Source organism: Balaenoptera borealis, assembly GCF_965194805.1.
Source record: "Balaenoptera borealis genome assembly, chromosome: 21".
In the NCBI taxonomy this organism is placed as follows: domain Eukaryota; kingdom Metazoa; phylum Chordata; class Mammalia; order Artiodactyla; family Balaenopteridae; genus Balaenoptera; species Balaenoptera borealis.
The window spans coordinates 2,550,856-3,704,288 of NC_138880.1; the positions used below are offsets into that span (position 1 = coordinate 2,550,856).

The following is a 1,153,433-nucleotide window of genomic DNA, read 5'->3' on the forward strand; positions in this document are numbered from 1 at the left end:
TAAAACCCAGGACATGAATGGAAGGTGGCATTGGACAACTAATAAAATGTGATTTGTGGGTACGATTTCTTCTTGGATTAAGAACACCACATCTTTAGTTTTTGGAGAACGGTTTTCTGTGTGTGTAGACCAGGGTTCCCTGGCTGTGGCCCTACAGCGTTTCAGGCTAGATATTCCCTGCTGGGGGCTGTCCTGTGCCCCCAGCATCCCTGGCCTCTCCCCCCTCGAAGCCAAGAGCATCTCTCACCCAGGGGGACATCTAAACTGGCTCCCGTCACCGCCAGGTGTCCCCTGGGGGGAACTGGTCTAGAGGGAGGAGAGAACCGTAGTGAAGAACCTGGCAGTTAATACAGTCCACTCGTCCTTTTTGATTAGGAGACGTTGAGGAATGGTTTCCAGGAGCCCTTTTGGCTATACGTGCGTTTCGTACTTCCACACACGGGGCTGGGGGAGGAGGCTCCGGGCACCTGTCTGTCTCTCCACTGGGTCTTGGGCTTGGTGGGGCCGACCTTGCCTGCTCCTGCCGTCTTCCTCTGGGTCAGGAGGTTGCTGTCCCAGCAAGGCCAGCAGCGGGAGCGAATGTCTGGCTGTGGAATGAGGTCTCGGGATCCCGGGATGGGAGCTCCAGGCCACACTGTGGGGGGGACCAGCCATTTGTGCAGGTTTAAATTGCATATCATGGGTGCCTGAGGCAGGGGTTAAAAATGGGATTTTAAAGGATGCTGAGGGTGGCTGAAGAGACAACAGCATAGTGTCAAACTATCCCTCTTTTCAAAGCTTAGGTAGGTAAACGGTTTTACCAAGAGGCAGGAGCCCTCGCAGAGCACATGCAGGAGGGTTCTGTCTCAGCTTGGTCTGTAACACATACCACAGACAGGGCGGCTTCATCAACCGATGCCGATTTTCCCAGGTTCTGGAGTCTGAAAAGTCCAAGGTCAAAGCACCGCAGATCAGGTGTCTGGTGAGGACCCCCTCTTGCTGTTGTCCTCACATGGCTGAGAGCAGACAGAGGGCTAGCTTTCCTTCGTATTCTTAAAAGGACACTAATCCCGTCGTGGGGGCTCCACCCTCATGACCTAGTACCTCTCAAAGGCCCCACCTCCAAATACCATCTCATTAGGGCTTCAACTTAAGAACCTTATGGGGGCACAAACATTCATTCCCTAGCAGGACCTGTCCCGTTCCCTGCCCAAGATACTTATTTATTTATTTATTTTAAACGTTTCTTTAATTAATTAATTTATTTATATTTATTTTTGGCTGTGTTGGGTCTTCGTTTCTGTGCGAGGGCTTTCTCCAGTTGCGGCGAGCGGGGGCCACTGTTCATCGTGGTGCGCGGGCCTCTCTCTGTCGCGGCCTCTTTTGTTGCGGAGCACAGGCTCCAGACGCGCAGGCTCAGTAGTTGTGGCTCACGGGCTTAGTTGCTCCGCGGCATGTGGGATCCTCCCAGACCAGGGCTCGAACCCGTGTCCCCTGCATTGGCAGGCAGATTCTCAACCACTGCGCCACCAGGGAAGCCCAAGATACTTATTTATAACGGAAGGGTTGCTGATGCCCCACTGGAGCATTATAATCAGGGACTTGGCATTTAACCTTAGACAGCAAAGCACGGCAGTGATGAACGACATCTTCTAAAGGAGGAAGGATGCTACCAGGGAAGCACTGAGGCTGGGGCTTGTCTGAGGTCCCTTCCAGCTCTGCATCCTCCACTGTTCTGACTGTATGTAAATCGCCCAGGAACTGGCCCCAGTCACCCCGCTGGAGCAGGGTCCCTAGTAGAACCTGGGGTCCCGCCCAGCAGCCGTGCACCAACCAGCCTCGTGAGAGCCAGTTGCTGGCACTCCCTCCCGCTCCTCACTTGTAACCTAAAGACACGTTGGCAGCTTGCAGTGAGCCCCGGTGGGGGGATGGTCCTCCGCTGGCATCCGTGGGGGCTGCTTTTGTGCAAGTCTTTTATGTAGGATGCGTTGTATTTGCAGTTTCAGTTCAGCGTGGAAATTAGTATCAGGGTTTCCCCAGCCACATGCCTGGGTTCAAATGCAGTTCTTTCACTTCCAGCCCACATGATCTTAAACCTGACACTCATCTCCACCTGTTTCCTCGTTCAGGTTCATGAATGCAATCGCATTTATGTCATACGACCGACCGTGGAATTAGGACACGTCATGCACGTAGCAGGTATTCACATCCATTTGTTCTTATCTGATACTAATTTTGCATTCACAACTGTGTCTGCTGTACTTCCCAGCGCGCCCCGCACCTCTTGGCTATAATCAGACAATGGGTCACACAGTAGAGATCATGAACCCATCATGCGTGCACCACTGTCATTTATTTCTGTCATTCTGAAAACAATTTCAGTCTATCCACAGAAGTGTTAGTAGGAGTGTAAAATATAATGAATAGTTCCTCCCTTAAATTCTGTGCTCAGTGATTTGGAGTTGGTGACCCCTTAGGCAGTTGAGAGGCATTAGAGGTTTTTGAAGTAAAAAGCATAGCCAGGCACCTTATATACAGAACGCCAACCTTCTAAGGCAGCTAATGTCATTACTTCCATTTTCCAGGTGCAGAAAACCAAGACTCAGAAATGGTCAGGAACTTGCCCAGAGGCCTGGCCAGAAATTGGCATCATTTTGCCTCCCAGGACCAGCTCCAGAGGGCTTGATGGTCTCGGGGCAGGGGCAGGAGCTTTGGCCCAGGTGGAGTCCAGCACCTGTCCTCTTGTGCCTCGGGTTCCCACTGCCCCTCCAGCTCTGGGTCATCACCGGCGGGTTGGAGGCCTCAGAAGCCAGCTCTCCAAGCAGGATCCCAAGGTGTTAGATGTAAAGTCTACCTTAGGTTGGAGGGGAGGGCAGGTGGGAATTCTTGCTTTTTGGAAAGGATTTGACATTGTTTCTGAGGATTGCTGATCAGAGAGAATGCCCTTGGGTAGGCCCTTGGAAGGGTGGGTGTGTTTTACTCCCAACACCCATCAAATAGCTGGCAGCTTTGTGTGGTCCCTATTCTGATGAGCTTTGTATCTGAATTCAAAGCTGTTTCTCTTGGCAGGACTCAGGGCTTTGCTGTTGATGCTGCCCAAAACTATGGGGCCTGTGCCAGTTGGTTGGGGGATTTGGGTGGTGGTTTTTTTCAACACAGAGAGAAAATGTTCTCTTCAGTCAGCAGAGGTGCCCTTCAAACGTCTCTGCATCACTGATCCTCTGACACACCCTCTGAAGTAGCTAGTCCAGTGCGCCTTGGCTGTGTCTGCCTTGTCCACTCTTCCAAGGGGCAGGGGTGGGGAGACGAAGTGACACTGTGCTGCCTCAGGCTGTCTTGGCCTCCATCATCACGCAGAGGTCCAGAGAGGGCCAGGCCACCTTCATGGCCTCTGCCCAAGACTCACCTGGTGGCTGGCTGTGCAGATGGCCTGCCTTCTACACACAGGCAGTACCCGGGGTGGCGGGTGGGGACGCTGGGTGAACTGTACTTATTCTTCATCTACTTGAGGGTCAGACATGTTAGCTTGAATCAAGGTGAGTACAGCACCACTGGCAACTCCCTACCTCAGTCATCAATCCCCCAGCTTGTAACCCCACCACGAAAACCACCTCCAACTCCAGGGTTTACAAATCTACAACAATTAACATCACCTCTTTGGCTGGGATGTCAAACCTCATTTGAAAAGGGTAAGAAAAATAAATGAAAATTAAAGACAGACCCCACAAAACATGTCTTGATAAATTTAAGAGGATTGAGATCATATCAAAGATCTTTTCTGACCACGAAAGTATGAAACTAGAAGTTAATTACATGAAGAAAACTGGAAAATCACAAATATGTGGAGACTAAGCAACATACTACTGAATAACCAATGGGCCAAAGGAGAAATTTCAAAAATACCTTGAGACAAAAACAGAGACGTAATATACTAAAATCTATGGGATGCAGCAAAGGCAGTTCAAAGAAGGAAGTTCAAAGTGATAAATGTCCACCTCAAGAAACAAGAAAAGCCTCAAATAAAAACCCTAACTTTACACCTCAAGGGACTAGAAAAAGAATGAAGTTTAAGGTTAGTAGAAGGAAGGAAATGACAAAGATCAGAATGGAAACAAATGAAATTGAGACAAAAAAGATAATAGAAAAGATCAATCACATTAAGAGCTGGTTTATGGAAAAGATAAACAAAATAGACCAAGCAGTAGCTAGCCTCACCAAGAAAAAGAGAGGACTCAGATAAAATCAGAAATGAAAGAGAAATTACAACTAATACATCAAAAATACAAAGGATCACAAGAGACTACTGTGAACAATTATGTGCCAACAAACTGCACAACCTAGAAGAAATGGATAAATTCCTAAAACATATAACCTACCAAAACTGATTCATGATGAAATACAACATTTGAACAGAATGATTAACGAAGAGATTGAATCAGTAATCAAAAACCTCCCAACAAACAAAAGTCCGGGACCAGATGGATTCACTGGTGAATTCTACCAAACATTCAAAGAAGAATGAATACCAATCCTTCTCAAACTCGTTCAAAATATAGAAAAGAGGGGAGCTCTTCCAAACACATTTTACAAGGCCAGCATTACCCTGATACCAAAACAGGACAAAGATGCCACAAAAAAAAAAAAAGAAAGAAAGAAAAGAAAATTACAGGCCAATATGCCTGATGAACATAGATGCAAAAATCCTCAACAAAATATTAGTAAATTGAAATCAGCGGTGCATTAAAAGGATCATACAACTGTGACCAAATAGAATTTATTCCAGGGATGCAGGGATGGTTCAATACCTGCAAATCATTCAAAGTGATACACCATATTAACAAAATGAAGGATAAAAATCATATAATCATTTCAATAGATGCAGAAAAAACATTTGACAGAATTCAACATCCGTTTATGATAAAAACTATCAGCAAAGTGGATATAGAGGGAATGTACCTCAACATAATAAAGGCTATCTATGACAAGCCCACAGTTAATATCATACTCAATGATGAAAAGCTGAAAGCATTTCCACTAAGATTAGGAAAAAGACAAGGATGCCCACTTTTGCCACTTTTATGCAGCATAGTATTGGAATTCTTAAAGCAGTAAGGCAAGGAAAAGAAACAAAAGGCACCCAAATTGGAAAGGAAGAAGTAAAACTGTCATTATTTTCAGATGACATGGTACTATATATAAACCCTGGATATTCCACCAAAAAAACTGTTAGAACAAATGAATGAATTTCGTAAAGTTGCAGGATACGAAATTAACATAGAGAAATCAGTTGCATTTTATACACTAATAACAAACTATCAGAGAATTTAAGAAAACAATCCCATTTACAATTGCATCCAAAAGAGTAAAACACTTAGGAATAAATTTAACCATGGAGGTGAAACACCTGTATATTGAAAACTATAAGACATTAATGAAAGAAATTGAAGAAGACGTAAATAAATGGAAATATATTCTGTGTTCATGGATTGAAGGAGTACTGTTGTTAAAATGTCCATACTACCCAAAGCAATCTACAGATTCAATTCAATCGCTAGCAAAATCCCAGTGGTAATTTTCAAAGAAATAGAACAAACAATCCAAACATTTTTATAGACCCATAAAAGACCCCAAATAGCGAAAGCAATCTGGAAAAAGAGGAACAAAGCTGGAGGCATCATGCTCCCTATTTTCAAACTGTATTACAAAGCTAAGATAGTATGGTATTGGCATAAAAACAGAAATATAGATCAATGGAACAGAATAGAAAGCCCGGAAATAAACCTATGCATATATGGTCAATTGATTTACAACAACAGAATCATGAATATACAATGGGGAAAGAATAGACTCTTTAATAAATGAAGTTGCAAAAATTGGACAGCCACGTGCAAAAGAATTAAACTGGATTACTCTCCAGCACTGTACACAAAAATTAACTCAAAATGGATAAAAGACTTGAACTTAAGGCCTGAAACCTTAAAACTCCTACAAGAAAACACAGGTTGTAAGCTTCTTGACATTGGTCTTGGCAATGATTTTTTAATTCTGACAGCAAAAGCAACAAAAGCAAAAAGGAACAAATGGGAGTATATCCGACTAAAAAGCTTTTGCACAGCAAAGAAAACCATAAACAAAATGAAAAAGCAACCTACTGAATGGGAGGAAATAATTGCAAGTCATATATTCTGATAAGGGGCTAATACCAAAATATGTAAAGAATTCCTACAACTCAATAACAAAAACAAAACAATCTGATTTTTAAATAGGTGGTAGATCCAAATAGGTATTTTTCCAAAGAAGGTTTACAAATGGCCAAGAGGCATATGAAAAAATGCTTAACATCATTAATTATCAGGGAAATGCAAATCAAAGCCACAATGAGATACCACCTGTTAGAATGGCTTTTATAAAAAAAGTGTAGAAATAGTAAGTGTTGGCAAGGATGTGGAGAAAAGGGAATCCTTGTGCACTGTTGGTGGGAATGTAAATTGGTGGAAAACAGTATGGAGGTTCCTCAAAAAATAAAAAATAGAACTACTATATGATCCAGTAGTTCTACTTCTGGGTATTTATCTGAAGAAAATGAAAACACAAAATTGAAAAGATATATGTACCCACACATTCATCACAGCATTATTTACAATAGCCAAGATAAGGAAACAACCTAAGTGTCCACTGATGGTTAAAGAAGATGTGGTAAAGATACACAGTGGAACATTATTCAGCCATGAAAAAGAATGAAATCTTGCCATTTGCAACATGAATGGACCTTGAGGGCATTATGCTAAGTGAAATAAGTCAGAGAAAGACAAATACCGTATGATCTCACTTATATGTGGAATCTGAAAAAAGAAACCAAACAACAACCCAAGCTCATAGATATGAAGAAAAGATTGGTGGTTGCATATGGCAGGGGGTGGAGGGGAGGAGAAATGGATGAACTGTTTTAGTTTTTTGGGGGGGATGGGTATAAAAAAATTAAACAAAAGCAAGCGTTAGAGCCTGCATATGCCTGTACTTTCCCCCAGTCAGGACAAACAGAATAGATAAAAGAGAAAAAAGCTCACACCCACAGTGTGTGGGCCGCCAGGAAGGTAGGGAGTGGCCTGGTTAAGAAGCCGCTCCAGAGCTCGGCCACACCACCAAGAGCACCTTCCAAAGGTGGGGCGCTCGCTGTGCTGTGGGGTGTTGAGGCCCAGCGCGATGGATGGTTACCAGGTCTGGACTCAGGTGGTGGGAAGACTCATGAAGGAACAGCCTTTCAGTGGAAGAAAAGTAAAAGCTGATTTAGACTGACAAGGGTGTCGGGCCTTGCCCCCTCCCTGGTCATCTGGCTTAGCACCAGCGCTGCCTGACCTCTTCGCAGACAAGGCAGAGTTAACTCCCAAGCGATCTGGGTTTGTAATAAGTCTTCTGGTCAAAAAGAGAGGCAAATACTTGCGGATTTGTGACCAGGAATGCCAAGGCAGCTGAATCTGTTATATCTCAATGGCAGTTGATATCTCAATGGCCAGCTCTGGGGTGAAGACTGATGACTGCTAACTTGGGTGATGTCAAAATCAGACGTTAGAGAATGCCCTTTCCGTACCATTTCCAATCCAAACTAAGTGAGCCATTTCTCTGCAAGTCGACTGGCTGATATATTGTGTGATTCATCATTAGGTCCCTTACTCTATAAAAGTTTCCCTTTCCCCCTAAGTTCATCCCAGAAACTCTAGCAAAGGGGCCATTAGGATACACAGCCCATTGGTTATATGAGCTGAGCTGAGAAAGGGGGAGATGGATCCTGGGCTCAGGACTCACAGGAATAACTGCTATTTGTGGAGAACTTTGTATGTTCCAGGCACTTCACATATTTCTTTTCTAAACCTCAGAACCCTAAGGATGACTTTAGAACTCCTGTTTCAGAGATGAAGCTGAAGCTCATACAGCTTAGCTTTTTTTTTCTTTTCTTTTAAGATTCCACACAGCTGGTTAATGAAGTAGCCAGGATCCAAACCCAAACCTGCTGGGCTTTCCCTCTACTATACCAAGCTACCTCATTACCAAATAATGCGTTTTTACCACACAATAAAAAGAGGAATCTTTTTTTTATCTTTTAAGCCTCCTGGTGGCTTTCAGTCTGGGGCAGTAGTAGGACGTCTAAAGATCCCTGAACAGGAAGGTAAAGAGGCAGAGCCAGTACTTCTGGAAACAGAAGTACTAACGTCCACACTGCAGGCTGTACGAGCAGAATTAACACTGTAGAGAATGTAACCTGTGAGTGGAAAAGAAAGAGTGAACAGTTCTCCTAAAATACAAGGAAGAGGATGGAGAGAGGAAAACAATAAGGAGATTACAGCAATGGAAGGCAAAGGAGGGAAATCTAAGTAAGATGTATCGTGATAAATGGAATATTTCCTGCCATATCAGTAAACAAAGGATGCCACAGTCACCAATGATTGCAGCCCTGCAACGAGAGCCAGTGAGCCCGGAGGAAACTCAGGGCTGAAAAGAATACCTGCCATCCAGCAGCCAACAGACTGCAGCCACTCCCTACAGAGAGCCCCGAGGAAACTCAGGATGTGAAAACAGAGGATACTGGCCCCAGATAGTTCAAGTGCATATCAAAGGAATGATTTCAGTGAGCCCAGACTCCTGCATCTTCCCATACATAGAAAAGCGCTAAATTCTTTAACTTGAGGTATCTGGTTTTCTTTAATTAACAATAATCCTTTGATGGTCCTGACTACCTGCCCTTCGTTGCAAAACTCCTATATGTCCCGGCTCCCCCCTCGCCTCCTTGGAGCAGTTTCTCAGAGTTATCTGAAAAGCCATGTCCTGGGCTGCAGTTCTTATTTTGCCCCAAATAAAACTTAACTCGCAACTCTCACGTTGTGTATTTTTTTAAGTCAAAAATAGTTACTCCGGAGGACGGGAACACATAATTCAAATTGAGGTATTATTTAAAGACATAAATGTAGGAAACTTACGTTCTAAAACAGAAACCTGTGCAATGCAGTCTGGAACATGTTCTTGACAAAATGAAAGCAAAGAGGCCCCATGAAAACACATCCAAGCTTCCCCTACAAATCACTTCTGTGTCTTCTCTGTGCACCAAATGCAGGAGTCCCAGGATATATATATATGTGAGGACATAACCAATGTTTGGATGCGTGTGCGTGAAGAAAGCCGCCCCTGTAGAGGTGGCAATTGCAAAAACATAGACCATAATTTTTAAAAATTAATTAATTTATTTATTATTGGCTGCACTGGTCTAGGTGCAGTGAGTGGGGGCTACTCTTCATTGCGGTGCGTGGGCTTCTCATTGCGGTGGCTTCTCTTGTTGTGGAGCACGGGCTCTAGGCGTGCAGGCTTCAGTAGTTGTGGCTCATGGGCTCTAGAGTGCAGGCTCAGTAGTTGTGGCGCACGGGCTTAGTTGCTCCGCGGCATGTGGGATCTTCCCAGACCAGGGCTCGAACCTGTGTCCCCTGCATTGGCAGGTGGATTCTTAACCACTGCGCCACCAGGGAAGTCCTGACCTTAATTTTTTTAACCTAAAAACAGACCTCATTAGCCATGACCTTACACGAAAAGGATGGTCAATTCCAAAGCATTAGCTCAGAGAGGCAATTTCTGGTGCGAATGCCCCTGAGATACCTCAAGTGATCTGCCCGTGCCCCGGGTTCACTTTTTCTCTGGCTGTCCCTGTGTCTTCCTCTTCTTGGTGTGAGGTTTGAACCAACTGACACTTATGCTTGTCGCTTAGCCTGCTTGGTGACGCCAGAGTACAGAGTGACTCTCTGGTGCACCCTCCTGTGCCGTGATGGGGGTTTGGTGGGGGTGTGAGGTTCTGGCAGTGGGGAGGGGCAGCGGAGGGTCCGGGGCGACTGTAGGAGACCCACAATCTCCCTGGGGGAGAGAAGAGTCACCGCGGTCAGGGAGCGGTATTCAGCACAGCCCCACGGAGGTGGGCGGGTTGCAGCGCCTGGGGCTGGGGGGCATCCCAGACCAGGAAAGTTTGGCAGGCAGGTCTGGGTGCTGGCCTTATCGAGGCCACAGGAGGGCGAGACCCCGCCAGAGGCTGGACGTCCTCGCCTTCAGCCTTAACCAGGCTCAGACCCTGGGACACTGAGTCTAATTGCAGAGCTGGGATGAGAATTCATCCCATGTGGCATGTGGGATCTTCCCGGACCAGGGCTCAAACCCGTGTCCCCTGCATTGGCAGGTGGATTCTTAACCACTGCGCCACCAGGGAAGCCCGGTAACAGAAGTTTCTGACTTCCAGCCCTGTGTATGTCTGCAATTTTATAATGTCATGACTGCTGAACTACTGTTACAAATGAAAGCTAAGAGACAGGTTCTCTTAGACAACTGACCATTGTCTCTCAGACAACAGAAACCACACGGCACATTTCAAGAAACACCTAACAATGATCAGTTTAAAAACTTTCTCATTAAAGCACACATACACCCATGCACACTCACACATATACGTGCACCCCACCCTCTTCTCTGGCTACATTTTACACTCTCCAGGTGTGTCTTGCACAGCGAACAACTTCACGAACAGACTGCTACAACCCTATGCGTCCTTTAAATGAATGCCGCCACAGGAGTCAAGCCTGGAGTACCAGCAAACCCCATCCTCCCGCGTGATCCTGGTGGCCGCCCAGAGGCCGTTGCCCTGCTGGGCTGGCCCGGGAGCTACTGCATGAGACGCCTGACTGAGCAAATCTGCGTCCAGAGCCGAAGAGCCGGGGGGAGTTATCTCCCGCCTTCCCTTCCTCAGGAGGCGGGCGGGCTGTACAGTCACCAAAGGTACGCAATGCACATCAGGGTCTGCAATTACATAAACTTCTGTATTAGTTTCCTAGGGCTGCCGTAACAAATTACCATAAACTCGGTGGCTTAAGACAAAAGACATTTATTCTGTCATAGTTCTGGAGGCGAGAAGTCTGGAATCGAGGTGTCCGCAGGGCCATGCTCCCCTCCAGGGCTCTGGGAAGTCTGCTCCACGCTGCCCCCCCGGCCCCCGGCGTCCCCTGGCTTGCAGCTTGGCACTCGGGGCTCTGCCTCTGTTGTCCCCTGGCTACAATTCCCTCTGCGTGTGCACCTCAACTTCCCAACCCCTCTCTTCTTATAAGGATGCCAGTCGTTGGCTTTGGGGCCTGCCCTAATCTGGTCTGACCTTGTCTTAATGTGATCACATCCGCAAAGACCCTGTTTCCAAATAAGGCCACGTTCACAGGTGCAGGGGGTTAGGACTTCAATGTCTCTTTGGGGGACTCGACCCCCAGCACCTGGTGTCCAGAAACCTCACTCTTCTGCCCTTGTCTATCCAAGGCACGCATGTGGCTTCACCCTCCTTGGCGAGGTCCTGGGCGGAGCCCTGACCGGCTCCCCAGAGCCAGGGAACCCCTCACACAGGGCCCCTCACCCCCTGCCGTATTTCTGTACATGTGAAGGCTCTCGTCCTACACCTTCAAACTCCTCATTCAGTTCACAACACCCGCAACTTGTGTTCCCTGTGTGTCTCACACCCTGGCCCACACACGCACCGCGAGTGAGGTGTGCAGGGCCGTGGGCTCAGCCACCAGCGCAGGCTCTTTGGCCAGCCCCTGACGCCGCCGAGGAACTTCACAGGAGCAGGACCCCGAGACCTTCCGAGATGAGGCAGAGAGGGAGTGCCGAGGCCATGCAGGACTTCTGGTTTTGAGGTGCCCCTTAACTCCTAAAAGTTTCCAATTTCTTCTTGTTTATTCCATACATCACTCGGGTTGTAGCCTTCATGTCGGGAGCTGCAGAAATGGGGGTTCTTCTCCCTTTACTGCTGGGGTGCGTACAATGCAGAGGTGATTCCCTCTTAGCGTTAATTAAACTCCAGCATTTGTGCAGAAGAGAGGTCGCCATGGGACCCCCAAGGGTCCTTTCACTTGATCGGGATCGGCTCGCTGCAGGGTGATGTGGCTTCATACACAAGTGTCCGTCTCTGCGGTGTCTGTCTGTCCAGAGGACGGCCCAGCTGGCGGCTGCAGGATGACACGATGAGGCTGTCACTCAAACAGCTCCTGGTAGTCGGGCGGCTGCTCCTGCTGACCGCAGGGGTACAGAAGGAGCTCCTTCCCCAGGGAGGTGATGGGCTCCTCCTGTGAAGCAGAGGGTACAGGTCAGGCTGTGCCCAGTGACAGCAGCACAGGTACTAGGTGGCTCCTGAGTCTTATTTATGAGACAGTTCAATAAGAAGCCATGCCCTCCCCACCTCGCCAGAGCACATAACTTCTGGTCTCCCCTCGGTGTACACAAAGCTTTCCTGGCTTAGGCAGCCTTGAAAGAGATTTTTCTTGCCCGCAAACTGCCATGTGGTCTCCCTCCCTTCTGGGTTTGTGCTCTAACTTAAGAGTGTTCTCATGATGGAAAAGAATATATTAAAAAAAAAGAATGTATATATATGTATAACTGAGTCACTTTGCAGTACAGCAGTAATTAACACCACATTGTGAATCAACTATACTTCAAAAAAAAGAGTGTTCTCAGATGTGATCAGAGGGCACAGATTCTGTAGCATCTCCTGCATGCTCTGCCCTAGTGCGTTCTCCCTGAGCATCTGAGGAGGAACTAGGTTCAGTGATAAAGGAAATGCCATTGACAATCCTGATTATCAGGAGGGGTCATCACAGGCTAATCCCCCACTGCTTGTGTCAGTCATTTTTCTTGGAATTGCCTTTCACTGTCAGAGCTGCTGCAGGACCCCTATCACAGAGCCAATGAAGTCTGCGTATCGCTTCACCTTGTGGTACTCCACCAGCTCAGCCAGGCTGGCATGCTGCAGCTGGTCCGCACCCAGGAAGCTGTACGAGTCCGTGGAGGCGTCTATGAGGAAGTGTTTGCAGCCGTCCTTGGAAAGGTAGGACAGGACGTAGCCCTTGATCCTCTCGCTGACCCGGATCAGAAAGCTGCCTGGCACGCACGTGTTCAGAAGCTCATTCGCTCTCTGTAGTGTGAGAATTCCTGTGGGAAAGAAGAGGGGTTTCAGCCAAGTCATTTCCAAAACTCCCCTCTGCTAAATGCAGCTGCGTGGATAAAGCTAATAAAAATCTGAGCAAGTTTAAGTCCAGTTTGGACTTCTTAGGAATACGGTATAGTAGCATTCGTCGTCTGGTATTCGGTAACTGGGCCGGGGTAGGTTACATAAGCAAATGGATAGTATAAACGAGAGCTGAAACGTTTACCCCTCAGAACACATTTCCACTCGCACACCCACTGACAACAGCACAGGCGTCAGGTGGCTTCTGAGTGTGGTCAGACCCTTGACGGTCGTCCTGGGAGGGTGAGCTCTCCCCAGTTGACTGACGGGGACTTTGTGGCCTGGGAATGATCCTGCTTGATCTGGAACGGTAGTTCTCACCCAGGGCGATGTCTGGAAATGTCTGAGACACTTTGGCTGTCCTGGGTCGGGGGCTACTTTCCCCCAGTGCGTCGAGGCTGGAATGATGCTAGGCCCCCCACCGTGAACAGAAGAGCCTCGCTACGGAGAGTGATCCAGCCCCAAGTGCCGCCAGCGCCGGAGGTGGGCACCCCGGTCGGGTGTCAGCGAGTTAGTGACACAACCAGGACGGGCCCAGGCCTACCCAGTGCCACTGCTGTGGCCACTCCTAAATGATGCTTCCCTTACAGGAATGAAGGTAGATATATAGGGATATGCACGCACATGTGTATATATGTGCTTATCTATTAACATTTATGTCTTCACATACAGTCAAAAGAATGAAAGCCTTCATATATATATACACATGAGTTTTATACACCTATGTATACATGTGTATAGTTTGGATGCCTCATGAATTCACACTGATTCAGACCGGCCTTTTCCCCAATGAGTCCACACGCATGAGGTTTGACTCGTATTCCCGGTTCCCCTTCTCATGCGTAGTGTAATTCTTCAGATGAACCAGCAACGTGATGAGACAGCCAGAAAGGGCACAGACATGCCTTGGCAGGGTGGTGGGGGCAGTGAGCGACGCTGACCTCTGACCTCTGACCTGGGGAGCAGCGTTCTCTGCGCCCTCTCCCACGTCAGCAGATGGGACCCCCCCGCCTTCTCCCATGCTGATCCTCAGTATCCACATCAGGAAAACCCGGAAAACCTCCTGGTGAAAAGGCAATGGATTATCACAGCCCTGTAGTCCAACATGACTAAAGGTGGTAAAGTTAACTGAGAATTAAACCTAATTATCCAGGGTGAAGCCTAAAATAAAACTGCTTCTATGTTCTCTTTTGTAAGCAGACCTTTAATAAAGGGAGGATTGGAAATCCGCTGGTCTCCCCCCGCCGAGACCAGCCGACTGGCCCGCCTCCTGCCCCGTCCCCCCTGCAGGGCCCGCACCTGACATCCCGGTGTGTGAGGCTCGGCCCCAGGGCGATGCCAGGATGGGGGTGGGAGTCGGGGCGCTGGACAGGAAATGAGCCTGCCGCCTTTCCTCTGGCCCCAGCTCTGCTGTGCCCCTGCCCCACGGGGCACCTTGTCCGTCCTCTCCAGTCACCTTCCTGCCCTTCCCCGGCGAGGAGCCCCCGGGTCAGCTGCTGGGTGTCCGCGTCAGGTGCCCAGGTGATGCCCAGGTGAGCTCCCCCAGCTACGACCGCTTCCGTCTGCCTGTTTACCTTCTGCACACACCCGGTCCCACGGAGGGCGACCGGAGGCTGAACCAAGGCCTCAGGTGACCAGCCTGCCCGGGGCCTGCAGGGGACCAAGGTTTGAAGACTCTGGGTCTGTCTCTGAAACCAGGGGTATTTTTCACTGACTTCCGAATCGAGCCGAGGGGCTCATTCTGAAAAGATTTCTCTCCCCTCCCCAACTTACTGACAGGCTGACTCTGAGATTCCAGATTACTTCAACAGATGGGACAGATGTTATAATGTATAATGTCTGGATTTCATCAAGATGGATTTGGATTCCTAAAATGAAAGTTATTCTGGAAAATTATACCCAGAATAAGGCAAATTCCTCCTAAAATCAGGTCATATAGTAGCTGTAAATCAAACCATCCGAGAGCCTCCCAGTCTGTAACTATTCCTCATTACACATAAGTCCTGGTGCTGTCTCGTCTCCAGAGACACCGGAACTCGGTCCTAATGGGGCCTCCTTCCACTCAGTGGTACCCACAGCAGGTGCAGAAGGCGAATGCTACGGGGACCAGGCTTTGTTCTTCTTGCTTTACAACAGGGTCACCATGCCTGAAGGGCACGCTCTCTTGGTTTACCTGTGATACAGGTCGATGGACAATTTCTCACGATTCCATTGAGGGCGGCGGGTGCCTTCAGGGAGGCCTGACTGAGGTCACTGCCAAGCGGGGAGCTTGGTCTGCCCGTAAAGGGAACTCTTGAATGCAATGCCGAAGTCCAGCATCAGATATTAATCACCACAGACTCGTGCCCCGTGCACGACTCTAAGAAATTAATTCTAGAGCAGTGAGTGGTCTTCCTCCAGTCCCTGAGGCTGTGACACCTCCAGGCCACCTCCCTCGCACCAGCTCTCCTCACACAAGAACCAAACCTGTCTGAGAGCATAGAAGGATCTCCGCGCTAGTGGACACGGATACATAAAAGCTTCCTTCTGCTTCACCAGTTTTTTGAAACGAACCAGCTCTTCACCCAGAGGTCTATTTTGGAGCTGAATCCAGGCCGGGTGGGGCAGAATGGCGGTGGCCCAGGGGACAGCAGAGGGCATTGCGCCAGGGGGAAGGGGCTAAGCTCCCGAGAGCCTGGACCCCCGGCTTGGAGGGGAGCAGAGAGAAAGGTCCCACTTGTCCCGGTCGTCTGCGTGATGCCCGGCGCCCTCAAGAACAGTCCTATTCAACAGAATTTTCTGGGACGATGGAAATGTTGTCTGTGCCGGTCATGTGTGGCTACTGAGCACCTGACATGCGACTGAGGGACTCAATTTTTAATTTTAATTAATTTTGATGTAAAGAGGCAGGCATGGCTAGTGGATCCATATCGGAGAGCACAGCCCTAAACCCCTGTGAGTGTAGGTTTAGCGCTCCAGGCCAGGCCCAGGAAAACTGTTTTTGCACAGGAGACGGTAAATGGGCCCCAGGAGACCTGAAACAACTCAGAACCCCCCGCAGGACCCTCACTGGAAAGCCAAGTGACAGCGACTCCCCTACAGAAGGAGGGCAGGTAAATGGGATGCCCTTTGCCGGCCCTTCCTCCGTATTCTCCAAGATTCAGCCCAACAGCATGAAGCGTTCTCATCTCTCCCTGAGCAATTTGAGGCTCAGGGTCCTGCAGGCCCGGTGAGCACCTGGCCCCATCCCCGCTGAGCACTCACTCAGCCTCTCCAAGGGCTCACCTGGCCCGACCTCCACCTGGGCAAGCGCCGTCCACAGCTCTGAGGGGACCACGGCACATTCTGCTCTGTCTCTCCCTGCCCCACCTCCTCGTGGGCAACGAGAGGGCAGCCCCCACTCCTTATTTATTTTCACAGCCTCAGCACCTGCCACTCAGGATGCCCAGAAAAGGTCTAACGAATAATTTTGTCTTACTTCTTTCTCTAGGACACTTCTAGCAACCACTGCCTCTGGTCTGAGAACTGTTACCAAGGGGACAAGGGGTGCACTCAGGTTTCTCCAAGGCACCGCTAGGTCTAACTCTGCTGATACACGTACATCTGTCTGACCTGCTTCCAGTGTCTGGAAAAGCTGTGTTTAATAACCAGACGAAAGATAACCCAACAACAACAGCACTGAGGGTTCTTTGTGTCTGCCTGGCACTCCTCCAGGTGTGCATTCCCTCATTTAATCCTCACGGTGGCCTGAGGAAGAGGCACCGTCACTGCCCTTCAAGGACAAAGGGGAAGGCCCGTGTTGCAGAGTTCCTGACATGCATAAGGCCTCTCGGGTGGGCCCGGAGTGCTGGCTGGACCAGGTGCCTGACCCGAGGCCAGGATCACACACACCCATCCGGAACACCTGTCCCCGGAGGGCACGTTGGTTCTTCCAGGCAGAACCCTGCAGACTGCGAGTGTACACGTTATCCCCGGGGAGTCTTAAACTTGGGAGAGAGCTCCTCCCTACTTTACATTCTCTGACCCTGCAGTATGTAAAGGAAGCACGTTCAGAGAGGCTCTGGGTCCTTCCCTGGTCCTCTGTGTAGAAGGAGACGCACCGTGATGCTGACATTCACCCTTGACGTCTCAGGCACCTTAGGGATGAGGAAAAACGGTCAGAGCTCTTAAAGTATTATTCATAATGTTTCCTTAATAATGCAAAGGTTAAAATTACATCGTTTGTTCTCACTTCATCACCTTAACGGCTAACACTTACTCACCAGGCCTGAGAATGCATCACACACAGTTCTAAGTACTTTATGTATTTTACCTTGTTCAGACCAGCCCTGGGAGGCAGGTAACGTCATTATCTGCATCAGACTGATGAGAGTCAAGTGCAGCAGTCATGCGATTTGCTGAGGCCACACAGCCGGTTGGTGGGGGACCGGGAGCTGAGCGCAGGCGGCCAGGCCCCAGAGATGCGCTTGTCGCCAGTGCACGTGCCCGCTTCCCCGCACCGGCTCAAGAACCAGCGTCTAGCCTGCTCTGGCTGTGGCAGCAGAAGTCCAGGACACAAGGCACGTGACAACAAAGAAAGTCTGACAACAAAAGCATGGACTTAAAACTACTTCTCTAAAGAGTAGAATGCGCCTTTCCAGAAATGCGTCCCAAGTAAACCCCCAAGCAGAGCCACTCCCCTTGGTGGGACCCACCCACTGCCCTCTCTCTTGCCTCCGAGGTCCCTCCAAGACCACAGTGGAAACCGCAAGCCCGGAGTGGTGGGCGTCAGTGATGGGAAGTGTGAGGCCCCGAGCGCAGGCAGGCCCTGACCCCGGTGGCCCGCAGCGTCCGCGTGAGGACCCAACTGCATCATTTGAAAAACTCAAGGAAGAGAGGGTTTGGGATTAATGGACTGTTCTCCGCATTACTGGAATAACATACTAAGCCCTGGGTAATTTATGAGAAAAGCCAGGGTTTCCCAGAAAAAAAGCAATGCGTAGTATTCGCTGCAGAAAAGATAGCTCTTCTCAAATCTGAATAAATACTGTAGCTTTCACCTCTTTATGCTTCATCTTTAGGTATTTCAGAAATCTGAACTAACACTACGTAGGCACATAGGAGAACCGCAGAGAGTAATTTGGACAAAGTGCTCTGATGCCTCGTTGTGGATGAAGCTTTGATGCTGAACGGAGGGGACTCCCAGGGCTCGTGGCTCAGGCCCTGCTGGTCCCTCCCAAGGTCAGGGTTTCCCCGTGCCCTCCCCTGCACAGGCTGGAGATAGGTGGGCCCCAAGCCAGGCATTTACAACTGGCCTCCCGTTTACATTTCAGGGGGCAGGAAAAAGTGGGCTTCAGGCCAGACTAGTCTTCTGTTTGCATTTCCTGAGACAGGAGATAGATGGGTTCTAGGTTAGACAGTTAAAATCAGCCTCCTGTTTGTTCTCCGAAATGGAAGTGACAACAGAAACAGTGTAAATAGCCAGACTTTGTCTCCTGTGGATGTCTGAAGATAAGTCTTGGCAGGAACAGAGAGGGGCTAAACTTTGTTTGGGTAAAGGATCAAGAGGTCACATATTTCCCACCCTTGGGGCAAGGGAGACGCTGCACATGTGCAGAAAGCCTCCTTGGGGGTCAAAAAGGAGGGGGCACCACCCCATAATAGGTGATGCTAAGGCCATCCCATAGGCCTCTGGGCTGGAATCCATCTTGGAAAAAAGTTGCGCACACGTGTTAGGGAGGGTCCTAGGGCAGGGCAGGTGCGGAGAAAGAAACCAGATAATTGGCCAGAGGTAAACAGAGACCCGGAAGAACTGCCCTGTATAAGTGACTTCACTGCCTCTTTACTGCGTTCCTCCTCATTAGGGAGGACGCCCACACCCTTTCTCTCCGGGTGTGCATCTCTGCCTTGTTTCTGTCTTAACTGAACAAACTGTTTCCCTGTGTGCTCTCCCACTTGCTGTGCTGTGTCTCTAATAATAAACTTTGTACCTGTTTTTACAGTTTTTGCCTCTGTGAGAAATGCATTTTTCACCGCGGGCAAGAGCCAGGGGGTGTGGTGGCTAGGATTCCTGGTTTTCATCCGGGGTCCCCAGGTTCAATTCCTGGGCAGGGAACTAAGATCTCGCTTCACGCCACCACTCCCTGCTGCCTCTGCGAGATCACTGCCTCGCACAGGCACCGACGTCCTCCTGCTTCCGACCACAGCCTCTTCCACTCCGTGAGGCAGTCGAATCATAGATGTAAGTGAGGCAGGGTGAATACATTTGGGTGACTTTGGAAAGTCACACAAATCAGTAATTTGTGCTTAAGACAGAAGCTTGAAAAATCCCTTTGTGAGAGATGGGTAGAATTTTGATGGCCCCCCAATTAAGAAATCTCTACTCCTCAGCAAAATAGCTGAAGGACAGATTGTCACTTATGGATGCCAGTTTCCAGGTTAATTAAGGTTTTAGCCTGAAAGAAATCTAGGGAGGCTTCTGTGAGACTTTCTCAATGCAACCCATCCAGGTATATACACTCAGCCCTGGAGGACTGTGCTGATAGAGCCTGGATGGCACACTGCAGGTATAATGGAGGAGAACAAACCTGACTCCATATTGGACCTATTCCTTTAGCTCTAACCTTTGTGCTCTGTGCCCTGTGCTTAGTCATGCCGGCTCTGCACCTTTGTAAAAAGGAGTGCTGCCTATAGCCTGAAATATACAGGGTAGCCCATTCTCAAGGCTCTGACCTTTAAAGGTATAACGCTTTCCATTCACATAGAGATAAAAAGTTGCAGAACACAGAATAACCTTTGTCTTGTTGTGACCTGACCTACGTGACCTACGTGGACAGCAGCAAGAACAAAGGATTCTGACACCAAGAAGTCTGTAATAACGAAGCACACCACCTCCCCTTTTAGTGTAAAAGCAGCCTGAATTCTAGCTGGGGTAAGATGGTTCTTTGGGACACTAGTCCACCGTCTCCTCTGTCTGCTGGCTTTCTGAATGAAGTTACTCTTCTCTGCCCCAACACCTCATCTCTCAATGTATCGGCCTGTCATGCCCCGAGCAGTATGAGCTTGGACTCGGTAACACTGGGAAGACAAAGACACAGGACTCCTCCTGGACAATCATCTCTAGGGAACTTAAGTTCCAGAGAATAACTGCCTCCACAGAAATGGACAGGATTTACCCCCAATGGAGGATGAAAATTTGGAGGGTGTAGCTAATATGGAAGGAATCAAAATAGTTGCAGTATGAACTGTGTTGGTAGCCCATAGATGTTATAAGGATTTGCTTTTTAAGTAGCTTAAAATGTAAAGTTTTTAAAAAATGTAAAGCATTTGGAGGGCAGGTTCGATCATATGCCACGACAGCAAAGACATACACAAGAAATAAATCAGGTGGAAATATTTCATCAACAGTCTAAGCATTTCCATTTTTGGATAAGGAAGCATAAATTACATTTCAGAGGAATAATGATCAGCTATTGATGCATAAAGCAAGCATGTGAATTATCTAACAACAACAGAAGTAATTAGAAATTTCCTAAATCAGAAATCCGTTTACACGTTTACTTCTATCTTTTTCCCACCTTCCCACTCCTAGTTCCTGCTGGTTCCTAAGCTCCTGACACTGTTGCATATTTCACAGGAGTAGGAAAATGGACGGAATGAAGAAATGGGTCTGTGGGTTTCTGGATGGACCTTCAAACTTCAGTTTTATTTATTCCTTGGCCCTTTTCTCCAAAAAGTGGTACAATTAATTACATATCTACCCACGTTGGAGGCTCACAGTAGGAGACAGAATGAGTGAAATGACTTTGCTCAGAGGGGTGTTAAGTTTGGCCAGGAAGTCTCCCCGACACTTATCACCAACTGCACAAACGGTCCAGACCAAAAGGCGCTGTAATAGGGTGGCCACACGCAAGAATGAAATGGATAAAAAGAAGGGTCATATTCGAGGGTCAAGACAGTCCTGAACTGAACACAAGCATGCGAGGAGATAAGCAGTGAGGAATAGAGAAGAAAACAATCCCTCTTAAGGAAACAAAACCAAATAGACTTAACAACTACAGTACTCAGAAAATTATAAATCTAGAAAAGAGAAGACACTGCTTCAGTGACCCTAGGACTCACTGCCATCTCACCACATCCTCCCTCCTAACCCCACGCTCAACCCTAACTGCTTGTTATGCTGAACTTTCCACACAGCTTTATTCCCTGATTGTGGGGTGGCTCTCCGTTTGTTCTTCCAAATTACTGTCACCTTCTGGGGTGACCTCCTGGGCTCTAGGCTTTTAAAGGACAGGCCCTAAGTAAATACTTGAGGAAACAGCATAGGACGGTTTTGGCAGTAATTAGGATCTATTTTGTTGAAGTGCTGCGTCTTCCTTGTATGTGAGGCCGCTACTCAACACAATACTTTGTGGTGGGGTGAGGATGATGAGGAACAGAGAGGCAGGGAGGACAGGAGGGGCGAACTTCCAATAGGAAGCTGATCGGTTCTGGTGACAACAGAAACACTGCACCAGGCCCTAAGCACTTCACGCATGTCAGCTGACTTACTTAAAAAACAATGCTGTGGTGTAGATATTACACCCATTTACAGAGGAGAAAACACAACTGAAACCCAGTGATCCATCTTGGAGTCTGGTACTAAGCCTGCACCATACTACCTTTCCGAGCTAGGAGCTAAGAAAACTCTGTGCTGCTTTGGGGCATTAAATTTTTAAAAATCAGTTTGAGATATCATTTACATACAATAAAATTCACCAGTTTTAAGTGTGCCGTAGATCAATTCTGACAAACGCATACAGTTGGGTAACTACTACCACAATCATAATAAGATTGCACTTCTGTTACTCCAAACCCTGTGGCCTTGGAACATTTGTATGTCAAATAACTGCTTCTTGGAATCCCACCTGGAAGTGAGCAAAACAGTGTCCAGACAAAAGTGTGCTTTTCCCTTATTCTCAGAGGCAGGGATGGGGCAAGACGTAGCTGAATGAGGTCTCTTTGACACTCCTATTTCACCACTGCCTGTGAGACTGAGTGACCTCATTCATTTATCAGAGAAGCAAATCTCTATGGTATTACTGTTCACTGATTTAAACTTCACAGGTAATAAAAAGCACCACACGGGTGTTCTCACTTGTCCTAGTGCAGATACACTGCGGCTTTGAAGTCAAATAGATCTGGGTGTGAATGCTGCTTCTGCCACCACAGGTGGGGAAAGAACCTACCATTTTAGTTCCTGGGTTCTTCTTCTGTGGAGTGGGAATGAAAGTTATCTTCTTCAAGAGTGCAGTGCAATGCTTGGCCCATGTTAGCCCTCGAAATATTACAGCTCCAACAGAATACTCTGACAGTAGAATTAATAAGAGTTCAACAGTGTTACTGGACTCAAGATCAATATATAAAAACATAACTTCTTTACACCACCAACAACCAATTCTATACTTCAAAAAATCTCTTTCAAAATAGAAACAAAAATTATAAGTACATAGAACTAAAGTCTGGTTTGCTTTTTTTAAAGTGCATGTCGTGTATGGGGAATTTATTTAATGATTTAAAAAGAAATATAAGGAGACATTTACCATGTTCACGGGTGGAAAGATATGATAATATAAAGATGGCAATTACCTCTCCAAATTAATCTACAAATTCAATGCAATTCCATTTAAAATCCTAACGAGAGTTTTAAAACTTGACATTACAAATCAGTGGAGAAAGGAAGGATTATTTAAGGAATGATGTTGGGACAACTGGCCACTCGTATGAAAAAGGATAAATCAAGCCTCTATACCACATATCATATATAAAAATAAATTACACGGTGGAGTCAAGATGGCGGTGTGGGAAGACGCAGACTTTGCATCTCCCCACAACTAGGGCACCTGCCCTGATGCCCGAGGAGATGAGAGGAACCCCCAAGCGAACCAGTAGGACGTGGAGGGACTGAGAGGGCAGGAGAAATGGAGGCTGGACAGGACCGGTGCCCCTGAGGGGTGGCTGAGAGGGGGCAGGGGTTCCCACACCTAGAGGGACCCTCAGAGGCTCGGATTGGGGGGATGCGGGCCCAGCGTTACCCCTGCCCAGTTGGCCGGGGAAGTCTGCCCGGCTCTCAGGCCAGGTCCTACGCCCTCAGAGGTCCCCTCCGGGCTGGGTTGGTCCTGGGGACATAGAAGGGAGGCCGGGAGAGAACAGGAGAGGCAGGCGGGAGGGCCCTCCAGGACCAGAGGAGTGGGAGAGGATCACAGGGCGTTTGCTCTGCCCACTAGGGCCTGGGGAGCCTGCTAAGCTCCCAGGCCAATCTCCCACCCTCTAAAGCCCACTCCAGACCACATGGGCCCTGGGGACATAGGAGGGAGGCCGGGGAGATCAGGAGAGGCAGGTGGGAGGGGCCCTCCAGGACGGGAGAAGCAGGTGAGGAGGGTGTTTGCCCTGCCCCTTTGAGCCCAGGAAGCCTGCTAGGCTCCCAGGTGGGGTCCCCTGCCCGCTGAGAGCAGGGGTGGGGGGCACGCCTGGGTCCCTTATGTTCCATTGAGCCTAAGCCCCACCCCCCTACCCCCCACCTTTTCCAGCCCTGTGCGTCCTGAGCATAGGCCCCGCCCACTGCCCAAACCTCACCCTTGCTTAGGCACCACCCTCCACAACCAAGGCCTTTTCCACCTTTTTTTTTTTCTCCTCCTCTTTTTCACTATTGTGGCTCTGTTTTACCTTCTGGTTGTTGCTTCATCTATATTTTAATTTTTATATTTTTTCTAACATAGCTGTTAGTTTCCTAGTCTAATTTTATTTTTTACATTGTTTTGTTTTGTTTTTTTGCCACCTGGTGCAGCTTGCAGGATCTTGGTTCATGAGCTGGGGGTTGGGCTGAAGCTCCTGGGGTGGGAGCTCCGAGTCCAAACCACTGAACTAACAGAGAACCTCAGACCCCAGGGAATATTCATCAGAGTGAGGTCTTCCGGAGATCCTCATCTTAGCACCAAGACCCAGCTCTACCAAACAGCTTACAAACTGCAGTGTTGAAAGCCTCAGGTCAAACAACCAGTAAGACAGGAACACAATCCCAGTCATAAAAAAAGGAAAAAAAAATGAGATGGCAAAAAAATATGTCACAGATGAAGGAGCAAGGTAAAAACCTACAAGTCCAAAAAAATAAAGAGGAAATAGGCAATCTACCTGAAAAAGAATTCAGAGTAATGATAATAAAGATGATCCAGAATCTCGGAAATAGAATGGAGGCACGGATTGAGAAAATACAAGAAATGTTTAACAAAGATCTAGAAGAACTAAAGAACAAACAAACAGAGATGAGCAATACAATAAGTGAAATGAAAAATACACTAGAAGGAATCAATAACAGAATAACTGAAGCAGAAGAACAAATAAGTGAGCTGGAAGACAAAATGGTGGAAATATCTGCTGAGGAGAAGAATAAAGAAAAAAGAATGAAAAGAATTGAAAACAATCTCAGAGACCTCTGGGACAACACTAAATGCACTAACATTCAAATTATAGGGGTCCCAGAAGAAGAAGAGAAAAAGAAAGGGTCTGAGAAAATATTTGAAGAGATTATAGTTGAAAACTTCCCTAACATGGGAAAGGAAATAGTCACCCAAGTCCAGGAAGCACAGAGAGTCCCATATAGGATAAACCGTAGGAGACACACACCAAGACACATATTAATAAAACTAACAAAAATTAAATTCAAAGAAAAAATATTAAAAGCAGCAAGGGGAAAAAAAAATAACATTTAAAGGAATCCCCATAAGGTTATCAGCTGATTTTTTAGTAGAAACTCTGCAGGCCAGAAGGCAGTGGCAGGATATACCTAAAATGATGAAAGAGAAAAACCTACAACCAAGATTACTCTACCCAGCAAGGATCTCATTCAGATTCGATGGAGAAATCAAAAGCTTTTCAGACAAACAAAAGCTAAGACAATTCAGCACCACCAAACTAACAACAAATGCTAAAGAAACTTCTCTAGGCAGGAAACACAAGAGAAGAAAAAGACCCACAAAACCAAACCCAAAACAATTAAGAAAATGGTAATAGGAACATACATATTGATAATAACCTTGAATGTAAATGGATTAAATGCCCCAACCAAAAGACACAGACTGGCTGAATGGATACAAAAACAAGCCCATATATATGCTGTCTATAAGAGACCCACTTCAGACCTAGGGACACATACAGACTGAAAGTGAAGGGATGGAAAAAGATATTCCATGCAAATGGAAATCAAAAGAAAGCTGAAGTAGCAATACTCGTATCAGATAAAATAGACTTGAAAATAAAGACTGCTACAAGACATAAGGAAGGACACTACATAATGATCAAGGGATTAATCCAAGAAGAAGATATAACAACTATAAATGTTTATGCACCCAAATTAGGAGCACCTCAATACATAAGGCAAATGCTAACAACTATGAAAGGGAAAATCGACAGTAACACAATAATAGTAGGGGACTTTAACAACCCACTTACCCAATGGACAGATCATCCAAACAGAAAATAAATAAGGAAACACAAGCTTTAATGACACAATAGACCAGATAGATTTAATTGATATTTATAGAACATTCCACCCAAAAGTGGCAGAATACACTTTCTTCTCAAGTGCACACAGACCATTCTCCAGGATAGATCACATCCTGGGTCACAAATCAAGCCTCAGTAAATTTAAGAAAATTGAAATCGTATCAAGCATCTTTTCTGACCACAGTGCCTATGAGACTGGAAATCAATTACAGGAAAAAACCTGTAAAAACCACAAATACATGGAGGCTAAACACTGCACTACTAAATAACCAAGAGATCACTGAAGAAATCGAATAAAAAAATACATAGAAACAAATGACAACGAAAACACAAACCTATGGGACACAGCAAAAACAGTTCTAAGAGAGAAGTTATATCAATTCAATCTCACCTCAGGAAATAAGAAAAATCTCAAATAAACAATCTAACCCTACACCTAAAACAACTACAGAAAGAAGAACAAAGAAAACCCAAAGTTGGTAGAAGGAAAGAAATCATAAAGATCAGAGCAGAAATAAATGAAATAGAAATGAAGAAAACAATAGCAAAGATCAATAAAACTAAAAGCTAGTTCTTTGAGAGATAAACAAAATTGATAAACCCTTAGCCAGACTCATTAAGAAAAAAAGGGAGAGGACTGAAATCAATAAAATTAGAAATGAAAAAGGAGAAATCACAACTGACAGCAAAGAAATAAAAAGGATTATAAGAGACTACTACAAACAACTATATGCCAATAAAATGGACAACCACGAAGAAATGGACAAATTCTTGGAAAGGTACAATTGTCCAAGATGGAACCAGGAAGAATTAGAAAATATAAACAGACCTATCACAAGTAATGAAATTGAAACTGTAATTAAAAATCTTCCAACAAACAGAAGTCCAGGACTGGATGGCTTCACAGGCAAATTCTATCAGACACTTAGAGAAGAGCTAACATTGATCCTTCTCAAACTCTTCCAAAAATTTCCAGAGGGAGAAACACTCCCAAATCCATTCTATGAAGCCATCATCACCCTGATACCAAAACCAGAAAAAGACATCACAAAAAAAGAAAATTATAGACCAATATCACTGATGAACATAGAAGCAAAAATCCTGAACAAAATACTAGCAAACAGAATCCAACAACATATTAAAAGGATCATACACCATGATCAAGCGGGATTTATCCCAGGGATGCAAGGATTCTTCAATATATGCAAATTAATCAATGTGATACACCATATCAACAAATTAAGGAATAAAAACCATATGATCATTTCAATAGATACAGAAAAAGCTTTTGACAAAATTCAACACCCATTTATGATAAAAACTCTCCAGAAAATGGGCATAGAGGGAACCTACTTCAACATAATAAAAGCCATATATGACAAACCCACAGCAAACATCATACTCAATAGTGAAAAACTGAAAGCATTTCCACTAAGATCAGGAACAAGAAAAGGATGTTCATTCTTGCCACTCTTATTCAACATAGTTTTGGAAGTCCTAGCCATGGCAGTCAGAGAAGAGAAAGAAATAAAGAGAATACAAATTGGAAAAGAAGAAGTAAAACTCTCACTGTCTGCAGATGACATGATACTATACATAGAAAGTCCTAAAGATGCAACCAGAAAACTACTAGAACTAATCAATGAATTTGGTAAGGTTTCAGGATACAAAATTAATGCACAGAAATCTCTGGCATTCCTATACACTAACAACAAAAAATCAGAAAGGGAAATTAAGGAAACAATCCCATTTACCATCATAACAAAAAGAAGAAAATACCTAGAAGTAAACCTACCTAAGGAGGTGAAAGACTGTACTCGGAAAACTATAAAACACTGATGAAAGAAATCAAAGATGACATAAACAGATGGAGAAATACACCATATTCTTGGATTGGAAGAATCAATATTGTGAAAATGACTATACTACCCAAAGCAATCCCTATCAAACTACCAATGGCATTCTTCACACAATTAGAACAAAAAATTTTACAATTCGTAGGGAAACACAAAAGACCCCACATACCCAAAGCAACCTTGAGAAAGAAAAACGGAGCTGGAAGAATCAGGCTCCCTGACTTCAAACTATACTACAAAGCTACAGTAATCAAGACAGTATGGTACTGGTACAAAAACAGAAATATAGATCAATGGTATAGGATGGAAAGCCCAGAGATAAACCCACGCACATATGGTCACCTCATCTTTGATAAAGGAGGCAAGCATATACAGTGGAGAAAAGACAGCCTCTTCAATAAGTGGTGCTGGGAAAACTGGACAGTTACATGTAAAAGTATGAAATTAGTACACTCCCTTACACCATACACAAAAGTAAACTCTAAATGGATTAAAGACTTAAATGTAAGGCCAGACACTATAAAACTCTTAGAGGAAAACATAGGAAAAACACTCTTTGACATAAACCACAGCAAGATCTTTTTTGACCCACCTCCTAGAGAAATGGAAATAAAAACAAAAATAAATAAATGGGACCTAATGAAACTTAAAAGCTTTTGCACAGCAAAGGAAACCATAATCAAGACGAAAAGACAACCCTCAGAATGGGAGAAAATATTTGCAAATGAAACAATGGACAAAGGATTAATCTCCAAAATATATAAACAGCTCATGGAGCTCAATATCAAAAAAACAAACAATTCAAGTAAAAAATGGGCAGAAGACCTAAATAGACATTTCACCAAAGAAGACATACAGATGGCCAAGAGGCACATGAAAAGATGCTCAACATCACTAATTATTAGAGAAATGCAAATCAAAACTACAAAGAGGTATCACCTCACGCCGGTCAGAATGGCCATCATCAAAAAATCTACAAACAATAAATGCTAGAGAGGGTGTGGAGAAAAGGGAACCCTCTTGCACTGTTGGTGGGAAGGTAAATTGATACAGCCACTATGGAGAACAGTATGGAGGTTCCTTAAAAAACTAAAAATAGAACTACCATATGACCCAGCAATCCCAATACTGGGCATATACCCTGAGAAAACCATCATTCAAAAAGAGACATGTACCACAATGTTCATTGCAGCACTATTTACAATAGTCAGGACATGGAAGCAACCTAAATGTCCATCGACAGATGAATGGATAAAGAAGATGTGGCACATATATACAATGGAATACTACTCAGTCATAAAAAGAAACGAAATTGAGTTATTTGTAGTGAGGTGGATGGACCTAGAGTCTGTCCTACAGAGAGAAGTAAGTCAGAAAGAGAAAAACAAATACCGTATGCTAACACATATATATGGACTCTAAAAAAAAAAAAAAAAAAAGGTTCTGAAGAACCTAGGGGCAGGAGAGGAATAAAGACTCAGACATAGAGAACAGACTTGAGGACATGGGGAGGGTGAAGGGTAAGCTGAGACGAAGTGAGAGAGTAGCACTGACATATATACACTACCAAATGTAGAATAGATAGCTAGTGGGAAGCAGCAGCATAGCACAGGGAGATCAGCTCGTGCTTTGTGACCACCTAGAGGGGTGGGATAGGGAGAGTGGGTGGGAGACGCAAGAGGGAGGGGATATGGGGATATATGTATATGTATAGCTGATTCACTTTGTTATACAGCAGCAACTAACAACAACGTAAAGCAATTATACTCCAATAAAGATGTTAAAAAAAATAGTACATTAAAAAAAAAATCATGGTGAATAATATTTGATTTTTTTAACCAATAAAGAAGTCAATATAAGGTTTTTCATGGAAATTAATGTAAGAATTGGAAAAATAAATTCTTTATAAACTAATAAAAAAAGGCTAACTGGACAACAAATCAATGCTAATTAAAATAAGGTGGTTCCACTGCAGGCTGTTAGATTAACAAAGAAGTCTGGCAATATCACATATGTCAAGTATATAGGAAGAAAAACTCTCAAGTACAGCTAGTGGGAGTATAACTTTGTATAATCACTTTGGAGGGCATTTGGCAATATTTAATATAATTAAAGATGCACATACCTTACCTCCCAGCATTTCCACTTCTAGATGTATACCCTGAAGAAATTATCATGAATGTCTACAATGAGACATGTTCAGGGTGTACACCACGTCATTTTCTTCAATAGCAAAAAAAAAGTACCAAATGTAGGAGAAGGGATGAATGAATAATGATATGTGTGTGTAATAAAATATATATCATCGTTAAACACAAATAAAACATTATGTGTTTTATAGCGTGTGTATTATAAATATTTAAATAACATATATCATATAATACTGCACTACAGGTAAAATGAATGAGCCAGTCTACATTTATAAACAAAGAAAAACCCAGATAACATAATGTTGAGAGAAAACACACGTTGCAGAAGAATGTCTATAACATGATACCCATGTAAATGCTAAACACAATATTCTGTTTTATAGAAACATACATATACCTATGTTTTATATTTTTAAAATATATTTTATAGAAATACACACATATGCATATATATAATAAGAGTATAAAAATATGGATGGAAAGGACAGCTTCAGAAGAGTGGTTCACCCATTGGGAAGGAGAGAAGAAAATAGAATCAAAAAGGGAATAAAAAAGAAGCCTTAATTCTCTCTGTCAGGATTTATTTCTTAATAAAAACAGATATGAAGTAAATATGGTTTTTAACATTCACTGTATCTGGAGAGTAGCTATAACGTGTTTCATCACTGGCACTAGATGTATTTCCCTCTGTACTGTTCTTGTTTAAAATATTTCATAATTAGAAAAATCATGTTTAGGGACTTCCCTGGTGGTCCAGTGGTTAAGAATCCGCCTGCCAATGCAGGGGACACAGGTTTGATCCCTGGTCTGGGAAGATCCCACATGCCACAAGGCAACTAAGCCCACGTGCCACAACTACTGAGCCTGAACTCTAGAGCCGCGAGCAGCAACTACTGAGCCCGCGAGCCACAACTACTGAAGCCCACGTGACTAGAACCCATGCTCCACAACAAGAGAAGCCGCTGCAACAAGAAGCCTGCGCACCGCAACTAGAGAAAACTCACGGGCAGCAATGAAGACCCAGTACAGCCAAAAAAAAAAAAAAAAGAAAGAAAGAAAGAAAAGAAAAATCATGTTTAAATGAGGAGAGAAAATCCTCCATAGTGTGGCTGGACCTCATCTAATCAGTTAAAAGCCTTCACAGGACAAAGACTGACCTTCTGTGAGCAAGAAGGAATCTGCCAGGGGGCGGATAGCCTCTGGATCTGAGCCGCCAATCTGGCCATTCTCCCTCTGGCTGACCTGCCCAGCAGGTTTTGGACCCACCAAGCCTGGGACAGAGATGGGGGGGGTCTCTGCTCCTCTCTGCCACCACGCTGAGTGGTGGCTGGCACTCCCTCAGCTTCTGTGCCTGGTCTTCCTCTCTTACCATCTTCCCAACTCACCCCTGGAAAGTCTCATCCCCTCCATGCTTTTAATTATGGGCTAACGATCCAATCTATTATCTCCAGGGTTGACCCATTAATCTGATCGCCAAATGGATACTTTCACACAACGGCCCCAAAGAACATTCAAACTCATCATATCCCAAACCAGTGCACTGTCCCCTCCCCTAAGTCCCCGCATCCTCCTGGGTTCCTGTCTCACCAACAGCGTGCAGCTCCTACCCACCCCACAAGCCAGAGGCCCAGCAGCCCTCACTTCCCTGGTCTCCTCCTACCCACCCCCATCCTTACCCAAAGCTAATTAAGAGAAAGGGGTGAAATAGAAACTTCTGTGGGGTGGAAGATTAGGTGGCCAAAACAGTAATTTAGGAAGGGTGATTAACGGAGTGCATGACAATGAATGGAATATGGCAAACCAATGAAGAAGAGCTTCCATGCCGCTATTTCAAAACAGGCTTCCTGATAAATAAACAATTATATTTCAAAAAGATAAGATGTGGGCTTCCCTGGTGGCGCAGTGGTTGAGAATCTGCCTGCCAATGCAGGGGACACGGGTTCGAGCCCTGGTCTGGGAAGATCCCACATGCTGCGGAGCAACTAGACCCATGAGCCACACCTACTGAGCCTGCGCTCTAGAGCCTGTGCTCCACAACAAGAGAGGCCGCGACAGTGAGAGGCCCGCGCACCGTGATGAAGAGTGGCCCCCGCTTGCCACAACTAGAGAAAACCCTCACACAGAAACGAAGACCCAACACAGCCAAAAATAATAAATAAATAAATAAAAATTAAAAAAAAAAAAAGATAAGATGTGATCCATATTCTCTTTGTGATAGAAATGTGAAATTTTGTCTTCTTAAAACTGAAGATAATGATTTACATTGACTGGCTGTGTATTTATTTATTATTACCTTATTATATTGTATCATATTATTTGCTTTGCTTATAACTATGATGTTTGTATAAATGAAAATAAATCAATAACAATTAATAAATTATACGTAAAACTCAGTCTTATTTTTTAACCAAAGCTTCAACTAGATTTTTAGTCCGACTGTGTCTTCCTAGCTCATAGCAACTGTTTCAAACAGATCTGCCCGTTGAAGTATCAGGATTTTTAATAACACCAACACTTTTAATTTCTCACACCCTGCTGTTAAAAAAGCTACCACTCTTTTAATCAGGGATGACAGCATCTTCTGCCCAGTGACACAGAAGCTACAAAGTGGCTGATTTCCTCACTGCTTATCTTAAAAAGGAAAAAAAACAGGCAATGTGGGGCAGCGGAGTTGACCATGACAGACGGGTCTCTGACCATGTTCTCTCTATTCATCTTTTGACGCTGTTGTCACTCTTTCCCCCAGTGTCTTCAGAGCAGAATGGAAAGGAAGGACCTGGTCCTGGGAGGGCTGGGCTGGGGGGCTCCTCTGGGGATGGACAATTACAAAACCTAAATCGCCAAAGAACATGCACTTTCAAGCAAAACTAGGCTGCTGTGCTGTACCTGTAAAGGCAGCCCTTTGGCAACGAGCCTACCACAGATAACGTGGTTCTTTTTAGAGGAGTTTGCCATGCTGTGTGTTTGGGAGCTTGTTTTTGTGGCTTTATTTATGTGTGAGATGATCCTACTGAAAAGAGAGTAGCCTTAAACATAACTCAAACCGAGATACCCGTTAGGACAAGTGTGCTCCATGAGAGGGCGTGATCTCTGTCTTAAAGCTTTTGTTGGGACTTCCCTGCTGGTCCAGTGGTTAACCCTCCGCGCTTCCACTGCAAGGGGCACGGGTTCAATCCCTGGTCGGGGAACTAAGATCCGGCGTGCCGCACCATGCAGCACAAAAAAAAAAAAAGCTTTTGCTGTCCACGGAACCAGTGAGTCCAACCCAACCACAGACCTCGTGGAGGCCAGTCGAGGCAGGAAGCCACCTCCTTTTCTTGAAGTTCAAGAAACGGAGAGGTCGGTGAGGCGGGCGCTGGGTAAACAGACGGATTGAATGAGCCTAGCTTCGAGGGTCGAATGAAGACGTGCTTTACGAGCTGACCTCTGCTCAGCCCCCAACAGACCCACTTCGCAGCCTTAACCACACGGATCAACTTTTAAGTTCAAGATCACAAAGTCCCACCCCTTCACTTAACAGATGAGGAAAGCGAGGCTCAGATAAACGGACTCGCTGCGGAGAACGATGATCTGCTCAAGGTCACTCAGCCCGTGACCTTCCGACCACGCACAGAGGCCACACCGACCCCTCCCTGGGGGGGGGGGTGGATGACAGCGCTGCCATCTGCGGGGTGTCCCAAGGGGCCTGCCTTCCCTCCACCCCGTGGTGTCCGTCCGGGGTGATGAACCACCCCCCGTGCTGGCAGCCACCGTGGCGTGCGCCTCTGGTCGTGAGACTGCAGCTCCCTGAGAAAGCCGGGGAAAGCCGCTCTGCGAGGACAAGGTCAGAGACTCTTCGGGGGCAGCTCAGGTGAAAGGCAGCCCTGACCCCGCGCGCCTGGAGGCCGAGCCGGCTCACCCACCGCCAGGCGCGGAGCCGTGCACTCACCGTGGAACCACGGGGCGACGCTGTCCGAGGTGCCAAGGTAGCCGGCCCGCAGCGGGAGCTGCTCCTCCCGGAACCAGCGCACGATGTCCCCCTGGGCCGAGCGGGACGCCGGCCTCGCCGCTGCCTGGTTTCTGACATTTATGAAGGGTTTCAAGTTAGATTCAACTGGTTGGAAAATAATGCTTTCAAAAATCACACACGCACGCAGAGAATGTAACACGTCTGAAGACCTGGCCTCGCAGCTGAGCTCACGGGGCGCGACCCTGCGCACGGCTGTCACACGGTTCCTCCAGGGCAGGGAAGAGGAGGGAGCAGATCTGTCACCTGCCCTTTCAGTCCCGCAGGCTAGCCATGAGCTGCTGCTGTGCCGACACACAGATTTTAATTCACTTTTAATATGAATGAGAAGCTCCATTAATGAAAATTTGACGAAATGAGCATTAAAAAGTGAAATACACCCCCAGCCATATTTTCCTGGAGAGCATGTACTTGCAAAAGGAGGAAACCAGATGCAATAGAATAAACTTTCTCCCTAACACTTCATCACTCAATTTCCTCATCTTTCTGTTTCCACTGACCTCTCTGACTTGCTTCCTTCTCTCCCATACTTTGAAGAGTTCTGCTAAAAGGCAGTCTCAGAAATAAAAAGTAAAAGAAAGAGAAGTGTTTGAAGATAGCTTAAGAGAAAGATACAGGCAGCAGAATGGTTTTGAAATAAATTCAGTAGCAGAACTTAAGTCAATTTCCACTACAAAAACTAATACTGCAGTGTGACAAATGTATTCCCAAGTTCCAGGCCCACAAATTCTGAGAATTCAATGTAAAAACAACGAGTTTGGATGAGCTACTGGAATATCGTGCCATGTAAATTATGTTCTTTATGCTTTTTATGGTAACACATGCTATCAGGAGTTACATGTGATATATATATGTCAGATGTACATATATACACGTGATATATATGCATGTACATACATATACATAGCATTTTGGAGAAAACAGCTTATAATACTTGACTTTCCAAGGGAGCAGACACTGCACACACATGAGATTACATGTTAAGTTCTCCTCCCGGCCTTCAGATTAGGTTCTTTTCTTCGGGAAATCTTTGGAGGTCAAGCAGAAACTCCAAGGACAGCCTGTGTCTGTCTTTCCCTGGGCTGGCTCCTAGCTGACCTCGGTCATCACTGTTTGAAGTCCCACCCCTGAAACCATCCGGTCTGGCCACCTCACAAAAAGCACTTCATGCAAGTGGCTTAAGTTGGAAAAAATGAGCTACTGGAGCTTAAAACATCATCTTAAAACCCTCATTAAAAGGCACCTTCATTGCTGTCAGTCACATAAGCTGTGCTCTAAAAATACTGTGGGTGCGGTTGTATGACAAGCCGTATTCCACCCTTGGAGGAGCCTGGAGAGGCACATAGCCTGTGGGGACCTGCGGCCCAACACAGTGAAAGGCTCGGGTGTGGGAGGCGCCTGCGCAGGAGCTCACACTCCGTGCCCCAGTCACAACGTTGAGGGGCCTCTCTTGTTGTCATAAGGAAAAAGCGTTCCCCAAACTGTCACTCTGTAGAACATGGTCAGTTAATGCTGGTCCCCAAGTCCCCAGATGGAACCTTTCAACTGAGTAAGTATAATCATAGCAGAGGAAATGGTCCACCTCCTGCTTCCTCTGCGGACATAATCCCCATTAGGAAAAAGCGCTGAAGATAACTACTGACCCACACAAAAGGAGATCTTTGTTTTTTATTTTTCCATACTCCTGACAGAGAAGCATTTTTAGTTTTTATTTCAGAGGAAAAGGCTTTAGACAGTTGTGTTTCATTAAATCAATATTTGATTTCTCTTGGTTATTTTAAATATCATCTTCCTACACACCAGAATATGAAAAACTCATATAATAGCAATAAACAGGAGAAAATAATTTTATAATTAGTGAACATAAGGGATGGGGGTTTCTGCTGTGATATCACTGCATTTTTCTTTTAACATCTTTATTGGAGTATAATTGCTTTACAATGTTGTTTTAGTTTCTGCTGTATAACAAAGTAAATCAGCTATATGTATACATATATCCCCATATCTCCTCCCTCTTGCGTCTCCCTTCAACCCTCCCTATCCCACCCCTCTATGTGGTCACAAAGCACCGAGCTGATCTCCCTGTGCTATGCTGCTGCTTCCCACTAGCTATCTATTTTACGTTTGGTAGTGTATATATGTCCAAGCCACTCTCTCACTTCGTCCCAGCTTACCCTTCCCCCTCCCCGTGTCCTTAAGTCCACTCTCTATGTCTGCATCTTTATTCCTGTCCTGCCCATAGGTTCTTCAGAACCATTTTTTTTTTAGATTCTATATATGTGTGTTAGCATATGGTATTTATTTTTCTCTTTCTGACTTACTTCACTCTGTATGACAGACTCTAGGTCCATCCACCTCACTACAAATAACTCAATTTTGTTTCTTTTTATGGCTGAGTATATTCCATTGTATATATGTGCCACATCTTCTTTATCCATTCATCTGCTGATGGACACTTAGGTTGCTTCCATGTCCTGACTATTGTAAATAGTGCTGCAATGAACATTGTGGAACATGTCTCTTTTTGAATGATGGTTTTCTCAGGGTATATGCCCAGTAGTGGGATTGCTGGGTCGTATGGTAGTTTTAGTTTTAGTTTTTAAAGGAACCTCCATACTGTTTTCCATAGTGGCTGTATCAATTTACATTCCCACCAACAGTGCAAGAGGGTTCCCTTTCCTCCACACCCTCTCTAGCATTTATTGTTTGTAGATTTTTTGATGATGGCCATTCTGACCAGTGTGAGGTGATACCTCTTTGTAGTTTTGATTTGCATTTCTCTAATGATTAGTGATGTTGAGCATCCTTTCATGTGTTTGTTGGCAAGCCATATATCTTCTTTGGAGAAATGTCTATTTAGGTCTTCTGCCCATTTTTGGATTGGGTTGTTTGCTTTTTTGATATTGAGCTGCATGAGCTGCTTGTATATTTTAGAGATTAATCCTTTGTCAGTTGCTTCGTTTGCAAATATTTTCTCCCATTCTGAGGGCTGTCTTTTCGTCTTGTTTATGGTTTCCTTTGCTGTGCAAAAGCTTTGAAGTTTCATTAGGTCCCGTTTGTTTATTTTTGTTTTTATTTCCATTACTCTAGGAGGTGGGTCAAAAAGGATCTTGCTGTGATTTATGTCATAGAGGGTTCTGCCTATGTTTTCCTCTAAGAGTTTGATAGTGTCTGGCCTTACATTTAGGTCTTTAATCCATTTGGAGTCTATTTTTGTGTATGGTGTTAGGGAGTGTTCTAATTTCATACTTTTACATGTACCTGTCCAGTTTTCCCAGCACCACTTATTGAAGAGGCTGTCTTTTCTCCACTGTATATTCTTGCCTCCTTTATCAAAGAGAAGGTGACCATATGTGTGTGGGTTTATCTCTGGGCTTTCTATGCTGTTCCATTGATCTATATTTCTGTTTTTGTGTCAGTACCATACTGTCTTGATTACTGTAGCTTTGTAGTATAGTCTGAAGTCAGGAAGCCTGATTCCTCCAGCTCCATCTTCCTTTCTCAAGATTGCTTTAGCTATTCGGGGTCTTTTGTGTTTCCATACAAATTGTGAAATTTTTTGTTCTAGTTCTGTGAAAAATGCCATTGGTAGTTTGATAGGGATTGCATTAAATCTGTAGGTTTTTTTGAGTAGTATAGTCATTTTCACAATGTTGATTCTTCCAGTTCAAGAACATGTATATCTCTCCATCTGTTTGTATCATCTTTAATTTCTTTCATCAGTGTCTTACAGTTTTCTGCATACAGGTCTTTTGTCTCCTTAGGTAGGTTTACTCCTAGGTATTTTATGCTTTTTGTTGCAATGGTAAATGGGAGTGTTTCCTTAATTTCTCTTTCAGATTTTTCATCATTAGTGTATAGGAATGCAAGAGATTTCTGTGCATTAATTTTGTATCCTGCTACTTTACCAGATTCATTGATTAGCTCTAGTAGTTTTCTGGTAGCAGCTTTAGGATTCTCTATGTATAATATGTCATCTGCAAACAGTGACAGTTTTACTTCTTCTTTTCCGATTTGGGTTCCTTTTATTTCTTTTTCTTCTCTGATTGCTGTGGCTAAAACTTCCAAAACTATGTTGAATAATAGTGGTGAGAGTGGGCAACTTTGTCTTGTTCCTGATCTTAGTGGAAATGGTTTCAGTTTTTCACCATTGAGAATGATGTTAGCTGTGGGTTTGCACTGTATTTTTATTCAAGGATTTTCCAAAACAAATTATTCTGCCTAATTCCCCCCACAGCCTAGGAGGCAAAGGGACCACCATGGCCAAATAAAGTCTTCATTTAAAAAAGAAACATTTCCAGCTGCTGCATAGCACAGGGAGATCAGCTCGATGCTTTGTGATGACCTAGAGGGGTGGGATAGGGAGGGTGGGAGGGAGGCTCAAGAGGGAGGGGATATAGGGATATATGTATACATATAGCTGATTCACTTTGTTGTACAGCAGAAACTAACACAACATTGTAAAGCAATTATACTCCAATAAAGATATTAAAAAAAAAAAAGAAAAGAAACATTTCCATATTCTCAATCTATGAGCTTGGCTGTATATCCCAGAATGAGAATTATCATCAAATCTTTAATCCTGAGCAGTGGAAATGTAGCTCTGCTCATGATGTGAAGGCCGGCAAACCGGGGTTCCTACTGTGATGACCCCCCAGTTGTCCCCCCTCCCCTCACTGGCTGTCACCAGGTGGGGGTGAGCTGGGCTGGGGGCACAGGACCTCGCTGTGCATCTTCACGAAGTTCCTGGCTATGTTAATGGTACCCACAGTGGGGATTTTACAGATGAGGGGAGATGAAGGGCTGCCCAGGTGTCTCAGCATCACAGACTCAGAGGTGGGGCCGGACTGAATGGCACCAGCAGGCTCTCTCCCCGCAGCAGCCACGCAATTCATCTATTTTAATCGGCCATTTCACCGCGTATGCTTAAAGCCACCTGCATGGCTTCTTACCTGAGAGGTCTGCAGGGGTGTCCCGCAGGGCTCAGGAACTGAGGCTTGGGTGGAAGGGGGGGCCTCCGGGGTTTCTGGGGGCCACCAGGGGGGCTCTGTGGCCCCTCGCCGCCTCTCCCCCTCTGGGACAGCCTCTTGTAGTCCTCCCGCGCTTGTTTGGCCAGGGAGCGCCTCCTCTCATCAGCTGCCTTGGATTTCCGCACTAGAAAAACAGTGGGGTTTGAGAAAGGCCCTCATGAGCCCACGGAGATGTTCAGAAGAATCAGCACCACAGACGGTGAACAGAGCGGACTCTGGTAACAATGAACAGGCACCAGCAATGCCTAGCATTAAAGACCCTAATGCAGGATGTAAGAATAAGCTTTACTGAGTGTATCTGCACTTCAGACATTATTGGTCAGAATCTGTTATGTTTGATTTCACAGAAATGCCTAAAGTGTTCCATTACACTAAGATTTCACTGCATAGAAGTGATTGGATCTGGTAAACATTTTCACTTCACAAAAATTGTCATTTTAATGATGTTCATTGTGATGGAATTCCCAACATTCTGCAAACATGGCCGCCCCTGTTCTCCTCCTGTTGCTTCAAGGGATGACCGGGAAGTAGGGTATCTTTGTCCAAGTCAGATGGAAGCTCTAATCCTGTTTCAAACCCGAATCCTCCCAGCATCCTCACACATGCTCTGCTCTGCCTTCATCTGCACTGGCCTCTCCCTAGGAGGACGATCTCTGGGCAGTGCTAACTCAGAAGGGGTCAGGGTTGAGCCACAGGTGTGGGAGGGATGCTGACACATCCAGCCTGTTACCCCTGTGTTCTTCTGATTACAAAGTTAAGATGTGTTCACTGTTGAAAACTGAGAAAAATACAGAAAAACAAGAATTCCAATAAATAACCTTGAATCCTGCCTCTCCAAGAAAACTAATGTTAATATGTTAACCTGCCACTTCTTTTCCCTCATATACTTAGACATTTATAAGTAGGGATATTTTTCATACTATTTTATAATGATTTTTCTTCTCCAAGCTAAAAAGATATAAACACATTCCAAGGACATTAAACACTCTTCCAAAACATTTTTTCATAGATAAATACCATTTCATCATATACATACATCATAATTTTGATGGTACTAAGATGAATTGAGAACATTCCTGCTATTCAATGTTTAGATGAGAACCTTTCTGCTATTCAATGTTTAGATGGCTCTGTAGCCTCTGAGTAATAGTTTAGTGTTAAAACATCTCTCAACAACCACTCTAAGTGCTTCCTAGATGGATCATCTTATTCGGTGAACAAACTAGCTTAGTGTCGCTGTTATGGAGGCCTCTGGGTACTCACAAGAGGCCTGCCACTCCGAATCTTCTTTCCAGCTCTTATAAATCTGCTTGGTTCTCTCTTCATCTATTTGTTTTACTTCTTCATCTTGTGTTTTCTTCACAGATTCTTTCTTCTGTTTAAAAAACCAAAAACAAACACTGGTGAGGGATTCTGGCAGTTTCCTGCAGTAAGGCAGGCACTAGGCATGGTATGGGCAAAAAAATGGGCATATAGATGAATGGAAGAGACTAGAAAGCTCGAAAATGAAAACACAACCTTACAAAATCTATGGAATGCAGCAAAAGCAGTTCTAAGAGGGAAGTTCATAGCACTACAGGCCTTCCTCAAGAAACAAGAAAAATCTCAAATAAATAATCTAACCTACCACCTAAAAGAATTAGAAAAAGAAGGACAAACAAAATCCAAAGTCAACAGAAAGAAGGAAATAATAAAGATCAGAGAGTAGATAAATAAAATAGAGCTCAAAAAAAAACAGAAAAGATCAACAAAACCAAGAGCTGGTTTTTTTGAAAAGATAAACAAAATTAACAAACCTCTAGCCCGGTTCACCAAGAAGAAAAGAGAGAGTACCCAAATAAACAAAATAAGAAATGAAAGAGGAGAAATAATAACTGATACCACAGAAATATAAAAAAATCATAAGAGAATACTATGAACAATTATATGCCAACAAGTTGGACAACCTAGAAGAAACGGACACGTTTCTAGAAAACATGCAGCCCACCAAAGCTGTCAGGAAGAAACAGCTAATTTGAACAGACCAATCACTAGAAGTGAAATAGAATCTGTAATTTAAAAAAGAACTCACTGCAAACAAAAGTCCAGGACCAAATGGCTTCACTGGGGAATTCTACCAAACATACAAAGAAGAACTTATACTGATCCTTCTCAAACTCTTCCAAAAGACTGAGGAAGAGGGAACACTCCTAAATTCATTCTATGAAGCCACCATCACCCTGCTGCCAAAACCAAAGACACTACAAAAAAAGAAATTTACAGGCCAATATCTTTGATGAATATAGCTGCAAAACTCCTCAACAAAATATTTGCACACTGAATCCAACACATAAAAAGGATCCTATACCATGATCAAGTTGGATTGATTCCAGGGTCACAAGGATGGCCCAACATATGCAAATCAATCAATGTGATACACCACATCAACAAAAGAAAAGACAAAAACCACATGATTATCTCAATAGATGCCAAAAAATCACGTGACAGAATTCAACATCCATTCACGATAGAAACTCTCATCAATATGGGTATAAAGGGAACATATCTCAACATAATGAAAGCTATTTACAACAAACCCACAGTCAACATCATAGTCAATGGTGAAAAGCTGAAAGACTTCCCAAAGGAACGAGAAAAGGATGCCCATTCTTACCACTTCTATTCAACGTAGTATTGGAAGTCCTAGCCACAGCAACCAGACAAGAAAAATAAATAAAATGTACCCAAGCTGGAAGGGAAGAGGTAAAACTGCCACTATTTGCAGGTGACATGATACTCTATATAGAGAACCCTAAATTCATAATACAAAAACTACTAGAACTAATAAATGAATTCAGCAAGATAGCAGGATACAAGATTAATACACAGAAACCTGTTGCACTTCTTTACACTAACAATGAAATTTAAACATGATTTTAAAATCACGTCAAAACAAAAACAAAAACCTAGGAATAAACTTAACCAAGGAGGTAAACGACCTATCCACCGAGAACTATAAATCATTTTTAAAGGAAACTGAAAATGATTCAAAGAAATGGAAAAATATCCTATGTTCTTGGATTGGAAGAATAAATATTGTTAAAATGGCCATACTATCCCAAGCAATCTACAGATTTAATGTGATCCCTATCAAGACACCCAGGACATTTTTCACAAAACTAGAACAAATAATCCTAAAATTTATATGGAACTACAAAAGACCGAGAATTGCCAAAGCAATCCTGAGGAAAAAGAACAAAGCTGGAGGCAAAAATCTTCCCAGACTTCAGACTATACTACAAAGCTACAGTAATCAAAACTGCATGGTAATGGCATAAAAACAGACATAAAGATCAATGGAACAGAATAGAGAGCCCAGAAATAAACCCTCGCACCTATGGTCAATTAATCTATGACAAAGGAGGCGAGACTGTACAATGGAGAAAAGACACCTTCTTCAACAAGTGGTGTTGGGGAAAGCTGGACAGCTACATGTAGATCAATGAAATTAGAACACTCCCTCAAACCATACACAAAAATAAACTCAGAATGGCTTAAAGACCTACATATAAAACACGACACCATAAAACTCCTAGAAGAGAACATAGGCAAAACATTCCCTGACATAAACCGTACCAATGTTTTCTTAGGTCAGTCTCCCAAGGCAAAAGAAATAAAAGCAAAATATAAACAAATGGGACCTAACCAAACATATAAGCTTTTGCACAGTAAAGGAAACCATCAACAAAATGAAAAAACAACCTATGGAATGGGAGAAAATATTTGCAAACGAGGCAAACAACAAGGGGTTAATATTCAAAATATACAGACAGCTCATAGAACTCAATATCAAAAAAATAAACAACCCAATCAAAAAAGGAGCAGAAAACCTAAACAGACGTTTTTCTAAAGAAGACATACAGATGGTCAACAGGCACATGAAAAGATGCTCAACTTCACTATTAGAGAAATGCAAATCAACCACAATGAGCTATCACCTCACACCAGTCAGAATGGCCATCATCAAAAAGTCTACAAATAATAAATGCTAAAGAGAGTGTGGAGAAAAGGGAACCCTCTTACACTGTTGGTGGGAATGTAAATTGGTGCATCTACTATGGAGAATAGTATGGACATTCCTTAAAAAACTAAAAATAGAGCTACCATATGATCCAGCAATCCCACTCCTGGGCATATATCTGGAGAAAACTCTAATTCAAAAAGATACATGCACCCAAATGGTCATAGCAACATGATTTAAAATAGCCAAGACATGGAAACAACCCAAGTGCCCACCAACAGACGATTGGCTTAAGAAGATGTGATATTTATACACAGTGGAATATTACTCAGCCATAAAAAAGAATGAAATATTGCCATTTGCAGCAACATGGATAGACCTAGAGATTATCATAATTAGTGAAGTAAGTCCGACAGAGATAGACAAATATTATATATCACATATATGTGGAATCTAAAAAGTAATACAAATAAATCTATATACAAAATAGAAACAGGCTCACAGACATAGAAAGCATATTTATGGTTACCAAACGGGAGAGGGAGCGAGGGAGGGAGGAACAAATTAGGAGTATAGGATTAACAGATATAAACTGCTATATAAAAAATAAACAACAAGGATTTACTGTATAGCACAGAGAATTATACTCAATATCTTATAATAATGTATAATGGAATGTAATCTGAAAAAAAATAACTTAATCACTTTGTTCTACACCTGAAACTAACACAATATTGTAAATCAACTGTACTTCAATAAAGAAAAGAAAAAATAAAATATACAAAAATATCTTTTAAAAGCATCCTTTTTGAGAAGGAAAAATATAGAATAAGAAACATGAGTCTTCCTTAAAAAGGGAATTTTTAATTGAAGTATAGTGGACTTACAATATTATTTACTGTGGTAAAATACATATAACATAAAATTACCATTTTAACGTTTTTAAAAATTGTGGTAAAATATACATAACACTAAGTTTACCATCTTAACCATTTTGACATGTACGGTTCTGTAGCCTTAAGTACACTCAAGGGAATTTGTTTTTAACCAAAGAGAAAACTAACACACCAAATCACTTAAAAATTCCTTTGTTTCTTTGAGGACAACCTTCTGAGTGTTCATGAGAAAAATGAATTTACAACTTGGTGCGGCAAGAAAAAGACTCATCAGCTGAGTCATGAAACAGGCTGAGGGGCAGGAAAGACTGGCCGTGCTTTGCTCTGCACCACAGAAATCATGGTTTTTTTCTTTTGTGTTTTCCTATAGAAAGATAAAGACTTTCTTGTGGTTAAATTATTGCACCACAAGTAAAATATGTACCTCGATGCTGTGAAACTGGTTTCAATCACCATTAAATCACAGTTAACACAGAAGATGGTGATAATTTGTATTATGCACTTCACCTCAGATGCAACGAAACTTTTGTGGTTTGATTGTTTTGACTTTTTTTCTTACATTCTTTTCCTGCCCAGAGCTAAGCCCCCCTTCTTTAGTCAATATTATAAAAACCAAAGAACAGCTTTTGGTGTTTGAAATGACTTAAAATTTGCCATTGCCTTATTGAAGCTGTTGGCAAGCCTCAAATACATCAAAAGTGCTGGTAGAAATTTCTAAGCTCAAACAGAAAAAAATTCAAAGGGAGCTTTGTCTTCCACACACATATTTTTAAATGATTTTAAATAATTAGAAAAATATAGCTACAATATTAAACTATGCTATCATAGCATACTGTTATGCTAAGGATACTGTTGCTTAGGAAAAGCAAGAAGTTTATAAAGTGAGTCTACTTAAAGAAATATATTAAGTAAATAATAATTCGGGCGGTACTTGGTTGCTGAGGTGATACGCCAGTGTCTGAGAGAGCCGTGTTTAGTAAGTCTCACTCCTTTTTCATCCACAGTGTCATTATGTATGGGCACAGTGAGAAAGGAGACAAAACTAATGTTTCACAGAGTAATAGCAGATGAGAGCTGACCCTGGCCGCTGTTTCTATTCAGAGCAGCTAGAACACTCAAGAACTTGTCCCGAGTTTCTCTAAGGATTCCTCCAGAAAATTTACTTTTAGAAAAGTCTTCACAAGTTGATCTTTACTTTCTCTGTTTAGAAAACCATCATTTCTTCTTTAGAAGTGCTCTGCTGAAGCACACAGGTGCAGGATGAAGGCCAGCGAGTGGAGGGGCAACAGGGCTGAGCCTGGACGCTGGTCCAGATGCCCAGGGGCTGGGGTGTGGAGCCAGAGATGGGCAGATGGAGCTGTCAAAGGTCCCTGACACAAAGCCGCTCGTCCCGGGCTGCTGACGCAAATATTCCCACCAGCTCCCTCATCAGCCCCTCACTCCGTCTCATTACTGACTTCTGTGTCATTCCTCCACCGTGTCCAAGAGCTCTTGCCTCTGTGCCCTCCTATGTGCTGTTGCCTCTGTGCCCTCCTATGTGCTGTTCCCTCTGCCTGGAACATACTTCCCCAGCCATCCCCATCACCCCGCCCTCATTCTTCAGGTCTCTGCTCCAATGTCAACTTCTCTGGCCACCTCTATAAAAACCAACTCCCACCCTCCCTGCGTTCCTCAGCTCCCTTATACTGCATGGTTTTCCTGCAGAGCTTTTAGGTCTTGACTTCACACACAGATGTATCATCTGTCTCCCCATCAGGAGTATAAGCTTTCCGAGGGCAGGGACTTTATCTGTTTCGTTCACTGTGTCTCTGGTGCCCACAGCAGAGCCTGGCACGCAGGAGGAACTCAACATAGGTCATCTGAACGAACACGCAGATCTTCTGTCCTTTCTTCCTCACCTGCCCTCATTTAAAATGACATAATGTAATCAGGGCAGTGTCACTGGGGAGTTCCTTTAGGGACTATTGCTGCTGTTTTATAAAGAGGCATGTGTTACATCACCGTCTGCACACCAGGCCCACAGCTCCAGACCTCCCCATGACTGAAGCCTCAAACGTGCGAGCTCTCCAGCTCACACGTGGCCCTGCAGAGGAGTCCGGGCCTGGGTCACCACCCAAGGGAACCGGCCCCAGCCGCCTCCTCACAGCCTCCATCCCAGCCTGTGGCCCCCAGAACCTTCATTTTACAGCCTCATCTCTCGCTCCACTTTTTCAGACCATCTGTGGGCCAAACCCTACAGGGTTTCTTTCCAGTCTCTGCCTCAGTTATCCTGAGCCGCATATATGGTAACAAGGCAGTAGGACGGAGGGAGCAGAGAGGTCCCTGTCCGGATGGACCCGGAGACCTGAGCGCCTGGAGGCCCTGCGGGCACCGTGGGCACAGTGACCCAAGCAGCTGCTCAGCGCAAAGCGACAGGCTCGAGAAAGAGTGAACACCTAGGGAACCTAATGTGAATTCACGATTTCTGCCAAGTTTCATGTTTCGTCTATCTCTCTCTGAAATCAGTCTCCCCAGCGTTTGCCTCTGTCCAGGACGCTATCTGGCGTCAGATCTTCAGGGAGGAGTCCGATATGTCCTGACGAGCAGATACGTCCTGGCACACCCTTTCCATGATACTCAAGACTCTCCAGAAAAACAGGTAAAGATGAACAGCTGTGCTCACAAGCTTTTCAAAGACAGAGTTCACAGTGTGCTGCTTAATTTCGTTTCTGCATGAGGCTAATAAAACAATTTGTGAAACATTAGTGGAACTGGCTCTGCACTTAGCCCCTGAGACGGAAGGTAAGTCTTTTACCTGGTGAAATCCATATTCCTTCATACGACTGATAGAATCTGCCAACATTTGGTGAACATTTCTTGAGGAACTGGAGGGTAACTAGAAATTAAATGAAACACATTTTTATGCCATTTAGAGCTGCAGTGCAATTCCAGAAGATAATCTGTTAATGCTTCCCTCATGTCGATGTTCCCAAATGCTGCCCGCCCCAACTGGATCCTCCCCTTTCCCGCCAGCAAGTGAGCTCCTGAGCCCATCCTGACTGAGGGGGCGGGTATATGAAGCCCCAGCCTCTGCACTCAGTAGGGTTAGAGATGAATCACTGCCCAGCAGCCAGGAGCTGGTGGTTTGCTCATGTCTTGCTCCCAGCTGGCCCCAAGGTCCCTGGGATGACTTTAAGACATCAACACTACTCCTTAATCTCAATTCCCTTCTTTCTCTCTTAATCCCTGCTCTACCCCATCCCGTGTTTTAGGTCGGACCAGAGAAACGCCTTAGTTTCGGCCACTTAACTGCATTCACCTCTCTCCCCTTCTAGGGCTGGAGGAATACCTGGAAGACCCAGTGCCTGGGAGCCCTGCCCACCCTCCGTGCCCGCTCACATCCCCCTCTCCCCCTGCTTCCCCCACTTCCCAGTTCCGGATCTAGGCTTCTGCTGCTCTAGACGGATTTCCTAGGAGCCAGCTCCTGCCAATGGGGTTCCCAGTTCTGCTGCCTGGATTCCCTGGGACCATCCTTGTGGGCCACCTGCCAACCCCTCTGGCTCTGTGACTGAGCTGGCACAGCACACGGGGCGCCTCGTAAGACCAGGTCAGTTACACCGGCCCCCGTCACCCGGTCCCTGGCCTGAGTGCAGTCTGGGCCAAGGCCAGCATGGCAGCCATGTGACCTGTGTGGCCGATATTAGCCACCCTCAACCCACGGTACCACGACTCATGAGTCTTGTGCCTGAGGACTCCTTCCTGGATCCTGGCATAGATGAGAAATTGCCTGCAAAGTTTCAGCCAAAGGTCGGTACCAAGATTCAGTGTGGAGCACAGGGGGTACTTTAGGGTCACTTCTATGCCATGAAACGAACCAGCATGGCTACCTCAATCCTGCCCCTGCAGTTCGGTGCCCATGTGAATAATTATCTCCAAAATAATGCAGGTGATAACTGGTATTGGCCACTTCGATCTGGGCCCTTAAAACCTCCTTCACATGTGTCTCCAGGCCATTTCCCCCTTCTCTGGGCTGGAATGGTGACAGCAGTCATGCTACTAGAAAAACAGCAGAGCCTCCAAATCCTGAGTCCCTGAACGGCTGTGTAGACCTGAGCCTTCCTGGACCAGAACACCCAGCCTGGACGTTACAAGGGAGAAAGATGCACCTCCATGATGTTTTGACCATTGCCTGTTTGGTCTATCCTATCTTAGCTGATAAAGCTGGCCATCGCTGGCGGCCCTGGACTCCAGCTCTCCGCTGAGGTCACTTACTGATCACGGGAGTACAGTCGATGCTGATTTCCCTGATGGCTGAGGGTCACTGGAGCCTGTCCTGCCCAGGCTCTGCATCAGCGCCTTAGTAAGTATCATCTTCACTGCCCACAACATCGCTGAAGGAGGGGCAACATAACGCCCATCCTCAGGTGAAGGAACTGAATCTCAGAGGAGTTGTGCAGCTTTCTGGGATCACACAGCCAGCCTGTGCCAGAGTTCATGCTTTTTCCACTATATCAATATTGTCATGATAGGGAAATGAGTTGCAGGTCAAAAGATTTCTTATACCTATTACTTGGCAAAGTAATGAATCCTATAGGTTTCACAATTGCTACTTGCCATATTCTGTCTCATCTTTTCCTTATTCTGATATTATAAAAGGATATGTAGCTGCCCTGCATCTAAAGCAGAATAGGACGATAACCAGTTCCTCTACTGATGAACAGATGAGAACTCTTCCAACAGCTTTTGTATAAGTCTGTCTGTTCAAAAGTCCGAGATGGCTTTGAAGGGCTCAGGCTTGTGGTCTCTGAATACATTGCCACTATAAGAACTGTGAACTTTAAAAACAGCCTCACTCTCCCTTCCCTCAATGATATAAGATCTGTGGGGCATCATTTGGCAAAAAGGATGTTTCTTCTATGCTGAAAATTAGGAAGCAGGTGACTGCGCTCCACTGCTACCTCCTCAGGTGCTGTAGACAGTACTGCAGCCCCCGCTTCTCCACTCATGTGTTTCAGAGGGACCTGGGCTTCTGCCACTAGCAGAGCTTTGGACCAAGGTTTCATCAGCAGCACCTCCACCACGATCAGCTCCTGAACAAACTCTTAGTTGTTTCCTGAATTAGCGTCAGGCTAATAGATATCTGACGTTGCTCTTCTAAGTCATATATCCCAAAGCGTGGTCTATTTTGTCAAGCATTTTCCCCCATCACTTGCCAATTACCGTCCTCTGCTTGGACATAACACCTTCAACACACTGTACAAGTTATTCTTTGTCCCTTAGAAGTATTCCTTCAATGGAACTATCGATCTCATGTATACACACAAAAGTGTTTTCTCACCACTTGCTTTTTAAGAAATTACAATCTGGATTTTTTCCATCATCATCATGTGCCCTTTCTCACTAGCACTTTCAACATGCTCACTGCTTCTTCACTTGTCAGATATTACAGGGTCATCAATATTTTTAAAAGAGCTCAAATCTAAGCACAGATGCAGGAACAAGACAATTTTCAGGACTTGGTGCCGGGGACTGAAGGGACCTCTGTGACCGTCAGCACCGCCTACTGGTGCCACTCAGAGTTGACAGCCTTTCCTTGTCTGAAGGTTTAGGTTTTGTTTTTAGTACATCAAAGCTCACAAGTTGGTTCTTGAGTAGATAAGATTTAGCATAAACAACTGATTAATTTAACAACCACCCCAGAGATCAGTACTTCTATTCAAATCCTTTCATGTGTCTAAAACATACTGTCAACTCTAAAACTATTCACACGTACTGAGAACCACATTTATAAAAATTCTCATTTTAAGGGTGAGCGAAGATTCGCTCTTATTCCAAAATGTTAAAATAATATGAAGAAGTTCATCAAGACTTGCGTAGAGCAGTTCATTCAGATACACTTACATGCTTACGAATCCACAAAGCACACCATGTACAATGGAATAGACTGAAAGCAGTGTGAGCCAGATCTCCTTTACTAAAACACAGCCAGATCCATGGCTCAAAAGTGATGGTTCACGATGTCAGTACCAGAAGGAGACAGCCTCAGGAATAGCACTCTGAGCGTCCCCAGCTCAAGGATGAAGAGGCGTCCCGAAGAGGGCGCCGGGCCCTCTCTGAAGCTTCCGAATGACGCTGGGTTCCAGGGAATAGACTCTTTAGCTATCCCAATTTGCAACACAAGGAAGGTTGGAAAACTACCCACCTCCCTGCATAATTTTTTCTTACAAAGAACTTTCAAGTCCATGCCTCATTTGACCTTCATATCAACACCATAAGGGTATCAAAGCAGGTATTATCCCTTTACCAAAAAGGTAAGGCGACCTGTTCATAGGTAGGAAAGCAGGGGCTGAAACCCTTGCCCTGCTCCTTCTGTGGGGTGCCCCGGAGAGAACATCTGTCTGCTCTCCCCTCCCACCTGCTGCATTACAGAGACTTCTGCAGCTGCTGAAGCCCTATGGGCAGAGTTAAAGCTGTTGTATCTTCTTCATATTTGTTTCATTTAAAAACGAAAAGTGCCATGGAATATTTATGCAAAAGCTCCAAAAAAATAGAGAGAAAACTTGGAAGCCAATGACATCACAAGCTAGTGGACTTCCTGCAGAAACCAAGTCAGAACGGTCCTCTCCAATCAGTGTGGACCAAGGAGACCTGGGAGTGGAGCCCCTCCACAATGACCAAAGGATTTTATAAGTATATATAAATTACCATTAAACTTAGAAGTATGGCCATTCAAATCTATATAAGCAATGGGTAAACAAAAGACGCTGCCAGCAACATCAATATTATATGGTTACAAACTGCATTTCCTCCAGAGACTATGTGTCATATGAGAATTATTCTAATTATATTCACTTTTTAAACTGGTTTGAAAAATGGTTCATTCTGGCTTCCAACCTAATATTCACTCTGTTTAAAAGTAGGACTATACAATCAAACAAACGTCAAGAGCCTTTGGAATAAACAAGAAAGCTCCAGTGAACAGAACATTTTTAGCGCTTATGTTTTAATGGTGAAGAAGAAAATGATGAATTAAGGCAGGGGTCCCCAAACCGCAGGTTGCAGACCGCTAACGGTCCCTGGCCTGTTAGGAGCCGGGCCGCACAGCAGGAGGTGAGCGGCGGGCGAGCGAGCGAAGCTTCATCTGCCGCTCCCCATCGCTCACGTTACCGCCTGAGCCATCCCCCATCCACCCCCCATCCATGGAAAATTGTCTTCCATGAAGCCGGTCCCTGGTGCCAAAAAGGTTGGGGACCGCTGAATTAAGGGGCTAAAATCAAGAGTTTACATCTGAAAACAAACTGCTAGGTTAAGTATTGGCTCATCCTGATCTTACACCTCTTAAATCCATGGTCTTCCTTAACAGACTGATGGTCAGAGTAGTAACCTCTGTGAGGGCAAAGATCACGTCAGCTTAACTAATTCACGATACCTGGAGCCTCGGCAAAGAGAACAGCGACTGGGCACTTAGTAGGGCCTCAATAAGTATTTGGTGAATGAATGAACACACTATGTATTCACGAACACGTTCTCAATCATTAAAAGATATTCAGTCTAGTTTTAATACTAATAAGAGAGACTTAATTCAAATTCTCCAAAAATCGATGGCCTGTCCCCGCACTTTGCTAACCAGGTCGCTGGAATAATCAGATTCCTATTTCTATTCTCAGCCATTTTAAGTGAAAAGGGAATTTCCCAGTGATGACTATAATAGTAAGCTTTTGAGCATACTGGGGTTTAGCACTTTTTTTTCTTTCTTTCTAAAATAGTGAGAGAGGCAGAATAATGAAACTGTGCTCTGATAAAGTGACAAAGAATAATAATATAGAGAAAGTGGAGATACTTTCCTAAAGCCAACTAGACTAACAGGATGAAAAAGGGACATTCAATTTTACTGCTGAAAATATGTTGTGTGGTCCCTGTGGAGAGATTTTACTGAAACATGAATTAGGACAACGGAGACCTTAGGGAATGTTTTCCCCATTTCTCTAACATTGTTCCTAGCAAAATCTATGCACAAAGACTACTGGAGAGTCCGACTTGAAAATACAGTGGACTCTAGTATGATGTGTAATTTTACGGCACCTCTTTAAATAATGCATTAGTCTTTAGCACCTAGTTTATTCTGAGCAGAGCAGAGCATGGAACTGTCATGCTGCATGAAGATCTGTCTGCCGGCAACGCACCTCACCCACGACTCCTCCAAGCGATGTGCAAACAGCAGAACTGGGCAGTAACATCCTCAGGAAATGCAATAATCAGAACTAATAAGGGTTGTTAGGGCAAAGTGTTTCAGATATGAAAGAGTTTCAGAGGCCGCGCTTACAATTTCACCAGGGAGATACCTGATATATGATCCATGAAGGAGAAAAGGAAGACAGCAAGAGAAATAAAGTAATTGTTAAATATAAAGTTTAAGGATATTATAAATATTTATATATTTATATAGCTGTAATATATATAAATATAAAGTATAAGAATATAAAGTGTGAGGATAGTAACAAAGGATTGTTAGGAGAGTAGTCAAAGAGTCTTAAAAACATGGTTGATTTGGGAAGTCTTGACGTAACATAAAATAGGAGCCTAACAATAAATAATAATAGAAAATAGTATTTACATATATATTTTACTCACATCCAACCCAGTGATTTGTAGCTACTGTAACCTCCATTTTTCAGACCAGGAAACTGAGCCCCAGAAAGGTCAGCAAGGCCCCACAGGGTTCCATATTTTTCTTCCCAGCATGCTACTCCAGTGAGTCGGATAAATGAATCATTGCCAACATCACGTGCATCACACAAAATGAAGTTGTGTTACCAACTTCGTAATGTACAACTCTCAACACCAGAACTGTTTTTCTCTTTTGTAATTCACTTTATATGAAGCCTTTAATATAACATACTACTTTTAAAACTCCAACAGCTTAAAAGGCTTTTAAGGGCTTACGATTCTGTGATTCTATCTTATATAAAATTTTATTCTACAGACTACCATGAAATTCTATTACAGTCACACAAAAACTACTTGGGTAATTGTGTAACTCTCTGATTACGGCTCTTCTCTTGAATTAATACAGTGAGCACGGTTAATTCCTCGTCTGTTTTTACCTGGTATACACGATACTTTAATCTCTCACAAAAATAATACTGAACTGCTTCCTTCATGTATACTAGGAGGGAATATACATCAAGAGAAACGGTTACTGGTTTGGGATTCTCTCTCTTTTTTCTTCACATTCAACTCAACCCTCAAAATTCCACTTGCATTTCAAGAATACATTTCCCCTTCAGTTTGCAGTGGTTTCCTCATTATTAGTGTGACCCCTACTCCCTCTGAGGGACTGGCAACATGTCTGTCTGCAGACGAGAGCTCCACCAGGCCCTGGCACAGGGCGTGTACCCCTCGGTGCGGGGCAGGGTCTCCACCCGCCTACTCTCCTAGGTTAAGTCACCTAAGGAGCTGTGCTATAATACCACTTTTCACTCTTAATAGAAAGCCTGGGCCACATAGAACCCCAAACTGTGGTTGCTATGTAGAAGAGAAGCACCTTGAGATGAATAAGGGTCCAAAAGTAGCAATCAAGCATATTCTTTTCCATTCTCTTCAAGTGGTCTGATCTCAGTATCTTCCTTCTGAAAATCTCCTTTATGAAGGCAGACAATCAAAATCCAGTTTTAGAGAACTGCTGGCTTCTGAGTAGACAGCAAGCTTAATAACTTCAGTTTGGAAGGGATGAAGGAGGTAAGGAAGAAGGAAAACCTAAGTGGAAGCCTTTCATTGTGTCTGAAAATCATTATCCAGGTGCCCCTTCACTGTTCTCTACTGAAGGGAACATAACGCTACGAGTTAGAATAACACCTAAAAACACAACTGAACACTACCACAGTTTCAATGTCAACTTTACGATTAAAATGCACATTTTAGTGGCATGTTTTTGTTATCAGTTATAGTGAAATGACAGATGTAAAAGCAGGTGCCAGAGCCTTGGGGCAGTGTGGGAGGTGTGTGTGTGTGTGTGTGTATGTGTGTGTGTGTGTGTGCGCGTGCATGGTAGAGGTGGAGAGGTGAGAGGTCTCATCTCTAGCTCCATTTGGTTAAAGAAGATACTATGTATGACAGGGAAGACTCTTGCTCAAGGGTTTTTAATCTGCTAGCTTCAAGGTCTTTTTTGGGTTTTTTTTAATGCTTTGAATTCCAAATATTTGCGTTCTAATTTTTTTTTAATCTCCTGGTTTGCAATGTGGTCCACTTTGAAGGCCATTTCTGTTAAAAACAAGTAATTCTCTGGAAATAAAAATCTAAAAGTGAGCAGATAGTTTTATCCAAGGTCCCCTTCGGGGCAAGGACAGTCAGTCTACTGATGAATGAGTCCCCAGCCTACAAATCACCTGACACAGAGCCACACAAGGGCTTCTCTTTTAATTAGCATCCCACCCACCACCCTCAAACCTGTTCTTTTCCCTCCCGAATTCTCCTGCAGGAAGGGGTTAAACACTGACTGCTTTGGGAGGGCTGTCCACACCAAGGGTCCCTAAGGATCTCTGCTCAGCAGAGAGGTACCCCTAGTTCTTACCCAGACTCCCCCAGGGAGGGGCGCCTGCTCACACAGTGCCTCTCCTGTCCTCTTCTCTGGCTCTTATTAACTCCTCGTCAGACTTGTCTCTGCCTGGGCATGGCCTCTGCTTCCCAACCTGCATGTCTCAGAACATGGCTGGGTGACAGCTAAATTCTCATATTTACCATCACCTCCCATTCAGGGGCAGGTCCCAGCAGCACTGAGTGTTTGCTGTGATCCACTGAGAACCAGAACACTCTCACTAGATATTAAGCAGAGCATCATTTCTGAGTTTCCCAAGTGCTACCACTGCTGCCAAAGACAAGGAAAGGGCAGGTATTTTGTAGAGGGCAACAGCTTCCAGAAAAGAAGCCATGCAGGCAGCTCTAATCTAGGGATCATTTCTGTCTCCTCAGATTGCACCAGCCACTCAGCCTCCCTCTGCCTCTACCTCCTCACCTGAAGAATGAGAAGGACCAAGCCTGGGCTCATGGTGAGAATAGCATCTCATAACTGAAGGACTTCAGGGGCAATTCTTGCTGTTTCCATCAGATGATATTAGGCAAGCAACCTCATAAAATTTTTTTCAGCTTCCTTTGTAAAGAAACAATGTGGCTAATTTAATCCCTGTTTTATAGAGGGAACTGATTCCTGTAGGATGTGGCCGTAGGTCACAGAGCTGCTTCTATGGATGGAAACCTCCATTCCCGGACTAGAGGTATTCTATGTCAGCTGCACTGTTTCAAGGTATCTGGTACTTAATTGGGCAGTCTTACTTTTGGTTATCCATTTGTTAAAATGAAAATTTTAAGTTAACATATATTCTTAAGAAATATTTTGTAAAGATTATCCTCAGTGTGTCAAAAGATGCTGAGACTGGACCCCAAGTTTTCCAAACCCTGAAGCAGGCATCAAATAACTCTTCTCAAATCCCCCAGGTTGGCTTCTTGTGGATCTAAGGGTTAAGCAGAAATTCTCTACCCTTAGAATTGGGACAAATCTTTCACTGTTCTAGAAAAGATCTCCTTGGATGAAGTCATCTGCCAATGAAGATATAAAATAAATCATTGTTACACTGGTATAAAATAATCCAAATGCAAACCTAAAGATTGGGCTGTTTACTGTTCTGGTTCCATGGAGGGAAGGGTACAGGTCTCTACAATTTTTTATATGTGAGAAGATTAAGTAGACCCAGATGGGTCAAGAGGTATAGTTTCCAATCTAGGGGTGGAGGGCTGTGGTGAAAAGCTGAGGATAGGCTAGCCAGTTGACTAAGGAGGACGTAATATGTACTTTATTTCCAGAAACGGGGCTGGGTTAACCTCGGCCCTGTACTGCTGGGCTTGGACCTCACACCCCTGCCTAATTCCTGCTTGGATGTGAAAGTCCAGCCCTGGTGCTGTGATTTTTCCAGTGAAACTGCATGGAAACCCTCCTTAACAGCCATGAAGACATGAGAAAATATTCGCCTTCAGGGCACACAGGCATGGGTGCTGTTTAGGATCACCGGCATTTAGAGCTGGAAGGCTAGGAGGAGCCATCTCAGCAAATAGATTCTATCTCAGGCGCTCGCTCCCGGGAATGAGCACGGAGGCATCTGTGGACAGGACGCGAGGGCGCATGTGCCCTGGGTTGGGGGAAGGAGAGCTGCGATCCATTAGTGATGTCTGCCCAGGAGTACGTGCGTAAGAGGTCTTAAGTTTTGTGTCTACGTACCTTTTAAAAGCCTCTCATTTTATAGATAGGAAAAAACGAAATCCTGCAGACACAGAGTGAGAATGAAAGCCCAGTTCTTCTGACTACGTTTACCATGCTTGCTCTCATTATGTTACCACAGAGCAAAAACCTACCATAAGTCCACAATCCCTTATTAACAATTCTGAAATCCAACAAGCTCTGAACGTACGTAACTCACACTGAGGGGGAAAACCTGACTTGGACTAACATGAGATCATTTAGAGTATTTACAGTAACTGATTGCAAAGTGTAACCAAACCCTGCTGGGGACACTATATATTATACAGTATATACACAGCATTTCTTTTATAAAATCTGAAAAAATCTGAAATCTGAAACGCATCTGGCCCAGGGGTTTGGATAAGGCAGGGCAGGCCAGTGGTACTGAGTCCACCGCCTACAGGGTGTGGCAGGTAGAGTAGCCCCCAAATGTCTACACCCTCATCCCCCGGAACTTGCGTCTGTGTTATGTTACACAGGAAGTTTGCAGGTATTCATTATAAGCTACAGACCTTAAAATAGGGAGACTTTCCTGGATTGTTCTATTGGCCTCAACTAATCACATGAGCCCTTAAAAGCAGAGAACTTTCTCCAGCAGGAGTCTGAGAGATGCAGCAGAAGGTCAAGTCTAAAATATTAGCAACTCTCTAAATTCTAAGCAGGAGAGAGACTCCACCCGCCTTTGCGGGAGGGGCCACACTGGCAGCACGAGAAGGCAGGCAGGCAGCCCCAGGACTGTTCCCAGGCTGACAGGGCTCGCGGTGGCTCATGAGCCAACGACCTGAATAAGCATGGAAGCGATTCTTTCCCGAAGCTTCCAGATAAGATCCCTTCTCAGCCAACACCTCGATTTCTGCCTCGTGAGAACGGAAGACCCAGCCAAGCCACGTCAGATGTCTGACCTGGGGGCTGTGAGATAACAAGTGGGTATTAAGTTCATAGTAATTTGCTACGGCAGCAACACAAAACTAAACAGGAGAAGCCTGATTCCTCCCCCATGATACAGCCTCTAGACACCCTCCCAAAGCGCCTTCCTTCCCACCCAAGCCCTGCCCGGGTCAGGCCGCTCCCTCCCTAGACCGCTCAAGATGCTTTCACTCACTTTCCACTGACACCCTGCTGGCCTCCAGGCCTCCCCCGGCCCCGCCCTCCCCCGGCCAGCCCCGCCCTCCCCCGGCCCCGCCCTCCCCCCGCCAGCCCCGCCCTCCCCCGGCCCCGCCCTCCCCCGGCCAGCCCCGCCGTCCCTGGCCAGCTCCGCCCTCCCCACCAGGAACTTGACTGCCTCACTGGGTGCATGCTTTCCAGGGGGTGTCCCTTCTTTCTCCCAAGTCCTGAGACACCGAGACCCAGTCGGGTGCCTCCCTTATGGCCCCGTAACACCTATCACTACACGTATGGAGCCCCTGACGAGCCTTAGCTCACGGAAGGACCGATTCACCTCAGTCGGCCTCACCGGGCAGGGTGCTCGCAGGGCAGGCCGGGTGTAGGACACTGTCACGCAGACCAGGCAAGGCTTCGCGTGTTTCTGGTTAAAATAACCCCTTGGAGTTGTAGTGGGATTTGCAGTTTTCCAAGCATTTCCAAATATATTATCTCATGTAATTTTTACAAAATAAACCATGAGATAAAACAAGGCAGGTATTTTTAATTCCCAGTTTTTACAGGTGAGAAGACAGAGGCTCCAAAAGGTTCTGAGGTTTGTCCGCTAGCCCACGTGAGAAACCCTGCCTCACAGACTCAGTGCTGCCACGCGCAGGGCAAACGCCGCTCTGAGAATCTGGCCGAGGCAGCAGCAGGGCCACATTGCGAGCTCTGGGGACACTGCCGTGGATCCGCCCTGGCAGGTGTCCAGGCAGTTAGATCTCATTGCGTCTGTTTCTCCGCTCTCCTCTTTCTCTTTCTCCGTGTTTTCTTACAGAAAAAAGTCTACTGTTTAATTTGAAAGCCAACAACATCTGGGTCTAAAGCACTCTTGCTTTGGGGGCACAAAAGCAAAACCTCTCTTGCCAGCAGTGTGATGGTGACGATGCAGCCGTGATAGCTTCCCCGGGGCAGGGGCAGACGAGATGGCCCAGCTCTGCCTCTAACACAGGCTCTGCACAAGCCACTGCCCTTGCTTCCTCCCCTCGGAGAACAGACCCCGTTTCACGTCTCCGACGGCTGCTGTGAGGATGGAGTGAGACAGTGCATCTAAGTCATTTGGCAACTGTCCAGGGATGCCTGCACGTGAAGTGTCAAATTCCTCCCCCTCGCCGCGATCACCCCAGTTACCTGCACCAAAGCAAATCTGCCTTTTCACCAAAGAATATCCCAGGCTCCTGGCTATGCTCTTAGGATGTGCTGTTTTCTCCTCTTGAAGCTGGCCTTGGCATTCTTTTAAGCTGATTTCATCTTATTCAAAATATTAGCGGGTAAAGAGGGAGGATAATGAAGGAATAACTGTGGGATTGGCCCCCAAGTCCTACACAGGCCCAAAGGGGTCCCTGACTACATGTTCTCCTCCATTCACAACATAATCAGAGCAGAGCTGAAAAGACACTGGCTGATACAAAGGCAGAAACCCAGTCCACTCTTACACCCCAGTTAAATCATTAACTAAGAAGCACCACCTCCTATGAGTGACTGACTCTTACACAAGAGCTTCCACGGTGCTAAAGGCACATCAGCATTTGGGTTGAATTTAACTTTTATCTCTTCTTCATAGCCCTTCAGAGGTTTTAGATCAGACCAGTAAGGAGTGCTTTCAGATTCAGGTCTGGAGAACTTTCTGAGCATATGGGGCACATTTTCTGGTGATGATCTGTCATGTGGAAATTCATTACAAGTCCAACAAGACCATTTTATTTTAGTAAATCTATAGCTGATTTTCCTTGAATACTTTTTATAATTCTGGAAAACTGATGGCTCTTTAAATCCTCCCATGGTTATTCAGATAAGCATTATGATCACTAACATCAATAAAAATGGCTTGATGATTTTTCCTTTTATAATAAACTTTAGGCCTTGTGTAGACAATGCAATTTTAAAGACATGACAATATCCTTCTAGATACTATGGTTAAATTATGGCCGAAACACGGAAATCTTTACAGCGCAAGCCCGGATTGCATTTGGAAACATGCAATGGGTGACTTCCAAAACTCCTGCCTTGGTTTCTCACTAGAGTTCTTCTCCAAGGAGCAGATCTGGAGAAGACAATGAATCTGTTTTAAGTACACCAAAGTTATGATGGGAGTGGAAGTTCAAGTAGATATACAAAAATGAGGACTTTCTGAGATATGGGGGGCAAATCAATCTCTCTTTGGGCATTAGTTTGTTCATCTGTAGAAAAGAAATCATCACTTGCATTGTGTTGTAAAATGAACTAAATCCATGTGGAAAAGCTTTGTGGACGCTAAGTCAAATTGTGTGTGTTTTATTCTTTTGTATGAAATCAACTTACATCTCCACCTGGAGGAGCATGAGAAGTCCTTGATGTTTCTAAACCAGACTCATCGTCTTTAAAACCAGCAACTCCTCCAGCCATTTGTTCCTGTTTATGCTGATGACACACCCACACTCACAGGCTTCCAAGCTTGGAAACCTGGGCTATGCTAGAAACCTCACTTCCCTGCCCACTGGGATGCCTGATCAGTTCCTTTCAAAATATGAATCTGCTTAGGCCAGCCCCTTGCTCAAAAATCACTGACAATTTCCAGCTGTTCTTGCACAAAGGGTCAGAACATGTATGTCGCCCCCAAGACCCTGTCCTGTCTGGCCTTGCCCAGCCCCTCACTCTGTCATTCCCTCTGCATTCCAGCCACACAGCCCTGCCCAACTGTCCCTTTGCTGGAACCTCCAGCCCCAGGCAGCCTCTGTGGTCACCTCCAGCTCTGAGTCCCCTGCAAAGCCATTATGCACGCCCCGGGAATGCTCACGTCCTGGGGTGAGCGAGGCACAGAAACATACCCCAGTCCTGGAGCACTGCCATCGTTTGAAGTGACATTTTATGTGAAGTCTTTCCCTGCTTCCTCAACTACGAAATTCATGACAGCAGTGATTCTATTTTCACTCCTGCATTGTCATCTCAAGCCTAGTACATAATGGGTACTTGTTCATTGCATGAGTAAATCAATCAATCTTGGGATCTTCTCCTCAATGTACCTCCCACTTAACAGCCTCCAAGAGGTAAAGAGCACACACAGCGTCATAGAGCCAGAGACCAAATGGAAGCCACACAGCTGCAAATCCCCTGTTAGTTCTCAGGGTAATTAAATTGTTGGCAGAAGAAATACTTCACCATATAGTTTCATTCTTCTTCCAAACCATAATCCAAGCCGCAAATTACATTTGAGCTTTTTAAACCACCTGACCTAAGAGAATTCATCCTAGTTCTGAGTATAGAATGCTGTTGTGTTGAGGCAACAGCTGTTCCACAATCCCAGGCAGAATCTACGAAGCCAAGAGACACTGATGCTTTGTCCTCAACAAAAGGGGAGACCCATTAGGACAAATCTAGGACCCGGAGGTGCCAGTGTTACAGGCAGGCCCAGCAAACCGCTGCCCGAGCGCCAGACCCCGCCCCAACCATCCTGGTGAGTAAAGTGGCCACAGCCTGTGCACACCTGCGACAGAGGCCACAGGGCCCAGAAGCTCCATGGCCCACCATCTGGCCCTTCAAGAACGAGTCTGCCGAGCCATTATAGAAGGCACATAACACGGAAAAATAACCCCGGAAATGTCTTAAAATGCACAATTTTATATCTAGAGTTCTTTCCTCACACCTTCTCCCGTGGAAAAGGGTGCCTTATATTGTTTGTGAAAAAGCAGGTGAGCCAAACCCCTGAATCTCCCAACAAGGAATAACAGCAGGGCCTTCAAGCTGGGAGGGGTTTTTCCCAGAAAAGCCAGTTTAGGATCCTGACGCTCAGTGGCCCCAATACCTTCATCTCCCCCGTTATGAAATTCCGCACATTTACAGACAGGAAAGACTCACGGGCGTTTTCTCCTCTTCGAGGGGTGAAGCTGGCCCACGGCCGCGCCCGTGTCCCCCCTCTTCTGCCGCCTTCTCACATACGCTCCGAGGCTCCCGGTCACCTGGTGCCCGCACATCGGAGGAGTGTGACTTTGGTTTCAAGCTGCTGGTGAATTCTCTGGACTGAGTTTTTCTGAAGAGAAACAAATGTGGAATTATCAAAAACAGTCTTCAACAAAGACAGCTTTACCAAAGTAGAGGTCTGCATTCAAATTACGTGGAAACCAGTAATGGGTACCATTTACTGAGCGCTGATGGTAGGCTGAGCCCTTTGCTAGGTATTTAAAGACATTAACTTAATCCTCATAACAACCCTGCGAGGAAGGCGCTGTTATCCTTGCTTTGCTGTAAGAGGCTCAAAATAATGGTATCACTCATCCAAGGCCACGCAGCAGCCAGGACTGGAGCCCAGGTCTGCCCGGCTCCTGGTTCAGAAGCTGAACAGCCAGAGCACACGGCCCTCGTGTCATCAGCAGCAAAGAGTCCCTTTCTCTCCGTGTGCCCACTTACGGTTGTGAAGTCACAGGACTGCGGCACAGAAGAGAGGCCCACGTGTCTGTTCCTATTTCCCCGCTCGCACGGGGCTGCCAACACTTCGCAGAGGCCACCCTGGCACCCAGCACAGGGGACCCATCCCCTGCCTTACTGCTCCCACCCAAGTTACCTTCCTGTCTCTGCAGTTGATTATGTCGCTTCCTCATTCACCACCTCCTCACTGTCACAGAATAAGGTCCAAACTCCTAACCCTGGCCTTCCAGGCACTTCAGAGCACGGCCCCCCTCACCCCTGTGCGCCCCAAACAGGCAGAAGGACTCACCATCACCCAAAGCGCCATACATGCTCCATCGAGCGGTCTTGATGACCCCTCTGCCTGCATTGTCCTGCCTGACCTTCTGTAGCTGGAAAACTACTTACCTTTCAAGGTTCACCGCTGTGGATCAGGATGATGGGCTCGGGGAACCCTCTGCCTGGCCTTAGTCACAGTGCACACCATAGCCTGTGTGTCTGCCTGTTTCTCCTCCTGGACCGCAAGCTCCTGGTCCGTCCCTGAGCTCCCAGCACCCAGCACAGACAAGCACCCTCGGGCCCACTTCCTCCGGGGCCCCCAGAGCCTGAAGCCCGAGGGTCCCCCCCCCGACAGCTGCACTGTTCCAGCGCGAGGCTAGGGAAGCCCGGGGTCACTAGGGAACCACCTCCAGGCCCAAGTGGGAAAGCGAAACAGCCGACATGGTGGCGCTGTGAAAATGAAGGGAGTCGCCGGAAGCCTGAAGGAACTTTCCAGAAACTGGGAGTCACCGTGCGCCCTCAGGTCCCACCCGGCCCCCCCACAGGGTCTGAGAGCGAGGGGGCTCGCGGCCCCGTTGTGTGGCGCCTGGCCAGTCCCTCACGGCCCTGCGGGTTCATACCTGAGCTCCCGCACCTCCTGCTCCGGCTTCAGCCGTGCCCCCTGGGCGAGGATCTCATCACAGAGAGCGTCGTAGGGTTTATCGAGGTGGTGCTCACCCATCACCCACACCCAGACTTCCTCGTCGGCTCCCAGCTTCCAATGAACCGATTTGCCGTTGTCTGCAGGCAAAACAGAATTTGGATGAACATGTATCTTCAGCCATGGGTTAGGATGTTTTCCATCATTAAAGTATTTAAAAGTCAGATGAGGCAAAGCCCGTCCAACCTGCTCAGAATGAGAAGCATTCCCAGGGCGGTGGCAGTGGGCTGCAGTACGTTTGTTTGAAAATATGATGAATGTGGTGCCCCTTTTCTAAGTGAAGACGCGAGATGGGAAGAAAGCAGGCATTGTCTGCATTATCTTTAGGGTAACAAAGCAGCATCAGACACCAGAACATCCACAGCCTAAGAATCTCCCTGTAACCCGGCTGCTCCAGGGCTTGGGGTGTCCACTGCATTTCTAGGTTTCATTGCTGAGTACAAGGCAACACTTGAGAGTCAGACCGGCTTTAGTCTAAATCCTAGCCCTGCCACTTAGCTGTGTGACTTGGACAAATTATTTAATCTCCCTAAGCCTCAATTTCCCTATCTGCAAAATGGGAATACTAACATCTACTCAGGAGGATGGCTGTGGGGAGGCGGCGACAGCCGTGCAGGCAGGTCCCCAGGTGTCTGACGCACGACACGTGACACATGACGGACTCTCAGGAGAGGCTGGCGCCACCGTCCCTCTGTGCTGTTGACAGACGGACGTGCCAGCTCAGAGACTCGGGCCAGCCCGTGAGAGATGACACGCCCGAAGTGTGAGACGCGGGGAAGCTACTTGAGTAACCGTGTTTACGCCTGCTCCCAGCAGGGGTTGTGTTACATTCTCTCTAGTTCCTGCTCCTCAGATGCGGCCACACAGGTCATGTTCCCTGAAACCTGGGACGGTGAACCATTCCCAGGAGAGGGGGTGGGCAGTCCTAAACCTGAAGGCCCCAGAGGGGACTCACCAGGGCTATCATGGTCCATGGCTGGTCAAGATGCCTGGGCCTGAGGACCCACACTAGCCAGTGGTGTTGAGTGTGTGACACGGGCAGCTGCTGGCATGCAGGCCGGGCCGTGGCCATGTCACAGGAGGTAGAGGACGGTTTCCAATGAAAGCATCTCTGTCCAACGTGCTGTGGACTCATGTCCTGCTGTTGCCTCAGGACACATTAAAAAAGCAGCTGCTCGGGGCCAGGCTTGCTCTTTCTTTGGGCGCCTTCTACCTTCCTCAGGACCACAGAGGTGTTCTGGGGACTGTGCTCTGAAGAGGATATTTGGGGGGACAGGGTCACAGTCTTCACCACAACAGGAGCCAAACGTTCTGTGCTCACAGGTGGAGCAGGTGTGAGGGAGGGTCAATCCCAGGTGAGCCCTGGGGGCTGGGGGGCCGGGGGAGGCCCAGCCAGCTCTGGCTCTTTTGAGGAAATGCCCGCTGGTTCATTAACCGTGGAAAGCTGGCAGACCTCACAGACCCCCTTTATTACCTCTCTAGGGCAGCTAAGAATATTTTCACTATGCCCACCTCTCAACCTTCACCTAAGTAACCATCTAACCGACAGTTTTGGCAGCAGGAGAAGGTGGCCGCAGAGGAGAGAGGCCAAGAGCCAGGGGACGCAGGAGGGGACCAGAGGTCCCCGCAGCCCTGCTCAGGACAGCGACACACGCTTCCCCCGAGCCGTGTCCCCCCGACACAGTGGGCGTGGCGGGGGATGGGCGGGAGCATGACTCTCGGGGGGAGGGCCCTGCTCTGGGGGGACCGAAATCCCAGAGACTCTGTGAACACAGGAGGGCCTTAGAAAGGAAAGGGAGGGGCAGCAAAGGAGAGGACAGAGTGCTGACGCCTCTAAAGGAGGGGAGGTGAAGGTAAAGAGGCAGAGGCTTTGGGGCAGGAAGAAAGGGAATTAGATAGGACGTGTCAGATTTAGCGGCCCTGACAGGGGTCTCTGCTCTGAAGACACTGGGGTCCTCCAGGGGGCCCACACAGCTCCCTGAACCCAGGGAGGGGGAGTCATTCCAGTAAAGTGAGCGTCGGCCTGGTGCCCTCTGCTTCGTACCAAGACAGGGGGGCTAGCAGGGCCTCTGTGTAGCTCCTTCCACAAAATCCTGCTGCGTTCTTAACGCTGGCAGGATGCAGAGCTGGGTGCTGCGGGATGTGGGGTGAAATATCCTCCTGCAGGTCACCCAGAGCCTGGGCGAGAAAGAGCAGGGTGGTAGGTCACTGACTTAATGAACTTCACTGCGTATCTGCTCTGTGCCAGGCCCTGAGGTAGACACACGTGAACACTTACAAACAAGACAGACCAGTCCCTCCTTCTAGCTGGGGGAGGCAGGTGCTGACCAGCTAGTTACCTAGAAAAGTAGCAGTAACTGGGGAGGGGTGTTGAAGTGCTGCGGGATGTGTGGAGGGCCGGGGGCATACACCGTAACCAAGAGAGATTTAAGTCCATCGAGGATTCAGAGGACGGAGGATGCTTTGGAAGGACAGGGAAGAAATAAGACGTTCTTTGTGTTCAGTTTGGGAGGATGGATATGGAATCTGGACAGAGAACAGGGGTGGGTTTGGTGCTGGACACAAGAAACAGCATGACCAAGATCAGAGAAGGGAATCAACACGGGGCCACGGGGAACAAGGGTCTCTGCCAGAGCTGACAGGCTTTAGAAGCCACCTGGCCGTGGGCTGAGGATCATGCAGGGGGAGCAGGTGGCCGCCTGGCACAGGCCCCAGACACCAGGCTGAAGGGTTTAAATTTCGGCCCTGTGTTGCATAAAGCCAGAAAGTGGTACTAGAATCCCAGTGCTTCTACCAACTCTTTACGTGACCACGTATACATCACAATGTTTCTCTGAGCCGGAGTTCCCTCTTTGAAAAAACAGAGGTAATGAGTCTGAACTCACAGGCCTGTCACATGACAAGTGCTCAAAAAGCATTAGCTCCATGTTCTTGGTCTGAGTGACCAACTAAGAGTCCACACCTGTAAGACATGTCACCATAAAACTCCTAGAAGAGAACATAGGCAAAACCTCCTCTGACATAAATCGTACCAATGTTTTCTTAGGTCAGTCTCCCAAGGCAAAAGAAATAAAAGCAAAAAATAAACAAATGGGACCTAACCAAACATATAAGCTTTTGCACAGTAAAGGAAACCATCAACAAAATGAAAAAACAACCTATGGAATGGGAGAAAACATTTGCAAATGATGCAAACAACAAGGGGTTAATATTCAAAATATACAGACAGCTCATAGAATTCAATATCAAAAAAAGAAACAACCCAATCAAAAAAGGAGCAGAAAACCTAAACAGACTTTTTCTAAAGAAGACATACAGATGGTCAACAGGCACATGAAAAGATGCTCAACTTCGCTAACTATTAGAGAAATGCAAATCAACCACAATGAGCTATCACCTCACACCAGTCAGGATGGCCATCATCAAAAAGTCCACAAATAATAAATGCTAAAGAGGGTGTGGAGAAAAGGGAACCCTCTTACACTGTTGGTGGGAATGTAAATTTGTGCATCTACTATGGAGAACAGTATGGAGGTTCCTTAAAAAACTAAAAATGGAGCTACCATATGATCCAGCAATCCCACTCCTGGGCATATATCTGGAGAAAACTTTAATTCAAAAAGATACATGCACCCCAATGTTCATAGCAGCATGATTTAAAATAGCCAAGACATGGAAACAACCCAAGTGTCCATCAACAGATGAATGGCTTAAGAAGATGTGATATACACACACACACACACACACACACACACACACACACACACACACATGCTGGAATATTACTCAGCCATAAAAAAGAAAGAAATATTGCCATTTGCAGCAACATGGATGGACCTAGAGAATATTATACTAAACGAAGTAAGTCACACAAAGAAAGACAAATACTATATAATATTGCTTATATGTGGAATCTAAAAATAATACAAGTGAATCCATATATAAAACAGAAACAGACTCAAAGACATAGAAAACAAACTTATGGTTACCAAAGGGGAGAGGGACGTGGGGAGGGATAAATCAGGAGTATGGGATTAACAGATACAAACTACATAACAGGTACATAAAATAGATAAACAAGGACCTACCGTATAGCACTGTATAATTATTGTATTGCATAATTATACCTACTGTATAATTATATTCAATATCTTATAATAATCTATAATCAAATCTAATCTGCCAAAAAACCCCAAAACCAAACCCTATGCTGTACACCTGAAACTAACACAGTATTGTAAATCACCTCGACTTCAATTATAAAAAGAGCCCAGGACAGTCTCTGTGCAGATGGTGCCAGGACCAGGAAGCCCTGCAGCGTGTCCGCACGCAGGGAGGACCTGGACCAGGCGGTGTGCAGCGGGTGTACAATGATGCTGCAGGAGACAAAGGGTGGAGAGAAGGGGGGTGAGGCCGGCCGGGCCTGCGCGAGGGGAAGACGGCCTCCAATGGGGCGATGGCGTCTGGGCGGCCGAGGCAAGGAAGGACTCAAAGATGAGGCCGAAGGTTTGAGGACGTGGGGTGATAAACAGGGACGTCAAGAAAATACATGTGTTTGAGGAGTTAGGTAGTGAACGTTTTGGGAAACGAAGAATAAACTATTTTCAGTTTTACTAGAAACCCACGTGGCAAGGTTGAGCACATACCTGAAACGTGGAATTGAAGTTCAGAGTGAGGTCGGGACGCGCAGGGTGAATGTGGGGATTACTTTACAGATGCCATCGTGGACGCCGCTGGCCCGGAGAATGAAACCCAGGAGAGGCCCTCGGAAAAGCATGTGCTTCGTCAGGACACAGAAGAAAAGACAGGGGAAGGAGAGTCCTGATTCAAAAGGAAAAAGAGGGAGAGGGAATCCTGACTCCTAAATAGCTGGAGGAGAGTGGGGAGGACGCCTTGCCTCCAGGAGAGGAGAGGTTCCGGCCTCAGAGACGGTCGCTTCAGACAGACGCGGCAGGCTGCGCGGGGACACAAAGGACTGGGTACAAGTTACTGGGGGAGGAGCAAAGAGGGCTCGGCGAGGCTCAGCGGGCATCACTGAGCTCCTGTCACGACCCACTGCGCCCGCGGGCAGGACAGAGCAGCCCAGGAGCTCCGGGGAACGTGGGCGCTTCCACTGGGTTGCTGGGAGGGGAAGGAGTACGGACGCCAGGGACCAGGCCGGGGATGGGGACACAGGGACAGGAGAGAGCAGGGAAAGAGGGTGCTTTTGAGGAGAGAGGAAAGCTCGGCTGCTTAGAGTTGAAACCTGGCTGCACAGAGCCACGTCCAGTCCCCAGTGTGCCTCCTTAAGGTAAAGGTACAAGCATCAGGGGTGTTAACAGGGCAGGCACTGCAACTCGTCCTGACTTGATGCTCTCCAGGCGTCCTGGGCCTCCTGTTGACTTCAACTCAGAGGACAGTGAGAGAGGGACCTGTTACAGCGCCTCCATTGAATCATGAGCTTGTTTCCCAGTCTTCGACTCATGTTTCTATGCTGCAGTGCTCTCAAGTTTGCTCTTAGGGACCCAAGAGGCAGTGCTGTAGAATGTCACACAAAAACAGTGACGGGTCACGCATGTCCTTGGCAAGGCCATGGCCAGGCCCATTCCGCTCTGACGGGGGAGGGGGACGCCGCTCATGCACCACGTGTCGGGCCCGCAGGAGGCAGGAGGCGGCGCCCGGAGGTGTCAGCGGGGTCGTCTCCTCCACTGAGGTCAACGTGACCCCTGGGGCTATGACTTCGCCTCAGAGTCAGCACCTGGTCTCCACTCCGACTGATCGACTTGGAGGGACGAGCACAGTAGCAGGTGCGCGTGAGAGGGAGCGGGATGGAGAAAGGGAGAATCGCATGCTCTACCCCCACTGAGAGAAGACCATGGACTTGGAGAACAGAAGTCAGAAGAGCAACAGAACCAGGGCCCCTAACGCATCACACATGAACTACACCAGGGCTGACGGAAGCAGGGCTCCTACCAACCCCAGGCTGCTGTGTCCATATGCTCCCTGAACTCACAACATCCCAGGACTCTCCCACCACTCTGGCCTCGCCTCTAGGTCACCCACCTCCAACCCAGAAACCAAAGGGTGAATGAATGCCTGGCCGGTGGGGCCTCCGGGACTCGGGTGCTATGGCCATGTCCCTTCTGACTGATGACCGTGCCAGGTCTGCCTTGAAATACTTAGAGCATCACCGAGGCTGTTACTAACCCTACTTGACCACAAGGAAATTGAGGCTTAGGGAGGGTAACTTGCCCAAGATCATAGAGGTGGTGAAACTGCAACGAGAATTGAAAACTCAGCTGTGAGGTGGTAAAACCTGTGCTTAGAGGCACCTCTGATGCATTGTCCAAACGGAAATACTTTTGAGAGCAAAAAAGGAAACCCACCAACAGGAATGGCAGGAAATGAACAACGTACAGGGGCTCTGCTGAGCAAGCTGGGTGTGGGGTCACTGTCATGTGCCCTCTCGGCCCCGCAGAGCTGGACAGCTCCAGCCTCATGTGCGTTTAGCGAAGAACAAGGCCCAGTCCTACAGGCACTTCCTGAAGTTAACCTGGGTAATAATCCTGCAGCTACTAACACAGGACCATCTTTTAAAACTTCAAAAATGTTTATGCTTACTATAGAGACCAAAGGACAGGAAGGAAGTTGGAGAATGTGCATGGCGCCATGGTCCAGGGAAGCAGGTGGTGGCACAGACAAGTGAGAAGGTGAGCCAGAAGGGAGGCCCGCTGAGTCCACAGCTCGTGGAGGTGAAAGGGGAGGGCAGCCAGTGAGCATCTGCATCTGGTGCTCAACGCATAAGACACCGAGTCCGTTACACTATCCGGCCCAGAGTGAGTGGCACAGACAGGGCCGGGACCAGTGGCTCAGAACAGACTTGGAGTAGATCTGGACCTGGGTTCAAACCCTGACTCCACCGGTGACCCACAAAAGTTACTTTCTCCAAGTTTGTTTCCTTACTTGTAAGAATAAGCGGGGCAACGTTCACCTCCCTGGATTCTTGTGAGGATTAAATGAAACAACATAAATACAAGGCTTCTGGCTGGCACACACTAACAGACAAGCAGGTTGGTGGGGAAAACCTCCCTGGGACGGAGCAGATGGGGTGCAGTGAGGTCAGGAGTAACCAGGGGACTCCCGGGTTTCTGGCTTTGGTGACTCAGGGCCACAGATCATGGTGGAGATTGAGAGGCAGGACCAGGCCTGGGGGTGGGGAGAACCGGGGTGATGCTGATGAACTCGGTTTTGCATCAAGTTTGCAGGGCCTAAGGGTCTTCTGAGCGGAGATGCTCATGGGGTAACTGACATGGAAACCAAAGCTCAGGTGAAAGGTCTGGCTTTGAAATACGGGTGTGAGAGTCTGGCATAAGGAGCAGAAGAGATGCCCCAGGGAGAGAATACAGAGACCCTAACCTTAACCTAGTCTCTGAGTCTGTGAATGACCCTCAGGGAGTCTGTGAACATTGGGAAACTCTACACGAAACGTCCTCTGTGTGCGTTTTCCTGGTCCAAGCTTTTCATAAGTTTTCCATGGAGTCTATGGGCCCCTCAATCCCACCTCAAGGTTACCAACCACCGGTGTAAAGTGAGACTCCCCTGGGGAACACGGGTATTCAGGGTCAGGCAGAGACGAAAAACAAGCAGTCATGGAGACAGCAAGTGACCATGACACCAACAAGAGACTCTGAGAGGCAACTCACAGGGTCAGACGCAGCTGAGGAATCGACTGAGGTAAGAACTGACTCTAGCAGCAGAGGTCACCGTGCTGGGTCAGGAATGAAGGGAGGGGAGGAAGTAGACACGGCAGGTGGCACAAAGCAAGCCTTTATCATCATTTCATGAAAAAGGGAAGGTTTTGCATAAAGGAACTTGCCTGAAAATCCACAAATGAAATTTCACAAGCCCGAGGCTGTTTCAGGGGCACACGTGGAGCCTCTCGGGCACCACACACGGCGCCCAGAGCCCAGCCTCCTGCGTGAGGCTTCTGCCGGCTGGAGAGAGGGCCACTGCTACGCAGCCTCCTTTGTGTGTGTTACCAGAGAGAATCTTACAGAATAAATGCTCCACGGCAGGACGCCGATGCAAGCACATGTTCAGACGCAAGCAGGGCACCTGCAGACAACAGGAACTGTTACAAAGCTCCAGGTGAGCTGAACGGGTGGTATGTTTGTCAACAGCATTGGCTCCGGGAGAGTCAGACTCAGGGTCACTTACTAGCTGCTGCCCTGGGCAAGTTATTAAGGTCCCTCAGCCTCAGTTTCCCCACCTGTAAAAGGTGAACAGTAACTCAGCTCCAGGCTAGGCTGTGATTATTTAATGAGATGATATATTTAAGCACAGAGGTCAGGGTCTGACATGCCGTCAGCTCAATCAGTGCCGGCTGGTGCCATGTTTACCGTCTAGAGCAGTGCTGTCCAATGGGCGCTCCGCCTGTAATTATATATTTTCTAGTAGCCCAATTAAAAAATCAAAAGAGGATGGGGGTTCCCTGGTGGCGCAGTGGTTGAGAATCTGCCTGCCAATGCAGGGGACACGGGTTCGCGCCCTGGTCTGGGAAGACCCCACATGTCACGGAGCAACTAGGCCCGTGAGCCACAACCTCTGAGCCGGCGCGTCTGGAGCCTCTGCTCCACAACAAGAGAGGCCGCGATAGTGAGAGGCCCGCGCACCGCGATGAAGAGTGGCCCCTGCTCGCCGCAACTAGAGAAAGCCCTCGCACAGAAACAAAGACCCAACACAGCCAAAAATAAATAAATAAATAAATAAATAAATAAATAAATAAGTGAAATTCTTAAAAAAAAAAAAAAATCAAAAGAGGAGTTTGCCCAAGATGATGGAATAGAAAGACCCTGAGCTCACCCCCTCTCACGAGCACACCAACATCACAACTGTCTGCAGAACCATCGATGAAAAAGACCAGAACCTTCAAGAAAAGATCTTCTACAACTAAAGACATAAAGAAGGAGCCACAACGAGACACGTACTCCAGGTGGGTGACCCACAGGCTGGAGAATAATTGTACTGCAGAGGTTCTCCCACAGGAGTGAGCGTGCTGAGCCCCCGTCAGCCTCCCCAGCCCAGAGTTCCTACACGAGGAAGATGACCCCCAGAGCATTGGACCTTTAAAGGCCAGCAGGGCTTAATTTTGGGAGCCCCACAGGAGTGGGGAAAAGAGAGAATTCACTCTTAAAGGGCACACACAAAATCTCACACGCACAAGGACCCAGGGCAAAAAGCAGTAATTTGATAAAAGCCTGGGCCAGACCTACGTGTTGGTCTTGGAGAGTCTCCCAGAGAGGCGGGGGTGGCTACGGATCACCCTGGGCCCATAAATACTGGTGGCAGACATATTTGGGAACATTCTATTGCGAGAACATTGCTGTTGGTGGCTGCCATCTTGGCTCATGAGCGGCAAGATCTGGTCCCACCCAACAGCCTGTAGGCAGCACTGCTGGGATGCCTCAGGCCAAACAACCAACTGGATGGGGACATAGCCCCACCCATTAGCAGGCTGCCTAAAGACTTCCTGAGCCCACAGCTGACTCTAGACACACCTCTAGACTTGGCCCTGCCCACCAGCGGGCCAAGACCTAACTCCACACACCAGTGGGCAGGCACTGACCCTTCACTCCAGGCAGCTGGCACTAGTCTCTAGACCAGACTCACTGGTCAGGAGGCAGACACCAGAAGCAACAAGACTACGATCCCACAGCCTGCAGATCCAGCCCACCCACAGCTCGCCAGACCCTACCGTGGGACAAGCTGGGACCTGGCCCTGCCCACTAGCAGGCCAGCAAAAGCTTCAGGACACCCCGGACCCCAGACCCAACTGTGCCAGCAACTGGCTCCCCCACCACCAATGATTTGAAATGAGTTCTGGGATCCCTGGGCCCTGCAGCCAGACTCCAGGACGTGGCTCTGCCTGCCAGCAATCCAGCACTAGCCGCAGGACCTACGTTCACCTGCCAGTGGGTGCGCAACATCCCTGGAGTCTTTGGTACCCTGACTCCACTCACCAGTGAGCCAGCACTAGCCCCAGGGCCCCCTAGGATTCCTCAAGCAGTCACCTCATGACCAGATCCATCTACACAGCAGCCAGCAGCATCCACACAAGGCAGGGCCTGAGAACCAACCAGGCTGGGGACCAACCAAGCCTCCAAGATGGCCCACATACTCAGCCCCTACGACAGAAGGGCCGACACAGTCCTCTTAGGGGGCACCCCTAGAGCCTATAGCTTGAGTGACAAGGGGGGAGTGCACTGCTGGGGACACATAGGACATCTCCTACAGAAGGCCACTCCTCCAAGGCCGAGAAACATAACTAACCTACCACATACATAAAAATACAAATAACAACTTAGACAAAATGAGGCAGCAGAGGAACATGTTCCAGATGAAGGAACAAGATAAAACCCCAGAAGAAGAACTAAGTGAAGTGGAGATAGGCAATCTACCCAAGAAAGAGTTCAGGGTTGTGCTCGTAAAGACGATCAAAGATCTCTGGAGGAGACTGGATGCACAGAGCAAGGAGTTTAAATGTTTAACAAAAGAGTTAGAAAATATAAAGAACAACCAAACAGAGAAGAATACAATAACTGAAATGAAAAATACTCTAGAAGGAATCAATAGTAGAGTCAATGATACAGAAGAATGGATCAGTGAGCTGGAAGACAGAGTAGCAGAAATCACTGCTGCTGAACAGGAAAAAAGAAAAAAGAATGAAAAGAAATGAGGACAGTTTAAGAGACCTCTAGGACAACATCAAATGCACTAATATTCTCATTATAGGGGCCCAGAAGGAGAAGAGAGAGGGAAAGAGCCTGAGAAAATATTTGAAGACATAATAACTGAAAACTTCCCTAACCTGGGAAAGGAAATAGTCACCCAAGTCCAGGAAGCACAGAGAGTCCCATACAGGACGAACCCAAAGAGGAACATACCAGGACACACTGTAATTAAAATGACAAAAATTAAAGATAAAGAGAGAATATTAAAAGCAGCAATGCAAAAGCAACAAATAACATACAAGGGAAGCCCCATAAGGCTATCAGCTGATTTCTCTGCAGGTCAGAAGGGAGTGGCACGATATATTTAAAGTGATGAAATGGAAAAACCTACAACCAAGAATACTCTACCCAGCAAAGCTCTCATTCAGATTCGATGGAGATATCAAAAGCTTTACAGACAAACAAGAGCTAAAAGAATTCAGCACCACGAAAGCAGTTTTACAACAAATGTTAAAGGAACTCCTCTAGGTGAAAAAGGCCACAACTAGAAACAAGAAAATTACAAAATGGAAAAGGCAAACATACAGTAAAGGTAGGAGATCATCCACACACAAAGCTAACAAGGTTAAAAGACAAAAGTAGTAAAATCATCTATATCCACAATAACCAGTTAAGGGGTACACAAAACAATTAGATGTAAAATATGATATCAAAAATAGTAATAGGAAAGTACACAAGCAGGGTTTTTAAAATGCATTTGAAATTAAGAGATCAGCAATTTAAAACAATCATGTATATATATATAGGCTGCTATACAAAAGCCTCCTGGTAATAGCAAACCAAAAACCTATAATAGATATACACACAAAAAAGAAAAAAGAATCCAAACATAACACAAAGACAGTCAGCAAATCATGAGAAGAGAACAAAAGAAGAAGGGGGGGGGAAGACCTAAAAAAAAGAATCCAAAACATTAACAAAATGGCAATAAGAACACACATATTGATAATTACCTTAACTGTAAATGATGGACTAAATGCTCCAACCAAAAGATGTAGGCCAGCTGAATGGATGTAGAAACAAGACCCGTATATATGCTGCCTACAAGAGACTCACTTCAGATCTAGAGACATATACAGACTGAAAGTGAGGGGATGGAAAAAGGTATTCCATGTCAATGGAAATCAAAAAAAAAAAAAACAGCCAGAGTAGCAGTATTTATATCAGATACAATAGACTTTAAAATAAAGACTGTTATAAGAGACAAAGAAGGACACTACATAATGAGCAAGGGATCAATCCAGGAAGAAAATATAACAATTGTAACATTGTTACAGTTGTATATGCACCCAACATATGAGCATCTCAAAATATGAGGCAAATATTAACAGACAAAGGAGAAATTGACAGTAATACAATAATAGTACAGGACTTTAACACACCCCTTACAGCAATGGACAGATCATCCAGACAGAAAATCAATAAGGAAACACGGGCCTTAAATGACACATTAGACCAAATAGGCTTAATGAACATATAGAGGGCTTCCCATCCAAAAGCAGCAGAATACACATTCTTTGCAAGTGCTCAGGGAATGGTTTGCAGGATAGATCTTGTGCTAAGCCACAAAACAAGTCTCGGTAAATTTAAGAAAACTGAAAACATATCAAGCATCTTTTCTGACCACAGTGCTATGAGACTAGTTCTATCAGTTTTTCACAACAAAAGTTCATTACTCCCTTAAATTTAACACTTGGAAGAATACGTTTTGCACCAAAGTGGTTCCTCTTTGACTAGAGAAAAGGAAAAGGTCTGAGAGTCTTTCTCCACTTCCCCTATAAAGACAGGTCTCCTCTGTGTCTCATCTTGCTCTGTCTTTGGTGATCACGCCACAGAGAGTCAAGGCCGTGTTGTCATGGCTGGGGCTCCCCAGGCCGCACGAGGCCCCAGCTGCTGCTTGTCGAGCCCGCAGCACGTGTTCCTCCTCGACGGTCTGGCTGACTTAAGTGCTACTTTTCCTTAGTGGTTCACAGCTGGGCTGTGGCCTTGAGCTTGTCCTTTTCTTGGCTCATAAATATATCTACATCCACCCCATTCCTTTACCATTCTAGCTCACCACTTAGCGGTTCTTTCACTGTCATCTGGTCATTTTTTTCTCTCTATAGCCTGCTGTGGTGAGTTTTCAAAAAGCATCACTAGACTTTTAGTGATACTAGCATACTGTGTATCCCAGGAACCTGTCCACCTTACGGTAATCCTCAGGCTAAAGTAGGAGAGGCTAAAAAACAATCGGAAGTATGGATTTAACTCAGTAATAGATCAGAAAATCATTTCGAAATGTAGTGTGAAAATATGATTGTTAGAGAGGGACAGAGTTCTGGACCTCGTCTGCCTGCTGGGGCGTAACCAGAGGGCTGAAGCTGCAGGGTCCAGTCTGGTAGCCACTGGCCACAGGTCACTACTGAGCACACGAAATGAGGCTGCTCTGGGCTTAGGTGTCCTAGACAGGTAAATGACCAGAGACTTGGTAGGAGGAAAATTAATGCAAAATACCACATTAATACTTTCATATTCATTATATATTGGTATGATCATATTTTGGGTATCTTGGGTAAAATAAAAGATATTAAAATTAATTTCACCTTTTTCTTTTGATTCTTTCCTGATTTTAATTTACTTTTTAAAATTTTTATACAATTTTAAAGGTTACACTCCATCTACAGTTATTACAAAATATTGGCTCTATCCCCTGTGTTGCACACTACATCCTTGTAGCCGTCTTACCCCCAATAGTTTGTACCCCCCCTCCCTCCACCCCCGGTAACCACTAGTTTGTTCTCTATGTCTGTGAGTCTGCTTCTTTTGTTATATTCACTAGTTTGTTGTATTTTTTAGATTTTAAAATTACCTATTCCACTGTGTAAATCAACATACATTTTTTATGATCACTTAACTTATAAAGTAACATAGGTTTTTGAAGAGGTAGGTTCAAACCCTGCAGAGGAAGAACTTAAGCAAAGAAACGGAAATTATTGTCTTAAGTCAGCACGAGGAGAACAATTCAGCAAACATGAGAAGCCCAAAGTCTTTCAAAGAGCCCGGGGCAATGATTCCAGGGGCAAGAGCCCTTCTGCTGTCACCAGGCTTCAGTCACCCACCACATCTGTGCGTTATGTTCACAACCAGCATGGTGCCCAGAGGCCTGGTTATACCTGGTAAACTCTGACTGAAGGATGTAAGGAGATGAAGGAGCCAGTTCAGAAAGATAAAAGCTCATGCTTCAGTTTGGACGCGTTCCCTCTAGAAGGAAAAACGAGTATCTATTTGGAGAGTGTAGGGTACTGTGAAACCCAGCAGATCTGGGCACTAACTGGTGGTGTGACCTTGCATTTATTACTGAACTTCTCTGATTCTAAGTTTCTCCATCTGTAAAATAGGACAATTGATACCTATTTTGCAGATATATTGTGAAGATGACATATAATGTATGTAAAAGTGCTTTGCGTGGTGTCTGACAAAACAGGTGTTTAATAAATAGCTGCCATTGATGATAATAATAATAAATGAGATACTCATATTTATTTCCGTATCACTATAAAGGCTTAATTCTAAAAGATGCCGCATGCTGCAACTAAAGATCTCGCATGTCACAACGAAGATCCCGCACGCAGCAATGAAGATCCTGCATGCAGCAACTAAGACCCGGCGCGGCCAAATAAATAAATATTTAAAAGAAAAATAAAGGCTTAATTGGAAAAAGGTTTTAATGAAAGGCAGTACAAGGTAAAGGTCACTAAACTGACTTCCTTTTTGAGTCTGTGTATACAAGTTAGATTCATGTTCTCAATCTTTGAAACCCTGAATGGTTTTATCAAATTTAATTTTTCCTGGCTTAATGAAAAATGAAGAGAAATTGATCTTGAATACCTCTCTGTAAGTGACCTTGAAAACTGTGTTGTTTTTTTCCAAATGATAACATTTTATTATAGAAAAAGCATCCCAAATATAGGATTTCATAAACACTGATAAGTGAACAAGTGCAACTTTAAAAGTAAATACAAAGTAAAGAGGCAAAATCTAGAAGCATTTTGCCTTTAAGAGAAAATGTAATGCTCTCCTACAGAGGTGATCCCACCCAGAGCACAAATGTGGCTCCATCTCCTGTGAAGACATCAGGTTTGCTTTCTGAACTATGCGCAGTTTAACAATTTCAAAATGATAGCAAGAAGTGGCACGGAATAAATCACTAAGACCAATTAACTTTCTATTGACTATTACTCAATAAAGGCTCCCCATCACACTTTGACAATTTAAAGCCGAAAACTGTGCTTTTTTAAAACAAAATAGGTATTCATCCATAACAGAATGTGTGTGTGGGGGGGGGGTGTTAATGTGTGCTTTTCCACATCTGTGTGTGTATATGCTTTAAGCCTGATGTACAAGGAATTCCTCCTCACCCATGGTCCCAAAAGTCCTTCTCAAGTTACCAGGGATTCCTTGAGTCAGGAAGACGTAGCACATCTGAAAAATGATCTCACACTAAAAAATTAGTATTATGACTTTTTTCCTGTTAGTAGTATTTGCATTTTAAGAGTGAATTTCCCTAAAAAAGAAAACTCAAAGATCTCTTAGAATCTAGGAAATGCAAACAGCATTGCTACAAAGATTTTGACACAAAGACTTCATATGCTGGTAGCAGAATATTAGTTGTCTGTGACAATAAGGGGATAGAACTCTTCCTTAATTCCCCTCAAGTGCAGCTCCACGGGTGACTTTTTACTGCAGCTTAAGATCAGTCTGGTTTCAAGTAGGAGATCTGCTTTCGGCCTCACAACTCCAGGGTAATTGCCACATGTGTGTGTGTGTGTGTGTGTGTGTGTGTGTGTACATGCACGAGCATGGAGACTTCAAGTCAATCAACTGCACCATTAAAATCTCAGTAACACTGAGGGTCCACCTGCCAAATTGGACCTCGCACCTGGCTTGCTTCTGACTGGTGTGAAACGTGGGAACGAGCGGGGAGGCATCCCACGTGCAGGCTCCCAGGGAGGGCGGGCTCCGCTTACCTTTCTTCGGTCCGGGTTTCACTGGCAAGGACTCCTGTTTTTCCATTGCTGCTTCTCTTTCTTTCCATCGGCGGACCTGCTCCTCCCTCATCTTGAAGAACAGGATCTGTTTCTGTTCTTCGCTGAGCTCTGCCAGCAGATCAGGATCTATGTACATCTCCGACAGTATCTGTTTCAGCATCTTTGCAAGGCTGGAGTCTTTTACACCTGTGGCAAAAGTTCTTGAAAATGGTTTCCAGGGCTGCCTTCACCTGGGCTGGCCCTGGGAGGCACCCGCAGACCTTCCCCGAGACTTGAGGGGCTGGGACAGTAATTCAACAAACTGGCTCTGGGTTCCCGGCACCAAGCATCCTGTCCAAAACGCCACTCATGAACCTGCAAAGAGCAACAGCCAAAATGCAGGCCGTGTTAAAAAGTGTTAAAATGTGCAGACATGGGGCCAGGACAGGCTTAGGAATAAAGCTTGGAGGAAACACAGTATCGCTTTTCACTTCACAAGAAAGCTGAAGCAAGCTTTGTTAAGAGTTTGTGTAACCTGTATCCTGTAATTTCCTAAGATACTTTATCAGAAAACAAAACAAAACAAACCAAATCCTAACCTTGCACAGGTCAATCTCAGGGAAACAAAAAAATTAACAGAGGTTTGGCCTTCTCCCAACTAAGCAAACATACTATTACCTCAGAGCCCAACAAACCACCACGTCCATGGCTATGAACAGAGTTAAAGAGACAAAGGCACAGGGAAAAATTAAAAGAAGTTATTTCAAAAGGAAATACTGTTTTTGAGATTTCTCAGAATTACCCACCCAAACCCAAACCAAACCTAAGCCATGCTCAAGGAAGGAAAAAGAAGAAATAAAAATTAGACCACAGTGCCATTTTCCCATTTCTCCTTAAAAGTAGCACTAAATAAACACAATTATGTACTTTCATCCTCACAAAAGGACAATGCAATGTTCAGACAACACACTAGACCATGAAAACAGTGCAGGTGCAGGAGAGAACATTCATGTACATTTTGGAAGGTCACCAGGTTTTAGGTGTACCTCTTCCAGATAACCTAATTTAATAGGATCTAAATTTACAGACCAGATAAACTGGGGGAGTGGAGGTGACCAGGCTCGTCACAAAGGGTCCTGGCTCTATAAGAGAGTTTCTCAGAGGAAGGAGCCTTGGACCTAAGCACACAGGTTGCTTCATGGGGGTGCCTACCCCACTGCGGTTTCATTCTACTTCACACGTTTCTATTTGGTCTATTTTTAAAAAATATACCAAACCTTCATATTTTTGTAATCAGAAGGAAATAATGTATAGATTTCCATTCTGAAAAAAAAGACGTTTATTTGGTTCCAGTATAATAGGATACACAAAAAAAAGCTTACTTATTTCGACTTTCCAGGATGACCTATGTTCTAAGAAACTGACTAATCCTTTTGTGCTTACAATGCCTCAATAATCCCACCATCTAGCCACGCCCTCTCAAATATCTTTTTCTCCAAACTAAGTTCAAATGCTCTTAAACCTCAGACGAGTCACTTAGCCACACCATGGCTCTCCCAGTTCCATCACCTGGCTGTTCTCTAGCCAGACTGCGATGCTCCTCTCACCCCTGGGAGGCCCCTGCACCTTCACACTTTCATACTCGTGCATCTGTTTCTCCATTTACACCAGTCTTCCGAGACAAGCAAGAGCAACAGCCCAAGAGCCAGGGTACCCAGAGTGGTTTGCATACACAACACATAGTTCGATTCACTAACGAGCCATTGTGTAGCAGGGACCTTTATTGAGGCTACCACGACTCCCGCTAACTGCATCCTGCAATCTGCAGCATTCAACTACCAAAACTCAAATGGAACACAACGTTAAGAGAAAATTTTCATTAAAGGCACTGTCTGACTTTAACTCAGTCAGCCATGCCCGCCCCAGGCTCCCTGGCTAGCTTTGTATTTTGCTTTGAGGTGATCTTCAAAGGCTGTAACGGCCACAGTACTGAAGTTCTGTGATGCTTTCTTGACTCTTGGGTCTCACAGCTTCTCCAGGGGTGGGCCAACTAAATCCACACTAAAGGGAGGTTTCCTGAGGCTGAGCTCTTATCTGTAGGTGTCAGAACCGCAGGAAGAATGCAGGTCCTCAGCTCACTGGACTCCGGTGCTCCAAGACCAAGTGGTAAGAAACCAAAGTGAATGAGTCCTTGACATTCCGGTAAATGTCCTTATGCTGGCACATTCCTTGAGCAGGGGTTGACTTTCACAGAAATTAAACGTGGGGAGGGGAGCAGCCCAGTGAAGCTGGAGGCTTCCACTCTGTTTCCCAGTTTGAATAGGGTTGACTCCCAGCAACAGGGACAGTGTGGGTTGAGCCTAAAAACTAAAACCCTGAAAGGGTCAAATCCCCCCCCCTTCCCCACCCAGGGCGCTCCTGGTCACAAGTGCTGACACCTGCCGCGCAACCACTACCTTGAGCGCTTGACATGCAGTACCTAATGAATCTTCGCCATAATCTTGGAGTTCAGTCCCTCACGATCCCCATTTTATAGAAGATGGAAAGGGGTACGCCGGGCGGTCTGGCTCCAAGTCAGTACAGCAGAGTCTGTGAGCCCAGAATCAGGGCATCCTCGGGATGCGGTACCACGGGTGAAGTTTCAGAATGAAAACCAGCAAGTTCTCGCGAGAGCGGAAACGCTGAACCGAAAGCGCACGAGGCAGGGTCCCTCTCGGGGGCAGAAGCCTCACCCCTGCAACTGCAGGTGAGCTCAGGGGAGGCCAGGTATTGAAAAGCCCCCACCCCAGGAAGGACGGCGGGAAATGACCGCCATGCCGGCCCAGGCGTCGATGACGCTGCCCACGGCATTCACCGGGCACTGAGTCTCCTTGGCTCCCCCTCCCACTGTCCCTGGGAGCAGCACAGGCGGACCGTGGGGTGCAGGGCTGCTCTGCACCTCGGGGATGACACGTTCAAGCTCTCACAGCTTCAAGTTCGTGCTGTTTCGCCTTTTGTAGCAAACATGGATTTTTTTGGCGTTAAAGATAACTAGTGGACCTTAAGGGAAAGACACTGGCTTCCCTCTGTCCTCAGAGAAAACTTGGGGACCCAGCTGACAACATTCTTGTGGGGCGAGGCTGCTGAATAATATGCACTGCCTGCCACGCTGAGGCTGTGGACTCCCAGTGGTGTGAACGAACGCCTTCCTCAAATACAGCTCAGGCCGCTCACGGGAGGGCCACCTCTGCCTTGCAGGCTGTGTGTGTGTCGCTGGGCTGTCACTTCACTTCCTTGTAGTCAGTTTCCTCACCGAGAAATGAGCCTGAGCTGTGACTCTTTGTAATCTGAGGTCCAGGCCATATAATCTAGAGGGGAGTTACGGAGACAAGTGGAGCCGGGGTAGAGGAAGCAGAAATGAGGAAATAAACTGACCAGGGTTTCCCCACTTTACCCCGGACAATCAGTGCTGCTGCTGATTCAAACGGTCATGACTTTCCGTGTCTAACACACTGAGGGCAGCAGGCTTCCACTTATGCAAGATCCAGTAAAAAGGAATGCTCGGCTAACTCGGTTTTCTTCTTGTACAGCACTTTTCTTAAAAGACAGAAATGACAAGCAACAAGTCCACATCTGCTACTTTTTCCAAAAATAAATTTCTAATGGGTCACAGTTGTGTTTCAGGATGCCTAGAGATGTGGCCTAGCTCTCACACTTTCCAGAGCCACTGTTCTTTTTTTTAATTGTATTTTTAATGACTGAGACCTTACCCAAAATGCCAGAGATACAGCCAAATCAATAATAAAAATAGTGTGATATGGATGGTATAATTTTAACGATAAGAATATAGTTTGAATTCTAATTCTTTTAAAACAGCCAGCTGTTTTCAGACTTTGTTATCTTACTCAACTTTGTTATTAATCTATCTGCACAAGGGCTATCTTTGAGGATAAAATGAATTGCCAATGGTGACAGCAATTTGGTAAATTTTGTAAATATACACCGCTCTTCAGAAATTTGAAATCACTGTACACGGATTTACCCAGAAACTCCACTCATGCCAGATCTATGCCCGCATACGCCTTCCACTTACTTCACTCAAAAAAACCCCAAAAAACTGTATCCAAGTCGTTGTTTCTATTAAGCAGGCAGTCAAACGAAGCCCTTTAAGAGGCGAGCAGGCACTAAGTTTAGAAAGAGGGGAGGTCGCCTGCCTCCTTCCTGTGACTTGCGGGGGAAAGACGACGCTGAGCGAACCTGCAGTGACTCGCCGCTGCCTCTCACGCCACCCCGGAGGCGCCCGGCGAACCCGAGGGCGGGGTAAGGTCACCGCCGGGCCGCCTGCGGCCACCCTCCGGGCCCGTCTTCCGGGGGCGGCGCACCCACCCCGGGCCCCGCACCTTCCCCCCGCGCCCCCGGCGCCCTCGAAAGCGGGAAGCGCGCCCGGTAGGCCGTCCTCCCCCGCCCGCGACTCCCACGCGACCCCACCCCGCCGCCCGCGCGCTCCCTCCCGGGCAGCCCCGCGCGCGCCCCTCGGGGACCCGGCCCGGAGCCGGAGCTGCCCGCGCGCCCCGCGGCCCCGCGCGCCCCTCACCACGACCACCGGCCCGGCGCTCGGCGCCGCGGCTCTCCCGCCGGCGCTGCGACACCGGACACCCGACACCGGACACCGCTCCGCCCGCACCTGAGCCCGCCGGGCGGAGGAGCAAGGGGCCCGCCGGCAGGACAAGGACCCGCGGGAACCCCCGCGCTCCCTGGTTCCTCCCGGCCCTTCCCGGCCGCCTCCAGCCTACGCGGGGCTGGGCCGCCCGGGGCCGTCGGGCGCCGAGGGAGGCGAAGGCATGGGCCGAGCACGTCCCCGCCCGCCCCGCCCGTGGTCCAGGCCCGCCCGGGCCGCCCGCACCTGCGGCCGCCGGGGCTCAGCCCTCCGCGCGTGTCCCGCGGGCCGCCGTGGGTCCCGGCCGGGCGCCGGACGTCCTGGCAGGTGGGGCCCAGGCAGGCGGGCGGGACCTTCTCAGCTGCACGGGCTGAGCTTCTGCTCCGGCGTCGCTGGAGCTCACTTTTTTTTTTTTTTCTTTCCCTTTTGTTGACCTGAAGTAAATTATCAAACTCTCCGGCGCTTGTCCGTACGGGTGTGGCTTCGTAGGAGGCCAGGACCAAGGAGGAGGAAGGCCGGAGAAGATGAAGACAGCGGAGAGGGGGGAGAAAATGAAAGAAACGCGGCGAGAAGGAAAGAGGGTGAAGGAAGGCCGTGGACTGCGGCCAGGCCAGGTCGGGGTGGTGCACGGGGGAGGAGCTGGCTTGCCGACGGAGAAGGAAATCTGGGAGGACAGTTCAGCAGAAGCAGAGCGGAAACGTTGGAGGGCATTTTACGTCTAGAGGAACGTTCAGAATGTGTGAAGCAAACAGCCTGGTTTGGTGACGCCCAGGTCGCGGGTGTCCGGCAGAGAGGCTGTAAACAGCGAGTGTGGACCTCGTCTACGCAGCCCACCTGACTTGCTCCTTCAGAAATGAAACCCATTTCTAGCCTCTTCAGATCTCGGAAGATACTCAAAGGTAGAACCTGGGGGCAGAGGTCAGGACTCCTGAGGAACTATTTAAGAACTATTCTAGGGATCCTATCAGGGAAGAATTTCTGGTTGGGTTTGGTTCCCACTGCTTATTAAATGAATGGCCTGTAGGGTGTTTCTGGCCGGAGTGTCATTTGCCCCCCGGCTAGCTGCTGTGGCCAACTTAGAGTGAACCCTAACACTGCATGGTGGAGCGGTTGAAGAACTACGAAGTTAGCATTTAACACATCTGAGAAGCATTTAATGAACACCTGCTGGGTGCCAGGCCCGTGGTGACACTGGGACCCACAGGGAGCAGACAGCCGGGCCCTGCTGCCGTCCTCGGGGCAGCACTGCTTTGCACAGTAGCTGTGTGTATGTTTCATGCCTCTTTGAAATCATAAACGTGATGCTAGGACTGATCCCAGGCAAGTTTGAATCCTACCTGACACCCCGGCACACAGCAGGCACGCAGTACACGTTGGTTGAATGGGTGTTAACAGCCCGACTGAGCACAGACTGTACACTGCATCATTTGCTCAGTGAGGAGCCCGGTGTGTCTTTCCTTTTCTCTGCCGCCTCCTCTACATCTTCCTTGCCATGGGCCTCGCTCCTGTATTGGTAAGATATCTCTTCTCCTCCTCTCTTTTCTCTGCTTCCCCCTCCATCCTCTTCACCTTGTCCCCCTCTCCGCTACCACCTTCCCTTTCTGTTTCTTCTCTCCCATCACCCATTATTTCCTCTTTCCATTGGCATAATCTGATATAGAAAATATATTTTTCCGTTAATTTCAAAAGCAGACAGTTAAAATGTTTTCTATTGCTCCAAAAACAACAATGGCTCTGTTACTTAATTATGAGGCCCTCAATTATTTTCCCTCCCTTTGGGCCCATGCCCTCAGAAGAAAGCATGTCCCCACCCCGTGATCCAGGATGAGTTGTGGGAGGGTTGCCGCCTTCACATGCCGGCAGGGGCCCTGTCGAGTGTGAGGTGTGGGCCAGCGGGCCTTGGCAGGGGCCAGGGGCTGAGCCTCTCCTGCTTGCTGGCCACGGGCGAGTCCCAGACCCCTATGATTGGGAGTGTTCAGGAGTTCCGGATGCCCGTCCAGGGCCGCGTTCCAAGAGAAGAGCTAAATATCTATTTACTTGATACTAATTTTTAAAATTAGTCATTTATTTGTAGTAATGGATACCATGAAGCAGATGGCCTACGTTTTGATGAACACGTTCCGGGGCATTCCTTTTAGAATCTTGCTTAAGACCCCTGCTTGTAGGCTGCCATGTACAGCCACGCGGCCGGCTCTGTGCAGATGGAGGGGCGCCGAGCAGAGGCGACAAAGCATAGGTCACCCCCCAGCTGTGAGACACAGCAGCCCCAGTGCTGCCAGGAAGACCAAGAAGACCACTTTTCATAAGTGTGTGAGTTTTATAGAAAATGAAAGTTACCTTCAGATGTTTTCTTTAGAAAATAGCATAAACACCAATAATGTTTTTCCTGTCATACTTTATCATCAGTAACAGAAAGTCCAGCCATGCTTTTAATTCTCCAAGAAGTAAGCTATACATTTGTCCCTCAGTGACTGTGAAGTAGATGTGAAAGAAAAAGACTAAGAAATTTTAATTTTACTAAAAATTGACCAAATCTCAAAATAAATCTTAGTCGTCAATTTTTTTTTTAAACGTATTGAAGGGCTACTTTGTCTTCAGTTTTTTGCCAGCAGTTATATTTGCTTGTGAACGATTTTCATTCCTTTATGACTCTGTGTGGCTTTTATTTTTTCATCTTCATGAATAGCAAGATAAATTATTGGTCTTTACATCATTTTTAAATTAATTAGATTACTCTAATTTTTGATGTTTCTGCTGAATGACCTTTATGGTATTGTTTCCTCCAAACCCACGCTATGAGCTGGTGACAAGACGTTCCTCATTTCTTGTGTTTCTGTAAAAGCTGTTGCTAGCATCCTGGCATCCTTGGATCTTCCCAGGCAGCCTGGAGTAGGTCTCCTAATGCAAATAAAACCAAAGTCTCATCTCTTAATCTTGGACCAGACTCAGAATCAGGTTTTGATTCCCTAACCTCTTTGTCACGTGCCATCTTTTCAAAAATTACACAGATTCAAATTAGTTTTATAAAGCTTTACTGCCGGTGATCCCAGAAGTAGTTCTCAAGCACATATTAAAATAACCTAAGGGGGCTTCCCTGGTGGCGCAGTGGTTGAGAATCTGCCTGCCAGTGCAGGGGACACGGGTTCGAGCCCTGGTCTGGGAAGATCCCACATGACGTGGAGCAACTGGGCCCGTGAGCCACAACTACTGAGCCTGCGCGTCTGGAGCCTGTGCTCCGCAACAAGAGAGGCCGCGATAGTGAGAGGCCCGTGCACCGCGATGAAGAGTGGCCCCCGCTTGCCGCAACTAGAGAAAGCCCTCGCACAGAAACGAAGACCCAACACAGCCAAAAATAAAAAATAAATAAATTTTTTAAAAAATGCAAATTAAAACAATGAGATGTAATTTAAAAAAAAAAACAAATAAGGGAGGTTTAAAGTTTGCCCCTTTGTCCGCTCCTCCAAGGGGTTCTTTTGATGGGGATGGGATGGAGCACAGACATCAACATTTTCCCAGCGCATCCTAGGAGATCCTAAGGTGTGGCCAAGGGTGAGAACCACTAAAATATGTAGGAACAAAGTTAATTGGTTAAGGGAGATTTTGAAGGAGTAGTAACGGCAGCCCCTAGACTTTACTAACACAAACATAGAACTAGATGTTCACCTTCTTGGTTCTGGTCTTGAAGTTAGTCCCACAGCCTTGTCTGGGGATGGACAGCCTCTCATTTCACAAATGCAGTGTCTGGCTCGTCACTGCCGCTCAGCAGGCCTGAGCTTTGCTTCTTTCCTTCCATTCACTGCTTCCTGGTTGTGAAACCCAGATATGCCCTCTGGCCTTTTGGTTGAGGACAGGGCTTGCACTCTGGCCCAGAGACTCCCACCTAGGCTCCTGGCTCCAGGCGTTCTTCTCGTCAAGTCCTTGCCTTTCCTCGGGTAGCTCTTTAGTTCTGCCCTCTAGGACCATCTCCCCCATTATACTCTGTTTGCCTAAAGACTCTTCTTTAACAGCAAGGAGAGCGTTACCCTGGGGTAAAGTAAGATACTATGCCTCTTCCCCTAAGTGTATGTTTAAAGAAGAGCCAGTTTATGGCCTCAACGGTGAATGCCATTGTTTAAGTTTGAAATGGAGAGTTGATTTTATTGGCATGTCAGCATTTTAACAAGGACATTTGTATAGCATCCAGTATAATGGAAGGTTATGGCCAACAGATGACAGATCATGCTTTATAAATAGGGGATACGAAAGAGGACAGACTCCCTTTGGAGAAAGGAGTCTGTATTCATAGAGTTTATATAGCCACACTGGGAACCGTCACTGGGAGTGCATGCTACAGCTCTGTCCTCGCTAAAGGATAGTACATCATACACAATGTTTAGGGCTGGAAGGAATTTGGACGTTATCTGGACCTCATTTTGCAGCTGAAAAAAATGTGGGGAAAGCAAGGTTAACCATAACAGAGCTTTAGTGGTGAAAACAGAATTAAAACAAAGAGTTTCCGACATACAGTCTTTACAGAGTTATTATACTATAATAAATTAACCAGATCATTTACCTTACTGAGTTCAGGAGTAAGAATGAAGGGAACCATCACCTGTGTTTCTCTTCCAACATAAGCACCTCTGTCTGGTGATGAAGAGGCAGACAGGAGCCTCTTCGGGGCTGCACCAGCTCGAGGCCAGCTATGGGGCACAGGTCTCCCCTCTGGGCTCTGCTGGCTGTGCTCATAGCACTTGCAGAAGGAGACTTGCAGGTGCCACATCGAGCTTTTCAGCCCCTCTGGAGAAGGCAGACCTGAGGCTGTGACCCTCCCTCTTTCTTCAGTGCAATAAGCAGGTACTGATGGAACCACCAATCAATTCTGAGTGTTTCCTCGGGTCAAATTCTGACCAGAGGAAGAGACGTAAGAAGAAGGAACAGAGGAATCAACGCCAGAAGAATAAAGAGAGTGGAGGTGATTTTTTTTAAATGTCTACATGACTCAGCTGATTTCCTAAGTGAGCTTTGCTTCGCATTGGTGCTTCCTGTGGAGCCTCAAATCTGTACTCCTAACTAGCAGGGGAGGGGTTCACACATGAGAGGGGGAAGAATGCATCCAGCCTCCAGAAATTACTTCGAGTCTTTAATGGAAGAGGAGGAATTTCTGGTCAATACTGAGCTTGAAAGCATGAATTTTATTGCTAGTTTTGCTGTGTGGTGAGCAGCCCTCCCGAACTGGCTGAAAAAAAAGTCTAATCAAGTGCCTGGGAAACAAAAGACTCAAATCCTACTGTTTTTTCCTTTAAATAACATTTCCTAGTTAGACTCCTAGGAAGTAACATATGTCACTAAAGAGATGACACTTAATGTCACATAGAAATGGTTTCTAGTCCTCTGAGTGTGTGCTAAATCATCATGACACCATAAATCTGTACAGATCAACATTTCAAAGCACTTGAAAAAAAATTTTTTTTTATTTATTCATTTATTTATTTATTCATTCATTTATGGCTGTGTTGGGTCTTCGTTTCTGTGCGAGGGCTTTCTCTAGTTGCGGCAAGTGGGGGCCACTCTTCATCGCGGTGCGCGGGCCTCTCACTGTAGCGGCCTCTCTTGTTGCGGAGCACAGGCTCCAGACGCGCAGGCTCAGCAATTGTGGCTCACGGGCCTAGTTGCTCCGTGGCATGTGGGATCCTCCCAGACCAGGGCTCGAACCCATGTCCCCTGCGTTGGCAGGCAGATTCTCAACCACTGCGCCACCAGGGAAGCCCTCAAAGCACTTTCAAGCTATGATTTCCTTCAGTCCTCCCAACATGTTTGGTGAGATAGGCCTATCCCAGGCCTGGGACTCGGGTCTTCCCACACCTAGTCCAAGGCCCTTTTCCCCACACGCTACTGCCTCTGTCACCCTGTCATTATCCCTGCGTGCATAGGATGGCTGGAGCTTTGTCTCATTATTTTTGCAGTCCCCAAGCCTAGCCCGGGCTGTGATATAGAGCAGATACTGAACACATGTTTGTTGGCGAGCTGAAGGAATCTGAATCTGGGCTTGCCCAGAGAGAATCAGTGCCTCCTTGCAGAGTCTGGGTAAGCTTATTTTTGGAAATTAAGGTTAAGTAGCTTTGCAGCCTAAGAACTTATCAGTGTGTTTTGAGGAATCATCTTAACCCCAGGAATGGCTCATGTAACTTGAATGTTCTGACCTGAGACGCTAGTCTGTATGAAAGGAAGGGATAGTCTCATGGGGATTATATTATTATCCTGCCACAGAATCATATGCCTTATTTTTATTTTCCCTTAATGCTTTATTATTTTTCAAATTATTATTCATTATGTGCAATGATGTAAATCTTTTATCCCTATGATGTGAATGACACACATGTGAGCAACTATTGTTTTGAAATACATAGCATTTTCTGACCCAGAAGAGTGATTATTTACATGATCAGTCTTGCAGTTTTAGGAATGAACCATCTTGAGTTATTATTCAACTGTTTCATTGCTGTTGGTTCTCCAACTAGATTATAAATTCCTTCAGATAGACTCGTGCATTTTATGTATTTTATCTCCCTCATGCCTAATGAAGGACCAACACAAAACATGGATTTCTGAGTACACAGATCAAGGCAAAGAATGTAGATTCCCTTGATGGAGCTCTTAGTGTAGTCTGACAATGTTCGCTAGAGAATGTTTTTTTTTTAGTTTTCATCTTGATCCAACTTAATATTGTAGCTGGAATGAAATTCTGTTTTATTAAACTCCTCATAGTATTTCCTAAGAGTTATATATTTGTATAATGAAACTTTCTGTTGGTAGGGCAAAAAAAGTAGACGGAACTGAGGGAGCTGCTTCTAGGATATTTGCATTAAGAAGAGAAGCCACATGTGCCCTCACCTTCTCTTCCTGCCTTTCCCTCTCTTCCTTCTCAAATAGCATGTGAAAACCTACAGATGGGAATTTCCATGCTAAAGTGAAAAGGAAATGAATGATTGCATCTGCTGGCTTGTCAAACATTTAGTAAACCCGTGTCATTGGGGGGGCGGGGGGTAATGAAAAGAAACAGTCCCTGATGGCCATGAGCAAATACCAAATACCTAGGGGGCGATGTCATGAATAAAAGCAATTAAAATAGTTTTAATAATGAGGTTGAAAACATAAATACTACAAAGGTCACAGAGACAAGGTGTGAGCATTCATGAGAAGACAGATTACATCAACCTGAGGGACTCTGGAAACTCTGATGGTTATCAGAGAACTCATCGTACATTCCTTCCTCCTTCCGGTAGCTTAATCGTAGGGGATGGTGGGAATTCGTGGGGCAATCACAGAGGCACTTGGTGCTGTCAGTGAGGCTGAACACGTAATAGGATTTTATGAAGATTTTCTTAATTAGAAAGTTTTATTCCTCTGGTCTCATCTTTCCAGCTTGTATCAGTTATATCTTGCTGCATAACAAACACCAAAAACTTAGTGACTTTAAACAATAACCTTTAACATTCCGCATGGGTCTGTGGGTTGCCGGGAGGGTTATCCTGCTGCCCTTGCCTGGGCTTGTTCTTGCGGGGCAGCTGGACCCTGGGGCAGGCATGTGGCCTTTGACTCTCACGGGGTCCAGGCGGATTTCTCCACCGGCAGCAGCAGCATTCCAAGAGGACACGGCCCGGTGTGTCACAGCACATGTGCTCGTGTCCTGCTGGCTGAGGTAAACCCAAGGCCACCTTCAGAGTCAATATAGGAGGGGCTACACTGCACAGATTCTAGGAAGTGTGACTCACTGGGACCATTACTGTTACAGTGTACCACACAGTCCAGCACAGAACTCCCTAGAACATGGACAGCTTGCCCAGGAAAGCTCAGAGTTGTATAGGAATTTATTCCCCTGTTTCCTGCGTTAGCTTGTTTCTGTACATGTCTCATGTGGAGTGTCTGGACAACCCCTAGACTGGGATAAACCACTGGTGACACTACCTACAAGAACCTTTTCTTTCTTTTCTTTTCTTTTCTTTTCTTTCTTTCTTTCCTTCCTTCCTTCCTTCCTTCTCTCTCTCTTTCTCTCCCTTCCTTCCTCCCTTCCTTCCTTCTTCCCTTCCTTCCTTTCTTTCTTCCTTCTTTTCCTTCTTTCTTTCTTTCTTTCTTTCTTTCTTTCTTTCTTTCTTTCTTTCTTTCTTTCTTTCTCTCTTTCTCTTTTTCTCTCCCTTCCTTCCTTCTTTCCTTCTCTCTCTCTTTCTCTCCCTTCCTCCCTCCCTCCCTCCCTTCCTTCCTTCCTTCCTTCCTTCCTTCCTTCCTTCCTTCCTTCCTTCCTCCCCCCCCTCCCCTCCCTCCCTCCCTTCCTTCCTCTCACTTGCCCATGCTAACTTAGGGAGAGTTAAAGACTAGAATTCAGATCTCAGTCTAATGATCTCTGCATAAGCCACCTCCCTCCCTCTCCAACCCCTGTGGATATCTTGTCTCCAGTTTCATTTACTTTGTAACATGTGAGGACTTCTTGTCTAATATTTTATGTGCTTTTCAATATTTATAATTAATTTATTTGCTGTTTCCTCGACTTTTCAATGCTATGAATACTCCTTATTACTTCACAATCTCTCATTAATTTCATTTTTACCATGTTTAACATTAACTAGTAGAGACACTACAGAGGAATGACCCCAAACCAGATCCTGCAGCCCTGAACCTTACATTCCCCAAACTGTGTTTCCTCCTGTTTATTATTAACTTTGATTTACTTTGCTTTAGCTGGTATTCTGACCATGAGACTATGTCTGACACTTGATAATGTCAGTTGTTTTTCAGAAAAGAGGTGATAATTCCACATCAAACAAAGCTCAGCTTGTAACTGTAAGTGAATTCAGAGCACATTTCTTATAGGCTTTATTTTTCATTAAGCCTAAGGGTTTAATTTAACCAACAGCAGAGTGCTGAATAGGAACAGGATGTTAAGTACTTCTTTCTGTTGTGCCTTTTCTCTGCGTCCCAGTTCCCCAGTCTGTCAGCCGCTATGCAGGGATAGGTGGGCATCTCTGGGAGCCACAGTAATGCTCTCAGCTTGCTTGCACTTCTGACTCAAGCCAGGAAGTAACTTGGCATTAGGATAGCAGGTCCCTGAGCAAGGCACATAGTCTTCGTTCTGTGTGTAAGGTTCAGGTTAAATAAGCAAACAAGTCCAAACCTATGGGTTCCCTTCCTCAGGAGGGCTGGTGCTGGGTCTTTGCAGTGCTGTCATCCATGGGTTGCCTTGAGCCTCGTCATCACCCCCATTATCATTATTCATATTGTTCTCCTCACTTGTCGTCAAGCAGCACATTTTTGTTCAGGCTCAAGTGCATGTGAAGGGCATGGAGAGAAGAAGAGGGGGTGTCACAGGAAATGATGTCAGGGCTTTTCTTTTGGCTCAGTTTCAGGCTGTTGGAAGGAAAGGTTGACAATTTCACCCTATCCTCCTTCGGTCAGGTTGCCTTTGGGAAATTTCGTTTGAATTTGAGTGCCACAGTTTAAGGTGACATCAATCATGGACAAGTGTAGTTTTTTCCGGGGAAGAATGGATAAGTTAAGTACAGTTAAAGGAATTGGGGGGTGATTAGCCTGAACCCAAGAAAGCTTGGGAGTATGTGGGAACCTCCTCAAATATCTGAAGGAGTCTCACGTACTAGAGATACCTTGGACAGATTAGGACATTTGAAAGTTGAGGTCAGTTATTGCTCAGGACATCTCATCTCTTCTGGTAATTGTCATTTAGCAAATGAAGGACAATGGAAACTTACCACCACCTTCACTTCGTCCTGGTCCATTTTCTTATTTATGGTTACACTGGGTTTCACAAATGTCAGTTCTGGCTGTGTATCCTTTCGAAATATGTTCACCCACAACTGCTGTTTCTAATCTATTATGTTTCTTGCATTATAGCTCATTCCATGGTGTCAGACTGTTTCATTAAGCTGTCCCATCTCATCCCTTTCACCACTGTCACCTACTCAGCTCCCAGGCACTGCCCCTCACTCACAGACTTTGAGACCTGTTACAAAGTCTTCCCCTCCACTCCCATTCCTGCCAGCGACCTGGAAAATCTCACCGTCTACCTAGATAGATGATCCATCCCACAGCATAGCTCACCCTTTCCTGGGTCTCTTTAATTCCGAAGACATCCTCTGCTCCTTTGGCTCTGTCCACAGCCTGGATCTTCTGTACCTCTTAAATTTGGTATTTGAACATAGCAATTTCTGGCCACAGCCTGCTGTTCTCCCAATTTTCTCATGAACTCACACTGCACTGCTCTTTTAGCTCAAAGGAACTTTTATTCCCTTGATTCCTTTAATTTTATTGGCTTATCAGCTACCCTCAGCCCCTTCCTTCTTCTCTCCCCAGCATAGTCCTCCTTTGCTGATTTCTCACCACCACTTTCCATTCCCTTACTCCTCCCTCATTTTGCTGGAGAAGGAAAATCACAGCCTAGGGTCATGGCTCTAACTTCAGCTGGACCTCAAGGCTGCCGCTAGTCTTGGGTTAGCTTCCTCTCCCGCTGTTCCCACCAACTACTCTAATAATACTATCATAATCACACTCTTCAGGCCCCCGTCTCTCAATTTCAGCAGATGACCTGCCTCCTGTCTTGAGAAGACTGATGCTTTTAGACATGTTGGCTGCATCAGTCAGGGTTCTTTGTTACAAACAACAGAATCCAATCCACTGGTTGAATGGCATGTTTGTTAGAAGTTACTTTGCAGTTCAGAGAATCTCCGGAAGGACCTCAGAGCCCTTGAAAGCTATGCGGCCCCAACCATGCCATGGGGGCTGTTATAGTAAACACCACTGTCGGAATCCAAACCTTAGCTGGCACCATGCACTGATGATGGTCACAACCGAAAGCCGGAAGTTCTGTTCCTATTGTGCTTGAAGAGATAAACACTTCTCCACTTCATTTGCCGAAATACGGAGTCTGCATGTACCTACCTCCTTACGCTGCTCCCTTCCAAGTCAACACCTCATGCAGAAGCATCTGACCGGTGGGAGCTGGATTCACATGCCTGCCTCTCAGCAGCAAGGGATGCCAGGAGAGTGAGTTCTGGTTTCTACCTTGTGGAGGCAGGATTCATCATATGGGAAATTCTCCAATACAGGAGGGGTGAGCAAAAGACATTTGGCAGCTACAAACATGATAAACAGCCCCTGTGATCTTTCCACCTTTCATCCCTCTACCTGAAAATTTATCTACCTCCTGACCCATTCATACCTTCCTTCTTCCAATCATAGTGCCTCTAGTTTTGAAGGTCACCCTCTTTATTTCTGCACTTAACTCCACCCCTTTCTGCTGCTTCTGTGTCCTCTATCATACCCTCTCCTTTCTATATTCTGAATCTTTCTCTATTTTGACAACTATCCTCAATCAATGAAGATATTCAAGCTTCTTCCATCCCAAAAATCCCTCCCTAGACTCCCTCAATCTGCACTCCCCTGCTTCTCAAGCTAACTTCTTGAAATAATAAATTAAATCAATCATTTCCATTTCTTCATCAACTATTCCCCTCGACCTGTTGCTGTCAGGCTCTGGCCCACTCCTCAATGCTCCCAGCCTTGCCTCCACTGAAGCTGCTCTTATTATGGCAAACAAATGTGCCCCAATTTGTCAAACCCAAAGGACACAGATTAGTCCCTGATTCACAAGTGCGGAGCTGCTGCTTTCGACCCTGGAGATGCCTCCTCCTTCCTGAAACTTCCTGCTCCTTTAGCTCCTGTGAACGCCCTGCTGTCTTAGTCTTCCTTACCTTTCTAATCAGTCCTCTGCTTCTTCATGGGCTGTTCATCTTCTGCCTTCTGTTTAAATGTTGGGGTTCCTAAGTCCACGACTTTGATTCTAACAACTCTAGTGGACTCTGCCTGGGCTCTACTTGCATTTTTTGAACCACATGTATGTGGATGTCTCCTAAACTGTACCTCTAGTCCATACCTGTTCCCTGAAATTCAGACTTGGATAGTAAAATGCCCAATGCACACTGTCACCTGAACATCACACCTGATGTCAGCTCTCATCGCACACACAGGATTAACATTTCTCCTTTATTCTAATCTCTTTAAGTTGGTGATTTCAACCAGTCCCTCAAGTTATTCTTACCATTTCCTTTTTCTTTACTATCCCCCGTCCCATGTTAATTCTAATCTGACCATGTCGATCCTAATACCTAAACATTTCTCGAATTCATCACAGCCTTTCCAGCTTTGTTGTCATTGGTTGAGGGTCTCAACATCTCTTTCTGAGTTTCTAACTGGCCTCCTTTCTTCCCATCTCATCGTCTCTAAATCCATACTCCACATAGCCGCAAAACAGGACATATTAACCAACTGTGCTGTGACATCTCAAAGCCCATCACTGACACCCAGGGGGTGTCCTGCCTCTCCAGCTTCATCCCTCACACTATGTGTCCCATAGTTTCGGCCTCAACAGCACTAATGATTTATCTAGTTTCTTGCATTTTCATGCTATTTTTGGCTTCTTTGTCACTGTGCATGCCCTCTCTCTTGCGTGGAATGTTCTTTCCTTTCTCCTCTCTATATTGACACCTCACCCCACCCCCCAAAACCACCACTTAACTCTTCCGCATCCTTGCATGCTCAGCTCAGGCATCAGCTCCTCCACAAAGCTTTTTGGGCCTCCTTTTCCGTCCACTGCAGAGTTAGAGCCCCTCTGCCTGCTCGCATAATGCCGGTTACATGCTCCTCAAAGCACTCACTGGATATTTTATACGATCAAGTTATAATAGGTCTTTTTCCCTGTGAGAGTGTAACTTTCTTAAGGGAAATAGTGGTCTCATTCCTTGCTGTAACCTCAGAACCTGGTAAAGTGCCTGACAGCTGGTAGATACTTCATTAACGTTTGAGAAACAAATGGAATAATGGATCTCCTTTACAAACCCTAGAGTCGGGTTTTGGTGCCAAGATGCTAACCCTCTCATTGTCCCCTGTCACCTCCCCGATAGCATATGAAAAACGGTTCTACCGTTTGACAATGGTTAAGACTTGCGATGCTGCTTACACACTCTTCTGAAGGTACTTTAACAGCTAAGTTTACACAGTTGCCCCATCAGTATCAGAAGCGTGGCAGAATGAAGACCACCCTTTGTCTAAAATCAGGAAGCAACGCTAACACTGACCCGTGGGCTCAGTGGGTAATCAGAGCATGTCCAAGGTTGGAAGGTAAAATAAAAAGAAAGACTATGCCAAGGGAGAGGAAAATAGCTGATGTGCTGCAATCTTTGGGCTGAAATTAGAGCAGGTGAGAGTTTCAAAGATCAGTTGTTAAATATTCCAGCCTGTAAATATTACAGTAAAATGAAGATAACAAAAATGTGTTACGGTGAAGCAATATGAAGTTTTTTAGGCACAAATTTTATGTTTGAATTGGAAACGTATGATTGGCTTTCACTAAGGTAGCTTGAAAGGGTTGGTGGGTTATTTTAATCTACAGGCTGCATAGCTCAGGGTGAACTGGCCGCTCTCGCCCACGATTGCAGGAGCCTTTGCTCTCAGCCTGTGGAATGACGTCCACTCTGGTTCTTGCTGTTTTGTTAAACTCATTGGAACCCCCAATGGAGCCACTCCTTCGGCTCCCTGGGGACATGCCAGCTCTTGGCCTGAGGCCACTGTCCCCACTTCCCTGCACTGTCACCACGCACTACCCTCTGCCTGGCATGGTGGGAGCGGTATTCACCATGGCTAGGAGCACCCCCTTCTCCCCCAGGTGGGTCCCTGTGTGACCAAAGACACCACTGGCACTGGCACCCAGTGTGGCTGTGTCTTTGGGAGGGAACGGACTTCATCAGAGGACAGAAGCAGCTTTCTGCAGCCCCCCTTTTGGAAGTGGTGAGTTAGTCATTAACTAAAACACCTCTGCTTCTGGGAATCAGTCCTGACAAGCTGAACGCTGTTCTCTTGTAGAAGTGGCCCATGACTGAAAGAGGGATGGCAGCTTGGGAGCAGAACGAAGACCAGCTGAAGAGTGGAGAGAGGAGTAGGACCGCGTGGAGACTCATCTCGGCTCTAGCAGAGCAGAGGGGGCCCAGGCCCCAGCGGCTCCTCTCTCCCTCCCGTCCTCACTACATAACGAAAGGCTTATAAGGGAAGGGGCCTAAAAGTCCAGAATTCTACAGATCCATGAAACTTGAGAAGTAGACAACTAATTAGCCTGAGAATCTGAGTTAAATGTAATTAAGGGCGTATGCGATGAATTTCAAGTTCCAACAAATATTCTATACAGATTTATAATAAAGATTAGATGGGGAAATTTTTGAAGATGCCAATAGTCCGGTTTTTCTGGCCCATGACAGGGTTTATCCAGTTGTCAATCTATTTCTTGTTCTTTTCATAAATCAGACACCTAATGGTTTGAGGTTCAAGTGTGGAACATTTCAAGACTAGAAATTTCGGTTGTGTCAGTCGGACAAGAGCTGTGTTCTTATAATCACTTAACTTTTTTTTTTTTTCATTCTTAAAGATCAATCTGAAATCCAAAGGCTGGCCGATTATACTTATCAACGATGGCAGTTTGCTGGAGCCTCACTAAAAACAAGGGTCTGGGAGGAACTAAAGGTCCTTCAGGCGTTTCTTGTGAGGAGGCACCTGGATGAATTTCAAAACTACTCTGCCATCTGCCAAAGTCAAATGACATCAGATCCAGGCCCCATCGCACGGCAGTGGTTAGCAAGAGGCTGGTGACGTATGAGGCTTTGGAGACCAGATCCCCTGATGGGTTTCCAACACTTGGAGAGCCTTCCCAAGTGCACTGCCTGTTCCCCAGCGTGTCCCCCAGCCCTTCCAAGGGAAAGGGCGCAAATGCATGGGCTCCTATGTGGAGCTGAACTATTTGGATGATTCTGTTACAGGTTTTCAGGATCCGATCCAGCAGTCAAAAACTATGTGCCGAGTGCTAGCACGTCTGAAGCACAGTGCCAGGTTGGGGAAGATGTGAAAAAGCAAGAAGACAAGGCTTCTGCCCTCGGGTTTTCAGAGCAGTGGGGAAGGATGCTGTTCTCCAGGTTGATGTGACGAAGATTCCAGGTAGATTTCTACGAGGCTCCCGTAGCAGAAGACCAGGATTAATTGGGTAAAAACATCACTCAGGCTGTAAATGTCCTGATCACCACCTATTCTCCTAAAAGGCCCATTGGCCAGAGAGATGTCACGGGATTGATTTAAGAACTCAGAGCACTGGGGAGGTGGCATCTTCCCTCATCTTGCTTAGGCTCCCATGCCCCCTCTTCTCTCTTTGCCTGGCTCTGCTTTTGTCCTCTGTGTACACATACTTTGAGATGGAAAACATTGACTCAATGACTGCGGTCTATTAGCTCCATCCTGGAGGTTATCTACCTTGCGGGTGGTGTGGTCCTGGATCATGTAGTGTGGGTAGACAACAGAATGTAAACACCAGTGGACAGAAGTCATGTGTAAAGGGGATGCAGGGAATACTCACACGGACTCTGTCATTCCTCACCTTTCCTTTTCTCCAGCTGATTTATACAACTGGATGTAGTCCTGAAGAAAAGGGGTAAAAGGTCCAGAGACCACTGCCCCATGTGGACCAGTGTATTCTTTACGAAATAATTCAAATAGCCTTCAGTGAAAAAACAGCTTACATCGATTGCGTGTTTACCGTGTGCCAGGCACCACACGTCTCATAGTTAAACCTTCTGTTATCTGCACGTTACAAATGAGGAAACTGAGGCAGGGAAGTTACTTGCCCAAGATCACACAGCTAAAGAGTGGTAGACTTGGGAAACCAATTCAGGCCATTGGACTCCTAAGTTTGTGTCCTTAACCATTACAGGTTCTTCCATCCTGGAATGAAAATAGATTGGGAGTCTTCTTTGTCACATTCCACATTCCTCTTGAATTTGTGTCAACCGTGTTGCCATCTGAAGTATGCCTGGCGTCCATGGGTACCAATCAATCTGCAGCGCCAGCCTCCCCTGCCACGAGGCAGCAAACATGACCCTGAGTGGGTCACAGTGTGAGCGTCTGGCTGAGCCTGTGCCTTCCGGGCCAGTGAGTCTGGGAGTGAAGCCGTCTAACTGGCTTTTCCACTGACATCACACAGGGAAATAATTTTTAAGGCGTCTCTGTACTTTTCTAACTTCCTTGAATAATGGTGTTATTTATGTGGTTATGAAACATGGCTTGAGAATTATTCTTCTTTGATTTAAATAAAAACGTCATTAATGAAGCATGTCAGTTTTTAGAGTCATTGCATAATGTGTTGCCTTCATAAAGTGTGCTTCATAATTTGGATTGTGGCTATTCCATCAGTATCATGCTTTTGAGAGGGAACCAGTCTCTGAAAATCATAAACAGATTTATATAAAAATCTCCTGCTTCTTGACCTCCATGGGATGCAAATCTATCCATCTTAGGTTGTTATTTGATTGTTTTAGGTGAATGTCTGGTCTCTATACCTAGATTTTAAACTCCTTAAGGATACATCAAGATAGCTGGGGACACAGTAAGTGCAATACTTAATAAATATTGTTGCAGAACTGCACAGAAAATATATAGGTACTAACTTATCATTAGGTACTAAAAATCAAGACTTGAATGATAAAACTTCAGAATTAATTTTGAAAACAAATATTCTCCTTCACTCCCCAAGGGACCACAAGTCTCCTTTTCTATTTCTGTTTTAAAGTTCGAATTAAATGACCCATCTTTGTGAAGATAATGGAGTAGTTATTGTAAAAAGGGGTCTTAAAAAAAAAATCAGAGTGAGTTTCTGAAAGACATTAAATCCGATGAACAGATACCCTACCTTTCTCACAGAAGAATTTAAAATAAATAAGTAGTCAGAGTTTATATTTTAATCTATTCTATTTTATTATTTTTACAGAGAGGGAAGTTTCATTCCCTTCCGTGTTGCAGCTCCACTCCCCAACCTTGGTAGAGCTGGAAGCTTTGAAGGTGGCCTTGAAAGGAGGGCAGTCTAGACATAATGCCGTCTTTCAGCCACAGTCCTACAAAAAGCAGAGCTGCAAATAAAAACCTAAATCTTCCAGCTGGAAGTGTCAACTATTGTCTGTTGTTATGGAACCCAGAACTTGGCTGTTAGTTCCTGGGGCTGGCAAAACGCATGCAGATCAGCGATGGAGTCTTGTTCTTAAACAGTGCTTTTCACGTTCCTGAATCTCAGCTCGGAAGCTAGTGAGCAAATGGCCTTGAAGGATGACCGGTGATGGATGGCTGTGGGGAGAGCAAGGGCAAAAGCCGTAAAGGAAACGTGTTTTATAAGCGGCCTCCCTCGAGAAACAGGCCCGGCAGTGGGAGAGCGGAGTGAGGTGCAGCGTATGTGCCCAAGGGCAGCCCAGGCTTGGCCGGGAGGAGTGCATGGTGGCCTGTGTGCGAGCTCGCGCCAGGGCGGGTGGTGGGATGTAGGCGAGGAGGGAGATGGCAAAGAGACAGGTGCCAACTAGTGTAAGAAGAGAGGACAGACCTGCCCAAGAAGGGAAAGCAGCTGTCTCCAGGCCTCGAGTTTTCCAATCTTCAAAACGAGGAGACTGGCTTATGTCTTATCTTGAGAGCAGTTCATAGGAACTCACTCTTGCTGGCTAATGCAAAAGCAAGAAAGTACTGGAAGGATGCTGGGGTGTGGAGAATCCAAAGAAGGGGCGAAAACCCAGGCCTCGGAAACAACAGGGACCAGGAGGCTGCAGGAAGCTGGGCCGCTGCATCTGTGGCATTTCTCTTTAGAACATTGCTGTGGATGAAAGTCAGCAGCCAGGACCCTCGCCTCAACTGCCCTCCCCCGCCCCCTGCCCCCCGCCCCCAGAGCTCCGTGTCTCTCAACTCGAAGTTTCTAGTTTCTGGGAGAGACATCCGACAAGCTTAGGTTGGGTCAGCCGTCCACGCCTGGATTGGTCACTTCTGAGCGGGAGACAGGGTCTCGGGAGCACAGCCAGAGCTGTTGGGTCCCACCCTGTGTCTTGGGAGGGAGCGGAGGCGGACAGAGGCAAATAGACGAGAGCTGGGTGGCCACACCCATATCTTTCAGTTCCACCTAATGTTCTAGTGAAACTACTGCAGCTCACAAGGATGTTTATGTAATAGCTTTCACGGTGCAACTAGAGCCAGGTGAGTAGATCAGGGAGGCGTTCTCAGAGGGGAGCAGGTCTGAATGGGGATTTAAAGGGCCCTGCTTGGTTCAATGGTGGGACGAGTGCACAGACACTCAGAGCGAACAGAGCTTACAAACGTAAACAAGTCATGTTTGGGGAGAGGAACCGCTTTGTTTGGTCAGAAAAATTAGAGACTAAAACATTGAGATAAATTGGCTTAAAGGTGAGATCATTCGTCCAGAGCCTGGAGTTGGGAGGCAGCCTGGAGGAGAAGAAAGAGAAGTGGCGTGGGAGCCTGGGGTCCGCCACGAATCGGCAGTTTCTCCTTGAGTAATCGAGTTCCCTTGGCCTCAGGTATTCACCTGTAAAAGGAGTCTATGTTGCTACCACTGGCAATCGTGTTTCATTTATTCATCCAAAAAATGTTTATTGAGCAACTACTATGTGCAGGCACTTCTAAGTGCTAAAGATTCGACAGTGAACAAAACAAAGTGCCTTCCGTCCTGGAGCTGCGTACCCAACTGATAAAGTAACCATCAAAACAAAGTTTGATTCAGACCCAGGATGGTTAAGTCTCGCCTTATTGTCCTGACCCTGCATTTCCTGCACACACTTCCTTTTGTGGAGCCCCTTCCTGGGGCTGCACCATTCCTTTGCTAGCTCTCCCTGCCGTGTCAGATGGCACAGTCATCATGGCAAAATATTGACCCGACTCTTAAATTGAAGTGTTTGAGGAGTCCTGAAATAACACCTCTCTTTCCTTTCCACGTTCTGAGCCATTTCAGAAATAAGACAAGAGTAAGGCAGATGGGAGAACCAATCTTAATCCCTAATCACTGATAAATGCCAGGCTTAGTTTACGTCTGCTGTGAAGCAGGCTTTCTGACACTGAGCTCCAGAACCAGACACCCCCTCCCCCCTTCCACCTGCCGGCCTGCCCTGAAAGGTCTCCTGGCGGAGGAGAGGGCAGATTGCATGCTTCCTGCGGGCAGCAGGCTCCGGGACAGGGGACAGAGCCTGGCCTGGGTGTGCCCGGTGCCCCTCCCCCGTCCCCCGTCAGGAAGTCACTCCTCCCCCTGAACTTACTCCCTATTGCTATGTTATTATCTATTTGCTAAATTCCTTCCTATTTGGATAAAGGGGGAATTTTGTTGCACTTCCCCAATGGAAACAAGGCAGAGATGAGGACACCAGGAAGAGGTCCTGTGTCATACTGCTCCACAACCCCGCCTGCAGGAGGGCCAGGGTCTCATAACTACTATGGCACAGCCCGCTTCGCCGCAATGTCTAAACTCTCGGGTAATGTTGTTGTAAGTTCTGGGGGCTACGGTGAGCTTCCCATCAAAAACTTGGAAATTAGGAAAACTGCTTCCATAAGAGATGAGACACAGATATGTCATCTGAAGGACAAATAAATAACTGCCAGGCCAGCAGTAGTTGACTGAGTGAGCGGCTAGCCCTGGGCTGTCCAATATGGTGGCCACATGTGGTGATTTAAATTAAAATTAATTAAAACGGAATAAAATTAAACAGTTCCCCAGTTTCACTAGTCACATTTCAAGTGCTCAATAGACCACGTGGCCAGTGGCTATTACATTGGACAGTGCAGATCAAGGACATTTCCATTGTCACAGAAAGCTCTGTGGGTCAGCGCTGATCTAGAAAAGCTCCCGTGATCTGGTAGAAGAGTTGGCCAGCTGATTAACCTTGCAGACTATGGAGAATATCCAGTTAAACACTGGTAGTGAGGTTGCATCCGCCTGGGTCCTGGGAGAAGTCAGATGGCGCTTGAAGGGTTAACTGAAGAGGGTGTAGTAAACAGATTATTGACGAAGATAGGGTTACACTGATCTAAAGTCGAACCCACAGAGCTGGTGAAGCATCTGGGGCCTTTGCACAGAGGGGAGCTAGCACCACGCTGCCGCTGCCGATGAGAGGCCTGAGGGGGTATGACGTCACTGGGCCCAGTAGCCACTGTCAAATTGATGGCCCTGCCATGGGCATTTTGAGGGAATACCCTGCTCTTCCTGCCCTTCATCTGTCTTGCTGGCGCCTCCTGCTGGCCTCCGACTGGAGGCCTGAGGGCACGAGAGCCTGGGGATGAAGGCTGTCCCCCGGGCCAGAGTGGGGCAGAGAAGAGGGAGAATGGAAACGGAGGGGGCAAGGAGCGCTGCCCCGGGGCCAGGGGGTTTGACCTGGCCGAGAGTGGTCCAAACCTCAGGCGGGGTTCCTAACGTGGAGATGGAAGCCGGAGGGCTGTATGATGCTGCGATGATTTAGTTTCCCCGTGGGTCTGGCTACACAGGAAAGAATATCCACGGCCTGTGGTGCTCATGCTTGTTCGTGGGGCAGTTTTCTCTCTTGCTGTGAATGAATATACTGGCAGTTTGAAACACCTGGCCAAGTGTTTACAAGCCTGCAAGGCCGCAGGCCTCAGGCCAGAGTAAATATACCAAAATTATGGGCACTGTGCTGTGAACGCTTTGGGGAAACATCCAGCTGGCCTTGCCCTGAGAAGGACTCCAAAATATCACATGGGCTTAAGGACAAACATTTAAATTCCTGAAATAACATCTGCCCCACGGAATTGCTGAGAGGCTTCCAACACATGACTTAAGTGAAGCACCTGGCACAGACCAAGGAACACAAAAGGGCATTTGTTCATTCACCTGATAACGTCTGATAAGTGTTCATGAATGCCTGCCCCGTGCTGGGGATGGAGCAGTAACTAAACAGGCAAAATGTCCTGCCCTCGTGGAGTTGGCATTTTAGTAGGGGAGAAGGATGGTAAACAATGTAGATAAGTACACCATATATTATGTTGGACAGTAGTAAGTGCTGGGGACAAAAATAACACAGGGCACAGGGATATGAGAAGGGGTGGCCTTTTATACAGAGAGATAGGGTGGCCGGGGAAGGCCTTCCTCAGAGCATGGAACTGGGAAAAAGCCAAAAGAACGTGAAGGAACAAGCCAGGGAGACCTCTGGAAGAGGGTGCCAGACAGTGGGGGTAGCTTGTACAGGGCCCTGGTGGGAGGGCCCTGACATGCCCGGGGACAGGGGGGTGGTCAGAATGATCGGAGCAGGGGAGGGGCAGGGAAGAGCAGGTCGGAGCCGTGGCGGGAGTTGGGTGGAAGGTCACGTGGCCTTGCAGTGGATGGGTGCTTGGGACTGCCACGTGTCAGCCTCACACCCCACACCCTGTCCTCGCATGTGGCACTGAATCCTCATGGCCTTACTTAATGTTCCTTCTGATCTAAGAGGCTCACTCAGAGTACTCTGGAAGCTAGGCTCCTGTTGTGTGTGTGTGTGTGTGTGTGTGCGTGTGTGAGTGTGTAATGTGTGTATGTGTGTGTGAAAGTGTATGTATGTGTGTGTGAAAGTGTATGTATGTGTGTATGTATGTAAGTGTTGTGTGTGTATATGTATGTGTGTATGTGTGTGCACGTGTGTGTATTAAACTGCTTTGTCCAGCATAGTAGCTGACATCAAGGTGATGCCCTATGGATGCTGACTGACTCATGCAGAAATTCCCATGTGGTCTTCAATTTCCAAAAAAAAAAAATCTGTGCTGTCCCTGTCCCAGTGTCATATGAACTCTTGGAAAAGATAGCACAGCTTTTTAATTTGACAGCAGATTAAAGTAAGCTTTGCTTATCTGCATAGTAATAAAAACCCGGGCCATATCCTTCAGGAATATCTTAGGTTATCATTCGAGTAATAAAAAAACAGAATAATTTTAGTGCCTATTTAAGCTTTCAAATAATCTTTGACCAGGACCAAAGGCATCTTCAGCAGCCTGGCAACAGAGGCTGGATGTGCCAGCCGAGACCGAGATTGATGGGCTCGGAGCTGGCAGGGCAGCGAGCACACGGCTTGCGGAAGGCGGCTGCACGCATATATCACCTGTGTCTTTCAAAGAAATGACAACTTGAGTGCTGTGCTACGCTAAGGACTTGATTGAAATTTCTCCAGTAAATCAAAATGAACAAGATATGTTTGCACTTGAATCAAAATGAGGTTTCCTAGTTCCCCAAATGGAAAGCAGGACCATGAAGCCAAACGAAACTCCATTGAGTTTACGTGATGCTCTTATGTCTCCGGGTTCTGTGGTCCACGGGCTCCCTATCTTCCCAGGATGTCTTTTTTATGTCTCCCAGCCCTACGGGCCCCTGTCCCTTCTCTTCTCATTTCCTTCTCCTCCTGTATCTAGTAGAACGCTGGTCTCGTTCGTTCTTTTCTTGCTTTACCTTCATAGCCCCACTCTCGTAGCCCCTCCCATCCACCCCGTCTCCCCTACCAGATGTTAGGCGCTGTGAGGGCAGGTGCCTTGTTTAAGTGTCTACCACTCAACCCCACCGGAACGCCTTTGATAGTGCTGGGCATACAGTAAATTCTTGTTGTTGTTTTTTAAATCTAGATGTTTTATTTATGTAGATAATCATCTTGCTCCAGTGGGAATTTGAGATGACTTATAGAAATACACAGAGTTCAGTAGGTTATTTTTGATCAGGATGTTGTAGTGGAGATTGGAAACACTGGTCTTTATCCCACATATGATTCTTCTTCCGGTCTTTCCCACACAGCGTCCTCCCGTGATACAGCAAAACCTCGGATCCCCTGAGGCAGGTCTCCTCCTGAGCGCTGCCCTCCCCATAATCCACCCCTCCTGGGGAAGCAGCACAGTCCGCTGGCTTGACTGAAGCCGAGTGGGTGTGCAGGCCGGCCTGCTCCCGGCAGTGGCCGCTTTGAGACAGAATGTTTGCTTTCATTTAATCTGTTTGGTTTCCAAGACATTCCAAAAACGTTCAAGAAATGTTTTTTTTCTTCTTTGGCGCTGTGCCTGCAATTAAGGAAAAAAACTAACAAGTGAATAGTAACATCTGGCAGGCCAAAACTTCTTGCCTTTCATTTTTGATGTAGTTACTCCAATCACAAAGAACAAAGTATGCTTTTCTAATTCAACTTTGCCCTGATTTTACTTTCTTTTATTATACCAGGAAAAGTGTACCACATTTAGTATGGAGAAAGTCACCTGTTACCCTAACTCATAAAGTGTAATTTTTTAAACCTTTGCTTCTAAGATGTTTACTAGTTGTAACAATACAGCCTTGTATTGTGCTTTGTTCCTTGATGTTATTTTCTGTTCAGTAATTTTAATATCTGCCTAACGTTCCTTCTATGATGTACCATGATCATTCTTCATTAGTTAGCATTTAAATTGCTTCCAATTTTTCATCGTTACAAATACTGCAGTGAGCAACTACAAGCATATGGGTTTTCTTATAGTTTGGATTATTTCCTTAAGATAGACTCCCAGAGGTGAGATTTTGGGCCAAAGGGCTTTAATATTTTTATGATTCTTTACAGATATTGCCAGATAACTTTCCAAAGGATTGTACAGCTTTACAAAGCCACCATTGATACAGGAGGTAGCCGACTTCATAGCTCCCTGCCAACTCTGGAATTGTATTAAATCTGTAAATTAACTATGGGGGAAAATGTTACTAAATTCAGCCTTGCAATTAAGAAGTCTATTGCTATATTCGTTATTGTGCATTTTTTATTTGGCTATATATATGCGTATGTGGTATATCTGTATCTACATACAACTGGCATCAGGGAAATCCCTGACTCTGTTCTGGAGCAGGATGGACCCCGGCTGCCCAGAGTGACCCCCTCAAGTCCCCACCTGTGGCCCTGGCCTGGGACTGATCCCAGGGAGCCGGGCGCCCAGCCCGAGGGGAAGGGCGCATGTGCAGTTCCCTCCCCGCGCCTCCCACCCTCAGGAATCTAGTACCTCTAGGCTGTGTGATCAGGAGTAGAGCCGGCCCGTCAGGTGACACCCTGGAACTAGGTGCAGAGTGGGGAGGTCGTCGGGTCAGAGCCCGGAGGATACACAGGGCCTCCATGGGAGGCAGGTCTCCCAGGTAACTCTCACTGAAGGGCTCCCCGGGATTACTCCCTAGAGGTCCCGTGAGATCTGGCATCAGTGGAACCGGCAACCCTGTCCTGGAGCCTGTGGTGGACCTTGGCGTTGCTGAGAGTCCCCAGAAGTCCCCACCGGTGGCCTGGCCTATCCCCGTAAGTCCTGGATCCGGAGAGGATCCCACGGTGCCTGGATGCTGAGTCACAGATGCCTGCACCTGCGCAGTTCACTCCAGCGCCCCTGCCCGCGGGCATCCTGGATGGCAGGCCTGTGTGGACAAGGGCTGCTCCCGCCCAGTGGGCGTGTTCCTGGTGCCAGTGTCCCAGCACTGAGCTCCTGATGCGGAGCCTGGAAAGGTCCTCCAGGGGCGACCTCCCCTGACCCTGCCGTGGGCCATTCTAGGGCTCTGGCCTCCCCGGGATCTCGCGCGCCATCTGTGGTCCTGCTGGCACGGCATGGCTCCCCGATATCGTGGGCTGTGTATTCGGGCGAATTGGCATCTCTGTTCGGAGCAGGCTGGACCTTGGCAGTGTGATGTGCCCTCCAGAAGCCCCTGCCTGCCATCTGGCCTGTCCTTGCCCGTCCCAGACTCAGGGGCAGCTCTCAGGGAGACGGCGCCCTGAGTTCACTGCGTGCGCTTGCGGAGGTCGCTGCGAAGCCCCTGCCCCGCGGCCTGGCTCTCCCACCCGGACTCACATATGATCGGATGTGGGCACAACAAGGTCCCTGGGGCCAAACACCCCTCTCGTCTCCTTGCCTTCTACGTGCTCCCTATCCTCCTGTCTTCGCCCGCCAACCTCTCCATAGCAATAATTAAAACACAATAACCACCCCCCCCAAAAAAACACCCCCAAAACCCCACAATAACCCAGTGGCAGAGATAGTGATTGCATCCGGCCTGGTAAAGCTCTGCTAGAGGCTGAGTATCTGGGACACACGTGTCTTGAGTAGGTCATGCCCACCTGGAATTAGATGGACGGGGGGGGGGGAGGTCAGATTCACAGCACATTGGCTGGCATTGGAAACTGGCGTGTCCTCAGGGAGGTGTCCCATTGTACCTGAAAAGAATCTTGGTCCCCCTGGTGTGAGCGTGTACACGGGCCGCATGTGAGTGTGAACTGATGAAGGTGAGTGTGCTTCCTCAGCGCCGTGCTCTAGTCTCAGGGGCAAACTGTGTTCTGTTGGCAGGATGGCACTTCGCTGCTCTGGGCCAAATGATGAAGGAGGTCACCTTTGTGATGCTCCCATACCTGCCTCGCTTCCCCTTGGCTGGCGCCTGACTCTCCTCTCTCGCTCCAGCCCAGGTAGAGAATGCCTGCACAGGGCAGCGTCCCAAGGTCTGAGTTGCAGAATCTCAGGGCTGAAATGTGTCTCAAAAATCACCTAGTCCAATCCTTTCCTTTTGAATAGATGAGGAAACTGAATCTAAGAGAAGTAGCGTGGCTTGACTCAGGTGAGTCCGTGGCAAAATCAGCACTAGAACCAAGGTGTCTGGGAAGAAAGGGCCTGAGATAAAGGGTCAAAAGATGGACTGGGTCTGAGCCCTGCCTTGTAGGAAGCGCATGGCTTAGGGTAAGTCAGTTACATAGACTTGCTAATTTCCATAACTGTTCTGGACCAGATTAAATAATGGATGTGACAGAGGGCTTTAGAAACTGTAAAGCATCCCACCAATGAAAGGTTTTTACTATGCCCGGTCAGTAGTGTGCCAAGGTCAGCCATCAAGAAGGTGCATTGTCTGTAAAGAATTTAAAAACAGTTATAAAACCAACTAAAAGTGAGCTTGCTTTTTGTTATCACTGTGTTTGGCAATTCTAAATAATGTCAGTGATAAAATACTCTTTCCTGAAAAAGTCTTTCATAGGTCTGAATTCCAAGCAATTCTTATGGTTACTATTAAATTTTAATAACATATATGAAAGTTTCAACTTACCACATTTTTGTTTCTTATCCTTTAATAAACCTTGTCTTCTCCATGAAAGTTAGTCAGAGATCTCCCAGTTAGGGTTGACAGATTGATTAAAGAAAAACAGAGGGCACCACTTAAATTTTAATTTCAAATAACAATGATTAATTCTTTAGTATAGCTACGTCCCATGCTTACTTGGGACATACTTATACTAAAACAAATTTATTGTTTACCTGAAATTCAAATTTAACCAGGCATCCTGTATTTTGTCTGGCAACCCTACTAGTTATATGTGAGGATGCAGCTACCTGCTTAGGTTCAGAGATTGAATTCATAATGGTTTAGAATGATTTGAACTTACTTGGAGCACAGTTTGTAACTCCAACCCTGGTACCTATACACATACTTTATTTAAACAGTAGATTTTAAATAACAATAGCACAGGAGTGGTAAAAACAAAGCAACAGAACGTGAGTCCTTCAACTCTGTCATTCCACATGACCACTTGGAGTTTTTATATGGTTTTTAAAATTTAAGAGTAAAACGGAGTGTGAACTGCGAGGTGTAATATTTTTGTTTGGTAAGTGCAAATTTTAGTTCACATGACATGTAAGATTGTTTTAAATTAATTGATTTATTTATCTAGGCTGTGCCGGGTCTCAGTTGTGGCACAAGGGATCTTTGTTGTGGCACGCGGCCTCCTCAGTTGCGGCCTGCATGTGGGATCTAGTTCCCTCACCAGGGATCAAACCCAGGCCCCCTGCATTGGGAGCGCAGAGTCTTACCCACTGGACCGCCAGGGAAGTCCCAACACTTAAGATATTTTACTAAATGCTATGGGTTGAATTGTGTCCTCCCAAAAGATACATTAAAGTTTCAACCCCCAGTACCTTAGAATGTGACTTTAATTGGAAAGAGTATTGTTGCAGATGTAATTAGTTAAGATGAGGTCATACTGGAGTGAGGGTGGGCCCTTAATCCAATATGACAGGGGTCCTTGTAAGAGGAGAGAGACACACGTGGGGAGAGGAAAGCCATGTGAAGACACAGACACCCACCAGGACGCAATGTGACAATGCAGGTGATGCAGGTGACGATGAGAGCGATGACATTGCATGGCAAGGAACACGGAGGCCTGGGGACCGGCCAGGAGCTGGGAGAGGCCAAGAAGGGCCCTCCCCTGTGGTCTCACGGGGAGCACGGCCCTGCCCACACCTTGACTTTGGACTTCCAGCCTCCAGAACTGTGAGAGAATACATTTCTGCTGTTTTAATCCACCTAGTTTCTAGTACTTTGTTATGGAGACCCTAGGAAGCTAGTACACAGAATCGGAATGACGTCTTTAAAGTTAAATGTGTTCCTCTCTTTAAAAATTGTCATTTTCCCTAATTTGTTGTTTTTGAACTTCATCGTTATTAATTTATCACATGTTCATTCCCTTAAAAAATCCATTAATATAATTAGTATGAATCTATTTTTTTTTGTACTGTACTATTTCATTTTTTATTTACTTACAAACTTTTTAATGGCATAAATAAGTATAGGGTTCGATAAGAGACAATTTTCATTGCCTATTTCTTTTCTGGTTTTAAAATTTTTTGTTTCGTATCGTAATTATTACTAAACGTAATTTTGCCACATAGAAGAGGGGTATTAAAAATGACCCCCTCGGGAGTGTTAGGTGCACCACATACACAGCTGCGCCCGGTTCCACCATCTGTTCATTGTGGGGCTTTGTCAAGTTTCTTAATCCACCTGAAGCACAGTTTCCTTATGTACAAAATGAAGCTACTGATACCCACCTTGAAAGTTGTTAGAATTAAATGAGATAATGCACGCGAAGGGCCCAGCACTGAGCAGGGCATAAAATGAGAATGTGAATAATATTGACCGCTCTCTTTATGGTGCTGCTATTTTAATAGCTGAAGGTGTGATTATCTAATAGTAGCACATTTTTGAAGACCACATGCTCAAGGTGCAGAAGGAAGTACCACAGCTGGAAGAACAGGAAGAGGTGACCTACATCTGAACGCAGCGTTGGAGAGGAGGGTCACTACCTGGACCTGAAGAGGGAGCTCTCTGACCACACGACTCTCCTTCCCACGCTTCACACAGGGCCTCCAAAAGGAACAGCTGTGAGCAGTGGTTCGAAATGTTCCTACCCTCAAGAAGACTGGTTATCATGCTTGGGGGCGCCCTGAGACTGGGAAGCCACTGGGAGAACAACATAAGCAGCATGAAGCCAGAATAATAATAACAGTAATAACATTATGATAATGAGGATGACAGCCAGAATGCTGGCGTTTATTTCGCTCTTACTGTACACTGTGCTGTATTAAATATATATATTACCGAACTTAATCCTGCCAACAGCTCTGTGAAACCATTATTTCCACTTCACAGATGAGCGCCCCAAGCCTCAGAGGGGTAAGTGATCTGCCCAGGGACCCAGGCTGGTCAGCGGCTGGACCATTGCCACTCTGAGTCTCTGTCCTGAGCGGCCAGACGAAGAGGAAGCATCAGAGCCGCCCAGGGCCTGGCTCTCTCTGCTCGCCCTTGTGCCCTGGACCAGCGACTCCATTTACCCCGTGACCTGTGAGGTGCCTAAAAGGACCGCGAGGAAGCCCGGGGTCCAGGGCTGACCGCCGAGGCCCCTTCCTTTATCCTCGTCTGGGGCCCTTCAGACCTACTTTTTGAACCTCAGTCTTTCCCTCCACCTCCTCAGCTGCTGGCCCAGCAAGCCCACGCAGGGAGAGACCAGGTGGGAGCTGCTGTCTCCAGGGAGGTACCTGGAAGAGGCTCAGGAAAGGATTCAGGGGATGGCACGTGTGCCCGGGGACCGCCTGCCTGGCCTCACTCTGCCAGCAGCTCCCAGAGGGGTGGCGCTCCGGCCTGTGTAGGTCCACTGGCCCCAGCGTGTCTCTTGACCTCTCTTGCTTCCTTGGCCATGTTGCCCAGTGAATCAAGAGAAGAGCATCACCAATATCCTCCTGCTGTCCTGCGCTAACCCCATATCCTCAGGACCATTACCACCTTCCTTCCGCAAGCCTGGCACCAGGCTCTGCATATCACATGCTGTCTCACTGATTTCCCCAGGAAGAACTCATGAGGGAGGCACCGTATTATTCCCATTTTGCATATGAGGAATTATCATGTTCAGAAGTTAACTACTTTTGCCTGAGTTACCCAGCTGGTAAATGTCAGAGCTGGGATTTGAACCCAAGTCTCCCTGACTTCAAAGCTCACATCCTTTATGTTACCCTACACTGACATTTAGACCCGTTCAAGCTGAGAGTAGCAGAGGAAGAAAAGGAGTACGATTATGCATGGATTCAACCTTTAAAGTTATTTTCAGTGGTCTGCCCTTGCCTTTTCTTTCAAGGCTGGAGTTGCCCAGCAACCAGCAATAGGACACATCCTAAATTTTGTTTTTTTTTTTTCTTTACCATTTTTTAAATTGAAGTAGAGTTAATTTACAATGTTGTGTTAGTTTCAGGTGTACAGCAACGTGATTCAGTTATACATATATGTATATATCTATTCTTTTTCAGATTCTTTTCCATTTAGGTTTTTACGAGATATTGAATATAGTTCTCTGTGCTATACAGTAGGTCCTTGTTTATCTATTTTATATATAGTAGTGTGTATCTGTTAATTCTAAATTCCTAATTTATCTCTCCTCCTCTCCCTCCCCTCATTCCCCCCCCCCCCCGCTATCCCCTTTGGTAAAGTTTGTTTTCTATGAGCGTGAGTCTGTTTCTGTTTTGTTAATAAGTTCATTTGTATCATTTTTTAAGATTCCAGATATAAGTGATATCATATGATACTTGTCTTTCTCTGTCTGACTTAACTTCACTTAGTATGATCATCTCTAGGTCCATCCATGTTGCTGCATATGGCATTATTTCATTTTTTTATGGCTGAGTACTATTTCATTATCCACATCTTCTTTATCCATTCATCTAGGACACATCTTATTAAGTAGCACCACAGAACCTGAGGGAGGTTCCAGATCCTTCTAAACAAATGAAGTGGCACAGTCTGAGAGGCTGGGGAAGCTCTTGAGAAAATAAGGACTTCACAGGAATTTCAGTCTCTGTGGAAACTCTAAATAACCATTGAAGGGCCTTAGATTTTCCTAATGCGCAATTTGAGAGCCAAAGATCCTTTGTTTTGAAAAATTCTAACATTTTCCCTCCCCAACCCACTCTATTCTCAGTGGCGTTCTCAGCCCAGTCTTTCGTAGTAATTCAGTTACTGTTGCTGTCCTTAGGAAATCTATGCTACTGAAACGGATAAACAGAACGAGTAACTGTAGTAGGTAAGCATGAGGAAGTAAACACCAGGTTTCAGCCCCTGCATCGCCCAGGCCCAGATGCAGCGGGAAATAACCAGCTGTTCCAGCAGGCGGCGCTGTAGGCCGCCGGAGGCTCCGGGACCAGGTGCGCGTCCTACAGTCAGGAACGAACTCACTTTCCGGGTTCGTTCAAGGACAGGGTCGCGTGCCCAGGATTTCATCCTGGGATCCAGCAGCACTGTCGTGTGATCCTTCTACAGACAAGACACTCAGCAGCGGCCACGTGGGGATGGGTGCCCGCAGTCTTCCTAGGACTGCAGTCCTGGAGAGGGAAGGGCGCGTCAGCCCAGGTGCCCTGAGGATAATCCCGTGAGGCTCCAGAGATGCTGTGTGGACAGAAACTGCGCTAACAAGCGAGCCGACTAAACCAAACAACTTCAGTGCAAACAGAGCCTCCGCTGATGCAGTGGTTCTTAATCAGAGGTTCGCTTCACAATCACCCTGAGAGCAAAATAAGCAGCCCTGGATCCCGCTGTTGAGCTCTGGTGGGTCCGGGCGGGCTGGGCGTCTGTGTTCTCAATCTCCACGGTGATTCCCGCCCGGGCTCCCGGCACCTCCGCAAAGCTACCCGCCGTCGTGTCATCCTTGGCCCTCGGCTAGTGTGATACAACCGGAAGAACACGTCACAGCTGTTTCCTCATCTGTAAAATGGACCAAGGGGCCGAGATGGGCTAGTTCCTCAAACCCAGAGATCAGACTTGAGTTATGATCAGGGGTCAGAACTCTTGGTGCGCGCCCCCCTCCCCTTGAAGCAAAGCTCGGGACCATGCTGAGTGGAGAAACATCGCTGTTGAGATCCCTGCCTTCCTCAGTAACCGACTATAATATAGTGATGTCAGCAGGATGAGCTTGGTCCATCCCCTGATGCTGGGAAGTATTAGGAAACTGAGCCTCTTTCATTTTATAGTCTAAGACGTAGCAAATGAGTCTTAAAACAGTGCTCATTCAGGTCACCCATTATTTGATGATTTGGGACTCAGAGACTCCTCGAAGGAATAATTAAATCTGTTCACGGTAGGAGGAAAAGAGGAAAGGAGAGGACATTTATGATTTTGTTTACTCTTTGCAAGAGAAGAGACGAGAAGAAAGACTTCCTGAGGACACAGGAGCGGGGACCCCTCCAGCCGCCAGCCGCCAGCCCCGGGCTAAGCCCAGTCCCCTTGTGAAACCGCCCTTCCGCCTTTCCTCCGCTCCCCCTACCTGACACTGGCCTCCACACCCCTCACCTGGAGTCAGAGCTCAGCATCCCGGGGGCCTTCCGCCTCCGCGCCTCCCCCCAGCCTGGTCCCACCCCTCCTGGCCGGTTATGTTGTGAAGGCGTCTCTCCCTTAGACCTGGAGCTCCCTGAGCGCACAGGCTCTGACTCATTCGAAGTAGAATGAAGTAGAATTAATGACGCCGGATTAACAGACAGGGAGAGTTTTCCTTACCTGCAGGGAATGTGGCTGGTCATGTCAGGGCTATGCCTGAAATAAAGAGAACTTACAACACCCCACCTCCCAGTATCCCGTATAGCAGCCGAGCAGGTATTTAATTTCGCCAATAATTTATTTCTTCGGGTTAAACATTGCCCGTGCCTGAGGGCCTCTTTGGGAATAGAAACATCCCCAGGAAGGATGGACCACCCCCTTGGAATAAGTGTGATTCCCAAATCTCAGGCGGGAGAAGGGGTTTAGGATGACTCCTTGAATCACGCCCGGGAGCCAGGATTTGAAAGACAAGTGTCACCCGAGATTCTGCAGGGGACCAGCTCTGGGCAAAGGGATGTCCTGCTAGGAAGGCCCAGCTTTGATCCTGTGGGGGGTCGGGGGGAGGGAGGGCCTGCAGCGGGGTTGTGAAGGAGTAGGAGTCCAGGTGGAAAGAGAATCAGAACCTTCATTTCGTAGAACCAGCAGCTGAGGCCCAGGGAGAGGAAGGACGTTGCCCAGGGTCGGCGTGAGGATTCAGAACCCCCAGGCAGGACGCTTACGGCAGTGGCGTCTGCAGTGCCCTTGTGCTGCCCTGGTGCCACCAGGTGGCCACGTTCCTGATGCCAGAGCTTTGCTGGGCATGCCCGCTGGCTGCTCATCAGAATCCTCCAGGGCTCTTTTTTCAAAACCCAGGGACTGTATTAACACAAATCTGCATTTTGAACAAGTGCTCCCAGGTGATTCTGATGCACAGCAGGTGTGGGAACTATGCCCAATTATCAGGACTGTTTGTATAGATGACCATAGAGTTCTTTTAACTGCTTAAAAGGACCTTAGACATAGCATGGATCCTCTTTTTTTTTTTTTTTTCCTTTTAATTACAGAAAAGTTTTTTTGTAAATTTTATTGGAGTATAGTTATTTACAATGTTGTGTTAGTTTCAGGTGTACAGCAAAGTGATTCAGTTATACATATACATATATTCTTTCTTTTTCAGATTCTTTTCCCGTACAGGTTATTACAGAATATTGAGTAGAGTTCTCTGTGCTATACAGTAAGTCCTTGTTGTTTATCTATTTTATATATGGTAGTGTGCACATGTTAATTCCAAAGTCCTAATTTATCCTCCCCCCCACCATGTTTCCCCTTTGGTAACCATAAGTGTGTTTTCAAAATCTGTAAGTCTGTTTCTGCTTTGTAAGTAAGTTCATTTGTATAATTTTAAAAAAATTAGATTCCACACGTGAGTGATATCATATGGTATTTGTCTTCCTCTGTCTGACTTACTTCACTTAGTATGATCATCTCTAGGTCCATCCATGTTGCTGCAAATGGTACCATTTCATTCTTTTTATGGCTGAGTAATATTCCATTGTATATATGCACCACATCTTCTTTATCCAGAAAAGTTATGCATTACTAACCACAGTCTACTTCCATGAAAAAACTATAGAGACCAAAAAAGGCAGACTAAACAAGAAGTCAGAGAAAAAAATAAGCTTATGAATACTGTATCTTAGTGTCTCCTTGGCCCTTTCATTTCCCAAAGGAGAAAACCGGATTGACGGAAGTTAATGATTTTTCTCAAAGTCACACAAGTAGCTTGTGACAGAGCTGGGCCTGGGAAGCCAGACCCTCAGGCTCCATTCCCCCAACCCCGCGGGGCTGTGTGAGCTCAGAGAAAAGGCCTGTGGGAAGGAGACCACGAGGCCGCAGTGGTCACCTCTGGAGGCTGAGATCACCCACGCCGCCTTTCATTCTGTCTTGTTTGACCCTGGTCCAGTTATAAGCAATGCAGAAGGTTAGGTTACCTGAAATCCTCCACTTCAGACACTTCACCGGGCGGTATCGCCTGTCGCAAACAGCCCTGTCAACACAGAGCTGAGTGTGCAGAAAAGTAACGGGATGCTTCAGCGCTGAAAACCAGGCGGCTTTGCCCGGTGCCTCGCTGCCCTGGGGGTGTCGGCCTGAGCCGGGAGGTGATGCTTCTGGCCCCGCAGCAAGCAGACGTCTGGGTGAGACCCACACACAGGCGGGCCTGGGAGGGCTGAGCCCACAGGAAGAGGAAAGGTCTCCCTGAGAACTTGCAACCCATGATTTATTCAAGTAGAAATTGTAGTTTATTCAGGAAAATTAGAAGTTGATAACAAAGGTATAAGTTTAAAAAAAATCCTCTATGTTTGGTAATTTAGTAACTAAGTAAGCCTTGGTTTTAAGAGGAAATAAAGTAAACAAATAGATGCTCATAATTAAAGGATAATGAAAACACAACATGTTAAAATGTGTGGAATAGCTAAAGAAGTACTTTTAGGTGAAATTATAACCTTAAATATGTTTAATAGAAAAGTTTAAAAGGTTAAAAATTACAAGCTAACTGTTCAACTCAAGAGTTTGGAAAAGGAGCACTAGAATAAATACAAAGAAACATCATGAAAGAAAACAAAAATAAGGACAGAAATCAATGAGCTGGAAGAGGAAAAATACCAACAGAGATGAACAAAAACAGCAGCAGTTTCGTGAAAAAGATTAATAAGAAAGGTATCTGGAGGGAAAAAGGGAGAAAATGCAAATATGCAAAATGTGTAATGAAAAGGGGGATTAACTACAGACACTTGAAAAATTTTAAAGGTGATTATAAATGAATATATACAAATGAATTTGAAAAACTACCTGAATCAGATAAATTCCTAGGAATGTAAATGTGTAAAAATTGGCACAAAGAGAAATTTTAAAATTAACCACTGAGTACACAAAGTTTTCAAATGGAATTAATGAACTGTCCCTCTCAAGGCACAAGTGCCCATGCACACACACACACACACACACACACACACACACACACACACACGACAGGTGGGGCTAATCAAGCCCCTCAGAGTCAGCGTCGAGACTGTGTCATGGCCCCTCTTTTATTTCCGCCATCCTGGGACATATGGTGGTGGGTGTCCTCTGAAGTGGCTCTTGTGACCTGTCTCCTGGGATTGGTGCCCTTGAACGTGGGCTGGACCGAGGGACTCTCCTAATGAATGGAGTATGGCGAAGTGATCGGACGTCACTAGGTGTTTGGCCGCAGGGAAGCTAGGCCCACCCTGCTGCTGCTCTCCTCCTCTCCCTCTCAGCCCTGCTCTGGGGAAGTGGGGCACCTCGCTGGGGGTTCCCCAAAGGAAAGGCCCAGAGCCGAGGACTGAGTCTCCTGCCAACAGTCAGTGAGGACCTGTGGCTTCTGCACAGCTGTGCTATTGGGCTGGGAAGTGGATTTCTGAGTCCTGCCAAGAACCACGTGAGTGAGATGAAAAGCAGATTCTCCCTCGGGCGAGAGCTGACCCACACATCGACGGCTACTTTGTGAGAGACCCTGAGTGAGAAGCAACTAGGCCCACAAAACTGTGAAGTAACAAATGTGTGTTGTTTGAAGTCACTAAGTTCTAGGGTAGTTTGTCACATGACGAGAGATAACTGATACATACACAGACAACACACCTGATTGATTTTACTGGTGAATTCCACCAACATTCAATGAGCACTTGTTTCCTGTCTTATAAAAGTTGTTCCAGGGCTTCCCTGGTGGCACAGTGGTTAAGAATCCTCCTGCCAATGCAGGGGACATGGGTTCGAGCCCTGGTCCGGGAAGATCCCACATGCCACAGAGCAACTAAGCCCGTGAGCCACAACTACTGACCCTGTGCTCTAGAGCCTGCGAGCCACAACTACTGAGCCCACATGCCACAACTACTGAAGCCCACGCGCCTAGAGCCCGAGCTCCACAACAAGAGAAACCACCACAGTGAGAAGCCCACGCACCACAATGAAGAGTAGCCCCTGCTAGCCTCAAATGGAGAAAGCCCGCACGCAGCAGAGAGCCAATGCAGCCAAAAAAAAAAGAATAAATAAAATAAATTAAAAAAAAAAAAAAGTTGTTCCAAAAAATAAAGAATGAAACTACACAGTTCATTTGTGATGTTAGTATCATCATTTCATTATGATGATGACGACAATGATGATAAAATTTAAGGCAGACGTGCACAGACCTTCAGTGTGCAATCAGGTGGGTGATGACGAACACATACCCCTGTGTATCAATGCACCAATCAAGACAGAATATTTCCATTACCCCAGGAAGTTCCCCTGTGCCTCCTTCCAACCAATCTCCCTTCTCATAGGCAACCCTACTCTGATTTCTATCACCATAGGTTATTTTTGGCTGTTCTTTGGAGGAATCACATAGATAATGTACTCTTTTGTGCCTGGTTTATTTTCCTCAACACAATGTTTTTAAGATTAAGCCCCATATTCCCCTCTCCTATATTAATGCCAACTTCCTTCTATTTTCCAGACCCATCTCTACTCACAAAGCCAAAGTACCAGATTAAAACGAGATCCAACATTCGGTCCAATTGAAAAATATTTAAGCTGGTCTTTTAACTACAGACTAACGACTAAGTTGGAGATGTACAAAGAGTTAAAATTGTCTGGTAGCTTAAAGTCAGGTGTAGGGGCAGGAAATTATTAGAGCAGAAGGTTAGAATTTTCTATCTTTGTGTAGAGCACAACACTATGATGAAACAAGGCAGGTTGTGTGAATAAGACAGCTAGTCAAATTGCACTGAATAATTTTGTCTTTGGTATATACTAAAAGTAGCTTATCTATATATAGAATTTTGTCTGAGAATTAGTATATGGATGTGTATACCTCCTTGTACATTGTTTTTTCTTTTTTTATAACTAGAGTTTTTTTTTTTTAATAGATCATTGAGGGAGGTGAGGGGACCACTGATCATTCTAGAAATGTAAGTAATTAAGAGTTAGTAATCTTATGTTATCTTACAATAATCATGTTGGGGATGGAGGATTCTAGGCACTGAGGCCACAGCACCTCCCCTTCCATGCACATGATAGACGTCACTAGCCCATCACAGCACTAGACAGACGTCACTAGCCCACCACAGCACTAGACAGACGTTACTAACCCATCACAGCACTAGACAGACGTCGCTAGCCCACCACAGCACTAGACAGACGTCACTAGCCCATCACAGCACTTTGCTTTCACAGAGCTGCCTGAGAACCCTTCCCAGACAAGTGCTCCAGGCAGCGACCATCCGTCTATGGAGTTGGCACAGGGGTGGAAACCTACGGGACAACAATTCCCAAACCTATGAGAAACCTATGGGAACACACTGTGCACAGGAGTATGTTGAGATACAGGTGCTACTTCATTGAAATGTTACAGTGTAAATGTGTCGAGGGAAAAGCAGGGACATTGGCGTCTAAGAGCCCTGGATATGAATCCTGACTCTGCACTTGATTTTCCAGGTGGCTTTGGCCAACCACACCCCCTCTTCAAAGGAGAAATGATCACTGTTATCTCACTGAGTTCTTGTGAAAAATGGAAATAACTTTTTAAAGGGCTGAGCAAATAATAGGGGTTCATTAAATGGTGACTGTCACTCTCATCACAGTGGAAAGAGTATAGGTTTGGAATCAGGCAGAGCTAAATTCAGATCCTGCCTCTGCTCTTTTGCTGTGACTTTAGATAAGTTACTCACTCACTCTTAGTCTGTTTTCTCACAGACAAGAAAAGGATAATAATAATTGCCTTTATGGGTTCTTTTGTAAGAATCAATGCTAATATGTGGAAATTGCCTGAAACTTGGCCAAAGCTTGACCAATAACAGCTTTTATTTTTCTTTTAATGGTACTGTTGTTATTATTCTTCCCTCCTCCCTCCCCGCAAAATATGAAAAAGAATTGAGAGGATGTGCTAAACCATTGATGGGGTGAGGGTGCAGGCGGGGAGGGCAGAGAACTTGGAGAGCTTTCAATATCTCCAACTGGTGTTTCTGTATTGTTTGAATTTTCAAGATTTTGATTTATATCTGAAATTAAAAACCAGTATAATAGTAAAACTTAGAAATGTAAAATGCGTATTAACTATCTATAAAGAATTTTTCAAATATTGACTCAACCATAATAAAATAAGACTCCAAAAAAGAAAAGATTAAGCCATGTTGTTGCATGTATAAGTAGTTCATTGTTTTCTTTTTGTTTTTAATTCATAAGTTTTTTAATGTTTTATTTATTTTATTTTTGGCTGCGTTGGGTCTTCGTTGCTGCGCGCGGGCTTTCTCTAGTTGCAGCGAGCGGGGGCTACTGTTCATTGCGGTGCACAGGATTCTCATTGTGATGGCTTCTCTTGTTGCGGAGCATGGGCTCTAGGTGCATGGGCTTCAGTAGTTGCATCACACGGGCTCAGTAGTTGCGACACACCAGCCCTAGAGCGAGTGGGCTTTAGTAGTTGTGGCTCACAGGCTCTAGAGTGCAGGCTCAGTAGCTGTGGCGCACGGGCTAAGTTGTTCCACGGCATGTGGGATCTTCCCAGACCAGGGCTCGAACCCATGTCCCCTGCATTGGCAGGCGGATTCTTAACCACTGTGCCACCAGGGAAGCCCAGTTCATTGTTTTTTGTTGCTATATTCCAAACAATTTGTTTATCCAATTGCCTCTTGATACACATTTGCATTGTTTTCATATTTTGGTTATGATGAATAAAGCTGCAATAAACATTCTTGTACTAGTCTTTTTGTAAATATGTGTTTTCATTTCTCCTGGATAAATTCCTAGGAGTTGAATTACTGGTTTATATGGCAGGTGTCTATTTAACTTTATAAGAAATTGCCAAAACTGTCAGTTTTCTAAAGTGGTGAAACCATTTTACTTCAGCCAGTAAAGTAGGAGAGATTTGTTGTTCTACAACTTCACCAACATTTGATGTTGTCAGTCTTTTAAATTTTAGCCACTATTGTGGGCATGAAGTAATACCTCATTGTGGTTATACTCTGCATTTCCTTGGTGACTAATAATATTTAGCATCTTTTCGTGTGTTTATTTACCATACATAGATCCTTCTTTGTGAAGTTAATTTCAAGTCCTTTCCCCATATTTTAAATTTGGGTTATTTTCCTTTTATTGTTGACTTAAAGCTCATCACATATCCTGGATAGCTGTATCCAAGTCCTTTCTATATGTATATTTTCCCTCAGTCTGTGATTTTCCTTTTCATTTTCTTAATGGAGAGCTAAATTTAAAAATTTTTATAAGTTCAATTTATTTCATAAAGGTCAATACCTATTTATAAGTCTTTTTTGTAACAGTAACTTATGAATACAACAGAACTTCTTTACCCTGATGAAGGTTTTATCCAAAACCTATAGGAAGAATTACACTTAATGGAAAAACTTTGAAAGAATTTCCTTTAAGATAAAGTCCACAATCCCCAGTATAGTTCTGGCCAATACTACAAGGGGAAAAGAGGAAGTATAAACTGTGAAAGAAAAAGAGATAAATTTTTACTATTTGAAGATCATATGATTATCTATTTACCCAATGAAAACCAACAGAATCAATATACAAATTAATAGAACTAATAAGAGAGTTCAGCAAAAGTGCCAAGAAAACATCAGTGCAACAAGAACTACATTCTTCACACCACTGATATAAAACTAGAAAAATATAATAAAAATGAAGTGTCATTTACATAGTAACAAAGATAGGTAAAGTGTCCAGGAACTAACCAATTTATTCATACAAGTTCCCAGTAGAAAACAGATGATACACTCAAATTTGATAATTGAGAACAGATTAATAAAATGATTATTTATCAAGGTGGGAACAGAGTGTAGGGAAACCCCCAGGTTTGGTAAAACATTTTAGAGCTTGTAATATCAGGAGGCCACCGCTACTCCTAGGCCTACAGTTTTTGAAGTTCTAATTTTGCATTTTGTTGCTGATATAGTTCAAGGTGGCTTATTTCCTTGTGTGTTTTGTGATTTTTGATTGTGAGTTCATGTCCCTTGGAAATTTATTTGTGAAAATTCAAAAAAACCAGGATTTGAAAATGCTTTCCTTGTTTTTGACAGACACCTGTCATCCTGAGACTTCCTTAGACTAAATTTTGACTTTTCTCCTCCATGAGTAATGTGGCTTCTGGCCCCAGATCCACAGTGGGCTGCTGTGGTTAGGGATTCTCAGAGGAGAATTGTTTTCTGTTTCTTGTTTTCTCTTTCCCCTCAGAGCCCAGACTTACCCAGGCAAATATTCTTACCCTCTCACTCTGCACGACAGATTGTTGTAATTCCCGTTATTGTGTACTTTGTTTTCTAGTTTACCAGCTGAGGGTGTGGCCGTCGAGGGGTGAGTGTTCCCAGGCGTGGCTTCCACCCATCTGCGTGGCGGGACCTCCTCTTCCTCACTGCCCTTTCCTGACTCCCCTCCCCGCTCACCTTCCTGAGCTCCTTTGACAGTTTGATCTTTAGCAAAGGCTGGTGCTCAAACCTGGCCTCAGTCTGGCAACTAGTTTCCTTCTAGCCTTATCTACGTCCAAAATGTATTGATTGATTGATTAATTAATCCAATGAATATCTGTTAAGAACAATTCTGGGGATATAATAGTGAACAATACAGACAAAAATCCATAAACTTATGGATCTTATATTCCAGTGAGGGCAGATAAACAATAAATACATAAAAATATATAAGTAAAATAATTTCAGATACTGATGAATGCTAAATATTTCTAAAACTAGATAATGGTATAAAGAGTGACTGGACAGGGATGGGATGACCTTAGTTAGAATATTCAGGAGAGTTCTCTCCAGGAAGATGATACTTACTTTGCTTTGAGAAAATGATGAGAAAGAGCCAGATGTGAGACAACCTGGAAGGAAAAGCTCTCTAGAAAGAAGAAAGAACAGACAGGAAAGCACTGGTGTGTGAGGAATGCAGAGGAGACAGGTGTGGGAGCCGAGTGGTGAGAGTGAGGAAAGGCCGGGAGATCCGGGGACGCTTGTGAGCAGGGTAAGGAGTTTGGGATTTTCTAGTGCTTAGAAGTAAATAGTTTCAAGAAGGGGTGTGGCATGATCTGATTTCTGTTTAATAAACATCCCTCTTGCTGCCGTGTGGAGCGTATTTGGATTGTGGCGAAAAATGGAAGATCCATCCAGAAGCTCAAAGACAGCTTCTAAGTGGCTTCACAGGCATGTCTGCTGACTGAGGAGAGCTGTGGAACGGGGACAGAAAAGGGGAGAGCTTCTGCTAGGTGTTGGCAGTTGTGCTTGCCCGGACCCCTTGGAAGACTGCAGGAAGATTCTTCTGACCACCTTGAAGACTTATAGGAGTATGGAAGGTCATTGGGGGTGTCACCAGTATTCTGCATCTCCTCCTTCCTGACCCCTCTCATGATAGGTGTGGCCATGTGGCTCCGTCCAGTTAGTGGAAGTACGTGATTTTCCACAGCCATTCCTCCATCATAGTGACTGGAGCCATTCCAGACAGTGGAAGCTCTGTCACCCTGAGTCCCTGACTGAAGATGAGTATATAGCATGAGCAAGAAACAAAATTGTGTTTTTAAGCCACTACGATTCTAGGGTTCTTTGTTGTCAGAGCATAACCTAGCTTATCCTGACTAAATAGGGAATGACAGTGATAGGAGATTTTGTTGTAGTTTGGACTAAGGCTCAGTTTTAGTTCAACAAGCCCTTCTAAAGAGACAAGTCTGGGGAATTCCCTGGTGGTCCAATGGTTAGGACTTTGCACTTTCGATGCCATGGGCCTGGGTTCCATCCCTGGTAGGGGAACTGCGATCCCACAAGCTGCACAGTCAAGGAAAATAAAAATAAAGAGACTACTCTGCACCAGACACAAAAATATGAGTCTAGACTATCCTCATGGTGTTTGCAGTCTACAACTGGAGAAAGACACAAAAGCACAGTAATTGTGTTAAGTGGAAAGATTTATAACATAGCCCTGTCCCTCCCATCTTAAAAAACAGACACCTATATAGAACTCTATGTCACTCAATAGGGGCGTGGTCTACACAGCCAGATTTCTTGAGTTATTACTTTCTGTCGCCCTGCTCTGTCTTCATCTGACTATGCTCTGACCTCTGAACCTGCTCTTCCCAAAGTCATCAATAACAGACATTGCTAAGCCCGATGGCATTATATTTTCAGTTTTTATCTCATCTGAGCTTGCAGCAGTGTTTAACTCTCTTGAGCACCTCTTCCTTCTTGAAACACCTTCATCTATACCACAGCCCTCTCCTGCTTTATGTCCTGTCTGCCTGGCTATTCCTTCTCAGGATCCCCTGACTGTTTTTAAATGCTGATGTCCCTCAGGAGTTGGTCCTTGACTCACCATCTTTTCTCTCCCCGAATCCTTTCCCTGAGAAACTTCATCCATTCTGTGGTTTCCATCATATTTACATAGTGGTGGCATCAAATTTTTACCCCATCCCAGACCTTTCTTTCTTTTTTTTTTTTAAATAAATAAATTAATTAATTTATTTTTGGCTGCGTTGGGTCATTGTTGCTGCGCACGGGCTTTCCCTAGTTGTGGTGAGTGGGGGCTACTGTTCTTTGCGGTGGCTTCTCTTTTTGCGGAGCATGGGCTCTACACGCACGGGCTTCAGTAGTTGTGGCTCGTGGGCTCCAGAGCGCAGGCTCAGTAGCTGTGGCGCACAGGCTTAGTTGCTCTGCGGCATGTGGGATCTTCCCAGACCAGGGATCAAACCTGTGACCCCTGCATTGGCAGGCGGATTCCTAACCACTGTGCCACCAAGGAAGTCCCTCTTTGTTTTTTTTTAACATCTTTATTGGAGTACAATTGCTTTACAGTGTCGTGTTAGTTTCTGCTGTATAACAAAGTGAATCAGCTATACGTACACATATATCCCCATATAGCCTCCCTCTTGCGTCTCCCTCTCACCCTCCCTACCCCACCCTCTAGGTGGACACAAAGCACCGAGCTGATCTCCCTGTGCTATGCAGCTGCTTCCCACTAGCTATCTATTTTACATTTGGTAGTGTGTATCTGTCCATTCCCCTCTCTCACTTCATCCCACCTTACCCTTCCCACACCCCGTGTCCTCAATTCCATTCTCTATGTCTGCATCTTTATTCCTGTCCTGCCCATAGGTTCATCAGAACACTTTTTTTTAGATTCCATATATATATATGTGTTAGCATAGGGTATTTGTTTTTCTCTTTCTGACTTACTTGACTCTGTATGACAGACTCTAGGTCCATCCACCTCACTACAAATAACTCAATTTCGTTTCTTTTTATGGCTGAGTAATATTCCACTGTATATATGTGCCACATCTTCTTTATCCATTCATCTATGGATGGGCGCTTAGGTTGCTTCCATGTGCTGGCTATTGTAAATAGAGCTGCAATGAACATTGTGGTACATGATTCTTTTTGAATTGTGGTTTTCTCAGGGTATATGCCCAGTAGTGGGATTGCTGGGTCATATGGTAGCTCTATTTTTAGCTTTTTAAGGAACATCCATACTGTTCTTCATAGTGGCTGTACCAATTTATATTTCCACCAAAAGTGCAGGAGGGTTCCCTTCTCTCCACACCCTCTCCAGCATTTACTGTTTCTAGATTTTTTGATGATGGCCATTCTGAACGGTGTGAGGTGATACCTCATTGTAGTTTTGATTGGCACTTCTCTAATGATTAGTGATGTTGAGCATCTTTTCATGTGTTTGTTGGCAATCTGTATATCTTTTTTGTAGAAATGTCTATTTAGGTCTTCTGCCCATTTTTGGATTGGGTTGTTTGGTTTTTTTGATATTGAGCTGCATGAGCTGCTTGTAAGTTTTGGAAATTAATCCTTTGTCAGTTGCTTCATTTGCAAATATTTTCTCCCATTCTGAGGGCTGTCTTTTCATCTTGTTTATGGTTTCCTTTGCTGTGCAAAAGCTTTTAAGTTTCATTAGGTCCCGTTTGTTTATTTTTGTTTTTATTTCCATTTCTCTAGGAGGTGGGTCAGAAAGGATTGTGCTGTGATTTATGTCATAGAGTGTTCTGCCTATTTTCTCCTCTAAGAGTTTTATAGTGTCTGGCCTTACATTTAGGTCTTTAATCCATTTGGAGTTTATTTTTGTGTATGGTGTTAGGGAGTGTTCTAATTTCATTCTTTGACATGTAGCTGTCCAGTTTTCCCAGCACCACGTATTGAAGAGGCTGTCTTTTCTCCATTGTATACTCTTGCCTCCTTTATCAAAGATAAGGTGACCATATGTGCATGGGTTTATCTCTGGGCTTTCTATCCTGTTCCGTAGATCTATATTTCTGTTTTTGTGCCAGTATCCTACTGTCTTGATTACTGTAGCTTTGTAGTATAGTCTGAAGTCCAGGAGCCTGATTCCTCCAGCTCCATTTTTCTTCCTCAAGATTATTTTGGCTATTCAGGGTCTTTTGTGTTTCCATACAAATTGTGAAATTTTTGTTCTATTTCTGTGAAAAGTGCCATTGGTAGTTTGATAGGGATTGCATTGAATCTGTAGATTGCTTTGGGTAGTAGAGTCATTTTCACAATGTTGATTCTTCCAATCCAAGAACATAGTATACCTCTCCATCTATTTGTACCATCTTTAATTTCTTTCATCAGTGTCATAGTTCTCTGCATACAGGTCTTTTGTCTCCTTTGGTAGGTTTATTCTTCTTTTCTGATTTGTATTCCTTTTATTTCTTTTTCTTCTCTGATTGCTGTGACTGAAACTTCCAAAACTATGTTGAATAATAGTGGTGAGAGTGGGCAACCTTGTCTTTTTCCTGATCTTAGAGGAAATTGTTTCAGTTTTTCACCATTGAGAACGATGTTGGCTGTGGGTTTGTCATATATGGCCTTTATTATGTTGAGGTAGTTTCCCTCTATGCCTACTTTCTGTAGAGTTTTTAACATAAATGGTGTTGAATTTTGTCAAAATCTTTTTCTGCATCTATTGAGATTATCTTATGGTTTTTATCCTTCAAGTTGTTAATTTGGTGTATCACATTGATTAGTTTGTGTATATTGAAGAATCCTTGCATTCCTGGGATAAACCCCACTTGATCATGGTGTATGATCTTTTAATGTGCTGTTGGATTCTGTTTGCTAGCATTTTGTTGAGGATTTTTGCATCTATGTTCATCAGTGATATTGATCTGTAGTTTTCTTTTTTTGTGATATCTCTGTCTGGTTTTGGTATCAGGGTGATGGTGGCCTCATAGAATGAGTTTGGGGGTGTTCCTCTCTCTGCTATATTTTGGAAGAGTTTGAGAAGGATAGGCCTTAGCTCTTCTCTAAATGTTTGATAAAATTCACCTGTGAAGCCGTTTGGTCTTGGGCTTTTGTTTGTTGAAAGATTTTTAATCACAGTTTCAATTTCAGTGCTTGTGATTGGTCTGTTTATATTTTCTATTTCTTCCTGGTTCAGTCTCGGAAGGTTGTGCTTTTCTAAGAATGTGTCCATTTCTTCCAGGTTGTCCATTTTATTGGCATAGAGTTGCTTGTAGTAATCTCTCATGATCCTTTGTATTTCTGCAATGTCAGTTGTTACTTCTCCTTTTTCATTTATAATTTTATTGATTTGAGTCTTCTCCCTTTTTTTCTTGATGAGTCTGGCTAATGGTTTCTCAATTTTGTTTATCTTCTCAAAGAACCTGCTTTTAGTGTTATTGATCTTTGCTATTGTTTCCTTCATTTCTTTTTCATTTATTTCTGATCTGATCTTTACGATTTCTTTCCTTCTACTAATTTTGGTTTTTTTTTTCTTTCTCTAATTGCTTTAGGTGTAAGGTTAGGTTGTTTATTTGAGATGTTTCTTGTTTCTTGAGGTAGGATTGTATTGCTATACACTTCCCTCTTAGAACTGCTTTTGCTGCATCCCATAGGTTTTGGGTCGTCGTGTTTTCATTGTCATTTGTCTAGGTTTTTTTTTTTTTTTAAATACAGTGAAACTGCTAAGTTTTTTTTTTTTCATTTTATTTATTTATTTATTTATGGCTGTGTTGGGTCTTCGTTTCTGTGCAAGGGCTTTCTCCAGTTGTGGCAAGTGGGGGCCACTCTTCATCGCAGTGCGTGGGCCTCTCACTATTGTGGCCTCTCTTGTTGCGGAACACAGGCTCCAGACGCACAGGCTCAGTAATTGTGGCTCACGGGCCCAGCTGCTCCGCGGCATGTGGGATCTTCCGGGACCAGGGCTCGAACCCGTGTCCTCTGCATTGGCAGGCAGATTCTTAACCATTGTGCCACCAGGGAAGCCCTGTCTAGGTATTTTTTGTTTTCCTGTTTGATTTCTTCAGTGATCTCTTGGTTATTTAGGAGTGTATTGATTAGCCTCCATGTGTTTGTATTTTTTACAGATTTTTTTCCTGTAATTAATATCTAGTCTCATAGCGTTGTGATCGGAAAAGATACTTGATATGATTTCAATTTTCTTAAATTTACCATGGCTTGATTTGTGACCCAAGATATGATCTATCCTGGAGAATGTTCCATGAGCACTTGAGAAGAAAGTGTAATCTGCTGTTTTTGGATGGAGTGTCCTCTAAATATAAAGTTAAGTCCATCTTGTTTAATGTGTCATTTAAAGCTGTGTTTCCTTATTTATTTTCATTTTGTATGACCTGTCCATTGGTGAAAATGGAGTGTTAAAGTCCCCTACTATAATTGTGGTACTGTTGATTTCCTGTTTTATGGCTGTTAGCATTTGCCTTATGTATTGAGGTGCTCCTATGTTGGGTGCATAAATATTTACAATTGTTATATCTTCTTCTTGGATTGATCCCTTGATCATTATGTAGTGTCCTTCTTTGTCTCTTGTAATAGTCTTTATTTTAAAGTTTATTTTGTCTGATATGAGAATTGCTACTCCAGCTTTCTTTTGATTTCCATTTGCATGGAATATCTTCTTCCATCCCCTCACTTTCAATCTGTTTGTGTCCCTAGGTCTGAAGTGGGTCTCTTATAGATAGCGTATGTATGGGTCTTGTTTTTGTATCCATTCAGCCAGTCTGTCTTTTGGTTGGAGCATTTAATCCATTTACGTTTAAGGTAATTATTGATATGTATGTTCCTATTACCATTTTCTTAATTGTTTTGGGTTTGTTATGGTAGGTCTTTTCCTTCTCTTGTGTTTCCTGCCTAGAGAAGTTCCTTTAGCATTAGTTGTAAAGCTGGTTTGGTGGTGCTGAATTCTCTTAACTTTTGCTTATCTGTAAAGATTTTAATTTCTCTGTCGAATCCGAATGAGGTCCTTGCTGGGTATAATCTTGGTTGTAGGTTTTTCCCTTTCATCACTTTAAATATGTCCTGCCACTCCCTTCTGGCTTGCAGAGTTTCTGCTGAAAATCAGCTGTTAATCTTATGGGGATTCCCTTGTATGTTATTTGTTGCTTTTCCCTCGCTGCTTTCAATATTTTTTCCTTGTATTTAATTTTTGATAGTTTGATTACTATGTTTCTCTTTGGGTTTGTCCTGTATGGTACTATCTGTGTTTCCTGGACTTGATTGACTATTTCCTTTCCCATGTTAAGGAAGTTTTCGACTATAATCTCTTCAAATATTTTCTCAGACCCTTTCTTTTTCTCTTCTTCTTCTGAGACCCCTATAGTTTGAATGTTGGTGCGTTTAATGTTGTCCCAGAGGTCTCTGAGACTGTCCTCAATTCTTTTCATTTTTTTTTCTTTATTCTGCTCCCTGGCAATTATTTCCACCATTTTACCTTCCAGTTCACTTCTCCATTCTTCTTCCTCAGTTATTCTGTTATTGACTCCTTCTAAAGTATTTTTAATTTCAGTAACTGTGTTGTTCATCACTGTTTGTTTGCTCTTTAGTTCTTCTAGATCCTTGTTAAATGTTTCTTGTATTTTCTCCATTCTGTCTCTGAGATTTTGGATCATCTTTACTATCATTACTCTGAATTATTTTTAAGGTAGTTTGCCTATTTCATCTTCATTTATTTGGTCTTGTAGGTTTTTACCTTGCTCCTTCGTCTGTAACAGATTTTTTGTCATTTCATTTTTTTTTTGATGGGTGGTTCTGTATTCCTGTCTTACTGGTTGTTTGGCCTGAGACGTCCAGCACTGGAGTTTGCAGGCAGTTGCATAGAGCTGGGTCTTGGTGCTGAGATGAGGACCTCCAGGAGGCCACACTACGACTGATATTCCCTGGGGTCTGAGATTCTCTGTTAGTCCAACGATTTGGACTCAGAGCTCCCACCACCAGAGCTTGGGCCTGACTTCTGGCCTGGGAACCAGGATCCCACAAGCTTCGTGGTGCAGTTAAAAAAAAAAAAGGAAGAAAGAAAAAAAGGAGCAGTACAATATCAAAGAATAAAAAACAAAATAAAATTAGAAAGATAAAAAATGTATTAGGAAAAATAAAACTATAATTGAAACAACCAGTCACTGGGGGTTCCTCCTGTCCCCTTAGGTGTCTGTGGTCCCCCACTGGTGCCTGATAGGTGCCCTAGTTGTGAGGAGACGTGAATTCCATGTCCTCCTAGTATGCCATCTTGACTCCACCCCCAGACCTTTCTTTTAAGTTCCAGCCCCCACACATTCATCTTCTAGTTGGATGTTTCAGCAACATCTCAGACTCAATATGTCCTTGACTGATTTCATTGTAGCCCAACCCTCCCTACACAACCATCTTCTGTGGGCCCCATCAGCAAACAGCACCCTCCTATATCCTATTCCCCTGCCATGAAGACTGGAGTCACCTGTGATTGCTCCTCATCCCTCCTTCTCCCGTAGCATCTAGTTCTTATTTCATCAATGTAACATTTACTCTATTCTTGGGTATATTCATTTTTATTTTATTTTTAAATGTTCTTCTATTCTCTGCATTGGATCTTTTCCTCCAGAGTCTTTTCTTTGGTTTATTCATTTCATCTTTTTTCATCCATGTTGGAGAATTTCCTCAAATATCTTGCTTCCATTTATACTTAAGAATAAGCACTGAACTCTGGCTGGAAATCCTACTTGCAGAGATGAAGCTTGTTGCCTGGTGGGCTTCACTGTAGAGTAATTGCACCTGAGCCAGCTGTTTCTCTGGGGTACTCTCCCCTACATCTCAGTATCTGGGGTCCTTTTCTCTGGACTATTTAGTTTCCCCAGAGAGGAGCCTTCTTAGCATCTCCTGCCTGGCAATGCCTGGCTTCTAGGGTCCTTGAGGCAGATCTTGGGAAGGAAGATGATGTTCCTACCAGTCAGTATGCAGAATTTAACTGAATTCCTCTATATTTAGCTCTAAATCTGACCCCTGTCTTTCTATGTTTCTGATATTCCTGAGCATTGAGCCCAGGCCAGCCTTTGTTCTTCATGTCACTGCCCAGCAGAGAGCATCCATCACAGAGGAAACACTGAACCACCAGGGCTTTGGGTGATTCATTTGGTGGCTCTCAGCCCCTCTCTGTCTTTGGCAGTCCCAGTGCTTGTACATTAGATGCATAAAAGGAATCCACAGAGATGAAGGCTATGCACGAGGCCAACAGCATGGCTGCCTCTCACCAAGGCTGACCTAGCTCCTACCGCTATAAAAGTCAGCTATGCCACTCACATAGTCACTATGGGGATCCTGCAGTGCCCACAGTATAGCTTCTTCCCTCAGGGTGACCAATCAGCCATTTGATGGCAAGTAATTACATTGGACTATTTTTCTTCTTTAATTCACTCTTAGTGTCATTGATATGCTTTCCATTTATAAGTTTCCCTTTCCTGGAATAAGGAATACACTCTAAGAAAAGAAGTTAACCCTTAGAAGTAAGAGCAAAACTGAAACAGATCAGTGTCTTGGCCGGGCCACTATTTGAGGTCTCACAGAGGGTCTGATTTAATGTAATTTAAGGTAATAGGCCCCATGTGACATTGCCTCAAGGACCAAGGGACCCACTTTATGGCAAATGAGTTGTGACAATGTATATGTGACTATGGAATCCACTGGACCTGACATATATCACAGCACTTGGAAGCTGCTGGCCTGAAAGAGTATTAGAATGTCTCTTAAACACACAGCTAAGGCATCAGCTTGGGGTTGGGAAGCTGTCCTCCTAGATGAGGTATGTATTTTGAGCCAAAGGCCATTATAAGGTGCTATTACTTCACAGTGAGCTAGAATGTATGGATCTGGCAACCAAGAGGAGAAAGTAGGAAGTAAGCTTTGGCCATCCTCTCACCATCACTTTTGGTGACCAGTTTGGGAAATTTGTGCATCCTGTCCCTAAAACTTTTGCCTTTGCAGGGCTAGAGATCCTTGTTTCCCGAAAGAAGATGAAAGGTAGTAGGATACTTCTAACATGGGACGTTGTAAAGGTTCTCTAAACCTAAGCTATATCCTAAACCTAGTCAGTTCAGATTCCTCAGGCCAGCAGACCATCTGGTGAAGAAAGAAATTACTGCAGAGGCTGGTGTAACTTACTGTGATCATCATGAGGAAAGTGAATGGCTGCTATGTGATAGGGCAGGAAGAAGTAGATCTGAAAGTCAAGCATTCAGTTTCATTCAGAATGCATCTTGATCCCTGTATGTGTGGTGCTCTAAATAAAGAAATGGGTGACGCAGTGGCCATACCATGACAAAGGCATGGTAACCAGGGGCTCAGACTCCTTAGGGATGAAGGTCTGGGTTATCCTATTGGGCAAGCAAAGTAGACTAGAGGAACTGCTGGCCAAGGATGAGAGAAATCTAGAGTGGGTGCTAGAGGAAGGAGTAAAATATAAATTATGGCTTTAGGCCCAACTGAACAGCAGGGTCTGTAGCACATCCCACTAACTCTCTCATTGCACTTTGAAGAAAATCTATTTAACTATATATTTAAATATATATAGATATTTTGACTGGCCACCACTTTGAAGAATCAATGCAGAACAGAGTGAACTTAATGTGGGGGCACAAATGCACCTGAGTGCTGCAAGGGATACCCTGTGATAGATGCTATGGGGACTCCTGAGCATGCACCATCCCGATCCTCCATGACTCAAGTGCTTCCGACAACGAACATCTATGACGCTTTGTCTAGGGCTTTTTCTGGCTGCTGGAGCACAGTTGATCTGCATGAGGTTAGGTCTAAACGTTGGAGGAATTAATGACTCCTGGGACCAGCCCTGAACCAATGACTGATGCAAGTTAGTGGATGCATGAGTATAAAGAGTCCTTGTGCCTTTGTTAGGTTAACGGAGGTGGGCTGGCAGGAATGAGCCCCAGTTTCCCACAGCAGGGACCTGCTCAATATCACACTTTCCATTAAACTCCTTTCCTTCCCCGTCTCACTTCCCCCATCCTGTTACTTCCTGTGATCACCTCCCAGATTAGTTATTTGCATTTACATCTTTGTCTTAGGATCTACCTATGGAATAACCCAACTAAGGTACAATCCTTGAGATACTCCTCTGGGCTTCCGATCATTTCCCTTTTTTCTTGCCATTATTTAGATGGATTTCTGTTTCTTACAATAAGCAATCCCCACATAAGCTGATTTTTGACCCTAAATACCACCTCATCCAAGAGGCTTTGTCAGACACCCCCACTGGACTATGTAAGTAATCTTGCAATGCACTTGCTTAGACCTTGTAATTTTCATTTTCGTTAATCATACTGCATTGTAATCTCTTATTTGTCTGTCACTCCTGCTAGACTGATAATTAAATGAGACTAGGAACTATTGCTGTCTTTTTACCATTGTATTCTATCACCCTAACCCAACATTTGACATTTAGTCATTTCTCAAAAAATATTTGGAATAAATTAATGAAATAAAGGAAAATAAGGACTGAGTAGGAGAAAACAATGAGTTCAGTTTTGGATATATGGATTTGAGGGGCCCCGGGGATACCTCTTTGGTGAGAGAATTGGGTACATGAGTTTGAGGACTGAAAGCACAGACTTTGATTTGGGCGATTTATCATTTATATCATAGTTGCAAGAAAGAGAATATGAAGAGTGAAAAAAATCATTGGCTGAGCACAGAACCCAAGGATCTCTGTCCATGAAGGGGCTGCTGGAGGGTGAAAGCCCACAGAGGAAATGAGTCATGCGGGGGAGAACCAGGGCATCTGTTATATCACATGGAAGGGAGCAGAGATCTCAGGAAATAGAAAGTGAGTGACAGTGTCCGATGTGGCAGAGGGTCAGTTAAAATAAGGAATAAAAAAATATCTGTTTGATTCAACAAGGTCATTGATGACTGTGGCAAAAATAATCCCTTTCTTCAGCAAGTATTTTATTGGGTTGGCCAAAAAGTGCCTTTCGTTTTTAAGTAAAAATAAAAGACACATTTTTCATTTTCACCAACAACTTTATTGAACAAGGTATTCAGCGTTTTGTTCCACTATCTTCTGCCATTTTTCAGGCAACTTCATAATTCCATCTTGCCAAAACTTTTTATCTTTTTGAGCAAAGAACTGTTCCAGGTGCCTTTTACAGTCTTCCTGGGATTGAAATTTTTTCCATTAAGAGAATTGTGTAAAGACTGAAATAAATGGAAATCCGAAGGTGCAATGTCTGGTGAATACAGCAGATGAAATCAGAACTTCCCCACCAAGCTGTAACAGTTTTTGCCTGGTCATCAAAGAAACACGAGGTCTTGCGTTATCCTGATGGAAGATTATGCATATACTGTTGACTAATTCTGGACACTTTTCGTTGAGTGCTGCTTTCAGTTGGTCTAATAGGGAGCAGTACTTGTTGGAATTAATCATTTCGTTTTCTGGAAGGAGCTCATAATAGAGGACTCCCTTCCAATCCCACCATAGACACAACATCACCTTCTTTGGATGAAGACCGGTCTTTGGTGTGGTTGGCGGTGGTTCATTTCGCTTGCCCCATGATCTCTTCCATTCCACATTATTGTGCAGTATCTACTTTTCATTCATTGCCCATCACAATTTGTTTTTAAAATGGAATGTTTTCATTACACTTAAGAAGAGAATTGCATGGTGAAATATGGTCAAGGTTTTTTTGCTTAACATATGTGGAACACAAACATCAAAGCCATGAACATAACCAAGCTGGTGCAAATGATTTTCAACGCTTGATTTGGATATTTTGAGTATGTCTGCTATCTCCTGCGTGGTATAACGTTGATTGTTCCCAATTAATGTCTCAATTTGATCGCTATCAACTTCAACTGGTCTACCTGACCGTGGAGCATCGTCCAGCGAGAAATCTCCAGCACAAAACTTCGCAGACCACTTTTGACATGTTTGATCAGGCACAGCACCTTCTCCATACACCACACAAATCTATTTTTTTGCGTTTCAGTTGCGTTTTTACCTTTCTTGAAATAATAAAACATAATAGGTCGAAAATGTTTTTTTCTTCCATCTTCAATATTCAAATGGCTACACAAAAATTCACCAATTTTGATGTCTTTTTTAAAATGCACGCTGATATGACAGCTGTCACATACAACCTAACAAAATTGTTTCAAATGAAGTTAAAGACAACTAAGTGCTACTAGAGCCATCTTACAGAAAAAACCGAATGAACGTTTTAGCCAGCTCAATATTTGAAGGGCACCATGTGCCAGGCCCTGGTGTAGACACAAAGGAAGCAGCAAAATCCTTGTGGAATGTAGTGGTGCCCAAGGTGGTAACCAGATTTCAGTGGTCTAAGGAGAGGGTATGAGATGAAGAAGTGGAAACAGACAATGAAGTCTTTTAAAAAGTTTGGATGGGAAGGAAAAGAGAGATTAAGTTGTGAATAAAATATATTCTAAAGATGTTTTCAATATGTATTGTCTTCTGTTGTCTGTTGCTTTGTGAGCAATCAGCATTTTTAAAATTTATAATTCATTGTAATGTCTTGTAGGACAGCAGTTTTAATGGTGACTTTTGCCTATTTGGCATTAAAGTGCGTGTGTCTACAGCACCTCAAGGATGAGGCTTCCAGGCCAGGAGAAGTGAATACAACTGCCATAAATAAACTAGGCCAACCCAAATGGATGGAAAAGTCACCCAGGCTTTGGGGTGACTTCAAGTGTCAAATGTTGAGGGGAATCTGGACTTTAATTTCCACTGGACTTTAAACCCGGAAACAAGAATTATGTTACCAATATATACAGTTCTAAGAAGTTTGTATTCTTGTGATGAAAACTCTTAGGGTTTACTCTCAACGCTTTCATATATATTGTTCAGTGTTGACCATAGTCATCATGCTGTATATTGCATCCCTAGTATACTTATTTATCCTATAGCTGGAAGTCTGTACCTTTTGACCACCTTTCAGGTATTCCTCTTACCCCCACTGCCCACCTCTGGTAACTGCAAATCTGATCTTTTTCTCTGAGTTTGGGTTTTTAGATTCTACATGTAAGTGACACCATAAAGTATTTGTCTTTCTCTGTCTGACTTATTTCACTTAGCACCATGTTGCTGCAAATGGCAAGATTTCATCATTTTTAAATGTTTGAATAATATTCCATTGTACATATACCACAACTTCCTTATCCATTTATCCATCAGTGGGCACTTAGGTTGCTTCTATGTCTTGGCTATTGTAAATAATGCTGCTATGAACATGTGGTGCAGCTATCTTTTTGAGTTTGTGTTTTCATTTCCTTTGTATATATTCCCAGAAGTGGAATTGCTGGATCATGTGGTAGTTCTATTTTTAATTTTTTAAAGGATCCATCATGCTGTTTTCCATAGTGGCTATACCAATTTACAAGCCTACTAACAGTGCACAAGTGTTCCCTTTTCTCTACATCCTCACCAACATTTGTTATCTCCTGTCTCTTTGATGATGACCATTCTAACAGGCATGAGGTGGTATCTCTTTGAGATTTTAATTTGCATTTCCCTAATGACTAGTGATGTTGGGCATCTTTTCATGTACCTGTTGGCCATTCATAAATTGCCTTTGAAAAATGCCTATTCATGTCTTTTGCCCACTTTAATTGGATTATTTGCTTTTTTTGCTATTGAGTTGTATGAGTTCTTTATATACCTTGGATATTAATCCGTTATCAGATGTATGGTTTGCAAATATTTTTCCTATTCTGTAAGTTGCCTCTTCACTTTGTTGATGATTTCTTTTTATTTTTATGAACACATATTTCTTTATTAAGTAAACATCTTTTCCAAAATGAAAAAAGCCTTACATACAATATCTTTATACTTAAGGCAATAAACCTGTTTATTAAATGTATATATTCAATTCAGAGCTATTCAACTGTATTAATAAATTTCCCAATATATTTAAAATAGATATGCCACCTACAGAAAATTAAAGGGGCTCTACACACTATACTTTATATATTTATAAAAACACAGTAACTAATGCTAATGTTGTGATGGTTTCTTTTGCAGTGAAGAAGCTTTTAATTTGATAGAGTCCCACTTGTTATTTTTTATTTTCTTTCTTGTGCTTTAGGTGTTATATCTAAAAATATCATTGCCAAGACCTATGTCAAGGAGCTTTTCTCCTATGTTTTCTTCTAGAAGTTTCATAGCTTCAGGTCTTGCATTTAAGTATTTTGAGTTAATTTTTATGAATGGTGTAAGATAGGGGTCTAGTTTCATTCTTTTACATGTGAATATCCAATCTTCCCAGCAGCATTTATTGAAGAGATTGTCTTTTCTCCATTGAGTATTCTTGGCTTCCTTGTCAAATATTAGTTGACCTTATATGCTTGGGTTTATTGCTAGCATCTCAGTTCTATTCCCTTGAGCTATTTATCTGTCTGTTTTGGTTACTATAGGTTTACAGTATAGCTTGAAATCAGGAAGTGTGATGTCTCCTACTTTGTTCTTTCTCAGGATTGCTTTGGTTATTTGGGGTCTTTTGTGGTTTCATATAAATTTTAGGATTGTTTTTACTACTTAAGTAAAAAATGCCATTGGAATCTTGATAAGGATTTCATTGAATCTATAGATGGCTTTTGATAGGTATGGATAATTTAACAACATTAATTATTCCAATCCATGAACATGAGATACCTTTCCATTTTGTGTCTTCTTCGATTTCTTCCATCAATGTCTTGTAATTTTCAGAGTAGACATGTTTCATCTCTTTAATTAAGTTTATTCCTAAGTATTTTATTGTTTTTGATGCTATTGTAAATAGAATCAATTTCTTTAATTATTTTTCAGATAATTAGTTGTTAGTGTATAAAAATGATACTGATTTTTGTATGTTAATTTTGTATCCTGTGACTTTACTGAACTTGTTGATTAGATCTAAAAGTTTTTTGTTGTTATTGTTGAGTCTTTACTATTTTCTATAGATAAAATCATGTCATCTGAAAATAGAGATAGCTTTACTTCTTCCATTCCAATTCTGATGCCTTTTATTTCCTTTTCTTGCCTGGTTACTCTGGCAAGAACTTCCAGTGTGATGTTGAATAGGAGTATTGAGAATGGCACCCTTGTCTTGTTCCTGATCTTAGAGGAAAAGCTTTCAGCCTCTCACAATTGAGTATGATGTTATCTGTGGACTTACCAAATATGGCCTTTATTATGTTGAGGTATGTTCCTTCTAAATTGTAAAGAGTTTTAATCAGGAACAGTTATGGAATTTTGTCAAATACTTTTCCTGCATCTCTTGAGATGATCATATGATTTTTTCCTTTGTTCTATTAATGTGAATTATCACATTGACTAATTTGTGTATGTTGAGCCATTCTTGCATCTCAGGTACAAATCCCATTTGATCATGGTGAATGATCCTTTTAATGTGCTGCTAAATTCAGTTTGCTAGTATTTTATTGAGAATTTTTACATCTATATTCATCAGAGATATTGGTCTGTAATTTTCTTTTCTGGTAGTGTCCTTTTCTGGTTTTGTATCAGGATGATTGCTGGTCTCATAAAATGAGTTTGTGAGTGTTCTTTCCTTTTCAAAAAGAGTTTGAGAAGGATTGTTAAATATTTGGAAAAGTCCACCAGTGAAGCCATATGGTTCTGGGCTTTACTTTTTTGGGAGATATTTGATTACTGATTCAATCTCCTTACCAGTAATTTGTCTATTCAGACTTTCTATTTCTTCCTGATTGAGTCTTGCTAGTTTGTATATTTCTAAGAATTTTTCCATTTCTTCCAGGTTGTCTAGTTTGAAGGCGTATAGTTGTTCACAGTAGCCTCTTATGCTCTTTTGCATTTCTGTGATATCAGTTGTAATGACTTCTTTTTCATTTATAATTTTGTTGATTCGGGTTGTCTCTTCTTCCTTGGTTAGTCTAAATAAAAGGTTGTTAATATTATCTTTTCAAAGAGCTAACTCTTAGTTTGGTTAATCTTTTCTATTGTTTTCCTGTTCCCTATTTCATTTATTTCTGCTCTAATCTTTATTATTTCCTTTTTTTGCTAACTTTGGGCTCAGTTTTTTTCTTCTTTCTCTAGTTTCTTAAAGTGTAGTCTTAGGTTGTTCGTTTAAGACCTTTTTTATTTCTTAATGTAGACATTTATTGCTATGAACTTCCCTCTTAGAACTGCTTTTGCTGCATCCCAAAAGTTTTGGTATGTTGTGTTTCCATTTTTGGTTGTCACAAGATACTTGTTTTAATTTCCCCTTTAATTTTTTCTTTAATTCATTGATTATTCAAGAAAGTGTTGTTTAATTTCTGTGTATTTGTGTTTTCCAGTTTTCTTCGATTTCTAGTTTCACATTAATGTGGTCAGAGAAAATACTTGGTATGATTTCAATCTCCTTGAATTTGCTAAAAAAAAAAAATATGTTCCATGTGCACTTGAGAAGAATGTGTGTTCTGCTGCTGTCAGATAGAATGTTCTGTATATTTTTGTTAGGTTCGTTTGGTCTATTGTGTAGTTCAAATCTGCTGTTTCCTTATTGATTCTCTGTCTGGATGGTCTGCTATTGTTGAGAGTGGAGTATTAAAGTCCTCAACTGTTAATGTATTGCTGTTTATTTCTCCTTTTAGCTGTTTGTTAATTTTTGCTTTATGTATGTAGGTGTTCCAATGTTGGGCACTGGAATATTTATAATTGTTATATCTTCTTGATGTATTGATCCCTTTAACATTATATAATTACCTTCTTTGTCTCTTTTGACCACTTTTAGTTTAAAGTCTATTTTGACTAAGTATAGACACTCCTGCATTTAAAAAAAAATTTTTTTTTTAGGTCTTGCTTCTCTACTTCTTTTTCTTTTAATATTTATTTATTTATTTATTGGCTGTGTTGGGTCTTAGTTGTGGCATGCGGGATCTTTCATTGTGGTGCACAGGCTTCTCTCTAGTTGTGGCTCATAGACTTCTCTCTAGTTGTGGCTCATAGGCTTCTCTCTAGTTGTGGCACAAGGCTCCAGAGCATGTGAGCTCTGTAGTTGCGGCACATGGGCTCTCTAGTTGTGGCAAGTGGGCTTAGTTGCCTCTGGTCGGGGAACTGGGATCTCTGACCAGGAATTGAACCAGTGTTCCCTGCATTGCAAGATGGATTCTTAACCACTGGACCACCAGGCAAGTCCCCACTCCTGCATTTTTTGGATTACCATTTGCTTGAAATGTTTTTTCATCCCTTCACTCTCCATCTATGTGTGTGTTTAAGGCTAAAGTGAGTTTCTTGTAGGCAATAAGTATATCATTGGATCTTGTTTTTTTTAATCCATTCAGCCATTTAATGTCTTTTGATTGAAGATTTTCATCTGGTTACACTTAAAACAGTTACTGATAAGTAAGGAATTACTATTGCCATTTTAAATATTGTTTTCTGGTTGCTTTGTAGATCCATTGTTCCTTGTCTTTTGTTCTGTTCTTTTTTCTTTTTTTTTTTTGAAGTGATGTTCTGAAATCTTGCGATATTAGTATGTTTTGACTTCTCTGTCATTTTCTTTTGTGTAACTGCTGCACGTTTTCCCTTGTTGTTATGAGGCTTATATAAAATATCTTAAAATTATAACACCCTTTTTTATACTAATACATTAACTTCAATAGAATTCCTATGCTTTACACTTTTATTTCTCCCTCTCTCATTTTAGGCTGTTGATGTTACAATTTATATCTTTTATATTGTGTAACCAGTAACAGATTATTGTAGTTATGGTTATTTTTACTATGTTTGTTTTTTAACTTTCAAGCTAGAGCTGTGAGTGAACTACGCACCACTATTACTATATTATAGAATCTAACTTTGACTATATATTTACCATTACCAGTGAGTTTCACACTGTCTCTTATATTTATGATATTGACTAGTGTTCTTTTATTTCTACTTAACTCCCTTCAGCATTTCTTGTCAGGCAGAACTAGTGGTGATGAATTCCCTCAGCTATTGTTTGTTTGAGAAAGTTTTTACCTATCCTTCATTTCTGAAGGACTGCTTCATTGGGTATAGTATTCTTGGTTGACAGTTTTTTTGTCTTTTTTTCCCCAAATATTTTGAATATGTCATCCCATTCTCTTCTGGCCTGAAAAGTTTCTGTTGAGAAATCTGCCTACTGTCTTATGTGGGTACCCTTGTATGTAACTTCTCCTTTCTCTTGTTGATTTTAGAATTCTTTCTTTGTCTTTGACTTTTGACAATTTAATTATAATGAGTCTTACTGTAGCCCTATCAAATTCACCCTATTTTGGATCATTTGGGCCTCTTGAATCTGGATGTGTGTTTCTCTCTCTAGGTTTGAGAACTTTTCAGACTTTATTTCTTTAAATATATTTTCTGTCCCTTTTTCTCTTTCTCATCTCCTCCTGGAATTCTCATACTGTGAATACTGTTTCTTTTCATTGTGCCCCATAAGTCCCATAGGCTTTCTTCGCTATTTTTCATTCTTTTTTCTTTTTGCTTCTCTGACTGGATAATTTCAAATGTCCTATCTTCCAGGTCACTGATTCTTTCTTCTGCACCATTAAGTCTGCCTTTGAAGCTCTCTATTGAATTCTTCAGTTCAGTTATTGTATTTTTCAGCTCTAGGATTTCTTTTTTTTTTTTATGGTTTCTATTTCTTCATTGAACTTCTTGTTTTGTTCATGCACTGTCTTCCTAATTTTGTTTAGTTGTCTGTCTGTGTTTTCTTGTAGTTCACTAAACTTCCTTAAGAGGACTGTTCTGAATTCTTTGTCCAACAGCTCATATATCTCCATTTTTTTAGGATCAGTCATTAGCGCTTTATTAGCGTCCTTTGGTGGTGTCATATTTACCTGATTTTAATGTTCCTTGATTCCTTACACTGGTGTCTGCACATTTGAATAATTGTTCTTCTCTTCCAGACTTTGCAGGTTCTCTTTGGCAGAGACAGTTCTTTACCAGTCAGCTCAATTTGGGTTTCTGGACAAGTCTGCTGGTAATGTCCTTGAGCAGGTGGGGCCTGCTATTATGGTCTATTTTGGGGCAAGGCAAATATTCAAGCTCTGAGATTGGGGGTAGGGGTGGGTGTCACTGGCTGAGAATGACTGGATAGGACGGCTGGCTTGGTTCTCTGCCCAAGTGAGGCTATAGGACGGTCTCTGTGGTTGCCTGGATTCTCTGGTCAGGCTCACTAGTCGATTGGGACTGGGTATCATACTCAGCAGTAGGTGACTTTTTCCCTGGGATGCAATAATAATTCAACATACCAAATCAATAATTGTGATACACCACATTAAGAGTGAAAGATAAAAATCATATGATCCTTTCAATAAATGCAGAAAAAACATTTGACAAAATTCAACTTCCTTTCATGATGAAAACTCTCCATAAATTAGGTATAGAAGAAACATAATCCAGCTAATATTATACTCAATAGTGAAAGGTTGAAAGTTTTCCCTCTAATATCAGGAACAAGGCAAGTGTATCTACTCTCACCACTTCTATTCAACATAGTATTGAAAGTCCTAGCCACAGCATTTAAAAAAGAAAAAGAAATAAACAGCATCCAAATCAGAAAGAAAGAAGTAAAATTGTCTCTATTTGCAAATGACATGATTCTATGTATAGAAAATCCCAAATACTTCACTGAAAAACTGTTAGAACTAGTAAATGAATTCAGTAATGTTGCACAATACAAAATCAACATGCAAAAATCAATCATGTTGGGCTTCCCTGGTGGCGCAGTGGTTGAGAATCTGCCTGCCAATGCAGGGTACACGGGTTCGAGCCCTGGTCTAGGAAGATCCCACATGCCACGGAGCAACTGGGCCCGTGAGCCACAATTACTGAGCCTGCGCGTCTGGAGCCTGTGCTCCGCAACAAAAGAGGCCGCGATGGTGAGAGGCCCGCGCACCACGATGAAGAGTGGTCCCCACTTGCCGCAACTAGAGAAAGCCCTCGCACAGAAACGAAGACTCAACACAGTCATAAAAAAATAAATAAATAAATAAAAGAACGTGAATTTCTTTAAAAAAAAAAAAATCAATCATGTTTCTGTACACTAACAATGAACTATCTGTAAGAGAAATTAAGAAAGCAATCCCACTTACAATAGCATCAAAACCAACAGAATACTTAGGAACAAATCTACCCACGGAGGTGAAAGATCTGTATACTGAAAACTATACAGTATCGATGAGGATTCTGGTTCAGGATGGTGATGATCGTGAACTCACCTCCTCCCGTGGGCACACCGAATCTACAGATATGTATGGAAAACTTCCTTTGAATAAAGCCCTAAAAACTGGCAGAGCAAACCTTCACACTGGGCAAACAAGAGGGAAACCACACTGAGTGGCAGGAGAGGCAGAGACTCTCGCCATAAAGCCCACCCCACACAGTGCCCCACAATCAGGAGGGAACTCAAAACCCAGAGCTCCTCCCTGAGGAGGGAAGGATTTCTACCCCACCTCAAGAACCCCAACTTTTAAGACTGGTGCCTGAGAGAAGAGCTCCCAAAACATTCAGCTTTGAAGCCCAATGGGGCTTGTGTCCAGGAGACCCACGGGGCTGTGGTGAACTGAGGGCTCACACACAGACTCACACACCCTGGGGCCCAACACAAAAGCAGCTCTTTGAAAAGCACCAGGACTTTATGTGAAAGAGACCCATTTCCTAAGTTTAGAGCATGGGTCTGTGGGGCGGGGACTGTGGGGATGCTCTCCAGGGCGGGGGCTGGTGGGCACCATCTTCCTGTTCTCCCTCTGCCTTGCTACAGCCAGCAGGTGCCATCTTTTTTTCCTTTTTTTCTTTATAGTTCCCTTTTTACTTTTTTCTCTTTTTCTTTTCCTTTTTGTTTTTTCCCTTTTATCAGTCAGTACCATGTTTTCACTCTCCCTCTGCCATGCTCCAGAGTGCCAGTATCTGTCAGAGGGTAGCGTCAACACACATCTGGTGCCCTGGGTTTTATGACTACCATGTCTAGTTCTGGAGGCCGGGGGGGTGGGTTGTGTTCCTGGGTACCACAGGACTGTAACAATTGGAGAGACAGTTCTTGGCAGGCTACCACCCCCAGGGCACTGCACCGAGGACTGACTCACCCCCAGCCTTTCTGTGGAAGAGGTCTACTTGCTAGTCCTGCTTGGGGGCAGGCTTCAGGTTTGCACACATCTAGAAGATACAGAGGTGCTCTCAGGGAACATAGGCCAAGAGTGTCAACTTTGTGCTCGCCCTCTGCCTCACTATAGCTCACCAGTATCTCCCAGAAGGAGCTTGTAAGCCCATCTGGAACCCCAGTTTTTGTGACTGCTTCCCAGGGAACACCTCAAGAGCACCCAGCTCTGGGGGCCACTAGGGCTTATGGTCCCATAGAACTGTATATATTTGCTTTTTTTTTTTTTTTTAAGTTGCTACCTGAAGGTCTGGCTTTCAATCAGCCTGAATCTAGGTGCTGACTAAGATCCTCCCTTTGGGGAGTGATGTTGAAATCATGACAGAGTGAGATGCTTCCTTTGTTTCTCCCCTTCAAACTACAACCAGTAAAAGATCCACAATTCAACACATGTGTCTCTGCCCAACACACCAGGATGCAGGAGAATTCCACACATCTGTACATCTAAAGGTGAGTGGATTGGAACAAATAGAGGAGGTGGAATGAGGGGAACAGTGGAGCAGTGCCTGGAATCCTGCCCCCCACCCCCAGAAGTGGCAGCTGAGCCCACAACCCCAGGTGGTAGCAGGGGAAGTGGCATACTGGCTTACCAGCTGCCATGGCACTCATGGCCACACATAACTGGGCAGCAGCAGCAGCAGCAGCAGGACCTGTGGCCCCATCCCTCCAGCCATGGGGGCACCAAGACTCTGGCCTCCAACCCCCACTTGCAGCAGCAGCACCCAGGAACCCAACTCAGGCGGCTCAGGTAAGAGGAGCCAAAAACTTGTGCTATAGCGCCACCTACTGGAAATAAAAGCAAGCCTTCTTGCTTCTAACCTGTTGTCTCATTAGAATCAAAGAAAAACAAAAACTTTACCTAAAGAAGAAAAGTAGAGGAATAATTCATCAAGCACCATGAAGAACCAGAGTAATACTGTATTACAAAAAGAAAATGACAGTTTTCCAGAAACTAAACTTAAAGTCATGGGATATTGCAATGTAACTGATAGAGAATTAAAAATAGTCATAATGAAGATACTCAGTGAGCTACAAGGAAACTCAGAAAGTCAGTTCAGGGACTTCCCTGGTGGCACAGTGGTTAAGAATCCGCCTGCCAATGCAGGGGACATGGGTTCGAGCCCTGGTCCTGGAAGATCCCACATGCCACGGAGCAACAAAGCCCGTGCGCTATAACTACTGAGCCTGAGCTCTAGAGCCTGCGAGCCACAACTACTGAGCCCACCCGCTGCAACTACTGAAGCCTGCGCGCCTAGATCCTGTGCTCCGCAACAAGAGAAGCCACCGCAATGAGAAGCTAATGCACCGCAATGAAGAGTAGCCCCCACTCGCCACAACTAGAGAAAGCCCATGTGCAGCAACAAAGACCCAACACAGCCATAAATAAATAAATAAATAAATAAATAAATAAATAAATAAATAAAAGAAAAGCCAATGTTTAAAAAAAACCAAAGAAAGTCAGTTCAATAACCTCAAGAATAAAACTGAAAAACTTTACAAAAGAGATTGAAACTCTAAAAAAGAGCCAAATAGAAATACTGGAAATGAAGGACTCAATAAACAAGATGAAAAATGCATTAGAAAACCTTGAAAATACAGCAGACCATATGGAAGAGAGAATTAGCAAGCTTGAAGATAGAAAGCTAGAAATAATACAGAGAGAAGAGGAAAGAGAATTAAGATCTAAAAATATTCAGAAATTCCATGACAATTATCTGACACTTTTAGGAAGTGCAACATTATAATAATGGGTATCCCAGAATCAGAAGAGAGGGAGAAGGGAACAGAGAGTTTACATAAAGAAATTACAGCTGAGAACTTCCCAAATCTGAGGAAGGAACTGATATACAAGCCCATAAAGCTAAGAGAAAAACCAATTATCTCCATGCAAACAGACCTGTTTCAAGACACATCATATTAAAATTGTCAAAATTCAATGACAAAGAAAGAATTTTAAAGGCAGCAAGGGAAAATAGGATGGTAACTTACAAAGGAACCCTCATTAGTCTATGAGCAGATTTCTCAGCAGAAACCCTATAGGCCAGGAGGGAGTGGAATGACATTCCCAAAATAATAAAAGATAAAAATTGTCACACAAGAATACTCTATCCAGCAAACTTATCATCCAGATATAAAGTCTTTCCCAGAAAAAAGCTGAGGGAATTCATCGACACTAACCTGCCTTACAAAATGTTGAAAGGAGCTCTTCTACCAGAAACAAAATGGCCAAAATATACAAACCTCTGAGCAAGGTGATAACTAGAAACAGAAAATTGCAACTCTTTATTAGAATAGGTTTTAAAACACTTTATTACAGCATAAAAATTAAAGGGGGAAAAGGCAGGAAAAAAAATAACTATACCTATTTCAATTTGGTAATAAACTCCCAACATAAAAAGGGATAATTTGGGGAAACAAAAACACAAAAGGGGAAGAGGAAAAGGATGGAATCTGTATAGGCAAATGAAGATAAGATGCTGTTAGCAAAAAAAAAAGGACAATTTTATCTATGAGATATTTTATACAAACCTCATGTTAACACAAAACAGAAATCTAGAACAGAGACACAAAATATACAAAAGAGGAAACAGAAAAATACTATAGAAAACCACCAAAACAAAATGGCAGGCAGAAACACAAGAAAAAGAAACAATGGAGGGACTTCCCTGGTGGTCCAGTGGGTAAGACTCTGCACTCCCAATGCAGGGGGCCTGGGTTCAGTCCCTAGTTGGGGAACTAGATCCCACATGCATACCACAGCTAAGAAGTCTGCATGCTACAACTATGAGCCTACATGCTGCAACTAAGGATCCTGCATGCTGCAATGAAGACCCAGTGCAGCCAAAATAAATAGAAAAGAAAAAGAAAAAGAAACAATGGCAATATGGAGCAACCAGAAAACAAAAGATTAAATGGAAGTACTAAGCCCTTGCTTATCAATAATCACCCTAGGGCTTCCCTGGTGGCGCAGTGGTTGAGAATCTGCCTGCCAATGCAGGGGACATGGGTTCGAGCCCTGGTCTGGGAAGATCCCACATGCCACGGAGCAACTGGGCCCATGAGCCACAATTACTGAGCCTGCGCGTCTGGAGCCTGTGCTCCGCAACAAGAGAGGCCGCGATGGTGAGAGGCCCGCGCACCGCGATGAAGAGTGGTCCCCACTTGCCGCAACTAGAGAAAGCCCTCGCACAGAAACGAAGACTCAACACAGTCATAAATAAATAAATTCTTTAAAAAAAAAAAAAATAATCACCCTAAATATAAATGGATTGAATTCACTAGTCAAAAGACACAGAGTGGTAGGACAGATTAAAACACAAACTCCAACTATATGCTGCCTCCGAAAGACTGATCTCAGCTCTAAAGACAAATATAGGCTGAAAGAGAAGGGATGGAAGATGATACTCTGAGCAAGCAGCAGACAAAATAAAGCATGTGTAGCCATACTCATATCAGACAAAATAGATTTCAACCAAAAACGGTAACAAGAGACAAAGGTGGACAGTATATAATGACAAATGGAACAATTCATCAAGAAAACATAACAGTTATTCATACACATGCACCTAACATAGGAGCACTAAAATATATAAAGCAAATACTAACAGACCTTAAGGGAGAAATAGACAGCAATATAATATTAGTAGGGGTGTTAAAAGTCCCCTACGTTTTTGGAGACAAACAAAAAGGGAAATACAACATACCAAAACTTACAGGATGCAGCAAAAGCAGTTCTAGGAGAGAAGTTCACAGCAATAAATTCCTACCTCAGGAAACAAAAATCTCAAGCAACCTAACTTTACACCTCAAGGAACTAGAAAAAAAGAACAAATGTAGCTCAAAGATCTGTAGTGAAGTCCTCTTTCATTTCTATTAAAGTAATTTGTGTCTTCTCTCTTTTTCTTAGTTAGCCTGGTTAGTGGCTTATCAGTTTTATTAATATCTTCCAAAGAACCAGCTTTTGGTTTTGTTGATTTTCTCTGTTGATTTCCTGCCTTCAATTTCATTGACTTCTGCTTTAATTTTTATGATTTTTTTCTTACTTACTTTGAATATAATTTTTTATTCTTTTTCTAGTTCTCTAAGGTGAAAGCTTAGATGATTTATTTTAGATCTTTCTTCTTTTCTAATATATGCATTAAATCCTATAAATATCCCTCTAAACACTGTTTTTGCTTCATCTCACACATTTTGATAAGTTGTATTTTCATTTTTATTATTTCAAGGTATTTTAAAATTTCTCTTACAATTTCTTCTTTGACCCATGTGATATTTAGAAGTGTGTTGTTTAATCTATAAGTTTTGGGGGATTTTCTGGCCATCTTTCTAGTATGAATTTCTACTTTAATTCTATTGTCACCTGAAAGCATATGTTGTATGATTTCTATGATTTTAAGTGTGTTAATGTGTATTTTATAGCCCAGAATATGATTTATCTTGGTGAATGTTCCATGTGAGCTTGAAAAGAATATGTATTTGGCTGTTGTTGGATGAAATAGTCTGTAGATGTCAGTTATATCCAGTTGATTGGTGGTGGTGTTGAGTTCAACTGTGTCCTTACTGATTTTCTGCCTGCTGGATTTCTGATGAGGGGTGCTGAAATATTCAACTATGATGGTGGATTTGTCTATTTCTCTTTGCAGTTCTATCAGTTTTTGCCTCACGTACTTTGATGTTCTGTTGTTAGGCACATACATGTTAAGCATTGTTATGCCTTCTTGGAGAATTGACCCCTTTATCATTATGCAATGCCCTTCTTTATCCTTGATAATTTTCCTTGCTTCAAAGACTGCTCTATCTGACATTAATATAGCTACTCCTGCTTTCTTTTGAGTAGTATTAGCATGGTATGTGTTTCTCCATCCACTTACTTTTAATCTATATTTAGCTTTATATTTAAAGTGGGTTTCTTTATATTTTTTCTTATAAATTTATTTATTTTATTTATTTTTGTTTTTGCCTGTGTTGGGTCTTCTATGCTGCATGTGGGCTTTCTCTAGTTGCAGCGAGTGGGGGCTACTCTTCGTCGCCGTGCATGGGCTTCTCACTGCGGTGGCTTCTCTTGTCGCGGAGCATGGGCTCTAGGCTCGTGGGCTCAGTAGTTGTGGCTCGTGGGCTCCAGAGTGCAGGCTCAGTAGTTGTGGCGCATGGGCTTAGTTGCTCCACAGCATGTGGGATCTTCCTGGACCAGGGCTCGAACCTGTGTCCCCTGCATTGGCAGGCAGATTCTTAACCACTGCACCACGAGGGAAGTCCCTAAAGTGGGTTTCTTAATTTATCCCTCTCCCCACCCACCTCCCACTTCTCCCCCCATATGTTGGGATTAACATACACACACTACAATATACAAAATAAATCACCAACAAGGACCTACTGTATAGCACAGGGAACTATACTCAATATTTTGTAATAACCTATAAGGGAAAAGAACCTGAAAAAGAATCTATATAACTGAATCACTGTGCTATACACCTGAAACTAACACAATATTGTAAATCAACTATACTTCAATTAAAAATTTTTTTAAAATAAAGTGAGTTTCTCGTAGACAGCATATAGTTGGGTAGTGTTTTTTGATCCACTCTGACAATCTCTGTCTTTCAGTTGATGCATTTAGATGACTGACAGTCAAAGTGATTATTGATATAGCTGAATTAATATCTACCATATTTGTTATTGTTTTCTATGATTTGTTGCCCTTTGTTCTTTGTTCCCCCACTCTGTTTCTTCCTTTTGTGGTTTTAACTGAGCACTTTATATGATTCCATTTTCTCTCCTTACTTAGCATATCCATTATACTTTTATTTAGTGGTTGTCCTAGAGTTTGCAATATATGTTTACAATTAATTGAAGTCCACTTTCAAATAACACTTTACTGCTTTACAGGTAGTGCAAGCATCTTATAATAAAAAATATTCCATTCCTCCCTCTCATCCCTGTATCATTGCTGTCATTTATTTCACTTGTACACAAGCATATATAGCCTAATATATTGTTTCTATTGTTATTTTGAACAAATTCTTATTTGTTAGATCAATTAAGAAAAAGAAAAATAAACATTTTCACTTTACCTTCACTTATTCCTTCTCCAACACTCTTCCTTTCTTTATGTAGATCTGAGTTTCTGATCTATACAATTTTCCTTTTCTGAGAAAAACTTCTTTGAACATATCCCACCGGGCAGGTTGACTGGTCACAAATTCCCTTAAAATTTGTTCGTCTGACAAAGTCTTATTTCTCCTTTACTTTTTTTTTTTTTAATAAATTTATTTATTTATTTATTTATTTATTTATTTTTGGCTGTGTTGGGTCTTCGTTTCTGTGCGAGGGCTTTCTCCAGTTGTGGCGAGTGGGGGCCACTCTTCATCGTGGCGCGCGGGCCTCTCACTATCGCGGCCTCTATTGTTGCGGAGCACAGGCTCCAGACGCGCAGGCTCAGTAGTTGTGGCTCACGGGCCTAGCTGCTCCGCGGCGTGTGGGATCTTCCCAGACCAGGGCTCGAACCCGTGTCGCCTGCATTGGCAGGCAGATTCTCAACCACTGCGCCACCAGGGAAGCCCTCTCCTTTACTTTTGAAGGATAATCTCACAGGGTACAGAATTCTACATTGGTGGGTTTTTTTCTTTCAATATTTTAAACATTTCACTCCACTGTCTTCTTGCTTGCATGGTTTCTGAAGAGAAGTCAGAGGTAGTTTTTATCTTTGCTTCTCTCTAGGTAAACTGTTTTTCCCTCTGGCTTCTTTCAAGATTTATTTCTTTATCTTTGATTTTCTGCATTTTAAATATGATATGCCTAGGTGTAGGTTTTGTTTTGTTTTTTGGCATTTATCCTGCTTGTGTTTCTCTAAGCACAGCTTCCTGAACCTGTGATTTGGTGTCTGATGTTAGTTGCTGGAAATTCTCAGGCACTATTGTTTCAAATATTGCTTCTGTTCCTTTCTCTTTCTTCTCCTTCTGGCATTCCCATTCACATATTTACTCCTTTTGTTGTAGTCCCACAGTTCTTGGATATTCTGTTCTGTTTTTTTTAAGTCTTTTCTTTTTTCTTTTTAGTTTTGGAAGTTTCCATTGGAATAGACTCAAGCTCAGACATTCTTTCCTCAACCAGGCCAAGTCTATTAATGAGCACATCTGATGGTCTCTTCATTTCTGTTAGTGTTTTTTACTCTATTTTCTTGATTCTTTATTAAAATTTCCATCTCTCTTACATTATCCATCTGTTTTTGCATGTTGTCTACTTTGTCCATTAGGTCCCTTAACATATTAATCATAGTTTTAAAAAATTCCTGGTTTATAATTCCAACATTCTTGCCATACCTGACTCTGCTTCTGCTATTTTTTCAGTTTCTTCAAACTGTGTTTTTTCTCATTTTAGTGTGCTTTGTGATTTTTCTTGGTGGCCAGATATGAGGTACTGCATAAAAGGAACTGGAGTAAATAGTTCTCTAGCAATATGGTAGTCAAGTGTGTGTGGAGAAGAAATGTTCTTTAATCTTATGATTAAATCGTACTCTTTTAACGAGCCTGTGCCCCTGAATGGCAGACTTCAGAAGTGCTTCTCCGTTTCTGCTCTTCCCGCCCTTGCATGTGACAGAATAGCTAGAGGGGGATGAAATCTTGTATTTTCTGTCCCCCATGTGGAAGAATAGAGGGAGCTGGAGTATCCCCTTCCTGCAGCTCAGTTGGGAAAAATGATTTCTCCTGAGGGCAGCCCTTGAGTACTCTGGGGGGCAGGACAGAGTACTCGGACATGGTTCAAAATGGCTAGCCTCCCCACCTCCCACCAGAAGCACGAGGAGGTCTTTCTCCAGTCTTCACTGCAAGAGGGTAGTACTCTTAGAGGTAAAGGGACGCCTTCCTTGACTGTGTCCCTCTGGAGTTTTTAACTCAGAATTACTCACACTGAGCCTCCAGCAATTTGTTAATTAAAGTTCAGTTTCCCCTACCTTGGTATTGGTTCCTGAGGGGGCTTCTGCTCTAGTAAGCTGTGATTCTCAGTATCCACATGTCTGTCTCTCTGATTTCGGGAGCAGCAGTTTACTTTGTGAGCTCACTTCTCTGATGGACTAAGAACAGTTGCTGATTCGGTTTGGTTAGCTGTTTACCTGTCAGAACACAGTGACAATTTCCAAGCTCCTTACATGCCCAACCAGAAATGGGAAGGCTCTTCTTACTCTCAGTGCATGTATGTAATGTCAAACGAGGTAACAGTCATCCCTTTAGATTTAACCATGTCTTACAAAACTCATTGCTCACCACTGTTTCTTGTACTCTTTAGTTTCCTTATCTAAGCCCTTTGTTCAGATTTCTTTTTCCTTTGGTTAGGTTACTTCCTGAAGTGTTTTCCTTGGATAGAATATGTGGGTGGTGTGCAAATGTAAAGGACGATGTCTTCACTGGGTATACAATCTTGGGACTTATACCTGTTCACTCAGTAGCCTACAATGATTGTCCACTATCTTTTAGCTTCCAATCCTGCAGAGAATTTGAATCTTCTATTCTTTATAGGTATCCTGTGATTTCTGGCTAGAAGCTTAGACATATTTTTTTTCTTTATCATTGAAGTTCAGAAACATTGCCAGAATATGTCTAGGCGTGTGTCTTTTTTTGCCCAATCCTATTTGGAACTCCCTTTCAGTAAAATGATTCGAACACTTAAAAAAACTTTAGAATAGTTTTATATTCTATTTTACCCTTAATCATCACTTCTCTATTTGTTCTCTTTTCTCATAAAAATCCTATTATTTGTATAATAGATTTCTTAGGTTTGCTTTCCCAGCGTCTTATTGTTTTCCTTATGATTTGCAATTTTTCCTTTTTTCCTCTGTGCTGTGAGTTGTGAATTATTTGTCCCTTTTAGGTATCTGCTCCATTAATTGGATTTTCACAACAGCCATAATAATTTTTAGTGTTTCTTGAATTTTTGCATACAAAGTCATGTTTTGTACTTACAGCAAATCTTTTTTAAAATTGTATAATTGCATCTATTTGAGATTCTTGTTAAAGAATCTATTAAATTTCTATGAAATTTTCTATTAAATTTCTATGAAATTTTCTTTTGTCTTTTTTGCCTCAGTGAGATCCTCCTTCTCTTGGACTTGGTATTAATTACCTATTACTGCATAACAAATTACTCCAGAATGTCGTGGTTAGAATTCTAAACATTATTAGCTCACAGTTGCTGTGGGTTGTCCAGGAGTGGCTGAGCTGGGTGGTTCTGGTTCCAGGGCTCTCACAAGGCTGCAGCCAAGGTGCCGGTCAGGGCTGCTGTCCTCTCACGCACAGCTGAGAAAGGGTCTGCTTCCAGGCTCCCTCACATGGCCTCTCCACAGGCTGCCTCAGGCAGGGCAGCTGGTTCCCCCAGGAGTAATCCAAGAGCATGTAAGAAGGAACACCCAAGACAGAGCCACAGCATGTTTCTAACCCAATTTGGAAATGATATCCCATTTCTTTTTTACATCCTATTCCTTGGAAGTCAGTCAATAAGGCCAGCCCTTCCTCGCAGGAGGGGATTACACAAGGATGTGAACACCAGGAGGTAAGGATCAGTCCTCCCTCAAGCTATGAAGACCCTCTTTAAAAAGCTGTACCTTTCCCTGTCTGTTCATGAATGTGAGTTGCCTTGAGCCTGTTCGTGTCAAGCTCATGGGAGGTTCTTGGGCCATGGCAAACATGAAGATGTTGAAGACAGGATGGCCTTTGTTCTAGAGGCAAGTGAGCTGTCCCTGGATTTCAGTCAGCCAGAATCCTGGCCTCCTATCCCACCCAGAAATAGAACCAGAGCAGCCCAGAAAGCCACAGGGAGTCACTGAAGAGCAACACGTCAGGTTTGCTTTTCAGGAAAAAAAAAACTTTAGTAAAGTTATGGAGGACGGATTGCAGAAGAGGTAGGAGAATCCATTGTGGGGCTTTGGCAATAGTTCAGGTGAGAGATGATGGGCTGAATTAGTGCAGTGGCATTTGAAAGGGGTGGTTTTGATATTTAGGAGGGAAATTTTACTAAATGTGAATCTGGATGTTGGGTGTGAGGGAGAAGAAACATAAATGAATTCCCAATCATTTGGCTTCAGCAGGTAAGTGCACCACCAGGGAAGTCCTTACTCCAGTTTTTAAAATGCTTTGCTTCGGGTGCTGGTGGAACATCCAACTGGAATTCTTCAATAGGAAGTTGTGTCACAAAAACCTGTGTTTCGGGGATTCCCTGGTGGCACAGTGGTTAAGAATCTGTCTGCCAATGCAGGGGACACGGGTTCAATCCCTGGCCCGAGAAGATCCTACATGCCGCAGAGCAACTAAGTCCGTGCGCCGCAACTACTGAGCCTGCGCTCTAGAGCCTGTGAGCCACAATTACTGAGCCTGCGTGCCACAACTACTGAAGCCTGTGCGCCTAGAGCCCGCGCTCCACAAGGAGAGAAGCCACCGCAGTGAGAAGCCCGCGCACCGCATGGAAGAGTAGGCCCTTCTCTTGAAAACACCCCACGCAGCCAAAAACCAACAACAACAAAAAAGTAAACGTCACCCCGTCCTAAAAGAGGGTGGAGGGAGAAGACCTTCCCAGCTCTCTGTGGCCGGAGGGCTGCAGGCGCGGGTGTGGGCGGAGGCCTTCTTTTCCCGTCAGCTGAGACGCTTCTGCCCTGGAGCTAGTTCCTTGGCGTCACTGCAGGGCCCTGGGGGGATCTGATTCCAGCCCCTGGTGTGTGTTGGGGGGGAGGGTGTGGGCACATGACGGTTATGGACTCACAGGCTAACGTCCCGCTCTGGAGGGCTCCAGGCTGGAGAAAGACGGGAAGAACTGAGTCAGAATAAGAACGAGGAGGCGGGGTCAGCCCCTCCTCCCCCACCTCCCGGGGGTTCTCGGGCGCTCAGGCGGCCGCCTCCGCCCTGCGGCCCGGCTCCCCGCGCCCCCGGGCCCTCGGGACAGGGCCACCCCCGGGAGCACGAGCGGCGGTCCCGCAGGGCGCAGGCGCCGGCCTCGGGGCACGACTCCCCGCGGGGCGCCCCTGCGGCTGCGACCGGCTTCCCACGGCCACCATCGGCGGCCCCTCGCCCGGCGCCCGCACCGCGGCCCCGCGGGGCGCGTTTCCTCACCTCCTTCCCCTTTCCCCAGCGGCCCCCAGGCCTCTACCTGCACCCCAGCCGCTCCCCCCAACTCCAAAGGGCCCCCTTGCAGTTCCGGACGCCACCACCCCGCCCGCGGCGCCCAGTCCTCCTTCCATCACAGAAGGCGGGGCTCAGGACGCTCCAGAGACGCGCAGAGAGAAAACCCGCGGAGGCCCCCGCCGTGAGAACGCGCCGGAGTGGCCGCCACCGCTGGCGGCGGTCGGAAGGCTGCGTAGTGGACAGGGGCCCTGACCCCAGGCTGTTGACCTGGGCAACAAGCCAAGCGTTCTGCGTGATTGATTTAGGAAGAGTATTTGGGTTTCTCCGGTTGGTCCAGAGTTGGAAGCACGGGATGGAGGGGGAGTCGGGGGCGGGACGTTAGGAAGCTTGCGTAGCTTGATCAAATCCTCACCGTTTTGGTCTGGTGGCTGCAGGGATTGCGGGTCAGAGTTGCCTATTTATATACGGTCTCCCGCCACTCATCCGCTTGTGCTTCGTCTGATCACCTACGCCTTCCCAAGTGGAAGCTGTCGGTGGGAGTTCTCACTAAGCTCCAACCTGCTAAATAGGGGATTAGCATTCTCCTAGGAGAAGAAGCTTCAAGCGGTAGGCATGTGCCCAGGGCTGTGTCTTCTGGGCCGTCCGCTCTGTAATGCAGATGGTGACTGAGCTTTCTGACTTTATTACTGTGAAACCAGCAACTCCCCCACTTTAGTTCTATTGCAGGGCAGACACCCAGAGGTTACAGAAACGTTTACTGTCTATATAGAGTCATCATCTTCCCATGAATGGCACCTAAAAACCACATGCCAGGCTCCCTGCTACACAAGTGGACGAGGGAGGGTGTGCCGGATATTCTGTGGCCACCAATTTGGTATTAATCAGGTTCTGTATTCACAAAGCCTCCCAATTTCATTTTTGCTATGGTCTGCTTCCGTGCCTGGATTTTTCCCACCGTGAGATGTGCGAACGTCCTGCTACCCAGAGCTTTCGAGCACCTTGCAAAGCCTGCTAGTAATGAAGAGTGAGGTCTGTCCCCATCTTTGTTTGCTTCCTGCGTCGTTAGCAGCAATTGAATGGTCAGCTGGTGAGTCACTGGACGCTATTTAGTTTGTTCTGTCAGCTGTTTATTAATCTGTATCTTCCTGTTAAGATGCAGGGTGTGCTTTTTAAAGAAGCCTTACACAGCATAAGTTTTATTTTCGGACTGGACGTACTAATATATAAAGAGGATCTCTGAGAGTTATTTAGCCCTGTAAGCTATTTTCTTTCAGCAAAATTTTGTGGGCGCTCACTAGGTGCCAGGCACTGTTCAGGGCACGGGTGGTGCAGCAATGAATGAGATGGTCTCAGCTTCCAGAAGCTTACCATCCACTCCCGGGAGATGAGCATAAGAAAGTGCTGCATAGCACAGGGAGATCAGCTGGATGCTTTGTGACCACCTAGAGGGGTGGGATGGGGAGGGTGAGAGGGAGGCTCAAGAGGGAGGGGATATGGGGGTATATGTATACGTATAGCTGATTCACTTTGTTATAAAGCAGAAACTAACACAGCATTGTGAAGCAATTATACTCCAATAAAGATTAAAAAAAAAAAAGTGTGGTGAGCGCAGTAAAGCATGGTAGACAGAAAGAGGGGATGCAGTGGAGATCTGAGAGTTTCTACAACAGGAGGAGATGGTGGGAGGTGAGGAAAAGAGTCGAGAGAAGGTTTTTCTTTTGGACCCTTGGTTAATGGTGTTGCTGTTGAGAAGAATGGAAAAGAAGCAGCAGGTGTGTTAGGTGATGGCTGTGGAGACACAGGCTCATTTTTGGACCTGTTGCAATAGTCTGAGAAAGAGGACTGGGCCGGAAATGCAGATGGGAGCTACATGTAACCATTTGGAAGTGTGTTTCTGCTAAAAACAGATTGTACTTTATGTTTATGGCACCTGACAAATGACTAGCACGTCAAAAGTATATGGTGTTTATTTTAAAATGTAGTTTTCATATAAAATGTAAGTGGATTCCAGATCATGGCTTTTTTCTTTAATGGTGTCATCTTTTATGTCGGGGATTCAGCATATCAGGAGGGGAAGAGGGCAGTACAAACTGAACACAACCTACAAAGTGAACTTCAGGGTGTTAACAATGACATTAAAAGTGTTACTTGCCCTTTCAGGATTAGAGATTTAAAAAACACTCTGATGAACTGTGGAAAACTGTATATTGAATTTGATCTTGAAATGCTGTAGAATCAAGGTTCTTTCCAACAGTGCCACACTAGTTCCCGGGAAGTTGGTAAAAATGTGTCCTTTATCATACAAAGAATTTTCAAGAACACCTTTTTGTAAAATCGTCCTTGTATCCAGGAATCTAGCCTAACCCTAACCTTAACTCTAACCCTAACCTGTCCCCTTAACCCTAACTCTAATCCCAACCCCCAACCTGCGTGTCGCACTGTCGACTTAAAAAAAGGCACAACCTGAGAGTTGCGAGTTAAGTTTTATTTGGGGCAAAATGAGGACTGCAGCCCGCGAGACAGCATTTCAGATAGCTCTGAGAAACTGCTCCGAAGAAGTAGGGCGGAATGTCAGTATATATGTGATTTTGGTGAAGGGGGAATGCATGCAGTCAAGCACAGATTTTTTGTACAAGGTTTCTGCTCATCTCGTGAAGCTTACTGCTAGTCACGAGGAGCAGATGCCACCACGAAGGATTTTAGTGTTTTTCTAGATATGCGGAGATACAAGAACTGGGCTCATAAAGTCGGCTCCTGAAAATATCTAACTATCTGAAGACCTGTTCTGCCAGTTTTTTCCAAGAGCACAGAGTGCCTCATTTCAGCTCTCCACGCTGAACTCCTTTCAGGGGGTGTTGAAAATCAGCAGCTGCAACAGCACGTAGTTTAATCCTTGTAGAGGTAGATGCCAATGGCAAGGGCCAGTTGTAGTTGACAACACTAACACCAACTCTGGCATGAACCTGCATCTGCAGCTACACATCTAAACTGACGCCTCATCCAAAGCTGAGCCTTAACTCTGACGGTAAACTGAATCTAACCCTAAATGCAGCACTAACCCTTAACTCTAACGTGAACCCGGTTTCTTGTCACTAACCCTAACCTTATCCCTAGAACTGGCTTTTTTAGGGGTAGACCTATGAGGGTAAAATGTTCTTTAGGTCTCTAGAAAACAGGTAATCAAAACTGAGAAATGGGGCTTCCCTGGTGGTGCAGTGGTTGGGAATCTGCCTGCTAATGCAGGGGACACGGGTTCGAGCCCTGGTCTGGGAAGATCCCACATGCTGCGGAGCAACTAGGCCCGTGAGCCACAACTACTGAGCCTGCGCGTCTGGGGCCTGTGCTCCGCAACAAGAGAGGCCACAATAGTGAGAGGCCCGCGCACCGCGATGAAGAGTGGACCCCGCTTGCCGCAACTAGAGAAAGCTCTAGCACAGAAACGAAGACCCAACATAGCAATCAATCAATCAATCAATCAATCTTTAAAAAAAAAAAAACAAACTGAGAAATGAATTTCAGATTAAATGAGTAATTTACGAGCAGATCATCAGTGGACCATCTTCAACAGCATTTCATGGTCAGGTAGCCTGGCCTTTCTGATAAAGATACCCAAGGTGTGGGTATTGTTCCTGGATGTCTACAGGACATCCTTGCCTCTGTCCTCTGATGTCACTAAATGTACTTAATAAGGGTCATTGTGAAAATTCAGTGAAAGTCTCTGAGAGGCAAGATCCAAATTGAGAGTACATTTCCATAGACTCACCAAGGCATATGCTAACCTTGATCCCAGTCTTCTAGGACTCCCCAAAGCGTAAGACTTTCCTACTCCAGAAGACCGACAGAAGGCTGGGCCCTTCCCTTTGTATCCAAATTCCACTGTGACCTGAATCCAGCTAGAACTCATGTGGATTAGACCAGCAGTCTTTAGGACAACGTGCTGTGTTAGGCTCTGAGGGTTATGGAAGTGAGGTAAGGTACTGCCTTGCATTCAGAGACTTCACAGCCAAGTTGAGGGAAAATGATTACCGTACATGAAACAACGAGAGAGTCTGATGGGACAGGACGTAATTCAGTGCCACAGTGCGTGGTGCAGACCTGGATGCTGAACTGGCCCAATGCATGGACGGTATTGCCTCTCATTTGCCTAGCACTTTGCTGCTACCAGACCTTTGTGACGCACATTCTGTCCTTCCTAGGGTTCTGGGAGATTGACAAAGGGCAAGTATTAGTATAATCATTTACCTTTGCATATGCAGAAATGACTCAGAAAAGTTAAGTATTTCTCCCCAGATCCCCCAGCCGAAGCAGCAAAGCAGAGATTTGACCTCAAGTCAGCCAACTTCAAATCCAATGGGAAGCTCACTCTATTTCATGGAGTAAATGAGACTTGAGCTGGGCCTTAGAGGCCTGAGTAAAATTTGAAGAGATGAGGGGAAACGAGAGTATTCTGCTTGGGGTAAAGAGTATAAGGAGAAGGCAGGGAGCCAGGAATGGGAGGGTGAGCAGATGAGGGGCGGGGGCAGTGGATGAGGTAAGACTGGAAGGGAAAATGGGGCTTTGAGGGCCAGGCAGGGGTTCATGTTTCATGTAGGGTTTCACTAAGGAGTCAGTGAAGCTTTGAACTGGCTTAGTGGCTTAAAGGAAGACCCATCTGATGCTGGTGTGTGGGGAGGGTTAGAATGAGGGGGGTCCAGAGGCAGGAAGCCCATTTAGGTGGCTTTGGGGTGTGGCTACAAGGACGGGCCTGGAACCGGGTGGCAAGAGCTGGTATAAAATAAAAATAAATGGGTTTAAAAAAAGGCAGTTCAAAAGGACAGACTTAGTGTTTGATTGAGCATGAAAGATGGAGAAAGTGAAAAAAAATCAAAGATTCTGAATTTCAAATAACTAGTTACAGGGCTCCAGGGAGGTGATAGAACCTCTCTGGGCCCCTCAACTGAAGGAAATGCAAGGGCAACCCCTCACCTCACAGGGGACTGAGGCTTGTATGTACATAGATGAACTGGATTAATTGGTTGTTTTGATGAAGAGGGGCAATTTTTATTTATTTATTTTTTTTTAAAAGATTGCTTTTATTTATTTATTTTTGGCTGCGTTGGGTCTTCGTTGCTGTGTGTGGGCTTTCTCTAATTGTGGTGAGCTGGGGCTACTCTTCGTTGCAGTGCACGAGCTTCTCATTGCAGTGGCTTCTCTTGGTGCAGAGCACGGGCTCTAGGCGCGCGGGCTTCAGTAGTTGTGACTCGCGGGCTCTAGAGTACAGGCTCAGTAGTTGTGGTGCACGGGCTTAGTTGTTCCGCAGCATGTGGGATTTTCCCGGACCACGGCTCGAACCCGTGTCCCCTGCATTGGCAGGTGGATTCTTAACCACTGCGCCACCAGGGAAGTCCCGAGGGGCAATTTTAAAATGTCTAGAGAGACATTCTCAACAACATTATTTAAAATAATGAAAAATTGGGAAATATCTAAGTGCCTCCCATGGGGGGAGAAGTAAATACATTATGAGTATTGTATAGAAATTAAAACCACATTTAAATAACATGGGGACATAAATATTCAAAATATAAAAGTAGGTGGAGAAAAGAGGACATAATACTATCTGAATATTATGAAGAATAAATACATGTAGAAAAAAAGGACTGGGAGAGTGATTGTCTCTGGTTGATGGTAATGTGGCTGATTTGTATTATCAAGTTTTGTACTTTGGATTTTTCTGCAATTTTCAAATTTTGTGCAATGAGCCTTATTACTTTTATAATGAGAAAAAATATTTCAGAAAAAAGAACAAGAAATGAGTTCAACTACTACTGAAACTGTGCAACTCAGATTGGGACTTCAACCCATGGTCTTTTAATTAAGATCACACACCTGGTCTCAGGACTTAATGAAACTCAGGTTCTCGATGTCTCATTGCAGAAAGAATTCAGTGACAGACCAAGTGATAGGTAAGAAGTGGATTTATTTAGAGAGAAACACGCTCCACAGACAGAGTGTGGGCCATCTCAGAAGGCGAGGGGCCCCAAAATATGGGGTGGTTAGTATTTATGGACTGGGTAATTTCATAAGCTAATGAGTGGGAGAATTATTCCAACTATTTTGGGGAAGAAGTGGAGATTTCCAGGAACTGGGCCACTGCCCACTTTTTGATCTTTCATGGTCGGCCTTGGAAGTGTCATGGCACTGGTGGGTGTGTCACTTACTTATGCTAATGTATTACAATGATGCTAATGTATGAGGCTTAAGGTCCACTGGAAGTCAAATCTTCCACCATCTTGGACCTAGTTGGTTCTAACCAGTTTTTATCATGTCCTATGGCTATGTCATTCTTTTAAAGGTTGTACCCTGCCCCCTTCCCTCCTGTTTCACTACTGTTTAAAATCTTTAGATATGTTGTCTCCCTTATAACTGTTTCAAGAGAAAATAGCATATAATAGGTAGAGACGTGGCATCCTTCTCTATCTGACTTAGAAAATATCAGTGGAGTGGAATAGATCCTGAGACATGGCAGAGAGGGACAGGTGACCTTCATAGGAAAAAGGGAATAGGGCTGAAGAAGATAAAATACTGCAAAGATAGAGCAGAGATACATGCCTTCACAGAAAGGAAATCAGAGTTCTTCCCTGTAAAGTAGTCTGACCTTTGGAAGCTGTTTACAACTCAGATAAATACAAAAGCAACTTTGGAAGTAGATAAGAATGCAGTTAAGTCACAATTGCAAACAATGCTTCATTGTACAGTATTTCATTAGGTTTGCTAACCTCCAGGAAACCTCTGCCAGGATTCCTCTTGGTTTTCCACCAGGACCACAAAATGTTTTCAGTGAACCTGCATTCAGGCATAAATGAAAACTGACCATCCAGTGACATCATGAAACATTTTTGTGTTGAGAATTTTTTTATGAATTTACATGTAACTAAATAAAATACTTCTAGGAAATAAGACCATAAATGTACCCTGAGGAAAATAATAATTGAAAACCAATAGAATAATTATCTTAAAATCTTGGATCCATGAAGATTCCTGGCTTTGTGCTTAATAAACAGATAATATGACATGACAGCGCTACTGACTGGAGGCAATATGAGGGGGAAAACAGTCTTTGATGCCAAGTTTTCTGCTAAATGTATGATCTCACATGACCTTGTATTATCACTTAAATTGAAAACCCTGGGAATTACCTTTAACAGATAAGTTTCTGACAAATGGAGCCTTCCTTTTGGCTTATCTTTTTTTTCGTTTTAATTTATTTATTTTTTATTTTATATTTTGGCCTCGCGGCATGCAGGATCTTAGTTCCTGGACCAGGGATCAAACCCGCACCCCCTGAAGTGGAAGCGTTGAGTCTTAACCACTGGACTGCCAGGGAAGCCCCCTTTTGGCTTATCTTTGACTGTATTTTACATTTACCTGTGTGTTGTTTTCCACCAAAGACATGCTACTTAAAGTTCAGAGAACTCTCCTCAAATATTTTTTCTTCTCCCTACAATTTACATTGGCCCACGTGTCCCCTCACTGTCTGTTCTGGATCTCACTCTACCTTATCACAGGTGAGCGCACGAGGGTCTGCCTGGTAGAGAATCAGAGCTCTCTGAATAGCAAGGTCCCCAAGCCCCAGTAAATACTAGATCTGAAAAGGGTTAGGGGGCACCTTCTCTGGTTTTCTTTAGGATCAGCTTGTTACTAGGTTTTGGGTAGACCCACATGTGCTAATTTTCTTGCCTATGCTCACATTTGTAAAAATGGCATAAAAGAAAAGAAATGAACATAGCAAGGATTGGAAGAACCTGAGTTTCTCACTACCTCTCACCATCCCCCAGTGTTTGTGCTGCCTGCCTATATTTTATGTGGCAAGTGGGCAAAACTGCTCCGTGTAGAGATGGAAGATTTTTCCCGGTTGTAAGATATTTTTCAATATAGGTTGTCAAAGTAAATACTGTAATATCTTTTGCTTATGATATTCCTACGGTAGAGAATGCCAGAAACATTAGGAAAACAAAAATTCACATGTCGTTACTAATTGTTTAAAAGTTAAACCTCATTAGAGTATATTTGCATCTTTAAAATGTCTCCGAGGAGGAAGGTAACACGCTGGGAAGGAAGGATGAGGAAAAGAACATTACGGAACTTTTGGACTTTATTCATAAAAATGAAATAATTAGGCCTGAGATGGCTTTTCAGCTGTAGCCCTCTCATCCCGTACTTCCCTTTGAATGACTGGCACGATAAGCTACCAGTCACCACACCGTGTGTAATCAGTGTGACAGCTGGCTCCGTAAGAGGCCACTGTTTCTCCAGCGTTAGCTAAACCAGTGCGCTTCCTGTTGCTGGATTAACTATCGGAGCCACAGGGTCTGACTTCCCTCCTGCTGACTTAGAATCTCTGTCCTGTTCTCTGTCGGCACTTGGATATCACTCCCGCTTTGAAAAAACTTACTCCTTTGACAAATATTTACAAAAGCAGAGAGCTAATGGGGTGACTAATCTATCTGAAGAACCTTCTACATCCTTTTGCGATCGATGATTCCTACTTGGCTTGGCACGTGTACGTTTGACACCTTTTCCTTGACAAGTAAACCAAGATTGTGCGGTTTTCGTCGTGGCCTACGGTGTAGAAGAGGAGAATGAGGAAGAAAATAATTTGAAGATTTGCAGAGAGAAGGGATTGGATTTCACCCTGTCGTGGGGTCAGTCCATTGGGATAAACCAAGTCACTAATACCAGGCAGCGGAAGTGACCGAATTTTATATTTTGTGTCAGACACAACCTCAAAACAAAGAGGAGCCTCTCCAAGGACCTGGCCAGATGCAAGCCTGGTAAGTCGCTGCTTAGGATTGAAACTTTCATGTGAAGCAAAACACCAGCAAGAATATATTTTAGGAAGAAATGTTTGAGTCTTTGAAAAGTTTTATACTTTCTATAACTGTGACTGTGTTAAAATAAGAATTCTGACATGGTGGGAGATGTAATTTGGGGTATTTTGCTGGGCTGCTTTGGGATATGTTTTCCTTTGGAGGAAGAAGAGTCAGAAAAATATTCTTGGTTTTACCATCTAAAGCTATTCTAGCATAAAGTCAAATTGCCAGAGACTTGGTGTTTGAGGATCTAGGCAGGCTGATGACCTTGAATTATGCTTTCCTTCAATATATTCTGAAAGTCAACTGGTTGGATGTGTAGAGTTCTCACTGAACATTCACTGACGGAAGATTTTATTGGAAAACTCAAGTCTATTCTGATTTAAAGAGCTATAGTTCCATAAAAAAACAAAAACAAAAACTTTGCTTTTTGCCCTTTATTTAATAATATCTTCAGTGTTAAAGAGACAAAACCATAACCAAAGCAGTTGATGGCAAATACATTACGAAGAAAACCTGTAAACAGTAAAAACGTTAGAAAAAGATCGTGTATTTCCAAAGAAAAGCTGAAGATTTAAACTTCAAAAAAACAGAGGTAGAAAAGGTAACTTTTTAGTTCTGCTTATCCATAAAAATTGCCGCTATTTTTGCAATCACACCTAGTAAGATGGCCTTTATATGGTGCTTTTGCCCTCATCAAGCGAGTGGGGAAATACCTAAATGTGAAATCACTTCAGTTTATTAAATGTCAAAGAGGAACTTGTTAACCAGACATATCAGATAACCAGCTGCTGTGCAGAGCAGTTGCCAACCATGGGAAATGTCAGCGCTCCCTTTAGAGAAAGACAGCCGATGACTACACAAAATGCATAGTTTATAAATAATTAGAAAAAAAAGATTAGAAGGTGTGCCACTCGTGTTAACCTATATGTTCCTCAGAAGAATAAATATTAGAATGTGTCACCAATAACAATGATTAAATATGAGTGTGTTAGAAAATGAGAATGTAGACTACATTTCAGCCTAATTCCAGAATCACAATTAGATACACGGGCAGGATACGAGCAGAGGATTGAGATTTCAAGGACAAGTGCTGGGGAAGGGGAGGCTGTCCAGGGGGCGGTGGAGGCGCCTTTGTGGATATGAACTGAAAAGACAAGTTTCCCAGGAAGGAGTCTTTGTCAGGAGATGGGATTTTTCCACTCTCTGTCCCGGGAATTTCTCTTCCCTGAGATGAGGGGAGATGGAGCCTTCCATCTCCTTTCTGGATGTTCTCTCTCTCTCTGTCTTTGAAAAGGAGGAAATAAAATTCCCAGGAAGGGATCCTGGCCAAGTTAAGAAACCCTAAGGGGATCTATGGGATTCTAAGAGGTGGACCTAAGAAGGCCTATGACCCCCCTGCAACTTGTGCAGAATTGCTGGTGGAAGAACCACTCCTTTGCATGAGTAGCGTGTTCGAGGGGAAGGACTCACACAGGTGGAGGAGAGACGTGTCTTTGAACTATGCTGCCTTGGAAGTTGGACTTCTACTGCTGCGGCATCTCAGGATATTTAGGTGAAGAGCAGGCCCAGTCCAAGACCCTTGTGCTTTGTGTGCAGTGTCTGTGTAGGAGAGAGAGCAGAAAATGTTTCTTGCCCTGTGTAAACAAGTACGGGTCATCCAGAGAAATCTGAGAACCCTGTAACTGGGTTAGTCTTGCCCAAGCGGCGGTAGAGAGGGTCCTGACCGTGGACGGAGCTTACTGAGGCGGCTCTGACCTCCATCCAGGAGGGGTGAGCTGGAGACTCACGCGGAGAGCCAGAACGCTGAGCGTTAAGAGCACAGTGAGGACGAGAGGTGCGTGGCTCCGGGGATCAGGGCGAGGACAGGAGTAAAGTTGGTGACGAGTTCAGAGCACAGTGGGGCTGGTGGAAAGGAGGGAATCATGAGAAATGACCCTGAACTGGTTCTGCTCACAGAGCCTGTGCACTAAGGCTGGGTGAGCGGGGCAGGGCCACGGTGGCCTTCAGGCACTGCAGCACTTGGGCAAACTGGATAAAATCTCATATTATGGACTAAAAGTTACCCTAAGAAATCTTCTATTCCATGTCCCTCATTTCACTCACATGGAAAGTGAAGCCCAGAGATGAATCCACGATTCCATAACTAATCATGGCAGAGCCTGGCCAGAACCTGCCCATTGAGTGGTCAGCTGTGCCTTGAGGCTATCATGACTAATCTCATTGTTCCTTTTCCCTTGTTTACGTCTGTCACCACGAGGAGCCCAGCCCACAGGGCCCTAGTCCCCTCCTGGACTCTATTTACCATGTGGTTCTGCAGAGCCCCTCTTCCCCTGTCTCTCAGTCCTCCCCAACTCCTGGAACCTTCCACAGTGCCTCTGCAACTCGCTGCAAGCCATCAGCTTATTTCTCCGTATCCCTCAGCTTTCCTTTCTGGATGGTCCCCTCACTGCCTAACTGAACCCAAGTCTCCCTGGAGGACCCTGCAGCTCCTCAGGTAGCAGGGGGTCGATGTCCTCTCGGCCCCCATTGCTCCTTCCACACCCTTTCCCCCTGTCCTGACATCTCCCAGCCTTAAACCCCACCTCATCAGACTCTGCCCCCACTCCCTCTCATTGTCAGAGTCATCAGCTGGGGTCAAGTGTACTGTAAAGCCTAAAACTTCAAATGCCGCCTTGACACCTTGGAGCCTCACAGGCCCCAAAGGGCTGATCCTGCGTTGCCCTGCTCTTGCCGGATATGCCTCCCACCCCAGTGGGAAAGGCTTCCTGTCAGTTGGGTCAGCTGCGCCCCACGTGGTCCTCAAGCTAACAAGTTCACTTCCCTGAAAAATTACCCAAACAAGCCAATCAGCCCCTCCCACGGGGCGCAGGGGCACCACGCCCTCTTGTTACTACAAAGCCTGCCCCCAGGCTTCGCTGGTTCACTGTAATCTTGAGAGCAGCCCCCATGAGACCCTGCATGGCAGGTGGTGCCCTCCTCCCCCAGCTGTGAGTGTGTGTGGCTGGTGAACCGCTGCCCTCTCCTCTGTCCCGTGTTGAGCATCCTGTGTCCCATGCTATTCAGACAGGGACCCCTCCCTCACCCATGAGTGGGTGGAAGGGGATCACAACAGTCAAGTCCCCTCATTTCTGGGTCATTTTAGTTCCCGAATCACAATCACTCTTTTCAACACTTTTCTCATATTAACTCTTGTTGATTTCAACGTACACATCTGTGATCCTTGCAGTGCCCTGGTCTTCAGGACCTTTCATTCTTGTTCCCTATAATCTTGCCCTCCACCCGCCGTCAGCCACTCACTTCCACGTCCTTACCTCCCATGACCTTCATCTCACGCCTCCCACTTCCCGCCTCCATCCCCTGTCTTTTCAGTTACTCATACAGCACCTTGAGCCCAACAATCCTTTGACCCCAATGGGACCTTCATTCCATCAACTCTGTCACCTGTTCCCTGTCCCTCACCCCCTTTCTTCCCTCTTTGCCCAGTTAAATGGCCAATTGTTACAATCACTCTCTTGTGCACACCCTCATCCCCCCTTGTTTTTGTCTTTTTCATCCTTCTCATTCAACAAACCTGCCTGACCCTGCCCTCGTTCTCTCTGTATTGTGTCTGCGCAGCTGAGAGTGGCTCACACACACTCACACTACACGTGACATTCACGACCACCGTCCCCAAGTGGGCCCCGATGCTGCCTTGAGAACATCCTATATTTCCCTAGTCCGTGTGCTCTCCTGCTCGCCTAGAGAAATATTTCACGCCTTTTCTTCTCCTAAAACCCCCAACACGTTTTCCCTGTGCTCTGTCTCAGCTGATGGCTTTGTTTTCTACTCACTGAGAAAACTGAGGTCATTGGAAGAGAGCTTCCAAACTCCTGACACGCGTCCAATCAGGAAGCACGTGACCCCATGTTCCTGCCCCTTCACGGGGAGTCCAGGCTTCTGTGGCCAGGGGCCCTCCCTGTGAACTAGACCCTATCAGCATCACTTCTCAAGGACACTCCCCCAGCAATCGGGCCCCTTCTCTACTGGGTCATTCTCACCAGAAAGCAAATAGGTTTTGTTTCTCCCAACTTTAAAAAAACAGCAACTTTTTATTGACGTCATTCTTTCCTCATTATTTCTCTGCTCTCCTTCAGAAAGAAATGTCTCAAGAGTGTTCTCCAATTTTTCTCACCCTATTTCCTCTTGAACCTGCTGTAATCAGATTTTACTCACTCCACTTCAGCAAACCCCTCTGGAAAATGTCAATAATAATAACTTAAAGCACAGCGGTCACCTCTCAGTCCTCATCTTACCTGACACGGTCGATCTCGATCTCCTCCTGACATTCTTTCTTCCCTCACCTTGAACTGCGTGTGCTCTTCTGGTTTTCCTTCTATCTCACTGGTAGCTCTCAGTCTCCTTGGCTGTTTCCCCTCCGACGTTTTTACCGTGGAGCTCCCAGGGTCCTGGGCCTTGGACTCGTCTCCTATTGGAATGCTCTCTCTTTGGGTGATCCAATCCAGTCTCAGGGCTTCAAATACCAGTCATATGACGACAACTCCCAGATTTACACATCCAGCTGGGACCTTGACCTTGAGACTCACGGCCAACACCTACCCAGCATCTCACTTGGATGCTGTAGCAGAGTCTAATCAGAAGGGCAGGACCACTCTGAGTGATAGGAAATGGGGGGGGATTCATTGCAGGGATTAGAATTTCTGCAGTGGTGGAGCTGCCGAAGGGTCTGTGAAGATCTGTTGACTCTGCCCCTGGGGGCCTGCAGGTGCCCTAGGTCAGCTGTACCTGCAGTTGGGAGGAAGAGCTGGACCTGAAGTGGGAGGGAGCCGGACGACTGGGGCCACATCTGCCTCTCACTGCCTCTGACCTGGACCACACGCCGGCCTGCACCCCGGCCCCGGGGTCAGCAGAGCTGGGGAGGGGTGGGGCTAGGGAGGCTGCAGGATCTGCTACCCGCCCTGGCAGCGCGGTGGCCAGCGCTTCGGCCACAGTGCAGGCAGGTCCTGGCCTGACCTTAGACGCTGCCTCATCTGCACCTTCCAAACTCAGCGCAGATTCACCTGCGGCCCGACCGGGAGCCACGGGAGGGAATGGGCTCTGTCTTAGCTCAGCTGATGCAGCTCGAAGTCCTCATCGTGTCTAATGGATTCTCACACGACATGTTCCAAACTCTCCCCTTAAATCTTCCCCATCTACCATCTTTCTCCATCCTTCCGAGAATCTGAGTCATTCTTGATTCTTCTTTTTTTCTCACCCCATCCCCCCATATTCCATTTTCCAGGAAGTCTAGTCAGCTGTGTCTTCAAAAAACCCAGAATCTGACTACTGGGTCCAAGCGCCATAATTTCCCACCTGGACCGTTGCAGGAACTGCTCTCTGCTCCCTCACAAGCCCCCTCCCCGTATACTTTCCACCTGGCAGGCTGGCTGGCCCCTTTGAAGCAAAAGTCAGATCACACTGTGCTGCCACACAAACCCTCCAAGGGCCCCCTGTCTCACCTGGAGTGCAAACCAAAGTCCTGCCGGCGAGCCGCCTCCAAGTCCCTACATCGTCTGTCTTCCCGGCGTCGCTCCTGCCGCACTGGCTCCCGGGCTGGGCTCCTTCCGGCTCTCCAAACGCGCCAGGCACGTTCCGGGGCCCGGAGCTTTCACACTGCCTCGGCCTCGCCTGCCCGGGACCTGATGCTCCCTCCCCTCCTTCGACTCTTCACGCCCCTGCGATGCCCACCCCGACCAGCCCGCTTTCAGTTGCGGTCTCCTGTCCCGGTCACCCCTGGCGAGCTCTATTTGCTAAGTAGCTCTGTTTTTTAGGAGCAATTATTACATTCTAAGACAGGCTCTGTGCATCATTACGATGATTGTCTGCCTCCACTAAGTAGAATGTAATCGACCCAGGGCAGGGGTTTTGACTATTTTGTTTACTGATGTACCCCAGGGGCTTCGTCGATGTTTGTTGTATGAACTGAACGTTCTTAGTCTTTGCTCCCCCCTAATTGGAGATGGATCTTGAGAAAGTTACCTTGTGCATTTCTCCATTTTTAGGAAGTATTCTTTCTACATCATTCCAAGGAATTTCTGTGGGAAATAGAACCCTCCCCATTGTTTTAGGGCTTCGATTATAAACATCTTTTCTTTTTACCTAACTAGATCTTTAACTATGAGAGTTGTCATCCCTTTAACTCACCCTGGGAGCATGTGATTAAGTATTAGAGACGTACAGAGATGTAGTGGGACACACTCAGCCTTCTTCTAAGGGCTGAGTTCTGGGTTCCTTTAACCTAAGCCCTTGAGAGAGGTTTCAAAGTTGGGAAAAGAGGTCACTTGCTCGGGAACATGACGCAGTTCGCTGTCTCTGCAACAGAGAGGTCTGAAGGAAGAGAAACCACTATCTGATGTGAGAGGAGGTTACTAGAAAGTGAGGTAGGTGCCTTGGTGCCAGTTATGAATCTCTGAGATGGTGTTCTCTGGCAGCAGACGCAGAACAAGGAAAGGTTTAATCACGGAGGGTTTGCAGCTTGAAATGAAATGTTACTGAGCCTTTTTAAATGTCATATGCCTGTCCCTTGGGGCGCTGCGTCACACTGTACTCCGGTGACACCTTTATGGGACTGTCCTCTAACCAGTCCGAATGCCACTCCAGAGCTGGGGTGATGTTTTTCCTCTCACCTCCCAGAGCTGGCAGGTGCCGGGACCAGGAAGCAGCTCGCTGAGGGCCTGTTGGGTGAATAGAGAATGAACGAGACATCTCCTGGATCAGCCTCAGGAAAGAACAGGGAAAGGGAAGTGGGGGAGAGGAGGTGGCCCCTTGAGAGCCCCTGTGGGATTTGTGTAACGTAATGTAACTCATGCATTCCTGGCATGTGCTAAATGGTAGCTATTTGTATTTCATTTAATTTTACTAACTTCATGAGGTGGATGTTATGGCCCCTTTTTGACACGTAAGGAAATGTTGGATCCGAGGACGGGTGTGCACTTTAGCGCCACTTAACTAGCGCTGGTGGAGCAAGGCTTCAGCCCCAGGCCACGCACCTTCCCTGATCCTATCTCTCCATGTGGTCCCCAGAAAGGACGCCCGGAAGCACAAGGCAGTCGTATGTATGTGTGTAAAACACACACTGTGCACGTAGGTGGGCAATCATCACCACAGACATGAATAGGAAACTGGAGAGAACTTATCTTCTTTTAATCACCACCTTCCACCTGGCCCCTGGACCCCCATGCACTGTCTTGTGGTTCCAGATTCCTCACCCTGGGATGGAATGCAGTTGTATTCCATCATCTTAACTCTCCAAGCCTCAGTCCTTTCACCTGTAAAACTGAGATAATTATATCCCCCCACCATGGGTTCATTGTGAAGATTAAGTAAGAATAAAAGGCAACATTATTGAGGGCTCCCTATATACCAGACACTATTCTAAGCATAGTGCGTGGATTAGTTTATTTAATCCTCACAACCAGCCTATGTGGTGGCTATAATTATTGTCATCATGATCATTTAGTGAGTGAGGGGCTGGACATCAGAGATTAAGCGACTGGTACAAGGCTACCCAGCCAATGGCAAAGATTCAGACCTGGGCTGCTTGACTCCGTGGGTCCCTGTGCCATTTCACCTCTGCTGTCTTAATTTAAAAAAAAAAACAACAACAAAAACAGAACCTCTAAAATAAGGTAATAATAAAAATAATAAAGATCATAATAAAATAGCTACCACTTACTAAATGCCAAGTTGTACAAAGCTCTGTGCTTGCTACCCTCCCCTGGTCTCACTGTGGGCCCCCAGCCCGTCACAGAATTATCAGGGGTGAATGACATGACAAGTGCCTCACATAATAGGACATTAATAAATATTTGGTCTGGTTTTCACCCAGAGACAACCAAAATTAATACCTTTATATAGAAACTTCTAGATATTTTTCTATACCTATTTACAAGTAAATAAATGTGGATTGTATCATACAACCTTTTTTTTTTTTACTTTCCCAAATATCATAAACATTTTTCCATGTCAATACATATCCATCAACAACATGCTTTCTCAATGAGTTTGAGAATGAGCCCTCAAGTTGGAAAATACTGGCTCTTCGGGGTGAAAAAAATCTTAGATATTACAATGTTTTTGTGACCCTTCAAAGGACTGCAGTATATAAACAGATGTACATCGTGGTATTAAAATTTCATGGGGGCTGGGACTTCCCTGGTGGTCCAGTGGTTAGAACTCCAAGCTTCCACTGCAGGGGTCAGGGGTTCGATCCCTGGTCAGGGAACTAAGATCTCCACAAGCTGCATGGCATGCCCCCGACCCCCGCCAAAAAAAAAAGAAAAGAAAAACTTTCATGGGGGAAGGAGGTGGGTGAGAAACTATTAAGATATTAGGATAAAAAAGTCTAAAAAGGCTCCTTACAGGGACAATATTGGAAAAAGGTCGAGAAACAATGATCTACAACATCATTTTACATAATGGAACAGTATTCCTTTGTATGAATGAGCCATGTTTATTGAACTGAAATATTGTTCAATCTGTTATTGAAAACTGAGGATGTTTCCAATTTTTAGCACTATAAACAATGCTGCAGTGAGCATCCTTGCAGCTAATATTTTGTACATCTTTTTAATTATTTAAGATCAATTGCTAGAAGAGGAATTACAGGTCAAAGGATGTCTCCAAACTTCTACTATATGTTCAAGACTCTACTTCAGGCAGTTTTCAGAGAAATTTCCAATGACGTGTCACTTGTACAGCAACTGGAGGAAGAGGGGAGACGTGTCTTCATACAACTGAGGTTAATAGTGTCACTTATACAGCAACTGGAGGAAGAGGGAGACGTGTCTTCATACAACTGAGGTTAATAGTGTCACTTGTACAGCAACTGGAGGAAGAGGGAGACGTGTCTTCATACAACTGAGGTTAATAGTGTCACTTGTACAGCAACTGGAGGAAGAGGGGAGACGTGTCTTCATACAACTGAGGTTAGTAAATTCACCACTAGTGTGAGTCCATGCTTTAAAAAGGCACGACAAGTAAATGTTTCTCAAGGTGTCTTGTGTCCAGAATGTTCTGAAATATATTTTTGCAGCAAATATAAAGGCAGATGAGTGCGCTTCCTATCCCCGATCTCATCTTGCTCTCCTGCTGGGGCCCCACCTGACACCCGGAGAAACTGGTGTGGCCCACCCAGGAAGGGGGGGTGAGGCGCATGTAAGCTCCCGTGGTCCGGCTCCAAGCTCATGTGTGTGGGTGCTCTCTGAGTGTGTGGGTTCCTACAGCTGAGGCCTTTTGTGCGGGATGAGGGAGCGTCCATGCTTTTTAAAAGAATCTGCTCTGGGTACTTCCCACTGAATTCTGGTGAAGAGGATCTTGACTCACCTGGCTGGTCGTTTTCAACCTCTTTTAACCCTTGGCCCCTTGATGGAGGTCCTCCTCCAGTTTGGTTCTGCTGAGGTGCCATAGGCCTGCGCCTGGAGGAAGGCCTTGGGGAAACACCCCTTTTGTCCATGACACCGTCCACTACCATCTCCGGACATCCCGACCCGCGGGAGGAAGGCGCACCCGTGCCCGCAGGTGGGGGGAGGCGCGGCGCTGCAGGCATCTCTTCTCCTGCTCAGGCTGACCCAGCGACATCATCTCGGCACCTTTGCGCTGGCGCCAAGCTCTCCACGTGGTTCTGCTGGAGCCCCTCTCCCACCTGGCTTGCGGTCGAGCTGAAGCATCCTCTCCCCTTCCCCACGGCAGGTGAGGGCAGTGGAGGGGGAAGCCCCACACACACACCTGCATCCAATCTTCTTCACGTTCAGTCTCATTACAGCTCGCCTTGGGGGCGGGCGAAGCTTTATAAAAGCGGTCTTCAGCTCTTATGCATCTTGCCTAGGTGTGAAATTTGGCAGTCCCTAGAACCTATGATTTCTCAGTCTTAACTAAAGCAAGTCAAGTCACATCCTAATTTTCTGTTAAAATTAAAAGTAAAAACAACACCCATTAAATATGATGAAATGTGCTGAGACTCCAAAAGCTTTCAGAAGAAAAACACATTAACCATCTAGAAGAGTAAACATTTTTTTTGAATAATAGAATTACAGCAGCAGTGACATCTAATGCCTCAGTAATTTAACACATTTCTATGCTCACAAGGCAGCTCAGATATATACCTCCTCTGTATCAAAAGTATATAACCCAACATTTTTATTGTTGCTTACTACTTCAGTCAAGGTAAGAGTTGATGCTATTTTAAATATGATAGAATAAAAGTATTGGAAAATATATCCAGTGACTGTGTTTTGGCTCTTGGCAAATCAAATGATAGAGATTAGGGCTTTCAAAGCTTCTATCAAGTCCCAACTTTTAAAAGGTAAATTTGGCTAGTTATGCTTAAAATGGATATTTTTTGATTCACAGAATAATTTCTATCCACTGACTTCTTTAATATTTCCATTCAGAGCAAAGCTTATAAAAACTGATGAATCTCTGAGAACAGCAGTTCCAATTTTGTTCCTAGCGTATGTTCGCTTTTGATAATGTTGTTCTTATTATTGGTTATCCTAATTTGTACTGACTAGATTTTTTTAAAACCTAGCTTCATTTTATGGGAACAGTTGAAATCTCATATCAAGTAAATAAGTGTTGACTAGAAAATTCAGGCATTAAGTCCCATCGTTGTAAATTGGAGCGTAAGGCAGTCAGATGGCTTTAAATTACAGGTGATGTGTATTAAATTAACCAACATCTCTCGTGCTCCAGAATGAATTTCTAAAATTTGACCTGTTTTTCAGCCACCATTCCTGAGGGTGTTTCGTTTTGTTTTAGTTTGGTTTAAATTTAGTAGAGAATTAGATGTTTTCTTACTTTGAGAACAGGGATCAAAACCTGTTCCAGCTATCTACTGCCCAAAACTTCGTGTCTGAAAACAAGGGCTCTTGTGTAGTGTTTCTCGTGGATTTTGTGGATCAGGAGTTTGGGTTGGCTCAGCTGAGTAGCTCTGGTTGATAGTGGCTGGTGTGGTCAGTGTGAGGGTGGCAGCAGTGGGGTTAGCTGTGTGTGCAGCATCTGGGGACTGGCCAGGTGCTTCTCTCTTCACACGGTCTCTGCTTTTGACTAAAGAAGTTTGTGCTTCCTCATAGCATGGCAGCTTCAGACTTCTTACATGTGGTGCAGGGCTCCAAAACCTAGTGTCCTGAGAGAGAGAGACAGGAGGAAATTATATTGCCTATAATGACTTTGCCTTGGAAGTCATCCTATGTCACTTCTTCCATAGTCTATTCATTGAGACAGTCATCAAGTCCCACCCAAGATCAAGTGGAGGAGACATAGACTCCATCTCTTGATGGGAGAGCTGAAAAGTTCTGAAAGAGCATGTGGGGGTCAGGAGTGTTGTCATGGCCATTTTTGGAAAATACAATATGCTACAGTTTGTCCTCTGGCTACTGTCATCTGTATCTCTTCCATATGCAAAATGCATTCATCCCCTCTCAGAAGACCCCCAGATCTTGCGCATTAAGGTACCAGGCTCAGGCTTGAGGTTCAGGATCAAGTTATTTAAATCAAGCTTATGTACAGCTGAGGCTTCTCGAGTGCATTTCTTCACATACAGCTCGTTGTGTAATATTCCTCTCAATCTGAAGTCTTGCAAGCCAGAGAGGACTTACCTGCCCTCTGCATGTGCAGCCTGCAATAGTGAGACAGCATAGGATAACCGCTATAGATGCTCCCACTCAAAAGGCAGTAACAGGAGAAGCACAGCAATTCTAAAATCCAGTCCCGCACGTGCTGCCAGGTTCTTGGTTAGGGGTCAGGCCTATGACTCTAGGAACAATTCCTGACAGCTCTTGACTCTGCCCTCCAGGCTCTTCATTCCTCCCTGGGAGTAAAGTGTAGCCCATGTTTGCAGCTCAGTGGTTTTCCCATCCTGCTTTTTGTGTACAGAAGTTTGTGGGTCCAAAGGGGTCTCTTTATTTTATAACATTTCTATGCTTTTCTGTCCCAGTTGATGTTATTTTCTGCTACCACAATTCTCCTGAAAACTTTGTGGGTTTCCTATAAATCATGCTGAAGTCTATTTGGTAGGAAAATAGTTGGCAAAATATTGAAACAGAAAGTTCCACAGAAAAACATACAAATGGCCTTTAAATATATGAAAGGAAGCTTACCCTTGCTCAAAGTAAGAGAAATGCAAATTGCAACTCACTAAGTCAGCACGAGGGGGCTTCTGCAGTGCTAGTAATTTTTCTGTTTCTTCATTGGTGTGCTGATTACAAGGATGTGCTCAGTCTGTGAAAAATTACCATCTCTGCACTTCTGATAGGTACCCCTTCTGTATGTACATTGTACGTAAATAAGTTAACAAGCAAACTGCCCTGAGATACCACATCTCACTTACCAGGTAGGCAAACATCCCAAAGTTAGACAACACATCCTGTAGAGAAGGTGGTGGGAAACCGGCCCGCTCATCCAGTGCTGGTGGTTGTGCCAGCTGCTGGCACCCCTGGGGGGCATTTCTCAATATCTAGCAAAGTTATGTGTGCCCTCATCCTTTGACTTTGGAGCGCCATCTCTAGGAGTCTGTGTCAGAGACATGCAGGCAAAGTTATGACATGACAACAGGCACATGGCTGCTTATTGCTGCGCTATTTGAAATGGCAAGAGATTGTCAAAAACCCAAATGTCTGTCAGTAGGCGTTGAATGCTGTTACTTTCACACAAAGGGTCACTCTGCAGCTGTAAAAGGAATGCGAATGGTCTGTACACCCACCCTGGAGGGAGCTCCCCATGGGGTACCTAAAACCCTGAGCTATGGAACAGTATTAAAGAGGGACAGAGTGAAACAGCATATGAGTTCACCCATAGTTTCAAAAAGAAACAAGTGAAGAATAAACAAAACTAATAAAAAATGTTTACCTTTGGGGAGGGGGGAATTAGGGTGGAGGGAACCAAGATGAACCTTTACTTCAGAAACATGAAAATGTTTTACATAATTTTAAGAAATTGAAAAGCACCTTTAAAACAATACAAAAGGAAGCAAATGAACCTAGTAATTGTATATCAAGTGCAGGAAGTTTAGACTGAGAGTGAGTATAGTGACCATAAAGTGTGTCATCCTAGTTGGGACACTTTTGAGAGTGAAAAGGGGTAGTTTAATAATTATTACCAGACAGCGGGTATAAACCAGACTGACCTGGGCCAATCGGGACCGGTGACTACCCCAGGTTGGATGTTATTAAGGAATTACTCATTTCTGTTTGATGCAATAATATCACTTATGATGCGTATTGAAGTGTTTACAGGTCACATGACCTCATGTGTGGGATTTGCTTGCATACATTGCTTCTCAGAGTGTGCGTGCATCAGGATTACCTGGAGAACTTGGGAAAATGTAGAATACTGAGTCTCCCCCCAGAGATTCTGATCCAGTGGGTCTGCAGTGGAACTAAGAATTTGCATTTCCAAAAAGTGCCTAAATATGCTGGTTTTGCTGGGTTTTAGATAGTTTTGAGAAACTATGTATCTGCACACACAAACACATCAGCTCGTCCTCTCTGCCCCCGTGTGTGTGTGTGTGTGTGTGTGTGTGTGTGTGTGTGTTAGTGGCAGAAGGCTGCAATGAGATTGGCAATGTGTTGATCATTGTTGAAGTTGGGCCATGAGTCCATGAAGGTATTCTATTCTCTCCACCTTTGTGTATGCTTGAGAATTTCCTTACTAATAAGTTTATATATGTTTTTCAGTTCAGGAGGTTAAGGTCCAACTCAAATGGAACCTCCTGTATTGCCTTGATTCCTTTAATTGGATCACACTGATTTTTCTTTATTATTATAAGAATCATATTTATACTTCTGCCAAAGTAAAAGCCAATAAAAATGAAACACATAAAAAATTCACCCTAAATGCTCTTATCTGTGATCCACATTTTATGATTTTACATACAACTGTGACCCGAGGCAATAAAAAAAAAAACTACAGAATTTAATCAGAAAATGAATTTGAAATAAATATAGAAAATCATTTTCTTATTTTTCTTTAATGCAGAAGGAACTCTTTTAATCATGCTCTTGTATCGCTTGTCTCTGTTATAACTTTCCTAAAGTTTTCTCTTGCTATACTTCCTCTTCTCTCCTTTTTCCTTCTCTTTTCTTCACCCCCTTCTGCCTCCTTTGTCTTTTCCTTCCTGCTCTCTGCCTTTCTAAATATATTTTAGATTTTTGGGTTTTTTTGTTTTTAAGTAAGGTCCTGCATCATTTGGTTTTAGTTTGCAAAGTGATTATGTTATTTTATATATTTCTTTCAAAAATTGAAATTGCTTTGAATTTATGTGAACTCTTTAATTGGTTTCTTTTTTTTTTTTTTTTTGGCTGTGTGGCATGTGGGATCTCAGTTCCCTGACTGGGTATTGAACCCAAGTCCCCTGCAGTATAAACACAGAGTCTTTTTTTTTTTTTTTAATATTTATTTATTTATTTGGCTGCGGTGGGTCTTAGATGCAGCACGCAGGATCTAGTTCCCTGACCAGGGATGGAACCCCGACCCCCTGCACTGGGAACTCGGAGTCTTAACCACTGGACCGCCAGGGAATTCCCTAGTTGGTTTCTTTTTAAACACCTGAGTATCGTCAGTACACCTCCAGAGGAAATAAAATCCCACCATTGCGGTGAGAGACCACATCTTCGGGCCTCTATAAGTGGTTTGGTTTCTTCCTAGATGTGCTCCCGGGAAGTCTGTGGTCTGACTGAAACATGTACTTTTACACTAAACCCCGAGATGCCCACTCATGACAGGCTTCGCTGCCCGCTCCCTGCATTCTAAAGACTGTGTAATTTAGCACAGCAAGGGGAAAGGCTGCAATACTTTATATTCTTTACAAAACTTCATATTTTGTAGCAGTTACGAAAGAACAAACCATGACTCACACAGTTTTACTGGCGCCGTGTGTACTTGAGGTGAGCTCCCAAGTAATGTGACCTCACCGTGTTCTTTTGGCTGAAACACCAGCAGAAGCTGATAATTCAGATACTGAGAAATCTGTTTAGGAGATAGTGGCACACATAAAGTCCCTCTGTAGCTCACAGCCTTGCAGTCTGTTCTATTCCATATACGTTTGTCCGAAGTTTTAACAGGAAATGTTTGGTTAACCACAGTCCTTGCTCACCTTTAAACAACGAGTTTAATATCTTTAAAAATCTGGCTTTGAAATAGCTCTCTGAAAAAAGAAAGAAACTCATAGATTTCTTAGATAGAAAATACAGGTCAACTATCAGAACAGGTGATCACTATTTTCTTAGTCACTCCTGAAATGATGGTAATAGCAGCTAACATTTTTATAGCCCTTGCTCACTTGTAAGCACTTTCCTAAGTGTTTTTACATTATATGTAATTAATTTTCATTAATCATATAATTTTCACAGCTATCTAATGAGGCAGGGACTTTAAATAATGATTGGAGATAAAAATAAATTTGCCTCAATAGATAAATAAATTTAGAGGGGAGTAAATTTGCCTGAATGTACTCATGTGTAAAATAGGTATAGTCAACAAATTTGATGGTGGGAAATAACAGAAGGTATAACAAAATGGCTTAAATTATTTTTTCTAAATAAGTATTTTTGAAAACTACTGAATAGCTTGGCTTAAAATACTTTTTGGGTGTGGTTTTATCTTAAAATGTTCAGAAAAAAAGAAAAGGTTTGACCTGTTTGGGAAGTCTCTTAATCACTTCACTTAATCACTTAATCATATGAAATGATTAAGTCTCTTAATCACTTCACAGTATATGAAATGAAATCATTACGCTGTACACCTTAAATGTATATGGTATGTCAATTACATCTCAATAAAACTGCAAAAGTTAAAAAGAAGTCTCAGCACTAAACATTGTAAGGTTAAGCAAGGAAATTATTCAATGCAACATACAATTTGGAAATAAGAAAGACATTCAAAGGAAGTTAGTAGTGTACGCCATGGTTTTTTTTTCTTTCTCTTTCTTTTTCCTTTTTTTCTGTTAGCCATAAGGAAGTGAACACACAGGAAGAAAAGTAACTTCCTCCTAGAAAAGAAGATTCAGAGAATTTACATTCCTGGGATAATTAGGAAATAGATACAGATAAAGTCCTAGTAATTAGAATAAGGAAGTAATTAAAGGCCTGACAGCTAAAACAATAAGCTTTCTTGTCAAGTGAGATTGTTCTGTGTGTATAATGTCTTAGGTAATTTCTGATTTTAAGAAAAGGCTCAGTGAGTCTTACCTTAAAGTTAGAAGTGTTAAACTTGAATTCTAGTTCATGTAGTACCAAAATATATCTGGGTGTTTGAGTTTCTTTAAATCTTGCTCTGTATCAGCTTATGTTGGTTACATATGAGTTAGTAAACATTTTTCCTCTCTTACTATATTTTTGGAAAAGAATAATTGGCTGAATTGTGACTAAGTGTATTACTTCTTAGCTAAACAGTATACCCAGCTCACCTGTGTACCCAAACTTAAAGCATCACTTTTAACCTTGTGGCAGCTTTTCCACTGGAAACATAATCAGTGTTCTAGGCAAGTGTTTGTATACTCAAACCTTTTGTGATAGTGCACATTTTAGGCTTAATATTTTATAAGGGGTGGTCGCACATGTTGTGTCAGTATCTATATGGGAAGCTGAATATTTTCCTATTTTTAATAGCTTCTTGGAGCTTAGTGTTTTCTGAGTGTGGTTGGAAGCATCAGAAAGCAGTGTCTGTTACCTGGTGCTCTGCTGAGACTTGTTTATTTCCTTGGGCTCTCGACTGAGGTTCGCATCGTTTTCCTCTTGCCCCGGCAGAATCCAGAAACCAGAGCCTCGGAGGAGATGGAAATGTGGTTCCTCACTTGCCCCTTTCAAGCCAAGCAAGCAGGCCAGGGACACCTGAGGTGAGGCAATGAAAAGCTTCCTCAGCAGTTCTTGCCGAAAGAGTCCAAGAATGAAGGTAATAATCACCTCACCTGGCTGATGTCCCTTTGTCCCTATGAGGGCAATTGACACAACCATGTCCCATGTTCAGACCTAAGGCCGCAATCAGCTATGGTTTCTCTTTCAGAAAAAGTGGTGCCTGTGAATGTCACTCTGCTCTGGCCTGAGCATCACTTTTCTCCCCGTTTTAAGTGCCGCTTTACCGGGAGATGTCGTGATTGAAGGAAGAAGCTTTAAATAAATAGCAAGGTTTTTTTCCTTTTCCTAAGATTTGGTCCCTAAAAACCAGTGTCCATAGCATCTCTGGAGCTTGTGACATGAACTCAGTTTCCTCCTGTTCCCATCCCCATGAGCACATCTGCAGAGAACCTGCTCCCTGGGCTACTCAGAAAAGAAGTATCAAAAAAAAGTAATCAATAAACAATAATAGCAATAGAAAAGAGTTTTACGTGAGTCAAACTGAGGACTGGCCTGGACACGCACTTCCCAGAGTAGTCTGAGGAGCTGCTCCCGAGAAGTGGGGTGTCCACCACAGTTTTATATCTCGTCAGAACAAAGAACGTTAAACAAGTCAGGGATATATTTCTTCAAGGTCAAAACTAAACAAAACACAAGCAAACAAACAAACAAAGGTCACACAGGCCAGCACATACACAGCAAGTCAGCATGGCCTTGGTACCTGGGAAGGGGGTCTTCTCATCAGGGAGGACCAGCACTTGTGTCCCAGGAAGAGACGCGTTTAATCTTTATTTTTAATATGGACATTCTTTTTTTGTTTGTTTGTTTGTCTGTGTTGGGTCTTCGTTGCGGTGCGCGAGCTTCTCACTGAGGTAGCTTCTCTTGCTGCGGAGTATGGGCTCTAGGCGCGCGGGCTTCAGTAGTTGTGGCACGCGGGCTCAGTAGCTGTGGCTCACGGGCTCTAGAGCGTAGGCTCAGTAGTTGTGGCGCACGGGCTTAGTTGCTCCGCGGCATGTGGGATCTTCCCGGCCCAGGGCTCGAACCCGTGTCCCCTGCATTGGCAGGCGGATTCTTAATCACTGCGCCACCCGGAAGCCCTGGACAGTCTTTACTTCTGGTCAGTGTTCCCTTTTCTCTAATAATTAAAGCAGATGTACAACCTATGTTTGATAGGCCACAAACAGGCTATTTAAGTTAGCATAACATTTAAGTTAGCTCGTATATAAGCCAGAATAGCTTCCCTATCTCTCGACATGTGAAAATTTCTTTTAGCAGAAGCTATTGGGCAGCTTCGTGCCTCAGTTTTGTCTGGTCCACTTCCTTACCCATCTTACTCTCCCTCCTACCTTAGAGGAAAAGAAATCCTTCATGTCCCCCCAAAGCCAACTGTTTTATCTTTGCTAATGGTTTTTCTCTTTTCCCACCTTCCCTGGGGATTTATTTCATCAATTTCCTACTTCCTTTCTCTCATCTATTTATTCCTCTCCCCCAGCCTATAAATGAGGTGAGGTTTCCGTCCTCACCGCTCGACTGAATTGTCACAGCGAAGGTCATCTGTGACCTCAAATCCAGTGTCCTTCTGAGTGGTCACCTTACAATGTCCTTTGAGTGGACCTCTCGACAGCCCTCCCTCCTGACACCTCCTCCCTGGGGATCGTGGAGCGCTCTTCCCCTCCCTCTCTGGTCCCAACCTCAGGTGTCACCATGGTCCTTTGCTGGGGTCGATTTTCACTGGGGCTGGGGAGAGGGGCTCGGTCATGGGCTCCTGTCGTGTTCCCTCCAGTGACACTTCCAGGCATGGGTCGTCTCTTGGTTCCATTTCTCTTCTTCCCTAGGGTATTAGAGACATGAGAAGGCTTCGAAATATCTGACACAAATTCAGAAGTTGCCATTTTTGTTTCCCTGCTTGCCTTGCCCTAATAAAGGAAGGAGGGCACTTTTAGTGGCAAAGGCCTCGGTCATTGTCTGTCCTGTACCGGCTATTGACATGAGTCAGAACAAAAGAAGGTTTTATGAGGACATGTTAAAACTCAGAGCAGCTCTTGCTTCCGGCCCTTTAGGTTTCTGCTGCCCCATCCACGTGCCTCAGTGTATCCCGGGTTCCCGCAGGCGAGGCCCACACTCTCCAACGGCGGAGAGTCACTGCGTGAAATAGTTTTGAGGCACAAGTGCGTATCTTTTATTTAGGAAACGGTGGTCCTTATTACAAGGCACACAGCACCCCTTCACACGGCGTTGAGAACTGTCCAGGGAAATCTTTCTGTGGGCTTGGGGTAGTCCCTGAAAGGCAAAGTCTCCAAAGTTGGACCTTTCATGTTACGGATTCTGGGCGGAGACGGTAGTTACTTGCTCACTTCTCCTTTCAGCAAAGCCTTCCTTCCTCTTCCACTTTTTTTCCTTTCTGCCCTTCCTTCCTTCCTGCTCATGGGCTATTTTACTGGAAACCATGAATAACCCCTAAAAATTGCATTTTCATCTTTCTTCTGAAGATCAGAGGACACAGATGACAGAAATCGTGCAGATACTGAACTGAAAGTAGCAAAGGAGCCTGAAGTAAGATGTGAGCTTTGTGCCCTGAGGGAGACGGGAAGCAGAGAAGCTGTCAGGGTGGCGCTGGGATGCCAAGGCCCTTCCTGCCCTCGAGGTATGGGGAAAGGGGACACACACCTGGGCCCCCCAAACCCCCCGCCCAGGGAGGTGGCTGAGAGTTTCAGAGTCTCAAAACTCAAAGCCACACTGACCCCGTGTCTTAGTAAAGCTTATTTCCAGCACTCGTTAAAACTCCAATGTACCGGTTTTGGGAGGAAGTAAAGATACTGATTTTATCAGGCTCCAAACAGTCCTTTGGTTTTCTTTTTTTTAGACCTAATTTTTAGAGGGATGTGAACACTTGATAATTTTCCACGGAGCACTTATCCACAGGTACACCGTGAGGTTGGAAACGTTTATCAGAAGACTCCTCCTTTTCTTTACCTTATTTTCCACTTTTGCATATTCCAGACAATTTCAAGTGTTTACCCTGGAATAAAATGCGGCTTTAATTTAAAATGGAAGTGACCTGGGGGGAAGAGGTTGGTCACAATAATGATACTGTACTTCGCTGTTCTTCCCTTCAGTATCCCAAATATTCCCATCCATTTATATGCAAACAAAAGGCTGCGGAATTCCCTGGTGGTCCAGTGGTTATGCCTCGGTGCTTTCACTGCCAGGGTTCCTGTTCTATCCCTGGTTGGGGAACTAAGATCCCACAAGCCGTGTAGCGCGGCCAAAAAAAAAAAAAAAAGCTGCGATTTGTTCCTGTGTTGAGTTTTGCTTCACGTTTCTTTTTGGAGTCAGAGCCCTGGCCAGTTACTGCCCAGGACAATGAAGTGCCAACCAGCATCTGAAACCGCGTAACATCCATCCTTTAGAATAATCCTCAATGTTGGCAACTCAGCTGCAAAGGGTTTTTTTTGGATCTAATGTCTCTGCAGAAGCTGAAAGGCAAACAGCAGGAAATCTATTGTTTCAAAATTCCACTTTCAGTGGAGTGAGTCCAGGATTTATGTTTGAGATACATGTGGACACAGCAATTCCAAAATTATCCATCTTGCTGAATAGCAGATGTGAGAACAGACCCCAAAATGTGCAACTCCGTGGTTTCCTTTTGCTTAGTTTATAATGATGTCATGGTAATCAGTAATAAACAATGACAAGGTTTTCCTCAAACTTTGCCTTGTGTCAGGATCGCCTGGAGGGCTTGCTCGTGTAGATGGCTGGGCTCCACCTGCAGGGCTTCTGAGTCAGGGGTTCTGGTGATGCCCCAAATCTGCATTCCTAACTGGTTCCCAGGTGGTGCTACTGCTGCTTGTAGTGACACCGCGCTTTGAGAACCACTGCTCAGATTACCAAGTGCCAGTATGATCATTACACATGGGCATGGAAATCTGTTTTATTTCACTCTCTGCATATGCAAGAAAACCTGAAAAATTACTATGGGGACTGAAATTATTTTTTTGGATTTTATTTTATTTATTTTTTTATACAGCAGGATCTTATTAGTTATCTATTTTATACATATTAGTGTATATATGTCAATCCCAATCTCCCAATTCATCACACCACCACCACCACCCCCTGCTACTTTTGCCCCTGGTGTCCATACGTTTGTTCTCTACATCTGTGTCTCTATTTCTGTCCTGCAAACCGGTTCATCTGTACCATTTTCTAGGTTCCACATATATGCGTTAATATACGATATTTGTTTTTCTCTTCCTGACTTACTTCACTCTGTATGACAGTCTCTAGATGCATCCATGTCTCTACAAATGACCCAATTTCGTTCCTTTTTATGGCTGAGTAATATTCCACTGTATATATGTACCACATCTTCTTTATCCATTCGTCTGTTGATGGACATTTAGGTTGCTTCCATGACCTGGCTATTGTAAATAGTGCTGCAATGAACATTGGGACACATTGCATGTGTCTTTTTGAATTATGGTTTTCTCTGGGTATATGGCCAGTAGTGGGATTGCTGGGTCATATAGTAATTCTATTTTTAGTTTCTTAAGGAACCTCCATACTGTTCTCCATAGTGGCTCTATCCATTTACATTCCCACCAACAGTGCAAGAGGGTTCCCTTTTCTCCACACCCTCTCCAGCATTTGTTGTTTGTAGATTTTCTAGTGATGCCCATTCTAACTGGTGTGAGGTGATACCTCATTGTAGTTTTGATTTGCATTTCTCTCATAATTAGTGATGTTGAGCAGCTTTTCATGTGCTTCTTGGCCATCTGTATGTCTTCTTTAGAGAAATGTCTATTTGGGTCTTCTGCCCATTTTTTGATTGGGTGGTTTGTTTTTTTAATATTGAGCTGCATGAGCTGTTTGTATATTTTGGAAATTAATCCTTTGTCCATTGATCTGTTTGCAAATATTTTCTCCCATTCTGAGGGTTGTATTTTTGTCTTGTTTTTAGTTTCCTTTGCTGTGCAAAAGCTTTGAAGTTTTATTAGGTCCCATTTGTTTATTTTTGTTTTTATTTCCATTACTCTAGGAGGTGGATAAAAAAAGATCTTGCTGTGATTTATGTCAAAGAGTGTTCTTCCTATGTTTTCCTCTAAGAGTTTTATAGTGTCTGGTCTTACACTTAGGTCTTTAATCAATTATGAGTTTATTTTGGTGTATGGTGTTAGGGAGCGTTCTAATTTCATACTTTTACATGTAGCTGTCCAGTTTTCCCAGCACCACTTATTGAAGAGGCTGTCTTTTCTCCATTGTATATCTTTGCCTCCTTTGTCATAGATTAGTTGACCATAGGGGCGTGGGTTTATCTCTGGGCTTTCTATCCTGTTCCATTGATCTATATTTCTGTTTTTGTGCCAGTACCATATTGTCTTGATTACTGTAGCTTTGTAGTATAGTCTGAAGTCAGGGAGTCTGATTCCTCCAGCTCCGTTTTTTCCCCTCAAGACTGCTTTGGTTATTCAGGGTCTTTTGTGTCTCCATACAAATTTTAAGATGTTTTGTTCTAGTTCTGTAAAAAATGCCATTGGTAGTTTGATAGGGATTGCACTGAATCTGTAGATTGCTTTGGGTAGTATAGTCATTTTCATAATATTGATTCTTCCAATCCAAGAACAGGGTTATCTCTCCATCTGTTTATATCATCTTTAATTTCTTTCAGCAGTGTCTTATCGTTTTCTGCATACAGGTCTTTTGTTTCCTTAGGTAGGTTTATTCCTAGGTATTTTATTCTTTTTGTTGCAATGGTAAATGGGAGTGTTTCCTTAATTTCTCTTTCAGATTTTTCATCATTAGTGTACAGGAATGCAAGAGATTTCTGTGCATTAATTTTGTATCCTGCAACTTTACCAAATTCATTGATTAGCTCTAGAAGTTTTCTGGTGGCATCTTTAGAATTCTCTATGTATAGTATCATGTCATCTGCAAACAGTGACAGTTTTCCTTCTTGTTTTCCAATTTGTATTCCTTTTATTTCTTTTTCTTCTCTGATTGCCATGGCTAGGACTTCCAAAACTATGTTGAATAATAGTGGTGAGAGTGGACAGCCTTGTCTTGTTCCTGATCTTAGAGGAATGCTTTCAGTTTTTCACCATTGAGAATGATGTTTGCCATGGGTTTGTCATATATGGCCTTTATTATGTTGAGGTAGGTTCCCTCTATGCCCACTTTCTGGAGAGTTCTTTTTTTATTTTTTAATAAATTTATTTATTTATTTATTTATTTATTTACTTACTTACTTATTTATTTATTTTTTATTTTTCACTGTGTTGGGTCTTCATTGCTGTGCACTGGCTTTCTCTAGTTGCGGCGAGCGGGGCTACTCTTCGTTGTGGTGCACGAGCTTCTCATTGTGGTGGCTTCTCTTACTGTGGAACATGGGCTCTAGGCAAGCGGGGTTCAGTAGCTGCAACACACGAACTCACTAGTTGTGGCTCGTGGGCTCTTGAGCACAGGCCCAGTAGTTGTGGTGCACAGACTTAGTTGCTCCACGGCATGTGGGATCTTCCCAGGCCAGGGCTTGAACCTGTGTCCCCTGCATTGGCAGGCAGATTCTTAACTACTGCACCACCAGGGAAGTCCTGCTGGAGAGTTTTTATCATAAACGGGTGTTGAATTTTGTCAAAAGCTTTTTCTGCATCTATTGAGATGATCATATGGTTTTTATTCTTCAATTTGTTAATATGGTGTATCACATTGATTGATTTACATATATTGAAAAATCCTTGCATCCCTGGAATAAATCCCACTTGATCACGGTGTATGATCCTTTTAATGTGTTGTTGGATTCTGTTTGCTAGTATTTTCTTGAGGATTTTTGCATCTATATTCATCAGTGATATTGGTCTGTAATTTTCTTTTTTTGTAGTATCTTTGGCTGGTTTTGGTATCAGGGTGATGGTGGCCTCATAGAATGAGTTTGAGAGTGTTCCTTTCTCTGCAATTGTTTGGAAGAGTTTAAGAAGGCTAGGTGTTAGCTCTTCTCTAAATGTTTGATAGAATTCGCCTGTGAAGCCATCTGGTCCTGGACTTTTGTTTGTTGGAAGATTTTTAATCACAGTTTCAATTTCATTACTTGTGATTGGTCTGTTCATATTTTCTATTTCTTCCTGGTTCAGTCTTGGAAGGTTATACCTTTCTAAGTATCTGTCCATTTCTTCCAGGTTGTCCATTTTATTGGCATAGAGTTGCTTGTAGTAGTCTCTTAGGATGCTTTGTATTTCTGCGGTGTCTGTTGTAACTTCTCCTTTTTCATTTATAATTTTATTGATTTGAGTCTTCTCCCTTTTTTTCTTGATGAGTCTGGCTAATGGTTTATCAATTTTGTTTATCTTCTCAAGGAACCAGCTTTTAGTTTTATTGATCTTTGCTATTGTTTCCTTTGTTTCTATTTCATTTATTTCTGCTCTGATCTTTTTGATTTGTTTCCTTCTACTAAATTTGGGGTTTTTTCTTTTTTCTCTAGTTCATTTAAGTGTAAGGTTAGACCGTTTATTTGCGATTTTTCTTGTTTCTTGAGGTAGGCTTGTATTGCTATAAACTTCCCTCTTAGAACTGCTTTTGCTGCATCCCACAGGTTTTGAATTGTCGTGTTTTTGTTGTCATTTGTCTCTAGGTATTTTTTGATTTCCTCTTTGATTTCTTCAGTGATCTCTTGCTTATTTAGTAGTGTATTGTTTAGCCTCCATGTGTTTTGTGTTTTTTACATTATTTTCCCTGTAATTGATTTCTAATCTCAAAGCATTGGGATCAGAAAATATGCTTGATATGATTTCAATTTTCTTAAATTTACTGAGGCTTGATTAGTGACCCAAGATGTGATCTATCCTGGAGAATGTTCCGTGTGCACTTGAGAAGAAAGTGTATTCTGTTGTTTTTGTATGGAATGTCCTATAAATATCAATTAAATCTATCTGGTCTATTGTGTCATTTAAAGCTTGTGTTTCCTTATTAATTTTAAGTTTGGATGATCTGTCCATTGGTGTAAGTGAGGTGTTAAAGTCCCCCACTATTATTGTGTTACTCTCGATTTCCTCTTTTATAGCTGTTAGCAGTTGCCTTATGTGTTGAGGTGCTCCTATGTTGGGTGCATATATATTTATAATTGTTCTATCTTCTTCTTGGATTGATCCCTTGATCATTATGTAGTGTCCTTCCTTGTCTCTTGTAACATTCTTTATTTTAAAGTCCATTTTATCTGATATGAGTATAGCTACTCCAGCTTTCTTTTGGTTTCCATTTGCATGGAATATCTTTTTCCATCCCCTCACTTTCAGTCTGTATGTGTCCCTAGGTCTGAAGTGGGTCTCTTGTAGACAGCATATATAATGGGTCTTGTTTTTGTATCCATTCAACGAGCCTGTGTCTTTTGGTTGGAGCATTTAATCCATTCACGTTTAAGGTAATTATCGATATGTATGTTCCTATGACCATTTTCTTAATTGTTATGGGTTTGTTTTTGTAGGTCCTTTTCTTCTCTTATGTTTCCCACTTAGAGAAGTTCCTTTAGCATTTGTTGTAGAGCTGGTTTGGTGGTGCTGAATTCTCTTAGCTTTTGCTTGTCTGTAAAGCTTTTGATTTCTCTGTTAAATCTCAATGTGATCCTTGCCGGGTAGAGTAATCTTGGTTGTGGGTTTTTCCCTTTCATCCCTTTAAATAGGTCATGGCACTCCCTTCTGGCTTGCAGAGTTTCTGCTGAGAAATCAGCCGTTAACCTTATGGGAGTTCCCTTGTATGTTATTTGTCATTTTTCCCTTGCTGCTTTCAATAATTTTTCTTTGTCTTTAATTTTTGTCAATTTGATTACTATGTGTCTCGGTGTGTTTCTACTTGGGTTTATTCTGCCTGGGACTGTGCGCTTCCTGGACTTGGGTGGCTTTTTCCTTTCCCATGTTAGGGAAGTTTTCGACTATAATCTCTTCAAATATTTTCTCAGGTCCTTCCTCTCTCTCTTCTCTTTCTAGGACCCCTATAATGCAAATGTTGTTGTGTTTAATGTTGTCCCAGAGGTCTCTTAGTCTGTCTTCATTTCTTTGCACTCTTTTTTCTTTATTCTGTTCCGTGGCAGTGAATTCCACCATTCTGTCTTCCAGGTCACTTATCCGTTCTTCTCCCTCAGTTATTCTGCTATTGATTCCTTCTATGTATTTTTCATTTCAGTTATTGTATTGTTCATCTCTATTTGTTTGTTCTTTAATTCTTCTAGGTCTTTGCTCTTTAATTCTTCTAGGTCTTTGTTAAATATTTCTTGCATCTTCTCGATCTTTGCCTCCATTCTTTTTCCGAGTTCCTGGATCATCTTCACTCTCATTATTCTGAATTTTTTTTCTGGAATGTTTCTTATCTCCACTTCACTTAGTTGTTTTTCTGACATTTTATCTTGTTCCTTCATCTGGTACATAGCCCTCTGCCTTTTCATCTTGTCTATCTTTCTGTAAATGTGGCTTTTGTTCCACAGGCTGCAGGACTGTAATTTTTCTTGCTTCTGCTGTCCTCCCTCTGGTGGATGAGGCTATCTAAGAGGCTTGTGCAAGCTTCCTGAGGGGAGGGACTGGTGGTGGGTAGAGCTGGGTGTTGCTCTGGTGGGCAGAGCTCAGTAAAACTTTAATCTGCTTGTCTGCTGATGGGTGGGTCTGGGTTCCCTCCCTGTTGGTTGTTTGGCCTGAGGCAACCCAGCACTGGAGGCTACAGGCTCTTTGGGGGGGCTAATGGCGGACTCTGGGAGGGCTCATGCCAAGAAGTACTTCCCAGAACTTCTGCTTCCAGTGTCCCTGTCCTCACAATGAGACACAGCCACCCCCCGCCTCTGCAGGAGACCCTCCAACACTAGCCGGTAGGTCTGGTTCAGTCTCCTATGGGGTCACTGCTCCTTCCCCTGGGTCCCAGTGTGCACACTACTTTGTGTGTGCCCTCCAAGAGTGGAGTCTCTGTTTCCCCCAATCCTATCAAAGTCCTGCAATCAAATCCCACTAGCCTTCAAAGTCTGATTCTCTAGGAATTCCTCCTCCCCTTGCCAGACCCCCTGGTTGGGAAGCCTGACGTGGGGCTCAGAACCTTCACTCCTGTGGGTGGACTTCTGTGGCACAAGTGTTCTCCAGTTTGTGAGTCACCCACCCAGAAGTCATGGGATTTGATTTTATTGTGATTGTGCCCCTCCTACCGTCTCATTGCGGCTTCTCCTTTGTCTTTGGATGTGGGGTATCTTTTTTTGGTGAGTTCCAGTGTCTTCATGTTGATGATTGTTCAGCAGTTAGCTGTGATTCAGCAGTTAGCTGTGATTACGGTGCTCACTCTCTCACAAGAGAGAGTGAGCACACGTCCTTCTACCTGGGGACTGAAATTTTTTTTTTTAATTTATTTATTTATTTATTTTTGGCTGTGTTCTTCATCGTGGTGCACGGGACTCTCTCTGTCGCGGCCTCTCTTGTTGCAGAGCACAGGCTCCAGACGCGCAGGCTCAGTAGCTGTGGCTCACGGGCCCAGTTGCTCCGCGGCATGTGGGATCCTCCCAGACCAGGGCTCGAACCTGTGTCCCCTGCATTGGCAGGCAGATTCTCAACCACTGTGCCACCAGAGAAGCCCCACGGACTGAAATTTTTGTGGAGGAATACATATTGAAAAAAGTTATATTTTTAAAAACCTACTATCTCCTGTGACCTCAAAAGTGTAACACAGCACGTACAAAACACCTGGGACAAAGAAGCCAAATCACCTTTTTCTCAGTGATTTGCTGCTATGGGTCATCTCTCTCTGTTTTTGCCTTTGCAAACAGACCATAGATTTTGTGTCAGGCAGTTACTGTTGAGGCTGGATCCATTTACATAGAAAGCCTGTCTAATCAGCAGTCCCATTGGCCTTTTGACATGACAATATTTCATTCACTGCCCTCCACCCCTAACAAGCTTGAATCACTACCTCCTCTTGTGGCCAAGGGACAGGGCACTACATGTAATGCTCTGGAAATTTCGCCTTTGGAATTCAAACCCAACTCAGATTCCCTGCATCACTGTTCAAGGAAATGGTACAAGAGTACCCCAGAATGTACTCTTCTTGGTTTGGCCTCACTTTTTTTTTTTTAAGTTTTAGTTATGTATGGCTTTTGTAGAATCCTCAGAGCGTCAGTTTTCTCTTTTAATAACCTCCACACGATGTTTCAACTTTGCTAAAACCAAGTGCCAGAAGAGGTAATTGATGGTGGAGCTGTCCAAGCCCAGCTCAGACACCATAAAGGAAGTGAGCCATGGCCCCACAACTGAGCCCTGGGTGGCTGAGGGCACCTGCAGCAGAGCAGGAGGATGAGGGCCTGGGGGCCGTGCTCCCAGGGCACACTAGCTCCACAGGGGCTGATGAGCAGCAGTGGCGTTGGTCTGAGTGTTAAATGCACACAGCAGTGGATGTGCCTAAATATTTTTCTTTTGGAACGCTTGGTGTCCTGTGGCCTGTAGCCTGAGTCTAAGAGAACGTGCAGCCCTACAGGTGGGCCTGGGTCTATGTTAGCAAAGTCATCTCCAGGAAACAAATGAGCAGTATTACATCTGGTTCCAACTGTCAGGTGTGTTCTTTCTCGACCTGCCTCCCTTCCCTTTGCAGTGGGAACTGAGTGGAAAGGTAACGATTGCCACCAGGAAGAGGCGAAGAGAGCCGAGGAAGTCCTCCCAGCTGGAGCCTCTTCCCTTCCCTTCACTTTGGTCTCTTGTTCTCTCTCCTAATTCTTCCTCTTCTGACAGAGAAAATGACTACCAAGTCTTACACTGGTTATCCCAACTGCACATGAGAAACTGTCCCTTTATCTTATAGCCATGACTAGAATAGACCTATTCTCAATTATGTTTTCCAGGTTATTCAGTCTCATGGTTTTTATTTTTGTTTTTTTCATTTTTTCTTTTTTCTCAGTCTCAAACTGAAGTCTCCTCTGGTTCCCAACAAATTCTCAGGTCACTTTCTTTATTGCCCAACTTTATGTGCTCAAATAATGTAATTCAATACTAGTCTCTCCAAAATATAACTTTAAAAATAAATGATCTGCAAGCATTATATGCAAAAGCCAATAAGTATATGACTTTTAATGTTATCTGTGATTTTAGCTTATGAGTGACTGTTCTCTATGATAATTGATAATAGATATTGCCTCATATTTTTAGTAGGTGTTAAATTATTGATTGGTTGATTGTCCCTCTGTCTTACTAGTTTAATGATGCAGAAACTGAAAGAATATGAGTGAATTTTTGTAATTGTTCTCAACCCAGTGGTTTATTTAGTAAACCACATGGTAACAAAATTTCTTTTTTTATTTTAATGTATTGCACAGATTCATTAACTTCAGAGTAGCTGTGTAGGAAATTCTCTAATACAAATGTAATTTATATTTACGTTACAGTACATAAATACTGTAGCCTACATCAAAGCCTATGATTATTATACAATGATCCCAAGTGACCAAGTACTGGTACCACAATTAACATTTGAGAAGAGTAATTAGTTGACTCTATCTTCTTTACACAAAACAGATTTCTTTTTTTTTTAGTTAAAAACAAATTTTAAAAATTGAAGTATAGTTGATGTATAATATTAAATGAGTTACAAGTGTACAACATAGTGATTCACAATTTTTAAAAATTATACTCCATTTATAGTTATTATAAAATATTTCCTGTGTTGTACAATATATCCCTGTAGCTTATTTATTTTACATATAATAGTTTGTACCTCTTAATCCTCTACTTCTATATCCCCCTTTCTCTCTCCCCACTGGCAACCGCTAGTTTGTTCTCTATGTCTGTGAGTCAGTTTCTTTTTTTAGTATATTTACTAGTTTGTTTTATTTTTTGATTCCACATAAAAGTGATATCATACAGTATTTTTCTTTCTCTGTTTGACTTATTTCACTTAGCATGATGCCCTCCAAGTCTATCCATGTTGTTGCAAAAGGCAAAATTTTGTTGTTTTTTATGGCCGACTTTATTCCATTGTGTGTGTGTGTGTGTGTGTGTGTGTATTCATCTGTTGATGGGTTGATGGGCACTTAGGTTGCTTCCATATTTTGGCAATTATAAATAATGCTGCTGTAAACATTGGGGTGCATGTTATCTTTTCTAATTAGTGTTTTCATTTTTTTTTCAGATATATACCCAGGAGTAGAATTGCTGGGTCAGATGGTAGTTCTATTTTTAGTATTTTGTGAAATCTACATACTGTTTTCCACAGTGGCTGCACCAATTTACATTCCCACCTATAGTGTACAGGAGTTCCCTATTCTTACATCCTTGCCAACATTTGTTATTTGTGTTCTTTTTGATGATAGCCATTCTGACAGTTGTGAGCTGATATCTCACTGTGGTTTTGGTTTGCATTTCTCTGATGATTAGTGATGTTGAGCATCTTTTCATGTGCCTGTTGATCATTTGTATATCTTCTTTGGAAAAATGTCTATTCAGGTCTTCTGCCTATTTTTTAATTGGGTTGTTTGTTTTTTTGATGTTGAGTTGTATGAGCTGTTTATATACATAACAAAATTTCTTGGGTATGACAAAAGGATAAATTATTTTTCTTTACAAGCTCCAAAGACTATAGTTTTTCAGTTATTTAAAAACAATGTCCTTTGAGAGTGCTAAGACTAAAGACCAATAAGCAAATCAAGTTGAAAACAGAAATAACATGGATTCAATCTATTAATGAGCTATTAATGAAGAGCTAATAGCCACTAGACTCACATATTGGGGCTTGAAGTAAAAAGTCAAGTCAGGAAATTCTCTTTCTTTCTTAAGCATTCCTATTTGGAACCACATAAACAACCCATAAAATATTTCAGTGGTCTCCACACAATTTGCTGCCTTGTTCTGTCTTGACTTCACACCCAAACAGTGACTTTGAAGGAGTGATTGCTCAGGAAGGAGACCAACCATGAAGTTCTGTTCTGTCCTGACAGTGAAGCTGAGCAAACCCTGAGCAGTGGAAGGTCTCTCCTGAGACTCGCTGGGGGCCGTGGGGCCTCCCCGGGCTGCTTAGATGCATGTGGCACACCACCTGCTTGAGAAGGACAGCTCTTGCACTCTCGTGAGAGAGGGGCTCTGAGTTAGGCTCAGAGATGCAGACCAAGACTCTTTGGGGAGAGATCCCATAAGCCCTGAGAACTCTCCGAAGTGAAGGAGGGCAATGTCAGAACAGGCTGGAATTCTCCAGAAGTGATGTTTTGGAGAAGGGCTCCGGGTGAGGACCAGGGGCTGAGGTCGTCGGGGCCAGGTTTCTCAGATCCTGCTGGCTTAACTTGGAAGATACTGCCGGTAGGGCCAGCCTTTCAGGATGGTGGCTTGTGATCTTGAGAAGTTTGAGAGTGACTTGTCGGAATGAGATACAGTGGTGGTAACACACTACATGTTTCCAATAGAAAGAAACATCTCATGAGATGAGCGTGAGGTCCTGAGTTGATTTAAAGTTACCTCTTCCATCAAGAAAAAACCTGGTGTCCACTGGTTTGATGGCCAAAAAGGGAAAATTAGAAAGTCTGTTGTTTCTTCTCTGGGCTCTAGGATCGGAAAAGACTGTGGGGCAGGCTGGTGGTGAGGGACAGGGAAGGGACTGAGGAAACTTAACCCTCCGAAACATTTACATTCTGTGTTTATTTATGGGAGATGCAGATTATGATGCTGAGAAATACTGAGAGTGGAAAGGAAAGAGCAGATTTTGTACATTCATTATTAGAGAACACTGCAAACACGGGAGCTATGCCCGCTCTTACAAAGGAAAATAGCTGAAGATGTAGAGCCTAGGCTGAGGCCAATAGGGCTCTCACCTTGCACGCTTACTTACTTGTGTGTGTGTGTGTGTGTTGAGGGGATGGCAGGGGTTGGGGGACAAATAGAGACAAATAAAATTCTATGGTGGTTCAGAGAAGAACGAGATTGGAAACAATGGAGAAAACTTTATGTAGAGGTGGATTTTAAGGTATTTTTCTAAGGATCAAATGGGATTATGACTGAAAATTATTTAATAGCTGCAAAGTTCTATAATATGCCAGCTCTTATGAAGATTTGGGTACATAGTATTACACACCACAGGATAGTACTACTTGCACAATAAGAATCATAATACTTATATTAATAGTTAATGGTACCTACCATTAACTGGTACCTACCTGCCAGAGACCTCAATGATCAAGATAAGTAATGTCTATCTAATATATTAGACACACAGTACCTAATATCTAGTAGATTACTTATCTTGATCACTGAGATTTTTGGCACTCGCTTAAATTTTGTGCCCTAGGCAAGTGCCTCAGTCCCGTCACCCTAGTCCCAGTGATGGACCCTCTGAATAAACTGGACTCATCTGCCGTGGAGAGTGTTATAGAAAGCAGACTTCTGAGAGCAGGGGCCAGTGAGGCTGTCCTCAATTGGTTTTTAATTTGTAATGGGGACATCTGGGATATAATTATGTCAAGTGTAAGTGACTCAACAGGATCTTTAAAAATGTAGCACAGAAATCCCACACTTTCAAAAATATAATTAGAAAATGTAAGCTTCAGTTAATATGTGTAGTGGGTTGAATGGTGGCCCCCAAAAGTTCTGTCCAAGTCCTGACCCCTGGGACCTGTGAATGTGACATTACTTGAAAAAAACAACAAAACAAAGTCTTTGCAGATGTAGTTAAGGATTTCGAGATGAAGAGCTCATCCTGTATTATCCTGGTAGGACATAACTCCAATGGCAGGCATCCTTATAAGGATGAGACCGGGAGCTTATCATAGACAGAAGGGGGAAACCGCAAGGGGAAGAAGGAGAGCCGGGAGTGAGGTGGCGACAGCCGGGAACACGAGGGCTCCTGCTGCCAGGGGGAGCTGGAGAAGGGAAGGATGGGCTCCCCTCAGAGCTTTAGAAGGGGTGCACACCAGCCTGCACCCTGATTTTGGACTCCTAGGCACCAGAACTGTGAGCGAACAAATGTCTGCTGTGTTAAGCCACCAAGTCTGTGATACTTCGTTACAGCAGCTGCAGGAAGTTAATACAGCATGGCAATGAACTGACAGATGACAGCACAGACATCGAGATTTTAATGTCAGCGAAGGTGCTGCTTGAGCGTTGTCATCTACATACTGAGAGTCTTGAAGAGCAGACTGATCGTGGGTCTTAAGTAGGGCAACCATATAACTTATGGACCAATCAGAACACTTCTGAGAAAGGGAGCGGGGACTACCAGTGACCACACTGGGCAACAAGTCCTGGACAGGGCGTTTTTGTTAAATAGTCAGTTAGAGAAATGCGTACTGAGTGGCCTTTAAAGTAAGGATTTCATGTTGCAAAAGTTACCACATGGACATACTTATAAAAGCAGAGAATCTGACTGCTAGTGAAAAGAGCTTTGGAAACCAGAGGACCCACAGTACCTGTTTGGGGAGTTCTGGACCCACTCTCTACTTTCTTCAGAGGTGGTGAAGCTGAGGCATTTGGGCATGTTTGTCATAAGTGGTGGCATTTGTCATTCTAACTCTCACAGTGATTTAATTACCCAGCAGCCTGAGGAGCTTCAGCATTTTGGCAAGAAAAGTAGAACAAAAAATGTATTTTTCTAATACTAAGGAGTGTACAGGATCCTTATTGGAATCCATTTAGTAGGGAAGGATTATAACTTCATACTCATACAGCACTATATACCTTGGCTATAATATTCTTAAATAGAACAATGAGTTTTAGGTTTTGGTTTAGAAACCTGAGTTCATTATGACAACATAACACTTTACACTTTGATCATATGTTTGGTACTTCTCTGGTTTAAACTGTGATCACTACGCTGTAGCAACGCTAAAAATGTTTTCTACCGTTCTAGGGTATATCAGTGAGGAATATCTAAGATTCAGTAATTCAATCAAAAGTATTTCTGTCCACCGGCTGTGTGCTGAGCGCCCTGCTACATGCTGGGAGTGCACAGATTTGGGCACGTCCTCCATTTGTCCTGCTCTCTGCCCTGCCCTCCCCACTCTGCCCTGGGAGGCTGACCCTTGCCTTCTGGCTTCTGGTTAGGGTCGGCTCCTGTCGGCAGCTGTGCCCATATCGCTTTCTCTGTTCCGGAAGGGTTCCAGTAATGGGTCAGGTCTGGGGGGGGTGTGTGTGTAAATCCATGGGGGGGGGGGGAAGGAAAGATACTGTGTGATTTCTTTATTTTTCTTAAATCCTGGTCCCATCTTTGTAAAAGTCCCTTTCTTAAACTTGCTCCAGATTATTAACTTGAGGGGCCAGGGCCCTAATAGAAGAAGATATAGACCCACCATTAAGGCACTCATTCTAGCTGGAGAGACAGACCTATAACAGCTAACTGTAACATGAAGTGAAAACTTTTAGTAAAGTCCTGTGCAAAGGGATGTCAGAGCACGGAGGGAAGGGTGACAAGTCTTCCCTGGAAAGGGAGAGACGGGGAGGTAGGGGGAGAGCAGTCTTCACCCAGAAGGTGGCGTTTGGGCTGTTGGGGATTCGGAGTTTGTGGAATTTCCTTGCATTTTTATAGACCTCAAGGCCTCAGAGATCTTGCGCTATTTGGGTGAAGAAAGTGGTACAGACCAAGAAGAAACAGGAAACTCCTGGGGACCCCATCATGCTGGGGTTTCCACCATCACCATTTTAGGATAATGTTATAAGGTGACATGAGCAACAGACCGAGGCAGAAGGCCGTGCGAGTCCTGAAGTCACTAAATGACTGCATGGACGGAGGCAAGTTTCCTGAACTCTGTGTCTCCACTGCCCCGTCTGCCTAACACAGAGGGTAATTCCTGCCCTTCCCCTTGCGGGATTGCTGCGAGGCTCAGAATGGAAGAGTGTTTGTAGACATGCTGGGACTAGAGCACTCGGCCACTGGGGCGTGTGGGGTTGGTGAAGGATGGACTGGGAACAGCCATGAGTTGAAAATAACTGAAGTGAAAATAAGTGAAGCTAGATCATAAGATTGTTACGAGGATTAAGTGAGATGATATTTGTAGAGAACACAGTACAGCACCTACCGAAAGTAAGTGCTGTGTATCTAAGTGTAAACTTGAATATGCTGTTAAACTCACTGTCATTTACCTCTTAGAATCATTTTCTCTCTGAATTCTGGGGTATTTCCTCAGGTCATTCTTCTCTTCCATTGTATCTGATTTGTTATTTAACCCATATTTTGAATTTTTAACTTCAATAACTACATGCTTCATTTTTAGTTCTGTTTTGCTTCTCCTTTCTTTAGTGCCTGATCTTTCATGCGGCTTCTTTTCCCTCTTTTTAACTTTTTAATGATTTAAACATAGTATTATATAGTGTCTTTCTAATATTTCAATTTGGTGGGGAGCACATAATTTCCTTATGATGATTCATTTTCTTTTGTGGTGTGTAACTTTTCACCATGAGCTCATCTTCAACTGAAGTTGTTTGTTTCGGTGGGTGTCCCATGAGCTTGGTAGGAAAGTGTCCCTACAGACTTGTTTTGCATTTTCTTTTGCCAAGTGTTCCATGGGTTTCAATGATCTGGAAACCACTTTTGTGTTAATTATACGGGTTATGAGTCCATAAATGAGGACTCTATACTTTGCGAGGGTTTCAGGATTGGATTTTCATTCTCACGGAAGAATTTTTGTTGTTGTTCATTTATTTGATTTTTATTCCAAAATCAGAACCCTTTCAAGGAACAAGCTACTAGTAGAGTTTTTCTAGAACTTCTTTCTAGGGACTTAGCTATATAAGGTATTTCCCAGTTTCAGCTCCCTCCTTTGCAGAGCCTAAGACCACATCAACATTCCCTTCTTGGAGCATTAAAACCTCACTCTTTTGGACCTGTATTCAGGTTGATGTCTCGGGGGCCACCCGAGGCAGCTTGTAAGCCTCTCACCCTGCCCAAGACCTTTCTGCTGTTGCTGATAATTGAAGAAAGTCCATTTGTTTTTTCAATATTGGCTATGTGTTTACAATCTTTGTTATATTTTATGTTTGTAGATGGGATGGAGCTTATTTTAGTTCAAATGCCCATGTTGCCAGAACCAGGACTCTGTCACTTAATATACTATAGATACATAGATACCTGGATATGGGTATAGATTCACAGAGAGACCCAGCATGGCCATCTTCTTTTTCTTTTTCTTTATTTATTTTTGGCTGCATTGGGTCTTCATTACTGCACTTGAGCTTTCTCTAGTTGCGGCAAGCGGGGGCTACTCTTTGTTGCAATGCACGGGCTTCTCATTGCGGTGGCTTCTCTTGTTGCGGAGCACGGGCTCTAGGTGCGCGGGCTTCAGTAGTTGTGGCACACAGGCTCGGTAGTTGTGGCTCGCAGGCTCTAGAGCACAGGATCCGTAGTTGTGGCGCACGGGCTTAGTTGCTCCGCAGTACGTGGGATCTTCCCGGACCAGGGCTCAAACCCGTGTCCCCTGCATTGGCAGGTGGATTCTTAACCACTGCGCCACCAGGGAAGCCCCATGGACATCTTCTTGAAGAATATGCAAACCATCCTTTTTCCTGGGTCCCCAGCTTGCTGACTGACCCTGCAGATCTCGGGGCTTAGCCTCCATCATCACGTGAGCCAATTCCTTATAAAACACCTCTTAATACATATATTACAAACACACAAACACACGCACACAGTTGGTTCTGTTTACCAGGAGAGCCCTAATGCCTGACTACACATTCTCTGATCTCGGGCTGGTACTTTCCACTGACCAAGTCCAGCCATCGGGGGACCCAGGTGATGTCACCTGCTGGGGCTCAGAGCAGTGCCACAGAGGATGTGCATGATCCCCGGGTTTTGTGTGTGTGTGTGTGTGTGTGTGTGTGTTGAGGGGATGGCAGGGGTTGGGGGACAAATAGAGACAAATAAAATTCTATGGTGGTTTAGAGAAGAAAGAGATTGGAACCAGTGGAGAAAACTTTATGTAGAGGTGGATTTTAAGGTATTTTTCTGAGAATCAAATGGGATTATGACTGAAAATTATTTAATAGCTGCAAAGTTCTATAATATGCCAGCTCTTATGAAGATTTGGGTACATAGTATTACACACTATAGGATAGTACTACTTACACAGTAAGAATCATAATACTTATATTAATAGTTAATGGTACCTACCACTTACCATGTGCCAGGCACTGTGTTAGATGCTTTGCATTAGCAGTTGGATATTTCATTTTTAAACATTAGGTGATGATGCAGAGACATGGACCCCTTCACAGAGCCCTGGGTGTGCATGTGAAGATTCTGGGGGCAGTTGGCAGGGTAATTGCCGTCTGCCCAGGCTCCGGGAAGCAGGGTCTCTGAGGACTGGGGACACTGTGCTGGGTTCCGTGTTTATTGGCTGCAATGTGGGTTATGCCAGAGCAATACTGCCTGGTGGTCTAGCCAAAGGCACTGCATGTATAAAGAAAACAAATACCCGCACCAGCGCCAGGGATGGTTCATCTCCCCCCACTGGGTGTCCTGTTCATCACCGCCCCGGCTGTGGCCTGAGGCCAAACCTAGGAAGTAACACAAAGAAGAAAGCTCAGAAGGGCGCTGATGAAACATATATTGTCCTGGGAAGGAGATGGGAGGGCCCAGCTTTCTGCTGATACGAATTCTATTCTACCTGTTCTGTCCGTGTCTGCCAGGTCCTCGGAAGAGTGAAGTGGTGTCGTCATGCTGTCAGGTGCCCAATGGGAAGAGAGAAAGTGCAAGGGAAAGGGAGCCGAGTGAAATGGACCAGGTGATCCTGTGCTGGGTGATGATCCCGTGGCGAGGCGGGGGAGCTGCTCCGCTATTTCTAGGCCTCTCATAGGCAGATTGCTCTGAAGGTCAGCCCAAGGTTGAGCCTGAAACCAGGTCTGACACCCATGTGCCCTCACAGGCTCTCGCTGCTCACAGACTGGAAAGAAATGTGGGCTTGTTCAGGGTTCTCCAGATGCAGGTCAAGAACATCCCGATTCAGAGCTCACATGACAAATGACGCTACTTTCCAGGCTGAGCCCTGACTGGGCACTTCAGAGCCACCTTTGTTGCTGTTCCTGAATTTCAGTGCACCCGTGGGCCACTGGACCCTGAAGGACAAGAGGATGTCAGGCCTTTGACACCAAAATGAAACAGGAACAGAACCAGTGAGTGTAGATGGCCAGCAGCCCAGAGGTTGAGTATGTCCACTGCTTTAGGGCTAATATGTTGTGGCTGTGCAGGACCTGGGACCAGGGTGCAGGTGAGGGGACGGGGGAGCAGGTCTGGTTGCCAGAGAGCTTGGGGTCTGGTCCCAACGCTGCCTCTAAGTTGTCTTGTGACCACAGTGGGTGAAATAGCTTCTCTGGCCTCAGCTTCCTCATAATCGAAATGATACAGTTGTGTAAAAAGGCCCCTAAGGCCTCCCTGTAGTGGATACGGCTCTATTGCATTCCAGAGCCTAGGGAGGGAGGTGCCTACAACATGGGTTCCTGGTCTCTTGCTCCCTTTAGGGGAGGAGCAGAGAGTCTCAGCCCAGAACCCTGGTCCTGGATGTCCACACTGCCTGGGGTGTGTTGGATCCTGACCAGTAGCTGTGGTCTAGCAGCTTTGCAAATGGCAGACAGGCTGTCGCTGGCTTGTCCTAAGCCTTGGCAGACGTCACTGGTGGATCATGGTATTATCTTTCTCAACCGAGAGCTCCAAGCAAACACTACTACTAAGTTAGAGCAGGCTTGCTAGATGAAGCTCACTTGTCATCCCCACTCTCAGCTTTTTCTTCCCAGCTTGACATTCTTCATTGGATAGCATCAAATTAATTGGCTTGCATGGAAAATTCAGCTACTGTATGAGATGACTGCATTTTAATTAGGGCTTTAAGTAATTAAACTCCCTAGTCAACAATCTTTACATTTAAGTATTATATTAACGAAGAAATTTGTTCTCATAATTTAGCGCTGGGTAAACAAAGATGCGGTTCCCACAGAATCATAGCTTGTGGAAAAAGAAAGAGTAAACATGTATCTGGACATCCCTTTAGTGCCCTGGAAGAAGCACAGCACAGTTACTCATAACACATGCAGTGATAATATTGTTTTTTCAGTTCTGAGTAATGGTGTTATTTGCATCTCCTTTGGGAGATTTCCATAACCTAATGGAGTTTCACAACATTTGGCCCTAATTATTTTTTACTTAATTTAATTCACTGATTGAATTTAGATTGCTTTGTACCAAGCTAAGTTATTCATCCTTTTCCTTGTAAGTAGACACAGCAATTACCGAAGGCAGCTATCATATCCCGTCTCAAATGTCACAACTGGGTTAAAAATTCTTTGGGGTTTGCATTACATCATCTACGCTGACGTTGGATGCTCTTCCCAGAATCACTTACAACTTATCTACATTATGATAAATCATATTATATACTTGGGAACTTTCTTCTCTCGTCGTCAACATGCAAAGTTTGTGTAGCTTCCTAGAATTTTGCCTGAAAAAGTTTGTTTAACTTTTCATAGTCTTCGCCTAATGATAATTTCTTCCATAACTCAGAGCAAGGACCAAGGGAGCTCTGGTTAACAGAACAGGCCAGGAAGGGGCATGCTTGCATTAAGCTGTTCCCACCTGGGAGACATTGGCAATGCCATGCCGAGGTGGGAGGGGGCTTGAAGATAGGGCCCCTCCACGTTGACGAATGCTCCTGCATACACGAAAGACAAAAGGTGCCCCCATCTGGGTAAAGGGCACAGGGGCTGGGCGAGGGATGCCCTGACACAAGGGAGAATTGAGACATCTGGGCCAGTCCTGGAACCCAGCTCAAGCTGACCTCAGAGTAGGGGCGGACTCACTGTGAAGCTAGTAAACTTATGCATCAGGGACCCTCACCGTGTGGGTCTCTTCCGAGACCCTGGGAGGGGCCCTAGCAGTGTGCTCACATGGTCACATGTTCTTGTAAAATATACCGCCAAAAGGAAAAATAAGCTACCTTAAGCACCGTTGGCCCAGAGCTCTGTCCCGGTCCTCTCCTGCTGTGCCTCTGTGCTTTGTCTCGTGTCCAGGGTGTGAAGCGCGTGCGTGGAGTCCTGATTCTCCATCTAAGCGGCAGCTGAATCGGGGATGTGTGCAGCTGGGTCGTGGCGTATATTTATGGGGCTCACTGTCACGTTTGTGCAGGGTTAAGTGACCGGGAGCTGTCTCCTGGGGTCCCCTGCTTCCACCCCGGCTTGCCTGCTGTGATGTCATGGTGCGGGGCCAGGGTCGGGTTGTGATTAAGTGCGTGTCCCGCGGTGCCTGCACTGGTACAGCCGGATAGCAGAGCAGAAACTAGGATTTAAACACTTGGAGACAGAAACTGGTCCTTGGAAAGTTCTCCCAATTATCAGACGTGTAAGATGGTAGGTAGAGGAGTCCACTTTCAATAGCACCTGGTCAAAAGGGAAATGTTCTTCTCTCAGGAACAGACGCAATAACCCAGTGTATAAAATGATAAAATCCCTGTGCAATATTTTTCTTTGTCGGCGGAAGCCAGTGAGAGGAATTGATCAGACTTCTTGTGCGTGAGGACACAAACCTACCCACGGGGAAACGTGTGTGTGTGAAGCCGTGTGCTCATGCATCTCGACAAGCCACACCCCGTGGGCGGCATCCTCGGGGGTCTTGTCCTAGCAGAGTCTGGTTGTTCCAGAGGAAACGATGTGGCAAACAGTCACTGACACAAGTGGTCCAGCGACAAAACTCCTGAGCTCAGCCATCAATCAGTCAACGTATGGAACAGAAGAGTGATTTGATTAAACAGCTACACAGTTCAATGCAACAAAGCAGCATCGTAACCATTTAAAATTGCCTTTGGGACTTCCCTGGTGGCGCAGTGGTTAAGCATCCACCTGCCAATGCAGGGGACACGGGTTTGAGCACTGGTCCGGGAAGATCCCACGTGCCGCGGAGCAACTAAGCCCGTGCGCCACAACTACTGAGCCTGCTCTCTGAAGCCCGTGAGCCACAACTACTGAAGCCCGTGCACCTAGAGCCCATGCTCCGCAACAAGAGAAGCCACCGCAATGAGAAGCCCGCATACCGCAATGAAGACCCAACACAGCCAAAAATAAAATATAAATAAATAAATAAATTTATATTAAAAAAAATAAAATTACCTTTGAATTACTCTACTGTAGGCCTTGATTTCAAATTAATTAGGTATATTTCTTCAGATTTATTGTTCATACTAAAATTCAAATACAGTAAGAAAGAAGTAGCCCAGTGGAAGCCCACATTGTAAGAAAGAAAAACTGACAGAGTTTAAAATGTCAAAACCTCTCTGATGTAGCACATTGGAAACTAAAAAACTCCCAAAACTTTAATAATTAAAACTAATGAAGATAAGGATAAGATGAGTTAATAAAGGCAAGAAAATACAGGTAATGAAAATGACACAGAAGAATTTTTAAAGATAAAGAAGGTCAGGACACTTAAGTAGGAAAGAAAAAAAGAAGAAGGAGGATTAAAACAAGAACAAAGTAAAACAATTTGTACAAACAGTACATAAAGGCCAACAGCGGCTTAATTTTGATGAATTCGCTGACTTTGATAAATTCTGTGATCTCAGCTTGTTACAATGAGCAATAATTTTTGACACCATTTAACGAAAACGTTGGTTTTCTTTTTTCCCCCCAAATTATTATTCCATTAATATTTACAGAAAATCAGACAGCACACACAAGCACACACACACATACACCCACACAAAAATGTTTTGAAAATAGACATTCTGGAAAAAAATTTTAAATGATCAAAACTATCATGAGACCCTGGCTGGCCTTTTCCAAGACTGCATGTGTCATTTTATTCCTAAACTGCTTTCAGAGGGACAGATATTCCTTATAGGAGACCAGTTTTTAGACTGGATGTGTATGTGAAGAAAGAACCTTCAAAAGTCATAAAGATTCTATAAAGCGCTAGAAGGCTGTACTTGGATCACGTATCAATCAAATAAAAGTGTTCTGTGTCTCAAAGAACAAAGAAATACAGTATTACCTGGATTGCTTGACAGAGTTGTGTTTATTACTTTTTAATGAAAAGTTTGTCCTTCTGATGTTGCAATGAAAAGCGGCTGTCCTCAACTAATGCAACTTCCATGGGAATTGTTGAGGTAATTACTGAATTTGATTCACTTTTGCATGAGCAATTGGCAGTTAAAAAATTTTTAAAGTGACTTGCTTATCCAAAATAGCTTACATAATATTAACAAAAATAGCTTGAAATGTATAAAAAAGAGTTAAGGCGATCAAATAAATAAACCAGAAAACAAATGGACTCCATTATTATAAATTATTATAAATTCTCCATAGGAGAATCATCGTCCATGGGAGATGGCAGATGCTTTATCAGCTGGTATATTACTCTTATAATAGAAAACCCTATGCATGATTTTTAACTTTTTTGCCAACTGAAAATCATTTATCTGTGACCTTACTCAATAAAGTAAAAGAAACGGTCAGACAACACATAGAAGGAGAATACAACAGCTGCAAGCACTGTTTCAAAATATTAATGATTATGTAGCGCACGTGACATACGCAGCTGGCTTCCTAATCTCTTCAGAGAAAAAGCTGCCCCAACAGTATGATGTTGTTGATGACTGCGGTATTCCTGTAATAGTTAGTATCTGTGCTTTCCAGGTTTGTCTGGCACAGTGAGAGCCACTGGAAATACAATGTGAGCCATAGTAAATGTTTCTAGTGCCGCATTAAAACAAGTAAAAACATGGGCTTCCCTGGTGGCGCAGTGGTTGAGAGTCTGCCTGCCAATGCAGGGGACACGGGTTCGAGCCCTGGTCTGGGAAGATCCCACATGCCGCGGAGCAACTGGGCCCGTGAGCCACAACTACTGAGCCTGCGCGTCTGGAGCATGTGCTACACAACAAGAGAGGCCGCGATAGTGAGAGGCCTGCGCACCGCGATGAAGAGTGGCCCCCACTTGCCGCAACTAGAGAAAGCCCTCGCACAGAAACGAAGACCCAGCACAGCCATAAAATAAATAAATAAAAACAAATATTTAAAAAAAAAAAAAAAAAAAACCAAACAGTTGAGCTTTTTCATGATACGTTTTATTTAACCCTATGGATCTTAACATGTAATCAACAGAAATGTATTTGAACATTTTACATTCTAATTTTTTTGTATTAAGTCTTTGAAATCTGGGGTGTATTTGACGTCACAGCACTCAATTCCGACCAGCCCCATTTCAGGGGCTCACAGCCTCGTGAGGTTAGCACCTGCCCTGTGGAACAGTGCAGGTATAGCAGGTGGTGTGTTTCAAGCACAGATGACATCTCGGATGTTTCTTTAAAGGGTTTAAAATGCAATGAAACCGTTTGCTCATCACAAACTTGCAACTGGGGTGCAAGGTACCAGCAAGCTGAATTCACTGCCGGCAGAGCATGTGGCTGACGCCAGGGGCTGGACCTCCCCGGGGGATGAAAATGGAAAAGCGCATGCAGCTCGGTGGGGCTCTCGGAGGAGAGCGGTGGGGGCGGGGTGGGGGGCGGGAGCAGCAGGGGGCCCCAGGGAGAGCTGGAGACCGCAGCAGCCGAGCCCCAGGCTCCCAGAGGGGCGCCCTGGGCGCTGACAAAGTAACAAGGCCGGGAGGAGACGCCGGGCTCACGGGGACCAACAGACGCCAGCGAGGGGCGCCGGGGCCCTGGACCCTGTATGGCTGCTCCCGACCCTCGGGACAGTCCGCAGTTAGGCGCTGTCATCCTGGATTGACAGCCGACACCCGTGGGGGCCTCTGACGTCCCCCGGGAGGAGCGGAATCGGGGTTTGAACGCTCGGGGACGGGGGGGTGGACGGATAGGAGGGGGCGTGGGTCCCCAGACGTGCAGAGGTCGCAGAGCCGAAACGCAAGCCCTACAATCCCAGCTTGGCTCCCCGTCCCTCGTCCGGCGTTGCCTGAAAATCAAGGGTTTTCTTACGGCTACACTGTGCCTTTGACCAGGAGCGGCCTGGGAAGCAAGGATTAGGCACCGCCACGTACCAACCGACGCCGCTTAGGGGCTTCCTGGAGACCCTGTGTCCTGGGAGCAGGGACCACCTCCGCGTTGCAGCATTGCTAAATTCCATTTGAACTAGGTCAGCTTTTATTTCCCTCAGACCTGTGTTTTCCAGAGCTCTTCTGAGAAAATTGAATCCATGGAGTACAATTGAACTGAATTGAACTGAATCCTTCTCACTTTTCCCTCTTGCTTGTAGATACACTTTTTAAGCAGGAAAATGCTTCCAAAGGAAGAGATGGTAAAAGCACATGAAATGAATCTCCATCGGAGCGAACAGCCTCCAAGTAATTAAAAGCCGATTGTCTCCTCCTGGGCCCTTTAGTTTCTGGTTTCTGCCTGAGGACTTTAAGGTTTAGGTGTGAATAAAAAGACAAAAGTGGCTTGAAGGGTCACCTGGATAACTGTTGATTTGAGCCTTCACGGACTGACTATGTCTCCAGGGAGAGGCATGAAGTACTGGGCCCCCTCCTGCTTCCCTGCTAATGAAATCAGGTAAAAACTGCAGGCACCAGTTCTGCCGTTGGCTGGGATGCGTGTCAAGTGGGTGACCGTCTATCCTTGACTCCGCTGTAAATGAGAAAAAATCGCCCATTCTGGGATCATCGGGCGCATTGACCGAGATTAAATGACGCAGCCCGTGAAGGGCCTCCAGCTGTTCCCGGCTCATGGGAAAGAAACCTCGAATGAATGAACAAATGAACATTTGGGGCTTTTCCTCTCATCATTTAAAACCATTTAAAGAATAATTATATCAATTTATTATTAAAAATACTCAATCCATTTCCCACATAGCTTTCCTCTCTTACTATATATAGTTTATTTTCCTTGTAGGCTGGACACACTTTTGTTGAGCGCCTCTTAGGGACAGACGTTGTCAGTCGCACTCAGTGTTGGCTATAACATTCTTCTTTTTTTTTTTTTTTTTGCCACGCGGTTTGTGGGATCTTAGTTCCCTGACCCGGGATGGAACCCAGGCCCACGGCAGTGAAAGCATGGGGTCCTAACCACTGGACCGCCAGGGAATTCCCAGATCTAACATTTTGATGTAGGAGAGATTCAAGGGCAGAGTTCTGGTTGTGGGAGAAGAGTACACAGAGGACTTGTCCTTTTATTATTGAGTTATAACATACAATATTATATTAGTTTCAGGGTACAACATAGTGATTGGATATTTATATACATTATGAAATGATCACTGCAGTAAGTCCAGTTACCATCTGTCACCGTACAAAGTTGTTACTGTATTCTTGACTATATTCCCTATGTGTACATTACATCCCCATGACTTATTTATTTTGTGGCTGGAAGTTTGTACCTCTTAATCTCCTTCACCTATTTCATCTGTCCGACATCCCCACTCCCCTCTGGCAATCACCAGTTTGTTCTTTGTATCTATGAGTCTGTTTCTGTTTTATTTTGTTTGTTTGTTATTTTTAAAATTTTTTAATTAATTTATTTATTTGGCTGGGTTGGGTCTTAGTTGTGGCACATGGGCATCTCTCTAGTTGCAGCGCATGGGCTCTCTAGTTGTGGCTTGTGGGCTCTAGAACGCACGGGCTCAGTAGTTGCGGCATGCAGGCTTAGCTGCCCCGTGGCATGTGGGATCTTAGGTCCCGACCAGGGATCGAACCCACATCCCCTGCATTGGAAGGCGAATTCTTAATCACTGGACCACCAGGGAAGTCCCTGTTTGTTATGTTTTTAGATTCCACATATAAGTGAAATCTTACGGTATTTGTTTTTCTCTGACTTTTTTTTCCTTAGCATAATACTGTCCAGGTCTATCCATGTTGCCATAAACAGCAAGATTTCATTCTTTTTTTATGGCTGAGTAGTATTCTATTGCATATATACCACATCTTCTTTATCCATTCATCTGTCGATGGACACATAGATTACTTCCATATCTTGGCCATTGCAAACAATGCTGAAATGAACATGGGGATGCATATAAATTTTTGAATTAGTGTTTTCATTTTCTTCAGATAAATACCCAGAAGTGGAATGCTGGATCGTATGGTAGTTCTATTTTTAGTTTTTTGAGGAACCTCCATACTGTTTTCCATAGTGGCTCTGTTGAGTTTCCTTCACCGTGCAAAAGCTTTTTAGTTTGATGTGGTCCCATTTGTTTATTTTTGCTCTAGATACCCTTGCCTGAGGAGACATATCTGAAAAAATATTGCTGACACCAATGTCAAAGAGGTTATTGCCTATGTTTTCTTCTAGGAGTTTTATAGTTTCCAGTGTTACATTTAAATCTTTAATCCATTTTGAGTTTATTTTTGTATGTGGTTTAAGAAAGTAGTCCAGTATCATTCTTTTGCATATAGCTGTCCAGTTTTTCCCAGCACCATTTAGTGAAGAGACTGTCTTTTCTCCATAATATATTCTTGCCTCCTTTTTCATAGATTAATTGCCCATGTGAGTGTGGGTTTATTTCTGGGCTCTCTATTCTGTTGCATTGATGTACGTGTCTGTTTTTGTGCCAGTATATTACTATTTGGATTACTATAGCTTTGTAGTATAGTTTCAAGTCTGGGAGTGTGTGATACCTCCAGCTTTGTTCTTCTTTCTCAAGACTGCTTTTGCTATTTGGGGTCTTTTGTGGTTCCATAGAAATTTTTTTTTATACATTTTTTTTGGGGGGGGCTGCATGGTGCGGCATGCAGGATCTTAGTTCCCCGACCAGGGATTGAACCCAGGCCCTTTGCAGTGGAAGCATGGAGTCCTAACCACTGGACGACCAGGGAATACCCTGTATATTAATTTTGTATCCTGCAACTTTACTGAATTCATTTACTAGTTCCAATAGTTTTTTTGGTGGAGTTTTTGGGGTTTTCTATATGTAGTATCATGTCATCTGCAGATAGTTTTACTTCTTCCTTTCCAATTGGGATGACTTTCATTTCTTTTTATTGGCTAATTGCTGTGGCTAGGACTTTTAATACTATGTTGAATAAAAATGGTGAGAGTGGGTATCTTTGTGTTGTTTTTGATCTTAGAAGAAATGCTTTCAGCCTTTCACCATTGATGTTACCTGGGGGTTTGTCATATGTGGCCTTTATTATGTTGAGGCATGTTCCCTCTATACCGACTCTGCTGGGAGTTTTTTTTTTATCATAAATGGATGTTGAATTTTGTCAGATGGTTTTCTGAATCTATTGAGATGATCATATAATTTTTATAGTTCTTTTTTTTTATGTGGTATATCACACTGATTGATTTACTTTAAATCATCCTGTACCCCTGGAATGAATCCCACTTGATCATGGTGTATGATACTCTTAATGTATTGCTGAATTCAGTTTGCTAACATTTTGTTGAAGATTTTTGCATCAATGTTCATCAGGGATATTGGCCTGTAATTTTCTTTATTTCTGGTGTCTCTTTCTGGTTTTGGTATTGGGTAAATAATGCCAGCCTCATAAAAGGAGTTTGAAAGTGTTCCTTCTTCTTCAACTTTTTGGAATAATTTGAGAAGGAAAAGCATTAACTCTTCTTTAAATGTTCAGTAGAATTCGCCTATGAAGTCATCTGGACCTGGACTTTTGTTTTGGGGTTTTTTAAAAATTCATTTATTTATTTATTCATTTATTTGGCTGCATCGGGTCTTAGTTGCGGCACGCGGGATCTTCGTTGCAGCACGTGGGCTCTTCGTTGCAGCGTGTGGGCTTCTCTCTAGTTGTGGCATGAGGGCTCTAGAGCTCGCGGGCTTAGTTGCCCTGCGGCATGTAGGATCTTTGTTCCCTGACTGGGGATCGAACCCATGTCCCCTGCATTGGAAGGCAGAGTCTTAACCACTGGACCACCAGGGAAGTACCTTGGGGGATTTTTTTGATTATTATTTCCTTTTTTTTTTTTTTTTACTAGTAATTGCTCTATTTAGATGTTCTATTTCTTCATGATTCAGTCTTAGAAGATGTATGTTTCTAGAAATTTATCCATTTCTTCAAAGTTGTCTAATTTTTGCCATATAATTTTTCGTAGTATTCTCTTGTGATTCTTTATATTTCTATGGTGTTAGCTATTTCTCCTTTTTCATTTCTGATTTTATTTGTTTGGACTCTCTCTCCTTTGTTCTTGATAAGTCTTGCTAAAGGTTTGTTGATTTGTTTATCTTTTCAAAGAACCAAGTCTTAGTTTCATTTACCTTTTCTATTTTTTTTTTAGTTTCTATTTCATTTATTTCCACTCTGATTTTCATTATTTCCTTCCTTCTACTAACTTTGGGCTTTGCTTGTTATTCTTTTTCTAGTTCCTTTAGGTGTAAAGTTAGATTGTTTGAGATTTTTCTTGTTCCTTTTTAAAAAAAATTTTTTACTGGAGTATAATTGCTTTACAATGCTGTACAATGAAGTGAATCAGCTATATGTATACATATATCCCCTCCCACTTGGACCTCCCTCCCACTGCCACCCCCCATTCCACCCATCTAGGTCATCACAGAGAACCGAGCTGAGCTTCCTGTGCTTTATAGCATGTTCCCGCTAGCTATCTATTTTAGTAGTATATATGTCAATTATATACATGGTATAGTATATATGTAAGTAGTATATATACACTCTACATAGTGGTATAGTAGTATATAGTGTATATGCATGGTAGTGTATGTATGTCAATTCTAATCTCCCAATTCGTCCCACCCTCCCCTTCCCCCTCTGTGTCCACATGTCCGTTCTCTATGTCTATGTCTCTATTCCTGCCCTGCAAATAGGTTCATCTGTACCATTTTTCTAGATTCCACATATATGCGTTAATATATGATATTTGTTTTTCTCTTTCTGGCTTACTTCACTCTGTATGATAGACTCTAGGTCCATCCACATCTCTACAAATGACCCAATTTTGTTCCTTTTTATGGCTGAGTAATATTCCATTGTATATGTGTACCCCATCTTCTTTATCCATTCATCTGTCATTGGACATTTAGGTTGTTTCCATGTCCTAGCTATTGTAAATAGTGCTGCAATGAACACTGGGGTACATATGTCCTTTTGAATTATGGTTTTCTCTGGGTATATGCCCAGTAGTGGGATTGCTGGGTCATATGGTAGTTCTATTTTTAGTTTTTTAAGGAACCTCCATACTGTTCTCCACAGTGGCTGTATCACTTTACATTCCCACCAACAGTGCTAGAGGGTTCCCTTTTCTGCACACCCTCTCCAACATTTATTGTTTGTAGATTTTTTGATGGTGGCCATTCTGACCAGTGTAAGGTGATACCTTATTGTAGTTTTGATTTGCATTTCTCTAATAATTAGTGATGTTGAGCATCTTCTCATGTGTTTCTTGGCCATCTGTATGTCTTCTTTGGTGAAATGTCTATTTAGGTCTTCTGCCCATTTTTTAATTGGGTTGTTTGTTTTTTTGATATTGAGCTCCATGAGCTGTTTGTATATTTTGGAGATTAATCCTTTGTCCATTGCTTTGTTTGCAAATATTTTCTCCCATTCTGTGGGTTGTCTTTTTGTCTTGTTTATCATTTCCTTTGCTGTGCAAAAGCTTTTAAGTTTAATTAGGTCCCATTTGTTTATTTTTATTTTTATTTTTTTTAAATTTTTTTATAGCTACTTTATTTATTTATTTATTTTTGGCTGTGTTGGGTCTTCAGTTCGTGCGAGGGCTTTCTCTAGTTGCGGCAAGCGGGGGCCACTCTTCATCGCGGTGCGGGGACCACTCTTCATCGCGGTGCGCGGGCCTTTCACTATCACGGCCCCTCCCGTTGCGGGGCACAGGCTCCAGATGCGCAGGCTCAGTAGTTGTGGCTCATGGGCCCAGCTGCTCCGTGGCATGTGGGATCTTCCCAGACCAGGGCTCGAACCCGTGTCCCCTGCATTAGCAGGCAGATTCTCAACCACTGCGCCACCAGGGAAGCCCCCATTTGTTTATTTTTGTTTTTATTTTCATTACTCTAGGAGGTGGGTCAAAAAAGATCTTGCTGTGATTTATGTCAAAGAGTGTTTTTCCTATGTTTTCCTCTAAGAGTTTTATAGTGTCTGGTCTTATATTTAGGTCTTCCCTCTTAGAACAGCTTTTGCTGCATCCCATAGATTTTTGAAAGTTCTGCTTCCATTTTTATTTGTCTCAAGGTATTTTAAAATCTCCTCTTTGATTTCTTCATTGACCCATTCATTGTTTAGTAGCATATTGTTTAGTCTACATGTGTTTTTGGTTTTTTCCAATTTTCTTCTTGTACTTGATTTCTAGCCTCATACCATTGAGGCTGGAAAAGATGCTTGATGTGATTTCAGATTTCTTAAATTTATTGAAACTTTCTTTGTGGACTAACATGTGATCTATCCTGGAGAATGTTCCATGTGCACTTGAATGTATGTTCTGCTGCTTTTGTATAGAATGTTCTCTCTATAACCATTAAGTTCATCTGGTCCAATGTGTCATTTAGGGCTAGGGTTTCCTTATTGACTTCCTGTCTGGATGATCTATCCATTAATGTAAGTGGGGTATTAAATTTCCTTACTATTGTATTCCATCTATTCCACCCTTTATGCTGTTAATATTTGCTTAACATATTTAGGTGCTCCTATGTTGGGTGCATAAATGTTTACAAATGTTATATTCTTTGTTAGATTGACCTCTTTATCATTATGTAACACCCTTCTTTGTCTTTTATTACAGTCTGTTTTTTTTTTAAGTCTATTTTATCTGATAGGAGTATTGCTTTCTTTTCTTTTCCCTTTGCATGGAATATCTTTTTCCATCCCCTCACTTGCAGTCTGTGTGTGTCTTTAGATCTGAGGTCTATATGTAGGTGTAGTGTAGATTCGGTGTGTCCAAGGGAGGAGGTGAGCTCAGGGTCTCCCTATGCCACCATCTTGGGCCCCTCCCAGAGGACTTGTCTTAAGCTGCTTTACATAACATTCTGCTTGAGAAACATCAGTTTTACACACCAGTGACTAGGGAGGGTAGACTGACAGAAACCATAGGTGCTGCTCCCAGACCACCATTGTGGCCACAATAGTAGTTTCTATAGAGAATGCATATGCATGCCTATGTAACTGCCATTGTGCTAGAAAAGAATATGGTACAACATCACCTTTAAGAGCCTAAAGTGTACATGCAAATAAATCATATGGTAGGAGATTTTCTGAGGAAAAGAACTTACCAATCACTGTGGCAACTTGGCAGAGGGAGCTGACAATGTTTTGCGGTGTTGGCTTCAACATCACAGATGTCACATTTGAGTTGGGTCTTGTAGGATGTGTAACAATATGCTAAGTGGAGAAATGCAGTGCCAGCTAAGCAAAGAAAACAGCATGAACAAAGGCCTTACAGCATTTAAAGGACTGGGAAATTCAGGCAATGGAAACTTGGGGAATGGCCTAGGAGTCAGTGTGGCTGTAATTTAGGCTATAAGTTGGGGGGTAGAACACCAGGAGATTAGCTCACAAGGATAAGTTGGACCAGATAGTCTGCTGGGGTAAGGCATTTGGACCTCACCATTTAGGCAATGGCTAGCTCCTGATAATTTTTAAACAAGGAAATACTACGATCAAATTGTTATTTTAAGGATATAAAAAGATCAGCGTATAGGGCCAACTGAGAGAACCCCTCCAATTACATTAGTCAGAATATGCTAGTTTGTGCTGCAATAATAAACAAACCCCAGACTTTAAAGGCTTAAAAAATGTTTATTTCTCTCTCTCACAAGACATGTCTCACATGAGTCAACAAGGGTCTTGCAACATATAATCCGTCAATATTCTGTCTTGTAGTTGCACCATCTGGATGGAACAGAAGGCATCCATGTCTGCAAGGAAAGAGGAAATTAGTCTCACAGCCTTGCTTAACTGCTGGAGAGCTGGTATTGTTGATGAGCAAACAGAATACTTGGTGAGCCCTAACTGTCTCTGCCCCACCAGGAGAAAAGGAATTTTAAAACTACCCAAATAGGGCACCATAAGAGCCACTGGAAGGGCGGTGTTGAGGTTGGCTATAACACCTAGAACTTGTGGAGCTCCGCCGGGGCCAGCCAGCCATGAAAAAGTCAGTCCTTCTCTATCCCATCCACATGTCTCTGCTCTTTATCCATCCCTGCTCACAGATGGGTGTCTGCTAACCTCTACAGAGATCGTTGTGGGAAATTAAGAAATAAGCTGATCAAGATTCTAGGTTATCGGGGCCGGGAGCACATGGTGTGTGGAGATCCAAGGCCAGGTGTGTGGATACCATTGTACCCATTTCCCTCTTCACCCTTCTGTCTCATCTGTGAGGGAAGGTGAACGAGGCAACCTCTGGATGAGAGAGTGAAAGAAGGGGACAAAGACAGAGGAGAAAGAGGGAGAAAGAACAAAATACTTATATTGGGGAAAAATAACATGTTAATAGTGGTTGTCTGGAGGTGGTGAGATTATGGATCACCTTTTCTATCTCTGTTACCACCTTCCTTTTCTGTATTTCACATTTTAGGCAACTTTAAATGTTTTCATCATTTAAAGGTAACTTGATTTATTTAAAACACTATGTAGAAGTTTTACGGTTTATTCTGAGAATGGCTTGTGAGGTTGACACTCTCCGCATTTTGATTTAATTATTGACACTATGCAAGTGAAGATTAGAAAAGATTAGCAAAGAATTCTCTCAACTTCTCTTTGAGTCGAGTAGTAGGTTTGATTAAGGATCTAAGGACAGTTTGGACCACCGCCTGGGAGGGGGGTCTCCAGGGAGGGGATTGAGCCTGGCCTCGGTGCAGGGTTCACAGGCCACTGACTGCGGTACGGACGAGGCTGAACCTTCAGCAACAGAACCAGACTCTGCCCCGCCGCGAGCACATTTCTCAGGGCCGGGTCAACACCAAGCCCTGTATTGTCTGGAGAAACTCCTCTCCCCTCTGCTCGTGACTGAATAATGGAAATAATTGTTTTTGATTGTTAAAAATTTTATATTGATATGCACATTTTTTAAAAAACCCTTTGTAAAGATAAAAAGGATGTTAGTTATGTAATAATTAGCACTGTGACAGGAATTGGCAGCATGGGGTAGTATTAATTTGAACAGACGTAAAAATGAACACTGAAAGGATGAGAAGTTTGGGGCTTGTAACTTAGTTAATGCAATTTTTCCACTTGTGAGTCAAGCCAGGGTGGTGACTTGCGGTTCTGTCACTTGAACATTCTTTCCCTCTGCATCACTGGAGAGGTTACGCAGTCGTTCTGGTCTTCCAGCTGTTTCTAATCAAATTAAATGAAAACTTGGAAACAGGCTCTGAATGAACCCACACCATCTCCAGACAGGTCTTGCTTTAAGGAGCCCTGGGGTAGTGGAATCTTCTTATCACCTGTTTACACACATTTATTTCATTCCTGATGCAGAGAAAAACATACTAAGAGCCTTTAACTAAACCGAAGATCTGTTCTAATCACTGTCTAGCCCCCTGTAGGTCCCGCTAGAGGGACTGTGTACAAGCCTGTTTGAAGCAGGCCAATCAGATATGATAACTGAGGCCTCAGAAGACACAGGCAGAGCCTAAATGTAGTTCAAACACCACGGTTAGGAAACATGTCCATTAGGAAAACTGCACCACAGCCTCACCTTTGACAATCTCAAATAGAATGCTAGCAAAACTTCTTCTACAATATAATAAAAATAAAACAATTATGTTCCATGTAAATCGGTACAGCGTAAGTGTAATTGGTAAGAGTACAGGAGAACTGGTGTCCAGTTCCAGCTCCATTTACCAAGTACCTCTGCACAAGCAATTTCCCCTCTCTAAATATCAGTTTTCCCATCTGCATATTGGGAGTGTACTTCTCTCACTGCATCGTTGAGTGCCTGGCTTATAAGTGAGGAAACAGAAGGAAGGGAAGTTCTCACAGCCAGTGAAGGGCAGAACCAGGATTCAACTTCACCTTCACTGGACTCAGAACCTGGGCTCTTAGCCTCTAAGCTGTAAGGGAGCCAGGAAGCAGATATAAAAAAATATAGAGCTGCTTTTCTGAACTAGGATAGAAAGAACTTTTTAGTAGTATAAACAAATGAAGAAAACATAAGGTGATTTAATAACATGAATTTTAAAAACTTTTAAATATAAAACATACTTTTTATAATTTAAGAGGTTAATAACAAACTGAGCAAAATATTCACAACATATATTGGTTAATAGTCTAAGAATATTAAAAAGTGTTTAAAAAGATGAATATTCAGTTTAAAAAAAGACAAAATATGTACACTGAAAATTCACAAAATAAGAAATACAACTGGGCAATAAAGAGAAAAATACTCTAAGACAGAAAGACTCTCCAGAATAGTTCCTAGGTTGAGAGAATGTCCACGTTCCGAGGGTCCTTCTCCGGTCCCGTTTGTCCCCAGGCTCCCAGCTCGTGGCGAGCTGGGGACGTGAGGCCTTTCAGCAGGACACAGCGGGCTCCTGTGGTCCTGTGTTTCACTTTCCCGGAGTTGACTGTTCGGGGCTGCTCTGCTGAGGCTGGAATCTTTCAGCTGGTGAGCGAGCCTGCCTGATGCTAACATCCCAGGTTGCTGTGCTTCACTGCTTCATACTCATCGTCAAGCGTTCTCATAAAGCAGTAAAAACTGTTTCTTTATGCAAAGGGATCAAGAAAGAAAGAAAGCAGCATGGTAGTGAAAGTGAAGTCAAAGTGTGCAGGTTTTAGGAAGTTTTGGTTCTTGGTCAGAAGAAGAAGAAATCTTGAGTATAAAGCCTACCATTGTGCAGCAGCTAATACAATATTCACAAGCAGATATTCTAGAGGCGTCTGGACTTATCCCTTTAGCACGTTAAGGGGTCTGTTGCACTGCCCTTCCCTGAATGCATGTTCCTTCAGGATTCTGTGCCTTCTCTTTTCCTGTTTCCACCCGCCTTGCTTCCCTTCTCCACCTCAAGGCCAAGCCCACGGCACGTCCTCTAAGAAGCCTGCTCTGCAGCGGGCAGAGTGTGGCGTGTCTTCTCCGTGTGCTTGTCACACTTTGTATCTGCACAGCGGAACCGGAGGGTGACAGCCTGGACTTGGAAGCCGGACTGTCTGCGCTCAGTCCCAGCCCCGCCACTGATCAGCTGTGTGATCTTGACCCTGTTGCTTCACCTTTGTGTCTCAGTTTCCTCACCTGCAAAATGAGGGTAAAAATAGCACCACCTCATGGGAATGTCTAAGCCTTAAAGGAGTTAACGTCTGCTCAGCGCTGGGACAGGGTCTGACGTGGTAGCAAGCACGGTTCTCTCACTCTCCCCCAAAACTTCTCGCGCTTCATCGTGGTTACCTGTTTACGTGCAGTGCACGGTTCAAAAACAAAGACTGCCATAACTCAGTATGGCAGATAAAGTGTAGTTTCTTTCATTTGTTTATAGATTTTCCTGGACTTCCTCATGAGCTGGCCACCTCTACCCTTCCTGCTCTGGGAGAGGAAGCTTTGCAGACTGAGTGCGACCCAGTAATTTAAACAGCCCGTTGATAATGCTGTTGCGGGGTAGTTGCTTAGACTCTGACCTGAAGGTCTCCAAACCCCATCCAGCTCCTCTGGGAGGGAGGGGGACGTCCTGCCTCTGATGGGGGAGCTCAGGGGCCTCCGATCCAGGCCATGCTCTCTGTCATCCCCGCTGAGAGGGGCTCTCCCTCGTGCCCTGGGGGGCTGTTCCCACTAACCTCACTGTCTCTCAGCTCAGGAAGACCTAGTGCCTCTTCCCGTGACTTAGCCCCACCAGCTGTGGATTTTCCAAACCTCTGTTCCGTCTTCCATCCTGTCCCCTGTTCCAGGGTCTACCCCCAGCTCTTCTGCTGTGAGCTGGCTCTCAACTCACCATCCTCCCACAGGAGACGGGCGGGAAGCTTAGCTTCCCAAACTAGACACTCTCTCTGCCCTTTGATCAACGCTGGGACGGAGACACCGAACCCCTCCTGCCCCCGATTCAGGTTTCCAAGTTCTATCAAACACAAAGCTGCCTCTGTTGGCCGTGTCACCCCCACCCCGACTACGCCTGGGAGGAGATAGGGGGCTGTCCTCGATTCTTCCTGGTGGGCTGTCTCCCACCGCCATGTGCACTCTGGGCTGGGCAGCAAGCCAGGCACTAATACAGCTTCATCCCTTCCTGTCATATCAAGCCTGTCTTGTAACCGAAAAATCCTACTTTGATGTCAGAATTTATTTTTTTGATTTATTTATTTATTTATTTATGGCTGTGTTGGGTCTTCGTTTCTGTGCGAGGGCTTTCTCTAGCTGTGGCAAGCGGGGGCCACTCTTCATCGCGATGCGCGGGCCTCTCACTATTGCGGCCTCTCTTGCTGCGGAGCACAGGCTCCAGACGCGCAGGCTCAGTAGTTGTGGCTCACAGGCCCAGTTGCTCCGCGGCATGTGGGATCTTCCCAGACCAGGGCTCGAACCCGTGTCCCCTGCATCGGCAGGCAGATTCTCAACCACTGTGCCACCAGGGAAGCCCTGAATGTCAGAATTTAAATGCTAATATTTTCTTTTCCCTTTGACATTCATGTGGCAGCAATTTAAATCCCCTCGAGGCAGAGAAAGAAAGCAGGTTAAATACAGTAAACTCCATCCCCACCCCACCAATTCCAAACATCCGCCCTGTGGTTTGAGTTGGTCTCCAAGTTTGCCCTTGAGCTCCGGGGACAGACTTTGTCCAGTTCATTGGGCTGGGCTCTGTCTAGATTCAAATCCTGACCCTGCCGCTTACGCTGAGACCTTAGACAAGTTACCTATCCTGTCTGTGTCTGTATTTTTATCTGTAAGAATATTACCTTGTGAGGTTATTTTGAGGGTTAATTGACTCATGGGAAGTTTTCAGGACAGTGTCTGGCACATAATAAGCACTCACAAAAATTGTGCTTGAATGTAAACTACCAATACTGTTACCTGCCCCAAACTCAACTCTACCTTTGAATCTGCCAATAAAGCTCCATGGGAATAAAAGGACTAGGCAGTGGTTTGTACTGAGCAGTATCTGCTGAAATATTATTGCTTCTCTTCCTGATGGAAAAGCCCGCTAACTCTCTCTTCTCTGAGTGACCCACAGTCACTTGTAATCTACGAGGCAGAGTTAACTGATCTAAGAGGCAAGTCTGCAGAAGATGACGTGGTTCTTCCAGCATTAACACCCCCTTTGTGTGTGTGTAACTACAGAGATAAATTCTGAATCAACCCGTAGGAAGATGAATAAAATTAGTTCCAATGGACTTTGAACAAAACATATGTTATTCGGAGAAAAATATTTTTAATTCTAAAGGATTCAATCGTCAAGCTATGAATCTAAAAGTTTCATGAAAAAAAAAAAGTGGAATCAAAGAGTGGCAGCTGGAAAGGGCCTAAAGATTATCTAGAGGCCCATGCATTTCAAGGATGAGGAAATGAGCTCCAGAGGCAGGAAGGGACTTGCCCGAGCCTCAGGGGAATTCCTGGTGGAGCCAGGAGTCGACCCAGGGCCACCCCAGTGCTCCCCACTGGTGTTGCTGGAGATGCCAAAATCAGTTGCAGGAGATTGTACTGAAACCTTCTGGAGACCTAGAGATTATCCTAAAATTGACTGAAAGAAACTGGAGAACGTATTTTCCTATTATTTTGACTTCATAAAAATGTACCGAAGTAAAAGTTAAAATCCAGACTGTCAAAAATGCCTGTGTAATTTCCACCATGGTTTTGAGTCTTTCAGCGTGTGTGTGGTCTGTTTTAGTACATTGTGTTAAAGGTACATTCAGGTTTTCTTCATTACAAATGTACTTAAAAAAAAAAATGTGGAGTGTGTGGGTAGAGATGTTTTAATGGAAACATTTGGGAGGAACTTCCTCATTTCCAAAGCATGCCTTCAATATAGAAAAAAGCAAGGGTGTTGATTTTTCTTTGGGGTTTGATGTTTCTTCTTGACTCTTGGTCACAGCACAATATATGGAAAACTCGTCAGACTTTATTTTAGCAAATGGAATAAAATGGAACAGTTACCTAAAGGAACAAGACATCTGGGCAAGAACCCAAGCATCTGGCTCTCTGAGATTATGGCCTCATTTGGAAGAGCTGCTCCCTTCCTGTGTGCAGTGTGTGACATTCAGGGGCACAGAAACCTAACTGCCTATATTTTCCTATAATTAAAACTCAAGTCTACCTAAGCCCCCATCCTTCCTGAATCTAGAAAATCTAGTCAGTTTCAACTAAAACTATCACCGCAGGGCTTTCCCAGTCACTTTATGATTTCCCTGCCCCCTTCCTCCTGCTCTGAAGGGCGACATCAGCCCCAGAGGCTTGTCTACATTGTAGCCAGGGCAGAGGGCGCCTGTGGGGAAAGCAGGAGCTCTCCAGCTGTCCTCTGTCTACAGTGGCACCCGGTGAAAGCAATCTATATACTATTGGGTATTCATTTCCTAAAATAACTGATTATGGAAATGTCACCTCTTTAAAGAAGTTCTGTGATTCCTCTGAGTCAGAAATAATCTCTTTCTGCTCTACAGCTCTTACATTTTATATTTCTTGTGTCACTCACCACATATTTTGTATTTTGTTTATTTGTGTCTTCTCCTATTTTACCTTCTAGATGGAAAGGTGCCTGAGAATAGAAGAGATTGTCTTATTCCTTAAAGAATAACCATGAAATCTAATGCATGGCAGTGCTCCAAATATGTTTTCTGAATGAATAAAGTGATGGTTGTATCAGTCAGCTTTCACTGTGATAATGCTGCGTAAAGAAAATGTCAGCGGCTTGCAGCACTTATTTCTCCCTTGCAGTCATGGGCAGTCGGGTAGCTTCCATTCTGCCCCATCTGGGACCTCCATCTGGGACTCATGCTGAGGGAGACACTATCTTGTATGCTCACTTCCCACAGTGGTAGTTATCAGAGGGCTGGTGGGAATTCTCTCAACGCGTTTTCCAGCATCCACTTGGGATAAGCAGGGGCCACTGCTTCCCTCACTCAATTAGCCAAAGCGACCCACCCAGCCAAACCCAACTTCCCTGGGAAATGCACTGCTCCTGGTGTGGGGGAGGGGTGAGGTAGGACAGACTTGGAGGTGAGAGGGAATATCTGCTGAAATATAATGTGACCCACCACAAAGACATGAGGAGTATAGAATGGAAAAGAAGCAGATCCATAGGGGATATTCCTGCTGCAGCAAAGGTACCACCGAGCCAAGCAACAGCCCTGAAAAGGCTTTTTCACATTAATTTCCCATCCTTGTAAATTTTCTGATTGGGAAGTTGTCATACATATATAGTTCTAGCCTGCATGGAAAATATACACCGAGGAACTAAAACCTCAGCTGTAGAATGACAGGCAGACTTTCCCAGACAGGCAGACTAAGATTCAATAGCTCCTTTTCTCCTCGCAGAAGAAATGGATAGGGCAGTCTTAATGGAATGAAATTCATTAAATTTTTTTAATATCTTTATTGAGATATAATTCATATGCCATAAAATCCACCCACTTAAAGTGTGCAATTCAATTCAATGACTTTAACATATTGAAAGAATTGTGCAAGCATCATCACTGTCTAAATTTAAAACATTTCTGTCACCTCAGAAAGAACCCCTGTACCCATTAACAGTCTCTCCCTATGAACCAATCCCCAGCCCGAGGCAACCACTAATCCACTTTCTGTCTCATTAGATTTGCCCATTCTGGACATTTCCTAGAAATGGAATCGTATGATATGTTGTCTTTTGCGACTGCCTTCTTTCACCTAGCATATGTTTTCAAGGCTCACGGGTGCTGTAGCATGTATCAGTACTTCATAATTTTTTTGTGGCTGAATAATATTCCTTTGTATGGATGGACCACATGTTGCTTATCCATTCATTGGATGATGGATATTTAGGTTGTTTTCACTTTGGGACTACTAGGAACGTTGTGTATAGGTTTTTGTGTAGACATACACTTTCATTTCTCTTTTTTTTTTTTAACCATTTTTAAAGTGTTTATTGAATTTGTTACAATATTGCTACTGTTTTATGTTTTGGTTTTTTGGCGGAGAGGCATGTGGGATCCTAGTTCACCAACCAGGGATCGAATCCACACCCCCTGCATTGGAAGACGAAGTCCCAGCCACTGGACCACCAGGGAAGTCCCTCATGTCTCTTGATTATATACTGAGGAGGGGATTGCTGGGTCGTGTGGTGGCCCTATGTTTAACCTTTTGACGAACTGCAAACTGTTTTCCTGAACAGCTGCACCATTTTACGTTTTCATCAGCAATGTACAGGGCTCCCAATTTCTCCCATCCTCACTGACATTTGTAATTATCTTTCTTGATCCTAGCATCCTTAATGGTTTTGATTTGCACTTTCTTAATGGCTAATGATGTTAAGCATCTTTATTGGCCATTTGTATATCTCCTTTGGAGAAATATCTATGCAAAGACTGCTCATTTTTAATTAGGTTGTTTATTTCTTTATTATTGAGTTCCAAGAGTTCTTTGTATATTCTTAACACCTGTCCCTCATCAGATAAGGGATTTGCAATTATTTTCTCCCATTCTCTGGGTCGTTTATTAACCTTCTTGGTGATTTCACAGAACGAAGCCCTTTTGCCTGAACTCTTAAGCTTCTTTTGTGCCAGCACCTCTGTGCTTCCTTAACCGGACTTCAAGGCCGCCAGAGCCTTTCAGCTTAAAGTAGAAGCATCACTGCTAGCTCTCCTCAGGGTCCTATCACCATCAGAATTTGCTTTCTGATGTGTTAAGAAATTATTTAACTCTCTCCATCCAGTCCCAGATAGTCTTACTGGGGACAGCACAGTGCACGGCGCCTGGACTTTATTTATTTATTTATTTAAATTGTGATGAGGTCCAATTTATTTATTTATTTTTTATTTTTTGGCCACACTGCGCGGCATGTGGGATCTTAGTTCCTCGACCAGGGATTGAACCCATGTCCCCTGCCTTGGAATTGCAGAGTCTTAACCACTGGACTGCCAGGGAAGTCCCAAAAGCAGGGGTTTTTGTTTGTTTTTTTTTTGTTCGTTTGTCGCCTGGACTTTAAATCCAGTTCCTCCCTTGGAGTGGTTCCCAGGTACCCGAGAAATGGTCATCAATCCCAATAAATGTTCCAGGACCTTACCTGCGTGTTCTCAGTGCTCCTGATCTACAACCTAGAGATGAGATGACCTAATTGAAGAAACTAAACCCATAAATCTCCAAGCACGAATGTGCCTTTGTAAACCCGAACTCTCCTGAGAGCCCTTTGTTTCCAACATGCAAGAAGGCTTTGGTGCGCAAAGCCTGCTTTTAGTGTCAAGCAGGCTTTCAATCAGCAAACTGTAAGTGCACACAGAGCTTTTATAGGTCAGGTGTTCTTCAATTCACTGATAAACTGACCTGTAGCACAGAGGATGGAGACACCAGTTATGGGGCTCTCGGAGCTGTCCCTCTGCTGGCGGATTCAGGGGTGTCAGTTTCACCCCCTTTCTTCCCAATTTCCTTTCTTAATACATAGAAACTTATTTAAAAACATGAAGTTGTATGCGAGTAGCCAGACTCCGTGGACGACGGCAGTGCTTACTCTCTTAGGCAGGGTTTCCCGGATCATGTCCCGAGACAGAGCCAGCGCCGGAACGGAGGTTTGTCGGGAGTCTCTCCGGGGCCACTCCCGAGAGCTGTGGTCCAGTGAAACCACAGAAGAGTGAGACACGCAGGCTCATGCCGTATCCTCAGGGCTGAGTTACGCTGAAGCTTAACCCCAGTTATAGGACTAGGGTCAAGAGGTGGGTGGGAGCAGGTCCTGATGGGACACGTGTCTTGTGGGTGGAGGTCTTTGCACTGCCTGCAAGGCGGCGGTGAGGGGGCAGGAGGGCCGCTCTTTATAGGGAGGGTGGCTTGCTTCTGCAGGCCCAGAGGGTTTGGGGAATTAGGAGTTTCAAGACTGAAGGGGGAGCTGAAACCATCCCAGAGGTCCTTGGCTGGACGCTTCCCCTTCTTTGGTTCTGCTGTTCCGACGGTTAGGTCCTGAGCCTGGTGGTCATCTTTCTCTGCCTTCTCCCTCTGGGAGGTGAGACCCTCATTGCTGTTGTAAGGAAGGCCTCTGGCCTCCACATTGACTCTCCATCACCGTAAATCGCTCGCAGGTTTTCATGACGAGTGTCGACTTTGCCATAGTAATAGCTGTTGAATTCCACTGTCATTAGAGTTGCTGTTTCCTCCAAACTTTTCACACATCTGGCACTTTACACCAGCATTTCCTTCCACCCTCTCAACTGGTCACTGGCAAAAGTTTTAACGACTAGACCGGGCATTAGTTTCCCTGGGCCGCCATGACAAACTGGGTGGCTTAAACAACAGTCATGTGTTGTCCCCTGGTACCGGGGACCAGAAGTCTGAGATCAAGGAGTCAGCAGAGCGGGCTCCCTCTGAAGCCCCGAGGGGAGAACTCTCCTCGCCTCTTCCCGTTTCTGGTGCTCCTGGCGCTCCTTGGTTGTGGCTACATCGCTCCTGTCTCTGCCTCCATCTTCACACGCCTTCTTCCCTACATCTCTCTGTCTGTAGGTTTCCCCGCTTCCCCTTGGCGAGGATGCCATCATGGGATTTAAGGCCAATCCTAAATCTTATTTTGAGATCCTTAGCTAATTACATCTGCAAAGACCCTATTTCCAAGTAAGGTCCTATTCTGAGGTTCTGGGTGGACGTGAATCTCTGGGGACACTCGTCAACCCACTACCAAGAGCCGCTTTGTGGCAGGGGCTATTCGTGCTTGACTCAGCACCAGTGAGAGGTAAGTCAGGTAGCAAGTGAACCGGTTCCAAACCCCACATTATTTTTGTCACCCCCGTCCTGGTACCAGCTTCACGGGGTGGGTTCTCCAGGAAGCAGACTGGGTGTTCACTGGGGAACGCGCTCAGTGCCTGCGGAAGGAGGAGGGCAGCCAAGCCTCAGCAGCCTTGACCCCCCCACCCCCCCGCCAGGGAGCTTTGGAGCGAACATCACCTGTCCGAGCCGTCCTGGGGTGGGCCAGATGGTTGGCTGTTCATGCACCCCCCTGTCAGTCACTGGGTATGGGCTGCCCCGGGAAAGGCTGGACCTTGAATGAGGTAGCTCTTTGCAGCCGAGTAACCCTGACGGCCGGCAGCGGAAGGCTGTCTGCTGAGAGTACGCAGCAGCGGCAGGAAGTCCTTCCTTCAGGGAGGCCCAGAGGTGCGGGTAACGGGGTGAAGATGGAGCCAAGCCTCCCTGAGCACCCAGCTCACCAAACCCTGAGCCTTCTCCTCCCCTTCTGGGCCCCCCTAGCTGATGAGTCAGCCAGCCAGCCTCAGTCAGAAGAGTTCAGTAGCTGACAAGGTTGGACACACAGCAGGAAGACCTCTGTAGAGTCAGGAAATGCAGCAGCCATGACTCTACGACTTGGGAATTAACACCGTTATTTCAGAGAAAAATGAACTGATTCAGGAAAAGTTAATTACTTTGCCCCAAGTCATCAGCTATGGAAGTGAAGATGAATTTTGTTAATTTTTCTTTTTTACTCATTTTTTTAAACTATGCTTATTTATATGGAAGAATAACAAATGATCCAAATATTTAACAATGGGAGAATGGGTGAAATAAATTTGATTACAGTTATATAAAGCTATATAGCTATAAAAAAACACATCTGAAAAAAATGTAATGACACGGTAATAAGTTAACGGTAGAGTCTTAAGTGAAAAAGGCTAGTTAAAGCGGTGTATATAGTTTAATATTATTTTAGAAAAAAAAGTAAATAGACAAAATAATCTGAAAAGTTATTTATTGAACTATTAACGGTTGTTATCTCTAGGTCATGAAATTATGAATGGATGATTTTATTTTCTGCATTTAATGTTTTACTTTTTAATAACAAAAATGGAAAATTATTTTAAAATAATCATTCCAAGGATTGATTTGTGTGTGATTAATGAGGAATAAGTCACCTTTGTCACCTGGTACTACGATTAGAAGATCAAAAGCCCAGAATCTTAATGACAGAACTGAAGTCAAACACCCTTCCCACAGTCCTCCCTCGTTATGTGGCCACTTGTCCCGATGTGGGGTGCAGAGGATGTGAGTCCCATTTCCCAAGGTGACGGACGCAGAGGCTGGCTCAAACCAGGTGGGGTCTCAAGGCCACATTGTAAACCCTTTAAACCAGATTTATTTTTACACAAGTAGGATTCAAACTTGTGTCGACACCTGGAGTTTGGAGGTAAATGTAGGCATTCTAGCAGCTGTGAAAGACGTTTTCTTCTTAGAAAAGAGGCAGGGGGGCTTCCCTGGTGGCACAGTGGTTAAGAATCCGCCTGCCAATGCAGAGGACACGGGTTCGATCCCTGGTCCGGGAAGATCCCACATGCCACGGGCAACTAAGCCCACGCACCACAACCACTGAGACTGTGCTTTAGAACCCGCGAGCCACAACTACTGAAGCCCTTGGGCTTAGAGCCTGGGCTCTGCAACAAGAGAAGCCACCGCAATGAGAAACCCACTCACCACAAAGAAGACCCAACGCAGCCAAAAGTAAATAAATTAAATAAATAAATTAAAAAAAAAAAAAAAAAGAGGCAGGAAGCTTCTTATCACATAGGGAATGTCATATATGATTTGAAGACATTAGCTGTTGAAAATGTGTAATAAGTAGAAGGTCCAAAGTTTTCTCCCAACCCAAATGAACCAGGTTTTCTCAAAAGCCTGACCTTTGGTTGGCTTTTTCTGAGAGATGCTTTATTTTTTCATCACCAGCAAGACACACCTTCAGGATGCTTTGTGCAAAAAGCATAATCCTGAAAAATTAGATATAGAATTTTAATTTTTATATTTTGAAAAGTTTAAAAAATATTTAAAAGTTCCAAGATTAATTTAGTAGGTACCCAGTGGTCAATGTTAACAACCAAGTCTCAAGAGGAAAACAAAGCTCTGATTTGTGGGACTTGCTGATTTCTGTGAATTGGTGTGAATACTTCCAGCTATCACAGTGATATCACTGACTGGGGAGCTGGGAGGACCTGCACACAATCTACCCTTCCCGGGGTGATCCAGCTGTAGCTCACCACTGAGCGGACCCAACAGCCATAATGAACAAATGTTAACAATTTTCGCATGACATCTTTTCACAAAAGAAATAAAACGTTGTGAATAATGTTGAAACCCTCCTTGTTTCTCTCCACAGATCCATCTTACCTTCCTTCCCCAGAGACAACCATCTCAAGACTTTGGTATGTATTCTTCCAGATTACACTTTTATACTTTCACCATATATATATGTAGTCAAAGCAGTACATCCTTATGCTTTGCCTACTCTGAATTTTACCTAGTGCTATCATATTGTACATAGTCTTCAACTTTCTTTTCTCTTCAATATTGTTTTTGAAATTTATTCATATTGATGCAGGTAGAGGCAGTGCATCCACTTTAAGTGCTGATTGTGCTCAGTTATGTGAAAATATCACAGCTTATTTATCTATCCCCTTATTAATGGACTTACAGGTTGCTTTCGATTTTGCTAATAAAAGTGATGTTGGAATCACCCTACAGACAGTCTCCGTATGCAAGTTTACTGTCCCTAGAAGTGAAGTGAACAGACTGTAGGGAGCTCATTTTCCACTTCAGTAATATTGACAAATTGTTCTCCAAGTGGTTATACCAATTTACACTCCTGGCAGAACTATATGCAGGTTTCTCATTTCCCATAGTCTTGCCGATTTTTAGTATCATCAGACTTTTAAAATGTTGCCATCCTTAGGGCATGAGATGACATCTCATTTTAACCCACATTTCCCAATTACTAGTTAGGTTGAACATTGTATTAGTTAGGGTAAAGCTAAGCTGATGTAACAAAGAGGCACCAAGTACAGTAGTTCTCTCTTGCGTAACCACCTTGCATTGGGTGGTCAGGCTGGTATTCAGGGATCCTTCCCTTTGTCACACTGCCATCCCTTAGGTCATCCTCCTCGTCCCCATGGTTGAAGTTGGGTAGTTGTCACACACTAACTTTTGGAAAAAAATTACAGAGTTTCTGAGAAAGCAATTGTCTTACAGGCAAATAAGGCAGAAGCTGTACACACTCCTTCAACTCACGTTCCATTGGCAAAAGTTAGGCGTGTCCTTAGGAGGCGCTGGGAGTCATGGTCCCTGGCTGGGCAACTATGTGTCCAGGAGGAAGGGGGGAGGGGGACTAGCTCTCCTTCTCAAGCAGGTATTTGTGTGGCTTCTGGGCCTCCTTTTCCATGACTCAGCTGGTAAAAGTTTTTGTCCATTTTTATTTTGTTTGCTTTGTCTTATTGATTTATAGGAATTCCTTACATATTCTAGTTTGCCTATTTAATTTATACAATAAATCTGATCATTTAAATGCACCAGTGCACATACATCAATAAAGATATTTTAAAACGTTTTAGCCTACATTTAAAGGAGTTTGTTATTTAAACAAGTCATATATTCTTTTGATAAATTAAGATTCTTTTTATAAAATGAATAATTACCATTTTAATGGCAAGGTCTTTAGGCTAATATAAGTTACTCAAAGTTAAAACTTAGGAAAAGTGGTTTCTTAGACTCAGTTGAACCTACTGAACCCACAAGAGAATCTGACAACACCTATGACATTGTGGTCAATTTCTTAACCACTCAGAGTTTCCATTTTCTCGACTGTAAGGATGATATTATTTGCTCTGCCTCCTATATGAGATTGTTATAAGGGTCAGCAAGGTAATGTAGAGAAAATGCCCCATAGGGTGCAAAGTTTATACCATTGTTAGGAATTAGAATTACAGATAAGACTTCAGTACATGCGTTGGATTTCATCTGAAGGTTCCTGAATCTCGTTTCTGGTTCCCCTTGACACTCTCTATGCACTGTCTACACCTTACTCCCTACTCCAGACCAGGGTGGTCCTGGATGTGTGGGCTGTATGGTTGGAGCATCCAAGTGAGATTCGACGCCCCTTAGGGCAGCCTGGCAGCCTGGCTTTCCAGCCTGTTTTCAAGCAGTTCTCAGCTAAGCCTCTCGTTCAAGTGGGGCCGTGCAGTTTCTCTCACTGGTTCAGGCCAACCCAGCTTGTCATCCATTACCGCCCTCACGGGGGACGGTTCTCAGTTTCCCAGCGTTTGCACCCAGCCTGGCACACACGCTCGGAGCCCATCCCGCTGGGTGAGCAGTGCCTCCGCCTCACCCCCCAGCTCTTCTCCCCGTGTCTCTGCTCCAGCTCCGCGCTACATGGGGGCCCTCAGGCTCTGCCAAGGGAGGGGGGGCAGGCAGAGAGGGAGAGTATGGAGGATGCCCTGGAAGGTGATTTTGCTTTATTCGTGATAAACCAACTTTTAAAAGTTAGAAAGGAGAATTTTAACCATGTGTTGAAGAAATGAGTATATAGTATAAGGCTCGATCTTTTATTGCTGTGTTTGAATTTTGTTTTAAAAAGGAGAAGAGTGGTGCTTTTGTGACAAAATGCAGGACATCTTTTTACACTGTGCAGCCTAAACCTGCAGGTGTTAGGCAGGCCCAGCGGGGTAGGGGCTGTGAGCTGAGGTGGCCATGCGGCGGCCAAGGAGGGGATGAGCAGGGTGGGGGTCTCTGGCCTCCCTCCACCCAGGGTGGGGTGAACACTCATTCATTTCCTAAACGTTTGCGGAGCAGCTCCACATGCCAAGAGACGTCCCAGGTGCTGGGATGTAGCACAGGCTGAGCAGGTGACGTCCTGCTCTCGTGGAGCTTAAATTGTAAGGCCAGAGACAGACAAAGACACACATGATAATGAAAATATGAAAGTGTCAGTTACTGGTAAATGCTCTGGAAAGATTTTCAAAAGGGTGATGAGAAAGACACTGGGGTCATCAGGGAAGGTCTTTTTGAAAAAGTGACATATGAGCTGAGATCTGCACGATAAGAAGGAACAACTCATGTAAAATTAGGCGGGAGAGCACATCAGGCAGAGGCTCAGTTACTGCAAAGGATCAAAACTAGGATCAAGTTTAACTGGTCCCCGTGGGATGAGGAGGAAGGCCAGTGGGCCTGGAGTGAGGGCAGAGGGTAAGGAGGTGTGTGTACAGAGGGAGCTGGGGCCAGACCATGCAGAGCTGTCGGGGAGGGCCTGAATCACAAGTCCAGAAGTTTAGTTCAGAATGGGATCTGCCTGGGGGAGCTCCTGGGGCCACGAGGAAGCCGTGGTTCTCAGAATCAGGGAGTTGGCTCAAGGACCAGCCTTTGGGGGTCAAGGACAGACACTGGGAAGATAGGAGCTCTTACAGAAATGGTACCTGCCCTGGAGGAAGAGACTAGCAGGTACTGGGTGAGTTGGTGATGGCCTCAGGTGGCCAAAGTGAACCCCCAGGACAAGGCAGGACAGACAGACTCCCCCTGGGTGAGGACTGAGGAGGGCCTCGTGGCTCTCACCTCCATGACCATCACAGAAGCATCGGCTCTGCCCCTTGTAGCCTGCACCACAGGCCCGGGGCAGGCAACCAGCTCCAGAGCCCGCTTGCTTGAGTACAGAGCTCCAAGTGGACCGCAAGCATCCTCACCTGGGCCAAGCCTGACGCTGGCAGGTCACTTTGGCAGGGAGGTGGCAGCTATACGGTGCTGGGCAGACTGGGAGAGACCACCAAGATGGAAAGCATCTTGCTTCTGAAGAGTTGGGATCAAATTCAGTGTTCTACACCTTTGGGTTGAGGCACAAACCAAGCCAAGACTTTCACATCCTTTGACATTGTAGATCAACCACCTGGTGAAGGTGGTTGTTCATTTTAAGATTTGATTATGCATCTCACCTGGTGAAGGAGCACAGGTGGATGTTCACCTTAAGATTTGATTACACATCTCACCTGGTGAAGGGGTGCACGGGTGGATTTGGTCATGTATCTCACAGGCAGATGCCCTGCATTAGGTCAGGAACAAACTGAGGCTTTGCGTGCTGAGTAACACCCGAGGATTGTCTATTTCAAAGGCGGCACCATGTCTAACTACAAGGTCCTTAATTTGTGCAGTCAAGAAGAACTCCAGACAGCCCCGAAGCTCATACTCTTCTTACTAGACTGTCCTGTTCTCCTGAGTAAATGTGTCCCTAAACTTTTTATTTGTTGTAGTAAAATTAGTCCATGATTTAGGAGTTCAAATGAGGCATCTTTCATGGAGAGATACTATACAATATTAAATTAAAAGTATATTCCTGTTTGCTCAGTGGAAATTATATAGACAGATAATATACGTGACTATGACATCACATTAGGAACTTTCTATAAAAAGTTAACAACAGGGACTTTCCCGGTGGCAGAGCAGTTGAGAATCCGCCTGCAAATGCAGGGAACATGGGTTCGAGCCCTGATCCGGGAAGATCCCACATGCCGTGGAGCAACTAAGCCCGTGCACCACAACTACTGAGCCTGCGTTCTAGACCCCGTGAGCCACAACTACTGAGCCCGCATGCCACAACTACTGAAGCCTGTGCGCCTAGAGCCCATGCTCCACAAGGGAAGCCACTGCAATGAGAAGCTCACGCACCACAACAAAGAGTAGCCCCCACTCACTGCAACTAGAGAAAGCCCGCGTGCAGCAACAAAGACCCAACAATGAAGACCCAATGCAGCGAAAAATAAATTAATTAATTTTTTAAAAAGTTAACAACAAAACTATTATTATTTTTAATAGCAGCTCTCACTTCTTGTTGCCTGACTGTGTTCTCGGCCCTGTGATGAGCACATTTTACATGACCTCATATTCCCTCTCTTGTGCCATTGTTTCTGAGTAAAAGTAATGTACTCAAGGAATCCCAGGGCTTGGACAGTCATCTGGTCTGACTTACATCATTTGACTTACAGCAGATTTTCCATTAATGTAATCTTCTTCACCTCATGGGACTTGGATAATCACTTATTTGTACTTCTTTCTTTTTCTTGGGAGGACTAGTGCAATAACAAATTAACTAAGTGCTTGGATCGTAGAGAAAGAAGGGGCTGTGAGAGGCCTGAGCTGGCCTCCTGCCTTCAGATGACTGCGCCTGGGGCAGGGTGGGTGGTGAGCAGGAGAGGTTAACTCACCTCCTCAAGGCCACAGTCTGGGGCTCCTTCTAAGATCCTGTCTCCTGCTCAGATCTCCTTCCCCTAAACTGAGCTTCCATGTGGCAGTGAGTGTCAATGTGTGTTGAGATGTAGCACATCTGTGCCCTTGGTTCTCCTTGACAAGCTACACTTTCAGAGCATGAATTGAAGAGGTGAGGATGAAATAAGAAATGCTTCCTGCAAATGGTATATTGTGCTTTTAACTGGCCAATTTGGAAGAATTTAGGAAAGGCAGCTAAAATTAAAGCCATGGCTCAGAATAAGCATCACCCAAGGGACAGGATCACAGCCATCTTCTTCCAGCCCCACCTGTGACAACATTCTGCCCAGATGATGAAACAAACATGCTCCCTCCGGCTTCACTTCTACTCAAGCACATCTGCTCCATCCCTCCCATCTGCTAACACCCCAAACCGCAGGGCAGGACGGCCTGAGGATGAAGTGCAGGATTCAGGGAAGGTGTTGAGGGGACCTTTCTGCCAGTCTCAAGTGGTTTTTAAATTGCAGAAATGGTATTTAGCATAGAGAGGGCTCGTTTTATGGTGTGTGTGTGTGTGTGTGTGTGTGTGTGTGTGTGTGTAGGGAGCACTCTCTCTGATGATTGTGCCTAAAAGCCGGTCTTTCCTGACCCACTAATGACGTTTCCTGAATGGCCGAGAAATAGCCTCTCCCGCCATGAAAAAAGCCAGTCCCAGAAAAATCTCTTGCGAGACAGAAAAATCTGAACAAACATAAACCAGACGTTGATTTAATGCAGATGCTGACACCACAAGGAGCATGAGGAAAAAGGGAAAATTTGGGGAGAAGCAGCGGCATCTCCTGAAAGGAAGGAGAAAGCAAAAGAATAAACCAAAAGACCAACAATTGGTAGCACGGAATTTATCTTGTACCATTCATAACCCTGTCAACCAGAGCAAGTGCAGAAGTGACTCTGGAAGGGGTAGGGGAAGCATGGGGCTTTAGCAGAGGACAAAGAACCCACCCAAAACATGAGGTCCGCTCCCCCAGGCTGTGAAGCTACCATATCCCTGCTTAGGAGGGATGAGACTCAAACTGCACTTACGCTGGCGGATTGATTCAGATAAATTATATCCCTGTAATTAAGCACATAGACTGAACTGAAATGTGTAGTCACAATATTACCCATCCACACTTGTTGGTTTATACTTAAAAGACCACTTTACATTTAAAGTGACATTAGGGAGCTGGGTAGTTGGGTGGAGGGCAGGAGGTGGGGATGGAGAACCCCAAGGACAAGCTGCATTCTGCCCAGCCAAAGGCCATCCTAGGCTGCAACTCTCTTTACCAACTTGCTGGAGAGCAGGGTGGGACGGAGTTAATGCCCCACATGGAAGTTCCATCAGCAGGTCTGGGAGGTGCTGGGGGGCTGAGTCAGCAGGTGAGTCACGTCCCCACTCCACCCAGGATCAAACACACAGTGGAGCCTTTCACGGCAAAGGTGTGAGTCACGCCTGCACGTCGAGCTGGCAGTGCACACCACGACCTCACCTCTGCGGTACTACTGGCCCACCTGACGGCTGCGGAAGCAGTGACTGAATCTGAATCAAGTTCAACTCTATTAAGTGAACCTCTGCAAGGTCAACATCTGCTACTTGCTTTTTTGGCCAGCCAGCAATCTCGAAATGAGTGCGGATGGCTTGGTTAATGAGGCTTTGATAATGGAAACCTGGGTCCTGATTAAATTTTGTGCAGCCTGTGTTTGTGGACACCAGTGTATCCTGCTGGGTTTCTCAGACTTGTCAATTATATGTCAAAAATTATAACAGCAAATGCCCTTTTGAAAAGTACCCTACAGATAATTAGCATGAAGCCTGTATACGAACAGCTTTGTGTATGTATACACATATATACCTATATATACATATACATACAAATACATATAGTAATATGTATACATACAAATACCTATTGTACTTAATGCTAATGTATCTGTATATATAGATATATATATGTGTGTACATACACAAAGTTGTTCACTGTAGCATTTTTTATTGCAACAGTAAATGTCTAACCGTGAATACTCAACAGCAGGATGTTTTAAATTAGGTTATAGCCCACCTATACAGTGGGATGTTATGGAGGTATTAACGAGAAAAAAGTATACTGATATGTATTAGCTATTTTACATGCTAGAACTTTTTAAGCATGCTTAAGATATGTTAAGTGAAAGAAAACTATGTGACAGAAAAGATAACGCAGTAGGGGCCCATTTATGTAAAAAAAAAAAAGGATAGACATAAATATAAATTATGAAGGCTTAGTTCTGAAAAAAAATGAGGAAAATAGCTGTTAACTGAGTGCAGAGAGGGACTGGCGAGCTGGTGAAGGTGGAGAGGTGTGGGTGAGAATTTGTTTGTTAAAATTAGTTGTTTACTTCATGTTTCTTTTAAAATATGCCAAACACTAAAGAAAGACACGATAAATGCATCCAATATTCAGAGGCCAAACTATCATAACTAACTCACTGGCTGCTGAAAAAAATACTTTAAAATGGTTCCAAGTTTCCATAAATAAGGCTTCTAGTGCCCCCAAAGCAACTTCACTGTTCATTGTTTATACTGCCATGTCTTCTCTTTAGCACCATTTTCAAGGAATTGGGGCATTCTCTTTCCAGATAGTTCCTTTCTCAAGAATTCAATCATTGATCTAATAATAAAAGGAAGCTATTAGAGACTCTGTGTGCCAGATACTACTCATGCTTGATAAATCGCATTCCCAAGGGAATATGAAAAAAAGCACACCAACAAAAATAGAATTTAATTCACATCGATTAAAACAATGTGTGCCAAACAGCTCTTTTTGTGGGAGAGAAAAAAATAGCAACATATATCAAGAAATCTAACAACTGAACATAGGAGATTATGGCCCCAATAGGTCTGAATTAGTCGATAGACTTTTCTTGATTATTTTGTATCAGGCATTATGCTGAGGATGAGTAGCAGGACAGTATGATGAAAGGAAGAGAAAAGATAAAAGAATAATTACAATGCAATGCAATGAGAGGTAAAGTGCACAACAGGCCAAAAGGAACGTGCATTTAAGCAAGTGCAAAACCCACATAAACACGAAGGAATGAGGTAAGGAGGGAAAGGTGAGAACACTGCTATTCCCAGGTGTGAAGGGGGCGCATCTCAAGCTGCCTCTTCAACATGCATCTCAAACCTAATACCCCCCCAAGCTGAACTTCTTACCCTCTCCACCTCCTCCATTGGCCCCTCCCATGGTCTGCCTCTTCTTAGTCATGGCAGCCGCATCCTTTAGTTGCTCAAGCCACATGCCTAGGAGTCACGATTGAATCCTCTCTGTAATCCTCTCTCCAAAGTGTCAGCAAATCCTTTCGGCTCCACTGAAAGGATCCAGAACCCAATCGCGTCTTACCAGCTCTGTTGCTTCCACCTTCATCCAAGCCACCATCATCTCTCGCAGGGCTGCCCCACTTCAATCCATTCTCAGCAGAGCAGACAGGGCGATCGATCTGCGTATATGGTGAGACAGATCATGTAATTCTCCAGCTCAAAACCCCCCATGACCCCCATTTCACTGAGTAAAAGCTGAAGTCCTCACTGTGGCCGACCAAGGCCCTGAATGATCTGACCCCCCCCAATCCCTCCTACCTCCTTCTACTCCCCGACTGCCCACTCCCCACCACCCCCGGGGGGCCTAGCACTCCCCCCAGCCTCCCCGAGCCACACTTCTCTCCCCCTCCAGTTTTTATTCAATGACCCTTCTCCGTAGGCCTTCCTAATCCTCTTACAGAAAAATTGCCATCCCTCCTCTTACACCCTATCCTCTTATTTTTTATTTTCTCATATCACATATAACTATCAAACACTATATTCTACCTATTTAGTTTATTATTTGCCACCTACAACCCATCCTCAGAATATAAGCTCCAGAAACGTAGACATTTTTGTCTGTTTTGTTCACTGATGTGTCCTCAGAACCTAGAATAACACTCAGAATATTACAGGTGTTCAATAAAAATTTGTGAAATTCGTGAATGAATGAGTGAGGTCTGAATGGGGTTTGATATTATCAAAACTGAGGTTGAAGGGATAAACAAGGGCCCAGCTCTGGAAGGTGCCACCGTAAGAGCTTTGAATCTCATCAGACAATAGAAAATCACAGGAACAAGAGAGATGGTTATACCATTTGTTTGCATGTAAATATATACACAACATAAAGAATGCAGCGGGGTGCGGGAAAGCACGTCTGGTATTTTTGCCATAAACGTCTTTGCTGCAAGCAGTTTCATTGCACAACTATCTGGCTGTAGGACAGTTTTGCTCTAAAAGATAAACCAGCTGGTTGACAGTTTGGTGTCAGTGCCATTAAAGACAATATAAAAGATGCACCTAGTAATTCACAACAGTCTTCAAGAGCGTTAATGATCCATTCTTTGGCTGATTTAGATACACCGCTTGTTCGCTCCTGCACTTTTAACAAAATTTATCAATATTAACAATATTAGAGGTTGGAGGCAAAAGAAGCATCAAGGTCCTCCTACCCACTCAAAAGAAATAGTTATGTGATTCCCGATGAGTGTAAGTTTCTTGAAAAGGTGAATTGTTTTGCCATTTGATAATGGAGAACATGATGTAGATGGAATTTTGGTATTTGGCACAGAATGTGGCTTCCTTGATTTGGCGGAATATACGGACTAGGCATGTGATGGAACATTTCAATATAGCCCAGATATGTTCCAGCGGTTACATATGTTCCATATACTGATGAAAACTAGCAGTGTCCCTGTCTGTTTGTTTTACTTCCAGGGAAATCTGGAGAGACTTGCAGCAAATTTTTTTATATCATAAAGAATTTACGTCTGACATTAGATCCTGAATCCTTAATGATCAACATTGAGAAAGAAAGTATCATCACTTTCTCTAAGATATACCCCAATACAACTATAACCCTGAATCTACACATTTTAAAGGTAGTCAAGTTTTTTTTTGTGTTTTCATTTTTTACAATAAAATCTTAAAAATTTTTTGTTATTAATTTTTCATGTTTCATTATGTCCTTTTAATCTTTTTTTATTATGTCCTTCTTATCTTTTACAATAAAATTGTCTTACGGCCAATTAGTTGTGCAGCAAAACTCCTTGCAGCAAAGATTCTTACCACAAAAATACCTGGAACCAGGGAAAAAGCAGGGAAAAGAAAAGCTTAAAAATTATTGCAATGATATTTGACAGTGAGGATGGAAAATGTGACAGATTCCAGAGACATTTCAGAGTAGAATTCATGACATGTAGTAGCTAAATTAATGTGGAAGGTGAGACAGAAAGAGGACCCAAGGTAACTGAGTTTCTAGCCTGGGTGAAACAGGAGGGGAGGGGGCAGGGCACAACTTTTGAAAGAATGACATAGCCCGAGGACATGACATAAAAAGATTAGAACCAAATGGGTCCAAGATGGTGGACAAGTCGACTTCCACTAGACCTTGAGCCTCAGTATATGCTCATTGTAACACATCAGCAAGCTAAATGACACACCCACAGGAGCCATGACAGTTCCAAGGCCAACCATAATCCAAAAAATGGGCGGTGGCCCAATTCCTGGAAATCCCTGCCCTTCCAGAAATAGCTGGAATACTCCTCCCATTCATTAGCCTATAAAATTACCCACCACTATAAAACCTGACAACCCCATACCGAGGTGCCTTTTCTCGCCTTGAGATGGCCCAGGCTCTGTCTGTGGAATGTTTTTCTCTAAATAAATCCACTTCTTACCTATCACTTTGTCTCTCATTGAGTTCTTTTCGCGATGAGACATCAAGAACCCGAGCTTCATTAAGTCCTGAAACCAGGTGTGTGATCTCAGTTGGAAGACTGTGGGTTTTGGCCGGGTTCAAGTCCTGGCCATGTGGGTTCAAGTCCCAATCGGGGTTTTGGCTGGGTTTGAGTCCTGGCACATGGGTTCAAGTCCCAATCTGAGGTGCACAGTTTCATGGGTGTTTGGGAATGTGTTTAAATGCCATTAAGTAAAGGTAGAACATATGACCTGCAAGGAATGTACTCAAGGCCAATCAGGAGGAAACTCAGGCTGACAGGCCTCTGGACTTTATAATCGATCTCATGCTCTGAGTCAATTTTTACATCTTGCACAGTGACTTCCTGTGGCAGATGGTGGACAACTGTCTGTCCCTCTGGTCCTTAAATTCATATTCCCTTATATGAACTGGAATTTAAGGCTGGAAATGTGGGGAGGTTAAAAATAAGCAATTCACACTTAAACTGGAGACACTTGATACTTACTGGATAATACTACAAAAATGTTATGATAGAGGGCTTCAGGGTCGCAGAGGGATGTAATGATTGTAAAAGCAATTCCTATCCTGCTAAGTAGAGAGAGGAGGAGAAATAATAGATAAGGAGACACTGACATAATATCACTAACACTGCCTGACATGTGGAGTCGTGTCACAGTATTCAGGCTGGGCTTGTTTCATAAAGGCATCTTAGGACGTGCTTTGAATACAGATAGATTTGTTTGCATAGTAAACACATAAACATTACTTAGCTTCTGCAAAGAAACACACTTCCTCTCATTTTTTCTGAGCCTTGCAACCCTCTCAGTCTATCTTTCATTTTCTAACTTTTGATGAAGACTTGAATCTAAGAAATGCTTCACTATTTCTTCACTCCATTACAAGAAAAATTTCAGTGTAATAAAAACAAGAGGTGGCCCGATGATGAGCGGCAGCTCTCACCTGGTCTCCGTGGCAGGTGGGCTGTCCTGATGCTCCCGCTCCCTGGAATGTCAGTCCAGGGCTGCCAAGTAGAGACAGAAATCCAAGTTCCATGTGAAATCTCCTTTCTAAAATGGTTAGCAAGCAGGTAAAAAATGGTAATGCACGGTGTAGGCCAACAGGGAACACGGACACTAAACAGGCTTGAGCAGAAGTTTGAATCTACTTTAGAGTTTACAAAACTCCTTCAGGTACGTTCTCTTGCTTGACTTCACAACGACCTGGTGAGGCAGGAACCTTATCGTTTTCCTTTTCTGATACGGTGGTAACCTGAGGGAGAACAGCTTACCCCGATTACATAAATCCACCCTTCTCACGGCTGAGCCTCCCAGCCCAAACCTCGTGCTCTTTCCTCTACTCCCTTTTGTTGTTTTAAATGTTGAAAAAGTTTGAGACAAACTTTACATACTGGTTACTTTCCTTTTCTTTTCCTAGCTCTACAAATTATTTGAGACCAAAATAAATTGTATATGGGGAATGTAAATTGATGCAGACACTATGGAAAACAATATGGAGGTTTCTCAAAAAACTGGAACCATATGACCCAGCAATCCCACTCCTGGACATGTATCAGAAAAAAACCAACAACACTAATTTGAAAAGACACATGCACCCCAATGTTCACAGTAGCATTATTTACAATAACCAAGATATGGAAGCAAAACCTGTGTCCATCAGCAGATGAATGAACAAAGAAGACTACATATATACAATGGAATACTACTCAGCCATTAAAAAAACAGTGAAATTTTGCCATTTGCAACAACATGGATAGACTTAGAGGGCATTATGCTAAGTGAAATAAGTCAGACTGAGAAAGACAAATACTGTATGATATCACTTATATGTGGAATCTAAAAAATACAACGAACTAGTGAAATAACAAAAAAGAAATAGACTCAGAGATACTATAGAGAACAAGCTAGTGGTTACCAGTGGGGAGAGGGAAGAGGGGAGGGGCAAGATAGGGGGAGGGAATTAAGAGGTACAAACTACTGTGTATAAAATAAATAAGCTACAAGGATACATTGTACAGCATAGGGAATAGAGCCAATATTGGATAACTATAAGTGGAATAGAACCTTTAAAAAATAAGTTGTGTATGTGTAATTTCATTGAACTCACCTTATAGATTATGAGAAAAAAATAGATCAATCATGAAAAATGCAGCAAAGTTTACTATTCTTCAAAATCTTAGATAACTTGATTAGTTAAGTGCTTGCTACTCTTGTCACTAGCCACAGGTAGGTAAGTTAAGTCTAACCTTAGGGGAGTGATGTGTGTTTGTCTACTCCTGTAACATGTAGACTTATGTCTCAAAAAATAAGCACAAGAAAAATAAGGTACTTAACTATCTATAGCCTGTCAAGAAGACAAATGAGAGACTTCATATTATATTGCATTAAGACTTTAGACATCCTTTCTGCATACGTGATCATATTTAATCACATTGATCCTATTTGAGGCTATTGCTGTCCTCTGGAGGGAGATGAGGAAGGTGAGGCTCAGAGACATGTGTTTGCTGAGTTCATACTGTTTGTGAGCAGAAACCAGGAGACTAGACTCTGGGCTCAGATTTTCATACAAGCTCTTCCACTAAGTAGCTCTGTAACTGAGGCAAGACACTTTTCTCTGGGTGTTAGTCCCCTTTTAAATTAAATAACAGATTTTAACAATACAATCTCTAAGCTCCTTCGAGCGCTGACATTGCAGGGTTCAACGACCAGTCCCCAGGCCTCTGATTCCTGGTCCATCCCTCTTTCCACCACCCCATCCTGCCTTCCTCGCTCCAACCTGACAGGCTCTTACTCAGCTAGGAGAGCTGTGATGTCTCGGACCAAACTTGGACACAGAGGCACTGCCCTAAAACCTGAGAAGCCGTGGGGTCAGGACAGTCCAAGAGGGCTTCCCACTGGCCACAGCTCAGAAGAGATATAAGTAAGATCCAGAAGAACAAGGCAGCAACGAAAAACACTGGGTTAACAACAGCCAAAACAAGATAAACAATGAAAGCCAAGGATCTCAGCTAAGACTGATGGTCCTGTGCAGCTGCCTGCCATGAGCCGGCCAGAGGTCAAGAAAGAAGGGGTCATGCAAAGAGGGAGGCAACCATGCACTGGGAATCAAGTAAGAAAAGTGGCCAGATGGACACCAGGTGGGAAGCTGACACGTGACGCCAACAGTCAGATGGCCAGCGTGATTCAGACGCTGGATCAGGATAAGGATGGTCTCCTCTCTGGTCTTTTATATTGCTTTTAATCTTTTAGAGTGTAGGGTATAAACTAAAGTGATCATGGTGACCTAGCGAGCCAGAACTTTCTGGATAAAGGAGCAGTGGAATCACAGGTGGAGAGGAGTGGGATAGCTAAATGGACGCGGTTCTTGTCGCTTCCCACGCCCAGGCACACCACACCACGTGCGCTATTACAGCCTTCACGTGGACGAGACTCTGCGCTCCGCCGAGCTTGGTGAGGGTCCGGCACGCTGGCGACCTGTGAGGTAAGCCCGCCTGCCTCTGTGACAGGGTCAGACTTCCTTCCGCTGAAGCCTGTTGCCCCTGAAGTCAACAAGTGTGGAGAAAGGACTTGAGAAGTTGGGGTTTGTGAAGAAAGCTTCGCAGATGTGATTGTGAAATTATTTACTGAAGAAGCCTACTTCTTTGGGGGCAGGGGAGAAAATCCTACATCTACTGGACACTGTAGGGGGCGCTGTGATGCACGCGCCGCCCGCCCGCCTGGGACGGAAGAGCTCCTCCCCGCCGCGGAAAGCCTGGGCGGCGGCAGCTCGCAGCTCGCTCCACGCCCCGGACGCAAGGCCTCTGCAGGGGCAGCCTCGTCCGCGGTCACGCTCCCCGCGCTGCGGAGCCCACGTCCAGTGACTGGCTGCTGTGGGCGTCTGAAGGTGCAGCCCCCTCGCTCCAGCTGGGGCCACTCTAGCTCCAGAGTCCCCTCCCCACCCCCTGGGCTGTAGAACTGGTCCTCTCGGGTCCCCTCTGTCTGGTCCTGCCGCACTGATTTCCCCACGTGATTCTGACAGTCGTTCCAGCAAACGTCCTGCAAGTGAGTCACCGCCTGAGTGCTGGCTTCCAGGGTAACCGACCTACAGCAGACCCTCCAACAGGCGAGGAACAATTACTTAAAACAAGATGACTGACTGGGGTTTATCAAGTAACAGAACAGCAGCAACAAAAAACAATAGTGGGCTTCCCTGGAGGCGCAGTGGTTGAGAATCTGCCTGCCAATGCAGGGAACACGGGTTCGAGCCCTGGTTTGGGAAGATCCCACATGTTGCGGAGCAACTGGGCCCGTGAGCCACAACTACTGAGCCTGCGCGTCTGGAGTCTGTGCTCCACAACAAGAGAGGCCGCGATAGTGAGAGGCCCACGCACCGCGATGAGGAGTGGCCCCCGCTTGCCGCAACTAGAGAAGCGAAGACCCAACACAGCCATAAATAAATAAATTAATTAATTAAAAAAAACACAATAGTAATAACAGCTACTTTAAATGAGCTCTTACTACATGTCAGGCATAGTCTGTTATCCCATAAAATCCTCACAGCAGTGCTACTGAATAGATATTAGTATCTCCGTTTTACAGATGAGAACACTGAAGTCTAAAGAGGTTGAAGTACTGTTCCCAAGGTCACAGAACTGATAAGACCTGTCTGGCATTTGAACTCAGGTCCGTCTGGTCACAAAGCCTGCACACCACCTCTATGCTAGTATCCACACTGGAAGCACTTTTGCCATCAGATAGAACTGTGAATCCAACCAGTTATTATGCAGTGATCACCACGATATTCTAAGAATCGCATTGCATTGGGAAAGCAGGAAGGGTAGGAGAGAAAGGGAGTGTGGGCAGCGTTTCCTGTGCTTTGCTCTAATTGAAATCAAAGATAAACAGACTTCATTAAGTTCGATCTTATAAGGAATCTTACCTAAATCTATTCTTCGTTAGTAATTGTTGAGTTGAATTGTGTCCCCCCAGAAGCTATGTTGAAGTTCTAACCCCCAGTGTGTGACCTCACTGGAAACAGGGTCACTGCAGATGCGGTTAGTTAAGAGGAGGCCATCCTGGGGTGAAGGGGCCCTACTCCAACATGGCTGGGGCCCTCGAGACAAGACAGTGTGAAGGCCCGGGTGAGAACCCATGTGACGGCAGAGGCAGAGATGGAGAGGGGCAGCTCCAAGCCAAGGAGCACCAAGGATCACCAGCCGCCCCCTGGAGCTAGGACGAGGCAGCGAAGGGTTCTACCCAGAGCCTCAGAGGGGGCGTGGCCCTGCCGACTCCTTGGTCTCAGACTTCTAGCCTTCAGAACTGTGAGAGAATGAAGTTCCGTTGTTTTAACACACACTCTTTGTGGTACTTTGTTATAGCAGCCACAGGAAACTAGTACAGAATCATGTAAACGCAGAGAAAAACGACAAGGATATAGCATTTTCTGCCTATCAAGTTTATGTCCACCAAACTTTTTAATTGGAAAAATTCACGTCTGATAAAGCCACCACAAGCAGTAGTGTATCAGTAGATGTTTAACAACCAGCTCCAAAAAAAAGGAATTTGTAGGTACGTGTGTGTCAATATACGTCTATAACTGATATAAAGGATATGTAACACAATTTAGAAATAATAAAATATACAGTGCTCTTTATTATCAATTCCATATAGCCAACTGATTCTCACAGAAAGCTTTCTCTTGATTTTTGCTAAATTCCGAATCCGTAGCCAGCCCGGAGTTATAACTGATGAATGCGTCATGACATGAATGTCACTGGTAAGATTATATTTAATTCAAATTCTAGTTAGTAGGCATCTTTCACTGAAGTGAAATGGGTTTTAATAAATGATTATTGTCGCTACTCTAAAATAATAATGGATAACACTTACTGAATATTTACTGTGTGTCAGTCTCCATGCCAGGCGCAGAGGACACAGCAGCCCCCAGACACAGCTCCTCCTTTGTGGGGCTTTAGTCCGAGAGAAGACAGACACTAAAAGAAAATTCATTGTGCAGGAGACGCATGGCACCATTCAATTTAGGATGCTAAGATCCTGAGAGTTTCCTCCCCAGCTGAGGACTGAGTCAGAGGACTGACACTGCAGTCCTAAGGAGAAAGGATGGGTTGGAGATACCTTTGCTGGGATTTTTGGACATGATTTGGTGATTGGATATAAACACAAAGGAAAAAGAGGAAGGATTAAATACTCAGCTTTGTGGCGTAAAGTACTTTCACTCAATTATCAATTTAACGAATATTTATTGAGCACCTACGAGTGACCGGCAGCATTCTAGGTATTGAGGGTGCAGTGCTGAGCAAGAAAAGGCACCTTAGTGAGACGTGGGGAGGAGACAGACAATCAGTGGGTCAATTAGTCAGTAAATCGTTAAGTGATGGCTGCTAAGCAAAGCATTAAAATAGGCTGATGTGATAGAGGAGGAGACTTTGGATTGGACTGGGCGGCGGGGGGGACCTGTCTGAGGAGATGACATTTAAACTGAGGTCTGAAGAACAAGAACAAGACAACCGTGCAAAGTAGGAGAAACAGCATCACAGGAAGAGGGACTGTTTGCTGAAATTCTCCAAGGCAAAAATGAGCTTAGTGAAATGAGAAATGGGTAGCGTTGCCAGATATAGAAAATATAAAATAAAATAAAATATAAAAATACAAGATATCCAGTTAAATTTGAATTTTAGGTAACCAGCTATTTTTATTTTAGTATTAATATGTCCCATACAATATTTGGAACATACTTATACCAAGAAAAAAAAAAAAACTTTGTTGTTTATCTGAAATTCAAATTTAACTGGGTGCATGTAGAAAACTCCTAAAGAATCAACCACAAATTCTTAGAACTAATATCAATTACATGAAGATTTGTGGACACAAGTTTACTATACAAAAGTCAACTGCTTTCCTATATATCAGCAATGAAAAATTGGAATTTTATTTTATTTTAGTCTATTTATTATTTATTTTTTAATTTTTAATTTTTTGGCTACACCACATGGCTTGTGGGATCTTAGTTCCCCGATCAGGGATCGAACCCCAGGTCCACATTAACCACTGGACCACCAGGGAATTCCCAACAATTGGAATTTTAAATTAAAAACACAATACCATTGCATTACCACCAAAAGAAAAAGAAAAAGAATAAGAATAAAGAAAGAAACACTTAGACTTAGGAATATATAAACCTAACAAAATATGTACAAGATCTATATGAAGAAAACTGAAAAAAACTTTGATGAAAGAAATCAAAGAAGATCTAAACAAGTTCAAGGATACGCAGAGAAAATATTGTCAAGATGTCAGTGCTTCTCATCCTGACCTATAGAGTCAGTGCAGTACCAATGAAAATACCAGGAAGTTATTTTGTGGTTATCAAGAAACTGATTCTAAAGTTTGTATGGATAGGCAAAATACCCACAATATCCAACATAATATTGAAGAAGAACAAAGTTGGAGGACTGACATTACTCAACATCAAGACTGTAAACCTACAGTAATCAAGACAGTGTAGTACTGGTGAAAGAATAGACAAATGGCCAGTAGAACAGAATAGAGAGTTCAGGAATAGACCTGCATAAGTATAGTCAACGGCTCTTTGACAGAGATGCAAAGGCAATTCAACAGAGAAAGGATAGTATTTCCAACAAATGGTGCTGGAACAACTGGACATCCACATGCAAAAAATTAATCTAGACATAGACCTTATACCTTTCCTGAAAATTAGCTCAAAATGGAACATAGACCTAAATATAAAATTTAAAACTATAAAAATTCTGGAAGATAAGATATGAGAACGTCTAAGTGGTGCATTTGGTGACGACTTTTTAGATACAACACCTAACAGCACAAACCATGAAAGAAAAATTCGTTAAGTAGAATTTCATTAAAATTAAAAACTTCTGTTGAAAGGTATTGTTAAGAGAATGAAAGAACAAGCCAAAAACTGAAAGAAAATATTTGCAAAACATACAAGTAAAGAACTTGTATTCAAAATAGCACAAAGAACTCTTAAAACTCAACAATAAGAAAACAAATGATCCAATTATAAAGAAGGTAAAAGATCTGAATAGACACTCATCAAAGAAGATACACAGGTGGCAAATAAGCCTCTGAAAAAATGCTCAACATCTTATGTCATCAGGAAATTGCAAATTTCCTAACAAACTATACAGCTATTAGAATGATAAGAATCTAAAACCCTGACACCACCAAATGCTGGTGAGATTGTGGAGCAATGGGAACTCTCATTCATTACTGATGGGAATGCAAAATGGTACAGCCACTTCAGAAGACCGTTTGTCAGTTTCTTACAATGCTAAACATCCTCTAACCATACAATCCAGCAATCACGCTCCTTGATATTTACTCAAATGAGCTGAAAACTTCTATCTACAAAAAACCTGCACATGAGTGTTTATAGCAGCTTTATTCATAATTGCCAAACCTTGGAAGCAATAAAGATATTCTTCAATAGGCGAACAGAAACAAAGTTTGATATATCCATACAGTGGACTATTACTCAGCAACAAGAAGAAATGAACCATCAAGCCACAAAAACATGGAAGAACCTTAAATGTATTCTGCTAAGTGAAAGAAGCCAGTCTGGAAAGGGTACATACTGTATAATTCCAACAATATGACTTTCTGGAAGAGGCAAAGCTATAGAGAATAAAATGGTCAACAATTACCAGGGGTTGAAGGGGAATCAGAGGGGAGTTGAATAGCTGGGGCACCCGGGATCATTAGGTCAGTGAAACTATTCTGTGTGATAATGTAACTCCAAAAAAGATAAACATGTGCCATTAAGCACATGCCATTATACATTTGCCAAAACCTATAGAAGTGTACGATATAAAGAGTGAACTATGGACTTTATTTAATAATAATGTGTTAATAATGATTCACCAGTTGTAACATGTATCACAAGATACCAATAGGGAAAATTGTGTGGGAGGGTGGAGAGGGTATATGGAAACTCTACTTTCTGCTCAATTGCTCTAAAAATCAAAGTGTATTAATTAAAAAAAGAATTTAATTGGGCATCCGGTATGTTACCTGGCAACCCTAGGAACACAGAGAAGCCCCTGTGGTTGGACTTAGTGGCTGAATGGAGAGTGGAATGGGATAAACTTAAAGAAGCAGAGAAGGGCCAGAGTACAGAGAGCTTTGTAAACCAGAAGGAGTTGTGATTTCATTCTAAGTGTAATGCGACGCCCCTGGAAAGATCAGTATTTAAAAAATTCTCTCTGGCTGCCGTGTAGAGAATGGACGATTCCTGCCATGGAAGCGGGAGGCCTTTCCAAGGGGCTTGCATTTGCCCAGACGGGAAGTGAGGGCGCCTTGGCTGGTGGCAGAGGAGATGGAGAACAGTGGTCAGATCTCTAAAGTGGGGACAGAAACAACAGAGTTTTGTGCTGGGATTGGGGACGGAGAATGAGTGGAAGAGAGGAGACAGACCTTTTTACGGAGATGGTAAAGACTAGATGTAAAAAGTCAAAGGAGGGCTTCCCTGGTGGCGCAGTGGTTGAGGGTCTGCCTGCCGATGCAGGGGACACGGGTTCGAGCCCTGGTCTGGGAGGATCCCACATGCTGCAGAGCAACTGGGCCCGTGTGCCACAACTACTGAGCCTGCGCGTCTGGAGCCTGTGCTCCACAACAAGAGAGGCCGCGACGGTGAAGGGCCCGCGCACCGCGATGAAGAGTGGCCCCCGCTTGCCGCAACTAGAGGAAGCCCTTGCACAGCAGCGAAGACCCAACACAGCCAAATAAATAAATAAATAAATAAATAAATTTATAAAAAAAAAAGTCAAAAGAGTTTTTTGTCCTTTGAGATGTCTATTAAATATCCAAGTGGAGGTGTCAATTTTACTGAGCTAGGGAATGATGTCATTAACTTATACTGGAAACAATGGCAAAGGAGCAGTTTGCATGGGAAAGGTCATAAACTGGATTTTTGACATGTTAAATCTGTGACACTGTGAGAGATCTGAATGCATGTGTTGAGCAGGCAGCCCCATTTCTTAGTCTGAAGTTGAGAAGAGAAAGTTTGGCCTGGAGATGCCATTTGGAAATTGCTGGTACGTAAGATACAACTGGAGTCATGGTGTTGAATGAGGTTGCTTGTTGAGGCTCACATGTCCTAATCTTTGCTTTATAACCCAGGATGGCACAGAGTAGGGTAAGCAGTCTCTCCAAGGCTGGCTACTGCTCCCCATAGGCTACAACCCAGGTCTTTTCTCCTTTGGACCCCCAAACTAGTTTCCACTGGGACCCCACCAACTTGTTCTGGGGGATGGAGATGGGGGCACAGAGCTTGGCATTTACACTACTTCTCATTGTATTCTTCCTCTCATCCCATCTCTCTCTCTCTCTCTCTCTCTCTCCCTCTCCCCGAATCTTTGAGCTCTTTAATGTGTCGAGGGGGTGAAAAGGGACCTGTTCCACAGAGTCACCATTGCCTCACCCCCAGGTTATTAGTGCTTCCACTTAAAATTTGCTTCATTTCTGACAACACTCTTCCCAAGGCAAGTGTTGGTCTGCATCACATAGTCCGAGTAGGGCTGGGGTAGAAGAACGCAACAAGCTGGTTAAATCGCAAGTACAATTTCACTAGCTATCTGTTCCTTATTGTGGGTCCCTTCTCCAGTCTGCACATGTGTCTCCTTCCACCTTCTTAAACAGCCAACTGTTTTGTTTATCAGTGCACTGACAGAGCTTCATTTTTGAGAACCCTCCCATCATTCTTGAGATATTTTCTCCCTTACTTTCTTTAGAGTGAGAATCTAAGGTGAGGGTTCTCTAGGAATGAGATAATAGTTAGTAGGGAGGTAAAATCTGCTTTTGTCAAATCACTCATGCTTTTATTGACCTGGACAATTACCTGGGATTTGTGCAGCTACTTATTTTCTAATTCTTCTCTCTACCAGAACTCTTTTTTATGTCCAAATTTTAAAATTACTTTTCAGTTGAGGCATAACATGAATATGGTAAAGTGTTTAAATTGCCCAGTTCTTATATGTACAATGAATGATTTTTAAGCTTGTATACAACTATGTAGTCCATACTGTTTTTAACCTTTTGTTTTCTTTCCAGAATAGTGAAAAGAAAACATGTTACAGAAAATATAGCTAGTTATGTTATTTAATCTCTTTAGACCAACATTCACAAACTTTTGGATCTCTGGACCACTTTACACTGCTAAAAATTATTGAGACCCTTAAGAGCTCTTTGCTTGTGTTACTTGAGAGATAGATAGGTAGGTAAGTAGGTAGATAGATGATAGAAAGATAGATGTATACTGATATATATTATAAATTAAATATGAAAAAGTTACAAAACACAAGAGTACAAAAGCACATATTCCATTCGATTTTGGAATAATGACACCATGGGAAACTTTTCTGTATACTTGTGAGAGGATGAGGGTGAAAAGGGCAAATAATGTCTTAGAATTATTATGAAAACAGTTATTATTATTACGGAAATAGCTTTCACCTCACACACTCCATGAAAAGAGCCTTTAAGCTCTCCAGCAATGATCAAGAGACAGCACTTTGAAAATGACTCTTCAAGACCTCAGTTTTTATTTCTACATAATATGATATTAGACTAGATAATCTTTAATAGTCTTTTTACTCTGATTTCTATGATCTCTGACTTCCATTTTTTGCTGCCCCTTTAAGTTCACAGAACACTTTCCCACATTCACTTATTTTCTTTCTCACTGCTGTGAGACAGTAGAATAGCCCATGTGTTATGTAGAGCATGGGGAAAGGTCAGGAGTGAAAAGCTGATGTTCAGAGATCAGCCCTAAAAGCTTCCAGGACCTCATCAGATGCCATAGAGCCTGATGTGCTGGAAGGCTTCCTGTGTGATCAGATATGAGATCCCCATTTCTGCTTCACCAGAGCGCTTTTTATATAGTGGTGTTCCACATAGATTTAATTTTTTAAAAAGAGGGTATTCCAAGCAAACAAACAAACAAAAAAGATAAACTGAACCTCCTCAAAATTAAAAGCTTTTGTGGATCAAAAGACACAATCAGGGACTTCCCTGGTGGCGCAGTGGTTAAGAATCCGCCTGCCAATACAGGGGACACGGGTTCAATCCGTGGTCTGGGAAGATCCCATATGCCACAGAGCAACTAAGCCCGTGAGCCACAACTACTGAGCCTGCGCTCTAGATCCCGCGAGCCACAACTACTGAGTCTGTGAGCCACAACTACTGAGCCCATGTGCCACAACTGCTGAAGCCCACGTGCCTAGAGCCCATGCTCCACAACAAGAGAAGCCACCACAATGAGAAGCCTGTGCACCACAGCAAAGAGTAGCCCTGCTCAGCGCAACTAGAGAAAGCCCACGCACAGGAATGAAGACCCAATGCAGCCAAAAAAAAAAAAAAAAAAAAGTCACAATCAAGAAGTGGACAGAACAGGAGAAAATATTTGCAAGTCATGTATATGACAAGAGTCTAGTGTCCAGAATATGTAAGGAAGTTGTCAACTCAATAATAGAAAGACAAATAATCCAATTTTTTAAATGGGCAAAAGATTTGAATAGACGTTTCTTCTAAAATATATATACAAATGGCCAAGAAGCACATAAAAAGATGCTCAACATCATTAGCCACTAGGGAAATGCAAATCAAACCCACAGTGAGATACCACTTCACACCTACTAGGAGGCCTATAATCAAAACGAGAAGCAATGATAAGCGTTGATGAGGCTGTGGAGAAACTGGAACGCTCACACATTCTTGCTGGGATTGTGCAATGGTGCAGCTGCTGTGGAAAACAGTTTTGCATTTGTTCAAAAAGTTGAACATAGAGTTACCATATGACCCAGCAATTCCACTCCTAGGTATATATCCAAGAGAATATAAAATATATGTTCAACTCTATGACATAAATCACAGCAAGATCCTTTTTGACCCACCTCCTAGAGAAAGGGAAATAAAAACAAAAATAAACAAATGGGACCTAATGAAACTTAAAAGCTTTTGCACAGCAAAGGAAACCATAAACAAGACCAAAAGACAACCCTCAGAATGGGAGAAAATATTTGCAAATGAAGCAACTGACAAAGGATTAATCTCCAAAATTTACAAGCAGCTCATGCAGCTCAATATTAAAAAAACAAACACCCAATCCAAAAATGGGCAGAAGACCTAAATAGACATTTCTCCAAAGAAGATATACAGATTGCCAACAAACACATGAAAGAATGCTCAACATCATTAATCATTAGAGAAATGCAAGTCAAAACTACAATGAGATATCACCTCACAGCGGTCAGAATGGCCATCATCAAAAAATCTACAAACAATAAATGCTGGAGAGGGTGTGGAGAAAAGGGAACCCTCTTGCACTGTTGGTGGGAATGTAAACTGATACAGCCACTATGGAAAACAGTATGAAGGTTCCTTAAGAAACTAAAAATAGAACTACCATACAACCCAGCAATCCCACTACTGGGCATATACCCTGAGAAAACCATAATTCAAAAAGAGTCATGTACCACAATGTTCACTGCAGCTCTATTTACAATAGCCAGGACGTGGAAGCAACCTAAGTGTCCATCAACAGATGAATGGATAAAGAAGATGTGGTACGTATATACAATGGAAAATTACTCAGCCATAAAAAGAAACGAAATTGAGTTATTTGTAGTGAGGTGGATGGACCTAGAGTCTGTCATACAGAGTGAAGTAAGTCAGAAAGAGAAAAACAAATACCGATGCTAACACATATATATGGAATCTAAGAAAAAAAAAAAAGGTCATGAAGAACCTAGTGGCAAGATGGGAATAAAGACACAGACCTACTAGAGAATGGACTTGAGGATATGGGGAGGGGGAAGGGTAAGCTGTGACAAAGTGAGAGAGGGGAATGGACAGATACACACTACCAAATGTAAAATAGATAGCTAGTGGGAAGCAGCCACATAGCACAGGGAGATCAGCTCGGTGCTTTGTGACCACCTAGAGGGGTGGGATAGGGAGGGTGGGAGGGAGGGAGACGCAAGAGGGAAGAGATTTGGGAACATGTGTATATGTATAACTGATTCACTTTGTTATAAAGCAGAAACTAACACACCATTGTAAAGCAATTATACTCCAATAAAGACGTTAAAAAGTCAATAAAATAAAATACATGTTCACACAAAAACTTGTACACAAATGTTCATAGCAGCAATATTTCAAAATAGCCCAAAGTGGAAACAACTCAAATATCCATCAACTGATAAATGATTAAATAAATTTGGTATATCCATACAATGGAATATAATTCAGCCATGAATAAAGTCCTGATTCATGCTACAACATGGATGAACCTTAAAAACATTATGCTAAGTGAAAAAGCCAGACACAAAAGGCCACATATTGTACGATGACATTTATGAAATGTCCAGAATAGACAAATCCCTACAGAGAGAAAGTAGATTAGTGGTTGCTAGGAGATGGGGAGAGGAGGGAATGGTGCGTGACTGGTAACAGGTATGGAGGGTTTTTCTGAAATAATAAAAATGTTCTGGTATTATACAGTGGTGATAGTTGCATAACATCGTGGATAAACTGAAAACCACTTTATTAGTATCTACTTTATTATATGAAAACTACTTTATTCGTATATGCTTTAGTATATACTAAAAACCACTTTAAAATGATGAGTTTTGTGTTCTATGAATTATATCCCAAACAAATACTGTGGAAAAAAATGTTGTCCTCCAGAAATTATTATTTGGAGCTTTAGAGACAACTTGAAACAAACTTTGTGATCCAGAAAATAAACAAATGGGTGGAGGAGACTGTAGTGTAGATTTCTGCTGAGGAGGAGTTTGTGGAGAATCCTTGTTGCCAGATTGAGTGCAGCGTTGGGCTTAGTTCCTGGGTCACTTCGCTCCGAGGGCAACTGCTGTCGAGCTCAGAGTTTGAAAATGCAGTTGTCTGGGACTTCCCTGGTGGCCCAGTGGTTAAGATTCCAGGTAGGCTTCCACCGCAAGGTGCGTGGGGTCGATCCCTGGCTGTGCCGTGCAGCATGCGGCAAAACATAAATAAATAAAATATTTTTTTTAAATGCAGTTGTTTAAGCTGAGTGAATACAGTGCTGGTGGGGCAGATGCAAACCCACAAGAAAGTATAGACAAGCCAGTTTAAGGGCTGCCTACCACACCCTAAGCCTGGGTTAGGGCAGAACTTACATGTGTTGTTGTGAAACTCAGGCAGAGATGAAACTTTAGAAACTACTAGAAAGAAGGAAACAAGAACAAAACCCAAAACACCAGCGTACCCATGACAGCACATGGGTCCCATACATCATGGAAAAATCATCTGCTTCCGCATGGAGTGCCTTTTCTCTGGTCACCTGTGGAGTGTGGGAAGGGTGATCCAATCAAAGCCGCCCTCATTTGAATTCATTCCCCAAAGAAGAACACAAAGGCAGGAGAATGGAGTTTAATGGCAAAAGACAAATTTTTAAATATGACAGAAACACGTTTGATGGTGTGAGATGGGGTAAGTCCAGGAGCGAATGGACAGATGAACTTTCTCCTGAAGCCATGCCCGGATCTACAGCTGGAGTAGGAACTGGGAGATGGGAGAAGCAGAGTGAGACTCAGGCTCCTGGTGGTAGCTCCACGGGGGAAAGGAGACCAACCGGTCCTAAGGTAGAGGGACTTCCAGAAAAGGAGCACAAGGGCGGGTCTCGACATCCCAGGTAAGGGACCGGCCTGGTGTCAGTGGGGCTGCGTTCAGGTGTCGACTTCCTGGGGTTGCAGAGGTGCCACATCAGTAGGTACCCTGGTCTGAATTTTCAAGGTACGACTAAGATGACCCCACGCAGGTGGGAGGGAGGAGGAGGCCCCAATAGGCTGGCGTGCAGGACTTCTGCAAGAGGCACAGGGTTTGAAAGGTATGTCATGTCTTGTGTGTTACCTAGGCTGATGATCCCAGAGTTCTGAGTTTACACTGAAGCAATGATATTCAAATGCAAACAAATAGTAACTGGACAGATATACGACTGCAACCACTGCATAGCGTAAGCTATATATAGATTTACGTATTTACACTCCCAGGGAGAGAGAAGTGGAAAGATTTCTTTAAAAAAAAAAAAGAAAGAAAGAAAAGTATACAGCCTTTTGATTAGTTTTCTCATGTTCTGTCTTCATGTAAAATGAAATTTAGGGCCAAAGGCTGTAAACAGTAACAAATATGCAACATCCATCTGGAGTGGTATATGAATAGTCACTAAGGAAACGTTTCCAAGAAAGAAACCATAAATGCTTTCACCAAAGGCAGATAATTAGAAGTGTTGTTAAAGAAACAGTGTAGGATTTAAAAAAAAAAAAAAATCCCTGGTTAAGATAAAACAGATTTGATTACATTTTAGTTGCCAGTTCTCCCCCAAATCCTTAAAATCTTTCATGAAAATGAATTGAAATCGTAATTCTTAATAGGAAATTTGAGAACAATCAAGCTCTCTCAATAGATTAGAATGTTGCAAATTTCTGAAAATAATGTATAATCTTCAGAGTACAATGCGTCACACATTATTTTCTTCTCCTAACTCATGGAATGCTTTTTCCCTTTGAAAAAGATCCTCTATATCCTTTTTCTGTTTTAGTAAGTTTAGAGAAGGTAAATTTCATTACTATAATTTCATGTAGGCTTGCCAACAAAGACTGGCCCACATCATAAAGAGAACCACGGGGTGTCTGAAACATATCTGGCAACTGTGGTTATCCACGAAGTGCCCTTTGAGTTGGGGCAGGATTGTGTGAACGAGGAACTAAAGCACAGAAGGGAAAAGTAACCCTGGGATAAGAGCCTGAGTCAGGAGAAAACCCTGGTAGGTGGAGAGCTCTGGTACTCCCTGCCTTCTGGGCTGTGGTACCCGCAGGCAGGTTCACAGTCCCTTCTCTGAGATTCGTGGGGTCAGATGTGTTTCCAAGTTCCGAATGTTTTGGGCTTCATGAAGGTAATCTGTTTCGGACATACTGTGACAGATGGTGTGACACCCCAGGGAAGCTGGGGCAGCCGCGCACAACCCAACACAGCAGCACGTCTGCAGTTTCTGTATGAACATCACACTAGCTGGGATAAGCGGAGACTAAGAATAGCCTCCAGTCAGTTCAGACCAGGTTTCGCCTTCAAATGAATTCTGAAAATCTTATGGTTTTCAGGAATTTCTTTGGAATTGTGGGCAAAAGATGGTGAACCTGTAATTAAATGTAAGAGGCTGTGCCCTCTTCCTCTGCATGGAGGGAAATCCTCTCTGGGCTCTGGGTGGAAAGTCCTCTCCAGTGGCTCCTTCACTCTGTCCCCCTTGAGCTCCACAGCAGAGCCTGAACGAGAGACAGCAGTGCCCCGACCCCTGTGCGACCCTGGCTGGACCATCAGTGAGTCTTGAAAGAGGTGCATTTGACCTTTAGTCAAATGTGGAGATCCTCATTAGCTACACCCCAAGAGAAGGATTTTGTATTTGCTGGATCTGGTGCAGCATGGTGAGTATGTGAGTATCCAAATCCTGGGGAATCTTTCACTCTATTGCTCACTTTTACCTAAATTAAGTGTATCGTTTGTCTCAACAGTGCAAGATAATCGATGATTAAAAAACATCTTAGTTTCCTAATGAACTTAGATGGATAAGGATCCCTGTCTGTTCTTCTATCTGCTCCCTTTCTCTCCCCACTGAGCCCTCTGCCCCCAATCCAAGCTAAATGGAATTAAAAGTATGAGCAAATTTTGAAAAACCTTATTTGGGGTATTGAGATAACTAGCACTTGTTTTCAAGCATAACAGATGTAGCCAGTGTGAAGTAAAGTCATCTTTTTGGCTGTGAACCAATTTTAAAGTTTGAAATGGTCAAGTGGTCAGTTTAAGAACTGAAAATGCCATTTTCTTGGTCTTTAGACCTACTCAATGGAGGAAAATAATGAAGGAAAGAAATATAATGTGAGCTACACTTGCCACTTAAAATGTTCTAGTAGCTGCATTTAAAAATGTTAAAGGAAGGAAGTGAAATTAATTTTAATATGTTTTATTTAAGCTCATATATCAGGAACATTAACTTAATATAAAAAATAATGAGGGGCTTCCCTGGTGGTGCAGTGGTTGAGAATCTGCCTGCCAATGCAGGGGACACGGGTTCGAGCCCTGGTCTGGGAAGATCCCACATGCCGCAGAGCGACTAGGCCCGTGAGCCACAATTGCTGAGCCTGTGCGTCTGGAGCCTGTGCTCCGCAACAAGAGAGGCCGCGATAATGAGAGGCCCGCGCACCGCGATGAAGAGTGGCCCCCACTTGCCGCAACTAGAGAAAGCCCTCGCACAGAAACGAAGACCCAACACAGCCATAAATAAATAAATAAAATTTTTAAAAAAAATAATAATAATGAAATAACTTACATTCTTTTTTTCACACCAAGTCTTCAAAGTCTTGTGTGTATTTTTTACTTAAAGACCATCTCTAATTGTACCAACCACATTTCAAGTGTTCAGTCGCCACATATGACCATCAGCTACTGTGTGGGGAACGTGAAAGTTTAGAAAATAGAGCGAGCACCCAAACCCTCAGCAATTTGTGATCCTTCTGGGGAAAGAATGGCTCCTACTTAAACTAATGAAGCACACAGGATTCAGGAGGAGAATCGCATGTCATTCCTTGGCTAAGCAGAAGTCACAATTTGAATCCAAACTTGGAGGAAACAGTGCAATGGAAAAGTTTTGCCCATCAATTTTTTTGCAAACCCAGGTATCTCTGTTGACTTTAACCCTGGTAGCAATGTAAACCGCTCTGAGGAAAGCAAACGTTAACATGGTAAATAAGTGTTGCAATGGTTCAAAAGTAAAATTCAAGCGTGTTTAGGCAGTTAGGCTTCCTGCCCTCTGGAGCCAGGGAATTTAGATTTTGCAATCTTGTTTTAGAGTAACCAGCTGCATCTAGATTTTCACCACCATAAAACGAGAATAATATACAGTGTTTGTTACAGGCATTGTTCTCAGTGTATTACATGCACTGATTTGTTTAATCCTCACAATAATTGTACAAGGAAGACACTATGTTTTATTCCCACTTGAAAGATGAAGAAACTGAGACCAAAAAGGTAAAGTAACTTCCCCGCAAGGTCACAGAGCTAAGGAGAAATGAATTAGAATTCAAACCCATGTTATTAATCATTATTCTCTAAACTACTAGATCTACAAGGTAAAAATAAGATGAAACCTCATTATCTTAAATAGAAATTATAGTATAAATGCAATATATTAATATTCAGAAACAACCCTTTATTAATGAAAATGACATTTGTTAAAGGAAATCCTATTCCGTTTATGTTTAAATTATATGTAGTTTGTCTCATGTTGTACTAAGACAGCTAAAATTTAAACTCATTCATTCATTTATTCTGCTCAAGTATCAACTCTCAGTGAGATTTTCCCTGATCACTTAAGGTAAAGTAGTAACAACCCCCCAGCCCTTGGCAATCTCAATCTTCCTTAATTATAAATTTATACATATAAATTCCTCATTATAAATATATACATTATAAATTTATATATAAATTCCTTATTATAAATTTACTTACATGTTTGTGCTGTCTCTCTCCATCCTTAATAATATAAGCTCCACACAGGCAAGACTAGTTTTCTGTTTTGTTCACTACTATATTGCCAGTACCTAAGAACAATGTTTGGATCTTAGTAAATTCTCAATAAATATTTATTAATTGAATAAATGAATGATTTTTATATTTATTCATTCATTTATGCTGAAACAACACACATAGCAATTATGTACATAGACCGTGGAGCAAAATATACTTGTGTTGGGGTATAGCTGCCATTTACTATTTGTGAAGTATACAAATAATAATAAATATATTGACCTTGTAAGGTTATAGGGAATAGGACACCACTTTCTAAAAGTGACATAGAGGCTGACACACTGAATGTGGTTGTGTTGTTATCTTTGTAACATTTTTATTGCTTATCCATTCCTTAAATAAATACAGTGCCAAACACTGTGCTGGGTGCTGAAGGACTTTGCATTGAAGAAGACATCTCTTTTGAGATACCTCGTAGATTGTAGATAGATTGCTGGACTGATGAGAAGGAAAGGAACTCTTCAGGACGCCACAGCCCTGCAGGCTTTAGCCCCGACCCCAGCCCCCAACCACAGAGTGAGCTGAAAGCAGAGTCAGGAGCTGGGAGCATTAAGCAAATGGGACGTGCAGTGTTTCCCTGAGGGCAAAGGCTGAGAGCTGTACTGCAGTCGGGAGCTCCAGCCTTGGGCCGGTGCCAGGTGGGCGAGGGAAGCCTGTGTTCTGACATCAGCCGGGGGTTTTCAGAGGGGGCTGAGGTAGACAGTGCCAGCTTCAGTAGTAGCAAAAGGAGGCACAAGTTCTCTCTGATGAAGTTTGCATGACTTCCATGCACTCAAGCAAATATGAGTTCAAAAAGATCACCAAACACACAAATAAACAAGACATCATGTCATAGAAAACGGAGATAAACAGACTTAGACCCCAAAGGATTTCATATTTTTAAATTCTCAAATAAAGAATACATAATTCTTAAATACGAAGTATTTATGGAAATAAAGGATGGGATCATAAATTTGATCAAGAAACAAAATGATGGGTTGATTTACAAAACAGCCTAATAGAACTTTTTTTTTCTTTTTAGTTGATTTACAATGTCATGTTAGTTTCAGGTGTAGAGCAGAGTGATTCAGTTTATATATATATATATATATATATATACACACACACACACACACACACATATAATGTATATATAAGCATCTATGTAAAGTATATATATAAGTATATATATACATATATAAAGTGTATGTGTATACTTCTTCAGATTCTTTTCCATTATAGGTTATTACAAGATACTTAATATAGTTCCCTGTGCTATAGAGTAGGCCCCTGTTGTTTTTCTGTTTTACGTATAGTATTGTGTATCTGCTAATCCCAAACCCCTAATTTATCCCTCCCTCCCCTTCTGCTTTGGTAACCATAAATTTGTTTTCTATGTATGTGAGTCTGTTTCTGCTTTGTAAATAAGTTCTTTTGCATCCTTTTTTTTAGATTCCACATGTAAGTGATATCATGTGATACTTGTCTTTCTTTGTCTGACTTCATTTAGTATGATAATCTCTAGGTCCATCCATGTTGCTGCAAATGGCATTATTTCATTCTTATTTATGGCTGAGTAGTATTCCATTGTATATATGGACCACATCTTATATATATACCACATCTTCTTTATCCATTGATCTGTTGATGGACACTTAGGTTGCTTCCATGTCTTGGCTATTGTGAATAGTGCTGCTTTGAACATTGGGGTGCATGTATCTTTTTGAATTAGAGTTTTTGTCTTTTCCAGATAGATGTCTAGGAGTGGAATTGCTGGATCCTAAGGTAACTCTATTTTTAGTTTTTTAGGGAATCGCCATACTGTTCTCCACCGTGGCTGCACCAATTTACATTCCCACCAACAGTGTAGGAGGGTTCCCTTTTCTCCACACCCTCTCCAGCATTTATTATTTGTAGCCTATTTGATGATGACCATTCTGACCAGTGTGAGGTGATACCCCATTGTAGTTTTGATTTGTAATAGAACTTTTTAAAGTGAAAAGTATAACTGTTGAAATTGAGAACTCAATGGATAGATTAGTGTGTTAATAGTAGCTGAAGAGAGACTATATGATTCTAAACGTATAAACTATGGGAAAGAGATAAAGGGATGTGGAGGATAGAAGGATAAGTCCACCAAACATATAAGCAGAGTCCCAGAGGGAGAGAATAGAAAGAGGTGATACTTGAAGAGAAAAGGGGATTTCTGATGAGAGAAAACTTACCAACAGGATAAATGAAATTATTTGGATACACCATAACGAATTACAGAATATCTAAGCAAAGAGAAGGCCTGATAAGCAGCGAAAGAGAAAATGCAAGTTTTCCATAGAGGAACGACAACTAAACTTACAGCAGCCTTCTCAACACACAAAAAGGAGCCAGAAATGGTGGAACGGTATCATCAATAGCTGAATAACAACGTAGAAAAACTATTTTAAGAATAAGAGTGAAATAACAACCTTTTGAGATAAAGGCCCAGTGTTCCCAGGAGCAGAACTTTATGAAAGAAACTTCTAAAGAACCTACTTCAAGATCAAGGAAAGTGATCCCAGAAGGAAGGTTTGAGGCACAAGAAGGAATCGCAGGAAAATAAAGTAGAAATCATGCAATTTATAATAAAAACGATGTCTAATTGTGGAATTAGAACCAACACAAGGTTCTTGTATTTTGGGGAAAAGATTAAGATACTGACTTCAGTTAGGCTTTGTTTACTCCAGAAATATCATTGGCAAAAATAGTAATAGAATATTTAGCTTCCAAACCAGAAGAAGAAAAAAGGGGATAAAAAAAGTGAATAAAAGTTCTGTTAATTTTTTTAAAAGGCAAGGAAGGGGGAAAAAGTGGCATAGAAAAAGTAAGACCAAAATAATAACGTAAGATGGTATAAACAAATCTAAATATATCAATTATCACAATGAATATGTGTTATCATCTTACAGGTTAAAAACAAAGTAAACCAAAGAGAGGGGGAGGGAAAAAATTCCAACTATATACTATTTATGAGACATACCTAAAACATTAAAACACCAACAAGTTGAAGTAAAAGAACAGAAAACAATATAACAGATAAACACTTATTTAAAGCAATATTATATTCAATACCTTTTTGAATAAAGAAAACAAAACACTACCCCAAATCTTAACCACAATTATTTTCATTTTTATAAATCCCTCTATCTTTTGTCCCAAGCTTCCATATTTTTATATTACTGATTTGTGATATCCATTTAATTTTAATTCTGTTTTTTCTTTTTAAAATTATAACATCATAATTTCCCAAGCCTTTATGTAGTTTGTATAATATAATTTCATAATCGCTATTTTGACCTTTTTATAATTCAATTATGTTTCCTGCCCGACCTTTCTAGTAGTGCATTTTATAAGTTTACTACCAACTCAATGAAGTAAAAATTCATTTTATTTGTTGCTTAATCATGAAACTTCAGAATCCACGTGTCATGTGAATATGTCTAGATTTGGCGGGTACCTGTGCTCCTCTTACACAGGCCACTCTGATTTTGTGGGTTTTGCGGTCCCTCGTGCAGGCTGAAGCCGTGCCCTCTTCTGCACATCCTCACGTAGCACCACCTGTCCGGCTGGTCATCTTAACTGACTCTTCCTGTTCTTTTCGAAGAGGGTAGAGGGCTGCTCAGCTGGTTGGGAGTTAGAGGGGGGATACAGGGTCTTTGGACCAAGTCTCAAGACAGTACAAGACTGAAGCAGAGGCCCTCAAAATACCAACACCAGGGGCAACAATAATGAGTGTTGTCTGTGCAGGACTTCCTGTGCGCTGTGCACGGTTTAATCATCTTACAGACAGCATTGCTTAGTGTGGGTCCATGAAGGCCTTGAAGACCTGCTCAAGTCCTCTGTCTACTCCTCCCTTCTTTGTTTCCAAAGAAATCAGAGCCAAGTGACTAGGCATTCAGGCCTCTTGCCTGTTTGTAGAAGCTGTAAAATTGGCATCAATACTTCCATTCATCTGCCTCTCTTCTGGGTCCAGAGGGCATAATGACAGTATGGATTATGAAACAAAGGGGTGTTAACTTGGGGGCAGAAGGCCAAAAAGAAAAATCCAAACAAACAAACCATAGGGGTCAATGCTAATGAGTAGGGAACCGGCTTGTAACTAAGACTCTCCCAGGCTTTGAGGAACTTAATAAAATTAGATTATGTTTCAATGACAGGCATTGCAGCAAAGCTGAATAATAATAACACATTTAGTGCAGCACATACAAATTACTTGTGTGCATAATTATGGATTTACACAAACTAATGGACCAGTTGAACTCCTCCCTCATCTCTGACTACAAACCTTTGTTTTCCTCCTAGGAATTGGAAAAAAGTCAATGTGTCAGCAATTCATCTATTTCTGCCTGTTGGTTCATCATGCAGAAATTAAATGAGGTGCATAATGTAAATTTAGATGTCAACATTCTGTTGAATTCTAGAAAGATGCATTAAAATGTTTAGTTTGCATCATATTTCAACAGATTTGTGTCATTCTAAGTTTGTTAATTTTGGCTTATGGAACACTGAACATTTGCATAAATCTAAATTCTACTAAGGACCCTGTGCTAATACCCTGTGCTTCATATTATTTTTCCAAAGAACAAGCTTGATCTGTTCAATCCAATCTTTAAAATCTTCATTATATACTTTGGAAAGCAATATTCTCTTCAATCTCCAGTATTCTGCCATTAAATCAATCTTGTGAACTGTTCTTAGAGGTTTTATCTGACAGGCTAATCATTTGACACCAACATTATCACGATGTATTAAAAACCAAACCAAATCAAAGCAAAACAAAAAAAACAAGGTTCATGTTGCCAATCACACAGTTGGTCTCTGCTAGAGTACCTTGGGGCCTCCTGACAAAGGGCACACATCTGGGAGCAGAGGCTCGCCAGGCTGGAGCTCTGGAGCTCAGCTGTGGACGAGCACGTCTAAGCGGGCTGTCCTGGGCCCTGCCCAGCTGATAGCAGCAAGCATCATGATTACTATTTAAAGAAAGTGAATTTTAATGTTGTGCAGCACGATATGAAATGCTAGCTTATGAAAGCAGCCGACAGCGTGTGCTGCACGAGGGCTCATGAATGGAAAGCTTACCTTGAAACTGGCCCCTTACCCTCTTAACATCCCCACCCATCTAATCTTATGCTCATCCCCAGACTAAGGCCACTGTAACCCTTCCTCTGTTTTCTTGCTTCAGCCTCATCCCATTTCAACTGCTCTCCACGATCAATCTTCCTACAATAACGCTACTGTCCTGTCCTGTCCCAATGGGACGACTGGAATTCACACGTTTACCTGTTGGATCAGGTCCAAGTGCCTCGACCTGGCTTTACATCACTCTCCCTTCCTCCCTTCCTTCTTCCCTCCCTTCTTCCTTTCCTCCCTCCCTCTCTTCTTTTCTTCTTGACTTTTGATCTACTGAATTATAATCTACACACAGAAAAGTGGACGCGTCGTAAGCGTTGCCTGGCTCAGGGGATTCTCACAAAGTGGACACACCCAGGTGACACCCAGATCAGGAAGGAGAGCCTGACAGGCCCCCAGAAGCCCCTCCTTGGCCCCTCTCGGGAGCTACTCACACAAGCTAAAGGGAAACACTGTCCCACCTTCTAAGAGCAGATATTAGTTTGGTCAGGCCTTCTACATGCAGGACTCAGGGGACGGCTCTGACTTGGGGGCCTGAGGATGCCTTGGCCCCAGGCCTGTGGCAGCGAGTCTAGTTCAAGGCCCTGCTCTGATGGATCTGGATGCCCTGTCATCTGCCTTCATCAGAACTTGCTCGGGAACTGCCAGCCGGAGGTGTCAGGGTGACAGCTGGTGAGAGCTGGGCAGGGAGGGACTGGGGACGAGTGGGGTCTGATGAGGAAGACGTGGAGCTAATGTCATAGGCAGCGTGGTCCCCTCCCACCCCCAGGCCTGCTCTTCAGCCACTTCTCTACCCTCCCACACAATTGCACGTCCCCGAACAAAGTCACAAAAGGCACCTGCAACAGTGGTGTTCAACCCATAGAGTCCCCAGTTGACACCAGGGCTTTTGCATCCCAAGTGGAATGCCTCCAGAGAGGGGCTGGGGGGTTCCCTGACGCTGCTCCCATCTCAACAACTGTCTTCCTGTCTTCCAGGAGCAGAGACAAGAAAATATTGTTTACCTGCGATTCTTTTTAACAGCAGTTCAACAAGTGCTACTAGTTATTGCCTTATTCTAAAGTTGAGATTTTCTTAGACATCTATTGAGAATGTAACATAAAAATAATAAGTTAGGTATCGAAGAAAAGTCAGGAGGTTTATCATAACCCCAGCCTAACTCTACAACCACTTTAATTTGCAGATCACCTCCCGGTCCTGTCCACACTCACTCCAAGTCTTACCCTGTGGTTACCGCAGGTTCACATGAGGAGATTGTCTTTAAGTGGCCTTTTGTTTATTCAGACAAAAGGGATGCTTTACAGAAAATGATCTCTCTACCAAAGGGATAATTTTAATGCCGAATCTTAAAATTCTGCCTTTCTTTTCTGACATAGCCTCAATCTCTTTGTTCAGGGAAGCTGTGTAGCTGGGGAAAACGAATGGCAATGACGCCAGTCCCTGCAGAGCCTGGGTTTTGTTCCTGTCAGTTACTGTTTAAATAAACATATGGATGTCAGCTTAACCTTCTTATGCCTCAGAGTCTCCAGGAGTAAAGTGCGGAGGATGAGACCTATCCCACCCACCTCACAGGATGTTTGCTTCACTCAGTAAACCTACACCGAGTCCCAACCGCACACACGCCAGGCCCCTCGCTGGGGACTGCGGACACGGCAGTGCCAGCACCTGCATCCACCGGGCATCGGGCAGGTGCCGGCTCCGGTCCAGACGGCCGAGGCCCCCTCAGGAGGGGCTGCAGTCAGTCCCTGCCCGTCCTCAACCTCGTGCTCCCTGAGAGCAGCTCCTGGGCCGCAGGATGGACGCAGGCATGTGAGCTCTCTGAGCGGCCCCTGTCCCTTTCCCCGGGCTCCCTCCGCGGTCCCTCCCCAGCTCCCCCCGACCCTCCTCATCTCTCCTTCACCAAAGCCTCAGGCGGGGCCCAATGCTCCCTTGGCCTGGAACCCGCATCCCGGGCAACACAAAACCCGTTCCCCTCCCCAGAAGGGAAGTGTAGGGGCCTTAGGAACACAGGGGCCCCACTTTAAGATACATCACCTCCCTCAAAAATGCTCAGAAAAAAGGTTTTCTGCTGAGCAGGGGAAAAATTGTTTTGAAACATTCCATTTCGAATTCCTTCTCATTCCACTGACATAAATCCAAAAGCCAGAGTGGTTGTTTCTGATTGGAAGTGACTTGCAGGATTTTGCAGAAGGGGTGGCTTTTGTGTCAGGCGTTGAAGACAGATGGGACTGAAATAGGGCATCTCCCGTGGGGCGCCGGGGGCAGAGGGCAGAGGTGGGAGGATCCAGAGTGTGTCTGGGGACCGTGGGGACCCACATGCACACAGGGCACACCGGAAGTGCAGCCGCCCTGGACGACAAGGGCTGTGGCCCGAGACGGCCTGGCTGAAGCCCCCCCTCTAAGGGGCCAGCGGGCTCATCGCTATGCAGGCATCCAGAGGCCCTGAGTCCCCGTCGCCCTTCACCTGAGCAATCACTGTACACCTGTCTGCACAGGCCCCGATGTGCCCGAGTCTACCTTCTGTTCACGGCCTCCCCTCTGAAATGGGGAGGTTCTCTGAGATGGCTCTCCCACGGACACTCGAGGCTGTTTTTCCTCCCATATGCCATGTAACCGGGGCCCACAGGAAGGGGGGTGGGTGCCTCCGTGCCCACCTCTGCCACCTCCACACAGTTGCACCCATTTTCCTGCCAGACCTGTGCCTCTGACGTTCATGTGACTCGGACATGCTACCCCCCTGCCCCGGGCTTCTCCCCGGTCTCTGTCATCTCTCAGTCACCTTCTTCACTCACTGGTTCCTGGGCTTCCTTCCACTCAAATTCCATCCTTTTTGTGACTTAGACTTTCCCAGGGGAGGCCATCTAGGTTCCCCAGCATCTCGGTTTTTTCATGTCGTGTCTCAAATGATCTTTTCTTCCCTCTCCAGCAGCTGCCCACTCGGACAGCTGCCTCCGGACACTGCACCCGGACACTGCACCACCTCTGAAAACTTGAAGGCCAACCTCCAGCTCCCAGACCATCCATGTCCTTCTAGTTTAGTTATTCAAGTATCCCTCCTAGAGGGCTTCCAACCTCATCATGACTCACACTTCACTGTCTCCCACTTCTTCCCTGTCCATCAATAGTCTCATAAATGGCTCCCCTCTTGCTTAGATTCAATCCCATGCTCCACCATTCTAATCATCGTTTACAGATGCCATAAATTCCTTTATCTGTCATGGCTTCATGCATGTGCTCTGAGCAGGTATCCCGAGCAGCAGCATAAGGGATGGATTAAATCAGAAAGAAATTGGAGGCAAAGCTGCTGGGAAGAAAAAATGATTCAGCAGATAAGTATATATATATATTTATATACACATATATTCTTTGAATATATATATACACATATATTCTTTAAAAAGGTAAATGGGCTGTGTAAATGTATGGTTGAACTAATTTACATAGAGTAATTAATTATATTCTTCATGAAGAATTAGCAATATTTGACTTGATCAAATAGTTCAGCCTTGGATTTGTCATGTTCAAAAGATCAATTTTTGAATGACTGTCCCAAATTATCTCAAATATATTTATGCCCACAAGCTGTAAAACATTTATAGTTGTGGTCTGGGGGCTAATCGGGCCTGAAAGTATCTTTCCACAGTAATTGGAAAAAGCCTCCCATATTCAGCTGGCTATTTTTAAACACAAGCAACGTCTCACTCCTTCCAAATCAGATTGCTTTAAACTTGGAGAACAAGGGCCCTTATTCAGGACATGTGTGTGCCAGCTCTAAGGCCCAGTTTCTTCAAAGTATCTGGATTGAAACAGTGCCCGGAAAAAGTGATTAAAGTAGCTATGAGTTTTGAAAACTTTGAAAACAGTCATACAGATTTTAAAGATGTATTTAAAAACAAATAAACAGAAACTAATTCTACCCAAAGTACCTGGAAAAAGAAAGAGGCCAGGGAACAGCTTTACTCTAAGTGCCAAGAGAAATGAGCAGTGGAGAAAGAAAGGGGTTTCATTGACTCAGTGCCAAGAGGCCACCTCTGGCAAAGCGCTTTAAATGGCTATTTTATTCATGTGTTGTCTCTAAATCCAAAAATGTTAAGTGAAGCCAACGCACCCGGAGTGTTTGGTTTTACGTGGGGACGCTGAGGGCAGAGCTTGCTGCAGCTGCTGCAGGGTGAGGGTACCCGTCTCGTGCCCACCTCCTGGGCATCCCCAGCACAGTGGGAACCAGAGAAAGTGCTGGGAAAAGAGCAAAAATGACAGAGTGCCTGTGAAAGGCAGCTCAGTAAATTAGTTTTTGTTTTAATTGTTAGGGCAGAAAGCATTATATTAATCCCTGGTAGTTCTGGGACTAAGAGTGGTTTATATGAAGCAACTGTAGTGAAAAGAAAGGGAACAAAATAGTTCTAGTAAAAGAAACTTGAGAGATTTCTACCACAGATATTCAAGATATGACTAAGTAATTTTGTGCCGGTATAAACGCTGTACTGATGATATGCCTCTGCCACGTTCTCGGACCAGGACTACCTCCTGGGCATCTGGATGGCAGTGGGACCTGCGGAAGGTCCCGCCACCGCAGCCAAGACGGGTTCTAGCCAGACCTCTATTTCAACTCTGTGACCTGGAACAGGTAGCCTCCCTTTGCTGACAGTTCTTTCCTCTTCTTAGACTGACAAGTTGGCGTCCACCCTAGGAAAGAGGAACGCCATCCCTGGAACTAATTAGGACAGAGTGTGCAGACGTGGATGTGTTAGGATGTAGCCAAGGGCCGGCCCAGCTTGAACTCATCCTTTCTGTACACTCATCCACTGGGGAAGAAGCAGGGCCCTTGAGAAGAGAAGGTTGGGACGGGGTCTTGGCAAGCAGACAGAGGGTCAGGAAAGGTTGGAAAAGCACAGTAACATTTACAAGCACAGACATGCAGTGACCCTGACGCTGGTTCCCCGAAGTGGCAGCATTTCCCAACTGTGGAGCTAGAAAATGGAAACCCTGGTGCAGTGGGCGTTCCAGAGAGGGCAGGATCAGAAAAAGGTCCTCCTGTCAAACGTGAAGAAATACGGCAGAGTGCTTGCCCTTACTGAAGGTTCATGGAGCACCTTAGCATAGTAAAGGCCCTGACAAGTCCTGCAGCAAAGAAACAGGATTTACTATTTAATCCTGAACTTGCCGGACTATAGAAACTTCAACAAACATGTCTGTTAACATTTCACTGAACACAATAGATAAACATTGTTCTAGGGAATAAAAATCCAAGCTCTCTAACATGGCACGTGATGCCCTGCGGGGTAAGCTCCCGCTGCTGTCTGCCTCAAACCTGACGCGGCACGGAGCCCAACCCCCTTGAGACTCATCGCTGCCCCGCCTCGCAGTTCCGCAAGCCCCGGCCGGCCCTGCACATTGCAGGCCTCGGATTTCTTTGCGTGTGTTTTGTTCATTGCAAACACAAATGCTGTCCCTCCTCCTTCACTGTCTAATTCCTATACTTTTTTAAGACTGGTGTGAGCCACGCGCAGGAGGACACGTCTGTCAGGGAAATATTGCAACCTTGAGTGGCGCCATCTATGCGTCCGTGCACAGCAGTATCCACCCTACAAACTGCTTCCGTGTACAGTATCTCATTTAGTCCTTGCTTCTGTTCCGCAAGGGAGACATCGTTACCATGATCATTTTACAGATGAGAAAACGAGGATCAGAAAGCCCAGTGACTCGCCCAAGATCACCTGTCGGGTCCGGCAGGGGCAGGGCCTTCTCCCTCCGAGCCGAGGCTGCCAGGGCGGCTCCTCGCGACCGGAGACCCTCGGCCTCTAGGAGCCGCTTCCATCAGGACTCACCAGGATGCTCCTCCCTCCCGTCTCTCCTCCGACACCGTCCTGCCCGCAGCACGGCCGCCTGTCCGATGGGCCTCTGGTGACTCGGAGGACTGAGGACAGAGCCTTGGGGCGCGGGGGAAGGAAACTCGTTTGTACCCGGTGCGCGCATCTCTTCTCGCAGCTGCTGCTGTTCCCAATTTTCTGCTTGGCTGGATTTTTTTTTTTTTAGTGTTAACTGGTTTTTTCCTCTTGCTAAACGCAAAACAAACCAAAAAAGCACAGTCACGTAAGTGTACACGTGCGAACATGTTTCTTTCAGAAGCAAATATTTGTAATAACAAAGAGCTGGAAAGGATGAAAATTATCTTTAAAATGTTTTACGTCACTTACGCTATTTTAGACGTAGAAAGTGACTAAAGGAAAAGGCTGCAACTACAGTTGGAATCACTGAGCTCATTAACCCTTTATCTTCCTCAGCTGCCCCGGGTCCTCGGCTGGCGGGGAGCTTCCTGGGGCGGTGAGTGAGGCTTGTTCCTCCAGTCTGCACCCCTGGGCCCTCCTAAGGATGCAGCCTAAGAAAACCACTTGCACCGAGACACTAGGGTGTGGTGGGTTTGCTCCTCCCAGAGTAATTAGTGTTTTAAAGGAGAATCCACCCTCACCCCCAAGGCAATGATTAACCCCGAGAAATGAATCCGTGGGGGGTAGATCGTTTGGGTCTATGTCACTCTGATAAGCATAACTTTTAGGCCAAGTAGGCCTTCCTGGCATCTTCCAAGTTGCTTCACAAGCAAGGACCTTTTCCTCTCCCCTGACTACCAGGTGGAGATAAGTGAAGCGAAGTTTAAAAAGGGGTTTTAATGCCTATGTGTGTTAAATGGAATAAACAGTCATTTTCCATTATTTAAGCAGCTGCACAGACCTAATGAAAAGCATTCTGTTTTCAAACAGTTGCACTTTTAAGTGTTTCTTGCTGCCCTCTACCCCTCACTCCTCTTGTACTTGACGTGGCCTTTCAAGATAAATAAGGCCTTTTTTCTGCTATTGCAGGATTTCCTTCTGAAATGCAGAGAGCATGGGTGAGAAGCAAATCCACGCATGCCTGGCTGAGGTTGCTGATTCTGCCTGGTCCGCCAGGCAAAGGTGAACCAGACCTGCACGCCTGCGTCATCTGCACCTGCCTGCTTGGCATGACTACGTGCCCACCACACCTTGGTGCTCCACGCTGGCTCTTATCTCACCTATTTTATACACAGTAGTTTGTGTCTCTTAACCCCATACCCCCATCGTGCCCCTCTCCCCACTGGTAACCACTAGTTTGTTCTCTATATCTGTGAGTCTGTTTCTGTTTTGTTACATACATTAGTTTCTATTTTTTAGATTCCATACATAAGTGATAACATACAGTAATTGTCTTTCTCTGACTTATTTCACTAAGCATAATACCCTCTAGGTCCATCCACATTGTTGCAAATGGCAAAATTTCATTCTTTTTTATGGCTAATATTCCATTGTATATATATACCACGTCTTCTTTATCCATTCATCTGTTGATGGACACTTAGGTTGCTTCCATATCTTGGTCATTGTAAATAATGCTGTTATGAACATTGGGGTGCATGTATCTTTTCAAATTAGCGTTCTCGTTTTCCTTGCGTATATACCCAGGAGTGGAATTGCTGGATCATAGAGTAGTTCTATTTTTAATTTTTGAGGAACCTCCATACTGTTTTCCATAGTGGCTGCACCAATTTACATTCCCACCAACTGTGCACGAGGGCTCCCTTTCCTCCACACCCTCACCAACGTTTGTTATTTGTAGACTTCTTGATGATAACTATTCTGACAGATGTGAGATGACCTATCATTGTAGTTTTGGTTTGCATTTCTCTGATGATTAATGATGTGGAGCATCTTTTCATGTGCCTGTTGGCCATCTGTAGGTCTCCTTTGGAGAAATGTCTGTTCAAGTCTTCTCTGACGCAGTTCACACTCATACTGATCTACTTATTAAACAGTGGCCTGGCCACACCCTCAGTGTTCTCTTCCAAACACGCTTTCTCATTTTCTTTGTAATATGATAATTTTTCAAATCTTCAAGTTCTAGTTCCTTTTTGCTTAATAATACTATCTTCAAGTCATTTCTCTCTTCTCACATTTTACTATAAAAAGTCAGAAGGAGCCAAGCCTTTCCTTCAACACTTCACTTAGAAACCTCCTCAGCTAGGAATTCCATGGTTGTCCAGTGGTTAGGACTCCGAGCTTCCACTGCAGGGGGGCACGGGTTTCATCCCTGGTCGGGAAACTAAGATCCTGCAAGCCACATGGCCAAAAAAAACCCCTCCTCAGCTGAATATCCAATTTTATCACTCACAAGTCCTGCCTTCCACAAAACACTAGGAAACAAACACAACTCGGCTAAGTTCTTTGCCAACTTATAACAAGGATTGCCTTTTCTCCATTGTACAGTAACACGTTCCTTGTTTCCATCTGAGGCCTCATTAGAATGGCCTTTTCCATCCATATAGCTGCCAACATTCTGTACATGATTATTTATGTGATCTCTAAGGAGATGGAAGCTTTCTCTACAGCTCTTCTTTCCTTTCTGAGCTTGCACCAGCACTGCCTTTAAAAGTTCCTTTATTGCCCAGTTTCAAAGCTGCTTCCACATTTTTAGGTATTTATTATAGCAGCACCCCATTTCCGTCTCAGCTCGGGCTGCTATCACAAAATACCATAAACCGAGTGGCTTATCAACAATATAAACGTGTTTCTTACAGCTCTGGAGGCTGGGAAATACAAGATCAAGGTGCCGGCCAACTTGGTGTCTGGCGAGATCCCTATTCCTGGTTGCCCACTGCTGACTCTCGGTGTGTCCTCACGTGGCAGAAAGAGCGGGAACTGCCCTCTGGCCTCTTCTTGTAAGGACACTAATCCCACCAAAGGGGCTCCACCCTCATGACCTGATTATCTCCCAAAGTCCCCACCTCCAAACACAATTCCTCTGGGACTAGGTTTCGATGTGAATCTTGGAGGGACGCAAACATTCAGCCCATAAAGGCTGTCTTCTATTGACTCTCCCCACTCTGATATGATGTCCTTTCTTCTGAGCCCTGTGGCGCTTTGGTTTCACGGCCTCTAAGGACGTGTACTTGCTTGTGCAGTTTGCGCCCCACAGGGTCTAAGCTGCTTTGGGCACTGACAGTGCAGTCTCACCTCTGTAGCCCTGTCACACAGGACTCATAGCACCTGGCACACGGGAGATGCTCGGTAGCATTTGTTAAAATAGTGAACTGTGTCACTTCCTGGCAATGACATCAGTTGTTCAATCAATTTGTCTTATCTTAAAAGAAAGCATCAGGATTCAAATTCCCTTCTATGGTCCTAACATGGTAATTATTCAGTAACACTATGAAGTAAGATATGTTCAGTAACATTCTGAAGTTAAAATATAAAAATTAAAAAAAATTTTACGTGCAGAAGTTGAACCCTCACATCTGTGCTACTGGTAAGGTGTGAGGCTAGCACTGTAGTCTGGTCCATGGCTCCTTCCTCTCCATCACTCTCTCCAGACCAAAGCCTGTGCCTGTTTCCAGTAGGGGGCATTCCTTCAGCCTGAAGCTCCTGTCAAGAAGTACAGCAGAGGGTTTCCCTGGTGGTGCAGTGGTTAAGAATCCACCTGCCAATGCAGGGACACGGGTTCGAGCCCTGGTCCGGGAAGATCTCACATGCCACGGAGCAACTAAACCCGGTGCCACAACTACTGAGCCTGTGCTCTAGAGCCTGCGAGCCACAACTACTGAGCCTGTGAGCCACAACTACTGAAGCCCGTGAGCCTAGAGCCCATGCTCCACAACAAAAGAAGCCACCGCAATGAGAAACCCGCGCACCGCAACAAAGAGTAGCCACTGCTCGCTGCAACTAGAGAAAGCCTGCGCACAGCAACAAAGACCCAACACAGCCATAAATAAATAAATAAAATAAATAAATTTATTTTAAAAAACTTAAAAAAAAAAAAAAGTACAGCAGAAACTGGGAAATCCTAAAACTGAAGCTGGAAATCCAATGGACAAGTAAGGATCCCCAATATTATCCAGCCTTATTAATTCTAGATTTCTCCCTCCCTATTGCTTAAGTGATCACACTGTACCTTTTTTGGGATGGAGATTCTGTTTAACACTGATCCAGGTGACTGGTTCCTGACTTCTGGATCATTCTACCCTTTCAGGAATTAGGGAGTAGAGCAAAAGATCAAACTCCCCAACGAGGGCTGAGGATCACTGTGTTTTCCCTTCAAAGCCTTCATGCAGGGCCATTACCAGAGGGTGAAAAGAGGGTGCTCATCATATGGGTACAACTGTTCCTATTAAGACCTGATAAAAACCTCTTTCACTTCTATGTAAACGGTGCCTCACTATGCAAGTATATCAGACACATAGCTTCTCAAGCTCACTGCTGAATTAGTCATAGTTCCATAGAGTATCAATAAACTTTGTAGTCTGGTGTATATTAAAAAATTACCAATATGTAGTTCTGATCTGAGTTTACGATTGAGCCTAATATTTTACTTACGGAAGAAGAGTTGCAACATTAAAATATTTCAAATGGCTTTTGAGACTGTGTCAGGAGTTAGAAAAAAGAAATTTTCTAAAGCCTTTTGAAAACTTTCTTTCCTGTCTTTTCTTTCTTACTTCTACCATGGGCATCAGAATGAATGTTTTTGGCAGAAAATGCTAGAAAGGGGAGTATTACTGATGGCCAGAGTGTCTAGCAAGGATGGGGAGGACAGGGAAGGGGAGAGCTCAGCCAGGGTCCGGGTGGAGGCTTTGCACGGTGGACCTGGGGAGCCTGTCCTGTCTGAGGGGACCCCACAGGAGAAGAGTGGGAGGAGAGTCTGGGAAAGCCCGGATGGTGCAGGCAAACCACTGTCTGTGGAGTCGACAACGCTGGAGACACTGGGGACCTAGGGTCATAGGCGTGCAGACCTGGGGCTTGGAAGACGGGTGCAGAGAATTAGTATAGTCGGTTGGCCAGGATGGGGTGGGCACTGCCAGGATGCGATGGGGTGGCAGGGAGTGCGGCCTGGGTGGGTCTGGGAGGCACCTGGTGCCATCAGGGCCCTGTGTGCAGTTATGACAGAAGGGCTGAGGGCTGGCTTTGCCTCTGGTCAGCAGCAGTGGACAAGCTGACCCACCTCCCTGGGCCTCAGGCTCTGCATTCCGAGAACTAAACAGGAGAGCCGATGGGAGGCGCTGGGCATGCGGGGTCAAACCGCGCCGTCACCAAGTTCACCTGGAACTTACAAAATGTGCACTTGATATCATTGCTACTCAACTAATCAAGCTTCCGTGAAGGCTCCTTCCAGTAAACTCACAGTCCTGTGATGATGGCTTCCCCAAGGGACAATTACAGACCAAGTGAAGAGGTACAGCCTCTGCCTCTGGCCCGGGCCTCAGCGAACACAGACCCCAAACCCACTCCTCCCCCTCAAGCCGCCCTTCTCCTCCCACCCACCCCAGCCCCTCGGTGGGGTGGCCCTGCTCCCTGCAAGGACCCCACCTCTAACTGCCCAGCGCCTCGTAGTAGTAAAAAGGGTCTCGGAACTGCAAACGAGAGGATGGCCATCTGAGCTCGACACAGGACAGAGTGTTCAAGTTCCTCAGGCCAGTGCTCTGATCTGTTCAAGAACTTTTTCCATTTACTTCAAAAGCATCAGCCTGTGTGATCAGATGCCAGGGTAGACACATAGCAACTTAACATACAAAGAAGCGTTCAGAACACACCCATGTGTGTATGGAGTTGGGTGGCAGGCAGTAAAGGAAATAGAAGCAGGATGGAAATGAAAGCCTCCTTCTAATCAGAGCATTTCCCAAGCGTTCCCATCTGGTTCCTCCATAAATAGTCATTACAAGGGGACTATCTGACACAGTGTCATCTCCTGAAGAAATGAGCCCGGCTTGCTTTTGGAGGAGAGGAAAAAATAGTCACAGGGGACTGGGTTTGGAGAAAGTAAGGAGTGGAGGAGTTGAGGGGACCATGTGCCCCTGGAACCTAGGGAGGATGTGAGAAAAGTTTTCTTTTTTTAACCTCTCCAAATCTCAAGTCTTTGTCTGTAAAATGGAAGATAACATTGTCCTCTAAATATATTCGTTGGGAGGCAATGTGGCATTGTGGAAAGGGCATGGACCTTGGATCCTGAAAGACCTGGGTCCACCTCACTGCTATGTTGCTTTGGGAAAGCAGTTTAACTTCTGCAGATTTTGTGTCCCTGTCTTTGAGACAGAGTCTAATATTTACCTTGTTCTAGGGGTGAGAAGTCATATATATAAAATGCCCTTGGCCGTGTCAGGCATAAAAGAGATTTTCCGTAAATGGCAGCTCTCACTGTCACCACCATCAAGCTCACTATTAGGCAAATCTCCTTACGATAATGGAGGAAACCAAGCTACAACTGTGAGGGTGCATTTCTAACCAGTAGACAGAATATCCTGGAAAGTCCTGAAGCTTTATTTGTACGGCCTGAGCAGGAATGCTTGGTGCTGATTCCTGCCATCCCTCTTGTTACTGATCTCAGGTCTGGCTGCTCACCACTCAAAAATCAATACCCGAGTATGGAGGTTCCTTAAAAAACTAAAAATAGAATTACCATATGACCCAGCAATCCCACTACTGGGCATATACCCAGAGAAAACCATAATTCAAAAAGACACATGCACGCCAATGTTCATTGAAGCACTATTTACAATAGCCAGGTCATGGAAGCAACCTAAATGCCCATCGACAGACAAGTGGATAAAGAAGTTGTGGTACATATATACAATGGAATAGTACTCAGCCATAAAAAGGAATGAAATTGGGTCATTTGTAGAGATGTGGATGGATCTAGAGACTGTCATACAGAGTGAAGTAAGTCAGAAAGAGAAAAACAAATATTGTATATTAATGCATATATGTGGAACCTAGAAAAATGGTACCAATGAACCGGTTTGCAGGGCAGAAATAGAGACGCAGATGTAGGGAACAAATGTACGGACACCAAGGGGGGAAAGTAACAGGGGGCTGGTGGTGGTGGTGTGATGAATTGGGAGATTGGGATTGACATGTATACACTAATATGTATAAAGTAGATAACTAACAAGAACCTGCTGTATAAAAAATAAATAAAATAAAATTCAAAAATTCAACAAAAACAGACAAACAAACAAACCAAAAAATCAATACCTGAGAGGCAGTGGTTGGTAGAAAGGAAAAATGCTTTCATCAGAAAAGCCTGCAATCTGGGGAGAAGGTGGACTCATGTCCCAAGACCAACTCTGAAGATTCTACTCAGCCATGACAGTTTTTAAGGGGAAAAAAGGGGGCATAATCTCAGTTAATCATTGAGATAGGGGGTCAGAGTCATCATCCTCCCCCACTGCGTGCAGGTTTCTCAACTTCTTGTGATTTTCTTTAGATGATGTCTTGTTCACACAGTCTGTTCACAATATTAATGAAGGGGAAGCTAGGGAAGAGGTCTGATCATCTGTTAATTACTTATTCTTCATTTCTACTTCTTTGATCTAAGGAAAGAACCAACAAGTTAGGCAAGGTATTGTGTGATCAGAAGATTTGAAAAGTGTGCTTGGGCTGGAGATGAGCAGAGCATGGGGGTGCCTGGTTTAAGGTTAGTTACAATGTATTGGGTTGGCCAAAAAGTTTGTTCGGGTTTTCCCATAAGATGCTTTGCTAAAGTGACAAGAAAGGGGGTTTACTGCTGAGGGCAGTTTCCTGCAAAGAGCTGCTTACAAATTCCACCCCCCCCCCCGCCCCCATCAGATATCATTTCTTTTCTATGGGATTAGGAAAGAATGTACATCTTCTGTAACTTCTTCATGCTGAGAAAGGGCGTTGAGGTCTTAGAGTGGAAGATGTTGACATGTGTCTGTAGTATCTCTTTGCTGACAATTTTGGTTGCCTGCTTATGTATATGGGCAGAGCAAGCTATAATTACTTTGATGCCCACAAAGGTATAGATGATCATGAGCAGCAGTGCTAATCCCATTCTCTTGAGGCCAGTTCTTGGAATTGTGCTAGCCATAGACTCAGTACTGCTCAGGGTGGGGCAGTTATGTCATGGCTGCAGTCTGGTCATCATGCAGTGAGCTTTTTCCCTCTGGTGGCAGTTATAGTATCTGTAAAACAGCTCAGGAGTGTGCATCAGACATTGAGTCTGGGACTCTATTGTCCTGATCATTAGCTGCTTGGGCCCACTCTTTTGGACTCAGGGAGGCCTGGGAGACTTCAGCTTTTCTACAAACAAGAGGCAGGGGACGTGGAGGGGCCTTTGTAATTGAGGACCCCGCAGAGTTCTGCTCGGTTCCACTCTCTCTGCCTCCCTAACCATTCAGCCTTCATTTCTGCCAAGCTCTCCCTCAGGCCCACCCCCACCTCCGCCTTGTCTCTCATTCTTACTTGAATCAAGAATGCATTTTCAGGGAATTCCCTGGTGGCGCAGTGGTTAAGAATCCGCCTGCCAGTGCAGGGGACACGGGTTTGAGCCCTGGTCTGGGAAGATCCCACATGCCGCGGAGCAACTAAGCCCGTGCGCCACAACTACTGAGTCTGCGGTCTAAGCCCGCGAGCCACAACTACTGAAGCCCGCACGCCTAGAGCCCGTGCTACGCACGAGAAGCCACCGCAATGAGAAGCCCACACGCTGCAACTAGAGAAAGCCCACGCATGCACAGCAGTGAAGACCCAACGCAGCCAAAAATAAAAAAGAAAAATTAAAAAAAGAAGGAAGAAAATTCTTGGAAAATTACTTATAAAAAATGCATTTTCCAAAACATATCTTTTGGCAGGAGAGGGCTATAGTTACCACCTTCTTCTCTTCCTATCAGGCTGCTAATGCCGGAAGGTCACGACCAAACTGGGCACAGGGACTCCAGAAGACTCCCAATTTAGTTGCCAAGGACAGGTGGCGTGAACTCCCCTGAGAGAATGAGTGCGTGTGGAGAGGCTGTCACTCCTGAATGGAGTATTTCCAGGAGCCCTTGGGACCCCCGGGACACAGGCCTTCAACACTCTTTCTCTGGAATCACTACTCTTGGGAGAATTGCTTTTCTTCAATTCAGACAACAGATCTTGTAAGGTACCATTTTGTACAATCTTAAATCATTTAAGCTCTTAAGAACGCTAGAGAAACAACTTTAGCGAGTAGCTCCCTGGGCAGCAAGGCAGCTCATGTGGGCGGGTGGGCCTTTCCAGGGAGCCCAGGTTTGGAGAGAGGAGCAGACGGGCTGGCCCAGCTGAGTGCACCGTCCACCGGTCTAGAGAGGGGAGGAGGGAGCCAGACCCGATGAAATCTCCGCTGCTGCTCCCGAGCCCCGGACCCCGGTGCTCTCAGTCTCTCTGGAAGGGGGCTCAGCTGCCGACTGCATGAGGTTGTCGCAAGGTTGGAGAGAGAGAAGCCCTGACATCTCTCCTCAGTGCCCACTCCCCGCTCCACCCGTGTTAAGTTTCTAGAATCTTCTTTTTCTCTCTAGAAGTGATGAGAAGAGGTCATTAGCAGAAATAGAGTCCAGTTTAAATTATCTGTTGTTTGCCTTCACACCTTATGAATCGTGAAGGTCAGTGGTGGTGGAGAAATATGAGATCAATTTAGAATCCTTTCAGACAAAGAAATCTTGAGTTCTCAGAGAAATCAGACGATGGTTAAGTTTAGAGTTATTATTAATGATATTATTATAACAACACCCATCCTGATTTAAAGACTTAATAAATATTAATTTTGTGTTTACAGAGTACTCTTACACAGATTATCGCCCTTGACCTTCAAAACAATTCTGTAAGACAGAAAGGGCAGAAATATATTTTGCTCAGGTAAGACCACTGAGGGTCAGAAACTTGCTGTGAGTCACAACTAATAAATGATCATGTCAGACCTCCAGACCCCAAACTCACTGTTAACCCTAACCTTAACCCTTCCCTCATCGCGGTGACTTCTTCAGTTCTTGGATGCTTACCCATCAGATAGGAAGCGTACAAACTTGCATATGATTGCCATTGCAGGTTAAAAAAAAAAAAAAAAAAGATAGATTTCATGCAACAGCTCACATTGTTCCATTGGGTCAACCAATCTTTGTAGGCCTGAAAAGTGTGTGCATATGCATTCTAAGAAATGCTAACATTTATCGAGAAACCTTTTTGTGCCCGATACTATGCTAAATAAGGCGTTGACAGACACTTCCACTTCATCCTTTCAACAACCCTATGAAGTGGGTATTGTTAACTCAGAGAAGAGGAAACTGATTATCAGAGAGGTTAAGTAACTTGCACAAGGTCACAAAGCCACACAGTGGGCTCAGAAAAATGTCTGTGTAGCACCAAAGCTCGTGCTCTCAGTCCCTGCGTTATTTACATCACAGCAGAAACCTATGTTTTTCTGGCACCTGCCCCTACTTCTCACAGAGAACCCCAGCTCCCTAAAAGTCCCCCCACTACTAAGGAGGTGTCTTACACGTGTCCTCCAGGTAAGTCCCTCCGCCCTCCTGTCAACCCCCCAGTGGCATCCCCGCCATTTGTTTACTCTCCTCCTAGGCCAGCCCAAACAACCTAGACATGAAACATTTGGCAGTAATCACCTCTGCTGCAGCCTTGCTAATAACAAGTCGGAAGAGAGAATTGTCCTGAACTCACCACCACCACAGACTTTGTGGTACATTGTTTTATTTGCAGGTTAGAGTTGAAGTGAAACTTCTCATCTGATGGTTCCTTAAGCCCCTGCCCATCTGGGGCAGTTGTGGTAAAAAGGCAATCATTTCCCTTCCCCGAGCTCCACCTCCTCACCTGTGCAGTGGAAACACTGCCCCCTGCCCCTCAAGATGGGGCTGAACTGTGAATAACAGACATGCAGAGCACCTAGTGTGATGCTCGAACCCCTGGAAGCTAAGACAAGACAATGGTACTTCTCCCCAAATTCCTGTTCTGCAGGAAGACAGAGTTCCCCCCACCACCCTTATTCAGTTAATCGGTTAACCAACTAGTACAATACTTGTTGAGTGGTTACAATGTCCAAGTAAGTTCTTTTATAGGTGAGTGAGTTACATTAAGAGGCCTAGACATCACTCACATGGGATTTTTGTTGAAAATAAATATAATCAGATCAATATGTCATTATTTCAATGGATAAGTCTGAGACTTGGACATATGTTTTGCTGCAATTTTCTCTGTCATGGTGTTTGTTATAAAGGGGCTACAGCGTCCAGAGCCTGGCCCAGACAGCTCTGGACACATGTAGACTGAGTCATTTGTCAGCTGTCTGGAAACGAGGAGAAGCCTCCATAAACTTGGGTGGAAAAGCTGTGTGAAGATGTTTAAGAAGGAAAACAAACACAGGGCCCCATCCACCCAGGCTGAGAGTTTCCAAGGAGCCGCCCCAGCCAGCGGTGGTCAGCCAGGGCCGGTGCCCTCGGCCACTGAAGGTATACTGCCCGTGGGAGGTCACGGCCAGGAGTTGGGAGGCCGTGGCTCAGGCTAGTTCACTGCCAGCTCTCCAGGCCGAGTGCCAGTTTGTCTCAGAGGATCATTTCCTGGTTCCCTCCCAGTCAAGCTCAAATTGATAAAGAAAAGACCTTTTCCACCCACTGCTGTGCTCTCCCCAGGATCAAGGTCAGCAGGACTCAAAGGGCTCTTTTCCATTGTGAGGGATATTGAGCCTGTAGTAACCCTCTAAATGTGAATTACTGGATGAATTTTCAGGTGATTTCCTATTGTTCTCACAGTTTAAGAAAACTAAAGTATTTCTTAAAATAATTTAACAAAAAACCTCCTGCTTGATTTGTCACCTGGATAGATTTTCTTATTTCATCTTTCTTTCTTATTTTCTCTTTTTCATCTTTATCTCTTTATTTTTACTTATCTATTTGTGTGTGTGTGTGTGTGTGTGCGCGTGTGTGATGCCTAGTATTTTGCTGTGGGACTATGGGACTACCCCCTGGGGAATTCCTGACTAACCACATGATTTCAAGCGGAAATTCATTAAAACATTAAAGTTGTTTACAACTGTCTGTCACTGATGCAAGAAAGGTAGATTGAAAGTGAGCTTTGAAGTGTCCTGGGGGCTCATCTTTTTTTTTTTTTTTTTTTTAATATTTATTTATTTATTTATTTATTTTTGGCTGTGTTGGGTCTTCGTTTCTGTGCGAGGGCTTTCTCTAGTTGCGGCAAGCGGGGGCCACTCTTCATCGCGGTGCGTGGGCCTCTCACTATCGCGGCCTCTCTTGTTGCGGAGCACAGGCTCCAGACGCACAGGCTCAGTAATTGTGGCGCACGGGCCCAGTTGCTCCGTGGCATGTGGGATCTTCCCAGACCAGGGCTCGAACCCGTGTCCCCTGCATTGGCAGGCAGATTCTCAACCACTGCGCCACCAGGGAAGCCCTGGGGGCTCATCTTTACATGCATCCGTCTCAGGGTCAGACACCAAACAACAGGTGTCGCTAATATGGAGTTTAGGATAAGCATGGAAACTAGTTACTTTAGTGTCTTCAATTCAAATATGGGGAGGGGGCCGGATAACAGAACGAAATCCGTCAGACACACCAGGGAGAGGGCAGGCGAGTCCCGACTGTCCCCTCCCAGCCTCGCTCCCCCAGGCTGTCTGTTCATGCCCAGTCCAGACCCACGGCTGGGTCACCTCCATCCCCACTCCTTCCCCACTCCAGGGGGAAGACTCCCCCTGGGCTGAAGGTGTATCATTTGCTTCCTCAGGCCGTCGTGGAGCCATGGGGCCAGGTCACGCCTGCCCACAGCTGCCGGCCTTCGCATCCCTGGGCCCCGAGGTCTGGAAGTCGACCCGGCTGGAGCAGCCGAGCCCCTGGAGGACGTAGCTGAGCAGCAGCAGATGAAAACTTCCTTCCTCCCCGTGCAGCTGCCGCCCACCGCGCCGCGCGCCCGCCCCGCCCCGGCTCCCGCCCGGACTGCGGCCGCAGGGGGCCCGGAGCAGGCACGCTCTCTCCCGGGCCCCGGGACCGGCTTCTCGGCAGGCCGGGCCCTCGGGCTCCCGCGGGGCCCGGCTGCCCCTCCCCCGCAGAGGCAGGGCCGTGGGACAGAGGCACCAGCTGCTCCCATTTGCTCTGCTCCCGAGGAGGGGAAAGAGGGAGAGGAGAAAACCCGGGACGTGGATGCAAGCAGGGGGCGCGCTCGCAGATCCCCCGCCTCCGGGACCCGTGGACGGCGGCAGCCCCGGCCATGCAGACCCCCTAGCCCGGCTCGCGGCATGGGCGACGGTGGCCGCAGTCCCTCCGCGGGCTGGAAGCCCTGGCCGGGCGGTCCCGCCCCGCGGCACGTGTGGGGCACGGACCCGCAGGCTCAGGACGCCGTGGGAGGCTCCCTTCCCCAGGCCCAGGCCGCCGCCGCGGCTGAAAGCCCCGGGTCCGGGGGAGGTGGCGAGGCGCCGGCCCCCTGCCCGGGACGCCCGCGGAGCGCTGAGGGCTCGGGCACCTCCACGCGGCCCAGGAGCGCCAGGCTCGGCAGGCATCGTGCGCTCCTCCAGACCAGCAGGAGCTGCCCGGCCCCGCCTGCCGCCCTGCCTCTCAAGGTAAGAAAGTGCGCGTGGCTGAATCCCTGAGACCCGAGCTCTTCCCAGAGAAGCGAGAGTGGAGAGAGGGGGCCGATGTGCCCGCAGGGCCCCCAGTTCCTCACACTGGGGTCTCCTGTCCGCTGTGGGCCTGGCTCCTTCCTCTGTGCTCCGCCACCTTGCCTGCACGAGCGGCTTATCGTGCGGAAGGAGAGAATGAATCGCCAAAGATTTCTGCCAAAGACTAGCGTCCTTTATGGGAAAGCGGAGAGGGAGGTTGGAGGCGGTACACGGACACTTGTTGAGCCCTGTGCTGTGCCAGCCCTTATGCTGGGTGTTAATCTGCATAGCCACCCGAAAAACAAAGGCTCCTATCCCCAACTTCAGATGAAGGCATTGGGAAGTGGTTAGGCAAAAATCCTCCTCTTCCTCCCATAAAGGAAAGGGCAGAAGCAAAACCTGTTCTCCGGAATGGGCGAGGGGGACTTGGGGAGGCTTCGGTGGGTTTTGTGGAGGTTTCCAGAACTGGAGTGCAGTCTTGGAACTCAGCCCCATCTGTACCCAGTGGACCACCTTCCACCCCTGCCGGCAGGTCGCTGTTCTTCCCGGGCGTCAGCCTCCAGGCCCTGCTTCCCTTCCCACCAGAAGGGAAAGGGTAGCGCTGGGTGGTTTCCAGCGCCTCTCCCGGCTCCAGTCATGGCCAAGCCTGCTCTTTGCTCTTAGCATTTTATTCTCTGCATCTCCACTCAGCCTCCTCACCGGGCTGGTGCTTGAGCCCAGCCTCCCCTCTCCACCCAGCTCAGGTGTACTGATCCCAAAATGGGTGGACAAAATTAAAAATTATGCTTTTTGTTTTCTCTTTCCGGATAGCACGGACATCTTGCTATACTCTGTACATATATAGGCAATGAGGGTGAGGGAGGGATTGGTGGGATGAGATGGAGGAGGGGGCCTCTTGCTGGACTGTGTGGAAGGTCCACCTGGAGGGACGCTTGGGGAAGTCACCAGAGAAAAGGATGAAATTCACAGCATCGGGAGAGGGGCCTCCCAGAGGTGTGGACGTGATGCTGCTTCCTCTGGAGCCTGTGCCTCCCTCCCGCGTGATTTTGCACCCTCCTTCCTGCCCCTTTCCCCGTAACAGGCAGCCCTTACAGCCACAGTCGAGAATCAGGGAGAAAAGATGAGCTCAAGTTCTCTTTGGAGGGAAACTCTTGGAAGAAGAGAAATGCTAGCATGCTTCCTTAAGAAATGGTTTACATTCCATCCTAGTCCTTGTATCTTGCATTTCCTACAGGGACTTAAGAGGAATGACATATCCGTGCGTCAGAGCCCAGTCTCTGAATGTGGGGTCACACGATAGTTGTTTGTGTTCTTTAATGCTGCTCTGATGACTTGAAAACTCCATCTCCCCTCCCTTCTCCTCCGCCTTCCAGGTATGAGAAAACCTCAGAGCTGTTGCCAGTTCTCTAGGGAGAGGCACTGTGGGACTTGCTCCAAGTGGGTAGATTTCTGCCTGTCTGCCCCATTTAGCCACTTTTGCTAATGGGTCCCCAGACATCTGCCCCATCTAAAGCAAGGATGGCAAGATTCCTGGCTAAAAACCTGGAAACCCCAGGTTCAACTCCTAACCTTGAACAAACCACCAGAGCTCTGTTTTCCCATCAGAAAGCCCTGAGGATGCCACCTGCCTGGCAGTCGCCACGGGGCCAGTGAGGGTCCCTCAGTAGGCCTATCTTAGGGGAGAGAAGAGAAGCAAAGTCAGTGGGACAGCAGGTAGGACCGGGAAGCATGGAGTTAGAGGGGTCAGTTTGGGGGCTCTGGGGTCAGGGGAGGAAGCAGGGCTAAATAAACTTAACCTTGACCATGCTGGTCAGACTGTGTGACGCTCTCTGCCACGGGGAAGAGGGAGTTGGGAAATCAGCACCTGCAGAACTACAAGTCCCTCAGGTGCCTCGTGGCTGTTATTAGCCAGGTGACCCCTGCCTGGCCTTGGGCGTTAGAGAAAGGAAGAAATCAACAAAGAGAGGTTTCCATCCACCCAGCCCTGGGCACATGACGGTTTCCCTGGGTCTGATAGATTAGTGCGCAAGCACCGCCCTGTCCTCGCATGAGCTGGAACTTAGCTGTGTGAGTCACCGCAAAGTGACAGCAGACTGGTTAAAAATGTCTTCTGTGAGCTATCAGTGAAGAGCCTTTCACTCAATACACTCATACAAATGTGATTATTTACTACATTTATTAAAGTGAAATATTGCTTACGTGGAAGCAAAATCTATTCCTACATGTGTATCATAGGATGGAGGTCCTTGTATCAACTTTCCAAGCAAAAAAGTCTGGATCCTAAGTGTAGACTTTCTTCTCCAAATGGCTAAATTTACTCCCTCATTGTTGAAACAAATGGGGTCCAGGGTGAACATTGCTGATGTATCCAAGTATCACAAGGAGCAGGTGCAATAGTCACTTAGTTCTTCATCCAAACCATGACTAGGCTTTAGTGAAAACTACCACTCTCTGTGCCCTACAGAGAGCTTCCAAAGCATGATTCCCCCTTACAGAACCTCACAACTCTGTGAGGTTATACATTATCATTGTGCCCACTTTGTGGATGAGGAGACAGATGCTTGAGGACGGTCAGTGACTTGCTGCGTCCTGAGGCCAGGATGCAGCAGCTTGGACAGAGCTCCTGTGGTCCATGCAGAGGCTGGAGCTCTGCTCTCACTGCCTTCTGGGAGGGCGAGGCTTCCTCAGAAGGCAGCCCACCAGCCCCGGGACTGGGGTCCTGTAAGCACTCCTGGGACATGGGAGAAGGGGCTTCAGGAATATCAGGTCTAATGACCTAGCCTTGCTGATATGTGACTTGAGTTTGGGGCTAAAGACACAGAAAACAGACACAAGTCAAATGAGGGGGGAAAAAAGCTTTCTCTACAATCATTTTGGGAATTTTCCATTTTTTTAACTAAGTCTTCCTATCTTACATATTTTATGTTTTGAAATTACAATGACTTTGGGTGTGTAAATGACATTAGAAAGACTTCCCTGGTGGTCTAGTGGTAAAGAATCCGCCTTCCAATGCAGGGGACGCGGGTTCGATCCCTGGTCAGGGAGCTAGGATCCCACATGCCGCGGGGCAACTAAGCCCGCGTGCCACAACTACTGAGCTCGCGTGCCTCAACGAGAGAGCCCATGTGCTGCAAACTACAGAGCCCATGCGCCCTGGAGCCCATGCGCACGCCACAGCTAGAGAAGAGAAAACCCGCACGCCACAACTAGAGAGAAGCCCACGTGCTGCAACAAAAGATCCCGCGTGCCTCAACGAAGATCCCGTGTGCCACAGCTAAGACCCGAAGCAGCCAGAAAAAAAAAAAAAAAAAAAAAAAAGAGCTAATTCACAGCTTCCCTTCCCAAGAAAGCAACTTAAAAAAAAAAAAAGAAAAGAAAATTAGCAGTAAGTAATATTAAAAATTCCCCCCAAATGCCATTTCTACAAACCCCACCTGTAGCTTTAAATTTCCCAAGGATTTTACCTCTTTATTTTGGTCTTCCTCTTCTCTTCCTCTCTCATCTCAAAAACAATTAGCTTTTTGAGTTTTCATCACCAGCTGCTAGGAGTGTTCAGGGTTTAGAAGGCAGAGTGAGAATAAGCAGGGCAGAAAGCGCCTCCCTGGAGGCTGGGGGCGGGGGTGGGGGCACAGGGACGGTGGTGGGGGTGGGGTCGCAGTTATTCCCTGAGGTGCTGATGGGAAGGGGGGGTCCATCTGTACACAGCAGATCAGAGAGAATAGCTTTAACCCTCTGTGTCTTGGATTGTTTTGCCTTAAAATAAAACCAGGGTCTGAAACATGTCTGTAAAGAGTATCAGTTTTTGATAGAGAGATTTTATTTAGAGAAAAGGTCACTGGCGCTGGGATTCAGGAGATGAAATGAAGCTCTGGTTCTGCCAGCCAACTAGCTAAGCGCCCTGACGACTCACTGAGCAAAGCGAGGTTACCCCGTCTGACCTCTGAGGTCTTTCCAGGTCTACCTTCTAGGATAAGTATGAATCTTCGAATCCAGAAAGGGAATGAAACTGTTTAATGAAATAAAAGTATGAAAATAATTTAATTTCATCTACCTCCGCTTGTCTCTAAAAATTATTTTGTCAAACGGCTCCAGGGCAGGGAAGCTACCCTCAGCGGGCTTGCATCTCTCAGGGGATATGGGATTTCAGCGGGAGCTGCGATGTTCTCTACAGGACCAGCACTGAACAATCAGTTGAATGAATGAACCTTGGAAGGGGGTTAACATCCAGTGATATGAGTCAGTGCCATCTTTGGGCAGTAACACAAATCCCCACCACAAAATTTTAGAGCCACAGTTGTTTGCTGTCTATTCCCTAAAGGCTGATATTTCTTTCTCTGACCAGATTCCAGTTGAATGAAATTCTCTTCTGAAGTTCAATACTGACCCCCAGGTACACCTAACCCCCAGGAGGAGGTCATTGATCTCATCTGGAGTAAATGCTTAATTTCTCAAGCCTATTTGACTTTTCTGGCCCGTTGTGAGTTTAGAAACTGTTCTGCTCATAGAATGATAAAATTCTAGATAATTCTGTCATTATATTAATCATTCTTGGTGAGCAATTTAGAATTTTTTTTTTTTTTAAACATCTTTATTGAAGTATAATTGCCCTACAGTAGTGTGTTAGCTTCTGCTCTATAACAAAGCGAATCAGTTATACATATACAATATGTTCCCATTTCTCTTCCCTCTTGCATCTCCCTCCCTCCCACCCTCCCCATCCCACCCCTCTAGGTGGTCACAAAGCACCGAGCTGATCCCCCTGTGCTATGCGGCTGCTTCCCACTAGCTATCTATTTTACATTTGGTAGTGTATATATGTCCATGACACTCTCTTACCCTGTCACATCTCACCCCACCCCCTCCCCATATCCTCAAGTCCATTCTCTAGTAGGTCTGTGTCTTTATTCCCGTCTTGCCACTAGGTTCTTCATGGCCTTTTTTTTTTTTTTTCCTTAGATTCCGTATATATGTGTTAGCATACTGTATTTGTTTTTCTCTTTCTGACTTACTTCACTCTGTATGACAGACTGTAACTCCATCCACCTCATTACAAATACCTCCATTTCATTTCTTTTTATGGCTGAGTAATATTCCATTGTATATATGTGCCACATCTTCTTTATCCATTCGTCTGTCGATGGACATTTAGGTTGCTTCCAGGTCCTGGCTATTGTAAATAGAGCTGCAATGAACATTGTGGTACATGACACTTTTTGACCTATGGTTTTCTCAGGGTATATGCCCAGTAGTGGGATTGCTGGGTCGTATGGTAGTTCTATTTGTAGTTTTTTAAGGAACCTCCATACTGTTCTCCATAGTGGCTGTATCAATTTACATTCCCACCAACAGTGCAAGAGTGTTCCCTTTCCTCCACACCCTCTCCAGCATTTATTGTTTCTAGATTTTTTGATGATGGCCATTCTGACCGGTGTGAGATGATATCTCATTGTAGTTTTGATTTGCATTTCTCTAATGATTAATGATGTTGAGCATTCTTTCATGTGTCTGTAGGCCATCTGTATATCTTCTTTGGAGAAATGTCTATTTAGGTCTTCTGCCCATTTTTGGATTGGGTTGTTCGTTTTTTTGTTATTGAGCTGCATGAGCTGCTTGTAAATCTTGGAGATTAATCCTTTGTCAGTTGCTTCATTTGCAAATATTTTCTCCCATTCTAAGGGTTGTCTTTTGGTCTTGTTTATGGTTTCCTTTGCTGTGCAAAAGCTTTTAAGTTTCATTAGGTCCCATTTGTTTATTTGTGTTCTTATTTCCATTTCTCTGGGAGCTGGGTCAAAAAGAATCTTGCTGTGATGTATGTCATAGAGTGTTCTGCCTATGTTTTCCTCTAAGAGTTTGATAGTGTCTGGCCTTACACTTAGGTCTTTAATCCATTTGGAGTTTATTTTTGTGCATGGTGTCAGGGAGTGTTCTAATTTCATACTTTTACATGTACCTGTCCAATTTTCCCAGCACCACTTATTGAAGAGGCTGTCTTTTCTCCACTGTATATGCTTGCCTCCTTTATCAAAGATAAGGTGACCATATGTGTGTGGGTTTATCTCTGGGCTTTCTATCCTGTTCCATTGATCTATATTTCTGTTTTTGTGCCAGTACCAAACTGTCTTGATTACTGAAGCTTTGTAGTATAGTCTGAAGTCAGGGAGCCTGATTCCCCCAGCTCCATTTTTCGTTCTCAAGATTGCTTTGGCTATTCGGGGTCTTTTGTGTTTCCATACAAATTGTGAAATTTTTTGTTCTAGTTCTGTGAAAAATGCCAGTGGTAGTTTGATAGGGATTGCATTGAATCTGTAGATTGCTTTGGGTAGTAGAGTCATTTTCACAATGTTGATTCTTCCAATCCAGGAACATGGTATATCTCTCCATCTATTTGTATCATCTTTAATTTCTTTCATCAGTGTCTTATAATTTTCTGCATACAGGTCTTTTGTCTCCTTAGGTAGGTTTATTCCTAGATATCTTATTCTTTTTGTTGCAATGGTAAACGGGAGTGTTTTCTTAATTTCACTTTCAGATTTTTCGTCATTAGTGTATAGAAATGCAAGCGATTTCTGTGCATTAATTTTGTATCCTGCTACTTTACCAAATTCATTGATTAGCTCTAGGAGTTTTCTGGTAGCCTCTTTAGGATTCTCTATGTATAGTATCATGTCATCTGCAAATAGTGACAGCTTTACTTCTTCTTTTCCGATTTGGATTCCTTTTATTTCTTTCTCTTCTCTGATTGCTGTGGCTAACACTTCCAAAACTATGTTGAATAATAGTGGTGAGAGTGGGCAACCTTGTCTTGTTCCTGATCTTAGTGGAAATGGTTTCAGTTTTTCACCATTGAGGACAATGTTGGCTGTGGGTTTGTCATATATGGCCTTTATTATGTTGAGGAAAGTTCCCTCTATGCCTACTTTCTGCAGGGCTTTTATCATAAATGGGTGTTGAATTTTGTCGAAAGCTTTCTCTGCATCTATTGAGATGATCATATGGTTTTTCTCCTTCAATTTGTTAATATGGTGTATCACATTGATTGATTTGCGTATATTGAAGAATCCTTGCATTCCTGGGATAAACCCCACTTGATCATGGTGTATGATCCTTTTAATGTGCTGTTGGATTCTGTTTGCGAGTATTTTGTTGAGGATTTTTGCATCTATGTTCATCAGTGATATTGGCCTGTAGTTTTCTTTCTTTGTGACATCTTTGTCTGGTTTTGGTATCAGGGTGATGGTGGCCTCGTAGAATGAGTTTGGGAGTGTTCCTCCCTCTGCAATATTTTGGAAGAGTTTGAGAAGGATAGGTGTTAGCTCTTCTCTAAATGTTTGATAGAATTCACCTGTGAAGCCATCTGGTCCTGGGCTTTTGTTTGTTGGAAGGCTTTTAATCACAGTTTCAATTTCAGTGCTTGTGATTGGTCTGTTCATATTTTCTATTTCTTCCTGGTTCAGTCTCGGCAGTTTGTGCATTTCTAAGAATCTGTCCATTTCTTCCAGGTTGTCCATTTTATTGGCATAGAGTTGCTTGTAGTAATCTCTCATGATCTTTTGTATTTCTGCAGTGTCAGTGGTTATTTCTCCTTTTTCATTTCTAATTCTATTGATCTGAGTCTTCTCCCTTTTTCTCTTGATGAGTCTGGCTAATGGTTTATCAATTTTGTTTATCTTCTCAAAGAACCAGCTTTTAGTTTCATTGATTTTTGCTATTGTTTCCTTCATTTCTTTTTCATTTATTTCTGACCTGATCTTTATAATTTCTTTCCTTCTGCTGGCTTTGGGGTTTTTTTGTTCTTCTTTCTCTAATTGCTTTAGGTGCAAGGTTAGGTTGTTTATTCGAGATGTTTCCTGTTTCTTGAGGTAGGCTTGTATTGCTATAAACTTCCCTCTTAGCACTGCTTTTGCTGCGTCCCATAGGTTTTGGGTCGTCGTATCTCCATTGTCATTTATTTCTAGGTATTTTTTGATTTCCCCTTTGATTTCTTCAGTAATCACTTCATTATTAAGTAATGTATTGTGTAGCCTCCATGTGTTTGTATTTTTTACAGATCTTTTCCTGTAATTGATATCTAGTCTCATAGCGTTGTGGTCGGAAAAGATACTTGATACGATTTCAATTTTCTTAAATTTACCAAGGTTTGATTTGTGACCCAAGATATGATCTATCCTGGAGAATGTTCCATGAGCACTTGAGAAAAATGTGTATTCTGTTGTTTTGGGGTGGAATGTCCTATAAATATCAATTAAGTCCATCTTGTTTAATGTATCATTTAAAGCTTGTGTTTCCTTATTTATTTTCATTTTGGATGATCTGTCCATTGGTGAAAGTGGGGTGTTAAAGTCCCCTACTATGATTGTGTTGCTGTCGATTTCCCCTTTTATGGCTGTTAGTACTTGCCTTATGTATTGAGGTGCTCCTATGTTGGGTGCATAAATATTTACAATTGTTATACCTTCCTCTTGGATAGATCCCTTGATCATTATATAGTGTCCTTCTTTGTCTCTTGTAATAGTCTTTATTTTAAAGTCTATTTTGTCTGATATGAGAATTGCTACTCCAGCTTTCTTTTGATTTCCATTTGCATGGAATATCTTTTTCCATCCCCTCACTTTCAGTCTGTATGTGTCTCTAGGTCTGAAGTGGGTCTCTTGTAGACAGCATATATATGGGTCTTGTTTTTGTATCCATTCAGCCAGCCTGTGTCTTTTGGTGGGAGCATTTAATCCATTTACATTCAAGGTAATTATCGATATGTATGTTCCTATTCCCATTTTCTTAAATGTTTTGGGTTTGTTATTGTAGGTGTTTTCCTTCTCTTGTGTTTCTTGCCTAGAGAAGTTCCTTTAGCATTTGTTGTAAAGCTGGTTTGGTAGTGCTGAACTCTCTCAGCTTTTGCTTGTCTGTAAAGGTTTTAATTTCTCCATCACATTTGAATGAGATCCTTGCTGGGTAGAGTAATCTTGGTTGTAGGTTCTTCTCCTTCATGACTTTAAGTATATCCTGCCACTCCCTTCTGGCTTGCAGAGTTTCTGCTGAAAGATCAGATGTTAACCTTATGGGGATTCCCTTGTGTGTTATTTGTTTTTTTTCCCTTGCTGCCTTTAATATGTTTTCCTTATATTTAATTTTTGACAGTTTGATTAATATGTGTCTTGGCGTGTTTCTCCTTGGGTTTATCCTGTATGGGACTCTCTGTGCTTCCAGGACTTGATTAACTATTTCCTTTCCCATATTAGGGAAGTTTTCAACTATAATCTCTTCAAATATTTTCTCAGTCCCTTTCTTTTTCTCTTCTTCTTCTGGGACCCCTATAATTCGAATGTTGGTGCGTTTAATGCTGTCCCAGAGGTCTCTGAGACTGTCCTCAGTTCTTTTCATTCTTTTTTCTTTATCCTGCTCTGCAGTAGTTATTTCCACCATTTTATCTTCCAGGTCACTTATCCTTTCTTCTGCCTCAGTTATTCTGCTATTGATCCCATCTAGAGTATTTTTAATTTCATTTATTGTGTTTTTCATCATTGCTTGATTCCTCTTTAGTTCTTCTACGTCCTTGTTAAATGCTTCTTGCATTTTGTCTATTCTATTTCCAAGATTTTGGATCATCCTTACTATCATTATTCTGAATTCTTTTTCAGGTAGACTACCTATTTCCTCTTCATTTGTTAAGTCTAGTGTGTTTTGACCCTGCTCCTTCATCTGCTGTGTGTTTTTCTGTCGTCTCATTTTGCTTATCTTACTGTGTTTGGGGTCTCCTTATCACAGGTTGCAGGTTTGTAGTTCCCGTTGTTTTTGGTATCTGTCCCCAGTGGCTAAGGTTGGTTCAGTGGGTTGTGTAGGCTTCCTGGTGGAGGGAACTAGTGCCTGAGCTCTGGTGGATGAGGCTGGATCTTGTCTTTCTGGTGGGCACGTCCACGTCTGGTGGTGTATTTTGGGGTGTCTGTGGCCTTATTATGATTTTAGGCAGCCTCTCTGCTAATGGATGAGGCTGTGTTCCTGTCTTGCTAGTTGTTTGGCATAGGGTGTTCAGCACTGTAGCTTGTTGGTCATTGAGTGATGCTGGGTCTTGATGTTGAGATGGAGATCTCTGAGAGATTTTTGCCGTTTGGTATTACGTGGAGCTGGGAGGTCTCTTGTGGACCAGTGTCCTGAAGTTGGCTCTCCCACCTCCGAGGTACGGCCCTGATGCCTGGCTGAAGCACCAAGAGCCTTTCGTCCACACGGCTCAGAGTAAAAGGGAGAAAAAATAGAAAGAAAGAAACAAAGAAAGAAAGAAAGGTAGGAAGGAAGGAAGGAGGAAGGAAGGAAGGAAGGAAAGAAAGAAAGAAAGAAAGGAAAGAAAGAAGCTATAATATAGTGAAGTAAAATAAAGCTATTGTAAAGCAAAGCTATACAGACAAAATCTCCCCCAGAAGCGTATACATATACACTCACAAAAAAAAAAGGAAAAGGGGAAAAATTAATATATCCTGCTCCCAAAGTCCACCTCCTGAATTTGGGATGATTCGTTGTCTATTCAGGTATTCAACAGATGTAGGCACATCAAGTTGTTTATGGAGTTTTAATCCGCTTCTTCTGAGGCTGCTGGGACAGATTTCCCCTCCTCTTCTCTGTTCGCACAGCTCCTGGGGATCAGCTTTGGATTTGGACCCGCCTCTGCGTGTAGGTCGCCTGAGGGCGTCTGTTCCCCGCCCAGACAGGACGGGGTTAAAGGAGCAGCTGCTTCAGGGGCTCTGGCTCACCCAGGCCGTGGGGAGGGAGGGGTACGGAGGAGGCGGGGCGAGCCTGCGGCGTCAGAGGCCGGCGTGACGTTGCAGCAGCCTGAGGCGCGGAGTGCGTTCTCCCGGGGGATGTTGTCCCTGGATCACGGGACCCTGGCAGTGGCGGGCTGCACGGGCTCCCGGGAGGGGCGGTGTGGAGAGTGACCTGTGCTCGCACACAGGCTTCTTGGTGGCGGCAGCAGCAGCCTTAGCGTTTCCTACCAGTCTCTGGGGTCCGCGCTGATAGCCGCGGCTCGCGCCAGTTTCTGGAGTTCGTTTAGGCGGCGCTCTGAATCCCCTCTCCTTGCGCGCCGCGAAACAAAGAGGCAAGAAAAAGTCTCTTGCCTCTTCGGCAGCTGCAGACTTTTTCCCGGTCTCCCTCCCAGCCAGCTGTGGTGCGCTAACCCCTTCAGGCTGTGTTCACGCCGCCAACCCCAGTCCTCTCCCTGCGATCCGACCGAAGCCTGAGCCTCCGCTCCCAGCCCCGCCCGCCCCAGCGGGGGAGCAGACAAGCCTCTCGGGCTGGTGAGCGCTGCTCGGCGCCGAGCCTCTGTGCGGGAGTCTCTCCGTTTTTCCCTCTGCGCCCCTGTTGCTATGGGATCCGCGCTGTTAGCTGCGGCTCGCGCCCGTCTCTGAAGTTCGTTTAGGCGGCGCTCTGAATCCCCTCTCCTCGCGCACCAGGAAACAGGGAAGAAAAAGTCTCTTGCCTCTTCGGCAGCTGCAGACTTTTTCCCGGACTCCCTCCCGGCTAGCTGTGGTGCACTAACCCCTTCAGGCTGTGTTCACGCCGCCAACCCCAGTCCTCTCCCTGCGACCGAAGCCCGAGCCTCAGCTCCCAGCCCCGCCCGCCCCGGCGGCTGAGCAGACAAGCCTCTCGGGCTGGTGAGTGCTGGTCAGCGCCGAGCCTCCGTGCGGGAAGTGCGGGAATCTCTCCACTTTGCCCTCCGCACCTCTGTGGCTGCGCTCTCCTCCGTGGCTCCGAAGCTTCCCCCCTCTGCCACCTGCAGTCTCTGCCCGCGAAGGGGCTCCTAGTGCGTGGAAATCTTTCCTCCTTCACAGCTCCCTCCCACTGGTGCAGGTGCCGTCCCTATTCTTTTGTCTCTGTTATTTCTTTTTTCTTTTGCCCTACCCAAGTACGGGGGGAGTTTCTTGCCTTTTGGGAGGTCTGACGTTTTCTGCCAGCGTTCAGTGGGTGTTCTGTAGGAGCAGTTCCACGTGTAGATGTATTTCTACTGTATCTGTGGGAAGGAAGGTGATCTCCGCGTCTTACTCTTCCGCCATCTTCTCTCCTCCCCTAGAATTTTTAAAAGAAGCTAGAACAAAGAGAGAGCTTGCACAAATGCCATATAGTAATTTGAACAGTGATGTAGATAAATGTGCAGTGGTATCCCTTTTAAAGGATTTTGGTATTTAGAAGACAGTGTTGATCAGATTCAAAAGCTTATCTTTAGTCTGTTTTACACTGCATTGGTTTTGACACAGATGTCTTGATTTATTATTTGAGTAAATAAAACCTGAGGTAGCAGAATGGGTTTCAACTCTTTTTCATCTTGTGGTTTGCCTCGGCGTTCCCATGACAACGTTCTCTCACTCTTTTTCTCTCCTTACCCCTTCCTTTGACGTTTACACAGATGTCCTGTGGTCATTGTGCAGGAGCCGCCCTCATGGCCCCATCTCACCTCCACATCTTGATGGGAGAAGAGGGCAGAGAGCGCACGGACCACTTCACACATTGCCCCTGAGACTTGTAGAAACGATTCGGGGTGGGAGCTGGGACCCAGGTCTGGCCCCCTCTTTGGTTCAAGTTAGCTAAGGAAGGGCGACCTCCTCACGCTGGGTCTAAACTCCTCATCTGAAATGTGAAAAGATCAGACTGTGGTTTCCTACCCACTAGCTCAAGATTCTAAATTCTTGCCAATCCATTTGCACCTGTGTTTGTGAAAACTCTACCAAAGCTACACCTTTGATGACAAATCTCTAAAAATCCATCATATTTAGAAGTCACTACTGTTGGGAAACTCCTTTATTGGTAAAATTAGATACCTCTCCAGTATCCAGAGGATAAAAAGGAACCAAAATACATTTTTAAACAATTTATGCCAATATATACCCAATTTTCTAATCTCAAGTGTTAAATTTCTCTACAAAATATTGGTAGCACGAGTTAAGTATTAGGTTTGCCCTGAGAGATTTGGACAAAATACTGAATTGAGTTTTTTTATAACTATACAAAAAGGAGTTGTGTTTTATTATTCTCCCATATTAAAAGGAAATACATTCGCTGAAAGGGATTGTTTTGTGTTTGTAGTCCCGTGAATTAATTACTCAGCAAAGGGAATATTAGAAATCGATTCCAGAATTAAGGCCCAGAATGAAGAAGAGGCTTGTCCGCACTCAGCCAGTTGGAATCAGTTCCAACAATTGCCTGTTTAACTTTCAAGTTTTGTGCCCTTGAACAAAAGTGTTCTATCACTTGCAGATTAGTTAGGATTCTTGGTTGTGTATGATAGAAACCCTCAAGGCTACTTAACCCCAATGAGGGGGATTCATCATGAGGAGAACCCTTGCCTGTAGTGTTGGGTGTGTAGAACCAAGGGCGGGGGTGCAGCTGCGTCAGGATCACCTGGCATGAGGGCTCCAGAGCATCCAGTTCTCTTTTTTGTTTCTTTTTTTTTTTTTTTTAATTTTTGGCTGCGTTGGGTCTTCAATGCTGCGCGTGGACTTTCTCTAGTTGTGGTGAGCGGGGGCTACTCTTCGTTGCGGTGCGCGGGCTTCTCATTGGGGTGGCTTCTCTTGTTGTGGAGCACGGGCTCTATAGGCGCGCAGGCTCACTAGTTGTGGCGCACAGTCTTAGCTGCTCCGCGGCCTGTGGGATCTTTCCGGACCAGGGCTCGAACCCGTGTCCCCTGCATTGGCAGGCGGGTTCTTAACCACTGCACCACCAGGGAAGCCCCAGGTCTCTCTTTTCAATTCACCTGTTGCCCTCTGCCCTTCCCAGCACTCTTCTCCGAATCATTCTTTCTCTTTTTTCACATCTGCTTCCCCTACTCCAGGGGGAGGAATATGGTAACCCACAATTCCCAGATTTATATCTCCTCTCCTTAAAGACTGGGATTCCACAGACCTGCTTCCCAATCCCCCTGCGAAGAGGCGTCTTGGTCCAGTGCAGGTTGGGGGTTGGTGCCCACCCAACCTACTATGGTGGGGACAGCTCATATGGTGCTATCAGGTCTACTGAGAGCCCAAAGGTGGTTATAACCATGTTAACCTGTGTGAGGGACAGGTCCTAGGAGTTGATGGGACATGGAGAGAAGGGGGCAGGTGTGGACGGCCAACCCAATAGATGACACAGACACTTTCAGGGAGTTTCACTTAAAATTTATAAAGTCACTGCTTTGTATAAATGTCCTATCTGAGCCCTCTCTGATTTTAGGGAAGCCAGTTTTTATAGCTCTTAAGGAGATTTTTTTAAAAAGCATCCCTGAACAAGCAATGTATTAGAATCAAATTATTGCCTGATATGACTTATAAATAGATTTGCTTCCAGAATCTGCTACTGGGCATAATATGGTAAGTTTTCTCTTTCAAAGACTTTTTTCCTTGTAGATTTTTAGAGACTGTAAAATGCTACATGATTTACATAAATATAAGTCCTTCGGTGAAAGCAGGGTTCTGTAGCCCTTTGGGTTCTATGTGTGATCTGTTCAACATTACAGCCACTCCCTGGGCTACTCACAGTATCCGAGAAGTCAGGACAGTGAGGAGAAGCCACGTTCCTTGAACTGAACCGTATCAGTGAAAACACGAGATGGGCAAAGGAAAGAACCCTGGCTCCACATTGTCACCACTGCTGGGCCACTGCAGCCTGCTTTGTGAGGAAGTTCGCTCTCCTTCGTTCTAAAGGAATCAGCAGCTGTGGCTCTTTTTTGGCTGCCCTTTGTGTTGTGCACATATCCTGTGATTATATTTAGTCAATTTTAACTTTTTGGAATTTAACTTTCAATTTTCAGGATGCGTGATTTTGTATTAACCTTTCAATTACCAAGTCCAGCAGATCGTGAGCTAAAAAGCTCCAGGACCCTATTCAAGCACTTACAATGTTCTGTCATTTGAAAATTCCATTTTATCTGCAAGAAGCTTGGTTACTCTTGACTGAGTTCTCAATCTGATTGTATGATGAAATAAAAGTTAAAATGTCACTCCATCCATCCCATGCCATAAGCAGAGAGATCTCAATCTTTTTCCATAAAGGATTTAAAGTGCCCTACAACTATAGCACAAATAATAAAAATAATGGTGAAGGTAAATAGTAATAAAGAATCAGTTCTAGGAAAATATAAATAAGTGTCAAGATGAAGAAAAGATCAGGTCAAGATCAGGAAAAGAACCCAAAAGAACATGCCATAAAGGCCAACAGAGCTGGTATGTTTGAAAGTCAAATTTGGCTGTGTGCTTTCTAGCTGCTCAAGGTAAAAGAGACATGGTTAGCTACACAGTTCTAACTGTGAGAAGGGATGGAGGGAGCGAGGGAGGGAGGAAGAAAACAAGGGAAGGAGGGAGGGAGGGAGGAAGAGGTCCTCTAACATGTTCCACAGAAATCAATTCTCTTAGAAAACCGAATTTTGCTTGCCCTTTAAAATAAAAATAGCATTTTGGATAAAAACTTTTCAAAGGAGGACTTAACATTTACTATTTCCCTGTTTCCTTAGATACATAAACATATATACAACATAACTTAATTTTCTTGATAACTTAAGCAATTACTGTAACTGCAGTATTGCTTGCTGGCAACTTTAGATCTGTGAGACTATTTGCTTCTACACTTAATGCCCCAAATACTCTGTTTTCTCAGTTCTTTTTTGCTTTTTAGTAACTTTTTAGTTTTCTCCATGCTGGCCTATCCCTTCTTGCTGCTATTAGTGTGTCTACCTCTAATACACTTTTTTCAATCTACCACAGGCCAGGAAACTAGACAGCAGATTTGTTTAAATTGTAAGGCAAGTTCGTTAATTGCATCAAGTAAAAGTTGAGTGGTTCATCTAGCAGAAGGACTGAGTGGGCTCATCCAGTGGAAGGATTGAGTGGGCTCATCCAGCAGAAGGATTGAGTGGTCTCATCCAGCGGAATTTTTGAGTGGGCTCATCCAGTGGAAGTTTTGAATGGGCTGATCCAGAGGAAGTTTTGAGTGGGCTCAACCAGTGGAAGTTTTGAATGGGCTCATCCAGCGGAAGGATAGAGTGGCTCATCTAGCAGAAGATCTCACAAGTTTTAGAAAGGATTTTTTTCCCTCTGATTTTTAAAAAATTAATTAATTTATTTATTTTTGACTGCATTAGATCTTCGTTGCTGCGTGCGGGCTTTGTCTAGTTGCGGCGAGCGGGGGCTACTCTTTGTTGCGGTGCATGGGCGTCTCATTGCGGTGGCTTCTCTTGTTGTGGAGCACGGGCTCTAGGCGCGTGGGCTTCAGTAGTTGTGGCAGGCGGGCTCAGTAGTTGTGGCTTGTGGGCTCTAGAGCTCAGGCTCAGTAGTTGTGGCGCACGGGCTTAGTTGCTCCGCGGCATGTGGAATCTTCCCAGACCAGGTCTCGAACCCATGTCCCCTGCATTGGCAGGCGGTTTCTTAACCACTTCGCCACCAGGGAAGTCCCTCTTCTGATTTTGTGTGTTCGGAGATGATACTGCTGCTTTCTGTGACTATGGCCATGCTAGGGATGAATAAAGTTGCTGAACAAATAACTTCTGGATTCATTCATTCAATAAGTATTTCTTGACCACCAGCTATGTGACGAGCAATGTTCCAGGCACGGGTGGTACAGCAGTGAGTTGACAAAGTCCTTGCTCCTACAGGGAATGATAAACAAGCAAACAACACACGGGCATAGGACTTCAGATGGCCATAAGAGCTTGGAAGAAAATAAAACAAGGGGTGATGAGGGGAGGGTGCTCGAATGAATGGTTTAGTTTGTGTGATGACAGAAGGTGACCTCAGAGTTAAGCCTTGAGTGACAGGCAGAAGGCAGCCACGAGAAGATCAGGGAGGGAAGGTTCTAGGCAGGGTTAGCAGAAGAGCCCCCTGTACCTGCAGGGTCACTGGGGAGCGTAAGTTACTGTGAAGCTTACTCAGAGCTATAGGCAGGGCCAGATCACACAGGGCCTCTTAGTTTTCGGTAAGGATTTTGAAATTTATTCTAAGTACAGTGGGGAGCCTTTGGAGAGTTTTAAGCAGGAGAGAAACACAGAAATTAAGGGAAAGGTGGGTGTGTTTATGAAGCGACCTTCCTACAGTTACTCTGCAGATTACAGGTTTGAATCTGCCTCCCATTTCCTAATCTTGTCAAAGAAGCCTTGAGGTACACAGCTTAACTCCCTCTGAACACTGGGGGCTCTAATTTTCTTCAGAGTCCTTTAGTTCTGAAATGTAGAGGTTTGATGAGGTCCTGTGGACACAGACAGGTAAAGGGGGAGAAAACTCCAGTTACTCAAGGATTTGAGATTTCCCCAACTGAAGCTGTGTTCTAATGATAGACAATAGAGTAGATCTTTTCCATATTTGTAACCTCAAAAAGTTAAACTTATTGCAGTGCATAGAATTTATGATTTAAATAGAAAAACTCCCCCCCCCCTTTTTGAGCATTACAAAATGCATTGCACATAATAGGTGCTCCATAAATATTTCTCAACTTCAGATTATGGCAAAACCACACTAAGTGACCTTCTCTTTTACCAATGCCTTCCGTTCTTCCCTCAGGTGCTTTCATCCCTCCGGTTCACATCTGTAGGCAGTGAACTGTGAGGCCATCCACGCCAGGAACTCAGCAAGCAAGGGGTGGTTGGCACTCTTGGAGTCCATCCAAAGTAGAATAAAATTTCAAACTATCTTTGGGGTCATAAATTTAGCCTAGTGGTGTTTCTATGAAAGTGTATTTCTCTTGTGGCTCAGACTAATATTTAAGGAGTTCCTGGGTGGCCCCATAGCCAAAGAATTACAGTAATATTTCTGGCTGAGCTTGGTAACCTAGTTTTCTGGATCTTTTTTGTGAATAATCTTTATGAATAATGACCCCCAATAGCGGTAACTGTTCTCCTAATGAGCCAGCTTTACTCCATGCTTTAAACAACCTCTAAATTAAATTTTTTCTATTTAAATAAATCAGTCTACTTTTCATGCCATTTTAGAAAGCTCATGGCAAATTCTTTCCCTTCTCATCCTCGATCTGTTTTAATAAATGAGCTTTTCCTTATAGTTCTCTGCAAACTGCTCTCCTACCACCTTTATGCTGTTTTGTGAGGCACTGAGGACCGGCTGCCTTTGTTTATTGTGTCGTCTTGTTGTTCGCAGCTTCTGGAGCCCTTTGAGAAAAAAACATCACATAAATCCCGTTAGAAGTAATGGCAGGAATTACACTGTTGACTACCTGTAAGTTACTTTAAGCATTATTAAATGTTTCTGTAGGTCCTTTATAAAGCACAAAACAGAGGCAGAAGATTTTTTTTTTTCTAATTATTCCAGTTTTTTTTTTCACACACACACACACTGTATTTTATTTTTACAAGAGATAAATAGACTGACACCAAGCATTGTACGTGGATGACCACAACAAAAGCAACAATGATTGCAATTACCAAACATGAAACACACTCATACTATGTCATAATATTGACATTCAGTCCAGTAATCCTCCACTGTGACAACTCCTTTACTTTGCAGTGAAAATTGATTTGTATATTCTTTGCCTCTGAGTCCTTGTGGGATTTTTTTTTTTTTAATTCAAACAGAAAGTCACAAAAATTATAATCATCCTCATCAGTTCACTCAGTCCCATGCAATTAATTATTTTTTCATCTTGATCTTTTGTTAGCACTTTTATGAATTCATCAGTTTTTCATTAGAGTTCTGAAAATGCTTATTCATTCAGTTCAGCAATACAGTTACAAGAAACCTGTACTTGTCAGAGTCTTTTCTATGAATTCCTTGAAGATGAAACCCTTTTATAGGAACATATTTGCAAAAGCATCAGAGTACACCCAGAACTGTCTGTAAATGACAAAAGACTTAAAAATGACCACGGTTAAAGATTTGATGAAAGTTCATAATAGTGCAATTGACAAGGAAATTTAGTTATTTCTGAGATATACATTTTAAAGTAATAACTAGAATTATGACTTATAACATTATACCAGAACATATAAGATTTTTAGAAATTTCACGTAATGTCTGAAACATTTATATTAACATATTTCCTTACAGATAACCCAATGAAAGTTTAGTTGTTTTGTTTGTTTGTTTTTTTATACTGCAGGTTCTTATTAGTCATCAATTTTATACAAATCATTGTATACATGTCAATCCCAATCGCCCAATTCAGCACACCACCATCCCCACCCCACCGCAGTTTTCCCCCCTTGGTGTCCATATGTCTGTTCTCTACATCTGTGTCTCAACTTCTGCCCTGCAAACTGGCTCATCTGTACCATTTTTCTAGGTTCCACATACATGCGTTAATATACGATATTTGTTTTTCTCTTTCTGACTTACTTCACTCTGTATGACAGTCTCTAGATCCATCCACGTCTCAACAAATGACTCAATTTCGTTCCTTTTTATGGCTGAGTAATATTCCATTGTATATATGTACCACAACTTCTTTATCCATTCGTCTGTCGATGGGCATTTAGGTTGCTTCCATGTCCTGGCTATTGTAAATAGTGCTGCAATGAACACTGGGGAGGCAGAAGATTCTTTTTCTGCTTTCTGTAAGCTTAACGTTTGTGGTAGACAAACATATATGCAAAGAGGCATTTTTAGACATATATATACAAGAAACATCAGCAGAATAAAGACAAAGGTTTACTACTTTGTGTAATAATCAGTGTAGGCCTGCAGTGGGGTGATTAGTCAGGAGAAGATTCTTAATGGAGATGGGCCATCTGAGTGAAAGCTTGGATTGATAGAATGTAGAGAGGGCTTGAGTTTGTGGTTTCTCCTGAGTTCATGTGTGAATTTCATGATTCATTATGAAGGAACGCAACAACTATGTGGTCACATATTTAGAGAGTGAATGTTTTTCAAACTGAAAAAAATTAAGGTTTCTGGCTTGTTAGTTTATATCTTTTATTAGAAAGTATAAAAAATAAATTTAAATTAGTCAACTACATTTACTGAAAAGAATAAAATATCATGAGAGAAGCACACATTCCAGGATTTAAAAATAAGCATAATTTAATGCAACACTGGAAAATTTGAAACCAAGACCAGAAAATCTGGACATAGAGTGCCATGTCTGTGCCTTAGAGAGTGGTGGCCCCGCACCGGAACTGGCCAGTTTCCTTTCCCAGGTGGCAGGTGATGATGGCAACTGAACAGGGCCGCTTTGGGAGGCGTTGCTAAGAGACACAGAGATGCAGGAAAGGGCCCTGCATGCCGGACCAGTCGGTGAATCAGAAGCTATTTCTTGCAGGAGGCAGGGGAGGCGGATTGACTCTGGGACGATTCTGTGAATGAGCAAACGTGCAGGGACTGTAGCTTGCTGTAGACACGAAGGATCCTGCTGTTGGGACAGCAAATCGAAGCAGGTGATCCAGGCTGGGAGCAGGCCCCTGTGACTCCTGAACGAAAATGACGTTTAGAAATCTGGGACACTAACAACACGTCATGTCGGTTCACGACAGTAACGTGTAGATTGGCTTTCCTGCCTCTTTCCTGCCCAGACGGAATCGTTATGATTATTAAGACCTCTTAGGCCTCTTAATCACGAAGACCAGCCCAGGAACTTGAAGCACTCATTTCCCTCCCTTCACAGCCTCACTGGGCCTGCCTATGCTGCTGGTGGAGCAGCCTTTGCCTTCTGTTAAGGGCAGGAAAAAGACAAAATAAGTTATTTCTGACTGTAGAAGGCATCAAAATCCATCAACATGCTCAGAGAGAGAGCCATTTCATTCTCTTGTTAAAATCACATTAAAAGCTAGCTGCAAACCCCCATCCTATTGGACCTCAGCTATGCTCAGGGCTCCCTGTCTGCTAACTTTGGGCCAAGGATCCAGAAAGGTCATGACAGGAGAAGTTAATGAAATCTTGCCCTCACATCTGTCCTTCAGCATGTGGTCGGCATGAACGCAGCCTTGAAGAGCTGCCCCAGGGGCCAGACTCTGGTGAGAGGCCGGCTCTGCCTGCCCCTTCCTCCAGGGTGGCCTTGGTGAGTTACTTAATCTCTCTGTGCCTCAGTTTCTTCAGCTGTAAAACAGAGGTTAAATGAGGACCTGCCTGATAGAAAATAAGGATTAAGTGTGTACTAACATTTAAAGTACTTGGAACCATGCCTGGCATGGAGTTTGCAAATGCTGGGGACCCCTGCTTGGATTAGCTCTCTGTCTGCTGGAACTTCTCCCAAACTGCGTCCCACCCCAGGCCCTGTGCTGCCTCTGTGCCCCAGGCTGGGGGCGGGACTCTGCACTTCTGGAAGAATGACAGCACAGAAGTAGGGGGTGGGGTCTTCCCTCTGAATGCCTGAATACCCTCCCCCATCTCCACCCATAAAGATGAGGGCTATATTTTCTTTGTTTAATCATAAATTCTGTCATATATATATGCTTAATATCTGAATTCACTATGATTTCATCACCCACTATGCAGAACTGATGGGACCTTGAGAAACAGAAAATTGTTTAAGCTTAGAAATGTAGGAAAGCAAAAGAGCTCCCTGTAGTTGGAAGAGTAAAGCCATGTGCCTCAGGGTCCTGAAGACAAGGTTAGCAAGTGGGAGGTAAGATAGCAAAGCCTGAAAAACCCTGGCCAACAGCTTCATTGCGTCACTTCATAACCACGACGGCCTCCCCTTAATTCCCGCCCCTTTCCCCCTGCTTAAAACTCCCCAGCCCTCACCTGCACCCCCCCAGGAGTCACAGGATTCTCTTTCTGCCCCTTTGCAGGCACAGCATCCTCTCCTCCTCTCCCCAGACACTTGTTACCGCTCTTCAGTGTGTCTAACCGAAGGGAAGGGTCCTGAGGAGCCCTGTGCTCCTGACACAGAAACCTCCCTGGGCACAAGTGCGTGTTAATAAAGTATCCTGCTACTCAAAAATGTTTTGAAGAGGTTTCCATTGTTAGACCACATTCTAAAAGTAAAACACTTAAGCCAGGTGTACCTAGAGTTAAAGAAAACTTGGATTTTACAAAAATGTATTGGATAAAACTCTAGTGGTTCTCTGGGTTTAAGTTTGCTTGGTTAGTTCCAGTGTCCTTTTTATTTATTTATTTATTTTTAAGGAGGGAATACCAACCTTTATTTATACTTGGGTTCAGGTTCAGAGGTATCTTAGAATATATAGCAAAGCAGGAAAAAGCACAGATTCTGGGATCAAGTCTCAAATTCCAAAACAAGCACATTAACTGTGTTACAACAGGCAAATGTTACCCCCAGTTTCTTCGGTAAAATGGGGGGAGCATCACCCCAGCTTCCAGCATCTGGTACAGCTGCCTCCCCTCCCACCCCAGCTCCCTCACAGGCAGCCCGGCTGAGAGAGCACAGCTCTGCAGGTCTCAGCTCTGCTGGTCAGGGTGGGACTCAGTGAGTCACTGAGCCTCTGAGGTAGCCCCTCACCCCAGTGTTCACCAAAGGCAATTAGGGGCTCGTGAACTGGTACAAGGACCAAGTGAGAAAACCACACGTAGGTGTTCACTAAATCTTAGTTATTATGAGTCTTGCCCAGGACAAGGATGGGGCCAGAGTGTCCAGCAGTGTCCAAAGTGGGTGCTCAGGACAGTCTATTGGGTATAGAAAGAAAGAGGTGGTACTTCTTCTTATATTTTTATATCTCATCTTTAACATTTTTATTTTGTGCTTTAAAATGTACAAGATATATTAATATGAGAGTATTAATATATCAATCATAAATAAATATGTGTATTTGGGGGACAGATGCTCAAATGATTTTGCTGATGGTGTTGAGGGGAATGGTTTAAACATTGTGAGGCTTATCAGACTCAGAACTGTTAAAAAACAAAATTCAACTCAGTAAATTTTAAAGATCTTAGTGGTTTTCTTCAATGATTTGTGAATCAGGCAGCATCCCATCTAAGCAGATAGAAAGGGGCTCCAAGGTGCTGTACAAAATGAAAGACTTTTATAGGCCCAAGGGAGTGGGAACAAGGAAGTTATACCAGCCAACAGTGGGGTGCTTGTGTCAGGTCCCTTTCCCATAGGGGCTGCAGGGGTCTATCGGGCAGACGACCTCACTAGTGCTGACCAGGTGATCCTGATGGACGGGTTTAAGACTCCATTCCTGGGAGAGGCTGAAACTGTAGTAAAGTTAAGCCTGGGTTTGGTGATGTGAAGCTCAGCAGAAGGAATTCCATTTGGGGCCTGTTGCCTTGTGTTTAACAGAACAAATATTCAAAACAAATATCATCTACATGACAGTTTTGTCTAAGTCTTATGCCTCTTGCAGCTACCACGATTCATCCAAAATAGGGCTGGAGCACCTATTTTACTGTGGCCTACTTCCGCTCCAAATTCCACCGTGCAGAGGTTTTTCCCGCACCACCAAGCAATTCTCAGACACCAGCTGGGTGTCCTACAGTTCAATTCAGTTCTGACACTACCTACATGGAGATGGCGTCAGATCCCAGAGGTTAAGGGCTCGGTCCTATAAGACTGCCCCTTCCCCCTCTTCAGACATCAGTCACAGGTCTAGACTGTCACTGGTGCTTCCGACCCACCGGCTACAGATGGGAGGTTCCAGAGGGCCCCTCCTCAGGTTCAATTAACTTGCTCAAGTGGGTCACAGAACTTAGAGAAGCATTCTACTTACTAGATCGTCAGTTTATTATAAAGGAGATAACTCAGGAACACCCAGGTGGAAGAGATGCAGAGGGGACAGTCTGGGGAAAGGGCACGGGGCTTCCATGATCTCTCTGGGCACCACTCCCCTGAATCTCCAGGTGTTCACCAACGTGGAAGCTCTCTGAACCCAGTCCTTTTAGGGGTTTAACGGTGGCTTCATTACACAGGTGTAATTGATTAATCATTGATTGAACTCAATCACCAGCCCCTCTCCCTCCCTAGATGGGGTGGCGGGGAGGGACTGAAAGTTCCAACTCTGATGGAGAATAGGTTCCTCTGGCACCAGCCCCCTTCTTTAGGAGCCTCCCCCAAGTCACCTCAATAACATAACAAAAGACACCTCCTTGGATCTTGTCTTAGGAAATTCCAAGGGTTTTAGGAGCCCTGGGACAGAAACAGGACAAGACCAAAGACATATTTCTTACTATAAATCACAATATCACATATAGGCAATAGACCATTTCACTCCTAACCAGAACTCCATACAAACAGCTTTAAAGGATGAGATTTGGAGAAGGGTTGCCAAATTCAGCAAATAAAAATAGCAATATTTGGGACATACTTTTTAGTACACTTATTTGTTGTTTATCCGAAATTCAGTCTTAAGCGGTATCCTGTATTTTATCCAGCAGCACTTGTTAGGAGTTGGGTCTGGTGTTGAAGGCGCATTAGCGAGAGACCTTGGGCAAATGACTTAGCTCTTCTGGGCCTCACTTCCTTTGTGCCCTCCGTTGCTGCGAGCATCCTTTTTACAGTGGATATCAGCACTTAGCATGGTTCCTGCACAAAGGAGATAAAGGTCTAAATTATAGGTATTATCGTGATAGATGGCTCTGTTACTTGCAACTCAGTTTCAAGTATTTACTACAAATCTTACCTCCTTTGCTTGAAGGTGGGATCCACATTTGCACAGACTTGCACTTAACGTGTGCACAGTTTGTTGAATTTTGCATAAGTACTGCTTCTGCCCAAGCACTTCCACTGAGTCTGGTTGACTGGCTCTTGGCTGGCCCCCTCTTCCTATTCTCCTATTCCCTTTTCCTTCCCGTAGGAAGAATGAAGCTTTGTTCTCAAGTTATTTCAAGCAGGCTAAGCCCTTGTGGAAACTGCTTCAATCAGTTTTTATAGGCCACTAGGTCCCACAGGATGTGTAAGATTTATTGTTCATATCAAATTGAAAAACTCCCCTGTGTAAATCTTTGAAACTACAGATGAAAATGAATGGCATTCACTGCAACCACTGTAAAGATTTAATGACATTTGCATTCAAGCTGCTGAAAGTAAATGATTATGGATGCCGGGTGGCTATTCTTTTGCTGAGTTTAGACCGTTTAGAACAACTTGCCCAACATTATCTTGATATTAATTCAGGGTGTGTGAAATGTCCCCCTCAGAGCTGTGGGTTGGACATGATGGAAACTTAGACATTTCTCCACAATTATGAAGCATAACAAGGGTTTGGGGGAGGGAACCCAGGACAGCGATAGGGACGGTGAGAAAGACCTCCTGGAATGCTCACGCACCCAGACCATCCCCTGAGAGGAAGCCCAGGAGAGAGCGCCAGCATAGTTCTCACAGTCACAGCACGCCAGCTCCCGACGTCTGTGTGCCGCTGCACTGAGGCACTTCGCCCGCCTTCCACTTGCTGTCAAGAAGGAAGATTAAAGTGAGAATTAAAGACTCTCTGAGTCTGACTTTATTTTTAAAAAGTCCCTGACCTTAGCCCCCCGCCATTTCAACTCTGCTATTACTAAGCATCGCCCTGGGCCACCCACTCTGCTCAGGTGTTCTGGGGCCTCTGCTAGGTAGGTATCCCCCATATGCAGGCTGCAGAGGGGCCAAAATCAGGGGACTGCGCAGTCAGTCCTGTGTTCCCAGGGTGTGGGCAGGTGAACTGGACTGAACTTCCAGGCATGCGGAAGACCATTCTCTTCCACATCATTATCAGCGAGCATTTCCCACGTGCCAACTGATGGAGGGATTTTCCTTCGGACCCCGGGTGTTCCACGTTGGGAAGCTGAAGGGAGGTATTTGCAGTGGACAGAAGAGAATGCCGGGGACGCTGCTCCAAGCCAGCTAGACGACGCACGGTGCACCGAGCGGATAAGCCCAACCGCCACCTGTTGGCTCATAAGGGGGAGATCAGTCACCCAGCCGCAACTGCTGCGGGTCCCTTCGGAGCAGCTCTTGCCTGCATGGCCCTGGGGGCTGTGGTCCACTTCAGCATAAGACAAAGCTCCCACCCTGGGCCTTGAGCATCACCCCTTGTCTGGACCATCCGATTGTATTTCCATCTTCTAGTTCCGTCTGCCCATTTTTGTGCAATTTCTTATCCCCTCACAAGTTACGATTCAAGCTTTTGAGCTCATAGAACACACGGTCAGAGTCCAAGGGCTTTCCTGGTGCTCTTTCTGTAGGAGGCGTTTTGAAGGATGCTGTGACTCTGGGTAAATGACGGCTTTCTGTTTCCTTATCTCTCACATGAAGCTTTGAATGAGATGGCTCTGGAGTTTCTTCCAACTTTCGTATTCTTTGAGCCTCTGAGATGGCGTAATAGGTATGAATACACTATAAAGCAAAGAGGGGACAGAAAACTTAGGTACCACTACTGTTATTATTATTTTTCTTCTGAATTATGTCTCAAACTGAGGTATGGCACAATACCGATTTCTCTCAATTCCTAGTTCTGGCAGATCGACCAATTTTAAAAACTGATAATTGAATGTCTGCCCAAAGAACCCATTAGTTTTACAGCTTCAGCAATCCACTTTCACTCATTTAGCAAATATTCAGTTTCAGGCTCTGTGCTAGACACCAGGGAATTTAAAAAAAAAAAAAAAAAGACAGACCTGCCCTTGCGGTGTGTATATTCTAGCTGAGAAGACAGGCATTGAATAGGTGATTAAAAGTCTAACAAATGTTACAAGGAAGGTCAAGATGCTGTAGCAATGTGTAGTGGGAGCACCTACCTGGTTTGAGTGGGTAGGAAAAGCTTCCTGCCAGGAGGAACTCTCCAGGTTAATAATAAGAGCTAACATATACTGAGCCCGTTTTATATGTCATCATGTTATGTGCATTATTTCATTCAGTCTTCATAAGAACCCCATCAAGTAGGGTCTATTATTGTTTCTACTCACAGACAAAAGAAATCAAGGCACAAGCGGTGACAACTATGCCCTCACAGCTAGTTGGAGATAGCCCTGGATGTGGGTGCAGGAAGCTGTACCCCAGTCTCGGCCGACTGGTAGGAAGGAAGCTGGACGAGCCGGGGGCAAAGGCTGGGACAGGCCCCGTGCCACCTCGTGGGCTTCGTGAGCTGACGCTGCAAGGAAGCTCCAACAGCCGCGTTGTCCGTTGGTCCTTCAGATAGTAACGTGCTTCTGAAGGAACAGCTGCTTTCTAATTCAGGAAAGAGGCAGATGGAATGGTTCATACACAGTCAGAGGTTATTAGGGTTTGTGAGAAGTAAAATCTCCTTAAAGTAAAATTTCCTCAGAAGTGGGAAGGGTTGCATAATCTAATTTTCTAATAAGCCTTAAGTGAGAAAACTCTATAATGATTTTAACGCAGTTCCACCTGGTATTCAATCAGGTGGCAATAATAGTAGATGTTCACTGTTTTAATGATAGAATGATTCTAGCCACAGTCACAAAGGCATTGATTCTAGCAGGTTATTTTTCTCCAATCTTGGAATCACATGCTTAGGGGAAATGTAGAAATAATGAGGAAATATTATAACGGTGGGAGGAGGACTTTTCGTCCTGACACTGTGAGCGGTTCTACGCAGTTAACCTGAACATGTCTTGGCTGAGGATGACTTCACAACATTCAGGAGAAGGGTCTGCTGGGCCGTGTTTAGATTCCTCCAGTGTTATTAAAGCGTTTCCACCTTAACTTCAAAAGAAGCAACATAAGCATGACCATGTCCTATATTACTTTATCTGGGTGCACACAAAAGCATCTTTAATTATTAGGAATTACATGCTATTAAAACTTAATTAACTAGAGTTCCGCAACCTGGAGTTCTCAATTAACTTGAATTACTTTTTGTATTGTATCTAAGGCTTATGGGAAATTGCCAAATTATAACGTGTTAAAAGAAAAATAAAACCCAACTCAAACATTTTAAGACGAATGAATCTCACGTTGATAGTGCACCTTAGGCCAGGATTCTGGGCACACCTACACTTCCGCTACACTTGGTATTGTGAACTTGGAAATCACATGGGTGTGTCTGGGAGTCCTCGTATGCTCACTGTTTGTCTCCAGATGAGTTATTTCATTTCTCGATGGTTCAATTCATTCATCTGCACAAAGGGGGTCATAGTACCTGTCTCGCTGTAGTGTGGGAAGAGCAGAATGGGATCACATGGGTAAAGCAGAGGGCCACTCAGAACAGGTGCTCAGGAAACAGAAATCATTGAAAATGATTTAGCCTGGGCCACCACAAACATCACAAATCATCAAAGAAACGTGACTTACATTTGCTATTCTGTGCTAACTCTGACAGAAATTATGCCTTCATATTTTCAAAAGTTATTTTTGATAATGACTTTTGAAAATATGAAGGCATATTAAAATTCATTTAATAATGAATTTTAATATTTTAAAAATTAAAATATTTTCTGGTTAACCCTTGGTAAGCTATAATTAAAGTCAGCTAACTAGAATGCCCAATTTAAAAATATTCAGATTAATAAACACTTGATTTTTCCTGTATTCAGAAACTACAGTGTTTTATCTATAGAGAAATAGGAGTATCTCTCAGAGTTAATAGAACTGTCAGCTCTGATTTTAACAAAGTTTAAATAAAGTGCCAGCCAGGAATTAGTGCTGTTTTTCTCTGCCTTTTAAAGCTAATTTGGAATCCTTCAAGTCTAACTGTCTCACACATGTTTTCTACTTGATTTCTTAGTTTTGTTTTTTTGCTGAATACCTATTAGCAGGTTTACTTTTGTAGGGCTAATAGACTTTTTTCTTGACTAATTTTGAATGGTAGCAAAGTTTCTTTTCTCTTGCATTTGGGGCAAAACAGATCAAATCAAATAAATATGACTTCTTGAAAAGGTTGATTTTTCAAAGGTGGGTCCTAACATATGTATACCGTAATATCTATGTGAAATATAGGCTAATCTATCTTACTGGTCAATATGGATTTTGATGTAATATCATGTTTCCCAAAAAGTGTGGACCTTAGGTAGTAACACAATTTTACCATTTTTATTTTAAAAAGTTATGTATTTTAAAGAATATTTGTATATACCTTCTACTTACAGAAAATGATACTGGTTTGCCATTTATTGATAATAATTCTAAAGATTCCTTTTAAAACTATTTAAGTTAGGGACTTCCCTGGTGGTCCAGTGATAAAGAATCCACCTTCCAATGCAGGGGACACGGGTTCGATTCCTGGTTGGGAACTAAGATCCCACATGCCGCGGAGCAACTAAGCCTGCGCGCCACAACTACTGAGTTCGCACGCCTCAACTAGAGAGAGAAAAACCCTACGCCACAACTAGAGAGAAGCCTGTGCACTGCAACGAAAGATTCCGCGTGCTGCAACTAAGACCCGACACAGCCAAAAATAAATAAATAAATAATAAATAAATCTTTTAGAAAAAACTAAGTTAAAAAACTTTAGGAATTGAACAGATATTATTCCTATACAACAAAAATTGGGCAGATGGCGCGTAAGGGGTGAAGCTGGGAAAACAATGGTCTCTTGCTGCATCTGAGGAAACAGGCCACAGTTTACTCATCCTCCTCCCCCAACTACCAGCACAGTGCGAGGACCACCGCAGCGCAGCTCAAGGCAGCACTGGAAGATTCAGTACATTAACTGGCCCCTCCACTTCTGCCATTCGAGGGCCCCTCTACGTCTAGAGGAATCAGCACTTTCATTTTCTTTTCAGTTGTCTACTGAGAGAGATATATCGTGTAGCCACAAGCTTGAATATTTAACAGTTGATTGAGTTTATTTGTGCCCTGGACGTACAAGGTGCAATGAAGGAAACCAGAGAAGTGATAGGAATGGTGACTGTCCCCAGGGAGTTTGCAGTTCCCCTGCAAAGGCACTTAGAGGGCAAGTTAGGCATGTAGGTCAGCAAATATCACTGGATGTGGCGAATCTTATCCAGGCTGGGGGAAGGAGTTATCAGTTATCGGCAAGTTTGGGGAGGAGATGGGACATGACTTTGAAGGAAGAGGTGTTTAAAATAAGGGAAAAGAAGAAGGAGAACATTCTAAGCTGGGTTAGCCATGTGTGTAAAGTCTGCAAAGTGATGTTTTTAATGCATATTTAACAAATTCACCAGCAAGCAAACACAATAGTAATACCTTTCTCCTCCTGATTGAAGCCCAGTATTTGCGATCTAACATACTTGTTGGTTGAGACATTTTGTTAATTTCGTCTTGCTGCCAATGATTAAATTATTGGCCTTGTTCTTTTTTTTATTTTCTAAAACATTCTCTAGCTGTAAGGCTCTTGACCAATTAGATTACTCTATCATCTCTTTGGCTTGTTTGTTTTGTAAGTGTGGTGTGGTCATGTGTGTTTATTTATAAAGACTGCCAACTATGATTTCACTTATTTCTTTTAGGAAGTTCTCTGCTGTGATGCGAAACTGGGAAGCGGTGAGGACAAATGGGGCATGAGCAGATGCCACTGGTGGGGGGCACGCACCTGGCTGATGTCTGGGAAGCCTGCCAAGGCTATGGAGGAAACCCAGGCTGATGAATGTGCCCTACTATGCTTTGTGGATGATTGAAAGGGGCCAAAGAAAGGGCCAGTCAGAGGAGGTAGAAGCCAGGAGCCTTCAGCTAGGGGCAGCTGTCACCTTGCCAAAGAGACCTCTAGACACCAGGGTGGGCACCTCTGAGCCACCTGCCATTCCTCAGCCTCAGGCCCTTGCAGGCCTGTTGCTTCCGTGTATCACATGTCATGTCCCTCTTTCCTCCTTTAGTTGACTTTATAGTTGAGGATATCATAAAGCAGAATTCCATCTTAGCAGTGAGATGAGACGATGGTCAGTGGGGCTTCAGTATGGACACGTATGTGACACTGACAAGCTCTGCTGGTTGTATTAATAGGCTGATGTTGAGCTGCATGTGAAGATCCAGGTCTCCATGACGACAGACACAAGGAATTAGTAATCCTACACGTGAAGCTGCAGTTTTCCATATATTGATAAGTAAGAGGTAGTGACAGCAAAATCTCTATATGGATATTCCTACGCTTCTTGGAAACTCGAATTGTACAGTGTTTTTTAAAACTTTTCCTCTGGTCACCTGAAACACATATTCCTTAAATCCCCAAACTTCAAAATGCACGCACTTCCTTCAGCTGCCATTATTCCCAAATAAGGAGGAAGACACACCCCACCTCCACAAAACCTGACGTTGCAGGGAGTCAGGGCCCTCCAAGCATCATCTACAATATAGAGGCTGTCATCTAAAAGTCAGCTACATTTAGGGCTCCTCTGGTCTAAAGCATTCACATCAAGCACAGGTGCGACCGCAGCCCATGTAGACTTGCTCTTCCATCGGTTCTCAAGGCAGTGGCTTGGGATGCGGTGCTGGGCACAGAGCAAGGTCAGAAGTTTCCATGGTTAGAGGAGACAGAAGTCGGCTGGGCGGGTACCCTGGACGGGAGGCCGGTCACAGAGAGCTGCAGGGGGACTTGGGCAGGCTGGAAAAGAGGAAGACGATCCAACAGAAAGGAAAGCCTGGCACTTTCCATGACTTGTCATTTCTTTCCCATCTCTCGCTTTTTGTTTTCTCCAGAATCTCTTCCTGAACCTTTCTGCTTTCTGTCGTGGGAGTGATTGAAGGTCTCAACTCAGCACTACACAAACACAGAACATTTTTAATGGTTTTGAATACCTGATCATCAGCTTGCTCTCATAATCTCCCTAGGTACTGGGGCAGGTGGGGAGGGGTCTGTTTCATCTCATTGAATAAAATACCTCAGTCGCATCTGATACTGGTTTAAACCCTAGACTTTTCTAGAAGCTTCAGTCTCTCGCCATCCTGCTCAGGCTAGGTTTCTGTTCTGGAGCAGCTGCTGCTCTGTGCTGGAGACAGACAGTTGCCAGGCTTGGCATGCTCTGCTTACCTGGTCCTGTTTTCCCTTTGAGCTGCACTGTCTACAGAAGCAGCAGTAGAGCTGGAGGGCAGGGGACCATCTTCTTACGAGGCTGATGGCGGTCTACAGAATCTAGCAGCCTGGGCATGGCCACTCCTTTCTTGGCCCCTGCTCTGGTGCCATTCCCTGGTCTAGCTCCCGGCACAATGATGCAGACTCGGCCACAGCTGGATGCCACCTGGGTGGAGGACGCGCTCAGGACTTAGACCTCGATTATTCTGTTTTTAATGGTCTCTGCTAAAATGGAGATTTCAGTGTAGGTGGCGTACAGAGTTTTCATGGTCAGCATTCAGCTAAACCAAAAGACCATTGGAGGGTGGTCAAACTTTCCTGTGGCTCCTGCCCTCAGTACGTGCTATATCCTTTCAGGCCCCGCAACTCTGCTCTGCAGAGTGATCACAAGGGCAAGCTGTGGGCTCCCATCCCTCAGTTAACCTCACTTGGGTCACAGAAATCAGCTGGGTTTTTGCCTTGATCCCCAAAGCCCTGGAGAACTGGGATGGCCACGTCCTCACTTTCCCTTTCCTAAGCGTGCTCCGCACTGTGGACCCCTCTCACCCTCCTGGCCTAGGTACCGATCAGCCACTCACCATCAAAAATATCTAGGTAAGGAGCCGGCACCATTCCCTAATTTCCAGAAACATCTCCAAACTTCAGAGGACTTTATAACAATGTGCTTAACACTTCAATTCAGGGAAAGGGAAAATGATACTGGTAGTATTTTAGCTGGGCCTTGCTGCTAGAGTAGGCAACACTTTAAAAAAATTATCATAAAGTAAAATTAGCATGTGTGCGTGTGTGTGTGCAGTTCTATGAATTTTAACACACACACACATATATACATATATAATACACACACATATACACGTAATTATGCAAACACACCCAAAAAACACATGCTATCCATCCCCCACCCCTAGTCCCTGGAAACCATTCATCTGTTCTTCAGTACAATAGTTTTGTCTCTTCAAGAGTGCCATAAAAATGGAATCACAAAGTATGTAACTTTTTGAGACTTGCTTCTTTCACCCAGCAAATCTCAATATTTTGAGATTCAGCCGAGTGATTAGTTATTGCATGTTCAAGAGTTTGTTCCTTCTTACTGCTAAGCATTCCATTGCATGGATGTTCCCCAGTTTGTTTATCCTTTTACCCTTTAAAAGGCATGTGGGTTATTTCCAAGCTTTGGTAGTGTGAATAGAGCTGCTGTAAACATTCACACACAGGTTTTGTGTGAACATGTTTTCATTTCTCGGGGGAAAATAATCAGGAGGGAGATTGCTGGGTCATATGGTAAGTGTATGTTTAACTTTATAAAAATAACTGCCAAGCTGTCTTTCCAGAATGGCTCTACCATTTTGTACTCCCATCAGCAATCTATGAGAGATCCAGTTTCTCCTCATCTTTGCCAGCATTTGGTATTTTCACTGTTTTTTATTTTTGCCATTCATGATGGTATCTCATCATGGTTTAGTTTGCCCTTCCCTAATGGCTATCCTTATAACCTCTTTAGTGAAATAATTGTTCAAGTCCTTCACCCATTTTTTTCTTTGTCCATTTATTGAGGGTTTTTTTTTCTTTTTGTTGAACTTTGAGTGTTCTTTATATATTCTGGATACAAGATCTTTGTCTGATATGTGGCTTGTAAATATTTTATCAGTCTGCCACTTGTCTTTTCATTTTCTTAACATTGTCTTTCAAGCATGAAAGTTTTTATTTTTTTGATGAACCACAATTTGTCACCTCTTAAATTTTATAGATCATGCTTACGGAATATCATGTCTAAAAACTCTTTACCTAATCCTAGGTCATGACATTTTTACTTGATTTCTTCTAAAAGTTTTATATTTGTAGGTTTTACATTTAAGTCCATTTTTAGTTAATTTTTGTTTAAGTGTGAGATTTAAATTGAGGTTTTTTTTTTTTTTATAAAGATGACCTACTTTTCCAATATCATTTGCTGAAAGAGTTACACTTTCTCCACTGAACTGCTTCTACATTTTTGTCAAAAAGGAAATAGCCATATTTGTGTGGGACTATTCCTGGGTTCTATTCTGTTTCTTTGACCTAAGTGTAGCTCTTCAACAATTCCACTCTCTGCTTATTACTGTAGCTTAAAGTCTTAAAACTGGATACTGTGATTCCTCTAACTTTATTCTTCTTCAAAAGTGTTTTAGCTTCTAATTCCTCCGCCATCCATATAAACTTTAGAATCAGCTTGTCTAAATCTCCAAAAACTTCTGCTTGGATTTGGACTGGTATTACATTAAGTCTGTAGATCAATTTGGGGAGAATTGGCATCTTTACTCTGTCCTCCAATTAATGAACACAGTATGTCTCCATTTTTTTTGGTCTTTGATTTCTTTTATGGACATTTTGTAGGTTTCAGCATCTAGCTTCTAAACATTTTTTTAGACTTTTACCTAAATATTGAAATTATTTTAAACAGTATATGTTTTGTTTTAGTGCCGGATTTTTCCTTTCTAAAATTGTCATAAAATACATGAAACATAAATTTTACCATTTTAATCATTTTTAAAATTTATTTATTTTTATTTATATCTTGAATAAATATACAAAAATATATATTAGGAGAGTTGAGTCAAACTTATTCATAGATTCTACCTTTTAAAAATTTATGTTTAGTTTTTGTTTGTTGTGGTTTTGTTTTGCTTTTTAAATATTTAATGGATTTATGTTTGCACATGGTGGGGATGTAAGAGTGGTTGCTGATTCAACTAGCGGATTTTTATTGGAGTTCTAAATGAAATAATAATAATAAACTAATTGTTTTCCTATACTGTCTAAAACTTTATCACTTATTCTTTAATTGTACAACTCTTTCATTTATTCTTTTTTTAAAAATTCTTATTGAAGGATAGTTGATTTACAGTGTTGTATTAGTTTCAGGTGTACAGCAAAGTTATTCAGTTATGTATATACATACATCCATTCTTTTTTCAGATTCTTTTCCCACATAGGTTATGACAGAATATTGAGTAGAGTTCCCTGTGCTACACAGTAGGTCCTTATTGATTATCTATTTTATACATAGTAGTATGTATATGCTAATCCCAAACTCCTAATTTATCCCTCCCCACCCCACCTTTCCCCTTTGGTAACCATAAGTTTATTTTCTATGCCTGTGAGTCTGTTTCTGTTTTGTAAATAAGTTAATTTGTATCATTTTTTTACATTCTACATATAAGTGGTATCATACGATATTTGTATTTGTCTGAAAGATGCATTTACTTTGCTTAGTATGATAATCTCTAGGTCCATCCATGTTGCTGCAAGTGGCATTATTTCATTCTTTTTATGGCTGAATAATATTCCATTGTATATCTATATATGTGTATATATATATATATATATATATATGTATACACACACACACACACACACACACCACCTACTCTTTATCTGTCAATGGACACATAGTTTGCTTCCATGTCTTGGCTATTGTAAACAGTGCTGCAATGAACATTGGGGTGCATGTATCTTTTCAAATTAGAGCTTTTGTCTTTTCCAGATAATATGCCCAGGAGTTGGACTGCTGGATCATATGGTAACTCTATTTTTAGTTTTTCAAGGAACTGCCGTACTGTCCTCCACAGTGGCTGCACCAACTTACATTCCCACCAACAGTGCAGAAGGGTTACCATTTCTCCACATCCCCTACAGCATTTATTATTTGTAGCCTTCTTGATGTGACCATTCTGACCAGTCTGAGGTGATACTTCATCATAGTTTTGATTTGCATTTCTCTAATAATTAGCAACGTTGAGCATCTTTTCATGTGCCTATTTAGGTCTTTTCATGTGTATTTAGGTCTTCTGCACATTTTTTTGATTGGATTGATTTTTTTTTTTTTTTGGATTGATTTTTTTTGATATTGCGTTGTATGAACTGTTTGTATATTTTGGAAATTAAGCCCTTGTTGGTCGCAGCATTTGCAAATATTTTCTCCTAGCCCGTAGGTTGTCTTTTCATTTTGTTAATGGTTTCCTTTCCTGTGCAAAAACTTGTAAGTTTGATTAGGTCCCATTTGTTTATTTTTGCTTTTATTTCTTTTGCCTTGGGAGACTGACCTAAGAAATCATTGCTTCAATTTATTTCAGAGAATGTTTTGCCTATGTTCTCTTCTAGGAGTTTTATGGTGTCAGGTCTTTTATTTAAGTCTTTAAGCCATTTTGAGTTTATTTTTGTGTATGGTGTGAGAAATGTTATAATTTCATTGATTTACATGTAGCTGTCCAGCTTTCTGAACTCCACTTGCTGTAGAGACTGTCTTTTCTCCATTGTATAGTCTTGCTCCCTTTGTTGAAGATTAATTGACTATAGGTGTGTGGGTTTATTTCTGGGCTCTCTATTCTGTTCCAATGATCCATGTGTTTGTTTTTGTGCCAATACCACACCATTTTGATTACCATAGCTTTGTAGTATTGTCTGAAGTCTGGGAGGGTTATGGCTGCAGATTTGTTCTTTTTCCTCAGGATTGCTTTGGCAATTCTGGTTCTTTTATGTTTCCATATAAATTTTGGGATTCTTTGTTCTAGTTCTGTGAAAAATGTCATGGGTAATTTGATAGAGATCTCATTAAATCTGTAGATTGCTTTGAGTAGTAGGGCCATTTTAACAATGTTAATTCTTCCAATCCAAGAACATGGAATATCTTTCCATTTCTTTCAGTTGTCTTTAATTTCTTTTATCAATGTTTTATAGTTCTCAGCTTATAAGTCTTTCACCTTGTTGGTCAGGTTTATTTCTATTTTTTTTTTTGATACTATTTTTAAAAGAATTTTTTTTTTTTTTACTTTCCTTTCTTATATTTCATTGTTAGTGTAAAGAAATGCAACAAATTTCTGTATGTTAATCTTGTATCCTTCTACCTTGTTGAATTTGTTTATCAGTTCTAATAGTTTTTGTGTGGAGTCTTTAGGGTTTTCTATATATAGTATCATGTCATCTGCCTATAATGACAATTTTACCTCTTCCCTTCCAATTTGGATACCTTTTATTTCTTTTTCTTGTCCGATTGCTGTGGCTAGGACTTCCAATACTATGTTGAATGGAAGTGGTGGGAGTGGGCATCTTTGTCTTGTTCCAGAGTTTAGCAGGAAGGCTTTCAGCTTTTCACTGTTGAGTTTTATGTTGGCTGTGGGTTTGTCCTAAATAGCTTTTATTATGTTGAGATATGTATTCTCTATACCCACTTTAGTGAGAGTTTTTATTGTGAATAGATGTTGAATTTATCAGTTGCTTTTTCTACATGTATGGAGATGATCATGTGGTTTTTGTCTTCTCTTTTGTTGATGTGGTGTATCGCATTGATTGATTTGCTTATGTAGACACATCCTTGTGAACCTGGCATGAATCTAACCTGATCATGGTGTATGATCCTTTTTATGTATTATTGGATTCGGTTTGCTAATATTTTGTTGAGGACCTTTGCATCTATATTCATCAAAGCTATTGGCCTATAAATTTCTTTTTTGTAGTGTTTTTGTCTGGTTTTGGTATCAGGTTGATGGTGACTTCCTAGAATTACTTTGGGGAGGGTTTGGTCTTCTTCAATCTTTTGGAAGAGTTTGAGAAGGATTGGTGTAAGTTCTTCTTTGTATGTTTGGTAGAATTCCCCAGTAAAACCATCCAGTCCTGGACTTTGGTCTGCAGGGAGTTTTTTAAATTACAGATTCTATTTCATTTCTAGTGATTGGTCTTTTCAAATTATCTATTTATTCTTGATTCACTTTTGGTGGGCTGTATGTTTCTAGAAACTTGTCCATGTCTTCTAGGTTGTCCAATTTGTTGGTGTGTAATTGTTCATAGTATTCTCTTATGTTTTTTTGTATTTCTGCAGTATCATTTGTTATTTCTCCTCTTTCATTTCTTATTTTGTTTATTTGGGTCCTCTCTTTTTTCTTCTTGGTGAGCCTCACCAGAGGCTTGTCAGTTTTGTTTATCTTTCAAAAAACCAGCTTTTGGTTTTATTGATTTGTTTCTATCATTTTCCAAAACTCTATTATATTTATTTCCTCTCTGATCTTTATTATTTCCTTCCTTCTGCTGATTTTAGGTTTTGTTTGTTCTTCTTTTTCTAATTCTTTTAAGTGGTAGGTTAGGTTGTTTATTTGAGATTTGTCTTATTTTCTGAGGAAGGCCTGTATCACTATGAATGTCCCTCTTAGGACTGCTTTTGCTGTGTTCCATAGATTTTGTATGGTTGTGTTTTCATTGTCATTTGTCTCAAGAAATTTTTAAATTTCCTCTTTGATTTCACCATTGACCCATTGTTTCATTTTAACCATTTTAAAGTGTATAGTTCAGTGGCATCAAGTACATCCACAGTGTTATACAACCATCAGCACTCTCTATTTCCAGAATTTTTATTACCCCAAAAGTAAATGGTACTGTTTTTTATAGTTCAGTTTCCAACTGTATATTACTACTATATAAAAATATGACATGTGTGTGTATACTTTGTATCTTGTGACCTTCCAAAATTCACTTATTAGTTCCATGAGCTTTATTACAGATTTCTTGGGATTTTCTACATAGACAATCATGCAGTCTAAAAAGAAAGATAGTTTTATTGATTCCTTTCCATCCATTGAGTTTTTAAATTTAGATTATTTTACTTTTCATTTTTTAAATTCCCACTTGGTTCTACTTTATATTTTCTGATATGTTCTGTTTAATATTTCTTTTAAGAATGTTTGCAATTACTTATTTGAGCACTTTTATAATAGCTGCTTTAAAGTCTTTTGTCAAATAATTCCAGGATCTATGTCATCTTATTGTTGTCATTTGTTGATTATGACTTGAGATTTACTTGGTTCTTTGTAGGCCAAGTAATTTGGGTTGTTTGTATCCTGGATATTTTGCATATTACTTTATGAGACTCAGATTTGTTTAAATCATATGAAGAACATTAATTTTGTTTTAACAGATAAGCAACCTAGTTAAGTTCAGGCTGCAAATTCCAACCCTCTTTTTGTGGTCTGTGACTGAAACATCAGTTCAGTTTTCAAACCTTTTGCAGTGAGCACTGATTGAATCTGTCCTATTCGTGCACCATTCATATCAGTGTGGAACCTGGGCAGAGTCTATGCTTTAACTTAGTTCTCAAAGTCTTTGATATGCTAATTAGGACCAAACCAGTACATAGGCATGTCAGGATTGAGCCTAAGAGTTCATAAACAATATGTTCCCTCTTCACTGTCTCTCTCATGTTTTCCAGTTCACTAGTTTCCCCTTTTGGTCCCTTAGCCAGAAACTCTCCACTTTCACAACTGCATCATGTCTGGGGTCATGTGGCAGGAGGAGTGGGGGTGGGGGTCAGGGAAGCAATGGATTTGGTTCCACCTCTTAGAGCTGCAACCCCACTGAGCAGAAAGGTGCCTCTCCTTGTAAGTCTTGAAGTTCTTCTCAAGCCAGACCTAGAGTGCTTCTCCTGATCGCTCCCTGTCTGCACCACGGTGCTCACTTCCACAGTTCCAGCTACCTCAAGTTCAGGTTGGGGAATACTGAGGGGAAACAAAACTGTAAACTCACCACCAGTCCAGCACTACTTTGAATTCTAGCATTTTTGCCCGATCTGCCTGCTAGTATATATTTCATTTGTAAGGTCTTCAAACATCTAAGGCAGGCACACTGTCTAGGTTTTATAGTTGTATTCAGTGAGAGAAAGTGTGGCATGCACTTACTCCATCACACCTGGAACCAGAACTTCTGGCTGTTTTTTTTGCATGACATAATTTTTTTTTAACCCAACCAATTTTGTTTCGAAGAAGAACTGTCAATAAGGCATCATTATTGAATCAGAATAATAAATCACTAGATCCAACTGGAAGAAGAAAATTACTAGATCTATAATCTCTCCATGCCTCAGCTTTCTCTTGTAAAGTGGGAATAATAATAATTCTCACTTTACAGAGTTGTTATAAGGTTTAGATGAGGTAATGTATGTGTAGCTCTTAGAACTGTGCCTTAAATATAGTATCATACAGGCACTTGGTATCATCACCATACAGCATTAATCAAAAAGATATTAATCATTTTTGTAAGATGAGATCTATTTTTGATATTTCAAATATATAAGCAATGAGAGGTAAAAAGACAAATTTTAAGCAATTATATAGATTGTAGGGAAAATGTATGACAAACAAAATATCAATTTTGTACTTACGTGTGAAGGTTAAGCACGTAAAATTTATATGAAATTTGGGCTTCCCTGGTGGCGCAGTGGTTAAGAATCTGCCTGCCAATGCAGGGGACACGGGTTCGTGCCCCAGTCTGGGAAGATCCCACATGCCGCGGAGCAACTAGGCCCGTGCGCCACAACTACTGAGCCTGCGTGTCTGGAGCCTGTGCTCCGCAATGGGAAAGGCCGTGACAGTGAGAGGCCCGTGCACCGCGATGAAGAGTGGCCCCGGCTCGCCACAACTGGAGAAAGCCCTCGCACAGAAGCGAAGACCCAACACAGCCAAAAATGAATAAATAAATTAATTAATTAAAAAAAAATTATATGAAATTTATATGTAAAAGTTAAACAACTAAAACACAAATGAAAATTTGGAGTTTTTCCTTTACTATAGATGCCGATTTATAAAAACAAACCATGATTTTCCTTGAAACTTACTGCATATAGGAGTTTTCTTATTAGATGAATATATAACTTACTGTTTCTCTGAAGAACAATTTAGGAAGAATCCAAAAGTCACTCAATTCTAAATGCTGAAAATATTAGGATTCCCTATAACCTCTCCCCTGATTTGGGAAAGCACTAACAGACTTACTTTTCAAATCTACAACAGTTATATATATTCAGTTGCAATTCCCTAAAGGTGTTCCGTCCGTCATCATGTGGGTGTTGCTCTCCCATCTGCTGATGCCCACTTTGCACCCAGGCACGGTCACAGTGACAGTTCTCTCTCCTGTCGCTCTGTCTGCTGCTCTCATGCGTTCCTGGGCATTGGTCTCAGGTCAGGGACAGGACACCAATTCGCTAACCCATAAAGTCTCCAAATTGTGCCTATAGTATGTACAGTCTTGGTGGAAAAAATGACTGGTAATGGGAAAAATTCACAGACACAATGTGTATTTTGGAGTCTGAATGGAATGCTTGCTGCCTGTTGAAATTTTAAAATGATACTAAGTGCCTTGCTAACTTGGACTCCACTTAGCCATAGCTTGGTCTGCCCGAGCATCTCTCTGTGCTTGTCAGCTTGCAGGTGAGGAATCTGTCCAATCTTTCCATCAGGAGCCTTCTCTTTACCTTGTAATTGTACAATGAGTCAAAACTCTGGCTTACTTCTCTTCTACTGAGAGGAACAGTTCCAAGACACATTTTAGTTTTAATACAAATGTCCCAAATAATACAAACATGCAGATTCTGCCTGGTCTGATTAATTATGGTAGAGGAGGGTCAGATTTCCTTATTTGCAAAGCTGCAACATAGCAAACTACCCAGAGACCGGAACAGGTTTCCTCTGTGGCTCCTGAGTTTTAGATTTTGCTCTGAAATAACATCTTTTGTCGGCCTGTATTTGAAAAAGATGAAAGGGAAGGAAGTTCTCCCATGAGAAAGTTGCTGTAAATGATCACATTTAAATGAGATTAAAACTCAAACAAAGAACAGCCACAAGAGGCAGTATTTAACATCAAGGAAGAAAAAAAATCAGACCAAGAAACATAGATTTTCAAGATAATAGAACTACCTTTCATAGACTGTATCTTTAATAATTCATGTGGCAGCCTTTTTAGTATGAGAGCAGATGATCTTGGGAATCAGTGTGTTCTCTTGCCACATCATTGACATGGAGACTAAAGCTGAATTGTGTTGAATTCTGTGTCTGCCTTTGTTTGGTGGAATGGCTTTCCAGTCATGTTTAGTGTAATCTGAACACAGGAACAGGGACCATTGAGAAGATTAAATCTCTGTGGCCACAGGTCACAGAATGGGGTGTGGATTCTGTTGGGTCTAAAATGTCAACATACTGGTCCTAACTGTGTAATTTTGCTTTGTCAACACCCTTTACCCTGAGCACCATCTACACTTACCGTTTCTGAACCTTTGCCTTTCCTTGCTGTCTCGAGACTGAAATACATAGCTTAGTTCTTTCAGCCCAGGACTAGGGATGTAGATCCGTGAAAAAGGCTACAAGTTGTCTAGGACGTACATGTGTTGTGGGTTATGTATGAACTCCCTTTTCAGCTGTTGTATTAGTCAGGCTAGGCTAAACCGTTCCTTGGCAACACAGCAACCCCTGAATCTCAGTGGATCAACACAACCAAGATTTCCTTCTTGCTCATGCAAAATCAAATAGGCAAAGAGAAGAGAGATCAAGAGTTCAAGCAGAGGATTCTCACTGTCGCAAACCCAGAAGTGACACGCATCTCTTCCACTCACACAAGCTGAGGCTAATCACATGGTACCTCCTACTTGCCAAGGAGCTGAATATGGCATCTTCCACATGCCCAGGAAGGAGGAGAAAACAGGGTAGAGAAGCTTTCAACACAAATGTTCCTTCTGCTGGCAATGTATGTAATATCACATACATCTATCAGGTACAATGTATATAATATCACATACATCTACAATGTATGATATATATACATCTACAATGTGCAAATTACATAATATCACATACATATACAATGTACTGTATAATATCACATACATCTGTAATATATAACGTATAGAATATCACATGCATCTACAGTGTACAATGTGTATAATATCACATACACCTACAATGTATAATGTATGTAATATTCTTACTTTCTAAATTATTTAGTTCAAAAGTCCCTCAAGCCTAGAACTGCAGATATATCAGGATTAAAAATTGTTTGCATTATTAGATGTTATTAGGGGGAAAATTTATGATCATGATTCCTGTTTGAGAATAGGCCTTTTTAAGATCCTATTTCTATAAAATAGGCTTAGATCAATTTAATCAGCTTACAGGTATTATTAAAACTAAATTTACCAAAAATATGAATTCCCCAGACTACATTTGGCAAATGCCCAGGTGAAGATTCCTCACTGCATTTTTCAGCGTAAAGAGAAGTTGAGGTGATGGGAGGAAGCAAATGGGGGCACATGGGGCAGAGGAGTTGGCCCCGTGCAAGATGATTAAAGAGCTCTGGAAACACAACTTCTTCGCTCCTTTCCTTCCTCCCTTCATCCCTTTCTCCCTCCCTTCCTTCGACAAGTATTATTCAGTCTCTGTCACATGCCACAAGCTCTGCCAGGCACCACGGAGACAGTCATCACCGCGTAGTCACCGTCCCTGGATGAGTTAGGGTAACACTGGGGGCTTAACAGATAAATCCCCAAATCCTAGCGGCCCAACACAATAATGTTTACTTTTAATTCATGTACAATCCAGAATGTATGTGCAGGGCAGGGGGAGGCTGTTATCAGTCATATGATTCACATGGCTCCACAAATAGTACATGAAGCTTCCAAGATGTGTGACTGCAACAAGCCAGCAGAAGGGGGAAGAGTGTGGATGTTTCCAGGTGGGAGGTTTCTACAGGCCTGGCCCGGCAGGGCTGCACACCGCTCCATGTCCCAGTGCAGGTGGGAGGGTCAGAGCAGAAGAGACTTCATGGACCAGAGAGACACAACCTGAAGGAGTCCACTTTTAGCTTAGGGAAACAAAAATAAAAATTTTATTCATTAGTCCAACAAAAACTCATTTGCCTTCTTTTCTTTTTTCTTTTCTTTTCTTTCTCTCCCTCCCTTCCTTCCTCCTTCCTTCCTTCCTTTCTTCCTCCTTCCTTCCTTCCTTCCTTCCTTCCTCCTTCCTCCCTCCCTCTCTTCCTTCCTCCTTCCTTTCTTCTTTCTTTCTCCCTTCCTTCCTTCCTTCCTTCCTTTCTTTCTTTCTTCCTTCCTTCCTTCCTTTCTTTCTTTCTTTCTTTCTTTCTTTTTCTTTCTTTCTTCTTTCTTTCTTTCTTTCTTTCTTTCCTTTTCTTTCTTTCCTTCTTTCTTTCTTCTTTCCCTTTCTTCTTTTCCAGGCAATGCTCTAGGTACAGGGGCTACTACAGTGAACAAAACGGACAAAAATCTTTCCACTGTTCCTAACCTCAAATTCTACTTTTAGGTCTTATATTCTTAAGAAAATCTTGTATATGTAAGCAAGGAACCATGTACAAAATGTTTATTACATTATTGTTTGTAAAAGCAAAAAAAAAAAAAAAGGAAACAAATGTCCATTGATGGGAAAAATGGATAAATTATAATGCGTTTATTTAACAGAATAATACTACAAAGCAGATAAACTGAAAGAATTTGAGCTAGAACTATCAACATCTCAAAAACAATTTCAAAAAATCTCAAAATCAAGTCTGAAAAACTATCTCAAAAAATTTTCAAAAACAAAATATTGTGTGAAAAAAAGCAAATTGCAGTTGATTAGTAATAGACCCAGGTTACGTTTTAAAAAGTTTTAAAACCCTGAAGAACAATACCACGTGCTCTTTATGGAGGTGAATTTATATTAAAAGTTAGAAACACGCATGAGCAGGATGAACACAGAATTCAGGATAGTGGCTGTTACTCCGAGGAGGAAGCAACAGAGGGAAATGGATGAGGAAGAGATACATAGAGGGCCTTAGGTGTGTCTATAAAGTATGATCTCCCTTAGAAAAATCTGAAGCAAATATGACATAACGTTTCGATTGGATAAAGCCGGAGGTAAGCATGTGAGTGTTCAGCATGTCATTTTCTAGTTTGTAGTTTGTTTTTACATTGGAACTGTTTTTGGTACCCTTTTAACTAGACTCATTTCCTCCTAGCCTCTTCCCAAATAGCCCCCTCCCCAAACATCCTACGTATCCCCTGATTAGTGTCTCAACTACCGCTCCTGACCAGGGGAGACATTTTCCCTTCTTGCCCTTAGGTGGTGCATCTGAGGCAGTGCAGGGAGGCCACTAGTGAGAAGGAGGGAGGAGAGAGAAGGAGAGAGGGCATTTGACTTCCAAGTGGGGTGAAGGGGGTAGGTGGGAACAGGGTCAGGCAGCTTACCTCCCCTGTCTGGCTGCGAAAAGGTCATCCAGACTCCAGCACCCTGGGTGCTTCTATAACTCTTCTAATGGGAGGGACCCCATTAATTTTATTATTTTCAAAGGATTCAACAAATTGTGACTTTAAGGGTTCCCGTCACCAGGCTGTTCTCCTTGGAATATCTGTCTTTTCTCTGGGCAGGTGCCAAACCACCCCAGTCACCTTGACTGCAGGTTAACTCTTGTATCAGCAAAGCGAGTCTGGCTCCTTGATCTCTATTACATAACCATGCTCGCCACCAGAGTGACCTTGTTCTCCTTGAGCCTAGGACAACACAAGCAGAAGCCAGGTGATCCGAGGTAACTTTGTGGGCAGACACCAATTTACCAGCTCCAGCTCCAGACATGTAGCCCTAGACTAGGATCAGCCAAGATGATCTTGGTCCAAGCTGCTTCTTAGTAGAATGGTTTCATCATGGGGTATGTTCTCTCTTGATTGTGCTTTGGGTGTTTTCCATTTTACTGTACATCTCTTTATATCCTTACTTCATCTCTTAATCTTATAAGAAACTTGCCTTTCTTTAAATAACTCTGTCCCAGGACCTGGGATTCTCTCCCATGAGGACCTTATGTTCTCCTATTCTCTCTGTTAGGAGGAGAGGACTGTGTGTATGTGTGTGTGTGTGTGTGTGTGTGTGTGTGTGTGTGTGTATGCATGTGCATGGGTGGGCTCCTCCCACTTCCCATGGACCATCTCTCCCTGCTGGAGTCACTGGTCTCCTTCCCCAACTGGGACCCCTTGATGAGCTGTATTAACCCCGAGCCTCCACCCCGTTCATCAAGCTCTGGATTTAGGTATTGAAGCACAGCTGAAGAAATCCCAAGAAATGGTACACATATTTATAGCAAGCCAATTCTCAGCCCTTGACACTTGCTTTCATAACTCTCTATATTTTTAATGAACCTTCTGGCTTTCTTACACAGTAGCTTTCCCAGACCGTCTCTGCTCTCTTCAAGTCTGTCTTTTTTCCCATCCACGCTCACTCCCACTTGAGGATCTCACCAAGGAAAGACTGGAGGGAGGCAACATAGGCACCTGGAGCGAATACCCCCATCCCCATCATCGTTATTTTTATTTCTACAATTGTTCCTTCTTCCTTTGTTGTGGTATCAAGGGAAGAGACTTTCCTATTCCTTCCTGGAGTTAATCCAGCTACATGTGCTCTAAATTTCTTGACATCTGAGCTGAGAGATCTTATTCCTGTATCATGCCATCTCTTTCCAGCATCTTATGTAGCTGTCATTTTCAGTTAGCTCTTTGTGTTTTTCCTCCTTCAACAAGTGTGTGAGTGCCTGCACTGTGCTAGGTTCAGTGCATCTAATAAAGGATAAAGTATGGCCCCTGCCCTCAGTTGAACAGAGGTAGATGGTAATGTGCTATTCACCTGATTGTAAGTCAGCACGACACGATGACAAATAGTTCTACAGGCATTCCCAGGAAGGAGCAATTATTGTGATGGGGGATTTTAATTTCTTCAAGCCCTTCTACTGCCCCAGAGCCAATCTCCCTATTCCAGCAGCAAAATAAATAGAAAAGGAGAAAAAGCATGCAAATACACTCATTAATCCATTCAAAAAATATTTATTAAGTGCCTACTATGTGTCAGCACTACCGGGGTGCTGGAGGCCCGCCTAATGAGTGAAAACAAGCAAGGTCCCTGCACTCATGGAGTTTGTAGATAATCGAAGACTAGCCTTAATTGCACAAATAAGTATGAGCTGTGGAAAGTGATGGAAAGGAGCAGTGCTGGGTCATATGCAAGTGCATAATAGAGGGTGTGGTCTAATCCCAGAAAGCAGAGAAGTTTTCCCTGGACCTGGGACAATGGAACTAAGAACTGAAGGATGAGTGCTGGTCATCAAGGCAAAGATGGAGGCCCGAGGAGGGCCAGCCTGCAGAGAGCTCTTGTGCAGGGAGCGGGCTTGACCAGGACTCAGGCCTGGAAGGAGGACAGCAAGTGGAGGGGTGCAGGCATGGAAGGTGAAAGACACCAGGGAGGAGGGTCTCACAGGTCAGGATAAGAAGCTGTGTGTTTATTCTAAGAGCCATGGAGCTGTTGAAGGCCTTGAAGCAAAGAGGAGACTTGATCAGACATGGGCTTAAATGAACACTCCAGCTGCAGGGTGGGTAGCAGGATGGTGGGCTTGGGGCCAAATCTGGTGAAACTGGAAGAGCACTGGACTCAGAATCAGACATCACAGGTTGTAGTCAAGTCTTATGAGCCAATGAACTTGGGCAAACTCTTCTCTTCCTGAGGCTTGGTTTCCTCCTCTGGACACTGAGGCAGTTGGGGGAGGATGTGTGTGACTAAGTCCTGGCTCACAGGAGGCCTTCAGCCCATTTGTTTAATCCTATACCTTTTTCAGTGTTTCCTAAGCCTCATAGCCATTATTTGTCTGCCAGGAGGGGATGTAGGTGAAGGGTGTAGACCCAGTGCATTTCTGTGTCTAGTTCAGAGATCACACTCAGGCTCACCTCGCAGGCCCTGGGGTGGCGGGGTCACTTAAATTAGATCGCTTTCTTTTTTCTCATTTGCAAATTGGAGACCTCAAAGACTAACTAGGAAGAGCTGACATGGCCTCCTTGACCTGCATCCTAAGTACTGAACTCTTGATCTAAGAATTGTTGCAATCTCCATCACAAATTGGCTGGCTTGTTTGAACAAAAGTGTTATGTTTTGGGACTTCCCTGGTGGTCCAACGGTTAAGACTCCACACTCCCAATGCAGGGGACCCGGGTTCTATCCCTGGCTGGGGAATTAGATCCCAAATGCCGCAACTAAGACCCGGTGCAGCCAAATAAATAAGTAAATAAATATGTTTTTTAAAAGTATTATGTTTCCAAAATCTGGGCTTCTTTAAGAGTTTCAACTCTCTGCTAGGTGCTGGCTGGAACTGAGGATTTTAATTGTTCCATTCCTTCCCTTGTCATGATTGTTTTTCACTAATGGGTTAACCTAATACATGGCAGGCATAGGGTTCAAATGCAGGGAGTCTGGCTTCACACCATGGGTTTTGCCAGGACACCCTGCTGTCCCACTATTAAAAGCAGGCTCAGGAGCTGAGGAGAGAAAATATCTAGGTTTCCACCTTTTAATTAGATGAGGAAATAAAGCCATCTTTGTCACCATCCTCTGTCACAGATCTTAGAGGCACAGGAAACTCTTAGAAGCACCGGAAGCTCATCATACGTGTGATTTAGGTGTAAGGGATTCCTGGTACAGCGATGGGGGAGGTTCTCCTCCCTCCTCCTTGGAGAATGTCCCCTCCTTTTAGGGCCTGAACTGTTTCTCCACCCACCTACCCAAATTTGCATGTTGAAGTCCTAACTCCCAGTGCCTGAGAATGTGACTGTATTTGGTCACAGGGCCTTTAAAGCAGGAATTAGGTGAAATGAGGTCATATGGGTGGACCCTAATCTAATAGGTGTCCTTATAAGAAGAGATTAGGACCCAGACGACACACAGACGAGGGCAACCCTGAGAGGACACAGGGAAAGGTGACGCCTACAAGACAAGGAGAAAGTCCTCGGAAGGAACAAACGCTGCTGACACCTTGATCTTGGACTTCCAGCCTCCAGGACTGTGAGACAATACATTGCTGTTATGTAAGCCACCCAGTCTGTGGTACTTTGTTGTGGCAGCCCTAGCAAACTGATGCAGAGCCTAAGGCAGCTCTGCCAAATCTGCGTAAAGTGAGAAAACGTGATTGTTTCCTTGCTTCCCTGCTCGTATAGACTAGGTCGGACGCTAGCAGTGAGTTTTCCCTATTTTGTGAAAGCAGCTGCTTACGGATTCACAAGCACCTTGCAGCCCAGCATCTCACAGGTCTCACGTTTACCCACCACGCTGATGATGTGGGGTCTCCTCCTGTCTTTCTTCCGTCCTTTCTCCACAAGGATATATGAGGATATATAGCATTCTGGCAGTTAAGTTGCTCAGAGTACATAAAGTATTAATTCAGCAGCTGAGCACCTTTCACTATTTTATCCATATATCTTTGTGAGCTAAATGGTTTTCACATGCTCAGGGCTATAAACCATTTCTTCAGGAACCTGACTTTCAAAGGTGTGGGCTTTAGATGGGGAGAAAGTACACTCTGCCCTCATAAAAGATCCCATAAAAAACATCTCTAACTGCTCTTGCCACCTAGGTGATAGGTCTGCCAGGACTCTGTGCCCTGTAGGAGAGGGCGGGACCGCTTCTCAGTGAAGGGCCAGGAGGTTGGCTCCATTGTCCCACCAGACCCACTGGCATTTGGGTTAATTTTAGTCCCGGGGGCGGTCATCAAGCCTGGCCTCACCCTGGCTGCCACTTCTCGCGAGGCTTCAGGAGAATGAGTTAGAGGCGTCTGCCCTGTTCTTTGGAAACTCTGGATGTGCAAACGCTACTTGTCTCCAGGTTTGGGCAAGCCAAGGGTGCTGCCAGGCCATTCAGTGGAGAGGATGCATAAGCAAGGATAGAAGGCGAATGTGCATGAAACTTCACTAAAAATATTCAACCACAAGACACTCAATGACACTAGGCTGTGTGTAGGTGTCACCTGACAGCAGAAACTTCAGAGCAGGAGGCCCACCTGGCCACAGCATCGGCCCTGGGGAAGATTCTGCCAGGAGCACAGGCACCTTGGGATCCTTGTTCTGATGGGCTCCCGTTCTTAGGCAGGAGAGAGCTGGTCCTCTGCCTTTTAAGTCACATCATTCAGCACGTCCTTATTGAATACCCACCTTGTATTATGCAAGAAGCGGGGGAATGGCTGATAGACAGACGTGCTCCCTGTCCCCTGGGCTCAGCAGTGTGCTTGTGCACGCAGCATAGGCTGTTTCCTTCCCTCACCACGCTCTGTGTCTCCCTCTTCTTTGTCCTTTCTTCCATTCATCTGTCCCCTGCACGCTCCACCTCCCAGAGGCTTGTATCGGAGGAAGACGCTGCAGGAAGAATGATGCTTATCTCAGGGCCTGAGTCCCTAATGGCAGGATTATATCATCCGGCTAGGAGATATTTTACGATAAATGACCATTTTATGGCCTCTCCAATTACAGGATCCTGAATCCCTTGCTTGTAATGAAATCTGCACAATGCATCTTACTGCTATAACCTGGAGGAACATGAGGGCTACCCCAGAGTGCCAAGGACTGCGCAGTTAGAGACCTCCATGCTTGCAAATCAGCAATGCATTTTGTCATTAGCAAATAAACAGCTGAGTGGCACTGCATTGCTCGCCTGAGGCTCTTAAGTACTTCATCTACTCAAGCACCTAGCTTAGTTCCTGCTTCCTGCAAAGAGATTCATGTCCCCACATACACAGGAGTAAGAGACCTGCTGGCACTGAGCCCCAGGGAGGTAGTGGGGTTTGCAGAGGAAATGCTGACAAATGTAATTGCTGGCAGCTGTAGGTCCCAGGGCTGCCAGCCCTAAGATTTAACCCCTCACTCTCCAGGTGCTATGTGAACTGAGGTTGGATAGAGATCACTCTTGATCAAAAACAAGTGCTCACCTGAGGATAGAGATCACTCTTGATCAAAAACAGGTGCACACCTGAGGCCCACACCTGAGAACTTTGTCCCTGTTCCTATCCAATTTAATGCCTTTTCTTCTATCGCAAGACCAACCAACCATTTCACTTGCCAAGACTTGAATGATAGTAAGCTTCAGTATTAAATACTGTTTAGCAGTGTCAACAGTATTTCTTTGAAACTTCCTTTGTCAGCTTTAACAAAACCTCATCAGATCTTACTAAAAGGATTAGCATCCTGGTGTTTTACTCGGGTAATCCAATATTGCATCAAACTTGGAAGAAAAAAGAAGTTTACCTTGCCTTGGAAATTCAAGGCAAAGTTACACTTGGGTGTTTTAAGAGGCAGACGGGAATGATAAGGGGTAGAGTGCCAGGACTGAGTGAGAAAGAGTAGGCATGGCCCTTTGCTAAGTCTGACCTCAGCCAGATGCATGGTGCCAGGAACTTAGCTCATATTTGCTGAATGAATAAGTGATAGCCCAAGAAAGGAAACTGATCAATGCTAAAATCAGAGTCCCTGTCAGGTCCGAAAGTGTAAGATCTAGTTATTTCATCTTTGTTCTACACATATTTTCTTGTTTCCTATTGGATAATTCCAGTAAAATTTGTACCCAAACTAAACTTGAACAAGATGTAAGGGATGATGGTTATGGACAAAAAGAAGATTTAAAGGAAAACATTTGAGAAACTAGTAATTAGACTGACGAAAGCCCTGAATTCAACTGGGAGTAAAAATGCCTACTTGGTAGGTTATTGTGAGGATTAAATGAGATCACGTGTATAAAGCATCCAGCATAGTGCTGACACCTAGAAGGTGCCCAACAATTGTTAGCAGCCTCCTGTCAACACAGCCAACCTCAGTTGATTTTGGCTGAATCAGAGGGCTGGTTTCTTTTACTTTCTTCCATTTCTAGAATTTCCTTCCCCTCTTAATGGAGAAATGTTACGGAGGTAAGGGATTATTACCTTTCTTTTGTTAGGTAAAGAGACCTCATCTTTGCAAGAGCAAAGAGTTTTCTAATCACTTGGGTAAACTTCTGTAGAATCAGTCCTAGAAAACAACTACTGGGAACTGCTATTTTCAAGAGCTTTATGGTTTTGCTTAGAAATGCTTCTTATTTTTCCAGGAAAGATACTTGGCTGTGTTCAAGGGAGTTTGGCTACTGTCAGTCTCAACTCCCTTAACACTTCTGATATATTCAAAATAAAAGACATATAAGAGAAATATCCCGGCCCTTTGGTGAACTTTTTCAATGGAACTGTGAATCTCTCGGTTTCATATCATTCTCTCCTTAAAATGTTCTCTCAATTGCCTGTAACAAAGTCCAAACCCTTTATAATGGCATTCAAAGATTTTCACAATTTGGGCCTTAACTTCTTCAAAAGTCTCATCTGCCTGTCTCCCCAGAGCATACCTAGGCCTTCACATTTTTCTGTATAGCCTTCCCCATCTCTCCAACAAACTCCTATTCATCCTTGGAGAATCTCTTCTGTGAAGCTTTGTGGTACACCACAGAACAAGGTTCTCATAGAACTTTCATAGTTCTTTTGCTCTCACAGTATTTTTCATGTTTTATTGTATTCCATGTTGATATAGTTGGCTTGTACAGCATCTAGTATCTAGTTGACACTAACTCTGTGTTTGTTGAATAAATGTTGTCTTGAATTTGGTCCAAAAAGGGGGGGAATACACCAATGTTTTACTGTTTGCACCAGACTGCAAACTCCTAGAGAAAAAGACCTGGTCTTGGTGACTAGATTAAAGACCATGGAATGAGTTGACAAAGAACAGTAAATACAGTGAAAAAGAACAGATAATAATTTACATTCATTTAATATCTGCTATAAACCGGGTACTAGATGCTTTCAAGGATACAATTGATATAATCTTATTTAATCTATTTGATAACCAGGTGGGGATTAACACACTTACAGGTTAGTAAACGGGTTTAAGGGTAGAGTGACTTGGTTAGTGACTTAATTAATCATGGAGCCTAGATTTGAATCCCATCTGTTGCTCCAAAGTCCAGGTTGTTTGCGTTACCCCAGTCTGGCTCAGAGAAGGGAGGCTACCATTGAAGGTATAGGCTGGCACTAGTTTGCAGCATGGGTTTGAGGGGGGAAAGCAGCCAGGAGATTGCAGGAATTAGTCAGCTGTGAGGTGATGAATGCCTGGGCAAGAGTAATAAGCAGAGAGCGATCAATACAAGTGATAGGCCCTGACAGGGAGGAGCTGGGTGCAGCACAGAATCTTACTTAGTCCTGAATGCGGTTGTTCGAGGGGTGGGGTGGGGGGACTGCAGTAGGGGCAGGGCACAGTCCTGAGCACAGATCCCCAGACGCAGCTGCTCCAGACCCTGAGCTGGGAGACTGGCCAGCAGCGTGGGGAGAGGAGACGAAAAAGACTCAGGTCCTGCAGAAAAATCATCATGTGGTTAATGCCTATGTGAGTATCTGAGCCCTGACACAATATGTGGTCACGGTAGTTCCCCCCAGCTATGAACCTAAAGGTGGCCTGCAAAAGTAATAGGTTGGATCCCATTTTCCTCCCAGGTGGGAGGGATTGTAGAGTCCACAGCCCCACAAAAGCATGACCAGATGAGAGGATTGTGTGGGAGCTCTGTTTGGCTGAATATCACAGTAAATGGAAAGGTTTTTGACCCTGAGCTACCACTAAAACTGCTTCGAGATCTTGTTTATGTAGCATGATTCCACACCTGTGGATTCTTACCACAATCATTTTGGCCAAATATGCTGTTTGCCAGTCTATGATATTTGGCAAAATGTGTGGTCTGATGCTGAACATAGACCTGGCCTCCTGGTTAACATGCTTCATGTCTTGGGTCTTTACTCTTTTTTTTTTTCTACTCTTTTCTGTTCCACCCATTTTCTATAAGGTCAAAGTAGTTTATGGACATGTACCAGATTCCTGGGGAGAGGCGGTAGGATAAGTAAGGACCCGGTCTTTTTGTAACTCCCTCCCTCCTACCTGCATTACTGGCCAACTCGCTGGTAGCATATTCCTTTATTCAATTTTACCAAGATGGAAGTTGTATTTAACTGGAGATGAGAGTCATCATTCTTCTCTTGTAAAGCTGTGCTTTCTTTTTAGGAAGTATGATTCTTTTAAAGGTATTTCATTCAATTAGAAAGAAAGAGAGAGAAAATTGAACTTTTGGCAGCAATATCAAGTGTTATGAATGAAATTAAAGCACCCAAGCCAGTGCTCAAGCCTATTATGTGGATTTATGATATTCCTTTGAACTCTTCATAAACTCAGTGATTTTGAGTTTCAGTGACCCGTGAAAAAAGCACTTTCATGAGGTGCTTTTGTTTATGTCCCAGACCTTTTTTTAAAGAAAACTGCAGAAATTCTGTTGGTGTCTGGACCTGGTCAACTTATAGACAACCTACTTTGCTGGCATAGAATTAAAGGTTTTTGATATGTCAATCATTGATATTCTTCTGTTACGTATGATTTTCTTCACTTTATATATTATAGACCTAGATTTATCATGCCTGACATTTTGGTTTTAAACACACACCTAGGCTTGCTTGGAGAAGAACATGTTGGGGGCTCACTTATCTGGGAGCCTCACCCCGCATTTCACTAAGCATGTGGAGGGAAATAAGTTTGCAGAATGTAATCCTAGAAGGTGGGTCACCTGTGAAATCACTTTAGAATTTGATGTCCTTTAAAAAGTGGGGGGAGGGGTGCTGTAGGGATGAAATACCATATGTTGGGTGCAATGTGGGAATCTGAGTCTTTTCCTCTTTTATTATGTAACGGTTTTGAAACCACATGTTCATCCAGCTGTTTCTCATCAGATTTGTTTTGTTTCCATATAAACACATACACATAAAATAAAACAATTTTAATGAAAAGAGAAATTCTCCTTTCCCCTTAAAGTTTCTTTGATGATGAAATTCATGTAAAGATCTGAATTATGACAATGTACAAGTTAAAGAATTCAGAAGAGAATTAGAACAAAATTCAGTTTTGATTATCTCTTGTCTCCCTTTTTCAAATATGTTTCTTCATTCCTTTGCTATCTATAAAACCACATGGGAGGGCTTCCCTGGTGGTGCAGTGGTTAAGGATCCGCCTGCCAATGCAGGGGACACGGGTTCAAGCCCTGGTCCGGGAAGATCCCACATGCCGCAGAGCAACTAAGCCCGTGCACCACAACTACTGAGCCTGCGCTCTAGAGCCCAAGAGTCACAACTACTGAGCCTGCATGCCACAACTACTGAAGCCCGTGCGCTTAGAGCCCATGCTCTGCAACAAGAGAAGCCACCTTGATGAGAAGCCCGCGCGCTGCAATGAAGAGTAGCCCTCGCTCGCCGCAATTAGAGAAAGCCTGTGTGCAGCAATGAAGACCCAACGCAGCCAAAAATAAATAAATAAATAAACTAATTAATTTAAAAAAATAAATGGATATTTTTTTAAAAACCACATAGGAAAAGCACGATTTTGAAATAATATTAGAAATCACAGTTTTTGGTTTCTTTTTCGTGAGAAAAGATAAAATGGCAGAAAAATTGTGCTGATGACATGAAAACAGAGGAATACTGGTTGTTCAGAGCATGTTGGGACACACTTACTTCTTACTCTTACCCTTGTCTCATTACTGAAAATTTGCTTGGGCTTATAGTCCAGCGTGTTTGTCTGACACATATTAACTTTGTATACAAAGACACGTAGCTGTCCTTGGGTCTGGCCCAGCAAGTTCAAGAATTGTAGCATTTCCAGCAGTTACAGCTTTCCAAAGGGACAGAGCACATTATAAAACATTTTATTGTACCTTTTGCACTGAATTTCATTTAAGTAAGAATAGTAACAGATTTCTATAAAAATTTATACTTTTTAGTAACTTAGATTTCTATAAACTTTATACATTCCCTCATTTAATCTTCAGAAATTGATACCCCTTTTACTATGAATTTAAGGCTCAGGGGATTCTGACTCCACGTAAATAAGTAAAGTGGGTGTCATGCAATGGGGCTCATTCATTATGGCAAATCACCCTACTACACTGGGGACCGGTCAGCTCCTAAAGGTAGGATAACTAGCTAGACCAGCTCCAGTTAGCTCTGACCTCTGCGCTAATGCCTGTCCCTTTTGTCTTCTGACTTACAGGGTTATGGGGCCATATAGAAAGCAGATAAGGCAGGTTCTACATAAAATGGGATCAAGTCTCATAGGGTGTAGAATGTTGGCGGTAGCAAAACCTTCCATACCATGTTGTCCAAACCTGACTCATGGGCAACATCCCTGACTTCCCCCCTTTCCCGGATACTTCCAGTAATAAGGGACACAGCCTCTCACATGTAGCTTCTTCAGCAAGCTCGTCACCTGCATGGATATTCTGGTCCAAGCCCCAAGACTCTCTTACCTGACAACTGAATCTTATAGGTCTTCCTGTCATCACTCTTGTCCTGCTGCAAACTCCATGATCTATTCTCCACATAGCAGTAGGTGATCTTTTAAAATGTAATCAGGCCAAGTTATTCTCAGGCTTAAAATCCTCTAAGGTATCCCCACCAGTTAAAATCTAAATCCAAATTCTGAGCATAGCCTTCAGGCCCAAAGACCTGGACTCCAGCCTTCATGCTGAGCCCTGGTCCTTAGTGCTCTGCACCAACCACAAGGATCCTCTCACTGCTCCCATTTCATGACCTTTGCCCTCTCCCCAGGCTCCCCTCCCGTCTTTGTGGTACGTTCCCTCATTGTCAGGTCAATGCTCCAACATCATCTCCTCAGACCACCCTAACTAAAACATTTCTCATTGCGGTGGCTTCTCTTTTGCGGAGCACGGGCTCAGCAGTTGTGGGTTGCGGGCTCTAGAGCGCGGGCTCACTAGTTGTGGCGCACGGTCTTAGTTGCTCCGCGGCATGTGGGATCTTCCCAGACCAGGGATAGAACCCGTCTCCCCTGCATTGGCAGGCAGATTCTTAACCGCTGCACCACCAGGGAAGTCCCAGATATTATTTCTTTTGGTAAGAGTTTGGAATATAAAGGAAGGAGAAAGGTAAGATATAAATTGGGGAGATTAGCAGAGTTCAGGGAAGACCTCTTGAGTGAACAAAATCCTGTAAAGAAAGGAAAAAGGATCATATATTTAGACACAGGGCTTAGTGTTAGGGAAGAGAAGGTAGATGTTGAGATAGGAGCACAAAACAGATGATAAGGATGAGAAGAGAGATGGGTATTTTGATAAAGAGAAGGTCTTCCAGTGCCACCTTGTTAGATCAGCCCATGGCCCCCACTTGTTGAGAGCTTGTGAGTGCCTCTTTCTCACTACGCCACATGGGGCTGATAATTCCAACTTTCTGAACTGATACAGTTTGATAAGCACTGCCAGGGCTAAGGACAGAGCTCTGTAGAGGTGTAAGAAAGCCTCTCCAAGTGGCCACTGACCACCAGTGAATCGAGCCGCCATTCATGCAACACAGTCATTAAGAATCTCGGGGCTGGAGGCACCTGAAAGGCCATCTGGCCCAAGGTCACCTGCATTCCGTCCACAGCACCTCCAGCAGGCAGTTACATACAAGCTGCATTTGAACAGCATCCCATCTGGTATCTTGCAAGCCAGACCTTTCTTTCTCAGGTTAGATTCTTCAGCACAGGAATTCTCCCACTGATCTTCCATAGACTTGAAATTGCCATTTTCAATCACTCCTTAGGCTTAACAGACTGAAGGATTCTTTTAAACCACAAATACATAACCTGGGAATGGAGATGCTGGTGATGCCTTTTCTGTAAGAGTCCTTGTCAGTCACAAAGGCTGACTCCAAGGAGGGGTAAATCTAACGTGCGGTGGGAGGGCTGCAGATGTTAACATCTGAGCATGCTTAGCACCAAGGGATGTTAAAGAGCGTAAGACACTGCTACAGAAGCCAACGTGCAAGCACAGGGTATTCAGAGGAAGGGAAATACTGAAGTCATGTTCATCCTTTGTCTTATTCTGGCCCCAGGTGGGCACTGGGGTGTGCCACCATCTAAAGAGGAGCCCAGGCCTGAGCATTCACTCCTTGCCCTCATGTAAACGCGGACATTTCAATTACTGGCAATGAGGTAGTCCATTGAATCCATTTAAATGGACCCAGCCAGAGGTTCATGGATCTGGTTTAAGCTAGGATAGCGGAAGGTATTCTCAGTCTACCTGAGGATAAGACTTCCAACCACCCACGTAACCCTACCACAATCCAAATGGAGCCCAGCCCAGCCCAGCCCACCCCAGCACTCTCTGAGTTCAGCTAACTCTGAACTTTGTTTTTCCTCATCTGTGAAATACCTCACCTGTTAGAATGCAGGGAGCTAGAGTAGAGGGTGGGTGGGTCTTCCCACTTCTAAATTCCATGATAGTAGCTCAGCTACAAGATCTCCCCGGAGACTCAAGAGATCACAGCAAGGAGGCAGGTAGGAAAGGAGCAACGGCAGCTCCAGAATTTCAACCTGTGGCAGACCTGGGGCCCATCTGTTTGGAGGTTTGACAATCTGGAGAGCTTGTCACATAGTTCCATCTGCATGGCAAGCAGCGGTTTTTTACTTTGCATAAGCATTGGTGGGAGTTAAGGGAGGTTGACAAGCTCCCTGCAAACAACCCTTGTGCCATTTTGGGAAATAGGTCCTGGCAGATGATGTGGCCATTCCCCCAGCTCTCACTCGGGGCAATCTCCATACCCTGCATTCAGCTTTAGGAAACGGAAAAGCTCAGCAGTGGCATTTGAGTATTGTCACCACCATCAGAAGATGATCCTTTTTCATCAGGAAACTTTGGTTATCACTAATTTTTTCTTCTGCCTGAGTGTATGATGTGAGTTGTTAAGATTTGGCCAAGAGAAGCATAAAAGAGAGACTAGAAAATTTGTTAAAAATAAAAAGGTGATAAAAGTTTTAAAAAATCCTTTTCTTAATTCAATGATGAAATATGGCTGTTAATGGAAAACGAATTGGTCTACTCCGGCCATAAATACTTTATGTTTATGTTAATCACACTAGCGTTGATACCAAACACTGTGCATCTATTAATAGCAGTTTTCATCTTCATAGTGCTTTACCGACAACTAATTAATTAAACAAACCTATTTTAACTGGTTGCCATGGTAGCAGAGATGCACAGAAATGGTTGCATCCATCAAATTCATTCTTAGCTCCTGAAATATAATTCAGTTTGGGCAATAAGTTATCATTATGCAGCACTATAATGTGTTTAGAACGATAATTACTATGTTAGTAATGAAAAGATTTGCGAGTACACATAAATACATGCAGTAGCAAATATTTATAAAGATAATTTTTATGCTTGTTACCTATAAAATCTTTTCCTCCACTCAATCTGGTAGCCAAAACATGACAATTTCATCTGTAATTATTACTCTGTTTATACCTTATCTACTGTGTTTGCTCTTCAGTACCCATCCTGAGAAGATGGTCATCCAGATGAAAGAGGCTTCCAAAAATTTGCCGCTGAATAAACAGTGAGGAGAGGAGTTGCGGGGCAGGGCGGGGAGATGACAGTTGCCATCTTCAAGTGTCTGAAGGCTATTGGAGTGGAAGAGGAATGGGAGTGGTGGCTTGACCGCTGGTGTCCAGACCAGCGTGAATGGCTGAAGCTACAGGGAGGCATGTGTGACCTGCGGCCCCACGGCACAGGGGTTACATGGGATGCTCTGGGGTCAGGCTGGACCTAAATCCAGATCCCGTCCTTGCTGTGGTGGGGTTAGCTGCTCTGAGCCACGGGCCTGCTGCACAGGGTCGTGTGGGGATTCCCAGCTAATGCACGGAGGCCTCTGCCTAGCACAGAGTACATAGAGCATGAGTGTTAGCTCTTTATTAGTGGAGGATTTTTACCTGAAGTTTGTTAAAAATAGAATGGGCTGCTTTGTGAAGCAATGACTCACTTCTCTGTCAACCGGAAGTAATGAAGCAGAACCTGGATGGCCACCTGTTAAAACTGCTGTATAAGGGCTTCCTGCCTTGAGGGTAAGGTTGAAATAGATGATTTCCAGGTCCACGATTCCATGAATTTGGGGAGGAGGGGATGGAGGAAGGACTTTTATTTTCATCCTTCAACCTTTGCTTTACTGGATTCTTACTATAATGTAATACTTGGGTGAACTAGGCTTGTGACGTAGTGTTATTGGTAAAATGGTATTATATGGAGCAAACTGTTCTCTTTCAGATTTTCGTCCTGATCTAGCCTTAATTCTAAAGACACTCACTAATTTGACTGTTTAGTCTCTGCCAAGTTTTCCTCCGAGACCCTTTAGGTCCTTTTCAAATGGAGATTTTTTTTCCAACTAGTTTCCCTAAGTCTGTGGCTCACTATGTTCTAAAATTACGTCACTTCCCTTATTATCCAGAATGTCATCTGTCTATAGTCACATTTCTCTAAATATTTGTACCTATCTTTACCTTGTCCTTTAACTCCTCATCAGTGAGCAGGCAATGAACCAGCCTAGGTTTGTTTTTTTTTTAACGTCTCAGCAAAGGTGTTTTTAATAAACACAGCCTAAGCTAAACAGCTCTGCTTCAGAGAATTCTTTCTTGACTAGAGCGGCAGCCCTGAGCTCCTGGGTGGCGGGGCTCCCAGCTCACAGTCTTAGACCTGGAAGGTTTTCTGTTCAGATTCAAATGCAGCCTTGTTAATTCTGGTGAGGTCTGTGCTCAGAGCATCTGATGACGGTGCCTCCCTCCCCGCCCCACGTCTCCTCCTGCCTTGTCGACTGGGCCAGGCCTCAGCTCTCCGGGCCTGTTTCCCGATCTCAGAAATGGACACGATCTTAGTATCCACCCTGCTAGGAGGACCCCCGAGGTTCCGAGGTGAAGTTCAGTGGGCGGTAAGGTCACAGAGGGACCGGATGCGTCCTTTCTTCTTTCAGAAACAAACGCGCCTCATCGCGCTAACTGCGGACACCAGCAGCCTAGGGAGACCTGCCCGGGGGAGGTGTTTGGGGGGTGGGGAGGGTCAGGTGGACCTCGTGTTGCTGCTTCGCGTTATTGCCCTTCATAGATGGTGCGTTTTTCACAAATTGAAGGTTTGTGGCAACCCTGCGCCGAGCAAGTTTATTGGCACCATTTTTCCAACAGCATTTGCTCACTTCCTGTCTCTGTGCCGCATTTTGGTAACTCCTGCGATATTTCAAACTTTTTCATTATTATTATTCTCTGTCATGGTGACCTGTGAGCAGTCATCTTTGATGTTCCTATTGCAAAAAGATCACGACTGGAAGACTCAGATGATGGCTAGCATTTTTTAGCAATAAGGTGTTTTTTACCGTACTTGTGTTGTTTTAGACGTAATTCTGCTGCACGCTTATAGATGAGGGTACACTGTAAACGTAGCTTTTATCTGCACTCTCGCGGGGCTTTCAAGAGGAACATATCATCGGTGCAGCGGAAGGCTGCTCGCAGGGCCCCCGCGGGGTCAGTGGGCAGCTCCAGCTGGTGGGCAGCAACAGCGTGCATGTACACAGACGCGTACCTCGCGGCGTCCACCCCTCCGTGCCCATCGAACACGGCAAAGTAGGCGCGGTCCACAGAGTCCGATAGGCCGAAGAGCAGGTTGAAGGCTGGGAGGCACACGTGTGGTCCTCCATCCTGCAGCGGGCATTCCGGATGGCGTGCACGGAGACCAGCCACTGCCGCTGCGGGACCCAGGAAGCCACGGGCACCTGCTTCTGCCACTGGCAGCACACTTCCCAGAGCCGGTCAAAGAGGCTCCGCGCCAGGCCTGCAGCGTCCAGCAGGCTCACAGGGGCCTCCTCCTCCTCATCGCCGTCCTCCTCCTCCTCCTGCTCCGGCAACATCCTGAACTCAGGAAGGTCCGTCTGCAGCAGCCAGGCAGGCAGCGAGTGGCAGCCGAGCGCTCCTGCTGCTTAGGAAGCCCACGGCCAGCTCAGCCAGCTCGCCTTCCACCTCCTCCTGGATCAGCATCGTCCCTCGGACCTTCCATGGCAAAGGGCTCTCCGGGCCCAGCGGGGCTGGGAAGTCGCGGAGGAGCGCGTCCAGGAGGCTGGGGTTCTCCTCTGCCTTCTGGCTGTTCTGCTGTGGGGTTCCCGAGGCCATGCCCAGAGCATCCCCGGGGGCTGCTGCCAGGTCGTTGGTCTTCATTCTGCCACTCGGCCCCCGGCGCCTGCTAGCCGCCCCCCCCAGCCTAGGTTTTTAATAGTGTAGGCTTCTTTCTCGTTTTTCTTTCTTTCTCTCTAACAACACCATATGGTGACAGCTCTGGCCCAGCTGCTAAACGTCTGCCCAGAGCCGCTAAGTCCACACAGTTACAGGCTTGTTTGTGGGACCTGGTGTCAGGTCCATCCCAACCACTCATGAGACTGCTACTCCTGGGAGTGTGGTTGTCACTATGACAACAGGCTGAGAAGACCAGGGATAGACTAAGAACTTTACAGCGAGGCTGAGAGGGAGCCCAGGGAAAAGGAAAGAGAAAATAAATCCTAGGGAGGTCACCAAGGCAAGGGTGCAGGGCTGGGTGTAAGCAGAACAGGGTAGAAAGGAGACAGAAGGAGAAGGAGAGCAAGAAAGAAGAGGTTTAAAATCTGTCCTGATTCTCACTTTTAAGCCCTACATCTACATAGATCCTTTAGATGCAATAGAAACCCTACTCCTTAGAAGAAATAAAAATTAAGGTTTGAAAAACAAATATATTCTAAAAGAGAAAAGAAAAATGTCCTTTTACGGATAACCATTCTAGAATCAATCATTTACTATAAAAGCACCATAACAGCATCAGCAATATAAACTAGTATGGGCAATTTCTATAGTAAACCAAAAAGAAGAAAAAAATTAAAGGAGAAAAAAATCTCATATCCAAAAATATGATGATTGTGTATCTCTAGCTATTAAATAACTTTTAGAAATCACATAAAAAGTCTTTTTTTCTGAACAAAATGGATTTGAAGATGTCCTGTTGTTTTTTGTGTGTGTGACAACTACATGACATTTTAACCAAATGACAAAATTTGGAGCATTAAAGTAGCCCTCCTTCTTATTGTTAAAAGTTTCAGAAGTTCTTTAACTGTAATATGTGCATATTCAACTTATATTCACAACAAAATGAGAGGCAAGTTCTACAGTCTGACATTAATGTTGAATATCCATCAACTACAAATTACTAATCCTTTTCTGGAAATATTTTTCATCTGAAAAAAATCAGTAGCAGGTTAATATAGCTTAAATTACGAAAGAAATCAACTTGGCTTTCAATTTTGTTTCTAAACATTATGTTTAACAAATAAACATAAGGGATAGATAAAACCACGTCTCATTTCTGAGGTGTGTGGGTGTGTGTTTGGGGTTAGTGTAAGAGGATGAAATGTTGATTTTTTAAAAATATTAAATTGCTCTACAAATCTTAAAAGCATTTTATTTGTAACTCATTTGACAAGTGAAGACAGTGGCTGGAGTGAAGGGCCCAGATAGGACCCACTGCCCCCAGGTTGGCCTCCTCCAGTGGTCCCCCCCCTCAGGGGTCCAGTGGCCTGAGCATCCATCCCCAAGTCACGCTGAGTGGCAGGAAGGCCCCCCTAGAAGGTGATCATTGATCCAAAATAGAGCAGATCATGGGATGTGTCCACCTAGGACATTTATAAAGTAAAATATTATGATGACGGTACTCAAACAAGTGTCTTTCAAGCTGTGCCAAGAATCTGTAAAGGGTTTCCCCACCTGTAAGGCAAAGAGGTCTGGTTACATCATCTCTAGTGTTCCTCCTAGTTCCCTCTATGACGCTGAGACTTTTGCTCGTGGTTTTATCTTCCACTCTTATTTAGTTAGCATACACAAAAGGCCAAAATTTTTTAAAAACTGGTAAGATCAATGCAATAGAAGAGAGTTCAAAAATAGACCCACACATATATGCTCAGTTGATTTTCAACAAGATAACTACGTGAGGAAAGGGTAATCTTTTCAAGAATGGTTTTAGAACAATTGGCTCTCCATGTAGGAAGAAAGGAACCTTGACCTTTAACTCATACCACATAAAAAAATTCAGTTGTAATGTAAACATAAGAGTTAAAATTATAAAACTTCTGGAAGCAAACATAGGAGAAAATCTTTGTGACATTGTATTAGGCAAAGATTTCTTAGGAAACAAAAAAAACACAAACCATAACAGAAGAAATGGCAGATTGGACTTCATTTAAATTAAAAACTCTTGCTCTTCAAAGACACTTAAGAAACTGAAAAGACAAGCCAAAAACAGGGAGAAAATTATATGTATTTACAAATACAAATACATTTATAAATATGTATTTACAAAATACCTATCTGATATAGAACTTGGATTCAGGATATATAAAGAATTCTTACAACTTAATAAAAAGAAGACAAAAAGATTCCATTTTAGAAAATGGGCAGAAGATTTAAATAGACACTTTACAAAAGAAGACATACAAATTGAAAATAAGCACATGACAGGATGCTCAATTATTATTTAACATTAAGAAATGCTAGTCAAACTACAATGAGATACCACTCTACATACACAAAAGGCCAAAAATTTTAAAAAACTGATAATATCAAGTGTTGGCAACAATGTAGAATACTGGAACTCTCAAACATTGCAGATGGGAAAGCAAAATAATATGGCCACGTTGGAAAACTGTTTTGCGTTTAAAAAAAAATAAACATACATTAACCATATGACCCAGAAATATCACTTCTGGATATTTATCCAAGAAAAAAACATATGCACTATACACAAAAATTTGAATATCGAAGTTCATAACATTTTCTTTGTAATAGCCAAAAACTGGACACAACCCAAATGTCCATCACCTGCTGAATAAACAAATTATATTGATATATCCATATAATGGAACACTACTAAACAACAAAGAGGAAAAACTACAGATCCGTATAAAAACATGTATGAATCTATGTGAAAGCAGGCAGACAACAAAAGATTTCATACTGCATGATTACATTTATGTGGGATTCTAGAAAAGGGAAAACTACAGCGGAGAGAAAAGCGAGTTAGTAGTTGTTGGGATCCAGGGTCTGGAGGGAGGGGTTGACTGCAAAGGGGCATGGAAATTTGGGGGGGAGAAGGTGTGAAATATCTTTTTTTTTTTTTTAATTTATTTTATTTTTGGCTGTGTTGGGTCTTCGTTGCTGCGCGCGGGTTTTCTCTAGTTGGGGCGAGTGGGGGCTACTCTTCATTGTAGTGCACAGGCTTCTCATTGCGGTGGCTTCTCTTGTTGCAGAGCACAGGCTCTAGGCGCGCAGGCTTCAGTAGTTGTGGCTCACGGGCTCTAGAGTGGAGGCTCAGTAGTTGTGGCACACGGGCTTAGTTGCTCCGCCACATGTGGGATCTTCCCGGACCAGGGATCGAACCTGTGTCCCCTGCATTGGCAGATGGATTCTTAACCACTGTGCCACCAGGGAAGCCCCGGTGTGAAATATCTTGATTGTAGTGGTGATTTACGGAACTCGATACATTTGCCAAAGCTCACTGAACTCTGAACTTAACAATTCTTATCACCAGTTTCAACGTGTGTGGGTTTTTCCCCACACCACTAAGCAGTTCCCCAGTGCCAGATGGGTGTCCTACAATTCAAGTCAATTCTGACACTATCTACCTGGACATAGCATCAGAGGCGACAGGTTAAGGGCTCATCCTTAAGGAACGAAAGGCAAGATTGTGTTCCTTGTGTTCTCCAACCCAGAACCTCATCTTTTTGGTTTTTTTAAGGAGGCTTCATTACATAGGCCCAGTTGATTAAGTCACTGGCAATTGGCATCAATTCAACCTCCAGCCCCTCTCCCCTTCCCAGAGGTCAAGGGGGTGGGACTGAAAATTCTAGCCCTTTAATCACAGGGTTGGTTCTCCTTGCAACTAGCCCCCACCCTCAGGTAAGGTTCTAAAGTCACGCCATCAACATAACAAAAGACGCTTCTGCTCTCACCACTTAGGAATTTCGAGATCTTCAGGAGCTCTGTGTCAGGAGCAGGAGGAAGACCAACTATATTTCTTATTATAAATCACAGTACCACAGCACTAACATTGGTGAGTTTTACGGTATGTAAACTATCCATCAATAAAGCTGATTTTGAAGGAAAGAAACCCTTTTCTCCACGGTTCCTGACTGTGGATTTATATGAATCAATAGGGCCAAAATAGCTGGGCTCACAGAGTTCAGAAGTGAGGTGACTCGAAAAGAGCCACTCGGTCAGAATTCAGCCCCAGGAACTTGTCAACTCTTGCAGGTAATTCAGCAGATGTGTCCAGAATGAGGGTCTTTAATGGGAAATGGAGAGAGAATGGGTAGATTTCTCTCCTTTCATGAACACAGTTACAGAAATTTTCAAATGTAAGAGTTCCTAAAGCAGATATTTTGAGATGAGAGTTCTATCGGAAGTTCTCTTACCTGCTTTGTTGACAGTGCTCACCAACATTTCTCTCTGTAGAGCCACTGAAATCAAAGGAATCCCTAAACCACATGCTAGTCCCTCCCAAAATAAGGAGAGAGAATTCATTCATCTATGCATTCAGGGAACATTTGATGGGCAACTCCTCTGTGCTGGGCAATGTGCCTTGGGCAGGAGATAAAAAGGAAGTAAATAAAGAAGGTGTGGTCATCTCTGCACCTGAGGTCTAGTCTGGTCTGATTTTCTTGGGGTCACAATTCAGAACATTTACAGATTCAGCTTCTGGGATTTGCCATTATCACTAAAGCCTTGCCAGAAAGATTGTGAGGATTGTGACAATAAAGACTGCTTTTGAACACCAGGGTACTTTTACAATGTGAACGCACTCAGGCATCGGTAATTTTCATAGGTCATTTCTACTCTGGAAAAATATTATACGTGAAATGCTTATTTCAGCAAAGTAGTTTTTATATGGAATCCCCCTTCAATACAAACACTGCTTTTGAAACAATTCCTTCTCACTGGAATAATTCTGAAAAAGTAATTTGTTTTTTGAGGGAAATAGGGACTTTTCCCCAAATATTTTCAGTAATTATTTGGATGGTAAAGCATTTTCTAGTGGAGTAGGAGGATGCAGATAGGATTTCAAGTGTGAAATAGAAAAGCAGCTATACCTATGTACCTTGGTTTTTGTTCTTGATGGTTGAGTCAGTACCTAGTACTGTACTAAAAAGCTTTATATTCTCAGAAAAATAAACCAGGGCAATCATATGGTATTGTTAGGGAACTGTTGGCTGAAACCACTCACCTTGGCCAGGCACGATAATAACCACTTGCATGAGTTGTCTCACAATAGGAGGTCCCAATAAGGAACATGGTGCTGCCACCTAAAACCAACCTGGAGAATTCGGGAGGGGTCAAAAGGAGGGAGGAGATGCCAGCCCATAATATGTCCTGCCGACCTCCCAGAAACCCTCATGCTGGAAACCATCTTGGCTAAGAGATGCACGTACCATCAGGAAGGACACTGAGTCAGACCAAATATGGGCACAAGCAAGATGATTGGCCAGAGACAACCCCCAAAGCTAACCCCATCACCATAAAACCTGAGACTGCAAGCCGCACGCATGGCAGAGCAGTTCTACTGGGTTCCCCTACCCTGTTGCTCTCCACCTGGGTGTCCCTTCCCAACAAAATCTTTTGCTTTGTCAGTAAGTGTGTCTCCTCGGACAATTCATTTCTGAGTGTTAGACAAGAGCCCACTTCTGGGTCCCCCTTCTGGTAACAGTATCTTTGGACCAAACCTTCACTTGCCATTCAGTGCCTCCTATGTGCCAAAGCCCGTGCGAGGCCGTGCTGTCCAGCAGAACTCTGTGATGATGGAAAGGTTCTGTGACTGCACTGTCTAAATATAGTAGTCAGGCTCAGAGACTGGGTTTTAATTTAATTTAATTCTTTTACATTTAAATGGCTACATATGGCTAGTAGTTATCAAATTGGACAGGATGGGTATGAGGAATAGGTAATATGAAGTGTCCCAATATCCACAATGTGGTCGTGGTGAATTGGGCTAGGTGTAGATGGAGGATTTTTTCAGTGATTTCTGTCCACAAGGGTACCAGTCTCTCAGTCATGGCCTTCAAACATATAAATCTACAATGGAGGTGATTAAGGCTATATCCAGATGTACAATATGTAATGTATATACTTAAATGTCCATGTAAACATATGTGCACATGTATTTACAGCAAGAAAAAAATGCTTTGACTCTTTCAAGTCAAGAAAGATAAGAGGATGGTAGGTAGAATGGGGCTCTTTCTGTCTCAGGTTCCACTGAGGTGTCAATGCATTAGATATGAAAGTGTACAAAGTGAATGTGAAACAGACCTCCACCCCATGTACAGATTTTTAAGGAAATGGTCCTGAGATCCTGCTCCACAATCTTGGATCCCACAGTTAGATCAAAGCTGTAAAAAGAAGTGAGTGTAAGGAGATTGGGAGGACACGGTGACTAGAGCTGTCGCCTGGTTCTACTCCCCATTAGGGGAAGGTGGGAGGTTCTACTCTATGACCCCAAGACTCATAAAGGGACTTCAAAGACAGTCGTTGGAGAAATTTGAAGTTGTTCCCTGTAGCTGGAAAACACTGAGGATAGTGGCCTCACTCATGTCCCAGAAAGCTAATGGAGACTGTTGCTTCCCAGGAAACTCAGTGTGAGAGAGAGTTGAGTGCTCTAGGGGCAGGGCCCGAGATCCCCTGCTGTGTGGTTGGGATTAGCTTGCACTTTCAGAGTTGCTGAGCAAGGGCCATGAGTGTTCTTGTGGACCAGACGTGGGCCACGTGCAAGAGAGTTGGCCTGGGGTCTACCTTCCTGTGGTCTATCCATTGGGGTGGGCTGGAGAGTATCAGTAAGAAGAGGAGGTGTCCCAGTGGGTACTTAGGGCTGTGGAACAGGAGCAGACGTTGTCACCTACACTCTCCTTCCCACAGCACACTTCCAGCTAAGCAGGGAAGAAGATCTGATGTCAGGTCAAGTTTGGGCTCTCCAGGACTGGGTAGTTTAATTACTGAACTGACCCTGTGTCTAGAGTGAGCTGAACAATTTCTGGGCCTGCCAAGTTTTCATTTAATTACGGGGAAGAGTTTCTCCCACCGAATGAAATGATTGTGGAGGACAGTTTTGGTTATACCAGGAATGGAACTTATTCAACATCCTGGTTCTAATGTGTATAGTCATTCCACTCGATTTTTCTTGTTATAATTTCAAGAAGCTGTGGTTGGCACTTCTTTTCTTTTGTAACAAAAAATACAGAAATTAAACACAAATTAATTAATAAACAATTTCTATCAGCCTGGAAACCTATATATTAATTAAATATCTTTTTTAGTGAATTCTAGAAGTAATTATTTTTGCAAAAAATAGTAAACAAATATTAGTAACTAGGTCAGGCGTAACAAATTAGCTTGAGACAAAGTGAGAAATTGCTAGAACATAGGTATAAACACTCTCTTCCATTCTTCTTGAAAATGATAGAATGAACGTGTTGATAAAAAGAGAAGTGATGATTGCAGGGTGTAGGGAGACAGCAGAGTAGAGAAAATGCTAACTGAAAACTTTAGAGAGCAAAAAGTTTCATGTAAAAATAACCTGACAATATTCCATTAAGAGCATCTACCTGCTCTCCTCCTACTTTTTCAACCTCCTCTGCTGGTTCTTACGCATCCCCCTAACTTCTTAGCGTTGCCTTGGACTTTCTCTTTCTCTTCCTCCACCCCTTTGGTGATCTCATCCCATTTCACGGGTGTAAATACCACTTCTATTCTAACTTCCAAATTTATAGCTCCAGCACCAACCTCTTCCCTGAATTCTGATCTCCAACTGCTTATGCAGCACTACCGTTGGGTGTCTGAAAGATGCCTGTAACTCACCATGTCCACAGCTGAGCGCTGACGTCCCCCGCCTAGTCCTGCTCCCCTGCAGATTCTTCCCAGCTCAGTTTCCCAACTCCATCTTTCAAGCGGTTCTCCCCCAAACACTTGGAGTCATCCTTGACTCTCTTTCTCTTCCACCCTCCATTGATCAGCAAATCCTGTCAGCTCAACCTTCAAAATACGACAGAATCTGCACACTTCTCACTACCTCCTTTGCTTCCACCCTGGTCTATGCCACCCTCATCTGCTTGGATTGTTGCATTAGCTTCCTAATTCACTTCCCTGTTTCCGACACCCCATACAAGGTGATCCTGGTAAAAGAGAAATCAGATCCCACTACTCCTCTGCTCAAAAGCTTCCAAAGTCAGTTAAAAGCCCAGATCCTCTCAGTGGCCTGTAAGGCCCCACACACCACACCTCCTGCCGTCACCCGTCCTCACTCGGCTCTCTGCACACTGACACACTGACATCTTTGCTGTGGCCCCAACATGCCAGGCGAGCCCTCGGGGCCTCTGCACTCACAGTTCCTTACCTGTCTGTCTGTGAGGCTGGCGCCTCACCTCCTTCAGGTCCTCACTCAGATTTCCCCTTCTCAGTGCAGCCTTCTCCAATCACCCTTTGCAACCATCCACTCCCCACACCCACACTCCTTACTCCTTGTTCCTCTTCCTTGCTTTATTTTTCTCTAAAATGCTTATCACCATATCAGATCTTACAAATATTAACTTATCTTGCATATTTTCTGTCTTCCCAAGGTCATTAGACTGTAAGCTTCATGAGGACAGGGATGTTTCATTTACTGCTAAAGTCAGTGAACTATACCTAGTACAATACATAGCAAATGTTCACGAAGTATTGGTCATATGAATGAATGAAACCTTTGTTATTTGTGTTTCTTCTTCTCCTTCTCCTTCCTCTTCTTCTTCTTCCCAGACATAGCCTAACTTATTTGGATCCTGGGGAAAAGGTGAACTGGGTCCAGCCTGTGATCTAACATTTCTGCGCATGCAGCACAGGGAGCCAATGTCACTTCCTCCTTGATCTTCCCCTGATTCTCTGCTCTTTGAAATCACCTCAGCACAGTGACCAGATTTTTGCTCTTTGCTTCTTGTCTCCCAATCCTCTTATCCATCCAGCATCCATTCAGTATTCAGTAGAGTCAAATGCCAGGTGAATTTTGTCTTAGATCTGTCCTTTCAGTTTCACCTTGGGCTACTGAAATTCAAGGACAACGTGATTTTAGATTGTTGTATATTTGAGTTGAATATTTGTTGTGTATGTAAGTTGAATAATTCTACCTTGGATAAGGGCAAATTTCAACTCAACAATTATTCACTGAGTCTTTACTATGGACCAAGAACAGTGCTAGAAGCTAGGAATTTGACAATAAATAAGCTAACGTTCTCCACTCTAATATACCAGTTATTTGTATACAACTGATAAATGATTAATGTGTTAAGAGGTCTTCTAATTGAAAATACTGTAGAGGTTAGAGTTGTTTGTGTATTTCAAATAAAAACTTAAAAAATGCATGTTTTAAGACTCTTGGATTGTTTGAGAATTCAGGTAAAAACGAGGAGTGAACCATAGAATGCAATGAAAAATTTTCTTTTTCTCTTTTGACATGAAATAACTGACATCTATGAAATGATAAAATTCACAACAATATTAATAAAGATGAATTTAAGAGCACTTAATGTTAATCATTGCCTAAATAACTTGAAATGTCCCCATATCCTACGGCTCACATATGAAAGAAACTTGAGACGTCTTCCTAAATTTGACAACACAGTAAAATTGTACATGTTATTTTCAATAATGAATGTGAGACAGGAACTTTTCTAAAGTGTCAATTAAAAAAACCAAACAACTTTTGATCAACTTTGCTAGAGAAAAGACTTTTTATTCTACCCATCAGAAATGATGTTACAGAGTTATTCTACCACTTCACACTCATTAGAACGGCTATAAAATCAAAACACAGACAATAACCAGTGTTGGTTAGGATGTGGAGAAATTGGAACTCTCATACATTGCTGATGGGAATACGAGATGGTGCAGCCACTGCGAGGCACAGTTTGGCAATAAAATTAAACAGAGTTACATATGACCCACGAATTCTACCCAAGAGAAATGGGAATATAACATCCACACAAAAACTCGCACAGGAGTGTTTACAGCAGGAGTATTCATAAAAGCCAAAAAGTAGAAACAACACAAATATTCATCAGCTGATGAATGGGTATTGGAATATTATTTGGCAACAAAAGGAATGAAGTTCTGATATATGCTGGTCCCAGATGAGCACTGAAAACATTAGGCTAAGTGAAAGAAATCAGTCACAAAAAGACCACATAGTGTATGATTTCATTTATATGAAAAGTCCAGAATAGGCAAGTCCATAGAGACAGAAAGTAGATTAGTGGTTGTTTGGGGCTGAGGGGGTTAGAAAGAAAAGAGCAGTGACTGCTAAGAATATAGTGTTTCTTTTTGGCGTGATAATATTTTTATAAAATGCACAACTCTGTGAATATACTAAAACCCATTGAATTGTACAGTTTAGATGGGTGAGTTGTGCGGTGTATGTTATATCTCAATAAAGCTGTTAAAAAAAGTCATTCCAAAGAGATGATCAAAAGTATGCAGCCAAAACACATGGGGGAAAAGTACTGTAAAGGTATTTTAGGAAGTTAATTAATAAAATATGTGATTTTTCTGGACTTGGTGGTGTGTTCGTAACTTGTCAACTTTTAGAAATTTGTATTAAAGTTTTTTTTCCATTCTAAATAAATATTCACTCTTGTACAAAAAAAAAAAAACAAAACAAAGAAAAAAAAATTCCACAATCTGGTTCTTCAAACTGGCCTTCAGAAATAGTGGGGATTAACTGTATGCATGAATCATGCATGAGAGAATTTCCATTTCCTTTTCATTTCTTCTTTTGACCGCTGGTACCTAATGTCTTGCCTAAATTATCTTTTCTCTTTCCACAACACAACACAGGGCTCATGGCAGAGTTCGGGGAGGCATATGGCACTGGATAAATACAGACCAGCCCATACCTCTTTAGGAGTGGTTGCTCCTCCCTGGCCGGTGTGCCTCCTCCCTACTTTTACAAGGTGGATGTCTGTGTATTCTGACATCGAACTTGAGCACAACTGTGATCTTTTGAGCTGGGTGCCTGGGATCTCTGCGGGCTAGAGTAGCAGAAATGCAAATTCATACTCTATTTCCAATATTTCAAGAAACCTAACAAAATATTTATCCACAAAATACATGCTGGCAAAATGCGATGTCAACCTTTATTTGATTTGCTTTGGGCTTTGTCAAATCAGAAGTGGCAACACTGGCTAATTTATGCCGATTAGAATCTCCTACAATTATGCCTTTGATTATTTAAGGTGGGAAGAATGAATGATTATTTAATAGCTGTGACCAGCTTTGTAAATAAAATCTTAAAACATGTTGAATTCAGGGAGAAAAAAAAACTTTGCTTTGTGATGAAAATGTTTCTGTTGCCTAACTTTTGAAATGCCTCTTTATTGAACATTTACTAGGGGCCAGGAACTTTACATAACTTGTCATGCTAATAACAGTTCTTCAAGCTATTATTATCCTCTTTCAGTAATTGAGGAAACAGAGCCTCAGATTATAGGTGTCCATTACCACATCCCTTAACTAGTAAGCTCATGCAAATCTCCATCTACTCTGCCTCTTCTATGAAGAGTTATGTCTGGGCATCGTTGGTATGGGTTTAGATTCAGCTCAAAATCCTGACCTTCTTCCATGTATGAGCTGTCGGTTGATTTTCCAGGTAAAGGCCACCAGGCCAGCGGTCAAGCCCTAGGTAGCAACAGCATTTCCTACTTGGTTTTACTCCTGATTCTTTGCCAACAAAGTCATCAGACCTCCCGGTTCAAGGAAGGTAGGAGTTTATTGAGAATAGGCTCACAGGGACTGTCTTCTTTGCGTCATTCTGTCAAGAGGGGAGGATCCATAAAAGAGAAATATGCCCAAGTAACTGGGGTGCTTTAGAAGCCACACATCTGACCAAACTTCTGCTCTGGCCGGGGAGCACGGACTACGACCATTTTCAGAAGCTGGACTGGATCTGCATAAATGCATCCACCCCCTCATTCTGGTTCCGCTGGTGGGCGCCGCTGGCTGACCGGCAGCTGTGAATGGGGCAAGGCAAAGCAGGAGACTCAGGGGCCTCCTGCACCCTGACCTGGTGGGCTGGCTCCTCGGGCCACCAAGGAGCCTGACCCTCCATCCCCGACTCAACGCTTGGCCATTGTTAGCCATTTCCCTTTATTTGGACATCTTCCAGCGGTCACGGAAGCCAGACTCTAAGGCTGCAACATCCTCATACCATAGCACCGTGCAGCCGGCCACGCGGGGCTCTGCTCCAGGTGCTGAGCGCGCTCTCCGCGGGTAACGGACCTCCGGGGGCCGGGGGCGGTGCTTAGGTCTCCCCCTCCCTCGGCCAGAGGAGGGCGCCTTCCCAGCCCCGGTCTCTGCCGCACAAGGTCGAGGCGAAGAGGAAAAAGGGCATCGGTCTGCGGCACTTCGGTTGGAAGTTTACGCCGGGATCCCCCGGCACGCGCATTCGGAGCCGGGACCGCGGTGGCCGCGAGCGCAGGATCTGCCTCGAGGGACTGGACTTGGAAAGGGTCGGCGGGTCGCTGGCGAGCAAACTCCTACACGGACGCCAGAGGCCCCCGCCCGGATGCCGCGACCCAATGGGACGCGTGGGCGTGTCGGGCGCTAGTCCCGGGAGCACGCGAGACGCCGCTCCCCTCGCGGCGCTTCCTGACAGGAAACTCAGTCGGAAGCGCGGCTCACTTTCCTCAGGCAGACGAACGAAGCAACAGGCAGCCTTCCGCTGGAGACCGGCGACTGCGAGCTCGGCGCGGGGCCCGCCCCTCCCCCTTTCTTCCCCCTCCCCCTCCCCCTTTCTTCCCCCTCCCCCTCGTCTCTCCCCTCCCTTCCTCTGGGGCACCGCCCACCTCCCCGCTCCTGCCCGCCCCCTACCTCCCCGGCTGCCCCGCCCCCTTCCCGCTCCCCCGCGGGGCCCGCCCCCATCTCCCGCGCCCCTCCCACTCTCGGCCCCGCCGCCCTCCCCGGCTCTTTCTCCTCCCTCCCCTCGCCCCTCGGGCCCCGCGCCCGCCCCCGCCGTCCGTGGGCCGCGGCCCGGCCGCAGCCTCCGCCAGGGAGCGCGCCCGCCGCCCGCCGGTGTCCCGGGAGCCCGACAAAGAGCGCGCCGGCCGCCCGCAGTCGCGCCTGAGGCTCCGGCAGCTTGGCGGGCGATGGGAGATGGAAGGAAGCGACGCCGCGGTGAGGCTCTACCCGGCGGGCGGGCGGGGGCGGGAGCGCGGGCGGCCGTCGGGGCGGCGGTGCTTTGTGGCTGCTCGGTCCCGGGGTCCCGGACCGCTGGACGTCGGGTTCGGTAACTGCTTCCTTTCTGCCCCCTCTTTGTGCGGGTGAGGAGCCGGAAGGCTCGCTCTGTGGGGTGGCGGTTCGGGGGGTTCACCCCGACCCCCGCTTTCCAGCCGCCGAGTGCGCGGCGCTCTGGTTTCTGTCAGGAGAACAGGGAAGCCCCGCGCAGCGAGCGGGCGCGCGGCCGGCGGGTGGGGGGGGGGATTCCGTACCTTGAAAGACGTTGCAGCCCTTCGGTGGTACTTGCATTTAACTTTGTCCGCGGGTTTCTGCTGCAAGTTCTGGCAGGCGATGTTGTGAGATGTTAAAAAAAAAAGCAGGCACCACTTTGGAGGACGTGGGTTTAAAATGCTGTCGGTTGCCTGGATGACAAATGTGTAGTGTTACCGCTCCCCTCGGAGGACGCGACGCATGCGACGACGTCATTGTCCACAGACACTGGGGTCCCGGGTTTCCACTCCGGAATAGCTCTTAAGTGGGTCCAGGTGCTGGTGTAGGGAAGACGAGGTCTGGAAAATTCCGCTCACCGGGATTCTGGGAGCAGATGCTTCCAATTCATGAGCCATAGTTGAGTATCTGCAGAGGATTTTGCGGAGCCCCGTAGCCAGGTGAGTGCGACAGGCTTTGTGCTGTCAAGGAGCTTGCCTTCTAGGAGGGGCGGCTTGGGCAGAGCTGTGAAGGAGGAACCCAGAGGAGGGCGGGGTTCTGGCGAGCGAGGGCCTGGACGGTCTCTGCGGGCAGGTTGGGGTGGACCTTGAAGGGGAGGGTTGGGGCGGCCGTCGCGTCGGGGGGAAAGGATGCTCCCCGCTGGAGGAAAGCGAATGCACTTTCTAGCTTCTTCCAAGACAGGCTTTACCGTCCTTCCCTAGAGTATTTGCAGATCAAGGGATATTCTTTTAAAAAGTTGTTAAATTCCTCTTCACCACTTAAAAATAAATGCGGCATGCTAAACAAAACCAGCAAAACAAAGCAAAATAAAGGAACACCTTCCCAAACAATTTTTTAGTAGCTCGATGCATGTCCTTCTACAACTCTCTATATCGTCTCACAAGTCGTGTGGCAGCTCTGTGGGTTTGTCTTGTCTGATATTTCATTAATACACTTTGTGCTAACAGGAGCAGAGTGGGTACCATGGAAAGTGCTTAGACACCTGGTTTGTAGGTTATATCACTGACTGGGTGAGTTTTTGCCACTGTCTTGGGCACATCCTTTAGCCTCTGGAGCTGAAATTTCCTCCTCTGTGGGATAAGGGAATTGGGGGGAGAGGTGCTCCCTCGGAGCCTTCCAGCCTCAGCATTTTATGGTTTCACGCCTAAACGTGTACATGCATTCCTTATTCAGTGATGTACTCTCAGCTTCACCTTCTGAATCTCTCTCAGTTTATATGTTCTGTGAACGGATCAACACATCCTGGCCATTGAATGGGGGAGAGTGATGGAAGCTGCAAAGCTAAAATAACCTTATTTTAAGGTGAAATTCCACAGTTGAATTTTATTTTTAAAAATGCAAGTGTAAGAAGCTTGATTTGCCAATCTGAATGAGTGTTGGCTTTAAAAAAGGTTTTGTTGACACTGTTCATTTCATTTGTGACCAAAGAATAATACGTGCTTTACTATGTACGTTGTGTTAAGAGCTTCAATTTTGCTTTTAATTAACTACTAGCACTTAAAAAAGTGAGATATCTCGGAAATCCTTTTAGGCTAGTAAATCTTGGGAATTTGGAAATAAAAATAATATAAGACGGCAAATTAGTTCCCTGAAAAAGGGAAATTCAGCGATACTTTCCATCCGTGGTTCTGTTCACTTTCTAAAACCTTGGTATTTGTTTGCTGACCCTGGTGGAAAATATGAGTGGGATTTAGCCTGGCATTTTTCTGAAAAAACATGTCCAAGGCATTACTCCTTTTAGAGGTGATCTTTCTTCTTTAGAAATTCTGGAGTCATCTGTCATCATTTATAAACTAAGACACCAGTGTGGTAATGGATTAGGCCCAGTCTTGGTTAAGAAGTGCTGAGGCAAAAAACGTGTGAATGTTAAAATGTGTATGTACTTTGGCCTCCGGAATGGTTTGTTTGAGGTTTACCTGAGGTAATGTTGTCATTTGCCAATTATGAAAAGAGCATTTCTTTGGGTTTGGGTTGGATTAAGAAGTAAGTAATGGATGATGATCCTTCTCAATTTTTAGAAACGAATTCAGACACGATTGATGTTTAGGCAGCCTGTGAGAAATAATCTGGTGATCAGTAGGTGACCAAAGCCCCCCTTACCTGAGCATGTGACTCAGGCTTACAGACACCTTGGGGTCCAGGCTCACCTCCAGTCACTGCTGCTTTGATGGTTCTCAACATTTGGGACTCTCCCCATGCAGTGGTGGCCAGGCGCAGGGGTCCTTGGCTTCCCTTTGCTAAGAGTGGAGACATTTCCACCTAGGGTACTGCCTCTCAGCTCTTCCTAAGTTCTTTCACAGGTAAATCAGCCGAACCTTAGTTTAGGGTAGTGCACCATCCAGGTGAAATTCCCCAGAGCATTTGTTCATAGTGTCCATGTCTGGACAGCTTTCGTTTGTGGTATTGTTTGCAGTTTCAGAGATTTGCTGGAAAGAATTTTAGCAGTGGCATTATTTTTTGAGAGGGTGTCCCTTTGTACCTTTCCTGTGTTTCTTTTTTCTTTTTCTAAATTGGAGTATAGTTGCTTTACACCTTTAGACTGCTGTGCCCAGAAGGTCAACAGACTGGGGCCATGTTGGTGCTGAGTGGGCAGGATTTTGTTGACACTCCAGGGCACAGAGGTGGCGAGGCGTTTTCTCTTTCGGGCACACGTGTGGTGTGAGGGAGTCACCAGCTTCTCTCCCCATCCTCCGTGTAAGCGCCAGGCCCTGGCCACGGCTGACCACTCATTTCTCCGGGCCTGTTTAACTGTGAACAACCATCTAGTTTGAAATTCCCTTTTCGCTGGTCACAGGCCAGTGAGATGAATCAGAATAACTTGTACATGTCGATGGACATTTTTGGAAGTTTATCCTTGGGGTTAGGGTAAGAGGGAAAATGAACATTTTGACCTGAGCCTGAGGCTCTTTTCTTACCTAGTAGCTTTGTGTGGGTTGTCTGAGAAGCAGCATTTTCCTTTAAGTTTCAAATTGTGGCCTAACTTTTGGAAAGTGCTTATTTCATGTGATATGTTCAAGCATGATGCATTGTTACAGTCACAGCTAATATTTATTGAGACCTTATTGTGTGTTTTCACACAGGTTACCTCTAGTCCCCATGACAGCCCCATGCGGTCAGTACTGCCATTATCTCCAGTCTGAAGTCTGGAGAGGTTAAGTAACACAGCTAATAAGGGGCAGAGCTGAGATTTAAACTTGGCGGTCCAGTGGTCTTAACCACCATTCTGCTTCTGTGTCCTCAAAGTTAGCATTGTGAGTTGTAGAAACTGACCTTTTTGGCTCTCATATTTAGATTCTCTGGGCCTTGGAATCTGAAATTGGATGACTAATTCATCAGCAACCATTATTTTATATGTCTGTTGGCTTAAATAGTGGGACAAGGATTGTTGTTTGGCTCAAGAGATGGAAATTGTGTATTTTTCTTTCAAAAACACATGTAGTGTCTAAAGGGATTACTAAAGGGATTATGTAAGGAGTTCCATATGGTTACAAGTAATTAATTGGGATTCAAAATAAAGCAGATTAACAATTTAAAATTGAGTGTAAAGCTCACCTATATTAACTTATAGTTACCTCACATGATTGAAGTGACCTAGACTTTTCTGTAACTGTGGGTGTTGACACAGAGAAGTCTGCTTTTCCTTGTTTTTTCTTCTAGTGAGCTGGGATTTAGGTTGTTGAGAAAGGGGTCTGAAACAATAGGAGGAGAATGGGGGGTGAGCCGAGGGCATTAATAAAAAAGATCAGGTGGCAGCTGCTCCCTGTTTCTCTTGCCTTCTGTTCCCAGACCTTTGCTAAGAAAAAGTGAATTACAGAAATGGAGCAGCTTGGCTCTTCCTGTGGTTCTTCAGTCTGTGGACAAGGGAAGTAGAAAAATTTAAACAGAAGGAGCTGTAGTTTCTTTTGTTTGGCCTTCACGTGATTATTGGTTAAGGACCAGTGGAACTGCTTTTCTCTGTATATGTTAACTTAAAGTCTTTTTTGAGTTTTGTTTTTCAACAGTTCTTTCTTCCCAAGAAGTCATTTGATAGGCACAGCAATATAGATTGAGTCACAGGACACTGAGGGAAGGGGAAATATGGATGTAAGAGTCAGTGGCACAGACAGTGTAATTGGATGATTGCTGCCTTTGTGGTTATATTATTTTCTAGCAAAATTATATTGGGAAAATACTGAGAAATGGCAGCAGGTGGTGTGATCTTCCAGAGCACGTTCCCAGACCTTACCTTCGTGTCTGTAAAAGCTACAAGTAATGAGTGTTTGAAGAAGCAAGATGTGTCCTTGGGTCTGAAACTTTTCACTTGAATATCAGAGTTCCCTTTGGACAGACGTTTGTTTTTCAGCTTCATTTCTATTGTCTCCAAAGGGTCCATGAGCTGCCTACCCCATCTGCTGATGCTTATTTCTCCTCATAAACATCTTCCATGTAGAAAAAAAATCCCATTGCTTTCCACGAGCATCTGTAAGTATATCATGGCAGACACTGAAGTATAGACATTAATATGCTGTCCATTCATTCATTCATTCAGCAAATATTAAGTACTTATGTACCAAACTCTATGTTGGGATCCAAAAAGGCTTGTCCACTGACCACTAAGAAAACCTGCCAAGAACATTTAGAGGCACTGGGCTTCCCTGGTGGTGCAGTGGTTAAGAATCCATCTGCCAGTGCAGGGGACACGGGTTCGATCCCTGGCCCGGGAAGATCCCACATGCCGCGGAGCAACTAAGCCCGTGCGCCACAACTACTGAGCCTGCGCTCTAGAGCCCACGAGCCACAACTGCTGAAGCCTGTGTGCCGAGAGCCCATGCTCCACAACAAGAGAAGCCACTGCAATGAGAAGCCCGTGTACTGCAACGAAGAGTAGCCCCCGCTCGCTGCAACTAGAGAAAGCCCACACACAGCAACGAAGACCCAATGCAGCCAAAAAACAAACAAATAAATAAATTTATAAAAAAAAAACATTTAGAGGCACTAAGGTCATATTTCTGAGTGTCAAACCTCACACCCTGTAAATACTGAAACTACTGTATTTAAGAACCCTTTCATGGAATACTTTCATAGAATCAATGAGTTACCTCCAAATCAGTGATGTTCAATAGAACTTTCTGCTGTGATGGAAATAGTTTATATCTGTGCTGTCTAATATGGCAGTCAGTAGCTGCATGTAGCCACTGAAAGCATTTGAAATATGGCTAGTGAGATATAGGAACTGAATTTTAAATTTTATTTGATTTCAGTGAACTTAAGTAGCCTCATATGGCTAATGGCTAATATAGTGGGACAGCACAGCTCTAGACCAGAAGTGCTCTACTAGATGGCATTGGTTGTCCTGGACAGTCAGTTCCCACTTGACCGTCTGGTTGCTTATGGTATGTTTACTGACTGGGCTTTGCTAAGTTTTTAGTTTTGTATGTGTTTACCCCATCATGTCTGATAAGTACAAAAGCAGCGAGAGTATATGGGGGCATGGGATTTTAATGGAAGGAAGTGGAGATAGAATCATTGAAAGTGATGAGAAGAAGAAAAATGTATTCAAGAGTAAGAACTATACTAAAAAAAAAAAAAAGAACAAATTGTGTAACAGGTAGCGTGCAGTTGACAGTCCTCAGCAAGATGGAGGAAAAGCTTTTGGTAAAATAGAAAAACGAGTGTCTGGCTGAGATCCACTATTATATTAATTCAAGAGCTGGCTGTGAGTTGTTTGAGAACTTACAGAGATGGTGCGAGCACTGCCGTTGACTTGTTTTTTGTTGCAAGCTGTGGGTGGTTCCATAGCTCCCAGCCCCCCTTGAATCTGCATAGCATCACAGTCCGGGTGGGTAGTGCTGGATATTAAAGTGGCTGAGGTCTTTCCTGGGACCCCTCAGAGCTGTCTTGGAGGCCCAGTAGATTTTCAAAGTAGATGAAACTGAGTAGGAAAGATTTCTGTATAGCATGAATTTTGGCAAGGAGCATGCCTAGTTTTAAAACTACATGTTAGTAGAGGTGCTTCAGACCACAGAATGGAGAAAAAAATCTTATTCTTTATCCCCAAATACTTTTCAGTCTGGGAGGTAGACAGCCACATTTACAGACGCCAGGGTTTCTCCAGTGTCAGGCGTGTAGGAATAGCCTTGAGTATAATAGCATGTGTGAAATCATGAGAGAATTCTCATGGTTAGGCTTCTGTTGGAATACATGACTATTTTGAGTTTTCTCACTTGTGGTGAAAACACAATGATATCAAGGCATAACACTGCAAAAATGTGGGGATAGGAAGAGAAGAAAGAATAACATGTATTCTGTATTTACTGTGTGCCAGGCACCATTTGAAGCAGTGTGTGTGTGTGTGTGTGTGTGTGTGTGTGTGTGTGTATGTGAATTTACGTATTCTTTTTTTTTTAATAAATTATTTAATTTACTTATTTATTTTTGGCTGTGTTGGGTGGGCTTTTTCGGCTTCTTCGTTGCTGTGCCGTGGGCTTTCTCTAGTTGCGGCGAGCGGGGGCTACTCTTCATTGTGGTGTGCGGGCTTCTCATTGCGGTGGCTTCTCTTGTTGCACAGCAAGGGCTCTAGGTGCGCGGGCTTCAGTAGTTGTGGCGTGCAGGCTCAGTAGTTGTGGCTTGAGGGCTCTAGAGCACAGGCTCAGTAGTTGTGGCGCATGGGCTTAGTTGCTCTGCAGCATGTGGGATCTTCCCGGACCAGGGCTCGAACCTGTGTCCCCTGCATTGGCAGGCGGATTCTTAACCACTGCACCACCAGGGAAGCCCAATTTACATATTCTTATATGTTCTTTACAATGTTGTAAGCTAGGTAGTATCCCCATTTTCAGAGGATGAAATTGAGGCTCATGGAGGTTAAATGGGATTCCTTTTTAAAACAACTTCATTGAGATAAAATTCACATACCACACAACTCATCCATTTAAAGTGTATATTCATTGATTTTTAGTACATTCACAGAGTTGTGCATTCATACTCATAATCAACTTTACAGTATATTCATCACCCCAAAACAAACTTTGGATGCATTAGCTGTTCCTCCCTAATCCCACTATTGCCCCCATCCCCTGACCCAGGAATCACTATTCTATTTTCTGTCTCTATGGGTTTGCCTATTCTGCAGATATCATATAAATGGAATCATACGGTATGTGGCCATTTGTGACTGGTTTCTTTCATTTAGCAAAATGTTTTCAGACTCAGCCATGCTGTAGCATGTGCCAGTACTTCATTCCTTTTTATTGCTGAGTAATATTCAATTGAATAGCCAGGACGTACTTTATTTATTCATCAGGTAGTGGTTCCCTCCGCCCCCCCCCCCTTTTGGCTTTTAGGAATAATGTTGCTGTGAACATTTATGTACAAGTTTTTGTGGGGACATATGCTTCCATTTCTCTTGGATATGTACCTAGGAGTGGAATTGCTGGGTCATATTGTAACTCTGTGTTTGACACTTGGATGAATTGCCAAACTGTTTTTCACAGGGGCTGCACTACTTTACATTTCTATCAGCAGACTATGTGAGTTCCCATTTCTCCATATCCTCATCAACGCTTGTTATTTTCTTTCTGATTTTAGCCATCTTAGTGGGTATTAAGTGGTATTTCACTGTGGTTTTGCGTTTCCCTAATAATGTTGAGCATCTTTTCACATGCTTTTTGGCCATTTGTTTATCTTCCTTTGAGAAATGTCTATTCAGATCCTTTGCCCTATGAAAAATTGGGTTGTCTTCTTATTATTGAATTGTAAAGAAGTTCTTTATATTCTGGATGCAAGTCTCTTGTCAGGTATATGCTTTGCAAAAATCTTCTCCCATTCTGTGGGCTGTCTTAAAAGGTCCTTTGAAGTAAGTGAGGTTCTTTTTCTTAAGCAAAGCTTGGGTGGGCATAGCACACTTATAGGTCCTCACATATTTGCTGAAGTCAGTCACCACAATAATTTGTAAAATAATTTGTATAATGAATATCATTCTTTTGGGGTTTCTGGTTGGAAAAAAGGATGGATTTAACTTTTGCCTAAGTTACTTAAGAAAAGTTACTTTAAGAAAAGCAAAGCTCTGAGGATTTGAGACCTTTATGTGTATTGAAAGGAAATTTTCAAAGCCGTTTCTTTGGAGTCTTTTATGTACAGAAAATGCTGCTTTCCTCTTGGATTAGAGAACTGCTTGAAAGGAAAAGGACACCCTGCCTAGAAGACCCCTCTTGATCTTCTTAGGTCCTGTAATTTTATGATCTGAATAGAGGTTCCCAAACTCATTTATCTTAAGAATCACCTGGTTTTAGATTTCTAGGGCTGCCTGAAGGTCTGGTTCAGTAGTTCTGAGGCGGCACTTTTCATAATCACCCCACATGACTAAGATCAGGAACACTTGAGAAACTCTGATCTAAACTGGTGATAATCATGACCTTTTAGCGGTTGCCCCTAGAACTTAATTAGACTCTTTAGTGGGTGTGGTCTCTGGGTGGCAAACATCCCTCCCTGAGGGTGATTACAGAGAGCTGATCAAGCCAGTCTGGCTACTTTGCTTAGGGAGCTACGGATCTTGATCCAACACAACCCACATTTTCTTCCCCTCCCCTCATACAGTAGAGGTGGTTCCACTATAAAAATTTAAACCAGGTTCACAAACATTTCAAGTCATAAGGTTGCCATTACCCTCTTGAAAGTATTCCTCCCTCCCCTTTCTTCCCCTTTAAGATGTGTCCCTGTTTTCTTACCATTGCTGAATCCCTGGCGGCCTTCCATAGCCACACAGATCTCTATGAGACCCAGTAGTGAGAAGAGGTCATGGAAAGGAAAACAGATAGAATTTTACATAATCCTTACTTACACTTTGCTTGTTTTGGGTGGGTGGTCACGGTCTCCTAAAGGATTTGATAAATGTGAGGTTGGGCCAGCTTCATTTAACAGGGGATGGGGAGACTCCTGTGCCTGGGTCACCAAGTGAGAGGCAGTGCAGTATATGGTTAGAATGTGGCCTTAATAATGCTTGAGAGGGGCTTAGTGCCTGCAGTAAAACAGTAAGTGGACAGTAAATGTGACCTGGATGGTAGGTTATACTTATCTGGGTGGGAGGTGGAATTATTTCCATTCTTAAAATCACACAGCTGTTAAATAGTAAAACTGGTTTTTCTTGTTCCCTATATTGTGATTGCCTGTAGATACGCAGTGTGGCAGCCAAGAGGAAAATTCTGGCACTTTGAATGGTGCTTTGGCACATAGTAGTCACTCAATGAGTTAAACACCACAGGCTATTGAATCGCTAAGCCCAGGAACCCTTCCAAGCATGTGTGGACAGAATAGGTGCTCTGATACTGACCCTGGTCTTGTGGTGGAGTAGAATTTCCAGAGTCAGCAGGGTTTCTGGCCTGATCATTTGTTGCCGTTGCTTTGGTGTGTGGTCTTGTTGCATCTCCTGCTTTGGGAAAGTGGAATTTTCCCCACGTTGCAGACGGCGTTCATGGGCTGCATTTAGTGCTCCAGGTGTGTGACTTTCATTACAGCCTTCTTGCAAATGATAACCTAGGGCACAAAGGTAAGAGTAATGTGTTAACTGTGAACTTCCTCACATAGGTCTTTCCCTTCTGGCAGAGGCATTTAATAAAGTAGATTAAAGGTGTGGGCTGTGTTTGCATGGTGTGATATAACGGTCTCAGAGACCTGATTCATTCATTCTTTTGATTTTATCACTTTGTTTATTCTTGATTCATTTCTTCCTACCTTCCTTGTGTGGCTTATATGTCAGTTGATTGTCTCTTCTATTGATAGGTTCTATCTGGGGAAAAAAATCTAATTAAATATAGCATAACATTCTAAAGCTGGAGCTTTAAGTAAAGATATATTTACTTAAAAAATACTTATATACTTTAAATTTTATTTTATTTGTATATAAAGATATTTATATATTTAAAAGAACTTGATAGCTTCAGAGTAATTAAGGTCAATATTTTAGAAGCACTACTAAAATAAATATATCTGTGATTATTTAATGAGAAAATGTTTTAATTTATAATATCATTATATACCAAAAAGTTCACAGAGGGGTTAAAAGGATCATGGTAATTTCTTGGTGTATGTAGGGATAATTGCATTATGAATCTTCATATATGACAAATATTTTATAAATTTTATTTTGCCTCTATTTAGTAAAAACAATTTAAAAATAAACCGCTGTTGGTAGAATTCTCTTATGGTCATTTAATGGCTTATTTCTAAAGCATTTCATTTAGCTTTCATGGAAACAACTCTTTCTTGTTATACACATATATAATCGCTCTACATAATATTTAATTAAATTACATAATATTGGCATAAATCAATTTGGGAGCAAACACAATTGACTCTGGTAATCATCAGCTCAGTGATAGGAGCAGAATTTCAGAGGCTTGCCAGAGCCTTGATTACTAGCCGTGAGCACCAGGTTATAATGGGCTTCAGCTCGGATGTTTCACAGGGTGCCTGATCATCCTGGAGCTGGCTAACTGCCGGCTGGTGAGAACTTCTGCTGTATATGTAACTTTAGAAACAAGAGCAAACCTGATAGACTATGTGAGTATTGATAAGGTAGAGAAATCGGGACACTTTGCATTTTGTTGTAGAATCACTTTTAGCTTTTATCTGCCTCATATCACTTCCATTTGTGTACACGGTTACTAAACTCCTAAATAATTTATTTCTGCATCTAAATGTTTTTGAAATTAGTTGGCTTTCCTTTTACCTGGAAGATACTTTTAAGTTCTTTTAAACTGTGATTTATAAAAATATGACCCACCCATTTCTTTCTGTTAACTGAATGCACTGTTAAAGTATAACAAAATAACTTTTTTTCTGTCTCATACGTTCACTGGTTACACCCAGATTTTATACAGCATTAAAACATTAAGTGCTTTGTACTTTGTGTCATAATTTCTCGATCATTTGAAGAAATTAAAGTCCATTATATTGGCCTGGAGACTTTCACCTGCTTCAGGAAGGGTGTACCTATTGAGACCCATCTTTTCATTGTGCTCTGGTGAAGTAAGATCTAGGGTTTTGAGAAATCCTAGTACCCTTGGAGTGTTTTAGAGTATCTCTCAGTTTAGAGAACTATTTCTTTACAGTTATTTGGGTTTTGTATGAGATAAATTTAATTATCAAGTTGGAGCACCTTTGTTTTCTCTATAGTATCTGAATATGTATTTATAAGGCTACAAGATATACTATCATAGATCACATGCAGCTCTGTATTACTGTCATCTTTCATTCATTCATATATTCATTAAACAAATATTTATTGAGTGCCTCCTATGTACCAGGCATTATTTTAGGTACTGGGGATACTGTGGTCAACAAAAGAGACCCAAAAATTCTTACCCTTGCAAGGTGAGACAGACTGTGTGTGTTTGTGTGTATGTGCACGCGCGCTCCTGTATATGTGTGTATAGTACTTTGGGGAAAAATAAAGCAAAGGAGGGAGGTTAGGAATTGGGAGGGAGTTGAAATTTTAACTAGGATGGTCAAGGATGGCCCCCCTGTGGTGACTTGTAATGAAAGGCCTGAAGAAGGTGAAGGGAGTCATGTGACTGTCTTGGGGGAATAGGGGCCAGCGAATGCTAGTCTTGAGGCCGAGGCATGCTTCCCGCCTTCTGGGAACTGCAAGACTGGTGTGGCTGGCATAGAGCAGGCAGGGAGGAGAGCAGACACCAATTCCTGTAAGGCCTCTGGTCCCATAGGCTGTTGCAAGGCCTTTGGCTTGTACTCGAGTGAGCAGAGAAGCTGGTGGAGAGTTCCACATAAAGATTTGACATGATCTGGCTTATGTTTTAAGAGGACGCATTGCTGCTGTGTCTCATGAGACTAGACCTAAGTGGAGAAGGGCAGAAATAGGGAAAGCAGTTAGGAAGTTATTGTAGTAATCTAGGTGAGCGATGGTGACGGCTTGGACCAGGGTGGTCTGTTTTGAAGCTAGAGTGCAAAAGATTTCGTGATTAACTGGATGTGAGATGTGAGTGAGAGAAGTCAGTGGTGAATTGCAAGGTTTTGACCTCTGCATCTTGAAGGGGGTAGGGAGAAGCTGATTTGGAGAGAAGGGTCAGGAGCTCAGTTTTGGAGATTCCCAGTGGGCAGTGGATATGCTAGTTTGGATTTCAGAGGAGAGGTCTGGGCTAGAGATAAACATTTGGGAGCTGTCAGAATGTAGAGACTGGAGAAATCCACAAGGGAGTGAGTGTAGATAGAAAATAGGTTCAGGGCCAAGAACCTGGGCTACTTGTGCACTGAGGTTGGGGAGATGAGATGGAACCAGTAAAGGAGAATGAGAAAAAGCTGCTGATGAGGTAGGAAAACCAGGAGAGTGCCATGCCTTGGGAGCCAAGTAAGTGAAGACACTGTTTCAAGGAAGATGAGTCAGATACTGAAGAGGGGAAGTACAGTGATGGCCAAGGTCGCGAATTGACTTAGGGATTTAGCAATGGGGAGGTCATTGGTGAGCTTGACAGCAGCAATTGTGGTGGAGCAGTGGGGACCTACACTTGATGGTGAGGACAAGAGACAACAGGAGTAGGAAGTGGGAACATCAAACGTGGAGAAATATTTCAAGGATTCTTGTTGTAAAGGGAAGGTGAATAAATACAGCTGAAGGGAAAAATGAGGTCAAGAAAGGTTTTAAAATGGGGAAAGTAACAGCATGTTTGCTGATAACAAAGACAGTGAAGAGGAAAAAAGGAATGATCCTTCATGTAGCAGCATAATTCCCATTCAGAAGAACTTTGGTTTAGTTTAAAAGAGCTAAAATCATTTAGCTTACTATTGTGAACACCAATTTTTGTTAATGTAGCCTATATTTTCAACATACAAAATTCTTACCTTCCCATCTCTATCAAGGGAGGTCCAAGCTGGAGAGGATATATGTATACATATAACTGATTCACTTCGTTGTACAGCAGAAACTAACACAACATTGTAAAGCAATTATACTCCAATAAAAAAAAATCAAACCTTTTCTTTTCTCTGAGCCTTTAAATAAATATTTTTTTTTGGTATGGATCGTTTCTGTTCATCTTTTTCAACCTAAGGGAGTCCCTAGTTCTGCACCAGTATGCATGGGCCTGAAGTATACTCTGTCCATACACTTCAGTAACTGCTGACTTTTTTTTTTTCAGACTTCATTTTTTTAAAGAGCAGTTTTAGGTTCGCAGCAAAACTGAGAGGAAGGTACAGAGATTTCCCACGTACTTCCAGCCCACACGCATGCATAGCCTCCCCATTACCAACATCCCCATCATATGGTACACTTGTTGTAATTGATGAACCCACATTGACACATCATGATCCCCCAAAGTCCACAGTTTACATTAGGGTTCACTCTTGGTGTTGCGCATTCTTGGGTTTGGAAAATGTATAATGACATGTATCCTTCATAATAGTAGAATATTTTCACTGCCCTAAAAAGCCCTCTGCTCTACCTATTCATCCCTCCTCTCTACCCCAGCCTCTGGCAACCACTGATCTTTTTACCATCACCATGGTTTTGCCTTTTCCAGAATGTCATACAGTTGGAATCATGCAGTGTTTAGCCTTTTTCAGATTGGCTTCTTTCACTTTGTAATATACATTTAAGGTTCCTCTGTGTCTTTTCATGGTTTGATTGCTCATTTCTTTTTAGTGCTGAATAATATGCCATTATCTTATGTACCAAAATTTATTTATCCATTCACCCAGGACAGTATGGTTGCTTCCAGGCTTTGACATTTATGAACAAAGCTACTATAAACATCCATGTGTAGGTTTTTGTGTGGACATAACTGCTTGGGCAAATAACCAAGGAGTATTGTATGGATTGCTGGATTGTATGGTTAGAGAATGTTTGGATTTGTAAGAAACTGCCAAACTGTCTTCCAAAGTGGCTGTACTGTTTTGCATTCCCATCTGCAACGAATGAGAGCTTTTGTTGCTCCACAGCCTCATCAGCGTTTGGTGTTGTCAGTGGTCAGGATTTTGACCATCCAGATAACTGTGCAGTGGTATCTTACTGTTTTATTGATCTTATCTCTGGCACAGATTTCCCACAATCCTTTAAGCAGGTATGGAATCCTCTGGGTTTTCCAAGAACATATTTAGTCAACAAAACAGTCATTGCATGCATTACACATATATGGTCCTGTGTTTTACAGATAACAGCCACAGGGCAACAGACGGCTGATAAAAAACAGGCAGAATTTAAAGATACAAATGCCTCTGGCTCTTGTGTGGATTAGTGGTGGCTTCTGTGCATGCTGTGCACATCATCTTGGGACGCTGTCGAAATGCAGAGTTTGACTCTTTAGGTTTGGGGTGGGGCCTGGAATCCTGCATTTCTAATAAACTCCCAGGTGATGGCAGTGGTGCTGGTGCACCTCATCTTGAGTAGAAAGATATCAGAGGTACTACTTCTGAGCTTAAGTTTTTTCCTTAAGGTTTTGCTTTTGTTCTCTTCCTACTTTCTCTTCTTTCCATATTGGGTCCTCTCTAGTGGGAATTCTCAGAACATACAGCATTTCAGTACTTTCTGCCTTCTAACTTTGCATTTTTATTGATCTCTGCAAAAAGGCTACTGGCTTCTGGGTGTTTGTTTAGTAAGTAGGTAGTAATGAGGCAAGTGTCATTTGTATTATCTGTGGAAGGCCAGACTCTCAGGCTCATGTAACTCCCCAGGCCCTTTTCCTCCTGGGCATCTGAACATATGCTTATGTGCTTTGAAGACCCAGAGGCAAGGTCCAGCACTGGGGCCAAATTGCCAGTTCAGGTGTGTTCAAGTGTGGTCAGCTGTCTGATGCTCTGGACACTTCTGTGCTAAGTGTAGCTCTCCTGATGGAGGTTAGTCGCTGAGCTGTGTTATAGAAGTAAATTCTGTTAGCTTGTGGAAAGTAGAGGAAATCTCTTAAATTCAGCACATGCTGGTGAAAGCTTCTCAGACGGCTCTAGAATTGAAGAGTCACTCATCAAAGGTCATTTTTGGGGGGAGTGGGGAAGAGTTTGAAATTAATTATATGTAAACTGAAAATTTATTTTAAGTTCTATGTTTCGTTTCTGCTGTAATTTAGATCATATATCTTGTCCTGAATTTAATTTTCTTTAGGATCATCTATGTCAGTGCTGTCCAATAGAAATATGTGAGTTATATATATAATGTAAAATTTTCTAGTAATCACCCTAAAAAAGTAAAAAGAAACAGATGAAATTAATTTAGATAATATATCATATTTAACCCAGTGTATCCAAAATACTGTCATTTCAATATGTAATAGGTATAAAAATTATTAATGAGATAATCTGTTTTCTTCTTCTTCTTACCCTAAGTGTTAGCGATCTGACATGTATTTTTTATTCACAGCACTTCTGCCATATTTCAGGTACCAAATGCCTCCATGTGGTGCCATATTGGACAGTGCTGATCTATGTGCAGAGCAGTTGCAGGTGTAATAAATACAGTTTTGTTTGTACCTTTATTTCATCATTCTCTGTGAATCTCAACATACTATTTGCTATAGTGATAGCATTTATGGCTAGCTAAATATTAAAATTAGGATGGAATTTTTTATATTAATTAAAAAATCTACCCTAAAATGAATAGATGAATGTATGGAAAATAGAAAATTATAAATATGCAAAAAAATGCTAAGCTGCCAACTGACTTCAGCAATGGCTAACAGAGGTCAGGGTCTATATAAATTAAAAATGGCTGAGACTCTAAGATAATAAGTTTTAGCAAAATTATTTAGGATAATTTACTTCTTCAGATGATTTCTGAGAAGTAGTTACAACAGCAACATCAGTAAGAGTTTTGAAAGGTGAGAAGCACCATTCTGAACACACTTCATGTCCATTTTCATTTGATTCCCACAAATCCCTATAAGGTAGGTAGGTACTGTGATGAGTTGCATTTTGCAGATGGGGAACCTGAGACCAGAAAGGTGTTAGTAATTTGCCCCAGGTTACCAAGTGGGTAGACTGTGGATCTAGGATTTGAACTCTAGACAGTCTGATCCCAGAGCTTACTTTTTTCAAGTCTGTGCCAGATGGCTTCCTCAGCATGTCCCAGTGATGCCTTGTAAAATTGTGTGATTCAGGGGTAAAGAGTGGGAATTGCTTGATTTATGAAATCGTTGTGTTCTGAAAACTAGAGTATAAATTAACTCTTTAAATAAATCTTTTGCCATTAATTTGTCTTAATTTCAGAATTGCTTTATCTTGACTTCTGACTGATCTTCAATTTAAGTTGTGCCTCAGCACTTAATTTCTCTGCCCAACCCTGACTTGGGGAAAGAACAGCTAATGATATATAAGGGAAACCTTCCTTGTAGTAGAGGACTAGAGCTTACAGCTTGATTGGGAGGATACAGCTCTAATACTAGTAAAAGATTATTATAACTTACTGTTAAGTGCAATCACAGCAGCAGTTATTTATTGAGTGATTACTATATGCTAATAAGCATTGTGTGAAGACTTTATACTCATTATCTTTTTTTAATCATTAAAATGATGCTGTAGGGTTGGTTTTATCTTCCTCAATAAATAAGTGCCAAAAACAGTGCATTGTATCTGAAACAGACTCCATGTATTCAATTCTGGGTGTCACCTTTCAAGAGAGACATTAACAATGAAAGGACAGCTAGGTATGTGAGTGGTGGGTGAGTGGTTAGAAAATCATGTGATATTAGGAGAGGCTGTAGAAACTGTAATCTTTAGCTTAAGGAAAGAAGACTTAGTGGCAGAATAGTTGTTTTTAAGTATTTGGAACAAGGACTGTGGTCTAAAGAGAAACCTGACTACAGAAAAGGAATATGTACACTTACTCCATCTTTCTCCAAAGAATTATGAGAGAAATTTACAGAATAGCAGATTTTTACTTCGAAATAATAAAGAACTTTTTCACAGAGCTGTTTGAAAAACTAAACCACTTTCTGTTTACATGTGTTTGGACAGAGAATAGGTCCCTACCTGGATATTTAGATTAAATGCTTGCATTTGGAAGATTCGGATTATAGGAATTGGCTATTGGGTGAGTTGTCCAGTTGGTCAAATGAAAGACCCTTTAAGTTCTTTCCAGTCTTGGGGGTTTGTGATTTTGTTATAAATTGTGTTCTCAAATCAGATTTTTTGTAATGTAAATAATTACTACCTCAGTTTTGGAAATTAAGTTGGAGATTGGAAATTAAGTTGGAGATTGTGATTTAATACTAGAATGTCAGAGCAAAGAAGGACCTTAGAAATCTTGTGGTCTAACCTCATTTTGCAAATGAGGAAACTGAGAAAGTTAGAGAAAATAAAGACCCAGTTGGACAAGTACTCAGCTCGTGTTGACTTCAGCTGCACTGTTTTTTCTCACTACAATTACTAATGTATAGGTGGAACAGACTAAATCATCTATAGCACATTTTTTTAAAATTAATTAATTAATTTATTAATTTTTGGCTGTGTTGGGTCTTTGTTTCTGTGCAAGGGCTTTCTCCAGTTGCGGCAAGCCGGGGCCACTCTTCATCGCGGTTCGCGGGCCTCTCACTATCGCGGCCTCTCCCGTTGCGGAGCACAGGCTCCAGACACGCAGGCTCAGTAGTTGTGGCGCACGGGCCTACCGCTCCGCGGCATGTGGGATCTTGCCAGACCAGGGCTCGAACCCGTGTCCCCTGCATTGGCAGGCAGACCCTCAACCACTGTGCCACCAGGGAATCCGCCTGTAGCACATTTTTAAAGGTCCTTTTTAATGTTCTCTAGAGCTAACAGAATGAAGCAGCCTTAAGTTCATTTTGTTCTAATTGGGGCACACTTGAGTCCTTTTTTTGTTACCTCATCTGAACTTGAAGCTCAGTGATTTTCCTAAAGACAGGCTTTCTGTTTCTTTAACTTATTTAATGCCACAGTGTTTTATTCACTGAAAACATAAGCATCTTCACATTGAAGGCAGAAAGAAAGCATACAGTGGCTCTGATAATTTATCGTTCCCTTCAACATATATTTATTGAGGGCTTCCTGTGTGCCACATGCTTTTCCAAACACAGTTGTGGGGTTTTACTCTGAGTTGGGAAGCCATTAGATAGTCTAGAACAGAGGATGAGGGGATCTGCTTTTTTTTTTTTTTTTAAAGTATCACTAACAACCTAAAAGGATTCTCTGAGAGTTTCAGTCAGCTGTAGTCTGCTTTGATTTAGTAAAACACCTTTTGTCCAGTTGGCACACATTGGAATTACTGCAGTTAGAGCTTTGATCCTTCTTAGTTACATAAGCAAGTTATTCTACCATTTACTGATTTGAAAAACATTATAACTTCATGATGGAATCTGACAGACCTGCGTTTGAATCCCACCTTTCAATGGTGATCTGATTCTGAGCACGTGTATTAATTGTGAGCTTCAGTTTTGTCATTGGTGAAATGGGGTTAAAGCCGTTTCATGGGGCTTTTTTGATGATTAAATTATTAAAAGAAGAACATGCTTATGAAGTGCTCAGCTCAGTGCCTGGAATGTTGTAAACATTCAATAAAAGCACAGCAATTACTATGATAATTTAGAAAAGGGAATTTTAAGAATGGGTAAAAGTTATTTTAAAGATAGATTTAGGGTGCTAACTCAGCCTTTATGTTTAGTTTAGACTAAATGTATTAAATGCTTTTGTCTAAAAGTCCTAACATTGAAACAGTACTTAAAATAATACCTCTGTCTTAGCACTGTTTCTTTTACATGTGTATGAATTAATTCTTTTAAATGTCACTAGCTTTTTTTGTGGTGTCACAATTTGGCACATTCTAGAACTCTCTTCCCATTCCACAGGCATTATCAGTTTTGGACAATTCTGGAAATTTGGCTGTTGATTAAAGCAGGCAGAGAAGGTCCTGCCTGTGGGTCACAGTTGACCTCTAGCCAAAGGACACTCAGGGAAGTGGTTCACTGTGAAGCCTCCCTGGGTTTTAGGGGCGCACGCGCGTGTGTCTGTGTGTGTGTGTGTGTGTGTGTGTGAGTGTGTGTGTACTCTGTTACTCAGGATCTTTGTCCTCCCAGAGTGTAAACACAGCACCTTATGATTCTATGGACGAGTTTACCTCTGATGTTTTTTTGTTTACATATGTTTTACACCTGGAAATTCAGTCTGACTTTTACTTCAGTGTTGTATCTAATAGCAGTGTCTGGTTAAAAGCATTACAAATTTGATTTGCCAGTCTGCAAGTGGTACTAGGAGAGAGTCCTATGTGTAATTGGATTGGACCTCTGTAAAACTTGTCTTTATGTTGCCCTACTTTTCTTGGGTGATGGCCTGCTCATTTCTGCATCTCATTTTCCTGGGTCTTTATGTGTCACCTAGCTGACTTGAGAAATACATCTGGGTTATTGGGAGAGGGATAGAGGACCATGTGGACATTTTAACTGTCTTTGGAGGCAATATTTTGTCTCCCTCTCCTCTTAATTATTTGACAGTACTTTGGCAAAAATAAGGCCACTGTCTTAATGTAATATTTCAGCATTATTTTCAGTTGGCCCATGAGTGAGTGTGATCATTACGAGAATTCTAGATCATGGAAAAGGTGGGTACATGGCAGGCCTCTGGTGAAGATGTGGGCATGTGCAGCTTTTTTTCTTGGATTGTGTAATTAATTGTTAAAATTCCATTTTAAAATATAAAATTTTAAATTTGAAATGTTTTTCTGATTATGAAAAAAGGCCTGGTAATTGTAAACAGGTTGGGATATACAGAAATATTTAAAGAAGAGAAAACAAAAATCAACTATAATTCCTCTACTTAGAGATAAAACACTGTTAACCTTTTTTGAGGCATTTCTATTTCTTCTCTTATTCTGAGCGTGTGTGTTTGTGTTCATACAGTATATATGGTTTTACATGTTTTACTTTACTTAATATTGTATTACGGACATTTCCCCATGTTATTAAAACTATTTGCAAATATGCTTTTTTAAATGGCCACCTACTATTTAGTGTTAGGGCCCTTCTATAACTTATTAAACCAGTTCTCTATTGTTGGATACCTAGGATGTTTCCAGGATCTCATTGTGATTTTATTTCTACATATATTGAACATATACACACATACTTTATATATAAACTTTTGTCTGTATCTCTGATTATTGCCATAGAATATTTTCCTATAAGAGGAGTCTGAGAGTTATAGGTGTGAACTTTTTAAGTCCTCCACATCTATATTTCTTTCTGGAAAGGTGGCACCATTTACATTTATATTTTACTCACCATACTATAGAGTCAGAAAGAAACTTTTGTGATTTTTGAGTGATACAGGTTAGGGCTGGCTTTGTTGTAGCTATTATCTAAGTTCACACCTTTAAAAGGAGGTTGTGGAACCACAGAGCTGAAATCTTTAGATCTACATCTAGTACAGATTAGTCCTACTTTGATATTTTACAGATGAGGATACTGAGAACTACAACAGTTATTTAATTGATTTACCCAAGTTCATGTGGTTGGTAATTGGCTGAGCCAGGATTAGAGACTTTGACTCCTTGTCCTGCATCTTTTCTTTTTCATCTAGATCCTGATGCACCAGAGATAGTTGTCCCCCAGGACTGAATTAGAGGGGAATAGAGCCTGTCACCAAACATTTTTTTGCCATGACATAACCTCTGCTAGGTGTATAGAACCATTCATTACCCATCATCTGGCCCAGGACATGCCTCTTCCCTATATCTCCCCCAGAATCTCGGCTTAATTTTGATAGGCCTGGCTTGACGTATGTGGCTGTCCCTGTGGCCAGTGTCTTGGCTCGGCCTGGGTCACATGCCCAGATGCATGGCCCTGGGTGAAGATGAGGGGAAGATGCCAATTTAAGCCTAACACATGGAGTGAGACTAGTGGAGAGATTATTTAAAGAAGAAAAGAGGTATTCTGTTATAAGAAGAAAGAGTGCTGGGCAGGCAGAAACAACAGCTGTCCGTGGCTGATGAAATGGGGCTGGCCAGAGGAAGCGTATGCCTTATAGAGGGATAACAGTGCAGAAGACAGGCAGGCAAGAGCTTAGCACAGGAGGAACTGAAGAAGGCCTGGAGCCTGGCCAAGTGAGGAGGTGTTGGGAGGGGGAGATGGGGAGGGAGGGAAGGGAATTGGAAAGGTAAGCTGAAGACAGATTGGGCAGTGAAGTAGGATGCTTGGATTTTGTCCTATGAAAATGGGAATTCAAGTCGTTGAAGCAGTTTAGCTTTTAAAAAAAATCACGCTCCATTCCTTTCTCCTAGGCAGAAAGGAAGAGGGGAGAGCGGTTAGGAGGCTTTGTAGGAGAGAGATGAAGATTTCTTGGATGGGAATACAAACAAGTGGAAAGATAAGTGAGCCACAGTTTGTGTAGATCAACAGAACCTGTTGAGTGATGGGTTGTAAGGAGAGGAGGAATGACAGATTTCCAGCTTGATTAGCACAGTGGATGGAGCTGCCATTGTTGAGACTCAGCTCTTTTATATAAATGGAATTATTCAGTATTATATTTTGTGTCTAGATTCTGTGCTCAAAATTGGGAGGTTGATGTGAGTCATTGCATAATAGCGACACCACTGCTATTACCCTGGATAGATATTCTGCCAGTCATTGAGCCCTTCTGTTGAGGGACATTTGAGTGGTTTCCCACTTTAGCTAGCACGGCTAGTGGTGCTGCCAACGCTTACGTATATGGTGCACATATATGTGCATTTCAGTAGGTATATGTATCAGGTCATAGAGTGTATGTACTGGGGTGAATAGTGTCCCCCCAAATCCATGTCCACCTGGAACCCCTGAATGTGACTTTATTTGGAAAAAGGATCTTTGTGAGTGTAATTAGTTAAGATGAGGTCATAGTGGAGTAGCGAGCCCTAATCCAGTGACTGGTGTCCTTATAAGAAGAGAAAAAGAGACACACAGACACAGAGAGGAGAAGGCCGTATCTCATTGGATACTGCTTTGTGTTACTCAGTTCCTCCCACCCAGACTGTAAACTTCTTGAGAACAAGAGTTAGACATGTCTCGTTTTTCTTTGTTGATTCTAGCACAGTGCTGAGGTGTATAATAGGCACTTGGTTGGACATAGATCAGGGGGAGCTGATCCTAAACCCCACTCTCAGGGTGGACCTTGAGCGGAGGCTTAAAGGAATGAGAACAAATCCCATTTGTTAGGATATTTTTTGTTGATGGTTTTTAAACTTGTTTAAAATGGTATAAATTATGTGGGAAGAGGTGCATGAACTGCATTTCATAGAAGAAATCTGCCCTAGATAATCTTTTGATAGTGCTTTAACATTTTCTAATCCCTGGTATTCTCATCTGCCCTATTTTTGTGCTTCCAGGTAATTTTTTTCTGCCCAAAATTAGTGTTTCTTTTTTCTTTGGTGTTATTCCACATAGTGAAAAGTAAAACAAAACATCAAATAACTAGCCATGTCATCTCTGGGTGGTCTCTGCTCCTTCAATGCTGCTTTGATTCTCTCAGTTCCTTGGTCTCTTTTTTTTCTCCTTTACTAAAAAAGCTCATTCTGAAGTGCCTGTGAAAAGAGGTCAAGACTGGAAGAAATCAGTCCAGTGGCCCAGCTCCCTGAGGTTATAGGCAAACAAAACCTCTTCACAGAATGTGCTCCTGGCCTCGAAGCCCAGTGCTTCGCTAGGCTCAGGAGACGCTCAGCGATGCTGGCTTCTCAAACTTAGCCACTGCTGTGGTTTGCTTGGCCCAGACTGGCAGGCGGTTCTGCAGGCCAAATGGTGGGCTCCAGCCCAGCAGGTACTAACCACCTGGGGCAACAGTGTGCTTTTTGTTCTGTCATTTCTCCATTTACTACAGATTTTAAAAACGATTATTAGGAGAGTCTCAGAAACCAAAGTTATTTTCCATACTCTTATTTGCATACTTCTAAAGGACTATTAGAACTTTTAGTTCTGTTCCTTAAGTTTCTAAGGAAAGAAGTCCCCAAACGTTGGGGTCACTTTTACACCTCCAAATCAGTCCTTGCTTTTTACATGTGGTCGTGTCATTAAATGTTCCTGTGGAAGCATTGTTTAAGGAAATAGAGATGTGGAGGGACTTGGCATATGGGGGTTGGGTGAACATTTTTAACTTGGGTAATTAGGTGGCTACAACCATGTGGAACAGAAGTGGTGATTAGACTAATTAGTTAAGCCATTTTGTAAGTGCCGTGTCGACCCAGGGGTAATGGCCTAGAAATGCTGCCTTTCCTGATTTATTTGATTGATGGGAAGCAGGTTTTACACTTGGGAATTTTCTTGTTTTAAAAGTTGGAGATCTTTTTGCCTGGTTTTCATCTGTCTCAATTTTGTTTCTCTGGTAACAGAGAGGCAGGCGTATCTTGGGAGTTTTAGGACAGGGCTTCTCTGCTTTTTGTTTTCCTCTCCTTCACACACTCTTCTAGTGGAGCAGATTTAACGGAGCACCTTTAGTCAAGTGTATTTATCTAACATTCCTTGTTGCCTACTGTGTGTCAGGCACTGTTCCATGCAAAAGGTACAGGGATATCTAGCAGTTAAAAGAGTTTGTTTTATTCAGTGTTACTTCCCCAGCTGCTTGGTGCATGGTAGGTACTATGTAAATAATTTTTGAAAGAATGAGGGGGTTAAAGGGTTGGCCCTTGTTTTGTGTTTTGTGTGTATGCTCAGATTTAGCTTATACAGTTGTAGCTCATTTTGCAAAACAGATTTTTTTTTTAAAAAGAAAACAAATTTCTGTGCACTTAATCTCATTTCCCTGTAGTTTTAAAATTTAAACTAAATCTCTTCAAGGAATTTGCTTCTAAAAATAATAAGTAAGAGTAGGAATACTGTAGACCCTTAAACATAAAAATATGAAGTGAAAAATGTTTTGCCAAATTTTTTTTTAAATGTCTGAAACATTTATATTAACATATTTCCATACATATTTCCGTACAAATACAAATATAAGATTTTTAGAAATTTCATGTAATGTCTGAAACATTTATATTAACATATTTCCATACATATTTCCATACAAATACAAATATAAGATTTTTAGAAATTTCATGTAATGTCTGAAACATTTATATTAACATATTTCCATACATATTTCCATACAAATACAAATATAAGATTTTTAGAAATTTCATGTAATGTCTGAAACATTTATATTAACATATTTCCATACAAATAACCCAATGAAAGTTTAGTATTAGTTGTTTTGTTTGTTTTTTTATACTGCAGGTTCTTATTAGGCATCAATTTTATACACATCAGTGTATACATGTCAATCCCAATCGCCCAGTTCAGCACACCACCATCCCCACCCCACCGCAGTTTTCCCCCCTTGGTATCCATATGTCCATTCTCTACATCTGTGTCTCAACTTCTGCCCTGCAAACTGGCTCATCTGTACCATTTTTCTAGGTTCCACATACATGCATTAATATACGATATTTGTTTTTCTCTTTCTGACTTACTTCACTCTGTATGGCAGTCTCTAGATCCATCCACGTCTCAACAAATGACTCAATTTCGTTCCTTTTTATGGCTGAGTAATATTCCATTGTATATATGTACCACAACTTCTTTATCCATTCGTCTGTCGATGGGCATTTAGGTTGCTTCCATGTCCTGGCTATTGTAAATAGTGCTGCAATGAACATTGGGGTGCATGTGTCTTTTTGAATTACGGTTTTCTCTGGGTATATGCCCAGTAGTGCGATTGCTGGGTCATATGGTAATTCTATTTTTAGTTTTTTAAGGAACCTCCATATTGTTCTCCATAGTGGCTGTATCAATTTACATTCCCACCAACAGTGCAAGAGGTTTCCCTTTTCTCCACACCCTCTCCAGCATTTGTTGTTTGTAGATTTTCTGATGATGCCCATTCTAACAGGAGTGAAGTGATACCTCATTGTAGTTTTGATTTACATTTCTCTAATAATTAGTGATGTTGAGCATCTTTTCATGTGCTTCGTGGCCGTCTGTATGTCTTCTTTGGAGAAATGTCTATTTAGGTCTTCTGCCCATTTTTGGATTGGGATGTTTGTTTCTTTGATATTGAGCTGAATGAGCTGTTTATATATTTTGGAGATTAATCCTTAGTCCGTTGATTCATTTGCAAATATTTTCTCCCATTCTGAAGGTTGTCTTTTGGTCTTGTTTATGGTTTCCTTTGCTGTGCAAAAGCTTTGAAGTTTCATTAGGTCCCACTTGTTTATTTTTGTTTTTATTTCCATTACTCTAGGAGGTGGATCCAAAAAGATCTTGCTGTGATTTATGTCAAAGAGTGTTCTTCCTATGTTTTCCTCTAAGAGTTTTATAGTGTCCAGTCTTATATTTAGGTCTCTAATCCATTTTGAGTTTATTTTTGTGTATGGTGTTAGGGAGTATTCTAATTTCATTCTTTTACATGTGGCTGTCCAGTTTTCCCAGCACCACTTATTGAAGAGACTGTCTTTTCTCCATTGTATATCTTTGCCTCCTTTGTCATAGATTAGTTGACCATAGGTGCATGGGTTAATCTCTGGGCTTTCTATCTTGTTCCATTGATCTATGTTTCTGTTTTTGTGCCAGTACCATATTGTCTTGATTACTGTAGCTTTGTAGTATAGTCTGAAGTCAGGGAGTCTGATTCCTCCAGCTCCATTTTTTTGCCTCAAGACTGCTTTGGCTATTCGGGGTCTTTTGTGTCTCCATACAAATTTTAAGATGATTTGTTCTAGCTCCGTAAAAAGTGACATTGGTAATTTGATAGGGATTGCATTGAATCTGTAGATTGCTTTGGGTAGTATACTCATTTTCACAATGTTGATTCTTCCAATCCAAGAACATGGTATATCTCTCCATCTGTTGGTATCATCTTTAATTTCTTTCATCAGTGTCTTATAGTTTTCTGCATACAGGTCTTTTGTCTCCCTAGGTAGGTTTATTCCTAGGTATTTTATTCTTTTTGTTGCAATGGTAAATGGGAGTGTTTCCATAATTTCTCTTTCAGATTTTTCATCATTAATGTATAGGAATGCAAGAGATTTCTGTGCATTCATTTTGTATCCTGCAACTTTACCATATTCATTAATTAGCTCTAGCAGTTTTCTGGTGGCAGTTTTAGGATTCTCTATGTATAGTATCATGTCATCCGCAAACAGTGACAGTTTTACTTCTTCTTTTCCAATTTGTATTCCTTTTATTTCTTTTTCTTCTCTGATTGCCGTGGCTAGGACTTCCAGAACTATGTTGAATAATAGTGGTGAGAGTGGACATCCTTGTCTCGTTCCTGATCTTAGAGGAAATGCTTTCAGTTTTTCACCATTGAGAATGATGTTTGCCGTGGGTTTGTCATATATGGCCTTTATTATGTTGAGGTAGGTTCCCTCTATGCCCACTTTCTGGAGAGTTTTTATCAGAAATGGGTGTTGAATTTTGTCAAAAGCTTTTTCTGCATCTACTGAGATGATCATATGGTTTTTATTCTTCAATTTGTTAATATGGTGTATCACATTGATTGATTTGCATATATTGAAGAATCCTTGCATCCCTGGGATAAATCCCACTTGATCGTGTTGTATGATCCTTTTAATGTGTTGTTGGATTCTGTTTGCTAGTATTTGGTTGAGGATTTTTGCATCTATATTCATCAGTGATATTGGTCTGTAATTTTCTTTTTTTGTAGTGTCTTTGACTGGTTTTGGTATCAGGGTGATGGTGGCCTCATAGAATGAGTTTGGGAGTGTTCCTTCCTCTGCAATTTTTTGGAAGAGTTTGAGAAGGATGGGTGTTAGCTCTTCTCTAAATGTTTGATAGAATTCACCTGTGAAGCCATCTGGTCCTGGACTTTTGTTTGTTGGAAGATTTTTAATCACAGTTTCAATTTCATTACTTGTGATTGGTCTGTTCATTGTTTTCTGTTTCTTCCTGATTCAGTCTTGGAAGGTTATACCTTTCTAAGAATTTGTCCATTTCTTCCAGGTTGTCCATTTTATTGGCATAAAGTTGCTTGTAGTAGTCTCTTAGGATGCTTTGTATTTCTGCGGTGTCTGTTGTAACTTCTCCTTTTTCATTTCTGATTTTATTGATTTGAGTCCTCTCCCTCTTTTTCTTGATGAGTCTGGCTAATGGCTTATCAATTTTGTTTATCTTCTCAAAGAACCAACTTTTAGTTTTATTGATCTTTGCTATTGATTTCTTTGTTTCTATTTCATTTATTTCTGCTCCGATCTTTATGATTTCTTTCCTTCTGCTAACTTTGGGTTTTGTTTGTTCTTCTTTCTCTAGTTTCTTTAGGTGTAAGGTTAGATTGTTTACTTGAGATTTTTCTTGTTTCTTGAGGTAGGCTTGTATAGCTATAAACGTCCCTCTTAGGACTGCTTTCGCTGCATCCCATAGGTTTTGGGTCGTCGTGTTTTCATTGTCATTTGTCTCTAGGTATTTTTTGATTTCCTCTTTGATTTCTTCAGTGATCTCTTGGTTATTTAGTAACGTATTGTTTAGCCTCCATGTGTTTGTCTTTTTTACGTTCTTTTCCCTGTAATTCATTTCTAATCTCATAGCGTTGTGGTCAGAAAAGATGCTTGATATGATTTCAATTTTCTTAAATTTACTGAGGCTTGATTTGTGACCCAAGATGTGATCTATCCTGGAGAATGTTCCGTGCGCACTTGAGAAGAACGTGTAATCTGCTGTTTTTGGATGGAATGTCCTGTATATATCAATTAAATCTATCTGGTCTATTGTGTCATTTAAAGCTTCTGTTTCCTTATTTATTTTCATTTTGGATGATCTGTCCATTGGTGTAAGTGAGGTGTTAAAGTCCCCCACTATTATTGTGTTACTGTCGATTTCCTCTTTTATAGCTGTTAGCAGTTGCCTTATGTATTGAGGTGCTCCTATGTTGGGTGCATATATATTTATAATTGTTCTATCTTCTTCTTGGATTGATCCCTGGATCATTATGTAGTGTCCTTCCTTGTCTCTTGTAACATTCTTTATTTTAAAGTCTATTTTATCTGATATGAGTATAGCTACTCCAGCTTTCTTTTGATTTCCATTTGCATGGAATATCTTTTTCCATCCCCTCACTTTCAGTCTGTATGTGTCCCTAGGTCTGAAGTGGGTCTCTTGTAGACAGCATATATATGGGTCTTGTTTTTGTATCCATTCAGCCAGTCTATGTCTTTTGGTTGGGGCATTTAATCCATTCACGTTTAAGGTAATTATCGATATGTATGTTCCTATGACCATTTTCTTAATTGTTTTGGGTTTGTTTTTGTAGGTCCTTTTCTTCTCTTGTGTTTCCCACTTAGAGAAGTTCCTTTAGCATTTGTTGTAGAGCTGGTTTGGTGGTGCTGAATTCTCTTAGCTTTTGCTTGTCTGTAAAGCTTTTGATTTCTCCATCAAATCTAAATGAGATCCTTGCCGGGTAGAGTAATCTTGGTTGTAGGTTCTTCCCTTTCATCACTTTAAGTATATCATGCCACTCCCTTCTGGCTTGCAGAGTTTCTGCTGAGAAATCAGCTGTTAACCTTATGGGAGTTCCCTTGTATGTTATTTGTCGTTTTTCCCTTGCTGCTTTCAATAATTTTTCTTTGTCTTTAATTTTTGCCAATTTGATTACTATGTGTCTCGGCATGTTTCTCCTTGGGTTTATTCTTTATGGGACTCTCTGCGCTTCCTGGACTTGGGTGGCTATTTCCTTTCCCATGTTAGGGAAATTTTCGAGTATAATCTCTTCAAATATTTTCTCTGGTCCTTTCTCTCTCTCTTCTCCTTCTGGGACCCCTATAATGCGAATGTTGTTGCGTTTAATGTTGTCCCAGAGGTCTCTTAGGCTGTCTTCATTTCTTTTCATTCTTTTTTCTTTATTCTGTTCTGCAGCAGTGAATTCCACCATTCTGTCTTCCAGGTCACTTATCCGTTCTTCTGCCTCAGTTATTCTGCTATTGATTCCTTCTAGTGTAGTTTTCATTTCAGTTATTGTATTGGTCATCTCTGTTTGTTCTTTAATTCTTCTAGGTCTTTGTTAATCATTTCTTGCATCTTCTCAATCTTTGCCTCCATTCTTATTCCGAGGTCCTGGATCATCTTCACTATCATTATTCTGAATTCTTTTTCTGGAAGGTTGCCTATCTCCACTTCATTTAGTTGTTTTTCTGGGGTTTTTTCTTGTTCCTTCATCTGGTACATAGCCCTCTGCCTTTTCATCTTCTCTATCATTCTGTAACTGTGGTTTTTGGTCCACAGGCTGCAGGATTGTAGTTTTTCTTGCTTCTGTTGTCTGCCCTCTGGTGGTTGAGGCTATCTAAGAGGCTTGATGGGAGGCTCTGGTGGTGGGTAGAGCTGACTGTTGCTGTCTGTTTTGCCAAATTTTAATATGGTGCAATACTTTTTGCACATGCTGTGTTGTTTGATCCTGACGTCATCTCTGAGGTAGGCAGGGCGAGCATTACCATCCCTGCCACAGCACTCATGTAGTGGGCGTGTTGTGTGGGTTAGAAGAGTTAGCTGGCTTCCTCAAGTGTCCACAGCCAGAACATGACAGAGACAGTACAGCCCTTCCTCTTCTCACTCCTGGCCCATGTTAGTCTTCCCTTCAAGGGACAGCCTCTTGTGTACCAGCTCCCAGATGGCTGGATCAGCCCCACTGGGGTTAACGAACCCTTTAAGGGCGGGCATTCAGCAATAAGTAGTGTCTGACTCTTCAAAAACAGCATTAGTTATATATATACTATATGTATATATATATTGTATATACACACACACGCTAATCAGATAAACAGAATATTTAAAGATGCTTGTGAGACTTTTACAGCATTGAACATTTTGTGATGATTTGACCATTCTCCTTACCTCAGATAAGAGCTGATGGGCTTGCAGTGAGGAAATGAGCCAGACAGACCTTTTTGAACCCTTTGATCCCTGAGTATATTTTATAATGTATAATGGGGTAATAATACCAACCTTGCAGAAGTGTTCTGAGTATTAAATGAGGAAATCCATGTAAGCATAGCACTACCATATGAAGCACTCAATATTTGATAGCAAAAACAAAATAAGACAAAAACAAGAAAAAAACCCTTAAATACCAAAGGGTAAAATAGAACTATTTTCATGTGCCTTTGTATACTTTATAGTTAAAATTTTAATTACAATAACTTATCTATTTATTAATGCGGTTTCTCCAAGGACCTCTACTGTTAACCTAAATTCAATTATTCCATGTATGTGAAGGATCAAAATAATTTTCTTTTTAAAATAAAAACTCCCAATTGTGTGTGACCTTTCACAGTTAATTAGCCTTTATTACATCATTGCCAGTTGAGTATTTTAAAGACCTATTGCTTTACCTACCCTACATATCATAGGTTAGAGGTTTAAGACACAACTGGAATTTCTTAGTCTTTAAAATAGAACACTGGGTAATAAAATGAGGTAGATTATCAGAACAAAGCTTGATAAATGTGATTATTAATTTAGAGTTACAAGATATTCATTAAATCAAACTAATTAGGAAATATTTAATTGGCTTCTAGGAAAAAATTGAAAATGCTATAGAGTGAATTTCCACCCAGAATCAGGAACAGAGAAATAGAATTGATTCTGAGACCTTTTCATGCTACTAAAATACATCATTCTAATATTTTATTATTTTAGAGAGAAAAGAATTCCAGAACAGTTGTTTAAAATTTGTCATCTGTGACATGATACTATACATAGAGAATTCTAAAGATGCCACCAGAAAACTACTAGAGCTAATCAATGAATTTGGTAAAGTTGCAGGATACAAAATTAATGCACAGAAATCTCTTGCATTTCTATACACTAATGATGAAAAATCTGAAAGAGAAATTAAGGAAACACTCCCATTTACCATTGCAACAAAGAGAATAAAATACCTAGGAATAAACCTACCTAGGGAGACAAAAGACCTGTATGTAGAAAACTATAAGATACTGATGAAAGAAATTAAAGATGATACCAACAGATTGAGAGATATACCATGTTCTTGGATTGGAAGAATCAACATTGTGAAAATGACTATACTACCCAAAGCAATCTACATTTTCAGTGCAATCCCTATCAAATTACCAATGGCAGTTTTTACAGAACTAGAACAAAAAATCTTAAAGTTTGTATGGAGACACAAAAGACCCCAAATAGCCAAAGCAGTCTTGAGGGAAAAAAAACGGAGCTGGAGGAATCAGACTTCCTGACTTCAGACTATACTACAAAGCTACAGTAATCAAGACAATATGGTACTGGCACAAAAACAGAAATATAGATCAGTGGAACAGGATAGAAAGCCCAGAGATAAACCCATGCACCTATGGTCAACTAATCTATGACAAAGGAGGCAAAGATATACAATGGAGAAAAGACAGTCTCTTCAATAAGTGGTGCTGGGAAAACTGGACAGCTACATGTAAAAGAATGAAATTAGAATACTCCCTAACACCATACACAAAAATAAACTCAAAATGGATTCGAGACCTAAATGTAAGACCGGACACTATAAAACTCTTAGAGGAAAACATAGGAAGAACACTCTTTGACATAAATCACAGCAAGATCTTTTTTGATCCACCTCCTAGAGTAATGGAAATAAAAACAAAAATAAACAAATGGGACCTAATGAAACTTCAAAGCTTTTGCACAGCAAAGGAAACCATAAACAAGATGAAAAGACAACCCTCAGAATGGGAGAAAATATTTGCAAACGAATCAACGGACAAAGGATTAATCTCTAAAATGTATAAACAGCTCATTCAGCTCAATATCAAAGAAACGAACAACCCAATCCAAAAATGGGCAGAAGACCTAAATAGACATTTCTCCAAAGGAGACCTACAGATGGCAAAGAAGCACATGAAAAGATGCTCAACGTCACTAATTATTAGAGAAATGCAAATCAGAACTACAATGAGGTATCACCTCACACCAGTTAGAATGGGCATCATCAGAAAATCTACAAACAACAAATGCTAGAGAGGGTGTGGAGAAAAGGGAACCCTCTTGCACTGTTGGTGGGAATGTAAATGGGTACAGCCACTATGGAGAACAATATGGAGGTTTCTTAAAAAACTAAAAATAGAACTACCATATGATCCAGCAATCCCACTACTGGGCATATACCCAGAGAAAACCGTAATTCAAAAAGACACATGCACCCCAATGTTCATTGCAGCACTATTTACAATAGCCAGGTCGTGGAAGCAACCTAAATGCCCATCGACAGACGAATGGATGTGGTACATATATACAATGGAATATTAGCCATAAAAAGGAACAAAATTGAGTCATTTGTAGAGACGTGGATGGATGTAGAGACTGTCATACAGAGTGAAGTAAGTCAGAAAGAGAAAAACAAATATCGTATATTAACGCATATATGTGGAACCTAGAAGAATGGTACAGATGAACCGGTTTGCAGGGCAGAAATAGAGAGACAGATACAGAGAACAAATGTATGGACACCAAGGGTGGAAAGTGGTGGAGGGAGGGTAGTGGTGTGATGAATTGGGAGGTTGGGATTGACATATATACACTAATATGTATAAAATGGATAACTAATAAGAACCTGCTGTATAAAAAAATAAAATTCTAAAATTAAAAATAAAGTAATGTTAGAAGTTTAAAAAAAAATTTGTCATCTGTCTTATAGGATAATAATGAATAATTGATTTCACTATTTGGATATATTTTTGGATAATGTGGAAATTTAAAACTCAACATTTTTTATAGCTACAATTAAGGAATTATAATAAAATTCAGTAAGACTGCAAAATTCACAAACATATTACCTCAATAATAAAATTGAAACTTGTTCCTTCAAATGCTCAAATGGTTCTTTTAGATCATATTTTGATAGAATTCTTTAAAAGGTGTACTATTACTCCCTTTTCTGTATTTTTAATGCATGTACTTAATGATGTTTAACTTTTTTTAATGATCCATGGTGATTTCCAGTATTGAATTACAGTGATGTTCTCCTCATGGGCTATCGGTCTGTACCTAATCATGTCAAGGCGTTATGGTAAATTATTATAATGTATGAATAACCATGTTTTAAATAAGAGCCTAATAACCGTTTTAGTTACATTATGCTCTTTAACAACTAGACATTCAGCAGACATGCAGACAGAATCTTAACAAAAGGTATTTTAAGTACTTTTCACGAATTAGCTTATTTATTCCTTACAACAACCTCATGAGGCTGTTTTCTTGTTTTTCCCATTTTCCAGAGTCACAGGGACGTTAAGTACTTGTGCAAGGTCACCTACTAGTAAGTGGACAAGTCAGGATTTGAATTCTTTCCATCTGGCACCAGAGCCTGCCTCTTTATCACCATGGTAGTCTTTTTGTTCTACAAGGAGTGGACTGTTTTTCGTCTGTGGCCTGTTTTGCTTTCATCCTGATTTTTGTACGTTTTGAAACTTTCGTTCACTCATTTGTTCATTCAGCAAATATTTACTGAGCACCCATCATGTGGTGCAGCAGTGATCCAGGTGGGCCCTGATCTGCGGGACTCTGGTGACCCGCAGGCCTGATGTTGCAGCTTAATGTCTAGGAGGGAGGGCAGATGGAGCAGAGTGGAGCTTACTGTGTTACTGGGAGACAAGGACCTGAGAGGTGAGCAGGAGTAGGCCAGATTGGAAAGCAGGTGTGAGGAGAAGGGGGGACATTCTAGGCAAAGGGAGCAGCCATGTGCAAAGGCCAGAGGCTGTGTAAGTAGTTTAGAGAACCTCAGACAAATCCATTGTGGCTGAAGTCCACTGTTTTGAATTGGAAATGGAGTGAAGAAGGGTGTAGGTAGTGTTAAAAGTGTTCTAAGATCAGACAGAAAACTGAAAGGATTGATTAACTTTATACTTTATTGTAATTTCTGACAGTAAAAGCATAGAAACCAAGTGTATAGCTTCCAAACTTGTGGGGGCATGGGATAATAAATCACTTCAAAAGGAAGCAAGAAGGGAGATTAAAATAGATGGGACAGGTAGCACAAAATAAGATGATAGATATAAACCCAAATGTGTTTGTAATTACTTTAAGTGTATATGGACTAAATGCACCAAAAAAAGACAAGGATTTTCAGACTGATAAAAACCAACCAAACAAATAAACAGATATACTTGACAGAGAATACCACAATACAGGAAATGACCAGAAGTGACCATGACATAATATACCCCCATCTCCTCACCTCTCCCTTTATCCTGAAGCCACTACCTTCCTGGGAAGGGCACTAGACGTCCCCCTTGCAAGTGCAGTGGAGGTCACACTGGGAGCTGGCAGGTTAGCTGTGCCTGGGTTACGCAGTACTGGCTCCCACCAGCTTGTGAGAGCTTTATGGCAGAGGTGGAGTCTTATTCACATCCCTAGTGAATTATGTAGTGTTCGGCAAACATAAGTATAAATAGACCTTGACTTTATTTTGTATATACATTGATTTCCTTGTGAGATTGTAAACTCTCTGCAGGCAGGGAACCTGTTATACTTCTGACTTTTCCATAATACCTGCTAAAACATATGTGAGTAAATAATAAATATTTCTTGTTTAATTAGTTCAGTCAAGGTTAAATCTTACTTCTGCATAAGGATACTATTCTACCTTTCAGTGCTTTGGAGATTTGTTTTCACAACAGAGGAAAAAAAAAAAACATGTCTTTATACAATTAAGGACCAAATGACCTACTTTTTCATAAATACATTTTACAAGTAGAAGAGAGTTCTTTTGTACTTTGAAAAGCATGATTTATTTAATATCAAAAAAATGCTTTACTCGTATAAAAGCTGTAATAAAATATTAGTAGTAAAATAATACAAATATTTTTCTATTATTTGGAGGAAAAATTGGTCAGAGCATACCAAAACAGCAGTTCCTTTTTTTGGAGTGAAAGATACTCTTGATTCTATTAGTACAAATGCCTGAAGTTCTCTTGTTGAGGAAGAATGTGCTGCCGAAGAAAAGACTCAGTTGATCTCATGTAAGAGCTTCTCATTATGAATGGAAAGAATGACAGAATTCAGTTTTTACTTACAATGTATAAAAATTAAAACATGGAGCTAGGGTCTAGTTGGATATATTTCTTTGCAATAGATATTTTGGAAACTGAGAAATAAAGGTGCTGTATGCTGCTTCCCCCCAGCATATCCTGGTGGTTCTCCTGTTTAGTGACCTTAGTTAGCTGTGGTGGAATCACAGAATTTTGAAGCAGGAAAAGGATCTCAGAAATCTCTTCTCACCCTCTCATCCTCCAGATGAGAAAATAGGCCCACAGTGGTGAAGGGACGAGACAGGAGTCATACGGCTAATTCTGGAAGGAACTAGGCACTAGGACCCCATCTGGCTTGCTTGCTTTGAGACTGCATTGTGTGTTGCCGCCCAGCAGTTCTGCTGTGGCTGCCGGCCTTAGTGTAGTGATAAGAGGGGTGGGAGGTGGGGGAAGGGAGAGAGTCAACATCAGTGAGGGAGATGAGAGACTGGAATTGAGGGAAGGAGAGACGGAAGACCATGGAGAAAGAAGTATGCCTGCTTTGCTCCTTTCTCAGCAGTGGAACCAGTAAAAGCAACGGTCTGAAGCAGGGTCTGCTGCATACATGAAGCGAGGGGAGACTGGCTGAGGTGGGACCTAGGAATGTCCTATACCTGCAGTATAAACGCCATTCTGAGCATCTGTGTCTGTAGGCTTGTTGGTGTATCTCAGTCCAACCAGTAGAGCCAACCTCTCAGGTTACATAGAGATGTTGGGGAGAGAAGAGGCAAATGAAATTTGTGTGGCTGATAATTTGTCAGTTTTCAGGTTTTTCTTAGCAAGGGGGTATAATCTCACATTTCCCTTTCTACTTTCAAGTCTGAGCAAAATCCTATGACACTTCTTGCTTAGTTAGTTGGGGTTTGACTTTTTAAGAGAAGTCAAAATGCAAACTGATTTTCAAAAGGTATTTGGAATGTTTCAGTTATCCTTTCCCAGTTCACTCAGGGTCTATTATGGATTTGCTGGTGTAAAACAAGTGTTGAAACACCAGTGTGTGGGCGTGTGGCCCACAGTGCCCCTTGGACTTTCACCAAGCTTGTGCATTTCACTGGGGCCGGATTCAGGTTCTTAAATCCCAGCACACCTCCCTGAAGTCAGGTGGGAGCTTGGCCTGATTGAGGTCCGCAGTCCTAGATACTGATTATCAGTTGTGTTCCTTGGTATTAATTAACGTGGTATCTGACTTACGGTCCTCAGGAAGACATGTTCTGTTCACTTGTTTTTACTCTAAAGCCCATCTTTCGTTACACCATTAGAAGTCTCTCAGTTCCATCTCTTTCTTTGTAGGTTCTATAGTTGGAAATAAATTATGACAGTTAAAATTTTATTATTATACAAGTAATATATGTTCATTTTAGGAAAATTAGAAAATAGGGAAAGCAAAAAGAAGAAAATATAAATAATCTATAATCTACCTCTTAGAGAAACCACTGCTTGGTAACATTTTAGTGCATATCAAAATGCTTTTCTATGTACATTTATTTGCATAATATTAAATATATTTTAATAAAAATGAGTTTGAGCTGTACATACTGTTTTGTGCTGGAATTTCTCGTTTGACATATTCTCTACATTTCCCATATCAATAAATATAATTTTGAATTTTCAAAAGATAAATCTCTTTGTCTCTACCTTTTAAGATACAGATAAATACAAAAACCCCAAAAAAGGCACATAATCTCACAACCTTTGTTGACATGTTCAAATGGTTAGTAATAAGACAACTAACATTAAGTGGTTGCTTACTGTATGCCAGGGACTGTTTTATCAGTTAGCTCCTTTAATCCTCACAAAAGCTATGAAGTAGATACAATTTTTAATCCTGATTTACTGATGAGGATACTGAGGCTAAGTGTGTAAGTACCCTCCCAAAGCTGTAGAGCTGGTAAGAAATGAGCTTGGATTAGGACCCAGGCAGTCTTGCTCCAGAGCCCATTTCTCCACACTCTTAGCAACACCTGTTATCTCTTGTCTTTTTTTTTTTTTTTTTAAGTGTAATCGACCTACAACACTATTAGTTCCAAGTGCACAACATAGTGATTTGATGTTTCTGTACTTTACAAAATGATCACCATGGTAAGTCTAGTTACCATCTGTCACCATACAAAGATATAACATAATTATTTGCTGTATTCCCCATGCTGTACATTTTATCCCCAACTCATTTATTTTGTAACTGAATTTAGTACCTCTTAATCTCCTCACCGGTTTCACTCATCCTCCTCCCCTCCTCCCCTCTGGCAATCATCTGTTTGTTCTCTATATCTATGACTCTGTTTCTGTTTTGTTATGTTTGTTCATTTGTTTTGTTTTTTTAGATTCCACAGATAAGTGAAATCATACGGTATTTGGCTTTCTATCTGACTTATGTCACTTAGCATAATACCTACTAGGTCCATCCATGTTGTTGCAGATGGCAAGATTTCATTATTTTTTATGGCTGAATAATATTCCATTATATATATATATGTGTGTGTGTGTGTGTTACACACACACACACACACACACACACACACATATTAATACATACCACATCTTCATCTATCGATGGGCACTTAGGTTGCTTCCATATCTTGGCTATTGTAAGTAATGCTGCAGTGAACGGGGATGAGTTTATCTTTGAATTAGTGTTTTCATTTTCTTTGGATAAATACACAGAAGTGGAATTGCTGGAGCACATGGTAGTTCTATTTTAAATTTTTTGAGGAACCCCCATACTGTTCTCTGTAGTGGCTGCACCAATTTACATTCCCACCAGCAGTGCAGGAGGGTTCCCTTTTCTCCACACCCTCTCCAGCACTTGTTTTTCTTGTCTTTTTTTTTTTTCCCCATAATGTCAGATTTTATTATACAGCTACATTTGTCAAGAATGTGTTTAGAATAAGAATAGATGTACACATCAGTGGAACACAGTAGAAATTCCAGATATAGACCCATACATACCGGGTTAATTGATTTTTGAAAAAGGCATTGAGGCAATTTAATGGGGAAAGGATAGTCTTTTTTTTCTTTTAATAGCTCTTTATTGGAGTATAATTGCTTCACAGTACTGCGTTAGTTTCTGTTGTACAACAAAATGAATCAGCCGTATGCATACATATATCCCCATATCCCCTCCCTCTTGAGCCTCTCTCCCACACTGCCTATCCCACTCTTGTCTTTTTGATGATAGCCATTCTGACAGGTGTGAGGTGATATCTCAATAGTTCTGGTTTGCATTTCCCTGAATACTAGTGATGCTGAACATCTTTTCACAGATCTGTTGGCCATTTGTATGTCTTTTTCAGAAAAATGTCTATTTGGTTCCTTTGCATTTTTAAATTGGATTGTTTGGGTTTTTTTGCTATTGAGTTGTATGAGTTCTTTATATCTTTTCGATACTAATCCCTTAATAGATACATGATTTGCAAATAGTTTCTCCCATTCCATAGGTTGTATCTTCATTGATGGTTTCCTTTCCTGTGTGGAAAATTTCATGTGTTGTTTATTTTTGTTTTTGTTGTCTTTGCTTTTGATGTCAAATCCAAAAAATCATCACCAAGATTATGTCAGGGAGCTTACCCTTTATGTATTTTTCTAGTAGTTTTCTGGTCCAGTCTTTAATCCATTTTGAGTTGATTTTTGTGTATGGTGTAAGATAAGGATCCAATTTCATGGATAGTTTTTTTTTTAAATGATTTTTATGAACTCTCTGTAAAATAAGGAAATTAGCCCTTCAACTTTCCTATGCTTTGCAAATATTTTTCCAACATAAGCATTTTCGATGGCTGTATATTTTCCATTATATGGAAATACTGTGATTTATTTGAATGGTGGGCCTTTTGCTTCCAGTTTTTCATTACAGTGCTGTCAAGAACATTCACTTAATAGTTTCTTAGGAAATTTCTTAGAATTGTAAATGGTGAATGGAAGGGAATCCACATTTTTAAGGCTTTGATTCATATTGTTCTGCTTCTCTCTAGAAAGATCGTGTGCACATTGACTGGCAGTATATGATAGAGTGTCTCTGTCCCAATAACTGATGATAGTACTTGGTGTTATTATAAAAAACTTGGCTAAAGTGTACTCCTTTGATTATGAGTTAAAGTTGAGATATTTCTGTATGATTATTCAGCGTTGGTATTTCTTCTTTTGTGAATTGCCTCTTCATGCCTTAAGGAAGATTTAGATCATGTACAATTTTTTCAATTCTATAATTCCAGTTATCTACCAGTGGGGCAAATTGCCTTCCCTTCCTATCACTGATGGTGCTAAAGCTGATGTTAAAGATATTAGAACTGTTTAAGGCTGGGGAATGAATATTTATTAACTTACAATTAAAAGTCAGCCTTTAGGCCTGTTATCTCTTTAATCTTTCTGTTTTAATCTTACAGATAAAGAATAAGAAGTTTAGATAGGCCAAGTAACTTATCCAGGGTCCCCTAGTTGTAAGTGGCAGAAAGAGGACTTAAGCTCTGTTCTGCCTGACCTCATAGTACAGGTTTCTTCCACTCCTGGGCCATACCTTGTTTATAAGAAGACATACTTACTTCAGGTGGTAAATTAGCTTGGTTGAAACCTAAGGTACATTTTGACCAAAAAGACAAAATTTTCAGAAAATATCTGTTTAGAAATATTCTAATGTGATATAGAGTACTTCAGAAACTTGATGTGTTTTTATTTTTATTTTTCTGCTGACTATTCCATAAGAACCCTGATCTACTAGGGGTGTAGAAAATGAGTAGGGATTAGGCAAAAACCTTTTCCTTAGTAGCTCTGACCTCTTCCCCTTCCCCATGCTTCCAGCTCCTGCCACTTTTGAAAGCTTTCCTTCCTGCCTGCCACCCACCCTGGGAGTGAAACCTCTATGCCTTTTGTCCTCTCCTCACTGCTGCATTTCTCTTCATGCTCTGGTGGTGGAATGCTTCTCTCTCTGTTTCCTCAGTGCCATGGCAACAGTACACGGATAACTACTTTCCTTGCCTTTAAGGAAAAAGGCTTCACACGTTTCTTTCTCTGTGACCCGGTGTTTGCAATTAGCACTGTGGTCCACCCTTTCCTCCAGTGAAAAGCAAGGAAGTACTGAACTGTAGTCAAGACTACAGGGCCTGATGGATGTAATAGCTAGCAGGCCTGCTGCACTTCTGTGCAGCTGGTTAACCCCCTTCCCCCCTCCAACAACTGGTTGTAAAACAGCACCTACTGCATCCTCTGACCCTGCTCCCATGCCCCTTCACTCTCTGTCTTTTTGTTTTAAACTCGTCGTGTTCTATATTAGAAGTTTGTTTGGTCTCCCCCCACTAGAATGAGGGTCTGGGTGAGTGAGATTTAATCTGCTCACTGCTCTCTGCATGTTCCCTGGGACTAGCACATAGCAGGGGCTCTGTTAGTATTTGTCAAATGGGCCACAGGACTTGGTGGAGAAAAGCCTGATTTTGTTCCCTAGGGTTTGCTCTCCTTGGCTCTCCTGCCCTTGAAGGCAGGTTTGGAGTATATTTGGCCCTCCCTGTGACATTTGGTCCACCCCGTCAGGTCCCAGAGCCTGAGCTAAGTGAGAGCCCAGTAGGAGTGGAGGATTACAGTTGACATAAATAATTTGCACGTGGAATAGCTCAGACTTTGGTTTGAGTTCTGACCCCAGATGTTTTTAGTCAGTGTATGAGTTTGAGGAAGGCTTTCTGAGTCTGTTTCCTCATCTGTGAAATGGGCATAATACCTGCCTCCTTGGTGTGTGGTGAGATGAACTCTGACAATGTATGGAAACAACAGGTATCTAGGAAGAAACATAAGCATTGGTGGTGGTGTGGTTGTTAATGTTATAGTTTTCTTCTGTGTGATTTTCTATTGATAATTGGAGTTATTTCCTCAGTTGTATTTACTGTCTTTTACTAATTTAGGGAAACTGTTCAATTTAACGTTCAAAAGTGGGTGGGTGACTTTGGCATTTGACTGCCTAGGATCTGGTGCTCTTTCTTCCACTTGCCAACACTGTGACACTGGGCAAGAGTGAGCCTAATTTATAAACAACAACAAATGGCCATAATAGTAGTATTTACCTCTGAGTGGCTGGAAGGATTCAGTGAGATAGTACTTAACACAAAGTTTGGCCCATAGGGAGCACCCAGTAACTTATAGCCTATAAATGACAGTTGCTCTAATAGTTGTTAGAGTTGAAAGAAGCTTAGATTTCATTTTATCCATGTCTAGCACTCTTACCCTGTTTCTAATTTTGCCTTATAGAGTAATAAAGAATAAATCAGTATCATTTTCAGTTAGTCTTTCATATACTTAAGATTGGATATGCTATGGACTGAATTTTGTCCCCCCAGATTCATGTTGAAGCCCTAACTCCTTATATGATTCTGTTTGGAGACAGAGCCTTTAGGGAGGTGATTAAGGTCGAATGAGGTCATGAGGGTGGGGCCCTAGTCCTATAAGACTGGTGTTCTTAAAGAAGAGGGACAGACACTAGAGATTTCTTTCTGCAAGGGCCTTATGAGGACATGGCCAGAAGGCAACAAGCCAGGGATAGAGACTTCACCAGAAACCAACCCTGATGGCACCTTGATCTTGGACTTCCAGCCTCCAGACCTATGAGAAAGTTCTGAAGCCTGGTTCTTAAGACACCCAGTCTGTGGTATCTTGTTATAGCAGCTTGAGCAGACTTATGCAGATCCTTTTTCTTTTCTTGCGTCATCATCCCTATCTTCTCTTAGTTCTCCTCCTGCGACAGTTTTTACATCTTACCATCCTGGTCACTACTGTCTAGATACTTTCATGTGTGCACATGTCCTTTTTAAAATGGGGAACCCCAAGATGAACTCAGGACTCCCGTGTGGCCTCAGCAGTTTGGGTACTGGACTCTACCCTTCTAATGAAATCTAAGATTGGGTTAGGTAGTCACCTGAACAAGCCTTTAACACTCATGTCTACCCCATCCTGTACTTGGTCTGATATTTTAGTACAAATTCAGAATTTTATCTTGTTCACTCCAACTCTCCAATCCCCCCCCCCCCCCGCCCCCGCCCCCAGACTATAGGAATCAGTTGTTTAGAACCCGAGTTGGATAGGACTTTAGAAGTCTGGACTAACCAGCCCACCCACTTAATGCTGGCAGTTTTCATGCTGTTTTAGTCAGTTTGGGCTGCTATAACAAATTACCATCTACTGGGTGGCTTAAACAATAAACATTTATTTCTCACCATCCTGGAGGTTGCAAGTCCCAGAGCAAGGTGCTGGCATGGTCAGGTTCTAGTGAGGGCCCTTTAACTGGTTTACAGGGGCCGTCTCTGGCTGTGTCTTCACATGGTGGAAAGGGAGCTACCCAGCTTTGTGGCATCTTCTTATAAAGGCACTAATTCCATTCTTGAGGGCTCTACCCTCATGACCTAATTACCTCCCAAAGGCCCCACCTCCTAATACCATCCCACTGGGATTAGGGTTTAAACCTATGAATTTTGGGAGGACACAGACACATTGCACTGTGTTTCTAACAGTAGCTGCCTAATCTGCTCCTATACTTCCAGTGGTTGGGAGCTTGCTACTTTGCTATGGAACTTATTCATTCCATTGTTGGGTTCCTTCGAGTATTTGGAGGAATTATGAATGTTGAGTCAAAATCTGACTCTGTAGCTTCTATTCTTTGATCACACCTTTGTTCTCTGGAGTATCAGAAAATGTCTGTTCTGCCTGCACATGACAGTTTCTTATATAGATTCCCCCCTTCTCTCCTGTTATTTGCTCTAAATATTATAACAATATTTTACTTTAGTATCATTGGGGAAAATCAATTCTGCTTGGTCTTCACATGCCTGAGTTAGATAGATAAATGAATCTATAAACACATAAATAAAGGAGGAGCCTAATTGACAGAGGAGTACTGTATTTCATTTGTTTTAATGAGTAGCTTCCATTAGATCATTCTCTATGAAAATAGATTGAGGAAATAGGCTATTCATTCTTTATTATTTGAATCGGTATGAGTCATACCTTTCTTCTCTGTTTAGTATGGTAAGCATTAAATCTTTATCTGAACTCTTCATAGTATTTTGGTGCTGGAAGGTACCCTACAAGCTTGATACCCCCTGCTCTTTCCAGTGACATATGAACTTCATATTGCAATAATGTGGCCCTTATATTTTAGCCATAAGCAAAGCCTTAAAAACACTGCTATTTCATTAAGTTTGGAGTGCTATTAATAAGTTATTTATACCTGAAACATGGCTACTGCCTATTCATTTCCCCCACCCCGTATTTCTTATTTGTTCCAAGCTGTGTTATGTAGCAGAAATTCCTGGGCAAGATGAATGTAAGGAACTAATCATTGATTCTGATTTTTAAATGTTTTGATGGTCTTTACTTTCTGAATAATTTTGAAAAAAGAGAATTGAATTTGTCTTGTTGATGCTTTGCATTTTGTTTGTTGCTAGTCAGGTATGTATAAAATAAGAAGAGAAAACAACTAAGGTTCATAAATTGGGAACCCATAGAGAATGTGGTATGTGCCTAAGAAAAGTTTTGAAGGAAATTTTTAGTTTCAGAAGCAGAAATTAGGGGGGTCAAGTTCTCTGTGGTTTGTAATGTATGGGAATACATACGGTATCTAAGCATAACTTCCAAAGATCATGGCAGATCTTGGCTCCACTGGGCCTGCTCTGGCCTTTAACCTTTCTATGTCTCCTTGTCTTCGAGACAGGTGTGACAGTAGAACTCAAGGGTTTATGAGGGTTAAGAAGATAAGACGTGTAAAGTTATTAGACAGTGCCTGGCTCATAGTCTGCAATCGTACATAAATTTTTTTAATTAAAAAATATTTTTTAACTAATAAAAGCTGTCTAGACTAGTCAGTTCTTCAGCATTTGGAGATATTTGAACTTTGGGATGCTGTGGGAGGATTCAAGCACCAGCTTGATAGACCGGAATAACTACATTACCCTGTTAAAAAAAGAGACATCTCACTGGGGATACATTAGCAATATGATTTGCCATTTTTTTCTATAACAATATTATTCCCCCCCCCCAACCTGGAAAAAAATCCCTTTTGCTGTATGTCTGTATTTTCATAGATTCCCAATTTGAAAGCAAACCAAAGATTTCTAAGTTTTTTAATCTTGGAGAGGTTTTATTTTTGGCCGCCTCACCCAGCATGCGGAACGTCCCCATCCAGGGATCAAACCCGTGCCCCCTGCATTGGAAGCACGGAGTGTTAACCATTGGACCACCAGGGAAGTCCCTTGGAGAGTTTTAAAAGGGAATTTCTGATAGGTATGATGGTGATGATGGAAGTTGACCTATCTTCGTTTTGAAACTAACATAAAATTTTTGCAAAATGAAACTCAGTGTCCTAGATTTTACGCAATTTCATCAGGAAAGCAGGCGAAGTTTGGGGCTTGAAGGCATGAGCTCCGGGCAGTGGAGGAAGCACATACCCATTGACTAGGACTTAGAAATAGTTTTGTTAGGCAGATATGTGATTTATCATGCTATTTGACTCAGGACAAATAAAATACCTTTACGGCAATTTTGAAGACCGAGATCTCTAGAGGGCTATTTATATCTACAGATACCTTCTGTATATATTTTTATGACTTTTCTATTGTTGTGTTTTTGTCTTTAGATAGCTTAAATTGTAACCTTCTCTATCTTATGTTGCTGTTCCGTTATGTTGACCACTGTGTAGACTCCAGTACTGAGTTGACTAATTAAAGAAGATAGTGTTCTTTCTATCACTGCTTCATTAACAGTGCTTACACTTAGAGAGTTCCTCCTTCATATTTAGCTAAAATTTCTCTGTTGCTGAATTTCCCCAGTTTTCAGTGCAGTTGTAAAATGTCTAATTACTATGTTTTAACTGCTAGTCTTCAGTAGTATGATTACCTCTCAGAAATTTTTTTATATTTGCTAAACCTTTTTACTCCCTCCAGAAGCCTCATTTTCAGCTCCTTAAATCAGCGGTCCCTGACCTTTTTGGCACCAGGAACTGGTTTTGTGGAAGACAGTTTTTCCACAGATGGGGTGGGGGGAGGGGCGGAAGAGGGGAGATGGTTCAGGCGGTAATGTAAGCAATGGGGGGGATGCGAGTGCATTAAACAAGCATTTAATTTGAACACGCCAAGGTTTATTTAATACAAATCCAGTATCTCCATTTGCAGGACTGCTTTACAGAGGTTCAGGGTTTGCTCCTGGACTGTTCACCAAACATCTCGTGGGAGGGCAATGTTGTCCTCAAGCCCTATGGCGGGGGGCGGAGCACATCGACCAGGAGGCTCAGGTCCTGCGTCCAGCAGCCCTGGGCTGACACGGGCCTGGCGTTCTGCCTCAGGTCCAGGCCCAACATTGCAAGAGAAGAGCAGAACCGGAGCGCTGGCCTCAGCAGCTGCCGGTCCCAGACTGGCATAAGCCGGCATGAGAGTGACCTTCACTAAGCTCTGGGCCGGCCTCAGGGGAACACCAGGAGAGGCCTGTGGAGCGGTGGCTGTGGGTCCACGGACCTGCCAGCACCTCCTCGGCATGTGTGCACTAGGTACAGCCCCCGGGGGGGGGAAGTTGCAGTCCTTCGCCCTCCACGTAGGGACCTCCCCCTGTGCCAGGATGAGGCAGTGGTCGTTTCTTACAGAGATGAGCAAGATGGGCATCTGTCTGAATTCCTAACACTGAAAGGATGGGACAGCTGACACCATGGCCTGGCCCGTCATCTTGGGGTCCCTGAGAGGGAGGGCTCGAGGCCTGCAGAGCAAACACACACCTTACACACACTGGGGGCAGGGACCACCCATGCTTCTGTCTGCCAAGTACTCGGGATGATGACAAAGCGGGACACACAATCAAGTCACACTCACTCTTCAGGGATAAGTTGGATCTGGCTTCAATAAAACCTGACTATTCTTAAATCAGCAGTCACTGAAAAGGGACACTTTTCTAGACTTAGCATACTGATAAAAAGTCTGGTAAACTTTTGCCTTTTAAAGAAAATACACAAATCCTAAACATCCTCACTATTCTAAATTGTAGTATTCACAACAAACCCTGAACAACTTGAATGAAATTCACTATTGATATCATTAGATGGTTGCTGTGGAGTTCTAGAAAGCCCTAAAATCAAGGTGGGAACACGTGTGAACAGAACAGGAAGGCAGCACAGATGTAGGCCACCTCGGTGCTGACCGACGAGCACGAGCTCGTGCGCACGAAGCACCCTGTCGGGCGAGTCTGGAGGCCTCTCCACAACTCTTCAGTGACAGCCTTGAGAGATGCAGAATTCTTTTGTATTTCAAACTGATAACCAAACACATCACACTTATCTTCCCATTACAGGATGCGAGGGGGGATGGTTCAGGCGGTAATGTGAGTGATAGGGAGCGATGGGGAGCGGCAGATGAAGCTTCACTCGCTTGCCCACCGCTCACCACCTGCTCTGCAGCCTAGTTCCTAACAGGCCAAGGACAGGTACTGGTCTGCGGCCCAGGGGTTAGGGACCCCTGCCTTAAATCATCTTCATTATTCTTTTCAGTTAGGCTTGGAACTCTAATAAGGATCTAATTGGGATCTGTTAGATATATACTTAGAAAGAGTATAACAATGACTTACTACCCTCCATTTTTAACAGCCCTGTTATGGTAGCAATGTCACGGAAGCAGCATTTTATTGTCAGCTAGTGACCCATGGCAATCCTTAGTGTATATATGTATTTCCTAATCTGTTTTCATGATTTACCTTTATTCAGTTGTTCTTTATTGGACAGCTTTCCATTATTTTATGATTTCTGCTTTAATTTATTACTCTGATATCTGAAGACCCTTTTCCAGATCACATGTAAATAGCTGGAGTTTCCCTCTTGCTGCTTCTTTGTGTCTTGTATTCTAGCCAGATCTGCCATTGAATATTAATTTTTAGAAAACACTTCTTGATTATGTTTCCCCCTTAACTGGGATTCCTTCTTACCTATGAAAGACTGCACTCCACATTCTGACATTAATAATTTTTCAAAATCAGTGGATAGCTGAGTGTCATCTTTGTTCAGTGGAGATGAGAATTCAAAGAGAGATAAAATAGAGTCTCCAGATCAGGGGACTTATTGTCTATTTTATCTTAATAGACTTCTCATCAGTACAAGAGATATTATTGTAAATGTAGAAACAAAAGAGTAGCACAGGCATTAGGTGCTATAGGAAATCCAAGGAAAGGATAACACGGTAAATGTTGTGTGGGATGAGATGGTTTTCAGGTCAGGGTGGGACATGTACTGTGCCTTGAAAAAAAGCAGTTGACACTAGAGCTAATCAATGAATTTGGTAAAGTTGCAGGATACAAAATTAATGCACAGAAATCCCTTGTACTCCAATATACTAACAACGAAAAATCTGAAAGAGAAATTAAGGAAATACTCTCATTTACCATTGCAAAAAAAAGAATAAAATACCTAGGAATAAACCTACCTAGGGAGACAAAAGACCTGTTTGCAGAAAACTGTAAGACATTGATGAAAGAAATCAAAGACGATACAAACAGAAGGAGAGATATACCATGTTCTTGGATTGGAAGAATCAACATTGTGAAAATGACTGTACTACCCAAAGCAATCTACATTTTCAATGCAATCCCTATCAAACTACCAGTGGCATTTTTCATAGAACTAGAATAAAAAATTTCACAATTTGTATGGAAACACAAAAGACCCTGAATCTTGAGAAAGAAATCTTGAGAAAGAAATCTTGAGAAAGAAAAACAGAGCTGGAGGAATCAGGCTCCCCGACTTCAGACTATACAACAAAGCTACAGTAATCAAGACAGTATGGTACTGGCACAAAAACAGAAATATAGATCAATGGAACAGGATAGAAAGCCCAGGGGTAAACCCAGGTACATATGATCACCTTATCTTTGACAAAGGAGGCAAGAATATACAACGGAGAAAAGACAACCTCTTCAATAAGTGGTGCTGGGAAAACTGGACAGCTACATGTAAAAGAATGAAATTAGAACACTTTCTAACACCATACACAAAAATAAACTCAAAACGGATTAAAGACCTAAATGTAAGACCAGACACTATAAAACTCTTAGAGGAAAACGTAAGCAGAACACTCTATGACATAAATCACAGCAAGATCCTTTTTGACCCACTTCCTAGAGTAATAAAAATAAAAACAAAAATAAACAAATGGGACCTAATGAAACTTAAAAGCTTTTGCACAGCAAAGGAAACCATAAACAAGACGAAAAGACCATCCTCAGAATGGGAGAAAATATTTGCAAATGAATCAACGGACAAAGGATTAATCTCCAAAATATATAAACAGCTCATGCAGCTCAATATTTAAAAAAACAAACAACCCAATCCAAAAATGGGCAGAAGACCTAAATAGACATTTCTCCAAAGAAGACATACAGATGGCCAAGAAGCACATGAAAGGATGCTCAACATCACTAACCATTAGAGAAATGCAAATCAAAACCACAATGAGGCATCACCTTACACCGGTCAGAATGGCCATCATCAAAAAGTCTACAAACAGTAAATGCTAGAGAGGGTGTGCAGAAAAGGGAACCCTCTTGCACTGTTGGTGGGAATGTAAATTGATACAACCACTATGGAGAACAGTATGGAGGTTCCTTAAAAAACTAAAAATAGAACTACCATATGACCCAGCAATCCCATTACTGGGCATATACCCTGAGAAAACCATAATTCAAAAAGAGTCACACATGGGACTTCCCTGGTGGCGCAGCGGTTAAGAATCCACCTGCCAATGTAGGGGACATGAGTTTGATCCCTGGTCCGGGAAGATCCCACATGCCGCAGAGCAACTAAGCCCGTGAGCCACAACTACTGAGCCCACGAGCCACAACTACTGAAGCCCTCGTGCCTAGAGCCCGTGCTCTGCAACTAGAGAAGCCACCGCAATGAGACGCCTGCACACCGCAACGAAGAGTAGCCCCCACTTGCTGCAACCAGAGAAAGCCCGTGCTCAGCAACGAAGACCCAACATAGCCAAAAATAAATAAATTAAAAAAAAAAAGTCACGTACCACAATGTTCAATGCAGCACTATTTACAATAGCCAGGACATGGAAGCAACCTAAATGTCCATCGACAGATGAATGGATAAAGATGTTGCACATATATACAATGGAATATTACTCAGCCATAAAAAGAAATGAAATTGAGTTATTTGTAGTGAGGTGGATGGGCCTAGAGTCTGTCATACAGAGTGAAGTAAGTCAGAAAGAGGAAAATAAATACTGTATGCTAACACATATATATGGGATCTAAAAAAAAAAAATGGTTCTGATGAACCAAGGGGCAGGACAGGAATAAAGACGCAGACATAGAGAATGGACTTGAGGACCTGGGGAGGGGGAAGGGTAAGCTGGGACAAAATGAGAGAGTAACATTGACCTATATACACTACCAAATGTAAAATAGATAGCTAGTGGGAAGCAGCTGCATAACATGGGGAGATCAGCTCTGTGCTTTGTGACCGCCTAGAGTGGTGGGATAGGGAAGGGATTTGGGGATATATGTATGCGTAAAGCTGATGCACTTTGTTATACAACAGAAACTAACACAACATTGTAAAGCAATTATACGCCAATAAAGTTGTAAAAAAATAAAAATAAAATAGAAGAAGGAAAAGAAAAGCTATATACTTAAAAAAAAAAAAAAAAAGAAAAGAAAAAAAAAAACAGTTGAGTAATTAGTGAGGCAGGCTTCGTTTGCCTGGCCTGGTGTTTCCAGGCAGAAGGCTCTCCATGGAAGAGGAGTTGCTTGTCTGATTGGGGAATTGGGGGAAAAAGTGAAGATCTGCAGCACATTGCCTGCCGGCCCTCTCTGTTCATGGTCAGCCGGCACTTGGCTTTTTCTGCATTAACAGACTTGGCCCTGCTGGGGTGGCCTGGGGTTGTCTAGCTGTGCCAGTGACTGTCTGGGGAAGTCAGGTTGATTCTTGCCACAGGTCTGTAGCTATTTTCTCTTGTCTGCTTCATCAGTGATAAGGATGGTGTCTTGACTCCCATTTCGCTTTTGGTTGGATGAGAGCTTGGAGAGGGCTGGAAGGCCAGGTTTGGTGGAGTTACACACAGTAAACCCTTGAATGGATGAACACTGTTGTCAGTGTAGGGGCAGTGCTGTAGCTCTCACTACAGGTTGGAATGGAGATTGGCGCCAGACTGTGCAGGGCTGCAGAGTGTGTCCTTTATTTTGTAGGCTGAGGACCCATTCCAGTTTTTTGAACACTTTTAGTGTATAGTTTTGTTTTAGTAACATGAATCTGATAGTGCCGTGGAATGGGTTCCTCTTTTTACACTTAAAAAAACCTTTTTTTAAAACCTTTACATTAAGGCTTCTTCAGCTGGGATACATGAAACTTCTGGCTTTGGAAGTTCTGAAGTAAGATGCCATGAAATCACATGTAGGGTCTTTTAAAGGTTTATCTGCCAAAAACGGGTTAAGAGCTACCAGTAAACACTTTTGTATTGTTTACTTATAGGACATCTAGGAAGGGAACTTCACCAGTAAGTATGATGTTTATTCTGGATTGTGTTGTAGGGCCTTTATCAGATTATAGAAGTTCCTTTTAATACCTAGTTTGCTAAAGCTTCTTTTAAAAATAATGAATTGATGTTGCATTGCATCAGATAGTTTTCTGCATATTCTGATAATCATGCAGGTTTTTCTCCTTTGATTTGTCAATGTGGTGAATTATATTAATTGATCTTTAAAAGTAAAACAGCTTTGCATTCTTGGGATAAAGCCAACTTGGTGGTAATGGATTATTTTTTTAATATATTGTTGAATTCACTTTGCTAATTTCTTGTTTAGGATTTTTACATTTAGTTTTGTGAGACTGACCTGCAGTTTTTCTTCACATGAAAATGTGTAAATGTTTTCTGTAACTCCTGAATGCTCAGAAGGACTCCATGCTTAGGGGAAAAAACCAAACAAACCAAAGAACCTCCAAAATTGGAAATAATAATACATGGTGCATGATAAGTAAGTAAGTAAGTAAATAATCAATAAATACAAAAAGGTAGGAGCTATAAAATGAAAGTCTTTCTCTAACTCCGGACACCCAGTTCCCCTGACAATCTGTTACCAGAGATTTTGTGTGTGTATGTGTGTATGTACACACCTCCTATCCCATAAATGTTGCATATTCTAGATACGGTTTTCCACTTTACTCTTTTTACTTACTAATATATCTTTTATATGTTTCATGTTTTTACTAAAATTTTTAAAAAATTGAAGTATAGTTGATTTACAGTATTGTGTTTCAGGTGTACAGCAACTTACTAATATATCTTGGAGATAGTTCTTGTACAGTACATGAAGTCTTCCTCATTCTTTTCTTAATATCTCTATTGTGTTTCATTATATCCCAGTAGAGTTAATTCGGCCCTGTTGATAGACATTTAAGTCATTTCTCATTTTGCTGAAATGAACATCATTTCACCATCTTATTTAGCATGTAGATTATTTTGTGGAATAAATTCCTACAAGTAGAGTTGCTGAAAGGATATGCACTTTTCAAATTTTGATAGAAATAGCCAAATTATCTTACAAATGGGTTATATCTCTTTACACTCCAACACTGTATGAGCTTGCCATGGCAAATGTCTCAAGTGTCGTGGCCTAAGACTCCTTTACCACTGCACAGGTCACTCGGTTTCTTGGTCATGCTGGCTGCACCTACACTTCTGCCCATGTGCCAGCGCATTCATTATTAACTTTGTGATCTCATGAGCTTTGGTAGGCAGGGATTTCCTGCTAGAGAGCCTCACGAGAGCCTTGGAAACTGCTGTGTGTTCCGAAGTATTACTGTGAGGATGAGAGGAAGTCCAGCAAAATGCTGAGATCAGGTGTTGAGTTTAGCCTAACTACCTAGTTCTGTCTCTCCTTTACATCCCCCCTGCACCCCCTTTCCAGGCCGTAATGGAGTAGTGGAGAGAAATTCAGCAAGTGCTGGCTTCTGTCCCTGTTGTCTCTCCAGTGCTAGTGATGGATGGAGAGGACAGAGGTGGATGGGATGGCATGGAACGAGCTCTTGGCGATTTGGACTGTTGAGGCCATTCTTATCTTTGTGTTTCCCTGAGTTAGATTAATTTCTTCGGTTGTGTGCAGTCAGTCACCCTTCTTTCCTGAGTTATTACTCACTCTGAGGCTTAGGCATGTTGAGGTGATTGATATGTGCTCCAAGAATTGGCACTCATCTCTTACTGAATTTGAAGTAGTTGTAGTTGTAGTCATGGTTGGGGGGTGGGGACGTGGTAGGGGAGACTTGACTGTTGGTTTACCCCTGTGTCATTTTTATAAACAGGACCCCTGGTTGCCGCCAGAAACAGTCATAAAGCAGTGACCAGGAGCTTTGGGGTATGGCCTGTGCTGAATGGGCCAGAGAAGATAGGGGTGGGGAGGTAAGAAAGAGCAGAACCCTTCATCCTTTTGCTTTTATTTGTTGATTGTCTCTTCCATTATTAAAAAAAATTAATCTAGAGAGGGATATATGTAAAGCACTGATACTTCGCCAAAATAGCCTCAACTTTGTATACAACATTAAGCAAAACTGAGAAAATATTAGAGTGACAAACAAAACAAGCCATCTCCTAAGAAAGACTTGGTAGGTAATTTGGTATAAGGATTTTTCTTACTTGATTTTTGTCTGGTGATTAGATCTCTCTTGCTCAGAAGCTTCTAATATAACCCCTCCCTTAAACTGACGACCAAATAATTGAATACCGAAGTCCAAGCTGTTTAAGCTGACGTTTGAAACTCCTTAGTGCTGATCTGCCTCTTCACTGCTGCTCTCCTATTTGAAGTACAGTCCGTGGACCAGCAGCATCGGCGTTACCTGGGAGCTGTTAGGAGTGCGGAGTCTCAGCCCCTCCTTGGATCTGTGGAGTCAGAACCAGAAGTTTAGCAGATCCCCAAGTGTGTGGAAGCCCTGCAGGGTGAGAAGCACTGAGCTGCCTCATTCTTCTCAGCCTCCCTTTAGGTCCTGCAGTCAGCTTGCCTGGACTAGCTGTCGTTTTCTGAACACGTTCTGCACTTCTCCAGTGGCCTGCCTTGCTTCAAATGATACCATTTTCCCAGAAATGTCCCTTTCTGTCAACTTCCTGTCTTTCCTTCCATTCATCCGATTTACTAGGTGTCTAAATGTGCCAAGAACTGTGATTTGGATCGGGTTTCAGACATGACTGGACACACAGTTCCCCCCACTGCTTGTACAGGCTCCCTGGAGGACAGCTCCTTTGACCCCAAAATTCCACTTCTCGGAGAGTTTCCTGAACTAATCATCAGAAAAGAATGTAAAGAAATGTGTAGAAAGTTAGTCACTACAACATTATTTATAATAGTAAGAAATAGATAAATTAATAATTCTGTTAGTCATATGGTAGACTTACATATTCAAGAAAGTAAGATATATATTACTGAAATGAGAATCCATCAACAATGTTCTTGAGTAACAATTATGTTATTAAAAAATACACACTTAATTCCTGTGGTCCAAGGGCTTATAGTTGAATAAATAAGAGAGATGTATAAACCAAATAATACAGAAATACAAATGTAGTAATAATGATAACAGTAGCAACTAACATCTCTTGGACACTTGAAATGTTCCAGACACTTCTAAGTGCTTCACATGTTATCTTCCTTTATCCTTTCAAAAACCTTATAAAGTCAGACTACTGTTAATTCCATATGAGGAAATTATGTTATTTTCATATATTTTAATCTTTGCCAATATGATGGGTAAAGTTTGGTAACTTTTGTTTTAATTTGTATTTCACTGATTATTAGCAAGGTTCAACATCTTTTAATGTATATTAGTCATTTGTATTTACATTTCTCAAATAGTCTGTTTTTATATTCTGCCTGTTTTTCTATTGTGTTTGTCTTTTTCTTATTGATATGTTGGAATTTGTTATATTTTGGATATTTAAATATATGTTGCAAATATTTACTCCCCAGTCCATGCTTGTCTTTTATCTTTGTTTATGTTGTCTTTTATTATTTGTCTTTCCTGTCAGACTTGTGGTTGTCATTTTTTATTTTTGATAGTATCAGCTTGCTGTTAGTCCTTCTCACTAATAAACTGTTTGGAGTCTTTTAAGAGTTAGAAAATAATGAAATTTCCCCAAATTGTCCATTTTTAAGGACCCCCCCAAGGGGAGAACCTTGGGGCTCTCCTGAATTATATATATATATTTAATTGCATGGATTTTTAAGCATATGTACTTTGACCATTCTGAAAAATCTACTTTCTATGTTCTGAATATATGTTTGCTGGTTTATGGTATTCCAAATAAAGGAAGTGTTAATAATACTACCATTCCTTATGTTTTTAATTAATTTGCTCTTGTACAGAAGATGACTGTTCTCAGCTCCCCCAAGCAAAATTAGGGATCTGTAATCAGAGTCACATCAGTAGTCTTTGTTCATAAATTGATGTGAGCTGTCAGCCTCAGTTAAATGTATAGGTAAATAAAATGTGTAGGTAATCTCTAACTTTCATATGTGAATTTCAAAAGTTTATAGTTTAATTAATTGGAACTCTACTTTTATTTTTCCACAGAAACAAGTCAGTTTCTAGGTTTCCAGCAAGCCCAAATGAGCATTCTTAAAATTAACTCTTAATAATATTTAATAAAGCACTTTGTTATTCGAACTTAACATAAAAAATATAGTTTATCACATTAATTTTATATTCCAATTATAGATGTAAAAATAGAACAAACCTCTCATCTTCAGACGCTCTGGTGATCAGACTGTGGGATGTGTGGGTGGGTGTGTGGGGAGTAGGGTAAATGCCTTTAAAACTATAAAGTGCAGAAACCTTTGGTGAATCATTTATTCTCCAGTGTTCTGCATTTAGGAACAAGAACAAATGTAATTTGCATTTACTCATTATTCTTTAGCTCATGCACTGTCTGTTGAAAAGCCAGCGTTTGTGAGGGTGACTTGGCCTGGTTACTGTAGCAGGAGCATTTCCCCATGCTGTATTCCTTGCATTGCTTGGGTCCGAAAGCAACTTTATGACTGATAGCACTGTTCTCACTCACTGCACAAGTTTAAAGCCATTGGTAAACAGCTTTAACATCAGTTGTAAAATGCCCACAGTAAGCCAGGAAGACTGCTAGTACATTTTCCCAGGTATTTTGTGGTTGTGGTTTGTGTTGTAGGGATGGTGGAGGTGACCTAAGAGGAATGGGCTTCTTCATTCCTTGCTCTCAGCTGTCCTGCTGTTCCTTAGTCTTTTTGAGGGCTCACTTGTATACCCCACAGAGCTCCAGAATAGTAGTGCTCAAACTTTAGCACACCTGAGAATCAGCTAGAGGAGTTAGGTACAAAGTCAGCTTCTCCTGCGACCCCTTCAGGAGTCTGATTCAGTGGGCCTGAGGAGTTCAGCAGCCTGTGGTTTACCCACAAGCACCCCGGGGACTATGTTGCCAGCCGACCCTGGGCCAGCAGAAATACTGCTCTAGAGTGTTTCATTCCTCCTGTGTTCTCTCTCTCAAGTATGAGTCAGAACAAGACAATTCTCAGATCCCTTGCTTCTGTGAGTGAGGCTGATGAACTCTTGTCAGGGCACCAAGCATAGCTTGATGTCTCCAAAGAGGTAATTGACCAAATGGGACCTAGAAGTTCTAAAGTCCTGGAAGAATTATTTACTTTTATCATGTTTACGTAAGCAGTTTGTTTCCGAGAAATTTACTCATTTTGGCTTATGATGAATTGTTTGTGTCTTTTTTTTTTTTTTAATAAATGTGTTTATTTATTTATGGCTGTGTTGCTTCTTCATTGCTGCGCACTGGCTTTCTCTAGTTGCGGTAAGCGGGGGCTACTCTTTGTTGCAGTGCGCAGGCTTCTCATTGCGGTGGCTTCCCTTGTTACAGAGCACGGGCTCTAGGCGTGCAGGCTTCAGTAGTTGCGGCGCCCGGGCTCAGTAGTTGTGGCTCACGGGCTCTAGAGCACAGACTCAGTAGTTGTGACGCATGGGCTTAGTTGCTCCGCGGCATGTGGGATCTTCCAGGACCAGGGCTCGAACCCGTGTCCCCTGCATTGGCAGGAGGATCCTTAACCACTGCGCCACCAGGGAAGTCCCAGTTTGTGTCTTTATTAAAGCTAAATATGTAAAATGGGCACATTTTAGTATTGCAGGTAGTGTGGGTATCCTGACAATGTTTAAGTTTAAAGAATGGAGATCTTCTGAAATCAAAATCCAGGTCACCTTGTCAGTTTGTGCCTTTTACCTATTGACTTCCCATCAGACTTACCTGAAGCTGGGATGCTGAGAAATCATCAGTGGAAAATCAGGCAAATGCCTTGACAGGTCACTTTGAAGAAATGGCTTTACTGGTAATTAACAGGGCTATTAGGCACCCACATAATATATTTCACTTTCTGTATTTTAAATTAAAATTAAAAATTTTGGGACTTCCCTGATAGTTCAGTGGTTAAGAATCTGCCTTCCAACGCAGGGGACACGGGTTCTATCCCTGGTCGGGGAACTAAGATCCCAGCTGCCGCGGGGAAACTAAACCTGCACGCTCACAAGTAGAGAGCCTGCATGCCACAGCGAAGATCCCGTGTGCTGCAACTAAGACCTGATGCAGTGAAATAATAAATAAATAAATAAATAAATATTTAAAAATTTAAAAATTTCATCAAGACTATAGATAACTAGTATTATTTATCTGAAAATTGACTTGGAATTTTTGTTAAATTTTTATTTTTAGGACCTTATGCTATGTTCTCTTTGGTGTTCTTCTTTACCTTGATGTGACAGATACGTGTTTTATAGATCCTTTTACCTTAGTGCATGCACATTTCTTCATAATAGGCATCTGTTAACACCAGGATGAGATGGTTGTATCATCTGGTCAGGGTTTATGTCCTGCAGGCAGAACCAGATGCTTGCCAGGGGGATGACCTGACTCTTCTGATCTTCTTTGTGATATCAAACTCGTGGTCATTTGGTGTTTTTCAAGAGGGGCCCGTACTTGGAGATAGTTTACTTTGGTAAAATTTCAGTGGATTGTATATTTTCTTGTAGAAATTAATGCAATGATTATATTATTTCTAATATTTCATGTGCTGGTTTAGCTTAAATTACAGCCTGGATTTTATGACTTTCAGAATGTTTGTGTTTGTCCTGAGACACTTTTTTCTCCATACATGCAGTAATTTTCTGTATACATACAAACATAAATATATATATTGGGTGAACGACTTATACTTTGCATGTAGAAACTAATTTATTTGATCACTCACATACCTTCTTTGAGAAGAAAATTATGGCTGGTTTTCTTACCTTAATCAAGAATAGTCTTTAACATGTCTTACTGCAAGATCCAGTTCTAGGTATTACATGTTCCACTAAAACACAGAGCTGCCATCCAGGGGTGACTTTCAAGTTAAGGAAAATAAAGATGTATCAAACCAGGTGAGAAGATACTTACTTTTCATGATTCCCACCCTGAATTCACAGTTAGCACCTATTTTTCCTTCTTGTCAAAGTACCAAATGACATGTTTTTAAAAAATTAGAGTGGATTTAATTTTGTTTCAGAAGTTAGTAGAAAATTTGAAAAAACTGAAGTTACTTCCATATTTGTGAAGCTTAGATTTTGGTGACTAGGCTGATACTTAGTTTTCATTTATGTAATTTGTGGTATTTCTGCCAAAGTTTCAAGGCTTTTTTAGGTTGCTGAGTTTATAAGGACTCAGCAAAAATATTTATGAACACTCACTGTGAGCCTGTAGTCTGTGTCAGCTTTGCTACCACTTGTTCTGATTGTTCTCAGTACCTAGCCTTCCTCTGTTGTTTTTTGAGTACACAGAGGAACATTTGTGAATGTTGTTATTCAAAGTCTGGTTGATTTCCTCCCAGGGATCCTGGTTATGCTGGGCTGACTTTTAAAGTTCTCTGTGGCTTTCCATCATTCCCCCTTGTTACCCAACTTAAGTCCTGACTTGCTCTCAGCATGTGGAAGGCCCCAGCCTCCTGAGTGAGAGCTGTAGCAAGTAAGGACATGTGTTCTGAGGCTTACAGATGTGTGTTTTTCTTTTTAAAACCTGGACCTTTATATTGTCTGTTTCGTTTATTAGTGTTAAACATTATCAGAAGCACACAGATCCAGCGCCTGAGGAAGGCAAAAAGGTAGGTAGTAGTAGGCAGAGAAATGAGAAAGGCAGAAGGAAGACTTAGATCACTGGGTCTGCACACTTGCCATCAAGGGTCTCACCCTCTGTCATTATGGGTTATGAAATGGTGGGAAAGGCAGAGGATGTATTGTGAGTGCATAATATTTGATTGCTAGTTTTCTTTTAAATTCTTTCTTTGAAGCTCTCCAACACTTTAGTCACTTGGTGCCTTAGTGAAGGAGCCGTCAGGAAAACTTGATCCCTGTGTCTTACATTAGTTTTATGGGAGGCTTTGTTACAAATGAATGTTTATCATCCTAGTTTCTTAGCCCCTAACTTTCTACATCACACTCCAAAAAAAAAAAAAAAAAAAGGCACTATCACCATTTGTAATAAGCCATAATATATTGTGAATAAGCCAGGGAAGGCGCAGTCCCTAGAAGGGCATATAATCTTTCCATTTGGTCGGAAGACAACTATAAAATGGGTCCAAGATGCAGAGTATCAAAGAAAGAGCCTTTGCGTTGGCCGAAGGCTTGCTGTCATACCCCTCCCTCTGCCTTTACACGCATGTCAGTGGCAGGCGGGGTGGGGACTCTGTGTCTCTGCTCTGGAGCCTCCTGCACCCCCCTTCCCCTCCCCCCAGACTGGCTTCTGTGTCTGGAGGAGCAACAGAGCCCCCACTTGCCCTTCCCAGGGGAGTGTGCTTTCGGGAAATGGGCTGAGTAGATGGATGGCAGCTGGTGGGAAGATGAGAATGGACCTCCAGGGGCTTTTAAAAAGGCCGTGAATTCAGCCCTGTCTCTGCGCTCACACAGTTAAAGCAGACTGGCAGCAGGTCTGGCTAGTGATGAGGTGAGTCCTGCCTTTTCCCCCCCAGTCTTCTCCGTAGCCTGGTAGTCCATTCCTGCTTTGCCGTTTGCTTTGGATGCTGTTTCTAACCTTTAGAAGTCAGGGTTTGGATGCTCTGTTATCCCATTTGTCCCCTGGCTGTTTTTGGACTCTTTCTGCTCTTGAGAGGCTCTCAGTCCCAGTTTTACTTGGTTACTGTTACTGGCTTTTGGACAATCTATCCAATTAGCCTTTCAAGGGAGTAGGAGCTGGTTGTAGGGAATTGCAGATTACGTGGGCCATCCCCTTATTCTCAAACACTGGTGTTTTTTCCACTTGTTTATGTGCAAGCGTATGTCAAATATATTTTTAAAGGGAAAAATGCTGCACATGACAGGATTTGAATCTCTCTCTTTATAGCCAGGCAAGCTGAAGGAGTGGATGATTTTGCTTCTTTGTCTTTCAGCTATACAAATTTCTTAATTATAGTGGAAGAGCAAAGTATATTTGGATGAACTTCAATAACAGGGAACAATATAGGTGGAATAACAATTACTCATTAAGTCTTTGATTATTTCATTAATAACTCATTTGTACTTGAAAGCATTAGAGATATACTTACGGTAAACGTGTCAGTGTGAACTCACGGGTTTTTTTATTAGATAGATACAGAAATAAACATATAAAAGTATGTATTTGTATATACATATTTTCTGTGTGTCTGCATTAATTTCCTATGGCTGTTAAAGCAAAGTACCACTAACTTGGTGGTTTAAAACAACAGAAATTTATTCTCTCATAGTTCTGGAGGCCAGAAGCTTGAAATGAATTGTATGGGCTAAAATCAAGGTGTCAGGAGGGCAGTGGTTTTTCTGGAGACTGTAGGGAGAGTTCGTTTCCTGGCATTTACAGCCTGGAGTTCCATTCCTTGCATTCCTGGGCTCTTAGCTCCTTCCTCCATCCAATAGCATGGTGTCCTTTCTCTTACTCTGCTTTCCTCTGACTTTCTTCTCTCCTGCCACAAATCTTGGCCCACCTGGGTAATCCAGGTATGAAAGAACTTAATCACATTTTGAAAGTCTTTGCCATATGGTGCAGCACTCACAGGTTCTGAGGATTAGGATGTGGACATCTTGGGGGGCCCTTATTTAGCCCACTGCAGTGTGTGTATGCGTGCGCATGCATGTGTGGGGTCCTATTTAAAATTTATTAGGTCTGTCCCCTGAGCTGGTCGACAAGCAGGTACCCCCAGTAGCAGTGAGCACACCCAGCTGCTCAATGTCCATTTCTTATATATCATACTAAACAATATTCTTCATTGAAAGGGACCAGGTTTTTGGGTTGGTTTTTGTTCTTAGAGAAATGGCTGATTCCAGGGAGAGGCCTGGAATGTCCTGTTGTACCAGAAAGTGAAGAGGTGCTCAGAGAATACTGGGGATGTGTCAAGGAGAACAGAAGCCGGCTGGAAAGAGCTTCCACTGGCCAAAATCAGGCAGCTTGAACATTGAAATGAATAATGAAAGTAGTGGATCACAGCTCATTGGATAAAATAGTAAATTCAGTCCTTACTGATAAAAATAAATTTATAATTTGCAGGTTTGATGAGGAACAGAATATTTATAGTAAGTCCCCTACATGTGAACTTTCAGAGATGCGAACGTGCATTCCATCAACGGCAGGAGTAAGTGAAATTGCAGCTTGCCCTCTGTCTCCTATTGCTGACGATCCTTCAGCTCTACCATCTCCCATCTCCTCTCCCTCCTCCAGTCAGTAGCTCTTCTTGCCTGTTCACTTGATGCCAGCCCCTGTATGCCAGCTGTTGTACTGTACTACTGTACTTTTAAGGTACTGTACCATAAGATTAAAAATGTTTTCTTTACTTTTTGTTTTGTTTGTTCGTTTTTTATGTATTATTTGTGTGAAAAGTATTATAAACCTATTACAGTACAGTACTGTATAGCCGATTGTGTTAGTTGGGTACCTCCGCTAACTTTGTTGGACTTATGAACACATTGGACTTACAAATGTGCTCTCAGAATGGAACTCGTTCATATGTAGGGGACCTACTGTACATAGTTTCTAAGTCTTTCCACAGAATACTGATTAATTACAGAGAGAAAGTTCTCAGTTGACAGTAGAGAGGCCTGGCAGATCAAAGTGAATATGATCAGGAATGGGACAAATTGAAATCCTGTGCCTCTAAATAGGATGCAGAGTGGATAACATCACTTCTGTGACGTTCCTGTCAAAGATGCATAATCTGAATGTAATCATGAGGAAATGCACCAAAACACCTTAAAATTTGTATGGAAACACAAAAGACCTCAAATAGCCAAAGCAGTCTTGAGAAAGAAAAACAGCTGGAGGAATCAGGCTTCCTGACTTCAGACTATACTACAAAGCTACAGTAATCAAAACAGTATGGTACTGGCACAAAGACAGACTTATAGATCAATGGAACAGGATAGAAAGCCCAGAGATAAACCCATGCATCTGTGGTCAGTTAATCTACAACAAAGGAGGCAAGAATATACAGTGGAGAAAAGAGAGTCTCTTCAATAAGTGGTGCTGGGAAAAAATGTAAAAGAATGAAATTAGAACATTCTCTAACACCATACACAAAAGTAAACTCAAAATGGACTAAAGACCTAAATGTAAGGCTGGATACTATAAAACTCTTAGAAGAAAACATAGAACACTTTTTGATGTAAATTGCAGCAATATCTTTTTGGACCCACCTCCTAGAGTAAGGAAAATAAAAACAAAAATAAACACATGAGACCTGATTAAACTTAAAAGCTTTTGCACAGCAAAGGAAACCACAAACAAAATGAAAAGACAACCTACAAAATGGGAGAAAATATTTGCAAATGATGTGACCAATAAGGGGTTAATCTCCAAAATATACAAACAGCTCATGCAGCTCAATATCAAAAAAAACCAAACAAACAACCCAATCAAAAAATGGGCAGAATGGGCAGAAGACCTAAATAGACATTTCTTCAAAGAAGATATACAGATTGCCAGCAAACACATGAAAGGATGCTCAACAGCACTAATCATTAGAGAAATGCAAATCCAAACTACAGTGAGGTATCACCTCACACCGGGCAGAATGGCCATCATCAAAAAATCTACAAACAGTAAATGCTAGAGAGGGTGTGGAGAAAAGGGAACCCTCTTGCACTGTTGGTGGGAATGTAAATTGATACAGCCACTATGGAGGACAGTATGGAGGTTCCTTAAAAAACTAAAAATAGAACTACCATATGACCCAGCAATCCCACTACTGGGCATATACCCTGAGAAAACCATAATTCAAAAAGAGTCATGTACCACAATGTTCATTGCAGCACTATTTACAATAGCCAGGACATGGAAGCAACCTAAGTGTCCATCGACAGATGAATGGATAAAGAAGATGTGGCACATATATACAATGGAATATTCCTCAACCATGAAAAGAAATGAAATTGAGTTATTTGTAGTGAGGTGGATGGACCTAGAGTCTGTCATGCAGAGTGAAGTAAATCAGAAAGAGAAAAACAAATACCGTATGCTAACACATATATATGGGATCTAAAAAAAAAAAAAGGTCCTGAAGAGCCTAGGGGCAGGACAGGAATAAAGATGCAGATGTAGAGAATGGACTTGAGGATACGGGGAGGGGGAAGGGTAAGCTGAGACGAAGTGAGAGAGTGGCATTGACATATATACACTACCAAATGTAAAATAGATAGCTAGTGGGGAGCAGCCGCAAAGCACAGGTAGATCAGCTCGTACTTTGTGACCACCTAGAGGGGTGGGATAAGAAGGGTGGGAGGGAGATGCAAGAGGGAGGGGATATGGGGATGTATGTATGCGTAGAGCTGATTCACTTTGTTATACAGCAGAAACTAACACAACAATGTAAAGCAATTATACTCCAATAAGGATGTTAAAAAATAAATATTGACCTTTAGGTGGTTATATGCATATTAAAGTTTTTAGGAGGAAGTGTACTTGATGTCTACAAATATTTTTTGAAGTATACTGATATAAAAGGAAGGATTGAACTATACGTAGATGGAAGGATAAATAATGAAGTAAAGTAAAATATTTTTAAAAATTGGGCAGAAGATCTAAATAGACATTTATCCAAAGAAGACATACAGATGGCCAAAAAGCACATGAACAGATGCTCAGTATTGCAAAGTATTAGAGAAATGCAAATCAAAACTACAATGAGGTATCATCTCACACTGGTCAGAATGGCCATCATCAAAAAGTCTAGAAACAATAAATGCTGGAGAGGGTGTGGAGAAAAGGGAACCCTCTTGCACTGTTGGTGGGAATGTAAATTGATACAGCCACTGTGGAGAATGAACTTATGGTTACCAGGAGGGAAGGATGGGGGAAAGGGATAGTCAGGGAGTTTGGGATCGACATGTACACACTGCTGTATTTAAAATAGATAACCAACAAGGACCTACTGTATAGCACAGGGAACTCTGCTCAGTGTTATGTGGCAGCCTGGATGGGAGGGAAGTTTGGGGGAGAATGGATACATGTATATGTATGGCTGAGTTCCTTTGCTGTGCACCTGAAACTATCACAACACTGTTAATTGGCTATACTTCAATATAAAATAAAAAGTTAAAAAAAAAGTCTACAAACAGTAAATGCTGGAGAGGGTGTGGAGAAAAGGGAACGCTCCTACACTGTTGATAGGAATGTAAACTGATAACAGCCACTCTGAAGGACAGTATGGAGGTTCCTTAAAAACAGAACTACCATGTGATCCAGCAATCCCACGCCTGGGCATGTATCCAGAGAAAACCATACTTCGAAAAGATACATGCACCCCAGTGTTCACTGCAGCACTGTTTACAATAGCCAAGACATGGAAGCAACCTAAATGCTCATTGACAGATGAATGGATAAAGAAGATGTGGTACATATATACAATAGTGGGTCTAAATAGCCAATTGGAAGTTCTGAGCTTCACTGTGGGGAGGAGCTGGTTAGGCCATTCATCAGTGGACCCCTGACGTAACTATTTAGGTCTTTCTTCTTGAGGTGGTTGCTTTCTGCAGAGAAAGCTCTTCAGATCTCTTGCCTGCAGGGTAAAGTCCAGGGTGCAGCACTCCATAGGTTGGGTGAAATAAAAGAACTGGATGTTGAATGGCTGGGTGTGCTCATTGCTACTGTGGTTACCTGCTCCTAGACCAGCTCAGGGAACAGAGCTGGAGAAGAAGTCTAAGCATCTTAGCATCCAGCAAGCAAGTCCCCTTTCTACTCTGGTGTCCTCGTATCAGTTGTGCTTGGTGTCCCCCAGGCCAGAGATGTTCTGTGAAAAATCTCACCCATGAATAAAATTCCAGTCTTTTGCTTGAATGAAGTGGGGGGCGGCAAACTTTCCAGTGAAGCAGATCTGGGGATCTAACTGCTTGATAACCTTTCCTTTTCACCAGTCCTGCTTGTGTTAGCCCCTCCTCCTTCCACCTTCCGCCTGCCCCCTTTCCTTTGCCTTTGAGTATTCTTTGGTGTGGCTTGGTTGGTTCTGTTCCCTTTTAACAGACCTAAGTTACCTGTCATCTTAAACAACTTTCCATTTGCTCTTAACTCTTTCAGCCTTCCCTGATGATAGGCTGCTATAATAAGGTACCACAGACTGGGTAGCTTAGCCAGAGGGAAAATTATGCTCTCACAGGTCTGTAATCTAAGAAGTCCAGGCTCAAGGTGTCAGTAGGGTTGGTTTCTTCGGAGGCCTCTTTCCTTGGCCTGCAGATGGCTGGCTGCCTTCTCCCTGTGTCTTTGTATGGGCTTCCTTCTATGTGTGTCTGTGTCCTAATCTCTTCTTATAAGGGCACTGGTCGTACTGGATTAGGGCCCACCCTAATGACCTTATAGACCCTGTTTCCAAATGCAGTCACATGTAAGGTGCTGGAGCTAGGACTCAACATATGAATTTTGGGGGACACAGTTCTGCCCGTAACACCCAAGCATTGCCTTTGGCAGCATCGGCACTAAGGTTCTAGTGCTGCCTGCACTCGAGTTGCCGCACTCGGTGCCCTGCTTCCGTGGGCCTGACTTCTGGGTGATGGAATCAGATGGGATTGAGTGGGATCAGGCATGGAGTGTGAATGTTGGAATCGTATTAGTTTTGAGTGAGTTGTGAAACATTACTTTTATAGTCATTAGTTTAGCTTTTAATATTCTCTGGCCTAAAGCACTTTATAATATTCAGCCCTGACTGACTTTAGAGGTCTCATATCCTCTGAACATGATCCTGAAATTGAAATGATAAGGATGTGAAGGAGCACGCCACCCTCCTCAGACTACCCTCAAGCCCTGTCTCCACCTCTCCCACCCCAACCCCTTACTTCCCCTCCCAAATCAACTGAAAATTACTTCTAAAATTTGCTTGCAGCTTTCTGCTTTCTCCTCTTGATTTTTTATAGCTAGGCAATTAAAAGAATTATTTTATGTCAGTAGTGTTTCTCTTGTATCTGAAATTGGTAATTATAATCAGCAGCATCTTGAGACTTGGATGATATTCGGTGAAAATTCTTTGTAAATTTGAAAAGCCATGTAAAATGTAAGGTTGAGATTTTACTTGTCCTGTCCATTTAAAGATGGACTGCCGACTTACATATTATGGTGACCATGTCACTGTAACTTTATCACAAGGAAAAGACTTGTGTTATTCCTCCTTAATGAAATATCTGTGAAGGTGGCTCAGAAGTGTGAAGAATCTCTGTGCTTCAGAATTAGAAGGGACCTTAGAGATGAATTTGAATAACTCTTTTTGTCAATAAAAAGAAACTGAAGTCTAAGACTGAAGCTGAAGTCCAGGACTGAACGTTAGTGTGACTGAGTGGGAGTCTCACCTGGGATTCAAGTCTGGATCAGCCGACAGTCCATTTGCTAATGTTACTTCATATCCCATACTTTATCACAGTGGCTGTGATAAAAAAGAATATATATTTTTCAGTTAGTAATACAGAAGAAAAAGTAGTGCTGAGTATTTCAAGTAAAAATTTTTTGACCTGCAAAAATTGTTGTGGAGGTAGGTGGGTGAAGACTTGTAACCCTTGGCATGGGAAGGGCAGTGGGGCATCTAGCTTTAAGAATAACTAATTATTATAAGCGGAGTGAATTTTATTTCGCTGGGCAAGTCAGGGGAATGGTGGTGCTTTGACTGGGCCTGAATGTTGGGTTTTGGGGTTCCCCACAATTTTCAGAGTATGGAGTGTTTTATTAGAGTGGAGCCCTGTAGTATCTTTTACTCTTGGTTAGAGCATCCTTTTAACAGGTGTTTCTCTTCTGTGAGAGTCTGAGTGTGCTTTGAACACCGCTTCACTTCCAAACCTTAGCACAAGTGTGCTCTGTGGACCAGCATCAGCATCCTCTGGGAACTTCTTAGGAATGCAGAGTCTCAAGCCCTACCCCAGGCCTGCTTGATCTGTGTTTTAACAAGACTCCCAGGCAGTTCATAAATACAGTAAAGCATGGGAAACGCTGGTCTAGAGCAGTGGTTCACAAAATGTGGTCCCTGGACCAGCAGCATCAACATCGTTGGCAAAGGTGCTAGAAGACGCACATTCTCAGGCCCCAAATCCCAGACCCCCTGAACCAGAAACTCTGGGTGAAACCCCAATATGTGCTTTAACAAGCCCTGTAGGTAATGCTAATTCATGCTTAAGTTTGAGAACCGCTCTGGAGCACTGTGTTGCCACAGTTTTGATCTGGACTCACGGTGAAAAATATATTTTACGTCATGACCCCAAACACACACACACACACTCGTAGAAGTTTCATAAAACAATGGTTATCTTACCAAGTGCTATATCTACTTTGATATTTTCCGTTTTATTCTGTTAAATATATATGTGTGTGTATAAACTTATTTATAAAGAAAATCTGGCCATGACCCACACAGCTGATTACAAAGCCACTAATAGACCATGCACTGCAGTTTAAGGATGGATGCTCTTGAACAGGGTCTCTTAACCTTCATCTGTGCTGTGGCCCCTTTTGGCAGTCTGGTAAAGCTCTTGATCTCTTGTCAGAATAATGCTTTTAAGTGTATACAGTAATATACATGGAGCTGCGAAAGAAACCAATTATATAGGGTACCAAAATATTAAACAAATGTGTGATATGGTGATATATTGTATTTTCTTATTCATAGTAAGATTTAGTGGTGGGTCTTGTAACTACTATCATTTCAAAGTAGGGATGGGTATAAATGATAGTTCAAGGTATTTGCAGTAATTGTTACATGAAGTGAAAATGGCTGTGATTTCAACTGGTGACAAAGTTACGGTTACTGATAATAATACTGTGGTTTGTTGAGTACATGCATATTTGAAAAAAAAAGCTACATTTCAGTTTAAGGTAAGTGAAAATAAAGATGTAATTTTTTTCCCTGTCTAACTTCAGACTTCCAAAATTCTGAGGTTAAGCACTCTTGCTCAAGAGGAACCTTTCTTTGGAGAATAGTTCCCAGGCTTTAAGACTGTGTGTCAAAAATTACCTTCCTGGAATTTCTTAAAACTGCTGCTTCATCGATGCTGCCCTCAGTAGTGAGAGCGCAGAGTCCTAACGACCACTGGGGAATTCCCCATATATCCAGTCTTTTTCAGATTCTTTTCCCAAGTAATGGAGTTTTCCTTTAAAATCTTCTTCTCTATTGTTTTCCTGAGGTCACCTCAGGCCCAAATGCAATCTAATGACAGTGTTTCTTCTCTAGTCTCCCCCATCTCAACATACCACCCAGCTGCTCAAACCAGATTCCTGGGATCATTCTCTGGGCCATGGGTTCTGGATTCAGGATCTGAATCTGGGGTCCACGGTTTACTAGCTGTGTCACCTTGGACAAGTGACAAGCCTCCCTTTCTCTGCCTGTGAGACTGGGATGGCAGCAGTGCCCACCTCACAGGACTGTTCTGAGTATTACATGAGACATCCCAGGTATTGCACTGGAACAGCCTGGCCTGGAGTTAAGTGGTTAGTAAATGTTATCCATTACAGTTATGCTTGATTTCTTCCTTTCCCTTATTCCTTAAACCCAGTTTGTCAGAAAATTTATGTAGAGTCTCCCTACAGGTATATTTCACATTTATCTACTTCTGTCTGTTTCCATTGCCATCATCCTACTTGAAACTTTCATGCATTCTCATTGGCACTTCTGACTGGTGTCTCTCCTTCCTCTTGACTTACTCCAATCAGTTTCCCCTATAAGAACCGTATGATTTTTTTAAAGTGTCAGTGAATGATCTTCTAAAAATGTTAGTGACCACCGTACGTTTAGAACCGTCTGGTGGCTTCCCGTCAAGCCTTTCCCTGACCTGCAGCCTGTGTTTTTGGCCCCTGCCTCCTTTCCAGTGTTTGTGCTGTGCTGTTTCTCTGGTCCGCCTCTAAACTTGCCCGTGTACCCACTATTCTGTGGCCACATTGGCTTTCCCTCAGTTATTTGGGTAGCCTGGTCCTTTCATACTTTGAGGCCATTGTGTGTGACCCTCTGCTCAGCTGCATGTTTCTGCCCTTCCTCAGCTCCCGTCCTTCTCATCTCTTCAGGTATTGGTTCCTTAGAGAGCCTTTCCTAACCACCCCCTACCTAAATTAGGGCACCAGGTTCCTCCTTTATCAGCCTGAGGCTCCCTAAACACATCAACAAGTGAATATTGCCTCTCCATCAGGGAAAAGGATAATTAACAGCCTGTGATTATGAAGCATGCAACTCCAAGAGGAGTGTGCACCTTTTCCAGAAAGAATAATTTTACACATTGTGAACATTAAGTGATTGTAGAGCTATTTTAAGAAATTGCTATCTTGAAATTGTTCAAGAAGGTCTTTGATATTGTTATTCAAGAACAAAGAGAGGCCTGCCCACTGAACCTGTCTGCAGAGGGTGATGGAGGTACTCATAACCCAGCCATGGGCCTCCTCACTGCTGTCAATCATTTCTGCTCCAAAGGGTAAAGCAGACGTCATAAAATTTCCCTCCTTGAAGTAGCTGCCTGGTTGCTGATAGAACCCTTCATGCTCCTCTCTCCTAAAGTGAATGGTCAGTTGCTGCTCAGACGTGAGAAAGATGTCTCATGATTAGATGGTAGAAACCAGTGTGGTAATATCTGGATCCTGGTTTTAATTTTTGAGTTCGAAGTGAAGAGGCAGAATAATGACTCCCTGATTGGACTCGGTCAAATTTCTTTGTGTTTTGAAATTTCTGCCTTGTTACTTATTTTTAATTAATCCTAGGCCAGAGAAAGGAGGCACTCCTGATTTTTGGCAGTTGCCTAAAGCAGCCAGGAAAAGGGTGATAGGAATTGAGAATCATGTTGTGAACCACTTCAGTGACCTTTGTAGTTTTTCTTTCAAATAAGGGACATTTAGGAATTCCAAAGGACACTGGGACAGATGCTTGAATTTAGGATAATAAGTATAAATGCCTGGTACTCCTGTTTGGCTAAATGGTGTTCCTGATTAAATAAAAATGTGGTCTCTTTTGGGGAAAGACTACTTTTTGTTGACATACTTTAGCAGAACCCATGCACAGAAATATTCCTGCTATGGGCTGTGGGTAATGATAATCATTTGGAAAATGATGTGTCTAAAAATAAAATACAGTTTTCTTATTGCAAAATAACATATACTTAATTTTTAGAAATTCTACCATAATTCTGCCCTCCAATCAAGCCAAACTTTTCATATTTTTCATGTTCCCCTATAGATGTTTATATGTTTATCTTTCTATATAGTTGTAATCTTGCTGTGATCATCTTGTATTCTGATTTATGTTATGATTTTTATGTTTCATTTTTAATGGCTGTATAGCATTCTATCAAGTAGAAATGTCATAACCATTCTCTTGTTGGTTGATTTGCTTTATGATGTATTTTTTATGATGTACTTTTAATGATGTCTTTGTTTTGCTCTAATTTTGCAGGCAGAGACATTTGTTTGGGTTAACAGTGCATCAGCACATTCCCAGAGTGTTGCCAAGGCCAAATATGAATTTTTATTTGGCAGATCTGAAGAGAAAACTCCAGATACTAGTAAGTGTTTCCCTACCTTCCTCTTTCAGGTAACAGATAGGAAGTGCTATTGAAATTTCAAATCTCAGAAGCTGAGAATTCTTCAAATCAAGAAGTGACTTGAAATTACCTAAAACAGGCTATTAGAATCACATCCTGTATTTCTGAGTTCTACACCTTAGGAAGATGTAGAATTATTAGTGAATAATTAAAGCAAACAGGTTTCACAGAGGTAGGAAGGCAGTGGTGCGGATGGAGAAAAGGTACTCAATCAGCAGGAGATAAAGGCCATAGGAGTCTTGGGAGTCAGGCAGAGAAGGGTACTGAATGTGGTTAAGAGCCTTGGCTCTTTAGCTAGGCTTCTTGAGCGTCAATTCTGGCCTTGTAACTTATGAGATGCGTGACCTTGAGTAAGTTGTCCAAGCTATTTTTGCCTCAGTTTTCTCATCTGTAAAATGGGCTTATAGTGATACATGTCTCAGAAATCTTTTGAGGATTAGGTAGATTGACATATGTAAGGATCTCAAAACCGTACTTGGCATGTAATAAATGCTATGGAAGTGTTTGCTGCCATTATTATTTATTGTGATCATCATCATCATCATATTCCTGACCTTTGAAGCTGACATTTAGAAAAAGTACAATCCTGACTCTCCTCAACTCCATCGCTGATTTCTGACACTGATTTCTGTTTTGGGTAGACAAGGAATCTGACCTAATGTATTGATAGCTGTTGTTCAGTTGAAGAAGTCAAATGCTAACTATTCATTTTGCTTTACGTGTTAGATGGGATTATATATAATGGGCTCCCTAATACCTGGGGCTAGCAAGAATGCAGTGTATATCAATAATTCCTTTTACCTTAATAATGAATATTTATTAGATATTTCAGTAGTTGGGGACTCTTAATGAAGTATAAAACAGCTAAATTATTTTAAAAAAATCATTCTGCTTTTATTATGTAGCATAAATACCTAACATTCTAGGCTTGAGATTTGGGGCACTTAGTCATTTATTCACTTTGTCACAGGGAGTACTGACTGTCATCACCCCAAGACTGTGTAAAACTCCTCCTTGGCATAGCCTTAACTTTGTGATTTTGTGCTAATTAAGCTGTTTTTAACTTTGATAAAACATGATTTTTACTTCACTATATAGAGATACTATCAAATGTCTACACAGTCCTTTGACTTATTGGTGGGTGAGTTTGGGTCTACCTTACTCATAGGTTTTGTAGTTTTCCAAGTGTACCTGAGGCAAATCAGAATGACATTTTAAACCTCCTGTTCCTTATTTGCCTTGGTAAAAATGGTTGGTATTATTTATTTCTAGTGTGATGTTATTCTGCAGGTGTGTAAGTGTGCATGCATTTATTAAACAAATCAATTTGATGAACACTTATTATGTGCTAGTCACCTGTGCTGGGCACTGTCATGGTACAAAGAAGTAGAAGACAGTCCTTGCCACCTGGGGGCTAATTCTTTGGTCAGAGAGAGGGAATGATCACTTTCAGCTGTGCTGGTGATGGCTTCATGGAGGAGGTGAAAGTTGCACTTTTCTTAAAGAATGACTAGTATTCTGATTAATCGAGTTTTGGGGAGGGCATTTCAGACTGAGGGAAGGGTATGAGCAAGGGTGTGGTGGCAGAAAATACAAATTGTTTGGAGAACAGGGAGGAAACTGCCCAGGTTGGTTTGCAAAGCATATCTGTGAGAGATAGGTTTAGAAAGATAACCATTTAGAAAGGGGCAGAATCATGGAGGGTGAAGAGTGTGCATTTTAATTTAGGTATGCAGAGATGAAGTGCTAGGTACTGTTTTTGTTTTTAATTTATTTATTTATTTTATTTTTTTATTGGGGTATAGTTGCTTTACAATGTTGTGTTAGTTTCTGCTGTAAAACGAAGTGAATCAACTATATGTATATATATATCCCCTCCCTCTTGGACCTCCCTCAACAACCCCCAATCCCACCCATCTAGATCAGCACAGAGCACTAAGTGGAGCTCCCTGCGCTATACAGCAGGTTCCCACTAGCTATCTGTTTTACACATGCTAGTGTATACATGTCAATCCTAATCTCCCAATTCATCCCACCCCCACTTCCCTCCCCCCCCGCCCCTCCCGCCTGTGTCCACACGTTTGTTCTCTACGTCTGTGTCTCTATTCCTGCCCTGCAGATAGGTTCATCTGTACCATTTTTCTAGATTCCACATGTATGCGTTAATATACAATAATTGTTTTTCTCTTTATGACATACTTCACTCTGTATGACAGTCTCTGGGTCCATCCACGTCTCTGCAAATGACTCAGTTTCATTCCTTTTTATGACTGAGTAATATTCCATTGTATATATGTACCACATCTTCTATATCCATTCGTCCGTTGATGGACATTTAGGTTGCTTCCATGACCTGAGTATTGTAAATAGTGCTGCAATGAATATTGGGGTGCATATGTCTTTCTGAATTATGGTTTTTTCAGGGTATATGCCCAGTAGTGGGATTGCTGGGTCATATGGTAATTCTATTTTTAGTTTTTTAAGGAACCTCCATACTGTTCTCCATAGTGGCTGTATCAATTTACATTCCCACCAACAGTGCAAGAGGGTTCCTTTTCTGCACACCCCCTCCAGCATTTATTCTTTGTAGATTTTTTGATGATGGCCATTCTGACCCGTGTGAGGTGATACCTCATTGTAGTTTTGATTTGCATTTCTCTAATAATTGCTAATAATAATTGCTAATAATTAGCAGTGTTGAGCATCTTTTCACATGCCTCTTGGCCATCTGTATGTCTTTTTTGAGAAATGTCTCTTTAGGTCTTCTGCCCATTTTTTGATTGAGTTGTTTGTTTTTTTGATATTGAGCTGCAGGAGCTGTTGGTATATTTTGGAGATTAATCCCTTGTCAGTTGCTTTGTTTGCAAATATTTTCTCCCATTCTAAGGGTTGTCTTTTTCACCTCGTTTATGGTCTTCTTTGCTGTACAAAAGCTTTTAAGTGTAATTAGGTCCCATTTGTTTATTTTTGTTTTTATTTTCATTACTCTAGGAGGTGGGTCAAAAAAGATCCTGCTGTGATTTATGTCAAAGGGTGTTCTGCCTATGTTTTCCTCTAAGAGTTTTATAGTGTCTGGCCTTACATTTAGGTCTTTAATCCATTTTGAGTTTATTTTTGTGTATGGTGTTAGGAAGTGTTCTAATTTCATTCTTTTACATGTAGCTGTCCAGCTTTCCCAGCACCACTTATTGAAGAGACTGTCTTTTCTCCATCGTCTATCTTTGCCTCCTTTGTCATAGATTAGTTGACCGTAGGTGTGTGGGTTTATCTCTGGGCTTTCTATCCTGTCCCATTGATCTATATTTCCGTTTTTGTGCCAGTACTGTGTTGATTACTGTAGCTTTGTAGTATAGTCTGAAGTCAGGGAGCCTGATTCCTCTAGCTCTGTTTTTCTTTCTCAAGATTGCTTGGCTGTTTGGAGTCTTTTGTGTTTCCACACAAATTGTAAAATCTTTTGTTCTAATTCTATGAAAAATGCCATTGGTAATTTGATAGGGATTGCACTGAATCTGTAGATTGCTTTGGGTAGTATAGTCATTTTCACAATATTGATTCTTCCAATCCAAGAACATGGTATATCTCTCCATCTGTTTGTATCACCTTTAATTTCTTTCATCAGTGTCTTATAGTTTTCTGCATACAGGTCTTTTGTCTCCCTAGGTAGGTTTATTCTTAGGTATTTTATTCTTTTTGTTGCCATGGTAGATGGGATTGTTTTCTTACTGATTTTTTGTTGTTAGTGTATAGGACTGCAAGAGATTTTTGTGCATTAAATTTGTATCCTTCAACATTAATTGATTAGCTCTAGTAGTTTTCTGGTGGCATCTTTAGGATTTTCTCTGTATAGTATCATGTCATCTGCAAACAGTGAGAGTTTTACTTCTTCTTTTCCAATTTGTATTCCTTTTATTTCTTTTTCTTCTCTGATTGCTGTGGCTAGGACTTCCAAAACTATGTTAAATAATAGTGGTGAGAGTGGACATCCTTGTTCCTGATCTTAGAGGAAATGCTCTCAGTTTTTCACCATTGAGATTGATATTTGCTGTGGGTTTGTCGTATATGGCCTTTATTATGTTGAAGTAGGTTCCCTCTGTGCCCACTTCTGGAGAGTTTTTATCATAAATGGGCGTTGAATTTTGTCTTAAAGCTTTTTTCTGCATCTATTGAGATGATCATGTGGTTTTTTTTTTCTTTAATTTGTTAATATGGTGTATCACATTGATTGATTTGCTTATATTGAAGAATCCTTGCAATCCTTGCATTCCTAGGATAAATCCCACTTGATCGTGGTATATGATCCTTTAATGTGTTGTTGGATTCTGTTTGCTAGTAATTTTTTGAGGATTTTGGCATCTATGTTTATCTGATATTGGTGTGTAATTTTCGTTTTTTTGTGATATCTTTGTCTGGTTTTGGTAGCAGGGTGATGGTGGTCTCGTAGAACCAAGTTTAGGAGTGTTCCTCCCTCTGCAAATTTTGGGAAGAATTTGAGAAGGATGGGTGTTAGCTCTTCTCTAAATGTTTGATAGAATTCACCTGTGAAGCCACCTGGTCCTGGACTTTTGTTTCTTGGAAGATTTTAAATTACAGTTTCAATTTCATTACTTGTGATTGGTCTGTTTATATTTTCTATTTCTTCCTGGTTCAGTCTTAGAAGTTGTACCTGTCCAAGAATTTTTTCATTTCTTCCAGGTTGTCCATTTTATTGGCATATAGTTGTTTGTAGTAGTCTGTTATGATCCTTTGTATTTCTGCGGTGTCATTTGTAGTTTCTCCTTTTTCATTTCTAATTTTATGGATTTGAGTCCTCCTTTTTCTACTTGATGAGTCTGGCTAAAGGTTTATCAGTTTTGTGTATCTTCTCAAAGAACCAGTTTAGTTTTATTGATCTTTGGTATTGTTTTCTTCATTTCTATTTCATTTATTTCTGCTCTGATCCTTATTTCTTTCCTTCTACTAATTTTGGGTTTTCTTTGTTCTTCTTTCTCTAGTTGCTTTAGGTGTTAGGTTAGATTGTTTATTTGAGGTTCTTCTTGTTTCTTGAGGTGAGATTGAATTGCTATAAAGTTCCCTCTTAGAACTGCTTTTGCTGCATCCCATAGGTTTTTGGGTCATCGTGTTGTCGTTGTCATTTGTTTCTGTGTGTTGTTTTATTTCCTCTTTGATTTCTTCAGTGATCTCTTCGTTAGTAACATTTGTTTAGACTCCATGTGTTTGTGTTTTTTACAGTTTTTCCCTGTAATTGATTTCTTTTTTTAAAAAAAAAAAATTTATCTATCTATTTATTTATTTATTTATTTTTGGTTGCGCTGGGTCTTCATTGCTGCATGTGGGCTTTCTCTTGATGCAGTGAGCGGGAGCTACTCTTTGTTGCGAGCTGCAACTCTGCACGGGTGTCTCATTGCAGTGCCTTCTCTTATTGTGGAGCACAGGTTCTAGGCTCGTGGACTTCAGTAGTTGTGGCACGTGGGCTCAGTAGTTGTGGCTCGCCGGCTCTAGAGCGCAGGCTCAGTAGCTGTGGCAGACAGGCTTAATTACTCTGCGGCAAGTGGGATCTTCCTGGATCAGGGATCAAACCCATGACCCCTGCATTGGCAGGTGGATTCTTAACCACTGCATCACCAGGGAAGTCCCTGTAATTGATTTCTAATCTCATAGCTTTGTGGTCGGAAAAGATGCTTGATATGGTTTCAGTTTTCTTAAATTTACTGAGGCTTGATTTGTGACCCCAAGATGTGATCTATCCTGGAGAATATTCTGTATGCACTTGAGAAGAAAGTGTACTCTGCTGCTTTCGGATGGAACGTCCTATAAATATCAATTAAGTCTGTCTGGTCTGTTGTGTCATTTAAAGCTTGTGTTACCTTGTTGAATTTCTGTCTGGATGATCTATTCATTGGTGTAAGTGGGGGGTTAAAAGTCCCCCACTATTACTGTGTTACTGTCAATTTCCCCTTTTAAGCCTTATGTATTGAGGCACTCCTATGTTGGGTGCATAAATATTTATAATTATTATGTCTTCTTCTTGGATTGATCCCTTGATCATTATGTAGTGTTCTTCCTTGTCTCTTGTAAAACATTCTTTATTTTAAAGTCTATTTTATCTGATATGAGTATTGGTACTCCAGCTTTCTCTTGATTTCCATTTGCATGGAATATCTTTTTCCGTCTTCTCAGTTTCAGTCTGTGTATGTGTCTCTAGGTCTGAAGTGGGTCTTTTATAGACAGCATATATACTGTCTTGTATATATGGGTCTTGTTTTTGTATTCATTCAGCCAATCTGTATCTTTTGATTGGAGCATTTAATCCATTTACATTTAATGTAATTATCGATATCTATGTTACTATTACCATTTTCTTTATTGTTTTGGGTTTGTTTTTGTAGGTCTTTTTCTTTTCTTGTGTTTCCTGCCTAGAGAAGTTCCTTTAGCATTTGTTGTAAAGCTGGTTTGGTGGTGCTGAATTCTCTTAGCTTTTCCTTGTCTGTAAAGCTTTGGATTTCTCTGTCAAATCTGAATGAGATCCTTGCTGGGTAGAGTAATCTTGGCTGTATGTTCTTGTCTTTCATCACTTTAGGTATATCCTGCCACTGCCTTCTAGCCTGCAGAGTTTCTACTGAAAAATCAGCTGATAACCTTATGGGGATTCCTTTATATGTTATTTTTTGTTTTTCCCTTGCAGCTTTTAATATTTTTTCTTTGAATTTAATTTTTGTTAGTTTGATTAATATGTGTCTCGCCGTGTTTCCCCTAGGGCTTATCATGTATGGGACTCTCTGCACTTCCTTGACTTGGGTGACTATTTCCCATGTTAGGGAAGTTTTTGACTATAATCTCATCAAATATTTTTTCAGACCCTTTCTCTTTCTCTTCTTCTTCTGGGACCCCTATAATTCGAATGTTGGTGTGTTTAATGTTGTCCCGGATGTCTGTGAGAATGTCCTCATTTCTTTTCATTCTTTTTTCTTTATTCTACTCCTCGGCAGTTATTTCCACCATTCTATCTTCCAGCTCATTTATTCGTTCTTCTCCCTCAGTTATTCTGCTATTGATTCCGTGTAGTACCTTTTTCATTTTAGTTACTGTGTTGTTCATCATTGTTGGTTCTTTAGTTCTTCTACGTCCTTGTTAAACATTTCTTGTATTTTCTTGATCCGTGCCTCCATTCTATTTTTGAGATTTTGGATCATCTTTACTATCATTACTGTGAATTCTTTTTCAGGTAGGTTGCCTATTTCCTCTTCATTTATTTGGTCTTGTAGGTTTTTACCTTGCTTCTTTGGCTGTAACATATTTTTTTGTCATTTTATTTTTCTTTTGATTGGTGGGGCTGTTTTCCTGTCTTGCTGGTTGTTTGGCTTGAGGTGTCCAGCACTGGAGTTTGCAGGCAGTTGTGTGGAGCTGGGTCTTGGTGCCGAGATGAGGACCTCTGGGAGACCTCACACTGATTAATATTCCCTGGGACCTGAAGTTCTCTGTTAGTACACTGGCTTAGACTTGGTGCTCCCACCACAGGAGCTCAGGCCAGACGCCTGGCCTGAGAACCAAGACCCTGTAAGCTGTACAGTGCAGAAAAAAAAAAAAACAAAAAAAAAACACAACAACAAACAGAAAAGAGCAGAACAATAACAAAAAATAAAAAATAGAATTAGAAAAATTAAAAATATATTGGAAAAAATAATAAAAATGAAACAACAAAACAGAACCACAACAGCAAAAGCAAAAAAAAAAAGAAAAAAGAAAATAAAGAAAAAAATAAGAGATAAAACAAGTAAAAAAATAAAATATTCCCTGGTGCCTCCTCTATCAGTGTCCTTCTCCTGATTGTGAACTACAGCCAACCCCCACCTCCCCAGTGGGCCCTCCAAGACCTCTAGGTAGGTCTCTGGACTCACTACGTCAGCCCTGCGTCTGCGTGTGCTCCTCTCACCAGCATCTGTTCCTGGAGCTGGCCTGGAGCACATGTGCCCATGCAGGCCAGCTGGGGCACAGGTGTTCACAGGCACACCCACAGGGGCTGGAGGAGGCCTTGGAGGGGGGCAGCGTTTGGCCCACCTGGACCCACGTGGCCAGAGGAGGCTTTGTCGGGGTGGGCCTCAGACCTGGGATCCACGCAGTCGGCAGAGGCTTTGGCCGGGGCCACTCAGGTCCGCAACTCATGCAGCCGGAAGAGGCCTTGTGTTGGGGGCTCAGGCCCAGGACTCGTGCAGCTGGAAGAGTCCTTGGTGGGGGGGAGGAATTCAGGCCCAGGAACTGTGCCACCAGGAGAGGCCTTGGCGGGGGCAGGGGTTCAGGCCCGGGGTCCCAGCAGGCTCATGGGGGCCCGAGGGGCTGGGGGAGGTGCTGGCCGCGTTACCCTCCAGTCCCCTGATTCCGTGAAGGTCCCTCTCCTTCCCTGCTGATCCTCTTGCTATGAGTGGGTGCCTCCGAGCATGGGAACCTCTCCCCTCCCCCAGCTCCCCCCCAGGGGTGCCAGTCCCGTCCCACCTCCACTTTTCTTCCCCCCCTCCTCCCCTCCCACGTCCTACCTGGTCGAGTGGGGATTTCTCCCATCCTCTTAGGGGTCCAAGGTCCCCCACCAGTGCCTAGTTGGTGCCCTTTTTGTGAGGAGATGCGAACTCTGTCTTCCTACTCCGCCATCTTGACTCCACCGTTCTTGTTGTTTTTCTAACGCTCCAGCCTGGAGTAACTGTATTTCTCCAGGTACCATTTTAGAGAGATAAATCAAGATGGGTTGATCTGGAAATTGGAAGGGGCAACAGAAGTTGTTGCTTATCATAAGAGGGGTGTAAGATGCAAGTTTATATTGATTTTTGGAAAGTACTTTTTTTAAAAAAATCTTTACAAAGAAATGATGGCACATTTTTATCATTTCAAAAATACTCTTGAAGTTTCTTTATACTGACCATTCATCTATTGTCAAAACACTGCCCAAACTCAGAAGACCATAGAGAAAGGTAGTAGAGAGACTAGGACAGTGTTTTTATTTGAATTTGATTGATAGGCATACCTCTTTCCACTTGTTTTTGTTTTTCCAAGTGAATTAAATACGTGACTGAAACTGTCTAAGTGCTCCAGAAACGGCCTGCTGGAGAAACGGAAATGCTGACATTGCGTTTTGAATGCGTCCCCAGTAATATTCAGGTGGTAGCCTCTTAGTAATGCAGCCAAATCAGTGGAGGTCAGTTGACTCATGACCCCAGTTACGCCCAAGGAAAGTGTCGCTGCTCTAGGGACAGGAGGCTTAGGCTTTGCCTCTCAGTGGGGACTTAACATGGGCTGCGGCTGGGAGGTTCTAGGGAAGACAGTTCAAGATGGTTTGCAAAGTGTTGCTTATTGCAGGGGTTTTGAATCTGTGACAGAGTTTGGGGGTGTTGGATGGGGTATGGCAGAACATGAGAACAGAGGAAAGAGTCCCTTGACTGGGAATTAAGATCTGGATTCTGTGATCTGTTCATCAATATAGTGAAAGAGGTGACTTTGCTTCTCTCTATTCCCTGCTGCTTTCTGGGAGCTGTTGCAGCTTTCAGGAGCTCTTCAAGGGCAAGTCCGTAGTTGGTAATTGCTGAGAAGCTTTGAGCTAGTGTGGCATCAATTGTGCTGTGACTTAATGAGGAGCGGGGAGGCGAGTTACCAGAGGTTCCCCTCTTCCATTCTGATCAGCCGTTGGAATATTTGTGGAGCTGCATTGAACTACAGAGAGATAAAAAAGAGGTGCCACAGGAGCCCACCTGGGGCCACCTGTGAAGCAACACCTCCCAGACTTGCCCCTTGCCCCTCGTTTTCTCTCCTGGCTGTTGCACTGAGGCTGCTGGCTTCTCTCAGCTAGTCAGATGGCGTCTACTCTAACAGGAGGAGGCTTCATTTTGGGGAAGTACATTCTTTGAAGTGTCCCTAAGGCAGTATCAGATGGCTGAGGTTGGTATGTCTTTGGGGGGAAAATCCAGAGGGAAGAAATGCTTGAGAAAGTCTTTGAAGAAGAGTGAGACTGTTCCTTGGCTTGTGGGGAGGACACATGACTTGTGGAAGCGTGTGAGGGAGCGAAGGGCCCGTGGTATCCTGAGAAGGGGAACTGACTTCTCGTATTAGCTCTTGGAAGTTTACAGAATCTCACTCCTACCTTCTCTACTGATTTTTAAACTTTGAGATAAGTAGGTAAGGAAATAAGCTTCAGCAGTATTGAAGAAATTGTCCAAGGGCATGTAGTGTAGATGCTTTCAAGTCAGGTGGAGGCCAGGGAAGAGGTGGGGGGTTGGCGGTTGATGAACTGGTTTTCCAGAGCTCTGATGGGCAGAGTCACTCGTGTGGAATTAAAGCCCCAGCCTGCAACCCAGATGGGGTAGACGTCCAAGTGTATTGTCTCGTGACACCTGGAAACTGACACAAACGTGCTGGGCTGGTGAAACGCCACAAGTTACTGCTGAAGTACATGCAAAACCGCCCAGAGGGGCCCTTTCACAGCTCAGGACATAGAAGACTCTCATATTAATGAATAAATCAGTGACCCTAAAATGGACAAGCTCACAATAAAGTGGTATAAACTGCAAAAAGGAAGGAGCTTCCATGGGAGGGAAGGTCAGCATACACAGCAAGCAGGGAAATCAAGACCCACAGAGCCAGAGATAGTAGAATATTCTGAAACTATAATAGGTTTGTTTAAAAGATAAAAGAGGGAACCATTATGATAAAAGAGGAAAGTATGAAGTAGAGAACATGCATATATGAACAAAAAAAATAACTTATAGAAAATGAAAAATATAAATAGGGAAATTTAGAAAAGCACAATGGTTGGGTTAATTTTACTTTTGGTGGGGGCTGATGAACTTTTTTCTGATCCCTGCTTTTTTTTTTTTTTTTTTTCCCTGCTTTTCAAATGTTATCTGCAGAAAAGTGAAAAGAAGGAAAAAAACGAGCATTCGTAATTCCAAGCAATATGTTCTCATCTTGGCAAAGCTTACTTCCGATTTTTTTCTGTTTGTCTGTTCCATCCCCCAAAGGCACGTTTCTTTGTTATTCTGTAAACATACAGACGGTTACTCTTTGCCAGGCATTGTTCTAGGTCTCGGGGTAGAGTGTTGAACAAAACTAAAATCCTGGTTTGACAAATTGCTTAACAAAGATTGTTCCAATTCCAAGTCTCCTCTATGGTACAGGTGTCACCTCCTCTTCCTCATATTACTGTCTGAGACAAAGCACCGCACCGCATTTAATAGGGGAAAATGCACTGGTTAGGTTTTATTCCCCCAGATGTAGGCATTTATTTTTTATTTTAAATATGAATTTTATTTTAAATATGAATATGAATTTTAAGTTTTTATTATCAAAATAATATGTATAATCTGAGAAATATAACCGTTACTAAAGTATGCATGGCCCATGTGCGGGTCCCCCTCCTCGCTTTCTTCCCCTAGTGACAATGACTTTTGACTGTTGCTGTTTTCTTCTACTCTTTTTCCTTCTACTTTTGCTTTTTTTTTTTTAAGCTTTAATGGTAGTTGCCTTATAGATAATATGCTTGCACCTGTATTTCTTACTTATTCAAAAAAAGTATTCTATAATAAAAATGAGGAATTTGGCTCACTTTCACCGCCTCCCCCGCCGGGTCCACAGGTTGTATTCTTGCTTTTAGTTTTTTATTTGGTTACATTAGGGTTGTTAAATCTCAGGACACTCTTGTGTAAGATGAGAATGCAGCACCCCTGCAGCCCGCCTAGCTTTCCTTCCCCTGACTCGGCCTCCTTGCGTCTCACCTTTACTTTTACAAGGCTGGAGGCATTTATATACTGTTCTGTAACTACAGGATAGCAAAATCTTTTGTGCTTTTACTACAGATTGATTCTGAAAATTCAAAACCTGGCATCAGCATTTACAGCGTGCAGAATCCAGGTGGTGTAGTTGGAGCTGAAGTGAAAGAGAAGCGAGTCCTATGTCCATGACCTCTGCTGCTCAAGGGGTGATACAGTCAAGGAGAGCAGAGAGGAGAGGGAGTGAGGTTAACTGTATTATTTGTAACAGGCAGTTTGTTTTCATCTTGAAGGCTTTCTTAGAGCCTTCTGACAACCTGTTCTCAGTTGTGCCGTAAGTTTCTAGGCCTCTGTACAGCTGTTCCCCTTTGACTTTGACAGAAATTTTCACTGCATTCTTGATTAGATGTACTGTATCTTGGATTACATGCCTCATTCTTGGAATCTTTTTTTTTTTTCTAGAGTATATCTATCCTTTAGTAATACTTCCTGAGAGGTTCTGGGGTTGGTAACATTCCTAAAGCTTTGTATGTCTGGAAACGACCATTTTGTTTGTATGCTTCATTGCTCATCCCCCTGCAACTGAGTCTAGATCCAGCTCAGTTCCCTTCAGAATTCTGAAGGCGACCCCGCTTTCCTTGGCATCCACTGATCCTGATGTGACTCTGAGGCTTGCTTCCTTGTGCGGGACCTGCTCTCTCTAGACACTTTTGAGGTCTCCTCACGTCAGCCCTCTGAACTATCAGGAGGGACACATCGTTAATTGTTCTTTCTGTGCACTTGGTGAGCCCTTTGGGTCATACCTTAGCTCTGGAAATATATGTTCTATTTTTTTTTATTATTATTTCCCCTCCATTAAAAAAAAATGCTTTTTACTTCTAAAATTCCTGTTCTTTTTTTTTTTTTTTTTTAAAGCAGCTGTTGAAAGCTGAGGAGCAGGATTTGACTTTTTTGAGATCAACTTTGGAACAGCACTGCAACAGTGCATTTCAATTAGAATAGAGAGCTTTTATCTCCAGAAACTTGTGGCACCAAATGTAATTGAGGTCAAACTTTTTAATGTACATATCAGCTATCAAGGCTTTGTTTAAGATTTTCTTCTTCATGTGTTTTTTATTGGAGAGCTAGTCTTTCCTTGACGTACAGAACTCTTTGAGTGCCATGAGGGTGTTTTAGAGTAAATTTGGGTCCTCAAGATGGGTCCCTGAGAAGAATTTTTCATTTTCAGGTGTAAGAACTACTTTTTTTTTTCCTGTTTTTTAAATTTTTTTTATTTTTCCCCTTTCCTTTCATTGGCGGCGCCGCGTGGCTTGCAGGGTCTCATTTCCCTGACCAGGGATTGAACCCTGGCCACATCAGTGAAAAGACCAGAATCCTCACCACTAGGCCACCAGGGAGCTCCCAGAACTACTTTAGAAAGTCTGCTTTTAGCAGAGCCTCCCTTCACCATTCCTAAATCAACTATCCAGTCTTAAGTTTCCTTTTATTTTTAGGTAGGAGGTATCTTTTCCCTTTTATTTTGTAAAGGAGAGGTCATATACTGGCATCTTGCATGCATGTTTTATTTGACCTGGCCAATGTTTTAATGAAAAATTGAGCTAACCTGAAAAAAACATTGGGGGATTTCATGTAAAAATCCAGACTTCAAGCTTCTGTGGGGAAATCTGGGGTGCACCACCGTGTGCGTGTTGCAGCTGGCCCTAGATAGAACTCAAGTGCTGCAGGCTCCTACTTTGCCTGCTTTCCGTTTGTGTTACCTCCTGAAGCTTGTAGGCATTTGGGCTTACGGTCTCTGCTTTAAAGTCGTACTAGTGTATGGCTTGTTATTTTGACACGTTTTCCAGTAATGATTCTCATTATGTCCTGCTTTGCAACCCTGACTAGCATCCAAAGGTGGATATATCATGAAGTATGCCTGGGACCTTTCCAAGGCCTGCTGAGGCCTAGCAATTTTTTCTTCTTTCGCTTAAAGAGAGCATCCCAAATTTCGTAAGTTTCAGGAGCCACAAAACTGGATCTGCCCCTGCCAGCATGAGAACCACCTGTAGACCTTTTAAAATAAAAAAGATTCTTGGGCCCACCTTCTCCAGGCCTATGCAATCAGAATCTGTGGGCAAGGGACCCAAGCATCTCTCAGTTTTTAGGCAGCTCCCCAGGGGATGATTATGATGCACATACAGGCTTAAGAACTTCTGTATTTAAAAAGGTAATTACCTGAGCTATTTGTAAACTATTTTAATACTAACAGGATTCATTGTGGGATCCTTTAATACATTTGAACTATAGTTTGATGTATTTTACTGACATTCGAAACTGAAGTGCTTAGGAACCACTCCCAGCTGAAGATCAATCAGATAAGTTAAGAGGACATCTCTGAAATTAAAATTGTGATGTCAGTACGAAAACATGATTTGATTGTTAAAAAAATAGTGTGCATTATTAGTTTTTCAGGAATTTATGAGGTTCCTATATCTGTGATGTTTATCCACTCATGTGGAATTTCACCGGCAATTTCTGTTATGCTAGTAGTCACGTAAATATTTGCTTTGGAAAACATTATTGTATAGGTAGAATCAGGCAGAGATTCTGGAGTCATTATAATGAAGATACAGCAGACAAGGGGATATGATATTGCAGCCTGATACAAGTGCCTCTGCTCTTATTGCTTGGGCAGGTTGAATGCTTGTTTTAAAGCAGTGGTTTTGGAAATTTGTGGAGATGATTTTGATTGTTACAGTGACTGGGGGTGAGGCCTGGCTACTGGCCTTTAATGGGTAAGTGCCAGGGAGGCAAGGCATCCTGTAGGGCATGGGCTAGTACTGCACAAGGAAGAATTGTCCCAAGTGCTCACGACTTCGAGTGTCCTGTTGGACATTCTCGTAGGGGAAGAACATGTTTCTAACGATCTGGACATAGGATATGTAACCAAAAGGTTTTTCCTGTCATTTTAAATATCAGTGAATTTTCTAGAACTATAACTACCATGTGAATCAGGGGAAGATTCTACTTCTTTTTGTTTGGAAATTTACGAAAAATTGTTCACCATTTCAAAAGTCATTACCACAAGGTAATGACTGTGCTGTTGAGTTGTCAGTTCAACACACCTGCGGTCTGTGCTTGAGCCTAGCTTTCAGGGTGAGGCTGCATGTAGGTACAACCTGAGCACATACGTCATGAGGAGCATTTTAATTCTGTTTCTCCTTTGTGTTACGTTTAGTAAACCACTGAAAGTACACCTTTAGTAAGTCATGATATTGGTTTTTTTTTTTTTTTTTTTGATATTGATTGTTTTGATTTTTATATTTAGCTTTGAATTTCACTTCAGGATAATAAAGGAGACATTGCCAAATATTTGTTGTGAAAAGGTATTTTTGCTCTTAAAAAGTTGAGAATTGCTGTTTTAAAGCAATGGCTCTTAACCAACAGTGCACATCACATTGACCTGTGGATGTTTTGAAAATGATCATTGTGAACCTCCCCTGGAAGTACTAATTTAATGGTTTTCTAGGAAATTCTAGGAACTCTACAAACCTTTTCCAGTTCATGGCATACTTAGAAAATGATATTCTTCATATCGCACACTAGGGTGAATGAAAGCAGCTGCTTCAGGCTGCAGGTGACCATCTGGGGATCCTGGCAGCTCCCCCCCTGCCCTGCCAGCAGAGATGTATTGACACTTTGGAAGCTTGGGATGCTTATTAAAAATGCAGATTTTTCTTTTCACAATGTATATGTATATCAGATCATCACCTCATACACTTTAAATTCTTAGAGTTTTATTTGTCAGTTATACCTCAGTAAAGCTGAAAAAACAATGTGGCCTCTTGCACCTCACCCCAGTAATTCTGATTTTGGTGTGTGACCCAGAAATCTACTGTGATGAGCTCCCCCAGGTGATTCAGACCAGCAGTCTGCTTGGAGGGGTAGGTGCGGCAGCCGTGCGTGGTCTGAGGGACGCAGAACAGGAGAGGCCAGGCTCCTTCCTGAGGACCTGTGAGGTGATGGTCAGAGATTTCTGGGAGAGAGTGGGGAAGTGAGACCCCTGCTGCATCATGAGAGCAGTCGCCTTGTTGGAAACAGTGGAGGAAACACTGCTGAGAAGCCCAGGGAGAGCTCCCCCGGTGCTCCTTTCACGTGAGGGAGCTCTGAGGGAGCTGAGCACATCGACAGGTGAAGAACAGACCCACTCTAGGTACTCTTCAGATGTCGGGAAGAAAGGGGCAGATGCTAACATATTTTGAGAGCTAAAACCTCTATTTTTAGAAAGGAGAATGGAGAAGATTGTAGAGACTGGTGAGTTTAAGGATGATCTTTAGCCAAATTTTAGAGGATTATTAGAAGTACAGGAGAGTAGGAGTCCTCCCCAGGTGAGAGCTGGCGCTGGGGTGGAAAGGACGAGAGGTGGGAATGGGGGCAGGGGTAGGGCGCTGAGGTGATAGGTCTTCTGAGGGGGAGGGACTTGGTTGGGTTGGTGGAACTGAAAGTTGTGGAGGGTAGCTGGAAACCCACATGTTATTAACGTTATTAACATTCCCTAAATGGATGTTATTGGAACACAGTTAGGGAAATGCTGATGTACTAGCAACAGGCCTGGGCAAACAATCTAGAGGCCTGGGTTTTCATTTATGTCAGGTAGCAGATGCCACAACTTGCTTCAAGATGAGTGAAGGCACTGCTGAGGGTATTTACTTTTTCAGTATACAGCGAATACCTGTAGTTGCTAGGCTGGAGGTGTGGAGATAACAGTGTACAGTGTGACTGCGAAGGCTGGTTGGGGAAACAGACAAGTAATGTGATGGTTCTAACATTATGTGATTCCTGCTACAGTAGAAATAAAAACAGGGAGCTTTGGGAGGCTGGGACAGCTTCCCAGGAGAGATGATTATCTGAGCAGAGTTTTTGAGGTTCAGGTGGAATGGGTGCTGGCAAGACCGATGTTTCAGACAGTGGAAGAAGTATATGTAAAGCTGTGGTGCTGTGAAAACCATGGGTTGTTCAGAACAGCTGGTGTCAATGGGGGTAGAGGGTGGGTGTGAGGGAGAAGCCTCGGGCCAGGCAAGGGCCAGGCTGTGCACAGTGTTATGTGCCCTGCTAAGGAGTATGTGTTTCATTGGATTTTTTAAAATAATGGATTGATTCTTTATATTTGGGATTTAGGGAATCAGTCTGAAAGCAGTGTGGAGATTGGATTGCAGTTATGGAGAGGTGAGATTGGAAGCAGTGTGCCTTGTTAGGAAGGTGCGCGTGCGCACACACATGCACACACGCACGTACGCACACACAGCGCACACATGCACATGGGCACACACACACGCACACGCAGCGCACACACGCTCACATGCGTGTGCACACACACCCCTGTGGCTTAAAGAAAATACAAGTTTACTCTTCTCTTCCGTGGAAGGAATCCAAACAGATGATAGAGAGCTCGGACGGTGGTTCTACAGTGTCAAATGAGCCACACTCCTGGGGCTATTTGGTCTGCCATCCTTTAAACATTTCTCATCTTCTAATGTGGTTGGTTGAGTTCCAGCCAATTCCCCAGAGCACAGAGGAGGAAGAGGGCAATCAGAAAGGCAAAGGGGCATGTGCCATCTGTACTTTAAGGATATTTTGGAGAATATCCTTACCACAGAACATTTTCAGTTACAGCTCATTGCTTATAGTGTGGTGCCATGGAAAATGCAGAAAATGTAATCTTTAGCTATGTTCCCTGCTAAAAATTGGGAGTTCTGTTTGTAAGGAAGGGGAGGTGGGCAGTGGGCTCAGACCACCTGTGTGATTGCCACAGAGAGTGGTACAGGGATGCAAGGGGCTCATGATGATGATGGGGCTGAGGCAGCGGCAACAGGGAAGAAGGCAGAGTGCAGAGAGGGAGGTGCTGCTCTCGGCACCTGATTGGGTGTGGAAAGGAGGAAAGAGGGAGGCACTGAGGGTGGTTCTGCTTTGGGCAGCTGGTTGGATGGTGGTGCCTTTCAACAAGGTACAGGTTGGAAGGAGGAGCAGGTTTGGGGGTGGTAAGGAGAATGGTGACAGCCCAGTATGCTGGGTTTGGGACACTGGCACATTCATGTGGGGATGTCCAGTGGGCAGGGGGTGTGTGGGTCTCCTACAGGGAGAAGAGACTTTGGAAGTGGATGCATTGCCCAGGGAACATGTGCACCATGGGAAGACTGCAAGTGGCACCTTGAAGAAGATAAATATTTAAAGGGTGTTTAAAAGGAATTCAGCAGGATCAGCCAGGGAGATAGAAGGAAAAGCAGAACAGAAAGATATTGGGAAATAAGAGGGAAAAGATTGTAATAAGAAGGGAATAATTGGGCCCAGTAAATAAAGGCTGAAGTGTCTAGCAATTAAGAGGTGATTGAATGCAGTAAAATAGAGAAATAGATGTTTGTGTGTTTAGGTATCTCTGTCTTTATGTATCAGATACGGGTGTGTGTATATGTGTAAAGTTGTTTAGATCAACAGCATGATCCAAAATGATATTGACTGTCAAAATCACTCAGGGTAGATGGCTGCTGAGCTGGTCTCTAGGAGTGGAGTCTGCATATCCTGTGCCCCCTCTTCCCCCTTGGCAGCCCACTTTGGGTTTTTGTCATTGTGATAGGACAGTAACTAGGCCTCTCAAGCTAAAATTCTGTATATATATATATATATTTTTTTTTTTAATTTTTAATTTTATTTATTTATTTATTTATTTATGGCTGTGTTGGGTCTTCATTTCTGTGTGAGGGCTTTCTCCAGTTGCGGCAAGTGGGGGCCACTCTTCATCGCGGTGCGTGGGCCTCTCCCGTTGCAGAGTACAGGCTCCAGACGCGCAGGCTCAGTAGTTGTGGCTCACGGGCTCTAGAGCACAGGCTCAGTAGTTGTGGTGCACGGGCCTAGTTGCTCCGTGGCATGTGGGATCTTCCCAGACCAGGGCTCGAACCCGTGTCCCCTGCATTGGCAGGCAGATTCTCAACCACTGCACCACCAGGGAAGCCCAAAATTCTGTATATATTTATTGCTAAGTGAGAATGTTTTTTAATGGGCAGAGAGGGGTAGATATTTAATACAAGGACTAGTGTGCCTTGAGAAACATGAAATGGTTTAAAAAATGTGATGAAATTAGGGTCCCAGCTGCCACTGTTCATCCCCTTCTTTGAGTTTTAGCATCAGGCTGTGAGTGAGGATGGGGGACTGCTTAGGACTGCAGCGGCCTTGGTCAGGTGGAGCTGGACGTGATGATTTCTTTTTTTTTTTTTTTTAATTTATTTTTGGCTGTGTTGGGTCTTTGTTGCTGCGCGTGGGCTTTCTCTAGTTGCGTCGAGCGGGGGCTACTCTTCTTTGCGGTGCGCGGGCTTCTCATTGCGTTGGCTTCTCTTGTTGCGGAGCACGGGCTCTAGGCGCGTGGGCTTCAGTAGTTGTGGCATGCGGGTTCAGTAGTTGTGGCTCGCGGGCTCTAGAGCGCAGGCTCAGTAGTCGTGGCGCACAGGCTTAGTTGCTCCGTGGCAAGTGGGATCTTCCCGGACCAGGGCTCGAACCCATGTCCCCTGCATTGGCAGGCGGATTCCGAACTACTGCGCCACCAGGGAAGTCCCAACATGATGATTTTTTTGTTCCTTTTAGGACAGTCCTATGTCTAAAGGTATGACAAGTTCACAGGCACAAGTGATTTTGAAAGGTGTACTGTTTTTTATGATATCATTTTAACCTGATTTACAGATACCTAATGACAGATTTCTGCGTTTTCCTTCAGTAAGTATATATATGTTTTTTTCCTGAAAGCTTGGAAAGAAATTATTGGGTTGGCCAAATCGAATTTTTTTTGTACAAAATTCTGTTTAGGTTCTGCTGATAGTTAGACAACACTTCCCTCTGGTGGACGGAGTGTGCAACACTTTTTTAGTAGCGGTTCTCAAATTGTCAAGTGCTGTTTCCTTTTCCTGCTACACATTTCTTTTACATTTGTTTTGGAGGTCAATTAATATACTTTTGTTCTTTCTGCTTACTCTAATCTGAAGGTTTATAAAAATTCCAGTGGTGTACAAGTATGCCTTAAATCTGTGATACTTTAATCTCATTATGATGTTATGAAATTAAAGATTTGGAATTTTCATGGCAAAAACATTCATGTTGTTGAAATAGAAATGTTAACCACACCAGTTAACCAGTTAACTGGTATGGTTAATGTTAACCATACCAGTTATTTGTCACTGGTATTTATTTTAGAAATGTTAACAGACATATGTTCTGTACTCTCAGATGGACATTTTGGTATGCCTCTGATAATTGCAATGCTTGAATATAAGATGCATTAAAATAATATATGAAAGCTAGTCTGGAGTGTTCTTTTTTCTCATACGTAAATTTTGCAGAAACTTCTGAAGAAGTCACTACTGTTGTAATAATTGAAAGACTAATGTGGAAGGTCCTAAATTGGCTGTTTCTTAACTGATAGTTTTTTAGTTGTTGCATTTGTTTGTCCTGTGTTAAATTATGGCTGACAAAGTGAGTGGGATATTTTTATTAATTTTTTGGTTCAATCCTGAGTTCTCTGTTTATTTTATATGTGTATACACACACACACTTACTACATAACAGATACTCTGCTAGGAAATTTTTATGTTAGCTATTCTTTAGACCTCAGAAGAGTCCTCTGATGCTAGGTCACCAGTAAGGTTTAAATAATTTAACCTCAGGTTACATAGCAAGTAAATCGTGGAACTGGCATGTCCACTCGAGTGTGACTTCAGAGCCCAAGTCTTCCCACCACATCCTACAGCATCACAAAGAATTAGAGTGAGATGCCACTGTACCCCAATTGCCAGCCTACTAACTTCAGATGAAAGTGGGCTGTAATTCTGACTTGGTCATTAATCGGTAGTATGATATTGAGTAATTGTTTGACTTTCCTAGCTCCACTTTTTAAAAAAATCTTTAAACCAAGGTCTTTGTGTCTCCCTGAGGGTTGGGGAATGAGGAGATGGTGGTATGAATGCATGCCCCACTTCAGTCAACTAAAGGCTCCCCCTCTTTTATCTGTTTTACATATTGGGCTTCTATGTCAGACATCATTTGAAGGCACAATTTCTCTGCTTAAAAAAAAAAATTAAACTGTTGGTCAATCTGATTTCCCAGGTCTTATCCAGCTCATTCTTTCTTGAGGGATGTTGATCAGCACAGCAGCTCCTTGTTATTTTTCCTTTGGCAGGGAAAGCAGGTGTGGCCTGAGGCACCGGATTATTTAGTACCTGCTCCTTTCACTTGACAGCATTAGGGTGCTGACGACAGGGCCATTAAATTAGGAGGAAAGCAGCCTCTAGATGGGCAGTCCTCCGAGTCTCCGAATACTGAAGCATTTAAATTCTTTACCCACTGTAATCAGAACACCCAGCTGCCCCTTTACTTTGCAGTGAAACTTTCAACAACCCACTTCCCACATCCGAGCAGAGGGAAATTATAATGCGAGGAAGATGACAGAAGTAAAAAATACATAAAACACTGAAACATAAATTAAAATTTCTATTTGCATTCAACATCGTAGAATTAGAGAGGATTTCTTGGCAAGATGCAAAATAACAGTGAGCAAGACCCAGCACTCTTTCATACATAGCTACGTTGTCTCTGCCTTCCCTGAAAATTTCTGTTCCTTGTTGTACTTAGGCTGTTCATATATTGAAGTATGCAGCCAGCCTTACTTCACTGGTAAAAACAGTGGTGTCACTGAGGACAGGGTCAAATCTTAACTTTTATTTCAGTACACCAGGAACATTGCAAACTAGTTTAAAAAATGTTTCTGTTGGTTAAAAGGGGGTCTAGCAAATGAGTAGGGACCACTTAGTGCAGTATCCAGCTGTACCAGGAAAAGCAATTTAGAGAGCTCACCCTTCCAATGACAGATTGTTACATATCTTAAATTGGGCCCCTTCGCTGTCCTTGGAACAACTGCATGGGGAACTCTGAGTTAGTCCTGGTCAAAATGAATAGAATGAAAGAAAGAAGATTAAGAACGTGTTTTAATTTTCTGGTTAAAGGAAAAATGATTAGAGATTCTTTTTTTTTTTTTTTTTTTTTGTGGTGGGAGGTTCCCCAGAATTTTTGGGGAACTGAGATTTGTATAGGTTTGGTTCTTATATCTAGGTATAGTGGGGGAGAAGAAGAGGGGCAGGAAATAAGTTTTTCTTGTTTAATACATTTAATTAATTTCTATAGATAGTTACTGAGTATTTGCTATGTACCTGATTCTGCTAATCACTGCTTATGAGAAACTAATGAACTTATAGGCAAGATAACATTCATACTAGGAGCCATTAAATAGAAGATGATGTGTGATTGAGTGCCGGATAATTGGTATAAGTCTCATGAACAGATGACTAATTCCATGCTAATGATCCTGCATGGAGATAGACATATGTTCTTATCAGGAGACAGACTGTTGAGATCAGAAGCAGCCTGGGAGGTCAGGGGTGTGTGGTCATCATATTAGGTACAGTAGAGGGAGAGCACAGCAGGGTATGAAGGCACACTCAGAGGCTTCTAGGAGGGATGCTCGTTTGTTCTGTGCCTGGCAGGGTAGGTAGTATTTGAATATATGGGAAGAATAGGGAGGCTGTTCTGTTCTAGGAGGAGATGAGAGTGGTGTTGTGGAGGACGGCAGAAAACTGGCTTAGGTAGAGAAATGGATTGAGATGTGATCGTGGAAGGCCTTAAATCAGTTCAGCAAGTTGCCATTGGAAGTGTATGTCCTGAGAAGCTTTATTTAATCCCTATCAGTTTGATTGATGACCCCTTTCTTTGGGGGGTCCCCACTGTACCTTAGAGTCTGCCTCTGTTATTGAACCAGTCATTCTGAAAGGCTCAAATTTATTTACAGGTTTTTCTTTCACTAAATGTGACTGAGACTATACCTGGTTACCTTGATTGGAATTTGGCTGTTTTTGAAATTCCATATTCATAAATTTACTTATCAGAGTGGGTTACTTCTATAGATAGTTTGATTTTAACCATTTTATTTTCAATCTTAAAATTTAGATTTTTGTAACATCTTGCTTTCATTGTCATGTGCTGAGCACAAAAGACATAAAAATTAAATCCAATTTAGCAATACATTTAACAAATTTGTTTTAAATAAAAAGATTAAATGAAAGGGAATTAGAATTCAGCAACTATGTATGTATCATTAATATTATTGTGTTTGTCACTTATGTACTGTTGCATTCACAGTGTGTGTGTGTTACTCCACTGGTATTTATTTTAGGAACTCATTTTTATTTCCTAATTTGAGTTTTATTTATTTTAAAAAATTTATTTATTTATGGCTGTGTTGGGTCTTCGTTGCTGTGCGTGGGCTTTCTTGAGTTGCGGCGAGCGGGGGCTATTCTTTGTTGCGGTGCCCGGGCTTCTCATTGCAGTGGCTTCTCTTGTTGCTGAGCACAGGCTCTAGGCGTGTGGGCCTCAGCAGTTGTGGTGCGTGGGCTCAGTAGTTGTGGCTCGTGGGCCCTAGAGCGCAGGCTCAGTACCTGTGGCACACAGGCTTAGTTGTTCCACGGCATGTGGGATCTTCCCGGACTAGGGATCGAACCCGTGTCCCCTGCATTGGCAGGCAGATTCTTAACCACTGCGCCACCGGGGAAGTCCCCTGAATTTGAGTTTTAAAGGACATTTTATAATTAGTTGCTCATGCTGATTTTCTTAGCGTGAGTGTTTTAGGATGTGAAATTGCCACTTCTGCTGTGCGAGGTCTCGTGGTGACGTGTGCTGCCCTAGGAGCCCGGGCTGATGCTCCTCCAGCGTGGACGTGTGTCCAGGCCACCAAGTTTTCCTTGCAGGCAGTGAAGTGAAATTGAAATCTCTGTCATTGCTGATATTTCCCCTCTCCCCTCCCACCCATCTGCTCTTAACCATAAATTTACCCATTTCCGCTGTTTATGATCTTGGACATCTTCTAACTTGGGTGTGAGTTTGCTCTATAAAAATGTAAAAATAAAAAAATTGCTGCCAGATCCTTTTGGTGCATTGAAATTTATTTGAATAACTTGAATTAGAAGGAAGACTTCTTAGGTGAGGTGAGGGCTGTGAGTGCTTAACATGAGACCCTCTGAGAGGGTTTCTTAACTTCAGAGCGTCTGTGAGCCCCCAGACATTTAATGCAAGTTTGTGTAAATATTTATCTGGAATTTTTTTTTTTTTTTTGGCTGTGTTGGGTCCTTGCTGCTGCACGTGGGCTTTCTCTAGTTGTGGCGAGCGGGGGCTACTCTTCGTTGCGGTGCGCAGGCTTCTTATTCCTGTGGCTTCTCTTGATGCGGAGCACGGGCTCTAGGCATGCGGGCTTCAGTAGTTGTGGCAAATGGGCTTAGTTGCTCCGTGGCATGTGGGATGTTCCCGGGCCAGTGATCGAACCCATGTCCCCTGCATTGGCAGGCGGATTCTAAACCACTGCGCCATCAGGGAAGCCCCTATCTGGATGTTTTTATTGGGAGAGGATCCATAGCTTTCTCAAAGAGGTCCATGATGCCAAAAAAGTTAAGAACCACTTCTCTGAGGATTATATTTTCCTAGTCCTACAGATTCAACTATTGCCCTAAATCAACTACATTAATGAGGTGTTTACCATAAAGTAAGCTCTTTTAAGTACTTGAATTAGTGAATCTATTGATATATTGTCATAATTGTTTTTGTAAGATGTACCCCATGCCAGAAAGGTCAAAGGGATCAATTTACACTTTTAGTTTCTTTCCCCGTTAAATTGACGTATTTACTGTACAGAGACCACTTGATATAATCTTTATAAATATGGGGTGTGATGAAAATTATTTTAGGTTCATATATCCATGGATTACCTTGTAAGTTAACATCATCATCCTAGTAAAGAATTAATGAATATCTTTTAACTTCTGAACACTATGGTACTTGTCTAGTCTACAGAAAATGTAACATAAGAAGTAGGTTGGGAAGCCAGTATGAAATAGGACCCAAAGAAAAGTACAGGCAATACATGTTTTAAGAGTAGAAAGGAGGGAACGGTCACTGTGAGTTGGGTCAAGCATACAGGCCTTCAATGAGAAGGGGGATTTGAGCGGGGACATGAAAGATGGGTAAGACAGAGTCTGGGAAGGAGGGAATAACTGGTTGAAGCAAGGTCCACAGGCGATTTTGCCCCTTAAGGGGACACTGAGTTGACCACTGGAGAGGCAGCCGTGGGTAGTGGCTCTTTCCCTGCTTCTAGTCCTGGCTGCAAGCTGCTTAACCACTCTGCTCTCAGTATTTTAATTTGTAAAACTAGTACTTTTCTTATAGCATTCTCAATTTAATTGGTAAGTGTTATATTTGAAAAGAAAAACCTAATATACAGAGCCATCAAGATGGCAGTATGGGAATAAGGTGAGAGTAGTTAGTGGCCAGATTGCTAAGGGTCTTGAGTGACAGGGTTAAGCAGGAGTCGGCAAACTGGCCCTTGTTCTCATCTCTTGTCTTTGTAGATGGCGTTTTATTGGGACACAGCCATGGGTTAATTTATCATCGTCTCTGACGGTTTTTGCTACAGTGGCAGAGTTGAGTGTTTGCATCACGACTTTATGGCCCATGAAGCTTAAAATATTTACGGTTTGGTCCTTTACAGAAAAAGTCTGGTGACTCCTGAGTTAAAGAATTAAGCTTTAATTTAGTTGCATTGGGGATCCATTTAAAATTTCCGTTTTGTTTTGTTTGGGGGAAGAAAAGGCATATAGTAGACAGTAGTAACAACAATGCCACCGGAAAAGTGTGTTAGGAAGATTAATCTAGTGAAGTTGCCTGGAGTCCATTGGAGGGTATGAATTCGTGTTGAGGTGGGTAGGCTGTTTAGGACCAGTAGTTAATTCCTGAAGCACGCTAGAGAAGAGATGGTATCCACTGTAGGAAGAGATAGTAATAAGAAGAATGTAAATGGAGGGATAGATGCGTGAGACTCTTAAGAAAATAATAATAGTCTTGGAGACGATATGGGGAGATACGAGGGAATATATGAGGATCTAAAGTATGGCACTGAAGTGACCCGAGGGGTTAGTGGTGCATCTGAAATAGGAGCTAGTTTTATAGGGAAGTTCATCACTGTGGTTTTGGCATGTTGAGTGTGTAACATGGTACATCTGTCAGGTAGTTAGAAGTTATTGACTCTTTGCTTTTTTCTGCTTCTCTGACCAGACCCAACTTTCCGGGAATGGTAGGCACAGTTCAGAGAGTAGGCTGCCCTTAATTGCTCAGAACCACCCCCTACAGGGTCCCAGGAAAGAGAGAATCTGTTTCTTTAGTCCAGTTTTTCTTCTTCCTGGTAGTGCCTTCCAAGAGTGACGGCGGTGGGTTGCATGGTGAAATAATGTGGATGTGTAGCACATGGCTTGTAAATGCCAGCGACTTGATCACTGTCTGTGGGAGAAGCACGGGGCAGTTCCCAGAGGCTCTCTTGAGCATGTTGGCTCAAGTTAGTTCTTCAGACAAAACTCAGAATCTTCCCTTCCTGAGACACACATCCCTTCTAGACTGCTGAGACCTCCACCAGAGGTGAGCTAATTAGACTGTATGTGAGCTGCTTCTGGCTGTGGTTTACTTTGTATTTTTTTCTTACTATGTTGTCATTATCATAAGTTGGGTGGTTCTTTTGCCAGCACAGATCGGAATGTAGCCTTGACACCTTTAACTTGGTAAGATTTATTTTTTGTTCGGCTTTCTTCAGGCTTCTAATTAAAGGATACAAACTGGTCTAGAGTTACTTTGTTTTTTCTCCTTGTTCTGTCATCCCAGTCCAACTCTAGACCCTTGCCTCAGAGGTCTGGTCTGGCCAATTACATTTTCTTCTGAATTAACTAAATTCTTGACATCTTTCCCTTTTCCTGTATTGTAGTCTCCATCTGATGAGCACTTCCAGTCAATGGAAGTGTGAGGTTGACTGAAGCTCAGGGCAGATGTCAGATCTGGGCACCTGGAATGATCAGGGCAGAGCCTTCCTTTCAAATACAATTTTGTAGTTTTCAGTTAACTTTTCAGGCAATGTTCTCTGTTTAATCTTACAACAGCCCTGTGAGGTAAACATCTTATTCGCCTACAGTAATTAATTGTTCAAATTATGTTGAAAATTAATTGCAAATTTTTATTTTAGTGAGTACAAAAGGCTGGAAAAGTTGACTTTTAGTGAGATTTTTTAAAGTAATAGGTGAAAGCTGAGGCTCAGGAAGGCAAAATTACTTGTCCCAATCACGTGGTAAATAATGGAACAAAGGCCGATTCCCAGTAGTAGTAGTAGTGACATCAGCTAGATCTTACTGACTGTTCCCTAAGTGCTGGGCACTGTTTTAAGTATTTTATGTGTATTAACTCATTTAGAATACTTTTGCCACAACACCAGTTTGTCTGTTGGGTGATAGATGTTTCTTCCAAGCTCTTGCATTTTAGAAGGTGAAGAATACAGAGTGGGAAGAGCAGTGAGCTGAGAACTAATCAATTTTTGGGACAACCTGTAATTTAAGGGCAGAAGAAATGCAAGAAGCCGGGGAAACAGCAGAATGGCAGAAGTGATAGAACAACGACTAGGGTAGCGTATTGCCACACGAGCCAGTGGACGAGAGGGATTGTAGAAGAAATTCCTACCCGTCCATCCCTTGACTGACGGGACTTCGCTCTGCTCTTAGGGCTGGATCTAGAGTCCATGTGGTCCTGCTTCCCTGCCAAGGGGTGGAACGTTACATTTTACTGTAGCATAGATTGATACAAGGTGAGAATTTATGAACAGAATCTCTTACTGAAAGAAAGAAAATAAAAAGAAACGGCAAATAAATAAAGGAGTTTATAGGAGAGAGAATTATAATCCTAATTTAACTAAAGGCTAGCCAGAAATCGGCTTGATGAATACAGATCCTAGGGCCCTCTGGCTACTTCAGTTGCCCACTTAAATGTCGTTTGGATAATTATTGACTTTTCTACTTTGGGGAAGGTTCAGTTCCTCCTAGAATTTGCTTTCAAGTTTTATCTTTGCGTATGGTCTCCCCTTTAGCCCAAGACTCTGGAGCATTCTTTCTCCTCCAGTGCTATCCTTGCACCCTTGGGTTCTGATTCCATCCCAGGCCCCATACATGAGGATGGCAGTTTCCCGACTGACCATAGAAATTCTCCTTGCCTGTTACATGCAACCTGAGTTTTATGCCATCTTAACCTGACTTTGCAGTTTGACATTTGTGCTTCCTGGGTATCTCAATGATATGTGGGTACAGCAGTGAACAAAACAGATACAAATCATTTACTTCGTGGAGGTTTCCTTTGGGTCAGTGGGGCTTATAGTTTGATTACATTCTGAATAATATTAATTAGCCAGTGGTCAATATAAGAATCTACCTAAGATAATATTGGGAATAACCAGAGTAGTCAACAGTAACTGAATTATATTACTAAATGGCATGTTGTATGTTCATCATAAATGATGTTTACATGGTTTATATAATAACAATAACATAAGTATTATTGTAAATAAGTTAATATGCGCAACAAGGGAAAAATGTTTAAATTCCCAAACTGTGGTAGAATAAAAGACAGGAATGAAGTACAGCCCAGTGTGAAGTAGAAGCTTTGTTTCCTTCTGCTCTTCTTCTTTTTTTTTTTAATTAATTTATTATTTATTTATTATTTATTTTTGGCTGTGTTGGGTCTTCGTTTCTGTGCGAGGGCTTTCTCTAGTTGCGGCAAGCGGGGGCCACTCTTCATTGCAATGCGCGGGCCTCTCACTATCGTGGCCTCTCTTGTTGTGGAGCACAGGCTCCAGACGCGCAGGCTCAGTAGTTGTGGCTCACGGGCCCAGTTGCTCCGCGGCATGTGGGATCTTCCCAGACTAGGGCTCGAACCCGTGTCCCCTGCACTGGCAGGCGGATTCTCAACCACTGCGCCACCAGGGAAGCCCCTCCTTCTGCTCTTCTTACACTCACATTTGGGCTGCCAACTAAATTCCTTTCCTTCTATTTTTTTGTTTTTAATTTGATCTGAGGGATGTTTCTTATCTTCTAATTGTATGTTGGCCAGGTGGCTTAAACTCTCTCTATGCTCCTATCTGTAAAAAAGGAGTTAATATTCTCTATACCCCGAGAACCCTCTTACACTGTTGGTGGGAATGTAAATTGGTGCAGCCACTGTGGAAAATAGTATGGAGGTTCCTCAGAAAACTAAAAGCAGAGCTACCGTAGATCCAGCAATCCCACTCCTGGGCATATACCCAGACAAAACTATAATTTGTAAAGATACATGCACTCCTATGTTCATAGCAGCACTATTTACAATAGCTAAGACATGGAAACAACCTAAATGTCCATCGACAGGTGAATGGATAAAGAAGATGTGGTACATATGGAATGGAATATTACTCAGCCATAAGAAGGAATGAAATAATGCCATTTGCAGCAGCATGGATGGACCTAGAGATTATCATACTAAACGAAGTAAGTCAGAAAGAGAAAGACAAATACCATATGATATTACTTATATGTGAAATCTAAAAAACGACACAAATGAACATATCTACGAAACAAAAACAGACAGGTGTAGAGAACAGACTTGTGGTTGCCAAGGGGCAGGGGAGTGGGGGAGGGAAGGACTGGGAGTTTGGGATTAGCAGATGCAAACTGCTAATAGGATGGATAAACAACAAGGTCCTACTGTATAGCACAGGGAACTATATTCAGTGGCCTGTGTTAAACCATAAAGGAAAAGAATGTGAAAAAGAATACATATACATATAACTGAGTTACTTTGCTGTACAGCAGAAATTAAACACAGCATTGTAAATCAACTATACTTCAGTAAAATTTTAAAAAATTAAAAAAAATCCTCTACACCCTCAAATTATCAGAAAAGGAAGAGTGGCTTTATATTCAAGTTTTTACCATTTCTGAATTAGGGATGCTTTGGTTGTTTTTGAATAACAAAAGAACTTTTGGAGAATACGTATTAGCTTGAAATAACTACAGATAATTCTAGTTGGGATGCTTACAGAGATCACTAAAACAGGTTTAAAAAAAGAGGAGAAAACAAATTTAACACCCATTTAGTAATTATACCTGAAGAAATGATCCTGGAGTTGTAGGTGTTGGATGTCACTGTAAACTGGCTTTTAAAGGTGACTTTTAAAGGTCAGACAGTGAGTGTAGCCCTGAATGGATTCTGTGCATTAGGATAGAATTTCCAGCTACAGCATCACACAGATTTAAAAATTGCTGTATCTCAACTTAAAGCAGAACCCAAGATGTAATATAACTGAAAATGAGACTGTAGTGGTAGCAAAGATTCTAACGACAATTGCATGTGAAAAGCTTGACTCAGATAATTCCCTGAAATTAAGTCAATAAGAGCAAGTATTTTTATTGTTTTATGTAGTATGTGTTTTTATATATGTACACAATTAACATAAAATATTATGAGAAGCTATTTGATTATTTAATCTACATCCTTAAAGTGTAGCCAACGACTTTTTGTCCATTGGGTTGCCTTATATTTAGGTATACCTGGTCTTGACTTCTTAGGAGATTTTAAGGGTTAAATGAAACAGTTAATTGGGTGTCTGCTGTGTAGTAAGCACTGGGTAAACAGGGACTGACAACAAGACCTGCCGCAGGTCTGTTTCCTGCTCTTTCCTTGTCAGCACAGCTGGTGGGGGAGCAGGAACACAGAGGGGAGTGACTTGGAGGGTGACAGGGAGGCCTGGTAGGTAAATAGCATCTTGCCCAGCCTCTCCTCCTCCAGGTCTCCACGCCGCCCTCCCCACACAGTTTGTAGCGCAGAGAAGGTGCAGTGGTTCTGCACTCTGAGGGGGCTCACCCTCTCCTCACCAATGCAGACTCTCAGGTCCACCGACTGTGGTCGTCCTGCCAAGCAGTCCTGGGAGAGCTGGAGAGTTTGTAGGTGATTTTTAATTATATCTTTACTGAACAGGAGGTTTCAGACATACACACTTTTTATAAGGTATGTTTCCCTACAAGCTTACTAGGAGGGCTATGTATATATTTCTTATAAGTTACAAGTGAATTTTTGTTTTTTGTTTTTTAAATTTATTTATTTATTTATTTATGGCTGTGTTGGGTCTTCGTTTCTGTGCGAGGGCTTTCTCTAGTTGTGGCAAGCGGGGGCCACTCTTCATCGCGGTGCACGGGCCTCTCACTATAGTGGCCTCTCTTGTTGTGGAGCACAGGCTCCAAACGCGCAGGCTCAGTAATTGTGGCTCACGGGCCCAGTTGCTCCGCGGCATGTGGGATCCTCCCAGACCAGGGCTCGAACCCGTGTCCCCTGCATTGGCAGGCAGACTCTCAACCACTGCGCCACCAGGGAAGCCCTGTTTTTTTTTTTAAACGATGTTCAGAGTATAAAGCTCTGGCATAACTGTCATTATTTCTAGTCTTGGTGTGCACACCTGTCCTCTCTGCTCACTTGGATTTATTTTCATGTTATGTCTTCCTGGATTCTGTTTTCTACGTTAATCTTAAACATTCAGATGTACCTTATAATAGAGACAGTAGACTAATATGTAAAAACTAAATTTTTATAATCCTGAAATTGGCACTGAGTATGTTTTTTAACATCTAAGAACCAGAATTAAAAAATAAATAACTTGAGATAGGAAAACTGGCTTCTTCTTTGTTGAAATTTGCTCAATAAAAGCAATTTCAAATAAGGAACTATTGTTACCAGTTCTTGTGATAATCTTGTTGTCTCCTCATGGATTTAGTAATTAATAAAGGCAAATAATAAAATATCATATGTTGTGATAAAATTGGCATTATACAGTCTTTATTTGTAAAATATTTTTAATTCTAAAATCTCGTACTAAATTGGATAACAGTAGTTTGCTTGCCTGTTTGTATTACTTTGTTGGAAATTTTTGAGAAGTAACACATTATATCAAATAGCAATTTATTACCTACAGCTTGTCAGTGCTAGTGACAGTAAAGTATAGAAATACATTACTGATTTGAAATTTTGTTATTCAAGAATAATTAATTATTCATTTCTCTTAAAACTTTCTTACAAGATTTGTATTTAGGATTTGTTTTAATCAGGTATGGTAAGTCACACAGACATGGGAATAATTGTCATGAAGAAAGAAGTTTGTACTCACAGAGCTCTAGAAACACCTGCAGGGCCACATGGGGATGGAGGGGGGTGGGGAAGAGCACAGCCCAGCCTTTAATGGGTTTTTTGCTGGAAGGAATGGATAAGGCAGGGTAGATGCCTGCGTAAGTTTAGGATTGGATAGTTTGAATAATTTCAAGGGTTAAAGTCTATACGGGTAGTTCCTAGTTGTCCCATGCCAGGCCCTTGGGTGATTTAGAGCCGGGGAATATTGGCTTAGGTGGGAGAGGTTGAGGAAGGAGATGCATGGGGTGTGGCTCTGGATTGGTTGTTTTGTGCATCAGAAGTGTACTCCCAGGGGAGTCCTTTGCTCTCTTCAGGAAATAGCTAGCCCTGGGAGGGGCTGCCTCTCCAAGATCAAGGCCCCAAATGCCAGAGCATCAACACAGAAAATAAGAAGATACAGTCAATACAAACTTTATGTTAACACTCAAAATACTTTATAATTTAAATTTCATACTTTCTTCATTAAAAAAACATTGGTTGCAGTTGGCTGTTGTATACTTTTGTTTATAAGATCTTAAATTTTAATGAAAAAGTACAATTTATAAATGTAGCTTTTTTGGTTGGTACAATCTGTCAGTGATATTTCTAGAAAAACAAACTATCTTTTACAGAAGAGATATAAACAGAATATTGGTTGGTAAATTTTTTAATGGTTCTCTCGTCTGAATATTATTGATATTATCTGTCTTTCAAGGATAATGGCAGCTTTATTAGATTACATTTCAGAAACAAAACAAAACCAGACAGTCAAAGACTTCAGGATGGCACTGCCAACCCAGTCGTAGACTCAGGTGCTGTTTCCGTATGTATATTTTTTAGAGATAGTGTACATGAGAGACTAGAGAATATGTAACAAATTTATTTTCAAGCTTTACTTTTTAAAATGGTGAGTTTTAGGATGTCAGTCAAAGATACTGTTAATTAAAGCCTGATGTGAAATGCTAGACATTTGGAAATGAGACAGTTGTGTGGTTGAGACAGTTTCATTTCCTCACAGTCACTGGTAGACGCATTTAAGGGGATCATCTTAGTTATGTAGCCTTTTTATAATCGCAGTAACTTTATTCAGCACCCTCATTCATATATTTGAGTTTCTTCCCCTTGTAAGGAGCTTTCTTGGAAAGCACACCCAACAACTTCAGCTTATATCTCACAGGGAGTTGGTGATTCATGGGTTGGTTAATGTTTGTATGACACCAGCAAAGGTTGTCCTTTCTGCTTTTCCTACCAACTCTGGAAAAATCACAGCTCTTCTTGGAGAAGTTTTTGAAAAGGGAGGAAGCTGGCAGTTGTAGTTTAAAAATGCCGTAATAATGCTAAAAGTAATGATGATTATAGTAACGATAATAATAATCTCGAGCTTCTATTGTATACTAGTTGCTAGTATGAGTACTTTATATATTTATATGAATAGTTAATTTAATTCTCAGAACAACCTCATTGTTTTCCTCATTTTTTTTTGGGTGAGAAAATTGAGCCCCTCAGAGGTTAAATCTTGCTTGAGGGACATAATTGGAAAGTGATGGAGCCCAGACTACAAGTCTAGATTGTGCGCTTTAACCATGCTTTTATAACTTAAAAATCTATAGCTCAGAAGTAAGGAAACTAAAGCTGAAAGATTTAAAGCCATTGGCCCAAGGTCCCTGGAGCAGTCAGCACTGAAATTCCTCTCCTGGGTGTCATTTTCACTATCTCCATATGCTTTCTCTAGGTGTACTCTCTGCCTTTATCCTCTTATATTTGGGCGAATCTTCTTGCTATTTTTGACTTGCTGTGGTTCCAAATTTTGAAAATTATATTCTTCCTTTGGAATTGTTTTACTTGACAAGGAAGCCCCCAGGAGTCAGTGTAGCTTTACGGACTGAGAGGGTGGACTTTGCAGCCTTAGTGCCTGTATTTGAATCCTGCCTGTGCCAGTTTTAGCCATGTGAACTCATACAAGTCAGATACTTTTTGTGTTTCAGTAGTTTTATCTGTAAAATGGGTTAATTATGGTAGCTATCCCACAGGGCTGCTGGTAGGAATAGATAAGTTAATACAATAAAGCTGCTTAGTGTGGTGCCTGGCACATAGTAAGCATTTTATAAATATTATCTATTCTGGCTATATTATTTATGAGAAATGTATACTCCAAATTAAACTCAGCACATTATCTCACACCTGTTAGGTACTCAGTAAATGCATATGGAATGAATAAAAATAATCATCAATTGCTTTGTATTGGCCTTTGCTTTTTATACTGGTTGGAAGATTAAGGTTATAGAAGATGAGATATTTTCAATGTTTGTATTAACCTCCATTACTAAGACTAATGACCAATATTACATTATGCTCTTCATCTTGTGCTATTTTTCACTTCACTTTTCTCATCTACAAAACTATTAGTTTTTACATTTAGTATTTTTATTGAGATTGTGTAGAAAGGTGTTGCATACATCTGAGGTACCATTAGTGATGTAAAAGTTTATGTCATCATATTTAAAACTAAATGTTAATGTCTTTGAATTTTTTCATGTCACATTTTCCAAGTAATATCAACTACCCATTAAATAAGAATTTAATTGCAGGAATGGTAATGCAGTCGTCAGTAAAATGACTTTAGTTGGCAGCGTCATTTAGCCACGAGATGAGGACCGGGAAAGCAGGATTGAGATCCTCCCACAGGAGTTGTTCAACGTTACATTTGCTTTTGCCTTTTCTGTTTAAATAACACAAGAATTAAATCCTTTAAAAGGGAGCCCATCCATCTCCTTTCACGTGTGTCCTTCTTGCATCAGAGAAAATGCTGCATAATTCTGAGATGACAGCCCCACCTCTGATGTCACCCGGGATGGTACAGTCCTCTCTGAGGCTTTGCTGGGGTTCCTGCTGCTGCACTGGGGAAATGGTTACATTAAAGCTCACTCCCGTCATCTCCATTATCTCCTTGGAAGTAGTTTTCACAAATATAGAAAGGCCCTACCGTGGTTGTTTTCGGTAAGCTACCAAGGTGGAGAGCGCAGAGGCGGACGGGAGCGTGAGGGCAGGCTGCTGTGCCTTTGTGACACAGGGAGAGGCGGCAGCTCGCTCAGCCGGGCTCCTGGTGCTCAGAGCGCTTCCGTGGACATCACCCTGTGCATTGCAGGGCCACAGGGGCTGCCAGGAAATCTGAAACTCATTTGCTTCCAGTTACTAGCACGACAGATTTTGAATTAGCCAGCTTCTTTTCTAGCTAACTTTTCTCAAGCGTTAAGCTGATGAACTGGGCATTTTCTATGATCAATGGGTAACTGCTGGAGCTACAGTAATCTCTGTGAGTAACCTCTATTTGTAGGTCTATGCAGGCAAATATATTTTTATATATCTATCTTTTGTGAAATGCTGCTGTAAAATGATCCGTCTGTATTATTGACTGCTTTTGCTTACTAGTCTTGTCTTTTGACCATCCCAGTAGTAGACTGCTGGGCAGCCCCAGCAGGTTTTGCTGAATCCTGACTAGAGAAGCACATACTGCATTTATCCGGGGTGCCCACGCCAGCTGTTCTTTAATTCCCCAGCCACCAGAAAGACACCACCTGCCCTCCGAGTGCTGTTGCCCAGAACCTCCCCTGGCTTTAACGTGGAATGTTTATTTTAGCATCTGACATTGGATTTTTCAAAATTTTTATTTTTAAATAGAAAACAGAATATTATTCTTACCTGTAATTTTATTTCCTTTCATTGTTTTTTGTTGTTGTTGTTCAAACGGCTTTCCTGGGAACACAGAATTCTATCATCCTGTTTCTCCCTGTTTCTGATGTATTATATAGAAAGAAAGAGGAAACCAGCTACCCCTGTAGTTTTAGAAAGACATCATATTGTGGCACTGGATGGGAATGGGGAGGAGTTTCTCTTAAAGAGCTCAGACTGCTTTCCCCCTGCTCTGCCAGAGTCTCTGGAGGAGAGCTTGGCTAGCCCCAGGCAGCACCACAGCCGCTCCATGAGCGCTGTCCTTGAGGCTGAGGTGGTCTCTGCTGGAGGTTTATTTTTCCTCAGTTTACACGTGGGGGTGTGTTTTTCTTATCTGTTGAAAGTGTCACTTTTAGAGTAATTCAAGATTTATTTCTCTCTCACCAGGGAACTTGACTTCGGTGAAATTTGCATTTTCAGAGATGCTTGGAATTATTGCTCATGCCAATTTGCAGCCTGAATCAATCCTTAGCAAAACTGTGGGTCACTTATTGAGCATGAAAACTACTGAATGCAAATATGGATCAGCTGAGGCTTGTGACAGGCTGGAGGCTGAGTCGAGCTGTTGTTTTCCACTGCGCTTGACATCTGTCCTGGCTCACAGCGGTTTAGGGAAGTCCGCAGCTGTAGTGGGCCATCACTGCTAGGCACTCCAGCCCCTTGGCATTTGTGGTTTTTTAAAAAAGAGTTGTATAGTATTTTGAATTTCAACTTCTTAAGTATTAAGTTTCTTTAATATTTCAATTTTAAAATATTAAAATATTTAATAAAATATATAAGAATTTATATTAATACTACCACATCTGTGTTAACTTTAGCAGAAGAGAGCCTGCTATAAACAAGACTGTGGAGTTCTTTAAAAGCTTAAACTTTTGCTTTTAAAAATAAAGTGAAAACAAAAAAAAATCAGTGAAGATCAGAGAAATTTAAAAACTGGGTTTTCAGAGAGTAAAGTGATGACAAGGGGCTGTCAGGGTGGGGAAGATGGGGAGAGGCTGGTCAAGGGTACAAACTTACAGTTACAAGATGAATAAGTTCTGGGGCTCTGATGTAAAGCATCGTGATTATAGGTAATAATATTGTATGATGTACTTTGAAGCTGCTAAGAGAGTAGATCTTAAATGTTTTCACCACAAAAAAGAAGTGGTAATTGTGTGATGTGACGGAGGTGTTAGCTAAAGCTATAGTGGTGATCATTTTTCAATCTGTAAGTTTATCAAATCAACACGTTGTATACCCTGAACCTACACAATGTTATATATCGATTACATCTCAATAAAGCTGGAAAAAATTAAAACATAAAATTGGGTTTTTAAAAGTGTGGATTCCTAACAGGAAGAAATAGAAAAAGGATAGAATGGATGAAATCAGAGGAGCAGTGATGATCAGAAGCGCTAAGACCGGAAGGAGAAGCACCAAGTGTGGATATAATAAGAAACAAATGAGAGTGGATGATAGATCAAAGTGGAGAATCCTTCTGATTGAGAAAAGGCAACCAGCTTTTAAAAACAGTGATTTTAAAGATAGGTCTAAGTTCAGCTCTTGCAGCTTAGAATTTCTCCTCCTGACGAGTGCCAGGTCTCTGCACGCCGGCAGAGACCTGGGGTTAAGGTCGCTGGGCTGCTCCTCAGCACGCTTGTCTTACCTTCCGTGTGTCGTGCGCTGCCGCGCCCAGCTCACAGAGCTCCTCTGCAGTTGACTGGAATGGAAAGCTAGTCTCATTTCCCCGGGGACTATAATTGAAGGAGAAAAATTGGGTTCTGACTCATTAGTATGTGAAATTTAGTTTGCGATGAGCACAGCTGTAACTATTAATCACTTGGGGAAAGAGTGTCCAATTAATAGAACTGTCTCTACTCGTGTGCACATGCTAATAGCTTGTGTAGTGGTTGGCAGACCTTTTCCTGGGTTTTGTAGCATACAAATACCTTAAACATCTGTGCTTTTAGAGAGTTATTAGTGACCAGGTAACAGCCAGCATCCTCAACTACATACTGTAGCCGTCTCCAAAGTGGGACCGTTACTAGAGTGAAGAGTGTGTACCAAAATATAATGTACTTAGATTACTCATTTAGCAAATTATCATTACTCATACTCATTTTATGTCACTTTTATCATACTAAATATATTTTCTGTTGCTTAGTAAGAATGGATTATTCTCCTGTTTGGTTTTTTTTTTTTTAATAAGACTTTTTCTACTGCACTGCAAATCGAAACCATGCATGCATCACTGTGATACTGGAGGGGTTTATTGATTATTAGACTTAGAAACATTGATCTTTGTTATTCACAGTTAAGGATTATGATTACTTATAGATAAAATGTATTTGAGATTTTTTACTCTGCAAGGCTTACATTTTATGTTGCTTTGTAAATTGGACCTTTGTCTTCAATTTTTTTTTATTGATTTATGAAATTTCAGACTAAAGGGGACTATCAGGCACCTTTCTGTCAATGGGATTGAATTCCTTCCTGACAGATCAGGGGCAGTGTGTCTTTAAGGTTGTTTCTGTAAGTTTTGCAGTGTTGAAATAACTGAAGAATTTATAGTTCTTTTATCACACTAACTGATTATATAAGTTTTAATATGTTTGGTAACTGATATTCATTAGGGAACAGAGAGCACCAAGGACATTACTGCATTTACGAACAACCTACAAGGAAAGGAGAGAAACCGACTTCTAGTGGCTGGGTTAGCCATGATTCATAAAGGATTGAAAATGTGCTCAACTGTACTTATAAAAAATAGTGCTGTCTTGAAAGTGCCACAAGAGAGTGAATTTGCCCGTGCATTTTTATTTTACAAGTGATATATCCAATGACATGAACCTTGAAAGTCTGGGAAAATATCCCAGTTTTTAAAAACAGAAAAACCTTACCTTTCCCTCAGCTTCTTTCTTTTAAGCTACAATGTAATTTCTTTAAGGCTATGTACAGATGTTAATGTACAGGCATTTACTAATGCTCAGTTTTACATTTGTAGTTTTTTTTTTTAGGACTTTATGGTCTTTTGCATAAAGGTAGAGTCATTGACCATTCACTGTGAGAGAAATTCACTGTGAGCTATAAACTAAAGACAGGTCCCATCACAGTCGAGGTGGTTCTCTTCCTCTGCTGAAAGGATCCTGGATCAGCTAGATGGCAAACCCAGACCAGAATGCACAAGGCTTTCTCTTGATTGGAAGGAGAGGCTGCATGTTTTCTTTACCTGTTGTTTACTTGATTGAACACTTGGACCTTTCAGTTAGGAGGTAGGAACTCTTAAGATTATCTTTCAGGATAAAAAAGTAACCATTTAAATGTAGTCAGAACAACTTCTATATATTGTTGTAGTTCTCTGGAGAAGTACTTCCATATTTTAAAGTGTATACAGATTACCTGGGGTTCTTTTTAGAAATACAGATTCTGATTAGGAAGGTCTGAGATGGTACTTGAGTCTGCATTTTGAACAGACTCCTGGGTGATACCTATGCTGCTGTCCCCTGGCCACATTTTGAGTAGGAAGGTTCTACGGCAGTGCTTTCAAATAGACTTCTCTGTGAGCATGGAAAAATGCTCTCTGTCTCTGTGGTGCAATATGGTAGCCACTAGCTACATATGGTATTGAGCACTGGATTCTCAGTTTTATTTAATTTTAATTAATTTAAATTTAAGTAGTTATATGTGGCTGTGGCTACCATATAGGGCAACATAGCATTTAGAGGGTAAGATAAACAATTGAGAAATTTATGTTTAGTGGTAATAGCCCATGTAGGGTCATGGTGAATTCTAGAACTGTGGCCAAGATTGTCCCCACTTAACTTTACCGCTGCTTAAACTTTGTCTGCAAGAGACAATATATGCAGATGGAGTTGCTGGATTGCAAGCTCCTTGTTAGGAAGGACGACCCCGCTCCCCCGCCCCCCAATGTTTCCAGCATTCTATTCGGCCTGTACTTGGGAGTAGGGGACAGAACTTAGGTGGCATTGACGTGTAGTATTTTGCTTGGGTTTTGGGAGGCTTCTTTCTGTTTCTCTTTTGAGGTTCTATTAAATGGTATCCTGTTGGTTATAGGACATTCTTCATTCATTCATTGATTCAACAGATATATCCATTTTGCTCAGTACTGTTATTCTAGGCTCTGGGGATATAATGGTAAAGAAATCAGACAAAGTGATTTTCTTTTGGAGTTTATATTCTAGTGGCAACAACGCAAAATAATACAAAACAAACAAAGAATCTTTTCCTAAAAATGACTGGGCCTAGTTCCTAGGGAATGTGTGTATGATTTGTAATTGTGGTTTCATGGACATGGCCCCCATAGTCTTTTGGGAAACCTACATCCAGTTGCTCAGAATCCCTCATGATAAACTTCTTTACTTCACATTTCTACTGTGAAGCTGGGACCAAGTCTGCAGAAGACTTGCCAAATAGTTCTTTTTCTTCTTCTTCTTCTTTTTTTTTTTTTTTCCTTCAGCCATTTTCTTTTCAGGAGTTTGCTACCCAGAGTAGAAAGAAATCCATTTCATTTACTGGGCCTCAAGCAGGGTCAGTCTTAGAAGGGCCACGGTTTTTCTGAAGCTCATCTTTTGGAGCAGGCTTGTTTCTCCATGATTTTGAGAATTTTTTTTTGAGGTATAATTGACATACAATATTATATTAGTTTCAGGTGTACAATATAATGATTCATTATTGTATATGTTGTGAAATGATCACCACAGTAAGTCCATCACCATACATAGTTACAAAAATTTTTTTTCTTGTGATGAGGACTTTTAAGATCTACTCTCTTATCAACTTTCAAATATGCAAGACAGTATTATTAACTGTGGTCCCCGTGCTGTATATTACATCCCCATGATTATTTTATAGCTGGAAGTGTGTACCTTTTGAACCACTTTACCCATTTCACCCCCCCCACCCCATCCTTCTGACAACTTCCAGTCTCTCCTCTGTATCTGTGAGCTTGTTTTTGTTTTTGTAAGATTCCACATGTAAGTGGGACCATTCAGTATGTGTCTTCCTCTGACTTATTTCATTTAGCATAATGTCCTCAAGGTCCAATCATATTGTTGCAAATGGCAAGATTTCATTCTTTTTTATGGCTGAATAATATCCCATTATATATACTATATATAATATATATATACCACAGTTTCTTTATCCGTTCATCCATCAATGGGCACTTAGGTTGTTTCCATATCTTGTCTATTGTAAATAATGCTGCAGTGAACATAGGGGTGCAGATATCTTTTCAAATTAGTGTTTTTGTTTTCTTCAGGTAAATACCCATAAGTGGAATTGCTGTATCGTATGGTAGTTCTATTTTTAATTTTTTGAGGAACCTCCACATGCTGGAGGTTGCACTAATTTACGTTCCATCAGCAGTGTACTAGGGTTCTCTTTTCTTCACATCCTTACCAATACTTTTTATTTCTTATCATTTTGCTAATAACCATCCTAACAGGTGTGAGGTGATATCTTACTGTGGTTTTATTTTTTTATTTTTATTTTTTTGGCTTTTTGGGGTGATCTTTATTCATTTATATCAGGAATAGTAAAAAGCAGAGGTTTGGATTAAGCCAGGGCAAATAAGAATCATTTGTGACAGGAAAACATGGGGAGACTGGGACCATAAGGCTATCTGGAGTTGATTCAAATCATGATTATTGTGTGCATTTCCCTGAGGATTAGTGATGTTGAGCATCTTTGCATGTAGCTGTTGGCCGTTGTATGTCTTCTTTGGAAAAATGTCCATTCCGATCTCCTGCTCAATTTTACTTTTTTTTTTTTTTTAATTAATTTATTTATTATTTTTTATTTATGGCTGTGTTGGGTCTTCGTTTCTGTGCGAGGGCTTTCTCTAGTTGTGGCAAGCGGGGGCCACTCTTCATCGCTGTGCGCGGGCCTCTCACTATCACGGCCTCTCTTGTTGCGGAGCACAGGCTCCAGACGCGCAGGCTCAGTAATTGTGGCTCACGGGCCCAGCTGCTCCGCGGCATGTGGGATCTTCCCAGACCAGGGCTCGAACCCGTGTCCCCTGCATTAGCAGGCAGATTCTCAACCACTGCGCCACCAGGGAAGCCCAATTTTACTTATTTTTTATTTTATTTTTTTTCCTGCTCATTTTTAAATCATTTTTTTTTGCTACTAAGTTATGTGAGTTCTTTATATATTTTGGATATGAACTCCTTATCAGATATGTGATTTGCAAATATTTATTCCCATTCAGTAGGTTACCTTTTCATTTTCTTGATGATTTCCTTTCCTGTGCAGAAGCTTTTTAGTTTGATGTAGAAGAAATTTTTTCTGTTGCATTTCATTTTATTACAGTCCCGTTTCTGTGTTCTAGAAATGGATGGCTATTTAATACACAACCCAAAGCACTCCTGAAATTGGTCTTGTTAACTTTCAAAAGTATCCCATTCGGGGCTTCCCTGGTGGCTCAGTGGTTGAGAATCTGCCTGCCAATGCAGGGGACATGGGTTCGAGCCCTGGTCTGCGAGGATCCCACATGCCGCGGAGCGACTGGGCCCGTGAGCCACAACTACTGAGCCTGCGCGTCTGGAGCCTGTGCTCCGCAACAAGAGAGGCCATGATGGTGAGAGGCCCGTGCACCGCGATAAGGAGTGGTCCCCACTTGCCGCAACTGGAGAGGGCCCTCGCGCAGAAACGAGGACCCAACACAGCCATAAATAAATAAATAAATAAATAAATAAATAAATAATTTTTAAAAAAATTCTTAAAAAAAAAAAGTATCCCATTTCTTTCTCAATATATTAAATCAAAAGGAAAAAGTCTTTAAAAAATAATCAGTGGGTTTTGTGCATCACAGGAAAAGCATCTTTAATAAACAAGAGGAAATAATTTGTTAGGAATCTGACCAAACACACAAAGCAGCAGATATGACTCCTGGTAGAAAAGGGAATGTAAATAGATACCCCACCCCCAAAGTATATATATTTCACATGAATGTGAAAAAGCTCTTCTTCTCTCTCCCCCCGCTTCCCTCCTATACACTTTACACTACATTTTAATTTCTTTAAGGGGGAAAAATAAATGCAGGAAAGCTATAAAAACTCTTATTAATTCAGATTCTACTAGTGTGTGGTTTATATTTAGGTAAGTGCTAAAGTTCTTTTTTTAATACTTAGCAAATCCCATTGTCACAGATACGAGACCAGATTTGGGCAGGACTAATTCAGTAAGACTTTTTTTTTTTTTTTCTTTGACTGCGTTGGGTCTTCGTTGCTGCGCGGGGGCTTTCTCTAGTTGTGGCAAGCAGGGACTACTCTTCTTTGTGGCGCGTGCGGGCTTCTCATTGCGGTGGCTTCTCTTGTTGCGGAGCACGGGCGGTAGGCTCGTGGGCTTCAGTAGTTGCAGCACGTGGGCTTAGTTGCTCCGTGGCATGTGGGATCTTCCCAGACCAGGGAGCGAACCCGTGTCCCCTGCACTGGCAGGCGGATTCTTAACCACTGTGCCACCAGGGAAGTCCCCTAATTCAGTAAGACTTTCTAGAGGAGAAATAGCTGTTTCAGTTTTCAGCTGGATTCTTACATTAGTAATAGATGTAGACTGACAGAAGGCAAAGGAAAAGCTTTAACAAGTGAGCTCTAAGAGCCCACAGCAGCCGGCACAGGCTGAGCAAGGCCCTTGGGACAGCATGTTGAAATTAGAGAGGGCGGGCAGGACGAGGCAGGAGGTGGTAATGGGTATGAAGTCTGAGAGGGAGTAGCCTTTGGCACCTTTGTTCTGTCCATTTGCCTTTGTCCTGCCTCAAGCACTCACCTCGCCTGCGCTGTCCCTGTTGTAGGTTCTGTTTGTGCTCGTACTTTCTCCCTGTACATCCTTCAAACATGGCCAGTGTGAGCTTTCTAACACGCTAAATAGACTTTTCATGCTCTAGCAATGTTCAGTTTTGAATCCCATAGGTTAAGTACATAACAGGTAATTAATAAATGTTTGCTGAATGAATTTTGGAAATGATGGTCATTCAGTGGGAAGTATCAATGGCCTTGTTTTAAAAGGGAGCAGAAAAAAGTCTTAACGTAAAAGAGGAATTTGGTCTTTCTTTAAATCACCCTAGCCTAAATAGCTCTAATTTTTAAACATAAGGAAGAAATCAGAAATTCCAAATAAGGTCAAGATTAATATTTTATGAAGTTTTATTTGTTGTTAAAGACAGTTCACGTGGTGACAAATGCAAACAGCAAAAATAAACCGCGGTGTATTTAACAAAGGGGTGCCTTATTTGAAAGGAAAGATTTGATGTTATGCTGAGTTCTGTGACAAGTGCTCTGATCAAGAGCCACATGACATTTAAGGCTATTTCTACCCAGAACCTACAACTAGAAGATTTTTTTGTTCTTTATTATGCTATTAGAAATGACAGTCTGACAATTCAGGTGCCTCTTAGTTTTCCTTAGGAATTTACTCCTGAGAAACAAAAAGACCAGGAATCTAGTTCTGACTTTTAATTCTTCTAAAATACCTTGCTGAACATCATTTCATTTACCTTGGTCATGTCACTTAGTCTCTCAGAACATTTACTTCCCCTGGTTGATGCCACTCCTTATTTAGTTAAACAGTAAATAAAACTGATTAGACTAGTACTTATTGGAACAGTAAACTCAGAGCAGGAGAACTGGTTGGAATAGTAAAGCTACCTGCCACGTGGGGTTGCGCTCTGCCCTCTCCCTTTATCTCTCTGTCTTTGACCAGATGCCAAGTTGTTGTATCAAGACATCACAGGCGTTTGCCCACAGTTAATGCCGGTACATCTTAATGAAAAGTATTAGGCCTGGGGTGGAGAAATTATTTGATTTCTTTCATGTCCCTTTTCTTGATTTCTTTGTGTTCACTTTTCTTTGGGCCAGTGTGCTGGTGTTTATTTTAGTGGTTGTTTTATAGATGGCAATTTAAACTGTTAGAACAAAGTGGGTTCTTAAATGATAAAGTTTAACTTTTCTTCCTTTTGTTGAATGGGTTTCATGGTAGTATGTTGTGATGTTAAATATACATTTGGCTTCAGTGGTTACTTTGGACAGTTTTCTTAGAGCACGTCATGATAGGTTAAAAACTGTAGCCTTTCGAGGCTTTAAAATATGAGCTAAAAATCATGTTAATTTATTTCATGTGTGTGAACTAGATGTAATACAGAGATAAAATTCTCTTGACATTAGTAAGGAGGTGTCTTCTTGCAAGGGCTGGTGATTAAGGGAAGACTTAATTAAGGAGAGGAGATTTGAGTTAGATCTTGAAAGATGAAAGTAATCTGATAATGTAGAGGTGAAAAGAAAAAGTATGTCATATGCAGGAAAGAGATGGAGCATAGGCAAAGGAGTAAAAAGCTCAGAGTGTTAACTTAATTTCTGGTATTTATTAGAGAGAACCTTTTTAGAGTATTCATGTGCTGCTCCATCCTTCAGTTAGAGAAGCAATGGTATAACACATTTGAAAAGGGAGTTGAGTGACAGAAGGAGAGAGTAGATGGGAAAGATCGATTGGGACTGGATTATGGCTCCTAACTCCTGGATGAAGGGGCTTGAACTTTAGACTTTATTCTGTAGGCAGTGCAGAACTACTGAGAGCAACAGAAGTTTTTGTTTTAGGAAGATTACTGTATATAAAATGAAGTAGGAAATGAGGCTGGACATTGGATAACCATTTCAGAAGATTTTTTAAATTTCAGGGAAAAGATTGAAGACACATACTAGGGTATCTCACTACCAATAAAGGTGGAGGGCAGGGGAGGGATGTAAAGCTTAGTAGAGGTAGAATAGATAAGTTCTGGTTTTTATTTGTTGTGTCATGTTGGCAAGTACATCATTCCTTTGAGCCTGTTTTCTTGTTAATTATGTTAGGTAGCCAAATTAATTCTTTGATTCCTTTGACTTTTGCAGTTTTATATTCTATGATCCTCATGTTTTTGTAAAGGCATACTCTAACTTAGATAAAAGCATTATAACAACTATAGGAAATATTTCCCACTGTGACCTAAGTACTTCTCTAACAATTTTAAGCTCTTTTACTAAGTTAAAGAAAAAAGCCCATGCTTTTGGATTATATACTTTTTTCTTTCATTGCATTTTAACAATTTATAGCTTTTAAACTACGGAGGAAATTAAAGTCGCCTGAATTATTAAGGAAGAGAAAACAAAAGCCTAAAAAGTGTAAAATATGAAAAATGTTTTTTAAAAAAGTGTAAAAAGGTGTAAACAAATGCCAATATAGAATATTTCCCAATTCGTTTTGTGAAGCCCACATTACTACCCAAACCAGAGATAGCACAAGACAACTACAGACCAATATTGTTTATGAATATAGGTGCAAAAATACTAGAAAGCTGACTCTAGCAACATATAAAAAAGGATTATGCACGATGACCAAGTGGCATTTATTCCAGGAATGCAAGCTTGGTTCAGTATATAAAAGTCAGTTAATACAATGCACTGTTACTAGATTAAAAGACAAAACCCACATGGAAATCTCAATTGACAGAGAAAAAACATTTGACAAAACCTGGCACCCTTTCATGATAGAAACACTTGACAAACTGGGAGTAGAAGGGATCTTCCTTATCCTGATATAGGGCATTTGTGAAAAACCCACAGCTAACATCAGACTTAATGGTAAAAGACTGAAGGCTTTCTCTTAAGATCCAGAACAAGACAAGGATGTCTAGCTCTTACCACTTCTAGTCAACATTGTACTAGAGGTTCTGGCCAGTGCAGTTAGGCAAGAAATAGAAATAAAAGGCATCCAGATAAGAAAGAAAAAAAGTAAAACTATCTCTGTTCACAGACAACATGATCTTATATATAGGGAATCCTAAGGAATCCACAAAAAAGCTATTAGAACTAAATAGTAAGTTCGGCAACCAGTTGTATTTCTATATGCTAGCAGTGAATAATCTGAAAATGAAAAAATTTCTGCGTGTTATAGTATCAAAAAGAAAATACTTAGGGGAGTAAGTTTAACAAAAGTAATGTAAAACTTGTACCTTCAAAACAAAAACATGTTAAAAGAAATTAAAGAAAATTAAATAAATGGAAAGACATCCTATAGTCATGGATCAAAAGACTTAATAGTAATATTGTTAAGATGCAGTGCTCTACAGATTCATCCCAGCCTCTATGAACATTTCAGCTATCTGGCAAGCTGATCCTAAAATTCATATGGAAAATGCCAGGGTCCCAGAGTAGCCAAAACAACCTGGAAAAGGAAGGACAAAGTAGGAGGACTCACACTTCCTGATTTTACTTCTGCAAAGCTACAGTAATCAAGATGGTGTTATACTTGCTGCTAGCTCAAAGGAATAGAATTTAGAGTACAGGCATAAACCTTTACGTTTATGGTCAGTTGATTTTCTACAAAGGTATTAATGCAGTTCAGTGGGGGAAATAATAGTTTTTTTCAACAGTAGTGCTGGGACAGTGGATATCCACATGCAACAGAATGAACGTTGGAGCTCTACTTTACCCCATATACAAAAATTAACTCAAAATGGATCAAAGGTCTATATGTAATAGCTAATACTGTAAAACTCTGAAAAAAAAAAAAGGAATAAATCTTTGTGACCTTGGATTAGACAATAATTTGTTGCATATGACACCAAAGACACAAGCAACAAAATAAAAAATAGATAAGTTGGATTTTTTTTTTTTAATGTCTGAAACATTTATATTAACATATTTCCATACATATTTCCATACAAATACAAGATTTTTAGAAATTTCATGTAATGTCTGAAACATTTATATTAACATATTTCCATACAAATAACCCAATGAAAGTTTAGTATTAGTTGTTTTGTTTGTTTTTTTATACTGCAGGTTCTTATTAGGCATCAATTTTATACACATCAGTGTATACATGTCAATCCCAATCGCCCAATTCAGCACACCACCATCCCAACCTCACCGCAGTTTCCCCCCCTTGGTGTCCATATGTCCATTCTCTACATCTGTGTCTCAATTTCTGCCCTGCAAACTGGCTCATCTGTACCATTTTTCTAGGTTCCACATACATGCATTAATATACGATATTTGTTTTTCTCTTTCTGACTTACTTCACTCTGTATGACAGTCTCTAGATCCATCCACGTCTCAACAAATGACTCAATTTCGTTCCTTTTTATGGCTGAGTAATATTCCATTGTATATATGTACCACAACTTCTTTATCCATTCGTCTGTCGATGGGCATTTAGGTTGCTTCCATGACCTGGCTATTGTAAATAGTGCTGCAATGAACATTGGGGTGCATGTGTCTTTTTGAATTACGGTTTTCTCTGGGTATATGCCCAGTAGTGGGATTGCTGGGTCATATGGTAATTCTATTTTTAGTTTTTTAAGGAACCTCCATATTGTTCTCCATAGTGGCTGTATCAATTTACATTCCCCCCAACAGTGCAAGAGGGTTCCCTTTTCTCCACACCCTCTCCAGCATTTGTTGTTTGTAGATTTTCTGATGATGCCCATTCTAACAGGAGTGAGGTGATACCTCATTGTAGTTTTGATTTGCATTTCTCTAATAATTAGTGATGTTGAGCATCTTTTCATGTGCTTCGTGGCCCTCTGTATGTCTTCTTTGGAGAAATGTCTATTGAGGTCTTCTGCCCATTTTTGGATTGGGTTGTTTGTTTCTTTGATATTGAGCTGAATGAGCTGTTTATATATTTTGGAGATTAATCCTTTGTCCGTTGATTCATTTGCAAATATTTTCTCCCATTCTGAGGGTTGTCTTTTCGTCTTGTTTATGGTTTCCTTTGCTGTGCAAAAGCTTTGAAGTTTCATTAGGTCCCACTTGTTTATTTTTGTTTTTATTTCCATTACCCTAGGAGGTGGATCAAAAAAGATCTTGCTGTGATTTATGTCAAAGAGTGTTCTTCCTATGTTTTCCTCTAAGAGTTTTATAGTGTCCAGTCTTATATTTAGGTCTCTAATCCATTTTGAGTTTATTTTTGTGTATGGTGTTAGGGAGTATTCTAATTTCATTCTTTTACATGTAGCTGTCCAGTTTTCCCAGCACCACTTATTGAAGAGACTGTCTTTTCTCCATTGTATATCTTTGCCTCCTTTGTCATAGATTAGTTGACCATAGGTGCATGGGTTAATCTCTGGGCTTTCTATCTTGTTCCATTGATCTATGTTTCTGTTTTTGTGCCAGTACCATATTGTCTTGATTACTGTAGCTTTGTAGTAGAGTCTGAAGTCAGGGAGTCTGATTCCTCCAGCTCCATTTTTTTGCCTCAAGACTGCTTTGGCTATTCGGGGTCTTTTGTGTCTCCATACAAATTTTAAGATGATTTGTTCTAGTTCCGTAAAAAATGCCATTGGTAATTTGATAGGGATTGCATTGAATCTGTAGATTGCTTTGGGTAGTATACTCATTTTCACAATGTTGATTCTTCCAATCCAAGAACATGGTATATCTCTCCATCTGTTGGTATCATCTTTAATTTCTTTCATCAGTGTCTTATAGTTTTCTGCATACAGGTCTTTTGTCTCCCTAGGTAGGTTTATTCCTAGGTATTTTATTCTTTTTGTTGCAATGGTAAATGGGAGTGTTTCCATAATTTCTCTTTCAGATTTTTCATCATTAGTGTATAGGAATGCAAGAGATTTCTGTGCATTCATTTTGTATCCTGCAACTTTACCATATTCATTAATTAGCTCTAATAGTTTTCTGGTGGTAGTTTTAGGATTCTCTATGTATAGTATCATGTCATCCGCAAACAGTGAGAGTTTTACTTCTTCTTTTCCAATTTGTATTCCTTTTATTTCTTTTTCTTCTCTGATTGCCGTGGCTAGGACTTCCAGAACTATGTTGAATAATAGTGGTGAGAGTGGACATCCTTGTCTCGTTCCTGATCTTAGAGGAAATGCTTTCAGTTTTTCACCATTGAGAATGATGTTTGCTGTGGGTTTGTCATATATGGCCTTTATTATGTTGAGGTAGGTTCCCTCTATGCCCACTTTCTGGAGAGTTTTTATCAGAAATGGGTGTTGAATTTTGTCAAAAGCTTTTTCTGCATCTATTGAGATGATCATATGGTTTTTATTCTTCAATTTGTTAATATGATGTATCACATTGATTGATTTGCGTATATTGAAGAATCCTTGCATCCCTGGGATAAATCCCACTTGATCGTGGTGTATGATCCTTTTAATGTGTTGTTGGATTCTGTTTGCTAGTATTTTGTTGAGGATTTTTGCATCTATATTCATCAGTGATATTGGTCTGTAATTTTCTTTTTTTGTAGTGTCTTTGACTGGTTTTGGTATCAGGGTGATGGTGGCCTCATAGAATGAGTTTGGGAGTGTTCCTTCCTCTGCAATTTTTTGGAAGAGTTTGAGAAGGATGCGTGTTAGCTCTTCTCTAAATGTTTGATAGAATTCACCTGTGAAGCCATCTGGTCCTGGACTTTTGTTTGTTGGAAGATTTTTAATCACAGTTTCAATTTCATTACTTGTGATTGGTCTGTTCATATTTTCTGCTTCTTCCTGATTCAGTCTTGGAAGGTTATACCTTTCTAAGAATTTGTCCATTTCTTCCAGGTTGTCCATTTTATTGGCATAAAGTTGCTTGTAGTAGTCTCTTAGGATGCTTTGTATTTCTGCGGTGTCTGTTGTAACTTCTCCTTTTTCATTTCTGATTTTATTGATTTGAGTCCTCTCCCTCTTTTTCTTGATGAGTCTGGCTAATGGCTTATCAATTTTGTTTATCTTCTCAAAGAACCAGCTTTTAGTTTTATTGATCTTTGCTATTGTTTTCTTTGTTTCTATTTCATTTATTTCTGCTCTGATCTTTATGATTTCTTTCCTTCTGCTAACTTTGGGTTTTGTTTGTTCTTCTTTCTCTAGTTTCTTTAGGTGTAAGGTTAGATTGTTTACTTGAGATTTTTCTTGTTTCTTTAGGTAGGCTTGTATAGCTATAAACTTCCCTCTTAGAACCGCTTTTGCTGCATCCCATAGGTTTTGGGTCGTCGTGTTTTCATTGTCATTTGTCTCTAGGTATTTTTTTATTTCCTCTTTGATTTCTTCAGTGATCTCTTGGTTATTTAGTAACGTATTATTTAGCCTCCATGTGTTTGTCTTTTTTACGTTTTTTTCCCTGTAATTCATTTCTAATCTCATAGCGTTGTGGTCAGAAAAGATGCTTGATATGATTTCAATTTTCTTAATTTTACTGAGGCTTGATTTGTGACCCAAGATGTGATCTATCCTGGAGAATGTTCCGTGCGCACTTGAGAAGAACGTGTAATCTGCTGTTTTTGGATGGAATGTCCTATATATATCAATTAAATCAATCTGGTCTATTGTGTCATTTAAAGCTTCTGTTTCCTTATTTATTTTCATTTTGGATGATCTGTCCATTGGTGTAAGTGAAGTGTTAAAGTCCCCCACTATGATTGTGTTACTGTCGATTTCCTCTTTTATAGCTGTTAGCAGTTGCCTTATGTATTGAGGTGCTCCTTTGTTGGGTGCATATATATTTATAATTGTTCTATCTTCTTGGATTGATCCCTGGATCATTATGTAGTGTCCTTCCTTGTCTCTTGTAACATTCTTTATTTTAAAGTCTATTTTATCTGATATGAGTATAGCTACTCCAGCTTTCTTTTGATTTCCATTTGCATGGAATATCTTTTTCCATCCCCTCACTTTCAGTCTGTATGTGTCCCTAGGTCTAAAGTGGGTCTCTTGTAGACAGCATATATATGGGTCTTGTTTTTGTATCCATTCAGCCAGTCTATGTCTTTTGGTTGGAGCATTTAACCCATTCACGTTTAAGGTAATTATCGATATGTATGTTCCTATGACCATTTTCTTAATTGTTTTGGGTTTGTTTTTGTAGGTCCTTTTCTTCTCTTGTGTTTCCCACTTAGAGAAGTTCCTTTAGCATTTGTTGTAGAGCTGGTTTGGTGGTGCTGAATTCTCTTAGCTTATGCTTGTCTGTAAAGCTTTTGATTTCTCCATCAAATCTAAATGAGATCCTTGCCGGGTAGAGTAATCTTGGTTGTAGGTTCTTCCCTTTCATCACTTTAAGTATATCATGCCACTCCCTTCTGGCTTGCAGAGTTTCTGCTGAGAAATCAGCTGTTAACCTTATGGGAGTTCCCTTGTATGTTATTTGTCGTTTTTCCCTTGCTGCTTTCAATAATTTTTCTTTGTCTTTAATTTTTGCCACTTTGATTACTATGTGTCTCGGCGTGTTTCTCCTTGGGTTTATCCTGTATGGGACTCTCTGTGCTTCCTGGACTTGGGTGGCTATTTCCTTTCCCATGTTAGGGAAGTTTTCGACTATAATCTCTTCAAATATTTTCTCTGGTCCTTTCTCTCTCTCTTCTCCTTCTGGGACCCCTATAATGCGAATGTTGTTGCGTTTAATGTTGTCCCAGAGGTCTCTTAGGCTGTCTTCATTTCTTTTCATTCTTTTTTCTTTAGTCTGTTCCGCAGCAGTGAATTCCACCATTCTGTCTTCCAGGTCACTTATCCGTTCTTCTGCCTCAGTTATTCTGCTATTGATTCCTTCTAGTGTAGTTTTCATTTCAGTTATTGTATTGGTCATCTCTGTTTGTTCTTTAATTCTTCTAGGTCTTTGTTAATCATTTCTTGCATCTTCTCAATCTTTGCCTCCATTCTTATTCCGAGGTCCTGGATCATCTTCACTATCATTATTCTGAATTCTTTTTCTGGAAGGTTGCCTATCTCCACTTCATTTAGTTGTTTTTCTGGGGTTTTTTCTTGTTCCTTCATCTGGTACATAGCCCTCTGCCTTTTCATCTTCTCTGTCTTTCTGCAACTGTGGTTTTTGGTCCACAGGCTGCAGGATTGTAGTTTTTCTTGCTTCTGTTGTCTGCCCTCTGGTGGTTGAGGCTATCTAAGAGGCTTGATGGGAGGCTCTGGTGGTGGGTAGAGCTGAGTGTTGCTGTGGTGGTCAGAGCTCAGTAAAACCTTAATCCACTTGACTGTTGATGGGTGGGGCTGGGTTCCCTCCCTGTTGCTGTGGCGGTCAGAGCTCAGTAAAACCTTAATCCACTTGACTGTTGATGGGTGGGGCTGGGTTCCCTCCCTGTTGGTTGTTTTGCCTGAGGCAACCCAACACTGGAGCCTACCCGTGCTTTTTGGTGGGGTTAATGGCAGACTCTGGGAGGGCTCACGCCAAGGAGAACTTCCCAGAACCTCTGCTGCCAGTGTCCTTATCCCCACGGTGAAACAGAGCCACCACTCGCCTCTGCAGGGGACCCCCCAACACCAGCAGGTAGGTCTAGTTCAGTCTCCCCCAGGGTCACTGCTCCTTCCCCTGGGTCCCGATGCACACATTACTTTGTGTGTGCCCTCCAAGAGTGGGGTCTCTGTTTCCCCCAGTCCTGTCAAAGTCCTGCAATCAATTCCCACTAGGCTTCAGAGTCTGATTCTCTAGGAATTCCTCCTCCCGTAGCCGGACCCCCAGGTTGGGAAGCCTGACGTGGGGCTCAGAACCTTCACTCCAGTGGGTGGACTTCTGTGGTATAAGTGTTCGCCAGTCTGTGAGCCACCCACCCAGCAGTTATGGGATTTGATTTTACTTTGATTGCGCCCCTCCTACCGTCTCACTGTGGCTTCTCCTCTGTCCTTGGACGTGGGGTATCCTCCTTGGTGAAGTCCAGGGTCTTCCTGTCAATGATTGTCCAGCAGCCAGTTGTGATTCTGGTGCTCTCGCAAGAGGGAGTCGATAAGTTGGATTTTATCAAAATTTTTAAAAATTGTGCTTCAGAAAAACACCATCAACTAAGGCAAAAGACAACCCACAGAATGGGAGAAAATGTTTGCAGAGTGTATATATGATAAGGAACTTCTGTTCAGAATATATAAAGGACTCTTACAACTCAATAATAAAAAGACAAGTAACCCAATTATAAAATGGGCAAAGGATTTGAATGGATATGTCTCTGAAGAAGACATACAAATGGCCAACAAGCATGTGACAAGATGCTCAATATCAATCACTGCCACAGTGATTAATGATATTGAGCAAAATCAGAATCACAGTGAGACAGCATTTCACATCTACTAAGACAGCTATAATAAAAAATATGGGCAGTACTAGAACCCTCAGACTTTGCTGGTAGGAATGTAAAATGGTGTAGTTGCTTTGGAAAACTGGCAGTTTCTCCGAACATTAAACAGAGAGAGTTACCATAAGACAACTGAATCTTAAAAGTCCTATCACAGTCTTTATTGAAAAATTTAAAATGTCAGTGTGCCACAGGAAGAGGAATCTTTATTGCTTTTAACTGTCTTCCTTTTCAAAATCAGGGTTTGAAAGTTGCTTCCTCCTCAGATTTCAAGCAAGCCACATCCTCTTCTGTCTTGTGAAGGTATTATCAATACTACAGTCACAGAGAAGTGCTTCTTGGATTCCATCAATACTGATTCAAATTTAATTTTAAAAATATATTTAAAATTATTTCAAAAATGAAATATGAAACTGAATACACTCTTAGATGTATTATTATTTATCAGATTTTCCACACTGTGGGATACTATACATTAACTTATGTTTCCAAGTTACCTCATTTTGTACATGCCTTGGAATCAGGTCTTTCAAGTCATTTCATTGTATATATTCAGACAGTCATCAGATATTTCACTGAATAGGAAGGTGGTAGCTTGCAGTGCTTTAAAAGCAGTAACAAAAACAACAGGTGTCCTCTGTCATAAAGTTGTCCAAGTGAGGACCCTACATTTCCAGGGTAGATGAGGATATTCTCGATACAAAGTAACCAAAACCAAGTTCAGAAGGAAATTGGATCCTGGGGTGATAGGACTGTAACTGTTACCCATAAACCCTCAATTTAAAATTGTTTATCAGAATGTCTTCATTTTTCTCATTGACTGCCATTTTAATAAGACAAGGATGTAAATTTGATCCTACATAGTAAATATATACTAATTGTCTTTACTGTTTCATATATTGGGGTTCTGCATACGATACCATTTAAATTTTATGCAGTTGGGATCCCGGAGATCTTTCTTAACACATTAAGTTTCCTATTCCATTCTGACTTCAGTCTCATTCTCCAGGGATGTTCTGAAAGCATTTCCCCCCCGACAGAAATCCAACAGTGAAGGGGAAGCTTCCAGCCGAGAAAATATTTACTGACTTTAAATAGTAAAGTATTTTACTATTTAAATATCTTTTAATAGATTTTTTTCTGAGGCTTCCATCTCAGAGATTGCACTGCACAGATATTGTTGGCTGGATCGTAAGACTATTTGTTGTTGTGCCCAATATAAATACTTTAGTTGCTATTTCATGAGTGGTATTTGGAAAATGATACATATCCTTATTTTTATCTGTTCTTGCATATGCAGCAACCGAGTTGCATGTGTGGGACTTCATCAGAAGCAGGGTTGAATAGGGCGTGTGTCATTAGATCGCCTCTGTCTGTGCCAAAATCTTTGTGGGTACTCTCGTGTAAGCTAAGTAGGTAGGGACAACTGGCAGGGTTATGAGAAGCAAGTGTTGCAGAGGGTGGGAACAGGAGACGGTGAAAGGATCACATAAGGATGACTGAGTGCCTAATACATATGGAGATTTATTAACACACATTGGAATCTGTTGTTCAGAACAAGTCATGTGTCCATTCTGTTCTCTTTGTAGGTGATCATGGAGGAAGCACTTTACTCCCCCCGAATGTCACAAATGAATTTCCAGAATATGGGACCATGGAGGAAAGTGGAGAAGGCCTAAGAGCCTCTCTCGAGTTTGATGCTGAATCTCTGCCGTGCTGCCCTCAGGCGCAGCAGAGGGTCCAGCCTCTTGCTGGCCATCCCTCTGGGCTTCTCAGTGTTACCGGAGGACCAAAAGATGTCAGAGAGGTCCCCTCTCAGAGTCATCTCAAGGAACAGAGTTTACAACCCATTGACTCTTTGATTTCAGCTCTGAAAGCCACAGAAGCCAGAATAGTTTCAGGAACATTGCAGGCTGCAAAGGTACTGGATGGAGATGCGGTTTCTACTTTTTTAGTTCAGCAGGTGGAACAAGAGCCAGACACTGCCAGTCATAAAACACAGAGAGCCAACACACTGTTCCCTGCTGGCCGAGAAAAGTCACCCGATATACCTCTTTCAGCTGAAGTTACGACTGAGGAAAATTTTTATTTGAGCATCCAGGAGGACCTGACTGCACTATTAACTGGAGAAACTCAAGCAGAGATTTCCCTAAGAGCTAATAATGGGAGAAAGGGGGCTGTCCATGTGCAGGAGCCAGCTTGTCCAGCATCCTCCGTGGGGAGCCCTGTGACCCACAGCTCAGTGGGCAGTGCTGGTTTATTGAGAGAGAGGAGATCTGATCAGGGGAGAGAGCACCCAGAGCAGTGTGGTAAAGGCAGCTCCTCAGGACGCCCAGGCCAGGTCAAACATGTGGAATTTCACGGGGTGGAAATATTGTGGACAGGAGGGGAGAAAAGAGAGACATGGCAACCTGTGGATTTTCAGACATCATTGGAAAGGACAACCCTTCCTGAAAGCAAAGAGTTTTCTAAAGTGCCAAGCCATCTCGTCTCATCTGCTGGTTTGTGTGATTCAGCTGGTTTAACTGAGAGTGTTTGGGATGACACCCGGAGAGCTCCTTCAGAGAGGCTGGCCACTGGCTCAGGGCCATTTCTGCCTGAGCCTCTTCTTGAGAGTGGAGAGGATGAAGTCTTCCTAAGGGAAAACAAGGAACGTCTTGAGACGAAACCTGAATTGGAAGGAGACAGGGAAAGGTGAGCTCGCATAGTATCCTGCTGTCTGTGATGCCAGTGAGAGCTCGATTCACAATATCCTGGGTCCTTGTTTACCACAGGATGGAAGAGAAGTGACTGTAATCTATGTTGCTTCTAAGGTTCCGAGATGTTAAAGTGGTCTTGTTATAAAGTTGTCCATATGGGGAGACTGTGAACTCTAAACTAGGTGAATCCATTTCTGATGTTTTATTGTATTTGACAGGTTGCAACTTCTCCAGCATCAAGGTAACTACCCCATGATTATCTTTAACAATGTGGAAAGGTTTGAACTCTTTTTGACACATCCTGTAGTCATTACATCCTAACTCAGGCATTTCTTCTGGGTGCAGCACCATTGCCTGCATACAGCCTTACACATGTAGGAACACAGAGGCTCTGGTTTGGGCTGGCTCAATTTTCTAGGTTGAAAGAGGAGATCAGGAGGTCAGAATTCAGTTCTTCCATGGCACTCACATGGGTCTCCCTTCTCACAAGCAGCATGTTTTGATTACAGCCCTGACGAGTAAACTTGGCATCATATGGTATTTCCTGGTCTTTCCCTACATTTCTGGCATCCGTACCAGCTGAGAGCCTAGAAAAATGGAAGCCATACCCATCTGTCTTCACTTCCTTTGCTTGTAGTCTGACTGTAGAGTGTTCCTCTTGGCAAAGTCATTTCAAATGTGTGCCGTCTCGTCAGTCCTCCACCTGTGGTAGTTCACATGGGAAAACATCTGTGTCAAGCCTGAAGGGTTTTGTTTGTTTGTTTGGTGTAAGGAGATGCCGTTTTCTCCACAGTTAACTAACAGAGCCACGGAGAGATGCTCCTTTAGGATGGCTGTCAGGACTCCTCTCCCTCCCCTCCCCATCCCCACTACACAGAAAATCTCCAGACTCCCCTCAAAAGGAGCCCTGATATGTGGCACCGGCTCAGTAATTATATTCCCGCTGGGGTATGCACTTCTGTGCTTGTGCAGATTATTAATTCATTCCTCCTTTCCTCCCGCCCTCCTTCCCTTCCTGTCCTTCCACGAATGGTTTTCAGTTGTCTGCTCTGTCCTTGATACGGCTAGAGATGCTGGGCATAAAGGAATGTTCAAAATAGACATGGCCCTGGGAACTCCCTGGCGGTCCAGTGGTTAGGACTCTGTGCTTCCACTGCAGGGGGCATGGGTTCCATTCCTGGTTGGGAAACTAAGATCATGCAAGCTGTGCTGCGAGGGCAAAAAAAAAAAAAACAGTGGAAAATAGCCATGGCCTGAGGTCACTGACCTCATGGAGTTTACTTCTGAAGATCAACACATTAATAATGATAGGACCTCTAATTGTGCTGGGTTCCGTAAAGGAGAAGAAGGGAGACATACTAGAAAGAATAGTTTTGGTTTTTTTTAAAGGTTTTTTTTGATGTGGACCATTTTTAACGTCTTTATTGAATTTGTTACAGTATTGCTTCTGCTTCACCTTTTGGCCCCTTGGCCCCAAGGCACGTGGGATCCCAGCTGCCCAGCCAGGGTTCAGACCCTCACCCCCGCATTGGAAGGCGAAGTCCCAACCACTGGACCGCCAGGGATGTCCCTAGAAAGAATAGTCTGAATGCAGGAGAGAGGCTGGTTCGGTTGGTGGCTTGGGGAAGGCCTTTCTGTGGAAGTGATAGTTACGCTGAGACTTCAGGAATGAATACAGGTTTGCCCAGCAGAGAATGGGGAGGAGGATATTCCAGGCAGAGGGAACCACCTGGGCAAAGGAAGACTGCTGTCGCTAATGGAGCGTGCTTCCTGGACACTGCGAAGCAGAAGCCTCCAGGCGCTTTTAAGATGTGACCCTCCGCCCGCCCTCCCGCCCGTGTGGCTGGAGCCTGGGGGCTGGGGGAGGGTGGGAAGTAGGTGAGCAGAGGTAGGGAGGGGCCTCAGCCCAAGCTTCCTGTTTCACTGCAAGTGCCCTGAGGAGCCATTTAGAGGTAGAACCCAGAATAGTACTTGGTGTGGGGTAGGCCTTCAGAAATTTAAAAACAGCAGAGACAACTGTACTGTTGAATGTGAATCCTGGTAATACCTAGAAATGTGGGTTACCTACCAGGTAGTTTTATTCTTATTTCTGTTTTGTTCCTGAGGCTCAGCTAGTAATTGGCACATCCAGATTCAGCTCCATGTTTTTCTGTCTCTTGTCTTCTTTCTCTTACTGAGTTTTAAAATTTTATTTAGTTATTCTAATGTTCATTTTTAATATTTGAAGAACATGCTGCATATTAATTAATTAACGCCCCACGTATATTAACTTGTAGGATTTTTCTAGGTTGTCACTGTTTTGGTTAGCCTTGTAGTAAACACGTTTGTTGGCTCTTTTTTTTTTTAAAGGTTGTTTACTGGCTGGCTGTTTCTGGATCTGAACTCTCTCTGCAGTGCTGTCTTATTGTCACCAGGGGACAGCCCTTGGATTATAGAATATTTATCTTCTTGAGGGCGTTTGGTCTTATTTAAATCAGAAAATATTAACAGATTGATGAAAGTTTAGTGTATTTTTAGTCCATTAAGTTTACACAATATATTTATCTTCTAACAGGTCATTTACCTGTTAATGACCTCTTTCTGTTAAAATTAAGAATGATAGTAGCTGTTAATTTGGATTTGTGGAGTTTAGTTGGCTAAATGAAAATTTAATATTTTAACATTTTATTCAAATATTCGTTGGACCTGATTCACATATTAGGAACTAGTTCAAAACTATATTAAATTATGTAGAGGGTAGCATAGCATATGTATGCTAAAGAGTTTTTTCAGCCTGAATATGTTTCTATGATATCTTCCTTCCCAAATGTATTGACGTAAGCCCACTGAATACAGGTGTTAGCTCTATAGAACGTTCCCTTTTTTATATGGTTGGAGGGGAAAAAATAACCTAATATTGAAATTCGTCCGTTTTATGTGCTTTCCAGGATTCTTGAGCAAGAGGAACACTTTCGGGCCAGAGATGATGATATCCTTGGGTCCGGTTGTGCAGAGGACTCCACTGATGTGTACAGCTCCCAGTTTGAAACCATTTTGGACAACACTTCTTTATACTACAGTGCTGAGTCCTTGGAGACTTTATATTCAGAGCCTGATAGCTATTTTAGCTTTGAAGTGCCCCTCACTCCAATGATACAACAGCGCATTAAAGAAGGCGGTCAGTTCCTGGAGAGGACATCAATGGGAGGACAGCAGGACGTCCTGAGCATCTCCGCAGATGGTGGAATAGTGATGGGCTATTCTGGTGGGATCGCCAATGGGCTGAGTGGCTCCAGTAACTCCACCTACGCGAAAGGCACCTCAGAGATTGCTTTCTGGGGAAGGTACTGGTCCCATTCTCTTAATTTTGTGCTGGTGGTTTTTGTAGCGGTTTTTCTTTGGGAAATCTGAGCATGGAACATATTTGAAAAGCATTTGGCTGGTTTCTTTGGATATAAGTGAATGATGTGAGTGAAAAGTAATTTGGGTTTTTGGGGCAGGTAGAGTACAATTTAGTGGTTTGCCAAATTGGCAACCTGTGGACATTCTATTTGGCAGTATTTCTTGTATTACCATATGTAAATTGGATCCTGAACAAATACTTGTGGGTGATGAGTATGTATTAGCTCGCATGATGCAGCTTTGGTAGCAGTGGCCTGGTGCTGGGAAAGGGACACTGGGAGATCTTGGCTTTCATTCTGCCACTGGCATTGGTTGATTACTTGGGGCAGGTTGTTTGATTAGGCCAGCGATTCCTTGATTGTAAGTTGAGGGTGTTGGATTAGATGGTCACTCTAATCTCTTTTGGCCCTTTGCTCTGTGAGGTCCCATTCTGCTGGGAAGTCTCCGTGTTCCTGAGATGGTGGGGGAAGATCTAATTATATGGGTGCTTGGTGGAGCTGACCCCTTGGTCAACGCCATAAATACTCATTTTCTCTCTCTACTTTAGGATTTAAGTCTCCCTAGAACTCAAAATCACAAATTATGTAGGTTTTATGTGCTGTACCTGTCATTTAGTGATTCCCTGTCTCTTTATGGATTATCCAGCATTTCATCTCTTGTCATTCATCGTTTTAGGGTCATTTACCTGTCCTTCAGCATCTCCATAAGTGGGCAGAGAATGCTAAACTTCTTAATCATTTTATGAATTTAGTTTTAATATGTTTTTCCTGAATTAAAGTGTGTTAATTCACATGTTTGGGGAGGTGAAGGGGAGGTTAAATGGGGATAAACTATTTTAAAGTTGTATGAAAAAATGTCAGTGGTTTTTTTTTTAAAAAGTCAGTATACATATTACAGATTTCTTTTTTTTTTAAATATATAAATTTATTTATTTATTTTTGGCTGCGTTGGGTCTTCGTTGCTGCGCGTGGGTTTTCTCTAGTTGCGGCGAGCAGGGGCTACTCTTCGTTGTGGTGCGTGTGCTTCTCATTGCGGTGGCCTCTCCTGTTGCAGAGCATGGGCTCTAGGCGCGCGGGCTTCAGTAGTTGTGGCACATGGGCTCAGTAGCTGTGGCTCGCAGGCTCTAGAGCCGCGGGCTCAGTAGTTGTGGCGCACGGGCTTAGTTGCTCCGCGGCATGTGGGATCTTCCCAGACCAGGGCTTGAACCCATGTCCCCTGCATTGGCAGGCGGATTCTTAATCAATGCGCCACCAGGGAAGTCCCCATATTACAGATTTCTAATGAGCCTGTTTTTATGATCAGTCTGTTCTATGTTAAGTATTTCCTATAAGCAGTTTATAGGTTTATAGTTCATTGGATGAGCACATTCAAGACTGGCACATGGTAACGTCGCCGCTATGAATTTCCATGTGAAATAGACCATGGATGTTGGTTGTCTTCTTGGGTCACACAACTCTCAGAAGCAGAAGACCTTGGTCTGAATTTCTTGGACAAGCCACTTATTCTTTCTGAAACCCCCTTTGTTTATTTGCATAGTGGGGTTAATGATACTTGGTATGCTGTGTGGCCATGAGATTTAAAGAGTTAATATAGATTAAAGCACCTAGCACAGTACCTGGTACCAAGTAGAAGCTGGAGCAAATGTGTGAATCAGAACTGGCTGATAAACCCGCATTTATACCCGATCTCTAAGAGGTGGTGTCCCTGAGGGAAGGGGGGCATCCCTGAGAAGGGGGTGTTTCTAGAAGGGGCCAGAGAGAGGGGTGTCTCTGAGGGGACATCCTTGAGAGGGGGGTGTCCCTGGGTGGATGGTGCCACTTTAGTCGTTTAGTTTCACCATCATCTCTGGTAACTGTAAGTTGTGGTAAAATGCAGATAATTTCATTGAAATTCCAATCCAACTTTCTGGAGTGAGTTGAAGTTGTTGGGGACCTGAGGTGTTTTTGGCTGAGAGGCTTTGCTGCAGAAGCCACAGGGAGGGTAAGTAAGTAAAGACAAGAGGTAAACATCAGCAAGTCAGAACAGGGAGGTGAAAGGTTTATCAAAGATGTAGTTTGCAGACTCAGAATAGGAAGCAGCCATCGTTGGGGCCAGCGTGAGTGCCAGTCATTAGTAGGGCAAAGCTGGGTAGTTAAGAGAGAGTATTGAAGTAGGTTATAGTATTTTAGCATCTCAGATGTGGACAGTGGTATACTTCAGGCCAACTTGAGATAAGGTTTCAGCTGTATCACCTGCATTGTCAAACCGTGAGATCTTGCCCAGCCATGAGACCGAATTCCAGTACTGAATGAGAAGCATGTTAGAGATGGGCTCTGGCACTGTCCACATGATTGACTGGTGGTCATTCACCCTTCCTTGAGCACTGCTAGTGATGTGGACAGACCAGCTTGGCAAGGGCACGCCATTTGTGTTCTTGGACTTGGCATAAGATAATAAGCAGGTATAGGTGGAGGAGGTTTTTTGTGTGGTGATTCAGGGTTAAAAATTAGGATGGGCTCAATCATTCTAAGAAACTTTAGGGAATCTGGAATAATTTTCATATTTTTCTCTACCTTCTCTGCCTTCTTGGTGCTTTGGAGAAGTTGTAGCACCAGAGGAATCGTGGGTTGAAGAATAATGATATTTTCCAGCTTAAAGGGGGCCTAACCCTGTTTTACAGTAAAGAATCTGAGTCCCAGTTGGGTGGGATAGAATTACCTGGTGACAGATCTTGCCCCAGAATTCAAATTGCGTGACTCCTAGACCAGGTACCTTGACTGTCTAGACTGTCTGGTTTCATATCTGTATTCTCTCTTTTGATCTAATTTCTCTCATGCCATATATTTATGGAGATGTAAGTCTGAGTTGGTAATTGTAGAGCTGGTGGTGGTTGTTGGTGGTGTGTGTGTTCAGTTTTAGAAAAAAATTTCCAAATTGTTATCTAAAAAAAAAAAAAAAGGTTCTGAAGAACCTAGGGGCAGGAGGGGAATAAAGTCGCAGACGTAGAGAATGGACTTGAGGACATGGGGAGAGGGAAGGGTAAGCTGGGACGAAGTGTGAGTGGCGTGGACATATATACACTACCAAATGTAAAACAGATAGCTAGTGGGAAGCAGCCGCATAGCACAGGGAGATCAGCTCTGTGCTTTGTGACCACCTAGAGGGGTGGGATAGGGAGGGCGGGAGGGAGACGCAAGAGGGAAGAGATATGGGGATATATGTATACGTATAGCTGATTCACTTTGTTATACAGCAGAAACTAACACACCATTATAAAGCAATTATACTCCAATAAATATAGATGTTAAAAAAAAAAGAGAGAGAAAAAATTCCCAAATTGTTAATAAACCTGTCTCCATAAATTTTTTAATGTAATCAATGATTAGGCTTTTAAAAATTTCTTCTGCATTAAAACATCCCTCTGCAGAGGTAAGGAGTAGATAGAGGTACTGAGTCTGTTAAGGAAGTCTGGACTAGGACGCTGACTGCACAACTGTCACCCCGATTGACTCCCTTCTGTTAGGCACTCAAGGCCAAAGTGTTAGGCTTCAAGGAGAAAAAAATTCATTTATTAATAAATGTTGTGATAAAACAACACAGCAGAAGTGATAAATAAAACAAGTGCACGTGCTTAGCATTCCACCGCTACTCACTGGTCTCTCCTGTTTCCTTGGCAGTGGACTGGGGAGTCTGACTGTGTTGGATAAAGTGAACTCTGAGGAAAGCACAAAGGAAAGGGAATGTAAGACTAATCTGCGCTGATAATGCTGCTTTGATTCTAGCTGGACTTGAACCAAGAAAATTAAGCCCATTCCTGTTGAGGTACTGCTTTTGATGTATAAAGTGTTAGACAGTGTTATAAGATTACTTTAGGTTGTCTCTAAACACCATCTTATGTCCTATGCATCATATGTATTCCATAGGTTTTCTTTCTTTAGTAAAGACATGGTGCTTAATTCGCATAATAAGCTAAGAGAAAGGAACATTAATGTTCTGATTTTCCAGATAAGGAAACTGAGGCTCAGAGCAGTTGAGTAACTTGCTCAAAGTCACACAGATGGTAAGTGCCACACCCAGGATTTGAACCCAGGCAGTCAGGCTCCAGAGACCGTTTATTTTTGATCCCAAAACAAAAATATTTTTACCTGACATTACCTAGGTATATTTTTAAATACTTTTCTATATCAGTATATGCTTTTACATCATTAAAGATTATTTCAGTGGCGGTATCTGACAGTGATTTCTTTTGAACACAGGATGACACTGTTCTCAATTGTGTTGCTTCCTGTAAGAAAGGTGGAGTGGTCGGGGAGGGTGATGGGGACCTGTGGCACTTCAGCACACCTTAGTTCCCTCTCAGGAACACCTCCCAGGCCTGGATTTAGCCAGGCTTTGTGGCCAGAGCGGGACTGAGCTCCACTTAAGTCAAAGAAGAAAATACTTCAAATCTGTAATATTCTAGAATAGGGTTGGAAAGGACGTCTGTAGAGAGTATATGTGCTGACTCTTTGTCTTTTAAAGGGTTATGTACCTTTGCAGTATCAAATAGATAACTCATTATAAGCTGAAAACACCTCTTAAGATCCTGGAATCAATTTGGCAGGAATAGTTAAATTCTCTCAGGTGCTGTGAACACTGATGTTGACCAGAGAGCCGCATGCCAATCCGGAAATAGCTCACCCTGTGAATATAACACAATAGTTTAATGAAGGAGAAAAGAGTAGCATCCCCTCCCTTTGTGGTCCAGCTGCAGAGTACTCAGGCTAGCTAGCGGGTTCAGTAGTGCTGTGTGGAATCCAGTCACGTGGCTCCAAAATTAGAAAGGATAATTAGAGACTTACAGTTACCCAGGGCCAATGGGTTCCTTTGTGTCTGGGTGCTTCTCCCTCTCCGGCCCATCAGCTGAAGACTGCAGCTCCAGTCAGTAAGTCCTGACCTGAAGCCTGCAGGGCACAAATGTGGTCACTGTGACCATTAGTAGGGCTGAATATTATTTATTTCTATGGAGCTTGGGTTTGGACAGATGGGAAAAGGGACAGCAAATACAGCCATATGACAGGAGTTTCTCTTTTGATTCTCTGAAATACACACAACTGCCTTTTAAAATTACATTTTTGGTGTAACAGATATGTATACTCCCCGTCTCGGCTTCCCAGTTTTTCTTTCGGAGAGCGCTCAGGATCCCGAGGAGCCCCGCAGAGCGGGTGGATTACGTCTGTGTGCAGCTCTTACGCCTGGGGAGTGCTCCGCTCAGTCGGGTCCACTCCAGCTGGTAGTTGCGGGTGTTCTGCCTTCCTCTTGCCTTCTCCCCTTTCTCAAATGAAGTGCAGACATTGGAAGTATCTTTTTTCTTCCTGTTTTTCTTTTTCTTTAGTGTCTTTCTGTCTAGGAAAAGTCACATGAAACAAGATTAGTACTTAGAGAAATTTGTTGAAGTGCGATTTCAAATATTTTTTGACATCCCAACTTAAAGCCTGCAGGTATTTAATTAATTAAGTAATTAACTAATTAATTAATTATTATTTTTTGGCCGTGCCACGCAGCTTGTGGTGTCTTAGTTCCCCAACCAGGGATGGAACCTGGGCCCCGGCAGTGAGAGTGCCGAGTCCTAACCACTGGACCGCCAGGGAGTGCCCTGCAGGTATTTTAGTATAATGTAAAATATTAAAGTCATGTGACATTAGTTAAGCTGGTGACAGGAAAAGACCTTGATCTTGTGAACTTGTTTTGGGGGATCTGGCTGACCTCCTCTGTCCTCCAGGTGGGGAGCTCCTGCCTCTCAGGTTCATTCCTGCTGCTCTGGTGATCTCTTCAGGCCTCTTCTCTCATGTTTTAAAAGTTGTTCTGTAGAAAATAGGTTCTCATTTTTCTCTTTCTAGCTTCCTGAAGCAGTTGTGATGATGATTTTTTTTTTTTTTTTTTAACTGCAAAGGAGCCCCTGCTCATTGCTGAGGGCAGGGGCTCTCCTAGCTTCAGAGCCGGTCATATCTGGGTTCAGATCCTGCCTCAGGTACTTACTGGGGGTGTGATCTTGAGTAAGTTACAGAAAATCTGGGAACCTTTCCAAGTGTAAAATGGAATGAATAACACCTATTCAAAAGCAAATGAGATTAAGTGAAAAAAAATCAAGAATAGAAAATCAAGTGGTTTCACAATGCCTAGCATGTAGTAGGAGATAACTGTAAAATAATGATAATACTAACCACAGTGGTAACCTGGAGAAGAGTTGTTATGCCAGTATACCGCCTGCTCAGGCCCTGGGTCAGCGTCTGAGCTGTCTGAAACACCTGGTACTGGACGTCCTGAATAAAATTCAATGTACTGTGGTGGGGTGGCATAAATATGGGGATTTGGGATCAGAAGACAGGAGGTCAGATCATCCTCTCTACTGGCTGCTTGGTCCTGGGTAGGTTATTTCACTTCTAGGAACCTCCCATTCCTTACTCGTAAAATGGAAATGACCTTATCACCCAGTTTACAGTTCTGTTGTAAGAATTTGCTAAGTTCTAGTTTGTGGATATTCATTTTTATCATGAGTTTTGCAGTAGTCTGAGTAATAGTCTAAGGAATATAAGAAAATAAATAAGAAAAAGCCTGATAAAGAAGGAAAGATGCAAGGATTTGGTGAGTGTTTGAATCTAGGACATGGGGGCTGCATCAAAGTGATGGTGAGATTTCCAGTGTGGATGACGTACCAAGTCAGGAAACAATCAGCGGGAGTTGGGGGGAGCAGCAGGGTTTGTAGGAGGGCGCCTCCCAGTGGGGTCTGTTTATACAGATTGAATTTGAGGAGAGGGAGGACCCTTCATATGCAGAGACTCAGAGTCACCATTTGGAGGGGAGGCTCGCGGTGAGCTCTGGGAGGGCGGGGAGCGGGTGAGGCCGGGCTGGAGAGAGGTGCACATGGGAGCCCTTGGGTGCTGCCCGTGCGGCTTTCTGATGCCACCTGGGTAGGACGTATGCCTCTGACGGGAGTTTCCGGGCGGCTCTTTGGTGCTCGCCTTCAGTCCCCAGCAGTGTCCAGTGTCTGACTGTCAGGGAGCCGGTGTGGCTGTCCTCTCAGGCAGGTCTGGCCCTGGCTCTGGGGGTTTGGCCTCTCTCTGTTTGCTGGAGTCTCTTGTATAACTTGGTGATGACTTCAGGAAATGGTCCTGGATTTGAAACAGGGTTTCCCAGAAACATTCTAATTCTGTAGTTTAAACCTTAAGACATACAAAGTAGTGCCCTGGATGTTGGTGTGAAGAGTGCTGTGGGGTGCTGGCTAAGTGGGTGATCTTTCATCCAAGACTGTATTGAAAGACTTCAAATGATAGAGGACGTTGGAGTTACATGTTATTACAAGGAAAATCATAGCTCTAAATAAAAACTGGATTGGCGGTTATTTTAACTGGTCAGGGTGATGCAGCAATCTTTCTATTCATATATCAGTGCGATATTTAACTTTTAAAGGAAGCGATAGCGTTTTCTCTCAGCAGAGGTCACTTAACACAAGACTTGATCCGCTGCGGAAGAAAAAAAGACAGAGACCTTCTCCAAATAAAGTTCTCTGAAAGTCTTTTACATAGAAGTACCAATTTATCAGAGCCCCAAATGGGTATGTTTCCAGTGCTTTAATCTTGTTTTTCTTTTTCTCCCCTGTGTCTTAGACGCTTTCTGTAAACTGTCTTAAATTGGCACAAGCTCCTAGCAGAGCCCTGCTATTCAGTACCATAGGGCCATTGTGCCAGGCGAGTTGAACATAATCTTTCTCATGCATGCTAATGAGGATTAATGTAAACTCCCTCTAAACCATCTAAATGTTAAGAGAAATGCCTTGACAGCGTCTCATGCCCTTGTGCTTGGGCCTCCGTCCCCAGGCACTTTTCTCTGAAGCTGGAATTAGGAGGCACTCTCCATGCTTTGCCACCACAGATTATGACTCTGCTGGTCGAGGGTGGTACCCAGGCAGTGACAGCTTCAGAAGCTTTTCATGGAAAGACGCTCATGTTCAGCCTAAGTTGTCAACCTCTCATTTTGGAGCTTGTTAGAAATGTGTAATGCAGACCTCACCCCTGACCTACTCAGTCAAAATGTGTATTTTAACAAATTCCCAGGTGATTCATGAGTACTTTAAAGTTTGAGAAGCACGGGAAACCGTTAAAGGCAGAATACAAAGCTGAGTAAGACAGTCCCTGTTCTCAGGGGCGGGCAGGCCTGTTATATGTCACTGTGCTACTGGCAGGGAGAAATCTCTTAACAGAGGTTCATAAAAGTGAGTGGCCCTGGCTGTGAACTTTGAAATGATTTCTTGTGTCACCTTTGGTGTAGTGATCACAGTGTGCCCATCCCTGCTCTAGAAATATAGAGGTTGACCCATTTTCCTGCTAGGAAGCAGTATGGTTTCTTAGTGAAGAGTGTGGGTTAAGTCAGACTGTTTTGGCTCATATTTTGTGAATTATCTCTACTAAACCTCAGCTTACTTATCTGGGAAAAGGGATAATAATTTACTGTCACTTGATGATTACTCAAAAAATGTTGGCTCTTATTATAAGTAATAACACTGCTTGAACTGTTCTCTTTAAAACTTCCTCAAAGTCACCTGCTGTGAGTGTACCATGGTCAGATCAACTTAGGGTGTTGTTTATCTGTAATAATAATTCTAAGAGCCTTAGATTACTTGAAGGTGAGGAGTTTTAATGATAGTTTATTTTCTTCATAATTACTCTATCTAGCAGCTGCACCTCGACACAAAGGTGACATTTTCTAGTCAAGAGTAGTAATATGAAATCTTTAGTATAGAGAAATTAAGAGGTATTGAATAATTATTATTGTGAAACGAAATTATAAATGTTCATTATTCACACTCCATTCACTTAGCAACTATTCTAGGGTTCATAATATTATACTTAGGTCTGAGCCTGTCCCTCCTATTAGGCAGTGAACTTCACAAGTCTTTAGATTTAAGACTCAGAGAACCTCTGTTATAGCGTCCAGCACATGCTAGGTGCCCAGTTTTTGTTGAATGAGGAACTCAGTTAGCAGCTGCTCTATACTAGGTACTAGGTGTCTCCCAAAGAGGGGGCAGATAACTTCACAGATCACTCTGGAACAGGGCCTAGTGGGCGGGGCGCTAAGGTTCCGAGGCCAGGACTACTCCAGTGTGGGCTTTGGAGGACTGGGTGGGCGTGTGGACATGGTTGTGGGCTGGGGGAGACTTTCCAGGTGGAGGCAGAGTTAGGAACAGCTGCTTGGATTGGGGGCTTGAGAGTGGAGAGTTGAGGGCTTATTAATCTCTTTGCCTCCTGTTGTGTTAATTTTCTAGATGGAGGCCACTGAATCCACTTGTAAGGCAGTCATCACGCAGTTGACTTTTACAACTTCTGCACGTCCTAGGCACACTCAGAAGTGTAAAAGTTAATAAACACCTTCCATATCGCCAGCCAATTTGAGAAATAAAATGTTGCAGTCACTGCCTCTGTGGTCCCATCCCTCTTGTCCTCTTCCTAAAGGTCACCATGACCTGTGGGCATGTATTGTGCCTATATAGGTGTGAATCCATAAACAATATATGGTATTCTTTCACATGTTTCTGAACTTTATATACGTGCTATCTTGTTTCCTTTTGTAACTCACTTATTTGCTCAACATTTCAAATTCATTCTTACTGATTCATAAAGCCCTAGTGTATTAATTATTTGCTGAATAATATTCATTGCATGAATATACACTGTAACTAATTTTCCCATTTGCCTAGTTATTAACATTTTGGCTGTCTTGTAGGCTAGGTATATATTTAGGAATAAAGTTGCTGGAGAGTAAATTATAATCATTTTCTGGGTGAACCAAGGCATTCTTGAAAGGGCATATTACATTTTCTTTGAGAGTATGTAATTTTATCTACTTCTGTTTATAAAGTAATTTTTAGTTATTTTACCTCCTGATCCTTATAATTCCCAAATCCCAACAAAAATAGCAGGAGCTTAAAGAGAAAGCATGGGGAAAAAATGAAGCGAAACCAGTCTCCTTTCCCTTCAGGAGCTCTGATGTGGACTCTGTTATCCATTAGTTAGGCCTGGTGCGCGTCCATTCCGTCCGCCCCCCCACCCCCACCCCAAGTCCTGTAGGTCCCAGTTTCTCAGATGCCTTGGTGGCAGTTGTTGCCTGCGTCTGACAGCTGTGAGTGTTGCCTGTCTGTCTTAACTTCTGGCTGTCTAAAGCAGGGTTTGAACAAAAGGCCAAATGAGTCTTTTCATTTAACGACAGCAGAAAAACAGAAACAAAGCTAGAAAATAGGAAAACACAAATCACATAAAATTAGGTGTGAATTTAACACAGGTGAATTTTATATAATATAAATGATTCAGATCTATTTATTGCCTATTTCAGCCATTCCTTTATAGCCAGAATGTGTGTGCGGTAGGAAATGATGGTCTTTAAAAACAGTACCTCAAAAACCGTAGTGCTACTTAAGAAAAACAATGCTGAGATTAGCACTTTTTTTCTTCTTTTTCAAATGATGTTGGACAAACTCTCTTTCTCACATAAGCAGCAGCCACTCCAGATAAGCTAGCACAGTTGTCCTTTCTCCCTGTAGTCAGTTGGCCTCCTGGCTTCCAAAGAGTTAAGCTGGAGGTTTGTGAGGTCATGCGTGGCTTCCCAGGATCTGGACTTCTGAAGCTCTCTTGGAGGGGGGCTGCCTGCGGAGAGGGGAGGCGGGGCGAGGGGAAGTACTCCTTCAGCAACTTCAAGTTCTTACCCCGCAGCCCTGAGGGGACAGTGGCGTTCTGGGAGAATGTCGCTGCCGAGTCAGGGTGCAGCAGTCTGCGCTCCCAAAGGAAGCAGCTGTAGAAGTGCATTGAAAGAGCCCTTGCCGATGATGAAGTTCTGCTAAACAGATGGGACCAGAGGATGTTCTTTGTATTCGTGACAAAATTACGGGCAAGCTGTTTGCTGACAAAGGTAACTGGAATTGACTTTATGTTCTTTGTCTGGTCCCAGGCAGTGCTGGATTATGTGTGATTGTACTTACAGAAAATTCCTTGGACTTTAAACTTCTATTTCAAGTGAAAAACATTGTAAGAAAGTCTTAGAAGAAACTTAGGAGAATGATAATTCCGGTATATTGTTTTCTAAACAAGGATGTCCGAAGCGCGGAGGGTGTGTTTGTACGGGGCTGTGATGTCTGGGCAGTGCGATGCTCCCTTGGTGGAGCTGTGCTGCCCCTTGAGGCCAGCAGGTGTTGCTCTGCGCTCCTGCACCCCGGGCGCTGCCAGCCGCCTTCTACTAAACCTCAGGCGTCGGGAGGTCACCAGCTTGAGCTGTGTCATTTCAGTGGAGTCCATTCTGACTGCTGCGCAAGGCTGCCACTCTTATTTTGGTGTATCACTGCTCTAAAGGGAAGTTGGCTGTGCTGTTAGTGTAGAGACATGATCTGTCTTAGAATTTGGCGTTGGTTCTGAAACTTCAAAGATAGTTATCTAAAGAAAAAAGGTAAAGGGAGTTTTTATCTGGAGCTGAGGGGACGAGCTCCACAGTTCTCTCTGGGAAGGTCTCTCTTCACGTTCAGGCCAGGGCATATGCAGGGCAGCTCTAGGGTCAGATGGTAAAGGGCCAGAGCCAGTGCGTTGATATTACTTCCATTCTTGAGATGCTTGGAGTTAAAAGATTCATGGACACCCCAAGGCCGGTGAGAACCCCAGGGCTTAGATGTCTGGGGTAGTCAGCTGAGTGTAATTGGTGTGTTGGTGAGTATGTATGAGCCTGGACTGAGGAGTCATAGTCTCGGCGGTTTAAGTTTTACCTCTGTTTCTTACCGTTTGACCTCTAGTGAGTTACTTCACTACCCCGACCCTCAGTCTCTTCACACGTGAAGTAGGGACGGTGACCGGAGCGAACACGGGGTGGCGGTTGTGAGGGTTAACAGAGGTGCAGTGCGTGGGCGAGTTCAGCAGCCTTTCTCCTGCCTTAGTCAGAGCTCAGCAAGTGTGAATAAAGCACGGCTATTACTGTGTTTAAATTGTTCTCCCTTATATCAGGTGTGAGAGGGCCTGGGCCTGTAGACTGGTGGTCACAAACTTGTGGTCACATGGACTTGTGGGTAGGCTCACACAGTAAACGCGTCAGGGCTTCTTTGTGCCAGGGTTCCAGGCGGTGCCTCAGTGCCTGTGGCCCCTTGCCCCTCCCTGCCCCCCTCCCCCAGTCATCTCTCAGATGGAGCCTTTGTGGAAGGCTCCACAAAGGGAGGGAGGAAGATGGGTAGATTGGTACAAAACCATCAACACTGTGAAAACGTCTTTATGCTCAAGTCCTTTCAGTGAGGGTTAGTTTCATCGTCTTTGAACGGGGAGAACAGCGCTGTGCGCTCACGTGCCGCACAGGGGCCACGCAGCCCGCACTGGGAGTGCGGTGGAAACGTTGTCGGGACCTGGCCGCTCCTTCTGGTTCTTCCTGTGGGTGCAGGTCGTGCTCTGCCTGCGGCGGTGGCCGCTCTTACCGGGTTTTTCTGTGTTCCCAGGTTGGCCCATTCTGTCTTCATGCTCCAGGAGTTAGTGGCTGGGCGAAGCTCCTTAGCTCCTATTTCCTGGACTATAGCTTGTGGATGATGTCTTTTTTCCATGGTTATTGAAGACATTAAATGAGATAAAATATGTGAAAATGCCTAACAATTTGTTTGCTCCTTTAAGAATTGCTCTATTTTTTTCTGTTACTATGAGGGGAAAAATCATACAATTTGTAAATGAGTCTCTTTTCCCCTGTTTTGCTTTTATAAAGGTTTCATGTCTAGATTAGTGTTTCTAAAGCTTTTGTTTAATTTAAAATAGTTTAAATAGTCAGTTTCTGTTTGCCTGCATGACTTTCCAGTGCAGCTAATCCTTATAGCTTTTAAATTTAATTTTGAACTAGTTTTCAAAAATACAAAAGGAATATGTGCTGATGGTAACAATTCAAACTGAAGTCCCTGTGGTCCCACTTTGCCAAAGGGACCTCCTGATGCTTCCTAGGGTGCCCTTGCAAGGCATGGTCTGTGCAGCTCTTTGGGGACCAATTTTAAACTGCCTTACAGTGTGAAAGCACAAACGATGGAAAGTTCTTTCGGAATTGCCAGCCCCCTGAAGCGTGGTTCCTCCCTACAGCTCTACTACACAGCGCTGGAGTGTTCAGCAGCCCCTTGGAGGGCGCCCGCCTGCACAGCTGGGCTGTGTCACCAGAGCTGAGTGCATTCGACAGGGCCAGCTGTAGCCACACCGTGGTTCCTGCCATTAGGCCAGAGTTCCTGCAGAAGAGTGAGCCATGGGCCTCTCTCAGCAGACGCCAGGGCTGACCCTGCTCTGAAAATGCCCAGTCCTGACATTCTAGGGAGGCAGAGCCTGTGTTGGGTTCCAGCAGGGATATTAGTGATTATGCAGCTGGCCTGAGGGTGTGGTTCAGTCACGCCACTGGTCTGCGGTTGTGTTTGGCTTTTTGTCATTAGTAACGTTGGGTTGAGGGAGCGTCAGAGAGGTGTGCTGAGTGTGGGCTTGGAAGATACGGGCTCAGCTGCCAGCCCGGCTGCTTACCAGCTGTGAGCCGGGGCAGAGCTTCTTTGGTCCTCAGTTTCTTTACTTGGAAAATGGGACCATTGTGAGGTGTGAAGTAAAATAATGCACGTGACAGTGCTAGGTAGACTACGAAGTGCTCTGTGGATTCTTTAAGTTTCTTAAGTGTTTGGTGTCCTTGACCTTACCCAACCACTTTGTGAATATCATGTGGCCCATCTGCTCCTGAGTGGTCCCGGCATGCCTACAGCCTGTCTTCAGAAGCAGGGCGGGCAACAGAGTTTTTGCGCTCAGAATGTTCTTCAACAAGCCACTCCCTTTTGTTGATTCAGCTGGTCCTCTGTGGAGGCCCTGCTTTTCAGCCAGGGAGACACTGGGGACTGAGGCCCAGAGCACCTCCGTGGCCCAGCTCTGCTACTGATCCTGAGACCCAGTCACTTCCTCTCTTGATCCCTCCATGTCCTCATCTTTAAGACATTTGTATTTGACGTGGAAATGATGATTCTCTTCCTTTTTCTGTCTTTCCTCTACCTTGCTGTATCCATCATCTTACTGAACAATTTCTGCTTCCCCTTTTAAACACCTTGGGATAGTTATCTTCAAAAAGATAAGACAGGTGAGTAATGAGGCTGTGAACAGCAAGTTGAGGAATGCTGTGTTGACTTTTGAGCCCTAAATGTGGAAAGGGTGACGGGGTGTTCAGGGTAAGTATCAAATTGTCCTGCCCGTAAGCCACTGACCTTGACATTGGTTTGTTTTGTATTCATCCAGAACTGGTCACCTTTGATTAGGGCTTCCGTGTCTCAGACCTGTTGTTATGGGAGCTGTGAGAACCTGAAGGGGAAGAGAAGAAGGATGCCCTGGCAGCTGAAATGGAGATGCCACCAGGAGAAGAAATGGAGAATGAATTTCTTGGAGCTGGAGACAGTGATCCCTCTGGGGCAGGGAGGGCCTTTGGCCAGGCTGTGTGTGCGAGATGTTTGCGTTGCTGTGGTTTGGTTCTCAGTGCTGTTCATCCTTCCTGGTTTCCTAAGTTCTTTGTCTAAATCTTGTTGAATAGAGGAGCACATCTAGCAGGTGTGGACATTTTAGTCTGGCTTTCTCAGGACAAGACTGCGTTTCTGGGTGACAGAATGACAGGGAAACATTTGTATTTCTTCAGTGTTTTGCTGCTAAAAGATAAACAAAAAGACAGTTAAAAACTATCTCTGCAGCTTACAAATCAGAAGGCTCAGGACTGGCCCAGGTAGGGGGAGACAGTCTCTGACCACTGGAACTTGTATCTCTAGTGAGTCCCTTGGGGGACCCATCAGATGAGCCAGCTGTTAGAGACTCATGAGTTGTCCTTCTGGTTGGAATAGGTCACCTAGAGAATTCCAGCACTCCTGGCTTTTAAGGCAGTGGTTGGTAGGAGGAACACAGATTTGTCTGTGATTGGCTGAATGATCCTAATGTGTAACTGTGTGTTACAGGAATTATCTCTGCTCTAGACCCTTCCAGTTGCAATGTGAGTGAAGATACTGTTGCTCAAGACTTGAGGCTTCTTGCTAAATTCTGAAGGGTGGGGTCTCAGATACTGACCTAGCATAAACTTTGTAACAAGCAGATCAATATCTATTTAAGTGCCAGGTGTTATAAGTGCTGCTTCAGGATTGGAGGTGGGGACATGGCCAACAGGTTTAGAAGGTAATGGAGAGTACCAAAAGTAATGGAAATTAAAACAAAAATAAACAAATGGGACCTGATGAAACTTAAAAGCTTTTGCAAGGCAAAGGAAACTACAAACAAGACAAAAAGACAACCCTCAGAATGGGAGAAAATATTTGCAAACGAATCAATCGACAAAGGGTTAATCTCCAAAATATATAAACAGCTCAATATTAAAAAATCAGACAACCCAATCCAAAAATGGGCAGAAGACCTAAATAGACATTTCTCCAAAGAAGACATACAGATGGCCAAGAAGCACATGAAAAGCTGTTCAACATCACTAATTATTAGGGAAATGCAAATCAAAACTACAGTGAGGTATCACCTCACACCAGTTAGAATGGGCATCATCAGAAAATCTGCAAACAACAAATGCTGGAGAGGGTGTGGAGAAAAGAACCCTCCTGCACTGTTGGTGGGAATGTAAATGGATACAGCCACTATGGAGAACAGTATGGAGGTTCCTTAAAAACTAAAAATAGAGTTACCATATAATCCAGCAATCCCACTACTGGGCATATACCCAGAGAAAAGCATAATTCAAAATGACACATGCACCCCAATGTTCATTGCAGCACTATTACAATAGCCAGGTCATGGAAGCAACCTAAATGCCCATCAACAGACGAATGGATAAAGAAGGTGTGGTACATATATACAATGGAATATTACTCAGCCATAAAAAGGAATGAAATTGGGTCATTTGTAGAGATGTGGATGGATCTAGAGACTGTCATACAGAGTGAAGTAGGTCAGAAAGAGAAAACAAATATCGTATATTAACGCATATATGTGGAACCTAGAAAAATGGTACAGATGAACCAGTTTGCAGGGCAGAAATAGAGACATAGATGTAGAGAACAAACGTATGGACACCAAGGGGGGAAAGCGGCGGGGGTGGTGGTGGTGGGATGAGTTGGGAGATTGGGATTGACATATATACACTAATATATGACATATATACACTAATTGACATATTAGTGTATGTATGATTGACATATACACTAATGTATAAAATGGATAACTAATAAGAACCTGCTGTATAAAAAAGTAAATAAAATAAAATTCAAAAATTCAAAAAAACAAAAGGTAATGGAGAGTAAACCTAAGGAGGAAGTTGGTGTAAGGTGGATTTTGCCTTGAATTTTCTGGCATCTTGACCTTGAGAAGCTGGTGTGTCCCACCCTTGGCTCTGACTTTGAATTCACCATGGAAATTGCATAGCTGAGCATTTTCTGAAGTTTAAAAACAAGGGAACTCAGAAGTCTCCACCTGAAACACAGCCGAAGAATGTCACTTGTCGCATTTAACGTAACGACAGACTGCTGAGTCCACGGCCCCACCTTCTCTGTGGGATTCTGTCATCCTGGGCTCCTCAGTTGGTAAGCAGTGTGGATTTCACAACCCATTCCTTGGAAAGTAACCTCTTCTTTTTAAAGGAGAAAAACATTTTTACTAACAAAATATTTTACTGGGAAATTTAGGTTGAACTAAACAGACACACACACACACACACACACACACACACACACACACACACACACACCCCACACACACACACCCCCCACACACACACCCCTCAGGCAGCCTCGGTGCAGCGTGTGAAGTGTTGTCTTGCCCTGCCGCTCCTCCTGGGGAGCTGCCCCTCCTGAGTCAGCCAAGCCCTTCCTGTGGCGCTGGGTCTCCTTGGGAGGCTGCGAGGTCCATCTGCAGGAGCTGGGCCGGGCGCCCAGGGTGGGCTTGCCCTGCCCAGGGTGTGGTAAGGGTCCCGATCCAGCCAGGGTTGGCAGGTGTACAAGTAATATTTATCTTGTGTTGCACTCAGTTTTATGAAAACAGCTGAGGATGGCAGTCTGCTGTAACTGTACACCAACTTGGTTAAAAGTAAGTGTCATTATAAAGGAAGTAACAGGATTTAGGGATTTTTTTTTCTCACAGTACTGTATATATTATGTGACCAGTAGTTGTCCTTTCTGTGCTCGGATGCCATTCTTTTCACCTGTTTTCTTGACGGCGCATTTTCTTTTCCTGCTTCCTTTCCCTGTGTCTTCAGGGCCGTTCCATCTTGCTGAGCCTCCACAGGCACTGATGGACAAGACCTTTAAGCTGCCATGTTGCCGTGGCCATTGCACACGTGAGGCCAGCCTGACTCTGATGAGCCCAGGGGTTGCCTCCCAACCCGTCTGTGCAGGGTGGGCCTCTGAGGTTGTCCCGTGTCTGCTGGTGATGCCGGGGGGCCGTAGGAAGAGCGTCGTGCTGGGAGTTGGGAGGCGTGGGCTCTGGCCCTAGTTCTGTTCATATCCAGATTCTTAACCTCCCTCCGAGGCCTTCCTTTACTCATCTGGGAAATGAGATTAGATTCAGCAATTCACGAAGCATATTCTCAACTCAAAAAATTCATTATTTGGCTCTATGAAATCGTACTAATTCTGGCTTCTGAGATTAGCTCTTTGTGACCAGTTAGGATCTTCTACACAAGAACAGATTGAAAAGCAGCTAGGAGACTGGAATTGGAGCGGGTAGAAGAACTCCAGGGCTGAGCACCGCATGTGTCGCTGGCCGGCTGGGAGGCCGGAAAGCAGGCGCACGAGGGAGCAGGGTCCACTCTTCCCCGACTTTCTTGGACGGCTTTGCACAGCCTGACTTTCTGCATGTTCTTCCATGAAAGCAGCAACCACTGGTTACCCTTCCTCAGTCTGAACTGATTGGGAAGAAATACTTATTCTGAAGCCCAAATGCCCCTCTTCTAGGAAGGTGAGTGCAGAGATGGTAGGAGACTCTAATTCTTCTTCTCTTGGCTGAAGTAAGGGACTAAAGGTTGTGTCTTCTCCACCCCTTATCAGAGGGGCCTTGTTTCTCACATGAAGGCAGAAGTGTGGGCCCCAGTGGCTGAAATGAAACCAGGACGGAGGAGGTAAATGTCCACGTAATCCCCTCTTGAGTCTCAGTGTCCAGTGCGTGTATGTTGCAGGCCTACACTTAGGGGACATATTCTCTCCCTTTGGAACTGAAGAAGCGTGGAGGTGACCATCTGGAGCCTGGGCTTTCTCTCGTGCCTCACGTTAGCTCTGTGACTCCGGGCATGTCCCTTACTCTTTTCTGAGCTGGTCTCATGTTTAAAATGAGGGAGTTGGGCTAGGCAGGGCAGTATTTAGGGTTTTTTTCTGAGCCAATGTGCCGGGAACTTGAGATCCCCCTCTTCATTTGCAGGATGTGGGAGGGGAGTGGCCGTGCGGGAAAAGGAGAGGAGCAGCTAGCTTGTGCGGACGCCTTGTGTCCAGCCTGCAACCTCCCTGGGCAGAGGCTGTCTCATAATTTTTGTGCAGCACTAACTCCCAGTTACCGCAGAGCGTCTTACAGTTGATGGTGCCTTTGGTCAGTTTGCGGATGTTGGTGTTTATTTATCAAGGTGTCACAGCCTGAGGTGCCCGTTAGGAGCACAGCTACCCGGGAGCAGGAGAGCCCTCCCAGTCTGAGCTGTTCCTTTGTGGCCATGGAACTCTTGAGCTGTCTGTCCCTTCACAAGGAGTGTCTCCCTCCAGGGGTGGCAGAAACGTTTCTGTCCATCTCCCTCTTTCTGTTTCTTTATTTTACCTTCAACATAAGCCTCAAGGACACTCGTCCCCCAGCCTGTGTTAACTGCCTGTTCACATTCAGGTTGAAGAGCTGCTGGTGCCTTTGAACCTCGAGGGGAGGTTTAGCAGGGACAGTCGTGCTTCTCCAGGGAACTGTCTGCCTTTGCCTTCTTGTCTTAATGGTAGTGCCAGTCAGAACACTTGTATTCCATCCGTAAGGCCCAGCACATGCACTGAATGGCTTACTGAGCATATTTTCTGGTCACGATGGGATCTGAAAATCTCCTTTTCCTATCCTGATTCTTTCAGTACCACAGGGCAACTTTAGAGTTGGCAAATTACCTTGTTTAGAATACATCCCAACTCGGTGAAGGATCCCACTCTTCCCAGTCCTGGAGAATTCTTTTATTGAGGCTCATCCCACTGACTTAACTGAAGGAGATCAGTACGAGTGGAGGTCATTACAACTGCATTTAGTTATCTGTGCTGTTGGTCAACAGAGTTATAAAGGATTTCATTTATATATATTTATTTTATTCAAAACAATAGTTTTAGTATTCTCTCCTGTCAGATTTTTAGACAAGGAGATAGTTTGATTCATCTGAGTTTCTCTCTTCTGACATTTCCTAATTGATGTAGTAATGAGACCTCGGAACTTTCACCTGTGGGCAACAGGGAGGGAGAGGAGAGAGTCAGAGGGCTCACGGAGCCCCCAGCCATCGCACGGACACAGCTGACGGGGTGCTGATGTGGTGATTCCAGAGCCCTCTCAGCTTGGAGTACTTGTCCCCTGAAACCCTTTCCTGTGCCCCTGGAAGTGATGACTGAGGAGAGAGTTGCCACCCCGCTTACGTCACTAACTTTGGGACCACAGGCAGGACTGTGTCGGTGGGATGGTGCAGCAGCCGAAGGCCCCGGGTGTCCGCTCCAGGAGACTGTGAGAGCCCGGCTCGCTCCTGCTGTGACGGCCTCTCCCCTCCCGTCCCGTCCCCGCCAAGGTGGCGTCTGCCTCCACGTGCCAAGGACTTACAAGTAGTATAGTCTCAGATCAGAATGGTACTAGTGTAATATGCTGTTTACTTCTGAGGAAATGTTGTAGTTACTAAATATCATATTCTTACCTCATGCTTTTTTTCCCTTTAGAACAAACTTACCCTCAAGTTAAAACTTTATTTAAGCAACAAGATTTTAGAAAATCTAGGTTAGTTTGTGAACTCACATGACATGCTTTGAGCCTTCCATGGCTATACATTCTTAGATTTGAGTGCAAAGCTTTCCCCACCGATTTGGAATGAACTGGGCATTGTAGCTGGTTTTGTATGGAACAGTTGTTTCAGATCCCAACCCTGTAATGACATCATTTTCTTTATACCCAAAGTAAATGCTGTGCAGACTAGATGATTCTGGAATTTGACCTCCCTGTTTTTCTCCGGATTAAACTCTTCTCTTGCAGAGGAGCCCTGCTAGCGCACAGGTCCTTATACGTTATTGTTTTTGTGCCTCTAACTTTTCTGGTAATAAATCTTATTTTTCTGTGAGAAAGCAGCCCATCCTGGTTGAGGGGGAGTAGGGGTTGTGGCTGAAATTGCAGACGCATCCAGTGTTCTGTTTTGATTTTCTAACTTCAGAGTGCCTTTTCAGTGGAAGTGATTCAGTCTTAATTGTTATTATATTTAGCCAAGATAAAGCATACTTTAAGTTGTTTACATGTAAGGCCTTGAATTAGAGAGAGGAAAAGTGCTAGAGCCCCAGGGAGTCATTCGTAGAGTTTTCAAGTTTCTGAGGGAAGACAGAAGTGTATCTACCTCAGATTTTTTGTATGTGCATGAAAAAGAATAGGGGAGAGATCAACCTGTAGAAAATTCCATCCTCTCTAGAATTCTCAAGGGCCTGAAGTAGGGCCATTCCTTTACTTTCTTTCTATGGTATCTTCATATTTTAAGAGTAATTACTCTTGTAGTTTTTCCCTGTGTAGATTTAGATCTTAGATAATTATGGGTAATTTGTATGATTCAAAGGGTATTAATGCAAGTCTTCCTATGATTATGTTAACATTTGTAATCCCATCAAGCTAACTGCTGGACCTCTTTTAGGGCCAGAACTCTATCTATGCAATGGATAGAATTGTGTGTAGGGTTAAGAACCTGGTTCTTTACCAACGGATTTGTCTTCACAGCCTAACCTGGCCATTTCCTGATAGTGTTACCTTGGGCAAAAAACCCTCCTTTCTGTCCTTTTTGAGGAGGTCGCAGTAATACCTACTTTCTAGAGGCATTACCAGGATCAGTTGAGATATAATGCTTATGAAGTGCTTGACACAGTGCCTGGAGCTAGTAAGTGTGCAGGAGATGTTGGCTGTCATCAGTGTCTTCGCTGTCACCCTCACTGCCAGGTCCTTCCACAGAGGCGCATGTGCCTCTGCTTTTATCACGCCTTTTATGTTAACCCCATCAAGCTCAAAGCTCAGTTAGCAACAAGGGACAGTGTCCCATGCTCATCCCTTTTCTATTTCTCCTCTCTACCTTCTGCCTTTTTTGGTGCCCTTCTGTCAGGGGTGCTAGGTGAGGACTGAGGTTATATCTCAAAGCCATTATTAGAAGAGGAGAAAGAACTACAGATCCAGAATACGGAATGTCTGCAGGTGTCCCTCCAGGAAGAAGAAACTTCCTAATGCCTCTTTATTGTACAAAGGGAAAAAAAGAAAAGAAATTCGAATAATGTCTGACTCTCTTGCTCAGAGTTTTAGGTACGGTGATTCTGATTCCTCATGCTGGAAGTTGGCTGTATAGAAAATTAACTTTCAGTAATGGGTCCCTATAATCCTTCTGATGATTTTATTTTTTATTAACAACTGTAGCAGAGACATAGTCTTCTAGAGAGATGCATTGACATTGGAAAAACCAACATGGAAACTGAATATCTCCTGATAAAAGTTAGAATAATAGGAAAATTTATGGTTCTCTGCTCAAGTGAAATCCGTGCCTGGTTCCATATGTTCTGGCAAAAAGGAACATCAGAGGAAGGCTTCTGTGCCTTCACATTGTACCAGACTTTCTTTAGTGAATGTCCTCCTTCTCTGATACATGTTATATCTAAAACCTTTGCTGAAGAGCTCTCATTGACTGAATATTAACAAAGTCTTTGTATAAGTAACACCACACAATTTTTGTGAGATCTAACTCATCTTAAAAGAAGACTAAACAAAACATCTGCTTGCCGTGAAGAAGAACCAAAAAAGTTTTTTCCACTTAAGCCCCTGGTGGGAGCATTTTTATGTCAAAAATAAACTACCTTTGATGGATGGCCTCTAAGCAGTCTCTGCAACACAGAGGGATTACAAAAAGGCATGTAACTTTGGCGTTGTGTGGCCTTGAGCTGCTGTGGGTTTATGGGGATTCACACAGTGATGCTGCAGAGAGTAGCTGTGGTTTAGGTAAAGGAACCCTGGCTGTGGGCTAAACGCTAGCTGGGGTGATCCTCAGTCAGCTAGCTCTAATCTCCTTGTGTATCCAGCAGTGGACTCTAGGTACTTCTCCCTTCCTGAGAGTCTCAAGAATTTGAAGTACTGGCTAAAATGGGAGAAGAATGGGGAAGTCCATTGTATTGTTGGAAACAGCAGAGGAGGGGTCCCTCAGTTGCCCTTCTGCTCCTGTGACTTGTAGGTAGGTTTCTTTATCAGCTCTACCTTTTCTACCCCTGCATTGGTCTCAAGTCCTCTGCTTACAGATAGAGCAGGTTCTGATTAAACAAAGGAAGGGACAGGTACCCTTTGTTGGTTTATGCTTTTAAATTCATTCTGTTATCCTCCTGCACTGAGTTAGGCAGGGCTTCTCTCCCAGTGGTGCGGCTCAGTGCGGCAGACTGCCTGCCCTGCTCTTAGACTTCCTGAGGGTAGCAGCAGACAAGGGTCTCTCGAAAAACTCAAAGAATTTTGGCCTTCTTCATCATAGTTGAGTCATCCAGGCATGACTGGTTGATACCAGCTGGCTGGGTGCAACCCAGAAAGCCCACCCACTCACCAGCATCCTTCCTCCTACCCAGTTCAGACAACGCCCGCACTTCCTCTCTTCCTAACACGTGGCATCCAGGGAGCCCTTTCTCTTTAGAGCGAGTAAGGGCACTGTCTCCATGCTAGTGGGTGTTAAAACTCGTGTGCTTGTGTGTGTGTAAATAGACTTTTTTTTTTTCACTAAGGGATTACAAAGAACTCCCAGTTTTATCACATGGTTGGAAGTGGACCTGCTTTGTCAGAAGCTTGACTGGGGGCAATACTGAGCTCTACCCTGGGCACCCCCAAGGGGCTGCTATAGTGGGTTGTCCTCACTAAGCACACTCTGTTTCCGTGCTGTGCCCTGAGCATGCACAAAGACAGGTACCGACGAGTAGGACGTCCAGTTAGTGTGCCTCCTACCTACTGCCTTGGGCATGGCCAGGGGTTCACCAGGCAGGTTAGGTTGTGAACTTGATTTTTATCCAACAGAAATCACGAGACTTGTTTTCCTTTCTCTTCCCTCCTTTGGTTCTTGTTTATTACTTTTTAAATGTCACACAGTAATATAATAACCTTATCAGGTGTAGTAGGCTGTTGTGGAATTTTAGAAGTAGAAGGGACGTTCATCCAGCCCTGCACCCCCCAGAGCTGTGCAGATGAATGAATATACTGAGGCCAAGGAAGTGAGGTCCTTTCTCCGAGTCTCATGGTTAATGATGACACTGAAACAGGAATTCACCCCTCTTGGCTTCCGTATATATTGTGCTCTTCCGGAGCGTCTTTGCCACGTGCCTCCCGTCTAACCACTGTTGGTGAGTCTGTGGTACTGCACTGGCGCCACGGACCTCTCCCAGGGAGACGAGACAGCAGTGGTGCACAGTGTGGTGTACGGAACCACACTGCCTGGGTACACATCCCAGCTCTGCCATCCTGCTCACGCGTACCTCAGTTTCCCCATCTGTCAAGAGGACTTGTTAATAATACCTACCTCGTAGGGTTGATATGAAGATTAAATGTGCTAATTAATGCCTGTAAACTTCTCAGAACCATGCCTGGAACATTGAAAGTGCTTAATACATATTAACTGTCGTTTTTGCCTGAATGCTTTGAATGGCAATGGAGAGGAATTAAGTAGAGACCATTATGGCCTGAACACTGAAGTGTTTACCTCAGTCTGGCAGACCAACTAGGGTTCATTTAGTTCATTTAGTAGCAAAATATACACCAACCGCCCAGGTCATCTCTGGGAGGCCACTGTGTTTGTCACAAGTGTTCCAAGACATTTTGGCTTAGCTTCTCCTCCAGCAACCCCTCCCAGGGGGAGTGATTGGGGGCATGTGACTTAGCTGTTAGCATGATATCGGGGGACATTTCCAGGCAAAAGGTAGTTCTCACTAAGTTCTTCTGGCTTATTCACTTGGTAGTCACATTCCTTTGAAATAATGCAGGCTCATTTTGTTCAAGATCTAGAGGACAAAGGGATCAGCAGTAGGATTCCTGAAGGCCCATGGGATGATTATTTTCTGCTGACCTCAAGCCAGTGTTTTGTTCCTCAGAGTAATAATGTAAATTATCATGTGGAGTTTAACAGTGTGTGGGCGGAGAGAGAGAAAAGCTTTTACGGAGCGATGGCACGGCGTTGTCTGTGAGTGATGTGGGGGGAGGCGGCCACCGGGCGTTGTAAGTAACTGCCGCGCCTGTCAGTCCAGTGCCGTAGGCAGTGTGGGAGCTGGGGAGGCACCGCGTGCGTTGGCTGTGCCATCACCGCGTCACGGGGGCCACAGCCAGGCTCAAGCCTTGCTTTGAGTAAGACACTTGGAGACAACCCATCGCTACTTTGGGCTCAGTGTTGAGTTGATTTACAGCGGGTGATGGCTGTGGAAAGTGATGTGTTCCAGAACCACTGGAACTGCAGAACCTTCTTAGGAAACTGTTTTTCTCCAGGTGAGTAATTCTGGTTCCCACACCATTTGCAGAAGTGACTCCTTGCAGCAGGCCCCCTCTGGGGCTGGCCATAGCCTGTCACTCAAATTGCTTTTCTGTACGAAACAGAGGCTCCAGCTTTAAGGGCCAGGAGCTGTATGAGGAAAGGCAAGCTCAGGGTCCTGGGGTGGAGAGCTAATGCTGGGGGCTGGAGGGTTGATCGAGAAGCCAGGGAAACTTGCTTTTTGACAAAGGATCTTTTAAGAGGAAAGCTTTTGCTCTACTGTTTTTGGTCTTTTTTCTCTTTCGCGCTTAAGAAAATATTTTCCCTTAAAAGTACAGTTAGATTTGTGTATAAAAGTTCAGTGGAGAAAATGTATTTGGACTAGGGGTGTCTTTTCTGCCTATGCTCTGATGAAATAACAATGCCAGAAACTGATGGACTAACCTTCGGAATTTGTGTTTTCTTCTGGTTAGAATATTGTTGAGAGAGCTGAGCGCAGGAAGTGGTGTTTTGAGATTTAGTTCCCTTTTCAAGGACCTCTCCCTTCTGTTTGTTTTAAAGTGGGTTTTGAGTTTTCCATTTCTATGATAAGCCCATTTCCTCTGGGTCATTTGTAGAATATTCAGACACAGATTGAAATTACTGAGAAACAAATAGGGCCTAGAGTCAAAACATTTTTGAAATTCAGTTAACTGAAATAGGTTGTCAGCCACTGAAGGCTTACATTTGTTTTACTGAACATTATTATTTAAAAAAACTGAACTTTGGTTTGCACTTTCTTAAAGTTTCCCCAAGTCCATTCAGTTTCTTTTTTGTTTTTTTTTTTAAAGAGGCCAGGACACATTTATCGAATAATTAGACTTAACGAATATACAGAAGTGCTTATGGAAAGCAGAAGAACTGAGGAAGGGAGGGTCAGACCATTTCCTTTCCTGGAAACCCACATTCTCTCTCTTGTCCAGAGTGGTGAAACAAGGCAGACCTTTAGGTAATTTTTTATACTTAATGTTTCTCGATCATACCATGAAGCTATAGCTTTACATGAAATCAAAACTAAATCTGTAGTGTTATTAACAAAATATTGTTTTAGAAATAAAAGCCCTGTTCAGGGCTGCGAGGTGATTCCATGTGTGAGCTTTGTCAGATGGCATTACAGGATTAACTAGCTGAGCCATATGATTCATTCAGTACATGAGCCAACTTAAACCCATTCATAATTATGCTCTTTATAAGAGAGATGGGAGAGCTGTGTCTAAACACGACAGGCATTTATAACAGTCCTCTATTGTGTCTTTCCCAGAGCGACTCTCCCATCCCCAGCAGCTGTCTGCCTGATGTACAGCACAGTGTCTTGCAGGCAGAGTTGTGGATCTGATTAGGTTAGAGGAGAGTCATCCTAGCTCTTAAGCAAGGTGGAGGATTACCTGAAAACCTCAGAGCTTACCAGAGCACTTTTAAAGTTTAGTCTCATTTCATTTACTGTGTACATCTGTGGTCTTTTGCTAGTTAATAATAGAGAGTCAGGAACAATGACACTTTGATAACCCAACTAAGTGGTTTGACCTAAAAACCTCCACTGAATCCTAGTTACCTATGCCAATATACCATTAGGACAGAGAGGGGAGGCACAATCAATTTCTTTTAGAGCCCACTCTGATTTTTATTGAACTTGCTCTACACCTCTTGAGGTCTGTGTATGCATACTTTTGTTTATTTCACCTGGGTAATGTTTTAGATGACATTTATGTAGAAGAATTTGAGCAGTTTATTAAAATATGCTGTCATGAGTCAACCGTATATTAAAAAATCCCATCCACTTAAAAAGGAGTCTCATTATAGAATTAAAGTATATGTTCATTAAAGGCAATTTGAAAAGCACAAAGAAGTAAATAATCTAGGAACCACCACTGAGAAATCAGTTACTGTTGCCATTTTGGTATACGTATTTTCAATGTACGTGTGTGTGTGTGTGTGTGTGTGCGCGTGCGCCTGCGTGCGCGCACTTCAGGTTTATTTAAATGAGTGCTTCCAAAAGTCTGGTGCAGACACTATTGGTGGCACATGAAATAATTTAGGAAATATATGAATGAGCATGTTTTGTTAATGGTTATATATTCTAATATATATTATAAAATTATAACACATCAAACCTATGATTTCATGGTTACGGTTACTCTGGATGACCTTTAGTTGTTGGGAGTCCTCAGCCCCTCTTCAGCACCTCACTCATTAGGTGATTTCACTAGGTCTTCAATATCCAGCACATCAGTGATCTGGTCAGCTCTACCATCAAAATCTGTTCCTAATTCAACTCTTCACCACTCCCAGTGCCACCAGGATTCAAATGATCCAGGTCACCATGGTTTATGACAATATCCTTTTTTTAAAAAAAAAATTTATTTATTTGGTTGCGCTGGGTCTTACTTGTGGCAGGCGGGCTCCTTAGTTGTGGCTCACCGGCTCCTTAGTTGTGGCATGCAAACTCTTAGTTGCGGCATGCATGTGGGATTTAGTTCCCTGACCAGGGATATGACAATATCCTTTTAACTAGTGTCCCACTTCAGTCTTTTGTCAATCTCTGTTGGCTTCCCATCTCAGAGTAAAAGCCCGAGTCCTTACCACCAACCCTCAAATCCCTGCATGGTCTGCCTTGTCCCCGTCCCCTACCGCTGTGACCTCATCTCCTCCTATTCTTCTTGCTCACCTGCTTCTGTCACATCTTTGAACATACCAAGCATGCTTCCACCTTGGGCCTTTTGCCCTTGCTATTCCATATTCCTGGAATGCTTATCCCCCAGGTACTCCCACGACCAGCCCCCCAACTTCAGGTCTTCAAAGTTTCCTTTCTAGCAAGCATTTACCTGGCTACCTTCTTTAAAATTCTAACTCCTTCCCCCACAAAGCCTCATGTTCCTCTTGCTTGTTTTATTTTTTCTCCCTAACCATGTCTCTAATATGGTTATCTTATCTTATTATGTTTCCCCACTTAAACGTAAGCTCTACCAGGGCAGGGATTTTTGTCTATTTTAGTCATTACTGAATCTACAGCACCTAGTATAGTTCCTGGCATATAGTAGGCATTTAGTAAAAACTTGTTGAAAGAATAGCTTAAATAAAAGTCATGGGCTGACTTAATGAACAATATTAAATAAATCAGTACCTCTAGTACAGGGATATGCAAAAGTCATGAAAGTGATGAATGAATAATGTTTGAGAAACACTGATTTAAATAATCTTTGAGTCTGTTTCTTTCGTGTTATTATAAATAGCACTGCAGTAAATACCTTTTAGTAATTTTCTTGTATATACTTATGATTATTTCTTTAAAATAAACGCTTGAGTCTCTTTGCTGATTCTTAGGATATACATATTTTTAATTTTTAAGACTTACTGAAGCTAGACAGCTTATCGGTTCATACCCCTCTCCAATCTATGAGTGCTTATATTTCTTCCTAAACCTTGCGGTGCACTATCTCAGTGCCTTTTTATCTTTGCCAGTTTGATAGCTGAAAACGCTGAGTGCCTGAGCTTGTGCTTCATCGATAACTTATATGTATGAGCATTTTCCCACCTGTTTAATTCTGATCTTTTTATCTTTTTTTGTGACTTGCTTGCTCTTGTCTATTTGGGCTGGGCTCTGATTGCAGGGGACTGAAAACCTACATGAGCTGGTTTTATTGGATGGATGTCACAGGCACTCTGGTTTATGTCCAAGGAAAGAATACGAAGGACAGGCAGACCTCTCAGAGACAGGAACGGGAGGGTTCCTGCTTCCTATCATGTCCACTCCTGCTTTTCTTTCCCTACTGGGTTTCCCTTTTCTCCCTCTCCTCAGGGCCTCTGCTTCTCCATAACTGTTTATACCACCTGGTTTTGGTTTGCCATGTCACTCAGTTCAGCCCTGACTCTTAGCAGGACCTTTCAGTTCAGATACCCATCATCATCCAGGTGCTGTGGGCATCTGTGTCCCAGATTTCTAGGAGTGAGCAGTCAGTTGGCTCCATTTCATTAGGTGGTTGCTTCTGGTCCAGCTAGCTGAGATTAAGGTGGGGGGGTGTTGAGGCACTTGGGGCCTGTTCTGTCCAGGGGCTGTGGGTGAAATAGCTTCTCTAGGAAGGACGCAGTGACTGGAATGTTCAGTACCATGTCTTTTGCCCATTTTTTTCATATGATGTGTTCATCTTTCTCTTATGGGTACACAGAAGCCCATTACATACGAAGACTAGTTTTATCTTTTGTCTCATGGGTATTTTTCTCTCTGATTACCATTTTAATTTTGCTTGGTGTTTTTGCCATTTAATTAAACCAGTCAATTAAATCATGATTTTTGCTACTGTAAAGTTAAGAAATACCTTCTTTATGAGGAAGTTATATATTCAGCTATACCTTCTTCTAGTTCTTTATGGTTTTATTTTTTTATGTGCCCCTTGAATTACATTAAATTTTAGGGGAATTTGGGAGAGAAATAGTATATTTGCCTAATTCATTCTAGGAGCATAGTGTTTATTTAGTATTAATTTCTTTCAGCAAAGTTTTATAGCTTTCTTTATTCTAGTTCTGTACCTTTCTTAAGTTTAGTCCTAGCTACTTTATAAATTTTATTCTTATTATGAGTAGAATTTTTCTCAATTATGTTTTCTAACTGGTCCTTTGTGGTTTATTGAAGCTATTGTTTTCATATTTTTATTTTGTAACTGACCACTTTACTAGTTCTAATAACTTTTTTACCTAATACTTTTGGGCTTTGTATGTAGACAGTTACAACATCTGCAAATAGTTATTTTATTTCTGCCTTTTTCTATCTCTTCATTTTTTTTCTCATTTTACTGTAGTAGATCTTTTAGAATGAGGATTATGGTGATTGTAATGGAATGTAAAACAATGTCTTATACTGTTGTGTTTTGTTAGGAATAATTGTTCTGATTAGATAGTCAGAATAGGGACTTCCCTGGTGGTGCAGTGGATAAGACTCTGTGCTTCCAATGCAGGGGGCCTGGGTTTGATCCCTGGTCAGGGAACTAGATCGCACATGCATGCTGCAACTAAGAGTTCGCATGCCACAACTAAGGAGCCCTGGAGCCGCAAGTAAGGAGCCCATCTGCTGCAACTAAGGAGCCCACGTGCCTCAACTAAGGAGCCCAGAAGCCAAAACTGAGGAGCCCGCCTGTCTCAACTAAGACCCGGTGCAACCAAATAACTAAATTAATTTTTTTAAAAAGCAGTAGTTGTTTAACAACTTTTAGATAGTCAGAATATTTGGGAATGTAGAGATAAATGAAACTAGTGGAAAACTGGTCTTGACCCAAAAGATTATCTACACTGGCTCGTCTTGGAGCCTGAATGTTTCACTTGTTACTCTCTTTCTGACCAAATCATTGCCTCCAGAAAGTCCCTGTTAAAATGCCCGTGTGATCCTCCCATTAACACAGACTTGCTAATATAGCATGTCACTGATGTGGTTCTCTGATTTTCTGGTAATTGATACTGGTCTACTATTATGGAAAATGAGAAATGGACCTTAAACAGATAGGATAGAAAGTGTTTAGGTGGTGATGGCAGCATGAGCCCTTGTAGTTAGCAGCTGCTTACTTCAGCTTCATCTTTTCTCTGCTTTGTGTTCTGTGTACCTCCCACCTCTACCCCACAAACTCAACCACAGTGAACTTCTTTTGCTTTCTTAAATATGTTTTATTCTCTTGTCTTGAGCTTTCCTGTTCTTAGCCCCCACTCTTAGCATCCTCGTCCTCAGGGTCAACTTCAGTGTCACTCTTCTCTAGGAGACTGATTTCCTTAGAGTAGGTTATGGTCCTACCATGTACTCTGAATGTACCCTGTATTTTCTTTAAAATGACATTACTATAATTGCTTTTAAAAATAATCTCTTTTAAAAATGTTACAGCTATTTAACTATAACCTCAAATTGCAATGCCAGAGAGCGTGTCTCCCTTATTGATCATTGTGTCTGACACCTAAGTAGTCACTCAGTAAATGCTTCCAAAATTAATGATGCACAGGGGAATGGAGGACAGTGAGCATGGGTGAGAGACTGCAGGGAGCTGCCTTGATTAGAGAAAGTGGTAGAAAGAGGGAGCTGGCGGAGTTGGAAGGGAAGGTATGGTGTATGCCTGTGCCAGAAACACTTAGTTTCTGAACCTGTGTAGAACTGAAGGGAAGGCCTGCCTTCCGTTACTGAATTTGAGCAGAGTTTTGAGGGATTTGAAATGCAGTTTCATATACAGGTGAACTCAGTGTACCCTTGGACATGGAGGAGAATACAACCCTATACTTCATGCTTTTACCCTTTAATTTCTTTGCTTTTCAGGGTTGAAGTAGTACAGCCACTAGGATTTTACAGCATCTAAACTGGCAGACTGGCTCATAAAGTTTAGGACCCCACCTACAATGAAGACCATATTTAAAAAGCTAGAGTGAAAAAAGGCAGTAGGAGGAAAAAACAGGAGTCTGTACAAAAAAGCAGGACTTGGTGCTTTTTCGTTGACAAAAGCAAGGAAAGTTTGCTTTTGTGAGCCTGGATGGCACCAGTTTATAAAAATATTTCCATCAGTGAATAAAGAATTACCATACAGTTTCACTGTTTCTCAAGTTAGAGTAAACTTGTATTCCTATACTTCTGTTTTTTATATTATCATTCTATTATAAATTATAAACAGTGAACTCAGAGCCAAATGTAAATAGGAGACCAAATACATTTATTACTATTATTTTCTTTATCTCATTTATTCAAACTTTGTATTCCTGAGGAAAACTGCTCTTTGACATAATGTTGAACTGAGGGTTGAACTTTGAGTATTAATACTTGGAGTATTAAAAACAAATCCATGTCAATTGAGCTGATTTTTCATGAGATTACTGTATGACTAATAAAATTAAGCAAGTTGAGGTGCTAATTTTGGTAGGTTGGGTTGTAGTGATACTGCATTTAAGTTTAGAGTAATCTGGCCATTTTTCATATCCACTTGAAGTCTTCCTCTGGCTCCCTTGCCTAAGTACTCACACTGCTGCCCTTTTTCCTGTACCCTGTACGATGCCACTGGCCTCATGCTTTGAACAAGCCCTGGGGTCTTAGCACCCCTGCGACTAGCTGTGCACTGCCTGTGCCGGGAGAGCCTTCCCTTCACCACTGTCCGCCTGGCTTACGCCTCCTTTCGGTTCAGGATTGTGCAGGATGTCATCTTTTACAGTTGCAACACCGGTTGCTCCGTGATTTCTGTCTTGTTTGTAGTTATTTCTACAAAGTTTGTTTGCACTACCTAGACTTTAAAATCCATGATGTTGGGAGCTGTGCTTTGCTCTTTATTCATCTTTGTACACACTGTACCTACTGTGAAGTCTGGGTGCTCAGTAATTGATGTCAGTGAGGGAACTTTGTAGGTGGTTAGGCACCTCTGTCCTCCTCTTAAGCCTCTGCTCTTTATTTATTTAATTGACATATAGTTGGTTTACAGTGTTGTGTTAGTTTCTGGTGTACAGCAAAGTGATTCTGTTTTACATATATGTGTTTACATATATAGATATATATTCTTTTTCAGATTACTTTCCATCATAGGTTATTATAAGATATTGAATATAGTTCCCTGTGCTATACAGTAGGCCCTTGTTGTTTATCTATTTTATATACAGTAGTGTGTATCTGCTAACCCCAAACTCCTAATTTATCCCTCCCCCCTTTCCCTTTGGTAACCATAAGTTTGTTTTCTATGTCTGTGAATCTGTTTCTGTTCTGTAAATAAGTTCATTTGTATCAATTTTTAGATTCCACATATAAGTGATAGCATATGACATTTGTCTTTCTCTGACTGATTAGTATGATCATCTCTATGTCCATCCGTATTGCTGCAAATGGCATTATTTCATTCTTTTTTTTATGGCTGAGTAGTATTCTATTGTATATATGTACCACATCTTCTCTATCCATTCATCTGTTGATGGACATTTAGGTTGCTTCCATGTCTTGGCTATTGTGAATAGTGCTACTATGAACATTGGGCTGCATGTATCTTTTCAAGTTATAGTTTTCTCCGAATATGTGCCCGAAAGGGGGATTGCTGAATTATATGGTAACTCAATTTTTAGTTTTTTGTAAGGAATCTCTTTACTGTTCTCTGTAGTGGCTGCACCAATTTACATTCCCACCAACAGTGCAGGAGGGTTCCCATTTCTCCGCACCCTCTGCAGCATATATTATTTGTGGTCTTTTTGATGATGGCCATTCTGACTGGTGTGAGGTGATACTTCATTGTAGTTTTGATTTGCATTTCTCTAATAATTAGTGATGTTGAGCATCTTTTCATGTGCCTGTTGGCCATCTGTGTGTCTTCTTTGGAGAGTTGTCTACTTAGGTCTTCTGCCCATTTTTTGATTGGGTTGTTTAGTTTTTCAATATTGAGCTGTATGAGCTGTTTGTATATTTTGGAGATTAATTGCGTGTTGGTCACATCATTTGTAAGTGTTTTCTCCCATCCTGTAGATTGTCTTTTCATTTTGTTGACGGTTTCCTTTGCTGTGCAGAAGCTTATAAGTATGATTAGGTGCCATTTATTTATTTTTGCTTTTATTTCTTTTGTGTTGGGAGACTGACCTAAGAAAACATTGGTACGATTTATGTCAGAATGTTTTGCCTGTGTTCTCTTCTGGGAGTTTTATGGTGTCATGTCTTATATTTAAGTCTTAAGCCATTTTGACTTTATTTTGTGTATGGTGTGAGGGAGTGTTCTAACTTCATTGATTTACATGTGGTGTCCAGCTTTCCCAACACCACTTGCTGAAGAGACTGTCTTTTTTCCATTGAATATTCTTGCCTCATTTGTTGAAGATTAATTGACCATGGGTGTGTGGATTTATTTCTGTGCTATCTATTCTGTTCCATTGATCCATATGTCTGTTTCTGTGCCAAAAACACAGTGTTTTGATTACTGTAGCTTTGTAGTATTGTCTGAAATCTGGGAGGGTTATGCCTCCAGCTTTGTTCTTTTTCCTCAGGATTGCTTTGGCAATTCTGGGACTTTTATGGTTCCATGTAAATTTTAGGATTATTTGTTCTAGTTCTGTGAAAAATATCATGGGTAATTTGATAGGGATCACATTAAATCTATAAATTGCTTTGGATAGTATGGCCATTTTAACAATATTCTTCCAATCCAAGAGCATGGGTTATCTTTCTGTTTCTTTGAGTCATCATTAATTTCCTTTATCAGTGCTTTATAGTTCTCAGCATATAAGTCTTTCACCTCCTTGGTCAGGTTTATTCCTAAGGATTTTATTTATTGATGCAATTTTAAAAGGGATTTTTTTTTTACTTTCTCTTTCTGATATTTCATTGTTGGTGTAAAGAAATGCAACAGATTTCTGTATGTTAATCTTGTATCCTGCTACCTTGCTGAATTTGTTTATCAGTTCTAGTAGTTTTTGTGTGGAGTCTTTAGAGTTTTCTATATGTAGTATCATGTCACCTGCATATAATGACAGTTTTACCTCTTCCCTTCCAATTTGGGTACCTTTTATTTCTTTTTCTTGTCTGATTGCTGTGGCTAGGACTTCCAACGGTATGTTGAAAGGAAGTGGTGAGAGTGGGCATCCTTGTCTTCTTTCAGATTTTAGTGGGAAGCCTTTCAGCTTTTCACCATTGAGTATTATGTTGGTTGTGGGTTTGTCCTAAATAGCTTTTTTTTTTTTTTTTACAAGAGATAAATAGACTGACACCAAGCATTGTACATGGATGACCACAACAAAAGCAACAATGATTGCAATTACCAAACATGAAACACACTCATACTATGTCATAATATTGACATTCAGTCCAGTAATCCTCCACTGTAACAGCTACTTTACTTTGCAGTGAAAATTGATTTGTATATTCTTTGCCTCTGAGTCCTTGTGGGATTTTTTCTTTTTTTAAATTCAAACAGAAAGTCACAAAAATTATACTCATCCTCATCAGTTCACTCAGTCCCATGTAATTAATTTTTTTTTTCATCTTGATCTTTTGTTAGCACTTTTATGAGTTCATCAGTTTTTCATTAGAGTTCTGAAAATGCTTATTCATTCAGTTCAGCAGTACAGTCAGTTACCAGAAACCTGTACTTGTCAGAGTCTTTTCCATGAATTTCCTGAAGATGAAACCCTTTTATAGGAACATATTTACAAAAGCATCAGAGTACACCCAGAACTGGCTGTAAATGACAAAAAACTTAAAAATGACCACGGTTAAAGATTTGATGAAAGTTCATAATAATGCAGTTGACAAGAAAATTAGTTATTTCTGAGATATACATTTTAAAGTAATAACTAGGATTATGACTTATAACATTATACCAGAACATATAAGATTTTTAGAAATTTCATGTAATGTCTGAAACATTTATATTAACATATTTCCATACAAATAACCCAATGAAAGTTTAGTATTAGTTGTTTTGTTTGTTTGTGTTTTTATACTGCAGGTTCTTATTAGTCATCAATTTTATACAAATCATTGTATACATGTCAATCCCAATCGCCCAATTCAGCACACCACCATCCCCACCCCACCGCAGTTTTCCCCCCTTGGTGTCCATATGTCTGTTCTCTACATCTGTGTCTCAATTTCTGCCCTGCAAACCGGCTCATCTGTACCATTTTTCTAGGTTCCACATACATGCGTTAATATACGATATTTGTTTTTCTCTTTCTGACTTACTTCACTCTGTATGACAGTCTCTAGATCCATCCACGTCTCAACAAGTGACTCAATTTCATTCCTTTTTATGGCTGAGTAATATTCCATTGTATATATGTACCACAACTTCTTTATCCATTCGTCTGTTGATGGGCATTTAGGTTGCTTCCATGACCTGGCTATTGTAAATAGTGCTGCAATGAACATTGGGGTGCATGTGTCTTTTTGAATTACGGTTTTCTCTGGGTATATGCCCAGTAGTGGGATTGCTGGGTCATATGGTAATTCTATTTTTAGTTTTTTAAGGAACCTCCATATTGTTCTCCATAGTGGCTGTATCAATTTACATTCCCACCAACAGTGCAAGAGGGTTCCCTTTTCTCCACACCCTCTCCAGCATTTGTTGTTTGTAGATTTTCTGATGATGCCCATTCTAACTGGTGTGAGGTGATACCTCATTATAGTTTTGATTTGCATTTCTCTAATAATTAGTGATGTTGAGCATCTTTTCATGTGCTTCGTGGCTGTCTGTATGTCTTCTTTGGCGAAATGTCTATTTAGGTCTTCTGCCCATTTTTGGATTGAGGTGTTTGTTTCTTTAATGTTGAGCTGAATGAGCTGTTTATATATTTTGGAGATTAATCCTTTGTCCGTAGATTCGTTTGCAAATATTTTCTCCCATTCGGAGGGTTGTCTTTTCGTCTTGTTTATGGTTTCCTTTGCTGTGCAAAAGCTTTGAAGTTTCATTAGGTCCCATTTGTTTATTTTTGTTTTTATTTCCATTACTCTAGGAGGTGGATCAAAAAAGATCTTGCTGTGATTTATGTCAAAGAGTGTTCTTCCTATGTTTTCCTCTAAGAGTTTTATAGTGTCCGGTGTTACATTTTGGTCTCAAATCCATTTTTAGTTTATTTCTGTGTATGGTGTTAGGGAGTATTCTAATTTCATTCTTTTACATGCAGCTGTCCAGTTTTCCCAGCACCACTTATTGAAGAGACTGTCTTTTCTCCATTGTATATCTTTGCCTCCTTTGTCATAGATTAGTTGGCCATAGGTGCGTGAGTTTATCTCTGGGCTTTCTATCTTGTTCCATTGATCTATGTTTCTGTTTTTATGCCAGTACCATATTGTCTTGATTACTGTAGATTTGTAGTATAGTCTGAAGTCAGGGAGTCTGATTCCTCCAGCTCCGTTTTTTTCCCTCAAGACTGCTTTGGCTATTCGGGGTCTTTTGTGTCTCCATACAAATTTTAAGATGATTTGTTCTAGCTCCGTAAAAAATGCCATTGGTAATTTGATAGGGATTGCATTGAATCTGTAGATTGCTTTGGGTAGTATACTCATTTTCACAATGTTGATTCTTCCAATCCAAGAACATGGTATATCTCTCCATCTGTTGGTATCATCTTTAATTTCTTTCATCAGTGTCTTATAGTTTTCTGCATACAGGTCTTTTGTCTCCCTAGGTAGGTTTATTCCTAGGTATTTTATTCTTTTTGTTGCAATGGTAAATGGGAGTGTTTCCATAATTTCTCTTTCAGATTTTTCATCATTAGTGTATAGGAATGCAAGAGATTTCTGTGCATTCATTTTGTATCCTGCAACTTTACCATATTCATTAATTAGCTCTAATAGTTTTCTGGTGGCAGTTTTAGGATTCTCTATGTATAGTATCATGTCATCCGCAAACAGTGACAGTTTTACTTCTTCTTTTCCAATTTGTATTCCTTTTATTTCTTTTTCTTCTCTGATTGCCGTGGCTAGGACTTCCAGAACTATGTTGAATAATAGTGGTGAGAGTGGACATCCTTGTCTCGTTCCTGATCTTAGAGAAAATGCTTTCAGTTTTTCACTGTTGAGAATGATGTTTGCTGTGGGTTTGCCATATATGGCCTTTATTATGTTGAGGTAGGTTCCCTCTATGTCCACTTTCTGGAGAGTTTTTATCATAAATGGGTGTTGAATTTTGTCAAAAGCTTCTTCTGCATCTATTGAGATGATCATATGGTTTTTATTCTTCAATTTATTAATATGGTGTATCACATTGATTGATTTGCGTATATTGAAGAATCCTTGCATCCCTGGGATAAATCCCACTTGACTGTGGTGTATGATCCTTTTAATGTGTTGTTGGATTCTGTTTGCTAGTATTTTGTTGAGCATTTTTGCATCTATATTCATTAGTGATATTGGTCTGTAATTTTCTTTTTTTGTAGTGTCTTTGTCTGGTTTTGGTATCAGGGTGATGGTGGCCTCATAGAATGAGTTTGGGAGTGTTCCTTCCTTTGCAATTTTTTGGAAGAGTTTGAGAAGGATAGGTGTTAGCTCTTCTCTAAATGTTTGATAGAATTCACCTGTGAAGCCTTCTGGTCCTGGACTTTTGTTTGTTGGAAGATTTTTAATCACAGTTTCAATTTCATTACTTGTGATTGGTCTGTTCATATTTTCTATTTCTTCCTGGTTCAGTCTTGGAAGGTTATACCTTTCTAAGAATTTGTCCATTTCTTCCAGGTTGTCCATTTTATTGGCATAAAGTTGCTTGTAGTAGTCTCTTAGGATGCTTTGTATTTCTGCGGTGTCTGTTGTAACTTCTCCTTTTTCATTTCTGATTTTATTGATTTGAGTCCTCTCCCTCTTTTTCTTGATGAGTCTGGCTAATGGCTTATCAATTTTGTTTATCTTCTCAAAGAACCAGCTTTTAGTTTTATTGATCTTTGCTATTGTTTTCTTTGTTTCTATTTCATTTATTTCCGCTCTGATCTTTATGATTTCTTTCCTTCTGCTAACTTTGGGTTTTGTTTGTTCTTCTTTCTCTAGTTTCTTTAGGTGTAAGGTTAGATTGTTTACTTGAGATTTTTCTTGTTTCTTTAGGTAGGCTTGTATAGCTATAGCTATAAACTTCCCGCTTAGAACTGCTTTTGCTGCATCCCATAGGTTTTGGATCATCGTGTTTTCATTGTCATTTGTCTCTAGGTATTTTTTGATTTCCTCTTTGATTTCTTCAGTGATCTCTTGGTTATTTAGTAACGTATTGTTTAGCCTCCATGTGTTTGTGTTTTATACGTTTTTTTCCCTGTAATTCATTTCTAATCTCATAGCATTGTGGTCCGAAAAGATGCTTGATATGATTTCAATTTTCTTAACTTTACTGAGGCTTGATTTGTGACCCAAGATGTGATCTATCCTGGAGAATGTTCCGTGTGCACTTGAGAAGAACGTGTAATCTGCTGTTTTTGGATGGAATGTCCTATAAATATCAATTAAATCTATCTGGTCTATTGTGTCATTTAAAGCTTCTGTTTCCTTATTTATTTTCATTTTGGATGATCTGTCCATTGGTGTAAGTGAGGTGTTAAAGTCCCCCACTATGATTGTGTTACTGTCAATTTCCTCTTTTATAGCTGTTAGCAGTTGCCTTATGTATTGAGGTGCTCCTATGTTGGGTGCATATGTATTTATAATTGTTATATCTTCTTGGATTGATCCCTTGATCATTATGTAGTGTCCTTCCTTGTCTCTTGTAACATTCTTTAAAGTCTATTTTATCTGATATGAGTATAGCTACTCCAGCTTTCTTTTGATTTCCATTTGCATGGAATATCTTTTTCCATTCCCTCACTTTCAGTCTGAATGTGTCCCTAGATCTGAAGTGGGTCTCTTGTAGACAGCATATATATGGGTCTTGTTTTTGTATCCATTCAGCAAGCCTGTGTCTTTTGGTTGGAGCATTTAATCCATTCATGTTTAAGGTAATTATTGATATGTATGTTCCTATGACCATTTTCTTAATTGTTCTGGGTTTGTTTTTGTAGGTCCTTTTCTTCTCTTGTGTTTCCCACTTAGAGAAGTTCCTTTAGCATTTGTTGTAGAGCTGGTTTGGTGGTGCTGAATTGCCTTAGCTTTTGCTTGTCTGTAAAGCTTTTGATTTCTCCATTGAAACTGAATGAGATCCTTGCTGGGTAGAGTAATCTTGGTTGTAGGTTCTTCCCTTTCATCGCTTTAAGTATATCGTGCCACTCCCTTCTGGCTTGTAGAGTTTCTGCTGAGAAATCAGCTGTTAACCTTATGGGAGTTCCTTTGTATGTTATTTGTCATTTTTCCCTTGCTGCTTTCAATAATTTTTCTTTGTCTTTAATTTTTGCCAATTTGATTACTGTGTGTCTCGGTGTGCTTCTCCTTGGGTTTATCCTGTATGGGACTCGCTGCGCTTCCTGGACTTGGGTGGCTATTTCCTTTCCCATGTTAGGGAAGTTTTCGACTATAATCTCTTCAAATATTTTCTCAGGTCCTTTCTCTCTCTCTTCTCCTACTGGGATCCCTGTAATGTGAACGTTGTTGCGTTTAATGTTGTCCCAGAGGTTTCTTAGGTTGTTTTCATTTCCTTTCATTCTTTTTTCTTTATTCTGTTCCGCAGCAGTGAATTCCACCATTCTGTCTTCCAGGTCACTTATCCGTTCTTCTGCCTCAGTTATTCTACTATTGATTCCTTCTAGTGTATTTTTCACTTCAGTTATTTTATTGTTCATCTCTGTTTGTTTGTTCTTTAATTCTTCTAGGTCTTTGTTAAACATTTCTTGCATCTTCTCGATCTTTGCCTTCATTCTTTTTCCGAGGTCCTGGATCATCTTCACTATCAATATTCTGAATCTTTTTTCTGGAAGGTTTCCTATCTCCACTTCATTTTGTTGTTTTTTGGGAGTTTATCTTGTTCCTTCATCTGGTACATAGTCCTCTGCCTTTTCATCTTGTCTGTCTTTCTGTGAATGTCATATGTGTTCCACAGGCTGCAAGATTGTAGTTCTTCTTGCTTCTGCTGTCTGCCCTCTGGTGGATGAGGCTATCTAAGAGGGTTGTGCAAGTTTCCTGTTGGAAGGACTGGTGGTGGGTAGAGCTGTCTGTTGTTCTGGTGGGCAGAGCTCAGTAAAACTTTAATCCGCTTGTCTGCTGATGGGTGGGGTTGAGTTTCCTCCCTGCTGGTTGTTTGGCCTGAGGCGACCCATCACTGGAGCCTACCTGGGCTCTTTGTCGGGGCTAATGGCGGACTCTGGAAGCGCTCACGCCAAGGAGTACTTCCCACAACTTCTGCTGCCAGTGTCCTTGTCCTCTCGGTGAGACACAGCAACCCCCTGCCTCTGCAGGAGACCCTCCAACACTAGCAGGTACGTCTGGTTCAGTCTCCTACGTGGTCACTGCTCCTTCTCCTGTGTCCCGATGCACACACTACTTTGTGTGTGCCCTCCAAGAGTGGAGTCTCTGTTTCCCCCAGTCCTGTCGAAGTCCTCTAGTCAAATCCCGCTAGCCTTCAAAGTCTGATTCTCTAGGAATTCCTCCTCCCCTTGCTGGACCCCCAGGTTGGGAAGCCTGACGTGGGGCTCAGAACCTTCACTCCAGTGGGTGGACTTCTGTGGTATAAGTATTCTCCAGTTTGTGAGTCACCCACCCAGCGGTTATGGGATTTGATTTATTGTGATTGCGCCCCTCCTACCATCTCACTGTGGCTTTTCCTTTGTCTTTGGATGTGAGGTATCTTTTTTGGTGAGTTCCAGTGTCTTCCTGTCGATGATTTTTCAGCAGTTAGTTGTGATTCCGGTGCTCTCGCAAGAGGGAGTGAGAGCACATCCTTCTACTCCACCATCTTGAACCAATCCCCCCCCCACCCCCCCCCACTCCATTTGTCTTTCTGTCTGCTGTTCTGATTGAGTGGTTTCCATTATTCTATTTTCCGGATTACTTATTCGTTCTTCTTTATTACTTAGCTTGCTCTTTATTGCCTTTATCTTTATTTTCATCTCGGCAGTTGAGCTGTCTATTTTTGATTAGCTCCTCCTTATAGTTTCTAGTTCCTGGTTACAGTGGTCTGCATTTCAGCAGACCTTCAGCAATTCCTTCAGCACTTTTATTATCTCCTTTTTGGACTTTGGGTCTAGTAGACTGGAGTGGTCAATTTCATTGTTATTTCAGGGACATTCTCTTGATCTTTTAATTGGGTTGGTTCCTCTGTTTCTTCATTTTACTCATTTTTCTCTGACTGTATAAATTTAGGAGAAACAGTTAACTACTGTGGTCTTGAAACAGTTATCTACTGTTTTTATGTGGGAGCTTCTCTGGGTAGCCTGTGTGAGTCTAATATTTTTGGTGTGAGGGCCGTTTTTAGTATGGATGCCTGCCACATCTTTCCTCAGGGTGTGCTGGCTCTTATCTCCTTGATAGTGGGTGTGATTAGTGTTGTGGTCACCAGAGCCTGCCCTGGATTTTGGGTGGGTCCTCCTCTTTCCTCTGTGGTTGTCACAGCCCTGTCAGCAGCAGGGTCTGCTTCCCAATTGCTGGAGTAGATGTCCCTAGATCCGGTTCTGAGCTGCAGTGTGAGGTAGGCAGGACTGGAGCACTCCTGCTGGGAGAGGAGCCACTGAGTATTCCTCTGCAGGAGTTGTCCGTCGGAAAGTGTACTCTGTGATGTCACCTGTTACGTCTTGTGTGTGCTCACAAAGTACACTGTTCTTGCCTTTGCCCTCGGCTCCACCTCAGTTGTGAGAATGCTGGCAGTCGGCCCAAATGTCCCTCAGGTGCTGCGCTCAGAAAGCTGCAGACGCAGATCTGCCGAAGTCCGGCGCCTGGACACAGTGTAGTGGCGCACCTGGACCTGCTGTGGTAGTGCAGGGAATCAGCCCAAACCCCAGCCCCGCCTTTGCGTGTGCCTGCCCATAAAGCCCACCACTGCCGACACTGGTCCTGCTCCAGCCAGGGGGGTGCCTGTCATATGCTTGCACGTCCTGCAGGCACTGCGCTCACAAACCTCCTGGTGGCATAAATCCTCTGAAGTTGCGCAACTGCAGGAGTTGGCTTAGATTTCAGCGCTGCCTTCACGTGTGGGCAACCCGCCTGTGCTTGTGTGCTCCCAGAGCTTGTAGAGGTGGAGCCGTGCCCGCCCATGAGCACACGAAGAATGAGGCTGCTGTGACTGGACCACGCTCCACCCCTTCCTGCGTGCATTGACAGTGGAGCTCCTGTGGTGCACCTAGGCTCTGTCCAGCACGCACCCCCACCTGCAGCCTGGACCACACTCCAGGCCCTTTGGGTTGTCTCTGCACAGCCAACCCCAGTCCTGTCCCTGGGTCTGTTCGCTGAAGCCGGAGTTTCGGTCCCCAGCTGCTGTGCAGCAGGCACGTGTCTCGGGCTGGAGAGTGCAGCAAGGTGGCCAGGACCGTCTGTGCTGGTCTCTCTTTGTCCTGCCTGCTGCAAGCCAGCTGCTGCACTCTCCTCCGAGCCTCTGAGGCTCTGTCTGTCCCAGCTGATCTCCCAGCCATGAAGGGGGTTCAGAGGGCGAGGGAACCTTTCTTCTCTCACAGCTCCCTCCCAGAGTCATAGGTCCCATCCCTGTTCATTTCTTCCTGCCTAGTTAGGTGGTTTTCTTTCTTGCAGCTTTGGTTTTGTGAGGTCTTTTGCCAGTGTCAGTAGGTGTTCTGTGAGAATTGCTCCACAGGTAGATGTATATTTCTGATGTATTTGTGGGAGGGGGTGAGCTCCACGTCCTTTTATTTCACCGTCTTGATCTCTGCAAGGTCTTAAGCCTCTGCTCTTAACCGTGTTGTTAACATTGTATAAACAGTGTCACAGCCATCATACTCTTTCTGTCACTTTAGTGTGAGCTGATGTTAATTGTATTACAGTGCTTATAGCTTAGAACTTACAGTACATCTGAAAGATAGAAGACATATTCTCTCTGAATAGAAATATTCATGTCAGAGTTGTGAGTATAAATTGGAACTTGACCCTTGGTTATGTATAGCCAGAATAGGATTTTTAAAAAATACAAACCAAAACCTTCAAAAATTTTCCAAAGGGCCTTTGCCCAGGCTGACATTCATTCTCAAACTTCATTGATAACACAGTACGTGTTACTGGAATCAGTTTTGTGTAATATAACTCTATTCCTCCTTAACAGTAACATTTTTATTTCTCTAAGGGAAAGGTAGAGAAGGAACTCATTTACATCACAAGGAATATAAAATAATAAGACATTATACCATTTGGTGAGTCCTACAAGAAGTCTGACTTAAGTTAGAAGGAAAATTGCTGCTGATATTATTCTGTTTGGATCCAGCAGTTGTACCAATTCATGTTGAGTGTAGTGTACCGTTACTAATCAGGGTTCTTCAGAGAAAGAGAATCAATAGAATCTCATGTAAAGAACGAGATTTATTATAACGAATTGGCTTGCTGAGAAGTTCCACGATCTGCCCTCTGGAGACCCGGGCATGCTGGTGGTGGAGTTTAAAGACCTTGGAGCTGGAGCGCTGATACTGTACATTCTAATCTGAGTTTGAAGGCCAGGAGTGATGAGGGCAGGAGAATATTGATGTCCCAGTTCAGCAGTCAGGCAGGGGTGGGTCAAACTCTGCCTTCTTCCCCCTTTTGGTTTTATTGAGGCCCTCAGTGGATTGGATAATCTCCTCCGCCTCATATTGAGGAGGGAAGTCTGCTTTACTCATTTCACTAATTCCAGAAACACCCTCACAGGCACCCCTAGAAATAATGTTTAACCATGTATATGGGCATCCTGGGGCGCAGTCAAGATACATAAAATTAAATAATCACACAGTACCTTTTGCTATAATGGGAGAAAATACAGAAGCACCAAGGCATCTGACCAGACGAAGTGGCTGTATATCAACTACACAGATCCTGTCTGATATTCTGATTCTGCCAGTAGTTTTAAAGCCAGCAATGAGCTGCCCATGGAGGCTAGGAAAGAGATCAGATTTCCACAGGTCATTCTCAGTCCATCAAAAATACTGATCAGTTAAAGCGTAATGTTCAAAGTATGAATCATCATTTCTTATCCTCAAGCAAATACTGAAATCATCTTCATTCAAAATAATATTGAAACTCTTTAAGTTATTGATACTTTATCCCCATGAACAGGGCTCCATTTCCCTCAGCACTCATATCCCTAATTGTTACTTACCCTCACAGAATATAAAGGTTAGGGTGAGGATGCTTATAGCCAGCAGACATTGAACTTTCAGTTAAACTTTCTATAGGTGTGATTCTCAAACTGGACTGCAGCCCAGAGCCTGTCAATCTGAATTTTTAGGGGTGATGCCCAGTGATACGTGTTTTTAAATGAGCTTCCCAGGTGACTCTAACAGGTATTGAATTTTGAGAGCTACTGGTGGTCTTTACAATGAGAGATAACTGATCATGCTCAAACTACTGGTACAGCAGTTTTAAATTTGTTGTAGCCTGTGATGCTTATTTGAAATATAGGTAACCCTTTGGTTCTCAAACTTTAGGTCTGGGGTAGGGCTGGAGAAGTTGCCTTTATAACATTTTCCTGGGTGATTCTAATGCACACATACATTTGAGAAACTGTGCTAGTATATGACAGCATAGCAGTAAGTCAGGGTTTTCCGAATTGTATTTCTCTAGGTGTTAATAGATGTTCTTGGCACAAAAGGATTCATGGCCAGATAACTTTGAGAAATGCTGGAAAGGTAAAAAGTGTTTTTGGTTTTTGTACAACTCTAATTTTCAGATCCTGAAGCACTAGGGTTTTATGGAATACTGTTTTGGGGGACACATGGTAAGAGGGTGACTCTTGGCCCTTGTTTGTTGAAAGTCTTGGTTAAAGAGGTGGCGCTGGATTGGTGTAAGTCAGGGTACACTGTATGTTACTGGTGCTCTGACTTGGGGCTGGTTTGCTGCTCTCCAGTGTCCGTATCACAGTCAGGTATGTGTTGAACAAAGCACCTATCTCGTTCTTCTTTTATGAACTGCTCCCTCCAAACACTGCAAATTTCTTTGGCAACGTTTATCATGGATAATGAAGTGTGTGCTTTAGGCATTGGTACATGGCTCTTAGATTTATTCTGGTGAGTTGTGGGGAACTTTTTTTCTATTTCTATTTTGTAAAGTTAAGAATTCTGAGAAAGAGAAACCACTGAAATCTTTAAAAATTTTTAATAGTAAACACTATTTTTGAGTGACTGATTTTTAAGGCAGGTATTATGATCCTCATTATTTGCAGATGAGGAAACAGGCTGAGAGAGGTGACACAACTTGCTGGGGCTGAGACCTGAGCCTAGGTCTGTTTGAGTCTCCAGACCTGTAATTTTTTTCCTTAGTGGCTTTGCCTTTCAGTTTTATTCAAGGTTTATATTAGTGCAGTGGATTGTTTACTGTGGAAAGTACTCGAGGATTGATGACAGATGTGGGTTCAATTCCAATTTTGTATCTAAGCAGCTTTGTGTCTTTGGGAAAGTCATTTAGTCTCTCTGAGCCTCACTTTTTTTCCCTGCATTAAATTGATATGTAGTGCTTTCCAGACCTTATCCCCAGATATTAGTAAACATTTATGAACATGGGTGTTTATAGTGTAAAGCACCATCTGTAATTGTAAGGGGAGAGAGCAGGTAGTGGTATCCTCATTTTTAATAATGAGTTTTCCCCAAACGTTGGCAAGTTTTAAGTGGTATCAATGGGAATTACTTCTGCTAGTCTTTTGGTTGCTATGAAGTGACTAACATGTGACAGCACTGTGACAAGGTGCAGAAACATCAGCTCTTCGGTGACTTGGGGCTGGTGGCATTGCAGCAAATTGCAGAATTTAGGATCTCCCGTGGCAGGACCAAAAAGCCAGCCTGATCTCCAGTAGGGCAGGACCTTTAACACCTCTGGTGCGTAAAGGGTAGGGGAGAAATCACACCTTTTCTGTTTTTGCTACTTGACTGGTATTTTCTTATTTTAAGTGATTGGGGTGAAGATCTTTTGAGAGGACTGGCGAGATTGACTTAAAGTATATTTAGGTTTTATTTTATGAGCCCTAGTTCCAAGGATAGGAATTCAGAATGTGAAAGTAAAACTGTCTAGGTGATTTGACTGTGTAGTTGAAGGAGAAATTTAAAAAGAATTTTAAGAGTGGTGCCAAAGGGCATTCTGTTTTCTTCAGACCCCAAAGGAAGGAGTGTGTCCTCCAAATGGAAGTTCCAGACTGATAGGATTTTTTTTCTTTTTGGCTTCTTGGGAGTTTTTCTGGCTCTTGGCTTAGTTTTTTCTTTTCTTTGTCCTCCTTCCCTCCCTCCCTCCTTCCTTCTTTCCCTCCCTCCCTCTTTTTCTTACTGCTACATAAAACCAGAGTGATAATACTTATCATATACTTCAGAAATAAAATTAAAGAATAAAGCATAAATAAAAACTTCATTGAGCTGAATGACTGGGTTGAATGATCATCTTTGAGTGAGTGTATATGCTGAGATAGGAGCTAAGAGGTGCCGGGACTCAGGAGTAGGGTGGGCAAGCACATGCTCTTGTTCTCTAAACTTTAAAATATCTGAACTGGGTCATCTGACATGTATTTTTTTTTTTTTTTTAGATTTACTTATTATTTATTTATTTAATTTATTTTTGGCTGCGTCGGATCTTAGTTGCAGCACGTGGGATCTTCGTTGCAGCATGCGGGAACTTTTGTTGTGGCACGTGGGCTTCTCTCTAGTGGTGGCGTGTGGGTTTTCTCTCTCTAGTTGTGGTGAGTGGGCTCCAGGGCACATGGGCTCTGTAGTTCTGGCATGCAGGTTCCAGAGCGCGTGGGCTCTGTAGTTGTGGCATGTGGGCTCTAGCCAAGGTGCGTGAGCTCAGTAGTTGTGGTGGCATGTGGGATCTTAGTTCCCTGACCAGGGATCGAACCTGCAGCCCCTGCATTGTAAGGCGGATTGTTTACCAGTGGACCACCTGGGAAGTCCCTGATATGTATTTTTTATTTCATAAAAAAGACAAGATCTATATGAAGTTAATGTACTAGTGAGGACAGTATATTTTATATTTCTATGGTGAATTTCATTCTGAAATGGCTGTGTTCTCTGAAAGTCACAAAATGTAAGTGCATGCTGCCTTCTGGGTTCATCTCTGATATGCAGCTTCGTGCAGCAGATAGTTGGGAATTGCTAAGTGCATCACATCCGCACCTTATGGTATTTAGGTAAGGAAGCAGAGAGATTGCTACTAGGGGGATATTGGCCCAGGACATCACAGCTAGGTCATTCCCTCTTGCATTTTAAAAGTTGAGTTTGAAGATGTTTCTGCTTTTTTTCTTGCACCGTGATATGGGGTATTGCTCTTAAGAGTGTGGTGGGGTGAAAGGGTATTAGGAACACACTCTGGGGGATGGATTACAGTACTGAAGGAGGGACACAGGTTTGCCCCCCTCCTCTCAAGTGATGCCCAAGTGACACCCTTTGAGGAACTGGGCTGGATAGACAGGTGCTATCTGGGGCTCTGCGTGGTGATTCCTTTTTAAGAAGGCGTATATATGACCAAATCTTCTCCCTCTGTTTGCTTTTCTTCTTTGAAGTCTGATGCTCACTCAGCCTGGGCCATCTAGTGGTTTCAGGCCACTGAAGACCCTCTCATGGCCCCTCCCAAACCTAAGTTTCTCTGGTAAAAAAGCATCTTATTTTGTAAATTGAATAGCTTAATGAAAGTTGGAATGCATGTTTCACAGAGTGTGTGTTCCATGTAGGATAGAAAGTAAAAGGGTAGTAAACAAAACAAAACAACAAAAGTGATTTTATCAAGGTTAAACAAAGTAAAACTCTTTTCTGAAGAACTTCTAAGTCTTTAGTATGAAGAGTACTCACCTGCATTGTGAATCTGCAAGGGGTGGATTTAGAAGTTAAAGAATACTCAGCTTACGGGCCATCCCTATTTTGTATAGTATGGAGTGTATTTGTCCTCGAGGAAAATTTTCTTTTCCTGCTATCCCTTCTTCAAAATGAAGTTTGAAGTGACGGAATAGATTATGGTTCAAAAAATTATTTGAAGCCATGGGTATAGAAGTTCATAAGCCATATGGAGTAAGCTTTATGTGTGTGTGTGTGTGTGTGTGTAGGGGGGTTACTTGTGTATGTGTGTGTAAAAGTCCAAAATTTTGGTATTAAAGCAACATGGAGCAGTGTTTGAATTACCCGGGGGAAATATTCTTCATTTCCACAGAAACTGGTCAACAAGTGGGAGAAATTATTAATATTCAGTTTTTTTCTTTTTAATTGAAGTGAAGTTGATTTACAATGTTGTATTAGTTTCTGATGTACAGCAGAGTGATTCAGTTATACATATATAAGTTACATATATTTTTTCAGATTATTTTCCATTATAGGGTATTATAAGATATTGAATATAGTCCCCTGTGCTCTACAGTAGGACCTTCTTGTTTATCTGTTTCATATATAGTAGTGTGAATTTGTTAATTCCAAACTCCTAAATTATCCCTCCTCCCCTTTCCCCTTTGGTAACCGTTTGTTTTCTGTGTCTGTGAGTCTCTTTCTGTTTTGTAAATAGGTTCATTTATATCACTTTTTTAGATTCCACATGTAAGTGATATCGTGATATTTGTCTTTGTCTGACTTACTTCACTTAGTATGATAATCTCTAGGTCCATCCATGTTGCTGCAAATGGCATTATTTCATTCTTTTTTATGGCTCAGTAATATTCCATTGTATATATATACCACATCTTCTTTATCCATTCATCTGTTGATGGACGCTTAGGTGGCTTCCATGTCTTGACTATTGTAAATAGTGCTGCTATGAACATTGGGGTGCATGTATCTTTTCAAATTAGAGTTTTCATCTTTTCCATATGTATGCCCAGGAGTGGGACTGCTGGATCATATGGTAACTCAATTTTTAGTTTTTTAAGGAACCTCCATATTGTTCTCCACAGTGGCTGCACCAATTTACATTCCCACCAACAGTGTAGGAGGGTTTCTTTTTCTCCACACCCTCTCCAGCATTTATTATTTGTAGTTTTTTTTTGATGGCCATTCTGTTTGGTGTGAGGTGATACCTCATTGCAGTTTTGATTTGCATTTCTCTAATAATTAGCGATGTTGAGCATCTTTTCATGCTCCTCTTGGCCATTTGTATGTCTTCTTTGGAGAAATGTCTATTTAGATGTTCTGCTCACGTTTTGATTGAATTGGTAGCTTTTTTTTTTTTTTTTTTTTGATATTGAGCTGTACGAGCTGTTTGTATATTTTGGAAATTAAGCCTTGTTGGTTGCATTGTTTGCAAATATTTTCTCCCACACCATATGTTGTTTTTTCATTTTGTTGATGCTTTCCTTTGCTGTTTAAAAGCTTATAAATCCGATTAGGTCCTATTTGTTTATTTTTGGGTTTTTTTTGTGTTGGGAGACTGACCTAAGAAAACATTGGTATGATTTATGTCAGAGAATGTTTTGCCTGTGTTCTCTTCTAGGACAAGAAGACATGTTGTCATGTCTTTTATTTAAGTCTTTAAGCCATTTTGAGTTTGTTTTTGTGTATGGTGTGAAGGAGTGCTCTAAATTCATTAATTTACATGCAGCCCTCCAGATTAACATTCAGTTTTGTTAGAGAAAAATCAAGAGTTTTCATTCGATTTTGTTAGGTATTGATTATAAATACTGGTCTTAAATTCATGTAACCTCCCTTTACTTTGTAATTTTTCTCACAAGGAATATTTACCCATAATTTTAAAGTTTAGCATTTTGGAACTTTGTATGATTATGTTTTCTTGAAATTGGAGAAGCAAAATTTTAATTCTAATTATCTTAAATGTTTTCTTGGTGCACTGGGATATAGCAAAGCTTTAAAAATATTAGATAAACTTAAAAATATAATTGTAAAAGGCATTGGTTAGAGAGTATGTCTGTGACCTTTTGAATGGTGATGTTTGAGGAGTTGGCCATAAACTTCTAGAATTAACTGTAAAATCCAGAACTTCAAAAAAACTCTAGTCTTGTCTAAAACAGAGGGAATAAAAACCAAAGAATTTCGTGCCATCATTATTTTACTATAAGCCACGAGGCGGACGTGCCAGCAGGACAGGGGCCTGGGGGCTGATGTGCAGTTCTGAGTGCACCAGAGAGGTGCAGCCAAGCTGGGCACGGATGGGGCAGTGGAAACAGGTATTTGTAAGGATTTGAAGAGAGGGCAGAAAGCACTAATAGAGATGGTAAAAACTGGACGATATCTAACCACAGAAAGTATACATAAAGCCTCTTGTTAATCACAAGATGGAACAGTTACAAGAGAGAATAGAGGAGAGTGGAACCCATATGGTTCTCTGGCTGGATAACGTTATTGAGAACCTTGACATGTGAGGGGCAGAGGTATGTGGCCAAACTAACTTCATGTTTACAAGTATACTTCTGAGCACTTGTAATGTTTAGTTTAGGGGTAGAATACTTAAGTTTAATGAGCTAATTTTTACTTGTTTATCCCTAATGATTGCTATTCTCAAGCAAATTAAATTAAAAAGAAGTAAGTTCTAAGTTGAGACCTCTAGCAGGGGTAGATTTAAAAAAAAAACAACACACACACACACACTCAACTTGAATTAGGATCTGTCTTCTAACTCTTTGGCTACTGCTTGTGAGGCAGAAGAGGCCAGCTATCCCAGACTGGCTTGGGTGCATCTTGACGTGTGTTCTGGAGGAAACAGTGATTCACAGGAATGGAGTAGGTACACCAACTCTTGATATGACACTATGTAGCAAACTGCTCACAATATTAACTTAGTAGTCATTATCTATGGAAGGATTATCTACTTTGTAGAGTATCTGTTGACAATTATGTTGGTCAGAGTTCAAACATTCTCTTGCTGGCCAGTCCTGGACCACCTTCTGTTGCCCAGCTTCTGATGCCCAGTGAATATATACTAATACTAATTCAACTCAGCACAAATGTGGACAGAAGAGAAATTTTTGCATAAAAATTATTCATTGCATTCTAAAATGTATGGAACATCCATTAATATAAATAATTGGAAGATGGTTTGAGATCTGATTAAAGGTAATTCAGTGCTTCATATTTTTTAAGTTGAAATTAAGCGTTTTTTTCCCTTAGGGGTAGGAAGGGCCAGAATATGGTACTTTAAAACCATTATTTTTTAGCCATAACTTTTCCTCAATAATATAACCCTACTGATAGAAAACTGATTATTTTCAAGTATCAGATAATCACATATGCAAAAAAAAAAACTGTAAGAAACCAGAAAAATACTAGATAATTAGGATTTAACCAGTAATAATAAGGCGTGTATTGAGTCTTCAGATGGCTGTTTGGGAATTTATTCTTTTTGAATGACTTTTTGAATGATAGATTAAAATGTGAATCTCTAAGGAATAATGTTATAAGCATTACACCAAAACAGACATTGTCATTAGTTTTCTTATATAGGAATTGTATGTGACTATTATTTATCTGTCTGTTCCTCTCTTTTTATTTGGTAGGAATTTCAGAGAGAAAAAGCAAAGAGGAGCTAGCCCAGGCAACTTTTTAACTTTAAAAACCTGTGATAAACCATAATGGAAAATAATATGAAACAGAATGTATATATATGTAACTGAATCACTTTGCTGTACAGTAGGAATTAACACAGCATTGTAAATCAACTATACTTCAATAAAATAAATTTTTAAAAATCTGATGTTTCTTTCTATAAATTTTCTTTGGAAGGTAGACTTGATCTCATTCTGTGTTATAGTGAGTATTCTGCCTAAGGGTATTAAACTTTCTTGATAATAGTTGTATTGAATTAGGCAATAAGAGCGTCCTTTCTGAACCCCAGCAGGGAGATTGCTGAGCTCTGGCAGTTCGAGCCTTTTACAAAATGTCCTTCTTCATGTGTTGTGAGGCCAAGTAGCACCTCCTTTCTTCCTCCTCATTCAGAGGAGGGAGGTTTTTGGTGAGTTTATGCTTGATTGATTGACTGATTGGTTTATTATTTACTTATGAATAATAAATTATACCTTCCTTTAAATAAAATATTTTAAAATTAGATAACTTGAATTTGGAGAGACAGGAAGGGATTTGATATCTTGGCCTGGATAAGCAAGTGTTTTTCTGTGTAGAGATATGGGTGTGTTGTCTAAATTCAGACTGTTTTGTTTCCTGAAGAGTGTGCAGTGTATTTTTTTCAATAGATATTTATTGGAGTATAATTGCTTCACAGTACTGTGTTAGTTTCTGTTGCACAACAAAGCAAATCAGCCATATGCATACACATGTCCCCATATCCCCTCCCTCTTGAGCCTCCCTCCCACCCTCCCTATTCCACCCCTCTAGGTCATCGCAAAGCACTGAGCCGATCTCCCTGTGCTATGTTGCTGCTGCCCACCAGCTAACTATTTTACATTCGGTGGCGTGTATATGTTGATGCTACTCTCACTTCGCCCCAGCTTCCCCCTCCCACCCCATGTCCTCAGGTCCATTCTCTATGTCTGCCTCTTTATTCCTGCCCTACAGCTAGGTTCATCAGTACCATTTTCTTTTTTTTTAGATTCCATATATATGTGCTAGCATACAGTATTTGTTTGTCTCTTTCTGACTTACTTCACTCTGTATGACAGACCCTAGGTCCATCCACCTCACTACAAATAACTCAATTTCGCTTCTTTTCAAGACTGAGGAATATTCCATTGTATATATGTGCCACATCTTCTTTATCCATTTATCTGTCGATGGACACTTAGGTTGGTTCCATGTCCTGGCTATTGTAAATAGTGCTGCAGTGAACAGTGTGGTACATGACTCGTTTTGAATTATGGTTTTCTCAGGGTATATGCCCAGTAGTGGGATTGCTGGGTCGTATGGTAGTTTTATTTTTAGTTTTTTAAGGAACCTCCATACTGTTTTCCATAGTGGTTGTATCAATTTACATTCCCACCAACAGTGCAGGAGGGTTCCCTTTTCACCACACCCTTTCCAGCATTTATTGTTTCTAGATTTTTTGATAATGCCATTCTGACCAGTGTGAGGTGATACCTCATTGTAGTTTTGATTTGCATTTCTCTAATAATTAGTGAAGTTGAGCAACTTTTCATATACCTCTTGGCCATTTGTATGTCTTCTTTGGTAAAATGTCTGTTTAGGTCTTCTGCCCATTTTTTAATTGGGTTGGTTTTTTTTTGGTATTGAGCTCCATGAGCTCTTTGTATATTTTGGAGATTAATCCTTTGTCCATTGATTTGTTTGCAAATATTTTCTGCCATTCTGAGAGTTGTCTTTTCGTCTTGCTTATGGTTTCCTTTGCTGTGCAAAAGCTTTTAAGTTTAATTAGGTCCCATTTGTTTATTTTTGTTTTTATTTTTGTTATTCTAGGAGGTGGGTGAAAAAAGATCTTGCTGTGGTTTGTGTCGAAGAGTGTTTTTCCTGTGTTTTCCTCTAAGAGTTTTATAGTGTCTGGTCTTACATTTAGGTCTTTAATCCATTTGGAGTTTATTTTTGTGTATGGTGTTAGGGAGTGTTCTAATTTCATTCTTTTACATGTAACTGTCCATTTTCCCAGCACCGCTTATTGAAGAGGCTGTCTTTTCTCCACTGTGTGTTCTTGCCTCCTTTGTTGTAAATTAGGTGCCCATATGTGCGTGGGTTTATCTCTGGGCATTGTATCCTGTACCATTGATCTCTATTTCTCTTTTTGTGCCAGTACCATACAGTCTTGATTACTGTAGCTTTGTGGTATAGTTTGAAGTTGGGGAGCTTGATTCCTCCAGCTCCGTTTTTCTTTCTCAAGATTGCTTTGGCTATTCAGGGTCTTTTGTGTTTCCATACGAATTGTAAAACTTTTTGTTCTAATTCTGTGAAGAATGCCATTGGTAGTTTGAGAGAGATTGCACTGAATCTGTAGATTGCTTTGGGTAGTATAGTCATTTTCACAATGTTGATTCTTCCAATCCAAGAACATGGTATATTTCTCCATCTGTTTATGTCATCTTTGATTTCTTTCATCAGTGTTTTATAGTTTTCTGAGTACAAGTCTTTTGCCTCCTTAGGCAGGTTTATTTCTAGGTATTTTATTCTTTTTGTTGCAGTGGTAAATGCAAGTGTTTCCTTAATTTCTCTTTCTGATTTTTCGTTGCTGGTGTATAGGAATGCCAGGGACTTCTGTGCATTAATTTTGTATCCTGCAACCTTACCGAATTCATTGAGTAGTTATAGTAGTTTTCTGGTGGCATCTTTAGGATTTTCTATGTATAGTGTCATGTCATCGGCAAACAGTGACAGTTTTACTTCTTCTTTTCCAATTTGTATTCCTTTTATTTCTTTTTCTTCTTTGATTGCTGTGGCTAGGACTTCCAAAACTATATTGAATAAGAGTGGTGAGAGTGGACATCCTTGGCCTGTTCCTGATCTTAGTGGAAATGCTTTCAGTTTTTCACCATTGAGTATGATGCTTCCTGTGGGTTTGTCATATATGGCCTTCATTATGTTGAGATAAGTTCCCTGTATGCCCATTTTCTGGAGAATTTTTGTCATAAATGAGTGTTGAATTTTGTCAAAAGCTTTTTCTGCATCTATTGAGATGATCATATGATTTTTACTCCTTAATTTGTTAATGTGGTGTACCACATTGATTGATTTGCGTATATTGAAGAATCCTTGCATCCCTGGGATAAACCCCACTTGATCATGGTGTGTGATCCCTTTAATGTGCTGTTGGATTCTGTTTGTAGTATTTTGTTGAGGATTTTTGCATCTGTGTTCATCAGTGATATTGGTCTATAATTTTCTTTTTTTGTGATATCTTTTTCTGGTTTTGGTATCAGGGTGATGGTGGCTTTGTAAAATGAATTTGGGAGTGTTTCTCCCTTTGCAGTTTTTTGGAAGGGTTTGAGAAGAATTGGTGTCAGCTCTTCTGTAAATGTTTGATAGAATTCGCCTGTGAAGCCCTCTGGTCCTGGACTTTTGTTTGTTGGAAGACTTTTAATTACAGTTAGAATTTCATTATTTGTGATAGGTCTGTTTATGTTTTCTAATTCTTCCAGGTTCAGTCTTGGAAAATTGTACCTTTCCAAGAATTTGTCCATTTCTTCTTGGTTGTCCAGTTTATTGGCATATAGTTGTTTGTAGTAGTCTCTTATAATCCTTTGTATTTCTGCAGTGTCAGTTGTGATTTCTCCTTTTTCATTTCTAATTTTATTGATTTGCATCCCCTCCCTTTTTTTCGTGATCCATCTCGCTAAGGGTTTATCAATTTTGTTTATCTTCTCAAAGAGCCAGCTTTTAGTTTTATTGATCTTTGCTGTTGTTTTCTTCATTTCTTTTTTTTTTTTTAATTTTATTTATTTATTTGGACTGCGTTGGGTTTCAGCGCTGCGCACGGGCTTTCTCTAGTTGCGGCAAGCGGAGGCCACTCTTCGCTGCAGCGCACGGGCCTGTCACTGCGGCAGCCTCCCCCGTCGCGGAGCACGGGCCCTAGTCGCGTGGGCTTCAGTAGCTGTGGCACGCGGGCTTCAGCAGTTGTGGCACGTGGGCTCTGGAGCGCAGGCCCAGTAGCTGTGGTGCATGGGCCTAGCCGCTCCGCGGCATGTGCGATCCTCCCGGGCCAGGGCTCGAACCCGTGTCCCCTGCATCGGCAGGCGGACCCCCAACCACTGCACCACCAGGGAAGTCCCTGTTTTCTTCATTTCTATTTCATTCATTTCTACTCTGATCTTTATGATTTTTTTCCTTCTACTGACTTTGGGTTTTCTTTGTTCTTCTTTCCCTTGTTGTTTTAAGTGTAGGGTTAGATTGTTTATTTGAGATTTTTCTTGTTTCTTGAGGTGAGATTGAATTGCTATGAACTGCCCTCTTAGAACTGCTTTTGCTGTGTCCCATGGGTTTTGGGTTGTCATATTTTCATTGTCATTTGTTTCTTTGTATTTTTAAATTTCTTCTTTGATTTCTTCAGTGATCTCTTGGTTATTTAGTAGTGCACTGTTTAGCCTACATGTATTTGTGTTTTTTACAGTTTTTTTTCCTGTAATTGATTTCCAATCTCATAGTGTTGTGGTCAGAAAAGGTGCTTGATATGATTTCAATTTTCTTAAATTTAGTGAGGCTTGATTTGTGACCCAAGATGTGATCCATTCTGGAGAATGTTCCACGTGCACTCGAGAAGAAAGTATATTCTGCCACTTTTGGGTGGAATGTTCTATAAATATCAATTAAATCTATCTGGTCTATTGTGTCATTTAAAGCTTGTGTTTCCTTATTTATTTTCTGTTTGGATGATTTGTCCATTGGTGTAAGTGGGGTGATAAAGTCCCCTACTGTTATTGTGTTACTGTTGATTTCTCCTTTCATGGTTGTTAGCATTTGCCTTATGTACTGAGGTGCTCCTCTGTTGGGTGCATAAACATTTATAATTGTTATATCTTCTTCTTGGACTGATCATTTGATCATTATGTAGTGTCCCTCCCTATGTCTTGTAACAGTTTTTATTTTAAAATCTATTTTATCTGATACAAGTATTGCTACTCCAGCTTTCTTTTGATTTCCATTTGCATAGAATATCTTTTTCCATCCCTTCACTTTCAGTCTGTATGTGTCACTTTTAGGTCTGAAGTGGGTCTCTTGTAGACCAGCATATATATGGGTCTTGTTTTTGTATCCATTCAACCAGTCTGTGTCTTTCGGTTGGAGCATTTAATCCATTTATGTTCAAGGTTGTTATTGATATGTATGTTCCTATTACCATTTTCTTAACTGTTTTGGGTTTGTTTTTGCAGGTCTTTTTCTTCTCTTGTGTTTCCTGCTTAGAGAAGTTTCTTTAGCATTTGTTGTAAAGCTGGTTTGGTGGTGCTGATTTCTCTTAGCTTTTGCTTGTCTGAAAAGCTTTTGACTTCTCTATGTAATCTGAATGAGATCTTTGCTGGGCAGAGTAATCTTGGTTGTGGGTTTTTTTCTTTCATCACTTTAAGTATATCCTGCTGCTGCCTTCTGGCCTGCAGTGTTTCCACTGAAAAATCAGCTGATAACCTTATAGGGATTTCTTTGTGTGTTATTTTGTGTTTTTCCTTTGCTGCTTTTAACATTTTTTCTTTGAATTTAATTTTTGTTAGTTTGATTAATATGTGTCTTGGTGTGTTTTTCCTAGAGTTTATCCTGTATGGGACTGTCTGTGCTTCCTGGACTTGGGTGACTATTTCCTTTCCCATGTTAGGGAAGTTTTCGACTATAATCTCTTCAAATATTTTCTCAGACCCTTTCTTTTACTCTTCTTCTTCTGGGACCCGTATAATTTGAATGTTGGTGTGTTTAGTGTTGTCCCAGAGGTCTCTGAGGTTGTCTTCAATTCTTTTTTCTTTATGCTGCTCCTTGGCAGTTATTTCCACCATTTTGTCTTGCAGCTCACTTATTTCTTCTTTTACCTCATTTATTCTGTTATTGATTCCTTCTAATGTATTTTTCATTTCAGTTATTGTGTTGTTCATCTCTGTTTGTTTGTTGTTTAGTTCTTGTGAATGTTAAACATTTCTTGTATTTTCTCAGTCCATGCCTCCATTCTATTTCTGAGATGGTGGATCATTTTTACTATCATTACTCTGAATTCTTTTTCAGGTAGATTGCCTATTTCCTCTTCATTTATTTGGTCTTGTAGGTTTTTACCTTGCTCCTTCATCTGTTACACATTTTTCTGCTGTCTCTTTTTTTTTTTTTTTTTAAATGAATGGTATTGCGTTCCTGTCTTACTGGTTGCTTGGCCTGAGGCTTCCAGCGCTGGAGTTTGTAGGCTATTGGGTAGAACTGGGTCTTGGTGCTAAGATCAGGATTTCCTGGAGACCTCACTCCGATGAATATTCCCTGGGGTCTGAGGTTCTCTGTTAGTCCAGTGGTTCAGACTTGGAGCTCCCACTGCAGGAGCTTCGGCCCAGGCCCAGCTCATGAACCAAGATCCTGCAAGCCGCTTGGGGAGGCAAAAAAGAGAACAATAACAAAATAGAAAATAAAATTAGACTAGGAAACTAACAGACATATTGAAAAGAATATAAAATTAAAAATACAGATGAATCAACAACTGGAAGGTACATCAGTACCACAATAGTAAAAAAGAGGGGGAGGGAAAAGAAAAAAAATGGGAAAAGGCCTTGGCTGTGGAGGGCGGTGCCTAAGCAAGGGTGAGGTTTGGGTGGTGGGCAGGGCCTATGCTCAGGACCCACAGGGCTGGAAAAGGCCCTGGGGGCTGTGGGGGGTGTGGCTTAGGCTCAAGGAACTGAAGGGGCCCAGGTGTGCCCCCCACCCCTGGTCTCACAGGGCAGGGGACCTCACCTGGGAGCCCAGCAGGCCTCCTGGGCTCGAGTGGTCGGGGCAAATGCCCTCCTCTCCTGCTCCTCCCATCCTGGATGGTTCTTCCCCCCTGCCTCTCCTGATCTCCCTAGCCTCCCTCCTGTGCCCCCAGGGACCCATGCAGCCTGAAGGGGCTTTGGAGGACCGGGGATCAGCCTGGAAGCTCAGCAGGCTCCCTGGCCCCACTGGGCCAGAAGATCGCCCTCCACTCCTCTCCCACTCCTCCCGGAGGGTCCCTCCCCCCTGCCTCTCCTGATCTCCCCAGCCTCAAGGGTGCCGATCCTGTCTGGCCTCCACTTCTCCTCCCCACTCAGTCCCCCCTACCTCCTACCGGTTCACTTAGGGGTTCCTCCTGTCTCCTTGGTCATCAGAGTCCCCCCCAGTGGCTGGCAGGTGCCCTAGTTGTGGGGAGACTCCAGTGCCATGTCTTCCCACACTGCCATCTTGGCTCCGCCTCCCTGTGCAGTGTATTTTAATCACATTATTAAAGGAGAGGATCAGCTTCAGACCATCTACTTAATAATTTACAAGGGAATGGAATGCAATTGCCCCTTTATTTTCTTTTGTCAGGGTGGAGAATGATATGGTGTTATTAGAAATTTTTAATGTCATATCAAGGCAGTGAAGCAATATAGCCAAAAGCTGTTTCTCATGAAAGTTGTAAACTCAGAATTCCAATGGCATTTTAAGAGTATCCCATGAAAACAAGTTAGTCTATCTGCAAATGATCCACTCTTCCTTTCCTGCCCCCTGGAATTGGGATTCATTGATCCCACTGTGCACAAAGAAGCTTCTGTGCAAAGAGTGAACATGTAAATGTTTTTGCATCATTTTTTTTCTCAGTTTTCATGCTCAACATTTAGAAATAGTTGCTTTGCAAATGATTCATTTCAAATTTTTATAATGTGGTTGTATTAAAGTTGATAGTATTGCAGGTATTACATGCTTATTTGAGAGCTGGCCCAGAAAAGCTGCAGCCTAGTGTAGAAAAACAAAACAGATAACCCCAAAAAGCAAAAAAATGAAAACCTCCGTCTTCTGGATCATGCCCCAGAGGAGTCTGAACCTGTAGAAGGGTGACGAGTCCAATTGTTTCCTGTAAATTAGTGCTACTAAGGCACGTTCAGCCTGTCTCATTCCGTTGGTGAGCTTGGTCAGTCTCTGTACACTGCCTTGCACACGGGTGCCCTCTTCTGGAACACCGAAGGCAGGACTGAGGAAAATGAGTGAGGTGAAAGGTTCCCTGAGGAGGCAGACCTTCTAGGTGACGCTTACTAAAATTCATCATTGGTAAAGACTGAATTTTGGCCTCTGTGCTGAGTTTTGATTATTAGGTTTTGTTTATGGTTCTCTTATAAGGGCCCTGAAATCATTTGTAGGTAAGATGCAGTCTTATCTAGAGAAATGTATTCTATATAAACGTCAAAAATGGGTTCATTTGAGGCAATTTTCTTTAGAAAAATCAAGTATTCATTGATACTGAGAGCTAACATTTGTATATGATTACAAATAGAAGTTTACATTTAATAAAATACTGATCTTGCCTGATCATCCAAATAACCAAGTAGTAATCTTAGTGATGTAAGGGGTGGTTGTAGTGATGAAAATGGGTCTGGTGATGGCAGCTGACATTTATTGTTTACTGTGTGCCAGACTCTGCCCTAAGCATTTACACAAATCTTCTCATTTAATCTTCATAGCACCTCGTTCTTTCCATTCTGTAGATGAACAAACTGAGGCTTACGGAGAATAATGAACTTACCCACAACTGGTGGCTGATGGAACCCATGTTTGAACTTGGCAGTCTAACTGGAGCTCTTCAACAGATACTCGCTTTTAGCATCTTCTAAATTTATAGTTGTTCCTTACTGGCAAACTGAGTGCTTGCATGGAGAATCTCATTAATAAATTAAGGGGACCTCCTAATTCTTTCACTGTAATGGAGTTGTATTCAGATGAATACTCTGCTAGATATTTTTAGGATGGCACATTTCGGAGTTCCTTGGTCATATAGACTCTCACCCTGTGATGGCACCCATCAGTGTGTGGGCAACTGCTGTGCCTGTACTGAGTTCCCACAGGTAGCTCTGCCTGGATATACTGTGGGCACTTTATACTTATCATGTCTTCAAGTCTTTGAATCAAACTCAGGGTCTTTTCTCCTCTGTCTCCTGTTTTTCTCCATATGCTTGCACACTCTCTGCTCTCTCCTTCTCTAGCTCCCTTCCTCTCTTCTTATCCCTCTCACCCCCTCCCTCTCCCTCCTCTCCCACCCCCTCTCTCCCTCCCCCTCCCCCTCCCCCTGGTAAACATTCCTTCTTCTTCCTGAGGTAAGAAGAGTGCTGAGGCCTATCTCAGGCCAACACTCTGCCTGAGACAATCTCTAGAAAGTACTACTCCCAGGCTTAACCAGTATTAGATGCTATTAGGTAAATGGTACCACTGGAGGTGCTGTAGCTGTTCTGAATAACCTCATTTACGTTTCCCTCAAGATTAGGTGTAGAAAACTGCTAGAGCTCATCAATGAATTCAGTAAAGTTGCAGGATACAAAATTAATACGCAGAAATCTGTTGCATTTCTATACACTAACAATGAAAGATCAGAAAGAGAAATTAAGGAAACAATCCCATTTACCTTCACATCAAAGAGAATAAAATACCTAGGAATAAACTACCTAAGGAGGCAAAACACCTGTACTCTGAAAACTATAAGACACTGATGAAAGAAATCAAAGATGATACAAACAGATGGAAAGATATACTGTGTTCTTGGATTGGAAGAATCAATATTGTCAAAATGACTATACTACCCAAGGCAATCTACAGATTCAGTGCAATCCCTACAAATTACCAATGGCATTTTTCACAGAACTAGAGCAAAAAATTTAAAAATTTGTATGGAAACACAAAAGATCTCAAATAACCAAAGCAATCTTGAGAAAGAAAAACAGAGCTGGAAGAATCAGGGTCTCTGACTTCAGACTATACTACAAAGCTACAGTAATCAAGACAGTATGGTACTGGCACAAAAACAAACATATATCAATGGAACAGATTAGAGAGCTCAGAAATAAACCCACACATCTATGGTCAATTAATCAATGACAAAGGAGGCAAGAATATACAATGGAGAAAAGACAGTCTCTTCAATAAGTGGTGCTGGGAAAACTGGACAGCTACATGTAAAAGAAGGAAATTAGAACACTTCCTAACACCATACACAACAATAAACTCAAAGTGGATTAAAGATCTAAATGTAAGACTTGATGCTATAAAGCTCCTAGTGGAAAAAGTACGCAGAACACTCTTTGACGTAAATCGCAGCAATATCTTTTTGGATCCATCTCCTAGAGTAACGGAAATAAAAACAAAAGTAAACAAATGGGACCTAATTAAACTTAGAAGCTTTTGCACAGCAAAGGAAACCATAAACAAAACAAAAAAACAACCTACGGAATGGGAGAAAATATTTGCAAACAATGTGACCAGCAAGGGCTTAATCTCCAGCATATACAAGCAGCTCATGCAGCTCAATATCAAAAAACAAACAACCCAATCCAAAAATGGGCAGAAGATCTAAATAGACGTTTCTCCCAAGAAGACATACAGATGGCCCAGAGGCACATAAAAAGGTGCTCAGCATTGCTAATTATCAGAGAAATGCAAATCAAAACTGCAATGAGGTATCACTCCACACTGATCAGAATGGCCATCATCAAAAAGTCTACAAATAATAAATGCTGGAGAGGGTTGGAGAAAAAGGAACCCTCTTACATTGTTGGTGGGAATGTAAATTGGTACAGCCAGTATGGAGAACAGTATGGCGGTTCCTTAAAAAACTAAAAATAGAACTACCATATAATCCTGCAGTCCCATTCAGGGACATATATCCAGAGAAAACCATAATTCAAAAAGCCACATGCACCCCAGTGTTCATTACAGCACTGTTTACAATAGCCAGGTCATGGAAGCGACCTAAATGCCCATCGACAGAGCAGTGGATAAAGAAGATGTGGTGTATACAAACAATGGAATATTACTCAGCCATAAAAAAGAATGAAATAATGCCATTTGCACCAACATGGATGGACCTAGAGATTATCATACTAAGTAAAGTAAGCCAGACAAAGACAAGTATCGTATGATATCGCTTATATGTGGAATCTAAAAAAAAAAAAGTGGTACAAATGAACTTAATATACAAAACAGAAATAGACTCACAGCCATAGAAAACAAACTTATGGTTACCAAAGGGGAAGAGGTGGAGAGGGATAAATTAGGAGTTTGGGGTTAACGTATATACACTACTATATATAAAAAAGATAACCAACAAGGACCTACTGTATAGCACAAGGAACTATACTCAATATTTTGTAATAACCTATAAGGGAAAAGAATCTGAAAAAGGATAGATATATATGTATGTATTACTGAATCACTTTGCCATACACCTGAAACTAATACAACTATGCTTCAATAAAAAACAAAATAAAATAATTTTAAAAAAGTTTTGTTAAAAGGACTATGTTTTTAAAAGATTAGATTAGGTGCTATCTCTGCTCTGCCTGAGAAATAAAGGCCATAGATAATGGTGGCCAAGAAAATTTCCTTTCCTTTCTTGGAGGTGATTTATGCTTCTGGGTTTTAAGTGTATCTCACTTACAGTGTTGTACTTAGAACTCTTCTTGACCGACTTCATTCTGGCTTCCCTGAGTCTGCTGGTTTCAGGCCTCTGTGACTGCATCCTCAGCTTGCAGAATGGCAGCCGGGTCATAGTGCTCCCTTCCGGTCCTTTTATTCCACTTGTGACTGGAGTTGTTTCCTCGCACTCTTTGAGATTCTTCTGACTTGCCTCTGACTAGCTTATGTATGAAATTGAACTAGGTGACTGTTGTTGTTTTCTAAATGCAGGGGGCGCACACCTTAGCCTAGTTTATTTTTTTATCCCAGTTTTATTACCACAATTAAATAAAAATTTAAAGACATTTACAAAATTTAAACTCAAAGAAAATATGAACTAAGACGGTGTATCTGGTACTCTCTGCTGATGTCAGTCTCCTTAGAACTTTTCAGGATCGGTTATACTGAACTAGAAAGTTAGTGCCCCATGTCATTGCTGGCAGAATGCAGAAGACCTCGAAGGATGTGGACACAGCTGCTTGCTCAGTTCTGCGTTCTTTTAACAGATGGCTGTTGATTAACCTCAGCCTACTCTTCTGATGTGGATACAAAGTGAAATTTAAGATAGTGGTAGGTGAGAGAGGGGGGACTTTAAAAAAGCAGAGCTGTAATATCCAGGTGCTCTGAGAATGCAGCCGAGGGGTTGGAGTATGAGTCTTAGAAAAGCTGTTATTTCACTTGGGTTCTTGTAGGATCATTGAGTTTGCAGAATTTTGGGAACCCCAGGATTTTAGGGTGGGGGTGACAGGAGTGGCAAAGGGAAGGACGTGGGAAGGGAGTGTAAGAGCACAGCTCACATCTCTGTGCGGCCCAAGCATGAAGACGATGGAGGTGACCAATCTAAACGGGCAGCTGGGGTTGGCTTGTGAAGGGCCTTAATGACATGCCGCAGAGCATGGGCTTTTACCTTGTGTAGGATATTTGTGAAGGAGACGTTTTATCACATCCATGGTGGCAGCATGCAGGCTGGGAAGGAAGGGTGAAAATACAGAGAAAAGAGGGTTTTCCTTTTGTATTTGAAGGACATTAGGGAAGAATCAGCAGATCATAGTCAATTGAGAGAAGGTCTTGATAAGACAATAGAAAAATAGTAGGACTAAAAATTAAATCACAGAAGCAAGTCGAAACAAACCCAGAAGGAGTCTGATTTAGAACAAGCATTCAGGAGATAGGGTTACCAGATAAAGTCAGGATACCATAAATTAAATTTAAATTAAATTTGAATTTCAGATAAATAATGAATAATTTTTTTTAGTGTCAGTATGCCCCATGCAATTTTTGAGACGTACTTTCAGTAAAAATTGTTTTTTGTTTATCTGAAATTCTGATTTAACTGGGTGTCCTATTAATTTTATTTGGAAAACGCAGTAATCAGTATGATAAAAAGGTTATGAAAAGGCTTGGTGGTCAGACTCAGTGATCTGATCCTTCTTTTGATGATATTGATGATAGAGTGTAAACACATATGTTTGGAGGTGTGAGGTATAGGCCTTAGTGAAGCATTTATATATATCACAGGGAGAACCTTTGGGAAGTCTTTTCTGTATTTAAGTGACTGGTAAGGATTTCGCCTTAGGAGATTTAAGTTACTTGATCAAGAAGAAAAGCGGAACTATAGAAAAGAATGGAAAATTCAAACTATTGAAAACATCTAACACTCAGCAGGCTAGATGGACAATGTCTTGTGTATTCCAGGAAACAAAACGGGAGTGTCCCTCCCGCTGAGAGGGGTCATCCAGTTTGCTTTATCAAGTGTGAACAAGGCAGGGCTGCCATTGTTGTGTATGCTTTTGGTATACAGTGGCCCCTGTGTTCTGGCTTCTGTTTTTATTAGGACTGTAAAAACATTACAGAAACCCCAACAGTAAACACTTGCAAGAGTGCGAGGTCATAGTCATATGACCTCACAGGGAGCCGGGTCCTTGGAAGCCCTAGTGGACCAGCAGACAGTGGAGATGGGGGATGAAGAGGCCTGGGAAGGGGCTTGTGAGAGGAAGCATGGCCCAGGCGCACCCTTGGCTCCAAGATATGCGTTCTTGGTGTCTGTCATACTGCTGGTGAGTTGGTATTGCCATCATATTGCCAGGCTTTCTGACTTAAAAGGGGCAATCTCTGTTCTTGTTCATGTTCTCTCATAAATTGTGATTGGGGCAGAATGAAGCCATCTAGGAATGGAAGTATTTATCTTCATTTTATTCCTTATTTTCCTTTTTACTGAAGGTTTTCTCGAGAAGATCTGGAGAAGTCTGATTCATACACATTTTTAAATTACCTCCTTCTGGTGAATGTGAGGAAAATGAGGTGAAGTAGACTGGGCAGGATAGGAGAAAGAGGCAGCAAACATGAGGAATGAGAAACATAGGAATAGGAATCAATACTGCATTTAAAAAATACAATGTCGTTAGGATAAGTCTGTTGTATTTGAACAACATCTTTGCAGTACTATGTATGTGGTATAATTACTTTTTTTTATGGAGTGATTAAATACATGCCGTGAATTTGCCCTGAGAAGTGAACAATACTAAGTAGCAGTTTAATTGAGAAGAAAATCCTTTCTTTGACATCGTTTGTTCCACACAATAGCTAACGTGCAGAGTAAGAGGATGCACGGGAGCACAACTCCAGGGATTTTCTTTTCATAATTATAAAAGCTACTTGATTGTAGCTCAGCTAGTTCTTAGAGTAAATATTTTACATTTTCACCGCCTATTTAGGAAAACACAAAGTGTGAGCTGACCTTTAAAAGAGATGTCCTCTATGAATTCACTTACAGATTTGCTGTATATAAAAATTAAATATTCAGTTTTCTGATAACGTGAATTTCACAAAACTGGCTGGTAATGTGAACTTTATAAAGGAAAGTTTAGGATGAAAAAATATTTAAATGTATTTACACGAAGAATTCATCATAATGAAGCAATTTATTTTAATTGGTGGGTATTTCTGTTGGAAAATTGTTTAAGGTGGCTGATTGCTTAGGGAGGGTTACCAAACATCTTGGTTTGCCTGGGTCAGTTCCGGTTTGTGTCTGCTGTCTTGGTGTTGACTGTGGTTTAGCATTTGACTTTGACTTTAAAAAAATGAAGTATTATCATTAATAGTTGCAGTAAAATAAGTCAGCATGGGTTTGTAACCTTCCACTTTGTACTTCCAGCTTCTCCACAGTCTCATCTGGAATGTGTGAGCTGACGTGTGCATTGAACAGAAATTTCACATAGTTGAGTCTAAAAGACTACGTGGGATACTCTGTCTCCCTTTTCCCTCCCCTTAAAGCTCCTTTCAGAGATAGCTTGTGCAGTGCTTGCTGATAAGTGAGCTTGGAGAGGGGCTGCTAGAGTCTGCCAGTGGTTGGGGGCGCCGGGGACTCTGCAGCCCCCAGGCGCTCCTTGGTGCACCAGCTGGTTTTGCAGTAGCCCAGCTGCACTGAGTGACAGTGAAGCTGCCAGGCTACCACTTAGTTGCTGGGTCAGTGGGAAATGGGAAATGGTAAGTTAGGTAGAACAAGTGACAAAATAGAGATTAAGTAGTTCTGTTTAAAAATGTCTTCACTTTGCTGTAATGATTTTTATAAGTTTACAACTAATTTTTTTTATTGGTAATGCTTTTTTATTTTTATACCTTGTAACAATTATAACTACATATTTAATGATTTTATCATCCCTGTTTCCTTTTCAGAGTGTCCTGGTTTAGACAATAAATTGTTCTCTACTTATAATTTGGGCCAAGTTAAAGAGCTATGGGATAGGGCAAGGGCCTGCAGACTAGGATTCAGTGTAGCCTGGAATGGCTTTTACATTTTTAAAGGTTGTGAAAAAACAACAAAAACAAAGAAGCATGTGTGACAGGGTCCTTATGTGGCCTGCAAGTCTGAAATATTTACTCTCTGGTTCATTGCAGAAAAATTCTATGTCTGCTTTAGAGTCTACAGTAAGTGTGTTGGAAGACTACTTAAGCACAAGTAGTTTACCATGAACATAGCTTTGTTCTGTTAGAAGTCCAAAGGAAGGTCTGGAAATCACAGTGTTCTTGGTTTTAGTGTTACAGATGTATGCTGCAGCACCCGGCTAGAGCAGAGGTTCTCACAGTGTGGTTGTGCGGCTTCCTGAGACCCTTTCAATGGGTTTGTGAGGCCAAAATTATTTTTATAATAACAGTGCAGCATTGTTTTCCTTTTTCACTGTGTTGATACGCACTGATGGTACAAAAACAATGGTGGGGGCCTTAGCACAAATCAAGGTAGTAGCACCAAACTGTTCTAGTTGTTACATTCTTCACTGCCATGCATTCAAAATAAAAATAAAGGGCAGTTTCACCTAAAGATGTCCTTGATAAAGTAGTACCAATTAATTGCTTTTCAACACTTGGGTACCTGCCTTTTTAATTTCACATGCAGTGAAATGGAAAATATGCATGAAGCGCTGTCTAGGAACAGCACTCATGTAGTTTGAGTTGTAAGCTATAAACTAGTTGCTTTTTTCATGGAAATGTCATTTTCCTTCAAAGTCTGACTGATAAACTGTGGTTTTGGCAAACATTTTCTTGAAAACAGAGTTACTTAATTACTTTAAGGAAAACAACCATCAGTTTTTGTTGCCAATGGTAAAATTTAAGTTTCAATCAAAAATTAGAATTTTGGAAAACTTGTATCTACCACCAAAAGTTTGGCAGCTTCCCAGTACTTAAAGACTTTTCTGAGGATATTAGTGGTGACATTAATAAATGTTATTTTTTAAAATAATAAGATGTGTCAACAGATATTTTGCAAGTGACCAATTCATGTGGCAGAATCATGCCTGGGTAAGATGTATTCAAAGTGTGAGTTGTTTTTAATATGAGTACAAAAAGTTCATTGATACAAGGTTAGATTCTATATTGCAGCTAACTTTTAAGAGACTACCACTTGTTTTATTTTGGCATCATCATATGGAAAAAGAGTATCCACAATTAAGGATATTAAAATACTCCCTATTTTTCTAACTAAATATTTCTGTGAGGCCAGATTTTCTTAATATTTTCAAACAAAATGATGTATTATTACTGAGTGAATGTAGAAATGGCTCTGAGAATCAAGCTGTCTTCTAGTGTGCCAGGCATTAAAGAAATTTGTAAAAGATGTAAATCACTGTTGCTTGTCTCATTAAATATTATATTATTGTTTTGGAAAATATAGTTATTTTTAATAAAAATGTATTATTTATATTCATGAAATGGATTTATTATTTTTAAATGAATATTTAAATTTTTCTGTTTTAATTACTCATACAGTGAATATCACTAGATATAACCTACATACACAGAGATCTTTGGAGTCCTCTATACTTTCAAGAATATAAACGTCCTGAGACCAAATGGTTTGAGAACTGCTCATCTAGGGTTTAAGTAATCACTTCTCTAGTATGTTAAAATATAGCAACTGAAAATATTTTTATGAATAATTAAGCATAAGATGCTATCATTTAAAATAGTTTTTTCATTTGTTCTACAATATTGTGATAATTTCATTAGCTACTTTCCTTTTTGCCACACAAGAACAATCTTTTCTATTCTTTTGTTTTCTTCTTTATCAATTCTCACAGCAATGCTGGGGTGAAAACAACACTGCTAGAGGCTCATTCTGAAATGGGGAGTACTGAAATTCTGGAAAAGGAAACCTCAGGAAGTCTCAGTAATGGTACCAGCAGCAACGTAGAAGCAGCCAAAAGGTTGGCCAAACGTCTTTATCAACTAGACAGATTCAAAAGATCGGATGTGGCAAAGCACCTAGGCAAGAAGTACGTCCCAGTCCAAGGATGGTGTCTGAGTGTATCCTTGTAGGGGTATGAGCATGTTCTGATGGCTTCGATTGTAATAACCAAGTCTATTCTGTTTTCTTATAGCAATGAATTTAGCAAACTAGTTGCGGAAGAATATTTGAAGTTTTTTGATTTTACAGGAATGACACTGGATCAGTCTCTCAGGTATGATTAAACATCACTTCTGTTCTTCTTTGCTTCTAAATAATTAATTCTGAGAAGAGAAAATAATGTGCTGAAGCTAAAATCTGATTTTTATTTTTTTAAACCCACAGTTACTTTGTGATCTTAGCTCAGATTGTATTACAGATATTAAACATGGTGGAAAGTGGGAAAAATATATTGTTTTTATGAAATCACACATGAACTCATATCCTGCACCAAGTAGACGACCTAGTAAAGAATGGTGGCAAAGTAAGTCTTGGAGAAATGGAATCTGTGGGAATTTGGTTTTTGAATGCCTTAAAAAGGCACAGTTTACAGACCGTAGAATTAGAATTTTCCTAATCATTTTTTACAGTAGCCAAATAGCCCTTTAAGACAGTACTTTGGAATTAGCTAATGAATGGGATAAAAATGAATATCAACATAATAATCAGCAGAAAGTATATGTAAAACTGTTTCAGACAGTAGCGCTTTTTGCTGATCTGTTCAAGTGAAGGTGTTGGAAACACACTGACCCTCACGTCTCACACGATACCATAGTATAAATTTCTAAGCGCAGCTGAAGGTAAAACCCAGTAAGCATTTAATCTTATAAACTTTATAACGTGTCACAGCCTGGAGGAATTCTGAGATCATCTTGTGTAATGCTCTAGTGTTACAAATCAGGAAACTGAGGCCTGGGAGGTGAAGGGAGGATGTTCCGTTAGAATGCACAGCAGTGAGTTAGTCTCTGGCTCTTTGTGTGAATCAAGGGTACTCATGGGTTTGTCAATGAAAACAGGTAAGGGTGGGGGAGAGATCTGTATTTTTGCTTTGCTCTCTCATATGGTTTATAAAAAAAAGTTAAGAAAAATTAAAGTTAGATCAACATAATTTAGATTAACTACAGATAACGAAGACAGCAACACTTTCATCATTGAAATATGTTTTATTGTATGTTTCTTTCAAAAGTAAGATTTCTTAGGGCATTTTAAATGAGTTTTTCCTTCCCATCTCATGTTCAGGTAAATGCATCTACTTTGTCAAGTGAGGGTCCTGGATACATCTATAATAGACAGTACTCTCAGTGACTCTGATCTAGATTGATCTAGATTGGTATTCCTAATTTAAGAAATAAATTAAGGTTTTATTTTCCAATTTCTTCCTCATGTAGCAAGTTAATAATATATGGTGGTGATAATAGGCAAAATAAAATAAACAGAAATCTACTGTGCTAATGGAAAACTGATGAATTCATAAAAGTGCTAACAAAAGTTCAAGATGAAAAATAATTAATTACATGGGACTGAGTGAACTGATGAGGATAATTTTTGTGACTTTCTGTTTGAATAAAAAAAAATCTACTGTGCATAAGACAATATAATTGTAATTTTAATAGTGGGTCGGTGGTGATTACAGTCATGTAACAAAATGACAAAAACCTGTGATCTTTGTCAAGTTTTAAAACATAGTCTACAGGGGACTTCCCTGGTGGTCCAGTGGTTAAGACTCCACACTGCCAGGGGCTGTGGGTTCGATCCCTGGTTGGGGAACTAAGATCCCACATGCCGCATGGCATGGCCAAAAAATTAAAAAAAAAAAAAAAAAGTTTAAAACATAGCCTACATGGTTATGCATCCAGACTTGTGTTCTTTAGTTTTTATCCGACTGATCTTTTAAAATGGCTACTTGACACTTAACATATGTGGAAATCACCCACCTTCCCAAGGCTTTTTTTTGATGTATTGGCCACCATGTTATTGCTCTGTCATCTTTTATATTGACAGTTCCTATAATATAAACATCAATATAAATTTATGTTGAATGGCCATCTAGTAAGTGATTTTTAAAAAATAACTATAGGATATCTTACTTTGTATTGTTAATTTCTTATGTTTAAATGGATTAACTTTAACCATCAAACATAGAGAGTATGGTAACATTTTCTAAAACTTCACCTTTTCCCCCTTAATTCTTTTTTAGGTATTTCTTTAAAGCATTTTCTCTTGTGGGAGAAACCCAAGAACGAGAGAGAGTTTTAGTACACTTCTCCAATAGATATTTTTATTGTAACCCAGATACCATTGCTTCACAAGGTAATCTGATGGAAATGCTTGAATTTCTTTCTTAACAAGGGCTGTTTTCCTCAATGTGAAGGTTACATTTTATTATGGAAAATATGGAAAATTATACAGAAGAAAATGAAAATCATCTAGTTATCTCTAATTACCTAGAGATAACTGTTACTAACAGTTTGATTTACTTCCTTCTAGTCTATTTGTACAATATTTTATGTCAAATTGGAATCATTACAGAGTTTTGTTTCCTACTGTCTTTCCCTTTCATTGTGAGCATTTTCTCATGTTATCAAATATTCTTTAAAAGCCATGATGTTTAATGACTGCATGATATTCTTTACTCTTGTTTTAGTTACTTTTACTCCATTTTCCAGTTCCATAGTATGACAGTATACTTTCTTTAAATTGCTCATGGTTTGTCACTGAGATTTTATGTCAGTGTGCATTGTAATAAGTGAAATGCTAGTTTTCTTCTTTCTTCTTCCTATACACCTGGTCTCTAAGCTTCTTGATGAAGTGTGTGTATAGTTTTATGGTTAGTTTTGGAAACATTTGCAAATCTCACTGGAGTTTGTGGTGTGTCTCTGGTGCTTTTTTTGGACATTCATTATTACAGCACTGACCACTGACTCTGGTTTATGATTTTAATGATCTGTATTTGTGTATACTATTTTAAAAAGCAACTTTAAACTATTTAATTTTTGGTATACCCTATGAAGAGAGGTCATTTCTCTGTTTCAATTCTTATAATAAAGCAAAGTTTTCAGGGTTTGAAGTCAAGCATATTCACTTACAATTGGAGTATCTTTCATAAACTTACAAGTTCTGGAATAAATCACTGAGACTAGATGCACTAGAAATTATAATTATCTCTTAGCTTCCGTATTGCCAATTAACATTGTGTCAGTGTACTTTATACTGACTAAAGTGATTGCTCCTGCTGCCTCTGCCCTGCAGGCTGTAGCTAAATTAACTAACTGACTGTTAAAGTCACATTCCTATCCGTAAAATAGGAACTGTCTTTATTCCTTTGACTATGTGTAGACCATTTATTCACTGTCTGTATCACTGTCGGCCTTGACTAGAGAATGAAAGGTATAGAAGTGGATTGTTTTTATTAGAACCTTCTTCAAATCTAAGAAGATGTTGACATTACTAAGTGAAACAAGGACTACGGATTTGTGTACTCAATTGGCTGTTGATAAGGATATTTGAGAGTTAGCTGCTGAGTTTTATAAATACATTCAAGAATTTGTTTTATATGTATTTAGAATACTGGAATACATACACTTTTAAGCATTTAGTAGCATCTACTTAGAGATAGTCCGCATAGAGAAATCACCTGCTGAACTCAGAGGCATATTTTGGAAGATAAGCTATCTTTAATTCATGAATTCAGTAGTTGGACAAGCTTTTTTGTACATTTAGTATAAATTAATAAGATTTTTCTGCATCTGCAACTGCTATTGTCTACTTTACTTGGATTGAGAATTGCAGGGAGAGAATAAGGAGAACTAATCCTAAGGTTTGGAAATGAGAAGCTTAACTCTTAGTGCTTTTTCTTTTCCTTTGTAAAGTAAGAAGAGAAAGTGATGTTTCCATATAATTGTGAAATGACCTTGCTGGTTTGGGTAACGTTTTTCCCCTAAATATTAATTTTTAAATCTTCAGTGATTATTTCAGTATTTCACTTTTGTCTGGGCCTCTTGTACATCCTGGACCAGTCAACCTAACTGTTGCCTTTAAAGAATGGCAAGAAAAAGGATAACTATTTCTGTCTATATATTTTTAGCCAGAGAACTAATACTCAAAGAGTAAACATTGGAAGATGCAAATCTTGGTTTTCTTTAACTTTTGCTTCTTTCCTAATTCACTTTCTTCCCAGAAAATAAAAAAAGTAAAAGTATTAAATAATTTATTTTCATTTCTATATCTTATAGAAAATTGAGAAACTTTAAATAAAAAAGATAAAAATTATAATTTTACTATCCAGAGATAATAATCTCTTTTAATATTATGTTATATATCATTCTAGATGTATTATATTTAAATAGAATCATACTGCATATAATGTGTTTTTCATGTAATACTTTATTGTAAAATATCTTTCCATTTCAACATATATACTTGGACCACATTTTTAATGATTTCAACATAACAGAATTGTGTTTTAGGTGGGTCGTATTTACTCATTCCCCATTGTAAGCAGTCTTTCTTTAGATATCCTTGTGTTTTGGGTAGCTCCTTATTTCATTAGTATAAAGCCCTAGAAGTAGGTTTGCTGTGTCAAAGGACACTTTTTCAAAGCTTTAGATATATACTATCAAATTGTCCTCCAGAGGTAGGAATAATTTACTTCATCACCAGTAGAGTACAAATCTGTGCATTGAGATCCTTTTAATTACTTTTTCTTTATCTATTTTGTGTTTCCCCAAATGAATATGATTAATTTTGCCTAGCCACAGTATTGTGTTTCCATAGGTTCTTAATTAAGTATAGGTATGCTATTTTAATGATACTGAGGAGTCCAACAGGAAATAGTGAATTAATGCTTTCTGTCCTTGTCTCTTTTGTTAGATGGAGTCCATTGCCTCACCTGTGCAATGATGCTTCTTAACACAGATCTCCATGGCCATGTAAGTGTAGGTGTGTGAAGCTGTCTTACAGAGCTCCAAAATATTTTGGGCTTATCTTTGCTTTTGTGTTCATACGTGTTTATCCTCTACCTCCCTTTACCTCATTCTCTACATGGCAGGTAGGTAAACGTAAACGTTTGGAAAAAGAAATAGCTTATTCTACATGCTAGCACTGAACATAATTTTAAGTGAATTCCGTATGCCTACACGTCTGGAGTTGTTCTAGCTATAATGTGTGTTCTGTATCTTCTTTCTCCACTAGATGGCAGAGACAGAGCTTTTACTTATGTTTTTTGTTTTTGTTTTGTTTTTTGGTTAGCTACTAGGGTTGATTTAGAATAGTGGAAAGAGGATATGAGTTAGATCTGGAAGTGTCGACTATGTTTTCACTAAATATAGTAGTAAGTCTTAAAACTCAGACTTTTTTACACTCCTCAACTTACCTGGTCTTTTGCTAGTTGAAATATCAAGGTAATCTACCGTCTCATCTTCTATTTAAAGTATAGGATGAAATTATAGAATTTAGAATTATATGTAAACTTTCACCTTTCGTAGAAGTGGAATTTTAGCATTTACTTGAACTGTTCATATTAGAGAAAATGAAAATGTTTTAGTTAAATATAGATCAACATGTACATAGCACAAAAATTATTTCATAGTCCCAGGTCCACTTATTTTGAAGAGAAAATCATGTTTCTTATAATTAAAGAGTCTAGATCATCCCTTGATTTGCTATATGATTTATCTTACAATTAAGAAACCACATTACAAGAACTAAAAGTTAGATACTGGTCCTAATTGTTCTACTATTCCAAAAGGTCACACCTTATTTTAAACATGGTGCTCCTCTTTAAGAGAGGCAAAATGGAGCTGTATGGGGTCACTAAGATGGACTGAGTGGGGGAAGAACGGTTCTACTGTCAAGAAAGTGAAGGAGAAGATACAGTGATAGAATCATAATTTCAACATCGTCTTCACAAATCTCACAATACTCAACTAGGAAATTCCTTCTGCAGTTTGCAGGAGGTGAATTTAGAACATGTTAGTGACTTGTAGGCATATGTAACATGTGTCCTGAGATCATATAGACTGAAAATGTAGATGTTCTCAGGGGACATTTGTGGATAATATGTCTTGTGGAAATGGAGGTACTGGGATTCCCACAGTGTGAGCCTTGAAATGAGTGTTAGAGTCTAATGTTCATTCAACTTGATATGGGGATGACCAATCAGTGTACTGTCCTAACCTCTGTTTTCCTGTTAACAGTGAAGCACGTTTTCATTGCTTTCTTCTCTGTTCATCTTGTGATAACAGCTGCAACTCTGTCCCCTTCTTTTCCTCCCACTCAATTTCTTAGCCTAACTATCAGCTGAAGGAAACACTTTTGATTATGCTTGTCCACATATAAACATTAATCCAAGCCAGTGCGTCCCAGCACGAGGAACTTCTTCACATTGGATATCTTGAGGTCCCGTCCACATATGATAGTTGTGCATTTAGTCTCTTTTGACTGAGAAAATGTGTAATAATGAAAAAAAGAATCCAGTAACAGTTCGATTCTTATTTAAAGGTTGAGGATGTCATAGAACTTCTATGGAAGTTGCTAGATTTGTGGGGATTTATTTCTATTAAAAGCTGGATTGCTTTTTAAAAAGCTAATATTGCTTTAATAATACTTTCACATAAGCATATGTCTTATTAATCACAATAATTTGAAGCATAACAGTAAATAAAGGTGTGAGGTTTGTTATTTATTCAGATAACTCCGCATGCTTGATGTCCAAACAAGCCATGGGCACCCCAGGGCCTCTTGTACACAGGTTCAGAACCACAGATCTTGGATTTGCTTTTGTCTTCCACATTTGAGGAATTGAAAGGAGATTAAATGATGCATCGCACTTCTTTTTGGCAACTAGGATATAAGAGACAGTTTATATAAATGAACAGTTTAATATTATCGTACATAATAACAAATGGCTATAGTGGCAGAATTACATATGAGGGAGAAAATTATGAATACAAGTAAATCTCTCTGTATCGCCTTCAAAATCATGTTTTTAGTGATTATTAGTTCTCAGGTTTGTTTTTTAAAATGTGTGCTACATACTTCAGATTGTCTGTTGTTTAAGTTTTGTATATTAGACTTTTCTTATATACAATGCATGCTGTTACAAGTCTGTTGAACATATAGTAGCTATCGTAAAAACTAACTGTGTGAAAATGTGTTTCTCTTCTTTTCCTCCTCTGGATTCATTTTAAAAATAAATTTTCCTTCTAGGTGGTAAGTTTTTAATTCATAATTCTGGATATAACTTCTCTTGCATTATGATTGCCTGAATTATGTTACAGTGTCTGACTTATTGAAAGTGAATCATTCATGAAGAGTATAAAGTGAATTATTTCTAACATCTTCCCCTTTTCACCTTCTCCTTATGCTGTACTGCCTAGGTCATCACCTCTCATTACTTAGTCCAAAGGCAGAGTAATCCTCTTGGGAAATGAACCAATAAACCACTTTCCTTTTCTTCCCTACCATTGTGTCATAATAGCAGTACAACAGCATGAGCTTTCTAAGAAGTGCTGAGACAAGCTCATCCTCATGCTTTCAGTGGGGGAGGTATAACCTGGGAGGTTCACTTCTTACAGCTGTTCTTTGTGAATCTTCCTGTGCTTAGGAATGATGTGTTGAAAATGCACTGGAATGGGCCTTTGTTCTTCCTGCTAATCTTAGTAATACAATGGTAGAAGGTATACTAATACAGTGAGTCTAATACAGTGTCATATGTTGGAATGTCTTTCTAGCTTCCTTTTTTCTAATTTATTCTGTCATTAAAGAAACACTTGTAGCATGTACACTCCATTCCAAGTTCCCTGCCATCTGGGTAAGGATCAGAGGCCATATCTCACTCTGGTAGTGCTGGTGAGGCTAACCTCCCTTAGTCAGGTTAACTGCAGCGGTGGTGGTAGGTAACTGAGGTGCTGTGGTGGAAAAGCACCGGGGGTCTCTTAATTACACACCCTTCACTAAGTGGGCTCAGATGTTATAGTCATTTCACTGGAGCTAAGAATAGTGATTCCCTTCTGAACCTACTTTAAAAAATATGAATGATTTATCATTATTTTAGCAATAGTATGGACTTGCTTTTACTTTTCTGCAAGTGCTTTACTCACTTAGATTAAATAAGTATTTTATAATTGTGGTCACATTTGCTAAGTAATCTCTTATTTTTAAAATGCCTCTTCATATCTGAAATCTATACGTAAATTAGACTTTTGCACATATAGATCAATATCTATCAAAACAAACTCTAAGGTTTATTTTTCTCTTGCTATGTTGGAACCAAGGTGTATTGAATATTGTAACTATCAACAAGGAAAGAGTTGAAACTTTTTTTTAAAGCCTTGTATTTTATTGGAAATGGCATGAATAAAATGATTTATCATTTTAGAATAAACTCAAACCTTTTCCTTTTCCGGACTTACCTTCAGGTGTGCTCTGTTAACTAAAAGTAGCTCTCTTGTACTTCAGTCATAGTCGAGCTTCGGCCTCCTGAATCTGAGGCTGAGGCTGAGGCTGAAGACAGGTAGCAGGGCCAAGACAGTAGTCAGGAGCTTCTTACCAGGACTGGATCCTGAGATGGGAGGAAGTTTTAGAAATAGAACTGAGTTGCAGCAGAGACGGGGGTGGATAGGGGCACAGTAGTTGGCCAGTGTCACAGCTAGAAGTTGGAAGAGATCCACAAGATGGTGCTGCCCAGGTCAGGCCATGGTCAAGGCAGTAGCCAGGGCATTATTTTAAATCAAGATTTTGTGACAGAATCTACCCTTTAACACTGAGGCCTGGGATTTTTAGCAGCAGTTTTATCTGCGGTGTGTCTCTGCTTTCTAGCATTGGCAGAGCCAGCGCACCCTGTGCGTGGGGTGTAGCGAGTAGGGTGTGGTTCCTCTGGAGTGGTGGCTTCCTGTCTCGGGCTGGGCATCCTGCAGATGCTCTGTCCTTGGGATACTTGGTGTGCATCATCTTCAGTAGTCTGGCTTTGTTGTATGAGGCAGGACTTTACTGGCTCTTTTTGGTGTTGGGTTATAGGTTGGATAAGGGGTAAAACCAAGGCAAATATACCATACTGGTAGGGGGAAGAAAGAAGTCAAGTAATAAAGTATAGGTTTTGTAACAGAATAATGTTAAGAAGGTGTGTGTAGTGTGTAGTTCAGTTTGAGATAGGTCATAGGAATTCATTATTTTTCAATCTGTAAACTGCATTGATAATTGTGAGTTTCTAATTCGTAGATTGGCTTTCTAGGATGCTAGAATTTTGAATGGTGGGTAAAATATTTGGTTTATTATCAGAAGTGGAAAATGACTGTTGTAAGAATTGTGATTAAAGACTTTTAATGCTTTTACTTTTCATATTGTGCTATCTTATATTTCCACCCTTAAAAGCAGCACAGATCTCCATGAGGTTGCTAGGTAGTTATTTAATAACTCAGGGACTCTCTATGGATGTCTGCGGCCGTCATCATTGTAACTGGCATCCGCTCTGAGTACGTTTTGCCTCTGCCATCCCTCCCTCCTGCAGAGCTGTCTTCTCTGTGGACCCCTCTTCGTGTCCATGCTACCCCATTTCCTCAGTGTCCTCTTCAGGAGAGCCAGCCCTGGCTCTGAATTCTTTTTCTATCTGATTTCCAGCCGTGGGTGGTGTTTATTTCCATAAGCCTCCTTCCCTTGGAGTCCTCTTTTCCACCTCCCTGGTGCGGAGTCTTTCTTTCACCTCGTGGGGGCTCCCCAGCCACAGTGACTCCACCAGACTCTCATCACTGTCAAATTGGCAACTGCCGAGATTTTAATAGGAATCCTTATTTAAGCATGTCAGAATTAATCATGCACTGGTGGATTTTCTTGGCTTCCATGACTCCTCAAAATGAAAGCCTTTACTTTTTTTCTTTCCTCCATTCCTTTCTCCCTGCCCTTCCCCCCTTCTTTCTTTCTTCACCTTTTTTTTTTTTTTTTTGGTAGTTTTACTTTTCTTAGAATCAGTTCATACTTATAAAATACAGCAAGGATAGCTTTTATCAGTTGAGTCAGTGGGGCTCATTTAGGGGCCTCGGATTATCTCATTGATACATTATTCACTCACTTCATCCCTTCTTTTTCTTACCATTATGAGCTTTTCACATTTGCACTGCTCATTCGTAGATGGTGATAAAGGAAAGCAGATGAAACTCTGTTAAGTCAGGTTTTGCTCTTTTTTCCTGCAAATAGTTTGGGGAGAGAGGGAGAAATGAAGATGAGGAAGGTGACTGAAACCTCTGACCTCTAATCCCATTATTTTCTTTAATGCCTGTCTAGACAATCAAGTTAGAAGTAGAGGTTAGTTAGTCTTTGTAATTTGATAATGAGGGCAGTCTTTTCCTTTATCTTCTCAAATTTTAGAGAAACTACTTCCTATGAAGCAGTGATAGAAGCTGCTACTAAATACTTCTCAGCGTTCTCAGGATCCCTTTATACTCTTAAAATATTTCGAGGACCACCAAAAAGCTTTTACTTATATCTGATTTATCATATTAGAAACTAAAATGGATAATTTAAACATTTTATTAAATCATTTAAAATAGTATTAATAAGCCAATTAAATGAATAACATACTTTTTTATGAACAATAATTATACTTAAACAAAATTTAGTGAAAAGAATAACATTTAAAATTTTTTGCCAATCTCTTTCATATTTGGTTTAATAGTAGACTGCTAGATTCTCTGCTTCTGCATTTTGTCTTTTGCAGTATATCACAAGTCATGGAGCTTCTAGAAAACTCCACTGTACCTTGTGAGAGACTGAAAAACGTTTTTATTATTATGAAAATAGGTTTGACCTCATGGACACCCTGAACAGGATCCCTGAACCACACTTTGAGAAGCACTGTGTTGCAACATTATTTTCATTTGCCATATATCTTTTTCTTCTTTATGCCATTTCTGGCTCCTTTTTCAATGGCAATGTGTTACACAAGTGGTAGGAAAAATCCCAGTAATATTTCAAATATATCTAAAAGTTGAACTTTTAACACTTACATTAGCCTTGTGTTTGGGGTTTATGAAAAAATACTTTGAATATTATAGCTATAGTTTCCTGGTTTGGAAATTTACAAAGGATCCTGCTTTGCCAACTAATCATGTATAATTTAAAAAATGGACACCTGAGGGCAGCAGAGCACAATTAAGCTTATTTGATAGAGACGCATACAAAACAAAAGCAAAATAGGAGCTTTTAGCAGCTCCAGAAGTGAAGTAATTACCAGATCAGTAGTATGCTTTTTCAGCACTTACTGTAACATGTTGCAGGAGGGGGAGTTGTCATGTGGGAGGGTATGCCTGCTGTGTTTTAATATCTCAAGATTTATGAAGCCAGATTTTACCAATGGATCATGGGAGCTTCTAGTTTCTCTGAAAGCATGTTTTACGCTATTAAAAATGAAAAATTTTAGGATTATTTTGCTAATTCTTCAACCTTTCCGTCAGAGTATATGCTGTGGGCTGCTTCCTGATGAATGTGCAATTGAGATAGCCACCCTATCAGCAGCTTCCCCTTAGGGCTGAGTGTGGGTCAGGTCTTGGCTGGAGCTTGGTAGAAGGTTCCATTCTCCTAGTTGTCAGGGAAGCATGCTCAAAGCAAAGACTTGGTCACACTTATGCTCATCTTTAGATTGTAGTTTGTATGGTGTCTAAGTGACATTGTTAAGAATGAAACTCTTCTTAACTTTCCTCCTTTGCTGTCTGTTACCACTAAAGTTGGGAGTTGATTATCTGCTGGGGTGGGAAAAAATGCCACAACTTTAACGAAGGGAAAACCTGAAATTAAGGCACAGAATACATCAGGAGGCCTAATCTGCTTGCATGCCCACTCGTGGTTTGTCCTCAGTACCAGTGCCGCTCCTTTTCCTTTTCTCATAGACTGGGCTGGCAAAGTGTGACCCACAAGCATGGTCGCGCTGATTTTCCCAACTTTTATTGGAACACGGCCACACACATTTGCAAACTAAAATGACGGTGTTCAGTAGTCACAGGGACCTTATGGCCTTTGAAGCCTAAAATATTTCTTATCTGGTCCTTTACAGAACTTGTCTCTTCCAGATTCTTGCCCCTTAGTGTATGAAACCTTCTACTCCCTCCCCCAAACATAGTAGGGTTATGTTGAGGATGATCTTTTTACCTAACGTTCTAAATGTGAAACGTGTCCGAGTTACGTTTTTCAGACATGATAAATTCATCAAAGAATTTCTCTCTTAAAAGGAAACAAATGGATAAAACAACTCTTTTTTTTTTTCTTTTTTTTTTTTTTACAACTCTTTCTTTTGTAAGAAAATATATTTGTAAATGGCAGTATAATGATGTTGGGAGAATAGCCTTAAATTTGTTTGGGAATGTGAGCCCCCAGTTTTGGGGATTTTTTTTTTTTACTTTTTGATTAATATTTTGTCTCATTAAGGATGGTACCTTAATTGGCTAAGTAGTCAAGATTTGGGCCTACCTGGTATTTTGGGATTTCAAATAGAATTCTTTTTGTGGCTTTTCCATTTTAGATTTGGTTAAAAATTCCTCCTGATTTTAACGATAATGATCTACAGATTTATACTTATTGAGCATCTCAGATTTGATTGGAAATGTTGCATTGATTTCAAAGGATAATTTTTGTGCCTCTTAATGCATAAGGAGGCCTTTTTAAATCTCTATGTTTTATTCATTTAATGGGAAGGAATTCAGAATATAAGAAAGTTCTGTGAAAACGCTGCCTTGGCATGCAACTGCCAGCATTTGTTTCAGAGCAGGCCTACTATTTTCCAAAGTCATGAATCAATTTCAAAAGAAAACAGAATAGAATAGGAAGAAGAGAATAGAACCATGATACTGTATCTTTGATACCTATGAATTGTTGAGATACAAAGTCAGTGATTAGAGTTCGCTTTGTTCAGTGGACAGTATTTGTTTGAATAATAGTCTTTCAAATTACTTGATACAATTTGGTATAACAAGGAGAAAAAAAAAATCCAGGTCTCATAAGGACTGTTTCTTGATGATAAAGACTTTATTTTATTTTTATTCCCTGATAAAAATGGTATAAAAACTTGGGGAGTGTTTAAACACTGATGTCAGTAACACACAAAATGGACTGACCTGACCCTTTGCTTTTGCTCCTAAACCTTACCTAGAAGAATTACCAGTGAGTCAGAGGAGGACAATAAATGGCAGATTTAAAGAGCCTCAACTAACCAAGTATTCCAGAAGTTGTTGGGCATCTTTGACCTATAGAAAGCCATGTATCTTGGTTATCTTTATTCCCTGCATTGGTCAGACAAATCAAGGCAAAGTGTTCTGGGTGATTGCACCCAGAACACTACCTTACTGTGGAGGACCCAAAGTGTTTGAATTATCTTTTGTTGGTCTGACTTTACATACCCATTTCCCCCCCTAATTGCTATTTTCCTAATCACTGTTTCAAAGTCCATGTGAGTCAAATTGATATCTTTATACTAATATAGGCAATGTTTACTTACTGTGAAAGTATACAAAAGGCAATACCAAACAAGCAAGTAAATGAAATAAAACAATTTAGAATGAGTGTGATTTTATAAACTAAAATAACACCAGGGACTTTAGCATTATTTTTAAATGTTGTAAAACATAACAATTGTTAATTAAATGATGAAAGTTTTATTTACACCTTATAATAGAAATTCCTGGTGTCCTAAAGAAGCATTTTTGACTCAGTGATCTTTACACATACTGCTCATGAATCTTCCAAAATAATTTGGAAAAAACTAGTAGCTTCTCATCCAGTTTAAAGTTGTCATCTAAATATTTTATTGTGTTAAGTAATTAAAACTTACGAAAAGAGATAATTTTTGATGTGGATGTTAATTATTGATATTAAAAATAGTCTTTAGTCATTAGGGTCTAAAGATCACAGTCAGGGAGAAAGATTTCTAAATGACAGTACATCTGAAAATCTGTTCCTCCAAAAAACAGTGAGAACACTAGCAAAAAAATGGCCAAAATAAACATTTTCAGAACTCTGGAAATTAACCAGAATGCTTGTAACAATCTAAAGACTGTTTATTGGAGGAAAAAAATAAAACCCAGCTGAATTTTCATAAGAACAGAAAGCTTTGTGGTGTTTTCACTTATCCTGTTAACCATTCCCCTCTCTCCAGCTCCAGAGTAATCTTGAAAACCAATAGCCTCACAGTCACAGTAGCTTTGAAAACCGAAAGCCTAGCATCCACTGAAGTGGGCAATTTGGAGCTCTCCTCAAAGCCCCATTCCCAGGGAATTGTCATTTCGTGTATGTGACTTGTCTGGCAGCTCCCTGGAAAATCCTCACTTGCATAGCTTGTCTTTCTTTGATCTGACTCTGTGCTCACTCACTGAACAGTCTTTTCCCCAGAGTATGTGGCAGTTGTTCAACACTACTGCTGCCTGGGATGGTGGTAAACAAGAGGCTGACAAATAAGAGGCTGACCAAAAAACTCAAAAGGAAAAGCTGGGAAATAAGATACATAAAGGGGGCTTTGGTAAGCTCTGAATGTATTTGGGAATCTGTGTCTACATGCCCAGGAAAAACTTGAGAAGACCCTAAGTTCTCACTTCTGCCTGACTTTGAGATTTTGCACAAGAAAGTGAAGCCTCAGACAGATTTGTGAACCACCTCCTGGAGCCTCAGCACATGCAGAACCCCACGGCACAGGCTGACTACTTCCTGATTCAGAGCATTTAGGGAACCTCTGTCCAGTAATAGGTTGACTGCTGAGCTAACTGAGCAGAGACTTCAGTGGCCACACACAGCAAAGAACATAGACTTTACAGAATTAGTTCAGGAGAAGCAAGTAAACAAACAGTGACATCAAAAGCTGGGGAGGGGAAGGAATCTGATTTACAGAGTGGCCATATTATGTTATTTAAGATTTCTAGTTTTCAACAAATAATTTTGAGACTCACAGAGAAGTAGGAAAGTATGGCCCATACATAGTGTGAATAGCAGTCAATAGAAACTGCCTCTGGGAGAAGCCAGGCATTGGACATGAAAGATTAGAAAAATGGATTAAAAGCATATAACTATGTCTACAAAAGACACACTTTAGATTCAGAGACAAGTAAGTTGAAAGTAAAAGACTGGAAAAAGTAGTACTGGGCTAACAGTAATTGAAAGACAGGTGGAGTGGCTCCATTAATATCAACAAAATGTATGTTAAGACCAGAATTGCTAGAGGCAAAGACAGACATTTTATAATGATAAAAGGGTCAGTCCACCAAGAGGATATAACAATTCTAATTCTAAGGTATAGGCACTTAGTAACATAGCCCTGAAATACATGGATAAAAGCTGACAAATGGAAGGGAGACTATGTACTCAACACCAGAGCACCTACACATATAAAGCAAATACTAACAGAGCTAAAAGGTGAGAGAGTGATTCAGCTGACTCTTGCAACAATGTGGGAGCTGGGGCACCGACCCCCCCGCACAGTTGAAAGTCTGCACATAATGTTTAACTTCCCCGAAAGTTAACTACTAATAGCCTACTGTTGACCTGAAGCCTTACCAATAACATAAACAGTCAGTTAACACATATTTTGTATGTTGTATGTATTACATACTTTATTCTTACAATAAAGTAAGCTAGAGAAAAGAACATGTTATTAAGAAAATCATAAGGAGGAGAAAATACATTTACTGTACTGTAAGTTTATGAACTTAGTGGTATCAGTAAATACAGTACAGCAAATGTATTTTCTCCTCCTTATGTTAAACTTATTATTATCATTAAGCTTATCACCTGTTTATAAGATGAATCCTCTGTCAGTACCTACATCAATATTGTCTTATGTGGTACAAAATGCTATAGGTGTTACATGTATTAATAATGCCAGACATCAAAATGAAAAGATAATGTGAAAAAGAAATTCATATTTATTTACAGGTATAATGATTCATGCATTGATAACAAAGAATCAGCAATAAGATTGCTTCATGGTAGCCTAGCCTGTACACTAATGAATAAATTGTTATAAAATTTTTATGGCATACAGCATTACAGTCATTTATAATATAGTATTAGAAACATTGCTACATTTAAAAAAAAACACTTCTCTGTGATGATAGGCTGTGAGCTATGTGGTTTGTCTGTGAGTTTTTTACAAATTGCTGCAAATCTCCAAAAAATTTTCCAGTGTATTTATTGAACAAAATCCATGTGTAAGTGAACCCATGGAGTTCAAACTCATGTTGTTCAAGGGCCAGCTGTATAATACTGCTTGGAGACCCCACTCTCACCAATGGATAGATCATCCAACAGAGAATCAAAAAGGAAATAGTGGATTTGAACAACACTATAGATCAATTTGATCTGACAGACATATATAGAATATTCCATTAAACAGCAGCATGATACATATATTTTTTTAAGCACACATGAAACATTTTCTAGGATCATGTTATGCACAAAACAAGTCTCAACAAATTGAAGATGATAAAAATTATATCAGATATCATTTCAGACCACGAAAGTATGAAACTAGATATCCATTAATAGGAGGAAAGCTGGAAAATTCACAAACACATGGAAATTAAACAACATACTTCTGAGCAACCAATGGATCAAAGAAGAAATTTAAAAGGAATGAAAAAGTATCTTGAGACAACCAAAAATGGAAACACAACATACCAAAGTGTATGGGATGGAGCAAAAGCAGTTCTAAGAACAAACTATAGCTATAAGAAAAAAGGAATATCTCAAATAATATAACATTACACCTCAAGGAACTAGAAGAAGAACAAAGTAAGCCAAAGTTAGCAGAAGGAAATAATAAAGAGTAGAGCTAAGATAAGAGCAGAAATAAATGAAGTGGAAAATAGGAAAACAATAGAAAAGATTAATAATACTAAGAGTTGGCTTTTTGAAACAAAATTGACAAACCTTTAGCTAGATTAACCAAGGCAAAAAGAAGACTCAAATAAATAAAATTATAAACAAAAGAGGAGACATTACAACAGGTAACACAGAAATACAAAGGATGATAAGAGACTACTGTGAACAATTATATGCCAATAAATTGGACAACCTAGAAGAAATAGATAAATTCTTAGAAACATATAGCCTATCAAGACTGAATCAAAAAGAAATAGAAAACCTGAACAGACCAATAATGTGTAAGGAGAATGAATCAACATCAAAAACCTCTCAACACAGAGAGGCCTAGCACCAGATGGTTTCACTGGTGAATTCAAATATTTAAAGAATAATTAATGCCAGTCCTTCTCAAACTTTTCCAAAAAATTCAAGAGGAGGAGGGACTCCTTCCAAACTCATTTTACAAGGCCAGCATTACCTTGGTACCAAAACCAGATAAAGACACTACAAGAAAATCACAAGCCACTGATGAATATAAATGCAAAAATTCTCAACAAAATACTAGCAGACTGAATTCAGCAGCACATTATAAGGATCATACACCATGATCAAGTGCCTCATCCCTATGAGGCCAAAGTGTTTCAGCATACACAAATCAATAATCATTAATAGACTGAAAAGTTAAAAATCATACAGTCATCTCAATAGATACAGAAAAAGCATTTGACAAAATTCATTATCCTTTCATGACAAAAATTCTCAATAAATTGGATATAGAAATGTACCTCAACATAATAAAGCCCATACATGACAAGCCCACAGCTAACATCATACTCAGTGGTGAAATGTTGAAAGCTTTTCCTCTGAGATCAGGAACAAAACAAGTGTTTCCATTCTCACCACTCCTATTCAGCTCAGTAATGGAAATCCTAGCCAGAGCAGTCAAGCAAAGAAAAGAAATAAAAAGCATCCAAATTGGAAAGGAAGAAGTAAAATTATCTCTTTTCTTAAATGATATGATCTTAAAGATAGAAAACCCTAAAGACTTCACACACATAGAGAAAAAAAACTGTTAGAATACAATATACAAAAATCAGTGTGTGTTCCTATACACTAAGGATGAATTCTCTGAAAAAGAAATAAAACAATCCCAGTCACAATGGCATCAAAAACAATAAAATACTTATGAATAAATTTAACCAAGGAGATGAAAGATCTGTACACTGAAAACTAAAAGACACTGAAGAAAGAAATTGAAGACACAAATGAATGGAAAGATGTCCCATGCTCATGATCGGAAGAATTAATATTGTTAAAATGTCCATACTACCCACAGCCATCTATAGATTCAGTGCAATCCCCATCAAAATTTTAATGGCATTTTTTTTTTTTTTTTACAGAAATAGAACAAACAACCCTAAAATTTGTATGGAACCTCAAAAGACCCCAAATGGCCAAAACAGTCTTGAGAAAGAACAACAAAGCCATATGCATCACACCTCCCAGATTTCAAATTATACTGCAAAGCTGTACTAATCAAAACAGTATGGTACTGGCATAAAAACAGACACATAGACCAATTGTACAGAATTAAGATCCCAGAAATGAATCCACACATCTATATAATCAATTAATATTTGAAAAGGTAGCTAAGAATGCTCAGTGGTGTAAAGATAGTCTCTTCAGTGAATGGTGTTGGGAAAACTGGATAACCACATGCTAAAGAATGAAACCGGACCCTTATATTACTCACAAAATTAGCTTGAAATGGATTAAAGACTTGAATGTAAGACCTGAAGCTATAACACTCTTAGAAGAAAACATAGGCAGTAAGCTCTTTGACATTGGTCTTGGCAGTGGTTTTTTGACTCTTGACACCAAAAGCAAAAACAATAAAAACAAAAATTAATAAATGGGACAACATCAAACTTAAAACCTTCTGCACAGCAAAGGAAATCATCAACAAAAAGAATAGGCAACCTATGGAATGCGAGAAAGTATTTGTAAATTGTTTGTCTGCTAAGTGGTTAATAATCAAAATACATAAGGAACTCATACAACTCACTAACAATAATAATAATCTGATTAAATGGGCAAAGAAACTGAATTTTTCCAAGGAAGATATACACATGGCCAACAGGTACATGAAAAGATGCTCATCATTATTAATCATCAGGGAAGTACAAATCAAAACTGCAGTGAGTTATCACCTCACAATGAGCTATCTCTTCACACCTGTTAGAATGGCTGTTCTCAAAAAGACAACAGTTAACAAGTGCTGGCAAGGATATGGAGAAAAGGGAGCCCTTGTGTACTTTTGGTGGGAATGTAACTTGATACAAGCCATATATGGAAAACAGTATGGAGGTTTCTCATAGTTAAAATAGAACTACCATATAATCCAGCAGTCCCAGTTTTGGGTATATAGTCAAAGGAAATGAAATCACCATCTCTAAAAGATACCCACACTCCTCTGTTCACTGCAGCGTTATTTACAATACCAAGGCATGAAAACAACTTAAGTGTCCATCTGTAGATGAATGGGTAAAGAAAATGTGAGTTAGATAAACAGGTAGGTAAGTAGATAGATAGATACACACACAACGAAATATTATTCAGCCATAAAATATAAGGAAATCCTACTGTTTGTGACAACGTGGATGAACCTTGAGGGCATTATTCTAGTGAAATAAGTCAGAGAAAGACAAATATTGTATGATCTCATTTATATGTGGAATCCAGAAAGAAAATGCACACATATAGAAACAGAGCAAATTGGTGGTCGCCAAGATCAGGTATGTGTGGGGGAAGTGGGTGAAGGTTGTCAAAGGGTACAAACTTTCATTTATAAGATGAATTGGTTCTCAGGATTTAATAATGCACAGCATGATGACTACAGTTAACAGCACCGTATTGTATATTTGGAAGTTGTTAAGAAAAGATCTTCAAAGTTGTCACCACACACACAAACATATAAATATATGGAGAGCTGTATGTGTTAATCTTATTGTGGCAGTCATTTTGCTACATGTACATATGTTAAATCATTATGTTGGACACCTTAAACTTATAGAATGTTATATGTCAATTATATCAATAAAGCTGGGAGAAAAGAAAGAAAACACAGTCATAGAAACAGAGAGTAGATTGGTGATTGCCAGGGGCTGCAGGGTGGAGGAAATAGGTAAAGGTGGTCAAAGCTTACAAACCTCCAGTTATAAGATGAATGTGTTCTGGAGATGGTGCAGCATGGTGCAGTTAATGATACTGTATTGTGTACTTGTAAGTTGCTAAGAGAGTAGATTTTAAAAGTTCTCATCACACACACACACCAAAGGTAACTATGTGAGGTGATGGATGTGTTAACTAACCTTACTGTAATCAATTTGCTATACATGTGTATAAAAACATCACTTTGGACACCTTAAACTCACACAGTGTTACATGTCGGCTATATCTCAGTAAAGCTGGTGGGGGGGGAAGAATTAAAGGGAGAAATAGACAATTTAACAACAATAGTTTGAGACTTCAGTACCCTACTTACAATTATCTTTAGAATAACTAGGCAGAAATCAACAAAGCACACTCTGTAGCACACTCTGCTCAGCAGCAGCAAAATACGTGTTCTTTTCAAGTACACATGGAATATTTTCCAAGATAGAACAAAAAGTAAGTCTCAGTAAGTTGAAAAGGAGTGAAAATATACCAAGTATGTTCACTGAGTACAATGGAACGGAATTATGTCATTAACAGAGTGAAATTTGTGGAAATTGAACAATACATTCCTAAATAACTATGGGCCAAAGATGAAATTCACAAGGGAAATTAAAAACTACTCTGAGACAAATGAAAATTAAATGCAGCATAAAACGTATGAGATGCAGCTCAAGCATTGCTAAGTGGCATATTTGTTGCTGTAATTGCTTATATTAAAAAAGAAGAATGATCTCAAAGCAATAACCTAACCTTCCAGTATAAGAAACAAAAATAAAGCAAACTAAACCCAAAGAAACCAGAAGGAAGGAAATAATTTAGAGAAGAAATAAATAGAGAATAGAAAAACAAATATTTTAATGAAACTAGAAGTTTTTTCTTTGAAAGGTCAACAACATTGACAAACGTCTAGCTAGCCTGACCATGAAAAAAAAAAAAAGATTTAAATTGCTAAAATCAGTAATGAAAGAGGGGACATTACTATTACCTTACAGAAATAAAAGGATTATAAGAGAATACTGTCAGCAATTGTATGTTAACAAATTAGACTACCCAGGTGAAATGGACAGATTTCTAGAATGATAAATATTGTTGAAACTGAATCAAGAAGAAATAGAAAATCAAAGTATTTTTCAAAGTATTCTATGAGGACTGTATTACCCTGATACAAAAACCAGTCAAAACTATCACAAGAAAACTAATATCCCTTATGAATAGCCCTTGTGAACATAGACACAAAATCCTTAAAAAAAAAAAAAAAAAAAAAGGAAACCTAATCCAGCAATATATAAAAAGGACTATACATTATAACTATTTGAGATTTATTACAGGCATACAGGATTGGTTCAACATATTGAAAATCAATCTAATCACCTTATTAATGGAATAAAAGGGAAAAGCCACATGATTATCTCAGTAAACACATAAGAAGCATTGCCAAAATCCAACACCATTTCATAACTAAAAAGAAAACATCTAATAAGCCAGGAATAAAAAGGAATTTATTTAATTCCTGAAAATGAGCTCTATGAAAAACTCATAGCTAATATCATACTTTATGGGAAAGATGGAAAGCTGTCTCCAGATCAGAAACAAGGCAAGAATGTCTGCACTTGCCACTTCTTTGTAACATATTGAAGATTTTATCCAGGGTAATTAGTCAAGGAAAAAAATAAAACATATCAAGATAAGAAATAAGTCAAATTTTCTCTGTTTGCAGAAGACCTGATCTTTTATATAGAAAATCCTAAGGAATCTACCAAAAATAAAAAATCCAAAAATGATTAGAATCTAAAAAACACGTTCAGCAAGGCTGTAGAATAAAAGTTGAATATACAAAGATCATTTGTATTGCTGATACTAACAATGAACAATATGAAAATGAAATTCATTTCATTTACAATATCAGTCAGAAATACTAAGATACTTAAGAATAAACTTAACAATATAAGATCAATACATTGACATTGAAAACTATATAACATTGTTGAAAGAAACCAAATAAGTGGAAAGTAATTTCATGGTCATGGATTGGAACGCTTAATGTTAAAGTGCCATACTCTCCAAAGTGATCTTCAGGTTGAACACAGTCATTGTCAAAATCCCAGCTGGCTTTTCTTCCCCTCCAGAAATTTGATAAGCTAATACTGAAATTCAATTACAATTCCTATCAAAATCCTGATGACATTTTTTGCAGAAATAGAAAAATTCATCCTAAAATTCATATGGAATCTCAAGGGACTGTGAATAGCCTAAACAGATTTGAAAAACAACAAAATTGGAGGACTCACACTTCCTGATTTCAAAACATATTACAAGTCTACAATAATCTAAAGAGTGTGATATTGGCATAAAGATAGGCAATAGACAAATGGAATAGAATACAGAGCCCCCAATAAACTCTTGCATCTATGCTTTAACAATCTTCAGCAAGGGTGCCAAGACTACTCAATGGGGAAAGGACAGTCTCTTCAACAAATGGTGCTGGGAATAAAGGATATCCATGAGCAAAAAAATGAAGTTGCACCCTTATACCATATAAAAAATTAACTCAAAATAGATTAAAGACCTAAATGCAAGACCTAAAACTACAAAACTCCTAGAAGAAAACAGAGAGAAAAAGCTTCATGACATTGGACTTGGCAATGATTTCTTGGATCTGACACCCAACGCACAGGTAGCAAAATTTAAAATAGACAAATGGGCTTACATCAAACTTACAAGCTTTTGTACACCGAAGGACACAATCAACAAAGTGGAATGACAACCTACAGAATGGGATAAAATATTTGCAAATCATATATCTGATGAGGAATTAATAGCCAGAATATGTAATGAACTCCTACAACTCTACAACAACAAAAAAAATCAAATAACCCAATTAAAAAGAGGGCAAAGGCTTTGAATTAGACATTTACCTGAAGATATTATACAAATAACCAAGAAGCATATGAAAAGATGCTCAACTTTCACTAATCATCAGAGAAATGACAGTCAAAACTACCTCACACCCATTAGGATGGCTACTATTAAAAAAAAAAAAACAAAATAACAAGAGATGGCAAGTATGTGGAGAAATTGGAACCCTTGTACACTGTTGGTGGGATTGTAACATGGGGCAACCCTATGGAAAATAGTATGGTGGTTCCTTAAAAAATTAGAAATACCACATGATGCCTCTATCCTATTTCTGGCTATATATCCAAACGATCTGAAAGCAGGATCTCAAGGAGATGTTTGCACACCCATGTGCATAGCAGCACTTACAATAGTGCAGAAGTGGAACACCCCAAATGTCTACCAGTGGATGAATTGTTGAACAAAAATGTGGTACACATACAGTGAAATATTCAGCCTTAAAAAAGGAAGAACTTATGCTGTATGCTACAACATGGATAAACTTTAAAAACACTGATTTCACTTTCATGAGTTACCTAAATATTCAGATTCATTAGAACAGAAAGTAGAATGATGGTTACCAGAAGCCTGGGGGAGAGGGAAAAGGTGAGTTGTGTTTTAAATGAGTATAGAGTTTAAGATTTGCAAGATGGAGTTCTGGAAATCTGTTTCACAACAGTGTGAATATACATAACCCTACTGAACTCTGCATGTAAAAATCATTAAGATGCTAAATTGTTTATGTGGTTTTCTTAACCATATCAAAAAGAATGCAGAGGCATAAATAACTTACTACAAAGGTACAAGAATCAAGAGAGTATTATACTGGCATCAAACCAAACATCTAGATCAGTGCAATAGAATTATGAGTTCAGAAGTAAACCCTTACATTTACAGTCTTTTGATTTTTGACAAGGATGACAAGGCCATTCAGTGGAGAAAGAATACATATGGTGCTGGGACAACTGTATAGCACATGCAAAAGAATGAAGTTGGATTTGTCTTCCCTACCCTGTACAAAAATTAATGCAAAATGGATCAAATATCTAAATGTAAGAGCTAACAGTATAAAATCTCTTAGAAAACATAGGAGTAAATCTTTGTGACTTTGGATTAGACAATAATTTGTTGGATTTGACACCAAAAGCACAAGCAACGAAAGAAAAAATAGATAAATTGAATATCATCTAGGTTAAAAACTTTCTCTGCTTCAAAGAACACCATCAAGTGAAAAGACAACTCACATAACAGGAGACAGTATTTGTGAAGTGTGTATATGATAATGAGCTTGTATCCAGAGTATATAAAGGACACTTACAACTCAACAATAAAACACAAATAATAAGAAAAGGGCAAAGGATTTGAATACGCATTTCTCCAAAGAATATATACAAATGGCCAATAAGCGCATGAACAGATGCTGAACATCATTAGTCATTAGGGAAATGCAAATCAGAACCACAAGATACCAGTTCACACCCACTAGGTTGGCTAAGATAAAAAGGACAGGTAAGTGTTGGTAAGGATGTAGAGAAATTGAAACTCTCATACACTTCTAGTGGGAATGTAAACTGGTGCCATCAGTTCCTCAAATGATTAAACATAGAGTTACCACATGACCCAGCAATCCCACTCCTGAGTTATCCACATAGGAGGAATGAAAACATGTCCACACAAAAACTTGTACACAAATATTTTTAGCTGCATTATAATAACCAAAATTTGGAAACAGTCCAAGTATCTACCAACTTCTGAATGGATAAAATTTAGTATATTCATACAATGGAATATTATTTGGCAATAAAAAGTTAAATACTGATTAATGCTACAGTATGGGTGAACCTTGAAAACGTTATGCTAAATGAAAGAAGCCAGTCATGAAAGACCACATTTTGTATGATTCCATTTATGTGAAATGTCCTGCATAGGCAACTCCATAGGGTTTAGTAAATAAAAAGTTTGTTAGTGGTTGCCAGGAGATGGGTAGTGGGGATGGGAAGAGAGATTTGGGGAGTGACTACTAGTGGATATGGGGAAGCTTTTTGGGGTGAAGAACATGTTCTGAATTTAGGTAGTGGTGATACAACTTTATCAGTATACAAAGAATTATTAAAATATATTTCAAAAGGGTGAATGTTATATGAATTATATTTTAATAAAGCTGGTATTTTTTAAAAAGTTATAGTAAGTTGACACTCCATCATATTAAAAAAAACCCTCTTTTTTGCTCCTTGCCTACTTTCCCATCGTTTTATTTTTATTTGTATGTTTTTATATTTCAGTCTTTTATTGATATTGTTTTATTTGATACTTATTTTAACAAAAATTATGTAAATTGAAATGAAAGTTTCAATTTCTTATGACTAAAAGGCTTCAGGTGTTTAAATATAAATCATTCTAAAAGAAATTTTTATCATTATTAGCAATGCAAAATTGATTAAAAGCAGATAATGTTACAGGTATTTGAGTTTACCAAATCATATATTAAAAAACATTTTTGTTCTTAACTGATGATTAAATTACGTCCTCTTTTAATTTTGTTAAAAGCAAAGACTTGGAATCACCTGACGTGGAAAATAATTTTTTACCTAGTCATTATTCATTTTCTCAAATCCTTGAAACATATCCCAAAATAGCCTTGCAAGTCATATCAAAATGACTATTGATTATACTTGTTACATTTTACCTTGGGGCACGTTGTTTGATCTGATATACTAGATAAGGATTGGGAAAATTGAGACATTGTCTTTTTCAATATAATGTTATTTTCTATTACGTTATTTGTCTATTTCAGTATAGTGTATTTTCCATTAAAGTTCCTTTCTGTGCTTTAAATTTTCATCAAAACTTAGGACTGCAGATGCAATTTATTCAAATTATAGGAAATATCTACCAAGTACATTAATTGGCAAAGCTAGTTATCATTGTTAAAACATTCATCCAGTCTTTCATGTAAGTGTGGCTATATGCCCTCTTTGCTGATGGAAGAGGCAAAGTTTTTAACAGAAGTTATTTAGCACTTCCACTATAATTAATTAGCCAGCACACGTTGGACAGATTGTTCCATGTTGTAAGGCAGAAGGGCAGTTGTGAAAGGAGAAGTGGGAAGCGACTACTTTTTTCTTTAACATCTTTATTGGAGTATAATTGCTTTACAATGGTGTGTTAGTTTCTGCTTTATAACAAAGTGAATGAGCTATACATATACATATACCCCATATCTCCTCCCTCTTGCATCTCCCTCCCACCCTCCCTATCCCACCCCTCTAGGTGGTCTCAAAGCACCAAGCTGATCGCCCTGTGCTATGCGGCTTCTTCCCACTAGCTATCTGTTTTACATTTGGTAGTGTATATATGTCCATGCCACTCTCTCACTTCGTCCCAGCTTATCCTTCCCCCTCCCCATGTCCTCAAGTCCATTCCCTACATCTGCATTTTTATTCCTGTCCTGCCCCTAGGTTCTTCAGAACCTTTTTTTTTTTAAGATTCCACATATATTTGTCAGCATACGGTATTTGTTTATCTCTTTCTGACTTACTTCACTCTGTATGACAGACCCTAGGTCCATCCACCTCACTACAAATAACTCAATTTCACTTCTTTTCATGACTGAGGAATATTCCATTGTATATATGTGCCACATCTTCTTTATCCATTTATCTGTCGATGGACACTTAGGTTGGTTCCATGTCCTGGCTATTGTAAATAGTGCTGCAGTGAACAGTGTGGTACATGACTCGTTTTGAATTATGGTTTTCTCAGGGTATATGCCCAGTAGTGGGATTGCTGGGTCGTATGGTAGTTCTATTTTTAGGTTTTAAAGGAACCTCCATACTGTTCTCCACAGTGGTTGTATCAATTTACATTCCCACCAACAGTGCAAGAGGGTAACCTTTTCTCCACACCATCTCCAGCATTTATTGTTTGCAGATTTTTTGATGATGGCCATTCTGACTGGTGTGAGGTGATACCTCATCCTAGTTTTGATTTGCATTTCTCTAATGGTTAATGATGTTGAGCGTCCTTTCATGTGTTTGTTGGCCATCTGTATGTCTTCTTTGGAGAAATGTCTGTTTAGGTCTTCTGCCCATTTTTGGATTGGGTTGTTTTTTTAAATATTGAGCTGCATGAGCTGTTTATATATTTTGGAGATTAATCCTTTGTCCGTTGATTCATTTGCAAATATTTTCTCCCATTCTGAGGGTTGTCTTTTTGTCTTGTTTATGTTTTCCTTTGCTGTGCAAAAGGTTTTAAGTTTCATTAGGTCCCATTTGTTTATTTTTGTTTTTATTTCCATTTCTCTAGGAGGTGGGTCAAAAAGGATCTTGCTCTGATTTATGTCATAGAGGCTTCTGCCTACGTTTTCCTCTATGAGTTTTATAGCGTCTGGCCTTACATTTAGGTCTTTAATCCATTTAGAGTTTATTTTTGTGTATGGTGTTACGTAGTGTTCTAATTTCATTCTTTTACATGTAGCTGTCCATTTTCCCAGCACCACTTATTGAAGAGGCTGTCTTTTCTCCATTGTATATTCTTGCCTCCTTTATCAAAAATAAGGTGACCATATGTGCGTGGGTTTATCTCTGGGCTTTCTATCCTGTTCCACTGATCTATATTTCTGTTTTTGTGCCAGTACTATACTGTGTTGATTACTGTAGCTTTGTAGTATAGTCTGAAGTCGGGGAGCCTGATTCCTCCAGCTCTGTTTTTCTTTCTCAAGATTGCTTTGGCTATTCAGGGTCTTTTGTGTTTTCATACAAACTGTGAAATTTTTTGTTCTGGTTCTGTGAAAAATGCCATTGGTAGTTTGATAGTGATTGCACTGAATCTGTAGATTGCTTTGGGTAGTATAGTCATTTTCACAATGTTGATTCTTCCAATCCAAGAATATGGTATATCTCTCCATCTGTTTGTATCATCTTTAATTTCTTTCATCAGTGTCTTATAGTTTTCTGCATACAGGTCTTTTGGCTTTTTATGTAGATTTATTCCTAGGTATTTTATTCTCTTTGTTGCAATGGTAAATGGGAGTGTTTCCTTAATTTCTCATTCAGATTTTTCATCATTAGTGTTTTGGAATGCAAGAGATTTCTGTGCATTAATTTTGTATCCTGCTACTTTACCAAATTCTTTGATTAGCACTAGTAGTTTTCTGGTGTCATCTTTAGGAATCTCTATGTATAGTATCATGTCATCTGCAAACAATGACAACTCTACTTCCTCGTTTCACATTTGGATTCCTTTTATTTCTTTTTCTTCTCTGATTGCTGTGGCTAATACTTCCAAAACTATGTTGAATAGTAGTGGTGAGACTGGACAGCCTTGTCCTGTTCCTGATCTTAGAGGAAATGATTTCAGTTTTTCACTATAGAGAACGATGTTGGCTGTGGGTTTGTCATATATGGCCTTTATTATGTTGAGGTAACTTCCCTCTATGCCTACTTTCTGGAGAGTTTTTATCATAAATGGGTGTTGAATTTTGTCGAAAGCTTTTTTTGCATCTATTGAGATCATCATATGGTTTTTATTCTTCAGTTTGTTAATATGGTTTATCACATTGATTGAGTTGTGTATATTGAAGAATCCTTGCATTCCTGGGATAAACCCCAGTTGATCATGGTGTATGATCTTTTTAATGTGCAGTTGGATTCTGTTTGCTAGTATTTTGTTGAGAATTTTTACATCTGTGTTCATCAGTGATACTGGCCTGTAGTTTTCTTTCTTTGTGACATCTTTCTCTGGTTTTGGTATCAGGGTGATGGTGGCCTCGTAGGATAAGTTTGGGTGTGTTCCTCCCTCTGCTATATTTTGGAAGAGTTTGAGAAGGATAGGTGTTAGCTCTCCTCTAAATGTTTGATAGAATTTGCCTGTGAAGCCATCTGGTCCTGGGCTTTTATTTTTTGGAAGATTTTTAATCACAGTCTCAATTTCAGTGCTTGTGATTGGTCTGTTCACATTTTCTATTTCTTCCTGGTTCAATCTCGGAAGGTTGTGCTTTTCTAAGAATTTGTCCATTTCTTCCAGGTTGTCCATTTTATTGGCATAGAGTTGCTTGTAATCTCTCATGGTCCTTTGTATTTCTACAGTGTCAGTTGTTACTTCTCCTTTTTATTTCTAATTCTACTGATTTGAGTGTTCTCCCTTTTTTTCTTGATGAGTCTGGCTAATGGTTTATCAATTTTGTTTATCTTCTCAAAGAACCAGCTTTTCGTTTTATTGTTCTTTGCTATTGTTTCCTTCATTTCTTTTTCATTTATTTCTGATCTGACCTTTATGAGGTCTTTCCTTCTGCTAATGTTGGGGTTTTTTTGTTTTTCTTTCTCTAATTGCTTTAGGTGTAAGGTTAGGTTGTTCATTTGAGATGTTTGTTGTTTCTTGAGGTAGGATTGTATTGCTATAAACTTCCCTCTTAGAACTGCTTTTGCTGTATCCCATAGTTTTTGGGCCATCGTGTTTTCATTGTCATTTGTTTCTATGTATTTTTTGATTTCCTCTTTGATTTCCTCAGTGATCTCCTGGTTATTTCGTAGTGTATTCTTTAGCTTCCATGTGTTTGTATTTTTTACAGATTTTTTCCTGTAATTGATATCTAGTCTCATAGCGTTGTGGTTGGAAAAGATACTTGGTAAGATTTGAATTTTCGTAAATTGACTAAGACTTGATTTGTGACTCAAGATATGATCTATCCTGGAGAATGTTCCATGAACACTTGAAAAGAAAGTGTTTTCTGTTGTTTTTGGATGGAGTGTCCTATAAATATCAATTAAGTCCATCTTGTTTAATGTGTCATTTAAAACTTGTGTTTCCTTATTTATTTTCATTTTGGATGATCTGTCCATTGGTGAAAGTGGGGTGTTAAAGTCCCCTACTATGATTGTGTCACTGTCGATTTCCCCTTTTATGGCTGTTAGTATTTGCCTTATGTATTGAGGTGCTCCTATGTTGGGTGCATAAATATTTACAATTGTTATATCTTCTTCTTGGATTGATCCCTTGATCATTATATAGTGTCCTTTTTTGTCTCCTGTAATAGTCTTTATTTTAAAGTCTGTTTTGTCTGATATGAGAATTGCTACTCCAGCTTTCTTTTGATTTCCATTTGCATGGAATATCTTTTTCCATCCCCTCACTATCAGTCTGTATGTGTCCCTAGGTCTGAAGTGGGTCTCTTGTAGGCAGCATATATATGGGTCTTGTTTTTATATCCATTCAGCCAGTCTATGTCTTTAGGTTGGAGCATTTAGTCCATTTACATTTAAGGGAGTTATCGATGTGTATGTTCCTATTACCATTTTCTTAATTTTGAGGGGTTTGTTATTGTAAGTCTTTTCATTCTCCTGTGTTTCCTGCCTAGAGAAGTTCCTTTAGCATTTGTTGTAAAGATGATTTGGTTGTGCTGAATTCTCTTAGCTTTTGCTTGTCTGTAAAAGTTTTAATTTCTCCGTCGAATCTGAATGAGAACCTGCTGTGTAGAGTAATCTTGGTTGTACGTTTTCCCCTTTCATCACTTTAAATATGTCCTGCCACTCCCTTCTGGCTTGCAGAGTTTCTGCTGAAAGATCAGCTGTTCACCTTATGGGGATTCCCTTGTATGTTATTTGTTGTTTTTCCCTTGCTGCTTTTAATATTTTTTCTTTGTATTTAATTTTTGATAGTTTGATTAATATCTGTCTTGGGTTGTTTCTCCTTAGATTTATCCTGTATGGGACTCTCTGTACTTCCTGGACTTGATTGACTATTTCCTTTTCCATATTAGGGAAGTTTTCAACTATAATCTCTTCAAATATTTTCTCAGTGCCTTTCTTTTTCTCTTCGTCTTCTGGGACCCCTATAATTCGAATGTTAGTGCGTTTAATATTGTCCCAGAGGTCTCTGAGACTGTCCTCAATTCTTTTCATTCTTTTTTCTCTATTCTGCTCTGTGGTAGTTATTTCCACCATTTTATCTTCCAGGTCACTTATCCATTTTTCTACCTCAGTTATTCTGCTGTTGATTCCTTCTAGAGAATTTTTAGTTTCATTTATTGTGTTGTTTATCATTGTTTGTTTGCTCTTTAGTTCTTCTAGGTCCTTGTTAAACGTTTCTTTTATTTTCTCCATTGTATTTCCAAGATTTTGGATCATCTTTGCTATCATTATTCTGAATTCTTTTTCAGGTAGACTGCCTATTTCCTCTTCATTTGTTTGTACTGGTGGGTTTTTAACCTTGCTCCATCATCTGCTGTGTGTTTCTCTGTTTTCTTATTTTGCTTAACTTACCGCGTTTGGGGTCTCCTTTTCGCAGGCTACAGGTTCATAGTTCCCATTGTTTTTGGCGTCTGCCCCCAGTGGCTAAGACTGGTTCAGTGGGTTGTGTAGCCTTCCTGGTGGAGGGCACTGTTGCCTGTGTTCTGGTGGATGAGGTTGGATCTTGTCCTTCTGGTAGACAGAACCGCATCCAGCGGTGTGTTTTGGGGTGTCTGTGACCTTACTATGATTTTAGGCAGGCTCTCTGCTAATGGGTGTGGTTGTGTTCCATCTTGTTAGTTTTTTGGCATAGGGTGTCCAGCACTGTAGCTTGCTGGTCGTTGATTGCAGCTGGGTCTTAGCATTGTGATGGAGATCTCTGGGAGAGCTTTCACCATTTGATAGCATGTGTGGTCGGGAGGTCTCTGGTGGACCAATGTCCTGAACTCGGCTCTCCCTCCTCAGAGGCACAGGCCTGACACCTGGCTGGAGCGCCAAGACCCTGTCAGCTGCACGGCTCAGAAGAAAAGAGAGAGAAAAAGAAAGAAAGAAAAAATAAAATAAAATAGTTATTAAAATAAAAAAAATTATTAAAAAATTAAAAATAATAAAAAATGAAAGAAAGAGCAACCAAACCAAAAAACAAATCCACCAATGATAACGAGCGCTAGAAGCTATACTAAAAAAAACAAAAAAAAGCAAAACAAAAAAAACGGACCGACAGAACCCTAGGACAAATGGTAAAAGCAATGTTACATAGACAAAATCACACAAAGAAGCATACACATATACACTCACAAAAAGAGAAAAAGGAAAAAAAAATATATATATATATAAAAAAAGGAAGAGAGCAACTAAATCAATAAACAAATGTACTAATGATAATAAAGTCTAAATACTAAACTAAGGTAAACAAACCAGAAACAAATTAGATGTAGAAAGCAAACCCCAAGTCTATAGTTGCTCCCAATGTCCACCCCCTCAATTTGGGATGATTCGTTGTTTATTCACGTATTCCACAGACGCAGGGTACATCAAGTTGACTGTGGAGATTACATCCGCTGCTCCTGAGGCTGCTGGGAGAGATTTCCCTTCCTCTTCTTTGTTCGCACAGCTCCTGGGGTTCAGCTTTGAATTTGGCCCCGCCTCTTCGTGTAGGTCGCCTGAGGGCATCTGTTGTTCGCTCAGACAGGGTGGGGTTAAAGGAGCAGCTGATTTGGGGGCTCTGGCTCACTCAGGCCGGGGGGAGGGAGGGGTACGGAATGCGGGGTGAGCCTGTGGCGGCAGAGGCCAGCGTGACGTTGCACCAGACTCAGGCGCGCCGTGCGTTCTCCCGGGGAAGTTGTCCCTGGATCACGGGATCATGGCAGTGGTGGGCTGCACGGGCTCCCGGGAGGGGCGGTGTGGAGAGTGACTTGTGCTTGCACACAGGCTTCTTGGTGGCTGCAGCAGCAGCCTTAGTGTTTCATGCCCGCCTCTGGTGTCTGCGCTGATAGCCGCGGCTCGCGCCTGTCTCTGGAGCTCGTTTAGGGGGTGCTCTGAATCCCCTCTCCTCACGCACCCCGAAACAATGATCTCTTGCCTCTTAGGTAGGTCCAGACTTTTTCCTGGACTCCCTCCCCGCTAGCTGTGGTGCAGTAGCCCCCTTCAGGCTGTGTTCACGCAGCCAGCCCCAGTCCTCTCCCTGGGGTCTGACCTCCGAAGCCTGAGCCTCAGCTCCCAGCCCCCATCTGTCCCGTCTGGTGGGTGAGCAGACAAGCCTCCCGGGGTACTGAGTGCTGGCCGGCACCAATCCTCTGTGTGGGCGCCTCTCCACTTTGGTCTCTGCACCCCTGTTGGTGCGCTCTCCTCCGTGGCTCTGAAGCTTCCCTCTCCCCGCCCAACCCCCATCTCCACCAGTGAAGGGGCTTCCTAGTGTGTGGAAACCTTTCCTCCTTCACAGCTCCCTCCCAGAGGGGCAGGTCCCATCCCTATTCTTTTGTCTTTGTTTTTTCTTTTTTCTTTTGCCTTACCCAGGTACGTGGGGATTTTCTTGCCTTTTGGGAAGTCTGAGGTCTTCTGCCAGCATTCAGTAGGCGTTTTGTAGGAGTTGTTCCACATGTAGATGTATTTCTGATGTATTTGTGGGGAGGAAGGTGATCTCCACGTTTTAACTCCTCCGCCATCTTGAAGGTCTCTCTGGGAAGCGATTACTTTTAAGACATGCAGGTGAATCTGTTCTCAGGCAGATTTGTATTTTTTAAGTTCTGTATAAATACTCCCTTAAAACTATCTATGGTTTTGCATTCCTTTTAAAGTCTTTGTCTCCAGGAATATTCTCCAACAACTTGAAGAATACTGTTCTACCCTATTCTTATTCTTTTATGAATAAAATAGCCTTGCAGAGCATGCATTTTATTCATACGTGTATTGTGTGCAGGGATGTTACTATGTTGGTGAACTTTGTGTTCAAGTGAACTTGACCACCCCACTTGACCATGTTTGCCAGAAACTCCCTGCCTGTGCACTTGTGTTCTATCAATACATCCCTCTCCTGCACGCATGATGGGTTTCTGTTGGTGCCCATATTCAACCACAGAATACTTTACAACTGGCAACTTATACTAGTTGATTGGAGCTGGCATTGGAGGCGATTCTCTGTCATAGCAATTTTATTAGTTTTCTCAGTCAGCACACTTGTATCTTTTCTCTTTTTACAGTTCAGATTTTTAAATTTTTGTTTATTCATGAGGTTTTCTTTGGTTAAACTTATTATCCTTAAGTCAGATTGGAAATGTGTTTGTAGACAGTCCTCCATGGGTCTCTTGCTTTTTTTATATTTTGTGAACTGAAGTTTGGTTGCCTTTGATCTGGTTTGTCTTCTCAATGTAACTCTTATAGTGATGAGCAGTATTGGAAGACTTAGTGACTCCCAGAGCAATGGTTAGATCTGCATACAACCTTGGAAGATAAGAGCTGGTTTCTCACTTTAGAGCAAAGGGGTAGGTATGGTTACTGCCCCACTGCAGGGATTCAGGTTCCCAAATCTCAGGGCTCCTGCTGTGTGTGCAGGTGTCAGCTGGCCCCACTTAAGTTGCTCTGTGAGAATTGGGACTCAGGGAACTGGAGCAAGAAAACACTGGGATTCTGTCCACTTCTGTTGTTGTGATAAATTCCTGTGGTCCTGCTTCTGACTGCATTCAGCAGGTTGTGATAGACTAACTTGTTAGTTTGAAGTAGTAGGCTAAAATCTCAGGTCCTTCATCATTCTTGGCAATAGATAGGAAATACAAATAAAGAAGCAAATAAATAGCTATCAGAGTTCAGTTCAGAAATGTCATTTTATTCATGTTTTTCCTTTAAAAACTATATTATATATTATTTTTATAAATGTAGCATAGATCTTTCAGATTTTTTCTTAGGCTAAAATAAAGCTTTAACATAATTTTGCTATTCATATTTAATGACAGTTTTAAAAGCATAATAAGCCATCTGTTTTTTCATATGCATATAAACTTGTATGTATATATGTATATATATGCATATATTGGGGTGTGTGTGTTTGGTTTTGAAAAACCAAATCAATCTTCCTTTGCTTTATCACATTTTCAAGAAATAATCTTAATTCCACATATGCCATTATGATGTATTATTTGCCTCTATTGCAGAATATTGGAAAGAAGATGACCTGCCAAGAGTTCATTGCAAACCTCCAAGGGGTAGATGAGGGCGGTGATTTCTCCAAGGATCTACTGAAAGTAAGCATTGAAATACTGGTATTTATTTATTTATTTATTCATATATTGAAGTATAGTTGATTTACAATATTATGTTAGTTTCAGGTATATAACATAATGATTCAATATTTTTATAGATTATACTTTATTTAAAGTTATTATAAAATATCGACTATATTTCCTTTGCTGTACCATATATTCTTATAACTTATTTTTTTTATGCTTAGTAGTTTGTACCTCTTAATCCTCTACCCTTAAATACTGGTTTTTAAAATATGCTTATATTTTCTACTTACCTTTTAATCTAAAATAGGCTAAGATCACTTAAGTATTTTGTTTTTTTCCTTTAGTTTGATTGGTGATGTTTCTGTTGGGCATTGTCCTTGATGCGTCAGACTGCAAAGTACCCTTTGATTGATAATTCCTAAAAGTCCACATTGTAATTGATAGTACTGAGTTAATAAGTAGATTTGGAATAATTGCTGATACAAATAGTGGGCATTTTTTGATTTACTTGACTGTCAGAACTTGAGAAAGATCACAAAGGTATATTCCTTATGGAAACAAAAAGCATTTGCAGACACTAAAGGAAGGAGTTCTGACTCTTCAGTCCTTAGTCAGAAATCCACTCAGGTCATCTCTGGAAAGAGATTAAATTAAATCTGAGTAATTGTAGATTTCCTGAATTATTTGCACTCAGCTTTATTATTGGTAACAATTAGCATCTTTTTCCCTCTAGTCAGATTGTTTTCTAGGAGACAGAAACATCAACTTTGGAATTCATAGCATCCTGCAGCAGTATAAATGATATGTGCATTTGATCAAGTGATTGATAATGTATGCGAATATTTTAGAAGTTCAGGATAAGATGTGTATGTTGAGAATGTGATTTTTACAGATTTCTATTTGATTCTAACTTTCTTTTTAAAAACTTTGTACACATGTATATTTCTTTTGGAATCAGTTCTTTTGACTGAATTTGCTAAGAAGGGCAACACATTTGAATCATGGTATAATATGGAAATGTACCAGTTGAAAGATAAGTCCTTTATTATGTTTTTTTGTGACTTTTAAACTACATAATATGTAGAATCAAGTTCTGCCAGATTTTGGAAAGACATAGGTATTATGAGATTCCAAGTCTTACTGGCTTTAATTGCAGCTCATTAAAAATTTTATTATGAAAAAAGCAGGAAGAAATGTATCTTCAGCTTACTATATAAGGAAGGTATTTTTAAAGCCCTTTCTTTATAGAACAAATGCTGCCATTTCTGAAGCTACAATTCCAAATGGGAATAGGAAGTAAAAGGTGTTGGATTGAGACTTAATAAATATGTTCTGTGCATCCATGGAAGTTATATAGTAGACACGTTAACAGGTCTTTTTTCAGGCTAGTGGTACTTGCATGGAAAATAACAGTCTTTCTAGGAGAGGATTTGTGAGGCTTTTCTCAAGTTATGTCAGAAATGAAAATTGACAGGTATAATTTTTATAGTGAAGCTCTTAGACTTTAGTGGTAGGCTTATGGTAACGTTGTGACTGTGGGTACATAGTGGGCAGATTTAGAGCATGTTTGATGGAGTTTTCTGAACCAAATGTAGTTAATGTACAGTGCAGTGGCTACCATTCACCTTGGGGTAAACATGTTCTTTGATTTAGTCGGCCAAGAATTTGCTGGATGATTTGTCACAGTTGTACAATTTGAGATCACGTTTACAAATCTCAGGGAAAAATATGTGTTATACTGTTCTTTATTTACTGTGGGAAGATGACAGTGAAATGACAGTGAAAATGACAGTGGCATTTAGCATGGAAATTGTCAAGTAAAATATTGGTTCCTTTTCATAACAAACCCCAGCCACTCACCCATCCAAGAGGAGAGTTTTCCATTTCAGTAGGAATCTGGATTTTATTGCAAATTCTTCAAACCGTTGGTTTCATTTCACTCTTCTGTGTGGCCAGCCCTCTTCCCTGCTCCTTCTCCCTTTCCCTCCCTTTCTGCCTCCCTCTTTCTTCCTCTCTGTTTCTCTTTACTTCTGTCTTTTCCTTTCTCCTTTGTTTTCTCTTTGTCTCTTTCATATCTTTCTTCCTCTCCTCCCCTCCCACCAAAACTCTCTCCCTCTCTCTCTCTCTTTCGATAGCTATCTCTTCATTCCTTGTTGAGATAAATTATTGGGTGGAATATTAATTGGCATTTTGGGGGACAATATTATACACATGCCACACAGACAGATACATACGTACAGATAAACACAAACACGTTTGGTATCATCTTACAGGTTCTGAGTAACCCCTTTCTCTCTTCTGCCACCCCCTCCCCAACTTAAAAAATTACAGGCATGTACTACATGCAGTTTAATTTATGACATAAGATGTTTAAAGTTACATGGATCAAACCAATAAATGGTTATTGCTACATATTGACCTTATTACTTTTAGATTTCTTTGGATCAAAAGTAGCATTTGGATTTATGTCTGTTGTTCAGATTTCTTTGGACCAGAAATAACATTTCGACTTACATCTGTTCAGTGTGGTTGCATAGTCAGGAATATTTATTGAAGGTCGACTGTGTGTTCAGGTGTGGACTTGGAGAACATGTCAGAACCAAATGGGCCCTTGTCCTCAGAGATCATAAACTACTAAAAACGATGGAGGGTCCTTTCTCCCTTAACATAGACAGTTATTCCATATTAAAATAAAAATATAAACTGAATTCTGCTGTTGTCAGTGGAAATGGTTACAGAAAAATAGACCTTAACATACTTAAAGGTATGCACAATGAGGAACTTGTTTCAAGCCTTCAAATTCAGAGACTTGAGTTAATATTTTGCTTTAAATTTGCCTTAAGCTACATGAAAAGGATAGATAATGGTATATTGAGCCCTTTTTCACAATTTACAATTCCACTGCTGTTTCCCTTTTCACTCAAATGACCTAAACAGATACATGAGTATATGAGTGCTTTGTGCAAATAAGAGTTCTCCCCCGACAAGTTGCTTAGAGCATAAGTTATAGATATCTATGGTATAAAATGGAAGAAGTTGGGTACCAAAAGACAACCAGTGGTAGAATATTATTTAGGTTCTTTAAACTTGAAACTGGCTGGGAGGATGTGATGTTTGAGATGGGCCTTCGTTTGAAATATAGGTACAGTTTTAGTAGGAAACTTATTTTGATTTTTATTTAGGTTAATATTCTACTTCATCTCCCACCCCCTTTCCTCTCCATAAACATTAATGTTCTTTCTTTCTCTCTCATAAGCACCCCTGACTATTTCCTCACCAAATCAAGACCAAACTATGCCAAACCATCTGGCGTGTTTTATGGCTCCACAGGGCCTGCCCATCCCAATGCTTGGATGTGGTTTGCCTTCAGGCGTCATTGGGGATGAGGTGGAAAAAGTTCTGATAGATTTAATAGGACATCCCTAAAACTCTAATAAAAATCTTCAGAACATAAATAGAAGGGGATGAGAATGTGAAATGTGGGCCAGCTCTGGGTTGGAGGCTGAACTTCCTGAGAGACATGAAAACATGAGGATTATGACTATGGTCTTGGGAACTGTACGACTGGTTTCCAGTCCCAGCTCCTCTCTCTGATTAGCCTAGTGATTGTGAGCAAATTCACTTAAACTTTGTCTCTTGATTTCCTCATCTATGAAATGGGTGGTTTTTTTAGCACCCACCTCATCTAGTTGTTTTAATAATTGAATGAGTTAATAATATATAAACCCTTTAGAGACCTAGCATGTGTTAGCTATTATAACTTTTTATTTTTAATATTACTTTATTCTTTACCTATGTCAAAGTGGACTGGACAAGGACTTCACCCCTTCCTGTGAGTATTTGGACCCAAGGTGTTTTACACTTCCTAGGGCTGAGTGGGATTAGCGAGTAGACAAGACCTCTATCCCCCATCCCTTTTCAGCCTAAACACACACATCATCTTGGTCTTTAACAGGAAGCATTTGTGACCTTGACCTTGAGCATTGCCTCCTTTTGTGGTAAGATTTTTAATCCTTGTCATTTATGGCTTCCTTTCTTTCTAAAGACTTGTTGGTTCCAAAGAATGGCCATTGAAATCCTTCACGGGAGGCATTGTTCAGTGAAGTCTGTCTTGACAGTTGTGTAGGCACCTGACAGTGAACCTTGGTTAACCCTATGTTTTCTGCCTTTTTACCTTGTTAGCAACAGTGCCTTTCTCTTGTACCTTATCCCTCTTGGAACATTTTTATATCTCAGGTTTGGTTTGGGTCTTGGATGCTGCAAGAGTGGAGGGACTAAGGAGAGTTTGGTCTTAAACTGGTCCTGAGATCATGAAGAACCTTTGAGGAAGCAAATAAGTTCTGGTCCTCTTAAAGATCCCGAGAAAATCCTGGGATTTTAATGGGGATGTGAATTATTTGAAGTGACCTCAAATCCCTGGGGAAGAAGTGTTGCTATATGTTTCCCTGCTCTGTGCGTTCTCCAAATAGAGAGCCCTGTGTCAGAAGGCTCATCGGTTTAACGGTCTTGCCCGTCATTTTTTATAGATTCTTGACTGTGTTATCCTGGGGATCTCTTCCACCCAGTCTCATCAGGGGCAGATTCTAAGAACTAGTGAGAATGTTGGCATGTAATCAGATGCATGTTTCTGAAGCGCTTTGTAGAATAATCCTTAAAAATTTTCTTATATCATCCTTTATCTCACGCTCCAAGTGTAGCACCTTGCTTCTTTGGCTTTCTGTTTCCCAAGTTTTTTTCTTCTGAGTTTCCTATGAACCTCTATTCTTGATTTTAACAGAAAAGCTACATTTGAATCTTTAGTCCAGTTTGCTTTTCATTTCTAACTTTGGTTAGAAATGGTACATTACATGTTGGAAGAGACTTCGGGACTTTGGGTGTGACTACCAGTTATTTACATGTCTAGAGGGGAAGTAGGCATTTCATAATATATTTACATGAAAGAAGAGAAGAAACAATAGGAAATAAGAGAAAAGGAGCCAGTGAAAAGTGTCATAGGAACACACTGGGTGAAAAGTCAGTCAGTTATTGGCTGCACAATAATATCATTTTGAAGAGCTTCAGACTGAAGACTTTTGGCAATGAAACACGAAACCCATGTTTATCCAAGCTTCCTTATTGCCCCCTACCATTTGATACTCAAACAATGGTCTCCTTAATATTTTTATCCTGGTCATGGTTAGGTTTATATTTTTTTCCCCTTGAGCAGCAGTTGAATTCAGTAGGTGCCAACAAGAATTAGAAGAAAAATAAGCCAAAAAATCGAATTTAGGAGTTTTTACATCATCTTAATTATAGAGAGGACAAACAAGAAAACACCCAAGTCTTTCAAAATGATTTTAATATAACTAAAAAACAAAACTGAATACATTTTGCAGAGTATTTTAAAACATACCTTCTCCTAAATCAGCTTAAATACACAAGTAGCTTTAAGAATAAAGCAAGGTAAATAATCTTGCTTGGGTAAGTCAATGACATGTCCCCCTTTCAGGCTATTGCTTATGACTAGATGTTTGACTTTAGAGTATTTTTCAGAAATTTAATTTTTTTTTTAGAAATTGTTTGCTTCCGTCTTTCTTACTTGGGAATTTATTAACTCTGAAATTAGTTGCAGTCTCTTAAGGGAGACCAAAAGTTTTTTCACTCTCTTAGGTTTGTAGTAAATGGTGAAGTGTGTGTGTTGGGGGCTTAGGGGGTGTGGAGTAAGGGGGAGTGGTAATTAAATTGAAAGAGTGTAAATCAGTGTGCCTGGCTTAGTGGAATTCACATGCTTCATTCCACTAGTGGAATGATAATAGTGAATTAAATTGTTACATATTCCAATTCAAGAACACGGTGTACTTTTCCATCTGTTTGTGTCATCTTCAGTTTCTTTCATTAGTGTCTTAGAGTCTTCGGAGTACAGGTCTTTTGCCTCCTTAGGTAGGTTTATTCCTAGGTATTTTATTCTTTTTGATGTGATGGTAAATGGGACTGTTTCCTTAATTTCTCTTTCTGATCTTTTGTTGTTAGTGTATAGAAATGCAACAGGTTTCTGTATATTGATTTTGTATCCTGCAACTTTACCAAATTCATTGATGAGCTCTAGTAGTTTTCGGGTGGCATCTTTAGGATTTTCTATGTATAGTATCATGTCATCTGCAGACAGTGACAGTTTTACTTCTTCCTTTACAATTTGGATTCCTTTTATTTCTTTTTCTTGTCTGATTGCTGTGGCTAGGACTGTGTTGAATAAAAGTGGCAAGAGTGGGCATCTTTGTCTTTTTCCTGATCTTAGAGGAAATGCTTTCAGCTTTTCACTGTTGAGTATGATGTTAGCTGTGGGTTTGTCATATATGGCATGGCCTTTATTATGTTGAGGTTTGTTCCCTCTGTGCCCATTTTCTGGAGAGTTTTTATCATAAATGGATGTTGAATTTTATCAGAAGCTTCTTCTGCATCTATTGTGTTGATCATATGGTTTTTATGCTTCAGTTTGTTAATGTGGTGTATCACATTGATTGATTTGTGAATAATTGAAAAATCCTTGCATCCCTGGGATAAGTGCCACTTGATCATGGTATGTGATCCTTTTAATATATTATTGGATCTGGTTTGCTAGTATTTTGTTGAGGATTTTTGCACCTGTGTTAATCAGTGATATTGGCCTGTAATTTTCTTTTTTAATTAATATTGTTAAAATGACCATACTACCCGAGGCAATCTACAGATTCAGTGCAATCCCTGTCAAAATAATAACTCAAAATGGATTAAAGACCTAAATGTAAGACTGGATACTATAAAACTCCTAGAGGAAAACCTAGGCAGAACACTCTTTGACATAAATCATAACAATATGTTTTTGGACCTGTCTCCTAAAGTAAAAGAAATAAAAGCAAAAATAAACAAATGGGGGCTTCCCAGGTGGCGCAGTGGTTGAGAATCTGCCTGCCAATGCAGGGGACACGGGTTCGAGCCCTGGTCTGGGAAGATCCCACATGCTGCGGAGCAACTAGGCCCGTGAGCCACAATTACTGAGCCTGCGCGTCTGGAGCCTGTGCTCCACAACAAGAGAGGGCGCGATAGTGAGAGGCCCGCGCACCGCGATGAAGAGTGACCCCCACTTGCCGCAACTAGAGAAAGCCCTCGCACAGAAACGAAGACCCAAGACAGCCAAAAATAAATAAATAAATAAATAAATAGAAATGAACTCATGATTTTAAAAAACAAACCAAAAAAACCCTTTATTAATGATTAAGAATAATGTACCCTTGAGATTCAAGTCAGTTTCTCCAAAATTTCATTTAAATAAATAAATAAATAAATAAATAAATAAATAAATAAATAAATAAATAAATGGGACCTTTAAACTTAAAAGCTTTTTCATAGCAAGGGAAACCATTAAGAAAACAAAAAGGCAGTATACTGAATGGGAGAAAATATTTGCAAATGATATTATCAATAAGGGGTTAATACCCAACACATATAAACAGTTCATACAACTCAACATCAAAAAAACTAACAACCTGATTAAAAAATGGGTGGAAGACCCGAATAGACATTTTTCCAAAGAGGACATGCAGATGGCCAGTAGGCACATGAAAAGATGCTGGATATCACTAATCATCAGGAAAATGCAAATCAAACTACAATGAGATAACACCTCACACCTGTCAGAATGGCTGTCATCAAAAAGAACACAAATAACAAATGTTGGCAAGTGTGTGGAGAAAAGGGAACCCTTTGTACATTGTTGGTTGGAATGTAAATTGGTGCAACCACTGTGGAAAACAGTAGGGAGGTTTCTCAAAAAAACTAAAATTAGAACTACCATATGACCCAGCACATCCACTCCTGAGTATATATTTAAAAAAACAAAAACACTAATTTGAAAAGATACATGTACCTCACCGTTCATAGCAGCATTATTTACAATGGCCAAGATATGGAAGCACCTTAAGTGTCCACCAGCAGATAAATGGATAAAGAATACTATGGAATACTACTGAGCCATAAAAAAGAATGAAATTTTGCCATTTGCAGCAACACGAACAGCCTTGGAGAGCGTTACATTAAGTGAATAAAGTCAGACAGAGAAAGACAAATCCAAACACTGTATGTTGTATCTAAAAAATACAGCAAAGTAGTGAAAAAGGTGAAAAAAGAAGCAGATTCACAGGTACAGACAAGAAACGAGTGGTTACTGGTCAGGGGGGTGGGTGGCAATATGGGGGTGGGGAGTGGGAGGTACAAACTATTGGGTGTAAGAAAGGCTCAAGGATGTATTATACAATACGGGGGATAGACCCAATATTTGGTAATAACTGCCAATGGAAAGTAACCTTAAAAATTGTATAAAAAGTTTTTTTAGAAAGTTAAAAAAATTGTTACATATTCTATTAGTTAGAATCCCAATAAATGTTACTATTCAGATGTGTTTGTTTTCCTTTGCTTTCCCAAAAAACAGAATTTAGATGTGGTTCATTTAAAAGAAGTTTCTGAAAATGCATGTATCCATTACTTAACATATGTAGTTGGCTTGAAACCATTGTATGTTTTGTTTTAAATACAATTTTCTTATTTGCTATTCTTAGGGAACGGTAGCTTGTGAAAATGATGGCGAAATTAGCCAGGAGGGTAGCATTTAAACAAACAGATCCAAAAGATCAACAGAGAAAAACACATTTTAAATAAAGGTTAATGTATCTTGTTGGAAAAAGGAAGAAACGTAATTAGGAAATATAAAAACTATACTATGCAGGTTCATAACCATTAGGCTTTTTAATCAATTACAGTTGTATATAGGGGTAAGCAAAAAAAAAAAAAAAATAGATTAAACCATTAAAGATGGTTTAACCAGCCATTAAAGATTCAAACAATTTTTTAAAAGCTCGAACTCTGAGAAGTACCTGTTTGCACATAGTGACAGCAAGAGCTGTAAGATTTTTCTCAAAAAGAGAGAGCAAAGCCAGCTCAGCTTTCAGAGTTCCATTGACCTATCTAATTTGACCCTTTCAGCTAGGGAGAAGATTAACAATTTAACACTGACAATTGCCCTGTTTTTCTTTCTACCAAAAGGCTGACCCTAAGCAGCATTTCTCCCCCATTTTGCTCTCTCCTCTTTCATCTTTGCTTCCAGTGTTATCAAATTAGGACAAGTATAAATGGGGAAATCTGAGTAAGATCAGGGTTTTCAATGTCAGTACTCTGGTTGTGATACTGTACTGTAGTTTTGCAAATGTTACCATTGGGGGAAGCTCGGTAAAAGGTATAAGAAATCTATTATCTCTTATAACTGCGTGTGAATCCACAATTATTTCAATAAAACTTTCAGTGAGAAGGAAGTTCCATTTCTCTCCATTCAGCCAGAGATTTAGGCATCATATAAGGATGAGTTTCATGAAGTTTTCCTACTCTTTCAAACTTTACTGCTCTTTCATTACTCTTTCACAGCAGTGAACGTCACAATGCTTAAGCTTAAGCTATAATGGTGTAGCAGCATTAAAAACAGTGCTTTTAAGAAAAAGGCAATGGGAATTATTTTAAAGAGTTGAAAGCCAGAAAGTCACATGAGTCCATTTAAAAAGATTATTATTATTACTCTGGGATCTGTGGAGAATTGTTTGAAAGGAAATGGGAGTGAAAATGGGGAAGATGGTGAAGAAATGGTTGCAGTTGTCCACGCGAGAAGGGATGTTGGCTAGAACGTGGGTGGCGACAGTAATAAGGGAATGATTTTAAATTGTTTTGAGATGTTATTAGCATTTCTGTTACTAAATTATTTTCCAAATTGCCCCTCTGTCCCTTCCTATATCACTTGTGTTCTAAACTGCATGAAATAAAGAGCAATAAAAAGTAGGAAAAACCTGTCTGCTTCTTCTGAGCTAATGCTTGATCTTTGTGCCGCTTTGTGCCTCTGTGAAGACCTCGGCCTGACCACGCAGGCTTTTCAGTTTTCGCATGTGTAACATGGGTAGTAAGGCCTTCCTCCGGGAGTGATTGTGAGGATGGGCAAGTGCATCCCCGTGTTGTCACATGGCTCTCATCTCTGTGACAGGGTTGTGGGAGTCCTGGGCTCCACACCTGTCCTCTTGCTGCTGATGATGAGTGATGGCGCCTCAGTCATGGTTTCTTGGTTTGTAAAATGAGATATGTGGGCCGTGCCCATAATTTTCAGGTTTTCAGTTCAGGCTCCTTTTAGCCCACAGTATCTGGGGTCACCTTACCCTGTCCCCACTCCCCACCGGGACCAGACCTCCTTGCTCTGTTTTTTTGTTGTGCTCAAACTTACTCATGTACAGTGTCTTCTGAGCAAAATATTTTGTGGCAAAGAGTAAGCTGGAAAAACTCTATACGTGGTCTTTACTGATTCTTTCAGTCTAAGTATTAGGAGTGTTCTTAATGTCATTTGTTTTCTTTGTAAACTCAAATCACATCACTCAAGTTTTAACTTTTATGTTGTATTTATTGGTTTAGACAAGTATGTATTTAATAGTGAAAGTTCAGATTTAAATTCAAGAAAATTACCTTTGTTGTGTCAGCATTCTCAAAGGATTACTCCTAAAGAATTATATGAGAGGAAGAAACAGGCCACAGTCTGAAAACAGTCTGAATTTTTTATAAATGAAAAGCCTGAAGTGAATTCTCAGAAATACTTGATCTGAGTTATATTTGGAGTTTGCAGTTGAAAATAGGAACTGAGGGGTGGTATTTAAGTGTAGCTAAAAAAAGAGCATCAACTGTTGCCTGGAGTAGGTGAGCTCTCTCCAAGAGAAGGTCCTGGAGACCTGGTAGCAACAGTCTCTATGGAGGAAACGGGCTTGAATGCTTATTCTGGTATAAGCAGGAGAGCCTTTTAAGAGAAAAGCTATGTTAGCAGCTTTTTAAGAGAAAAGCTTTAGAGGTTCTGGCTTAAAATATGCAATGTAGCTTTGTTCAGTAAAACGAATCAAGCTGAGGTGTGATACAGGGTTCGTGGTGTGTTTCTGCTCTGGTCTCCCTGTGGAGATCTGGTTGCAGGCTGTTGCTTCCAGTCGCGTGCTGGCCTGGACAGACAACGCTGCTGTTTCTGGTGTGGTTCAGACCTTGAATGGAAGACGGTGACGATGAGGAAGATAATACTTGGAAGCTGCTAAAGGTCTATATCTCGTGTTCATGCTTTAAAAAAATCTATTAAAAAGAATTCTCTTAGAACATTTTGACAGAACAGATGCTGCTTAAAGAGTACAAACAGATTTTTAACCAAAAAAAAAAAAAAAGAAGAAGAAGAAGAAAAGAAAAGAGTTTGAGTAGGGGAAAGGGGAGGTAGTCATTAAGGGTCCTGTAATGGAGTATTAATGATTCCCAGATAGATTCCATTTTAATTTGATCATAAAGAAGTGCTACAGAATTTCATATTCAGATGCATCCATAGAAGTTAGAATGGTCATGTGTTTGGAACATTTTAAAATTTCATAATATAGTCCACCAGGGTTGGTGCTCCTATCACTCAGGCATGAACATGTGGTATTGATATGAATGTAATGGGTCACATTGTGAATTTAAACTGTCCTCCTTTTGCTTATGATATACCAGATGGGGACAGCAGTGATGAGCTTCTTTTAACAGGTCTGCAATTCAATGGCAAATGAAGTATCACAGCAAATAGTCCATCCTAAACACAGGGTTTACCTGTCCATTGAGGACACAGAAACACAGATTTTAATTTAAAGGCATTTGTAGCTATACAGTAAAAAATTTCACAAAGGAAAACAATTTGTTTTGTGGTTGTATTAATGCTTCACTTATGTAAAGGTCAGTTGTCTGGAAAAGACTCAGAAGTTGAAAACACAAAAAAATTAAAATAAAAATAACTCTGAACAGCCAGAATAAATGGGTGTTATACAGAGTCTGTGTAACAAACCTTACAAATTTTACTCAGACCCTCATTTATGGTCTATTTTTAATAATAACCAGAATTGTTACTTCTTCAAAATTTTGGCCTGATCTTCCTCCCTGGCGTATCCTAAGCCAATGGCCATGTAGATGCCATTATACAGACAGCTGCCTAAAACCGCACGCTGGACCTGCCACTGCTCATCTCAGAGTCAGCTCACCTTTTCTAAAACAAATTTAATAAAACACAGTACTCAGGTTGTTATTTAAATTTTTAAATTGAACTTATTTTGAAGAAACAATTGTTTTCCCAGTTTAGCCAGGAATTCAAAGGATGATGTTGCATGGAGTGCTGTCAGTTGGATTAGAAGGACCTTAGCAAGAAGTGATTTGATGATGAGGTGAAGAGAAAGAGAAAACTTAAAAAGCCCTGGGTCTCCACATGGAGCAGCTGGAGTTGTTTTGATGAAGGGCAGGCAGAGCTGAGTAGTCAGCAGCTTCTCAGAGTGTGTTACAGCCCAGCGGAGTGATGGATGGACTTAGTGAGTCATCAGGAACGTTACATCATGTTTACTCAGTTTGATTAAGGAGACAGGAGTGTGAAATGATTTGGAAAGATTGCCAGCAACTATTTTATAAAGGTTTTTCCATTTAAAGAAATTAGCTTCAATCAGAAAATCCACTAATATAGAATAATTCATTTCTCTACTGAAAAACATTCTTGAACTGCATTCTCGGTCAATGTTGGATTTTTATTGTTGCTATTTTAAAGCTTTTTGTTTATTCTAGTTGTTTTAACATTTACCTTCCTCTCACAGTTCCCCCAGATAGCAGCATAGTTTTTGTGCTGTAACGCTGCTTTTTCAGAAACACCAGGAAACGTGTTCCCAGACCTCGCAAGGAGGTATCTCTGGATGGTGCAGTACACTGTGCCCCTGACCAGTGGAGGCACCTGCTCCTGTGGGTCCTCAGCACCTCACCAGACCGCCTGTGGGTCCCCTCAGCACCTCACCAGACTGCCTGTGGGTCCCCTCAGCACCTAACGAGACCACCTGTGGGGAGGTCCCATCCCTTCCCGCTCTTTCCCAGATGAATGAGCTGCTGTGCCTATCCCCACACGATGCCATGTGAGGATGACCACCACAGACGCCACACCTACTCCTGGGGCAAGTCATTTCACCACAGGGTCGCTTAATGCTGGAAGCAACCGGAAGCATTTATTCCTTGAGAGTGCAACATAGATAAGTTGTTACTCTTCTTCCCCTCTTTTTCTTTCTTTTTCTTTCACTTCCAGAAACACAAATCAAAGGTAAATCTCTATACCCAAAATATTATCTTGAAGAGTTATTTGCATTTCAGGTTGTTAGTCATATATTGTAGACTTGGGCAAAAAAGTCATCTTTGGAAAGGGTCATGGATTCTGAGATGCCTGACTTTGGATTAGATGGTATTGCTTGTCATTTGCGTGTGACCTCCTCCCTGCCCCTATACTTTTTTTTTTTTTCCTGCCCCTATTCTTAAGGGCGGGGACTATGTCTTGCCCTTATACCTAGTATAATACCAGGACAAATCAGATATTCAACAAATAATTCGTGAAAGAAATGATTGCAGTTTTATATAAAACCCGGTGCTGTGATTTCTGACCATGTGAACACCATGTGACCAACTTGATGTTGTATGCAGAATTGTCAATGTATACATACAACCATCTTTTTTTGTCTGTTTTTTTTGGGGGAGGCAGGGATCCATAGTTTTAATCAGATTTTCAGAAGGATCTTTGTTCCCCCCCAAATATTGATAGCTATAGACCTAGGACTCTCCCAGAGTGGAGACTTGTACCTTGTTGTTTAAATTAAAATAAACAAAATATTTAGGAGAAAGGATTTTTCTTTCCCCTCTGTACTTTGTTCATTAATTGAGGCCCTGATATGCGCCCAGTCTCTGTGCTGGATTCATGGGTGCAGCCCTTAATAAGACAGACACAGGCTGTGCCCTCTTGGAGCTTAGAATTGGCAGGGAAAACAAATATTGAATATTGAACCCATGATTACGCAGATCATGAAATGCTTTACTCAAAATTACACACTTATTGTGTTTACTTACGGAGGGCAGACTTAGTAGATTTGCTATATATGGCGAAAGTCAGAAGCTGGATCAAGGTTAAATCTGAGATGACTTCGTTGGCGTCAGCGCTCCTTTGCTGCTCGGGTTTAGCTGCCATGTGGAAATTGGCGGCATTTGGCACCTCGGGGGTCAGGGACAGTCAGGCCTCTGTGCGTGTTTCTTGAGCACTGCCTCTACGGTCAGCGCCTTACGTTTGTGGGTGAAAAGCCTGGGGACACGGAGAAGAAGTGGCCGGCGGGGGGCGGGGGTATTGCCCGAATCAAAGATGGCCGCCGCGGTGCAGCCCCGCGCAATTTCACGTCAGGTTCTGGAGCTGGGGGAGCCGCCGGGTTGCCCTCAGCGCCTCCTCACGAAGCTGGCGTAAGGCAAAGAGGCGCCTCAGGAAGAGGCCAGACCGGGGGGGGGGGGGGGGGGGCTACGCTCTGGGCAGGGGCCGCGTCCACGCCTCTGCTTCTAGCTGCTGACCTGGCCGCCTTGCGAGTGTAAGTGGAGAGACGCTTTGAGGCAGGCGTCTGTGCCCCCAGTGCGTCCCCGTTTCCTCAGCTTCCTTGACTTTAGGAGTGAAAAGTGAGATTAGGCCCTGGTTGCGCCGACATTGCCCTCGCGCTGTCACTTTCCGGTGGCCTGGCACAGCCAGGAGGTCGGCGGCTGCAGCTTCCACCGCGGACTCTCCACAGTCACACTCGTATTGGCTCAGCGTGTTGGTGCCCGGCTCGGTCCTCCTGGCGCTCACACTCTAGTTGCGGAACTGAATGGACACACGTGACTGTTGGGTATCAATTAAAGAGTAATTAAAGGTTAAAAGGTGTGGTCTCGTACTGTTAATTAGCAGTGAATGTCGCTTGGCCGTTGGAGCCATCCCCAAATATTTTCTAGCAAAAGTAGCCTCGTATTGATCAGAACAACCTGTGACCTTTTGTACCTTTCATAAAAACTAATCGCTGCCTTCGTTGTATAGATCATGCACACATATTATCTTTCCTGTTAAACTGCATGTTATGGAATATATACATATGTAGTTATCGTGAGCCCGCACGAGAATGTTCATAGCAGCATTGCTTATATTAGTGAAACAATTTAAATGTCCACTTACAGGAGAGTGGATGAACAAGTTACATTATTGGACAAATTGACGTACACAGAATGCTAAAAGATGGAAATTAATGAACTAAAGCTATTAGTAATATTAATTTAGAGTTCATTAACATAATATTGAGGAAAAAAGCAACTTACAGAAAGAGGTATATGGTATACCATAGATAAATAAATGCTTAAACACAAAAAACAAAAAAAACAGAAAAAAAGGTGAAATCTGATAGGATTCATGAGTTCCTGCTTTGCTAAAGACTGTGATAAATATATTGGGGGAAACAAGGATTAGTAAGATGTGCATCCAGCCTGGAGGAATTCTTAATCTAGTCTAGTGGTTCTCAACTCTGGCTACACATTAAGATCATTTGAGATGAGGGGAGAAAAAGTAGGTGACTGACATATTCTCACTCAGGTAGGAACTCTTAAAATGGTATAGACACTTCGGAGAAAGGTCTTTAACTAAACATACATTTACCCTATGACCCAGCAGTTCAAGAGGAATGAAAGCACGTCACAAGAATATTCATAGCAGCTTTATCCATAATAGCCCCAAACTGTAAACAACCCAAACATCCATCAGCTGGGAATGGATAAACTATGGTATAGCCTTACAGTGTGATACTCAGTAAAAAGGAGTGGAGTACCAATATACACAACATCATGGAGAAACCGTATACCAGTGTAGGGAATGCATGATTTTGTTATATGGAATCCTAGTATAGGCAAAACTAACGTATGGTGGAAAATAAAAATCAGAACCATGGTTTACTCTGGGGATGTGAGGATGGGAATTACCTGGAAATGGGCTTGCAGGAACTTTCTGAGGTGATGCTAATATTAAAAAATGTTGGGAAAAGTGTCACTTGCAGAGCTATAAATAAAAATTTGATGTTTTCTTCCTGCTCTCCCCTCTCCTCCCTCAGAAATTTTATCTGGGAATGGGGTCCATATGCATTTTAAAAGCTCCTCCGGTGATTCTGATGTCCACTGAGATTTGAACTGTTAAATAGGATAAAGTACAAAAGAAAGCTGTTGTTAACAAATTACCACAAATTTAAACAACACAGACTGATTATCTTACCATTTTGTAGGTCAGAGGTTTGGGTTGGCCTGGATTCTTCTGTTCTGGGTTTCACAAGAACAAAATCAAAGTGCAGGTAGGCCTGTGTTTCCTTCTGGGAACTCTGAGGGTGAATCTACTTACAAGTTCATTCAGGTTGTTGGCAGAAACCAGCTCCATGTGGTCGTAGGACTGAGGTCCCAGTTTCCATGTTGGCTGTTGACTGGGGGTCATTCTCAGTTTCTAGAGGCCACCTACATTCCTTGGCTTCTGGACTCTTTCCTCCATCTTCAGACCCAGCAACGATGGGTCAAGTCACTCTTTGTTATCTCTGTGACCACAGCTTTCTCCTCATTTTTCCTCTGTTGTCTTCTTTTGGCACATCTCCTAAGTGACCATTCTGCCTTCTTCTTTGCTTTGAAGAGCTTGTTTAATTACATGAGCCCACCTGGGTAATCCAGAATACTCATCCTATGTTAAGGTCAGCTGATTAGTAACCTTAATCTACCTGCAGAGTTCTGTCGCAGCAGCACCTAGATGGACGTTTAGCTAAATAACCAGGGAACGAGAATGCTGGCAGGATGGCGTCTTTAGCATTCTGCCTACAGTAGAGAGTTACATGGAAAATGCTGGGATTTCAGAATAAAGAGAAAAGACTTTCAACAGGAGAGCCTCCAGGGAGCCTCTTTTGAGGAGGTGGCGTTTAGTCGTCACTCAAGGCAGTTCTAATGGATGCTGCAGAGCCAGAATAGGAGAAAGAACTGGAGGTGGGCTAATAGTTTGAGTGCCAGTGTGGAGAAAAGAAGCGTGACAAAGTGTGATCCCCTCGGAGCAGCCTTTATTCCATAAACGCACTCCGTGTGTGTTAGTTATTATTTACACTGAGTCATTCAGGCCACTGTCAGATTAACATCAGATATTTTTAGATCAAAGTAGAAAAATAGGAGGAATGTCAAAAAGTTACCCACTTAATGGGTAGAAATATTTTTAAAAGGACTGGGGCAATTGTGTAGTGTGGTTTTTCTATCACCTTCTGTCTGGCTGTTAGAACCCAGTAGAATTACATGTGAAAGTCCAAAAAGTTATTTAAGTATTTCCAAGCTTTTTAAAACTCCAAATCTACTGATGAAAACCAGAGAATGTGGCCTTCCTTTATATGCCCCCACAGTATGTACCTCTCTGCCCATTTTTAGTGGACTTTGTACCCTGCTTGGGCGGATGATGACATCAGTACCATTGCAGCTTCTGTGGAGAGATGCCGTGGCCCTGTGGCATCTATCTAAAAACTGCACCCTTATCAACTGATTTTTATAATAATCCACATAAAGGAAAAATGCTTTTTGTAAGCATTAACTACTCTATACCACTTATCTTCTTTTTTACTTTATATATAAGCTGTTAGAAAGGATTGTGTATACATTTTTATTTTGAAAGGCAGGCATGCATCTCTACAAAAAGTCTTAACAATACTTGCTGCCAACCTTTTAAAAATACAAAGGTTTTAACTGCCTGTGGTCATTTTTATTCACCCTTCTAAAGGATGTGTACATAAGGTCTAAAATACTGAAATCAGCAAGCTAGTTGGTATTTTTTTTTTTTTTTGCTAAAGCTGGATGTGAGAAATAGAGTTCCAAAGGGAAGGCCTGGTGGCAAAAAGCCGAGGCGTCTTTTAATGAGGATCAACAAAGTACGCTTTTCTTTGGTGGCTCGCAATTTGCTCTTTAAACTTCTGGGGCAACTAAGCATTCCAAGCCTGTGAAAGTCTTTCCAAACGTGTCTTCCTATCCCTTGCCAGGGTTTGTTTTCTTTCCTTCTCTTCCCACCTTGCACCCACACCTGAAGAGTTGGTCATGATGATCAGAGGCCTGCTAAAGGAAGCCCATCCTTTCTTGGAGTTGCTTTGTGCGTTCTGAGTAAGTAGTGAACAGGCAACTCGACAGCAGTTGATTGAGCTGTCTGCACCTGCACAGGAAGCCCTGCTTTCTTCACCATGCTGCCATCCTGCCATGATCCCTGCTGCCATCCTGCCATGATCCCTGCTGCCTGGTGTTCTGATTAAAGCTTTGTACTTTCATATTCAAAGATACTGGGAACTGTTTCTGATTTCATCTTTTTCCATTCATTTTCCCACCTTAATATGCTAAAGTATATTTTCTGATAGCTGTAAGAGATTGCTGTTGTTTCACTTATTTTTTCCTCTTCATATTTCCACAATGCTGTTGACTTTGAGGATATATATATATATTTTTTGCCTCTCTACCGTATCAGTTTCATGTTTTTCTTTAGGAAAAATTGAATTAAAAACATGTGAAACCAAACCTTTAGAAACTCAGGCAGTTTCTTCAGGTTCTTAGGTTCTTATATTTTCCTTGTTTGTAACACTGAGTTAAAAGCTCACTGTAAAGGTCCTTCCAGTGCTGTTAACTTCCAGTTAGTGGTGTCAGTACTCTTACAGGTACCCACATATATTTTCATGAAAAGGTCAAACTCAGATTTATGTTGTTTTTATGTTATTATTAAAAAGTAGAGAATTATTTGGCAATATTTGCATTTGAGGAGAACTTTTCAACCTTAAAAAGTCAGTAGATTTCTAAACTTCACATTATTTCCTGTGAGCAAAGGAGGCTATGAGCTGGCAATTCTGAGACTGTATAACTTTATGCATATACTAGGGTTAACAAATAAGCAAATAAAGTGCACATGATGAGAGCCAGGTTTCTCTCTATAGGAGAAAGAAATTACAAATCAGGAAAAGGAGGAAGGTTAAAATGAACCTGTGGTGTTAGATTGGAATTGGAGTTATAAGTGTGTATTCATAGTTTCTAATGTGTAGACGGATACAGAGATGTACTGAGTGATAGGCGTGAGTCAGTGTACAGACAGAGGTTTCCTAGCTCTGCCTGCTGAGAGTTTCTAGAAACAATGATACCCAGTAGCCATGACCAGTCTAGCATCCAGACCTGGGTTTCTAAATACCATTCGCCAATAAAAGGACCATGGCTCCTTGAAGAAGTGTTTGGCTCTAGGTCTGGGGCAGGGAAAATACAAGAGGCACAGAACATCTGTGGTGCCAGAAAGCTGCGTAAGTGCTCAGGAAAGGGGAGACCTGCCGAAAGGGCACTCTGGCCATCTCGAGGGGCTGCGAATGGCCAAGGCTGGGCAGTTAGAGCAGAGAGTGATAGTCTTGGATTATGCCCCATGGAGCAAAAGGAATGTCCACTGAATATATATATAAATGGTACAGAAGGGACAGCTTTTTCTTACAGAAGAATTTCAATTAATACCTATAAAAGCAAAGAGGGAAATAGAATATCACCATTAGGCAAATTCCACAGTAATTCTTGCACACAAGGTCCAGTGATGGGTGCTCAAATTTGTGGTGAAAGTTTGAGGAGAAACAGGATATTTGCATAGTCTCAAATTGTCTCTCCCAGATATTAACTACAAAGGGAAAAACAGGAATTTTACAGTGTAGACACCAGCACATACCACCTTAACCAAGTGATCAGGGTTACCCTGCCAGTGGTAAGACGTAGATGTCACAAAGCCTGTGATATGACATGCTGAGAAGGACACAGCATCACTTCTGTGCTGTCCTGCCTCAAATGCCTAACCTCACTGTGAACATGAGAAAACACCAAGCACACTCAAACTGAGGACTATGCCACACTATAACCGATCAGCCCTCCTCGGAGTGTCACGACCATGAAAGACCGAGCAACTGTCACAGATTGGGGGAGACCAAGAAAACACAACTACTAAATAGAGCATGGGATCCTGGATAGGGTCCTGGAATAGAAAAGGGCATTAATGGAAAACCTGGTGAAATTCAAATAAGATCGGTAGTTTAGTTAATAATACAGTACCAGTGTTAATTTCCTGGTTTAGATAATTATAGTACAGTTATATAAGATGTTAACATCAAGGGAAGGCTGGGTGAAGGGTATACAGGAACTCTGTACTATTTGTACAACTTTTTTGTAAGTCTAAAATTATTTCAAAATAAACAGGATGCTGGATACTTAAATGTACAAAGGTGTGTGTTCAAGGACATTAATTATTGTTGACTATAGCAAGAAATTTAAAATAACACAAATGTCCATACTCAGGGATTAGGTAAATTATGTTATATTCATATAGTTAAGAGTTATTAAAAAGAACCACGTAGCATGGTGTGTACCTGATACGGATGTCACAGTGAGGAGAGGGGTGCAGAGCGTGCCAGCGTGCCCCCGCCCCGCTTTGGCTGCCTGGACTCTCATCCCACCTCCAACACTTAGCGCGAACTCTGTGACCCTGGGAAAATTATTCCTCTTTTCTCTGTTCATCAGTTTCCTCATCTATAAATTGGGAATAATAATAGTATCAAGTTATGGACTGGCTGTGAAGATTAAATGTGAAAACCCCTATAAAGCACTCAGGATAATACTTAACATATAGTATTGATAAAATATTAATACTTTATTATTTTCTAGGAGTAAATGGGGAAAACCCCCAATATAACATTAAGTATCAAACGATGCCATTTCTGTTAAAAAAAATCTTGTATGTATGAATCTTGGAGATTAGATACTAATGTGTTTAATGGTGGTGGTGTTGGAGGCGGGCAGCAAATCAGGGAAATTCCACTTTCTGAGTTAAATATTTAAAGTTTTCCATAAAGTACACAGTTAGAGAAGTGTACATGGCAGCTTTTTAATAGAAGCCTGCTATTAAATAGAAATTATTAAGAAACAAAAATGGTATCTCTCAGGCTAACAGAATTGGGTAGTCATTCTAGATGAGGGTCCAAGATCATATGACTTGGCGTCTTCATAGTGGAAAGTACGAGAGCCTGACTCTGCTCTTGGCCAGTATCTATAATCGCCTGGAACATGATTCTTAATTTGGAAAGCGAAGAACTTAATGACTCCAGCCTATAATTCTAGGCTGTGAAAGGTTATTGTGAGAATGGGTGTAACAAGCTCTTTGTCTTTGTGGGAAATAAACTAAAAGGCCTAAATTGTGGAGTTGAGCCAGAAATAAGTAATTCTGATAATTTTCCTTAGAATGATTAAAACCCTGGAGTAGAGCACCAAAGTGATGTACTCTCCAGGCTTATAGTTATAAATAGGATAGATTTCAATTGCTTTTTGACCCCTGGGTGGTGGTAGCCCACCCGAGTTATGGTGGGGGCCAGAATTCACTACTATCTTAACAAAAGCCTTCTATATTTATGTATAGCATAGACAGAATATATAGAAATGGACATGTAAGTAACACATATTTTTAGAGATATGCCTATGTTCATAATTGGGCTATGACACCAGTTTTTTTATGATTATAAAGGTTTTTGTTTTTGTTTTTGTTTTCCCGATGCTTGCTTCAATGCCGGTGGTTCTTTGTAGTGCTGGAGCTCTAAGCCTGGCCATTCTGATTTAAGTGTGTAGAGGTCTCTGCAGCAGATTGAAGGCCCATCTGTCTTTGTGATTTTGAACTGCAGTTTTTCTGAAAGGACCATGGGTGGAACTAGGATGAAGTGTCAAGTGTAAGTGTATGCTAGGGATATAGGAAGACCATTCCAAGAAATGAGAATAAGAGGTAAAGTGATCTCCTGTTCTCTTGCATTTGTAATTCTCTTTCATATCTTCCCTATGAATAGGCCTCTCAAAGTTGAATCACCAAAGCTTTCCAAGGAAAAAAGTGATAATGTTGCAAGCATGTTTTCCTCATTTGACTCTTGGTAATGTTTTTACACATCTTTTATCCTTTTTTCCTGTAATACTTTTGTTTAAATATACAATACTGGTTGACCTGCTATTTTAAAATCATTTAGATTTCATTTACGTTCCACATTTTCCTTTGGGACGGCACCTGCTTTTTCCTTCTGTTTGCAGTCTTCACTGATTGATCTATGGTAACTGGATGTCAGAGCATTTTCCTTTTATGATTAAGTTAGATGCAGTGCATTGAAGCCCATATCGTTATACTGTAATCTCTGGAGAGCTTAAAGTAGATGAGAGAGGAGATCCCAAAATTTATTGTGCCACGAATACTGGTAGATCATTTTAGCACAAAATTGGGTTTTAGAATATTCCATTTTAAAGGTGCTGCTTTATATAGCAAGTGCCTGCTTGTAAGTGTAGAGACTATGCATTGAGTAGCACAGTTCCAGTGTTTGTGGAGTTTTCCATGTTTTTCCAAATACTTTGGTTTCTTAAATTCTAGGATTTTAATATAAGATAAAATGACGAGCTCAGTGGGCACTGCTCTGAAGGTGGATCATGGCAGCGGCAAGCTTCAGGGAAAGAGCAGTGGACTCTTGGAGTCACACCATCTTGGGTGAAGTTCTGACCCTGCCATTTACTGGCTTGTGACATTGGGCCAATTAATGAAGCATTCTGAGGCTCCTTTCTCCAAGTGCAAACTGGAGGTAACGTTACTTCCTTTGAACAGTTGTTATAAGGATTAAATTAGGTTGCATATGTCAAAATGTTTAGCACATCCTCTGGCTTATAACTAGTATCTACAAGGCTTTCCCCCCACCTAACTTGTTCTAGTCTACTTTTTGCTCAGCGTTTTCTAAGATTTAACAAACAGACAACAGAAGACATTCTTTAATGTATTTGGGTCTGAACATTTTTATGAGTTTTCACTCTTCCTTTCATTGCTTTATTCATTGTTCACTGTGCAGAACATCTTTCTGGAGTATGAGATCAGCCCTCTGCCCTAAGGAGGCACTCAAGCTGGTTCACACTTAGGAGACACTGGGGGAGGCCAAAAGCAGAGAGAGCTGGACCCCACGGGCGCTACAAGGTGTGGGTGCATTACGGCCAGCTTCACAGGGGAGGTGGAAGTGATGTCTAAGCAAAATCAGGAGGAATCAGAGACAGAGTAGAAGGGATGGAGGGAGTAATGTGCTCACTGGCTCTGGGCATGCATGAGAAGGAGGATTTCCAGGTGGCTCCTGGGATTTAGGTGTCTGGTAGTGCTGTTTCTCTGAAATTAGGAATGCAGGAGCACTTTTAGTAGAGCTGGAGGTAATGTTAAAGGTGGTCTAGTCTGATATCCCTGAATTTTTAGATGAGAAAACCGAGGAACTTGTAAGGGTTGGCTCAAAGAAGAGCTGAGGCTTGTTCAGGGTCGCTCAGTTCAACTCTCCCTGCTTTAATAGGAGTGCAGTGATTTGATTGCTGAAAGAGGCCCTAAAAAATAGGACTCAAGGTGTGCTGCGTTCTACTTGAGAATTTTACACATGAAACAGCAAGGCATTTCTGTCTCTGTAGCAAGAGAAGGTCACTGCAAGCTGTCAGAATTGAGGGGGAATAGTGAAGTGTGGAAAAAGGGCACAGCTGAGGTCAGAATTCAGAGGAGAGAGTGACTGGGTTGCCGAAACCTGGTGCTGGTAGAAGCAGTGTGGGGATCCAGGCTGAGTGAACGCAGCAGGAGCCGTCGGCTTAGGGCCAGTCAGAGATCAGAGTCGGGAACAGAAGACAGTAAGCAGAGGCCACTGCGTGGATGAGGAGTCGGCCCAGAGACATCGCCTGGACAGCAGCTGCGGAGTGGCCTGAGGTCGGACCCCTCCTGCGGGCTGGCCGGCCTCCACTGCTCTTGCACGCTTGGCTGATAGCTCACACCTTGCACTTTTGTTCCTCTGAGCTTTTTCATGAAGAAGAACGTTACCAAGCACTCTGTTATCCCAGACTTGATGTTACATTATGAGCGGTGTCTTAAAATTTCTTTTGGAAAGAACCTGTGTTCTAAAATTAGCTGATAGTGTTAACTTCATCTGATGTCTTATATTCTTTAAAAATATTTGGCTTATACTTTTGCTACTAAAAAATGGAATAACTTAGAGTTCTATGACTATGTTTATTAATGGTGCAAGATACGGTATTTATAAAGTGGACCCCTTATCTGTAGACTATTAGACACATGAAAAATGGAAGTTTAAAAAATAAATCTCAAAGTATATCATCCTCTTCTTCATCTCCAACCCTGTAATAAAACACAGGTGTTTTAGGGCATTTTATGGTTCACCACAGATTTCACACAAATGCACTGTATTTACGTTTGATGTTTTCCAGGTTTGCCCAGCCCTCTGTTTCTTTAAATACTTATGGTATTTCAACAGTGAGCCTATAACTAATAATTAAGCATAGGAACACCCATTTTTTCCCCCTTATATATCCTAGTCTTCTTTCTTCCACAAAGATTTGTTTATTGCCTAAAGCCTTTATTTCTGCTGGAGAGTCATGTGCCTTCTTGTTACTGTTTATAACTGAGCATAGTTTTCAATCTAACTGAGTTTTTCAGTTGTTTAATATTTTCTTTCTTAAAGATATGTATCACTAAATTTTCATCCATTTGAATTTTTCCTAGTTTTCCTTATGTGCCTTCCAAAATGATTTTTGAACATTGAACTTATTTATTAATTAAATCACCAGGTAAAATCAGCATTTAGTTTGAGCTGTTCTGAATAATCTGTGATAGATACCTAGGTGCCTAAGGATCTTCTTAAAAGGAAAAAAATCATCCTTAGGGTAGTTTTTATCTTACAAATATATTAAAAGACAATTTTAGAAAAAAATGACTAACATTTCTTTTAGAACCCTTTGCGGGGAGTGGTTAGAGAATTCCTATTTTTGAGTAGAGCTTAATCTTGTCTGCTTCTTAGCAATCCAAGAAAACCATTTCTGGAAGATGATCAGTTCATTAAAGGCTAATCAGCCCTTTAACCCATGTGATGCTCATACGTTTCTCATGGGGTCATCCTTCTAGTGTCTAGTGTGAGTTTTCATTTTGGAGCTGAGAGAAAGGTGCCCTTTTGGCATTCAAACCTTTTCATGCTGTTGTTTAATCTGTGATGAAATTTACATTTCCGATAGTGATTAGAGTTTTCCAAATTTAATGTGCAGTGTGTTCAGTAGGCACCCTTTATAATACGGGTTTCTGTGTGGATTCAAATATATCGTCTGCTGGATTGTGTCCCCAGAAAAAGCAACTGTATCCAGTAAAACATGATAGACCAGCCCTGTTGATCTTGATAATGTGCCTATTATCTAATCATAGACCATTAGAGTTGGACGTCAGCCTTGAGATGCTCCTGGTGAACCCCCTCACTTGACAAATGAGAAAACAGGTTTCCGGGAGCAATAGTGACCTGTTCAAGACTCTGGTTAGTGTGGACATGTGAAGCCAGAATCGAGATGAGTAAAGCTAATTCTCCTTCCCCATACCATGGTTTTCCCACACGCCAGGATACCTCCACTTAGACATATCATGCAAACTCGGTCACTAGAAAGTCAGGTTCAGTGTCTGTGATGCACACGCTGAGACAGGGAATGAGCACTCAGGTCCTGGTTTCCTGGGCTTTGCCAGTGGCCCGGAGTCAGGGGTTCAGATTTCCCGATCCCCGTGCCGTTGCCCTCCTCCCAATATCACATTGATTTAAGACTTTTAAAATCAAGCAAAGATAGCTTTTAATATTTCTCAACTGTAGGTAGAAAAAAATTAGAAGCAGTTTCTCTTGGTCACCAGTTTGAGTAGAAGGAGCAGTACTAGTAACGTGTGATAAGGCTCTGTGCAGGGGACCACACGCTCGAACAGTAAGAAATCGGATTCAAGCAGATCAAAATCAAAGTTAAAAGTTAACCCCATGGTATGAGATTAGTTTTGTGTGTCTTTTTTTAACTAAAGTTCAGTGATATCATGGCTATAAAATTAGAAAAGGCAAAATAGACCTGTACCCTGGGAAAAAAATTTAAAATATCAATGCATACTTTTTATCCCTCTCAAACCTATATCTGCAAGACTGATTTATAGTCTTATACACATCATAAAGCCATACACTTTTTGAGTAATGTATTGAAAATACCTGAGTTCAAAGGAGAGTTCCATCATTTTCTAACAGTGAGCCCTAATTTTCTCATTTCTGAACTAATACAGTGTTTCTCAACTATATGCATGTTAGGATCGTCTGGGGGAATTATAAAGGCAACACAAGGCAAACTTAAGGAGGTAGTACCAGCCCCTACCCCCAGAAAGCTCTGATTCTAATTGATCTGGGTTGGGACTGGTATTGTTTTTAAAGCTCCCTGGGTGATTCTAATGGACTGAGCCACTAGGCCAGATAACTTTGAAGTCCCTTTAAAGTTCTCATATTCTGCAATTTTGAGAAGTTTTAATGTCATTTAGTCCAACAGCTCACTCAGCAAAACCATCCCTGGGTATTTGAAAAGCAGCCTCTTGTTTTTGTGTCAACATTCATGTTGAAAGAATACTCATTATCATCAGAATCTTATTATTCTTTAAAAGTTTTTCCAGATAAGCAGCCAAATTTGCCCTTGGGGAAACAGATAATAAATCTAATTCCCTATATATTTGATGACTTTTCTGATATGTGAAGATTACTCTTATGATTCAGCCAAGTTGTCTCTTAGGGCAGAATACCCCCAATTTTTCATCTCTGTTCATGTGACATTATTTCTATATCCTAGCATCCTGCTTATCCTGCTCTAGGGATAAACTGGGTTGCCATCATCTCTGTGAAGTGTGTTCCCCAGAAGTGAACACAGTCCCTTGATGATCAGAGTAAGAAGCCTAGAGGGCTTTGGTGATTGTCCTCCTGTTAGTCAGGCTCTTACTGAGTCCCTAGTTTGGATAAATAGCTAATTATTTACCGATACTCACTGATCTATAGATACATCCACTAATAAATACAGTAGATGACATAATTCCTAGCATCTTTGAATTCTTATTATGTACCAGGCATGGTTCTAGTGTTTAAATATATTAACACATTTGATTCTTGCAGTAATCCCATGAGCTAGGTACTGTCATTATCTTCATTTTAGGGTAAAAAGAAGAAACAAGCCGAGGAGCAGGGTGGGTAGGTAGGTATCTGTCTTGACTCTGATCTCACAGTGAGTGGCAGAGTTAGAATGTGAATGCTATGAAGCATCTTACTGCAGAGTCTGTACTCCTTGAGCCCCTCAGTGGAGGTCTCATCTGTAACATAAGAATGTTAACTTCTAAGCACCTTGCCACTGCCAAGTTCTTACCATTCTATGTAAATATTCTAATAAGAGGATATTTATACCAATCACTTTAATGTAATATATCCAAATAAAACAGTCTTCAGCCCCGTAGACCTATTTCTAACGTAATAAGAAAGCCAGGAGTTTCTCATTTATTTTATTCTAAATCACAAATACTATTGAATTTTCACAAGAAAATAGTCTTTTTATTTTATAGCGGTACATACATGCATATGTACATAAAATAAAGGAATTTAGGTTCCATTCATTCATCTGTCACCTCAAAGTCTGAGGGAGTCTGGTCTGAACATTGATGTATTTCATAGAATTCTAGAACTCTAGAGTTTAAGCCTTGTGACTCATAAAGTCAATTACCCTTGCTTCATATGGGTGGAAGTCGGGGGTTGAAGAAGTTATGTGGAGGGATAAGGTTTCTGCTTATACTTAAATAGGTAAACTAGATTATAGGAGATGTGCTCAAATTTGTTATAATTACATGCTGTTTTAAGAAACCTGGAGTATTTCAGAAGCTGCTTTCCATAAAAACAATTTATATGCTAATTTTGTTATTTTTATTTATTCTTCAAAGTAGATTTTTAATGAATTCTGCTAGACAATCTTTGTTTAATTTGCCAAATAAATTTCCTGAAACATAATTTTATTATTCAGATGGGTGTTCCTTAAATTGACTCAAACAGAAAGTTTCTGACTACATCATTGAAAAATCATTTGAAGAACCCTTGTTGATATCCAGTAATCCTTTGTGTTCTCACAGTTTCATCAGCCTGAAAAATTTGTACTGATTCTCTTTATGAATATTATTTTTTAGTCCTTGTCTGATTCATTCTGAAAGGTCATTCTTTCTGTGTAAGGCTTATACAAGGGAACTTGCCAGTAAAAACTGTGCTGCAGGGGCATAGAAACAATTTCAGAGAAAAATTGACCTTGTAAACCCTACTTTCCATCTGATTGCTTTTAGCTTCAGATATGTTTGTATGACTATAACAGAATATAAAGTATACAGGCTGCAAATGAAGCATTTCTGTCCTCTGTGAATCTTAGCCTGGAGGGCAGTACATTTGCCCGGGCTCATCTGCGGTCCATTCGCCAGCTCAGCATAGTTTTCTTGAACTAGTGTTGTGAGCAGCTCAGCCATCGGTTGTGATTGTGTATGCTAAGGCTTGGTGGTCAGTATTACTCTCTAAATTACTGGCTTTAGGGGTATAAAGAAAAGCATAGACTTTGATGTGAAGATCAGATTTTCCCTTTAACAGCAAAGGCTCCCCTTTAACAGCAGAAATTTAAGTTTTCATCTCAAATGAGGACTGTTGCTTTTGTAGTACAGAAAGACTTCATAATGACACTGCTTTTCTTTGGAAGCCTTTGATTTTTAGTTTTAGGAAGAATGATTTAACACCTTACAAAACTTCAGAATGAGAAATTATGATCTTCCTTTCCTTTTGTTGACCTTCATTGTTACAGTCATAGATTCATACACTTAAATCAGGAGGGGGGGGCTTGAAGATACCTAACCCAGTCACCTCCTTTTATAGATGACACTGCCCAGTACTGTGCATTTGCTTCTTTTACGTCTCCTCGGGACAGGGAAAGCTCCATGAGGGCAGGTACTTGCTTTACCTTGGTGGCTGCTGTGTCCACAGCAGGTACACATTCAGGTTCACCAAGCACTGAAGAACCTAGGACGTGGGGAGAGAAAAGGCTGAACCAGGACGGTCCAGTCAGTGAGCAAAATCTGACCCAGTAACTATCTGCTGACTACAAATTTTGTGCCTTTTTCATGATGTAAAAAAAAAAAAAAAAAAAAAAAAAATTACTTGGGAATCTTAATTATTTGGGAGCTTTAATCTGTAAAAGATGAGAATCATATACAGTTTACATTTATTGGGTACTGTTTTTCAGGTGTATAAACTACTTATTTCTTTGAACCCACATAGTCTGCAACTCATGATTGAAGGTATTTTTAATCCATATTTTTTTATAGATGAATAAACTTGGGCCTTGAAAGATTAATTTACCAGGGGTTATGCAGAGTTAAAGCCAGGATTCAGATCTCTTTCTTCTGCTTCCAAGTTTAGTGATCTTTCTACCTCTGCCTTTTATGTGGGGATCGATGTTTGTCAATATGAAGAATTATCCAGGCCCACGGTAGCAGTTATTTAGCTCAGTGCCTTCCGTACTGCAGACTTTAATGCCTGTAGAATGTAAGTAAGTGCTGGCTTAGCTAGAGGTCTGTATTTGAAAGGCAGCAAAGGAAGCATTACTTCCCACTTTCTTTCATCTGCGGTGATCGGTCTTGGCCCCCTGTGAGGTCTTATTTGAGGGGCTTTTCTGCTCCCTTACCTTTTTCTCATTTTTCCATAATTGGACTTGGATTTCTCAGTTTGGTCCTAAATGATTTTCAGGCTTCAAAGCTTTCCTGCTAAATTTTTAGTGGATACCCCTGAGATGGAATGTATTAAGACTTAGTTGAGGATTAACATCTATAGCTGGAAGAAAGATACTGCCTTTTTTTGTTTCTATTAAGGAGAATAGAGAGGAACGATGACAAACTAGGAAATGGGTTGATACCACTGTAAGCAGGATGCATTTGTCCACCTTCTGTGAAAGCGATAAACCTCCTCTTACCCAGTGACATTTTTGTCCAGGCTCAATTGGACTAGTTTCTTGGGACTCAGGATAGTGCCGCCACATTGCCACTTTGGTATATAACTCATCTGCCAACCACTTTTTGGCAAAAGTCATGCATGAGTAATACCACTGTTTCCTATACATGAAGAATGGAGATTTAAAAGGGGATGGTGTTCTGTAGCACCGCACTGCGGTGCGGGAAAGAGGCAGCTGCCTGTCCACAGCAGGATATACCAAGTTACTACCTCCATTTCTCAGTTTTCTCTTTCTCTCTTTCTCCCCTCCCTCCCTTCTTTCCTTCATATATATATATTTTTTTCATATATATATATGTTTGGGTTGTACAGCATCATAATTCAACCTGTAATTACCATCCATCACCATACAGTTGACCCCCTTCACCCATTTTGCCCACCCTCCAACCTCCTTCCCTTCTGCTAACCACTAATCTGTTCTTTGTATCTCTGAGTTTGTTTTTGTTTTATTCTGTTTATTCATTTGTTTTGTTTTTTTTTAGATTCCACATCTGAGTGGAATCATATGGTATTTGTGTTTCTCCATCTGACATATTTCACTTAGCATAATAACTTAAGGTCCATCCATGTTGTCGCAAATAGCTGGATTTCATTCTTTTCTATGGCTGAGTAGTATTCCATTGTATGTGTCTACCATATCTTCTTTATCCATTCATCCATTGATGGACACTTAGGTTGTTTCCATATCTTGGCTATGGTAAATAATGCTGTAATGAATATAGGGGTGCATATATCTTCTCAAATTAGTGTTTTTGTGTTTGTCAGATAAATACCCAGAAGTGGGACAGCTGGATCATATGGTAGTTCTACTCTTAATTTTTTAAAAACCCTTCATACTGCTTTCCATAGTGACTTCACCAATTTATATTCCCACCAGTAGCGTATGAGGGTTCCCTTCCTCCACATCTCTCCAACATTTGTTATCTCTTGTCTTTTTGATAATAGCCATTGTGACAGGTGTGAGGTAATATCTCATTGTGGTTTTGATTTGCATTTCCCTGATAATTGGTGATGTTGCACATCTTTTCACGTGCCTGTTGACCATCTCTATGTCTTCTTTGGAAAAATGTCTATTCAGATCCTCTGCCCATGTTTTAACCGGGTTGTTTTTGTTGAACTATGTGAGTTCTTTATATATTTTGGATATTAACCCCTTATCAGACATATGATTTGCAAATATCTTCTTCCATTCAGTAGGTTGCCATTTTGTTTTTATGATGTTTTCCTTCTCTATGTGGAAGCTTTTGGTTTTGGTGTAGTCCAATTTGTTATTGTTGTTATTGTTTGCTTTTGTTTTTCTTGCCTTTGGAATCAGATCTACAGAAACATTTCTAAGACCAATGTGAAAGAGTGTACTGTCTACGTTTTCTTCCAGGATTTTTATGGTTTCAGATCTTACCTTCAAGTATTTAAATCCATTTTGAGTTAATTGTTGTGTATAGTGTAAGATGGTGGTTTGTTTTCATTTTTTGCATGTGGCTGTCCTTTTTTTCCATCACCATTTACTGAAAAGATTATCATTTCTTCAGTGTGTGTTCTTTGCTCCTTTGTCATAAACTAATTGTCCATATATGTGTGGGTTTATTTCTAGGCTCCCAATTCTGTTCCATTGACCTGTGTGTCTCTTTTTGTGCCAGTACCACACTGTCCTGATCATGACAGCTTTGTAGTATAGTTTGAAATCAGGGAGTGTGATACCTCCAGCTTTGTTCTTATTTCATTTTTCAACTGTGGGTATTCCAATGTTTATTTCTTCTAGAAAGATACATTGGAAACTTTGACCATTAAAAATCATGACACTTAAGAAGTAGAACTTACCATTTTTTAACAACAACTTTTCTTTTTTTCCTAATAGTGTATATATTCTTTACATGGTGCCAAATCATTTTATCCTTTTGGGTAAAGTGTACTTTTAGCTAAAGGTGCTAAGAGATTCAGTGGTGGTTCTATTACTTCATTCTTTTGTTCTCTCTCTATATATTTTTAAATATCCTAATTAGATGTTGTGATCAAGGTTGCTCTCTACGAAGGTACAGTCTTCACTGCATCTTCCATTCTGTTCTTTCTTTTCTGTTTTTCACTGGTTGAAGAGTCAAGGGCAGAAGATGGAGTGTATTGATTGGCAAGTAAAGGCACTTAATTCTGATCATCTTTTCTTTTCTTTCTCTTGACTTCCTCTATGTTGTTGTGGTTTCCAGTACTGGGGTTTGTGGTAGATTGTCCGCAGAGATGGTCACCTGTAGTTCTTCCGTCCCCGTGTGCACATGCTGTCCTACCCATCTAGAGGGTGGAATTATCCCCACCCCCCTCCCCCTTGAAGGCGGGGCTGGCATAGTGTTACAGAATGTGGCAGAGGTGACGCTGTAACAATTACAGATCTTAAGAAGGGGCGGTTCTGAGCCCCCGTGTAAGGAAGGAAGTGCAGGCTCTCCTGCTGCAGGGGGAAGCCTGTCGTGGGAGCACTGAGGCTCTGCAGCCTGCAGCCGGCACCATTCTCAGATGGGGGACCAAGGCCCTCGAGCTTCCAGCCCCATGGGAGCCCTGCCAGCGCTATGAGGGCAGGCAGAGTGGTCTCCTGAGAGTGGCCCCACTCTGCACACCCACAGAGTCGCTTGCAGATACAGTAGTACATGGTGTAAGCCGCTGACTTTGGGGCAGCTTGTACAAGACTTTTATGTCTTCCAAGTCTTCCTCTTCTCCTTATGTCTGGTGACTGTCTGTCCAAGTACACCAATGACCCTGTATTTCTGAGGGACCTCCTAGCTGATCAGTATTTTTTGTTGTGGTAAAAATTTGTTAAACATTCTTTAGCAGCTGTTTCTCATTTTGTTTTTACCAGCTTTGTATTTGTCCTCACTTGGAGCAGATTCTGTGTCTTTTGAAATGCCCCTAGATGTCATTTCTCTGGGGCACACAGTGGCACCACTTTCTTGTAGTTGTTTTCAGGAAACAAAAAATTATTCCTCTCTTGCAAAAGAAAACCAATGAAAAAGAAATTGACTGATTTCCTCTGAAGAGTAAATTTCCTGCTACCAGACTAGAGCATTCTCACTTCTCAGACTCTACATGTAGCTGGTGGACAAAGAGCAAAACAGAAGGCTTGAGATAAAAAACTAAAGCAAAGGCCAAAATCCAGGGACAGTTTGCAATGTACATTTTCTGTTCAAATTGTAAGTATTCCAAGGAAACACTAGAAGGTAGTTATTTAGTTTTATTTTAAATTTCTGGAAGGATCTGAAACCATTTCTAAATGTATGACTTTTAATTTCCTGAGTAGAATGAATGCTTGTTCTGAGGTCCTTGTGTCAGCTTCTGTAAGCAATTTCCTTTGAAAGCTCAAAGTAGTATTTTTCTCATTTTGTTGTTAGTGTTTCTGTACTTTAATTAAAGGTTTATCATTTTTCCTGTTGTCTTTCTGCCTAACAGTTCCTTTCCTCAAACTCTTCCGAACAGTTGAATAAAGGAATCACTGGGATTATGTTTCATCCAGGGATGTAAAGTTTAAGTATCAAACAGATAGAAATTGCTGGGTTTAGAGGATCTAGTTGCTTTTTTTAACTTAACGAGAATCACATCAAGCCCACCTTAAAGCTCTGTTTACTGTTTCCAAGCTTGTGTCATTATTAGTGACACTGATTCCTGAAGTCATTAGTCAGTCGTTAGAATACATGTTTTGCTGTGTAATGAAGAGGCTTTTTGAGGGGTCGGGGGGAGGAGAGAATTTTCTAGAGAGGACAGAGGGGAATGGATTTTAGGAGCAAGTTCTTTTTCCTTAGTTTCATTTAAAAATGAATATTATTTTCAACCTTAACTAGGTACATGGGAATTTCTACTTGGTTGTCACCTCTCCAAACCAAAACTGCTATTATAAGCCATTTATGTATTTTTTCCAGCATATTTCAAGTATGTGTATCTCTTCTTTCAGGGATGTTTTGAATTTCTGAAAAATGGTGGCTACATACTCTTAGCTTCTGAGAGCGAGGTTCCCACTGGACACTGGGCACTGCTTGCTGAGACCGAGGTTCCCACTGGACACTGGGCACTGCTTGCTGAGAGCGAGGTTCCCACTGGACACTGGGCACTGCTTGCTGAGAGCGAGGTTCCCACTGGACACTGGGCACTGCTTGCTGAGAGCGAGGTTCCCACTGGACACTGGGCACTGCTTGCTGAGACCGAGGTTCCCACTGGACACTGGGCACTGCTTGCTGAGACCGAGGTTCCCACTGGACACTGGGCACTGCTTGCTGAGACCGAGGTTCCCACTGGACACTGGGCACTGCTTGGAGGCGTTCTGGTTGTTGGCACTTTGGGCCGCACGCTGCTCAGCCTTCTGTACTGTGTCGTGTCTGGCACACAGGAGGTGATCAATAAGTGCTTATGTGTGTGTGGAGGAGAGGCCAGTGAATGTGACAGTAGATATGGGGTGTCTTTTTTTCTTTCTCTTTCCTCAAAGGTACTGAGGGTGGGCTTTGTTAAGATCAAATTGATAGTTCAGATATAAACTATGGTGGTCTTGTTAATATGCATATATACAGGGTTTTCGCATTTCTTCCAAACAGTGACAGAGATCAGAGCTAGGTAAGTTTTTAGTTATGATATGGGGTGTGTGTTTATATTGGAGAGTACTTGCCGCTTAGCCTGAGAGAGAGAGACGTATTGACAGATGAGAATTACGGTGAGGTTGATGATCACGCCATGTGTCTTTATCCCTAAAACGTCAGGTCCTCATTTTGTTGTCCTGTGGTTGTGGAATGAATGTGGTTTGCAGAGTTGTTCCAAAGTAACATTCCATATTAAGAACATCTCAAAAGAAGTGGTACACTTGGAAAAAAAACACAGTGTACTACTTGTAATTGGAAAAAAACCCAATACTTATTGTATTGCTTACTTTTGAAAGTGAAGGACTAGAATTCCAGATGAGGCCCCTATTTTAGGAAAGGGGAAGTTTCTTTGCTTTATGATGCTTTCTTTTCTAGTCTCCATGGAATTCAGGTTTTGCTATTTTAATGAAAGAGGAAATGAATAATGAGTGAGATAAATAATGAGAGTTGTTTTTACTGGGGAGAGACATCTTTTAAAGCACGGTAGCAACATTACTAAGAAAAATTGCGTTACCAACTTCCTCACAAGGAAGGTTTAGCAGGGATTTATTTCCCTCTCCTGTGTGGTAGGCTAGAGATAGGAATATGAAGGATTTCCCCCCAGAATGGCATGTATGGTTTTTCTTAGTGCCCTGATTTTGTTCATGCCCCAGAGTGAGTGCTAGCTGTTTTGAGGAAGACAGTGTTTAAAGGTAACGTATGAGACAAATGCTGGGTAGCTCTTCTTAATGCACCATTACTACAAATTGTCCGGTGAAAATCCATACCTTTTGTAAGCCATACTTAGAAAACTAATTAACTTGAAGTAAAAGCGGAAGGGAAATCAAAACCAGTTTGGGCTTTTTCTTTAGCTCATTCCTTAAGCTTTACAAATTGTCGGGTAATTGTAAGAACTTACAGGGTTGTGGATTCTGAGCGGAGTCCAGTTCAGAAATCTTCGCTGCCTAGCAAAGGAAGTTCAGAGTCGCAAAGGGAAAACCAACTAAGAACTTAAGGTTCATATAGCTGATGAAATCTCCTGCACTTAAAATTGTTTATTAGTCTCTTTGTTTAATGGCTACATTTTAAAATTACTCTTTTTTTTTTTTTTCCTTTGGGATGGAAAAGGTGCAGGAAGAATCAAAGTTTTCAATCAGCTTTTTGAACACTGCATTTTTTGAACAGGGAGACACAAGGAATTTATCCTCTCCTTTTCTTACAAGGAATTTATTCTCTAGACTGAGAGACAGAATGGACACATAGGCCCTTTCCTGCGCCCCTTCGCAGCTTCCTTTTCATATTCGTTTTGATGGCTCATACTTCTTTTTCTTCTTTGGACGTGAAAGGGTCACCCAAAGGTGATTTCAGGCCCTCAGACTCTTGTGCCTGCCGACCCTGCAGCTCTGTGCTCTGGACTTCTTAGCTCTGCAGCACTTCCGCTTTCCCTTCCCGCTCTTCACTCACGCTGCTCCCTCTGCTTCCAAGACTCCCCTCTGCTGCTCACCGGCCAACTCAGACTCCTCCTGCACGTCCTCTCTTAGATGTCCCTTCCTGAGAAGCCTGCCCTGTTGTTGAAGATCAAATTAAGCGTCCTTTTTGTGTGTACTGTAGCATCTGATTTGTAATTGACTCTAATGCTTACACTAGACTGCGGGATTGGAGAAGGCAAAGGCCCTGTCTGTTGTGGTCACCACACCACCAGTGCCTGACACAGAGAGTTTGGCATACAGCAGGCCCTCAGCTACTCACTCACTGGACACTTGGAATGAGTACTTTTACGTGCTGAATTGTGTGACCAGAGAAACCAGTGAAGATAGAAATGATCAGTGAAAGTGGGGACCTGACCTGAATGATAAACTCCTTCATGGGGACATTTCAACACACACACTCTACCTTCCTCCTTCCCTTCTGTTTTTCTCTTTTTCTTATAATAACTAATCATCCAGTGAATATTTTTTGAGGGCCTAATACGTTTCAGTATTATTCTACATGCAGAAGATAAAGCAGTGACAAGTCCCTTCCCTTGTGGAATTTACATTTTAATGGACTAAATGGATAAAAATGGGTTAAATATGAGTATAGAAATAAGCTGGTAGGGCATTGAGGAGGCCAGCTTGGTGGGTAGGGTATGTTGCAAAGTCAGACTTTGAATGGTTCCCCTTAAGAGCATAATTTACTTTGGAAAGTAGGTGGGTAATGGAGAAGTATATATAGCTTTCGAGCAAAGGAGACTTTTAGTCTCTAATTAGTATGCAGAAACTGAAAGTAAAAAGGCCAGTTTACACAAGATTGCCAAAATAGGGGAAACATTACCCAGCTTGGAATAGGGCAGTGGCAGAGAGGTAAAGATGCCTAGAAGAGACATTTTTCTGTGGGGTGTGTGTATCTTGTATGTGTATGTTTGGATTTCTTTTAAATTCAGCAATATAGTTTCTAAAGAAAATTTCCTAGATGGTGGACTGTCTGGACAGAGGTGATGAAGGAGAGATAAATTAGGACTATTTAGCGCCCTACATTTAGAGCCCAGACGAGCAGCAGGAACACTGAGAAGGATGGGGCAGTAGTTTTGGATGGAATTAAGATATTTTGCATAAGTTGCATCTGAGATTTCATCAGAGTAGGAGTAGGTTCATTCAGTTGATGCTTATTAAGCTCCCGGGAACTCTTTATCAGGCTCTGGGGTCACAAAGACACACGACAGACAAGACCTCTGCTGTCATGAAGTTTACATTGTAATGGGCACACAGAGGAGAGGATGGGATTGCAGGGCAGAGTTGGGAAATCTTCTGTGACAGCATGACTTGAAGTCATGGGAATGGATGGGGGTTTGGGTCTATGTAGCAGATAATCCTGAGTGTATAAATCTTTATATCTAGGGTTTGGTATAATAATGCAATAATTGTCATCAGTTATACAGCAATTCATAGCACAATAAAGAAAGAGATAAGAGAAGATCAGGGAATTACTGTGGATCTTTGAACCAGCTATATTCCTTTTCCATATGTGGAAGAAAAAGCATATTTCTTTGTCTTTAAATTCTAAGCTGTCATGTTATTAAAGTTCAGTAACTTAATGTTTCTGCCTGCTTTTTACTTGGCAACATCTCACTAACTCACCGATGTCAATTTAGGCTGGTCTCCAACAAATGCATGAAAGAAGTAGAGGCCAGCAATTCAGATGACTTTTTAAACAGATTTAGCATGTGAGTACATCTCTGGGTTTGGGGAGGTGGTGTTGGAATCAGGAGAGATCTGCATCATAGCTTCCCCTATCATCCTTGTCTCTCAGTAACGGTCATGAACTGCGAGGTTAGTGTCTTGGCTCAGAGATAAGGATGCTTTCGCACCGACTCTTCTGTTGCCATCTCAAGCTGTTTTTTTTTTGTCCCCAAGAACAGCACTTTCAGTGGGTGTGGAAGTGGGCGGGACGTGAAGCAATGGTTTGCATCGCATTGCCTGGCTACAGCTTGGCATTTCTTCCTTTTTTCTTTCTCTTTGCGTCATTGCCACTGGTGTCACTAATTTTACTTCCCCCTCACCCTTGTTTCTCTGGGAGTATCCCAGAGTCTCAGCATGATGTTTTCTTTCGAGTTGTGGCAGTGTTCTCAAGCAATAATCTCGGAGCTGTTATCTGTCCCATCTTACAGGCTGAATACTAGAGGAATTCATAAAAGAAATAAAGTTCCTCTCGCTGGAACTTCTGCTTTCTCTCTCTGGTTGTCTTTTACTTTTGGGCATATCCTAAATGAATATGCACTAGGTGCCCCAGTCACCAAAAGGAGGGGAAATAGAACATAAGGTAGGAGGGTGGTAGAAAGGAGTGCCAACCCCATTGCCTCGAGTGATTCCAGAAATCAAAAGCCACCCTTCTTGAAGGAAGTATAAAGGATTTTACCCCCTTAGGACACCATGTGATAGAGAGACCTGGTTTTCATCCTTCTTCAGGTCGCAACCAAGGAAATCTGTAATGTTAGTTTCTTCCAAGCTCTGTTCCTACTTACATCTCCTCCTTTATCTATTTCTGTCCCTTGTCTGTAGTGTCTCTTTTCAAAGCTGACTGTTTTCTGAGTTTCCTAAAGAAGAAAGAGTTCTTGGGGCTTGTGTTGAGTTAGACCTTAAAGGATGGATAGGATTCGGGTGTCATAGAGGCTTATGCCAGACATGGTTTCAAAAGAAATAACATGATTGGGAGCCAATAAATAGAACATGTTTTCTATACTGAGAGCTTAGTGAAAGGTTACTTGGCAGAAAAGAACTAGGAAATTGGGTTTTGCTTGATGACCTCCTACATGGGAGAATTCAGTTCACTTTGTGTCTCTTATGAGTTTTTAATGTACGTTCCCCCCGCCTCAAGCCAGTAACTTTGCCCGAGCCCACCTGCCCCTCCAGGTCTTACCAGTGTTCCTGTCCAATGGTCAGGGTTGGTCTTTGTCCATTTACTCCTCCTTCTTCCAGGAGCTCACACTACTAGCCATTTGTCCCCTCACTCCTTATTTTATCCATGCATTCATTTATTCCTCTCTCCATTCATTCATATGTTCATTCATTCTAGAGTCATTTGTTAAGCAGTATTTACCTTTCTTACACTATCCATTACATGCTCACATTAAATTTTATACCCACCCTGGAAAGAATTATAAGGAGATTTCTAGCCTTAACATTATTGCTCTTTGTTTTGGCTTCTCAGTATATTGTTGCCTCATTTTTCTTCTTCTGGTAACAGACCCTGTAACGGTCCTTGAGAATAGATGTGCCCCTCCACTTGTCCTGACGCCAGGATCTCCACTCCACGTGGGCTTCCAGCCTCACCTGCTTGTATACGACCCAAACCCTAGGCTCGTGTTTTGTCTTCTTTTAGTATATCCATTCTTTTTGTGTCTGTTATCATTAACTTGTAAAAGAATAATTTTCCATGTAGCTTTCAGTCCTTTACTTGTATTAATATGGCTGTGATGGCAAATCACTGCTGCGGGAACAGCAGGCTTCCAGAGGTATTCTGGTGTGTATAGGTACAGAAGTTGCCGCTCAGATTAATTTCTGCTTCAGGGAACGTGAGAGGAGATTTAAAATCAATCAATGGTTTTTCAGTGACAGTGTGTGGGAGAATCAACTCTTCTCCAGAAATTAAGTCAGAAGAAAAAAATGTGTTCTTAAAATATATTAATTTATTTTTATGTACTTGGCTTTCATATGATTGTTTATTTATAAAGGGCTCCTGTGCTTAGCTATGTTTATACCTACAAATTTCATTATTTCGTAAACAATGCCCTGACACACTGTGAGCTATTACTGTACGTGCAGTACCAGAGGAAGTGGCGTTGGACATGCCGAAGGAGCGAGCTTTGTTCCTTTCCTTGAGAACTCTGTGTGTGTTTGTGTCTGCCTGCTTTTTACATTTGAGAATTAACAGATAAAAAGGGAACTCTGTTGTGTGTCTTGTATTTCTTTCAGGATGTTGCTTGGTGCTGGGCATTTAATAGATCATCAGCAGAGAAATGCCTATGGAACTAACTTGCGTTACATTGAAATAGCTAACTAAAGGATCCTCTTAACAACCTGCTGTAAAATGAGAAAGTGCACTGGATGATGAAATACAGAAAAGAAAGAAAAATTACATCCATATATGCACAAAGGCACTTGAGGAATGTGCGTGACAACTCGTGCCTAAGTGTTCCTGTTAGGCACTGAAGATGAAGATGAATAACAGCCACAGTAGTGTTGATGATTATACCTAGTCTTTTCAAAGGAGCTGGAGCATAGGTATAATTTATAGCCATACACCTTCCACTCGCACCTGAGTTCATGCACAAAGGAAGAGATGTTGTGGGTTAGTCCTGAGAAGCAGGGCATTGACTGTGTTAGTTCAACGCATCAGGATTTTTCCCAGGTGCCTATTTGTCTGCTTGCATGCTAGTGCAATGGAAAACATTTTAAAAGTATGAGTTCTAGTGTGTGCCCTTAATCTTACAGTTTAAGTGGGAAAACAAAACTGCTAACATACATACGGCAACTAGCAAAGGACACAAGACATTTTGTAGTTGGTGCAAATTATGGAATTTGCATAGCAATGTTTAAGAGTTCAGAAAATGAGAGGCTGGTGTGTATATAGCACTCCAGGGAAGCTCTATGGGGGGGCATGAATTTGGACCGGGCCTTACAGTTAGCTGAGATTTAGACAGATGGAAAGGCTACCTGTGGCAAGGAGGGAAGGGCGTTCTCAGGTTAGAGAAGAGCAGGATGGGGAGGTAGGAGGGAGCGGGGTGTGAGCTGATGGCTGCCACCGAGGGGACGTGGTGCTGGTGGGGACACTGGGAGAGCCTCCCAGGGTGAGGAGGCCGATGTGCTGTCCTGACCCCGGCACAGCTGCTGCTGCTGCTTTCTCCTCCTCCTTGAATGAGGCTGAGTCTGTCTCCACTGATTATATTTAGATACATTTATTCACATCTGTACTCCCTGTGAGGATAGGGAGAATGAAGGGGGAGGAAATGGAGGGAAAGATTTAATATTTGTCCATTTCTTAAAGATTAAGTTTACTTTTAGGGTATCTCACTCATTACCCAACTGAGGGGAAACTTTCTAAGGGACTTCTCGGTAAGAGAAATCTCAGGCTATCAGGTGTGACTAGTGTTTTTACTGTGCTGGAAAGAGAATATGTGCATTTTAAAGTTCGGATTACCTTTTTCCTTGTAACTGTCGGCTCTATAAAGTAGACCAAGCAAAGGAAGGGCGAGCGGTGCTTCTTTGAAAGAGGGAACAGCCTGCTCCTCGTGGAGTCAGGGCATCTGTGAGCCTCTGCCGCATATATCTCAGTCCTCCTGGCATCTAACCCCCACGTCCTTGTGGGTAGTAAAGTTAAAATTTTTAAAGTGTTCTTTGATCTTCCACCCACTGATTTAGTAGACATTTAAGTTCAGTACTGCAGCTGGGAGAAAGGGAGGTTGAAATATAATCTCTCCTGTAAAAAAAAAAAAAAGCCTCAAAAATCACAGTCTCTATGCACTGGTTTAGAAATTATAACAATAAAGTGGTTTCTGTTTTAGAAGGTGTTGTTAGTCATCACGCTTTAATCTACATGGCGTTACTATTTGTGACCTACTTAAAATGGTTGTCCCTGCAGTGGGAACAGTAAGTGTGTAGCCCTCGGTTGATTTGTAGGCCTTTTTCAAAGCTGTCTTTTAATTGCAACCAAGAGGTTAAATACATACTGACTATAATTTTCTGTGGGCTGGACTTTATTGGATGAAGACGTGTGATAAGTCTTAGTCCAAGGGAACCACTTCGTAAACAGTGACCCTAGTAATTAAATAGCTCCTCCCCATTCTGTGTTAAGATAGGACACGTTGTCCAGAGTGATCTACTATCTATGCAGAATGATTCCTGGAGCAGGAGTCAAGAAATCCAGGCCCTGTGTTGGCCACGCTGGTGCACTGCTCCACGGCCTTGGGCAGGTCACACACAGCTTCACTTTCCTCGTGTGTAAAATGAAACATTGCATTACCGTCTCACTAAATGTCAGTTTTTTAACTTCTAAGGTTTTTATGATCCTAACTATGCTACAGAATGTGGAGAAGTATAAAAGGGTAAATACAGTGGTCCTTGGTCTCCTAGTTACCTGGGGCACAGTTGATTCATCCAGGTAGACCTTTGTAGGCATATCTCAAAATGAATCTTACATCAGATAGCACTGTTGCTTCTTCCCCCAACCCCTTTGGAGCCTCTATAGGACTTTGGCATATTTTAGTCAGAAATAATTGATCCTGAAAAGGAAAACATTAAGATTACTTGAAAAACGTATCAGAAATTGCATACACCTTGTTTTGCCAGAGTGAGTGTTCTGAGAGAGCTCCTGCCGGCCGGTGGCAATAACATGATTCACTGGGGCTCCAGGGCCAGGAGGGCTTTGTTCTCAGAGGGACACGGACAGTGGGCAAAGGCTTCTTTCCCCAAGAAAACCAGTACAGTGTTCGTGATTTGATCTCTTTGTTCACATTGGCTGATGAGGCTTACCCCTCAGTATGAATATTTCTATCTTCACACTTTCTTTTTAAATAAAGGCTCATTTTGGTTTCCTCAGATCCTGGGGAAGAGTGATATAAAGTAAGAAAAATCAAAACCTTTAGCGGTTTTAAAACATCACTACTACTAATAAATCACTGTATTTGAAAGTGACCTTTGAACCTTCTTTTCTTTTCTGGAAGATGGTTGTTGTAGCCATGTGTGTGTTTAGAGTGTCATTACATGAGTGTGTCTGCATGTGTCTACAGTGTGTCTACAACCCTGTGATGGGTTGTAAGCCATGTGCAGAGCACTGTGGAGGTGGTCAGGCAGGGGGGCGGGTCCTGTACTAAAGGCTGGATTTCTCCTTCAATCTTCCTGGCAGATTTAATATGTACTTCTTTAAGAGTCTTTCACTGTTCATCCCTTTTTTTGGTCAGTTTGCATATGATATTTTATATTTCTGTCCCAATCAAGAGCTGCTAATTCTTGCTACTTTTTGCCAATTGTACATAGCTGTAAACATATATAATTCCAGGTAGTCTGAGGATGTGGATACAGTTTTTTTCTTTCTTTTTTTTTTTTTTTTTAAAGTTTTGCTTCCTGCATCGCTTGTCCTTTACTCAACAAAACTGTTTTCCTTTTCTCAGATGTTTTATTAAACATCTGGAAATTCAGAGTCTTCCTAAGAGGCTCATAGAATGCAGTTGTGCCCAAATGTGTGATCCAGTAAACACCTGGTGGCTTAGGTAGGGAGGAGTGATGGGAATGTGCCTGGGTATTTGATGCCCAGTCCAACAAAACAAGGTTATGTTTTTGTATCCAAAGCCAGAGCTTTGGCCCTCCTTGCAGGGACTATCTCTGTAGGTTTTCTCTGTATGAATGAATTCTGCTCTACTGGGTATGGCAGTAGTCCTTAATGGACATGTCACAATGGACAGTCATAATTGCATGTAGGTTTTTATTTTATACTTTTTGGGCATTGAGGATAAGAAAACTTACGTATCTTCACTTTTCTGTGTTTCAGTGAGAGAAATACACTACTTACATCACTATGAACACAAGAAGTATGAGTAGTACTTTTTAATCCTGTGTTTATGGTATACAGAACGCTTTCTTAGCTATTACCTCAAAAATGTTTGGCAAAACAAAATATAAAATACTGAGTTTTGCTGTACACATGTGTGCTATATTCCTGAAAAGCTGTTTGGTTAAAATGAAACCACTTGACCATAAAATAGTAGATGCAGGCAATTTTAGGAACGGACATAAAATATCCTAGAACAAGCAAGTCAGTCTTTCTCTAGAAGGTGCCCATAGATGAGATCTGCCACCTCACTAAATAGTGCTTCCTCGGCCTGAAGGTGTTCAAGCAGTAACTGGGCAGTTAGTCTGAATATTGAACAAGAGGTTCAGCTAAAAGAATATTTGGACTAAATGACTTTTAAAGTCTTGCTCAAATGAGCTTCTGTGGTATATATTTTGTTATGGTTTAGCACAAATATGAATGTTGTTTTAAATTAAGATGACCAGTAGCGTATAATAAAGGAGGAGACGCCTTTGAAGATGTCTGCTGCTTCTGCCAGTGTTGCTTATGTGACTTGAGAAGATGCTTTTCTCTGGAGTCCTCTAAAAGTGAGTAACGCAGAGGCCTGGGTTTGGTCATTTTTTCAGGCCAGACACTCGATCTCAGATTTTTTAATTTTTCGTGAGGACTTCGTCTTTTGTCAGACACCCTGATACAGTCTGGTTCAGAGGAACTTTATATATGCTACAAAGCGAACTTATTCCTTTGGCCGTCTCCATGGAGCCCACTCATTCTCCTCTTCCAGGTGCCTTCCAGAAACTGGTTGACCAGGGAGAACAGGGCAGAGTGCTGTGACGCAGGCTGCCTGACGATAGGAAGTCACGGCCACCTACTTTTCAGTCTCTGTCTTCATTCTTCCCTTGTAGCCTCATTCTCCTGACCTAGAATAACTCTGTTATCGCTCACGTTCCTTTATCCTTTATGCTCACAGGATCTCCACGTCAGCTGCCTGACAGTTTTACAGATGTCTGTGGCAGTTGGGTGGATTCTGAAGTTCTGTGATATCTGTTTTTGCAGATTGTCTAAGGATTTGTGCTAAACTCTGCTCTCCTCACTTGCCTTTTTGTTTTTAACCTGCTTTTCCCATTTTAGTTTTTTTTTTTTTTTTTTTTGGGCATCAAACCCCTTTACTTTCAAGCTCATTATATCTCTAAATTAGAAAATTTTTCTGACTTGCTACTTTCTTCTACCATCATTTCCTGTTTTCCTCTTACCATTATATTTCATCTCCTCAGGGCTTTTAGGGATTTTAGTTCCAATTGAATTAACATTTCAGATCCTGGAAGAACTTGTGCCCAAGAACAAGGCTGAGACGTGAATACATGCTGTAGCCATACTGTCTTTCTGTTAATATATTTTCTGATTATAAAATTTATTAAACACTTGATATAGAAAATCTTTAAAGTATTAAAAATGCTTTCAGTTTTCCTATATCCCAGAGAAAATTAAAATTTTTGAATATTTTCTTCTAGTCCTTTTTATCTGTCTGTGATGCTAAATGATCTGACCTCTTTGTAATCCCTGTCCCTGCCTGCTTCCTACAAAAACAGAAAAGAAAACACACATAAAGAGTGTGCGAAAGCTGAAGATCTTCTTTTATAATTCCTTGTGGGGGAGAAAAGTAATGTGAGCATGGAATGGATAACATGGGAAATAAGTAAACGCTGCTCTGTGATTCTAGAGAAATGAACATGTGTGAATGGAGGAACAGATGAAATAAGGAGTGTGAGGGTAAAAGGCTGTTAGCTGCACAGGAACCCTGTGAGGGTGCTCTGTTAGGAAATGGGGGGGAGGTGTGTGATGAGCAGCTGTAGGCCAGCTCACAGGGGAAGGTGCATCAGGGCCACTGGAGCAGATATGAAACAAATCTTCGTTCTACCAGATACACTTGAACAAAGTCTATTAAAGCCGGGTACAAAAGTGGGAAGTGACGTACCAGGCTGTGAGTCCCCAAGGAAAGACTCCTGGGTGCCCTCTTGGAAGCTGACTGACACACACCCTTCTGAGCTGTCTTTGGCCTTTAGTCCAGCCCTGTGGAATATTGTTTGGTGTCCTTTTATTTACTGGATCTCGTAGGGGAGCTGGAGCAGGTGAAAGTTTGTGAAATGGAAAGAGAAGCTTTGGTTCTGATTTAATTTACATGTGAAAAAATCACCAAGGCAATCTGTATGGAAAGAAAACAAAGGAAGTAATGTTTTTTTTTAATCTTTCAAACTCAATCATAATGGTAGGAATTCATTAAAGCCAGTATTGTGGCTGCTTTGGAGAAAAACCTAAAAGAAATTATGTAAATAACTAATATACAAATACTTAAAAAGATAATATATCAAGTATATTTAACACTGAAATTGCAGTATTTTTCTGCAGTTTTGCTTCATATTTTCTTTTAAAATTGGAGCAAACTATGTTTGGCTCAAAACATTATTATTGTGAAAAGAAAAGCACAGTTAGAGTGCTTAGGCCACGGTTACGATGCGTGACCTCCAACCTGGCCGATGGCAGTTGCTAGAATTGCACTGTGCACTCGCCGCCAGCTCCCCTTCCTCCCATTCTGGAGTGTTTTTAAAATTTTTCTTTTAAATGGCTCCTTACAAAAAGTAGGCCTGTTGTAAATGGACAACACGGAGTGAAATGCCTACTCTCTGAAAAATAGTAGGGAGAAACATGGTTTCCTTTGGTGATTTGTTTATTTTTATTTCATCCTGTTGTTCTGGTTTTAAATTATATACTGGAGAAGAAAACAAAACTTCCTAGATCTTGGGACTCCTTTAAAAATGTCTGATTGCAGTGCTGTCGGCTAACTTTCATTTTCTCTTCTGACTAGCAACATTTTGTTCACATTTGAAGAACCTCAGGTTAAGTCCGGAGGTCTGAATTTTGTTCCTAGAGGAAGGTGCATCCTTGACCGGCCTCACCGGTTTGGAGTCTGGCAGGAGGGGGGTGCCTGGGCTTGGCCTAATGCCGCGGTGCCTCCAGCTCGGTCCTGGAGAAGGCGGAGACGGCTGTGCTCACGCACTGTCTGCGCCAAACACAGAAATGGAGAGATGTTACCTTGGGGGCCTTTCTTTTGATCTATAAAATTCTCATTCTGTACAAGATCAAATTAGCTGTTTTAAAACTGTGTATTTTTAAGCCATTGATTCAAATCAGATGAAGAATAGTTTCTATAGCTAGACTGGTCTGTCACAAAGGTTCGTCTGATCATGCTGCTCCTCTCCTTAAAAGCCTTCATCCCATAACTTCCCTCAACACTTAGAAAATAAATTTAGACTCCTTATTCAAGGCCTACAGGGCTTGCAAGGTCTGGTTCCAGCAGTGACCCCCGCTCTGCCTCATCTCTTGCCAGTTTTTCCCTCACTGCCCAGGCTGAGCCACCTGGCCTTCTTGCCGCTGAGTGAATACCCGCAGCGCCTTCTGCCCTGGGCCCCTTATTGTTGCACACGCCTGGGACATTCTCCCTTCGTTGGCTCCCCCTCCTTAGGAATACGTTGGCCTGCCCACGTATTCCACTGCATCTGTGCCACTGCAGTGCCTAGAAGGGTGAAAACTACTTCCCTCACCCCTTCTGCTGCGGTTTCAGTCTGTGATTTAGGTTTAACCATCAGACACGCCGTGTGAAATGTGCCAGGTGAACCTGGGCCACAAGGAGGCCAAGTCCACTTGCGGTGACGCTGCCGTGCCTGCTGGCGGTTCACTTTTCTGTGGCTTCTGTGGCAGGCGTCTGCGTGCATCTCTGAGGCAGGATGTGGGGTGCAGGTTATGTTGCAGTCCAGGTGGTTCTGGTGGCAGCTCCGACCTGATCGTGGTAGGGCCGGTGGCTCCGTGGCGGTCCACTTCTGCACTAGAGCTCCGGGGGTATTTCCTGGACACGCAGCCTGGACTTTTCCTTCAGCCTTTCCAGCAATCTGTGAACTATTTAATGTCTGATAAATCACAGTCTTGGACTAGCTAAGCAGGTCCGGTTCTCCCCACTGACGCTCTGACCAGCGTTGGCGCCGTGCGTCCCCTCCCAGCCAGCACTTACCCCTGCCCTCCCCGCCCCGTCTCCCCCGCTGCAGTTCTTCAGAGCACTTCGGCAGCCCGGCATTATGCGTGTTCTTGCTCCTTCTCTTACTGGCTGCTTCCCTCACTAAAATGTATGTTCCCTGAGGGTAGGTGCTTTATATTTTTACAGCCATGCCCAGCCAGACCTAGAACAGCGCCTGCACATAGTAGGGTCTCAGTACATACTTGTTGAATGAACTTATGTGCCAGCTCCGGTTTGGGGGTACCTGCCTAGGGAAATGAGATAGACACTGAAGACTGACTGCATGGGGTTCAGTGGAAGAACAGGGTTATTAGTAAGCGGGATTACAACCACTGAGGCAGCGCATGGATGGATACCTGTGTCCAGAAGCACTTCCAAGTGATTTTCCTTTTAAAAAAATTCTGTTGTATTTAGCATATAAGACTAAGACTCTAGAAATAAATTGCATTTTAAAATTATTGTCAGTTTACAAGGCAGGCAATTTAGAATTTGTAGAGCGCTTACCTTTCTTGAACAATCTGAATTCAGGTGATTCAAAGAATAACAGATTGTTGTCTTTCCTTAAAGTGTTCGAATTTGTAGATGGACAATAAACAAACACATACATGAATACATTAATAAAATAAATGCCCTAAAATTGAGTTTTTTAGATCTGATTAATCTAGACCAATGCTTTTCAAATGGCAGGTTAATATCAATTATTAATGATCCATTAAGTTAATCTAGTGCTTTGTGGCTAGCATTTCTTTCATTAAAGTGGAATAGAAAAAAATGGAGTCCACATAGGACAGGTAAGTATTACTTCCTGAAACTTCTGTTTCAGATACATGTGTGTATCTTATATATACCAGGTCATGATGAAAATGTAATTTCTTACTGAAGATTGGAGTAAAAACTTGAAAAACATAGAGACACAACTGGATGATCTACAACTCATTAGTGATGGCTCTACCCAGAAGTGCTGCTAAGGTTGAAAGTTAGAAGTTTATCTACGGAGAGACCTAACTTACTGTTTTTTAAAACCCTGGGCCTGGAGCCAACACCTGAAGCCATGTTCAGTGCTTGTACAGTGGCAAGTGAGGAGAGGGCGGTGGGCACCCCTATAATCCACTTTAAGAGTAAATATCCACTTAAAGACAAACACTAAACATTACCAAATAAACCCAGTGCATTTGGAGAAAATTCACCTTGACAGATTGATGTGTATATCCTTTTAAACATCTTGGAATTTATTTGTTGTGCTCTATTTGGAAGCTGCTTCGTTTGTGTCTTCCTACAGTAAAGGACTTAACTCATGGTGATGACATTAGCACACATGTATTTGGTTTAACTGGACTGTAATATAAATGATCAGCTATACTCTACTGATAATCGTTATGATTCTGTTTTGTCCTATGTAGGAGGTTCCTTGCTATATGCTAGGTTTTAAGTTGTGGTCTTCACATAAGGGTTTGTTAAAATAGGTTACTGTTTATGGGTTTAAAATTTATAGCAAGCTGAATGAACCTTGTTTTGTCACTGAAATTATTTATGCCAACTCAAGATATATGTCATGTCCTCTGACCAAAATATCTTTATAGTTACAGTATTTAAGATAAAATGTAATTTTATGAAATTGTAGAACTTGAAACCTGCAAGGACCTTAGAGCTCCTACTTCTATACAGATGAGTATACTCAGGCCTATACTGAGCTTCGCTGGAGATTTTCTCACTCTTTTCTTCAGGCCTTTCACTGCAACTTTGAGGAATTGCTATTATAATTATTTTCTCATTGCCTTAAGTCTAAAGGAGGAGGAGAGTAAGTCTGAGGGTTAAAGTGAGCCCATTAAACTGTGAATTAGACGTGATTCCTCGGTCTCTTCCCCACTTCCCCTACCTCCAGGGTGAGGCTGGGCACCTTTGCCAAGATTGTAAATAAATACTCTTTAAATAATTGTCACGACAGCAGCAAGGTTGTTTGTTACCTGGGCCAAGAGCAGAGGAAGGGGATGTTGGTGGCAAAGCCCCGTCTGTCCTTAGAAATTAAGCTCTAGCCCAAAACTTTCCTGTTGTGCTCGGCCAGACAAAAACCACACTCCCTGCCGTCTGTAGGCCATCGCAGGTAACTGACTTTGTTTATTCAAGTATGCCTCTTTGGGGCTCTTACGTCCTGTTCCACATTTTCCAGTCTCACACTGTATTCTTTTGGGGAGGAGTGTAATAATTCTTCTCTATCTTAGGACATTTCCAGTGAGTCTTACATTATTATCATGATCTAAAATTAGCAGAAGGCAATACACATAAGACCAATAAACCTGTGGGCTCTGAATTCCAGCTGTGCCACTTCTGACTTTGGGAATGTTGCAGTCGTCTGAGCCTTGCTGTCTCATCTGGAACTTTGGAGTGATGATCGTTATCTATCTCACAGTCTTGTACACTTTGTCTTAATGAGGTAATTCATAAAACAGTGCTCATAACTCTGCCTGGCAATAGTAGTAAATGTGTTTGCTGCAGGGCTGCTGCCTAAAAACCCTAAACCTCCCTGGCCTGAAACTGCCAAATTACTGTGGTCAGCAGTCACTTGCACAGCTATTTTTTGAGAATCTGCTACTCACTTGTTGCTGTGGGGAATCCAGGAGAAGGTTTCCGGGAGCTTCTGTGCCTCTGGGTGGGGAAGTCTTAAACTTGACCCGTGAGCAGAGCAGTGCGCCCGGTGGTGCTGCTGTGGGTTAGGAAGGAGAGTAGATTTCCTGGGAAAGGGAGGACAGGGAGTATGAGGAATTTTTTTTGAATGATCTCGCGTCACTCTCCTAAAAAAGAAATCTATGCCAATTTATTAACTCAAGGTACATCTTATCTGAGCCTATTTTATCAGCACATTCTTTCCCACTCGGTAAAACTACGAAGAAACCATATAGTACTCAGAACATTATTTAGCCGGGGTGGCATCAGGACAAAGGGAGTTATTTAGATGAATGTTTCATGTCATTGATCTAAGGCAGCTCAGTGTAGCCATTTCCCATGGAGATGAGTTTGCCAATGGACCACCACCCTCAGAGTTCCTGAGCTGCCAGGAGATTGCCAGCTGGGCCAAAATATACCCAAGCCCATTAGCTAAGGCTTCTCCCCGCCTGGACTGTGTGTGTATGGGCACTGCCGATGCTCCTGCATGTGGCTTTTCTGCTCTTTGTCCTTGGCTGACAAATAGCTGACAACGAGTATTTCTTTAGCTACTGTAACATATCCAGTCAAGTTAAAGTGAATCCTTCTAGCTTGTTGAGCTATCCTGTTTCTTTCTTTGAACTACCATTTGATTAAGTTATACATGGTTATGATAGAAAAATTAGGAAATGACAGAAGCAAAATAAGAGAAAAAATTCTCCCATAATAACATTTTACGGAATAGCATTGCATCATGTATTTATATTATTATATATTATGGAATATATAATATAATATTGGGATATAATATTATCCCATTATATTATGTAATTATACATCATTATATAAAACATTATGATATTATACTATAATATTATATATTGTGTTCCTTACATAGCTTTGCTATGTAACAAGCACCCCCAGAATCTCAGTGACTTAAATTAGGTATTTGTGTCCCTTTGGGATGGATGTGGCCGAGTGTTCCAGTGTCTTCTCATCAGAGGCCCAGCCTGGAGGAGCGGTCCCTCTGCAGACAAGCCCTTTCCTGTGTTAGAAGGAAGAAGAGGAGAGGCTGAGCCAACCACACAGTGCACTGAGCGCTCCCCCTGCAATGTGCATATCTACTCTTATTCTGCTCGCCAGCGCAAGTTACACGGCTACGGCCACATCCGTGGAGGGGTAGGAAGGTTTCTTCAGAAACCCTGGGGGTAGGTTGCATGGTAGGCATTTTGTGAAAACTAATACAGTCTATGATAGTTTTGGTCACAGGTACTCCATTTCTCCACACAAAACACTCTTGTGCTGTACTACAGCAACCATTCTTCTCTTTCCTCTTCCTGAGGACTTCCCTCCTCCTACAGGCAGGGTGCACTCACCCCGCCCCAGAGAGATACAGCACATGCCGCCTTCTTTAGGGCTTTACAACGGCTGTAATGAACCTGGATTCAGTGGTTGTGGTCTGCTTTTCCCTTTCGTGTGTGTGTGTGTATTTTATTAATTTTTATTGGAGTATAGTTGCTTTGCAACGTTGTGTTAGTTTCTGCTGTACAGCAAAGTGAATCAGCTATACGTATACATATATCCCCTCTTTTTTGGACTTCCCATTTAGGTCACCACAGAGCACCAAGTAGAGTTCCCTGTGGTATACAGCAGGTTCTCATTAGTTATCTATTTTATACACGGTATCAATAGTGTATATATGTCAATACCAATCTCCCAATTCATCTCACCGACCCCTTCCCCCTTGGTATCCATACGTTTGTTCTCTACATCTGTGCCTCTATTTCTGCTTTGCAAATAAGTTCATCTGTACATTTTCCTAGATTCCACATATAAGCGATATTATATGATATTTTTCTCTTTCTAACTTACTTCAGTCTGTATGACAGCCTCTAAGTCCATCCACGTCTCTGCAAATGGCACAATATCATTCATTTTTATGGCTGAGTAATATTCCATTGTATATGTGTACCACATCTTCTTTATCCATTCCTCTGTTGATGGACATTTAGGTTGTTTCCGTGTGCTGCAGTGAACATTGGGGTGCATGTGTCTTTTTGAATTATGGTTTTCTCCGGGTATATGCCCAGCAGTTGGATTGCTGGGTCATATGGTAAATCTTCACAAGTCAATATATATTTCAATAGAATGTTAATGCTTGCACTGTACTTCATTATATATGCTATGTTATTTAACTTATAAGTTGGGATTTTTATCTTTTTTCTAATTGATGTCTAAAATTTTTATTTTAAGGATTTTTTTTACCCTTGTCTGTCATATATGCTGCTTATATTTTTTCTAGCTTTCCTTCTAACTTTATGTGTGTTATTTTAAAAAATTTCAGCTTTTAAATATTAAGCAGGACAGAGATACTATGGATGGTATATTGTACAAAAGCAAAATGCGGTAGAATAGAGGCAATGGAAGCAGTAGGACTGGGTAGGAGGCCTCTCAGTAACTGGGCAGGACTGAGATGGAAATGCAAAGAGCGCAGGAAGCATTGAGATACTCTTATTTTCCTTTACACTTAGTATTTAAGGTTTCCCACTGTTGAAGTTCATCTTCCCAGAACTGGCCCTCTCCTAAAGGGAAATTCTCCGTTTATAGTCTAGTAAGAGAAAAAAATGTTCAGAATAAAGCAAATGATCTTTATTTCAGTGGCAGTAAAGTCAGTGTTTGAAGAGAAGACAGAAATGTATCTGTTTTCAATTGGGAAGCAACATTTTGGTACATTATGCTTTGCTTTTTGCTTTTTCATCTTTTTGGCGTCTTTGTTTTAGATCTTATCTGCCAGGAAGTTCCTTTTTAATGAATCAGCTGCTTTTTGAAATCATCACCACAATTTTAAGAACAGACTAGTGATACTGCAGTATTTTCAGGGTTAAAAGCACTTTGATTAATGTGAAATTCATTGTCAGTATACTTCAGGCCAAAATCTGAAAATGATTGCTTTGAGATTCAATTGCATTCATTTCTATTCATGTAGTCTTCAAATGCAACGTTTACTTACTAAGTTTTAGGCTTAGTGTTATATATTCTTAATAGAAACACACTCATGTTTTTTTACTTTTTGTAAAAAAAAAAAAAAAAAAACCAGAAGATTAGCAACTGGCCTTTTAGAAATAGCATCCATTGTACTATCTATAATCACCTGTTCTTCTGTGGCAGTCGTTTCATGTTGTTTATTTTAACCAAGAATTCCACTTCCAAGGGAATTCTCTACATGGGAGCCTATCTTCTGTGGGTGATTATTTACACCAACAAAAAAGACACATTAATTGTTTGTATTATTAGAAGTTTGTTTCAAACTTTTCCTTGAAATGTAAATATTTGATCCCCTCAGATTTCAAACATTCTAGTGATAATGAAGAATTGAAGGAAAGCAATTTTGATTTCAACCTCTTGAAAATCTGATTGAGCATCTTCAGGTGCCTTGGAGGGGACAATAATTCAGTCTAATTCTAGGTGAGCCCTTCCTGAGTGGGTGGGTCTGTGTAGCTGCAGAGTCATTCACTTGTTGGTCAGTGAGCTGCACTCTGTCTTACAAGCCACAGAATGTGCACCAGAAAAATCTCTGCCTTGGTCCGTTCCTCAGGGGGAAAAGACCCCATAGCCAGAGGAGCAGTGAGGGAGCTCAGGCCCTATGGTAGTATTGCCTTCTGATTGGTGCAGTGCTAGCAGCAGAGAATTAAAGGACATTTCACCCAGCTCTTGACACCGGCAAATAAAAGAGTTTTCCTAGGATTTCTCACAGTTCTTGTCCTCAGAAAAGCACGAAAATCAAGATAGTCTCAGAAAAGAGAGAAAGACATTTTAGGAGAACATGAAAATTGCCCTGGCAAGCAGTGCATGAAACAATAGAGTGCCTCTTGTAAAGAGTATCACTTAAGGTATAGGAGTATATACCTTAACATTTTAAGTGATTTCCATCTTGTAACTCTGAGAAGAACCTGTAAGTAGGTTACTTACATATACATACACGGGCACATAAAATGTGTCTATTTTACAGAATTGAAAACTGAAACTTAGAGAGCATAAGTGGCCAGAGGTTCCCCAGACAGTTCCCCTCCATCTTTCGTCACTGCTGTTCTCTGTGGGCTCAGGATAGTTTACTGAACTCTCCAGGTCATGTTTTGAAGTTACTGGGGAGAATATGGATCAGAGAAAGAGACTTACAAGTAGTTGCATCTTCTCCCAGATGATCTTAAACAGTAGAAAGAACTGTTAGTTACAAGTAGGTTGTCTCAGCTTCCTCTGCAGATGGATGAGTGATAGGTAGCACAATGCCTGGCAGCGGTACGTGCCGCTCCGAGTACTGGAAATCAACCGCAGGATTCCTGGGAGATATTCTGCCTCGGGAAATAAAATGTTAGAACGAATGGGATCTTAAAGAGTTTGATTTTGCTTTTATTTTCAGTTCTTTCACATGATTTTCTTATAATTTGTAGGCAGAAAGTCCTACGTGCCATAAATGGTCCTTTGAACATAGTGTTTCACATTCAAGACATTTTCGTGATTGTTTTTTGGTTAGATGGAAAAAGATTGAGATGAAATATTGTTTATAAGTTTCTACTTTGTAAGAAGATTTTTACACCCTTGGGAAAGCTGTTGGCTATGCTATTGTAAAAGGTCATGCAACTGGTGAATAATTCCACTCTAAGAGTAAATATCCACTTAAAGACAAACACTAAACATTGCCAAATAAACCCAGTGCATTTGAAGAAAATTCACCTGGACAGATAGATGTGTGTACCCTTTTAAACATCTTGGAATTTATTTGTTGTGCTCTATTTGGAATCCACTTTTTTGGTCTTCCTACAGTAAAGGACTTAACTCACATGGTGATGACATTAGCACACATATATTTGGTTTAACTGGACTGTAATATAAATGATCAACTATACTCTACTGATAATCATTATGATTCTGTTTTGTCCTGTGGAGGAGGTTCCTTGCTATATGCTAGGTTTTAAGTTACGGTCTTCACATAGGAACTTGTTAAAATAAGTTACTGTATGTGGGTTTAAAATTTAATAGCAAGCTGAATGAACCTTGCTTTGTTATTGAAATTACTTATGCCAACTCAAGGTACGTATCATTTCCTCTGAGCAAAAAATCTTCTTAGTTACAGTATTTAAGATAAAATGTAATTTTATGAAATTGTAGGACTTGAAACCTGCAAGGACCTTAGAGCTCCTACTTCTGTACAGGGGAGCAAACTGAGGCCTGGGGACACGAAGGGGCTCTGCAAGGTTGTGCAGCAGGATGGTGGCATTGCTGCAGCTTCACTCAGGTGTTCTGAGTCTCAGTCCAGCACCCTTTCTGTTCTTCAGACATAGGCAGAGGGAAAGACAGAAAAGGCAAGCAGCTTCTGATCCTGTTTATGCCCTTGTTTTGGTGTCTCGGGAAAATTATTTAACTTTTTGGCCTTGTTTTCCGCTTAAATAAAAATGAAACTGCCTTTTCTGCATCGTATTATGTATCTAGTCTGTTTTTGGTTTTTTTTCGTTTGTTTTTTGATGGGGAAATGAGCCTTTGGATATATGTATACGTATAGCTCATTTGCTTTTCTCTACAGCAGAAACTAACACAACACTGTGAAGCAACTACACCCCAATTTAAAAAAAAAAAACATTCTTTTTTATACAATGAAGTTTCTTTAAGTCTTTATGCTCCAGAGTTCAGATAGTTTATAAACAGGTAACTACATCTATTGATATAATTACAGACCTAGAAGCTGTCATTCCGTCTTTCAGGCCTGCAGGGGGAAGGCTAAATGACCAAGCTGTGCTTCTGCTGATGGTTAGCTTCCAAAGCAAACCGCTGATTTTCACAAGTGTAGCAGACATTTAAGGTGATAAGTGTGGGATATAGCCTTTAAGCAATGTTCATACTGTTTATGAGGTGTTTTATATCTTTAAGAGCTTGATCTAAAAGAAAACAACCATGCTCTAGAAACTACAGCGTGTTCCCTATTATTAATATAAATATATACTCTTTTGATGACTCATCCATGAGAATCTATAAAATATTCATACTTCTAACAGCCCATAATGAATTCTTGGATTTTAGGTACCTTTTATATTATACCTAATTAAGTGCTTAAATTCAGAACTCTGTTTCCAAAGGGAAACACGGAGAGTTGCTGCATTGTTCTCTGTATTTTGTTTTTATGTTTTCATTTTTAATTTTTTTAACATCTTTATTGGAGTATAATTACTTTCCAATGTTCTGTTAATTTCTGCTGTATAACAAAGTGAATCAGCTATATGTATACATATATCCTCATATCCCCTCCCTCTTGCGTCTCCCTCCCACCCTCTCTATCCCACCCCTCTAGGTGGTCACAAAGCACCGAGGTGATATCCCTGTGCTATGTGGCTGCTTCCCACTAGCTATCTATTTTACATATGGTAGTGTATGTATGTCCATGCCACTCTCTCACTTCGTGCCAGCTTACCCTTCCCCCTCCCCGTGTCCTCAAGTCCATTCTCTACGTCTGTGTCTTTATTCCTGTCCTGCCCTTATGTTCATCAGAACCTTTTTTTTTTTTTTTTTTAGATTCCATATATATGTGTTCACATACGGTATTTGTTTTTCTCTTTCTGACTTACTTCACTCTGTATGACAGACTCTAGGTCCGTCCACCTCACTACAAATAACTCAATTTCATTTCTTTTTATGGCTGAGTAATATTACATTGTATATATGTGCCACATCTTCTTTATCCATTCATCTGTCAGTGGACACTTAGCCTGCTTCCATGTCCTGACTATTGTAAATAGTGCTGCAATGAACATTGTGGTACATGACTCTTTTTGAATTATGGTTTTCTCAGGGTATATGCCCAGTAGTGAGATTGCTGGGTTGTATGGTGGTTCTATTTTTAGTTTTTTAAGGAACCTCTATACTGTTCTCTACAGTGGTTTTATCAATTTACATTCCCACCAACAGTGCAGGAGGGTTCCCTTTTCTCCACACCCTCTCCACACCCTCTCCAGAAAGGGTTCCCTTTTCTCCACACCCTCTCTTTTTGATGATGGCCATTCTGACTGGTGTGAGGTGATACCTCATCGTAGTTTTGATTTGTATTTCTCTAATGACTAGTGATGTTGAGCATCCTTTCATGTGTTTGTTGGCAATCTGTATATCTTCTTTGGAGAAATGTCTATTTAGGTCTTCTGCCCATTTTTGGATTGGGTTGTTTGTTTTTTTGATACTGAGCTTCATAAGCTGCTTGTATATTATGGAGATTAATCCTTTGTCAGTTGCTTCATTTGCAAATATTTTCTCCCATTCTGAGAGTTGTCTCTTCGCCTTGTTTATGTTTTCCTTTACTGTGCAAAAGCTTTTAAGTTTCATTGGGTCCCATTTGTTTATTTTTGTTTTTATTTCCATTACTCTAGGAGGTGGATCAAAAAGATCTTGCTGTGATTTATGTCAAAGGGTGTTCTTCCTATGTTTTCCTCTAAGAGTTTTATAGTGTCTGGCCTTACATTTAGGTCTTTAATCCACTTTGAGTTTATTTTTGTGTATGGTGTTAGGAAGAGTTCTAATTTCATTCTTTCACATGTAGCTGTCCAGTTTTCCCTGCACCACTTATTGAAGAGGCTGTCTTCTCCATTGTATATTCTTGCCTCCTTTATCAAAGATAAGGTGACCATATTTGCATGGGTTTATCTCTGGGCTTTCTATCCTGTTCCATAGATCTATATTTCTGTTTTTGTGCCAGTACCATACTGTCTTGATTACTGTAGCTTTGTAGTATAGTCTGAAGTCAGGGAGCCTGATTCCTCCAGCTCTGTTTTTCTTTCTCAAAATTGCTCTGGCTATTCGAGGTCTTTTGTGTTTCCATACAAATTGTGAAAGTTTTTGTTCTAGTTATGTGAAGAATGCCATTGGTAGTTTGATAGGGATTGCACTGAATCTGTAGATTGCTTTGGGTAGTATAGTCATTTACACAATGTTGATTTTTCCATTCCAAGAACATGGTATGTCTCTCCATCTGTGTGTATCATCTTTAATTTTTTCATCAGTGTCTTATAGTTTTCTGCATACAGGTCTTTTGTCTCCTTTGGTAGGTTTATTCCTAGGTATTTTATTCTTTTTGTTGCAGTGGTAAATGGGAGTGTTTCCTTAATTTCTCTTTCTGATTTTTCACCATTAGTGTATAGGAGTGCAAGATATTTTTGTGCATTAATTTTGTATCCTGCTACTTTACCAAATTCATTGATTAGCTCTAGTAGTTTTCTGGTAGCATCTTTCGGATTCTCTATGTATAGTATCATGCCATCTGGAAACAGTGACAGCTTTACTTCTTCTTTTCCGATTTGGATTCCTTTTATTTCCTTTTATTTTCTGATTGCTGTGGCTAAAACTTCCAAAACTATGTTGAATAATAGTGGTGAGAGTGGGCATCCTTATCTTGTTCCTGATTTTAGAGGAGATGGTTTCAGTTTTTCACCATTGAGAATGATGTTAGCTGTGGGTTTGTCATATATGGCCTTTATTATGTTGAGGTAAATTCCGTCTGTGCCTACTTCCTGGAGAGTTTCTATCATAAATTAGTGTTGAATTTTGTTGAAAGCTTTTTCTGCATCTATTGAGATGATCATATGGTTTTTCTCCTTCAGTTTGTTAATATTGTGTATGACATCGATTGATTTGCATATATTGAAGGATCCTTGCATTCCTGGGATAAACCCCACTTGATCATGGTGTATGATCCTTTTAATGGGCTGTTGGATTCTGTTTGCTAGTATTTTGTTGAGGATTTTTGCATCTATGTTCATTAGTGATATTGGTCTGTAGTTTTCTTTTCTTGTGACATCTTTGTCTGGTTTTGGTATCAAGGTGATGATGGCCTCCTAGAATGAGTTTGGGGGTGTTCCTCCCTCTACTGTATTTTGGAAGAGTTTGAGAAGGATAGGTGTTAGCTCTTCTTAATGTTTGATAGAATTCGCCTGTGAAGCCTTGTGGTCTTGGGCTTTGTTTGTTGGAAGATTTTTAATTACAGTCTCAATTTCAGTGCTTGTGATTGGTCTGTTCATATTTTCTGTTTCTTTCTGGTTCAGTCTTGGAAGGTTGTGCTTTTCTAAGAATTTGTCCATTTCTTCCAGGTTGGCCATTTTATTGGCATAGAGTTGCTTGTAGTAATCTCTCATGATTCTTTGTATTTGTGCAGTGTCAGTTGTTACTTCTCCTTGTTCATTTCTACTTCTGTTGATTTGAGTCTTCTCCCTTTCTTTCTTGATGTGTCTGGCTAGTGGTTTATTAATTTTGTTTATCTTCTCAAAGAACCAGCTTTTAGTTATATTGATCTTTGCTATTGTTTCCTTCATTTCTTTTTCATTTATTTCTGATTTGGTCTTTATGACTTCTTTCCTTCTGCTAACTTTGGGGGTTTTTTGCTCTTTTTTCTGTAATTGCTTTAGGTATAAGTTTAGGTTTTTTATGTGAGATTTTTCTTGTTTCTTGAGGTAGGACTGTATTGCTATAAACTTCCCTCTTAGAACTACTTTTGCTGCATCCCATAGGTTTTGGGTCATCATGTTTTCATTGTCATTTGTTTCTAGGTATTTTTTGATGTCCTCTTTGATTTCTTCAGTGATCTCTTGGTTATTTAGTAGTGTATTGTTTAGCCTCCATGTGTTTGTATTTTTTACAGATTTTTTCCTGTGATTCATATGTAGTCTCATAGCATTGTGGTTGGAAAAGATACTTGATATGATTTCAGTTTTCTCTAACTTACCAAGGCTTGATTTGTGACACAAGATATATTCTTTCCTGGAGAATGTTCCATGAGCAGTTGAGAAGAAAGGGTATTCTGTTGTTTTTGGATGGAATGTCTTATAAATATCAATTAAGTCCATCTTGTTTAATGTGTCATTTAAAGCTTGTGTTTCCTTATTTATTTTCATTTTGGATGATCTGTCCATTGGTGAAAGTGGGGTGTTTAAGTCCCCTACTATTGCTGTGTTACTGTCGATTTCCCCTTTTATGGCTGTTAACATTTGCCTGTGTATTGAGGTGCTCCTATGTTGGGTGCATAACTATTTACAATTGTTATATCTTCTTCTTGGATTGATCCCTTGATCGTTATGTAGTGTCCTTCTTTGTCTCTTGTAATAGTCTTTATTTTAAAGTCTATCTTGTCTAATATGAGAATTGCTACTCCAGCTCTTTTGATTTCCATTTGCATGGAATATCTTTTTCCCTCCCCTCACTTTCAGTCTGTATGTGTACCTAGGTCTGAAGTGGGTCTCTTTTAGACAGCATATATACGGGTCTTGTTTTTGTATCTATTCAGCCAGTCTATGTCTTTTGGTGGGAGCATTTCATCCATTTACATTTAAGGTAATTATCGATATGTATGTTCCTATTACCATTTTCTTAATTGTTTTGGGTTTGTTATGGTGGGTCTTTTCCTCCTCTTGAGTTTCCTGCCTAGAGAAGTTCCTTTAGCATTTGTTGTACAGCTGGTTTGGTGGTGCTGAATTCTCTTAACTTTTGCTTGTCCTTAAAGGTTTTAATTTCTCTGTCGAATCTGAATGAGATCCTTGCTGGGTAGAGTAATCTTGGTTGTAGGTTTTTTCCCTTTCATCACTTTAAATATGTCCTGCTACTCCCTTCTGGCTTGTGGAGTTTCTGCTGAAGGATCAGCTGTTTACCTTATGGGGATTCCCTTGTATGTTGTTTGTTGCTTTTCCCTTGCTGCTTTTAATATTTTTTCTTTGCATTTAATTTTTGTCAGTTTGATTACTATGTGTCTTGGTGTGTTTCTCCTTGGATTTGTCCTGTATGGGACTCTTTGTGCTTCCTGGGCTTGATTGACTAGTTCCTTTCCCATGTTAGGGAAGTTTTCAACTATAATCTCTTCAATTATTTTCTCAGTCCCTTTCTTTTTCTCTTCTTCTTCTGGGACCCCTGTAATTCGATTGTTGGTGTGTTTAATGTTGTCCCAGAGGTCTCTGAGACTGTCTTTGTCTTTAATTCTTTTCATTCTTTTTTCTTTATTATGCTCTGTGGTAATTATTTCCACTATTTTATCTTCCAGGCCACTTATCCATTCTACTGCCTCAGTTATTCTGCTATTGATTCCTTCTAGAGAATTTTTAATTTCCTGTATTGTGTTGTTCATCACTGTTTGTTTGCTCTTTAATTTTTGTAGGTCCTTGTTAAACGTGTCTTGTATTTTCTCCATTCTCTTTCCAAGATTTTGGATCATCTTTACTATCATTACTCTGAATTATTTTTCAGGTAGACTGCCCATTTCCTCTTCATTTGTTTGGTCTGGTGCGTTTTAACCTTGCTCCTTCATCTGTTTCATATTCCTCTGTCTTCTCATTTTGCTTAACTTACTGTGTTTGGGGTCTCTGTTTCGCAGGCTGCAGGTTTGTAGTTCCCGTTTTTTTTTTGGTGTCTGCCCCTAGTGGGTAAGGTTGGTTCAGTGGGTTGTGTAGGCTTCCTGGTGGAGGGGACTGGTGCCTGTGTTCTGGTGGGTGGGGATGCATCTTGTCTTTCTGGTTGGCAGGGCTGCATGTGGTAGTGTGTTTTGGAGTGTCTGTGAAGTTAGTATGATTTTAGGCAGCCTCTCTGCTAATGGATGGGGTTGTGTTCCTGTCTTGCTAGTTGTTTGGCATGGGACATCCAGCACTGGAGCTTTCTGGCCGTTGGGTGGAGTTGGGTCTTAGTGTTGAGACAGAGATCTCTGGGTGAGCTCTTGCCGATTGATAGTACGTGGGGCCGGGGGGTCTCTGGTGGTCCAGTGTTCTGAACTTGGCTCTCCCACCTTAGAGGCTCAGACCTGACATCAGGCCGGAGCACCCAGAGCCTCTCAGCCCCACAGCTCAGAAGAAAAGGGAGAAAAAAAGAAAGAAAAAACAATTAAAAAATGAAATAAAATAAAATAATTAAAATTAAAAAATTTTAAAGTTATTTAAATAAAAAAATTAAAAAGTAATAAAAGAAAAAAAAGGAAGAGAGCAACCAAACCAAGAAACAAATACACCAGTGATAAGAAGCACTAAAAAGTATACTAAGATAAACATAAAAATCAGAAACAAGTCAGTCACAGACAGCAAACCCTAAGTCTACGGTTGCTCCCAAAGTCCATTGCCTCAATTTGTTATGATTCTTTTACTATTCAGGTATTCCACAGCTGCAGGGTACATCAAGTTGATTGTGGGGATTTAATCCACTGCTCCTGAGTCTGCACAGAGAAATTTCCCTTTCTCTTATTTGTTTGCACGCCTCTTGGGGTTCAGCTTTGGTTTTGCCCTGACCTCTGTGTGTAGGTTGCCCTCAGGTTTCTGTTCCCACCCAGACAGGGTTGGGTTAAAGCAGCGGCTGACTGGGGGCTCTGGCTCACTCATGCCAGGGGGAGGGAGGGGTACAGTAGTTATAATTGGAATGCAGGGCGAGCCTGTGGTGTCAGAGGCCGGCGTGACGTTGCAACATCCTGAGACACGCCGTGTGTTCTCCCGGGGAAGTTGTCCTTGGATCTCGGGACCCTGGCAGTGGCGGCTGCACAGGCTCCCGGGGTGGTTATGGATAGTGACGTGCGCTTGCACACAGGCTTCTTGGTGGCGGCAGCAGCAGTGTGAGCGGTTCATGCCCGTCTCTGGGGTCCGACCTGATAGCCATGGCTCGTGCCCATCTCTGGAGCTGGTTTAGATGGTGCTTTCCCTTCTATGGGCAGTCGGGGAAGGAATCCCCTCTCCTCCCGCTCCCAGAAACAATGGTCTCTTGCCTCTTAGGCAGGTCCAGACCTTTTCCCAAACTCCCTCCCATTTAGCTGTGGCGCACTAGCCCCCTTCAGGCTGTGTTCCCACAGCCAACCCCAGTCCTCTCCCTGGGATCTGACCTCTGAAACCCAAGCCTCAGCTCCCAGCCCCCGCCCACCCCGGCGGGTGAGCAGGCAAGCCTCTCGGGCTGGTGAGTGCTGGTCGGCACCGATCCTCTGTGCGGGAATCTCTCTGCTTTGCCCTCTGCACCCCTGTGGCTGCGCTCTCCTCCGTGGCTCCGAAGCTTCCCCCCCGCCCACCCCCCTTTTTCCACCAGTGAAGGGGCTCCTTAGTGCGTGGAAACTTTTCCTCCTTCACAGCTCCCTCCCAGAGGGTCAGGTCCCGTCACTATTCTTTTGTCTCTGTTTGTTCTTTTTTCTTTTGCCCTACCCAGGTACGTGGGGAGTTTCTTGCCTTTTGGAAAGTCTGAGGTCTTCTGCCAGCATTCAGTAGGCGTTCTGTAGGAGTTGTTCCCCATGTAGATGTATTTTTGATGTATTTGTGGGGAGGAAGGTGATCTCTATGTCTTACTCCTCTGCCGTCTTGAAGGTCCCCCCTGTTTTTTGTGTTTAGAAGATATATTATGTACAATTTTCTTTTTAAAAAAATTAATTAATTTATGTTTGGCTGCGCTGGGTCTTCGTTGCTGCACGTGGGATTTCTCTAGTTGTGGCGAGCGTGGGTTACTCCTCATTGCAGTGCACAGGCTTCTCATTGTGGTGGCTTTTCTTGTTGAGGAGCAGAGGCTCTAGGCACGTGGGCTTCAGGAGTTGTGGCACCTGGGCTCAGTAGTTGTGGCTTGCAGGCTCTAGAGTGCAGGCTCAGTATTTGTGGTGCACGGGCTTAGTTGCTCCGCGGCATGTGGGGTCTTCCTGGACCAGGGCACGAACCTGTGTCCCCTGCATTGGCAGGTGGATTCTCAAACACTGCACCCCCAGGGAAGCCCAGATATATTATGTTTAATGTTAATATGAGAGCCCAGAAAGATGGTGGTTGATTTCAGGTCCCATTTCTCTAATTCTTGGCCTAGGAAAATGAAGCACATTTGACTCAAGCAAGATTCCATCAAATGCCCTTGCAAGTGAGGAAGGCTCACATTATCACAGTTTTCCAGGAATCTGGTTGTTGATTAACTGCCTGTGGGGAAAATTTTATTCTTAGAAATAAGTAGGAAAAGTTAACCATTTACCAATGGGCTTAGTAAAGAAAGGAGGGAACTAGAGCAAAATCTATAGCTTGATTTTTGTTTTTTAAGGTCTCCTTACAATTTGTGCGATCTGTAGTACTGGGAAGAACCCTAATGAACTTTGATTTAAATAATGGAAATAATTAAAATACACCACATATCACTTTTTCCCTGTCTTACCGCACAACCATTCTATATCTCAGTATGCCTATCCAAAAGTTTATGATAGATTTACCTTTCACAGTTTGAATTCCTTTTATTTTTCTCTTGTAATCATATATTGCCCAGTAGTACTGACACTACCTTAAATCTTTACCAGGAATTATAAACATCTCAGCAAACATTTTCTGAGGAAACTGTCCTTCATATAGAGTAATTGACCCAGTGAGTAGAAAATTAGTCAATTCACTACACACAAAGCTACAATTTTTACCACATACCGTGAATTTGTCACCATGGAAGTAAACTCAGCAACCAAATGTTGGGTCTCCTTTCTTAAATGTAAATAGATGTATCAGACTGAGTGGGCTAAATTGGTATAGTAAATGATCCCAAGTTGCATCGTGGCTCAGACACAATAGAGATGTATTTCTTGCCTATCCAGTTGTCCGAGGCACGCATTCCTGGTGAGTAGGTTCTCCACAGAAACATAGCAGCCTCTTTGCATTCTGTGCCTTCATCATCCCCAGAGACATCTTAATTGTTCTGTGTCTGGCTTGTAAAAGGAGAAGGAGCATGGAGGGGGCAGTGGTTCTTGAAGGACCTGGACTGCAGGTGGCATAGGTTCCATCACTCACACTCTGTTGGCAGGCGTCTAGCTGCAGATGGGGCTGGGAACAGTCTTTGGATCTTCCCAGCAACAACCCTGTACCATGGAGAAGAAAAGGGATTTTGATTGACAACAGGATATCTCTGCTGTACCAGATAATCTTTTTATCCATTTCCTGAGGAGGCTGTTTGAGTGAGATTTTTTTGGGGGGGTGGGGGGAGTGGATCTTCAGATGCTCTTAGATGCCTTGGTTTTAATATAGACTTGCTATCTTCATTAATGGTAATTTAAAATTTTAATATTTCTGCATATTTTCCAGAAAGAGGAAGTGCTATTTTTATTGAAACTTATATACTGTTATTGTTCTCACATATAAGAACCAACATAAAACCTTTCAACCCTAATGAAATAGGAAGATTAGTTAGAAATCAGTACATCTACTCCTAATAAAGAAGGCACATGACACGCCATCTGGGATGATACTAACATGATATATTAGGTGTATTAGCTTCCTGTTGCTGCTGTAACAAATTACCATAAATTTAGTGTCTTAAAAAAACACAAATGTGGTAAGCTCTGCTTCTGTTGTTACATGTCCTATGACTCTGACCTCCTACATCTCTCTAAGAACACTTGTGGTTCCACTGTGCCCACCAAGATAACCCAGGGTAGTCTCCCCACCTCAAAGTCCTTAACGTAATCACACCTTCTAATTCTCTTTTGCCACGTAAGGTAACATATTTACAGAGGAACATAAAAATCTCCTAATCCAGGGGTTAGGATGTAGACTTTGGGGACCAATATTTAGTTTAACACTGATAGGTAAATAATGTGCAACTTTTTCTCAGGAAAAAGCAATACAACAATGAAATGAATTTTGGGTTGCTTTTCAGAAGACAGTTTGTTCATCACACTCTGCCATGTAGTCACAAAATGTTGGTTCTGGAAGGAACTATAGAGATTTCTCATTCAACACCCATACTTCATAGATGAGGAATGCAGGTCCCTAAAAAATTGAGACTTGCTGGAGGTTATTCAGACCATCAGAGGCAGAGCTTTGGGACATTCTGGGGATTTTAAGATGAAGGAAGAGAGAAGGCACCTTGTTTCTTTCTTGGAACCCTCCATTTAAGAGGGTTTTTTTTTTTTTTTTAAATAATGCTAATACTATGAGATGACAAAATGTTCCCAAGTCTGCTGATGGCAAAGAAATGATGTCTTGGTCCATCATGGACCTCAGACCTCAGTAATATAAATAAATGAAAATTTTCTCTTGTTTAAATAGATCATCAAAGAGACAGGCGTCATATTTGAGAGAAAAATTTTTATGACAAGTCTTACTGAATGTCAAGTACTTTTATTGTTGCCTGGAAAGGAGTGGAGAGTAGAAATACTGGAAATTCTCATATCTCATCCTTAGCCCTTTGTTTCCAACTCTTCCTTCTGTACCTGTGCTGAGTACTCAGTACGTGATGAGTCAAACCTGAGATGCTTGTGAGTGTAAAACACACACCAGATTTCAAAGACCTAGTATACAAAAAGGATTTTTATTTATTACAAATTTTATACATGTTGAAATGATAATGTTTTAGATAATGTCGGGTTAACTAAAATACGTTATTAAAGTTAATTTCACCGGTTTTCTTTTTACTCATTTTAATAAGGTTACTAGAAAAATTTAAATTATATATGCGCCTTTCATTACATTTCTTTTGGACAGTACTGCCCTAAACTTTCCCCCATAACTAACGATGGTGTGATTTGAGGCTGAGCAGCTCTCCCTTATCCTGGTCAGAATGATTAAAGGTGGTGGAGCCAGATTTCTCAGAGCTAGCTCAATAAAAATTAAATATTTCTTATTTAACCTTATGTTTGTAAACCAGTAGACTCATCATGACTTGGTGAGCGACTGTGATGCTGTATTACTGTAATATATAGTAAAATATATTTATACTGTAATATATAGTAAATATATAGCATTTTACATAACTATATAGTAAAATGTAAATATATAGTAAGATAAATAAATATATAAATATATAGTAAAATAAATATATGCTGTGATATATTGTAAAACCCTGATAATTCTGGGAGAAAGTTACAATTAGGACTTGAATCAAAGAATACTTTAAAAGAAATGCACTTGGGGCTTCCCTGGTGGCGCAGTGGTTGAGAATCAGCCTGCTAATGCAGGGGACACGGGTTCGAGCCCTGGTCTGGGAAGATCCCACATGCCGCGGAACAACTAGGCCCGTGAGCCACAACTACTGAGCCTGCGCGTCTGGAGCCTGTGCTCCACAACAAGAGAGGCCATGATAGTGAGAGGCCCACGCACCGCGATGAAGAGTGGCCCCCGCTTGCCGCAGCTAGAGGAAGCCGTCGCACAGAAACGAAGACCCAACACAGCCAAAAAAAATTAAAATAAATAAATAAATAATAATTAAAGGTGCTAATAATTAAAAAAAAAAAAAAAGAAATGCACTTCTCTTTGCTTCTAGGAATGTATACAAAGACAAGCTAAGCTCAGACCCCACAGAGTAATAGTAAGAGCATAGCTTTTAGGAAACTAGTAGAGTCGACATTGATTCAAGTCCTGATTTCAGCTGAATGACTTTAGGCTATTTAGCTAACTTCTCTGAAACCCATCTCTAAAGTGAGATTAACAGTATCTACCTAGTAGGGCTTATCCTAAGGATTACAAGAGTAAGGTAAGTGAGGTAAGCGAGGGCCTGAGTAAAGATCCCTGGACAGCAAACTCTGAGTTACTTATTAACTCATAGGGAGTATGTTGGGGAGTGGTCTCCAGATGGTACCCGGGAGAGGTGGGGTGCACTTTGGGGGAGAGAGGAAAAGAAGCTGGGCTGTGATGCAGTCTCCCCAGAGGCCTCCGCTGCCTCGGCAGAGGTCTGAAGCAGAGAGGTGTCCCTTCAGAGCTGTCCTGCAGTGCGTGAGGGGAACCAGGGAGCCGTCCACCCATTCTCGCCAGCAGGTCGTCTCCTGGGGCAGTTCACTCGGGCCAGGTGGCTTTCCTCAGTTCTGGGCAGCTCTCAAAGGGGCTGACAGCTGAGGCTGATGGGTCCTTCCTTCCTGAGGGGCCCTCTGAGCAGCCCAGCACAGTGTCAACCAGGAATTTTCCTTACCCTTTCCCTCACAATAGGAAGATATGCTGTTGTGTTGTACGAAGTTACCATAATTAATTTAACCATTTGAAGGGTTTCCTATGCTTTCCTGATACAAACAATGACAGTTTTTGAACTCATCTCCTGGAGCATATATGTAAGAGTTTTTCTAGAGTATAGTCCTGGGAGAAGAACTGCCAGGTCATAAGGTGACAAATTCTACTTTACAAGATAATGCCAAATTGTTTTCCAGAGCGTTTAGATGGAGGAAGAGCAAAACAGGTGGAATGGGACCCCAAGAAGCTTTAATGGCCCTGTTATATTCTATTTCACATATTGGGGGTGGCGGTTTGCAGGGTGTTTACTTTGTATTATTATTAGTTTAATATGTTGCATGAACATTACTTTTATGTTTTTATGTGTTTTTGCATGGTTTGTATGTATACAAAATGTGTTTTATGTATTTTATATGTTATTTTGTACATATCAATGATTACTTAGTAAAAATGCCGCCTACAAGAGAATAGACAGAAGTTGCCCATTAGTTCTGTGAAATCCCTCTGGGTCTTCTAAAGTACGTGGAAGGGGACTAATAGTGTGTTTTTAAGGTATTTGATATCTTACCCAGTTGTGTTTCTAACATATTAGAGCAGGAGGCGTGAAAGACGCTGTTGACCTCTTCCTTTTTTACCTCACGCTTGCACTTTCCTGTCTGCCAGGCTTATTTGGGGCTGTCAGGTGTCAGTGACTGTGTGTCTGCAGCTTCCTCTAAGAGACATTAAGATTTACTTTAGATTGTCAACCCAAGTTGGGATCTCAATCTCACTGTCATACTAGCTCTCATCAGCCCTTGGTTGTTGCTCTTCTTTGTAAGGAGGTTTTTTCCTTCTGCTAGAGATTTTTAGTCTTCTTAGTAGTGGTTTTGTCCCTAGAAAATTTGAGAATTGAAAGCCTAGCTCTGATCCCTTTTGCATGCTATTTGCCTGAGATTCTGTGTTTCCATTTATTGGTTCCTCTTGCATAAAAATGTGTATTGGACTGTTTTTAACATCTAATCGTTAGCATCCCCCATAAAAATGCTACTATAAATTTCTAGCACATACTTGGCCAGCGCTGAGGATCCCTTGAATGAGCACTGCTAAGTTGAAAACCATTTCATTTATCAGAATAATTTTAATTTATTATCTAAGTAAGAAAGGAAAGATTTCATCTAGAGAAGGAACCTCACTTTCTAATTAATTTGCATTGTGCAGAATGTTTTCTCCGGAGACTTGGGGAGCACTGTGGTAGTGGGAACAGATGAGCAGACACGGCTGCGTGGAGTGGGGTTGGGGTAGGAGTGATGGATAGATGTTTAAGGCACAGGAAACACGAACGTTTTATTGATGATTATTTATATTTGGCCACTCAGGCTTAAATAGGAACCAGGATCTTCTTAATCTTTGTTACTGAAGTGAAGCTCTAACTTGAGCTACTTTATTGTTTGTTTCATGAAACTTGGACAGGAGTATTTTCAGATCTCAAAATCACAAGTCTTATAGCATATCGGGATCTAGCTTTACTACCCAATTATCACAAATATGCCACTTACATATCAGATGCTATGCTAAGTGCTTCATCTGTGTTTCCTCTCCACTGTCTCCAATAATGTCATTTCTTATAGCCAGGATTCTTGGCTACAAAATAAATGGAAACTGACCCTGGATAACTGAAGGGTAAAGGAATTTATTGGAAAGTCATCAGGTAGCTCACAAACTGGAGGGGGAGGCTATTTAAGAATCATAGTAGGAAAATAGATTCCCACCAAGGAAGGTTGACAGCAGAGGAAATGCCAAGTGGCTTCCATGGGAAAGGTGTGGTGAGGACCCTATAGCTGCCACCACTCCTGCAACAGGGATGCTCTGACCCTGTGTCTGTGTCACTCCCTTGGCAGCATCAAGTGGCTGGCTTAGGTCACATGGCCTTCGCTGCTAACTTACAGGGACAGGGACTATTTGTCCCCCACTCCAGCACACAGTGGGAGTTTCCCCTAAAGTAGGAAGTTCTTGGTGAGTAGCGTGAAATCAACAAATGTCCATTGAGTCATGTTTCCCCCATTTTTCATTGAGATTTAGAAAATTTAACTTACCCAAAGTCATACATTCAGTCCGTGACAAAGCCAAGATGTAAACACAGGTCTGTTTGACTCAGAACCATTGCACTTTTCTGCCACCTTAAGTGCTATTAACCTTGGTGAAGCCACCGTTACAGTCTTGGCCACGTTGAAATTTGGATGAGGCAGAGAGTATTAAGTAGAAATCTATTGGTTTTGTTTGTTTAGTTTTTTTTGTTTTTTTTTTTGTTTTTTTTTTTTGACTAGGTCAGAACCCGTGGAGACACAGAGTACCTCATAGTGGCACATTACTGTTTTACATTTGCTTGTGTGATTATTTGATTATTTTCAGTGAATGGTTCTTTAGTTGATGTCTATCTCAGTGTAAGCTCAGTGGGAGCAGGAATCTGTCTGGTTTTATTTAATATTCTGTTCTTAGTGCCTGACATGACAAATGAGGGAAATCATAGTGGTGAACAGAATTAAACAGGTGTTTTGTCTTTTGCACTATAGAGCTTATAGTTACTGTTACGTAACACCAAGTGGTGACCATTTTTGGTGAAATTATAAATATGATTTGAAATTATTAAGTACAGATAGAAACTGATAAGTGACCCAGACTACCAAGTGAACTAATCAAAGAAATGGAAAATGAAAATTTGTGGGTTTAGAGGACTTTCTGATAAATGAAAGTGAGGCAGCAAAAACTGGTGCTCTCTCTGTACAAATCATCTTTTTTTGGAAAAAATGCAAGTACAGTCATGTACTGTAATTGGCATCGTTTCTTGCTTAGGGAATAATTTGTCTTTGGCGTGAAGCTCCACGAGGGCAGCGATATCTGACCATTTTATTTCCTTCTGGACAGTGTGCCTGGCATGACTTAGGCACTTAGGGGATATTTGTTGAATTGACACTAAATGAGATTATTATGGGTGGGTTTATTGGATTGGCTTCTGGAACAAAATATTTTCTCAGCACTTACCATCCCATCTGTAATTACTGGTTTACTCACTGGTGTTGGTTCACAACCTGGCCCCATATGAGGAGAGCAAGGAGAGGCCGAAGAAAGAGGCAGTCACTCTGGACTGGTAGGTGGCAGGTTTAATACGCGAGGGAATTTACGAGGCTTGTCTTGGGCGTCTGAGACACAGCGGATCCCTGCACCCGCCCCCAGGGTCTTAAAGTTTATAAGCAGCCTTAACTGGGTTCCAGTCAGGTAGGCCATCCAGATGGTCCCAACACCACCTTACTGTCTCAAGGCCGCGTCCTTGGGCAGCTCCTAGCACGGGGAAGGCAAGCGGAATGCACATTCCGAGGGCGGGGGCTGGGTGAGGAGCCTCCCAGTGCCCAGGTCCGGCTCCAGGGTCAACCAGTGGACGTGTCCTCTTGATGACCTCCTCCAACAGCTAGAAGAACAGCTCTGGGAGCTCTGAAATGATACCACTTCTGTATCTGCATTTTGTATGTACTTTGGGATAGAATGAAGAGGACCTTCTTCCGGCACAGAAGAAGGTTTTAGTGTCTTAGTGGTACATGAGAGGTTTTCTGCCCCTCCAGAAGGTCTAGTGACTTCAAGACAAAGTTCTGTGTTGCTTTTCCATGTGATGGTTTGAAAAGGTCTGAGCTGAATGTGGCAGTGTCAGTTACACAGAATTATGTCTCATGAACACAAAGATGCAGTTTTCCTTCTGTGTTTCTGGGCTTCTAAATAGCAAGTCTAATATATGACTCTTGTCTAAATGTCTTACATGACTGGATTTGGTTTATGAGGGATAAATAATGTTTTTTTCAAGTTTGGAACTGTTTCATGCTTACAGGGTGGTTTCTCCCCCCGCTCCCCCCTCCCCCCAGCAAGAATGTTATTTAATTTTAAATGTAAGAAGGTTCTATTTAAAGATTTTTTTCCCCATCCTGTTCCTTTGTGTGTTTAAGGAACAGATGGAACTAAAGCCTGTGAATATACAGGCAAGGCTGAGGGCCGCTGGAGGGAAGCAGCGCAGCCTCGTGGGTTGAACCAGTCACAGGCAACTTTGACCTTCAACTGCCAATTACCAAAGACAGTGATTGTTCATTAAAATTGGGCTTAGTTTACATTTCAGATAATGACTTATGAATGAAGGAAATCTTTAGCCCCATGGCTAGACAAAACTTTTCACTTTTGTGTCCACCTGAGATGGATAAAGATAAGCCTTATCAGACCTTTATGAAAAGGATTAGTGGACAAAGGGAATGGGTTGTGAAACTAGCTTGCTCCTCAGGCTGGGATTGAAGGATAAGGGACCAGAGAGCAGGTCCAGTATGTATTCTGAGAGAAGCTGTATGAGTTCTGTTTTGGGAAGTAGTCTGTGAGGTGTCTAATCCATTAAGGTGGTAGATTGGTGACACGTGGCAACAGGGTTCTGGCTCAGACTTTTATCACAGAACAGAGGTAGGGGAGCCTGCATGAGCTGTCATGTGGCTGGACCACCTGGGGATTAGGATCTAGTCCTGCCATGTGGAGCGCTAGATGGCTGCCACCCTCTGCTGGGGTTCAAAATTGGTCCTCAGATTAGAAAAGGATCAGCTGGGAAAGCCTGGAAGAAGACAGGAAAAAAGCAGGGAGTTACTTTTTATCTAATTTATCTCTTTTTATTATTTAAAACCATTTGTTGTTTGTATGTACTCTCAATGACTGTGGTAAAGTAGATATTGTTTTCTGGAAGGTTGACTAATTTTGTGATCATGTTGCTATATGGAAAGGAATAGTACCCAGAGAATGGAACGATACCTACCTCACTCCTGCCATGTTAGGGGCAGGAAGCTTCCACACATTTTTCTGGCCCCCCAGACTGTTCCTAAGCTGTTGGCAGAGTTGATTTTTCAAACCTCCTCTCTGCAGTTATTACATGAGTGGCTGGCCTCCATTCACTTCTGGAGTCAGTCTCCTCATATTGGATTTCAAGGTAACCATTTTAAGCCTTAATGCAGTGTGAAAAGATATGTGGTTGTGGAATGTTTAGCTTCAAGAAGCAAATAGCACAGGAGAAAAACAGCTTCTATTGGAAATTAGGAAACCTGGATGCAAGTCTCAGTTCTGTCACTTAGTTATGAGGCTCTGGACAAGCCACTTCATGTTTCTTGGGTCTCAGGAATCTTCATCTCTAAAATGAAGAGACTGAAGGTGATTATTTCTAAGGTTCCTTCCAGCTCTCACAATGAGATTAAGTGCAAATGAACGGCCTAGAAAAGAAATCATTTATTAGCACCTTTGTGACAGTAGCACCAGCCTCTTGAAGATGGGCCATGTGACTCTGACTCCCAGGTCATATTCGCTCACTTTACTCTGTTCCATACAAGCCAGTGTGACCTAAAGAACCTAGGAGAGCCATGAGATCCTTTTACGGCCATCATTCTGTTTTGAAAATAAACTGAAGCTGGTTTCCTCTTGCATTTCATGCCTCTCTTCCCTCCCCTACTGTTTTAATTGTACCTCTGGACAGTTGATATTTAGAATTCATTATTGCTTTGGCTTCTCTCCAGAGTGCTTAACTCCGTCTTCAGCCTTTTCTGCTAATGGTTCCACAGTGGGTTTTTTTTTTTTTTAACATCTTTTTTGGAGTATAATTGCTTTACAGTGGTGTGTTAGTTTCTGCTGTATAACAAAGTGAATCAGCTATACATATACATATATCCCCATATCCCCTCCCTCTTGCGTCTCCCTCCCACCCTCCCTGTCCCACCCCTCTAGGTGGTCACGAAGCACTAAGCTGATCTCCCTGTGCTATGCGGCTGCTTCCCACTAGCTATCTATTTTACATTTGGTAGTGTATATAAGTCCATGCCACTGTCTTACTTCGTCCCAGCTTTATAAAGAGGAAGGACGCACCCACCTAGAAGCCACTGTCGTCCTCCCAACTCTCTCACTGGAGTTCTGCAAGTCTTTAGTTCATGGGTATCCAGAAGGTACTCACCATTGTAATTGTGGCTGAATTTCCTGCTGACCCCGCCTCCCACCCCCAACTGTGTGCCAGCTGCATGTTAGGGCCTTACGGTATTGGTGCTGTACGTATCCCTGGCACCTGGCACCTGGTAGGCACACGTGAGCAATGTATTAGATGAGGTTCAGTTCTCTGGGGCTCTGCCTTTTGAGAGGTTTAAAGAGTTTTTCTTTTGACCATTAACTGGGACACTTTTTAGAAACTTGTTAGGGCTTGTGTACCAAATAGTATCTTCAGTAAGAGAAAGCATCAGAAGGTGAAGTATGGATTCCCAGCCTTCCAGTTAATTTGCGTAATTAAATTTCTCCTACAATTTCTATTTGATATGGAAGTCACCTTTATTTTCTGCTAAAGCTTTTATGAAAAGTTATTTTGTACCTTAAACAGCTGCTGCTCTCCAGGAGGCCTGCCTCTATTTTATAGCAAGCAGGCTCCTCTGCACAGGCTGGCTGATGTCTAAAAACGGTCAAGCCTCCTCAGAGCGGGGTGGGGCAGGACGGGGCCATCATTAAATATTGAATCTAGTTGTGAACTGCATATGTACCTCACACCACAAGTGTGGGCGATGTAAACGTAAGGGGAGGAAAATTAGACATATTCAGAAAACAATTGGAAAACCATATTGTTTAAATGTTATTTAAGGTGTGCTACATTACAGGCATATTCACCACATCCTTATTTATGGAGCAAAGGACTGCAAACGACATGTCCAGTAATAAGACCCTGATACATCTGTATGCTGGAATACTGTGTAGCGATGAATCAGAGTGAGGTAGATTTATGTGTGCTAAAGTAGAATGATCTTGATGGTAAGGAAAAACAAGAAACAGAAAGAATATATATCATGCTTTCATTTATAGCCCTTAAGAAGAAAAAGGATACATACACACACTCACACATACACACAGTGTCCATGGATGGACTGTCCGGAAGGATGCATAGGAATCTGGCAATATTGCTTGTTTCTGGGCAAAGGGACTGGGAAACGAGTGTGGGAAGGAAACTTAAAATTCACTGCATGCTCTATTTTACCTTTAGGAAAGAAGTTCATTTTGCATTAACTGTAGTCATTTTTCAGAAAAAAAATTATGCTGAATTTTCTTAAAAAGAAAATGACATGAAATACAATAGAGAAGGGAAACTTCCTGTATATTTCAGGAGTTTATTTGACAAGTAGTCATTGAGCTCCTGCTCTCTGCAGATGCTGTTTAGGCTGTGCGACGCGGAGGACTTCAGCCAGCCAGGGGTGCCCTGCAGACAGGAGATGGCAGTCATGATGGAGAGTGACGGGGGGGGGGGGGGGGGGAGGGGCTGTTTTAGGAGGGTGGCCAGAGCAGGTCCCTTGGAAAAGGTAACATTTCAGCTGAACCCTGAATGGTGAAAGCCAGGATCAGGGTGCAGCAAGAGAGTGCCCGGCGGGAGGACACCAGCGGGGACCATTCGGGAGAGCCTCGGCAAGCGGGCAAGCGTGTGTTGTGCGTGCAGGTTGAGTGAGAGCTGCAGTCCTAGGGAATGAAGACACAGGCCCGACTGAAGGGGACGGTGGTGCTGGGAAGAAGTGGGACTGAGTTCAGGTTGGTAGGGTTGGGTCAGAGCACCCAGGGGTCCTGAGTGCTAGGGGTCCCCGCCAGCTTCCTCACGTGCCCCCTGTGTTGTTCATCCTGACCCTGTGGAGGCATGGCTCTGTGCTCTTCACTCTGTCCCGACATGAGGGTGCTGGGAACAGTATGAGGAAACTGAGTGGTTTGCGGTGTGGCTCAAAGTGAGGATTTGAATGCGGCTCTGCCGTCACCTCCCGAACTGACTTCTGCTGCCTGTGAAGAGGGGGTTCTACAATCCCCACTCACCTCGACCCCCTCACACAGTTATCAAGTTGAGAACCCAAATGAGATAACCTGTGCTACTGCTGTAAAGTATAAGGTGTTAAACAGGTGAAAGTTGTTATTAGGAATGACATTACAGGAGGAATAATACCAGCTGGGCAGTCTTTGGATAAAGACAACGTATTTGGGTAAAGATAGGATATTTCTGCTAAATGTCCCAGAAATCAGGTTGTATATCAGATTCCATTTCTGTACATGGCAGCACATGATTTTCATTCTTTTTATGTAAGCTTTTTGGTAGGGAAAAGGAAATTAAGTTCATCAGGAGGTGTGTTCTAACTCCTCATTATTCTGCCTGGCAAATACCCAAACGATGTGCTGCTTTTACAGCATGTTCCCTGTTTCTGACACGTTGAAGCAGGGTCTCGTGTCTTCCACTAGTACTTTTTGAATTTTTATCTTGGCTCTGCTGCTAGTTCCTTCATGGGTTCTACCTCAGGCTTATTTGTATTAAATGGAGATATTGGCCTATAGAATCACCATTTGCTTAAGTTAGAATTATGCATGTTCTAAACGAGCGACTTTATCATCATTTTTTATGTCTTTGGAACATGCTTTGTAAAATATAAAGTCACTGCAGAATTTTTTTAATTTTAAAAGGTTCAGTAGCTTCAGATTACCTGGGAAGAGAGGAAAGTTTACCTTAAAGTAGCCAAAAATGATGTCATAGACTCTAAACCCTGCATTCTTAAAGGAGAGGAGATCTCCAGGATTGTCCAGAAGCGATTATCTATTATCATTTTAGACCAGGCTCTACCAAAGTTCTCTAATGTCTTTGTTTCACTCATAGCAGAGTTGAAGCGTCACAGGCTTCAAGGGTAGGAGATGGGAAGTGGAGAGGCCAGAGGAGGTAGGAGGGAGCCCCCGACGTGCGGTGCAGCCCAGCGCAAGTCCAAGCATCACCTGCCAGGCTCACTGTCAGCAGAGGAGACGGCCCACGTTCCTGAATATGCTCAGGAGCTGTGCCTTGTACTGTACGAAGTTTGTAATCCTGAGTCATCAAGGAAAAGATCAGATTTGAGGAGTGGGGTCGGTTGAGGCAGCACTGTCTTCCGGATTGGCATTTTACAAACTATTTTAAAATTGTATTTATATTAACACTAAGCCCTCCTTTATCTGGAGGCTTCTGTGACTGACCCTCTGTACCCCCCGGGATTCCAGAAAAGTGAGGTATTGCAATCCTGAGTATTATACTCAGAACTTCACATGTCAGGAACTGAAATTCTCGAGTCTTCTATTAGCTTCCAATTTGTAATTCTCACTCAGGGGGCTGCATGCATTCTTGTGCCGACAGAGCATTTCTAGCTCTTGGAAAAGCTTCTTGCTCCTTCTTGGTCAGAGTTGGCTTTATGTGTCTCACTCTAAGCCATATTTAAAGCTAACATGTGCTAACCGATTGATTTTTTTTTTTTTTTTTTTTTTTTTAAGTTTTCAGTATGAGAGGGAGGTGACATACCATCTTTATTCTGGATTTCTTATACGGGCTGACCACATTCCTGGTTAAACGTCTGGCTGTAGTAGTCTGAGGCTGTAAGAAACATTTAGTTCTTCAGAAGGCAATGCAATTTGAATTACTGTTAAACGATGTGTGGCCTGGAACAGGAAGGGGAGAGGAAAATAAATGCTCATTGGGATGGCTTTGTGGCTGTCATCCTTTTCCTTGCTTGGAATTGCCTGAGCCTTTTGATGCCCATCGTATTTTTTTTTTCTTTTTGAAAATGTATCTCTGTTCCCACCCCACGTAGTGCCTAACAGATTACTTGAGACTTTTATTTGTGGTCTATTTTGTTGTTGACATTACTGAGCTTGCTGCACAATCACAAGAGAAATAGTGTTGCTATTTGGAATGTTAATGAATTGCTTGCCTGGCCAATTGCCATTTGTTCCAGTGTGTGAATATGGGGTGTGTGTGTGTGTGTGTGTGTGTGTGTGTGTGTAACAGAGAGACGAGTAGCAGGGCTGGGGTTGCTTTTTTTCCTGTTCGCAGCCAGTGACGTGAGCTGTGCCTGGAACAATCAGACTCTCTGCGAGCAGGGTAGTTGAAGACGCTGGAGGAAGCAGCCTGGTGTTTCCTGGGCTAAGGCGATCTCGGAGCTCTGAGCTGCTCAGGCGCGGCCCGGCGGAGCTCCTCCAGCATTAGAGCCTTGCAGCGGCTGGAAAGTGCCTTTGTATTTCTCCAAGCCCCTTCCCCAGTCAGCCTGCGAAATGATTGGCGTGAACAGTGTTCAGAGTGCCAGCAAGGTGCGGGTGAGGACCTCAGGCTCTGTGAAATATTCCCGGGAGGATTCCATCCGGCGGCAGTCACACCGGTCAAAGTCTATGAAAATTTCCAACTCCTCAGAGTTTTCTGCCAAGGAGACCAAGGTAAAGAGACACCACGTTCGAGCGTATTGACAGTTGTATGTTAGGATAATGAAATTTGGTACAGTCTTTGCCAGCGTCTAATGTGCAGTGACAAACTGAGAAAGTACGGTGCATAAAATGGCTTTAAGATAATCAGGTGAGAGGGGTGGTATCTGAACTCCAGATATTAAGATTGTGGCGTGGGTCAGTTTGCTAAAGAGCCAGTTTGTGGAAGACAAGGGTGAAGCAGGGCTCAAAATGAAATGATAGTGGAGAAGTGTTGGTTGGCACATTGATCGCGTTTTAGTCTCAGAAAGGTTGCCTTGACAAATGACTTGTCAGTGCAGTGTATTTTTAGAACATCAGGAATACAGAGACAGTGTGTGTGATTTTATCGTTCAGATGGGTCCTCTTGCCTTCCCTCCCCTGCTTTCCCCCTAATACGTGGAGGGCAGACCTGGTTCTATTACACTACATCCTTAGCTCGTTCAGAGCCTCAGGTGTATGTAATTGGGAAGAATGTCTTCTTTCGTGTTCCTTACACATATGTATGCTGATGCTGTGCTGCCATTATTCACTTGTCTTTTTGTGGCTGTCTGTAAGATAACATCATCTCTGCTCATATGAGATGTGAAGGGGGTGATTACGTAGTGAAATGGGCATTTACTACATGCGGTATATTCTTGAGATTCTTCCCACCACCATCTGTGTGAGCAGGGTACTCAGAAACACTCCCACTCCACAGGTTTAAAAATGGAATAATGGAATCATGGGATCACAGAACTCTGGGGCTGGAGATGTAGATGATTATGCTGGAGACTCGGAGGTTTGATGTGTGCAGGGGAAGCTTCAGGAGCAGAGCTCAGTGTCACCCGATCTCCTCCCAGGTCCCTCCCAGCCGCCGTCTGTGACATTTACCTATTGAAAGACTTTGGTAATAACTGGGTGCCCTCGAAATATGGTGGGGGTAGAGGGAGGGGGCAGCATACCTCATGTGACTTTAAGAAACATGTTGGCTTCTTACCCACTCCCTTAGGCTGTGACACAGTGGGATCTAACCCCATCAGTCATTAGCAGATTTTCTAGCTAGAATGTCTTCAGATGTAACTCCTTCCTCCTTGTATTTTTTTTTAAAGCTGTAGCTTTAGGAAGAAACATGTGTCTTCACCGTCCTGTTAATGTGACCTGCCTGGGGATGTATTGGTTTCTACTGGAACTGTTAGGAGACTTTCTGTGCTGTGATGACTACTGTTTCCTGCTGAGATAGACCTGGATGGCTTATTATATTGTTAAGTAGCTAAGTATATGGGGCAGGTATGTGATTCTTAACATGGCTCTGATTAGCTTCTATTAAGAGTGCTAAGAAGCATGTTTAGGTTTTGTTTTAATATGGATTGTACCCACAGTATCAGACCATCATCATCTACCACCAATCCCAATGATAATTTAAGCATTGTACTATTAGTCTATTTGCCCAGAATTATGGTTGTGTACTGTAATGTAGGAATCTAGCATACATGCCAAATGGAAGGCCGCTCTACTATCTTCTCCGTTTGTCACACAGTACAGGTTCTCCTGTTTGATTTGATTCTATGCAAGAGAAAGCCAAGCACTTTTGGGGGGAGGGGGAGTATTACAAACATAGCAAGGAGAAAACAGCATAAAAGACCTCTGGTAGAATTGTAGGCAGTAGGCCATCACATGGTACTTTGGAGATTATAGTCAAATTTGTTTAAATTATATTTTTTGAGGCATACGAAGTTCTGGAGGGTGCATTCATCCACTATCTCACAAGAGATATTTTTATAGCATTATGTAGTCTTTTAAAATTGAGCACCAGAAGTAGCTAACAGAAAATCATTAGAATGGGAAATTAGATAGATTAAACTTAATCTTTCACTAACCATTTTTGTTCCCTAAATGAAGTAAACTGAATAACACTATAGGCTTATACCCTAAATGTACTGAACCAAACTATATTATAGACGTGTATAAATACATATCAACATGAATTCCTGTCCACAGTGTACACGTTTTACTCCAGGGGTTAATAATCAGAATTCTCATTCACCTTACTTTTTTAGCACTTAAAATCAAATCAGTGCTTCTTCCTGCTAATCATGTAAATAACACGTTTTCATTATCTGACTCTTCATCCAAAATGCAAGATATCTAATCTAATGATTAGAAGAGATACCATCACCACTCCCTGAAAAAAAGCCAGTAAGGTACCATTAACTTGGGGTATGCTCCTGGGACTTACTTTTGTGTCTCTGGAACTCTGGCATTTTCTAGAATAGGTGCAGTCATTGTGATCCCTTGTCAAGGAGCTGGAGCTATGTAACACGTTTTGTATCCCTTGAAAGCTTTAGAAGAACATGTACGCGTTTTGTGGAGAACGCATGCTTTATTTAAATGTCTTAGTGAAGTCTGACTTTGATGTGGCTCTTTATCCGCTAAGGGCCTGCTGGTGGAAGGGTGCCCGTGAGCTCCTGGCCGTGAGGGGGCAGCCCAGCTGGTCGCTCTGCTTCTGACCCAACGAGCATTTGGGGTCGGTGTCTAAAGACAGGCGCTCCTGAGTCAGGCGTGCGCCGTGGAAGAAGATGCCGATTAAGCCTCGGTTCTGCCACACGTTTCCACGTCCCCCTGGAAATATAACTTATCTCAGTACTGCACAGTTTTCAACTTGAGTAAGCCAACTATCGGTTTAGAACATAAACCTGTAAAAGCTCATGTTGCCAATATCGCTTTCTGCTTCCCTGTCTCTTGCCAACTACACTATGCATCATAGATGAGGGGGTCTCAACGGGATGCTTTTATATTGTGGTTGTAGGTCAGTGTGATGCGCATGGTTGACTCCTGAGGCATTTTTTGAGAAATAGTATGGGGCTAGAGATTAAACCAAGAGTTCTTTGGTTGGTTATCATCTGGATTCAAGCGAACTGTTTCAAGCTATTCAGTAGTACAGCAAAGAAATCAACTTCTCCAACAGTGAGACTGCAGAGCAAAACCCCTGGCACTTTGGGTGGTGCCGACTGAAAACGAGGGCCTTTTGCTCTGTGCTGTGGCAGCATCCCTGTGGCGGGCCGGGGGTTTGCTCCCTAGTCAGCAGTGTGCACCTAGACAAGTCACTTCTCCTCCCTGACACTCACCCGTAAAGAGCAGGGGTTGCTGAAATGATACCCTAGTTCTGAGCGTTGTTAATTTTAGAAACCTTGTAGGGATTGGTGATGGTTATTCCTCTGTATGAGGAACCTAAAGACTGAGCTAGATTCAGGGAAGGTGAGTTTACATATATTTTGAATAAACCTCTTCCTGTGCTTGGAGTTGACCATAAACACATGAAAGGAAAGTGGAAGGGCCTAATTCATCGCTTTGCAAAACTCGCTGCAGTGGTGTGAAAGACACCATCAGCTCTGTCCTCTCCCTTCTGCAGAGGCTTTGCTGTAGTATTGTTAGGTAAATGTTAATCATTTCTCCCTCCTATACATGAAGGAACCCGGAAGAAATCATTACCGTGCCCCTTTGCGACCTGAAGCTTTTCTTGAGAGGTTTGTGGATTGTTGTCATTCTTCACCAGATCTCTTTTTGTTCTTTAAACTAAGGCTTAGAGCCTGGGAAGGAGATTCTGGTTCAATGGGTCATTTATGTCTGCCTATTCAAAATATGTATTTCTCATATAATATGGAGAAAATCCTTAGTCATAATTTGGAAAATTTCCTGCAAATGTCTTTTTATATTTTTTTATTCTTAAATTGAAGTAGAACATCTTTTAACCTTGTAGATTCATCCTTCAGTTGGATCCTTGCAGAACGACAGTAGATCTAAACTGTTAGAGCCAGAATATGAAGAACATCTCCCATTACTAGTTATGACCCTGGCACATGAGAGAGTCTGAGAGGAGGTGTCTTTCACAAAGTAAATCTGGTTGTGCAAAGGTAAAAACAATTTTATCTCCAGACTCTCTTTTTCTTGTATCGGCTCTACTGTCTTCACGCTGGAATCACTTCTTGTGATCCAAGAAGTTACGCTTTTCCCTCAGGTGTGATTCTGACAGACTAATACATTTTGATATTTTAATGTAGTCTTTACCCAGAGGAGGCCTTAAGATACCTGGCCCTTCTGGAAGGTAATGCTGCAAACTACGTAATTATCAATAGTTGTTTAACCCTTTTCAGACTTGACTCAGCCTTGCCCCCAAATAGAAGCTTTCACCACTTTTAGTTTTATTTTAAGTTCTAAAGCTAGCATAGTGATACTGGTTTTTGTTGTTGGGTCTGTGTTTTTGGATTTTCCTCCAGCCCCTAACTCCCCCTCCCCACACCACAAGTTGTTTCTAAATTTTTCAGATCCTGCCAGTACTTTCATGTAAATTAGTACCTTTTTAAAGGATGGTTATTTGGGATATTCAGCAAACTATGCTCATGATGGGGTGACACTTGTTGACCCTTGAATGTAATTAAAAGCAGATCTTCACTATCCTCCTATTTACCCATTTTCATTTGATTAAGGTGCCCGTGGTTTTGTACTTGGTTTGAGTGTCATTAGAATAATCCCAGTGTCACACTGCATCCAGCTCTGCTGCACTCATGCCTTTCTATTTGAACACGTTCTTCCAGGGATGGTGTACTAGGCAGGTGTTTCAGAGCTTCCAGGCAGTATTTGAACATTGTAAAGAAGATGCTTGTCCGTGCCATCATTCCTGGCAAGCTAGTACATTAGCCTTGTCAGAATCAAGGGAAGGGAAGAAGAGAAATCTGTGAAATAGTGTTAAGATGGGAGTTACGGGAGGAAAAAAAAAAAAACAACTTGCATTTTAAGATAGTCTTTGTTGAAGATGCAAGGAGGTTAGTAGCATGGTGATAACCTGAAGTTAACCATCAGGAGCTCTTGTGTGGGAACATGCATGGCGACCGTATGTCCTGCATTTCCCGGGGCGATGCCTTCCTTTATTGAAACCTGCTGTTAGATTATGCTTGGTTGCCTGGTTTAGATTTCAGGGGTTGCATGCCACTTAAGGACTAACGGGAAAGTTTTGGAGAATGTTTTTTATTTACTCATGCATAGTGATACAGAAACCATGAGCAGCCGGGCAAAGTAGCTCCTCCTCAGTAATTTATTATGGGGTTTCTCTTCTATCTTTGGCTTTTAATTAAGATTTTTGAGCATTATCTTATCTTCCAAGCAGTACACTCTTTGAAAAGATCTGGTCTACCACGTTCTGATGGTACAGCATTTTGGTTTACACACAGATCATCTGATTTCAGTGGGATTTGTTTTTCTACGTAGATTACTCGGAATGCTTCATGTCAGAATTTTTAGGAAAGTACTGGGTGAGGCCCTCTTCCTAGCCTGGCTCATCCCCTGACATGACACTGGTTGCAGCCTGCAGTGAACTGTTGGAACGTGAGGTACCCAAGGCAGCTGGAGACATCAGTATACCTGTAATCGCTCTATTCAGATCTGGCAAGCCAAGTTTCTGTTTGACGCCAGTAAATCAGGCGAGAGTATGCAGCTCTCCCAGGCCCAATCGCTGGTCTCCTCCTTGCAGCCAGGTGCGGTTTAGTGGCGTCAGCCTCAGGTCCACAGCTGAGAAGCTGACGGGGGTCTGGAGGGGCTGACAGCGGGCAGGGGAGCCCCTCCGGACCCTGCATCCACAGCCGCCAAGACAAGGGCGTCGCTTCCTACTGAGCTTTTTATTAGAGCTGTCTCCTGAGACTTCGCAGCATAAGTAAGCCGGAAGGTTTGAGGTCTCTAGTTAACTAGCTAGACCGAATAGTCAGACAGACAAGGAAAGCGCTTTGAGCGAAGAAGGTCTTTCCTGTCACTTAGAGGCACTGATAAAGTACCAGCTTTGTTCTGATTTATGACAGTTCTCTTCCTCAGAACACTTTTTGAAAAGCAGTTAAAATAGAAAGGCTCTCCAGAATGCTTTCATTATGATTGGGCAGTGTTTTGAGGGGGTTTTTGTATGCCTCATCAGCCCCCTGCTGTGCTCTCTGAGATCATGATTAAATGGTAGTTATATGCTGCAAAAGCATAACTCTTAAAATTAAAATTTAAGATAACAAATGTGCTTTTATCCCTATGCCTACATAACGCCACTAAAATGACAGTAGAACTCATAGATCTTCAAGGACACAGAGAACAAGACAGATTCCCTCAAGATGTCAGCAAAATTCAAAAGATGGAAAGCACGTAGACTTGTTAACCGCAGAGAGAGCTGAAACTCAGGTGCCTGCAGACCTGGAAGCCCATAGAACAGAGGAAAGGCGTAGGAATCAGAGTCACTGGCTACCTCTGAGGACAGTGGGTCAAAACAGAACAATCCCTTTAAGTCCTTTAAAATTGGTAACTGAACCCTCTAGACACCTTCCCCTGCCTTGCAGAGCCTAGTGACCACATCCCCCATCTTCTGCAGCTCCTCTCAGAGACTTTGGACTTAGGAAATCAGGCTCAGTTGAGGCCAGCAGTGGGATTCCCACATTGAAAATAGGCAGGTTAAGTGAAAAGTACACACATTTCACAAGGGGCAGTCTCTTCCTTCTCTCCTCACCCATATTACTTAAAGTTACTGGAAGAAGAGAAGGCATGGTGTCCAGTACACAGAAATCTAATAGCAGAGAGTCAGAGGGGAACCCCAGGATGATAGTAAAGGGGAAGCCCCAGAACAGCAGCTCTGCAAGAGATAGAAGCCGACCAGTTTGTTTGTTTGTTTGTTTGTTTGTTTATTATTTTGGTTGCTTTGGGTCTTGGTTGTGGCGTGCGGGCTCCTTGTTGGCAGCGCACAGGCTTCTCTAGTCGCAGCGTGCGGGCTCCGGAGCACACGGGCTCAGCAGTAGCAGGAGGGACTGACCAGTGCAGATTGGAGCGGGAGAACAGAGGATTCCAAGCACACTTCCAGCAGTGCCACTGAGAGAATACGTGAAGTGTTGGACCACATGGAGAGGAGATTCCCCGTGCGGTGATGAATTAGAGATAGGCTCTTAGACAATGAAGTCAGCAACAACAAAATGAGGTCATGATTAACATCGGGAAAAACAAAAAGTTCACAAAGAAGCAACTGTGACCTACTGCACACATAGCTCAGCAGTGAATTACATCTGCCTAGTCATAACAAGGTAGGCACTGAAAATTGATGTACCTCTAAATTGTGATTGTGATATAATTTTAGTGGGAGGATCGGGAGTGGAGGGGGGAGTAAGAGCATTCTGTGTGTGTGTGAGAGAGAGAGAAAGAGAGAGAGGGGGAGGGAGAGATGGAGAGAGAGGGAGAGTTGGAGAGGGAGAGAGAGAGAGATGGAGAGAGAGGGGGAGAGAGAGAGAGATGGGGAGAGAGAGATGGAGAGAGAGGGGGAGAGAGAGAGAGATGGGGAGAGAGAGATGGAGAGAGAGGGAGAGAGAGAGAGGGAGAGAGAGAGAGAGGGAGAGATGGAGAGAGAGAGAGGGAGGGGGAGAGATGGAGAGAGAGGGAGAGGGAGAGAGAGGGAGAGATGGAGGGAGAGAGAGAGAGGGAGAGATGGAGAGGGAGAGAGGGAGAGATGGAGAGGGAGAGAGAGAGAGAGGTGGAGAGAGAGGGGGAGAGAGAGAGGGAGAGAGAGATGGAGAGAGAGAGGGAGAGAGAGATGGAGAGAGAGAGGGAGAGGGAGAGAGAGAGAGAGAGAGGGAGGGAGAGAGAAGGAGAGAGAGAGAGAGATGGAGGGGGGGGAGAGAGGAAGAGAGATAAGTGCTCTTTTCCAGAGCTCCACAGTTGAAAGTCAGTAGTTCATACTGAAAATAGAAAAAAAAAAAAAAAAAAGGAGTTGAAAGAGGTTAGCTCTGGATAACAAAAATCTGAAGTAAATAAATCAAAAGATTGTTATTCATTACATGCCTTTTAGTAATTTTGATTATGAAAATGGTAAACTTATTCCTTTGATAAAAGTTTAAAAATGAACAAGGAAAATGGACAACATATATAAGTACACATGAGACTGGAATTATTTCCATTGACTAGAATGGTTTGTGTATCTTAACTTTGTGTTTAGCAAATACCAAACAATAGGGACTTCTTTTTTAAAAATTTCATCTTTTCCCAGACACTGTATTCTAGCAGCTGTGGGGCTAGACCGTGTTCTGCTGCTGCTTGCTGTCAAAGTTCTCAGTCTATAGTGAAAACGTTAGTGAAGGTATGGTCCTTTCTTGGGAAACAGTGCTTTGTCTTGAGGTTGTCCTTGTTAATTATTTTGATGGAATGATGGCAGTAGAAGATAGTGTTTTGTTTTAATTTATTTCCTCACTTGGCAAAATGAAAATCTGGCAGTTCTAGGTGGGTTCCCAAACCTCTTTTCAAAATTTTCCTATTCGTGAAATCCCAAAGCCTGGTAGCCACTGGATTAGATTATTTAATTTAGCTGTATTGATTGTTTTGGATGAAATCTGTTTCCATTTGGTTTGTCTTCATTACTTTGTCTAATGCATGGAAATGACAGAGAACAAATGCCATGCCTGATGTTCTCTCTAAATGTCAGAGTCCCCCAGGAATCATTTTTATAAGCCATTTATAAAAAGAACTCTGCATGTTACTCAGCAAGCAGTTTTTTAACTGTGTACATTAACTTTATCATCATGTCCAAAATCATTAAATATAATTGATCATTTTCTCAGGTGTTTAAAAACTTACTGCATGTAATTTACAAGGTCATTTGGAATTTATGTTTTCTTTATGTACTAAAATTATGAAGCTTCCTTTATTATGGTATGTGCCTGCCACTTCCCAACAAGTAAGGCTTACAACAAGAGGGTCTAATAACAGATATGGCAAGTACAATCCAGAATCTTCTTTGAAAATATTGGTTATTGTTATGTTTTTCAAAAGTATGGCGCAGCTATCCAAATCCAGACAAGTTTTGATAAATAAATCAGAGGATTCGAGTATAAGAATTAAAAGCAAAATCAGGAGATGTCTATGAAGACAATGAATTTGAAAATCATGGTGCTTATACAGGTCAGAGAATAGTTACATACGCTGAAGAATACTTTGGACCTTAACTCTTATGGAAGAAGGTGGTGATTTACTAAGACTATCATTACATTAACTTTTTCCAAGCTATCAGGCTCTGATGATTGCTACATTAAATCAATCTACATAATGTTTTTGGACATTAGTTTTTAATGCCCACATTGGTTTGAAGATGAAGATCTTTTCAGAATATATGTTGTAATCTTTCCATTGGTACTTCAGTAAATTCCTCTTCTACTTGAGATACATATCCTCTTCCCAGGAGGGTTTTGACATAGTCACAGCAAGTCTATCTTGGGAAGGACAAGAGTTGTAAAGCAGTGAATAAAAACTTGGGCTCTGGAGGCAGATGGTCCTATGTGTGAGTTCCAGTTTTGCCACTGGAACTCTGTCACCGGGGAGAGTTGCCAGATTTAGCAAATAAAAATACAAAACACCCAGTTAAACTTGAATTTCAGGTAAGTAATAAATAATGTTTGGTATAAGTATGCCTCATGCAAAGTTTGGGGGGTAATACCTGTGCTTGAAAAAAGTTAGTCATTGTTTATCTGAAGCTCACATTTAACTGGCCTCCTGCATTTGATCTGGTACCCTACAACCTGCAGCAAGTAACAATCTGCCTACTCTATAGCTTTGAGATCAGTGAGATGGAATAAGTCATACTTATTTCATAGGTTGTAGAGAGTTAAATGAAATAGTACACATAAGTGCAGCATGTAGCAGCTCAATAAATGTCACCTGTATGGATCATATCTTCTCAGTTGTCAGACACCCAGCCTAGCATGTCCTAAAGCGGGACTGTAGCTGCAAACAGTTTTAGCCGTCCAGGTTGGAGTTCTCTTGGGAGAATAGTATACTAGTCTGAGTGGTCAGAGACGTGTACTCTTATTGTTGTCGGTTTTAGAGGGAGAATTATATAACAGATTCAAGCTCCTCTGCCCCAAAGTGAAGACAGGAAGTGAAAGCCTAGATTTTTCAAGGGAAAAAAAGTCAAGGAAAAAATTTAAAAGGCTTTGGAATCAAACTGCCTATGATTCCTTTTTGAGATCTCCCACCTAATAACACTCTCTTTACCCTCTCTGCACCCCATTTTCCTCATCTGTAAAATGGGAATAATACCCATGGGTGGTGGTGAAGAGTGAACAGTGTCATACATGTACAGGTCCCGGCACTTGTTAACTACTCAGTAAATGTTAGTTGTTGCCATATTTGTCTATGATGCCAAACTGCCAGTTTGATTCAAAATAAGTGATTCTCCACAGGCCCAGCATGCTTGGCATGGGGAATGGAATGGATGGATTCTGGATGTTTACTTCACATGTCCTGTAAAGTCTTGAGTAGGACAAGCATGGGCTGTATGTAACAATAGTACCTTTCATTCATGTGTTGCTTTACAAAGTACAGATGTTTTCATATTGACAGCTTGATTTCATCCTCACGATTCTATGAGGTAGATTGTTGTTATCTTATCTTTACCGATGAAGCAACCAAAGGCTAGTGTTAGTGGCCTAAAGTCACACAGCTGATGGAAGGGGCAGGTTTGATACAAGTGAACTGATTTCTAGTCCACTGTTCTTTGTTCTGTGCTGTGGCCTCCCTGATGGGAGTCATGGTGTCAGGGTCATCATCACCGAGGTCCTTGTCTTCTCAACACCTGTTTCTTTAAAACACATGCCGTGGTCAAGACAATTTACGAGGCATTGTGGGGACTAAAGAGAAGCAGAGTCTTGATCACATGTGTGAGGAGTTTAAAATATAGTATCTAGATTTTTAGTTGAAGAAGTAAAGCATTTATGGTGTGGTAAACATTCAAATAGTACAGAAGGTTATCCATGGAAAATTCTCTCTCCCACTCCATTCCCCCAGTTGCCTTCTACAAAGGAAATCTCAGCAGTGGTTTCTTCTGTATCCTTTCAGAGATGTAGTGAGAGCAAACATAGATACATTTTTTCCACAAGGTGGGAACATACTAAAGAGACTGTTTTGCACCTTACTTTTCCCCTTTAACCGTATATTCTAATATAGCTACCCCAGTTTTAGCTTAAATGACTTTAAATACTAATGGATAGCAGTCTGTCTCTGGTGCCACTGTTGAAACTGTCTTACCCAATTTTTTATTTGTGCTTGAGGTGTGTGAAAATGGGCCGTCCTTCTCCCACAGTTTAGGAAAATGGTCTGATACCTCCCCAGTCTGCACTGCTGCCCCCCAAGCCCAGTCACACCACCCCTCACCAGACACCGCCAGTCTCGCTGCAGCTCCCCTTGCTCTCTTCCAGTCCTTTCTCCACTTGGCGGCCAGGGCGACCTTTAAGTGGTCACTCTACTGCTAAAATCCTCCAGTGCTTGCCCAACACACGCGGAATTAACCCTTGTTTTCTGGTCAAAAACCCTGTGTGACATGGTTACCTCTTTGTCCTTGTCAGGACCCACGTCTCAGGCCACCGTGCTCTAGCCATGCTGGCCTTGTTTGTTTCTCAGACCCACCAGGCTCAGTTATGCCAGGAGCTCTTTCTCTTTATCTTCCTATGGCTGTTGCTTACACCCTAAATTTCCTTGCAGAGAGGCTTTTTCAACCATCCAGTCTAAAGCTACTTTTTGAGTTATTGTTACCTTATTTTAATTACCTTATAATAATTCTTTGGCAGCCTACCAGAAAATGGCAGAATAATCTTTATTTGTTCTCTTATTCTTTTACTGTCTGTTTCTACCCCCACTAAATCTAAGTTCGATGCCCATGTTGTTCACCACTGGGCTTTCAATGCCTGTATGAGTACCTGACAACCTGCCCACCTGGCAGGTAGTAGAGACTCAGCTGACTGAATATATGAATGAATGAGTGAATAGTTTTAAGAGATTTATTTCTACAATATTGTTAAAGTTGTTACAACTGTTATGTTATACTATACTGGTCATGTCACAAACATGAACTAGTCTTCTAATAGTTATGAAAAAATACTATTCTGTATAAGTACTTATACTGTATACAATACTATTATAGAAAAAAAAAATGCAATCTTATCATTGTTTAGTAGTTATAAAAAATACTTTCCCCTGACCTATCAGCATATGTTAGGATAAAATATTTGTTGTGGTTACTGTACGCTAGAGCAGTACAGTGAGTCAAGCAGGCATGCCACATAGGCAGTTGGAGCACACAGGTGACAGAGATGCATGACAGGTTAAAGGAGAATGGAATGACTGACCGTCAGCACAGGTACGCTGTTTTCTCAGGTAAGAACTCAGGATCGTGGATATCTGTCCTTGTGGAAACATTACTTTTAAATAAACTAAATAACAAGTCCTGAGCTGATATAACAGAAAGTAAAAGGCGAAGAAATGGAAGAGTCTGAATAGCATTGTTTGTTTTTAAATTTGTAAACTAGCATCTAGTAAGTTTTTAACACCAAAGCATTTATTGAAGTTGTAAAATCTATTGCTCAATCTGTGTTAAAACATTTTATATATACTGTATATATACCATGTTATAGTATGTTATATATGTCAGTATTGCATCAGGATTAGGGCAGACTTTACAAGCACAGACTTTGGCTTCAGACAGACCTGTCTTCAGATCCCCAGCTCTGCTCTATGACTTTTGGCAGATTACTTAACCTTTATGAGCATTAGGTATGTCATTTCTAAAGTAGGGATAATAATACCTCATTCATACAGTTGCTGTGAGGACTCAGTGAGGTTAAGTAGAAATAACTCTCTTAGCACGATGTGTCACGTAGTGTGGCCTCATAGATGGCTATATTATTATCATCAGTGGAGTATCAGCTATTGAGAAATGGCTAGAGCATCATCACAGAGTCAGAGAAATCTCATCAAGTGAAACATCCAATATTCAGAAGTGTTAAGTCTCTAAATCATAAACCAGGAAGTTGTGCTGTATCTATTCTCTATTTGGGATTCTCATTGTTCTTTCCCGACAGTTTTCTGATAACTTCATTCTAATCAGAATTTCAACCCTGATGTCCTATTGGATAACAGATGTGTTTAGTCTGGCCCACAGTGGGGGTTTTTTGTTTGTTTTTGTTGCTCTTTTTGTTGCCACACTTGAAAATTTGTGAGCCTTGAGTACTTTGTACTTCTAGCTACTTCTGAAAAATAATAAGAGCTAGCCATAGTGAATCCACATTCCCACCTGGTTGAAATCAGGCTACAGCTGAGTGTCACCCGCCCCTCTAGATGGGGCTTTCTCTAATTCCCAAGAGTATCTCCCTGGCTACTGTACTCAGCTATGTTACCTGCTTGCTGATGAGTCTTAGTCAGTTTTTTGATATTGGACCAACATTTAGACTTGATATTCAAATCAACTCATTAGGATATGTTTACAGGTTTTTTTTTAAATTGAGGTATAATTGACATATAACATTATGTTAGTTTCAGCATACAACATAATGATTTGATCTTTGCATACATTGTGAAATGATCACCCTCTAAGTCTAGTTAACACCCATCACCTTACATAGTTACAAAAAATTTTTTTCTTTTGATGAGGACTTTTAAGATCTCTGTTAACAGCTTTCAAATATGCAGCACAGTATTGTTAACTATAGTCACCATGCTTCACATTACATCCCCATGACTTATTTATCTTATGATTGGAAGGTTCTACCTTTTAACCCCCTTTGCTCATTTCTCCCACTCCCCCATCCCTACCCCACCCCTCTGGCAACCCCACCAATCTTTTCTCTATATGACCTTGGGGTTTTTGTGTGTTTTTTGTTTTAGATTCCACGTATATGAGATCACATGGTATTTATCTTTTCCTTCTGACCTATTTCACTTCGCATAACACTCAGAAGCTTCATCCATCTTATTGCAAATGGCGAGATTTCATTTTTTATGGGTGAATAATTTTCCTTTGTGTGTATGTGTGTGTATGTGTGTGTGTGTGTATGTATGTATGTGTGCGTGTATGTGTGTGGAGAGAGAGAGAGGAAGCAGTTTATCCATTCATGGACACGTACATTGTTTCCATATCTTGGATATTATAAATAAAATAATGCAGTGCACGTAGGAGTCCATATGTCTTTTCAGTATATGTTAAAATTAGCGTTTTTGTTTCCTTCAATAAATACCCAGAAGTGGGACTGCAGGATCATATGGCAGTTCCAGTTTTAATTTCTGTGAGAAACTCCATACTGTTCTCCATAGTGGCTGCACCAATTTACATTCCCACCAACAGTGCACAGGGAGTCCCTTTTCTCCACATCCTGGCCAACACTTGGTATTTCTTGTCTTTTTGATAACAGCCATTCTGACAGGTGTGAGGTGATGTCTTATTGTGGTTTTGATTTGCATTTCCTTGATGATTAGTGATGTTGAGTATATTTTCATTTGCCTGTTGGCCATCTATATGTCTTCTTTGAAAAAATGTCTCTTCAGATCCCTTGCCCATATTTTAATTGAGTTGTTTGTTTGTTTTTTGTGATCAAGTTGTGTGAGTTCTTTGTATATTTTGGATATTAACCCCTTATCAGACCTAATGTTTGCAAATACTTTCTCTCATTCAGTTCATTGCTTTTTCATTCTGTTGATGATTTCCTTTGCTGTGTAGAAGCTTTTTAGTTTGAGCAGTCTCACTTATTTATTTTTGCTTTTGTTGCCTTTGCTTTTTGTGTCAAATCCAAAAACTCATCACCAAGACCAATGTCAAGGAGTTTACTGCCTATGTTTTCTTCTAGGAGCTTTATGGTTTCAGGTCTTATATTCAACTCTTTAATCCATTTTGAGTTAAATTTTGTATATGGTGTAAGATAGTGATCCAGTTCCATTCTTTTGCATGTGGCTGTTCAGTTTTCCTAACACCATTTATTGAAGAGACTGTCCTTTCCCCATTGTATAGTCAGGGTTCCTTTGTCATAAATCAATTGACCATATATGTGTGGACTTATTTCTGGCTCTCTATTCTGTTCCATTGATCTACATGTCTGTTTTTATGTCACTGTGTCTGTCATACAGAGTGAAGTAAGTCAGAAAGAAAAACAAATGCAGTATGCTAACACATATATATAGAATCTAAGGGGAAAAAAAAAGGTCATGAAGAACCTAGTGGCAAGACGGGAATAAAGACACTATCATACTGTTTTGATTACTATAGTTTTGTAATATATTTTGAAATCAGGGAGTGTAATGCCTCTAGCTTTTTTTGTCCTTTCTCAAAATTGCTTTTGCTATCCGGGGTCTTTTGTGCCTCCACACAAATTTTAGGATTGTTTTCTTCTATTTCTGTGAAAAAAATGCCACTGGATTTTGATAGGGAGTGCATTGAATCTGTAGATTGCTTTGGGTAATATAGGACATTTTAATTATATTAATTCGTCCAATCCATGAACACAGAATATCTTTCCATTTATTTGGTCATCTTCAATGTTTTTCATCAGTGTCTTATAATTTTCAGTGCATAGGTTTTTCACTTCCTTTATTGAATTTATTCCTAGGTATTTTATTCTTGTTGATGAAATTATAAATGGGACTGTTTTCTTCATTTCTCTTTCTGATAGTTCATTATTAGTGTATAGAAATCAACAGATTTCTGTATATTGATTTCATATCCTGCAACTTAATTGAATTTTTAAGTTAGTTTTAGAAGTTTTTTTTGTGGAGTCTTTAAGTTTTTCTATACATAATATCATGTCATCTCCAAATAGTGACAATTTTACTTCTTCTTTTCCAATTTGAATGCCTTTTATTTCCCCCTCTTGCCTAATTGCTCTGGCCAGGACTTCCAATACTATGTTGAATAAAAGCAGTGAGAATGGGCATCCTTGTCTTGTTCCTGACATTAGAGGGGAAGCTTTCAGTTTTTTAATGTAAATTGATGCAGCCATTTTGGGTGTTAGCTGTGGGCTTGTCATATATGGCTTTTATTATGTTGAGGGATATGTTTACAGTATTAACAAGGAGAAAAAAATTCTTTCTACTTAAGTTTTTGCTCAAAAAGGAGCTTAGTACAAATATCAAATCATTATGTTGTGCACCTGAACCTAATATAATGTTATATGTCAATTATGCCTCAATTTAGAAAAAGGAACTTAGTGGCTATTTTGTATTTAAATACATTTACATTTTGAATAATGTTATTTGAAATAGCCTAGTTAAGAAACTTTCCTTAAGACACAGCATCCAGTAAAATGGAAGGTAATCATAAGGTGTAGAAAAGGCACTTTAGGAGGAATACGCTCTGTAGAAATACTCATGATACCTTATTGACCAATTCTACCCTCAGAATGAATGAAATGAAAGAATATGTATGTGTGTGTGTGTGTGTGTATGTGTGTATGTGTGTGTGTGTATGTGTATATATATATATATATATATATATATATATATATATATATATATATATGTAATAGTTTGGAGTACTGTGTCAGCATAAATGGTAATAAAGGGAACATTTTTGTTCCCTTTCAGGTTTGGTTGAGTGCACCTCCAGAGCTGCTCACCAAATCTTTTGGTAGGTGTGCGTATTTAGTATTATCTTTGGCTGCATCTTCCCCCCTTTGGTGATAAGGAAGGGTGGTTCCTATTTTAGCTCACAAAGATACATTTGACAGTAGGCAATCAGGCGAGCCCCACTTGCCGTTCCTCCCTCTTAGGGAATCAGTCTTCCTCCCTCTTTCCCTTTTTCATTTTTTTCATATGCAATTTAAAAATCAATTTTATTTCCTAATTTATAGAGTCATACCTGGGATTTGGGAGCAGATAGTGATGCTACTAATCAATAACCATGGGGAAAAATAAGTGAGGGACACAGGAAAAGGGAGTAGGGACTAGGGAAAGAACTAGTTTGAGAGTTTGACCAGGTGATTTCTGATATCCTTTTGAAGTGGAATCATAGAATGGTAGATCTGGAAGGGGGTCAAAAAAGGTAACCTTATGCAACCCTCTCATAGCACATATTTAGAAAATGAAGGCCAGGTAAATGAAATTATTTGTCTTGAAAGGGCAAGTTCGTGATTGTCGAACCCCCTCCTCCCCTCAAATTCTTAGATCCTGAGGCTGGATCTGTTCTCTCTTCTATTAAATATTTCTCTAAAAATTACTTGTAATATGATGTCACATATTAGATACTATGTGTGAAAGTGTCTTGCACATTGATGGCAGGAAGTAAAAAGTTGATTCTGCTAGCTAATTCTCCATTAGGTCAAGTTCAGTCAGGATTAGCAGTACGTTTTGTTATCCTTACATAAGAGGCCCCTGAAGGCAGAGTGGATTCTTCTACACCTAGCATAATGCCACTATGGCCTATAGATGTACTCACAAGTGTTTGTTATGTGATGAATCATGCATATTAATTGTACTTCAGATTCCCTTTCAGTAAGGCGAGTGCTTTTATGTTACTGTCGTGGTATCTGTTATGGTTTGGCGTTGGCTCATCTCCACAGTAGAGTCAGACACTTAATGGTTAGATGTTTCTGCCATTGCTGGCTGGGTTTGTAAGTGCGCCACAACATGTGGTAAGTTAACTCTCCAGGACATAGATTTTGACTCTGTTTACATGGTGACTGGATCCAAAAAATAGATCTGACTATAGATGTGGGAAAATGCCAAACTCAGAATAAGTTATTTATATTGAGCATGCTTTTGTCACCCTGAATGAGAGCTAAAGAGAGGAATGCCTGCAAGGTTGATTGTTAATATCTGTTCTTTAATGTCGTGTTCTTTAAACTTGGGTACATGAAAACTTTCCACTGGGTATGGGAATCAGTTTCCAGAAACTCATCTTTTATATGTTCTTCTCCCTAAAATGGATCTACCTATGAATACTCTTGTGGTCAGAGTTTCAGGCTGTTTATCCTTTTTTACTTCTGCTTGACAATTGCCTTCTGCCACTTAAGGAAAAGAAAAAAAGAAGGAGGTGGCACAGTTCTCACCCATAACTTTATTTGGTCTGTTGCACGGGTGTAGCAACTTCCACAGGTAGAGGGGCAAACAAAGAGTCAATTCTAAATATTGGTTTTAGGGAAGCCCTCTTTTATGAGGGAGTAATGCAGTTTCTCAATATTATTTTAAGGTATAGGGAAGAAAATAAAAGTTGAGGGCCATTGCTTTAAGATATTTTGAGTTTTTCTAACCAATTTGAAATTCATATGGCAACTAGATTTATTAATTTTTAACCAATGTCTTTTTCAAATACAGTCTTTCTCTGATAACGTTTTCCAGAGTGTTGCATATTTAGTTCTATACTCAGAAGTCTGCTTGATCTGAATATCTGCATGAAGCAGCATTGCGCTTGAACAAGATAGCCATGGTGTTGATGGTGTCATAATTCTTGGGTACAAATTTCACTGTGGTCACTGTCAGTCTCACGAAGGGAAACTAAAAGTTGTGTTATCCCCTACACTTTTCATAGTAATTCAAGGAGCACAGAGAAAGGAAAATCATTGGAGTTGAGAGATGATTGAACTAAAATACACGAATTTCATAGATTGCAAAGTATGCTTCTGGAGAGAAAGAGACTCATGGTTACCCGATGCATGGTAATAGGGAAAGCTTCAGAGAACCGTGTGTGGGCTGTCAAAGATGGTGCTAAGCCTTGAATAAAATTGCATTTTATCATCTCGATGAGAAGCAATTAAAAGTTGAAGAAGAAAGACTTAAAAGTAAATTTAGACCAAGATACCTTGATCTCTGTAATTTAAGCAAGTTACTTTGCTTTCTCATTCTTAAAAATGATGAACTTCAACTTTGAGGAATCATTCTGTCCTCTTTAGTCTCAGTGGAGGTATTTGATTATTGTCTAGCTCCTGGGTTAAGTTGCAGGAATTTCAGTTAGAAGAAAGAAGAAATCACAAAGCAGTGATTTTTAACCAAGGGTTTGTATCAGAGTTATTTGTGGATCATTTGGAAATATTCATGTTTAGGTTCCTAATCTGCCAATCTGATTCAGTAGATCTGGGATGGGACTCAGTGATCAATATTTTAAAAAGTTCATTGGCTGATTCTGGCACATACCCTCATACTTTCAGTTGAGAGCACTCTGGTAGACAACTGTGTTTTACCTGGGGACTGACTCTGGAAAAGTTTCTGGAAATCAACCTGTGGGTATGATCATTCTTTATTCAGATATCTGTCTTCCATTTATACCTCGTGTGTTAATTTCCTAGGGCTGCTGCAACAAATTACCACAAACTTGGTGTTCTAAAACAACAGGAATTTATTCTCTCACGACTTTGGGGGCCAGGCGTCTGAAATCAAGGTGTGGACAGTGCTGCGCTCCTCTAGAGGGTCTAGGAGAGAATCTCTTCCCTGGCTCTTCCATCCTCTGGTGGTTGCCAGCATTCCTTGGTTTGTGTCTGTATCACTTCAAGTTCTCTGTCCATCTTCATGTTACCTTCTCTTCTGTCCTTGTTAAATCTCTCTCTGCTGCCTTCTTATAGAGACACCACTCAGCCCAGATATTCTCTCCCATTCAAGATCATTAACTTAATTGTGTTTGCAAACTTTTTGTGGAATGCAGAAACATTTTCAGGTTCTGGGGTTTAGGACTTGGATATCTTTTGGGGGTCCATTATTTAGCCTGAGACAGCTGGCTATCACCTCACTACATATAATTTATATGGGCTGCTCTGGCCCATTGAGATTGATTTGGTCCCTTTCCCCCACTTGTCTCCAGCTACCAATTCATGGCCACAGGGAAATGGAAGCCTTCTGTGACAGTGTTTACCCACAAATCTTGCTTTCTTGGACCTAGATCAGATAACCTCTCACATAGCTAGAGATAAATTATTTTACTAAGCTGTCGAATACACCTCCAATTGCAGCCATTCGTATGGCAAATACCTTTGGTCATAAGTGGAGTGGGAGTATACGATCAGTGCAGCAAACCATCATCCTCACTGACGAAGGCATCCCAAGCATGTGTCCCAGCAACGGTGGCTCTTGTTTAAAGCTCGTCTTTAAGAAGAGAATATCACAGTGACCAGCATTACGTGACTCGATTCCAGGAGAGGCACGAGCCTTCTTCCCTTTCACGTGAGCCTTGACTTGACCTAAGCCAGGCATTTACGATGCTGTCAAGTTTGGTTTTAGGAGAGAGAATGTAGTTAGCTATAGTTAGCTGATAGGAAAGAATTTAGGTAGTTGAAAGGATAGAATGTAGTTAGTTGAATGTAGTCACTTGATTTCTGAGAGAAATGTAATTTCTGAGTCAAACTTTATGAAAACTAGCTATAGGACCTTGAGAGAATTTTTTAAACATGGGGCTTCATTTTCCCCATCTACAAAAGGAAGAATTTATCTCATAATCTCTAAGGCCCCTTTCAGCTCTGAAATTCCATTTTGTTGTTTCTTGAGTTTTAACAATTTGTCCTAAAAACATTATTACTAAAAGGCTTGTTCTTCTGCCATTAGTAGGCAGGTACAAGATTGGTAGTAAAGATGATTTTAACCTGCAGCTTCCTTAATTGTGTGGTAGAAAGATATGTAAAAGTATTTTGAATGGAACAATTGATAGAAAAATGTTGGCATTCCTAGGATTCTGACTTGGGCATGTTTTATATCACCATAAACTACCCATCCTTGGGCTTTATGTGTAGTGTTTCTGTACTCCAGAAATTAAATGTTTTATATCAACGGGGTTTACTAAGATTGAGAGTACACTTTCACTATTAGGCCTTCATGTACTAGTTAGTTCCTTTTTACGGAGTTTGTGATGCTTTGTGACACATGAATCTGAACTTCACAGGAGTTCACATGGGCTGAAGATAAACCCTTAGGTTCGGCCACATTTAAGGGATAAGATGAGGAAGATATGAGTAAGGAGAAGGATTGTCAAAGGAGATAGGAGAAAATTCAGGAAACTATGTATTGTGTCACAGAAAATAAGGAAGAATATATTCAGTATTTGAGAGTATTCAGTGCTGCTGAAGGCGAAGAGATACAGAACACTAGAGTGGCCTTGAACAAGGAAAGCCGATGAATTTGTTGTGATAAGTTTTAATGGAGGAACAGGGATGGAAACTAGATTGAAGAGAACAGATCAAGCGGAGATAAGAATTGCTGAAACTTCTCTCAGGAGAGGTTCTGAGGAACAAAGGGTGGAAACTAAATTGCAGAGATGGGGTTTGGAGAGACCTGCACAGGTTTGAAAGCTGATAGAGAGGAGCAGGTAAAGGAAGAGCTATTACCCCAGAAAGGGAAGGTCAGGACCTGTGTTAGAGGCTTAGCTTGGCAGGCATGGGACACCCCTTCCCTTCCTGTCAGAAAGGAGGAAAGAACAGATGCCAGTGCAGATACATTTCAGGGAAAATGGCAAAAAAGTTAAAGGAGGCTCATGAATGAATGCTCTGCGGAAGTGTGAGATGTTCATGTGTACTGTTGTCTAATGTTCTCTGTTAATGTTGAATTAGTCGCCTACCAGGAGCTCAGGAGGACTGCACTTGCGGCCAGTCAGCGCCACCCCTCTGTAATAGATACCCCAGCCCCCTTGACTGCAGGGAAGGGCCAAATCATAACTCCTCATCTCCCAGGCACGTGGATTGATCAGTGGGGAGGACAGGTGGCCTACATCATACCAACTGGAATCTTTTCAAACTGGAGCTGGGAGAAAAGAACTGTGGGTTCCTCATATTGAGAAATACAAAGATGTGAATGGGTGCTGTTGATATGGACATGTTTATTGTTTCTTGTGCAGCAAAGAAACAGGGATTGGGGATGTTTGGGATGGAAAGAGGAGAGTTGAGAGGAGAGGGGGCAGAGTTTATGTTTTTTTCCAATTTTATTGAGAAATGGTTGACAAGGGGGCAGAGTTTTAAATTCCTGTGTCCCTGTGGCCAGCTCCATCTGGATCTTTTTTATGGTTTGGCTACATAAACGTTAGGTCCCCCTTACCCTTAAGGTAGAGTTTAGATTTTTGAATTTGAAGCTAAAGAAACCTTAACTAATATAATGTGAAGTCAGAATAGGATTGGTCAAGAGTTACAGTGTTTCTTTTCAGGTACAACAGAAAGGCCATGAGACAAAGAAGTGGAAAATACCATCAAGACTGGTTGAGGTGATGGGCTGCCTGGGAAAGGATGTGAGGACTGTTGGCTGGAGATGAGGGGGAATCAAGGGACTTCAGTTCCTAACGAAGTGAAGTAGATACAAGGGTAGGCAGTTGTGATCAGGGTATATGAGTGTTGGATGCATTTGCAAAGCAAATTTTCCTTTTTTAAGAGAAATAATGGACTATCATAAAGCACTAAAAAGATTCAGGAAAGTCCCTTTGTAATTTATTCATTGAAAAGGATAAGGATAACATCCCCTGTTTAGATTTGTTGCATTATCATTTACACAAAGAGGACTTGACCTACAATATAGCAAGTTTGTTGAATTTTACAAGACGCTTTATAATAGAGTTTGTTGTGTGATGTGCAGCTGACAGGGTAACAAGAATCTTCTCATTTGAAACTCAGTTCTTTCTTCAAGAAAATATTCTCACAGGCAAAAAATTTGAAAAAAAAATTGATCTAGGGCAGAATTGAATTTATTGGAAAATTTCTACTTGCTTAGATATCATTTTCTACTTTTATGAACAGATAGTTTTTTTATCTTTACCATATTGTTAAATTACTCTGGTTAGTATTGAGTGTGATAGTGTGCAAAGAACCTTTAATGGTCTGTCTCTTCTGAAAAGCCCACTATTATTTGTGGGTTCAGGACGGCTTCTACAAGTAATAGAATTCATGTAAAGACACTTATCAGCAAGCGTCTCCTGAGGCTGGAGCTAGACATTGACTCTGCACTTTTGTACATGCAGCCTCAAGAGACATTAGCTATATAGTAGGTTGTCCTAGTTCTTGAGTGAATTTGAGTTCTTCGAAAAGAACATCCAATTTATAGCATGGTCTTTGTGCCTTGATTTACCCCTTATTTTCTTTTGATGTTTTACCATTTCTGTATTTGAGGACACGTTTTACCATACCCTGATAATGATGAAATGTGTCCTAAATTTTATTAGCTACCATAATTATCCAGTAGGTAAACTGACTACTGTAGCCACACTGAAGAACTCCCATGGAGTCTGTCAAGACACTAGCTAAGGATACATGTATTGCATCTTAAATAATATAAAATCTGTAACTAAGCATCTTTGTCCTGAATTGGGACGTGCTTTGCTAGAAAGGGAGTTCACTACCTGGCTGCAGTCTTTCTGATCACACACATGTAGACTGCCTCTCACGCTTAGAAGGTAGATCTATAAGGCAGTTCTGCCTCTGCTCTGCTGCCTGGGAAACGTTATGAACTTACCATTTCCTCGTGTGGAAGATGAGGGGTTGGATGGCATCTGGTCCCCCTTTTCCCATCTCAGAGTGAATGAGATGAGTGTCGTAAGTCCAAATCCTTCTTTAAAGAAAAATGTTCCCACTGCATCATGTTATTAGGCACATAGTCCTCTCTTCAACGCAATTTGCTGTTTTGGTTTTATATCTTAGAGATGCACTTGTGTTTTCTTTATAACATCTCACTCAAAAGTAAGTAACTAGAGGTGTGGGTAGCATTTTCTTGGATTAGCTGTAGTGGAACAACGTGATTACAAGGAGCTTACACGTGACGCCAGAGCAGGGAGGTGTGGTGGGGCAGTCTTCTGCTGCCTGGACTGCGTCACTGTTCTCCCGGAGGCTCCAAGGAAGCTTTCTGTCTGCTGCACCACCGCAGACGCCAGTGCGACACTCACCAACTGTAAAGCAGAGTCAGGAGGTGGGACCGATAAAAGCTGCTTAATCCATTCCTCTGTCCATGGACACCTAGCTTGCTTCCGGGACCTGGCTATTGTGAATAGTGCTGAAGTGAACACTGGGGTGCATGTGGCTTTTTTTTTTTTTTTTTAACATCTTTATTGGAGCATAATTGCTTTACAATGGTGTGTTAGTTTCTGCTGTATAACAAAGTGAATCAGCTATACATATACATATATCCCCATATCCCCTCCCTCTTGCGTCTCCCTCCCACACTCCTTATCCCACCCCTCTAGGTGGTCACAGAACACCGAGCTAATCTCCCTGTGCTATGCAGCTGCTTCCCACTAGCTATCTATTGTACATTTGGTAGTGTATATAAGTCCATGCCACTCTCTCACTTCATCCCAGCTTACCCTTCCCCCTCCCCGTGTCCTCAAGTCCATTCTCTACATCTGCATCTTTATTCCTGTCCTGCCCCTAGGTTCTTCAGAACCATTTTTTTTCTTTAGATTCCATATATATGTGTTAGCATACAGTATTTGTTTTTCTCTTTGTGACTTACTTCACTCTGTATGACAGACTCTAGGTCCATCCACCTCACTACAAATAACTCAATTTCATTTCTTTTTATGGCTGAGTAATATTCCATTGTATATATGTGCCACATCTTCTTTATCCATTCATCTGTTGATGGACACTTAGGTTGCTTCCATGTCCTGGCTATTGTAAATAGAGCTGCAATGAACATTGTGGTGCATGACTCTTTCTGAATTATGGTCTTCTCAGGGTATATGCCCAGTAGTGGGATTGCTGGGTCATATGGTAATTCTATTTTTAGTTTTTTAAGGAACCTCCATACTGTTCTCCATAGTGACTGTAACAATTTACATTCCCACCAACAGTGCAAGAGGGTTCCCTTTTCTCCACACCCTCTCCAGCATTTAATGTTTGTAGATTTTTTGATAATGGCCATTCTGATACAATGGAGTATTACTCAGCCATAAAAGGAATGAAACTGGGTCATTTGTAGAGACGTGGATGGACCTAGAGACTGTCATACAGAGTGAAGTCAGAGGGAGAAAAACAAATATCGTATATTAACGCATATATGTGGAATCTAAAAGAGTGGTACAGATGAACCTATTTGCAAAGCAGAAATAGAGACACAGATGTAGAGAACAAACATATGGACCCCGAGGGCGGGAAAGGGAGGGAGGGATGAATTGGGAGATTGGGATTGACATATATACACTACTGTGTACAAAATAGGTAACTAATGAGAATCTGCTATACAGCACAGGGAACTCAATGCTCTGTGGTGATCTAATTGGGAAGGAAATCCAACAAAGAAGGCATATACGTGTACATATAGCTGATTCACTTGACTGTACAGTAGCAACTAACACACCATTGTAAAGCAACTTTACCCCAATAAAAAAACAAAAAAACAAAACAAAACAAAAAGCTGTTTAAGTCATTGGTATAGAAACTCTGAAATTATTCTAAGATAGTCTCCCATAATTGGACTTCAGTCTCCCTTCCATGTATCTTACTCATTAAGTTGTTATGAAAACAGTTATATTTATTCCATTAATGAAAAGGTATGGATATTGAAATTTCCAAAGCAGTGAAACGATAAGACCATATTTTGAATAAGAAAAATAGAGCACATGGTCTAATTTTAATCATGTCCTATATTTTACTGTGGTAAAATGTAGTACAGTGTTGTGTGTCTTACAAATGACATTTTTTACTTCATGAAAAGTCTCTCTCCTTCACAGAGCTCTACCTGCCCTGTGCTCCTTAGCCTCACCTGTGTTTTCTTCATGTCTGCAGTACCAATAGGATGACCCACAAGGGCCCTGGGAGTTGCTTGCTGACTCACTCAAGCCTTTTGGCTTTGGCCATTTGCTGAACACAAAATGTGAAACAGGATGAAAAGAATAATTCCATCTTGTTTTCTCTCTTTACAGGCTCTGTACAACTCAATCAAGAATGAGAAGCTTGAATGGGCAGTGTAAGTATGCTGCATGTCAGCCTTTTAGTAAATGAACTACTTGCTCTTTTCTTACTGTCTTTCTTTGTGCCTTAGCGATGACCCTGGAGAAGGGTTAATTGCACCGACTGTTCTCATTTTACACCAGTGTCTTACCTACTTTGTGTAAGACACATAAACCCTGAGTATCCCATGTCTTTTTCTTGGTACCCAGCATGCTCCTATTCTTATTTTAAGCTGTTTGCTGTGCCTGTATGCAATCAATTATCTTTTTATAAAAAATAGCTTTCAAAAACAAAATACGATAAAATTACATAAATTCCAAAATCTAATACAGATGATTTGGGTACCATACACTTATTCTAATTATCTCCTTCTTATCATTATAGATCAAGGTTTTCTAATCCTGTTTCCCGTGACACTAATTATACCAGGATATTGATAGATAAGCTTGAGAAATGATGGATTAAATGAAGCTATTTTTTTTTTTTAACTGAAGAACTTCCAGGAGCTTGTACAGTGCTGATGTTTATTGTCAATCTGTAAGAGAGAAATAGAATTTGCAATGTTTCCTGAACCTATTTTGACAGTAAAATGTAAGGTTTCAAGGTACATACTTTGGGGGAGATAGTATTACAGATAAATTATAACTAACTCTATGTAGACCAAGAACACCACTCTTGTTAAATTTCCACTAATCAATATAGCAGTTAAGAATTTAATTTTTTAGAAATTGTTAGAGCAGAATCTTTACTAAATTTTTAATCAAGTTATCAAGAAATTAGGGCAAAATATGTTTTTTAATTAGAACTACATGTGAATTTTATTTTTGATATTAAGCTTTCATAAATATTTTTCTGACATGTTACCTAACATAGCCATCTACAGTGAACTTAGGTTTACAAATCATAACTTGTGGGAATAAATCTTATTCTTTCATAACACACACTGTGGAAAAATGGTTTACCAGTTGACTAGATCTTACGTATAACATGCTAGAATGAATTAAAAAATATCAATACCACTTAAATTGTTTCACTAATTGTAAGGGAATGTGGTACTATTTTAAATTGGGGATTAAAAGTTTGAGACTGTAATATTTGCAAGTATATGTGATGGCCTATGTTTCTGTGTATGTATATCACCAGACTCAAGTAAAGATAGTGTATCATTTCAAGGAAAACTCATTAAAATTAATATGAATTCATGGCCTGAGGTCCAAAGCGATTATTTTTGGACTTATTTCTCATGAATGAAAGTGAGTTTCCTAGAAAAATTTCATAAATGATATACTTAGACCCTTGCTGAAATATTAAAGGCGTATCTTGACCTATGCAGGATGTCTACTCTAGAAAAAATTAATAGAATGAAATAATTATAAATATATTCACATTGTGAGAGATAATATTTTGATGATTCTTTTATAAATTTATTTTTAAAAGCAAATAAATATACTCCTGAGGATCTGTTTTGTAAATCTAAATTTTTGATATATTGAATTTGCTACATTAGGTTTTATTTACATTTATGTATAGTGGCAATTTGGTATAAGAAAGCTTTATCTTGGGCCCTATCCATGGGTGAGGGTGGATGTTTACCCAAGAACTGGATTCTTCTTTGGCCCTTTTGTCAGGTCAACAGGGCATTGTGTTCAAGAGCCCAGATTTCAAGAGTAAGACAGATTTGGGTTTGAATTCGAGCTCTGTTGTGTACCAGCTGGGCCACTGGCCATGTGATCCTTGAGGCCTCAGTTTCCTCTTCAGGATGACATTGTGAAATATTCTAAAACAATAAGCATAAAGCAAGTTATCTCTCAAATGGTAACTAATATTGTAGCTTTTGAAGCTCTGATTTCTATTTTATTTGTCATTTTCCTTTTTATTTCTCTCTTGTTCATATGCTTTCCTATCCACATTTATTCATCACCTACCAAGAATAAGACAATACAGTAATTTATCATATAATTAACTTTCTTCATGTATAAAATGAAGCAATTGGATAAAATGATCACAGCTGTCCTTTTCAGTTTTAATATTCTGTGAATTTTGAAATGTTACAATGTATCAGTATTTCTCAAGCTGGCTCCTTGTCTAGATACACTGCTGTATCTAGAGGATATAAAACAAAAAGGGTTTATGGGTCAGTGTGATGGACTCTTTGAATTTCTTCAGTAGATAAAGGGCCAATATCCTAACCTTTTTGATCCCTGAGTCCTGTTTTGATCATGAAGTACCTTTCAACAGCTACTAAAACTAGTGTTCCCTAAAACAGTGGTCCCCAACCTTTTTGGCACCAGGGACCGGTTTTGTGGAAGACAGTTTTTCCATGGACGGGGGCGGGGAGGGATGGCTCAGGTGGCAATGCGAGCGGTGGGGAGCCATGAGGAGTGATGGGGAGCGGCAGATGAAGCTTCCCTCACTCTCCCGCCACTCACCTCCTGCTGTGCGGCCCGGTTCCTAATAGGCTACAGACCAGTATCCCCAGGAGTTAGGGACCCCTGCCCTAGAACACACTTTAGAAAACCCTGCTGTCCATATATCAACTTATGTGACCCTTCAGATCAAGAGCTAAGCTTTTTCATTCATAAGTAAGTATGTGCATGTGTGTAACTGTATATAACACTGTGCTCCCCCAGTTTTCCTTGTATCTCTCCAGTCACACCTTCTCTGACTCATTTTCCTCCTATTAGCCGTTAATGTTAGTATCTCCCAAAGATCAGCACTTAGAATTGTCTTTTCACTAAAGTCCCATTCTCATCAGTCTCATTCAGTCTTAAGAGTTCATCTGCCATATCTAAAAATTCTTACCTTATATGCAGCTCTGCCCTCTTTCCCAGATTTCAGTTCAACATTTGCATTTTTCTGCAGGACATTTCCTCTGCACTCAGCACTCATCATCTGTCTCTAGACTTCGTCACATGTTCTCCACTTCTATTAATGACACCAGTATTTCCTAGATTCTGGGCTCCCATCATCCTTGAACCTCTCTGGCCCCTCATTCGCTCCCGCAGAACTGGCCCCACCAGTGGCCCCGCACCATTCCTGCTGCTGCACTCCGAGTTCAGGCATCCCTGCTTCTGCCTCCTGACTGTCTCCGCCTCCAGCCTCTTTCCTCTACTTTAACCTGTTTTGAAGCCCTCCTCTGCTCTAAAATGTCATTAAGCTCTGTACATTGTGCCAGTCATCTATTTTATTCCCTGTACTTGTCATCACACACCCTGTATGTCAACAAAGCTGCCACTAGATGCCATTCCCTGCACTTGCCCCATGGCTTCCGGCTTTTTGGACGATGCTCATAAAGTAACCTCTGCTTAGAATCTACATCCCTGCCATTCTTTACAGCCCAGCTCATAACCTGCTCCATGAATTCTTTCCTGATCTTACCAACCAGAAATAATCTCAGCTCTTAAACATCCACTTTACTTTATCTGATGACACAGTCATTTCTATTCTCAGTTATAGTTATTGATAGGAATGTTCCATTAAGACTGTAAGCTTAAGGAAATTATACATGTCTGGATTTGTCCCTTTATATCCTCCTTTGAGGAGCATAGCGCTTATATGTAATGAAGTCTATATAAAAGTCTACAGAAAGAATAATAGCAACAGTGCGAGGAACTGCATTTCCTGAAAGATTTTATACAGTTGTGTAAGTTTAGATAGTAGTTACAGGAAAGGGGTTGCTGCTTCAAAGTTTGTAGGATTTCGTAGTATATACTTGCATGGGGGAGATCTTGATATTGATTTATTTTATTTTTATTGAAGTATACTTGATGTACAATGTTATATACGTTACAATTGTGCAGTATAGTGAGTCACAGTTTTTAAAGGGTATACTCCATTTATAGTTGTTATAAAATATTGGCTATGTTGTACAATATACCCCTGTAGCTTATTTTATACCTAATAGTTTGTACCTTTTAATCCCCTCCCCCTATATTGCCCTTACCCCCTTCCCTCTCCCCACTGGTAACCACTGGTTTGTTCTCTGCATCTATGAGTCTGCTTCTTTCTTGCTATATTCACTAGTTTGTTATATTTTTTAGATTCCACATATAATTGATATCATACAGTATTTTTCTTTCTCTAACTTATTTCACTTAGCATAATATAATGCCCTCCAAGTCCATCCATGTTCCTGCAAATGGCAAAATTTCATTCGTTTTTATGGCTGAGTAGTATTCCATTGTATATATACACCATATCTCTTTTTATCCATTCATCTGTTGATGGACACTTAGGTTGCTTCCTTATCTTGGCAATTGTAAATAATGCTGCTATGAACATTGGGATGCAAGTATCTTTTCGAATTAGTGTTTTTGTTTCTTTCAGATACTTACCCAGCAGTGGAATTGCTGGATCATATGGGAGTGCTATTTTTCGTTTTATGAGAAACCTCCATGCTCTTTTCCACAGTGACTGCACCAATTTACATTCCCATACACAGTGTACGAGGGTTCCCTTTTCTCCACATCCTCACCAACATTGGTTATTTGTGTTCTTCTTGATGATAGCCATTCTGACAGGTGTGAGGTGATATCTCATCATGGTTTTGATTTGCATTTCCCTTATGATTAGTGATGCTGGGCATTTTTCCATGTGTCTGTTGGCCATCTGCATGTCCTCTTTGTAAAAATGTCCTTCAGGTCTTCCGCCCATTTTTTAATCCAGTTGTTTTTTTTTTTTTTTTTTGATGTTGAGTTGCATGAGCTGTCTATATATGTTGGGTATTAACCCCTTATTGGCCATATCATTTGCAAATATTTTCTTCCTTTCAGTAGATTGTCTTTTCATTTTCTCAGTGGTTTCCTTTGCTGTGCAAAAGCTTTTAAGTTTAAAGGGCCCATTTGTTTATGATGTTTTTATTTCCTTTACTTTAGGAGACAGATCCAAAAAAATATTGCTACAATTCATGTCAAAGAGTGTTCTGCCTATGATTTCTTCTAGGAGTTTTATAGTATCCAGTCTTACATTGAGGCCTTTAATCCATGTTGGGTTTATTTTTGTATGTGGTGTTAGAGAATGTTCTAACTTCATTCTTTTACAGGTAGCTGTCCAGTTTTCCCAGCACCACGTATTAAAGGGACTATCTTTTCTCCATTGTATATAATCTTGCCTCCTTTGTTATAGATTAATTGACCATAAGTGTGTGGTTTTATTTCTGGGCTTTCTATCCTGTTCCATTGATCTGTGCATCTGTTTTTGTGCCAGTACCATACTGTTTTGATTACTGTAGCTTTGTAGTATAGTCTGAAGCCAGGCAGTGTGATTCCCCCAATTCTCTTCTTCTTTCACAAGATTGTTTTGACTATTCGGGGTCTTTTGTGTTTCCATATAAATTTTGAAATTATTTTTTCTAGTTCTGTGAAAAAAATGCCATTAGTATTTTGACAGGGATTGCATTGAATCTGTATGGTCATTTTAACAATATTAATTCTTCCAATCCAAGAACATGGTATATCTTTCCATCTGTCTGAGTCATCTTCAGTTCCTTTCATCCATGTCTTATGGTTTTCCAAATGCAGGTCTTTTACCTCCTAGGTTCCTTATTCTTTTTTTTTTTTCTTTCTTTCTTATTAGTCATCAGTTTTATACACATCAGTGTATACGTGTCAATCCCAATTGCCCAATTCATCACACCAACACCCCCCACACTGCCACTTTCCCCGCTTGGTGTCCATATGTTTGTTCTCTACATCTGTGTCTCAATTTCTGCTCTGCAAACTGGTTCATCTGTACCATTTTTCTAGGTTCCACGTATATGCGTTAATATATGATATTTGTTTTTCTCTTTCTGACTTACTTCACCATGTATGACATTCTCTACATCCAACCACGTCTCTACAAATGACCCAAATTCGTTCCTTTTTATGGCTAATATTCCATTGTATATATGTACCACATCTTCTTTATCCATTCGTCTGTTGATGGGCATTTACGTTGCTTCCATGACCTGGCTATTGTAAATAGTGCTGCAATGAACATTAGGGTGCATATGTCGTTTTGAATTATGGTTTTCTCTGGGTATATGCCCAGTAGTGGGATTGCTGGGTCATACGGTAATTCTATTTTTAGTTTTTTAAGGAACCACCATACTGTTCTCCATACTGGCTGTATCCATTTACATTCCCACTAACAGTGCAAGAGGGTTGCCTTTTCTCCACACCCTCTCCAGCATTTGTTGTTTGTAGATTTTCCGATGATGCCCATTCTAACTGGTGTGAGGTGATACCCCATTGTAGTTTTGATTTGCATTTCTCTGATAATTAGTGATGTTGAGCAGCTTTTCATGTGCTTCTTGGCCATCTGTATGTCTTCTTTGGAGAAATGTCTATTTAGGTCTTCTGCCCATTTTTGGATTGGGTTGTTTGTTTTTTTAATATTGAGCTGCATGAGCTGTTTATATATTTTGGAGATTAATCCTTTGCCCGTTGATTCGTTTGCAAATATTTTCTCCCGTCTGAGGGTTGTCTTTTCGACTTGTTTATGGTTTCCTTTGCTGTGCAAAAGCTTTTAAGTTTCATTAGGTCCCATTTGTTTATTTTTGTTTTTTATTTCCATTACTCTAGGAGGTGGGTCAAAAAAGATATTGCTGTGATTTATGTCAAAGAGTGTTCTTCCTATGTTTTCCTCTAAGAGTTTTATAGTATCCGGTCTTACATTTAGGTCTCTAATCCATTTTTAGTTTATTTTTGTGTCTGGTGTTAGGGAGTGTTCTAATTTCATTCTTTTACATGTAGCTGTCCAGTTTTCCCAGCACCACTTATTGAAGAGACTGTCTTTTCTCCGTTGTATATCCTTGCCTCCTTTGTCATAGATTAGTTGACCATAGGTGCATGGGTTTATCTCTGGGCTTCTATCTTGTTCCATTGATCTATGTTTCTGTTTTTCTGCCAGTACCATATTGTCTTGATTACTGTAGCTTTATAGTATAGTCTGAAGTCAGGGAGTCTGATTCCTCCAGCTTCGTTTTTTTCCCTCAAGACTGCTTTGGCTCTTCGGGGTCTTTTGTGTCTCCATACAAATTTTAAGATTTTTTGTTCTAGTTCTGTAAAAAATGCCATTGGTAATTTGATAAGGATTGCATTGAATCTGTAGATTGCTTTCAGTAGTATAGTCATTTTCACAATATTGTTTCTTCCAATCCAAATACATGGTATATCTCTCCATTTGTTGGTATCATCTTTAATTTCTTTCATCAGTGTCTTATAGTTTTCTGCATACAGGTCTTTTGTCTTTTATCCCTAGGTAGGTTTATACCTAGGTATTTTATTCTTTTTGTTGCAGTGGTAAATGGGAGTGTTCCCTTAATTTTTCTTTCAGATTTTTCATCATTAGTGTATAGGAATGTAAGAGATTTCTGTGCATTAATTTTGTATCCTGCAACTTTACCAAATTCATTGATTAGCTCTAGTAGTTTTCTGGTGGCATCTTTAGGATTCTCTATGTATAGTATCATGTCATTTGCAAACAGTGACAGTTTTACTTCTTCTTTTCCAATTTGTATTCCTTTTATTTCTTTTTATTCTCTGATTGCTGTGGCTAGGACTTCCAAAACTATGTTGAATAATAGTGGCGAGAGTGGACATCCTTGTCTTGTTCCTGATCTTACAGGAGATGCTTTCAGTTTTTCACCATTGAGAATGATGTTTGCTGTGGGTTTGTCATATATGGCATTTATTATGTTGAGGTAGGTTCCCTCTATGCCCACTTTTTGGAGAGTTTTTATCAGAAATGGGTGTTGAATTTTGTCAAAAGCTTTTTTGGCATCTATTGAGATGAATATATGCTTTTTATTCTTTAATTTGTTAATATGGTATATCACATTGATTGATTTGCGTATATTGAAGAATCCTTGCATTCCTGGGATAAATCCCACTTGGTCATGGTGTGTGATCCTTTTAATGTGTTGTTGGATTCTGTTTGCTAGTATTTTGTTGAGTATTTTTACATCTATATTCATCAGTGATATTGGTCTGTAATTTTCTTTTTTTGTAGTATCTTTGTCTGGTTTTGGTATCAGGGTGATGGTGGCCTCTTAGAATGAGTTTGGGAGTGTTCCTTCCTCTGCAGTTTTTTTGGAAGAGTTTGAGAGGGATGGGTGTTGCTCTTCTGTAAATGTTTGATAGAATTCACCTGTGAAGCCATCTGGTCCTGGAATTTTATTTATTGGAAGATTTTTAATCACAGTTTCAATTTCATTACTTGTGATTTGTCTGTTCATATTATCTATTTCTTCCTGGTTCTGTCTTGGGAGGTTATACCTTTCTAAGAACTTGTCCATTTCTTCCAGGTTGTCCATTTTATTGGCATAGAGTTGCTTGTAGTAATCTCTTAGGATGCTTTGTATTTCTGCGGTGTCTGTTGTAACTTCTCCTTTTTCATGTTTAATTTTATTGATTTGAGTCCTCTCCCTCTTTTTCTTGATGAGTCTGGCTAATGGTTTATCAATTTTGTTTATCTTCTCAAAGAACCAGCTTTTAGTTTTATTGATCTTTGCTATTGTTTTCTTTGTTTCTATTTCATTTATTTCTGCTCTGATCTTTATGATTTCTTTCCTTCTGCTAACTTTGGGTTTTGTTTGTTCTTCTTTCTCTAGTTCCTTTAGGTGTAAGGTTAGATTGTTTATTTGAGATTTTTCTTGTTTCTTTAGGTAGGCTTGTATAGCTATAAACTTCCATCTTAGAACTGCTTTTGCTGCATCCCATAGGTTTTGGATCATCGTGTTTTCATTGTCATTTGTCTCTAGGTATTTTTGGATTTCCTCTTTGATTTCTTCAGTGATCTCTTGGTTATTTAGTAATGTATTGTTTAGCCTCCATGTGTTTGTGTTTTTTACGTATTTTTCCCTGTAATTCATTTCTAATCTCATAGCGTTGTGGGCAGAAAAGATGCTTGATATGATTTCAATTTTCTTAAATTTACTGAGGCTTGATTTGTGACCCAAGATGTGATCCATCCTGGAGAATGTTCTGTGCGCACTTGAGAAGAACGTGTAATCTGCTGTTTTTGGATGGAATGTCCTATAAATATCGATTAAATCTATCTGGTCTATTGTGTCATTTAAAGCTTCTGTTTCCTTATTTATTTTCACTTTGGATGATCTGTCCATTGGTGTAAGTGAGGTGTTAAAGTCCCCCACTATTATTGTGTTACTGTCGATTTCCTCTTTTATAGCTGTTAGCAGTTGCCTTATTTATTGAGGTGCTCCTATATTGTGTGCATATATATTTATAATTGTTATAACTTCTTCTTGGATTGATCCCCTGATCATTATGTAGTGTCCTTCCTTGTCTCCTGTAACATTCTTTATTTTAAAGTCTATTTTATCTGATATGAGTATTGCTACTCCAGCTTTCTTTTGATTTCCATTTGCATGGAATATCTTTTTCCATCCCCTCACTTTCAGTCTGAATGTGTCCCTAGATCTGAATTGGGTCTCTTGTAAACAGCATATATATGGGTCTTGTTTTTGTATCCATTCAGCAAGCCTGTGTCTTTTGGTTGGAGCATTTAATCCATTCATGTTTAGGGTAATTATTGATATCTGTGTTCCTATGACCATTTTCTTAATTGTTTTGGGTTTGTTTTTGTAGGTCCTTTTCTTCTCTTGTGTTTCCCACTTAAAGAAGTTCCTTTAGCATTTGTTGTAGACCTGGTTTGGTGGTGCTGAATTCTCTTAGCTTTTGCTTGTCTGTAAAGCTTTTGATTTCTCCATCAAATTGAATGAGATCCTTACCGCTAGAGTAATCTTGGTTGTAGGTTCTTCCCTTTCATCACTTTAAGTATATCATGCCACTCCCTTCTGGCTTGTAGAGTTTCTGCTGAGAAATCAGCTGTTAATCTTATGGGAGTTCCCTTGTATGTTATTTGTCGTTTTTCCCTTGCTGCTTTTAATAATTTTTCTTTATCTTTAATTTTTGCCAATTTGATTACTATGTTTCTTGGCATGTTTCTCCTTGGGTTTATCCTGTATGGGACTCTCTGCACTTCCTGGACTTGGGTGCCTATTTCCTTTCCCATGTTAGGGAAGTTTTCGACTATAATCTCTTCAAGTATTTTCTCTGGTCCTTTCTCTCTCTCTTCTCCTTCTGAGACCTCTATAATGCGTATGTTGTTGTGTTTAATGTTGTCCCAGAGGTCTCTTAGGCTACCTTCAGTTCTTTTCATCCTTTTTTCTTTATTTTATTCTGCAGCAGTGAATTCCACCATTCTGTCTTCCAGGTCACTTATCCGTTCTTCTGCCTCAGTTATTCTGCTATTGATTCCTTCTAGTGTAGTTTTCATTTCAGTTATTGTATTGTTCATCTCTGTTTGTTTGTTCTTTAATTCTTCTAGGTCTTTGTTAAACATTTCTTGCATCTTCTCGATCTTTGCCTCCATTCTTTTTCCGAGGTCCTGGATCATCTTCACTATCATTATTCTGAATTCTTCTTCTGGAAGGTTTCCTCTCTCCACTTCATTTAATTGTTTTTCTGGGGTTTTATCTTTTTCCTTCATCTGCTACATATCCCTCTGCCTTTTCATCTTGTCTGTCTTTCTGTGAATGTGGTTTTTGTTCCACAGGCTGCAGGATTGTAGTTCTTCTTGCTTCTGCTGTCTGCCCTCTGGTGGATGAGGCTATCTAAGAGGGTTTTGCAAGTTTCCTGATAGAAGGGACTGGTGGTGGGTAGAGCTGACTGTTGCTCTGGTGGGCGGAGCTCAGTAAAACTTTAATCCGCTTGACTGCTGATGGGTGGGGCTGAGTTCCCTCCTTGTTGGTTGTTTGGCCTGAGGCAACCCAACACTGGAGCCTACCTGGGCTCTTTGGTGGGGCAAATGGCGGACTCTGGGAGGGCTCACACCAAGGAGTACTTCCCAGAACTTCTGCTGCCAGTGTCCTTGTCCCCGCAGTGAGCCACAGCCACCCCCCGCCTCCGCAGGAGACCCTCCAACAGTAGCAGGTAGGTCTGGTTCAGTCTCCCCTAGGGTCACTGCTCCTTCCCCTGGGTCCTGATGCACACACTACTTTGTGTGTGCCCTCCAAGAGTGGAGTCTCTCTTTCCCCCATCCTGTCAAAGTCCTGCAATCAAATCCCATTAGACTTTAAAGTCTGATTCTCTGGGAATTCCTCCTCCCGTTGCCAGACCCCCAGGTTGGGAAGCCTTACGTGGGGCTCAGAACCTTCACTCCAGTGGGTGAACTTCTGTGGTATAAGTGTTCTCCAGTCTGGGAGTCACCCACCCAGCCATTATGGGACTTGATTTTACTGTGATTGCACCCCTCCTGCCGTCTCATTGTGGCTTCTCCTTTGTCCTTGGATGTGGGGTATCTGTTTTGGTGAGTTCCAGTGTCTTCCTGTCGATGATTGTCCAGTAGCTAGTTGTGATCCTGGTGCCTCTCACAAGAGGGAGTCCTCCTTATTCTTTTTGATGTGGTGGTAAATGGGATATGACATTGATTTTAGAGCCTTAGAAGAAATCAAATCATAGAATTATGGGATGCTTTAGCTGGAGGGAACTTAGAGTTCATTGGTTGTCTAAATGGGTTCCATAGAGCCTTAGGGTTCAGGGAGATGTCTGGGGGCCTCCCTAGGTGATGTGAGTGAGGGAAAAGGGGAAGATGACAGGGACACAGTTCTACCTCACACAAGTGTCACACCTATTTCAAATGACCAAAGCAGCCCCATTTTTATCTTTTTGAAATATGTATTTGGTGTTCTACTTATTTTTGCTTTTCCTAAGTAATCTGTACTGAAGAAAATTTTTTGAAAAGTACTACTCCAGTCCAGTGTTCTTCTTTCATGTATTAGGCAAATGAAGTCAAGAAGCACTTACTAACAGATCCGGAGTTACACAATCAGTGTAGGAGCAAAGCGAGGATTAGTTTTCCCAGCTACCTGGCTCCCCTTGGCAGCGCCATGCTGCTTCACTTTTTTGTAGCCACATACTCTTATCAAGTCTTTGCTGGGCAGGGGTCACATCTGAATGTGTATTAAGAGAGATTTATATTAAGTTTTTAGTCTCGTGAAATGCTCCTAGAATTACTAATCATTAATCTATTCCACAAACAACCTTTGAAGCAGCTGCTTCTGTGCCTGGCCCAGTGCTGAGCTCTAGATACAAATATGAAAAAGACAGAGGTTCTCTGCCTAAGAAGAACACAACATGGGGGCGGTTGGAGGGAGCAGACTGTACAAAGACAAAAACGTAAAAGCTGTAGTGAGAAGTGCAAGTAGCCAGACTGCCTGTGGAAGGTCTCGGCTCCCTTGTGCAGGAGAGTCACCATTTCTTCCCCACTTCCTTTGCTCAGTTATTCTTTATTCATAAAGCTTCTTTGTGCTAGGCGGTATGCTGGAAATTTGCAGAGAAGAAAAGGCATTAAGACATTTTCCCTGGCCTTAAGAAATCTTACAGCCTAATAGACATGTTTATTTATTTATTTTTAAGTGAGGAGTGTTTACTCTGTCTGATTGGGATGGGATGGTAAGGTGAGTTGAAGTGGATACAGGCACTTATAACTTGTTAGAATTGCTTAAAATTTAGCTACCTGAGGATTTTTAGAGAATACAGCAGTTAACAGAAAAGCAAAATAAAAGTGCAGTATTGTTCATTAGGAAAATTAATGGTCTTCTACTTTGGACTTTCATATGTACTGCTTTATTGTATTTAGGATTGTAAGAAATCTCCCTTACCCTAGTTTTAAGAAATATTAAAAATTCACATATCCAGCTTCATTTTTAACAGACACAACAGTATTAGATTTAAATAATATACTTTTGGACCCCTCCACTCTCATGCTTCTTCCCTCAGTGTGTAGGTTGCAGCATTATTGACCTTGCTTATCATTATGCATAGTTGTTCTTTTAGCTCTGAATAAGCATTTTTACAACGTTGTATCATGGAATAATTTTTGCTATTTTATGTTACTCTATAACTCAATTTACCAGAGCAGTTTAATGCCTTTGTCTTTGCTTCTGAATTAAATTATTTTCTATTTGCCCTCTTATATCGAATTGTCCTGGCTCTGATAGGTGATATCCTGGCACATTGGGGCCTTTCTGTCTTTCAGATCATGTGTTATGGAAGCCCTCAGCTTTCAGAAGTGTGGTTTTTTAAATACCAATAGTTTGTTGTTTGGCCTCTTTATCATTTTTTAAATGAATTTTAGTTATGACTAGTCTTTTCAGGAAACCAGTGCTACCCATTTATTGGTTGATTTTAGGAAGTAGAGAAGGCTCTGCAAAGATTTTCTCCCTCTTCTTTACCTGGGTGACACTGCCTGTGAGTACCTGTGGGTGTGTGTACCTGTGTTTATGTCTGTGTGTGTTGTTAGAGAATGATAAAGGCAGTGGGACTGCTTTGTCTTTTATGTGGTGCTTTAATTCTTTGTCCAGTCCAAAGGTCTGAATCCAACATTGACAACTGCTTCCAAAGTCTCTTTGCTATGTAGCCTCTGATAAAAGCCTTTTTCTAAGAAAAGAACTCTTCTAGAACTCTTTTATTTTTATTACCTGGTCCCTTTTTGTATTTTATTTAACACAGTGTTGATTCTAATTTTATTTTAGTTAATAATACATATCAGTTAAAATGTAGTCTCAATTCTTGCTCTTTAGGAAATGGCCATCTCAAAAGGATAGTTTATTTTCTCTCAAGATTGTCTTTCAAACTTAGACTGATTTAGATAAGGCACCTTTAGCTGATGAATATAATTTATCACCTTGCATTTAAGTTTTATCATTTTCTCATGTTACAATTCTCCCTGATTTTTTATTTGCCAACATTAGAGTCCTCCAGGAAGAAAAATTGAAATTTTCTATGTATACCTTTTATATTTGAACTTATATCCTAAAGAAAAGGGCATTTCTTTGTCTTATTTTAAAATTTTTTTACCTTGAAGTAAAATTGTTTTATTTCTGTAAAAGGGATAAATCATGGTAATTCATTTTTGTAGTTACTTATTCTGTTAGATAACTTTATTATCCTAATGTCCTAATGAATCTAGATGTATGAAATTATTAATCACGATAGTGTTTCTTAATAGTAGATGTAGATAAAGGAAAACTTTCTTACTCAGACAAGTTATTTTGGATCAAGACATTTATGCGGTACTTTGATCTAAGATGTCCAAGATTAGTTCTTGTTTTAAACTTCAAAATAGCCAATCTGTAGGTTGATCATAATTACTAGTGAGAAAACTGAGACAGAGAAGTTGCCGTAAGTTGGACAGTGGTTGTACATACAGTGAGTATAATAAGTATATAAAGAAATATTGGCGTGTGTATATTTGGGGAAAGAGGTAGGAGGGTTGGCATGAGGAATTATTGGTAGAGAGAGAACCATGGAAAAATTAATGAAACTGTTTGTGTGAGATATTTGACTATAAAGAAGGGTTAAAACTCAATTATCCATTTAGGGTGCTCATACTATTAAACATTGCGCTCATTGAAATACTAGGAAAGGATAAGATTTGACAAGTCCACCATCATTGCTCAGTTAGATCACCCTCACATTCCAAACTGGAGAATACTAATCATGCTGGACTCTTAGCGTAACAATAATTCTAATGTTAATATTAGGTAGAATTCACAAATTTAGAAGACAACCTATATGTATATTAACTAAGGGTAAATGTGTAAGGGATGTGTAAAGGATGTTATTGGTTTGATTGTTCTATATATAAATTCATTGAAAATACTTTGAATATAGGATAAGGAAAGAAAAGCAATGCCTTAGTTATAAAAAGGTGATCATTAACTTGAATTAGATTTTTTTTTTTAATTTATTTATTTATTTATTTATGGCTGTGTTCGGTCTTCGTTTCTGTGCGAGGGCCTTCTCCAGCTGCGGCAAGCGGGGGCCACTCTTCATCGCGGTGCGCGGGCCTCTCACCACCGCGGCCTCTCAGTAATTGTGGCTCACGGGCCCAGCCGCTCCGCGGCACGTGGGATCCCCCGAGACCAGGGCTCGAACCCGCGTCCCCTGCACCGGCAGGCAGACTCCCAACCACTGCGCCACCAGGGAAGCCCTTGAATTAGATTTTGAGCTGAAGAAGTGATTTCACTTAAAAATTTGTTGGCTAAAAATGATATTGAACATGGATCAATCTCCTGGATTTTGATATCTGAAGGAAGATTTCAAGGTTTAGAATTAGGGAAGAGTCTCTTACATAGCTCTGTGAAGTATAATTTTATTAAGAATCTGAATCATAGTTCACACTTAACATTTAATCTGTAAGTACCTATTTTTTTTCAGCCATCTCAAATATGTTGAACTCAGGTAGATAGGAAACTGTACACGTTTGTCATCCAATGTTTAGCTTTAAAAGGGCAAGTTAAAAAAAAAAAAAAAGTCCACCCAGTCCACCCTCTGTGTAAGTGGCATCTCAATGATGAGACTGAGATGGATACTTAGAATTTTTATGGATTTTATTGTTGTAACAGCGTTAGTATCCACAAAGATGATGATGAAAGTGATGTAATTTACAAATATTATCTTTAACTGCAGAATATGCTGAGCAGACAGGTTGGAGAGCAAATGGAATATGGCTGTAATGTTAGTAGCCCACTCATCCCAAAGCAATTTTAAATCCCTAAGGTGCAAAAACTTATAAAGGCTGGGATATAAGGAAAGTGTTTTTTCCTAATATGCTGATGATTTAGAATTTTATATCATCTATATCAATTGCTAAGCCTTTGATTTTTGTTAAAGAATGATACAGAGGAAAATACAATAAATATAATTTCTACATGAAGCATAATATGCATACAATGGCTCACATAGTGCCTGGGACATTTCAGACCATAGGTGTTTGGATTTCATTGAGCATTTTGCATGTGTGCATTGTGATATACACACAAACCTACATTTTCATAGTTGCAAAATTTAGCCTGATCAGTAATAAGGAAGTTATTTTTAGTTGCCCATTAAAAATTTCATAGTACACCTTCTGGAAACATCTGACATCTGTCTTGACCCCAGTGTATTTCCAACAACTTTTTGTTAAAACCATATTAACATCTACAGTTAAGTTTTTCTTAGTTTGGAAGGGGTGCTACAGTCATCAAACATGCAGTCAGATCCTTTATTCCAGAAAGCCTACATCCTCCTCCCAGCTGGCAGCATTCTTGTTAGTATTAAAGGGCTAATGATGAAGCTTGACATTTTTAATAAAAGCGTATTCTCTTTTTTACAGTTAAGATGCCTGTGTCAGAATAAGATAATTTTAGAAAATAAAATGTATTTCCTGTTTTCATCAAAATTTTAAAATTTAACTTCATGGTTGTTATTTTTTATTTTTGTTAAGTGACAAACACAGATCCATTTTAAACTCGTCCTGCCTTGTGCCATATGATGTAAAATCGAAGCCCCATGACAAGTCAGCACATTTTTTATAAGTTTATTCTTCACTTTATTTTCCAACAATCACCTGTTCACAATATTGGGTTGATATTCAACTTAGTATTCTGTGCCTGCACTCAACCACTATATTCATTTTTTAAAAACAGATTTATTGAGGTATAATTTATATACTATAAAATTCACCCATTTAAGTGTCTGATTTCATGTTATTTGGTAAATTTACAGAGCTGTATAATTACTATCACAATCCATCACCCCATTCATTAGTCTCCATACAGATTCCTTGTGCTTGTGATTCGGCATATTTGATATGAACTCTTCCCTCTTCTCTGGTCCTACACTGTTTTGTGCTCAACTCTATTAAGGTGCATATTATAATACTCCTTTTTATAAAAACATTACCCATTGTTATTTGTATTTTTTTTCCCTACTGGACTATGAGTCCCTCAAAGGGTCTTAATCATTTTGATCTTCCCACCGCCTAGGGCACTGCCTGGCAGCTAAAGGCTCCTTGTAATCATTTCTGAGCTGGCAATGACTCCCTCCTGGAGACAAGCAAGGGCTTGGCCACTTGCAGCCTACTGTGCTCAACAGGCATCCCTGTGGATGGTGCAGTGACTTTCAAATCTTTTTAATCAGGGAGGCCCCCTGTTACCTGCCATGTGAGGTTGACCTGTCTGAAGCTTGGTTTTTCAGTGAGTTGATAACCTCTATCTTTTTAGGGTGGTTGTGAGGTTAAGAAATTAAGTTAGGATGATGTTCATGGTATTGATCGGATGCTCAAGGTGGATGACCTGATTCATACCCCACTCCTGTCTTTAATGTTCTGGCAAGAGAAGTACGTACACAAAAAACTGAGTCAAATGAAGTCAGTCATCCACTGTGTAACCCAAAGTGCAAGGCACCCGAGAAAGTTAGATTGGAAAATGCAGTGGGAACCTGAGTGACTGCCAGGCTTGCTGAGCTCAGCCCGCCTAACTTGAATACAGACAGAGAAACCAGAACTAACGGAGCAGAGGAAAGCCTGACCCTCTGGGTTTGCCACACACTCAGGCAGAGGGTAGAGGGTGTTCTGTTTGATGCTGGGGGTGGGTACTGAGACGCTCATATGAAGTTCACAGTTCACAGCCGCAGGCTGACTAAAGACTGAGACCAAATCAGAGAACTGTAGAATGCTTCCCTTCCCCACCTTACCATTACATTACTAAAGCCCTATTTATAGCAGTTCCTTTTACTCACTACATTGATTCTGACTTTCAAGAGAAAATTACAAGCCATACTAAAAGGTAATAAACATGGTTTGGAGAGACAGAGCCAGCATCAGAACCAGACTCAGATATAGCAGGGATTTGGAATCATCAGACCAGGAACATAAAGCAACAGTGATTAATATGCCAAGGGCTCTAATAAGTACAGTACACAGCATGCAGAACAGATGGACCATGTGAGCAAAGAAATGGAAATCTAAGAAGAATCAAAAAGAAATGCTAGAGATCAAAAACACTATAACAGAAGTAAAGAATGCTTTCGATGGGCTCATTAGTAGACTGGTCACATCTGAGAAAAGAATCTCTGCAAGCTTAAGAATATGTCAGTAGAAACTTCAAAAATGGAAAAGCAAAGAGAAAATTCACTAGGAAGAGGAGAAGGAACAAAATATCCAAGAACTGTGGGACGACTACCAACGATTAAAAACAGATACAGATAATGAGTGCCAGAAAGAGAAGAGGAGAGAGAGAGAGAGAGAGACACGGGGTGGGGCAGGGGGGGACAAAGGAAACACGTGAAGCAACAATGACTGAGAATTTCCCCCAAGTTAATGTCATACACCAAGCCATCGATCCAGGAAGCTCAGAGAAAACCGAGCAGGATAAAAATTAGAGGTGTGACAAAAACTACACCTAGGCATATCATTCACATACCGCAGAAAATCAAAGATAAAAAGTCTTGAAAGAAGCTAGAGGAGAAAAGCACCTTACCTATGGAAGAACAAACACAAGAACATCTGACTTCGCAGACTAGTAAGCAGGAAGAGAGTATCGTGGCACAGTTAAAGTGTTGAGAGAAAAAACTCACCAACTTAAAATTCTGTGTTCTGAAAAATCACTAATTCAAAAAGATACCTGCACCCCAGTGTTCATAGCAGCATTATTTACAGTAGCCGAGATATGGAAACATCGTAAGTGTCCATCAACAGATGAATGGATAAAGATGTGGTACACAAACATACACACTGAAATACTACTGAGCCATGAAAAAGAATGAAATTTTGTCATTGGCAACAACGTGAATGGACTTGGAGTGTATTATGCTTAGTAAAATAAGTCATACAGAGAAAGAAAAATACTCTGTGATACCACTTATATGTGGAATCTAAAAAATAAACTAGTGAATATAAAAACAACAACAAAAAAACAGACTCACAAAGAGAACAACCTAGTGTTTACCAGTGGGGAGAAGGAAGAAGGGAGGGGCAACAGAGGGGTAGGGGGTTAAGAGGTACAAACTACTATGTATAAAATAAGCTACATGGATATATTGTACAGCACAGGGAATATTACCAAAATTTTATAATAACTATAAATGGAGTATAACCTTTAAAAATTGTGAATCACTATATTGTATACCTGTAATATATAATATTATACATTAACTGTACTTCAATTTTAAAAAAAGACATCACCCAGATGGCAGCATAAGTTGTTCCTGACTTTACTCCCCCTCACAAGAACAACAAGTAACAGCTCTTCGAAAAAGACACCACTGAGAGATTCCTGGAACATAGAGGGGAGTCTGAAGCACCTCTGTGCCTCAGAGACGAGACAGACTGCATTAGAAGGGTAAGAGGAAAGGCTACAGGCCGACTGCATGGCCCTTCCCCCAAGCCAGTGCAGCATCCACCATGTAGAAAGGTCTCCCCTGAGCCTGTGGCTCCCCCAGTGAGAAAAGAGAACCAGTGACCAACCAGAAACCCCCACCCCCCAGCATTGTACATTTCTTTTCAGGAGCTTGCTCTGATCTCGCACCTGGGAATCACCTGGGAGTCTTGGGTCTCAATACTGGGCATGTAATTGAGATGGGAAAGGGGCAGGGGCTTCCAATAACCATCACGAGGATCTTGGCAGACTGAGTTCCTACCTGCAGGGCCAATTATTAATCCCAACCAGCAGCTTTGATCATCTGCAGAACCAAGTCAGTGGCTCAGTCTGACCAGGGCAATTCAGCAGGTCTGCCTAAACGAGGTCCCCAGAAGAGGAATTCTGCGGCCCTGGAGCCTTGTCTGCTCAAGCCCAGGCAGAAGAGCTGAGTCCTAGTTGCACCTGCTGCAGAGTGTGGCCCCCAGCCCCATCTGACAGGAAGGGCTGCTGAGGACACCTGGAAGCTGCATAATCCACCAATGCTCAAGCCGAGAGGAGGAGGGTAAGCAGAGCTGATCACCCCCTAGAGCAAAGCCATTGACCCTCTTTGGCCAGGGAACTTGGGGCACAGGCTACACACAATTGAGTCAATAGCTTGAGTCAAGGCTACACACAAAGAGTGTCAGTGGCCTTGGAGCTGCTCTTCCTGCTGAGTTCAGGCAGAGAAACTAATTCATAGCCTCACTTTCTGCTGAAGACAGCTTTCAGCCCACCCAACCAGGGAACCTTACCAGAGCACCCAGGAAGCTGTGCAGCCCATCCACAGCCCTGCTACTGTGGTACTGAACACGGAGCGTAGCCCAAGGCTTCCTCCACCCACAAAGCAAAACCGGTAACTTCATCTAACTAAGATTTTCAGGGCACGCTCTTGACTGATTCAGGGTCCCAAACAATGAACCTTGCAGACCCTGGGTCCCATCCTGCTGCCCTTCCAGAGCAGGGAAGCTAATTCATAGCCCCATCTACTACGGAGTATGGTAACCAGACCTGACTATCTAGTGAGCCTAACCAGAGAATCCAGGCAACTGTGAAGCCCATCTGATAGCCTTACCTGGGCAGGGAACCAAGCCAACCATCTTATCCAGCTGTTCTCAGCCAGTGACACCCATCCCCATCCCCAATCTCAGAGCTCAGACAGGTGGCTCGCCTCCAAATAGACCATAATAGCAGCCCCCACCTGCCTGAGGATGTTACCAGCAGACATGTCCAGAAATCAAACTGAGCTGACTAATGAAGAACTGTCTCTGCCAAAGTGAACCTGCAAAGTCTGAAAGAGGAGACCACTTACTCAAATGTGCAGATACCAACCTGAGGAATCAAGGATCATGAAAAATGAGGTAAACATGACACCACCAAAAAAAACTAATAAGGCTCTAATAACTGAGTCTAAAGAAATGGAGATCTATGAACTGTCAGGCAAAGAATTCAGAACAGTCCTCTTAAAGAAGTTTAATGAACTACAAGAAAACACAGACAACTAAATGAAATTAGGAAAACAATGCATGAACAAATAAGTTCAACAAAGAAATGGAAACCTGCCCCTTAGTGCTGAGCCACAGGTGCACGGCACCAAGAGAGTTGGTGGGCAAGCTGCTCCCTCCATGGCACCAACAGTCCCAGTGGGTAGAAAGTTCTGAGCCTGTCCCTGTGCCGCCTGCATGTGACACTGACAAATGTGGAGAGTGAGTAGCCTCCTGCCACTTGTGTGACCCAGCCAGAGCCAATGGACAGACAGCTCCACCACCCCACACCATTCACACCACCCACCAGAGCCGATGGGCACCCCCAGCCCACACAGGAGACATACCTTGAACGACAGGCTCAGCCCAACAAGGGGCTGTGTTTGTGAACCCCATGGAGCTGAAACAAGCAAAGACATAGTTTGAGAGACAGCTAAGAACTAGGGCAAGATTATATAATAGAGTTCATCTCCCACATGGGGCCAGTCTTTCATGACAGGGAGAAATAGCTGTTTTGACTAAAAGAAATAGGGAGTCAAGCAAAATCAGGAAATAGAGCAATATGTTCTAAACGAAGGAACAAGGTAAAACCCTGGGGGGGAAAAAGCCTGCAATGAAACAAAGTTAAGTAATTTACCTCTTGAAGAATTCAACGTAATGGTCATAAAAATGCTCAGTGACCTTAGGAGAAGAATGGATGAACACAGTAAGAAATTCAACAAACAGAAAGAAAATATTAGAAAGTTCCAAACAGAATTTTAAAAGCTGAAGAATATAATAGCTTTCTTGAAAAATAAACCAGAGGGAATCAACAGCAGACAAGGGGATACAGAAGAATGGATCTGGAGGACAGGGGAATGGAAATCACCCAAACAAAACAGAAAAAAGAATTTTTTAAAATGAGGACATTTTAAGACACCTGTGGGATGACATCAAGTGCACTAAAGTCTGCATTGTAGAATTGCAGAAGGAGAAGAGAGAAAGAAAGGAGCAGAAAACAGATTCAAGCAAATAACGGCAGAAATAGCTGAACAGACATTTTTTCCAAAGAAGACATATAGATCATCAACAAGCACATGAAAAGATGTTCGATATCACTAATTTTTAAGAAATGCAAATCAAAACTACAGTGAGATATCACTTCACACCTGTCAGAATGGCTAATATCAGAAAGTCAAAAAATGGTAAGTGTTAATGAGGATGTGGAGAAAAGGGAACCCTTGTGCATTGTTGTGGGACTGTAAATTGGTGCAGCCACTATGGAAATCAGCCTGGTGGTTCCTCAAAAAAATTAAAAACACCATACAATCCAGCAATTCCACTTTGGGGTATTTATCTGAGGAAAACAAAAACACTAACTCGAAAAGATATATGTACCACCATATTCATTGCAGCATTATTTGTAATAGCCAAGATATGGAAGCAACCTAAGTGTCCATCGATAGAGGAATGGTTAAAGAAGATGTGGTATGTATATATAACTCTATATCTATATCTGTGTCTACAAAAGACTATTATTCAGCCATAATAAAAAATGAAATTTTGCCATTTGTACTGACTTAACATGGATCTTGAGGATATTCTGCTACGTGAAATAAGTCAGACCAAAAATGTTAAATACTGTGTGATTTCACTTATATGCGCAATCTTAAAAAAGTAAAATGGACAAAGACTCATAAATACAGAGAACAGATCGATGGTTCCCAGAGTTGAGGGGTGATAGGAGGTATGAGAAATGGAAGAGGGGATCAGGAGGTACAGACTTTCACTTATGAAAGGAATAATAGGTCATGGGATATAATGTACATCATGGGAAATATAGTCAGTAATACTGCATTAATTTTGTATATTGACAGATGGCAACTAGACTTATTGTGAAAATTGTATAATGTACATAGACATCAAATCACTAAGTTCTACTCCTTAAACTGACGTAATGTGCATGTCAATTATACTTCAATAAAAAAGAAATAGTAACCGTCAAAACCAAACAAATCCTAGAGCCAAAAAACACAATAACTGAACTAAAGAATTCAATTGAGAGCCTCAAAAGCAGAATTCACAATGCAGAAGATAGCATCAATGACCTGGAAGATAGGAAAATTGAAATTAAGCAGTCAGAGGAGGAAAAAAAAAAAAATGAAAAAGAGTCAAGAAAGCCCTCGGGACTTACGGGACACAGTGAAAAGAAACAATATTCTTATTATGGGAATTCCAGAAGGCGAAGAGAAAAAGAAAGGGACAGAAAGCATATTTAAATCAATAATAGCTGAAAAGTTCCCAAACCTGTAAAGACAAATAGATGTCCAGATCTAAGAGGCCCGAAGGACCCCAAATAGGTTAAACCCAAATAGGGCTACCCCTAGACACATTATAATTAAATTATCAAAAGTCAAAGGCAATGAAAATTTTAAAAGCAGTGAGAGAAAAGAGAAGTTACATACAAGAGAACCCCCAAAGTACTTAGGCGGATTTCTCAACAGAAACTTTTCAGGTCAGAAGAGAATGGGATGGCGTACTTAAAGTATTGAAAGAAAAATGATCAACCAAGATTACTGTACCTGGAGAAATTGTACGTACAATTGAGGATGGATTAAGACTTCCTCAAACAAACAAGCTGAGAGAATTTGTTACGGCTAGATCTGCCTTACAAGAAATGCTAAAGGGCGTTCTTAGAATGGAATTTTATGGATAGTATCATTAAAACTCATTGGTAATTGTAAATATTTAGTCAAATTTGGATTCTGTAATACAGTAATGGTGGTGTATAATTCACTTAGAACTCTATTTTAAAAGTTAAAATACAAAGATAGTAAAAATCATAACTGCAGTAATCTGTTATTAGTTATGCAGTATAAAAATATGTAAACTGTAACATCAATAATGTAAAATGTGAGGGGGAGGAAAAGTAAAAGTGTAAAGCTTAGGAATTCTATTGAATTCATGGTAAAAGCACTCAAAAAAGTTGGTGTAGAAGGAACCTATCTCAACATAGTAAAGGCCATTTTTTCAAAACCATAGCTAACATCACACTCAATGGTGAAAAGCTGAAAGCTTCTCTAAAATCAGGAATGAGACAAGGATGCCCACTGTTGTCATTTCTATTTAACATGGTATTAGAAGTCCTAATCATAGCAACAAGACAAGAAAAAGAAATAAAAGTTATCCAAATGGAAAAGGAAGAAGTAAAACTGTCACTCTTTGCAGATGACATTATGCTAAATACAGAAAACCTGAGAGTCTCTATACCAACTTTGTTGAGAGCTTTTGTCATGAATGGGTGTTGAATTTTGTCAAATGCTTTTTCTACAGCTATTGAGATGATCATGTGATTTTTATCCTTTGATTTGTTAATGTGGTGTACCACATTGATTGTTTTGTGGATACTGAACCATCCTAGCATCCCTAGAATAAGTTCCACTTGATCATGGTGTATGGTCCTTTTAAATATATTGTTGAATTTGGTTTGCTAATACATTGTTGAGGATGTTTGCTTCTGTGTTCATCAAAGATGTTGGCTTGTAGTTTTCTCTTTTTTTGTAGTGTCTTTGTCTGGTTTTGGTATCAGGGTAATGGTGACCTCTAAGAAGGAATTTGGGAGTGTTTCCTCTTTAATTTTTTGCGAATAGTTGGAGGACTCTTCTGTATATGTTTGATAGAAATCCTCTGTGGATCCATTCAGTCCTGAACTTTTCTTTGTTGTGAGTTTTTTGATTACTAATTCATGTTCAATACTAGTAATCTGTCCAGATTATCTATTTCTTCCTGATTCAGTACTGGAAGATTTTATGTTTCTAGGAATTTATCCATTTCTTCTAGAAATTTGTCTAATTTGTTTACATATAACTGTTCTTAGTATTCTCTTATGATTGTTTGTATTTCTTGAATATTGGTTGTAATTTCTTCCTTTCACTTCTTATTTTGTCTATTTGGGTCCACTCTCTTTTTTTCTTAAAGAGTCCAGCTAAAGGCTTATTAATTTTGTGTATCTTTTCAAAAAAACTAGCTCTTGGCTTCAATGATTTTTTTTTCAATTGTTTTTCGTCTTTGTTTTATTTATTTCCACTCTGATTTTTGTTGTTTCCTTCCTTCTGCTGACTTTGGGCTTTGTTTGTTCTTCTTTTTCTAATTTCCCAAGACGGTAGATTAGGTTGTTTATTTGAGATTTTTCTGGTTTCTTGAGGTAGGCCTGTATCATTGTAAACGTCCCTCTTAGAATCGCTTTTGCTGTTTCCCATATATTTTGGAAAGTTGTGTTTTTGTTTTCATTTGTCTCAAGGTATTTTCTGATTTCCTCTCTGATTTCTTCATTGAGCCATTGGTTTTTCAGTAGCATGTTGTTTAGTCTCCATGTATTTGTGTATTCTCCATTTTTCTTTTTGAACCTCTTAAATTTGTTGAGACTTGTTTTATGGCCTAGCATGTGATCTTTAAAATGCAAATGTTAGTTTGCTTGATGTTGTCCCAGAGGCCCCTTAAACTATCCTCATTTTAAAAATTTGTGTTTCTTTTTGCTGTGCTGATTGGGTGATTTCCATTATTCTGTCTTCCAGATCGCTTATGTGTTTTTTTCTCCATCACCTAATCTCCTGTTAATTCCCACCTGTGTATTTTTCATTTTAGATATTGTATCTTCAGCTCTGATTGGTTCTTTTTTATATTTTCTATTTCCTTATTAAAGTTCTCATTGTGTTCATCTGTTCTTTTACCAAGTTCAGTTAGCATTCTTATTGCTACTTCTCTGAACTCTTTATCAGGTAAATTATTTATCTCTGTTTCATTAGGGTTTTTTAGGGTTCTTTTGTTGTTTTGTTCTTTCTTTTGTAACATATTCCTCTATTCTTATTTTGTTTAACTTTCTCTGCTCTGTGAAATTAGGTGAAACGTTTACCTATCCCAGTGTTGAAGGCATGTCCTTGTGTGGGAGCATCCCTCTGCAGTGTGAGTGTACCCAGTGGCTTTGGTGACAGAGCTAGATCTGAAGTGAGCTCAGACCTCATCTTCTTCTGGGGTCCTCTGGCAGCTGCCATCTTGGTAGGAGGTATTACTGGAGTTGGAGGGGCTGGAGACAGAGCCAGTTGTGAGCCAGGTCTTTTCCTCTATTCCATGGCAGTCACATCTGTATTGGAGCCTGGGCAGGGCCTGTGGGGCTGGAGCAGGAGCCCTGAGGTATTTGGATTTTTCCTGGGTATGATGGTGGTCTCTGTCTTGGGTGGGGTCATTTCCAGGTCTCAAGGGTTTCAAGCTGTACTTCTGGGCTTGTTTCACCTTTTCCTCATGGTGTGCTTGCTTTGGTTAGAGGCTTGGTCAGTGCCAGAGAGGTTGATGCCACACTGCTGAGCTGAATCCTCCCTCCCAAGTGTGTGCAAAGATACGTGCTCTGCCAATGGCAGTCTCAGCCCTGGAGCTAACCTCGCTTACTTCTAAGTATGCACACTGATACATGCTCTGGTGGTGGCAGTCTCAGCCTTGGAGCTAGAGCTAGTGTTGCTCCCTCCTGAGTGTGTGCACCAGTGCGTGCTCTGGCAATGGCTACCTCTGCTCTGGTCAGAGGCAGGGCCAGCGACCATGCTGGCTCCATTCCCTCCAAGTGTTCTCTGTCATTGGCAGCAGTGGCCTCCACCTTTGTGGGATGCAGCTCCAGAGCAAGAGGGGCTGGAACCAGAGCCCGATGCGGGTTGGTGGGTGCACTGGGGCAGTGCTGGAAAGCCAGCCAGGGCTCCAGGCAGTTTTCAGTCTGCTGTCCTCATTCTGTGTCTGAGAGTAAGCAAGTCTACGCATGTGGTCTTTAAGAGTGGAGTCTCAATTTCTATAAGCTGGTAAGCTCTGCTTGTTTTCAAACCAGCAAAGGGGGCTCATCTTCCTGGTGTCAGACCCCAGGGCTGCAGTGGCTGATATGTGGCTTGAACCCCTCAGTCCCCAGGTAAGATCCCTAAGCCTGTGATATCCCCTCCTTTTCTCTGTACCCCACTAGGAGTGTGGGTCCTGACCAGATCGCTCCTCCTCCCTTTTACCAGACTCCATGTGGATCTTTCTTTATAGCTTGGTTGTGGAAGTGCCATCCTACTAGTCCCCAGGTTGATTTCAGCAAGAGTCATTCTGTATGCAGTTGTAGTTTTAATGAGTTTGTTAGGGTAGCTGAGCACATCCTCCTCCTCCTATAATTTTAAGATATTTTATGTAAATCACATAACCACAAAGAGAAAAACCTGTAGTAATTACACAAAAGAACATGATAAAGAAGTAAAGCATACTGATACCAGATCAAAACACAAAAAAGACAGCAGTATAAAAATCAAGGAACAGTGGATCTACAGTAAAACCAGAAAGCAATGTACAAAATGCCAATAGTACATCCTTACTTATCAATAGTAATTTAAACCTAAATTGATTAAATTCTCCAATCAAAAGACATGGAATGGCTGACTGTATTAAAAAATAAGATCCAACAACATGCTGCCTAAAAGAGACTCATCTTAGCCTTAAAAACACATAGAGAGTGAAGGGATGGAAAAAGATACTTCAAGCAAATGGTAACCCCCTCCCCACAAAAAAAGCAGGACTAGGTCCATACTTCTTTCAGAAAAAATAGAGTTGAAACTAAAACTTGTAAAAGTATGTAAGGAATGTTATGTAATGATAAAGTAATAATAACTCAAGAAGATATAACAATTGTAAATATTTATGCACCCAACATCAGTGCACCTAAATACATAAACCAAAAACTATAACAAGAGAGCTAAAAGAGGTAAACAACAACACAATAATAATTGGGGACTTTAATGACTCAACCTGTCAACAATGGTTAGATCATCCAGACAGAGAATCAATAAGGAAACAGTGGATTTGAACATTATAGATCAGATGGACCTAACAGACATATATAGAATATTCTTTCCTACAGTGGCAGAATACATGTTTTCCTCAAGTGCACATGGAACATTTTCTAGGACAGACCATATGTTAGGCCACAAAAGAAGTCTTAAAGATTAAAATCATATCAACTGTCTTCTCTGACCACACTGATATGAAGTGAGAGATCAATAACAAAAGGGAAATTGGAAAATTCACCAATACATGGAAATTAACAACACTCTCCTGAACAGTGAATGGATCAAAGAAGAAATTAGAGGGGAAATAAAAAGGTTCCTTGAGACAAATGAAAATGGAAACACAACATACAAAAACTTGTGGGATGTAGCAAAAGGAGTTCTAAGGAGGAAGTTCATAGCAATAAATGCCCACATTAAGAAGTAAAGAAGATCCCAAATAAGAAACCTAACTCTGTGCTCTAATGAACTAGTAAAAGGACAGCAAACTGACCCCCAAGTTAGTAGGAGGAGGGAAATAGTAAAGATTAGAGGAGAAATAATTGAAATAGAGAATAGGAAAACAATAGAAAAGATGCCCCTAACTTGGCATTGGTTCTTTGAAAAGATAAACAAAATTAACCAAGGAAAAAAGAGAAAGGACCAAATCAACAAAATTATAAATGAGAAAGGTGACATTACAGCTGATTCCACAGAAATAAAATGAATTGAAGAACAACTATATGCCAACAACTGCACAACCTAGAGAAAATGGGGAAAAAAATCGTAGAAACAGACAAACTACCATGACTGAATCAGGAAGAAATAGAAAGTCTGAATATATCAGTTACTAGTAAGGTGATTGAATCAGTAATGAAAAACCTCCAGAGAAAATCCAAGAACCAAATGGTTTCACTGGCAAATTTTGTGAAACATTTAAAGAAGAATTAATGCCAGTTCTTCTCAAACTCTTCCAAAAATTCAAAGAGAAGGGGACACTTCCAAACTTATTTTACAAGGCCAGTATTTCCTCAGAACCCAAGCCAGGAAAGGACAATTCCAGGAAAGAAAACAGACTAATATCCCTGATGAATATAGATACAAAAATTCTCAATAAAGTACTAGCAAACTAAATTCAACAACACCTTAAAAGGATTATTTAACATGATCAAGTGAAACTTATACCTTGGATGCAAGGATGGTTCAACATACAGAAGTCACTCAATGTGTTACATCACATTGAATGAATGAAAAAATGTAATGTGATCATCTTACAGATGGTGCAGAAAAAGCATTTGACAAAATTCAATATTCGTTTATGATAAAAACTCTTATAACGATTTAGGTATAGAAGGAAAGTACCTCAGTGTAATAAAGGACATATAGGCCAAAACTAATGTCATAGTATTGAAGATTGAAAGGTTTTCCTTTAATCAGGATAAGAGAAGGATGGCTACTCAAACCATTCCTATTCAGCATAGTACTGGAAGTTCTTACCAGAGCAATCAGGCAAGAAAAGGAAATAAAAGGCATCAGAATTGGAAAGATAGAAGTAAAATTGTCTCTTTTTGCAGATGATGTGATATTATATTTAGAAAATCCTAAAAACTCCACCAAGAAACTGTTAATTCTAATCAATGAATTCAGTAAAGGATACAGTATTAATATAGAGAAACCATTGGCATTTCTATAAGCTTACAGTGAATTAATCTGAGTAAGAAATTTTTAAAATTATACCATTTAAAATAGCATCAAAACCAATAAAATACTTAGGAATAAACTTAACCAAGGAGGTTAAAGATCTCTCCTCTGAAATCTCTAAGACTGATGAAAGGAATCAAAGTGGACACAAATAAATGGAAAGGATCTCATATCAGTGGATTGAAAGAATTAATATTGTTAAAATGTCAGTACTATCAAAAACATCTATAGATTCATTGCAGTCCCTGTCATGATTCCAAATGGCATTTTTACAGAAGTAGAAAAAATTTATATGAATTCACAAAAGACCCTGAACAGCCAAAGCAATCCTGAGAAAGAAGAACAAAGCAGGCAGCATCACACTTCCTGATTTCAAGCTATACTATAAAGCTATTGGAATGAAAATAGTATGGTAATGGCATAAAAACAGACAAATAGATCAATGGAACAGAACTGAGATCCCAGCATAACCCAAGCATATATGGTCAACTAGTATTTTACAAAGGATCCAAGAATACTCAATGGGGAAAAGTCTCTTTAATACGTGTTGCTGGGAAAATTGGATATTCATGTGTAAAACAATGAAACTAGACCCTTGTCTTACACCACTCACAAAAATTAAGTCCAAGTGGATTAAAGACTTGAATGTAAGACCTGAAACCATGAACTTCCTAGAAGAAAACATAGGGAAAAATCTCCTTGATGTGGGTCTTGGCAATGATTTTTTGGATATGACACCTAAAGGACAAGCAACAAAATCAAAAACAAGTGGGAATACATCAAACTAAAAAGCTTCTTCACAGCAAAAGAAATAAAGTGAAAAAACAAATATAATAAGGTAAATCAACTAGACTTCAATTAAAAATAAATAAACTTAAAAAATAAAAGATGCTAGGGTGAAGAACAGAGATTCAGCCATTTTATTTAGTAACTTGTTCTGAATAGATTAAAATAAAGTAAACCAAAAAAAAAAAAAAAGCAGCCTACAAAGGGGAAAAAATATTGCATACGATATATTCTGATTAGGGACTAATATCCAAAATACATAAAGAACTCCTGTAACCCAGTAGCAAAAAACCAAACATTCCAATTAACAAATGGGCAAAAGACTTGCATAGACATTTTCCCCAAAGAGGTTATCTTAAAAGGCCAACAGGTACATGAAAAGATGCTCAACATCCCTAGTCATTAGGGAAATAAAAAACCACAATGAGATATCACCTCATGCTTGTTAGGGATGGCCGTCATCAAAAAAGCAAGAGATAGTAAATGCTGTCAAGAATGTGGAGAAAAGGGAAACCTTATGCCGTGTTGATGGGATTGTAAACTGGTACAGCCACTATGGAAAACAGTATGGAGGACTGTCAAAAAATTAACGCTAGAACTACCATAGGATCCAGCAATTTTAATGCTGGGAATATATCCAAAGGAAATGAAAACAGTAACTTCAAAAACTATCTGCACTCCCATGTTTGAAGCGGTACTATTTATGACAGTTAAGACATGGAAACGACCTAAGTATCCATCATCGATAAATGGATAAAGAAGTTGTGGAATATATATAATGGGATGTTATGCAGCCACAAAAAATGAGGAAATCCTGTCATTTGTGATAACACAGGTGGACCTTGAGGACATTCTGCTAAGTGAAATAAAGCAGTCACAGAAAGACAAATGCTTTCCACTGATATGTGGTGTACTGAGAGTCATCTAATTCACAGAGACAGAAAGTGGAATACTGGCTGCCAGTATTTGTGGGAGGAGGGAATGAGAAGTTGTTATTTAATAAGTATAGAATTTCAATTCGGATGTTGAAAATTTCTGGAGCTTACCTTTATTGTCCAACTCCACTATCACAGGGGTCCCCAACCCGTGGAACCAGGCCGCACAGGAGGAGGTGAGCAGCGGGCAAGCGAGCGAAGCTTCATCTGCTGCTCCCCATCGCTCACATTACCATCTGAACCATACCCCCCATCACTCACTCGCATTACTGCCTGAACCATCCCTCCCCACCTCGTCTGTGGAAAAACTGTCTTCCATGAAACCAGTCCCTGGTGCCAAAAGGTTGGGGACTGCTGCACTATCACATTCTTCATGATTATTTCTCATTGAATTCAGCATAAGTAAATAATCCAGTTCTGCTCTGGAAAATGTTTTTCTTTTCTTTTCAACTATTATTCCCTCCCTTCCCCAAACACATAAACACACACACACACACACACACACACACACATTCACAAAAGCCCCACCAATTTATATTTAAATTCAGAATTTGGATTTCATATGACTGAGTCCCTTCAAGATAACATAATTCTTGAGTTTGGTGCTAGCTTAACAACTTTGGTACACCTGAAACACCACTATACTGAGACTTGCCAAAATGGGGTATTTTAAAATCTGTTCAGTGGCTGGGTCAATGTAATAATATTCAGCTCTTGTCAATCTTAAGAAGCAGTTGTTGGATTGGTTCAAGATGGCGGGGTAGGAGGACGTGCGCTCACTCCCTCTTGCGAGAGCACCGGAATCACAACTAACTGCTGAACAGTCATCAACAGGAAGACAGTGGAACTCACCAAGAAAGATACTCCACATCCAAAAACAAAGGAGAAGCCTCAATGAGATGGTAGGAGGGACACAATCACAATAAAATCAAATCCCATAACTGGTGTGTGGGTGACTCACAAACTGGAGCACACTTATACCACAGAAGTCCACCCACTGGAGTGAATGTTCGGAGCCCCATGTCAGGCTTCCCAACCTGGGGGTCTGGCAACGGGAGGAGGAATTCCCAGAGAATCAGACTTTAAAGTCTAATGGGATTTGATTGCAGGACTTTGACAGGATGGGGGAAAGAGAGACTCCACTCTTGGAGGGCACACACAAAGTAGTGTGTGCATCAGGACCCAGGGGAAGGAGCAGTGACCCTAGGGGAGACTGAACCAGACCTACCTGCTACTGTTGGAGGGTCTCCTGCGGAGGCGGGGGGTGGCTGTGGCTCACTGCGGGGACAAGGACACTGGCAGCAGAAGTTCTGGGAAGTACTCCTTGGTGTGAGCCCTCCCAGAGTCCGCCATTTGCCCCACCAAAGAGCCCAGGTAGGCTCCAGTGTTGGGTTGCCTCAGGCCAAACAACCAACAAGGAGGGAACTCAGCCCCACCCATCAGCAGTCAAGCGGATTAAAGTTTTACTGAGCTCCGCCCACCAGAGCAACAGTCAGCTCTACCCACCACCAGTCCCTCCCATCAGGAAGCCTGCAGAAGCCTCTTAGATAGCCTCATCCACCAGAGGGCAGAGAAACACCCACCTCTACCCACCACCTGAGCAATACCCAGCTCTACCCACCACCAGTCCCTCCCATCAGGAAGGCTGCACAATCCTCTTAGATAGCCACATCCACGAGAGGGCAGACAGCAGAAGCAAGAAGAACTACAATCCTGAAGCCTGTGGAAGGAAAACCACATTCACAGAAAGATAGGCAAAAGGAAAAGGTAGAGGACTATGTACCAGACGAAGGAGCAAGATAAAACCCCAGAAAAACAACGAAATGAAGTGGAGATAGGCAACCTTCCAGAAAAAGACTTCAGAATAATGATAGTGAAGATGATCCAAGACCTCAGAAAAAGAATGGAGGCAAAGATCGAGAAGATGCAAGAAATGTTTAACAAAGATCTAGACGAATTGAAGAACAAACATCTAGAAGAATTAAAGAACAAACAAACAGAGATGAACAGTACAATAACTGAAGTGAAAAATACACTAGAAGGGATCAATAGCAGAATAACTGAGGCAGAAGAACGGATAAGTGACCTGGAAGACAGAATGGTGGAATTCACTGCTGCGGAACAGAATAAAGAAAAAAGAATGAAAGGAAATGAAGACAGCCTAAGAGACCTCTGGGACAACATTAAACGCACCAACATTCTCATTATAGGGGTCCCAGAAGGAGGAGAGAGAGAGAGAAAGGACCTGAGAAAATATTTGAAGAGATTATAGTCGAAAACTTCCCTAACATGGGAAAGGAAATACCCACCCAATTCCAGGAAGTGCAGAGAATCCCAGGCAGGATAAACCCAAGGAGAAACACGCCAAGACACAGAGTAATCAAATTGACAAAAATTAAAGCCAAATAAAAATTATTAAAAGCAAGGGAAAAATGACAAATAACATACAAGGAAATCCCCATAAGGTTAACAGCTGATCTTTCAGCAGAAACTCTGCAAACCAGAAGGGAGTGGCAGGACATATTTAAAGGGCTGAAAGGGAAAAACCTACAACCAAGATTACTCTACCCAGCAAGCATCTCATTCAGATTCGACGGAGAAATTAAAAGCTTTACAGATAAGCAAAAGCTAAGAGAATTCAGCACCACCAAACCAGTCCTACAACAAATGGTACAGGAACGTCTCTAAGTGCTAAATACAAGAGAAGGAAAGAACCTACAAAAACAAACCCAAAGCAATTAAGAAAATGGTAATAGGAACATACATATCGATAACTGCCTTAAATGTGAATGGATTAAATTCTCCAACCAAAAGACACAGGCTTGCTGAATGGATACAAAAACAAGACCCATATATATGCTGTCTACAAGAGACCCACTTCAGACCTAGGGACACATACAGACTGAAAGTGAGGGGATGGAAAAAGATATTCCATGCAAATGGAAATCAAAAGAAAGCTGGAGTAGCAATACTCATATCAGAAAAAATACCCTTTAAAGTAAACAGTGTTACAAGAGACAAAGAAGGACGCTACATAATGATCAAGGGATCCAAGAAGATAGAACAATTATAAATATATATGCACCCAACATAGGAGCACCTCAATAAATAAGGCAGCTGCTAACAGCTATAAAAGAGGAAATTGACAGTAACACAACAATAGTGGGGGACTTTAACACCTCATTTACACCGATGGACAGAACATCCAGACAGAAAATTAATAAGGAAACACAAGCTTTAAATGACACCATAAACCAGATTTAATTGATACTTATAGGACATTCCATTCAAAAACAGCAGATTACACTTTTTTCTCAAGTGCACACGGAACATTCTCCAGGATAGATGACATCTTGGGTCACAAATCAAGCCTCAGTAAATTTAAGAAAATTGAAATCATGTCAAGCATCTTTTCTGACCACAGCGCTATGAGCTTAGAAATAAATTACATGGAAAAAAACGTAAAAATCGCCAATACATGGAGGGCAAACAATACATTACTAAATAACCAAGAGATCACTGAAGAAATCAAAGAGGAAATCAAAAAATACCTAGAGACAAATGACAATGAAAACACAATGATCCAAAACTTATGGGATTCAGCAAAAGCAGTTCTAAGGCAAGCTTATAGCAATACAATCCTACCTCAAGAAACAAGAAAAATCTCAAACAATCTGACCTTACACCTAAAGAAACTAGAGAAAGAAGAACAAGCAAAACCCAAAGTTAGTAGAAGAAAAGAAATCATAAAGATCAGAGCAGAAATAAATGAAATAGCTGGATGCGAGGGCACCTCACCCTGTCGGCCACAGCTGGTTGCAACCTCCACCTTCTTTCAGCACTTCCAGAAGCAGCCTACTGGGAGGCGCCTCCTTCCTCAGGAGCCCCTTGTCTAAACCCCTGGACCCAGCAACAGCCAGGTAGCAGCACACTCTCCTTCATAGCCATGTAGCTGACAGTGTCTTGGTGCTCTGGCTGGGTGTCAGGCCTGTGCCTCTGAGGTGGGAGATCCAAATTCAGAACATTGGTCCACCAGATACCTCCTGGCTGCACATAATATCAGACGGCAAGAGCTCTCCTGGAGATCTCCATTTCAATGCTAAGACCCAGCTGCACTCTACCACCAGCAAGGTACAGTGATGGACACCATATGCCAAACAACTAGCAAAACAAGAACACAACCCCACCCATTAGCAGAGAGGCTGCCTAAAATCATAATAAGGGCACAGACACCGCAAAACACTCCGCCAGATGCGGTCCTGCCCACCAGAAAGACAAGATCCAACCTCATCCACCAGAACACAGGCACCAGTTCCCTCCACTGGGAAGCCTACGCAACGCACTGAACCAATGTTAGCCACTGGGGGCAGACACCAAAAACATTGGGAAGTACAAACCTGCAGCCTGTGAAAAGGAGACCCCAAACACAGTAAGGTAAGCAAAATGACAAGACAGAGAAACACACAGCAGTTGAAGGAGCAAGGAAAAAACTCACCAGACCAAACAAATGAAGAGGAAATAGGCAGTATACCTGAAAAAGAATTCAGAGTAATGATAGTAAAGATGATCCAAAATCTTGGAAATAGAATGGAGAAAATACAAGAAACGTTTAACAAGGGCCTAAAAGAACTAAAGAGCAAATAAACAATGATGACCAACACAATCAATGAAATTAAAAATTCTCTAGAAGGAATCAATAGCACAATAACTGAGGCAGAAGAACGGATAAGTGACCTGGAAGATAAAATAGTGGAAATAATTTCCGCAGAGCAGAATACAGAAAAAAGAATGAAAAGAATTGAGGACAGGTCTCAGAGACCTCTGGGACAACATTAAACCCACCAACATTCGAATTATAGGGCTCCTAGAAAAAGAAGAGATAAAGAAAGGGACTGAGAAAATATTTGTAGAGATTATAGTTGAAAACTTCCCTAATATGGGAAAGGAAATACTCAGTCAAGTCCAGGAAGTGCAGAGTCCCACACAGGATAAATCTAAGGAGAAACACACCACGGCATTTACTAATCAAAAATTAAATACAAATAAAAAATATTAAAAGCAGCAAGGGAAAAAAAACAAAATAATATACAAGGGAATCCCCATAAGGTTAACAGCTGATCTTCCAACAGAAACTCTGCAAGCCAGAAGGGAGTGGCAGGACATATTTAAAGTGATTAAAGGGAAAAACCTACCACCAAGATTACTCTACCCAGCAAGGTTCTCATTCAGATTCGACGGAAAAATTAAAAGCTTTACAGACAAGCAAAAGGTAAGAGAATTCATCCCCACCAATCCAGCTTTACAGCAAATGCTAAAGGAACTTCTTCAGGCAGGAAGCACAAGAAAAGGAAAACACCTACAATAACAATTCCAAAAGAATTAAGAAAATGGTAATAGGAACATACATATCGATAACTACCTTAAATGTAAATGGACTAAATGCTCCAACCAAAAGACATAGATTGGCTGAATGGATACAAAAACAAGACCCATATATATGCTGTCCACAAGAGACCCACTTCAGACCTGGGGACACATACAGACTGAAAGTTAGGGGAAGGAAAAAGATATTCCATGCAAATCGAAATCAAAAGAAAGCTGGAGTAGCAATTCTCATATCAGACAAAATAGAGTTTAAAATAAAGACTATTACAGGAGGCAAAGAAGGACACTACATAATGATCAAGGGATCAATCCAAGAAGAAGATACAATTGTAAATATTTATGCACCCAACAAAGGAGCACCTCAATACATAAGGCTGATGCTAACAGCCATAAAAGGGGAAATCGACAGTAACACAAACATAGTAGGGAACTTTATCACCCCACTTTCACCAATGGACAGATCATCCAAAATGAAAATAAATAAGGAAACACAAGCTTTAAATGATACACTAAGCAAGATGGATTAATATATTTATAGGACATTCCATCGAAAAACAACAGAATACACTTTCTTCTCAACTGCTCAAGGAACATTCTCCAGGATAGATCATATATTGGGTCACAAATCAAGTCTTGGTAAATTTAAGAAAATTGAAATTATATCAAGTATCTTTTCAACCACGATGCTATGAGACTAGATATCAATTACCAGAAAAAAATCTGTAAAAAATACAAATACATGGAGGCTAAAAAGTACACTAAGAACTAACCAAGAGATTACTGAAGAAATCAAACACGAAATCAAAAAATACTTAGAAACAAATGACAATGAAAACACGACACCCCAAAACCTATGGGATGCAGCAAAAGTAGTTCTAAGAGGTAAGTTTATAGCAATACAATCCTACCTCAAGAAACAAGAAAAATCTCAAATAAAACACCTAACCTTACACCTAAAGCACTTACAGAAAGAAGAACAAAAAAACCCCAAAGTTAGCAGAAGGAAATAAATCATAAAGACCAGGTCAGAAATAAATGGAAAAGAAATGAAGGAAACAATAGTAAAGATCAATAAAACTAGAACCTGGTTCTTTGAGAAGATAAACAAAATTGATAAACCATTACCCAGACTCCTCAGGAAAAAAACGGAGAAGACACAAATCAATAGAATTACAAGTGAAAAGGGAGAAGTAACAACTGACACCACAAATACAAAGGATCATGAGAGATTACTACAATCAACTCTATCCCAATAAACTGGACAACCTGGAAGAAATGGACAAATTCTTAGAAAAGCACAACCTTCCAAAACCGAATCAGGAAGAAATAGAAAATATAACAGACCAATCACAAGCACTGAAATTGAGACTGTGATTCAAGATCTTCCAACAAACAAAAGCCCAGGATCAGATGGCTTCATGGGCAAATTCTATCAAACATTTAGAGACGAGCTAACACCTACCCTTCTAAAACTCTTCCAAAATATAGCAGAGGGAGGAACACTCCCAAACTCAATCTCCGAGGCCACCATCACCCTGATACCAAAACCAGGCAAAGATGTCACAATGAAAGAAAACTACAGGCCAATATCACTGATGAACATAGATGCAAAAAATCCTCAACAAAATACTAGCAAACAGAATCCAACAGCACATTAAAAGGATCATACACCATGATCAAGTGGGATTTATCCCAGGAATGCAAGGATTACTCAGTATACACAGATTATTCAATGTGATAAACCGTATTAAAAATTGAAGGAGAAAACCATATAATCATCTCAATAGATTCAGAAAAACCTTTCAACAAATTTCAACACCGATTTATGATTTTAAAAAAACCCTCCAAAAAGTAGGCATAGAGGGAACTTACCTCAACATAATAAAGGCCATATATGAATAACCCACAGCAAACATCGTTCTCAGTGGTGAAAACTGAAACTATTTCCACTAAGATCAGGAACAAGACAAGAATGTCCACTCTTGCCACTATTATTCAACATCGTTTTGGAAGTTTTAGCCACAGCAATCAGAGAAGAAAAAGAAATAAAAAGAATCCAAATTGGAAAAGAAGAAGTAAAGGTGTCACTGTTTGCAGATGGCATGATACTATACATAGAGAGTCCTAAAGATGTTCCCAGAAAACTACTAGAGGTAATCAATGAAGTTGTTAAAGCAGCAGGATACAAAATTAATGCACAGAAATCTTTTGCATTCTAATACACTAATGATGAAAATTCTGAAAGAGAAATTAAGGAAACACTCCCATTTACCATTGCAACAGAAGAATAAAATACCTGGGAATAAACCTACATAAAAAGACAAAAGACCTGTGTGCAGAAAACTATAAGACACTGATGAAAGAAATTAAAGATGATACAAACAGATGGAGAGATATACCATGTTCCTGGATTGGAAGAATCAACATCGTGAAAATGACTATACCGCCCAAAGCAATCTACAGATTCAATGCAATCCCTATCAAACCACCAATGGCATTTTTCGCAGAACTAGAACTAAAAATTTCACAATTTGTATGGAAACACAAAAGACCCTGAGTAGTCAAAGCAATCTTGAGACAGAAAAACGGAGCTGGAGGAATCAGGCTCCTGGACTTCAGACTAAACTACAAAGCTACAGTAATCAAGACAGTATGGTACTGGCACAAAATCAGAAATATAGATCAATGCAACAAGATAGAAAGCCCAGCGATAAACCCACGCACTTATGGTCAGCTTATTTTTGATAAAGGAGGCAAGAATGTACAACGGAGGAAAGACAGCCTCTTCAATAAGTGGTGCTGGGAAAACTGGACAGCTACATGTAAAAGAATGAAATTAGAACACTCCCTAACACCATACACAAAAATAAACTCAAAATGGATTAAAGACCTAAATTTAAGGCCAGACACTATAAAACTCTTAGAGGAAAACATAGGCAGAACACTCTGACATAAATCACAGTGAGATCCTTTTTGACCCACCTCCTAGAGAACTGGAAATAAAATCAAAAATAAACTAAATGGACCTAATGAAATGTAAAAGCTTCTGCACAGCAAATGAAAACATAAACAAGACAAAAAGGCAACCCTCAGAATGTGAGAAAGTATTTGCAAATGAAGCAACTGACAAAGGATTAATCTCCAGAATTTACAAGCAGCTCATGAAGCTCAATATCAAAAAAACAACCCAATCCAAAAATGAGCAGAAGACCTAAATAGACATTTCTCCAAAGAAGATGTACAGATTGCCAGAAACACATAAAGGATGCTCAACATCACTAATCATTAGAGAAATGCAAATCAGAACTAAAATGAGATATCACCTTACACCGGTCAGAATGGCCATCATAAAAAACCCTACAAACAATAAATGCTGGAGAGGATGTGGAAAAAACGGAACTCTCTTGCACTGTTGGTGGGAATGTAAATTGATACAGCCGCTATGGAGAACAGTATGGAGGTTCCTTAAAAAACTAAAAATAGAACTACTGTACGACCCAGCAATCCCACTACTGGGCATATACCCTGAGAAGACCATAATTCAAAAAGAATCATGTACCACAATGTTCATTGCAGCTCTCTTTACAATAGCCAGGACATGGAAGCAGGCTAAGTGTCTCTTGACAGATGAATGGATAAAGAGGATGTGGCACATATATACAACGGAATATTACTCAGCCATAAAAAGAAACGAAATTAGTTATTTGTAGTGAGATGAATGGACCTAGAGTCTGTCATACAGAGTGAAGTAACTCATAAAGAGAAAAATAAATACTGTATGCTAACACATATATATGGAATCTTTAAAAAATTGTTCTGAAGAACCTAGAGGCAGGACAGGAATAAACACGCAAATGTATAGAATGGACTTTAGGACATGGGGAGGGGGAAGGGTAAGCTGGGAAGAAGTGAGAGAGTGACATGGACATATATACACTACCAAATGGAAAATAGATAGCTAGTGGGAAGCAGCCACATAGCACAGGGAGATCAGCTCGGTGCTTTGTGACCACCTAGATGGGTGAGATAGGAAGGGTGGGAGGGAGATGCAAGAGGGAGGAGATATGGGGATATATGTACACATATAGCTGATTCACTTTGTTATGAAGCAGAAACTAACACACCATTGTAAGGGAATTATACTCCAATAAAGATGTTACAAAACAAATGAAATAGAAATGAAGAAAACAATAGCAAAAATGAATAAAACTAAAAGCTGGTTCTTTTAGGAGATAAACAAAATTGATAAACCTTTAGCCAGACTCATCAAGGTAAAAAGGGAGAAGACTCAAATCAATAAAATTAAACATGAAAAAGGAGAAGTTACAACTGACACTGCAGAAATACAAAGGATCATAAGAGACTACTACAAGCAACGATATGCCAATAAAATGGACAACCTGGAAGAAATGGACAAATTCTTAGAAAGGTTTAACCTTCCAAGACTGAATCAGGAAGAAATAGAAAATATGAACAGACCAAACAGAAGTAATGACATTGAAACTGTGATTAAAAATCTTCCAACAAACAAAAGTCCAGGACCAGGTAGGTTCACAGGTGAATTCTATCAAACATTTAGAGAAGAGACCCATCTTTCTCAAACTGTTCCAAAAAATGGAAGTGGAAGGAACACTCCCAAACTCCTTCTACGAGGCCACCATCACCCTGTTACAAAACCAGACAAAGATACTACAAAAAAAGAAAATAACAGATCAATATCATCGATGAATATAGATGCAAAAATCCTCAACAAGATACTAGCAAACAGAATTCAACACCACATTAAAAGGATGATACACCACGATCAAGTGGGATTTATCCCAGGGATGCAAGGATTCTTCAATATATGCAAATCAATCAATGTGATACACCATATTAACAAATTAAAGAATAAAAAGCATATGATCATCTCAATAGATGCCGAAAAAGCTTTTGACAGAATTCAACACCGATTTATGATAAAAACTCTCCAAAAAGTGGGCATAGAGGGAACCTACCTCAACATAATAAAAGCCATATATGACAAATCCACAACAAACATCCTTCTCAATGGTGCAAAACTGAAAGCATTTCCTCTAAGATCAGGAACAATACAAGAATGTCCACCCTTGCCACTATTATTCAACATCGTTTTGGAAGTCCTAGCCACAGCAATCAGAGAAGAAAAAGAAATAAAAGGAATACAAATTGGAAAAGAAGAAGTAAAACTGTCACTGTTTGCAGATGACATGATACTATATATAGAGAATCCTAAAGATGCCACCAGAAAACTACTAGAGCTAATCAATGAATTTGGTAAAGTTGCAGGATACAAAATTAATGCACCGAAATCTCTTGCATTCCTATACACTAATGGTGCAAAATCAGAAAGAGAAATTAAGGAAACACTCCCATTTACCATTGCAACAAAAAGAATAAAATGCCTAGGAATAAACCTACCTAAGGAGGTAAAAGACCTGTACTCAGAAAACTATAAGACACTGATGAAAGAACTCAAAGATGACACAAACAGATGGAGATATATACCATGTTCTTGGAATGGAAGAATCAATATTGTGAAAATGACTATACTATCCAAAGCAGTCTACAGATTCAGTGCAATCCCTATCAAATTACCTATTGCATTTTATACAGAACTAGCACAAGAAATCTTAAAATTTGTATGGAGACACAAAAGACCCCAAATAGCGAAAGCAATCTTGAGGGAAAAGACAGAGTTGGCGGAAGCAGACGCCCTGATTTCAGACTATACTACAAAGCTATAGTAATCAAGACAATATAGTACTGACACAAAAACAGAAATGTAGATCAATGGAACAGGATAGAAAGCCCAGAGATAATCCCACGCACCTATGGTCAACTGATCTATGACAAAGGAGGCAAGGATATACAGTCAAGAAAAGACAGCCTCTTCAATAACTGGTGCTGGGAAAACTGTACAGCTACATGTAAAAGAATGAAATTAGAACACTCCCTAACTCCATACACAAATATATTCTCCAAATGGATTAAAGACCTAAATGTAAGGCCAGACACTATAAAACTCTTAGAGGAAAACATAGGAAGAACATTCTTTGACATATATCACAGCAAGATCTTTTTTGACCCACCTCCTAGAGTAGTGGAAATAAAAACAAAAATAAACAAATGGGACCTAACGGAACTTCAAAGCTTTTGCACAGCAAAGGAAACTATAAACAAGATGAAAAGACAACATCAGAATGGTAGAAAATATTTGCAAAGAAATCAATGGACAACGGATAATCTCCAAAATATGTAAATAGCTTATGCAGCTCAACATTAAACAAACAACCCAATCCAAAAATGGGCAGAAGACCTAAATAGACATTTCTCCAAAGAAGACATACAGATGGCCAAGAAGCACATGAAAAGCTGCTCAACATCACTAATTATTAAAGAAATGCAATTCAGAACTACAGTGAGTTATCACCTCACACCGTTTAGAATGGGCATCATCAGAAAATCTACAAACAACAAATGCTGGAGAGGGTGTGGTGAAAAGGGAACCCTGTTGCACTGTTGGTGGGAATGTAAATTGATACAACCACTATGGAGAACAGTATGGAGATTCCTTAAAAAACTAAAAATAGTACTACCATATGACCCAACAATCCCACTACTAGGCATATACCCTGAGAAAACCATTATTCAAAATAAGACATGTACCACAGTGTTCATTGCAGCACTGTTTACAATAGCCAGGTCATGGAAGCAACCTAAATGCCCATCGACAGATGAATGGATAAAGAAGATATGATACATATATACAGTGGAGTATTACTCAGCCATAAAATGGAACGAAATTGGGTCATTTGTATAGACGTGGATGGACCTAGAGCCTGTCATACAGGGTGAAGTAAGTCAGAAAAAGACAAATATCGTATATTTACATATATACGTGGAATCTGAAAAAACAGTACAGACGAACTGGTTTGCATGGTGGAAATAGAGGCACAGATGTAGAGAACAAACGTATGGACACCAAGGGGGGAAACTGGGTGGGGGGATGAATTGGGAGATTGGGATTGACATATATACACTAATATGTATAAAATAGATAAGTAATAAGAACCTGCTGTATAAAATAAAATAAAATTCAAAAAAGAAAAAGCAGTTGTTTTCCATTCTTATGTTCCAGTGAAATATAAGACTCCAGTGGACTTGTATGGTTCCTTATCTATCTTTTTTGTTTAGAAATAAAAACACACCTGTCATAAGTAACATAGGATATAGGAAATTCGTGATTTACAGTTGATCTTTAGAAAGAACAGAGAAATAGAAAGATTATCTGCTGATAGCACCAGAGCTTTTGTTGTTCTCAAAATGAACTGCATCTTAAGCTGTGGACTTTGACCACCCAGTGACTCATACATGATTACACAGTGGACAGATTAAAGAATGTTTTGGGGAATTTTGTAGGTTGTAAGATGTTAAGATGTCTGGAATCTCAGTAGAATATACTATTCTATTTAATGACACAATAAAGAATAAAGTGAATTTAAGTGTAAGGTGACATGGTCATTTCATTAACCTTTGTAATTGGAAGAATACTTGTTTCGCAGGATTGAATATTTTCAGCCCTCAGTTATTGTCAGGGTTTTACTGAGCTGTACTTTGTTGAATGTTTCTCCAGTTATTGTTCTTCTGTTTTTGTCTTTGGTTTTAATATGTCTTAGAATATACAAGCCTCTCTAACAACAGCCTTTCTAAAAGAAAAGTGATGCATGCCACATATGTAATTTAAAATTTTTTAGTAGCTACATCATCAAAGTTTAAAAAAGGTAAAATTAATTTTATAAAGTATTTTTAACTTATCCCAGTGTATCCAGAATATTATCATTTCAATATGTATTTGGTAGAAAAATTATTGGAATATTTTCCTTTTTTGTATTAAGTCTTTTGAAATATGGTGTGTATTTTATTTATTGTACATCTCAATTTGGACTACCCACATTTTAAGTTCTCAGTAGCCATATGTAGCCAGTGGCTACCATATTAGACACTGTAACTGTACTTCTTTTGCCTGATGTTTATATAGAGAAAAATCATAATTTCATCCCCAAAACTCAGCAGAACATTTTAAACAAACCAGTATAGAGACTCAAATAAAGAGGACTCAGATAAATTAGAAATGAAATGGGAGACATTTAACTGATTCCACAGAAATACAAAGGATCATAAGAGACTGTTATATGACAACAGATTGGACAAAGTAGAAGAAAAGGATAAATTCCTAGAAACATACAACCTACCAAGAGTGAATCATTAAAAAAAAAAAAAAAAACAGGAAAACTGATGAGACCAATTACTAGTAACTACTTGGACAGGTATTTGATTACTGATTAAATAAACAAAACAACAAATAAAAGTCCAAGACCAGATGGCTTCATTGGTGAATTCTAGCAAACATTCAAAGAAGAATGAATGCCAATCCTTAAACTATCCATACAATGAAAAGGAGGGACTCTGCCAAACTCATTCTGCGAGGCCACCATCACCCCAACGCCAACCCTAGACAAGGATGCTTCAAGGAAGGAACATCACAGGCCAGTAGCACTGATGAACATAGATGCAAACAGTCCTCAACAACATACTAGCAAACAGAGTCCAACAGCACATTAAAAGCATCATACGTCAAGATCAAGTGTGATTTATTCCAGGGATGCAGGGGTGGTTCAACATCTGTAAATCTATAAATGTGGTACACCACATTAACAAAATGAAGGATAAAAATCATATAATCTCAACAGATGCAGAAAAAGCATTTGACAAAATTCAACATCCATTTGTAATAAAGACTCTCAAAAAATTGAGTATAGAGGAAATGTACCTTAACATAATAAAGACCATATGTGACAAGCCCGCAGCAAACATCATATACTCAACCTTGAAAAGCATTCCCTCTAAAATCAAGAACAGTATAAGGATGACATGGCAATTAGGCAAGAAAAATAAAAGGCATCCAAATTGAAAAGGAAGAAGTAAAATTGTCTTTATTTGCAGGTGAAATGATACTATATATAGAAAACCCTAAATAGTCCACCAAAAAACTATTAGAATTAATAAATGAAGTGCACAGTATAAAATCAATATACAAAAATCAGTTACATTTCCATATACCAACAATGAACTATCAGAAATAGAAATTAAGAAAACAATCATTTTTACAATAACATCAAAAACAACAAAATACTTAGGAATAAATTTGACCAAGGAGGTCAAAAGTCTATACACTGAAATCTATAAGACATTTTAAAGGTCTATACACTGAAATCTATAAGACATTGACTAAGAAATTGAAGAGGACACAAATGAAAAACATTCTGTGCTAATGGATTTGAATAATTAGTATTGTTAAATGTTCATAATACTCAAAGCAATCTAAAGATTCAGTGCAATCCTTATCAAAATTCCAATGGCATTTTTCACAGGAATTGAACAATGCTAAAATTTGCATGGAACCACAAAAGACCCCAAATAGCCAAAGCAGTCTTGAGAAAGAAGAACAAAGCTGGATGCATCACAATTCCTTTCAAACTATAAAATAATCAAAACAGTATGGTATTGACATAAAAACAGACACATAGGTCAATGGAACCCAATAGCCCAGAAATTAACTCACACAAGGTAGCTAAGAATGTACAAGAGAAAGAATTGTCCCTTCAGTAAATGGTGTTAGGAAAATTGATATCTACATGCAAAAGAACAAAAGTGGACCTCATCTTACACCAAACACAAAAATCAACTCAAAATGGATTAAAGCCTTGAACATACGACCTGAAACCATAAAACTAAAAGAAAACATAGGGAGGAAACTTCTTGACATTGGTCTTGACAGTGATTTTTTTGATTTGGCAACAAAGCAAAAATAAACAAGTGGGTCTATGTTAAACTAAAAAGCTCTGCACAGCAAAGGAAACTGTCAACAAAATGAAAAGGCAACTATGGAGTAAGAAAATTTTTGCAAATCCTATATCTGACAAGAGGTTAATATCCAAAATATACAGTGAATTCCCACAGTTCATTAGCATAAAATCAAATAACTCAGTTTAAAAATTTGGAAAGGACCTAAGTAGACATTTTTTTCTAAAGAGACGTAAAAGAGGTCAACAGGTATATGAAAAGGTGGTCAACATCACAAATCATGGAAATGCAAATCACAACCACCTGAGATATCACCTCATACCTGTTAGGATGTCTATTATCAAAGAGACAAGAGGTTACAAATGCTGGCAAGGATGTGAAGAAAAAGGAACCCTGGTGCACTGTTGGTGGAAATGTAAAGTGGTACAGCTGCTATGCAAAACATTATGGATGTTCCTCAAAAACTTAAAAATAGAGCTACCATATGTTCCAGCGATTCTACTTTTAGATATATAGCCAAAGGAAAGAAATAATTATTTCAGAGATATCTGTACTCCTATGTTCAGAGCAGCATCATTTACAATAGCCAAATACGGAAACAGCCTAAAGTCCGTCTGTGGATGAATGGATAAAGAAGATATGATATACACACACACACACACACACACACAGACACACACACACACACACACACACACACACACACACACACACACACTGGTATACTATGCAGCCCTAAAATAAGAAAGAAATCCTGTCTTTTTTGACAACATGGATGAACCTGGAGGGCATTATGCTAAGTGAAATAAATCAGATAAAGATAAATACCATATGGAATCCCTTATATGTGGATTTTTTTTTAAAAGTCTAACTTACTGAAACAGAGAGTAGAAAAGTGGTTGCCAGGGCATGTGGTGTGGGGGAAATAGGGAGAGGTTGTTCAGAGGGTACAAACTTGCAGCTGCAACACTAATAAGGTCTGAAGAAATAATGTAAAACATGGCGACTACAGTTGATAGCAGTGCATTGTATAACTGAAATTTACTAGGAGAGAAAAGCTTAAATTTCTTACCAAAAATAAATATATAAATAAATATGTGAGGTGTTGGATTTGTTAACTCAATGTTGGGGAACCTTTCATGATGTATGTGTATATTAAATCATCAGGTTGTACACTTAAAATACCTTACAATAAATCAGTTTTACCTCAGTAAAGCTGGAGGTGTGGGGTAGGAGAAAGTAAATGCATAAATAAACTAGTATGTCCATAAAATAAAATAGTACTCAGCAATGAAAGTGAACAAACTATTGATTCTCACAACTATATGGATGAATCTTAAATATGATTTGCCAAGTAAAATAAACCATTTATGTGACATTTTGAGAATGACAAAACTATTGGGAAGGAAGGGAGACAAGTAGTTTCCAGGAATTGGTCAGGGAGAGGAATTGACTAAAAGAAGGCAGCAGAGGGAATTTGGGGGTTACAGAACTGTTCTGTTTGATATTGTGGTGGTAGATACATGATGCATTATGTATTCCCATAGAATTGTACATCACAAGGAGTACATTTTGTGTATGTACATTTCTTAAATATTAGCCACGGTATGGGGAATGCAAGATATATTTCAGACTATACAAAATTAATTTGTTTTCCAAATGAATTGCATAAACGTTGTTTACTCGGGTTGAACATATATATAAATAAATATATTGTAGGTAAGAAAGCCAGGTTTCTCACTGCTGAAGAAGTACAAATAAGCAAAAGGCAAAGCCTGGAATGAATTTTGTCTTCCTGGCTTGGGTTGGAGATAACAGTATGAACTCATGGGAAGGGAGGGAGGGATGGATAGCTGGATCATATATATATATATATATATATATATATATATATATATATGCAATATCTATGGATTTCCCTAGGTGTGTCTGTTGAGAGGGCCTAGAGGCAGTGAGCACACCTAGCACCTGGATTTGGTTTCTAAGTACCATTCTCCAATAATAGAACTGGGACTCCTTGTAGAGTAGTTGCTTCCAGGGCTGAGACAAGGAAAATACAAGATGAGCTTGGAGGTAGCATCTTGTGGTACCTGAAAGAAAGGAAATACTTACAAAACAAAAAGGAAAAAGGATGAGGCATGATGAAAGGACACAGAAGCCTACTTGATAGCAACTCCCAATGACCAAAGCTGGAAAAATTTGAACAACAAATTAAATAATGGTAGTGTTTGATTACAATCCAAATAATAAAATAAATATCCATGTGTCCATACTTACAGAAGAATTCCAATGAGTAATGTAGAAGAAATTAAGGAAATAAAAAAAATCACCATTAGATCACTACAGTATAATTGTCTTAGTCAGAATCCGCAGATGAATGCTAAAATTAGTGGTCAGAAGTTTAAAGAGAAACAGGATATTTTCATAGTCACAAAATACCTCCCCCAAATCATTTACAAAGGAAAATAGTAACTTTACAGTGTGGAAACTTGCCAGAAACCACCTTAACCAAGTGATCCAGGTGCATCTCACTAATAATAAAACACGTACCTCCTGATCTGGTGTACTGAGAGGGTGTATCACCCATGGTATCCTCCCCGAGAATGTATAACCTCAATCTAATGATGAGAAGACATCAAACAAACCTACAGAATCACTGGCTAGTACCTTCTAGGTCATGAAGGACAAGTAAAGGCTTAAAAGTTGTCACTGTCTGGAGGCGACTAAAGAGCCATGACAGCCAAGTGCACTGTGGGGTCATGGATAGGATTCTGGAAAAGAAAAAAACATTAGTGAAAAAAAATGGGTGAGATCTGAATATAGTCTGAAGTTTACTTCTTAGTATTGTATTGTTAATTTCTTAATTTTGACATTGTTATTATGGTTCTATAAGATGTTAACATTGGGGGTAATTCCCTGGTGGTCCAGTGGTTAGGACTCTGCATTCCCACTGCAGGGGGCCCGGGTTTGATCGGAACTAAGGTCCCACATGCCACATGACGCGGCCAGAAGAAAATAAAAGTTGTTTACACTGGGGAAACTGGATGATGAGCATAAGGGAACTCTGTACTATCTTTGCAAATCCAAAATTATCTAAAAATAAAATTAAAAGTAAGGTATAGTTGCCTGAGTTCAGTGTTATTTTCATATATCTCACAATTATTTATAAAATACCAATGGGGAAAAACATCTGTTTTACTCTGATAACCAAATAAACACTTTTGATGATTGTTAAGCTTGTGGTTTATTTTAAATATATTTTGGTGGTGGTTATTTTGGTTGAAGTTTTAATAAAAAGATTCAATATTCAAAGCTTAATAAACAATGAAACCAGAGATGATTCAGGACATTAAAACAGGAGAACTAAGACAAATGCTCTTATTCTGGTTATGTGTTTTCCAGCAGTATATCAGAGCTTATTAGCTTTCTTCTAATCTTCCCCTCTCTTTATTAGCTGAATGTGACCACCTCCTTCATACTTAATGTACATTATAACCTCAGAGTTCAACTTTCCCTGCTTGAAGGAACGGGGATTCAAAAGGGGGGCTGGGCAATAAGGGGTTTTCTCGGTCAGTGATAGTGTGCTCCAAACTTTAATGGCAATTGGGAAAGTAGTAGCTGTAAGGTGCCAAAGCACTGTGTGTGGCACCCCCGTCCTAACCAATTGGTAGCTTTACCTGAGGTTTTGATACTAGAGATTACCTGGTTATTTGGCAGATATAGTCCAATATTGTTTACTGGACTTAATCTGTACTTGTCATATTCTGTATGCTTGGTACTATTCTAGGTCATGCAGAAATCAAAATCAAAATCATGATCTCTGCCAAAGAACTTGTACTTGTTTGAAAGAAGACAAATATGAAGTCTTCTGTAGTAGGTGTAAAGACCAGAGGCTTTAGAGTTTTACAGTCATATCCTCACTGTTTCTTCCTTTAATTCCTAGGTCTGTGGTTTGGCATATTTATTTAAACTTTGAGTCTATTTCCTTACCTGTGGTATAGAATACTAATGTCAGTCTTACAAGACTGTCATGGTCATTAATACCTGGCACACAGGAGATGTTTAGTGAACCGCGGTTGCTCTTATCATGGTCGTTGTTATTAAGACTGATAGACCATTAGAAAATATGATAGTTTATTACACCAAATAACTCTGTTCATTGAATATTGTGTTATTCACAGTGTTCACATTGAATACTGTGTTACTCAACCTGTGTGTTCAATCTTTGTTTTATCCTTTTAGAGATGATGAAGAGAAAAAAAAGTCTTCATCAGAAGGTACTGATGAGAAGGCTAATGGAACACATCCAAAGACCATCAGCCGTATTGGGAGTACTACCAACCCATTCTTGGACATTCCTCATGACCCAAATGCTGCTGTGTACAAAAGTGGATTCTTGGCTCGGAAAATCCACGCAGATATGGATGGAAAGAAGAGTAAGCATCATTTGTTGACATTTTCTATTTCATTTATTTTGTCTTTAAGATAGGCTCAAAATCTAAAGTGAATTTATCTGAAGTAAAGTGAAAGGATAAAGAAAAATTATATTATGTTTATTTAGAAAAGTATTATTGAAATTTGGTAAAGCCTCTAACCCTAAATCTGAAATCCATTATGCACCTGCTCTTCTGCAAGTAGAATTATAGAACTTCAGAACTGGAAGATTTCTTACAGACTATTCATTTCTAACCTCTTATTCATTTATGTATTCTTGCCTTCAACAAATAATTTTTAGTACCTGCTATGTGCTAGGCATCAAAAATACAGTAGTGTATAGAATGGACAAGGGCCCTGTCTTCATGGAGTTTACACTTTCTGGTGGTTGAAGGAAAGGCTGGATTTATAACACATAGAATGATAAATAGTGTGAGGTCCTTGAGACAAAGCAAGGAGGGTTAGAATTGAGATCTAAGCACATGTGGAGCGCTGACCTCTGTGGAAGATGGATGGGTGCAGTGTAGGTGAGTGTGGTGTGCTTAGTCCTAGGAAATGGAAGGAGGCCCATGTGACAGGATTATCTACTGACACATGATGTTGGAAGTTTGAGTGGAATGGAGTCTGTTTCTATGTTTAGAATAGCCTTTGCAGAGTATGAAATAGCAATTGTATATAGTTGGATAGACTAAGATAGCTGTTAATGCATGAATTAACAGCTTTAATGCAGAATTAATGCAGAATTAGGCTACAGCTCTATATTATTTCTAACCACCTCCAGACACAGACATGCAGCGCTGGGATGGACAGTCCTGCCGTTTCCACCTGTGCTGGGCATTTTTTCTTAATGTGTTAGCATATTCTATTAGGGTACAATCAAGAGAAACGTTGTAACAGTGTAGCTGTACACTGACTTACAATGCTGAGCAAGCCTTGCTGTCCCCAGTTCTGTAGGAGCGCCCCACCGTGGTTCTGGGCACTCTGTGCACCAGCCCGCTAGCCTATGCCGTTTTCTCTAACTGTGCCGGCACTCCAGTGGCTGCGCGGGACAGTGAGTCTAACGGCTTAGGAGAAAAGGGCAAGGAGACGCCTCAAGATGAAGAATTGTCTCCAGGACATTTTCTGCATTTCTTTCTCTTTATTGTTTTTGCATATCATATTTATTCTTTTTTTTATTGAGGTATAATTGATTTACAATATTTTATTAGTCTCAGGTGTACAACATAATGATTCAGAAATTTTATAGATTACACTCCATGTATATCAATAGTTATTATGAAATATTGGCTGTAATTCCCTGTGCTGTACAATATATCCTTGTAGCTTGTTTATTTTATACATAGTAGTTTGTATCCCTTAATTCCCCACCCCTATTTTGCCTCTCCCCACAGTAAACACTAGTTTGTTCTCTATATCTGTGAGTCCGTTTCTTTTTTGTAATATTCATTAATTTGTTTTATTTTTTAGAGTCCACGTATAAGTGATGAAACACAGTATTTGTCTTTCTCTGTCTGACTTATTTCACTAAGCATAATACCCTCCAGGTTCATTCATGTTGCTGCAAATGGCAGAATTTCATTCTTTTTTATGGCTGAGTAATAGTCCATTGTGTGTGTATACATTTATATATATCACATCTTCTTTATCCATTTATCTGTTGATGGACATCTAGGTTGCTTCCATATCTTGGCTGAAAAGTTAGCTGATAGCCTTATGGGAGATTCTTTGTAAGTAACTTGTTGCTTTTCCCTTGTTGCTTTTAATATTCTGTCTTTATTTTTAACTTTTGCCATTTTAATTACAATGTGTTGGTGTGGTCCTTTTTGGGTTTCAGACTCTCTGTGGATTTTCAACCAAGAAGTCTATTTCCTTTCCCAGGTTAGGGAAGTTTTCAGCTATTATATATTCAAATATGTTGTTTTCCACTTTCTCTCTTCTCCTTCTGGTACCCCTATAAGGTGAATGTTAGCACATTTGATGTTGTCCCAGAGGTCTCTTGAACTGTCCTCATTTCTTTTTATTCTTTTTTCTTGTTTTGCTCAGCAGCAGCGATTCCCACTGCTCTGTCTTCCAGCTCGCTCATCCGTTCCTCTGTATCATTTAATCTACTGTTGATTCCTTCTAGTGTATTTTTTCATTTCAGTTATTGTATTCTTTATCTCCGTTTGGTTGTTCTTTATAGTTTCTAACTCTTTATTAAAAACTTCTAATTTCTCACTCTGTTCATCCATTCTTCTCCCAAGTTCTTTGATCATCTTTACGATCATTACCCTGAACTCTTTCTCAGGTAGGTTGCCTGTCTCCACTTTGCTTAGTTCTCCTTCTGGGGTTTTATCTTGTTCCTTTCTTTGGAACATGTTCCTCTGTCACCTCATTTTGCCTTATTTGCTGGTTTCATTTCTGTGTATCTAAGTTGGTTACATTTCCTGACCTTGGAGAAGTGGCCTTCTGTAGGAGACATCTTGTGTGTCCTGGCAGCGCACTCCCCTCTGGTCACCAGGGCTGGATGCTCTAGGGGTGCCCCCTCTGTGGACTGTGGGTCCCCCTCTTGTGGTGGGCCGACTGGTGTGGGCAGTCTCGTAGACATGGCTGGCCCCTGGTCTGGTTGCTGGCCAGGCCCTCCTTGTGTAGAGGTTGCTGGTCACTGGTTGGTAGGCCTGAGTCACAAGGTGGCTGGCAGCCTCACTCCTGGTGAGCCCCAGAGCTTGTGCTGGCCCACTGGTGGGCAGGGCCAGGTCCTGGGGTCTAGCTGCAGGACCCAGGGGTGCCAGAGCTGGTATCAGACTGCTGGTCAGTGGGGCTGGACCCTGGGGCAGCTGGCTGAGGGGCCCAGTGTGCCTCAGAGCTGGGGTTGGCCTGAAGGTAGGTAGGGCCAGGGCCCAGCTGGTGGGTGGGCTGGGTCTGTAGGCTCCAGGGCTGAGGTTTTCCTTGGGCATGTCTCTGCCTGCTGGTGGGTAATGCTGGTCCCAAGGCTAGAGCAGGCTCACTGGTGGGTGGGGTCAAGGTCCAGGAGATTCTGGGGCTGGTGCCTGTTCACTGGTGTGCGGAGCTGGGGCATGAGGTCTCTGGCTGCAGGGCCCTGGGGTTCCTGGGTCTAGTGCCCGTGCACTGGCGTGTGTGGCTGGGTCCTGGACCCTCTGGTGGACAAGGCCGTGTCCAGGGGCAGTGGTGGGCTCGAGGGTCTTAAGGCAGCCTATCTGCTGGTGGGTGGGACTGTGTCCCCACCTAGTTAGTTGCTTGGCCTGAGGTGTCCCCGTACTGGTTCCTTCAGGTTGGTGGGTAGAGGCGGGGCTGGGTCCTGAGGCTAGTAAGTTAGAGGGAGAATTCCAAGAGGTGCTCGCCAGACCAGCGTCCACATGGTAGAACGAGCTCCCCAAATAGCTGCTGCCAGTGTCTGCGTCCCCAAGGTGAGCTGCAGTTGCCTCCTGCCTCTCTGAGGGGCTCTCCAAGATCAGCAGGTGGGTCTAACCCTGGCTCCTTTCAAATTACTGCTTCTGTCTTGGGTCCCAGAGCGTGTGAGATTCTGTGTGTGCCCTTTAAGAGTGAGGTCTCTTTCCCACAGCCCTCTGGGCAATCTCCTGAAAGTCAGCCCCACTGGCCTTCAAAGCTAAATATTCTGGGGGCTCATCTTCCTGACGCAGGACCCCTGAGCTTGGGAGCCAGATGTGGGGCACGGACCCCTCACTCCGTGCGGAGAACCTCTGCAGTTGTAACTATTCTCCCGTTTGTGGGTTGCCCACCCCAGGGTGTGGTCTTGGCTGTACCGTGACTCCGCCCTCAAACCCATCTCACTGTGGTCTGTTCCTTATGTCTTTAGTTGTAGAAAATCTCTTTTGATAGGTTCTGGTCTTTTTCGTAAGTGGTTGTAATTTTGTGTGTCTGTGGGAGGAGGTGAGCTCGGGGGCTTCCTGCTCCGCCCTTGTGGGAACCCCGCTCAGCTTTATTCTTTGGAAGGGGAGGCTTTCACGTGGCTGGATGCGTGATTACTAGCGGCACGGCAGAGCATGCGTTCAGTTCTGTCTCCTGACCTCCACTGTAGTGTATTCTGGGGCAGGACTGTGACCTGTGTGACTGACACCCGCGTGGTTGCACTGGCGAGAGGAGAGTTCCCTCCAGCAGGGGCGAGATACAGTTCTCGGAGAAAGGGTGATCTTCTTGGTAGACAAAGCCGGCGACGTTCATCTCTTTGTCCCCAGCACACACACACCCTCTTTCTCCATACATTGAGTTCAAACAGTGCTTTTGCCCAACATGGCACAGTTTCCCATCTCTAACCACAGATCTCCTCACCTCTGTCCCGTGTGTCTAGCTGTGGCTCCCGTCTCCAAGGCTGGTTGGTGTCCATTCTCCTCAGGCAGGGATGTAGCTTAACTCTACAGGCTAACTGAAAAATACAGAATATCTGACATACTTCATATAAAGTACTAGAGGCAAAAAACAGAATAACTGCAGTTTAAAATGCCAGTTCTAGAAAAGGCGAAAGAGGCAGCAGAACAGCTGTCGCTGATTCAGTGTCTGTTGCTACATCCTGCTTGATGGGCTGACCAAGCTAATGCACTTGAGCGTCTTTTCACTGAGTCACTTCCCTGGGTAACTTATTCCAGAGCATCCGCAGGTTCAACCTGTTGACATTTGCTTTGCCCATGTTTTCCTGGGCCACCTCTGAGGATTTTTGGAGAGAGTCCCCCTGCTGGGAGCTCTGATCGCTTAGCAGCCCTATGAGAAGGAGCACAGGCCCAAACCATCGCAGTCCCCTTGCACCAGGCTAGAGGTTTTCCTGCCAGTGAAACTCCTTTAAAAGCCTTAGTTATCTCCTTTGAGAACTTCTGGCTGGTTAGGGCAGTTTTAAGTGCCACGGGGCTTTTTTCTGTTTAGCAGCTTAAGAAGTTCTGCCTGTTACCTGCCTCTGCTTCAGTCTCTGTTTCTGCTTCTGCTTCAGAACCCAAAATAGGTGGGAAAACAGATGGATCAGGTAAGACGGGGCTAATTGGGCCCAGTCTCCAGACTTCACTCCAGCCGGTTGCTTTATCACAGAGGGCTTCTTCACTTCTGCCTTTGAGAGAGGGTTTTTGGGAGGAGTCTTGAAGTTTCAGCCTTTAATTCCTCAGGCTCTTCCTAGATATTCCCATTTCAGTTTTTCATGGTTTTTAAAATCACGTAAGTATGGGCAGATAATTCAACTTTTTCAGTAGAAAGTGCATAGTTTCTAATGATAATTTACATACACTAAAATTTACCAATTTAAAGTACATAGTTTGAGTTCTGAAAAATGAATACAGTTGTGTGACTACCATCACAATCAAGATACATAACATTTCCATTACCTGAAAAAGGTCTTGCAGTTAATTCCTTCCACCTTTACTCCCAGCCCATGGCAACCACTTATCTGTCCTTGGGCACTGAGCTTTTTCTTTTCTATAATTTCAATAAATGGAATCATGCATATTTTTTTGTGCTTGGCCTCTTTCACTTGGTAGTGTTGTTTGCAGATTCATCCATATTGTGTGCTGCGTTAGTTTGTAGTTTGTCTCCTTTTATTGCTGAGTAGTATATTCATTCCATTGTTTGACTATCTTACAGTTTACACATACACCAGCTGGGCATTTGGGTTGTTTTCAGTTTGGAGCTATTATAAATAAACCTGCTTTGGATATTCTCAAACAAGTCTTTGCATGTGCATATGTTTTCATCTCTTTTCAGAAGGTACCTAAGAGTGAGGGAGTGAGCTTGCTGGGATGTGTACTAAGTATATATTTAACTTTATAAAAAACTTCCAAACTGTTTTCTAATGTGTCTGTAATGTTTTGCATTTCTGCCACCTGTGCATGTTACGTCCTCTTGATAAAATGATCCCTTTGTCATGAAATGACCTTTCTCATTCCTGGTCACATTCCTTATTTTGAAATCTACTTTGTCTAATATTAATATAGTAACTCTAGCTTTCCTTTCAGTTTTTGCTAGAAATTTTTTCTAGCTTTTTAACCTTATTCTGTGATCTTGTCTTTAAAATTGTTTTATACAGCATACTTGTGGGTCTTTTCAACCAACAATCTGTCTTTTGATTGGAGTGTTTATACCATTTACATTTATAGTAATTACTGATATCGTTGACTTTAATTCTGCCATCTTGCTCTTTGATATTTACTTACTCCGTCTTTTATTTCTTCCTCTTTTCCTGACTTGTTTGGGACTGTGTGTGTTTTGTGGCGTCGGGGGTTCGGCCTTTCTTCACTGTTGGCATATTAGCTGTACCTCTTTGTTTAAACATTTTAATGAGTGCTGGAGGGTTTACAGTATAGTCTTTAACTTGTCACAGTCTGCCTTCAAATTTTACCACTTCATGTGTAGTTTGGAATCTTTATAACAGGTTACTTCCCTTCCTCTTTACTAGGATTGTGCTATTGTCATACATTTTAATTATGTATATAAAACTCATACTCCATTGTTATATTTTTGCTTTAAACAGAAAGGTATTCTAGGGCTTCCCTGGTGGCGCAGTGGTTGAGAGTCTGCCTGCCAATGCGGGGGACGCGGGTTCGAGCCCTGGTCTGGGAGGATCCCGCGTGCCGCGGAGCGACTAGGCCCGTGAGCCACGGTTGCTGAGCCTGCGCGTCTGGAGCCTGTGCTCCGCAGCGGGAGGGGCCGCGATAGTGAGAGGCCTGCGCACCGCGATGAGGAGTGGCCCCCGCTTGCCACAGCTGGGGAGAGCCCTCGCACAGAAACGAAGACCCAACACAGCCATAAATAAATAAATAAATAAATAAATAAATAAATAAAATTTTAAAAAAAAAAAAAAAAAAAAAAAAAAAAAAAAAAAAAAGAAAGGTATTCTTTACTTTTACTCACATATTGACCATTCCTGGTGTACTGGGTTCCTTTTTGCAGTTTCACATTTCTATTTAGTATCTTTTTTTTTTCTGCCTGAACAATTTCTTTCAATATGTCTTATAGTAAACTGCTGGTGAGAAATGTTCTCATGTTTTATTGTTTAAAATAATATTAAGGCTGCACCTTAATTTTAGGAATTTATGTTCACTTGTGTGTAATTCCTTGGCAGTGTTTTCTTTTTTGTTCAGTAATTTAAAAATGTTGTTCCGTTGTTCTCTGCCCTGTGTGGTTTCAGACAAAGGGTCTGCTATCATTTTTTGTTCCTCTGTACCTAGTGCGGGTTTCTCCCGCTCTGGCCGCTCTCAAGATTTTTCTCTTTATATTTGATTTTAAGCAGTTTTATTATGAGGCGCCTTACTTTATGTTTTCCTTGCCTGGTTTTTTTTTTTGAAGTTCTTGGATTCATTGGTTTATATTTTTTACCAAGTCTGGAAATTTTTCAGCCATCATTTTTATAGTACCCACCCCTCTTCCTGGGACTCTAGTTTCCTGTATGTTGGACTATATTACACAAAAGTTTTGTTGAGACTGCTCAATTTTTTTCCTACTCTTTTTGTTTTTTCAGTACTTTAATAATTTTTTTTGCTATATATTCAAGTTTACTACAGTATTTTTATTCCATATATAGTATTTTTATCTTAGAAACTTCGATGTGAAACTTTTATATCCTGCATTTCTCTCCTTATCGAGTTTGTATCTTTCTTAATATCCTTGAGCATATTTCTCATATTTACAATAGCTGTTTTAAGGTCCTTCTCTTCAAATTCCTTTCTCTCTGTGCTTTTCTGGAACCGTTACATTCTTTGCATTTCGAGTAATTTTTGTTTGCATGCCAGACTTTGTGACATTTTTCGGGGTGCATTTGGTTTTATTCCTTTAAAGAATGTTGTATTTTATTCCATTGTCCAAATGAGTAACTTTCAGATTAGCTGAACCCTTTAGAGGCTTGCCTTTACCCTTTGTCGTGCTGGATCCAGAGCAGCCTTTATTTGGGGACTTATTTAGCTCCATTACTAAAGCATTATTACCCTTCTTTAGACTCTCTTCAATGCCCTGGTGTTATGAAGTCTTTCCACTCTGATAAGAACACAAGCTGTTCTTAGCCCTGTGAGCTCTTAAAATTACTCCTTCCAGTACTTATTTCTGATGAATCGGACCATTTCCTTTCACGTGTCTTCAGATCAGTGCTCCAGCCAAGATCTGGAGATCCCTCTGCAGATCTCCAGAGCTGTCGCTTTGTGCAGCTTTTCTCTCTCTTTTATTCTGCTCCATAAATTCTAGCCACCTCAGCCTCACCACACTCCCTCTTCAGCTCCTCAACTCAGCACTACTTCCAGGCACCTACTTTTACTGCTAGATCTTAGACGCTGCCTCCAAGCAGTAATCTGGGCTTAACCTTATTTGTTCCTTTCTCTTCTAAATCACAGTTCAGATCTGCCTATTGTACAGTGTTTGAAAACTTTTGCTTTATATATACTGTCCTATTTTCTAGTTGTTATGATTGGAGGGCAGTTTCTGTAACAATTAATCTTTAATGGGCATAACTAGAACTAAACTGATGATTGATCCCTGTTGTTAAGAAATTTCTTTCTAGTTGCCTCAGACCTCAAGACCTAATATTTACTGAGTTATGAAAGTGATCAGGAATTCTAGGTATTTGAGTACGACCAGGTGTGTATTTGGAGTCCCAGAACAGGATTTGTCTTCTTCCCAGCTAATCTTTTCCGTGCTTCCCAAATCCCTTTTGTTGGACTTCCAATCATATCTGGTTGAACTGGTTTATCTCACTGCTAGATGGCTACTGCTTCTTGGAAATGCACCAACGCCTGACCTGCTTCTGAATGCATCCTTCTGTTTTGAGAGGTAGTCACCATAAGCAAATTTGAAATATGTTTTATATTACTCATATCTAATGTGCTTTAAAATATATCACTTTTCATTTCTAATACATTAAAAAAGTAAAAAACAACAGTGGAGCTTTTCTGGAATAGGAGATCCAAATAATTTTTGAGAAATCTGTGTAATGATACCTTTTGGGCATATTATCCTGCTAATAAGTCTGTAGAAATTTATTCAGATTCATCATGTTCACTAGAGCCAGCGCTGTATTGCATTTGCACGTATATGTAAACGTGGGGAGGTGCTCTGACGATAGATAGTACTAAAAGTTTTTCATAAGTGAAGATTTGGGTCAAAACTCTATGGAAATCCTGATTAACTTGTCTCCAAAAGACCACTTGTCCAGCTCAAGGTTTGTATATTTCATTTTTTTAATTAGCTCTAAGTACTAAATTTGTCAGAGTATTTCCATAATTCCTCATATAAACATTTTTTAAAACTTGGAGATTTTCTTTGCTCTTATTTATTTATTTAGTCTTTTAAAGATATGGTCAGCTCAAAAATTTGTCCAGGAGACAAATCATGATTAAAAGCAAATGTTTTATCTCATAGAAGTATAGGTGTTTACCAAATCCATTAAATCTGACATTAAGGGAAAGCTTTGAATGGTCAAATTTAGAAAACAAAATGTATCTTCTGGATTTTGTCAGGTAGAATGAAAAATAAAGTTCAGTATAAGCTCTTAGCTTTATTAACCTGATGCATGATATTTGTGGAAATCAAGAAAGTGATTGGGAACAACAAGGTACTCAAAATATGAATGTTCTAAATGATGATGAATAACGAGGTAATTAAGTGATTACTCAATATTAGTGCTTTTCCTAAGCACTTCATGCATTGCTTCATTTAATCTTCGCCTTATAAAGCAGGTATTATTACTATTATCCCCATTTTAGTGAGGAGGAAATTCATCTTAAACTTATTAGCCAAAGCTGTAATATAGAATATCAGGATATCTGGTGGGACTAAAATCTGATTATACCAAACTAATTGTGGCACATTATTAAAAGCAGTGCCCATGAGAAAATATGTTTAGAAAACATTTAAGTTCTCCGTGTTTTGTGCAATCAGTACTATCTGTTACAATGTAGCATGTATTTAGATGACTAGAGGTCTCAGTCTAGGGCCAGTGGGGCCTGAACATTTCTTTTACTTGGCCAACCTAGCACTTTTTTGTAAATTGAATTGTGTGAATTTAGTTAGGCATTTTCTGGTTGACCGTAGTTTCCACAAACCCCTATATCATTATACCAGGGCTCCTTACACAATAATTGCTACTTTTCTAGCCCCAGAGTCTTTTGAGGTTGTGACCCACCTCCTCTCACCCCTGCCTCCCATTTAGACTGAGGTAGGCTTAAGGAGATGGGGGCAGACAGATGGGCAAGACCATACCTAGTGCTGAATTTGTACTTAAATGGTATCAACGTGGCAAAAAATGAAGTGCTTATCTAGTTTTACTACCACAGCCTATATAAGCTGAGATGCAAGAAATGAATTTTTTCCCTACATGAATTAAACACTCCTCAAAGTACCTAAGACTATACATGTACAAAGACTGTGTTAAATATAGCCTCTCTCCTCTTAGGAGCTTACATTTAGGTGTACCATACAGAGAGTAATTACCATCTAGAATCCACAGCACAAGTTTCTAAATACATATATTGTTAGCTAAGGTACCATATAAAACATTCAAAATTGAGTGGGAGAAGTACAGTTGGGACCATGCTGACATTCTCCGAGATAACAAGATATCCAAAGGGCAGTGGAATAGATAAGAGGGCCCAGAAGCAGCAGTGTCCAGTGTTTATGGTAACTTGATTATACAACAGAGGAATTGATTCAGATAATTAAAGACAACAGAACTATTTCAGTAAATGGTGCTCAGGGTGTGGGCGGTGGTATGTGTGGTGAGGTGAGGTATGTGGTGTCTGTGGAGGGGGTGAGGTGGGTGTAGTGTGTGTGCTTATGGAATGAGGGTAGGGTGGGCAGTATGTGTGTGTCTGTGTATGTTCCCCACCTCAGCCCAACCAGAAAAATCAGTTTCAGGTAGATTAAAGGTAAACATTTGAGAGATAAAATCTAAAATGTTTAGATCAAAATGTGAAACATCTTAATAACCTTTGGGTAGAGAAGGCTTTCTTAAGATTTAGAAAAACAAAAACAGTGAAAGGATATATTGCTATATATGATTACATTAATGTGAAGACTCCTCTTTTAAAAAGTTAGAAGGTAATCCACAGTTTGGGAGAAGATACTCTGTAGCATATTATATTACTAATAATGGATTAATATTGTGTGTGTAAAGGAATCTTAAATTAATTAGAAAGATGACATAACAGAAAAATGGGCAACAGTTGGAACAGACCATTCACAGAAAAAGAAATTGCAGTGATCCATAAATATATATGAAGAGATACTTAGCCTCACCAGTAATCAAGAATATTCAGATTAAACACACAGTGAGATATCATTTCACATATGTCACATTGGCCAGAATTTGAAAGAGTGGTAATACCGAATGCTGGCAAGGATTTTAGAGCAGTGAGCACTCTTCCACCCCGTGAATGTGAGTGTCGGTGGTATCACCACTTTGGAAGACAGTTGGCAATAATCAATAAAGTTGGAAGAGCCTACACCTGTGTCTCAGTTAACCCAGTCCTAGGTACGTATCTACAGAAACTCTTGCCATTTTACAAGGGGGGGATTGTTCATAGCAACATTATATTAGATCAGAATAAAACAACCTAAATGGCCCTTAATAAGAGATTGGAAAGGTTTCATATATTCATATAGTAGAAAACTATGTAACAGTGAAAAGCAAGTAACTAGAGTTACGATTTTTAACATGAATGACTCTCACAAAAAGTAATGTTTAATGAAAAAAAGCAACTTGCAGAAGAATGTGCACATATGGTAACATCTTAAAGCATGTAACACAGCACTATTTTTAATAGGAACACATTCACATATAGAAATCATTAAATATGGCTTAGTGGTTACCTCTGGCAAGGGGAAGAACATGCAGTCAGTGAGGAGTACCTAGCAATTCAACTATATTGACAATTTTTAAAAATTAGGTACACGTATGTTTCTTGCTCTTGATAACCTTCTGATCTCTTAATGTTTCATTATAAAATTTTTAAAACTTGATAGAACACCTGATTGCATGGGAAATTTAGAAGCAGTTGGTATTTTTCTTGAAATCTGTGCAAGAAAAATAATAATTATAAAACCAAAAACCCCAAAATTAGTATTCACCAGTGTAATATTTTAAACCTTCACCACAATAATAAAATTTTGGTTTTTTGTTTTTCACATTTAGAAATGTAAAAGATTTCATTATGGTTACACAATGGAGTGTAAATATTGTCCACCTTGACCCTGTAAGAGTACAGATGAAAGAATTTGGGGTATAAAAGTGGAGAGGGGAGAGCCCAAGGGAAACAGGGATAGAGCCATCATGCTACTCTTAGAGAGAAGTGGAAAGGGGCTACCTAATACCCAGGAAGCAGGAAATAATGTTGTTAGCATGCTCTTAAAACTACTGGGGCAACAAATAAGATGCAGATAAAAAGCCATACAAATGTACTGGGCAGGTGGAATGGAGCAGTCACATTTGCTAAGTCCTCATTTCTCGCAGCAGAAAATCAATAGAGAATTTTACAATCTATTATCACAGCACATTGTTTAGGGATATGATGCAAATTAACTACCCTGAGAAACAGTAAATGTTAAAAGGTGGTTTCTTTTGGAAAATGGTATTGGAGGAGTTGGGAAGAAGTGAATCAAAGAAGCTAATTATGTGGACATACCACTTTAATAATTTTGAAATATTTTAATCACATTTCCAGTATAGATTCTTCAGTGATTTTACCCACCTGAGATTTGTTTCCATTTGAAATGTTGAAATGTTAATTGCTTTTTAAGGGTGTGGGAGCCATATTTGTTTCACATTTTAGATCTCATTTTAAACACTTTGGATGTAAGGAGTGTTGAGTAGTGTCTTGAGAAGGTTAGGGGGTTTCACTCACTTTAGAGGGTTTTATACATTGCCTGTCAGTGAAAGTTTTGAAAATTCAGTCCCACATGTCAAATTTGAGAGAGTAGATGTTATTCTGAGTCACAGTTACTGAAAATAGAGTTTATAATGGCACTGCAGGCAGAATTCTTTGTTATTGTATAACACTGGGAACAGCGACACTGTAATTAAGAGATAATAAAAGTGGAATATTTTTTCCCAGAAGACAGTGTCTCCTCCTATTAGAGACAGACTCTTTAAGTGGAGGCAAAGCAAAGCAATTGTTTTAAAACTAGGCTAAGTTCCCCCCTCCTTGCCACTTTGCTGTTCTGTGGCAGCAGGGTTGTATAATGAAGCCCTGTGACACAAGGCCGAAGAGCAGTGCCATGAGGGTGGCCATTTGAGTCCTCAAGTAGGAGTTTGGTGGCGGTCTAGTTCTGGTGGCATTTAATCTGTGTTCGATGAGGAGTGCCTCTTCACAATTCTACATTTAGACTAAAAGAATAAGTTTTAGGTTTTTAAGTTCCATTTTGATGGCTCATGTCTTTCATTTAAAATCCACCCTTTCCTGCATTAGTGTTGGTTAAAAGAGGTCACCCACCATTCTCCTCAGAAGCAATACTTTTGACAAGGAATGTGGAATAGAAACTATAATCTTTTAGCACCAAAAACATCTGTTCAGAATCTGAATATTTCTTTCTGAAAGAAGAATGCACAGTTTTCACTACATCCGATTTTTAGAAATTATTCTGTTTGTACTGTTGACTCATTCTATTTATATTTTCAGTATAGTTAAAATTTAGGAGAAAGAAGAAAATAATCTTGATGTCTCTATGTTTGTTTATTACAGTTTATCAAAGTCTTCAGTAACCTGATGTAAATTTGAAATTAAAAATGCAATACTGGTTTCCTAAAGGAAATAATTATGGTGATGGAAATTTATGTACCAAAATTTTATCACTGGATAGTACAGAATTAAGAATTTGAGCTTTGAAACTAGGTAGATCATTGATTCATTTTAGAAGTTTTTTTTCTTTTTTGGACAGGATAGTAGAATTTATTGGTGGACAAGTAGGGAGGGGACAGTGCCAAGGCTCTCGCAAGTGCAGGGCCCGCCATGTGTCCAGGGGCCACGATTAGGGATGTATTTGACCTCACAGCCATCCGGGATGGGCCGCTTTTCTGCCACCATGCTTTCAAATTCATCCTCATTAAACTTAGTAAATCCCCCCTTCTTGGAGATGTGGATCTTCTGGCGGCCAGGGAACTTGAACTTGGCCCTGAGGAGGGCCTCAGTCACATGCTCCTTGTTCTGCAGCTTGGTGCGGATGGACATCATGACTTGGCCAGTGTGGACCCTGGCCACTGCACCCTGGGGCTTTCCAAAGGCACCGCACATACCTGTCTGGAGCCTCGATTGGGGGCAGCACACCAGTCATGAATGTCCACTGGAAAGGGCTGAATCCAACATCCCTTAGGGCAACGCATACTGGCAACAGGCTCATACACTACACTACCAAGGAGCCTGTGTTTGCAGCCACTGCACACCAGGCCCCCATGGGGAAAAGAGCACAGTCAGCTTAACTGGCTGCAAAGTAGAAATTCTTTCGAGCACCAGCTGTGTGCCAGTCCATTCACTCTTGATGGGAAATAAGGAGAGGGAGGGGATATACCTGAGCAGGTGTCATTCAGCTGAAAGCTGAATTGCGAAAGGAGGTCCATAACATCTTTGGATACAAATGGCATATATAAGAGTATTCCAGTGAGGGAAATAGGTAATGCAAAAGCCTCAAGGTGAGAATGCCACCTTAAGGTGCTTATTAGCACAGTGTCTGGCACATAGAAAGAACCTAATTGTTATTTAAGGACTTAATTGTTATTTTAGGTACAGAATATTAGCAGCAGCAGCAGCGTTATTGCCATCAGCTTCTTGGGAACAGCTGAATGACCAGCAAGAGCAATACAGTGTCACTCTTGCAGTCATTTTTAAAATGACATATGATATATAAGTAGAAATATTTAAAGGAAACAAGTATGATATCCCAATTTTGTGGCAGATGTGTGCATAGTAAAATGATTAGGAGCTTATATACTGAAATGCTCTCTGGTGGTTAGGCTGGTGATTTTACATATTTTTTCTATGTGTGGTTTTTTCTGTTATTTTCCATATTTTTTATTTACTTTGAAATTTTTTTTTGCCATTGACACTGGACGAATATAACTTACATTATCAGGGAAAATCAGTATTTTATGTTAAACATTTGTTATTTAAAATATAACATCAATGCAGTAGAATATTTAAAGGCCTAATGAAATATAATGATGTCTAAAATACAGTAAAATGTTTTCAAAATAAAGACAAATGGAAAAAGGTATAACAAACACTTAGCATGATTACCAATAAAAATTAATGACTGTTAAATAACAAAAATTCAATAAAATAAATTGAAAAGATATAATTGGCTTTATTAAACCATCAGTCAATTGGGCAGCATCCCACCTTGCAAGCAGAGAGGAGCTCAGAGGAGCCGTACAAAGTGGAAGGCTTTTATAGGCAGGAGGGAAGGGAAAAGGGGAGAGTGGTCACCTCATCTTCTTCTGGGGTATGGAAAGGGCCTGTGTAGCAGATTTCCTCCTTGCTGCTGACAAGAAACTTCCAGACTAGTTGGTTAAGACCATTCCTGGCGGAGGTTGTACTGCAATTACTGCAATTAGGTTAGTTATTAAGCCTCGATCTGGTGAGGTGGGCTGAGCACAAGTGACTCCATTTGGGGCCTGTTGTCTCTTTTTTAAGATGACTTATTAGGTGGTGGGTATTAAACCTCCCTTTAAAAAATCTGCTAATGGCTGTTGTGGTACTGTTCTTACCATAAATAAATTGGGGATGGGGATCGTTGACAAATGTTTCATGTTGTTTTAGCAGCACTTAGTAATTTGTCTCAAGGCTGCCTGTTGCAGTCCTCTTAGGAATGCAGTCCTGGTTACAAGGTGGGAAGTCCCAAGGTGGGAAGGGGTGAAGCTCTTCCAAGCACTGGCAGTCTAAACAAATGGAAGAGGTTGGCCTGACATGGAAAAGCTAAGAGTTGCACACATGGTGGCATCACTTCAGATGCAGTCCATGGCAGTGGGCTGTTTTCTGGCATCTGTGTCAGCGGCCTTGTAAGAAGGGTTGGGAACCATGTTTCAGAAAGAGGAGCTGGCAGTCTCTCCTGAAGCTCCTAAGTTTGGGGGAAAACAGTCAGACTGCTGTCATCTTCCCTGAGAACAGACTCTGTCTGCAGGCTGCTCTTCCTTGCCACTAGGAATTATTTTTGTTGACCTGTAGTAGCTTTTGCCCAGGGGTGCTTTAAAGGTGCCAATGGGGCTTGGGCTATTTTACAATTAAGGTAGCCTATTTGAATTCTATTTGTAGAAATGCATGCTCAGAAGCATCTTTGACTCTAAAGTTTATTGGTCATAAGGTTCTTGTGAAGTTGAAGAAACTTGATTTGGTGTCACTTGATGAGCCAGATTCAGGCTTATCTGATTTAGCAGTTACCGGCATTCCTCAGATAGACTGTAATAATTTACCCTTCCATTTTATTTTAGTATGTTGCTCTCTGTAAGTTTGATAATGAATCCTGTAAATTGCTCAAAAAATTATGAAAAAACATAGTATGCTTGATTTTCTTGGAGTTCAGTGTTCATACCTTTCACATATAATGAAGTTATTGAACTTCAGTAACATTTTGCTATTGTCCAGCTTTTTAAGGTGGTTATTAAAATAGCAAGTTCTCCAGCGTCTTCCTTCAGTTTATAAGAATTATGAGCATGGTGACTATGGTTAATAACACTGTATTACATAACTGAAAGTTGCTAAGAGGATAGATCTTAAAAGTCCTCATCACAAGAAAAAAACTGCAGCAATGTATGGTGATGTTAAGTACACTTATAGTGGTCACCATTTTGCAATATAGACAAATATTGAATCATGTTGTACACCTGAAACTAACACAATGTTACATGTCAGTTATATGTCAATTTTTTTTAAAAAGAATTATGGGATGGTGTTTGTTTCCTAGAATTTAAAGTCCCTTTCCACAGATGTCCATTCTTTAATAATTATTGAAAACCCATAGTTATTTGTCAAACTATGTTTGTTCCTTATGAGCCTGGGTCTTTACTGATATCTTATTTCCATATCTAACATCCTCTTGTTGAAATAATCTGTGTGAAAATTTTATCCTGCCTCCTCTTTGCTCTTTAACCAACCTGAGTTTTCAAATGTATTTCACATAAACGATGGAGACACTTTTAAAAAAAATTATCTTTAATGTTTGTTGAGTTGCCTCATCTACATGCCTATTTAGGACATCTGATGCTTTTCTTCTTTTTCGAGTTTCTAATCTGCTCTCTGGACACAGTAACAAATAGTACTTGCTTGGAGATTCCATTCTAGTATAGGGGGAGCTCAATAATAAATAGGTGGTATTTCAGGTGACTGTTAAGTGATCCAGAGAAAAATAAGGCAAGGTGAGGAGAGGAAGCCCTGGGGGAGGTGACATCTGAGCAGCAACATGATTGAAGTGAAGGGGCAGGTCATGCTGGTATCTGGGGAAGGAGCAGCCAAGAAAATGTGAGGGATAGTTAATAGATAGTTAATCTATCAAAATTCTAAAAAAGTTTATATGACTCTAGTATTTGTTTTTCCTGAAAAAATAACTATATTCTGGGTCATTTTTGTCTTTCTCGTTGCCTGCACACTTTTCCCGTAACCTTAGCTCATGATGATATGTTCTTATTATGTCCTGCCCTCTTCTCCAACCTCAGCACAAGTCCTTTACATTCTCCCTGTGCTTCTAGCAATGGCTAGCTGTGAAACCATCTCCAAGCTGAGTGGAGGAAGGTATTTGTTTACAAGCTGGGTTTGTACATTTTTATAGCTTATTACTTGGGTAGAAATTTCTCCATCAGCTTTTGTTCCTCCTCCCACTGTTCACTTCTACTGTTTGCATTCATGTTTGATGTCTCCAATGTCAAGACAGGACAGGACCTGGGACAAAATAGAAACAATAAATATGTTAATGAATGTGCTGTACTCCATCCTCCCCCCAATTAAATTAAGGGTGAAAGTTTACCCCTTTTCTATTAAAAATGCATCAGGAATGTCTGGGGCCGGTGTGTGGGGGAGTTTCTTCTCAAAATATTGACTTTAACAAAGAAGAATTTCTGAATACATGAATGATGTTTAAAAAGTAAGTCTTTGTGTTTTAGCATGGAAATTGGATGCATTTTCTTTTAGCAGACAGTATCCCTAACAATAAAAAATACACTTTTAAAAGATTCACATATATTAACTCATCTGATATTCATAATCATAACCCTATGAGGTGTAGGTAGCATTTAATTATTGTTTTACAGAGACAGTAAGTGACGCATGGAGAGGCTGACTTGCCCAAGGTCACTCAGGTGAAACCAGAATTTCAAATCATGTGCTCTCTGTGGAAAATACTATGTTGGCTTTTGTCCAGAGGCCATGCTGATAAAGGATGGTGGTGATCGGTGTTACGAGACTTCTGTAATTGAGATCCATGTTTTGATTCAGTGTCTTAGTCCAGATATACTGTAGAGAAGGCAGAGGACCAAAGAAAAATCCCCCTTTTCTTTCTGCTGAAAACGAAATCCTCATTTAGAACCTTCTCTGACTTGTAAACCCTACACATGGGTAGAATTAGTGACTTCCTTCTCTCTTTACCTGCTTGAAACCTCCACTGTGGTTGCTTTCGGTTAGTGCCATGCTACCATTTGGTTTATACAGCTTCTCATGTTGTATTAAGTTTCATTGTTAATGTGAACTGTTTGGGGGTAGGGTTTGTGTCCTGATAACCTTTATGAAACAACACTGTAAAGTAATTATTGTATGTTGTAGTGTCATTTTATAGATTTATAACCAGAGATGTTAGGCAACTTGTTGAAAGTCAGAGAAATAGTAGACAGCAGGGTATGAATAAAATCCAAGTTTCCTGGTTCTTGGTCCAGAGTACTTTCTGCCATTCCAGAAAGATCGATTTAGGGTAAGAGTCTTGACTTCTTAAAGGAATAGAATCACATCCGGAGTGAACATCATCCTGCCAGGGGCATCCTGGGGAGCATATTCTTCCAATTCTCGCTTGTGTTTCATGTTCTGTTCTCTACCAGTGATGTAAACCTATTTCTGTTATAAAAAGAAGGAAATATTTTTCAGGGAAAAACAATAGGTATAGGTTGTACTTCTAGTTCCTGTAAGGCTGCCCCAGTTTTTCCTTTTATAAAATAGAGTTGACTGCAGGTAACAGCTCCCAGTCGTAAAGAGAAAGATTATAAGGATTAACTGATTTTTTTTAAGTGTGTAAATTGCCTTAAATGTTTCAAAGGTAAATGATTTAGAAATATAAGATAGTAATAGTACTGTTTTATTTCTACCACTCTGTTATAAACCTGGAGATAATTAACACTATGAGTTGCTTAATATTGTGTGAGTTTTCTCCCAAAGGTAACTTCTGTTGTGCACAGCTGGGATTCCATTGCTTCAAGCAGTAATCTGAGTGAGTGTCTCAGTTACTCAACTAAGATTTAATGGTACTTCTTATGGTGGTACCTGAGAATATTTTATGAAACGAAGTTAGGGATAAATATACAAGGATTACTGTTAACTTCACATAATGATTTGTAGGGAGAGCTGTCATCCATGAATTTATCTAAATCCTTTGCATACCAGTCACAGAAAGCAAACTCCCCCTGCCTGGGGTGCACCTCCAGCTGCCTCAGTGACGTAGAATTGAAGAGCTTGCTTCCTACCAAGGTAGTATATCTCTTCATCCTATAATAGAGATACTTTAAGAATTTTGCCCAGTTTTCAGATGCTGTCACTAGGGAATTAAACTTTAGAAATGTCTTGTGCCTTTTACAAATCTCGTACAGACATGTCCCAGTTGTGCAGTGTAGAAGGGCTTTTGCTGAGCACATCTTTGCTTCCAAGTTCAGCAAGGTGTTAGATTTATTTTGGAATGCCCTCGGTGGTATGGCATTATTTTAAATGTCTTTCTCCCATTAACATAGAGAAATTGAAGGTATTTTACATGGAGCTTATTACATCCTCACATTTCCCTTGTTTCCTAGCCTGGCAGGGCCTCCATTGTTAGCCTTCAGGCCATAACTTAAGAATTGTTTCTAATTAGTGTGGATATGGCTTACTGACCTTCTCTACCATTTGGGGAAAAAATGACATTTTTGTCACTTTACTGGGGCAATGGAAGAATGTTTTTCAAGCCAAGAGACAAGAAAGAAAGGTTTGTGTATTAAAAGAAAAAATAGACACTGTCCATACTATGTCTTTCTATGCTTCTTAAGTCTTTCTGATATTAAACTTGAAGAAAAGGAAAAAGTAGATAATCAGGGAACCCACAGTGAGGAGTGGTCAAAAACAGGCCAAGATTTTGATGAAAATAGAAAAATTGGAACAGTAAGATCTTAAACGCAATCTGTTCCCAGTTCGGTTCAGAAGAAATTAAAGTTGGAGAGTATAGCATGCAAATAAAAACCTTTGCATGAAGCTTATACCTTTTGGTGAATTAAAAAAATAAATATCTTTATTTTCTGGCATATATCCATCATTACTCTTTACTGAATATTTCATTGCTCAGGAATATTTTATACTTTCCTCTATGAAAGAAGGGTGACAGGCTGTGCTTTCATTTTTGGTTGTGCATTTAACTATTTTTTAAAGATCAGTGGCAGTAACTGAAGGCAAAATATTGTTCATTGTACTTCATATTTTCAAGAAGACTTCTTCAAATGTATAATAAAGATCAGAATATTAATAAGAACTGGTTTATAATATTGAAGATTTAATGATAGTTTCACTACTGCTCAGGTTTGGAACAACTGCGAATTTCTCTTTTGCAGAAATGTGTTGTGTGTGTGTGTGTGGTGTAGAATAATCACAGAGGCCTGTTGACTTTTTTGTTTCTTGTTTTACTTTGAATATCACCCCTGTATCTCAGAGTTAACCAACTGATTGTTGCTGAGTCTAGTTTGACTGCTCTCTCCCTGCATACAAACCAGAGTAAAAGTGGCCAGTGCGATAGGGAACCTAGTGCTGCAGGTTAGTGAAGTCTCAGAGTCCACATCTGTAAAATGAAGAATATAGAAGTGGCTCCTCACAGAGTTGTGGGCTTTAGTTAACACACATCCAGTTTTGGAACAGTGCTTAAAACAGTATGTTCTCGATAAATGTTAGCTGATGCTATCACTACTGCTATTAGCCTTATTACTCTGCAAAGTGCTAGGTGAGCTAGGGGGCAGACGCAGGATCACGCCTCAGTTCTGAGCTGCATCGCCATGAGCAGGGGTGCTTCTGAAGGCGTCAGCGAGATCAGAGAACACACCTAGCTTGCATTCCCCTGCTGTCCCATCTTCTCGTTCCCTGCCGTCTATGCTTACCTCACTGGAATAGTACGCCTGACTATTGCAAAGGATTGTCACCTGGAGAGTTTCCCCTTAATGTATCCATAGAACATGTTTCCTCCTCCGAGTTGCACTAGACAGTAGCTTTGAAATCCGTATGTAGGTAGCCCCCTCAGTAGCTTACACCACCTCTCAGAGCTGCAGATGTAGTTATAATAGAGACATCAATGTGAAATAGAGGCAGTGATACGTAACTGAAAGGATCGTTTGGATCAAACAGAACGTGTATAACGCTTGCCCAGTGCTCAGAGCGCTGTGGTGTAGGTGCTCGGTTAGCACTGCTGCCTTCCCCTTTCTTTCCAGTTCTTTGTCTTTATTGTGCACCTCTATCCATATTTTGGGCTTTTTCTCTCATGTGGGCGATTGTAATAGCCTCCTTCCTTGTTCTAGTTTCTCTCATCCTGTCCTCAGCTCCTACCTCCTTATCCTGCTTCAAATGAATTCTAGATTATAAAATTTGTGAATGAATTCTTCAAGAGAAAAGAAAGAACTAGAAAGTCTTTTTTGGCAATACGATGGCCTACAAATTCCAAAACTCGTACATTATAAAACATCTAAAAGTGATTAAAATATTTTTAAACACCTTTTAAATGAGTGGCTGAGCCTGTAACAGTGAAAGGGAAATGAGTACAAATCTAGGAAGTGAGCTAGCCCTGGGACTGCTAAGCCCTCAGGGCATCTGTGGATCTGGGTGCCCAAGGAGTACTGGAGATAAAACTAGCAGCTTTTGGCACAGAGGACAAAAAGATAGAGTATGAAGGAGCAGTGAAGACGCCTGTGGGGTAGACTGAGAAGTTAGAGTATCAGAAGTTTCAATAGCGGAGACAATGGAGAGACAGTATTCAAACATATGATGACTGCAAGTGTTTGGAAATGATACCTGGGAAGCCCAGAGCTGGATAAACGTGAAGAAACCTGTGCGTAAACATAACATGAAGTAATGTCTTCATGAGAAAAAGTAATTGTCCACCTAGAATTTTTTTAAATTAATTAATTTATTTATTTTTGGCTGCGTTGGGTCTTTGTTGCTGCGCACGGGCTTTCTCTAGTTGTGGCAAGCGAGGGCTACTATTCTTTGCGGTGCTCGGGCTTCTCATTGCGGTGGCTTCTCTTGTTGCAGAGCATGGTCTCTAGGTGCGTGGGCTTCAGTAGTTGTGGCACGCGGGCTCAGTAGTTGTGGCTCGCGGGCTCTAGAGCGCAGGCTCAGTAGTTGTAGTGCACGGGCTCAGTTGCTCTGCGGCATGTGGGATCTTCCCAGACCAGGGCTCGAACCCGTGTCCCCTGCATTGGCAGGCAGATTCTCAGCCACTGCGCCACCAGGGAAGTCCCTAGAATTTTTTATGAAATAAAGACATTTTCATATGAAGAAAAACAGAAGAAGATTTGCCACCGAAAGACCCTCACTAAAAGAACTTCTAAGTATAGATTTCAAGAAGTAGTTGAAAATGGCCTCCAAAAACAACCTGAGTTACAGAAGTAACAAATAAAGTTAATATTATAGTAAACATGAGGGAAAATCTAAGCAGACAGTGGCAATTTATACAAAATGTCTACTTCAGTAGTATTAAACAAGACAAAAGTAATAGACACTGTTATCATGTAAGGTTGGAGACAGTTGATGAGTTAAAATACGCCAAGATTCTTTTATTTTCAAGAAGAAGGAAAGCAGTCTTTGGACTCTGGGTATGCATGTTAAAAATAGCCGTGGAAGCGTAGTCTAGTGCACAAAACAGTATCTTTTCATCAAGTTTGGCAAATACCTTTTCACAGTAGGCACCCAGATATTTGTTAAAATGCATCTACCTACCAACCCGCTACCACCCTTGTAGTTAGAGCCTTGCAGTAGGATACATCTGGTTTCCAATCAGTAACCTCACTGATTCCTTCCACCATGTTCATTATGTAACTACAGTTATAGCTCTTTCCCCAGCCTTCTGTACTTAATAATGTATGTGCTATGATGTCAGATTTAACTCCCTCTACAGTTGTCATTATGAGGGACAATGCTCCCCATTCACTGGGGTCCAGCCCTTGTGTTTCACGTGGCAAGCCTCACCAAGGGTGCCAAAGCCATAGCCACACTGTGTGTGTGTGGCTTTAAAATCAGGGCCGCTGAGGCTGCCTCTACAGCCTTCCCATCCTGTTTAGTGCACAGTGGTTCCTTTCTTCCCTGAATTCCACTGTAAAATGGAGGTAATACTAGTGTCTTATTTTTAGCATTGTGGTGTCCGTTAAACAACTAAGTTATAATTGACCAAAAACAAGACTAAGTTTTACACTTCTGTGGGAGCTGGAAAAATAGAGCATGGCACACAGGGTTAATGCTCCCTGACTCAGCATTAGTCACCCACAGGTGACTTGAGATCCGAGTTCGGTTGGAGAGGTCTTTGGGATCCATTTCTAGGAGGCTTAGTGTGGTAAAGATGAAGATCTGTTAAAAGTTTTTGTGAACATGTACACGAATTTGTTACCAAATTGGTGGACTAGACCCACACTGGGGTCCTAACCCGCGAGGAGACTCCTTGTCTCCGTCAAGGAGGTTCTTTTTCTGCTCGGATTCACACAGCCAATAACGAAACCAGTGAAGAGCCTGGGACAGCACAGGCTTTATTCAACGGCCAAAGAATGGAAAGAAGCCAGAACTTGGTTCCCAAATCAACTTTTTTTTTTATTATTTATTTATTTATTTATTTTTGGCTGTGTTGGGTCTTCGTTTCTGTGCGAGGGCTTTGTCCAGTTGCGGCAAGCGGGGGCCACTCTTCATCGCGGTGCGCGGGCCTCTCACTATTGCGGCCTCTCTTGTTGCGGAGCACAGGCTCCAGACGCGCAGGCTCAGTAGCCGTGGCTCACGGGCCCAGCTGCTCTGCGGCATGTGGGATCTTCCCAGACCAGGGCTCGAACCCGTGTGCCCTGCATTGGCAGGCAGATTCTCAACCACTGCGCCACCAGGGAAGCCCCCCAAATCAACTTCTTAACCCAATTCAGGCAGAGACACAATGTACATAGGAGGGTCCAGGTAAAAGGGAGGGAATTGGAAAGAGAGGGAGGAATATTCATGAATAGAGGTGTGGTTTGGATCCGGACCTGATGCAACATTCCTTTTCAGTCCTTGTATGGGCTTTTCCAGTTGTTGTCATGGCAGTTGTTAACTATCCTGGTGCCAGTGGGTGTGTTGATTAGCTAATATGGCTCAAGGTCACTGGAAGTCAAATCTTCCCCCATCTTGGGCTTAGTTGGTTCTAACCAGTTCTTCTTTTTCTCCTTGCAGCTTCCTCCTGAAACTTAGATAAGAGCAATTGGTTTGCATTTGAGGGAGGGGCAGGGTTATGATTCTGGGGCAACAACCTTGGTAACAGATTACTAGATTTCTACTTGAAAAACGGAAAACTAGATTTGTAAATCTTTACACTGAAGGAATCTCAAGATGCCACTAAATTAGTTTTAGGGCTTTGGGGAAAGCCTTTCAAATCCAGGACCTATGTTCCTCCTATAGAAAACAGAAGGGTTTCTCTAAGTTCTTCTCCAGCATTAGCCAGTGCTTTGCCTTAAGTTATATGAATTATCCACATTTTAAAATGAAGCAGCTGAAGTCCTGAGAGGTTGGGAGACTGGTCGGGAGTTACTGAATTAGGGTTAGTGGGTGAGAGGAGAGGTTTGAGACAAGGTCTAGAGACCAGCTGGTCTGCCTTCCAGCAGGTACCTCCACCACACCAGCTGCCTCTGTCCTGCTCTGCAGCAGCAGCTCCTGCAGCCCGGGGCCACTTGTGTGTGCCCTGCTCTCACATGGCCCGGATCAGAATTTGACATCTATTGAAAAAGGCAGTCAACATTTATTTCATATATATATATATATGATGATCTATGGCTTTCTTTATAGTAGCCACTTGTTTTTCTTTATAAAGAAGGTTATGGCGCTTCCCTGGTGGCGCAGTGGTTAAGAATCCACCTGCCAACACAGGGGACATGGGTTTGAGTCCTGGTCCAGGAAGATCCCACATGCCGTGGAGCAACTGAGCCCGTGTGCTACAACTACTGAGCCTGCGCTCTAGAGCCGCGAGCCACAACTACTGAGCCAACGAGCCACAACTACTGAAGCCCACACGCCTAGAGCCTGTGCTCCGTAACAAGAGAAGCCACCACAGTGAGAAGCCCCCACGCCGCAATGAAGAGTAGCCCCCACTCGCCGCAACTAGAGAAAGCCCACGTGCAGCAACGAAGACCCAACACAGCCAAAAATAAATAAATAAATAAATTTAAAAAAAAAGAAGATTATGGTATACATTTTTTGATCATTTATTTTTGAGTACACACTTTAAAACCTTACGTGGTGGAAACAGATGGGATGAAATTTTTTTATTTCTCCTGGAAACCTACAGAGTGGATGTTTTGAGTCCTTTTTTTGCCAGGTGGATATCTCAGTATGGTATTGGCAGGAGCACCCATGTTCTGTAGGTGGCTATTCACCTAGTTTCCAAGCCTAAGGATTCTTCAGTCAAAGGAGATTTAAAAGATTTGCTTAAGAATAATGCACTTCCTAATTTAATCAGGCATCCAGGTTAAAGACAGCCTAAAGGCAGCCGAATAGTTGATAACAGAATAAGAATAAATGGCCCTTCCTACATATTTGGTAGACATGTTTAGAGAAATGGTATTCAGGTAATAACCTTTTCCAGTTACAGATTTTAATTTTATCAAGATTAAGAATAAATAGTAAACTGTTTTGCTAATCTGCGCTTTTACTTTAGGACAATCTGTAAAGTTTTATATAAGTCAATAGAGAAATTCTACTTTATACTCCAGGAAAATATAAATAAAGGAAATGTAAGGACTTCCGGAAGAAACTTAGTTTGGAGAATTTTTATAAAGGTGCCTAATGTCTGCCTTGCACTATACTAGGTTCTGTGAATTCTGAAGATGAAGGATACCTGTTCTCAGGTTATCCACAGTCTACTGAAAGAGACATTTAGACAAAAAAATATTATGTTACAGGGCGGCAGGATCTGCCGCAGAGGTATCACAAATTGCCACAGGAGTAATAATAATTAAAGTTACAATCCAGCTGGTGGATGTTTGGGAGAAAGGCCAAGAGGAGTCCTTTTATATTCCGGGACTTTTTTCTTATGACTCCTGGAAACTTTGATGAAGCCATGAAGGCTCTGGTTCGTGAGCCCTTAGATGAATGTGTATTTCCAATATGCCTCTTGCTTTTTCAGTCTTTTAGTCACCTCTACTGGAGCACGGACCGCAGAGCCTTGCTGCTTGGGCTCAGAGTCCTGCTTCTCCTCTTCCTAGTTATGTGACCATGAGCAGAGTACTTCTCTATGCTTCAGTTTTATAAACAGACAAGAGTAATAGTACCTACCTCACAGTGTTATTGTGAGGATTAAATGAGATAATACTGCCTGCTACACAGTAAGCCTCAAGAAAATTTTAGTTCTCATTATTATTAGTTTCGGTAGCAAATGAACCAGGAACATTGAAGCATAATCACCATGTTGACCTTTTAGGTTCTCCTTCGAAAAACGCAAATTTCCATCAAATAAAATTTTTCAATTTTTTTTCCCTTTCTAGCTCCAAGAGGAAAGCGAGGATGGAAGACCTTTTATGCTGTACTAAAGGGAACAGTTCTTTACTTGCAAAAGGTAAAAGTAAATACATAAAAAATGAAGCCCGTAAAACTTTATGAAGTGATAATTAGGTTACCTAGAAAATATTCACTTTGCACAAAGAGGCCACATCAAACACCCAAAAGACTGTTTAATTGATATCTAAATTCTCTTTTAGATTTTTGTTTGTTTGTTTCTGGTGCAAAAATTGTTTTGGAAATTATTTATGTATATATGTATATATATTACATTTTATAAATATAAAAGATTATATACATGTATATGTGAGTGTATGTGATCAGAGGGAGTGGATGAGCTGTGTTCTAATTATATTCAATCAGAAATGTTGAATATAAGTTGATAAGTTAGACTTCATATTGTCTGTTCAGGTTCAGATTGTGGTAACACTTGTTTCAATGGGTATTTATACTATAGATTAGTTCTATCCCTCATTTATTTAGTTATTTATCTTCATTTAGATCCTACCTAAATCTAGAAACACATTTTCATTCAAGTCCTGGTATTTAACACTGCAAATGTATTCCAGTTACCTGGGTAAGTGTTTGACCATACCATTTCCTGTCAGGGTCCTTTCTTCTAATCCCCAAGTCTGGAAATTATTAGTTTGGTATCAAGTTTATATATTCTGACCTTTGAAGGGTAGTCCCTGGAGCTTCCGCCTCCCTAGCTCTGTGTGCGTGGAGATGGGAAAGTTGTGTCTTGAGTGGAATAAGTACACCACCTCCCAGGGCCCAACAGGACTCTAGTTCCCACCTTGAAGGGAAGCTTGGAAATACTTTTTCTTTTTAATGTGATAAAAAACATAATGTGAGATCTCCCTCAATAAAATTTTAAGTGAATAGTACAGTATTATCAACTTTATAAGCACCATGTTATACAGTAGATCTGTAGAAATTTTCCATCTTGCATGACAAACAATACCCCATGAACAGCAGTTCTCCCATTTCCCCCTCTCCCCAGCCCCTAGCAACCACCTTTCTACTCTCTGTTTCTATAAGTTTGACTCTCTCAGGTACTTCACATAAGTGGCATCAAGCAGTGTTTGTCCTTCTGTGACTGGCTGATTTCACTTAACATAATGTCCTAAAGGTTCATCCATGTTATAGCATATGACAGGATTTTCCTCTTTTTTATGACTGAACAATATTCCATTGTTTACTTCATTTTCCTTTTCCATTCATTCGTCCATGGACATTTATATTGTTTCTACCTCTTGGTTATTGTGAACAATACTGCAGTGAACATGGTGTGCAGATATGTCTTTGAGATCCTGATTTCAGTTCCCAGAAGTGGAATTGCTGGATCATATGATAGCTCTACTTTAAATTTTTCGAAGAACCTCTGTATTGTTTTCCACGGTGGCTGAATCATTTTAAATTCACACCAACAATGCACAGGAGTTCCAATTTCTCCAAATGCATGTCAACATGTGTTATTTTCTGGGTTGTTTTAAAAAAATTATTGTTTAATAATGGCCATACTAACAGGCGTGAGATGATACTTCATTGTGATTTTGATTTACATTTTCCTGACAATTAGTGATGCTGAGCATTTTTTCATATCCCTGTTGACCATATGTGTGTTGTCTGTGGAGAAATGTTTATTCAGATCCTTTGACCATTTTTTAATCAGGTTATTTGGGTTTTTTGCTATTGAGCTGTAGGAATTCCTTACGTATTTTGAATATTAATCCCTTATCATATATGTGGTTTTCAGGTATTTTCTCCCATTCCGTAGGTGGCCTTTTCACTCTCTTGATTGTTTCCTTTGTTGTGCTTAAGCTTTTTAGTTTTATGTAATCCTGTTTCTCTATTTTTGTTTTTGTTACCTGTTGTTTTGGTGTCATACCCAAGAAATCATTGCCAATATCAATGCCAAGAAGCACTTCCTCTGTGTTTTCTTCTAGGAGTTTCATAGTTTCAAAGCTTAAACATTTAAATCCATAATGAGTTGACTTTTGTGTATGGTCTATGGTAAGGATGAACTTGCATTCTTTTTCACGTGGACACCCAGTTTTCCTAGTACTATTTGTTGAGGAGATTATCTTTTCCCCTTTGTGTTCTTTTGGGACCCTGTGGAAGATCAGTTGATGGGATTGTTTCTGGGCTCTCTATTCTGTTACATTGGACTACATGTATGTCTTTATACCACTACCATAATTTTTTGATTACTATGGCTTTGAAATATGTTTTGAAATGGAGAAGTGTGAGGATTCTAAATTTGTTATTCTTTCTCAAGATTGTTTGGAGTATTCAGGATCCTTTGTAGTTCCATATGAATGTGATGGTGAATTTTTCAATTTCTGCAAAAACTATCATTGGGATTTTGGTAAGGATTACATTGAATCGGTAGATGACTTTGGATAGTATTGGCATTTTGATAATATTAAGTCTTCCAATCCATGAACATGGGATGTCTTTCCATTTATTTGTGTCTTTAAATTCTATCAGCAGTGTTTTGTATTTTTTATTGTATAAGTTTTTCACTCCCTTTATTAAGTTTATTCCTAAAGTATTTTATTGTGTTTGATTCTGTTGTAAATGGAATTGTTTTCTTAATTTCCTTTTTGGATTGTTCATCATTAGTTTATAGAAATGCAACTGATTTTTACACATTTACTTTTGTATCCCGCAACTTTGCTGAATTTATTTCTTAGTTCTAACAGTTCTTTTGTGGAATCTTTAGAGTTTTCTGTATTTAAGGTCATGGAATTTGTAAACAAAGATAATTTTACTTTTTCCTTTCCTATTTGGATGTCTTTAATTTTTTTTTCTTCTCTGATTGCTGGGCTAGGACTTCGGTACTATGTTGAATAGAAATGCCAAGAGTGGGCATTTTTGTCTTGTTTCTTTTCTTAAAGGAAAAGCCTTCAGTTTTTCACCATTGAGTATGAAGTTAGCTGTGGGCTTTTTATATATGGTCTTTATTTTAGTGAAGTAATTTCTTTTTATTCCTAGTTTGTAGAATGTTTTTATCATGTGAAAAGTTGTTGAATTTTTATTAAATGCTTTTTCTGCATCTATTGAGATGATCATGTGATTTGTAACATTTGTTATGTTAATATGGTTTATCATACTAGTTAATTTTCATAAGTTGAAGCATTCTTGCATTCCACGGGTAAATCCCAGTTGGTCATGGTGTATGCACCTTTCATAATATGATGTTGGATTTGGTTTGCTGGTATTTTGTTGAGGATTTTTGCGTCTATATTCATCAGAGATATGACCTATAGTTTTCTTTTCTTGTAGTATCTTTTTCTGGTTTTGGTATCAGGCTAATGCTGGCCTCATGAAATGATTTTAGAAGTGTTCCCTCCTCTTGAATATTTTAGAAGAATTTGAGAAGGATTAGCGTTAACTCTTTAAGAGTTGGGGAGAATTTACTTGTGAAGCTGAAGGGTCCTTGACTTTTCTTTGTTGGGAGGTTTTTGATTACTGATTTAATCTACATGCTAGTTATAGGTCTATTCTGATTTTTATTTATTCATAATTCATCTTTAGCAAATTGTATGTTTCTAGGGATTTATCCATTTCTTCTAGATTGTCCAATTTGTTGGTGTATAATTGTTCATAGTTCTTTCTTATAATCTTTTTATTTCTCTGACATTAGTTGTAATGTCTCATCCTTCATTTCTGATTTTATTTATTTGAGTCTTCTCTCTGTTTTTCTTAGTAGTCTAGTTAAAGGAATGTCAATTTTATTATTTTCAAAAAACCAACTCTTAATTTCATTGATTTTTTTTTCCCCTACTGTTTTTCTGGTCTCTATTTCATTTATTTCTGTACTAATCTTTATTTTTTGAGGGAAGTGAATTTTATTTGAGCTGCTGACGTTTTGAAGATTTACTCTTTTCTTCTATTGCAAATAGGTTTTTAAGATAACTAAGGAAAGATAATCGCCCTTGAGGTATGATACTAAAATTAGTGTTTTCACATCTAAGACATTATTACTTGTAAATCAGTCAAAATTACTGCATTTAAATTTTTTTTCTTTTAACACATAAAGATAGGTTTTTGTTTTTAGGACAAATTATCTCAAATGCTTGTTTTAAAAATATAGTTCTTTTTTTTAATTTATTTATTTTTGTCTGCACTGGGTCTTCATTGCCGCTCGTGGGCTCTTTCTAGCTTCAGCAAGTGGGGGCCACTCTTCGTTGTGGTGCGCTGGCTTCTCATTGCGGTGGCCTCTCCCGTTGTGGAGCATGGGCTCTAGGCATGCGGGCTTCCGTAGTTGTGGCACGTGGGCTCAGCAGCTCTGGCCCGCAGGCTCCAGAGCGCAGGCTCAGCAGCTGTGGCGCACGGGCCCAGCTGCTCCGTGGTATGTGGGATCTTCCCGGACCAGGGCTCGAACCCACGTCCCCTGCATTGGCAGGCAGGCTCTCAATCACTGCACCACCAGGCAAGCCCAAAAATATAGTTCTACTTTGTACCAAACTTGAAATATTTAGCAAAAATTAGCATCATGATCAGTATCCCAGCTTATGTCTTCAGAATTTCACACTGTTGATGCAAAATGTTTATTATTTTTCTTATTGTTATGTTGATATGAATCCTTTATGTATGTAAAGTCCACTTGCTAACAAGGGCTACACTGAAGCTACGTAAACTCCCTAATAATTGGATCTGTGTCCTAGCATGTGGCATACCAACATTTTAAAAAGGGATCTCTGAGCAACTTTGATGAATATTGTTTGCTATCCTGTTTTTTTGCGGTTCTTCTCCCATTTATTATTTTTCTTTTTTTTTTTTAACTTAAGTATAATTGACCTACAACACTATGTTAGCTTCTGGTACACAACATAGTGATTTGATATTTTTTATATATTACAAAATGAACACCACAATAAGTCTAGTTACCGTCTGTCACCGTATAAAGTTATTATATTATTATTAACTGTATTCCCTATGCTGTACATTTAATCCTTGTGACTCATTTATTTGGTAACAAAAGTGTGTACCTCTTAATCTCCCTCACCTATTTCATTCATCCCTCCACCCTCCTCTCTCTGGCAACCAGTTGTTTGTACTCTGTATCTATGACTCTTTCTGTTTTGTTGTTTGTTTTGTTTTTTAGACTGTACATACAAGTGAAATCATGTGGTGTTTGTCTTTCTCTGACTTATTTCACTTAGCATAATAACCTCTAGGTCCATCCATGTTATCACAAGTGGCAAGATTTCATTCTTTTCTATTGCTGAGTAGTATTCTGTTATAAATGTATATATGCCACATTCATCTATCAGTGGACATTTAGGTTGCTTCCATATCTTGGCTATTGTAAATAATGCTGCGATGAACATAGGGGTGCATGAATCTTTTTAAAATAGCATTTTTGTTTTCTTCAGAAAAATACCCCGAAATGGAATTGCTGGATCTTATGGTAGTTCTGTTTTTTAAATTTTGAGGGATATCCAAACTGTTTTCCATAGTGGCTGCACCAGTTTACATTCCTGCCAACAGTGCACAAGGATTCCTATCTCCACATCCTTGCCAACACATTGTTTATTGTCTTTTGGATTACAGCCATTCTGACAGGTATGATGTAATATCTCATTGTAGTCTTGATTTGCATTTCCCTGATGATTAGTGATGTTGAGCATGTTTTCATCCATCTGTTGGCCATTTGTGTCTTCTTTGGAAAATGTCTATTTAAGTCCTCTGCCCATAATTTCATCAGCTTGTTTTATTTTGTTTTGATGTTGAATTATATGGAAACTTTGTATATTTAGGATATTAACCCCTTATCAGATATTATTGCTTCAGAGATCTTCTCTGATTTAGTAGACTGCCTTTTCATTTTATTAATAGTTTTCTTAATTGTGCAAAAGCTTTTTCGTTTGATGTTGTGCCATTTGTTTATTTTTGCATTTCTTTCCCTTGCCTGAGGAGACGTATCCAAAAAATATTGCTTAGACCAATGTCAAAGAGCATACTGCCTATGTTTTCTTCTAGGAATTTTATGATTTGATGTCTTCCATTCAAGTCTTTAACCCATTTTGAGTTTATTTTTTATAGGTTGTGAGAAAGTAGTCCAGTTTAATTCTTTGGAATGTAACTGTCCAGTTTTCCCAGCAACGTTTATTGAAGAAGCGCTCTTTTCCTATCTTTTCCCTAGATTTATTCTGAGATATTTATCCTTTTTGTTGCAATTGTTAATGGTTGTTTTCTTAATTTCTCTTTCTATTAGTTTGTTGTTAGTGTAAAGAAACACAAAATTGATTTTGTATCCTGTAACTTTACTGAATTAATTTATTAGTTCTAATAGTTTTTTGTTGTCATCTTTAGGATTTTCTAAATATAGTATCATCTGCAAACTGTGACTTTTACTTGCTCCTTTCCAGTTTGGATGCCTTTTATTTCTTTTTCTTGCCTGATTGCTGTGGCTAGCACTTTCAGTCCTATGTTGAATAAAAGTGGCAAGAGTGGCCATTGTTGTCTTGTTCCTGATTTTAGAAGAAATGCTTTCAGCTTTTCACAGTTGATAATGATATTGGCTGTAGGTTTGTCATATGTGGCCTTTATTAGGTTGAGGTATGTTCCCTCTATACCCACTTTGTTGAAAGTTTTTATTACAAATGGATGTTGAATTTTGTCAGAAGCTTTTTCTGCATCTATTGAGATGGTCATGAGTTTTATTCTTCAGTTTGTTAGTGTGGTGTATCATTGATTGTTTTGTGGATATTGAACCATCCTTGCATCCTAGAATAAATTCCACTTAATTGTGGTGTATGATCTTTTTTTTTAAATTTTATTTATTTGTTTATTTTATTTATTATTTTTGGCTGTGTTGGGTCTTCGTTTCTGTGCAAGGGCTTTCTCTAGTTGCGGCAAGCGGGGGCCACTCTTCATTGCGGTGCGCGGGCCTCTCACTGTCGTGGCCTCTCTTATTGCGGAGCACAGGATCCAGATGCACAGGCTCAATAGTTGTGGCTCACAGGCCTAGTTGCTCCGCGGCATGTGGGATCTTCCCAGACCAGGGCTCGAACCCGTGTCCCCTGCATTAGCAGGCAGATTCTCAACCACTGCGCCACCAGGGAAGCCCTCGTGGTGTATGATCTTTTAATGTATTTTTGAATTCAATTTGCCAATATTTTGTTGAGGATTTTTGTATCTATGTTCAATGGGGATAGTAACCTACAGTTTTCTTTTTTTGTGGTGTCTTTGTCTGGTTTTGGTATCCAGGTGAGGCTGGCATCGTAGAATGAGTTCAGAAGTGTTCCTTCATCTTCAGTTGTTTGTAATGGTTGAGAAAGATAGGTGTTAACTCTTCTTTATATCTTTGGCAGCATTCACCTGTGAAGCCATCTGGTCCTGGGCTTTTGTTTGTTGGGAGTTTTTTTGTTTTGTTTTGTTTTTACTAATTCAGTTTCAATTCTGGTAATTGGTCTGTTCCTGTTTTCTATTTCTTGCTGATTCAGTCTTGAGAGATTCTGCATTTTTAGGAATTTATCCATTTACTCTAGGTTGTCCATTTTGTTGACATATAATTTTTCAAAGTAATATCTTTATGATCCTGTGTATTTCTGTCCTTTTTCATTTCTGATTTTATTTATCTGGGTCCTTTATCTTTTTATCTTGATTAGTTTAGCTAAAGGTTTATCAGTTTTGTTTCTTTTGAAAGAACCAGCTCTTAGTTCCATTGATCTTTTCTATTGTTTTTTTAGTCTCCATATTATTTATTTCTTCTCTGACCTTTACTACTTATTTCCTTCTACTAACTTTGGGTTTTGTTTGTTTTTCTTTTTCTATTTCATTTAGGTATGAGCTTAGATTGTTTATTTGAGATTTTTCTTATTTCCTGAGGTAGGCTTGTATTGCTGTAAACTTCCCCTTAGAACTGCTTTTCCTGTGTCCCATAGGTTTTGGATTGTTGTGTTTCCATTTTCATTTGCCTCCCAGGTATTTTTTTTACTTCCTCTTTGATTTATTTATTCATTTATTTTTTCCTCTTTGATTTCTTTAGTGGCCCATTGGTTAGCATATTGTTTAGCCTCCAAATGTTTTTTATTTTCGCAGTTATTTTCTTGTAGTTAATTTCTAGTTGCATACCACTGTGGTGTGAAAAGATATGGCTTGATATGGCTTGAGTCTACTTAAGTTTATTGTGACTTGGTTTGTGGCCTAATTAATGTTTGATCTGTCTTAGAGAATGTTTCATGTGCACTTGAAAACAATGGGTATTTTGCTGCTTTTGAATGGAATGGTTTATATATATCTTTTAAGTCCATCTTGTCTAATATATCATTTAAGACCAGCGTTTTCTTATTATTTTCTGTCTGGATGATCTATCCATTGATGTAAGTGGGGTGTTAAAGACTCCTACTTTTATTGTGTTGCTGGCAATTTCTCCCTTTATGTTACTATTATATGCTTTATATATTTAGGTGCTTCTGTCTTGGTGCCTATATATTTATAATTGTTATATCTTCTTGTTGGATTGATCCCTTGATCATTATATAATGCCTTTCTTTGTCTCTTGTTACAGTCTTTGTTTTAAAGTCTGTTTTGTCTGATATAAGTTCTACTACCCCAGCATTCTTCTTTTTATTTCCATTTGAGTGGAATACCTTTTTTCATCCCCTCACCTAACTCTGTGTGTGTCTTTAGATCTGAAGTGAGTGTCTTGTAGGAAGCATATACATGGGTCTCTCTCTTTTTTAATCCATTCAGCCACTCTGTGTCTTTTGATTGGAGTATTTAGTCTATTTCCATTTAAATAATTATTGATAGGTATATACTTATTGCCATTTTGTTAGTTGTTTTCTGGTTGTTTTTGTAGTTCTTTCTTGTTCCTTTCTTCTTTTGCTTTCTTCCCTTGTGATTTGATGACTATCTTTAGTGTTATGTTTAGATTCCTTTCTCTTTTTTGTGTGTGTATCTGTTACAGATTTCTGCCTTGTGGTTACCATGAGGGTCATATAAAACAAATGTGTATGTGTGTGTGTGTGTGTCTGTGTGTGTCTGTATGATTATTTTAAGTTAATGATCACTTAAGTTTGAATACATTCCAACAACTCTGCACTTTTATTCCCCTCTCACCACATTTAATGTTTTGGACATCATTTTACATCTTTTTGTGTGTGTATCCCTTAACTACTTATTGTGGATATAGATGATTTTACTACCTTTTCTTTTAACCTTCCTACTAGCTTTATAAATGTTTGAATTTTTCTTTCATAAATTTCATATTTCTAGTTGTGGTATTTTCTTTTCTGCTTAGAAAAGTCTCTAACATTTCTTGTAAAGCCAGTTTAGTGGTGCTGAACTGTTTAACTTTACTTGTCTGTGAAACTCTTTATTTCTCCTTCAAATCTGAATAATAGCCTTGCCAGGTAGAGTATTCTTGGTTGTAGGGGTTTTTTTTTCCCCCTCTTTCATTGCTTTGAATATATCATGCCACTCCCTTCTGGCCTGCAAAGTTTCTTATGTAAAATCAGCTGATGGTCTTATAGGAGTTCCCTGATACATAAATAGTTGCTTATCTCTCTGCTTTTAAGAATCTCTCTTGATCTTTAATTTTTGCCATTTTAATTATAATGTGTCTTGGTGTGTTCCTCTTTGGTTTCACCTTGTTTGTGACTTTCTGTGCTTCCTGGATCTGAATGTCTGTTTCCTTTCCCAGTTTAGGGACGTTTTCACTCATTTCTTCAAATAAGTTCTCTATCCCTTTCTCTCTCTCTTCTCCTTCTCAGACCCCTATAATGAGAATGTTACTACACATTATGTTGTCTCAGAGGTCTCTTAAACTATCTTCATTTTTTAAAATTCTTTTTTCTTTTTTCTGTTCAGCTTGAATGGTTTCCACTACTCTATTTTCCAGTTCACTTCTCCATTTCTCTGTGTGATTGAATTTACTGTTGATTCCTTCCAGTGTATTTTTTATTTCAGTGACTGTATTCTTCAGCTCCTTTGGCTCTTCTTTGTATTTTCTAACTTTTTGTTAAACTTCTCACTGTGTTCATCCATTCTTCTCCCAAGTTCATTGATTATCTGTATGATCATTACCTTGAACTCCTTATTGGGTAGATTGTCATCTCCACTTTGCTTAGTTCTTCTTCTGGGGTTTTGTCTTATTCCTTCATTTGGAATATATTCCTCTGTCTCCTTATTTTTCCCAATTCTTTGTTTATTTCTATGCATTAGGTAGGTTGGTTACATTTCTTAATCTTGGAGAAGTGGCCTTATTTAGGAGTTGTTCTTTGGGGCCCAGGAGCACACTCCTTTCTTGTCAACAGAGCTATATGTTCTAGGAGTGCCCCCCATGTAGGCTGCGTGGGCCCTTCTTTTGTGGCAGGGTTGAGTACTGTGGGTGAACTGGAAGACAGGGCTACCCCTGGCCTGCTTGGCTGTCCAGCCCTGCCTTGTGTATGGCTGCCAGCCTGCTGGTGGGTGGGACTGGGTCCTAGGGTGGCTGGCTGTGGGACCTGGGTGGCCTTATTTTTTGCTCTGATCTTAATGTTTCCTTCCTTCTACTAATTTGGGCTTAGTTTGTTCTTTGTTTTCATTTCTTGATGTGTAAAGTTAGGTTGTTTGTTTGTTTTTTATCTATAAACTTGCTTCTACTGTATCTCATATTTTGTTACATTGTGTTTTCATTTTCCTTTGTCTCAAGGTATTTTCTCATTTCTCTTATGGTTTCTTTTTTGACCCACTGATTATTCAAGAATATATTGTTTAATTTCCACATATTTGTAATTCTGCAGTTTTCTTTCAGCTGTCAATTTCTTATTTCATCCCAGTGTGATTAGACAACACGGGGTATGATTTCAGGTGTCTTAAATTTGTTAAGACTTGTAACCTAACTTGTCATCTGTCCTGGAGAATGTTCTATGTGCACTTGAGAAGAATGTGTATTCTGCTACTGCTGGATGAAATGTTCTGCATGTGTCTTAGGGGTCCATTTTGTCTACAGTGTTTTATCATGTTCTTTGTTTCCTTGTTCATCTTCTGTTTGGATCTTCTGCCTATTATTGAGAGTATGGTAGTGAAATCCCCTAATACTATTGTATTGCTATCAATTTCTCCCTTCAGTTCTGTCCATATTTGCTTCATATATTTGAGTGTTCTGATGTTAGGTGTATAGGTATTTATAATTGTTACATCTTCCTGTTGAATTGATCCTTTTATCATTATGTAATATCCTTCTTTGTCTTTTTTTACAGTTTTTGACTTAAAGTCAATTTTGTCTCTAATAAGTATAGCTCTCTTTTGGTTACACTATGCATGAATATCTATTTGCCTTTCTTCACTTTCAGCCTATATGTGCCTTTAAACATAAAGTGAGTCTCGTAGACAGCATATAGTTGGATCTTATTTTTTTTATCCATTCAGACACTCTATATATTGATTGGGGAGTTTAGTTCATTTATATTTAAAGTAATTATTTTTTTTAAAGTAATTATTGATGGAGAAGTACTTACTTTTAGCATTTTGTAAATTGTTCTCTCTTTTGTGGTTTTTTGACACTTTTCCTTTGTTGTTCTCTCCCTTTGTGTTTTGTTGATATTTTGTAAAAGCATATTTTAATTTCTTTTTCATCTTCTTTTGTGTGTCATCCATCAGTATTTTCTTTGTGGTTACTATGAGGCTTACATAGCCCATGTTATAGTTCTGATCATCCATTTTAAGCTGATAACAATTTAACTTTAATCACAGACAAAAACTCTACATTTTTACTTTTCCCTCCTCACACATAACTTATTATTTTGATGTAAGAATTTATTTCTTTTTATATTGTATATCTAATAGCAAGTTTTGTGTTTACAGTTGTTCTTGATACTTTTCTATTTTAACTTTTGTGCTAGTTAGATGTGATTTGCAAACTGCTACTACAGTATTTCATTATCCTGTATTTGTCTATGTATTTACCTTCCCAGTGAGATTTGTATTTCATCTTCTTTCTCTTATATTTCCAATGTTGCTGTTTCATTTCCTTTCATTTCAAAGTCTTGATTTGTTTTCATTACACTTTTTGTAAGACAGATTTAGTGGTAACATACTCCCTCAGTTTTTGCTTATCTGGGAAATTCTTCATCTATCTTTCATTTTTAAAGGAGTAATTTGCTGGGTACAGTATTCTTGGTTCACAGGCTTTCCCCCTCCACCTGCCAGCATTCTGAATCTGTCATCCCACTCTCTTCTTCTAATCTGGAAGGTTTCAGCTGAGAAGTCCTATGATAATCGTAAGGAAATCCCTTGAATATGACAAATCACTCTTCTCTTGCTGATTTCAAAATTCTGTCTTCACTTTTTACTTGACAATTTGATTATAATGTGTCTCTGTGTAGATTTGTAGATCTCAAAGATCGGACTTCTTGGATCTGGATGTCCATTTTCCTCCTTAGATTTGGAAAGTATGTGGCGATTATTTCTTTCAATAAGCTTTCTGCCCCTTTGTTTCTCTCTTCTCCTTCTGGGACTCTGATAATAGGTATATTGTCCAGTTGATGGTGTCCTGTAAGTCCTTAGGCTCTCTTTACTCTTTTATGTTCTTTTTTCTTATTTGTTCCTCAGACTGCATAATTTCAATTTTCCTATCTTCCATTGCTGATTCTTTCTTCTGCTTATAAGTCTGCTGTTGAATGATTCTAGTGAATTTTTCAGTTTGTCATTGTATTCTTTAGCTTCAAAATTTCTGTTTTAGTTTTTTAAATCTTTTCTTCGTTGATATTCTCTTTTTGTTCATGCATCATTTTCTTAAGCCAATTGAGAATCTTTATGATGGTTATTTTTAATTCTTTGTCAGATACATCATATACCTCTCTTTCTTTAGGGTCAGTTTCTGGAGATTTATTTTGTTCCTTTAATTGGGCTATATCCACTTGTTTCTTTTTAATTCTGGTAACTTTGTGTTGGGATCTGTACATTTTAAGGGGTAGCCACCTCTCAGTGTTTACAGACTGCTTTTGTACAGTGGAAGACCATCATCAGTCTACTTGGCTAGAGATTCTGGGGGCCTCTGTAACCTTTTTTTTGAGGGGTGCAACTTCTCTGGGTCTGTGCATGCAACTTCTCAATTAGAGAGGCTTGCATGTTTCTTTTTCAAGAGCTCGTAATTTTTGTTCTTTCTGATATCTGTCTGTGGCACTGCAAGTTTTCTGGTTCTACAGCAGCAAGCCACCCAGCTCTCCCTTATTCTGAGTGGCAACTAGGCATCCAGAGTATGCCAGCTCCCCATCAATGCCCCAGGTCAGGCGAGACTGATAGCATTTCCCTTGGGCAGCCCTCTGATGAGCCAGAATGTGAGACGCATACTTCACTCCTCTTTGTCCCTCCAAGAGAGAAGTCTTAAGTTGTGTACCTTTCTCCCAATCTTGACAAGCCCTGCCAGCTGCAGCAAGCCACCCACCTTTTTCCTTTGGTCTCAGCAGCCTCCAGTCATCCAATCTATGTTGATTCACTCAGAGGTCTGAGTGAAGCAAGACAGAAACCCATTCCTCAGGCAACTTTGCAAAAAGCCAAGATGTTGGAAGCATGCTCCACTCTTCACATTCCCCGCACTGACCTGTTTCAGGGAGGGGCTGACAGGGGTAAAGTGAAGTTGCTCTTCTCATACCCCTCTTATCTATTTCAGTGAAGCTGTTCTTGCCTTCTGTTCAGTTGGAGTCCTGCTAGCTCTTGACTGCATTCTGGCATTCTTGTAAAGGTATTTTAATCCATGTAGCCTTGTTAAATGGGTGTTTCTGTGTAGGAACAAGAACTGAGAGTTCCTGTTCTGCCATCTTGCTCGCGTCACACCTAGGAAAAGATTCTGAAATTTGCTTAGACGGTGATTTCCTTTTTTTTTTTACTCTACTTATTATCATAAACATTTTTAAATTAAAAATTCTTCAGAAGTATATTTTTTGGTCAGTCTAGTATCTGGTGACTGTGAAATGATAAGTCATATGGTTTTAATTTTTCCTTTTAATAGGGTTTACAAAAACATTCATTTTTTTAAAAATTACTATTTATTTATTTATTTATTTTATTTGGCTGTGTTGGGTCTTCGCTTCTGTGCGAGGGCTTCCTCTAGTTGCGGCAAGCGGGGGCCACTCTTCATCGCGGTGCACGGGCCTCTCACTATCGTGGCCTCTCTTGTTGCGGAGTACAGGCTCCAGACGCACAGGCTCAGTATTTGTGGCTCACGGGCCTAGTTGCTCCGTGGCATGTGGGATCCTCCCAGACCAGGGCTCGAACCCGTGTCCCCTGCATTAGCAGGCAGACTATCAACCACTGCACCACCAGGGAAGCCCCATTTTTAATTGCTTACAATATTTTCCATTAAATAGATTTATCATAATTTAATCTTTTCCCATTTTCAGACATACCCTCATTTCAGTTTTTTACAGTTATAAATAATGGTATATTGTGCACGTCTGTTTATTTCTTAAAGGTGGATTTCTGGAAGTATCATGGGTCACAGGGACAGGGTAGGAACTGTTTAAAATTATTGAGACCTATTGCTAAATTACTTCTGGGAAGGCTGAACCAACTTTCACTCACTACAGCAGTTTCTGACAATACCTGTCTCACCACAACCTTTCCTCACTGCACTAATGACTAATATTTGCATATTTAAAGAATAAAGGTCTCATTCGTTTTGGGCTTTTTGTTTTCAATGCACAAACACATGCCCTTACACACTTTACACATTCCAAAGCTACCTTTCTACACTTGTGTTTCTCTGGGGAAGAAAGTACATTTGAAATAACATCAACAGTACTGAATCAGATGGCAGCCCCTGCGTGATGGCATCCACACTTGCACGACTGAGATAATAAACTGCTTTGGAATGGAAATATAATTATTGAGGAAGAACATATTTGATTTATTTTTATTTTAAACATTTCAAAATGTTATAATAATGCCCTATGTATTAAAATTGAAAGAATTATTCTTTTTTAAAACCACCCTTCCTTAGGAGTCACCCAGATCAATATTTAAAAGGACCTTGACTATCGTATGTCAATATTTTACATACTGCCAGAGCAGCTTTAAAAGGAGCACTATTATAATTCTCTTTTGTTCTATTTCTTTATTGGCACTTTTTTCCAATGTCTAGATTGAGAACTATATCTAATGTTAAGAAACCCTTTTGTGTTCTTCCTTTTGGAATAGATTAGGTGAGGAATGTTAGAGTATGGGATGCTTCACCTTGGACTAGAGCTCTTTTTGTGGCTAAATTACCTTTGCACAGAGATGTATGGAGATAGCTGAAACCCAGAGATTATAAGGAAAATGACCTGTGGCATCCTTCTAAAACTTGCACATTACTTTGAAGGATCAAACAACTGGAGAAGTGGAGAGTGTTGTTGCTGTTAGGAGGTCACCATGTCCTTAGGTGGCCAGGTATCTCGTATTGTCTTCATTGCCCTATGGAGCCCGCACAGCGTCTAATCTGTAAGTCAGCTGCCTTAGCCTCTGCCAAAGCACCATGTTGTATTCATGCTGGGCCCACATTGGTCCTTTCAGCTAGCTTTGTCTCTGCAGGGAGCAGCCCTTTGAAGTTAAATTTCACATATCACAGCTGTTTCCCCAGCATAAATCCTATTCTCTTGGCTTACTTTTTCATTTTCCCTAAAAGCTCTATGAGGGACATGGTTGTCTTTGGCAAAATCATTTCATTGAATACCTAGTCACAGGATTTCCACCCACTCCATCCCAGGGTAAGCCTGGGAAGGGAGAAAAACACTCTTGCATTCAACATTTGACAGAGGTGATTGATGCAAAGAGAGATGCTGGTTCCAAGTCAACAGCTTTTCCTTTCTCATTGTCCTCTCCCTCAGATAAGTGAATTGGATTGAGTTTGACTCATCCAGATACAAAAGAGAAAGGGCTAAATGTTGACAAGGGAATGACTTTGTAAATTCTGAGGTGTCAACATCAGTTTGGATTAGAGCTACAAAATTAGATTGCACCTCCATATTTATGGTACCTCTGGGGTGTGGCCCATGTGCACTTAGGGAAAATTGGATGAGATTCCTTTTGTAAAGTGAAAAATGGGACACAAAGGAAATGATACATTTGTTTAGGAGAGTGCAGGTAGAGCTGTGGGTTATCTCTCAGTTTGCTATTTCATACTTAGATGGAGAGTAAGGCTGAGCAGGGGCAGCCGGGTTTTGTATCCAGGCTCTCCTCCCTTGTTATTGTTGTTAGTGCTCTTTAAAAGAAAAGAAAAGAAAAAGGAGGGGCTGAAAAAAATGTGACAAGTGATTAAAATCTCAACATAGCAGTCCGCCAATATCTATTCCCAGAACTTGGCACAGACCCTAGAGACTAGCTCATCAATCAACGGAAGCTTCGTCATAGCAGGCCAGGTTCTTCTGTGGCTATGTCTGCCCTGGTGTTTTAATTAGGTTCTTCCTGATTTGTAAAATTAAAAAAACAAAAAGGCAGAGAGGCAATAAAAATATGAAGACCCTATGGGCCTCTACATCTGAAAATGCCAAGGACTGTAAGGTTAACAGGGCACTGTCTGCTATCCACTGCTGTAAGGGGACCTCTGGGATACTGAGCTGCCTACCAGAATCGACAGGCATCGGTTCTTAGACATCTTCCCCTTTAACTTACCTCCGGATTGTAGTGTATATCAGAGGCTCAGTACTGATACAGCATGTATCCTACAAAGGGCTTCTAATGTCCCATTGCTGGCTAATCCTTAACCTTGCTGGAGTCCTGATTTCCCAGCACATGATGGCAGATGCTACACCAGAAGTAAGTTATATGATTGCAGGGTGATTTGGGGTTTATACAATTTGGCGGTTATGTCTTCACATAGCCATTTAGAGCTTATCACATGTCAAGTACTCTGCTAAATGCTGGGCTTCCAATGATGACTAAGACACAGTCTCTGCCACATGGAGCCCACAAAGCAAGAGGGGAAACAGGTACATTGAACCTTCACCAGACGGTGGTATAAACTAAAGGAGGGATGCAAAGTCTTACAGAGTAGGTCCTAGTCATGCTTGCAAAGGTCAGAGAATGCCTACCTGAGGAATTAACATGCCTTGAACTGATGCCTGCAGGATGACCAGACATTTGCCAGGCAGGCAAGGTAATAAAAAGCCTTTTAACCGGAGAGGGGGAAATAACAGATTTGAGAGAATTGGCGTGTTCAGAGAATGGCAAAACAGTTTTTTACATTTGGATTACAGGATGGATGGAGGGTAGCCAGCAGTAGAAACATGATGAAAAATTATGTTTCAAGTGCTAGTGTATCATGAAAATGAAAGAAATGGTGTCACAATGTCATAAACTGTCCACTTTACCAAAGAAGCAGTTTTCTTCCCCAGAAGAATTTCAAATCCTTTGAGTGTGAGTTGGGTGCTGCTCCCACTGACACCCAGGTCCCCAGAGGATTTAGACAGCATCATCCCGAGCGCTGGGCAGCTACTCTCACAGGACCTGCTGGCTGGCGGTGCTCCCGGGAGGGGCGTGTTGCTCTTTCCTCTGTGCCCTGAGAATGCCGTGCAACCTGCTGGGATTCAAACATAGCAGAGAAAACAGTAGTCACCCCTTCCTCTCCTTACCTCCTGCCTCTTCTTTGTTGTTTGGATGAAGCGTAAGGAGAAAGGGCACACTCTTCCTCTAGCCCGAGACAGGTTTGATTCAGACTGGCAGGGACTTGCTCAGCCAGGGGTCAGGGTCGGGGTTGTGCCAGGTCTGGGGTGCAAAGATAATAGGACCAAACATGTTCTTACGGGCCTGGCTAGCACACAGGCTTTCTGCCGCCATCCTGATTTTGACGCCTTTCCACCCCATGTCAATTTCTCAGCATCGAAGATTCCCGTCCAGAGGCTGCCAGGAACTCCTCCCTCCTGCATCCCTTGTTCTCCTCAGGCGGGCAGGTGCTGCATGTCTGCTCCCCGCCCACCGTGGCTGCCAGAACTTGGCTCCTAAAAGAGGGAGACGGTGTTGCCCTGAGACAGAAGGGAGCAGGACCTCTGCTCCCCTGATTAAAGGAGTCCAGTCAGTCTTCTAAAGATACCGTAATGGCTGGGAACTCACCCTCCCTTCACTCTAAACACATACACGCCACACACATCTCAAAAACCCTCTGCCATTGGAGTAACAGTCTGTTTGGGGTCTCATTCCATGATCAGTTGCTCATCAATTACTTAAAACTTTTCATCAAGATTTCTCAATTATGAAATAGCCGAATGATTTTTACCCAGTTAGTATTTCCTCATTAAGAGTGAAGAGTGAAGAATTATAGTAAAAACCACCGCCACCTCCAAAGCAATACACAGTCACCAGAAAGAAAACCAGGCACAGCTGAAGCTGCACCAGGCAGGTGCTCCAACTCCTCTCAGTCCCCACTCACCCGGACTTCTCCCTCCTCTCGTCCCAGGCACAGAGAGGCTTAACACTGAGGTTTTCAGTGACTGCTCTAGGAAACTGAAGAGGTAATAAAGATCTCATGCCTCTAAAGTTCATAACCCTGCCTGTGTGCTTACAACCCTCTCTGTTGCATGCCTGCTGAACACACACACACACACACACACACACACACACATCCTTACAGGGCATTGCTTTGTGTCTAATATCTAAGGGAATCCTCATCCCAGATCAGAGCATCCCACCTCACAAAGTTAGGAGGGGGCTGGCAGACTTATGGAGCCAACTTACTTGAGTGATCATTCAGCCGGAAATAACATGGGTTTGTTAGTGTGATACAGTTTTTAGGATACTTTTTATATTTGAGCTCCACAACTTCATAGGAGGATATAGTTCCCATTTTTTAAATTAAGACGCTGAGACTCAGAGGTTGGTTAACCTCCTCAGGATTGTGAAGGGTGGTAGGAGCCATGCTCGTCTTTTTTCCATTAGACTATTCTTGTGTAAACACTAAAGCTCTATTTTATGACTTTCTTAAATACTAGAAGTTTAAAACAAGTGATTTTGGAGAAATGTTTCTTTTACCCCCTCAAGCAGGTTCAATTAACTTTTGTCTAATATGAAGCGAGTATGCAATAGCTTCTTTCCTGCAGGGAGCTTCCTGCTTTGGTCAGGACTGATGGTTACCCTCTCTCATACAGCATCTCCTGACTGCAGCCTCTCCTCTATTGGAATATGGGACTATCTCTAATCACCTTCCATAATTAGTGTAACTAACCTTTTAAGATTTTCTAATCCAGACCCACTTTCAGATATTCTTCCTTATTGTTCCCAGAAAACATGGTAAAGGAAATGTCAACATTTCAATCATTTCATGATTCCCAGATTGGCACTTAAAAGTAACCCAAGCATCTATTATCGGCTGAACTTAGGTTAACAAACTACCATCCTGACGCAGAAGACCATCATGGGAAGCAAATCAGTATCTATCTATCTGAATGTATCTATTAGGTTAGGACTCTGGCAGTTTTTCAGAATGCTGTGCACTGCAGATCTGACTGAGAGCAAATTATAGTCCCTAAAGGAGCATATGCTCTGTCTGAAGAGATCAACAAATAAAAAGCCATTTCAATGCCATTCAGTATGTGCTACAAAGAGGGAAGTGTGCTATGGAAACACTTTGGAAGGACAGTTAGCTGAGCCTCAGGAAGAGCAGAGAAGATCATGGAAGAATTCATGAAGGAAGTGATGTCTACACCTACACTTAAAAGATAAGTGGAAGGTAGTCACGTGGAGGATTCAGACAGGGAGGAGCGCGTATGGATGGCCAGCTGTGAGAGACCATAGCACATCCAGGGAGCCGTGGGCCCAGGGGAGCATAGAGGGTGCCCAGAGCAGACTGCAGAGCCCAGAAAACCAGGCTTAGGAGCTGAGCTCTGAGAGCAGTGTGGGACTGTCAAGCGTTTTTAACAGGGTGTGACATAATCAGATTTATATTTTAGAAAGATCAGTCTGGCGATAGCATGGAGTATGGATTGGGGGCGGTGTCAGTCAGAGACATAGAGACCAGACTAGCTTGACGATGGTAGGGGTCACAGGAAGGGGGAAACACAGTCTGACTGGACAGTTCAGTTTGTGGTGTTGAATTCAAGGTGTCTGTGGAATAATAAATGGGCGTGTCCAACAGACAATTATAGATATTCAGATCTGGAGCTGGAGAGTCATCAAAAAAACATGAGAGCAAATGATGTCACTCAGAGGCTGTAGAGTGAGGAGAAGACGGAGGGTAGGACAAGTGGGACACAGACATTTCATATGTGCCCTGCGAGGAATGCAGTGTGACCAGACCCAGGGGGACAGCGTGGGGGGAGCTGCTACAGGCTTCAGGAGATGGCAGAAATGTTCCATGTTGTAAAGAGGTAAAGTAAGATAGGAATTGGAAAGTCACACTTGAATTCAGCAACAAGGAAATTATTGATAAAGCAGCTCCAGTGGAGCGGTGGGCACGGAAGCCAGATGGAATGAGCTGGAAGACACAGGCAGAGAGTGCACAGACAGCTGCTTTCAGGAGGCTCCACTCTGATCATCCCCCCACCCCCTGCCTGATACCCCCCTTCCTGTGACTTTTGCAAAGAATGGATCCCCTGTGTCTATCTCATTTCTTCTGAACCTCTTTTCTTTCCTGTTATTGATTTCTCTCTCAAGTAAAATAAGTCCTTTTCTCTCTTTCCATCCCTTGGACAGTTTCTGACATTATCCTGAGCTCTCGTTTTGCTTCTCCAGGTTATACACAGCCTTCCTCATGACCACCTCATTTCCTTTTCTGGCCCCCTCACTTAATGTTACTTAATCACATTTGCCTCTAACTTTCAAGCAAAAAGGAAATCCATAGAGAATTGCAATAGTAATGTCAGAACCATTTACAAAATGTCATCTTGGGAGGAATAAACTTGGTCTCTACCCCCAAAAAGAGCTTGGGCTTACGGTGTGGGTGAGAGACAAGTCTTAGGCAGTGAATGGCTAGTGACATGATATAAACCAAGGATATGGGTGAGCTGGGAAAGCATCAGTGAAAAGGGAATACCGCTGTGCGGGTAGTGGGCTGCAGTCTCTGAGAACCCTCTTGGGCAGGGCACTGCGAGGCACCTGCGGTGGAGTGAGTGGCTCTGTTTTCCAGCGGGGCAGGAAAGCACTCCTGTCCTTGTTTGGTTCCACTACTTGCAGTGCCCCTGAGCCCAGGCTTGGGAAATATATTACCTGATGGAGAGTTAATTAGTATTATTGGAATATAAAGCCTTTGTGGCAGAGGAGTCTAATATCATTTCAATATAACACAGTTTACATATGCTTTGAAATTTTGAAATTGCTATGGATTGATGATAAAATGATTAAATTTTTGGTGGTGAAGATCCATCATTGTCGACATTCAGATATCAGCTTTATATCCTTTTGTTAACCGAGAGTGAGTCATCTGCTGGCAAATGCTGAGATAAGCCTTTGCTGTCACACAGCTTCAGAAGTTCTCTGTCGGTTTCAGTCAAGGGCTTTGTGTCTGACACTGCTAGTCTCTGCTTTTTTCTTGAAAGTATTTTTTGGTAAGCTTTATGATGGTATTTTTGTTACAGACCTGGTTGTAACAAAAGTTAACTATGTTATCCTTAAAATAAATTGTCAGGTGATGATAGAATGGTTAAGAGAAATGGGTGCGGGTGGCTGGTTAGTGCGTGGCCGTGAATTACTTGATGATCGTATTCTCCACACCAGACTCTGGAGAATATTCTAATGTCTTTTATCTCTAGAGTCTAGAAAATAGGTATTCAGACATGAATATATTTGCCTTTACCATGTCTTTCAAATGTTAAAAAATGTTTGTTAGCTAAAAATTTAGTTTCCTGTCATAGTATACTGGGAACTCTGTGTCCTTGATGCAAAATCTTCCATTCTTTCCTTCGATTACTGAGATTTGTTCCACCTGCCTATAAGGTTTTTGGATTGGAAAGGGAGTTGTTTGTTTGTTTGTTTGTTACAGCATTTGAAGTATAGGTGGCAACAATAGAGTGAGCCTGGACCAGGCAGAAGGAAGTACTGAAGACCGGGCCTCCCAGACTGTGATGATGGCAGCCTGGGCTGATGTGTCAAATACCAAGTGCCAGGAGCTGGCTGATCCTGGCCTGGGCCCCTGATAGCAGAAAGCTTTCCTGTGTGCCCAGGGCACTTTTATTTCCTTTTGTGAAACTGCTGGCTCTGTGCCCTCTCACACGCTGAAGAGACCATGTGGACCCTCTCTCATTCTCCGAAACAATGGAAAGTGCAGAAAACAAAAGTTAACTAGGTTTTGAAGCCTTAGGAGAATAATGATCACATCAAAGTTTTCATTAGTTATAAGTTAAATGAATGACCCAGTTCAGCAGAGCAATGTAGCCATTATACAAGGTATATTTAGGACATAATCATAATTTTTTAAGACTATATCAATTCATAAAAAAAACATTGCAGCTGGAAACACCTGGTCTCTGGAGTTTAAGACACATAGACTGTGCTCTGAAGGTTTCTGTTTAAAAACACAATTCTCATTCAAGGGTCTAGCAAACAGAAACTAGTTTATTCCTATGAGTTGTTTTGTTCCCACATGAAGAGGCGCTGCAGCGTTTTCTGGCTTCTTCCAAGTTATTCGAGTGTAAGATAGGTCCAGAACTCAAACCTCTTTTCCTGTTTGCTACTTGGGTCCCTAGGCAGTGCCTTTCTCTCCCTCTCTGTCTCCCTCTCTCCCTCCCTTCCTTGCAATAAATACTAAACCCATACCAATCATGTGAAAGTCGTAGCAGGAAACATATGAATTAGATACTAACTTGGTCTCCAGGGCTGTGAACTGAGAGGTGGTGGGTGAGTGATGGGCAGACACTTCAAGTGGTCCAGGCAGTGCCAAGTGCAGCTTTAACAGAACGTCAGTGAGCCTGGAACTGAGAGGAAAGCAGGAATAGCCTCCTATCAATCAAAACCCTGATCATTGTGTTAGTTAGAAATATGGAAGAAGTATGGAAGGGTGCTAAGATGTTTTTTCTGCTTAAAAATGTTAAGAGCTCTTAAGTTTCTTCAGATACTGAGTCATAGAATCCTGTAGTCTTTTTCTAAGGGCTACTCATGGTTGTCTGTCTGACCTAATTCTCTTCCAGTTCAGCTGTGTAATCATTAAAAAGATAGATCCTAGCTTCCTGGTTCACTCACCAGATTTGTCCTAGAAAATGTCCTGTGTCTCACTGAAGTCTGAGGCCTGACTGAGAAAGCATTTCAAGTCCTTCAAGTCCTACTGTGTCTGTAAGTGCTCCCTCCGTATGTGGACCATGACGGGTTCCCGTGCTAACAAGGAAAGTCCTCCGCTACCCACCCATGTGGCCCATCATCGCAACATGGAGACGGCGCCATGTCCACCGTAACCGAACAAACTAATATAAACAATCATAATCCTTTGACTTTAACTGGCTTATTCTTTCTTAATTCTCCTTACAGAAATATAGGACATATTTTTCTGACTTTAAAATTGTTTACCTAACATGAGAAAATTAGTTGAAATGATCCTTTAGGCTCCTTTCAGCTTTAACATTCTGTGAATAAGTGATTTTCAAATATGTGATTATGTGAGTGATGGGCTAAAACATGCCTTCATTGGATTTCCTGTTATGTCTTGCTCCCAGATTTGTGGGAATACTGCTCACTCTGAGCTCCCTGGTAAAAGAAAAATGAAGCTGAATAATTTTTAGAAAGATACCTAACCAGAAATACTCAGAATTTTTTAAAAAGATCGTCATCAAATTATGAAAAATGCTTTTAATGCCTTTTTTAAAATCAAGAATTAATGGACAGTTTAAGATCCAGTTTATTTTAATTACTGACATTTTTATTAAATCCTCATAGCCTCTCAAGGATGTCCTCAGTTCTCCCATCTATATTCTCTCAGTGGAAATCAAGACTATTTCAACTTTGTTTTAAATTGTTTTAATTAGATATAGCAATTGTGCCTTATACTTTGAAAACTGGAATCTGAGCATTTTTTAATTGACATTGATGAATTTCAGTTGACATTTGGTCACTTTCCAAATTGGACTTTATATTTACCTGAGGGTACAGATTTTCAGACTTGATGCCAACCAATTATTTGTACATATGTAGATGATCTGTGTGTTATGATCCAACTTCACAAGACATTTAATTAACAAGCTTCTTAAGAAAAAGAAGAAAGCTTTTCATTTCATGCTTTAAGTGAATTTAAAATAAATAGCATTGTGAAATCAAATTCTTGGTGCTTATTAGGGTGGTAGAGTGCTCTAATGAATCATCCTAGATAAAAAGACGTAGATTGCAGTGAACACAGAGGAGAGTAACACGTTTTTAGGCATCGTTTTCACCCTTCATTTGTTTGAGAAAATAGATAGTAATTAGGTGTCATAGAGCATTTTCTTTTCTTACAGAATTTCTTGATTGAATTTACCTTGCTCTCTTTTCTCATTTAGTTTGCACAGCCACGAGTCTTAGGTTTGAAATGGTTTGATTACGATAATTTATCCCTTATTTCCTCCTTCCCAATACCATCATTTAAACACCATCTTCAACTTTAAGTGGTTAAAAATAAAGATGTCAGAATGAACTCTGTAGGATAAAGTCTTTTCTTTTTATTCAATTGTCAACTTTAATTTTTCCAATCTACCCTGAGTTTTGTTCATTTTTTTAATGGACTTGGAGCTACATTTTCTAGTAGGAATTCAGAATGCCAAACATGTTTTGTTTATATTTTGCCTTTTTTTTTAATGGTAAAATAATATTACTATCAACTAAAAGAGTGGAAGCCCATGTTAGACTTAAAATTCCTAGACTTTGGTTTTATCCTAATTAAATAGATCTTATTGTCCATTTTTGGCCTGTGCAGTATTTTCCTTCCAATGTTAGGTACCTTAGAGTTTAGGAAACTGTCTTAGAGTCCTCTTCAGAAACCATGGTGCAATTCTTCCAAGTTGATAATTACTGTTCACTTTTACTTAGAGCTATAATAAATGTTGCTTTTTAAAATTCTTCGCACTTTTAGAGAGGTCTAAGAATGTCATCCTTTAAGCTTGGTTTTAAAGGAAAATATCAGCAGAGAGAATATGCTCCAAGAATATGTGTAGTTGCTCCAAAGGTCTAAGTCATCCAATATTAATAGCTAAGGATTGGTCTTGGGTTTCTTATTCATCTGCAGCAGTTTGTTAGGCATCATGGTATAGGTGGGACTTCAACTGATAAGAGTAGAGTTGACCCTTGAGCAACACAAGTTTGAGCTGCGCAGGTTCACTTGTCAGCAGATTCTTCAACAGTAAAGCACTACATACTACATGATTCATAGGAGGTTGAATTCGCTCATGGGGAACCGTGGATACAGAAGAACAGAGGTTAGGGAGGAACATCATAAATGGAAGGCCGACTATAAGTTATATGTGGATCTTCACCTGCCCCAACGCATGCGTTGTTCAAGCGTCAACTGTAGTCATAATCATCCCAAGGCGCATTTATGGGATGAGAAAGGATGAAGGCCAGTGGCAGAACTGACAGCTGACAAACAGGCTAAAGAGGAGATAGCAGAGTCATGGTCAGAGTATAGGAGAGAAACCAGGAGAGAATTGTAAGGAGAAGCCATGGAAGAATTTCAAGAGTATTGTTGACTTCCTTTGGTGCTATAAGACGAAAACTTAAAAGAATCTATTAAATTTTGCAGTTAGGAGTTCATTGCTGACCTTTGCCAGAGCAGTTTCAATGAAGTGTAGAAATGGACTCCAGGTTCCAGTGGGTTAAAGGGTAAACTGGAAATTAATGTATAAAAGTAGTTAATGTGGACTCATTTTATATGAAGGAAAAGAGAGAGGTGACAGCTAGAGGTGACAGCTAGGAGAAAGCAATATTCAGGAGGGACTATTATCTTACAAATAATAGAGAGACCTTGAGGGTATTTATAGCCTGTGGGGAAGAAGGCTGTAGATACGAATGATTTAAAATATAGTGGAAGGATAATAACCAACGCAGTAAGATCCTAGGAAGGGTTGGTGGAGGGAGGTTGATCCTGGAGTACAGGATTAGCCTTGAGCAGGACTCCTCTGTGTAAGGAGGAAAGAGGATAAAGGTGGTCACAAAATACGCGTTTACAGGGCATGTAAGCAGAAAATTTGACATTTACAAGTTTGACCTTATAAAATACAAGTTCAAGCTATATGCTACTAAAAATTATTATTAGGGATTATTATATCAGCTAACATCTAAGTGCTTACTTTCTGCTGTGAACATTATTTAGAGTTAAAAAAAAATAGTATCTCATTGAATTTCATAATACAGCTCTATGAGGAAAGTATTATCACTACTCCTCAAAGAAAATGAAGTTTAATGAATTTAATTAACCTTCCTACAGTCATGGAAATGTTAAGTACCATATCAGAGCTAGACATTTGAAGAGATGGGTCTAACCCCAGGCACCTGTGCTCTTAACCATCTTTGTCGTGGGATAGGAGTGTTGAAGAGAATGGTGGATGTTTGGCAGAATGGACCAGAGGGGTTATCGTGGAGGAGTAAAAGCATTGTCGGTCGGTGCTGGGTGCAGCCATAGCTGGAGACCATACATCTGGGTGACACACATCTACATAGCTGGGTTGGTTGTCTTTAGCAGCTGTCAGCAGTGCAAGTGAGTGATCATATAAGGGAGAACTAGCGTGGGATTTTTTTTAGCTCCAGACCAGGTAGATGAGAATGTTAGGGCATAGCCGAGCAAAAATTCCTAAATTCTAAGGATAAAAATAAAACCCTATGAGATTCCTGACAGAAAATACAAGAAAAGCAAAAGAGAATCAGACTGGTGTTGGACTTAAGTGAAACTGGAAGCTAGAAGACAGAATAGCATCTGCAGAGTACCGAGTGGAAAAAGACTGCAGCCCAAAGCTCCATACCCAGTTCTCCACCTGAGAAGGAAAGCAAGAGACGCTTGAAAGTAAGGACTGGAGGACATCACCCACCTGAGAAAAGTACTTGCAAGAAGAGAAAATAACAAAGGGATGAGAAAAGAGACCTCAAGATGGAGAAAAGATAGAAAGTAGGTGAGCAATGAAACATGGACACAATTAAATCTAAAAGAATAAGGAGAGATTCAGGGAATATGTAATATAAGTGCAAAATAGGATTTCTTGAAACAGAAAATACATAATACAAGATAATTTTAATAAGATTGCAGAATAAAACATACTAAACTTTTATCAAAATTTAGGATTAATGGGAAGGGTAGGGAGGGAAGTGAAACTATTTTTAAAGTCTTGTTGATACAGAGAAATAGAGCATTTGGTGGGGGAAGAGAGCCTTTTAAGTTTCCATCTTATATAACTAAGCACTAACGTGGATAAAGAAGAACCTTTTAAAATAATAAATAGCACACAGAACATGGTGGAAAAATACTGTAAGAACATAGAGGAACTGAATCAATAAACCTGAATATAAATACACACTCATCCCTCAGAGAATAACTTTATGTCCATGGAACAATAACAAAAACTAAACAAGTTGTTGGAAAACCCTGAGAAATTAACCTTAGCAAATTTTAAGTAAATAAAATAGATTTTACAGACCTCATTCTCTGGTCACAAACCAATAAAATTAGAAATATATAATGATAAATAACTAAAAACTTTAGGTGCTTTAAATTTGAGAAACATTCTTTGACATGACTGAGATTGAAGAAGAGAGAGAAAAAAATAAAACTGCAAATCATCTAGAGAACAATGAAAAAATACTCTTCATTCCCAAGTTATGTGTAACTTGTACTCAGAGGAAAAATTATAGTCTTAAATTCTTAATTAAAGAAGAAATATGAAAAATAAAAAACTAAGTAATCGTTTTAAATTCAAACAACAAAAAATTAACCAAAAGAAGCTAGTGAGAAGGAATTAAGATAAAAACCCAAATTATGGGCCTAGAATATCAAAAAACGGTGCATACAAATTTCTAGGCTGATCTCTGTGCAAAGTCAAATATCAGGTGTGTTAGAGATCAGTATGTACGGAAATGGACTTAGTGTATAAACTCTCTGAAGACAGTCTTGTCCCTGACCACTTATCCCCACTCCCCATAACTCGTCCACCTCAGATTCCTATCTGGAGCTAAGTGGGTAAGCTGAGTGCATGGCCAGCCATGCAGGGCTCTGTTGCAGCCTAATTCTGAGGCCGGGGGGAATTTGTCGTCATGCTGCCTCTAGCTGATACTCCTGCTCTAATAACAATTCCCCTGGAAGGAGATCTGTGAAGTTTTGGAATGCTAAATCACTAAGAAAAATCCCACGTAGAAAAGACAAGACCCCAAAACATAGCTAGATTATAGTTGTATGCATTAATGGGAATTGTCGAAGAACAGATACATGTAAATATATTGTATTTATTTTATGATTTTAAAATAATTCTCCTTTATTCGTCATACTTCTCTGGAAAATGGTTATTGTCGACAGCAGTTCTTAATCTCTGAGGCTTAAGAGAATTCAGCTGTAGCTATCTTAAAGCAGTAATTTTATCATTTAGTATTATAAACTGTATAATTTTTATATTGCTGTTGGCATTTACTGAGCATCTTCGGTTTTCCCACCTTTGTCTCAGCACTGTCACTGACAGTGATCACTAAGGATCAGCAGATGCTGTTTATTTCTGACTCACTTTGAATCTATGGCACAAGTACCTCTGAAGAGCTCTATTTGTGCTGGGGCCTCGGGGAAGGGAGGAGGAGGTATGGGAGAGTGTAATTATCATTTTGGAAATTTGTAAAACCAGACTGTGATAATAGAATAGACAGTGTCTTCCTTTAGGCTTTTAGTACTAATTAGAAGGTGAGGACGCGCGTGTGTGTGTGTGTGTGTGTGTGTGTGTGTGTGTGTGTGTGTGTGTTCTTTACAGAAGAAGTGCAAGTTTATTTAGCATCAAGTCTGAAAAAATATGGGAAGGGGGGAGAGGAACTTAAACATCTAAAAACTAAAAAACATCTCCTACAACACTGTGTAATGTCTACTATATTGACTTTGGTTTTCAGACCTTTTTTATTCTTATGGACCCAAGGAAACTACTAGATATAATAATAATAATAATATCACATTTGTTTTAAATTCTTATTTTTCTACTAGTTGAGATTTTTTTTAGTTATGTTTGGAGGGAAGCCATACAAAAGAACCTTTATAAATTCTATGAATTGTGTCTGGATCATGCCCAAAGATAAAATTGTGTCTATCCATGACACCCTCCTTTTCTATGTAATTTTACCCATTTTTCAAATTTATGATAATAGAGCTAAGCTTTCTCCTGATTTAAGATTAAACTGATTTTCCTCTTTTCTTTCAGAGAACAGCTGGAGAAATTGTTTTATTTTACTGTTCATTTTTCTTTTAATAATATTTGCCTCAAAAGAAAGTATCGGGAAAATGTAGTATCTTTTGAGCAAACACAGTGGCATAGTTTTTCACCATCAGCACAGTTCTGCTGATGCGTCCTGGGGGCTTTTGCATATGTCCTTTTGCTCCTGAAACCAAATCACCCTATTAGACCTAGCTTCATTTCAAATCACTATAAAACATGTGTGATAGATATTTTGTCTTTGACCTTCCTTAGCTCTTTACTTTAATTATTATATATCAGCTTTTTCAAAAGTGCCCCTTTGGTAAATGTGTATTTTCTTATTCTGAGCATACTTTTCAAAGAACAGGATTTTTTATGACATTTATGAAGTAGCAAGGAGTTGTTTCTACCCACCATTCATTTCACTTTTTTCATGCACCTTCATGGATTCTCTAAAATTTTTCTTATTGTCTTAGGTTTTAAAAAGAGAAGATGAAGTCTGAACATGTCTTTGCTTTCTTCGTATCTGCCCACAGGATGAATATAAGCCAGAGAAGGCCCTGTCGGAAGAGGACCTGAAAAACGCTGTGAGTGTGCACCACGCACTGGCGTCCCGGGCCACGGACTACGAGAAGAAACCCAATGTGCTCAAACTGAAAACTGCTGATTGGAGGGTCTTGCTTTTTCAAGCCCAGTAGGTTTCGTTGGTTGGTTTGGTTTGGTTTTTTAGTTTGCAGAGCACCACTTTACACCGAGAAATAGAATCGGGATCTGCAGGGGAAACTGTTTGAGTTGGAGTCAGAGTCATTAACTGGTTGCAATAGAGAGACAACTGTCAAAGAAAACTAGAATACGAAATAGAAACCCTAGGGCAAGTTTTTTGTTTGCTGCAAAAGAGCCCTGTGACCCTTTGTCAACCACTTACCACCTCTAGACTGTAATACCCTCGTAAATAAAATACAAGGGTGTTAGTATGCAAGTTCTATCACACAGTGAGTAAAATAGACCTGGATTCAGATTACCGTTTCCTAACTCTTTGTCCTAGCATGTAAATTTAACCTCTTTGAACCTCAGCTGGTGGCTAGTGTAGATAATGATAATAATAATGTTCATAATGTTTATTTCTCAGGGTTCTTTTGGAAGCAAATGAGATGAAGCATGTAAAGAGCCTCACACAGTGCCTGGCACACAGAGGCTGTTCAAGAAGTGTAGATTTTCATTTTGCTCTCTCTCTTCTCTCTCCTTCTGAGCCCTAATAGTTTGTGATTAAACTAGAAGGAAAAGATAAAATCATATTGTGGGCAAGGAAATGGGATGGATTGCCAGTTTAATAAGGGGTCTGTGACAGCCTTTAGATTAAAAATAGAACACTCCAAGTGGAGAATTCTGGATTTATGAAGTGAGAAACTTTGGATTTTTAGAACTGAGCCTCCAGAACAGGAATTTTAATAGCACATATCATAGCATCAGTGTCCGTGGCAGGCAGTGTTAATTATTCATGGCATGCCTTTTACAGCCTGAGCTTGACTTCAGAATCACTCTCAACACAACACTACCAACTGGCTGCATTAGACACTGGCATTAAATTTGACATCAATAGAGTAAACACAGGTATCTGCAGGCTTGCTGATCAAAACAGTGGAAGACTAGCAGAGGAAATGAGAACAAGAACAGGTACTCTGGTGATTTGGGGATGCTGAGCTCACAAAGGCATGAGATTGCTGACATCAGGCGAGGAGGAAGTTGTAAGGAAACCCAAGTCACAGAGGAGTTTTTGGTGTGGGAGATGACTAGCAACACAAGAGAGCCACAGCCGGATGTGTAATCACAGCCATTAGTCATAAAGGTCCCCCACGTTATTCTGTTCCCCAGCATTATTGTTTTTAAATGTCTAAAATGCTGGATACGGTAACTAAAGAGAGCTAATTACTCCAAGTGGGACTGATGCAGAAATCAGTCGATTGAAATAACAGGTTGGAGAGGCACACGGGTCAGAGAGGCATGCGGGGCACGATGAGGGTGACACCTGGGTGTGGTGTCAGGTTAGCGTGGTAGCTTTCAGAGCCATCAGTACAGGAAATGATTTTTAGATGGGCTGACTTCTTGTCCATCTTTTTATTGATTATATACATGGTGGGTATCTCACCTAGTTCAGGACTATTTCTCCCATTGATTTATGAGTTCACAAGTGCTGTCAGTGCTGGGCTCTGCAAACATGACATATAAGTTAAAAGTATGATACCGACATCAGGAGATTTCCACACCCTGTCAGGTGGATTTTTTAATGTCCTACTGAGGTATACTGTACATACTTTTAAGTGTACAATGATGTTTAGCAAATTTGCAGAATTGTGCAACACAATCCAGTTTTGGAACACTTTCATCACCCCACCCCAATCCCCTGTGCCGTTCTCACCCACAGCCCGGACACCACTAGTTTCCTCTTTGTATTGCCCTTTCTGGATTTTCCATATAAATGCAGTCACAGAATACGTGGGCTTTTCTTTAGCTCAGTGTGAAGTTTTGGGGTCATCCATGCTGTAACCTGCCTCAGCACTCCATACCTTTGCTGCTGGATGGTATTCCACCGTATAGATATAGACCGTGTTTTTGTTTTTGTTTTGTTTTTAATTTTATTTACTTTTATTTTTGGTTGCATTGGGTCTTCGTTGCTGCACGCGGGCTTTCTCTAGTTGCGGCGAGCAGGGGCTACTCTTCGTTGCGGTGCGCGGGCTTCTCATTGCAGTGGCTTCTCTTGTTGCAGAGCACAGCTCTAGGGGCACGAGCTTCAGTAGTTGTGGCACACAGGCTCAGTAGCTGTGGCTCGTGGGCTCAGTAGTTGTGGCGCACGGGCTTAGCTGCTCTGTGGCATGTGGGATCTTCCTGGACCAGGGCTCAAACCCGTGTCCCCTGCATTGGCAGACGGATTCTTAATCAGTGCACCACCAGGAAAGCCCTAGACCATGTTTTGTTTATTCATTCACTAGTTGATGGGCATTTAGAGTGTTTCTCCTTTTTGATGCTTATAAATAGTGCTGCTATGAACTTCACATACAAATCTTTTAGTGCCTATATGTTTTTATTTCCCTTGAGTGTGTACCTAGAAGTAGAATTGCTGGGTTGTATAATAAATTTATAGTTTATAGTTTTTAAGAAACTGTCCAAACTATTTTCCAAAGTGGGTGTATATACCCTTTTACATTCCCTCTATCAGTTTATCCCTCAGTTGCATTTTAAAATCAAATTATGTGATTGGAAGAGATGAGTTAATTTTTAAATTAATTTTTGACCTAGGCTAGTATCAAATAGAAAGTAGGGGGTTTAGTAAATATTTATTGTGAAGTGATTTTGCTTTATTTCCTTCTGTATCCTTGGGAGAGAATCATAGCCTTACACTATGATGATCCTAGGTTCCAGGGCCTTTTATTACCATGGTGATTGCTTTTGAAAATGTTAGTCTCCAATGAAGTTTTGTCAGGGATTATTTGTACCAAGAAGAATAAATGATTTTGTATGCCATTTCAGATCAGTAATGAGAAATGGGCAAGATGTGATGCACTTAGATACAGAAATACCCTAACATAAATATATCTGTTTCTCATAGGAGTCCAGAGGAAATGCAAGGGTGGATAAACAAAATTAATTGTGTTGCAGCTGTATTTTCTGCACCACCATTTCCAGCAGCCATCGGATCTCAGAAGAAGTTTAGTCGCCCACTTCTGCCTGCCACCACTACAAAATTGTCTCAGGTTAGTCATTTTGATCGTGCTTTGACCTTGGAAAAAAGCACTTTGTTAAATAATCTTCTTAATATTTGTATTTGAATAATACTCCATATTTTGGGGGCAGGGATGAGACCTTGCCCCGGAGGACAGTGTTGTACAAGTGGGGCAAAATGCAGTGTGCTGACTTTTATACTTCCTGTGGGAAGCTGACACATTTGAGTCAAGGTTGGTAGGACACATACTTTGAATTACTTTCAAGTACTTTGAAAAATTACTTGAAAAATACTTTGAAAAATTTATATTAGTTTACTAATCAGTCATACCAGCCTCATTTTTGATTTTTGATTTTGATTTTTGTTTTTACTAACAGTGCATATTTTTTAAATAACTGGCTAATGTTAGACATCCTGGCTTGGAAACAAGCTTTTTATTCATTCATTCATTTAACTTTTCATTTTATTGAGCTTTTCCCATATCCCAGACTGTATTTGATGCTGAGTATATAAAAATATTCCCAGGGATCCACTATTCACAGTGCAGTGGGGCAGAGCCTTCCCTACCTCTCAGGGAGGATCTAAGTGAACCCTGGTGGTTTTCCCAGCTAATCCAGACAAAGCATGCTAGAACTCTCTTTAGATGTATTCACATGAGCTGCTCTCCGTTTGTAGGAGTGATCTCTCTAAAGACCACATTTTACTGTGTTCCTTTCTTACTTAAAACTCTGTTCTAAGACATTGCATACAAGCCACGTTTGTCAATTTTAAACCTGTCTGCAGTGCCGCTATAGCCATTGATTAGTTAAGGATTTTGGAAGCTACTTTGATGTCTTTGTGAATTTCTTATTGGTGCAATAACAGAAATAGTTTCATCTGGCTTTAATCAACCAAGTCTTGATATTAACTAGCTCCTCTACACATCTGACATCATGAATGGAACATTTATTAATAAATATGTATCATGTGCCTGTTGTACCTCAGAGACTATTTTTGGCACTGGAAAAAGGCAAGTGAAACCCAGGCGGTCTCTGGGATCGAATTGACAAATATAAACAAGTAAGTAATTGTAACGCAGTTTGATTAGAGGTACATGAAGGATAAGTCCAGAGTACTGTTGGGGTGCAAGTTAGGGCCTGGCCTTGGAGGAAGGAGGAAGTGTGCTAGCTAATACGAAGCTCACAGGATGAGCAGCAGGTAGGTGTGGTGTGGGAAAGAGAATGACCCAGCAGAGGTCCAAAAGGCCCAGAGGAGAAAGCGCTGGGATGTAGGAGGTACACATAAGTTATCAGATGTGACTTGAGTACAGAGTGTTGTGAAAAGGCAAGAAACATTCCTCTGTGGAGGTAAGCAAATGCCAAATGATGAAAAGTCTGGTTTGTCAGGTGTAGGATTTTGGATGCTTCACTGGTTCCCAGCATCCTTAGGATAATAGTATAAGCAGGAAATTAATGTGATCAAATCTGTGCTTTAAAAGTTTTTCTTGTTACAATAGGAAGAAAGTACTAGAGGAGGAAACTACTAAAGCAGGAAGGCGCTTTCAATAATGCAGGGGAAAACTAAGTTAGTTAAAGAGGAGGTGGCAGAAGTGTAAGGGTTTGGGGCATGTTGATGGTCCTTAGTGCTCCCTGAAGTGAGGAATAAGGGCTGTCACCTGGTCTTGGACACTGAGGACTGTGGTGTCTGATCTGGCTTTTGGGACCCCATCGTCTCCTGCTTTCCCTCCTGGTGCTTCTTCCCAGGGTCCTTTCCTGTGTCCTTTTCCTCTTTCTACCTCCAAATGTTGCAATGAGTGCTCAGAAGCAGACCAAAACAGACACTTGAGAAACAATAGTTTTTAAGTTAGTCAAGAAAAAACCCAGGGAGAATGTTATGCCAAGAGAAGGGCGGAAAGATCAGGTACAAACAGGACAAAAAGATCTCCTGTGAAGTGGCAGGAGGTGACTGGGTCATACAGTGAGAGCAGTTTCGGGAGTGATGGGGGAGCAGCCACGTTGGTCCTCCTTAAGGGGGATGGAAGGCAGTGAGGATGTGGAGGAGGGGACGTGTGTGAGTCCTGCCTAAGTTCATAAAGACAAGCTGGTGCTGAGAGCAGAGGAGGCATGGTTTCAGTAGAGATTCTTTTGTTTCTGTAAATTCGTAATTATTATTAACGTGATTTGGATGCTCCCCACGTAAGCATTGCTATTCCTATCTAGTTCATAGACTAACTACCGAAAAAGCTGTTAGGAATAGAAAGGACCGAGCCAGCTCACTTTACAAGGCAGAATGGCATTTAACTTTCAAGGAAAATAAATATTCTAAGAGAAAAGGAAGGCTTTACCTCTTATTGATGGCCAGAAAGTATGTTGGCAGACTTCTCCGTCTACCCAACTAAAATACAAACTCTTAAAGCAAATGCATTTCCCCACTATAATTTTGGGTACTTGACATAAATAGTAAGCCACATTACATAAGGTAAGAGGAGAGAAAAACAATTGAATAACTAGAGGCAAAAAAATACTTTCAAAAGTTGAGTTTTATTCTATTAATTTCACTAGGAATTTTCTAATCATTACCTTTCAATAGATTGGTCTTTCTCGCAACTACTCCTATAAAAGATCCGGGGGGGGAAGGTGATCTGAAGTTAAAGAGGAACATTAATAAGTATAGAGCAACATGAGAGCTTTTCCTTTTTCTTTCCTCACTGTAGAACCTACATTTCTGTTTATTTTCTACTTTAAAAAATGTGTTACTATCCTATTTATGTATGGGCTGTACCTTAATAAGTCACTTATACGTGAAAATGAATGTGTTTATCTATTTGTATATTTTTACCACAAGGCCATACCACTTTTATCAAGGCAGAAGCTGTTATTTTAAACAAATGTCCTACATTGGAATTAAAAATGGAATGCATAACTTTTTTGATATTTTTCCTCATTTTGAACATGGAGGTGCAAAAAATGCATATGTAATGTGATCAAAATGACGGGTTCAAGATTTTAAATAAGCAAGTAGTAACCAGAAAGAAGCATCCTCTTGTGTCACATAAGATGACCAAACCCTTTTGGGAATTTAATTTCTTTGTAAAAAAATAAGATGACTTCCTCCCAGACAAGTAAGTCACCGAGCCTTTGTGGGCCTCAGTTTTCCACCTGGAAGGTGAGGAAATTGTCTAGAATGTTTTTAAGATTCTTTCTATCACTAGCTCTGTATTTTTTGCCCAGGTTGTCGTGTTTGTTTACTAAAAATGAAAAGTGTGCTTTACCTTTGAGAGTAATAGGACAATTAGAAACGAATGTGTAGAACCAAGCACATGATAAAGAACAGGTTAGAAAGAGGGAGAGAGCGTTGGTGTGCACACAGCCTGGTGCGGGTGTTTGGGGTACCCTCCATTTCAGACGGAGACTCCCGGGGCGTGTCTTTGCTGGAGTCACAGTGCACCTTCAGTGAACCTGGAAGGTGTGTCTGGATGCGCCCACAGGGCCTCCAGTGCCTTGAAGGCGAGGCCCCCTCCTTTAGCCCGGGCATTCTCAGTCTCGGCCCCGCTGACCTTTTGGCCTGGGTAGTTCTTTGTTGTGGATTGTAGGGTGTTAGGCAGTATCCCCAGCCTCTGCGCACTTGATGGCAGTATCATCCCCCCAGTTGTGACAACCAAAAATGTCTCCAGACATGGCCGAATGTCGTGTGGGGCCCGTCCCTGCTGTTGGGAGCCACTGCTCTAGCCCGGCCGTCTTTCCTTTCTCCACATGCCCACAGCCTTGCTGCCACGCCCCGAAACGCCAGACCCCTTGGACAATTTCAGTTTATAAAATAATGTATAACAGTGTGAGTGCCCTGCTGGAAAAGAGTCAGACAGTGTTAGGAAAAACTAAACATTCAATTAGAAGAGTGTTTGGTGCTTTTAAAGACACACTGTTCATCACCCTGTCATTTGCAGGCTTTTCTTTAATTTATTCTTGTCTTCTCTCCAAACCATATTAGCCGTCGTTATTGGAATTGATTATTGTCAGAGCAGCGTGGTTCTTTCTGAGCAACTCTGCTGTGTGGGAGGAGTCGCCTTCTTCTAGTTGTTTTTCATGACCATGTTGCCAGAGCATATTTTTCTTCCTCTGTCGCAGGTGGAGAGACTAGTATGAAAATGTAAGTTTTGTTTCTCCTTCTGGTATAGCACTCCAAACTTAGGATTTCATGGTTGGCCATCTTCAAGATCTACTGGACCTCCTTTTCTACTCATCAAAGTAGTCATTTTCAGACATTAATTTGCATAAGAATTATCTGGGGACTTATTTAAAGCGCACATTTCTCATCCCCCGGCCCCCCGCCTCGATTGATCAGGTCTGGGCCAGGGTCCCGGGGAATATGTGTGTTTCTGAGACACACCGGTGTCCTGCCATACGCAGTGCAGACCAGAGACCCTGCCCTGTGACAAAACCTGCCTCCGTTTCACTACTTCTCTGGAGACCTGTACCTCATGACGGTGTCATTTCCTCAGGTATCTTGTCCTGTTTCCTGCTTTGAATTCCAACCACTGTTCTGTAGAAGTTTGACTCAATGGATGATCACTAAATGCTAACTCCTGAGGGCCAGCCTTGTGATTAACCCAGTCGCAAACAGGAGGTTCTGTATTTGCTTCTCACCCTCGTGCTGCCCTGTGCTTGACCGCATGGCAGTAGCGCTAAGGACAAGGTGAGTGGGGCAATGTTGGTTCACAACCTGGCCCCGTATGAGGAGGGCAGGGGGAGACCGAAGAAAGAGGCAGTCACTCCGGACTGGTAGGTGGCAGGTTTAATACGCGAGGGAACTTACGAGGCTTGTCTTGGGCGTCTGAGACACAGCGGATCTCTGCACCCGCCTCCAGGATCTTAAAGTTTATAAGCAGCCTTAACTGGGTTCCAGTCAGGTAGGCCATCCAGATGGTCCCAACAACACCTTACTGTCTCAAGGCCGCGTCCTTGGGCAGCTCCTAGCACGGGGAAGGCAAGCGGAATGCACATTCCGAGGGCGGGGGCTGGGTGAGGAGCCTCCGGGTGCCCAGGTCCGGCTCCAGGGTCAACCGGCCAACTCGCCCTCTCAACGCCCTTCTCCACAGGCAGACGTGAGGAGCAGCGGGCTTTCAGAGGATGAAGGCATTCTCAGAGTGTGTCCCTCACTGGCCAGAACCACACCCTTCCCACCCCACTCAGTGTCATACTTTCAGTCCTGTCACTTCTACTTCCTACACATCTTTCATATCCTACCCACATCTCTTAATTCAGACTCTTGTTATTTTGTGCCCAGATCACTGGTGTCCTAATTTTTTGGTCATTTACCTTATCAACACTAAATATTTGAGCAGATATCCTTCAATATGTGTATTTTTTAAATAAAATATGTTACATGTCTTACTATCAATATAACATGAAAAAGTGCTGAACATCATTAGTCATTAGGGGAATACAAATCAGAGCCATGAGATACCATTAGGATGGCTATAAGTTTTTTAAAATTTTTATGAAAAGTAATACATTGGTGAGGTTATGGAAAAATTAGAACTCTCATATATTGCTGATAGGAATATAAAATGAAGCAGCTTCTTTGGAGAACACTTCGGTGCTTTATCAAATGATCAAACAGAGAGTTAGCATGTGACCCAGTAATTTCACTCCTACTTTGATAACAAGAGAATGAAAACATACATTCACATAAAAACTTTTACATGAATGTTCACAGCAGCATTATTCCTAACAGCCAAAGGTGGAAATGGCCATCAGCTGATAAATGGATGAATAAAACGTAATATATCCATACAATGGGACTTTATTCAGCCATAAAACAGTGAAGCACTGATACATCCTAGAGTGTAGATGAACCTTGGAAACCGTGCTAAGTGAAAGAAGCCAGTCACAAAAGGAACGTGTTGTGTGATTCCATTCCAAAAGGGTCTCTTTTAGGGGATCTAAAATGTCATAAAATTAAATGTGGTGATGGTTGCACAGCCCTGTGAATATATTAAAAAACTCTGAATTGTACATTTCAAATGGGTGATTTGTGTGGTAAATGTGAATTATATCTCAGTGCTGATTTTAAAAATTCTTCCCAGTGGATCACCTTGCCTGGGGCGCATGCCCTGCTTTGGAAAACTCTGGCAGACCCTTCCTAGAACCACGGGAGATCTCCCTTCCTCTCATCTTGCTTCTCTTCAATCCAATCTGCACAGTTCTGGCTAAAACATGATTGCTTTGATGTCACTTAACCTTAACTGGCTCACTATTGCCAACAAGATGCAGTCTGGACTCCTTGGCATGAACTTGGACCACACTTTGTTTGCTACACCTTTTCAGAATAGACAGCTTTCGTATTCATTTACTAGAGGGTTGAATTGAATAGTTAACATATACTAAGTACTCAATAAAACAATTAGATTATTATGCTGAAGCTCACTAAACACTGCTTAAGGTCTTTAAAACCGTCTTAAACGTGAAATGATGAAACAAAATCTTTCTGATGGTGCTTTCAGCAATAGCCCCCCTCGGGCTGACTTGAAGGCAGGGGTTCTTTAGTCTAAATACCTGCGGCTTGGGTTTGATGAAGCTGCAGTATTTAGCAATTTGACTTGTTAATTGCCTAGCAGATTCCTACAAATGCCATTACCTTCTAAATCATGTCTACTTTAAAACAGCACAAGGAAACAGTCTGAGGTCTCCCTCTTTACCTTCCCTTTTTTTAAAAAAGTAAGTCCATTTATTCCATTTTAAAAAAGTAAGTCAGTTCCTGTTTCCTGAGAGACCCATATATCAGGTACTGTGTGAGGTGTGTGGGCATTACAAAAATAGCTCAGACTTGGTTTTGGCTCTCAGCTAATGGAAGCTGAAGGGGTCAGTTGACGTTAAGCAGGTCATGTCTACAAGCCAGAATGGTGCCTCTCTTCTCTCCCCCGCCCAGCACCATGCTAGACACTGGATGAGTTGAGAGAAGGGAAAATGAACTTGCTCTGCCTCCAGAGAGCTTATAATCAGTAGAGGAGACGAAATTCCCGCAGGGGTCAGGGTATGTTTTGTACTGAGCATGTGGTGTAGACTTGTAAGTTCTGTACACGCAGCAGAGGAATCGGCTGTGAATCCGGGGAACTCTGGCTTTGAGTGGGGTTTGCAGAAAGGACCTGGTTGTTAAAACCGGGTGTCTAAGAGCCACGGGAGAGAAGGCAGTTGAGGACCAATGCATTTCCCAAGAGCCTTGACGGCTCAGGTCAGCACTGACCCAGCAGGGAGCAGACTGTTTTGAAGCTTGTGTTTTCAGCAGCCCTTTGGATTTTATACAGTTGTCTGGAGGCTCAGAGTTGGGGGAATGGGGCTGCTGCCCCTCTGCCTTTACCTCTGGGGCCTCAAGCAAGGACTTGACCTTTCTGGATCTCCATGGCCTCCAAGAGGAAGAGGTTAGAGGGGCGAAGGCCGGGTTCTCTTTCACTTTAGAATTCCTGGGGCTCTGTATTCCACAGTGGGAAGAAGCACCCAGCACAGCACCTGTCAACCTAGTAGGTGTCCTGTTAGAGTGCGGGCGGACAGCTGTGTCCTACCCACCCCCCAGCCTTCTGCCCCCTCCCTCTGGCCTTCTTCCTTCCTCCCCTCCCTAAGTCTTATGCTTGGTATAAAAGGATGGAGAGCTGACTTCTGGGCCTGGCTGGTGGCTGAACCGTTGGGCTGTGCTTCAGAAGGGAAGGCTCTTGCACTGTCTCAGCCCTGGACTCACTGTGAGATCTTGAACACCGGCTTGCCTGTCCCCATTGCCTCAGCAGCTAAGAAATATTTTCTTCATGAAATTAGAGTTTGCTATTTTTTTTTTAACATCTTTACTGGAGTATAATTGCTTTACAATGGTGTGTTAGTTTCTGCTTTATAACAAAGTGCATCAGCTATACGTATACATATATCCCCATATCTCCTCCCTCTTGCATCTCCCTCCCACCCTCCCTATCCCACCCTCTAGGTGGTCACAAAGCACTGAGCTGATCTCCCTGTGCTATGCGGCTGCTTCCCACTAGCTATCTATTTTACATTTGGTAGTGTATATATGTCCATGCCACTCTCTCACTTCGTCCCAGCTTACCCATCCCCCTCCCCGTGTCCTCAAGTCCATTCTCTACCTCTCTGTCTTTATTCTTGTCCTGCCCCTAGGTTCTTCAGAACCATTTTTTTTTTTTTAGATTTCATATATATGTGTTAGCGTACAGTATTTGTTTTTCTCTTTCTGACTTACTTCACTCTGTATGACAGACTCTAGGTCCATCCACCTCACTACAAATAACTCAATTTTGTTTCTTTTTATGGCTGAGTAATATTCCATTGTATATATGTGCCACATCTTCTTTATCCATTCATCTGTTGATGGACACTTAGCTTGCTTCCATGTCCTGGCTATTGTAAATAGAGCTGCAGTGAACGTTGTGGTACATGACACTTTTTCAATTATGGTTTTCTCAGGGTATATGCCCAGTAGTGGGATTGCTGGGTCGTATGGTAGTTGTATTTTTAGTTTTTTAAGGAACTTCCATACTGTTCTCCATAGTGACTGTAACAATTTACATTCCCACCAACAGTGCAAGAGGGTTCCCTTTTCTCCACACCTTCTCCAGCATTTATTGTTTGTAGCTTTTTTGATAATGGCCACTCTGACCGGTGTGAGGTGATACCTCATTGTAGTTTTGATTTGCATTTCTCTAATAATTAGTGATGTTGAGCATCTTCTCATGTGTTTGTTGCCAATCTGCATCTCTTCTTTGGAGAAATGTCTATTTAGGCCTTCTGCCCATTTTTGGATTGGGTTGTTTGTTTCTTTGATATTGAGCTGCATGAGCTGCTTATAAATTTTGGAGATTAATCCTTTGTCAGTTGCTTCATTTGCAGATATTTTCTCGCATTCTGAGGGTTGTCTTTTCATCTTGTTTATGGTTTCCTTTGCTGTGCAAAAGGTTTTAAGTTTCATTAGGTCCCATTTGTTTATTTTTGTTTTTATTTCCGTTTCTCTAGGAGGTGGGTCAAAAAGGATCTTGCTGTGATTTATGTCATACAGTGTTCTGCCTGTGTTTTCCTCTAAGAGTTTTATAGTGTCTGGCCTTCCATTTAGGTCTTTAATCCATTTGGAGTTTATTTTTGTGTATGGTGTTAGGGAGTGTTCTAATTTCATTCTTTGACATGTAGCTGTCCAGTTTTCCCAGCACCACTTATTGAAGAGGCTGTCTTTTCTCCATTGCATATTCTTGCCTCCTTTATCAAAAGTAAGGTGGCCATATGTGCGTGGGTTTATCTCTAGGCTTTCTATTCTGTGCCACTGATCTATATTTCTGTTTTTGTGCCAGTACCAAACTGTCTTAATTACTGTAGCTTTGTAATATAGTCTGAAGTCAGGGAGCCTGATTCCTCCAGCTCCATTTTTCGTTCTCAAGATTGCTTTGGCTATTCGGGGTCTTTTGTGTCTCCATACAAATTGTGAAATTTTTTGTTCTAGTTCTGTGAAAAATGCCATTGGTAGTTTGATAGGGATTGCATTGAATCTGTAGATTGCTTTGGGTAGTAGACTCATTTTCACAATGTTGATTCTTCCAATGCAAGAACATGGTATATCTCTCCATCTATTTGTATCATCTTTAATTTCTTTCATCAGTGTCCTATAATTTTCTGCATACAGGTCTTTTGTCTCCTTAAGTAGGTTTATTCCTAGATATTTTATTCTTTTTGTTGCAATGGTAAACGGGAGTGTTTTCTTAATTTCACTTTCAGATTTTTCATCATTAGTATATAGGAATGCAAGAGATTTCTGTGCATTAATTTTGTATCCTGCTACTTTACCAAATTCATTGATTAGCTCTAGTAGTTTTCTGGTGGCAGTTTTAGGATTCTCTATGTATAGTATCATGTCATCTGCAAACAGTGACAGCTTTACTTCTTCTTTTCCGATTTGGATTCCTTTTATTTCTTTTTCTTCTCTGATTGCTGTGGCTAACATTTCCAAAACTATGTTGAATAACAGTGGTGAGGGTGGGCAACCTTGTCTTGTTCCTGATCTTAGTGGAAATGGCTTCAGTTTTTCACCATTGAGGACAATGTTGGCTGTGGGTTTGTCATATATGGCCTTCATTATGTTGAGGAAAGTTCCCTCTATGCCTACTTTCTGCAGGGCTTTTATCATAAATGGGTGTTGAATTTTGTCGAAAGCTTTCTCTGCATCTATTGAGATGATCATATGGTTTTTCTCCTTCAATTTGTTAATATGATATATCACGTTGATTGATTTGCGTATATTGAAGAATCCTTGCATTCCTGGAATAAACCCCACTTGATCATGGTGTATAATCCTTTTAATGTGCTGTTGGATTCTGTTTGCTAGTATTTTGCTGAGGATTTTTGCATCTATGTTCATCAGTGATATTGGCCTGTAGTTTTCTTTCTTTGTGACATCTTTGTCTGGTTTTGGTATCAGGGTGATGGTGGCCTCGTAGAATGAGTTGGGGAGTGTTCCTCCCTCTGCAATATTTTGGAAGAGTTTGAGAAGGATAGGTGTTAGCTCTTCTCTAAATGTTTGATAGAATTCGCCTGTGAAGCCATCTGGTTCTGGGCTTTTGTTTGTTGGAAGATTTTTAATCACAGTTTCAATTTCAGTGCTTGTGATTGGTCTGTTCATATTTTCTATTTCTTCCTGGTTCAGTCTCGGCAGGTTGTGCATTTCTAAGAATCTGTCCATTTCTTCCAGGTTGTCCATTTTATTGGCATAGAGTTGCTTGTAGTAATCTCTCATGATCGTTTGTATTTCTGCAGTGTCAGTGGTTACTTCTCCTTTTTCATTTCTAATTCTATTGATTTGAGTCTTCTCCCTTTTTCTCTTGATGAGTCTGGTTAATGGTTTATCAATTTTGTTTATCTTCTCGAAGAACCAGCTTTTAGTTTCATTGATTTTTGCTATTGTTTCCTTCATTTCTTTTTCATTTATTTCTGATCTGATCTTTATGATTTCTTTCCTTCTGCTAGCTTTGGGGTTTTTTTGCTCTTCTTTCTCTAATTGCTTTAGGTGCAAGGTTAGGTTGTTTTTCGAGATGTTTCCTGTTTCTTGATGTAGGCTTGTATTGCTATAAACTTCCCTCTTAGCACTGCTTTTGCTGCATCCCATAGGTTTTGGGTCGTTGTGTCTCCATTGTCATTTGTTTCTAGGTATTTTTTGATGTCCCCTTTGATTTCTTCAGTGATCACTTCATTATTAAGTAGTGTATTGTGTAGCCTCCATGTGTTTGTATTTTTTACAGATCTTTTCCTGTAATTGATATCTAGTCTCATAGCGTTGTGGTCGGAAAAGATACTTGATATGATTTCAATTTTCTTAAATTTACCAAGGCTTGATTTGTGACCCAAGATATGATCTATCCTGGAGAATGTTCCATGAGCACTTGAGAAAAATGTGTATTCTGTTGTTTTTGGGTGGAATGTCCTATAAATATCAATTAAGTCCATCTTGTTTAATGTATCATTTAAAGCTTGTGTTTCCTTATTTATTTTCATTTTGGATGATCTGTCCATTGGTGAAAGTGGGGTGTTAAAGTCCCCTACTATGATTGTGTTACTGTCGATTTCCCCTTTTATGGCTGTTAGTATTTGCCTTATGTATTGAGGTGCTCCTATGTTGGGTGCATAAATATTTACAATTGTTATACCTTCTTCTTGGATTGATCCCTTGATCATTATATAGTGTCCTTCTTTGTCTCTTATAATATTCTTTATTTTAAAGTCTATTTTGTCTGATATGAGAATTGCTACTCCAGCTTTCTTTTGATTTCCATTTGCATGGAATATCTTTTTCCCAGTTAGGTTGTTTATTTGAGATGTTTCTTGTTTCTTGAGGTAGGATTGTATTGCTATACACTTCCCTCTTAGAACTGCCTTTGGTGCATCCCATACATTTTGGATCATCGTGTTTTCATTGTCATTTGTTTCTAGGTATTTTTTGATTTCCTCTTTGATTTCTTCAGTGATCTCTTGGTTATTTAGTAATGTACTCTTTAGCCTCCATGTGTTTGTATTTTTTACAGATTTTTTTTCCTGTAACTGATATCTAGTCTCATAGCATTGTGGTCGGAAAGGATACTTGATACAATTTCAATTTTCTTAAATTTACCAAGACTTTATTTGTGACCCAAGATATGATCTATCCTGGAAAATGTGCCATGAGCACCTGAGAAGAAAGTGTATTCTGTTGTTTTGGGATGGAATGTCCTATAAATATCAATTAAGTGCATCTTGTTTAATGTATCACTTGAAGCTTGTGTTTCTTTATTTTCATTTTGGATGATCTGTCCATTGGTGACAGTGGGGTATTAAAGTCCCCCACTACTGTTGTGTTACTGTCGATTTCCTCTTTTATGGCTGTTAGCATTTGCCTTATGTATTGAGGTGCTCCTATGTTGGGTGCATAAAATTTAAAATTGTTATATCTTCTTCTTGGATTGATCCGTTGATCATTATGTAGTGTCCTTCTTTGTCTCTTGTAATAGTCTTTATTTTAAAGTATATTGTATCTGATATGAGAATTGCTACTCCAGCTTTCTTTTGATTTCCATTTGCATGGAACATCTTTTTCCATCCCCTCACTTTCAGTCTGTATGTGTCCCTAGGTCTGAAGTGGGTCTCTTGTAGACAGCATATATGCTGGTCTTGTTTTTGTATCCATTCAGCCAGTCTGTGTCTTTTGGTTGGAGCATTTAATCCATTTACATTTAAGGTAGTTATCGATATGTATGTTCCTATTACCATTTTCTTAATTGTTTTGGGTTTGTTATTGTAGATCTTTTCCTTTTCTTGTGTTTCCTGCCAAGAAAAGTTCCTTTGGCATTTGTTGTAAAGCTGCTTTGGTGGTGCTGAATTCTCTTAGCTTTTGCTTGTCTATAAAGGTTTTGATTTCTCTGTCAAATCTGAATGAGATCCTTGCTGGGTAGAGTAATCTTGGTTGTAGGTTTTTCCCTTTCATCACTTTAAATATGTCCTGCCACTCTCTTCTGGCTTGCAGAGTTTCTGGTGAAAGATCAGCTGTTAACCTTATGGGGATTCCCTTGCATGTTATTTGTTGTTTTTCCCTTGCTGCTTTTAATATTTTTTCTTTGTAGTTAATTTTTGATAGTTTGACTAATATGTGTCTTGGCATGTTTCTCCTTGGATTTTTATCCTGTATGGGACTCTCTGAGCTTCCTGGACTTGATTGACTATTTCCTTTCCCATGTTCAGGAAGTTTTCAACTATAATCTCTTCAAATATTTTCTCAGTCCCTTTCTTTTTCTATTCTTCTTCTGGGACCCCTATAATTCGAATGTTGGTGCATTTAATGTTGTCCCAGAGGTCTCTAAGACTGTCCTCAATTCTTTTTTCTTTATTCTTCTCTGCGGTAGTTATTTCCACTATTTTATCTTCCAGGTCACTTATCCGTTCTTCTGCCTCAGTTATTCTGCTGTTGATTCCTTCTAGAGAATTTTTAAATTCATTTATTGTGTTGTTCATCATTGTTTTTTTGCTCTTTAGTTCTTCTAGGTCCTTGTTAAACATTTCTTTTATTTTCTCCATTCTATTTCCAAGATTTTGGATCATCTTTACTATCATTACTCTGAATTCTTTTTCAGGTATACTGCCTATTTCCTCTTCATTTGTTTGGACTGGTGGGTTTTTTCCTTGCTCCTTCATCTGCTCTGTGTTTTCTGTCTTCTCATTTTTCTTAAGGTACTGTGTTTGGGGTCTCCTTTTTGCCATCTGCAGGTTTGTAGTTCCCGTTGTTTTTGGTGTCTGCCCCCAGTGGGTAAGGTTGGTTCAGTGGGTTGTGTAGGCTTCCTGGTGGAGGGGACTGGTGCCTGTGTTCTGGTGGATGAGGCTGGTTCTTGTCTTTCTGGTGGGCAGGACCATGTCGTCTGGTGGTGTGTTTTGGGTTGTCGGTGACCTTATTATGATTTTAGGCAGCCTCTCTGCTAATGGGTAGAGTTGTGTTCCTGTCTTGCTAGTTGTTTGGCACAGGGTGTCCAGCACTGGAGCTTGCTGGTCGTTGAGTGCAGCTGGGTCTTAGCATTGAGATGGAGATCTCTGGGAGAGCTTTCACCGTTTGATATTACGTGGAGCCAGGAGGTCTCTAGTGGACCAATGTCCTGAACTCGGCTCTCCCATCTCAGAGGTACAGACCTGACACCCGGCTGGAGCACCAAGACCCTGTCAGCCACACAGCTTTTGGGAAGTCTGAGGTCTTCTGCCAGCGTTCAGTAGGTGTTCTGTAGGAGTTGTTCCACATGTAGATGTATTTCTGATGTATTTGTGGGGAGGAAGGTGATCTCCATGTCTTACTCCTCCTCCACCTTGAAGGTCTCCTCTAGAGTTTGGTATTTTAAAGGAAAATATGAAATTTTCTTCAAAGTCAAAATACTATATAAGTAGGAAAAAAATTAAATATTAAGTGACATCATCTGAAACTTGCCTTTTGGGTAAAATTTCATTGTATGTGCTATCACAGGTACTACCAATGTACATCACTTGACATATAACAGTAGTTTTTCTTGCATCTATTACTTTAATGCCACTACTTAAGCTGTGACTTCCTAATTTAAAACAGTTTCAACGAGTACATGCCATTTGCTATCTCTGTTCCTTTTGTTTGAACTTTGTCAGGTGTATTTCTCTGCCTTCTGTGAAATCCCCTTTGTTAGCGTTGTCCCATGAGAATGGTCTGCACGCTTCCCTAATGGATTGTAAGGGCAAAGACAAAAGGGAGGAGAACAGCAAGCTTCCTGATTGGTCTTTCTTCACGGTGGATATTACAGATTTAATTGCGTGAGGCTAAGAACATGCTGCGTCTTGTGGCTACTGCCTTCCTCCTTCTCCATTTTTACATCCACTTTTGTTAGGAAAGTCTGTGTGTCTCCTGTATGGTGGGATTCTAGCATTGAAATAATTTGCGTGGTCTGTATCCATTTATGCCCGTAAGAACCACTTGGAATTTTTATTTCAGTGGTGAAAATAGATTTAAGAGGTATGATTTTAAAATGCTTCTGTTTTGAGATTATCTCCTTGATTCTTGCTTCATGAAGGTGATGAAGCTGGAGTAAAGCACTGCACGTTGAATTCCGACATTTATTTGACTGTGAATAAACTGTACACTATAAACTATAAACTGTGAGCCACTGTACTTACAGATCTGGACTCAACAGAAAAATGGGTCCAGTGTTTCAGCAGCCAGTTCACAGAAAAGGAATTCCAGTAAACATACGAAAAGATGTTCATCCTCACTTGTAATCAGGATGATGTAAATTCAAATCATTTTATACCCATAAAATTAGCAAAAATTTGCAAGTGTGATATCAAATTTTGGCAAGGATGTAGAAGAATGGGAAGTTTCAAACCTACTGTGGAAATGTAAACTGGTGGAAACACTTTGGAAAACAGTTTAGCGTCATTTTAAAGATGTACATTTTCTAAAACCCAGAAATTTCAGTTCTTGGTGATCACAGACAAACTTCAGAGACATTGTGGGTTCAGTTTCAGACCACTGCAATGAAATAAATATCTCAATAAAGCAAGTCACACAGATTTTTTTGGTTTCTCAGTGCATGTAAAAGTTATGTTTACACTGTACCCCAGTCTATTAAGTGTGCAATAGCATTCTGTCTAGAAAAACAATGTATATACCTTAGTGAAGAAATGCTTTATTGCCAAAAAATGCTAACCATCATCTGAGCCTTCAGTGAGTTGTAGTAGTAACATCAAAGATCACTGGTCACAGACCACCATAACAAATATAATCATAATGAACAAGTTTGAAATATTATGAGAATTACCAAATGTGGCACAAAGACACAAAGTGAGCAAATGTTAGAAAAATGGCATCGATAGACTTGCTTGACACAGGGTTTCCACAGACCTTCAGTTTGTAAAAAACTCATTATCTGCTAAGTGTGATGAAATGAGATGTGCCTGTGTGCTATAGGGAAATTCTTTCTCATATTCACTAGGCAACATGCATAAGAATGTAGCATCATAGCAGCCCAGAGAAACCTGAAAACAACTTAAATATCCTTCAGTAAAATTTGAGGTTGAGGGAAGTCAGAACCTCTACTATTTTGGAGGGAAAAGCATAGGTCACTACATTTTTTAGAATAGCAGCTTTCAGAATAATTATTTCTTGATAGCATTGCTTGTCTCAAAAAGGAAAAAAAAAATATGCAGGTAGGTCTTCATCTGTAGTGACAGACAGGACAGCACTGCTGAGGACGTGAAATGCAGAAGCCAAATTGTGCAGCCCTCAGGATGGGTGCTTGACTCTGCAGCCGGTGCCTTGCCTGCTTGAGTATCTCTCAGGAGGCCTGGTCTCAACTCCGTGGCAGTTACTCCTGACACAGGGCTATGAAAGCATTTGGTTTTATGACCAGGGGCCTGGTTAGGGAGGCTGGCCTTGGCCTTGGTTGCCATTTTTCGAAGGTACACGTGGACCCTGGCCTGAGAAAGTTGGTAAGATGTGGCAGCAGAGGCATGTTGGACTGTTTTGATGAATTAACGTCATTCATCATAAGGGATTTTTTAAAGTGTGCTACCGTTGTTTATTGATTTTTCTGGATGCTAAATGGCTTAATACTTTCCTGCAGGAGGAACAGCTGAAATCTCACGAAAGCAAGCTGAGGCAGATCACCACAGAGCTAGCCGAGCACCGCTCCTACCCACCTGATAAGAAGGTTAAAGCCAAGGAGGTGGATGAGTACAAACTCAAAGATCACTATCTGGAGTTTGAGGTGTGTTGAACCTAAATGTAATAATTGCCTGTACCTGAGCTATTTTATGATTTTTTCCATGAGGCAGGGTTTTTTTTATACTTACTGTAACTGTGGGCAATGTACCTTGACCCTGCCTCTCCCTGGGGAGCTCTGTGCAGGGTCTAGATCATGGTGGCCCCTCATGTTCGTGGTTCTGTTTAAGCGTCAAACAAGCATCAAAGAATAATTGCCAGTTTATGCACTTAAAAGCAAATAGCCTGCCTGTTGGAATAGCAGGTGCTGGCTGCGAGACAAAAAAACAACAAGTAGATGGACATGCCAGGGTGGGCAGCTGCTTTCTCTGTTCCTGCACCTCTTCCAGCAGAGTCTTAGTCAGAAAAAGTACCGCAGAGGAAATGAGCTACAGGGCGACATGATGCTTTTTCCTGCTGCTAGGCAACGGATGCATTTTTCCTCTTACCACTCACTGCCCTTCACAAGGAGGCTGATAAATTAAGTTGTGCACGTCCATATACTATAGCAAGTGTGGCCATTAAAAGGGATGGGGAGGATCCATAAACTCTGGAAAGACAGAAAATTTAAAAGCAAGTTGAAAGCAGTATAAATAGTAAATGTTACCTTTGGCTAAATTTTCTCCCAAGTTAGCGTCAGAGTTATGCAGGATCCTCTGACTCTCCCCCTTCAGCAGCCACTGTAAGACACTTAAAGTATCTCTTTTTTTAAGTACGTAACCTGTAGTCCAAAATGAAGAACAATTATCTTTAAATTTTTTACATAGTCTTTTTCTGTTGAGTGTGTTGAATCCATCTTCAGCTATTCTTTTTCATTGTAGCTCTAGTCTATTCTACTTATTCATCTCCTTCTTTCCCATCTTACAATCATGTTTCTTCCTTGGGCTTGAAACGTAGCATCATCTGAGCACCCTCGCCCTCGCCCCTGCCATCCCAGGTCTGATCAGGAGCCGGATCCCAGCGCTCGGCCTCTGCGGTGTCCCTCCTGTCCCTCGCTTGCCACCGGCGTTGCTTGTATGCCTCTCTGCCCAAGTCCTGGGTTTTCATGTGCCACCTGAGCCTGGCGGCTGCTTCCTGTCATAGTTCATCCTGCATGCTCCTGACAGTTTTCTAAGACATGCTTCTGTGCGACAGCTGCCCTTGATTTTCCCCACAATTTACCTTCAGATAAAGTCCAATCCTTCGTCTGAGAGGATTCGGGTTCCTCCTGTCTTTCCACAACACGGGTCTTCCCACCACGACCTCCATGTATATCAGTCACATTTCTGCCCACTCTGCTCCCTCCAAACACGCTTTTATGCCTTTGTTCATCTACTTTATTCTGCCCCAAATGCTCTTCCCCTTATTTCATTTCTGAAAGTGCTGTTCATCTTCCAAGATGCAGCCCAAATCCCTCCTATGAAAAGCCTGCTCTAAACCTGCTGGTTACCGTCCTGCACGGTGGCTCCTGTTACGGTGACTTCAGGAAGTCTTTGCATCTATGGCTTCCACGCCAAGGCTGTGAGCCCTTGGAGTGCAGGGGCCTCAGGTCCATTTCTAATCTCTGCTCTGTGCTTGCTTTTGGTCTGCACAGGATTTCATGGAAGCTTTTAAAAGTCTTTTCCTGAGTTATAAAATTTCTGTTACAAAATGTGACATTTGGTCCCCTGCAGATCCATGTACTATTTTTCTTCATGGTTAAGCAGGTCCTTGCTCTGGGCAGATGAAGAAAGATCTTTCTTTTATTAAAGGAGAAAATTTATTAGCTAAAACTTTGGAAGCCTTACCAGCAAAAGACTTGAAAAAATACCTTTTAAAAAACAAAGAAACTAAGCAGCTCATCTATCCCCACACTTGTTCATTCTTGGGAGATGGGAGTTCTGAAAAATCAATCACAATTCTTCACACGTCTGGAGTGGCTTTCAGCTGTAGGCCCTTTTAGTTTCACACGTGCTAATTAAATTTCCCAGCACCTCAGGCCCCTGCTGCCAGCTCTCAACACCTTGCCCTGAGCCCTTGGCTCAAAGGCTACAAGTCTGTTCCCAGGAGGCAGGGGCGGTGGCAGGACCATAGAAGAGATGCCACTGCTAGAAGCACTCCCTGCTTTTGCATCCACTGTGGTACCCCTTTTCTGAAAATGTAACCCAGCAAAAGCCAGCGTTTTCATTTCCTGACATGAACTTAGACCAGCCTTTGTGGAGCTAAGTCTTACTTCCATCAAATTGTCACATCAAGGAGCCTGAAGATTGCATTCCAGGACTTTGGCTCATTAAAATCTTCTCATATGGTAATATGTCAGGCATGCTGGATTGTCTGTCGAACTGTGTTGACCTGTGTCACCAGAAAGGCAGATGGGCACCTCACTTCATAGAGGTTATCTCAAAAAATTTTTGTAATCTTCTTTTTTTAAGTGAATCATTATTTTTCACTAATTTAAAATTGAAGTACTGTACCCTTCGGGGTCCACTTGGCTGTTATTTCAGCCACCAGAATTTGTCTTGTGTGTGTGCCTTAGAGAGACTCTGCAGAGAATTCAGTGCTTGGCTTTTTACAGCCTTCCCTAGCAGGCTGCTTTATTTCCTGAACAGGAGGTCTGAATGTTACTGACCGTCCTATGTACTTTGTTCATTGCTCTATCCCAGCTTCTGGAATATGGACTGAGTGCTTGATACATATTTGTTGAGTGAATAAATGAAATTTTGTTATTGAGTATAAAAGATAACATCAGAGGAAGTGGTTCCCTGAGAAAGCTTAGTAGCTCCCCTGAAAACGAATGTGATAAGCAGGCAGCAGTGTCTGCAGTTCAGTGTGACCTCAGATGGGCAGTGACAGGAAGGGGAGCTTGAATCCCATCTGCATCCTTGTCACCAGGGAAGAACACAGGCGGGAACCTGTTCTCTCACCTGTTCCTGTAGTAAGGGACTCCCTGTGGTTTCAGAGCAGTTCTTGTAATTTTCACATCTTGGTAAGAAAAACACCTTTATTTTGTTAGAATATTAAGCTGTTGGTAGTAACACTGGGGTTGTTTCTAACTTAATGTGTTTCAGTGATTTATATCCCAAGTTGCTTTGAGTACAAACAGTTCTTCATAGCGGGCCAAATTCACAGCTCGTTCTATGACTTAGAAATTCTCCAAACCCTGACTGACAGTAAATGATTAGAAACTCTGGTAAATAAGAAGGTTCAGGGGTTGGTTTTTGTTTGTTTGTTTTTTGTTTGTTTTTTTTTAACATCTTTATTGGAGTATAATTGCTTTACAATGGTGTGTTAGTTTCTGCTCTATAACAAAGTGAATCAGTTATACATATATCCCCACATCCCCTCCCTCTTGTGTCTCCCTCCCTATCCCACCCCTCTAGGTGGTCACAAAGCACTGCGCTGATCTCCCTGTGCTATGAGGCTGCTTCCCACTAGCTATCTGTTTTACATTTGGTAGTGTATATATGTCCATGCCACTCTCTCACTTCGTCCCAGCTTACCCTTCCCTCTCCCCGTGTCCTCAAGTCCTTTCTCTTGTTTGTTTGTTTGTTTGGTTTTGAAGTCTATAAAAAGTCTACAGAGAACAAGGAGACTTCCATCAATCTCAGCCTTCGCCTGTAAGAATATTCACTAGTACTGTCAGCAGCAAACTCCACGCAGAATGGCTGTTAGGTGACCAAGTTCATGCCTCTCTCTCTTTACTGCCTATTCATAGGGGGCGGGGAGGGGTGGCATTGCTTTGTTGTTGATTGAATTGCTTCCCCAAGCTGCGGCTGTTACTTGTCTAGAAGAGTTCGTGTGGAGTCTGATCTCACTTTTGAAAGGGTTGTTAGGCATCACAAGTCTGTGTAAGAAACTCACCATCATTTCCCAGTTTCAAAAAATAAATATCAGAAATGGCCTCACTTCCTTATAACTTATTTCTACTTTATTTAGTTCCCTTTTCACTTAAAAATGTTTAATTGATCTCCATCTTTCTAGTACATTTGGAAATTTATCAGGATGTGGGACAGGTGGGTGGTTTGTGTCACATATAAAAACTTACAAAGCTCCAGCCACTCGAAGCACAGTAGGCTGGGCTGTGCCCGATGCTCCTGGGCCCTTTAAGAAACAGCCCTTGCTAGCACTGTACTTGGCCCCAGAAATTTGTCTTTATGTCTCTTTAGCAGTTAAAGTGAAGATACTGTTTGATCCAGGATGTTTTTCATGTGACGTTTAAGATGTTTTCAGTGGCATAAGTTATTAATTCTTAGACCTGAGTAGGGAAAGAGAGACTGTAGTAGCAACCCAAACCTGTGAGAAGCATGACTGGGCTGTAAGAGTTTGCTGAGGAGGGAGAGATTCCTGAGGGCAGGCTAACAGAGGCTTCCAGGTTCACTGCAGAGCCGGTGGAGACCTGGCGGGCAGCACCAGACCAGTGCATTTCATGGGCCAGCAGACCTAAGGTCAGAATGTTTTCTTTGGCCATCGCAGTGCTGGATTTGTTTTCACTGAGATTTGAATGCGTTTAGGGAAGACCTGCAGGGTCCTCCCCACCACCCCTTAGTATATCAAGCCTAGCAGGCGTCCACATTTGTGTTGCTGTCCTGGCGCCTGAGGGCGGTTCAGTTTGCCATCCCTATACAGAGGCTGCAGACGGTTGGATATGCTTTGTGTCTTAGATCTTTGAACATGGGCTTTGGAATCAACTGTCTCTTCGTGGTTAGAAAATGGATACTTCCAGGTACATGTGTTCTCAGGTTCCAATCCAGCAGGAAAAGAAGTCCACGTTCCCGATGGCTCTACCCAGACGCAGAATAAGTCCCCTTGGCTGAATGGGCTAGAAATCAGCCACGTGCACACTCCTGAATTTCGACCTGGAGTAGCACATGCTTATGGCTTAAGGCAGGCAGGGCCCACACGAACCACATGGCTGGAAGCTCAATTTTAGAAACAACAAATGTCCATTCTAGTAAGACATGTAAATCTCTTGGGACGGAATATTTTAAATCTAGAAAATCTAGGGCATCCTTGAGGCGTGATGCATCTTTTTCTGAATTTCTAATTTTTGGTGGCATGTAAAATGGCGCGATTCCTTCTGAAATTGATGTATTTGACAATAAGAGCACATTCCATACAGCGCCGTTCAGGAAATTCAAAGCAGCTCATGTCAAGGAGCGCATGTAATATGAATTTCTAGGTGTAAGCCCTCAGTTTTATCGTTGGGTTATTTGTTGCATGGTGGGTAGGTGGTGGTTTGATGTATTTCTTTTTGAACAGATTCTCTGCTTGTGATCTTAGCTCTGCTCCCTCAGATCGCTCAGTCTTTGTCAACATCAGATAAATAATTTTCACGTGACGGTCTACTTTTTCTCTCACAGGAGCAGTGCAAGGGCATATATCAGTGCACTGCCAGCTGCCACAAGGCTAACCCACCTCTGAAACAAGACGATCTAGCTGTTAATTTGTGAGTGGCCTTGTTTGTAAAAGTGCAGAGGTAGCTGTGGTCACCGTCTTTCTCCCTAGCGAGGGGAGAGTCTCAGTCTCAGTAACAGAGCCTAGCCTGGAATCCAGCACCGTCTCCTTTATAGAAAGCATCACAGAGGTGATCCCCAGTCTGGATCTGAGAAGCTAAGATGTGGCAGGTTCATAGAATTCTTGGGGAAGTTTAGGAATTTTCTTTTTCTAGTAGAAGACTAAGCGTTAGAGTCTAGAGACCCAGGTTCAGCTGCTGCCCAGGCATACAAGTCCAGTTAACTACAGAGACAGGAGTCTTGCTTTGCCATTTGGAGTTGCATCTCGTGTGACGCGATGAGTGAGGGCTGCAGAGCTCTGGATTTTCATCTGTAAAAGATGATGCATGCTTCTGAAGGGAGGAGAAGCTTAGCAACAGGATCCTTTGAATCACATTTTAAACAGATGATTGAGAAGCAGAACAAACAGCCAGTCACAGGACCCGCAGTGACTCTGTCCCTAAATCCCTCCTTACGCCTGAAATGTCTGCTCTGAGGAGGGTCACTGCTTTGGGTGAATGTACTGTCTGCCAGAAAAGGGCAAATACTTGCAGTTATAAAATAGTAAAATTAGGAAAAGGGATGGACTGGAAGTTAGGAGGCCACTTTAGTCTCATCCTTGGTGTGTTTGGTACCAGTTATCCTTGCTGGACCTCAGTTTCTGGCTGTGGAGGTGAGATGGGATTGGGTGAACTAACCTATAAGGTCACCTCCAACTCTGTATTTTTGATGCAAGATACATACTAACAGCAAATAGTTTATTAGATTAACTCACTCTCACAATGGTCCCTAAAAGTGTTGTTAAATGTAAAACAAGAATAGTTCAATTTGGGGCTATCAGGGGATCTGGACCAGCTCTGTCCAATAGAGATATAGTACAAACCACATATATACTTTTAAATTTTCTAGTAGCTACACTTAAAAATAAAAGGAAACTGGTAGAATTAATTGTAATAAGATGTTTCAACTTAACACAATATGTCCAAAATATTATCATTTCCACGTGTAATCACTATAAAATATTAAGATATTTGATGCTTTTTTCTTCCTAAGTCTTCAAACTTTAGTATACCTTTACACTTAGGGCACGTGTTGGTGTAAGGTGGCCACATTGCACGTGCTCAGGAACCGCCTGAGGCAGTGGCTCCTGGGCTGCTCAGTCCCCCGAAAAGCCAGCCGGCACTGGGAGGCCTGGTCACAAGTGGGCTGCAGGTTTCACGCATAATGGAAGAGGTGCAGCTCTTGTGCACCGTAGGACTCTACAGTAGTTTGCAGACGGTGTCGCTTCTGTCTAGCTGCTGTGCTGTGCCTGTTGTTTACTGTTTTGATTGTTACTTCTGGGTGGGGATTCAGTAAAGAGGAGGCCCACCTGGTGTGAGCGCTGTCACCGCAGTGACTTGTGAGAAGGAAGTGCCCCTTCAGTCTCCCCACAAGGCTATTCTCATGCAAATAGTGTGAGCGGCCTCCTTCGCAATTGCCTTGGACCTTTTGGTAAGTGACCCTCCCATCCGTTGGTTTGCTGACTGCTGGTACTGTCTGCCCTTTCCTGTGCTGTTTTTTTATTTTTACCCAGAATACTTTATCTCTGTCTAACTACTTTAGGTTTCTTCCTACTACTTTCCATAAGAATCTGTATACTTTTGATATAAGAGTTTTAAAAACTTGTGTGCTTGAGCCCCTGCTCTGAGATGCAGAGGCTTTTTGGAGGGAGCAGGCTACTGCAGTTCTTTAGGTGCATCTAGTTCAGAATTACTCAGTAGACTTATAGTGAAAACTTAAAATGTTTTCAGAAATGTTCTTCTGGAAATATTAGGGAAAAACCATATGCAAAAATCCTATGTTTGTACAAGCCTTCTCAGTACAGCCCTCACCGGAAGGCTGGAAGCAGTTCGCCCAGTCACGGACTTGTCGCAGGAGCACCTGTCTGCCTGGACAGCTCCTGGAGGTGTGGCTCGTGTGCACGAGGGATACGTCGGGGCCTCTCACCAGGGGTTTCCTCCTGACCAGGTCTGGCCTTTGGCCAGTTTGTGGACAGAGTCAACCACAGCTAGTTTCCCATGTGCCTTGCCCTCCCCGGACCAGCACAGTGTCTTCATCCATGTGTCATGCTTCCCTCCTTAGAGAGTCCTGGGAAGTTTATAGCTGCCCCTCATTCTGCCACTTGTGGAGCCTGAGACTGGAGGGGGCGAGGGACTTGCTGAGGCCTGGTCGCTCAGTGTTCTGATTCCACGGGTTGAAGATACTTTACCAAGACAGGCTCAGAATTGGACACAGAACTGGTGAGATGGAAGAGAGATGTTTGAACTGGGCCTGCAGAAGGTGCAAAACTGCTTTGAGCTCAAAAGCAATCAGTGTATCTTAGGGATGCAGTGTCCCGGGAAGTCAGGGGGGGAAGGTAGTTTACCTTCAAAGCTTCCTCAAATCCTACTTTAAAAATTTCCTAGAAAGACTGACCTGTCCCCTTATGACAGGCATTGGCGTTTTGGGACCTGTGCACGTGACAGGCCAGCTGCCACAAAGAGTCGCGGGAGCGTGCTTCTGAGAGGAAGCGTGTGCGACTTTAGGGAATTCCAGTACAGCCAGAAGCACAAACTAAATATAAACCAAGGATTAAAAGTGTGGCCTGTATAAGAATGTTGTCATAACAAACTAAAATTTTGTTTTAGATGTGAGTTCCCTAAGGAAAAACTTAGTGAGAGACAAACTTCTATCCCATAGGAGTTAAATTTAGCCTCTTATCCAGATAAATAGTGTTTCTCTAGCTCAGGTTACTTGTCTTGGGTATGTAGAAACTTGACTTCACATCTCTGTGTTTCAAGGGACAAATTTTTTTTCCATTAAACTTTTTAATCCCATTGATCCAGAGTTAATTTTCTTTTTCCAGTTAATTTTACACTCAGCTATTGTCAAAACCTTCATGCAAGGGCCACACTGGGCAGGGCCCCCAGAGCCAGGAGCCTGGTGCATGGCAGGTCTGCAGGACTGACCCATGGCTGGGTGGGAACTGGACAATTCTTGAGTTTTCCACCTAGAAAACAAACTGTGTTCTATTTTCTAAGTGAGCTTTGTGGACTTTTAAATTGAGAATTTCGAGTTTAATTTCTAAGAAGAGAAAAGAAATCTGGGTACTAATACAGACTGGGTTTATAGAAAGGGTTTCGAGAGCTGGAGAAACAAAGTGTGAAGAGTGAGAAAGGCAGCAGCGTTTTAAAAATTAGCTCTCAGAATTGGGAAAGCTCTCCTTGACACCCAAGTCCTGTTCTTCTCCACAAAGGCTGCGATGTTGCAAAGGGAAAAGCACTGCAGGGGATCTGCCTGTCTGGGCCTGGCAGCGGGGGGCCCTGGGAGGGACAAGCACGACAGGGGTGGCCATTGAGCCCTCGCTGCTCTCTGAAGGGCCTGTGGGAGCTCTGGGGGCAGAGACCAGACGCCTTCGGAGCATCAGACCAGGACCACAGGATGGAGACAAAGACACGCTCAAAGTGCTTTCTACAGACCCAGTGCTTTTTGTCCGTATTAGAGTTTTTTGACCTCTTCTGCTTATATTATTGTTAGAAGTAAGCTTTTTATTTTAGTTCTGTTTTTAATTGAAGTCACAAAGTTCATTTAGAGAGCAGTCGAGCCAAAAGGTAGACTGAAATGAAACAATAGAATTCACACTGCCTCAGATTTTCCCAGAAAGCCATGAATACAAACTATACAACCTAAAAATGTGTGTATTTGCTATATTTTGGCAGTGGGTTACCATTACATGCAGAAGCCTGATAGGGGAATGGCATAGGGAAAAAACGTTAAAATTTTATTTTAAAAATGTAAGTCCTTGCATAGCTTTCAGATAAGAACTTATAGAAAGCTCTGTGTTTAATGTATTGCTTTCTTAAGTTAGCAGGTAGCGGAGGGTGAGCCAGCCGGTCAAGGAGAAAGTCTGCAAGTCAATTCTGCATCGTCCTATAGAATGCAGAGTGGGGATGAGCAGTTTCTTCTAGAGCTCCTTGTTTTGTTGGCTTGTTTTAATTGTTTTGGTTTGTTTGTTTTCCAGTGTAGAGATCTAGGAGCAAAAAGTGTTTTGCTATGTACATGACATTATTGGTGTTCTTCTCCTTTCATTTTAAGCTGGCCTTTTACCCAGCCAGCTGACATACCCAGGAAATGTCAGGAGGAAATGTATTCAGGACTTGATTGCTGGTGCAGTGAGGTCTGAAGGCAAATGGCAGCCCTAAGTTAGAATTGCCGTTGCAGTTTTCTTTTCATTTAGGCTGTTACTATTGTATTCATGTATCAGAGGTCAAAAGGAGATAGTGTTATATTAAATGAAATGAAAAATGGTATGCAGAGCTCAAGAGAAAAGAAACTGCTCGATGAGATGCGGATGTGATTAAACTTCTTTTCAAATAGTAACAATACTCAGGATTTTTTTTTTTTAGCACTTAACATTCAGCCTAAGCCACAGCTTACCTGGCCTTGGATACCGTATTGTTTTGTTCCTTCCTAGTAAGCATTGCTGCTAGTGGAAGGGATATTTTTCCTACATGCTTGAGAAGTATTCTTACAGGTGATTGAAGACCAACTTAATAAATTAACGTTGCAAAAAAATGTAGTAAGGAGGTTACAGAGTGAAGAGACAACTTGATTCTAGGAGGAAAAGAAGCCATTAAGCATTTGAATTGTCTTTGGCTCTTGGCGGTCACAGAAGGTTTTGTGGAAAGCACAAATCTTACGAAGGAAGTTAAGGGAGAGAGCTTGCTGAATGGACAAAGCCACAAAAGCAGTGTTCAGATGCTTCTCTGCAGAGACTAGCCACTGAGCTTGGATTTGGTAAAATCCCATCTCAATTTTCTGATAGTGGGATCAGCTCACACATTAATACCGCTATGAATCTATTCATACTGTCGGAGAATCTCTGAGCAAGGAAGCTGAGCATACAGCTCTGAAATTTTTAAGAATTGATCTGAGAATGAATCCACAGAGACTACGACAAAAGCTTTAATAACGGGGCTTCCCTGGTGGCACAGTGGTTAAGAATCCGCCTGCCAATGCAAGGGACACGGGTTCGAGCCCTGGTCCAGGAAGATCCCACATGCCGCGGAGCAACTAAGCCTGTGCGTCACAATTACTGAGCCTGCGCTCTAGAGCCTGCGAGCCACAACTACTGAGCCTGTGCTCTAGGGCCTACGAGCCACAACTACTGAGCCCGTGTGCCACAACTACTGAAGCCTGTGCGCCTAGAGCCCGTGCTCCGCAACAAGAGGAGCCACCGCAATGAGAAGCCCGTGCACCGCAATGAAGAGTAGCCCCCGCTCACCACAGCTAGAGAAAGCCCGCACATAGCAACAAAGACCCAACACAGCCAAAAATAAATAAATTAAATAAATAAATTTTTTAAAAAGGGAACAACTGTGAAAATGATTAAAAAAAAAAAAAAAAGACCTTTAATAACATGACCAAAGGCAATAACTGTCCCCAGAGCACATCGCATTCTCAGGCTCCCTCTGTCCTTCCTAATGAAAGTACACCCTGGAACGGCCACGTAATGAAAACTAGCAAGGATTTAGGAAAGTGAATCAATGCCATAGTTAGTGGCCACCTGCCCCCAAGACTGCTCTTTTCACTGTCACATTGCTTCCCACAGACTTGCGTTCTGCAGCCCATCTTATCTTTAACGTGCCCGATCTGGAGCGATGTTCATGCTTGCACAGTGGTTACTTTGTGGCATGAATTATATTAATTAAAACATTCATGGTTTTTTGTTGTTTCTTCTTCCCTTTTTACTATCTGCTTATGAACATTATGGTCAGAGCAAAAGTGTAAAACCTCCATATTGTTATTATTTACTTGTTTAGTGTCAGCAGCAGGTTCCCTCCCATATTAATATTGATGAGGTTGCTACTCTGCCCCACAGAGCTTAGAATCTTAGGTGAGTGTTGACGTATTTACCCAAGGGTAAATGTGATCCTGGTGCGTTACATATAAGTCAGTGCAAGAGTCATCAGGCAAAGGAATTCACGTATAAATGACCATTGACAAACTCTTATCTTTTTTTTTTTTAACATCTTTATTGGAGTATAATTGCTTTACAATGGTGTGTTAGTTTCTGCTTTATAACAAAGTGAATCAGTTATACATATACATATGTTCCCATATCTCTTCCCTCTTGCATCTCCCTCCCTCCCACCCTCCCTATCCCACCCCTCTAGGTGGTCACAAAGCACCGAGCTGATCTCCCTGTGCTATGCGGCTGCTTCCCACTACCTATCTATTTTACCTTTGGTAGTGTATATATGTCCATGCCACTCTCTCACTTTGTCACATCTTACCCTTCCCCCTCCCCATATCCTCAAAGCCATCCTCTAGTAGGTCTGTGTCTTTATTCCCATCTTGCCACTAGGTTCTTCATGACCTTTTTTTTTTTTCCTTAGATTCCATATATATGTGTTAGCATACTGTATTTTTAATGGATGCTTTCATTAGAAGGTAAATTTAGAGGCTGCCCTTCATGTCAGAATGAGATCTAGTCACTAACAAATGAAGAACCACCACACCCCACACTCCAAAAGTCCAGTTTTTCACTTTTATGTTTAAAGCTCTAAGTGGGTAATAAAATTTGGTCTTCATGTACTACTACATAAGAGATGCTCAGAAAATATGTCTCTGTTTTATGAACCTCCAAAGTATGATATAAACTACTTTTCTTTCTCTGTAGAGAGAGAGCCCCAGTCTTAAGTACGCAGCCTCAGCGCACTCTGCAGGGTTTGCGCGGGTGGCGTCTTGACAGCCGTGGTCTGGATGTGGGGGGCATAGACAAGTCTTTGCTGAGTGGTGACACTCAGGGTCAGACCTTAGCATTTTTGTAGAAAATATGGGAATGGGGAACACTGGAGGTGAAAGAGCATCCCCTAGAGGCTACTGACGGAGGGGCTCATCAGGCATCTACCTCTGCATCTATATCCGTCGTTTTATTTTTCTAGAATTTGCCACATTGAGAGTTCAAAATATGTTTTCTATTAGATATGAGAAATTTATTTTCTCATTTATTCCTTCTTTCCATTTATACACTCATCAAATGTTTACTTAGTGTGTACTCTGTGTTCTCTGTGCTGGGGATATATTAACAAACAAAAGCCAAGTCCTTGCCCCCGCCCCCATGTGATTGCATTCTAGGGTTGGCAGGGGGAAGATAGACAAGACTGTTTCATGAGCAAACTCTAAGGCTCATGGTGAGAATGCTAAGGAGAAAAATAATGCAGTGACCAGCGCGAAGAGCAGGTGTGGCAGTTTTAGGTCTGGATGACCAGGGAAGGCCTCTGCATAAAGGAGACATTTGGGTGAAGACCGAAAGGGGTTACAGAGGCCAGGGAATATGCCCTGTGGGTTCCTGGGGCCATGCTTCTTGGGCAGAGAGAGCAGCAGGTACTAGAGGTCTGGAGCAGGAGTGTGTCTGCTGTGTTCAAGGACAGCCAGGAGGCAGGGTGACTGGCACACAGCGTGCCCGGGGGGAGCAGGAAGACACCAGACTGGGGGGCGGGGGGCGGCACTGATGGGGGTTTCCTAGGCCAGGGTAAGGATTTGGGGTTTGGAAGGATTTTTAAGGATGAGAAGCCATTGGAGCATTTTGAGCAGATGACACTTACAGTTTAGCCCATGACTCTCTTTCTAGAAGAGTATGCGTGGGGCAGAGAGGGAACAGGGGCACCGGAGAGGCAGCCGTCGCAGTTCTCCAGGCAGAGGGTGACGGTGCTTGGTCCAGACTGGAAGTGGTGGCAGCAGAGAGAAGGGTGTGCTTCTGAATTTATTCTGAAGATAGAGGGACAGATGGATGTGGGATATGGGAGAAAGAAGAATCAAGGAGCAAAGTTTTTATTGTCAAATTTCCTTCCTCAGGATTTTAGAAGTATCTCCAGGCTGCTCCCTAGTAAATACTAGTATACTAACTAATCATTACCCAGATCCAGAAACTGCTATAGGACAATTTGTTGGCTAACTCTTACAATCTTGATATCCTACGTGTTGTAGGCTTATAGGGGAGGACCAAGAGAACTGTACTCTAGCACCCATGGCGAGCAAGCAACTGGTATAAAACTATTAATGGAAATAATAAAATAGTCAATGGATTTAATACTTATTATGTGACCACAGTATGGCTTAGAGTGGAATAACATCCATCAATAATTTGTTGAATATTCAGAGAAAACCCAACAAAACTACGTTACACCAAAGCCTATTAATTAAGCATATCTTTTCCTAAATAAAATTATGACAGGAAGTGCGTGTACAGCTCAATTGAGATACTGTTTTTTATTGAAGTACAGTTGATGTTGCATTAGTTTCTGGTGTACAGCAATGTAATTCAGTTATAAATATATATATATTCTCTTTCATATTCTTTTCCATTATGGTTTACTATAGGATATTGAATATAGTTCCCTGTGCTATGCAGTAGGTCCTTGTTGTTTATCTATTTTATATATAGTAGTTATATATAATATTTGCTAATCCCAAACTCCTAATGTATCCCCTCCCCCTTTCCCCTTTGGTAACCATAAGTTTGTTCTCTGTGTCTGTCAGTCTGCTTCTGTTTTGTAAATAAATTCATTTGTATCATATTTTAGATCCCACATATAAATGATATCATATAATGGCACTATTTCATTCTTTTGTATGGCTGAGTAATATTGCAGTGTGTGTGTGTGTGTGTGTGTGTGTACCCCACATCTTCTTTATCCTTTCTGTTGATGGACACTTAGGTTGCTTCCATGTTTTGGCTATTGTAAATAGTGCTGCAGTGAACATTGTGGTACATGTCTCTTTTTGAATTTTGGTTTTCTCTGGGTATATGCCCGGTAGTGGGATTGCTGGGTCATATGGTAATTCTATTTTTAGTTTTTTAAGGAACTGTCATACTGTTTTCTATAGTGGTTGCACCAATTTACATTCTCACCAACAGTGTAGGAGGGTTCCCTTTTCTCCACACCCTCTCCAGCATTTATTATTTGTAGACTTTCTGATGATGGCCATTCTGACCGGTGTGGGGTGGTACCTTATGGTAGTTTTAATTTGCATTTCTCTAATAATTAGCGAGGTTGGGCATATTTTCACGTGCCTCTTGGCCATCTGTCTGTCTTCTTTGGAGAAATGTCTATTTAGGTCTTCTGCCCATTTTTTGATTGAGTTGTTTGTTTTTTTATTATTGAGTTTTATGAACTGTTTGTCTATTTTGGAAATTAAGCCCTGTCAGTCAATTGGGATGTTGTTTTTATGAGTAAGTCCAAGCTGAGTGTTGACCGTTTTATTAGTCTGCAAATAATAGAAAACTTGACTACGTTTTTAAACAGTATAAACATTCTTTATCTCACCTAAGAAAACTCGAAGTAGATGGTCACTGGCTGCTTGAGAGTTGCCACCAAAGATGTATGATCTTTCTAAATTTCTGATTTGCTATCCTTAGCACATTGGCTTTTTTGTTTTCATGCTTATCGTTTCATGGTTTCAAAGTGCCTGCCGTAGCTCCGAACATTTCATCTCCCAACTTTTATCAGAGCACCAAAAACTGCTTCCCTGGAAGTACCCTAGTCGGCTCTCCGTACATGTCACTGGCCAGGTCTAGGTCACAGGGCTGCAAGGTTGACTGGCAAGGGGATGAGGGTTATCCCGTCTGGGTTAGACCAGGATTCCTGTCCTGGGGTTAGGCTAGAACATGACACCCTCAGTGAAAAGCACAACTCCGTTAGCTGCAAGAGAAGGCTACTAGGGAAGCAGCAAACAGTGTTTGCTGCTCTGTCCTCTACCAGCTTCTTTGGCTGAGATTGACCATTGGAACATGACCCTCAGGTTTTCAGTCTCTGAACTGGCACATCAGGTTAAAAAGTGATCAAGAAGTACACTTCCTGCTGCTGCTCTGCTTTTCCCTAAACACCAGCTCTAACCTAAAAAAAATTTCAGGATTGGTCTTAGAAAAAAGAGACATGTCTCCTCTGAAAGGAAAAAAGGAAATAAACCCTCCCAAAGATGCCACATGGTTGCATTGTTAGGAAGAAGTCTGACTTTCCCACCCCAGCGGGGAGAAGCCAGGAGAGGTCTTGGAGAAGGATTTTGAGGGCAGTCCTCCACTCCTCGGGCTGCATTCAGAGCCGCCTGTCTTTGCTCAGAGGCAATCTTTTTTTGGCCCCAAAGCCTCTGGATAGAGGTTTACAAATTTGGTGCGTCTGTAGTCCCGGAAGAATGTAGATCGCAGTCCTTCCAGTAGTCCTGAAGAGTCCTGAGATGAAAGATAAGCTTTCCTAAAATATTTTACAGAGGAATTTGGCTTGGCCACAGAGAATGGTAGAAAGCAAAGCTGTATTACTGGGTTTAGTAGCCTCTGTCCCTGTAAGCCCTTTTAACTCAGAAATAGAGCACAGCCATTGGAAGTTCCTAAACAAACCCACATTGTTTTTTTCCTTAGTTCTCTCAACATCTGAGCAGTCCTGGTTGCCAGCCCCCTTTCACCCTTTGCTTTGCTTTGTCTTTTCTTCTCATCTGATGATTCATGTACTGCCCCTCCTCTGTACTCTGCCTTTTGTTTGTTGATTGACACACTGATGTAATTTATGGGGGCAACAGCTTTGCAGCTGGAGCTGTAAAATGAGTGGATGAAATTGCTTTTCTTTATGCATTTTTTTGGTGAATTTTCCCAATAATGTCAGTTTCTTCAAAAGCTAGTAGAAAATGGCCCAGTCACCTTTTCTCCTTTTGTCCCCTTTCAAGTCATCTCAAAAAATTGTCCTTCATATCCCTTTTATTGTATAAGTGCCCTAGTTTTATGAAATAGTATGCCTCACATTGATTTTTCTGAATGTATTTTTAAACTGTCTTTAGATCATTTTACTAAACCTTATTCATATTAAAATGCAGTTCTTTCCTGCATTTTAATCTTGCCACCAAGGCAGTTTACAGACAGATTAAGTCTCTAAATCCCTAGAATGAATATGACTTTAGATTTCACTGATGCATAGACCACTGTGTAATACTGATGGCATATTTTTTATTAGCATATGCCCTTATTAAACCCTTATGTATTGATAGCTTTCTGAGAAAAGATTAGTATTTTATTCCTTTGTTACTTCTTTACTAAAATTGGAATGTGTATCAATTAGTGATGCTTTCATCTGCAATGAACAGTACCTGAGGCACATGAAAAGGTGCTCAACATCGCTAATCATCAGGGAAATGCAAATCGAAACCACAGTGAGATATCACCTCACACCTGTCAGAATGGCTATCATCAAAAAGAACACAAATAACAAATGTTGGCGAGACTGTGGAGAAAAGGGAACCCCCCTACAGTGTTGGTGGGATTGTAAATTGGTGCAGCCACCGGGGAGGGATAAATTAGGAGTTTGGGTTTAACAGATACACACTACTATATATAAAATAGATAAACAACAAGGACCTACTTACTGTATAATAGCACAGGGAACTATATCCAGTATCTTGCAATAACCTATAAAAGAATATATGTATTCTTTTTCAGATTTATATAAAACTGAATCACTTTGCTATACACCTGAAACTAACACAACATTGTAAGTCAACTCTACTTCAGTTAAAAATAAAATTGGTGCAGCCACTGTGGAAGACAGTATGGCAGTCCCTCAAAAAACTAAAAACAGAACTACCATGTGATCGGCAATTCCCCTTCTGTGTATATATCCAAAGAAAATGAAGACACTAATTCAAAAAGATAATGCACCCAATGTTTATAGCAGTATTATTTACAATTGCCAAGATATGGAAGCAGCATAAGTGTCCACCAACAGATGAATGGATAAAGAAGATGTGGTATATATACAATTGAATACCACTCAGTCATAAAAAAGAATGAAATCTTACCATGTGTGACAACATGAATGGACCTAGAGGGTGTTATGTTTCATGAAATAAGTCCGAGAAAGACAAATACAATATGACTTCACTTATACGTGTAATCTATTAAAAACAAAACAGATGAACAAACATAATAACAGAAACAGAGTCATAGATACAGAGAACAAACAGGTGGTTGCCAGAGGGGAGAGGTGTAGGGTGAGGAGAGAAATAGGTGAGGGAGATTAAGAGACACAGACTTCCAGTTGCAAAATAAATGAGTCAAGGGTGTGGGGAATATAGCCAATAACTACGTGATACCTTTGAGTGGTGACAGTTGGTAACTAGACTTATCATGGTGATCATTCTGAAATGGATAGAAATGTTGAATCACTATGTTGTGTAATAGGAACTAACATAGTGCTGTAGGTCAATTACACATCAAAAAGAAACAAACGAATAAACAGACTCACAGAAAAAGAGAATAGAATTCTGGCTGCCAGTTTGGAGGGGGAAATTGGATGAAGGCAGTCAAAAGGTACAAACGGCCAGTTATAAGATAAATAAGTACTAGGGGTGTAATGAAACACATGATAAATATAATTAGCACTGCTGTATGTTATATATGAAAGTCATTAGGAAAGTAAATCCTGAGTTCTCATCACAAGGAAAAAAAAATTTCTTTGATTTCTTTAGTTTTGTATCTATATGAAATGATGGATGTTCACTAAACTTTTTGTGATCATTCTTTCATGATGTATATAAATCAAATCACTGTGCTGTATACCTTAAACTTATACAGTGCTGTGTGTCAATTATATCTCAAAAGAAACTAGAAGAAAAAAATGTGGCAGAAAAAACCATTACCTGATTAACAGTGGCTTAACCCCAAAGGGTATTTATTATTCATACTAAACAAGACAGTCAGAGGTAGTAAGGACTTTGAGAGTTGGATCCAGCTCATTGTGTCATCAAGAACCCGGGCTCTTTCTGCCTTTCCATTTCCCCTCAGGCCTAGCATGTTGTCCTTTTGCCTTCATGCCTGCTGCCTCATGTCACAGGGTTACAGCTTTAGGAATCACATCCATGTCAAGGAAGGAATAAGAGTGAGGGGCTGGCACCAGTGGCTTCTCCTCTCAAGCCTGCCCCTTTCATCAGAAAGCAAAATCGCTTTCGCAGAAGCCCCCCAGGAGAGTTCTCCTTATATCTCAGTGGCCAAAATATCACACAGCCCATCTTAGCTGCAAGAGTGTCTGGGAAAGTAAGTATTTGGTTTTATCAACAGTGGGAGGGACATAGGAGAAGAGGGGAGTTGAAAATGGCTTTTGATGGCCAAACCTACAGAGTCTCTCAGAGCTGTCATCCTAAAATACACATTCCTGCATATATTTTCATACCCAGGAAGGAAATGCAGCTTAAGAGTGTGGGTTCTAGAGTCCAAATCCCAGCTTCACTTCTTTACTATCTTGGACTTATCTCTGCCTCTATTTCCTTTACTGTAAAACAGGGATAATAACGTACCGATTGTATATGATTCTTGTGTTAATGCCCTCAAGTTAGCCTGTGGGCACCCCATTAATGTAATCATTGTCAACCAAAGCTTGGCACCTCAACATGGCTACTGACCAAAACCAGAGCAAGCTTAATGACTAGCAGCGTTTCCTTACTTTTGAACAAAACAACTTGTAAGAGTGGCTTCAAGTAGCTTCAGCTTCATAATTATTAACTTAAAACAGATATATAAAATCTCAATTTGACCAGAAAAATCCCTAAAAGACTTAGAGTTATAAAAGACTTTGCTGCCTTTGTTGGGACAATTTATAACTGAGCTGTTCTTTTGCTTGGAAAGAAAATACTTTAGGCCTTCTACAGATCCTTCATGTGTGGAAGCAGTATGATGAGAGACTTATTTTGACTAGAATCTATCAAATCGAGAATCTGAGACCCTTCTGTAATTTGTACTATGTACACAATAGCTCTATATAGTGACTCAGATACAAACTTAAGAAAAGAAAAGCAGCACCAATAAAGGTTAGAGAAAAAAATCTCTGCAGTGTTCTTCTCAATTATTCTTAGAAAAAGATACCCAGAGACAAGAAAATCAAGGAGCCGTTTAAAACATAGTAGACACTCAATGAACAGTTGATGAAAAAAATTGTGTAGAATGAAGAACAGCATCAGGAAATAATTTGAAGCTTTGCAAGAAACCATAGTACTCTGAGAAGCTGGTAATCCTAGCAGAAAAGCCGTAGCAGGAAACCCAGAGCAGCTTGTAGGAAGTGTTAGTGGGCCCGTAGGGGACAGGAGTATAGGTTCACCACCAACTGCTTCCTCAAGTTGGGAGTAAAGAACCGCACCCCAGCCAGGTTCAGGGGAGGCCTCGGCCACGACCTTGTGGGGCGGCCCCAGTGGCTGCAGGCCTGAGCCTGAGAGCCATCTGGTCCCCAAAACCAGAGGCCGCAGCTCTTCCAACTCACACTTTCTTGTGCTGAGTGTTCAGGAAGCAGGCTTCCTCCCTCTCATAGCCATTCCTGCAGAATGCAGAACAAAGGAGAACTGAGGTTCTATCTTTATCTCTTACCGAATCGATGAACCATCAGTCAGCCTCCTGAGCTGCCAGCCCTGCCCTTCGGGAAGTGAGCTCGCTGGTGCCTTGCGCCGTGTGCCTGTGACAGTGTACTGACCCCTCTTCTCTGACTCCCCGCAGAAAACCCGCTATGAGATGTATGTCCGCCTTCTGAAAGAGGGGGGCCTGGAGCTGCTGAGTAGCAGCGGTGGAGGGGGCGCCGCGGGCCTGAAGAAGTCGCACTCCAGCCCCTCGCTGAACCCAGATGCATCTCCGGTCACCGCCAAGGTCAAGAGAAACGTGTCGGAGAGGAAAGACCACCGACCTGAAACTCCAAGCATTAAGCAAAAAGTCACTTAGAATCCATCTGCGGCCAGGAAGTGCTGGTCGTGGAGCAAAATAGAGTTTTTCAAGATCTTTCTGGTGAATCCGTGAATATATTTAAAAAAAAGTCTGTGACTAAATGGTGCATTAGTAACCTTTCCTATTGTATATTTTTGTTAGTTTCTGTACAGATTGTCTCTTTGCTCTTGATTTCTTTGCTTTGATGATTTCTGCTACCTGATAACTAATGCACCTTTTGTGAGGGGAGGGGATCATGATTTCAGAACGGATTATGTATCGCTTCTCCCTCAGGGTTCTCTCATTTGCACTCTGCTCAGTTGTTTTGTGTGTTCTCAAATCAGCTGTTACACTTTTTTTTAAAGGTTAAAGATTTAATCCATTGTGAAACACTTAACTGGACAAACTTTGTAGCTTAGAAAATTCTAGCCGGAGCTAACATAAGCCTTTTCATGTGAAATCTTGCCCAGTCACAGAGGTGGAATCCAGCGCTCGCGCTCGCAGAAGTTCAGTTAAGAGTTACAGTCACGGGAGGTGCCACTCCCCTGTGAGGCCTCACGCATCCGAGCGCTTAGTGTTGAGTCCGGCCCTGCTGGTGGGGGTAGAGGCGGGCAAGGACCTCAGGACTGGGGAATTTAAGAAGCACATTAGGTCGCTTGAAGTGTAGATTCCATTTCAGCCAAGCAAGGAAGGAGGAAGTGGCGTCTTTTGAAGGCGGAGGCAAGGTGGCCCCAAGTTCATTTTGTTTTCTAAAGGATAGTGGCAACAATGGACTCGGGGGCTGCAGCAACGAGCTGTGTTTTTGATCTGCAGGAAATTGTTACCTCACTCCCGCAGGGTCTAGACAAGGAATCCAGAGCCGTCTGTGGTGGATACCCTGCCATCCGGGAATTAGGTTCTTTTATATATATAGGCATGGTGTTGTCTCCTGGTTGTAAGAATTTGGGGTCTTCCTAACAAAATAATATCAAAATGGAGCCCCTTTCGTTCTTTCCTTAACAAAGCAAAATAAGGAAGGAAAAAGTTGTTTTTCCCTATAGTTGTTTGGCAATAGAATGTTGATTCTTTACAATAAATCTGAAAGGAATAAAATCTGAAGGAATTATGGCTGGAAAACTGAGGAATCTCCTGGTGACAAACACAGAGTCCCTTAGTCTGTTCTTGTCTCTGTCTCTGTGAAGCCGCTTCACCCTGCTGCACTGAACTGTCCCCTAAAATAAATCCTTGATTCTCAATCATTTCTTTGTATCTGCTCAGAGCAGTCATAAGCTTATTCCAGGGACAGTCCCTTTGAAATTCAGGGTGATAAACAGAACATTCTCTTACTGAGGAGGAGAAAGGAGTGAAAATTGAGCCCACTGTGAGTTAGAACTTTCTGATTTTGGAACCTGAAAACTTTGTGATCCTTAAACCTAGAATCTCCACAAGTTCAGAGCGAATGGAATTACTTTGAACGCTCTTTTCTCTCCCCCAGAGATTTGCTCTTTTCTGCTCGGTTTACTAGGTAAGGTGCTGTGTGGCCAGAGGCTCAGGGACCCTGCGTGGATAGCATGGCTCTGGGGAATTAGAGCAAACCTGCTCCTGAACCATGCTACTTTCTAGTGGTATTTTGTTCTGATGCACCAGCATTTATACAGGACTATTTATTAACATGCACTTCCTTCAGCTGTAGAAATGCCCATACTTGCTGGTGCCCAGAAAAGAGAAACCCCTCCCTAAGGTTGTAGCTGCTTGCTTTGTGGTGTTTCTGCCACACATTTGAAAAACTCCCTCTAACCCTCTATCTTGTTTATTAGGTAAAGGCAGTGACTAAATTTGTTTCAAGACCTAGAAACAAACAGGGTAGTTACCAACATGGCCCATGTACCTGATTCTTTCTTTGTAGCTTCTGACTGAATCCAAGGTTTCTACAAGGGAATAGTGTTTCTTCCTAGAATCTGAATCATCAGTGTGTGTGCTTTCTGCCTAGATCTTTATCCTAAGCAGAGGGGAGAGAGGTACCTAGACCATATCATCTCTGAGCTTCAATAACTAAAGAAAAATCAACATCCCTGACTGGCTTGAATGTGTGTGCTCCCAGTATGTGTGTGTCTGTGTATGTCGAATGTCTCCGTGTGTGTCACTTAGAGTCTGTACCAGGCATGGAATGGTACCTTGCTGCAGTGTTTAGACACTCGAGCAGCTCTGAAATGCCCGGTCAGCCTCAGCACCACGACGGCATTGTGCTCACTGTGTGACTCACTAATGTTCTCTCCAAGAACGTCTGGATATGCTAACAGAGAGACAGATGAGAAGGGCACTTTTGAAGCCGTGGTATACACTGTGTTCCCATAGTTTATCTTGAAAAACAACTGCAAAGGTTACTTTGTGAGCCAGGATCCCAGACTGCCGTTGTTAGGGGATGGGCTGAGAACACCTCCCCCTGAGGCCTGTGGACTGTCTGGTGCCAGTGACCCTCGCAGGCCAAGAGCTTATCCTGTAGGAGACAAGGCGCCTCCTGTGACAGGATCCTGAGAGCCTTGCCCATAGCCAAGCAGGGTCTCCTTGGTGATCATTTCTTTCCCGTGGGGTCTAGTCAGGAGACATGACTGAAGACCTTCCCCTTCACACTTCCTCCACGCCTGCCACCCAGTTCACGGTACAGGGGAGCCCCCTCCTTCCCTTCTGAAGGTACTGCCCCCCATCCCTCACCATCCCTCAGTACCGGGAGCCTTGCGATCTCTCTCCATCTAATAAGTTATTATTCCTCTTCGCAGAAATAGACCTAATATTAATTTTTAGTATAGAAGATCTTGAGAGTCATCAAAATACCTTGGTGACAGTCTTGTTGCCGAATTGTCCATAGAAGCAGCCGTGTGCGGAACCGAAGTGTCTCAGGGTGTGTTCCCCCACCTCACATGTTGACATTTACAGGGAGGGGTCAGGAATTCCTTGTTAGCAATCGAAACCTAATTACTAGCATGCAAGAGTCCTTATTTTATTGCCAGCCATAGACATTATTTGAAGTTTGCCTTTTACAGACATCATTTGCTGACTCTTAGTAATGCCTGATTAAACCAAGCAACACTTCTGCACATTTTAATTGCCTCGCGTGGAGAGTCGTCTGGGGGACTGCAGTCCTGGACCGTGTGAACCTTTTCTGTTGCTCTTGCGTAAAGAGGATGGAGAGCACCTGTGCAGGACCGTCTGTGCTTCTGCGGCTGTGATCCTTATTCCAAAGATGAGTGTTTCCTGGTCAGAAGTGACGTGAGGGAGTTAATTCTGGGAGAGAAAAATTGGCTGGCTCTCCAAGGCCAATCTAGGGTTGGTCTCTTGTGTTCGTGTTTCACCCTGTGGCCAAAGCACAGAACCCCTGAGGCTGGAGAGGGGTTTACATACCCAGCAGGGAAGGAGCCTCCTGCCGGCCCGGCCTGTTGTCCTTCCAGCACAGAAAGAGCCGGGGAAGACATTCTTAGGTAGGGCAGGGCTTGCTTTGGCCTCGAGCTGCACCTCTTCTCTGCCTTTATCCCTAATCATAGACAATTGGAAGAAAATTGACCTTAAAGAAGTTTCTCCATTGTCTTACTTTGAACACTTTCTTGGGTATAGATAGTGGTCACTGGAATTTGATTCTTTGGCACTTTTCCTTGTAGTCACCCGTTAAGCTTTTTTAAGGCCAAGTTCACAGGGCATTCTCAGCCTTGTGGTCCAAAGCTCTGTAGTGTAGCTCTTGTGGACTGGGCCACGGGTTCAGCAGGTCGGGAGCCACCTTCCTTAGCTGCAACAATGGACAACCTCCTGATCCCTTCACTTTTCAATTGTCAGGAGTTTTGCGATTGTAAGATTAACGCTGTTAAACAGGAATCAAAGGGGCTCCCAGGACTTGTTCACAGGAGAGCCTGGTTAATGCCTAGTGTGACTTGGGCTTAACTGGCACCTGCTTTTCTCGCAGAGCGTCTGAGTTACTCTGACAGAAGATTGGCTTTTGTAAGGAGCTGAGCCTCTGGGCCTTCCTGGTTCCAAAGCTTTCTGGCTGTCTCTTCTCCCAGGCCAACTGCCCGCCCCGGGCAACAGGTGTCTCCATTGGCCTTGGACATCTTATAGTACCAAGTTACCCAGAGGACTTCAGAGACCAGTAGCTCACACAGAATAACCCAACAGTGATGAAAGGTGCTTTGTCACCGCTTCTGCTCTCTTTTCAGTGTCTCACTCTCAAAAGGAGGACCAAGGTCCAAAGCCATTGCCATTTTCCTTTTGTGCCCAGAGTACCCAAAGCCAGAGCGGGCAGCCTCTGCCTAGGACAGTGAGTGGCCAGTGCCTGCAGAGAGAATGTCTTCAGAGAGAGAGTGCCAGTAAAGATGTGAATCTGCATGACAGTCTGTGGACTTGACTGCAACAGCAAGAAAATATCGCAAGTTAAGTAGTTGTATATACAGTAGGTTTTCTTAGGTCTCTTTGGCTCATCCTTTGTAATTTACGTGTGTATCTGTAGTGTTGCAGGCTTTTGGAGAATATTGATAGTATGTCAGGCATCAAAGAGTATGCCTTCTGTCACCTGCCAATGTCGTAGTTGTGGGTATTTATAGTTGTATGTATCTATATGTATCAACGTGTAGATTGTACATCAGTATACGGTATATGTACATCAAATTTATTTTTGTCCTTAACCAGTGTGATATGAAAAGCAAGTAAAAACCTCATAGGACTGAATATATAATGCCGTTTTTGAGAGTCTATACAGTGGTACTGTTTTATTAAACTTAAATTCAAATGATATTTTGATTAATTTTTTTAATGATAAGATTTTATGCTAGAAAGTTTCGTCTGTGAGCTTTGAATCACCAGAGCAAAAATGGCTCTGAACTAACTTTGTTAAACTATTTCAGTGTCCTGTGTACAATACCCGGGGTGGGGCTGTAGCTCATTATAATTTGAAATATACAGAAAGAAAGGGAAAAAAAAAAAAAACAAAACACAGGCAACCTGTGCAGTCTTAGCAACTTCGGTATTAAGAGCACTTAAACATAAAGTCAAACTGACAATTTGGGGCTTATTACAAAATGTGATGCTTTAAAGCACACGTTCTTTATTGTTGTAATTAGTCCAGAAAAATAGAGCTTTCAGAAGAATTAGCTAAGTGCCCAGCGTATCATTTATGTACCTGTGTCTGTTTTACAGCAGCTCAAACCACCCTCCTAGCACTGCGTCCTTATCCTCTTCACCTTAAAGAACTATCGCCAGCCCTGCAGTAGATCAGGGCTTCCGGAGATCTGGGACTGCCCTCCAGGCCTGCGGTTGCACAAATTAGCATCTAGACACAGGTAAAAGAATTTTAGGACAGGCTATGGGGCCAGGTTAAAACTTTAGTGTTTTTATACTTAAGTCTCTTTTCCGGCCTCTCCCCAAAGAAGAGCCACTGGCCTTAGTTGTCTGAGCTTACTGCCTATCTTACAGTATATAAGTATTAGATAACTAGAGATTAGAACTTTATTAGCCAGCATGTTGGTATATTTAAAGCAAAACTGAGTGTGTGTGAGTGAGTGGTTGAGCGCAGTGTATTCGTCTACGCACACTGCCTGTCGTTCCTCGTGTCCAGTGTAGAGGGTGGGAGTCGGGGGCTGGGAGGCCCAGCTCCGGCTCCAGGCTGCAGGAGTGATGGTGGTTACCCTTGCATTTTTTTAATTAACTCTGCAGTCTCAAACCGTTTTTGCCAGTGTATCCTATTTCCTCATCTGTTTTCGACCGCGCCGTGAGCTGGCTCTGTGGCTGTGCAGCAGGGTCTCTGTTCCACGAGAGTGTGTTTCCTTCTAAGAACTATAGTGATCTGCAGAAGCGTCCATTTGACTCAGAAATCATATACAAAAGGAGTAGCAAAATTTAAAAGTTTCACTTTGGAGCTTAATCATTTGAAATGTTTGGACTTTTAATATAAAGCCAAGTAACCATTTGGCGTGGATAATAACATCTCCTCTGCGGAGAGTATGCATGCTCATTGATTTTTAATGCCATTAGGACCCTTTCTTAAGCTGCAGGAACAAGAGTCAAAGTGGGGGTGTGGGGAGTGTGGGAGCCGCTTGCCTTCCGCTGAGGAAGACGTGCTGTGGCCTGTCCTCCGCTCCGAGAGATCTGGCGCACGCGCAGCCTGGGCAGTATGTACATGCACTTGCACACGTGTACACAGCGAGCGTCCTAAGTGACATAAACTTGAGACACAGAGCACCCGAGTGGTCCGAGAGGTGTGGACCGAGGTGACAGCGGCCCGCAGGCCCCTCCCGGGCGGGCGGGAGCTGGAGCCCCGCATCTGACCTTGAGACGCTGTGCAGGGAGGCGGGTGGCTGGCAGTTGGGGGACGCTCATCTCCTGTCTGGTGGACCTTCGCTCCCCGGCGTCCCGCAGTGGCTGGCGTGGCCATCGTCCCCAGTGGCGCTGCTGCTCGCTCTCTAGTTGGTTCCTTTGAGAAGGGAGTACGGGGAAGGGGGGGGCACAGCCCGCCCCCCCGCCAGCCTCCCCTCTGAGCTGGTGGTGAGGCTGGAAAGGGGAGGAGCCTGGCCACGATGGGTTTCCCTTCGCAGGGTGGAGGCTCAGCTTTCACGAATAGTGCTATAAAAATAAGCACCTTATTGTCAATTCCTGAAAATGCTGGTTACTAGGGAGAATTTTGGAGTTCCCCTTACCGTTTCCCCGAGCGCCCCCCGGGGAGCCCCAGGCACAAGCTCAGTTCAGGACCCACTGTGGGCCTGGGCTCCCGCTGGGACGCCACCTCAGAGGCCAGCATCCACCTCTCTGCAAAGAGGGGCTCCTCCCAGCCGCCCTCCTCCTGGGCTCCTAGGAGCCCCGGGTTGGTCCATGTGCTCCTTCCCTGGCTGCAGGGATCCAGCTGTCCTCATGGGCTGACCCTGCTGAGGGTGACCGAGTCACTGCAGTGACGCTTGACAAAGGTATTAAACAATTCTCCGACTGAAGCCAAGACCGTATAGGTTGCCTTTGCAAGAAACAAGATGGCAGGTTGAACTGTAACCGGGGATGGACGATCTCTTTGCCTTTGCACCGGATTTCTGGAAATGGATAAGGTTTCGCTTCCGCGGAAGCGTTAAGGGACGCAGCCCGCTGCCGCGCGGTTCTCCCCAGGCCCCATGAGCCCTGCTGGGCAGAGGCCTCGGTGCCTCCCTGCATTTCTTCTCCCCCCCCACCCCCCCGCCCCGGCTTCGGAGCCTGTTTCTAGAGCAGAAGTTGACGCAGTGGAGAGCTGGAACCGCAGCCTTGATTGCTGTAGGGCAGGCAGAGGGCAGAGGTTTGTATCCTTTAATATAAAACGAGCTTCGAACTTTTCCAACCTATTAACTGGGTTATGTTTACTGGGGTTCAAACTAATTGGCAGAGTGGGTCAGTCCCTTACCTTCAGAGCTTTCTCCACCAGTCACTTCAGTTCCATTGTAGTCCCGGTGCCATACGTCCCTGAAATCGTGAAAGTAATTAGTGATAAGATAGCAGCCTACTCCTTTTCAGTGGCCAGACTGGCAGCACTGGCCGACTTGGGTGAGCCCGTGGCACCGACTCCTTAGGAAACCTGTTCCTCCTCGCCCACCAGGCTCGAGAAATGCTGTCTCCTAGAGGATCACGGGATTTATGGTGGTCATCTTTTGAATGGAACAGTAATTTATGTGGATATTGTTAAAGTGTTTAAAGAATATTTTGAAAATTAAGTTTACATTTTACGATCGCTTTATTTTTTATTAAAATGGTTGTATATAAATATTACCCTATCTCACCGTTGTTGAAGGAAAGCTAAGCGTGCAGACCAGTGAGTCACCTGATGTGTATAGAAGCTGTGATGTATAGAGTATGTTTCTCTACTGTGTAAATGCTCATGAATATAACTGTTCCTGTGTTTTTATAAGTTGGGGATAATTTGTTGTTTTACAGCAACAAAATTTATTGCATTTAAATGGTTTTTATGTAATAGAAATCATGCAAAATAGTGAAGGGTTTAAAATATGTATATGATATATGTAAATGTACAAACTTTAGAAAGAAATAAATCCAACAAATTTCAGTCATTTTGGGGAATGTTCTTATTTGCTTATTTATTAAGCAGCTAGTTTGAACCCCAATTAATTAACAACTAACACAACACAGTACATAACCCCCCTCGCATAAAAAGCCAACCACAAGCCCCACAGTGAGAGTTGGCTGGGGAGGTGAGAAAGTCACATTGTCAACCCTGCTTCCCTCCGCTGGGCTCTGTGAACGTGTGTGTGCGAAGCCTGCTGCTGCCTTCATCAGGGGCTCTGAGGGGGGAAGGATGAAGCTTTTTGAAGTAATTTCAAGGATCTACACGTGTCCCACTCCAGCCTTCTCACCAAGGCAGAGGGGCCGAGGGGTGATTGTCGCCCTAACGTGCAATGCTCACCCCTGCTCTGTGGAGCCTCGTGTGTGCATGTGGGTTCTCTTCACCTAACTTGATGCCCAAAATAACATCTGTTAACTTGGAAAATGAGAAAAATGAAATTCCACCCCAATCACTTAACTTCTGCATATTGGAGATATTGGAGACCAAAACCCTGAGGAGTGACTCTCACAGGGATGGATGGCTGAGGGGCAGGGGAGGGCCTGGGCTGCCACCAAAATTCCTCAAATGTGAATCCCCTTATACAAATACTGAATCATGTCACACACATGGAAGTAATATATCATATGTCAGTTACACCTTGATTTAAAAAATCCCTCAAATGTGAATCCCCTTATACAAATACTGAATCATGTCGCACACATGGAAGTAATATGTCATGTCAGTTACACCTCGGTTTTAAAAATCCCTCAAATGTGAATCCCCTTATACAAATACTGAATCATGTCGCACACATGAAAGTAATATGTCATATGTCAGTTATACCTTGATTTTAGAAATTCAAAAACAAAACAAGCCATGAATCCTCACTGCCCAGTTGTCTGTCCTCTGGAGCTAGGAGTCTTGTGTATCTTGTCATATTGTTTGTTGCACAGTTAATAATACTAGAACGAAAGGAACTAAAGAGATCATTTTTGAAAGATGAACATTCATGAGAGGAAACTAAAACACAGAGAAAATTAATATACTATAATGAAACAAGTAGCAAGTCTAAAATCATCTTGTCTCTAGACTAAGTCCCTTGCATACACTGTGGGATTTTCCGGTGAGACTGCTGAGTCACTGTCAGCTTTTATGAGAGGCTGTCAGCAGCAGGAAGTACCTCTCTCCTGTTAGAGAAGAGTGTGAATTCTGCATGCTGTGCACAGTGAGCTTGACTTGAACTCTGGTCGTGGCTTTAGCGTGAGGGATAAGGAAGCAGCGGTTCCTGGAAGCCAACGTGGTTTCCCAAGAACAAACCATTTCAGACACATTCATTTCGAATTCTGTAAGATTAGGTAGATTAGAAAAATGCAGTAGGCAGAATATCTGAGCCATATCAAAGAATTTAACAGGGTCTTTGATGAAATATGTCTAGGCAAAATGGAGAAGTCTGATCTGGACATTAGTACAGCTGGTGAGTGTCACCACTTGAACGGTGCTAATTAAAGGCACACGTCCACCTGGGCGATCCTGCTGCGAAGCTTGCCTTTTGGCCCCATCTGTTGAACATTTTAATTAATAACTTGACTAAAGCTACAAAAGGCGAGTTTATTAAAAATGTGTATGTCATAAAGCTGGGAGAGAATGATTATACTAAATGACAGAGTCAGGATTCGAAAAAAATCTCATCAAGCAGGGAAGTGGTGCAGATTAACAATGTAAACTGTAAGAGTGAAGATCTTACACTTCAGTTATTAAAAGAACAATTATCAAGGCCAAGGTAGACCCTGGTGTTGCCTTGTGTAGCAAACACCTGGAAAAGAAAGGCTGCGGCCTCCATCCCAGCAAGCTGGGCGCCAGCGCCCAGGGTCCCGGGCACCCTGTGTGAAGACAGTGCGGTTCCTAAGACGCTGCCCTCCACCAGGGAGACGGCGCCTGCAGAACTTGCCCCGAAGCGTGGGATGCGAACACAGCAGAGGGCGTAAAAGCAGCAGCCAGGATGGCAGAAATAAGAACAGTGACGTGCAAGGAGAACCGGACACGCATGAGCTGGGGACGGCCAGCCCATGACAGACCAGGGATGTTTAAACGAGTCGCGTGTAGGAGGGAAAGGAGAGCCGTGCTGCAGCAACCTAAGGGGTGCCTAGGATTGGTTAGTGGAACCTACGAGGAGAAACACAACAGTGAACCCAAGAGAGAGCTGTCCACTCAAAGCTGCCACGACAGACAGGTCCTCCGCCCACAGGCGAGTTGGGACGTGGGCTGGCGCCGGGGCAGGGGCTGGGGGCGGGCACTGAGGACCCAGAGAAACTTGCTGCGGGGGTTGGATTGTAGAAACCACGGTAGGGGATGCCATTACTCCGAATACCCGGCGCTCAGGTGCGCGGCACCCTGCTGACCCCTCCGCGCCCGCCCCTCCTTCCATCTCCACGGGGCTTGGGTGCCCGAGCACCGCCGCCCCCCCGTTCCAGGGGAGGAAAGCCTGCATCAGGCCCCATGTCTTCAGGTCCTCCGCGGCATTTTAACGCCTCAGCAGCGTCCATCTCCACCTGCAGGAGGAACTGGCAGCAAACGGCCCGCGCTGGATCCAAACGCCCGGTCCCGCCGGGCACGGCTGACCGAACCGGTCTGGGGCGCGGCTGAGGCCCCGGGCTCACGCTCGCCCGATTGTGCCGCGCAGCCGGCTTGAGAACCGCCGCTCGCCGGCTCGGCCGCGCGTCCTTGGCCCCGCGTGGACGCGCCCAGCCTCGGACCCTCCAGACCCGGGGAGGCGGCGGCCTGGGCGTCTTCCCCGCGCCCGGGGCTTGGCGCGCGCTGGGGCCTGGGAAGCCCTGCGGCCGTCCCGGAGGCTGAGCCCACGGGTGACGCTGTGCGCAAAGCTGGGACCTGAGGACCGCTGCTCCGGTCACTCGCGAGGCCACGGGCAGCCGTCCGTCTGCTGCGTCGCTGGGCTCGGTGCAGTGCTGCCCTGTGCCCGCACCTCTCCCTGTCCCCACCGAGAAGGGAGGCCGGGCCACCTCCCCCGCGTAGGGAAATGTGCGCTGGCGGCGCCGCGGCGGCGGCCAGGGAGCCCCTCGTACGTGCACGTGAACCCGGAGCCCAGCGCACAGTTCTCTGCGCCCGCGGCCTCGCTCCCCTGAGGCCCCCAGACCCAGCCTGAGGCCCGCGGCCCGGCCTGACCCCCGCTCCCTCTGTCAGTCCCCTTTCCCGCCCTCGCTGTCAGGATACCCTGCCCCTCCTGCCCGACTAGAGGTACTTCGACCTCAGCTACGACGGCATTCTGGCCGTGCCACCAACATCCCTGAGAGGCCTTTGTGGCCTGGAAGAGTGCGTCCGGGGGAATCTTCCCCGCAGCCCGCCAGGGGTGCGACTGCCGGATCGAATACAGGATGCCCAATTATATTTGAATTGCAGATAAATAACAATACTTTCCTAGTGTAAGTATGTCCCATGCAGTATTTGGGACATACTTAAGCTGTAAAAAGTATTCATTGTTTACCTGAAATTCAGATAGAACTGAGCATCCTATATTTTATCCGGCAGCCCTACCCGGGGGGTCCCTCTGGGTAGCATTTCCTCGTGGAATTTACCCTTTCTTGGCCCAAAAGAGGATCTTGCCAATATCTTTGAGTTAATCAGACCCGTGGAAGCTCATTCACACTGACCAAGCTCACGAGGGACGGGAAGTGTAAAGCCAAGTGCCAGCGTGGCCTGGAACGCTGCTGTTGTGGAGACAGACGCTTTCTCGCTCAGGCAGATCTGCAGTGGAGTCAGATTATCATCTGTGTTGCACTCAGCCCCTCGAGGGCGGAAAGCTGTACCTTGCTCAGCTGCGTGCCAGGTGCTGGCCATGTACCTGGCGGCCCGAGCAGCTGTTTAATAAATAAATACACGCCGGATGGACTCAGAGAGGCAGCGGGTGCCATTAGGTGTTCTCGGCAGAGGCCTCCGGCCGAGGTCATTTGCAGCACTTCTCCCCACTGAGGGGCCATCTTGCCAGCAAAACCACAGGGAACCACAGGGTCTGGGGTGGACGCTACCCTGGGCAGTGCTCAATGAACATGGCCTCGCAAGACCTCTGTTCTTAAATGGTTAAGAACAGGGATTCTGGAGTCCAGAGGAGCTGCCTTTAACTCCCTACTCTGCCACTTACTGGCTGCGTGACCTTGAGAAAGTTACCTAACCTCTCTGTTCCTGTTTCCACAATTTAAAAATGTGAAGAAGAAGAATAATACCCAGTTCATAGGCTTTTTATGAGGCTTAAATGGAACAATACATATAAAATACCTAGCACATCACTTGGCCCTTAGCAAGCCCTGTAATAATAATAATAGATAATATTAACTAACATTACCTTACCTACAGTATTAATTCCATTAATGATAATTGCCAGCTTGTTCATCCTGCTTCTGACCCAGGAAGAATTACGTTTTAGCATATATCTCAGCTCATCCACTATGTGCTGATTTTGTAATGTAACTCTTAGAACAATTTTGGAGAAGGCTGCTTTGACAACCTCCAGCCTGCACGTAGAGGTCAACACATATCATTTAGCACTTATGCTGTCTACTTGTGTTATGGTCTCAGTCCTCTAGAAAAGTGGCTACTGATGTGGTAGCCACTAATCACGTGTGGCAATTTAAATTCAAGTTAAATGCAATTGGAAATTCTGTTTCTTAGTTGCATGACATACGTCTCAACATTTCCATCATCTATTGGACAGCACCGCTCTAGATTTATATTAAGTTGAGATTTTCCACACATTCACATAGCACATGATATCATATCAATGAAAACTCATTTACGGATCAAGACTCGGGCACACCAACCACCCAGAAATGATTCATTCATCCAACAAGTATTTCTTCTGCCAGTAATACCAACAAACAATACAGCCAAGCATTACTTGCACCTGTATGTACAAGACACAATACTGCCGAATAGCTTCAGAGGAAAATTCCAGTAAAAATGATATAAAGTATAATAGGGATCTAATTGAAAGTTTAAAAACTAATGAAACTTACTGGAAAAGAGTGTACGGTTTGACCCAATGAGCAAGTCTGTTCTGAATTTTTGTTTTGGCTTCTACCTTTGAAATCTGGATCTCGATTCCTCTCCCTGCTCCCCCAGAGCAAGGTGATGGGATGACAGCCTGGGTCTCCTTCCTCCCGTTTGTCCCCTGGGAGACCTGGAAGCAGGGCTGCCCTCTGCTGGAGATGAAGACAATTCGCAGCCCCGTTGTGGAGTTTGCAACCCGAAGAGGCTGGCTGTTGGGCAGTGTGATCTGTGGCTCGCCACTGTGTTTGCTGTTTAGGTGACCCCACGATTCCCAAACAGGTTCTGCCCCCATAATGAGGGACATGCCCATGGACGGGGGTAGATGAAAGCTCAGATCTGGGAATTTTGGTTCTGCCTGAAAGCATCCTCAGCCCCCCTTCAAGGCAGCATATTCGCCTCAAAGCCCAGCTCAATTCTAAAGCTAGACAGTTGTACCTGCCTGGAAGTCCATTTTCCTGAGAGGAACTTTCAGTCTTGACTTTTGGAGCTCAGTAAGCTTGTTGGATAAAAATAATGGTTCTGGTAATAATGGTGAAAACTAGTACTTATTGGAAACAATCTGTGCTAAGCACTTAGATGTATTATTTCATTTAACCCTTACAGATGACCTGCCCCAGGTCACATGTAAGTGATGGAGCCAGGATGTGAGCCCAAAGTTCCACGCCCAGAGCTGAGGCAGCAGATAGATGGGCTCCAGTCTAGACATTTACAACAGGCCTCCTGTTCACGCTCCCCAGGGTGAGAAAAAGATGGGCTTCAGGCCGGACATTCACTACCAGCCTCCTGTTTACATTTCCTGAGGCGAGAGACAAATGGGCTCCAGGCTACATATTTATGACCAGTCTCCTCTCTGCATTTCCAGATCTGCACTTTGATATAAGAAACAACAGGAATAGGGTAAATAACTGGACATTGGACACTTCTATGGCAGGAACAGAGAGGGGCTAAACCCTGTTGAAAGATCAAGAGGTCACACACTTCCCATCCTTGGGACAAGGGAGACATTACACATACATAGGAAGGCTCCACAGGGTCAGAAAGGCAGGGGATGCCAGACCATAAAAAGTCTTGCTATTTTCCCTCCCAGACACCCTTGCGATGAAACCCATCTTGACTGAGGGGTGCGTGCGCACCTAGGGGAGGGTCCTGAGGCAGATTAGCCAGGGGGGACAAAACAATACGATTGGCCAAAAAGAAGACAAAGACCCGGAAGCCTGTCACCTTATAAAGGATTTAAACTTCCCAAAGGCGCAACTGTCGCAGCTCTGTCGCTGAGTTCACACGTGCATCTTTCTGCATGTACTCTGCTTTTCTAATGAACGGTTTACTTTCCTCTATACCTTCTGGCTCCTTGTCACATTCCTCCTTTCAAGGTAGACAAGGACTGGGGAGTTAGGTTCTAGACACTGGCCCCCCTGGTCTAGCGGTTAAGATTCCTGGTTTCCACCCAGGCGACCAGGGTTCGATTCCCGGTCAGGGAGCTAAGGTCTCGCTTCCAGCCGCTGTTCGCTGCAAGCTACCGCTCACGGTTGCGTGCATCTGAAATCAGAGCCACAAGGCTAACTACTTGTATCAGACAGGGTCCAATCAGGAGAGAAACCGCACAGTAATTTCATCAGGGAGAATTTAACATTTAAAAATGACTAACTGTAACAGAGGATTGAAATAACACGTACAAGGAGCGAGAGCTCAAAAGAAAACAGGAGTAGCAGATGTAAGGTGCAGCAACTACCCCTAGGGCTGAGAAAGGGCACCCAGGGAGGAGTCCTTCTCTCCCCCAGGGCTGAAATCCAGACCTGAGGAAGATACAGTGCTGTGCCTCTGTGCCAGTGGACACTGCTGGACGTATGTCTCTAGAACGCGCTAGACATCCGTCCTCTGGAGTGCCAAGGAGAGCGTCTCATGGGGCAAACTGCCTGCCCAGGGGGATTTAGGAAGAAGCTGCTGCTCGCTGCGTGCTGTGACCACTGTGCGCTGCAGGAGCCTGACACTGACAGGCCACCCGTCCTGCAGGAGCCGGGCTCGCGGGAACCCAGAGCTGGAGGAGACTGAGGCACCAGGAGGTGAGCACTGGGGCAGCGCGTGAGCAGGCGCCTGCGGAACAAGCACCTCAGATCCGGAAAGGAAAGCCCCGCCCTCTGGAATCTTTCTCCAGCACCGCCCCTGACAAAGCTTTGTGCCACCTGGCAAAGAAAGATATTTCAAGGGCTCAGACCCGTTTTCACAGAGCAGGCGGTGAAGGTGAATTCAGACTGGAGACGAGCACGGATAGCTGGCTCACTGCTGAGCTGGAAACCGACTTCCCCGAGAGCAGCAACATGGCATGACGGCCAAGAGCTTGAGCTCGGAGGCCAGAGGGACCCAGGCCGAACCCTGCCTTCACTATTCACTGTTCCTGCTCTGTGACTCTGGGCAGAGGACTTTTCTATGTGCTTCAGGTTCTTTTTCCTCCCAGCATTTGTTTGCTTTGAAAACTTTTAAATCTTTGGAAATTTGAAAAATTAGCACAATGAACACCTGCCACGTGTTGGCTTCCCTGGAAGCAGAAGCCGAGGCAGAGTTTGTCTGCGAGGTTTTGATTAGGGATCAATACCTGCGGAGGAGGGAGGAGGAAGAAGGGCGGGCAGAAGAGGAGCCCGCCTGCGGTGGAGCCTGACGCCTCCCTTTACACCCTGTGGAGCAAGCCCCACGCTGGGCCGAGTGGCTGGGCTTTGTTCCCTAACCCCGCAGCACCGGGAAGAGGAGGGCCACTGGGGCCAAGGTGGGGGGCTCCCTGCAGCCCGCAGGTCCTTCCTGGAGGAGGTGTCAGTGGTCCACAACCGTGCCTCCCAGATTCACCAAAGGCTAACATCTTGCCAGACTGCCTTTCTACCTTTCTCTTTATAACCACTCATTCATTCACACACACAACACTCACACTTTTTATTTTAGATGAACAGTTAGAAAGACATTTTTTTCCCCGAACCATTTGCAGACATCATGAAACATCACCCCTTAATACATCAGCATGCATCTCCCAAGGACAAGCACATCCTCCTACAGAGCCCTGCACCATTACACTCAAGAAATGTAACACTGATAAAATTATATTACCTGATATCTAGTCCATATTAACATTCCTCAGATGTCCCCAAAATATTTATAGCTTTATAGCTTTTTATAATTTTTATAGAAAAATATTTATACATTTATAGCTTTTTTTTTTTCTTCTAGCCAGGATCAATCAAAGGTCAAAGCAATTATATTTTCAAGTATTTATTCTGCCCTTTCCTCTCTCTCCTTCCGGGATTGTGCTTATACATATGACATACTTGATATTGCCCTCTAGTTCTCTGACTGTCTGCTCTGAGTTTTGGTTTTGTTTTGGCTTTTTACTCCTTTTTCCTTTGTGTTTTGCTTTGGGTATTTCTATTGACAACTTCAAGTTCACTGATTCTTTTCTCGGATGTCAGGTCTGTTTGATGAACCCTCTGAAGACTGTTCATCTCTGTAACTTTAGTTTTCATTTCTAGCACTTCCATTTGATTCTTAGAATTTCCATCTCTTTACTGAAATCTCATTTAATCTTACAGATTGACCCCCCTTTTCCTTAGGGGCTATAGCGTGTTAGTTTTCACTATTTTAAATTTCTTGTCTGATAATTCCTACATCTGTGTCACATCTAGGACTACTTCTGCTCATTGCTTTCCCTCCTAACAGTATAGTTTTTCTTCTGACCTTTTCTTATGTCTCAAATTTTTTGTTGTTGAAAGCCAGAAACCTTACACAGGGCTGTAAAAATTGAGGTAAATACTTTCTATGCCAGGAAATGGTCATGCCTTTCTTTCATCTAAGAGAAAGAGGCAGGTTGACCCAAGTCAGGGGTTGAGCTGGTTTGGGGTTTTGTGTTGCCGTGGCCCCAGGACACCACTGGCTTCCAATGCCTCCAACTCTGCCTTATGGATGACCTGGGAACCTCTGGGCCTGAGGAGTTTCTCATTGTCCGTTTCCCTTTGTGCTGTGCCTCTGATGGGGTATGTTGGGCAACTTCTCCATTCCATGCAGAAGCCAGGACTCTGAAAGCTATTGGTTTTTGTGTGACAATTTTATACCCCAAATTTCCTATTCTGCTACTTTACTGAATTATATTATTTTTATCAGTGATTCTCTTCAGTTTTCCAAGTATATGATCATATAATCCAAAAAAATATTTTTACTTTCTCTCCAGTTTTTATGCTTCTAATTGTTTCCTCTTGCCTTATTTTGTTGATTAATACCTGTGGTTGCAGGACTGAGCAAAGAAAAATACAGGATGCATAGTTACATTTGAATTTCAGACAAGAAACAGTTTTTCAATATGAGCATGTCCCATGCAATATTTGAGAATTCAAATTTAACTGGATATCTTATATTTCATCTAGCAGCTCTACTTACTAGAACACAGTAATGTGGGCTGGGAGCACCTTTGACTTTCCCCTCACAAATGTTCCCACAAGAACGCAGACGTTGACTTTAATACCAACGTGTGTATTTTCTATCATGTTAAAGAAGTTTCTGCAATTCCTATTTTATTAAGTGTTTTTATCAGCAAGCAATTTTGTTGAAGCCTTTTACATACACGTGGAGACAATCACAGAATTTTTCTCCTGAGCTTTATTTACATGTTGTATTATGTAGACAAATTTTTAATCATTTTGTATTTCTAGGTCAAACCTAGATAACTTGGTCACAATTCATTATTTTTAAATAAGCTGCTAGTTTCTGTGCTAATTTTTAAAAAATTTTTACATCAATGTTTATAAGTGAAATTGGTTTGACTCTGTTTTGTGTTTATTCATTAGTGTTATCCTTGGTTTGTAAGAAGAATTTGGAAGTTCCTTCTTTTTCTATATTTTAGAATATTAGAGTTATCTGGACTTTGAAAAATTCCTGATGGAACTATTTGGTCCAATACTTCTTTGTGGAATAGATCTTTGATAAATTCCTCTATTTCTTTTATGGAAAGTGGTCACATACAATGTTCCAAGTCTGCTGGGGTCAATGTTGATAAGTTGCATTTTCCTAGGAAATTATATATTCTGTCTGCATTTAAAATTTTATTCCCATAAAGCTGTACAAGGTAAGCTCTTATGGTTTTTGTTTACTATCTTTGATGGCTTTTTACCCCTTGACACGTCTTATTTTGTATATTTGTGCTTTTTTCCAGATTTCCCTTGATTAGGTTAGACACTGGGTTTTATATTTCATTGCTTTTTTCAGAGGATTTGTGTTTTGATATATGTTTTTCTGTTTATTTCTGCTTTAATTTTTAAATTATTATCTTTCTTTTGCTTTCTTTTTATTAGTTGATTTTTCCTTTTCTAGCTTTTTGAATTGGGAATCTAATTCCTTTTATTCTCAAGTATTTACCCTTATTTATTAAGTATTTAATGTTATTAATTTTTCCCCTGATCACTATTTTAATTGTGAAGTACAGTGATACCTACTGTTTTCATTATCATAATTTAAAAGAAATTTTGCAGTTAAGATTTCCATTTCTGCTCTAACCAAAGACTTATTTGTTATAGGCATTTTAAATTTCCAGGTTGAAGGACCTGTTCAATGATTGTGAAATGTTTGTTATTAATGTCCTACTTCATGCATTGTTGAATCCCCTGTGTGACACAGTGTGGGCAGCGTTCATTATGGTTCCATGTGCTCCTGAGAAGAACGGATCTCCTCTATTTTAGGGTGTAAATTTTTAAAAATTATTTCAGTTGAAATACAGTTGATTTGCAATATTGAGTTAGTTTCAGGTGTACAGCAAAGTGATTCAGTTATATATGTATTTTTTTCAGATTCTTTTCCATTATAGATTATTACAAGATATTGAATATAGTTCTGTGTGCTATACAGTAGGTCCTCGCTGTTTGTCTACGTTACATATAGTAGTTTGTATCTGTTAATCCTATACCTACAATTTATCCCTCACCCTCCTTTCCCCTTTGTTAACCACAAGTCTGTTTTCTATGTCTGTCAGTCTGTTTCTGTTTCATAAATATGCTCATTTGTGTCGTATTTTAGATTCCACATATAAATGATATCGTATGGTATTTGTCTTTCTCTGTCTGACTTACTTCACTTAGTATGATAATCTCCAGGCCCATTTATGTTGCTGCAAATAGCATTATTTCATTCTTTTTAATGGCTCAGCAATATTCCATTGTACATATATACCACATCTTCTTTATCCATTCCTCTGTCGATGGACACTTATGTTGCTTCCATGTCTTGGCCACTGTAAATAGTGCTGCTATGAACGTTGTGGTGCATGTATCTTTCTGAATTAGAGTTTTCATCTTTGCCCAGGCGTGGGATTGCTGGATCATATGGTAACGCTATTTTTAGTTTTTTATCAGGGTGTAAATTTTGATATATAGCTATGCCTTCTACCTGCTTGATTGTGTCTTCCTTGTTTTAGTTCTTCTAAATTTATAGGTATTTCCCACTCATGATCTGTCTTGGACTATGAGTAACATATTAAAATCTCCTATTAGTGCAGTTTCTGCTTTGTGAATGTGGTTGCTGTTTTATTGGTATATAGTTATTCATAACCATTAAATCTTCATTGTGAGGTTGAACATTAGCATTTAAAAACGTTTAATAATTTCCCCCTGAATTCTACTGTTTGCTCTAGGAATCATAATCCTTCTTCCTTACCGTTTGCAATTGCCTGATATAACCTTTTCCTGGACCTTTATATTCAACCTTTCTAAATCACTTTGCTTTCAGCATGATGTGCACATCATAGCATTCGGTTTGCTTTGTGACACACTTGAAAACACTTTTTCTTATAATAGGTGAGCCCATTCCATTTATATTGATTGATGTGACTAATATCTTTGGTCTCAAATCTGTCATATTATTTTAGGTTATATTTATTGTGGTTATGGTGTTCTATATGTACTCTGTTTCAATGTGATCTGTTTCTTTGATCATTTTTACATTTAATTTTTAGTTGCTTTTAAAAATTGAGGTAAAGTCCACATAATATAAAATCACCCATTTCTCCAAAGAAGACATACAGATGGCCAATAGGCATATGAAAAGATGCTCAACGTCACTAATTGCTAGAGAAATGCAAATCAGAACTACAATGAAGTGTCACCTCACACCAGTCAGAATGGCCATCATCAAAATGTCTACATATAATAAATGCTGGAGAGGGTGTGGAGAAAAGGGAACCCTCGTGCACTGTTGGTGAGAATGTAAATTGGTGCAGCCACTATGCAAAACAGTATGGAGGTTCCTTAAAAAACTAAAAATTGAGTTACCATATGATCCAGCAATCCCACTCCTGGGTATATATTTGGAAAAGATGAAAACTCTAATTTGAAAAGATACATGCACCCCAATGTTCATAGCAGCATTATTTACAATAACCAAGACATGGAAGCAACCTAAGTGTCCATCAACAGATGAATGGATAAAGAAGATGTGGTACATATATACAACAGAATATTACTCAGCCATAAAAAAGAATGAAATAATGCCATTTGCAGTAACATGGATGGACCTAGAGATTATCATACTAAGTGAAGTAAGTCAGACAAAGACAAATATCATATGATATCACTTGTATGTGGAATCTTAAAAAATGGTACAAAGGAACTTATTTACAAAACAGAAACAGACTCACAGACATAGAAAAACTAACTCACAGTTACCAAAGGGTAAGGAGGGGAGAGATAAATTAGGAGTTTAGGATTAACAGATACAAACTACTATGTATAAAATAGATAAACAAGGACTGGCCTACTGTATAGCACAGGGAACTATGTTCAATATCCTGTAATAATTCATAATGGAAAAGAACCAGAAAAAGCATATATATATATATGTATGTGTATATTTGTGTATATATGTGTATATATATACATATGTGTATATATGTGTATATATATACCTATGTGTATATATATATGTAACTGAATCACTTTGCTGTACACTAGAAACTAACACAACATTGTAAATCAACTATACTCCAATTAAAAGAAATAAAATTGGGGTAAAACTCACATACTATAAAGTCAGCCATTGGAAAGTGAACAGTTGGATGGCATTTAGTGCACCTCAAGTGTTGTGCCACCACCACCTCTGCCCAGTCCCAGACGCTTCATCCCCTAAAAGGAAGCCCTAAACTCACCAAGTGCTTGCTCCCCATCCTGCTCTCCCTCGAGCCCCTGGCAACCTCCAGCCTGCTTTCTGTCTGGATTTTAAGTTGCTTCTGTGAGTGTGTGGTAAAGTGCATATTAACAGAAAAGTTGCCATTTTAATCGCTTTTAGGTGTACCATTTAGTGGCATTAATTATGTTAACAGTGTTGTGCAACCATCGCCAGTATTTCCAAAGCTTTTTCAACATCCCACATGAAAACTCTATACCCTTTAAGCAATAACTCCCCTTTCTCCTCTCCCCCAGCTCCCATTACCCTCTGTTCCATTGTACTCTCTGTCTCTATGATTTGCCCATTCTGAATGCTTCGAGTGGAGTCATACAGTGTACATCCTTTTGCGTCTCATTTATTTCACTTAGCACGATGACTTCAAGGTTCACCCATGTTGTAGTCTGTGTCAGAACTCCGTTCCTTTTTATGGCTGAATAATATTCCATTGTATGTATGCACCATATTTTGTTTATCATTCATCTCTTGATGGACACAGGTTTTTTCCATTTTGGGGCTATGGTAAATAACACTTGCATGAACATTTGCATGCAAGTATCTGTTTGCGTCATTTTCAGTTTATTTGTGGTATATATGTAAGGGTGGAGTTGCTGGGTTATATGATAATTCTATGTTCAACTTTTTGAGGAACTTCCAAACTGTTTCCACAGAGGCTGCATTGTTTTATATTCCCACAAGCAATTAAAGATTTCTCAGCAGAAATTGAGGGTTCCAATTTCTCTAAATCTTTGCTAATGTGTCATTTTCCATATTTTTGTTTATAGTCATCCTGGTAGGTATGAAGTGGCATCTCATTGTGGTTTTGATTTGCATTTCCCTAATGACACTGAGCATTTTACATGTGCTATTGGCCATTCAGCTATATCTTCTTTGGAGAAATGTCTATTTAAATCCTTTGCCCATTTTGTTGTTTGTCTTTTTGTTATTGAGTTGTAGGAGTTCTTATGTATTGTGGATATTAAACCCTTATCAGATATATAATTTGGAAAAAATGTTTTCACATTCAGTGGGTTATCTTTTCACTCTCAGGATAATGTATATTTATTTTTATATTTATGGTATTTAAGTTTTTTTATTTTAGTAGTGTTCTTTATAAGAATAAAAAATGTCTCCTCTCCCCTTGGCTAACTTTGGTATATTGTATTTGATTTGATATTTTTTACTACATTGTCTATGTGGCAATTACTAAACTTATTTTACACTTCCTTTTCTCTCTCCTTCCTCCTAGGTTTTTGGTTTTGTCATTTCTTTGTCATAACGTATAAGATTCATATTATTTCTCCATGCTTGTCCTTATGTTTGTCTTGGTCTTTATACAGAAATAAATTCAGTGCTCACCAACACATTTTTTGCCAAAATCGCCCTAGTTATCTCTTGGTTAGATGAAGTTCATGTTTAAGTGGACTCCTTAGGCAGGATTCCTGAATGTTGTATTTCTAGAATTCTTGCATTTTAAAAACTTCTTCAATACCTTTGATATTTGAAAGACTATTTGGCTTAATATAAAATTCCTTGGCTCACATTTTCTTGAGACTTTAAAGATATACTTTACTTTTGTTTTGCTTTGTGTATTGCTGCCAAGAAGTCTAAATCCAAGTGATGTCCTCTGCTTTATAAACAGCTTGGCCTCTAACCTTGAGAACTGAAGGATTTTCCCCTTTATCTTTAAAGTATGTTTGTTTTAATGAAGTATGTCTCATAGTTGGCTATTCTGGTTCAATATTTTAAGGTATGCAGTTGGTCCTTTCAGGGTATATATTTTGTTCTTTTATTTCAAGAAAGTTTCCTTGGATTATAGTTTTAAAGATTAGTGCTGTTTAGTTTTTTCTGTTTTCTAGGACTTCAATTATAAGTATGTTGGATCTTCTTTTCTTACCTTTACATCTATCTCACTTTCTCTCTGATCCCTTTTACTTTTTCTTAATTCCATTTTCATCATTTTGGCTATATTTATTCCTCTCCTCAGTGCTTCTCATTATATTTTCAATAAAATATTTTCCCTTGTGCCCCTTATAATTTAATCTTAATTTTTGAGATGATTTTCAGTTTCTTTCCTGAGTTTGATCAACTCATATTTCTTTCTATCTTGGAGCAAGTTTTTTTGGATTTCCAAATTTCTTGGCACATCTTCAGATAATTTTAGTACCTTCAAAATTTTGTTCAAGGATATCTATGATACTTGATGTTGGTTGAGAGGTGAGTTTTCCCCTGCTCTTTTGGGGAATTGGGAGAGGACTGGACAATTTTTATCAGATTCTCATGTTCTGTTTTCTTCTTACATGTTTGTATAAGAACTGCCATTTTCTGTTATTTGAAATGCATTATATTTTCCTGGACCAGCAATAACAGATGATTTTTTTTAAAGTCAGGAGTAAGGCATTTGCATGGCTTACTAAGTTTCCTAATTCCAGTGTACCTTCTTCTCTTAGTGTAGTGAAGTTCAGTTTCTTCAACAAATGTTACCTTCTGGAGGAGGGGATGTTACCTGATTCTGTGATTTCTTTTTGTTTCTATCGGATCCTTAATTTCTACCTCTTGCTTCCTCCCTCCCCCTCACAATCAAGTTCTTCCCCCTCTTCTAGAATGTGCTTTCCCCAAATTTCCATCTCAAATTCCGAACACTTTCAAGTCCTTTCTTTCCTGTCCCTTTTAGCCAGTGCTCAGATCCACCAGGTCTCAGAGCTGTTCTCAGAATTTCTTCAACCAGGGTGGATGCATCTCTCTGGGGGTGATTTTATCCATGTTCTCCCACAACTAGGCAGTCCCCTGCTCTTCTCTTCTATTTCCTGTGTAGTTTCTCTCTGATTCTCTACTTCAGCATGGATTCTAGGGCTGTCTCAAGTTTGTTTCTGATACTTCTTTTCCTACTTACATGATATTTATAGTTTTAGGACTTTTCTCCTTTTGAGGACGACATGCTGTATCATGTTTTTAAGGGTAGTTTCACTTGACCTCCTTTGTTATTTGTATGTTTTTGTCGGATGTGTGGATATACTCTTATCTGGACAGCTGCAGTTATCCCATGAGAACCAGGAAGTCTCTGTTCTTTATCCTTTATCTTATTCTTTGTCCTTTATCATAAAAGAAGGATGTCCAGAACTTAGCCCTCAGTGTTGTTTCAGGATCAAATGAGGCAATGCAGATAGAATTCCTAGCCTAGTACATAGCATAGTACGTGCTCAGCAAATTTTAGTTGCTATTATTATTGTTATTGTCCTTGTTATTCGATTCACGTTGTGAGTCTTCCGCACATTGGGTGTTTCACAGGGTCCTCATGCATCAAGGATCCCCAGGGAAGGAGAATCTGAGTTTTAGTTCTAGATTCTCTCTTAGTAGCATGTGTTTTCCTTCCTACTTCGAGTTTGTCAAGCATCTACCATTTCTAGAAATATATATATTTTTAATATTCCAATATTTTTCTACTGAGGATAAATGCTTCTTCAAAAGCAATTAACCATAAAAGCAGATGGGGTGGTGATGGATACAAACGCCTGTGGATCCCAGCAGGACGACCAGGGTGGTGGCCCCGCGTCTCCCTCTGCCTGAGCTGCCTGCATGTGGTCCCCCTGCCATTTGGTATTTTATAAGATTCTCTTTTCTAAACCAAGCTGTTCCTCCTGTCTTCCGCTTTGCTTTTGTCTCTCCCGTTCCCCGATGCCTCATCCTTTTCTTGCTCGCTCTCCCGTTCTCTGCCCTCTCTTGCACCTTCCCCCACAAATAGGTGATTGCTCTACAGTGTGTCACTTGAACAAATAGCTTATATTTAGAACATCCCTCCTCCCAGACTGGAGTTTACATGTGCCCTCTCATCCAGCTGCCTTGGCTAAACCATCCCCGCCTCAAGTACAGACTGTAGAACGTGACACATCCTGGCTAAAGGACTGGCTTAAGGTGGGGCCCTGGGAAACACTTGCCCTTGGACCTCAAGCCTTTAATGAACAATGTTGGTTCTCGTAACGCCCCTCAGGCAATGACATGTACTATGTACGGAGCAGTTGTGGCAGCACAGAAGTAAAGAATACTCAATTGTCATTGCTCAGGAATCCATGGAAATCATTCCATTCCAACTTGCTGACTTCAAAGCAGGAGCTGCTCTTTGCAGTGCTCTTTCCCCAGGGCTCAGGTGGGTGGTGAACATGCCCTGAGCCCCTGGGCAATGTGGTAGCTGAGTCATGGCCTCAGAGACGCCCAGTCCCAGTGCTGGAACCTGTGGATGTTACCTTACATGTCAAAGGGGACTTTGCAGGTGTGATAAGTTAAGAATCTGGAGAGATTATCCTGGGCCATCTGCAATCACAAGGACCTGTGTCAGGGGGAGGCAGGAGCTCAGACAGGAAGTGGGGGGTTCAGACAGAAGCAAGAGGGTTGCAGTGATGTGAGGAAGGGTCACAAGCCAAGGAACACAAGTGGCCTCCAAAAGCCAGAAAAGCAAGGAGACGGGTTCTCCCCAAGGGTTTCCAGAAGGAACGGGCCCTGCCAATACCTTAACTTTAGCCCGGAGAGACTGACTTGGGACCTCTGACCTCCAGACCTGTAAGAGATACGTTTGTGTTCTTTCATACCACTGAATTTTTGCTGATTCATTGGGGCAACAATAAAAAATGAATACAGGCAGTGTTGTTAGTTCCCCGTTGGCAAAATGCATTTATTCTTCACTTAAGATTCAATGCCGGCAGTTAAGGACTCACCCAAGTTCACAGGGACGGCTATAGACAAAGTGCTGATTAGAACTGGAGTGACTGTTTCTATCAGTTGCTTTTGACGCATAGCAGATAACCTGGAACTTAGTGATTTAAAACAATGAACATTTATTCAGCTAACCACCCTACAGGTCATAACTGTGAGCTGGCTCAGCTGCATGGGGTTTCTGGTGTTGACTGGACTGAACCACGGACCTCTCGGCGGGCGCCAGGTCCTGTGGGGCTTGGTGTGCTGGCAGGGCCTCAGGCGGGAGGGTTTACCTCTGCACCACCGGATCTTTCAGCCTCCGGAGGGCTTCTTCAGGCTTGTTCTCATGGCAGCTGGGCGGGGCTCCAAGAGAAACAGTGAAAACATGCGAGGTAGGCTGAGGCCTCGGCTCAGAATGCACACCTCACTCATCACTCCCTCTGTGTTTTGTTGGCCAAAACCAGGTGGTAAGATGAATCTGGATTCCAGAAGGGGAAAAAGATTCCATGTTTTGACGGAGAAGCTGAAAAGTCACATTGGAAAGGATGTTGGTACAGGGAGGAGTTGGGGTTTTTGCAACGTACATCTTCATATAATTTACATCTCAAAGACTGGGTCACTTTGAGAAGAAAAGGGGATGCTTTTAGGAATTACATCAAGACAGCAGATATAAACCAGGGCTGTCCCAGGTGTTAGTTAGGCTGTGAAGGCCCTTACCTCCTGACTTCCAGCCCGAGGCTCTTTTTGCTCCGCACACTGGTATGATGCTGCTTTGCTGACCCAGGGGCGGGGAGGCCACAGAAGTTTGCAGAGGTCAGACCTCAAATCTGAGTCCAGGCCAAGGTTAGCATGAACGCTATTCCTGGTATCCAGGTAAACACCCATAAAGAATTTGTTTTCCCGTTTCTCCCTATAACCAAGGAGTGTCTTCTTCTCCCCTGGGACCCTACATGTCCAAATGGTCATCAGAGTCTCATGGTCAATACCCATGGTCGCCGCACTCAACCTGGCTCTTGTGCACACTGCGACCATACATTTTATAAATATAAATAATTTATAGAGTTCCCACCCGAAGCTCTTCCTGTAAGCATGAATGTAGCAAGCTCGCCTCTGAGACTTTGAACCTCGGCATAGATTTTTGTTGACCTGACCTATAGGGAATCTGGCCTTTTTTTCTAATCCTGCCATCCTTTTCAAAGCTTATTTCAAAAGCCTATTTTATAGCTTGGTTTATAAAAAGCTCTATTTTTCCTTCAAATAATATAGTACTTTTGAAACACGGAGAATTTCTCCATCAACTTTAGAAATTTTTGTCCTGTGGTTTGAAGTCATGAGCTGGGGCATTTGGGAACTTATTTAGAAACCTTGAAATCGTAATATATGTGTGGTGGCTTTTTAATAACCTCCCAGCAGGCAGGCCATTCTTGGAGGTCATTGAGCTGGTAGCAGCTGACGTGTCTGGTGCCATCTTAACGTTCCCAGATCAGATTTCTGGAGAGCCCTCACTTCCCCCTTGGTTAAGTCTAGAGGCCTCTGCTGGGCTTTGCAGCCCCTCTGGAGTCGTCCCTCGCCTGCTTGTTCAGCCTTTTCCTCGCTGCTCTGAGGCAGGTAATCTGAGAAGTGCCTCCCCGGAGGATCTGTTTGTGCAGGTGACATGATGGCCCGGGATGGGCTGGGCCGACGCCTCCCAGTGTCGTGTATGTGGGGCCTCTCAGCTCTTTCCTTCCCTCTGTCTCACCCCGTCTCCTGCCAAACCATCGTCCCTACCCATTCCTCACATGCTTGTTTTTGCGCCCCTTAAGGTAGAATCTACAAACGGAAGGCGTAGACATGGTAAGCACGTGGACCCTCCACTGTAGGCAGGCAGCACTCAGATTGAGAGGCAGACTATCACTGGAGCCCGAAGCCCCCTCCTATTTCCTTCCAGGCTCTCTCCCCTCGCCTCCAAAACTAACTACTCTCCTGATTTCTATACCATACATGAGTTGTGTCTGTTTTCTACCCTTTAACAGGACGTCGTGCAGGCCGTGCTCTTCTGTGTCTGGCTTCGCCTGCTCAGTGGTCGTGCGTGGTTGTAGGCTGTTCATCCCTTCCCTTCAGGATATTCCTCTGTGTAAACACACCACAATATTGACTCATTCTGTTCTGTTAATGGGCATTCCAGTTGGGGAGTGTTAAGGATAGTGCTGCTGGGAGCTCCTTCTACATGGTTTCGGTGAGCATGTATGTGCATTTCTGGCGGGTGCAGGCCTCGGAGTGGGGCTTCTGGGTCATCTGGGCTGTGTGGCTGCAGTTTTATTAGATTCTGCCAACAGCTTTCCAGGGTGGTCATACCCATAAGGCAGCACGTGAGAGTTCTGTTTGACCCACATCCCACTGATACTGGGTATTTTCTATCTTTTTATTGCAGCCATCCTAATGGGTGTGAGTGGTATGACACAGTGGTTGTAATTTTCCTTTCCCTCTTAGCTGATGAAGTTGGGGGAACTGAGCTCTGGAGCCCACACCACCAGGCCCACAGGGTCCCCTGGAGCCCTGTGGGGTCTGCTGCGGAGCTGGCCTGCTCCCCACCGTGCTGGGGGAAGCCTCATGGGAGTGGAGGGGGGCCGTCAGCCAGGGTTGAGCTGTGGCTGGGGAAAAACCTACACCCAACCCAACTCTAGGACCCGGAGCACTTCGGACGGCCCTGGAATCCTAAACCCTTCACGGCGGGCCACCATCCCTGTGGCAGGGGCAGCAGGCCAGGAAGACCAGAGACCATTCCAGAGAGATACTGGCAGCTACAGGGCAGTGTCCCCCTCAAGGTGCCCGCCCTCCGAGAGAGCCGAGTAGGTTAGACAGAGCCAGCTGCTAACTGAAACATTAGCAATGCAGCCTCTGCTGCCCCTGGAAACACACTAGCTTAACCTCTGACCTCCATCCATAAGGCTGCCCGGCTGTGTGGCCTCATAAATTTCCTGGCAATACTCCTCATTTTGCCGAGGAAGAGACCAAGCTCAGAGGAATGACTCCATTTAGCTCTCACTAGCCGCATGAAGTAGGTGCTGTTATCGTAAGTGCCTGGCCGACAGAGCTCCGTCAGAGTCGTTGTCATGATTCCAGCAAGGCTGTCACGTGCAAAACCCTGTCATGCTCCTTCTCTGAAGATGGATGAACAAACTGGATAATCGTCTTTGCAAGAGAAACTTGAAGTGCTGAGATTATTTTTCTCGGATAGGCCAAAAAAGAGCCAAAAAGCCTCTTCCTTTTCCACCCTCCCCTCCCTACCCGCCGCCAACCTCCGTTTCCAAGAAGATTGCTCTGGAGAGTGACTCTCTTGTGGATGTTTAATTTCCATATGTCCTTGGAAAAAGCATCAGGCTTCCCCTCTGTAGGCAGCGTCTTGTCTGGAAGCGGAGGAGGTACATCCCTCACCTGGAGTCCCACGCGGTTGCCTTGTCCTCCTGTGACTTGTGTCCAGCCCTGCTCACCTGTCAGAGCTGAGCCCTGGGTTGCTCATAAAGCCCTCATCGGCCATGCGTCTTCCTGAACTACAACCTTAAAGGCTCGGATTGAACAATTTAGCTCCCAATGGCCTTCTGTCCTTAATAGACGACCCTTTCTTTCCTGCATATTTTTCTTTCTACAGCCAACAACGGGATTATAAGCTCCCGAGGGCTGGGGCATCTCGCTCAGCCATGTACCCATATGGGTCACAGACTAGATGCTCCACCCTTTCCTACTGGTTATTTCAGCTGTGTTCTCAATCATGTGAGTTAAAACATTTAGCTTTTTAAATATCTGTTCCTTTGGTATGATCATTTTTGTGTGTGCACTGCTGAATTTTTTCTTTACATAAAATCTTTTTCTTTGGGTCTCAGGGAAGGTGGTACATCCTCGGGAAGAGGGTTTGGGAAGGGGGTTTCTGCCCTAGTTAGATGTGATCTGTGTTTTCCCTTTAACTCTTGCGCAGCTCTGCCTTCCACATGTGTCTGGACATCTTCCATGCTGATGGTTCCAAGTCCCTAAAGCAGACCTTAGTAGCCGCTCAGCAGATCTTCAACTGCTGTGTGGATTCCGAGGAACAGCAGGTTTACAACAGTTGTAGTCAATTCACCAAACTGTCAAAATTCGTGGTGCTACTGACAATGTAAACACTCTTCCCCAGCTCTCCAGACCCTTAATCAGAGAGGCTAATATTTGGCTGATGTGCTTTGTGCATGGTGTTCACAATCAGGTAAAGGGCCTATGAGCAACAAATTTCCCCAAATGCAGGAAGAACTAGGATGAGAGGCAAGGTCTAGGCCATCAAGTCCAATCGTCAGCTCCTGGATAATCGAAAGCTAACTTCATTACCTCTATATTTTACCCTTACCTTTGGTGATTTTTGTCATTTTTCAAAGGCATAAACCCAGCTGGCCCGCGGCAGCTGAGGACAGTTCTGTCTCCCGAGCACATGTCTCAGGGGAAGAGCCCTGGGTCTGGGTCCTCAGACCTCACCTCTGCGCACCCACCTCCGAGCCCACGTCACTTCTCTTCCGCTGGTCCGTTGGCTTTTCTCTTCTTTATGAATTTCAATTTTCCTTGCACTGAACATATTAAAATTTAATAGTCACAGGGTCTTAGTTCATGACACACCAAAGCTTTCCTGATAATTTCATTTCCTTCTGTCATTGAAGAGGTTGTTCTCAAAGTCTCTGTGACCTTGAATAATCCCCACATGATGGTTATTTGATTCTGTTTGCACATGGTGATTTTTATTCTTCACAGACATGGTAGCTTTATCTACCTGATTATGTTCCCCTTGTGCTGATATTAATAATATAAGTGGGGAAATTTTTAGATGTTCTCATCTAAGAAGAGGCCAGTTCTGTAGAATGAATACTTGCTAAATCAGACCTCACCCACCCCACTTCGTTTCTCTCTATTCCTCCCCAAGTGGCTTCCAAGGAGAGGAAGGGTGAGCAAGCTAAGCGCCTGGCCTTTGCTTTTTGAGTGCAAAGTAGCAGCTGGAGCAAGAGTGGAATTACTTTGGGGGTGACCTGAGAAACTGTGTGGGTATTAAAGGAAAAATCGTCCCTTGTTAAATTGTTAAAAACAGAGTCAAACTGTCCCTTGTTAAAGATGTCAATACAGACTTTACTCAGGGCCATCGCGATGGATATAGGGATCACTGTGATGGATATGGGGATCACTGCGATGGATATAGGGGTCACTGTGATGGATATGGGGATCACTGCGATGGATATAGGGATCACTGCGATGGATATGGGGATCACTGCGATGGATATGGGGATCACTGCGATGGATATGGGGATCACTGCGATGGATATGGGGATCACTGCGATGGATATAGGGATCACTGCGATGGATATAGGGATCACTGCGATGGATATAGGGATCACTGTGATGGACATAGGGATCACTGTAATGGGATTCTATGGTGGGGAGAGAGGCTGGGCTCCAGGAATTTGGTGTGGTCAAGCGGGAATCTACAGCCAAGGAGCAGAGAGGGCCAGTGGATGGAGGACTCCTAAGAGGAAACACCAGGCGTGAGGGGAATGCTGTTTCAACTGACCTAACAGGATCTTTGCTGAAGGCAGGCCTGGGCGACCAGACATCACCTGGAGGATGGCGGGGGAGAAATCTGGCCAGAAATCAGGATGGAGTGTGGTCAGATATTGAGGGTGGGGCTCTGTAAATGCCTGGTGGAGCTGGGCGCTTTGGGAAGGAAGCGGTTTAGTGCTGGGTGTGACTTCAAGCATGAGGAGAGCTAGGTTAAATTGCCCCCGGCACCTGACCAGGAAGCACAGAGGAGTCTGCAGCAGGAGTTAGTCTGACGTGAGCACCCTGCTGTCCCCAGAGCCTCTCCAGCCTGGGCGCACCGTGGGGTCTGACAGGCGCCATCTGCTGCGTCCAAACGGCTCCCTGTAAAGGGCGCTCCTGCCGTGCTGGTCTTCACTCATCAGACATGAATCACACATTTCTGGCTGTGCCCGAATGGCTGGATTTGGTTTATGTGACCTTCCTGTCACTTGCTTTGTAATTGTTCTATGTGTGCTGGCAAAATGAAAAGGGAAGAGTTCCAGGGCAGCGATGTCCAGTTGAGTCGTGACCTGGATTCCAGTCTCACATACACAGAGTGCCTGAAGCTCGACAGTGAGAGGCTGGGGTGTTGCCGAAGTGCGTTTCTTGAGGATCTCAAGAGATGATCTCCTTGGTCTTTTTGCTCTTCCTGGTGTCCTCATCAACTCCAGGCAGGAAGACTGTCCCCGGGCACCTGGGGTGAGGGGAGCATGGTGGGGGCAGCCTTCCTGGTGATCCACACTCTGCCGGGGGCCTTGCAGGCTGCGGGGAGGGGAGCGGTGCTGCTGCCCGAGAGCGTCGCTCCACAGCTCGCTCGATCCCTCCCTCTCTCTGTCTCCCTCTCTCTGTCTCTCTCCCTCTCTGTCTCTCCCTCTCTCTGTCTCTCTCCCTCTCTGTCTCTCCCTCTCTCTGTCTCCCTCTCTCTCTGTCTCTCTCTCCCTCTCTCTGTCTCTCCCTCTCTCCCTCTCTCTGTCTCTCCCTCTCTCCCTCTCTCTGTCTCTCTCTCTCTGTCTCTCTGTCTCTCTGTCTCTGTCTCTCTCTGTCTCTCTCTCTATCTCTCGGCACCAAAGTTGGTTTGCCCATGAAAGGAAATGAGGAAATCAACTTGGAATTAAAAGATCCATAACAAGTAGTAAAACTTGGAACGGTCAGACTGAAGACACCTGTGGAAATATTTCCTTTGGAAATACTGATTCATATGAGGCTGCCAAGTTGGCTACTTCTTGATTTCATGGTTCAAGCTCCTAGGATGCTTCCCCTTCTACGGCCTCCCGCTGCGTGAGGACAGAGACCAGCCCCACTGCCAGCTGTCTACCTCGGGTCTCCCAGGGTCCTCCTTGGGCACTCTCGCTGGGAACCTGCTGTTCTCCGGGCTGTCGCCTCACCACCGGCTCCTCTGAACATCCCTCCTGAGCCCCTCTCTCTTCACCTGTCACTCTTCCTCCAGGTATTTGTTCAATGTCAACTCCATAGGAAGCCTTTCCGACAAGCTGCTTCTGCTCCTCTCCTCGCTCTGAGCACCTTGAGGGGCCGTGGTCACGGCTCAGGTTCGTGGTCAGTGTCAGCTTGCCCCATCCACAGGGGTCCTGACGGTCCTCCCCTCTGACTCACTGTGTGGAAGCTTTGCCTTTTGGACAAAGGTCTGCAGATACCCTGTGGACGTAAGGATTGGTGCGACCCCATGAGAAGGCATTCTGCTCCCTGTGTTCAGTAGACGCTGGACAACAGCCCTCAGACGTGCAGACTCAGGGAGGCCCTGCCTTTCTCTGCAGCCCCCAGGTCCCCACTGTGCTCCTGGCGGGCTCTCTGGACTGGGAGTTCCTGTCGCGGGGGCTGCCTGCCACCTGCGGTCGGGGTGCAGCGCGAGGGTGGTGGGCACGTGGACTCAACGAGTACCTGTGAACGAATGAATGAAACCTCCAAACAGGAGCAGCAAGGAGCTTTACTGGTTCCGGCCTCAAAACCCCCGTAGGCTCTGAAGGCATCAGCAACCTGGGCCCGCACAGCTCCCCGCCTCGGCTCTCCTCTCCCTGCCTGGGGGCCGAGCGGGGCGGTGAAGTCCCCGAGCGCACTTTCTTTCCTTTGGGAGGAAACCACCCGAGGTCCAGGGTCCTCACACGCCTTTCTTGTTTCTGGTTGTTCACAACTGAGCTGCTGCTCTGCGGTGGCCCATGGGACGGCCACTGGAGCCCCAGCGAGAGCCCTGGCCGTCCTGGGTCTTAGTGGAAATTCGTTCCTGGATCCTCTGCGACCCAGGCGAGGGAGTCTCCTCCTGGGTCAGCTTCTGTTGCCACCAAAGTGCAGCCTCGTGAACAGCCGCCAGGACAGGTGACTCTAGGACAGAGAAAGACAAATATCCTGTGATATCGCATATCTGTGGGGTCTAAACAATGATACAAATGAGCTTATTTATGAAACAGAAACAGACTCACAGACATAGAAAAAACAAACTTATGGTTACCAAACGGGAAAGGGGGTCAGGGAGGGATAAATTAGGGGTACGGGATTAACAGATACACACTACTATATACAAAATAGGTAAACGACAGGGCCTACTGCACGGCACAGGGAACTGTACTCAATATCGTATAATAACATATCATGGAAAAGAACCTGAATATATTCAGAGATATATACACATATCTGAATCACTTTGCTGTACACCTGAAACTAACACAACATTGTAAATCAACTATGCTTCAATTAAAACATGCAAAGTTAACAATAACGGGAGTGTATCAGTTGTGAGTTGGTACAAGGATACATAGAGCTGATTCACTTCATTGTACAGCAGAAACTAACACAACATTGTAAAGCAATTATACTCCAATAAAAAAAAAAAGAGGAGGGGCTTCCCTGGTGGCGCAGTGGTTGAGAATCCGCCTGCCAATGCACGGGACACGGGTTCGAGCCCTGGTCCGGGAAGATCCCACATGCCGCGGAGCAACTAGGCCCGTGAGCCACAATTACTGAGCCTGCGCATCTGGAGCCTGTGCTCCGCAACAAGAGAGGCCGCGATAGTGAGAGGCCTGCGCACCGCGATGAAGAGTGGCCCCCGCTTGCTGCAACTGGAGAAAGCCCTCGCACAGAAACGAAGACCCAACACAGCCAAAAATATATATAAATAAATAAATTTTTTAAAAAAGAGGAAAAAGAAGAAAAAACAGGGTCATGAAGCGGGTGCCTCATGTTCACGAATAGCTCAGTGCCCTGTCCCCACTCCCTTACACCAGCGTCCCCAGCTCAGTCCCATGTCGTTACTGGCCCCCAGGAGAAAACCACTAGGAAAGGAGGAGAAGAGCAGCCACTGTCAATTTGGGACTTGAATTCTTACAGTAATCCCTGAGGTTGGTGCTGGAACTTCCGGGCTGGCCCCAAAGGGAGGCTGTCTCCCCCGCCCCGCCCCCTGCGGCTTAGCTGGGCTCCAGTCAGAGGCACAGTTCCAGGTACCAGGAAGGACCTCGGGTCCGGACTGCTTCTCACCCTTTCCAGCACTTGCCTGGGAATGCCTACCAAGTCTCAATCCTTTGGGCTAAGGCAAAATTTTCCAAGCTACTCTTTGGAAGAACCCTCCATAGGAGGTTAATAGCTATTCTACGGGGAGAGAGGGGTTCTATTTTCGAATGTGGAAAAGTTACTTTTTGGGGAAAGTAACACATCACGATAAACGGACAAATGTGAGAAATATGTGAAGTCTTTAAGGGCGCTCCCCTAAATTCTCACCCAGCTCCTGTAGAGGATCTGACCTCAATCATTCACATTAGGTAATCACTACATCAGGCTTGTTGTTTTTCTCATTGTGTTACCACTTCCTGGAACGCTCACTTTTAAAGATACTAAGGGGCGAATTAAAGTCAGATTCCTCTAAGGATATACAGGCACTGGGTGGAGGTATTTCAGGGAAGGACTTGGAGGGAAGACACCTAAAATCACATCCTGCAGGAGACCACCTAACCGTGCAAGCCCCTCTCCCTCCTCCAGAGCCAGCCTCCCACCCTGGCAGCTTGACCCACCTCCCTGCCCGCTGCGGGCAGACGCTGCCCCCGCCCCGGTACTGGCTCCTGGCCACTCCCCCGCCGTCTTCCACACGCAGGGGCCCAGCTGCTCACTGGACTCCATTCGGCTCAAATTCAGCTTCTCCGAACAGAGAGCCTCTTCTGCCGGCCCATTCCACAGAGTTCTACTGGGAATGGCATAATTTCCTGCCCAGGTGCCCAAGACAGAAATGAATTTTAGGTCCAATTTATTGAGTTATGATTTACATACAGTAAAATTCACCTTTTTAGCACATTGCTCTGTGGGTTTTAGTAAGAACGCACAGTGGTGTAACCACTTCTAAAATCAGGGTGCAGAGCAGTTCCACCACCCCTAAAACTGCTCTCACACCTTTGTCGTCACACTGTGTCCCAAGCCCGGCTCCTGGAAACCACTCATCTATTTTTGGTCCCTATAATTTCACCTTTTCCAGAACATCATGTAAATGGAATCACATACTCTGTAGCCTTTTGAGTCTGGCATCTGTCCTTTTTTTTTTTTTTAACATCTTTATTGGCGTATAATTGCTTTACCATGTTGTGTTAGTTTCGGCTGTATAACAAAGTGAATCAGCTATACATATACATACATCCCCATATCCCATCCCTCCTGCGTCTCCCTCCCACCCTCACTATCCCACCCCTCTAGATGGTCGCAAAGCACCGAGCTGATCTCCCTGTGGCATCTGTCATTTAACGTAACATATTTGCAATTTATCCCTGTTATTGTGGGTTTTGGTGTCTTCCTTTTTTATTGCTAAGTAATATGCCATCTAAGCCAGCGGTGTTGAGTTGCATGAAATTTTTCTTTCTCTTTCATTCCCTACCACATCCCAGGTCCTGGCAATTCTACCTTCTAATCTCTCTCAGATTCGTTCCTTGCCATCCTTTCTGCCCCCCGCCCTCAGCTGGGGCCATCACAGCAGCTCCCCTACTGGTCCCCACCCCCAGCTCTCCTCAATGCCCCTCCCCTCAAAGGCACGTGGGGCCTCACACTGTGGTTGCTGCCCCACTGCAGGGGCTTCAGTCACCCCCCCCCCGCCCCCTGCTGCTGGTCTTTAACCTCTGAACCCCTTCCAGCTCCGGTGCTCCGTCTGGTTCACAGCCCTCCCCACACGCTGGCTTCCTCGTTCGCGTTCCAGTCACGTGCTGTGTCTGATGACCAGCCCACAGTTCTGCCCTTTGGACATCAGCCCTTCTAACCTTGCTTGTTCCCCAGAATCTGGACAGCCCGGGGAGACTCTGCTCCTCTGAGTCCTAGAGGGAACATCTCAAATGGCCGTGAGGGCAGCGTTCTATGAGCACCGTCACTGTTTCCCTGCCTTGTAATTAGAGGGAGTTTAACCGACAGAATGTCAGTACACTTGATCAGAGCTTATAAAAAAAGAAGGTTAATTAAACTGCTTTACTCATTCAGACCTTCATCTTCTCCCAGCAATTCATAGTGACTTCTGGACCCTGACCTCGCATTTTCCTTCCTTTGGGTGTTGATGGGGACTAGAAAGGTGCTTGGTGGGCGTAGAGGTGGGGTGGACTGGCCCGGCCTCGCCTTTCTCCCCCTTTCCGTGATGCGAGCCTTTCTGGAGAACACCCAGAGCCCGTCTGGAAGCCTGGTGCTGCGCCAGCCTCTTGGGGCGTACACGTGATCAGCCAGTCTTAAAAGGAGGAGACAGAGAAGGTGTCTGATTGTAGAAGGAGAGGCCCCTTCCAGCTCCTCTTTCTGAGATTCAAAGTGGTCTGCCCCATAACACCCCCAGTTTCTAGAACTACTGAACTCAGTCCTTAGTGGTCTTTCTTCTACAAGTCAGGCCTGAACAGCAATCTGCATCTAATAGCACTGGGGGCTTCTTCCTTTGTCTTTGGGTGGAAAGGTGTGACGAAATTTGATTTTTATGATTGGCAGGAGCTGATAACCTCTAGAGTTTGGAGTCTTTTGCTTGTGATTTTTAAAGGGGGATGCTTCATTATTAGCATCCACTGCTAATAATTAGTTTTATTAGGATTATTTGTTACTGAGAGCAGAGTGTTTGGGGTGAGTGTAGGCAGAGGGCATGTTTCCATCTTGCCCTTCCTACGCTCAGGCTACTGTGCAGAGGATGTTTGCAGCCAGTGCAGGCCAGTACTGATCCGGCCGTGCTGGGCCGTAGGGATGGCCCCCGTCTGATTGTTAGTGCCCGTGACATTCATGGGGTTTACGAGTTCAGCTGCCACCTCTGCTGCTACTGAATGGCGTGGCTCAGGGAGGATCTCAGCTCTTCCTTCTTGCTGCTAAAAAACACGCAGCCATCCACTGGCCTTTGTCTATCCCTTTAGTTTAAGGTTTCTTCCCTCGTAGGACACAGATCCCTGTTGAAGTGAGGGATGAGGGGACATATAAGCCTTCCCAGTAATTTATACAATCAGTAGATTGAACAAATGAAGGTTCAGAAAGCAGAGCTGGATTGAGAGTTTTAGGAGAAGTCTTTTCTATGCAAGGTCAAATTCCTGTTCCTTCTAAGTGTCAGTCATGTACCTTCTGGAACTCGAAAGCCCAGTTCTCAGGCCAACCTAAGGTTTGTGGGCACAGTAGCAAGAAGGCGGAAAATGCAGTGGGAGAAGAACGTGTGACCTGCAGAAGCCTGAATTCTAGGTCTTTCCCAAGCACTGCCTGCTGGGCGTGGGAGGTTCTGGCACTCACTCTGCTGTTGAGCTGAGACCCAGAGACCCGATGGGGCCTCAGAGAGCAGCTTGTCCCGCCCATGCTGCTGAGGGTCAGGAAGGTGATAGTGCGAAACGCTCTGTTGCATCTTCGGTCTTTTCTCCTCATCATGATTAGTTTGTTCATTCTCAGACTTTTTAGTTTTGAGACAGGCTTGGACCTGGGACCCTTTGCTGCAGTGCTTGCACCTGGACAAACAAAATACAAAGAAACTATAAGGGACTAAAAATAACTGTGTGAATGCAGTTGGGGCAAATTATGGACAACAAGATACGAAAAGACCAAAAAAACCCCAGCTGCCACTTCTGAAGAGCAGGGAGCAAAAGCAGGGTACTGGGCATGCCCCCAGCACTCAATGCCACCAAGGGGGTAGGCAGACCACCTAAGCCCCCCCTCCGGGCCCCCTTGGACACGCCCCTACCCTCACCCCATGTAAGGAACCAGTTCCCCCCACCTAGGGGAGCAAACAAGGAAGCAAGGGAGGGGCCCCAGTAAAGCCTTGCCTGAATTTCTTGTCTGACCTCTTAGCAATTTCTGTTGATTAAGGAGGTCAAGAACCCTGGTCAGTAACAGTTTGATTTGGGTAAGGTATTTTTCAAGTTTTTAAAAATTCAGGTTTATTCAGGTTTTTAACGTGAAATTCCAGTAATTAAAGAAAAGTGTGCTCCATGTGCAACCACCAGTACAATCAAGATAGAAGATTTCTGTCACCCTGAAACCCTAACCTTAACCATTGGCCCTTGGCAATCACGCATGTGATGTTTGTCCCTGTGGCTTTGCCTGCTCCAGCTTGCCATACAGATGGAAGCAAACAGTATACAGCCCTTTGAGTCTGGCCTCTTTCTTGTAATGCCTTTGAGATTCATCGTGTTGCTGCGTGTGTCAGTACTTCATTCCTTTCTAGTACTGAATAGTATCCCATTGCATGAAGGTACCGCAGTTTATTTATCCATTCACTAGCTGATGGACATTTGGGTTGTTTTCTGTTTTGAACTATTGTGAGTAAAGCTGCTTATAAATAGTCACATATAGATTTTTGTGTGACTATAGGTTTTCATTTTACTTGGGTAAGTATCTCAAAGTGGGATTGCTGGGTCGTATGGTGAATGTATGTTTAAATTTGTAAGAACCTGCCAAAATGTTTTTCAAAGTGGCTGTACTATTTTTAAAATTCCAACCAGCAAAGTATGAGTTGATAATTTATTTTTATTTCTTAATATTATTATTATTAGTTTGTCTCATATGTATAACTTTAAATACATCCCTTATGTTTTCATAAGCAGTATACTGGTTGGCATTTTCTAAATAGCTTATTACACTTTTGAATTACTCTCTTAAAAAACCACTCTCATGTTAAATAGTGATATAAAATTAAAGGTGTTTGGGATTTTATAACAAGTTTTTGTTAGTAATTTTGAGTTTTAGGCCATCATGATCTGGGAATGTGTTCTGTGCCACTTTTTTTTTTTTGTATTTTAGGGTTTCCTTGTGGCCTGATATAGTAACAATTTGAATGTTCCAGGCATTCAAAAAGATATATTTTCAGTGTGTAATGCATATATATGTGTGTGTGTGTGTGTGTGTGTGTGTGTGTATTTTTGAGGTATAATTGACATACAACATTATATTAGTTTCACTTGTACAACATGATTTGATATTTATATATATGGTGAAATGATCACCAGAATAAGTTCCATCACATACATAGTTGCAAAATTTTCTTTTTCTTGTGATGAGAACTTTTTTTTTTTTTTTTTTTTTTTTTTTTGTTCACCATCAGCGTTTATTGGGCGCCTATTATGTGCAAAGCACTCTGCTAGGCGCTGGGCAAGATACAAAGATAAACCCACAAGACTGCCCTCAGAGAGCTTACAGTCTAGTATAGGAGCGCAGTCTCTGGAGAAGATCTTTTAGGTGTGACTGAACTCCCCTGACCCACCCACCAAAAAAAAAAAAAAAGAGGGGGTGGGAGGGGGGAAAAAAGAAAGGAAAAAAGAGAAAAACCTCAAGTTTACTAGACTTGGTTTCAGCCATTTTCTCTTAGTGCGGCAGCTTCACATAAAAAAAAGCATCAATCTGAAAGTCTTTTAAAATGCATACTTGTACTCATGAACAAAATTCACTTTCATTAGAAAAATGCTGAATATTTATTGCAATTAAGAAAATCCTCAAACATATCTTCAGTATTTTCATGAATTTTTTTCTTATGAATCTGTATTTGTAAAGTAGACAGTTTCCCAAATTGCATCAAAACATGCAACCACTTTTTGAAACAGATCTCTTTAAACCACTGGCAGTCACGTAAAAGGTACACAGGCTGTCTGCTAAAAGCAAGGGAAGCGTCTGAAATGGACAGATGTTTACTACCAAAATTCACAGCTTATGGTTTTTTGCCCCCCATAAACTCATTTCAGGTCAATTCAAAGCATTATAAAATAACACCTCCATTAACGTATACCCCCAAAGACCCAAAGCTTTAGATCATTAAGCTTTTAGATAGAATAGTGAACAAACGTTCCTTGTGGCCTTCAAGCCTATCTCTTAGTTGCCAGACCCACCAAAGAGCTGTAAAATAATTCCAAAAACAGAAGCTCAAAATAACCCCCTTTTCCTATTACACCCTAAGGAATTTCTGAAGTTTCCTGTTATCTTCCTTTAAGCATAAAGGAACCAAATGTAATCAACTGGGGGAACAGAATCACTGATATAGCTGCTTGTCTAGGTTAAACTGCTAGAGAAAAGGAGCATGTAAGCACAACATCTTAAAATTAACTCATTTCTAAACATAATTACTTTAGATGAGTGTCTTGCAATTATTCTCTTCCCAGGATCATCCCTGGGCTCAGAGGTTTCTAATTAAAAGTGTGAAGCCTTGGGTCTTTGTGGAGACTTTCTAAGACTTCTTGAAAACACTGACGCTGAGGTCGATGATACGGTTATCAACTGAACACAGGTCCATCTTCTTCGTGCAGAATTACAGTGAACTTACAGAGCTGTGCGTACCCAGAAGTGAGCTCCTGGGAGGGGGGCTTCTCATGCCCATGTTGGGGCACCCTCGTCCTGAGCACCTTCCCTTCACTCGTGAGTAAAAGCAAACGCGCCCACTGTGCTCGGGGCCCTTTCTACTCCTCTTTCCCACTGAACTCCGGAAAGTGGGTGGGCTCGGACTGAACAGTAACTGGAGTCAATTTCCACATTCATCCCCAGCAAACACAGATCCACGCATGCAGAGGCCCATGAACACCCAAACCAGCCCCGGGTCTCGCTAAGGCTGCAGGCTTCTTACGTGCACCCGCCTCAAGGAGAACACACCCAACTTTAAGCTTTGACGCCGACAGATTTTAAGTTTGTACAAACTATACAAGAAGTTAAATCTTCTGGGTGTAAAATCTAACAGAAATAAAGTCAGATCAATATGAATTATGTGTTGACTTGTCTTTCAATTGATGAGAACTTTTAAGATTTATTCTCGAACTGTACTTTCTACATCTTTGCCTGAGCTCCAGTGAGGGAGGCCTGGGGTTGATCTGTTTTGCTGACTTACGAAATAAACAGGATTAACCAAGATGGCGGAGTAGAAGGACGTGCTCTCACTCCCTCTTGCAAGAGCACCAGAATCACAACTGGCTGCTGGACAATCATTGACAGGAAGACCCTGGACTTCACGAAGGAGGATACCCCACGTCCAAGGACAGAGGAGAAGCCACAGTGAGACAGTAGGAGGGGCACAATCAGAGTAAAATCTAATCCCATAACTGCTGGGTGGGTGACTCACAGACTGGCGAACACTTATACCACAGAAGTCCACCCACTGGAGTGAAGGTTCTGAGCCCCACGTCAGGCTTCCCAACCTGGGGGTCCGGCAACGGGAGGAGGAATTCCTAGAGAATCAGACTTTGAAGGCTAGTGGGAATTGATTGCAGGACTTCGACAGGACTGGGGTAAACAGAGACCCCACTCTTGGAGGGCACACACAAAGTAGTGTGCGCATCGGGACCCAGGGGAAGGAGCAGTGACCCTGGGGGAGACTGAACCAGACCTACCTGCTGGTGTTGGGGGGTCTCCTGCAGAGGCGGGGGGTAGCTCTGTTTCACTGTGGGGACAAGGAATCTGGCAGCGGAGGTTCTGGGAAGTGCTCCTTGGCGTGAACCCTCCCAGAGTCTGCCATTAACCCCACCAAAGAGCCCAGGTAGGCTCCAGTGTTGGGTTGCCTCAGGCAAAACAACCAACAGGGAGGGAACCCAGCCCCACCCATCAACAGTCAAGTGGATTAAAGTTTTACTGAGCTCTGACCGCCACAGCAACAGTCAGCTCTACCCACCACCAGAGCCTCCCATCAAGCCTCTTAGATAGCCTCAACCACCAGAGGGCAGACAGCAGAAGCAAGAAAAACTACAATCCTGCAGCCTGTGGACCAAAAACCACAGTTACAGAAAGACAAGATGAAAAGGCAGAGGGCTATGTACCAGATGAAGGAACAAGAAAAACCCCAGAAAAACAACTAAATGAAGTGGAGATAGGCAACCTTCCAGAAAAAGAATTCAGAATAATGATAGTGAAGATGATCCAGGACCTCGGAATAAGACTGGAGGCAAAGATTGAGAAGATGGAAGAAATGATTAACAAAGACCTAGAAGAATTAAAGAACAAACTAACAGAGATGACCAATACAGTAACTGAAATGAAAACTACACTAGAAGGAATCAATAGCAGAATAACTGAGGCAGAAGAACGGATAAGTGACCTGGAAGACAGAATGGTGGAATTCACTGCTGCGGAACAGACTAAAGAAAAAAGAATGAAAAGAAATGAAGACAGCCTAAGAGACCTCTGGGACAACATTAAACGCAACAACATCCGCATTATAGGGGTCCCAGAAGGAGAAGAGAGAGAGAAAGGACCAGAGAAAATATTTGAAGAGATTATAGTCGAAAACTTCCCTAACATGGGAAAGGAAATAGCCACCCAAGTCCAGGAAGCGCAGAGAGTCCCATACAGGATAAACCCAAGGAGAAACACGCCAAGACACATAGTAATCAAAGTGGCAAAAATTAAAGACAAAGAAAAATTATTGAAAGCAGCAAGGGAAAAACGACAAATAACATACAAGGGAACTCCCATAAGGTTAACAGCTGATTTCTCAGCAGAAACTCTGCAAGCCAGAAGGGAGTGGCATGATATACTTAAAGTGATGAAAGGGAAGAACCTACAACCAAGATTACTCTACCCGGCAAGGATCTCATTTAGATTTGATGGAGAAATCAAAAGCTTTACAGACAAGCAAAAGCTAAGAGAATTCAGCACCACCAAACCAGCTCTACAACAAATGCTAAAGGAACTTCTCTAAGTGGGAAACACAAGAGAAGAAAAGGACCTACAAAAACAAACCCAAAACAATTAAGAAAATGGTCATAGGAACATACATATCGATAATTACCTTAAACGTGAATGGATTAAATGCCCCAACCAAAAGACATAGACTGGCTGAATGGATACAAAAACAAGACCCATATATATGCTGTCTACAAGAGACCCACTTTAGACCTAGGGACACATACAGACTGAAAGTGAGGGGTTGGAAAAAGATATTCCATGCAAATGGAAATCAAAAGAAAGCTGGAGTAGCTATACTCATATCAGATAAAATAGACTTTAAAATAAAGAATGTTACAAGAGACAAGGAAGGACACTACATAATGATCAAGGGATCAATCCAAGAAGAAGATATAACAATTATAAATATATATGCACCCAACATAGGAGCACCTCAATACATAAGGCAACTGCTAACAGCTGTAAAAGAGGAAATCGACAGTAACACAACAACAGTGGGGGATTTTAACACCTCACTTACACCAATGGACAGATCATCCAAAATGAAAATAAATAAGGAAACAGAAGCTTTAAATGACACAATAGACCAGATAGATTTAATTGATATATATAGGACATTCCATCCAAAAACAGCAGATTACACGTTCTTCTCAAGTGCGCACGGAACATTCTCCAGGATAGATCACATCTTGGGTCACAAATCAAGCCTCAGTAAATTTAAGAAAATTGAAATCATATCAAGCATCTTTTCTGACCACAACGCTATGAGATTAGAAATGAATTACAGGGAAAAGAACGTAAAAAAGACAAACACATGGAGGCTAAACAATACGTTACTAAATAACCAAGAGATCACTGAAGAAATCAAAGAGGAAATCAAAAAATACCTAGAGACAAATGACAATGAAAACACGACGACCCAAAACCTATGGGATGCAGCGAAAGCAGTTCTAAGAGGGACGTTTATAGCTATACAAGCCTACCTCAAGAAACAAGAAAAATCTCAAGTAAACAATCTAACCTTACACCTAAAGAGACTAGAGAAAGAAGAACAAACAAAACCCAAAGTTAGCAGAAGGAAAGAAATCATAAAGATCAGAGCGGAAATAAATGAAATAGAAACAAAGAAAACAATAGCAAAGATCAATAAAACTAAAAGCTGGTTCTTTGAGAAGATAAACAAAATTAATAAGCCATTAGCCAGACTCATCAAGAAAAAGAGGGAGAGGACTCAAATCAGTAAAATCAGAAATGATAAAGGAGAAGTTACAACAGACACCGCAGAAATACAAAGCATCCTAAGAGACTACTACAAGCAACTTTATACCAATAAAATGGACAACCTGGAAGAAATGGACAAATTCTTAGAAAGGTATAACCTTCCAAGACTGAATCAGGAAGAAGCAGAAAATATGAACAGACCAATCACAAGTAATGAAATTGAAACTGTGATTAAAAATCTTCCAACAAACAAAAGTCCAGGACCAGATGGCTTCACAGGTGAATTCTATCAAACATTTAGAGAAGAGCTAACACCCATCCTTCTCAAACTCTTCCAAAAAATTGCAGAGGAAGGAACACTCCCAAACTCATTCTATGAGGCCACCATCACCCTGATACCAAAACCAGTCAAAGACACTACAAAAAAAGAAAATTACAGACCAATATCACTGATGAATATAGATGCAAAAATCCTCAACAAAATACTAGCAAACAGAATCCAACAACACATTAAAAGGATCATACACCACGATCAAGTGGGATTTATCCCAGGGATGCAAGGATTCTTCAATATACGCAAATCAATCAATGTGATACACCATATTAACAAATTGAAGAATAAAAACCATATGATCATCTCAGTAGATGCAGAAAAAGCTTTTGACAAAATTCAACACCCATTTCTGATAAAAACTCTCCAGAAAGTGGGCATAGAGGGAACCTACCTCAACATAATAAAGGCCATATATGACAAACCCACAGCAAACATCATTCTCAATGGTGAAAAACTGAAAGCATTTCCTCTAAGATCAGGAACGAGACAAGGATGTCCACTCTCACCACTATTATTCAACATAGTTCTGGAAGTCCTAGCCACGGCAATCAGAGAAGAAAAAGAAATAAAAGGAATACAAATTGGAAAAGAAGAAGTAAAACTGTCACTGTTTGCGGATGACATGATACTATACATAGAGAATCCTAAAACTGCCACCAGAAAACTGCTAGAGCTAATTAATGAATATGGTAAAGTTGCAGGATACAAAATTAATGCACAGAAATCTCTTGCATTCCTATACACTAATGATGAAAAATCTGAAAGAGAAATTATGGAAACACTCCCATTTACCATTGCAACAAAAAGAATAAAATACCTAGGAATAAACCTACCTAGGGAGACAAAAGACCTGTATGCAGAAAACTATAAGACACTGATGAAAGAAATTAAAGATGATACCAACAGATGGAGAGATATACCATGTTCTTGGATTGGAAGAATCAACATTGTGAAAATGAGTATACTACCCAAAGCAATCTACAGATTCAATGCAATCCCTATCAAATTACCAATGGTATTTTTTACGGAGCTAGAACAAATCATCTTAAAATTTGTATGGAGACACAAAAGACCCCGAATAGCCAAAGCAGTCTTGAGGGAAAAAAATGAAGCTGGAGGAATCAGACTCCCTGACTTCAGACTATACTACAAAGCTACAGTAATCAAGACAATATGGTACTGGCAGAAAAACAGAAACATAGATCAATGGAACAAGATAGAAAGCCCAGAGATTAACCCACGCACCTATAGTCAACTAATCTATGACAAAGGAGGCAAAGATATACAATGGAGAAAAGACAGTCTCTTCAATAAGTGGTGCTGGGAAAACTGGACAGCTACATGTAAAAGAATGAAATTGGAATACTCCCTAACACCATACACAAAAATAAACACAAAATGGATTAGAGACCTAAATGTAAGACTGGACACTATAAAACTCTTAGAGGAAAACATAGGAAGAACACTCTTTGACCTAAATCACAGCAAGATCTTTTTTGATCCACCTCCTAGAGTAATGGAAATAAAAACAAAAATAAACAAGTGGGACCTAATGAAACTTCAAAGCTTTTGCACAGCAAAGGAAACCATAAACAAGACGAAAAGACAGCCCTCAGAATGGGAGAAAATATTTGCAAATGAATCAACGGACAAAGGATTAATCTCCAAAATATATAAACAGCTCATTCAGCTCAATATTAAAGAAACAAACACCCCAATCCAAAAATGGGCAGAAGACCTAAATAGACATTTCTCCAAAGAAGACATACAGATGGCCACGAAGCACATGAAAAGATGCTCAACATCACTAATTATTAGAGAAATGCAAATCAAAACTACAATGAGGTATCACCTCACTCCTGTTAGAATGGGCATCATCAGAAAATCTATAAACAACAAATGCTGGAGAGGGTGTGGAGAAAAGGGAACCCTCTTGCACTGTTGGTGGGAATGTAAATTGATACAGCCACTATGGAGAACAATATGGAGGTTCCTTAAAAAACTAAAAATAGAATTACCATATGACCCAGCAATCCCACTACTGGGCATATACCCAGAGAAAACCGTAATTCAAAAAGACACATGCACCCGAATGTTCATTGCAGCACTATTTACAATAGCCAGGTCATGGAAGCAACCTAAATGCCCATCAACAGACGAATGGATAAAGAAGTTGTGGTACATATATACAATGGAATATTATTCAGCCATAAAAAGGAACGAAATTGAGTCATTTGTTGAGAAGTGGATGGATCTAGAGACTGTCATACAGAGTGAAGTAAGTCAGAAAGAGAAAAACAAATATCGTATATTAATGCATGTATGTGGAACCTAGAAAAATGGTACAGATGAGCCGGTTTGCAGGGCAGAAATTGAGACACAGATGTAGAGAATGGACATATGGACACCAAGGGAGGAAAACTGCAGTGGGGTGGGGATGGTCGTGAGCTGAATTGGGCGATTGGGATTGACATGTATACAGTGATGTGTATAAAATTGATGCCTAATAAGAACCTACAGTATAAAAAAAAAAAAAAAGATTTATTCTCATAGAAACTTTCCAATACACAATACAGAATTATTAACTATAATTGCCCTGCTGTACATTACATTCCCAGGCCTTATTTTATAACTGAAAGTTTGTATCTTTTGACCCCCTTCACCCATTTTGCCCACCCGCTCTCCCCTCACCTCTGCCAACCACCAATCTCTTCTCTGTATCTATAAGCTTGGTCTTTTTAAATTTTTTTTTTTTTTTAAGATTCTACATGTAAGTGAGATCATATAGTATTTGTTTTTCTCTGACTTATTTCACGTAGCATAATGCCCTCAAGTCCCATCCATGTTGTCACAAATGGCAAGATTTCATTCTTTTTTATGGCTGAATAATATTACATTTTATATATATGTAAAAATATATAAAGTTATATATATATATATAATATTTTCTTTATCCATTCTTCCATCAATGGACACTTAGGTTATTTCCATGTCTTGGCTATTGTGAATAATGTTGCTATGAACATGGGGGTGCAGCTATCTTTTTGAGTTAGTGTTGTCCTTTCCTGTGGATAAATACCCAGAAGTGGAATTGCTGGATCATATGGGAGTTCTATTCTTATTGTTTGCGGAAACTCCATACTGTTTTCCAGAGTGGCGGCACCAATTTATATTCCCACCAACAGTGCACCAGAGTTCCCTTTTTCCACACCCTCTCCAACCCTTGCTATTTCTTGTCTTTTTGATGATAGCTATTCTGAGAGCTGTGAGGTGATACCTTATTGTGGTTTTGATTTGCATTTCCCTGATGATTAGTAGTGTTGAACAACTTTTCATGTACCTGTTGACCATCTGTGTGTCTTCTTAGGAAAAATGTCTATTCAGATCCTCTGTCCATTTTTAAATTCTTTTTTTTTGTTGTTATTAGGTTGTATGAGTACTATATATGTTATCAGATACTTAATTTGCAAATATTTTCTCCCATTCAGCAGGTTGTCTTTTCTTTTGTTGATGGTTTTCTTTGCTGTGCAGAAGTTTTAGTTTGATGTAGACCCACTTACTTATTTTTTCTTTTGTTGCTTAGTCCCATTTGTTTATTTTTGCTTTTATTCTTTTTGATGAATTATAAATGGGATTTTTTTTCAATTTCTCGTTCTGATAGATTGTTATCAGTATATAGAAATGTTACAGATTTCTATTGATTTTGTATCCTGCAACTTTACGGAATTCATTAGTTATTTCTAACAGTCTTTTGGTGGAATCTTTAGGGTTTTCTATAGATAGAATCATGTCATCTGCAAACAGTGATGATTTTACTTCTTCCTTTCCAGTTTGGATGTCTTTTATTTCTTTTTCTTGCCTAATGCCACAGCTAGGACTTCCAATGCTATGTTGATAACAAATTGTTATTCTCTTGTTGGATTGACCCTTTTACCATTATGACATTTCTTTGTCTCTTATTACAGACTTTGTTTTAAAGTCTAGTGTATGTCATGTAATTATATCTACCCCAGCTTTCTTTTGGTTTCTATTTGCATGGACTATCTTTTCCCATCCCTTCATATTCAGTCTGTGTGTCTTCATGTCTGAAGTGAGTCTCTTGTAGGCAACATAGATGGGTCTTGTTTTGTTGTTGTTGTTGTTGTTTTTGTTTTAAATACATTCAGCCATTCTATGTCTTTTGATTGGAGAATTTAGTCCATTTACATTTAAAGTAATTATTGATAGGTATGTACTTATTGCCATTTTATTAATTGTTTTCCATCTGATTTGTAGTTCCTCTGTTCCTTTCTTCTTCTCTTGCTCTCTTCCTTTGTGGTTTAATGACTTTCTTTAGTGGTGTGCTTAGATTCATTTTTCATTATTTTTTGAGTATCTACTATAGGTTTTTGCTTTGTGATTACCATGAGGCTTATACATAACAACTTTCTGTTGTTACCATGAGGCTTACACATAACAACTTTCTAGCACTCAATTTTAAGTTGATAATAACTTGAGTTTGAATGCATTCTAAAACTGTACATTTTTACTCTCTTCCCCATATTTTCTGTTTTGATGTCACATTCTAATCTATTTATCTTGTGTACCCCTTAACTAATTATTGTAGCTACAGTTATTTTATTACTATTGTCTTTTACCCTTCACACTAAGTTTATAAGTGATTAATCCACTAACTCTACTATATATTTACCTTTACCATTGAGATTTATACTTTCATGTGTTTTCTTGTTACTAATTAGTGCCCTTTCTTTTCAGTTAAAGAAGTCCCTTTAACATTTCTTTTAAGGCCAATTTAGTGGTGATAAACTTCTTTAGCCTTTTCCTTGTCTGAAAACCTCTCTCTCCTTCAATTCTGAATGATAACTTTGCTAGGTAGAGTATTCTTGTTTGGAAGTTTTTGTTTTTTGTTTTTCTTTCAGCACTTTGAATATATTGTGTCACTCCCTCTGCCCTCAAAGTTTCTGCTGAAAAATCAGATGATACTCTTATGGGGATTCCCTTGTATATAATAGTAGTTTTTTGCTTTCTGCTTTTAAGATTCTCTCCTTGTCTTTAACTTTTAATTATGTGAATCTCTTTGGGTTCATCTTATTTAGAACACTCTGGGCTTCCTGGATCTATATGTCTGTTTCCTTTCTGAGGTTAGGGAAGTTTTCAGCCATTATTTCTTCAAATAAGCTTTTTGCCCCTTTGTTGCTCTTTTCTCCTTCTGAAAATCTCATAATGTGATTGTTAGTCTGCTTGATGTTGATCCAAAAATCTCATAAGCTATCCTTACCTTTTTCATTCTTTTTTCTGTTTTTGCTCCTCCAATTGGGTGAGTTCCTCTGATCTGTCTTTGAGTTCACTGATCCTTTTCTATTTCATCTACTGTGCTGTACAACCCCTGTAGTGTATTTTTTAGTTCAATTATTGTATTAGTCTGCTCTGTGACTTCTGTTTGGTACGTTTAAATATTTTTATCTCTTTGTTGAAATTTTCACTGTGTTCATCCATTCTTCTCCCAAGTTTGGTGAGCATTATAATGGCCATTACTTTGAATTCTTTATCAGGTAAATTTTTTATCTCCATTTCATTTAGGTTGTTTTTTTCTTTTCTTCTGACATTTTATCTTGTTCTTTCATCTGGAACATATTCTTCTGTTTCTTTATTTTGTTTGACTCTCTCTGTTGATGTCTATGCAATAGATGAATCAGCCACCTCTCCCAGTCTTGGAGTGGACTTGTGTAGCCGGTGAAACTTATCATTCAGTCCTGCCCTAGCTCTTGGCTGTCCTCCAAATATTTGTATTTGTCCTAGCAGCCTATTTTATTTTTAATAGCTCCAAGTAGTTGAGGGGGTGCCACAACCAGTCAGTTGCCCAAAGGGAAGGATCTCAGTCAGCACCTAGATTCAGGCTGATTGGAAGCCAGACCCTCAGGCAGCAGATTTTAAAGAATGCAAATATTTAGATACAGTTCTGTGGGACTGCAAGCATACACCTGCTGGCCACTAGAGCTAGATGATCTGGAGGTGTCCCCTGGTGGCAATTACAAAAATTGGGGTTCCAGATGAGTGTATAAGCTCCTTTCTGGACAAACAATTGAGCTGTAGTGAGGCAGAGGGAGAGCACAAAGATGGCATTCCCCAGCCCACGTTCCCTGAGCATACATCTGTAGACTTCTGGATGTTTACAAACCTGAGGAAGCCTGCCTCTAAGACCAAAAATCCAGGACAAGCAAGTAGGCTTCTTCCACAGAAAGGCCAGAGGTGTGTTTTAGTCCTCTGTCTGTCAGTGCTGTGGGAGTGGTAGTCTTCTGGGAAATGTCTCTCCAATTATTACAGTCCCATGGGACCCAGGAATGCAAGACACTCTGGCTTTCGAAGCCAGGTTGTCAAGGGGTGTCCCTTGGGCCGCAGCCACAGAAACAGGAGCACCAGATACGTACAAGAGCTCCCCTCTGGGAGATGCTGGTGCTCTGGATCATAGCAGAGGGAGAGCATGCGGACAGCACCTGCCCTCTGACGTCTCAGGAGAGGCTTATGGTCAGCTTTCAGTTGTGAGTTTAATTAGAAGCCTGCCTCTCAGGCTGCAGCTATGACTGTGGCAATAAATTAATAGACCTCTTTCACAGAAGACTGAGCTCTGGGTCTGCTGCCTCTTGCTGTGCCTAGGAGGGGTGGGGCTTTAGCTGATTAAGAACTCTTTCTCTGTTGGTTACAATCTTGTGGGATCCACCAGTAAAAGCCCCACTGGCCACTAGAGCCAGACAGTGTAGAGGTGTCCACGGGCAGCAGACACAGAAATCAGGGCACCAGACAAGGGAATATGCTCCTTTCTGGAAGATACTGGTGAGCTGGAATGAGGCAAGTGAGTGCACAGATTAAGTCCACTGGTCTTCACTCCCTGAGAGCAGCTCTGTAGGTCCCCTGTGAGTGTGCCAAAGAAGGCTTTCCCTCAGACCAACCTCCTGGACAAGCTAATAGGCCTCTTTCTCAGAAAGACCAGGGATGTGTCAGTCTGCTGTCTGTGCAGCGCCCTGGGCTGGGAGTCTGCCAAGAACTGTCTCTCTGGTAGCTGGAGTCCCATGGGACCCATGATTACAAGCCCCCTGGCCTCCAGAACTAGATGCTCAAAGAGCATCCTTTGGGTGGCAGCTGCAAAAACTGGGGCACCAAACATAAAAACTGGGGCAGCGATGTAGATGCTCCCCTCTGGGAAACACTGGTGCTCTGGAGTGTGGCAGAGGGAGAGCATGAAGATGATGGCCACTGGCTGGACCAGGGTAGAGGGGCAGTGTGCAAAAATTGCACCTGTCAGAAAAGGAAGAAGAAAAAAAAAGAAGAAGAAAGAAATTTTAAAGAAAGAAATAAAAAAGAGATGGCACCTGCTGGCTGTAGCAAGGCAGAGGGAGAACAGGAAGATGGCACCCACCAGCCCCTGCCCTGGAGAGCATCCCCACAGGTCCCGCCCCTCAGAGCAATGCTTTAAACTTAGGCAGTGGGTCTTTCACATAAAGTCCTGACACTTTTCAAAGGGCTGCTTGCGCATTGGGCCCTGGGGTGTGAGTCTGTGTGTGAGGCCTTAGGGCCATTTCTCAGTTCACCACAGCCCCGCAGGCCTCCTGGACACAAGCCCCATTGAGTTTTAGATCTGGATGTTTTGGGGGCTCTTCTCTCAGGCTCCAGTGTTAAGAGTTGGGGTGCACAAAGTGAGGTAGGAACCCTTCTCGCCTCAGGGAGAAGCGCCGTGTTTTGAGTTCCCTCCCGACTGTGGGACGCTGTGCAGGGTGGGGTTTATGGTGAGAGTGTCTCAACCTCTGCTGCCCACTTCAGTGTGGTTTTCTTCTTCTTTCCCCAATGTGAAAGGGTTGCTCTGCTAGTTTTTAGGTTTCTTTTCAGAGAAAGTTGTTCTATATATAGCTGTAGATTTGGTGTGTCCACGAAGGAAGTGAAACCCTCCCTCAAGTTGCCCTCTTGTACCAGACTGTACATATTTTTTTAGTTAGCTCTATCGTTAAGATATTCTACATGTTTATTTTTGCTCACTTACTCTATCAAAGACTGAGAGAGATCCGTATATATATAAATATTTCTAACAGGTATTGCTTTATATATTTCAATGTAATATAATTTGATGCATAATATCCATGAGTATTATATCTTCTATGTTTATGATATTAAAAAAATCAATATAAAATGACTTTTTTCTATTTAATTATATTTGCCTTGAATCCTATTTCCACAAATAATATTTTCTTCACACTATTTGAGGTTATATTATTTGAAATTATATTATGAATATGTTTACATCCTCACTGTCAAGGACTAGAATTCTGTCTGTATCACCAGCACGTTGAGTAGGACTGGACACATAGTAGGCTCACAGTAAATATTTTTGAACAAATGAATTCATTAGTTTATATTGCACTTCTACTTTCTTTTTAGTCTCATTCAATCTGTATCCATCCATGCTTTTATTTTTAATTTACATCTTTTTTTTTTATAATGGCTCTTGGAATTTGTTTTTCACCTAATCAGAAGGTCTTTGTGTTTTTGTTTTTTTTTTTTTTTAAAGATTGATTGATTGATTGATTGATTACTATGTTGGGTCTTCGTTTCTGTGCTAGGGCTTTCTCTAGTTGCGGCAAGCGGGGGCCACTCTTCATCGCCGTGCGCGGGCCTCTCACTATTGTGGCCTCTCTTGTTGCGGAGCACAAGCTCCAGACGTGCAGGCTCAGCAATTGTGGCTCACGGGCCCAGTTGCTCCGTGGCATGTGGGATCCTCCCAGACCAGGGCTTGAACCCGTGTCCCCTGCATTAGCAGGCAGACTCTCAACCACTGCGCCACCAGGGAAGCCCGGTCTTTGTGTTTTTAATAGAGTATTTCATTCATTTCTAATATGGTTATGGATGCTCTTAGGTCATTGTTGGGCTGCACCCCACAGGCCTACAAGGCCAGCACTTGCCCAGCCTTAAGACCAAAGAAAGAGCCTGGAGTCAGCAACAGGGACATCAACGGTCTAATGGATGGGGGAGCTTACACGTCTGAAGCAAGGTCCTGGAGCGACACCCCACCATGTGCGGGGAGATGGCAGGCAGGACGTGGTGGCAGTCTTCCCTCTGGGGGGGGTTGGGGGTAGGAAGGGGAGATTTCCAGTTACAAGAGGAATCGATGTCAGGTTGGCTCATCAGTTACCAACCAACAGAGGGGCATGCCCTCACTGTCCCTTTAATAAGAACAATCACTAGCTGGGGCCTGGGGCAATTAGGTAGGAAGGTCAGTCATGTGAGTGGAATATAGGTGAAGCAGGCACTGGTCAAGCAGGGGATGTACAGAGAGCAAGAGAACAGCCATCTTGAGTGGTCTGACCATATAGTCATCTCCTTTTATCTATTTGTTTTGATTAATCCTTCTTTGCTGATTTGTTTTCTCTCCCTTTCTCTCTCTCTCTCTCTCTCTCTCTCTCTCCGTCTTCTCTCCTCTCTCTGCTTCAAATGGACAATGTCCTTTTTGATTTCTCTTTTCCAAGGTTTGGAAAGTGTGTATCCTGGTTAAAACTTTTCTAATGGATGCTTCTACTTTAAAAATTCAGTTAAAACTTATATGTTTTTAATTAACAAAGAATGGAACTGTGTTAATTGAGTTGCCCTTGTTTATGTGGACCTCAGCTGCTCCTACCACAAATTTCTTGACTTTGGAATTAAAACCCCAGGTATTAACAATACATTTTGTACATTTACATCATCCCTTCAAAGGATCTTTTCAGTTTTGAAGCCACATTTCTTGTAATTATTTAAACAATTCCATGTTTATCTGCTATCACTCCTCACTACCAGCTTATTTATTGCATGCTTTTCTCATTCACTTTATGTTATCACTTCATTGATTGATGTATGTCTTCAAGTAACATTTTCAAGAAATGTACAAAAAGTCATCTTCTATACTGCTTTTTAAAAACAATTCATATTGTTTTGTGCTTTATGCTTTTATATCCTTAAACCACCTTTCATTCTCTGAATTTTAGCTTTAGTAAATCAAATATTTAAGATATTATGTCGCTTAACTGCCTGCTAACCAGACACCTCCATTTCAATGTCTTTGCCACCTCTGACAATGCAGCAATGTTTTTGGAGTTTTTCACTATTTTGATGGATTTTGCTATTCTTGAATACAATTGAATGGGCATTTAAAGATGGTTTTACATCAGTGATCTTTTAAAATTTACTCCTGCCTCCCTTTCTAGTGGCTTCATTCAGTATGTCTCTGCTGTGCCAAGGAAGGTATCTCTTTGCCTCTCTTTCTGCTTTTCTGATACTCTGACCCAAAGGACCAGTTTCCTACAAGCACCTCCTCTGAGCACTTCCTGTCTCTCCATCCATCTGCAAGGCTTTGTTCTTTGGCACCAAGCTTCCTAGTATGCAGTATGTGGCTATCCAGTCCCTTTCTTCCCACTCTTGGAGTCACACTCTTGGAGATGTAGATGGATGTGGGAGAGAGTGGGAAACCATATTTTGACTGCCTCAAAAGCAGTGCTCAAGTAGTAGAGGGACAGCTAGTTAGCCCTGTTTTCTTTCTACTCTACTAGCTGTACTCTCTCCCCAACCTCTATTTTATGACGAAAATCCTGTGGGAATCTTGTCAATATCTAGCTGATTCATAATTAATAGAATTCCTTCCAAGAATCTGGAAATACATTATATTATTTTTTGTGTTGTGATGTTTCTTTTTTCCTCATTTTCACTTTTGTTAGTGGTATTTAAATGCCAGCCAGGTATCATTTTAAACTGGAAGCATCATTATGTTGCTGTCAATAAAACTATGAATATGTGAGTCTTTATTGACTAGATGAAAATATTTTTAAATTTCTTTACTTTCCAAAAGCTGTTGTTATAGAGAAGTTTTATCTAGGGTCATTATACAGAATGGATTCAAAGGACAATATTGAAATGAGATTGGTTCAAGATGGCAGAGTAGAAGGACGTGTGCTCACTCCCACTTGTGAGAGCACCAGAATCACAACTAACTGCTGAACAATCATTGACAGGAAGACACTGGAACTCACCAAAAAAGATACTCCACATCCAAAGACAAAGGAGAAGCTACAATGAGACAGTAGCAGGGACACAATCACAATAAAATCAAATCCCATAACCGCTGGGTGGGTGACTCACAAACTGGAGAACAGTTATACCACGGAAGTCCACCCACTGGAGTGAAGGTTCTGAGCCCCACGTCAGGCTTCCCAACCTGGTGTCTAGCAACGGGAGGAGGAATTCATAGGGAATCAGACTTTGAAGCCTAGTGGGATTTGATTGCAGGACTTCGACAGGACTGGGGGAAACAGAGACCCCACTCTTGCAGGGCACACACATAGTGTGTGCATCAGGACCCAGGGGAAGGAGCAGTGACACCATAGGAGACTGAACCAGACCTACTTGCTAGTGTTGGAGGGTCTCCTGCAGAGGTGGGGGGTGTCTGTGTCTCACCGTGAGGACAAGGACACAGGCAGCAGAAGTTCTGGGAAGTACTCCTTGGCATGAGCCCTCCTGGAGTCTGCCATTAGCTCCACCAAAGAACCTGTAGCCTCCAGTGCTGGGTTACCCCAGGCCAAACAACTAACAGGCAGGGAACCCAGTCCCACCATTCAACAGAGAAGCAGATTAAAGTTTTACTGAGCTCTGCCCACCAAAGCAACACCTAGCTCTACCCACCACTAGTCCCTCCCATCAGGAAACCTGCACAAGACACTTAGATAACCTCATACACCAGAGAGCAGACAGTGCAAGCAAGAAGAACTACAGTCCTGCGGCCTGTGGAACAAAAACCACATTCACGGAAAGATAGACAAAATGAAAAGGCAGAGGACTATGTACCAGATGAAGGAACAAGATAAAACGCCAGAAGAACAATTAAATGAAGTGGAGATAGGCAACCTTCTAGAAAAAGAATTCAGAATAATGATAGAAAAGATGATCCAGGAACTCGGAAAAAGAATGGAGGCAAAGATTGAGACAATGCAAGAAATGTTTAACGAAGACCTAGAAGAATTAAGGAATAAACACCTAGAAGAACTAAGGAACAAACAAACATAGATGAAAAATACAATAACTAAAATGAAAAATGCACTAGAAGGAAGCAATAGCAGAATAACTGAGGCAGAAGAATGGATAAGTGACCTGGAAGACAGAATGGTGGAATTCACTGCCGTGGAACAGAATAAAGAAAAAAGGATGAAAAGAAATGAAGGTAGCCTAAGAGACCTCTGGGACAACATTAAGCGCACCAACATTCGCATTATAGGGGTCCCAGAAGGAGAAGAGAGAGAGAAGGGATCTGAGAAAATATTTGAAGAGATTATAGTTGAAAACTTCCCAAAAATGGGAAAAGAAATAGCCACCTAAGTCCAGGAAGCACAGAGATTCCCAGGCAGGTTAAAACCAAGGAGAAACACACTGAGACGTGTAGTTATCAAACTGACAAAAATTAAAGACAAAGAAAAATTATTAAAAGCAACAAGGGAAAAATGACAACATAAAAGAGAACTCCCATAAGGTTAACAGCTGATTTCTCAGCGGAAACTCTACAAGCCAGAAGGCAGTGGCATGAAATACTTAAAGTGAGGAAAGGGAAGAACCTACAACCAATATTATTCTATCCAGTGAGGATCTCATTCAGATTTCATGGAGAAATCAAAAGTTTTACAGACAAGCAAAAGCTAAGAGAATTCAGCACCACCAAGCCATCTCTACAACAAATGCTAAAGGAACTTCTCTAAGTGGGAAACACAAGAGAAGAAAAGGACCTACAAAAAAACCACCCCAAAACAATTAAGAAAATGGTAATAGGAACATACATATCGATAATTACCTTAAACGTGAATGGATTAAATGCTCCAAACAAAAGACACAGGCTTGCTGAATGGATACAAAACCAAGACCCATTTATATGCTGTCTACAAGAGATGCACTTCAGACCTAGGGACACATACAGACTGAAAGTGAGTGGATGGAAAAAGATATTCCATGAAAATGGAAATCAAAAGAAAGCTGGAGTAACAATACTTATATCAGATAAAATAGACTTTAAAAGAAAGAATGTTACAAGAGACAAGGAAGGACACTACATAATGATCAAGGGATCAATCCAAAAAGAAGATAGAACAATTATAAATATATATGCACCCAACATAGGAGCACCTCAATACATAAGGCAACTGCTAACAGCTATAAAAGAAGAAATCGACAGTGACACAATAATAGTGGGGGTCTTTAACACCTAACTTACACCAATGGATAGCTCATCCAAACAGAAAATTAATAAGGAAAAACAAGCTTTAAATGACACAATAGACCAGGTAGATTTAATTGATATTTATAGGACATCCATCCTAAAACAGCAGATTACAATTTCTTCTCAAGTGCATATGGAACATTCTCCAGTATAGATCACATCTTCTGTCAAAAAGCAAGCCTCAAAATTAAAGAAAATTGAAATCATATCAAACATCTTTTCCAACCACAATGTTATGAGATTACAAATAAATTACAGGGAAAAACACGTAAAAAACACAAACACATGGAGGCTAAACAATACATTACTAAGTAACCAAGGTATCACTGAAGAAATCAAAGAGGAAATCAAAAAACACCTAGAAACAAATAACAAGGAAAACACAATGATCCAAAACCTATGGGATACAGCAAAAGCAGTTCTAAGAGGGAAGTTTATAGCAATACAAACCTACCTCAAGAAACAAGAAACATCTCAAATAAACAACCTAACCTTACACCTAAAGCAATGAGAGAAAAAAGAACAAAAAGCCCCCAAAGTTAGCAGAAGGAAAGAAATCATAAAGATCAGATCAGAAATAAATTAAAAAGAAATGAAGGAAACAATAGCAAGATCAATAAAACTAAAAGCTGGTTCTTTGAGAAGATAAACAAAATTGATAAACCATTACCTAGACTCATCAACAAAAAGAATAAAATACCTAGGATTAACCTACCTAAGGAGACAAAGGACCTGTATGCAGAAAACTATAAGACACTGATGAAAGAAATTAAAGATGATACAAACAGATAGAGAGATATACCATGTTCTTGGATTGGAAGAATCCACATTGTGAAAATGACTATACTACCCAAAGCAATCTACAAATTCAACGCAATCCCTATCAAACTACCAATGGCATTTTTCACAGAAATAGAACAAAAAATTTCACAATTTGTATGGAAACACAAAAGACCCTGATTACCCAAAGCAATCTTGAGAAAGAAAATCAGAGCTGGAAGAATCAGGCTCCCTGACTTCAGACTATACTACAAAGCTACAGTAATCAAGACAGTATGGTACTGGCACAAAAACAGAAATATAGATCAATGGAACAGGATAGAAAGCCCAGAGATAAACCCAGACACATAAGTTCACCTTATTGTTGATAAAGGAGGCAAGAATATACAATGGACAAAAGACTGCCTGTTCAGTAAGTGGTGCTGGGAAAACTGGACAGCTACATGTAAAAGAATGAAATTAGAACACTCCCTAACACCATACACAAAAATAAACTCAAAATGGATTAAAGACCTAAATGTAAGGCCAGACACTATAAAACTCTTAGAGGAAAACATAGGCAGAACACTCTATGACATAAATCACAGCAAGATCCTTTTTGACCCACCTCCTACAGAAATGGAAATAAAAACAAAAATAAACAAATGGGACCTAATGAAACTTCAAAGCTTTTGCACAGCAAAGGAAACCATAAACAAGATGAAAAGACAACCCTCAGAATGGGAGAAAATATTTGCAAATGAAGCAACTGACAAAGGATTAATCTCCAAAATATATAAAGAGCTCATGCAGCCCAATATTTAAAAAACAAACAACCCAATCCAAAAATGGGCAGAAGACCTAAATAGACATTTCTCCAAAGAAGACATACAGATGGCCAAGAGGCACATGAAAAGCTGCTCAGCATCACTGATTATTAGAGAAATGCAAATCAAAACTACAATGAGGTATCACCTCACACCAGTTAGAATGGGCATGATCAGAAAATCTTTTAGCAACAAATGCTGGAGAGGTTGTGGAGAAAAGGGAACCCTCTTGCACTGTTGGTGGGAGTGTAAATTGATACAGCCACTATGGAGAACAGTATGGAGGTTCCTTAAAAAACTAAAAATAGAACTACCACACGACCCAGCAATCCCACTACTGGGCATACACCCAGAGAAAACCATAATTCAAAAAGACCCATGCACCTCAATATTCATTGCAGTACTATTACAATAGCCAGGACATGGAAGCAACCTAATGCCCATCAACAGACGAATGGATAAAGAAGATGTGGTACATGTATACAATGGAATATTACTCAGCCATAAAAAGGAACGAAATTGGGTCATTTGTAGAGACATGGATGGACCTAGAGAGTATGATACAGAGTGACATAAGTCAGAAAGAGAAAAACAAATATCGTATATTAATGCAAGGCAGAAGTAGAGACACAGATGTAGAGAACAAGCGTATGGACACCAAGGGGGGAAAGCGGGGTGGAGGGGGTGTGTGTCGGATGAGTTGGGAGATTGGGATTGACATGTATACACTAATATGTATAAAACAGATAACGAATAAGGACCTGCTGTATAAAAACAAAATAAAATTCAAAGCAAAAACAAAGGACAGTATCAAAACAAAATTCCAACATTAGCTTTAATAAAAATTTATCCATGAAACATTTTTCTAGGTGCTCTTATGTACACTGTTTCATTTAACCCCTGTCAAACAACTGCATCATGCAATACTATTATTTTCTGCAATTATAAAGAATGGATAATGAAGGTTAAAATGATTAAATAACTCACCCAAGGACACCTAGTGTTTTTTTTGTTTTTTTAGCAATGGGAATTTTATTTTATTTATTTATTTTTACACCTAGTGTTTTTAAGAGAGGGTTGGAAAGCCATCAGAGCAGAAGGGCCATAGCCCTGTGTGCACATTTCGACAGGGAACAGATACTGGATGTGTGGCTATCACATCCATCACTGTGTGTGTTTTCTCTCGCCAGGATATTAGAGAATCTCAAGTAACTGAGCAGATGTAAAATTACTCTTTTTTTTTTTTTTTTAAACAACAGCTCCTGTTTATTTTTTAATTTTTATTTATTTATTTATTTATGGCTGTGTTGGGTCTTCGTTTCTGTGCGAGGGCTTTCTCTAGTTGCGGCAAGCGGGGGCCACTCTTCATCGCGGTGCGCGGGCCTCTCGCTATCGCGGCCTCTCTTGTTGCCGAGCACAGGCTCCAGACGCTCAGGCTCAGTAATTGTGGCTCACGGGCCCACTTGCTCCGCGGCATGTGGGATCTTCCCAGACCAGGGCTCGAACCCGTGTCCCCTGCATTGGCAGGCAGACTCCCAACCACTGCGCCACCAGGGAAGCCCTAAAATTACTCTTATTATTAATTAATCTTCGAGAATTATGCAGTTCCAATATCAATTTGAAATAGATCTTAAAATTTGCTGCTAATGAGGTTAGCATAAAATAAGCAAATGCAGCTGTGAATGTGATATTCCACACGGGCTGAGAAAGGGTGTGCAGGGTTCAGAGGGACCATAGTATCCCTTCTTTGGTAAAGGGATTTCCTTTTGTCTGTTTTAAATTGTGAGATCCTGTTTTAAATCATTGCTTTTATTTGCTTGTTCATATTTGAAGCAGCCTTGCTTCCCTCTTCTGAAGTCTACACTTGTCTCTCCTTCCCTCTGCCTGGTCTGGCAGCCTCCCAGATTCTTGCTAATTTTTCCTCTGTTGAATTCAGCTCACATGTGTATTGAACATTTCCCGGACTCTTCTCATCGTTGCAGATACAGAGGCGACTGAGTGGACAGCCCCCACTCTAGGAAGCACAATATGCACCGTGAGAGAGGTGTGTATTCCAGAGCTCCAAGGAAGTGTCCACTTGTCACCCAGGCCTGTGGGAAGGGCACTCCCAAGTGAAGGGTCAAGCACAGCAGTCAGGTAGAGAAGAATCAGATACACGTGTGCTGAATTCCTAACCCACCACTTCCCAGGTGACCTTGGGCAAGTGAGGAATGCAGAGATCCTGATGGGAAGCGTTAGCACAGGTCCTGGCCTGTAGCAGATGCTCAGTGAATGTCAGAGTTGGCATCAGGTGACAGCGATGAATGCTCCTTTCTGGCATAGCTCCAAGCCTGAGTAGGAGCAGCGCCTGGCCAAGTATCCCACATACATGGGCATTTCCATTTGCCGTGACACACATCCTTATTTTAGTTCCTCATTATACAAGACCCAGCTCTTCATTTTTCCATTTCAAAATCCCCCAATTTTCTCCTGTCACTCATCCTCAATTTCCTTCTTCCAGGAGCCTCTTCCAAGGGGGAAAAAAATCTCCCGGTGTCTCAGTATTCCACTGAGACCTCCCTGTAAAAACACAGGGAGAAATCTCACTTCGTTCTAGCCTCTGCCCATCAAGAAGCCCAGGAAGAGTGCTAAGGTGTTCAACTATGCATCTGTAGCCTCTACTTCACTTCAGGGAACTCTTGAGAGAAATGAGGATAAAAAACAGTCAGCATCCCCTATGTACTGGGGGCACAGGAGACTCTGTTGCCCTTGGAATCATATAATCTCTGAAAACAATTTTAGATGCCAGCTAGTGACTACTTAAATGCCTTGCCTATACTTAAGTCTCCTTCACAGCCATCCCTTGTGAATGACTATGCACTTCAGCTGGACCCCAGTGCTCTACACAACACCACTGGGATTGTGATTAAAATAATATGGCCAGACTCTCTGTTACCTGGAAATGGAATTTCTGCTATGCCGTCAGAGCCTAACCATTTATATGTTTCAACCAACTGAAATTCAGTTGGTTGAAATTACCTGGAGCAAAGATTCTATTTTCACATACTACTTTAGTGAACACCTGGGAAGCTACAAATAGTTCAATGTTCTTATCAGTGGAAGGAGAGATTGGGAGTCAGTTGGATGTGAATTTAAAGAAAAATAATCAGTAACATAGAGTTTGGCAACATATAGTTTTATAAGCCTGGAATATTCATAATTTTCATCACTGGAACACTTTTACTGTGTGTACCAGTGATGACATGGGTTAAATACTCCAGTATATTTGTTTGTGGTATATGGAAATGGACCCATAATAATTTTAATGTTGCAAATGAACCTAGAAATAAAAAGTTTGTATCCAATGGGAAGAGGAGCATCACTTTAGACATTATGGTCCTTTGGATTTTTGTTTCTGAGGGAAAGGAACATCTAATTATTATCTGGATTTATATTTCTATTTAATAAACCACTTCATGCCTAAAATTTATCTTATTTGAAGGGAGGTAAACATTGCAGATTTGCTCAACAAACATTGGGCCTCAAGAAAAACAAAAACTAAATTCAGGTGTAAATTAAACTATGCCAAAAGGAATTTCAAATAAACATCATTTCAACTACTCTCATTTTTTAAAAACTTTTTTTTTCAAAAGGTACCTTTATTGCTCTTATCACTTAGGAGATTCCAAAGGTTTTAGGAGCTCTGTGCCAGAAATGGACAAGCACCAAATTTTTTTCTTTCTTTCTTTCTTTTTTTTTTTTTTTTTTGGTTGCACCACACAGCTTGTGGTATCTTAGTTCCCAGACGAGGGATCAAATCTGTGCCCCCTGAAGTGGAAGTGCGGAGCCCTAATCCCTGGACTGCCAGGGAATTCCCCCAGTTTTTTGTTAAAAGCAAAATATACCTCCTGGGAGGGTAGGTAAAGGCTGGCAGACAACTTTGGGATCAACAAGATCGGAGTTAAGGAGGTGTCTTTTATTTGTTTCCAGAAATATTTGTCCACTTCCAAATAATGACATTCTTTCTAAGCATGCCACTTTCAGTTAGTGAGTTTTCTTTAATGTCCAAGGAATTTACCCAGGTCCCCAGATAATGTGTATGAGAGCAATCTGTAAACCCTGAAGCACTATACAAATGTAAATGGTTATTATTTTCTAAAATCACTTTCACAGTTTTTCACAAATGAGAAAGCAAGGAAATGGCTGGGGAGATGGTAAAGGAGGCGTGGGAGCAAGCCCAGGGAGGAACTGGCCGGGACGGTGTGGTACCTGCTTAGAGCACGGGCCATGCTCTGCCTGGTTCAGGAGCATGTAGACAGGGCACTGATGGAGACAGGCAGCCAGCCTAAGGGTTCTGGAGGAACCGTGAGGACCACTGGGAAATGTCACTGCCTCGTTTTCCTGCTTTGCTTCCTGTTTCTGTCAAATGCTGACCGGAATAAACACGTGCAACGTGAGAGCTGTGGGTTTCAGTTGTATCTGGGGACTCCCTGAGGGCTATGGCCCAGGAGACCGCCTCTCAGAGAGCTCTGAGGAACTACTGCCATGGGGTAAGGGGAGAGGTCAGTATATAAGTGATTTTGGCAAAGGGGGTATGTGCAACCAAGCACACATCTCAGGAGAAGGTTACTGCTAGTCAAGAGGAACAGATATCTTAGTTAATGGTTTTAGTGCTTTTCTAAGTATGGGGAGATGCAAGAATTTGGGTTCATACAAAATTTTCTCCTGAAAATACCTATCTGGAGGCCTATTCTGCCACTTTTCCCAGAGCACAGGGTGCCTCTTTCCTGATCTCCACCATGAACTCCTTTCAGGGTGTGTTAAAAGTTAGTGACTGCAGTGGCTGGTGACTTCACTCTTGTAGGACCAGATGGTGAATGACATTTTTCTAGCTGGCAGTGCTCTCACATGGTCGTAAACTCGACCATGGTTTGGGAGGCATTTCATGACCACTTGTCCCATGGTGTTAGGAATTTTCATTCCCAGGTCAGGCCAGGTTTTCATTGATAGGCCACTCAATGTGCTATTACTGAACTAGGCCCTGTGAATCAGTAGCCAAAAGTTTCTGGGTCACCTGTATTACTAGTCTATTTTGGTTCAGGAAATCATTCCATCTTGTTGTTTCTTCCCATATCTAGAGTTACACTATTACAATCACTGGTCTTACATAGAACTATATATTTGTTCAATCATTTCAAGTCACCTAATCATCATTTTATCAGAGAATCTGTCATGTATTTGGTAATGTAAGAAACAACAGTCTTGAAAAATAGGCAGAATACAAGTTATAGAGCTAGTAGCATTAGTAAGGTAAGAATTAGTAAGATTTTAAGCCAAGAACTTCCACTAGGTGTGGCCCAGTATATTCCCAGGTCATCTGACCTGGTCTGTTCCATACCAATCCCTATCTTTAAGGGAAATGATATGTAAGCATTGTTCATGAAGCACCCAGACCAATTTCCTAGTGTTGTTTCCCTACTATGGTTTAATTCTTCCGAACATAAGGGGGAGGCCTTTCAATTTAAATGACCATAGCCTAGTGTTAACCATATAAATCCATCCCATTACTCAGGGAGGTTATATTATTTGGTTGAAATTTGGCTCACTACTCTGATTGAGTAACTTTAAAAGAAAATTCATATTTATGGTCATGGTCAGAGCAAGTGTGATTAATTATCCAAGTGAGGGAGTCCCATCTAGTAATATCAATAGTGGCCCAAACAGAACTATAACTTCTTTCTTCTAGAATACATTTCCTAAGGGCTATCCAATTAGAGCCTTGGAGAGGAGAAATCCACCAAGGTAACCCAGAAGTACTGGACATAGGTAATTGATCATAAACCCACAACTGGATTAATTTTTAAACTCTGCATGGGATTGTGCTCATGATAGAAAAATATATTAGATTTATATGCAAAAGTTCAAGAAAACACTATAAATTATCATACGGGTCAGGTCAGCTTCTTGGGATTGCTGTCTACCTTTGATGTTGTCTTCTTTTTGCCCTGGTGTGGATGTAGTTTCTATTCTGCTTGAGCATTGTTTTAAGGTAATTTTGAGGTCAGTAGTCCTCTCTAGAGACCAGTCTGGTGCAGGAGTCCTTTCTAAGTGGGAAATATGAATCCAAGGGTCAATTCCCTTCAGTTTCGCTGTGCCTAAGCTAGTTAATAGTACCTGTTAAGCGTCCTTCCATGTAGTTTGGAGACAGTCTTTAGATGATGTCTTTTTCAGTATACATAATCTCCTGGTTACAGGTCATGGGGCATCTGATCTTCATTCACAGATAGATTACTGTGATAAGCTGAAGAAACAAACTTAGAGTGTCTTTTAATAATTCAATCAAATTTTACAATATGTAACCTAGCCACAAGTAGCCATCTAGGAAGTGAGTCTTAGACAAACAACACTAGAATTTAATATCCACAAAGATATATTGTTGAAACATATTTTTTTCTCTCTAAAATTACCCTGATTTCTACCAAATATAACCAAATTAAGACATTTGTTTGGAAAGTAAGTCTGGCTTCAATAAAGTTGGCCTGATTATTTACATAAGTGTAATTGAGCATACAGGCTCTTTTAAATTTGGCTTTCCTGGAGTTTTTTATAAGGAATCTCAGATTGAATTTTTAAAAGCCCTCTCAAGGCCAGGAAAGCCATGCCAAGGGTTTACCATCAGATTCTGCCTGCAATATCTACAGATTTGGGTGAATTTCTCTATTCTCAAGATTCCCAAAATATCTTGAGATTCCTGCACCTGTCAGGAGGTGGCCTTCTTGATTCACCTGATAAGGCTGCTGGGAACCTAAGAGTTTCCAATCTTGGGAGGGATCAGGTAGAGAGAAAAGATAAATGTTTCAATTCTTCTTACAAAGGTATAATTTACCAAAATGCTGTAAGTCAAAATTAGCTTGAGGGGAAGAGTTTCCTTATATCTGGAAAACACAGATTAAAAGGCAGTAATATTTCAGACAGAAACCATCAAAATTATAACTATAGTCACCAGTTCACTCAGTCTTATGTAACTAATTCTTTATCTCTTGTAACTGTTTTATGAAGCCATCAGGGTTTCCATTAAAATTCTTTAAATTTTTACCCAGTTCAGTGGTATGATTAGAAAGTTATCAGAAACCTATACTTGTCAAAAAGTCCTTTCTATGAACCTTCTTGAAGATGAAGCATTTTTGCAAAGACATCAAAGTAAAATAATAACTGTCGGGCTTCGCTGGTGGTGCAGTGCTTGAGAATCTGCCTGCCAATGCAGGGGACACGGGTTCGAGCCCTGGTCTGGGAAGATCCCACATGCTGCGGAGCAACTGGGCCCGTGAGCCACAATTACTGAGCCTGCGCATCTGGAGCCTGTGCTCCGCAACAAGAGAGGCCGCGATAATGAGAGGCCCGCGCACCGCGATGAAGAGTGGCCCCGACTTGCCGCAACTAGAGAAAGCCCTTGCACAGAAACGAAGACCCAGCACAGCCATAAATAAATAAATAAATAAATTTTAAAAAATAATAATAACTGTCTATGAATGACAGTTCAAAAGAGTTCAAGCATGATTAAAGACCTGATTACAATGCAATTGACAAAGAAACTTGGTTACTGTTGTGACAGATAATTTAAGATTGTAACTGATAACATTTTACCAGGACATACCAGATTTTTAGGCGTTCCATATAATTTCTAGAATATCTATTAATATTTACCCATACAATATAACCTAGGAAGGTTTATCACTCATTTGACAACGTTTCCCATGTGATTTAACATACCAAATAAGCCTAATTAACTTAATATCTCTTTGATAAGGAGAGAAAACAAATCTCTTGTGGTGTTCCAAGGGCCCATTTGGAAAACCTCAGAGTTGGCTAGAGGTCACACAAACTTCATTTAGAATTTGACCTTTGGGAATTTTGTCAAAGATATCATAAAGGTTTTAAAACACTCGGTCAAATAAGATCATAGGTCACTGTGAAATAATACTTACTCACTTAATCAAAGTGGCAATAAAAGAGTTAAAAGGCAAATACAGAAAATAGTAACAGATTGCCAGCTAAAGGTAAAGAAAGTTTACAATTTGTTCTTAAAAGCAGATCAATATTCCAAGAAAACTTTGTCCTCCTAACAGAGAGGAATCAAATCCTAGTTTTGCGCCAACTTACTTTTAATATTAAAATTCATTCCCTCAATTGAATTTATTGTAATCTTAGTTCTAACCACACATAGAACTGTTTTTCCCCCCTCATGGTTTCTTTTCCACAAAACTTCTATAACTGCCTTTTTTACATTCAGATTTTGCCCTATGCTTTCTCTATCTCTCTAACCCCTCTTTAGGACAAAATTACTTTCTTTTCCCTTAGCAAAATTAACTTCTATTCCTTATGCCTTGTTTTTTGTTTTTGTTTTTTGCATACAAACACGTTTTTTCTTACTAACTTACTAGTTTTAGTTACATATACTAGTTGGAATCCTCAACTCTTAAAAACCTTAATTTCTAGTGAAAACTAACAAGTAGCAATTTTGAACTGTCTTTTACATTAGCATCTTGCAGATTGGCAAACTTATAGATACTATTCATAATTTCTTTTAAAAAATGTGCTTTCTTAAAGAAAACATCTCAATGTAGCATCAAACATATTTATTAATCATCCTAAATTTCTTTAGTTTCTCTGTAAAAGGAAGCCAATGTTCAGTAAATAGTGTTTCAGTATCTTATTTTATTTGGGAATGGACCTAGATATTTAATAAACTTCCATTATTTAACCTAATTTAGCAAAACTCTAAAGTTTCAAGTTACCCAAATGGGGAGAATCTATTTTTATGTAGATATTCTTGAAACATAATTATTCCTAAAGAGTTTGCCTAGAAACTCTTACCTCATTTACATTTGATTTACATATAAAAATTGCATCATACCAAGTTATCTTCCTTGCTGACAAATTTGCATCAGGTATAATAAGATCTTATTTAACTTCTAGTAAACTTAGGTACATAAAAATATTATACTTAGTGTTGATGACTCTAAACGCATGTCTGTATTAATTAAACCAACAAACTTCAACTAACTCTAATATCAAACATTAATTTAATACTGAGTTTTTCTCAGTTCACATGGACCTGAAATTCATTTGGGTTAGTTTCTTTTATATTTCTGAGAGTAAATATGAGTGCTTATTTTCCCTTAAGGAAATTAAATAGCTCATTTACAAATTAATTTTGATAATACCATCTGGAGGTAGAGACATATCTTATCTATAAGGTACACCCAGTCATAGATACATCCATATAGACAGACAGAGATCTCACAGTTTAATTTTTAAACTTAGTCGTGAATCAGGTGTTACAATATAAAACTCACTAGTTTATAAATAACAGTTTGAATAAGTTAAGTTTACATGCTTGAGTTTAAATAAAAAGGCTCTTTTCCCCCTTTCCCCCCTCAGTCTCAGGAATTACAGCTGGTCTGCATATATACTGACCTCCCCATTATCCCATGGCAGCAGTTCCTCAGAGCTCTCTGAGAGGCTGTCTCCTGGGCCATAGCCCTCAGTGAGTCCCCCGATAAAATGGAAACTCGCAGCTCTCACTGTGTGTGTTTTTTTCTTTTCAGTATAGACAGTTTACAGACCAAAACTGTGTGCTATGTTCCAGGTGAAAATCAACAAAGAATGTCCCAAATATGGTCATACTGTGGCAAAATCTTTCAAATTTAATGTCAAATAGAAAATCCTATAAGCATTCAGGCAGGAAAAATAGTTTATCAATATATCATCAAAATCAGACTAATTTCGGACATCTTTACAACACTTAGCACCTGAAAAAATTATAGTAATTTATAGTTTGAGAAAAAATGATATTTATCCAAGAATTTATTCCTTAGTCATGTGATGTGTGAAGGCAATTAAAAGATAGGCATAAGAAAATATACAAAAACCAAAAAAACTTGGGGACTTCCCTGGTGGTGCAGTGGTTAAGAATACACCTGCCAGTGCAGGGGACATGGGTTCGAGCCCTGGTCTGGGAAGATCCCACATGCCTCACAGCAACTAAGCCCGTGCACCACAACTGCAGAGCCTGAGCTCTAGAGCCTGCGAGCCACAACTACCGAGCCTGCATGCCACAACTACTGAAGCCCGCACACCTAGTGCCTGTGCTCCGCAAAGAAAAGCCACTGCAATGAGAAGCCTGAGCACTGCAACGAAGAGTAGCCCCCACTTGCCACAACTAGAGAAAGCCCACACACAGCAACGAAGACCCAACTCAGCCAAAAATAAATAAATAAAAATAAATTTATAAAAACAAAAAACAAAAAAACTTGGAGGCACACACCACTTAAGTAAATTAACTCAAGAACAGAAAGGCACATATAAAAGACTCATGGTCTTCTCTTCTTTAGTTCAAATACAAATTCAGTGGATCCTGTTGTCAAGGTGAGTTCTCCTTCAGTGCTTCTTTCAGGATTTTGTTTGATTGTTTGTTTTTCTTTTGCCATCTCTGTTTTCCTAATACAAGTAAATTTCTTTCTTGACCACTATATTCAGTTGGAATTTCCCCCTCATATTTGATTACTATTTAAAACATGAAGCACTAAACTACAACACTAGGACAGTTGTTCCAGCATTTGCTTAAAACTAAACCTGCAAACTTGGGATGTTTTCCAGAGGAATCACTAGTCAGAAAGTTAATTATTTGATTTTTTTAAGTGTCAGAGTTTTCCAGAACAATTTAATTTAACCTTGGGATAGGCAAAATTTTCTTAAGACACAAAGAGTGCTTAACATAAAGGAAAAGATCAATACGTTGAACAGCGTTTAAAATCAAGAACCTGTTTTCATTTAAAAACTCCATGAAAAGTCACAGAGTGGGGAGAGATTTTTACAACACAAATAACTGACAATAGGCACATATCTGGACTATATAGAAATTTATTTCAAATTAATAAGTAGGAGACCACCTAATGTAAAAATGGGCAAGAAATGTGAACCGGACAGTCCAAAAGAAAATAACCGAATGGCCAATACATATATGAAGAAATGCTCTCCTTTATTAGTAATGAGGGAAATGGAAATTAGAAGCACCATGCGTACCACTACAGACTTACCAGTACAGCAACAGCTGCAGATGACTCTCACAGAAGTCACCCCCCTGGGAAACGTGTGAAATCGCGGAGCTCTCACGTCCTGCTGAGAGTGTGGAGCGGTGCTGCCGTCCAGTAAACTGTTCGTATTTAATGAAGGTGAACATGCCAATACTCCGTGGCTGACAATTTCACTCCTAAGTTATTATATCGCTAATACTGGGGTGAGAGATGCCAGAGACATAAGACTGATATTCTGTGATTCCGTTCATATAAAATTTGAAGACCAGAGTTCAAGTCAGGGTAGCGGTTGCCTTTGAGGAGGAGGTGCTTCTGCGGAAGGTTGGGAAGATGCTCCAAATGCTGTGAATATTTTATTTCTTAAACTCAGTGGCAGGTACAAGGTTGTGTTCGGTGAGTGACACACTTGGGATCTGTGCACTTCAATTTATAGCTATACTTCGATAAAAAAGTAAAAGGATAAAAACCAAATATACATTAAAAAGTTATACATTTTTTTCTTTATCTCTACTCAAACATCACGCTAGCTTCCCCATTAGCACTCCTGCAGGTGTCTTCTTTGAGAGGCACAATTCCACCCTCAAGGCTTCACTGCTTCTCTGTCTTCAGGGACCCTCCTTGCTCAGAGTCCTGGATGTGGCCGTCTAGGTGCTCCCCGCACTGACCCCACAGTGACATACTCGGGATTCTCACTCTCTCTCCAACCTCCCTTCACACTCCACGTACCTGCTAACACCTCCTCGTGCATGCTTACCCATGGTGCAAGGCCTAGCTGAATTTTCATCATGCACATGAAACTTCTTTTGATAAACTGGGCAGGTGCAAGTAATGTCTTTCAAGGTGTTTGTTTCTATGGTTTCATAGCACTTTGTACCTGTTTCATGGCTTTCATCATGTTCTACAGTTATATTTTATTTTTTATTATTTTTAATTGAAGTATAGTTGAGTTACAGTATTAGTTTCAGGTGTACAGCATAGTGATTATTTATTCTGATTATATTATTATTTTTTCTGATTATATTTCATTATATATTATGATAAGATATTGAATATAGTTCCCTGTGCTACTCAGTAAATCCTTATTGATTATCTATTTTATGTATAGTAGTCTGTATCTATTAATCCCATACTTCTAACTTGTCCCTCCCCACCTCCCTCTCCACTTCACAGTTATATTTTAAACGCTCTGCTAGATTAAATGCTTTTTGTGGTCAAGTGCTGTGTCTTCTTTTTCTCTTTCTTCTTTTTTTAAGTCCTGAAAATTTTTGAATTTAAATTATAGAATTATGTTTTTCTTTCAAGTCTGGCAAAATGAACTAATATTTTCTGCACCCATCTACCCACCCTCAAGACTCTTTGCAAATGGAAAAAGAAATCATTAAAGCCCTCCCATCAGGATGTAACACAGAAACATAATTTCATTCACAGAACTCCTTAAAAGAAAAAAGCATATATATATGACCACTTGAGCAGACATTACATGTTCCTACTGTTTAAGCATCACATCTAATGTCACCCTCTGTGTAATTTATCTTCCACAGTTGATTTAACCATTTTACTTTCTCTGCTTTTAAGTTTTATATTTTGAAAACATGATGAGTTATTGAACTGTTTTCCAGTTGCTGTAGCTGTTTTTCATTTTGGGCTCTAGTCACTACATGATCTAATCACACATAAGCAGAAGCACTACAAAGACATTTGTTTTCTTGGACATTTATTTTTAACCTAATGGCTGTTCTAAACCTCTTTCACTTTCTTTTTGGCTCCAAACTGGCCATTATCCCCACTTGTTCTTAACAGATGACCTTGTCTTCTTCCTTATTGAAGGGATCAATGCCATCTGTCTTGAAATCTCTCTGTTTCTAAATGTCCCAAACTTCATCCATTCCATCGATCCAGGGAACAACGTACCTGTCTAAGGGAGTGGTTCTTAACCCTGGCTGCACAGGAAAACATCCCAGTGCCTTAGTCACACCCCACAGAGACTCGGATTACAGTGGCTGGAATGAAGCTTGGACACTGTTATTTTTTACAGCTTTGCTGGGTGATTCTATGGCAGCCAGGTTTGAGAACACTAGTTTGAAGGGAGCCCTTCCACTCTCTCCCTGGACCTCACCCCACGGAGAACGGGTTCCAGCTGCTCTCCTGGCACTCCCATCCTCTCTCAGGCAAGAACACTTTCCCTCCTCAGGCTTCTCTTTGAGCTACCGTTCCATCTCTGTTGTTCCCTTTTTGCCAAAGCAAAAGAGTACACACTTGCTACCACTCTTGGACTCCTGGATTCATGCTAAAGACTCCATGCCACTCTAGTGGAAATGCTCCCTCAAAGTTGCCAACACCCTCTTAATCATCACTGATGAAGTGATTTTGTTACAGTTCTTACTTATTCTGTCTGAAGCACTTTACACTGTATGTTAGGTAGCTCTTTTCCTTTGACTTCCTGGTGTTTGCAACTTCTCCTACCTCACTGACTTTGTTTTCCATCACTTCTAACTTCTAGATTGGTTTTTTTTTTTAACATCTTTATTGGAGTATAATTGCTTTACAATGGTGTGTTTGTTTCTGCTTTATAACAAAGTGAATCAGCTATACATATACCTATATCCCCATATCTCCTCCCTCTTGCGTCTCCCTCCCACCCTCCCTATCCCACCAAGTGTTAATACTTACCTGTAGTGATAAACTCCTAGAGACAAGATCACCTAGGCCTGAACCAGCCACTTAGATTTTACCCTAAAGTGGACAAAAAGGTGGCTCAGATTACAAGGAGCAAACAATAATAATGAGAAGTGGCCATTTCCAGTAAGACAAACTCCTTGTCCCCTGCAATTGGCACTTTATCTGAGAAAGTCATCCCCTCCCTATTTCAGTTGCAAATGATAGAAACCCAAATTAAATTAGCTCAAGCAAAGTCATAATGGAGTTGTTGGTGTATGAAACTTGTAAGGCTAGGTGTACACTAATTTCAGAAACAGGTGGAACCAGGTATTCAAATGATGTTATCAGGACTATTCTTCTCTCCACCTCATAGCTCTTTTTTTGCTCCCTCACACCAACTGGTGAGAGAGACGGCTGCCAGCAGGTCTAGTATTTCATTCTATCAGCTCAACTACCCCAGAGAACAGAGAGCCTCTTTCTCAGTAATACCTAGAAAAGTCCCAGGTCTGATTCTGATCATCCTGTGTTGGGCTACATGCTCATTACTAAACTCATCACTGTAGCTCTAGTTGGGCTGTCTTGAGCTGTGAGTTGAGGTCTTCCCACACTCGAATGACACGGGTTGAGAATAGGGAAGGATCATTTCCAAAGAGAAATCAGGGAGCTGTTAACTGAAAATGTAGACAGGCCAGGCAAAAACAACAGATGTCCTCTCTAGTATCCAACCAATCTCCTTTGAAAGATACTGACTCTGCTCCACTGTCCCCCTTCTCTCCCAGGCATGATCATCTTGAATGAACCACAACCATTCTCCCTTCTCCTAGTGAAACAAGATTTAAAAAAAAATTATGTCATGTATTCCTGGAGTTTTCTTAGAGGGCACATCTCTGAACGTTAAGATTAATACCTGGGTTTATATCAGAACAAAAGAGAAGCCATGTGTCATAGGCTGCTTTAAAAATCTCTCCCAATGATCCCCTCCTCGGGTGTTCATGCCCTTGCAATGTCTCCTCCCTTGAATGTGGATGTGATTTCTGACTTGCTCCTAATCAATAGAATACAGTAAAAATGATGGGATATATGGGATTATGGGATTATGTTTCATAATATGGACGCACCCATCTTGCTGGTGTCTGTCTCCTCTCTCCCTGTTGCTGGCTTGGAGGAAGCCAGTGGACATGTTAGGAAACCCCAAGTGAGAAAGAACCATGAGTGACCTCTAGGAGATGAGGACCGCCTCCAGCAGACAGCCTGTGATGGCCTCTAGGTAGCAGCTGATGAGAACGTGGGCCCTCAGTCTTATAACCGTAAGGGCTGAGTTCTGCCAACAATCACAAGAGCTTGGAAGCAGAGCCTTCCACTGTTGAGTCTCAGATGAGACCACAGCCAAAGCTGCTCTTTGGTGGCAGCTTTACAGAGGACCCAGACTCCTGACCCACAGAAATTGTGTGATACAAAAATAAACTCAAAATGGATTAAAGACCTAAATGTAAGGCCAGACACTATCAAACTCTTAGAGGAAAACATAGGCAGAACACTCTATGACATACATCACAGCAAGATCCTTTTTGACCCACCTCCTAGAGAAATGGAAATAAAAACAAAAATAAACAAATGGGACCTAATTAAACTTAAAAGCTTTTGCACAGCAAAGGAAACCATAAACAAGATGAAAAGACAACCCTCAAAATGGGAGAAAATATTTGCAAATGAAGCAACTGACAAAAGGTTAATCTCCAAAATTTACAAGCAGCTCATGCAGCTCAATATCAAAAAAACAAACAACCCAATCTAAAAATGGGCAGAAGACCTAAACAAACATTTCTCCAAAGAAGATATACAGATTGCCAACAAACACATGAAAGAATGCTCAACATCATTAATCATTAGAGAAATGCAAATCAAAACTACAATGATATATCACCTCACACCGGTCAGAATGGCCATCATCAAAAAATCTACAAACAATAAATGCTGGAGAGGGTGTGGAGAAAAGGGAACCCTCTTGCACTGTTGGTGGGAATGTAAATTGATACAGCCACTATGGAGAACAGTATGGAGGTTCCTTGAAAAGCTAAAAATAGAACTACCATATGACCCAGCAATCCCACTACTGGGCATATACCCTGAGAAAACCATAATTCAAAAAGAGTCATGTACCAAAATGTTCATTGCAGCTTTATTTACAATAGCCTGGATATGGAAGCAACCTAAGTGTCCATCACAGATGAATGGATAAAGAAGATGTGGCACATATATACAATGGAATATTACTCAGCCATAAAAAGAAATGAAATTGAGTTATTTGTATTGAGGTGGATGGACCTAGAGTCTGTCATACAGAGTGAAGTAAGTCAGAAAGAGAAAAACAAATAGCGTATGCTAACACATATATATGGAATCTAAAAAAAAAAAAAAAGGTCATGAAGAACCTAGTGGCAAGACGGGAATAAAGACACTGACCTACTAGAGAATGGACTTGAGGATATGGGGAGGGGGAAGGGCAAGCTGTGACAAAGTGAGAGAGTGGCATGGACATATATACACGACCAAATGTAAAATAGATAGCTAGTGGGAAGCAGCTGCATAGCACAGGGAGATCAGCTCAGTGCTTTGTGACCACTTAGAGGGGTGGGATAGAGAGGGTGGGAGGGAGGGAGATGCAAGAGGGAAGAGATATGGGAACATATGTGTATGTATAACAGATTCACTTTGTTATAAAGCAGAAACTAACACACCATTGTAAAGCAATTATACTCCAATAAAGATGTGAAAAAAAAAGAAAAAAAAAGAAATTGTGTGATAATTATTTTTAAGCCACTAAATTTGTGATAATTTGTTATGAAGTAATATAAAACTAATATGTCTGGTGTGGCCGCACCACTTCCCTCCACATCCATCCCCCTTCCCAACCATCCCCATTCCCAACTGGGCTTCTCGAGGCTTTCAGGTTCTAATAGAAAATAATTACCACCCCCAAATTAGTCTTTATTGAAATGTCATCTTGAGGGTAGGTTTAATGCCTTCCTTCCACACCACTTTGAGCCCTTGGAAGGTTCTGTGTGGGCTTTGGTATCCCTTTTTACACATATAAGGACTAATTAGAGTGATGAAGCAGTCATATATTTCTTGGCATGTATTGCAGGTGATTTTTAAAAATTAATGTTTAATTACAGAAATAATACCTAAATCCCTTTTCTTCACAAAATATTAATACCCTTTAGATCAAGCTGAATTCACCGTTACTTATCTTCTCCAATAGTTTGCTCCTCCCCTTACTCAGAAAAAACCATCATGATAGGTTTAGCATAGGTTCTTCCATACTTTTTTCCTATGCATTTAAATGCATTTAGTATGTGCACTTATAGAAGTATGTAGTATCTTTAATTCTTTTCTAGAAAAGGCATCATATTATATATTTTACTCAACAATAACATGTTGACATATTTCCATGTGAGTCCTTGAGATCTACTGTTTTTTAAACTGCTGCCTATTTTTGCACAGTATTTGTAAACTATATCACAGTTTCCCCTTATTGGTGAATATTTATGCTGTTTCTAAATTTTTGCTATTCCTAACTAAGCTGCCATGAACATCTTTAGCCTTGAATCCTTGAATGCATGAGTGATACCAAGAAGCATCTATCAGTCAAGAAGTAGAATTCTGAATAATCAGCAGTGTCTACCAGTATAATAAGATGTGTCCCCCAAAGAATATGCACTAGTTTAGTGCACCATATGCACTAACATTGAATCTTGTCAACACTGTACTATCAGACTTCTAATTTTGCCAGTCTGATGATCTGATGAATGAAAATACCTATTTGATTAATTTGCATTGCCTCAATTACTAGTGAGACTGGGTATCTTTTCACATATTAATAGCCATCTGTAGTTATATCTCTGTGATTCTTTTTCTTTATATATTTTCCCCCATTATTTTACAGATTGTCTCTTTTTTTCTCTGGTAGAACCTTTCTACATATTTTTGGGTAAAACCTATTGCTATTATATATACTACAAATATTCTTCCCAATCTGTGTTCATTATACAGTTAGTCTTTAGGTTTATGACTTTTGCTGTGAAGTAAATGAGAAGTCCTTTTCTAATTAAAGGTGATACATATACCCATATATTTTAAACATCCTTTAATAATTTTGTTTTAATATGGGCCTTTAACATAGCTGTACTTTATTAACTATTCAGACAATAAAGTTGTGGAAAGGATAAATTTATTTTTTCTTAATGTCTAGAAACTTGCGTAAACCTTGTTTATTGAAAAATCTGTCCATCCCTCCATTGTTTTGAGGTTCAACTTTCTTATTTACTAAATTCCCACATATACATGAGTTACTTTCTGGACGCTCTACTCTATGCCATTGATCTGTTTGTTTATTCCTGGGATGACATCACATTATTTAATTATTATATCTTTATACAATTCTTAATATTAGGTAGGGAAAATGCTTTATTTTGTCTTTCAAAACTGTATCTTACCTATTCTTTCATGCTTATTCTTCCATTTGAATTTTAGTCATCTTGTCAAGCTCTTTGAAAAACATTGTAGGATCTAGATTTGTAGTCTATTAAATCTATGGATTAATTTGCAGAGAATGGACCCTACAGTATCGAGACATTTCATCCATAAAACTGTTCTAGCACCTGTTTGTTTTCTTTTTTTGTTGTTGTTCCTAATAAAGTTTTACAGTTTTCTCCACAAGGGTGTTATTAATTTGTAGTTTGGTTTATTTCTAGGTACTTTTTGTTGCTGCTGAGATTGACATTATTTTTTCTATTTTATTTTCAAATTGACCTATGGCTTCATTTCAACGTCTGTCTCTGTGCCTAGCTGGCTTAGTTATTCTGGATCCTTAGTTTCAAATCCTGAGAGCAAATCTGATTTTTTAAGGTACTGGACACTTTTACTCTGCTGGTTTTTTTGTTTTTTTGTTTTTTTTAAGATACCTAAGTTTTATTGGTTAATTTTAAAAGAATGTAAAACAGAATACATGATAGGGTTTCATTGGTAAAATAAGAACCATAACAACGCGAATTAGTATATTCATAAAAAATAACCTGAAATGAATGAAATACACCATACTGTTAACAGTGGTTATCTCTGAGGTTATGGAAAAAGTTCAGTTTCTAAAGTATTTATTCCAAGATTTAATATTTTTATTTCCCAGAAGAAAGTCCTCTGTAATTAAAAATTCAATTACATGTTTTACCTTTTCTAAAAAACAGATTTATTGAAGTATAACTGTCATAGATTTTCTGTACATATTTAAAGCATACAGTTGGAAACTACATTCAAGATGATGAACATTCTCATCACCCACAGAAGTTTTATGGGAGTTCCAGTTGCTCCACATCCTCAGCAACTTTTGGTATAGTCAGTCTTATTGATGTTAACTGTTCTAGAGGGCAAGCCATTCCCTGTTTGACTCTCTCATGATTTTTACCCAGTGACTGTGTGTTTTTTTTTAAAACATCATTTTTTAAAAAATATGTATTTATTTATTTGGTTGCACTGGGTCTTAGTTGCAGCAGGCAGGCTCCTCAGTTGCAGCTCCAGGGCTCCTTAGTTGCGGCACTTGGGCTCCCCAGTTGTGGCATGTGAACTCTTAGTTGCGGCATGCATGTGGGATCTAGTTCCCCGACCAGGGATCAAACCTGGGCCCCCTGCATTGGGAGCACAGAGCCCTATCCACCACGCCACCAGGGAAGTCCTCACCTGGTGACTGTTTTGATCCCACACTTTAACCTCATGATTGTTTTGAATACAAAGTTTTAAATACTCATTATTAGCAGTACTGATAAGTTTTGGTCAATGAAATATTCTCTGAAACAAACTCCATTCATCCACTTAGAATACTGAATACATTTTCTTTGCATCATAGTCAGCACCAACATTTATTTCTTTTCTTTTTTGTCTTGCTGAAATTATTTTTACTGGCATCAGTTCTTCTCCTTTTATATTTTACAGTGATGAGGTTTTTTATTAATTACTTTTTTCCCACATAGAATTGTTTTAGGCTGCTTGTTTTATTTCTGAATTAACCTGTGAATGAAGGGGAAAAAGAGGTGAGGGGAGAGGCCAGCAGAGACATACACGCATAGCAGAAAAGACAGGCCCCCCAAAAAGCAGCAGAACAGCCAGGAGAAATATGGCAGCTGCTCTGGTGTAATGACTGCTCATATTTTGAATGCACAGTGGAGTCAAAGCCTTCCAGGGGCGGATGTGCATCAGTATGTAGGGTGGAGCCAGCCCAACATCAAGGCCCAAGCAACAAGTCTGTTGTGATCTGTTATGTTATGATGGGATGTTACCTGTTGCTTCAGGTAAGTGTGTGTGTGTGTGAATGAGGGGTAGTGGTAATTTATCTTATTAAAGTCTACGGCTGAGCATGCTCAGAAACTTACAATGCCAGTAAAAATGTATACATACTACAATCTAAATCTTTATATATTTAAAGTTATATAGAAGGTCTGAAGAAATTATGCTAAAATACTGTCTGGGGTGATTACTGCTTGGTGGGACTATTGGCCTTTCTTTTTCTTTTATTATCTGTATTTCCAAAAATAATGTGTATTATCTTTAAAATTAATAAATGCATGGGGGTTGGAGGGTGTGGTCCACAACGGTGGCATAAGAAGACCCAGAACTCACCTCCTTACCCAGACACACCAAGAGTACAACTGAATATGACATAATTCCCACTGAAAAAAACCTGAAAACTAGCCAAACAGCCTCTTCCTCCACAACAAGCAATAAAAGGGCCACATTGAGATGGGTAGGAAAGGCAGAGATGTGCTCTCACTAAAAGCCCACCCCCCAGTGTGACAACACACCATAGGGAGAGGCCTCACAGACTGGAGTTTCTTCCTGAGGAGAAAGGGGTTTGTGCCTCACTTTGGGTACCCCAACCCTTGGGACCTGCACCAGAGAGATGAGGCCCCCAAAACATCTGGCTTTGGAAACTGGCAGCGCTTAGGTCCAGTGAACCTGAGGGTTATGGGGCTCTCAGGTCCTCCTGCTGAGGGGCTCACAAGCAGACTCACTCCTCCTGGGGACCAGCACAAAGGCATCAGTTTGAGAGTGACTGGATTATGAATGAAGGAGATTCAGTTGCTAATCTTAAAGCCTTTGAGGGGAGGGGCAGGGATTAGTTGGGGTTTTCCTCAGGGATAGAAGTGCTGGAGAGCACCGTTTCTTACGCTCCCCTCTCCCTGGCAAGTGCAGACAGACATGTGCAGACACAACCTTGCTAAAGCCATAGCATGTCCTGCCCTCAGCACTTTGCTCCAGCCTCCCTAAAACTGCAGACGTCCGCACCACCCAGCACTCTTTCCTGGCCTCAAGGAAGCCACGGGCTTGTCCACGCCCCAGCCGCCTTCTGCAGCATTGCTAAAACTGTAAGCGTGCCCAACACCAAAGCTATTTGCAGGCCTTGCTAAAGCCTCAGGCGTGCCCGACCCTCACGACTCTCCAGCATCCTTGCTAAAGCCAGCGGGCAAGCACAGTCCACACGGGGAACCACATTTGATCACCTGGATTTGGTGGCCAGAGGGGCTTATGCTTCCTCTGGGACTGGAACAATTGGAGACATTTGTGGGCAAACTACCACACCCAGGATACCACACCCAGACCAGAAAACTTAATGTCCTAGAAGAAAACATAGGTGTTAATCTCCTTGACATTGGTCTAGGCGATATTTTTTGAATTCGACTACAAAGGCAATGGTAATGAAAGCAAAAATAAACAAATGGAATCACATCCAACGAAAAAGCTTCTATATGGTGAAGGAAACCACCAACAAAATAAAAATGCAACCTATTGAATGGGAGAAAATATTTGCAAATCATATATATGCTAAGGGGCTAATATTCAAAATATGTAAAGAACAAATGCAACTTAGTAAGAAAAATCCAATCAATCTGATTAAAAAATGAACAGAGGTTCTGAATAGAGATTTATTTTTTTCCAAAGAAGACATACAGATGGCCAACAGGTACATGAAAAGATGTTCGACATCATTAATCATCAGGGAAATACAAATCAAAGCCATAATAAGATATTACCTCACAACTGTCAGAATGACTATAATAAAAAAAGACAAGAAATAACAAGTGTTGGAGAGATTGTGGAAAAAAGGGAACCCTCTTGCACTATTGGTGGGAGTGTAAATTAGTCTGTCATAATAAAGGACATCTTGCCATTTGTGACAAGATGGATGGAAGGAACTTGAGGGTATTATGCTAACTAAAATAAGTCAGTCAGAGAAAGACTAACACTGTATGATTTCCTTATTTGTGGAATCTAAAAAACAAAACCAAGAATAAACAAAAGGATAGAAAACAAACTAAAACTCATAGATACAGAAAATAGATTGGTGCTTATCAGAGAGGAAGGAGTTCGGAGGGGTAAAAAGATTAAGGGGGTCAATTGTATGGTGATGGGGCATTAACTAGACTTATTGTAGTGAACACTTTGTAGTGTATACAAATATCAAATTATTCTGTTGTACACCTGAAACTAATATAATGTTGCATACCAATTTTACCTGAAAACAAACAAACAAACAAACAAATAAATGGGAAAAAGTGCTTAGTGAAAGTACATTAGAAAGATATTTACAGTTGGATCCAAACACACACACATACACACACACACACACACACACACACACAGACGTATATACATATAGGTACTTATTTAGGAAATTGACTCAAAAGAAAACCATCAAATGTTAACAGTGGTTTTCTCAAGATGGTAACATTATGGGTGTTTAATTTCAACACTAAACATATATTTTATAATGAGAAAAAGTAGTATGAAATAATGGTGATTCTCTCTTGCCTTCAAAATAAAATCTCATCATCTTAACGTTCTCTCCAAGCTTTTCCAGTGAATCTGAAGCTTCTTCTCCTACTACTAACTTATCTGTTTTCCACAGAGGTGCCAAACTGAGCAACTTGCCACTCCTTACAAGCAGCCACGGTGGTGCGGTGGTTGTTGGCACACTCTGAATGTTATTTGTTCCTGGAATGCATGTGCTTCCCGTCTCTGCCTGTTGAGAAAATGTCCTCTTATCAATACCCAGCTATACTGACACCAACTGTTGTAGTGCAATTCAATTCTGGCACCAAACACTGAGGTTAGTGTAGACCCCAGAAGGTAAAGTGTATGGTCCCCAACAAGACTGTCCTGACATCAGACACCAGCTACACTTTAGGGGTTCCCAGGCCATCACATTTCTGACCAACTGGGCTAAAAAATCTGAGGTTCCCCAAACCTCTCAGGTTCAGTAATTTGCCAAAATGACTCAGAAGTCAGGAAAGCACTATACTTAGGAGTACAGTTTTATTTTAAAGGATATAAACCAGAACAAGCCAAATGAAGAGAGGGTCCCAGACATGGAACTTCCATGTCCTTTCTCTGTGGAATCAGTGTATGTCACCCTCCAGAACACTGATGTGTTCACCAACAAAGAAGCTCCACTGAGCCTTGGTGCCCTGACAGTTTATTGGAGTTTCATTACATAGGCATGACTGAATCACTGGTCACATGACTAAACTCAATCTCCAACCCCACCTTCTTGGAGGTTGGGTTGATATCATTTGGCTCAAAGTCCCATCCCTCTAATCACATGGTTGGTCTTTCTGGTGACCAGCCCCATCTTGAGTCATCTCTTCAACCTAAACTCAGGAGTAATCCAACCGTTTAATTTAATCATTTAATTTAATCATGAATAACATCACTTAGGAAATTCCAAGGGTTTTAGAAACTCCATACCAGGAACCCAGGACAAAAACTAGACTAATTCTTTATTATATGATACCTGCTCAGATGTCACCCTCTCCTGCTCAATGTCCCCTGGGACTCTTGATCCAATAGTGCTTTGCACTTGTCACCCTCTACCATTTATTAGAGTTATTCATGTACATACCCTTCTTCCCTTTAAGCTAAAAGTTCTTTGAGTGCAGAAAACATAACTTGTCCATCTTTCTAATTCCCTCAGTGCCAATGCAGTGGCACTGTGCTTTGTTTTTAACCAAATGTAATTAGGAGGCAGCATTTCTCTCAGAAACCTTTTTCCTCTTCCAAAGAAATGTTAAGAACTTTTGTGAAGATCCATTCTTTTCCAGTGATGTGTGAGCAGAAATGAAAGCCATTATTTTTCATCTTCTTGAGGATTACTCGTGGATGAAAAAATTTTAATTCATACTTTATACTTTGTCAATTATTAAGTTAGATATGCAGTCAAATGCTTAAATCAATGTCACTGAAACAATTCTTGTATTTCCTTTTGAAAGTAACATCTTTACAATCATATCATTTTCATTTCAAAGCTTTTTGAGTTGTTCTTAATTCTCCAATTTTGGATAGCTCATCATTTAGGCCTCTTGGATGAATTCCTAGATTTATTGCAAGGAATCACTAGATTAAAAAAAAAGATATTCTCAAAGCAATGTATAGATTCAATGCAATTCCTATCAAAATTCCAATGGCATTTTTCAAAGATAGAAAAAACAATCCTGAACTTGTATGGAACCACAAAAGACCATAAATAGCAAAGCAATCCTGAGAGGTCTTGCTGCATTTGTCCCTGTCAATTTGTCATTTCTCTAATTTAAAAAAGCTAGCCATAATGATGAAAGAGGAGAAATTCCTGTGTTCTCTCCTCCAGACCATGTTCATAAATATTAAGTGTTTATTTTTTATGCCTTATTCATTTGTTCAAGACATGGGGAGTGAACTTGAATTCCTACAGAGGCATGAAGTAATGTGAATGAAAGAAATGCACAGGGTGTGGTGACAGGGAGGGGTGGGGACTGCAGAACGTGGGCCAGCTAGGCCCGAACTTCCCATTTTTCAAGACCAACCCAAATTCAATTTTTTTAAATAAATTTTTGAATCTTTAGGATTCTGTGTGAACCAAACTAAAATATCTGCAGGCAGATCGGACCTGCAGTTTCCAACCTCTGATTTTAGCCATTTCCTTATCCTTGACTTAACTTGCAAGCTCTATAATAATTTAAATGCTTCAATAGCCCTTTTTGGTGAAATCCTGTAACACATTTTTCGAGGCTAAATATATTATGTGTACCTATTTGCCATGGTCTGCAAGATAACTTAAAATTCTAATGAGGTGAAATTCCTTTTCATCAAAACAACATTGCCTTTATTGTAACAGGTATGTTGTCTTGTCTTAATCATTTAAGCATTTCCAAAATGGTGTGACCTCCCCCAAATACTCTGGGTAGCACACCTACCAAAGATAGGTAGCAAAGACTTAGAGACTTTCAATATAAAAGGGCTTGTAAAAGAGGAATATGCTTTGGCTATTGCTGCAGAGACACCAGATGTTTACTTTGCTCAACTTGACTAATGTAAATAGAATGTATGAATCAGGTGTTTATGTAGATGTAGCTGAGTGATAGATACTTTTTCTATGATAAACTCAGCTAAAAATTTTATAGGCTCAAATAATTGTCCTTAATCTAATGCCTTTTGACTTGTGGGTAAAATCACACAATAGTGGGCTATGAGAGAAAGCCATTGAAATCATTTAGTGCAACTCACTCATTTTTCAGCAGCAGAAAGTGAGGTCCTGATGGGGAAAATATGTTTGTCAAATGATAAATCTAGTGCTAGGGCCAGGCTAGAATCAGCCTAGAACCCAGGTTTCCTGGCTCCTTTGACTCTCATGTGTCTGAAAATACATGCTTATACATTTATATCTATATAAAACATAAACATATGTCATTCATAATTTTTGGAAAGCAATTTATTGAGATGTGAAAGTGACTTTCTCGATTATAATGTTCTTTGATTATTCCATTTAATTTTTGGATATAAACTCAAGATGTTGGGGTCTTCTGTGTCTAAGAATGGGAACATTGGGAAGAAATCTCAGTTCTGGTAATTCTCCAGTCCTGCCTGCTACATAAACCATTCAACAGAAAACAGATAGTTTTATAGGATGATGTCAGGGTTCCTAAATCAAAATAATTCTCATTTCTAGTCCTTCGTAGGCCAGAATGAATTTTTTCTAATGCTTTGAGTTTACACTGCACTGTCATAATGCCCCTTGATGAACAGGGACAGAACTGAACTGGGTAACTTTAAGGGCACTGTGACATGAAAGAGAAACTGAAGTTGGTTTAGAGGCACCGTGTGATAATACTGGTCAGGGATCTTCTTTGTCGCAGAAAATTGCTAGTTTCATAAAGGAAAGTCAAATGGGGATGAAACGTAGAAGTATAAAAATCTTTTTGTTAAAGTTAACGAATCTCGGGAGTTCCCTGGTGGCCTAGTGGTTAAGGTTCCAGGCTTTCACTGCTGTGACCTGGGTTCAATCCTGGTGGGGGAACGGAGATCCTACAAGCTGCACAGCATGGCCAAAAACAAAAAAGTTAATGAATCTCTTAAGCATATTTGAGATGATAATGAGCAAAGCCTTGGCAAGTATGGCACAAATAAACCATAACTGGGAGTAGAGATTTGGGTGTAGTTTTCTCTACTGGATGTAGAGAACTATTTTATTCTTGTGTCCCAGTCTCTCAAGCTCGCTCGCCCACCTGCAAAATTATACATCATAATTTCTGTAACCACCTCAAAATGAGTGCATGGGATTCAAGCTTCATACCTAACCTCCCTTCTTAGAACATACATCCTCATCTGAGTGAACTGCAATTGCACCCCAGGCATGGACTTCAGAGAGAGGAGTATTGCCATTAGTAGCTGTTTCCTATTGCCTGTAGTATTTCCAGACAGGCTTGAGTGCCGTGGAGGACTGGCAGTTCCAACGCAGGACACAGGATGTGGTAGCTGAATGGTAGCCCCCAAATGTCTAGCTCCGAGTTCCTGGAACCTGCATATGTTATCTTATATAGTAAAAGAGACTTTGCCGATGTGATCAAGTGAAGGCTCTTGAAATGGGAAGATTATACTTGAATATGTGGGTAGGCCCTAAATACAATCAAAAAATTTTTTTCTTAATATTGGAGCATATAAAATTGATATATTGATTAACAATGTGTTAGTTTCAGGTGTATAGCAAAGTGATTCAGTTATACATATACATGCATAACTATTCCTTTCCAAGTTCTTTTCCCATTTGGGTTGTTACAGAATATTGAGCAGAGTTCCCTGTGCTATACAGTATGTCCTTTTCTGTTATGTATTTTAAATATAGCAGTGTGTACATGTCAATCCCAAACTGCCAATCTACCCGGCCCCCCCAGCCTTTCCCTCCTGGTAACCATAAGTTTGTTCTCTAAGTCTGTGAGTCTGTTTCTGTTTTGTAGATAAGTTCATTTGTATCATTTTTTTTAAAGATTCCTCATATAAGCGATATGATATTTGTCTTTCTCTGACTTCTGACTTACTTCACTTTGTATGATAATCTCCAGGTCCATCCACGTTGCTGCAAATAGCAAAATTTCACTTGTTTTTATGGCTGAGTAGTATTCCATTGTATATATAAACACAACATCTTCTTTACCTATTCACCTGTCGATGGACATTTAGGTTGCTTCTATGTCCTGGCTATTGTAAATAGTGCTGTAATGACCACTGTGGTACATTTCTCATTTTGAATTATGGTTTTCTCAGGGTATATGCCTAGTAGTGGGATTGCTGGGTCATATGGTAGTACTATTTTTAGTTTTTTAAGGAACCTCCATACTGTTCTCCATAGTGGTTGTATCAATTTACATTCCCACCAACAGTGCAGGAGGGTTTCCTTTTCACCACACCCTTTCCAACATTTATTGTTTCTAGATTTTTTGATGATGACCATTCTGACTGGTGTGAGGTGATATCTCATTGTAGTTTTGATTTGCATTTCTCTAATAATTAGCAATGTTGAGCATCTTTTCATGTGCCTCGTAGCCATCTGTACGTCTTCTTTGGTAAAATGTCTATTCAGGTCTTCTGCCCATTTTTTGATTTTTTTTTTTCCTATATTGAACCGCATGAGCTGTTCGTAAATTTTGGAGACTAATCCCTTGTCAGTCGCATCGTTTGCAAATATTTTCTCCCATTCTGTGGGTTGTCTTTTCATTTTGTTTATGATTTCCTTTGCTGTGCAAAAGCTTTTGAGTTTAATTAGGTCTCATTTGTTTATTTTTGTTTTTATTTCCATTACTCTAGGAGAGGGCTTGGGAAAGATATTGCTGCAATTTATCTCAGAGAGTTTTCTGTCTATGTTTTCCTCTTAGAGTTTTATAGTATCTGGTCTTACATTTAGGTTTTTAATCCATTTTGAGTTTATTTTTGTGTATGGTGTTAAAGAATGTTCTAATTTCATTTTTTTACATATAGCTGTCCAGTTTTCCCAGCACCATTTATTGGAGAGACTGTCTTTCCTTTATTGTATAGTCTTGCCTCCTTTGTCATAGATTAATTGACCATAGGTGTGTGGGTTTATTTCTGGGCTTTCTATACTGTTCCATTGATCTACCATACTGTTTTGATGACTGTGGCTTTGTAGTATAGTCTGATGTCAGGGAGCCTGTTTCCTCCAGCTCCATTTTTCTTTCTCAAGATTGCTTGGCTATTCAGGGTCTTTTGTGTCACCACACAAATTTTAAGATTTTTTGTTCTAGTTCTGTGAAAAATGCCATTGGTAATTTGATAGGAATTGAATTGATTCTGTAGATTGCCTTGAGTAGTATAGTCATTTTGACAATATTGATTCTTCCAGTCCAGGAATGTGGTATATCTTTCCATCTGTTTGTATCATCTTTGATTTCTTTCATCAGTCTCTCATAGTTTTCGGAGTAAATGTCTTTTTTCTCCTTAGGTAGACAATGCTAATTAAGTTAATGTTAATTAAGTTAATGCTAATTAAGTTTTAAAATATCCTTCAAATGGATGGTTACGTTTTTAGAAAAAGACGAATTATCACATTGACCAAAGAGCAGAAAATCTAAAGAAGGCACCAGCCATACTTTGTATGTTTTCTCACATGGGCACCCAGGCTGGTGAGGGCCACTGCAGAAAATCCTGCAGCTTAAGGTTCTGTGTCTCTTCATAATCATGGTCCTAACTTTAGTTAGGCCCTCAGTGTGGCCCCTTCTGTGTTTCTCTAATCAGTTCTTGCTCCTTTTCCACAGAGACCATTTCAGGCCTTCTCCACTAGCCTCTGTCTCCTCATCCCACTCCTCTTAGTTGATGGGCTTGCCTCCATTTTTTTAAAGAGGAGCCATCAGATGTCCTCAGTCCCCTATCGCCCAAACCACAGACTCATTTCCTTCCCTATTGGTTCTCTCTTCCTCCTTCTATAAGGGAGAACATATCCCATCTCCTGGTCCACGTTCATCCTTCCTTCTGCACTTTGGGTCCCATCTGGCTTTGTCTTATTAGGGATTTGGTCAATTGATTGTCTCCTTTTTTTCTTATAAATCCAACATTTTCCTTTTTACTGGCTCCTTCCTGTTAACTTGTGAACATGCTCAATATTTATATTTCAAAAAGAAACTCTTCAAACTCAAGTCTGCCTTAGTTACTCCTTCCTTTGTTTCACAGGAAACTTCTTGAAAAAAAAGTTTATTTCTGCTTCCTCACCCTGTATTCACTCTTCAAATGAATGTAATATGAATCTCACCTATGTGACTTTACTGAAACTGCTCCAGCTGCAGTCACCAATGACCTTCTGTTCTTGAATTAACTATCAATTCTGAATCCTGAATTTGTGTTTTCCAGTGGGACTTGATACTTTTGCCCATCCCCTTCTTCACTGATGCTCTGTTTTCCCACCGCTCTCCCTGTGTGGCCAGCCTCTTGTAAGCTCCTCTTTATCTGAACATCCCTTAAAGATTTATTTTATTGCCTTTGGCCCTTGACTTTTTAAATTCTTAGGTAATACCATAAATGACTTCCTACTTTTTCACTGCTGAAGTTACCATCAGCTTATGGGCCTCATGTCTTTGTTTCCAGCCAAGATATTCTCAACCTCAGGAGTCACATACTTACCTTCTTACTACACTTTTCCTCAGCTACTCTCAACATCAAACTGGCTCAACACAGAAGTGATTAACCTATGTGTCCTCCTCCATTCCTTCTTAGTGAATGGTGCCACGCCAATTTTGGTACCTTCCTTCTCTTTCTCCCATAAGAAGACATCAAATATTCTCCCATTCTGTCAGGTTTCCCTCATATATATGTCTCAAGTCTGGCCATGTCACCTCATCACCATGACCTGGTAGACTCTCCTTCAGGCTACTAGACTCTCTTACATGGATCATCACAATTGCCTCTTAATGGGAAACCCTCCTTTCCTTTCACACTAGTCAAGGTGAACTTAAACACAAGTATGATCACACCACTCCCCTCTGTGAGACATTTTTTAATTGAGGTAGAGTTGACTTACAATATTATATTAGTTTCAGGTGTACAACATTGTGATTCAATATTTTTATAGATTATAATCCATTTACAGTTATAATAAAGTAATGACTATATTTCCCTGTGCTGTACAGTATACACTCGTTGCTTATCTATTTTATACACAGTAGTTTGTGTCCCTTAATCTCATACCCCCTTCCCTCTCCCCTTTAGTAACCATTAGTTTGTTCTCTATATGAGTCTGTTTCTGTTTTGTCATATTCATTCGTTTCATTTTTAGATTCCACATATAAGTGATAAGATACAATATTTGTCTTTCTCTGTCTGACTTATTTCACTAAGCTTAATACCCTCCAGGTCCATCCATGTTGTTACAAGTGGCAAAGTTTCATTCTTTTCTTACGACTGAGTAATAGTCCACTGAGTAATAGACTGTTACTCAGTGGACTATATATATGTATCACATATATATTTATATATATATATATATATATCACCCTTCTTTATCAATTCGTAGATTATTTCCATGTCTTGGATATTGTAAATTATGCTGCTATGAACATTAGGGTGCATGTATCTTTTCCAATTAGTGTTTCCTTTTTTTTTTTTTTTTTTTTTTTAGGATATACACCCAGAAGTAAAATTACTGGATCATATGTAGTTCTATTTTTAGTTTTTTTGAAGAACTGACATATTGTTTTCCATAGTGACTGCACCAATTTACATTTGCACCAACAGTGTACTAAGGATCCCTTTTCTACACATCCTCACCAACATTTGTTGCTCGTGGTCTTTTTGATGATAGCCATTCTGAGAGGTGTGAGGTAATAACTCATTGTGGTTTTGATTTTAATTTCTCTGATGATTAACACTACTGAGCATTTTTTGTATGCCTGTTGGCCATCTGTATGTGTTCTTTGGAAAAACATCTATTCAGGTCTTCTGTCCCATTTTTAAAAATACATCTTTATTGGAGTATAATTGTTTCACAATACTGTGTTACTTTCTGCTGTACAACAAAGTGAATCAGCCATATGCATACATATATCCCCATATCCCCTCACTCTTGAGCCTCCCTCCCAGCCTCCTTATCCCACAACTCTAGGTCATCGCAAAGCACTGAGCTGATTTCCCTGTGCTATGCTGTTGCTTCCCAATAGCTATTTTACATTTGGTAGTGTATATATGTAGATGTTACTCTCACTTCGCCCCAGCTTCCCCCTCCCCCACCATACCCTCAGGTCCATTCTCTATATCTATGTCTTTATTCCTGCCCTGCCACTAGGTTCATCAGTACCATTTTCTATTTTTTTTTAGATTCCATATATATGCGTTAGCATACAATATTTGTTTTTCTCTTTCTGACTTACTTCACTCTGTGTGACAGACTCTAGGTCCATTCACCTCAAAACAAATAACTCAATTTCGTTTCTTTTTATGGCTGAGTAATATTCCATTGTATATATGTGCCACATCTTCTTTATCCATGCATCTGTCGATGGACATTTAGGTTGCTTCCATGTCCTGGCTATTGTAAATAGTGTTGCAATGAACACTGTGCTACATGACTCTTTTTGAATTATGGTTTTCTCAGGGTATATGCCTAGTAGTGGGATTGCTGGGTCATATGGTAGTACTATTTTTAGTTTTTTAAGGAACCTCCATACTGTTCTCCATAGTGGTTGTATCAATTCACATTCCCACCAACAGTGCAGGAGGGTTTCCTTTTCACCACACCCTTTCCAACATTTATTGTTTCTAGATTTTTTGATAATGGCCATTCTGACAAGTGTGAGGTGATACCTCATTGTAGTTTTGATTTGTATTTCTCTAATAATTAGTGAAGTTGAGCAACTTTTCACATACCTCTTGGCCATCTGTATGTCTTCTTTGGTAAAATGTCTATTTAGGTCTTCTGCCCATTTTTTAATTGGGTTGTTTGGTTTTTTTGATATTGAGCTCCATGAGCTCTTTGTATATTTTGGAGATTAATCCTTTGTCCATTGATTTGTTTGCAAATATTTTCTCCCATTCTGAGAGTTGTCTTTTTGTCTTGCTTATGGTTTCCTTTGCTGCGCAAAAGCTTTTAAGTTTAATTAGGTCCCATTCGTTTATTTTTGTTTTTATTTTTGTTATTCTAGGAGGTGGGTGAAAAAAGATCTTGCTGTGGTTTGTGTCAAAGAGTGTTTTCCTATGTTTTCCTCTGAGAGTTTTATAGTGTCTGGTCTTACATTTAGGTCTTTAATCCATTTGGAGTTTATTTTTGTGTATGGTGTTAGGGAGTGTTCTAATTTCATTCTTTTACATGTAGCTGTCCAGTTTTCCCAGCACCACTTATTGAAGAAGCTGTCTTTTCTCCACTGTATGTTCTTGCCTCCTTTGTTGTAAATTATGTGACTATATGTGTGTGGGCTTATCTCTGGGCTTTCTATCCTGTACCATTGATCTATATTTCTGTTTCTGTGCCAGTACCATACTGTCTTGACTACTGTAGCTTTGTAGTGTAGTTTGAAGTTGGGGAGCCTGATTTCTCCAGCTCCGTTTTTCTTTCTCAAGATTGCTTTGGCTATTCAGGGTCTTTTGTGTTTCCATACGAATTGTAAAATTATTGTTCTAATTCTGTGAAAAATGTTATTGGTAATTTGACAGGGATTGCACTGAATCTGTAAATTGCTTTGAGTAATATAGTCATTTTCACAATATTGATTCTTCCAATCCAAGAACATGGTATATTTTTGTTTATCATCTCAAAGAACCTGCTTTTAGTTTTATTGATCTTTGCTATTGTTTTCATCATTTCTATTTCATTTATTTCTTCTCTGATCTTTATGATTTCTTTCCTTCTACTGACTTTGGGTTTTCTTTGTTCTTCTTTCTCTAGTTGCTTTAGGTGTAGGGTTAGATCGTTTATTTGAGATTTTTCTTGTTTCTTGAGGTGAGATTGAAGTGCTATAAACTTCCCTCTTAGAACTGCTTTTGCTGCATCCCATAGGTTTTGGGTCATCGTGTTTTCATTGTCATTTGTTTCTATGTATTTTCTTAAATTTCTTTTATTTCTGCAATGATCTCTTTGTTATTTAGTAGCACACTGTTTAGCCTCCATGTATTTGTGTTTTTTACAGTCTTTTTCCTGTAATTGACTTCCAATATCATAGTGTTGTGATCAGAAAAGATGTTTGATACGATTTCAATTTTCTTAAATTTAGTGAGGCTTGATTTGTGACCCAAGATGTGATCTATCCTGGAGAATGTTCCATGTGCACTTGAGAAGAAAGTGTGTTCTGCCACTTTCGGGTGGAATGTTCTATAAATATCAATTATATCTCTCTGGTCTCTTGTGTCATTTAAAGCTTGTGTTTCCTTATTTATTTTCTATTTGGATGATCTGTTCATTGGTGTAAGTGGGGTGTTAAATTCCCCTGCTATTATTGTGTTACTTTCGATTTCCCCTTTCATAGTTGTTAACATTTGCCTTATGTATTGAGGTGCTCCTCTGTTGGATGCACAAACATTTATAATTGTTGTATCTTCTCCTTGGATTCATCCCTTGATCATTATGTAGTGCCTTTCTTTATCTCTTGTAACAGTCTTTATTTTCAAGTCTACTTTACCTGATACAAGTGTTGCTACTCCAGCTTTCTTTTGATTTCCATTTGCATAGAATATCTTTTTCCATCCCCTCACTTTCAGTCTGTATGTGTCCCTAGGTCTGAAATGGATCTCTTTACTGAATTAATTTGTTAGTTGTAGTAGATTTTTGGTGGAGACTTTAGGATTTTCTATATATAGTATCATGTATCTGGAAAGAGTGACAGTGTTACTTCCCTTCCAATTTGGTTACTTTTTGTTTCTTTTTCTTGTCTGATGGCTGTGGCTAGGACCTCCAATACTATGTTAAACAGAAGTAATTTTCTTCTTTGTAATGTCTCATCTGGTTTTGGTATCAGGATAATGGTGGCCTCATAGAATAAATATTGGAGTGGTCTATCCTCTTCAATTTTGGGGAATAGTTTGAGAAGTATAGGTATTAGCTCTTTAGTATATGCTTGGTAGACTTCTCCTGTGAAGCCATCCAGCCCTGGAATTTTATTTGCTGGGAGTTTTTAAATTACAAATTCAATTTCACTGCTAATGTCAGGTCTGTTCAGATGATCTATTTCTTCTTGATTCAGTCTTGGCAGGTTGTATGTTTCTAGAAATTTGTTCATTTCTTCTAGTCTGTCCAATTTGTTGGTATATCACTGTTCATAGTTTTCTCTTATGATTTTTTTTGTATTTCTTGGTATTGCTTTTTATTTCTCCTCTCTTATTTTGTTTATTTGAGTCCTCTCCCTTTTCTTCTTAATGAGCCTGGCTAAAGGTTTATCAATTTTGTTTTTTAACCTTTTCAAAAAAAACTCTTGGTTTTATTCATCTTTTCTATTGTTTTCGTCCTCATTTTATATATTTCCTATCTGATCTTTACTATTTCCTTCCTTCTGCTGACTTTGTACTTTGTTTGTTCTTTTTCAAATTCCTTCAGATGGTATGTTAGGTTGTTTATTTGAGATTTTTCTTGTTTCTTAACGAAAGCCTGTATCCCTATAAGCTTCCCTCCAAAACTGCTCTTGCTGCATCTCATAGATTTTGAAAAGTTGTGGTTCCATTGTCATTTGTCTCAAGTTATTTTCTGATTTTCTCTTTGATTTCTTCATTGACCCATTGGTTTTTGGGTAGCATATTGTTTAGTCTCCACGTATTTCTCCTTTTCCCACTTTTCTTCTTGTAATTGATTTCTACTTTCATACTACATTGGTTGGAAAAGATGCTTGAAATAACTTCTATCCTCTAAAATTATACGAGAATTGTTTTGTGGCCTAGCATGTGATCTATCCTGGAAAACGTTTCATGTGCACTTGAAAAAATTGTGTATTCTGCTGTTCTTGGATGGAATGTCCTGTAAATATCTTTTAAGTCCAACTGGTCTATTGTATTATTTAAGGCACTATTGCCTTATTGATTTTGTCTGGTTGATCTGTCCATTGATGTAAGTGGGGTATTAAAGTCTTCTATTATTTTATTATTGTCAATTTCCCCCTTTATGTCTGTTAATATTTGCTATGTATATTTAGGTGCTCCTGTGTTAGGTGCATATATGTTTATGACCTTTATATCTTCTTGTGTTGAACCCTTTAACACTATATAATGCCTTTTAAAAATATTTTATTATAGACTTTGTTTTAAATTCTCTTTTGTCTGATATGAGTATTCTTACCCTAGTTTTCATTTTGTTTCCATTTGAATGTTATATCTTTTTCCATCTCTTCACTTTCAGTCTGTGTGTCTTTAGCTCTGAAGTTAGTCTCTTATAGGCAGCCTATAGATGGGTATTTTTAAATCTAATCAGCCACCCTATATCTTTTTTTAAATAAATAAAGTTATTTATTTATTTATGGCTGTTTTGGGTCCTTGTTGCTGTGCGTGGGTTTTCTGCAGTGAGTGGGGGCTACTCTTCATTGCAGTGCACAGGCTTCTCAATTTCGTGACTTCTCTTGTTGCAGAGCACAGGCTCTGGGCACAAGTGCCTCAGTAGTTGTGGCACGTGGCCTCACTAGTTGTGGCTTGTGAGCTCTAGAGCACAGGCTCAGTAGTTGTGGTGCACAGGCTTAGTTGCTCCATGGCATGTGGGATCTTCCCGCGCCAGGGCTCGAACCCGTGTCCCCTGCATTGACAGGTGGATTCTTAACCACTGCACCACCAGGGAAACCCTCGCTTTTGATTGAAGCATTTATTCCATTGATATTTGAAGTGAGTATTTATATGTATGTACTTGCTGCCATTTTGTTGCTTGCTTAAGGTTTTGTTTTGTTTTTTAACATCTTTATTGGAGTATAATTGCTTTACAATGGTGTGTTAGTTTCTGCTTTATTACAAAGTGAATCAGTTATACATATACATATGTTCCCATACTTCTTCCCTCTTGCATCTCCCTCCCTCCCGCCCTCGCTATCCCACACCTCTAGGTGGTCACTCTCTTCTCCTTCTTTTGTCTCTTCTGTTGTGGTTCAATGATTTTCTTATTGTTATGTTTTTGTGCCTTTCTCTCAGTTTTTGTGTATTTTTTTTTAAAATAATATGATGAAAGCTTTTATTATTTATCTATTTGTTTATTTTTTGGCTGTGTTGGGTCTTCGTTTCTGTGTTAGGGCTTTCTCTAGTTGTGGCAAGCAAGGACCACTCTTCATCTTGGTGCGTGGGCCTCTCACTATCGCAGCCTCTCTAGTTGTGGAGCACAGGCTCCAGTCGTGCAGGCTCAGTAGTTGTGGCTCACGGGCCTAGTTGCTCCGCGGCATGTGGGATCTTCCCAGATCAGGGCTCAAACCCGTGTCCCCTGCATTGGCAGGCAGATTCTCAACGACTGCGCCACCAGGGAAGCCCCAGTTTTTGTGTATCTATTATTGTAGGTTTTTGATTTGTGTTTTTCATGGAGTTCATATATGTTGATCTATAATTATGTCTACTTGTTTTAAAGTGACAGTCATTTAAGTTCAAACACATTCTAAAAGATCTACATCTTTACTCCCTCTCCCATGTTTTGTGTTCTTGATGTCATAGTTTACACTGTCATGTCTATTCCTATTCTGTTTATTGTAGTTATAGTTGATTTTACAATTTTTGTCTTTTGAACTTTGTACTAGGTTCTTTAAGTAGTTGATCCACAGTCTTTATATTTGCATTTTTCAGTGGAATTTTTCTCTTTCTATAATCTATTTATTGTTGTAGTCTTTTCTTTTTCACCTAAAGAAGATCTTCTCACACTTCCTGTAAGGTCAGTATAGTATTGATGAACTCTTAATTTTTGCTTATATAAAAAGCTCTTTACCTCTCCTTCAACTTTGAATGATAACCTTACTGGTAGAGTACCCTAAGTTGTAGGTCTTTTCCTTTCAGCACTTAAACATATCATGCTTCTCCCTTGTGGCCTGTGAAGTTTCTGCTGAAAAATCAGCTGATAACCTTATGGGAGTTCCCTTGTATGTGACTCTGTTTTTCTATTGCTGCCTTTGAAATTCCCTCTTTAATTTTTGCTGTTTTAATTATGATATGTTTTGGTGTGAAACTCTTTGGGTTCATCTTGTTTGGGATGCTCTGTGCTTCCTATACCTGGATGTCTCTTTCCTTCTTCAGGTTAGGGAAGTTTTCAACCATAATTTCATCAAATACTTTTTCTACCCCTTTCTTTTACTCTTCTCCTTCTGGGAACTCTGTAATGCAAATGTTACTATGCTTGTTTTTGTTCCTGAAGTTCCTTCAAGTATCCTTCTTTAAAAATTAATTAATTAAAAATTAATTAATTAATTAAAAATTAATTAATTAAAAATTAATTTCTTTTTGGCTGTGTTGGGTCTGCATTGCTGCATGTGGGCTTCCTCTAGTTGCAGTGAGTGGGAGCTACTCTTTGTTGCCATACATGGGCTTCTCATTGCGGTGGCTTCTCTTGTTGTGGAGCATGGGCTGTAGGCATGCAGGCTTCAGTAGTTGTGGCTAATGGGCTGTAGAGCACAGGCTCAGTAGTTGTGGTGCACAGGCTTAGTTGCTCCATGGCATGTGGGATCTTCACGGACCAGGGCTCGAACCCGTGTCCCCTGCATTGGCAGATGGATTCTTAACCACTGCGCCACCAGGGAAGTCCCCAAGTATCCTTTTTAAATTTTGTTTTTCTCTTTGCTCTTATGATTGTGTGAGAACATTATTATTACTGCTAATAATTATTATTATTCTATCTTCCAGATCACTTATGCATTCTTCTGTATCACCTAATCTGCGGTTAATTCCTTTTAGTATACTTTTCATTTCAGTTATTGTATTCTTCATCTCTGACTGGTTCTTTTTTATGTGTTCTAGTTCTTTGTTGAAATTTTTACTGTGTTCATCTACTCTTTTCTCAAATTCAGTTAGCATTTTTATTACTATTGCTTTGGACTATTTTTCAGGTAAATTATTTTTGTTTCATTAGGGGTTTTCAGGGGTTTTATTTCTTGTTCTTTTTTTTTTAAAACATATTTCTCTGTCTTCTCACTTTGTTTAACTGTCTCTATCTTTAGGATAGTAAGTAAAACAGTTACCTATCCCAGTCTTGAAGGCATGTCCTTGTGTTGGAGTGCCCTCATGCTATCTGCGTTTGTGCAGTGGCTTTGGTGGTAAAGTTGGATCTGAAGTGAGCATTAGCCGCATCTTCTTCTGGGGTGTTCGGGCAGCTGCCACCTTAGTGTAAGTAAGGCTGTAGTTGGAGGGGTTAGAGCCAGAGCCAGGTATGAGGAAGGACTTCTCCTATGTTCAGTGGCAGTCACAGACCTATTGGGGGCAGGGTCAAGTCCCAAGGATCTGGAGCACTCAAGGATTTGTGTTTTTCCTGGGACATGATGGTAGTCTCTACTTTGGCTGGGGGCGTGGCTATAGCCCAAGGGCTTGGGGCTGCATTTTTGTGCTGGTTTCACTTTTTCTTCTGGTGTGAGCACCTTGGTTAGAGGCTTGGTCAGCTCTGGAGGCTTTGGAGCCACACTACTAAGCTGGTTTTGCTCAATCCCTTGTGTGCACATGGAAGCATGCACTGGCAATGGCTACCTCCACCCTGGACAGAGGCAGGGCTGGGGCCCAAGCGATTCCATTCCTTCTACGTGTGTGTACTCTTGTTGGCAATGCAGACTCTGCCTTAGTGGGGAGCAGCACCAGCATAAGAGGGTGTGGAACAGAAGCCCGGTGCAGGCTGGGGGTGTGCTGGGGTGGTCCTGGCAAGCTGGCCAGAGCACCAGGCAGTTTTCAATCTGCTGCCTCCATGCTGTGACTTGGAGCAAGCAATTCTCAGTTTCTTACAGCCCTCCAGTAAACCCCACTGGTTTTCAGACCGGGTCAATGGGCTTGTCCATTGGATTTCTGACCCCAAGGCTGGGTTGTCTAATATGCAGTTCAAATCTTCTGATCCCCAGGGAGGATCCCCGCACCTGTGATATAGCCTCCTCTTCTGGGTCCCCCACTAGGTGTGTGGGTCCCAACCAGATCACTTCTCCTCTCTTCCTATCAGACTCTGTGTGTATTTTTCTTTACAGTTGTGATTTTACAAGAGCCATTTTGCTAGTCTTCAGGTGAATTTCAGTGAAAGTCATTCGACATGTAGTTGTAGTTTTGATGAGGGGAGGTGAGCTTAGCATCTTCCTATTCTGCCATCTTGATCCCACCTCCAGACCAAAGATGAAAATCATGAACTAAGTACAATGAATTCAACATGAGATTAAAAAAACAAGAGTGACCCCTTTCTCTTCAGTTTCCCAATATAGCCCAATGCTTCTTTTTTTTTTTTTTTTCAGTCAAAATTAAGTCAAAAGCAGCATTTTTCCTTGATCATCTCTTTTTAAAACTGGCCTTTTGGCAAAGTTGGTAGCTGAAAACATTCAGTGTTTGTGGACCTGATTTTTACATTGGATAAAAACAAATCTAAAATATTGCCCATAAAATATTATCTGAATTGAAAGTTTCTAATATCATGGGAAAAGCATTAAAACCCAACATTTGTAACTGGAAGATTTTTACTTTTTAAATCCTGAGATCAAAGCATAGTGAAGGTTTTATTTTGAATGAACTTGATTGTGACAACCTTTATTTTCATTTTGTTGTGTAATAAGTTTTATTCTTTTATTATGTGCCCCACCTGTCATTCTGGGTCCTTAGCAAACAAAGCTTGTTAGAGAATGGCTTGGAATTAGCTTTGTGAAGGATGTGATGGAGTGTTTCCTGTGATTTCCTCTTCCCTGTATCTCCTACATCCTGGCTTAGTGGTTGTTTCCTTCTGATGTATTGTGACTTAGTCAAAGTTCTCCAGTTTACATGAGAAGAAACAGTCTTTTAGCTCTCTACTACTTAATGCCTACTCAGCCCAGTATGAAGAAGAAGCATTTAGATTCTCATTGTTTCCAAAATTCAGATAAATCTGATGGAGCTAGAACTTAATTTCTTTTAAATAATTAACAGATTTCCTAACTCAGAGTAAGTCAAGATTTTAGTTTCAAAAGTTTTTTTTTTTACTAATCTTTTCAATACTAGGGAATCTAGAATTTTTAATGACCATCACATCATTTGCATGAAGGGAATCTTTTGATTACACCCTTGAGTCTCACTATAGTTTTTTTTTATTATTATTAGTTTGTTCCTCTCCTATGCCAATAACATATATATTTATTTTATTTTATTTTATTTTTTTATAAATTTATTTTACTTTTGGCTGCATTGGGTCTTCATTGCTTTGCATGGGCTTTCTCTAGTTACTGTGACAAACTACTCTTGGTTGCGGTGTGCTGGGTTCTCACTGTGGTGGCTCCTCTTGTTGCAGAGCATGGGCTCTAGGCACACGGGCTTCAGTCGTTGTGGCACACAGGCTCAGTAGTTGTGGCTCGTGGGCTCTGGAGCACAGGCTCAGTAGTTGTGGCGCATGGGCTTAGTTGCTCCACGGCATGTGGGATCTTCCCGGACCAGGGCTCCAACCCATGTCCCCTGCATTGGCAGGCAGACTCTCAACCACTGTGCCACCAGGGAAGCCCCTCACTATAGTTTTTCACTTTGAGGTGACCAGCAGATCCAGTCACTACATTCAAGTGGACATGGTCTACTTGGTTTTGCCAGATCGCAATAGGAAAGATGGATTAAATGATAACCTGACTGGGAATTTGTAGTAATTTTTTTTTAAAAAATTGAAGTATAGTTGATTTATAATATTACTTTTAGGTATACAGCATAGTGATTCAGTATTTTTACAGATTATACTCCATTAAAAGTTATTACAAGATAATGGCTATAATTCCCTGTGCTATATAATGTATCTTTGTTGCTTATCTATTTTATATATAGTAGTTTGTCTCTCTTAGTTCCATACCTCTAATCTCCCTCTCTCCCTTCCCTCTCCCTTTTGGTAATCACTAATCTGTTCTCTATTTATGGGAGTCTTGCTTCTGTTTTGCTACATACATTCATTTGTTTCATTTTTTAGATTCCACATATAAGTGATATCATGCAGTATTTGTCTTTCTCTGACTTATTTCACTAAGCATAATATTCTCTAGGTCCATCCACATTGCTAAAATGGCAGAATTTCAATAGTTTTTATGGCTGAGTAATATTCCGTTGTGTGTATGTATATACATAGACACTAGGCAGAAAGTTGGATGCATAGACCTTTGAGGTCTCTTCCAGTATTGAGTCAATGAAAGCCATGTACTGAAACTGGACTATAAATACATTTCACCAAGACTAGAGATTCTTCCTCAGATGAGAAGGAATGTGGAAGTGTAGTTACAGATGGCAGTTTGATCTCGAATGGCTTCATGCTAGGGAAGAAGTAATACATGAGGCTTGCATAATGACAGCCTTAATAATCCTGGAGAGCAGCGCCACAGTCATCAGAAAGGCTGTGGACAATCACTGCTCTCACCCTTCATGGGTTGGAGCAAGCTGGCAGGGTTGCAGAGCCAAAGCTCCAGGGCACTGTGTGGATGTGAAGGGCAAGGCTTGCTATGGTTTCCACAGTGACCAGAGAGTGTAATTGTTGCTAGCTCTTCTTCTGATGTACAAATATCTGTTCTTTCTACAACTACAGACAAGTTAATTTGCCTGGGTATTCAAAACAGATTTTTACAATTGTTATCCAGGGCCCCAGACACCTGGTTTATGGGTTTTAGGGTTAAGCCAGGGAAAGCTGATGGTCTTGTCTGCCTGTTTTATTGATGTGGTTATCTTAGATACATATCTATTATGTTTTCAAGTGATTCCTTCTTTCCTCCCTTATTTCCACCTAAACTTATCCTCTCCTCTCTTTTTCTCATTCTAAGAACCATAGTAGGATCTTTCAAAGGAGGGAATAAATGGGAGAATATAATCATTAAAGTAGAAAGATTCTTGATAACAGGAGATTAGGTAACTGCTTTTCAATTTCATTTACCTCAGTAGTGATATCATGGTGGAACTGTCAGAAAAGGAAATAAGCATACACTATAAATTTACATGGTTGAATATATTTAGAGTTCTTAACAAAAAGCTACTGAATATATATGGAGGAGATATTGAGGAGAAGCAGTTAATTTGGAAATGTCTTGAGAGCAGAGGGGGCCACAGTGACTCCTGGCTTTGTCACTATCTGACACACTACTTGGCTATTTGTTGTTTGAGCTTGGGAGATGTGCTTCACAAATAGTACTCATTTCATAGGAATATTGTGAGGATGACATGAGTGTGATGGTTAATTTTATGTGTAAACTGGGCATGGCCATAGGGAGCCCAAATATGTGGTCAAACTTTATTCTGGATATTTCTGTGAGGATGTTTTAGGTGAGATCAACATTTAAACTGGTGGTCTTTTCATAAAACAGATTGTTCTCCATAAGTGTGGGTGGGCCTCATCCAGTCAGTTTAAGGCCTGAATAGAAAAAGAGACTTGCCTCCCCTGAGCAAAAAGGAATTCTCCAGCAGCCTGACTTCAGACTTCATCTGCAACATCAGCTCTTCCTAGTTCTGCAGCAGACAGCCTTCAGGCTCAACCCAGCACATTGGCTCTGCTGGATCTCCAGCCTGCAGATTTTGGACTTGTCAGCCTCCATAATCACATGAGTTAATTCCTTATAAATTCTCTCTCTCACTCTCTTTCTCTCTTCCTACACACACACACACACACACACACATCTTATTCATTCTGTTTCCCTGGAGAACTCTGACTAATTCAATGAGGTAATATTATTATTCTTATTTCACAGATATGGAAACTAAGGCTCAGAGAGGACACACAGACAGCATGAAGTAGAGACAGGATTCAAGTCCAGATGTGTCTGACTTCAGAACCTAGGCACTTACCCACTTTTCTCTTCTGCCTCATGAGAAAGGGAAACATAAGAGAAGTGATACCTCCAGAATTATATGGCCAATAAATCCAGACTTTGAGTTCTGGTTTCCAGTCCCAGTTTAAACTCCATCACACAATCTCTATCATGTCTTGCTGCCATGTTTCTTTTCCTTCTTCCTTTTGGTTCAGATAGAACAAGAGTTGCCAAGTCAGTAAGGAAGTTCCCAGTATAGGGTAACAGAGACAATTCAATCCCACCCTCACTGTTAAGGATCATGTTTTGTGATTGACTGCATTACCTGGCAGGTAACCCCCTTCTGTGTTCTCTGCCACCTGTATAAACAAACATAGTGGAAGTTCCTCTCAGGCATTTTAGTGAGATGTGTGGCCTCTTTGAGGTTACCAGCCAAACAGTATATTTGGTTTACAAATGAAGGCATCTGTAAAAACCAATTTGTCAGACCAATAAATTCAATTCTAAGTCACAAAGCCCTTCAAGAGAATTGGAGCTTTAAATTCTTACTTTTAAGTGTTTCATCTCCAGCCCCCAAAGGAAAAGCCCTTTCCTCCCCCTCAAGGGTAAAATTGTCTCATTCCTGTGATTCATATTCATCTTTTAAGATACAAGGTTTTTTCATAGTTCTTTCCTTTTTGAAAGTGGGCGTCTTTTTATCTCAGATTTAAACAATAACTGCATATCCCCAGTACTTGACTGTTTCTAGAAATCTATTTAATTTCACAAAACAAGTTACCATACAGACTTGCACAATTTCCATTTTAATAATATTAACTCTACCTGAAATTTAAATTTAGATGAATACAGGCCAATGCCTGGAACATTCTCTGTTTCAAACACTGGTCCTTTGTGGGAGAAATACTAAAATACTTTTCTATTCAGACCATTTGGGGACTATAAAGAAGAAAATATAAAACTAGAATATAACCCCCATCCCCATTGCTTTGGGTTTGTTAGAGAAATGGGTGAGCAGGATTAAAAATTGGCTAAACGAGAAAACAACAAGAAATTCATTTTGGGTAAAGATTTATGAGTTCTGCCAGATCTTAAGAAGGAGCTGAGAGCCATCAAATTACCTGTGGGTTCTATGACATTTTTCCTTCCTCAATTGCCTTGCCTAAAATTCTTATCAAAATCAACTATTCTTATCAACTATGTCTTAACCCAGATCACTTGTATTCAGCCATTCACCTCTCCCTTAATCCTTTAAAGAAAAAGGATGCATTACTTGTATAAGCTCATTTCTTTTCTGTTAGTGAGCAAGTAACTTCTCAGAGAAGATATTTTAGTGATTTTGAAAAAGCATTTGCTTTTTACACTGATGAGACATGGATAGCAGATGGATGATGGCATTTGCAATCAGTTCAAATTTTTGCTGTACTAATCAGGTGCAGATTCTGTTCACTAATTCCAACTCTGCGCCCAATTCCAACGTGTGTATGATGGTTTCTCCCACACCATCAAGCAAGTCTCTGACACCAGCTGGATGCCCTACAATTCAATGCAATTCTGACACTACCTACCTGGAGATAGCATCAGACTCCGTAGGATAAGGGCTCAGTTCTACAAGGCCACCCTCCACTTCAGATGTCAATTGCAAGCCCAGGTTGTCACTTGTGCTTCTGACCAACTGACTATAAATCAGAAGATCCCATGACCCCGCTCTTTGGGTTTGATTATTTTGCTGGAGTGGCTCACAGAACTCAGGAAATCCATTTACTCACTAAATAACTGATTTATTACAAAGGATTGAAATATATGAATCAAAGAGATACATGGGGTGATGTCCTGAACAAAGGAACTTCTGTCTTCTTGGAGCTTGTGGTCCGGCATAGTAGCATGTAGAAGCATTCCGGTTCACCAGCCTGGAAGCTTTCCAAATCCAGTCTTTTGGGGTTTTTATGGAGGCTTCATTACATAGACACAATTGACTAAATCACTGGCCACTGACAATTGTTTCAACCTCCAGCCCCTCTATCCTCCCTGGAGGTCAGGGGAGTGGAACTGAACGTTCCAACTCTCTAATCACATGGTTGGTTCTCCTGGCAACCAGCTCGCATATTTAGTGTTTTCCAAAAGTCACTTTATTAATGTAAACTCAGATGTGGTTGAAAGGGGTTTGTTATGAATATTGAGACACCTTTATTACTCTCATCACTTAGGAAATTCCAGGAGTTTTAGGACCTCTGCGTCCGAAACAGGGATGAAGACCAAATATACATTCCTTATTATTAATCGCACTATCACACCAGATAATTTTAAGATTAAGGTTCTGAGTTCTCTGAACCTCAGTCTCCTCAATTGTACAGTAAGTGTAATGATACCTCCCAGGATAATTTTGAGGAATAAATGGGTTTGCAAAGTGTGAGCACAGTGGGTCTTAAAGAAAGGTACTTGATACTCCACAAAACACTTTCAGATACATGATCTTATTTTACCTTTACAATATTCCTGTAGATAGATGTATCTTCTCTCATCATTCTTTGTACAGAGATAGGAAACTGAGGTAGAGAGTGTTTAAGTGCATTGTTCAAGGCACAGTGAGTAACAGATCTAAGTATGACATCCCAGTTTCTTCCTGGTTTATTTCTATGATTTCCTTCTGTCTGAGTCCTTTAATTAGGAAAAGAGCATGGTCCACTGAAAGAAGACCATCAGCTCTTCTTTATCCGAAAAGGTCCAATGGACACAGGTTTGTGAAAGTGAAACTAGCTCTAAATGTCTTTTATGATCATTTTGTGGCTTTTCAAGATTTCACATTTAACCAGTTAAGTTCTGCTTCTCAGTTTCTTCCCTTAGATTCTCTCTCTATGATTATGTGTGTTACTTTGTTCACTTTTCCCCTGGATTACTTTCCTGAGTAAAATTTCCCCAGTTATTGACCTTACATGCTATATTCCCATCTCATTCTCTCTATGAGAAGAAAATTTCTATGTGTTTCTTTGATACAAAAATAGGAACAAAATATTTGTGGACTAAAGCAATGAATTGATTGATCATTTAAAAAAATTATGGCTAGTTAAGAGAAGAAGACTTGCAGAGGAAAATTCAGAGAGAGAATGTGATGGTGTAAGGGTGAGACATAAATACCAACATAAATATGATCTAGTTCTTGCCACCAATCAATTTACAGTTCCGTAGGTGGGGTAAAAGTCACAAATATTTAAAATCCTGAAGCCCTTTTTTGTCTTTAGTTCTTTATTAAATTCTCCTGTATTAGAGAAATCAAAAGAGATAGTTATTATCCTTAAGGGGGTTATTACTTAGTTGGGGCAGTATTTTGAAACAACAGTGAGTGTATTGAAAGCGGTTGCAGCTTTCAAGAAACTGGGACATTTTATTGTTTATTAATTAGTGAACATTCCCATGAGAAATACAGTATTGGGTGCTGAGAATGCTGGGTAGTTTTCAGAGTTCTAATCATCTTTTCTTGGGGTCGTGGGCTCATATTCAACATGGGTAATCTGGTGGGAAGAACAGATATGATAAGACAGAGAATAATTTATTTTTTTTTAAGGAGAGAAGCTTCACGCTGCTTTTGATTTAGGAATGAAGAGAAAATATCCTTAAATGGGTCTTTGTTCTGGGAAGAATCATTTGCATTGCTCTTCTTAGAAATGAATATGTCAGGCAAGTAGGCCTTGGGAAAAGATGTAATGGTTATGTAATTGTCTTAATAAATACTGTTCCAAATAAAATCTTTTAGTAGGCACAGGTAGTCTGAGAGTTCTGTTGGTCAATTCACCTAATGTCTGGGGCTCTTCTGTGATAGTAGCACATGGAACCCAAACCCAGCAATTTGAAGTCAATGAAAGCTATCTTCTTAGGTGGCATGGCCTTATCCTAGACTGCTGGTAGAAGAGCACACCGAAGATCCCAAAGAAGAGAAAGGGGAGTCCGGGCTGGTGATCCAGAAACACACTGAAGGCTTGGGTCCCTGGAGGGGGAATGGTTTGGGTACACACGTGGCTGACATTGAAAGCACCTGTAGATCCACCTATTCTAACAGGGATTGTGCTTTGCGGAATAATGGCTGAGCAAGGGAATGTAAACTGAAAACTAGTTATAATCCAGTGTTCATGGTGGAATACTACTACCGCCTGAAATGGTTTGTAGAGCAGCAACACTCAGGTTTGGTGAAATATCATCCTTCAGGAGAGGATCAGTCTTCAGCCAGGACACTGTCTATAAGGGAGGATCAATGTATGTCTCCAGGATGACAGACGTCTCTTCACTTGGTGTTCAGAAAAGAACTGAATTCGTTAAGACTACACTGAGATATAATTTCCCATTCATTCAGATTGACAAACATTTAACAGCTTGACCCACACCCTGTTCGTGTGGCTGTGGGTATAACTGAATGTAGCTTTGGCCACTCACCACTCAACAGCCAATAAATTGAGAGACAAGCTTTGGCAGAGAAGAAAGATGTTTTATCCAGAAAGCCGGCAATGTGGGGAAAAGATGGACTTGTGTCCAGAGACCAGTTCTGGATATTCTGCTCAGCCACGACAATTTTTAAAGGGAAAAAGGGGAAAAAAATCTCAGTTAATCATTAAGGCAGGAGGTCAGATTCTTCGTCATTTTTCCATTGCATGTAGACCTGCTGACTTCTCCCAATCTTCCTTGGAATGCTGACATGCCCACATGGTCCACCTGCAAATTTACTAAGAGGAAGCTAGGGGAAGAGAGTCAGTCATTCTTTGACTACTTAATTCTTCATTCTTATTCCTTCTAATCTAGAAAAGGAATCAACAGGTTAAGTAAAGTGTTGTGTGTATTCAGAAGAGCAGAAATCAGGAGTTAAGTTAAAAATTGCCTGAGCTCATCTTTATGATTAGAGTCTAAGGAAAACAGGGATGAACAAACAGAAAATGGGCAAAGGAGCTGCTTACACAGGGAAAGCAGACACTCTTATACAGCACTGCTGGGAGTGCAGAATTGTGCGGTCCCTGTGCAGAGGAAGTTGATGATATCTAACAAATTATATATGCACTTACCCTTTGACCCAGCAATCCCATTGCTATAAATTTATCCTGAAGATACAGTACCAACAATGTGAAAAACACATGCACGAGGTTATTAGTTGCAGTATTTCTTATGTAGCAAAATATTGAGGAAAAAACTTGTGTCCATCCATAGAGACTTAAATAAACTATGGTGCATCCACACAGAGGAATAATACATGCAGCTGTAAAAATTACGAAGTTGATCTGTGTAAACTGATATGGAGTAATTCCCAAGGTATATTGTTAAATTAAAAAAAAAAGGCCAAATTGGCTTCTATATTATACTAGCTTTTATGTAAGTGAAAAGGGGAAAGAGGAACACATTTGTTTATTTTACAAAGAGAAGTATAGAAAGCATAATCCAGAAAGTAGAAAATTGGTTACTCACAGGGGGCATGGATTTTTCAGAAAATATCTTTCCATGTAGTATTTTAAAATACTGAATATGTTTAACATATTCAGAAAATAAAATGAAATCACCAAGGAATTATATCTTTCATCTCTAGAAGTTCCATTTATAACTTCCTTTTCCTCTCCTTATTATGTTCGTTTTTTCTTTCAACTACTAAAACATAGATGTAACGGCCATGTTAATAGCCTTGTCTGGTAGTTCCATCACTTCTATCATTTGGGGGTCATTTTCCTGCTCCTTGGCGTGTCTAGTAATTTTTGATTGTGCATTGTGAAACTTATATGTTCGATCATCTGATTTAGTTGTCTTTCTTTAAAGAGTGTTAGTCTCTATTCTGCTGGGCAGTTGAGCTTCTGGCAGTCTAGTTTGAGCCTTTGAGGCTTGTTTTTGTGTTTCAGTAGAGCATGTCTACAGAAACCTTTACTCTAGTGATAGTTAAGCCTCACTCTTAAGGCATGACCCTCTGTATATTCTGAATGCTCTGAGAGTTCACAAGGACTCTCCACTGTGACCAGTGGGAGCTCAAGTCATTCCCGGCCCTATGTGACCTCTGGGAGCTGGAGCTATTTACCTGTATCATCCCTTCCTCTTCGGAAATCTGCCCTGTAACCAGCCATCTCGGACTCTCTGAACTCTGACATCTGTCTCCTCAATGTGACAAGACCAGCATGCTCTGCTTGGGATCTGCAGTGTGGTCTGCAGTGTGCTTCCAGACAGAGAGACAAGGAAATTGTTGGAAGCTATCTTGTTTGTTTCTCTTCTCTAAGGGATCACAGTCTGTGTGTTCCTTGTTGTCCAGTATCTGACAACAGTGGTTTTATATATTTTATATATTTAGTCCAGATTTCTAGTTGTTAAAAGTGTGAAGGTAGGGACTTCCCTGATGGCACAGTGGTTAAGAATCCACCTGCCAATGCAGGGGACACGGGTTCGAGCCCTCATCTGGGAAGATCCTACATGCCATGGAACAACTAAGCCCGTATGCCGCAACTACTGAGCCTGTACTCTAGAGCCTGCGAGCCACAACTATTGAGCCCATGTGCCACAACTATTGAAGCCCTTGTGTCTAGAGCCCATGCTCCACAACAAGAGAAGCCACCACAGTGAGAAGCCTGTGCCCTGCAAAGAAGAGTAGTCCCTGCTCACCGCAAGTAGAGAAAGCCCACTCGCAGCAATGAAGACCCAATGCAGCCAAGAAAATAAATAAATAAAATTTAAACAAAACAAAAAGAGAAAACATTTGGGACCAGTCAAGTCCCTTAAAAAAAAAAAAAAGTGTGAAGGTAAATCCAGTGCCTAATATACTCCATCATGTCTGGAAGCAGAATATATACTGCAGTATTTCCTAGCGCTGTCCATTGTAAGGATCTAAAAGGAATCATACCCCAGTAGCAATGAGCACACTAGTGACCAGATCCTGAGATCATTCCCCAGGAAACAACAACAAGAACAGCAGCAAAAACAAAACCAGAGCTCCTTGGAGAAATGTGTGATACCAAATTTGGGGAAGAGAAAGTACAAAGTAAGTCTGGAACACTTTGCTGTGTCTGCCCAGAAGTAAGAAAGCACACAGAAACTAATGCGGACATGTCAAAAGGACAACAGAAGCCAGTTTAAAAGGGATCCCATTGGATAAATTTGAGACAATTTGAGCTTCACAAATGATGAGAGTAATGGATTTAAAAATATTGAATAAAAGCAGCCATGAATTCATGGTGGTACTAAAAGAAAAGGGTTGGTGTGCGGAGAAGTACTTATTCACAGAAGAATGCCAGTTAATAAATGTAAAAGATATATTAGATTTAGAAAATGACAATTTTGCACCACTAATGTAATAGGTGACTCCAGCACCCTCATCAAAAAATGTTAGCATCACTGGGTAAAAAAATTGATGGACCATAGTGTATTCACACATTTTTCAAAGTATCAGACAACAGATTATTAGTTACAATAATTACAAAGGAAAAATACACCTTTATAATGGAGAGACTTGGTGAGTATTACTTTAATGAAGTACCCAAATAGCATCATCAGTAACAAAACAAGCTAATATGAGTGCCTTCTAATGGAAGGCATTGATAAGGACAAAATGTCACCGAAGTAGTTGCCAAAAATCATTTAATTTGAATCTGATCATGAGAAAACAGACAAATCCTGAATGTGACCTTCTACAAGAAAATGACATTATTCTTCAAAAATATAAACGTTATGAAAAGACAAAAAAATGTAGGGAACTATTCTAGAACTAAGGAGATTAAAAAGACATGACAGAGCAGAAGCAAGAAGAACTACAATCCTGCAGCCTGTGGAACAAAAACCACATTCACAGAAAGATAGACAAGATGAAAAGACAGAAGGCTATGTACCAGAGGAAGGAGCAAGATAAAACCCCAGAAAAACAACTAAATGAAGTGGAGCTAGGCAACCTTCCAGAAAAAGAATTCAGAATAATGATAGTGAAGATGATCCAGGACCTCGGAAAATGAATGGAGGCAAAGATCAAGAAGATGCAAGATGTGTTTAACAAAGACCTAGAAGAATTAAAGAACAAACAAACAGAGATGAACAATACAATAACTGAAATGAAAACTACACTAGAAAGAATCAATAGCAGAATAACTGAGGCAGAAGAACGGATACGTGACCTGGAAGACAGAATGGTGGAATTCACTGCTGTGGAACAGAATAAAGAAAAAAGAATGAAGAGAAATGAAGACAGCCTAAGAGACCTCTGGGACAACATTAAACGCAACAACATTCGCATTATAGGGGTCCCTGAAGGAGAACAGAGAGAGAAAGGACCCAAGAAAATATTTGAAGAGATTATAGTTGAAAACTACCCTAACATGGGAAAGGAAATAGCCACCCAAGTCCAGGAAGCACAGAGAGTCCCATACAGGATAAACCTAAGGAGAAACACACTGAGACACACAATAATCAAATTGGCAAAAATTAAAGACAAAGAAAAATTATTGAAAGCAGCAAGGGAAAAATGACAAATAACATACAAGGGAACTGCCATAAGGTTAACAGCTGATTTCTCAGCAGAAACTCTACAAGCCAGAAGGGAGTGGCACGATATACTTAAAGCGATGAAAGGGAAGAACCTACAACCAAGATTACTCTAGCCAGCAAGGATCTCATTCAGATTCAAAGGAGAAATCAAATGTTTTACAGACAAGCAAAAGCTAAGAGAATTCAGCATCACCAAACCAGCTCTACAACAAATGCTAAAGGAACTTCTCTAAGTGGGAAACACAAGAGAAGAAAAGGACCTACAAAAACAAACCCAAAACAATTAAGAAAATGGTCATAGGAACACACATATTAATAATTACCTTAAATGTGAATGGATTAAATGCTCCAACCAAAAGACACAGGCTTGCTGAATGGATACAAAAACAAGACCCATATATATGCTGTCTACAAGGGACCCATTTCAGACCTAGAGACACATACAGACTGAAAGTGAGGGGATGGAAAAAGATATTCCATAAAAATGGAAATCAAAAGAAAGCTGGAGTAGCAATACTTATATCAGATAAAATAGACTTTAAAAGGAAGAATGTTACAAGAGACAAGGAAGGACACTACATAATGATCAAGGGATCAATCCAAGAAGAAGATAGAACAATTATAAATATATATGCACCCAACATAGGAGCACCTCAATACATAAGGCAACTGCTAACAGCTATAAAAGAGGATATCAACAGTAACAGAATAATAGTGGGGGACATTAACACCTCACTTACACCAATGGACAGATCATCCAAAGCTTTAAATGACACAATAGACCAGATAGATTTAATTGATATTTATAGGACAATCCATCCAAATACAGCAGATTACACTTTCTTCTCAAGTGCGCATGGAACATTCTCCAGGATAGATCACATCTTGGGTCACAAATCAAGCCTCAGAAAATTTAAGAAAATTGGAATCATGTCAAGCATCTTTTCTGACCCCTACGCTATGAGATTAGAAATCAATTACAGGGAAAGAAACATAAGAAACACAAACACATGGAGGCTAAACAATACTTTACTAAATAGCCAAGAGATCACTGAAGAAATCAAAGAGGAAATCAAAAAATACCTAGAGACAAATGACAATGAAAACACGATGATCCAAAACCTATGGGATGCAGCAAAAGCAGTTCTAAGTGGGAAGTTTATAGCTATACAAGCCTACCTCAAGAAACAAGAAAAATCTCAAATAAACAATCTAATCTTACACCTAAAGGAACTAGAGAAAGAAGAACAAACAAAACACACAGTTAGCAGAAGGAAATAAATCATAAAGATCAGAGCAGAAATAAATGAAATAGAAACAGAAAAAACAATAGCAAAGATCAATAAAACTAAAAGCTAGTTCTTTGAGAAGATAAACAAAATTGATAAGCCATTAGGCAGACTCATCAAGAAAAAGAGGGAGAGGACTCAAATCAATAAAATTAAACATGAAAAAGGAGAAGTTACAACAGACACCGCAGAAATACAAACATCCTAAGAGACTACTACAAGCAACTCTAAGCCAATAAAATGGACAACCTGGAAGAAATGGACAAATTCTTAGAAAGGTATAACCTTCCAAGACTGAACCAGGAAGAAATAGAAAATATGAAGAGATGAATCACAAGTAATGAAATTGAAACTGTGATTGAAAATCTTCCAACAAACAAAAGTCCAGGACCAGATGGCTTCACAGGTGAATTCTATCAAACATTTAGAGAAGAGCTAACACCCATCCTTCTTAAACTCTTCCAAAAAATGGCAGAGGAAGGAACACTCCCAAACTCATTCTATGAGGCCACCATCACCCTGATCCCCAAACCAGACAAAGATACTACAAAAAAAGAAAATTACAGACCAATATCACTGATGAATATAGATGCAAAAATCCTCAACAATATACTAGCAAACAGAATCCAACAACATATTCAAAGGATCATATACCATGATCAAGTGGGATTTATCCCAGGGATGCAAGGATTCTTCAATATACGCAAATCAATCAACGTGATATACCATATTAACAAATTGAAGAAGAAAAGCCATATGATCATCTCAATAGATGCAGAAAATGTTTTTGACAAATTTCAACACCCATTTATGATAAAAACTTTCCAGAAAGTGGGCATAGAGGGAACGTACTGCAACATAATAAAGGCCATATACGACAAACCCACAGCAAACATCATTCTCAATGGTGAAAAACTGAAAGCGTTTCCTCTAAGATCAGGAACAAGACAAGGATGTCCACTCTCACCACTATTATTCAACATAGATTTGGAAGTCTTAGCCATGGTAATCAGAGAAGAAAAAGAAATAAAACGAATACAAATTGGAAAAGAAGAAGTAAAACTGTCACTGTTTGCAGATGACATGATACTATACCTAAAGATTCCTAAAGATGCCACCAGAAAACTACTAGAGCTAATCAATGAATTTGGTAAAGTTGCAGGATACAAAATTAATACACAGAAATCTCTTGCATTCTTATATACTAATCATGAAAAATCTGAAAGAGAAATTAAGGAAACACTCCCATTTACCACTGCAACAAAAAGAATAGAATACCTAGGAATAAACCTACCTAGGGAGACCAAAGACTTGTGTGCAGAAAACTATAAGACACCGATGAAAGAAATTAAAGATGATACCAACAGATGGAGAGATATACCATGTTCTTGGATTGGAAGCATCAATATTGTGAAAATGACTATACTACCCAAAGCAATCTACAGATTCAATGCAATCCCTATCAAATTACCAATGGCATTTTTTACAGAACTAGAACAAAAAATCTTAAAAAATTTTTGGAGACACAAAAGACCCTGAATAGCCCAAGCAGTCTTGAGGGAAAAAAGCGGAGCTGGAGGAATCAGACTCCCTGACTTCAGACTATACTACAAAGCTACAGTAATCAAGACAATATGGTACTGGCACAAAAACAGAAATATACATCAATGGAACGAGATAGAAAGCCCAGAGGTAAACCCACACACCTATGATCAACTAATCTAAGAGAAAGGAGGCAAGGATATACAATGGAGAAAAGACAGTCTCTTCAATAAGTGGTGCTGGGAAAACTGGACAGCTACATGTAAAAGAATGAAATTAGAACACTTCCTAACACCATACACAAAAATAAACTCAAAAATTGATTAGAGACCTAAATGTAAGACCGGACACTATGAAACTTTTAGAGGAAAACATAGGAAGAACACTGTTTGACATAAATCACAGCAAGATATTTTTTGATCCACCTCCTAGAGTAATGGAAATAAAGACAAAAAGAAACACATGGGAACAAATGAAGCTTCAAAGCTTTTGCACAGCAAAGGAAACCATAAACAAGATGAAAAGACAACCCTCAGAATGGGAGAAAATATTTACAAACGAATCAATGGACAAAGGATTGATCTCCAAAATATATAAACAGCTCATGCAGCTCAATATTAAAGAAACAAACAACCTAATCCAAAAATGGGCAGAAGACCTAAATAGACATTTCTCCAAAGAAGACATACAGATAGCCAAGAAGCATATGAAAAGCTGCTCAACATCACTAACTATTAGAGAAATGCAAATCAAAACTACAATGAAGTATCACCTCACACCAGTTAGAACGGGCATCATCAGAAAATCTACAAACAACCAGTGCTGGAGAGGGTGTGGAGAAAAGGCAACCCTCTTGCACAGTTGGTGGGAATGTAAATGGATACAGCCACTATGGAGAACAGTATGGAGGTTCCTTAAAAAACTAAAAATAGAATTATCATATGATCCAGCAATACCACTACTGGGCATATATCCAGAGAAAACCATAATTCAAAAAGACACATGCACCTCAATGTTCATTGAAGCACTATTTACAATAGCCAGGTCATGGAAGCAACCTAAATGCCCATCAACAGACGAATGGATAAAGAAGATGTGGTACATATATACAATGGAATTACTCAGCCAAAAAAGGATTGAAATTGGGTCATTTGTTGAGACGTGGATGGATCTAGAGACTGTCATACAGAGTGAAGTAAGTCAGAAAGAGAAAAACAAATATCGTATATTAATGCATATATGTGGATCCTAGAAAAATGGTACAGGTGAAATGGTTTACAGGGCAGAAATTGAGACACAGATGTAGAGAACTAACGTATGGACACAAAGGGGGGAAAGTGGCAGCGGGGTGGGTGTGGTGATGTGATGAATTGGGTGATGGGATTGACATGTATACACTGATGTGTATAAAATTGATAACTAATAAGAACCTGCTGTATAAAAAAATAAATAAAATAAAATTCAAAAATTCAAAAAAAAAGACATGACAACGAAGTTTAATATATGATTATTAATTGGACTTGGAATAAAAAAATAAAGAAAAGAAATAAAACAAAACCTAGTGATAATAGACATTATTAGGAAAATTGAACAAAGACTATAATGCTGCTGTATTAATGTAAAATTTCTTGGGCATGGTCAGGAGGAGAATGTCCTTGTTCTTGTGAGATGCATGCTGAGGTATTTACTTTCAAATTTTTCGGCAATCACAGTGGTGTGTGGGTGGGAAACTATAATTTTCCTGGCCTGGATCAGGTACTTACATAACCTAGGGCTAGAGTCAACCTCCCACAATGATATTTCCTGTGGATGAAAACTGTAAAAAGAAAAACTGGACAACCAAACAGATGTCCACTACTTAGAAAATGAATAATCAGTTTGATATTTCAACAAGATGTATCTGGATTGATATGAAGGGTGGATTAGTGCTGGCAAAATCAAAGGCAGGGGCAGTGGTAAAGTGGTTGTTAAAATAATTTAGGTGGGAAAAAATGGAAATAAACCAAGGTAGTGTTAATGGGTATGGAAAAGACATACCTGAGCAATAATTATAGGCAACTGAAGGTCTTAGTGATTAAATTGGTGATGTCCCAGGATTGTGTGCATTTAAAAGGATGAGCTAGGGTCTATAAATAGCTTTTTGTTATTTTATTCCCAACACTTATAATGGGGCTTGGTGTCCAGTATGGGGTCAATGTATGGCAGTACTAGTGACATAAGATAGAGTTGAGGTAAGATTAATTAAAGTCAACACATCTGGAAAGACTTCTTGAAAAAGGTGATACTTAAAATATGAGTGAGATGTTTACATTAGGTACTTCTGAGAGGTGACATGGCATGAATGGAAAGAGAACAGGGTTCAGTAGAGAACCAAATTCCAGAGCTGACCTTAACCGGCCATATGACCTTGAAGAAGACACATCCCCTCACTGAGCCTCCATTTGTACGTGGTTGGAATAAGGAAGTTGAGTTAGAAGATCTCAATGTTTTTTCAAGCTTCAGTATTCTATAATTACTGTTTTAATACCACACAATTTTAGTAGATATAATATATAATCACATTAACATAAAAATTGAATGATAGTGTGCCCTTCCTCAAAAAAAATTTAATCCCCACCCCTGCCTTCCAACTAAAGACTGAGGATAAACTCTTTGTCATGTACATCAAAGTCTTCTATGATCTGACCCTAAAATGATGTAGTGGAACAAGAATAGACTGGGAAAGGAGAAACCAGGATTTAACTGGGAGGTCTGGAGCTTGTCCAACTTTCCTAGACCTCAGTATCCTCTCAAGGATGAGTTCCTAGTGAAAACAGTATAGTATTAAAAAAAATTGAATTTCAATAATTGAATTGTTAAATTAGGAAAATTGTTGTCTAAAAGTTATTTCAATATACCCACTAATCTTAGGGGCAAATGATACAAAATATATTGGGAAACTGTTAAGTGTCAGGGTATTTGGAAAGTTTCAGGGTAATTTATTTAAAAACAATTATTTAGTTAAGTTTTTATTATGTAGTTTGAGGTGTTCAGCCTTATAATTTGACATTTGTATACACTACAAAGTGATCACCACCACAATCCAGTTGCCATCCCTCACCATACAGTTGACCCCCTTCAACCATTTTGCCCAACATCAACCCCCTTGTCCTCTGGTAACAACTTTTGTTTTATTTTGTTTGTTGGTTTGTTTTGTTTTGTTTTAGATTTTACATATTAGTGAAATCATATGTATTTATTTTTCTCCATCTGACTTATTTCATTTAATCTAATACCCTTGAAGTTCCATCCATGTTGATGCAAATGCAGAATATTATTCTTTTCTATAAGTAGTATTCCACTGTATACCACTCCTTCTTTATCCATTCATCCATCAATGAACACTAAGGTGTTTTTCTGTATCTTGGCTACTGTAAATAATGCTGCAATGAACATAGAAGTGCATATATCTTTTTGAATCAGTGTTTTTGTGTTCTTTAGTTAAATACTCAGAAGTGGAATAGCTGGGTCATATGGTAGTTCTATTTTTAACATTTTGAGGAATCTCCATACTGTTTTCCATAGTGGCTGCACCTAGTTACATTCCTAACAACAGTGTTCCCTTTTCTCCACATCCTTGCCAACATTAGTTATTTCTTGTCTTTTCAATCATAACCTTCTGACAGGTGTCAGGTGATATCTCACTGTGGTTTTGATTTGCATTTCCCTCATGATTAGAGACATTGAACATCTTTTCATGTACTGGTTGGATACCTGTATGTCTTCTTTGGAAAAATGCCCCCATTTTTAAATCAGGTTTATTTTTTAAAATATTGAGTTGTATGAACTCTTTACATATTTTGGATATTAACCCCTTATTGGATATATGACTTACAAATATCTTCTTCAGTAGGTTGCCTTTTCATTTTGATGATGGTTTCCTTTGCTGTGTAGATGCTTTTTAGTTTGATATAATCCTTTTTGTTTGTTTTTGTTTCCCTTGCCTTTGGAGTCAGATCCACCAAAACATAACTAAGACCAATGTCAAAGAGTGTAGTGCCTATGTTTTCTCCTAGGGATTTTGTGGTTTCAGATCTTACATTTCAAGTCTTTCATCCATTTTGAGTAAATTTTTGTGTTTGGTGTAAGATAGTGGCCTAGTTTTATTCTTTTGCATGTGGCTGTCCAGTGTTCCCAACACCATTTATTGAAGAGACTGTCTTTTCTCCATTGTATGTTCTTTGCTCCTTTGTCATAAATTGATTGTTCATATATGTGTGGGTTTGTTTCTAGGCTCCCAATTCTATTCCATTTATCTGTGTGTCTGTTATTCTGCCAGTACCATATGTTTTGATTAGTGTAGATTTCAAATATAGTTGGAAATTAGGAAGCACGATACCTCTAGCTTTTTCTTTCTCAAGAATGTTTTGGCCATTCTGGTCTTTTGTAGTTACATACAAATTTTAGAATTTTTTGTTCTATTTCCATGAAATATGCTATCAGAATTTTGATAGGGATTGCACTGAATCTGTAGATTTCTTTGGGGCTACCCAAATGACATTTAAACAGTTAAAATGGACATTTTAACAATACTAATTTTTCCAATCCATGAGCACAAAATAATTTTCCATTTATTTGTGTCTTCTTCATTTTTTTCATCAGTGTCATAGTTTTCAGTGTACAGGGTTTTCACTTTCTTAGTTAATTTCCAGGTATTTTATTCTTTTTGATACAGTTGTAAATGGATCATTTTCTTAATTTCTCTTTCTGATAGTTTATTATTAGTGTATGGAAATTCCAGGGATTTCTGTATATTGATTTTGTATCCCGTGACTTTATTGAATTTATTATTTCTAGCAGTATTTTTGGTAGAGTATTTAGGATTTTCCCAATAGTATCATGTTATCTGCAAACAGTGAGAGTTTAACTTCTTCCTTCCTGATTGGGATGCCTTTTATTTCTTTTCCTTGCCCAATTGCTGTGGCTAGGACTTCTACCACCATGTGGAATAAAAGTGGCAAGAGTGAGCATCCCTCTCTTGGTCCTGATCTTAGAGGGAAAACTTTCAGCTTTTCACTGTTGAGCATGATATTAGCTGTGGCTTTGTCATATATGTCTTTTATTATGTTGAGGTACATTACTTCTATATCCGATTTTATTGAGAGGTTTTTTTTTTTTTTAATCATAAATGGATATTGACTTTGACAAAGCCTTTTTTTTTTGCATTTGAGATGATCATATGCTTTTTATCCTTCATTTTGTTAATGTGGTGTGTGGATTGGTTCTTAAGGATGGTGTATTCTGATTGCCTACTGAAGTGCTTTGAGTAGGGATATCATTGTCTTTTATTTGGATCACAGCCTGTTATCCTAGCTTTCATCTTGCTATTAGAAGTTTCTGAGGGTGTTTTGGAATTAAAACAATATTGACTTATTTCAAATGTATTCTTTTATTTCTTTCACTTATCTTTTCCTTTTTTAATTCTAGAATAATTGCTTTCTGAAAGGAAAAATGTCATGGAGTATTGAGAGATGAAATTTTGATTATCAAATGATTTAGGTGGTATAATGCATATAAGAAATATTACTATATTAAAAATCTCTGGAGAGCCTTGTCAGCTTTTCTAGTCTTTATTCAAAACAAGGAAGAGAAAGGTCTTAAATGATCAAACTGAATCTCTCAGGGTGAATCATATCAATAAGAATATTTTTCTGTGTTGGAAGAAGATGTCACAGGCAGGAAAAAAATCTAGGTTGAAATAATTCTGGAATGTAGAGATTAGGTGAAAAAGAGGCAAGATATTCTCATTTGTTTCATGCCATAAAATACTCTTCCATGATCAGAGGTCAGTCTGGCTCAGAGAGTAAATCTTATTTTGATGGTGAAATTCTAGTTATTGCCAAGTTACCCTACTAGCTCATAAGATGGTGCTAATTTAATGAGATAAATATTGATTTCCCATCATTACATTAACTTCACTCAACTGTATGATTGCAGAATTTGTCCTGACCTCAGGCCAACTGTTTGAAAACATTATAGTTTCTAGTGACCCAGGTAAGACTATGGGTTGAAAACAACCCAAGGAACTTTCCCAATAGGTCATGTTAACTAGAGTATTCACATCTGTTTGAGTTTCTGTTTCCTTATGTATGAGAAATATTTATTGGTCATTCTCTCCCACACTCCCCCACTCTTTTGACAAAATCCTTCACTCTCCCACCTCACTTTCCCCTTCCCTATACAGTACAGACTGGTATTCCAAACACTGACTATGACAAAACTTTTTAATCAGCAGGGATCTTTCAGGTTAGAAGTAGTAAAAATGACCTTTAGAAGTATAAATCTACATTATTAGAAGATGACAATTAATATTAGGAAGATGACAATTATTAGAAAATATTAGAAGATGACAATTAAACAAACCACTTAGGATTCTCTTGGCTATAAGTAAGAGAAAGCTCCAATTCATTTAATGAGAAAATTTACTATCTCACAAAACAGGAAGGCTAGACATAGCGAAGTCTCCACGGTCGATGGAGTCACTAGTTCAAAGAAAAATATCAATTGTTCTGTCTCTCCAATCTTCTGTGCAAAGCATTAACTTTCTTCTAATGTTGTGCATCCTCATGGTTATAAAATGATGCCCAGAAGTAAATGGGTCAACATGCTTTCTTATTCCCATTCAATAGAAGCAAGAGAGAAGTGGTCCAAACCTAGGGGAGAGCCTGGTTCATCTTAGGCAGGGGCCCACCCTTAGACCAATAAGAGTGGCTGGGTGAGATGCCTACTTCAACTGGTTGAATCAAAAGAATCAGGCTCCCTTCTGGAAGTGGGAGTGAGGAAGGTAGGAAAACAAAGTCAAATATCTGTTAGGAAGAACAAAGAAAAAATGGATATTAGATTGGCAGAAAACTATCACATAGGGCATTTGCTGGCAAAATACACAGTTATTCTAGTAATAAAAATACCTTAATTAAATTTTATTCACACCAATGGAAAGGACAGATCCATTCATTCACAAAATTCTTTATTGAACTCCTGGGTGCCACACACTGTCCTATGGGTTCAGTACACATAAGTATATAAGGCAGTCCTCACTCTAAAGGAATTCGTTCTGTGTCTGTTTTCGCAATTGAACATGGGTTCCTGTTTGCTTACCACTTGAGAAAACTGTTGTATTTGTCTAGGCAAGAAAGAATGAATGTCTAATGTGTAGTAGATATGGTGATGAAACATGTTTGAAAAATATTCAGGAAGAAAATTCCACAGCATTCGATGCCTGAAAAGATATGAAAGTAAAGGTAAATATGATTCCCATGTTTCTTTCTTGCTCAATGGTGATGCTGTAAACTGGGATAAAAACTATAGAAGAATGGGTCCGGTAGTATGGAAGGAATCAGGGTCAGAATTTTTTCCCCAATTCCCCTACAGACCTTATTATTGTAAATCTCCTTTGCATGCTTATATATTTGATTAACATGAAAAATAAAAAAAAAAATGCTTAAATGCTTTATGCTATTACAAAAGTGCCCCAGTCCTCACACCCTCTATGATTTATAAAATGATTTTTGATTACACATAGGATATATAGATAATCCAAATGTTGTGGGTAGGAGGAGGTTAAAGGATTATTAATGTTAAAAGGATTTCTTCTGGGACAGTGATATTTGCTGTAAGTGAGGAAAGACACCTCCTTGGTCATTGCCTTGTATCTGTGAAAGGAAGAAACTATGGAGATAGAGAAATTGGAGACATCACAGAGACAGGGTGACTTCTTTCTTGGGGCCCTTTGGTGAGGGGTGCTGGATATTTACCTGTTCTCTTTCAGTCCCCCAATTATCCTTTGATACTTTTTTGTAATCTGTTGTGGGAATCTACAAAATGTAGTTCTCAGATTCTTTACCAGTGGTTTTCTATTTAGTTTCACCAAGAGGAGATACTGGTAGATGATTAGTAGATGGGAGATGGGGAGAAACTATAATTCTTTCTTGCTCTTTTTCTCTTCCTTCTACCTCTGTCTTTTTAACTTCTTGTTCTGGAGGAATCTCCTCCAAGTTCCTGTTCTGAGGCAGTAGCCTCTCTTTGCCTCTTTAGCTTCTCCCAGCCCTAGGGGTGGTGCCTATTCCCTGTGGCACCTAATTGCTGGGTTATCTCATCTTCTTCTATTTGATGCTTCCAGCTCTACAGCTGGATAGGAAGTGTTCAGCAAATGGAGAATAACTAACATACAGGTTTATGTAATCATTATTCCAATAACCTAATGAGGGATGACTGTACATGCTCATTGTAAAAGGCTGAAATATCAACTCTAATTGTTTAGTTAAAGCTACACACAATTTATTAACTATATAATTCTACTATTCTCAAATAATTTCTTCATTCTGAATTCCTAGTTTAAGGGCTCATGTAGACTATCTGGTCTGGAATAGCAACACCTAAACTTTAGCAGACCCCAAGCTACTCAGATAACATGCTGAGGTCTGTGAATGCAGTACTAACAGGAACTCATGTTATGAAATTACTTTCTAATAAGACTCTTCTACAAGAATGGTTTTCAAAAAAAATACAATTAATATCAGAAAAGCCAATGCCAAGATTTCACTTGTAAGCATCTTCACCATTGTCATGATTACAGGTTGTGCTGTTGTCCTTCCTCTTCTCCTTTTCTGAACTTTTTTCCCAACTCATAGCTGCAGGCTGATTCTCCATCCTCAGTGCCCAGGTCTTCCAGAGGGCCAGGAGGCTGTCCAAAGTCTCTTAAGGCATCAGTTCTCTGAGGTTTGTTTCTCTAAAGGATTATCTGGATTTTTATCAAAAATAAAACAATTTAAAAAACAAATTATGTCAGTAAATTACATTTAAGTAATATTCTTTAATTTTCAAAGGACATTTTAATATCTTATTATACACATCCCTGGGAAGCAGGGTGATGCATTTAGCAATAGGCATCACTGAAGGCTTTGGGGTAGGGGATGGCATGATAAGACCTGGAAGAGGCACCTGCCTGCAGGAAGATGCTGGAGTAGAGATATCAATGAGGACTCTCCTACCACAGTCCAGGTGAGTGGAAAACAAGGCCTGAACTAGAGTGGTGGGAGTGGGAATTGGAAGGAGAATAGCAATGGCAGAAGCACTGTGGTGGTTGAAACTTTAGGACCTGGTGATGGATATGATAAGGAGGTAAGGGGGAAAAGGGTAAAATTTAAAGGCACCTATAGGAGTTCTGATCATTGGTGACTGGAAAAAAGCACTAAATTAGGAAGAGGAGCTGGCTGAGGGAAGGATGATGAAGAACTGGGTTTTAAACATAATTGAGTTTGAGATGCTTGGCAAGATGCTCAGGTGTGAATGTCTGGTGGACAGTTATAAATGAGCTATCAAAGATTAGGGGAACATTTGAAGCTTGAGATGTAGATTTGAGGTTTATCTGCCTCAAATCAATTGTTTAAGTTCTGGGAAAGAATGAGGCGGTTAAATACAGGTCTGTTATAGGGCACAGGGGAGTCATTTCTAGGGAGAGTAGTCTGAAGGAAGTACTTGTGAAGGCTTTATCTGAACAGCATAAAATTAAAATCATATGTTCTCTTAGGTCTGCAATGGTTTCAAAAATAATAATAACACCTGGGTAATTACTAGAACTCTGCATACTTAATTTTGTACCAAATAAAATTTGTACCATACAAAGTTAATATTTTTACATCATGACATTAAAAGTAGTATTTATATGGGTCATGATATTTTTAGAAATTCTAAACATACTTCCTTTATGAATGTACAAGAAAAACTCAACCTATGTCAGGAATTTAGAGTCTATAAAAACTTAGATGGGTCCTCTCCAAAAAACCTAGTTACTCAGAAGAAAAAAAGATATCAAGATAGCATTTCTGTCTTATCACTTAGCCAAGTACAGAGCCAAGTACAGGTATGTGGCTATGGTCATGTGCAAAGCAACATTTGAGGAGAGGTAGAAAGATATAGAGTGTAAATGACCCTCCTCTCATCCCTACCCCATGCCTGAAATGCTACTGTTTACTTAACACATGATTCCCTTTCCGGCATTTTCTCAACCCTGGCACTATTGACATTTTGGGCTGAGTAGTTCTTTTGGGGGCCTAGCTGTGCATTGTAGGATTTTAGCAACATTCCTGGGCTCTACAATCTGCATGTCAGTAGTACCCCCTCCCCCAGTTGTTTTCAAAATTGTCTCCAGACATTACCAAATGTCCAGTTGGGGGCAAAATTAACCTGGGCTGAGAACCCAGGTTTCCTCACTTCCTTGAAGGTAAATGGCATTATGAGCTGTCATCAGTCTCTTTGTGCAGGAAGGACCAAAAAGAACAGAATTGGCTTAGGTTATGGGAAGATTGAACAAATGACACTGGTGCCTCAGGGAGACTTCACAGAGGCATCTTACAGAGAAGGTAAAAGGAGAAAGGGTCAGGATGGCTGTGGTTGACAAGAGAACTTCCCAGGATGACTGTTGGATGACAAGAGAACAACTGCGTTGTTTGCCAAAGATGTGTGCTGTATTGGGACATTAATGTGATGTGGCTCACTGCTAGCTGGTTCACCCTGTGTCATATTTATAGACAGTGTTGCATTGTGTGTGGTGGATGTTATGAGCTACCTTCATATAAACTTAGCTTTCTGTGTGTAGATTGGTGGGAATTTCTTGGCTCATTTGGGTGGCATTTTTTAATTGAAGCACAAATAGTGGTATACTGCAGAGATTGGGATTACACCAGTAAGAACTGGACTGTCTGGTTTTCAAATCTCAGCCCTGCCACTTAACAATTATGCCATACTTGTGCTTGATTACCATGTCTGTGAAATGGAGGAACTAATTGTACCTACTTCTCAGTACTGCTTGGGCTACCATAACAGAATACCACAGGCTGAGTGACTTGAATAACAGTGTGATAGTGTGATTTATAATATGAAATATATATTTGGTCTCTGTCCCATTTCTGGCACAGAGCTCCTAAAACACTTGGAATTTTCTGTGATGAGAGCAATAATAGGTGTCTTTTGTTATGTTAATGAGGTGGCTTTTGGGAAACACCTAAGGATGAGGGCTGGTTGCCAGGAAAGCCAACCACTGATTAGAGGACTGGAATTTTCAACTTCTCTCCAGGAAGGGGAGAGGGGCTGGAGGTTGAATCAATTGCCAACAGCTGATGATTTAATCAATCAAGTGTACGTAATGAAGCCTTCATAAACACCCAACATACAGGGTTCAGAGAGCTTCCAGGTTGGTGAACATGAGGAGATTCAGGGAGAGTGGTGCACCTGGAGGGGGCATGGAATCTCCTTGCTCTTTCTCCATACTTTGCCCAGTACATGTGTCCTACCTGGTGGTTCCTGAGTTATATCCTTTTATAATAAACTGATAATCCAGTAAGTAAAGTGTTTCTCTGAGTTCTGTGAAGTGCTCTAGCAAACTAATCAATCCCAAAGAGGGGGTCCTACGATCTATAGCCAGTTGGCCAAAAGCATAGGAGATAACCTGGATTCGTGATTGGCATCTGAAGGGGGGAGAACAGTCTTGTAAGGGCTGAGCCCTTAAACTGTGGGATATGACTCTATTTCCAGGTAGATAGTGTCAGAAATGAGTTGAATTGTAGGACACTCAGCTGGTGTAGAAGAATAGCTTGGTGTGGGGAAAAAAAAACCCCACATTGGAATTGATGTGAGAATGTTGGTTGGAGCCAGAATTGGAAACAGAAATTTCCCCACAGTTCTAGAGGCTGGAAGTTTCAGATCAAGGTCCATCTGGCAGGGTTGGTTTCCGGTGAGGGCTCTTTTCCTGGCTTACAGGCAGCCACCTTCTCAGTATGTCCTCACGTGGTCTCTCCTTGGTGCATGCACATGCAGAGTGTGCCCTCTGGTGTCCCTTTCTATAAGGCCACTAGTCCTATTGGATCAGCGTTCTACCATTACAAACTCCTTTATCCTTAATTACTTTCTTAGAGGCCTCATCTCCAAGCCAGATGAGTCAGGAACTGAATGGCTTCTCTTAAACATTCTCAGACACAATTCTGAGAATCTTGACTCTGATAAGGGGAGGGATGTATCTTCTGGAAGAAGGAAATAAATGTTACGGTAGGAAAGGGGAGAGCTTTGAGGATTAATTTACCTTAGTTGATCCTAAGTCTCTTAATACATCAGATAAATCTTTTTGATAAGAAACAAATGCATTCTGTTTTCTTCTATGACATTCATGTTTTCTCCAGGAACAAACAAGCTTGGAAGAGTTCTGTTATTTGAAATACAGAAAACCAGATGGGTGTCCCAAAAATCTCTTGAACAAGTAGATATCCTTGGTTGCAAACCTTTTCTATCCAATTCAGGACACAAGGTGGTATGATTTGATGACTAAAGAAAACCCACTCAAAAATGTCCCTGGGGCCTAGCATAGGATTGGAAATAATTCCATCAGTAGCTTATCTTTTTGTTCCTGTCACAAAAGCCTGAAAATTCTCCTGGGTCCAGCTTTAAGTCCCTAAAAACTTTGTGCAAATTGAAATTTCCTCCCTGATTGAGTCATTGGAGCTGCTCAAGAACCTGTGGCCCTCTGAAGATGAAGTTGGGAAAGGACAGAGGGGATGTATCTGCAGGAGGCTAGGTTTGCCAGCTTCACAATTTACTTAGGGAAGTTGGCCAGTTTTGCTTCTCTTTTCCCCCTAAAGAAGAGCAACCATTCAAGGCACTTGAATTTTTAGAGTGGTTTTGGATGCAAACTCGCAAGATTCTGACCAAGGCCACATGTTTGTGCCCAATTACAAATTCATGGGAAGGCTCTCCCCACTGCTCTGGGGGTACTTTTGAAGAATTTAAGGAGCAGGTCCTCTCCAGAACTGAGGGTTACCACATGGCTCTCAGTTTCCCTACCTTGGCAACCAACAAGATTGTCCAGGTCACTTCAAATTATACTAGGGGCAGAGAAATCTTATCAAATAAGCTTGTCCAAGGGTCATCTAATTCCCTGAGGAATGTAACCTTGTTTGACTAATTGTTTACAGTTAATTATGGTCCAGACAGTTTACAACTCTGTCACTCTAGGTAGACATATTTTAGGTTGATTCAGATTTTGGGGCACTCTAATCAGCACAGAGGTCACCCAGCATAATATCATTGAGGTTCTCTCATCTTTGGGGCTATGTAGCTAGAGAAGCATTTAGTGATCCTCAAGTGGATTGAAAGAGCTAATGTTCTTTCAAGTGCCCGCCCGCCCCCCACAAAGGAAGACTCCAGGAAGAAGTTGTTTAAATGAGAACCACACCAGCATCCTAATGTTGGGGTTGGGGCCAAGGCTGATGACTGCTGGAAATGCCACACTATATCAACACACGTCAACTTACACCCCTCCCCACCAAATGACAAACAACAACAAAACCTTCGAGATGGATATACCATTATCATTCCCATTTTATAGATGACAAAACTGACACAAAAGTAACTTCTCCAAACCCACACAACCTGGAGTGGGGAGCCAGGATTTGAATCCAGACAGTGTGGTGCCAGAGTCTGTGCCTGTGGCCAGAGCTTCCTAAGGCATGGTGCTCGTATACTATAAGCATCTTCATTGCTCTTCCCCTTTCATACTCTGCTCAGCAAACGTGAAAAGGAAGAGGACAAGGAGTTTGGGGCTCTCTTCTTGGTTCCTGGCAGGAGCAGTTGTCCTCACTTTCGTAGGATCACTCCTGCACAATTCACCACTAACAAGTGAGAGGAAAGCAGGGGGAATTTCTGTGGAGCTCAAAGGAACAAGTTGTCCAAGGAGTGGCTCCATCTTGAAGTGTCTTAAACACTTTGGGGGGGAAAGGTAGTTGTCTTATGGAGTAATGATAACTAGAGGACTGTGTTATTGGTACCATAGGTTAGTCTGTCTATTCACGGTGAAGGGTCCTACCTTTTCCATCTGTCCTGTGGGGACTCCACTGACTTCCTCTGTATTCTAAGCGTCCTGTCATGATGGAGGGCTCTCACAGGTCTGTTATTCCAGCCCCCAGTTTATGCTCCAACTTCAGAACATTTTCAGCTTTTGTCCTTCTAAGTTAAATAATCTATATCAGTGAAAATACATACTTATTTGCATTAATATGGATATATGTTTTATGACATTACCTCCTATTTTTATATATTGATGTATAATATTCAGAGACAATATTTCTATAAAATTCCTGAACCAGATATGGAAGGTATTATACTTTCCTAACTGACAGGTGGTAAGGAAAAATATCCTCTAAATCTCTCCCATCCTTATTATAATTCCTCACAAACTCACTGCCATTTTTATCATTTCAACTGTACAAGGATCTACATTGGAGTCAACATAAAAAAGAAGAAATGAAAATAAGAGGTAAGAAAGAGTGTATTGTGTATTCACCAGAATGACTACGTTGGAATCCCAGTTCTGGGGACTTCCCTGGTGGTGCAGTGGTTAAGACTCTGCACTCTCAATACAGGCGGCCTGGGTTCGATCTCTGGTCAGGGAACTAGATCCCACATGCACGTCACAACTAAGAGTTCACATGTCACAACTAAGGAGCCTGCGTGCTGCAACTAAGGAGCCGCCTGCTGCAACTAAGAGCCAGTGCAACCAAATAAATAAATATTAAAAAAAAAAAAAGTATCCCAGTTCTACACTTAGCTTGTGAACTGGGCAAGCTACTTAACTTATTGGTGTCTCAGTTTCCTCATTGTAACATGTGAAGATATTAATAGTACTTCTTAGCCTAAAAAAGTTTTTTTGTTTTTGTTTTTTCTTTCAGACAAGGGACCCTTCTGTAAATCTTTATAGAGTTTCTGTGAGAGTTAGCTAAGTTAATAGACGTGAAGCAGTTAGAATGGTGCCTAGAGCATATTATTGTTACTTGAATAGAGGATGAAAAGTACTACTACATGATGCAGATATAGGTATATACCTAGAACAGCTATAATGCACTAAAGAAAACAAGTAATAAGTGAGTTTAGTAAAACAATCAAATCCAAACTAAATCTCACAAATTAAACAATTATAAGAAAAAAATTGTTCTTATAATTCAGCAGTAAGCAGTGCTATGGATGGAATTGTGTTCCTCCCGTATCCTTATGTTGAAGTGCTAACCTCCAGTACCTAAAAATGTGGAGGTGGCTTTGGGACTGGGTAATGGATAGAGGCAAGAAGAGTTTTGAGGTGTATGTTTAAAAAAGACTGGGTTGCTTTGAAGAGACTCTTGGTAGAAATATGGGCGTTAAAAGTGCTTTTGGTGAGATCTCTGACACTGGAAGGAAGATGATTCTTTTTATAAAGTGGCAAAACACTTGACTGAATTCTATTCTATAGTTTGGTGGAAGTGTTGACAGAAAAAAAGAATACACAACCTATATTTGTAGTGAGGTGGATGGACCTTGAGTCTGTCATACAGAGTGAAGTAAGTCAGAAAGAGAAAAACAAATACCATATGCTAACACATATATATGGAATCTAAAAAAAAAAAAGGTTCTGAAGAATCTAGGAGCAGGACAGGAATAAAGACACAGACGTAGAGAATGGGCTTGAGGACATGGGAGAGGGGGAAGGGTAAGCTGGGACGAAGTGAGAGAGTGGTATGGACATATATACACTACCAAATGTAAAATAGCTAGCTAGTGGGAAGCAGCTGCATAGCACAGGGAGATCAGCTCGGTGCTTTGTGACCACCTAGAGGGGTGGGATAGGGAGGGTGGGAGGGAGACTCAAGAGGGAGGAGATATGGGGATATATGTATACATATAGCTGATTCACTTTGTTATACAGCAGAAACTAACACACCATTGTAAAGCAATTATACTCCAATAAAGATGTTAAAAAAAAAAAGAATACACAACCTAAAAGTTGAGAGTTATGATTTGGCGGACAAAACTGAGCACTTAAGCCTGGAACACAGCCTCTCAGATAGCTGCAAGGGACTGATCCAAAGACATAAAGAGGAGGCAGGATATACAAGTAGTCAGAACATCAAAAGATTACTGTTTTTTTTTTTTCTTAACATCTTTATTGGAGTATAATTGCTTTACAATGGTGTGTTAGTTTCTGCTGTATAACAAAGTGAATCAGCTATACGTATACATATATCCCCATATCCCCTCCCTCTTGCGTCTCCCTCCCACCCTCCCTATCCCACCCCTCTAGGTGGTCACAAAGCACCGAGCTGATCTCCCTGTGCTATGTGGCTGCTTCTCACTAGCTATCTATCTCACATTTGGTAGTATATATAAGTCCATGCCACTCTCTCACTTCGTCCCAGCTTACCCTTCTCCCTCCCCATGTCCTCAGGTCCATTCTCTACGTCTGCGTCTTTATTCCTGTCCTGCCCCTAGGTTCTTCAGAACCATTTTTTTTTAGATTCCATATATTAATAATTAATTAATTAATATTAATTAAAGAAAACCAGATGTCTCAAATTAAGGAATTTAGCACTTTTCTATGTATGGGAAGATGCAAGAGTCTGAAATCAGTCCTTTCGTATGCACCGCACCTATCTGAGGCCAGTGTACTGTGTTCTCTCATCTCAGGGTGCACGGTCAGGGGAGGCTGCAGCAGCTGACTGCTAGATGGCGGGCATCCTGTCTCCATCCTGAGTTCCCTCGGGGCTCACTGTGGGGTGGCTGTAATGTGATGGCTTGATGGCTGCAGCATCCTTTGTTTACTGATATGGCAGGCAATGTCATGTTTAATTCACAGAAGGTAAGGCATGTGAGTGATGAACTTGGCTATTTGGTTGAGGAGATTCCTAAGCACTCATAGTAGAATGTGAGAGGAGAGAGAGAAACTGAAGAAGACATTGTTAAGCAAAAAGCAAAAAGGAACCAGAGTTTGAGATCTGGAAAATTCTCAACCTATCCATATTGCGAAACACAAGAAAGTGTGTTCTGGAGAGAACACCAGGTTATGGCTAGATCATCACTCCAAAAAGAGATTATGGTATGATCACAGATCTAAACAGCTATCTCAGCAGATATGCTGCCAGCTTGGACTGAAGGGCACAGAAACATCATGAAATGAAAGAAGACAGTCAGACTCATAGGATTTTGTCAGTGGGCCTGGGGGACAGAGAAGGAAGCCTAAAAGTATTATTCTCCAGCCTTAACATTTAATGCAGTTTGACTTGCTAGTTTTTGGACTTGCTTGGGACCCTTTTTTTCTGACTTCTCCCTTTTGGAAGGTAGATGTGTATCCTATGCCTGTCCCATCATTGTATTTTGAAAGCAGATAACTTTTCTGATTTCACAAGCTTGCAGCTGGAGAGGAATTTTGACTCAGGATGAGTCATACCTCAAGTCTCACTCACATCTTACTTGCATGAAATTCTGGACTTAGAGTTGATGCTAGACTAGGTTAAATCTTTGAGGGCCATAGGATTAGGTGAAAGTATTTTGCATGGGAAAAGGACATGAATTTGGGGAGGGGGCAGAGGGAACAATGTTATGGGCTGGATTGTGTTCCCTCAAAATTTGTATGTTGAAGTCCTGACCAATAGTACCTCAGAATGTGTCTGTATTTGGAGACAGGGCATTTAAAGAGACAATTAAGGTAAAAAGAGGTCATATGAGTAGTGTAATCCAATACAGCATAATAAGCCAATAGTGATAATAATAATAATAAATTATATAAATAATAATTTATAAGTATATAGTAGTATTATATTTTATTATTATAATAAAATATATTACTAATAATAATATAAATAATAATAATCTACTACAGCATTCTTATAAGAAGAAGAGATTAGGAAACAGACAACACAGAGACTGTATGAGGACACAGGGAGAAGACAGCCATCTGCAACCCAGGTGGAGAGGCCTCATAAGAAATCAAACCTGTCAACACCTTGATCTTGGACTTTTAGCCTCAAGAACTGTGAGAACATTAATTTCCATTGTTTAAGCCACTCAGCCTGTGGTATTTTGCCCCAGCAGACTGATACAACCAGTTAGAAAATATAATGGGAAACTACCATTTAAATAGGCTCCACTCTGAATTGTCAGAGAAATACTCTTGAAAGCAAAAAGCATGACCTCTCCTTAATCTGGGGCCTCACATGTCCACTTGGGAGACTCAGTACTTCTTTGTGGGCCTCCCACTTTCACATTGTTATTCCAAATCTGTCTGCTTCGGGAACTGCTATTCTATAAACACCTCCTTTCTGGAAGACAGCCTTGCCTCACATTTGCAGAATTAAAAGGTCCATGTAGGGGGATTTCTCAGAGTAAAGGATAAAGCTACCCCAATGGGAGTACTGGAATCTCAGCATTTAGGGAGATGGTGGGGAAGAAAAGACAACAACAATGAAGAGTTTGCTTTAGGAATGCAAGCACTGCCTTTCACCAGTAGCGGTTTCATGCATCTTGGAATTTGAGTTTTATACAAGCATTTGGTCAAAGTAGCAGCAGGCACCTCATGGCCTGATGGGCTGTGCAATAAGTTGAATGAATTTCAGCCCCCAGACTGCACTGTGCAAAAATATAGCATCTCTTTATTTTCTATAAAGGAAAAACCAAGTCCAAAGATTGAAAAAGCAGGCAAGCACTGAGCTTATTTACTTGCTATACAAAGAAACTCACATGCCTGAGTAATTTGCCAAGTGGTTCTCTGGGGGAAAAAAATCAGGAGGTTTTGTTTTGTTTTGTTTTTTTATGGCTAGGAAGGAGAATTTAGTAGTGACTATATGAATCAAATATTAACACTTTCAGGTTGGATAGGGCCAAATCATTACACAAGTTTTTTTGTTTGTTTGTTTGTTTTTATCTTGTTGGTTACAAAAAGTCCCACTGTTCATTGGTCAAAAAAGGGTCTTTGATTACATCCAATGAGGCTCTGGTGTAGTGGCTAGGTCAGGTTTTTTAGCTTTGGTTAGAGATCACAGTTGCTTATTAATGTTGGTTAGTTAGAACAAAATCTCAAAACACACAACATTCATTTTAATATCTCCTAGGGGATTGATGCTGCAAGTGGAAAGTTCTTCATTTACACTCTCATTTACCCTGGCCAGTGAGAAATGTGGGCACAGTCATTCTTGGCACTTGGCTTCCCCTTGGTTTTGTGCTGCAGTTTCAGAGTTTCATCCAGGGTGAAGGTGTTAACTATGCAAGATAGGAGAGAGTCCTCTGGTCACTGGCCATCTGTCCTCACAGCTACCACTGAGAAAGACATCCATTGTCCCTGTTGGCATTTCTTCCTCAGAATCAGAACTCTTTCTTCTACTTCATGCTCCAGATTCAATGAGGTTCTGACATGAGGGGAGAACTCAGAGTTCTTAGTTATTGATCAACGTGGTCATTAAGTCATTCAAAATTCATTCCTCCCTCTCTCAACTAAGATAATCTTTCATCTAAGGTCTTTCAATTCACACTCTTTAAGTGCAAACCAGTATGGCTTCCTTCACTTGTCCCCTTACAAGATATAATGTTTGTGCATAATATTATAATATTTAATGATCTAATAATTTTAATATTTAAATAAAATATTTAGGTCATAATTGACTCCATGATTTCTTAGTTGGTTGCCCAAACTCTTTCCTTCCCCATCAATAGCTTCTAAATTATTACTAAACAACCAGTTAACGCTTTGGTAAGAATTGGTTTATAGGTTGTGAATGAAAATTGTTGCCTGCCATATCAGCAAACAAAGGACGCTGCAGCCATCAAGCCAACAGCAACCGCTGCCCTCAACCCTGAGGGAACTCAGGATGGGGAAGAACAGGATACTGGCCTTAGATAGCTAAGGTGTATATCAAAGGAATGGTTTCAAGGAGCCCAGACTCTTGCATCTTCCCATACATAGAAAAGTACTAAATTTATAACTTGAGATGTCTGGTTTTCTTTAATTAACAGTAATCCTTTTTTTAAAAAAATTTTTATTGGAGTATAGTTGATTTACAATGTTGTGTTAGTTTCTGGTGTACAGCAGAGTGAACCAGTTATACATATACATATATCCACTCTTTTTCTTTTAGAATTTAATTTTTCAGATTCTTTTCCCATATAGGTCATTACAGAGTATTGAGTAGAGTTCCCTGTGCTATACAGCAAGCTTTTATTAGTTATCTATTTTATATAGATTTAGGTGTATATGTCAATCCCAATCTCCCAATTTATCCCTCCCCTGCCCCCAGCCTTATCTCCTGGTGACCATAAGTTTGTTTTCTACATCCATGGTTCTACTTCTGTCTTGTAAATAAGTTCATTGTATTTTTTTTTTTAGATTCCCCATATAAGCGATATCATATGATATTTGTCTTTCTGTATCTGACTTACTTCACTCAGCATGACAGTCGCTATGTTGCAAATGTTGTTGCAAATGGCATTATTTTGTTCTTTTTTATGGCCGAGTAATATCCCATTGCATATATACACCACATCTTCTTTATCCATTCCTCTCTTGATGGACATTTAGGTTGCTTCATGTCCTGGCTATTGTAAATAGTGCTGCAATGAACACTGGGGTGCATGTGCTTTTTGAATTATGGTTTTCTCTGGGTATATGCCCAGGAGTGGGATTGCTGGGTCAAATGGTAGCTCTATTTTTAGTTTTCTAAGGAACCTCCATACTGTTCTCCATAGTGGTTGTACCAATTTACATTCCTACCAACAGAACCCAAGAGGGTTCCCTTTTCTCCACATCCTCTCCAGCATTTATTGTTTGTAGATTTTTTGACGATGGCCATTCTGACCAGTGTGAGGTGATACCTCATTGTAGTTTTTATTTGCATTTCTCTAATAATTAGTGATGGATTAAAGATCTAAATGTAAGGCTGGACACTATAAAAATCTTAGAGGAAAACATAGGCAGAACACACTTTGACATAAATAGCAGCAAGATATTTTTAGATCCACCTCCTAGAGTAATGAAAATAAAAACAAAAATAAACAAATGGGATCCAATTAAACTTAAAAGCATTTGCATAGCAAAGGAAGCCATAAACAAAACAAAAAGATGACCCTCAGAATGGGAGAAAATATTTGCAAATAAAGCAACCAACAAGGGATTAATATCCAAGATATACAAACAGCCCATGTAGCTCAATATCAAAAAAAGAAATAATACAATCAAAAAATGGAAAGAAGGGGGAGGAACCAAGATGGTGGAGCAGAAGGACGTGCTCTCACTCCCTCCTGCGAGAGCACCGGAATCAAGACTAGTTGCTGGAAATCATCGACAGGAGGACACTGGAACTCGCCAAAAGGGATACCCCACATCCAAAGACAAAGGAGAAGCCACAATGAGACGGTAGGAGGGGCACAATCACAGTAAAATCAAATCCAATAACTGGTGGGTGGGTGACTCACAGACTGGCGAACACTTATACCACAGAAGTCCACCCACAGGAGTGAAGGTTCTGAGTCCCATGTCAGGCTTCCCAACCTGGGGGTCCAGCAACGGGAGGAGGAATTCCTAGAGAATCAGACTTTGAAGGCTAGTGGGAATTGATTGCAGGACTTCGACAGGACTGGGGGAAACACAGACTCCACTCTTGGAGGGCACACACAAAGTAGTGTGCACATCAGGACCCATGGGAAGGAGCAGTGACCCCAGGTGAGATTGAACCAGACCTACCTGCTAGTGTTGGAGGGTCTCCTGCAGAGGCAGGGGGTGGCTCTGTTTCACCATGGGGACAAGGACACTGGCAGTAGAAGTTCAGGGAAGTACTCCTTGGCATGAGCCCTTCCAGAGTCTGTCATTAGCCCCACCAAAGAACACAGGTAGGCTCCAGTGTTGGGTTGCCTCAGGCCAAACAACCAACAGGGAGGGAACCCAGCCCCACACAAAAACAGTCAAGTGGATTAAAGTTTTACTGAGCTCTGCCCACCAGAGCAACAGTCAGCTCTACCCACCACCAGTCCCTCCCATCAAGCCTCTTAGATAGCCTCATCCACCAGAGGGCAGACAGCAGAAGCAAGAAAAACTACAATCCTGCAGCCTGTGGAACAAAAACCACATTCACAGAAAGATAGACAAGATGAAAAGGCAGATGGCTATATACCAGATGAAGGAACAAGCCAAACCCCAGAAAAACAACTCAATGAAGTGGAGATAGGCAACCTTCCAGAAAAAGAATTCAGAATAACGATAGTGAAGATGATCCAGGACCTCGGAAAAACAATGGAGGCAAAGATCGAGAAGACGCAAGAAATGTTTAACAAAGACCTAGAAGAATTAAAGAACAAACAAACAGAGATGAACAATACAATAACTGAAATGAAAACTACACTAGAAAGAATCAATAGCAGAATAACTGAGGCAGAAGAACGGATAAGTGACCTGGAAGACAGAATGGTGGAATTCACTGCTGTGGAACAGAATAAAGAAAAAAGAATGAAGAGAAATGAAGACAGCCTAAGAGACCTCTGGGACAACATTAAACGCAACAACATCCGCATTATAGGGGTCCCAGAAGGAGAAGAGAGAGAGAAAGGACCCGAGAAAATATTTGAAGAGATTATAGTCGAAAACTTCCCTAACATGGGAAAGGAAATAGCCACCCAAATCCAGGAAGTGCAGCGAGTCCCACACAGGATAAATCCAAGGAAAAACAGGCCGAGACACATAGTAATCAAATTGGCAAAAATTAAAAACAAAGAAAAATTATTGAAAACAGCAAGGGAAAAACGACAAATAACATACAAGGGAATTCCCACAAGGTTAACAGCTGATTTCTCAGCAGAGACTCTACAAGCCAGAAGGGAGTGGCATGATATACTTAAAGTGATGAAACGGAAAAATGAACAACCAAGATTACTCTACCCGGCAAGGATCTCATTCAGATTCGATGGAGAAATCAAAAGCTTTACAGACAAGCAAAAGCTAAGAGAATTCAGCATCACCAAACCAGCTCTACAACAAATGTTAAAGGAACTTCTCTAAGTGGGAAACACAAGAGAAGAAAAGGAGCTACAAAAACAAACCCAAAACAATTAAGAAAATGGTCATAGGAACATACATATCAATAATTACCTTAACCGTGAATGGATTAAATGCTCCAACCAAAAGACACAGGCTTGCTGAATGGATACAAAAACAAGACCCATGTATATGCTGTCTACAAGAGACCCACTTCAGACCTAGGGACACATACAGACTGAAAGTGAGGGGATGGAAAAAGATATTCCATGCAAATGGAAATCAAAAGAAAGCTGGAGTAGCTATACTCATATCAGATAAAATACATTTAAAATAAAGAATGTTACAAGAGACAAGGAAGGACACTACATAATGATCAAGGGATCAATCCAAGAAGAAGATAGAACAATTATAAATGTATATGCACCCAACATAGGAGCACCTCAACACATAAGGCAACTGCTAACAGCTATAAAAGAGGAAATCGACAGTAACACAATAATAGTGGGGGACTTTAACACCTCACTTACACCAATGGACAGACCATCCAAAATGAAAATAAATAAGGAAACAGAAGCTTTAAATGACACAATAGACCAGATAGATTTAATTGACATTTATAGGACACTCCATCCAAAAACAGCAGATTACACTTTCTTCTCAAGTGCGCATGGAACATTCTCCAGGATAGATCACATCTTGGGTCACAAATCAAGCCTCAGTAAATTTAAGAAAATTGAAATCATATCAAGCATCTTTTCTGACCACAACGCTGTGAGATTAGAAATGAATTACAGGGAAAAAAACGTAAAAAACACAAACACATGGAGGCTAAACAATACGTTACTAAATAACCAAGAGATCACTGAAGAAATCAAAGAGGAAATCAAAAATACCTAGAGACAAATGACAATGAAAACACGACGATCCAAAACTATGAGATGCAGCAAAAGCAGTTCTAAGTGGCAAGTTTATAGCTATACAAGCCTACCTCAAGAAACAAGAAAAATCTCAAGTAAACAATATAACCTTACACCTAAAGGAATTAGAGAAAGAACAAAAAAACCCCCAAAGTTAGCAGAAGGAAAGAAATCATAAAGATCAGAGCAGAAATAAATGAAATAGAAACAAAGAAAACAATAGCAAAGATCAATAAAACTAAAAGCTAGTTCTTTGAGAAGATAAACAAAATTGATAAACCATTAGCCAGACTCATCAAGAAAAAGAGGGAGAGGACTCAAATCAATAAAATTAAACATGAAAAAGGAGAAGTTACAACAGACACCGCAGAAATACAAAGCATCCTAAGAGACTACTACAAGCAACTCTATGCCAATAAAATGGACAACCTGGAGGAAATGGACAAATTCTTAGAAAGGTATAACCTTCCAAGACTGAACCAGGAAGAAACAGAAAATACGAAGAGACCAATCACAAGTAATGAAATTGAAACTGTGATCAAAAATCTTCCAACAAACAAAAGTCCAGGACCAGATGGCTTCACAGGTGAATTCTATCAAACATTTAGAGAAGAGCTAATACCCATCCTTCTTAAACTCTTCCAAAAAACGGCAGAGGAAGGAACACTCCCAAACTCATTCTATGAGGCCACCATCACCCTGATCCCAAAACCAGACAAAGATACTACAAAGAGATAAAATTACAGACCAATATCACTGATGAATATAGATGCAAAAATCCTCAACAAAATACTAGCAAACAGAATCCAACAACACATTAAAAGGATCATACACCACGATCAAGTGGGATTTATCCCAGGGATGCAAGGATTCTTCAATATACGCAAATCAATCAATGGGATAAACCATTTTAACAAATTGAAGAATAAAAACCATAGGATCATCTCAATAGAGGCAGAAAAAGCTTTTGATGAAATTCAACACCCATTTATGATAAAAACTCTCCAGAAAGTGGGCATAGAGGGAACCTACCTCAACATAATAAAGGCCATATACAACAAACCCACAGCAAACATCATTCTCAATGGTGAAAAACTGAAAGCGTTTCCTCTAAGATCAGGAACGAGACAAGGATGTCAACTCTCACCACTATTATTCAACATAGTTCTGGAAGTCCTAGCCACGGCAATCAGAAAAGAAAAAGAAATAAAAGGAATACAAGTTGGAAAAGAAGAAGTAAAACTGTCACTGTTTGCAGATGACGTGATACTATACATAGAGAATCCTAAAAATGCCACCAGAAAACTACTAGAGCTAATCAATGAATTTGGTAAAGTTGCAGGATACAAAATTAATACACAGAAATCTCTTGCATTCCTATACACTAATGATGAAAAATCTGAAAGAGAAATTATGGAAATACTCCCATTTACCACTGCAACAAAAAGAATAAAATACCTAGGAATAAACCTACCTAGGGAGACAAAAGACCTGTATGCAGAAAACTATAAGACACTGATGAAAGGAATTAAAGATGATACCAACAGATGGAGAGATATACCATGTTCTTGGATTGGAAGAATCAATATTGTGAAAATGACTATACTACCCAAAGCAATCTACAGATTCAATGCAATCCCTATCAAATTACCAATGGCATTTTTTACGGAACTAGAACAAATCATCTTAAAATGTGTATGGAGACACAAAAGACCCCGAAGAGCCAAAGCAGTCTTGACAGAAAAAAACGGAGCGGGAGGAATCAGACTCCCTGACTTCAGACTATACTACAAAGCTACAGTAATCAAGACAATATGGTACTGGCACAAAAACAGAAACATCGATCAATGGAACAAGATAGAAAGCCCAGAGATAAACCCACGCACCTATGGTCAACTAATCTATGACAAAGGAGGCAAAGATAGACAATGGAGAAAAGACAGTCTCTTCAATAAGTGATGCTGGGAAAACTGGACAGCTACATGTAAAAGAATGAAATTAGAACACTCCCTAACACCAGACACAAAAATAAACTCAAAATGGATTTGAGACCTAAATGTAAGACTGGACACTATAAAACTCTTAGAGGAAAACATAGGAAGAACACTCTTTGACATAAATCACAGCAAGACCTTTTTTGATCCACCTCCTAGAGTAATGTAAATAAAGACAAAAATACACAAATGGGACCTAATGAAACTTCAAAGCTTTTGAACAGCAAAGGAAACCATAAACAAGACGAAAAGACAACCCTCCGAATGGGAGAAAATATTCGCAAACGAATCAACGGACAAAGGATTAATCTCCAAAATATATAAACAGCTCATGCAGCTCAATATTAAAGAAACAAACACCCCAATCCAAAAATGGGCAGAAGACCTAAACAGACATTTCTCCAAAGAAGACCTACAGATGGCCAAGAAGCACATGAAAAGATGCTCAACATCACTAATTATTAGAGAAATGCAAATCAAAACTACAATGAGGTATCACCTCACACCAGTTAGAATGGGCATCATCAGAAAATCTACAAACAACAAATGCTGGAGAGGGTGTGGAGAAAAGGGAACCCTCTTGCACTGTTGGTGGGAATGTAAATTGATACAGCCACTATGGAGAACAGTATGGAGGTTCCTTAAAAAACTAAAAATAAAATTACCATATGATCCAGCAATCCCACTACTGGGCATATACCCAGAGAAAACCATAATTCAAAAAGACACATGCACCCCAATGTTCACTGCAGCGCTATTTACAAGAGCCAGGGCAGGGAAGCAACCTAAATGCCCATCGACAGACGAATGGATAAAGAAGTTGTGGTACATATATACAATGGAATATTACTCAGCCATAAAAAGGAACGAAATTGAGTCATTTGTTGAGATGTGGATGGATCTAGAGACTGTCATACAGAGTGAAGTAAGTCAGAAAGAGAAAAACAAATATTGTATATTCACGCATGTATGTGGAACCTAGAAAAATGGTACAGATGAACCGGTTTGCAGGGCAGAAGTTGAGACACAGATGTAGAGAACAAACGTATGGACACCAAGGGGGGAAAACCACGGTGGCGTGGGGATGGTGGTGTGCTGAATTGGGTGATTGGGATTGACATGTATACACTGATGTGTATAAAACTGATGACTAATAAGAACCTGCAGTATAAAAAAAAAAAGTCTTAAAAATATGTCACACTTAGTCATTCCACTTCTAGGACCTTATTCTACAGAAGTAATCCCAGTGGACACAGAGACGTATATACAACGTATTCACATTGTTTCTGACAGGGAAAAGCAAACTGTGTAAATCTAATTGCAAAGAATTGATTAAACTATGGGACATCAATATGATGGAATACTACATCATACATCATTAAGTGAAAAAAGCAGGAATATGAAATAGCAAGTATACTACAATTCTATTTTTGTAATCCCTAAGCGTACAAATATATTTATAGAAAAATAAAAGACTGAAAGTGTATGCACCAAAATGAACAGTGATTATGTCTGGGTATTAAGATTATAGGTAATTGTTCTCTTGTTACTCTGTATTTTCTATAAAGAATGTATGCAACTCTTAGAGACAGATTAAAAGCAAAATAAAAGTTATCAGTAAAATGAGGATTTTAAAAAAATCCTACCACAACAGTATCATGCCAAAAGCTAAGCATATATCATATTAAAAATTCAATATTTTCAATTTTAGAATTTACCTCTAAGCCATAAATCCTCACTAAGAGATTCTGCCAAAGCACTTGCACCCAGGTCACCAATGAGCGTGTTGCAGTTCAGAGTGATGCGCCTCAAACCAGCCATACAGTCAAGCTCAGGTCTCCTGGAACGAAGACTCTCAGCCCAGGTTTCTTCATGCCTTCTGGTAGTCTGATACTTCAAAGATTTAATGGGATGAAATTAAGATGCTTGAAGAAGGAAACAGGGTGTGCCTACTGAGTATGGTTTATTATGTCAGAGATTTACACACACACATATCAAGCATATATGCCAGGAGAATCAACCTGAGAAATTAAACAGTCACTGCTGCTTTACGAGTCCAGTGACCCAGATTCTACTTGGTCAGTGATTAGATTCCAGCCACTGGATGACCTGCTTTTGAACAGTTATGTAAAGTTGGACAACTCAATTACAGTCTATGAATTCTTTTCCTTATCTTCTAAGTCAGGGAATTGCTTCTAAATTCTATCATTGTTGAGGCTCTAAATGTCATCATTCTGTCCTCCAATGGTCTCCAAACACCTGACTGGGCAACCCATTAAGAAAACTTTTTAATATGCATCTTGTTTTTTAACAAATTATATACACGAAGTTCTATACATATAACGTATGTACATTATAAACGACACAGATAGTGTTTAAATGATACAAAGCTAAATAGGTTCTAATATGTTCTTTTCCTAACTCCTAAGGCATTATTTTATTTATTTTTAAAAAATATTTATTTATTTGTTTGTTTCTTTGTTTGGCTGTGCCGGGTCTTTAGTTGCAGCATGCCGGATATTTTAGTTGTGGCATGTGGGCTCTTAGTTACGACAGGTACATGGGATCTAGTTCCCTCACCAGGGATCGAACCCAGGCCCCCTGCACTGGGAGCACAGAGTCTTAACTGCTGGACCGCCAGGGAAGTCCCAGGCATTAATTTAAAAACTCTATTTACAAAATGGATCTCACATGCTACCTAGGCTATGCACACAAACTTTAGAGGCCTGGACTCTGCACAGCCAGTTGGATGTGCCTTGGGAAAATAATGGTTTGACATTTAACCACATGTATTGTCTTAAAGACATTCAATTCTTTATATTCATAAAATAAAGTTTGGTAATAGGGAACACTGACTTTAAATGAAAAAAGTCTTATTACATTCTTGAAAAAATAAAAGACTCAAAGTGCCTTTGACACTCTAAAACGAAAATCATTAGTGTCATTTTTCCATTAACAATACCTTATAAAAGCTCCAAGCAGAAATAACAGCAATCACTTACACAGTGCTTAGTATGTGCCAGGCACTATTTATACAAATTAGTTCATTTAAACCTCATAATGAGGCACAGAGGTTAAGTGATTTGTCCATGGTCACTTGCTATGAAATGGCAGAAAGGGAATTTGAACCTAGGCCATTTGGCTTAGGCACCCAAGTTCTTGACTGTTTTCAACCCCAGGGGTCAATGGACTTGCCCTGTATAGGCTCAAAGAATTTTTCAATTTTTAAAATCTAAATTTAAACATTTCCAGCTTTGTGGGCTATACAGTTTCTGTTGCAACTACTCAACCCCACTGGCGTAGGGTGAAAGTAGTCATAGCTATCATGTAAACAATGGGTGCGACTATTTTCCAAAAAAACTTTCTTTACCAGGCGACGGGCTGGATCTGGCTCACCAGCCATAGTTTACCTACCCTTGATCTGCACCATCAAACTATTCAGAAGGCTTCATGTCAAATTATTAAATAACTTTAGGCCTAAATACAGTAATTATAACCACTGTAAAGTTGTTAAGGCATTATTTTAAAAACTGTATTTACAAATTGCTGATGTAGTGATTTTTATTAGCTTATAAACTACAGCAGCTAGTAAACACTTGATTCATTTAAGTCTTGAAGACTATAATGGCATAGTTTTTTCACAGTATCACAATAATGTTTTCAGTAACTAAAAATACATAAAAATATTATTATATATTAAATCTCTTATTTCTAAAATTAAGTGGACTATCTTTACTAAATGGCAGAATCCCAAACTGAAAACTGGTCATATTCTTTCAACAAAACGAAAGCTGCACTCACACGTATCAAAAGACAAAAATTAACTGCCATCTGTATCAATATATTAATGTGCTTCAATCACATATGTTTTCATGAAAGTTCAAACATAAAAAAATCACCTTTAAGATCTTGGCCATGTGATCTGCTCCCTGCCATGTCAGATTACACCCCGTGAAGTTTACTGTCTTAAGAGTGGTAGAGTTCTTTACACCTTGACAAATAACTAAAAGAAAGAAAAAAAACCACACACACAATAAGATGAAGAGACTATACATTTGTCAATCTTGACTTATTTGCTTTTCTTGAGTCAATTGGAGGTTTATAGCCACATTCTTAAAATCATTAACTACAATCTTCCCAAACAGGTAATTGACGAACAGATGCATTCGAAAACTTGTCAGTAACAAAGTGTTATTCCAGTTTACAGCAGCAGTTTAATTCTATTTAGATACTAAAACTGAATACACTGAATACTGCAAACTTTATTCCCAACCACTCAGTAAAATACTACATACCTTTTGAGACATAGGGAAAAAAAGAAAAACCTAAAAATCTTAAGACTCTTCCTATTTTCATTTCCAATGATACTTCCCAATCTTGATGATCAATCAGCGATTTAAATATCAACTATAACCCAGTATTTTATTAGGTGCTATGCAGTATACTAGAGCAATAGAAGAGAGAGGACCTCAAACCCTCTGCTCCCTCAAATTGAAAGGCAGGCTTCCTTACCCCTCCAGACCACTACTGGACACAGGGAACACACACTAATGTTTCAGGACCCCAACTAACAGTCACCTGCTTTGTGATTACTTCCATGACACACCCCCACTAACACCACTGAGTCTGCTGCTCTTACGGGACGTGACATGTATTTCCTATTTTAACACATACCACAGTGCATTATAATTATGATTCCAGATACATGTTCTAACAATTTAAAGATAATGATGACTTTTTGGTCTTTACATCTTGCTATTTCCCTTCCCATAATATTTCTTGAAGAGAAACATTAAAATATAGACAAACACAAAAAAACAGAAAATATACAAAATGTGTGGTTTGTGGCTTAACACAAACTTAAGTAAAATTAGTTCTGACAGTATCCAGCATGACAAACTTCCACAGTACAAATGAGAATGGACCAAGGTTTGAGCAGGCACAGGAGACAACCCAGGCATGAACAACACCAAGAAAAGGTAGACAGGAAGTAACATGGTGTGTAGGAAATCACGAGACCAGTCTGATGAGAAGAGACTTAAACAAGACTAAAACTCACTTTCTAAACCTCCATCTCCAAGTGGACAATTTGCAAGACACAGGTGCACCCAAGTGGCCGATTTATTCCATCCCTTTAATGGGGAGAACAAGTTTAAAATTTTATTGCTTTAGTTTGCTCCAAAAGCAACTATCAAATGTTGCCAGGACACAATGAAGGCTTACCTTTGTTAACATAGTTAAGTCGCTCTCTCTAAGAACTAGCCCATTTAGCTCCAGGTTCCTTAGCGCACCCGACACACTTACACAGCATTTAAGAGCTTTACACAACTGCAAGGTCACATCTTTATTTCTTATCACAGGAACACGACTTTTGTAAACTTTATTTCTGTCACAACCTAAACCAAAATTATTGTAAAATGAGTGATTTAAACCATATATTTTATCATCACTAAAAAGCATCTAAATAAAAAAAAAAGCATCTGCTCTGTGCTAAGGATTATCAACTACTCCTGCCCTTAAAGCCTTCATTAAGGAGGGAGATGTATAAACTCAAAATTTCAATCACATGAGATAAAGAACCATAACCTTTGTGCATAGAGGTTCCTTTGGAGGCAAAAAGTTATATCTAAGTGACGGCTTCATGATAACCCTGAAGTAGAATCTAGAAAAGATGAGAGTATGCAGAGTTGGAGTAGGAGGTGCATTAACTGCACAGGGAGCACCTGTGCAAAGACACTCAAGCCCGACACCTGCTGGGCACTTTAAATACTGCAGGTGGGGATGACTAAAAGCCAGGGGGCCAAGTGTGAGAAGAGACAGCAATGAAAATAGAGATGCTGGCCTAAGCAAGCCTGGGAGAGAGCATGGCTTGTATCCCACAGGTGATGCGGCCTGGGGCTACCACTGGCTGAGTAAGGGTGCTTCCGCTGATTAGAAAAAGGCGCCCCGCTGCTCAAGGACCGATTAGATAAAGGGAGTGATCACAAAAAGATCCCCTTCCTCAGGGTCAAAGAGCCCCACGAGGCTTGGCCGAGCACAGTTCAGACTACACGCCTCTGTGCAGAGCACACGCTGGGCGGCTAGTATGCACTAACTCTGTGTGGGCAAGCCATTAGCAGCATTATTTTAAGTGTATCTTTTTATGTTAGAAGATCACTCAACCCGAGTAGGCAGATGAACTTAGAGGAACTGATGAGCCCAGGGGCCGCGAAACCACCCAGGAGCTTCTGCCATAGTCCGGGCAAAATGTAATATAATATGGATGAAGAAGCAAATTTAGGAGGAGGCCAAAATCTACAAGCTAGACCCACTGGATGAAAAACATAAAGAAAGTTCAGTGAAGGAAATCTGAAGAGAATGGGCTCTGCAATAAACTTTTCTCACATTCAATGTCAAATATTATGCAAAATTAAGTACCGTGGCCTTTCAGGTCCCTTCCAGCTATAATTTCTTTTGATTTCTAACTTATTACTCTGGTTAAGTAAAGTCCCTTCAGAGGTACACAACAGTTCTTACACCTGAATGGGATGCAAAGAATAATCTGACTTCTCTTCACCAGGGGATGAGTTGAACTGTCCTTGCAGAAGAGATAACACATGGTGTGAACCCCAGATCCTAGAAAAGGGCCAGGCACATGATAAGTATTCAGCTTTTTGAAAACAAATGAACAATCATTTCCTCTCCTAAATCTTCACACTCTTCCTCTGCTGGCTACTTTCTCTCGGCTTATAAACATCCTCAAATATACTCACTTAAAAAACTCTCAGACCTATGATTCTTTGTATCGTCCTGTGGGTAACCTAAGTCTCTCCCATGCCTTCAAACACCTGTCCTCCCAAAAAGCCCAGATCTGAGCCTTGGGCCCAGACCCATCTACCAGGCCCCTCAAAAGCACTGAAATTGAAGTAAGATCCTCTCCCCACCCCCAATCCCTTCCTACTGTGCTCTGTATCTCACAAAAAGATGCAGTTGTAAACTGTCACCCACACTTGCTGCCCTTCCTTTTCTAACTGGTCACCAGGCCCCACCCATTCTCTCTCGGATCTCCAAAATCCAGTCCAACCTTTTATAACTTAAGTGGGACCTTTAGATTACAATTCACCCTGCACCCAATCAACTGCCTTCCACATGGAGGTCCGAGTGAGCCTCTAAACCAGAAGTCCATCTCACTGTTCTTTAGGGTTTCCCACAGCCTTCAGGATAAACATCCAAACTTCTGACAGGACAAACAAGGCCCCTTTCTGTTGGGCCCCACTAGGTTTCCAGTATCAACTCTCATTTCTTTCCCAAACCCTGAGGTCCAGTCCTGTACATTAGTTTTGCCATATTTTCTTATATTTCTCAAACTTTGACACACTGCTCCCTCCTGCCACCCCAGGCGGTTCTACTATCCTTAGAAAGGATGGCACCTCCTCCAAGAAACCTACCCTGAACTTTCCCTTTTAAGATTCTGTGCTCTGCAAAGGGGAAAGGTGGGGGGGGGGGATAAATTAGGAGTTTGGGATTAACATATACACACAGCTATATATAAAACAGGTAATCAACAAGGACCTACTGCATAGCACAGGGAACTCTACTCCATATCCTGTAATAACCTGCACAGGAAAAGAATCTGAAAAAGAATGGATATATGTATAACTGAATAACTTTGCTGTACACCTAAAACTAAGACAATATTGTAAATCAACCATACTCCAATATAAAAAAAATTAAATAAAAAAAAAAAAGATTCTGTGCTCTGCAGCACCAGAACTCACTTCTTCCAGAGCACTGACTACTGTGCTTGTGTTTACTTGCCGCCCAGTAGAAGGGGAGAGTACCTAAGGCAGAAGCATTGTCTCCAGCAGCCATTGGTTCTGACAACTCATTCAAGTGCCAGGATACTTTACACACATAACGTGCTTAATTAATTGTAAGAACCCACAGAAAGAGTGGTTTTTAATGTTATTTTACAAGTGTGGGGATTGCAGTTCAAAAGTAACCTGCGCAGGCCACAGAGAGCATAAGCCCTGGAATTCAAACCCTAAGCTGCCTTCACACCGGTGCTCTTTCCACTACATGACACGACTATTGAAAAAAAGATCTTTTTTTTCCTTAGCCCTGTTTTAATGGAAAGGAAATGAAGCTGGGATATATCAATTTCCTAATCGCTTTGGTCTGTACCAGGCAAAGGCATTCAACAGACCAGGTAACATCTGTGGAACAATTAAAGATGCTCCAAACTGTGCTAAGTGTTCTACACTGTAGAGTCTACAGGCATTAACAGAGTGAGTCCTTCTAACCGCCAGAGAGTGGGTCCTGTTAAGCCCATGCTCCAGATGAGAACACTGAGACCTAGAAGCCTGAAGGCACTCGGCCGGGGTCACCGAGCTGGCAGGAGTCCTAGGCCGCACGCCCCGTCTACTGCACGCACACCCGGCCACTGGGCACCGGTTCTAGTGCCCACCCTCCACCTTGCACCATCTAAAACCCCGCTTCGCAGCGCCCACACGAGAGCCCCTGGAAGCGGGAGCTACAAACCTGTCTCGCCAAGCCGTGGCTGGAAGAAGCTCTGGATACAGATCAGGGGCAGAGGGTGCTCAGGAGCGGCGTCCATTCCACCCCGCGGAGGCCGTCGGCGTTAAGTCCAGCAGGCCCTCCCGCAGGAAAGCACGCAAGGCGGGCAGAGGCACCGAGTCTTGCAGCGCGCACAGGTCCTCACAGCGCGGTAAGAAGCCGGCCGCGCTGTCGCAGCGCAGCTTCACCGAGTCATCATGGCCCGAGCGCGGCCTCGGGGACGCTGGCTGTGGACACGATGCCCACACCCGCCTGGGGGCCCCGGCTCGCTTCCTGGCCCCTCGGGCGCCCACCGCCCGGCGGCTGCGGCCCCGCAGCGTGCTCAGGACCCGCGTAGCAGCCAGAAGACGCAGGGCCATGGGCCCCAATTAGGCGGGCCCCTCCGTGCCGCGCTCACTTCAGCGCCGGCCTCATCGCCCTCCGCGCCGGGGGGCTGCCGTTCCAACCGGCAGGCGGCCCCGTGGGGGCGGGGCTCGAGGACGTCAGTGCACTCGCCGTGCGTCCGCACGCAGCCCCGCCTCCCATGGGGACCCGGCCTGAGGAGCAGGGCGGCCGGAAAGGTAGGAGTGTGGAGAATTTGGGGTTTCCAAAAAGCGTTTGCTGACTGATCCAAGCGAAAGTGAGACATGGTTGCATCAACGCATTTTTTTTTAAATATTTAATTGCAGTGGTTGAATTTTTATTATTAATTAATTAATTATTTTTAAAATTTAATTTAATATATTAATATATACATTTATTTATATTTATATTTATATATTTATATTTAATTCATTTTATATAATTTAATTTTTAATTAATTAATTTTTGGCTGTGTTGGGTCTTCGTCTCTGTGCGAGGGCTTTCTCTGGTTGTGGCAAGTGGGGGGCCACTCTTCATCGCGGTGCGCGGGCCTCTCAGCGTCCCGGCCTCTCTTGTTGCGGAGCACAGGCTCCAGCTCAACGCATTTTAAAAGTAGTAAACCTCCCGATAAGTGTCTGTGCTCGCCCCGCCCAGGAGAGAGCGTGCCCTCCGTGAGGGACACGTGAAAGGCTGAGTGAACGTCTGCCTGTGGTCTGTTACCTGGTGCACGGGTGTGTGAATTTCTGCGGAGAGCTCTCAGTTTCTGTAGTTTCTGCTGACTTGACAGGGTGGTTGGCAAATGGTGACGTGTTCCATGCATTCAGGACATGACCGTGGTTACTAATAATCACTTTGTTCTCTCTGTGCATGTCTGTGTCCTAATATTTTCTTTTTATAAGGACCCCAGTCATGTTGGACTAGAGCCCGCTCATTTGACCTCAGTTACCTATTTAAGGGCCTTATCTCCAAATACAGTCATATTACGAGGTATTGGGGGTTAAGACTTCCACATATTAACCTGAGCAGGACACAATTCAGCTGATAATAGAAGGTAAGAGTAATTTAAGCAAGTAAGTAACTATTTTTTAAAGTGAGTTGCTTAAAGATATGAATTGACTCAAGAAGAACAAGAAGAAATTACATAACACTGTATGTTATACAAAGGTATTAAATTAATCATCATAACATCCTGTGAGATCCGCATGAAATCAGACTAAACAAGATTAAGCAACTTATCCAGAATTGTATAAGTTAGTACTTTCCAGAATTTAAACCAGGTATTTTCCCAGTTCCATTCTACATTATATTTTCATTTCATTATTTGAAATGAATTTTGAGTCTTCATTTTGCTTAGTTTCTGAAGTTCTATGGGGATAGAATGGAGTTGGATATTTTCAGTGACATTCACACATGGGGAAGGAAATTGAGTCCAGAAGCTTCCGTGATGTTTCCATGGAGAACGCTAACAACAGAACCAGAAACACCGTTATCCTTTTGGTTCAGTCATCTTTCGTACCACACTACAAGAATTAATTTTAAGAAGCCCAATGTTTTCCAAACTTTCACCAATGGGCTCTGTAGGGTCCTCTAATAATATCTAAGAGACTCATTAGTTTCACATTCCAAGCCACTTAAGACCAGGAGTTCTGATTGTTCTTTGTGAGAAAATCAAGTGACAATCATAGCTCGTAATTTAGGATGGTTTCTTCAGGGCCCAGGCAAAACCTAAAACACAGTAATAATCATTGTCAGTTGCATCTTTGACAATGATTAATCGGGTATCAAAGAGGTGTATAAATTGGGACAAATTATGATCAAAGAGAAACATAGGCCACAGATGTTTAATTAATGCTCAATTATTTATGAGTTTAACTTTGGTTAAGCTAATTTTCCTTCTTCTAGACAATTTCCAATTCATATCTACAAAGAGACCAGAATAATCACCTTCCAATACAAGATTTATTGTGTTCCTTTAATTAAGAGCCTACAGTGACTTGTACATTCACTCCACGAAGTCTTGCTATGAGAGAAAAGGAGCCATTATATTTTGTCTTGAATTAGATATGCCACCATACTTGACTTAGCTCATCTTACTGGAAGCACTTTGAGGGCAGATCCTACAGTCTTGTCTTACATCCTCTACAGAATCAAGCCAAGGGAATCACACATAGTTACAGCTGGAAAAACACTTGTTCTGGGTTGATATGTTTAGCCTTTACCACCAAGACTTTATCACCAAGACCTACCTTTACAGTCTCTAAACAGAAGACCTTCTTGCCTTCCGTTTTCATATTGACTAGGAATGTCAAGGGAAGAACTGAGAAGTAGCCATAGTCGGCTAGCAGCCAGCCCAGATAAATCATCTGTGGAGATATTGTTTCCTTCAAAAGATATAAACATAAGAGGAAGTCCTAGAGTTTGTAACAATTGTGCCTAATAAAATTCCATGAAAACCTAGAAATCCAGATGCAGATCAGTAACATATTGGTTAAATAAGCTGTTCTGTTCATGCAATGGACAAGTGTACAGACATTAAGAAGAACGAGATACTCTTTTCTCTGAGACTCTCTTTTCACTGAACTCATCAGTGCTGCAAAGACAATGTTACATGATAGTTTTTCTTTAACATTATATCAGGCATCTTCATCTTGTCCTGTATTTATTGCCAGTGTTACTAAAGGTTATCATTTACCTCTTTCTCTTTTAGATATATAATTTCTTCTTACTGTGGAAGCATTCATCAATCCCTATTTTACTATTTCTTTTAAATTAGAAATGAATATTGAATTTTATAAAATGTCTTTGGGGGATATTTCAACTGATTGTATAGTTCTCTTTTGACCTTGTTATATGGTAAATTATATTTTGTTATTTTATGTTATGCTATTTATTATATATGGTATTATGTTTACTAATTACACTTATTATATTAGAATTACATTATAATTAAGGTAGCATTTTGTTTCAGATAGACAAAACAACCAGTGGAATAGGAAGCATCTTAAAATTAGATGCAAGAGCGTAAGGGATTTGAGATTAAAATAAAATTGACATTTTGGATCAGCAGCCAAACTTATTCAACAAAAGTGGGAAAATATGGCTATCATTAATAAATTCTAGATAGAGCAACTAGTTAAAAGTAAAAACATCATGAAACTAAAGGTATCAGAAACCTGGGAGACTTGAAATAAATTATTCATGAGGAACACCTTTCTAAGATACAAAGAAAAAAGGATACATTTAATTATATAAGAATTAAAATTTTCCTCATGGCAAAATGCACTACAAAGGTCAGAAAAGAAGCAAAAGAAATTGGGAAATATATTTAGAAATAGATATGCTCTCTTTACAACTTTTGAGAGAAGCACATGTTTCTTTTTCCTTTAACCAGTTATGTGGGTATTAACCTATAATGTAAGTGCATGGTTCCTTTCCTTTAACCTGTAACGTGAGATTTCATCTGTATGGTAAGTGCATGGTTCCTTTCCTTTCATCTGTAATGTGAGTGTCAACATGGGGCAGTGTTTCCAAGCACAGACTTTGGATGTTCCTGTACTGGTCCCATCACTGACCATCCACAAAAACTTGCAAATGTTGCTTTACTTTCCTGGGGGTTAGAGTCTTAGCTAAGAAATGGAAGCAAAATAGAACCTTCCCCCAGGGATAATAGAAGGTTTAAAGGAGTAAATATGTAAATGACTTAGGACAGTGCCTAGTACAAGAGAGATCAATAGAAGTACTTACCAATTTTTTAAAGAGACAGATGAAAGAAATAAAATGTGATTTCAATCTATTGATATATATTCTTGACATTAAACTACCTTTTCATTCATTGGATGACCTAACTTGCTCATGCGTTTTCTTACTCTAGTGAACCTGGGTAGCTAATATCATAGCTTAAAATGTTTGCTTTTATATTTACAAGTAAATTTGACCTGTAAATTTCTTTTTCCTTACAGTCCTAATCTATTTTCAGTATTAGGATTATATAGACTTCCTAAGATGAATAAAGGAGCATTCTTCCTTTGCTACTCTCTAGAAGTTTTTCTTTATTAATACTGATGTTATCTGTTTAATAGAAGTTTGGTGGAATTCCCCACCCAAACGTTCTGGGTGGGTCTGGTAGTTTCTTGGTGAAAGATTGTAAACTATTGACTTAATTCCTTTACTGGTGAAAGAACTCCAGCTATATAATTTCCTCTTGGGTCAGTTTTGGTAAACTTTAGGAGCTAGGAAATTGTCCACTTTACATAAATGTTCAAATTTACTGGTATTTCATATATTCTCTGTTTGTACTCTCTGCTGTAACATTGTCCTGATTCTTTCTGTGTATTATTTACTTATGTTTTTGTTTTGCTTAATCGAAGTGTGTTTTTAAAATCTTTTCAAAGAATATTCTTTTGACTTACTAAATCACCTCAATTTTATACTTTTTTCTGTTTTATTAAGTTCTGCTCATATCTTTATTATCTATTTTTTCTATGTTCTCAGGGTTTATTGTTCTGCTCTTCTGATGTCAATTAAAACACTTGGTTATTAATTTTAATAAATCTTTTTAGTTATAAATAGTTGCACTTTTTGAAGATGCCAGCTTAGTTGTAAGTATCTTAGGGTCAGCACCTCCACATTGTTGCTGGCCTAAGCCTTAGTGCACCCTATAGCAATGTATATATTGACATTTTTTCCCCTCGACTTTCTGTGTTTTGCTACTTCTCACTTTTCTTTGGAGAGAAGCCCTCTGAAATATCCTTTAGTTATTTTACAGCCAATAAGTCTTTAAAATATGTGTATTTTTTTTAAGATAAATCTACTTATATAATGAGGCAGAAAATCTGATTTGCCGTATTTTTAAAAACAGCATAATTTCACTCTTCTCCATAATTAATCTGCTGTTTTACACAACCTTTGAGTTTTTAGCTTTATCAATGACATGTACTTTAGAAATTTTTTAAAGAGCCTACCCACTCTTTTAAAACATCCTGTTCCTTGTTTCAGTTCTAGTTTTATGTCTGTTTTCTGCCTTGCACCTGATAATTCCAACATTCAGTGGATGGCCTTGGGAATCTAATTCTGGTATTGATTGTTTTTGCTGATTCTCTCCCATTGTAGCTGATTTCTTCATTATTGTGTAAATTTAGATCATGAGCTCATGTTTAGCTAAACTTTATCTGTGGGAACGCTATAGGCCTGGGTTGAAGGTCTACCTCTCCAGAGAGTGTTTAGTTCTGTGTTTGGAATACCACCCATCTGGGAGCATTTTAAGGTAATTTCTTCCCTTCTGTTTGCAAGACCGCAAATAAATTTGCAACCCAAACACTGTGGACACAGATCTGGGGTTCAGAATTCTCAAGATTTCCTACCTGTTTCCTACCCAGAGCAGAGGCCAAGAGAATTTGGTCTTAGTCTCCCTTTGCCAGCAGATATTTTTCTTACTGGCACACCCTTTCATTAAAGGTGAACCTAGGGATAGATAGGTTTAGTTCTAACTTCCCATCTAGTAGGAATGGAGTCTTATCTCCTGCCTCCCATGTGGTCATGGCCATTTTAACAACAAGTCTCTGTGTCAGGTCAGGTGTGTCATTAAACTATGGCCTGTATTCCAAATCCAGACAGCTGCCTGTTTTGTATGGCCTATGAGCTATGAATAATGTTCACATTTTAACTGGTAATATTTTAAATGGTTACTTAAGTACCTAAATAATATCCTCAATTTTGCCTTTTTGGTCCACAAAGCCGAAAATATTTGCTATTTCGCTCCATAAAAACAGGATTGCCAGCTTCTGTTCTAAGCTATCAAGATCTTCAGTCCACTCTTAATATAGCTATAACTCTCACACATGTACCCCCCTTCTTTCAGGGGTCCTGGAAATTTCTACTGCACACTTCAAAAATCAGACATGCACTTAAAAATAAGTTGTTTCCATTTCACCTAGCATACCGAACTCTTTTCTTTTAGGAGAGTTTTTCAAGTAATCTTGCCCACCATATTCTTCAGAGCCTCATTAATAATGGCAAAAAATTAAAACAACATTCAACAAATGGGAATTGTTCATAACAATTATAGAAGCACATACAGTAGAAAACTATAAACTGTTCTTGAAACGGTGAGACATAACTAGTTTTATTCTTCGAGAACTATGTTTATTTAGGTCTCTTTTGTTTAAATAAGTATATTTCTGTGTATGTATGTATATAATCATGTATTTATACACACATACATTATTTATATGATGTATTTATATAAATATGTGAAATACATACCTATACACATACCTTTGATTTATATTTGTCTACATACACAGGAATATAATTATATATATCATATATGTATATACATTGAACTGAAAAGTGGTAGTATACATATATATTGTGTATAAATGTGTGTATATGTGCATGTGTAGAAAAACAGGTTGAGAGATATGTAAGCATGATTTAGACAGGGTTCAAGATTTTAAAAGTTATGTGTAGGTAGTGAGATTATGGCCCATTTGATTTAAAATATTGCATATTTTTACATCAATTGTTATGAACAGATTCCTTCGTAAATTATAAATAGTTATACATACTTGTATGTGTAGTGTATAATTAAAATATATATACTTTTATATAAGTATTATATAATACACTTGTCTTATAATAATACATTATGTATTGTGTTATATAGAATACATTAAATATAATGTATTATATCAGATAATAATAATGATATATTTCCTTATTATGATATAATTGTTTTATAATCAATATTACATGATATATTAATACTGTGAACATAATAAACATATAAATACATTGCATTAGTCATATAGTTTGTGTACAATATATGCTATGCAAAAATACGTGTTAATACATAATTGTTATACATTCATATAAACAGTAATATATTACATTTATACACCAATATAATATTTAATATTGGTATATGTATATTATATTTAATATATGCATAGCTAATGCTCTTTAAAGCCATCTGCTACAAGAAGTAGAATGAAACCAGGAGTATGGCCAAAGCAAATTCTAAAAATATTAGATTATTTATATTCACTTATATGTCATTTTCCTGGAATCTGCATCTGGCTGTTAGAGAGCACACACAGCAAAATCCCGATAAAGTGCCCTGGAGGACATGGGATCCTTTATTTACTGGGACCTCAAAGGAAACATAGTGCTATTCAGTCCCCCATCAAAGAGCTAAGAGCAAATCTTGAAGCACCCAGTAAAAGCCAGTTCAAACAAAAAAGCTTTTCCACTTCAACTTGAAAAAGTTAAGTTCCCAAGAGACCCCCTACATCAACCACCGAAGCTCATTTGGCAGTAAAAACAATAACATTCAGCGAACAACAAGAAATCTAAAACAATAGTTGTTTTAATAAAAAAAAAAAAATCCAGCAGCTAATCAGTGTCTTTCCTATTTGAAACAAGGCAGTGGGAAGTGGACAGAAGACCTGATAGGAAAGATAAAGAGAAGAGGAAAAGGAAAATAAAAGTTTCCAGTTTGACAAGCTGTCTTCTGCATCCATTTCATCCCAAGACCACCAAGCCAGTGTGGAGGCTTTTTCCTCCTTTCCTTTTCGTGAGACTGATCACAACCTTGCCAGGACACGGTGAGCAAAGGGAGGGAACAGGAACGAGGAGCTGTGTGCCCAGGGCTTGGGACCTCGGGGCTGGAATACACAACACAAACACAGGATGTGACTTCTGAGCTGCTGCAGAGGCCGGGGTACTGGGGGAGGGGAGCCCTCCTCACGTCCTGGGCCAGCGGCAGGGCCAGATCAGGGGACAGGAAGTGACCAGCAACTTCCCAGGGAGAGAGCAGAGCAGTGGGGGGCTGAGGCTCTGAGCCATCCCGGGAAGGGAGGCTGCCCCCATTTTCCAGACCGTATGGGAGGAAAGCCTACCCTCGCTGGCAGCTCAGTGATAAAGGTGAAGACTTGTCTGCAAATAGACCGTGGGCTAGAAGGCTTGCAGGAGGGAAGCAGGGGTCTTGGCAGTGCGTGCTCTTCTGCAGGGAGCCCTGTGTGTGCAAATGTCCTAACGAGAGTCTCTGAGTCCATCTCGACCGGCACCTTAAGGACAGCCAGACCTTCGTCTCCTTGCGAGACGAAGTGATCTTGAAGCGGAAGGTCACAAGCCACACGAGATGCCGGCTCTGTTGCCTTTGGGCCCCTCCCAGAACCCTGACTCCAGGGCAACCAAAGCAGTGCTTTGAATGGTTCTCATGGGGCGGGGCACGCCAGGTAACGCCAGGTATGTGTCCTGCGCTCCATATCCCTCCACTGGTAGAGGTTTGGGTTTGGGGAGGTTTTTTTTTTTTAAACAAAAAGAGATGTATCTGAATTAAGAACTGCCCTATTCACAATAGCCCAGACATGGAAGCAACCTAAGTGTCCTTCGACAGAGGAATGGATAAGGAAGATGTGGTACATGTATACAATAGAATATTACTCAGCCATAAAAAAGAATGAAATAATGTCATTTGCAGCAACTTGGAGGGACCTAGAGATGATCATACTAAGTGAAGTCAGTCAGAGAAAGACAAATGTCATATGATATCACTTATATGTGGAATCTAAAATATGATACAAATGAACTTATTTATAAAACAGAAACAGACCCACAGACATAGAAATCAAACTTCTAGTTACCAAAGGAGAAAGGAGGTGAGGGATAAATTAGGAGATTGGTATTAGCAGATACTAACTACTATATATAAAATAAGCAAGGTCCTACTGTATAGCACAGGGAACTATATTCAATAACCTGTAATAAACCGTAATGGAAAAGACTCTGATAAAGAATATTTATATATATATATATATATATATATATATAGTAAATCAACTATACTTCAATTTAAAAAATAAAATAAAATAAATTAAGGGCTGCCAATGGAGACTTCTCCTTCCCCAGCTCTTACGGGAATTGCTCTTGAAAAAGACTCAGAATGGATTTACTTATTGAGCGCCTATGCATGTGAAACACCATGCCAAGCATCATGAGAAGGATACAGAAATGAAGATGATTTTGGTGATGCTTGTAATCTGGTAAAGGAGACAAACATATACATAAATCACCAGCATCAGGCAGACAACAGTCACACAAGACCATGGAAGATAAAAAGGGACTTTTTCCTCCTGGGAGGATGGAGCACGTTGGCACAGACTTGGCAGTCAGAGGAGCGTAGGGCCGTAGCTGTGGGAGAGGCTTTCCATCAGGACCCAAGCTGGGAGGAGGGGAACAGTAGGAAACTGACTACTTGGGTGTGGTTAGAGTTGGCCTTGGATGGAGGGTGTGGTAGGAGGGGGGAGAGAGAGAGTAGCGTCGGGTAACAGGCTGAGGTTTGGACTCAGTTCTCTGTGAAAGAGGGAGCAGCGATTTTTTTTTTTTTTTTTTTTTGGTTATAGAAGAATTATTTTATTCAGTGATATTCAAGACATTATTAGGTCATGGCCTTATATTCACAGTTTCAAGTTGGAAATAATTCAGAAATAATGATTAACATTTGGAAATTAGCTATTAGTTATGGATTCAGAGGAAAAAAGAGCTTTTGCTGAGTGAGTCATAAAGGATGCTAATCACATTAAAAACAAATTTAGTAAATAGTATCAGTCAACCATGCAAATAGATGAAAAATATTTACCAGCCCACGAAACGTTTTACCAGCCCTTCTGCTTTTGTGACATCCCAAATATAGCGAATGTTTTTTAAAATGGGAGCAAGGCTGTCTGGATGGAGTTGGCACAGAGCGGGGAGGCCCACCGGGAGCCGTTGCGAGAGTCCGGGGGGGGGGTGCCCTTGAGCCGTGGGGCGGGGATCCTCGGGGTCCTAGTTACCCCGAGTCCTTCTTAGCGGAGCCTCAGGGAGCCAAGCGTGTCCAGGTGGAGATACAGCGGCTCCGTCCATACTGAGCGGAACACTGGCCACAGTGCATCCAAGGACACACGTGGGTGGTCCTGTGTTATATGTTTCTCTGGATTTGTGCTACAACCTGCGGTCTGCAGTCACAACCCTTTCTTCTAGATGCTTTAGTGAAGGGGGAGAGAAAGACCAGAGAATAAGCCAGACCCATGTTTGGGGGTGGCAGGGAGCCGGCAACACTCTACAAGCCCAGTTGAATGGGGATGCAGGCTGAGCGTTTTAGATTTGACAAAGGTTTATTATGTGCTGTGCTGGCAATGTGCTGTGCCTCCACCCCCAGATCCGCCGTGTTACATGCCCGGGGGCTCCCTTGTTGTCTGCTCTAGAGTTGGGCTTGACCTGCTTCGAAGGAGTCGGACTTAAAACACCTGCTCACACGCTGTACCAAGTGGCATCACTCACTGTCTCTGGGAACAATAAATTCTTGTCAGTGTGCCAGCTGCTTCCTGCCAGGGCCCTGACAAAGGTACTATGCATCCTCTGTACCTACTATTAATCCTCACAGCCCTGGGAGGCAGTCTTTCCATTTCGTAGATAAGGAAAGTGAGGCGCAGGAGAGGCTATCGGACCAGACCTGGCCTGGGGGCCGCCAGGAGCAGCGCTGTCTGGACGCACAGAAGACGGGGTGGCTCTGGCGCCACCCGCCCCCTCCGCCCGGGCGACTGGGGAGACTCCTCCTTGGGAGGCGTGAAATGGGAAGGTCCTGGTGACCTTGGCCATGGCAGGGAGGACAGCTTCCTCGGACCTACAGCCAAGCTTGCCTGAGTGAAAAATAAACTTCTACGTGTCCGCCGAGAGATGGGTTAGCTCAGAACCCATCCTGAGCAACACGCTTCTCTAAGTCACTTAACCAGTGAACGGCAGGACCAGGTTACAGGCAGGATACGGACAGGATGCAGGAACTAATTAGGAGGAAGAAAAAACCCCCCATGGTGCTCCGTCAGTTGAAACCAGGGCCCGGGGCATTTTCTCTTGCTCACTTTTTCCACAGCTGTTCTGCTGTTACTAACATCACTACCCATAACATTAGGAACTTACATTTCTCAAGTGCTTCACGCTTGCCAAGAAATGTGTTGAAGGCTTTACCTTATCTCATCTGATCCTCCGCTGAGATGTGCACTGTTATTATCTATGTTTCTCATTTCAGGGAGCTGAGCTCAGAGAGGTTAAGTAATTTTCCAAGTTCACATGGGTGGTAAGCGTCAGCACTGGGGTTTTAACTCAGAGTGTGTGACATTACTTTCTACTGCCTCCCAAGACCAAGGCCAATGCCAACAAGGAAAGGAGGTGTGAAAATGCAAACACACACAGACACACATCGAACCACTTAGGATGGAAGGGGGCAGATCCAAAGAACCCTGAATGTTGAAAACATTCCCCCAAGGTCCTGCCACAGTATCTGAGCATGTTCTCGCACCAGCCAAGATGAAGACGTTTTCCATCAGTGGTTTTGAGCTGCTCTGAAGAACCCCATTGCTGCTTCTACACTTGACACAGTTTCTGTTTTGCAAGGCCAATAGGTCAGGTTTGAGGAACTAGCTTGTTGTAGCTTGCTCACTACGGTAGCCACCTAAGCCCAGGCAACCACAGGGTCTTAGTCCTGGTGGGACAATCACGCCCCAGCAATTGCAAGTGCCACCGTGCAAACCATTCTTCTGGGAGACAATTAAATTTAGCTACGAGTGGGCCTGCCCTGGTTCGCATCCAGTATCCAGGGACCCATCCCACACACACGTGACATTAACCACATCGCCCAACACACCTCGTCCTCTTACTTAGCAATATCATTTTTCCTCTACGATCCTGTTTATTTCTTTATCTGTCTTCCATTTGGCCCATATAATTACACTATGCTAGCAAGGAATTCATGTTAGCAGAGCAAGGATATATCCTTTTTTAAATGAAATTATATAAGATTAAGTTCCCTAGGGACTTCCAAAGTGAAGGAGTAGGTCTGGAGATGGAGATGTGATCAAAGGCATTCAGTTCCCACCTGCCCATTTCTAATGATATGGCAGAGGGAATCCAAACATAGGGAAGACCCTTCATTGGCACTGCAGACTCGTTAAGGATGACATTCACACATCAGAACTACTGAGTTTCTGCTGGCTGTTAAATAGTCGATTTAATCGAAAGAAGGGCTAACCTGCCTCTCAGCCCTTATCTAAAAGAACAGTTTCGGGAAGTAAATGGGAAAGATCTTGACCTCCGAAAGAACCTGCATTGTAGTCCTTGGGTCTGGAGGCCCTGAGTGCTGAGTGGTACCAGTGACTGTACCACGTTTGTACTTCTGGAGGCGCTCCCTGCAGGAACCTTCTAGGAGTCCTTTCCTCGCTTTCTCCCTGATGGCAGTAGGAACAGCTATGCTGGGCAAAGAAAAGGGACTGCCCCGACGGTGGGTTAGAGCGTCCTGACCCCAGCAGAGTCAGGCTCAGGCGTACCTCGCTTGGAAGAGGAACTGTGGGACACAGAGTCAAAACACCCTTTTTTGGCTTCTTTCCAATCCCCCCAGCTCACTAAATCCTTGACCTGGAAGAAGAAAATCACAATAAGTTTAAGCCCTTCCTAGCTCCCTTTATCTGGGCCTAATGGACATATTTCAGTTGATTAAGAGGTAATTCGAAATGAATACTTTATTTCTTTCTCACTATGATTTGACTAATTTGATTGATTCATATTTGTCAGACTGATTCTAAGAGAACCAAAAGCTTCTTTTTCTCAGTACATAGTTATAAATGTGCAATTTTGTTTTACAATACACAGAAAATCACTGGTGAAAAAATAATTAATACAAATTCACTCTATAGCATGTATTTTTACGTGAAACTTTTAGTGTCTTCAGTATAAAAGTTAAGCATTAAAAACTGAGATAAACAGATAGTGGACCTATACGATTTACCCTTGTGTATTTAGATGTGTGTGGAATCCCTGTATCTGTTAGTGAAGGTTATTTACAATATCGCTGCACATGGGCCTTGACCCCAGCCTCCCATCACTTAACTCTGCCACCTGCGTGCATCTATCCACATGGCTACCTTTTAATAAGAATATTTTTATATTATGTAAATTCTTAATCAGCCTGTCCTGTTTAGATTGTGTATGTCATTGTATCTGACATTCTTATAACTGCTATGTGATCAATCAGATTCCTGTAAGAAATATTGCTTTTTAAGAAGAACAAAGATACCATGCTGGGAGGGGTGACTTATATTCCACATTAGTGGTGGTCACTTTAGTTATAGGATTTTAAAAGAAGTACATTTTTTAAAAATTTACTTGATTCAAGTCTACTTGATTTACAATGTTGTGTTAGTTTCTGCTGTACAGCAAAGTGATTCAGTTATGCATATATATACATTCTTTTTCGTATTCTTTTCCATTATGGTTTATCTCAGGATATTGAATATAGTTCCCTGTGCTATACAGTAGGACCTTGTTGTTTATCCATTCTCTATATGTAATAGTTCGCATCTGCTAATCCCAAACTCCCACTCCATACCTCCCCCTCTCCCACCCTTGGCAACCACAAGTCTGTTTTCTATGTCAAAACAAGTACATTCTCAACAAACTAAGGTAGTAAGGACACAACTAAACACTGTCAAAAAAAAAAAAAAAAAAGATTCGCAGGGCTGGTGTTTTAATCAAATTCCTCCTTGGTGTGTTAACACTGATGTAAGCTAGTTCTTTTCTAAGCAGGAAAGTCTGGGTGTGCCTTTTTTTCTGAATAAGGTTAGAAAACTGAATTATGTCGTCTTCTTAGGTTTCCTCTTACTCGACCCAGTCTTTGTAAAAAATGGGAGGCAGCCGTCAGAAGGAAAAACTTGAAGCCCACCAAGTACAGCAGCATTTGCTCAGAACACTTTACTCCGGACTGCTTTAAGAGGGAGTGCAACAGCAAGTTACTGAAAGAGGACGCTGTCCCCACAATATTTCTTTGTACTGAACCACATGACAAGGTAATAAGTGTTTTAAAATATTGGGTGGTTTTCTGTTTATAAAATTAATGTGTTCACTGTGGAAAATTTGGAAAATCCAGAGTAGTGTTAAGAGAATAAATGTTGCCTGGAACCCATCACTTGTAAATAACCACTGTTCACAGTGAAATACTTTTTAAAAATACAAAGTGCAGTTTATTAAAGTTAAATATCCTCACGCTAAGAAACTCAATCTAGCTTCATAACTTACTTTGAGATCACTCTGTAGTCCTACTTACATGTTGATAAGTTTTGATTTTTCTGTGTCAGTGATAGTTCAGTTTCAAAGTATTTTTCAGTTTTAAGTGCTTAGTATTTAATTAAATCTTAATAATCATTCTGTGTTTCTTGCACCCCATTTCTACTTCAGAAAGAAAAGTACAATTAAAACTTGAACTGTTTTCTCATTTTAGAATGTTTCTATACTGAGGAGACAGAAATGAGTCTAGTATTCTTAAATTCCACAGATGAGTTCTTGTGAACTGTTTCGTCATGAAACTGAAATGTGCTCTGCATCTTTGTTTTAGAAGGAAGATCTTCTGGAGCCCCAAGAACAGCTTCCCCGACCTCCTTCAACACCCCCCGTTTCCCAGGTCGATGCTGCTACCGGGTTACTCATGCCTCCTCTTCAGACCCCTGATAACCTCTCCGTGTTCTGTGACCACAACTACACTGTGGAGGACACCATGCACCAGAGGAAGAGGATTCACCAGCTCGAACAGCAAGTAGAGAAGCTCAGAAAGCAGCTCCAGGATGCACAGCAGCGGTGCAGAAGACAGGAGGGGCAGCTGGAGAAGCTGAAGGAGGTCGTGCACTTCCAGAAGGAGAAAGACGACGTCTCCGAGCGGGGTTATGTGATTCTACCAAATGACTATTTTGAAATAGTTGAAGTCCCGGCATGAAGAGTGAAATCTGTGTTGGTGTTCAATGGGGCAATACCACCTACCCTCTTCTAGCCTGTAGAGGAGTTTCATTTGAAAAAAATTACACTTGGTCACTTGTATAAAAACAATTCAGAATATTTTTTTAAAAGAATAAATTAGATATATACTGTAAAATTGGAAATGTTTTGTTTGTAATTTCAGGGTTTTTACATTTTAACAAAATATTTTTAAAGTTATAAACTAGCTTCATTGTAAGTTGGTTTCAAGATTGGGGATTTTTGTTTCTTAATTTGAGTATTTATAGAAATGATATGGAAAAAAGTAAAGAGAATGATAACAGTGCAGTAAGGATGATTTAAGTTTAAAGTCTAAAATTTTAAATGAACAGTTTATTGAGAGAACTTAGTCACATTTTAAATCAGAAGCATGGGGCAATAACGTCTCAGAATATATATATATATATATATATATATATATATATATATATATATATTCTTATTCACATATTCTTATTTGTAAAGTCAGCAGATTCATTTATCTTTCTTAATCACTTATCAAAGATAAATTGGCAAGTCAATACTTAAAAAAAAAGATTGGTTGTCTTTAGAGCAGAAAATGAGTCATTCCATACCTACTCAAAATGGTTAAAAGACTTTAAAGAATGGATTTTTAAAAAGTGGACCCTTCTTTTCCCCCCACTGTCTGGCATTATAGAATTAGAAGTGTGTCTCCACTGGAAGATACACTCTCCAGTAAGCAAAGTAGGCATTGTTATCAGTGAGGTAATGACCAATGACCAATGGGGGCTGATCCGTGGCTTGCCTTTTTCTTTCACTGCCCCGAGCTAAGGGACATCCAGTCCCCAACTGTAGGTGTACCTGCATCCAGATCTCTGCCAGATGTGTTGTGTGGGTAGAGTTTGACTTGTTCCATAAGGTGGAAATCTTGCACTTGACTAATTGATTTTGGTCAAGGCTTCACATAAAAAACGATTTCTTCACTTTTACCACAAGTTAGAAATTACATCCCATTTACCTTAAGGAGTGATTTGCATTCAAAAGCGTCCTAATAGGTAATGTTTATTTTACTTAATGCCGAGACTCAAATACTGAGGTTTCTGTTCAAACTGTGAGTTGTGTTCTGACTTTGTGAGAAAGTTTACATATATTTGAAATGAAAACCGTTCTGAGTAAACAAGTACTGCTGTAGGAATTACCTACTGAGATTTAGAGTAACTGCTCCAACTGTAATTATTTCATATTTCAAAGTGCTACACAGACCTTTGAAGGCTGTATTAAAGATACGCAGCGGTGATGTCCAAGAGTGTCTTTTGAAGACCTGATCTTCAGTGTAATTCACTGCCATGCCAGTACTTTGATTCATGGAGATTCAAGTTTTTATGAACCAGTATTTCAAAAATAGAAAATTATGATTACTTGAAATTATATCATCTGATAACACTTAGAACTAACTATAAGGAATCAGGATTTTTTTCTAGTTATTCATGAGTCTCATCACTGATTTTAGAAGCCACAAAATCTGTAAGTAGTTTGTTTTTACATTTCATCTCTCTAGCGATTCCTGGAGAATATGTGGGTAAATATTTTGCAAAGTATATATCTTAAATCTAAATTGTCATCTACGTAAAAGAAATTGTCTGTGTGTGTTTGTGGGTGTGTGTCCATGTCCTCAGAACCAAGAATCCAACATTGAATTGTAAAAGTGATCATCATAATTACTTACTGTCTTAGCGTTATGATTTAACCTGAAGCTACTTTTTTTTCATGAGACATAAATCCCTATTTGGAGAGAACTGAGCAAGCAGCATGTATACCAACTGTTTGCATTTAAATCATTTATTATGTTTAACACAGGGAGTTTGAGGTACAGGCGCTTATTTCTGAATTTGAAAGGAACATTTGTTGAAATGTTTTAAAAATTCATTTTGTTAAAATTCATTTTGTCTATTGTATCGTTTATGACATTGCCAAGAGAAGGAGAACATTTAGGCTAAAATAGGTCCTCTTCAATCATAGTGAAACTTAGTCTGAAACAGCAAGGACAAGGTCTCAGTCTGGAACAAGTGGGGAGGAGACCCTTGTGAGTTTCACCATAGTATGAAAGATGACATTTATTTTAAGCACCAATAGTGACATCCTAAAGTTTCCATCTATGAATGATATAATTTGGCAATAATAGAAGAAATAACTGTTTCTTAATAGAACTGCTAGGAAAACTGTAGAATTTTAGAATTAGAATGGACCTAGAAATCACTGAACACTTGCCTAACCTCCAAACCCTGCAGAATCCCTTTGTGAAATACTCCTGACAACTGGACATCTGTTCTCTGTATGCCATTTACATTTAAGCAATTCTGTTCAGATTCTTTAAAATGGGTTTCTGGAATAGAGTAGAATTTGTTGGCACTTTTTAAAATACTTGTTTATAATGCAACTATAAACTTTGCTTTAAACTACTGCATAGTTTGAACTATCAAATTCCAAATTAAAGAAGTTTCAAAATTTTGTAAAATCTAAATGTTTATTAGTTGTGTACCTGTTATGTGTACTAAAAATAATTCTGTCATTACAGTAAAGAAACATTGGTGTCTAAAGTTATTAGCAAAAATTTTTGCTTGGAAATTCAAATACATGAGGAGATTTTTTTCTTTTAACTATAATTTGTGTAATCCCTTTCTTAGAAATATAACCATAATGGTGAAGGCAGTTGAAAGTTTCACTTGATACTTTTTTTTTTTTAGATTGAAATAATATTCTCTGATCATCTTTAGTTATTTAAAAAATTATGCACACATACACATACCCACAACCTATGGCTTTTATAAAGTCAGTCATAAGTGACATATCTAAAAGTCCATGTGATCGATAAAAGAAAACTCCAGCTGTGTTCCAGAATTTTAAAAAGATAGCCAACTATGAATAGCATTTAAAGGAAAAAGAGAACAAATTTGCTTGTTGGGTTATTACTCTTCCTGATATTGGGGACCCTGTGAATTGGATAAGCAGTGAGTGAAGAACATTGCTCTCGGCTGATGGTAACCGGTGTTTCTGGACATGACGGTTTTATATAGTTGTGTATTAAAATGCAATCCTTGATGTGAAAGAAAAATATCCAAGCAAACAGTGATTTACACACAAAAAAGCAATTATAAGTTTAGCCTTAAAATAACAATAGTTTGCTTGAAGTAATATTCTCTTACAATTCCATGTCTGGATACATTTTTTTTTTACCTTGGATGTGGTTTTACTGAGATATTTTTCTGAATGATACGTATTTTTTTTAACTCTCAAAATCTTCAGAATTTTTATTCATTTCTAAATTCATAGTTTGGGTTTAGAGATTATAAAAGTTTCATTTTTTAAATGTCATAAGGGATATGAATAAAGTTTCATTGTTTTAAACTGGTGAGACAAACTGTACAGTATTAACAATAAGTAGGTAAACAACTTCTGGAATGGCTGCATGAGAAGCTCTGAACTCCTCCACACCGTAACTACCGTAAGTGGTGAAAAAAAAAAGAAAAACATTTAAAATCTGTTCCTGTTGTCCTAAGGGCATACAGCAGATGAACATTCAGGAACATGTAAATCTCATAAGAAAGTTAAGACTGTGTGGCATATATGTTTCTTCTCCTCCCAGTTCCCAATCATGGGCTACAGTATTTATCTCCCAGGGAGGGGAGGCTGCCAATATTTCTCAGGCCCCCCACCTTTGTGTTGCAAAGGCTAAACTCCAGGCAAGTGCAGCCAAGAGGTCAGGACTCCCTTCCTCCACTCAGCTCCCACTATAGGATGGAGGCTCTACCTCAGGTGCAGCAGGCCAAGAATACTGGGACCCTGATCACCTTCTCCCTAATATGCTCAAAGGGTGAAGTTTCCATGCCCGCAGAGGCAAGTCAAGGGGACCAGAGGCTACAGTACAAACAGCTCTGCTCATAATGCAGGCATATCAGTGCTAGAGAAGCAGATCGTGGGCCCCACTGCCAGCTCCAGAAGGTGTCTGAGGTTTTTTTCTCGGGAGTGCGGCAGGCTATAAGGACAGAGAACTCTGAAGCTCTCCCCAAAGGAAATTATTTTATTTGCAAGTGTGTAGGGGAAGTTCACGCCTAAGGCGCTCTCAAGAACAATGGAGAACCCGGTGGTTAGCAATTAAGAGGAGGCTGGTAGCTCCACAAGAGCAACAAGTTAATTGCACAAGAGAGAACAAGCTAACTTACCAGAGAGAACCAGGGAAAGAGGCAGGTAAGAAAAGAAAGAAAGATCTGTTAAAACCCGTCACCCCAAGTGACTGTGTGCATGCCCAAGGCTGCACCTTCGAAGGAATGAAACCAGAGACATCACACTGAAGGGAAAATAAACCTCACTAAATTAGTCCAGCCAAGTGATTAATTCAAAAAGAAAACAATCACAGCAAGTCGGAGGTGGGGGTGGAGAGTAACTGGAATCAGTGTTCAGAAATCCCACAATATATAAAATGTCCAGTTTTTAACAAAATGTTATGAGACATGCAAAGAAACCGGAAAACATAACTCATACACAGGAGACAGAGTAGGCAATAGAAACTGTCTGTGAGAGAGCCCAGACGTCAGAATTAACAGACAAAGACTTCAAAACAGCCATTGCAAATCTGTTCAAGGAACCAATGGAAACCATGCTTAAAGAAGTAACGGAAGATATAATGACAATATCTCATCAAAAAGAAAATATCGATAAGGAGATACAAATAAAAAGGAACCAAGTGGATATTCTGGAATTGTAAAGTACAATAACCAAAATGAAAAATTCACTAGAGAAACTTGATAGTGGTTTGAACTGGCAGAAGAAACTCAGTGAACTTGAAGGTAAGTAGAGATCATTGCAAGCTGAATAATGAGAAAAAAGAATGAAGAAAAATGAATAAAGCATCAGAGAAACATAGTATACCATTAGACACACCAATATATACATAATGGGAGTCCCAGAAGAAGAAGAAGATGAGAGAGAGAAGCTGAGGAGGGAGGGAAGGAGTGGGGAAGGGAGGGAGAGAAAGAGACAGAGAGAGGAACAGAAAAAAATATTTGAAGAAATAATGGCTGAAAACTTCCCAAATTTGAGGAAAAACGCTAATCTACACAGGAAGCTCAACAAATACCAAATAGGATAAACACAGAGATCCACACCCACACACATCATAGTAAAAATGATCAAAAGCAAAGATAAAGAAAAAAATTAGAAAGCAGCAAGAGAAATGTGACTATTTATATACAAAGGAACACCAATACAATTAACAGCTAAATTCTCATTAGAAAAAATAAAGGCCAGGAGGCAGTGGGATGACAAAGTGCTGAAGAAAAAACCTGTTAACCAAGAATGTAATTATGTAACTACGTAATGTTACAAAACTATCGTTCAAAAATGAAAGTGAAGAAAGAGGTTTCTGGGAAGATGTTAGAGTAGGAAGCACCAAGAATCTGTCTCCCAACCAAAGCAACAATAGTACTGGCAGAGTCTATCTGATATAAGTAGTTGGAACTCTGGAATCTATGAAAGGCTTGTAACTTCCAGGCGAAGGCTTGGATGGTAAACAGTGGTTAATTTTGGTCAATTTCAGCTCTTAGCATAGTGACAACTACCCATCTCACACCTCCAGCCCATGCAGGCAGTGGAGGAGTTGCAGGAGACCTTGCACACAGCTTGTGAGAGCCATGGTGGGCAACCAGGTCCTTTCCTCCAATATCAGAAGTCTGTGTTCTGTTTGCTGATTGCTCCTTCTGATCACAAAGGTACAGAGGTGGGCAGCCATCGGCGCATGCCCCTCACTACTGCAAGCTGCTCCGCCTCTGGCTAGAGTGACTTCAAAGGATTTAAAGAACTGGCGCCTTCTCCTCCCCACTTCATTTTTTTCTCCCATCTTCGGAACCAGGCATTAAAGACTAGGGCACTCAAAAGCAACTGCACATACAAGGAAAGCAGAAAGTCACCATGCATACCCAGGGAAAGGCTCAGGCTCAGGAAAGGCCTGAGATGATCTTAAGTTTACACTTCATGTTGATCTTTGGCAGATCCTTAGGAGACAGCCTAAAACAATAAAAATATAACAAACAAACAAACCAAAAAACAAAACCAGAAAAACCCCAAACCCAGAAAAAAACAGTAAACCCTGAGGAGGAGGTAGAATCTGGTTACCACATCATTAGATCCAAACGTCCAGTTTTCAACAAAAAAATCATAAAGCATTCCAAAAAACAGGCAAGTATGGCCCAATCAAAGGAAAAAGTAAACCTACGGAACTGTCCGTGAGAAAGACAAGAAAGCAAACCTACTAGACAAAGACTTTACAACTGTCTTAAAGATGCTCAAGAACTAGAAAGGAAGATATGGAGAAAGTCAAGAAAACTAAGTATGAGCAAAATGGAAATATCAATAGGTAAAAAACCTTTAAAGAAACCAGAAATAAACTCTGTAGCTGAAAAGTACAATAAGAGAAATGAAAAATTCACTAGAGGGGTTCAAAGGCAGATTTAAGCAGGCAAAAGAAAGATTCAGCAAACATGAAGTTAGGACAATTGAAATGATCAAATCTGAAGAAGAGAAAGAAAAATGATTAAAGAAAAGTGAACAGGGCCTAAGAGACCTTTGAAACAACAATTAATAGAGCAGCATATGCATGGTGGGAGGCCCAGAAGGAGACGAGAGAAATAAGACATAAGACATGTAGAAAACAAAAAGCAAAATGCTAGACACAAATCCAGCTATATGAATAATAGCCTTTAATGTGAATAGATTAAACAATCCAATCAAAAGGCAGAGATTGTCAGAGTGGATAAGAAAAATAAGCTCCAGCTATATGCTGTCTATAGGAGACACACTTTACATTAAATATAAAAAAGGTTGAAAATAAAAGGATAGAAATGACATACCAGGCAAAGAGTAACCAAAACAGAGCTGAAGTGGCATTGCTGACATCAGACAAAATAGATTTTAAAAGAAAAAAAAAAATTACTGAATATAGAGGAATACTTTGTAATGATAAAAGGGTCAATCCATCAGGAAGATATAACCATTATAAACATATATGCATCTAACAACAGAGCCCCAAAATACATGAAGTTAAAAGTAATAGAAATTAAGGAGAAATATCAATTCAATGTTAATAATTGAAGATTTAATATCCTACCTTCAATAATTAAAAGAACTAAGTAGAAAGATCAACAAGAATATGGAAGACTTTAACAACAATATAAACTAACCAGACCTAGAAGACATCTATAAAACACTGTACCCAACTACAGTAGAGTACATATTCTTTTTAAATCACATAGACCATTTCCAGGATAGATCATATGCTGGGCCTTTAAAAAGTCTAAAGAAGTTTTAAAGTATTGAAATTGTACAGTGTGTATTCTCTGATCACAGTGGAATTAAATCAAAAATCAATAATGGAAATAAATTTGATAAACTCACAAGAATGTGAAAAGTATGAGACACTCTTAAACAACCAATGGATCAAAGGAGAAATCACCAGAGAAATTAGAGAATACTTTGAGATAGATAAAAATGAACACACAAAATACCAAAACTTATGGGATGCAGTTAAAACAGTGCTTAGAGGGAAATTTATAGTCTGTACTTTAAAAAAGAAGAAAGAGCTCAAATCAGTAACCTAACTTTAAGACGCTGGGAAAACAAAAGAGCAAAATGAACCTAAAGCATGCAGAAAGAAAGAAATAATAAACATTAAAGAGGAAATTAATGAGAGAATAGAAAAACAATAAAGAAAATCAAAGAAACCAAAAGTTGCTTCTATGAAAAAATCAGCACAATGGACAGACTTTAGGAGACTGATCAACAACAATTAAAGGCCAGTTTGGCTGCCTGCTAAAGATATGAACAGGAATTTCACAGAAGTGGAGACACATTTAGCTAATAAACATATAAGGAAATGTTCAATGCCATCAATAATTAGAGAAATGGAAACAGAAACCATAATGAGATATAATTTCATACCCATTTGATGATTAAAAATGAAGAAGTCTGACAATACCAAGTGTTGGAAAGAATATAGACCAATGTGATATTTTATATATTGCTAGTGAGAATGTAAATTGGTACACCCATTTTGGGAAACACTTTGGTACTATCTTGTAAAGTTTAATATTCAGGTGTATATAAATTAGCACATCCATTATATTTATATTCACAAGAGAAATTCTTGCACAAATGCACCAGAGACATGTACATAGAAACAGGGTCAAAGAAAAAAAGAAAAAAGGAAACAGTTCCAATTCCCATTGATAGAATAGATAAATTGTGGTTTAGTCACATGATACAACATTATACAACATTGAAAATAAATGATTTAGAGCTCATGAAATAACATGGATAAATCATCGTAGCAAACTAATGTGCAAATCTTATTTTTTTAATGAATTTTTTTAAAGTCTTTATTGAATTTCTTACAATATTGCTTCAAGATTGTGGTTATCTCTGGGAGGGGAGAAGGCTAAAGAATAGGACAAGATAAGAGCCTTTAACTAGATGCAAGTTATTAGTAATATTCTAGTCCTAAAACTGAGTGGGCTAGTGTGTGTCTGCTATCGTATTAAATCAAGTTAATATACAAAAATTAACACAAATTAAATAAAATGAAGAAAACAGTACCATACACAGGCCAATAAAGATAGCGGGTTGTGAACCAAGCATTCTGATTAATCTGATGTTGTACACCCGAGGTTCCAAAAACAAAAGGAGAAAAATAACAACAAATAGCTGATTTACTAGTGGTTAATGTACATTAAAACCTTGCCAAACAGTTCATGCCATTTGATCCTCAGGACACCTCAATGAGTCAGAGAGGTACTATTATTATCCTCCTGTTGTAGCTGGGACCACTGACGTAGGATTTGAACTCTGGCAGCCTGACCCCAAAACCTGCACCCTCAACCATCATGTTACACTGCCTCCCTAAGAAGTAAAAAAATAGTCCTAACTGTAGATAATAGAAGAATATGGTGAAGAAAACCAGACCTATTAAACAGGTTACTATATTCTTTACAAAAGTGAACAATTTGAAAAATCAGAGCCTGACTAGGGTTCCAGATTCTTAAGAAAATGAAATGGTTACACATTTTGAACATGCTGAATTCCAGCCTCCCATGAGGAAATGTTTTAAATATTAGAAGCACATTGGAGATGACCTCAGGTACTTATTTGCACAAATTTCAGGACCTGTGGGAAGCTTATGAGTATTTGAGCAAAATTAAGTAATATCTATGAACCTGATCTCCAAACACTCATTATTTCTTGGTGTAATTTTCTACCAAAGCTTCTGTCGAGGCCCTTTCAGCTAAAAACTGCTAGCAAATGAATCATGCATCTGAGGACACAGAACTGGACTTTTTCTTCTATACTGTTTCCTCAGGGAGGTCTCCCAAGGTCTGCACTGCAAGTTGTAGGCCGTTGACCTTGCTTGTAATGTCTCTGGAGAACAGGCTGACAGCTATGAAAGATGAGTGAGTTTGCCTCATTCCTAATCAAATGAACACTCACAAAACCTGGGACAAAGAATAGCCCTTCCCTCTCTTCCATGTCCCCAGATTTAATCAACGTTTTTAGATTATTTCTAGAAAATGTCAGTGATCTTCATTCACCAATAAATATGCGTTAGAGGCTAAAACACAAGGTATATGGATGACAAAGTCAGATTTTAACATCTACACTACCTTAAAATTTTGTTTTAAGTTGTAAGTTGCTTAAATATTGGTCTCTGTTTTTTTATCTTAATTGAAAAGAAAATTTTAAATCTTTTGAATAAATAGTACTTGCAGGTGGTACAAAATTCAAATGATACCTTTTGACATACTCTCTACACTCCCCGAGATCACTGTAAATAATTTCTTGCATATCCCATAAGAATTTCATTCATTTGCAGAGAAAAAGACATTTTTGTACCACAACTCCTTTTCTATAATCATAATTCCCAAAGAAAAGTGGTCTGTGGTTGCTTAAAAATAAAATAAATGAGGACTTCCCTGACAGTCCCGTGGTTAAGACTCCATTCTTCCACTGCAGGTGGCTCGGGTCCAATCCCTGGTCGGGGGAATAAGATCTCACATGCCATGCGGGGCAGCCAAAATAAAATAAATGAAAGTAAATTCTTAGAAAATGGGGAAATTTTACATAAGCATGGACTAGTCTGTGTGTGTGTCAGACCATGACTGAAAGAAAGAGCATCGTCATGAGAAAACACTGGTTTGAGAACGAGTTTAGCGGCCATTGTGCTAGATCAAGACTCAGGAAACTGGATTCTAGTGTCAGTCTCTGAAGTCCTATGTGAAATGTGTCCTATATTTAGCAATTCTACTTTCTGATCCTGTGTCTTCCATCATGCTCTGTTCTTCTTAGGTAACATTAAAAAAAAAAATCTTCCTTCCATTTATAAATACAAGTACAAAATTTTACCTACCAGATTTCATGTTTCAGCTTATTAATTAAAACATCTCAGGGACGTCCCTGGTGGTCCAGTGGCTAAGACTTCACCTTCCAGTGCAGGGGGTGTGGGTTCAATCCCTAGTTGGGGAGCTAAGATCTCACATGCCTTGCAGCCAAAGAATGTGAAAACAGAAGCAATATTGTAACAAATTCAATAAAAGACTTTAAAAATTGTCCACATCAAAAAAAAATCTTAAAAAAGTATACCAAGGAGTGACCATATAATTTTTTTTAAAAAAAGGGACTTCCCTGGTGGTCCAGTGGCTAAGACTCTGCGCTCCCAATGCAGGGGGCCTGGGTTCCATCCCTGGTCAGGGAACTAGATCCCACATGCCGCAACTAAAGATCCCGCATGCCACAATGAAGACCCCACATGCAACAACTAAGACTCGGTGCAGCCAAATAAATAAATAAATATTTTTTAAAAATGTCTTAGTCTGAAACCAGCTGATTTAAAAATGGTCAAAGGACTTGTATAGACCTTTCTCCAAAGATGATATACAAGGATCCAATAAGCACATGAGAAGGTGTGCACCATCACTAATTGTTAGGGAAATGCGAGATAGCCATTAGGATGGCTATTATCAAAAAACAGAAAACAACAAGCATTGGCAAGGATGTGAAGAAATTGCAACCCTTGTGCACTGTTGGGAATGCCAAATGGTGCAGCTGCTGTGGAAAACAGTATGATGGTTCCTCAAACAATTAAAAATACAACTACCAAATGATCCAGCAACTCCACTTCTGGGTATACAACCAAAAGAATTCACAACAGAGTTCTGAAGAGATATTTGTACACCCGTGTTTATAGCAGCATTGTTCACAATAGCCAAGAGGTGGAAGCAACCCAAGTGTCCATCAATGGATGAATGGATAAACAAAACGTGGTGTCTACATACCATGGAATATTATTCAGCCTTAAAAAGGAAGGAAATTCTGACACATGCTACAACATGGATGAATCTTGACAGCATTATGTAAGTGAAATAAACCAGTCACAAAAAGACAAATACAGTATAATTTCACTAGAGTAGTCAGATTCATAGAGACAGAAAGTAGAATGGTGGTTGGCAGGGGCTGGCGGGGACAGGAACATGGGGAGGTGTTTAATAGGCATAAAGTTTCAGATTTACAAGATAAAAAGAGTTCTGGTGATGGATGGGGATGGGAATGTACTTAGTACCACTGATCTGCACACTTAAAAATGGTTAAGTTGGTACATTTTATGTTATGTGTATTTTACTACAATCACATAGAAAGTGATGTGGATTACTGAAGCCCAGGCTGGTGAAACAGGTCACACAGCTGTCATTTTATGAAGTGTCTGCTATTCCACCTAAGTCTCACCATATCCTTGTGAGATGGGTTCATATTAACGCTACAGTATCGTAGGGGACTAAGCACAGCCCAGGAACACCCTCCCCCCAGCACCAGGGCCCGCTAATTCCTGGGGTGGGGACAGCTGGCCTGGAGCACGTCCTTCCTGCACAGACTGGCAGATCCAAGGCCCACCCTACCCATCCCCTTCTCTGCTCTCATACACACTGAGAACATTTCCCCTGCCCCGAATCGCCCCAGGGCCAGGCACGGGATGACTGGAGACCGCCCCTGTAGCCCACGCCACTGGAATAATTCAAGCTAGCCAGTCCTCAGTGAATACTCTGCCCTGTCTTGCCTTTCTCAAGGACACCCCAGTAAAGGCTGTGGCCTTTGCTTAACCCTGACCCTAACCCTAACCCTCCTCTTGTCTGCTGCCACCTGATCAGACCCGGGTTTCCCCCTGTTGCCCTGCATGGCATGGTGTCCCGTTCTCTTGGGAAATGTAATAAATCCTTCTTTCAGTGGTTTTGACTCTCTGTCCTGGCACTTGATCACCTTCATAAATTAAAATCCCGCAGGAGTAATTTTAGAACACAGGTCTGACAGGCTGGCCTCTGGAGGTCCCTCATTCTAAAAGGCCATTCCCTCCTCTAGGAAGTTCCCACAGTTAGGGCTTCACCTCAGTGTCCCCTTTGACCCCACCCCCCTTCTCCCACACACATAGCTGGAGAGTAATTATGGGACTGGAGGCCTGTTGGTGCTTCCACAGTGCTGCCAGCTGTCTCAGCCCAATCGGCCACCGACCTGCAGGATGACAAAAATGCAGGAACTTTGGGCTCTGCTGCCTTCCTGCCTGTGAGCTTCCAAAGAAACACTGCAACCTCCAGGTGCTGGTGATGGGCACCTGGACTCTGGACCCTTTTGCACAAAGGAATCACAGAGGGGGGTTATTAACTTACCCAAGGTCTCCCAGCAACAGGTGGTTGCCCTGGGATGGGAAACCAGGTCCCAAATGTCAATTTTCCTGATTTTCACAAATCCCATCACTGCCCACACTGCCTCTTACTTTTTTTTTTTGTCTTATACTTTCTCTGCCCGGCATTAACCCGCTCCAAGCATGAAATGTGGCTATTGCATGAAATGTGGCTATTGCACGAAATGTCGCTATTGCGCAAAGTAGCTAAGTGACAGTTCAGGACGGTATGTAATTAAAGTCCATAATCAGTGGTTATGACAAGTCAAATGACTGGCTTTTAACAACTTCTTGCCTTTGATGACTCTCGTCCTCCCTGGAATGGTCTCTCCTCCCCAGCACCTGGGAAATAAACGCCTCTGGTTCCAGTAGACCTGACTACACCCTCCTTGGTACTCAGGAGACCTTTTATCATAGTACCTATAATACAGTAGTGAACTTAGTTGTTACCATGACTGTCTCTCTCTGCTGGACTGCACGGTCCTTGAGGGCAAGGGTCCACTCCCTCCCCTCAGTCCACTGGTAGGTATTCAGCACACAATAGGCATTCAGTTGTGTTCTCACCACAAGGTAGAAATATTTTTTCCTTTTTCTTTTATTTTGTGTCTATATAAGATGATGGGTGTTCACTAAACTTATTGTGGTCATCATTTAACGATGTATGTAAGTCAAACCATTGTGCTGTACATCTTAAACTTACGTAGTGCAGTATGTCAATTATGTCAATAAAACTGGAAGGAAAAAAAATTTTAGAAGAAAAAAAAGAATATCCAAAACAAGGAAATAAGGCAAAGAATGACTGCAAGTCCCTCCAGTGTCCTAATAGAGCATGATCTAATAGGCCCACCAAAGACTATATAATTCTCTAAGGAACTGTAACTTTGTTTGATTTACTATTTACTACTGATTGTGAAACGGAGCAGAACCCTGTGGTCCTTCCCTCCTATGTCCTCTGCCTGCCTTTTGTCTATAGAAAAACTTTAGTCAAAGAGTAAATTTAGGGACTTCCCTGGTGGTCCAGTTGTTAAGACTCTGTGCTTCTAATGCAGGGGGCCAGTGTTCTATCTCTGATCTGGGAACTAGGATCCCACATGCCACACGGCCAAATAAAAAAAGGAATACGTTTAATCAGAGAAGTGAGAAAATGCAGAAGCAAAGGAAAGTGGTCAAACATGACAAAATAACAGTAGTTTAGTCATTAAGTAAATTTAAGGACCTTTAGTTCCTCTTCAAGAGCTATACACAATATTCTGAGCTGTATCCTGTGAGCTGTTTTGTAGATACTGAAACCCCCAGCAGGTGGAGCAAGTTAACGGCACGATGACCAGGCTGCAGCCATGACATAAGCTACTCCATCTTGCAAAATTCCAAGAACGGGTCTCAAAGAAGTGGGAATAAACTGACCCTGGAACTGAAGATTAATTGTACTTAATCAAGATGACGCTGATCAAACCAGTGCAGGACCAATTTCAAGACGACTGTCAGAGTTGACTGTGCTGTTTCTACACGTAGCCCCTTCCCTCCCCCTGTACACCCCTGAAACTCCCCTTTCAAAGCTCTTGCCCTCTGATCGGCAGGAGGGGAGTTGGCCTTTGGGCATGAGTTCGCCCTCTCCCCTGGTTGCCTGCCTCCTGAAAAAAGCAAACTTTCCTTTCCACCAACCTTGCCTCTCGAGTGTTGGCTTTAGTGCAGCGAGCAGCTGGAGCCCACTCTCGGCAACAATTAGGACTGACTCTTACCTGTAGGGCTGATGAGATTTCTGTCTGGTAGAAGAGGTCACCTCGAAGGTTGCAGTTTTATTGCCTGTACAAACGTGAGCCTGTTTTGCATCCAATCCAGCCTCCGTATTCCAGCATCTGTAGTCAGTACCTATACACCAGTCTTTCACAGGCTCTGCTGGCTCCCTCGTGGAGTTAAATAAATCTTTGACATATGCTCACTTTCTATCTGTATGATGTCATGCTTTTAATTTAAAAAAAAATTATACTTTGACAATTTGGAGGCCCCACCAGGATGTCCACGTGGACTCACCTGTCTGAGCCTAAACTGTGTTGCCCAAGAAATAGGCCTCATGGGCTGTTTAACCCCACACACATCTTTTCTTGGTTACCAGAATGAATCCCAAGTGGAAACAGAACTTTCCTGTCATTGACTTTCTGATTCTTTCTCTTTCTTTTTCTTCTGATTCCATGTTTTTGATTTTGTTTCTGGTTCTTGGTTGTCTGTTAGTTCTTTCCTGGCTCGGGCTCTGTCCTTTTCCGTTACTGGGTCCAAGGACTGGCATGTAACGGACTGCTAAGTCAGCGTCGATGAGTGGCGAGAGAACACCCGATGTGTTGGGTTGGCCAAAAAGTTCATTCGGGTTCAGTATCATGGAAAACCTGAACGAACTTTTTGGCCAACCCAATATATGGGACTATGGTGTGTTTGTGGCCAACAAATTGCTCCCCATTGGTGGCAGTAATTTTGGGAACTGTGTTTGGCAGTGCTTGGGAACCTGATTTTGCGGTCTACATATTTGGTGATCTCTGTTGAGATGGTGGGGGTTTAGTCTCTGTTGGGTGAGAGATGAGAGATAATCTGCTTTTGTTTATTTTTTTAATCTATTTGTGAGTCCAAATTAATTAGGAGGATATCTTCTTATTTGAACTGGTGAGGGTTTTTTTTTGTTTGTTTACTTTTGATGAGTGACTGATGCTGTAAAATTGAAGCTGTAAGTTCTCTGGGTGTTTGTGTGGCTGTAATTGAGAAAAGGCTTTGCTTTTCTTTATGTGTATGAAATATTTTCTTATCCCTGGAAAGCATTCAGAAATTAGATGACAGTGTCAAAACAGGAGCTCCATTCTGGTTGGTTTATAGAGACTAATTAAGCACTTTCATAAATCTAGTGCTTCCAGAATTCCCAGAAAGTAAAGAAACAAAACTTCTAATATGTTAAACCTAATAGCTTTTTAAGAAAAATCCTTCTCACAGAAACTGCTAGCTCAGAAGCAATTTTCTATAAGAAACCAGGTTCATGTAATCAGTGTTAATCCTTGGACAAATCAGACTGGTTCTATTTTCTCACGGGCATATAAGGAAGCCCTTTCTCTTCTTTCATAGGCTCCTCTAATATATAATTTCATATACTATACATTTGTAAAGTGAAATGAAGTATTACTTAAATGTTCTCACTGCCCCTCAGAATTTAGGAACAAATATTTCTACTAAGTCTTTAGTTTTTGTGGCAGAGAACAGACAGTGAGAATATGCCCCAATTCATTTTATGTGATCACTATAACAGAAGCAGACAAAAGAGTGTAAGAAGGAAAATTACAGGCTGAGCTCACTCTGATGTAAATTCAAGTTATGTTTATCCCTCAAATGCAAGAATGGTTGAAGTCTGGGGAAAAAAAATCTATTAATGTAATTCACTAGATTAACAGAATACAAGAGACAAACAAAATAGAATTATCAATATGTGCAGGGCCAAAAAGATAAATTTTTTAATAAATTTATTTATTTAATTTAATTTATTTGTTTTTGGCTGTGTTGGGTCTTCGTTGCTGCGCGAGGGCTTTCTCTAGTTGTGGCGAGCGGGGGCTACTCTTCGTTGTGGTGCACAGGCTTCTCATGGCAGTGGCTTCTCCTGTTGCGGAGCACGGGCTCTAAGCGCATGGGCTTCAGTGGTTGTGGCTGCAGGCTCTAGAGCACAGGCTCAGTAGTTGCGGCACACGGGCTTAGTTGCTCCGTGACATGTGGGATCTTCCTGGACCAGGGCTTGAACCCATGTCCCCTGCATTGGCAGGCGGATTCTTAACCACTGTGCCACCAGGGAAGTCTCCAAAAGGTAAATTTTAACATACATGATTTTTTTTAAAAAAGCAGACTCTTAGAAAAGGAGGACTGAAGAGTACTTCCCGGTAAGATCAAGGGCTGTAACAAAGGTGGTGGTTTTCACCATTCCCATTCAATGCTGTGCTACATCCCAGGACAGTGTAATAGGAGCAGAAAAATTGTTAAGAGGAATAAGAATTTGAGAGGAGAAAAACAAATAATCAAAATTCTTAGAAAATACGATTGCCTTTTTAGAAAATTCAAAAGAATCTACAAATAAAGTCTTTGCTGTTAACGAAATAATTTCTGGACATAAAATCAATATAAAAAATGAGTTACGTTAATATACCCATCCTAATACCAAAAAAGGTGAGTTAGGGAGTCTCATTTCAAAACTACACATTTATAGTATTCTAAAAATATGAAATATCTTGAATCTAATAAAAGAAATGCAAGATCTTTCTGGAGAAGATTATAAACCCCTATTCAAGATGACCTAAACAAAATATATTTGCCAATAGAAAAATTCAATAGCAAGGGTTCTCCCCAAGATGATTCATATATTCAGTGCAAAAGTCCATCAAGGGACTGAAATGAAGCCCTCTAGATGTATCATTGCACACCCATCATAACTGCAAACATTCAGAAATCTGACAATGTCAAGTGTGGATGAGGATGGGGAACAGTGGGAACCATTATACACTGCTGGTCAGAGCGTACATTGATAGGATCGTTTTGAGGAACAATTTGGCAATGACAAGAAAGACAAGATGTGTAAGGATTACGGCAAGACAATGACAATACCTTTATCTAAGAACTCAGCATTTACACACGGCGACATATCCTAGAATGGTCAGAGAAGCAATGTTTGCCATAGTAAAAAATTGGAAGCTATCTAAAGACCCACCAAAAGGAGTATGGGCAAATAAATTGTGACATGTCCATTAAATAGAAGTCTGCACAGCTGTGAAAATGACTTCACTGGTTGACGAGGAAGAATCTCATAAATGTAACGCAGGTTTAAAAAGCAAACTGCAGAGCATTTCATACAAGATACCATACAGAATGATATCATTTATGTGCACCTCAAAAATATGCAAAACACCAGCATTACTTAGAGATACATATATATGTAGGAAAATTATAAAGAAGTGTGTTGGGATGATACAAATATAATTCAAGATCATGGGTATTTCTGAAGAGGAGGGAGATGCAGTCAGGGAAGGGGAGACAGGAGATTTCAAGCTTTATTGATAATACTTTGCTGCTAAAGCTGGCATATTAATGTTTGTGGTGGTGTTCTTTATACTTTACCTTATTCAGATTTTCTAAAAAATGTATTTATTTGTTTATTTAGGCTGTGCCAGGTCTTAGTTGCGGCACTCGGGATCTTCATTGCAACATGCGGGATCTTTAGTTGCAGCATGTGGGATCTTTTTTTAGTTGTGGCATGAAGACTTCTTAGTTGTGGCATGCACGCGGGATCTAGTTCCCTGACCAGGGATCGAACCCCGGCCCCCTGCATTGGGAGTGCGGAGTCTTACCCACTGGACCACTAGGGAAGTTCCCAGATTTTTTGAAAAATTGCATCCAACAGCCAGTAGGTGGCAGGGAAAGCTTGGCCTTTGCAGCGTCTGAAAGAAGAATAACGCCTCCTTTAAGTGCCTGTGATCACATGTCACTCCCCAGATGAAAGTGAATTAACTGAAACCTTTATTTTCCCTTTTTGTATACATTTGCATTCTGGTATTCATCGTCCCTAATAATAACACTTTCTTTCAAAACTTATTTAACTTTCTGAGGAGACAACTCTGGCTTTTACTTCCCTAGTGTAACTACTGCAATGCTTTGCTGAAATGGACTTGCACAGAAAGTTCATGATAACAGAGGGTTATTGCAGCACTTGCACACCACACACACACACGACACACACCACATACACACACCATACATACTCACACAGAATAAATCACTGTGAGTTTCTCACCATCTTCCTCTCCTTAGGTGCAAACCACCAGCCATATTGCTGAAATCTGCTTTCCTACTCACTCCCAAGAGTTTCTTCTGTCTTTTACAATTTTTTTGGCCCTGAAATTCCACAGAAATCAAACATTTATCTTATTTGTTACATAGAGCAACTAGGCAGTGTAGCCTAGCTCAGCAACAAGATCCAGCTGCGTTTTCCTGAGTGACACAGCAATCCTCTCCTTAGCAGACAGTTTTCCCCCAGAGCATAGTTAGAAAATTGAGGGTTATGGTCTGATTCTGGCCAGCAGGTATATTTTCTGAGGCCACCAGCAAAATAGCTTTGTCCAAATTAAAAATCGAGAGTGATCACGTAGAATTGAAATTTTGCATTTCTCTTAAAAAATCAGAAATTCTGGCAACATCATTCCATGTGGCCCAAGGGGCAGGGACTGAGCAGGGCATCGGGCAGCCTGGAGGGGCAAGTACAGGTCAAGTCCCCCCGCCCTATTGCTCTTGGCTGTTACTTATTTGGCTCTAAAGGTGTTTGAGTGGCAGTCCTTGCCTAGAGCCACAGGCTTAAAAATAGTGAATATTTTTACTTGCTTTTTAAAAATAGTGAATATTTTAAAATTGTAAATATTTTACATCAGCCGTAACAAGAATGAAATAATGCCATTTGCAGCACATGGATGGACCTAGAGATGGTCCTGCTAAGTGAAGTAAGTCAGACAGAGAAAGGCAAATATCACATGATATCACTTATATGTGGAATCTAAAAAAAATGATACAAATGAAATTATTCACAAAACAGAAACAGACTCGCAGACATAGAAAACAAATTTATGGTAACCAAAGGGGAAGAGGGGTGGGGAGGGATAAATTAGGAGTTTGGGATTAACATATACACACTACTATATATAAAATAGATAATCAACAAGGACCTACTGCATAGCACAGGGAACTATACTCATAATTCTGTAACAACCTGTATGGGAAAAGAATCTGAAAAAGAATGGATATATGTATATGTATAACTGAACCACTTTGCTGTACACCTGAAACTAACACAACATTGTAAATCAACTCTACTCCAATATAAAATAAAAATTAAATTAAAAAATAATAAAATAAAATAGTAAATATTTGCTTGCTTTTTAAAATATTTTCTCCCCACTGCCCTACGTTTCCCTCATGAACCCTGTGGGGTGTGGCAGGTGGTGGGAAGCTGGGTTCTGTACACGCTGCCCTGTCTCCCTCTCTATTAGCAACAGTAGGAACAGCTGAAGAATATCAGACCAGGGTTTTCAATCGTCTCCAGTTTTGTTGCCTTAAAAAAAAAGAACTTGGGACTTCCCTGGTGGCACAGTGGTTAAGAATCTGCCTGCCAGTGCAGGGGACACGGGTTCGAGCCCTGGTCTGGGAAGATCCCACATGCCGCGAGCAACTAAGCTCGTGCGCCACAACTACTGAGCCCACGTGCCACAACTACTGAAGCCCTCGCACCTAAAGCCCCTGCTCTGCAACATGAGAAGCCACCACATTGAGAAGCCCGCACACCGCAACGAAGAGTAGCCCGCTCACCACAGATAGACAAAGCCCATGCGCAGCAACGAAGACCCAACACAGCCAAAAATAAATAAATAAATAAATTTATTTATTTATTTATTAAAAAAGATCTTTATTATATTTTTTAAAATCAGAGAGATGAGTAATATAGTTTTCTTCTTTTCTCAGATCACCCATTAGCTTCAAAAGCCTAGAAGATTTCCAACATCCTTTTCTTCTGTGAAACTTTGAGTCAATTCCCTCATGAGGAGGTCATAAACTCATGAGTTTGCTGGAGATGGGCATCATATTTAGAAATTTATTATTTTTTTCACAAGTGCATTGCACATAAAAACTGTGATGTTGCAAGAAAGTACATCTTAGCATCAAGATAAAGGACATGTGTGAAAAAAAGTACTAAAGTGTTTGCACTATTTGTGTGCAATTTAAATGTAACCCATTGTGCACTTTTCTTATGAAAAAAAAGGAGACTCTTTATTCTCTTATATTCTTTCCTAAACTACAAGGTTTTTGTAGCAGGCAATTCAGAAACTCTGCCCTTCCATGTTTTTTGCTTATTTTATAAGGCAATATGACCATGCCTTCTATTCTCTGTTTAATAAATTGGCTTTCTCTTAAAATTTCATATTAAAAAAGCTTATGTTTAAGACAAATTTTAATTTCAGACAAAAAATTCACTTGATTAAATTTGTTAGAGGTTCTCTAAACGTCTTGAAGAATAGAACTAGGGGTTTTCAAATGAGTGCCATATATATATATATATATATATATATATATATATATATATATATATATATATATATGAATGTATGAATGCCATGGTAAACAAAATAGCCCAAACTTTTCGATCTAGTCTATTTTGGCCACTGTTATATATATATATGACCTTAGGATTGGAGTCCTTGAAGTAATTTGACTTAGTATTCAGCTTGAGAGCTATCATAAGCCTGTCCTGTAGCTCCTTGACATTTAAAATGCCTCTTTACGCAGAAGGAAAGGGTCACTGGCTAGCCCAGCAGGATTCAGGCAGTGTAACCACAGGCTCTAAAGCTTTCCTCCCTCTGTGATTCCAGGTCTTGTCTGGGTGGATCACCTTTATAATCATCTTGCCTTTACTATCTCACTGGTTTATGCATAAATATAATCTCCATACACTGTATTTATGTACTAGATCATTCCCTCAGTCAAATAAACACCCACGCTCACTGCTAAAGATGGAGCTATCAAACATGACCACAGCCTTTAAGAGGTTGTCTTCTGGTTCGGGTAAGTGGTTTGGAGTTGGCGTTTCCGTGCCTTAATTAAGATTCCTGAGGGTGAATGCTGTGGTTGATCTCAAACACCAACTCCATCCCGATGGTCAGGCTTTGTCACTAGTCAGTTCCATGCTCCTTGCCTGTGACTGATTTAGGATTGGGTGGGTGACTTGGTTCTGACCGTTGAGATGAAGGGGAAGTCTGCTGGCAGCAGGGGTCTTTCCTTAGAGAGTCACAGGAGACAGACTTCTGGTCAGATATGGTGGGCTGGAAAAATGCCTCTCATCCAACTGAAACTTCATTAAAATGCTAAAAGGGATTAAAAAGAGGATAAGTTCATAAGGGCAAAGATGATGGGAGAAAAGGACAACATTTTGGAAGCTAGAAGAGAGATAGATGGATGATAACTGAATTAATGAAACCTAAGCCTGCCGTGGAGAAAGCCCTTAGTCAGTGGACTCTGCAGGGTCCCAGAAAGGCCAGGAATTGGAAGCACTGGACACTTATGAAATGAGGGATGTATGTGAAGCAAGAACGGGACGATTTCAGAGTGTCTGCTCCTCACCTAGCTCAGCCTAACAAAAGGTCTACTTCGGAAGGCTGGAGCCAAGAAGACAGGGCCTATATAAGTGTAAAGTTTCTATATCTCACTAGAATTAAGTTAGTAAAGATCTGAAGTAGATTATGATAAGTTAAAATGTATATTGTAAGCTCTAAATCAACCACTAAGAAAATAAATTTAAAATATAGCTTAAATATTATTAAGAGAAATAAAGTGTCACATTAGAAAAATTCACTTCATACAAAATACGACAGTGAAGGAGAACCAGAGACCAAAAAGGACATGACAGAGACAAAAAGCGAAGTGACAGAGGTAATACCAATAATAACATGAGATGTAAATGGATTAAGTAATCCATTAAAATGCAGAAAGTGTCAGACTGGGTAAAAAAGAATGATCCAACTATGTGCTGTCTATAGGAGATGCACTTTAGGTTCAAAGATACAAATGGGTTGAAAGCAAAAGATGGAAAAGATATACTATGCAAACAACAACCAAAACACAGCTGGAGTGGCTATATCAGACAAAATAGACTTTAAAACAAAATGTTACTAGAGATAAAGAAGGACATTTTAGAAAGAGAAACTGGCCAATCCATCAGGAAGATCAAACAGATAAAAACATATAGGTGCACCTAATAACAGAGCACCAAATATATGAAGCGAAAACTGACAGAAACAAAGGTAGAAAGATATAATTCAACAATAATAGTTGGAGACTATTAAACTCATACAATGTAACAATGTATATTCTTTGATCACAATGGAATTAAGTTAGAAATTAATAACAGAAAGTAATCTGGAAAATTCAGCAAATATGTGTAAATTAAATAATACTTTTTTTTTTTTTTTCGTCTGCACCACACAGCTTTCAGGACCTTAGTTCCCCAACCAGGGACCAAACAGTGAAAGTGCCAAGTCCTGACCACTGGACCACCAGGGAATTCCCAAACAATACATTCTTAACCAGCGGGTCAAAGAGGAATTCACAATGGAAATTAGAAACTGTTTGGAAATAAAAGAAAACAATAACACAATTTATGTGATGCAGCTAAGGCAGTGCCCAGAGGGGAATTTACATCAGTAAAAATATATACAAAAAAAAAAGAAAGATCCGAAACCAATAATCTAATCTTCTATTTTAGAAACTGGGAAAAGGAGAACAAACTAAACCCAAAACAAGCAGAAGGAAGGAAATAATAAGTAAGAACTAAAGTGGAAGTAATGAAGTAAAGGATAAAAAAATAGGGAAAAATAAATGAAACCAAAAGTTGGCTCTTTGAAAAAAACCGACAAAATTGGCAAACTTTTAACTAGACTGACCAGGAAAAAAAGAGGGAATAATGAAATTACTAAAATGAGGGATGAATGAGGGGAATGATTACTACTAATTTTACAGAAATAAAAATAATTATAAGGGAATATTTTGAACACCTGTATGCCAAGAATTAGGTAACTTGGATGAAATGACAACTTCCTAGAAAGACATATAGAGCAATAAGAAGTAAAAAGATTGTCAGTAATAAAATTTTTTCTTTAAATCTCCAACGAAGGAAAGACTAGGATCACTGGTTTATTCTACCAGAGAGTTAAAGAATTAACATCAATACTTCATAAATTCTTCCAAAAAATAGAAGAGGAGGGAACCCTTATCAATTATTTTCTGATATCAGTATTACTCTAATACCAACATCAGACAACAAATTACAAGGAAACTGAAGTCCAATATTGCTTATAAATATAGATGTCAAAATCCTCAACAAAATACTAACAAACTGAATCCAGAAACATTAAAAAGAGGATCAGGGCTTCCCTGGTGGCGCAGTGGTTGAGAATCTGCCTGCCAATGCAGGGGACACGGGTTCAAGCCCTGGTCTGGGAAGATCTCACATGCTGCGGAGGAACTAGGCCTGTGAGCCACAACTACTGAGCCTGCGTGTCTGGAGCCTGTGCCCCGCAACAAGAGAGGCTGCGACAGTGAAAGGCCCGCGCACCATGATGAAGAGTGGCCCCCGCTTGCCACAACTAGAGAAAGCCCTTGCACAGAAATGAAGACCCAACACAGCCAAAAATAAAAATAAATAAATAAATAAAAATTAAAAAAAAAAAAGAGGATTAGACACTATGACCAAGTGGGACTTATCCCAGGAATGCCAGATTAATTTAACATCGAAAATCAATTAAAATGGATTTTTTTTGCAGATACATGTGAGTCTTGCTTTTTTACTTTTTAATCTAGTATTCCAATCTCTGCCTTTTAAATGTGTATTTAGATCATTTACATTTAATGTATTTATCAAAATGGTTGGGCTTAAATCTACCATTCTATTATTTGTTTCTGTTTGTCCTATCTTTTATTTACTTTCTCCTCTTTTCCTACCTTGTTTTGTATTAATTGAACATGTTTATTATTCCATTTTATCTCTTTTCTTGGCTTGTTATCTATGTCTTTTTTGTTGTACTATTCTAGTAGTTGCTGTAGGTTTATAGTATACATCTTTAACTTATAGCAGTCTGTCTTCATGATTTCACACATAGTATAAGGACATTACAACGGTATATTTTCATTTTTCCTCTCATGACCTTTGTGCTATGGTTGTCATACAATTTACATTCACATGTGTTACAACTTCCATAATACATTTTTTTTTTACTTTTGCTTCAAAAAGGTGACTATCTTCTAAAGAGATTTTTAAAATAAGAAAAAAACTTTTATATTTACCATTTACCAAACTCTTAATTTCTTTGTCTGTCTAGATCCAGATTTTTAACTGGTATTATTTCCCTTTTTCTTGAATAACTTTCTTTAACATTTATTGTAGCATAGGTTTGTTGATGATGACAGCTTCCCTGCTTTTATGTGTCTGCAGATACATTTATTTCACCTTTGCTTGTGAAACATATTTTTGCTGGGAATAGAATTTTAGGTTGACAGTATTTTTTCCTCTTATGCATATGCCTAATTATGCATATATTAGGCATCCAAGATTTAGGGTGGGCCCTAAATCCCATGGACATACAGCAATAGAGGGAAGAGGTCATGTGAAGACAGAGGCAGAGATTGGAGTGATGCTCCCACAAGCCAAAGATACCAAAGATTGCTGACAGCCATGAGAAGCTAGAAGAGAGGAAAGGACCAGGTTTTCCGTCAGAGCCCCACAAAGAACCAACACTGCTGACACCTTGATTTCACGCTTGTAGCCTCCAGAACTGTGGGAGAATAAATTTCTGTTCTTTTAAGCTGCTCAGTTTATGGTGACTTGTTATACCAGCCCTAGGAATGAAGAGAATGCCACAATTCTCTCTTAGCAGTCTGGCATGGAGATGAAAGTGCATAAGAATGTTTTAAAGAGAGAAATAGAATTTGGGGTTAAGAAATCTCTGTACCTTCTAACTAAGTCTGATGGATAACTTATTTGGTGATATTACAGTTTCCTTTCCTTGCAAAACAGTGCCTTATACAAAATAAAAGCATTCTAAAAAACTATGTTACAAACACAAATTTCAAAATTTCTCTTGGGTGGAGTGGGGAACTGAACAGAGGATTGAGGTATGACTTCACTGAAAATACTTCTCAATTGATAAAAATTTTGGAACCCCATAGAATCTACACACTATCACTTTGTTGTCAACTTACACTGCATATTTAATTTTATGGTAGATATGTAGGGGTTATCAAGTTTATTTTTCAAAAACTTTTCCTTTGAATCTGTCAGATCAAAATACCACCAGAGATGAAGAAAACCAAAGTGGAGTGTATTGCTTCCTGGGCAAGAGAGAAGTACATCACTCAACCAAAACACAGCACAACGCAATGAAACACAAATGAGATCAGTGAGTCTCCCTGAGCAGAGATTGAAATGGCTAACCACAGAACAGGAAGAAGGATGGACACCAAATAAGACCTCTGGTTGACTCACCAGGCAGGTTGCAAACTCTTCTTCTCAACCGGTCATCATAGGAGTGAATTCAGTTCTCAAGGAACTCTAGGGTGGGTGGAGTTTTTTGTTTTTTTAACTTTAATTTTATATTGGAGTATAGCTGATTCACAATGTTGTGTTAGTTTCAGGTTATACCAAAGTGATTTAGTTATACATATTGATATATCTATTTTTTTCCAGATTCTTTTCCCTTGGTATTACAGAATATTGAGTATAGTTCCCTGTGCTATATAGTAGGTTCTTGCTGATTGTCTATTTTACATGGGTTGGGTGATTTACGGCTCTAGTAGCCTCGGGGTCACATAGCAGGAAATTAACATGTGCACACCTAGAGGCTTGATGACAGTTTTCTTCAACAAATGCAAGTTGGTGAAGATACTTTAAAAAAATACAAAGTTCCCATTATAGGTCCAACATCTGTTGCTTCCATCAGGCCATATATGAATACATTAAAAATCATTTTTGTATTAGTATTAGACACAGGCATTTAAACAGCATATTCAACTGTGTTAGCAAGTTTGGAATTGCAGTCCTCTGATGGAAAAAATATTTCTCCTTAGCAAAAGAGATAGTCTTCCTCCAAATATCAGCACTAACTTCTTATGAGAATTTGGAGGAAGCTCGGTTTTCCCTGTTGAAAATATCCATCTATGTGTTATTTAATCAAAGAGAGATAGTTGGTGAATTTTCTAGAGAAGAAGCACCTCTATATGTTTCCAACCTTTGAAACTAAAATTTTAAACTACACAAAGTGATAAATGCATGTTCCTACAATCTGCGTGGAACTTTCCTATGTCCTCAAAAGACTTATGTATTTTCTCAAGAAATGTTATTAACTTTTCCATGATTTAATAAAAGTCTCAAGAGAGTGTCTGAATTAAATGATAAAATTCAGGGTTTAAGGTGGCCGCTCTAAGACATAAAAAAGGTGGAGCCGGATCAAGGATACACCATGGTGGTTGATTAATTTCACTATGTGTGTGTGTGTGTGTGTGTGTGTGTGTGTGTGTGTGTGTGTGTGTTACTTGTAGTTTTTCTGTGTAGCTGGGTTTTACCAGCTGATAGAGTATGTGCTCTTGTGATTTTTGGAACATGCTTGGATGGCTTCCTCTCTTGAATCACCCTGCTAGGCCAGGGTGGGGGCCTTGGGAATACTTAAGCGCAATTGTAATACACTCTTAATATTGCTCACTTAGTTTGTTTACATTTAGGAAGGTCTAATTCTAAACGTGACACTTGGCAGCTCTCTTGCACGACTAACTCACATAACTAATTCTTCGTGCATCTCCAGTATCATTCCCTCTCCAGGTAAAGTTTAGAGAAGGGGAGTGGAATTTATGTAATAATGCTCTGATACCGTCTTATATATATATATATTTTTCTCAGTAGTTGTGGCTCGCAGGCTCTAGAGCGCAGGCTCAATAGTTGTGGCACACAGGCTCAGCCGCCCCGCGGCACGTGGGATCTTCCCGGACCAGGGCCGGAACCCCTGTCCCCTGCATTGGCAGGAGAACTCCCAACCACTGCGCCACCACGGAAGTCCCCTTCTTATATTTTTAAAATGACAACACTGGCGCATTAGGCTACCACCGCGTATCTGCTCTTGTCACTGTATTGAGTACAGCTGAGAGAGCTGGATAGGGCCTTGCATCCATCTGGTCGCGTCACCCCACCTTAAGGAAGAAATGGCAGCCTGGACAGGTAAGGTGACTCCATTAGGGTCTCCCCGTGAAGGGGGCCGGTGGTGGTGTCAGTAGATCTCTCGACCCCGCCATGGTGGCCTCCAGCACGCCGCCTTGACGTCTCCTTTTAGGCCAGAGTCCACTTCCCTTCCCACAGCTTTGATCTCCTCTATGAGTTAATCTATGAGCTGGCATCGCTGCTTCTGGACATGCGGGTTCCCAGGCAACATCTCTTTTCGATTCGAGGAAGAGGGAGGTGTTCCGATGTGGGAGCTCCGTTAAAGAGGGCGCTGGGGTTTGCAGATGGAGACTGTGCCTGGCCGGCGGCACGGCTGACACCCTTGTTGGAAGGTTTATGAAAGTCTGCGTGAGGCCTCGGGCACGAGCAGCCGTGCTCTGGCACGTTGCTGGGGGCATTGGTGGAGGGGGCGGTTCTTTCCAGCACCCCCTGCCCGAACCCCTTCTGGTCCCATCCCTCATCCCCCTCTCCCGACCTCAGACCCAGGACGGCCCTGGCTTCGGGAAGACAGCCGAGCTCAGCAAAGAATCGAGAAGGCCTGGGGTGGCCAAGCTCCCCCGGGGGCCCTGACAGCAGCCTGAGTGACAGGCTTGGGGAGCGCAGCTCTCTGCATGGCTGGTGCAGATCAGGACCTGAGATTAACAAGATCTCAGCTGTGCTCCAGCCGGTGAAACCCGAGCCCTAAGAGTTCTGTTCATCATTAGCTTTACCTCCTCCCAACCCTAAAAAATAAAAGGCCGAGATAACATTTAAGACCTGAAAGAAAGGGAAGTTGGGGGAATTCTCTTGGAATTGATGTTCCATTTTGCGTTTTTATGGACAGAGAATCTTCTGTACGGTATATATTCTTTGATATTTGTTGAGACTTTGTTGGTTCCTAAGAAGAGGTTAGTTTTTGTAAATATGCCATGAGTACTTGAAAAAAATAAATGTGTATTTTCTACAAGTATATTTCAGTATCTATCACTGTGCCCAGAACATAGCAGGACTTAGCCAATACCCAGGTTGAATTAGCCTTTTTTACACACAACATGGTGCCCGTATGGCAGCTTCAGACTATCTCTAACATTTTTATCTTGTGACGTGCACATTTGCTGGGACGCGTGTGTCCCAGAAACGTCTGACCCTGTAACATCAGAGCTGCGCGGGTGGGCTGTGTGGGGATCTGCCGGCAGCCCTCCAGAGGACCAGCTGCATTGGGATCAGCTGGGGAGTTTTTTAAAGATGCGGCTTCTGGATCCCACCCCAGGCCTGTGAATCGGAATTTCTGAGGACGGGGCTGGAATCCGACCTTTTAAAAATGCCTCCTTACTCTCGATTCTGCTGCACACTGACATTTGAGAGCTACTCACCAGAAACCATCATCTAAGTGACTTTCAGGTTTTCTTCTTTGAAAGAACAAGATCTGTATCATTTCAGGTAAAAGCAGTCTTACTTTCTGGGCCTCCACACTGGTCCCCAAGGTTTGCTGTACACGTGGAAATGTTGCTCTCTGGAAGAAGAAAATCAGTGTGCGTGGTCCCTATGGTACTTCAGTAGCTGCTATTATGTACATTTTCTGATTAGATCCTCACCACAATCCTGTGGGATGCTGTAGTGGGGTGAATGGTGGCCCCTAAAAAGATATGTCTGTCTCCTAACCCCTGGTACCTGTCAATGCGACCATCTTTGAAAAAGAGTCTTTGCAAGATGTGATTAAGTTAAGGATCTCGGGATGAGTTTACCCTGGATTACCCAGTAGGATCTAAATTGAATGAGCGGCTTCCTTACAAGAGACAAAGAGGAGAAGGCACAGGCAGAGAGCAGAAGGCCATGTGAAGACAGAGGCAGAGGCTGGAGTGATGTTGCCACAAGCCAAGGAACACCTGGAGGCCCCAGAAGCTGGAAGAGGTGAGGAGGGATCCTCCCCTAAAGCCTTCAGAGGGAGCATGGCCCTGCCCACACCTTGATTTTGGACTGCTGGCCTCTGGAACTATGAGGTTGTATTAAGCCACCAAGTTTGGGGTAATTTGTTAGAGCAGTCATAGGAAACTAATACCGACTGGTATTGTTATTCCCATTTACAGTTATAGAGCTGGGTCTACTATAGTGGAATACATTTTATAACTGCTGGGTCCTGGGACAACGGTAACCTTGAATTGATTTTTCCTTTGAGGAAATTTATGATTTAAACACATTTCTTTCTGCCTTGTTGGGCCCAGAGATAATTGCTGCTCATTTAGTGCAGTGAAAAGGCTGGGGAAGTTACAAAATCCCCAAAGTCCTGTGTAGGAATCACTCTGGCTGGAAAAGTGTGGTACTTAGTGATGTGCACAGCACAGCTGGCAACGGCACCCCCAGACGTGGATGTGGCTATACTCCCATTCTCCCGGAGCAGGGAGCTTGCCTGATGTCAGCCTGAGCCCTAAGCAGGGCAATCTCCTGGGCTTTCACTTGTCTCTGGTACTGTGTTCATCATTTCAACTCCCTGTACAAATTAGCCATGGCCCCCTCAGCTCACGTGAGAGATGCACCGTGAATGATAATGAAGTTAGTGCTAACTGTGGCCCATTTCAATAACAACCTTCTAAAAAATATATTGAACTTATAAAGTATTCATGGATCTAAAAACACTTGAGTATAGCTTTAAGGTGAAAGCATTACCTTTAGAATCAGACAGACCTAGACTGGAGTCCTAACTCAGCCATGCAGCCTGATGGGCCTGTAAGCAAGTTACTTAACCAGCCTGAGGGCCAACGTCCTCACTTCCAAAACTGGGTCTCACCTCTTAGGGATGCTGTGAGGATGAAAAGAGAGATGGTACAGGGCTTAGCCTGGTGACTGGATGAGAAGTGCTGAGTGAGCGTCATCACTATCATTCAACGTCTGAACATCTCAGCGAGCTGGACCCCAGCCCAGGTTCTAAGGCTTTCTCTTTTTCTTAAAATGTACGTGGACAAAAGGTTGTACAGTTCATTTGAGCCTCTCTTATGAGCTATTTATTAAATGTTTCTTTGTGGTCTAAAATGATCATTGAATTTGAATACTCCCCTTTTGCTATTTTATTTTTCTAGGGTGGGAAATGTCAAGTGGGGTGGATTTGAAATACTACTGACTAGGGATATTAAATATGTGAGAGTTTAATGACAGTGGGTTTTTTTAATATAAAAAGCAAAGCCAAGCAGATGGGATCATTAAATTATTGATAATGTTTTGCTGCAATGATTTATAAATAATACATGTTTAAAGGGTTATTTCCTTTATATTTCTTTAGGGACAACTAAAGAGTCTTCTCGTTTGGAGTTTAAAGAGAACAGACAGGTGGGAAAAGGTCAACGATATGTTCATTCGTGCAGTTTCTATGCCCCAAACCCCTGAAACTTCCAATAAAAACATAACAAATTTTATGCAACCATATCAAATAGTCTCCTTTATTTTTAGAGCAGAATGAAGCAATGGCTTTAATTTAGCATCTAGGGAGGAAAAGCTTAAAATATATTAATAAAAAGTTTCCTATTAAACAGTATCACTTTTTTTTTTCCTCAGAAAACCTCCAAATTGAAGTTCGCTTCTATGAATAAAAACCAAAAATGAACCCAAAGATTAGTCTCTGAAGGCTATCAATTTCCAGACACATTAGCTCTTTAGAATATGTTATTTTAAAAAGGGAAAATGTGGAGTGACTGGGGACAGATCCTGGGATACGACGAAGCCAGCTACGGTTACTGTCTGCCCAGCTGCCCTCCACGGGTCTGGGGCCACGGGTATTATATGGCACATGGTGTTTGATGCACATGGTGTTTGATGCACATGGTGTTTGATGCACATAGGTGGGCGGGGGGAGCGTAGGATCCATAGTTTTTAATCAGATGTTTATGGTCTTGAAGAAAGTTAAGATCCATGGCTTCTTCCTTTTTCCTTTTGGAACTGGCTGAGAGGAATGAGGGGTTGAGAGGGCGCAGGTTATGTGGGGGAAGGAAAAACACTCGCCCAGCTCGTCCTGTGTCAGTTAACCTCTCACCTCTCGGCAGCCCTTCCACCTCCATAAACCGTGATCAGCGCTCAAAACTGGTTCAACAAGGCTAAACAAAAACTGATTACAGAATGTGAATGTGAAACGGTATCCAGCAACCTCAGGGAGAGGCAAATTGTCTTTAAATCTTTCGTTACTTGAATTAAAAAAAATTCTTTTCTTTGGAAGTGTGCTTATTTTTTTTTCCTGTATATTTGGTTTTAACCTCTTTCTCTGCAATTTTCCAAAACGGTTTGAAGCAGGCTATAAACCCATAATTCAATGACAAAACTCAAGCATTTTTCTGATGATGAGGGGATAGTTTAAATGTTTTCTTTGAATGGGAGAATGTATTTTCTTTACAAGCTGTTAAAATATATTCTTCCTGAATATATTTAAAATATATTTTTAAAATATTTTAAAATATATATTTAAAGTATATTCAGGCCTGAAAGTGACTTAGTTGTGTTACCTATTTGTACTGGTAAGAGAGGGAGTGAAAATTCCATGAAAAATTGGGTAAGGAGAGATTAAACGGTTTATGTTACCGAGTTTAATCACATTTTTCTGATGAGGAAGGGCTGAGGGAGCTTCAGTAACTTGCTCAGCATCCGCCAAGTGAGGGTCAGGGCCAGGATCCAAATCCGGGTCTGACTCCAAAGTCCACGTTCTTTCCTCTGCCTTCTTCCCCTCTGGTGAGGTTCCTCTGTGACCCCCCTTCCCCACTCTGCACCTTGGCAACAAGGACAGATGCCTGCAGGTTCCTGGAGGAAAGGGGGACCGTCCCAGAGAACCCCTCCTCTACAGGGGCTCTTTATGCTGACAGGTGATGGCCATAGAGAAGGATGCTTGGATAAAACAAAAGACCTGAGACAACAGTTTTCCTGAAAGGCTGTATCCATTAGAAAGTGTGAAGAACAAATCGATCAAAGTCTGGGCAATAGAAACGGTCGAAAGTGTTGGCTCTTTGAAAACAGCCAATCTGATTTGGGTTTTACCCTAAAAACTAGGGAGGCACTGCCCCATTTGGGGGTGTGAGGTGGCTTTTTATCCATCATGATAAAGTGTTGTCCTGACGCCTTCTCTCTGCAAACTCCACAGGACACTTCAGCAAAGGACAAATAGCCCATCTGCTAAGAGGAGAATTTGAGTAACATCTTAAAGTGACATATCTGAGGCACCCAGCCCAGTGCCTGGTCTAAGTTTGGTGCTAAATAAATGATCGTTCCTTTTTCGTTCCCGCAAGAGATATGAGGCCAATAGAATTTTGAGGGAAACCGTTAGTCTGAAGTCTGCACGATTGCCAAGTGTACAGTTTCTGTGATGATGTCACAGAATGTTTTGATAGGAGGTCGCTGAGAGACCATCTTCGGCTCTGACTCCTTTCCCCCAGCTTTATTGAAGTATAGTTGATGAATAAAAAGTGTGTATATTTAAGGTGTACAATGTGATGATTTAACATATGTTACATTGCTAAATGATCACCACAATCAGCCCAACACATCATCACTCAGTTACCGTGTGTGTGAGTGTGTGTGTGTGTGTGTGTGTGTGTGTGTGTGTGTGTGTGTGGTGCAGAGGTGGTAAGAACACTTGAGGTCTCTTTTCGTAGCAAATGTCAAGAATACGATAACTGTAGTCACCACCGTACTGTACATTAGATCACCAGAACTTTTTCATCTGGTGACTGCAAGTTTGTACCCTTCAACCGACATCTTCCTGTTACCCGCACCCCAGCTCCTAGCAACTACCGTTCTGTGCTCTGCTTCTGTGAGTTTGACTTTTTTAGATTCCACACAAAAATGAGATCATACAGTATTTGTCTTTCTCTGGCTTATTTCACTCAGCATAATGTCTTCCAGTTTCATCCATGTTGTCGCAGACGGCAGGATTTCCTTCTTTCTCACGGCTGAATAATATTCCATTACATATATGTATATGTATATCACAACTTCTTTATTCATTCATCCATCGATGGACACCAGGTTGTTTCCATATCTTGTGAATAATGCTGCAATGAATGTAGGAATTCAGATATCTCTCTGAGAAATTGATTTCATTTCCTTTGGATATATTCCCAGAAGTGGGATTGTTAGATCATATGGTTGTTCTATTTTTTAATTTTTTGAGGAACCTTTATACTGTTCTCCATAGTGGCTGCACCAATTTACATTCCAAACAATGCACAAGGGTTCCCTTTTCTCCACGTCCTCACCAACACTTATTACCTCTTGTCTTCTTATAATACCATCTTAATAGGTGTCAGGTGATAGCTCATTGTGGTTTGATTTGCATTTCCCTGATGATTAGCGGTGTTGAGCTCCTTTGCATATACCCATTGGTCATCTGTGTCTTTGGAAAAATGTCTGTGCAGGTCCTATTTTTCAATTGGGATGTATTTATTTATTTGCTATTGAGTTTTATGAGTTTCTTACATATTTTGGATATAAACCCCTTTCGAGATACATGGTTTGCAAATATTTCCCCCCATTCTGTAGGTTGCCTTTTCATTTTGTTGCTAACTCCCCTTTAACCAACACCAAAATCTGACCAGAAGGCCTAGCTCATCAGAATGTTGTTGACACTAAACTTATAGAGGAAAGGAGCAAATGATAAGAAAACCAGTTGGTGACAAGGATGTATAAATAAACATAGCACCGTCTAGACAGCACCCTGTGTTCAGTATTCGTTCTTCTCATTCTCAGACAGCTAATCTCTAGTCCTGGAGGGTGATTCCTAAACTCAGAAGGACGAGGCACTAGAAGTCAGACAAAACCAAATTAATCCTGTTCTCTGTGAGGCACACTTTACCAGGACTCCTGTTCTAGAATGTTTTCTGGTAACAAGGTTAAGCCCTGACGAGCTAGAGATCTCGGTGAATCAGAATACACTGATCGGGACCTGCCAGGCGCTTTGCCTACAGCTGGAGCTCAGGAGACGTGTGTTTGCTCCCCTCAGGACCGGGGCTGGGAAAAGATGCACCACAAAGATGCACTAAGCACATCACAGTTTTCTGTCCCCTCTCGGTGCCGTCCGCCCAACACCCCCGTCCTGCTTCTCCTACCGTTCCTGCACGAGAAGAGATGTAGGGTGTCAGGAAATGGGCTGACTCATCTGACATCAGATTGAGTCCTTTTTATTTGCCCTTTTGGTTGGCCTCAGTCCCTGATATTGGGAACGACCATGTTATGTTTGTGAAGGTTTTCATTTCACAGAAGACACTTGGACTGCAGGGGACTCTGGTGATTAAAGGTCCGGTGTGAGTGGCTGCCTGATAGCTCTTTGTTTCCCACAATCCTTTGACTAGAAAAAGAAATCAGAGTGTGTTTTAAACATGCTGCCCCGCGAGGGTCAGGGATTCCTTCGCTTTGGGCTGTGTCTCTGGTGGTATGTATTCACACTTTGCTTCAGAGGTAGGTTTTATTTCTGCTTGTTCTCATATTCCCTTTTTAGCTACATGTATTTCCCAGTTTTATTTTCCTCCTTTTCTAGTTGTGCTTGGCTGAGCAGAGATGAGATATGCTATGGATAAATATGTAGAGTGTCGGCACAGGAATTACTCCTCTTATAGCTGCTAATTAATCTATTCATTTTTAGTTGGTTGGCTTAACATGTAAAATGAGATTTCGGGGGGATGGGGTGGGGAGGACAAGGAAACATTGTAAACCATGTTTTATTTTATTTTCCCAATGAAAAATAGGCAAAAATAACAATGGCACAGTTTTCTATCCATCTCCGCTATGGATGTATTCAACTTCTTTACCTGTATTTAATATTTTTTCAAAACTGTGGTTTATTAGCTGATACTATTCCTCAGTCTATGAACCCTTCCATTTTGTAGGTAATCATCTTCATTTTGGGAAACGTGTCCTAAGAGTAAGATCATTCATTTTCAAACTTAAGGCTTAGAAACGGACAGCTGCTGTTCTGTCCATGTCCACAAAGCCACATTTCCACGTGCTGTCGTCTTTGCAAGGACTTGCTTGTCAAGACTCAAGGAGGGTTTATCTGAAATGTCTCAAAGGAAAAGAAAAACCTCAAAGGAGGAAAATGGGTAACAGGAGGATTTTTTAGTTATCTGTTTTATGTAGAAATATTTCTATATTAATTATGATGGCAGACAATGATGTTTTACATCTAAAATTGTTCTTTTCTGCTGAAATCTCAGTGTTTCCAAATGCATCTGTCAAACAACACTTTTTATTTAGTAATATAACAGCTATCCTTTCCTTTATTTTTGCCTAATGAGTTGTTCAGCCCCTTACATTTTTTTTCTTTCAGGGTATAAATCCCTTTGGGAAATTTATAGAATAGTATTTCAGGTATCAAATTTGAATTCTATAAGGAAAAATATAGAGGGGGCCTTAATGAGATGAATTATGTCAAATGAAGGCAAGTAACATATATTTAATGCATTCTTGGGAAAATACAAAGAGATATGCATTACATTATTGTCTAAAATTTAATGACTGAAAGTGCTATTGTTTAAGAACTTTGGGGATTCTATAAAAAATATTTTAAGTAAATTTTCCTTAGAAACTTTGCACTCTCACACATCTCCAAGAATTGAAATTCAAAGTTGATTTTAAAAAGGAGGAGGGCTTAAGACCTTAATGAAATTACTAGTTATTTAAGTTTGATTGAAGAAGGTTCCCCAGCTACACACCCTGCTGGTTGTAGAAACAAGAGACCAGTCAGATCAGTATTTTGACAAGAAAGGGCAGGACTTTTCTTTAATCACCGGATCAGTAAGACGGTGGGTTCTGTTCAGTGACATAAGTGAACATCTCAAGCCTGTGTCTATCTATCCCTTTACACTGTGCTGCCATAGACTTTAGAAGTGCTCTTACCAACATCATTTTGTTTGCTAGCGCACTAGTCCTGAGATGCCGGTATTACTCTTGTCATCTCCGTGGTGAAGGTGAGCAGCCTGGCCAGGAGGGGCAGGTGCAGTGGTGCTGGGGGAAGCTGGCGTCCCGCACCCGCCTTCCCGGGATGGAAGCCCCTGGAACCTCCTCACCAGCCGGCATCCTTTCTGCTTCTCTAACCCCTCTCTCTGTATGGTGCTGCAGGATGTGCAGGCTGTGCGTCCGAGGAGAGGCTCTTTCACAAACTGTTTGCTCGTTATAACCAGTTCATCAGGCCCGTGGAAAACATCTCCGACCCGGTCACTGTGCATTTTGAAGTGGCCATCACGCAGCTGGCCGACGTGGTAAGCGCAGGGAGGGCACCACGAGGCCTCGGAGGCCCCAACTCTGAGGGGTCCAAGCAATTCCCACTCACTGCACTGGGTAAATAAAGGGATTTTTGAACACAAACAGACACAAGTCTACAGAGTGCTGCCCTTCAAAGCCGGCCCGTTGGGAGGGATCCACTGTCCCCAGGGTTGCTGTCATTATTCCCCTTAAGGCGATATTTTTCTGGAAATGCTCTCAGAACCAGTTTATGAAACAAAGAGGCGAAGGGGCATCTGACGGGGGAATACAAAGGGAGCTAACTTCATTGTGCACCTATTATGCACCAGTGTCCGCACTTAGTGGCTGTCATCTGCTGGGGAGAGGAAATCTCAGGTAAGAAACTTTCCCAAAGTCAGACAATTACAGATGGTGGCACTGGGGTTCAATCAGCACTGTTCAACCCCAAAGCTCATGCTCTTCTGACTCCGTATAAGAAGAATTGCTTTAAGTCTCCTTTGTTATAGAAGAAAGAGAAAATTCACCTTGTTTCACACAGGGTTCCATCCAGCCCTGAAAAACTGATGGGAATTTGGAGGTCTTAGTTTAACTTATTGCTACCCTGTTTAAGGGCAAGGAGGACTAGAGTTCTTTCTTTTGAACAATCTTCACACCCTAGATGCTGGGAGAGGAGGTGTGGGACCTGATACCCTAACAGAGGTCAGGGTTCCGGGCTCCAAGGCATGGCAGGGCCAGGCTGGCCTGAGGCACTGGACTCGGACCAAATTCCAGGAATAGGCAGGCTCAGGACGTAAGGGCTAAGGGACGCCAGGAGCATCTCTGAGACAATGGTGCACAGACCGAGGGAGCAGCCCAGGCCCTGGACGGGGGCCGGTGGCGCCTCCTTCCTCTCAGCTTTGCCTGGAGAAACAGTGGTGGCTCCAGGTGCACCTGGGGGAAGACCTCAGTTATGGGTATGAAGTCCGGGCTCACCACGTTTCTCCGGTCCGTGCTTCCCAGCGGACTGGGCTGACCAGTCCTCTAGCTTCTGGCCCAAGCTGGAAGTGTGTATATGCTGATAAATACTGATTTTTAAAAAAAGTAAGCCAGATGTTTTATCTCACTTAGATGGGCCCACTCCTTCATTTAATAAACATTTATTTAGTACCTATTCTAATCCCGCCTCCCCTCTCCCCTCAAATAGCTTGGCACTGGTTACTGGTCTCCTACCAGGCTGGAAGCCACACTTGGTATGAATTGGGCTGTTATGAATGGAGAACTGGACTGAGTTTCCCCTAAAGTTTGTGATACAGCATCCCTTCAAATCCATGATCTATACACCCTTTCAGGACATTGTTCTGAAGATGGTGGGTGGAGGATTGCTGAATACAGATTTTGGTATTTGCATTTGGCTGCTATCAGAGATTGAAAAACACACACATGCTCTCTCAGCTTATATAAAACAAGTTTATTTCTTTCTTATGTAATAGAGATCTAAAGGTTAACAGCCCAGGTTAATACCAGGTGGCTTTGTGGTAGTGGTTGCATCACAGTGTTTGGTTGCCCAGGTTGTGCACTGCACAACTCCTGAGGATGTTAATCACATGAGCTATGATGCTAAAAGCATAAACTGTGACAGGGACCAAGGTTCCTTCTATCTTTCTATGTCACCATCCTTAGCATGTGATTTCTTCCCTCAGTGTTGCCTTGTGGTCCAGGATAACTGCTGATTTTCACTCATCATATTCACATTCTTGGCAAGAAGCAGGAGGAGGGGAGAAAGGGGCACATACCAGACATCTGTGACTTCCTTAAGGAGTTTTATTAGAAGTCCTACTGACAGCTTCTGCTTCCTAGCTCATTGACCACCCCTAGCTGCAAGAGAGTCTTGAGAAATGTAGTTTTTTAATTGAAACGTTATTTATTGAAATAATCATAGATTCACTTGCAGTAAGAAATAATAGAGCCCTTGTATACTTTTTTGACCAATGGCAACAACTACTGTGTCTTTCATTTCTAAAATTTTGTCGTTTCAAGAAAGCTATACATAAATGGAATCACACAGTATGTAACCTTGTAGACTGGCTTTTCCACTCAGCATATCAGTAGTTCATTTCTTCTTTTTTTTCTTCCAGTTTTATTGAGATATATTTGACATACAACACTGTATAAGTAAGGTGTGCAGAATAGTGATTTGACTTACATACATCATGCAGTGGTTGCCGCAATAAGTTTGGTGAGTCATTTCTTCTTATTGTGAGTAGTATGCCATGGTATTGATGGAGCACACTTTGATTGACCTTCCACTGGTTGAAGAATATTTGGGCTGATTCCAGTTTTAGTCTTTTACAAATAAAGCTGCTATGAACATTTGTGTACAGGTTTTTGGGTGAACATTAATCGTTATTTCTCTGGGATAAATGCCCAGGGGTGCAATTCCTGGGTCATGTGGTAGTTGTGTGTTAGTTTTAAAAGAAACTGCCAAAATGCTTTCCAGAATGGCTGTACCCATTTACATTCCTACTAGCAATATGTGAGTGATCCAGTTTATCTACAGCTTTGCCAGTATTTGGTATTATCACTGTTTTTTATTTGAGTTATATTAGGTATGAAACGATATCTCATTGTGGTTTTAATTTGCATTTCCCTAATGATTATTGATATAAAACCTCTTTTCATGTGCTTATTTGCAATCTGCATATCCTCTAAGGTGAAATGTTTGCTCACGTCCTTAAGCCCATTTTCTAATTGGATTGTTTGTTTTTACTATTTAGTGTTGAGAGTTCTGGCTATATTCTAGATACAAGTGCTTTGCCAGTTTTGTGGTTTGCAAATATTTTATCCCAGTTTGTAGCTTATCTTTTCTTCCTCTTCACATGGGCTTTCACATGAAGTTTTTAATTTTGATGCGGTCCGATTTATCAATTTTTCCTTTTATATGTCGTGCTTTTGGCATCAAGCCTAGTAATTCTTTGCCTTATCCCAGATCCTAGAGGTTTTCTTCTATGTTTTTCTAAAAGTTTTATTTATGTCTTATGTTTAAGACTATGATCCATTTTGAGTTAATTTTTATATAAGATATGAGACCTAGATTTTTGTTTTTTAGACCTGTGGGTGTCCAATTGCTCCAGCACTATTTGTTGAAAAGGCAATCCTTTTCCCACTGAATTGGTTTTGCACCTTTGTGAAAAATCAGTTGAACATATTTGTGTGGGTCTATTTCTAGGTCCTCTATGCTGTTTCATTGATCAGTGTGACTATCCCTCCACCAACACTGCACTATCTTGATGACTGTAGCTGTAGAGTAAGACTTAATATTGGCTACAGTGATTCCTGCCTCTTTGTTCTTCTTTGTCAAGATCGTCTTAGCTATTCTGAGGCCTATGCCTAGAATAAGCTGCCTATGTCCACAAAAAGCCTTGCCCTGATTTTGATAGGAACTGCATTAAACCTGCAGATCAGTTTGGGGAGAAGTGACGTCTTTACTCTGTTGAGTCTTCCAGCCCATGAATGCGGGGCGTTTCTCCATTTATTTAGCTTTTCTTCCTTCAGGATTTTGTGGTTTGCAGTATACAGATCCCATTTGTATTGTTATGTGTATATGTAAGTATTTTGTTTTATCTGAGGGTGACTGAAAATAGTACTATGCTTTTAATTTTGGTTTCTCCATGCTCATTGTTAGTATATAGAATTCTAAGACTTTTGTGTATTGATCTTGTATCCTGAGATCTTGCTGAACTCACTTAGTTTCAGCATTTTTATAGATTCCATGGGATTTTCTTCGTAGGCAACCTTATAATCTGCAAATAGAGATAGTTTTTTTTCTTCCTTTCCAGTCTATGCCTTTTCCCCCTGTTTCTTGCTTCATTGCAGTGGCTAGAACTTCCAGTACTATGTTGAATAAGAGTGGTGACAACAGACATCCTTGACCTGTTCCCAATCTTAAGGAAAAAGCATTCAGTCTTTCACCATTTGGTATAAAGTTAGGTGTAGATGTTTTGTAGATGCTCTTATCAAGTTGAGGAAATTTCCCTTTATTCCTAGTTTCACAGAGTTTTTAATAATGAATTGATGTTGAGTTTTGTCAAAAGCTTTTTCTCCATCAATTGATATGATCACATGGTTTTTCTTCTTTAGTTTGTTGATATGGTAAATTACATTGATTAATTTTTGAATGTTGAACCAGCCTTGCATCCCACTTAGTCATGTGTATAACTTTTCATACATTGTTGGATTCAGTTTGCTAATATTTTGTTAATGATTTTTGCATCTAAGTTCATGAGAGATATTGATCTGTAATTTTCTTTTTTCATAATGTCTTTGTTTGGGTTTGTGTCAGGATAATATTAGCTTCACAAAAAGGATTTGGAGTTGTTTCCTCCTCTTCTATTTTCTGGAAGAGATTGTGGAAAGTTGGTATTGATTTTTCTTTACATATTTGGTAGAATTCTTCAGGGAAACCTACTGGGCCTGGAGATTTCTTTTCCAGGAGCTTTTAAATTATAAACTCAATTCTTAAATGACTATAGGGTAGTCAGACTGTCTATTTATATCACTTTTCAGATTCTTTTCCCTTGTTGTTTATTACAAAATATTAAGTATATTTCCCTGTGCTATACAGTAGGTCCTTGTTAGTTTGTGGTTTTTGAGGAATGGGCTCATTTCTTTTAAGTTGCCAAATTTATGATAAAATTGAAGTTGCTCATGGTATTATCTAACTTTTTAATGGCTATAGGTTCTGTAGTGATGGCTCCTGTTTCATTCCTGATATTGGTGATTTGTGTCTTCTCTCTTTTTATTTTTGTCAGTCTTGCTAAAGTTTTATCAATTTTGTTGTTTTTCCCACAAAGAATCAGTTTTTTGTTTCATTGATATTCTTTATTGTTTTCCTTTTCAACTTTATTGATTTCTGTTTTATCTTTATTTTTCCTTCCTTGTACTTGCTTTGGGTTTATTTTGCGCTTGTTTTTCTAATTTCTTGAGGTAGAAACTTGTGTTATTGACTTGAGACTTTTTCTCATTTCTAATATAAGCATTTAGCTATAAATTTTCTTATCAGCACTTTTTTTAGCTATGTCCCTCATATTTTGATATATTGTGTTTTTGTTCTCATTCAGCTCTATGTGTTTTAAAGAATTTCCTTGAGACATTCTCTTTGACCCATAGATTATTTAGAAGTTTAGTTTCCATGGGTTTAGAGATTTTCCTGTTGTCTTTTGGTTATTGATTTCTAGTTTGATTCCATTATGGTCAGAAACACACTATGATTCCAATTCTTTTAAATTTGTTGAGGTTTGTTTTATGGCTTATGATAAGGATATGCTCTGTGTTGGTTAATATTATATGCATGCTTGAAAAACTGTGTATTCTGGTGTTTTTGAGTGGAGTATCTATATATGTCAATTAAATTCTGTTGGTTGATTATGTTGTTCAGATTTTCTCTATTTTTGCTGATTTCTGTTGAGTTTACTGAGTTCTATTGGTTGCTGAGAGAGGGATATTGAAGTCTCTAATGGTAATTGGGGATTTGTCTGTTTCTTCTTTCAGCTCTATCAGTTTTTGTTCCATATAATTTGAGACTCTGCTGTTTGGTGCATATATGGTCAGGATCATTGTGTCTTCCTGGTGGATTGATCCTTCTTTCATTATGTAATGTCCCTCTTTGTCTTTAGTAATTTTTTTCCTCTGCATCTACTTTGTCCAGTATTAATATAGCAATTCTTATTGGTGTATTAGAGTCTACTTGTCCTCATGTGGGGCACCAGAAGTCCCTGTGGGCCATATTCATTGTTGTCACTGAGCCATGGTGAGGCCTGGGAGTGACTGTGATGCAGTACAGCCCAGATGCACAATTACCAATGCCCTTCTAGAAGACTATAGGCCGTCTGCTGCTGTTTGAGCCTCAGACTTGGCCTCAGAGCACCAGAGAGCTCTACATGGAAGGGTGTTTGCTGCTGCATAGAATGAACTTGGCCACAAAGTTTAATGAGTGGATGATCTTCAGAGTAAGTGTATTTCCACTGTCCCCCTCATGGGGCCAGGGCAAAGCCCCTGCCCAGCATTTTTGATGGCCTGGCATATCTGACATGACAAACCTGAAGGCTCTCAAAATGTAGCCCGCCTGGCCTTTCTGGTCTCAGTCTCTGAGTCTGTTGCTGCTGCTCCAGAATCTAGTCCATTTGAAATTGTAACTCCAATCCTTTCATTGAACCACGTGTCAACTAATTTATTTTCCCAAGAAGCAGACGCAGGGTGATGGTCCCAGGAATGTGGGGTGGTACTGTGGGTCTCTGGCCTCCTTCAGCTGGGCTGTCTGATAGCAGTTCCCAAGGCCATAGGTGCGGTCTGGCATTGGATGGAGAATGGGACTTTCCAGACCCGATCCTGACCCATAAACTTGGCTGACACCTCTGAGGGTGTCCGTCCACCATGAAGCAGGTCCACACCACATGGAGCTTCACCAGCCTGCGGAAGTATCGATGGGGAGACAGGAATACTGTCGGGATGATATCGCCAACTGATTTTAATTCTCAGAATACAACGTTCTAGTTCACAGTGTGCACTAGTTCTCTAACCAGCGTATTAGTGGACAGAGAGGAAGCAGTCGTTGGAAGACGCTTATGACTGTTCCCTCCGAGACATTGCTGGACTGCTAGAGCTAGTCCATTCCTGACTGACAGCCAATGGATTTATTGACATGGTCCCTGCTTGAATCTGCTGGGCACAAGGTATGAGCAGAAGACACTGTCCTTAGACTTGGGTAATTGTAAAGTCATGAGTAAGTAATAGTCCATTTCTTTGCTTGCCCTGACCAACAGAAAACCATGAATGTAACTCCTTTTGTTGACCTTTTAAAACCCTGGGGCTTATCATGACTTGACACAAATGCCTTTGAAGGAGGAAGCTGGTGAGGTCTCCAGGTAGCGTTTTCTGGGGGGCATGGAGAACTGCAGAGCAGCAAACCAGAGTGGGCTGGTGTCCAGCCCTGGCCACAGCTTCCTCAGCCAGTGTGAGGTGTTTACTCTCGAAGGTGCTCATGTGTCTGGGGAAACAAGGTTGGTAAGTTTTGGGAACCCACTGCCGGCCACTGGGTGACCATCAATAGCCTCCAAGTGTTGTGCTGTGAGACTGCTGAAGGTTCTGGATGTGTCTTCAGTAGCTGCTCCACTGAGAGGTAGTAGCTGATTAGGAACACATTGTATTTGGGATGTCATCCTGGAACGCTTTTATTCAAGAGACCCATGACTCTTTGCAGGTCATTTAGGTACCTGCTTAAACCACCTCCTCAGACAAGCCTTCCTGGATCATCCTGTCTAAAAGAGACGTGTGTGCGTGTGTGTGCAGACACACACACACACCACTCAATCCCTCTTTATTTTCTTTCATAGGACTTATCACTATCTTACATTATACCATGTATCTATTATTGATTTTCTGTCTCCCCAGCTAATAGCTTAGGCATGTGTAGGTAGGGATATTTTCCATCCTGATTACTTCTGTAGCCCCAGCATTTATAGAGCTCACAGTAGGTACTCAATAAATACTTGTTAATGAATGACTGAAGCAATCGGCAGTGGTTTGGGTGGGAGCAGTGCTCTGGGGAGTGGCAGGTTCCAGCTGGCAAACTCCATGGTGAGCTGAGGCTGACACCTTGAGGGGCAGTGGGGCTCAGGACTCAGAACCTAGAGGGTGCTGGGGCACAGCTGAGGAAGAAGATGGCAGAAACAATGATACCCATCACCATCTGCAGGGCTTCCCCTCCCTCCCTCCCACTCTCTCTTCTCTCCCTTCTTTCCTTTTATGGGATCAGAAATCTTTATAGGCTGCAGTGGTCAGAAAGGCTTCACAGAAGTGGGACTTCAATCAGATTTGAAAGACAGTCATAAAGCCACATTTCAAAGTCAACAGGGTTGGGACCAGTGTGGAAATATTGTATTTTTGGCTTTTTATAAGTTGCCTTTCAGTCTTCTTTTTTTCCCTCCATTAGCATGAATAACTCAGATTGGCTATTTTTAGTTGTAATTTTTGCTCTAAGATTCACTTCTATTAGCAAGTACATTTGAGGCTAAAAAATATTGTTTCTTCTTCCCAGGATGAAGTAAACCAGATCATGGAAACCAATCTGTGGCTACGTCACGTACGTGTCTACGTCACACGTTCTTCTCTTGGAATTGTGTCATACTCGTGTGTCAGTTTAACAACATCCAATGGATAAAATCCACTAGCATTCCCTCTTTGCATCTCCAGCTTATGATAGAGCATAAAATATTAACTAGCTCCAAAGCCCAAAGTTGAATCTGGTAACGGCTGACTGGGTGCAAGCTTCACGGTGCAGAACTGAGTGACAGAGTTCTCTCTGACTGTCCTTCGGTGGTTTCTGCTCTCAAGCCTCCTATTTTTGTCTGAGTCTCGAGCTCCAGAGCCAGATGCTTGCCCACTCTTTGATCCTGCTCTGGGTTAGATCCCACCGTCTGGTTTTATCAGTCAGACCATCTTGTTCTTCCTTCCTGTCTCAACCTTCTATGCAGATTTTGTAACAAACCCATCATCATACACTTGAATTCTCTTTTTAATATTAGCAATGGATTGCTACTCGAGATCGAGCACAGTCCATGGAATATGGAAGCTGAGCCTATAAACTTGGCTAGCTAATTAATAATCAACAGATACTTATCTAATATCTATGTTTGCCCAAAATCAGCTCAGCTACCTTGTTCCCCATGGATTTAATCTTCCAACTTTTGTTAGGAAACCAACTCTTTAAATAAGAAAATTTTCAAAAAGTGGTTGAACCAACATAGAATTAACGTTGGAAGAAAGTCAAGAATTTTTTTAAACTGACTTCTATTCCCTTTAGATCTGGAATGATTATAAATTGCGCTGGGACCCAGTGGAATATGATGGCATTGAGACTCTTCGTGTTCCTGCAGAGAAGATCTGGAAGCCTGACATTGTTCTCTACAACCAGTATGGGCATCTGACTGCCAGTCTCTTTCCAAAGTTGCCTTTGGTACAGGCTGACCCAAAGCACAGGGGGTGTCACTAATGGTGTCTGATTTACTTTGCAGTGCTGTCGGCGACTTCCAAGTCAAAGGCAAGACAAAAGCTCTTCTTAAATACGATGGCATGATAACCTGGACTCCACCAGCTATTTTTAAGAGTTCCTGTCCTATGGATATCACTTTTTTCCCTTTCGATCATCAAAATTGTTCCCTGAAATTTGGTTCCTGGACCTATGACAAAGCTGAAATTGATCTTCTAATCATTGGCTCTAAAGTGGACATGGATGATTTTTGGGAAAACAGTGAATGGGAAATTGTCGATGTTTCTGGCTACAAGCATGACATAAAATACAACTGCTGTGAAGAGATATACACAGACATAACCTATTCTTTTTACATTAGAAGATTGCCGATGTTTTACACCATTAATCTGATCATCCCCTGTCTCTTTATTTCATTTCTAACTGTGTTGGTTTTCTACCTTCCTTCTGACTGTGGTGAAAAAGTGACGCTCTGCATTTCAGTTCTGCTTTCCCTGACAGTGTTTTTGCTGGTGATCACAGAAACCATCCCATCCATGTCTCTCGTGATCCCCTTGGTGGGCAAGTACCTGCTGTTCACCATGATCTTCGTCACCTTGTCCATCGTGGTGACGGTGTTTGTGTTGAACACCCGCATTCACACCCCGACCACACACACATGCCCACGTGGGTGAAGGCAGTCTTCCTCTGGCTGTTACCCCAGATCCTGATGATGAGGAGGCCTCTGGACAAGAGGAAGGGGACAAGATATGACAAAAACCCCAAAGGCTTCTCTGGTAGGCCTGCCAAAGTCAAGTTCGATCATCGCAGAGAGCCCAAACTTCTTAAAGAATGCTGCCACTGTCGTAAGTCCAGTGAGATCGCCACCAGCAAGAGACAATTAAGTCATCAGCCTTTACAATGGATGACTGAAAATTTGGAGCCCTCACCTGAAGTCGAAGATGTGATTGATAGTGTTCAATTCATAGCAGAAAACATGAGGAACCAAAGTGAAACAAAGGAGGTAAATGTATGGCTCTTCTAGCCTGTTCACCCGCAGCAGGCCTGGGGGCCCTGCGTAGACATGTCAGATCTTCAGTGTGAGTTCTGTTTGCAAGACGGTCAGGGAGTGGTGCCCTAAGATCCAGCCCTGTGATGATGCAGTTATGGGTGAACTGCCCTGGGGAGGGGGTGGGGTAAGGTGTAGCCTCAGAGCAAATCTCTGCCTCCAGAAATGTCAACTCAAGTAAAATCTGGTTAAAATAAACACTCAGGGCAACCTTGGTTTATTAAACTGAGAGCCCCTGCATAAGGAAGGGTGGGAGAGGGAAAAGCCGGCTGAGGGGCAGGAGGAAAGCCTGCAGGGCCGCTCACAGTCTGGGAGCCTGGGAGGAAGGTGACGTGAGCCTCCGGCAGCTCCAATCCCACTTACTCCACTTGACGGGGATCCAGGTGCTGACTGAATGAACCTCAGGGATATTTTTAGCATCAACACAGTCTGCTTCTGCGGCCCAGAGCCTAACTATAGCAGCTCGGACCTCCCCATCCTCCAGAGAGAGAGAGCTCAAGAACTTTATGCCAATTTTCCATACCATCAGGATGACTAGCTGGGGGCCTCTGAAAACTCCTGCCGCCAGGGGTCTGGGTCTGACCTGATGGCAGTAGCCATCATCCTTATCTCCTAATGAAGGGACATGGCAGACCTGAAGTCCACCCATTGGTGCTGAGGCGGACACGGGCTGCATGTCACACAGGCCGGGGAGGGGGTGCATCAGGGGCAGGTGAGCCTAGGACTCCCCTCTGTGGTGACACCTTCATCAAACTAGGGGACAGTTGCTGCTTACTTGATCACCACCAGGTAGGGCTCTTGGAGGTCGGGAAAAGGAAGGACGTGAGAGATGTAATGAACTCTCCCTGACCAGCGTGATCCCGAGTTCTAGAGAGCCACCTATGCCTGATGGGGGGCCCATCACATCGCACGTCCTACACCCCCCGCCTCAAACCCATTTCCCAGACTTGCCAAGGAGTCAGAATGTCCCGTGGTGCCCATGACAAGGGTGGATGAGAAGTGTCACCTGCCCCATCAGTAAACGAAGGATGTTGCACCCACCAAGCCATCAACCACTGCAGTCACCCCCAACTGTGCACCCTGAGTGGATTCAGGGTGGAGAAAAGAAGGATGCTGGCCCTAGATAGCTAAGTTGCACATCAAAGGAATGATTTCCATGAACCCAGACTCTTGCATCTTCCCATACATAGAAAAGTGCTAAATTCCTTAACTTGAGATGTCTGGTTCTCTTTAATTAACAGTAATTTTTTTTAACGTTTTTTAAATTGAAGTATAGTTGATTTACAATGTTGTACTAATTTCTGCTGCCTAGCAAAGTGACTCAGTTATACACATATATACATTGTTTTTTGGTATTCTTTTCCATTATGGTTTATCTCAGGAGATTGGATAGGGAGGAACCACGATATGTAGGAGGTTTTGCAACAAAAACCAGGTTGTCGGAACATCAAAGGATTACTGTTGCTGTCAAATGCAACAAAATGCTCTGCAACAGTAATCTTTCGATGTTCTGGCTACCTGGTCTTTGTTGCAAAACCCCCTCTATGCCCTGACTTTTCCCTTAGCTCTTCAGCGCAGTCCCTCAGAGCGATCTGAGAGGCTGACTCCCGGGCTTGAATTCCTCAGAAAATCCACTGAATAAAACATAATTCTCAACTGTTAGGTTGTGCATTTTTTTTTCAGTCAACGCAAAAGTGGAGCTCTCCGAGCAGCTCCTTCTGGGGCGCTGTCTGCAGTCAGGGGAGGTCCTGTGCGCCCACATAAGCCTGCTCACCCTGCAGCCCGCTGTCCCAGGACTGATGGGGCGCACGCACCCACCCTCTGCAGACAAACGGAAGTCCTCTGTGTGCTACAGAGGAGACACGGGTTAACCAGAATCACAGGGATATTTGCTTTAAAATCGCCAGGAAATCTTCTGTGAAAAGGAAGCAGCTTACTTATGAGACAAAGCTTATCTCCCACGGTTTTGATTTTTTTTACAGCTGCTTGACTTTTGTCTTTCAGGTGCAGGACGACTGGAAATACGTGGCCATGGTGGTGGACAGGCTGTTCCTGTGGGTGTTTATGACCGTCTGCGTGTTTGGAACTGCGGGGCTGTTTCTCCAGCCACTCCTGGGGAACACAGGACATTCGTAAGATGGATTTTCCCTTTAGCTTCAGAAACTTACAAGACACTGTGTTTGTTCCATGTTTCCCCCACCACAAGGAAAGGGATAGAAAGCTTCGCACCAAGTCCCCATCTAGATGGGAAAAGAGGACTTTATTGCCAATCAGGAGCCTGGATGCCCTCCCTTGGGGCACAGAGGAGTCCTTTATGATCCCAGTGTCTGGGATCTGACACTGGAGCCTAGAGCTGGCAGCGCCTGCAGGCTTCTCTTGTCTGTACACGTTTGGCTTCCGGGGCCGTGACCCACCCACAGAACAGCAAACCGTGGGATCAAAGTCAAGCCACGCTAAGAGGTTCTTTTGCTTCTCCAGTTTATGGGCTTCTCAGTATAATGACACCTGCCAGACGTGAAACTCTGGACCTTGGACTTGCTGACCTCTGCAGCACCTGTGAACTTGTGTATGCTTGCTTTCTCCTGCACAGCTCTGTGATGTAGAACAGACACTGCAGCATTATTTGATACATTATTTGGTAAAAAAAGTATCAGCAGGTAGTCAGTCTAACCAACAGGCTGTATTTACTCCCCTTTTAAAAACTCTTATTGAAGTGTAGTTGATTTACAATGCTGTGTTAACTTCTGCTGTACAGCCAAGTGACTCAGTTATACATATATATGCATTCTTCGTCATGTTCTTTCCATTTTGGTTTATCGCAGGATACTGAATATAGTTCCCTGTGCCGCACAGTAGGACCTTGTTGTTTATCCATCCTATATATACTAGTTTGCATCTGCTGATCCCAAACTCCTGGTCCTTCCCTCCCCCACCCCACCCCCGTATTTAATTATCATTCATCTGGCTAGAGGCTTGAGTGGTGACTTTGCCACAGTCCCAGAAATAGGTTCTGTCCATGCACTTGGAGCTTTGTAGGAAAAGTCATAAACACAGAGATCTCCAGGACCAGGTATCACATGGGGAAAGTAACCAGAGCAACGAAAATAAAGCATGACGTGGTCTGGCCGGAGAGACCTGAAGCAACCTTTGCCGTGGGTCCAAAAGGTGTCTCTTCTCATCAGCAGTTCCATTTGCTCTTTGTAACTAAGACTGAAAAGAAAAGTGTTTCTTCTGTAGGAAATGGTGATCTTGTACCTTTTAGAGCAATTCCCTTTCTGAGAGGGAGAACCTTGGGTATTCTGTTTTATTCTATCCTCGTTTATTATCTTCTTATTTTTTGTATACACTTATTATAACAGTTTTAAAGATGCATTTTAAAGTAGAAAAAAAAATCTACTCTAACACAGGAACTAATTTCATTTTGCCTTTTCCTTTCTAGTCCTTGTCTAAATGCACACATAATTTGACACCTCAGTTTTACCTTTCGGTTTTGTATTTTGCTATTTTCTCTATATCATGTCAGCAGCATTTCTCCGTGATGTTACGCAGTCTTGAAGTATAATTTTTGTGGTTGCATAACCTCCATTGTGTTGATACCCTACAACTTCTATTACTGATACTGACCAAGGTTCTTGACCTTCCCTTAATCAATAGAAATTGACAAGAGGCCAGACAAGAAACTCAGGCAAGGCTTTATTGGGGCTCCTGAGGTGCCAGGAGCGAAAGGAACGAAAACAAGTAACAGCTTCCCTTGCTCACTCACCAAGGGGGGCGAGTTCCTTACATGGGGTGAGGGTAGGGGTGTGTCCAGGGGTCGGGCCGGAGGGGGGGCTTAGGTGGTCTGCCCACCCCTTAGGTGGGGTTGAGTGCAGGGGGCGTGCAGAGTACCCTGCTTTTGCTCCCAACTCATCGGAAGTGGCTGTTGGGTTTTTTTGGTCTTTTTGTATCTTGTTGTCCATAATTTGCCCCAACTGCACATATACACAGTTATTTTTAGTCCCTTATAGTTTCTTTGTATTTTTTTGCTCAAGGAGACGTTTGTCCAGGTGCAAGCCCTGCAGCAAAGGGTCCCAGATCCCAGATCCCAACCTGTCTCATTACCATGTGCTAATTCTTCCTTGTCTACCTCATCCTGGAGCTTAAGGCCAGTTGTAGTACCCCAGGCACAAGTTACTCTGTTTTAAAGTATTTTTACTCTCTTCATGTCATGTTATTGTAGCACCTCTATTTTATCTGTCTTTACAGAGGGTTGCTTGTTTCTTGATACTTTTTTTTTTTCTATTAAGCCAAATCACTATTTCAAGTCACTGTTTAAAAGTTTTCATGGTTGTAAATAAACATAACAAAATGTACCATCGTAACCCTTTTTAAGTGTATGGTTCAGTGGTATTAAGTATATTCGTATTGTTGTACAATCAGCAGCACCATCCATCCCCTGAACTCTTTTCGTCTTGCAAAACTGAAACTCTGAACCCATTAAGCAATAACTTTTTAATTTTTTTGAGGGACTGTCACACTGTTCCCCACCGCAGCTGCACCATTTTACATCCTCACTGACAGCGAGCAGGGTTTCATCTTCTCCACACCCTCATCAACACGTGTTAGCTTTTTGATGGTGGCCATCCTAATGGGTGTAAGGTAATATCTTGTGGTTTTGATTTGCTTTTCCCTAACGATGAGTGAGGGTGAGCATCTTTTCATGTACTTATTGGCCACTTGTATATCTTCTTTGGAGAAATGTGTATTCAAGTCCTTTGCCCTTTTTAAGATTGGGTTATTTGTTTTCTTGCTGTTGCGTTGTAGGCGTTCTATATATACTGGATATTAACCCCTTATCAGATATAAAAAGAAGACTTTTAAGAACTGCAAAACAGGAAGCTGAGAGGAAAGTGCTCCCAGCCAGGGGCGGGAAGCCAGGATCCTGACTTCTTAGCATATTCTTCTGTGCATGAACGGACATCAGCCCTCCCAGCCCAGCTTTCCAGAAGTTGCTTGGTGATCCTCAGGGGCAGTGACAAACTAGCAACATACATTTTAATTTTTTCTTTTTTTTTAATTAATTAATTTATTTATTTATTTTTGCTGTATTGGGTCTTCGTTTCTGTGCAAGGGCTTTCTCTAGTTGTGGCAAGCGGGGGCCACTCTTCATCGCGGTGCGCGGGCCTCTCACTATCGCGGCCTCTCTTGTTGCGGAGCACAGGCTCCAGACGCTCAGGCTCAGTAGTTGTGGCTCACGGGGCCAGTTGCTCCGTGGCATGTGGGATCTTCCCAGACCAGGGCTCGAAACCTTGTCCCCTGCATTGGCAGGCAGATTCTCAACCGCTGCGCCACCAGGGAAGCCCGCAACATACATTTTAAAGAAATAAGCATTTGAATAAAAGGGGCATCACAGCGTGGAGATGTCTTTGTGTATCAGGTCTGTAGAATCAGTGACTTTGAGAGATGGAACGGAACTCATAGATTATATAGCGCAACTCTTTTTCTAATCTCAAGAGGCAGAATGGCTTGCCCGTGATCACGTAGCTAACAAATTCAACTCTGAAATCCACATCTCCTGACTCTTAAACCATTTCCCTGCCCCTGGATAATTTAGTCTCTCTCATGAGATGGGAATCGAAAAAGACAGAAAATCAACTGATTTGCCCATCTCCTCCCTTCCCATCCCCATGTCCTCCCAAAGGCCAGGGAAAGCACCTTTCACTGTCAGTAATCAGAAAGAAAAAAGCTTCGAAATGTAAACCAGGTTAGAGAGATGAAGCAGCAAATGCTCTCTTCGTTTAGGAAAGTCAGGACTATTAGTGTCAAAGTTTATTTTAGCGGGGGCAGGCGATACAAATAACTTTTGTGGGCTATATGTGAGTCTTCAGAACGAGATCAGTCATTGCTGAGTTGAACTGCAGACATTCTTGGGAATATAAGTCCCAGGTCAGAGTGGAAGCATTTTTCTCCCTCACTGCCCCGTCTGTTCCTGCTTCCCTTGGCTGAGGCAGCAGAGCGGGGGCAGAGGAGAAAAGCTGGACGTTAGCAGATGCTGAAGCGTAAAGAGACTGACCAAAGAGGGGCCCATCATGCAGGGTCTGCTCTCTGCAGAGAGGCTGATTTGCCCCCCACTGGGCCCCGGGCCCTTGCCATCATGCTGAATGTGGGCCTGGGTGCTTGATCTTCTGATTTTTCAAGATACACTGAAAATCCAGCTTTTTATACAGGATCTCCTAGTTTTAAAACGTGGCAACTAAATTAAGAAGCAAAAATAAAGTCTCGGTGTCAGCTAAACAAAAAAACCTGCCTGCAGGGCTGTGAGTTGGCAGCTTTTGGCTAAACAAACCAGGGCTTGATCGCTTCTGTCCAGCAAGGTCAGGCAGGAGGGGCAGAGTCAGGGGCAGGGAAGTGCTGGGGTGGGAGGGGGAGGAGGTGGACCCCGGGACCACGGAGCTCCATCTGAGGGCCTAGAGAGTTCTACATGGGCTGTCCCACTGGCCCCAACCTCCCCCGAGGCCTAGGGTGTGCCTCTTGGGTGTAGTGAGGGGACAGCGGGATGAGAACAGGGGCGTCTCCCCTCGCCCATCCCCACTTTTGACTTGGGAACTATCATCTGAACACTTTAGCAGCAGCAGCAGTTTTCAGCCAGAGCTGCTATTGTACCCCTTACACACACACACACACACACACACACACACACACACACACACAATTTCCAGCTGGTGTTTGGAAACGTCTAAAAGGGTATTTTGGGTTGTCACAATGAATGACTGGGGTGTTTTGTCACTTAGGGTCTGGGGCTAGGGATGTAAGCCTCCTGCAGTGTGAGGGGCAGGTCAGTGTAGAATTGTCCCAAACAAGATACCCATACCTCGCAAAGGAACGTCTGAGCCTCTCACGGGTGGTCAGTTTGGAGCACAGGCCTGTGAAGACCCGCACTCTGTGGGCTGGTTGAGGGCAACCACACACCACACCCAGCACGCACTCCACACCCTCTGCACACACCACACACCACACACATTACACACACACCACACACCACACACATTACACACACACCACACACACCAAGCCCCCCACCCACGCCACACGTATCCCACCCACCACACACCCCACACATCGCACCCTCACTGGGTCCTTGGTGCAGAAGCACCCATCCTCCTGGAGAAACAGTAGGGCTCCTTCCCCACTGTGTTTTCCCCTGAGGATAGCGTTCTGCAGGTGGAGGGGACCTGCATCTGTAAACATGGATGTTGATAGTGCTTTCCACACAGGGCTGTTTGGAAGATCGCCTGAGTCAATCTTCACGATGTGTACTCTTCCTTCTGACCTCCCTGTGGATCTTGCACTCTTCTGGCCTGGCGGAGATCACCCCTGAGTGTTCGGGGGCACGTCTAGTCCTGCAGCAGGCCAGGCTGCTCTGCCCTACCGCCGCTATTCTGCCTGCCCGGAGGGGTGTGAAAACGCACATCAGCGGATACACTGCTGCTCTCGGCTAGTTTGCCTGAAACTAAGATTGTCTATGAACCGGAGAAATAACGTTACTTTTATTTTCACTGCTATTTTATTGACATACTGAACAGAAAGTCTTAATACAAAGAAGGAGTGTATGTCAGGTTAAACATAAATGGTAGTCACCATGGCTATTAAGTAAACAAATTCACATTAATACATAATAGTAGTAGGTGCTTCCAAGGAAGAATTATGACACAACCAAAAAAATCCATCCCAGCGTAAAGATATTACTCTTTGGAAACTACAGTGTTCTAATGTAGCTAGTTAGAGACCATTTTTAAAAGGACCAAGGTCACAGGTAAGAGTCTCTGTAACTTTGCTGTGTGTTATGGCCACAGGCTATACTTGTAAAATTACCAGTGGATTAAGGTGGACAGATCACTTTAATCCAGGGATTAGTCTTTCTTTTTTTTTTTTGAAAGTCTTTTACTTATTTATTTATGGCTGTGTTGGGTCTTCATTTCTGCGCGAGGGCTTTCTCTAGTTGCGGCAAGTGGGGGCCACTCTTCATCGCAGTGCGCAGGCCTCTCACTATCGCGGCCTCTCTTGTTGCGGAGCACAGGCTCCAGACGCGCAGGCTCAGTAATTGTGGCTCACGGGCCTAGTTGCTCCGCGGCATGTGGGATCTTCCCAGACCAGGGCTCGAACCCGTGTCCCCTGCATTGGCAGGCAGACTCTCAACCACTGCGCCACCAGGGAAGCCCCAGGGATTAGTCTTAACGCTAATGACGAGACAGCCCGATAGCATGTCCCCTTGTATGGTAAATAGAAACCACACACCATCATCGACGATGTATTCTGCCAACAGTATTGAACTAGATTATAGTTGTAACTTCCAATTTACAGGAAATACAGGACACAGGGGACAAGCTAAACGACACCAGAAGCAAGTAACAAGACAAATCCTAAAAATGAGACATTCTTGGGGAAAACTGATCTACTCCTTTCAACAAGTTAGTGACAAGAAAGAAATTAAAATAGATTTAAGAGGCATAGCACTATGGATTGAATCCTACTTTAGACAAGCTATCTCTTAATTTAGGCTATTCTTGAGATAGTTGGGGAAACTTGAATATGGAGTTATTGATTCTTCTAAGTGTGATCATAGTATTTTAGAATTCTTTTAATGTAAGAAAATGGTTCTTTAAGGGGCATACTGAAAATTACACATGCACACAGAGAGTTGGAAATATTGGGTGGAACTGAGCAAGAATACAAATTTGTCCTCATTTTAGACAAATAACCCAATCCAAACTTTGTGATACTGGGTTAATTAAAGAACAAATATGATTTAAGCCTTGACCACGTACTCAACTCTCTTAGATGCTGTTGGGGATGTAATGGAGGATATGCTACAGAATAGCTGAGGAAATAAAATTCGCAGAACAAAGCAATAGAGAACAATTATGTTCTAAACTACATATATATCAGAGACTGAAAGCACCACAGGCTCTTGGAGACGGGGGCTCCGAGGGGGCTGCGTGTTCTGTGAGGACTTCATGAGGAGGGGGGTGTGAGCAGGGAACTGAAGGATGAGAACAATTGAGGGCAGCTCTCTGTGTGCCCTCACCTGTGTGTGCCCACATGTGTGTGTTCCACACCTATGTGTGTGCCCGCATGTGTGTCCTGCGCGCTCACATGTGGGATGCAAAGTTGTATGGGTCTTCCAACATCCACTGGTTGGAGTTAGCTGGAACATTTTGCCCGCAGATTTGTCTTGCTAAACATTTGAATGTAAAATTGCTTTGCTTTGAAGTTAGGTTTTGTAGTTACTCCTTAGGGCTATCGTGCTATATAAATGTTTATCCTTTCCCACGCTTGAGACCGTTATCCCCTCCCAGTCTAGCTGGGACGAGGCTTAAGCTTCGTGCACACATAGAAATGCTTGACCTTTGCTGTATTTGTGTCTGGTCAGAAAGAGCCTTGGCGTGGAAAGTGTTTCACGTGGCGTTTTTCATAATTTAAAACTGAATTCAACTCTAAATGCATCTTTCCAAGATTAGTACTGTCATTTACCCAGCAAACTAATGAGCTAAACAAAGTTAAGTAATGAGTTAAGTCAACACTGTTCTCAATAAAAAGAAGAACAGTGATTTGCCCTTTGAGTCCATAATCCCGTCAGGGATTTAAGGCAGGGAATCCTTGATTTTCATCACAGTGTAGTCCAGCAAATCCTGTCCTAAAGCAGCAATAAAGCAGATTATGTTTTCCCAAAGGAACAGCGTTACAATTACAAGTTGTGTGGTTTAAAATTGTGAAAGTTCCAGTATTTAATCTCTAAAGTATAGAATTTGGGGGCAAGAGAGGTCTTCAAAGTCATAACCTCTTGCTATTGACCAGAAAACTAAAACCCAGAGAGGACAAGTGACTCACCGAAGACCCCACAGTTCACACAGCTAGGTAGTGGCTGGTCTAGAACCCAAGAGTCCTAGTGCCCTGGTTTCTGCTTTGCCATGTTGCCTCCCTTTAAAAATTCAGCAAAATATGCAGAAAAGTGATGACTATGTGGATCATACGAGGGGCCCCATTGTTCCATAATGTGAGCACATAGCACAGAAAAATACAATTCTATACAACAAAATTTGGTATCTATTGAAAACAAATACATTGACCACATTAAATATTATTTAAACACCTAAAATATATGAATATGATTTCTTTTCTTTTTTCTTTTTTTTTTTGAATTTAGAATTTCTTTTGAGGGTGATTCGAATGGGATAAATCTAAAAAACAGTCCAGGCTATTTGAAAACATTCTATCATTTCTGTTCACTATGGTTCTGTGCTTTGTTCTAAGAATAGAGCAGATCTGGCTACTTTGTAGGAAAGGAAGCCTCACAAGACAGGAGGGTAATTAAAGGAAGCATTTCCAGGAGGAGGGGTCAAGGGCACAGGGAAGGAGAGATAGGTATGAAGGAGAAGGTCTGGTTGGTGTGAACAGGATGGTGATCTGCCTGGAAGAAGGAAGGGCAGTTTGGAGACTTCAGCAAAGGTCAAGGAGACTGAAACAGCCAGGCGTGAAGAGCCCCACGAGAGTGGATGTGGTCCTCCTGTCATGTCTGACAACACATGTGGATCATTATCTTCAAGACACGCCTCACTTTTTTTTGGCCACTAAATTCGCAATTCTATTCCCAACAGAATCATCTTTCTAGTCCCCACCCATGTCCAGCACCTACCAGGCTGCAAAGTCAAGATCATTCAGTCCTTAAAATAGACCTCACTCTTCTCATGGTGTGATCCCTCTCTGGGTGATTTTCCAGTGTCCATTTGCCATCGACAATTGAACATGTCTATAGGGGTTGGCATTTAGAAAAAAGGTTTAGTATAAATGACTGGCTGATGTGTTTCCTTCGTCTTCTTATTATTTTATCGTCTTCTAAATCCTACTGATATTTCAGAAGAAATGTGAAATGAAAACGAATCCATAGGAGTACTGGAAAGTTGGCTGAGGTATCTTCATAGACTGGATCGGTGGGGATGGCTGAAATAGGTAGGACAGATGAGATCAGATTTATGGAAAAACCTAACAGAGCAGTGGAATTTGTGGTACAATGCAGGAGAGTTGGGACCACCAAAGAAATTATTTTTTTCTAGCAAACCCCACAATAACCCTAAGATTCTATATGGGGAAATGAGTGAAGGGCGGAGGAGCAGCTGCTGGGGTCCTCCACCCTCACAGTGGCTTCTGCAGTCTGTCCCCACTGATGCGGTCATTCTGACACGTGGAGAACTAGAGTGGGCACCAGATCAGAGAATTAGGGCAGTGCCCGAGGTCACTTACAGCTACTGTGAAGGAAGGGGTGTCCCAAATGTAGAAGATGAACTACACGCACACCCTAGAGAAATGCTTGCTTGGACACAAGACAGTAAAGGAAAGTGACTGAAGCTAGGTTTCCTGTAATTGGAAATGGTTTTCACTGTCAGGAGAGTAAACAATATCAAAACTCACCAAACATTTGAATAAAATGACCACAAAAAGCATCAAAAATCAGCAGAAAAATTAACCGCTACAGAAAAATTTTTATTGCAGACAGTAGAAGAAGCCTTTTATTTTTTTTAAGACTTTTTTATTTATTTATTTTTTTTGGCTGCGTTGGGTCTTCATTGCTGCACGTGGGCTTTCTCTAGTTGCGGTGATGGGGGCTACTCTTTGTTGCGGTGCGTGGGCTTCTCACTGAGGTGGCTTCTCTTGTTGCAGAGCACGGGTTTTAGGCGTGCGGGCTTCAGTAGTTGCAGCACTCAGCCTCAGTAGTTGTGGCTCGTGGGCTCAGTAGTTGTGGCGCATGGGCTTAGTTGCTCTGCAGCATGTGGGATCTTCCTGGACCAGGGCTTGAACCTGTGTCAGCTGCATTGGCAGGCGCACTCTTAACCACTGCGCCACCAGGGAAGTCCCTAGAAGAAGACTTTAAAGTAACTATTCCCCTAATATATATTCCAGAGGGTATGACATCCAAAAAGAAGAATTAGAGTTGTTGGAAATCAAATACATGATTTATCCACAGACAAACCAATCCCCCACCTGGGTAGGTGGGCTGAATAGAAGACTAAACAATAACTGAAAAGCAAATTAGTCAGCTGTAACATCAAACTGACAATGGAAAGAGTTAAAGAAATAAGAAGTATGAGAGAAAAGTTAATAAGTTAATAAATATGGAAGACATCTAGGAATACTAAAACCCTTCTGTTAGAAATTTCAGAAAGAAAGGGGAGGAAGAATGGAAGACAGGAAATAATGAAAGAAGACAAGAAAATTTGCACAAGTTGAAGAAAGACATTAGTCACCACGTGCCAAGACAAGGAGAGGGGGAGTAAGTCTTACACTTAGACACATACAGCATACAGGTGACATTTCTAAAGTCCAAAGATGAAGAGAGAAGCTTAAGCTTAAGAAGATTAAGCAAAAAACAGGAATCTGTAGCAATGAGAATACGAATCATCCCTCACCATAGTTCTCATCTATAATGGGGGATATTGTAGAACAATGTCTTCAAAGTTCTGAGGGAAAATGATTTTGAACTCAGAATTCCAGGCCCAGCCAACCTATTCTGTGAGGGCAGAATGAACTACAATTGCAGAAATGCAGGGATTCAGAAAGGTTACCACACTCAAAACTTTCTAAAAGAATGGCTTAGAGATGGATTCCTCTGAAATAATGAAATGCATCGGCAAAAGAGAAAAACAGGATTAAAAAAATTGGAAAACTTAGGATTAAAAAAACTGGTAAACCAAGAAATGAATAAAACGATTAATTGTTTAGAATATGGTTGTAGACAAAATGTATTGTCAAGACATTATTCAGAAGAAAGAGACACATAATATAAAAATTAATAATCTGGAGCTAAATTCTGGATGATTTAGAGAAAATATAAAAGCTGATAAAGAAAGAGGGGAAGTGAAGTTGATTTAGCATCTTGTTTTGTTTAGAGGGTAGTGGGACAGGTGTTAATTCTCAACACTGATAAAAGAAGTTTGTATGTGCTTATTAATAAATTAGTAGAAAAGGGTGCATACTTTTCAAATCATTAGAGAAGAAGGAACAGACAAATTCAGTCAAGGCTGAAAAGGAGCAAAATAAGAAAGAACAAGAAAACATTACACAGAAAACACAAACAAAATGGCATAAATAAGGCTAAACATATTGGTGGTAACAATTTATGTGAAAAAGTTAAATACTTAAATTGGGTTTTTAAAAGTCCCAGCTGCAAAGAGTTTATACGAAACATGCCTCGCACAAAATAATCCAGAGAAGGCTTGGATTTAGAACTGGGAAAGGAGAACAATTATTTCAAGCTAAAATCCAGGAGTTGGCATCATCGAGAGAGAAGATTGTCAGCCTCTCCCCATAAGTCTCAGAGAGGGAGTGGGGTGGGTGGGGGAATGAGGTGCTCCCAGAGGGCAGGGAGACACATGCAAACAGAATGGGAAGAGTCTTGGTGATGGTTTCTTTGGATCTGACACCAAAAGCAAACGCAGTAAAAGCGCAATAAACAAGTGGGACTACATCATACTAAAAAACGACTGCACAGCAAAGGAAACCATCGGCATGAAAAGGTAAGCTATAGAATGGGAGAAAATATTTGCAAACCATATATTCGCTAAGAGGTTTCTATTCAAAATATGCAAGGAACTCATACAACTCAGTAGCAAAAAAACAAATAACTCAATTAAAAAATGGGCAAAGGATCTGAATAGATATGTTTCCAAGGAAGACAATCAGATGGCCAGCAGGTAGATGAAAAGGTGCTCAACACCAGGGGAATGCAAATCAAAACCACAATGAGGTATCACCTCATGCTTATTAGGATGGTTGTCATAAAAAAGACAAGAGATAACAAGTGCTGATGAGGGTGTGGAGGAAGGGACCCCTTGTGCACTGCTGGTGGGAATGGAAACTGGTGCAGCTACTATGGAAATCAGTATGGAGAGTCCTCAAGAAATGAAAACTAGAACTACCATACGATCCAGCAATGCCACTTCTGGAAACGAAATAATTCTCTTGACGAGATATCTGTATCCCTATGTTCACTGCAGCATTATTTACAATACCCAAGACGTGGAAACAACTTAAGCGTCTGTCGATAGATAGATGGATAAAGAAAATGTGATATATATGCAATGGAACATAATTCAGCCATAATGAATTCAGCCGAATATAATTCAGCCATTTGCTGACAGGACAGCAAATGTCCTGTCATTTGCGACAACATAGATGAACCCAGAGGACATGATGCTTAGTGAAATAAGCCAGACACAGAAAGACAAATACTGCATGATCTCACTTATAAGTGGAATCTAAAAAAAAAGAAAAAGAAGTTGAACTCATAGAAACAGAGAGTAGAGAAGTGGTGGCCAGGAGATAGGGGGCGGGGAAATAGGGAGAGGTTGGTAAAAGGGTATACATTTTGGGTTATAACATGAATAAGGTCAGAGGATCTCATGTAAAACGTGACTACAGTTGATAACACTGCTTTGTATAATTGAAATTGGCTCAGAGAGTAGAACTTAAATGTTCTCAGAAAAAGAAGAAGAGAAGAATAAGAAGAAGGAGAAGGAGAAGGAGGAAGAGGAAAGAAACAGAATGGAAAGCCTGGAGAGTGCAGCTGAAATGGATTAGATTAGATGAAGGGACATAAAAAACCATTATCAGAGCATGTTCAGAATATCAGTTTTCTAGGAAAAGGCCTGGGTCTGCCCACACCTCCTCCTGGAACTCTTCATGGGCCACTGCCACAGTCCTAATGTGTCTCGGCTCGTGACCTCAGGCCTGGACACACGATTCCTCCCTGAATGTCTGCAGAAGCCAAGGCAGGGGTCTGAGGAGGGTCTGCCTGATGTAAACCCAACTCACTCTCACGGCAACCAAGGTTCAACCTCCCTGAGGATGACACAAGACGCCGTCTGCACTCGGGGCCTCCTGATAAGCACGTGCGCCTGGATGCTGTATACACGTGGGGGCTGGATGTCAGTTCTAGGGTGTAATTCTGTCTTTATGTGTGCGGTTTAGATTGCTCTGGAGACTTGTTCCTAACGGTAACTGTGTAGCCACATCTTCAAAGCAGGGGTGAAAATCAGCACTGAGCCGGTGGCAGACGCGATCAGAAAGAACCAGAGGAAGATCCGGTCGAGAACTTGAGCTGCGAACTTGAAGTCTTGCACCACCTGCAAAAGAGAAAAAGACGCCTCCCATTCAGGATGCTGGGCAGCTGCTCTGAATTCATTTCAAGGGACTTCAGGAAGAGTCCTATTCAGATTTACAGCCCTGCAGTTTTCCAAACGCACCTGACACATCCCCTGCAATATAGGCTTCCTGGGACCTCACTGGCGGTGCCCAAGAAAACAGCCCATAATTCAAGTTCATGGGAAAACACTTTCATCACCGTTGAGGATGTAAAATTGAAAGAACAGAATCATTGATGCGTTTGTAAACGTCACTGATTGAAATGGGAAAAGCCTGAGTTTTACCCAAATAAAAAGCCAGCATCTCTTACTGTGATGCTTCCTGATATGACATAGGAAATAAATCACAAATTTATAAACTAAGAATTTTTGTGGTCACTTGACTCAGGCCCTCTTTTCCTCCACTCCCCAGGTGGGTGGGGCTGCAATGGACACCCCTGGAGGAGATGACAGGAACTGGTGAGGGAGAGAGGAGACCAAGTCCCTCTGGAGGAAGGGAGGCTGGGGAGACTGGGCAGCGGCCAGTGAGGGCAAGGTCAGAGCAGGACGAGCTGCAGGGTCGGCGGGGGTCGGGGGGAGCCTCAGAGACGGGGCCAGCAATCTTTCAAAGGAAAATAAGTGTCCCATTTCCACTACGTGGGGATTTGGCAAAGATGGAACCAAGCAGGACGCCTGCCGTTCTAGAAGGAACATAGAAGCTGATGCAGAATTTGAATGTATTTTGTGCACATAGAGGTTTAGAAATAAAACCTTGGGGAAAACCACGAAGAAGACAGATGAAAATGTTAAAAGTTTCAAACTTAAGTGGGGGATTATTAATGATGTGAATCATCTTAAATGTTTTGTATTTTCCAAATTCCCTATACTGATGATGTGTTATTTTTATAATTTTTAAAAAAGCTATTTAAATCTTTGTATTAGAATTTCTAAAAGGCACCAGGAACTATATTCAATATACTGCGATAAACCATAATGGAAAAGAATATGAAAAAGAATGTATATGTATGTATAACTGAGTCACTTTGCTGTACAGCAGAAATTAACACAACATTGTGAATCAACTATACTTCAATCAAAATAAAATTTAAAAAAGAATTTCTAAAAGATATAAGGAAAGAAACAAACAAAAAACCCTTAAGGATAGCTGTGATGTTTTTTCTATAGCAGCATTTTCTCTAGTGCTGTTTAAAACATTTTTCAGTGGATGAAAAAAATGACAAATTGTAAGAGAGGAGAGATACTAGGCAGTGTCTACAGGAAAAGTAGAGGATATTTCTAAAAAATGCTATTCTTTCATAAGTTTGTTTATGAGATCAGGATCTTGGCACTAAGTTTCACTGATTTTAGAGTAAAATAATCGAACCCTATAAACTGGTGTAAGTATTAACTCGTTTTAAGCAACAGACCTGTTTTTGTGCTGAGTATTTATATGTCAAATAATATTTTCCTTCCACGGGGGAAGGACCATGTAGAGGAGGGAGGGAAGACGGGGAGAAGAAAGAGGAGGATTGACATTTACTGACTGCTTACATAATCATGAGACCACGTGCGCTGGGCACACAGTGCATGTTTTATACTTGACGTCACTAATTCCTCACAATAACCCTTCAAGGGAGGTTTCAGAAAACTGAAGTTCAGGTTAAGTAGCTTTTCTCAAGTCATATGGAACATGGGTAGCATCTGCATGCAGGACTGTTTTGAGTCTGAAATCCACACCCTCATCACATTTCAAAAAATGAATCTGTTTAAATCTGTGAACTAAATATCTGTTGTTACACCATGTTTTTGTATAAATTTAAAAATTGATTCTTTCTGTTTTCTTTTTTCCAAATATGCTGAATAGAGATAAACATCATCCCACTAAAAGTGAGAGATAAATGACCAGAGACCAGGATAACCAACTTAAAATGTAGAATTGAATTACTTTAGATAGAATTAAGGCTACTTATAAGAAATAGTGCTTAATCTATAGTTGCTCCTCTTTTGCTCATTCTGTTTTTGTGAACTTCTCCCTGAAAAGCCATACTGAAGTCTCTATTTTGTGTCAGGGCTTGTTTTAAGTTTTATGTGTGTCAAGCAGAGAGCTAATAAGGTCACATTTTAAACAAGGACTCATTTGCTGTAAACAGACGTTAAAATTTCAGTCCTGGCTTGCGGCGGTCCCCTCACCTGACTGATGAAATGTTCTTTCTTCATGTGGCTGGAAATGTATCTGATGGAATCCGCAGCCTTTTCCAGGAAAGTGACCAGAACTTTTTCTCCATCGCTAATCTGCTTTTGTTTCCTTTTTTCGAGGACTTTACCTCTCACTGCCCGTTTACTCTCCTCTTTATCTGGGAAAGAGTAGCCATCCACGTGGTCCTTCATGCAAAGTAATTTAGGAAGTTTTTGCAGAAACAGCCGCTTAACCCAGGGGGCCATGGGGTGGTAAGTGGAGGGAGATCTGTGGTGGACGTTGATGACAAACACGGTGACGATGATGGACAGGGTGACGAAGACCATGATGAACAGGAGGTACTCGCCAATGAGCGGGATGACCTTGGAGGAGGACGGGATGATTTCTTCAATCACCAGGAGAAACACTGTCAGGGAAACCAAGACGGAGGTGGATAAGGAGAGCTTCTCCCCCTCGTCAGAAGGCAAGTAGAAGACAAGCACTGTCAGAACGGACAGCCCCAGGCAGGGGATGATGAGGAAGAGGGTGTAGAACAGGGGCAGGCGGCGCAGCACGAAGGAGTAGGTGATGAACGGGTACCGGTACGCGCCGTCTCTCCTGCTCCCCGCCGTGCCCTTGGCGTTGAGGATCTCCCACTCTCCGTTGTCAAAGAAGTATTTTCTGTCCACGTTCTCGTCTATCAGGACGAGGTCAACCATGGTCCCGTCGTAAGTCCAGGATCCGAACTTCATGGAGCAGTTCTGCCTGTCGAATGGGAAGAAGGTGATGTCCATGGTGCAGGAGCTTTTGTAGCTGGCGGGAGGCGTCCACACCACGGTCCCGTCGGATTTCACGATGGCCTTGGTCATGAGCGAGCCTTCGAACCGTCCGTCAGCGCTGTCGAAAAACGGTTCACCTGATGGTTAGTTGAACACATATTAACTGTTTTTTTGATTTTCCCCGTCGTACTATTTGTATTTTATGACTTTCCTACCACAGGGTCAAACAATATTTCCAAAAGGAATAATTTTCTCATTAAAGTTGTACCTTTCTCTTAATTATTTTGGCACAATCAGGCTTTTCTATTTCTCCTCTTAATCCGACCAGTGCACTTTTCTACTGTGATACTTACTTTTCAAAGAGAACTATGTCAGGCAGCCAGAGAGATTCTGATGGAACTTTAATTGAATGAATTCCACCGTATTCATCTGGATTCCAGCGTAATTTGTGGTCTGTCCATTCCTGTGTGAAATTAATATACTGTAATTTTGTTCTGAAAATTCAAGGTATTAGAGTTTGGAATCTTCAAGTTTATGTTAATTTACTAATCCAGTGTTTTATTTTAAAAGGGAAATTCATCCACTTTAGACCTTATGACCCTATCCATGACTCAGGGCAGGTCAAGATACAGTTCGAGCCAGCCTGGTCTTTGATGGTGCCCAGACTCTCACACCTGTCCAGTCTGGGATTTCCAAAATTGCCGTAACTACCTCACAATTTAGAGGCTCAGCAACAAACACCACTGATTCATGACCTATTTTTTCAGCCTATTTTCTCCTAAGGAACAAAAGAAAAGCAAAGATAGCTCTAACTCAGTTTATTCTAGGAGAGTTGGTCCAGTGATATTGTAATCTCATGATAATGGTATTGAGACAAATGATTTTGAATATCAGTCAAGAGTCTTGGACAAAGATGCATGCAGCGTGTTAATGGGAAACTTCCAGTATCTGCTGACTACTCTTGAGGACATTATAACTTTTACCCAATGAAAAAATATTTCCCAGGAATCTCCTTTTAAGTTCTAATCTGAATTTATTTTGTGAGTACCAAATCCAGTTTTAAATTATATTCCTAATGCTGTTAGCCTCCAGATGCTTGCATATTTTTCCTTGTAATAGAATGAAATCATTTAGCATGTTTTACAGGGGCTGGTGGATCCAGATTAACAAACCTGACCATTAATTGATTGAATTATGAAGGATGATGTATGGATGACCCAGTTACAGCAGAAGTGGACTTTAAAAGATTTAGGATCTAGAATCTTATGAAATCTGACCTGAAAATTAATTATTCCACTGTCTGTCACGTGGACAGTTGAGGAATGATATAGGAGAAGATTAAATGACATTTCAGGAAGTTGGGAGGGTATGCCCAGTGTGAGGCTTCCTGGAGCCCAGTGATGCCAACTTTGTCATTAAAAAATCAGGAGTCAGCAGATAGATGATTCACTAGATGGTAAAATATTGAAATATGCATGATGCCTGGAAAAGGATGGAACTATACGCACCAGATGAGACACCATCTCTCTTAGGCAATATTTGTGAGGCTTAATCCTTGAGAAACAAATTTAAAAAGATATGGGTCTTTAAAAAGCTACGCTCTAAAGGATTAAAAAGAATTGCATGACTACTTATGGAAAACCATGCATATGAAGACTGACAGTTTAAGAGCCCAAACTAATAAAGCATTTACCATGCTTACTTGGTACTCACAAGCTTCTCTCTTCCTTCCTCTTCCTCTGCCCGTTTTGAAAAGCAAATATAATTTCCTTCCTATGAATTATTTGTCTCCTGCTAAGGAGATTTCTACTACCGGCAGCAAGCCTGAATCCCAGAAATGCTGAAGGGAACTCAGAGCAGCATTTTTGGTCTGTTTTCACTTTTACATTTTAAAATTTTCCTTACAATAAAAGTCACTCTACAGTTCTACAGGCAAACAGTTGGATAATCACTAATGCCATCAAGATACCAGAATAGCTCTGTTGCCCCCGAATTTTCCTCGGGCTGCCCCTTTGTAATCAACCCCTCCCATATCCCCAGTCCCTGGCAACCACTGATCTACTTTCTGATCCTATAATTTTGCCTTTTCCAGAATGTCATATAATGGAATCACACAATAGGTAGCCATTCCATCCTGACTTCTTTTACTTATCAGAATACATTTTGGATTCTTCTAGGTTGTATTAGTAGTTTGTTCATTTTTATGTTAGTGAGAAGTATTCCACTGTATGAATATACCACAATTCTTTTTATTCCATTCACCAGGTAAAATAACTGGATTCTTTTCAGTTTTTAATGATTATAAATAAAGCCACTATAAACATTTTGTAGTTTTTTGGGTGAAAACCATTCTTTTTTTTCTCTTGGGTAAATACCTAGGAGGGGGATGGCTGGGTCATAGAGTAAGTGTACGTTTAACTTAATATGATACATACCGGAGGGGCTGAATCGTTTTGCATTCCCACTAGCAACGCATGAGCATTCCAGCTGTTTGGCGCCATCTCCAGTACTGGGTACTGTCACATTTAAATGTTTAACTGTAGTATAATAGCTGTAAAGTAGTCTCTCGTTACGGTTTTTACTATGCATTTTCCTGACGACTAAACGATGCTGAGCATTTCTTCCTGTGCGTACTTGCCACCCACACATTTTATTTGCTGAAGTGGTTGTTAAATCTTTTGCACATTGTTAAAATGGGTTGTCTGTTTCCTTCTTACTGAGTTTTTAGTTCTTTACATATATGGAAAGTACCTTTCTATATATAAAAATAGATCCCGGGCAGGGAGCGAGCTGCAGGTCCACAGGCGATGAGCCCCGGGGACGGACGTGCACTCGGGCAGACTGGCTGGAGCTGGGCTCTTACACTCTGGCTCCGTCTTTAAAAATCAGTGTTAAGCGAGCACAGTCAGTGAGTCCAAACCCACAGTTCCTCCGCTTGGAACCTAAAGATCTGGAAATCAAACTGCCTGCTTCTGGAATTCAGTCTTCTCTCTTCTACAGGCACTGCCCGTCTTTACCGAAGCCCGGCTCTACAGCCAAGGAGGAAGGTGGGGAGCTCACATTCTGGGGGCACGTCCCAGCAAACGCACACCGGCCATACAGACTGTGCTCAGGGAAGTGGGCCAAGCCCCAGAGGGAGAGGCTGTTCAGTCAGAAAGATTTGTCTCGCTCACCGGACAGCAAGATGAACAGCTGTGGCCAGAGACAGCACAGAGACAGTGCTTCAGGAGGCTCACAATTTGGGGGGAATTAATTCATTCCACAAATATGCGAGGCTCATACCAGCACTGAGCAGGGCCGCCTTGCCCTCCTAGCCTGGGGCCGTCTCAGACAAGAACGAGTAAACTAACCGGCAAACCATCACCACACCCTTTGGTCACTGCCATGAAGGGCGCGGTTCGGGTGTAAAGATGCAGGACGGTGAGTGGACAGGGAAGGAGGTTCGGATGTGACGACATCGCAGCTGAAGCAGAGGGTAGGAAGGGGCAGTGGGTGCTGTAGAGGGCAGGTCAGCTGTGGCCGCTGTTCCAGGATGAACAGCAGATGTGAGTGGATGGATGAATGAGGGACACGTCTCAATCCTCGAGGAGGATATAAAGACAGCTCCAGTGGATTCAGGGTGTGTTCTTGACCAGTAAAGGAAAAGGGGCAGGTGGGACTTGTGGTCATTGCCGCTGACTTGGGGGTACCCGAGAGAGAGAGAGAAAGAGAGAAGCAGCCCTGAATTAGAGTTCCACCCCTGCACTGTTCTTTACTAGCTGTGCTCCTCTGCGGGGTTAAGGGAGACATTCCTCACCATCTTGGGGTCCTTCTGATGCTAGACCTGGGGAATCAGAGATGCTCTCCCCCGCGACGTGCCCATCAGAGCGGCTCACAGAATTCCCAGCAGGTTGTGGTCCACCATGACGCTGGCTGAGCCCCACACCCCAGGGCCACTGCTCGTCTTGGGGTCAGCTGGGTCAAGGTGAGGATTCAGAGCCCAAATCCCCGGTCCTGCTCTCTAAGGAGCTGTGAGGCTTTCTGGTCACTTCCCTGCTCTCTCTGAAACCGTGGAGGCGTTTGGAGATTGATCTCCTATCTCTGCCTTCTTAAAGCAGTAGATTAGAAACAATATCCAGTGTTCACAGAGCATGTCCTGGCCAAGATTCCCAAAGCCCTGTACAAACATCAGCTTCACTTTGCAGCAGTCCCGGGCTTGAGAGCTTGTTATCATAGGAAACAGGGGAGCGCAGGGTAGGTCACGGCCAAATACCAAAGTTAATCTCTGACTGAGAAAAAAATGGAAACATACTCCCAGTCTAGCTCTCTTAATTCTGAAAAGTGCAACTTCAAATGCATATCATATATATTCCCTTAAAACTGTCTTTTCTTACATATATTACCTGAAATATCACCCATAAGTGTCGAGATATTACCAAATTTCATTTAAACCTAAATCATAAGATTTTTTAAAACTATAAGTCATGACTTTTTTATAATAAATAAATTCTCCTAATTATTCTTAATAATTAGAAAAAATATTATTATAATAATTAGTAATTCTTAATCCCAAGACCAAAAGATAGTAAGGAACAAATATTCCTTGCTGGTGATTGGCAACCTCTGGGACACCCTTAGGATCTTTAGTTATCTCAAAGTCAGGTGTGAAATTCCTAAAACTGAATTAATGTTGATTCACTTTAAAGACAGCAACATGACATATTATATGTCTTATATTCCCATAATATCTATGAGTTTTCAAGGCCAAGAAATGGGCTTTGTCATTAAGGATGAGAAAGCCTACAAAGGTGGCACCAGGAAATGACATTTATTGAGTCCCCACTACGTGCCAGACCATGTAGGAGTCACATTCATGCACACAATCCCATTCAACCTCCCAGCGACACCGTGAGCTAGGCATTGTCTCTATTTCCTAGATGAAGAGACTGAGGGTCAGAGAGGCGAAGTGACCTGCTCAAGTTTATACAGCGAGACTTTGGATTCCTGACTCACTCTGCTTGAATCCATGTGAATCAGAAGACCACACGGGTCTCCTCTGCTAAGGTCAGAGTGAGGCTGTAGAAAAGGAAGGAAAATAAGATGGTGAGGGAGGTCTGAGGTAAATTCCTAGACGTACAAGTGCCATTGCAGGTTGTGGAAGGCTTTGGGGACATGGCCCAGACCTTAATGGCAAGGCTGTCCTTTCCTTGGGTTTGTTATGAAATAAACCAGCTTCTTGGTTTTCTGCTGCAAGCCAGCTGCAGGGATTCATCCAATGAGGCCTTCATCATGTTTCTGAACTTTTTGTTGATCTAAAACAGGAATCAGCTGTTGGAGAAACAACACCAGTCTAAGGTGTTGGCCTGGGCAGAGATTAAGGAAGATTTGTTTCCCCTGGGGTCGCCATGGGGCTAGGATAGCAGCCAGCTCTCGGCAACAGTGAATCTTACTGGTTCATTGGAGTATGCCTCCAGCGGTGCAGGCCCAGTGCCCTCCACCATCCCTGGCACGTAGTAGGTGCTCAGGAAGTGCTAGTTGAGTGAATATACTTGACATCTGTCATCAGAGTGATTATTCACACAATAACATCTAGGCAAAGGGCCAACCCTCTTGTCATTAAAGAAGGGATATTTTCATCTTCCATCCCCTTTTGGTTACCCACGGTGCAGTTTTCCTACCCTTGACAACGACGAAGCAGAATCTGAGTGGCTAGGGCAGTGAGTATTTCTCACGGAGTTTTAGTGAGTTAATAATCTATTTATGATTTATATGGTCTTGATTACTCTCTGGAAGTACGAAGGAGGAAGACAAACGAGTTTGCAAAATAAAATCAGTAACATAAAAGTAGCTCCACGTAGAGGACTTTTTCAGGATGTCACTAAATTTGTGATTGTAAAGGTCTGTGGTTGAGAGGATAGAAGAGAAATGTCTAGATATATCAGATGAGAATGAAGGAAATAGAAGATACAGCAGAGGAATAGGGTAAACAAACAAACAAATAAAAAAAACCAAGCATCTCAGTTGCATATGCTATCAGGAGACATGCTTTTGGTCCAAGTAGGTAGAATTTTATTCTCTCTGTGGAAATGAACTAGGGAGCATTTTTCAGTGTCTGAGAGGGCAATGACAAAAGAGGAAGATTTGGTCATTTTTGTCTTTATTTTGACTGAGGTTGACAGGGGTGATTGGAAAAAGTTTCCTGTAGGTTTGCTCTGGTGTGAGAGCTTTGGGAAGTCGTGTTATTGGGAAGCCTATTCAGGTGGGTCACAATTTCTCCACTTTTATGGCTTGTAGAACTTCTACTGATCCTGCAAGAGCCAGTTTAAATGTCTCCTCCCCTTGGAAGCCTTCCCTGATTTACTCCCTGTTTCATTGTCATTATTGTAATGACCCAGTTCCTTATGTATATACTTTCTTTATGGTGTTTATCATATTACAGTAGTTATTTTTTACACAATTAACACCAGATCCTCTCCTTGAAGCAGGGCTGTTTTGTGCTCTGTACATCCAGGATCTAGCAGAGTGCCTGGCCCTTAGCAGCCTCTAAATAAACCCTGTGGAATGAATGGAAGATGGAGCGAACCCTAGCCTCATTCTGTCCCGCATGTCTTTCTAGACCAACTCCAGGAGACATCCCAGAGGTTGAGGAATCGAAGCCTTAGAAGGCCAGGATTAGGAACCGGACTCTACAGGGACAGCCCTGAGAGGAGGGCCGGACGTCTCCCGTCAGCTGCCTCCAGTCTAAAGAAGAGTATGTTTCTTTATACAAGCCAGGCTGCACCTAATACTGTGTAACCCGAGGCAAGTCACTCCAGTCCTCCAATCCTCAGTCTTCTCATCTGCAAGGTGGGAATAATAACAGGCCTCTCCTAGGAGGTGGCTGTGAGAATTGAATGCATTCATTCCCGTGACACAAGCAGCAGAGTGACTGGGCACTTGGCAGGTGCTCAATAAATCTCAGTATTGTTGTCGGCTACTCTGAAACTGACGTCTGTGTAAAACTCTAATGGTAGTTTTTTTTAAACATCAATTTTATCTTCTTTTTATCATCCCTTTTCTTCTGTCCTTTCATTTACTTTTTTAGTTTTAAAAAGCTTTATAAAAATTATAAAAGTAGCATTATGGTGGAGCTCCAATGCCTCCTCTTCCAAGCAGCCTTCCCTGCCTGCCACCCAGGCCATAGATTCTCCTTTCTTTTTTGTTGCCACATTGTTTGTGCCATAACATAGCCCTTATTGACTAATACCTATTGTGACATTCCCGCTCCAAATCCAATCTGTGTGAGTGGAATAGTTTCCTGATATTCTCGGTGGTTTCTCCCACTTTGGATCCTCCTCTAATTTAGAATCAGGTCTTGATGTTTTGTGCGAAGCTGGATGGGCAGACAAGGCCCTAACTGGGGAAGGCTGGTTCCAGCCAGGTGAGGCAGACTCTTCAGTCTCTGGTAACGGGGGTAATGATACCTGCGCTGCTAATTCAGAGAGGTTGAGAAATGTAAATGGATAAGAGCCATGACAACCCATTGCAAATTAATGCAATGAAACCGTGTTACTCTCGTTACTTTTATGACATGGGAACCAAAGTCCCCAGCTGGCTTTTCTAAGTGTCAGCTAGCAAGCCCCCACCTCCCCCTGGAGATTTCTCTTGCTCTGTTTTGGGTGTTGGGGGTTTTTAGGTGTTGGTTCTGTCTTGCCCTGGAGGCTCTCACCAGGCCACCGTGATTCCGGGGCATAGGTTTGCGAGAGGTCATTTCTAAAGTACAGCTAGAAACCAAGGAGCAGTGGTTTCTTCCCTTCGTGTCTGACATTGTTCTCTTTGGCTGAAATGACTCCCTATTTCCAAAATCTCAAGAAAAGTGAGAAGTCCCTACTATCTCAAAGGCCAAGGGTCCTGGACCACTGTTTTAAGTGTAAGAGCTTAACCTCAAGGAGCAGCTGGAGGAGGTGTGTGTGAATCAGTGAGAGTCTGTTCGTTTGTTTTATTTTTGCCAAATTCCCAAGCCTATTTACACTTTAACAGAAAAGTTTTTCTTCTCTTCCCTGAAAGCTCAAATACAGGACTTCTTACTGATTTTTATGAACTCAAAATACCTCCAAATTCCACTTTAGAAAGTGCAAAAGTGGGATAAGTTCTGAGGAATGAGATAGGTATATCGAAAAGTACACTTATTTAAATTGTATTTTTATATCTACATTCCTAGCTTATTATTTTCTCCTGGACATTTTTATTTGCAAGTAAAAAAATATGCAGATCCATTTCATAACATGTTAACATACCTACCAAGAAAAGAATCAGAGAACTAGAAACTAGTAAAATTTATAATGATTATCCAACTCTGATCAAAGTTTTTGGGTGGGAGAAATCTGATGACACCAGATGAAGTCTAGGGAATCTCCTTACAGTCTCTTTTATCCATTGTTCCTTATAAACAAACCGTTAGCAGAAAGACCTGAACAAGTCTACTAAACCTGAATAGATAACTAATTCATTTCAACATAAACAAATGAAAAATATTATGTTTGTACATTAAAATTAAGTGAGATAATTAACATATCCCCACTGGGAAGATTTTAAATCTCTGGGAGATGAGGCAACATCCCGTAAAAAACCAAATAATTGCTAACAAAAATAAAAAGTAAGCAATTAAATCAACCTTCTTACCTCCTATCAAGGAAGTGCCAATATTTTCTCCTTTACATGACATATGCAAACTTGAATGGTAATTATTTCCTGGCAACTCCAGAAAGAGCAGGAAACAGGCTATGGCCAAGCTAAGAGCTGAAAACCATTCACATGCTTTTCTAGTCATATCAGGAAAACGGAGATTCATCATTTTGACTTGGGCTTCACCTTGTTCTGAAGTTGGTGGTGAGTGGCCTCTGTCATTCCCTGTTTTCTGTTTCTAAGGAACAACATTAGGGGAAGAGTCATCCCAGGGAGGACCAGGGGGGAGGAGGGAGATTTTAACATCCCTGATTTTCTTATCCAGTTGTGGTAGCTTACATGGGGATAAGTTGCACCCTGGAACCTTTCCCACCTTTCTCCAAGTAGCCCAGGGACCAGTGTCAGAGTCACCCTCCTACCTGCCCACTCCAGGAGCAAGAAGACAGAGCAAGGTGTGCCTACGAGCTTCCAGACTGACCTCTGACTCGTGCAGAAGAGAATACAAAAGAATAAACCCTTCCCCAAACTCTCCCAAATATCTCCCTGAAGAACTCAATATGCTCTTTAAAATCATTATTTTTCAACGGGAGCCTTTCTCAGTAGAAAGAACGGGAACAGTTAGGGGGGAGCTACAGGCCTGGGACTGACAGGTACCTGCTTGAGCCACACGTTTGTTGTCATCAGCTGATTCTTCTCATCCTAAGAGAATGAAAATTAAATTCAAATTAAGTGAAACTGTGTACTGGATTTTTTTTTTTTTGTCCAAGACTTCCTGAGTCTTACCTTTGAGGGGTCCAAAGTGAAAAGGATTCTCAACTGAAGAAGTTAAATGGCATTGAGAGGTATTATGCATATTTTGCTGAAGTATTATGCATATTTTGCTTAAAATGAATAATAATAATTAGAGCAAGTAGTAGTTCACTGTGGTGATATTTATATAAAATTGCATAACCGAAGGCATGGTAATGGTGTGAAGTAGAATGAAGTATTAGCTAAATGGGAGATGGGCTTTGCATGATTTTCTAGAAGGAATCCTGGGCGTTGAGTCAGCTGGGGAGGACGCATGTGTGCACTTGTGGTGGGGTGGAGGATTTGGGCAATGGCAGAGGATTATTCTGCGACTTTGGGGACCACGGCAGAATGATTCTGCAGAATCGGGGCTATTGAAGTTCATGGATTTCCCCAGGGACATCATGGCAGAAATGTGAGCCCGACAGGAAAATTAGTAGAGAATGTTAAGGTGTGGCGTGTCAGGGAAAGGTATGGGGTCCTGAGGGGATCCGGGAGGGGATGGGGTCACCCAGGCACTCACTCTGGTGCTGTCACCATCTGCTGTCCCTCCCCGCAAGCACCCCTGCCAGCCCTGGCTCAGCCCCACCTCTGCAGCCCTGCCCCTCACCCTGATGCTCACCTTGGTGGCTCCAGCAGAACTGCCAAGGGTGATGCCCTCCTAGCAGGCACATCCCCCCACCTCCCCCGGGGAAAAAGTCCCTCCTCCACCCCACCCACGCCCCGCCAACAGTGTTGCAATGAAAATGACATTCTCATTCTTTCCGCGGGTCATTTCACTGGCTTCTTGGGGCAGGTTTTATTTTTAAAACTGAAATGGCAGACGTGGGGAAAGAAAACAAAATCAAATGTTAGCCTCGAGAATGGGTGAAGGAATGCAAGTTCTTTGCAGCTGAGGGCCAAAGATTACTCACCACATCTACCAGCTGAGATATTTTCAACCCAAAATATACTTTTATGGTGTCACTAGAGTGTAATACAGGGCGAACCCATTTCTGGTAACCTTGGAATAAATGTCTGAGCAGTGCATCTTCTTCTTCGGCTATGGACCTGAATCCTGCGGCCGCTGTAAGACATGAGGGGACCCGAATTAACCGGGGAGGCGGGACGGCTGGGTCCACATTCTCCAGCCGGACATCGTGTATTTCTAAACAGCCTGATTCAGCAGAGGCCGGGTTGAGGCTACAAGGGTTCTCTGTAAACATTCTCCTTACCCACCCCAGCTCCCTCCCCAAACGCACCGCTCAAAGTAGACTCTCATTCTACTTCTTTAATGTTGTATCTGTATGAGGCAATGGATGGATAAGTCACTGAACTTATTGTGGTCATCCTTTCATGATGCATGCAAGTCACATCATTATGCTCTGCCTCCTAAACTTCCACAGGGCTATATGGCAATTACACCCCAATAAAACTGGAAGAAAAAAATAATTAAAAGTAGACTCTATACCTTACCCAGAGCTTTGCCTTCTTACAGGACTTTCTCATCAAGAGGCCGACACCTTGACCCCAGAAGGATCATTCACAGCCACGTCTTGCCCCGTGACCCCCTCCTGACGGAGGCGGTCTCTGCCTGCTTGCGCTGTCCATCACTGCGCCTGGTCCGGCCCCTTCACATCCCTCATCACAATTTGTCATGCATCTGTCCCTGTCTGTCCTCCCCTCGGGTTCCACGATGGCAGGCACAGTATCTGTGCTATTTGGTGATGTTCATCCAGCACCTAGCACAGTGTCCGGCCACAGCAGGAGCTCATTTGATGTCTACTTAATGAATGCACCAATGAAGGGAGAGCCAGGCCATTTTCCATACGTTCAGCACATGTTCACAGAACACCTACCGCATGCCCCGCAGGTTCCCTCCCTTCCTCCTGGGGAAGTCCTCCCTTACGGAGAGCTTCCCTGGCCAAGAACCAGGTTCTAACAACAACTCTTTTCCGCCCCAAGTGTACAAAAGCCTAAGAAACACCCTAATTTCAAGCTTTAACACTCAAGTTGAAGAAATGGTTTAGGAACATGGTCTAGAGGTAAGTTTTGTTTCCTTTCAGTGCTATGCTATCCAATTTCAAACCAGAAAACTTTTTGTTGTTTTAAATATGGTCCCTTTTCTCCTCTGTCCAGCACCCTCTGAAATCCTACAATGACTCATTCTGCACCATCCGCTTTCCCATAGAAAACCTCTTCTTCCCACTGAGAGACACACGTGGCTGGCAAGGTCACATGCAAGACACACCTGCACGTTTACCCAGTGAAAACCCAGAGAGTCTTAGTGGGAAGAAAAGCAAATCGCACACATGCTCCACATGTGCATGAGACCTTCACTTTACTGGGGAGTCGTGATTCAAAATGTAATTCGGAATGCTCCTCCTGGGGTGAGCAGGGCACGGATACGAGGGGCTGTGTGCCGTGGCTGTCCCCACCCTTTCTCCTCTGCTCTAGAAAGCTGGTGAAGATGAAGATGCTGAGGGGTGGTAGAGGTGTAACCTTGTGTCTGTGCTTATTGACTCAAAAGCCTAACGGTTCTCAAACTTCGACACGTCAACTACTCTTAGCCAGCAGAGGGGCATCAAGAAGCAGGTCAGCGGGTGGCAGCCAGGACAGCCCTCTGTACTGGCCCTAAAACCTTCCTGGAAATGTGGGCAGTGGGAGGATAGGGAATTGAAATTCCCCGAAGCCTCTGAGGGAAGAGGCTGAACTTCCCGAGTTCCCTACCCACACCTGGGCTTAGCTTCCTAAGCAGCGCGGCAGCTCTGACGGCTTCCCAGCTCCTCCCGGGGCACCACCCTGATCTCAGACTCCATCATCTCCCTCTTGGATTCGTGTGCTGCCTCCTAATTGCTTCACTCTTGCCCCTTTTATAGTCCATTTTCCAGCAGCTAGACCATTGCTTAAAAGCAGAAGAGGATTATGGCAGTTTCCTGCTCAAACCCTCCCCATGGTTTCCCATCAAACTTAGAAAAACAGCCCCAGTTCTTACCGTGGCCTCCCAGGCCCTAGAGGGTGCCCCCCCTCCCCCACCCTGGCCTTGCCCCTCGTCCCCAGGCCTCAGCCCGTCTGCACGTTTCAGAACTTGCCCGGGAAGCTCCTGCCCTGGGGAGCCCACCCTCCCCTCCTCACGGTGCCCTGCCTTGCTCACGTCTCCTCCTCAAGAGGTCACTGAGGTTACACGATCTAAGGATCCCTCCCCACACTGCGTATGCACTTCATATCCTGTACCTTTAAATGTGGGCACCGTATCCCGCATCGGAGCTCCTGATGGTGCTGTGTGCCCATCTGCTTGTCGTCTGGCTCCCCTACGCATGCCAGCTCTCAGGACAGGGCCGGCGCCGTGGCTGCCGAGCTGGTAACAGCGCAGTTAGTTGGCATGTGTTTGCCGAGTAGCCTTGGAGAGTTTGGCCGGAGCTGGACCCCCCAGGAGAAGGAGGAGCAGGGGGGCCGCGGCTATCCCCCACGCCCGCCGCCCCCCTCCCTGTGCAGGCAGCCCCTCCCCTAAGGAGGAAAACGCTGTGTGCTGGGCTCCGCGCTGGGCCTGCAAGTACCTGCCCGCCAGCTACTCGGCCTTCTTCCCTGTACACGTGCTAACTCCACTCAGGAGCCGCGGCGCCAGCTTCAACCCCCGCCTCGTGGCTCCCCTCCAGCCAGGACGCCGTGACCTTCCTCAGTCCCTGCGTCCCAGCTCAGCCATGAGAGCAAGTCACTGAGGACAACATCTCATGATGGTGGAGGTACACCAGGAAGGCTGAGGACAACTGCACGATGTCTGAACCAGCACACACACGCCACACACACCACATACAACACACCACACACACACACCACACACACACACCCCATACACATAATACACACACACACCCCATACACACACTCACACACACACCATACACATAACACACACACACCACACACCCCATACACATAGCACACACACACACACCATACACACACTCACACACACACACCATACACATAACACACACACACACCATACACACACACACACCATACACATAACACACACACCATACACACACTCACACACACCATACACATAACACACACACCACACACACACCATACACATAGCACACACACACACCCCATACACACACTCACACACACCATACACATAACACACACACACCCCATACACACACTCACACACACACCATACACACACTCACACACACACCATACACATACCACACACACCACACACACCACATACCACACACCACACACTACACACCACACACACACACCCCATACACATAGCACACACAAACCCCATACACACACTCACACACACACCATACACATAACACACACACACCATACCCACACTCACACACACACCATACACATAACACACACACACCACACATACCACATACAACACACCACACACACACGCCCCCATACACATAGCCCACACACACACACCATACACATAACACACACACCATACACATAACACACACACACCACATACAACACACCACACACACACCACACACTACACACCACACACACACGCCACATAACACACACACACACCATACACACACTCACACACACACCATACACATAACACACACACACACACACACACACACACACACACACCATGGGCTTATTAGCTGGGACGGCCCTGCATTATCATGATTTTGGACATGTGAGAAGGATCCTAAGACTGCACCTTGGACCTTCCTTCCTGGCAGGATAACTTTACTGTCAGTTTGGAGGCAGTGGGAGTTGCATGTTGGGAAGGATCTCCTAAGACTATGACCTGACCTCCCCAGCCCCTGCCACCCCCAAGCCACCCCCTCTGTGAGGACAGCTGGACCCTGCTCTTCACCAGTGTCCAGAGGGAAGTGAGCAGATCTGCTCTCAGAGACCTGTGTGTTTGTTTTGACCCTGTTGCCCATGTCAGAGGGTGAGCTGCCATCTGAGTCAAGGAGGCAAAGGCATAGCTCTGTACTGGCTCTTACGGACTGGATGTGTGTCCCTTCAAGTCCATACGTTGAAGCCCTAACCCCCAGTGTGACTGCATTTGGAGACAGGGCCTCAAAAGAGGCAATTAAGGTTCAATCAGGTCATCAGGGTGGGGCCCTAGTCCAATAGGATTGCAGAACTCATAAGAAGAGGAAGAGAAACCAGAGATCTCTCCCCAGGCAAGCACAGAGGAAAGCCCATGTGAGGACACAGCCAGGAGGCAGCAGTTTACAAGCCAGGAAGAGAGCCCTCACCAGAAACCGAGTTTGCTGGCACCTTGATCATGGACTTCTAACCTCCAGAACTGTGAGAAAATAAATTTCTGTTAAGTCACCCAGTCTGTGGTATTTTGTTATGGTGGCCTGAGCTGGCTAGTACAAATCTGCATTGCCCAAAACAGACCTTACCAAAAAAGAAAAGAAAAAGGCCAAAGGTTGAATGTTTTCTGCCTAGTATCTTCCCCAAAATAGAAGCTGAAGTCACTGATGTTATTGGAGCAGATGTAGAGACAGGCCCAAAACTGTTTCTGGTTTGTTCTTCTTGTAAAATAGAATGTTATGAGGAAGGGCAAGGGTTTCCATGTTGATGCTTTGAGGCTAAGGCCTCAGTAAACATTAGATGACTTTAAGTGAATGAGCGAATGAATGAATAAATGCACAAAAGGCTATAACGGCACTTTCTGTGCATGGGAGACCAGCTCACGGCTCCAGAGGATTTGGAACCACAGATGTTCTCAGGATTTCCAGGACAAGTGGTCTCTTAAGAAATAAATGGATTCCTTCTAAAATACGACACAAATGAACATATCTACAAAACAGAAACAGACTCACAGACATAGAGAACAGACTTGTGGTTGCCAAGGTGGGTGGGTAGGGGAGGGGTGGAGTGGGAGTTTGGGATTAGCAGATGCAAACTATGATATAGAGGATGGATAAACAACAAGGTCCCACTGTGTAGCACAGGGAACTATATTCAATATCCTGGGATAAACCATAGTGGAAAAGAACATGAAAAAGAATATATACATGTATAACTGAATCACTTTGCTGGGCAGCAGAAATTAACACAACATTGTAAATCAACTATACTTCAGTAAAATTTTAAAAATACATTAAGAAAAAAGTGGATTCCTGAAAAGTTGTGTGTAAACCAAATTTTTGCAAATGGACTTCTATTTCAGCTTAATTAGACAAGACCACTATTCTAAGATACATCTCAGTGATTCATTGACAAGTCAGGAAACTGCTCTTGGAAGATGAGTGAGTCTCCCACCCCCCTCTGCCATGGGGGTTTGAAGTCCCCAAAGTCAGCTTCCTAAGGGAGGGACGGGAGGACATTTGTACTCGTAAATAATTTCAGCATTAATTAAAGAGGAAGAAAAGAGAAATGATAAAGACGTGAAGACAACAGAGCCAGAAGGGACTTTCATGGTGATGCGAGCCCCTCATTTTACGGGTGCAGACCCAGGGGACCTGCGAGGGGTCACCCAGTGAATGGGGGGGGCGGGCTGGTCTTCTGAATCCCAAGCTGCCATCTGTCCACCGTCCCATGAAGTTCACTGAGGACTGAGGAGGTAAAAGACTGTTCCCTCCGCCGTGGTCTTACTGCCACATGAAAACCGCTCCAACAGTTCACTTCCATGAACACATATTGGTTGTTGCTGCTCTTTCTGCTGTTGTGTTGTCAGCACTGTATTCTCCAAACTGTTGCTTCAGGCTGTCTGTCGCGGGGAAGCATGGTGCTCTACAACCAGGTCCCGGGGAGTATTTGTTTGGTCAAGGGGACACACTCGGCCCTGCTGAGGGTGCTCTGTAATCGCCCACCCCGCCTCCCCGGAACCTCCCTCTGCTGCAGGTGGCACCTGGCAGGCTGCTTTGCTGCGGGGTTCGTTGGGGGGACTCTTGAACGGGTGCTGCTCTGGGGTCGCTCTCTGGGGAGGGGGACGTCCAGTGCTCTACAGTCACAGAGCAGAGCCACCCTGCTTCAGACCAGACAGGGGTCTCCCCACATTTCCCTGCAGCCCCTCCGCAAAACACACACACACACACAACACACACACACACGACACACACTAGGTCTAACGCACATCTTCAGAGAATGTGTGCTGCCTGTTAGAGATGCTTTTCACCATGTCTTTTGGTAAAAAAGGAATTTTCGTTTCTTCCTGAAACATCTTTCTCTCCCATTCTTCTCTTCTCCCTACTTAAGTTTTTAATCCTTTTTTGCTTCCGTGCTGCGCTGCTTGGGGGATCTTAGATCTCCAACGAGGGATTGAACCAGTGCCCTCAGCAGTGAGAGCGCAGAGTCCTAACCACTGGACCACCAGGGCAGTCCCGTTCCTACTTAATCTTTGTCTCATTTTTCTTTGTCAAAATCTTTCCCTTGGGACCAGACAAGCGGCCCCGCAGGCAGAGGGCAAGAAGAGGGAGAACCAGACAGTACATATGGACAGACGGACAGACGGACAGACAGAGATGCAGCGCCCTGCCTGATTCCAGTGATTTCCTCCACGTGGAACCGGGCTGGGGCAGAGCTGCAGGAGGGTGCGCTGCTCTTGGCTCCGGACACCGAGTCTCCTGCCAAACTCATCACTCGTTAGAACGAGAGTCCAATGAATATTTATTCAACGTTGAGAGGCCCTGGACTCAGACCCAGAGACGACAGGTCTGGTCCTGATTCCAGGCTGTGTGAGCTCAAGCAAGACCTTTAACCTCTCCCAGTGAAAATAGGGAGCGGTGATGGGGAAGGTCCAGCCATTCACACGCCCAGCGCTTCTGGGCTCTTTACGTCCATGAGACAGCCACGAACGTGACCTCTTAATGCCAACATCTGCTGTTCCAAAGGTACATAGAGAGCTCAAGATTGAGATGCGCCCTTGATTCGAGAACAGCCCTTCACACCTGGCTGCAGCAGAGAAGGCATCCAGGTGATGGTGACCAAAGCTACCCCGGGACTAGACACTCCCTGGGAGGAGCTTAGGGCTCTCTCGACCCCAGTGAGTGGAATCACGACAGATCTGGATGGGGCGCCCAGAAACAGCTTGAGACAGATTTTTCTTTGGAACCCACGACTTGAGTTTCTGGTCTCTTTATTCTTCGTGCTCCTGTGTCCTTACCTTTCTTCAGGTGCTCAGACCCTCTGCTCTCTCCTCACCCCCATATCAACGACTGCTTTCAGCAAAATTTTGACAAACTCTCTTATACCAAAGTATAAATAATTGATAAAACTTAATAGATGATAAAAATACAATAAACTAGTGAATATAACAAAAAAGAAGCAGACTCACAGATATAGAGAACAAACTAGTGGTTACCAGTGGGGACAGGGGAGGGGTATCATGGGGTAGGGGATTAAGATGAACAAACTATTAGGTATAAAATAAGCTACGAGGATATATTGTACAACACGGGGAATATAGCCAACATTTTATAGTAGCTATAAATGGATTATAACCTTTAAAAATTGTGAATCACTATATTGTACACCTATAAGTTACATAATATTATAAAGCAACACTACTTCAATCAAAAAACTTAATGGATGAAACTTCCCATGATTATTTACGATTTTATTGAAAACAATACCATTGTTTATACTCAGCTAGGAAAGTAAAGAAGTAATTGAAGAATTTCAAACCTCAGCAAGTATGGTTGGGAGAGGCGTATTTTTTGTCTGACACCTTTTGGTATATTTGGGGTTTGCCTTTCATTATCATCACCTCGTCCAAAAAAAATCATACCACAAATAGCCTCTTCTGCCGACACGCAGAGCTAGTCCTCACGGTGGACTCAAATAATAAATATTTCATGGCTTCCTGCTAGCATGAGAGTTTCTTAAAACAACCTAGTTTTATTCCTCCTTGCATCCCACATACTGGAACGATTACTACAATATGGTAGATCTTCAATAAATATTTTTTTGAATGAATAACACACGTCATCAGGTGGAAAGAGTGATGGGAAGATAAAGAAGACACAGTCCCTATTTCTGGGAGCAGACACAAAGCGTGGCCATGACAATGATCCTGCCACCAAAACCAGAGATGCAGAGATGAGGGCTTGTCCCTTGTAATTCGAAAAAGGTAGTCTTGTGTAACAAAAAGAAACTATTTTCTTTACAATGAGTAGTCAAGTTAAAGAACTTAAGGAAAGGTGGTGCAGATCTAAAAATAGCAATAGACTCCAGTGGATCTGGAACTACTCACAAATTCCAGAGTTACTGCCGGTTACTACATGGATTTGTTATAGATCAGTGACGGATGTATACAGCTCAGTCTACATTCCCAAACTCTTGCAGCCCACACAGGAAGACGGGGACCAGGCCCTCCTCTGATTCCAACTTTCTGTGTAACTTACAACACACAGAGGAGGGGGCAGAGGTGAACCAGAGGGTGGTTTCTCTGTGGGCGGAATGGTAGGAATCAATTCTTTCATAGGAAATAGGATGCTCTCGTAATTAAGGCAGAAAAACACCAGACATTAATTGTACAGAAACTGATTATTATTTTCATGATTAATTGCATGCTAAAACACACAGAAGTTGATTATTATTTTTATGATTGGCAAGTTGCACTTAAGGCTTTGCAGAGACCAAATTTAGTGATATTTGAAAGTGGGTTTGCCACTCTCTGCACTTAGAAATGACTGTGTGTTTCTGAGCCCCAGGTACGTAGCAAAGGCTACATTTTTGAAGATATAATGACGTTCAGGTGTGTGTGCCTCACAGCCTTATGACTTTTAATTCCAGGATTTATTTCAGGACTTGGGCAAATCTATCTCAGGGCCTCTGGTTCTCTACCTGAAAATTACAATAATCAGATGTGGCAAAAATACTAGTGACAAATAAATACAAATTGCTAAAGGAATAACACTGTTTTCTCACCATCTGGCTCCTAGCTCTGTATGGTTTCTGGTGTCATGGAAGAGCTTTCTGTTCTTAAGTTACAGGAAAAGTGAAATGATTCCAAAACCCAGAAAACTGGCAGGAGACAATGACCATTTTTCCCTAAACTTTTCAGTTATTTTCTCCCTCTTTCCTTTTCACTCTCTCTCTCTCTCCTTTTATTTGCCCTCATCCTTTATTAGGAATTCCTCTATTTTCTGGTGGATAATAGTCACAGAAAACTCACACAGGTCCATAGACGTCTGATATATATTTCGTTTAATTCTGATGTACATACATACTGAATATACCTACATACACAAATTTATGAAAATATTTCTATGTCTACATGATATTTTGGATAATTATCTGCACACAGATATAGTGACTGTTCATAGATAGGATATTAAAATGTTGATATAGTCAATTCCTATGCTAAATATTTTAACAGTTCTCTGAGTACCATTCAGTGCATTTGGTAAGATGTTCCCTGCTTTTATATCTTCGTACCAAGCTGATAACGATTCAAAAGGAATAACACAATAAATGACAAAAGCATAAACATTATGGAATTCATAGATATGATTTCTTTAGCAATATACAGATTTCATAGACTTACTCATCGGAGCCACATTTTAAAGGCTATCCTAAAGATACCGACACATTACATTTTGTAATTCTAACATTATCAGCACTAACGATGATCAAGCCTTCATTTGTTTTAGCTTGAGCTTACCTGAGCTGGTGACACTGAGGGCGCTGAGCACCGGGATGAAGTCTGCCAGCATCGTGATGTCAGCTTGAGAAAGATAATTCCTTCCTTTTTCACAACAGGGTATTTCCATCGGAAAGGACAAGAAAATGCAGTGCTTCAAAGTTCAGAGCGGAACCCGGGGAAAGTGGACACCTGGAGAGGGTAAAATAGGGTCGAACCAGCTCACATCAGCGCGATGTCGCTGAAAGTACACCTCATTGATTTCTAGTCGGCTGTCAGATCGTTTAAGTCTGAGAAACATCTCTGGGTCCTAACTCCTGACTTATTAATTCACTCTCTCGCAAAGAGATGCAGGGCAATGGAGAGAAGATGAACCCAGACAACTTCTGAATGTTCTGAGCTAGTTTTCTCATGGTTGGAGAGCTGTGTGAAAGGGAAAAACCACATATGAAAACATGCAACATGGAAGCTAGTGGAAGTTTCTCCTACACAGTGACGAAGTTCCTGTGATGTTTCTCCTACACAGTGATGAAGTTCCTCCATCATCTTTCATTTTGGACTTGGAGCTTCAGAATAGTGAACACGAGGGGGTCAAAAGGTACAGACTCCCAGTTATAAAAACAAGCCCTGGGGATGTAATGTGCAGCATGGTGACTAGAGTTAACAATACTGTATTGCATATTTGAAAGCTGCTAAAAGAGTAGATCTTAAAAGTTCTCATCACAGAAAACAAAGTTTGTAACAATGTGTGGTGATGGGTGTTAACTAGACTTACTGTGGTAGTCATTTCACAATGTATACAAATATCGAACCCTTAGTTGTGCTCCTGAAACCAACATAATGTTATATGTCAATTGCACCTCAGTTTTAAAAAGGAATAATGACTACGTCCTTTAGGGTCGTCATCTAGCGGTTCTCACGTGCTTTAAGGTCAGAGCATCCTCTGTGGTTTCCTGGAGGCGGCAGGTCCAGCGGACCCTCCACAGGAGAAAGGACAGTCGGAGTGTCATCTTGTTCACCACCCTTGGATTCATCTTGTTCACAGTTGGTCCGATTCTCACCTAGCTCAGTGCTGTCCACACGCAGAGGCCCTCAAGAAATGCAAATCTGGCAAGAGAAAGTTAGGGCTGGAAAGAGAAGAGGGCCAGGTGGGAGCAGAGTCACCCGATGGGGCCCCAGTTCTGGAGCAACACACTCCGGGCACTGACAACCGACCTGAGCTACACTGATTTAATCCAATTTAAAATTTCCCTGTATCTCATTCAAGTCCCCACCGTGTGCATTAGCAACTTCCAAGGTGACGCTCAGCAAGGTACCAGCACAGAATCCAAACAGCCCTGGCCAAGGAGGGGGAGGCAGGACTGCGTCCCCTCGTCCAACCCCCTCTCCGCTCCTCCCTCAGAGATCCCCTCACACCATGCGGCTGTCCCCTCCCCAGACCACGGGCTCCTGAGGACGGGCTGTGTCCTCTTATCCTCTCTCCATGACATCCCCAGCGCCTATCGCTTGTGAATGCTTCAGAATGAAGAGGAAGGAAACAATTAGACATTGATTTCCTATCCATCTGATTGCGTTCCAGGCCCGCAGTGAATTTACAACTGTCTCAGGAATCAATTAGCCACTAACCCAAGGGTGCAGGAAGTATCACCTTTCTTTATTTTCAATAAATCAAATAAAATGGAGCTTGCCATTCCACTGAGCTGGCAGGAAATTCTGTCTGTGTCATTACAGGAATTCCAGCCCCTTGCCTAGGGTAGCAAAAGAATTGGGAAGGCTTTTGTGGCCCCCCACACACAAGCAGGCCTGTAGCCTCCAGTCCGTCTTGACCACAGCAGAGGGTCAGTGGCCGGCCACATTCTGCTACCCTTTCCTGGTCAGGAAGTCTGGGTGACAGGATTCCCCAGTGGCTGGTCCCCACTGCTGGAGGGACCGGCCAGTCTCTGGAAATTTCTGGCCTATCTCCCTTTACAGCCCCCCTTCCCCCTGAAAAGACACTCCCCTCGTCTCCATCCTGCTCTAGAAACCTCAAATAATCTCTTCAGTGAGTTTAGACTCTTGGTGAAAGCGGACATCAAACAAATAGGAAGAGAGGTTGTCTTCAAGGGGCTTCTGCCTTTGGTCTCTACAAACGTAAGGAGCCCTAGCTCCATTCTTGGGAAATGTAGGGGAAAGAAAATTCCAGAGAACAAAACAAGTTCATATCCCCCAAATCATCCTGTTCTGAGCCAGTGTGTGCTCTTTCCCTCACCTGCTCTATAACCAATGATAAACGTCAGCTGGGTGACTGCCTGGGGTGCCGGAGTGGGTCCACCAAAGCAGAATAATCAGAAGGTCTCCATCATCAACAGGGGACACGTTTGCATCCTGGGAGCCCGAGCAAACCCGCTGCTCCTCCATCACTGACCAAACACGCTCCCCGTGGGGAGTGAGCCTGCCCCTTCTGATGACTCGGGAACACCGCCCAGACCACTTCCAGGACAGACATCCTGAGAGCCACAAAACAAAACTGAAGGTGCCGCGAAACAGATGTACTTTCACTGGAAAGTTTACAAAGTTATGATTAGTATTTTTTAAATGGTAAAAGTAGTATAATCTTAACAGTAAATTTTAAGAAGATTTATAATCCATCTTCCTAATCTAACCACCATCAAGGTGTTGGTCTATTTCCCTCCAGTGCACGTGCCCCTGTGGGTATGCACGCGTGCACACACACACACACACACATGCACACACAATCGCATAGTTGCTATCTAGGTTGTATACAGGTTTAGCCTTCAGCTGAACCATTACTGACTATAATATAAAACTTGACACCATAAAAAGGAGAATGTTTTGATATCGACTTTGAGAACAGAAGAAACTTTGAGAAAGTATTTCCTGATCTTTATGTAGACAAAAAGAATTGTAGACGCTTCCAGAGTACAAATAAGTAACCTCAAGGCTAGTTGAGCAACCACAAACAAGAGTGTTGGTTAATAAATGATGCCAGCCTGGAAGGAGGTCTCCAGCGGTGGTCTCCCCTGTGGCAGCATGGCTCTGACACGTTTAAATCTCTCAAGTATTTTCTTAAAGGCATGGAAGATATGCTTATCAGTTTTGCAAATAACACAAAATTAAGAGGATCAGCTTGATTTCCAAGGTCTCTTCCAATACTAAACCGTACAAGCTTGTCATCCACTGTGAGTGATAGAATCAAGAGCCAGAAAAAGCTCTAAAGCCTGGGATGTTGGGCCCATACGAACAAGGTAGAAGAGCTGAAAGTGACCACATTTCTGTAAATTGAGACAAAATATGTCTGTTACTGAGTTCAAGCTCACACTGCTCACCACGTGACAAGCCAGTAAATTGAGAGATGAGATGCTGGGACAAGGACTAGCGACTTTACTCGGAAAGACAGCAGACAGAGGAGACGGCGGACTAGTGTCCCAAAGAACCATCTTACCCCAGCTAGAATTCAGGCTGCTTTTATACTGAAAGGGGAGGCGGTGTGGCTAGTTGTTGTAAACTTCTTGGTGCTGGAATCCTTTGTTCTTGCTGCTGTCCCTGTAAGTCAGGTCACGATGTTCCTGTAAACCTCTAACAAGACAAATGTTATTCTCTGTTCTGCAACTTCTTACCTCTATGTGAATAAAAAGTCTTCAAAGGGTCTCTGACCCTTTGAAGGTCAGAGTCTTGAGAATGGGCCATCATGTATATTTCAGGTTTGTTCTTCTCTGTTACATGTCTTTCTTATTTAAGATTTTATTCTACCAAAAAATCTTACAGAGTTACAAACACTAAATTATACTGAGGTGTTCAATTAATGAGTTGCCTTTATCACAAAGAATACAATTACACAGCACTGAGTCTGCGGGTCCCTGTGAGAATGGCATCTGGGAGACTGTCTTTGTTTAGGGCAATGTGTTTTAAGACAGTTAAATATGTTCATCCAGGGGGAGCTGGGAGACCCGGGGTCCAGAAAGGAGGTTTTATGAGAAAAATTAAAGGGCAAGGAGTTTAGATCAGAAAAAAATGTCTTAGGAAGCTTTCTGCTATGAAACGTTTACACTCAATGGCTAACCCCTCGGCACCAACACCATTTTACAGGCGAGAAAACTGAGGCCCAGGGAGGTGGAGTCATTGTCTCGGGTCGCACGGGTAGAGTCGGGCCAGAATCATGTATGCTGCCCGCAGGCAGACTGTACCAGCTCATGGAGAAACGGGAGAGGGGAGGACACCCAACCTGCCTTCTGAAGGCCCATCCGTGCCATCCCTGCCCCGTCATCCATCAAAGAGGTCCCAGCCCTCTTCTCTGGGCCCTCCCTCCACCCTCGGTCATTCCTGCAGCCTGTCTGCCCACGTCTAGCCAGTGCCGCCCCGCTCGAGTTTCCGATGCGCACCCGCCAGCAGTGGGGATGTTGTGTGGGAGGGATGGGTGTTAGTGCTCATAGGAGTCAGAAGGGCTGGAATCTCAGTGCCTGAACTTGAAAATCTCATGCCCTCCAAAATAACCTCTCCTTTGATAGCTAAAATTTCACCCTAAAGAGAATTCCTAATTTGACTTAAAACTTATAAAGAAGCTAATTTACGTTAACTTTAATAAGTTAACATAAATTAATTCTTTAATTTGGTGTAAAACTTACTAAATCCAAGACCCTGGGAGGGGCAAAGCCTCAACCCTGTTTCTTCCTCTGCACCTGTATGACATCCTCCCAGTAGTAACATTTCTCATTATCCTTAGCGATTTGAACATCATGGTTTTTACGTGTGTCACTTTTTTTCCTGAGGTCGAAGGATGAAAGCCAAGGGCTCCTGGGAAGCTTTGCGGTCCCCCAGGTGGCGCAGCACAGAGACCAGGGCCAGCGGGGAGCCAGCGGCGCGCACGGTGCGGTGCGGGGCTTGGGCGCCCCCTGTTGGACCGTCGATCAGACTGCAAGCTAAGGCCGACAGGCCCCTTTTTAAAGGAAGTATGCTTTAGACGTTGTTCCTTAAAATTTAACTTTAAAAATAAAATAAAAACATTTAAAAGGCTGCCTGAATCCAAAACTAAGCACTCGAAGGCAGTGGGGTGTTGGCGCGACAGCTCCACCCACCCACGCACGGCTCTCAAAGAAAGGCGCTCCGGACTCGGCCCGGAGAACTCGCTCAGGGGGTGAGTTGGTGCCCCGCCCGCCCGTGGAGTGAGCCAAGCCCTGGAGCGGGAAGCGCCCACCGTCGGAACCCTGGCGTTTGTCCAGGAAGGGGGCGGGGGGCGGGGGTTAAACAGAAAGAAACCATCTCTAAACGCGTCGATCACGCCTGCGTTCCCCAAACATACCTGTGCCTCCCAGCCATTCCGGGAGCTTTCGAGAAACACGAATTCCGGGATGCTTTCCCCGGGAGTTCTGGTTCGCTGGGTCTGGAACGGGGCCCGCGTGGTTTACAGACCACAGACCACCGACCGGCATCCTCTTCCAAGTTCAGGCACCACAAGGACCAGGAGAAAACACTTGATGACGGGGGAACAAACCACATTAAACCACCGCAAACGAGGAGGCGGGGCAGTGAGGGCCCTAGAAGCACCGTGTCCTCAGGAAGCCGGCTGTGACACGGGGAGGGGGGAGGAACCCCCGGGCTGAGGGGGGGCTTCTCATTGTTCTTCTGCTAAAAAAATGACTTAAGAAGACAGTTGAGGTGATACAAACACTTGACACTTCATGAAGTGGATGGTCTCCTTTTGGAAAACTGAGCAGAAGGCAGGAAGCTTTTATAGGATAAAGAATAAAAAACAAGGAAGAGAAAAATGGAAAACATCGGGTTGTCTGGGGCCCCAGCGTCAACCTGGTTTGAGATGAGACGCCCAGAGTTGGCGTGGTGGGTGGGGACAGCTGACTGCATTTACCCTGAACATCCAGGTCAAGTGGGCCTTTACAGGGACGCGAAAGTTACCTACGTGCAATGGCACCCCGGGCAGGAGAGGCTCCATCTTGGACCTAGAAATCTCCTTCAACACTGCCAATTTCATTCTTTACTTGTTCATTTGTTTTGTTTGCTTGTTTCTTTTCTGAGGGTTTACGTCATCCTCCTTGAGTGACACGAACTTCTTTCACTGTTGTCATTTTCTGGGGCCTTTTCCTGGGCAGGGTAACAGCTGAGCCCTTCCTGGCCCGGTTGGCTAGGGCCGTCACCGGTCAGAGGCATGTTATTTCCTTCTAGGCTCTGCGTCCTCAGCAGTGGGGCTTGTTTCGGGCTGTGGAGCAAGTGGTCAGCCCGCCAGGCTCCCCCAGGCATGAGAAACAGGCTGCTGTGGCTTTTGCTTGTTCTACAAAGTCAGCTCTGTAGCTAAAGGAGCTTCATCTTCGCCCCTGCTGGTGGAGGTGCCGCCAGGTGGTCCCTGGACCCAGGTGAGTGGTCCCAGGTGCCCAAAGCAGATGCGCTGAGGGACCTCCGGAGGCTGAAGGGAGAGAATGCCGGGGTCAGAACCGCGGAGGCCAAATCTGTAACCAGGGGCAGAGGGCATCCCTGGGCCAGGAGTAGGGGCTGGGTCTGAATCCTTCAGGAGCAGCTGGGAGGGAGGAAAGTTGGAAGGAAGCAAGAGAAGAGAGTTTTGGATCTCAGCCGTGAGCGCACAGCTGGCCGCTCGGAGGGGTCGGCTTTACTGAGGCCCAGACAGGGGGTGTGGGGGTGAGTTGTCCTAGTTAATTGCCCTGGGCGGGGGCGAATTGCAGGTTAACTCATCAGTCATTATCTGCAAAAGTGCTGTGTGTGGGCGCAGAACACTGGCCTACCGCCAGGAACCCTGAGTTTGCCCCTAATTAATTGTGTGATCGTGGACAAATAATTTTTTGTGGCGTCAGATTCCTCCTCTATTGGGTCAAGATGTTGGATTAGATTAGCTGTTCTCAATGCTCCCTTGGGGAGCTTTTCACAAATACTGATGCCTGCTATTGTGCCCAGGGATACTGATTTTAACTGGTCTACTGTGAGGCCTAGGAATCATATATTTTTTAAGCTCTCCAGGTGTTTCTAATCTATAGCCAGCGTGTTGAACCACAGACCAGAAGAACTCTCCTTTTGGGTTTGAAATTCTATGAGTCTGGGTTATAAGTAGGGTGACCAACCACCCCGATTTGCCCGGGACTGTCCCAGTTTTCACACTGAAAGTCCCCGGTCCCAGAAACCCCTCAGTCTCGGGCCACAGTCTACATCACTCCCCCTCTGACGTTGGTATAAAAAGAAAGAAGAGAGCCATGCTCAGAGCTCTCTGGGGTGCGTTGTGAGTGTGGGTTTTGTGTGTGACGTCACCAGGCCTGTCAGTAAGCAAATGTATGACTCGACCACTTCCTACCTGCTGCATAATTGCCGTGTGTGCAGTTAAGTACACATTTGGGTAAGGCCTACCTCGCATGGATTTCTAAAGATTATACACCAACCATCCTAGCTTGTTTCCTGTTCTCCAACCCGATGCTTTGAGAAAGCAGGCTTTTACTTTTTCTTTCTGACTCTAGTAAAATGAAGAAAAATTAAAAGCAGAACAATTTTAAAAGACATTCATTCACTCAAATCTATTCAGCCTCTGCCTGTTGATTCCTCTTCTCTACTCTGTGTCCAACCTACTACCCAGGTGTATTTTCTCCGCCTTCAAGACATATCCTGAATCTCAAACATATCCCTTCTGACTGCCCCACATCTGTCACCCTTGGGCAGCGGTTCCCAGACCTGAGGGACATCAGAGTCACCCTGCAAGCTTGTTACAACTATAATGCCAGGGATCGAGTTTCTGATTCAGGAGGTCTGGGGTGGGGCCGATTATTTGCGTTTCCAACAAGGTCCCAGGTGTTACCTCTTGCATTTCAGGGTGATGCGTGGAGATCTGGCAGGTGGGACCCTGGACTCCAGAAGGGGGACGTGAGCTGTGGGCTTTTAAAAAATTGTGGTGAGATACACACAACATAAAATTTACTGTCATAACCATTTTTAAGTGTACAGTTTGGTCGTGTTAAGTACATTCACAGTGCTGTGCAATCATCACCACCACCCACCTCCATCTCCAGAACTTCTTTCATCTTGCAAAACTGAAACACTGTACCCATTAAACTGTAACTCCCCATTCTCCCCACCCCAGCCTTGCCAACCACCCTTCTACTTGCTCTCTCTGAATCTGATTACTCTAGGTACCTCAGATAGGCAGAATGATAGAGCTTATATTTGCATTTGTCTTTTTGTGACTAGCTTATTTCACTTAACACAGAGCTCTCGAGGTCCATCCATGTTGTAGCATGTGTCAGAATTTCTTTCCTTTTTAAGGCTGAATAATATTCCACTGACTGTATAGACGACGTTTTCCTTATCCATCCATCCATTGATGGACACTTGGGTTGTTTCTGCCTTTTGTGAATAATGCTGCTATGAACGTGGGTGTGCAAATATCTCTTGGAGTCTCTGCTTTCAGTTCTTTTGAGTATATACCCAGAGGTGGAATTGCTGGCTCATATGGTATTTCTATTTTTAATTTTTTGAGAACCCTTTATACTGTGTTTCACAGTGGCCGCGCCATTTTACACTCCCATCTGCAGCGCGCAAAGGTTCCAATTTCTCCGCATCCTCACCAACACTTGTTATTTTCTGGTTTTTTTTTGATAGTAGCCATGCTGGGCTGTGGAGCTTAAGCTACATGATTAAGGAAATTTGAGAAATTGCCATTTAAAAAAATCCTTAATGGGAAATTAATGCAGGAGAGACGATAAATGTACTTCGAAACAGAAACATTCTGACCTATGTTTTGATGAGACTTCTTTCATCTACTCCCTTTGCCTTTACTCTCCCTACTTACTTTTCTTCTTCTATTCTGTTCCCATATCTGTGCATTCCTTAGTATTCAACAGCTTCTATCCAACCCTCCATCTTATAGGATGATCATCTTACCCACAAGGCAGCCGTGTCCCTCTCAAAACTACTCAAATCTTTTTTGACCCAAGAGCCAGAATGAACTAAATTAATCAGGTTTTAAACCTGAAGTTTGGGTGAGTCCTTGGGAGCTTCTTAAACCACACCCATCTTTTTCCAAAATGACAAAGCAACTGTACTTTGGTTTATAAAAGGAGGAATAAGGCATGATAATATGGGAGTCTAAGGTATTACTTTTTTTCTTTGCAACTGCTGACAACAATTTATAATTTCTTGCAGTTCAGAGGCACAGATCGTAGAATTGCTTCTCCCTTGCATTAAATAAGAAGTTAAGACATAAATATCAGAAAAACAAAGATGGCGGCTCATAGAAAAGAAAACAGAGATTGTCCTTCTTCTTCACGGTTGATATTTTTTTGTGTTTTATTTTTTTGTGAGTTGTGGATTCTGGAGTGGTCAGAGGTCCCAACTGACCACTGAAGGATGGGACTGGAAATGTCGAGTCTTCTGTCCCTAAAGGGCTGGAGGCAAAAACCCCAACAGTGGAGAAATGGTCTCAACTGATGAAGAAGCTGGACCACAGAGACCACCTGCCAACACAAGCTTTCTGGCCCCCATGAGTGATATGAGAAACATTCAAATAATTGGAACTTGAGGGTCATGGAATGAGTTCTCGATTTCCATGTGCCATCTAACTAGACATAATTATGTGTATATATAATGTATGTATTAACTGCTAATTAAATACTAATATAGGTGTTAAAAAGTAATACTATCCATGGAATATAGGCAGATATACCCATGATACAACAGTCCTTCCATGCTTTAAAGATTGTCCTCTTAGACTAACCAGCCTCAGAATGACCCTCATGAAGGGAGGAAGGGCACCATGTCCAGGATGTCAGCCGAGTCACCTCGGAGATGAGCAGGGTGACCTGCCACAGACAGGCTGTCCTTAATTGCGAGCACAGTTTCTCTCGGGCAAGGCGAAGCCATGTTGGTTTGGGGATAGTAAAGCAGGTAAATTTCTGGCTCATTCAGCCACGTGAAGACTGTTGTTTACAAATTGCCACTGTTCAGACTAGAACATTCAGAATTAATCAACAAGTGTCCCTTGAAAACCAGTTTTGAGATCCATCCGTGATAGAAACTGTGAGTGATAACAAAAATGGTGAGACAGAGTCCTGTCCTTGATGGCGTTTCCAGTCTAGAATCACCAGCACTTTCTCGGTTACAATGGACGAGACTCCAGCTCACACCTGCCTAGAATAAAAGCGGGGGTCACTTACTGGAGTGATCCTGGGGATCTTATGGAGTCAGATGAGGCTTTGCATATGCAGGAAGGCTGGGATCAGGACTGCACAGCGTGGAGGCCAGGACCAGGGCTCAAAGTCAGCAGGACGTCCTCTCCCCAGGTGATGCTTTTGTTCTCCCGATGGAGACAGGTTTCTCCGCGTGATGGACAATATAGCGCATGGGACACTCAGCCTCACGTGTGCCTTTCAACAGTCCCTGACCAGAGGGGAGAGGAGGCTTCTCTCCCAACTTTGAAGATGTCAAAAAAGGATTTTGGCCGAGGGTCACTGTGGGCAGGGGTGAGGTATTATGATGCATCCGGCCTGGTCCTTTGCCCCCTCTGTAGCTAAGGAACTAGCAGGGTCCTTTCTAAAAAGGAGAAAGGATTTGGGGTCAGACAGAGTCAAGTCCCCACAGTCACTGTGGCAAGATGAGACGGGGGCACGGAGCAGCAGTGAGAGCTGCCATCGTGGCCGCGGAAGGGGCAGCGGCACAGGTGAGGGCCATCTCCCAGCCCATGCTGCCACACCCACTGTGGCTCTCGGGCTACCCAGGCATTGCAGACATGCAGGGTCATCTCTGAATCCAGGAACTGAATCACAGAAAGCATTTAATTAGGGAGATTTCACGTTCGATTCCTTCTACATTAGAGTGACCACAAAGGAGATGCTACGGCTCTTAGATTTGATTCAGAAAGTTTGGTCAAATGCACTCCTTGATCTCACCAGCTCTGCAATCCTGTGTGAGTCCTCTGTGGCCTGGCTCCAGGCAGAAGAGGTCCTGGACACCAAACATTGTCGTAAAATTTGCATTTTGTTACCTTCTTATATCTGACAGTCTCTACCCCTACCCCACCCAATGGCTATCATGGAGTCATGGGGTTCATGTTTTACTGCCCCCTTCCCAGGGGCTTAGCAGTAGGGGGTGTTGGAAGTTTGGGGCAGAGACAAGTGGGAGCCAGTTCTTGGGTTTTGAGTACAGGCCCTCATATCTGGTCAGTTTAATCCAATGCTTCTCAACTGGGGGCCATCTCGGTTGTCGTACTGGGACATCCAACGGGTAGAAGCCAGGGATGCTACAAAACGCCCTACAGTGTGCAGGAAACCCCACAACAAAGCCTTGTCCTGCCCCAAAAGCCAGTGTGCTGAGGGCAAGTTCTGGTTCTGATCCAACATGCCGTAGGGGTCCAGTTCTCTGGAGGGTTAAGGATAGGTGTCACATAAAGTGAAAGAACGTTCTAGATGTTCTAGAAAGTGGCAAAGAGTAGGCACCCATGGGTCTTCCTTCCTCAGCCTGTGGCCCAAGGACATCAGCAGTACTTAAGTGGACAAGCGTGTCTTCAAAAACACTCCTGTTCTGACTTGTGGTTGCCAAGGGGGAGGCGGGTGGGGGAGAGATGGAGTGGGAGTTTGGGATTAGCAGATGCAAACTATTATATATAGAATGGATAAACAGAGAACTATATTCAATATCCTGTGATAAACCATAATGGAAAAGAATATGAAAAAATGTATATATATATATATTTATGTATAACTGAATCACTTTGCTGTACAGCATAAGTTAACACAACATTGTAAATCAGCTATTCTTCAATAAAATAAAAATTTAAAACAACAACTCCTGTTCTAACAAACTCTAGAGACACAGCAGCAGCCTTGCACCAAACTATTCCCTTCCACAGTCCCAGGCTGAGCCTTCACCAGCCTGGAAGATATTCCCCGTCATTCCATACCCCTCCCCTGGGTGGAGGGGCCTTGACTTGCCCAGGTCCCAGGCTGGCAGGGCTGGCTCTCAAAGAGAACTTCACTCTTCTCAGGTGGAAAAGCTTGACAGTTTGATTTTTATATTAAGCCTTTGGTGAAAAACCCAGGTGTCCGTATTTTTTTGTATGTGTATTTCAAACTATCTTGACTCTTAATGTTGCCAATTCCCAAGAGAAGAAAATGTGAGATTATAAGCCAGCTCTTATCACTGGAAAATGTCACCATGGGACACAAATCATGAGAACAGGACGTATTCCAACAAGGAGGAGCACTGAGAAAAATACCACTTAGATATAATTATATTTCATCAAAGACACAATAGAATTGGAGGGGAGGGGATGAGAGAGGCTTGTTCTAATCATGAAGCCCTGAGGAGGACCTACCACAAAGAAAACACACATTTAGGAAGGATCATTAAGCTGTTTTACTGAGGCTATAAGGTTTCATCCACCCCTCCGTCCACTACGCATCATTCATTCATTCATTCATTCTGATTTTCTACTCTGTTCAGGGAAGCCAGTGCTGAAGGCACAAAGGATAAAACAAGGCTTAGATGATAACTCCCACCCTCAAGGAATTTAGAGTTGCCTGTGAAGCCGGCCGCATGCTTTGATATGAGAACTTCTGTTTTCCTAATGGGAGTTCTGATCTCACTCTGTCGCGTTCCAACTTATGATTCATAAACTGAGCTAGATTTCCCTCACTCACATGGGAAATAAGAGGCTGAGAAATTCCCTTTCAACTGGATCTGTTTTGTGCTCCAGGGGGCGCCATCATATCGAACACACTTAGATGGGGGGCTCAAGGCAGAGTAAGAACACGGCTTTCCCTGTGCCAGATATTTGGGGATCAGGGAGTTTTAGAGAAGTTTGCTGTCTTGGAGGATTCAGGAGGGAAGGTTCTCTGAGATTTTCTAAATTAAAGGGTAACATACATCAAGGAAGGTATACAAATACTAAATACACAACTCAGTGAATCTTTGCACAGCTACACACTCAGGTAACCTCCACCCAGGTGAAGATGCAGAGCACCTCCAACCACCAGAGGTTCCCTACTGCCGCTTCCCAGACTACACCCCCTCCCACAAGGATTATTCTGATTTTATCATCATACATGGTTTTACGTGTCTTGAACTTCACAAAAAGGGAACTATGCATATGTACTCTTTTTTCTGGGGAGGGGGTAGTCTGTTTCTTGGGTCCATGTTCACGTCTGCCCATCGTCCAAATCGATGCGTTTATCGCTAGTCCGATCTCCTTACTGTCCCATAGAATTCCACTGAAGGAACGCACTCCGATTTATTCATCCACCCTCTCACTGATGGGCATTTAGGCTGTTTGCAGTTTGAGGTACTATGACTAAGAAGGCATGCACATGGGTTTTGGTGCACACATACATAAGGGTAGAGTTTGAGAGTATTTTTAGATTCTAAAAATGTTCCTGGATAAAACACACTAGTTTTTCATCTCTGAAATATGTATACAGATGTTTATATATCTGTATACATATATATGTACGTGTATACAGCATGTGTGTTCCTTAAAGAGAGAGCCATCTGCAGCCCACAGAAAATGGATTTTCGATTGTGAATGACCCCACTCTGGACAAGGCACACTGCTTTGCTCTAAAATCATAGGATGGGGAATTCCCTGGCAGTCCAGTGGTTAGGACTCAGCGCTTTCACTGCTGGCCTGGCTTCAATCTCTGGTGGGGGAACTAAGATCCCGCAAGCCAGCATGGTCCGGCCAAAAACAAATAAATCAATAACAAATAAAATCAGACAATGAACAACATCGACATTTATGTCACATAGTGGACAGATGAGACCATAAGGGGAGTGGTGTCCTTTGTTCCTTAAAGTTAATTGGTTAAAATTAATTGGTTAGAAGCACGTGTGTACATGTGTACACGGAGCTGGCTCTGGAAAGCATGTGTTTCTTTTGACAATGACAGCTGGGTGCCAGCGGTTAGAGCCTTGAGGTCCTGCTGATCTGTTATCCTGGAAAACGTGAAGACACTGTGAAGGGGGGACCTCCAGGCCTGGGTGACTGATGGGATGAGGCATGGGAAAGAGGGGGGCAAAGACAACCCGAGGTTCCGTCTGGAGGAGGAGGAAGACGCTTATGGTATTAAGAGAAGCAAGAAAATCAAGAGGAAGCGGAACAGCACCAACATTTACCTGCCCTCCTGTGCTGAAACATACACAAAATGTATCCTCTTTATTTCTCCATAACCAATCGTGAGACCTCACCTTCTGGAAAGTTCTGGAAAGGACACCTGGACTTCCAGCTTGCCGGGTGGAGTCTCAGTGTCTTTGGATGATTCGCTCTCTCGGGCAAATGCTCAGCTCCCCCCCACTCCACCCCCCCACCCCGTCCCCAGCTGCCTTTCCTCTGAGAGGCATGTAGGTACAGGGTGTTGGAACTGGCTGCATTGCCCGGAGTCTTGATAATCTCATGAAAGTTAAACTGATTATAAAGTTTATGACCATATAAACTATAAAAAGAATGGATAGTTTGTTTATTCGCTAAAACATAAAAGCAAAAATAGCCAGGAAGCCCCTGAAAAAGAACAATGGGGGAAACAGGAAAATATTATAAAACCCTGTAACTGGATCAGTGTGGTATCAGCACAGAAATAGACACACAGACCAAGGAACAGACTAGAAAATCTAGAAAAAGATCCATTGGTCTATGACAGTTTCTAATGAAGGAGGCCTTTCAAGTCAATGGGGGAGAAATAGAAGTTTCAATAGGTGGTTTAAGGATACCTGGATGGTCATGTGGAAAAAGATAAAATTAGATCCCTTCTTCACATGGTATACTGACATAAGTTCCAAATGAATCAGAGATTTAAATGTGAAAAATTAAGCCCTACAGCTACTAGAAGAAAACATGGGTGAATTCCTCTGTAACTTGAAAAATGAGAAAACTTTCCTAAAGCTTAAAATCCAAAAGCAATGAAAGAAAAGATTAGTAAATCTGATTACATAAAAAAAAGTTGGCAAAAAATACCATAAGCAAATTATAACAAACCAGGACAAAATACTATAGACAAAGTGTTATTATCCCTGATATAAAAATAGCTTCTAAATTAAAAAAGAAAAAGGCCAAAAAATCTATAGAAACACGGACTAGAGAAATGGAGAAGTCAGAGAAAATAAAATCCAAATGGGCCTTACCCATGTGAAAAGATTCTCAACCTTGCCTACAATAAGAAAAATGCAAATTAAAACTCATTGAGATACTATTTCTCACCTAGCAGGTTGACAAAAGGCAAAATGTTTGACATATTCTGTTGGCCAAGCTGTGGGGAAACAAGCATTCTGATACGTTGCTGGTGGGAATGCAAAATTCCCAGCAGCAATGTATAATTCCTATGGAGGGAAACTTGGAAATATCTATGAAAATTACATATGCTTTTATTCACTGAACTGGCTTTCCTGCTTTTAGGTATTTGTCCCAAAGATAGTGTAGCATGAATATGAAAAGATGCATTCACTTTCATGCAGCACCGATTAACAAAAGTTTGGCAACAAAGCAACTGTCTGTCAACAGGGATCTGGTTGAATTACTTACATTTACAAAATGAAGAAGTATTCAAATGAAAAAAAGGAAAAAGAAATGTTTCTATATACTACTACTGCATAGTTATTTCTGGATTATATCAATAAGTGGAGAAACAATATATCATTTATATGATAAAGGGGAGGGATGTGAATATACACACACATATTCTTTCTATAAATATATCTAAACTTGTGTTTTTAAAAATGGAAAGATAAACCATAAAGAGAGGGAAAAAAGGTTACTGATAGGGAGTAAAAGAGAATGGGGTTGAAAGAACAGGTGTGGAAGCTAGACTTCTCTGACTATACCTCGTCTGGTAGATTTGATTTTGAAACCAAGTAAATATTTTGTATAATTATAAAACAAAATTAAATTTAAAAAGGAAAAGAGAAATATTCTAAAAATTGAAAGAAATGAATCTGACTGTATAGTGAGTTGGTGGCATAATGCACAGAGGTGAGATATTTCAAGGGACTTTAATTCACAGTAATTTGACTGTACATCTGTAGTCAGATAGATCCTGACGACAAAGAGAAGTACCCCCAAAAAAAATCCACACCCAAAACCTGTATTGAGTAATCATATTATTTTTTAAAATAAATTTATTTATTTATTTATTTATTTTTGGCTGCGTTGGGTCTTCGTTGCTGCACGTGGGCTTTCTCTAGTCAGGGTGAGTGGTGGCTACTCTTCGTTGTGGTGCACGGGCTCTAGGTGCGTGGGCTTCAGTAGTTGTGGCACACGGGCTCAGTAGTTGTGGCCCACAGGCTTAGTTGCTCCATGACATGTGGAATCTTCCCAAACCAGGGATCAAACTCATGTCCCCTGCATTGGCAGGTGGATTCTCAACCACTGTGCCACCAGGGAAGTCCAGTAATCATATTATTGATAATGGTGTTGGTATTATTATTTTGAGATTGTTGTCAATGAATTGTGAGATGAAGCAAACTGTTACCGAACTCAGGTTCAGCTGCTTGCTGTTCAAAAGCCAACACTAAAGAGACAGGAGTTGGTTGGAAAGGAAAGGTGCTTTATTTAGGAGGCCAGCAACCTAGGAAGAAGTTGAACTCATGTCCAAGAACCAACTCCGAAGACTGTGCTCTACCATGAAAGTTTTTAAAGGGAGAAAGGGAAACTTAATCACAGTAACATTTGAGGAGAGGGTCAGAGTCTTTGTTTTCTTGCACTGTGTGCAAACTTTCTTCTGATTGATTGGTGGTGAGGTAACAGGGCGGTGCTCCAGGACTCCTGTGCTCAGTCTGAAGTTACCATCCTCCACCTGGGTGGGGACATTAGTTCCTGCAGCAGAACTCAAAGATATTGTTATAGCCCTTGAGGAGGAACCAGGACCCTGCTTTGTCACTGCACAGTTGTTTCTTTTTTTTTTTTTTAATTGGAGTATAATTGTTTTACAATGTTGTGTTAGTTTCTGCTGTACAACAAAGTGAATCAGCTATATGTATACATATATCCCCTCCCTCTTGGACCTCCCTCCCACCTCCCCATCCCACCCATCTAGGTCATCGGATTCCACTAGCTATCTATTTTACACATGGTAGTGTATTTATGTCAAACCTAATATCCCAATTCATCCCACCCTCCCCTTCCCCCACTGTGTCCACACATCCATTCTCTACATCTGTGACTCTATTCCTGCCCTGGACATAAGTTCATCTGTACCATTTTTCTAGACTCCACATACATGCATTAATATACAATATTTGTTTTTCTCTTTCCGGCTTACTTCACTCTGTATGACAGACTCTAGGTCCATCCACATCTCTACAAATGACCCAGTTTGACTCCTTTTTGTGGCTGAGTAGTATTCCATTGTATATATGTACCACATCTTCTTTATCCATTCATCTGTCGATGGACACTTAGGTTGTTTCCATGTCCAGGCTATTGTAAATAGTGCTGCAGTGAATAGTGGGGTACAAGTGTCTTTTTGAATTATGGTTTTCTCAGGGTATGTGCCCAGTAGTGGCATTGCTGGGTCATATGGTAGTTCTATTTTTAGTTTTTTAAGGAAACTCCATACTGTTCTCCATAGTGGCTGTATCAATTTACATTCCCACCAACAGTGCAAGAGGGTTCCCTTTTCTCCACACCCTCTCCAGCATTTATTGTTTCTAGATTTTTTGATAATGGCCATTCTGATCAGTGTGAGGTGATACCTCATTGTAGTTTTCATTTGCATTTCTCCAATAATTACTGATGTTGAGGATCTTTTCATGTGCCTCTTGGCCATCTTTATGTCTTCTTTGGACAAATGTCTATTTAGGTCTTCCACCCATTTTTTTGATTGGGTTGTTTATTTTTTTGATATTGAGCTGCATGAGCTGTTTGTATATTTTGGAGATTAATCCTTTGTCCATTGCTTCATTTGCAAATATTTTCTCCCATTCTGAGGGTTGTCTTTTCGTCTTGTTTATGGTTTCCTTTGCTATGCAAAAGCTTTTAAGTTTAATTAGGTTCCATTTGTTTATTTTTGTTTTTATTTTCATTACTTTAGGAGGTGGGTCAAAAAAGATCTTGCTGTGATTTATGTCAAAGAGTGTTTTTCCTATGTTTTCCTCTAAGAGTTTTATAGTGTCCAGTCTTACATTTAGGTCTTTAATCCATTTTGAGTTTATTTTTATGTATGGTGTTAGGGAGTGTTCTTATTTCATTCTTTTACATGTAACTGTCCAGTTTTCCCAGCACCACTTATCGAAGAGACTGTCTTTTCTCCACTGTATGTTCTTGCCTCCTTTGTCATAGATTAGGTGACCATAAGTGTGTGGGTTTATCTCTGGGCTTTCTATCGTGTACCATTGATCTATATTTCTATTTTTGTGCCAATACCATACTCTCTTGATTACTGTAGCTTTGCAGTATAGTCTGAATTCAAGGAGCCTGATTCCTCCAACTTCATATTTCTTTCTCAAGATTGCTTTGGCTATTTGGTGTCTTTTGTATTTCCATACAAATTGTAAAATCTTTTGTTCTGATTCTATGAAAAATGCCATTGGTAATTTGATAGGGATTGCAGTGAATCTGTAGATTGTTTTGGGCAGTATAGTCATTTTCACAATGTTGATTCTTCCAGTCCAAGAACATGGTATATCTCTCCATCTGTTTGGGTCATCTTTGATTTCTTTCATCAGTGTCTTATAGTTTTCTGCATACAGGTCTTTTGTCTCCCTAGATAGGTTTATTCCTAGGTATTTTATTCTTTTTGTTGCAATGGTAAATGGGAGTGTCTCCTTAATTTCTCGTTCAGATTTTTCATCATTAGTGTATAGGAATGCAAGAGATTTCTGTGCATTAATTTTGTATCCTGCAACTTTACCAAATTCATTGATTAGCTCTAGCAGTTTTCTGGTGGCATCTGTAGGATTTTCTATGCATTGTATCATGCCAACCGCAAACAGTGACAGTTTTACGTCTTCTTTTCCAAATTGTATTCCTTTTGTTTCTTTTTCTTCTCTGATTGCCATGGCTAGGACTTCCAAAACTATGTTGAATAAAAGTGGTGAGAGTGGACATCCTTGTCTTGTTCCTCATCTTAGAGAAAATGCTTTCAGTTTTTCACCATTGAGAATGATGTTTGCTGTGTGTTTGTCATATATTATTATTATGTTGAGGTAGGTCCCCTCTATGCCCACTTTCTGGAGACTTTTTATCATAAATCGTTGTTGAATTTTGTGAAAAGCTTTTTCTGCATCTATTGATATGATCATATGGTTTTTATTCTTCAATTTGTTAATATGGTGTATCACATTGATTGATTTGCATATATCAAAGAATCCTTGCATCCCTGGTATAAATCCCACTTGATCATGGTGTATGATCCTTTTAATGTTTTGTTGGATTCTGTTTGCTAGTATTTTGTTGAGGATTTTTGCATCTGTGTTTATCAGTGATATAGATCTGTAAGTTTCTTTTTTGTGATATCTTTGTCTGGTTTCGGTATAAGGGTGATGGTGGCCTCATAGAATGAGCTTGAGAATGTTCCTCCCTTGGTAATTTTTTGGAAGCGTTTGAGAAGGGTAGGTGTCAGCGCTTCTCTAAACGTTTGATAGAATTCACCTGTGAAGCCATCTGGTCCTGGACTTTTGTTTGTTGGAAGATTTTGAATTACAGTTTCAATTTCATTACTTGTGATTGGTCTGTTTATATTTTCTTATTCTTCCCGGTTCAGTCTTGGAAACTTGTACCTTTCCAAGAAGTTGTCCATTTCTTCCAGGTTGTCCATTTTATTGGCATATAGCTGTTTGTAGTGGTCTCTTATACTCCTTTATATTTCTGTGATCTCAGTTGTAATTTCTCCTTTTCCTTTCTCCTTTTTTATTGATTTGCATCCTCTCCCTTTTTTTCTTGATGAGTCTGGCTAAAGGTTTATCAAATTTGTTTATCTTCTCAAAGAACCAATTTTATTAATCTTTGCTATTGTTTTCTTCATTTCTATTTCATTTATTTCTGCTCTGATCTTTATGATTTCTTTCCTTCTACTAACTTTGGGTTTTTGTTGTTGTTGTTGTTCTTCTTCTTCTTCTTTCTCTAGTTGCTTTAGGTGTAAGGTTAGATTGTTTATTTGAGATTTTTCTTGTTTCTTGAGGTGAGATTGAATTGCTATAAACTTCCCTCTTAGAACTGTTTTTGCTGCGTCCCATAGGTTTTGGGTCATCATGTTTTCGTTGTCATTTGTTTCTAGGTATTTTATTTCCTCTTTGATTTATTCAGTGATCTATTGGTTATTCAGCAGTGCACTGTTTAGCTTCCATGTGTTTATGTTTTTTACAGTTTTTTTTCCTGTGATTGATTTCTAATCTCATAGTGTTGTGGTTGGGAAAGCTGCTTGATACGATTTCACTTTTCTTAAATTATCCAAGTCTTGATTTGTGACCCAAGATGTGATCTATCCTGGAGAATGTTCTGTGTGCACTTGAGAAGAAAGTGTATTCTGTATTCAATCTTTCAGGTGGATTGTCCTATACATATGAATTAAATCTATCTGGTCTATTGTGTCATTTAAAGCTTGTGTTTCCTTACTTATTTTCTGTCTGGATGATCTGTTCATTGGTGTAAGTGGGGTGTTAAAGTCCCTCACTATTATTGTGTTACTGTTGATTTCCCCTTTTATGGCTGTTAGCATTTGCCTTATGTAGTGAGGTGCTCCTATGTTGGGTGAATAAATATTTATAATTGTTTTATCTCCTTCTTGGATTGATCCCTTGATCATTATGCAGTTTCCTTCCTTATCTCTTGTAACAGTCTTTATTTTAAAGTCTATTTTAACTGATATGAGTATTGTTACTCCAACTTTCTTTTGATTTTCATTTGCATGGAATATCTTTTTCCATTCCCTCACTTTCAGTCTGTATGCATCCCTAGGTCTGAAGTGGGTCTCTTGTAGACAGCATATATACAGGTTTTGTATTTGTATGCATTCAGCCAGTCTGTGTCTTTTGGTTGGGGCATTTAATCCATTTACAATCAAGGTAATTATCGATATGTATGTTCCTATTACCATTTTCTTAATTGTTTTGGGTTTGTTTTTGTGGGTCTTTTTCTTCTCTTGTGTTTCCTGGCTAGAGAAGTTCCTTTATCATTTGTCCTAAAGCTGCTTTGGTGGTGCTGAATTCTCTTAGCTTTTGCTTGTCTGTAAAGCTTTTGATTTCTCTGTCAAATATGAATGAGATCCTTGCTGGGTAGAGTAATCTTGGTTGTAAGATTTTCCCTTTCATCACTTTAAATATGTCCTGCCACTCCCCCCTGGCCTGCAGATTTTCTGCTGAAAAATCAGCAGACGACCTTATGGAGATTCCCTTGTATGTTATTCGTTGCTTTTCCCTTGTTGCTTTTAATATTTTCTCCTTGTATTTAATTTTCGTTAGTTTGATTAATATGTGTCTTGGTGTGTTTCTCCTTGTGGTTATCCTGTATGGGCCCTCTGTGCTTCCTGGACTTGGGTGGCTATTTCCTTTCCCGTGTTAGGGAAATTTTCAACTATAATCTCTTCAAATATCTTCTGACTCTTTCTCTTTCTCGTCTTCTTCTGGGACCCCTATAATTCGAATGTTGGTGCATGTAATGTTGTCCCAGGGGTCTCTGAGACTGTCCTCAATTCTTTTCATTATTTTTTCTTTATTCTGCTCCTTGGAAGTTAATTCCACCATTCTATCTTCCAGCTCACTTACTCGTTCTTCTGCTTCTGTTATTCTGCTATTGATTCCTTCTAGTGTATTTTTCATTTCAGTTATTGCATTGTTCTTCACTGTTTGTTTGTTCTTTAGTTCTTCTAGGTCCTTGTTAAACATTTCTTGTATTTTCTTGATCCATGCCTCCATTCAGTTTCCGAGATTTTGGATCATCTTTACTATTCTGAATTCTTTTTCAGTAGATTGTCTATTTCCTCTTCATTTATTTGGTCCTATAGGTTTTTACCTTGCTCCTTCATCTGTAACATATTTTTTTGTCGTCTCATTTTTTTTGATGGGTGGGGCTGTGTTCCTGTCTTACTGGTTGTTTGGCCTGAGGTGTCCAGCACTGGAGTTTGCAGGTGGTTGGGTAGAGCCAGGTATTGGTGCCGAAATGAGGACCTCTGGGAGACCTCACTCTGATTAATATTCCCTGGGGTTTGAGGTTCTGTTAGTCCAGTGGTTTGGACTCCACGTTCCCACCACAGGAGCTCAGGCCTGAGCCCTGGCCTGGGAACCAAGATTCTGCAAGCTGCACAGTGAGACCACAAAAAAAAAAAAAAAGGAGCAGAACAATAACAAAGAATAAAAAATAAAATAAAATTAGATAAGTAAAAATTATATTAGAAAAAAATAAAAATATAAATGAAACAACAACAACAAGGCAAAACAGAACCACAACAGCAAAAATAATAATAATAATAATAAGGGCCAGGAAAAGCCTCGGCTGTGAAGGGAGGGTGGGGCTTAGGCAGGGTGGGCCTTAGGCAGGGGTTGGGGCCTAGACTCCAGACCCACTCAGCTGGAAAACATCCTAGTAGGATGGCGGGTAGGGGCTTAGGCTCAGCACGGCTGAAGGGGGCTTTGGAGGGCAGAGATTTAGGCCTGGGACCCCAGCAGACTCACCAGGGCGTGAGCGGGCTGGGGAAACACTGGCCCCATTCCCCTCCTATCTCCTGATTCCACGAAGGTCTCTCCTGGTCCCTGCTGATCCCCTCACTGTGGATAGGCCTCTCCAAGCATGGGAACCCCTCCCCTCCCCCAGCCGCCCCTCAGGGGTGCCAGTGCCATTCTGCCTCCAGTTCTCCTCCCCCCACCACATCCTACCCGGTCACATGGGGGTCCCTTTGTCCCCTTAGGTGTCCAAGGTCCCCCACCAGTGCCTGGTAGGTGCCCTATTTGTGAGGAGACACGAACTCTGCGTCCGCCTACTCTGCCATCTTCTGCACAGTGGTTTCTTGGCTCCTCCTCCTTTGTTTCTGCATTCCCTCCCTTCCCTGATTAGCAATTGTTTGAATCTGCCCTTTGGAACTCAGGAAAGGTCAAGGAAGCTGAATGAAGCCTCTTTCCTACAAACAAGAAACGGAGGAACATGGAAAGGATTTGCACCCGGGAGGGCCCCACAGGGTCCTACTTGATTTCAAAACCAGTAATTACAGTGGTGTCATTGAGAATCAGGATTTGGGCATGGGAAAGAGAAGACACAGATGTAAGATTGACAAGATTAAGAAAAAAAAACAGTCGTCCTGATTTTCATTCAGAAGTATAAATACAAATTCATGATGCATTTTGTCTTTTAAAAATGTGTTTCTTAATTCTATCCACTGAAAAGACCTAGGAACAATGATCATTCCACAAAGAGTGAGCACTCCTAGCACCAGATTTTTGCATCTAAACACCATTTCCTGCTAAATGGAACCAGGAGGAGAGTTCATTTATGTGACCTTTCCTGATCAAATTGTAACTCATCGTAAGCAAATAGTTGATGAGGGAAAGCTCTTTAAAGAAGTAGTCTAGCAAATGAATGAAGAAGAAAGGATAGGATGTCATAATTTGGCAACACATAATTAATGGTTCTATGCTATGATCACCAACAGTTGCTGACATCACTGAACGAGTGTGCCTCTTTGCCCAAAAAGTCCACCTCAATCTGAACAAGCCATAGCTTTAACCTCCAACTTATAGGAAATGCAGAAGACAGAGGAATATGTCAATCCACCCCTTAGGGGGCTGATCAGAAAAACCAGAAACTTCATGTCTCTTCAACAAAGAAACCATAAGGGGAAAAAAGGGTGATGAGAGGGAACCAATAGATTTTTTAAAATAAGAGACATATCAACCAATTGCAATGTGTGGGTCTTAATTGCATCACAATTCATACGAACTGTAAAACAATCAAGGATCACGGGTGGGGGGCAGGGGGGAATACTTTTCCTCTACCCTTCTAGGTTCTTCTGGCTGGTCTTAGAATTAGATTGACATGAGACATTAGCAGGAGAAAATAAACTTAACTACATAAGTATGGGGTCTCCATAAGAATGGGGCTCCAGGACAAGATAGGCAATTGAGGTTTATGTGCCATCTGAGAGAAGGAGAAGGGGGTAGGGGCTTGGGACTTCAAAGGGAAAGAAGGCAGTTTATAGGAGGAAGAGCAAACGTTTGGCAAAGAAATGTTTGTGGGCCACGCAGAGACAATGGGACACAGAGAGGACTTTGATTTCCCCCAGGCTACCACGCCTCATCCTTAGTATACTTTAGTTTTCTATGGTGATATTTCTTCCTGGAACAGACCCTTTATCAAAATTCCTCAGTTAAGGGGAGTAGATAAAAGCTCTTCCTGAGCCTTTTGTTTCTTAAAAACAATTAGCCCAAAAATAATTCTCAAGCCCAAGAGACACATTTTGAGGTGGCTAATTGTTCTTCCTTACAGGACAGTCAGGAAAATTTGAATACTGGTTGGATATTTAATGATTTTTTTTAGGATGGTAGTAGGTAGGTTATAGATGAACACAACTGATCATGAGTTTATAACTGTTGAAGCTGGGTGATGAGTATGCCAAGACTTACTATCCTCTTCTGTCTACTTTTGCATGTGTTTAGAATTTTCCATAATAAATGATTGTTTTTGAAAGACTGCTCAGGATCTCTAAAGCTGCCTATTATCCACCTCCACTTTGCATTCCTCCCACAGCAAGCCAAACCCTCCAGAGGGCAAATGAGTGGTCAGAAGCCACACATGAGGGGTTGTAATGGAGAAAAGCAGCCGACAGATTTCCAAAATATTATCTCCATTTCAGAGGATTTATTTTTGATGGAAGATGATAAGTTCCATTTTACATGTGTTGAATTTGAGACTCCCAGTTCCAGGAGGAGTTGAAAATGCAAGACTCCAGGCTGGAAGACGTATCAGGGCTGGCACCAACAGTAGAAAAAGAGTGGGCAGAAAAGAAAAAAGCAGGGACTTGAGATAGAGCCTCTTCCTTCCCTCCTTCACCCACTCATTCATTCAAAAATGCATGTGAAAAGTACTTATAAGGTATCAGAACCTGGGGATGAAAAAATGAAAGGTGGGGTTCATTGAGGAAGAAAGGCACTTAAACAAAGACATGAAAGCATTAAATTTTGTCATCAAGGTACCCAAGAGGTACAGTGGGTACACAGAAGACCTTTTAAGTTTGCCTGAAGAGATCAGAGAAATGCTCTGATTTAGGAGACCAGAGAAAAAAGGGAAGCTGAGACCAGCAGCCACATCTCAGTTCTGGCTAATGAAACTACTGGGGGGCTTCTGTGAAAATGTTTTTCTCCCTACTAAAAGGAAAGTCCTTTTCTGCCCACTTCCTTCCTTGCTGCTTCCTGCTTTTGAATGCAGTGTGAGGCCATGATACTTGGCTCAACTGCAGCCATCTTGTGACTAGTAACCAACAAGCATGAGGACAAAACGTCAATATACTGAGCATGTCTGAAAGGGCCTGGGTCCTTGATGATGTTGCTGAACTGCTAAACCAGCCCCAAATAGCTCACCTCTGTTAAGTCAGCAATAAATTGAAGACACTGTTGATGATACTCTATTACTTGCAGTGAGACGAACTCCCAACTGATGTAGTGTGTTTTTCCTACCAAACCATGAATTACTTGGAGAAGCAACATGGCGTAGTGGTTCCAAAGAACCTGCGCTGACGTTTCTGAGACTAATAATGACACTAATGAAAGACTGGTGTAGGCAGAAGCCAGACTCTAAAGGAGTGAGTGGGTGGTAGACGTTAGCTTCTAGGAGACCGCCCACCCACTTCAGAAGAGTATAAAGAGGGGTGAAGGTCAAAGCCAAGTATGGGTGGAGTCAGAAGGTAGTGTTGAATGAGTGTCCTGGCCTCTGAGTGCTTCCTCTTTGGCACCATCTTCCCGCCACACAGATGACATCTCACAGCAGAGCAGGGCTGCCCCTGCTCCAGCAGTCACAGGCACTCTTCTTGTCAGGAAAAGGAAGTAGTAATGGCATCTTGAGAGAGTAGCAGGATCAAGGGGAGAATTTCTTTTAGGGTAGGAAGCATTGAGCATATTTGTGGACTGAAGGGAAGAAGAAACCGAAGACAGAAGAGAAGGGCAAGATTGATGGAGCGATATGGGAGCGCTAGGAAGGACCACAAGATCCAATCAGACAGGAGGAGGTAATTCTTCTTGTGGGAAAAAAGGCCAAGAGAAGAGAACGTATAGAGACATGTTGAGAGGAAGGAAGAACGGAGGATTTTCCCTGCTGACTCAGTCTCAGAAAGTGGTGTTGTAGCTTTGGAGAGACTGAACAGAGTCCAGTCTCCGCTGGCCCCAGAGATGGCACCTCCCCGTGGGATCCGCAAGGTCAAGGGAGCGACGTCAACCCTCTGTTTTAGAAGTCAGTGTTGTCAGTGTGACCAGAATTGATTAGACTGAGAACGATTTTCTTACACTAACCTAGTTAGTCACTCTCTGGACTTGAGACCCAGCTCTGTTCCCAGAGCTTGACAAGCCCCTCAATCTTCCTAAGCTTCAGTTTCCCTATTTTTTTAAAAATAAATTTCTTTATTTTATCTTATTTCTTTATTTTTGGCTTTGTTGAGTCTTCGTTGCCGCGTCCGGGCTTTCTCTAGTTGCGGCAAGCGGGGGCTACTCTTCATTGCTGTGCGCGGGCTTCTCATTGCGGTGGCTTCTCTTGTTGTGGAGCATGGGCTCTAGGCGCACGGGCTTCAGTAGTTGTGGCTCACGGGCTCAGTAGTTGTGGTGCACGGGCTCAGTAGTTGTGGCTCACGGGCTTCAGTAGTTGTGGCTCGCGGGCTTCAGTAGTTGTGGCTCATGGGCTCTAGAGCGCTGGTTCAGTAGTTGTGGTGCCCGGGGTTCGTTGCTCCGCGGCATGTGGGATCTTCCCGGACCAGGGCTCGAACCCGTGTCCCCTGCATTAGCAGGCGTATTCTTAACACTTGCGCCACCAGGGAAGCCCCAGTTTCCCTAATTTCAAAATGATTTGGAAAGTTATCTTGAAGGGCTGCTGTTACAGTGGAACCTGATAGCTCATGTAACACACGAAGCACAGTGCTCACTAAGATGCTAACTATTATAATTTACTCCCTCAGCAAAATGATTGAACTGCTCATGTACAGCAGGTGCTGTGCTGGGTGAGGACAAGCATCAGCACAGAACCAACAGAGCATCCTTGTCTTCGTGAAGCTCTTATTAGTGCTGCCAACGGAATCAGAAACAGCAAGGGGCAAGTTCCCGCCTGAGAAAGTCCAGGGTCTGTCCTGGGGCTGCTGACTGTGGAGGCTGAGTAAACACATCTATTGTATAAACCACAAGGATGCATTCAGTTTGTATCAAGACTCGTAGGCATCAAGTGACAGATCAATGTGGTCAGCTCAAAACAAAATCAGAACTTGCTCAGCAAATGTGGAATCAGGTAAATAGTGTCCTCCCAAACTCACGTCTGCCCAGAGCCTCAGCATGTGACCTTATTTGGAAATGGAGTCTTGCACATGTAAATAGTTAGTTGAAATGAAGTCACACCAGGGGACTTCCCCGGTGGCACCGTGGTTTAGACTCCGCGTTCCCAATGCACGTGGACGGAGTTCGATCCCTGGTCCAGGAACTAGATCCCACATGCGTGCCACAACTAAGGAGCCCTGCTGCCATAACTAAGACCCAATGGAACCAAATAAATAAATATTAAAAAAAAAAAAAAAAAGGAATGAAGTCACACCAGATGAGGGTGGGCCCTAAATCCCATAGGTGTCTTTTTTCTTTTCTGGCCACGCCAGGCAGCAGGCAGGATTCTAGTTCCCCGACCAGGGATCGAACCCAGGCGCCCTGCATTGGGAGTGCGGAGTCTTAGCTACTGGGCCGCCAGGGAAGTCCCACCATATGTGTGTCTTTATGAGAAGAGGCGAGATCACATGGAGAGTCAGAGGAGAAACAGGTGGTGGAGATGCCATATGAGGGGGGTGCAGAGAGCGTGTGTGCGGCCACCAGCCAAGGACCCCTGGAACCACCAGACATGGGGAGAGGCCAGGAAGGGTCCTCCCCGAGAGGCTTCGGAGGAACACGGCCCTGCTGACACCTGGGCTCCTGACTTCTGGCTGCCAGGACTGTGGGAGGATACACTGCTTTTGTGTTAAGCCCCCTGGTGGTAGTCGTTGTCACGGCAACCACAGGGTGCTACTGCCCGGGCCAGGCGGACCAGCCCGGTGCTCAGCCTGTGGTCCGCTCCTGCTGGCTGGTGACGGCGCCTTCCTCTTGCACGGAGCTGGGGCCTCACCCCATGTGGGGACTTCAGGCTGACTCATCCCTCCCGCTAACTCTTTCCTTCTTCAATACAAATGATGTGCTCTCACTGAACCTCCACCGCGGCGCCTTCCCAGGGCAGACTGGCTCCGGAGTTTCTCAAACGGGAACTTCGACAGATCACATTTAGATTCCGCTTTATTTAGCTCAGAATCCTGGTGGGTCCTGCCCGTGTCCTCTTGTACTGGTCACGTGGTGTGTGAGCATAGATGGATGCCCTTCAGGAGAGAAGGGGCCACGGAGAGAGCGTCTGGGGGCCTGGGAGGCATCAGGACAAGACCATTCGTCTTTCTTCATTAGACACACGTGGTCAGGAGACTCAGCCAAAATCTTGTAGGAAAACGATAACCCCAGAGTGTCTATTCTTCCCCTTCTGATTCCTTTCCTCCCCTCCTGCGTCCTTTGGATTTAAAAATAAATCGTGTCCCCAAAATATTGAGGCCAACTAACAATGATCTCATCAGAATTACTCTGAGCCTCTAGAAGTTTTTGATTTCTTCTTGTTCATGAGCGTACAAACGGCCCGTTTATAAGAATAACAACTTGGCCTCCTATTTCTGAAACGCCAGCAAGTGATAAAGTAAACACGAGCACAGTATAGCGCACTTGCATGTAGCAGGACCGACAAGAAACAGCTGACGGAAGCACGGGCAAGCTCCTTCCTGGCTGCGCTGGCCCCGCATCACAGCTCACACTTGCTGTCAGCTCTTTCCTTTCAAGAGGTGCGTGCCTCCCTGTCCTCCGGGGTCGGAGTTATCCCTGTGTGTGTTGATCTTTCTTCTTCAGGTTTCCAACCACGGGGTCGAAGACTACAGGGGATAAGTATCTGTGGTCCCAGGACAGCGCTTTTCCCACCGCAAACACTCGGTAAATGCCTTAGGTTGAATAAGAGTTACTTCCATTGCCCTTACTTTTTGGTATTTTGCTCTTAACGCCGTTACATTAAAAACCTTTTGTTAACTGCTGACACAAGGGGTGTCCTCCAAACAAACTTGGTTTTCTCTTCCATTGTCCTTTTACTTTAAAAAAAATTTTTTTTAAAGGCAATTTTTTTCTTTTTTAATTTTATTTATTTGTTTATTTATGGCTGTGATGGGTCTTCGTTTCTGTGCAAGGGCTTTCTCTAGTTGTGGCAAGCGGGGGCCTCTCTCTGTCGCGGCCTCTCTTGTTGCGGAGCACAGGCTCCAGACGCGCAGGCTCAGTAGTTGTGGCTCACGGGCCCAGTTGCTCCGCGGCATGTGGAATCTTCCCAGACCAGGGCTCGAACCCGTGTCCCCTGCATTGGCAGGCAGATTCTCAACCACTGCACCACCAGGGAAGCCCTAAAATTTTTTATTTTTTATTTGAAGATCATTCTTTTATTTATTTTTTTTTTTCCAGAGTGGCTGTACCATTTTTTAAAATTATTTATTTATTTATTTGGTTGTGCTGGGTCTTAGTTGTGGCAGGCAGGCTCCTTAGTTGTGGCTCGAGGGCTCCTTAGTTGTGGCATGCATGTGGGATCTAGTTCCCTGACCAGGGATTGAACTCTGGCCCCCTGCATTGGGAGCACGGAGTCTTAACCCCTGCGCCACCAGGGAAGTCCCTGTCCTTTTAAACATACTCACTGAAGGCAACCGTTCTTGGCCTTGGATGGAAATCAGGCAGACCCTGACTTCTCTGCTCAGTCTTAGATGAAAGGCAGTCCTGTGGTCACGATAGGTTCTCAGAAGTGAGAATGATCAGCCTAACGAACTAATTAACTGCTTTAGCCTTCCTGCAAAGTTAAGTTCCCCTCCTCTCCTCCCATCTCCATGCCAATGTAGGTGGGCAGCCTGCTCTCAGGGGACGGTGTGTGCCATCAGGGAGGAGGAGGAGGGCTGCAGGAGGGGGACAGCCCTCTGTCGTCACGTGGTCAGTGATGTCTCGGTTGGGTGCAGAGGAGGCCAGAGGCTGGTGGGAGGGGACAGAGCTGCTGACTATCGTGACCCCACTGGCCACAAGAAGGAAGCCCCATGCCTTGCAGCTTGTAATTAGGGCTGAATCGCAGTGCCAGCACCAGCCTGTTTGGCCCCAAAAGCAGAGCAGATGTCGGCAGAGAAGAGCAGCGGGAGAGACCCCTTCCCTCCGCTCCTGCCTGCAGGGGTGCACCGAGCACGGTCATGGTCATGGCGCCCTCCCTCCAAGGGCAGGGGTGGGGTGAGGCGAGCGAGGCACTCACTGCAGGCCCAAGCCCTAAGGGGGGCCCCAAAAACTCAGCTGTTGAGATAAGTAATCTTTTAATGCAGTTTTTAAAAAAATCAAAATTAATGGAAAAATCCATGATGAACAAAATGTTACTAATTTTCCCTTTTGCCTCAGGCTCTGGTGTGGTAGTTAACAGACTTTAACTGACCCTGTCTTTTTAAAATTTTGATGTTTTGCTCAGCATGGACTTCTGGCATTAATTTCGAGCTTTAGGCGAGTTTTAGCGTTAAAGCGCACGCAGCCATCCACGTGAATACAGGTTAACAAACGCCGTCTTGAGTGCAGCTAGCAGCAATGTTCTGATATCAACCTCCTGGTTTGGATGTTGTACGGTAGGGTATACAAGCCGTCAGCGTTGGGGGAATCCCATTGTTGCGACTCCCTGTGACTCTATAATTATTTAAGAATTAACATTTTGATAACAATGACTTGTATAAATGAGTGAATGTTTCTGGCACTCACTTCCGTTTGGGGCCACAGCGAGTGTCTCACTCGTCTCCTGTAGCCCTGGCCCTGCTTGTCCTGCTTTTTTTTTTTTTTTTAATTGAAGTCTAGTTGATGTACAATGTTGTGTTAATTTCTGCTGTACAGCAAAGTGACTCAGTTATACATATGTATACATGTTTTTCATATTCTTTTCCATTATGGTTTATCAGAGGATATTGAATATAGTTCCCCACGCTCTGCAGTAGGACCTTGTTGTTTATCCATCCTATATGTAATAGTTTGCATCTGCTAACCCCAAACTCCCACTCCATCCCTCCCCCTCCCCCTCCCCCTTGGCAACCACAGGTGTGTTCTCTATGTCTGTGAGTCTGTTTTGTAGATAAGTTCATTTGTGCCGTATTTTAGATTCCACATATAAGTGATATCATATGGTATCTGCCTTTCTCTTTCTGACTTCACTTAGTATGATCATCTCTAGTTGCCTGTCCTGCTTTCAAAGCAGTGGTAACAGCAACTAGGCAGCTCTGCTCACCCCGGAGACTCACAGAGGCCTTGGCTTTCCCCCGGGGCTGGACCTGGGGACTAAGGCCCACAGACCCCCCTGCCCCTGCCACCCCTGCCAACTCTGTCCTCTGTCTCCACACTCTTGCCTGACGGCACCTCTGTCTTTCAACAAACACCTCGAGTGCAGTGTTCAATCATGAGCAACAGCGGGATAAGCTCTTCCTTTTGTGCTTTGACCAGTCAAGTTCAGTCTCAGTAAGGACTGCTCACGGTGTGAACAAATACTGTCCCATCCCACTCTCGATCTTAGTTGTAAGTCAGGGGCTCTGGGCTTAAGCGCCCAGGCGATGCCAGTGGGCCTGCCCCAGGAAGGCACCTCCGCCTTCTGCCAGTTCCTGACTTCATGTGAGTGTTAGAATCTTCTAGATCAGCGTCACCTGGGAATTTGTGAGAAAGGCCAGTTCTCAGGACCCGCCCCGGACCCAAGACACCCTGGAGCTGGCCCAGCAGTCGGTGTTTGAAAAACCCTGCAGGTGACTCTGGTTCATGCTAGGGTTTGAGAACACTGATCTTAAAAAAACACAGGATGCTTGGACCCACCAGAGATTCCGATTTCACTGGTTCTGAGTTTTAGTCTGAGGACATTGAGGCGGGTCCTCGGGAAACTCCGTGAGTACCAGCCGGGGGGAGAGCTGCTGTCTTCAGGTCTAGGTTTGATCAGCTGCATCTCGGTTCTGGTTCCCCAGAGGTTTTTCTCTGGGGGTTTCAGAGAAACCAAAGACCTTCCTCTAATGATAGTCTAAAGAGTTAAGAGGGAATAAGACACTGTCATGACCTGCCATCCAAAGCACCCAGAGCTCCCGGGGGCTCCTTTGACTTGTGTGGATTTTAGTCTGCATGTCCTTTTTCTTTCTCCACTCAACTCCCACAGGGTGACTAAAACCTCACAAACATAAAAGAGCGATTGTTCTCAACTGGTCTGGAAGAGGTGCAATTCATGTAAATATAATTCACACCTTCTGGGATATCGTTATTCCTGATAAAATGCTTCAGTAATTTTCTCATTAAATTTAGAATGAGTAAGTCGTGTTTGAGAGACAAGTCACCCACTCGGCTGTCAGTCACACATCTAGAGATATTTAACCAAACGCTCTGACCTTTCTGAGTCTGGCCTAAGTCCATTATCTTAACGTTTTCTCATCTAGTAATACAATCCTACCAAATGGGAACCGTGGCTGCAGGATGACCTCCCTCGTACAGCACAATTATAATAAAGCTCTTACACATGCTTCTTCCTTACAGTCTGAAAAGTTTTTTAATACAGACTATATAAACACTACAGAGCCACTAAACACAATTTTCGGCAATGCAAACAATATGGAAGTATAAATAATAGTAAGGGTTAGTCCTCCACGGAATTCCCCTTCCCAGAGGTGACAAGTTCTAGTGTGTGTGTGTCCTCCAGGCATTTCCTATTCATTCATTCATTCAATATTTATTGGTCACCTAGACTGTCTCAAGCTGAGGGCAGGGGTTACAATTGTGAAAGAGATAAACCTGTTCTTTAACTCATGGATCTTACACGCAAATATAAATATAAACTCTTATATTAATAAAGAAGCTGATTACTGTCCAGGCTTCCTTTTCCTGCTGTGGATTCACCGAGCACAAGTAAAGCCCTCCTTTGCGTGCTCCCATCAGAGGAAGGAAGGCCGGGGAGTGCTTTCCACTCCAGTGGCCCAGCAACCATCGCCAGACCTGCTAGGGAACAAGGGTGGACGGTCCTGGAGAAGGCTCCCAGGATGGAGGAGATCAAGGCAGCCTGGCTGGGTGGGCTTGTGGGGGCGGCAAGCAGAGGAGGGAGGTCCCTCAGTCCCAGGGAGGGAGGAGGCTCGGGGGCCGCTGGAGGCCGCAGTAACCAGCCCTCCTGTGCCCAGGGCTCCATGGGGGGCGGAATACTAGGTGTGTCCACTGGGGGCCTGGGGCAAGGCCGCCCACCCCACCGCCCCGCCCCAGCCGGGGATCAAAGCCCCTGCCTTTGAAATGCATACTAGAGTTTGGGCACTGGACGCCCAGCTGGGACCAGGAAGTTCAAGGACAAAGCTGCTTCCTGAAATCCTCTGGACTGATAAACACCCAGGACTCGCACGGCCCCGAGGCAATGAAAACAGACACTTCTCATCCCATTGCTCTGGTCAGTGGAGACTGGAGCTGGAGGTGATCTGACTGAGGGACATGAAACGTTTCCCGCACCCAAGCGGTGTGAAGCAAAGTTATGCCCATCACATACGCGCGCATGCGCGCACGCATGCGCGCGCGTGCGCACACACACACACACACACACGCGCGCGCGCGCGCGCTCGTAAAATTCCTTAGTTTCATTTATTACCTCCCCATTCTGCATTAGCGTTCTTTTTACAGTACAGAGAAGAAAACCGGACCAGAAGCCTCTTTCCTGCCCATGATAGAGCTTGTCCCTGATTTGGGTGGAACTCTGCAGCCCGCAGTAAGTATGCTGAGGCGGTTTGCTTGAAAATGAGCAGCCCTCGTGCCCTTTACAAAGCCTCGACTCCTGGGCAGTATTATAGCTGCATTGGGCAGCTTGGTGTGGTCGACGGCCTCCTGAAGATGTAATTTCCACAGAGCATTCCGGGGTCCTTTTGGGAGTCGCAGGTCACTCAGGGGGTCTGGGAGGAGGTGGGACTGAGGCACCCCTTCCTCAATTAAAGTAGCTCTGCTTTAAAAACAAACCAAAAAAACAAACAAAACAAACTGATGTTATTGAGGTATAATTTACACACCACAAATTGTACCCATTTAAGTGTGAAGTTCAATGAGCTGTGACAAATAGAAACATCACCCCACACTCCACACACAGAGCCACTTTCATTACCCCCAAAATGGACTGGTGTCCCTCCAGCCACTTTGCAGTGAGCCCTTGGCACCTGCCCCAGGCAAACACTGGTTTCCCTTCACCGTGGATTGCCTTCACCTTTTCTAAATTTCTGTGTCAATGGAATCATACCGCATGCACCCTTGTGTCTGGCTTTTTTCATTCTGCAAAATTATTCTGAGATTCATCCACGGTCTGTGTGTGTCAGTGCTGCGTTCTTTCCTTTTTGTAGCTGAGTGTATTGCATCGTAGGCATGTCCCCCAGCTTGCTTATTTGCTCATCTGTTGATGGTCACTTGGGGTGTTTCCAGTTTTTGTCAATTATGAATAAAGCAAAGCAGCTCTACTCTGATATGTTTTGTATGTTGGGATTTGTGTGTTGTTTCAGTTGGAAAAGTATTTGGAAGGAAGGAAGGAATGAAGGAAGGAAGGAAGGAAGGAGGGAGGGAGGGAGGGAGGGAAGGAGGGAGGGAAGAGAGAGATAAAGGGAGGAGAGAGAGATTGGAGGGAGGGAAGGAGGAAAGGAAGGAAGGAAGATGGAAGGAAGAAAGGAAGGAAGGAAGAAAGAGGTAAAAGGGAGGGAAGGAGGGAAAGAAGGAACCCACAGGTGAAACAGAAAAAGCTTAGTCTTTGAATCGAGAGACAGAGCTGGGCTTGAAGGCTGGCTTTACTTCTAGCTGCGTCAGCCTGAGTAAATGACTACATCCTTTAATGGGTCAGTTCTCTTATTTGTAAAATGAGGACGCTACCCCGCAGGCCTATTGAGGGGATCAAATCCAATGAGCTCGTGTATGGAAAGCACATAGCTGGTGCTCAAAAGTGGTACTTCCCTCCCAGCTCCCCGCCAGGAGAGAGGCGCCGGCCGGAAGAGCTCTGTGGTCCTGCCCAGCTCCGCAGACCAGATGTCCGTGAGTAATTCCCAATCAGTGTCCCTCTGAGGGCCGTCTCTGCCTTTAGATGATTTAGCCCAGGTGCCTATTGTCTGGGTCAAACCGTAGTCCACTGGACTTTTGGTTGTTTCTAATCATGCTCTAAATAACTCTTTTTGAATTGATTAGCTATTCACAGCCCTCAAGTATCCTGAGTTATCTTTAGCTTCGTAGGGGATGTTAGATAAAATGAAGAGAGTTTGAGTGTGCTGCTTAGTCAGTAACGAAAAGTTCCTACCAGCTAACTGCTAGGAAGTTTCTAGAGAAACCAGTCTCATCAGATGCCGGGGCAAGTTGATGAGCTTCGCAGGAGAGCAGACTGCTTGGCTCCGGGAAAGGCAGAAGCTTTGTCTAAGCTCGGGCTGCCCATTCTAAAGAGCTGTGTTGTCAACTGTCTCTTGAGAGTCAGAGACAAAGCGATGCTGAAACACGCAGCCACTTGACAGGTAACCACCTGGGAGAACAGAGAGATTAGAGCGGCCACGTCAAGTCTGATGAGGACAGAGACCCAGGCTGAGTGTGAAGATGGGGCTCGTGGTGCTGCCTCTGGTTCCTGCAAATCCCTTTGAGAGGATGGTTTCTTCATCTGTAATGAAGGCGTTGGACCGGGGTGGCTTCCAGCTCCGACATCCTATAATCTTGTGATACTGATAAATCCATGGATGTGAGGTGCTGGGAACTTGGCAACTCCATCAAGCTTCTGACGCTCACCGAGCCCCGGATGAGGTAACTCTCATGAAAGTACCAGCTGGGAGGATTTGTGAGGCAAAAAGACAAAAGAGATGAAGCTGGGTCTGGGGCTGGAGGGTAGGGAGTGGGGGAACAGTTCAGTTTTTGACCTGCTGTGTCCAGGTAAAGGTAAGAACTACCATCGATCTTGTTGAAGGCGTCTGGAACGCAAGCCTGGAGCCTGGATGGAGAGGTCACAGCCCGAGGGGAGGGTCGGGGGTCACGGGCAAATCAGTTTCAAAAGATATTCATTGAGCCCCTAGCGGTGCAAATGCTTTTCCATGTAATCGGCAAACATTTATTTAGCATCTATTATGTGTCGAACACCACACTCTGCACCGTGGAAGAATCCAAAAGAAAGGAGACACAGACTCCCATCAAATTCAGCAGAACACGGAGCTGTGGGCCAGTGGAAGGAGCTGTGGATTCAAGGTTCTGGCTCATCTCTGAGACCCCAGTATTTCATCCAGAAAATGCAGAGTTTCACAGGAAGATCAACATTCTAAAGTATATAAAATGCTTCATAGATGAATAGAGTCTGTTCTAGGCAAAGTCAGATCACGTCTTCAGTGACATCATCAGGCCAGCAAAGCACAGTGAGCCTGCCCCGCCCCCCGTGCCCACTCCTCCCCCAGATGGTGAAAGGTCACCAGGAAAGCAGCCAGGTGGCTGGAATGTCAAAGAAGGAAAATTTTGACTTAGAACCAGAGTGAATTTTGATTTAGAGCCAGAGTGAATTTTATTCCGAAACCAGGAGTTGTGGCTTTCTGACCTTTCCCAAACCTTTCTGACCCTTCCTATCCTTAACCTCCTGCTTTATATTCCAAGTGCTAACTTCCCCATTCCTCCAAGCCTTGTGCCCTTTCCTCAGTTTCCTTGCCAGGACACGGTGAGCAAAGGGAGGGAACAGGAACGAGGAGCTGTGTGCCCAGGGCTTGGGACCTCGGGGCTGGAATACACAACACAAACACAGGATGTGACTTCTGAGCTGCTGCAGAGGCCGGGGTACTGGGGGAGGGGAGCCCTCCTCACGTCCTGGGCCAGCGGCAGGGCCAGATCAGGGGACAGGAAGTGACCAGCAACTTCCCAGGGAGAGAGCAGAGCAATGGGGGGCTGAGGCTCTGAGCCATCCCGGGAAGGGAGGCTGCCCCCATTTTCCAGACCGTATGGGAGGAAAGCCTACCCTCGCTGGCAGCTCAGTGATAAAGGTGAAGACTTGTCTGGAAATAGACCGTGGGCTAGAAGGCTTGCAGGAGGGAAGCAGGGGTCTTGGCAGTGCGTGCTCTTCTGCAGGGAGCCCTGTGTGTGCAAATGTCCTAACGAGAGTCTCTGAGTCCATCTCGACCGGCACCTTAAGGACAGCTAGACCTTCGTCTCCTTGCGAGACGAAGTGATCTTGAAGCGGAAGGTCACAAGCCACACGAGATGCCGGCTCTGTTGCCTTTGGGCCCCTCCCAGAACCCTGACTCCAGGGCAACCAAAGCAGTGCTTTGAATGGTTCTCATGGGGCGGGGCACGCCAGGTAACGCCAGGTATGTGTCCTGCACTCCATATCCCTCCACTGGTAGAGGTTTGGGTTTGGGGAGGTTTTTTTTTTTTTTTAACAAAGAGAGATGTATCTAAATTAAGAGCTGCACTATTCACAATAGCCCAGACATGGAAGCAACCTAAGTGTCCTTCGACAGAGGAATGGATAAGGAAGATGTGGTACATGTATACAATAGAATATTACTCAGCCATAAAAAAGAATGAAATAATGTCATTTGCAGCAACTTGGAGGGACCTAGAGATGATCATACTAAGTGAAGTCAGTCAGAGAAAGACAAATGTCATATGATATCACTTATATGTGGAATCTAAAATATGATACAAATGAACTTATTTATAAAACAGAAACAGACCCACAGACATAGAAATCAAACTTCTAGTTACCAAAGGAGAAAGGAGGTGAGGGATAAATTAGGAGATTGGTATTAGCAGATACTAACTACTATATATAAAATAAGCAAGGTCCTACTGTATAGCACAGGGAACTATATTCAATAACCTGTAATAAACCATAATGGAAAAGACTCTGATAAAGAATATTTATATATATATATATAGTAAATCAACTATACTTCAATTTAAAAAATAAAATAAATTAAGGGCTGCCAATGGAGACTTCTCCTTCCCCAGCTCTTACGGGAATTGCTCTTGAAAAAGACTCAGAATGGATTTACTTATTGAGCACCTATGCATGTGAAACACCATGCCAAGCATCATGAGAAGGATACAGAAATGAAGATGATTTTGGTGATGCTTGTAATCTGGTAAAGGAGACAAACGTATACATAACTCACCAGCATCAGGCAGACAACAGTCATACAAGACCATGGAAGATAAAAAGGGACTTTTTCCTCCTGGGAGGATGGAGCACGTTGGCACAGACTTGGCAGTCAGAGGAGCGTAGGGCCGTAGCTGTAGGAGAGGCTTTCCATCAGGACCCAAGCTGGGAGGAGGGGAACAGTAGGAAACTGACTACTTGGGTGTGGTTAGAATTGGCCTTGGATGGAGGGTGTGGTAGGTGGGGAGAGAGACAGAGAGTAGCTTCGGGTAACAGGCTGAGGTTTGGACTCAGTTCTCTGTGAAAGGGGGAGCAGAGAATTTTTTTTGTTTTTTTTTGTTTTTTGGTTATAGAAGAATTATTTTATTCAGTGATATTCAAGACATTATTAGGTCATGGCCTTATATTCACAGTTTCAAGTTGGAAATAATTCAGAAATAATGATTAACATTTGGAAATTAGCCATTAGTTATGGATTCAGAGGAAAAAAGAGCTTTTGCTGAGTGAGTCATAAAGGATGCTAATCACATTAAAAACAAATTTAGTAAATAGTATCAGTCAACCATGCAAATAGATGAAAAATATTTACCAGCCCACAAAACGTTTTACCAGCCCTTCTGCTTTTGTGACATCCCAAATGTAGTGAATGTTTTTTAAAATGGGAGCAAGTCTGTCTGGATGGAGTCGGCACAGAGTGGGGAGGCCCATCGGGAGCCATTGCGAGAGTCCAGGAGGGAGGAGGGGGGGGGGCTTGAGCCGTGGGGAGGGGATCCTCGGGGTCCTAGTTACCCCGAGTCCTTCTCAGCGGAGCCTCAGGGAGCCAAGCGTGTCCAGGTGGAGATACAGCAGCTCCGTCCATACCGAGCGGAACACTGGCCACAGTGCATCCGAGGACACACGTGGGTGGTCCTGTGTTATATGTTTCTCTGGATTTGTGCTACAACCTGGAGTCTGCAGTCACAACCCTTTCTTCTCGATGCTTTAGTGAAGGGGGAGAGAAAGACCAGAGAATAAGCCAGGCCCATGTTTGGGGGTGGCAGGGAGCCGGCAACACTCTACAAGCCCAGTTGAATGGGGATGCAGGCTGAGCGTTTTAGATTTGACGAAGGTTTATTATGTGCTGTGCTGGCAATGTGCTGTGCCTCCACCCCCAGATCCGCCGTGTTACATGCCCGGGGGCTCCCTTGTTGTCTGCTCTAGAGTTGGGCTTGACCTGCTTCGAAGGAGTCGGACTTCAAACACCTGCTCACATGCTGTACCAAGTGGCATCACTCACTGTCTCTGGGACCAATAAATTCTTGTCAGTGTGCCAGCTGCTTCCTGCCAGGGCCCTGACAAAGGTACTATGCATCCTCTGTACCTACTATTAATCCTCACAGCCCTGGGAGGCAGTCTTTCCATTTCGTAGATAAGGAAAGTGAGGCGCAGGAGAGGCTACCGGACCAGACCTGGCCTGGGGGCCGCCAGGAGCAGCGCTGTCTGGACGCACAGAAGACGGGGTGGCTCTGGCGCCACCCGCCCCCTCCGCCCAGGCGACTGGGGAGACTCCTCCTTGGGAGGCGTGAAATGGGAAGGTCCTGGTGACCTTGGCCATGGCAGGGAGGACAGCTTCCTCGGACCTACAGCCAAGCTTGCCTGAGTGAAAAATAAACTTCTACGCGTCCGCCGAGAGATGGGTTAGCTCAGAACCCATCCTGAGCAACACGCTTCTCTAAGTCACTTAACCAGTGAACGGCAGGACCAGGTTACAGGCAGGATACGGACAGGATGCGGGAACTAATTAGGAGGAAGAAAAAACCCCACACGGTGCTCTGTCAGTTGAAACCAGAGCTTGGGGCATTTTCTCTTGCTCACTTTTTCCACAGCTGTTCTGCTGTTACTAACATCACTACCCATAACATTAGGAACTTAAGTTTCTCAAGTGCTTCACGCTTGCCAAGAAATGTGTTGAAGGCTTTACCTTATCTCATCTGGTCCTCCGCTGAGATGTGCACTGTTATTATCTATGTTTCTCATTTCAGGGAGCTGAGCTCAGAGAGGTTAAGTAATTTTCCAAGTTCACATGGGTGGTAAGCGTCAGCACTGGGGTTTTAACTCAGAGTGTGTGACATTACTTTCTGCTGCCTCCCAAGACCAAGGCCAATGCCAACAAGGAAAGGAGGTGTGAAAATGCAAACACACACAGACACACATCGAACCACTTAGGATGGAAGGGGGCAGATCCAAAGAACCCTGAATGTTGAAAACATTCCCCCAAGGTCCTGCCACAGTATCTGAGCATGTTCTCGCTCCAGCCAAGATGAAGACGTTTTCCATCAGTGGTTTTGAGCTGCTATGAAGAACCCCATTGCTGCTTCTACACTTGACACAGTTTCGTTTTGCAAGGCCAATAGGTCAGGTTTGAGGAACTAGCTTGTTGTAGCTTGCTCACTACGGTAGCCACCTAAGCCCAGGCAACCACAGGGTCTTAGTCCTGGTGGGACAATCACGCCCCAGCAACTGCAAGTGCCACCGTGCAAACCATTCTTCTGGGAGACAATTAAATTTAGCTACGAGTGGGCCTGCCCTGGTTAGCATCCAGTATCCAGGGACCCATCCCATACACACACGTGACATTAACCACATCGCCCAACACACCTCGTCCTCTTACTTAGCAATATCATTTTTCCTCTACGATCCTGTTTATTTCTTTATCTGTCTTCCATTTGGCCCATATAATTACACTATGCTAGCAAGGAATTCATGTTAGCAGAGCAAGGATGTATCCTTTTTTAACTGAAATTATATAAGATTAAGTTCCCTAGGGACTTCCCTGGTAGTTCAGTGGTAAAGAATCCACCGTGCAATGCAGGGGGCGCGGGTTCGATCCCTGGTCAGGGAACTGGGATCCCACATGCCGTGGGGCAGCTTAGCCCCGGCACCTCAACTAGAGAGCTCAAGTGCCGTAAACTACAGAGCCCACGTGCCCTGGACCCCCCGAGCCACAAGTGCAGATCCCATGCGTCCTGGAGCCTGTGCGCCACAACTAGAGAGAAGCCCACGCGCCACAACAAAGATCTTGTGTGCCACAACTAAGACCCGATGCAGCCAAAAATAAAAATAAAATAGATAAATAAATAATAAATAAATCTTAAAAAAAAAAAAAGATTAAGTTCCCTAAATAGAGCGCAGCCTAATTTAGGCATTCCCCTGTCCCCACGTCTGGGTTGGCAGCCCAATCCAAGAGATAAACAACATTCACATATCTAGGTACACTGACTTCTAGGCTTTTGTTTGGGGTAGGGGAGGGAGGCTCTGGCTCTGGTACTATTTCTTTTCCTACTAACGGGTTTTGTTTTGTTTTTTTCTAAGGGAAAAGGGATTCTGAATATGGAAGGAAACTTCCTTTTCCAACATTGTGGTGGAGTAGGTATCCTCTAAAAACAATACTAAATAAAACAACTAAAAATATTGAATGCAATAATTTTTTAAATTTGCTTTTAAATATATAAATGTACCTTCTTTAAAAAAGTTTTTGCCTATTTTTCTTTCAGTTTTATTGAGATATAATTGACATACAACACTGTTTAAAGTGTACAGCATAATGATTTGATGTACATGTGTTGTATATTAATTACCAAATAAGTTTAGCTAACATCCATTTCCTCATATATTTACCAAGAAAAAGAGCAAAAACTGTTTTTTTTTTTCTTGTGATGAGGACTCAGGATTTACTCTCTTAACAAGCTCCAAATATAACATATAACAGTGTTAATTATATTAACCGTGTTGTACATGACATCCCTGGTACTTGTTTATCGTATAACTGGGAGTTTGTGCCTTCTGACGCCCTTACCCCGGTTCTACTCCCTCTCCCCAACCTCCTGCCTCTGGTGACCACAAATCATCTCTTTTTCCGAGTTTTGCTTTGTTTTTGTTTTCATTTTAGATCCCACATACAGGTGAGATCATACAGTATCTGTACTTCTGTCTGACTTATTTCACTGAGCATCATGCCTTCAAGGTCCATCCATGTTATTACAAATGGCAGGATTTCCTTCTTTTTTTAAGGCTGAATAGTATTCCATTGTTTAGATACCACATTTTCTTTACCCATTCATCTGTCAAGAGACACTTTGATTGTTTCCATGTCTTGACTATTATAAATAATCCTGCAAGTGACTGCACTTTCAAGAAAGCAGGGGAAATTCTCAAGAGTCAAAATGAAGAGATACCAGGAAACCACAGAGGTAAGCGTGTTCTGGCAGCTTCTATACAAAGACCCCAGGAAGGAGTTTTCCAGTCTCAGTTTCCAAGAGCCGTGGGTTTGAGTGGCTTCATGGAGTAAGGGTCCGTGCAGGGTGGGAAGTTGGAGATAAGACCCCTTACATATATACGCCACCGTCAGCACAAAGGTGGCCTGAACAACTCTGCACCAGCAAAGCCACGACAGAGAAACTCATCTGCTTTGACCTTGACTCTAGATGTGGGAGAAAAGTACCCTGAAAGCGTATAACCACGGCTTTCCCTCACATGGGTTTGAGGAATGAATTTGAATCACCTGGGCTGTCCAGAAATCTCAGGGCTGAGAACTTTAACTTTCAGTGGCCTTGGGTTGAGGGCACCTGGCGGAATTAAAGGTAAACCTTTTTGGAGGTCGGCGCGCTCAGCCAAAGCTTCGTATGATTCCACAAATACAGCTCAGTAAGTAAGACATGAGCTCATAGCCCCAGTTACAAAACATAGGAGGAAACAAGCCTCCGAGGAAGAGGCAGAAAGACCAGCAACGAAAGGTCAGATGCTCAGGGCATCAGATACTGGCATATTCCCTAGAGAATCTAAAGTGGGCACTTCACAGGGTTTAAAGAAATAAAAGAGGGATCAAAAACAGACGCAAGAAATATGATACTGCCAAACAGACCAGACAGATTTGAAAGAAGAAACATAGTACTTTTAAAAATAAAATCATGATAATAATGGAAATTAAAACTCAGTGGATAGGTTAAAAGGTAGCTCAGACATAGCTGGAAGGATTGGAAGATTCTTCTGCAAAAGATTGTATAATCTTTTCCTGGGCCTGGAAACATCAGTCTTCTGTCTTTTTAAAAAAATTTATTTGTTATTGAAGTATAGTTGAATTACAATGTGTGTAAGTTACTGCTGTACAGCAAAGTGACTCAGTTATATATGTATATACAGTCTTCTGTCTTTGTGTAGGTCCAGGCCATAAGCATCCAACCTGATCTGTCTCCTCTTGGGGCTGGAGTCCTAGAGTGGCCTGATGTCACGTGGGACAGAGGGATGCTCAGTCCTTCCGTCAGAGTCAGAAAGAACAACTCCTAACCTGGAATCCCCACTGACCACTCAGTGCTTGTAGGTCACAGCAAAGTGAGGAAGGAAGGCTCGGACTTTTAAATGCAAGTTTCCTTTTGTAAAGCTACTGAGAATGAAGGTTTTCAGAAGCCATCCGCACAATTTTCTGCTTATGCAGGAGATGATATTTTCTCCCTAACTGTGCAAAGTCAGTTGTATCTTTGGGGATTTACCTTATTAATAAATAAACAGCTGAAACTTGATGTGTGCAACTGTTTAATGCTGAAATCTGCTCAAGGATATGAGTGTGTGTGTGTGTGTGTGTGTGTAAACTTTTTAAATAAGACTTTACTGTGCTTTATTAAGATACTTGATTTTGTTGTAAACATGAGACAGAAAGAATTATGAATAGAAAAGTACCCAAAGATCTTCCCCAGAATGCAGCTCAGAGAGACAAAGAAATGAAAAGTATGTAAGAGAAAGAAAGAAACATGATAAAGGACAGAATGAGAGGGTTTAAACCTCAATGAATTGGAATGCCATAAAAAGAAAAAGAATGATCAACATTAAGAGGCAAGAACTGTTCCCGAGCTGATGAAGGACGGTGATTCTTGTTTACGATGTGGATCAGAGGGATGCCACGCAACAGGAAAATGTTGAAGACTAAGGTTCGACGGTAATCCCCCAAATTGTATGTTATAACATTTAAGCTAATAATGTGGGTTCATCGCTGGTGATTTCTTGCTTTGCTATGATGTAGACATGAGGATGGGTTCTCTGGAGGTCAGACCAAGGAAGAAGTTTGTTAAGGAGGTGACAGCACAGGGAGGTGATTCTGAGGATGTCAGGACCCCAGGAAAGACGTAATAAAAATAAAACTGAGCCGAAGGTACCTTCATCTGAGGCTGACAGATGAGGTAAGGGACGGCGTGAGAGGGAGGGAGTCCAGGACTATAATTTAGGAAGAGTTTTCTGAACTCCAGTGCTAGTGGGATTAAGTAGTTACGGCCCCGTGGCAAGTTCATGGGAAAGAGCCAGAGGGAAAATTAACTTGTATTTGACATGAAGCACATACTCTGTGGGTATTCATCAGAGTAAATTATACGCAGTGGGGAAGTTTAAAGGCACTTCCTTTTTCTCCCTTAATGAATATGTACCGTTGAATCCCACTGAACTACCCTCCTGGTTTTAGTAAACAATCGACAACTTCTGACACCTATAATCTAGTGTTTAGCTGTCTCTATTTAGGATTAAATGGAGGTGGAATCCACATCACAGTAATCCCTCGGAATTGCACAGTATTTCCCACCAGCACTTGGTTCCCTGCTCGTCAGCACAGTGCAGGATCCCAGCCAGGCTGGCGGGCGATGCTGTGGGAGAGCCGCGGTGGGGAGGAGACTTGACCTTGGGGGAGCCGGGAGTCGTGCGAGCCGCCTGGCTGCCCGGCGGGAATGGAAGCGCCCAGCTGCCTCGGAAGGCGTGGGGTGCTGGGCGGAGACGCTCAGGGGGGCATCGCTCCTCTCGCTGCTGCCCTGAGAACACAGGACGGTGGCTGCTCACAGCATCTGTGACGGGCTGAGTCCCCAGCTCGCCAGGGGACGCTGCGGACCCGTGGCTGCTGAAGGGGGCACTCAGGCTGGAAGCAGTGCCGGGGGCAGCCCAGCCTTGGCTTCCTCCATTCCCCCGGGGCCCCCCTCTGGCCGTGCACGCGGTAACAGCACAGACAGCGGTAATGCGAGGGGCTCTATCGGCACGATGAAAAGAGCCAGAAGGTTCCAAGAGGCCTTTCTAACGTGGAGGGTGGGGACAGGGGCACTGCCATATATTCCGCTTGTCCTCGCAGCAAACCTGGGAGGCAGGTAGAGCAGGTGTGATTATCCACATTTTAGCAAAAGGGACTGGAGAGATGAAGTCAGTTACTGAAGGTCAGCGGCAAAGCAGGGAACAGATCGCAGGTGTCCTGACTCTTAGTGAAGGAGAAAGTCCATCGAGTCTTAGAATTAGAAGCATCTTAATCAGCACAGGTGATTTAATGAAGCTTTGAAGGCAGGGATCTGGCATTAACCACTACCCCCTTAACTCTGCTTTGATAAGGCAGTGTTCACAAGTGACCACCTAATCCAAGCATTGATAGAGAAGAGTCACTTTAACGTCCTCATCTTGACTAGTTTAGTCCTAAAGTTCTAACCAGGCGGTTTCTGAAAGCATTTCCCATTCTGTGTGCACAGCCTTGGAAAGTGGGTAGTGGTCCTCAAAATGTCATCCATTCTGCTGATGCAAGAGTACCTGACAGTAACAAGTGTGGCCAGTATCATCATAAATGTAGGAGCATCATATGTTACAACCCCGAAAATTCCCAGTTGTTATAGGCCCAAGTCTCAGCCTAAGCAGATGTGAGCTTGGAAAGGTAAGAGTAGGATGGAAAGATACAGAAAGAAGGAACCAGTACCACAAACTCTTTTCCCAGCACTCGGTTCTTACCTCTCCATGTCCATGTACACTACTGGCTTCTGCTTCTGCTAGAAGTTTGGAAAGGAGGCAAAAAGGCCAGCCACCTCCCCTGGGACTGGGAGAGGGGTCTAGGACAGTGTTCCTGTGTCACCTTCCCACCCTAGCCAGGTACAAAGGAAAGGCACCTTCCAACTTCCATTGACCCAAGCATCCTCCCCTTTTTGCAACACAACCTCTCCCTACCCCGTCTGAAACTCCTCCTAGCAGAGTTACTAAAATATGCTAGGGTCACAAGGGGTAAGGGGATGTGCAGAGAAAAGGAATCATGAGGATAAACTTGATAGGGGCAGAGTCTCCTCATAAGCAGGAGTTAGCTGTTGTAATTTGCTAATTATCTCCTTAGAAGGTGGAAATTAGTCAAACAAATTTTTAATGAATTTCTGCTACAGACTCAGTGCTGTGGTGGGCACTGAGGGGCCACAGAAACCCTTGGAAGGGCCTGCAATCCAGTTAGGGGTGTGACTACGTTACAGGTTCCTTCAGTGGATAACCCCAAACCACATACAACAAAGCAATAGGCTGTGCAATAGAAACCCCAGGAAATATGGAATTAAAGAGAAAGAGATCAAAGGGGGCTTCCCAGGATCCTGGGACATCTTCATGGAAATGTTTCCAAGACACTAATGTGTCACACCTTCCACTAGACTGGAGGGCGGGAACCAGTAGGGCAATGGACAGGTCACTGGGAGTACGTGGGATATTATAAATTTGTCCAGAATCTGCCTTGCCTACCTCCACCTGATTTAGTTACGACTGGTAGGTGGCAGTCTGGACAAATTTGCCTGGGTGAATCCTGAACAGGTAAGTACCCTAAACTTTTTGCCTTAAACACACACAACTTCAGTTCTTTGGAGTTCCAGTGATGGTGACCTTTCCTTGTCTGCTTGCCTATCTGTTGTGCATAGAAGACGGATCCACTGTACCTGAGTCGCGGGCCTATTGGTGAATTAGGACGCAAAGGTGAAGGGCTAAACCTCTGGGCAGGGTTTCTCCACCTCGGCCCTGACGTTGGGGCCAGGTCCTCTCTGCTGTGGGGTCTGTCCCTCGCCCTGCGGGATGTTTAGCAGCAGCCCTGGCCTCTGCCCAGGTGCTCGTAGCACCTGCCCTCCCCCATCCCCCAGTAGAACAACGAAATGTGTCTCTAGCCTTGCCAGCCATCCCCCTCGGCTCTAGGGAAGAGGATGCCACGTGGCTGTCCCCTTCTCATCATTCATCACTTCTGAATCCCTGGGCAAAGCCACTTTGCCTCAGCTGATGGTTTTTCTTGAGACCAGAAGGGAATTTAGAGTTGGTCTGAGTCCAGGCTCTCCTTTAGAGACTGAGGCCCGGAAGGGAGCTCAGCTCGTAGGGTGGTAGACCTCGATAACAACCCTGGTCCACGAGCCCAACACCTTCACTGCACGGCTACTCAGATCTTTGGCCGATCACCCAGGCAGCCAGCCCTCCCAGGGCCGCCGTTTACCACGTGGTAAGAAGTAGCGCTAGGAGCCCATCCCCCACCGAGGGTCCCCAGTCGGCCCTTGTTGGGGATGGGTTATCAGATGGTGGATTTTGTGTTGGAAATAGTTCCTCGAGGCCCAGAAAAGTAAACTCAGATCATTTATTCATTCGTCCGGCAAATATCCTCAAAGCACTTTTGTTGCATATTGAGGATACAAAGTCTCTGCTTGTCTTGGAGCTCACAGATGAAGTTATAAGGGACACATGGGGATCGTTATAAAATTAGGACTCGCCCGAAATGACAGAGCACCTCGTGGGGCTGAGCTGCACAGGGGGCCACACCCAACCCTACGGGGAGGCAAGGACCACTTCCAGGAAGAGCAGACCCCGGAACTAAGTCGGAGGGGTGAGCTAACGGTTAGGAGGTGAGGCTGCACAAGAGTGTTTCGGGCAAAGGGGAAGCGTGGAGGAGCCCACGGGCTGGAAACAGTGCAGTGAGTGTGGAGAGCACCAGCGATCTGGCCTTGGTGGAACGTGAGAGTTGAGGGGAGGAGAGGTGGGAGGCAGACTGAACGGCGGCCTTCACCGCTGTCCTGAAGAACTTGAATTTACTTCTGTGGGCGACAAGGAGGACAGAGTCTAGGAGAACAAGTTCAAGGCAGGAGGACCAAGCTGGGATGGTGCCGCAGTGTGGGGAGGGCGAATGGCACAGCCAGCCACTGAGGAAGAGGGGAGGCTCACGAAATAGACATGAGGATGTCAGGGCGGGGCAAGAACGACGCTCATTGTCTAGGAGTGCCGTCCAACGAGACCGCAAACACAGGAGAAGCAGGGCTGGGGATGGGAGCCCCGGAGTGCCCGTGGGACTCCAGGTGCAGCCGTCCAAATGTGGGGTGGGGGGCACATCGGCTTAGAGAACCGGGTTGGTAAAAGTGCACTGGGAGCAGGTGGAGGCTGGATGCAACCGTGGGATTGGGTGACATCACCAGGGGCGTGTGGGTCTGAGGAAGGGGTGCAGGGGGGTGGCACTTTTAGGCACCAGCAAATCTAACGGAAGCACTTCTCTCCAGAAACCACCTTCTTGGCCAGTCCAGCCATTCTACTGACGGTCATCCGCCCCTGGCTGCACCAGCCATGCTAGTTTCCTTTGTGAAATAGGAACAGTGAGTAGACTTGCCCAGGCAACTTATAAACTTTGTTTCTCAGTTGCCCAGACCGTTTACAGACTTTTATTTCCCACCGCCAGACTCTCCAAGAGGCACCAGAAGGCTGGCTGGCACGCTGGCCAGGGTCCCAGGATCCTTCTAATGAACTGTGAACCTAACATTTGTGGAAAGCATTGTGCAACTTCTAAGGTTTGTGGTCAAACGGGTTCATCCCCAGCTTAATTGTCAGTGCAGACCCTGAAGAACTAGATTATAGCTTCCAGAAGTTGTTGACTGTTTACTGAAAACCAAAGGAGAGTTCCGTTTTGCGATGTATTTGCAGTTCTGTATATTTGCAGTGGGGGAAGGAGGTTTTCTTTGAATCGCCCTCTCTGCATGTAATTTTCTCTGATGAATACCTATAGTGTCTGTGTTTCATGTGACACATGACTTGGTGTTTCCCCCTGGCTGTTTCCCATGAACTTGGCCCTCTTGGTATGATGGAGACAGTAGTACTGGCTGGAACCCTTCACAAATTCTTCTCAGTTCCTCAGCCATTTCACTCCTTTTAGCACTAACCACATCTTTCAGTCATTCAGCTATTTAACCCTGATGATGGTTTAAATGATGAGCTTTTCTTAAAACATTTGTGCTTTGTTTCATGTTCCTATATTCTTTTTTTTTTTTGGATGTCTTTTTAAAATTTATTTTATCGAAGTATAGATGATTTACAATGTTAATTTCTGCTGTAGAGAAAAGTGATTCAGTTATACATATATATATTCTTTTTCATATTCTTTTCCATTATGGTTTATCACAGGATATTGAATATAGTTCTCTGTGCTATACAGTAGGACCTTGTTGTTCATCCATTCTCTATATAATACTTTGTATCTGCTAATCCCAAACTCCCCGTCCATCCCTCTCCCACCCCCCTCCCCCCTGGCAACCACAAGTCTGTTCTCTATATCTGTGAGTCTGTTTCTGTTTCGTAGATAAGTTCATTTGTTTCATATTTTAGATTCCACATATAAGTGATACCATATGGTATTTGTCTTTCTGACTCACTGCACTTAGTATGATAATCTCTAGGTCCATCCATGTTGCTGCAAATGGCATTGTTTCATTCTTTTTTTTTATGGCTGAGTAGTGTTCCATTGTATATATGTACCACATCTTCTTTATCCATTCATCTGTCCATGGACATCTAGGTGGCTTTCATGTCCAGGCTATTGTGAATATTGCTGCTATGAACATAGGGGTGACTGTACCTTCTCGAATAGTTTTGTCCAGATATACTCCCAGGAGTGGGATTCCTGGATCATATGGTAGTTCTATTTTTAGTTTTTTGAGGAACCTCCATACTGTTCTCCATAGTGGTTGTATCAATTTACATTCCCACCAACAGTGTAAGAGGATTCCCTTTTCTCCACACCCTCTCCCACATTTATTATTTGTAGACTTTTTGATGATGGCCATTCTGACCCGTGTGAGGTGGTACCTCATTGTGGGTTTGATTTGCATTTCTCTAATCATTAGCGATGTTGAGCATCTTTTCATGTGCCTCTTGGCCATCTGTCATACTCCTATTTTCAAAGTGCTTTTACATAGAATAATTTTTGCTTCTTTCCTAAGCTTTATATTTTCTCTTTTTACTGATGAAAAACTAAAGTGCAGAGCTGAAGGCAGGACTTAGAGCCTCGAAGGTGCCTTCAGGTGGGTCTGGGTGTGGGCGTGGCCCCAGGTCCTGTCCCTTGGCCCTGCCCGGCCTCAGGTGGTACTTACTCACTGGAGGAGGATTTAGTCACTGGAGTATGAGAACAAAGAGATTTTTGTTCTGCTTAAGAATAAAACACTCCACAGCCCCTCCTGCCGGACAGTTATGCCTGTGATATGAGGGGTATACAAGCTGGTGTTTCTCAAAGGTCAGCTTAGTAGGGTTCTGGAAACCCAGGTCTACGTATAGTGAAATCCTCACCAATTTCTTGCAGCAAAATATAACCGTGTGAGAATGTCAGAGTGCTAAGCCCTACAATTCATAGTAGTATGGAGAAGGGTGTGGATAAGGAGACAGATTCTAATTTTAATTCTCCACTAATTAGCCCGGTAGCACCCCCATAAGTTACTTCTGCTCTCTGAACCTCAATTTTCCAATCTAAAAAGGGTTGAAGGAGATCAGTGCTTCTCACACTGGGGGATATAGACATATTCTTGGGAGCTCTGAGTTCTCTGTGAGAATTTCTTTTTTCCCCAACTTAAAAAAAAAAAAAATGCAAACCTACAGAAAAGTCACAAGAATAAGATAAGAACACACCTTTCACTTCAACTCACTATTTATTAGCCTTTGATCTGCTATTAATTTTTCATGTTGATGAAAACTCATGTAAGTTTTTACCTGGATCCTTCCACTGCCCCCTTCTAACCAAGGGCTGCCCAGCCCCGAGCCTGGGTGTCTGTCCGTGTTTATCTTCCCTTTGGCATCAGGCAGGACTGCTCTCGTTTCCAGGGGGTACCCAGAAAAGAACTGAAGAGGTCTTAACCATATCCACATTGAGTAAAGGCCAAATGATACCATGGAGCCCCCTATACATGAAGGTTGTCCAGTAATTTTAAAAGAAAGGAGTGAGAAGAATAGATACATGCATATGTATAACTGGATCACTTTGCTGTACACCTGAAACCAACACAACATTGTTAATCAACTATACTCCAATATAAAATAAAAATTTTTAAAAAAGAAAAAGAAAGAGGAATAAGACATAGTTCCCCCTCCAAAAAGGAGTGGACCTATCAAACACAAGAAAATCCTCCCCATAGAGTCATTAGCATATTCACATCACCAGTAGCAATTTAGTTGAGCAAAACAACATCGTCTGGCAAATGAATGTTATTAAGTTAAATTGTATTGGTTTGGAATATTTTTATTGAATTGGTAAACCTGTTGTATTATAGTTCTTCCAGAGCTACGAGCGTAAGGAATTTATATCTATAATAACGTTGGTGCAGACTTGAGTAGCACTACTGTAAAAATAAAACTGGGAGCATGCAAGAATATGTTCCTGGGGCACATACACATTAATCCTGTTCGTAAATAATGAGCTGGAAGGTTCAAGTTCAGGAGCTGTGCCTGCAAGAGTACCTTGGGGAGAGGAGAGGGGAGAAGAATAAGGTAGTTGAAATAAGTAGGTTCCTTTACCCCATTTCAGTATAGTGGAATACTGCGTAAGAATTGATTTGGACAAAAGGAGTTTGGATACCACAGGTCTAGATTATTTCTGAGTCCTTTCAGCTTTAGCAACCAAAACCCATTTATTTTCCCTGACAATGGAAATTATTGGTAGCTTTGGACCCTTTCCCATGCCCACAACCAAAATGGATGTGTATACGTATATACACAGGAGAAAGAGAGAGAGAGAGATTTATTCTAACAGCCCACATGCTTATGAAGGTACATGTCCAAAATCTGCAGGGTAGACCAGCAGGCTAGAAACCCAGGGAGAGCTCATGTTGCAGCTGAAGTCTGATGACTATTTGCTGGCAGAATTCCTTCCTGCTCGGGGGAAGTCAGTCTTTGTTCTATAATGGCCACCAACTGTTTGCATGAGGCCCAACCGAATTACAGGGGAAAATCTACTTTGTTCAAAATTCACAGTATTAAATTGTTTTCTTTTTAATTTTATTGAAGTATAGTTGATTTAAAATGTTGTGTTAATTTCTCCTATACAGCAAAGTGACTCAGATATATATATCTATATATATAGATATATATATATATATAGTTTTCATGTTCTTTTCCATTATGGTTTGTCACAGGATGCTGAATATAGTTCCCTGTGCTATACCATAGGACCTTGTTGTTTATCCATCTTATATATAGTAATTTGTCTCTGCTAACCCCAAACTCCCAATCCTTCCTTCCCCCACCATTCCCTTGGCAATTACAAGTCTGTTCTCTATATCTGTAAATAAGTTTTTGTTTTGTAGATATGTTGATTTGCATCATATTTTAGATTCCACATATAAGTGATATAGTATTTATCTTTCTCTTTCTGACTTACTTTGCTTAGTATGATAATCTCTAGGTCCATCCATATTGCTGCAAATGGCATTATTTCATTCTTTTTTATGGCTGAGTAGTATTCCATTGTATATATGTGCCACATCTTCTTTATCCATTCATTTGTCCATGGACATTTAGGTTGCTTCCATGTCTTGACTGTTGTAAATAGTACTGCTGTGAACATAGGGGTGGCTGTGTCTTTTCAAATTATAGTTTTCTCTGGGGATATGCCCAGGAGTGGGATTGGTGGATCATATGGCAACTCTATTTTTAGTTTTTTGAGGAACCTCCACACTTCTCTTCATAGTAGCTGCACCAATTTGCATTCCCACCAACAGTGCACGAGGGTTCCCTTTTCTCCACACCCTCTCCAGCATTTGTTATTTGGAGACTTTTCAATGATAGCCATTGTAACTGGTGTGAGGTGGTACCACATTGTATCAATAGTTTCGATTTGCATTTCTCTAACAGTATTAAATGTTAGTCAGCCAAAACACACCTTCACAGAAACATCTAGAATAATGTTTGACCAAATACTTGGGTACCATGGCCTAGGGAAATTGACGTACAGAATTAACCATCACAGCACATATCAGCTGGATTCACCTAAAAATAAACTATAATGGAGAAAAGAGTTTGTTCTCAACAACGTCAAGATTCTTCTGAGCTCTTAGATACAGGCCAGGTAGAATGTACAGTTGACCCTTGGACAACATCGGTTGGAACTGTTGTGGGTCCACTTACACTTGGATGTTTTTCACTAAACGCTTCCTACAGCACTGCACAATCCACAGTTGGTTGAATCTATGGACGCGGAACCTCGGATACGGAGGACCGACTGTAAAATTATTGTGGTTTTTGACTGGGTGTGGGGGAGTTCCTAACCTTGCATTGTTCAAGGATCAACTGTATAAAAGGCAAGAACAGCAATGCCCATTTAGGAATGCCTCCCAGACGACAGGACCTATACCTGTTTTGTTTATTACAGCATCCTAGGGTCTAATCCAGTGCCTGCTGTGCACAACTTATGTTCTATCTGTATCTGTTAACTGATGGAATTAGAAGATGTACAAGACCTTTTTGTAATGGGAACCACAGCTGGGAGAAATAAGCTTTACTGAAGTAATATTCTATAAGTCAGGAAGGTGGGACCTGGTTTTATTCATTCTTAGAAGCTGAATTTTTTAAAATACCTTTTCTTTACTCTGTTAAAATAAACATAACATAAAATTTACCATCTTAGCTATTTTAAAGTGTACGGTTTAGTGGTATAAAATACATTCACCTTGTTATGCAACCATTACCACCATCCATCCCAGAACTCTTTTCACCTTGTAAATCTGAAGCTTGTACCTATTAAAAAATAACTCCCCATCTCCCCTCCCCACAGCCCCTGGCAACCATAATTATACTTTCTGTCTTTATGATTTTGGCTAATCTAAGACCCTTCTATAAGTGGAATAGTATAGTATTTGTTGTTTTGTTTTTTTTTTTTAAGATTTTTAGAAATTTCATGTAATGTCTGAAACATTTATATTAACATATTTCCATACATATTTCCATACAAATACAAATATAAGATTTTTAGAAATTTCATGTAATGTCTGAAACATTTATATTAACATATTTCCATACAAATAACCCAATGAAAGTTTAGTATTAGTTGTTTTGTTTGTTTGTTTTTTATACTGCAGGTTCTTATTAGGCATCAATTTTATACACATCAGTATATACATGTCAATCCCAATCGCCCAATTCAGCACACCACCATCCCCACCCCACCGCAGTTTTCCCCCCTTGGTGTCCATATGTCCATTCTCTACATATGTGTCTCAACTTCTGCCTTGCAAACCGGCTCATCTGTACCATTTTTCTAGGTTCCACATACATGCGTTAATATACGATATTTGTTTTTCTCTTTCTGACTTACTTCACTCCGTATGACAGTCTCTAGATCCATCCACTTCTCAACAAATGACTCAATTTCGTTCCTTTTTATGGCTGAGTAATATTCCATTGTATATATGTACCACAACTTCTTTATCCATTCGTCTGTTGATGGGCATTTAGGTTGCTTCCATGACCTGGCTATTGTAAATAGTGCTGCAATGAACATTGGGGTGCATGTGTCTTTCTGAATTACGGTTTTCTCTGGGTATATGCCCAGTAGTGGGATTGCTGGGTCATATGGTAATTCTATTTTTAGTTTTTTAAGGAACCTCCATATTGTTCTCCATAGTGGCTGTATCAATTTACATTCCCACCAACAGTGCAAGAGGGTTCCCTTTTCTCCACACCCTCTACAGCATTTGTTGTTTGTAGATTTTCTGATGATGCCCATTCTAACAGGAGTGAGGTGATACCTCATTGTAGTTTTGATTTGCATTTCTCTAATAATTAGTGATGTTGAGCATCTTTTCATGTGCTTCGTGGCCGTCTGTATATCTTCTTTGTATAAAAAGTTGATGGACACTGGTTGCTCCCATATTTTAGCAACTGTGAATAATGCTGCTATGAACATGGGTGTACAAATATCTCTTCAAGACCCTGCTTTCAATTCTTTTTGGTATGTACCCAGAAGTGGAATTGCTGGTCATATGGTAATTCTGTTTTTAATTTTTTGAGGAACCTCCACACTGTTTTCCATAATTGCTGCACCATTTTACACTCCCACCAACAATGTACAAGGGTTCCAGTTCTCCACTCCCTCACCAATACTTGTTGTTTTCTATACTTTAATAGTAGTCATCCTAATGAGTGTGAGGTGGTATCTCATTGTAGTTTTGATTTGCATTCTCCTAATGATTAGTGACTTTGAGCATCTTTTCATGTGTTTATTGGCCATTGGTATATCTTCTATGAAGAAATATCTATTTAAGTCCTTTGCCCATTTTTGAATCGGGTTTTTTCTTGCTGTTGTTGTTGAGTTTTAGTAGTTCTCTATATATTCTGGATATTAATCCCTTATCAAATATATGATTTGCAAATATTTTCTCCCATTCTGTGGTTTGTCTTTTTTACTCTGTGGATAGTGTCTTTTGATGCACAAAATTGTTTTGTTTTCATGAATCCCATTGGTCTATCATTTCATTTGTTATCCACGCTTTTGATGTCATATGCAAGAAATCATTACCAGTGTTGCCAAACTTTTGTCTATGTTTTATTCCAGTAGTTTGTTTTAGAACTTACATTTAGGTCCTTGATCCATTTTGAGTTAATTTTTGTATATGATGTTAGGTAAGGGTCCAATTTCATTCTTTTGCATGTGGATATCCAATTTTCCCAGCACCATTTGTTGAAAAGACTGCCCTTCCCCCATTGAATGATCTTGGCCCCCCTGTCAAACATCATTTGACTGTAGATGCAAGAGTTTATTTCTGTGCTGTATTCTATTCCACTGGTCTATATGTCTGTCTTTATGCCAATATCACACTGTTTTGATTACTGTAGCTTCATAGTAAGTTTTTTTTTTAACTGAAGTAAAGTTGATTTTGTAGTAAGGTTTGAAATCAGGAAATGTGAGTCCTTCAGTTTTGTCCTTTTTCAGGATTATTTTGGCAATTCAAGGTTCCTTGAGAGTCCATATCAATTTTAGGATGGGTTTTTCTATTTTTGAAAAACAAAGTCATTAGGATTTCAATAAGGATTGCAGTGAATCTGTAGCTTACTTTGGGTAATATTGACGTTTTAACAACTTAAAGTCTTTCAGTTCATGAACATGGGATGTGTTTCCACTTATTTATGTTTTTAAAAAATTTCTTTCAGCAATATTCTGTAGTTTTCATTGTACAAGTTTTTCACCTTCTTAGTTAATTCGTAAGTATTTTATTCTTTTTAATGCTATTGTAAATGTAATTATTTTTGTAATGTACTTTACAGATTGTTCATTGTTTGTGTATAGAAATGCAACCAATTTTTGTGTGTTGACTTTGTATTCTGCTACTTTGCTGAATTCATTTATTAGTTCTAACAGCTTTTTTTATGTGTGGAGTCTTTAGGATTTTCTATGTATAAGATTATATCATCTGCAAACAGATAATTTTACTTCTTCCTTTCCAACTTGAATGCCTTTTATTTATTTTCATTCCTTGCCTAATTGCTCTGGCTAGAACTTTCAGTACTATGTTGAACAGAAGTAGTGAAATCAGGCATCCTTGCCTTGCTCCTGATCTTAGAGGAAAAGCTTTCAGCCTTTCACCATTGAACATTATGTTTGCTGTGGGTTTTTCATATACGACTTTTATTATGTGGAGGTAGTTTTTTCTATTCCTATTTTCTTGAATGTTTTTATCATGAAAGGGTGTTAACTTTTGTCAAATGATTTTTCTGCATCACTTGAATGATCATGTAGGGTTTTTCCCTCGTTTTGTTGATGTAGTATACTATATTGATTGATTTTCATATGTTGAACGATCCTTAAATTCAAGGAATAAATCCCACTTGGTCATGATGGGATTATAATACTCCAAATATGCTGATGAAATTTGTTTGCTAGTATTTTATTGAGGATTTTTGCATCAATATTCATTAGGGATATTGGTCTGTAGTTTTATTTTCTTCTATTGTCTTTGTCTGGCTTTAGTATGAGGGTTATGCTGGCCTCATAAGAATGAGTTAGGAAGTATTCCTTCCTCTGTAATTTTTTGGAAAAATTTGAGAAGGATTGGTATTAGTTGTTTATTTTAATGTTTTGGTAGAATTCACAAATGAAGCCATCAGCTCCAGGGCTGTTTTTGGTTGGGAGATTTTTTTTTTATTACTGATTCAATCTCATTACTAAATATAAGTCTACTCAGATTGTCTATTTCTTAGTCTCAGATTTAGTCTTGGTAGGTTTTCTGTTTCTAGAAATTTGTTCATTTCATCTAAGTTATCAAATGTGTTGGCAAACAATTGTTTATGGTACTCTCTTATAGTCCTTTTTATTTCTGTGGGATCAGTAGTAATGTCCCCACTTCCATTTCTTATTTTAGTCCTTTGAGTCTTCTCTCTTTTTCTCTTAGTCCATCTAGCTAAAGGTTTGTCAATTTTGTTGATCTTTTCAAAGAACCAACTTTTGGTTTCATTGATTTTTCTCTATTGTTTATCTTTTTTTTTTTAACATCTTTATTAGAGTATAATTGCTTTACAATGTTGTGTTAGTTTCTGCTGTATAACAAAGTGAATCAGCTATATGTATACATATATCCCCATATCCCCCCTGCCTTGGGTATCCCTCACACCCTCCCTATCCCACCCCTCTAAGTCGTCACAAAGCACCAAGTTGATCTCCCTGTGCTATGTGGCTGCTTCCCACTAGCTATCTATTTTACATTTGGTAGTGTATATATGTCCACGCCACTCTCTCACTTTGTCCCAGCTTACCCTTCCCCCTCCCCGTGTCCTCAACTCCATTCTCTATGTCTGCATCTTTACTCCTGTCCTGCCCCTGGGTTCATCAGAACCATTTTTTTTTTGATTCCATATATATGTAAGCATACGGTATTTGTTTTTCTCTTTCTGGCTTCACTCTGTATGACAGACTCTAGGTCCATCCACCTCACTACAAATAACTCAATTTCGTTTCTTTTTACAGCTGAGTAATATTCCATTGCATATATGTGCCCCATCTTCTTTATCCATTCATCTGTCAATGGACACTTAGGTTGCTTCCATGTCCTGACTATTGTAAATAGAGCTGCAATGAACATTGTGGTACATGACTCTTTTTGAATTATGGTTTTCTCAGGGTATATGCCCAGTAGTGGGATTGCTGTGTCGTATGGTAGTTCTGTTTTTAGTTTTTTAAGGAACCTCCTTACTGTTCTCTATAGTAGGTGTATCAATTTACATTCCCCCCAACAGTGCAAGAGGGTTCTCTTTTCTCCACACCCTCTCCAGCATTTATTGTTTGTAGATTTTTTGATGATGGCCATTCTGACCAGTGTGAGGTGATACCTCATTGTAGTTTTGATTTGCATTTCTCTAATGATTAGTCATGTTGAGCATCTTTTCATGTGTTTGTTGGCAATCTGTATATCTTCTTTGGAGAAATGTCTATTTAGGTCTTCTGCCCATTTTTGGGTTGGGTTGTTTGTTTTTTTTGATATTGAGCTGCATGAGGTGCTTGTGTATTTTGGAAATTAATCCTTTGTCAGTTGCTTCGTTTGCAAATATTTTCTCCCATTCTGAGGGTTGTCTTTTGGTCTTGTTTATGGTTTCCTTTGCTGTGCAAAAGCTTTTAAGTTTCATTATGTTCCATTTGTTTATGTTTGTTTTTATTTCCCTTTCTCTAGGAGGTGGGTCAAAAAGGATCTTGCTGTGATTTATGTCAGAGTGTTCTGCCTATGTTTTTCTCTAAGAGTTTTATAGTGTCTGTCCTTACATTTAGGTCTTTAATCCATTTATTTTTGTGTATAGTGTTAGGAAGTGTTCTAATTTCAAAAATATGGAACGCTTCACGAATTTGCGTGTCATCCTCACACAGGGGCCATGCTAATCTTCTCTGTATCGTTCCAATTTTAGTATATATGCTGCTGAATTGAGCCCCTCTAATGTTTTTCTACTCTCTATTTTATCTACCTCTACTCTAATGTTTGTTATTTTCTTCCTTCTGCTAGCTTTGGGTTTAGTTTGTTCTTCTTTTTCTCATTCCTTAAGTTGTAGAGTTAGGTTGTTGATTTGAGTTCTTTCTTGTTATAGCTATAAATTTCCACCTTCGCATCATGTTTGCTGTGTCATGTAAGTTTTGGTATGTTATATTTTCATTTTTACACATCTCTAAGTAGTTTCTAATTGTCCTTGTGATTTCTTCTTTGATCTGTTGGTTGTTTAAAAGTGTGTTGTTTAGTTTCCACAGTATTGTGATTTTTTCAGCTTTCTTTATGTGTTTTTTTTTTTAATTTCTAACTTCATCCTGTTGTGGTTAAGTCTATTGAGACTTAGTTTGTGTCCTAACATATGGTCTACCTGGAAAATGTTCCATGTGCACTTGAGAAAAATGTATATGCTGTTGTCATTGGGTGGAATATTCAGTATATTCTTGTTAGATCTAGTCGGTTTATTGGGAGTGAGGCATTGAAGTCTCTATTATTGTAGAATTCTCTATTTCTCCCTTCAAATTCTGCCCATTTTTGCTTCATGTATTTTGATAGTCTGTCATTGGGTGTGCAAATGTTTATAATTGTTATATCTTCTTGCTCTACTGAGCCTTTTATTAATATATAATGTCCTTCTTTGTCTTTTGTAAACTTATATGATTTAATGTCTACTTTGTCTGATATTAGTATAGCCAGTCCTGCTCTCTTTTGGTTACTATTTGCATGGAATATGTTTTTCCATCCTTCCCATTTCAACCTATTTGTGTTTGGGGATTTCAGATGAGACTCTTGCAGACAGCATATAGCTGGGTCATGTGTTTTTATCCATTCTACCAATCTCTGTCTTTGTTGATAATAAGGGACTTACTTCTGTCATTGTGCTGTTTGTTTTCTATATGCCCTATAGCCATTTTTTCCCTCATTTCCTGCATTACTGTCTCCTTTTGTGTTCTGTTGATTTTTGTAGTGAAATGTTTAAATTCCTTCTTAATTTCCTTTTGTGTATACTCTATAAACTATTTTATTTGTGGTTATCATGGAGATTACATTTAACATCCTAAAGTTATAACATTCTAATTTGAATTTATTACAGCTTAATTTCAATAACATACAAAAACTGTTCTTTTACAGCTCTGTCCCCACCCCTTTTGGTTATTGTTATCACAAAATTACATCTGTATACATTGTATGCCGAAAAACATAAACTAATAATTCTTTTAAATGTACTGGCCTCCTAAATTATGCAGAAAACAAAATTTGGAGTTACAAACCAAAGTTACAGTAATACTAGCTATTACACTAATAATTGTTGTTTTCTTTAAATGTATTAGTCTCTTAAATCATGTAGAAGACAAAAAGTACAGTTACAAACCATTGTTACAATGATACTAGCTTCTACAATTGCCCATGTAGTTGCCTTTAATGAGATCTTTATTTCTCCATATGGCTTCAGTTTACTGTCTAGTGTTCTTTCATTTCACTCCACAGGACTCTCTTGAGCATTTCTTGTAGGGAAGGTCTAGTGGTCATGAACTCCTTCAGCTTTTTTTAATCTGGGAATGCCTTG

At 41.7% G+C, this 1,153,433-nt stretch overlaps 5 protein-coding genes, 6 long non-coding RNA genes and 2 pseudogenes across 57 annotated transcripts; 8 read left to right on the top strand and 5 right to left on the bottom strand.

The window, feature by feature from the left end:
* Window positions 1-10,869: 10,869 nt before the first annotated feature.
* SH2D4A (SH2 domain containing 4A) lies at window positions 10,870-83,106 on the bottom strand. Of its 9 annotated transcripts, none has more exons than XM_082374876.1 (10): window positions 82,906-83,106; window positions 78,024-78,398; window positions 62,169-62,328; window positions 60,724-60,895; window positions 46,276-46,356; window positions 39,849-39,960; window positions 38,508-38,709; window positions 33,478-33,608; window positions 12,749-12,969; window positions 10,870-12,107 (listed from the first exon to the last, which is right to left on the bottom strand). In XM_082374876.1, exons 2-10 carry the CDS (start codon window positions 78,202-78,204, stop codon window positions 12,015-12,017), a joined length of 1,353 nt encoding a protein of 450 aa, XP_082231002.1. In that variant the 5' UTR covers window positions 78,205-78,398; window positions 82,906-83,106; the 3' UTR covers window positions 10,870-12,014. The 9 variants fall into 9 exon arrangements, with proteins under 9 accessions (XP_082231002.1, XP_082230999.1, XP_082231001.1 ...); XM_082374873.1 differs by having other exon boundaries at window positions 82,597-83,106; XM_082374875.1 differs by lacking the exon at window positions 82,906-83,106 and adding an exon at window positions 82,687-82,790.
* LOC309619598 lies at window positions 82,208-106,258 on the top strand. Its single transcript, XR_014239073.1, has 8 exons — window positions 82,208-82,322; window positions 83,100-84,172; window positions 88,602-88,722; window positions 96,365-96,486; window positions 96,562-96,827; window positions 97,118-97,680; window positions 98,447-104,695; window positions 106,092-106,258. It is a non-coding gene; the product is annotated as an uncharacterized lncRNA (long non-coding RNA).
* Window positions 106,259-182,513: 76,255 nt separating this feature from the next.
* LOC309619599 lies at window positions 182,514-270,595 on the top strand. The gene is made up of 3 exons (XR_014239074.1): window positions 182,514-184,026; window positions 229,409-229,454; window positions 270,543-270,595. It is a non-coding gene; the product is annotated as an uncharacterized lncRNA (long non-coding RNA).
* Window positions 210,986-271,158, bottom strand: LOC309619594 (uncharacterized protein; the record flags this gene model as incomplete). Of its 9 annotated transcripts, XR_014239049.1 has the most annotated exons (6): window positions 210,986-216,106; window positions 225,616-229,022; window positions 237,503-237,589; window positions 237,690-237,786; window positions 241,026-241,132; window positions 270,700-270,847. XR_014239049.1 is itself a non-coding variant. In XM_082374897.1 (5 exons), the coding sequence occupies 5 exons, from the start codon at window positions 270,845-270,847 to the stop codon at window positions 216,024-216,026; spliced, it is 522 nt and encodes a 173-aa protein (XP_082231023.1). In that variant the 3' UTR covers window positions 210,986-216,023. The 9 variants fall into 9 exon arrangements, 1 of the variants encoding a protein (XP_082231023.1); XM_082374897.1 differs by lacking the exon at window positions 225,616-229,022; XR_014239051.1 differs by lacking the exons at window positions 210,986-216,106; window positions 225,616-229,022; window positions 237,503-237,589; window positions 237,690-237,786; window positions 241,026-241,132 and adding exons at window positions 255,512-256,039; window positions 258,477-258,592; window positions 259,655-259,746; window positions 271,069-271,158 and having other exon boundaries at window positions 270,589-270,930.
* Window positions 271,159-283,348: 12,190 nt separating this feature from the next.
* On the top strand, window positions 283,349-851,917 carry PSD3 (pleckstrin and Sec7 domain containing 3). Of its 17 annotated transcripts, XM_082374828.1 has the most exons (17): window positions 358,678-358,782; window positions 360,000-360,062; window positions 428,882-428,990; window positions 484,240-485,344; window positions 488,277-488,672; window positions 557,451-557,645; window positions 557,751-557,831; window positions 559,794-559,906; window positions 562,466-562,524; window positions 592,410-592,499; window positions 696,443-696,486; window positions 746,926-747,119; window positions 773,978-774,048; window positions 803,758-803,915; window positions 806,826-806,970; window positions 823,549-823,692; window positions 843,681-851,917. In XM_082374828.1, exons 1-17 carry the CDS (start codon window positions 358,762-358,764, stop codon window positions 843,897-843,899), a joined length of 3,207 nt encoding a protein of 1,068 aa, XP_082230954.1. In that variant the 5' UTR covers window positions 358,678-358,761; the 3' UTR covers window positions 843,900-851,917. The 17 variants fall into 17 exon arrangements, 15 of the variants coding, with proteins under 15 accessions (XP_082230957.1, XP_082230958.1, XP_082230944.1 ...); XM_082374818.1 differs by lacking the exons at window positions 358,678-358,782; window positions 360,000-360,062 and adding an exon at window positions 283,355-284,254; XM_082374829.1 differs by lacking the exon at window positions 360,000-360,062 and having other exon boundaries at window positions 358,658-358,782.
* LOC309619604 lies at window positions 287,046-288,864 on the top strand. The gene is made up of 2 exons (XR_014239080.1): window positions 287,046-287,678; window positions 288,636-288,864. It is a non-coding gene; the product is annotated as an uncharacterized lncRNA (long non-coding RNA).
* Window positions 338,717-349,562, bottom strand: LOC309619591 (protein phosphatase 1F pseudogene; annotated as a pseudogene). The gene has a single exon. The product of its transcript is annotated as a protein phosphatase 1F pseudogene (transcript).
* LOC309619601 lies at window positions 750,239-772,377 on the top strand. Its single transcript, XR_014239077.1, has 3 exons — window positions 750,239-753,587; window positions 753,943-771,052; window positions 771,361-772,377. It is a non-coding gene; the product is annotated as an uncharacterized lncRNA (long non-coding RNA).
* Window positions 851,918-964,363: 112,446 nt separating the features above from the next.
* Window positions 964,364-992,970, bottom strand: LOC309619596. Of its 13 annotated transcripts, none has more exons than XR_014239058.1 (7): window positions 992,392-992,950; window positions 987,771-987,874; window positions 985,590-985,764; window positions 972,006-972,145; window positions 966,712-966,893; window positions 965,252-965,372; window positions 964,364-964,959 (listed from the first exon to the last, which is right to left on the bottom strand). It is a non-coding gene; the product is annotated as an uncharacterized lncRNA (long non-coding RNA). The 13 variants fall into 13 exon arrangements; XR_014239060.1 differs by lacking the exon at window positions 964,364-964,959 and adding exons at window positions 988,931-989,003; window positions 989,095-989,267 and having other exon boundaries at window positions 965,104-966,893; window positions 992,392-992,970; XR_014239057.1 differs by having other exon boundaries at window positions 965,252-966,893; window positions 992,392-992,968.
* Window positions 992,971-1,000,387: 7,417 nt separating this feature from the next.
* On the top strand, window positions 1,000,388-1,009,503 carry THAP1 (THAP domain containing 1). The gene is made up of 3 exons (XM_082374896.1): window positions 1,000,388-1,001,016; window positions 1,006,448-1,006,643; window positions 1,007,189-1,009,503. Exons 1-3 carry the CDS (start codon window positions 1,000,979-1,000,981, stop codon window positions 1,007,561-1,007,563), a joined length of 609 nt encoding a protein of 202 aa, XP_082231022.1. The 5' UTR covers window positions 1,000,388-1,000,978; the 3' UTR covers window positions 1,007,564-1,009,503.
* Window positions 1,009,504-1,052,283: 42,780 nt separating this feature from the next.
* On the top strand, window positions 1,052,284-1,057,315 carry LOC309619409 (neuronal acetylcholine receptor subunit alpha-6-like; annotated as a pseudogene). The gene is made up of 4 exons (XR_014249861.1): window positions 1,052,284-1,052,439; window positions 1,053,160-1,053,269; window positions 1,053,371-1,054,348; window positions 1,056,398-1,057,315. The product of XR_014249861.1 is annotated as a neuronal acetylcholine receptor subunit alpha-6-like (transcript).
* An 11,584-nt stretch (window positions 1,057,316-1,068,899) lies between these two features.
* Window positions 1,068,900-1,095,276, bottom strand: CHRNB3 (cholinergic receptor nicotinic beta 3 subunit). The gene is given in 8 exon segments (XM_082374635.1): window positions 1,068,900-1,069,413; window positions 1,069,417-1,069,548; window positions 1,071,736-1,072,618; window positions 1,072,854-1,072,963; window positions 1,081,798-1,081,842; window positions 1,082,847-1,082,998; window positions 1,092,542-1,092,712; window positions 1,093,441-1,095,276. Coding segments are annotated over 7 exon segments (1,455 nt in total). The 5' UTR covers window positions 1,092,651-1,092,712; window positions 1,093,441-1,095,276; the 3' UTR covers window positions 1,068,900-1,069,389.
* A 2,778-nt stretch (window positions 1,095,277-1,098,054) lies between these two features.
* LOC309619457 lies at window positions 1,098,055-1,109,401 on the top strand. The gene is made up of 3 exons (XR_014238980.1): window positions 1,098,055-1,098,882; window positions 1,100,336-1,100,414; window positions 1,101,665-1,109,401. It is a non-coding gene; the product is annotated as an uncharacterized lncRNA (long non-coding RNA).
* The last annotated feature ends 44,032 nt before the right edge of the window (window positions 1,109,402-1,153,433 follow it).

Coding starts and splice junctions, on each gene's coding strand:
- THAP1 (XM_082374896.1), top strand. CDS start 1,000,979: ATGGTTCTCATGGGGCGGGGCACGCCAGGTAACGCCAG. Junction 1,001,017..1,006,447: donor GGCACGCCAGGTAACGCCAG/GTATGTGTCCTG, acceptor TCGTCTTCTTAG/GTTTCCTCTTACTCGACCCA. Junction 1,006,644..1,007,188: donor GTACTGAACCACATGACAAG/GTAATAAGTGTT, acceptor TCTTTGTTTTAG/AAGGAAGATCTTCTGGAGCC.
- PSD3 (XM_082374818.1), top strand. CDS start 283,559: ATGAAAACTTCCTTCCTCCCCGTGCAGCTGCCGCCCACCGCGCCGCGC. Junction 557,646..557,750: donor GCAAAGCACCTAGGCAAGAA/GTACGTCCCAGT, acceptor GTTTTCTTATAG/CAATGAATTTAGCAAACTAG. Junction 559,907..562,465: donor AGATACCATTGCTTCACAAG/GTAATCTGATGG, acceptor CTCTTTTGTTAG/ATGGAGTCCATTGCCTCACC.
- SH2D4A (XM_082374876.1), bottom strand. CDS start 78,204: ATGCTGAAACAGATACTGTCGGAGATGTACATAGATCCTGATCTGCTG. Junction 38,710..39,848: donor TTCGGAGTGGCAGGCCTCTT/GTGAGTACCCAG, acceptor CTGTTTTTCTAG/TGCGGAAATCCAAGGCAGCT. Junction 33,609..38,507: donor CACCCCTGCAGACCTCTCAG/GTAAGAAGCCAT, acceptor CATAAATGTCAG/AAACCAGGCAGCGGCGAGGC.